Consider the following 1,153,433-nt stretch of genomic DNA (forward strand, 5'->3'; position numbering starts at 1 on the left):
ACGCACACACACACACACACACACACACACACACACACACCCCATCCCAACCAAAACCCCTCCTACCCGAGACCCGCGCGCAGAGTGGTGGAAGGTGGCGGTGCGCTGCAGGGTCCTGCAGCCGCCAGCGCCGGTTGCTGGTGTCAAAGGGAGCGCAAGAGTTTAAAGGAACAGGAGGCCCATTGAATTTCCTACAGGGGCTTTAAAGGGCTTTCATTCGCCCGTTTGTTTTTGTTTTGCTTGTTTGTTTCTCGGCTTGCTGGTCTGCTTCAGCGTTAACCCCTTGCAGCCCTCTCATCACTTCACAAACGGTTAACCACCTTTTAACGAGAGTAAATAGAAAGTAAAGAGACAAGTAGCTGGTGAAAAGTTCGTGCCCTAGAGCAGCGCCTGGGCTAGGAGTTAGAATTTTTGTTTTTGTTTTTCCACACAGGGAGCAAGTTACTTAAGCTTTCAGCTTCAAGTCTCCAGGCATAAAATATGGAGGATTCTATATTGAAGTTCATAGAAGATCTTAGCAATAGAGATTAGCAAAGTGGGCTTAACTTTTGTTTAATCATCCCCCAACTCGAAGAAGTTGTTTCCTGAAGACAAAGGGGAGCTGAATTAACACACTGGAAGAGTTCTGGGTATTCAGCCTGTTCTGTTTGCCTTTCCACGCTTTGAAGCCTTCACAGAGGCTATGGCTAGATCCCTCAACTTGTCACAAAGCCTACAGGAAGTGAGCCGCCATTGATGCAGAGAGTGCCTGCGCCTTTCCCCTGAGACACATAAACAAGCCTGCTTTCCCTAAAAGCAGATTCATTCTCCAGTTCGGAACAAAACCTACCTGTGAACCTTTATGCCATGCCTACATCTTTTATTATCCCCAAGATGGCTGACACATTCTGCGCTTTCTTCAGTGTGGCTTATGTCCCCTTTGCCAACTACACTTAGAAACTGTAATTCTCTTATTTCTGCTTTACCAAGAGTGTTTGAGTTCTACCTTACATCTTAATCTGAGGCCCTAGAATCTTTACATTAAGTTTAAAAGTGTAGTCTTCTAATGAAAACTTAATGGGACATTAATTGGTGTTGCTTTTGCCTCCTGCGCTTTGACTGGCTGACACCCACGAGCTCCACCACTACCACCAAAACCCATGTCAGAAAACCCACGCTCCCTCTGCCCTTTGTACCACTCCAGTTCTCGAAACGTCCACAACTGTAGGCGACCCAGCAAACATCAGAACGAGTTAGGTCCAATGTCCTCTCCCTACTTCTGCCTTCCTTCCCGGCACCCATCTTCACGGTAGGAAAAATGACACAAAATAAAAACCAGTATCTTTCTCCGAGAGAAAACAAGCCTCCATCTCCTCTATCATTTTCATTCCCCCTTTTTTTTTTATTTAATGGTTTATGCAGATTGGTAGTGTGTGTTTTTTGTTATTGTTTGCTGTCCTTCGCCATTCTTTGCCCTTTTGATAGCAGCTATAAATATACTTTTGCCAGTGAAAATTGGTTGCTACAAACTGAAAGTGAAACAAATGGCCATTTAGAGGTATTTTTGGTCAATTTGTATCCGTCTCTATCAGAGGTGCTATTTAATTACAATGCTCTAACCCTATCTGAACCTTCTCTTTGCAAGCTTGCACTTGTCTATGACACTTCCAGGAGGTCTGTGACAAGTTTGAGCCTGTTGTCATGAGAGCATCCATGAAGTCTTCTGAGCATGGAAGTACTTGAGCCGTTGAACCTATAATACAATCAAAGATGTTACTCAGCTTAGTTCTCCCTTAACCAACAGCTATAGAAGAATCTCAAAATGAATAAAGACTGGCATTTTAGTTGACAAACTGCCCTGAACTAAATCACAAGGGAGACCATTGTAATATATCTAGGCTGGGGTACTTTACCTTGACATTGTAGCAATATCAAATAAAGAAAATATATGTCACACAAAATGATCAGAGAGAAGTGGAAAGAGCTGAGTACGGGTATAAATCTGGCTAACTAAATAAAGGTGATGTGCTGTGTGTCCTCACTTTTTGTGTCTTCCTTGTCCTTGTATGCTTCACCACCGTAAAAGTATGAGTTTCACTTTTATGGTGACAAACTAAGAAAGCTTTGTAGGAAAGATTTCATCTTCTCCAGACATGAGGGAGGCATCATAATACTGGAGTCTGTTTCTCCTAATTAAAAGTATCTGGAAGATGTGGCCATCTCTCTAACCCACTGGATTACTTTAAGCTAATTTCCCAAGATACAAGACACAAGTGAACTAGAAAGTGCAAATGTGTAGTCCTTGTGTTTGTTCAAGGCTAAGACCTAGAATTTACAGGACACTGTCTCCTTGAAGATGATATATCAAAATCATTATTAACCACACACAACTTTGAATACGAGCAAACTGAAGATATCATCTCTCCAGATTTCAAATTTTTGGAAATACCTCATGTCCATTAAGGTTCAAGGATTTTTGTTTTAAAGAAGGGAATCCTACGATAAAAGGTGAGTTAATATGCTCAGGAAAAGACAGGAGCTCCACAAGGACAAAATATATCAGGGCACTGAGGTCCTCTATGAGACCGTTTCTCCAACCAAGAAACAGGTATGGATATAACCTAGAACCCCTGCTCAGATGTAGCCCATGGTAGTTCAGTATCCAAGTGGGTTGCCCTAGTAAGGGGAACAGGAACTATTTCTGGTATGATCTCAATGACTGGTTCCTTTGCCTCCCCCTACTACCCTGAGGGAGGAGCAGCCTTGCTAGGCCACAGAGGAGGACAATGCAACCAGTCCTGATGAGACCTGATAAGCTAGGGTCAGATGGAGAGGGAGGAGGACCGCCCCTAGCAGTGGACTTGGAAAGGGACAGGGAGGAGATGAGGGAGGGAGGGTGGGATTGGGAAGGATTGAGGGAGGGGGCTACGACTGGGATACAAAGTAAATAACCTGTGATCAATATAAAAAAATAAAAATTAATAAAAAAATGAAAGGTTTCCTTGTAGCTGGCCATGAATACGATATGCAGCTGAGGACAGCTTTGAACTTCTGATCCCACTGCTTCTATCTTCAGAGTACTGGTACTTTAGGCTCATGTGTTTGTATAAATCAAGTTCAGAACTTTATCAACTAACCTGCATCCCTACTGCTGTAACCTTCAAACACACACACTCATGCTCAAACTACTCAAACTGAATAGGGATACTTTCAGTCAGCAATCTCATTCTTCCCCAATTCTAACATTTTTTTCTTAAGAGCTGTCTTAGTAGGAACTTGGCTGACAGAATGCCTAATAAAACACCATACACATATGGATTAAAAACAAAACAAAACCTGGGATGTAACGTACGATAAGAAGAATCTGCTTTTATTTCATTCCCAGGAAATAACTTGTGTCCATTTACCATTATTTGTTGAAATGCTCTACAATTGCCATGTGACAAAGGGACACAGCAAGCAGATTTTTATGAAGTTTTAGGCTATGACCTCTTCTGAGGTCAACAGCATTTCCTCTTCCTCCTCATCTAATAAGGCCAATTTTTTGACCTCTGCTCTACAATTACAAGACTCATTTGTTCATCTTGGCTGACCTGCTCTCAAAACCAACTTGACTTTTATTGTACTGTTGATGGTTGGTATTTCAGCTTTCTGGGGTTTTTTTTATTGTTATTATTAATACCTTTAAGCAGTAAATGTTATGAATGGAGCGTTTTAAATTCAGCAACCATTAAAGATTTTACCTAGAAGAAGAAGCATACTCTTTGTTGATAGGACATTTGACATACCAGGATACTCACCGCCTGCTGAACCTCCTATAATTGTCACCTTAACTATTTAGATAAAATTAACAACATGATTCTATTTGACACAGTTTTGTGAAAAAATATGTCAACATAACATAGATTTACAGCTCTTTGAATCTTAAAAACCTAAAGAGAGTTAGGCCAATAAATAGCACAGAAAATGAGCCACCTAAATAGCAAAAGGGCAATGAACAAAAAGGAACAGTTCACTGTTTAAAGGCATAGGGTGAGAAACAGTGCAAAATGGAAGCATTTTCCTTATTTTTAAATTATTAGAATCGAGGATGAATTAGTGATTGCATTTTTGGAAAAAAAGACCCAAGTGCTTGGCAAACACTTAGTGAATTATAAAATGAAATATCTTTGTTAATGACTTATGCACAGTGCATTAGTAACAACACAGGGAAAGGGACCAACATGTCCACTGTTGATTTAATTACTTGGAGTTTTCTGAATTAATTACAGATAGCTGCAATACTGGAAACTTGTTACTTGAGTGTCAACCTCAGGGGAAGCCACGCTTCTACGGGAACCCTAATGGAGGCCTCAACTGTCAGCACATGTTACAAGGTTTTTTGCACTTGCTATTGTGCCCTGAGTCTCAAAAGCACAGCTTCTACCAGAACTCAGCCCGTGGCTTAACCTCTATTTCCTCTCTCATCTTGATTTCGTTTGTTTCTACTTTTCTTCTTACTGTCATAGCTATGAATTTTTAAGGGCCAATTCCCACAGCTTAAGGGTTATTCTTTTACAATACACAACTCAGTAGGTTTTAATTTATTCTAAGGTGTTAGAACAAAACTATCATCTATTTCCAGATGGTTTTCATCATCCAGTGCCCATTAACAGTCATTCGCATTCTCCTCCCCCACCACAGCCCTAGAGAACACTAATCTACTGTCTCTATGGATTTGTGCACAGATGTCTGGGGACACTTTTGGGAACAGAATCAACTATGAAATTTTGTATGTGAATTCATCCACTTAGCATAATGCTTTCATGGTCCAGCCACGTGTGGCATGCATGCATCCAAACTTTATTCCTTTGTATTTCGAAATAGTATTTTATGGAATGGAAACTGGATAATATTTACATACATCAGTTATTTGGATTACAGTTTTCACAATCACCCAATTTGTGTTGGTTTAGTATAGCTATTTTGTATTTAACTTTGTGAGCAAATAATCAACCACTTTCCAAAGCAGTAACAACTTTTTGCATTATAAATTACATAGAAAAACTCTAAGTTCTCTTTGTTACAGCCTGATTTATTTATTTATTATTGCTTATGTGTGAATGATGCCTATGAGGTGGTGTACATATGTTACATGGCACATGAAGGGGTCAGAGGATAATATAGTGAATCTTTTCTCTCCTATACTTGAATTACAGGTATTAAATTCGAATTGCCAGGCTTGTATGGTAAATGCCTTTACCTCCTAAGCCATTTGCCATTTTTCCATCTCCTAGACAGTACGAACTTGAACTCACTGTTTCAATTTGCATCTCTTTTATGACTAACGACATTGAGCATGTTTTTCTCTGCTTCTTGGGCATGGGTTTAATTTTTGTAAAGAGTAGTCCATACCTGTCTTTTTAAAATTGTATTTGTTATCAGTTTTTTTTCCTTGTTGTTTTGGGTTTAGTATGTTCTAGAAGATAGGCGTTCATCATTTATATTAACTGCAAGCATTTTTCTCATTCTGTATGTTGCCATTATACTTATTTGTAGTGCTGATTTTACTCTGGATAGCATACATTTGAATTCTATAGGGCTGGAAAAGTAGTTTGGCAGTTCAACTGTTTGATACACAAGTGTGAGGATTGGTATAAAAGTTTGGATATTCAGAAAACACTTTTATTAAAGTTTTGTGCGGTGGCTGACCTGTACTGCAGAGACAGAGAAATTCCTAGAGCAAAGTGGCTAGACTAGACTAGCAATATAAGCTGTTGCATCAGCAAGCTCTGTATTCAAGGTAAAGAGTTAAGCTAAGGAAGACTCTAGTGTTGACCTCAGTGCCTCCTTATATGTCTGTACCAACACACACACACACACACACACACACACCGTACACATATACACATGACAGAAAGAAAAAAGAAGAAATTCATGCTTATTCAGAATTACACTCATGTTTTATGATGTTTCATAATTTATCTTTTACATTTTAAAAAACGTGTAGTCTTCCATGAGATACAAAGCAAGGGATCAAAATTACTGTTTGCATAGGGTTATGAGTGGTTCTATCCATGTGTTGAAATACTCTCTTGCACTAAATGGTGAGGCATTACTGACAATCAACTGGTGAGAGACACAGGTTTACTTCTGGGCTCTCAGCTCTAGCCTCTTCGTGTATCTGTCATACCCCCCAATCTAAGCCACACTCTTCTGGATACTGCAGTGTGTTAGTAAGTGTATGCATAAGGAAGTATGTGTAGCTCGACTTGTAACGGTTTTGAAAAATTAGGTTTATTATTATTGTTGTTGTTATTATTATTATTTCTGAATCCCCTGCACTTTTAATCATGTTTGTATCTGCAATAAAGACAATCAGAATTTTCACAGGGACTGCTTTGCATCTGTAGGTTAGCTTGGAGCTGATTGCTATCTTGACAAGATTAAGTCTCCCAGGACATGATGTGAGGTGTTTCTCCATTGTTTCAGGACCACTTTTTATTCTTTCAGTGCTCATTCTAGAGTGATTTATTTTTCATGTTGATGTAGGAACCTTATACTTAGGGTTTGCTATCTCTTCTAGAGTATTTTATTTTTTTGATATGTTACAAATTAAATTTTCTTTTACAAATGTGGATGCCCTTGCATTTGAGGCATTGATGTTAAGAACTAAAAGGTCCGTGGGTTCCAAGATGGCTGCAAATAGTGTGTACAGTATCTACCTGGCAGAAGATCAGCGACTGTGAAATCGGTGAGTAAACAGGTAGATGGACCTAAAACACCGAGTTTGGTGCTTTCCTGACTTTGTGCTTCGACATCCTGTGAGTCGGGGACTATCATTGGATCCAGGAATCACGAACTGTGAGCCTCCTGCCTTTTCTGCATGCTGGAGAGAGTATAGGCCCCTAGGTCCAGGGATCCTCCACTCTAACAGCCAGACATCTGGATTCCTGGAACAGCATCCCAACCTTCAAACCAAGGTTCTACTGGTCCCACTGTGGAGACCAGGTGAACAGTAAAGTTCTGTGGAGCCTGGATCCAAGATGGTGAAGCCCAGATGAACAAATCTCTCAAAGAAATACAGGAAAATACAACCAAAAAAAAAGAAACCACTGGGGAAAGACAATCAAACAGGTGGAGTAAATGACCTGAAAACAGATTTAGAACTAAAAAAAAAAAAAAAGAAAGAAAGAAAGAAAGAAACAGAAACCAAGAAAACACTGGAGATGGAAAATTTAGAGGTCAGGAACCACAGAGGTAAGCATCACCAACAGAATACAAGAGATGGAGGAGAGAATCTCAGACATTGAATATACAATTGAATAAATCAAAACATCTCAAAGAAAACATTGAGGTGGAAATGTTTCTGACACAAAACATCCAAGAAATCAAGATTAAGGACACTATGAAAGATGAAACCTAAGAATAATAGGAACAGATGAAAAAAAAAAAGATTCTAGTCTCCAAGGTTCAGAAAATATTTTCAAGAAAATCATAGAAGAAAATTTCTCCACCCTAAAGAAAGAGAGTCCCTTAAACATACAAAAGGCTTATAGAACAACAAATAGAAAAGAAATTCCTCCCTCCACAGAATAATCAAAATACTAAATCTACAAACTAAAGGAAAAAAATTAAAAGTGGCAAGGGAAAAAAGGCCAAGTAACATATAAAGGTATATTTATCAGAATCACACCATACTTCTCAACAGAAACTATGAGAGCCAGTAGAGCCTGGGCAGATGTCATACAGACACCAAGAAACCACAGATGCCAAACAAGGTTACTGTACTCAGCAAAATTTTCAATCTCAATAGAGGTAGAAAACAAAACATTCCATGAAAAAACGAAATTTAAAAAATATCTATGCACCAACCTAGCCCTACAGAGGATCCTAAAAGCAAAACTCCAACCCAACGAGGTTAACTATACCCCCCCAAAAAAAAACACAGGATATAAATACTATCACAATAGCAAAAGAAAACAGTCACACAAACACACCATGAGTACCAACTACACAGAGGAACTAACAATCATTGGTCACTATTATTTGTCAAAATAAATGGACTCATCTCTTCAATAAAAACAAACAAACAAACAAAAACCCACTGGCTAACAGAACATTTGCAAAAACAAGATCCAACATTCTGCTGCAGTCAAGAAACACACCTCAGCAACAAACTACCTCAGGGTAAAGGGATGGAAAAAGGTTTTCCAGCAAACAGATCCAATAAGCAAGAGTAGCCATCCTAATATTTAATAAAACAGGCTGTCAACCAAAATTAATAAAAAGAGATGAGAAAAGACATTGCATTCTCATCAAAGCAAAACTCACAATCCTGAATATCTATGCCCCAAATACAAGGGCACCTGCATTCATAAAAGAAACATTATTAAAGCTTAAATCACACATACATTAATACATTAATATATCCCAATACATTAATAGTGGAAGATTTCTCCACTCTCACCAATGGATAGATTATCAAGACAGAAGCTAACTAGAGAAATAAGGAAGTTAAAAGAGGTCATGTATCAAATGGACCCAATAGATGTCTACAGAACTTTTCACCCAAACACAAAAGAATATACTTTTTTCTCAGCACCACATGGAACCTTCTCCAAAACTGACCGTATAGTCGGTCACAAAGCAAACCTCAACCAATACATGAAAATTAATTAACCTATTGTTGTTTATCAGATCACCAGGAACTGAAGCTAGGTCTCAACAACAGAAACAACAACAACAACCAAAAAAAACACACACACTCATGGAAACTGAACAACTCCCTGCTAAAAGATCACTGGGTATGAGAAGAAATAAAGAAACAAATTAAAGACTTTCTACAATTCAAGGAAAATGAGGGTACAACTTACCCAAACATATGGGACACCATGAAAGCAGTACTAAGAGGAAAGTTTATTGCACTAAGTGAGTTCATAAAGAAACTAGGAGATCCCATATTAGTAACTTAACAGATCACCTGAAAGTTTTAGAGAAAAAAAAAGAAGAGGAGTAGATGGCAGGAAATGATCAAACTCAGGGTTGAAATCAATAAATTAGAATCGACAAAAACCAAGACTTTGTTCTTTGAGAAAATCAACAAGATAGACAACCCCCTAGCCAAAGTAACTTAAAGACAGGCAGCACTCAAATGAACAAAATCAGAAATGAAAAAGGGGACATAACAAGAGATACTGAGGAAATCCAAACAATCTATAGGTCTTACTTCAAAAACCAGTATTCCACAAAATTAGAAACTCTAAAGGAAATGGATGGTTTTCTGGCTATATTTCACATTCCAAAGTTAAATCAAGAGCAGGTAAATAGTTTAAACAGCCCTATAACTCCTCACGAAATAGAAGCAGCCCTCAAAAGTCTCCCAACCAAAAAAAGCCCAGGGCTATAAGGTTTTTACCTCAAAATTCTACCAGACTTTCAAAGAAGAGCTAACACCAATCTTCCATATGAACATTGACGCAAAAATATTCAATAAGATACTTGCAAACCAAATTCAAGAATACATCAAACACATCATGACCATGATCAAGTAGGCTTCATTTCAGGGATGCAAGGATGTTTCAACATATGAAAATCCATCAATGTAATCCACCATATAAGCAAACTGAGAGAGAACAAAACAACAACACATGATCATATCTTTAGATGCTGAAAAAGCATTTGACAAAATCCAACGCCCATTCATGATAAAAGTCTTGGAGAGATCAAGGCTACAAGGCCCATACCTGAACATAATATAAACTATATACAGACAGGTAACACCGAACATCAAACCAAATGGAGAGAATCTCAAAGCAATCCTAATAAAATCAGGGACAAGACAAGGTTCCCCACTCTCTCCATATCTCTTCAATATAGAAGTACTAAAAGTTCTAGCTAGAAAAAAAAATAAGACAACTGAAGGAGAGCAAAGAGATACATATGGAAAGGAAGAAGTTAAAGCATCATTATTCACAGATGATATGATAACATACATAAGTGACCCCAAAAGTTCCAACAGAGAACCCCTGCAGCTAACAAACTCATTCAGCAAAGTGGCTTGGTACAAGATTAATTAAAAAAAATCAGTAGCTCTCCTGTATACAAATGACAAGTGGACTGAGAAAAAAATTAAGGAAACCACAACCTTCAAAATAGCCACAAATAATATAAACTATCAAGAGGTCACTCTAACCAAAGAAGCCAAAGACCTGTATGATAAGAACTTCAAGTCTCTGCAGAAAGAAATTGAAGAAGATACAAAAAGATTGATAGATCTCCTGATAGGAGTAACAGTAAAAATGGTTATCTTTCCGAAGGCAATCTACAGATTCAATGCAATCCCCATCAAAATACCAACATAATTTGTTAACAGACCTTGAAAGAACAATTCTCAACTTCATATGGAAAAACAAAACAAACAAACAAAAAGCTAAAACAATCCTATACAATAATATAACTTCTGGAGATATCTCCGTACCTGACCTTAAGTTATACACAGAGCAATAGTACTAAAAGCTACATGGTACTGGCATAAAAATAGGCTGAATGATCAATGGAATAGCATTGAAGACCCAGAAATAAACCCACAAACCTATGGACACCTGACTTTTGACAAAGGAGCCAAAACCAGGCAATGGGAAAAAGTATCTTCAACAAATGTTGCTGGTCTAACTGGATGTATACATGTAGAAAAATTCAAATAGATCCATATTTATCTCCCTGCAGAAAACTCAAGTCCAAGTGGATCAAAGACCTGGAAGTAAACCAAATACAATAAATATGCTGGAGGACAAATGTGTAAGAACCTTGAAGTCACTGGCAAATAAGACAACTTCCTGAACACAACACCAACAACTCAGACTGTAAGAACTACAATTAGTAATTGGAACCTCTAGAAACTGAGAAGCTTATGTAAGGCAAAGGACACTGTCAATAGAATGAAACAGCATTTTACAGATTGAGAAAAGATAACCAATCCTATATCTGACAAAGGGCTAATATCCATAATATATAAAGAACTCAAGAAATTAAACACCAACAAACCAAATAATCTAATTAAAAAAATGGGCCACAGAGCTAAACAAAGAATTCTCAACAGACGAATCTCAAATGGTAAGTAGCACTTAAAGAAATGCTCAAATTCCTTAGTCATCAGGGAAATGCAAATCAAAATTACTCTGATATTTTATCTTACACCTGTCAGAATGGCTAAGATCAAAAACTCAAGTGACAGCACATACTGAAGAGGATGTGGAGAAAGGGGAACAGTCCTCCTTTGCTGGCAGGAGTGCAAATTTGTACAATCACTATGGAAATCAATTTGGTGCTTTCTCAGAAAAGGTATCCATACCTCAAGGTATCCATACCTCAAGACCCAGCCATACCACTCCTGGTCATACACCTGCAAGACAAGGACATTTGTTCAGCCGTGCTTATAGCATCATTATTCGTAATAGCCAAAAACTGGAAACAACCTAGATGTCCCTCAACCAAGGAATGGATACAGAAATTGTGGTACATTTACACAACACCATACTACTCAGCCATGGAAAACATGAAATTTTCATGCAAAGGGATGGAACTAGAAAAGACCATGAGATAACACAGACCCAGAAAGACACAAATCCACTTATACTCACTTATTCATATAGTACAGGACAGATATACTACAATCCACAGACCCCTGAAAGATAAGCCCAATGATCATCTTGGGGATTACATGGGCCCACTAGTTAGGGGAGTGGGAGATAACTTTGACAGACATGTTGCCTCTTTTTGATCACTTCCCCCTGATGGGACGACCCTAAAAGGCTACAGGGGAGAAAGACAAATTTAGTCCTCATGTGAATAGATGAGCTGGAGTGCCTGGTTAGTGCCCTCCCCCCCCATCTGAAGAGTAAAGGAGAGGAGATATGGGAGGGAGGGAAGGACTTGGAGGAAAGGAGAGAGGGTCCAATGACCAAGATGTAAATTGAATTAATTAATAATAGTAAAAGAACCAAAATGTCAGCTTGGTGGATTTTTCCTTTAATGGGTTTAAGATGTCCTTCTCCATCTCTTTTGATTAATTTTGTTTGAAAGTTTATCTTGTTAGAATAGCTACATCAGTTTGCTTCTTGAGTCCACTTGCTTGGAAAATCTTTTTTCAATCATTCATGCTGAGGTAATGTCTATCTTTGATATTGACATGTTTCTATTATATGAAGCAGAAGAATGGATGCTGTTTTTGTATCCATTGTGTCAGCCTGTGTGTTTTTTTTGGGGGGAATTGCATCCATTGGTATTGCGAGATATTAATGACCAATGACAATTAATTTCTGTTATTTTGTTGGTGTTGGTAGTGTGTGTGTGTGTGTGTGTGTGTGTGTTTCTCTTTTTTGGGTTTTGTTTGTTCAAGACTATTTATTGTTTTTTTTTTTTTCATTGGCTGTAGTTAAACTCCTTGGCTTGGAGTTTTCCTTCTAGTATCTTCTGTTGGGCTGGATTTGTGAATAGATATTGTTTCAATTTGCATTTGTCATGAAATACCTTGTTTTCTCTTCCATGATGATTGAAAGTTTTGCTGGGTATTGTAGTCTTGGCTGGCATCTCTGGTCTATTAGAGACTGTAGACATCTGCCCATGCCTTTCTGGCTTTTAGCGTCTCTGTTGAGAAGCCACGTGTAATTCTGACAGGATTGGGGTTTTTTTTGTTTTTGTTTTTTGTTTTTCACAGTTGCACAGAAGCACTTTATTCTTTGAGCCAACTCCCCACACTCTAAGGATTTTTTTTAGAGTTTATTTATTTATTTATTTTTACATTTTTTTCTTTATTAATTACACTTTATTCACTTTGTATCCCCCCTGTGGTTCCCTCCCTCCTCCCATTCCAATCCTGCCCTTCCTCCACCCTCTGCATGCATGCCCCGCCCCAAGTCCACTGATAGGGGAAGTCTTCTTTTCCTTCCTTCTGATCTTAGTCAGTTAGGTCTCATCAGGAGTGGCTGCATTGTCTTCTTCTGTGGACTGGTAATGCTGCTTCCCCCTCAGGGGGAGGTAATTAAAGAGCAGGCCACTCAGTTCATGTTAGAGACAGTTCCTGTTCCTATCACAATGGAACCCACTTGGATACTGAACTGCCATGGGCTACATCTGTGCAGGGGTCTTAGGTTATCTCCATGCATAGTCCTTGGTTAGAGTATCAGTCTCAGGAAAGACCCCTGTGCTCAGATTTTTTGGTTCTGTTGCTCTCCTTGTGGAGTTCCTGTCCTCTCCAGATCTTACTGTTTCCGACTTCTTTCCCAAGATTCCCTGCACTCTGCCCAAAGGTTGCCCATAAGTCTCAGCATCTGCATTGATAGTCTGAAGGGCAGAGCCTTTCAAAGGTCCTCTGTGTCAGGCTCCTGACTTGTTCCCTCTTTTCTCCTTCTTCTGATGTCCAGCCTCTTTGCCTTTCTTGATAGGAATTGAGCATTTCAGCAAGAGTCCTCCCTCTTGATTAGTTTCTTTAGGTGTACAGATTTTAGTAGGTTTATCCTATATTATATGTCTATATGAGTGAGTATATACCGTGTGCATCTTTCTGCTTCTGGGACAACTCACTCAGGATGATCTTTTCCAGATCCCACCATTTACTTGCAAATTTCATGATTTCCTTGTTTTTTTATTGCTGAGTAATATTCCATTGTGTAGATATACCACAATTTGTGCATCCATTCTTCAGTTGAGGGGCATCTGGGCTGTTTCCAGCTTCTGTCTATTACAAATAAGGCTGCTACAAACATGGTTGAGCAAATGTCCTTATTGTGTACTTGAGCCTCTTTTGGATATATGCCTAGGAGCGTTTTTCCAGCTGCTGCAGTCAGGCAATCCGGCCCTGCTTCTTGCCTGGGCAAAGTGGGAGAGCTGGTCCGATGGCACAGGCACAGGAGAACTGGTGGGCTGACCAACTCAGCTCCCATCCAGGCTCAGATCCATGGCTTTGAGTAAGCCCACCCCAACGTCTACCCCATCTATGAACTGCTGGAGCACATGAACGCACAGGTCCTACAGAACCAAAGCTACTCGATCCCCATGTCCCAGGGCAACAACAGGCAGGCTACCTGAGAGAAGCCCAGGTGAGGCTCCAGTATGGAAAGTGGAGCAGAAGCCAGAGGCCTTGAACCTGACCAATGACTCATTGCACCGGATATTTGCAAAGCTGTGTACACTGTGTGCTGACACATGATGACACACCAGAGCCTCTACGGCAATAGTGCATGATGCGGAATTCACGAAGAATCAATAAAACGTTTAGAAAATATCTCAAAAATATACTAAAAATATTTCTGTGTTCTCTTTGGTTCACATCTTGGTAAACTCCCCAGGCTTCTCTCGGCTGTCGACCTCCACTCTGCTGTGCCCAGAGAAGAAGCCTCGTGCGCTGTCTGCGAGGCCGCATTCATGTGGGCTTGTTTCATCACCTACTTCATCGTCTATCCCGGAGACGGACTACCTACTGTGCACTTCAGATCAGCACATTCCACACTGTAACGGACGTTTTGGTTTCTTTAAAAGCTCAGTTATGTTATGTAAACATGTTTTTTTATTTAATTCCAAGTGTGGGATTTTAGTTTGGGCTTGAGTTGTTTGTCCACAGCTGATAACTGCCTCCTGCGAGGCAGGGTCGTTGCCAGCTGGTCACAGCCTGCCTTGTGCAGCACGAAGAGAGGCATGGTCAAGGACTCTGAGAGTACAACTATGAGAGACTGGAAAGAGAAGGCGTGGCAGTTAGCACGTTGGCTCCAAGGAGACTGCTTGCTGGGTCGGCTGTTGGCAGAGAGTATGGTATAGCCCCAAAGAAGCCACCAACCCTAAACAGCCAGGAGAAGGAAAGGGGTCTGTGCTTTCTCCACTAACCCTCCCTCTCTTTCCTAGGGTCAAAGGGTTGGTGGAAGTGAGGTAGAGGCATAAATGCCCCAAGTAAAATAAATTTTGAAGAGCGCTACACCACACTCCATTATCACTGCGCAGGTGAACAGAATTTTATGTTGTTCTCAACAGCTTACGCATCTGTGAGTGATTGCTCGTGATTTTATATCTTTTCTTGGGGGAGAATCTTGCGCATGGGAGGCAAGTACTCTAACACTCAGCTTTATTCCCAGTCCTTTTTTTTTTTCTCAAGATTTCTGTATTACATCTTCTATACACTCCTGAACATGAGGCATTCGGGTCTCTATTATTGTTCAATTGCATTTTTGTCTCTTTAATAACGCTTTCAGATTTTGACTCAGACATAACCAACACCTCTCCTGATCTCTTGGCCACTATTTAGAAGATGCATCCTTTCCTTTCCTTAACATTCTGAGTTTATTTGTATCTCTGAATCTGAGTTTTGTGTCTTCTTTTTATATAGTTGAACCTTCCAAAAATTTTATTTGGATAATAACTTTTTTAATTGGAGAGTTTAAGCCATATATATCTAATTATTTATAAAACAGGGCTCAACATCTAAGTTTTCACAATTGTCTTCAGTATGTCTTCTTGTTACTATATCAGTTTTATTTTGTTAAAATACATAATTTTCCAAATAATAAATTTATTCTCCATTGGTTCTATCACTTTGCCTGTAAAGTTGCTTTCCTAGTGGCTGTTTTAGTAATTTTTTTACTAATCATATATTATAACTATGTCATTTGAATTAAACCAAACTAAATTCAGTGTTGTAAAAAAATTGTTCTCCCACAAAATTCTGTTACATAATGTTGCTTTTAACACTAATTATATATTCACACATGATAGAGTCATCAACAAATATTTAAAGTATTGTTATACATACTTGTTCTTTAAATATCATGGGAGAAAAACAGAACATCCTTTTACTAAATGTCTTTATTATCTTCTCTTTCTTCATTTAAGTCTGAAGATACACCTGTCATTTTTCTTGCTATATAGATATTCCAGCAACAATATTTATTCTATATATGGAAATGGCTTACTTTCTCCATCATTTTACATATAACTATTTTACATATAATTATATTTTTATATAAGATCTCTTTCCCAAACTCTGTCTCTCTTTTTCTCTGTCTCTGTCTCACTCATTCTCTTGTCCCCATTGTTTTGTGTGGAGAGTTGTGATGAGCTCTCCCTCAGGCAGCGATGACTTTTACAGAGGACATAAACAGGAATTTTGCCATAAATACAAAAAAAAATCCTTGAAGATTTTAAAATTCCATATGGGCATCTTAATTTTATGTTTTTCCTTTGAAGCTATATATTTTTTAATTGATTAATTTTTTTTACTAATTAAATCTATTCATTTTGTATCTCAGCTGTAAGCCCTCCCTCATCCCTTTCAATCCCAACCTCCCTCCCTCCCTCTTCTCCTCCCATGCCCCTCCCCAAGTCCATTCCTCCTCTTCCATCTGACCCAAATCTATCAGGTCTCTTCAGGACTGGCTGCATTGTCTTCCTTTGTGTAAGTCCTGAAAGACCTGGAGAGGACAGGAGCTCCACAAGGAGAGCAACAGAACCAAAAAAATCTGGGCACAGGGGTCTTTTCTGAGACTGATATTCCAACCAAGGACCTTGCATGGAGATAACCTAGAACCCCTGCACAGATGTAGACCATGGCAGCTCAGTGTCTAAGTGGGGACATTGAGTAGGGGGAACAAGGACTGTCTCTGACATGAACTAAGTGGCTGGCTCTTTGATCACCTCTCCTTGAAGGGGAAGCATGGGAGGGGCACACATGCCTCACTTACACGTGAAAGTCATAGGTACAGCTTTGTGATTTCTTTCTTTCCTACTTCCTTTATACAGGTTGAGAGGTTCAAATTCAGTTTTCCAGACAAGGCTAGAAATACCTTTAGTAGCTGAGTACCATGCTAGACATGTTTTAACCTTTTCAGCCATATGTATTTCTCAGCTAGGTGGTTACCAATTCTTCTGAGCAGTCACAAAGGTTAAGTACCTGTAATTATATCTAAAACAGACCACCACAAACACCTCTCTAGCATGCTGCATGAAAGAGAATGCTTCCAGCACTTGTGGTTGTAAGTCAGCCAGCCATAAAGCTGTCTTCCAAACCTTCAAGCAGGTCAGAGAAGGACAAGACCCTGGGAAGAAATCTTTGAAAGAGGTCTAGCTCACTCTGCTTCCTCCAACGTTTGTCAGCACTTAGCAGGACTACTCTATTATTCTTTATGGCTGCTGAGCTAGAGAATAGGTCTAGCAGGCAAAATGCCCAAACCCTTATTGCTCCTATTGAGATTCAACTACTGTTTTTTTGTTTTGTTTTGTTTTGTTTTTGTTGTTGTTGTTGTTGTTTTTCTACCTGGAGAAGCATTCCTTGGGTTCATATAAGCCTTTGACTAATATCCAAAACCCTGCAAAATATGAATGTGCTAATTTTTGCTGGATACTTTTACAGGATAAAATTTTTGGAGGTTTTTACTCCATTATTTTTGGTGAAATTACCCCTGTACCTTCTTCATCAGCATGAAAACATTTGGCATTAAGGAGATTTGTTAAAAAATCTGAAAGAATTAGCTTCACGAGGCAAAGTATTTATTTTATAAATTTCTATGTGGCTGGTTTTAAAATATGGGAGAAGAAAATCGTATTACATGGGTATAATCTTTGCATTTAAAAAATTCTGTGATTAACAAAGAAATGTTAACTCTTCTAAATTTTATGTAGCTTTGTTAATGATTTTAATATATATGGTAACAAAATGTAGAGTATGTTTAAGCTGATTGTTCCCACATTCACCCTGCTCTCCTATAATCAGATTGCAAGCTACTTTGCATACTTTCAAATAGGTAATTAGTACCTTTTAATTGGTAAAATAAAAACAAGGTACACTTTAGATGTTAACTTTTAGCCAGTTTACTTAAGTTCAATAACTGTATTTTATACTTGACTTTTAAAGAAAGTATCCTTTTAGAACAACAAAATACTATTAATCAGCATTTTCAGTAAGTAAATGGAGGGCATATCAGCTCATTTCAAACGTGTAATTTGCAGCAGAATCATCTTAAAGAGTTTTTCCACAGACATTCATACACATTCACAAAGTGATTCGTTTATTAAAGTGATTAATTTTATTAGATAAAATGTACAATGAGCCAGGAGCAGTAGCACATAACTATAATCCCATGACTCATGGAGGCGGAGGTAGGAGTTTGAGGCCAGCCTGGTCTAGGACAGGCAAGGCTGCACAGAGAAACCCTGTCTCAAATGTATATATGATAATGATAACTATTTTCACCTTAGCTTGTTCCTCTATGGTTCTTCATATTCCTTTTCAGTTGAATATTTTTAGTTGAATTTCACTGTGTTCCCGAGTGTCCCCAAGATCCTATGTTAATCACCATTCCGCATTCCGCTTTCTACAGCAAATTCATCTATGTTCAGCTAGGCCTGGTACTTATCACCCATGGAAGGGCGGAATGATATCATGGTAGTACAGAGGTCGGAGTAAAATATCTCGCACCCAGCCTGGAATCGGAGAATGAGATAAAATGATGTCTCATGGTGTAACTTATTTCCTCCACGTAGCCTCCATCCCTTAATGTCTCCAATACCTCCAAAAATGCCATCACCGACGATAAAGGAAGGCTTCAGCATATGAGCCTTGAGGGACATATCGCAACCGAACCATTACAGTTCCCACGTGGAGCAACAGCAGTAAAAGGTAACAAATCATTACATTTACTGTCCTAGCCAATTTTAAGGATGTAGTTTAGTGGTCTTAAGAGCATTGATGTCATTAAGCAACTGAAACTGTCCTCCACATCCACGTTTTCTTCATTTCACAGTAAAACTCTACCGACAGCACCGTCTCCACCCTCAGGATCCCCAAGTAACATCTACTGTCGTATAAACCCCAAACAAGCAGAATTGTGTGGTACTTGTCCTTTGGAATCCAGCTTCTCAATGTAATGTTTTCCGTGACTACATACTGTAGCACTTAGCAGAATATGATGCATTTGTGTATGTGTGTATGTGCACACACATGTGTGTACATGTTCATGAAGTGACCAGGTCAGTGTGAGGTATCTTCCACAGTCACTCTCCACCTTACTGTTATGAGCATGGAGCAAACTGGTTAAACAACACTAACTAGTGGCTCCAGGGATCCCCTGCTCCCCCAGTTTGGGATTACAAACACAAGCCACCATGCCGAGGTTTTTACATTTACACTGGAGATCCAAACTCAGGTCCTCCCTCATGTCTGTGTGGTCAGAACTTTACTCACTGGCCCGTCTCCTCAATTCTTCAAGTTTCCATTTCTTTCATTTTTCAGACTGAACAATACTTCATTATATTTTATATATTGTTCATCATTCCTTTCCTGAGACGACTTCAACAAAATCAATGACCATGGTTGGTCCACGAAGAATTCAAGTGGGAAAGTGAAAAATTATGCCAGCATATAAAAAAAAAACATTCAATATACATCTCAGAATACATGAATGTATTATAATATCACATTAACATTGTTATAGAGTTAAGGCTGAGTTTTTCACCTTTTTTTAAACCTAGATAGCAATACATTACAAATTGTAGTTAAGAATTGACATCAATTTGCTTTTCTTCTTCCATATATATACTTTCTAGGTACAAAATTTTAATGACTCTCAACATTAAAGTTCAAATAAACATCAAAAATCTTAAACAATATTTGGTAACATATTTTTTGTTGCTCAGATTTTGCAATCAATTAATCTTAATTTTAGAGAGAAATTTAGTGATTTTTAAAGTCTTGGTAATTTGGATTCACTATTTTAACTTAGGATTTCACTGTCTCTTTTTATATTCTAATTCTAATAAATTCTAATATCTAATTTTCCCCTAAAATTTCTCTTCTGTTGCTTAAGTACTGTTACTTTAAAAACAAAACAAACAGCAACAAAAAATAAAACCTAAAAATCAAATGTCCACTCCCATTTTTCTTTTCATTGTTAATGACCTAATAAAATATCACATAGTTAATTTAATATCAACATTTTACCTCTAAAGAGGAAATTTAGTACCAACATAATTACAACTATGCACCATTTATATTTCATAAAATGTGATTGAGTTATCAAAACTGTAGTAAGCTCTATTAAGAATTGAAAGTCAAGCTTCACTGGGGATGAGGATGATTAAAATAAATGTGTGGGAGTGACAGGATTGTGTGCCCAGAGTGATGCAAAGGCTCGAGAAGACAAGAAGCGGGTGTGGTGAAAACTAGGGCTGTGCTTGCAACCAGCTGAAACTTGATGGCCACAGCAAGTTTCTCCCCGCCCACGTAAGGATGGCAAGGCTAGAGTCACCGGCAGTCATCTCGGATGTCCTGACCTGTGTCTCTGCTTTGATCAGCATAGCAGGATAAACTCGGATTTGGCTAAGAGATCATATTGTCTGGTGATTTGAAGATCTGAGTTAATTTTCTCTAATATTAAAAACACATTTCTGTTCCTTCTAGTACTGACGTAAATATTAGAGAGGTTCCATTATACCGGGAAAGGAATTAGCAGACAAGTTATAGACAATCACCTTGAAGAAATCTACTAGACGACTCCTCATTTCAATGAAAAAAGTCACAAATATTTTTCAAGTATATTTGAAGGAGATGGTACAGGCAAATCAAGTATAAGACCCCCTTCCAAAGCCTGCCAAAAGATGGAGAAAAAGCTTCCATCTCTCAATAGAAGACTCAAAATATTGGTTCGGAAACCACTGTGTTTCATAGGCCCACGCTTGACATTAACATTTTTACCTTAGAACAAACATTCCCATGCATATATGTCATGATATATATGTCATGATATATGTCTGGTGTGAGTATTGCTCACACCAGAGGAAGTTGTCAGGAGTGGTTAGGTTTGTGTTGTGGTAGGTGTATATGATACTAATTAGATTATACTTCTATCAGAAAAATAGCAGAAATATTAATACATTTTTAGTATTGTATATGGAAGGAAAATCTTAACATCTTACAATATTCCATTACTTAACAACAACAACAACAAAAAATCAGAAGAGAATAAAGGATATTCAGAGAGATGGACGGCCCCTATGGTATTTGGAATGAGAATGAAGCCCATGGACTCATATACTTGAGTACTTGCTCCCCAGTTGGTAGAACCATTTTGGAAAGGGTTAAGAGGTGTTGCCGTGTTGAAGGCGATGTGTCACTGGAAATATGCTTTGAGGTTTCAAAGGCCTCTCTCTATGTCTCTCTATGTCTCTCTCTCTCTCTCTCTCTCTCTGTGTCTCTTTCTTCTTCTCTTCTTCCTCCTCTCCTCTCCTCCTCTCTCTTTTTCTCTGTCTCTGTCTCTCCTCCTCTCTCTTCCCCTTCCGTTCCTCCCCATCCCCTTTTCTGCCTCCAACTTGTAGATAAGCTTTCAACTGCTGCTCCAATGCCATTCTTGCCTCCTTGCTGCCATGCCCCTCATCATGATGGTCAAGGAATAAGCCTCTAAAAATGTAAAAAAGCTCCTAATTAAATGCTTCTTTAAAAATAAGTTGCCCTGGTCATAGTATCTTTTCATGTCAGTGAAAAAGAAACTAATAAGGCCAATATTATATTGATCTCATAATATTATAACTGAACGCTGGATGAAGAACAAAAATAACACACAACCTTTCTACAGATGCCTATTGGGCTTGCCAAGGCTGGGCACTAATAATTGCTAGAATTTTTTCTGTTATGTTTTTTGGTAGAACAAAAATATTATTTAACCATGTCACTATCTGACAAAATTCAGCAAAACAAGAAATAAACACTATTTGTCAAAATTCAGCAAAACAAGAAAAAAAGAACATTTAAACTAAAATATTCTGTGACATAGAGAAAATGATAGACAAATCACAATACAAATTGTGTACAGAGCCTTAGACTCTGTAACAGTATCTAATGGCTTTAATGAATGCTGATACACTGTTAATAAATGTCCTCTTCACATTACTGAGGAAGTCTGTTCATCTTTTAACATGTAGAACCTTCCATGTATTATTAAGGAATCCATGGTAAGGAATGTATTTTGGCATATGTTACTACCTGGATGTATTCTCTACTTCTGATATAATTCTAGTTGTCTTGATTGAGTCAGCTATCATCCTAGAAATACTTTTTCTCCTTCTTGGTCTGGACTAGCACCACTCACTGTAGGGACTTGCTGTGTTCCCTTCCTGACATGTCTTTTTTGGAAATATTCCAGTGGCTTCTTAAAATGAAGTCCTCTAGCTGTATTTTAGTTATCCTTTCATTTTATCAGTTCTAATATTTTTATGCTTTTCCCATCTATGTTTTATAGGAAATATCACTTGAATTCCTAAAACTTACATTTTTATGTGTTTGGGGGATATTTAGTAAAAAAAAAAAAAAAAAAGCTTTCCTCATGTAGCAAGTGTCAACCCTAATCTGTCATACAATTGTCACTGTACAACCTTTAAATTCTCTACCTGAGTACAGGTTTCCAAGGACCTATCAAGACATGCTTCCACAATGGCACAGAGGACATAGGCAGCAGTTACTTCAGCATCTATCCATGGAGATTGTATATGAGTGTAGAAGGAGCTAAGAAGCTTCATGCTTAAGGGTGTCAGGGGCTGTTCATGGAAGTACAGAAACAAAGATGTTGGGTTCCGAAGCTTCACAAGGTCTCGGACAAGCTGCCATATCCTTCTGCTCCCTCAACCCTTCCTCCTGCTCTTCTGCAAAATTCCCTGAGCTCTGCCTGTTGTTTGACTGTGGCTTTCTCTATCTGTTTCCATCAGCTGCTGGATAAAACCTTTCAGAAGACAGTTATGTTAGGCTCCCCAGATGGAGTATGTTCTGGGTATGGATGTTTACATTCAGTACACTGAATGAATGATTTCACCAACAGAGAGTCCTACCAAGAAGGAAAATAAATGTGTCTATGCTTAACAGGTACAGATTTTCTTAACTTCATTTTTGTAGAAGTATGGTATAACAGACACTTAGATAACATTTATATTGGGTATAAATCAACTACAGTTTATTTAAATCAGATGTGGAGGTGTAGTTAGGCTTTATGAAAATAAATCACTTTACACATAGGATGTAAGCACCAGTAGTCTTTGGTACCTCGGGGTGGGAAGGTCCTGGGTCAACCCCTGACCTGATGACTGTGTTAGCTGTGGATTATTATGTAAAAAAGTGTAGAGATTTTTTTTTCTGGAGACAGCTTGAAAAGACTATACCAAACATAGGACATAAAATACAATTAAAGTATGGCCAGAGAAACAATTCCATAATGTTTGCTGTCTCTTTTCTAAATGATGATCCAGAGTCCTAGTATTCTGGACTAACATTCATCCACTCAATCACCCTACAGTTCAGACAAAAATCAGCCATGACAATTAGAAACAGTATCTGAGTTTTTATTCAGAATGTATTATTATTCTGAATGTGTTATTTTATGTAAATAAAAATATCAACAAGTAGAATTCATTTCTATGTCTTGTAAGATCTTAGGTGATTTGAGGAAAAACAAGGTTATATAGGTATATTTTCTTTTATGATTTTGTGTTTGGAAAAATATTTTTAAAATAGAAACTATGGATATATAATAAACATGTTCTCAACCATTGAGAATATAGAAAACAAGTAAATAAATGGGGTGGTTGAACTTGGCATGTCAGGGCAAGTGAGTCTGTAGGAAAAAGAATAAATATTTTCATATTGATCAAAGGAAGACATGAAAACAATACAGGAAAGTTGTATGATTACTCATCTCGCACTGCCGCTCAGCTGTTAGCCTCTAAAAAGCTTCGAATGGTCTGGTGTCAGACTGAAAATTGGTCTACTTTGTAGTGTGTAAGAAGGAATAATGATTGCTAACACTTTTTAATTCCACACATTATCAAACATTACTTTTAAAAAGACACTTCATAGAGAAATGGTTAGGAGCACTTGCTATTCTTACAGAGGCTTGGGTTTCTATTTCTATTCCCTATAGATCTCTCTCTTTCTTTCTCTCTCTCTCTTTCCCTCTCCCTCTGTTTCTCCCTCTCCCAGGTCTCTGCAAGCACTATGCACACATGTGCTACAGTGACATATGTGTAGACAAAAATACTCAAACAAAAATTTCTGAAAGAAAAAAATTCACAAAATACATGATAGATATGTACATCTGCTCCCAGAGTTCATTGAAGAGGCCTGATAGAGCGAAACACAGAAAACTCTGACATAAGCCCTCTACAGTACAACTGTCTGGGAATTTCTTCACCAGTCTCACCAGCTAAACGTGTTTCATATCCAAATGTCTGAGCCACACCCTGCCTTGGGATTCCTTCAGTGGTGCTGACTTGGGCTGGAATATGGGAAACTAATTTTTTTAACAAGCACTTTAGGAGATTACATGATGCACGTTGTCTTAAGGCCAAGGATGGGTGTCATGGGTGTCTGTAAATGCTGTTTTTGAAAACTATCTCTCAAGTGTTAATGATGAATGATAATGAGCACAAATAAAAATCTACCTCAAAAATTAATACTGCTTCACAGTACTAGGATATCAGCCCTCACACGGCTGTGTCTGTGCTAGGCACAATTTAGATTGCCAAATAAGGGCATAAATTAAAAATTAAATAGAAAGCACATTCCTCTGAGATGAAATCTACTTACAGGAGGATATATTGCTGCTTGGAATTACAAAAGTAATAGATAAGTTGAGACCAGCCCTTCTCCTTAGCTCTTCCCGGTTACATTTGTGTCCTACAATTCAAGGCAAGGAGCTCTTCGGTATAGAGCAATGGTTACTCTATAGATGGTTTTAGAGGTGTTTGTGAAAACATTTTTAACACCCTACTGCATTTATAAGAATAATTTTGAAAAGATTAAAATTATTATATATAGCTACATATTGCTAATATACCTCTAATATTTTAAAGAGAGTACCACTTCTACCACAGGAAAATAATAGCCCTTCAGTTACAGATACACTCTCTCATTGTGTCTTACATATATTCTATAAAAAGATAAAATATATGCACAGATTTGCACTATTAACCATTTTAGCTTAAGCTCTAATTATCGAAAGTAATTAGCACATTGTTCACAGCTTTATCTCAGGAAATGCTATAATTACATTTCCAATGTATTGCAAGAAATGAAATAAACATGTTTCCACAAATGCTCATTTTAATCCTTGTTGTATATTTGTTTACTTAAAATATTTTGCAGTAATTAATACAGAACATATGTACATAAGTTATAGTGGTTTCATTCTTGCTGTAGATTTGTTCATTTAAAATGTAGGAATTAATAGAAAACATGCACTATTCAAATTGCAGTAATTTGCATTTTACCATGCTTGTGTAAATTTTTTTAACTACCTAAAAAATTAAGTATTAAAACATTTTGATTGGGGTTGGGGATTTAACTCAGTGGTAGAGTGCTTGCCTAGCAAGCATAAGGCCCTGGGTTCGGTCCTCATCTCTGGGGAAAAAAAAGACAAAATAACAAAACATTTTGATTGACAGGAGCAAAAGAATTGATCTTCCAAGTCAATCAAAATGATTGGCTGAATAAAAACAGAAAGTGCCATAGACATGACATGTAATATAAATCTATTTACAAATTTTAAACTTTTAGAATCTTATTTTTGAACCCTTTTTATTTGGGGATTAAATTAAGTTGAATTCTCAGTTTTGAGCTGTAGAAGGCACATTGTTTAGCTGTGTTTGCCCAAATTATGACTCAGCTTGACAAAGGGAACATTCTGAAGCTACATTGTGACATGTTGGCCATCTAGTGAAACAGTAGAGTCACAGTAGGGGAAACAATGTCCTTCTTTAATGCCTTTCGCAGTTCAACTCACAGGCCAATCTGTCTAATTTGGGAACAGTAACAAAATTAGAAATGGCTTATAAGTGAATAATTGAGGATTTTATGATTTTAGGCTGTATTTTAACACTACAAATGTTGGGCAAAATCAGTAGAGCAAAAGAAAATGCAACTCTAGATAAACACTTCTTGGATTACTGTTGCACTCTGGCTTTCACTCTTGTTCTTCCTATGCATAGGATCTTTTGATGAAAATTCATATTTTGAATACAAAGGGGTTATTGTTACAAAAAATTATGATTTATTACCTCCGCTATAAGTCTTCAAATTTAAAAACAGAAAAGAAAAAGTTGGCAGCCATTGATCAACAAGCACACAGCAATGAAATTTCCTGGAAAGGTCAAAACACAGCCCATGTAAAAGTGTGAACATTTGTGAATCACTGGGAAGTTTTCATCTTCATCTCCGAAGTTACGCATACAGATGCAGGATGGAAAATAGGACACAGACATCTTTAACTTCCATTACAATATTTCCCTTATTCTGTTTTACAAAACACCGGTTTGTGGTACCAAGAGTTAGCCAGTGTTTCACTCATTACAGACAAGCTCAGCACCACCAGTGTGTCTTAACTACTCAAATATACCCATGCTCTTGGTTGCTGAATTGATGTGGTAGGCTCAATAATAGTCTTCCAAATATTTTATTAAATTAATAGCTAAAATCCTTTCAAAGATATGATTATTTTAAGTCCCTTAAAACAGAATGATTGTCTGGATTCCTTGGGTGGGTGTCATAACCACATGGTTGGTGGAAGAGGGAGGCAGAGTAAGGTCAGCAGCAGGAGGCTGTGGAAGTGATTGGAAGTGAAAGGTTGGGGTCACACATGAGCCAAAGGAAGCAGACAGCCAGAAAAGCAGTAGCATTCTTCCCACCAGGGTCCTAGGCCTACTAACAACTCAGCTTTGCTCTGCAGGAGCCATATTAAACACCAGACACTCTGCTTCCAAGAGCCCTGTCTGCGACTTTCTCATCTCTCCCTGTTGACTTATTTTCCAAATATCTTCACAAGCTGCCCTGCTCTGGCCTTGCCACCAGCTATTATCTACAGAGCAGCCATAAAGATCTGTTACACACACATAAAAACATGCTTTCTTTTCTGACCCACATCTTTCCCCGTCTAGCAGGGAGTACAGGTCCAATGCTGGGAGGCCCCCAAAGCCCTACATTCTTTTTCCTCTATGTCACCTTTCAAGCACACTTCAATATTTCTGCCCAGCCCCAGAACCCCTCTTGCTTTGCCATTTGCTTCTCCACACACTACTCTTATCATGAACTCGGGATCTTAACCCTTGAAGATGCCTCTATATTCCCTGATATTCACTGAGCTCTTGTCTATCTTTCTTGAAATCTTTACTCACATATCAGCTTTCTGGTCGTTGTTCTTTCTGCTCCATCTAAAATCTCAGCTACTCCAACATCTGTGTCTTCAATCCTTCTGACCCAGCTTTGTTATCTTTCCATAGACTTCATTTATTTGTACGCCAAATTCTTTATTTATTCATTGTACTTACATTCTTTCTTCAGTGAAAACATTAATTAACTGGGAGAGTAGAAAACACTAGGTAAGAAGTAAATTGGAATAAGTTATTTGTTTTGCTTTATTTACACAGCATAAATAGCCTTAACAATTCCTGTATTCTGCCCTAAGTACTTAAGATTAATTCAAGAAATGTAGTGCTTAAATTAGGGCATTGTGTAAAATGAGTGAAAAAGCACCATGGCATAGAAGAAAGCACTGAGAAGTTAGGTTGTCTTTTCAGGCTTTATATCATTTTACATGTCTACATGGGATCCGTAAAGACATATTTGTCTACAAAGCAAAGACACTCTTCTGAAACGCTATTTTCCCAATGACTGCTAATTCTTTTCTTTATGTTTTATCAACATGTTTTTGTTGATTATTTGGGAATTTCACATCACACACTTGGATCACACTTCCCAGTCCAATCCGTTCTTTTTGACTTCACCTCACAAAACAACAAGAACAATCACAAAACCAAAGAAACAACAAAACCAAGTCAAATTTATGTTATCTTTAGACTCAATGGAGCACCATCAAACTCTCAACGGCCTGCACCCTAGATAGAACTGAGTCCTTTCCCTCCTGCACCCCATCAGAAGTTAGTTGTGGAGAAATACAATTCAACATCCTCATCACACTTTTTAAGAGTTCTTGTTTAGGCTGCTACTTTTGGGGGTGTGGGTGGGCTGTAGGTATGGGTAGAGGGAGTCACAGAAGCCTTTCATGTCCCCTTTCTCAACTGCAGACTGTGTGTATGCAGTCACTGCAAAAGCAGCTTCCTTGTTCTTTACAGTCAGCAGGAGCATAGCTCATGGCTCATGGCTCATGGTTTCTGGTGACATCATGGACAATAAATATGGCAACTGCTACAGTGGAACCTTGGACCTGACATGGCTCTCAGATGCAGCATATACCCGGACATCAGATGGGCTCAGGTGGCAGCGCTGGTCACTCACATTCAATGGCTTCCAGCAGCTGTACAGATATCAAGATGGCTTCAAGTAGCTATGCTGGATATTTATATCTACATGGCCCCTGGCCTACAGCGCCACCCTCGGGCATCAACATGGCTTCATACGGTGGCACTAACCATAGACATCCACATAACCTTGGGTGATAACACACGCCACAGACATCAAACATGACACCCTGCCCTATCAGGACCACTGACTCACTCATAGTCTCTCAGTGGCAGCACGGATCATGGGCTTCAACATAGCCTCAGTGGCTATACAGAGACCACTCACCTCAATGTGAACCCAGTAGGCCACAAAGGACAACATCACATGTTCAGTCAGCGACACAGTCGGAGTACATCCGCATGGATCTCTGGCTTCACCGTGGCCTGGGCCAATAGCATGGAGCACAGAAACCAAGATGGCCTCTGGTGGCATTAAGGACCACGATGATCTTCAAGGAGGTCCAATCCAGAAGTGAACCATTCCTCATCTCCAGTCTATATCATCGCCCAGAGCCTGAGTCTGAGTCTGCATGAACCTCAGGCTGCCCTGCACCATTCCACTGACCCCACTGGGCAATGACACAGTTCCACGATTGACCTTCAGCCCTCTTTCACACCTGTCACTGCAGTCTTGTCTCCAGCTCCGTGTCAGCCACCTCAGTGATTACTATTTTAACTGCCTTGTTGACTGGTTTTTGTTGCCGTTGTTGTTTTTGTTTTGTTTCACTTTGTTTTTCAGACAGGGTTTCTCTGTGTAGTCTTGGTTATCTGCGACTTGCTCTGTATGTAGACCAGGCCAGACTTGAAGTCAGAGATCTTCCTGCCTTTGACTGCTGAGTTCCCCTGCCTCCCAAGTGCCGGGAATAAAGGTATGCAAAAATGCCTGACTGCTATTTTTTTTAAGCTATATGGATATAAAATTCTATTCAAAGTGTACCCTCCAGTGTTTATCATAAATTTCTGACATGATTATTGGGTGATTTCTCTAAGGTATATCCTCACAGTTCCCTGCCATTTTATTGGGTATCTTTTTTTCTTTACTTTTGAGACAGGGTCTCATTAGTATGACCCCAAATTATTATATATCAAAGGAGGAATTCCTGACTCCTGCCTTTTGTTCCCAAGTGCTAGGATTACTTGCCCTTGCTACTACTCTGGTTCAATATCTGCTTTTGGAAATGAAGGAAGCATGGAAGTCAACCATTTGAAAGCAACAGTCCCAGTGATTGCTCTTAGATTAAAAGGGCTTTATTTATAGAGTTCTTAGCCTATTAATATGTTGTTTGAAACAGAATGCAAATAATATAAAAGTCAAAAGCTTATCTGCTAAATTAATTTCTCTCTTCCTGCTTATCAAGTGAGAATTGGCTTTATGTGTATATTTTCTAAGGGTCTTGATCTGCTCATGAAATCTGACATGGGGGCAGCTGTAGGGCACATTTCTGTAGAGACCTTTTAGAAGAACTCTTATCAGTGTGGGAAAAAAACTGCCCCTGCTTATGCATCTTTCTTTATTTTCTGCTTTATGTGCACTAGAAAACAGTCATGATGAAACCTCATGGTTAATAGAAAAGAAAGCTGACATACGCTTTCAGTGCTGCTATAGGTGATTGTGGCGGCCAAAGAATTTCACCCAATCTTATCGTAAAATATTTAAGAACTACATTTCCGTAAGTACTGTCATCTTTCAATGATTAGCATTAGTGACAGCAAAGCCATGAAATGTAAACAGCATGGTTCCATGGTATTCTATTTGGGATGACATTGAGGGAGGACCATGGAGGCATGGTGTCTCAGCAAGCTGTGGAACAGTGTTATACCAAGCAGGAGTCTCATTTTGCTCAATCACAGTCTTTCATCTCCTTTCATCTCCATGTGTGCATAAGCATTAGATGAGACCTCAATACTGACTGCATGATTCTGGACATTCTGTGAAACCAGGGTTTCAGAACCAAATAATGTTATTTGGCAGGGGAACTCAGCAGTCAAAGGCAGGAAGATCTCTGACTTCAAGTCTGGCCTGGTCTACATACAGCTCAAGTTCCAGGATAACCAAATAATTTTCTGATCTCATGCATTGGGTTAGCAAAATCTGAGCAATTTATCAGCTAATGTTCTAGTCTACCATTTGACTTTTTTCCACCCTAATCAATGTACTACTGACATTATCAGCATATTGAACACACCACATATATGTATACATATATATGTACACACACACACACATACATGCACAAATACTGTGTGTGTGAGAGAGGGACTGTGTGTGTGTTGCTAAGAATTAAAGCAGAGACTTCGCAACATAAGCACTCTAACACTGGTGATAACACCAGTCAAGTTAACTGCCATTTAAAGATTCTCTAGAAATGAAATTAAAGTGATAGCCACATAAATACAATAACTAGTAATTCTTACTGACATTTTCTTGTGTGACTTTTACAGAGGTAACAGGAGCAAAATCATACTCACCCAAGGTAGACAGCCAAAAACAGAACAAGCTAATGATTCCAAAAAAGCCTACCCTGGTGAGCCAATGACATTACTGGAGGTCCTTAAAGGCCTAACAGTGAAACAGGACTATAAAGCCTTGTAAAGGCTTGAGTAGCAACTCACTGAAGTCGCAGCTCTGCTTACTTTGCAGACAGTTCCACAGGAGCACCCTCGCTCAGGAAGCTCAAGGATGAGAGTATCTTCTTCCCAGCAGATATTTACTCTGACCTTGGAGAGAGGTCTTGTGAGTCTTGATAGTTTCAGCTTCCCTGAACTTGTGACTTTTGTTTACATTCAAATCTTGCAAGGAAAGAATGTTTCAGTTCAGGAGAAACTGCTACACAATGATGGTTTAAATCTTAGAAGACAATTTCCTCTTTCAGTATATGTAACAATCTCTCTTTTCAAACACTAATCAAACATTTGGAGAAAGCAAATCTTTCAAGGCTATATATTTATTTATTTATTTTTCCCTCCTTTAAGGGAAGGGAGTCTATTTACCTCACACCAAAATTAGGAGGGATAGAAGCTGGAGTGACTTGGTAAGGAAGAGTGATTTTCCTATGTGACAGAGAAATGGAACTGTGATTAGTCATTGGCCTCTCTTTTTCCATTTTTGTTCATTCTGTGACCCCAGTCAATGGGATGGAGCTGCCTTATTCTGTGGGTCTTCCCTGATCATTAAATACTTGCACAGGGTCACCTATGTGAGGTGTGCAAAACCAATGGAATATATTTATCTTTTAAAAGAGCTTTATTTTTATTTTCTGTATAGAGTGTTTGTAGCTATGTAGTATGTGAGTATGTGGTTCATGTGTGTATAGTGCCCACTGAGGCCTGAAAAGGGCATGGATCCTCTGGGTGCATGGAGTGACAGACAATTGTTAGCAGCCATATGGGTGCTAGAAACCCAACCCAGGTCCTCAAGAAGAGCAGCCAGTGCTCAACTGCGCAGCCATCTCTCCACACTTCTGGGTCTATCCTAATGCATTCAAGTTAAAGCCCAAAGGTCACCATCACAAGTAAAACACTTGTTATTTTAATACCTAACACATACATTGACCAGAAAGTTCTACTCTTGGCCACCATAGATTTAATACAGTCCCATAAATGAAAAATGCATTTATTCCAATTTCAAAAGTATCCATAGACGTAACAATTTCAGCAGTGTTTAAAAGTGCAAACTCTGTTCTAAGACTTAAGCAATCTCTTAACTATGAATCCTTAGAACATAATAAACAAACAAGTTGCATATTTCCAATGTCTAATGCCACAGAGATTATGCTCCCAATCCAAAATGGAAGAAGAGGAATGGAGCAAACCTCAGATCAAAGAAAGAATGAAACCCAGCAGGGCAAACACCAAATCCTACAGTTCCATGTCTGGCATCTAGGAGTATTCATGGGTATCCCCTGGGAACAAGAGCCTAAGGCAGCTGTTTCCCTCCAGTTAGGCTCTATGTAGCTGGGCCCTCCGGCTAGTCCACTCCATGCTTGCTGCTTTCCCCAGCATGGTTCTGGCATTTCCAACGTTCTAGTGTCTTTACTGCCATTTAGGTTTCACTTTAAGGGCTAAACACAATTGCCTTTCACCTTCTTCTTTTGGGGAACCTTCCTTGTTACACAAGTGGCTTTCTGGAATCTTGAAGCAGGCTGTGTGGCCAAACTCTAGCAGTGCCTGTACCTGCAAAAACAGTACCACCTATGTGGACATTGATAGCACCGCCAAGTTCTTCTGTCAGACTGACATGCAGTCTGTCCCCTTCCTACCACAGCTGCAATGTCTCCTTGTACCTTGGTGGCTTCAGGGTGAGGGAGAAATGTCCTCAGGCCATTGTTCTCCAGCAGGAAACCCCTCTGTATAGTCCATCCTCCTTGTAGTCTCTCATATTTCTAATACAACTTATTTGCACTCTGCGACTCGCCATGGGTAGGGATGTTGCTCTCGAGGCATCTTCTCCTATTGTCCTGGTGCAAACTCTCAAGTTTCTTCCTTGTGACACACTTATTATTAATTAATTATTTAATTAATTAATTATTCCATTTACATCCCAATCGTAGCCCTCTCCCTCCTCTCCTCCTGGTCCCACCTTCCTTCTCTCTTCCACATATTTCCCTTCCTCTCCCCTTCTGAAAAGGGGAGACCCCACCACACCTACCCATCCCAGCACATCAAGTCATATCAGGACTGAGTGCATCCTCTACCATCGTGGCCTGGCAAGGCAGCCCCGCCAAGGGGAAGTAATCAAAAAGAATAAAAGAGAGTCTTTGTCAATGACAGCTCTGGTTCCCCTTACTAGGGAACTCACATGAAGAACAAGTTGTCCATCGGGCACATGTGTGTAGGGGTGCTAAGTCCAGTCTATACATGGTCTTTGGTTGGTATTTCAGTCTCCCCAGTTCCCGCTGGTCACAGATTAGTTGGCTCTGTTGTGTTTTTTTGTGGAGATCCTGTTCCTTCCAGGTCCTTCTATCCTTCCTCCCATTCTTCCTCAAGGCTCTCTGCACTCAGCCCTGTTTGGCTGTGAGTCTCAGCATCTGTTTCCATCCACTGCTGGGTGGAACCTCTCAGAGGTCAGCTATGCTAGGCTCCTGTCCACAAGCACAGCAGAGTGTCATTAATAATGTTAAGTGTTGGTTCTCTCCCATGGTGGGGCCAGGTATTGATCGGACATGCCCTCAATCTCTGTCCTATTTTTATCTCTGCACATCTTGTAGGCAGGATAAATTTAGGGTTAGTTTTTATATGTGGGCTGGTGTTCCCCCCCTCTTCTTGGAGTCCTGTCTGGTTAGAGGGCAGCCTTTTCAGTCTCCATGTCTCCCACTAGTAGAGGTCTCCATTAGAGTAACACAATTTAAGATTTGTATATTATATGTTATAATATATATTATACATATATTATATATATGTATTAGCCACTGCTTTTGTACCTGACTTCTCATCGACTGAGCATGAGCATTTTTTCATCAAATTGCAAACTTACAACTGCAAGCTTATCAAGTTCACAGCCCTTTCCTCCACATATTGTCATTTCATTGTTTCTTTTCGCCATTCTACTACTGTTGGTTAACCCAAGTAAAGGGATTAAGCATCAGTAATGCCGGAGCCTAGAAGTTTTGCTGTCATGAAACGAACAAATTAGTTCATTACTTTGCATTTAACCTCATTCAAGTTCTCAAGTCATGGGCAAAGCACGGGAGGGTTCTTTACCAGAATATAATATATAACATGAGTGGCCTTCAGCCACTTTCCAGTTGAGTCATTGTTTGTGATGAAGTCAGGCCGTCACTGCCCACTGTTCTCTAGACATTCCAGTTCCTATCAGAACAGCCCACTAGCTTCTGTTTACAGCACTCTAAGGCTTCCATAGCCCACAAATCCAAATTCTTTGAAATTTCACTCATAAGTCAACTCTAAAGAACCACAAGTGGCATGGCAGGTAGTGACAGAACTGACCCCGTTCTTGTTGCCAGGTTTCTGTATTTGCTATTTTTTTTATGGATATGAAATAGCTGAAACAAGTAACAGATGAGAGTATTTATTTTGCTTTGCAATTCAGAGGGCTGTAGTCCATCCTGTGGGAAAAGGCTTTGTGCCCAAAGCAGCGTGGGAGAGGCAGAGACAGGAAGATCTCTGTGAGTTTGAGGACAGCCTGTTCTACAAAGCAAGTCCAGGACAGCCAAGGGTACACAGAGAAACTCTGAATAGGGGAAAAAAAAAAGCTGCTTGGTCTGTGGTGTTGGCCAAGAGGCAGAGCAAGACAAATGACAGCTCTCGGCCTGGTGTTCCTCTTTCTCAGTCTAGGACACCAGGTCATAGACAGGAAGGGTCTTCCCTTTTCAGTGTACCTCTCTGGAAACACCCTTATGTGCATATTTAAAGGTGTCCTTAATTAATTTTTATTTCTTAATAACAATTAGCCACCACAGGCATCTATTGTCTTAGGTACTGTAGCTGGGGACAACCATCAACAATTTCCAATTTTGGATTACTCTGAAACAGATTTGGAAAGACATCTGTTGCAGGAATCCGGTTGATGACATCACCTACAACTTTACCGCTTCCAGATAATTTCTGATGATATCATCAAACCAACAATGTGGGAATGGAAAAAAAAGCACGAATAATCTCTCACTGGATAGGTTTTTTCTACTTATGATTATTTTATAATTTTACAGAGAAATTGTGTCTTGCTCAAAGCTGAAGATATTATCCCACATCATTGATCTTCTAAATAATTGACAAATAATAGTGATTTCTATTGCTTTCTGAAATTACTAGTTTCAACATAAAAAGCTGTAATCAGGCCTACATTGTTGGCAGTGTGTCCTGTTGTATGTCTACCCTGGCCTCTGAGTGTAACCTCTTTCCTGTGTAAAGTGTAGGTGACAATTCCTACCCTACTTTACACACACTGAAACCACATGCAAACCCCACACTGCAGCTGAGGTAATGAGAGGAACACAGTCATTTTCTGTTTAGGATGTCCTTGGGTAAGGATCCTAGATTTATTATTTCAGATGCTTTAAACCTTGGTGTACACTGTTAAGAATTATTGGTAAACCACACCTTCCCTAAATAGCTCTGGTAATTTTCTTTCAGCCATTATGCTCTTTCTTTTCTCCAAATATCCATCATTGTTCTACTCAGACTATCATTCAAATCTCCTTCTACTACTGCCTGGACTCCTCTTCTTCTTCTTCTTCTTCTTCTTCTTCTTCTTCTTCTTCTTCCATTTTTAATTTTTTCACAGTTTATTCATTGTATATCCCAACTGTAGTTCCCTTCCTTAACTCCTCCCAGTCCCACCCTCCCTTCCTCTTCCATCCCCTTCTCCAGTCCACTGAAAAGGGAAGTTCTCCTCAGTCTCAATGTGTGTTCCCGAGGGAAGCAGGGGCTGATTCTGTTATGAACTGGATTGCCTACTCTTTGATAACTTGCCCTTGGCAATGTGGCCTTGCCAGACCACAGAGGAAGAGGAACCAGTCAGTCCTGATAAGGCATGATGGGCCTTTCTCGATAGCCATGAAAGTCAACAACTTACTAAAATCTGATCTTTTCCCCTCTCTTGGAACTCACTCTTTATTATTTTATTTTCTTTTTTGTACTGGACATACACAATCAATCCCTTAAGCATCTTTGGTTGTCAAACATCAATTACTGGAGGCTGAACCCATCATCTCTGTGAGAGAAGGTCCAGTGAGAAATGCGGGCTTTCCTGTATGTAGCCTTTGTTTTGAGTGAGCCACACTCCTCATGCTGCTCTGCTATTCAGTAACTGCCCTCTGTGTGCCCATGAGCTTATTCAGGTTTTTACAGTGCTGGGAAGGGGAAAGAAATAGACACATAACATTTGCTGAAGCACTTAAAACTTTAAAACTTAAAGTTTAAGTTTTAAGTGGATCCTACTCTTTCCATGACTTTGCCTTAATTAAGGACAATAAGAATCCACGGCTTTCAGCACCATGCTGGAATTTCTATGCTAGGAGAATTCCACCAGCATCTTGCTTACTGCCCTCTTTTAAGGAAAGTTTCCTCTTCCTCAGATAATGTCCACAGTCTTCACTAGCTGAGTATCTGTGACAGCTTCATAAGGCTGCAATGATGCAATGTTACAATTTATCAACATTTCCTAGAAAAATATATGGAAGGTTAATTGAGTTTGCTGTTAATTTTTAAGGTTTTCAAATGGAGAATTTTAGATATCATTTAATTGTTTTTGTGTTTTAAAGGCAACAGTTTAGTTCACTGTGATATCATATAATTTTAATTAGCACTGCATCAATACTTATGATAAACCCATCCCTTATCTAGTGTAGACCAGATGCTTTCTATAGGTCCTGTTTTATGTGGTGAACCTTATCTAGCACAAGGCAGATGTGCTCCCAATCCTCCCAATAATCTTGGGCAGCCAAGTGTTAGCATGCGCTTTGTGAATAAAGAGACATACTTCCTGAGTGGATAAGCAACTAACTCAAGGTTGATCAATGAGAGCCAAGCTTTTAATCCCTTCCACACATGCATACATATTTTCCACCATGATATTTTGTGAAGCCAACCATTTGTAAAATTTAAAAAGTTCCTAGGAACTTCAGACTTGAATAATTGGTGTGAAAAACATATGCTCTTTACAGCTCTGAATACTCAAATTTCCTGGTAGAGGTCAACACTCTTTCTTTAGGTCTATGCTGAGTTGTGCAATGCCTGAAGACACCTCTAGGTGGCACTAGCAGGCCAAATGCATAGCAAAGACTAAGGCACGCAACAATGTAGATAAAACAATGGAGAAAAGAGGAATTTTTGTTTCAGAAGACCAGAAACTCAAGTTGAGTTAGCTCACTTTCTTACTTAACCTACTTATAAAGACATGCGCAAAAGCCACCTACACAGTAGGCAAATATATTTCCCCTTTTCTCAGAGTTTTAAAAAAGAAAACTTTCTTTTACTATTTCCAGTGACAGAATTCCAATGTTCTACGCCTGTGCTTTAAAATGCTTTTTCAATTTGTGTTAATTTAGTAACAGATATAGACCTGTTTAAATCTAAAAGGGTTGAGATGGAAGGTTTTGGGGTTTTGGGGTTTTGTTTGTTTGTTTGTTTTTACTTAAATGTACTTTCAAAACCCTCCAAACAGTTTAAATTCATGGCAGTCATGTTCTTGACAGCAAAGGCACATGTTTTGTTTTTCAGTTTTTGAATTCTTCATAAGGTAATAAGGACAAAATGTAATAAAACTGAAACAGTTTTGAAACTTTGCTGAAACACTCAAATCACTGGTGGGTGACACTGGAGAGTGACCTGACCTTCGGGGGAAGGGTCCGTTGTGGGACAGCCTAAGTTAACTTCTGCTTGTGAATGCTGAAGTTGAGAGTTCTCAGGGTTGCTTAAGGACACTGATGTTTAATTTAGGAAAATTAGGTTTCCATGGAGGATGGACACATGAGAAATGAAGCCTTCTGTGACTACCTACTTTTGTCTCCTTGCTTCAGTCTCTCTGAGGCCATCTGGAGCTCCTTTTAAGTACATCTTATCAAAATTACAATGATTTTCAAACTGAAGGAGGCTAAAGTTTCACTCTGTATTCCAGCATTATCCTCTTCATTAAGTTATTCATATACTCACATACAAGCACACACACTTAAGATATCTAATGTCTCTTCTAGACACCTTGGAAAAAAATAAAAACAATTTAAACCAGGTCTGCAGAGAGACATCTGTAATCCCAGTTCTTGGGAGTCTAAGGCAAGGAGATCCCAAGTGTGAAGCTAGCCTGGATAACAGAGTAAAGGTCCCATCTCAAAACACAAGCAAACATAAAGGGAACACTCATGTAGTCATCTTCAGGTAAGCACACGCTCAGGAAGCATCAAGAGGCAAAGACAGGTGTGTGATTGCTGTGCTACTCAGCACAGTGGGGCCATCAGACTTTCAGCAAAGGTGGTGATCAGTCTACCAATGGGGGATCATGAAGCAAATAACAACAAAGAGGTAAATAAAGTAAGCAAGGAAATGAAGGAAGAAAAAAAAAGGAGAAAGTTGGGAAAGGAATAATAAAACCAAAAGATGAACAGCTGAGGGGCTCTTAACAACGACCAAGTATAAAATCTAATCTGTTTATTAGGCACACAGTTGATTAGGCTGGAGATATGGATCAGCTGTGAAAGGGGAGGCTCACAACCCAAAATTGAAGTGGCAAGTTGAGAGAGAAATCTTAATTCTTCCTATATTGATACTTTCAGTGTTTTCTCATCAATACAGTAAACAAATATATATTAAGTAGCGCTAATGCGCTCGTGTACAAAGTACCAAGGAATTTGAAAAATGTAGCTTTTCATGCTACATTATGAGTACTTACCATTTCCTAAGTAGCTATTTAGACTCCTGAGGTTAATGTACATTAATAAATAAATAAATAAATAAATAAATAAATAAATAAAGGAATAAAGGAATAAAAACCCTATGGTGACAAGTATCTTCCAGAAGTGGAGAATAAAAGAAAGAGGAATGATCAAAGTGAGCTTAAATAGGACTATAAGATTGCTAAATTTTGCAATGCATTATATGTTAGTCTTGGTTCTTATAAATAAGCTGCTTATTGAGCACTTTCCAATGTCACTAGGCACTTACTCTTTAAGATAAACTAAGGCCCCCAAACACTTCTGAAAAATCGAACTACCTTATCTCTAGTGGTCTTTGGAGGCCTTAAGTTTTTCTGCTTTGGTTTCCTAATGGTGCTTTTCCCTGAGGCTGTTATCCTCTCACAAAAGCAGACTAATCAGCATATTTGAAGTAAGCTGCTCACTGTCCCTGAAATGAGCTGAACAGCATCCCTCGGCTTGGCCAAGTATGGAAAAGTATTTCCCCAATATCTGGATCCTGACAGCAGCCATCCTTGGGAGCTTGCTTCATCCTTGGTTAATTATATTCTCCCTTTGCGTGTGTGTGTGTGTGTGTGTGTGTGTGTGTTGCTGTGTATGTGTGTGTTTTCCTTCCTTCCTTCCTTCTTTCCTTCCTTCCTTCTCTTTCCTTCTTTCTTTCTTCCCCTCCTTTCTTGCCTCCACTTTTTAATATTCCTTTCTTTACTTTTTTTTCACTTAAAAAAATCTTAATTACTTTACATCCTGATCACAGCCCCCTCCCTCCTCTCCTCCCAGTCTCATCCTCATGCCCCCCTCACTTCCATTTCCTCCCCTTCTCCTTAGTGAAGGGGAGGCCCCTAAGGGGTACCACCCCATCCTGGTACCTCAAGTCACAGCAGGACTAAACACATCCTCTCCCACTGAGGCCAGGAAAGGCAGCCCAGCCAGGGGGAAGGGATCCAAAGACAGGCAAGAGTCAGAGATCCTTTGAGGATTAAATAATGACAAAACATGAATTAGGATGGAAAAGGTTATTTTGTTGAATGAACATACAGCAGCTTTTATTTCTCAATATAACAGTTGCGCAAGGAATTGCATGGGATTGCATAGTGACCACTGTCGTCTTATTTCTTAATCTTTTACATTATTTAACCAAAGTTTACATTCAAACACACAGCTGTGCTCAATTCTTCACTCCTATTTCTGAATCAGCTTGTGGTTGTACGGTGCAGCAGCCTTATTTGCTACAGATATGCTAAACCTGTGTCTTATATATTGTTTGTGCTGCAGCAAAGGATTTAGTGATTTTTAACTAATTAGTTAACTTCAGGCTTTTAATTGCACAATACAAATTATTTAATATACTCACCAAACAAACTGTTTTAACATTCAAAGGCAATACTTGTATGCTAAACATTCAGAATGTTCAGAACTCATTTGAGTCACATGGGCCTCTATTAGTCAGAGTTCTCTAGAGAAACAGGAACTAATAGAATGTGTGTGTGTGTTTTTGTTTGTGATTGTATATGTCTGTGTGTGTGTAGGAGATTTATTTGAATGCCTTACAGGCTGTGTGGTCCAGCTAGTCCTATAATATCTGCCTAGCAATAGAAAATCTCCATGAATACATTAGTTGTGTTATGCCCAGATATTAAGTCCAAAGACCACCAGGAGCTGGACCATGCATGCAAGAGCAAAGAGCCTTATTCAGGCTTAAGCTTGGTCTTTCCACTGTCACCAATGTAGTGGATCAGAGAGGAGAGCTCCCCTACCAGCAGCTGCACGGCAGGGTTTTTATTGCGGTTTGAGCAAGAACCCAGAATTCCCAGCTTAGCAGTTACAGGATTGGATGATATACAAGAAGGGCAAGCTGTTACAAAGTGATTGGTTAACTAACATAACTGACTGTAGATCTCAGGAATGTTAAGTCAGGCTGCCCAGAACAGATGCCCCACCCTGAGATAAGATACCTTCCCATTCTTGTGGTTATCCTCAGGCTATTCCTTGGGTAAGAAATTTTATTTATTTATTTATTTTCCCCTGAAATTGGTGACCTGTGGCCTAGTTCCTGGGACAGTTGACTTTTGGAGGATGAGATCAGGCCTAGTCCTTTCAGTTGTCTAGTCCATGAGAGTGGATGTCTCAGCTAGTTTTCAGTATCAGCTAGTATCTGGAAGAATACTGTAATGCCAGTGAAGGAAAGAAGAGTCTTGCCAGCAAGTGAGGACAAGCAAGCAAAGAGATAGCAGGAGAGAGAGCTTCCTTCTTCCATGTATTTTATATAGGCTGAGAGCAGAAAGGGTTTTCCAGAGTAAAGGTAGATCTTCCCACCTCAAAAGATGTGTATTAAAAGTGGGCCTTCATACTTCATGTGATTTAATTAAGACAAAATTTCTCACAGTTGTACCCAGCTGCTTGTGTTTTAGTTAATTCCAGATGTAGTCCAATTGCCAACCAAGAATAGCCATCTTGGGGCTTCATCAGTTTTTGTTCTTGTTCATTTAAAAAAGCTGAGCACTAGCAGGGGTTAGACAGGACTGATTTTAAATCACACCCAGAACCCCCAAAGGTAGATGAGCACTTTGGCACAAAGATCTGGAAGTGGAAACAGCACATGAAACTTCGTGGCTGGAGCAGGGCGACAGGTGGGGTAGATGCTCTTGACAGCCATTGTGATAAAAAACAGAGCTTTGCTTTTTGTTTGAAGAACTTTATACAGGAAACAAGAGAGTTTTGGGGAGGGCAGGGAGAATCAATGAAAACAACCAAATCAAATCAAGCCATTTGAATGCTACAGGGGTATAAAACTTGGAAGAAAAGAGAACAAAAGGCCACTGGAAGATGTTATCTGTCCAAGATCTGATGGTTGTCCTGTAGGTTCAGCAAAGGAGAACAGAAGACTGAGTTGCAGAAGCATTAGGACCAGGGATTTTCTGAAGAACTGTGTGAAGAGGACCGGAGTACCTAGGATTTTATGTGAGCCACTGGGTGGCTGGATTGTTCCTTAAAGAGCTAAGTCAATGGCACACAGGTTCTAGCCCCCTTTCTTTCTTGGGAGCAGAAGATTTTTATTAAACATGCTAATCTTTGCAGCCAAGTTCTACCAAATTCTCATTGTAGATCTGATTATAACTAAGAAGGGATTGTAGACAATGAAAACTTATTGTAAATACTATGTAAGATTTTTTTAATTTTATTTTTATATTAATTACAAAAGTTTATTCACTTTGTATCCCAGCTGTAGCTCCCTCCCTCATTCCCTCCCAATCCCACCCTCCCTCCCTCACCTCTTCCCAAGTTCCTCTCCAAGTCCACTGATGGGGAGGTCCTCCTCCCCTTCCATCTGATCCTAGATTATCAGGTCTCATCTAGACTGGCTGCATTGTCCTCCTCTGTGGCCTGGCAAGGCTGCTCCCAACTCAGGGGAAGGTGATCAGAGAGCCAGCCACTGAGTTCATGTCAGAGACAGTCCCTGCTCCCATTATGGATACTGAGCTGCTGTTCTGCCCAGTTTGTCAACCCAAAAGACCAGGAATAAATAGGCTCTGCTGTAAATACATGAGGTTATTTTTATTACAAATCATTATAAGCTGCAGCTTGGGCTCACACCCCCACCGCTAAAGCAGTGAGAGCCGAGAGCCTCGTGCTCAGGTTAATTGGGTGATTTAAAGATTCTGGTCCCTCCCAGCATATCCAAAGCAGGGGTGATTCCTGCCTGGCAAGCATCTATTGGTCTAAACGCAAAGGGGATGTTGCATTTTGAATTGATTGGCTATAGGGAGGTCCCTAAACCATTAAAGATCTGGTGTCCCTTCCTAGGGGGATGGGCCAGTTTCCTAGCAACTGTGTCTCCCGTGAGGGGGAAAGAATGCAATAAGGTGAATTCTTCTCCTCAGGGCATTACTGAACCTCCCCACCCAGCTGGTCTTAGTTCAAGCCTTAAACTTTAAAATAATAGCCACCAATTTTTAATTTTTTTTTTTTGGTCTCTGCCATGGGCTACATCTGTGCAGGGGTTCTAGGTTATATCCACTAGGTAACTCATGCTTTCTTAGTCTTTAAAGATGAGCCAATGTTTCTTATATTCTCAGATACATCCTTAAAAAAATTTGAGAGAACCAGGCCTGACCCCCAACCCCAGTCCCAGGAACTGAGCCATAGGTCACCAATTCCAGGAAGATGACAATAAAGTACCCTATCCAAGGAATAGCCTGGAGGTAACCACAAGAATGGGAAGGTATCTTATCTCAGAGTGGGGCATCTGTGCTGGGCAACCCACCTACCTTATAGTGGAACATCAGGGCACAAAAATCCTAACACTCCTGAGGTGTATGGAGAGCTCCCTCATGTTAGGCACAATCACTTTGTAACAAGCTTACCGTTGCTGAATGTCACCCAATTGTGTAACTGCTAAACTGGGATTACTGGAAACTTCCTGTAATAACCCTAAATTTAGGGTTATTTAACCGTAAATAACCACCCCGTCTCCCTGAGCTGGAACCTTCCTGTAACCCTAGATAACCCCCCCTCCCTAAGCCAGAACCTTCCAATAACCCTAAATACACCCCATCTCACCCCACCACACCCCTGAGCTCTCTGGGCTCTACACTGCTGCCTCCTTGCCTAGGCGATGTTGGCCTGAGCTGGAGCGTAAAATAAAAGACCCTGCTGCATTTGCATTGGAATCTGCTCCTTAGTGGTCTTTGGGGTCCTTGAGACTTGGACATAACGATTTAGATTCATGTTTACCTAAAGGCATGCCTAAGGATGATTAAAACAACCCTGTCATATAATTACAAATTAGATAAAGTTCTACGTGTACACGAACAGGTCAACTGACAAACAGCCTTTTGCATATTATATTTTCAGTACTTTATAATAATGAAATGTAGGGCCCTGGAAGAATTTGTTTCCTAAAATTTTGTTGACCATAGAACAAAATGTAGGATAATACTCACAATTCAATTTATAACAAACTTCCATAACTGACATGTGTGGGAAGTCAGATGCTAGTTACCCTTAGCGGAAGGAAGGGACAATAGCAAAGAAGCCCAGGTGATGTGTTTGGGGTTTTGGGATGGTTCTATGGCTTGATGTGAATATTGTTATATGGGGGTTTTTATGCTCAGTTTTGCATTTCAGTGTTTGTCAAATGTAACAGGCATTCGATAGTTTTTTTTGCATAACTAAGTTGAATCTTAATGAGGAAGGAGGAATTTTGTTGGGAGAACATGGCTGTTGTGTTATTGTCATCATCCATAATAATACGTAGTTCTCTAAGAAGAGAAGGGTTATATTTTATGTTACGTATCTTCTTAAAGGTAAGAGAGGATTTGTCAGCTTTAGGTATTTTCCCAATCTTAAATACTTATATCAGTAAATTCTAAATTTCTAGAAAAATTGTATTCAGCTTATTATTTTTCTAACAATAATTAATTTTGTAGTGATAGTAAAATTGGGTACACTTGATTTTATATGGTATTAGCCAAGATAGGAGATGATTGTCCTTGTATTTCAGGAAGGCAGCAATAAAGTTAACTCTGAAAGTTTTAGAGGGTGCCATGTGAGAAAAATAAGAGAGCATTAAAATGTTTCTAGAATAACAAGGCTCCTGAATGCACAGTAATAGATTCTAAGGACGTAATTGGAATGCTTGTCTACTATTACAACATAGCAAATAAAATCTAAAATATTTCCTGTATCTTAATGCATCAGAAATACAAACAAATAGCAAAGGTAAACACTTTTCTAAGAATAAGTAAAGCCATAATATTTCAGAATATTTCTGATATCTATGATATGAGAGCTAGGAAATATTGCAGTTAGGAACAAAAAGGGTTTCCAATATTCTTTTGTCTCTCTCATAAAGGGCAGGGGTGGGTTTCCCCGAGAAAGGTGAGAAACCATCAAAATTCCACTTCTGCATTCTTTCTTCTAACAATTAAACACCAGGTTTTCTGTCTGTAGGAAAGGAATAGGTTATATGTTCTATGGTAAGTTCCAGCAAAAAGGAATATATGTAAACATTGAGTTATACTTTGAAGTATATTCTGATATTAGCACACTAAAAACAGTTACACATACCACAAAGGCTATGAGGTATAGAACTTTTTTTTTTTTTTTTTTTTTTTAGCTCCAGGTAGATCTACTTCCTTGAGGATGCTCCCATGCAGAGGGACAAATAATTTATTTGTTAGTCCAATACAACCTATTAAACCTATTGAGAAATAACCAGCAGAATAGGCCATCTTTTAATTGTTACTACTGAATGTGAGAGGCTCCAATCTATACTAGTTCATACAACTTTTGGAGGCAGACTGAGTTTGAATTCTGCTACCATCACACTTGTAAGCTATGGTTTAGGAGAAATTGTTCCATTCTTGTTGCTCCAAAGTTATTTATGGTAACATAGGGATAGTAACACACCTCGGAACCAGAAAGATTATTGAATTAATACTTGTAACAGCTCCCAATAGGCTTGAATACATTTTAGAACAATAGTGAGAATATCACTACTTCTACATAACTAAGAGTAGAAAAACTCAAAACCTTGGCTCTAAGAAAGATAAGCAGACAGGTGATAGCATATTTTCCAAGAAGCCAAAATTTACCTTGGGGATACTAATTCTGGTTGAGCATGAAAGGCAGGATTATCATGTGACTCTAGCAAGGTACCTCAACTAGTATTGGGGCAATCTCAGCCATTCTTGGTGGGATGGGAAAAAGACAGTAGATATTTTGCCATTTGAAGGGAGACTGTTATACTATGAGGCTTTGAGCCCAGATGATTTAAGATTCTAGTAATGTGAGGTCCTGAGGGTGAGTGAGATAGCAAAGCCCCATAATGTATTTTAAAGCTGGCAATTCTAACAAGGGTAAAAAGTTTTAACACTATTTACCAAACTAAGGCAGTCCTCTCCCCACTCTCTCAGGTCACAGCAGTACCCCAGATGCTCCATTGGAAGACTTGGAATTTGAGGTCCAATCTCATTATCTGTTCAGTTCTTGCTTCCATGGTTCAATTTTTACCAAAGATTTCAGCTTAAGGGCTTGCGTAGTGGAAAAAGTTTCCCACCAAGGGAGACTCTGCAAGCATCTAGACTTAATGAGCTTGGTTTTCACTGAAGCTTGTGACAAACTATGGAAACTTGGGCAATTTGTTTTTAAGCACTCAGGGCACAACATTCTCCTTGATTATACAGTTCTGAAATATGAACCATCAGCAGAGGGTGGAAGGCCACTGGGAGGTGGAGGGCCTGCCCACAGCACAGCTTCTTTCACTGATCTTTATTTTTGGTTTTAAATGCTGTTTAAATGTCTTACACATATTTAAAAATATTTTGTTCTTTGAAAAAATGCATGCTCATATAAACAAGCTTATTGTACAGCTGTGAACTCTTCCTTGGCAAGATCCCCTGCCTCTTCTACTTTGTGTATATTCCCATGCTTCCAAGTTCTTTGGTGCATGGTTGGTTTGATGAGACAGCTGTGAGGATTATCATTAGTGAGGGCTATAAGAAATAAAACAAAATAAAACAAAAAGACAAACATGGATCCAGTGGCTTCCAAGGCAAATGTTTCTCCTTTACTGCTTATAGGTGGCAGCTCCTTTTCTGCATTGCACCCCTGGTATGGCGAAGAGGAAAGGAGAGAGAAGGGGGGTCAGGAAGAGGAGCAGGGAGAGTGAAATTGGGAAGAAGGGGAGGAAGAGGAAAAGGAAGAAGAGACAGAGGAGAGAGAGAGAGAGAAAACATGAACAGCAGCTCTCTGATTGTGCCTTTAAGACACTACCATCCCTATTATGTAATCCTACCTTCATGACTTCATCTAAATTTAATGATCCCTAGGACCAAAGGTGTGTATGTGTGTGTGTGTGTGTGTGTGTGTGTGTGTGTGTGTGTGTGCATTTTTGGTAGCACTCTACCAGTTTTATCTAAATATATATATATATATATATATATATATATATATATTTCTATTTCTATTTCCTTAGTAGGGTAGAGAGGGATGAATAAGCTACAATGCATCTTTATCCTTAGGTTATAAATGAACTCACCCGTCTAAGCCTCTTCCTCTTAATCTAAAATCATCTGAGAGAAAGGAAACTCAGTTACAAAAATGCCCCCATAAGATCAGGCTGTAGACAAGCCTGCAGGGCATTCTAACTAGTGAATGATAGAGCAGGATCCAGCCCAGTGTGGGTGATGCCATTTGTCTATGCAGCTGTCTTCAAGACCTAGGACTGGAGATGGAGAGAATGGGGCAGAGCACAGTCTAAAGCTCTACACCATTTCACTGCAGTTTCAGTGTGCTTTTATACCAGAGTGTAACAAAAAACAAAACAAAACAAAACAACCAAACAAACAAAAAAAAAAAAAAAAACAATGATCCAAGGGAGGCTGAGTTCAGAAAAGCATGTAAATAAACACCAGTAAGCACATACTAAATGTTAACAGAGCAGTTCTTTTCCAGAACTTTCTAAGGACAGACCCATTTAAACACAATTGCCTGGAACATTATACAGATTGTATGTGGGAATGCATGAAAGCAAGGCCACATCCAAATTCAGGGTACACTAAAGGACAACACTTAGCATGCCCTTTCACCAGATTGGCTTCTATAGCTATGGTCTGACATCCAACAAGAATAAATGCATTATAAATGGAATGCAAGTCTTTAACACAGGAGGCATAAAATCATGTCCAAAAACAAAATGCATTCTACCTACTTAACTGGAGCTTCTCTGACAGTTCTCCAAGGTATTGTTTGCTATGCACCATTCTTTTGATTCTGCTTTGTTCTCACCCCTGGGCTGTTTGTCACAGTTCTATAAGAAGTCACGCTGAGCCAATGGTGTTGAGCAAGCCAGTAGGCAGCAACCCTCCATGGCCCCTGCATCAGTTCCTGCCTCCGTTTTCTTGCCCTGTTTGAAGAAGTCCCGACTTCTTCAGGGATGAACAGCTATATGGAACCGTAAGCCGAATAAACCCTTTCCGCCCCACAAGAGACGAGTTCCTCCCTGAAGGCCTCTATGTGAGTCTCACTTTCCACTCTTCTACGGCCTGATTGAATCAACTTACCATCTACATTCTAGAAGGCACTCAACCACAGTGATCACTAAATGCAGAAAAGGCTTAACCAATAATTTCAAAATTGAAGGAAGATGACCTCTTTTTGGGACGCTGCTGTGGTTGTAGGAGTTAAGGGGAAGGAGCTTTCTGTGTGCTCTGTGACAAGAAATTTGATTTGTATGGCTTTCACACCCAAGAATAATTCAATCAATAGTACAATCAATAAGTAAATCTTCCTGATAGTGCTGCGATTTGTATACAATCTGTCCTAAGGACAGATTTATTTTATTCTGATTTATGAACATTGAATCTGTCCTGTTGTAAGTATTACTTTCATTTGATAAATGTATAATATCATTTAAACTAAATTATGTTGATTATTCCTAGTTTGCAATAGTGATCAAATTCATTATGTAACTATTTTAAAATATTTATACATCGAAAGGAAGAGAATAAGCACATGAAAGACCTTATAAATGTCTATAAGCACATTTCCTAATCGACAGACTGAAGGATGGTAATAGAATTCACACATTTCTGTGATAAAATTTTAGGGTGCTATGAACTTGATGGAGCGTTTACCCAATCTTGCTCATAACCTTTTGGTTTTCCTTGTACAAACATGAGCTGCAGCAGTGAAACAGAAAGCTGGCATCATACATAGTTCCTTCTATGGAAGAGAAGTCTGTGAAACAAACATTCTCTCTGTTCTCCATGTCCTTCCTGCATCTCAAAAACTTTGCTCTGTAACTCGTCTCTATCACAGCACCTTCCAGACTCCTGCGAATGCGCCGAATTCCAACCTTCTCACCACATTGTCTAAGGTGAGCATTAGATTATCTTAGTTTAAGTTTTGAGGATGATTTTTTATTTTTATTTTTATTAATTACAGTGTATTCACTTTGAATCCCCTGTAGCTCCCTCGCCACTCCCCTCCCAATCTCACCCTATCTCTTCCTTCTCCACCCATTCCCCTCCCCACATCCACTGATAGGGGAGGTCCTCCTCTCCTTTTTTCTGATCCTAGTCTATTAGGTCTCATCAGGTGTGGCTGCATTGTCATCTTCTGTGGCCTGGTAAGGCTGCTCCCCCCTTAGGGGGAGGTGATCAAAGAGCAGGCCAATCAGGTTATGTCAGAGGCAGTTCCTGTTCCCATTACTATGGAACCCACTTGGATACTGAATTGCTATGGGCTACATCTGTGCAGGGGTTCTAGGTTATCTCCATGCATGGTCCTTGGTTGGAGTATCAGACTCAGAAAAGACCCCTGTGCCCAGATTTTTTGGTTCTGTTGCCCTCCTTGTGGAGCTCCTGTCCTCTCCAGGTCTTACTATCTCCCCCTTCTTTCATAAGATTCCCTGCATTTTGCCAAGAGTTTGGCTATCAAAGCAGATACTGAGACCTATTTTAATTTAATTTTACCCCAATTAAAAAATTAAAACACAGCCAGTTGTGGTGATGCATACTTGTAGTCCCAGCACTCAGAAAATCAGAGACAGGTAGATCTCTCTGAGTTTGAGGCTAGCCTGGTCTATAAAGTGAGTCTAGGATAGCCAAGGCTACACAGAGAAACTGTGTTTTGACAAAAACAACAAAAAACAAAACAAAGCAAAAAAAAAAACCCTAAAAACAAAAACAAAAACCAGAATTAAAACACAATATTTTTATCATTTCTTTGAGAATTTCTTACAATGTATTTTGATCATACCTCCCAGATCTACATCTTTAGTGTCCTCCTCCTGCTGGTGGTGCTCTTTTTCCTCCTCTTCATTTTTTTTTTTTTTAAAGAAGAAAAAGGATGTCCTAATTTTCTGGTTCTTATTTTCCTTTGTGTTTTCTAATATATTCCCTGATGCTTAGGCATAGAGGTTGTAGGGTAAATGTGTGGGGATCAGCACTCCATGGTACCTGCAGTTTGACCAGTGTGGCTTTCCGTAATGATCTCTGCCTGCTGCTAAAAGAAGTTTGTTTGATGAGGATGAGAGCTACAATTCCCTGTGGAAATAAGGAGACAAATTAAAAAGCATAGAAAACGTTAACCTGAATATTTACTGTGAGTATCAATGAAGATGGTTCTTTGGGAGATATGGGTAAGATAGGGGAAACAGATTATGGGGAGAATGGAGACTTGCCAGCTATATGGCATTCATGGACAGAGTAAAAGACATCTCATTCTAGTACCTGAAGCGCATAAATTTAACTTCATAACAAAAATCTAAGTAAATATGTAACAAGCACAATGGAAGAATCAAATTCTTTACAAGGATAACCATATCAAAATGAGAAAGTACTGTCATAATTAATTTTCTCTTTGATGGCTGCTAATGTGGAACTATGAGTTCAGTGTGTGGTAAACAATGCTGCTTAAGGAAGTCAAAAGGAATTTCTATTGTAAAGTTTTCAGATTCAATATTCATCTTATTAGGCATTTAAATTGTTTTGCTTCTCTTGTTGAAAAAATAATTTACTCATTTCCCCATTTGTACCACCAGCAATCCTTTTAAATTTTTTGAAAAATACTTGTTTATTTTATTTGTATGAGTGACTGCCTGTGTTTATATGTGTGCATCACATTCATGCCTGGTGCCAGGAGAGGTCAGAAGGGGAGCGGGATCCCTTGGAACTGGAGCTACTACAAACGGCTGTGAGCACCAGGAAATCTGAACCCTAGTCCTCTGCAAGAGCAACAAGTGCTCTTCAATGCTGAGCCATCTCTCCACCCACCTTCCCACCAGCTACCTTTTCCTTGCATCAATCAATCAATTTGTGATTTTTGCATATCATGATTCACAAAGATAATCTATATTTCTCAAGTGCTATGTACTAAAGAAAGACATCTCATTTGATGCTTTCCAAAGGCAAAGAATCAAGGAGTCCTTCTCATCGTTTCATGTCCTAATGTCTGCCTGTCAGAGAAAACATTTTAGGAACATTTGCTGTTTTTGGATTCAAAGGAAAATATTAGACAAAAGCACTGGGTTATTGCAGCTGCGATAATACAATACAGCTCTAGAAAGTCTTCCATGTAAAACTTCAAAGTCATCACATTTATAGTGCTACAATTAAATCTTTATGTTATGAATAAAAAATAAATAAAACAAAACTGAAGACATTCAGGGACTTATCTATAATTATAGACAGCAGAAGGAAATGTAGTCTCAGAGTGGCCCATCATACAGACTTTTGCTGATCTGACCACAGTGGAGAGTATGTCTTATTAAAATATGGAAACATGTATGGTTACAAAAGGCTAATCGATGATTGCATTACTTATGGTTGACACACGTTTTGTTTTGAATCTGGACTGCCACAGGCTGACATTGTAAATACTTAGTCCCCAGATACTGAACCTGTTTGGGAGACTGTGGGACCTTTAGATGAGAGGCTTCACTGGCAAGAGTAGCTCAGTAACGGCAGGCCTTTGAAGGTGGTGCTGGGTTCCTACTTCCCTTCTCAATCTCTCTGCTCCCTGATCACCACAGAGTAGCCTGAGACCTTTCTCCCACCATGAACTGAGCCGTTCTGCCAAGTCTTTCTGGCCACAGAGAACTAACACCTCCTGAACCATAAGCCCAAACAAATCTTTCTTTCCTTAAGCTGTCTCTGTTGTTTGTTCACTGAGACATAAAAGCGACTAATACAAAACTGAATGTTTATGCTCTTCCCAAACCCTTGCAGTGACATTTAATAATCCTCAGTGTGATGGCATTAGGAAGTGGAGCCCTTGGGACGTGCGCCTTCCCGGGAGTGTAGGAGTTCAGAGAGCACCGTCAGTGCTTCTACTGTATGAAGGCCAGCAAGAAGACAGCCAGTGTCTTCATCATGAACCTACCAGTCTCCTGGACTGTGTGAAACACATTTCGTGTTTGTATAACCACTCGGTCTATTGGTACTGGGATACTTTTCTGTAAAAATACAGATGTTCCACGTTTCGTGTCTAAGTCAAATCCGGTGGCTGGAATGCTTTTCCACCAGTCTTTTTCCTGTAGAAACCACAAAAAGTGTGCTCTGAGACTGAGTTTTCCAATTCATTGGGGAAAGTGCACTGCTCCTGGGTGGCTATGCCTCCAAACAGCCGCTGCCAAAGTCCTGGTTGTCAGCCTGTGGCACTATGGTGTGTTAGCAGAGGAAGATTACTGTGGGTATCCTCCGGAAGTGGCTATTGCTATACCAACCTCTTCCTGTCCTTCACTTTTACTTCCCTACTACTACAAAAAGAAAATTTTCTCTGCCAGCCAACCATTAACTGGAATGCACACAACTATGAGCTCAAACAAACTTTTCCTACCTTTAGTTTAAACATTTTAGGTATTTTTGTCAGAGTGACAGAAAACTGAATGCTACAATGCCTGGATGAAAAAGGTCAAATTGATAAGTATCTATAAAATGCAGCATCTTAGCATCTAGTCAAATGTAGCTTAGACAATAGCATTATTCATGAAACATACAGTAATATAAGGTCCAGGCATGTTTAAATGTGTTTAATGTGAAATTAAACACTTCGAAGTGACCATGAATGACCCTAAAATACCCACTTCTTCCCATCACACCTAGAGACAACTACTCATGTGCCAAATGCCACTTCCCAGTAAGGCTTAATGCTGGTCTGTATTTCTGCTTCCTCCAGGCCAAGCAGTTAGCCTTTGTTTCTCTTCATTCTGGCGATAATTTATTCACAATAATGGATTAGCATTTCCTGTATTGCTTGTTCTTTAATATTGTTCATTTTTTTTGTATTTATAGAAAAAGGGTCAGGCCAGATAAGATTGAAGGTATGCTGTAGAAGTTTGATGAACTAAACTTCTTTTCATCTCGGGACCTAAAATTTTTCCAGTATAAAGGTAATTTTTGAAATCTATCTATGCTTAGACTGAGAATGCATTTAATCATGGGCACCAAACTGCTTTTTCTGGGTCCTTTTACATACTGTAATTTCCCTAGCACTGCTTTAGCCCTTGTGTAGTAGAAATACATTCAGTCATTTAACTACCTGTGAAGAAATGACTAAGCTAAAATTTCCCAAAGTTTCTTCTCTACTTCTCTTGATCATAATAAAATATTTTCTCTGTGCTTTACTTTTGAATCCACCAATAAAGCATTTTTATTAGGAACCATTTGGGGGGCTGAGAAAATGGCTCAGTCAGTAAATTTGTCTGCCGGGTAAGCAGAGAATCTGAGTTCAGATCTCTGAAAGTCATACACAAGGCTCCAGGACACAACTGTTACCCTCCGAGACACAGTGTTGCCACCTCCACCTTCCGGAGTGCAGCTGTGCCCACTTGCAAAATCATCCCAGCTGGCCTTGTTGTCTACTTACATCCTGTCATAGAGGGCTGGGAACTGAACCCAGCCTTGGCATACAGTTTCTCCATGCCACCTGTTGTATGCACTGCTACTCTAATTGCACGTGACTTCGGGAGGGGCTAGAGTATATAGCTAGGAAAAAACAGAGGAGAGGGGCTTTTTCTATGCAACTATGGGAAAGCCATAAACACTGCATCATAAAGACTTTGCTGTGCAGTTTTTTTTGGGGGGGAAGCACCCACAACCTTGTAAGTACTACCTATGCTCTGTAAATAAGTCCAAAAAACTAAAACTGGTTCACCAGCATTAACTTTTAAGGAATCATGCTCAGTTTTTCATTGGAATTTAGGAGAAAGTGTAGCTATCACTTAAGTCTCCCCTGGGAAGAAAATTTAGCAATAGGTCCACTATGTTCTCCTGTAATCCTCACTGAGTGTAAAAAGAATATATTTATATTTTTTCTATTTCCATTCTAGCTCCCAAATAATGATGCAGAGACCTATTACATTTATTAATAAGCTTTAAAACAACACTCCTGGGCAGATATTGATCTATTGCAACCTATATACCCAGGCCTGGATACTTCCCAGCCAAGTGCCCCCTGTTACATGCTATCTTTGACTTGCCTTGGCTGCTTCTGCTCCATCTTTATCCTCATGGTGAACTCCTTACAGTGACTTCCTATGGCAACATCCTCCTCTCTCCTCTTCGCTCTGCTCCATTTCTAACCCCCTCACTGGGATCTGAAGTCTTGCACCCTGTCCTCTGTGCCTCACTATAGACAGACCACAGACTGTAGCAAGATCTTGGGCATAGAAATCAGCACCTGATTACACAGTGCCTAAGACCATCCCCCAACACTGACTCTGCAGCAGCTCTGGTTGTCAGTGGCAGCACACATCTTCATTCACTTCTCCGTCTTGTGGTTCCAACAGCCAATTTTCTTAAGGGTTAGTTCTATTTAAAACTGTGATGATTCAAGGTGTTCTTTCAATGGAGCCTTTTTAAAAATTTTATTCACAATTCTATGATATTTGTTTTCTGTTTTAGTGGAACGGAAGGAGAGGAGGCTTAGCCTAGTGGCTAAGTTTTTATACTTACACATTTGTGATTAATTACAGCTATGTGCTGCAGATGTCCAGCATAAACCGGATCATTTAATGTATAATTACACCTTTTAAATGAAGCTCAGATCTATCGCTGTGATTTTTCCATGGACTGCTGCTGTTCTGTGCCTGAATGGAATTCAGTCCCCATCACCCTGTGGCAGGAGGTATTACTTCAAGGATGAGGAGAGAGAGGTAGAAACCAGCTTGAAGAGAGAGCATTCTTGTAATAGCAAGAAAGGTCCTCCAAGGTCCTTTAAAGGGAGAAAATTTTCAAATAAAACCATGAGCAGCTCTAAAATAATAAATTCCACTTCACAGATGGTTAAACTGACAGTCTGTACGATGATAGGTAACAGACACCATAGGAATAAGTTTTCAAGAAATGCTTCCTGGTTTTGGAACAAGAGGCCATATATATGCTGCAGTCAGCCTTATGAATATTTATCTCTTAGCCTTTCAGGAAAAGAGAATACCGAAGGCATAAAGGGGTAAACAAGAGACAGAAATTAGAACATAACTTTCATTTGCCTTGAACGTTTTCTATGTTTGCAAAAAACTTACAAGATGTGCTAGCTTTTCTGTAAGGGTAATTGTTTTTAGAGACAATAGTAACATTTTATAATTTGATTGCCTTTGTGTGTGTGTGTGTGTGTGTGTGTGTGTGTGTGTGTGACAGCATTAGAATTTCAATATAGACTTGCAAAAAAATCATTATCACCAAAATGTTCACATTCTTTAATGGAGTGATATGTTTCACACCTAATTTGGCAGGTGTTTTGGTGCTGTTTCACCTTCAATAAAATCTTTTTCCAATAGAAGGAGACAAATGACCTCAGAAGAGCATCAGAGATGTCCCGCAGATGAAGAACTTCATAGAGGTGTTTTCTTGTTCTGGAAAGCTCAGGCTCCAAACTGAGGGTAATTTTACACTTTTCATTTTTTAATGTGTTCTACACATGTACTCAAGAAATGGTCAAAAGATCTTTCTTAAAATCTTTCACTACATATCCATAATTTTATTCTGATACAAAGGATGACCAGTCCCTATGACACCCCTGATATTAGTGTCACTGCTGCCATTTGTCCTGTATTCCTAACCATTTATCACTTTGTAGCCTGAGTTCTTTTTGTCAAATAAAAGTAATAAAAACTGTGTGGTCATGCAATCTAATCTCCACGGGTTTTCAGAAAAATTTATACTATATTCCATGTTCTCTATAAAGACACAATGTCCTTTATTAAATTGCTTTGAGTCTTATTTCTGAGTGCCTATGTGTTCTCATTCTCTTAGATATAAACTAGAATTAGAATTGCCAAGTCATCTAATAATTTCATATTTAATAATCTGAGTAACATCAAACATTTTGTAAAGCGAATCTAGTATTTTTACCTTATTCTCAGTCATATGAGAGAGTGTCTTCTTGACATTCTAAATTCTAAACAATATTTAGTATTCTGGGACTTTTTTTTACTAGAGTCAATCTAATTTATAAGGAGCAGCAGCCCCTAGTTTTGGCTTGCATTTTTTTTTCTGCTGAATAATTATGTCAAGAGTCTCTTAAAGTGTTTATTCATCATTTGGAATTCTTCTTTGGACAAGGTTTTATAGAAAAGCTCAGCCTCGTTTTAAAATGACATTAAATGGCATGGATCTGGTTTGTTGGTGGGTGGCTTAAGTCTCAGAGTTTATTTATTGTTATGCATGCTGGAAGCCTCAAACCAATGTCAGCTGAGGTTTGACTCCTCTTGAGGCCTGCCCTCCCAGCTTGTGGCTGTCACATGGCTTTTCTTCACACCTGTGTGCATGGTGTCTCCCTCTGAGACAGACTGAATTACAGCCCCTTGTAAATAACCTCGTTTCTATTTAGTTACCTCTGTAAGGAAGGGCCCTGGTGACTTCAAATACAGTTACATTCTCAAGTTTGGGGTTTAAAACTTTGATATTTGGGGACTGGAGAGACAGCTCAGTAGTTGGGAACACATTCTGCTCTTCCAGAAGACTGGGTTCAGTTCCCAGCACCCACGGCTGGCAGGTCACAATTACCTGTAACTGTAACTCCAGGAGGATCCCAGATGTCAGGGCCACATATATATGTTAAACATTTTAGAAGGATGTAATTAAGTTCACAACAGAGTAAAAGTTAAAACCACTGATCCTGGGAAAGACCACAGAATTCTCATCTAGGATCTCCACTGAAGATTGAGAAAAGATCAGGTAATACTGGAATGGGGTTAGGAAACGGTTCTCCATAAGCCCAAAGCCTTAATTACAGCCCTAAGAGCCAGAACAAAATATTAAACTGTCTCTACCATTCCTCATGAGATACAGCAGAGGACCCACCTCTAATTACTTGGTAGGTATAAAATAGTGTGGAAATGTTTCAATCACTGTTAGTGTGAATATAACTTCTTTAATTCTGTAAGAAAGTACTTCATTCTCTTATGAATAAAGACAGTGGAAATGAGCAAATGACTCCTTAAAAATGATAAACATAATGAAATCTACACACCTAAAGAAGATAGTCAAGAAAGTGGACATGGGTGAAGATGATCAATCCTCATTTAGAAAGACAAATGGGATGTGCATTGAACGTATGACACGAGTCTACCACAAAAGGCATCTGAAAGACTCTACCTAGCAGTGTTTCAAAGCAGACACTAAGACTCGTAACCACACCCTCGGCAGAGTGCAGGGAATCATATGAAAGAAGGGGAGTTAGTATGATATGGAAAGGATAGGAGCTCTACAAGGACCAAATATATCCGGGCACAGGGTCTTTTCTGAGACTGACACTCAACCAAGGACCATCTATGGATATAACCTAGAACTTCTGCTCGGATGTGGCCCGTGGTAGCTCAGTAATCAAGTAGTTTTCCAAAGTTAGGGGAACAAGGACTATTTCTAACAGGATCTCAATGGCTGGCTCTTTGACACCCCCCCACCCCCAAGGGAGGAGCAGTCCTGTTAGGCCACAGAGGAGGACTTTGCAGCCAGCCCTGAAGATACCTCATAAAACAGGGTCAAATGAAAGGGGAGGAGGTCCTCCCCTATCAGTGGACTTGGAAAGGGGCAGGGAGGAGATCAGGGAGGGAGTGTGGGGTTGGAGAGGGAATGAGGGAGCGGGATACAGCTGGGACACAGAGTTAACAAAATGTAACTAAAAAGAAAAATAAAATTTAAAAAAAATTAGCAGCTCTTGGACTCTTATTCTTCCACTGCTGCGTGAAGCAAAACTGCTATCACACAGCCTGCTAGATCTCTTCACCCCTGACTGTCTTCAACATTCCAAATACTGCAGCTGACCTCCCTTACTCTAAAGACACAGCCCTAGCCAGGACTGTACTTTGTTGTTATTGAGAGGGGTGGCAAGAGTAAGTTTATTTTGAAGACAAATGTTAGTGACTGAGCCCAGAAACAGAGATTCAGGTTGCCCTAGTTTCTGTATTCTAGTGTGGTGACAGCTTAATGGGATCTTTATACTAACAGAACAAAGAAATTCACAAATCCAGACATCTTTCAAATACATTGGTGGGTTCCTCAGTTAGGTGGTATGATAACTGTTAAGTTAACTGTATCTGGAATTGACTAAACCCTAAAAGGCTTGGCGCAACTGTGAGGATTTTTTTTTCTTAATTAAATAATTTGAAGTGGGAAGACCTGCTTCTAATCTGAATGTTTTAAGGTGAGGAGAGTCACTGTTAATCCAGATCTTTTGAGGGGCTGGCCCACTTTCTTAATTAATTTTTAAATATTTTAATTTTAATTTTTATTAATTACACTTTATTCACTTTGTATCCCCCCATAAACCCCTCCATTCTCCCCTCCCAGTCCTATCTTCCCTCCCCCTTCTCCACGCATGCCCTTCCCCAAGTCCACTGATAGGGGAGGTCCTCTCCTTCCTTCTGATCCTAGTCCATCATATCGCATCAGGAGTGGCTGCATTGTCTTCTGTTGTGGCCTGGTAAGGCTGTTCCCCCCTCAGGGGGAGGTGATCAAAGAGAAGGCCAATCAGTTCATGTCAGAGGCAGTCCCTCTTCCCATTACTATGTAACCCAATTGGACTCTGAACTGCCCTGGGCTACATCTGTTCAGGGGTTCTAGGTTATCTCCATGCATGGTACTTGGAGTATGAGTCACAGGAAAGTCCCCTGTACTCAGATTTTTTGGTTCTGTTGCTCTCCTTGTGGAGTTCCTGTCCTCTCCAGATCTTACTAATTCCCACTTCTTTCATAAGGTTTCCTGCACTCTTCCCAAATGTTGGGGGCTGGCCCGCTTTTAATCTGGGCCACACCTTCTGCTCTAAGGGACATGGAAAAGAGTAGTTTGCTCTCTCTGCCTGCTTGCTCCCACTCTCACTGGCAAGTCCATTCCTTCATTGGCATTAGTGCTTACTTTTTAAGGACTCCAGCGGATACTGAAAATCAGCTGAGATATCCAGTCTTGTGGAAGGAACTACTACTGGATTCTTGGAACTTCCATTGGTAGAGAACCATTGTTGGACTAGTTGGATCACAGCCTATAGCTATTCCAAGAAATCCCATATATATTCTATACCTTTAGTTCCTCTAGAGAACCCTGGCCAATACAGGTATGTTACAGTAAAGTGGGGGAAATGTCAGCCTGAGGCTTTAGATGCGCTCTGAAGGACTGTTTGAAATGGCATGCAGTCAGCTATTTACAGTCACAAGTCTCAACCATTTCCACCTTGCTTAGAGGTACTAAGGGACCACCTGGGAATGAGAAGAACAACTGTGATTCTTTGAATTGAAGCCAGGTGCAGAGAGCTCTTGAAGGGGTGAACTGTTCTGAGAAACAACCATCTGTAAACTATCTACAACCAGCTGTAAACTATCTACAACCAGATGTAAACTATAGCGCAAAAGTGATCTGATTTTCAGGTATAAAAACACTGTGCTTTGCTTGTTCGGGGTCGTCTCCTGTCTTTGGAGGGGCGACCCTATCGCGATAGCAATGAAACCTCTTGCTTTTGCATCGAGCTGTGGTCTGTGAGTGTTCCCTGGAAGGGCGTGATCCTGAGCTCCTGAGCAGTGAGGCTCCAGGTCTTACGGCACCACCTCTGTTGGAACTACTACGACTGGAAGCAAGTCTATGGCTGACTGATGTTAAACACAAACCACAACAATGGCTAGACCGGTGGAAACTTCAGCAGCCACAGATGCAGCTGAACAGTTCACGGGTGGCTTGGACCAGGAGGAGGAAAGTAGAAGTAGAAATGGCAAGTGGAGTGGAGAAGTATAATGACTGCTTAGAGACAGTGAGTGAAAGAACTTGAGGGCCTTGGTGGTCAGAAGAAATTCAGGGTTCCTGCTGAGACTTTAAGCCTCAAATGCAAGAGCTGGGGTTCTACCACTGGCTGCTGTTCACAGCAGCTCTTCATATCTTAGGCCTAACTAGAGGCTATGATGTTTGTGTGGCTAAGGGTCCCCATACTCAAACAAATCTAGGGACTGTAACATTAGAGGGTGCCCCTCTTTGCTGTTTCTATGTGCCTACTGCTTCCCTAGCACTATCAGATACTGAGAACAAACAACTTCCAGAGACCAGCATCTGCAGGGCAACTTGCATATTCAGGGTTTCTTTCCTGGCACAAGTAAAGAATTCCAAACCAGTGGATGATGAACACTTTCACACTGAACCTCAAATAAGACCTGAAAGTTGACAGACTCAACATGAAGGTGGGGCATGATTGTTGAGAGCGATCTTCCAGAATCAGTCACATTCAAATCACAAGATCAAAACACGTGGCTTTGTGAGGTATTTGAAGTCCATATTAAACCAGCAATAAAGGGAAAATGCTGATGAAAACACTGATGACTAGTACAAAATGGAAGCTTCTTCAGTTTTCAAAATCCCTTGAACCTGTTTTTGAGTACACTGGTGTAGAACCCTAGGATTTGACTAATATGGGATGGAGAGCCTGGAGGAAACAAAAGTTCCCCAGATAGCCTAATGTACCTGTGGAGCTAGAATCCCATGGAGCTGGACCACAAGCAAGGGAGTAAGCATTTGCAGGATGAGCCAGAACTATGGAGAGACTGGAGACCCCAACATACGAAGTGTCAGAAGAGCCGCCTGAACTGCGCATCAAGACTGCCTTAGCGCAGGTGGCTTCCAGTCCTTCACTGACGAGGGAGACGGTTTGGGGCTTGTGGGCTCTTTCCTCATCAGTGGACTGACAAATTCCGCTTTTTGATAATTTTATTCATGAGTCCTGTATTGACAAAATTTTAACCCCTCTTTCTTCTACTCCCTGTGGCCCTTCCTCCTGCTTGGATTCCTGACTTTAAGTATTAGTCCCCATCCCACTGCTCTCTGTCTCTGCTTCTCTCTCTCTCTCTCTCTCTGTCTGTCTCTCTCTCACTCACAGACGTTATAAAGAGTCCTTTTATAGTTGCTCATGTGTAAATGTCTTCGGAGTTGAATATGTGGAATTTCATATACTATTAAGAGTGTTCATCCCTGAAGAAAACTGATTCTCCTTCTCTCAACAGTTGTCATTGGTTGCTTATAATTTTTTTTAATGGTGTTTTAGTATTGCTTTCTGTATCCAGTGCCAGCCAGTCTCTGCTGGCTGGTATCAATATCTTAATCTCATGTGCTGAAGTCATGGAAAAAGAGGAGAAATATACATTTTTGAGTCATCCATTTTTGTATTATTCCATACAGGATATCAGTATCCAATAACAACACACTATCAGACATAAGAGCAAGGTCTGTCCTGAGGAGACGAGCCAGAAGCTCCACTGTCAGAATGACTCAGACATTGAATAGTCACTTAGGTGAGTCTCTTGTTAGAAACGTTCCTGGGCATGCAGTCGGATCAGATTGGAGATGACTGCAGGGAGGTGGAGATGATCACTCTCTGTGACCAAGAATTCCTTCAATGGGCACATGACCAGACTAAGCAGAGCTGAGTGAAGTACACTTGAAGTTAGCCCAGTAGAGGAACAAAGATGATACTCCCCTCAGACTCACTACAAAATATGCAACCCAAAGCAACTTGCAGTGGCATCTTTAATTGAAAAAAGGATTTCAACAAGACATTCAATTAGCTATTTAAAAGAAATATAAAGTATAGACATTTTCAAGCAGTTAGAAGTCTAGAAAATTTGTTACCTTTAGATACATGCCTGTTGAGGTGGTCCTGCAGACAGGGGGAGAGCTAGCTACAGGACAGAACTTAGGAAATTAGGAAAGAACTCTCCAAGAAATAAAGAATGGCATAAGGGGCTGGAGAGATGGCTCAGAGGTTAAGAGCACTGGCTGCTCTTCCAAAGGTTCTGAGTTCCATTCCCAGCAACAACATGGAGGCTCCCAGCCATCTATAATGAGATCTGGTGCCCCCTTCTGGATTGCTGACACACATGCAGGCAGAACACTGAATTAATAATAAATAAGTAAATCTTTGTAAAAAAAAAAAAAAAAAAAAGACTGGAAACACAAGGTAATTTTTTCATATTTTGAATTACTCTAAAGGAAAATGCAAAAGAGTGATGTGAAATAGAGTTTTGACACTATAGAGATTTATAAAACATTACATAACAGCGTATAAAATAGGAAAATTTTAAAGTTCTCACCCCTGAAATGACATTTGAAAGCTGCAAAGACTGGATGGAGCACATTTTAGACTCTACAGACACCATCTGAAACAGTAACAACTACGTAAAAATCGTTAAAATAAAAAGGTATTATTGTTTTTTTAAAGAGTGTACAATTAATGAAGATCTATTGTCATTATAAAATACCTGACTAGATTGAAAAATACAATATTTGTATGCACATTGCCAGTTTTAAAACCAGTTAACTTGTCGTCCTTTTACGATGTAAGTTCTCTGAAGATCCAAATAATAACTCAAACTAGGATTAGGATAGTAAATGATTGTGTGACACACAATATATCTCTGTGTATACGCTCAGCCATACTGGAAGCTTAGGAGTCTTTCAGTTTAAACAGAAAGCACTAAGATGAATTCTCCTGCTTTTCATGCCTTATTCTGGCAGGAAAGTAATATACTTGCATTATGAAATCACTTCCCAGGGTATCATCTTTCAAATACAGCATCAAAAGTCTACAGACAATGTACAGAACAGAGGAGCTCCTGGCAAAAAGAAGCTTATATGTACTAGTTTTAATGAGAAAAAATACTGCTGTTTCTTTGTTCCTACTATTGTTCTTTAAAAAAATAACTTCATTTTTAATGATGCCTTGGATCCAAAAGACAGAGGAAACTACCCTTGTCCATTCAGTGACTATGATCATATTTAATCCCAATGAAACACAAAGCTCACCAACTTTGCTGTATTTTCCACCTCCACATATACACTGAGTGCTCTGATAGGATTCAAACCACCGACCCGTCCCTTATATGAATCGGTCTGTCTACATCTATTCTACTTTTAGGCCCTATGGTAGTATTATCCTCTGCAGAGGAGTGAGCAGACACAAGGCTGGTTTTCTAAGACTTTCCCATTCTTCTTTCTTTGTTTAGGTTTCTGCCTCTTGATGCTGAAGTAGATCCAAGTGCCTCCAAAGCTGCAGCTTTTTCATTGTCTTTCTAGCCATGGTATGGTAGAGGCTGATGAAGGGGAATAAGGATGTTTGAGGCAGCTATAATAGTATCTATTATGCATCAATCATAGACAAGAGCTGAGCCCTGTAGCAAGAATAAGTACCTATTGTGGAAGCGTCTTTTGTAATATCAGAGAGAAGTAATCGTTTGAGCCGGGGTTTGGTAGGAAGATAGGCTCTCTGTGGTGTACATGCTCAGTGTGGTGGGTGCATCTGCAGATAAGGCATGATGCCTCAGATGGAAAACAAATTGCAAAACCTTGAAACATAGGTACCGTGCACTGAAGCAGCCATTCTTTGAGCCAGATTAGGTGTCTTACAGTCATCAGGCAGACAGTTAAGTGTGCAGAAATGCAGTCTTCAGAGACTACAGAGAGGAGTCTACCAAACAGGTAGTTTCTGAGAGCTAAACGTTCAGTGCTTTGTAACTTAGTGAGATGTGCTGGGGGACATCTCTAGTTTGTGTTGTCCATATTCTTAGAGCTTACGCGTCATTTTCTTTTGTGAACATCTACAGTTTTAAATGAACATGTTAAATATTTAGTTCTAGTTAGTTATATAATGTAAGATTTCTGATCATGAAAAATTATCAAATGTTCTTGAAAAATGAAATACCAAGACCCTTTACTAGTAACAAGTTTTGTTTCACCCCTCTCTACCATCCCTGTTATGATCTTTGTCTCTCTTTATTTTCACTCTTTATCTATGTCTCTATAGTTTATTTCCATCATCATTCCTCTGTGGTTTAGCTTTTATTCCATATGTGTAGCATAGAATTTTATATGGTCTTGAATATGCTGTTGACATACCTGGACACAACTGATATATATCATCTAAGTTTTTCTTTTGTGGTATGCAAACACAAGTGTAATTTTACATTAGTGTGGGCACATACGCGTCAACATGTGTGTGGAAGTGTGAGGCGATGTAAAGTGTTATCCTCAATCACTTTTTTTCCTCAGTCATTGAAGGGGAATCCCCTGATTGAACCTGAAGATTATCAATATGGCTAATTTGGCTAGATCATGATTTATAACTATAGCTTGAAAGGGATCTCCCCTCTCTTTGCCTTCTGAATTTGAAATTGCATGTAGATTTCTAAGTCCCTCATGTTATTTATGGGTGCTCATACAAACTCCTGTCTTCACACTTGCTCACAAGCTTTTTAACTATGGGTCCACCTCCATAGCTGTTTACATGAATGCATGTTTATCTTATTTCAGCTGGAAAGAATTCCTACTTTTCAGGCATACTGACATCAAAAATGTTAATTTCTGTCAGTTATTATAACACTAATATTATTAATATTAATGTTAAACTTTCCTAAGTCTGCTTTAATTTGGCATTAACTTATCATAAAAGGTAAGTTTCATGGGCATGTTAATAACGAATGCTATTAAGAGAACTTTCTATCGACAGTCTCAAGTTTCACACTCAGTTCTCTGAACATCTGTACCTGAACAGCAGTGTGAGGGACGCCAAGTGCCGCCTGCCAGTGTCTCACTGCAGAGTGCTCGTGAGCAAAGCTGGTTCCCTGAACTTTCCGTCACCGGTGTCTCTCGGTCTGACATGTGTAATCCTTCATAAGCAAAAATATTTTTTGTGAAGAAGGGCTGAAAGAATATTGAGAAACCTGGACTCTGAAAAGCTACATTTTCCTGACATATATTCTTCCTCTGCAATCATAGCCACTGCTAGTATCAACATTTTTTTAAGAGTAATCTAAGTATAACTTTATTGAGTTGCTCAAGAGAAAACAATACATTGATTAATTTTTTAAATTAGAGTTATTCACATCATTCATGTTCTTATAATACCATCACTGACCTTATCAGGCAGAAAATATATTGTTTTTTTATAAGAAATAAAAAAATTCTACATTTGAACAATCCAAGTCTAGGTATAGATCAACAAGTTTCTGTTTTATATTTGGCCACGGAGAAATCATTTCAGCAGGTGAACGTTAATAGAAAATTCAATAAAAATCTGATGCATGAAATTATTTTTAACTGATTACATTTCAAATTTCATGTATTAGGTATAATGCTAGCACATTATATGCATCCTATGTTATGATTTGGGTTCATCTACTCACCAAGTCTCCATGTCAGACATATTTAATCCCTTTGGATTATGGACATTAGAATGAAACTGATGGGCTTGTGTAAGAAAAGATGCAAATATATACAGGAACACAAATGTTTGCATATAAACTTAGGGAATCCATGGATCCTATCAAGCTGCTCTTGGAATCTCACTTCAAGCATTCCTATTCTGAATAACCTAGGTTGTACTTAAAGAACACAATTACAATAACATTCTTGGTTTCAGACTCTAGCTTACTTATTTTAATCAATACTTTTCAGCATAAAACTTAAAAGATAGAATTTCAGTGACCTCATTAAGTCGATCATATTACAGAAATAGAGATATATATTACAGATATATATTACTGAAATATATTACAGAGATAGAGCATTATGGAAATGTACTCTTTTTTAAATTTTTTTATTTAACTTTTATTAATTACACTTTATTCATTTTTAGTATCAACATTTTAAGTTTGCATCCTTTATAATAGTCTAGACAATTCAAAATTTATCTCTAACACATATAATGTATAAACTATGGGAGGTAAATAATGGCATTTCCATGTAACTTCTTCACAGAGTGAATGCTTCATGCACATCCATTGTACATATCAAATCTCTGAGCCCCAGTGTGAAGGCACTCAGAGATGGGGTAGGAAATTTAATCAAAACAATTCATTAGGATGGGTCCCTTGGTGTCATATTTGTTCTCTCATAATAGGAGACACCAATTCATCAATCTGAAGCTGCAGAAAGATGTCGTGTGAAATGGAGGCCTTCTGCAAACTACAAAGTCTGCGTAGTTTACTATGGAAACTGGAGCTGAGGGAAATAGCAGTTTGTGCCCTTGACCCATTCATGGAAGAAGTGGACATATTAAAAGGAGATGAAGAAGTACATAGGATTAAAGAGAAGGCAGAATAACCAGGACCTGCGAAGGTTCCTCACATTTACTGAGTCGACCATGAATTTAAAATTGTGTCATCTTCCTTCCAGGGATTTCCTTTAAATACCCAACCATTTTCCAGTCTTTTGTATCTTTCCTTATGATGCTAGTTATTAGCAGAAAGATATTAATTTTTTTGAGATCAGTTGAATTGGTGTATATAATTTAGGATTTGCTAAAAATCAATTTTAAAGGGAATTTTAGCCAACATTGTACTTAATTTTGCTGTATTCTGATGTTTTGTTTTGTTTACTTTTTAGCACAGTGCAGGCATTATAATTGAAATGGGAGATGGTGGCAGAAAACATTTTAAATAGCAGAAATCTGTTCCACATGCTTCTTCAGCAGGTGCTCTTACATACTGAGGCATCTTGCCAGACCTAAATTCCATCATTTGAAAGGTTAAATTTTGCAGCATATGACTCTTGATTTAAAAGAAAAAAAATCTTTAAAAATTATAAAAATAATATTTGTGTGAAAACACATAAGTTGGGGGAAGAAGAGAGCATTGTTAATATATCTCTCAAGTTTCCTGTTAAATTCCCTAAACCTCTAACTCTGACCAGTGTGCAGACCTGTGATTTTTTGCATCCACCCTCTTCACTCAAGTTTTTATTATGAGATTGTTCAGTGTTATTAAATGTAGCTGCACTGCATTTATTTTTATCCTCATACATTATTATATTCCATTAATGATTTTTGTAATGTCTATGAAGCTGACAGATGTTTGGTTGGTTCCACAGATTCACATATGAGTAATTCCTAAAAGAGGTGATGGCTGGGCTATATGCTCACTGTCAGAAAGAATGAACAGCCTCTTTGCTTCTTTTCCTTGGTCTGTCTTGTAAGCATTTCCTATATGTGACATCCTTGGAATTTGATAAATATCTAGGTCAACTCAGACCATTAATTATAAAATGCTTAGAGACTGTGTTTCGGAGCCTGAAAAATTGCAAAATCAAGATATCAAAAAAAAAGGTAGGTTTTATTTGAAGACTCTCGTCTTGCATGTGGCGCCATCTTTTCTTCCTTTTGCATGCTCTGAGGATTGGAATTAGACTCTTTGATATCATTTTGTGTGAGGACATGACGTCACAACACTCCATTTCTAAACACTGCTCATTGGGTTTTAGAGCTTCCCCACATTAATTTTGGGTATACATGAACATCCAGTCCAGAACACCAGCGTTTGGTATTGTCAACATGTTTTTAAAATGTATGCATTATCTGACATACATTAACATATGTATTAATATCCACTGTCACCTAGTTGGAAATTTAATTTGTATTTTCCTGATAACTTCAAAGGTTGAAATTTTGTTCATATATTTATTGGCTCCTTACTTTTGTGACTTTAATGATCATTACCAACTTTTCTATTGATTCTTTCTTTGGGTTATTTAGTGTTCAGATTCTGTATATAAGTCAATCATTGGTTTCAAGTGTTTCAAATAAAATGTCCCTCTCTATAATTTATTCTCCCATAGCCTACTGGTTTCTTTTGTTGAACAGTTTTTTAAATTCACTGTTACCCAGTTTTAAAATCTTTTTCTATTATCAATAACATCACTTAAATTTTATTTTATTCTATCTCTGCCTTTCTCTCTCTCTCTCTCTCTCTCTCTCTCTCTCTCTCTCTCTCTCTGTGTGTGTGTGCATATGAGAGAGGGAGAGAGAAAGCTCTCCTTGCCATGGCTCACATACAAAAGTCATATCACAGCTTTCTGGAGCCCTCCTCTTGTATCATGAGATAGAAGTCTAGTTGTCGTGGGCAACAAGCTCCTTTATATGCTGAGCCACTTTACTGTCCCACAGTCAGAGGATGACAGAGGTCGCTCTAAGATTGTGTCATGCAGAGGGTGTTGAGGAGCAGGGCCACAGTGGTAGCTGGGAAGAAGAAAAAAACAAGACAGGAAGGGGAGCCAAGATGGCGGCGCCGGGAGAGCACCGCTTTTGAGAAGCAGGACAGCACTCTCCGTGCAGAGACCAGGAGACTGAACTCTGGACCCTGAAACTATATCTATCATGTTTCCCAGGTAAGGGGAGGCTCCCACGGTGTGGGAATCGGTCGGGTCCACTCACGGCTACCCAGCCAGAACCCGGAAGAAATCCCGGGTAATGTGGGCTTTGTGTCTCCGAGCTGGAGCCGCAAGCGTGCGTGTCCCAATCAGTTTCCCAGGCTGATCCGTGGGCACAAGGGTGCCTGAGACTGGGAGTCCCAGTCGCAAGAAAACCTCATGGGGAAGCAAAGTTACCAGTCTGATCACGGGTCACCCAGTCTTTCCCCGGGAGGTCTCTAGGACTACGGGTACCCGCCACCGACACAACTGAGTTCCTGCCACGCAGAGAGCTGCGCGCTCAGCTCAGCAGTACAGACAACCTGCGCGCCCCAGTACAGCAGGGACTGGGAACCCCTGTCCAGAGAGGACCCCACAGGGAAGGAAGAAACCATGCTGCTGGGGTCACCTAGGTAAAGTCTAGCAGCCTGCAGATTGCAAACAGGTGAGTACTCCCAGCCATCACAGATCTGGGCCCAATCAGGGAACACAGAGTGATTGGAAAGTCAGCTCCCACAGATTAGCAGGCAGGCGCACGCCCCACCAGCTCAGAGGCCTTCACTGTATCAACTACACCTTACAGGCAGAACTGTGCGCCCCAAGACACCAGAGCAGTACTCACACGCCACAGATTACCTCTTGGGTTCTGGGGCACAGAGCCCCAACCTCAGACCTACAAAAGATTGGGAACACTGAGATCAACCCCCAGATACTGCTCCAAGGGGCAACCAGTTATCCCTAACAAAACCGACCAAACCACGGGACACACAGATTACAGCAGCTGATCACTAAATTTACAGCAAGAAACCCGGAAGGAAGGCAGCGGTCTCCAGGACTTCTCCCAGTGAGAGGAGAGCCCTCTCGACTAATCAGGACCACAGTTACTACCCAGGTCTCTAGGCCTGAGGTGAGCTGTAGCAACTCCTGAAAAATACCGGACATCCAGTGACTATACCCAAAAAGCTGGGAAGGCTTCCTTCAGGAAAAACCATCTTCCTGCCAAAGGGATTCTCTCCACTACAAGAGTCCAGGAACAACCAGAAACTAAATTCAAACAACTAAGATAGCCCAATGGGTAGAGGACAATGTAAAAGTTCAACTAACAAAAGCCAGAGCAATATGGCATCTCCAGAACCCAGTTATCCAGGGGCAAATAGCCCTAGACACCCCAGCATAAATGAAATTCAAGGAGATGACCTAACATCTATGCTCATGAAGAAGATAACAGAGGAAACAAATAAAATAGAATTAGAATAAGAATTAGAGGAAGATAAAAACAAACAGATCATGGCTATCCGTAAAGAAATGGAGGAAATTAAAGACAAGGAGATTATGGCCATCCATGAAGAAATACAGGAAGCTGCAGCCAAACAGTCTGTGGCCTTTACAGAGGAAATGCTTAAATCACTGAATGAAATAAAAGAAACAGTGGATTGTTCAAACAAACAGCTGAAGGAATTGACGGAAAAACATGAAAACACAGTCAGACAGGGGAAGGAAACCAACAAAATAGCTCAAGACCTGAAGACAGAATTGGAAAAATTAAAAAAAACACAAATGGAAGAAATTGTGGAGAGAAAGAACTTAGGGAAGAAAGCAGGAACTACAGAGGTTAGCATAACCAATAGGCTACAAAAAATGGAAGAAAGAATCTCAGGTGTGGAAGATACAATGGAAGAAATAGATGTATCTGTCAAAGAAAATGTTAAATCTAAAAAATTCCTGACACAGACCGTCCAAGAAATTCAAGACAACATAAAAAGACAAAACCTAAGAATAATAGGAATAGAGGAAAAAGAAGATTCCCTGCATCAAGGCCCAGAAAATATTTTCAACAAAATCATTGAAGAAAATTTCCCCAACTTAAAGGAGAGGCCAATAAGAATACAAGAGGCCTACAGAACACCCAATAAATTAGACCAGAAAAGAAAATCCTCCTGCCACATAATAATCAAAAACGAAAGTATACAGAACAAAGAAAAAATACTAAAAGCTGCAAGAGAAAAAGGCCAAGTAACATATAATGGCAACCCATTAGAATCACACCTGACTTTTCAACAGAGACTATGAAAGCCAGAAGGGCCTGGACGGATATCATGCAGACCCTAAGAGAACACAGATGTCAGCCCAGGCTACTATACCCTGCAAAACTCTCAGTCCTCATAGACGGAGAAAACAAGATATTCAATGACAAAAACAAATTTCAACAATACCTACAAACAAATCCAGCATTACAGAAGACACTGGAAGGGAAAATACAACCCAAGAAAGCTATCTACATTCAAGAAAACACAGGAAATAAATAACCCCACTACAGTAAAACAAAAAGCAACCAAGCACACAACCATATGACCACAGCCAACATCAAATTCAAAGGATCTAACAGCCACTGGTCATTAATCTCTCTCAATATCAATGGACTTAATTCTCCAATAAAAAGACACAGACTAACAGAATGGATGTGTAAACAAAACCCAGCAATCTGTTGTATATAAGAAACACACCTAAGTCACAAAGATAGAAATTACCTGAGGGTAAAGGGATGGAAGACGGCTTTTCAAGAAAATGGACTCAAGAAGCAAGCAGGAGTAGTCATTCTAATGTATGATAAAATAGTCTTTCAACCAAAATTAATCAAAAGAGATGGGGAAGGACACTTCATACTCATCAAAGGAAAATATCACCAGGAAGACATCACAATCCTAAACATCTATGCCCAAATATAAGGGTACCCACATTTGTGAAAGAAATATTGATAAAACTTAAACCACACATAGATCCCCACACACTAATAGTGGGAGACTTCAACACCCCACTCTCAACAAAGGACAGGTCAACAAATCAGAAATTAAACAAAGAAACAGTATCTCTAACAGAGGTCATGAATCAAATGGACCTAACAGACATTTACAGAACCTTACATCCAAACACAAAAGAATTTACCTTCTTCTCAGTACCTCATGGAACCTTCTCCAAAATAGACCACATAGTTGGTCACAAAGCAAGCCTCAACAGATGCAAGAAGATTGAAATAATCCCTTGTATCCTGTCCGATCACCATGGAATAAAGCTGGACCTCAGTAAGAACAGAAATAGCAAAAAGCCTACACATACATGGAAACTGAACAACTTGCTACTAAAAGACAGCTGGGTCAGGGAAGAAATAAAGAAAGAAATTAAAATCTTCCTAGAAGGCAATGAAAATGAAGACACAACATACCCAAACTTGTGGGACACAATGAAAGCAGTGCTAAGAGGCAACTTCATAGCACTAAGTGCCTTCAAGAAGAAATTTGAGACAGCACATTCAGACAACTTAATGGCTCACTTAAAAACCCTAGAAAAAGAAGAAGCAGACACACCAAGAAGGAGCAGACGGCTGGAAATAATCAAACTCAGGGCTGAAATCAATCAATTAGAAACAAATAAAACGATTCAAAGAATCAATGAAACCAAGAGCTGGTTCTTTGAGAAAATCAACAAGATAGACAAACCCTTAGCCAAGCTAACTAAAAGGCAGCGAGACACCATCCAAATCAACAAAATCAGAAATGAAAAGGGGGACATAACTACAGACACTGAGGAAATCCAAGCAATCATTAGGACTTACTTCAAAAGTCTATATGCAACAAAATTTGAAAATTTAAATGAAATGGACAATTTTCTTGATCGATTCCACTTACCAAAGCTAAATCAGGACCAGGTAAATCAATTAAATAGTCCTATATCCCCCAAGGAAATAGAAGCAGTCATCGAAAGTCTCCCATCCAAAAAAAAGCCCAGGACCTGATGGTTTCAGCGCAGAATTCTACCAAACATTCAAAAAAGAGCTAACTGCAGTTCTCTTCAAACTATTCCACAAAATCGAAACAGAAGTAACATTACCAAACTCATTCTATGAAGCCATAGTCACCTTGGTACCTAAACCTCACAAAGACCCCCCCAAAAAAAGAGAACTTCAGGCCAATCTCCCTTATGAACATTGATGCAAAAATACTCAACAAAATACTCGCAAACCGAATACAAGAACACATCAAAGATATCATCTACCATGACCAAGTAGGCTTCATCCCAGGTATGCAGGGGTGGTTCAATATACAGAAATCCATCAATGTGATCCACCATATTAACAAACTGAAAGAAAAAAAACCACATGATAATCTCCCGAGATGCTGAAAAAGCATTTGACAAAATCCAACATCCATTCATGTTTAAAGTATTGGAGAGATCAGGGATACAAGGCACATATCTAAACATAGTAAAGTGAATATACAGCAAACCTATAGCCAACATCAAACTGAACGGAGGAGAGAAACTTAAAGCAATCCCACTGAAATCAGGGACAAGACAAGGCTGCCCACTCTCTCCATATCTCTTCAACATAGTTCTGGAAGTGCTTGCTAGAGCAATAAGACAGTTGAAGGAGATCAAGGGGATACAAATTGGAAAGGAAGAAGTCAAATTATCACTATTTGCAGATGATATGATAGTATATGTGAGTGACCCCAAAAACTCTACCAGGGAACTCCTACAGCTGATAAACACCTTCAGCAAAGTGGCCGGATACAAAATTAACTCAAAAAAATCAGTAGCCCTCCTGTATACAAAAGACAAAAGGGCTGAGAAAGAAATTAGGGAAACAACACCCTTCACAATGGCCACAAATGACATAAGGTACCTCAGAGTAACCCCAACCAAGGAAGTAAAAGACTTGTATGAAAAAAATTTCAAATCTGAAGAAAGAACTCGAAGAAGATATGAGAAGATGGAAAGATCTCCCATGCTCATGGCTTGGTAGGATTAACATAGTAAAAATGGCCATATTCCCAAAAGCAATCTACAGATTCAATGCAATTCCCATCAAATTACCAACACAATTCTTTACCGACCTGGAAAGAAAAATTCTCAACTTCACATGGAATAACAAGAAACCCAGAATTGCTAAAGCAATCCTCTACAATTAAAGATCTTCCTGAGGTATCTCCATCCCTGATCTTAAGTTGTACTATAGAGCAACAATTTTAAAAACTGCATGGTACTGGCATAGAAACAGAATGGTGGATCAATGGAACCGAACAGAGGACCCAGAAATAAACCCACACACATATGGACACCTGATATTTGACAAAGACGCCAAAACCATACAATGGAAAAAAGATAATGTCTTCAACAAATGGTGCTGGTCCAACTGGATGACTACATGTAGAAAAATGAAAATAGATCCATACTTATCACCCTGCACAAAACTGAAGTCCAAGTGGATCAAAGACCTCAACATAAAACCAGACACATTAAATTGGCTTGAAATAAAAGTGGGGAATACCCTAGAACTCATTGGTACAGGGGAAAACTTCCTGAACAGAATTCCAACAGCACAGGCTCTAAGAGCAGCAATCAATAAATGGGACCTCATGAAACTGAAAAGTTTCTGCAAAGCAAAGGACACCATCATCAAAACAAAGCGACCTCCTACAGATTGGGAAAGAATCTTCACCAACCCTTTATCTGACAGAGGAGTCATATCAAGTATATATAAAGAACTAAAGGAGCTGAAAAGCAGCAAACCAAGTAATCTACTTAAAAAATGGGGAACAGAGCTAAACAGAGAATTCTCTGTAGAGGAATACCGAATGGCAGAGAAGCACTTAAAGAAATGCTCAACCTCACTAGCCCTTAGGGAAATGCAAATCAAAACAACCCTGAGATTTCACCTTACACCCATGAGAATGGCCAAGATCAAAAACTCAAGTGACAACACATGCTGGAGAGGTTGTGGAGAAAGAGGAACCCTTCTCCACTGCTGGTGGGAATATAAACTGGTACAACCACTCTGGAAATCAATCTGGCGTTTTCTCAGACAACTAGGAATAGTGCTTCCCCAAGATCCAGCCATACCACTCCTAGGCATATATCCAAAAGAGGCTCAAGCACACAAAAAGGAAATTTGCTCAACCATGTTTGTAGCACCTTTATTTGTAATAGCCAGAAGCTGGAAACAACCCAGATGCCCCTCAACTGAAGAATGGATGCAGAAAATGTGGTACATCTACACAATGGAATATTACTCAGCAATGAAAAATAAGGAAATCATGAAATTTGCAGGTAAATGGTGGGATCTGGAAAGGATCATCCTGAGTGAGTTGTCCCAGAAGCAAAAAGACACACATGGTATATACTCACTCATATAAACATACAACATAGGACAAACCCACTATAACCTGTGCATCTAAAGAAACTAAGCAAGAGAGAGGACCCTAACAAAAATGTCCAATCCCCATCCGGAAAGGCAAAGAGGATGGACATCAGAAGAAGAAGAAAACAGGAAACAACCTAGGAACCTACCACAGAGGGCCTCTGAAACCCTCTGCCCTACAGATTATCAAAGCAGATGCTGAGCCTGATGGGCAACTGTCAGGCAGAGTGAATGGAATTTTATGTAAGAACTGGGAAATATTAAGAGCTGGAGAGGACGGGGTCTCCACAGGAGAGCAACAGAACAAGAAAAGTTGAAAACAGGGAACTTCCCAGAGACTCATACTCCAACCAAGGACTATTCATGGAGAGAACCCAGAACCCCTGCACAGATGTAGCCCAGGGCAGTTCAGAGTCCAATTGGGTTACATAGTAATGTGAAGAGGGACTGCCTCTGACATAATCTGATTGGCCTGCTCTTTGATCACCTCCCTCTGGGGGGGGGAGCAGCCTTACCAGGCCATAGTAGAGGACAATGCAGCCACTTTTGATGTGAACTGACAGACTAAGATCAGAAAGGATAGGAGAACCTCCCCTATCAGTGGACTTGGGGAGTGGCATGCATGCAGAGGGAGGAGGGACGGTGGGATTGGGAGGGGAGGAAGGAGGGGCTTATGGGGGATGCAGAATGAATAAAGTGTAATTGATGAAAAATTTAAAAAAAGAGAAAAAATAATTTAAGAACCTTAAATGACTTTCAAAAGTGGAGGAAAACATGGAGTTAGTCAATTTACATGGAGCACATCTTGCCCCTGGGGGCAATGGTCTCCTGAACCTACTCAGACCTCGGACACCACTACTGTTAGTTCTAGAACTGATGCAAGATGTTCCAACGAGGGGGTTAAGGCTTCTCATAATATTTCCTATAAGCCCACACCTGTTTGTTTATATCCCCCATTTTTATTCATTATTAGCCAGATAGAGCCAAGTAATTGTGGTGATGATACTTGCTTTTTTTGCCCAATCTGGAATGCTAGTGAATTTAGGTATGCCCTGGTTACTCACATGCCTCGCTGGGTACCTGTGCCCGTTGATGCCCCTCACGCTATGACTCTCTTCAGACAGAAAAAGGATCTTGGAACTACAGCCGCCATTGTTACTGCCATCTCATTGGCGGCTGTTGGAGCTACCACCGTGGCATTAGCTATGAGTCATACTGTGCAGACTGCTCAGACCCTGAATAATCTTTTAGCCAATGTAGCTCATGCCTTAGATGTAGAAAAAGGAATTAATGCTCAACTAAAAGGAGGCTTGATGGTGTTCAATCAGAGGATTGACCTCGTGCAGGAGCAAATTGATACCCTATGGCAAATTGCTCAACTTGGCTGTCAATGAAAGTATGCTGGACTTTGTGTCACTAGCACAGAACATGAGAATTTTTCCTGTGCTGCAAATCTGTCTAAACAATTGTCTAGCTATATTTTAGGTAATTGGACTGGAGAATTCGATACTACAATGGAGCAGCTGAGAGTGGCCATTGTTATGGCAAATTCTACCAGAGTGGACGCAGGACTAGCCACAGGATTATCATCATGGATTGCTGCAGCCATGAATCATCTGAAGGAATGGGCGGGCATGGGAGCATTAGCAGGCCTTCTGGTGTTGGTCTCCTTGGTTTGCCTGTGGTGTATATGCAAGATTAGAGTCTCACAACAGTGTAATGCAGCCATGATCATTCAGGCCTTTACAGCCATTGAAGCAGGACAGTCTCCCCAAGCATGGTTGGATACCATAAAAAGCTAAAATGTTATGCTCAGGATGCGAGGCTAAGCACTGCACTCAGGGTCAGCCACTTTTGACCCAGAGAAGAGCATGTCTGATTGCATGCGGGTTGATGCCCCACGTCCCGCCTCTGAGAAAAAGGTATCGGACGGGTCTGAAGCTCTTTGGGTGGATGACACCTAAATGAACATCGGCACAAAGTCCCAATTTATTTCTAATATCAGAGATCAGACCTCTACTCTTGCCTGATGTGTCTAAAACAAAAAAGGGGAACTGTAGAGAGCTGCGAAATGCCGTGCCTTAAAGATGGAGCTGGTTTCTGCCTTCCACCTTCCCGATGGTGAGTGCTCTCTGTCACAAACAACTCCACATTTGGCTAAGGCCGAGGTTCTGGCTTGCTTCCATGTATGTGGACCTATCTGCATTGCCCATGTGGAATGCTGGGGTTGGCTACCCAGAGGCTATTTAAGCTGTGGGCTGGCCTTCCCCAGGGTCAGATGATTGTTCAAGGTTCCTGAACAAACTGCATTGAAAAAAATAAAAAATAAAATAAAACTCAAATTCGAAAAAAAAAAAACAATAAAAACAAAAAAATAAGACAGGAAGTTCTTGGGATAAGGTAACAGACCTCCAGCTTATTCACTTTTTTGTTGCTATGACAAAATACTATGACCGAAAGCCAGTTAGGAAGAATTTATTTTGACTCACAGTTCCAGATGGGCAGTCCCTAATGGCAAGGAAGGTATGGCAGCAGGCCACCAGAGCAAGAAGCTGAAGAATCACACCCTTCTCCCACCACATGCAGAAGGCAAAGACAGCATACTGGAAGCAGGGTGATCTCTGAGCTCTCAAAGTCCACTCCAAGTAACTTATTTTTTTCAGCAAGGTGGTGCTGAGTAGAGACAGAGACCAGGGTTCAAATACATAATCCTACAGGAGGTATTTGGTATTCTACTGTACTCACTGAGTCAGTTCTTCTAGTTCCCTACATTTACCAGTGCAGCTGATGAAAACAGAAATGCTTCATGTTCCAATGACTTGGTCATTGGTCGTTTTGTAGCTCAAATAAGATCTGGCCTCTTAAGGGTGTTATGCCAATAGATGCCTCACTTTTGAACATTCTTTGCCTTAAGTAAGATAACACTTCCTATCCACACTATAACACACACACAAACCTATCACATACATGTCTATAATGTCATATCATATGATGCATGCTTAGTGCTTCCCATCTGTTTATAAATGACAGTCATTTAAAGTTTGCCTTCTTTATAATGCCTTTGTTAGAACTATCTTTATTAAGTATGTTAGAAATAATTTTATTTTCTTTTTCTATAGATATATGTATGAGTTTGAAAATATCTTAAATGTATTAGAAAATTTATTTTTGAGCCCTTATTTCAATCTTTAGAATTATCTAAATATTAATATTTTTTGTTCCAGGACTGCTTTGGTCTTCATCTATTCTTATGTTTGCTTTATAAAAAATTATATGTTCTGGGAATTTGTTTCCTGTAACTTTTGATATTTTTATTATACTTTTAGTTTATATATCCATCATCTGTTAGTTTTTGTTGCCCTGAGATTGTTACACCATAACAATTGCTGTCATTGGCTACTTGGACATATTTTTCCCTTGCTATATTTACTTTCATGTTTATTATATATTTTTAATTCGTTTTACAAGATACTTATTTCATTATGGATTATTATTCGCTCCAAAAAATTACTACTTAGTTGTATTGATTCATTTCATTTTGTGTACGTTTCTTAGTTTGTCAATTGCTTATCTGATGCAGTTGAAGAAACTCTAGTGTTAACAACAGAAAATAATTATAGGACCAGCCTCTAGGGAAGAATAGGGGTCCCACATGGGTAAAGGCCCATTACAGACATCACTTTACATGCTCCTCTTACAGTCTCACTTTTTTCCTTTTCTTTACAAACATTTGTTGAACAAACTGTTATCCTGCTTGGTTCCCATGCATTGGCTAGATCTTTTCTTTGATACTAGCTTCAGATTAGTAATAGGTTCAATGTTTAAAAACTGGGAAGAAACTGGAACTGTATCTCATGCCTTTACAAGCATGCTCTAGAGGCTGAGGCAGGAGGACTGCACAGAATTCCAGCATGACTTATAGCATGAGACCCTGTCTCAAAAATCAGAGCATGGAGCTGGAGAGACTGCTCAGCAGCTAGGAGCACTGTGTGTTCTTCCAGAGGACCCTGGGCTAATTCCAGGTGTTTCACCTGCCTGTAACTCCAGCTCAGTCACTCTCTTCCGGTTTCCTTGGGTACCAGCCATGCACAGAGTATACATACATGCAAACACATGCTCATAACCACAAAATAAAAAAACATTAAAAATGCCAAAGAAAACAAAAAAACCTGGAAAGGGAAAATGCTATTCCTAGTCTTGTAGACTGACACCCCTTTTCATTGACTCCAGGTTTTATTATATTGATATAAGATAATTACTTCTGTGTTCTGTGATGATTTCTTAGAAACAAATCTCTCCACAAATATATTGAACATCTCACAAAGTTATTTCTACAATTTCTGGAACCATACCTAAGTAATCAAATATTTTAAATATCAGAAAAATAGGAAGTTCATTTATACTGCTCCCATACTCTAGGAAAGAAAACAAAACCAAGAACAAAATCATGTTTTCAGAGCACCTAACTGTAGAGAGCTCAATGGAATGTGTCTGTGTGAATATTTAAGTAGCTACTTTGGTATTATCACTACTTATTTTATGCATACATTGAATGATCCATGCTTATCTAGTTCTTTATTTCAAGATGGGCCAGAAACTTCATTTTATGAAGTTTCAGAAAGTGGCTTCAGGAACGATGTCTTTCCACTAGCAATGAGGAAGAACAGGTATCACAATTTTCCTCATCCTAGATATTAATCCCCACCATGGTTTTGTAGAAACGTTAACAATGAACTTCAAAACTCTGCAAGTTGACACAGAGAAAAGCAGAAAAGTATTAAGGCTAAAAATTGGCATTGGTTTTTCAGTGAAGTATATGTTTCAAGAGTTCTTTTTTCTTTTTTTCTTCTTTCTTTCTTTCTTTCTTTCTTTCTTTCTTTCTTTCTTTCTTTCTTTCTTTCTTTCAGAAAGATTTCCTTTGGGAAAGAAAATCCCTCAGTCCTCTTATATTTCAATATAAATTTTCTCTGAGTTTTATTTAAATAAGAATGAAGTTTGATGCTATGGACTGTAAAAGATTTTACTATGAATGCAATCATTTTGGTTTATCGTGTTTTTCTCCTTTAAATGTAAGAGGCACTTATGTGGGAGGAAAAAGTAGTTGTTATTTAGAGGCAAACTTGAATCTTTAGTTTATGGTGTAATAAACATGGGGAAACAATTGAAGCTCAAGAAGATGAAAAGAGAAGGCAAATAATTTTAGTGTTTGCAGGGTGCCATTGAAACACAAAACAATGAAACGGGCAAAGATGATGTGGCTCTATTTGAGTTCTATGAAACGTTTCTAAGGCAAGAAAGCATTATTAAAAGGCACCTCATTATATGTACATCCTAGTTTTCATTCAGAGAAATATGCTTTGTCTTATTTATAACCCATCATTATTCTCTAGAAATTAGATGCTTTTAGTCAAAAATGCACAGAAAATAACAACCTTTAATACTCTTTAGGTTTATAGACATTATAACAAAGTTCTTTATAGGAAAACAATTTCAACATTGATCTAAGACAGTCATTTAAGAAAACCTACTGGAATGAGGAAATGTTCTCTCTGTTGTTCAGGATAGATGTCTCTAGCACATGCACCTCTTGAAATGCTGTTAATTCAACGGAAACACTGTATTTTAAATTTCCATTAGTTTAAGTTAAATCAACCACCACGTTAAACAGTCACATGTAAATAGCAACACCACTACAAACGATATAGTGCATTATTTACATTTATGAATTAAAATATGTAAACTACATGGAATAGCACTTTGTACATACTTTCCCTGTTTTAAGGTTTGCGAGCGCTGTTTATCATCATTTTCATCATGATTGTTATCTGTTTAAATGCATTTGATGAATTCGTTAATTACATGAAGCAGGTTACTAAAGAGACTTCTTAGGCATGTTTTAAGGACCAAAGGATCAGTTAGCATAAATCTTTGTGATCCTAGATTAGAAATGTAGATATTGCCAGGTCCAAGCTAGTTGAAGGTTCCGATGCTTTCCTGACCTGAAGCTGAGTTAGACAAATTGTGCACTGTGTAGTTTGCTTGTCAGCTCCTTTTCCTTCCACCAACTTTACAATCACCATTGTGCAAACTTTCAGAAGCAGCAGCATGTGCAGAACAGTGAATTATCTCCATCTCACAGTAAATTCAGAAAAATGGGCTCGAGTAATAACTAATTTTATTTTTTCAGCTTTCTAGGATTTCCATATGTGTTTAAAATATCATACAAAATGTGAAGAGATTTTAGGGTGTATATTAAACTTAGGGTGTATCTAACTCTCTGCCTGAATAAATTAAATATTCTTGTAGTATCATTGCTATTCTGGGTTGACTTTCTGTCATAAAAGCTCTATGTATCATGAATTCTCTTAGTATTTATCCAAAACAGACAAGTTTAGGCTAGTTAATAATTTTCTTTTGAAGAAAATTGTACATTTTCACATTTTTTCATGTAGCAGCCTTAAATTATTTGTTGAATCCATGGACACACGTTTGAAGTATACATATGTTCCACAATGATTGGGCTGTACTTAACTAATAACGTCTCCTTTTGTTTCCTCTATTAGTTTTTTCTGGGGTCAGTAATTTTACTGTTAAAATGAGAGAAAAAATTAGAAAATATAACCAATCAAGAGATAAACTATAAAAGGAATTTCAAAAGATGCCTCAAGGGATGGTGGGTGGCTCCACAGCTAAGAGTAGCTGCATCTCTTCCCGAGAACCCAAGTTCAGCTCCACAACTCCAGCCCCAGCAGCTCCACTGTGGTCTCGCGGCATTAGGGCAGCTGCACACATGCTGCAAATGTGCCCTACTATGTGCACATAAATAAAAACTAGGTCAGATATTTCACAGGTTAGTGAAGTAAAATGTAAGATTGAAATATTGAAAGGATAATGAAAAAATAATAATTTGGGCCATGATGTATTCTCACGAAATGTTGGTAAAATGTATGTATTGATTCATCCTCCAGTTTCTTTTCTGTAGAGGTGATATTTACCTTTACAATGGCAATTAACAGAGAAAGAAAAGACTTATTTCAGTGCATACTTCAAGGGTACAGTCTGTCTTGTCAAGGAAGCCAAGGTAGCAGACTTTGAAGCTACTCGTCATATCACACCTACAATTAGGAGACAGAGACAGATGGCCACACTTAGCTCCTTTCTCCATTAATGCAATCTGGCATCCGGGCTAGGGAATGGCGCCACCCACACTGAGCAGGGCTTACCATTTCAGTCAAGGCCATGCCTAGCAACCATCTCCCAGGTGACTCTAGATTCTGTTGAGTTGACAATTACCATTAACCATCACACTTTCTAAACTCAATTTCATTCAAATAGTTCATCTATTTGAATACGTGCTACAAAGGTCTATTTTAGCCTTAAATTATATAGTAAAGAGTTTCAATCAGTCTTGGTAGCTTCCATCTTTTTAGGTTGTCTTGCCTATGCTGACAAATAAGAAATTAATGAAGAAAAATTTTGGCTGTATGTGAATTCTGGGAGGTAGTAACTAGAAGGACAAGCGGAGAAGGATTTTCTGGGTGTTAAAACACGACACACAGGATAAAAGTCATGCATTCCTATCTTGGACTTTATTGCTCGCACATGATGAAGCCGTCAAGTCATCTGCAGTGCAACTAACCCTGGAAGACAGGGATAAGAGTTGTAAACAACTTGTTTGTTTTTTTCTGAAATAACTGAGCTCCAACAACGAATAAGCAGATTAGTGTACATTGTGAACACCTAATTTTCTGAAATATACATATATTATTTAAGCTATTAAAGTAGAGAACTTTCAGTTTATATAATTCAATGCTTCTTAACTTATAGCAATTTTCATGTCTACATAAAAATCTCATGATTATCTGAAAAACATGGGCTTAGGATTAATTATCACATGTTTTTCAAAATGTAAAACTAACTTGGTTAGGGTTAACATCATTTGCCAGTTCTCATGAGATTAGAAAGGGAGTACGTTCTTTGTTTCTAAGCTTCAGTGAAAAGGTTTTTTTTAACATTCTTTTGCTTATTTTGGGTCTTCGATACGATTGGATTCGTACATTCACGGCAAACATCTTGATTTCATGTGTAATTCATGTCTTTTTTGTGGTGCTTCCACTATGCTAATATGATTGTATGTATCCTACATATACATCATTCCTTCTACATTTTCTTACTCATTTTAACCTTATCAGAAAACTTGGGTAGAAATGTTTGAAATGTAAATTAAGTTAAAAGGTTCTGATTTAAACTGCTTTTTTTGTTGGTATTTTGCTTTAGTCATAATTGATGTATAAAGTATAAATAAGATATCACAGGTAATAATTATGAATTACAAGATGATCCAATGACTTCTGTACGTAAATCTATTTCTTCCTTCTAAGGTGAAGTTTTTTTTTCACTTTGTATCTCACCATAGCGCCCTCCCTCCTCCCCTCCCAGTCCCAACCTCCTCTGTAAGGCTCTACCCTGCAAGGTATCAAAGCAGATGCTGAGACTTATGGCCAACCTTTGGGCAGAGTGCAGGGAATTTCATGAAAGAAGTAGGAAATAATAAGACCTGGAGAGGACAGGAGCTCCACAAGGAGAGCAAGAGAATCAGAAAATATGGACATAGGGGTCTTTTCTGAGACTGATACTCCAACCAAAGACCATTGATGGAGATAAACTAAACCCCTGCACAGATGATGCCCATGATAGTTCAGTGTCCAAGTGGGTTCCATTGTAATAGGAACAGAGACTGTCTCTGACATGAACTGAGTGGCCTGCTCTTTGATCACCTCCCCCTGAGGAGGGAGCAGCCTTACCAGGCCACAGAAGATGACAATGCTGCCACTCCTGATGAGATCTGATAGACTAGGATCAGAAGGAAGGAAAAGAAGACCTCCCCTATTAGTGGACTTGGGGAGGGGCATGTGTGGAGAAGGGGGAAGAAATAACATCTTAATACATTATATTCCAGATGTGATATAATCAAATTTCTAACTTTTAGAGATAACCTCTGAGGCCTATAAAAAAGTTCATTTTATCACTTTAACATCCTCTCTGATGTATCCAAATTATTTTAAACTTGCCTTGATTTATGGCTTTTTTTGTTCTGCAAAATGTGAAACATGAAATTTAGGATAACATAAATCTATGAATCCAGGCAACGATCACTCAAATATGGGTCCTTAAAAATAATAATTGGTATAAAATAAAAGGAACATAAGTTGATTGGCAGAATGTTTTATTAAAGTACTCAGAAATACACTGAAGATAAGGAGCTGTCTGTGATTCCATGGAAACATTCGAAGAATCTGTAAAAAGCTCTGTTTCAGAATGTTGTAATCACACTAACATTTGAATATTTTCTTTTTTACTTCATACTGAATCAATTCAGTGAGTGAAATTTACTGCAGACACATTGGATGAAGCATAGTTTTGATGTTATGATTTGAGATTCTGACACACTGTCTCCAGGCTTCCCGACGCTGCACCATAAAATGGATTTGGGAAGGAATAGATGGAAGTCTAAGGAGGAAATGCACATTTAGAAGGTTAGTATTTTCTGGAGTAAGATAACAACTTCTGAAACGGTCATGAAGAACGAAGGTTATTGATAGTGACTATCTCTAGGCGTGATAACCAGAGTACTCCTGAGCCTTGCACCAACACCACCAGCTCACACTTGGAGAGTCTCTGACATAGGATCACACAATGCGTGTTTGAAGGACCCTGTGGACTTGGGTCTCATTGTTTCCCCTCACCTAGGAGAACTGAGAGAAATTCAGGAGGCAATATTTTTACCTACTCTCTTGGGCTGTTTCACTCAGCTTAATATATTGACTATATTTAGGGTAAAGAAAATAAAATAATGATGAAAAGAAATACCTTGAGTTAGTAGAACTAAAGTTGTAGGGTATAGTAGAAAGTCTAAAATATGAGATGTTCATATTTAATTTTCCAGATAAGAAAACTTGATCTTTTCACCACCAACTTACATAAGCTTTGGTGTCTGATAAATGCTAATCTAGAAGGAATTACAGAGAAAAGCTTTAGAAGTGAAAATTGCTATGTTAGTATCTCAAAAAAGTGGACAATCAGTAAACAGTAGCTAAGCAGGTGTCCTACATTCCGTGCGTTTCCCTGAGAAGACAGACTTGTTTATTCAATAAACATTGTGCAAAAAAAGAAAACTAAAGAGAATATAGAGATAAAGATTAAAACAGCCTTAAAAGAGATAGCTATCAATTTGCATTCATGTTCCTTACAGAGATTTTGATTTAAAAATACAGTACCAACAAAATCTAAACATAGCTATAAAAGCCTTAGTTATCTGTAAGACAATTGTGCAGGTTGAACACTGAATTTTTTTGATAGTATCAAGAAAATGTTGCTACATTCTTAGGCATGATACCATGGGTATATTTTAAATGTCTTCTTATCTCTGAAAGGTACAACTGAAGTTTCAGAGTTGAATAATAGCTGTGATTTGCTTAAGAAATCATGAGTAGGTTGAGGAAACTTGTGGTAAGAAAAAGGACATAAGGTAATTAAAAGTTGGACATATTTGATGGTGGATGATGGATGATAGAGAGTTCTTTTTACTATTTTTCCCAAATCAATAACTGTATAAGACATTTCTGTAAGAGCATTTAAATATTTGAGATAAATCCATTTTTCTATTATATCAAAGAACTTAGAATATATTTAAGACATTTTTTTCTAAAACAATAGAAACAGATGTGACAGGATTTCTTCCCTAGTCATCCTTAATGAACTGAAAGTTGAATTTTAAAAAGAATGTAAAAAGGGAGTAATTTATCTTTTATCGGGAAATAAAGTGAAATTCTGAAGTTTTGCTTTGAATGATCAATTGCAGCCTGCAGTGAAACCCTGCTTGAAAGCATGTTGAAAGTGAGTCTTTGATCTAGACCTCTCCCTGTGCATTCTGGGACTTACATCCCAAACTCTAGGAAAGCTGTCTTCTCAGGGAAAACTGAGACGTGCAGGACATCTTCTTAGTGACTATTTACTGACCGTCCATTGGTTGAGATACTGACGTTCCCATTTTGACATATCAAGCTTTTCTCTATAATTCCTTACCAGTAAGTTGTGGGTAAAGAGATCAAGTTTTCTTATCTTCATTAAAAATAGAAATGTATTTTGTTATGCCTTTCCGACTCAGTGGATTAAATATGGTATCTCTGCATACATATTATCAGTTGAGTAGGGTTATGTTTTATTTGCTCTCTAAATCATCCACATTAAATCTCTTCATGGTCAGGGAAATTTCTTACTTTTCTTTTTTTTTTTCCACTTCCACATAAACAAAACTAAAAGCGTACATGAGATATTTGTTGAAGAAAACGTAAAATTTTAAAAAGCCAACATTTGTTTGTCTTCAAACACATCATACAAGGCTCTGAAATGTTTGAAACTATCTGACCTGACAATTTGGCTCTCATTTTCAATGTCAAGATCAAAAAAAAAAAAAAAAAAAAAAAAAAAAAAAAAAAAAAAAAAAAAGAAAGAAAGAAAAGAAAAGAAACTATTGATAGATTTTTAAAAAATTAAAATTAGAATGAAAAAGGAGGACTAGAGCTGGAGCTCAGCTCACATACTGGAGTTCACTCTGGAGTTCAGAGCACGTACTGCTCTTGGAGAGGACTCGAGTCTGATTTTGGCATCGTGCCCAGCCCAGGAACACCTCCTGCCTACACCTGCACTCAAGTGTGTATCTTCCTCCCCCCACCACACACATATGTAGACATATAACACACATAAAAACAAATCTTTAAAAGTGGCATAAGGAAAAACTTAAGTTTTTATAGACTTTCTTTTGAGAATACAAATAAGCCAATGAAACTCTCAGGGGGTAGTTACATGGGTTAAACTGATATTTCCCAGATTTACCAGCTCTCGTGGAGGGTATACAGTGACCACAAAGCCATTTAACAGTAAACTAATTTTATAGTCAGAATCAAACTGTCTTAAATGGAAAATCTCACTCATATTTTGAGCCTGAACTGTCTTTTCACCCCCAACTGAAATAAGTCCACTAGAACGTTTCTCTCAGCCATGATGTCTAAATGGATCCAAATTCAACTAATGGGCTGTGTGTAGGTCTCTCTCTCTCATGCGTACTTCTGAATCAATGTTCTTTCCCTTGCCACTTACCTCTGTTTTCTCTGCATTGATGCAATTCCCATAAACTGGATTGACAAAGGCACAGGTGCCTCCCTGCTCAGATTTCCTTAAAAACAAAACAAAAAAACAAACAAACAAAGAAAAAAGAGGGTCACCGAGGCACAGACGTTGGTGAAAGAAACTGTACTTTGTTGTTGTTGTTGTTGTTGATGTTGGTGTGTACCCAGTCTGGCCTCAAGCTCTGTCTTTCTGTATTCATCTGTAGGCTAGGCACTCTGGGCAAGCACACACGTATAGGCATCACCTTACTTAGCATTATGTAAGTACTAAGTGCCTCATGGTCATTACTTACTAGACTTTTTTGAGAGACACAGGGTCTGGCCAGCACATTTATTTTCATCAATGTATTACCAAAATTTCTTTTCTCTGCAGGACACCAAGGCAACCACATTCTTGAAAACAAATAAAATTTGAACTCTTGAGTATTTGGATCCAAATAAACTCTGGCAAATAAAGGGAGCATAAGTTGGTTTCAATGCTGATTTTTTAAATATTGCTCAAGTTATTTTAACAATGTAACACCAGAAAGAACAATGTAAGATGACACTGTAATATGGAAAGTCTGCCTTGAACTCCCTTAGGCTAGAAGTGCTAGCAGAGACCATGTCTTATGACAGTGTCTCTTATAGAAATCTGTATCCCTCGAGTCATAATATATAGCAGTTTAATCAACAATCTTATATCTTGGTGCTTGAGAATTTTATTTTAATTATTCTTGCACATATCTGGTGTGTGTTTGTGTATCTCTGTGTGGGTATTTGTATGTGTGTGGGTACACATTTGTGTGTGTGTGTGTGTGATACCCATGTACTTTTTGAAGGTTGTATGGAAACGTAATGTTGATATAGGAAGTTTCTCTTGATGAGTGTCTACTTTCTTCACTGAGGCAGGGCCTCTTTATTGACCTGGGAACTCACCATTTTGTCAAGTTTAGCTCAGTAGCTTTTCTTCTGTGATTCCCTGCTTTCTCCCTACATTCCAGGCTGGAATTATGGAAGCTGGCCATGCTCACCCAGCATTTACATGGATTTTGGGGATCTGAACTCTTGTCCTCAGGTTTGCATGGCAAGTTCTTTATGCACGGGACCATCTGTTAAGCCTCTTGTAAAGTTTTTTTCATGTGAGCAATTCTTTTCAGGTTTTAGATTTGTACAAGTGAGCATAATTGAGCTTCTAAATGATTGCTTTCTTTTTATACTTTCTCATCTTGTTAGAAGACAATCAACTCTGGAAGAGCCAATAAAAATGGCAACCACCACAGAACCAAAAATAATAATTGCTCAGTTACAAATAGAGTGGAAATCCCAAATATATGCATACGCGCGCACACACACACACACACACACACACACACAGAGAGAGAGAGGGAGAGAGGGAGGGAAGGAGGGAGGGAGGGAGGGAGAGGAAGAATGGGAGAGAGAGAGATGAAAGGTCAATTTTGGGATTATTACCATTGTTTTAATAGCAACACCAAGAAGATAAACTGCTTTATTTTTTGTATAATTGGGGTACAGTGTCAATTAGCAAGGTTATAAGTGATGTATACACCCCTAAATACTAAAGGAAAAAAGGAAGCTCTTATTGATATTCTGTTTAAAGTTTCCAGAGGCTAGACCTCCTATTACCAGCTACCAAAACCACACAGTTCTTTCCGAAGTAACTGCAGCATCGAAAGCCTGATCTGGGTGAGCATGTCCAGCTGGAAACAAATTTCTCTTATGGTAGCTACATCTTCTAAGCATGCTCCCATTACGGCTTTTTAAACCATTAGATTAATTATACCACTGATGAAATAGTTCATTGTCATTAAGACTATATTTTATTACTGATAAATATATTTAATATAGCTTTTTTGTGGGTCATAATTTTAAAAAACGGCAATAGACCTACCTTTACAGTGGTGACTGGCGAGAGAATTAGTGGTTTTGAGATGTGTCAAAATGCCAAAGCAAGAGCCATTCCAGAACAGACTGAACATGACTTAGCAAAAATCAAAAGACAGTGAAGGTGGGAACTAGGAAATGTGAGGTAGCCAGATACAGCAAATACTGGAAAAAAAAAAAAAACCCAACCTAAATTCAAATTGGGAATGGGATTAAAAGTAGGAAGAAGCCTTATTCTAGTTACAGGCAGGACAGAGCCAAGGGACTCTGTGGGAGATTAGGAACTGAAGAAACAGCCACAGTGACACAAGTGATGTTGATATAAGGCAATAGCTTTTGTCATTGGACTGATGGAACCCCAGACAACTCAAAGATTGACAGGAAGAACTTACATAAGTTGGTAAAATCTCCAACCATCTAAATATGTGTATAAAAGCAACTTTTCTTCTGAAAAGATTCTTCAGTCTTTAAAATTTTATATTTCCTACTAATGTGAAATGTATGGGATGAGTCTGTATATGGGATGAGTCTGTATCTCAGGGGGTTGGTGGCTATGTAAAAGGATGATAATGCTGCTATAAAGGTATGGAGTTGTAATAAAAGGCAGTAAGTATGTGGTAAGGAAAGACAAGTGGATGTAAATCCTCAAACTTCAAACTGTGTATCTTAGCAGCCTTGAGCTATTAAGCAAAAGTTTAACTCCCATTCTTAGGAATGTTTGGCTTCTGTGGTTAAATCTTGGTATTTTTTCTATTTATAGATTAAATATCACACAGGACCTAACTCCATTAAAGTTAATTTGTTACTTCACACATTGTGCAAAACTTAGTAATGTTGATAGCTCCAACAATACTCTAAACACCCAGTTACTTATAATATTAGTCTACAAATATTTTATAAGGACACTGAAAATTGAAAAAGAATTAAATCAAAACCCATGTATGTAATAGCCAATAAACATGACTTTGTGGTGGATGTTTATATTGTTTTTAACAGAATAATTAGACGATAATGCATATGCCATATAGCTCACATATTTAAGAATCTTAGTGCCTGAGTGTGCTTCCTTGCGTGTTTGTGTGTGGTGTGTGTGTATGATACATATGTATGTGCACATTCACTTTTTTTTTTACTCTTTATTAATTACACTTTATTCACTTTGTATCACCCCTGTGGTTCCCCCCTCCTCCCATCCCAATCCCTCCCTTCTTCCACCCTCTGCATGCATGCCCCTCCCCAAGTCCACTGACAGGGGAGGTCTTCTTTTCCTTCCTTCTGATCCTAGTCAGTTAGGTCTCATCAGGAGTGGCTGCACTGTCTTCTTCTGTGGCCTGGTAATGCTGCTTCCCCCTCAGGGGGAGGTAATTAAAGAGCAGGCCAATCAGTTCATGTCAGAGGCAGTTCCTGTTCCTATTACAATGGAACCCACTTGGATACTGAACTGCCATGGGCTACATCTGTGCAGGGGTCTTAGGTTATCTCCATGCACAGTCCTTGGTTGGAGTATCAGTTTCAAGAAAGACCCCTGTGCTCAGATTTTTTTGGTTCTGTTGCTCTCCTTGTAAAGTTCCTGTTCTTACTGTTTCCGACTTCTTTCATAAGATTCCCTGCACTCTGCCCAAAGGTTGCCCATAAGTCTCAGCATCTGCATTGATAGTCTGAAGGGCAGAGCCTTTCAGAGGTCCTCTGTGTCAGGTTCCTGACTTGTTCCCTCTTTTTTCCTTCTTCTGATGTCCATCCTCTTTGCCTTTCTAGATAGGAATTGAGCATTTTAGCAAGAGTCCTCCCTCTTGATTAGTTTCTTTAGGTGTACAGATTTTAGTAGGTTTATCCTATATTATATGTCTATATGAGTGAGTATATACTGTGTGCATCTTTCTGCTTCTGGGATAGCTCACTCAGGATATTTTCCAGATCCTATCATTTACCTGCAAATTTCATGATTTCCTTGTTTTTTATTGTTGAGTAATATTCCATTGTGTAGATATACCACAATTTGTGCATCTGAGGGGCATCTGGGCTGTTTCCAGCTTCTGGCTGTTACAAATAAAGCTGCTATAAACATGGTTGAGCAAATGTCCTTATTGTGTACTTGAGACTCTTTTGGATATATGCCTAGGAGTGGTATAGCTGGATCTTGAGGAAGCGCTATTCTTAGTTGTCTTGAGAAAGTGCCAGATTGCTTTCCAGAGTGGTTGTACAAGTTCGCATTCCCACCATCAGTGGAGGAGGGTTCCCCCTTCTCCACAACCTCTTCAGCATGTTTTGTCTCTTGAGTTTTTGATCTTAGCCATTCTGATGGGTGTAAGGTGAAATCTCAGGGTTGTTTTGATTTGCATTTCCCTGATGACTAATGAGGTTGAGCATTTCTTTAAGTGTTTCTCTGCCATTCGATATTCCTCTATTGAGAATTCTCTGTTTAGCTCTGTACTCCATTTTTTAATTGGATTTCTTGATTTTTTGCTGTTTAACTTCTTTAATTCTTTATATATACTGTGTATTAGTCCTCTGTTAGATATAGGGTTGGTGAAGATCCTTTCCCAGCCTGTAGGCAGTCGTTTTGTTCTGAGGACAGTGTCCTTTGCTTTACAGAAGTGGCTTTTCAGTTTCATGAGGTCCCATTTAGTGATTGTTGCTCATAGAGCCTGTGCTGTTGGTGTTCTGTTCAGGAAGTTGTCTCCTGTGCCAATGAGTTCAAGGCTCTTCCCCACTTTTTCTTCTAAGCCGTTTAGTGTGTCTGGTTTTATTTTGATCAACTTGGGCTTTAGTTTTGTGCAGAGTGATAACTATGGATCTATTTGAATTTTTCTACATGTAGACATCCAGTTAGACCAGCACCATTTGTTGAAGATGCTGTCTTTTTTCCATTGAATGGTTTTGGCATATTTGTTAAAAATCAGGTGTCTATAAGTGTGTGGATTTATGTCAGGGTCATCTATTTGATTCCATTGATCCACCAGTCTGTTTTTATGCCAGTACCATGCAGTTTTTAGTATTGTTGCTCTATAGTACAGCTTGAGATCAGGGATGGAGATACCTCCTGAAGATCTTTTACTGTAGAGAACTGTTTTAGCAATTCTGGGTTTCTTGTTGTTCCATATGAAGGTGAGAATTTTTCTTTCAAGGTCTGTGAAGAATTGTGTTGGTAATTTGATGGGAATTGCATTGAATCTGTGGATTGCCTTTTGTAAGATGGCCATTTTTACTATATTAATCCTGCCAAGCCATGAGCATGGGAGAGCTTTCCATCTTCTGATATCTTCTACTTCTTTCTTCAGAGGCTGGAATTTTTTTTCATACAAGTTTTTGACTTGCTTGGTTAGGTTCACACCAAGGTACTTTATGTCCTTTGTGGCTATTGTGAAGTGTGTTGTTTCCCTAATTTCTTTCTCGGCCCTTTTGTCTTTTGTATACAGGAGGGCTACTAATTTTTTAGAGTTAATTTTGTATCCAGCCACTTTGCTGAAGGTGTTAATCAGCTGTAGGAGTTCTCTGGTAGAATTTTTGGGGTCACTCAGGTATATTATCATATCATCTGCAAATAGTGACACTTTGAACTCTTCCTTTCCGATTTGTATCCCCTTGATCTCCTTTAGTTGTCTTATTGCTCTGGCTAGGACTTCAAGTACTATGTTGAAGAGATATGGGGACAATGGACAGCCTTGTCTTGTCCCTGATTTCAGTGGGAATGATTTATGTTTCTCTCCATTGAGTCTGATATTGGCTATAGGCTTGCTGTATATTGCCTTTACTATGTTCAGATATGTGCCATGTATCCTTGATCTCTCCAAGACTTTAAACATGAATGGATGTAGGATTTTGTCAAATGCCTTTTTGGCATCTAAGGAGATGATCATGTGGTTTTTCTCCTTCAGTTTGTTTATGTGGTGGATCACATTGCTGGATTTCCGTATATTGAACCACCCCTGCATGCCTGGGATGAAGCCTACTTGGTTGTAGTGAATGATATCTTTGATGTATTCTTGGATTCGGTTTGCAAGAATTTTTTTGAGTACTTTTGCATCATTGTTCATGAGGGAGATTGGCCTGAAATTCTCTTTCTTTGTTGGGTCTTTGTGAGGTTTAGGTACCAAGGTGACTGTGGCTTCATAGAATGAGTTTGGTAATATTCCTTCTGTTTCTATTTTGTGTAATAGTTGAAGAATATTGGTTTTAGCTCTTCTTTGAAGGTCTGGTAGAATTCTGCACTGAATCCATCTGGCCCTGGGCTTTTTTTGCATGGTAGACTTTTGATGACAACTTCTATTTCCTTAGGGGATATAGGACTATTTAAATGGTTTACCTGGTCTTGATTCAGCTTTGGCATGTAGAATCCTTCAAGAAAATTGTCCATTTCATTTAGATTTTCAAATTTTGTGGCGTATAGACTTTGGAAGTCAGACCTAATTATTGTTTGAATTTCTTCAGTGTCTGTGGTTATGTCCCCCTTTTCATTTCTGATTTTGTCGATTTGGATAGTTTCTCTCTGCCTTTTAGTTAGTTTGGCTAAGGGTTTGTCTATCCTGTTGATTTTCTCAAAGAACCAGCTCTTGGTTTCATTGATTCTTTGACTTGTTTTACTTGTTTCTAATTTATTGATTTCAGCCCTGAGTTTGATTGTTTCCAGCCGTCTACTCCTCTTTGGTGTGTCTGCTTCTTTTTTTTCCTAGGGCTTTTAAGTGAGCCATTAAGTTGCTTGCATGACTCAACACATACAAAAAGATTGAAATAATCCTTTGTATCTGATCTGATCACCAGGGACTAAATCTGGACCTCAATGACAAAACCAGCAAAAGGCCTACACACACATGGAAACTGAACAACTTGCTACTAAATTACAGCTGGGTCAGAGAAGAAATAAAGAAAGAAATTAAAGTCTTCTTAGAATTCAGTGAAAATGAAGGCACAACATACCCAAACTTATGGGACACAATGAAAGCAGTGCTAAGAGGAAAGTTCATAGCACTGAGTGCCTTCAGGAAGAAATTCGAGACAGCTCATGAGTGCACATTCATGTCTTAAGTGTAGGTGTACGTGTGTGGAGGTGAATTGTAAGCCTTGGCTGGGTAACACTCTTCATCTTTCACCTTGTCTGAAAGAGAGCCCCTTCGTTATTCATTGTGGGATACGCTGGACTCGCTGGCAAGCAAACTTTAGGGAATTCTCCTGTGCCCTCCTCCAACCTCACTGCATGAGTACTGGATTACAGGCACAGGCTACCATGGACACCTGGCTTTAGATGGGTTCTGAGGATCTCAACATAAATCTTTATGCTTGATCAGTAAGCATTTTACCCAATGAGACATTTTTCTAGCCCTAAACTGACACAATTTTACACACATATGTATGTGTGTATATGATTCAATGTTTTATGATAATTTTAACTTTATTATATTTATTTACTAATATTATAATAAATATACCTGACATAAAATTGCCAAGGTAACCAATTTGAATTGTACAATTCACTGTTATCAATTATTTGTTATAAAACTGTCAGTATTATTTATTTCCAAAATATTTTCATCACTTCAAATTGAAACTGCATTACTATTAATCAGTAGTATGCAACTAATTGCTAGTGTGTTGGTAGAATTATCTTTTCATTATAAAATATTAGACTATCAAAAACATAAATCCGTGACTAGGCTGAAAGGAACAGAAAGGTGAAGTGAATACAACTGCCACTCTAAATACTGAAGACAGTATAAGCAGGTGACTGGCCACGAGTGACAGGAAAAGCCCAAGTTAGCGCCTCCCCCCATGCACGCACTGTAAGTTTATTTTATACATTGTTGGACTTTTATAATTTTTAATTACTTTTATGATTAGCAAGGGTGTTTATTATTAAATTTATTTAAATAATTGTTTGCCATTTTTATCTGGTATGGTTTAATATTTTTGATAGTCTTGGTTTTCTCCATTTCATGTATGTCTTTTTCCACGTGAAGTGGAGTGGCTGCTAAAAAGTAAAAATAAATAAAATAAATAAATAAAAGAAACATCAACACCTGGCCCTACTACTATTTGGGTTACAAAGGCCATTTAATCCTTTGTGGGGTGAGAAGGAGCCACGAATGAGTGTACACCACCAGCTATGGCCACAGTGCTCAGGGTGGCTTATTTTCATGAGGAGGGATTCCAGGTATTTGCTGGACATGGCTTTATAAGGGAAGAGAATGTTTAACCTGGAGGCCAGGCTATTGACCTCCTCAGGAGAATAGGGGTTGGGGGCACAGGGCTACTTGTACCTGGGCATGAGGCCTGGGGGCAGGGAGGAAGCCATCCTACTCCTGCTGATCAAAGGATAATATTTATGGGGTTTGGACATCTCTACTCTTGCTCCAGATTGGTGCTGCAGTTTCATGGTTCCTGCCCCCGCCATATATATATATATATGAGTGCACTGCCTTAAAATGAGCTTAAAAAATAAGTAGCGAAAACCTGGGGAGAGACCAAAGACTTATAATCAGTGGGTATTGTTCTAAGGCTAGCAAGCTAGAAACATGTTCAGGAATGCCCTGAGGGGAGGAACTAGCCTTACTGCATTCTTTCCCCACCCACTAATTATACAGTTGCTAGGAAACTGGCCCATAAGAGCAGGCCAGAACTGTTTGTAGTCTTGGCGCCTAAAGTGGACCAATCATTTGAAAAGTCAGTTTCCCTTACCGGATCATGTAATGCCAAAGCATGTACGTCACTGCTTGCTTTTTTTTCCCTTAAAAACTCTGTACCCCTAGACGTCAGGGCCGTATTCCTCTCCTGTTTCCACAGGAGGTTTGTGTCCCATGTTCGAACACGTATACAATTAAAAAACCTCATGTATTTACAGCAGAGTCTTTTATTCCTGGTCTTTTGGGGTTCACGAACTGAGCATAACACTAGCTCAAAACTTAAGTACAAAGTTTAAAACCAAAGGAACAGCATTTCAGGGGCCAAGAATCTTTCCTGCCACCTTTCCTGCTAATCTCCAAGTAGATCATAATATCAGACTTTCCCTGCCTCTTTCCTTAAAGCATGCAGACCCTACTTTCTTTTGATTCATTTTCATTTTTAATTAATTTTAGGCTAATCGATAAAGTAATGAGTTTCATCTTGACGACTTGGTAAGTATGTTATTATACTCTGATCTCTTTTTTTCTTTCCCACTGCCTCCCCTTGTTATCTTTTTCCCCATTTTCCTGGTTGCCTCTCGCCTTTCCTATTACATGCACTCCATTGCCCTCTCTGGTTTCCATTTCCATCTTTCTGCCCCGATATTATCTCCTTTCTTATTTTGTGATCTACAAACACACATATGAACACCACACAGACAGACAAACAGAAAGCACACACACACTTTTAAATCAATAATAGAAAACATTAGTCTGACTTGTTTCACTTGACCTACTGATTTTTAGTTTTATCTGTTTCCCTGTAATGTCATGATTTCATTTTCTTTTCTTTAGCATAGAAGTATGGATGCATATAGATGTGTATATTAACCCCATTTTAATTAATTATTGTTACTATCATTATTTATTACAATTTATTCACTTTAGATCCCAGCTCTAGCCCCTTCCCTCATCTTCTCCCAGTCCTACCATCTCTCCCCAACCCCCCATGTCTCTCCCCTAGTCCACTGATAGGGAGGTCCTCCTCCCCTCCTATTTGACCCTAGCCTATCAGGTCTAATCAGGACTGTCTGGATCCTCTTTCTCTGTGGCCTAGTAAGGCCACCTCACTGGGGGAGGGAGGAATGGGTGATTTTTTTTTTTTTTAATCAACTCATCTACTGATGGATGTCTAGGCTGGATCTGCTTCCTGGATATGGAGAATTGTACAGCTGTAAATATAGATGAGCAGTATCTGTGGGATGCTGAATTACAGATACTTGACAAATAACCAGAACTTATATATGATGGTTCTCTGCTCAGGGTTTTGTTTTGTTTTGTTTTGTTTTGTTTTTTGTAGAATCTCTGTGCTGGTTTACATAATGACTGCATAAGTTTATATTTTTTGCCATTGGTGAATGAGGAGAACACTACTCTCAGAAATTGATATACTTACACTGCAGACATAAGATGATCTGAAGCAATCACAATGAATTTTCTATTAAGTGGTACTGCCTGTGTACATTGTGTCACAGAACTGGTTTCCCTAATAAGCTAATTTCTCTGCATTGTTTCTGAGAAGTCAGACAATATCTCAAGTTCCCAGACAGGAATGCTGTTAGTTCACAAATGGAAGCGACTGCACCTTAGGCACACGCTTTTTGGATGCCAGGATGACTGCGCCATTTTCATCATCCATTTTCACTTACTGAAATGCATCAAAAGCTTGTAAAACATTCAGTATGTGTGAAATTGTCTACCAGATTCTGGCCTTACAAAGTTGACCCGTGCCTGGTTCATCCCAGCAGAATTTCTTTTCACAGATTTATACTTATTTATTTATTTGTTTGTTTATTTATTTATTTATGTATTGCGAGACGCTAGACTCTGCTAGATATGACTGTCACCAGTGCCTACTACACACTGACTTGACAACGATCGAATACTATTCTGTTCATTTTTTGTCTTCTTTTGTCACTTACATTTTCTCTTAATTTTGTTGTTTTTTATTTTTGCATCCAGACTGAATGGAAATGGACTAGATGGAAAGATAAACCTTTGTAGTAGCAATAACTACTACTGTAATTTAGAAAATTATTCTTTTTTATGTGTGTGGGTGTACCTGTGTGTATGTGCTTATATGCTCAGGTACCTATCAAGGTCAAAGAGTATACTGGATGTGAGAAACCCAAAGATTAAGAATCAGTCGTTATTATTACAGTTTAAGTCCTGAACTAGCTGGGTGGGGTCCAGGAATGCCCTGAGGGGAAGAACCTGCCTTACTGCATTCTTTCCCCACCCACTAGAGATACAGTTGCTAGGAAACTGGCCCATCCCCCTAGGGAGGGACACCAGATCATTAATAGTTTGGGGACCTTCCTATAGCCAATCATTTCAAATTGTATCATTTTGACCAATAGATGCTTGCCAGGCAGGAATCGCCCCTGCCTTGGGCATGCTGGGAGGGACCAGAATCTTTAAATCACCCAACTAACCTGAGCATAGGGCTCTCAGCTCTCACCGCGTCAGCAGTGGGGGGTGTGGGCCCAAGCCACGGCTTGTAATTTGTAATAAAAAGATCCTCATGTGGTTTGCAACAGACTAGGCTCCTGGTGGTGGTCTTTCGGAGTATTCTGGCACAACAGATGCCATGGAGTAGGAATTGTAGGCAACTACCTGATATGAATGGTGGGAACCAAACCCAGCTCCAGTATTGCCATTTAAAAGTTGTTTAATGCTATTAAGAGTCTGATAAAGTAAGTAAGTAAACCATTATGCTTCATCTTTCCTCTCACTCTCTCTCTCTCTCTGTGTGCATATGTCCTCACTTTTCTCCATCTTTTAAAAGATAAAACAATTGAGACTGTCTCCTTTTAGGCCCTCGATGGATAAAAATCAAATCCGTTTTCCTCATTTCTCCTAGCACCTAGTGCACTGCCAGGAACATAGGAAGAATTAAGCAAAACTTTTAAAGAAATAGCAACTAACTATGTATTGTTTTCTCAAGGCTTGATGATGGAGCCAAGCTCAGTTCTTCTCTGTCTGTGTTATTCCTTCATTTCTACATACCACAACAGGTCAGCAAAGGCTAGGAACACTGGAGGAGGGTCTCTGGCACTCTGTTTTCAGATGCTGATTTCAGTGCCTTGAGATCTGGTTAATGCCCAGACTGGCACATTCTCACATATTTCTGTCTTTGTTTTGTAAATCTTGCTCTACCTAGGTGGGTTGGCTAATAAAAATCCTAAAGCCTGTGACTTGGCATAAGAAAGGCAGGCAGAGTTTAGCTTCCTGAGCTTGGGGCCATCACAAGAACAGGAAAAGAGGAAAAGGGACAGGTGATAGAGGAAGGAACAGAAGATAGAGAAAAAGGACATGGCCTGATGGAGCAGATCCAGCCCAGAAAGGATCACTTATTGGCAACTTGGGTAGTGTAGCTGAGAGATAGAGAAATGGCTTAGAAGGTTGATATCTGCCCAGCTCCAGTGTTTAAGCTTGTAAAATAAACCATAGTCCTTACGTGTCAATTATTATGGTAGCTAGCAAGGTAGAAGAAACCTGTTTATTGATTAGTATCTACATGGGAATGTAGCTCAGAGGTAGTGTTTTCCTAACAGGTTAAGGCTGAGCTATGTGCTCAGCCACTTTATATGTGTTTTTAATGTTCACTGAATATATTTTCCCTGCCCAGGAGAGATCTTTTCAGAAACATTTAATTTTCTTCAACAGTGTCCTATCATAATTTTTTCCCATCCCATGTTATTCTCTAAAAGGCCATGAAAAAATGGTGGGTTTTTGTTTGTTTGTTTGTTTTTGTTTTTTTACTATCCTGTTTTCTCACCTTGAGAGGTGGTGAGTGTTGTAGCTTTCATCTTGCTTGTTTGCTCATATTTCGGTAAGAGATTTAGCCCTTGAGATATTCAGTGATAGATAATCTATCTAGATCATCTTCTTAGAAACATTTATTTTACAACCAGCTCCTTAATTTTCGGCCTAAATTTTTGTTTCTCTGGATAGACTAATTTTAAATATAATTATCACATACGTAAAATTTTACACAATATTTTGTCATTTTTGTATGACATATTTAAAGCATCATGCAAAATATGTGCAGTGAAAGGACACCATATAAATACATAGACAGTGGGAGAGAATGGAGGGAACTGGAGGAAATAAAATAGCACATGGAAAAGATATCATGTATTTATTCAGTGTATGACAGAAGTGAGACATTAAGATGCTGGAAGTCAAATGTAAGCAGGACAGTCAATTACACAGGCCACACTTTCAAAGGGAAACAAATCAGGTACTCAGAAGCATGAGTGACATTTACTATGTGCAGCCTGCTACTGTCATCTAGCATAAATAAGTAACAAGTTCAGAACATTATTTTAAGAAGGCAGCAGGAGGTTTTGCACATTGCTTTAATGTCTTTCAAAATACAATATTGAATCTATTCCAAGATATGTTTTTGTAAAAAGCTAAGCAGAAAAGCAGCTGACAGAGAATGAGGAGAGGTTCTCCTGAGTCCTAGAGCTCAGAGAGAAAGAGAAAGTTAATTTGGGAGATTTTTATCTGTTCATGTTTACGATTTTTAAAAAGTTAGCATTGGGGGCTTGGGTAATGTCTCAGTGCTGTGCTTGCCACAAAGTATGAGGATCTGAGTTCAAATGTCCAGAATGCATGGAAAGCTGCAAGTGGTGCTTCCCTGCAGTGCTAGCACTCATACTATAAGATAGAAGAAGAGACAGAATACCTAGAGGCTGGAATAAGCCCTGGCCAGCAGCAAGAGACCCTGTCTCTAATTATTAGAAAGTGAAGACCATAGGCAAGGTTGTCCTCTGACTTCCAAATTCAGACCTTAGAATATGTGCACTTTCAAGGGAACATTCACACACATATCCGCACATTCAAAGATAAAACAAAGCCAAAGTCAAAAATGCAACACTAAATCTATTATAAGCATATGAAGATACAATAAAATTGCACAATACCCTAAGATAGAATTCAGTAGAGTTACTTCTTCTCACTGATTTACATAAGATCAAGTAACCTCAGATATGGTAATGAAAAGCTGAAAGAATTAGAAAGAGAATGAAATAATTCATTTCCATATGTTTCAAAATTGGTATCAAAATGGTAGTTTTATTTTTTAAAAGAAATAATCTGTGAAGGAAAGAAGAAAGTGAAAGGAGACGCTAGAGAAAGGGGAAGAAGGAAGAAGGTGAGAGCTGGAGAAAAGTGAAATTTCTTGGCAGAGAAGGAAAGGAAGAAGGGTAGTTTGAAAACACAAAGATAAGTGGGGGGAAATATCAATGAGCTAGAAGTTTTCATTTCCAAGTCCTTAAGAGCAAAATATTTGAGAGAAAATGCTCAGTGATCCAGATTTGCAAATGCAAGTAGAAATGCCACAAAATGGAGAGGAAAAGATTCATCACTTAGGGTCATGGAACCAAAAACACTGGAACACCAAATTTTGTTGAGCTCACTGAAATGAGATAGTAACTGTCATATTCCTCTCTTATTCTTTTCATGCAGGAAATAAATATGTTGACCACAAAACCTGTGACCACTTAAAAACAAGCTGGCCATGATGGAGCACTTGTATGGGAACATGCCCAGGAATATGGATGCAATTATAGGTATGAAGCTGACACGGATTCCTGTAACTCGACCTTGAGGAAGCAGAGCTGCCAGTGAGAGCCTGGTCATCACTGCTTCTTGAATGCAGTGTTAGCAAATTCACAGACACTTAACTTAAACCAGATGGAGGGCAGGGAATTTCCTATGGACAAGGATTTGAAAGCAGAACACGCACATATTTCCTGACCTAGTAAAATTACTAGAGGATAATATTTAGTTGGTAATTAGAAGGGAGGATGAAGATTTATGTGCAAAGAGGTCATGACAAGCTATCAAAAACATTAGCTGCAACCCCCACATCTAATACCCAAGGACCATGAAACTGTGACAGCATTGCACAGCCCTGCCAATACTTTAAAGAATATCTAGATGAATACAGCAGTATTTCTAAAGTATGGTCTATGGAATACTGTGTTTGAATACCCAAGGATCTGTCAGTTCAAAATTACTTCTATGTTAATGACGTAGGACAAGGGTAGCTCAGAATATTTTCTTATAATAGGCTCTTTATCATTTCTAAGTTCATTAATAGTAATAGAGAGGTGCCCCAATGAGAACTATGCACTACTTAGGGCCATGGTAGGGAAATGGACATTGGTTTCTGGTTGGTTTTGTTTGTTTGGTTATTTTTCCACCACAAGCAATAAGTTTTAAGAAGACTTCCTGATTTTGATGAAGCAGGAACCATTTTTAATCATATTAACTCTCAACTCTGAAGGACATGTCCTGCTATATTGTTGAACATATGTATAATAGCTACTTGGAGGGGAAATAAGCAAGTACAGAATACAGGCACATTTTACTTTTTCAGAAGGAATGCGGAGATTGAGTTACATGCTAAACTAACCACTTAGTTTCACAGAACAATGCTTCTCTTCAGAAAATTGACTGACAGAACAAAATATGACTATTCAGACTAGAGCAATTTGTCCTCATTTTTGTAAAAAAAATTTATGAAGTAAGACTCTTCATATCAAGTCCAATACATGAGTATATCTATTAATGTTATAAATATTGAAACATTCATAAAAATTAGAAATTTTGAAAAACTTGTTTCTTCCACAAGTACAACAGACTCTTGATACTTTGAAGAGTTCACTGTAGAGAATTTTTCTTTTATTACATAATAACCTGCGCTAACAGTTGGAGACTGCATCAAAATCACATATGATAAACAGCCTTCCTGAAATGTAAAATAGATCAGTGAACTTGTCCCATGACAGCTGTACTTACGTCTTACATCAACTTGATACAAGCTAGAGTTATTTGCAAGGAGTGAACCTCAGTTGAGAAAAATGTTCCCATAAGATCTAACTATGAGGTATTTTCTGAATTTTTAAATTAAGAAAAAATTATTACAGTTTATTCACTTTATATCCCAGCTGGAGCCACCTCCCTCATCCCCTCCCAATCCTGCTTTCCCTCCCTTTTCTCCTCCCATGACCCTTTCCCAGTCCACTGATAAGGTGGTACTCCCCCCTTCTGTCTGACCCTAGCCTATCAGGTCTCATCAGGACTGGCTATATTGTCCTACTCTGTGGCCTGGCAAGGCTGCTTCCCTCTCAGGAGAAGGTGCTCAATGAGCCAGCCACAGAGTTCATGTCAGAGACAGCCCTTGATCCCCTTACTAGGGACCCATTTGCACACTGAGCTGCCATGAGCTACATCTCTGCAGGGGTTCTAGGTTATCTCCATGGGTGGTACTGGGTTGGAGTATCAGTCTCACAAAAGACCCCTGGGCTCAGATTTTTTGGTTCTGTTGCTGTCTTTGTGGTGCTCCAGTCCCCTCTAGGTCTTTCTATCTCTCCCTTCTTCCATAAGATTCTCTGCACTCTGCCCAAAGTTTGGCTATGAGACTCAGCATCTGCTTTAATACCCTGCTGGGTAGAGTCTTTCAGAATCCCTCTGTAGTAGGCTCCTGTCTTGTTCCTTGTTTTACCCTCTTCTGATGTCTATTCCATTTGCCTTTTTGATTGAGGATTGATCATCTTACCCAGGATCCTCCTTTTTGCTTAGCTTCTCTAGGTATACAGATTTTAGTATAATTATCCTATATTATATGTCTAATATCCACTTAAAAGTAAGAATATAGCATGTGTGTCATTCTGCTTCTGGGATACCTCACTTAGGATGATATTTTCTAGTTCTCACTGTTTGCATACAAATTTCATGATTTCCTTGTTTTTTTAATTGCTGAGTAGTATTCCAGTGTGTGAATGTACCACAATTTCTGTATCCATTCCTCAATTGATGGGCATCTGGGTGGTTTCCAGATTCTGGCTATTACAAATAGAGCTGCTAAAAACATGGTTGAGCAAATGTCCTTGTTGTATACTTGAGCATAATTTGGATATATACCTAGGAGTGGTTTAGCTGGATCTTAAGGAAGCACTATTTCTAATTGTCTGAGAAAGTGCCAGATTGATTTCCAAAGTGGTTGTACAAGTTTACATTCCCACCAGCAGTGGAGGAAGGTTCCCCTTTTTCCACAACCTCTTCAGTATGTGTTGTCACTTGAGTTTTTGATACCAGAGAAGGTCCAGCCTATGTTTGGTGCTGTTGTCCCTGGGCTGGTGGTTTGGGGTTATATAAGAAAGCAGGCTTCGCAAATCCATGGGAGCAAGCCAGTAAGGAGCATCCCTCCATGGCCTCTGCATCAGCCTCTGCCTTCACAATCATGAGCTGTTTGACTTCCTGTCCTGACTTCCTTCAATGATGAACAGTGCTGTGGAAGTACAAGTTGAATAAATCCTTTCTATCCCAACTTGCCTTGGTCATGGTGTTCTGTTGCATCAATAGAAACATAATTAAGACAACAGCATATAAATTTTTACTGAGGTCTCTGACAGGGTAGGCTCCTGGGAGGAAATGATGGTGACTATACCTGAGACTGTTGGCAGCAGGGGACATAGAGACTGAAGTGGCCACCTACTAGCCAGGCAGGACTCCTTGTGGAGGGAGGGGAATATTAACCTACCCATAAAGCATTTTACCCAAAATTTACCCTGCCTCCAAAAAGTGCAGGAATAAAAAAGAAACAGGGATTGAGGGAAATGACCAACCACTGAATGGCCCAACAGCAGACCAACCCCATGGGAGAGAGCCAACCCCTTACACTATTAATGATACTCTGCTATGTTTATAGACAGAAGCTTAGAATAATTGTCCTCTGAGATGCTCCATGCAGCAGCAGATCAGAACAGATGCTGAGACTCACAGCCAAACATGGGATATAGCTTGGGGAGGCTTGTGAAATAGTGTGTGTGGTTTTTTTTTTGGGGGGGGGGGGGAATAAAAGGACCCACAGGGAACAAGAACTCCACAAGAACACCAGCATAGTCAACTAACACATGGAGGCTTACAGACTAAAGCACCAACCAAAGAGGACAGGACCTAGGCCCTTACATATATGTAACTGATGGGCAACTTGGTCTTCACGGGGTCGGTCCTCTAGTGAGTAGAGCAGGGGCTGTTTCTGACATGGACTCTGTTGCTTGATATTGGATCACTTTCCCCTAGTGAGTCTGCCTTGTCTGGCTCAGTGGAAGAGGTTGTGCTCAGTCCTGATGAAACTTGAAGTGCTGGGGTGGGGTAATATGGAGGGGAACTGCTCCCCTTTCTGAGAAGAAGGGGAGGGGAAAGCAGGAAAAGAGTGTTCCAGGAAGAGAGAAGGGAGGGGGCTATGGTAGGGACGTAAAGTGAATAAATAAATAAAAATAAAAATAAATTTTTACTGATGTTATTTCATATATCACAGTTTAAACTATTACAGTCTCAAGTCTGAGGGTAGTATAAAATTGTCCACAATTATCGTTATTAAAAATTAACATTGCTTTTCAATACAAACACACACACACACATACACACACACACACACATACACACCTGTATTTTCTTTTGATAATCATTTACTTAACAAATAAAGACTTTCATGTCAAAGTTTTAGGAATGGGAAGTTGAGATAAGATCTTACCCTGTAGCCCAGGCTGGCCTAGAACTTTCCATGTACCCCACCTGGCTTCAAACACAAGCTTCTGCCTTCCTCAGCCTCCTGAGTTCTATATTTCAAGTGTGAGATTATATGCTTAGCTCTTCAGTAGATTTTTGCTAGCTACATCTCCTGAGAATATTTTTTCTTATCTTTTTCATCTATGAATGTGATAATTTAAAGCTACACAGTGTTTAAAATTCAGTTCTCAAAAACAATGATTTTATTATATAGATTCATGCTATAATGAATATTTTAATGATATTTTTGGTAATATATAGCACATTATTAAAATAAATGAAATATAGTCTTAAATATTTATTAGTTTTAATTTCTAAGAAAATTTTGGTAGATATAAACCACATTAATAAAAGCTCTTGGGAGTCCTCAATAACATTTGAAAGAGAAAAAAAACCTATCTTAAAAATAAAAAAATAGGACTGAACAAAGGAGAAAAAGTTCATACATACTAAATCTTATTTCAAGGTGACAGGTGTGTATAAAGTTCAGAAGACACATCATGATGCTACTACCATGAGGGGAAGCTTAAATTATATTTTAAAATTCTTACTTGTCTTTGCTTTGGGTTCCTAAGTATGTTTCCCAGGGTAGTTTTGAACCGGAATTGGGTGATAGCTGTGGAAGTCTGAAAGTCTCCCACAGTGCTTCTTGTTTATGAGTTCCCCAGCTCCCCAGCTCCATGTAAGCATTCCAACAGCAGATAAGACCTCCTGTTTCCTGACTGACTTCTGCTTCCCTAGCGACTGACTTCTGTGATGTAGCCCTTATTGTGTCTTCTCAAGGTACCCGATAACTGTATGGCACTGTTTGGTTTACAGTGAGCAAGGAATCCCTTTCTCTCCAGGTTGTTTTCTGTGCCCTCCTCATTGGTCAGAAACGTTGTCAATTTCAAACTGACTGCTTCTCCTTACTTTATTTTGTATTCATTGTTTACCTACTATCAGGACTTATAGTAATTTCTCTTGGCATAAAATTGTTTTCCAACTGTATTGCTATGCATGAAATTTCACCTTAATTTCCCATTTGAATTCTCATATACATTAAGTCTCTGGGTGAAATGTTGCCTTGTTTGTGACTGCCATTAGTCATTACCTGGTATTTTTTTAATTGCTTAGGGAATGAAAAGACAACAACTTATGTAAGAATCTTTACAGAAAAATTGGACATTGTGACATTCGTTTACTTATATCCATTTTTCTCCAGCTTCAAGATTAACTTTCCATGGGCAGAGTGTATAGCCTTTTCAGTTGGTTAGAAAACAGTACATTAGCCAATTATCTTCGGTAAACTCAGGGAGCAGTTGACATGTAGCTTCTGTTTCATTAATCATTGTTTCATGATGAGATAATATAAAAATAACAGTAAATGTTTGGAGCTGTTAATGTGGCTTAGTGTTTAAAGCTATGGCCTTAACATGTAACACATGGGCACACATGCACAGAGAGACAGAGAGCGAGAGAGGAGAGGAGAAGAAATGTTTATAAATGTCACTTAAAAAGTATAAGAAAGCCCACTATTTAGTAAGCTAATTAAAGTATAACATTTTAAAAGAGATTGAACGGAATTACCTACACGGGTGGATAATGGTGTTCTTAGAAGACAAGTGTTACTAAATAAAAACTGCTGTGCAAGGCATTGGGTTTCTCCCTGCTTCTTATGGAGACCCAAGAGAGATCTCAAACCATCAGGGGTCTTGCTATTGCTCTTGGTTATGTTCTGTGACCACAGTGTAAGAGTCTATTGCTGAAGACAACACTGCAGCTGCAGGACATACAGAAATCAGTCTCAGACAACAGGGAGACTTCCTTCCTGGTAAATATCCTCCATGCTGCTGGGTGGTGCTGTGCAGGGTGCTAGAGGGGAAAACATACTGATTGTCTCAGAATTAGACCCTGCATGCTATAACAATGACTGTGTATAAGAATGACAAGGTGTGTCCACTGGTAGAACAGTGGCATGACTGTTCCGAGCCAACTAAGTGCTTTCTGAGTGGATGTGAGCCCTGCATTATAGCAGAGAATTTAACTCCTGGTTAACTGTAAAACAGGTTAAACAAACAAACAAACAAAAAAAACCCAACATAGTTAGAGAGGTCATAAACTCCAGACTAGAACTCACTTTCGTTAATTTACTTAAGGGTTATTGTTAAATTCTTTTCTAAATATTTATTTATTTATTTAATTTACATACATCAGGACTAAGCCTCTTTTTTTCAGTGGGCAGCAGTCAATACAGCAAAGCATGATTAGAGATTTTGCGTGCTCAGCTCTAATTGGGACATCTTCATCAAATTCATGCTCCCCGCCATGGCTCAGGGTGCATCACAAAGGAGGAAGTAGAAGAATGTAACAAGTAACAATCATAGAATGAAGACGTGTGCTATAAAATGCTCTCTTCTAGACATGGCATGGCTATCACATCACACAATAAGATCAGGATAGTCAAATTTCTTGGGTAAAAAGCAAAAAGTGGTGGACTTGCTTTGCAGGCACAGTATTTATGAGACAATATTGGCAGTTGGTAGCTGATGAAGAAGAGAAACTCATTCATTTTGAGGATGTAGCTCCTGTTAGGCTTTCATGGTTTCATTGATGATCCCTCCACCTCTGTACATATGGGAAACAGTAATTGGACATAGCGCTCTTTCAAGGGTCAAGAAGTTGGGAGGGGGGCCTGCTGGAGGAGATAGGAAATGGGAGAGTTGGAGAGGGAGAAATTGGGGTTGGATATGATCCTATATCACTATATACCTTAGGAACTTCTCAAGAATAAAGAAAAATATAATTAAAAACAAGAGACATTATTCAAGAAGAAAAGAAATAATCTCATTCTTCTCAATTTTCACTAACATTTTGTGTTTTAGCTTCATTTTTCTTTTTCTTTTTATTTCAATGCAGTTTATTCAGGAACCTTGAACAATCATCTGACCCTGGGGAAAGCCAGCCCACAGCTTAAATAGCCTCTGGGTAGCCAACCCCAGCGTGCCACGTGGGCAATGCAGATAGGTCCACATACACGGAAGCAAGCCAGATCCTCGGCCTTAGCCAAATGTGGAGTTGTTCGTGACAGAGAGCACTCACCATCGGGAAGGTGGAAGGCGGAAACCAGCTCCATCTTTAAGGCGCGGCATTACGCAGCTCTCTACAGTTCCCCCTTTTTGTTTTAGACGCATCAGGTTAGCTTCATTTTTCTAATGATCATTTGTCTTACAAAAGCATTAACCTATGATAGTTTAGAAATTAGAGCAAAATCCTAGCTATTCCCTCTGTACACAGTTGGAAGAGCTCTCTTTTACAGCACGTGTTATCAAATGTTCATAAGTGATCATTGTCATGGCAGATTTTTCAACCTTCACTCAATTCATTCTTGCTAGCCACTACTCCAGAAACAGTCTTCCCATCCTTTCTTCTTCTGTCATCTTTATGAGGACCATTTTTTTTTTATGGTCCTCTTTTGTCAGAATGAAGTATTCCTCTTTGTAAACTGCTAAATATGAAAACTTACTCTAATTTCTTTATTGAATTTTTTAGACTTATAGTTTGTTTGATTGAAAACTGATTACAATGTTGAAGTTAATTATCAGCCTCCATGATTTTCCTCAGCAATTACAGAGCACTTTCTTTCTTTGCAAAGCTTTCAGGCAATTAATTGCAAGTTGGCAACTGTATGCAAGAAATATATTGAAATAATTAGTTTAATTTCACTAAGAATTCTGGATATCCTCAAATTCCTTTAAACATATGCTATTTTGCACTTATTAATATATTTTGTTATAATGTCCCTGCATCTATAGCTAATTTCAGTTTATAACACTTTTTAGAAAACTACAAAGAGTAACAAAATAGCATTTATTTATAGTTATTTTTAATCTATTTCTTTTAAAGAAACATACAGAGGCATTCTAAATAGAGCAATACAAAATTAGAAATCTATGTAGATTGCTTTGAATTGATCTGTGCATGTTGAATTTCCAGTTAATTGCGGCCATTTCTTTTGCTATCTGGCCCAAGGATGCCTTACACTGACCATCTGAGTAACTTTTGTTATTAGACAGATTCTTTTTTCCTGAGATGCTCTCCCTTTGTCATCTCATGGATGTCCACCTGTGATGTCTCCTCCTCCCCAAATCCTTAGCCAGCATTCCTGTCATATTGCTGTCACCTTCAAAGCATCCTGCTTTCCTCTCTGTGCCGTTGGTATATATTTATTGTGGCACTGGGATCATTGGTCTACATACACCTCCCTCACTAGCCTGTAAAGCACCATTTACTTATTTAATTAGTGATGTATGTCGTGTTTGTGCATACTGTAGGCATGTTATGCATACTGTATGTGGTTTACATGCCTGTGTGTGTGAATGCAGGGGCTGTGAGAGGTTTTCAATATCTTCTATTGATCTCTCACTTTTTTTTTTTAATTTTTATTTTTAGGTAGGTCCTCTCACTGAATCAAAAGCTCACAGTTTTTGGCCAGGCTGTCTAACCAGTAAATTCCCTGGATCTGTTTCCACCAATATAAGGATTCTAAGTACAAGTTGCTAAGACTACATATTTTTAAGTGCTAAATATTTGGACTCATACCCTCATGCTTATGTAGCAGGTACTGCTGCCCATTTATCTACACAGTGTTAGGAGGTGGGTTTTTGTTGTCACTGCTGTTTTTCGTTTGTTTGTTTTTTGTTGGTTTTTTTTTGTTTTGAAAAAAAAAATGGCATTTATTTTCCACTTTATATCTCTTTTTATCTTCCCCAGTTTTGCAATAGCCAGTGATAATTAATTGAATTAATTAATTGAGTTACTGGAATGAATGATGAACATGACCAAAGAATTTTTTGACAGTAAAATAATTTTTGATAAAATAGACCTGAAATAAATGATCAAATAAAGAGTGTGAACTCAATTAAATGTGAATTATATCTTAAATATAGCACACTATACCTTAAAATAATGTAATAAATTAATTGGAGCATTCACATGCCTGACCCTATGTCATTTTTTCTGGCATGCTGGGTAAAACATCTGTTCCCTCTGCCCAGAGTTTGTACTGGAGATCATTCAGAAGCTGTGCACGAAACTCGAGTTAGGAGGAGTTTTTGTAGTCTCAGCTTGCAGTGTAATTAAGCACTCATTAGAGCCATGATAAATGGTTGCTAACAGTACATGAAAGAATCAATAAGAGTTATGATTTCATGATTTTTTCCCTCTAAAGATGAAAGTAAGCTGATTTCAGAAGGGCTGTTGTCATCCTATCCTTTGATTCATTAATATGATTAAAATTCTAACCCAGAAAACAGATTGATGATGTTATAGGGGTGTCTCCAAGGATTCTTCTCAAGAGAAATTATGTGAATGAAGTCTATTAAAAGGATAACAAAGCAGTTACTGAGGAAAACTTAAAAAGTCATCTCTTCTCAGGGGTATTTTCTGAGACTGATTCTCCAACCAAGGTGCATTCATGGATATAACCTAGAACCCCTGCTCAGATGTAGCCCATGGCAGCTCAGTCTTCAAGTGGGTTCCCTAGTAAGGGGAAGAGGGACTGTCTCTGACATAAACTCAGTGGCTGGCTCTTTGACCACCCCCATGAGGGAGGAGGAGCCTTTCCAGGACACAGAGGAGGACATTGCAGCCAGTCCTGGTGAGACCTGATAAGCTAGGGTTCGATGGAAGGGGAGGTGGACCTTCCTTATCTGTGGACTTGGAGAGGGATATGGGAGGAGATGAGATTGGGAGGGTGGGATTGGAGGGAATGAGGAAGGGGGCCACAGCTGGGATGCAAAGTGAATAAGATGTAATTAATGTAAAAAATATAAATTTAATTAAGAAAAAATTTATCCCCCTCCTATTCTCTGCTCTCTGGTGGCATAACTAAATCTGTTAGTATTCTGATGTCTCTTCTAGGGCACCTGGTACACTAACTACAGGTAATAGTAATGCTATATGCTCTACTTCTGACAGAGTCACTCATGTGCCCTTGCTGCCTTCCTGAGTTTTATCATTTAATAGGAGTGTTTCTGGTTCTTCTATAGTGCATTTGTCTCCCCCAATTGCCTGGTCAGGAGGAAACAAGTCCAACCTAGAAATATATCAGGCTGTAAGGCACCAGCTTTCTTATATGCATGATTTACAGTGAACAAAGGGAAGACAGTGAAAAGTTCTGAAAAATGAATCATGCCCAGGGACTACCTCTACCTAACAGAGATATTGGCAAACAGTAATAATCATGATTGGTTACCTTTAGCATGACTAATTGAAATATGGACCTGCCAATCAAAAAATGGCCTTGATATTTTTATCACAAACACTTATTTGTCTATCTGCAGTCATGCCCAGTGATAATACATTAATAACAAGTTTAGATACTTGATAATAATATACTAATATGTGTATACATTGTGAAGAATGGATTATTCTATACTGGCATCAGATTGATTTTATATGGGCAAATAATATCTTAAATCATCGGAGAATTGTTTAAAGAAATTTGAGATAGGGAGTAAAAATAGGAAGTCATTTTCAAATCATGTAAACATTCTATTTTGTTATATATATCTTACATTCTTGAAAAAACCTGATCATAAAATCTTTTAGAAATGACATTTCACTCTAAGATTTAAAAAAAAAAACAGAAATAATATTATTTTTATAAAGAGCAGTAGTAATTAAGTTGTCAAATGTCAGTGTAACTCCAGAGCAAAAATCTGTCATACATATGACCATCACATTAAATAGTTTAGTATGAGGACTGTACTAATTTTTAAATTAATTAATTTTGCCAACACATTAGATTGCTTTTCTGCCTTCTTAAAAGGTCAGGATCTGTGTTATTCAGTAACAAAAGTAACTCTTTTCATGGATTATAAACATTTGGACTTGTATTTCTTTGGACTCCTTACTTTAAAATTCTAATATTTGCAACCCTAATCAAGAATCGAATTTGAAGTCCACCACTAATATAGGAATTGCTATGTCAAAAGCCACACAGGGAAATATCATCTGGGCCTTTAGATGTCCTTTTGGTTTCCACAGAATAGAATGAAAGCCAGCCAAGTTTAAAGAAAATTATTCAGGAATACAAGGATATCCAAGCCTTTTTCAAACATCTGATGGAATTATTAGATGAATAAATTATAGGGAAAGTGTAGTATTTGCAATGTAAAATCTCCAGTAACCAAGGAGAAACAGGATGAAAAATTAGATTTAATAAACATTTGATCGGCCTAATCTCCTTGCCATTTGTTAAGCTTAGAGGAATAAATATCAGTATGTGTGGGAGGGGTTCAGCTATAATGATGGTTGGGATTTGTTACAGAAGATAGAAACAAGTCAATGAGCCAAGTAAAATAATTCTTGAGGACAAACAGTGCTTCCTTTATCCCATGGTATCCCGGGAATAATGGCAGAGGATACCACTTTTGGATTTGGCCTTGGTGAAAGTGTTCACTATTCATAATTTATTTTTACAGTTGAAAGAAGAATTAAATGAAGAGTTTTGGAAATTTGTTCTTTGTCTAAGCATTTCAGGAAATTTATTCTATCTCCATTTGAACAATAAGTCCTTCATGTTCGCCCACTATCCTGTAACATGTCTTATTTATCCCATAGAGCCCTGGTCATAAGACTTCAATGTGTGTCTGTTTGTTTGTTTGTTTGTTTGTTTGGTTAATTGGTTGGTTGGTTTTGGCTTTTTTGAGAGGGTTTTCTTATTTTGTTTTGTTTTTGGTAAGTCTTTATGTCCCAATTCTCTTTGTAGACAAATGTTAATCCAGCAACATGGGTACTCTGGCAAGGGATCACATTTAAAACCTTCTACATCTATGTCATCTGGCTGGACTGTTGACATGCTCTGGATTACAGCATGATCTGGCTGGAATACAGACATACCCTTATTACGCAGCTTTAATCCCAAACAAGGATGTCAGATTAGTTTATAGAAGGAAACAGCCATGTTTGAAATTGACATCTAATTGGAGGGCAGACAAAGTGACAGATCAGAAAAATTTGACAGAAAGACAGAGATAGGATACACCCAATTCTCATGAGAGTAGCACAGGAAAGAGAGGGTATGAAAGAGCAGTGCAGGAAGAGAAAGACGTAGTCAGATTAGTGTAGTGTGTGACAGTTTTACCTGAACAGTTTTACACACAAGTAGCAGGGAGGATGAGCCAGAGAGGGGGAAGAGAAGGAGCCAGAAGATTAGTACTTATTGCTAGTTAGTTTAAGGCCAAGCAAAGCAATTCAGTCAGAAGCCGAGAGAAACCAGTTTGAATCAGACAGCTTGGAGAGGAACCAGCCAGTGAGAGTTCAAAAAGAGCTAGAAAGGAGAAAATAAAAATAACATTTATACATCTTTTTGAAAAAATGTGTCCTAACCAATTTAGAAATATTTATTTTGGTTTAAGCAAGATCCAAAACAATTAGTCATTATTTTCCCTGCTACCACCACCTCCCCTGCTGCCAGAGCTTTGTCAAGGAAACAGAATGAAAATACTTGAGGTCTATATAAGATAGGATAAACGCTGAAATCTGCACACCCAAAGAAGATAAAAAAGAAAGAAGACCCCGGGTGAGATGATCAACCCTCACTCAGAAAGACAAATGGGATGGACATTGAATGTAGGAGAAAACAAGTATCAGAACAGGAGCCTATCACTGAGGGCCTCTGAAAGCCCTACCTAGCAGTGTATCAAAGCAGATACTGAAACTCATAACCAAACCTTCAGCAGAGTGCAGGGAATCATATGAAAGAAGGGGAGTTAGTATGACTTGGAGAGGACAGGAGCACCACAAGGACCAAATATATCTGGGCACAGGGGTCTTTTGTGAGACTGTATCTCCAACCAAGGACCATGAATGGATACAACCTAGAACCCCTGCTCGAATGTAGCGCATGGTAGCTCAGTATCCAAGTGGGTTCCCTAGTAAGTGTAACAGGGACTATTTCTGACATGAACTCAATGGCTGGCTCTTTGACACCTCCCTCCCCCCGAGGGAGGAGCAGCCCTCCTAGGCCACAGAGGAGGACATTGCAGCCAGTCCTGAATATACCTGATAAGCTAGGGTCAGAAGAAAGGGGAGGAGGTCCTTCCCTGTTAATGGACTTAGAAACAGTTAGGTAGGAGACGAGGGAGGGAGAGTGGGTTTGGGAGGGAATGAGGGAGTGGGATACAGTGGGGAAATAAAATTAAAAAAAAATAATTGAGGTCTAGATATTTGTGACTATCAGCTAGTTACAAGGCAAAATTTATGCCATGCAGGAAACTGTGCCAGGTACATTAGTTAATCTTAATCTATACATTAGATTACTTTTTGATTTTTTTTTAACAGAGCATAGTTATTTCAGGGACTCACAAAGTAAAGTTAAAAGTAGGACAATACTGTGCCAAATAAAAGTCACCTTTAGAGTTGAAAGGCTTAATGCAGTTAAATGACAACCAGGGAATACCTAGGCCCCCAAAGAGCTAAGCTTAATATCTAATTTAAACCAGGCAATTTTAAAGTGGGAAGAAAAATTTAAAATGATTGAATTTATAGTTTCCCACTTTGTCACTGTTATAACACCAGTGATATGAAAGATTAATTTAGTGACACAAACATTGTAACTATGTGATTCCATTTCATACTGAAGTATAATAGAAAATGTAAATTGAATATTAAATCTATGAGCTTATGAATATTTTTGCTCAAGATGACTAAGTAAAAACATTATTAACTCTAATAGAAAAACATTATAAAAATTATGCATCTGTAGCCTATATTTGAGCATATTTTTTACATGGTAGGATAGTCCAGTTGCTTGATTTCTTCCTGGTTTAGGGATGGTCTCATTAGCAACGATCAGCTGTGCTGTCCCCTGAGGCTGTTACTCTGCAATCTGCCCTAATTCTACCCCACCTCCCGTACTAGATAAACCCTCCCTCTGTCTCACCTGAACTCTGAAGCAGGTTCCCATTCTTAGGCTGCCAGTCTTCTTCTTAATTTCTTCCCATCTAGTCTTACACTGTTCTTTCGTTAATATAGACATGATCCGTGCATTCATTTACTTAACACTTTCCTGAATCGGATGAGGTAAAATCCTAGTGGGAAATGGCTGCAGTACTCAAATTGGAAAAAGAAATTTACTTGGGAAAATGTCGCTTACACAATGGTCTCACCAGAATACAGAGAAACTGCGAGGAATGGATAGTTCAGGATGCTGAGGTAGGAATATTAGGCCTATTGTCATTTAAGCAAAAAGGAGAAATAATAAAGTGTTATTGGAAGTCAGACACAGCAGTGGTGTTAAATGCTGGGTGTGGTGAGGTCTACCTATAGACCTATCAGACTACAAATACCTACGCCTCCTTTCTTACCTCCCCTCAAATACCATCAATTAACTACATTCAGTATAATTGCAGGTGACATAGGCTCTTTAGTGAACTCTATCAAGTTTGGCCTCTAAATCAAAGTGACAAAAGAAAACAACAACAAAAAAAAATCCACTCCGTTTGGCGGTAGAAAGTGGACTTTTTAGGAATAACAGAAGACAGCATTTTTTTTTTTTTGTTTCCTTTTAAGGACAAAGTAAACTGAACTCTTTTGTTCAAGCCCTTTAACCTTCCACATACATTTTTAAAGAGCGATTTCTTCAGTTACCTTCCCATATGCAACAATCCATTGTGCCAATTTTGAGCCCACAACTTTCCATATTTTTCTTTCTTTATTTTGAACTCAATGTGATTTCTTCTTCCTTCAGATTTCAATGCAAATGCTGCCTCCTCTTTATAGCCCTGTCATGCCTTTAGTTGCCAGCTCCACAGATTGCACCATCTTCAAGTAATACATCAAAATGCCTCGAGTATCTCTCGGTCTCTACTGTAAATAGGGTAGAATATAATTTCTTTCTTTTGAGGCATCTGGTTTAGATTTTTTCTAACATCATGTAAGAAAAAAGAAAGTTGGAGATAAAATTAAGAAAAAAGTATCAAGGGACAGAGCACTTAACTATTTCTTTAAATAGGGAGAAGGAAAGAGAAAAGGGAGGCTAGGAAAACATTTACAGCCCAATCCTATTTTTCAAGACTCTGTTCTCCATTGGAAAATTAATTTTGAGTAGGCTTGTCAAGAGTGACTGGGACATGCATGGGGGACTGAGATTTGGCATTTGTCCCCCAACCTCCGGATGTGAGAATGGGCTCTGTTCTTACGGGTGAAGTGGATGGGCGTTGGAGAGTACAAATGTTCCCTCAGCCTTATGACCAACCTCGTCCACTGTGCTAGTGCATTCTGGCAGCTGAGGATAAATACTCATTAGTGGGACTGGCACAGACTCACAAGCGACTCTAGCAGCCAATAAGTGAAGTTTGGGGTTTTGCCTAGAATAAGTATTCATTTCTGGATTTCGGTTAGGTCTATCAGGGAATCTCAAACTTGAACAGCAGCTACATTTCTGCATTCAAAGACTCACATTAGGAGACATAGCGTTTGTGCTGGGAATGGGTATGACAAAGAAAGTTTAATATAATAGAAATCGATAATTACTTTGTAGCCTGTGCCACTCATTCTAGATTCTCAAAGAACTATAAGTATCATTGATGGGCAAATACAGTCGGTCCAGGATTGGGGATCATGAAAATTCCTGTTTTTTTTTTCTTATATAAAATATAAACAGGCTTAATTATAGTCGCCATTCTTTCTCTTCATTCACTCTTACAGGGTTTGGTTTGCATCCTATCATTACACTCAACAGAGCCAAACAAGTGTACTTCATGGTTGTGCTATCTCTCCAGCCCTATAAACATGCATTTGGGTTATGAGACTTGTCAAGACCATGTTCTTAAGAGCAACATTACTCCTATTCAATGGTCATTCTGCAGTTGTTCATGCTGTTATTTGCTGAATATTTTACTTTCTGTAATTTACACGCTGAAGCTGAAGTTGTCCTTATAGTGATCGGATTAGAAAGTAATTTGGTTTATGTAAGGTTTTAAGAATTGAACCTCCTTAAATTAAGGGATTAGAGTTCTTTTAAAAGAGGAAGAGGCACTTGACTGTCTAAAGATAGTCATACGAGGACACAGGAAGTTGGTAGACAACTGCAAGGAAGACAGACTAGGTCTCACAGAAATCTACTGTACTTTCATCTTGGATACTAAGCCTCCAGTTTTAGTTAATTATAATACTATAAAAATTTAGAAATATTTCATATCTAAACATTTGTAGCAATTTTCATGGACTTATTTCCTTCCATAAGTAAATAAAATGTTTTCTTATTTTAAATTTTTTTTATTAAAATAACATAATATTTCTGACATATAGGCCATGAGATGGGATAATAAACTATTATTGTTTTTTTACCTAATTTTCCCCAAGCAAAGATAATACAGTCTAAAATAGAAAAAGATGGGGTATAACCTGGCTATAGCTAAAGAAAGGACCAATGGTCTATTATGTACTTGTACCTTTTGATCTTGATCTATTGGTACAGATTTGATACTATTTTCTTTTACTGTGAACCACTTTAACATTATTCCAGGAGTCAGTTCTCTCCTCCCACCCTGTACTTGGGGATCAAATTCAAGCCATCAGGTTTCTGAGGCAAGTAATTTTACCTGCTGAGACATTTCACCAGCCTGTATGAAAAATGATTGTAGGCCTGGTGTGACTACTGTCTTTCCTATTCTCACCACCATGGGGCCATCATTGCTGTCTGTGGAATGCGTGTTTTACTGGTATGCCCCAAGTCTCACCCATGTGGGATTTGACCAGACTTGGGAGCCTGACTCAGGATGGCTAATCAGAAGTTTTTCATTTGGAATAACATTTCATTTGGAATGTACCTTTTATGAGGAAAAAAGACTCATCTTTTTACGTCTATGGGGAGAAAACAAATAGATAGCATTCATCCTCTAAAGAACAGTTTGTCATTGGACAGAGAATAGAAGAAACGTATCTACAGAGAATCACAAAGCTGGCAAGAACAAAGAGGCAGAAATGAAAGGCACTGAGTTCCACTTGCCCCGTCTTGCTGAGGCTCCACCTCATTTGTTTTTATCCTTGAGCTCTCGCAAACACCCTGTGTCTTGTATTAACTCTTCATTTTGATTAAGATAGCTGGGTCTGCTTTCTTTTCCCTGCAGTCAAAGGGACAAGTAGATAATATAAAGGTCATGGAAACTATAAAAACCTCAAGGAAATGAAATCTCTAACAGCAACTTTGCCATTTTCCTGTCCTTAGCATTGTCTGAGTCCCGAGTCTCCACATTCTATTTTTAAAAAAATTAATTAAATTTTTTTTCAGGTTACTGAAGGGTCTCTTAAGCCACAGATTCTTTTTACAACATTTAATAAAAATCTTAAGTCAAGGCTTTCTTGTAGAGGGTGATACTTTCTTGCTTAAATGAATTTTTGTGTATTTTGGATTTTGGCATTATTTTCAAGTAAGCCATTGTTATTTTACTTAATCATCTCCTGGCTAAATATTTCATATAACTTTAGGGCAAAAGTAAATTGTTGTGAAATTCCATAGTAATATTTTTGTTTGATTGGCTCTAAGTATTTTTTTTTGTGATGGTTCCACTCAATACAGCATAACTAATCATATATTGGCACATATTAGGTATCAGTTATGCAGGAAATTTTACATGCTGTGACATAAAGACTTGGACTATAATATGGAAATCGCTGTTACAAAGCCATATAATGAGTTCTATAATAGCACTGCTGAGAAGAGTATTTTAATTAACTAATATTGACAGGATGGAAGGACATATTTGAATGATATCAGAACCAAATAGGAGTGAGTAGCTTATCTCTGCCACTGGCCTAAAACTCACCATGTGGACTAGGATGACTAGACAGTGAGCTGAGGGGTCTTCCTGGCTCCAATTCTTCAGCTTAGGATTGCACTGACTGTTTATCACACTGGAGTTTTTAATATGAGTTCTGGGAATCAAGCTCAGGGGCTCAAGCTTGTGTGGTGAACATGCTTCTGAGTGAGCTATATCTTCACTCTTCAGCACACTCTTAATGTTTTCACTTAGTTTCTATATTTTTTATTTTTGTAAGCTTAATACATAAAATATTAGACATTATAGCGGTTCCTTAAAAATAATTCCATGAAGCTCTGAGGTTATGTCTCAGTTGGTAAAGTGCCTGACATACAAGCATAAAAAACTGTTCACATCCCTTATACTCACATGAAAAATGAATGGAAGACAGATGGATTCTTCTCAATCATTGGCTTGCCACCCTATCTGAATTGATAAGATCCAGGATTAAGTGAGATACCATGTCTAAAAGGATAAGATATGTTATGGAACAGGTCTTAACTCCAATCAGAAAACAATCAGATCATGGGAGTATTCATCCAATGATCATATGTTAATGGGATGGCTTTTATTGCAACTTGAATGGTTCATGAATATTTTTCTTCCCTATTAGTCTTGTGCTTCACACCTTCTGGCACTATGAAAAGCAGCCAGCCAGTAAGGATGAAGCCCAGGGCAGTTACAGCTTGATTTATTTATTTCCTATGGCTAAAGTACATATATGGCATCTTCAACAATAAAACCTTACTAACAAATTCTGGTGGGTAATCAAGACCAGTTACAATAGCTTGTATTATATAGGGGTTCATTGAGATTCCATTGACCAGCAACTTAAGGGAGGCAACCCAAACCTAGAAATGTGCTTTTGTTTTCTGATAGCCTATGATATCAGGGACAGGCACTGTCAAACCCATGTATGGTAATTAAGACAGAACACTGTTAAATGGGCCCAAACCCTTGGCTGTGTAGGTTATAGGCTCTAGAGGAAAATCTACTATTGTTCTGTTAATGGGACATAGTATTAAACTTCCCTAAATACTAAATAATCATCTTTTAACCCATAGATTCATTAGACTCTCAGTACTTATTAGAGAAATTTCTTTTGTATTAGATGGTGATTAATACAGAGAGACATGCAACTGGTAAAAGTGTAGAGAATAAGAGACAATGGATTACCCAGTTGGTCATCTATATCACATTTTTCCCCAAAAGATTCAGATGTCATCCTGGAAGAGGGTTACTGAAAGACTGAAAAAGCTAGAGGTCCTAGGTGAGTGCTATGAATGTCTTCTTCAGACAGGGCATATCCTTGCACACACAAGCCTGTAGCAGCTGTGAGTGACAAGACCAGACCTGCGTAAAATCAAGAGAGCAAAAAGCTCAGCATGGGTGAAAAGGGATTGCTAAGGGCACTGTCCTTCCACTCACCGAAGAACTGCTGGCCATGAGTACCACTTTAGGAATGAGTTTGTCTTCCATGGATGCTGTTCCTGGTAGGCTGCCCATATCCCAGGGGATGGCTGTACACCACACTAACACTGACAGCACTGAGTGAATTCAGTGGATGTTAAGAACAATATGTGAAGTTGCAATTGAAACATGATGCTGCTGTACAATAGGAGTCGAAAGGAAGGGAGTGGGAGGTGGGTTTGATTAAAAAAACATTAAATTTATATATAAAATTTTCAAACAATAAATTTTAAAATAAGGCGCAGAGTCATCAATGAGGGCAACTGTAGTAGACCTCTGACCTCCCTACACATGTGCCCACATATCACATATCCAAGGCACACCTGCATACACATATGACCAGACACATACAATCACCCTACACTCATGTGAGCATATACAGACAGCACACACAAATAATAATTTCAAGAGATATCAAATATGTCAAACCGGTGAAAATTATAGAAGTTTTAAGATCATCTGACTTAAGTAAAAGGAGAGGCATACCTACTGAGTGAGTAAGGGAGAAAATAGAGGAGAAAGTGAGTGGAGGAGAGAGGAAATGAGTGGGGAAGAAAGGTTAGTAGCAAAGAGAGGAAGGGAGAGAAACATGAAGGGAGAAAAAAGGGAGGGAGAGAAGAGGGGAAACACTGATAAAGATGTATCACACACCCCCTGCTCATCGCAAATATTTTAAAAAACCTCTGTGGGGGTTGGAGGCTCCATTTTCAGGTTACCCTTCTTTTACTCCCTCAGGGGAGGCCATTTTCTTTCCTGAGAAACCTCTAGTAGAAGATGTCAGTAGTTCCTCAGATTCAATCAGGTTTGGGTTAGACTGATTCCTTTATAATTTTACATGTGTCAGGGGTGAGGGAGCCTGTGGGCCGAGGAAAACTTGAAGGGGTCAGCTCTCTCCCTTTCTCATGTAGATTCCTGGGATCACACTCAGGTCATCAATCTTGGCAGCAAGTGCATCTCCTCATGAGCCATCTCAGGGGACTAGAGCTGCCTCCTTAGAGGATTTTCTCCATTCAGGGAGTAAGACCTCCCCTGGCGTCACTGTGGGCTGTGAATTGGGTGGATGAGCAGATGGATAACAAACTGAGACTACTGCCTTGAATGGATTTGGATTTGGTGGCAATATAGACTAACAACCTTTGACGTAAAGTTTGGGAATTAGAAATAGAAAACAGCAAGACAAGGAAGAGAAAAAAACACTGGAAAAAACACAAAAGGGTCTGTTTGAAGGTAGCATGGCAGTGTAGCTACTCCAACATCCTTGATCAAAGAGTGGCCCTGCTCTCTCAGGGATGGTCATTGTGTTCAAGCCAGTGTCCACCCTCTGGCAGGATGTGCATGGAGCTCTGAGGGAAGAAGGACAGCCCTACTCTGCCATCTAAATGTGCTGAAATACAGAAAAGTGGAAGGCCTGAAATTTATTGAAAGCTGTGAAGGCTCAAAATAAGTGAAGGCTCAAAAAGACAAATGTCATATGTCCTTTCTCATATGAGGACCCCAACTTCTAATTTTCACATGTGTTTTATTTATATAGGAGTCAGTTTGTGTAGTCACCACAAAACCAGAAACCAGAAAGGGGTTCATGCCTATAAGAAGGGGAAAATGAGGCTTTCAAGGACAAGTGGAGAGACAGGACACATATGACCTGAAAATGGGAGGGAAAACTTTGGGGTAGGAAGGGTTTAAGCAGGGCCAGGGGGAAAGGGGGTTAAGAAAGAGTGAGGGCCAGCATCAACTATGAAACTTTGAAACTGATTTGAAAAAATACCACACACACACACAGGAGTTAGGGAAGGGCTAAAACCTAGAATGTGCAAAGTGCAAAGTCCACTGTGTCACAAAGAAAGCCACAAGAAAAAAAGAAAGAAAGAAAGAAAGAAAGAAAGAAAGAAAGAAAGAAAGAAAGAAAGAAAGAAAGAACACAGTGAGAATACCTTGAATGTGCTCTTCCGTTCTACTTGGCAAACTTTGCTGTATCTTTCACCTTCACCATAGGCTATTGACTGCCTTCCTCCTCAGCCCACTTCTCAGAGCTTGGCCTATCATCACACATCACGGCCATAACTTTGAGTCCACTTTCACTTTTTAACACTTCATCAAATCCTCTTTGAAGCCCACAGCAACCACCATTTCTCCCTCCCCTTTCCTTGCTGCAGCCTTAGCAACTGACCCATGCTTCCACTTAGGGCAGGAGGATGGTGATCCTGGGGTCTGGATCTGAAACATCAGCATCCTCTTTTGTTAGGTTTGCTTTCATGTTGTAGGCAGACCAAGGAACTGATCACCCTGTGGGAGGTGGGGGCGCTCTGCTAACTGACTGCTGATTGCAACTGTTATTTTGGTTTCTGCTTGTTTGTTTGTGGATTTTTATCTGGTTATGGCCTCCATGATGATAATATTTGGATTTCATCTGCATGCAGAAATGAATATTTAGTGATTCCATTTAAATATTAAATACCTTTTAAAAACAGAGAAAAAATTAAAACAAGTTGGATCAGAAAACAGAAGTCGATTTAACAAAGGTTGGGGGTGAAGAGCAAAAGAAAGGGGGTGCGCAACTTTTGTCATCTACACACATTTATACACCTGCATGCACATCTGCACATGTCCACTTGAACACGCACACACCACAAATAACCAAGAACTAGAAAAGACCCATGATATTACACTGTGGCATAGGGCTCCCAAAATTTACCTGCAACAGCCTAGAAACTCTGTCTCAGTTTACAGCCTGTCGGCCTGTGCTGTGGATTTAGGATTCAAGGGTGTTCCTTCAACTCTGACTTGAAATTCCAGTCTGCCAGCCGGCGCTACCGGTTTCTAGTTTGCCAGACCTGACACACCCTCATCTCCACCACACCCTACACACGGACACACTGGAAGCTCTCAACTCATATATATGCATATATATGTATGTATATACGTATGCATACATATATATGTATTTATTCACACGTATATACACATATACACATACATGTAAGTATATGTGTGTATATATGTATGTACATAGATGTATAGATCTATACATATACATAGATCTATATACATGTACATAGATCTTTACATATGTACATTTTGGTTGTGTCTATATGTGTATATGCGTATATATGTATGTATACATACATATGTATAGATCTATGCATATACATATGTGTACACATGCATATATGGGTATATCTATACATATATGTATACATACATATATACACATATACACATATAGACACAACCAATGTTTCACTTGAGGTTTATGAGTCTGTTTCTTCATTTACATTATAAGCTCTTTTAATTCTAAACTGCTTCTCATTCAAATCTGTCTACAAATACTGCCTGGTAGTAGTTTAAGAACATAGAAAACAATTGAAAAATTATGTCATGAATATAAACTGTGGGTGCGAATAGAGTTAAAATGTGTTTTTATTAGTGAATGCCATCGTTTTGTGACTGATTCACCTTAATGCATGATTTGAAGATGGATATTTGCTAACTTATGTGATTAGTGTTGGAGATCTGAGAGGATTTCCTCAAGCAAGACATGGGAATAATACAGAGAAAGTGGCTTGTCATCAATAGCTCTGGGACATATTGCCGTGATGGGAAGAGGTGGGTGTGTTGGAAACTCACAGGGTTCTTAGTAGCTCTGTACTCTGTGAGAGGCTCTAAGTTATCCATGGAGCCAGCCCTTTGTGTCTGGCAGATCTTAGCTTCTGTGTGTGTGCTGCGTGGGGGATGGGAGTATTGGCTGGAACACAAATGCTGAGAGGCCATCCTCTGTGTGGAAGCTAGAAAAGGGTTTCCCTACAGATCTGAGGCCATTTCTGGACACCACAAGATACAATATAACCAGATCTTTTGATGCTGAATGATGCTCCATTTTCTTTATCATAAGTAAAAAGCACATTTTTCATTAGAAAGTAGTGATTGTTTCTGTCCAGAAAAAGAAGCCCCAAAGTATGGAAACATAGAAACTTTTTCCATTTACTTAAGTATGAAAGGAAAGTAAAACAGAGGAAATGTTGCAGAGATCTTCCCATTGTGCGTGTTTTACTCAGAGCTAGAAGGCATGACTTACCTCACTGGTCTTCTGTGTGCAAGACAGCACCAGATGGCCACAGCAACGTGAGCCACGAGGAGCCCGAAGCCGATGCCCAGTAGACTCCATATGTCTAGAATTTCAAACCCACAAAAGGGATGAACATAATTCAAAAACTTTAAAGATCCCAAGCTCTTGTTCATTCGTGTTACCTACAGTTCTGGGCGTAGACGGCATCCGCAGTAGAAAGGTTGGACCTGATGTGACACCGATTTCCTGTCCATCCTTGTGCACACCTGGAAAAGAACAGCATGTGAGAGCAGAAAACAGATAAAAACCAAAGAGGGAGAGCTTACTTGAACAGAATTACAGTGACATTGATGGTGGTCTAGAAACCTGGAGATAACAGGAATATGAGAAAACTGGCTAAGAAGCCAAAACGTAAAGTCAACAGGAAAATGTTATATGACATTATTTTCATGTTTTGTATAATATGATTTTGTTGTAGTCTTTCTCCTTGTGGATTTTGAAATGTGGATCTTGGCTTTTACACATTTTTTGTTAGTTTGTTACAAATATTAACTTTTTTTCCCCACTATTAGCCATTGCCATTTTATCTTATTTCTCACTTGTCTCGAACTCAAAACCTCTCATGCTGGGTGACTATCTTTACGTACACATGGCTGTGCATGAGGATGGAAACAGTAGACAAGTTTGGATACTCCTCTGGTGGCGTGTACCTGTTTTTGAGATAGAGTCTTTCACCGGCCTGAAACTTGACAAATAAGATAGTCTGGATTGGGGAAATTCAGAATCTACCTGCCCTTGTCCCTTCAATACTGGAATGCTAAGCACACTGCCAAGAGCCTTTTTTATTTTTATTTTTTAAAGCAGGGCTCTAGGGATTGTATATTGAGCCCCATGCTGAAAAGGTAAAAACAGATGTAGCCCATGGCAGCTCAGTATCCACGTGGGTTCCTTAGTAAGGGGAAACAGGGACCGTCTCTGATATGAACTCGGTGGCTGGCTCTATGATCACCTCCCCCTGAGGGGGGGAGCAGCCTTACCAGGCCACAGAGGAAGACAATGCAGCCACTCCTGATGATACCTGATAGACTAGGGTCAGATGGAAGGGGAGGAGGACCTCCCCTATTAGTGGATTGCAGAGTAGCATAGGAAGAGATGAGGGAGGGAAGGTGGGATTGGGAGGGAATGAAGGAGGGGGCTACAGCTGGGATACAAAGTGAATAAACTGTAATTAATTTAAAAAATAAAAAACAAAATATTATTAAAAATGTTTGCTATTAAAAAAAAGGTAAACACATGATCATCCAAGATTCCTCTTCAGCCCTCATGTTTTTGGAAGTGAAGAGATTAAGTTCTTTCAGATAATACAGCAAGGATTCGAAGTACTCATATATAGCAGAGTAAATGCATTTCTCATCACAAAGGGATGAGAAATCTTCAATCACTTAGATTTAAAATGAATTTAGATTAATATCATTTGTACCTTAGCAAAAATTATTCAGATGACACCAGACTTCCATAACCTATTTTATTCAGGAATATAAATGGCAAACTCATCACATTGGAATAGATTATCCTCAAAACATCAGAATCTGCAACCAGATTGCTCTTTTGAGGGACATGTTTATTTGCTTGTGACTCTCTCTCTTCCTGCCTCTCTCTCTCTGTTTCTGTTTTTGTCTCTCTGTCTGTCTCTGTCTCTCTTTCTGTCTCTTTCTCTCTGTCTCTCTCTGTCTCTCTGTCTTTCTCTCTGTCTCTCTGTCTCTCTCTGTCTCTCTGTCTCTGTCTCTGTCTCTGTCTCTGTCTCTCTCTCTCTCTCTCTCTCTATATATATATATATATATATATATATATATCTCCCTCTTTCCCTTCTTCTCTCTCTCTTTCTGTGTGCACGGCACTGACTGACTTCTAAATCTTATTTAGACCTTGATCTCACAGAGGCCCACTTGCCTCTATCTCTCAAAGGATGGAATTAAGGCCAGTGCCACTATGCCCAGAGGAACAATTTTTTTCTAAGTAATTTTTTTTTCTGGTATAATGAATCCCCAAACTAGTATAGAAGTTCATATCCATATTTACATTTAGTAGAAACAGTGAGACACAAGTTGAAGTGGTTTGGAAACATACTAGCAAATTAGTTTAAAACTAAGTTTAATATGTGTGTTTAAATCTGTGTATCAGAAGCATTATTTACTGTCCTGGCTACTTTTATGTCAACATGACACAAGTTAGAGTCATCGGAGAAGAGAAAGCCTCAGATGAGTAAATGCCTCTGGAAGACAGGCTGTTGGTAAGCCTGTGGGACACTGATGTGGTTGATAAGACAGGGCCCAGCCCATTGAGACTGTGGCCACACCTGGCATGGTGGTCCTAGGTTCTATAAAAAGGAGGCTGAACAAGCCATACGGAACAAGCTAGTAAGCAGCATCTCTCCAAGGGCTATTTCTCTAGGTTTCTGACCTATTTGAGTTCCTGTCCTGACTTCTGATGATGAACAGTGAGGTGGAAGAATAAAACAAATAAACCTATACTTCCCACCTTGGTGCTTCATTACATCAATAGTAACCCTAACTAGGACAATCTATGAGAACATGTTTTCTATCAGTCTCCCTTTGAAATTTGAAAAGTTGGATGTGTGAAAGCAATTCATTCTCAAAACTTGAACTGACTAAATAAAAAGTCCTATTTTCTGGTTCTAGAAAGTCATTAGGTAGTTCTCCTTTGTTTAGCTAATATTCCTTAAAAAGTAGAAATCAAACGCAATTATATAGTTTTGAACTTTCTGAAGTTCAGATGGATCAACAGATACATTGAATTGGGAGTATTTAGTTTGTATTCTCACAATACCTAAGACTGCAAGTCTTCTGTGCCTTTTGCCAGTCCCCATTCAACAATGGGTCGCACCTGGCAGTCTTTCACATCTGTGTGCTGGTGTGGCTTACAGATGTTTACGTGTTCTGTGTCAGTTCTGACTGAGCTCAGTGTGGCTTAACTTGGTTCCTTAAGATTCTAAGAGTGCCATAACTCTGGTGTCAGGGCAATAAAAATACCTGTTTTCAAGCAGAGTGTGTTTACAGAGCTAAAATCTAGGAAATGTCTGAGAATGCCACTTGAAAAAATAGTGGGAAAAGTCAAAACCTTTGGAGAGGTAGCATGAGCTATTCCGATTAGCTGTGTGAATATCTGTGCATCAGCTCATCATCCGTCTATGTCTGCTGTCCATCTACCTCTATGTTTAGATAGTGATATTTACATAAAACCTGGAGGAATGAATGGGGGGAGGGAGAGAAAGAAGCATAAACGTTTACAGGGTTGCAGAAAGACTTCAGAACATTTAACGTGTTTTCATATCTGTTTCTCAAACAAAACCTCCTCTAAGGAAAAAAACAGTTTGAAGTAATTATAGCAATTTGATCCCTAGACTACTGTAACTTTTCCATGGCAGGGTGGTCCTCTGCCTTTGAACCAGATCTTGAGGACAGCATCAATACCATGCCAGGATGGTATCTGCCGGTTCTTCCAGCAACAGTACAGAAATAACTTTCTCCTGCCTCTCCCGGAGAACTACAGTCAGTAACAATATTTTCTCTGTTCTCACTGCAGACAAGTGGACTTATTTCCTCCAAGCTTACCGTAAATCGCTATTACAGCTATTAAAATGTTTTTAGAAGAAAATACTAACATGTTGTGATGTAAACATGGTTTTGTTTTGATCCCAGGGGTAGGAGATGAGACTGATTCAGATTGTCCACAGCAGCAAATGATTAGCCTAGTGCAGGTTCAGAGAGGGGGCCCTTTGACAGCTGCTGAGAGTTTAATTCTGAGGACTCTGACAGGGAATGCATGCCAGGACCCAGAGAGAGAAAGGGGTTTCCAAGAAGAAAGAAGGCTGCTGGTGCTCCTCCCTGCTACTCCTGGTTGCTGTTAATACAGTCGAATGAGAAGTTAGAGATATCCTGAAAAGAGGATTGGACTTGCCCAAGAAACCTGACAACCCTAGCCAGCAGCCTAACCTTTCTCTCCTACTCAGTATTGGGGTGCTGGAAGGGATTGGAGAGGAAAATGGAGGAAGAGGTAGAAGAAACGTAAACAAAATAATTTAAAAAGTAGGCCAACACTGGCATCACTTTCATCATCATTTTTATAGGGAGTCTTTCTTATTACTGAGTCAATAAGATTAGAATAACAAATAAAAAAAGAAATGATGTCTAACACCCCGAGATGAAGACTGTAAATTAGTAGGGTCTGGGTGATTTTCTACTTGTCAGAAGTGAAGGGTGAATGATCTTGTGAGAGAAATGAGGCAGGAAAAGTGAATGAACTGTGGAGTTATAAGGCTACCCACAAAGAAAAACGATCCAGACAGGGACACTCTAGTCAGAAATAGTATCTGGGTGTATGGCCTGGCAGCTTGGCAGATGTGGAACTGGGGCATAATTGGTTGAGGCTAGAAATTTGTTCCAATAGAGAATAGGACAAAGATTCATCATATACCTTGACAATCAAAGACCAAAATGTTATAGGAATTATTTAGCTACTTTATGTCTAGGCAAGGCTGAAAACAAACATGATTTTTCCTCTTGTATAAAATGAAGTATTTTTTGTTTTACTAAATTATGCCAAAGTATCTATAAAGGCCATGAACATCATGTAATACTGGTGCTAACCTAATATATATCATCCTAATTCAGAATGCTTGGATTATAATATGTCTCTTTCCCTGCCTACCTCTGTGCATGAGTTTCTCCATAGTTTTTTTTTTTCATGCCAAGAAGAAAGAAAATAGGTCTAATAACTCTGAATTGTTAATTATGTCATTTTAATTGCAGTCAGCTTACAAACATTTAGTTTTATTTAAAGAGCTCACAAGAAAAAAATACATTAAAAATCCGATTTATTTAGTTTTACGGATGCATTTTTACTGTTACTTGGCATATATAGTAAGTCCTACATTTAAATCTTCTTACAAAGCTTAAAGTACAAACTACGATCCAGTTATAGCCGGCATTGCAGGTACTCCAACAAAGTCATTTCACCAATCTCTCTGCCATTAAACTCGGTAGCTTTCCTTTATTTTTGGTGGAGTAGGACATTTGATCTCCAACATTGCCAAATCCTCCTCATAAGGATGGAGACATGAGCATACACATTCCCAGTCAGCAGAGATGGCTTTATAGATGGACAGTGACATAAGCCCATGCAAATGCTTAGTAACAAAGGCGAATGCTTGATGACTATTTATCCTTAAAGCAATTTTTCCTCAACTCTGATGTGAAAGAGGGAGCATGCTTCGAACCCTCTTGCAAGCGCAGCATGTCCCCTTGGTACTGATTATCTGGAAAAGCCACTCTGCGGATGTGGCTGACTAATAGGAAGACAAAGATCAGGAAGTCACCGAGAGATGGAGAAATGGTGATTATCTCTAGTCTTTCCTCATTTCCTCAGTTCAAGGTTCAATTCTCCACACTTAGGCTTTTGGCTTTGAGTCTATGAATTTCTTTATCAGTTTTGACCAGGATGATTTAAGAGATTAAAAAAAAAAATTTACTTTTGTGAGTGTATGATACAAGTGTTCTAGGCCCCCAGTGGCCAGAAGAGGGTACTGGGCTCTGGAGAGCTAGAGTCATGAGAGTTGTGCTCTAAACTCCGTCCTCTGGAAAAGGACAGGAGCAATGTGAATTCCGATATACTGCTGGCTAGATTTATGACTCAGCACTATAGGAGATAGGCTTATGTCCTTTTATTTAGTGCTTTTAAAGCAACATGTTATAGCTATTAAATGCACACGTGTCAGGCAGGATCACTTCACATTTACAGTCCACACTTACAAATTAGGAAATATTTCTCCATTTCATCTTTGATAAAATGAATGTATGGAGAAACTGAATTTTACATCTCCAAGGAAATCATGCTAAACAACTTTCCGTGGTGACCCTTCAGACTGTCTTGTTTCGGCCACATAGGCTGTCTTCCCATGGCATTTCTCAAGTTAATATATGGAGTGTAGTTGGATATATTGGTAATGGGTTCTATAGTCTTACTTGTTATGGAATCACAGTTAGGAGAAAAGTCTGATCTGGGTGGTCTCTTTGTCACATTAAGCCTTACCTAGCACATCTGGGATTACAGAAGTCTAGGGCAAGTGTGTGGTGGGATGAAGGGGACACAGAGGAAGACCTGGACACAAGGTAAAAATGGGCTGCTCTCTAGCTCCATGGCTTTGTGAAATTCAGACACTTCAGGCTCAGTTAGAGAAAGCTGCGAGAAGAGCTTCCAGAATTTCTGGGAGATTACACACACAAAAAAAGAGAAACATGAGCGTATACTGTCACATGCTGTGCCAAGCTGTTGCTTATAGAATATTTTACTTTTTTACATTCATTCTAGTCATGAGTGTTCGCCACTAAACTTCTGTTCCATGTCCTTTTTTTTTTTTTTTTTTCTGTTCCATGTCTTAATAGTCTCAGCTTTTAACTAAATCTGACACGTGTTGACCCCAATCCCTTCAGGGACATTTAGTGACAACATAAGAAGAACTAGGGTCATTGTTACACCTTCTGATTTCAAGGCTTATCAAAACCATCCTCAAATAGCATAATCTTTAAATTCTTGATGCAGGTATATAGGCAAGAAAGAGAGACAGGCATTGAGATGTATTTCTATACATTACAATTTCTCCTGCAAAAAAACAAAAACAAACAAAAAACAAAACAAAACAAAAAACAGTGAAGAAACCTGGAGGGTTTTGCTCAATGTAAGTCTTCCTGGATGATGGGCAAGGACTACATCAAGAAAATGGGTGTGGGAAACCAGAGGCAATCCCTTGGCAGGGCATGTTAGCATCAGGGATGAATTTATTATAATAGAAGGTAAAAAAGGAGGAGGAGCCACTGAATAATCTCTGAGCCACAGAATGGCACAACTGAATTGCAGTGATTAATTTGCTTGGACTAATTTCCCCCATGACTAATTAGCTCCCGCATGTTTTCCAAAATTTATAATATTAGGCAGAGCCCACCTGAAAGAAAAAGATAAACATCCTGGTCCACTCATGCATATGGTCTGCTTTTTCATACAAAGAGGAGAAAGGGAGAAATAAAATGTAATTAGATTCCTTCAGCTACAGCCAACACACTAATCTTTCTTAAATTGCAGTAGGTCTGCTGCTATTAGCAAGCTCTCCCCAAGGTGTCACTGGAAGAGCTCATTTCAGGGCGTGCTTGGCAACACCCATTCATTACCTTCCCACACCTGGAACACAAACCCATCTTGTCCTTCTTGTCGTTTGTGTGTACGCTGCAGCTCATTTGTCAGACTGCCAGGGCAAATCAGGAGCACTTGCTGAGCTTGTGTTCATGGACTCAGCAGAGAGTCAGTTCTGGCTCTTCAAATGAACTGAATTCTTGTTTACAGCAATAATGCCAAGCTTAGCTTCTTTATATTTGTTCTAATCAATTTGAAGAAAACAAAAGAGAGTTCAGAGGCAGGGTTACTTTATAAAGATATTGTTATGTGAATATTTAATTTAGAAGAAAGTGTGTATGTTAATGAGATTTTATCTAATACCAAGGATTCAGAGAATTGAGAATGCATATATTTGTGTGATTTCTATTAAGTATGAATCAAAAAGAATCAGCTTATTTTAAAGTGTCATGGCCTATCAGGAAAGAAATAAAATAAAAATTCCATGTTTTAAAATATTGGGGGAGGGATGACAGTCTTGGTTGGTAAAAGGAGGACTGGGGTTCAATTTTCAGCACCCCAGTAAAAAGCCAGGCATGGCGATGCCTGCTTGTAATCCCAGCACTGTAGGCATAGAAATTAGTGAATTCTTGGGGCCAGTGAGAGACCCTGTCTCACAAAACAAGGGTCCTGTGGAACAACACCTGAAGTTGACTTCTGGCCCACACACAGACACACACACACACACACACACACACACACACTCACACATCCATACATGTGTCCATGCACTTGTACACTATATAGACACATGAACACGCACACACATCTGCCTCCCAACAGTCACACACACACACACACACACGCACACACACACACACACACACACACACACACACACAGTTTGTAAGTTGGAAAAATCAACACATTCCTATATTTGCTCCTTCAATTTCATTGCAGTCATCAGGTATCATTAATTTTACCTCATAAACTGTTTATGTCCTTCAGCTCCATTTCATCTCTGCCCTTGGGGCTGGCTAAAGACCCCAGTCACTTTGGTATGGAAATAGGTTCCAACTGGGTTTCTGGTCTCCAGATTAACGTTACATTAAACAATTTCTCTGACTAAAAATCTGCTCTATGTTTTTAGTTCTTATAGTATCCTGCCAGGTGAAATGGCTTTGTGTAAAAAGCCTTTCCTGAAATGGGATGCGCAGCTTTGATCTCAGTTTTATTAAGGCTCACAGCCCCCCTTATACTTTTGCAAAGTCCCTTCATTGAGGGATACGCTTTCACACTCCAGGACTTTTCATGACCTCTACTGTCAATGGCTGGGAGATGGCCTCATTTCTTATTCAATTAGGTAGCTAGTAGTTACCCCCTTAATGCCAGAGACCAATCGCTATTGACCTCTGGAGACTTCCTTTTGTGTCCTAGCCTGACTTAGACATTCCACGTTTGGTACCATGCTGTCCTGATGGTGCTTAATCACATAGTATTTCAGCAATCAGTTTCCTGTTAACTTCTTTCAAATTAAATGTATTTGAAGCTAGGCCTGTATGTATTCACTCTTGTAGGATCTAAGTAGCTCCATTCTGTGTGTAAATGTTTGCTGATAAAATCCATTACACCACCATAATAGCAATGAACATCTGGATCATTCATTATAGTCATGAAAACACTTCTCTTTTTACATGCATACTCTTTGTTAACATTTAGAACTGCCACTTGCAGCTTTAGCCTGCCTTAGAGTCAACTGGAACACTGGCCCAAGCCCTAAGTATTGACCCTGTCCCTCAGAGTTTCAGACCCAGTAGCTGGGATTTGGTACCCAATAGTTTCTAAGGTAGTACTGACCCTTCTGCTCTGAAGGCCCCATTCAGGGAATCTGTCTGAGAATACCCCATGAGGTTGAAATCAACCACTCTTAGTTGAGAGAAAAAAAAGATCAATACAGAGAGCAGAGCAATGGCTTTTTATGCAGTGAGCTCAGGCTCTTTAATCTGCTTGAATTTTTTGTCCTCATACCATATTAAGTATTATTAAAAAATTTACTTCTAGTTCTTCATAAAACATTATTTGGGTATTTTCAGGTTCCGTCCTTCGGGGATAACTCAAAGATGAAAACTATGTGCTCCAGTGTGGCTTTTTATTGCAACTTGCTCTTGAAATCTGAGTCAGGCTACACAGCATTCCACATGTAGGCAGGAAGCAGGCTCAAAATTTATTTATTTCAAATTATTACAGCAAGGAAAGAACCTTAATTATTTTTGAGTAGAGAGAAAGAAAAAATTTTCTTGTTTCTTATATTCGAACAGGTGTATGGTGTGCTGGCGTAGTTAAAGTGGTAGCATGAAATATTTTTAGATTAAAAATAGCCCTAAAGTTGTTGTTTTACACTTTCTATTTCCCCTGCTTTCTTCTTGCTGTTACAAAATTGTAAGTCCTCAGAACTTACGGGAAACAAAAGAAAAAGGAAGGAAGAAAAAAAGCAACAAAACTAAATAATTCACAAACTGGACCACTGAAACAGACTACCTGTCAGGAGAAACTAGACCCCTTTGAGACTGAATAAGGTAAAGATAAACAGCTTCGCTGGGGAATATATTTCTAATACAAAGTAATTTGTGGCTATTGTTTTCCTTAAATTTTCTTTTCTCCACAAAGTCTAAAAATAATTTTCCTTAAAAATACAGATTTTGAACTTTACTTCTAGGAAGACCTTTTATTTATACTTTCTGCCCTACACACTGAACTATACATGAACACACAAACACAACATGGGAAGGCTTAAAACAGAGGAAGAATGAGCCATGAGCTCTTGGGTTCTCAAATGAATATCATGAGCTGTATTGCTCACAAAGCCTGAGCTAAGAAATTGTAGGAGTCTCAGACTCACTGTGACCTTTTAGCAAAGAAAGGAAGGCATTACTTGTGAGTACAAAACCAGAAATCTTCCCATGGCGTTATATAAAACTGGGGAAGAATTCCACGCTCTACACTCTGCTGTTTGAGAAGTTAATGGGTGCTTTCTGTTTTTTATCCCTGCTCCAAGCTCCAGACAATCTAATCACCAGATTATATTCTTTCTCCCCTCCAAACTTACTTATGGTAGATTCCCTGATATACACACAATTATCTTACTCTTGACTCATCTGTCTCCCATGACATGTGTACTCTACCTAGGTTACATGTATGTATGTTTGGATATGAATGAATATGCCTCTAAACTAATGAAAAGTTGAGAGTTAACTACTTTGTTTCAAAAGGCTAAGTATCACTCTTACATAAATCCAAATAACACATCCACAGGCTCATACACTGATCCTTTTTAGAGATGAGTAAAATTCCCAGATTAAATTGGCTTTCAACATGTATGCTTCCTGCACTTGTGGAATCCACAATATTCAGACAGAAAATATGTGCAAAAAATCCATCTGAATTTACATAGATATCTTTGTCATTCTTTCCTAAACAATATTTCTGATAATTGTTTGCATGGTATTTACATGGTATTTACACTGTACAAGTATATTTAGTGATATAGAGATGGTTTAAAATGCACAGTCCATACGCACAGTATATACATGAGCACTACAGCATTTTATACCGAGGACTGGAACATCTATAGAGTTTGCAATATATATCAAGGTCCAAGAATTGATCTCCTGTGAACACTGAAGGCTGTCAGCACAGTAGAAAATCCCCAACTAAAGACAAGTGAATAAACAAACACGTCTCATGTTTACTGAAGGGTGTAACATACTATGGTCAAATATGTATGTGTGGTCTATGCACACACACACATCACATCGCAGAGTGGCCATACCATTGTTTATGTGTCTTCCATGACAGACTAACTGATGGCCTCTTAAACTTCAGAGGCTTGGACAAAGCAAAGAATAGTGGTCATTAGTATGCAGGGCCTGGAGAATAGGCACTGTTGATGACCATCTGCAGTTAACACAGAGCTTGGGTCTCTGAGATAAGATTAGAACGACTATGGTAGCGGTGGAAGAAAAATGACCCTCTTACATGCTTTTTCATTTTTGAAAACCTTATACATTTTAAGGACAATAGTTCATTTGACTCTTTGCTGGAAATAGACTAGGTGAAGAAGGTGGGAAATGAACTAAAAAAGAAATAAAAAACCCAACCAAAAAAAAACAACAAAAGAAGCAAAAGGGGGGGGGAGGGAGGGATAGAGAAAGCATTCATATTACAAGCAGAATTTTCCATTATGCTTCCTTAGGCTTGCACAGTTTCCAGCATGATGAGCCCTGATAATGACTTTACCATATCCCATATACAGAACAAGCATTTCTTATTCTACTAACAGTGTACACGCTTGCATTTCCTTAGGGTTTTAAAACAGTTGTCAGGAAGCAGATTCAAGCTTGTAGGCAATGACAACTGGTATTTTGTAAAGATTGTTTCAGCTTGTATTGCTAGATACTTAACTATTTATGTAGCATGTTACATTGGTGTATATATAACATACATACATACTGGCGTAACTAGTGAAATGTATTTGCATTGGTTTCACGCATTTGTTTTGCATGTTTATATCAATACAAAAGTTTTAAAGCTCACATTGAAAAATTCATAGCCAAACTTTGGGCAGAGTGCAGGGAATCTTATGGAAGAATAGGGAGATAGAAAGACCTTCAGGAGACAGGAGCTCCACAAGGTGAGCAACAGAACCAAAAAATCTGGGAACAGGGGGGCTTTAGAGACTGATAAGTCAAGCAAGGACCACACATGGAGAGGACCTAGAACCCTTGCTCAGATGTAGCCCATGGGCAGCTCAGTTTCCATGGGGGTTCCCTAGTAAGAGAAATAGGGGCTGTCTCTGGCATGAACTTGATTGCCTGCCCTTTGATCATTTCTCCCTGGTGGGGTGGTCTTACTAGACACAGAGGTAGAGGATCGTGATGAGACTGGAAGGAGATGAGGAAGGGGGCTATAGCTGGGGTAGAGAATGAATGAATTGTAAATAATAATAAAATTAAAAAAGAAAAATTCAAGTAGTTATCAGACTGTGTGTATCATAGTTATATACTGAAATTTCTTTTAAAAATCCTACCTCAAAAAAAAGAGAAAAAATACTACCCCAAGATCTATAACTCCTAGACATATATCCAAAATATGATCAACTATATAACAAGAACTCAACCATGTTCGTAGCAGCTTTATTCATTAATAGCCAGAAGCTGGAAACAACCCAGATGTCCCTCAGTTGAGGAACAGATACAGAAATTGTGGTACATTTACACAGTGGAATATTACTCAGCAATTATAACAAGGAAATCATGAAATTTGCAAGCAAAGGTGAAATGAAAATAAAATGAAATGAATTGAAACGAAATGAAAATGATCATTCTGAGTGAGGTATCCCAGAAGGAGAAAGACACACATGGTATATACTCACTTATAAGTGGGTACTAGACATATAATATAGGATAAACATACTAAAATCTGCACACCTAAAGAAGCTAAACATGAAGGAGGACCCTCGGTAAGATGCTCAATCTTCATTCAGAAAGGCAAAGGGGATGGACATCAGAAAAGGGAGAAAACAGGGAATAAGACAGGAGCCCACCACAGAGGGCCTCTGAAAGACTCTACCCAGCAGGGTATTGAAGCAGAGGCTGAGACTCATAGCCAAACTTTGGGCAGAGTGCAGGGGATCTTATGAAAGAAGGGAGAGATGAAAACCTGGAGGGGACAAGAGCTCCACAAGAAGAGCAACAAAATCAACAAATCTGGGTCCAGGGGTCTTTTGTGAGACTGATACACCAAAGAAGGACCATGCATCTAGATAACCTAGAACTCCTGCAGGGATATAGCCCATGGCAGGTCAGTATCCAAGTGGGTTTCCTAGTAAGTAAGGGGAACATGGATTGTCTCTGACATGAACTCAATGGCTGGCTCTTTGACCAAGTCTCCCTGAAAGGGGAGAAGCCTTACCAGGCCACAGAGGAAGACAATGAAGCCAGTTTTGATGAGACTTGATAGACTAGGGTCAGATGGAAGGGGAGGAGGACCTCCCCTATCAGTGTACTGTGGGAGGGGCATGGGAAGAGAAGAGGGAGGGAGGGTCAGGTTGGGAGGGGCTGAGAGAGGGGGCTACAGATGGGATATAAATGAATAAATTGTAACTAAGTTAAAAATCATTGTAATATTTTGAAATAAAGACTATATTTATATGTTCAGAAATATTTTGGATGACCTAAGACTATTCCCTGAGTGTTAGGATAGAAGAACAAAAAACAACTCCCTTGAGCTCATGCAATTTAACTTTTATTGAATAGAATATGGGTACAGGTGAACAAGTAACCAAGTAAGTATATATTGACAGAATAATTGCCTAACAGAACAATACACAGAATACTCTGGGTATGAAATAGAGACCACTCATTGAAGTTTCCAGGCCAATTATTTAAAAAAAAAAATTAAATGTGTACTGGAGCTTTTCCTGCATACATGTCAGCACTATGTGTATGCAGTGCCCAGGTTAGAAGAGAGTGCCAAATCCCCATGAACCAGAGCTACCAGTTCCCACTGGGTTCTGGGAATGTAACCCAGGACCTCTACAACAGGAGTGTTCTGAACCACTGAGCTGTGGCTCCAGGCATATTTCCAATAAGTTCTATGATTAAATGAAAGAGACAGATCTATTAAGTGAGAACCAGCCTAGAAAGTATGAGAGTCAGGCCACCTTGTCTCTTCTTTGAGGACATGGCTCAAGAGCACACTCATGGGTAAATCAGAGGCAAGGCTGTTGTCTGACACACAGAGGGGAGAGGTGAATGACTGGGTTCAGGAGCCCGTAGGGAACAGGGGCATCAGAAAGATGCAATCATTGCTGGTTTTTAAGTTTCCTGATAGAACTACTTGGCAGTTCTCTGATAACTAATATCGCAGAGGAATTTGAAGGAAGTGATGGCATAGGGGGCCCTGTTGTGTAGCAGGCGTGCCCAGTGTGATAAAAGCACAGGAATAAGTTTTGACTATTAGATGAGAACAAACATAGAAACAGAAATGGGTACGTAGGGTTGCCGTGTGAATCTGTTTGTAAGATGACCATGTGATTGCGCATGTAATGTGACCTTGTAAAGTATGTGTGAGGTTGCAGTTCTGTGGGAGGCATTTTGTCCTACTCATATTTTTACTAGAGCATTGCATGGATGTGGCATACTCAAGCTGCACTAGAAGTGAAGCTGTGAGGAGAAATGACACCTTCTGCAGCTGTGTTTCCTCGTGTATGCTTAGAACTTGCTATAGAGCGAAGATGACCTTAAACTCCTGATCCTCCTGCTTCTTCTCCTCAAATGCTGAGAAAATAGGTATGAGCAACCACAGTTGGATTCTGAGCTTCTGTTTTTAAATAAACAATACATATCGTTTTCATTTATTTTACTGGTACAGATAGTTTTTCTGTATTACACAGGTAGTAACTTCTTCTGCCCCATAGCTGTCCTTTTCATTTGTATTCAGATTCAGACTGAACTACACACACACACACACACACACACACACACACACACACAAACAAACACAAACACACACACACAAACACAAACACATACACACATGCATGCACACACACAAAATTACATGAAGTCTTAGCCATCACTAAGGCAATAAAATATGCACATTAATACTTGCATATTTTTAATGTTCTGGAGTTACTCAGTTTATATTAGCTTCTTAGTTGGTATGTTTTATGTCAAACTTCTAGCTTACCAGCAAATCCTCAGGGCAATGTTCTACCACAGTAAAGCATTACCTAAAAGGTAACTGAAAAGTAAAGTAATAATAATCCTTATTCTTTGGAAAGAGAAACTCCCAAAAGAAAACTTTACAAAAGGATTTCCATTGCCCCCTTTGCTACCTTTCTACCTTGCTACCTTGGACTGGCTTTCCAAGAACTTGGAGGTCTTCTGTCCAAGATCAGCCTAGCATTCCTGACTCCATTTCTTCATCTGCCTCACTTCCTCCCTGATTTTGGTACTGTACAGACTACATAAGAGGTCATCGTGTTCATGGTCAGTTTTGTTTGTCTTTGGAAATCAGGTTCAACAATCGTACAGCTAATGCTGCCCATCTCTTTCTACGTCTCTCCATCCTTTCAGCTGCAGTGTGTCTCATTATCTTCCACCTTCAGAGGTTGTCTGATCACTCACCATCTCTGGAAATAGTCATATCCCAGATACTCTCAGGAAATAGGAATGGTAGGTGGTGGTGGAATATATATAATGTGAAAGCAGGAGACGTAGTCTCAGGGGAAAGAAGGGAATCAGCCAGAGTGAGTACGGAGGACAGGGACAATCAACGGGGGAGGAAACTAATTCCTAATTCCAGTAAACCTATGATGGAGAGAAAAAAAATCTGTTTCCCTTGATCTAAAGAGAGTAAACATGCAATTCTATGGTGTTTCTCTCTATTAATCAAGAACACGAGTAAATGGTGTCTGCCTTAAATTTGAATGCTTAATGATACATAAATAACATTATTTTTAAATTTAAATTTTAATTTTTTTCACAATTTATTCTTTATATACTGCAATCAAATCCCCCTCCCTCCCCCTTCCCAGTTCCAACCACCCTCCCTCTACTTTCCTATCCCCTTCCCTTAGTCCCCTGAAAGTGGGAGATCTTCTCCTCTACCATCTGCCGATAGCTTATCAAGTATCATCAGGACTGCCTGGATCCTCAACTTCTGTGGCCTGGCAAGGCCATATCATCAGGGACAGGTGATCATCAAAGAGCAGGCAATGGAGTTCATGACAGAACGAACCCCTGCTCCCCTTACTCGGGAACCCACAGGGAGACGGAGCTGCCAATCTTCTACATCTGAGCATGGGGTCTAGGTCCTCTCCATGCATGGTCCTTGGTTGGTGTATTAGTCTTTGCAGGACTCCCTGGGCTCAGATATTTTAGCTTTGTTGGTCTTCTCGTGGGGCTCCTGTCCCCTCCATGTCTTTATACCCTCACCCCCGCTCTTCTTACATAAGACTTTTGTGCTCTGCCTAAAGTTTGCTGGGAGTCTCAGCATCTGCTTTCATCCTCCGTTGGGTGGAGCCTTTCAGAGGACCCTCTATAATAGGCTCCCATCCTGTTTATTCTCTTCCACTGCTATCCTGTTTGCCATTTTTTGGTCATTTTTAAATTTAATTTATTTTTATTAATTACAGTTTATTCACTTTGTATCCCCCCTGTACCTCCCTCTCTCTTCCCTCTTCCCCACCCGAGTCCCTCTCCCAGTCCACTGATAAGGGAGGTTCTCCTCCCCTTCCCTCTGATCCTAGTCTATCAGGTCTTATCAGGAGTGGCTGCATTGTCTTCTTCTGTGGCCTGGTAAGGCTGCTCCCCTCTCAGGGGGAGGTGATCAAAGAGTAGGCCAATCAGTTCATGTCAGAGACGGTCCCTGTCCCCATTACTATGGAGGCCACTTGGACACTCAACTGCCATAGGCTACCTCTGTGCAGGGGTTCCAGGCCATCTCCATGAGTGGTCCTTGGCTGGAGTATCAATTTCAGAAGAGACCCCTGTGACCAGACTTTTTGGATCTGTTGCTGTCCTTGTGCACCTCCTTTCCTTTCCAGGTCTTTCTATCTCCCACTTCTTTCATAAGATTCCTTGCTCTCTGCCCAAAGTTTGGCTATGAGTCTCAGCAGGATATTAGACATATAATATAAGATAAACATACTAAAATCTGTACACCTAAGGAAACTAATCAGAAAGAAGGACTCTGGCTAAGATGCTCAATCCCCATTCAGAAAGGCAATGAGGATGGACATCGGAGGAGGAAGAAAACGGAAGGAGCTTAACACAGAGGGCCTCTGAAAGGCTCTACCCTGCAGGGTATCGAGACAGATGCTATTTGACATTCTGAATGAGATTTAAGCATCTTCCTTAGGGTCCTATACTAGCGTTTAGCTTCTTTAGGTCTATAGATTTTAGTATGGCTATCCTATATTATACAGCTAATATCTGCTTATAAGTAAGTGTATACCGTGCCTGTCTTTCTGTTTCTAGGTTACCTCACTCAGGATGGTTTTTTCTAGTTCCGTCCATTTGCCTGAAAATTTCATGATTTCCTTATTTTTAATAGCTGAGTAGCATTCCATTGTGTAAATGTGCCACAATTTCTGCATCCATTTCTCCATTGAGGTACATCTAGGTTGTTTCCAGATTCTGGCTATTACAAGTAAAGCTGCTATGAATGGCAGAGCAGCACTTAAAGAAATGCTCAACATCCTTAGTCATCAGGGAGATGCAAATCAAAATAAGTCTGAGATTCCATCTTACACTTATCAGAATGGCTAAGATCAAAAATTCAAGTGACAAAACATGCTGGACAGGATGTGAAGAATGGTGAACCTTCCTCCATTGCTGGTAGGACTGCAAACTTATACAACTACTTTGGAAATTAATCTGGCACTTTCTCAAAAAATTGAGACTAGCTTTACCTCAAGATCCAGCTATACTGCTCCTGGGCATATACCCAAAAGATGCTCCACTTTTCAACTAGTATATTTGCTCAACTATGTTCATAATAACATTATTTTAAAATACCCTTTGTAATAAAATATGAAAAAACTAAATTTATGATAAAAATACAAAAAGAATCTTCCCAATGATATGTCAACAGCATAGTCCTGATTTTTTAAAAGATACATCAGATACAAAGTGAATAAAGTGTAATAATAAAATAAAATAAAACATAAAAAAAGATACATCAGCATACAAACATTGGCTATTTCTCAAATTTTAGGTATTAGTCTTGATGTGTTTTTGAATTTTTCTTAAAAATATTAAAATACTGCTTTTCAATACAAGAAAATCACAAGTCTTTAAAACAATTGCATGAACTGAATCTTTTCTCTTACGTAAGTGTGAGGAAGGCAAGCAAAATTGCTCAACCTTCTAGTACCTCAGTTTCCTCATCTGTTGAACACACAGAGACGAAGGCAGCAGTGTCATGGGGATATTTGCAACTACACACTTGTTAAACGTATGTAGGTGGTTAGAATGACACAGTGCCTAGTTAGCGGTCTTTGGTGACCAGTTACTATAATCATAACCATATTTAGTAAGCTCCTAACTTATTCAGTGTATAGTGATCATTATTAGACTTCTCTTGCCTAAAGCAACTGACATTTTAATTAAAAAAAAAAAAGTGGTTCAGATGACTGGTAAAGTAAATGTCAAAAAGACTGAAATAGACAAGAAAGAATTCTGTGTCCTAAAATAACCTCGATGGCTGAATATCAAAGGGCTGAAAAAACAGACTAGTGACTTGGTTGGAGCAGGTCAGTAAACATGCAGCTTTACACTTTGCCAATTAAAACGTTCAGAAGATAACAAAACATTTGCCTTCCAAAGTAAATCATAGACTCCATTGATTCTTCATTTCTTTTTTTTTTTTTTAATAAATCCCTCCATTGTTTTCAGAGGCTTCATGCAGGAGAATCCACACAGTAATCAGAATGTTACTAGAGGCACACCACCAAGAATGCCCAGGGCGATTTTTCACTGTGGTCAACATTACGGTGAAAAGTAAATTACAGGAAATTAGAGTGGGCACCAAGAATCATGTTGATAAAAATGCAAGCTGAATGTGTCCTTATATGAGCTTCTCCTCCAATTACCTGTCCCCATCTTCCCACATTATATACATGAAAAATTTAAGATCAGAGAGGACAGTTAACTGGAGAGAAATGATTCAACTAGTGGTGCAGTAGCTACTGCTCTTTACTGTTTCCACTGAGTATATTACAAACCGTTGTTTACCTTAGATATTCATCATTAGAAAAAATGGAATGCAAATGCCTATTTCTGCACCTCATTCAGTTCCTTACCCTCTCAGTTATCCATGCCATGTATACACACACACAGGCACACACACACATATATGTGTGTGTGTGTTTGTGCGTGTGTGTATGTGTGCGTTCTATCTCTATCGGGTTTTGATGAGAACTGATAAGAAAAATCGAAAGTGTAGTCAAAATTTTCTTGTTAATTGGCTCTGTGTATGTTAGGCTGTATTATTATTATTTTGTGATTCTCACAACATTCCGACTTTCTGTTTTAAAATACAGTTACTTATACTCAGCTATCAAAACAAAACAGCAAGTAAGTGTGAGTTCAAGGAGCACATGCTCATGACATACAACCCTAATAGCTAAAACATTCCAAACAATAAAATAACTGCTGAAGCTATCGAATTTCAAGTTGTACTACGGGCTATAGTAATAAAAACAACATGACATTGGCCTAAAAACAAACATATTGATCAATGGGATCAAACCAAAGACCAAGAAAAAAAATCCACATACCTGTGGACACCTTATTTTTGATAAAGAGTCCAGAAATGCACATTGAAAAAAAAAAACAGCAGAATCTTGAACAAATGGTGCTGTTCAAACTGGATGGCTGCATGTGGAAGAATGCAAATGGATCCATACTTATTACCCTACAAACTCAACTGTAAATGAACCAAAGACCTCAACATAAAGTCAGACACACTGAACGCCATAGAAAAGAAAGTAGGGAATAGTCTTGAACACATTGCCACAGGAAAAGATTTTCTGAACACAACATTGTTAACATAATCTCAAATATCAACAATTAATAAATAGGACCTCGGAAAATGGGAAATCTTTGTAAGGCAAAGGACACTGTCATTTGGACAAAGTGGCAGCCAACAGAGTGGGAAAAGCCTTTCATCAACTCCACATCCAGTAGAAGATTTATATCTAAAATATATAAAGAAACTCAAGAAACTACATATAAAAAATAACTTAATTTAAAAATGGGATGAAGATTTAAATATAGAATTCTCAATAGAGGAATCTCAAACAGCTGAGAAACTTTTTTTTTTTTTTCAATGCAGTTTATTCAGGAACCTTGAACAATCATCTGACCCTGGGGAAAGCCAGCCCACAGCTTAAATAGCCTCTGGGTAGCTAACCCCAGCGTGCCACGTGGGCAATGCAGATAGGTCCACATACATGGAAGCAAGCCAGATCCTCAGCCTTAGCCAAATGTGGAGTTGTTTGTGACAGAGAGCACTCACCATCGGGAAGGTGGAAGGCAGAAACCAGCTCCATCTTTAAGGCGCGGCATTTCGCAGCTCTCTACAGTTCCCCTTTTTGTTTTAGACGCATCAGGCAAGAGTAGAGGTCTGATCTCTGATATTAGAAATAATTTGGGACTTTGTACTGATGTTCATTTAGGTGTCATCCACCCAAAGAGCATCAGACCCGACCAATACCTTTTTCTCAGAGGCGGGACCTGGGGCATCAACCCACATGCAATCAGACTTGCTCTTTTCTGGGTTGAAAGCGGCTGACCCTGAGTGCAGTGCTTAGCCTCGCATCCTGAGCATAACATTTTAGCTTTTTATGGTATCCAACCATGCTTGGGGAGACTGTCCTGCTTCAATGGCTGTAAAGGCCTGAATGGTCATGGCTGCATTGCGCTGTTGTGAGACTCTAATCTTGCATATACACCACAGGCAAACCAAGGAGACCAACACCAGAAGGCCTGCTAATGCTCCCATGCCTGCCCATTCCTTCAGATGATTCATGGCTGCAGCCATCCATGGTGATAATCCTGTGGCTAGTCCTGTGTCCACTCTGGTAGAATTTAGTGTGATAATGGCCACTCTAAGCTGCTCCATCATAGTATCGAATTCTCCAGTCCAATTACCTAAAATATAGCTAGACAATTGTTTAGACAGATTTGCAGCACAGGAAAAATTCTCATGTTGTATGCTCGTGACACAAAGTCCAGCAAACTCTTAAAGAAATGTTTAACGTCCTTAGCCATCAGAGAAATGCAAATCAAAACTACTCAGATATCATCTTACTTCTGTCAGAATGGCTAAGATCAAAAACACAAGTGAGGGCTCATGCTAGAGAGGATGTAGATAAGCTGCTGGTGGGGCTGCAAATTTGTACAACCACTTGTTAAATCATGTGCATTGTTGCTCCATCAATAATAGCCAGAAATTGGAAATAAAAAATATGTCCCCTAACAAAAGAATGAATAAAAAAATGTGGTGCATTTAAACAACGGAGTATTACTCAGCTGTTAAACAATGACATAATGAAATTCCAGACAAATGGATGGAACTAGAACAATATTATTCTGAGTGAGGTAACCCAGACAAAGAAAGATAACATAGTATATACTTGCTTATGTGTTTATTTACATTGGGAGCTAAGTAAATGATATACAAGCTGCAATCTGTAGACTTAGAGAGGCTAGGTTTAAAGGAAGGGACTGGGAGGAACACTTGGATTTCCCTGGAAGTGGGAAATAGAATAGATTTTATGGATGGACTATGGACACGGAGGATGGAAATGGGAAGAAATAGTGGGGAGGAGAAGGAAAGATAAAGTTGAGGGAGGAAATGCAGGGAGAGACTGCTAGAATTGAAGGGAATTTGAGGGGTGGTATGGAAATACAGTGAAGTAGAAACTTCTTGGAATATATGAAGTTGATCCTAATGAAGTTTCCCCATAATGAGAGAGATGGAGTCCCAGCTGTCATCTCTTGTCACCAAACAAAGCTTCCCTTACTGGAACTGGGTTACATCCATCTGAGTATTCAGGCAAAGGGGTCCCAGGAAAATTCTCCAAACCACCCAGGCTGTTGTCAAGACATTGGTTACTCTCTGTAACAAGGCCCTATTGCTGAATAAGACACCTACACAATTCATTGAACATGGGGAGGTTGAGCTGGTGCCTCCAGAGAACATCATCTCTACGTTCTAGCATCTTTGGCATGGGAAGGCGGTTTTGGTTTTTGGTACGGGTTACCAAAAGGGAAGTGTATATCCTAGCACACTCACAAAGCCTTTGGTCTACAACTGCTCACAAAATGTGTCAGTGTAACAATGGCACAGACTTAGGGGAATAACCAACCAGTGTCTGCTTTGATTCAAGGCCCAGTCTATGGATTGGAATGTATGCCAAACACTGCTTGGGTTATTCAGAACCAGAGACTGGACAGCCCAGAGACCTAGGGTAAAACCAAATACTGCTGGTCTTCAAAAACAAAAAAAGGAGTTATAAAACAATTCCTAATGATATTCTGCTATAGTCATAGATCAGTGCCTTATTGAGCCATCATCGGGGAAGCGTCCTCCTGAAGCAAGTGGAAACAAATACAGAGACCAACAACCAGACATTTTGCGGAGGGTGAGGTAGATGTAAAGGTAGAGGGACAGCAACAGGACTGAGACAGGGAGGGAGGAGTAAAAGAGAGGAAGAGAGGGAGAGAGGGGAAGATAGAGAGGGAGAGAAAGAGAAAACAAACTCTGGTCTAAATGGGATGTCTCTATCAAATTCCTTCCTCAGAGCTCATGCAATCCTGTTGAACGCTAGGAGAACAAGGCTGTCTATATCAACTGAGAAATGCACATATGAACTCACAGACTGAAGCAGCATGCACAGGACCTGCATGGATGTGCAACAAGTTCCCTTCATATATTATGGCTTCCTGTTTAGTGTTTCTACGGGACTCCTGGGTGTGTGAACAAGTGGGTCTCTGATTCCTGTGCCTTCCTTTGGGCTTTTTACCTTCTGTTGGTTTGTCTTGTCCAACTTTGATGTGATAGTTTTTGTTTTATCTTATATTTTATTTGGTTGTATTTTACTAATATTTCTTAGAAGCCCGTTCTTCTATAATGAGAAACAGTTTTGATCTGGGTGAGAAGGGAGGTGGAAAGGAACTGTCAGGAACAGAGGGGAGGTGACCTGGAATCAAGCTACATTATGTAAGAAAATAATCTATTTTCAATAAAAGGAGGGAAAGAGTGAATGGAGGCCACTGATAAGAAAAGTGTAGGATGGAAGGTTAGTTTGGGTCAGACAGAAAAGAATGTTTTCCTTTTTGAAATATTGCTGGGTTTTACTGGAAAATACCAATAAAAGGAATACTAGAAATGAGTGGGCAAAATCCACCATGAAGTAAATTGAACTAATTATTATTACAACCCAAGTTGTTTATTAAGGGGACTATATTAGCCTTTGTCAATGATACCAAATACTCAAAATTAGCATATCTTTTATAGGTATTTTAAAAATATGATATTATAATTTGCAGTAATTAATTTATGAAAATCAGTGAATGTTTCCTCTAGGTGTTTAGCATTTATGTACAGGCTTTATCAGTATTGATGCATTTAATTTTATGTTTGCCATATTAGGAAGTGACTATGTATATAATTTACATATTAGGATATCTAAGAGAATGTAATCAACATTGCCAAACACATATAAATATTGGCATGGCAACTAGGTATGAACTCAAATACTCTGGCCCCAAATTCTATACACTCAATCATGACACACGGCATGCTGTTGCTTCAAATCAATGCAGGTTAGAGTTTAGTTTCCTGGACAACAGATGTATTGGAGACTGTGAGAAAAAATAAGAGATGTGGTAGGTCTTTCTGGCAATATTAGCTCCGAACTTCATAAATAAATCTTCCTCCTACCAGTATCTTTTTTCTGACAATCAGAATGCCAATTACATAGATAGGGCTCCCATAACAATCGCATTTTGTTTAACTTGTGCATAATGAGAATAATTTTTGATAATACTTTTTATTTCTACATACATGCATATTTCTTAAATTTCTTTAAGTCATCAATAATCACATTGAAAAAATTGAAGATCTGGCATGCTAAATAATATGCAGAAATTAATTCAATGGCTATAAAATCATGTTTTACCTCCTCCCATTCAAGTATATAAAGGGAAAATTCATAAAAGATTAAAGTCTTCATATAAAAATGTCTAAAGTTTTGAGTTTAAAAACAAAACTAATGGTGGGATCTAGAAAAGATCATCCTGAGTGAGGTATCCCAGAAAAGAAAGACACATATGGCATATGCTCACTTATAAGTTTAGACATATAATATATGATAATCATACTACAATATGTACACCTAAAAAAGCTAATCAAGAAGGAGGACCCTTGGTAAGATTCTCGATCTTCATTCAGAAAGGCAAATGAGACAGACATCTGAAGAGGGAGAAAACAAGGAACAGGACAGGAGCCTACCACAGAGGGCCTCTGAAAGACTCTACCCAGCAGGGTATCAAAGCAGATGCTGAGATTCATAGCCAAACTTTGGGCAGAGAGCAGGGAATCTTATGAAAGAAGGGGAAGATAGAAAGACCTGGAGGAACAGGAGCTTCACAAGGAGAGCAACAGAACCAAAGAATCTGGGCCCAGGGGTCTTTTCTGAGACTGATACTCCAAACAAGGACCATGCATGGAGATAACTTAGAACAACTGCACAGAAGTAGCCCATAGCACTTCAATGTCCAAGAGGGTTCCCCAATAATAGGAACAGGGACCATCTCTGACATGAACTCATGGGCTGGTTCTTTGATCACCTCCATCTGAGAGGGGATCAGCCTTACCAGTCTACAGATGAAAACAATGAAGCACATCATGATGAGACCTGATAGACTAGGGTCAGATGGAAGGGGAGGAGGAACTCCCCTATCATTGGACTTGGGGAGAGGCATAGGAGAAGAGGGAGGGATTGAGAGGGTATGGGGAGGGAGCTACAGCTGAGATACAAAGTGGATATGCTGTAGTTAATAAAAATAAAATAAAAATTAAAAAAACTAAACTAAAAACTGAAGGGGAAAGCCTCTATGTATATTTGTGCTTTTAGGTGACTTTTAATAATGACCTTCCTCTTCATTTCCCCTTCCAGTCTCTCCCACATTCCCCTAATCCTTACTTACTCCCAAATCCACAGCCTCTTTTTCCTTGATGAACATTTTACACACACACACACACACACACACACACACACACTCACTCACACTCCCTCACTGAGGAGTCCATTTAGTGGTGTACATATGTATGTAATTTCAGGACTGATCATTTTAGTATTTTTGGAAAACTAATTAACTAATTAGGGGGCTCATCCCCAGAGAAGACTAATCTTCCCTTTCTCAGTATTCCTTAGTTACCTATAATTCTTTGTCCAGTTGTGGGGCCCTGTGAAATCTCTCCATGACACATTAGATTAGTGTGTCTATTGGAGTCATATTACTTCAGGTCTTTCTTAGGCAGCCATGTTGTTCAAGTATCCTGGGTGAAGCTGTCTGGTCATGTCCTGGAGACACAATCTCACAGTAAAGTTGTTGGTCCTCTGGTCCTCATAAACATTCTACCACCTTTTCTGTGATGTTTTTAGTGTTACATGCAGGAGTTGTATTGCAGACATATCAACTGGGGCTGGGTACCACGTGACCAGTTTTCCTCTGTATTTTGATCCATTGCAGTTTGTATGCTGCAAGGAGAGGCTTCTTTGTTTATTGGGTGAGAGCTATAATTATCCTTGGGTGTAAGGGTAAGTGTTTAGAAGGTACTTGGTTATTATACCAGTAAAATGGTAGTTTTTAGTCCTTCTCTAAGATCCATGGCCTCCCCATCCCAGGGAACTGGCTAAGATTCCAGAATCAGGCATTATGTGCCCCCTGCTGAGTGGACGTAATTCCAATTAGATAGCTGTTTGTTACCGCCATGGCATAAGGCTTCTTTAGGGCTCTCTTGCCAAGGCTGGTCTTTGCTGTTGTTTTTGGGTGTCATAGACAGGTGTAACCACTGGTTGCTTATTCCTTTTTTTTTTTCTCTTGAATGTAACCTTCACAGTTTTAATTCAAAGACAGATTTTCACATCTGTTAGTCTCTAAAATATCTTTTATGATATAAATGCATTTTGTAATTAATTAAAATTACTAGCGACAAAAGACAGGGTCGTTTTTTTAAATTGGGTGTGTGGGGAGCTACAGTTCTTTATTCTTAACTACATCCAAACATCTTCAGTCATCATAAGGCGTTGAGGGGCACAGAGCTGCAGCAGTGTGTAAATACTGAAGAATCCAGCTTCAGCACAGGCATTTCTTCCAGGCATCCAACTCTCTTGATAGTTGCTTCTGATTCCACTCCGCACCTGTTTACTTTCATTTTCACATCGTATAGTACTGCGCTTCCTATCAATAAAGGGAGGTTCTTTGGGGAACTTAGTTTCCTAACTACTTTTTACTTTAAGAAATAAGAATTCTAAATTTAGTTGGCAGTTAATTCATTTGCAACTGAGCATCAGGTAAAAGCAAATGAAACAACCACTTAGGGTACCAAAGGATTCTCTTTCAAAATACAGTGAGAAAAAAAAAAAAAAGCACAATGTAATGTGATTTTCCTCCTGAGTTGAGAGTTGATTGAAGACATGTGGATAATGACATTGGTCCCAGGCAAAGCCAGCTTTTAAATCCCTTTCCATTGATTGGTACAGACCTCGAACATTAATGAAGTACCTGACCTAATAAAACAGGCCTTTACTCACTCAGAGGCTAGAAAAATGGCTGTAGTTGATCAGACATGTTCTTCATATATATTTTTTTTTCTAAAATGCACTAAAACTCACATATTAGAAAAAAAATTCTCCTCTCTTAATCTTAGGTTAGTCTTTTATCCATCAGACATTTATGTTCCCATTGGAGGGGGCTTGTCAGGGAAGCAATAGCCCTGTCAGCAAGATGGCAGTGCATTTAGTAAGTGATAAATCACTTTGTTGCTTCAAGAAAATCACAAATACATTTGTTCCCTCAAGAGACAACATCATGCCATGAAGTCATGGCTGGGTTCTTTGAGTGTTGTATGTCAGAGAAGCCACTCATTAATTAAAAGCCTACTCATTGGTAACAAATGGCTCAATTAAAAAGCTAACAGTAGTGATTATACCTTCATTTTGGGTTACTCACTGGACGGCTCTTTGATGGTATCTGAGGTTATTTCTCTGCAGCAAAGATGTAGTCAAATTATCTTTCAAAAGTAGTCAATCTCTCCATCAAGGATTCAAAATATATAGAGTAGGAGGAAAATAGAATACTAATGAAAAACAGCTCTTAAATCAACCTCCATGAGCATCAAAAATGAATAGTATCCTAGAGTATACACAGAATTTTTGAAATCATTCTTGAGTTTAGTTTTCTGTGTAAAAATAAACAAAGTCTTGTAAGAATACACACACACACACACACACACACACACACTGTGGAGTTGTATAAACAAATATTCAAATAGAAGAAAAGTGAACTTTACATTTTCCTAAGGTATTATTATGCTACTTTTTAAATGTTTACAGCTATAGATCACTTTTCTAAAATGATTACTTTATGTTGAAATACTATTTAAAGCAGACTCTAGGCAATAATCTTAAGTTACTTTTCTTTCACATGACTTTCATTACACAGAGTAAATAAGTTGGTTTGTTTTGTTCTTGTTACTCTGTCTTTCTTTGGTTATAGGAATGTGTTCCAGCTATGGCCTCAGAAATGGTTATGGAATATGTACACCCTCTCATCCTCAACATTGTATCAACCGTATCAACAAGCATTCTTGTTACTGTGACCAAATGCATAGCAAGAAGCAACTTAAAGGGGCCCATCATGGTATGTCAAGCACAATGGTTAGAGCTATTCTTGGCTATGCCAGCACTGGTGTGGTTTTGCTTGTTCACATCTGGCTAGATTAGAAAACAGTGAGGAGGCAGTAAGCATGGACATACTATAACTCCCAAGGATGATCATTACCACAGATCCTCTTCCTTCAATTAGCCTCTACTCCCCAAAGGTTCCACAATGTCTCCAAACAGTATCACCAACTAGAGACCAAGTGTTCAAACTCATGAGCCCGTGGGGACACTATATACCCAAACCTTAAAAAGCACCATCCACAGTGCACTGTAGGCTTATATTTTTCACCAAACCTACTTTATTTAGGGTTCTTAAACACCTTTACCTCCTTTCCAACCCCCAGACCTTGGTAGGAGATTAATTGGAAAAAGGGCTGTAGATCTTTTTATCTACTTCCTGCTGATTAGGGCCATATAGCCAGCACCAGGATACTTACAATTTAGCAAATCCATTTTGTGTGTGTGTGTGTGCGCGCGCGCGCATTTGGTTCCTCCCGAGAATAGGTTACAGGAAAAAATGTAGATAGACCCTAACAAAGAAGAACATACTGGACACTTGCTTTTTCAGTTTTCATGGCAGCTAGGGTGTCACAGTGTGACACTGGCAGAGAGAGTCTGTCACCCTGACTGTGAACTTGACGCATCAGGACCATCCCCACAGGGCCCTTTGGTTGTCAGTTGATGAACAATATTGCCATAAACCTGGCTCTGTGTCACATGGTGGAACACTAGTGTTACTTTCTGTCAATTCTGTGCAATGGATTTGGTCCTTGTTCCTAGATTCATAGTCCCTGGGTCTTGTTCTCTAGTCATCTGGGGACTGTACATGTTTTATTTTAAAATGAATCTTTTGTACCTGAACCACCAGAGAGACCTCCTTTGCTTGTAACTGAAAACGCTGATTGCCTTGCACAGCAAGACCTATTCTCTGATCTCATCACTTTTTACAACAGTCTATTATGCACACATCTCATTATATTGTGGCTCTGTCACTCATCTGTCTCTCTGGCTAAATTCATCATCTTAAAGCCATGATAATTGCCTTCTTTATGTGTTTTCTCCACATCTATGAGACAGTGTTGTAAAAATAATGTTTAGTAAGTGTTCATTTATTTTGAGTGAGGGAACTGTTTAAGGAATAACTAAATCATTGCTTCTTCGAAGTAACCGTTTTCTATATTATAGTTTTTCTCCCTAAAATAATAATACTCTTTCTTGTTTACCTTCTTTAGGTGTATAGATTTCAGTATGTTTATTCTATCTTATAGGTCTACAGAAGTGAGTATATACCATGTGTGTCTTTCTGCTTTTGGGATACCTCACTCAGAATGATCTTTTCTAGGTCCTACGATTTGCCTTCAAATTTCATGATTTCCTTGTTTTTAATTGCTGAGTAGTATTCCATTCTGTAAAAGTACCACAATTTCTGTATCCATTCCTCAACTGAGGGACATCTAGGTTGTTTCCATATTCTGGATATTATGAATAATGCTGCTACAAACATGGTTGAGCAAATGTCCTTGTTGTGTACTTGAGCATCTTTTGGATATATGCCTAGGAGTGGTATAGCTGGATCTTGAGGAATCACTATTCCTAATTGTCTGAGAAAGTGCCAGATTGATTTCCAAAGTGGTTGTACAAGTTGGCATTCCCAACAGCAAGGAGGAGGATTCCCCTTTCTCCACAACCTCTCCAGCATGTGTTGTCACTTGAGTTTTTGATTTTAGCTATTCTGATGGGTGTAAGGTGAAATCTCAGGGTCGTTTTGATTTGCATCTCCCTGATGGCTAAGGACATTGAGCATTTCTTTAAGTCTTTTTCTGCCATTCTACAATCGGACATTGGATGTAGGAGAAAACAAGTAACAGGACAGGAGCCTACCATAGAAGGCCTCTGAAAGACTCTACCAAGCAGTGTATCAAAGCAGATATTAAGACTCATAACGAAACCTTGGGCAGAGTGCAGGGAATCATATGAAATAAAAGAGAGTTAGTAAGACCTGGAGAGGACAGAAGCTCCACAAGGACCAAATATATCAGGGCACAGGGGTCTTTTATGAGACTGTTTCTCCAAACAAAGACCATGTATGGAAATAACCTAGAGCCCCTGCTCGGATATAGCCCATGGTAACTTAGTATCCAAGTGGGTTTTCTAGTAAGGGGAACAGGAACTATTTCTGACATGAACTCAATGGCTGGCTCTTTGACCCCCCTCCCCGAGGGAGGAGCAGCCTTGCTAGTCCACAGAAGAGGACATTGCAGCCAGTCCTAAAGAGACCTGATAAGCTAGGGTCAGATGGAAGGGGAGGAGGTCCTCCCCTATCAGTGGACTTGGAAAGGGGCAGGGAGGAGATGAGGGAGGGATGGTGGGATTGGGAGGGAATGAGGGATGGGGCTAAGGCTGTGATACAAAGTAAACCTGTGAGTAATACAAAAATTATAAAAAATAAAATAAAATATAGAATTTCTAAAGTAAGAAAAATAATGGTACTCCTTGAACTTGTTGATTTAAGTGCTTGCTAAAGATGAACTTTGGAGAGGCCAAATGTTCCTCTCCTCAGTCTCATAGAAGCATTTCTGATGGTAGTAAGGTCTAAACCATCCCAGCAAATCTCAGCATCTTCATGGTGTCCCAGTCCCAATCACATTACTCTCTGATAAAATCATCAGAAAACAGAACATGCTCATTTTCTACCTGTGATGGTGGATTAATAAATTTGTAACTTAAAGATTGTCTGAATTCTTTAAACCTGCAACCATTTGTCTTCTATTTTTCAACAGAGGAAAATAAGTGAAATGTCATATAAAATGTTCCATTGTTGACTTAAAATATTTGAATCGGGAAAAGAAATTATCCATCAATTTGGATCAACGGTTCTAGAAATAATGGAGAGCCTGACTTTCTGGTGCTCGCCCACTGGCCTGAGAAACCTTCCCTACTGCAGTTTCCACCTACCTCAGTCCGCACTGTCAGGACTGACTGAGTGAGTTAACCAGTCTCTACCAAGTAGCAATTGTGTCTGCAGATTTAAACCTAATAGGAGACAAAGAGTGCCAACTCTAGAAATGCTGACTTCAAGAAATGCTGAATATCAATTTGTTTTTGTTTTGCAATGTGTTTAACATTGTGGCAATCAATGAAATCTAATATATAAATTATATCCTTGCCTTCTTTTTCATTTTTTGATTTTGATAGAGGGTCTAACTTGTCTAGGTTGGCCTAGCACTCACTCAGTAGCTTAGGTTGGCCTTGAACTTGATCCTCCAACTTTAGCTTCTTCTGTTGAGATTACATGTCCATGTCACCAGGTCAGTCCGACATGATTAAGACTAACAGCACCATCATTATGGTTGCTGACAAACATAAACAAGCTTAAACTTTTAATCAGTGACAATGATACGACACCATTTGTTAATGTACTGAAACACCTTCCATATATGATCTTCAAAACTGCTGCCTTTCGCAAATTCTGTAATAGCACCCAAAGGCTAATGGGATGAAAAACAGGAAATGTGTGTTTTAAGGACTCTCCACAGAACGATGTCTCTAATATGAACACAAACAATATGGTGGATTTGCTTTAATGATTCTTGAACCTGAGTGAGTCATAGTGCTGGCTCTACTTAAGAGAAATCTCTTGCTCATCTGTATATTTTGGCTATGTAGAGCATTTCAGTTTTCTATAGAAATACACAATTTTCTATAGAAATACATACAATACACAGAAATGCCTGGTGCCCCAACTGCTAAAATTATTTTTTACTATGAAATAATATTGGTTTCTTTATGGAGCCAAAATATGTCTACTCTTTAAGAGGATGATAAAATGTGTCTTTTTGGAACTGTATCATATATAAAGGATTATTGTTGCACTTTATATAACATCAATGATAAGTGCTTATTCTAAATTAAATCTTGCTGCTGAAAAAAAATATTAGCCTATTTAGTTGGTCGTATAGTTTAAAGTGTGAAAGCCCACTCCTATAGCTTAGGGATACATAACATTATATTTTTGGTTCCAGATTTGGTGTGCTTTCTATTGCTATGATCAAAAGCCATTGCCATGACCAAAAGCAACCTGGGGAAATAAGAGTTTATTTATTATACAGGTTATAGTCCAAGGCAGGCACTAAAGTAGGAATCAAGGAAGAATGCTGCTTACTGCCTTGCCTCTTGCCTTGCCCAGTTTGCTTTCTTCTCTAACCCAGGGCCACCTCCTAGTATTGCCCGTACTGGGCTGACTATTGACTCAATCAAGAAAATGGCTGCAGGCTTGCCTACATGCCAATCGGACTGGGACATCTTCTCAACTGAAGTTCTCCTTCTCAGATGACTATAGCTTGTATCAAGTTGACAAAATTCTAATAATACAGCTATCATTAGCTACCTTCCTCGGGTCTCAATAGAACCCCGGAAACCTTCTAGACTAATTGATTTGTACATGTCCCAAACGTGGTCTTCAGCTGTTTAGATGTAGTTATGAAGTCTCATTTACATAAACATTGAGTAAATATAGTTGGAAGTACTGTTCATGTAATATTTGTGCTTATTAAATTTTGGTCTAGTTATCCAATCATTTACTGAGCTATGGGTACTAATTTTTCTCCCTATGTTTGTGAGCTTGTCTGTTTTTCCCTTTACTTAACAATCTAAAATTTTATATTTTATGGATGTATCTATGTGCAAGTGTATGCACACAGATGAGTGCTTATGGGCTGGCCACAGATCTCATGTTGAGGTCAAAGAATAACTTACAGGAGTAAGTTTTTTCCTTCCACTCAAACTCACACTAGGTAGCAATTACTTTTACCCCACTGAGCCAACTCATGAGCCTTGCCTCACAACTTTTTAAAATCTTCTTGGTGTTCAATCAGAGGATTGACCTCTTGCAGGAGCAAATTGATACCCTATGGCAAATCGCTCAACCTGGCTGTCAATGAAAGTATGCTGGACTTTGTGTCACTAGCATACAACATGAGAATTTTTCCTGCGCTGCAAATTTGTCTAAACAATTGTCGAGCTATATTTTAGGTAATTGGACTGGAGAATTCGATACTACGATGGAGCAGCTGAGAGTGGCCATTGTCACAGTAAATTCTACCAGAGTGGACGCAGGACTACCCACAGGATTATCAACATGGATTGCTGCAGCCATAAATCATCTGAAGGAATGGGCGGGCATGGGAGTGTTAGCAGGCCTTCTGGTGTTGGTCTCCTTGGTTTGCCTGTGGTATATATGCAAGATTAGAGTCTCACAACAGTGTGATGCAGCCATGATCATTCAGGCCTTTACAGCCATTGAAGCAAGACATTCTCCCCAAGCATGGTTGGATACCATAAAAAGCTAAAATGATACGCTCAGGATGCGAGGCTAAGCACTGCACTCAGGGTCAGCCGCTTTGGACCCAGAGAAGAGCATGTCTGATTGCATGCGGGTTGATGCCCCAGGTCCCGCCTCTGAGAAAAAGGTATCGGACGGGTCCGATGCTCTTTGGGTGGATGACACCTAAATGAACATCTGTACAAAGTCCCAATTCATTTCTAATATCAGAGATCAGACCTCTACTCTTGCCTGATGCGTCTAAAACAAAAAGGGGGAACTGTAGAGAGCTGCGGAATGCTATGCCTTAAAGATGGAGCTGGTTTCCGCCTTCCACCTTCCCGATGGTGAGTGCTCTCTGTCACGAACAACTCCACATTTGGCTAAGGCCGAGGATCTGGCTTGCTTACATGTATGTGGACCTATCTGCATTGCCCCCGTGGCACGCCTGGGTTGGCTACCCAGAGGCTATTTAAGCTGTGGGCTGGCTTTCCCCGGGGTCCGAGGATTGTTCAATGTTCCTGAATAAACTGCATTGAAAAAAAAAAAATCTTCTTTTAATCGAATGAATATTTAGATACAACTTTTTGTACCTAAATCCTAACTTGTCTCTTTTGTCATTATGAATGTCTGTTAACTTCCTATAATAATACATCCTCATTTTTACTTTACATGATGTCAATAGTGCCATACCAATTTTCTCATTTGTACTTACTGTCCTCATAGGTTATACTTTTCTCTTCTGCTACTTCCGACCAGTTTGTGTCTTAAAATTTAGTCAGTATCTCTTGTAGATATGATTGAGATGGCTTTGCTATTTGTTTTCCATTTGTTACTTAGAAAAAATTAAACTTAATTTTCTAATGCCTCGTGTCTGAGTTCTCTGAGTTTGGTGTTTTTGAGCATGTTAATAGTCTGCAGGGCAGAGCCTTTCAGAGGCCCTCTGTGGGAGGCTCCTAACTTGTTTCCTGTTTTCTTCCATCCTCTTTGCCTTTCGGGATGGGGATTGAGCATTTTAGCCACAGTCCTCCCTCTTGATTAGTTTCTTTAGATGTATAGATTTTAGTAGGTTTATCCTATATTATATGTCTATATGAGTGAGTATATACCATGTGTGTCTTTCTGCTTCTGGGATAGCTCACTCAGGATAATCCTTTCCAGATCCCAACATTTACCTGCACATTTCATGATTTCCTTGTTTTTCATTGCCAAGTAATATTCCATTGTGTAGACGTATCAAAATTTCTGTATCCATTCTTCAGTTGAGGGGCATCTGGGCTGTTTCCAGCTTCTGGCTATTACAAATATAGCTGCTACAAACATGGTTGAGCAAATGTCCCTATTGTGTACTTGAGCCTCTTTTGGATACATGCCTAGGAGTGGTATAGCTGGATCTTGAAGAAGCGCTATTCCTACTTGTCTGAGAAAGCACCAGATTGATTTCCAGAGTGGTTGTACAAGTTTACATTCCCACCAGCAGTGGAGAAGGGTTCCCCTTTCTCCACATCCTCTCCAGCATGTGTTGTCTCTTGAGTTTTTGATCTTGGTCATTCTGATCGGCGTCAGGTGAAATCTCAGGGTCGTTTTGATTTGCATTTCCCTGATGGCTAAAGACCTTGAGCATTTCTTTAAGTGTTTCTCTGCCATTCGATATTCCTTTATCGAGAATTTTCTGTTTAGCTCTGTTCCCCATTTTTTAATTGGATTACTTGGTTTGTTGCTTTCCAACTTCTTTAGTTCTTTATTTATACTGGATATTAGCCCTCTGTCAGATAGAGGACTGGTGAAAATTCTTTCCTAATCTGTAGGTAGTCCTACAGTGTCCTTTGCTTTACAGAAACTTTTCAGTTTCATGAGGTCCCATTTATTGATTGTTGCTCTTAGAGCCTGTGCTGTTGGTGTTCTGTTCAGGAAGTTGTCTCCTGTGCCAATGAGTTCAAGGCTCTTCCCCACTTTTTCTTCTAACCAATTTAATGTGTCTGGTTTTATGTTGAGGTTTTTGATCCACTTGGACTTTAGTTTTGTGCAGGGTGATAAGTATGGATCTATTTGCATTTTTCTACATGTAGACATCCAGTTAGACCAGCACCATTTGTTGAAGATGCTATCTTTTTTCCATCGTATGGTTTTGGTGTCTTTGTCAAAGATCAGGTGTCCATAAGTGTGTGGGTTTATTTCTGGGTCTTCTGTTCGGTTCCATTGATCCACCATTCTGTTTCTATGCCAGTACCATGTGATTTTTATTACTGTTGCTCTATATTACAGCTTGAGATCAGGGATGGAGATACCTCCAGAAGATCATTTATTGTAGAGGATTGTTTTAGCAATTCTGGGTTTCTTGTTATTCCATATGAAGTTGAGAATTTTTCTTTCCAGGTCTGTAAAGAAGTGTGTTGTTAATTTGATGGGACTTGCATTGAATCTGTAAATTGCTTTTGGTAAGATGGCCATTTTTACTATGTTAATTCTGCCAAGCCATGAGTATGGGAGATCTTTCCATCTTCTAATATCTTCTAATTCATATTTATACTCAGGTAGCAACTGTGTATCCTTAACTTACCAACACCTGATTAGGGAGCTTTCTTTCTTTGATACTTCACTCAAATTTCCCTTCTGCTACTTCACAAGCATAGTAAACTTTTAACAATGCAATTTCATCTACCTAACTGAGTCTATTATTTGTTATTTTATCTCTCATTCTACAAGTTTCCCATAAGCAGTCAGTTGTCTTTTAAGGAAAAACAAGAATAATCCCCAGTCATCTATGCTGATGCCTTTGTCTTAGCCACATAGATTTAAGTTTGTTTCTCACATTCTTCTTCTTATTATTTTAATTCAGAATATCACTCCCCTGTAATTCTAGAAGATGTGGCCTTGGTGACTAATTTCTCTGGGTTTTGTTTATCTGCCAAGTGGCATGTACTTTGAATGGTGTTTTTGCTGGACTTATTCTTTTTTTTTCATCACTTGAAGTGCTGGCTGGTTGTCTTTTGGTATCTATGGCTTCTGATGGGGATAAAGTTATTTCTGTTATGCAGCTTTGTCTGCACTGTGTTGTTTTCTCCTCCAGCAGCTTCAATGCTTGTTTTTCTCTTCACGTTTGTTCTTTAGCAGTTGTGCTGTGATATGTCTAGATATGGTTTTCTCTGTATTTATCTTGTTTGGTATTTTCTGAGCCTCTTAAATTTATGAGTTGGTATGTTTCATAAAATATGATCATTTGTGGTCCTGCATTCTTAAATATGTTTATGCTCAGTTATTGCTGTCTTAATGACTCATTAGAAATATTTACAGGGCTTTATATGCCATTATTATTACTTAACATGTCCCCATGACCCCTGACAATACCTCCAAAGATTTTTAGGTCTTTCTATTTGGTGTCAACTTTACAAATTCCAGAAGCTTCACCTGCTTTAACGTGTCACTGTTTTTCCCCTGGTTTTTCAAAGAGGGTAATTTCTCTCAAGTGATGTAGAGATATATTTTTATGCACCTTTCTTCTTATTTCGATTATTTCTTGGCAGTGACCTTTCAGTTCCAGGACCTCAATAGTTTTGATCCCTCTGCTGAGATTCTGAATGACTTTAAAAGATCAGGCTTCTGTTTCATTCTTCAAACTCATTTCTAACACCTGCATTAAAGCTTTGCTAAGTGCAATAATGAGATTTTTCATTATATTGATCTCATTCTTCCTTGGCTTTGGGTCAACTTTTTCCACATCTCTAAAAGTATATTTACTTGGCCCTGAAGTTATGTGTTAATATGCACCAGTCATCTTCCTCTGAAGAACACAGATTTCTTTTGCTGTCTGAGAATTTAATGTCTGATCACTTGTTTTGGAATCTATGAAGGTATAGTTTGAAGCTGTGTTGGGGTGAATCTGTAAAAATGAAAGGAACTCAATGCTCTTCTGACCTAGCAAGATTCTTATTCCTATCTTATATTTGTAGCAAAATTTCTCAATGTTTATTTTTCAGCTTTGTTAGGATATATAGTACACGCCTTATTCTGAGGTACAGTACTTAACCTAAAGTTAGGTCTGATCTTACAACTAATCTTATATATTCCATGGTTCTAGATGCATTCCACTGGAACTAAAAAGGTGTTAGCCAAATCTCTCTCTCTCTCTCTCTCTCTCTCTCTCTCTCTCTTTCTCTATAGCCTAGGCCATCCTGGAATCACTCTGTAGACCAGGTTTGGCCTGAGTTCAGAGAGATCCACCTGCCTCTACCTTCCAGAATGCCAGGATTACAGGCATTTGCCACTACACTCAGCTCATATACTTTTTAAAAGTTAATTAATTAATTGATTTTGAGACAGCACCTCTTTTTCTGAAGCCCTGGCTGACCTAGAACTTGTAGTCAGACATCTTCTTAGTCTAGATTCCTGCATGCTGAAGTCACAAGCATAGACACTTTACCAGCTAAAGGATGCTTCTCCTATTTGTGGCTCTCAACATCTCCAAGAAGTGCTTGGTCTTTATAATTTTTGATCTCATAAGAATAGCTCCTGGGTAATATTTGAGCATTTTTGTATTGTGTCTGTAGGGCCTTTGCCACAGTGTTCTAGATCCGTCCTCTGAAGAATTCTTTCTATCTGTGTCAGCTTTACAAATTTAAGACTTTTCACTGGCCCTAAATAATCCTCTGTATGAACACATACTGTGTTCTATGTCGCCGTTTGGAAATAATCACTACCCAGAGACTCTGCAAGATATGGAGTTGGGAGGGGGGCTCAGAAATTTCTCTTTTCATATGCATCTCAGTGTTGTGCTGCCTAGAGTCTAATGGCATGCTTGGTCTTATGGCTGTTTCCACTGAGACAGCTAGGCTGTGGTGGTTATTTATGGCATACTGCTCTCCCATTATCTTCAGTTCTGCTTTTCAAAGTTTCATTTACACATTGTCAATCATGGTATAAAAAATATTAAATGAAAAACTATAGAAAAAGTCATTCACCAATTATAGATCTTAGGTCATTCTGAGTAGTATGATGGACTCCCAGGCTCTGTGTCTCCCCCAGTGTAACTCAGCCTCTGTTTACTGAAGTCAAAGTGCATATGTAGCTCACCTGTTACTCACAAAGTTGTAATCTTACTTGAAGATGGGCAGTCTGAACACTGTAGGCTCTGTTCAGTCCCCCCCACGCAACTAGCAATGTAACACTGTTCCACAAAGGCCCATGTCATTCCCCTCAATTTGTTTCATGACACAAGTGTTGAATCATCTCACATCAGAAGCAGAAGGGTGGACCCATTTGGAGACTGAGCTGCCATGGGCTCTATCTGTGCAGGAGTTCTAGGTTATCTCCATGAATAGTCCTTGGTTGGAGTATCAGTCTCAGAAAAGACGGGCTGAGATTTTTTGGTTCTGTTACTCTCCTTGTGAAGCTCCAGTTGCCTCCAGGTCTTTCTATCTCCCTCTTCTTTCATAAGATTCCCTGCTCTCTGCCCGAAATTTGGCTATGAATCTCAGCATCTGCTTTAATACCCTGCTGGGTAGAGTCTTTCAGAGGCCCTCTGTGGTAGGCTCTGTCTTGTTCCTTGTTTTCACCCTCTTCTGATGTCTATCCTGTTTACCTTTCTGAATGAGGGTTGAGCATCTTATATTAGGTCTTTCTTCTTGCTTAGCTTCTGTAGGTGTACAGACTTTAGTATGATTTTCCTATGTTGTGTCTGATATCCACTTATAAGTAAGTATATACCACATATGTCTTTCTGCTTCTGGGATATCTCACTGAGGAATGGACACTATCATCAAAACAAGCAACAGCTTACAGACTGAGAAAGGGTCTTCACCAACCCTATATTTGACAGAGGACTAATATCCAGAATGTATAAAGAAATCAAGAAGTTAAACAAAAAAAATCAAATAATCCAATTTAAAAATGGGATATAGAGCTAAACAGAGAATTCTCAATAGAGGAATATCGAATGGCAGAGAAACACTCAAAATCCTTAGCCATCAGGGAAATGCAAATCAAAATGACCCTGAGATTTTACCTTACACCCATCAGAATGGCTAAGATAAAAAAACTCAAGTGACAACACATGCTGGAGAGGATGTGGAAAAAGGGGAACCCTCCTCCATTGCTGGAGGGAATGTAACTTTGTACAATCACTATGGAAATCAATCTGGCATTTTCTCAGACAATTAGGAATAGTACAATCTCAAGATCTAGCTATACTACTCCTAGGCATATATTCAAAATATGCTCAAGCATACAACAAGGGCATTTGCTCAACCGTGTTCATTGAAGGTTTATTCGTAATAGCCAGAATCTGGTAACAACTCAGTTGTCCCTCAGTTGAGGAATGGATACAGAAATTGTGGTACATTTACACAATGGAATACTACTCAGCAATTTAAATCAAGGAAATCATGAAACTTGCAGTCAAATGGTGGTAACTAGACAAGATAAATCAACCTTTAACACAGTTGTATGTATATAGGAAAAAAGTTTATATAATTTTTAGTATTACTTGTGGTTTTAAGCATTCATTAGGTTATTAGAATAAACAATCTACAAATAAAAAGAGACTATTGTAGTGTGAACCAAAAGTTCTATCTCTCCCTCCTCTCTCTATAAAACCATTATAATATTATTATTATAAGTATTATAATCTATTCTGATCTAATCTAATCTAATATAATAATGTATTATAATCTCAAAAATAAAATTAAACATAAGAAAAACATTCTAATAGTTTTTATTCTTCAATAAAATACTTCAGTACTCTTCCTGGTTGCTGGTCTTCTTATTGCACAGAATATTTATATCCCTTGCTAAATCCTGCTTGCTGCAACAGTTGCACGATTTATTGAGCAATTACTTATGTAAATTAGATGACCATATTGCCTAACTTGTCCTGTTTAAATGTTACTCCTTTCACTGCAAACACGTGCTGGTTTAACTAGATGGCCGCGGGCTTCACTGACTTGCCTATTCCCTTTCAGGGACACACAATCCGTATTAATTGTTCTCTTTGGGGATGCTTTATTGCCTTTAACTCCCAAGAGGCTGGGGATATGAGACACCTTTAGGCTGGGTTCACTCTAATAATTTGGTGGGAAAGTAGTAAATTTCAAAGACACAGGAGAGATGACATAGCTTAAGGTATAAATACTGGATAAGTATTAGGTCAATATCTATTATACCAAGGAAGTTTGAGAAAGCATTGTACTATAAAAAGAAATACAGATGTAATATTGTAAATACTGAAGATGTTGCTACCTTCTCCCTGATAAAGCAAGAGATGATCAAGAAGGTACAGAAATGAAAACAAACATTCTACATGCAGAGTGTGGCTTCAGACTTTACTCCCAAATTCTTTCGTGATGTGAATTTCTTTCTTACTCCTACTTGTTTCTTTTGGCTAAGAACAATATCACAAAAAGTTTAATGCACACTTCTAGATCACTCAATGACCTCATACAGTTTCTGAAACTTTTCTGTAAGGTCAGTTAGTGTGCAGTAAAAAGCGGTGGAATGAGTTCCTTGCCTAGCACACTTTATGCCTCCAAGACAACAACGAAATGCATTTTTATGCTCCCTTTACTTCCTAACTCAGTGAGGGAAACTTTGCAGATGTAATTACATTCAATGCACAGATCAACTTTATGAAAATCGTTGTTATTATCTGCAGCATAATTTTTTAAAAGCATTCACATGCTTAACATTGTTCTGAAAGCCAGGGACAGAGCAATAAACAGAATTTAGTCATTGTCATTGGGAAACCAAGATGTTAACAGAAAACCCTTTAGGAGCTATTTTGAATAGAAAATATTTTATTTTCTAGACATATTCTGGACCACTGGTTAACCAAAAATTGCAAACAATGTAGATTAGACAACGGAGTCAGCTTTCCTATTAATCTCATCCAGCAGCCACATGCCAGCACTTTCTCTAATGAGGTGCTCAAATGGAAATGTTAAGCTTTGGATAGTTGCAGAGACAATAAACAAAAGAAGAAACAGTATCATATTTTTAAAAGCAAAGACAGTTTGGGGGAAGTTATGTCCTTATTTAAGATTGCAAAACTGCCTCTCTGCATTTACATGGATAACAAAGCTTGTAAGTCATTAACATAGAGAATGAAATGAGGAATATAAGAATATATTTGTGTAGTAAAAAAGCCAAGTTGCTTATTGTATTATGTAGGAGTTATGGAAACAACTTTAGTACTACTCATATCTTATATACTAGATTTCTATCATTTAAGATTTTATAAGACTGAATGTTACCATCACCAGGAGAAAATAATGAAAGTTTATCTTATGAGGGTCTTAGAATAGAATTAATACACAGTTGAAGCTGGTCATGGTGGCCCATGCCTACACTCCCAATACGCAGAAAGATCATCCGGAAAGAATACAAGTTCTAGGTCAGCTTGAACAACAGAAAGAGGCACTGTCTCAAGCAAACTAATAAAAGAAACATGACTGATCAAAGTTCTAAATATTTATAGGTAATATAAGAACAACTATTTTATGGTCTCTCTTATACTAATCATTACACATGGATTATAAATTGCTACATGGATTCTTGCTTTTTATATTAGCTAACCAAGAGGCTAATGGTGATGATTAAGAATTAAAAGGATGTTATTTATGGGTGGCTCACTGCGTTCCTACTTTGCATCTTTATTAGGGGTACAAGGAAAATAGTATTCCCACTTATTCTTTTTCTGAGGATTAAATGAAAATAGTACTTTAATCTGGCTATTCAACTGAAGTGACCATTCATATTATTAGATGACATGCTGTTGTTAACACAGTTCTCCTGATTTTATTATGGGGTCTTGTGGGTTAAGTTTCCCTAGAATATGCTTATCTCAAAGATGAGCCTCTCTGTCCGTAACTTATACTCAGGTGCTGACTTGCAAAGGAGTGTACAGTTATATGAGTTTGTTGGTATAAAAACATAATTCACTTGTCATCTGTCTGAATAAACTGCCCCTTCTTGTTTATTTCTGATGGTCATGAGCAAAGCACTTCTAGGTATCCATTCCTTATAATAAAGAAAAGGGATATGACACTGGTGTTAGCATCTCCAGAGACTTGAAAAGAACTTCACATGTCTTTCAAATGAATTAATTAATTCCAATGAGTTCATGAAAATATCATCAGACAAGATCCCTAGGTCCTGGATTTCATGGGTGTGTAATTTTAAAGTGCATTATATCTGTATCTTCTCTCCTGTACTAATCAAGAGCCTGGAGGGGAAGTGTTCTGGAAGAAAATAGACAGTGCAGCCAAGGTGGGAAATCGAGGGGCTTCTAGTAAGGAAATGGGACAGAAGTGAAGGGGAAGTCTAGGTAATGGTAGAAACACTGGAGTCCTAAACCAGGGCAGGTAACAGAGGGAATGTAAAGGAACAAATAAGTGAGGACTCTTTCTAGAGATAGAGCTGCAGCTGCAAAGAGGTATCTCTCAGAATATAGTGCCAACAAGAGTAAAGTCTACTTGCAGAAGCTTAGTGGGAAGCCAGTGGGAAATAAGCTTACCCTCCTTTGACATCTGAACTCTACCAGTGTGCCCCACAGACTAAATTCCATTAGAAACCAGAGGTCAACAGGCCTCCAGAATAGGCTAGACATGTCATCTGTCTAGTTACAGAGCATGGGAACACAAAGCCTAGAGAAAGGTATAAAGAGCAAAGGGATTGTACACCTGTGGAAGGAGACAAAACAAGTACATTCATAAATAAACTCTTATTTTAAACAGTCTAGTCTATCTTTTGGTTTCATCTATTAGTGGGTAGAGTGGGATGCTAAAGTTAGAAGTCAGAAAGAGAACTGATTTTTTTTCATCTAATGTTAGAATTAATAACTTCTCATTATAATGTGTTGAAATTATTAGATGAGTTTGTCAAATAATTAACTCGGGGTAATTGAATGTGTAATATGCACAGTCTTATTTACATATGATTAAATAACTGTTACTTTACCCAAATCACTCGTAATTACCTTATAAGCTTATGGGCAGCATTGTTTTCCTGCATCAAAGAAAATACCAATGAACTCTAAATCAAAAGTGAACACTTACCTGCCTATAAGGGGTAAGAAGAGAGCTACATTTTTAAAAAGTCCACAATTACTACAATGACTAAGTCACATTGTATGCCAATATTAACAAGAATGTGAAAACAGGAACCTATCTATGGTTCCGGGAAATGACACGTACACACAGACTTTCCCCTGCCTTACGCTCATTTCTCTCACACTCTCCCTCTACTCCGGTGGTTCTCAACCCATGGTCACTACCCCCTTGCGGCTACATATCAGATATGCTGCATATCCTGTAATCAGATGTCTACATTACAATCCATAACTCTAGCAAAATTAGGATTACAAAGTCGCAACAAGATGATTTTATGGTTTGGTCCCCACAACATGAGGAAGTGTATTAAAGGGTCTCAGCATCAGGAAGGATGAAAACCACTGCTCTACACCATCATCTCTGCAAGCACTGAAGAGAGTGCGGAAACCTTGAACCCTTTCATACAGGGCTCTCAAGCTGAAGGATGCAAGCCACAGCTTCAACTTCTCCTAGAGCTGTTACCTAAATTGAACTTAATTGTTATTCAAAATTTATGTGTGTGTGTGTGTGTGTGTGAATGTGTGCACGCCTTCTAATTTCTTTAGAGTGTGTATCTTCTCTCGGAAATAGTTTTTTTCCAGATGGACTGCATATGCAGGTGTGCTCACACACACATATGTATCTGTGACTGTGTGACATATATATATATATGTGTGTGTGTGTGTGTGTGTGTATGTGTGTGTGTGTGTGTGTCTATGTCAAGTTGACAGTTAATGTGTTAGGATAACAATTAATACTGTATTTTTAAATATTTTTTTCTCTTGTTACCGTAATGACTAAATTTCTGGGTTGTTCCTCCTATCATTTATTTTTCTTTTCCCTTATGTTTCACTCATACTAAGTAGCAGTATAAGACAGCCAACTATTCAAGTAGGCTGAGTCTCAACAAAAACAGTATATTCTTCGCTGTTTAGGTTGGCAACTTGTCTGTTTTTTTGTTTTTTTCTGGTGCTGTGATCAAAACACTCTGACTAAAAGTATGTTAGGAGAAGAAAGAATTCATGTGGGTTTCCTTCAGATTATAGTCTATCATTGTGAGAAACTGGTGTAGAACTCACAGAAACTTAAAGCAGAAAACTTAAAGCAATGTTGTTTCTGATCTATTCAAAGCTCATGGACAGCCCAGAGATGGTGATGCCTTCTGTAGGCTAGGCCCTTTTACATCAATCAATATATTATATATATTATATATAATTAATATAAGTCCTCACGGATGCCACAGGCTGCTCTGATAAAGGCAATTGCTCAATTAAAACTCCTTTAAAAAGGTTAGTCTAGAGGGATCCAAGATGGAGCCGCTGAGAGGACACTGTGTCAGAGGAGCAGATCAGCAGTGACTACACAGTGACCAACAGACCCAACTCTGGACCCTAAAACACCAGAGATTGTGTTTCCTAGGTGTGGGAAGCCCAACAATGTGGGAAGCAACCAGGTCCATTCTCTGGTCACCCAGCTAAACCCCTGAAGGGTCCCGACAGGCACTCGGTCAGGCACCAGTCCAGACCCACACACCTGCGTGCTCTGATCACCATCCCAGACTGAACTGTGGGCCCCACAACACTAGAGACTGGGTTTTCTAGTCAAGAGAAACACTATGGTGAAGGAAGAAATCAGGACTGATCAACCTAGGATTACGTAGACAATCCCTGGAAAAAATCCTGGGCTCTGACAGGCGCTCAGCTGCCAGCCCGGCGACCTGCCTACTCACTGGACTCACTGTCCCAGGCAGCACTCTATGCCCCAAAGCACCAAGGACTGGATTTCCCTGTCGGGGGAAAAATCCATGGTGAAGGGAACATCAGGTCCAACCTCAGGACACCAGCTGAACCCTACCTTCCCAATTCCGAAAAGTTCCTGGGTTTGGGCAGGCACCCAGTCGCCATTGCAGAGGCCACTCACCTGTGCCTGCTTGCTCTATGCACCACCCCAGGCTGAACAGTGAACAACAAAACACAGCAGGCAGGGAGGAAACCCCACGGTGGGGGAAATATCAGGACACACCGCTAATCCCCAGAAAAGTCTCTGGGTTCCTGCAGGCTCCAGGCTTTAGCCTACTGCTACACTCACCTGCCACTTTCTACCACTTGGATACCAGGGCACAGAGCTCCAACCTCAGACCTATGGAAGCCTAAGATCCACGGGATCAGCCCCCAGACACTGCTCCAAGGCACAACCTGCCTCCCTAGTTAAACTGACCAAACTGCAGGGTTCCCTAGTTCTTCAAGAGAGCTGTGCCCAGTAAACACAGTGAAAGAGCAGAAGCATCAGCTCACCAAATCCAGAGCTAAAAACCCAGTGGAAGGGCAGTTGTCTCCAGGACTGGTGAGAGGAGAGTCTGCCTGATTACCAACGAGCACAGTTACCACACAGATCCATATGCTTGAGGTGAGCTGTGACAATTACTGAGAAGCACCAGCCATTTGGTGATCATGCCCAAAATGCTGAGGAGGCCTCTTTCTGGAACAACCATCTTCCTGCCAACAGGATTCTCTTCACTCCAGGATTCCAGCTGGCACCAGAAACTATCAGTCAACACCTGGGATAGCCAGATGGGTAGAGGCCAACCAAAAAGTAAAGCCAACAAAAGCTAAAACAATATGGCATCTCCAGATGTTATCCAGGGGCAAGTAGCACTGGACACCCTAACATAAGTGAAATTCAAGAAGATGACTTTACATCTATACTTATGAAGAAGATAATGGAGGAAACAAATAAAATGCATAAAGAAACAGAAGAAGATAAAGTCAAACAGATTATGGCCATCTGTAAAGAAATACAGGAAGATGCAGCCTAACAGTTTGTGGACTTTAGAGTGGAAATAATTAAATCACTGAAAGAAATAAAAGAAACAAAGGAATGTTCAAACAAACAGGTGAAGGAATTGAAGGAAAATACAGTCAGACAGGTGAAGGAAATCAACAAAACAACTCAAGATCTGAAGATAGAATTGGAAAAATTAAAGAAAACACAAATGAAGGAAATCATGGAGAAGAAGAACTTAAGAAAGAAAACAGAAACTACAGAGGTAAGCATAACCAACAGTCAAGAGATCAAAGAAAGAATCTCAGGTGTGGAAGATACAATGGAAGAAATTGATATATCTATCAATGAAAATGTTAAATCTAAAAAATTCCTGTCACAAACCATCCAAAAAATCCCAGACAACATGAAAAGAAAAAAACCAAAGAATAATAGGAATAGAGGAAAAAGAAGACTCCTGTCTCTAAGGCCCAGAAATATTTTCAACAAAATCATAGAAGAAAATTTACCAATTTTAAAGGAGAAGCCTAGAAATATACAAGAGGTCTTCAGAACACCTAAAAAGTTAGACCAGTGCGGAATGCTATGCCTTAAAGATGGAGCTGGTTGCCGCCTTCCACCTTCCCGATGGTGAGTGCTCTCTGTCAATTCCACATTTGGCTAAGGCTGAGGATCTGGCTTGCTTCCATGTATGTGGACCTATCTGCATTGCCCACGTGGCACGCTGGGGTTGGCTACCCAGAGGGTATTTAAGCTGTGGGCTGGCTTTCCCCAGGGTCAGATGATTGTTCAAGGTTCCTGAATAAACTGCATTGAAAAAAAAAAAGTTAGACCAGAAAAGAAAATCCTCCTACCACATAATAATCAAAACAGTAAGTATACAGAAAAAAGAACACAAACTGAAAGCTACAAGGGAAAAAGGCCAAGTAACATGTAATGGCAAACCCATTGGAATCACACCTGACTTTTCAACAGAGACTATGAAAGCCAGAAAAGCCTGGATGGATATCATGGAGACCCTAAGAGAACACAGATGTTCTCAGGCTACTATGTTAGCAAAACTCTCAATCATCATAGATGGAAAAAAACCAAGATTTTCAATGACAAAAACAAATTTAACAAATACCTACCCACAAATCCAGCCTTACAGAAGGAACTAGAAAGAAAAATACAATCCAAGAAAGCTACCTACATTCAGGAAATCACAGGAAAACTACACAAAACTACACAAAACTAAAAGTAGCCAAGCAAACTAACACAATACCACAGCCAACATCAAAATCTGATCTGACAGCCACTGGTCATTAATCTCTCCCAACATCAATGGATTCAACTCTCCAATAAAAAGACACAGACTAACAGCACAGATGTGTAAACAAGACCCAACAATCTGTTGCATACAAGAAACACACCTAAGTCACAAAGATAGACATTACCTGAAAGTAAAGGACTGGAAGATGGTTTTCCAAGTGAATGGACCCAAGAAGCAAGCAGGAATAGCCATTCTAATATCTAATAAAAAAGACTTTCAACCAAAATTAATCAAAAGAGATGTGGAAGGTCACTTCATACTCATCAAAGGAAAATTCCACCAAGACATCACAATTCCGAACATCTATGTGCCAATTACAAGAGCACCCACATTTGTAAAAGAAACATTAATAAAACTGAAACCACACATAGATACCCACACATTAACAGTGGGAAACTTCAATAGCCCACTCTCAACAAGGACATTTCAACAAAACAGAAATTAACCAAAGAAACAATGACTTTGACAGATGTCATGAATCAAATGGACCTAACAGACATCTACAGTACCTTTCACCCAAACACAAAAGAATTTACATTCTTCTCAGCACCACAGAGAATTCTCAATAGAGGAATATCAAATGGCAGAAAATCACTTAGAGAAATGCTCAAAGTCCTTAGTCATCAGGAAAATGCAAATCAAAACGACCCTGAGATTTTACCTTACATCAGAATGGCTAAGATCAAAGTTCGCATGACAACACATGCTGGAGAGGATGTGGAGAAAGGGGAACCCTCATCCATTGCTGGTGGGAATGCAAACTTTTACAATCACTTTGAAAATCAATCTGGCACTTTTTTAGACAGTTAGATCCAGCTATACCACTCCTAAGCATATATCCAAAATATGCTTAAGTATACAACAAGGACATTTGCCCAACCATGTTTGTAGCAGCTTTATTTGTAATAGCCAGAAGCTGGAAACAACCCAGATGTCCCTTAGTTGAGGAATAGACACAAAATTTGTGGTACATTTATACAATGGAATACTACTCAGCTCTTAAAAAGAGGGAAATCATAAAATTTGTAGGCAAATGGTGGGAACTAGAAAAGATCATCCTAAGTGAGGTATCCCAGAAACAGAAAGACACACATGGAATATACTCACTTATATGTAGATATTAGACATATAATATAGGATAAACATACAAAAATATGCACACCTAAAGAAGCTAAGCAAGAAAGAGGTCCCTGGGTAAGATGCTCAATCAGAGGGAGAGAGGGTGGGATTGGGAGGAGATGAAGAAGGGGGATACAGGTGGGATACAAAGTTAATAAATTATAATAAATAAAAAATAAAATTTAAAAATGATAATAAAGATTAGTTTTGCTGTGTCAAGTTGACAGTTAATGCTATATAGGCTACATTTCATAACTACAGTCTCTTGGTGATTAAAATCCAAAATGAGAGCTACAAAGTCTTGGTCAAATGGATCAAAATGGTTCCTACTTGTTAGCTCTGAGCATCAGAGGGCCCAAGAGCATCCACAGATGTGTAAAAAGAACAAGTATTAGATAGCTTTATGTATTTACTGGAATACCTTGACATCTCATTTCTACAGTAATTAAAGAAAACATAAGGCAATGCATTAAAAAATTACTGACATAATCTTTAAAAACAAAGTATATTGTGACAATTTGATAAATTTACTTTAGGCCTAATTTGCAACAAAAAAATCTTGAAAAGTATCTTTTGGAAACAGTTTCCCAAATAGACACAATTATGTTTAATTTTGAAAAGAATTTCTGTGTCGTCTGTTTAGTTGTTATTACTAGTAATAAAAGGACAAGATTTAGGTCTGTGGGTCTTAACACAACTTGGTCATTTAGCATAGATAAGTATGGAATTTATAATTTAACAAGGAAAGTCATGTCTAATGAGTAGAAAATACTTTGGGAAATAACTTGCAATTAAATTAGGCTGCATGTTCCAGTCATTAAAATTCAGATAATGAGCTTGGAAAACAGAAAAGCAAAATACAGTCAGATAGATTTAGCAACTTAGCTGCAAAGTTAGTTCTCTGCTAATAAGTACCTTTGCCTGCAAAAATACATATAACAAATGGATTGGACAATACTATATCATAAATGGTTTCTGAATTTTTTTTGAAACCCTTCCTAGCCTAATTTCGATGTTTGGTCCCATACTGTGCAATGAAAAGCAGGGTGTAACTGTGTCATGCAAATTATGAGGTTGGACAGGTGGAAATACTTAATGAGATTTAAATTTCACAGGATGAGATTATTTTCTTAAAAGAACCACATTCTTTTATAATATCTAAAACTACTATTTAATAAAAGCTTCAAAATGTTGCATGTTTTGTTGTTGCTGGGAATGCATCAATGTGATATGCAAACAACAAAGAAGGACTTCTCTTTACTGAGTGTGTGTGTGTAATGGCGTTCCTGATGATGCTCACGCAGTAATTTGGTCTGAGCTGAGAGTTTAGATGTTTATGGTGTGTGATGAGATTTCTGACTGTTAACTCCCGAATGTGGCTATGTGTAATCATTTATCATGTTGTTCACTGAACTATGCATGCTGACATGTTCCCCTTAGCTTCCAAGGTTAAATAAGCATGGATGGAATTAAGATACTAACAATATGGGTAGAAAACATTTGTCAAGACAATTTCATATTTGATGTGTAAAGAAATGGAAAACATTTTTTCCTTCAAAAATAGAACTCTGAGCTCTATTATTCTAAAAATCCCTTTGTCTTTAAATATTCATGTGGTAAGAAAAATATATAACTTCCACTTTGTATCCCCCCTCTAGTTCCCCTCCCCAAGTTCACTGGTAGGGTTTCTTTTTCTTCCTTCTGATCCTAGTCTGTTAGGTCTCAGAGGAAGACAATGAAACCAATACTTTAAACACTGTGTAACAATGGCCCAGAGGTACACAACCTAGAATTTGATGCTATTGAGAGCACATTTTCCAGAATAGGTGGTGTTTGAAGACTCCATCGAATGTCTGAAAGAGACTGTGGCCAGGTTGAAAGGCATGCTTCTCATGGAGAGCTCCAATTAGAATGTCTTGATGTTTGCTTTTTTTTTTTTTTTTAATTCAAACATTCTTTTCTTTATCCTTCTTTGAATGAATGTAAGGAGGATGGGCTTTGGTACCTGCTATGGGATTCATATGCAGGAAATACTGGGAACAGTATACAATTGAGTCTCCCCCTAGCTGGGCTTCCTGGACCATGGAGAATAACTAAAGCCTTTGCACTGGAGGGAGAAGGCATGATTTTAATTTAATTTAATTTTAATTCATATAGCTCTGATGTGAGCGTAATCTCTCTGAATACTACTATTGGTCTAAAATATGAAGCATATATTATAATATGTATGATATATTATATATAACGAACAAAGATATATATATATATATATATATATATATATATATATATTAAATCACACAGTTTAAATAGAGTAGAGCAACATTCACTCTAGGTTTAGATAATGAGACCATACTAACTTGTCCTGTTCAGTTATAAATCACTCAAATAAATAAAATGAAAGGAAAGGAAAAGGTGTCTAGCTTTTGTCCAGGGACTTATATATTAAAAACGTGGTTAGAAACAAAAAGTTAACATCCAACTGCTGTACATTAACATTGTTTTATTCTTGCCTACTCTCCATGAAATAGTTTTATTTCATCTCATGCTAACGAAGAAGTGACTGGTGGTGTCTGTTATGGGCTCCAAGCACTGCAGGACTGAACTGGTGAGATTCACAGGACTCCCCTCACAACAACAAATAGGGAAAACTCTAACTGTGAAGAATTAGTGCGATTCCTTTATCTTTTTTTTTTTAAATCCAAGAAATAATTCTTCTAGTTTTAGTACTCAGACATAGGGTTGGCGTTTAAATATTTTTTCTCTCCAACAGTTTTGACATTTCAAAACATAAGGAACTCTTACAAACTATTTCCTTTTTTATTGAAGGCCCCTGCGTGCTCCGTGCGCGTCCTACACCACTACGTACCCTCAGCAGACGCACAATTTCATCCTTTCACTGCAGGCCCTTAACGCACTGAGTGCCCCAGAAACGCCAGGAAGAGCCTGGGGACCTGGGAGGGCCCGCTCCATCCTTACAGTGGGCCTTAAATGTTAATATTGCATCACTAAGAAAACGACTTTCAACAAGCAGATTATGCTTTGTTTTGTTAAGTCCCATCGCTCAAAAATTCCCTTCTGTAAAGTGTGTTTTATTTTAAACTATTATTATTGCTTACAATTTATTCACTTCATATCCCAGTTGTAGGCCCCTTCCTCATCTCCTCCAGGTCCCACGGTCTATTCCTCTTTCTTTCCTATCCCTCTTCCTTAGTCCATGGATAGGGGAAGTCCTTCTCCCCTAGGGTCTGACCGTGGACTATCAGGTCCCATCAGGACTGTCTGGGTCTTCTTCCGCAGTGTGCTGGCTGGGTCGCCCCACCAGGGAGAATAAAAAGCAGGGCCTAGGGGGGACTGCAGAGACTGATGTATCAACCAAAGGCCATACGTAGAGAGGACTTAGACCCTTGCTCAGATGTAGCCCATAAACACCTCAGTCTCTATGTGAGTTCCCTAGTAAGAGGAGAAGAGACAGTCCCTGACATGAACTCGGTTGCGATTCATTTATTTCCAACAGTGTATGCTGCGGTCTGAATACCCTTTGCCTCTGAGGGTAAGTCTTCTTCAGGGGTGCTGTCTGAGACATTATCTGACTGGGCCCTAGAGGCACTTATTGAACTTATTCACTGCCTCTGAGGCACTTTCTCTTCAGGAGCAATCAGGGATAGATGCTTCATCTTGTAAGCATCAGGGACAAATGTAGACACAACTTTCTTTCATGTACCTACAGTTGTGACACCATAACTTGTGAGATAAAGTCATAGTATCAAGACTGATTTTCTTCAGTGTATAACTTTTAAAAGGAGAAACATACTGCTTATTCCTTACTTCCTTATGTGCTTTTATATCTGAGCTTTGTAACAGTTTTTACTTTCATTTTTATTTTAATTAATTAATTAATTTACTTTGTATGCACTATGGAGCTCTGTTTTTTGTTTTTGTTTTTGGTTGTGGTTGTGGTTGTTTTTGTTTTTGTTCCTTCTCCTCCCTCAGCCAAATGAAGCAGTTTGAAAGTTAAACATGCATGAGGCTTCAGATCAAAAGAAGAAGGAAAGAAAAGAAAAAAAAAAAAGAACAAAAGTCACAAAAAAATCTTTGCTATTCCTCTGGTCACCCGCATGACAAAAAGGAAGCCGAATTGTTTGCTGACATGACTCTAAAGGTTTGAGTCTGCGCTTTCTCCACTAGGCCTCTTGCCAAATAGCTTCTACAGACAATCTGTGGGTGGTGACCTCATTGGATTCCGAAAGCAAAGGCTAAGAAGTGCACCATATAATTGGGAACAAATCCTTGCTTTGGTGAAAGACTGCTTGCTGGGGAGGTCAATCAGATACCAGGTCTCTCTTGAAATCAGCAGTCTGTCTCCACAGTGAAGTGCCTACACAAACCTTTTCAGTGTAAAATGGCTTACACTCCTTGGACTTCTAATTTTTGTCTCTTGTCTCTCTTAATGTTCAGTTAATTATTAGTGTCTAAAGTTTTCTTTTTTAAACTTTTATTAATTACACTTTATTCACTTTGTAGTCCCCATAAACCCCTCCCTCCTCCCCTCCTAATCCCACCTTCCTTCCCCCTTCTTCACGCATGCCCCTCCCCAAGTCCACTGATAGGTGAGGTTCTCCTCTCCTTCCTTCTGATCTTAGTCTATCAGATCTCACCAGGAATGGCTGCATTGTCTTGTTCTGTGGCCTGGTAAGGCCGCTCCCCCCTCAGGGGGAGATGATCAAAGAGCAGGACAATCCATTTATGTCAGAGGCAGTCCCTCTTCCCATTACTAGGGAACCCACTTGGACACTAAATTGCCATGGGCTACATCTGTGCAGGGGTTCTAGGTTATCTCCATGCATGGTACTTGGTTGGAGTATGAGTTTCTGGGAAGACCCCTGTATTCAAATTTTCTGATTCTGTTGCTCTCCTTGTGGAGCTCCTGTTCTCTCCAGATCTTACTATTTCCCACTTCTTTCAAAAGATTCCATGCACTCTGCCCAACAGTTGGCCATAAGTCTCAGCATCTACATTGATAGTTTGCAGGGCAGAGCCTTTCAGAGGCCCTCTGTAGCAGGTTCCTAGGTTGTTTCCTGTTTTTTTCTTCTTCTGATGTCCATCCTCTTTGCCTTTCGGGATGGGGATTGAGCGTTTTAGTTAGAGTCCTCCCTCTTGATTAGTTTCTTTAGATGCACAGATTTTAGTAGGTTTATCCTATAAGTCTATGTGAGTGAGTATATACTGTGTGTGTCTTTCTGCTTCTGGGACAGCTCACTCAGGATGATCCTTTCCAGTTCCCACCATTCACCTGCAAATTTCATGATTTCCTTGTTTTTTATTGCTGAGTAATATTCCGTTGTGCAGATGTACCACAATTTTATTTTCAAAGGTGGTCTTCTGCTACTACCTTAGTGCCCTCTCTTTGTCACTGCACTGCTAACACTGCCTGGAACTTTCCTTCCTGTTTCCAGTCTCTAAACACTTCACCTTCATCCCCATTTACTTTGTCCTCTGCCTTTAACTGACAACATAATGTCATAATCCGTGAAGAGAAACCAATAAGAAAAAATCAAGTGGCTTTCAGCATGTGACCTTACACCTTATGAACCCTTGGTATTCCCTTTGTTGACTAATCAGGACTCAGGTTTTGGCTTCTCTCTGGAATTCTTGTGTCTGTCATGGAATTCCATGACTCCTTCAGCAGAAAGTGACCTCAAACCTGTTTTGGGCACTGCAGCTTCTTCCAGAACTGCACAGCAGTACTCAGAGTCAGCCCCAGGTGACTTGACACATGCCTGTTAAGTTATGTTTGCTATTATGCTTGTTTTGGAAAGTGAGGAGAGCATTAGCAGTCTAAACCAGAATTTCGTAATGAGATGGAGACCCCCAGTTTGGCTAGAATTCTGGATCAGGTAAGCATGTATCCAGGATTGTCATTAACACAAGGCAAACCTCCTTCTACTCAGCCATTTCACCAGGTAACCAGTGACAACTGTGTTCTGTAACACTTCCTTTGGATTTGTGTACTTAAGATCTTTAAGAAGCACTAGGCTAGACTGTTTTTGTTCCTTATTCATAGCTTATGTCCAAGTCTAGCCTGCCTAACAAAAATGCATGGGTTGGTCTCCTTCCTTTCTGTTCCTGAAATGCTTGATATAAAATAAGACTTAATTCACTAAAGAGAACAGGTAAAACATGTTTAGACACTCACAACATGGAAGTTTGTTTTGAAATTTTGTGATGTAAATGTGTAGATTTTCCACAATTATATAAATCACATTGAATGATAAAGAAGAAAAAGTTATCAGGTTTTGATGGTCATTGATGATGGTCATGATAGAACATGTGGTTAGCAATTTAATCCATTCAAGGTGATTGACTTGTTTTTCCTGTCATTATTTGTGCATACACATATGTGCACATGAGCATATGTGTGTGTAACAGTAATAATTAAAAAGTCTAGCATTTTGAGAGTAGCAGTGGGGAGTTTGGAGAATGGGTACTTGGGAGGTACTCATGGGAAGAAAGGGAATGGAGGAAGTGATGTAATCCAATTTCAGTTATAACATGTCTTTAAGATGTTTTAGATAATTTTTAATTTTGTTATTTCATTCTTTCAGCATTTATTTGAGATGGTGCATCATGTAGCTCAGGCTAGTTTCAAAGTTTCAGTCCTGCTGCAGCTATCATCAAACTACTAGGATTCTCGGCATGCATCACAACACCTTTAAAAATTTTCAAATTTACTGAGAAATCCGTACAGTAAGATCTGATGTTCAATACATATGTGTATATCCCATGTTAGATCCTATTATCTTAATCTTGGCAATTTATTTTTCTTGTAACTCAATCAATTTTTCTATATATATTTATTTTGAGGTTATATGTTTACAATGAATTCAGAGGAAATTCTTTAGAAATTGCTTTCATCTCTACATTTTTTTTTTACTAGCCCCACTGTGTTTGAATGAAAGTTTAGTTATTATCTATTACTTAACCTTGGAATCACCTTGCTGCTTCTTCCATAATCCTCTCCAGAACTTCGGTTCCCCATCACAGCCCCCCAGGACTGCATAGCCAAGCTCCTCCCTCAGCCTTTTCATTTCAGTTTCTACAGCCATCAGCCTCTGGACGCCATAGCGTCCCTGTTCTCCTTTAGCTTTGAATGATTAACATGGTGGCTCCTAAAAAATTTGTCATTTGAGCTCTTTTAGTTGAATCCTTATCCTTTGATTCCTGCTTGCCCTTGTAATATGATTCTCAAATTCTGCCGAAGCAGGTTCTAACTCCTAGTGCATTCTTCCATCCCTGTATTACACTGTGCTTCCTACATAGTGTCAGTGAAAGACTGATATTTTCATACATAGAACAGAATAAGTATTTATTTCTCCTTTCTCTCTCTCTTTCTCTGTATGAGTCTGTGTGTGCTAGGGTGATTTATTTCAGTGAACTATGAACAACAAAAATAATTCATTCCAAAATAATACATTCCTCCCATTCATCAACACATCCCTTTTTATATCTATAACTTATGTCCCTTCAGCACAGTGAGATATATAAACAGTAGCAAAAGACCATTATTTCCATTTACATGGCTGTGGAAAAAGTTCTCTCTCTCTTTTTCTGTTTCTATCTGTGTGTGTCCCTGTCTCTCTGTCTCTGTCTCTCTCTTTTGACAGTGTTTCTCTGTGTAGCCTTGGCTGTCCTGGACTTGTTTTGTAGACCAGGCTGGCCTCAAACTCACAGAGATCCACCTGCTTCTACCTCTCTGAGTATTGGGATTATAGTTATGCACTATCATGCCTGGCTTGGAAAAAGTTCATAAAGTATCATTTTAAATTCCAGAAAATGGAAAGGCACAACGTACATAAAACCATATTTTGAGTCTTTATTCAAGGTAAACAAATTCTCACACTGACACTAGAGCAAGGAAAGCGTCTTTCAACTCTCATCTACCAAATGAAAATAAGGTTTATGAGGAGGTTGTTGTGACTGTGAAGTTAGATTTCTCCATGTTCAATCAGAAAACATGTCATGCCAGTTCTCAAAACTGCAGGACAGTGGTGACATCAAAGCAAAAGTCTTTGCTCGGTAGCGACCAACTGTGTGTTTTGACTTTCTGGTTCCAGATAATAAATTCAAGATATGTGTTTTGGAGCTTAATACCAAGGTACATGTTCATATAAACATAGATTAAAGTTTGAATATTGATCACAGTCATTATATTGCCTTAAACTCTGTGATGTACACCAGTCTTACTACCTCTTTCATTTCTCCTGGTGAAAAGCAGAAAAATAAATCTTTGCTTGAAGAATACACAGAGAACGCCCTCCATCTCAGAGTTGCAGACAGACAACAGATTTAGTACAATGGCAAACAGAGACCAGGGCTCTCAGGGGCTAAGAAGAGTCCCAGAGGAGTTTCAAAATTAAAATGCATGAATTACTTAAGTCTGTCAACATTTCACTGGTTTACCTCATTTGCTAGGTTTCTGTTCTCTAAGGCTAAGCTCAGCCACCTAGCAACAGCACAAAGGATGCCACTGTGGCATAGCTGAACTCATGCTGGCTGAGCAGGAAGAAAAGCTGCGTAGGATCAGGAGAGAGCAGAACGGCCTGCCATCCCACGCCACCAGGGAGCCTGGTTTAGGAAATTCTGAATTCAAACAGAGGAACGACTTAGACTCCTAGACAATCAGGTCTCTAAGTGTCTCCACTGGGCTTTCTCCCCAGTCCCACACACTGGAATTACGGGGCACAGACAAGCACGCACGTATGCAAGCATACATACAGAGGTGAGCTCATGCACTTCACGGCACCGAAAGAAAAGATGTCATTATCAATCAAATACACCCATTAATGTTTTCTTGTGCTCATTCTCACAAAACTGACAAGATCTGTGTTGCTTATGATGAGGCATTTCCTACACAGCTGTCTGAAGATAGAGAAAGGAGCTGTGTGAACTCTGATTTTTATGCCATGAACAGCTATTGCTTGCTCTTGTCCTTTAAAGAGAGTCATTTGGCAGTAGATACTGCCCCAGAAATAACCCATCTCTTTTCTTCTCAGAAGACAGAAATACTACTTAACAGTCAGATCATAGCAGAGACCTTGGAAAACATGTAGATCACAAATCCCTGTCAGCCATGACTAGTAAGTGGAATCTGGGCCATGTCCTTCAAAGAATGTGTTCCCTGAAAGGCAATGGGTCATGTAGGAGGAAGGGCAACACCCAACTGCCAAAACAATCACCGAGGCAGCATGCAGAACCTGAATGCAAGTTAGGAGCAGAGGCTAAGTCTACAAGCACACAGTGGGGCTTGAGAAAGACACAGAGAAAGAAAATGAGGTATTAACTGTGTTCTTATGTTCATGGTTGTTGCTACAAATGATAAAATCAGACCCCAGCTCTGCACTGAGACAGGGAGGAAGCCAGGGGAGCTTGCTGAGAACATTCTTGCTTTAACATCAACAACATTCCTAACAGGCCTTGATTGGCAGTCCAGTCCTGGGTAAAAAGTGTGTATTGCTCGCTGACCAGAGGGAGAACACTGAGGGAAAAACATGTCCATCTGAGAGGACCAAATTAAAAGCAGCCAGTTGATTCTGCCATTGTGTGTGTGTGTTTTATATAATTATTTTATAATTATATTACATATAATTGCTATATATAATTGCTGTGTGTGTGTGTGTGTGTGTTGTGTTGTAAGCAGTTTTGAAAATCTGGCTTGAAAAGTCACTTTTGTGACTTCCAGTGACAAAACTGGAACCTGTTAAAAGAAAATTTCAGAAATTAAAAATGGTGGACTCTCTCTTCCTCCCTAAGGCAAGTCTCTAGAGATCACCAACCGTTTATTACACTTCAGTGTGTCATAGCCCTGTACACAGTTCTATACTTTCTGCTCCAAGAAATAGGACTTTAATAAGTATCTAATAATATTGAAATTTTTCTATGTCAATATTTGTATTTTCTATTTAAAATGTTATGCTGTATTTCAATATACTATCTTGAACACTTAAATCTGTTTTCATCGGGCCCCTATGACTTAACAGGAACAATTAACACACTTGTCCTTACTGAGGATATACAAACAGGTGTTTATATATATATATATATATATATATATATATATATATATAAATAATATGTTAGCTTTAATTTCAAGGATTGAATTTCTTGAGTTAGTATATACTTCGAATTTTCAAATTGATGTTAGCACTTTGTTTTTAAAAAAAATTGTTTTCCTTCTTCCTGTGTATTAAGTTTCTGAAGAATATTGAAAAATTACATGCCCACAAGCTGTATATTCAAAGGCTAGTGTGGATATAATCTGATTAATGGTGACCATCACCACAGTAGTTTTTATGTACATACTTCAATAGCTCATAAAAGTAGCAATTGAGCAGTGTCCTTTACTATCCCTTTATTACAGGTTAAACTGCTTTCAGACACATATTAGCAATTTATATATTATTTTCTTTTTGAGTCATCATTGTCTGGGTATTAATATCATTTGGTTGCTCTGAGAATGTAGTATATAGACTAAAGCTTTTTATATAAAACATTTTTCTTGGCTGGTAATTTTTATTTTTAAATTCTGTTCCTAGTATCTTTTACTATATTGCAGTTTTAATTTTGTTCAGGAGCAATTTTAAGAACAGATTCTCATAGTTGCTTATTGCTTTTACATCTGATTTTGAAACAGACATACTTAACATTTTACAAAATCTTTCATTATTTATCTAAAAATTTTTGTTTTCCTCTTAATATCTTTAAAAACTTGAAAGAATTCTGATCCTGATGTCAGAAATAATTATAAGCAATTCTTCATATGAATTTATAAAATAATTTATCATTGTCTAAACATTTGTCTTAATAGTACTTAATGGAAAGCTCAACCTATTTATTTTCATTAACTTGAACTTTTAATTTTTGTTAGTTTCATGTAATTACATTACCTATGTGTAGATTATTTTGTTCCAATCATTATTTGTTTATGCTTTTTCAGATTTATAGTATTTATGTCAATGTCCTGACCTCATTGGCAGCTTTACTAACTCTTAAGTGTGGCTTTACATTTCATGCTTAAGTTTCCAGGTGATCATTTACATCTTCTTTTAAGAAATGAGTACAGACACAGAATGTTAATTGGATTTGATTAGCCAGATGACTTTCTTTAGCTCCCTCTATTTTTGAAGTAATCTTCGAAACTCCCTTTGTTTGTGCTTTTCAGCTTTGTCTGTGATGTTAATTTTGCTGTAATTTATCATCCTTGAACATAATGTATATTTTGGTATTGCTTTTGTTTCTGAATAGACTCTTCTACAGTTTTTTGTTCAATAGTTTCACTATTACTATTATTTTTGAGAATCAGTTTACTCTTGTATATTTATCTTGTGTTTGGCTACCATGCCAAACTCTTTTCTAATTCTTTCTAGGCTATCAATATCTGGAAAGTATTTGTGTTTTGTTTTGTTTTGTTTTTTAATATGTTTAGTACCTGTGTCTTACTTGCTTTCCCCCTTGGGTAAAACTTTTTGAGTAAATATGATACTCTAAATGCCTGACAGATATTCTTTTATTATGGTTTTGCAGAAAATGTTTTTGTTAAAAATATTGGTCTTTAGGTTGAAAGATAAACTTGCATACATTTATTGTATAGAACATGATGTTTTTATGTATACATTGTAGAACGACTAAATTCAGCTGTTTAACATCTATGTTACCTAATATGTCTATCACATTTATGAGGATGTCATTTCCTCCGTTAGTGTTTTCAACAATATATTTTTGATGATAGTCATGATGTTTTCTAAGTTGTTGAGATAAACATATATGTAAATTGAGAAAGATATTTGATTTAAATTGTACTGTATAAATACATATAACAAACTTCTATTCCTATTTTGGGCTAATGTTAGTAATTTTTATTTCTCTATAAGGCCATCTCTTTCACTTATTGGATTTGAAAAAAAAAATCAGCTATATGGCCTCCAAGCATATTTAATGTCTAAATGTTGGCTTCTTCAAATTGACCTATGGAGAGTACAATGGTTTTCATGTGCAATGCTTTCTTGTAGCTATGGTTATATATTTATTCTTTAAGCACTTGAACACTGAATGTCAGAAAATGGTCTTACATTTTGTTGATTTGTTCTGTATGGTACCTTGTAAAGAAATATAGTGTGTTACTATGGAGATAATTAACACAATAGCAGACACACCATTCACAAGCTGATTGCACAGCCACCATGGAGATACAACAATTTTCACAATGTTCTTAACTAATAAAGTGGCATGCCAGCCTAGAGGAATGAAGGCGCACTTTTTGTTCAACAGCAGCAAATAATTGGAAGCAAATAAATCTCATCATACATTAGAAATTGGATGAAAATTTACACTCACAGGACCTTGCTGTTCTAGAATCAGGGGCCACAAAGTCAAACTTCAAAAAGGCAAGGAACCATTCACACAGTTAAAAATCCTACAAGCATAGATTATATCTCAAAGACCTAGGCTTGACACTGATGCTTCTAGTTTTGTCTCAGGGAAAATTACTAAGTGCACCATATAATTTTTTAAATATTTTATTTTATTTTATACATATATGAGTACTTTTATCTGTATGCATGTCTGTATACTTTATGTGTGGATCCTGGGAATTCAACTTAGGTCCATAGAAGGGCACCAAGCATGCTTAACAGCTGAGACATTTCTCTAATGCTGTCACTCTCTCAATTTTTTAACTCCCAAATTAGATATACTTTCAGCTATCCTACAGGCTTATGTTAAGCTCATATCATAACTCCACAGGCATATCAAAACTCTTAAGTGCTACTTATATGTAACTATTCCCAAAAATACATTCTTTAGATCATATATTTTTTATTAGTTGACAAAAGGAAAAACAACTCTATAATAATTCTTGTTGATGATTAGGGTTTGTTTGCTTGTTTTGTTTCTTTTTAGATTGCCTTGGGCGATATCTTCGCTACCCCTAGCCCAATCAATCTTCAGCAACTCCTCAGCCCCATTGTTCACTAGTGGATATGTATGTTATGGCTTTGCTCTAGGCAGGCATTTATGTTATTTTAGTCATTTATGTTATTTTCAATATATTTAAGTTATGAAAAGGCTGCAATGAACAGTCCAGTGGGCAATGACATTTTAGAGTTTACCAATAGAAAAATTCTAGGAATAGAATTGTTTTATTATTATGTAAATGAACATGTAGCATTTTAAAAATATTAATTGTAGTTATCATGGAAAACAGTGGACTTCAAATTCTGTGGTTAAGGGACATCTAGGTTGTCTCCAGATTCTAGCTAGTACAAATAAAGCTGCTTTGAACAGAGTTGAGCAAATGTTCTTGTATGTTGAAGCATCTTTTGGATATATGCCCAGGAGTGGTACAGCTAGGTCTTGAAGTAGAACTATTCCCAGTTGTCTGAGAAAGCACCAGATTGATTTCCAACATTGTTGGACAAGTTTGCACTCCCACCAGCAATGGAGGAGGGCTCCCCTTTCTCCACATTTTCTACAGCATGTGTTGTCGCTTGAGTTTTCAGATCTAGCCATTCTGATGAGTGTAAGATGGAATCTCAGGAGTCATTTTGATTTGCATTTCTCTGATCACTAAGGATCTTGAGCATTTCTTTAAATGTTTCTCTGCCATTCGATATTCCTCTTTTGAGAATTCTGCCCTGTGTTGTCTATTTTTATACAATTTAGATATCTTAGTTAAAGTGTTGTGGTTTAAGTGATAAGTTTAAGTAATCCCAAATGTTTAAAAACTACTCATTCTCTTTGGATTAGTTGTTTGTTCTTATATTATCTCTCTCTCTCTTTCTCTCTTTCAGAGACACACACACACACCACACTAAAATAAGACAAGGTAAGGGAAGGTGTCCATAACTGAGTTATTTAAACAGTGTCTTTGTGGAAATGAATTTTGTCTTCTAATTGAGGTGAGGGTAAGGCAGCTGATACAGAGCCGTATTCTTAGTTTAAGAGCACCCTCTTCTGTCATTGTAACAAAGTACTAATTTCTGATTATATAAGAAACACGTCATGTGCTTTTCAGTATGCTCTTCCTACAGACTTACAAATTCCCCAGTAATTCATTTATGACTGCTAATTGGGTTTATGATGACATAATGAATTTGTATCTCAATACATTTTAGAATAAGCTTTAACATAATGATATTTTCTCTGAAATAGCAGATAGCTCAATTGCATACATACAATTCATTCATTCACTCATTGTTTCATCTATTCTTTGGTTATCACATTATTGAAATAGTTGTTGCCACATCAGGTATGTGTTATGTACTGATAATGAAAAGATATTGAAAATTATGATCTTTATTATCAATGAGAAAATGTGATCTACCCTCAAACACTGCCAAATTTTAAAGATGATAAAGCAGTTATCATCTGTGTTGTCTTTTATTTTTAGAAAATCTAGTTATTGCGTGTGTGTTGAGAGTACAGAGTGCACATGGAGTTCAGATGACATCCTATGATGTGGATTATCTCTCCTTCCTGTGACTACACTCAGGTCCTCAGAGTTCACAGAACTCTTTACCTGCTGACCTATCTCTTCAGCTCCTGTTTTGCTGTGTAAATTGAAAGATAAAGAGAGATTTTAATGTAGGATTATCTAGGAATGGGACTTAAAATGCCGGAAGCCTATTTTTCCATTAATGACATTTCATTTTATTAAAAAAAAAAACAGACATCAATAGGCCAAGCAATAACTTCTAGCATTTTAGTAAAGTTTCCTATTTAGTCAAGTAAGTGATTACTACTATCATTGAATCTTTGTTGTTACAAAAAAAAATCAATGAAAAGTAAAATTATATGACTGGATTTGCTGTGTGTGTACAGTTTTTGTTTATTTTTCTTTGAGGGTTTTTTAATTAAACATTTTGGGTATTTGAAATTTTTGCCTTCTTTATTTGGTTACTATAGTACTTGGTACATAAAAGCTTTTGTCTGTTTCAGAATTATATATATATATATTTAGTTTTATATATTATATTATATATAATATTGATAATATTATATAATTTTATTATTTATATTTATATTTTATTATTTATATTATATTTATATTTTTATTATATAATAATATTATATAATATATAATCTATATAGTTACTCTAATTGTTTTATTTCTATTTACACAATTATTTTTCCTGGTTTTTAAGTTTTCTTTTTGGTATATTTCTCATATAAAATATAAATTAGATAATATTACATATGTATATATCCTTCCCTACTTTGACACAGTCTGTTTTAGTTGACGGTACTATTTATACTTACAGTAATTGCCGATAGATTTCTATGTGTTCTTTCTGATCAGTGTTTGCTTAGCAATTTCATTAGATGCTGACTCCTAGCTCTTTTCTTTGTCCATCTATGTTCCACCTGCTCCCTTCCTCATGGCCCCTCTCTGAGATGGACTAATAGCCTTATTGTACTTAAATGACTTGCTATTCAAAACTTTTCTTTCACTAGATTAGGCACAATCTATTTATTTACGACACATGATCAAAGCATGTAGAGCCCACTTCTTATAATATATAATTATAATGTCAAAAATAAAAATGTTATTAAAAAGTAGATAATAGTAATTCTAAGCAATTTGCTAATAATCACTGTTTTTAAAGTCATTTTCTTTGAAAATAATATTTGATTCACAATGTATTAACATACGTTTTGGACCTCCTTGGCAATATACTTACACTTTGCTCCACCAATTTCCTTCCTGAAATCCCATCTGTCTCTCTGTTTTCCATCACGTATTGTTCCCCCACCTTTGAGCTTTGCATTTGAGAGAAATAAATTTAGTGCCTCTCAATCTGGATTCCAATTGCTAAAGTTTATTTAAGTACTTGAGGAGGCTGCCAAGAATGCAATGCTTTTTGCTTGCTCAGCTGAGACTATCTAAAGCCAGGGAGCTTTCCAGCTCAACGAGGTTGAGGAGGACAGCACTGCAAATGGCCTTATTGTAAACAGTTGACATTAAACAGCCTCATCTACTTAGCTGATGTTCAATGAACATCACATGGAAGCCTTCTCAGTTTCTTTGGGGGAGTGTTTAGCAATTAGCAGTATGCATCGCTTCTCTGACTCAAATAACAGCTTATGGCAAATTTCCATGCTGAAATAATATGAGAAAAAATACAGTCCTGAGATGTGAAATCAGTTATATAATTGATTTAAGAGACAAAACGCTTTAAGAAACTTACTTGAAATTCAGTTTCATCAATGTTAAAGTCATATTTCCATAAAGCACAAAGTAGTTTAATATTACTTTTATTTTAATGAACTTTGTTTTTATGTTTTTATATGTGTAGATAGAGAGAGAGTGTGCAGGGGCCTCTGTATGGGCTCCCACAGGTGACTGCAGCCGAGGAGGTCATAGCACTACTTCAGTTCTCTTTTCACGATGTGTGTCCCAGGATTCAGGTTCAAACTCAGGTTCTTTCATTTTCTAATTCAATATAACTATTGTACGGACTGTTCGGGAATTTCACATAGCGCTCTCTGATCACACTCAGGCTCTTAGTTAGTCCTGGACTTTACTCCCTAAGCTGTCTCATTGCCCGAGACTCTTATTGTTTTGTTTAAGCTTATATTGAGTTATTCTTTGACAGATTCATGTGTATAGTGAACATCCTTATAATGACTCCACTACTTTCCTTCCCGTTTTGTTACCCCCCAACACAAACAAACTCACAAACATCCTTCCTACATTCATGGCTTTTACTGTTGCTGTTTAGAGACTCAGTGAGCTTGATTGCTGGGTAACTTGATAGTCTGTGTTACCAGGGTTTGAAACTACCCGCTTGGTGGGAACACTAATAGCTAAACCACTAGACACTCTGACCGCTCTGTGCCTAGAATCCCTCGGTAGCCAAGAGTCTAAAGTGAAGGGCAGGGCTCCATAATCTCCTCCAGAAACAAACTACCTAGTCTAAAATATGAGTGTCGACTCAAAAGGATTCAATAATTTAAATAGCTACTGGTGAGTGTTTTTTAGATATTTGTGTTTCATTATAATTTGAATATCAGCCTTCATAGGTTTTGCATTAAGCAAAGTAATATATCCAGTGCCCTGCTAGATTAAAAAGTCATGAACACAAATGTAATGCAATATGCATCATTTCCTTTGGAGTCTATGAAACTTTTTGCACAATTCCCCACAGGCTGAGAAAAAAAATCAAGAACATTTGATATGCAGCATGAGTAATTCTCAAAAGAACTTATGAGGCCTATTTTTGTTTATTTTTGTGCTGAGTATGCAAATGTATTTCCTATCTCTATCTTTATTCTTCTCACAAACATCCGTTGACAAGCCAGAATATAACATTATTCATGAATTAATTTTATCCTTTATTATTATGAGAGACAAATATGGGATTTGAAATAAAAAAGAGATAGTGGAATTGAAGACACTAACTACATATAAAATCAGAGAACTGTATCAGAAAAACTTTTTTGTAGCCAAATCTTGTGGCTCAAACCAATAAACCTAGTCCTGGGAAGGCAAAGGCAGGAGTATGACAAGTTCAAAATCAGTTTGGGCTATGGAGGGAGACTCAGAAACACCAACAATTTTTTTTTTTTGGAAAAACATAAACATCAAATACAGGTAATATGTATTTTTGAAATGCTGCATCCCACATGCTAGAAAATGTCCAAAATAGGGAAATTGCTTCAAACATCCAATATTCCTTGAAATATATTCACTTTTTAATCTTACAGATGCAGAAAGTTGTATGTTAGTTTCAAATCCACTATTTTTATATGGCTAATCATACATTGATTTATGTTCTGTTATCTCAAATCTCAAGACAGATAAGTATGCAAGCTGACTTACATGTTAAAAACCTAGTTATTGTTCTTACCTACACATGGGGCCAATATTTTCTACCACACAAATGCCACCATTTCTGCAATAATTTACTGGACACTCTGAAAAAGAAGCATTACAAAGGTCACAGTTAATTAAAAGCATTATTATAAGGGAGGAGTATTACTACTAGCTGTTGCATTAAACTTTATCTCTGAAAATAACTGGCTTCTAATTTACTAAAACAATGAATTCTTCAAGTGCCCATTACACACTCCCAATTTGGCCCGTGGTCCCTGGTGTTGTGGATGATTCTTGCCCTCTGTGTGCCTGAGTGATTTACTGTAAGAGAAGGTCTTTCCCTCTAGATTCTGGACAATCTGTGTTCATCTGAGATAGCTGCAAGGCATGTTTTTTAATTAAAATTTTTACATTAATTACATTTATTTGCTTTGCATCCCAGCTGTAGCCCCCTCCCTCATCTCCTCCCAATCCCACCCTTCCTCCCTCATCTCCTCCCATGCCCCTCTCTAAGTCCCCTGATAGAGGAAGTCCTCCTCCCATCTGACCCTAGCTTGTGAGGTCTCATCAGAACTGGCTGCAATGTCCTCCTCTGTGGCCTGGCAAGGCTGCTCTTCCCTCAGGGGGAGGTGATCAAAGAGCCAGCCCATGAGTTCATGTCAGAGACAGTCCCGTTGCTCTTAAAGGAACCCACTTGGATACTGAGATGCCATGGGCTACATCTGAGCCGGGGTTCTAGGTTAAATCCATGAATGGTCCTTGGTTGGAGAATCAGTCTCAGAAAAGAGCCCTGTGCCCAGTTATATTTGGTCCTTGTGAAGCTCCTGTCCTCTCCAGGTCTTACTTACTCCCTGTTCTTTCATATGACTCCCTACACTCTGCTCAAAGTTTGGTTATGAGTCTCAGTATCTGCTTTAATACCCTAATGAGTAGAGTCTTTCAGAGGCCTTCTGTGGTAGGCTTCTGTCTTGTTTCTTATTTCCTCCTTCTTCCAATGTTCATTCCATTTGTCTTTCTAAGTGAGGGTTGATCATCTTACCCTAGAAGACATGGTTTTGACCACACTAGAAGTTCATGTTTACTGAAACATTTCTTTCATGCCGCAGAAGTTGCTAAACGATGGCAGATTAATGTTCTGCGTGGGTGACCTGGCACTCCTGTGTATAATATGCCCTGCCTTTGGTTCTATGAGAGGTGCAAACATAGTTCACTTTGTCCCAATTACCCCAGGCACTGCTACTGCATTGCAGCTGTCACTCCCTAGTTCACCTTTAGATGGACACTTTTTTTCAAAGATGGTCTGCTGACAGGTTAAATACTGTAAATATTTAAGCCATCTATTTTCACCTACTTTCTACTGCAAAAGCAGTTCGTGTCTTTAGCTCTTTAGCTCTCTGTGGCACATATACTGCCATAGTCTCCTTGATGCACAGAAGCTGGCCAGCATTTCTCTTCCCCAGAGTTCCCAACCTGCTCCTCCCATCTTTCTTCTAAAACAGCCATTCTTTCACAATACCATCGACCCTGCTTGGGCTATTGGAGCTGTAATACTTGATGGCAACCAGTATCATTTTTATGTTTTAATACAAAATAATAATAACAATAATACAAAAAGTTTATCCTGACCACTTATCAAACCTCTGACACTGAGCTAGGCTCCATGAATGTGATCAGTAATCACTACTGGCAACTTAACACACTGGAAAGGATTTCATTACTGGAGCCAACTGTCTATGTTAAAATCTCAGCTCAACTAAGCAGGCGTGTGATATTGAGAAGGTTGCTAACTTCTTTCCGTGTTTCCTTTCTACTAAACAGAATTAAAAACAGAACAGTTCTTAAAGTCGTGCTGAGGATGTTTGGGAACACCCTCTCACAGTGCGTTCAATAAATGAGTTCATAAAAATATGCAGGCTTGGAGCCTGCTGTCAGTGACGGTCCAGGCTTGTTGAGCAGGCAATAGAGTGAGTGAGGCAGCAATGCGGTGTACAGTCACATCTTAGATGGGCATAGAAGATTGATAAGAGCAACAAGGATGGATCTTAGTAAAATCTGAGAATGCTCTGCACATTAGAATCAGGACCCACTTATGCTGGCAATCACAGTGTGAAAGTAAGCATAGAGACTGCGAGGGTTGAGAAATGAACTCAGTATGTTCGAAGAACTGAAGGAAGTCCATTCTGTTTGGATTTGTTGTAATACAAGAGTCATATATATAGAAATTCAGAGCATATAAATTCATTGAAGCTAGGACTTTAAGAAGGGACCTAGCATGCTCCATGCTCAGAAAAAAATATTGGCTGCCATCTGTACAGTAAAGAGAAAGATGGAGAATAAAACCTATCCAGTTAAGAATCCGGTATAAGAATCTGCAAATAAATGGTTGCTTCCTAAAGAAATAGGCTAGGGCTGAGACAGAGGAGTGAGAGCTGTAAGAATTCATTAGCAATTAGGATTCGGGAGTTGAAACAGTTTCATGATTGTTTGAAAGAATAGAGAAGGATGTTCCAGTTTCTAGCTGGGCCACTGGCTAGCCTGTGGCTTCATTCATGCAGCTGAATGACTGACGGGGAAGGAAATTCTATGGGGAAAGATGAAGCTGTGTCTGGATGGTGAATGGACATGCAAAGGGAAGTGCTGCATGGTTCTCCATGGCAGTGAAGTCTGAAGTGCTGACAGATGTGAATGAGTCAGAGACATGAACTTGAAGCTTTCCTTTATAATCAGCCATCGTTGCTTTGTTTTCTATAAATCACTTTATGTGCCAAGGGGGCACACCGATAATAGTTAACTAAGTTTACTAGCAGGAGAGAGGGAGAGATAGAGAAGGAAGGAGAGAGAGGGACAGAGACAGAGACAGAGAAAAAAATTAACTTGGAAAAAGTTTATTTATGAAGAAAAAGAAAGAAATAGAAATTTTATGCAGACACGGTTGATTACAGTAGAACACTTGAGGAAAGGTGGTTTGAGAAGATTTTCCAGCCAATAACTCAACATTCCAAAAGCATTAGGAAAGAAAAAATGGGTGGGGTGATTGAGAATACCACATGTTAGGCGTGTAGTGTCAGGTGTCATTTTAGGTTTCCAAATATTTCAACAATTTGCTTTCCCAGTAGTGTCTTTCCTGTTTTGGCCTCCCCTGGTTTTATTTAAGTAACTAGAGGCTACAGAATTGGCAATGAGATTAAAAGACTATCTTTCCTTGCAGTGATCTTCCTCCTTGAATAGAACAAATTTGAAATTTTCTTCAAAAACAAGAAAACCATATGCTCTGAGAAAAGGAGCGCAGTAATCACCAGGATACAAATAGATGAAAACATTTCACGCTTATTTCTCCCAAGTACAATTTTACTACTTCTCAAGTAATGGTTTTGTTCTACTGCAAAAAGTAAAACCAACCAAATGAACAAAACAAAAACAAACAAAAGCCATCCAAATTTGGTGCCGCCAGGCTTCACAAGCTATACAACAAGCCTTGCCCACTTCCTTCCGGAATCACTAATATTTACTGTGATTACAATCAAGGCTGCTTTGCTGTTTAGGACAAGATGCTTTGGGACCATCGGTATGTGTTTTCTTGTGGTATCCAATGGAATACTGGGGAAAGAACATGGATGCTGACTAGAGCTGGGAACAGTGTGCTGGTTGTGATGGTGGTAAGAGTATGTGGCTGCAGTTGTGTGTGTGTGTGTGCACGCGCGCTCGTGCATGAATGTGGAAGCCAAAAGACGAGTCCATGTGTTCTTCCACAGGTCTCATCTTCCATGTCTTTGTTGTATTTATTTGTTTGTTTAATTATTTAAGACAGTGTCTCTAACTGACCTAGAACTCAACAACCAGTTCTCTGCCTCCCCAGACTTGGATTAAAAGTGGGCCAGCATGGTGGCCTGTCAGTTTTTATGTATTTATTTTAGTGTGGTGTCAGGGATCAATCTCCTGTCTTTGGACCTTCAAAGCAAGCACTGTGTAGGCTGAGCTGTTTCCCTAGCCTCAGTGCTGGCATTTTGACAGAGTTGTAGATTATTTCTGTGAAGGTTTTATAGATTTAAAGCAGATCATTGAATGGAAATACAGACTATTTTCATTTTTAATCTTGAAGCAATTTTGAGCACTAAATGAAATGCGGACAGCGATAGATATGGTATGTTAGGAATGAAGAGGTCCATTATTTCTCATATGTAACAGAAAATTAATGAGCACAAGGTCCCTTGTTCTTTTTTTGTTCTTTGGCACAATAACCTTTCACTGGTCTGACCCTCTGGCCTTGTTATTATGAACCTGTGTCTAGAGGCCAACTCACTGTGATACAACATTTGTGGGAGAATTCACATTTAATCCCATTCTGGTTTATTAATTTGGAGAAAGAAAAGCACACACACAGAACAGCCTTCACCCTTACATATGCAACTAGGCAGGTTTTCTTTTCTCTGGATAAAATAGAGGCTTGAATGTGGCATCTGCTGCACTGAATTTTTCTGGGGAGGCAGAGAGCCATACAAGCTCCAATTTTTTTCTGCTTCGTTACCTGGGATCAGGTACTTATGACCTATGTAAATTTAGAATTTTAACTGCATATTTTTTGTCTATAATTATTGTCTGTTTTTCTATCTATCTTCTATCTACCATCATCTATTTACCTATGGAGAGATAGATATACAGATACAGATAGATATATGGAGGTTGGGAAGATGAAAGTCTAGTTAAAATATTTCTACATTAATGAGTTGGGAATATAAGGTATTAAATAATTGTTCTCACTCGTCCCTGTATTGGAAGAGTTCTGTGAATGGCTAGGAAACTAATCTGCATTTCCATCACTGTGTGTCTCTGGCTTCTCTTCTTCTTCCATCTTCTCCCATTGTCATAATCACGGTCATCAGTACCTGAAGGCATGCTGTGAGGCAAGAACAGTCTAACCAGTTTGGCACATACTGTTTTCTTAGTGCCCAGAACACAGTGTGGAAATGAAAGCTCCATGAGTTAACTAAACGTATTGGGGTTATCAGCAAAGAACCATAAACTAACTAAGTCCTGGTCATCTAATTCAAAGAGCTGCCTGCCTAAAGATGTCAAATGTTTTATTAATATGTGGGGTCTGTGTCCTGTGAAGGTAAGAAACATATGCACAATAATCCATGAATGGTTTCAAGGGATATGTGGACTCTAGGACTTATGTAGCACTCTGCTTCGAGTCCCAAGTGACAGATATTCTTTCAGATACCAAGTATGTGTGTGTGTGTGCGCGCGTGTGTGTGTGTGTGTGTGTGTGTGTGTGTGTGTGTGATAATTTATGTGGGTATGACTTGGAAGAAGCTATATAATAGCCTTGCACTTCTCAGGAAGCACCATCTGTATTGGTTTTGAGATGGGTATTTCACCTGGACCTAGATCTCATAATCTGCTAAGCGCCTTTCTTAGCTAGTCTGAGAACTGTCTTTCCCCACCACTAGGATTATAAGAATACACCACCATGCCTGTTTTTATTTTTTTACTGGTGCTGTGGCTCTGAATTCAGCATCTTGTATTTTCATAAAACTCAATTTTTCTTTTTTTAATATTGTTGCCTTTTTTAATTTTAATTTTATTTTCATTAATTACAGTTTAGTCACTTTGTATCCCAGCTGTAGCCCCCTCCTTCATCTCCTCCCAATCCCACCCTCTCTCTTCTTCTCCTGTGCCCCATCCGAGTATAACGATAGGTCTTCCTCCCCTTCCATTTGACTCTAGCCTATCAGGTCTCATCAGGACTGCTGCATTGTCTTCCTCTGTGGCCTGGTAAGGCTGCTCTCCCCTCAGGTGGAGGTGATCAAAGAGCCAGCCCATGAATTCATGTCAGAGACAGTTCCTGTTCATAGTACTGGGGAACCCTCTTGGACACTGAGCTGCCATGGACTACATCTTTGCAGGCCTTCTAGGTTATCTCCATGCATGGTCCTTGTTTGGAGTATCAGTCTCAGAAAAGACCCCTGTGCCCAGATTTTTTGGTTCTGTTGCTTTCCTTGTGGAGCTCCTGTCCCCTCCAGGTCTTTCTGCTCCCCCTTCTTTCATAAGATTCCCTGTATTCTGCCCAACTCCATTTTTCTATATCTTGAAGTCCCACCACAAGGGCCAAGGGAAGAGTTACTCTGTCTGGGAGATTTGACATAGTTCCAAGATCCCTGCTGGGAACTGTTATTTCTTTGGTTTTGCTTAAAACTATCTGAAATTTTATGAAGCTATGTCATCACTCTACATTAAATATGATATTATGTATTTGATGTCTCATCCTACAATTTATATTTTGATGCCATTTTCTAATTCCCTTTGTAACAGAATATCACCATAATTGTAGTATTACTTTAGCACAGACTTTATAAACTGCTCCACTACACATAATTAGAAAATTCACTTCCAGTTTAATTTCAGCTGGAGAAATTCTTGGTAACTTTTTCTGTCACATAAGCCATCACAACTTGAAAATACTATGGCCTCCTAATGTGACTCAGGGACTGATGAAATTCATTGAAATATTCTCACTGTGCCTGAATTTGATGTTATTAATGACCAGGTTACACCCTGAGATGTGTGAGCCCAGATGCTCACCATCTGCTGTGAGGCCACTCTGGGGAGTATGGGTCACTGCAAGAATAGAGCTCCTCAAAATTTATGTAAGGATGACCTTATAAAAGTTGATGTTTGGAAAAATAGAAAGGTATGATGTATGTTGCCAAATCTGCTTCATGGATCTGTCTTAAAGTCATTTATCAAAACATAAGTGTTAACTTGATTGTATTTGATAGAAGAGACCAAAGTATACAAAATGTACATAGAGAAAGCATGATGTGGATTTTATTTCTGACAATGGCTTCATTAGCTCTTTGTGTCACTCTATCCCATAACTATGTCAGTATGACCTAAACTTTGTAAGTGGATTGTCAGTGATGGGTACTTGTCTGAAATAGAGTGTCTAACGCTCAGTATACTTGAGTGGCAGGTCTTCTGTTGCTCTGACCTTATTTTTAGTGGCACATCATATCAGAGTAAGCAATATGTCATAGCAGAGTTTGATTTGTGCTCATAAATCAAAGTCCCGAAGAAAATTTCACCTTCACATAAACATAAGAAAAGTGTTAAGAGTATCAAAGACCAACACTGTATTATTACTACTTTGGTAATCTCCTCATTGATTAATTTATTGACAAGTCTCACTGTATAGCTCAGACTGGATTCTAACTCAAAATCTTTCTATCCTCAGGTCCTGAGTAATAAGACCTGAACCTCCATGCATCTTTACCTCTAGCTTCACTCTTACTCTTTCAACAAAGTAACAGGCCTTCTTTTGTAGTCACTTATCTGAGGCCTAAGATGCTTAGTAAGGGAATAATGGGAAACAATAATGCTTTTGTAGATTATCTTTGTGTATTTTCTGGGACCAGATCTGATGAATTATTTCCTCTTATTCTCATAAAAACCAGAAGTGGATAAATGAGCCATCTGTGATCTACAACTGGTTCATGCTTGTACCACATATTTTATAATTCCATGTGTATCTTTAAAGATATAAAATATGTTCTTATCTATATTTGATATAAAATATTTCTAAGTTAAGAAATATGATCAAATATATCTTTTATTGCTGATTTATATTACCTTTCAGTTTTGGCAGAATTATACTGACTCTAAATCTGTATCACTTTACAAATCCCCTACATGAAATAAAAATTCAGTTCCTCAGGAGAGAAGATATATCATGGGCTTTTATATAATATATCATGAGATTTTTTTAGAGAAGTTTTTATACAGAAGACAACTGATGCACTTGATTAGCTTTTATGCTACAGTGTCAGAATGAAGAATGTTTCAAAAGCAGTGTAAGATTGAATATACTTATGGAAAAACATCATTAAGTTATGTAATTCATCAAAAAGTAGCAAAAAGGATACAACTTCATAAAGGTGCTAACATATTGTAGGCTTTCCTTATTACATAAGCAATGTTTATAGATTATTAAATTCTAAGGACCGCAACTTATTCCAAATTAAAATTGTATATTGTTGTTTTTCTTTGTGTTATTCTGTATGAATGGTGCTTGTATTGTGTGTTCATGTGTGTTGGGGAATGTTGAGTGCATGTGTATGTAGAGGCCACACACACAGATTTTGGGTGTTTTCTTTCTCTTTCTCCAACTTAGTTTTTTTAGATAGGATCTCAATGAAGCCAAGCTCACTGATTGGAGTCCCAGAGATCATCCTGTTCCTGACTCCCCAGTGCTATATCTGTATTCAGTCACCATGCCTCCTGGATGCCAGGGGTCTGATCTCAGGTCCTCATGTCAGCACAGAGAGTACTTTATCAACTGAACCATCTGCCTACATTCTAGTTTTCATTATTTATTGACACTTCATAGAATAGTAAAGAGTTCATTACTCATTTATAAACTTTTAAAGAATCTAGGAAATCATTATTCTTCCTGCCTTCAAACCTATAGTATAAATCCATGTCTATCATTATTTAGAAATTTTAGTTTATCACCTTCAGACTTCATTAATAGTTCCTATTGCAAAGAAATATTTAAAGGAAAAGGAGTACCTGAGCAGCTGGACTCATCGATTGGGAAGCCCTTGCAGTGGACAACCTTGTCGCAGCGCTGGTGGGCTGGGACACAGCTACCTGAAGAGTTGCATGCCAAAGCTCCAGTGGGGCAGCTCTGATTAGCTGAAAAAAAAAAGTTGTCACAGTGAAAGTGAGCAATGGTAGCAAGTACATCTATTTTTTAATGAGTTTCCCATAATAAAATGATGGTCATTGCACCCTTTATTTTTTAATATTGTATTTTAGAAAAGCATCCTCTGGAAGTTTTTCTTTATTCTGAGAAAAAGCTCAGCAGTTAAAGGCACTAGTTAAAGGTCCCTTTCCAGGACCCAGATTTGATTCCTAGCAATGTCATGGCAGTTCACAACTGTCTGTGACTCTAGTTCTAGAGAACCTTTTCTGGTTTCTGTAGGTATCAGGCACACAGCTGGTACACAGATATACTTGCAGACAAAGTATGTAAAAATGTATATGGCTATACCCATACATATACAATAAAATAATTTTTTAAAATAATTTTTTAAAATAATTTTTTAAAAGTCTTTATTCTTGAAATGTCCATACATGTGAAATATAATTAGATTTCCCTCACATTTCCTGCCCAACTTTTCCCGTATTTCTTTGGTACATGTCCTTCCTGACTTCAAAAGCCACTGAGTCTACCTAGTGCTGTCCACATGGGTGTCGGGCTTCCACCGGAATGAGAGAACCCTCTCAGTGCCCACACCCTCAAAGGGTAGTGATTCTCCCTCTTCCAGCAGCTTCTCAGTAAGAAGAAGGGCCAAGGGGTCTTCTAGCCTATCTGTGACATTGCTGACTGGCTTGGTCTTGTGGTAATGTTGTGCATGTGAAGACAGCTGCTGTGAGTCCAGGAGTATTCCACCCGTCATGAGACAACAGATCTTTAACAGTTTACACTAACTTGTAATTTTCAGCAAAAGGAGAAAATGTTTATGGAGTCCTTTATCAAATATTGATATTTTTTTGTCTCAGTTTTTTGTCTCTTCCCCTCAATAACTGATGTTGAGGGCTTAATCCTTAATGGGACTATATTTCTAAATGGAGCTGTAAAGAGTTAAGTGAAGCCATCAGTCTAAGACCCCATCAAATGTTATTAATATCCTTATAAGAATAAGTAAGGGAGGGAGAGGCAGAGGAAAAAGTAGAGAATGAAAGAGAAAGAGAGGGAGGAAGACAGGGAAGAAGGAAGAGAGAGACAGAGACAGAGAGTCAGGGTTTGCATGATGAGAGGTAACATCCTGTCGTTTCACTGTGAGGGAGATGACAGATAACGACATCTTTGTGGGCTTTCAATTTCCAAAGAGCTTAAAAGCTAGGAGTGGTCACCTTCTTCGCCATCTGTTCTACCACAAGCGTTTCCTGAAACTTAGCTTGTAGCACGCTTGTGCCTCTAAAACACTGGTTTCAGCATGAAGGGAGCAGAGAACTTCCTTGTTGGGTTACTAAAAAGAGTTTGGTCTGGCTTCAGAGCATATGCAAAGGTTAGAGGGGCTAGGCACACAAGCCCTAGATTGTTGTGGAAACAACATGTTTGTGGAACCACAGGAGAACACTGTGAAGTGTTCTGCTCTCACTCTGCTCTCAGTGAGAACACTTGCTGTGGGTGAGAGCAGGACTCTTACAAGACAATAACGCTGAGAAACAAGTAAGTGGTAAAGAGATCAGTGACACTTCTTTCAAACAGCTGGCATTGAAATGCGCTGTAGGATTGATGGATTGGGTTATTTATTTTGAGGGCTTTGCACATGTTTAACTATTGCAAGGTAAAACTGAGGTGTTTGCAATTTTAGATAGGGATGTCAATAATACTTGATATTTGAAAGCCTTTTACTATAGCAAAATCAAACTTTTTAGCAAATAGAGTGTTTCCATGAATTTATGGCAAGATCAATATTTTTAAAAGTAATACATATAAAGTCTATCCAGCCAATGGAAATGTAACTGTTTAACAAACTGAGACGGCATGTATTTTACCAAGAATCATTTTTTGTCTCCTAAAAGGATTTGTCTCTTGGTCCTCCTTGTTACTTATTTTCTTTGAGTCTGTGGATTGTAGCATGGTTACCCTGCAATATAGGGATAATATTTGCTTAAAAGTGAGTACATACTATGTACGTCTTTCTGAGTGCAGATTACCTCAGTCATGGATGATCCTTTCTAGTTCCATCCATTTGCCTCCAAATTTCATGATTTCCTTGTTTTTAATACCTAAGTCATATTCCTTTATGTAAATGTACCATATTTTCTTTATCCATGTTTAGGTTGAGGGACATCTAGGTTTTTTCCAGTTTTTGGCTATTATGAATAAAGCTTCTATGAACATATTTGAGCAAATATCCTTGTAGTATGGTGGAACATCTTTTGCATTAATTTTTTATTAATTACACTTTATTCGCTTTGTATTCCCCCTTTAGTTCCCTCCCTCCTTCTCTTCTAACCCCTTCCCTCCTCCCCCTTCTCAACGCATGCTCCTCCCCAAGTCCCATGATAGGGGAGGTCTTCTTTTCCTTCCTTCTGATCCCAGTCTATTAGGTCTCATCAGGTGTGGCTGCAGTGTCTTCTTCTGTGGCCTGGTAAAGATGCTACCCCCTCAGGGGGAGGTAATTAAAGAGCAGGCCAATCAGTTCCTGTCAGAGACAGTCCCTGTTCGCATAACTATGGAGCCTACTTGGACACTGAACTGCCATGGGCTACATCTGTGCAGGGGTTCTACGTTATCTCCATGCCTGGTCCTTGGTTGGAATATCTGTCTCAGTAAAGACCCCTGTGATCAAATTTTTGGTTCTGTTGCTCTCCTTGTGGAGTGTCTGTCCTCTTCAGATCTTACTGTTTCCCACTTTTTTCATAAGATTCCCTGCACTCTGCCCAAAGGTTGACCATAAGTCTCAGAATCTGCATTGATAGTCTGCAGGGCAGAGCCTTTCAGAGACCATCTGTGGCAGGCTCCTGACTCGTTTCCTGTTTTCTCCTTCTTCTGATGTCCATCCTCTTTGCCTTTCGGAGTGGGGATTGAGCATTTTAGCCAGAGTCCTCCCTCTTGATTAGTTACTTTAGGTGTACAGATTTTAGTAGATTTATCCTATATTATAGGTCTATATGAATGAGTATATACCATGTGTGTCTTTCTGTTTCTGGGATAGCTCACTCAGGATGATCTTCTCCAGTTCCCACCATTTACCTGCAAATTTCATGATTTCCTTGTTTTTTTATTGCTGAATAATATTCCATTGTGTAGATGTACCACAATTTCGGTATCCATTTCTCAGTTGAGGGGCATCTGGGCTGTTTCCAGCTTCTGGCTATTACAAATAAAGCTGCTACAAACATGGTTGAGCAAATGTCCTTATTGTGTACTTGAGCCTCTTTTGGATATATGCCTAGGAGTGGTATGGCTGGATCTTGAGGAAGTGCTAATCCTAGTTGTCTGAGAAAGTGCTTTTGAGTATATGCTCAGAAATGATATTGCTAGGTGCTCAGGTAGTACTATTTCCAATCTTCTGAGAAAGTGCCAGAGTGACTTAGACAGTGGAAGTAGATGCAGAGAAGGAATTGGGTAGGAGAAGGTGTTGGGGGAGAAATGAGGGATAAGTATCAGATGTGGGGAGACTGGGGAAGAGAAGGAAGAGGGCTTGGAGAGGAAAGGGAAACTGAGGGCAGGAGACTCACTGAGACAAGCTGGAGACCTGCGTTAGGGTAGGCTCCAGGGAGGACATGGGAATGTTGTAGCTGAGCCTCCTAGCCGCAGGGACATGCAGAATGAGGAGGTCACCTTCTGGCCAGGCAGAACTTGCAGTGGTGGGAGGGCACCCCCCACCCACCAGCAAAACCTTTGACAAAAAAATTCACTCTGCTTACAAGGCATGCAGAGGTAAAGATGGAGACTGGGGAAATGTCCAGCCATTGCCTAGCCCAACCTAGGACCCACCCTAAGAATGAGCCAACCCCCGGCACCATTAACAATATCTGCTATGTCTACAGATGGGAACCTAGCCTAACAGTCCTCTGAGAGGCCCTACCCAGCCGCTGATCAAATCAGATGCTAAGACTCCCAGGCAAGCATTAGGCAGAGCTCGGGGAGTCCTGTTGGAGAGTGTGTGTATAGGTGCGGGGGGCTGGTGGGGGGGAGGATAGAAGTTCCCAGAGGGGACAAGAATGTCACAAAAAAGAAGCATAGTCAATTAACCTAGATCCATGGGGGCTTACACAGATGGAAGCACCAACAAAAGAGCATGTATGGACTGGACCTAGGCCCCCTACATATATGTAACCAATGGTCAGTTTGATCTTCATGTGGCTTCTCTAAGTAAGTTGAGTGGGTTCAGTCTATGACATGGACTCTTTTGCTTGATTTTGATCACTTCCCCCTAACAGGGCTGCCTTGCCTGGCCTCAGTGGATGAGGATGAGCTTGGTCCTGATATGACTTGATGTACTGGGATGAGTTATTTGGGGGGGGTGGCACTTCCAATTTTTGAGGATGATGGGAGGGGGATAGGAGGAAGAAAATGGGAAGGAGGAACCAGGAGGAGAGGTGTAGAGGTTGCAGAGGTGTAGAGGTGTAGAGAGGGACCAAGTGTAGAGGTTATGATGGGGGTGTAAAGTGAATATATAAATTAAAAATAAATTTAAAAATTAATGAAAAAATCAAACATAGTTAATCTGTGGAGGACATGTTCTTGCTGTGTAGCCTTGAACTTACAGGCTGGTCTTTCTGCCTTAGCTCCTTGAGTGCTGGGATTGCAGGAGTGTGCTATGGTGTCTAGCTTGACATGACTTTAATTATCCAGAATGATAAAACAAAAGTAGAAAGATTTTCCTGTTGACACTCCTCTGACAGCAATCTATATTTCATGAAGCTTTCATGATTTCAGCATTTGTTCTATCCGTCAATATCTGTTCACCTCCCACCAAAATAGATGGTCCACTGATACTCCATGCTGTGAAAATATAGTGATAGAGAGTTGTTTCTCAGATAAATGACAAGCATTAAAAAAGCTACAAAAGTTAGCATTAGCGGGGCTGGCCAAGGAGTGTGAGTTTACAGAGCAGTTACCTGAAATTGGAGCTAAAGAATACATTAGGTAAAGGACTCAGAGTGAAGGAGAGGATGGTGAGAACATACTGGTGAGCAGATGAATGGCAAGAATGGCTAGCCTTCTGCACCAGGGTGAGTTGACTAGGGATAACAATGGATGTCAATGATTGCTTCAGAATATCTACCAGAGTGTGAATGTTCTCAGTACAAATAAGAACTCTGTATCTCAAGTGATAGACTTGCCAAATTTCCTGACCTGATCATTACATGTTTTGTACATGTGTTAAAATCTCATGCGATAGCCCATAAATAGGTATGGATATTGTGTAGCAACTGAAAAAATAGATAGATAGAAGATAGATAGATAGATAGATAGATAGATAGATAGATAGATAGATAGATAGATAGAGATAGATAGATGATAGAGTAGTAGTAGCATTTGAATAAGGGTAGTTAATCATGCCTTCTGAACTCATGCTTTCTTCCCAGTGTATTGAATTTTGGGTGATCCTATCCACTGGCCAAACTCAGCAACTCACAGGGCAGCAAGTTAAAGAAGCTTGATGTCTATGTATATATGGCCCACAGAAATGTGAGAGGCAGACACATGGAATTAACATATTTCTCACTAATAGCTAAGGTATCCCATGAAAGTCAGTGACTTTTGGTGAAGTAATGAATCTGTTTCCTTAAGATTATCCCTCATCAATATTTCTTATTATTGCCTATTAGTTATGGTAGCTATGATATCAGTATTTTTAGTACTTGTTTATGACAGTGTGGAGATTAGTCCTCTGAATTGGCTGTCTCTTCCTATAATAGTCACAATTGGTTTATTCTACATCAAAATACTGGTAACTAAATCCATCTTGTAGATGTCTGGGAAGACTGTATGAAATGAATTTTGGTCAAGTAAATAATACACACATAATAAACTGTTATTCTTTCACCGTTAACTTATTTTAAACTTTCACTGAACATTAAACTGTTGAGACATTTCAATAACCTTAGTGGTTAGAGTTAATTCAAGGGCAAAATACATGTCTGTACTGCTCTGTGCTAGATTAGCATATGCCCTGTGTCTTTTGCGTTTTTCATTCTACTGGCCCGTGTCTAACTTTGCTGTTAAAATGCTGAGCTCTACAATACAATAGAGGAGTAGCCCATATGAACTTACAGCAAAAAAATCTCACACACAAAATGTCAAACACATGCCAGACCTGTGCAAGCTCAAGTTAGAGAAAACCCCAGCATCGGGAAGGGAAGTACACATCAAATCACACTGCAACTGGCATTTGATAGATTCTGAGAGAGGGAGAATCGATTTTCTTTAATGATATATTACCTTGTGGGTCAATCATATTTCAGGGTAAACACTACCTCCAAAACTTGTTGGGAAATACAAAACGCACTCTCTGGGGTGGGGGTGGAAACTCAAATATGGATAGGTAAAGAGGAAAGGGTAGTTCCGGGAGGAGCAGGGGGAATATAAACAGCAAACATGTCCAAAATACACTGCATGAAATTCTCAAAGGGTTAATAAAATACTGTTACAAAGAGAGATGCTGAGTTCTTGTATTCTGCCTCTCTCCCTCTTATTGTTTCCTTCGGTAGGTTAGCATGCTCATAAACCCAGGAAATCCCATAAACTACACATTCCTCCACTGAACTATGCCCCTATGCCCCCTTTCATGTTTTCTATACCACAGTTATACCTATAAAGGGATCTTACTTTCAGAAAAATCATTCTGATAAACTATTCATGTATTGCTTATCTTGAAAATAATATCTACCAAGTGAATGAGTTTGTATCCACAAAATAGTTTATGTTGTTCAAAATTACTTTAGTAAGAAAGAATATCAACCTTTAAGAAAATGATAGATTGTAAGAAGTATGCCCACAGACATTAAAGCATGGTGCTTGAAAAAGAATATAGCAAAAGATAAATACTGAACACAAGACATTTAGAGACCCACACTTTCTATAAACTTTTTTAGTCTTATTAGAACTGATTTTGGAGTGTTTCTTCATTGCATAAGCACTGATAGTTATGGAAAAATCATTGTCTTATGTCTTTTCCTATATTCAATTCAATGTCCTTTCCTTTATGAATGCCAGTTAGTACTAACTACATTCAGTATTTGCTGCATACTCCTAAAACAATATTTTTGAATAATCATTAACTATAATGTGGCAGCATATAAAATCCATAGAAACTAAAAAGTATACTTAAAAATACTGTGTGCATGTATTTATACATACAGATAAATGTACAGACACATTCATACATAATCATTATAAACAGTTTTGCCTCTTAAAGGAAGTAGAAAAATTCTTTATTTTCTTTTTTAATTAAATTTTAATTTTTTAATATTAGTTACAGTTTATTAACTTTGTATCCCAGCTGTATCCCGCTCCCTCATTCCCTCCCAATCCCACCCTCCTTCCCTCATCTTCTCCCTATCCCTTTCAAAGTCCACGGATAGGGGAGGACCTCCTCCCCTTTCATCTGACCCTAGCTTATCAGGTATCTTCATTCCTGGCTGCAAAGTCCTCCTCTGTTTTGTTTGGTTTGAGTATGATTTATTTCCTTTGCATTTGACATAATGATTTATGTCACCTCATCTTTCCTTAGATGTTTAGTTATACATCTCTACATAAGGTTCAAGCCTTGCTTATTTTTAGTTCACCTGAACTCTCCCTTCACTTACATTAATTGACACTCTATAGAATATTTTTATTTAGTTATTTACTTTACATCTCAATCATAGCACCCTCCCTCCTCCCTTGTGGTCCCTCCCCTCTGTCCTTTCCTCACCCCCTATCTCCGTTCTCCTGCCCCTCAGAAAAGGGGAGTCCCAAAAACCCACCCCAGCACAGCCAGCCATAGACTGTGTACTTCCTCTTTCATGTCTCCTGGCAAGGCATCCCTACCAGGGGGAAGTGATAGGAGAACATGGAACAGAGACCATGTCAGAGACAGCCCTGATCCCCTTTCTCAGAGCCACATGGAGGCTAAGCTGCCCATCGAGTGTGTGTGTGGAGAGGGCCTAGGTCCAGTCCACGCATGGGACTTGGTTTGTGCTTAGGTCTCAACAAGTCCCCTGGGCCCAGGTTAGTTGGGACTGTTTTTTGTTTTGTTTTGTTTTTGTGGAGCTCCTGTCCCCTCTGTATCATTCTATCTCCCTCCCCCCAGTTCTGTAAGGCTTCTTATGCTCCGCCCAATGTTTGGCTGCGAGTTTCAGTTTGTGTCCATTTATTGTTGGTCGTTGCCTCTCAGAGAACAGCCACGCTAGGCCTGCCTTCTGTAAACACAGAAGGGTGTTATCAATAGCATCCAGGAGTCGGTTCTCTCCCGTGGGGTGGGTCTCAGGTTGGCCCAGGCATTGGTTGCACATTCCCTCAATCTCTGCTCTGTCTTTAGCCCTGCACATACTGTAGGTAGGGTGAATTCTGGGTGGAAGTTTTTGTGGGTGGGTTGGAGTTCCCTCCCTCCACCAGAAGTCCTGTCTGGTTAGAGGGTGGCCTCTACACTCTCCATGCCCCCTGCCACCAGGGGTTTCATCTGGAGTCACCGCCATATCCTCCCTGGAGCCACTCTGTTGCAAGTCCCTGGCTTGTCTAAGAGATACCCTCTCCCATGGTTTCCTTTCTCTCTTGCAAACCCTCTGTCTGCCCGCCCCTGTTCTCCCTACATCTGATCCCCACCCTCATTTCCTTCAGTGTTCCATTTCCTATCTTGTGCCCACTCAGATAAATTATTCTTTTGGAAATACCAAAGTTTTAAACACATTTTACATCAGTGCTTTAGACATGTTTACACAGAAAGAGTTATGCTTTGTTTTCGGAGACAGTCTAACTACACAGTTCAGTCTGGCCATGAGCTCATCTTCTTGTCTCTTCTTCTTAAGGAGATTTTCAATTTTTGAGACTGGGTTATGTTCCAGAAAGTCCTCTGCGTTCAATACTGCCTTTTGTGTATATTACTGATACTAATGTTCTGTTGACTATGTTTTGTTATACGTTCCGTTTATTATTATTTTGAGCTGTAGTGTTAGTATTTTCTTCTAATTCAGTTTTGCTTTCTCACTTATAACAAACTCTTTTCTCAGCTCTTGACTTGTAAGTGCTAAGGAGAGCATCTTATATTTACTGGAAACTTAATAATAGATATTGTGTGAACTGATATTCCAGCACCTCAGGAAGTATTTCTCAATACAAAGTACTGCTTCAATTTTTCAGAGCCAGCACATTCGGTCAATGAAGACGTGTGTGTGTGTGTGTGTGTGTGTGTGTGTGTGTGTGTGTATTCACAAAAACAGCAGTTTTCATGTTCAACTTCACATTAAAATTTGATAAAACCAAATTGGACAATGCACCTCAAATAATTATTCTTAGTTGACTGTACTGGCAGAAGGGAATATTATGTGGCACAGTTAACAAAAGTCTGTATATGAAACATGTATAGCGCTCTTTATTCCCAGATCACCAAAATCATCAATTTGCTTTAAATAGGTTGTGAGTTAATTGCCTTTATTCCTGTACAAGGAATTTCCGAATCTATCCTTTTTTTTTTAAAGTTTAACAGAAGGGTTTGACTAAGGTGTTCCAAAAGATATTGTGCATTACTGTATTAATTAAATCAGATAAAAATGAAACTTTTTGTAGAACTAATTACATTTTTAAAAGACTAATACTGCCTTTGATGTATCTTTTTAGGAACTTTAAAACTCAGCAGAGACAGCCAAGTAAGAAGATATAGATTTATATCACTTTTCGTTGATGCTTTGGAATGCTATGCAAGCTTTCTAGCAAAATGGAGCAGTAGGTCACAGCTTAACATTTTCCCATTGCTCTAGATATGTAACACTAACAAAAAGAGCAACTCAAAAAAGGACTCACAGAAAGTATCAATATGAACAGTAAGAGGAACCTGAATTGAAATAGGTCCAGAAAATAGAGATCAGACCAAAGAACACAAAGCTGCTGGTCTCTATGTCCCAGAAACAAGAAGAATAATGCTGTGTTTTACACAGCACAGTAGCCTGAAACAAGGGGTTCCTCTTCCGCTGCTACTCAGTCTGCCAAAGTTCACTGGATTGCAGGAATTCATAGTCATAAGTACTCTAGAAAAGGGTATTAAGAATACTAGGATTACAAATAAAGCTGCTATGAGCATAGTTAGGCAAATGTCCTTATTGAATAGTGGGGTATCTTCTGGGTATATGTCCAGGAATGGTATAGCTGGATATTGAGGAAGCACTGTTCCTAATTATCTAAGAAAGTGCCATATTAATTTCCAAAGTGGTTGTACAAGTTTACATTCCCAGCAGCAATGGAGGAGGTTTCCTCTTTCCACACATCCTCTCTAGCATGCATCATCCCTTGAGTTTTTTATCTTAGCCATTCTGATTGGTGTGAGGTGAAATCTCAGGGTCCTTTTCACTTGCATTTCCCGAATGACTAAGGACATTGAATATTTCTTTAAGTTTCTCTGCCATTCGATAGTTCTCTGTTGAAAATTCTCTGGTTATCTCTGTATCCCATTTTTAAATTGGATTACTTGGTTTGTTGGTGTTAAACTTCTTGGGTTCTTTATATATTCTGGATATTAGACCTCTGTCAGATGTAGGGTTGTTGAAGATCTTTTCCCAGTCTGTAGGCTGTCATTTATTTGTAATAGCCAAAATCTGGAAACAACCTAGATGTCCTTCAACAGAGGAATGGATACAGAAAGTGTGGTACATTTACACAATGGAATACTACTCAGCAATTAAAAACAAGGAAATCATGAAATTTGCAGGCAAATGATGGGAACTAGAAAAGATCATCCTGAATGAGGTAACCCAGAAGCAGAAAGACACATATAATATATACTCACTTATAAGTGGATATTAGCCATATAATATAGGCTAAACATACTGAAATTTATAGTTCTAAAGAAGAAAAACAAAAGGAGAACCCTAGGAAAGATGCTTAATTCTCTTCAGGAGGGTAACTTCATTGGAAGTAGGAGAAGACAAGGAACAGTACAGGAGTTTTTCACAGAGGAACTGTGAAAGACTTTACCACCAGGGTATCGAAGGAGATTCTGAGGCTCACAGCCAAACTTTGGACAGAGTGTTGGAATTCTTGTGGAAGAAGAGGGAGATAAAAAGACGTAGAGGGGAAGGAGCTCCAAAATGAGACCAACAGAGCCAAAACAACAACAACAACAAAACAATAAAAAACTGGGCCCTGGGGGCCCTGCAGACACTGATACCCCAACTAAGGACCATGAATGGAGAGGACTTAAAACCCCTGCTCAGATGTAGCCCATAGACTCAGTCTCCAAGTGTGTTCCCAAGTATAAGGAAAGCAGGGGCTGTCTCTGACATGAACTCAGTGGTTCTTTTATCACCTCAAGGAGGGTGCAGCCTTGCCAGGCCACAGAGGAAAATGATGCAGTCAAGCTTGTTGAGATCTGATAAGCTAGGGTCAGTAGAAGGGGAGGAGGTCCTCACCTGTCAGAGGACTAGGGGAGGGGCATAGGAGGACAAGAAGGAGGGTGGGCAGGGCTGGGAGGAGATGAGGGAGGGGGCTGTAGTGGAGATACAAAATGAGTAAATTGTAACAAATAAAAATATAAATAAGATAAAATTTAAAAAAGAATAATAGGATTAATTTTAGGGCTGAGGATTGTTTCCTAACGCACATATATATAGAGGAGGGCGGAGCCAAGATGGCGACTAGCACACACAGTTTCTGAGCAGTGGGATACCTGATCTTCTGAGTTGGAGAATGGAAGGACCCCCAACCCAGGAAAACCACAGCGAGGCTTTCTGAACACCAGAGAACATCGCAGGAGGGGAAAACTTTGGCCTCCGGTCACCCGGAGACTTGCTTGGGGAGGGAGAGAAAAGATCCTTTGTTCTTGCTGCACTCCCTTCCCCCAGACCTCCTTCCTCCTCGGCACAGCGGCACAGTGGACTCATCTTTCTCAGCGCAGACCTAACTGCCTGGGGTATACAACCGCTGAGACGGAGCCCCAAGCACTTTAGCGGCAGACAAAAGCCAGCAGTACGTGCCCCGGAGTCCCAGATTCGCGCAGCGGCTGCACCATCCTCCCAGGGCGCGAATCTGCTAGACACCATACTAGCTCCGCAGGATCGCCATCACTGACGGTACAGCCCGCCCAATCCCACAGTGACAGAAAATACGCTATATACTCACCAAAACCAGGCAGAAACGTCATACAACCTGGACACACCAGGCACTGGGCCTCCCAAGCTTGGAGAGCACAACGAAGAGATCCCAGGACTTCCCAGAAAGCATTGGGACTAGCAAGCCAGTCTCTAGTTACAGCAGGACATGGCAGCGGAGCAGTAGTGAACTGGCGGGGCACCACAGCCCTCCAGTTTAAGACTAACCAGGGCCAAACCAGAGAACAGAGAGCCTGGTTACCCCATCCCTGCTGAAGTGACCACCCTGAAATCTCCAGCTGCAGCAAGACCTCAGAACCTGGCAGTGACAGCAGCACAGAACTGGCGGAACACATCAAAGAAGCAGGGCCAAACCAGAGAGCAGAGAGCCCCGGATACCACGAACTCGGCCAAGAGACCTGCCTGTAAGTGAGTGCACCCTTGAGAATCTGCAGTTCCCCAGATCCTGGGTCCTTCTAAATCAGAAGCCAGGCATCGAACCCCCCTCCCACCCACATACCCACTTTGGGAAACAGAGGGGCACTAGGGACATTGAAGTTCCTGCCCTGTGGGCCTGATTGAGGAGCTAAGACAGTTAATACTAGAAATTGCGCTGCGATCATCATTAGCGCCTGCGACATATACAGTACAGAGTCCCTCCCACACACTCAAGGGTTCAACATTAGCCATCACTCTGTCCCTCGAGAAACTCATCCACGCACACTCACACACACAGTCACACACGCGCACGAGCGCACACACACGCTTGCATTTGCCCCGTTTGCGCCTGCGTACTTTCCTCCCACAGGTACAGCTAGTCCTCAGCACACGCTGAGAGTGCTCAGCTTCCTGAAGAACTCTCCAGACACCAGAGAGAGACAGCACCAGTCTGATCTGCAGAATCCAAAAACAAACAGGGAAGGTTTCAGATAAGCCAATGGCCAGAGGTAGGCGAAAGAACACTTCCAACATAAATCAGGACATCATGACTTCACCAGCAAACCCCAAAATCGATGGATACACCAATTCAGCAGAAGCACAGGAAAATGATTTTAAAGCCATGCTTGCCCAATTATTTGAGGCTCATAAGGAGGAAATGAACAAGTCTTTCAAAGAGATGGCCAGTCAATTGGAGGCAAAGAAAGAAGAAATAGACAATATCCTTAAAGAAACACAGGCAAACATAGCCAAACAAATAGATACACAAGTAGAGGAAAAATTAGTGGCATATAAGAAGGAAATGAAAAAAGAAATAGAGGCCATCGTAGAGAGACAGGAATCCAAATTCAAACACGTGAAAGAAATGGTGCAAGGCATGAAAACAGAATTAGAATCAATAAAGAAAACACAAAATGAGAAAACCCTTGAGCTGGAGAACTTGGAGAAAAGATCAGGAACCACAAAAGTAAGCATCACCAACAGAATACAAGAGATGGAAGAGAGAATCTCTGGAGCTGAAGACACATTTGCAGAAATGGATACTTCTCTCAAAGAAAAAGTAAAATCAGAAAAGTTCCAATCACAAAATATCCAAGAAATCAAGGATGCTATGAAAAGACAAAATCTAAGAATAATAGGAATTCACGAAAAAGAAGACTCCAGACTCCAAGGTCCAAAAAATATTTTCAAGAAAATCATAGAAGAAAATTTTCCCAACTTAAAGAAAGAGATGTCCATAAATATACAAGAGGCCTACAGAACTCCAAATAGACTAGACCAGAAAAGAAACACATCACGTCACATCATAGTCAAAACACTAAATCTACAGAACAAAGAAAAGATATTAAAAGCAGCAAGGGAAAAAGGCCAAGTAACATATGAAGGTAGACCTATCAGAATCACGCCGGACTTCTCATCAGAAACTATGAAAGCCAGAAGGGCCTGGGCAAGTATCATGGAGACTCTAAGAGATCACAAATGTCAACCCAGACTACTATACCCTGCAAAGCTTTCAATCAACATAGATGGAGAAAACAAAATATTCCATGACAAAACTAAATTTATACAATATCTACACAGCAAACCATCCCTACAGAAGATACTAGAAGGAAAACTCCAATCCAATGAAAACAAATTCACCCAAGAAAACAGGGCATACAGATAATATCCCAACAAAAATGAAAAGAAAACAAGCAATGAATCAGGGTTAGATCATCGACTCCATTACAAAAGGAACTAACATGCATTGGTCACTATTATCTATCAATATCAATGGACTCAACTCACCAACAAAAAGACACAGGCTAACAGAATGGTTAAGGAAACAGGATCCAACATTCTGTTGCATCTAAGAAACACACCTATGCAACAAAGACAAACACTACCTCAGAGTAAAGGGCTGGAAAACTGTTTTTCAAGCAAACGGTTCCAGAAAACAAGCTGGAGTAGCCATCCTAATATCTAATAAAATAGACTTTCAACCCAAGTTAATGAAAAAAGATAAGGAGGGCCACTATATTCTCATCAAAGGAAAAATCCACCAAGAGGACATCACAATCTTGAATATCTATGCCCCAAATACAAGAGCACCGACATTCGTAAATGAAACATTATTAAAGCTTAAATCATACATTGATCCTAATACCTTAATAGTGGGAGACTTCAACACTCCACTCTCACCAAGGGACAGATCAACTAGACAGACACCAAATAGGGAAATAAAAGCACTCACAGAATCCCTAAATCAAATGGACCTAATAGACGTCTACAGATCATTTCACCCAAACTCAAAAGAGTACACCTTCTTTTCAGCACCCCATGGAACCTTTTCCAAAATAGACCATATAGTGGGCCACAAAGCAAGCCTCAACAGATACAAAAGGATTGAAATAATCCCTTGTATACTATCTGACCACCATGGACTAAAGCTCGACCTCAACAACAACAGAAACAACAAAAAGCCGACACGCACATGGAAACTAAACAACTTACTACTCAATGACAGCTGGGTTAAGGAAGAAATAAAGAAAGAAATTAAAGACTTCCTAGAATTCAATGAAAAGGAAGGCACAACATACCCAAATTTATGGGACATGTTAAAAGCAGTGCTCAGAGGAAAATTTATAGCACTAAGTGCCTGCAAGAAGAAATTCGTAACATCACATACAAACAACTTAATGGCCCAACTGAAAACCCTAGAACAAAAAGAAGCAGATACACCCAAAAGGAGCAGACGGCTGGAAATAATCAAACTAAGGGCTGAAATCAATCAACTAGAAACAAATAAAACTATCCAAAGAATCAATGAAACAAAAAGCTGGTTCTTTGAGAAAATCAACAAGATAGACAAACCCTTAGCCAAACTAACTAAAAAGCAGAGAGAAACTATCCAGATCAGCAAAATCAGAAATGAAAATGGGGACATAACCACAGACATTGAGGAAATCCAAACAATTATTAGGTCATACTACAAAAGCCTATATGCCACAAAATTTGAGAATCTAAATGAAATGGATAATTTTCTTGAAAGATTCCATCTACCAAAACTAAGTCAAGATCAGGTAGAAAGACTGAATAGCCCTATATCTCCCAAGGAAATCGAAGCAGTCATTAACAGTCTCTCCTCCAAAAAAAGCCCTGGACCAGATGGCTTCAGCGCAGAATTCTACAAGACCTTCAAAGAAGTGCTAACTCCAATTCTCCTCAAGCTGTTCCACAAAATAGAAACAGAAGGAACACTACCAAACTCATTCTATGAAGCCACAGTCACCTTAATACCTAAACCACACAAAGACCCAACAAAAAAAGAGAACTTTAGGCCTATCTCTCTTATGAACATTGACGCAAAAATACTCAATAAAATACTTGCAAACCGAATCCAAGAACACATCAAAGATATCATCCACCATGACCAAGTAGGCTTCATCCCAGGCATGCAAGGGTGGTTCAACATACGGAAATCCATCAATGTAATCCACTACATAAACAAACTGAAGGAGAAAAACCACATGATCATCTTCTTAGACGCCGAAAAAGCATTTGACAAAGTCCAACACCCATTCATGTTTAAAGTCTTGGAAAGATCAGGGATACAAGGCACATACCTAAACATAGTAAAGGCAATATATAGCAAGCCTATAGCTAACATCAAACTCAATGGAGAGAAACTTAAATCAATCCCACTGAAATCAGGGACAAGACAAGGCTGTCCATTGTCCCCATATCTCTTCAACATAGTACTTGAAGTCCTAGCCAGAGCAATAAGACAACTAAAGGAGATCAAGGGGATACAAATCGGAAAGGAAGAGGTCAAAGTGTCACTATTTGCAGATGATATGATAGTATACATGAGCGACCCCAAAAATTCAACCAGAGAACTCCTTCAGCTGATAAACACCTTCAGCAAAGTGGCAGGATACAAAATCAACTCAAAAAAATCAGAAGCCCTCCTATATACCAAAGACAAAAAGGCTGAGAAAGAAATTAGGGAAACAACACCCTTCACAATAGCCACTAATAACATAAAGTACCTTGGTGTGACCCTAACCAAGCAAGTGAAAGACCTGTTTGAGAAAAACTTCAAGTCTCTGAAGAAAGAAATCGAAGAAGATATCAGAAGATGGAAAGATCTCCCGTGCTCATGGATTGGTAGGATTAACATTGTGAAAATGGCCATACTGCCAAAAGCAATCTACAGATTCAATGCAATTCCCATCAAAATACCAACTCAATTCTTTACAGACCTTGAAAAAAAGATTCTCAGCTTCATATGGAGAAACAAAAAACCCAGAATCTCCAAAACGATCCTGTACAACAACAGATCATCTGGAGGTATCTCCATTCCTGATCTCAAGCTGTACTACAGGGCAACAGTAATAAAAACTGCATGGTACTGGCATAGAAACAGAAAGGAGGATCAATGGAACCGCATAGAAGACCCAGAAATAAATCCACACACCTATGAATACTCGATATTCGACAAAGAAGCCAATTCCATTCAATGGAAAAAAGACAGCATCTTCAACAAATGGTGCTGGACCAACTGGATGTCTACATGCAGAAAAATGAAAATAGATCCATATTTATCACCCTGCACAAAACTAAAGTCAAAGTGGATCAAGGACCTCAACATAAAACCAGATACCCTAAATCAATTGGAAAAAAAAGTGGGGAACAGCCTAGAACTCATTGGCACAGGAGACAACTTCCTGAACAGAACACCAACAGCACAGGCTCTAAGAGCAACAATCAATAAATGGGACCTCATGAAACTGAAAAGTTTCTGTAAAGCAAAGGATACCGTCATCAAAACAAAACGACTGCCTACAGATTGGGAAAGAATCTTCACTAACCCTTTATCTGACAGAGGACTAATATCCAGTATATACAAAGAACTAAAGAAGCTGAAAAGCAGCAATCCAAGTAATCCAATTAAAAAATGGGGAACAGAGCTAAACAGAGAATTCTCGACAGAGGAATATCGAATGGCAGAAAAACCCTTAAAGAAATGCTCATCCTCATTAGCCATCAGGGAAATGCAAATCAAAACGACCCTGAGATATCACCTTACACCCATCCGAATGGCCAAGATGAAAAACTCAAGCGATAACACATGCTGGAGAGGTTGTGGAGAAAGGGGAACCCTGCTCCACTGCTGGTGGGAATGTAAACTGGTACAACCACTCTGGAAAGCTATCTGGCGCTTTCTAAGACAAATAGGAATAGTGCTTCCTCCAGACCCAGCTATACCACTGCTAGGTATATACCCAAAGTTTGTTCAAGTACACAAAAAGGACACTTGCTCAACCATGTTTATAGCAGCTCTATTTGTAATAGCCAGAACCTGGAAACAACCCAGATGTCCATCAACGGTGGAATGGGTACAGAAATTGTGGTATTTTTATACAATGGAATACTACTCAGCAATCAAAAAGGAGGAAATCATGAAATTTGCAGGCAAATGGTGGGATCTAGAAAAGATCATTCTGAGTGAAATATCCCAGAAGGAGAAAGACAAACATGGGATATACTCACTTATATAGACCTATAAGATATGATAAACATAATGAAATCTATACACCTAAAAAAGATAATCAATTGAGCGGACATGGGGTAAGATGATCAATCCTCGTTTAGAAAGACAGATGGGATGTGCATTGAACGTATGACAGGAGTCTACTGAGCGCATCTGAAAGACTCTAACTAGCAGTGTTTTCAAAACAAAGACTCTTGACCAAACCTTTGGCAGAGTACAGGGAATCATAAGAAAGAAGGGGAGTTAGTCTGATGGGGAAAGGATAGGAGCTCCACAAGGACCGAATATATCTGGGCACAGGGTCTTTTCTGAGACTGACATTCAACCAAGGACCATGTATGGATATAACCTAGAACCTCCACTCAGATGTAGCCTGTGGTAGCTCAGTAACCAATTGGTTTCCCAAAGTGAGGGAAACAGGGACTATTTCTAACAGGAACTCAATGACTGGCTCTTTGGTCTCCCCACCCCCGAAGGGAGGAGCAGTCCTGTTAGGCCACAGAGGAGGGCTTTGCAGCCAGTCCTGAAGATACCTGATAAAAAAGGATCAGATGAATGGGGAGGAGGTCCCCCCTATCAGTGGACTTGGAAAGGGGCACGGTGAAGATGAGGGAGGGAGGGAGGGACTGGGAGGGAATGAGGGATCGGGACACGGCTGGGATATAGAGTTAATAAAATGTAACTGATAAAAAAAATTAAAAAAAAAAAGAAAAAAAAAAAAAAGAAGTGAATTTATCCAGAGTCACATACCAGACGGTAAATTACAGAACTATTGAATTTATTTGTAATTTGGCCTACTTTCTCCAGCTCTCTCTTGGGACACCACAACCTCTGTTTAAGCTCAGTCAGTTCTTGTTTTCTCCTTTGTTTCTGACCATGAAAGATATATATATATATAGTCATAAACAGAATAAACAGTCAGGGAAGACACTTGGAATACAGCATTGGGAGATCATTTTGGGCTCTTAACAGCACTAGGTTAAAGTCCATGTGAAAGACACTCTCCATAATAGAAGAAAAGGCAAAACCATTATCTTCTAGAGTAAGAGGCCAACAGCTAAATAATACTGTAGAGGCTTTGCTAGAATATCTCTGGGCTTTGAAACTTCCAATTTGCCTTCCATCTTTACAGTTTACTGTTCTGTGTTCACTCCTGTACATAACTCCTGATTAGAATATTTCTTCTGTTTCTTGATTTTGTATGGAGGCATCTTTGGCATGCAAAACTTTTTACTTCTGCCAAACTATTTTACAGTTTAATTATTTTTTTAATATATTAATTAATTTGTTCACTTTACATCCCAGTCATAGTCCCCTTCCTCCTCTCCTCCAAGTACCACCTTCCTTCCCCAATTGTCCTTCCCCTATTCCTCAGAAAAGGGGAACCCTTCCCGACCCCAGCTCATCTATTCACATGAGCACTGAGTTCTTCCTCTTCCCCTGTGGCCTGGTCAGGCAGTCCCATCAGGAGGAAGTGATCAAAAAGCAGACAACAGAGACCATGTCAGGGATAGACCCCGCTCCCCTTACTGGTGAACCTGCATGAAGCCTGAGCTGTCAATTGGCTACATATATGTAGATTACCTAGATCCAGTCCATACATGATCTTTGGCTGGTGCTTCAGACTGAATAGGTCCCTCAGGGTCCTCAATCTTTGATTTAGCTGTTCTATGTCACTGCAGGTTTTGTAGGCTGGGTAAGTTTTGGATCCAAGTTTTGGTGGTTGGGTTGGTGTTCTCTTCCCTCCACTAGGATTCTTGTCTAGTTAAAGGGTGTTCTCTTCAGTTCTCATGTCCTATGCTACTAGAAATCTCAAATAGAGTCCTCTGCATAGCCTTTCAGAGGCCTATTCTGATTTAGGTCTCCTGCTTGTCACAGAGACGACCCCACCCAGTTTCTCTTTTCTCTGTAGGACTTCTCTCCTCCTGCATTGACTCTCCTCAAGGCTGATCTCTACCCTTATTTCTCCATAAACTCCCTCTCCTATCTTGTTAACTCTTTTTTTTAATTTTAGTTTTTATTAATTACACTTTATTCACTTTGTATCCCCCCATAAACTCCTCTTTTCTCCCCTCCCAATCTCTCCCTTCCTCTCCCTTCTTCATGCATACCCCTCCCCAAGTCCACTGACAGGGGAGGTCTTCTTTACCTTCCTTCTGATTCTAGTCTATCAGATCACATCAGGAGTGGCTGCATTGTCTTCCTCTGTAGCCAGGTAAGGCTGCTCCCCCCTCAGGGGTAGGTAATTAAAGAGCAGGCCAATCAGTTCATGTCCCTGTTCCTATTACTATGGAACCCACTTGGACACTGAACTGTCATGGGCTATGTCTGTGCAGGGGATCTAGGTTATCTCCACCAATTAAACCACTACCAATATCCATTCTATTTTCCCTCCTGAGTGAGATTTAACCATCCTCCCTTGGGTTTTCCTTGTTGCTTATTGGGATTAGTGCATTGTAATATGTACTGCATAGTACTATATAATTAAAATCTGCTTATACTTGAGTACATGCCATGTGTCTCTTTCTGAGTTTGGGTTACCTCACTCAGGATGATCTTTTCTAGTTGTATCCATTTGCCTACAAATTGCATGATTTCCTTGTTTTTGATAATTAAGTAGTAAGTAGTCTTCCATTGTATAAATGTACCACAATTTCAGCATCCATTCTTCGGTTGAGGGACATTTGGGTAATATCCAGATTCTGGCTATTATGAACAAAGCTGCTATGAACATAGTTGAGTAAATGTCTTGTTTATGGTGGAGCATCATTTTGGTGTATGTCCAGGAATGTTATAGGTGGGTCTTGAGGTAGAGCTCTTCCCAATTTTCTGAGAAAGCACCAAATTGATTTCCAAGTGGTTGTACAAGTTTGCACTCTACCACCAATAAAGGAGTGTTCCATCTTTCTCCGGATCCTTACCAGCATGTGCTGTCACTTGTGTTTTTTGATCTTAGCCATTCTGATAGGAGTAAGAAGGAATATTGGAGTCATTCTGATTTGCATTTCCCAGATGACTAAAGACACTGAGCATTTCTTTAAATGCTCCTCTGCCATTGAAAATTTCTCCTTTGAGAATTCTCTAGCCTTATGCATGATTTTTTAACTGGGTTACTTTCTTTGTTGGTGTTTAATTTTTTGCTTTCTTTATATATTTTGGATTTTGATCTTTTGCCAGGTGTAGAATTGGTGAAGATCTTTCCCCAATCTGTGGACTGTCATTTTATTCTATTGACAGTCCCCTCTGCCTTACAGAAGCTTTTCAGTTTCATTTTCAATTAACAAACAGTGGTTCTGTTTGTTAATTGTTGATCTTAGGGCCTGAGCTGTTGGTGTTCTGTTCAGAAAGTTTTCTCCTGTGCTAATGATTTCAAGGGTGGTTCTTGCTTTCCCTTCTATTAGATTTAGTGTTTCTGGTTTATGTTGAGGTCTTTGATCCACTTGGACTTTAGTTTTGTGCAGGGTGATAAATACGGGTCCATTTGTATTTTTCTACATGTAGACATCCAGTCATACCAGCACCATTTGTGGAAGATGCTGTCTTTTTTCATTGCATGGCTTTGGATCCTTTGACAAAAATCAGGTGTGTGGGTTTATTTCTGGGTCTTTGATTTGATTCCATTGATCAAGCAGTCTATTTCTATATGCCAGTACCATGCAGTTTTTATTACTATTGCTCTGTAATATAGCTTGAAGTTAAGGATGGAGATACCTCCAGAAGATCTATTATTGTATAGGATTGTTTTAGTTATTCTGAGATTTTTGTTTTTTCCATATGAACCTTAGAAGTATTCTTTCTAGGTCTGTAAAGAAATGTGTTGGTATTTTGATGGGGATTGAATTGAATCTGTAGATTGATTTTGGTAAAATAGGTATTTTCACTATGTTAATCTTACTGATGTATGAGCATAGGAGCTCTTTCCATCTTCTGATATCTTCTATTTCTTTCTTCAGAGACTTGAAGTTCTTGCCATACAGGTCTTTGACATGTTTGGTTAGAGTCACACCAAGATACTTTATATTATTCATGGCTATTGTGAAGGGTGTGGTTTTCCTAACTTCTTTCTCAGGTTTTGTTTCTACACAGGAGGTCTACTGAATTTTTTAAGTTAATCTTTGTGTTCAGCCACTTTGTTAAAGGTGTTTATCAGCAGTAGGAGTTCTCTAGTGGATTCTGGGTCATTAATGTATACTGTCATATCTGTGACTAAAGTTACTTTATCTTCTTCCTTTCTGTTTTGAATTCCCTTGATCTTTAGTTGTCTTAATGCTCCAGCTATAACTTCTATTATTATATTGAAGAGATATGGAGAGAGCTGGTGGCTTTGTTTTGTTTCTTATTTTAGTGGGGTTGTTTTCAGTTTCTCTCTATTTAATTTGATGTTAGCAATTAGCTTGCTGTATATAACCTATACTATGTTTGGGTATGGGTCTGGTATTTCTGATCTCTCTAAGACTTTTATCATGAAGAGGCGTTGGATTTTTTTCAAAGGCTTTTTCTGCATCTAATAAGATGATCATGTGATTTTTTTTCTTTCAGTTTGTTTATATGGTAGTGTACAATGGTCGATTTTCATATGTTAGACCACCCCTGAATCCCTGGGATGAAGCCTACTTGACCATGGTGGATGATGTATTTGTCATGTTCTTGGATTCAGTATGTATTTGCATGTATTTTATTGAGTATTTTTTTCATCAATGTTTGTGAGTTAAATTTATCTGGAATTATCTTTGTTTTTTTTGAGTCTTCGTGTGGTTTAGGTACCATGGTGACTGAGCCCTCATAGAATGATTTTGGCAATGTTCTTTCTGTTTCTATTCTGTAGAATAGTTTGAGGAGTATTTGTGTTAGCACATCTCTGAAAGTCTGCCAGAATTTTGAGGTAAAACCTTCTAGCCATGGGATTTTTTTTTTCTTTTACTTTTTTTTGTGTGGGTGCTTTTAATGACTGATTCTGTTTCCTTTGGGGTTATAGGACTGTTTAAACTGTTCACCTGGCCTTGATTTAACTTTGATAGGTGAAATCTATCAAGACAATCATCCACTTCGTTTAGATTTTCCAATCTTGTGGAATACAGGCTTTTTATTTATTAATTTTAATTTTTTATATTAATCACAGGTTATTTACTTTGTATCCCAGCCATAGCCCCCTCCTTCATTCCCTCCCAATCTCCTCCTCATCCCTCCTCCTTCATTCCCTCCTCATCTCTTCCCTTCCCTTTTCCAAGTCCACTGTTAGGGGAGGTCTTCCTCCCCTTCCATCTGACCCTAGCTTATCAGGTATCTTCAGGACTGGCTGCCATGTCCTCCTCTGTGGCCCAGTAAGACTGTTCCTCCTTTAGGACAGGGGTAGATAAAGGAGCCAGTCATAGATTTCATGTCAGAAATAGTTCCTGTTCCCCTTACTAGGCAACCCACTTGATTACTGAGTTACCATGGGCTACATCAGAGCAGGGGTTCTAGGTTATTTCCATACATGATCTTTGGTTGGAGAAACAGTCTCATAGAGGGCACCCATGCCCTGATATATTTTGTCCTTGTGGAGGAATACAGGCTTTTTGAAGTAAGACCTAATGATTTTTTTTTATTTCCTCAGTTTTTTTTTTGTTATGATTCCCCCTTTTCATTTCTGATTTTGTTAATTAGGGTACTACTCTACTCTAATTGTCATTTACTTAGTTTGGCTAAGGGTTTGTCTATCGTGTTGATTTTCTCAAAGAACCGGCTCTTAGTTTCCTTGATTTTTTTTTTTGTATTGTTCTTTCTGTTTCTAAATTGATTTCAGCCCCAAGTTTAATTATTTCCTATTATCTACTTCTCTTGGGTGTGTTTTCTTCTTGTTCTTCTTGTTTTTGTTTTTCATCTTCCTCTTTCCTAAAGTTTTCAGATGAGCTATTAAGTTGCTAGTATGGGATCCTTGAATTTCTTTATGAAGATACTCAATATTATGAACTTTCCTTTTAGAACTTTTTTCATGGTATATGAGTATATTGTACCTTCATTTTCATTCCATTCTAGGAAATCTTCAATGTTTTTCTTTATCTCTTCCCTGCCCCAGTGGTTTGTGCAGTTTCTATGAGTCTGTAGTCTTTTTGTTATTTCTGTTGTGGTAGAGGTCTAGCTTTAATCCATGGTGTTCTGATAAAGAACAATGGGTTAATTTAATTTTCTTGTGTAGGTTGATGCTTGCTTTGTGACCAACTATATGATCTATTTTGTAGTTCCCATGTTGTGCTGAGATGAATATATATTCTTTTGTTTGAGGGTGAAAAGTTCTGCAGACATGTATTAAGTGCATTTGATTCATGACCTCTGTTAGTTTCATTATTTCTCTGTTTAGTTTCTGTTTAGATGACCTGCCCATTGGTGAGAGTGGAGTGGGGTGTTGAAGTCTCCCAATTTTTTTGAAATTTTTAAAAATTTTATTTTTAATTAGTTTATTCACTTTGAATCCAGCTGTAGTCCCTCCCCCATCCTTTCCCAATCCCATTCTCCCTACCTCTTCTTCTCCTATGCCCCTCCTCCAGTCCAACGATAGGGGCGGTCCTGCTCCCCTTCCATCTGACCATAGTCTATCAGGTCTCATCAGAACTGGTTTCTTTGTCTTCCTTTGTCGACTGGTAAGGCTGATACCCATTAAGGTAGAGGTGATCAAAGAGCCAGCCCATGAGTTCATGTCAGAGACAGTCCCTGGTCCTATTATTGGGGAACTCTCTTGGACACTGAGCTGCCATGTGCTCCTTCTGTGCAGGGGTTCTAGGTTATCTCCATGCATGGTCCTTGTTTGGAGTATCAGTCTCAGAAGAGACCTCCATGCCCAGATTTTTAGTTCTGAAGCTCTCCTTGTGGAGCTCCTGTTCCCTGCAGATCTTTCTATCTCCCCCTTCTTTCATAATTTTCCCTGCACTTTGCAAAAAGCTTGGCTATGAATCTCATCATATGTTTTGATACCCTGCTTGGTAGAGTCTTTCAGAGGCCTTCTATGATAGGCTCCTGTCCTGTTCCCTGTTTTCTCCATCTTCTGATGCGCATCTTCTTTGCATTTCTGAATGAAGATTGAGCATCTTACCTACGGTTTTGATTAGCTTTCTTAGGTGTACAGATTCATATGCCTCTGTATGTGGTTTTATGCACTTGTGAATGCAGGTGTCCTCCATGGTCATAAGAGGGCACCTGGAATTATAGGTCATTGTGAGCTGCCCCACGTGGGTGTAAGGAACCAAACTCAGGCTCTGTGCAACATGCTCTGAACTGAGATAGAGTCAATTCTCTATCCCCAAGGCTATGATTTTAATATAATATTTTTATATGAAGTTTATTAATTTTTCCCCTCTCCCATCCCCCTCCTCTTGCCACGCTCTCTGTTGTTGGTTCCCTTCATGACTATTTTAAACAACACCCCTTCTGCTTTTATGTAACAAATGAGCTATTATTTATTTACTTATTCATTTACTGTCTATCTGTCTGTACGTCAGGTGTTCCTCTAGCTTTTCTGGCTTTGTTTTTATTATTTTATCTCATCCATACCTGAAGCATCAGTTATCCATATGCTGATGCCAAGAATACTTCTATGTCTGTTTCTCTTTTGATCTATGTGTACATATTTTCATTTCCACATGGACCTGCCACATGTTTCACAAATACAGAATCTTAAATGAAGTCATGATATTCCCAGAGAATTCCCTGTTTCCCCTGTATTCACAGTTGACACCACTGCAGAAGAGTTGCCTTGATGCCCAAATAGAGAACTGCAGTCATTCTGAATTCCTTTCTTTTCCTCCTCACCTAATAGCATTCCAAATCATTCATTGTTTTTATCACACACCACATAAGCTTTACAATTATTACAATAGTGGTCTCCATTATAAAAAAATAAACAAAATAAAACAGTCTTTTAAAAGTCCATTGGCTCAGATATAGTCAATAGACAGCTCTGTCTCCATGTGGGTTTTTGGGTAAGGGGTTGCCTCTGTCATAAACTCGGTTGACTGCTCTTTGAACACTTGTCACTGGTGATGTGGCCTTGCCAGGCCACAGAGGAAAAGGATCCAAGCAGTCTGGATGAGGCTTCATAAGCTATGGGCAGATGGCAGATTTTCAGTGGACTAGGAGAAGGGGATGGGAGGAAAAAATGTCAGGTGGGGCTGGAGAAGTGGACTAGGAGAAGGGGATGGGAGGAAAAGAATGGCAGGTGAGGCTGGAGAAGTGGACTAGGAGAAGGGGATGGGAGGAAAAGAATGGCAGGTGGGGCTGGAGAAGTGGAGGGAGGGGCCTAAAGTCACAATATGCAGTGACTACATTTGTAAAAAATGAAAACATAAACATAAATAAATAAAAATAAAAAAATAACAACAACAAAAATAGTCCATTGGAGACCAAGGAGAAGAAAGTTAAAGAAGATGAACCTCATATTTATGAGTGTGCACCAGAAATTTAAAAAATGACACAAAAAGTGGCATGGTTGTCTTAGGGTTTCTATTGCTGCAATAAAACACCATGACTGAAAAAGCAAGCTGGGGAGGAAAGGGTTCATTTGGTTTACATTTCCATATTGCTGTTCAACATCTAATGAAGTCAGAGTAGGAGCTCAAATAAGGAAGAAACCTGGGGCAGGAGCTCATAGAGTCCAGTGAGGGAGTGCTGTACTGGCTTGCTCATCATGCTTTTCTCAGCCTGCATTCTTTCTTTTTGAGTTTATTTACCTTTTATTCACTTTACATCCTGGTTGCGCTGTTGTCTCTTGTTCCCTCTGAGCCCCTCCCTCCCTTCCCCCATCTCACAACTCTTCCTCAGTAAAGGAGAGCTCCCTTTCCCATCCACCACAGCTCATCAAATTGCATTAGGACTGAGCATGTCCTCTTCCACTGTGGCCCACTCCTATAGGGTGGGTCTTTGGTTGGGCAGACATTGGTTGGGTATTTCCTTATTCTCTGGTCTATCTGCTCTATCTTCATCCCTGTACATATTGTAGGCAGAGTAAATTTGGGGTCAAAGGTTTTGTGGGTGGTTTGGTGTTCCCCTCCTTCTACTAAGAAACCAGTCTAGTTAGAGGACATTCTCTTCAGTCTCTGTGGCCTCTAGGAGTCTCTGCTTGAATCTTCCTCATATGCTCCCAGGAATCTACCCTGATTTAGGTATCCAGCTTGTCATAGAGATGCCCCCACCCTGAGGTTCTATTTTTTTCTACAAGCTTTCTGTCTTCTGTCCCTCTCTCTTCCCAGCTCTGATTTTTCACCCTCTTGAGTCTCTTCATCCCCTTTCCTACCTTGTTTTTTCTCATCAGTTACTACCTCTGTCTATTCTATCTCCTTTGCAAGTGAGATTTATGTCTCCTCTCTTGGATTTTTCTTGGTATTTCTCTTCATTGAGTCTGTACCTTATAGTAGGCTCATCCTGTATTATATGTCAACCTGTTTTCTTATAGAACCCTGGACAATCAACCAAGGTAGGGCCCCACCAACAATCGGCTGGGCCCTTCCCCGTCAAAAACTTTCCTGTAGCTGGATCTTATGGAGGCATTTTCCTAATTAAAGTTCCCTCCCCTGAGATGGCTTTAGGTTGTGTCAAGTTGCTACAAAACTAGCAAGTGAGGTGCTTCATACAACATATAGGGTCAATGAGCATTCTCATAGGTCTGTGAAAAGAAATACAGAAAAATGGCCTAGAGTTCAGGAAGCAAGAAAATAAGAGGAGGTTAATAGAAGCTGATGTAACCACAAATGGAACCCTTCTAGACATGGAAAGTAAGGACCACATGGTTTGTTTAGTGACATAAGACACAAATTACTGTTAGTGATGATATAGCCATGGGAGATTCTAGAGAACTTGACCTAACCTGTCAAACACTATTGTTTCTAAATAGAATTTTTTTCCTGGAACATAGAGTTATTGAAAACAACTCACCACAGCTGAATTCATCTTCATTAAAGTAGCAGTCAGCCACTCCATCACACAGCAGGAGAGAAGGGATACACTGGCCGTCAGAGCACTGGAATTCTGTGATACTGCACAGCTGAGGTGAGGGGATGAGAGAGCAATCCATTTCATCAGATCCATCTGTACAGTCTTCTTTCCCGTCACACTTCTCTGAGGCAAGGACACACTGCAGTGTGTAAATACACGCAAACTGGTCTTCTTGACAAAGTGATGGCTGTGCTAAGGCGGGTCCTGAAAAAGAATCATATTGCTGCTGTGATGCTTTGTCTGTGTCCAGGACTGAGTCAGCCCAGGACATACTTATTGTTATAATTATAAAACAATTGAAATTAAAAATAATTTAAATTCATGAATTATTAAATGTACAAAACAAATAAGTGTGATAAAAATATGCCTTATCTAATCTCAGAACCTGTAGTCTTTTAAAAGGGGAATTTCTGGGGCTTGGTGAGATGGCTCAGCAGATATGGGTACTTGCTGCCAAGCCTAATGACTTGAATTTGATTATCAGAACCACAGAACAGAAGAAAACAGTTCCACCAAGTTGTGTTATGATCTCCACATGTTCATTGAGGCATGTCCATCCATCCATGTATGTGCACACAAAGAATGAGTAGACGTAATAAACAAGTAAAGGCTGTTGATGGTGTGCCCGGACAATGGCAATCAGAAGAACCCAAATCAGTTCTTCTGACAATCAGTCCTCTTTCCTTTGCTTATGTGTGGGGAGAATTTCCTGGAAGATTTCTCCAATGAACTTTCTTAGCAGTAATATGCCTCCAGAAGTAGCCTCCTGGAGATCCTGATGTGAAGCATAGCCGACTACCAACACATTTCTTGTTTAAAATTAAACTCCCTCTGAATTCCTTTCCAACTTTTCCACCGAAATACTTTTGATCCAGGAAGAATATGAAATTTTATTTCTCGTGGGAGTCCAGATAGACTCTGAGCTAGAGGCGCTTCTCTATTAGGTCAATATTTTTTTTTTAAGTTTCTTCTTTTATCCTAATGTACGTTCTGCATTTTAGTACAAAATATCTCCACTACACAGACACACACACACCTTTTATCAGTGTTCCAATGAAACTAAAATTTCTGTAACAAACACCTTGCTTACCTTTAGAACTGAATGCAATATTTTTCATTAAAATTTTTAAGAAACTTTGAGAATGAGGAAAGTTTTTCTAAAATTGAAAGTTTAGTGAATTAATTATGGGATGTGATTCATAGTAATACAGTTAAGATAAATTTTCTCATTTTACATTAATATCACTTTTTACCCATTGAAAAGCCTAAGTACTGGCTTAAATTCCTACTGCAATTAAAATAATACAATTTAATGTACAAGGCATGGTTTCAACTACGTGATGTAATAGAAAAGGCAGTACTATAGAAACAGTGAGTTTCACGAGTGCCGGAGGTGGTGGAATAGGAAGGAAGGGAGAGGCAGACCACTGGGCCTCTACAGCAGTGAGACCGTTCTGTATCATCAAATAATGTCCATTTGTTAAAATACACTGAATTGTCAACACCGAGGTTAATGTGGTGAACCCTAATGTAAAGTATAAACTTTGAGTTAAAATGTCAGTACAAAGTAATCTCACTGATTGTAAAACATGAACTTGATGACTTGATGATTTATACCTAGGGACCTTAGTAAATATTTATACATTTTAGTTGCTTTTGCTGTGATACTTCAAATTCTCTTATATGTAAGTCTTATTTGTATGATTGTGTATCCCCAAAACATTCTATATGTACTGATGCCAGTTTAAATGCCAATACTGGAGTTGGTCTTTAGGTGTGTATTTCTGTGTACAGTTACCAATATGAAACCTATATTCAGCCTGCTATTCACGTCTAATAATTCCTCCTGGAAATTCTCTGCAACCTGAATCTCTGCGAGACTTCTTGGAAAGAGAGAAATCCAAATTTAGAAGCAGGTACTACTTTAGTAAATGTAGTGTGTTTCATGTTTCACTGGGTCCAGAAATTTGCTTAGTCAGATTAATTAAACTAATGGCATTGCAGTTCAAGGACAGTGTAAGCAGAAGGGAAATCATGTCAGATCAATTTTAACTATAATGAGTTTCCTTGAAAATGCATTACATTAGAGAGCAATTTCACGAGAGAGTATGCTCTGTCCTCATATTGAAACTTTTACTTATGTTAGTAATATAGTATATACTATGTTGACAGGGTCCTCTTGTACCCCACAGAGAACATTTAAAACAGGGAAGTTTCAAGAGAGTAATATACAAAGAGAGACACTTAGAAATGTTTGTGGTTGAGGGAGTATGTGTGTGAGAGACAGAGACAGCGAAACAGTGAGACAGAGGGGCCAGAAAAGAGAGACAGAAAAACAAAACAGAATTGAGAAACGTTGCTTCATTTTTAAATAATTTTATTAATTTTGTGAATTATGGGTGTTCCTAAGCTATGATACTCCAGATGTATCATATAGTCCTGATGACAAGAAGGGAGAAGAGAATTAACCTAACAAAACCCATAGTTTAAAAGCTATGATGCTTTTCAAAAGGAGGATCACAAGTTTCTAGACTTGAAATCAACAATTATTATACAATAATATCATCTTTAAGTTCCAGTTAATTTACACATTTTTTTCTCTTTATTTCTAATTTAAAATTATTTTTCTCTTTTTTGAACTATAAGCCCCTACCTCCTCCCCTCCCAACCCACCCCCCCTCCTCCCTCTGCATGCATGACACTCCCCAAGTCCACTGATAGGAGAGGTTCTCCTCTCCTTTCTGATCTTAGTCTATCAGTTCACATCAAAAGTGGCTGCATTGTCCTCTATTAAAGCCTGGTAAGGCTGCTCCCCCCCAGTGGGAGGTGATCAAAGAGCAGGCCAATCAGATTATGTCAGAGGCAGTCCCTCTTCACATTACTATTGGACTCTGAACTGCCCTGGGCTACATCTGTGCAGGGGTTCTGGGTTATCTCTATGAATAGACCTTGGATGGAGTATGAGTCTCTGAGAAGTTCCCTGTGTTCAAATTTTCTTGTTTTGTTGCTCTCCTTGTGGAGACCCTGTCCTCTCCAGCTCTTACTATTTCCCAGTTCTTACCTAAAATTCCATTCACTCTGCCCAACAGTTGCCCATCAGGCTCAGCATCTGCTTTGATAGTCTGTAGGGCAGAGGGTTTCAGAGGCCCTCTGTGGTAGGTTCCTAGGTTGTTTCCTGTTTTTTTTCTTCTTCTGATGTCCATCCTCTTTGCCTTTCCGGATGGGGATTGGACATTTCAGTTAGGGTCCTCTCTCTTGCTTAGTTTCTTTAGATGCACAGGTTTTAGTGGGTTTGTCCTATGTTGTATGTCTATATGAGTGAGTATATACCATGTGTGTCTTTTTGCTTCTGGGACAACTCACTCAGGATGATCCTTTCCAGATCCCACCAATTACCTGCAAATTTCATGATTTCCTTATTTTTCATTGCTGAGTAATATTCCATTGTGTAGATGTACCACAATTTCTGCATCCATTCTTCAGTTGAGGGGCATCTGGGTTGTTTCCAGCTTCTGGCTATTACAAATAAAGCTGCTACAAACATGGTTGAGCAAATGTCCTTTTTGTGTACTTGAGCCTCTTTTGGATATATGCCCAATAGTGGTATAGCTGGATCTTGAGGAAGCACAATTCCTAGTTGTCTGAGAAAGCGCCAGATTGATTTGCAGAGTGGTTGTACAAGTTTACATTTCCACCAGCAGTGGAGAAGGTTCCCCTTTCTCCACAACCTCTCCAGCATGTGTTGTCACTTGAGTTTTTGATCTTGGCCATTCTCATGGGTGTAAGGTGAAATCTCAGGGTTGTTTTGATTTGCATTTCCCTAATGGCCAATGAGGTTGAGCATTTCTTTAAGTGCTTCTCTGCCATTCGGTATTCCTCTACAGAGAATTCTCTGTTTAGCTCTGTTCCCCATTTTTTAAGTGGATTACTTGGCTTGCTGCTTTTCAGCTTCTTTAGTTCTTTATATATACTGGATATGAGTCCTCTGTCAGATAAAGGGTTGGTGAAGATTCTTTCCCAATCTGTAGGCAGTCGCTTTGTTTTGGTGATGGTCTCCTTTGCTTTGCAGAAGCTTTTCAGTTTCATGAGGTCCCATTTATTGATTGTTGCTCTTAGAGCCTGTGCTGTTGGTGTTCTGTTCAGGAAGTTTTCTCCTGTACCAATGAGTTCTAGGGTATTTCCCACTTTTTTTTCTAGCCGATTTAATGTGTCAGGTGTTATGTTGAGGTCTTTCATCTACTTGGACTTCAGTTTTGTGCAGGGTGATAAGTCTGGATCTATTTTCATTTTTCTACATGTAGACATCCAGTTGGATCAGCACCATTTGCTGAAGATGCTATCTTTTTTCCATTGTATGGTTTTGGCGCCTTTGTCAAAGATCAGGTGTCCATAAGTGTGTGGGTTTATTTCTGGGTCCTCTGTTCGGTTCCATTGATCCACCATTCTGTTGTTATGCCAGTACCATGCAGTTTTTAAAACTGTTGCTCTATAGTACAACTTAAGATCAGGGATGGAGATACCTCCAGAAGATCTTTTATTGTAGAGGATTGTTTTAGCAATTCTGGGTTTCTTGTTATTCCATGTGAAGTTGAGAATTTTTCTTTCCAGGTCTGTAAAGAATTGTGTTGGTAATTTGATGGGAATTGCATTGAATCTGTAGATTGCTTTTGGTAAAATGGCCATTTTTACTATGTTAATCCTGCCAAGCCATGAATATGGGAGATCTTTCCATCTTCTCATATCTTCTTCTAATTCTTTCTTCAGAGACTTGAAATTTTTTTCATACAAGTCTTTGACTTCCTTGGTTAGGGTTACGCTGAGGTACCTTATGTCATTTGTGGCTATTGTGAAGGGTGTTGTTTCCCTAATTTCTTTCTCAGCCCTTTTTCTTTTGTATACAGGAGGGCTACTGATTTTTTTGAGTTAATTTTGTATCTGGCCACATTGCTGAAAGTGTTTATCAGCTGTAGGAGTTCCCTGGTAGAGTTTTTGGGGTCACTCACATATACTATCATATCATCTGCAAATAGTGATAATTTGACTTCTTCTTTTCCAATTTGTATCCCCTTGATCTCCTTCAACTGTCTTATTGCTCTAGCAAGGACTTCCAGAACTATGTTGAAGAGATATGGAGAGAGTGGGCAGCCTTGTCTTGTCCTTGATTTCAGTGGGATTGCTTTAAGTTTCTCTCCATTCAGTTTGATGTTGGCTATAGGTTTGCTGTATATTGACTTTACTATGTTTAGATATGTGCCTTGTATCCCTGATCTCTCCAATACTTTAAACATGAATGGATGTTGGATTTTGTCAAATGCTTTTTCAGCATCTAGGGAGATTATCATGTGGTTTTTTTCTTTCAGTTTGTTAATATGGTGGATCATATTGATGGATTTCCGTTTATTGAACCACCCCTGCATAACTGGGATGAAGCCTACTTGGTCATGGTGGATGATATCTTTGATGTGTTCTTGTATTTGGTTTGCGAGTATTTTGTTGAGTATTTTTGCATCAATGTTCATAAGGGAGATTGGCCTGAAGTTCTCTTTTTTTGTTGGGTCTTTGTGAGCTTTAGGTACCAAGGTGACCGTGGCTTCATAGAATGAGTTTGGTAATGTTACTTCTGTTTTGATTTTGTGGAATAGTTTGAAGAGAACTGGAGTTAGCTCTTTTTTGAATGTTTGGTAGAATTCTGCGCTGAAACCAACAGGTCCTGGGCTTTTTTTGGATGGGAGACTTTCGATGACTGCTTCTATTTCCTTGGTAGATATAGGACTATTTAATTGATTTACCTGGTCCTGATTTAGCTTTGGGAAGTGGAATCGATCAAGAAAATTGTCCATTTCATTTAAATTTTCAAATTTTGTTGCATATAGACTTTTGAAGTAAGTCCTAATGATTGCTTGGATTTCCTCAGTGTCTGTAGTTATGTCCCCCTTTTCATTTCTGATTTTGTTGATTTGGATGGTGTCTCGCTGCCTTTTAGTTAGCTTGGCTAAGGGTTTGTCTATCTTGTTGATTTTCTCAAAGAACCAGCTCTTGGTTTCATTGATTCTTTGAATTATTTTATTTGTTTCTAATTGATTGATTTCAGCCCTGAGTTTGATTATTTCCAGCCGTCTGCTCCTTCTTGGTGTGTCTGCTTCTTCTTTTTCTAGGGTTTTTAAATGAGTCATTAAGCTGCTTGAATGCGCTGTCTCAAATTTCTTCTTGAAGGCACTTAGTGCTATGAAGTTGCCTCTTAGCACTGCTTTCATTGTGTCCCACAAGTTTGGGTATGTTGTGTCTTCATTTTCATTGAGTTCTAGGAAGATTTTAATTTCTTTCTTTATTTCTTCTCTGACCCAGCTGTCTTTTAGTAGCAAGTTGTTCAGTTTACATGTATGTGTAGTCTTTTTGCTATTTTTGTTGTTACTGAGGTCCAGCTTTATTCCATGGTGATCAGACAGGATACAAGGGATTATTTCAATCTTCTTGTATCTGTTGAGGCTTGCTTTGTGACCAACTATGTGGTCTATTTTGGAGAAGGTCCCATGAGGTGCTGAGAAGAAGGTAAATTCTTTTGTGTTTGGGTGTAAGGTTCTGTAAATGTCTGTTAGGTCCATTTGATTCATGACCTCTGTTAGAGATATTGTTTCTTTGTTTAATTTCTGTTTAGTTGACTTGTCCTTTGTTGAGAGTGGGGTGTTGAAGTCTCCCACTATTAGTGTGTGGGGATCTATGTGTGGTTCAAGTTTTATCAATGTTTCTTTCACAAATGTGGGTGCCCTTGTATTTGGGGCATAGATGTTCAAGATTGTGATGTCTTCCTGGTGGAATTTTCCCTTGATGAGTATGAAGTGTCCTTCCCCATCTCTTTTGATTAATTTTGGTTGAATGACTATTTTATCAGATATTAGAATGGCTACTCCTGCTTTCTTCTTGGGTCCGTTTGCTTGAAAAGCTGTCTTCCATCCCTTTACCCTCAGGTAATGTCTATCTTTGTGACTTAGGTGTGTTTCTTATATACAACAGATTGCTGGGTTTTGTTTACTCATCCATTCTGTTAGTCTGTGTCTTTTTATTGGAGAATTAAGTCCATTGATATTGAGAGAGATTAATGACCAGTGGCTGTTAGATCCTTTGAATTTGATGTTGGCTGTGGTCATACGGTTGTGTGCTTGGTTGCTTTTAGTTTTACTGTAGTGAGGTTATTTATTTTCTGTGTTTTCTTGAATGTAGCTAGCTAGCTTTCTTGGGTTGTATTTTCCCTTCCAGTGTCTTCTGTAATGCTGGATTTGTTTGTAGGTATTGTTTAAATTGGTTTTTGTCATTGAATATCTTGTTTTCTCCATCTATGAGGACTGAGAGTTTTGCAGGGTATAGTAGCCTGGGCTGACATCTGTGTTCTCTTAGGGTCTGCATGATATCAGTCCAGGCCCTTCTGGCTTTCATAGTCTCTGTTGAAAAGTCAGGTGTGATTCTAATGGGTTTGCCATTATATGTTACTTGGCCTTTTTCTCTTGCAGCTTTTAGTATTTTTTCTTTGTTCTGTATACTTACGGTTTTGATTATTATGTGGCAGGAGGATTTTCTTTTCTGGTCTAATTTATTGGGTGTTCTATAGGCCTCTTGTATTCTTATTGGTCTCTCCTTTAAGTTGGGAAAATTTTCTTCAATGATTTTGTTGAAGATATTTTCTAGGCCTTGGTGCAGGGAATCTTCTTTTTCCTCTATTCCTATTATTCTTAGGTTTTGTCTTTTTATGTTGTCTTGAATTTCTTGGATGGTCTGTGTCAGGAATTTTTTAGATTTAACATTTCCTTTGACAGATACATCTATTTCTTCCATTGTATCTTCCACACCTGAGATTTTTTTCTTCCATTTCTTGTAGCCTATTGGTTATGCTAACCTCTGTAGTTCCTGCTTTCTTCCCTAAGTTCTTTCTCTCCACAATTTCTTCCATTTGTTTTTTTTTTTTTTTAATTTTTCCAATTCTATCTTCAGGTCTTGAGCTATTTTGTTGGTTTCCTTCCCGTGTCTGACTGTATTTTCATGTTTTTCAGTCAATTCCTTCAGCTGTTTGTTTGAACAATCCACTGTTTCTTTTATTTCATTCAGTGATTTAAACATTTCCTCTCTAAAGGCCACAGACTGTTTGGCTGCAGCTTCCTGTATTTCTTCACGGATGGCCATAATCTCCTTGTCTTTAATTTCCTCCATTTCTTTATGGATAGCCATGATCTGTTTGTTTTTATCTTCCTCTAATTCTTTTTGTATTTTATTTGTTTCCTCTGTTATCTTCTTCATGAGCATAGATGTTAGGTCATCTCCTTGAATTTCACTTATGCTGGGGTGTCTAGGGCTATTTGCCCCTGGATAACTGGGTTCTGGAGATGCCATATTGCTCTGTCTTTTGTTGGTTGAACTTTTACGCTGTCCTCTACCCATTGGGCTATCTTAGTTGTTTGAATTTAGTTTCTGGTTGTTCTTGGATTCTTGTAGTGGACAGAATCCCTTTGGCAGGAAGATGGTTTTTCCTGAAGGAAGCCTTTCCAGCTTTTTGGGTATAGTCACTGGATGTCCGGTGTTTTTCAAGAGTTGCTACAGCTCACCTCAGGCATAGAGACCTGGGTAGTAACTGTGGTCCTGATTAGTTGAGAGGGCTCTCCTCTCACTGGGAGAAGTCCTGGAGACAGCTGCCCTCCTTCTGGCTTTCTTGCTGTAAATTTAGTGATCAGCTGCTGTAACCTGTGTGTCCCGTGGTTTGGTTGGTTTTGTTAGGGATAACTGGTTGCCCCTTGGAGCAGTATCTGGGGGTTGATCTCAGGGTTCCCGGTCTTTTGTAGGTCTGAGGTTGGGGCTCTGTGCCCCAGAACCCAAGAGGTAATCTGTGGCGGGTGAGTACTGCTCTGGTGTCTTTGGGCGCACAGTTCTTCCTGTAAGGTGTATTTGGTACAATGCAGGCCTCTGAGCTGGTGGAGTGTGCGCCCGCCTGCTAGTCTGCGGGAGCTGAGTTTCTGATCATTCTGTGCTCCCTGTTTGGGCCCAGATCTGTGATGGCTGGGCGTACTCACCTGTCTGCGATCTGTAGGCTGCTAGACTTTCCCTAGGTGACCCCAGCAGCACGGTTTATTCCTTCCCTGTGGGGTCCTCTCTGGACAGGGGTCCCCAGTCCCTGTTGTACTGGAGCGTGCAGCTTGTTTGTATGGCTGAGCTGAGTGTCCAACTCTCTGTGCGGCAGGAGTTCAGTTGTGTTGGCGGTGGGTACCCGCCGTCCTAGAGACCATCCGGGGAAAGTCTGGGTGACCCGTGATCAGTCTGGCAACTTTGCTTCCCATTGGGGTCCCCCCGACTGGGACTCTCAGCCTCAGGCACCTTTGTGCTCACAGATTAGCCTGGGAAAGTTAGTGGGACAGGGACGCTTGCCAGCCTGGAGACACAAAGCCCAAGTTACCCGGGATTTCTTCCGGGTTCTGGCTGGGTAGCCGTGAGTGGACCCAACCGATTCCCACACCGTGGGAGCCTCCCCTCACCTGGGAAACACGATTGATGTAGTTTCAGGGCCCAGAGTTCAGTCTCCTGGTCTCTGCACGGCGAGTGCGTCCTGCTTCTCAAAAGCTGTGCTCTCCTGGCGCCGCCATCTTGGCTCCCCTAATTTACACTTTTTTATTGATTACAGTTTATTCACTTTGTATCCCAGCTGTAGCAACCTCCCCCATCCTCTTCCTCCCTCTTCTTTTCCTATGCCCCTTCCCCAGTCCAATGCTAGGGAGGTTCTCATCCCCTTCCATCTGACCCTATTCTATCAGATCTTATTAGGACTGGCTTCTTTGCCTTCCTCTGTTGACTAGTAAGGCTGCTCCACCCTCAGGTAGAGATGATCAAAGAGCCAGCCCATGAGTTCATGTCAGAGATCATCCCTGGTCCTATTATTGGGGAACTCTCTTGGACACTGAGCTGCCATAGGCTACTTCTATTCAGGGGTTCTAAGTTATCTCCGTGCTTGCTTCTTGTTTGGAGTATCAGTCTCAGAAAAGACCGCTGTACCCAGATTTTTGGGTTCTGTTTTTCTTCTTGTGGAGCTCCTATTCTCTCCAGATCTCCTCCTTCTTTCATAAGATTCCCTGTACTCTGCCCAAAGTTTGGCTATGATTGTCAGCATATGTTTGATACCCTGTTGGATGGAGTCTTTCAGAGGTCCTCTGTGATAGGCTCCTGTCCTGTTCCCTGTTTTCTCCCTCTTCTGATGTCCATCTCATTTTCTTTTCTGAATGAAGATTGAGCATCTTACCCAGGTCTTCCTTCTTTATTAGCTTCCTAAGGTTACAGATTTTAGTATGATTATCCTATATTATATGTCTAATATCCAGTTATAAGTGAGTATATGCCATGTGTGTCTTTCTTTTCTGGGATACCTCACTCAGGATGATCATTTCTAGATTCCACCATTTGCTTGCAAATTTCATTATTTTAATTGCTGCATAGTATTCCATTGTGTAAATGTACCACAATTTCTGTAGCCATTTCTCAACTAAGGGATATCTGGGTTGCTTCCAGGTTCTGGCTATTATGAATAGAGCTGCTACAAACATGGTTGAGCAAATGTCCTGTTGTATACTTGAGAATCTTTTGAATATATGCCTAGGGCTTATGTAGCTGGGTCTTGTGGTAGTACTATTCCTAATTGTCTGGCACCAGCATGATTTCCTAAGTGGTTGCACAAGTTTGCATTCCCATCAGCGGTGGAGTAGAGTTCCTCTTTCTCCACATCCTCTCCAGCATGTGTTGAGTTTCTTATCTTTGCCATTCTGATGGCTGTAAGGTAAAATCTCATTTTCCTTTTGATTTGTATTTCCGTGATGACTAATGACATTGACCATTTCTTTAAGTGTTTCTCTGCCATTCGATATTCCTCTATTGAGAATTCTCTGTTTAGCTCTGTACCCCATTTTTATTTGGGTTACTTCATTTCTTGTTGTTTAACTTCTTAAAATTTTTTATATATTCTGTATATAAGCCCTCTGTCAGATATAGGGTTGTATGTCAGAACTCATTCATGGATGTAGAAAATTAAGTTATACAACTTTATTTGTGTCCCTAGCAAATTTATTTTGGCATTGGAGAGCAAAGGAGTAAATTGACAAATGTTATCTTGAAACTATATATACAGTGACATACCCCTTTTTCTCTGTTGCAAATTACAGTGAGCACAGGACAATGAGATATCTTGTGCTTCAACAGCAAATGGGTTCAGAAATGCTGCTATAGACTCTATTTCCTTATAGGATGAGCTAGCATTAAGAATAGGCATTCTGGAATGTTTCCAGATTCTGGCTATTACGAATAAAGCTGCTATGAACATAGTTGAGCAAATGTCCTTGTTGCATGGTTGGGCATATCTTGGATATATGCCCAGGACTAGTTTAGCTGGATCTTGAGGTAGCACTATTCCTAATCGTCTGAGAAAGCAGTAGATTGATTTCCAAAGTGGTTGTACAATTTTACATTCCCACCAGAAGTGTTCCCCTTTCTCCACATTCTCTGCAGCATGTGTTGAGTTTTTGATCTTAGCCATTCTGATGAGTGAAAGGTGGAGTCTCAGGGTCGATTTGATTTGCATTTCCCTGATGACTAAGGATGTTGAGCATTTCTTTAAGTGTTTCTCTGACATTTGATATTCCGATATTCCTCTGTTGAATATTGTCTATTTAGCTCTGTACCCCACTTTTTAATTGGATTACTTGGTTCATTGTTGTTTAATTTCTTGAGTTCTTTATATAGTCTTGATATTAGCCCTCTGTCTGATGAAGGGTTGGTGAAGATCTTTTTTCAGTCTGTAGGCTCTTGTTTTGTTCTGATGACAGTGTCCATTGCTTTAAAAAAGCTTTTCAGTTTCATGAGGTTCCATTTATTGATTGTTGATATTAGAGACTGAGGGATTGGTGTTTTGTTTAGGAAGTTGTCTCCTGTGTCAATGAGTTCAAGGCTCTTCCCCACTTTATCTTTTAACCAATTTAATGTGTCTGGTTTTATGTTGAGGTCTTTGATCCACTTGGACTTTAGTTTTGTGCAGGGTGATAAATATGGGTCTATTTGCATTTTCTGCATGTAGACATCTGGTTAGACAGATAAAAAGATGTGGAGGGGACAAGAGCTCCACAGGAGACCAACAGACCCAAAATATCTGAGCCTAGGGGCGGCCTAAAGAGACTGATGAATCAACCAAGGACTGTGCATGGGTGTACCTAGACACCCTGCTTAGTCTACATGTGGGTACCCTAGGAAGGGGATCAGGGGCAGTCTCTGGAATAAAATCAATTTCCTGCTCTTTTACCACCTCCTCCTGGCATGGTGGCCTTACAAGACCACTGAGAAAGAGGATCCACACAGTCCTGTTGAGACTTGATAAGCTAGGGTCAGATAATAGAAGAGGATGGCCTCCCTTATCAGTGGACTAGTAGAGGGGCATAAGCGAAAAGGGAGGGAGGAAGGGATGAAGGGAGAGATGGAGGGACTGTGAGATGAGGGAGGGGGTTACAGCTGGTATACAAAGTGAATAAATTGTATCAAATAATAAAATTTTAAATAAAAGAAGAAATAAATACAATTAACTGAAAAAATAATTAAAGAGATAATAAATAATAAATAAATACACAAATGAATGAATATCTCAAAGTAGGTTTTGTACAATTGAGTATAATTGTATAACTATTTAAATATCTCATTTCTGTCATGCTAACTTTTTCTTTCTCAACAGAAAGAAAAGTGATTCATTATTAATCTGTGTGGAATTATCTTGTTCTACTAATTTATACATATCTTTCATATCATTGGTCAAATGAGGGGTCTCAGCATAGAGACATAAGCTACAGTGCATGCAAACAGACACTTCCAAAACACACAGTGAGTCAACATTGCACTAGTTATAGCACAAACAGAAACAAACAGCTGAATGCTAATAAATCTCTTGATCTGTCATCAAAGACTAAACCTTAGCCTAAGAAGTCTTCAGTTCCAGGAACAGACCATAATAATTCCCCACTTTAAGGGCAGCCAATGAGAAGAAGGGAAGCCAGGAGATAGTCACAGAAATGTAGAGAGGTCATAGGGAGATCTTATCTCAAGACTGGTCATCCGTACTTTATACCCTTATATAGTTTAGGCCTTCCATCTTATGGTTAAACATTCATGACACAAGAATATGGCTTGCTGGCCACCTAGGCACCAGCTCATCCCAACTGGAGTCACTTAGCCTCCACGGGCACCTGCCAATCCCAACTGAGGTCAGGTAGCTGCAGTAGGAATTCCTTCTTCTGGCTTTAAAGGGGGCCTTAGAGTTCCCTGATCCCAGGTTCACCACCATTTTCAAGGTGGTGACCACAGCATGCTGGAATCCTTTGCAGAATAAACACTCTTTGTTTTTACATACTACTTGAGTCTGGGTCTTTCCTTCAGCAAATTTCTGATCCTAACACATATAATAATGAAAAATATAGACTCACACAGATATTCTTTATTGAGTCAAGAACATTTTATCTTTCCCATTCAATTTTCATTAATTTCTAAGAAACCCATCTTTTCTGAGTAAAATGATCTTGCATGCCAAAAAGGATAGCCACTCAGTTTTTTAAAAAGTTAGAAATGGGCCATTCTGTTATAGTCATTTACTTTTCTTTTTTGAAGAAATGTCTTCCCTCAAAACAGTTACTTTTCAATGATGGTATTCTTATGTGATTTCTTAATCAACAAACTTTTGTTGTGTAAGCTCTGAATACAAACCAGGACTAATATATGTGTTCCACAGTATTAGAAAAAAAATTTAATGAAAATATACAAGACCCATCCATGCGAGTACACCAGACTCTTGTTGCTATGAAGGCCACTTAAATCTCTCACATAGCCTGGTAAGATGCAGAATGCTGTGTCTAAATGAACACAGAATCCTAAATGCCCTTGGTAATTTTTTGAAATGAAATTTATAGAAATTTATATTATTTCCATATGATAAATTCTATTCTAGTTTTTGAGATCTATTAGTAGAGGTAGCACATATGTTTAAACATTTATCATTTATGTATGTATGTGTATGTATGTCCTTCAGATACATATGTTTATGCGTCCAATACCATTGCTCATTTAAAACATTCATCTTTAAGGGGAAGGCAGATAGATTTCTGTGTTTTATGTTCAGGCTTAGTCTGAGATCTGGCACATTCAGGTGATAGAATACAGTTAACACTGGGGGTGGCTTTTCCATGGTTGACATTTGGATTTAGTCCCCCTACTAGGCTGAATTCTTTCCTGTTTAGTACTCAGCAGGAATGCAGGAGCAAATAATCCTAACCAGGTGGCTTCCACAACGAAAATTGAGCAAAGGATGGAGGTTTGGCCCCTTCAACCTGCATGACCCTCACTTCTAAGGAAAAGTTTCTAGTTCTTGTTTTCTTATCTTCAAATCTAAGGAATCCATTTGAAAAGCAAAACAGAAATGCCATCTTCTTACAGACAGCAAGACTATAAGACCCCCCACACACAACAGCTATAAAGCCTAATAATCTCCCATAATCCAATAAGTGAATCAGGAACTACTGATAATCCTTTTCTTTGAGCATTTTGCACATTCATCACCATTCAGTTTAAAATGAGTCCAATTTATCAGTCACCACTTGATGCAAACCTTTAAAACTGAACCATCCACACATTCAAATTGCTTTAAATAATTTTATCTACAATTGCTGTCATGTACATGTTCTCTCTACTGACTTGAACTTTACATGGTTCCCGATCTTAAAGTCAAAGTGCACTTGTTATTGGTATATGTCAAAGGGATATTTTAATACAGCATGGTAAAACTAACATGTTAAACAACAAACTATGTCATAAACTGCACAGTAACACAAAACGGAATTGCAAACTTAAAGCTAGCTGCTCTAAAATGGAGTGCAGCTTCCTGTGGAGAAGATTAAGGTTACTTCTTTAAGAAGCCATCTTTGGCTTTGCCCTTGAAATCAACGAAGGGTTTTCACAAAAGGAGATAAAGGGCAGGGAGTTCTTAGCCAGGCATTCAACAGAACTAAAGTTATGGAGATGACAAGAGATCTACTTTGAAGGGATCAGTTTTATAGACAGAGAGAGATAAAGGATTTGTGTTAAAGGGTAAGAAACTAATTTAGTAGTTGGTTGAGAATCTTTCAAGATTTTTCTACTGTATATTAATTTATATACATGACTGCTTTTACTGTTATTCTCTCCCCATTTCTAATTAGAATATAGCATGTTTATTGTTATCAAAACACAGTACTGTTTGGTTATACGATATATAAAATAATATACAAATGTTATATCTCATTTTCAAGCATGGTTATGAAAATAAGAAGACAAGGTGTCCTAGCCGAAAGTAGAGTGGTTTGGAAATCTGCATGCTAGTTTAACTGGCAAGACTCTCACATATGACTACTGATTTAAGACTGACAAAATGTATGCTTCCAATTGTCACTTTTAATTTTGAAATAGTAATACAGAGACAATTAAAGAATACTTGTAAAGCCAGAAGCCAAACTCAAAGGCAGTGGTGTTAGCCAGATTTGTCTTCTGATAATAAAACCCTCATATAATCCTTGCCCATTTTTCTGATTTAGACTTTGTTGTTGTTGTTGTTGTTGTAAAAATATTCTTCTAGTTATTGTGGTAATAAAGATGAGAGATTTGCTTTTCTGGAACTTACAATATAATTAGTACTAGAAAACTTATTTGTGTGTGTATGTTTACATAAACAGTTCCAGAGAGTCTAATTAGTCTTGATAAGGCAATGAAATGTAACCAAGAGGCATTAAATAAAAACCTTAAGAATTTCTTCAACAGCATATAAAAGGAAATGGAGAGTAAAACAAAGTAACAGGTTTTAAAGTGGGTACTTAGATAAACATAGAAAGACAGTGAAGAGTTGATGACATTTTCTCCTAGTTATTGATTGTCAAAACATGTTTGAGTAATTAGTCAATGGAACAAAACGTGTAGTAAGTAGTACCCTTGCTCTGGAGTAAGGTTTCATTGGCAATACTCTCAATCTGTAATGGTACACAGTGTGTTCAATCTTTGCATGAACCACAGGATGAATTTTCTATAGTCTACTGGAAAAATGATAGCATCATCAATGCTAATTCATTTTTGTTTGCATTGCAGCCTTTTAACCTGCTAGTAATGGTTTACTAGATGACTGTTGCATTACTTCTAACTTTGCCTTCAGTGATTGCTTAATTAACAGCCCTAAGAATTTACACAAAAAATAGGCAAAGCTTATAAATTAGGACTTTGTGTTGTGATAGTCAGTGTACAATCTGGACACCATTTTAACTGAATATGCTCAGAACAAGTTCACTGATGTCTCAAAATTTCTTTTTGCACTGGATGTTTTCTCTGGGTTTAATAAAATACTCCTAGAAGTGTGTGTGTGTGTGTGTGGGGGGGTGTTTGTGTGTGTGTGTGTGTGTGTGTGTGTGCATAAAACATTTTCAAATTTGGGGTTTAATTTTATACAGGTTCTGATGTTTAGCCTCAATCCTTGAGAGATACTACTCTATCTATACTTGTTATTCCAACTCAAACACAGGGCAGAAAGTGGTAGTTGCTGTATAATATTGATTGAATGAATGTCAGACTAACATTACAAGTACTCAAAGTAGTGAGATGTTTCCTGCACCAATTGGAATTACATTTCTGCTTTCACTCATCTTCTCTGAACCCCACACTCTCTAAATCCTACTCTGTTATCCTCACTTCTGATGCCATTCTTTGTACACTTCTTCTGTGTCCCTATTCTTTTCTATATGCACATAGAATGGCAGAGTTGCACGTGACTTACAGACAAGCTGTACAATTTACTTACTTCTAAACCATTTTTCTAAGGTTGTTTAATACTTTCCTCCAAATTTTACACGTATTCAGCGCTGCAATTGTAATTTAGATTCAGATCACAAAATTTTTAGTAGAGTTGTCAGTTTCTGTCACTCAGCAGGACCATACAGAGAACTGGACAATTTACAGTCCCCTTCGTCTTTCTTCCCTCCTAAGGTAGTGAGAGCAAAGCCAGAGGAAGCAGTCTGGGGGGATGGAGGGAAGGCCCAAGTAAGGTCAGGTGCTGCTGGCATTTTTCATTTCCCTTCTCATCCAGCATTGTTTATTCAAAGAGCATATATACTGACTTCCTACTGAATGATAATAATAACAAACTGAATGGATCTGACTCATCTCTGCTTTTAAATAATTTACACTTTGGGGTTACATCTGAACTGGAATTAGTCCTTGGGTTTGCTGTGCAGGTCCAGAGATAGGAAACAAGAATGTGGCCTTCATTCAGGAATGAGATGGAAGTCCTTTTTCAGCAGGGCTAATATAAAATCAAAACCAAACCAAACAAACACCCCAAGAGATTTCCTAGCTTCCTGTTGGCCTGAATTCCTCTAAATTGTCTTATTTTGTTGGCACTTGGCTACTGACAATTTATATTTAGTAAGTAATGATTAAAAAAAATATGTCCTGGGTTAGTATTTCTTCTCTTTGGAATCTGTCTTAGGTTTTTGAAGGTCTGTCTTACATTTAACAGAAAGAATCTAGATGGAGGATAAAATATCCATGTTAGTCACCCAACGAAGCTATCTAAGCTTTTGGAAGCCATCAGCAAAGCTTGGTGTCTACGGTTCTTTCCTAGCAAATAGGACAGCAGACAGCATATTAGGGTAAGGATATCAGTCATTGTATGTAGAGTCATTTACAAGATATGTAGAGTCATTTACAAGTTTTTCCCAGGCTTTAAATGCCATTTCTCAATTGCCTACTGAAATAATTAATGCAATTATTTAGGTAGGGCAGAGTCTTAAGTAATGAATGTGATCCTTTCATGGAGGAGAAAAATGAAGCCAAGTTAGCAGTTAATTGGTGCACTTAAGGTTTGGACTCTGCTTGATTTCAACATGTGTCTCAACAGAACCTAGCTGCACTGGGTTCCTAAGGTGTATTCTAGAGGAGCGTAGTGTGGATGGCTTAAGTGACAGACATTGCATAGTACAAGGGCACAAATATATAATCAGAACACATGAGAGGCGGAGGCAGGAAGGTCTGAGACCTAGGTCTGCTAGGGCTATTGTAAAACCTTGTCAAAAACAAAAATCAACAAAAATCCACAGATCTGCTAGGTAGAGTCTTTCAGAGGCCCTCTATGGTAGGCAGAGTGCAGGGAATCATATGAAAGAAGAGGGAGTTAGTAAGACCTGGAAAGGACAGGAGCTCCACAAAGACCAAATATATCTGAGCACAGGGGCTTGTCTGAGACTGATTCTCCAACCAAGGACCATGCATGGATATAACCTAGAACAACCTACTCGGACATAGCCCATGGCAGCTCAGTATCCAAATGGGTTTCTTTAGTAAGGGGAACAGGGACTGTCTCTGACATGATCTCAGTGGTTGGCTCTTTGACCTCCCACCCCCCCTTGGGAGGAGCAACCTAGCTAGGCCACAGAGGACATTGCAGCCAGTTCTGGTGAAACCTGATAAGGTAGGGTCAGATGGAAGGGGAGGAGGACCTCCCTATCAGTGGACTTAGAGAGGGGAAGAGAGGAGATGAGGGAGGAAGGGTGGGGGAGGGAGAGTGGGATTGAGAGGGAACGAGGGAGGGGGCTACAGCTGGGATACAAAGTAAATAAACTCAAATTAATATAAAAAAATTAAAAAAATCAATTTGCTCCTGCACGAGGTCAATCCTCTGATTGAACACCATCAAACTTCCTTTTGATGAGTTGAGCATTAATTCCTTTTTGTACAACTAAGGCATGAGCTACATTGGCTAAATGATTATTCAGGGTCTGAGCAGTCTGCCCAGTATGACTCATGGCTAATGCCCCGGTGGTAGCTCCAACAGCCGCTTTGGACCCAGAGAAGAGCATGTCTGATTGCATGCAGGTTGATGCCCCAGGTCCCGCCTCTGAGAAAAAGGTATCGGACGGGTCTGATGCTCTTTGGGTGGATGACACCTAAATGAACATCAGTACAAAGTCCCAATTTATTTCTAATATCAGAGATCAGACCTCTACTCTTGCCTGATGTGTCTAAAACAAAAAGGGGGAACTGTAGAGAGCTGCAGAATGCTGTGCCTTAAAGATGGAGCTGGTTTCCGCCTTCCACCTTCCCGATGGTGAGTGCTCTCTGTCACGAACAATTCCACATTTGGCTAAGGCTGAGGATCTGGCTTGCTTCCATGTATGTGGACCTATCTGCATTGTCCACGTGGCACACTGGGGTTGGCTACCCAGAGGCTATTTAAACTGTGGGCTGGCTTTCCCCAGGGTCAGATGATTGTTCAAGGTTCCTGAATAAACTGCATTGAAAAAAAAATTAAAAAAATCCACGGATCTTCATTTTCCAATAGTTACAGAGGCCAGACATTTCAGTTCAAGGCCTTCTTAGATATAGGCTTCTTTTGAAGGCTGCATGGAGAAGCTGGTCTATTCCTTTCTCTTACTTGTTTTGCTAAATATCCAGGTAGATTTTAAATGACAGATGGATTGCCTTAAACTTCTACTTATTTCAGCATATGGAATTCTGAGTGTTTGTTTTAGTGTGACTTTTCTTATAAGGATATGGACTACATTAGTTAAAGTTTCTCTCCTACTCCGGTTTGGTATTATATCTGAAACCCTCATTTCTAAATAAGGTTGCCTTCTGAGGTTCTGGGAAGGACATGGTTTTGAAGTGTTTCAGCTTATTCTGAGTTTGCTGTGATGAAAACAAACAAACAACAACAAATAAAACCAAAACAAAAATCTAACAGAAAACGACTTGGGATGGCAAGGGTTTATCTAACTTTCTTCCAGGTCACAACCCATCATTAAGAAAAGTCAGAACTGGAACTCAAGGCAGGAACCTGAAGAGAGAACCCACGGAGGATACTACATGCTGGATCACTTGTTCATATTCAGCTTGGTTTCTTCTACAACCTAGGACCACATGCTGAGGAATGCTACCTAAGGAAGATGAAATGTACCTTGGCACATAATTAGTAATTAAGTCCATCATTTAAAGACATGCACGTGGATCTTAATCTGTGCAGTTCCTTAAATGGGAATCTACCTCTAAGAAGGCCCTGAAATCAAATGCCTGGCCTCTGTGGCTATCAGAAAATAGTGAAGTATGGACTCCATTGTTTTGTTTTTGACAGGGGTTTACACTGGAGTTCTAGGAGTTCTTGAAAGTCACAATCTTCCTGCTTTGGCCTCTCAAGTGTTCTGACTTCAGATATGTGTCATCATACTGTGCAATTTCTTTACCTAGAATACTCTGTACTGTGTCACATTGACAATTAAGGCTAGCCAGGGCTGTGGAAGACATCCTCCAGCCCTGTAGATCAGTGAACTCCTGTGTGGAGACATGTTTCCTCTCTATGCTTCAACCTACATTGGTATGACTGGTGTCTGCCTACTCATTTAACTCCTGGCAAACTGTATAGATACGTTCCATAAATAGCCTGTAATAACTCATTGCTCAATACCGTATACCTTCCCTTACAGTTTTGGAAACATCTCTGTCCTCGCAACCTTCTGAAATGTCTCTTCACCATGGAGAAAAATGAGATCCTCCTTATTTCAAACTGTGAACTCACATAAAGAAAGCATATTCTACAAAAATGAATGCTTGTTGACTCAGAAGATGGAGGGTTTGTTACAAGGTCTGGATAAAATCATCCAAGTTAATGCTATGTCTTAGCTGACATTTGTCTGGACTGTACCAACTGAAGAAATATGGACAGGGCAAGTAGTCTAGACATCAGAAAAACAACCCCAGCTCTTTAGAGTGCTGAGAGATTAGTCAGTACAAACTGCAGAAACATCTTTTTGTCACTTCACATAGCAAGCACTCATTACACAGGGTCCTGTACTACAAGGATATTTGCATTTTTTTTTGTAGCTATGGTTCAGTAGAAATTTGTGTTCCACTCTCAGTATTTCTAGTCGATAAAAATATTAATTTTAGAAAGGAATTTATTAAAAATCATCAATTTTAAAATGTTAAATAAAACTTTCCTCCTTTACTCAGCAGAGGTCATTAGATAGCTTTCATTTCTTGCTTCTGTCTCCCTTCTTTCCTTATTTCTTTTTGTCTCCTCTCTCCCTCTGCCTTGCTTCCAATATTTGTTACTTTCTTTGATGTTAAATGCAACAGACATGCACCAGACCTGGTAGGAAGAAAGTTTTTTTTTTTTTTTTTTTTTTTTTTTTTACTTAATACCAACAGCATCTCAGTTGTTTTAACAAATGTTCCTCAAGTATTCAAAAATCTTGTTCTCTAAAAAGTCTAAAAGTTCTGTCTGACTTTGTTGGTTCCTTCCCAGAAATTTAGTACAACTGAGGGAATACTACTGAACAAAACCAACTCAAAGCGACCAATTCTTACATGAATAGCTCTGCCACACAGGAGTAGAAGAATCACATGACTAGAAAATAAAAAGATGACTCATTCACAAGGCTTAATATGTTTAATGTTTCCCAGGAGAGTAAAGAGCTGCGACATAATCAAGCTTCATATTTCTCAAAGACTCAGAAAGCTGGATTGAGATAATGATGAGAAAACATGATTCAAAGTAATGAAAGTAAACCCATGAATGCTATAGCTTCTTGTATTGATCCCAATAAATAATTTTATTTGGGGAATAATTAAAACAATGATTTAAAGATTGGGGTATAACTAAGAAATAATAAAAAAGAAAACAAGAAACTTTTTTTTCTAGTATGTGGAAGGCCCTAGGTATAATCTTCTGCAACACTCACATACACACATTAATGATAATAAAACATATAGCTTCATTTTAAATTGATTTTCACAACTAGAAATACCATTGCTCAAGGAGACATTTATCAATACAGAAAAAATATTAAAAATGAATGTTATTCACACTTGCTTTTCTCAGTCATATATTATTTTGTGTGCTCTTTCAGATACCACAGATGGTATCTATAGCTTATTAATATAGTTTCATACATTCTTTGTCATTTTCTATATTTATTAAAAGCAATACCATCTTCTATTTATTGTGTCTTTACTGGGTATGTTTTTCATATTCACATATTATGAATATATTCTTCCATGACGGAATTTCAATGGATGGTTCACCTACTCAACATTTCTCTACAATTTTCATCATAGTACTAAAATCAGGTGGAAGGATACTCAAACCAGCACTAAAAGATCAAAGAGCCAGCCACTGAGTCCACAATTGAGACAGACCCTGCTCCCCTTACTAGGGTTCCCACAAGGAGATTGAGCTGCACACAGGCTACCTCTGAGCAGAGGGTCTACGTCCTCTCTATGCATGGTCCTTGATTGATTCATTAGTCTCTGCAGGACTCCCTGAGCAAAGATATTTTGGCTCTATAACTCTAATATTACAATGTTGTTTATAGTTATGTTTATTTCAAATGTTGTTTACTTTCTGTGTTTTTCCCCCAGCTCTTCAAATGAAGCTGTTTCAGGTTTGCCAGGTGATTTTAAAGACTCTCAGCACATCACGGTCACTGTGGGATTCGACAGCTCTTTGTCTTACAGAATCACTTGTTTGACTATTACTTTCTAAAGCCATCTAACAAAATCAGCAATGAATCCCTGTTCCAGGAGGCTCTGGACTTGGGTATGTGAATAGGAGTAGGGAGACGCACATGTAATTCATAAGGTGACAGAGAAGATTTCCAAGTCTTCACAGCACCAGTACTAGTTCTTTATAAGCTTCTCAGGAGTATATCTATTATGTAATATATTTAGAAAAAAATCATCAGTCTATCAGTGTCAATCAGGGTATTCACACATCCACTTGTATAATTCCAATGTATAATTTTATTTAGGGAAATATTAAATTACACTTACTGTTATTTCTGAATAATAGAAATTTTTAGACCAAATCCCTGAGTTTCTTCATTAAGTTCAAGATATAAATTATATAAGCTCTTCTGATTCCTGAAAATAAGAAAGTATAACACACACACATATACACATATATATGTGTTTATATATATAAACATATGCATACACACATACACAGACTCTTAGATCTTCCAGTAATTCTTAGCTCTTATTCTCTATATAGATGCACACACACACACACACCCATATGTGAGATTGTTAGAGAACATGTTGATGCTACAGTCACTAGGAGATATTGAGAATGGAAATGACCAGGCCTATACATTTACTCTTGAATGATAAGAGAGTTATCTTTAGGAAAAAAAAAAAAACAAGAAAACAAATTTACTATTTGGAAATGGAAATAAGAAGGTGGAATGAGTTTGTCACAGAACAGTTCTGTTTCTTACACAAATGTTACAAGAACACCGGCAGAGCTCAAGAAGACTGAGAGACAAGGTAAACCGACTCAAAGACTGTTTCAGAGTAACAAGGCCAGGGAACAGGGGCCACATGAGTCCTTGCCATGACCAGCTAACCTTTAGACAAACTGTGGTCCTAATGTGCATGCTCAAGAACAATTTTTGACAATCACATTCTTTTTTTTTTTAATTTTTAAAATAATTTTTATATTAATCATAGGTTATTTACTTTGTATCCCAGCCATAACTCCCTCCCCCATTCCCTCCCAATCCCACCCTCCCTCCTTTATCTCCTCCCTTCCCCTCTCTAAGTCTTCTGGTAGGGGAGGTCCTCCTCCCCTTCCATGTGACCCTAATTTGTCAGGTCACATCAGGACTGGCTGCAATGTCCTCCTTTGTGGCCTAGCAAGGCTACACCTCTCTCAGGGTGGGGAGGAGGTCAAACAGCCTTGCCACTGAGTTCATGTCAGAGACAGTCCCTGTTCCCATTAATAGGGAAACCCCATTGGATGCTGAGCTGCCATTGGCTACGACTGAGCAGGGGTTCTAGGTTATATCCATGTATGGTCCTTGGTTAGAGCGTCAGCTTCAGAAAAGACCCCTGTGCTCAGATATATTTGGTCCTTGTGGAGCTCCTGTCCTCTCCAGGTCTTACTAACTCCCCCTTCTTTCTTTCCCCTGCACTCTGCCCAAGGTTTGGTTATGAGTCTCAGCATCTGCTTTGATACACTGGTAGGCAGAGTCTTTCAGAAGCCTTCTGTGGTAGGCTCCTGTCCTGTTTCTTGTTTTCTCCTACTTCCAATGTCTATCCCATTTTTCTTTCTAAGTGAGGATTGATCTTCTTACTCTGGAACCTCTTCTTGTTTAGCTTCTTTAGGCATACAGATTTTAGTACGTTTATCCTATTTCATAGGTCTAGTATCCACTTATAAATGAGTATATACTATGTGTGTATATATTGGTTTATCAGGTGTCTTCAGGACTGGCTGCAAAGTCCTCCTCTGGCCTACCAAGGCTGCTCCTCCCTGGGGGCGGGGAGGCGTGGGGGAGGTCAAAGAGCCTGCTATCCAGTTCATGTCAGAAACAGTCCCTGTTCCACTTATTAAGGTACCCACTTGGATACTGAGCTACCAAGGGCTACATCTGAGCAGGGGCTCTAGGTTGCATCCATACATGGTCCTTGTTTGAGAGAACAGTCTCATAAAAGATCCCTGTGCCCAGATATATTTGGTCCTTGTGGAACTCCTGTCCTCTCCAGGTTGTATTAACTCCCCCCTCCCTTTTTTTTTTGATTCCCTGCATTCTGCTGGAGGTTTGGTTATTGGATTGATTGATTTGTTGTTTTTTAATTTCTTTAGTTCTTTATATATTCTGGATCCCATTTGTCAGATATAGGGTTGGTGAAAATCCTTTCTCAGTCTGTAGGTTGAAGTTTTGTTCTGACTACAGAGTCCTTTGCTTTACAGAAGCTTTTTAGTTTCATGAGGTCCCATTTATTGATAGTTGCTCTAAGAGCCTGTGCTGTGCCAATGAGTTCTAGGCTCTTCCCCACTTTATCTTCTAACTGGACAATCACATTCTTATATATCCTCAATTTTTAAGAAAGATTCATTCATTGTGGTAGACCATGGAACTAAACAGCAATGTGTATTCTTATTGTTAAAAATCACAAATATATCTACTATAATGTATAACCAAGAGAACTGAACAATATTGATGGACATAATTACAATTGAGAGAGTTAATGCTCTACATAAACTGTTTAATTTGGGAGGTGTAATTGTTCATGAATTAGTTCAAAGCTTAATCTCATAATGTGTTTCATATATATATATAATGTGAATGTATGTATATGTATGCATGTTTGTATGTGTGTGAACATGTGTGTGTGTTTAGGTTCCCATGGGTACTTGTGCATTTGTAGACAAGTTGTTGGTGTCAAAAAGTCATTCTCTATTGCTCTTCTGCCTTATACAACAAGGTAGAAAGAACACCTGCTTCTTCAATGACAGAGATCAAACCCTGATATCATGAATATGGCTGGTTTTGCTCGCCAGCTTTTCTCTGGGGATGCTCTGCCTCTGCTTCCTAGATTAGAGGTACAGACCACCATGCCCACCTTGTATTTGCATGAGTCCTAGGGATCTGAACTCCAGTGCTCATACTTGCACGTAAGCTCTACCCATGGAGGTATCACTGTAGCCAAAGATTACATTTTAAAGAAATATGATTCCTTTCTAATAATAGCTGAAGATTTACATGAGAAAAATTAGCCCTCTTAACTCAACACATTCTAAAAGCAGAGGTTCAGGTGTCAGTTAAAGGGGCTCCTGATTGTTTGTGTTTTGCAGCTGAAATACAGAAACTATTCTAGATTTCTTTGGAACAAGCAGAAAGAACAAAGCAGCCAGTGGAAGAGAAAGGCTGATATAACACAGGTGGAGAAGTTACGGTAAAGTCTGGCGTAGAAGGCTGGTAGCGAAGCTGCACTAATGAAGGCCTGTGCCCTTAGTCCTTCTGAAGCCACTTTAGTACAGTGTTTATCTGCTGCCTAAAAGTCATAAAAATTTCATGGCAAAGTTCATGGGCAGAGAAACCTGTTAATATATGCACATATATATTCGCCACTTAGGAATAGGAATTGATTCAGAAATGAATGCAATTCCTCTAAATCTCTCAGTTGCTGTATATTTAGATATAAATCATTCCTCTTTTCTAAAAGAATCACTTACCTCCAGATGCACACTCAGGGGTGAAAGTGATATCATCAAGAGCAATGAAGATGTCTTCCTTTCCACCCAAGTCAGCCTCAAAAGCCACCTTGAATGGACTGTTACTAGACAGAGGTACATATGCATAGGTCCATCCAATGTTTTTATTTTGGATCATGGACCACATCATGATGTTTAGTCCTGATTCTTCGATGATATACACCTAAAACAATAACCAAAGAAAACAACTCTTTATGGTTTGATGTTAGAGGTATTTTTGAGCCATGTCATAATAATTTATTTGGATAGTTCAACTCATTTAGAGATTAAAACAATGTATAATATTCCTTAAAATTACAATAGAAAATCTCCCTGATTAATCATATTGATAATCAACATTAAAGACTAAAGCAAAAAGACTGACGTGTGTGATGAATTTTTACATAATATTATCTTTAAGGTTTTGACAGATAACCCCCCAGTACTTATTTATATAAAAGAATTAAGTGATATCTATGAATTTGCAATACACGTATGAGTATCCATGTTTACATTGTAGAGCAGTGGGCTACTTTTTCACCAATCATGTATACAGGATACATAGGTAACGTCAGAGACAAACTGCTTAGCCTCGCCTGCACTCCTCTGCCCCATCTCCCAGAGCAGCGTTGAAAGCAGGCCTCTTTGTTGACTTGGATTCCCTGAGTAGACGCCTCAGGATATCAGAAACACCTGGCTTATTTAATTAAGTATGTAGCTTATTAAAAGTAGTGTAGGGAATGCATGAGTGAGAAAAGAGTGTAGCTTGTCTTAGTGCCCAGCAGTAGTCAATGGTTCTCTGCTTTAATCACTCACCGACAGGTCAAAGTAGAGAACTGAGATTAATCTTCATCCTTAGAAGTGCATCATTTAACACTGTTTAAATTAAAAAACTACTCAAATCTTATTTAACAAAAGAAACCAGCAGGATTAGCAAATATGTACATTTCTCTTGAAAAAATAGATGCTAATAGAAGTTGACCTAAGCTAATAAAATATAAAACTAACAACAATGTTGTCAATATTAATGAAAGTTTACTAATTATATTAATTGTAATGATTTTAATAATCTATGTTTAATGACTCTCAACTGGTATATGGATATAAGTTAGGACTATTAACTGCCATCTTGAACTCTGACTTCCAGAAATAGAGCTCCAACAATTAAAAATGCACAAAGGCCCAAAGCATCATGTTGGATCCATCACACTTCTCACAAAGAAAAACATCTGAAGATGTGAAAATGAGATCATAGGTCCTGGGAGTTACAAAGAAAAGTAGGGAGGAATGAGACTGGATAGCAACTTCTAGCAATAGAATTCAAGGACCAAAAAGAACCTGATAAGTTGAGATGCAATGGTAAATGATACATTCCAGGACACAGTCTTATTTAAACACTGAACCTTAAATCAATGAACCTAAATTTTGGGACTAGGATATGGTTTATGGGCAAAACTATTTACCTGAAAGCCTGACTTCCATCTTTTGTGGGACACATATTTGGAAGGCAAAATATGACTCTTAAAAGTTGTCTTTTGACCAATACACATTAGGGAGCGGGAATGTGGATACACACGAATACATACACACACAGTCATGTGCATGAATAGTTATAAAATGATAATAAGATAAACAGACTTAATTTAAAGCCATAGATGTACAGAAATTCCATGTTACCCACAAGTATAAAGAAATAAATAGGGTTTCTGTGTGTCAACAGGAAGATACACATGAACAAAGGTCCTCATTTAAGAAGAAAATTTTCTGGAAACTCAAAGATAACATGTACTCACAGAAAACACTAAACAGACTAACTTATGGTCATCAACCCTCATACTAAAGGGCTATGTATCTAGTTGCTTCTATTTCATGTATAACAAGCTGTCAACAACAATAACAAAATAGTTACATGATGTAACACAGGGCATAGCTTAAAGAAATGGAACAAACCTCAAATCAAACTCAGATATGGGAAGGAGGCAGTTATGAACATGTTATATTAGCTCAGGAATTTTGGCAACATCAGCAAAAAAGAATAGATGTCTGATTTCAAATAAAAACTCTAATAAAGACAAGACAAAAAGACTGATATAAATAAATAGTATATAAGTAGTATAACAGGAGTGAAATATATCCTTAATGTATTCAATAGAGTAGAACCCAGTCAAACGAAAAATGGAGGAATATTAAAAAAATAATCAATAGAACCTAGAAAGCACCCTCCCCCGCTAAGAAAAAATAGTAGAGAAGACTACCTGAGGCCTGTGGACTGACAACAAGATCTCTAATGACAGACAACAAATAAACGGCACCAAATGTCCTGAGAACGTCCAGTAAAATAAAGATCCCCCCGGGAGTTTATCCATATCTAGACATTTACACTCCAGAGATGCAAAGAAAGACAACACGTGAAGAAGTCTTACTGGGGAAATAGCACTCAGTTGTCGATGAAGAAGAAGAAGAAAACGTGTGACTTTTTTTCTCAGGAACTGTGCAAGTCTAAAGTGAGCTGTCACATACACTAGGAAGGAGTTTAAATATTAAAAGAAAAAATTTAACATTCTTCATCAAGCCAAATTATTTATCAAAGACTAATAAAGCCTTTCTTAGATAGCTAAAATATTGGGGAAAATCTTTGTAGACCTAACTTACAAATAAACTTAAGAATATTGAACAAACAAACAAACAAACCACATGGGGAATAATACAGGCCCAAATATCAGACGGATGTAAAGTAAAACTTGAAGAAACTAATTTTAAAACTTGAATTTCTTTTTGCTATGTCTTTTAGGTTATTCTTTCAGATAATTTGATATGAATAATAATATGAATATTCTCTGCTGTTTTACCTTTGGATATGAGAAATTAATGACTTACAAAAAAGGTAGGGAAAGTTGAGAATGTTCTTTTCTAAAGTACTTGGATTACCCAGGAAACCATACAACAGTATTTGAAAGTGACCTTGGATGAGTTATAAGTGTACACTGACAACTTATAAGAAAAACTAAATATAGTTTGATAAGCAGAACCATTAATAGAATAAGAGAGGAGGGAACTTAAGCCTAGTAAAATGTTGAAGTAAACCATACATGAAAATATAATGGCAGGGCTGAGGCAAGCAGGGATTAGGGTAGCTATTTATTCAAGTATGTATGCCAGCTTTAAATGCAAATATAGCAACTGACAGTATTCAGAGTCAACTAAAAATTAAAATCCAAGTAAGTGTTGCCTTGAAGGAACCCATGCTAAATTCCAGGGTATAGACAAATGAAAACTAATGGGATGAACAAAAAAAATACAATAATAACACTAATTGAAAGAAATGTAGAGAAACTATATCAATGTTGAGCAAAACAGATTTTAAAGAAAGGAAAATTAACAGGGTTAATGATGTTATTGGTGCAGGCTCAATATTTTGTCTTTCCTCCACATAAATCTGTTGAAACCCCAGGGTCATGTTATTAAAATGTGAGGCCTTTGGGAAGTGATGAGATCTGAGGGACTGCCCTCCCCAATTTGATAACACCTGAAACATGGAGGTCTGAGGGGGTCTGCTAGGAGTTGCTCTCATGTAAGGACAGACTAGAGACAAATCTTTTCTGTTTACAATTCATCCATTCTAACATCTTTTGTTGTTGTGTCCCTACTGAATTTAGACAAAATCATAACAGTTTTCTAAATTACATACTAATTCTTAATGTATGTGTACCTACAAACAGGGTATCAAATACTTGTGGCAAAAGCTTATAGACCAGTTAGGACAAAGTAAAGGAACCTATCATTATAGCCAGACTTCAACTTTCCTTTACCAAAGGAGGGGAACAAAGCAGTCAGGGTTATGTTTGGGTGAAAAGCATCAGTCAACTGAGTCTCATTTACATTTATACAATGCTCCATACAGCAACAGGAGACACAGTCTTCTCAAGCTTACACATTACAATCAATGGCATTCTGAAAAATAAAACACACTGTAGCCAGTTCAAATGAAGGGAAGTGATATTGTGTTCAGACTACAGTACAATTAAACTGGAAAACTATTCATAATGGAAAGATAACACATGGGTCAAGAAGTTGCAGAGAAAACTAAATGATGGTTCAAAATAATTCAAAGCAGATGGCTGTGTTAGATAGAATATAGATAGAATATAGAAGCGAGTATGTGCCAAGGCAGCATTGGTGGGGGGGGTGTCATTTTATAATGAAGGAAATTAGGGGTAAGTCCATGTCCCATGTTTGATAATCTAGACATTAATGAATGTGTCAATTCTTTGAAATATACACATATCAGAACTCATCTGAGAAAAGTCAATAATCAACATAGGAATTTACCTGTTAAATAATTTTAATGAATGATTAATAACCTTCCAAAATAATACACAAATCCAAGCCAGTATTAGAAATGGAAACTGCAGAGCAATATCTCAGTAATAAGAACAGTACCTCAAAACTATTAACAAATGAAATCTAACAATGTATTAAGAATTCAATGCCATGACAAAAAAAGAATGTTAGGCCAGTAACATTTCAATAATCATTAAATATAGTCTATCAAATCAATAGGCTATAGAGAAAAAAAAACCTTCTATTCACACCTGTACAATCAGAAACAGCTACTAACATACACAAATAGTAAGGACTTTCTGGAAAATTTAAAGCAAATAGAAACTGATAAAATCACACTAATAGATCTGAGATGCTTTTGAACAATCAGAGAAAAAAGAAGCAATCACCACTATCAACAACAACAAAACCAGTAATTTTTCCTAGCAGAATAATGAAATTACTCAAGGAGATATGGTTTAGGTACAAGCTAATTATGTGTCAAGTCCACGCTGGTTCAGTAACTAGTCTGAGGAACTGATAAGAAAAGCATTTCTATCTGGAGCACACTGGGGAGGTAAGTCTTATTGAGATGATCAGGCACACATGTTTCCAAGGTGGACAACAGAACCAAAGAAAGAGGCAATGATTCCTGAGACTTCTACAAAAAACTTGTTGAAGTTTTTACAAAAATAGAGACTGAGTATAAGTAAGAAATTCAGCATGCCTTTCTCCTAAGAAAGCAAAACAGAGAAAGGGTAAATTAAATGGTTTAATTAATCTCTGTTTTTGTTGCTCTTCTGTGTTTCTACCTATATTAGCAATGAACTAGGTGTAATCATTCCTTCACACATTTAAAGAAAATGTATGTATGTAATACAGATTTAATATAATAACAGGGTCTTATTAAATTAACAGTAAGACAAAGGGTTCAATCAATGGTGTTGAAATAATGGCTGCTGCCAATATTTGAATTTATCAGCATTTTTGTTCAAGAACAAAACCTAACTAATTAGCTAAACCCACAACTCCAAATTATAAAATAATAAAAGAGTACATTTGCATCTTCTATGATGGGAAAGGGCTTGGTAAGCAAAGCATCAAATCCAAAATCTATAAGAAATATAAAGACTAATGGAGTTCACCAACTAAAAATGTAAAAGAAAAGTTTCTTTAACTTCCAATATGTTAAATAGTTCTTTGAAGAAGTCTCACTCAGCCAGGGACCCAGACTTCTAAGCCAAGCTGATTTGGGTTATTTCTCAAGGTGACTTTGTACCTAAGTCCATTTATAGTCAGGTGTAAGAAGTACTTTCTCTTGCAAATTCCCACTTCTATGTCTTAACAATGTGACTTGATTTTAATTTCCAGCAGGATAGCTCTTCAACTGGAGGTCACTTTTCTCTCTTTATTACACTGTAAAGGGAAAGTCTGTACAGAAGGTCAAATTAGATTAACTCCCTCCTCTTGAGTGTCAACCTTTGCATTGTGCATTGCCTTCCTGTCTTGTGTAATTTGTAACTTAATGGTGGTTTATAACAATGTTTCTCTCTAAGGTTATTTTTCTATTATGTATAAGGGAAGAAACCCAGACTATTCCAGCATGTTTTTCTCTATCGCAGGTATCAAAGTATCTCTGTTGTCAAATTGTACACACTCAGTTTTACCAAACTGTTAGTACAGGCCCATGATTCATGTGATAGATAATGAGTGTGTGTAGATCCATTCACAGACTAATCTTACCCAGATTCTTAGAGTCTCTGTCAATCATCTGTTTAATAAAACATTCCAGATTAGCACATGGGACATTGATATACAGTGGGGACATCAAATATATTTTCCAAAAAGAGCAATTCATCAAAAAGCACTGTAGATGTCTGATTTAGGACTGAGGACTTCACAGTCACTTACTCTCTGTACTTTGACCAGTGGTTAGTTAGCCCCTACTGCATAAAGGAGACTGTCCGATGAGGTTTGAGAGATACGCTTACGTGTTGTTAGGAGAACTCAGCGTGACTCATTTTATATTCTGTGCCACTAGCAGAGCTATAGTAGATTTGTTCAGAGGACCAATGGCGAATCTAGTCAGTCACAGGTTCTTGGCTTCTGTATTATGCTAGGTATGGATCCTGCATTGTGGAGCTGGCTTTACTTAAAACTAAGCAGACAGTGTTTAACTATTTCCATGATATTTGTGCCATTATTGCACCAGTGTGCTTATCTTGCCAGTCAGGTCAGTTTGTGTATACTACGATACATTTGGCTTAAAAATCCCTCCTAAAGCTCAAGGATCATTGTGGAAGACATAATAGATGGTTACAAAGAAACAATATTTTATGAACACAGCAGAGCAGTTGCATATATGAATTCACAGTTATTGTGACAGTATCCACAAGACCTATACAAGTTTCAAGCAAGACAAAATCTCAGCATGGAGGAGTGGCCTGGGCATGAAGTTCCACCCCTAGCAAAGGAGCTGTTTGGTAACTGATAGCTGTTGTAGAGGGAGAATCAGTACTTTTTTAAAAGGTGAAACCCCCTGTAGGTCTAACCTGTGCAAATGCATAGTCTCATACCCAAGAGTATAGAGGCAGCAGTAACTGAACTCCATAGATGAAAAAAAAAAAAAAAAAAGGAATGAGAGTTGAATGTTCCATATCCACAGTGTTGAGTGGGTATGGAATGAGAGACTAGAACTGGAAGAAAATGAAAAGTTAATGCAACCAAAATACAATGAATGGGATTCAAAAACTTAACGAAATAACAACTAAAAACATTTTGGTTCATTTTAACTATGGCTATAGCAATATCATCTGTGTTACAGTATGGAAATATGATTTGTGTTACAGTGTGCAGCATAGCAATAGATACATTGATAACTACAGCCATTTGTATTGCTTTTATTTCTGCTTAAAATACTAAAAATTGACCAGTTTCATTGACCAATACCATAGGGGTTTCTTGCAGGTCTGTTTAGATGGCAAGTACCTAAGTATTTTCAGCCATTCCTATGTATATCACATCATGGGACCATTTGCCCACATCATTATTTCCTTCCTTAAATACCCTCTAGTATTATTCCCAAAGCCAGCCTTACTGAGCAGAGCCACAATGGTTATATAAGCAATGACCATCAAGATCAGCAAAAGCAGGCATGAAAGAAAATTGCTAGGTCTGGGAATCATTTAAAACTTACTTTAAAAAAAGAAGAAAGAAATTTAAAATAGCAACTGAGAGCAACTTTCAACAACTTTAATAATAGCAAAAAATTTCACTTTCATCCTAAATAGCAATAATAAAGGGAATATAAAGCTCTTACATGTTGCCTTATAAGTTTATCTTACATGAAATGTTTAAATTTTAAATAGATATTCTTTATAAATACAAACATAGGTGCACCCCATTTTGTGTCTAGTGCCGCAATCTGGAGGTTCTGAGAGGCCACCTGGGGATTAGAGGTGAGATTTCTGCAAGTCATCCACCTGCTTACATCAAACCACTGGGCAAACACAGCAGCGGCGAGTGGTGCCCAGCTCCCTGTGCCCTCCATATACTGGACCTCACCACTATCTGCACTCCCAGAGGCTGGCATCTGCCAGGGACCACCAGGCGAGACCCAGTGAACCATCATTTTTAGCCTTCCCTGTCCTCCTGGCAAACCTAGCAGCTGAGAGACACACCCTATCTCCTTTGTACCCCATTCTAGGTCCAGTGCCCCTTCCTTGGAAGCCCTCTGTGGCCACCTGGGGAAGAAAGGTGAGAGCTCTCCTCTCCATCCCCATGCTGGCACCAGGCTAATGGGCAAACACAGCAGCAGTGAACTAAGCTCAGGAGCTCACCTCTACCTGCATTCCTGGAGGCGGGCGGAGCCCAGGGAACACCAGGTTGCAAGAAAAACACGGCAGAGGTGAATAGGTCTGACCCCTGCATCTACTACCTACTGGCATGCACTCCAGTGACATGTCTTCCAGGAAGCTAGTCCACAGGGACTAGCAGCCAATACCAGAGCAACCCGGATGGCTAAAGGCCAGCAAAAGAACACACATAACAAGAACATGGCAAATATGTCAACATCAGAATCCAAGTATCATTCTACAGCAAACCCAGAATATCTTAACACAGTGAAAGAACGAGAAAACGACCTCAAATCCAGACTCATGAAGATGACAGAGTTCTTTAAAGAAGACAAAAACAAGAACCTGGGCAATATGTCAACACCAGAACCCAAGTATCACTCTACAGCAAGCCCAGACTTTCAAAAAAAGAGCTAATACCAACACTTTTCAAACTATTCCACAAAATAGAAACAGAAAGAACATTGCCAAACTCATTTAATGAGACCACAGTTACCCTGATACCAAAACCACGCAAAGACCACCACCACCACCAACAACAACAGAGAATTTCAAACTAATTTTTCTTATGAACATTGATGCAAAACTATTCAATAAAATACTCCCAAACAGAATCCAGGAACACATCAAAGATATTATCCACCATGATCAAGTAGGCATCTTCCCAGGGATACAGGGATGGTTCAACATATGAAAATCCACCCACATAATCCATCATATAAGCAAACTGATCTCAAACTGTACTATAGAGCAACAGTAATAAAATGTTATAATACAGGCATAGAAACAGACTGGAAAATAAATGGAATCAAATTGAAGAGCCAGAAATAAACTTACATACCTATGTACACCTGAGTTTTGACAAAGAAGCCAAAACCATACAATTGAAAAAAAAGATAGCATCTTCAACAAATGAAGCTGGTCTAACTGGATGTTTACATGAAGAAAAAATGCAAATAAATTCATATCTATCACCCTGCACAAAACTCAAATCCAAGTAGATCAAGAACCTTACCATAAAATCAGAGACACTAAATCTCCTAGAAGAGAAAGTGGGAAAGAGTCTTGAATTCATTGGCACAGGAGACAGCTTCCTGGACAGAACACCAACAGCTCAGGTTCTAAGATCAACAATTAATAAATGGGACTTCTTGAAACTGAAAGCTTCTGTAAAGCAAAGGACACTGTTTTCAGAACAAAATGACAGCCTACAGACTCTGAAAGGATCTTCACCAACCCTATATCTGACAGATGGCTAATATCCAGAATACATAAAGAACTCAAGAAGTTAACCACAAACAAACCAAATAATCCAATTAAAAAACTGGGATACAGAACTAAACAAAGAATTCTCAACACAGGAATGACAAATGGCTTAGAAATATTTAAAGAAACACTTAAAGAAATGCTCACCACCCTTAGTCATCTGGAAAACGTAAATCAAACGCACTCTGAGATTCCATCTTACACCTATCAGAATGGCTAATATATCATCTATATCTATATCATCTATATCTATATCTATATCTATATCTATATCTATATCTATATCTATATCTATATAAACTCAAGTGATAGAACATGGTAGTGAGGATGTGTAGAAAGAGAAACCCTCCTCCATAGCTGGTGGGAGTACAAACTTCATACAACCAATTTGGAAATCAATCTGGAGTTTTCTCAGAAAGTTGGGAATAGCTCTTCCTCAAGACCCAGCAACATAATTCCTGGGCATATACTCAAAAGTTGTTGTATCACACAACAAGGACATTTGTTCAACTATGTTCATAGCAGCTTTATTAGTAATAGCCGGAAATTGGAAACAACCTTGATGTCCCTCAACTGAAGAACAGAAAAAGGAACTGGTACATTTATATAGTACTCAGCTATTAAAAACAAAGAAATAAAAAAAATGCATGTAAATAAACAGAACTAAAAAAGATCATCCTGAGTGAGGTAACCCAGACCCAGAATGTATGTACTCACTTATAAGTGGATATTTGTCACATAATACAGGATAACTACACTACAACTTACAAGGATGGCCCAAGGGAGGATGCATGAACAATAAGAAGGGGAAGTAGAATACAAAGAGGAAGTGCTCTAAGAGAGGGAACAGGAGAGGAGAGTAAATGCTGAGGGAAATGAGGGTGGAGATCTCATGTGAGGAGAACAGGGGAGCAGGGGTAGGGGCAGGAAGACAGAGGTCATGCAGAGAGAAGAGAAGCCATGGCCTGGGACATCTCTGAGACAGGCCTATGACAAGGCAGATTTGTAAAAGTTGGAGACCTATGACAAGGTAGACTTCTGGAAAAATATGGGGGTGACTCTAGTGAAGACACTTACTAGGGGGGACATGAAGACTGAAAAAGAGAAAATAGAGAAAGGAGAATACCAACTCACCCACAAAAGCTTCATCCCATAATTTTTCTTGCCTACAAGATGTGTAGAGACAAAGACAGAGCAGAGATTGAAAGACTGTCCAACCAATGCCTGGCCACATGTTCGGAATTGGCCTGTTTTGTTTTTATTTTTTCCAGAACCATACCTACTTCCTGGATAAGGAGTCATAATCAGAATATATAGTATAAAATACATTTTCAATAAAGATATTATAGAAACAATAATAATGAGTAAGATATATATATATATATATATATATATATATATATATGTAGTAGATCACAATAGTGTCTTTTTTTTGAAATGTAATTTGGCAGCATGGATTAAAATGAATGGTAGTAGGCTAAGCAAAACAAGACAAGCACTGAAAGACAAATACCACATGCTCTTATTTGTGCACAGAAACTAATAAAGTTGACCTCACAGAAGTAGAGAGTCGAACAGTAGTCAGTAGAGATTGGACAGGTTAAAGAAAGATGGAGAAAAACAAGGTGGTCAACAGGTACAATAAAACAGAAAAGCTGTAGTGTTTTGTAAGATAGTAAGATAAGAATAGTTAATAGGAATTCATTATGTAGTTCAAAGGAGCTAGAAGAAAGAAATTTCTCTGTAACAAGAGGGGAAAGGCTTGAAACACTGGATAGATTAATAATTTTGATTGGGTCATGCACATTATATACATATAAGAAACTATATACCTGCCTGTTGTAAACACATTTATTATACATCAATAAAACATAGAAAAAGCACACTTGCACAGTCTTAACATATTAAGCAGTACCAGTTCAGAGGTTTCTCAAGAAGGTTAACTTTACCACCAAGAAGGATGAGGAAAGAAAGTTCAGTGAGCAACGGAACCTCTAGACTCAGGGCAAACAGTGTGCACATGAGTAAAATCTCTGAAATGTTAGCAATCATTATCATATCAGTTCTATGAGTTTTTAATAACAAGATTTACATGCTAAATGAATATGAATTCCATAGTCTTGAATAAAAACCTAGATTTATGAACTCAACATTAAAATAAAAGCTATTTCAGAATGGCAAGGTAATTATTCTGATATGAACATTAGACCCCTAAGATGTCACCCAGATTTATCCAGTCATCTGTTGTCAAAGAAGGAAGTTTGAAGAAAGAGCTCAATTTTTCTTCCTGAGCAATTATAAATATTTATTTATCACATAAAATATTATGAGGTATAAATTTGATTTTTATTTAATTTTATGTAATATATTTTGATCATATTCTCCCCTCCATCTTCTCACAGATCCTCTTCACCTTCCTAAACACCCATGTTCATGTTCTTTCTCTTAAAACAAAGACCAGAAACAAAGAAACAAAACAAACCTAAACTCAATAAGCCAAAAATGTGCCAAAACAAAACAAAGTTTCTATATATTACACAAAATGTTACAAAGAGTTTAATTTTAAAAGGTACCAAATAGATTTTAGTATGTTTATCCTATATTATATGCCTAATATCCACCTATAAGTGAGTATATACCATGAGTGTCTTTCTGCTTCTGGGAAACCTCACATAGGATGATCTTTTCTAGTTCCCACCATTTGCCTGCAAATTTCATGATTTCCTTGTTTTTAATTGCTGAGTAGTATTCCATTGTTTAAATATACCACAATTTCCGTATCCATTCCTTAGTTGATAGACATCTGGGTTGTTTCCAGATTCTGACTATTACGAATAAAGCTGCTACAAACATGGTTAAGCAAATATCCTTGTGTACTTGAGCATATTTCAGATATATTCCCAGGAGTAGTATAGCTGGATCTTGAGGAAGCGCTATTCCTAGTTGTCTGAGAAAGTGCCAGAATGATTTCCAAAATGGTTGTACAAGTTTCCATTCCCACCAGCAATGGAGGAGGGTTCCTCTTTCTCCACAAACTCTCCAGCATGTGTTGTCACTTGAATTTTTGATCTTAGCCATTCTGATGGCTGTAAGGTGAAATCTCAGGGTCGTTTTGATTTGTATTTCCTTGAAGAACATTTCTTTAAGTGTTTTTGTTTGTTTGTTTGTTTGTTTTTGTTGTTGTTGTTGTTGTTGTTGTTTTGCCATTCAATATTCCTCTATAAAGAATTTTCTGTACACCTACAGAAGCTAAGCAAGAAGGAGGACCTTGGGTAAGATGATCAATCCTCACTCAGAAAGGCAAAGGAGACAGACATTGGAAGAAAGCAAAAACGGAATAGGACAGGAGCCTACAACAGAGGGCCTTGAAAAACTCTACCCAGTAGAGTATTAAAGCAAAGGCTGAGACTCATAGCCAAACTTTGGGCAGAGTGCAGGGAATCTTATGAAAGAAGGGGGAGATAGAAAGACCTGGAGAGGACAGGAGCTCCACAAGGAGAGCAACAGAACCAAGAAATAACCAAGAAATCTAGGCACAGGGGTCTTTTCTGAGACTGATACTTCAACCAAGGACCACTTCTGGAGATAACCTAGAACCCCCACACAGATGTAACCCATGGAAGCTCAGTATCCAAGTGGGTTCCCTAGTAAGGGGAACAGGGACTATCTTTGACATGAATTCAGTGGCTGGCTCTTTGATCACCTTCCCCTGAGGGAGGAGCAGACTTATGGGGCCACAGAGGAAGACAATACAGCCAGTCCTGATGACACCTGATAGGCTAGGGTCAGAAGGAAAGGCAGGAGGACCTCCCCTATCAGTGGACTTGGAGAGGGGCTTGGAAGGAGATGAAAGAGGAAGGATGGGATTGGGAGGGAATGAAGGAGTTGGCTATAGCTAGAATACAAAGTGCATAAAGTGTAATTAATATAAAAGATAAAAATAAAAATTTGAACACAGGCGTCTTCCCAGAGACTCATACTCCAACCAAGTACCAGGCATGGAAATAACCTAGAACCCCTGCACAGATGTACTCCATGGCAGTTTAGTGTCTAAGACGGTTACATAGTAATGGGAAGAGGGACTGTCTCTGACAGGAACTGTTGGCCTGCTCTTTGATCACCTCCCCCTGAGGGGGGAGCAGCCTCACCAGGCCCCATAAGATGACAATGCAGCCATTCCTGATGTGATCTGATAGGCTAAGATCAGAAGGAAGGAGAGGAGGATCTCCCTTATCAGTGGACTTGGGGAGGGGCATGCGTGAAGAAGGGGGAGGGGAGGATGGGACTGGGAGGGGCTTTTGGGGGGATACAAAGTGAATAAAGTGTAATTAATAAAATAAAAATAAAATTTAAAAAATGTTAACAAATGTTTTTTCATTTCATTTCATTCAGATGAATTTGGGGAAATCAAGGTATTAATCATTCTTAAAGTCTCTGTCCTGTGTCCAATTTTCACCTGTGTTTGCATTTAAAATCAAGTCAGAGGCTAGGAATATGAAATAAATCCCAATAATCTCAGGAAACCATAGTTAGGTTTCCCTTAGGACTCTTTGGAAATATAGATTAAAAGAAGACCAGTATCATTTTTAACAGGAGATTCAAATTTCATGTGTCGAGATGTAGCTGAAAGTTCCAAAGAAACTAACATTATCACATTTTTCTATATTAACAGCCAGAAAATGAGCAATAATCAGTTAATTAGATACTGGTATTTTCCTATAATTTGTCTTAGAATCAAAGCATGCTGATGTTTTAATATAAATATAATTATTTTACTATTATAAATATAAACACTTTAACATTCTGATTCTTTTCCATCTACTATTAAAAGTTACTAAAGAGTTCCTAGCCTTAAACGTATTTGTTTTTCTCGTGTCCTTTTAAGGGCTAGGATAAGAGCATTTTGGTTTTTACTACATAATTTAGCATGAAATAGCATGTTTAATTTTACCTGAGCTTATCAACTGTATAAATTATATTGATTGCTTTAGTGCTATCTGCTGAATCATATTAGCATGTTGATACAATTTAGGCATGCTGTGTTTGAAAATAATCTCAGTATGGTAGTGAAGAAATGTCCTATTTGTTGTTTGTGGGCATTGTTTTATCCAAAGCATATTGATAGTCCATGTTAAATCAAGCTATGCACTCTCTGCCGTGACTTCTGATACCAACCTTTTTCCTTTGAAACAGATTGAACACTAATGTCTCTACCCAATTCATACATGAAATATACACCTAAGAAATGGTATTAGGAGGGTTTGGGAAGATCAAGGTCATCTTATGGAAACTGATATGCTCAGGTTTCTGTACCGTCATAACCCTTCGAGTAACTAATTACTATGAGAAGTTCCTGGCTCAAGTAATGGAGGATCCAAGAATTAGACAATGCAGGTCTCTCTGTCTTTCTTTGTAGCACACATATACAGGCATATTTATTTTTCTCTCAAGTCTCTCTTCTCATGTGAGAAAGATGCTCTAAATTATATCAAATAACTCCAATCCTTATCAAACACCTTGCAACTTCAAAACCAGAAACAATCTCAAATGCCAAATGAGATAGAAAAGACAAAAAATATTCAACAAAAGTCACTTTGTTAATCAGGCCCACCAAGACAGTAAATAAATAAATAACTAGATAGATACATAAATAAATAAATAAATAAATAAATAAATAAATGACTGTCTTTAACATCACCACCACCATCATTATCACCATCATCATCACTACCATTTTTTCATGTTGACTGCCAATTTCTCCCCCAATGAAGACTGCAGGGAATATAGAAGTATTCTTGATACTGCTGCTTTCTAATCTGAAACCATGAATCACCCCACAACAAGGTATCACAAATCAAGTCTGAGACAAACATTTGGAGTTTAGAAGCACTTTGGAGACACATGACTAAATGCTATGGGCTATCTATTGGGTACCCTAGGTAAATGGCTAGTCAACTGCTCTATAAAACATATTTGGGTGTTTGTTCTGAAGGGAGGAGGATAGGGAATCATGTTAGTAAGTAAATAAAGACTCTTTGCTTTCATGAGTAATAAATCACCACAGAATAAAAAGATGAATGTGTGGTGGTGGAAATTAGCCTCTTGGATTTATTATAAATGTAAACTAGTATTCCAAATTACTATGTATTTTATGTAGAAAATATGAAAAAAAATCCCAAATATCAAGGTGTTTCACTGACTCATGTGTCCCTCAACTTTCTGAATGGGCTTTCTTTGTTTCTACTGGTTGCCATTTAAAAACATACTCTCAGAGAGTAGGAAGAAATATTTCACTTTCTTTGCATGTTTGTGTTTTTACTTGGTGAGAGACTATGTTTTTCAGTGACTGGAAGTAATATGGATTTTCTTCCTTTTTTGTTTTCTCTTTTAAATTTTTTTTTTAGACTTCAAGGTTGCTAACTAGTGGATGATAGATTTTTGATATAAAGATTTATGCTGATATAGGAGAGGAGAATTTGCTAAACTCTTTTAGGTCTCAATTGCCTTATTTTAAAACTTGGAAAATAAACATATATTCCACATTAGGTGAATATTTAAATCAAAATTAACAATATGTACAATGTGTTTAAAATATCTCCTGAAAGACAGGAAATATTTATCAACAGTTGTCACCACTTCCTAGGGACAGTGTTTGAGTTAAAATTGATAAAATTTGTCACATTGGTTTAAACAATTAACTGCTAGATCATAACACTGGGTATTGTGTCCAATACTTTTAATTGAAAGTAGATCTTAGAATTGGTTCATCATGGTCAAACACCTCAATCTTTGATAAAACTAGAAATATAAACACTGTCATTCTCTCGGAAAGACTGCTGTTTTATAGCTGGAGCAGATCCAAATTTAAATTTTCAAGTCTGCTTTCCCTTTATTTTGTTGAGGTAGAGACTTGCCTCTCAAATCACACTTCATTGTCCTTAGACAGGTCCTTAGTTGTAAATGCACTTACATTCTACTCAGACTCTTTTACCTCCAGATACTCTTCTAAATAGCAGACACCATCAGTGAGCTAAGGTGGCAGCCATCAATGAGCTTAATCTTGATCGGTGAAGATGCCTCGAAGTACTGTATGCTAAAGACCCACAGCCCCAGGACAAGATGAGAAATTAGTGATGCCACTATTGGCAGCATGATTATAAGGAAGGGGCTGAACTTATTTGATGAGTATTTCCATGGACACAAATTCGTCTTCATCCATACCTTTAATATCCCCATAATATGGGGATCCACCATGTAGAACCAGAACCGAACAGTACACATGCCAAGGCTTCCTGGAAAAAACTGGGAGGTAATGATTCTTGCAGTAGATCCCTCTTTGTTGAAGGCAGAAGCATTGACATACAAGAAATGCCGACCGCTACCTAGAAAAGATTGAGAAGAGGTTTTGATTTTCAGAGAAACAATATATTTTGCTGCATAATACAGAATGTGTTTAAAGCATGCACAAATGCTATCACCTCAAGCACTCTCTCTTTCTCTCCTTACCCTAACACTCTTAATAGTATTGAACTCTTGCAAGTCATCTAGAAATAGCAGTTAATTCTTCTGAACAAAAATGTGTTGCTATGGTCATCTAATATGCAGAATTCATTTTTTTCAGGCATCAACTTTATGTGGACTTTGAAAGGGAAGTACTTTTTTTTTCCAACACCGGCTTAAAGCCATAGCATTTTGTATGTTATAAATAGTGAATAGGTACAAGCACAGTGGGCACTGGGGCCCAATTGATGTGGAAACTTTTTCAGTTCTTTCTTCTATACTAACATGGTAGTAAGATATGGCCACATTTGTAGCAGAATGTGATTCTAAGAATTCTTACATAATCTGTTCACTGATGCATGTATGTATGTATGTGGGAGGGCGGGGGCTGGTTGCCTGTATACACATATGTGGAAGATAATGGTTGATAATATATGTATTATTTTATCACTCTTCACCTTGCATTCTGATACAAGGTCTCTCACTGAACCTGGAGTTTGTCCATTAGGCTAATTTACCTGACCATCAAGCACCACAGAGTCTCATATCTTCATGACCCGTAGGTTACATATACATACTACATATATTTGGTTTCTAAGGGCTAGCTGGGGATTTGAACTCACTCCCTTGTGCTTGCACTATCAGGATTCACTTGACAAATTATGATTTTCTGGTATTAAATACTAATATGTTAGAGGTAATTTTTTCTTTTCTGTGAGGAATGTTATTATGATATATGTTCCTCTTCATCCTTAATAATATTTCTTGCTGCTGTGTCTTTGTTTTTAATCCCATGTTCATTTGATGAGCATCGTTCCCTTACCTTTGATCTGTCTTTATATTAAGTATAGATTCTGCAGAGATAGCATTTTGGTCTTTTTTCCATGCTGAAAATGGCTTTCTTTTAATTGCAGAATCTGTACTATTAATATTTATTGCTATAGCTGAACTGATAGAACTGGTTCAGTATCAATAATAACTTTTCCCATTTTTGTACTCATTGTTATTTGTTTCTTTTTCCCCTTCCACTTTTACTATTATGTAGCTTTAATTAAGAATTTTGTATGATTCATATTTGTATCTTCTCTGTGTACTAGTTGCATATCTTGTAAAAAGCACCTTTGCTAGTATCTAACTTTGAACTTGCAAAATATAGTCCGACAAAAGCATTCCTTCAAACACCTGCATACCACTTCACGGGTGATGAAAGTGAGTACTGTCCAACAACACATTCTCATTTAAATTAACCCAGCTTCCTCACATTGTTGAACATTTCTCTTCTCCAGGAAGGTTTTAATAAAATAGTTTATTTTAAGGTCAGACTGCCTTGAGAGAACACTGTTCATGGATGTTTTCATGACTGTATTCTCCTCCTCTTGTGAAAGCTGACAGAACTCCTATTCTTGTATGTGAAATCCTGGTGGGAAATTCAGAGTAGATGTTTCCCTAAGACTGTCCTCTCTGTGTTTTATTTCCTAAAGGATTCCATATTGAGCCCCCAGCTCCTAACAATCAAGGCTTAGCTGCCAAACCCAGTTCCCACCGAGGTTCCGGCCCAAGGTTTCTATTTTTGCATTTGTGACACCTGTGCCCGCTCCTTTCTACTTCATGGAAGCAGCAGCTGTTCCCATGACCTCTGCTCTCTAGTGGATTATGAAAAGCTAATGTTTTTAACTGTCCAGCTTGTTTATTGTTAAAAGGATTGCCACGTTTTCTCAAACCTCCTGATATGCTGGGTAAGAAAGGGAAATAACTTGCTTCTATTAGTAAATCTTCCTTGCTGAAAAATCTCTTCTATCACTTATGATGCTTTATGAATGTTTATTTAAAATAAAGCCATGAAGAAAAATATCTAGAAAGGCTGTGTGGCATACACCTGTGATTTTAGCCTCAGAAGATTGAAACAGGATTATACCAATTTTGAAGTCATCCTGGGCTGCAGAATGAGAGCCTGTCTTAGAAACTCAAACCCATTAAATCCAGTGGCTCACAAGACAAAACAGAAAGACAGGAACACAAGAAATAGACTTGTACAGAGGAAGGGTGGGTAACAGGATTCAGGAAGAAAGAGGAGAGGAAAGGGCAAAGATGAGAGTAACCAGAATGCATTATATGCAAGTGTGAAATTACCAGGGGACAAATTTAGCAAAAACAAAATCACAACCACCTTCAACAAATAAAAAAGAAAAAATATAAAACTACCACTCAACATAAAACAAAATAAAAAAGCAAAATAATAAAGGAAGAAGAAATAGCTAAGAAATATGGATACGACCCAAGAATTGTCTTAAAAGACGTTTTCTCAGAATAAAATAGTAAGAATTGAGACAGTGTGGAAGTTGTCTTCCTTTACAAGGTCCCCCATAGGGTATCACACGTGCTACTGTATTAGGAAAAATAAGCTGAGTATTTTGTTTAAGCCACAAGAAAATATATTCAGATTTTATATTTTGTTTGAACAGATTTTATCATTTGGAAACAAAAATTATGTGTGGCTTACACAGCCAACATAAACTTGGACTCCCCCTATAGCCACTAAAGTCAGTGGCTTGTTTTTGAAGATATACTTTAATTATGTACTATCTTTAACTAAACAGAAACAAGTACGCTGCCTCTCATCTTGTTGCCTTTTACACACATGGAAATTTCCAGTGCCTTTTAGCCACATGGACTATTCTGGCACTATCCTGTACGTGAAGAAATAACTAATGAATATGTCTGGATAACGCAATTCTAGGTTTTATCATTTAGTTCCTAAATGGCATAGATTGCAAGGTAAAAATGAATATGTTTCAATCTCAAGCTTTTTCTAGCTAAGTTCTAATATGACATTGAAAGTCAAATATTTAGAGCCCTAGGAAAGGCAGCAATTGCATTCACGGATGCAAATGTAATCAAGTTTACAGATAGGAATTGAATTCTGATTTAAAACATTGCATTTCAGTGTATTTATTCTTCTCCCTGTACACAGAAGGACCTCTATGGGGGCCCATCCAAAGGTGTATGGACAACTTCCAGGCAGCCTTATTCCCAAGGAAGAATGAATCTTCCTCTCAGCAGTCACCAGAAGCCAATGCTCCTCTGCTGGCCTTGGGAACTCCCAATCCCCTCTTGCGTTCATGTTAAAATTCTGACTGTGAATGCTAAAAGTCTTCTTGTGTAGGAACCACACAGCCCACATGTCAAGTTCAGAAGTCAGCATTTCACATCTCTCCTCTCCACCTGTCCAGTTCTTACATTCTAGACCCATTCCACAAAATTCCCTAAATTGTGAGTAAGGGAGTGTTCCACGCACTGCAGAACACTCATTTATGCTTCATCCTTGACCACTTAGGTGTATTTGAATTAACCACTACCCATTGTAAAAAAGGAGCTTCTCTGAGAAAACCTGAAAGAACAAATCCATCGGTATAGACAAATATTTAGAATGAAGTTTGGCAGCATGATCATTTAGCAACACCACAACAGACATGGACTTTTGACCAGATTAATAGTGCCAGGCACAGAATCTCCTCTCCAGAGCAGGCTTCATCTTGAATGAGAAAGTAGCTGGTTATTTCCATAACCTCGTCATGCCACTAATGCATCGGTGGGCACCACCTTCCACACTGTAGCATGCAAGGGGAATGATAAGGTCATTGACATCTTTTATCTCTCATCAGTCTAAATGTGCCTTCTGGCATTATGTAAGCTAGTCAGCATGAAGAGAGGTCCTGAGCAGTCTAAGGTTGAATTCTTTAGGCACTGCCTATAAACCACCGGAGTGATCAGTAGTAGGGTCATCCATCACACATGCACACAAACTTAGTTAGAGGGGATACCAGAGCAACATCTGCAAATGAAAGGAGATGGGAACACTCAAGGCTAAAGTTTTTAGGTGGTAATAGGTGGATTAGGAAGAGAAGAGGGTAAGGGGTGGGGTCTCAGCACAGCTCAGGATAAACACTGTTTTGTGAAATTCAACAGCAAAACTTGCAAGCAATTCCAATTAGGAATCAGGGTACCCTGGGCTGAGTTTTCACAGTGTACTATGAATACTTTGTTCTAACTTACATGCTAAATGAGAGTTTTACAAAGTCCTACAGGAGAACACAGATATGAGAAAGCTGACTGCTGGCTGAGGTATTGATGATGTGTGTATGAAAAGGGACACAGTTTGAAATGAGAAAGCCGCCCGCCTGCAGATTCCAAAGCTGCTACTTGAAATTGGTTCTTTGACAAACTCTATTGGAAGACTTCACCAATAGAAATTTGACCAAGACAACTTGTTACATTGCCACCTTTTTCCCTCGAAAGTTAAAAGGTAGAAAGTTGCTTTGACTCTCAAAATGATTAACATGAGTTTTCCATAAAATGTCCTGTATCAGAAAGTGATGATTCCTTACACTGAATATGCCTTCATAAACAGAGCCATCCTTCAGCTACCAAGCTCAGGATACCTTCAATGTCAGACTTTTACCAACATTCAGTTGCTGACTGAAAGCCACATATTAATATTACTAATATCTAGAAAGAATCCTTGGGAAAAGGTCAGTGTAGACTCCCTAAACAGTTAAAAATTTATTACAGACAAAAATAAAACCCTAAAGTCTCAACTGCCAGGACATACTTAGAATTTAATGGGAAATCATTAAGCCTGTTCATTTCCATTACTTAGATGAAGCTATGCAGAATGATCAATAGCATCCAGGGGGAAGTAATTTCAAAAGCAAAATTCTTTGATTATTTGACTTGAAGCTGTCTAGCATCTTCCACCTGTCATCTTAAAATCTTTGCACTACTCTTATATGAGATCCCAAGACTCTCAGCTCATCCTACACAATCTGTCATAGTCAAATTAAGTATGACCATGGTGCAATATTCCGAAAGATGATACTTAGTAAGTACTTCTAAATTTTGTTCTTCCTAAATATTTTCTGCACACTTTCACTTCAGGACTTTATAATTTCAAGCTTCTAAGATTCTTCATGCAACGATTCACATGTTTAACCAATAATTAGTAACAATCAGGGATGGATACAGCTTTCCCAGTAATATTCACCTCTGGTTTTTAACAACTATTTAAGGAACTGAAGACAGTTTTGAAAATTGGTGACCACTTAATGTCAAACTTAAGTAGAATATATTCAAAATTGAAGTGTGCTTTGTTCAAATGACAATAATTTCCCATTGCAGGAGAAACAATATATTAAATACTTCACACTTCATGGCCATTCTTGTATGAGCAAAAAATAAAGAGTCTAAAATACCTTTTAGATACGAGAAGCCACCATCTTGTATTTGAAAATATTTCATTAAATTTTTTGTGTTAAATATAATAAATTTAATATTTTAAAAGGACAATTAATATTCATAAAGGAATCTATTTTTATAAGTCCTCTGTCCTAAGAAAAAGATAAAGAAAAAGCATACTCATTTGCTTCCTGGTCAAATCATAAGAGACAATTTTTTTTCACATTAAATGATCTGAATTCAGACTTAGGTTTAAATTGGAGGGAATTTTCCTCTTTTTTTTCCTTCTTATAACATAAAGCTGCCTTATGAGTTTTTTCTATGGTATTTAATATGCTTCTCTTTCAAAACAGAGAATTCTCTCCGCTTCAGAGTAAGGTGTCTGGCTCTGCATCCTGTATAATTTCTGCCCATCTCTCACTCTAAAACAGAAGGGTACATAGTGACAATGAAGTGACCTCAATCTCTTTCTGTGCTTCCATTCTCCTCCCAGATTTCTGAGCTCCTGGCAACTTGGGTCTGCAATATTTCAAGGGTACGAAATGTAAACACATCTGGAGCCCAGAAGTTTTATCAAAGTTGTCAAAACGTTAGCCATAACCATAGCATCTTGGAAGTCAAGTGAAGTTTGGTATTGATAGAAAAGGGTGCTGTCCTTATTTTATTTCCTTTTGTCTCTGGGGACTAAAGTGACTAGATTCTGGTATTTTCTTTTCTCTAATGTGTAGTTTCAGTCATAATTCTTTTGGGAGAATGATTATTGAGATAGGATACACTTTTTAACACAATTTTTCTTTTTAATGCTACTTTTGTTACTGTATTTTTTCCTATAAAATTTCCATTATGGGATGTTTTAATCAGGTGTGAAAATAAAACTTCCCATCGTGGTACACTAATAAAAGGTAGATTATTCTAATTTCTAACTTTACTGATTTTTTAAGTAGTAAAGAAAGCTCAGTTACATGATCAACGACAAACAGATGATGTTAGCTGACACTTGTAACAAATGTAAACAGAAACAGGATTGTGGGTTTCTAGTCCTCATATTTAAGGGCTGAATAAGCCATTTATGTGCCACTTTCTTGTCAAAATATCTTGGGACTGATGCATTGACAGAATAGCATTTCTGTGGCCTCATCTATTTTCTAATTTGAGAATGTGAAGAAAACTGTTCTATAGTCACATAACAAGAAAAAAACTAGTAAAATAAATGGAAACCCATTTCTTTTAAAATTTCTTTTAAAGCATAATTAGTAACTTGTAAAAAGAATCCACCTTCATTTAGATTTAAAATGGACTTCCCCTGAAAGAGTGTGGAGTAGCATGACTGTTCCCTTTTGATCTGGACGTGATATCAGGTTCTTGTGCTGGCTGTGGAGTCGGCAGACACTTTGAGGAAGACTGACCAGTGATTCATTGGCACTAAAGCCACAGATCTGATGTAAATCCCCACTCTACTGTTCATTGGGCATGTGATCATGAAGAGCCCTATTTAAATTCTGTAAGACTCAGAAGCAATAAGAGATAATTACCATAGGTACTTTTTTCTCATGAGGTTGTGGAAAATTTAAATGATATACTACAGGTAAAGTGCTTAGAACACAGTTGCAAATTAGTGCTACCCTCCTGGGAAATTTAGAGAAGAGTTATAAGCTGATTCTAGCAGTTGGGATGAGTTCATAAACTATGCATTATGATTAGATAGCTAGTGTAAGCATGTAATGTGTCTTTCATTTTTACTGGAGACATGATAAGGTCTAATAAACCAAATATGACACACACAGCATAGAATCCTGCAATTAAGGTAGCACCAGGTTAGGTTTAGAATGAGTATGGGCTAAACAACACAGGTTTAAATGCAAATTTTTATATTCATAACTTTGGGGACATTGTCTCCGTCTCTACTCTGATGTGCAGTATTCACCCCTTGCTGAGTGTTAATACTAAGAATGCAGAGGGATTGTGGAGGATTAATATGTGTATGAAACAACATATTGAAAGGCTGGGTAGTTCAATGAGGAGCTAAAAGCAGGCCTCCTTAACTCAGAACAAGGAGCTGTAAAGCGAAGGCCTTTCTCTTGCACACTTATTAAGAACAAACCTGTAGTGAGGCCCAATCGTTGCAGCAGGAAGGAAGACACATCATTAAATGCTGAGAAAGTTATACAAAGATAAACTACACTGCGGCTAGATGGACAGACTGATCCTTCCAATGTGGTTCTCAGTGCTGTATTCAACCAGGACCTTCTCTGCTGCGATCAGATGGGTTAGAAACCCTTTCTGTGCATTCACTTCCTCCCCGTTAAGCCCCCGGCACTTCCCTAAGGATTGAAATGGGAGAGCGTAATTAAACCAGCGTGTGTCCAGAGCGTGGTACTCTGAACACCGGACTCACAGGTCCATCAGTATTTGGCACGTTCTGGTTAGACAGATCCAACGGTCCTATATAATCACCATATTGTTTGATTCTGTGTGTGTCTCTGTTTGTGCACATGTGTGCACACTTCTGTATTCCTGTAGGGACCCATGTGACACAGGTTGCATAGGGTGGTTAGAGAACAAATTTGAGAAGTCACTGCATCCACCATATGGGGCTGGACTCAGGTTGTCCTGCTTGGCACAAGCACCTCTGTGTGAGGAGACATCTTGCTAACTCTATAATTCTCATTTTAGTTTAAATCAGGATAAAATGCTTAGTATCCAATAAATAGACTCTTTTTTATTACATATTTTATTAGAATGTGCTTCCTCAGACTATTTTTCTAATTTTTACATGTTTCAATGAAATAAAAGTAAGTCAGGGGGCAGAAAAATAATAAAATACAAATAGGAGAAAATGAAGAAAAAAACTGTAGTATTTTAATGTAGTTAATACATATAATGTTTTAGTGTCGATGTATATAAATCTTATTATATGTAACTCATTATTCTGGATATAAATATTGCTCGTGAGAAAAAAATGAAATAACAATTCTTCTAACTGTAAAGAAAGTCTTTCCAGAATAAGTTAGATGTGAACAGCTCTAAAAATTACATAGAAAAGATGAATCTGTTAAAATTATCTGAAATACATTCACATGGAGTTAAGATGATTTCCCATGATCTCAGACAAATTATGGAAAAGTGTTATCTAATTCAATAAGGGAAAATATTCAAATAAAATCAAGACTGTGAGCCATGATGGGCTGGCCAGCCCAGTCACAGAGGAGAGATTCACGTAGGGTGATTTCCATTGCAGTCCCTTCCAATCACAGGAGAAGGCAAAACTGTCAGTGGAAAGTGGTTCAGAATATGACTACTGGTGAAACAGCTAACATTTTGGTAAGGAAAACTCATTCTGCCAACAAGGATTATTCATTTTTAGTACTTAAAGTGCAAGGCACTGATCTAGGAGTGTAGAAGAATGTTATTAGGATTCATTTTGTTGCTATATTCCTTTAGCAGAATCCGTATTTTCCCACTATGTCTCTGGCCTGTCTCCTCTCTGGTTCTTGGCCACTCATGATATACTGGATCTGGGTCCTATCTCAAGGAGTGGGCCTCAACTCAAGTTGAATATTGGTTGGTTGCTCCCACAAGCTTTGTGCCACTCTTGGTTGCACCAGCATATCTTGCAGTCAGGTCACAGTTGTAGATCAAAGCATTTAGTGCTTACCTTTCTCATTGGTATGTGCAGAGTACCTTCCAGTACCATGAGTACTAGACCAGAGGGTTGAGGGCTCTAGGCATGAACGAGTTCAACTTTTCTGTGTTCAGTGAGTTCTGTGGGTATTGTCTTCAGCAATAGGGCCTTACCATCAGTTTGTGGAAAGCCACTGATAGCTTTGGCAACAGCTTGCATTGTTGGGAGATTCCCATGGAACCCCTCTGACCAATAACTCAATTTATATGTGACCCATTTCCAAAACTGGAAGCTTCATTTGGTGATGAGAGACATCCAGTTAAAGCTTTGTATCGCTCAGTATTTGGCAGTTTAATTTACATCACCTTCATATGTGTGTGTGTGTGTGTGTGTGTGTGTGTGTGTGTGTGTATGTGTTGTAGCAAGCTCTTACTGTATTAGGTTTCCTTATGATTCATCAAATGGCCCCTGGTTTCATTTCTCCCTCCTCATACATGCTCACTCACCCTTCTCTCCTTATCCTTGTTTGGTTCTTCTCTTTTAGTGCCCTTTCTGGTCCAGCCATAGCTATCTATTTTCATTCCTCTTCCTGGCGAGACCCATTCCTCCACAAGCCCCTTACTCTCTACCTAGCCTCTCTGGATATCTGGATTATTATCTTGCTTACCAGTGGCTTAAGAGCTAATATCCACAAATAAATGAATACATATCATATTTGTCTTTCTTGTTACCTCAGACAGGATGATTTTTTCTAGTTTCATGTGTCCCTGGAAATTTCATTCCTTTAACAGATGAGAAATACCTCATTGTATAAATGTACCACATTTCATGCATCAATTTATCCATTGGTAGACATCTAGGTTGTTTTCATTTTCTGGCTATTATAAATAGAGATGCATGATCATGTTGAGCAAGTGTTTCTTTAGTATGATGAAGCATTTTTTGGGTATGTGCCCAACAGTGATATCGCTGCACCTATTCCAATATTTCTGATGGAACAAACTTATTTCCATAGTGGTTGTACAAGTTTACACTCCCACCAGCAAGGATGACTATTTGCTTTACTGCATATCCTTGCCAATATGTGCTGCCATATATTTTATTGGTCTTAGACATCCTCACTGAGGTAATATGAAATCTGAAAATATTTTTGGTTTGCATTTCCATGATTACTAAGAATATTAAAAATTTCTACAAGTGTTTCTCAGATATTGAGTTTTTTAAAGATATAGTCTTCATTTTTAATTTTTAAAATTTATTACAATTTATTCACTTTGTTTCCAGGATGTAGCCCCCTCCCTTGGCCCTTCCCAATCTGACTCTCCCCCAGTTGGACCTTCCCACTGATAGGGGAGGTCCTCCTCTCCTTCCATCTGACCCTAGCCTATCAGGTCTCATCAGGACTGTCTGCACTGTCTTCTTCTGTGACCTGGTAAGGCAGGCCCTCTAACCCAGGCAGAGATGATCAAAGTGTCAGCCACTGAGTTCATGTCAGAGACAGATACTGTTCCCCTTACTAGGAAACCCACATGGACACTGAGGTGCCATGGACTACATCTGTGAAGGGGTTCTAGGTTACTTCCATGCATGGTCATTGGTTGGAGTATCAGTCTCAGAGAAGACCCCTGGGCCCAAAGGTTTTTGGTTCAGTTGCTCTCCTTGTGAAGCTCCTGTCCCCTCCAGGTCTTTCATCTTCCCCTTCTTTCAAAACATTCCCTGCACTCTGCCCAAAGTTTGGCTATGAGTCTCAGTCTTTGCTTTGATACACTGTTGGGTAGAGTCTTTCAGAGGTTCTCTGTGATAGGCTCCTCTCCTGTTCTCTCTTTTGCCCTCTTCCAATGTCCATCCCATTTGCCCTTCTGAGTGAGAATTGATCATATTACTTAGGGTCCTCCATCTTGCTTAGCTTCCTTAGGTGTACAGCTTTTAGTATGTTTATCCTATATTACATGGCTAATATCCACTTATAAGTGAGTATATACCATGTGTGTCTTTCTGCTTCTGGGATACCTCACTCAGGATGATATTTTCTAGTTCTCACCATTTGCCTGCAAATTTCATGGTTTCCTTGTTTTTAATTGCTGCGTAATATTCCATTGTGTAAATGCACCACAATTTCTGTATCCATTCCTCAACTGAGGGACATCTGGGTTGTTTCCAGGTTCTGGCTATTATGAATAAAGCTGCTCTGAACCTGGCTGAGTAAATGTCCTTGTTATATATATGAACATAATTTGGACATATGCCTAGGAGTGGTAGCTGGATCTTGAGGTAGCACTATTCCTAACTGTCTGAAAAAGTGCCAGATTACTTTCCAAAGTGGTTGTACAAGTTTACATTCCCACCAGCAATGGAGGAGGGTTCCCCTTTCTCCACAGCCTCTCCAGCATGTGTTGTCACTTGAGTTTTTCACCTTAGCCATTCTAATGGGTGTAAAGTAAAACCTCAGTGTCCTTTTGATTTGCATTTCCCTAATGACTAAGGATGTTGCAGCTTTCTTTGTTTTTCTGTCATTTGATATTCCTCTATTGAGAATTTTCTGTTTTGTTCTGTATCCCACCCCCCAAAATTCTACCAGGGAACTCCTTAAGCTGATAAACACCTTCAGCAAAGTGGCTGAATACAAAATTAACTCAAAAAGAATCAGTAGCCCTCCTGTATACAAAAATCAAAAGGGCTGAGAAAGAAATTAGGGAAACAACACCCTTCACAACAGCCACAAATGACATAAAGTACCTTGGTACATCTCTAACCAAGCAAGTAAAAAACTTGTATGAAAAAAACTTCAAGAGACAGACGCTGAAGAAAGAAATAGAAGAAGATATCAGAAGATGGAAAGATCTGCCATGATCACAGATCAGCAGGATTAACATAGTAAAAATGGCCATCTTACCAAAAGCAATCAACATATTCAGTGCAATTCCCATCAAATTACCAACACAATTCTTTACAGACCATGAAAGAAAAATTCTCAACTTCGTATTGAATAACAAGAAACCCACACTTGCTAAAACAATCCTAAACAATCCTCTACAATAAAAGATCTTCTGGAGGTATCTCCATCCCTGATCTTAAGCTGCACTATAGAGCAACAGTAATAAAAACTTCATGGTGCTGGCATAGAAACAGAATGGTGGATCAATGGAACCTAACAGAGGACCCAGAAATAAACCCACACACTTATGGACACCTGATATTTGACAAAGACGCCAAAACCATACAATGGAAAAAAGATAGCATCTTCAACAAATGGTGCTGGTCTAACTGGATGTCTACATGTAGAAAATATGCAAATAGATTCATACTTATCACCCTGTACAAAACTAAAATCCAGGTGGATCAAAGACCTCAACATAAAAACGGACACACTAAATCGGTTAGAAGAAAAAGTGAGAAAGAGCCTAGAACTCACTGGCACAGGAGACAACTTCCTGAACAGAACACAACAGCACAGGCTCTAAGAGCAACAATCAATAAATGGGACCTCATGAAACTGAAAAGCTTCTGTAAAGCAAAGAACACTGTCATCAGAACAAAACAACAAAACACTCGGAAAGGATCTTCACCAACCCTACATCTGACAGAGGGCTAATATCCAGAATATATAAAGAAATGAAGAAGTTAAACAGCAACAAATCAAGTGTTAAAATTAAAAAATGGCGTACAGAGCCATTTGAGTTTTAATTTTTTGAAAAGTCTCTGTTTAGATTTGTACCCTCTATATTAATTGTTGTATGTGTTTTCTTGATGTCCAGTTGCTTGGTTTTTTTTGTTTGTTTTTTTGTTTGTTTTTTTTTTTTGAGTTCTCATATTTTGAATTTTATCTCTGTACTGGATGTGTAGTTGGTAAGGAAAAATGTTTTCCCATTCTGTAGGCTATTTGTCCAAATGATGGTGTCCTTTGTCAATTAGAAGCTTTTCACGTTAATGAGGTTTTATTTATTGTTGTTCTTAGTGCCTGTGCTATTAGTTTTCTGTTCAGAAAGATTTTCCCCACGCTAATGAGTTTCACAACTATACCTGACTTACTCATTTATCAGATTCAGTTATATGACCGCTTTTGAGATCTTTGATTCATTTACAGTTCCTATTTTGCAGAATAAGTGTGGGTATATTTGCGTTTTTGACTATTAGCCATTCAGTTGGACCAGCATCATTTGTTGAAGATGCTGCCTTTTCTTAGTGTATTTTTCTGTATTCATCACAAAAAAAAATGTTCATATGTGTGGTTTTATGTTGAGTTCTTTAATTAGATTTCATTCACCAACCTGTCTGTTTTTGTGCAAATATCACAGTGCTTTTAAAGTGTAGCTATGTAGTACAATTTAAGATCACTGATGGAGATATCACCAACAGTTCTTTTATTGTTCAGAATTATTTTAGCTATTCTTTTGTGTGTGTGTGTGTGTGTGTTTCCATTTGAAATTGAAAGATGTATTTTCTTTGATATGTTAATCCAACCAATGCATGAGGATGAGATATTTTTCCATCTTTTGATATTTTCTTCAGTTTTTATCTCCTGTGTCTTAAAAGTTTTATCACATACGTCTTTCAGTTGCTTGGTTAAGAATTACCAGAAAATATTTTACATTTTTGAGGCTACTGTTAAGGTTGTTTTTTATTATGTCTTTCTCAGTCTGTCTTTTGTATACAGTAAGACTACTGACTATTGTGTATTAATTTTCTATACTTCTACTTTGCTGAAATTGTTTATCAGTTGTAGGAAATTCTTGGTAAAGTTTTTAGTGTCATTGATACATACTATCATATATCATATCATATCATTTCATATCATATCATAACATATCAAAAAAGATACTTTGACTTATTTCCTGCCTATTTGTATCTCCTTGATCTCTTTTCATGTGTCTTATTTTCCAGTGAGGACTCAAGGACTGTACTGAGTAGACCGCCATGTCCTTCTCCTGAGTTTAGTGGAACTGCCTTGAGTTTCTTTCTTTTTAAAGTTGATGTTGGCATGAAATTGCTATAAATTGTCTGTATTATGTTGAGATATGTCCTTGTTTTTTTATTTATAATTATATATAAATTATAAAATTTATATGAGAACTCTCCATTTTTATGTAGTTATTTTGTGCTAAGATCTCATATTTTAAAAATGTCTTCACTGTGTCCAATAAGTTTTGATATGTTGAGTTTTCATTTCATTCTATTCTAGGGAGTTTTAGTTTCTTTCCTAATATCTGCCACATTTTTTTTTCATAGTAGGTTGTTAAGTTCCTATGTGTTGGTAAGCTTTCTACTGATTCTGTTGTGGATAGTCAGTTTTAGCCCATGGAGCTTAGATAAGATTCAGAGTATTGTTTCAAAGTTTTTGCACCTGTTGACGCCTTCTTTGTGGTCAACTTTGGAGAAAGTCACATGGGGTGCTAAGAAGAAGGTACATTATTTTGTATTTGCTTGAAATGTTCTGTAAATATCTGTTAGGTCCATTTGGTTTATGATGTCAGTTAGCTCCAGCATTTCTCTCTACCTAGTTTTTGTCTGGAAAACCTGTGTATTTGCAAGATTTGGGTACTGAAGTCTCCCACTATCATTGAGTGAGGGCTGATAAGTTATTTAATATGTTAGTGTTTGTTTTTTTTTTTTAATGAACTTGGGTACACTTACATTTGTGCATAAATGTTAAGAGTTGCAATATTCCCTTAGTCAATTGACTTTTTTTCTTTAATGATTATGAATTTACCTTCACTATCTTTTCTGATTAGTTGTTGTTTGAAGACTGTTTTGTCATATGTTAAAATCACTACACCAGCTTGCTTCATAGTTCCAATTGCTTCAAGTATCCTTTCCCATCCTTTTACCCTGAGGTGATATCTAATTTTGATCTAAAGGTGTTTCTTAGATACAGCAAAAGGTTGGATCCTGTTTCCATATACATTCTGTTAGTCTGTGTCTTTTTATTGGGGAATTGATACTGTTGATGTTGAGAACTATCAAAGAGCAGTTTTTGTTGATTCTCAATATTTTGTTGGGATGTGTGGTTTTTGTTTTTGTTATGTTATGTTATGTTATGTTATGTTATGTTATGTTATGTTTTGTTGTTTTTGCATTGTATTGCTTTGTTTGTTTCCACCATCTTTTGATTTGATGGCCTACTATTATTTATTCCTTATGTTTTCTTGGGCATAGTTAGCCTTTTCAGGTTGAAGTTTCTGTTCTAATGCTTCTGTAGAAATTGCTTAAATTTGGTTTCTTATTATTTTTTTAAATCATGAAATGCCTTTCTTTCTCCATCTACTGTGACTGAAAGATTTGCTGGGTTTAGTAGTCTGTCATCTGTCATTGCTTAGGGTTTGTAAATAATCAGCCAGACCCATCTCTATTGAAAAGTTAGGTGTTATTCTAATAAATCTGTCTTTATATGTCCTGTGATATTTTTACCTTGAAATTTTAATATTCTTTCTTTGTTCTGTATGTTTAGAGTTTTGATTATTATGTGATATAGTGAATATATTTTCTTGTCCATTTTGTCTGGTGTTCTGTATGTTTTTTGTACTTTGATAGGCATCTCTTTCTTTAGGTTGGAAATTTTTTATTCTATGATTTCATTGAAAATATTTTTTGTGCCTTAACCTGGGTTCTTCTTCTACCTGTATTCCCATTATTCATAGTTTTGGTCCTTAATTTTTTTTATTCTATACAATATTTAGATGTCTAAGCTTATTGTGGATTTATGGAACTCTTTTCCAAAATGAGTGTTGGTACATAGACATCAACATCACAGAACTAAGATTAGCATGTGATTTTCATGACTTTGGGTGTTGAAAATAGAACAGAACAACAGTAAGCATATGAATTGTATCAAGGAGCATACAATTCATGGTCTACTTAGTTTATACCTATGGAACTGAAGACTACTCATAGTATTTAGTAGAAACTAAGACCTCATTTTATAAATTAATAAAAAGATAGTGCTGTAACAAGACAAAGGAATATAGAGCTAGTAATATATTACCTACACACGTATTTCTCAAGAGTGATCAAATGCTAGAGGAAATGTACAACTACAGAAGTTGTGCCTTTTCTGTCACTAGAGTTTACAAATTTTGTTGTGGAGATCATTAATTATATCATCACAATAAAAAAGGAACAGAGAAAGAGGCCTCGTGTGCTGTGCCTACATTAATTCCAGCCATGAAAATGACACTCTTGCTATTAAGCTGAACATACATTGAGACTAAACAGTATTCTTTGTAGACTAGAGAATAGACTGATGTTCATAGTTCCTCTTTAAGCAGTGTCTCTAAAGTGATTCATGGATAAGCCTGTGATGAATGTTGAAACTGTCCTCCTTATGTTTCTAATCCAGTAAGTGAAAAGATCTATAAATATAACTTTAACAACAACACTCTAGTGCTCACAAAACAAGCAAGAGACCATCTGAGTATGTTGGTTTTTAAAAAACCTTGTATTTACCAGATGGCTAAAATTAATTAAACTCCTTAATACTTATTTACCAGTCTATTGTCTCAGAGATGCCAAAACAAATTTACTGACCCATTTTCCTGTATCAAGATGATAGAACAGGATGTTTTGAGAAGAGAACTCTGAAAATATACTGTCTCAAGTACTGATTAGAAGGGAGGACATTTAAGTACCCTATCAGAAGGATTATATTTCTTGATCTCTGGATAAGGGACAAAATTGCAAAAATAACCAGATTGGAAATTCTCTTATATACTCAGTGAACTTACACGAACGAAGGAAATTAAATAAAGGTCAAATTATTCTTTAATAATTAATAATTATTATTCATTAAAATATACCATTAGTCACTCATGTGGATCTTTTTGAACTCTGATATGTCATTTCTTTTTTTTATTTTTATTTTTTTACTTTTTTAATTTTTATTTTTTCTTATCAGTTACATTTTATTAACTCTGTATCCCAGCTGTATCCTGCTCCCTCATTCCCTCCCACTCCCACCCTCCCTCCCTCATCTCCTCCCTGCCCCTTAACAAGTCCACTGATTGGGGAGGACCTCCTCCCCATTCATCTGATCCTGTTTTATCAGGTATCTTCAGGACTGGCTGCAAAGTCCTCCTCTGTGGCCAAACAGGACTGCTCCTCCCTTCGGGGGTGGGGAGACCAAACGGCCAGCCATTGAGTTCCTGTTAGAAATAGACCTTGTTCCCTTTACTATGGGAAACCAATTGGTTCCCGAGCTACCACTGGGCTACATCTGAGCAGAGTTCTAGGTTATATCCATACATGGTCCTTGGTTGAATGTCAGTCTCAGAAAAGACCCTGTGCCCAGATATATTCGGTCCTTGTGGAGCTCCTATCCTTTCCCCATCAGACTAACTCCCCTTCTTTCATATGATTCCCTGTACTCTGCCGAAGGTTTGGTTATGAGTCTTTGTATCTGCTTTGAAAACACTGCTAGTTAGAGTCTTTCAGATGCCTTCAGTAGACTCCTGTCATACGTTCAATGCACATCCCATCTGTCTTTCTAAATGAGGATTGATCATCTTACCCCATGTCCTCTCTCTTGATTATCTTTTTTATGTGTATAGATTTCATTATGTTTATCATATCTTATAGGTCTATATAAGCGAGTATATACCATGTTTATCTTTCTCCTTCTGGGATATTTCACTCAGAATGATCTTTTCTAGATCCCACCATTTGCCTACAAATTTCATGATTTCCTCCTTTTTGATTGCTGAGTAGTATTCCATTGTGAAAAATACCACACTTTCTGCATCCATTCCTCCGTTGATGGACATCTGGGTTGTTTCCAGGTTCTGGCTATTACAAATCGAGCTGCTAAAAACGTGGTTGAACAAGTATCCCATTTGTGTACATGAGCAAAGTTTTGGTATATACCTAGCAGTGGTATAGCTGAGTCTTGAGGAAGCACTATTCCTAATTGTCTGAGAAAGCGCCAGATTGCTTTTCAGAGTGGTTGTGCCAGTTTAAATTCCCACCAGCAGTGGAGGAGGGTTCCCCTTTCTCCACAACCTCTCCAGCATGTGTTGTCACTTGAGTTTTTCATCTTGGCCATTCTGATGGGTGTAAGGTGAAATCTTAGGGTCGTTTTGATTTGCATTTCCCTGATGGCTAATGAGGTTGCGCATTTCTTTAAGTGTTTCTCTGCCATTTGATATTCCTCTACAGAGAATTCTCTGTTTAGCTCTGTTCCCCATTTTTAAATTGGATTACTTGGTTTGCTGCTTTTCAGCTTCTTTAGTTCTTTGTATATACTGGATATTAATCCTCTGTCAGATAAAGGGTTAGTGAAGATTCTTTCCCAATCTGTAGGCAGTCATTTTGTTTTGATGAAGGTGTCCTTTGCTTTACAGAAGATTTTCAGTTTCATGAGGTCCCATTTATTGATTGTTGCTCTTAGAGCCTATGCTGTTGCTCTTCTGTTCAGGAAGTTGTCTCCTGTGCCAATGAGTTCTAGACTGTTCCCCAATTTTTCTTCTAACAGATTTAGAGTATCTGGTTTTATGTTGAGGTCTTTGATCCACTTGGACTTTAGTTTTTTGCAGGGTGATAAATATGTATCTATTTTCATTTTTCTGCATGTAGACATCCAGTTGGACCAGCACCATTTCTTGAAGATGCTGTCTTTTTTCCATTGAATGGATTTGGCTTCTTTGTCAAAAATTGAGTATTCATAGGTGTGTGGGTTTATTTCTGGGTATTCTCTTCAGTTCCATTGATCCTCCTTTCTGTTTTTATGCCAATACCATGCAGTTTTTATTACTATTGCTCTGCAGTACAGCTTGAGATCGGGGATGGAGATACCTCCAGATGATCTGTGGTTGTACAGCATTGTTTTGGAGATTCTGGGTTTTTTGTTTCTCCATATTAAGCTGAGAATCTTTTTTTCAAGGTCTGTAACAAAATGAGTGGGTATTTTGATGGGAATCGCATTGAATCTGTAGATTGCTTTTGGCAGGATGGCCATTTTCACAATGTTAATCCATGAGCACAGGAGATCTTTCCATCTTCTGATATTTTCTTTAATTTCTTTCTTCAGAGACTTGAAGTTTTTCTCAAACAGGTCTTTCACTTGCTTGGTTAGTGTCACCCCAAGGTACTTTATGTTATTAGGGGCTATTGTGAAGGGTGTTGTTTCCCTAATTTCTTTCTCTGCCCTTTTATCTTTGGTATACAGGAGGGCTTCTGATTTTTTTGAGTTGATTTTGTATCCTGCCACTTTGCTGAAGGTGTTTATCAGCTGGAGGACTTTCTGGTTGAATTTTTGGGGTCGCTCATATATACTATCATATCATGTGCGAATAGTGAAACTTTGACCTCTTCCTTTCTGATTTGTATCCCCTTGATCTCCTTTAGTTGTCTTATTGCTCTGGCTAGGACTTCAAGTACTATGTTGAAGAGGTATGGAGAGAGTAGGCAGCGTTGTCTTGTCCCTGATTTCAGTGGGATTGATTTAAGTTTCTCTCCATTGAGTTTGATGTTGGCTATAGGTTTGCTGTATATTGCCTTTACTATGTTTAGATATGTGCCTTGTATCCCTGATCTCTCCAAGACTTTAAACATGAATGGATGTTGAACGATATCAAATGCTTTTTCGGCATCTAAGGAGATGATCATGTGGTTTTTCTCCTTCAGTTTGTTTATGTGGTGGATTACATTGATGGATTTCCATATGGTGAACCACCCTTGCATGCCTGGGATGAAGCCTACTTGGTCATGGTGGATGATATCTTTGATGTGTTCTTGGATTCGGTTTGCAAGTATTTTATTGAGTATTTTTGTGTCAATGTTCATAAGAGAGATAGGTCTGAAGTTCTCTCTTTTTCTTGGGTCTTTGTGTGGTTTAGGTATCAGGGTGACTGTTGCTTCATAGAATGAGTTTGGTAATGTACCTTCTGTTTCTATTTTGTGGAATAGTTTGAAGAGAATTGGTGTTAGCACTTCTTTGAAGGTCTGGTAGAATTCTGCGGTGAAGCCATCTGGCCCAGGGCTTTTTTTGGAGGAGAGACTGTTAATGACTGCTTCAATTTCCTTGCGGCGTATAGGGCTATTCAGTCTTTCTACCTGATCTTGACTTAATGTTGGAAGATGGAATCTATCAAGAAAATTGTCCATTTCATTTAGGTTTTCAAATTTTGTGACATATAGGCTTTTGTAGTATGACCTAATGATTGTTTGAATTTCCTCAGTGTCTGTAGTTATGTCACGCTTTGCATTTCTGATTTTGCTGATTTCGATAGATTCTCTCTGCTTTTTAGTTAGTTTGGCTAAGGGTTTGTCTATCTTGTTGAATTTCTCAAAGAAGCAGCTTTTTGTTTCATTGATTCTTTGAATAGTTTTATTTGTTTCTAATTGATTGATTTCAGCCCTGAGTTTATTTCTAGCCGTCTGCCCCTCTTGGGTGTATCTGCTTCTTTTTTTTCTAGGGTTTTCAGTTGGGCCATTAAGGTGCTTGTATGTGATGTTACAAATTTCTTCTTGAAGGTACTTAGTGCTATAAATTTTCCTCTGAGCACTGCTTTTAACATGTCCCATAAATTTGGGTATGTTGTGCCTTCATTTTCATTGAATTCTAGGAAGTCTTTAATTTCTTTCTTTATTTCTTCCTTAACCCAGCTGTCATTGAGTAGTAAGTTGTTCAGTTTCCATGTGTGTGTCGGCTTTTTGTTATTTTTGTTGTTATTGAGGTCCAGCTTTAGTCCATGGTGGTCAGACAGAATACAAGGGATTATTTCAATCTTTTTGTATCTGTTGAGGCTTGCTTTATGACCCACTATATGGTCTATTTTGGAGAAGGTTCCATGCGGTGCTGAAAAGAAGGTATACTCTTTTGAGTTTGGATGAAAATATCTGTAGACATCTATTAGATCCATTTGATTTAGGGACTCTGTAAGTGTTTTTATTTCCCTATTTATTTTCTGTCTAGTTGATCTGTCCCTTGGTGAGAGTGGAGTGTTGAAGTCTCCCACTATTAAGGTATTAGGATCAATGTGTGATTTAAGCTTTAATATTGTTTCATTTACGAATGTAGGTGCTCTTGTATTTGGGGCATAGATATTCAAGATTGTGATGTCCTCTTGGTGGATTTTTCCTTTGATGAGGATATAGTGGCCCTCCTTATCTTTTTTTATTAACTTGGGTTGAAAGTTATTTTATTAGATATTAGGATTGCTACTCCAGCTTGTTTTCTGGAACCATTTGCTTAAAAAAGTTTTCCAGCCCTTTACTCTGAGGTAGTGTTTATCTTTGTTGCATAGGTGTGTTTCTTGGATGCAACAGAATGTTGGATCCTGTTTCAGCAACCATTCTGTTAGTCTGTGTCTTTTTATTGGGGAGTTGAGTCTGTTGATGTTGATAGATACTAGTGACCAACAATTGTTACTTACTGTTGATGTGGGGTTGGTGGTGTCACTGAGTTTCATTGCTTGTATTCTTTTTTTTTTTTTTTTTTTTTTGTGTGTGTGTGTAGTTATCTATTTCCTCTGTTTCCTTAGATGTAGTTGTTTTCTTTGGTTTGGAGTTTCCCTTCTAGTAACTTCTGTAGAGCTGGGTTACTATGTAGATATTGTTTAAATTTGGTTTTGTCATGGAATATTTTGAATTCTCCGTCTATGTTGATTGAAAGTTTTTCTGGGTATAGTAGTCTGGGTTGGAATCTGTGGTCCCTTAAGGACTGTATGATTTCTGTCCAGGCCCTTCTGGCTTTCATAGTTTCTGTTGAGTAATCTGGTGTGATTCTGATAGGTCTACCTTCATATGTTACTTGGCCTTTTTTCCTTGCTGCTTTTAGAATTTTTTTCTTTGTTCTGTAGGTTCAGTGTTTGACTATGATGTGACGTGAAGAATTTTTTTTTCTGGTCTAGTCTACTTGATGTTCTGTAGGCCTCTTGCATGTTTATGGAGATCTCTTTCTTTAAGTTGGGAAAGTTTTCTTCTATAATTTTCTTGAAAATATTTTCCAGACCTTTGAGCCTGATGTCTTCTTTTTCTTCTACTCCTATTATTCTTAGGTTTTGTCTTTTCATGGTGTCCTTAATTTCTTGGATGTTTTGTGTTTGGAACTTTTCTGATTTCATTTTTTCTTTGAGAGAGGTGTCAATTTCCACACATGTATCTTCGGCTCCTGAGATTCTTTCTTCCATCTCTTGTATTCTGTTGGTGATGCTTATCTTTGTAGTTCCTGATCTTTTCTCTATGTTCTCCAGCTCCAGGTTTTACTCTATTTGTGTTTTCTTTATTGATTCTAATTCTGTTTTCATGTCTTGCACCATTTCCTTCATCTGTTTGAATGTGGAGTCCTGCTTTTCAATGACAGCTTCTATTTTTTTGTCCATTTCCTCTCTATATAGCACTATTTGTGCCTCTACTTCTTTGGCTATAATTGCCTGTATTTCTATGAGAGCTTTGTTTGTTTCTTCTTTATTTACCTTCATTTGTGTGGACATTTCTTTGAGAGCTTTGTTCATTTCTTCTTTGTTTGCCTCAATTTTCGTGGTCATTTCTCTGAGAGCTCGATTTGTTTCCTCTTGGTTCAACTCGATTTCTTTGGCTATTTCTCTGACGGCTTTGTTCATTTCATCTTTATGGGACTCTAATAGCTGGAGAAACATAGTTTTGAGGTCATTTTCTTGTATATCTAGTGAATTGAAGTGTCCATTGGTTTGTGGGGTTGCTGGTGAGGTCATTATGTACTGATTTTTGTTGGGTGTGTTCTTATGTCTGCCTCTAGCCATCTGGTTATTTATAACCCTCACTGTTTGTTCCTCGAGTTTGTAGTTCAGGCTATGATTGTCTCTTTCTGTTTTCTGGACTGTTTTTTCAGGAAGATGAGAGAGTTTCACTGGTTTGGGAGTGTGCGTTGTGGTTTCAGTTTTGCCTAAGTAAGGAATGTGACACTGGCGCTATTCGCATGCGCTTTTAGCGGGCGCAGTGTGCATGCACGATTTCTCTGACTATTGCAGTGGCCTGCAGACCACTATTACACAGTTCTGTCTGAGATCCAGGGATTGTTTGCCTGGATTACACTGGTGGACCCACAAGGCAGAGGCTTCAACGTTGTGGTCACTATCCCAAGAATCCCTATGATGCCCACAGTAGGGGTGTGGGTGGTAGGGATCTCTTCTGGTTGCTTCTGTAGAGAGGCCCTGGGTCTGGGGCAAACTCTCCCTAGAAGGCTCACTCACCCTCTTGCATGACCAGTTGGAATGCACAGGGGTTCCCCTTCCCTCTACTCTCTGATTTGGTCCTGCTGCAGAAAATGCATGGGTAGGCTAATAGTCAGCTCTGTGACACTCTGGCCGCAGGACTCAGTGTCCTCCTTTCCTGTGTGCTGTCTCTCTGTCCTTTCTTTCTGCCAGGAGGGGTTATGTTGACTTGTCCCAGGGTAGCACGGGAAAGAGTTGGGTTGAGTGTTCTCAATCCCAGATCCCAGGCCCAGATCTCTCTGCCAAAAGCAGCCTGGCAGTAGAGCCAATGTTTGCTGATTCCGAGAGAGTACCAGGTATTGTTGAGTGTCCTCAGATCCTGAGCCGGGGGTTTCTCTGCCAGGGGCCGCTGGGTGAGCTGGAGAGGGGGTGCTCTGTCCTGTGGCAGGTTGCCTCTCTGACCTTCCCCTACGCTAGGGCAAGCTTATGATGGAGCTCTCAGGGGAGTGCCAGAAGGGGTTGTGACTTCTCAGTCCGATCCTGAGCGGGGTTTCTCTGCCAGGGGTTGGGGGGCCGCCCAGTGCTAGGACTTGTTGCTAGACCTTATTGTGCTGGACCCGGGAGAGTCTCAGGAATTGTGGAATGACCACAGTCCCAGATCCCAAACTCAAGTTTGTTCGCTAGGAGCAGCCAGCAGCACTGGGGTCAGGGCACTGTGAAGCCCGCTGTGCGCCTCTCTATCCCTCCGCTCCACTGAGGCAGGGTTATGGCGGCGTTTGGGGAGTGCCCGAAGGGATTGGCTTTTCTCAGCCCCAATCTCGGGTTTTGTTTTTTGTTTTTTTTTTGGTGGGAGCTGCAGCTCTCGCTGGGGCTGGGGTACTGACAGTGTGGTCCGAGGCAGATTCTGCTGGACACCTCCTGCCTCCTCCGAAGAGGGAGTAGGGTTTTGGGTGCAGGGAAGTGCCCGGGGATCACCTCTCAGGGTGTCTCCTCCTGGGGGAGTCTGCCGTGACCTGATTCTAGAAGGACTCAGATCAAGGTTAGTCTCTTTCTTCTTGGAAGTTAGTCTCTTTAGATAACTCTGTTCTGGGTTGATCAGCCCCTTCACTCACCAATTTCTGCATTGCGGGTCCTCTCCCCTTCAGCTAAGCTGCACACTAGCCGCCGCCATCTTGGAAGCCCTGACATTTCTTTTTTTAATTTTTCTTTATCTATCTATCTATCTATCTATCTATCTATCTATCTATCTATCTATCTATCTATCTATCTATCTTTTTCTATTTTTTTAATTAATTACACTTTATTCACTTTGTATCCCACCTGTAACTTCCTCCCACCTCCCCTCCCAATCCCACCCTCACTCCCTGCTCCCTCTTCCACACCTGTGCCCCTCCCCTAGTCCACTGATAAGGGAGGTCCTCCTCTCCTTCCCGCTGACCCTAGTCTATCAGGTCTCATCAGGATTGGCAATATTGTCTTCCTCTGTGGCCTCATAAGACTGCTCCCCCCTCAGGAGAAGGTGATCAAAGGTTAGGCCAATCAGTTTCTGTCAGAGACAGTCCCTGTCCCCATTACCATGGAACCCACTTGGACACTGAACTGCCATGGGCTACATCTGTGCAGGGTTATCTCTATGAGTGGTCTATGGCTGGAATACCAGTCTCAGAAAAGACCCTGTGCCCACACTTTTTTGATATGTTGCTCTCCTTGCTGAGCTCCTTTCCTCTCCAGCTCTTATTATTTCCTACTTCTTTAATAAGATTCCCTGCATTCTGCCCAAAGTTTTGCTATGAGTCTCAACTTATATCTGCCTCAATACCCTGCAGGGTAGAGCCTTTCAGAACTCAAGAAGTTAAACAGCAACAAATCAAGTAATCCGATTAAAAAATGGGGTACAGAGCTAAACAGAGAATTCTCAATATAGGAATACTGAATGACAGAGAAACACTTAAAGAAACGTTCAACGTACTTAGTCATCAGGGAAATACAAATCAAAATGACAATGAGATTTCACCTCATACCTATCAGAATGGCTAAGATGAAAAATTGAAGTTACAACACAATGGAGAGGTATGGAGAAAGGGGAACCCTCCTCCACTGTTGGTGGGAATGTAAACTTGTTCAACCACTTTGGAAATCAATCTGGTGCTTTCTCAGACAATTAGGAACAGTGCTTCCTCAAGATCCAGCATATATCCAAAATATGCCCAAGGATACCTGCTCAACCATGTTTGTAGCAGCTTTATTTGTAATAGCCAGAAGCTGGAAACAGCCCAGATGCCCCTCAGTTGAGGAATGGACACAGAAATTGTGGTACATCTACACAATGGAATATTACTCAGTGATAAAAACCAAGGAAATCATGAAATTTGCAGGTAAATGGTGGGAACTGAAAAAGATCATCCTGAGTGAGGTATCCCAGGAGCAGAAAGATGCACAGGGTATATATTCAGTCACAAGTGGATATTAGACATATAATATAGGGTAAACATACTAAAATATGTACACCTAAGGAAGCTAATCATGAAGGAGGACTCTGGCTAAGATGCTTAATTCCCATTCAGAAAGGCAAAGAAGATGGACATCGGAGGAGGGAGAAGACAGGGAGCAGGACAGGAGCCTACCACAGTGGGCCCTGATATGACACTTCATATTTGCTGATTAGCCTGTCATCTTTCATAGCTGAGACTGGCATAGTTTTGTATCACTGACAATAAAACCTCATAGCCAAACTTTGGAAAAAGGAAATGGAAAGACCTGGATGGGACAGATACTCCACAAGAACAACAGAGCCAAAATACCTGGGCCCAGAGGTGTCTACAGAGACCTATACTCCATCTAAGGACTATGCCTGGAGAGCACCTAGACCCCTATTCAAAAGCCTATTGGCTGTTCAGTTTCCTAGTGGGTTCCCTAGTAAGGGGTAGAGGGGCTGTCTCTGACATGAACTCAGTGGCTGGCTTCTTGATCACCTCCCCCTCGAGGATGCTGCCTTGCCAGGCCACAGAGGACAATGATGAAGAGACCTGATAAGCTAGGGTCAGATAGAAGGGGAGGAAGTCCACCACTATCAGGTGACTAGGGAAAGGGTAAGGGTGGGAGGAAAGGGAGGGTGTGTGGGACTGGGAGAAGATAAGGGCGGAGACTGCAGCAGGGATACAAAGTGAATAAATTGTAATAAATAAATATATAAATAAAATAAAAATGTAAAAAAAGATCATTAGGAACTTATTGTAGTTTTTCAGTCTCTTTTTAAGATAAGGAAAGATATCTGTGGGTGGGTCTAAAGAACTCAGGATTTTCTTTGTACAGCTTACTGTCTGAAGCACTCTGACACTGTGGTTCCAGGCCATCTCTATGAGTGGTCCTTGGCTGAGATCAGTTTCAGAAAAGACTCCTGTGCCCAGAATTTTACGATCTGTTGCTCTCCTTGTGGAACTCCTGTCCTCTCCAGGTCTTACTATCTCCCACTTATTTCATAAGATTCCCTGCAGTCTGCCCAAAGTTTGGCTATGAGTCTCAGCATCTGCTTTGATACCCTGCAGAGTAGAGTCTTTCAGAGGCCCTCTGAGGCAGGCTCCTGTCCTGTTCCCTCTTTTTTTCCTCCTCTGATGTCCATCTTCTTTGCCTTTCTGAATGGGAATTGAGCATTTTAGCCAGAGTCTCCTTCCTGATTAGCTTCCTTAGGTGTACATATTTTAGTATGTTTACCCTATGTAATATGTCTAATATCCACTTATGAGTGAGTATATACCCTGTGTGTCTTTCTGCTCCTGGGATAACTCACTCAGGATGATCTTTTCCAGTTCCCACCATTTACCTGCAAATTTCATGATTTCCTTATTTTTCATTGCTGAGTAATATTCCATTGTGTAGATGTACCACAATTTCTGTATCCATTCTTCAGTTGAGGGGCATCTGGGTTGTTTCCAGGTTCTGGCTATTACAAAGCTGCTACAAACATGGTTGAGCAAATGTCCTTATTGTGTACTTGAGCCTCTTTTGGATATATGCCTAGGAGTGGTATGGCTGGATCTTGAGGAAGCACTATTCCTAGTTGTCTGAGAAAGCGCCAGATTGATTTCCAGAGTGGTTGTACAAGTTGACATTCCCACCAACAGTGGAGGAGGGTTCTCCTTTCTCCACAACCTCTTCAGCATGTGTTGTCACTTGAGTTTTTCATCTTGGCCATTCTGATGGGTGTAAGGTGAAATCTCAGGGTCGTTTTGATTTGTATTTCTCTAATGGCTAATGAGGTTGAGCATTTCTTTAAGTGTTTCTCTGCCATTCGATATTCCTCTACAGAGAATTCTCTGTTAAGCTCTGTTCCCCATTTTTTAATTGGATTACTTGGTTTGCTACTTTTCAGCTTCTTTAGTTCTTTATATATACTGGATATGAGTCCTCTGTCAGATAAAGGGTTGGTAAAGATCCTTTCCCAGTATGTAGGCAGTCATTTTGTTCTGACGACAGTGTCCTTTGCTTTACAGAAGATTTTCAGTTTCATGAGGTCCCATTTATTGATTGTAGCTCTTAGAGCTTGTGCTGTTGGTGTTCTGTTCAGGAAGTTGTTACCTGTGCCAATGAGTTCAGGGCTCTTCCCCACTTTTTCTTCTAACCAATTTATTGTGTCTGGTTTTATGTCGAGGTCTTTGATCCACTTGGACTTTAGTTTTGTGCAGGGTGATAAGTATGGATCTATTTGCATTTTTCTACAGGTAGACATCCAGTTAGACCAGCAGCATTTGTTGAAGATGCTATCTTTTTTCCATTGTATGGTTTTGGCATCTTTGTCAAAGATCAGGTGTCCATAAGTGTGTGAATTTATTTCTGGGTCTTCTGTTTGGTTTCATTGATCCACCATTCTGTTTCTATGCCAGTACCATGCAGTTTGTATTACTGTTGCTCTATCATACAGTTTGAGATCAGGGTGTTCTAAAAGATATTATATATGACTCTTGAGCTAGAATTGCTTCCTAACTTGGTTTAAGAAATTCCTTCTGAGTATTAGCAAGCAGGTTCTGCCTCTCAACTACAAAAAGTTTACTCTCTTGTCTTGGAAGATTTTATTTTCTTCTTATATTTAAAATATTTATCCTACCTGGAATGTATGTCTGCATATGACACAGCACTATGGTTGAAATTCATAGTTATCTAATGCCACCGTCTCAAAAACCTCATCCCTTGTCTACTGAATTAAACTACCCCCCCCCCTGGCATGTATTAAGTCCTCTCAGTTACCCGAGGTTCTTGATCTCTAACCTATGCTGTGGTGTATACTAATCTCATATTTTTACAGTGGAAACAAATTTTAGTGTGAAAAGAAAAGGAACTAAAACTGAGTAAGTCAAATGATGAGAATTTTCAAGGTAAAGAGTAATTTATAAAACAGGAATAGACTCCCGTAATATAAGTAAACTTCATGAATATTCAATTTACTTTGAAACTATAAAAATAAAACAATGTGCTCTTTTTTCTGATCTCTAAGCCAATATTCCATACATTTTTTGAAATGTCATTTTGTTTCTATATTATCTTGTTCTTTCTACTGTTCTTTTGCTTTAACTGTTTAAGGGGAATGTTACATTAGGGTTTTCCAGGAAAAAAAAATCAAAGAATCTGAATATGTATATAAATATGCATATTGAAATGCATAAGGAAACAAAGAGACAGATAAACGCAGACAAACAGGCACACACACAGAGATGGGGGTGAGTTTTATAAGGAAATGGTCTGTGAAATTAGGAGGGGAGTGAGTCTGTAATTGTCAGAAGGGGCTCCCAGCCTGGAGTCCCAGGAAAGCCTACAGCATGTATGAAAGCCTAAAGGCAGTTCAAGGATTCCTTACCTCACTGAAGGAGCTGAACTTTTTGTTCCATTCTAACTACCAACTGGTTTGAGACTACATTATGGCAAACTCCTTTGCTTAGAGTTCAACAATTTAAATGTCAACCCACCTATAATACCATTCATGTTGACAAATAAAATGAACTTCACCAAACATTTCAGGCTACCTCTTAGTCCTAAAAAAGATACTTTTCACATGAGACAAAAAATGTACAGACACATAAAACAACAATTAAAGATAAGAGACCATGGATTTGAAGAGAGAGCAAGAGAGTAAGTTACAAGGGAGTGTTGAAAGAAAGAAAAGGAAGGAGAAAAGTCATTTTCAAAATTATAGACGATAATAAAACCCTCAGTGCTTTGCAGCAAGGATGAGTGATTTTTAATATTTCACACGTCATCCTGTGCTGTCCTTAGACCCGGTATGTCTGCTGTATTGTATGGCATAGTCACTCAGGGCTGACCATAATTTGACTACTCTATTATTTTTCAGAACTGCTTCTCAAGTCTCTTTAAATCTCAGTAAGCTTTACTTTACTGAGAAATGCAATTGTGTCAGGAATTAACTAATGTTTCTTTTAGACTTTTGTTTTTGTTTTTAAAGAGTCATGGGCTGCCTGTGACAGTGCAAGCTGAGTCTATTTAATATTTCAGTAGTTAAAACAGAAAGGACAGCCTTTTCACTTAGCTAACCAAGACTACAATGCAGGAACATAGATTTACCTGGTGTGTGGTCTGAATCGGGGCTCAAGGCTTCAGCAGAAATTGTGTTACCGATGTCCCAATCCAAGTCGTCTTCAGGATCTTGGGTGAGACCACAGTCCGTAGTCCAGTTTCCTGAGGTTGTTTCAAAATTGCAGCTTCCTGCCGTGCTTACATGATATCCTGGTGAAACAAAAGGTTCATCAAAGCTTCACAAAATGTCTGCAACACTCTGTGCAGCACTGTATTTTTTGACAATTCGAATCATTTTATGTCACAATTCTTTTTTTTAATATTGAAATATTTTGGTGTGTCTGTGTGCATGCGCGGGCATGTGTGTATGTATGTGTGTGTGTGCATGATATGTATGCGTGTACACTTGCATGGAGTATGTTTATGGCCTGGAATTTGAGTGGAGGTCAGAAGACAACCTCACATGTCAGTGCTTGTCTGCCATCTTGCTAGATAAAGCATCTCACTGCTGCCTGCAGCTCCCTATGCTAGGTTAGCTGGCTGGGGAGCTTTCACGGATTCATCCTCCTGTCCCTGCCTCTCCTTGGGCCACAGAAACACTAGAAACACAGATGCACATCGCTGTTCCTGGCTTTACACAAGTATTGGTAGTTAAACTCGTCCTTTTGCTGAATGGCAAGTGTCTTGCTTATCTCAATAATATATGAACTATATACAGCTGAAGCATTTACATTAATTGATAACACTTTATTTTTCTCTCAAGAGATCTCCATTGTCTGAGTAGTGTCATTTACACATTATATAATCATCTGGATTAAGCAATAATGTTTGCAAATAATATATAAAACCAGGTCTATGCCCAAACAACACATATAATATTATGGTGATATGGATCATTCTGACTGTATAAACAAACACAAGCCAATGTGTGGATGTTGAGTGCATACTGGTCGGCTCTGGTGTTTGAACAGCATAGGCCACTAGCAAAGCTAATTCTCTTATGAAACGAAAGGTGCCTTTGGGTAAAAGCAGTAGACCATGCTAGACACAAATGCCTCTGAATATCATCAGGGCACATATCCAGGCTACCAGTATGCAATGAAAGAACTTATCTTCTAAAACTATTGATCGGTAACTAATTCAAAGTTAAATTATCACAATAAGAGTAAGTAATATGTGAAAAATGACATCCACTGGTCACCTGTGAAATGTTCAAAAATAATGTTCCAGGAGCCAGATTTTTGTTTGGTCTCCCTTTTGGTACAGGAGTTAGTATTTTTTGCGCACACAGAGAGAATCAACTGAGATAGCCATAATGATAATGAAGCTTTATATATAGATGTATATGTATGTAGAGATGTATATATGTACATACACATCTATATCTATATGAGTAACATAACGAAGTTTCTGTCATTCCATAAATTTCTTCTTGCTCATGTCTTTTCTTAATAAAATGCTAATCTTAGCTCATTAAAGCTTAATTGTCAAAAGCTCTGTATTAAATGCATGAGACAGAACACAGAGAACTAATGCTTTCTTATCATTTTACTCCTTTCAGCATTGTTTCATTTTATCCCTAAAATATAAAGAATTTTATTTTCCTTTGTTTAGTACCTTATTTTAATCCATCTTACATGACTATGCAATCTATTTTATGTGCCTTAGTTATGGACCTTGCTTCTTTTGGATGTCATAAGTATTCTATAATCTAGCACAGGATTATATTATGCATAGATGTGCTAAATTCACTAATCCCAGCATTTAGTCAAGACATCATTAAATATTCAGATCCATTTGGATATGCTCAGGAAGACTGCTGTTATTCTTTCACACATGGGTTCTCTGCTATTTGTGTTTCCACTCCTGACCATAAACTCAATTACTCTTGCTCCTCACCCCTTCCCTTTGGATAATCTTGTCTCTGCTAGTTCAGCTTACATACTGTATGACCCCTTCAAATTTCAAGACACAACTGTAACCAGGATAGAGTTTCTTACATCTCATTGTCTCCATCTTAAAAAGGGTACTTTTCTGATTTCTAAAGCTAATCTCTGCCTCCTCTCCTCACTCTCCATCAGAACTTTATCCTTATCTACTGCTCATCTCCTTTAAGGTCATACATGTTTCCTTGTCTTCCCATGTCACATTCCCTGCTTATTCCTTCACCTAATTTCATCAGTCTCCATTTTCATTTTAAGCGGCATATAGTTATTTAGGTTTTTCTCTGAGCATCCTTATTTGTCCTTTCCATACGCTTTTAAACACATGTCCTGAAAATGTACACACATGATGAAATACAGACCAACAATTTCAAACACTTCTGCAGCATTCCATTTGGAATATGCAACTGCTACTTCCAAGCCATCTCAGCATTTTCTCCAAGTACATCCTCTGTGAGATTCCCATTTAAATTTCCATTTATCACGAATTTTATCTCCTTTTGTAAAGAACCAAACCTCCAGAGTCACTATTGTTTCTCTATCCTTTATTTATATACCCAACATGTCACCAGAACCTGCACATTCTTCTGTTGAGAACTTTTGAATTCTCCTACTTGAAGTTTCATAACAATCACACTGGTTCAAGCCTGTGGTTTATTTCTAGAGACTATCTTTAGCATGGGCTTCACCCTATCCACCTTAGTCATCCTGAACACTCACCATGTATTCTTTTAGCTTGGTTAAAATAGTCCATTTTTTTTCACACAGTCTAAAAACATTCTGGCAAATCCTAGCTTTTAATAACCTTTACTTGAATGCAAAATTTTGAGAATGAATCTGCCTCATCTTTACAATTGTCTCAACTCAAACCATGTGTTACAAGATCATCTCTCTAAAATAAACTGACTTTGTAAAACATTTATGCTTACACCTATATCTATCTTTTTAATTAAAAAATACTTCTTCAGAAGTATTTGGTTACTCTTTCCTTAACCATTCTTTCTATGTCTTACTTAAGAGAAAACATTTTTCTTCAGTTTTACTTCATGTGTGTTTTGGTTTTACTCTATATGTGTTTTGGCTGTATATATATCAGTGCACCACATGTGCAGTAAGACAGAACATTTTCTTACTAACCCCCCCTCTCTTTTTAATGAAGGTGTGTGTCAAACTGAAAAAACCCTCACCCCAGGTGGCTTATGATTCAACTAGCCAACTGTGATGTGAACCTTCATTTCCTTCTTTTTGCTAGTTTAGGAACAGTTTGCAATGAAGATCTAAACAACACCATCTTCAACAAATCCTGCTGGTAAAACTAGATAGATAGTCACATGTATAATAATCCATATTTATCATCTCGCACAAAACTCAACTCCAAATGAGTCCAATACCGAAACCTAAAATCAGATACACTAATCTTGATAGAAAATAAAGTAGAGATTTGCCTTTAACTCATTGACATAGGTGAAGACATTCGGAACATAAGTGTTAGAATAGGAACTCAGATAAATACATAGGATCTCAAAAACTAAAAGCTTCTGTAAGACAAAGGACACCGTTATTTGAAAAAGGGTGCAGCCTACAGAATAGCAAAAGATTTTTACTAATACCACAACTGATAGAAGACTAATATGCAAATTAATAAAGAACTCAAGAAACTAGAAATAAAAAGAACTAACCCAGTGAAAACTGGGGCACACATCCAAACAACAACAAAAATTCACAAATGTCCGAGAAACAAATAAATGTTTAACATCCTTAGCCATCAGGAAAATAAAAATCAAAACTGCTTTTATATTTCATCTTAGACCTGTCAGGATGGTTAAGATCAACAAAACTAATGACAGCTTATGCTGGTGAGGATGTGGAATAAGAGAAACACTCACTCACGACTGGTGAGAGTGCAAACTTGTAAAGCCATTATGGAAATCAGTATGATGGTTCCCAGGAAAATGAGAAGAGATTTAACACAAGCTTCAGTTATACCACTCTTGGGCATAAATCCAAAGGATGATTTATCCTACCACAAGATACTTGCTCAACCAAGTTCACTGCTGTTTTATTCATAATAGACAGCAAATGTAAACAATGTAGATGTTTTTCACCAGAAAAATGTGCACTTACACAATGGAGTATTACTCTCTGGTTTAAAAAAAAAAGACATGATGAAATTCATAAGTAAATGGATGAAACTATAAATAGAAATCATCCTGAGTGAGGTATCCCAAACCAAAAGACAAATATGATATATATTTGTTTATTGTGGATATTAGCTATTAACTCAATGATAACTAAGCAGCAATCTGTAGAACCACAGAGGTTAACTATAAAATAAGGAACTAGAAGAGACATATAGAGCTTGTTAAATGGAAATAGAATAGTTATGGAATAATGAAGGAAAGCTGGAACAGGAAGATAAAGTGAGGAGAGGGAGAGAAGGGGGAGGGCAGGGAAAATGCAAGGGGAGACAACTAAAATTAAGGGGCATTTGAGGTGTAGTATGAAGACCTATTACACTAGAAACTTCACAAAATATATGCATATATGAAAACAATTTAAATGAAACCACTAATGGGAAGATAGCATCCAATAGGCCATTTCCTGTCACCAAATGAAGAAGCTCCCGTTGGATTATATCTAATTGAGTTGTTGGCCAAGATGTCCCCTGACACTCTCCAATTTACCCAAGCTGTTGCCAAGAGTACAGGTTGCTCTCCACAAATTGATGGTGAAACCCATTTGCTGATGAAAACACATACACAACTCATTGAACTCATAGAAGTTAAGCTGGTACCTACATAGAGCCTTCATCTATTAAGTCTTTCATCTTTGGTACAGGAAGGTACTCGGCACACTACCAAAAGAGAAACATAAACATCAAGCCAGACACAAACATGGTGATGGACAATGGTGTCCTGCCTGCATGCTAGAACAATGGTGGCATAAAGCTTGTGGGAGTAACCAGCGAATATATGATTTGACTTAAGTTCACTCCATAAAATGGAACCCATACCTAGCACTGCTTGGATAACCAAGAATCTGAGATTAGATAGCTCAGAGACCTAGGGTACAACAAAATAGCAAGAAATGACTCCTATTAACATTCTTCTATAAGCAAAAATCAGTGCCTTCGTCATCGACCAGCCATCATCAGAGAAGCTTTCTCCTACAGCAGATGGGGACAAATACAACGACACACAGCCAGGCATTATGCAGAGACTGGGAGACCTTAGTAAATGAGTTGTCTCCACAAATTCCTCCCTCAGGACTTAGCAAACCTCACAGAAGAGGAGACAGAAAATGTCTAAGAGCCAGAACGGATGTGGGACATCAAGAAAACCTTGTCAGTCAATCTGATCACAGCTCATATAAACTCACAGAGACTGAGACCATATGCACAGGCCTTGCACAGGTCTACGCCCTTTGCATATCCATTATGGCTTCCATCTTACATGTGTGGTTTTAGGGAACTCTGAGTGTGTGAAAAAGTCAGTCTGTTTCTTGTGCCTTCACCTGTGGTTCTTCTGTTTCTGTGTTTCATCCAATTCTGTGTCTGTTTTGTCTAATTCTGATATATTAGGTTTTCTTCTATCTTATTATATTTTATTATTATCCCTTAGAAGCCTGTTTGTTTTTCTTGAAACAGAAAGGGAATACTTATGGAAGGGACAGGAGAGGAGGAGGAAGTGGGAGGAGCAAAGGGAGGGGAAATCATAATCAGGACATATTGTGTGAGAATGGAGAATTTAGTTGCAATAAAAAGAAAAAAATGAAGATGAAAACTAGAGAAGGAAAACTACTATAGAAGAGATTCTGAAAAAAATTGATTAATTCTTAAACCAGAAGAATGAAAAATTGGTTTACCTGGGTTTTTTCTTTTTTAAAAATAGAATTGTATTTTTATATTTAAGAATAAATCCATATTTATACTGTCCAGGTGCTTTTTGTACTTGTTTCTTTTACATGTAGAAATACATACTGGTATACTTTAGAGGCTACCAGAATACATATAAATTAGATTAAATACATATAAATTAGATTGAACTCAGACTGGTAAGTTTCGTAGTTTATCTTCTGAAGATATTCTGAAAAGGGGGAAGAGGACTTGCGATTTTTCCACTGTGATCTTCTATTGTTGTCCGTCTGTATCAAGGTCATTTTGCTACACTGCCCAGGCATAGAGTTGGAGCCTGCAGGGTGTAATGGGATGTATTTTCACCCTCTTTTTACCAGTCAGGTTCATCTAGGATTTTAAATGTGAACCTTGATATTTCCATTCTTCTAGAATTATTCTTGAAAAAAAAAGTTTATATTTACACTTATGATGTGGTTGAAATATTCTAACAGGTTCTATCAGTAGCCGGGCCCATAAGAAGCCAACTAAAAGATGGAGTCATTTCTGCTCTATAATTTGCATGACATTTTAAAACTAGACTTATTAGATAACCACTAGCTATTAGATTTCATGCTGTATGACATGGAAGTTAATACTTACATGTTCGTCTTTTTCCGAGCACCTAACTCTATTCTAATTTACAATAGTTTTAAACCATAGCCATGGATTTATCTCAACTAAAAAGTGGGGAAGTTTCCAGTTTTAGGCAACTTCAGGTTAGACTGTAATGTAACGTCATTCCTCCCTTTGGACTCTTCTCTCTTCATTCTCATTAAAAGAACCACATTCCTTGTGGTGTCACACATGCTCAGAGAGAAAGAAGGAGGTAAGAAGGGAGGTATGTTTTCTGGAACTGGACTTCTTCCTCATGAAGTAGATTCTTTTCCCAGATTGTTTTGTTGGTCTCACTCACTGTCAAACTTTTGTATAAAAGTTTGAATGTGTTTTGTTACTAGTTGTCACAATGCTGCCACAAATAAAATGAATGTTGCACTTTGATTGAATAGAAAGGAAGGACAGAAATCTACTAACCTCTGCCAGGATGGCCAAGGCTGAACTCTCCTCCTTAAGCATGTTGAATGGGACCCCTTTTCATTTTATATACCATCAAATTCATTCTTGAATGAGCGATTTAAATCTCAGGTGTCCTGACCCAGAGCATACTAGTTATCCGAGAGGATTGTAAGTGAGTCGTCTAGGGGGAATTACAATCGCTATCATTTATTTGAAAATCTACTAATTATTCTGTGCTGTGACATTGATTGTTTTATAACTTTGAGTTATTGTAAACTGTAAGTGATGACTCAGTACTTCTGAGCTGCATGGTATCTTTGGTAACTAATTCTGTAAAGTTCCACTGAAAAATATGAGGTAGGAAGTGTTTTATATTTTCTGATTATGACTATGTATCATATTTTTCAAAATAGCAATTACTTTAGAACTTCTTTCAGATGATGATCTTTGAATGAGCTTAACACATTACTAGTATTCTTTTAAACATCAGCCATTTTCCCATTGGTATATTATTTAGCTACATGGCATTATGGCCAGTGTAAATACTTATAAACACAGTAAATTATTTTTTATACCTTGTCTTCATAGATTTATTAAATTTAATCACACCACAATTCAAAGCATAGGAATATTTGTGTTATTTCACATGAATAATACTTTTAATTCCTGTCAACTTACATTGAGCAGGATTTCAAATAATCTGGGAGGGGTGAAATCATGCTGCAGATGAACAATTCTGTGTGTACATGATGTAAGGGACAACAATGAGGAGACATCCATCCAACAGTGCAGATCCCTAACTGAGATACTACAATGAATAAAGGTAATAACTTAAAAGATAGCACTTTAAAATTAATTAATAATTCTTTTAAATAAATTATTTCACTTCTTGCAAACTATGAATTTTTGAAACAGGAGCATTAGAAACACAGTTTTATATCCATTCACAACCTACAGCAATACTGCATCATGAAGAACAGCTACTTTTCTGTGTTGTAATAAAAAAAAAGACCATGAGACACAAAATATAAGATTGATCAATCTGTTAAAGCACAGTGATTACATAGAAAGGATGATGAGGAACAGAAAATCTTGTTAGGAAAGAGGAAATATAATATAGTTATGGAAGGATGAGGGAAGTTGAAACTGGTAGATCAAGGAGGAGGGGAGAGGGGTTCAAGGGAGGGAATGCTGGGAGAGATGGCTAAAATCTAGGGCCAGTTGAGGGGTAGTATAGAAAATGAATACGCAGAGGCTTCTTAAAATATATACATATATGAAGTTGATCTAAATTAAATTGTGAAATAATAGGGAAGGACAGAACTCCAACTAGCTACCTCTTGTGATTAGGCAAAGCTTCCAGCACCTGGATTGGGCACATTTAATTGAGTTGTTGGCCAAAGTTGTCCCATGGCAATATGCAAACAATACAGGATGTTGCCAAGATTATAGATTACTCTGCACAAACTGACGTAAAGGACTCATTGTTGAAGACGACACCTATACAACTCACTGAATGTGGAAGAGTTGAGTTAGTGCTCACATAGAGCCTGCACCTCTGCATGCTAGCATCGTTGGTACGGGAAATTACTCTTCACATTGCCAAAAAAATAAACATAAACACCAAGCCAGCCATAAACACTGTGATTGACAATGGTGTCCTGCCTGTGTGCCAGTACAATGGCACAAAGCTTGTGGAAGTAACCAACCAATATCTGATATGACTTAAGGTCCAGTCCATGAGATGAACCCTAGCTTATACTGCTTGGCGGAGCAAGAACCTGAGAATAGATAGCATAGGCACCTAGGAGAAACCACGTACCACTGTTCTAAAACAACAAACAAACAAAAATCCTAGCAATAAAATAGCTCCCAAGGACATTCTGCTATATTCATAGATAAGTGCCTTCCTCAGTTATCATCAGAGAAGCTTCCTTCTACGGCACGTGGGAACAAATACAGAGACCAACAGCCAGGCATTATGCAGAGAGTGAAACATCTCAGAACGCTCAGCCCTAAGCCAGATATCTTCATCAAATTAGCATTCAGGGCACCTAACAGAATAGGAGAAAGAAAAAGTTTAAGAGCCAGAGGGGCTGGAGGACACCAAGAAAACTTGGCTTACTAAGTAAAAATGACCAAAGTACATATAAATTCACAGAGACTCCATATAAATTTGCAGAGCCTGCTCTGGTCTGCAACAAATCCTCTGCATAGTGTTTTTGTGAGATTCCTGAGTGCTGGAATGAGTGAGTCTCTGTTCTTTTGCGCATTCTCCTTGAGGTTTTTTTTCCTTCAGTTTATTCTGCCCAATTCTGATGTGTTAGTTTTTGTTTTAACTTTTTATTTTATTATCTATTAGAAGACTGTTCGGTTTTTTCTTGTTTATTTATTTTCTTCACTCTACATCTTTGTACCTCCTTTCCTCTTCCCCTCTTTCTAAGAAAAGGGGCGCTTTCTTTCCCTTTCACCCCAGCTTATCAAGTTGCATCAGGACTGAACATGTCCTTTTTCCCTGTGGCCTGCCAAGGCAGTTTCTCCAGGGGAAAGTGATGGAAAGGGAGATGGGTGAGAACGAGGAGTAGAGAAAACAGAATGTGTAATCAAGTTATATTATGGAAAGAAAAAAAAATCTATTTTAACTAAAAGGAAAAGAAAAAGTATTTTCAAATGAGAGCAAATGTAATGAGTAGTTTTATTTAATATATTATGTTAGTTCTTACATATCTCTGTAAGAAGTGTGATATTTTTACTACTGAGATAAGGGAAATAAATCTTTGAGAATGTAAATAATTGTGGCTATCAATTTCTATTTAATTTAACAAGTAAGATAGGGTTTAGTCAAAATAAAAACTGCAATTTTATTTATTTATTTTTATTTTTTTTATCAGTTGCATTTTATTAACTCTATATCCCAGCCATGTCCCGATCCCTCATTCCCTCCCAGTCCTTCCCTCCCTCCCTCATCTCTACCATGCCCCTTTCCAAGTCCACTGATTGGGGGGACCTCCTCCCCATTCATCTGATCCTGTTTTATCAGGTATCTTCAGGACTGGCTGCAAAGCCCTCCTCTGTGGCCTAACAGGACTGCTCCTCCCTTCGGAGGTGGGGAGGCCAAAGAGCCAGTCATTGAGTTCCTGTTAGAAATAGTCCTTGTTCCCCTCACTTTGGGAAACCAATTGGTTACTGAGCTACCACAGGCTACATCTGAGTGGAGGTTCTAGGTTATATCCATACATGGTCCTTGGTTGAATGTCAGTCTCAGAAAAGACCCTGTGCCCAGATATATTTGGTCCTTGTGGAGCTCCTATCCTTTCCCCATCAGACTAACTCCCCTTCTTTCTTATGATTCCCTGTACTCTGCCAAAGGTTTGGTCATGAGTCTTTGCTTTGAAAACACTGCTAGTTAGAGTCTTTCAGATATGCTCAGTAGACTCCTGTCATACGTTCAATGCACATCCCATCTGTCTTTCTAAACGAGGATTGATCTTCTTGCCCCATGTCCGCTCAATTGATTATCTTAAAAACTGCATTTTAATGACCGCAAATGTCAATTCATTATATGTATTTCTCTAAATATCATTTATTCTGTTATTCATAGTAACTTGTGTACTTTATTAAAAGAATCCACATTTAACACCTGCACTGCATCTATAAAACCACTAATATAAATATCAGTAAATTCAACATGAAAAATTAGCATATCACCTATTTGCCTTTTTTGTTGAGTGCTCTTTAAGATGTGAATAAAATCAAGAGGAATATTGCTTGTGTCTTTTCCATTTTGCATGAATTTAAATCCTTTGAGTAGTTCATCAAAATTGTGAATAGTATTTGTCGTATGAGTATACAGTTATTTGACTTAGTATTTGTCATATGAATATACATATGTATGAATATACCATTAGTTTCTAAAAACCATGACAATATTTGTATAGTTTCATGTAAATATCTCAACTATGGAAAATGTAAAATTATGTACATCAGTATGATAGTAAAGCAAAGCAAAAAAAATTCATCATCTATATTTAAATAAACAAAATATTGAGTATTACATTTTAGGTTTTTTGTTTGTTTCTGAAACAGAGTTTCTCTGTGTAGCCTTGGCTTTATAGACCAGGCTGGCCTCAAACTCACAGAGATCACCCTTTCTCTGTCTCCCCAAGTGCTAGGATTAAAGGCATGCTACACACACCTGGCTTCATTTTTTTTTTTTTTTAGGTTTCTAATTGTGTATTTATATTGTATATACAAATGTATACATCTTACAGCATTTGCACACACACACACACACACACACACACACACACCTTGGAGCACTCAGTTCTAAATGAATTTCCTCTATCAATCCCTCCCCTCAGAGCAGCACAGGGAATCCCTCAGAAGACAAGACAGAAGAAATGCGGAAGGAAGAGGAGCAGAGGACACCAGAAGACCAGGCCCCTTAAATCAATCGAGCAGAGCTCAAACGAAGTCACAAAGACTGAAGCAGCAACCACAGGGCCTACCTGTGTCTGCGCTGTGTCCTCTGCGTGTATACTACAGCTCTCAGTTAGTCAGTGTACAGGACCACTAAGAGGGTGAACACGTGGGTCTGATCAGTGTGCCTTCTTTTGGGATCCCTATTTTTCTGTTGGCGTGTCTTTTCAAACTTTAATATGATAGTTTTTGTTTTATCTTAGTATATTTTGTGCTCTTAAGTTTTTTTTTCCTTAAGAGCAAATTAGAAAAGAAAGAAATCTGTTTATGTGGCATCCTATCTTTAAGAAGATCAAATTAGTTCTCATCTCCCAGTGGTATAGGGCTTATTCATATGTACAGTTATTCCATCTATTTAAATCTAGACTGGAGTGTTAATTTTCTTGGCAATAATAATGGGTTTCATATGACATTTGGGACAGCTACAGTTAAGTTTAATGAGCTTTGGTTAGACTCCTGGGGCTCTAGAATGGAGGTTCTAGGAGGATCAGCTCTGATAGAAGCCTCTCAGAACTAGGACTTTTCTGTCCTGGGTGGTGGTCATAGTATGTGAGTGCAAAGTCATATGTACTACCAGGGAACATAAAATTCCATAGAGAGTAAGATGAAGAAACCAGAATACTGATTGTCCAAGTTAAGAGAGGAAGAAGCTATCACAGGCTAAAGTTCCCCACCAGGTCACATCAATTATTCAGAATCTGCCAAGTTGAACTATCAACTCACAAAGTGACAAAATATGGAGATACTGTCAGGACCACTCGCTTTTGGGGTAGCTTATTGTGGCAAAGTAATTCCAATATACATCTTGCACGATATCAAGAATCCAGGCGGAGCAGCTGCAGCTCAGGCTCAGTGGGAAAGCATCTACATACAATGCACAAGGCCCTGATTGCAAGCCGAATCACTGTGAAAATGGACAATGAAGACACAGCAACAAGGAATTTCTATTCGAAGGCAGACATAGAAAAACAGTCCTGATATTTTAGAATTCCAGAAAGTAAAGTGATAGGTCTTCTTTTTCTCCTACCTCTCTGCCAATACATGTGTCTAATGCTAATATTTAAGAGGCATCTGTTTATCAGGTAAAACCACATTACCACATGTTTTATTATTTTTTATACTTCAGAGAGTTGAATTTAAAAAAGTGAAGTGAACCTTTTAGTGCTTATACTCAAATACAATATAATTGATAAAAATATATTTACTTTTCACTTTTAGGTTTTTTCTATCTTAGCTATATATCAATGGTTTTTGAAAGAGGATGGTAAAGGAAATAAAGCTGATAAAAGTTAATGTAGACTGTAGACAACTAGTTTGTCGTTTTGTAGTTTTGACTTCTCTGATAGTTCTGTACACATCATTAATGGTGACGTTTAAAAATATGATGCCATAGAGTTTTCTTGAAGAAAGTAAAAAGGATGACAGGGCTGTTGTAGGAAAGTTCTTGCAGAAAGCTGGAGAAAAAGTTGGGCGATATAAATTTAGTTCCATGAATGACAATATTAGTAGAAGTGGTATATATATTTTTATTTGTTGCATACTTATAATGGATGAACATATATTCTGTGGATGTCACATGACATTTGTGTGGAGGTCAGAGAGCTGGCTTGCCTGTTTCTGCAGAATCTTTTGTCTTTGCCTCCAATCTTTCCTGAGGAGACTAAGGTTACCAACATGTCCGATACACTGGACACTTCTATGTGTATTTCGAAGAGTCACACTCAGGTCCTCACACTTATGTGGGAGGTGACTTACATATTGAGCCATCTCTACAGACCCCCCAAAACATTTCTTCTGATCCGTCCATGCTACTAGAGAACACATGAGCTGCCCAGCCACACAGCAGCAGGCAGATGTACTCACCACAGTGAACTTCATCAGACTTGTCAGAGCAGTCTGGCTTGTAGTCACAAACAAAGTGGGATGCAATGCACTTCTTGTCCTGGCACAAAAAATCTGTGACTTCTGCACAAATCTCAGTGGTTTCTCCAACTATGGAAAACAAAAACAAAAATAACACTGACTCAATATTGCCATTACAGTTTAAGACAGTACATAGGTTTCACATTATAAAGTGCTCAAGGTAAACTGCTCAAGGACAACGGGACAACCACCTGTATTTCATTCTACCTCCAGTTATTCATCCCCTCATACAACACCTGCAATTTCATTAAATACATTTGGGGTTTTTGTTTTTTTAATTAAATTTTTATTTTTATATTAATTACAATTTATTCACATTGTATTTTAGCTATAGCCTCCTTCTTCATCCCCTCCCAATCCTACCCTCCCTCCCTCCCTCATCTCCTATGACCCTCTCCAGTTCACTGATAGGGGAGGTCCTCTTCTCCATCCATCTGACCCTAGCCTACCAGGTCTCATCAAGACTGGCTGCATTGTCTTCCTCTGTGGCTTGGTAAGGCTGTGGAGGTGATCAAATAGGCAGCTCCTGAGTTCATATCAGAAACAGTCCCTGTTCCCCTTACTAGGAAACCCACTTGGATACTGAGGTACATTGGGGTACATCTGTGCAGGGGTTCTAAGTTATCTCCATGAATGGTCCTTGGTTGGAGTATCAGTCTCAGAAAAGATCCAATGAGCCTGGATTTTTTGGTTTGTTGCTCTCTTTGTGGAGCTCCTGTCTCCTCCAGGTCTTTTTATCTCCCCCTTCTTTCATAAGATTCCCTGTACTCTGTCCAAAGTTTAGCTATGAGTCTCAGCATCTAGTACAGGTTTTTCATGTGTGGGTCTTGAATTGTGTGCCCTTCAACTACGGACTCAAAGAAACAACTTGTTTTCTTGTTCACTTGTCTTGGTCATCTTTCTGCTAGTCTGACACTCTTGATTTCATCTCATGTAAAAGCTGTTTGATTCCTGTATTTCCACTTTATTAAGCAATATTCAGAGTTCTCTCTCTACACTTTAAGCTCTGGTGAAGCAGAAGTTTCCATCACATTACTGGGCCTAATGTGTCATTTATAGTTGGCAATTAATAAGTGCAGCTTATGATAACTGAAATCATACTAGTTCCATTAGGGGGGAGTTAATAGATGTTCATAGAATATTCAAAGTATTAATATTTTTTAAATCCCATTGTTTTTCTAAGTGAGGACTGATCATCTTAACTCAGGTCCTCTTTCTTGTTTATCTTCTTTAGGTATACAGATTTTAGTATGTTTATCCTATCTTATAGGTCTTGTACCCACTTATAAGTGAGTATATACCATGTGTGTCTTTCTGCTTCTGAAATACCTCACTCAGGATGATCTTTTCTAGTTCCCACCATTTGCCTGCAAAGTTCATGATTTCTTTGTTTTTAATTGCTGAGTAATATTCCATTGTGTAAAAGTACCACAATTTCTGTATCCATTCCTCAACTGAGGGACATCTGGGTTGTTTCCAGGTTCTGGCTATTACAAATAAAGCTGCTACAAACATGGTTGAGCAAATGTCCATGTTGTGTACTTAAGTATCTTTTGGAAATATGCCTAGGAGTGGTATAGCTGGATCTTGAGGAAGCACTATTCCTAATTATCTGAGAAAGTGCCAGATTGATTTCCAAAGTGGTTGTACAAGTTTATATTCCCACCAACAGTGGAGACAGTGGAGGAGGGTTTCCCTTTCTCCACATCCTCTCCAGCATCTTTACTTAGAAAGACAAATGAGATGGATATTGGAAATAGGAGAAAACAAGTAACAGGACAGGAACCTACCACAGAGGGCCCCTGAAAGACTCTTCCTAGCAGTGTATCAAAACAGATGCTGTGACTCATAACCAAACCTTGGGCAGAGTGCAGGGAATCATATGAAAGAAGGGGGAGTTAGCATGACCTGGAGAGGACAGGAGCTCCACAAGGACCAAATATTTCTGGATCCAGGGGTCTTTTCAGAGATTGTTTCTCCAACCAAGGACCAAGAATGCTTATAACCTAGAATCCCTGCCCAGATATAGCCTATCGGAGCTCAGTATACAAGTGGGATCCCTAGCTGGGGAACAGGGACTGTCTTAGACATGAACTCAATGGCTGGCTCTTTGACCTCCCCACTCAAAGGGAGGAGCAGCCTGGCTAGGCCACAGAAAAGGACATTGTAGCCAGCCCTGCAGAGATCTGATAAGCTAGGATCAGATGAAAGGGGAGGAGGACCTCCCCCACCAGTGGACTTAGAGAGGGGCAAGAAGGAGATGAGAGAAGGAGGGTAGGATTGGAAGGGAATGAGGTAGGGGGCTACAGCTGGGATACAAAGTAAATAAACTGTTATTAATATAAAAAATAATAAAGAAAAAAGAAAAAATTCCATTGTTACAAATATATAAACAAATGTTATTTCATAGCTTCCCAGTATTTTAAAATTCTAAAATTATTTTTAAATCACCTTCAGCAAAATAACTAAACTCAGCAATGCCTTTATAATATGGATGACTATAAGCTGCTATGAGTGAAGTTGGGTAATTTACTTAATTTTAAATTGCATTTCTATGGATGAAAAGAAAAAACTTTTGTAGATTTCACCTTATTGCATTTTTATTTCCTTTGAGCCGTCTTTATGATGCAATAACAAAAATTTGTACAGCTTCCAGAAATGAATGGTACAAAGACAAAGAAGGAAGAAGAGGTAATCTAAGATTATAATCAAGAATTAAACTATAGAAACCTTTTTACATTACTCTAATTAACTCTAGTGAAAATTTATTATGAACCCAACATAATATATGAACACTCCTCAGTATACAAGTCTATAAAATTAAGGTTATTTTAGTTTTTCAGTGCCATAGGATATAAGTCTATATAATTACCTCATGGGAAAAATATGTTTTGATTTGGAACAGTAAATAATTTCTATTTTATTATTTAAAGCATGAAAAATACAATAAATCTTTAAATAAGGCTTATTTTCTTCAACAATATGTAACTGCAAAGATATGAAGAGACAGAAAGTCAGTATTCTGAGATTCGGTGAATAGAATGGTATTACAGTTTCTATGGAACAGCAGGTATATCAGGGACAAATAAATTTAAAGAAAGGGCCTTTAAAATTCTATAAAAAGAAAGTATCTTTTAAAATAAGGAAGTAGTAAATTAAAAAGAATATTTAGTGAGCAAACACCTTGTACATTTGTAGTCATAATCCATCTCTTTAGTCAGCCAAAATGATAAAAATAGCTATTGAGCTGGTTGACAAATGTGTGGAATAAAAGATATTCTAACATATCTTATAGTTGATAACACCATAAATGGAAGATCACGACTGTTCAGAATAAAGTTTAAAATCTTGAACGGCATCACATGGCATCTAAATAAGACAAGACTGGTTATTTATCCAACTAAAATAATTGACAGGTCTGACCATTAGGTATTGGGTAACCTATTTGGGGCTTATACCGGGTGAAGACTGATTCTCCTTCCCTTGGCAGCCATTCACTGTCTATAGCCCCTTACCTCCACAGATCTGTGTGAGATTTCTCTCACTCATGTTGCCATGACAACTAGTGTTGTGATCGTGTGGGTCTTGCTGAGGTAACCATATTAGTAAATTCTCATGGGTCTGAACCCATCCTTATAATGAAAAGAAGCTACCATCTCACATCAAACAGCATGGTCCTCTGGCTCTTGCAGACCCTGTGTCCCTTCTTGCATGATGTTCCCCAGAATCTTAGGTCCAGGGCTTGTCTTGTAAATGTGATTTAATCCACAACTGGCCAAATGGAGAGAACAATTGATCATGGTTTCAACCCAGTGAATGGTTTTGAGAGAGAGAGAGAGAGAATGGGGGGGTACATGGAAGGACATACATAGAAGAAGGTGGAGGAAACTATGTAAATATTGCACTCATATGTAAAATCAAAAAATGTAGTCAAACAGTGTGCTTGTGTTGGAACTGAGGATGTTTATGGCTTACTCTCAGAGGAGCATAAAGTAGCTCTAGAATGTACTGTTCCGCTGATACTCATTCATTGCATTCTTTTCTTTGGATGGTTCTTAAACACTTAGCCAGCAGAAGGATATTATGAAAAGAATACACCCTATAGGAATTTCTTTATAAGCTCCATTCTTCTTAGTTTCTTTATACAAATGCCACAACATATTGAAAACAAATACTCCCAAGATATTCCCATCTATTTAAAAGAAGATCAACATTTGGAGTAATAAAAAGGGAAACATTACAGAAAATCTCTGCTACAAATAGTTTTTCATAAAGACTGATGATTGGACTTGATTGACCTCTTGTTCTAGAAAAGATTATAGGAGCACTGTTTGCAAATAACAAAATCTCAACATTGCAGACAAGGGGATATTATGTGGTCAGAATTTTCACATGTCTAGAAAATAACATTACCTTTTAGTATCTCTGTTCACTGTCATCATTTATATCCCTTATATTCATATGGAGTGTGGGGTACAAAGAAAAATGTACATATCAGACAGTTAATAGTGAAATATTTGACATTGTCACCCTAGCAATCCCAAGGACAGGAAAATTCAGATAAGTGTCAAAATGATAAGAGTGCTATCAGAGTTACTGGACTGCCTAGCAGTGTACAGAGAATCTAGAGAAATATAAACAAGTGTGATTTCAGTTGACATACTGAGAGAAATACGTACATAATATTGGCTTTATACTCTTCTAAAATAAAAAGTGATTTTATAGACTGTTCATAAATTTTTGAAGAAATTATATATGCTAACTTCCCCAGTTTATCATAAAACCAGAGTTTCATCTTGGACGTTTTACATATAAATGCACTTTTTAATTTTTTTTATTTTTTTAGTTAAAAATTATTACTTTTTATTTTTAATTATACTTTATTTACTTTGTATCCCCCCTCTAGTTCCCTCCCTCCTCCCCTCCCAAACCCTCCCTTCCTCCCCACTCTCCACACACTCCCCTCCCCAAGTCCACTGGTAGGGGATGATTTCTTTTTCTTCCTTCTGATCCTAGTCTGTTAGGTCGCATCAGGATTGGCTGCATTGTCTTCCTCTGTGGCTTGGTAAGGCTGCTTCCCCCCCTCAGGGGGAGGTGATCAAAGAGCAGGCCAATCAGTTCATGTAAGAGACAGTCCCTCTTCCCATTACTATGGAACCTACTTGGACACTGAACTGCCATGGGCTACATCGGTGCAGGGGTTCTAGGTTATCTCATGCATGGTACTTGGTTGGAGTATGAGTCTCAGGAAAGCCCCCTGTGCTCAAATTTTTGGTTCTGTTCCTCTCCTTGTCGACTTCCTGTCCTCTCCAGATCTTACTATTATTTCCCACTTCTTTCATAAGATTCCCTGCATTTTGCCCAAAGTTTGGCCATAAGTCTCAACATCTGCTTTGATAGTCTGCAGGGAAGAGCCTTTCAGAGGCCCTCTGTGGGAGGCTCCTAACTTGTTTCCTGTTTTCTTCTTTTGGTGTCCATCCTCTTTGCCTTTCAGGATGGAGATAGAGCATTTTAGTCAGGGTCCTCCCTCTTGATTAGGTTCCTTAGGTGTACAGATTTTAGTAGGTTTATCCTATATTATATGTTTATATGAGTGAGTATGTACCGTGTGTGTCTTTCTGCTTCTGGGATAGCTCACTCAGGATGATTCTTTCCAGGTCCCACCATTTACCTGCAAATTTCATGATTTCCTTGTTATTTATTTCCTTGTTTATTGCTGAGTAATATTCCATTGTGTAGATGTACCACAATTTCTGTATCCATTCTTCAGTTGAGGGGCATCTGGGTTGTTCCCAGGTTCTGGCTATTACAAATAAAGCTGCTACAAACATGGTTGAGCAAATTCCTTTTTCTGTACTTGAGTCTCTTTTGGATATATGCCTAGGAGTGGTACAGCTGGATCTTGAGGAAGTGCTATTCCTTGTTGTCTGAGAAAGCACCAGATTGCTTTCCAAAGTGGTTGTACAAGTTTACATTCCCACCAGCAGTGAAGGAGGCTTCCCCTTTCTCCACAACCTCTCCAGCATGTGTTGTCACTTGAGGTTTTGATCTTGGCCATTCTGATGGGTGTAAGGTGAAATCTCAGGGCCTTTCTGATTTGCATATCCCTGATGGCTAATGACGTTGAGTATTTCTTGGTACTGGCATAGAAACAGACTGGTGGATCAATGGAACTGAATAGAAGACCCAGAAATAAACCCACACATTTATGGACACCTGATCTTTGACAAAGATGCCAAAACCATGCAATGGAAAAAAGAGCATCTTCAACAAATGGTGCTGGTCTAACTGGATATCTACATGTAGAAAAATGCAAATAGATCCATACTTTTCACCCTGCACAAAACTAAAGTCCAAGTGGATCAAAAACCTCAACATAAAATCAGACACATTAAATCAGTTAGAAGAATAAGTGGGGAAAACCCTAAAACTCATTGGCACAGGAGACAACTTCCTGAACAGAACACCAACAACACAGGCTCTAAGATCAACAATCAATAAATGGGATCTCATGAAACTGAAAAGTTTCTGTAAAGCAAAGGACACTGTCCTCAAAACAAAAGGACTGCCTACAGATTGGGAAAGTATCTTCACCAACCCTTTATCTGACAGAGGGCTAATATCCAGTATATATAAAGAACTAAAGACGTTGAAAAGCAACAAATCAAGTAATCCAATTAAAAATGGGGAACAGAGCTAAACAGAGAATTCTCGATAGAGGAATATCGAATGGCAGAGAAGCACTTTTTAATTTTAATTTTTTTCACAATTAATTCATTATATATTCTGATTGAAGCCCCGTCTCTCATCTCCTCTCAGTCCAACCCTCTCTCCCTCTTTCCGCATCCCCTTCCCCTAGTCCACTAAAAGGGGATAACTCTTTTGCCATCTACCATAGATTGTCAAGTCTCAGGTTTTCAAAGAGCAGACAACTCTGTTCATAACAGAGGCAGCCCCTGCTCCCCTTACTCGGGAGTTCACATGAACACTGAGCTGCCAATTGGCTACATTTGAGCAGGGAATCCAGGTCCCCTCCATGCATGGTCCTTGATTTGTGCATCAGTCTGTGCAGGACCCCTTGGGCTATCACTGCTGGCTATACACCCAAAACATGACCCACCATTCAATAAGAAAATTTACTCAACTAAGTTCATAACAGCTTTATTTGTAATAGCTAGAATCTGGAAACAACTTAGATGTCCCTCAAAGGAGGAATGGATACGAAAATGTGGCACATTTACACAATGGAACACTACTCAGATAATAAAAAAAGGAACTTATGAAATTTGCAAGCAAATGGATGGAAGTAGAAAAGATCATCCTGAGTGAAGTAACCCAGAAACAGAAAGACAGGCATGGTATATATAAGTGGATATTAGCTGTATAACATAGAATAGCCATACTAAAATCTATAGACCTAAAGAAGCTAAATACTAAGGAGGACCCTAGAGAGGATGCTTAAATCTCATTCAGAATGGCAAACAGAATAGCCACGAGAAGCAGTAGAAGTGAGGAAACAGGATGGGGGCCTACTATAGAGGGTCTTCTGAAAGGCTCCACTGAACAGGGGATCAATGCAGATGCTAAGACTAACAACTGAACTTTGGGCAGAGTGCAGGGAGTCTTATGAAAGAAGAGGGGTGTGTGGATAGAAGGTCATGGAGGAGACAGGAGCCCCATAAAGAGACCAACAAAGCATACAGATGCATTTTAAAATTATTTCTTATTTATGAAATGCTTGTGTAAATTAAGAACAATATATTGATGCATATTTAAAATCAATGGTTTAAAGTATTGTACAGAAGATCACATAAAGGAATAAGAAGACACAAGAGATAATCTGATAAGAGAGGGACTTCTTTGAAACTCAGACGTGATGCACCTACAAGAATCACCCTATCCACCAGTGCACAAAGAAACATTTAAAGACATATTGGCCCTTATGTATTCCAGGATGTTCCTAAATTCACCTTATGAATAAACAAACAAACAAACAAACCCACTTTGGATTTCAGCTCTTCCTTTCCAGTGCTGGGATTATAGGCTTGTGCCACCATACTTAGTGCTGTGCTGGGGACCTAACTCAGGACTCCACACATGGTAGGCAAGTGCTTTATTAACTGAGATACAACTGCAGTTCCACAAGAAACATTTACTTCAGTGATTTTCCACTGTTTGATATTCTGCCAGTTCAGTAAAACAGCCGCTTGATTGCGAGTCTGATGATTTAACTATGTCTTGAAACATACCAACACCTTTCTATTCTCGACCGTATTGTTGCTTTATATATACTCAAAATCCGTTCTGTCCTACAAATCTCAATTACACTAGCCATATGTCAGTATCTCCTTACATTCTCTCTTCTGTTTTGGCTCCCTTTTAAGTTTTTGCTTTCGGTGGCCCAAAGAACAAATTGTGAGCCTGACTCATTTTCATTTTCATTTCCTGGAAGGTAATGTTCATTATTATGATTTTCAGTTCTCCCTGGGGCTGAAGGTACAAAACATTGACAGTCCACTCTTCCCTTCTTGCAGAGTTATTGATATTTTTTGATACCTTTTCTGTGAGATTTCTCTGCAGTGTACCAGATAATAAAAAAATCCATTTTTTAGAGTATTGTTCTTTTTGTTTGTTTGTTTGTTTGGGTTTTTTTCCCCCCTTTCTGGGCTTCCTATATTTTTCTACTTCTTGCTTCTGAGTAATCTTCCAAAATCTTCTATCCATGTTCCACAAATTCATATATATTTATTGCCTTAATTCAAGATTTTATGTCTCCATTCATCATTAAGCATGCACTGGAAATGCATAGTTATTGGCAACATAGTGCTCATTCTTTCAGTAGCTTAAAATTGTAAAGTGGTGACTGCCTGATGGAGCATCTTATTTCTTATCTGCCTCTCTGTCTCTTTATGTCTGACTCTGTCTCTCTTTCTCTCTCTGAGGTGATCTATACTATTAAGTGTGTATGAACTTATATATTACATGTGAATGTGGAGGCTAGCGGTCAATCTCAGGTGTCATTCTAGAAACATCAGGGTTTCGTTTGTTTGTTTGTTTAAGTCTGGGGACTTGCTGATTATGGAGGACCAGCTGGTCAGGAATGAAGACTCAGTTGAGTCATGTGATGTTTTCTTGGAGGCTGGCTTGTGAAAGGGCACATGATATATTTGCTGTGAGCTTTCTATGTGAGGGGCGTGATTTTGGCCAACTGAGAACATCAATGGGTGGACTGTGAGGAGATGAGATATATAGAAGCCCACAGTCAATGAGACATGATTTTTTGGATTGACTGCACTGATCTTCATGCTTCAACACTTGACTTTTTAGAGAGAAACATTCCAAGGAACTGCTTACTGAGTCTTGTGGCTTTTGCTGACTTCTGAATCATCCCTGTTCATGTTGCCCTTTGGACTGGACTTCTGGTATCTGGACAATAAAGAGTGGACTCATCCTCATCCCAAAAAACTACTTCTAAAAAGGTCTACAACCCCCTTTACCTAATAACATACTTTCTCCCCTACTTCTGGTTAGCAGGTGGAAGGGAGGTTAGATTAAAAATCTAAGCCTACACAGTAAGCCACAGGGATCCTCCATTTTCTCAGTTCTGAGACATTTTAGACTCCAGCTTTTTACATGAGCACTGGACACTGAACGCAAATCCCCATGCTTACATGGCAAGGATTTACTGACATTGCTAGCTCCAAAGACATACATGTTAGCTCCATTTGATATTGGTGAAACCAGAGTTCTAACCTACAGTATGTGAGAAGAGCTAATGCTCTAATACAGGGTGGGGCGATGCAGACTTCCACACTCCTCTCTGCATATTCTTTTCCTTCACCTCCCAAAAGACATAAATGAAAGGATCACTGAGATGGACCTGAGCAGTCAGGAAACAAAAATGTGCTTGAGTTCTTGAAACAAACAAACCAATGAGCAAGAAAGGCTCTGCACTAGTCTGTTCATCTGGCAATGACTGTGAAGTGAATAGTAATTTCTTTGATTATAAGATATGTTTTGTTTTGTGTAGCTGTGTAGTGATGATGATGATGGTGCTGGTGATGATGACAGTTGTGGTGGTAATTTAGTCTCCTCTGGGGAGTTCTGTGCTTCCCTCATTATGCGTGAATATACTTCATATATTTACTTCATTAACAGAACTTCATGTAGTAAGCAATACTTTAAAAATTATTAGCCCAAGTTTACGTGGCTATTAACAATGAAGTCTAAATTCATAATTTCTTGAAATAATCTTTGTATTCTCTTTCTACTGATTTATTTTTGTATACTTATATTTGCATGTTACATACATGTTTACTGTCCTTGTAAGTGTATACTATGTTTTATTTTGTGTGGTGTGGTATGACTATGCATATATTTGGTTTTTTTACATCTTCTCTATTAATATTTGGAGGATGTTGGCTTACTGTGTTGAATATGACAGATTCCTTCCTAGACTGCTTTGTTTCTCTATTTTTATAAACTTTATTATTTTTTGTATTCTCGTAATAAAGATTTCATTTTTTTCTTCCTTTGTATTTATTTCTTCAAATACATTTTGTCTGACTGTAACCTCACAGCATGAGGTGAATTAACCCTTCTTTGTTTACTTTTCATTTCTCAGGTATTTTTTAATAGATAAAAGGAAAGTAACTGCTTCATTTCCTTTTAAACTGTTTTATTTGGGATATTTAAGCCTCTACCTTCCTTTCAACCAGTGCTTTAACAGTAGGTAAGAGAGAGAAGGTTAGTGGGGAGAGGGCAGTATACCACTTTACTTCGCTCAGCAGCAAGCAGTCTCATTCATCTATCTCCTCCAAGCTACTGCGTTGAAATGTTTCTCTCTGTCTCCTTCATGCTGCCGCACTGTCCATCTCTGGTCTCTTCAAACTGCCACACATTCTTTTTCTGGGCTCTTATATTTATATCCCTCAGAGTCCTAGACCATGCCCCTTTCCATGCTGCACAAGTCTGGTCATTACCAGCTGACAAGGAACACTCCCCACAGGAGGCAATTATCAACCGCGGACAAACTAAAGCCCAAACTAAAATCCCACATTGGGGATTAAAAACATATTTATATAACATAAGTGTTTTTTTTAAAAAAAAAAAAACAAAAAATAAAAATAAAATTAAAAAAACCCAAAACTTTCATTACAAATAATAATTATAGGAATGACATATAGAAATAGTATAATAATAATAGGAAAAAAGGGTAGATTATTGAACCTGCATTTAAAACAAAGGAGAAATTATTTTAAGCCAATAATCTATCATTGGTATAGATTTCTATAGTGATACAAAAATAGGGTTATTTTTGCTTATGTTAGTATAGATTTTTGTATGTTGATGCAAAAATTAACGTTATATTTGATACATTGGAATAGATATTGTATATTGATACAAATTTAGTGTTATTTTTGATAAGTATATGTGTGCATGTTTCAACTCTTGTATAAAGTATTGGATATAAACAATTTATAAACACAAGGTTCACTTCCCATTCTATTATAAATTCTTTAGGATGGTTACAAAAGCAAGTTAATAGTTAATTAATCAAACTCATGATCATGTCAGATATTAGTCAGGTTTATTACAGAAATATGCATCCTAGGTTAATCAGATAGTGAATAGCTAGAAACAAGCAACACTTGTCTATTCAGATATTCTATAGATAGATAATGATTATGTACTCTGTATATAGATAGACAGATGGTCTTCAAACAACCTCAGAGACCTACAGAAAACAGTACTTAAAGATGTTTTATTATTTAAAGGCTTTTGTGGAAATGACACATGTCAGCTCCTGGCAGCACCCCATTCAACTTGAAAAAAGATTATGGATATCAAAAGATTATGCATATTCAAGATTATGGCATGGAATGTAAGAATAGCCATTGGGCAAAGAAAATGCTCTCACTTCAACTGCAGACAGAATGCTGTCAAAATGGGAAAAACTTGGATGCCGGCAAAGTTGATGGCCAAGCTCTGCCAAGACAGGGCAATCAAGGCCTTCTTCACAAATACGTCTGTCAGAAATCCTGCATCAGAAGGCTGAATGTGATGCTCCAATGTTATAGAGAAATTTGGGGGATTGTTCAGGCAGCCAGCTGTCTGTCAATTCTCTATTTTGGAAACTGCTTGCTTGCACTTTCTACATACTAAGATAATATTTTTTCATCTCAAGTTTCTGATTGGGTTGAAGACTAGATAGTTATAGTCTTACAACGAAGCTTAAGTTGTTTATGATTTAAGAAGATGTTTTAAGGTCTAAGAAGATGCTTTTGGATTGGTAATGTGAATCATGATTGAAAAAGATTTAGGTACAGAATTCTGAATTTACCAGCATAGGATAGATAATACAAAACTTTCTCTGAAGTTGCCAAGTACATATGGCCTGGGCATTGTGAATGTAAATTTTACCTATAGTTTTCATATTTGGTATTATTGTATGTAGTTTATTATTGCAAGATAAGGAGCCTTTTATTGGACTTTAAGGAGGAAAACGTAGAATATCTTATGTACTGTATGAATATATAACTCACCATTAAAAAGCTAATGACCTACAGCTGAGGCAGAAAATAATATGTGGGAGATCCAGCAGATGAAATAGAGCAGGCATGGGGAATTTGGCCACCAAGATGTGAGAAGGACACACACATAGTACCTGAACACAGGTAGCCAGCCACATGGCAAAATGTAGATTAGTATAGTGGGTTATTTAAGGTTATAAGTTAATCAAAGAGGAGCTCATCTATATGGCCTAGATATTTACAAATTATATTTTGAGTCTCATGAGTCATCATTATTCTGGGAGCTTTGGACCAGGAGAAAAATGACCCACAGCAACATAATCTTTTCTTTTTCCTTTGACTTGGCAATGGTACTTGTGTTTGGACACTAATTTCTTTTAGACATGGGAATATATATATATATATATATATATATATATTCCTACATCTAAAGATATATATATACATATATTCATATATATGCATATATATATACATATATAAAGAATATATATACATATATTCATTCCACAGTTTCTCAGTTTTAAATGCTCCCCATTTAAAAAAAAACTTTAAATCTTTCTTTTAGCCGTTGGTTCCTTGATTTATCATGTCTCAGAATTCTTAGACATTGTGGTGAAGTCCACCATACTCTACTCCTTTACCGGTGTTCTGCAATAATATTTTTGATCTTATCCTCCATCCCTGCTATTCTTTCTTCTGCTTATTCATGTCTATTAGTGATGCTTTCTATTGTGTTTATTTGATTCACTAAGCTTTTCATTTCCAATATTTACCTTGGATATAATATCTCAATTTTTCTGTTTATTTTTCCCTTATATAACTAATATCCATATCAATATTATTGATTTTCCTCATCCATTCTGCTTACATAGCTATATATGTCCTATTCAAGTCTATCTTTTGGTTAGTATCTTCTGTTAGGTCATTGATAATTTCTATGAGCAAACTCTTAAATCACTGACCCATTTTAGGATCTCTAATTCAATAGCTAAGAAACTATATTTTTAAAAATAATTTCTTAGCTGGACACTGTGGTGCACACCTGCAATCCCAGCACTTAGGAAGGCAAAAACAGGTGGATCTTTATGAGTTTGAGATCAGCCTGGTCTACAAAGTGAGTCCAAAATAGCCAAGGCTACCCAGAGAAGCCCTGCTTCTAAAAAAACAACACAAAGAAACAACAATAATAATTTTATTGGAAAATTTTATAAATGTATATTGATCAAATGTCCTCATTCCTACACCTTTAATTCTTTCTCTATCCCTCAACACTTTTCTATCCCATTCGTGCTGTTACAATGTAAAAAGAGTTCACTTATTCCTTGTGTGTAGGACCACCTACACTTCTCTCCCTCAGCAGCCATCTGCTAATAATAGTTCTCAGATAGGTGTGAGACATAGTGAGTCCTTGCACAACCTGTGCTGGGGTTTTAGCTGCTTTGATCATATGCACATCTTGCTCGTGCGGTCACAGCAGCTGTGAACTGTGGTCCTGTCATGTCCAGCAGATAGTGCTTTTCTGCAGTTGTCTACACCATGTGACTCCTACAGTATTTCTACTTGCCCCCTTGATGATCTCTGAGCCTTGGAAGGAGTGGGACTACATCACATGTGTATTTGTGATATCTAATCTATAATGTCTCATTTAGACCTACGTCCCCCACAGTCTTTCATTCTCTAAATGTGGACCAGTTGTTGAGTCCCTATATTAACAGCCATGTGCTGAAAAGAAAGGTTTCTTCAATGTGAGTTGACGGATGAACTTATCTATGGGCCAAAATATATAAAACTTAAAGGTAGTTTATTACGATGTCCATTTAGCAAAATAATTGTACTTAGTTCTCACGTAAAGCCTGTGACCTAGTTAATCATGGAATCATTCGAAGGCATCACATTACCTGCTTAAGTCATTTTTTTTCACTATGTATTATGACTTGCAAATCTGATAATTTGAAATGTTTTTGTTTATGCAAGTATTTTCTTATTGAGCCAATTCTTGACAGTACTTAATCAACAATTACATTCAGACTAATGAAATCAAAATGCTTGAACAAGCAACAACATACAACTATACTGAAATATATTTCAAATTAACTTTAGCTCATTAATATATCATCAGTAATCATAAACATAAAACTGCATGAAAACAACTAATGCAGAAAATGCTATGAAACTAAAAAAATTTAGAGGACACAGTAAACTAATGAATGAAGGAGATAAAGAAAGGAGTCAGAAGAAGGCCATAGAGAAAGTCAAAGTTAAACAAATATAGGGAAAATAAGGTAAAGGAGCAGAGAAGTTTATGTTGTGAACATAAGGGAAAAATTAAAGAAACGTTAAAAGAAAAACAAAACAACAAACGATGTCTTAGAAAAATGAGAAAGGGCAAAACAAAGTTAAATATATAATAAGGTAAAAAAGAAAAAAATGAAGTGAAAATACTACTAAAATTACAGTCATGAGATAAGGAAAAAATAATGGACAAAAAAAAAAACCCAGAAAAATTAAGACAGAAACTGAAAAATGATGAAGAAAAATATTTCTTTAAATAAAGAAAACATTTGAAGAGAAATAAAAGCATATGATTTTAAGTGTAATGAAGTAAAAATGTGACCAAGAGTGTAGTACAAATCAGAAAGGGTCAGTACAAGGGCAAAATCATAGGTGAAGTGCTGGTATATGTTATCTCTGCATCCATATGTGTAACACTGAAGGTATGTCCAAACAATGGCCTGTGACTTGTGTGTGTCCAAGGATAGCTATGATTGGAGCTCAACAAAAACAAATCAGCTTAAAATAATATGAGAAATGCAAAGACAATACCTTGATAATGTAGTTCTTGGGTGTAAGATTTATAGATGACAACTATGTTAATCTATAAAAATAAATTTTAGGGTTGGAAGACATGGTTAATCTCACAATAGACAACTGTGTCAGTGAGACTTTTGTCATGTTGACAAGGACTTAGAAGAAAGAAGACAAGGTAGGAAAAGTTTCTTTGGGCTCAAGGTTTCAGAGGTTTGGATTCACCATAAACTGGCTGCACTGACTGTGGCCTGAGACAAGAACCATAATGATGGAGCAGAAATGGTCACCTCAAAGCAACCAGGAAGCAGAAAGAAACACAGAGCAAGGCAGGCTTCTCTTTCTAGAATATGCCCCGGAGATCTAGCTCAAAGTAGGTATCTTCCTGGCAATGCTATACTCATCTGTGAAGATACTGATTGCGAGTTTTTAGGATTTCATCATATCTCAATGACTGGATATTCTCAAAGGGGAACAAACCTACAGAATTTGAGTCTCTGGGGAAGAACTTCCTATATACAGTGAAACAACTTAACAAATGTATGCCAATAGACTTGTTCCATGTCAAATTAGCTTCCGTGTCAGCCACCTTCCCGCAAATGGCAATAGGCCTATAATGTAAACTCAATGAAGAAAGTGTTCTTGAGGCCTTGTAATTTGGGCTTTAGACATTCTTTCTTCAAGAATGGGTCATTCATTAGTTACTTCAGTTCTATGATCAGAATTTTTAGCAAAAGCGGTCCTGGATTTTTTTAAGATGAAGAAAATGTTATCTTATAGAGACTCTATAATCATAACTGTGAATGATACCAATTGTTCCTCCATGTTAGTCTTGCTTAAGAGTGGGAAAATATTAATAATAAATAATATGTAATTTAATAAAAAACAATCCCATATTCAAAGACATACGTGGCTTTTCTAAAAATGTATTCCTCAGACTTCTATGCCACTATGGGCATAAAAAAAGGACTTTTCAGATGCTGAGCAATCTGATTCAGAACTTTTAATTAGTCTAATTTGTATATTATTTTTGTAGTGAGGTCACTTCAGAATAATAGTACATAATTTTTAATTTACATTCAAATTTCAGGGTCCAACCATGATCAACTTATATTTTTTTCTGAATGAAATAAATATAAATACTTTTTCATTGAAAACACTTTATTCTGCCAACCACTATATTTTATATAATTTTAAATATAACACATACTTCAACTCATAACCACTTTATATTTAAGATAAAGATATTCATATGCTTTTGGATGCTGTGACCTCATTATCATTAAAAGGTCCTGACATCTGAATACTGTGGCAGCTAACAATGCTTAGTACGTCACTGTGTTGCAGACATCTGCTGCTGCTGGTCAAGCCCAATTCTTGAGGTAGCTCTCCCTGGTTCACTATTAGGAACCGAGGCATTAGTACAGCCTCATTACTCGTTAATTTATCATTTTTTCTCATTTATTTATTTTATTCATTTTACATCATTGTAGCCCCTTCCCTCCTCCCCTTCCAGTCCCACCATTTCTCCCTCTCCTCTTCTTCAGAGAAGGGGAGCTCCCTTTCTCCCTCCTCCCCAGCTCATCAAGTTGCCTCCTCTTCCCCTGTGGCCTGTTAAGGCAGTTCCACCAGGGGGAAGTGATCTAAAAACTGGCAAGTGAGTCAGTGTCCAGCGCAGTCCTAACTTCCTTTCCTAGAGGACCCACTGAAAGCCTAAGCTGCTCATCTACTACATCTTTGCAATGGGCCTAGGTCCAGTTCATGCATGGTCCTTGGTTTATGCTTCAGTCTCAGCAAACCCCTCTTGGCCTGGTTAGTTGGCTCTGTTGTTTTTCTTGAGGAGCTCCTGTCATTTCCTGGTTCTTTTCTCTTTCACTATATGCCAAGATTCTTATGTATAGACCAATGTTTGGCTGTGAGTCTCAGCAGCTGTTCTGAGGTGCTGCTTGGTAGAGCCTCTCAGAGGACAACTCCGACAGGCTCCTGTCCGCAGGCTTAGGAAATATATGTCCTTCATAGTGTTAGTACATAGTGGATGTACTAGCCTCGGTTGCTTAGGCACCTGTGATGTCATCATTGATCGCTGCCACCAGGAACCTGGGAAAAAAGGATCCCAGCTTTCTCTCTCTCTTCTCTCTTGTACTTCCTCTACCTCGATTTCTTTCCCGGGGTCCCCCACCATGTCTCTCTCTCTTTCCTCCTCCTGTTCCTCCTCTTCTTCTTCCTTCTCCTCTCCACCTCCATCCAATAAATATCTTTCATATAATATCTGCTGTGTGCTTGGCATCATTTTTAAATCAGAACTAATACATAGTGTCAGGGGTTGGCACTCTCTGATACGGTGGGTCTTTGGTTGGGCTCATCAGTTGGGCAGATTCAAATACTTCTAATCAAAACACAATACTATTTTTTACCCTTTCTTATATTTTGAATGTGCATAAAAATTTTATCCAAAAGTCTTTTGACATATTCTGTCAGTCAGATCTCTAGATTTTAGTAGCCTTACTGAAGAATGAGAATAAATTTTGAAACTGGGACACTCACATATATTGTTATATTTTAATTTCATAATCATTAACAAATACGTTATAAACAAAAGAAAATTTACAAAACTTTTAATTAAATCTTTCAGCCTCTCTGATTATAATTGTCACAAACTATTTCATTTAACTAAGATTTTTAGGCCTTATATTCTCATCTTATAAATGGTCTTTCTATAATTGGTATGCGAATGAAATAGGTAGTGGGCATTTACTGAACTAATGCATAGAGAAATGTCAGCATTTGGTTAAGGTTTGATAAATGCTTTATCACTACTGTTTTTCTATATTTCCTTCTTTCTGTCTTTTTGTTTGTTTGGTTTTGGTTTTGGTTTGGGTTTTTATTTATTTATTTTTTTTGAGACAGTGTTTCTCTGTGTATCTTTGGCTGATCTGGACTCAATTTGTAGACCAGATTGGCCTCAAACTCACAGAGATCCATCTTCCTCTACCCCTCTGCGTGTTAGGATTACAGGCATGTGCTACTGTGCCCAGCTGGCTATTTCTTTTTTTTTTTTTAATTTACCTTTTATCTTGTATACCTTTATTTCTTAAAAATAGTTTCCTGTAAAATTTAACTAAGGTAAAATACAGAAAGCTGAAAAGAAAAAAAAAAAACTTAACTTAAAAAATGCTGAATGTTCTGCCCATTTTATTTCCATCAAAGGCCAGAATAATTCCCAGGGAAAAACATTCTTTTTCAATAGTATTTTAAATCACCCTTTACTTTTTATACTTATTAATGTTTTATTTTTCAATAATACTAGACAGATTTTTGATAACAATTTTGGACAATGGCATCACTATACTTTGTGATTATCAATCATGACAGAAACTGCTGACTTATAGAATATCAGCATTATAGCAGGTGGAAAACAGGTGTACTCTCCAGCAAAGATTATTGTTATTAATGTGATTGCAGTAAAGCAAGACTTGTTAATATGGAGCAATTTCCTGGAAATAGGCTTTCTGCCTTCCCGGGTGCCAGAACCACACAGAAGTGAAGGTTATCTGAATGCAAGGCCCTGGAGCCCTGTTGAAGTCTTGAGTGGTCCTTAAGGAGGAAGAACTTTCCATTTTTGTTATAAACACCTCTGATTATTGGAAAACCACACGTTGTGATCAGAGAAAGTTTGAACTCACTTAAACTTCATTTCAATGTAGTTTTAATTTTTAATATGCAGAACTTAATATGTAACTTTCAATCTCTGTTTCAACTCCCCAAAATATATGCAAGCTTAAAACAATTTACATAAAGATGATCTAGAGATAAATTAACAAGATTTTAAAAGATATTATTTTGGCATAAATTTATTATTTCTTAATAATACCACTTCTTTTTTCATTTTTAATCATTCAAATTACATATTAATCTTACTATAGATTAAAAGAACCTATTTAATACTTTGGATGGTGCTTATATTTAAAGCAATTAAGAGAATGAAAGTATCATCCAGCCAAATAAATTCCTGTGAGTCCCAGATAATCAGGATAATCACCTAATTCCACGTTTGAGTTTCTACCAGAGCGGCACAATTAAGAGAATTTTAATTAACCACCGAGAAATCAGCAACAAAATAAATTGAGGGTGTTCCCTTGAGCAGAGCACAATGGATTAAAAAGAAATGTGTAGATGCTGCATCTAGGGAAGCAAAATGTATCAGAGCTTCGTAAAAGGGGGAAAAAAAAGAAACACAAGACAAAACTTTCAAAAGACTGGATGAAGTCACCAGGCCCCCAAATACAAATGTCGCATGTCTCCTCTTACACATGTCTCCTAGCGTCAAATCTTCTGCTTTGTGTGCTTAATCTGTGGAATCCAAGATACTATAAATGGGCTGTGGAAGGGTGTGTATTTAGGAGTGGGCATTTCAGGCTATCAGTGAAATGCATGTAGAAACAGGAAACAATGGAGATGGAACGGATCAGCCAGCTTGTAGAACAATGGGAGTGGAAAAATGAAACCACAGGGGAAGGGTCAACCAAAATGGAATGGGCATGAGAAACCAATGTAAGATCTTGAAATTCAAGTAAATCATATAATTAGAGGGAGAGCAGAACAAATGTGAAATGGAAAAATATTGGTATGATGGGAATTCTGGAAGCTCATGGCTTAAGCAGGGATTGGAGGAGAAGAGTGGAGAAATGGGCAAATAGAGGGTGCATTCACTAGTTTTTAAGATTATTTAAATTATAATGAAAAAACAGAATTTGAACATAAACATACTATACGGGTGAACAATGTTGCTGCCATAAAATCTAGGATGTCAAGTGAAATCTCAGTGGCAGGTATAAGTTATGGTTACCACCCTAGGAAGTATTTGTCAAGGCTCAAGAGGCATCCAAAGACACAAAGCCGGGAAGGAGCTATGTTTGTAATAGACCCCAGAGGGGAGACAGATCAAGATATACTGTACTTGATAAAAATTTTTCAAAGAATAGCATTCATGTGAAATATGAAAAAAAATAAAGTTATGGTCTATTTTAAAGTAAGTTTAAGAAAAAGAAATAACTAAAAAACCTATGCATAATTAAGACATTGGTGTACACACCTTTAATCCTACAACTCTTGGGAGCAGAAGCAGGTGGGCCTCTGTAATCCTGAGGTCAGCTAAGTCTGTTTGTTTTGGTTTTGGTTATGGCAGTCAGAGAAAGCTAATGCAAACATTTAAACATAAAGATATGTATCTTAGTTAGCTGTCATAGTTATTGCTCATAAAAATCATCATGACCAAAAGCAATTTAGGGAGGAAGGGATTTCTTAGTCAATCACTGAGAGAAGCCAGAACAGGAACTTGACGCAAGAATGTGGAGCCAGGAATAGAAACAGAGCCCGTGAAGAATCATTTGTTACGGCTTGCTCCACGTGGCTTGCTCTAACCTCATAAGCATGTTTACTTATGGATAAACCAGGGGTATCTAAAATAGAAAAAAAGGCAATAGTGTCACAGAAATGCCTGGTAAAGAAAAAACTGGCAAAAAAAATAAGTGACCCATAACCACGATAGGAGTTAGCAACATGATTTAACCTCAGTGTTAACCACAGAGCGGTAAAGCAAACAATGCTTTATTTTATCAATGCAATTAGGAAAATGTCTTCTTGTAATGCTAACAAACACCACTCTATGTGAGGATATCAAGAAAAAATATTTTTTATAATTTTTAAATAAAAAACTACGTCTTGCTGAAAGTGGCAGAACTGTAAGAAAGGTGTAAGTGTCTGGACATAGAGTAATCCCCAAAGTCTACGCACACGCAAGCAGTAACCAACCTCTGCAGACAGCCAACAAAAACAGAGCAGACTGGCAGTTTGCTTTATTAGACATCACTCCTGGTTCTCCATCTCGGCATGTTTTAATCCACAAATTCAATCTTAGGAAACATCTACATCTGTACTTAACATGTGTAGGATTTTCTGTCTTGTCGTTATTTCCTAAAAAATACTGTGTAACATCCATTTACATGACATTCGCATTGCATTAAGTATAAGTAATGTAGAGATAATTTTGCAGCATATGAGGACATTATTTAGTTAGTATTTTAACACCAGTAAGGATGCTTGCAATGAAACTCAATACTCACTGATTCCAATAGAGTAGGGGCAATTCACCCATGGGCAGATATACAAGAAAGTCTTCGGTTTGGAAAGAAAGAACAAAAGGTAGGAGTCTGTGGGAAATAGCATATATTGTGGTTTCTGCAAGAAATAGGTTACAGTATCTAGTTAGATGGTGTAACAAGCTCTGTGACATAGTGGCCATTCCTTATGTTGGTACCTGTGTTGAGTATGGCAGACATACTTAAAGTATGAAAGAGCTACAAACCGAGGTGGCTGAGGCTTTGGAATTTGAATTGGTAAGTTTGCATTTGAAAAACACCTCACAGAGAGTACCAGAATACTGAAACAAAGCATAAGCAGTTTGCACATCAGGCTCTCTGACATCAACATAGGGGAGTTCCCGCAGTCATAGTCACTGTTGCATAACTCCAGTTAACACTTGCAAAGGTGCCTAGGACCCAAGACAGGTGCATCTGAATGCAGAACTATGATGGAAGCATGTCTGAAGCAGGTTGTCCAGTACTTGAGCTCTGTTCAGTCACCTTTTCACATCTGCTTTCAGAAAATGCTCACACAATATATGAACCAAAGAGAGAATATGCTCACAAAGACCAGTTTAATTCACTCTCATGTTTTGGTCTCTGTTTTTAATATCACCCTGAAGCTGGTCTGCATTTCTAATCTTGTTTTCTGTGAGATTTCCTGTGCCCTTAAATAAACTGTCCTCATGCTTGATGCTATAGGTAATTAGAGAAGACCTCATTAAAATCAAGATTCCCAGCAATTATAATGAGAATGCAGGAAGACTTCAAACCTAAGATTATGCCAGTGGAAAGAAATAGAAACCAAATTTAGTTTCTTGTTTTCCTCCTGAGCTCTGTTCTGACCCTTTAATCAACAATCTAAAACACTTCATTCTCTAGCTCCTTTGAGGCAATTCTCCAGGCAGTTTGTATGATTCATTTGGTTCAAATCCTCCAAGACACCATTCTATATTCAACCTCCATAAATCATATCATTTATTGTTCACTGTACAGTATTAATAGTTCCCTTTGTTGGCTTCATTGATATTTATACAATAAATGTTTTTATAAAACAAAAATATCTCATACCCTACATAGTAACTAAGAAACTGGGTCACTAAAACAAGCTCGGAGTTTGTGTCAATTTGAGTATTACTCATTCTCACTGTGTCATAGGAAGTTCTAAGGCACAGCAGTGAACACAAAGCAGTATATCCTCATGATTAAGTTACCGCAAAGTTGATCCTTTCCATGTACCCTTTGCACTCTTACTCTACACACTCTCTTCTGGAGGTACTATTTGATTACAAGAAACTCTCTAGTCCTTGTTTTAGTATGTGTGTGTGTGTGTGATGTGTGTTAGTGAGGACATCCATGTGCTACAGCACAAATGAGGAGGTCAGAGGACAGCCTCTATGTGTCTGTTCTTATCTTTCCACTTTGTTTGAGACATGGTCACTTTGCTGTCACACAACCCAGGAAGCAGCTCTGTGAACTTCCAGAGATTTTTCTGTCTCTGCCTCCCATTTCCTGAGGGTGTGCTAGGATTACAGACGCTTGCTGCACTGCAGTACCAGCTTTGTGTAGTGTCTGGGGATCTAAGCTCAGGTCTTCAAGCGCTTTTATCAACTGAGCCAATTTCCAGACCCCTCTCCCTAGTCTTTGGGAGGCTGCAAACCCATATCTATAATTCCACATCCTTAACCCATTTTCATATTACATCTCAACAAAATTCTTTCTTCCCACCTACCTTGCTTTTCTTAAGCAACAACTTGCTGAAGTTCTGCTAATGTTCTGGTAATTTCAATACTTTAATCACCTTATTATTTTTAATGATGGTTTAACAGTTTTGTTGCATGACTTTGTTTCCTTTGATTATAGCACTTTGTCTCCAATCTTTATTAACATAAGCCTGTTTCATGTTATCATCATATTCCATATATAAAGATTTAAAAAATTTTACTGAAAAACATTAATATTATTTTGAATAAAATATAGTCTGCCTAAATTGGGTTATCTATGTAATGGTCTGATTCAATAATGTGTGGAGAAGTTCATTAGCATTGAAACAGTTTTTAATTAGAAATTACATGAACTGAGGATAATGGTAGCATTCAGATTTACAGTGTCTTCATTTGAACCTAGGGCTGTTTCAAGGGCTATTTAAGTCTTACTAAAATATCTTCTCAAGTAATTACTTTTCTTAATATTACAAATAACTATGTTTTATCTTTGGGCTTTGATTATAATCAAATATAATAACATTAATTATAATATTTCATTCATGTTTATTATATCCATAAATTATATCTTCAAATGTAGACCTTTTAACATTAAAATGCTAATTTTTCTCAATTGAAAAATAAAGCAATATTGATATTTCCTCAGTATGCTACAAATGATTTACTTGAATACAATATTAAACTAATTAGACCCCATCCATGGCCTTGATTTTGTTTAATTTTAAGATAGCTGATTAAAGATACACTGAACTCAATCATATACTCCTGTATTTACAATATGGATCTGGGCCAGCATTAATAATTATTTTCTTATTTTAGAGGAAGTGAAAAGTATGGTTCTAAGTCTTAAGATGAACAGTGAGGTTGTTTGACCCTGACAACGTGGCCCCTTGTTTTCTGTCTCAAACCACATCCAGCAGTAAAAGCAGATAAGGACACAGCTGACAATAACTGGGAGCTGCAGGCAGATAACATCAGGGCTAACCCCACCTCTTCAAAATTGCATCAGTGTCTACTGTGTGTTTTTCCTCACAGTGTTTAACTGGGGATGCTTAACACAGACAACCAAAATTCTGAAGAAAAGGTACTCTGCACTGATATTTTACACTGAACAAAACTAGAAGGGTTAATTACTCATGTCATTTCTTCATGCATCCATTAAGCAATATCAGGCCTTAGAATGGGACCTAAAGCAGTGATGTGCTTGAACACCCCGATCTTGATGCGGGGCAGCTCACTACCAAACTCTCCTTTTGTACACATGGCTTTGTCATTTGTCTTAATTATAAATACTGTCCCACTATATTATACAAGAAATTGTACTGATTTTTCAACAGAACTGGCCATGTTATGTTTTACTTAAACATAACCTACAATATTTGAAAATCAGGATGATTCACTCATCTCTTTTATATCCAAAACAAATTGACTAAGGAGATTCTGTAAACTGAGGGATCTTGAACTTGTCATGAGGGCTTCTCCAATGCACAAGCAACATCTAGAAAGATAGCTATATCTGAAATAACGCAATCTGAGTAAAATGAATCAACAGAGATTGAGTTTTCAATGAAGATTTCAAAGTTTTCTTTCTCCAGTGACACATACCGAGTTGTTACAACAAGCTGGCAAGATCTTAATCATGTGGATTCCTCTAACTAAAGAGGAGATATGGAAATATTCTGTGAAAAATCGTGCCTCTGTCACATATAGCTATAAGCTACAAACAATGTGGTTTTTATTAATCTGTAGCAGTATGTTCAAGGCTAGCTTGTGCTACATATAAAAGATCTATCTCAAGAAAATCAATCCCATCACCACCAGTACCAAACTTTCTAAGACCTGGATTTTGCTTGAGTTAAACTTTTGCATCTATCCCTCTTACTAGAAAATTTTCTTAATCCAATGATAGAGTAACTCTAACAATAAGGATTGCCTGAATATTAAAAAAAAATTAAACTTGGATTTTTATTATGGTAAAAGACTTGAATTAATATTACAAACCATGCCTTTGCTAGGAATACTAATATATCTGACAGGACAGTCCTTATTGAGAGCTTTTGCAGTCGTTAGCAGAGTTTCGTAGGACAGTATTCTTGGTGCTCACAGTGCACCCTAGCTTCTCTGCTGGGAAACCCTGCTGTTTAGGACAAAGTCTGGCATTAACGGATAGCCCCTGAGCTCCGTGTAAAAATGATGGACTCCCTTTGTCAGGAGGGCTTCCTTTTCTCTGTCTGACCCGGGGAGCCCTCACCCCCACATCCTTTACCTGAGGATTGTAAAGTAGTCCCTAGGGAGAAAGCAGGTTTAACTCCAGGTAGAACATGTCCAGCAAGCATATGGAATTCCTGGAAATGCCCTCCACCCAATGCTAATGAGATCTTAGCTTTCAACTAATGACCTGTCCTGTTGCCTGAGCTCAGTGGTCATCTGCATAGGCAAGCCGCACTGACTGCCAGCGAAGCAGAGGCTGGACCTGAGTTCTGGCGGTGAGCAGAGCAGGCGCAGTGTTCATCCACATCCGCTGCTATTAGCACCTTAGCTGAGGTAACACTGGGTATCACTGCCAGATTTGGAATTCCCGAGTTTCCGCTGCCATCTGATACTGGCTATGTAATCAAAAAGAACTGTTTGTAACATAATGGAAAACTTTCACACCCTGGTGAGATCCAGAGTCCTGAACATGGACCTTGCTCTGTGCAGTCTATCCATTCCCGAGGAAAGCAGAACCTTTGACCTGTGCTTTACCCTTTCCCTCCCAGAAGCAGACAGCACCTGGACCACTGGAGAGGGACGTGAACTTTCAGCAGCAGGGTGAGGGATGACAGATTTGCTATCAGCTCTGGTAATAACTGAAGATGCTGAGAATGCATCCTGCTATAGTTTCTCAAATATCCTGCTATACTGTTGCCAAGGGTGTCCTGTTTCCCTAAAGAATGAAACCCAAGATAGGCTCCATTCCCAGGACTGTCAGAGGTTGGACAATTGGTGAACAATGTGTATTTGGACTGAGACTCTATCAGTGCCTGACAGCTCTGTTTGGCCCGGATGGCCTAGTTTGTCATGAACCCTAGGGTTTGCTCGATCCTGTCACCTTGTCTTTAATACATTCTTTTCCTGGAACTCATGCATAACTGACTCTTCTGTTTCACTAGACTCAGAAACTTGTTAATTATTTCACATTGGCCACCAGTAAAGTCACCTGTTAGGTAGCTGTCTTTTACCTCCAGGTAATCAATGTTTTTGTTTGTTTGTTTGTTAGTTTGTTTTGGATTAGCTTAACAATGGGCAGCTGCCATTAAATATTAGAGGGACAACTGTTCTGGCTAAATACTCAGTAATTTCTATGTAACCTTGTTTTTAGAGTTTGTGGGGATTAATTTAAATATTATGGTGATAATAGGTAATATTGCCAATCATTTAATACTAGTGGACTAGATAAAATGAGATATTAATGCTGAATGTACAAGGTATATATTCAGCTGTGATATTCAAACCTATCTATACGGAAGGTCCAATTTTTATTTCCAGCAGTAAAATGAAGACAAAGTTTAAGGGATTTGTTTATTCTCCTACAGAGCCTAAACTTACACTGAATAAATTTCATTCTAGCTTTTCCTTCCTTAGTCCCCTTGCTGGAAGAGTCCCTTTGTACATAGCAAGCATTGCTTTTTAATAACAAAATTCTATTTCTCCACCATTATTATGCTCTAGTAATGTATTTGCTTCTTAATAATCTTGTCCCCAGGCTATGTGATTCTTTCCTTAGATGGGTGACTTCTCCTTTTATTTAGGCCTTCACCAACTGTAACTTTCAAATTGAGTATTTCTCAGCACCCCTATCAGGGTACTAATTCTCTATCACTTATTTTTTTTGTGTGTCATTTATAACACCTGTCACCACTGAATGGTACAACATTGGATGTTTTACTCTAAGTACTTTAATCTGCCATCAGAATCAAAATTCTTGAAAAAAGGGAATTCTGTCTATGCTTAATGTTCATACTCTATTAAGATTTGTACAGTCTCTAAGATACATTTTTGTCTCTTCAACCCATCCACCTTCCACTTATAAACCTGACTGTATTTACCATTATATTACAAAGTGCCACATACTCTCCAACTGTTCATTATTAAAAGTAAGAATCATTTCTGGTTATTTTAATGGAGTGAGATATTTACTTATTTCTACCTGGTATCATTTTCGTCCACCCCAATATTTATTTTAGAATAGTGCAACCCTCACATTGAGCAGAAACAGAACTCACCACTTAAACTAAGCGAAGAAATTACATTTTAACATCAAACTCTACAGGGTTCTGTGTATAGATTTATTTATTCATGAAACTTATACACAGCAATCACTGCTTTATGATCTCCTGATTTCAATTTAATCAAGGGTGATGCAGGGCTGAAATCACAATAATCATGACACCTGTTTTCTCTGCAGATCAGTTATTTTTTTCCAGGAATAGCCAGGATTCTTAATTATAGGCTTTGAGATGAAAAATGAAAGATATGAAACTGTCTATAATAAAAGAGAAACTCTTCTTCAGATTAGACATGAAGACAATGTACCAGATATCTAAAATTGATGCTAGATTTCTCACATTTTCCTCACACTATTTCAGCCTTTCATAGTCAGGATTATTTAATGGGAATGGTATGATTGACTATTCTGAATTTATAGAGAATCAGAGTTTATTTTGTTACTTAGTAGCTTTTACTGATTTCTAGAAATATTTTCTACACCTTAAATATTGTCCACCCTTTTCCCTAAACTAGAAACTAGTAATAATTGGATTTTTAGATTTTCAGAAGAAAAGAAATGATTTCTAAGACTATTTGATTTTTGCCCTGAGAACATGGATTTATTCCTGTCTTGGATGTAGTTTACGGAGAAGCCCTGAAAATAAAATATCCAGAGGTGACACACTGGGAGTGAAGCAGGGGTTGTAAAAAGCAAGAATGAAGCAACAAATGGGAATTTTAAAAACCAATATTCCAGAACATTAAGCAGCACACATTCTTCCTTGCTCTGAGAATGTACTCATCATATCTTGCAGAATTTCCTCAACTTTAGCAACCAACAGACATTTGCTAAACATGTCGAAATGGAAGTTTGGAGCAGAATCAGATATGAATATGAATTTTCCATTTTGTTGCATTATTTTTTGATTTTACAATCTACCCTCCACTACCAATGTGTTACCTCTGGATAATCTATTTCCAGGACCTCTCTGTGTACTATATCCAATCAGTGTTGACATAGAATCTTTCACTACTTAAACAATTTTTAGCCTTTGCTATTATTTGTATATACTTTTTAAGCTAACAACTCTTAAAACACCAAGTATGCCTTATATACTTTAGAATTAGTAACTGAGTCAGATAGGAATATCATCATTGCTATTTTATAAGTAAGAAAAATAAGGCAAAAATAGGGGGGATGCTATTTGCCTTAAACTAAGAAACAGAGAGCAAGTGGGCACCCAAGGTCTTGTTGCAGATAAGGGCTGTATCAGATGAATGTTTAAAGTTAGGGAACAATTGTGCCTAAATTAAGAACTTTTATAATTATGAAGTTGAGCATTTCTTTTTTTTTCCAGTATATATTTTCTTTCTTCTTCCCTATATTTCAAATGTATGTTGAACTCTATATGATTTGTATATGAACCATTCTCAACCAGATGGAATAGAGATGAGGGTAACAATTTCATTATCTTTTGCTATGTGTAAGTTGTTTGTGTCTATATTAAGTTCTTCAAAAATATCCATGCTTCATCTGGTATGCTTGAACAAACTACATAATACAGGCCTTCTTCTGGCTCATGTTTTTTTTTCAATGAATTTGATCTCTAACCAATGAAAATCTACGAAATTTGCTAGGAAATTACACCAGGCATGCCTTTGGTATGCAGAGCTGTGTTCCCAATGACATAAGGGACACATGAAGAAGATTCACTTTATGTACATGTGTCAGGCAACTGAGGAGCACCTGCCTTTCCTGGGAACAACGGGGAACATAAAGTTTTAAAATGTTTGTTTATAACAAACCAGAGTACTTTGAAGCTGTATTGCTTATAAAATGGACAGATAACTTAACATCATCCATGCCAAGATTCCATTTTTGAACTCCCTTGGTTGATTAGTAACTTAATATGAGAGCCATAATGAAATTACTCCTCATACAGGTTCAGCTCTCCCCTCCTCTCCTGAGGCTTGCTGCCAAGAAGTTGTGCACAGAAAACCACAACAGTACCATTCATTGGCAGTATGTATCACACAGAACAATTTTAGACCTCAAACAAAGGAATTCCTCTTTTGTAAGAATTTTTGCAAGCTGAAACTGTACAAACTTATTTATGATCATTTTAGACATTTAGTAGGTAGTTCTATAAAGACAATCTGTAGCTCGACTTTACACTTAGACTGTCATTAAGGATTGCAAATTCTTTCACATTGTTATCTGAATGGGCTCTAGTTTGGAGCAGCGTTTAAAATCTCCCACACATAGTTTCAAGCTCAGGTTCTGTTTGGTGTGGACTTAAATTTATTTCTCATGCATACATCAGCAATCAGTTTCTAATCTTTTTGTTATCTCATATTTAATTTTCTATGTTAAAGATAGCTGTGTATATCCCAGAATTTACATTTTATATCATGTTGAACATAAATATAAAAGGGGAAACTTCTGTATGATATAAAAGGGATTATATGAAAGCAGACTTACAATTGAATAATGAGAATGAGAAGGCATTGTAACTTTTTTATATACAATATATTTTTATTTAATTTATTTTTATTAATTACAATTTATTCACTTTGTATCCCAGCTGAAGCCCCCTCCCTCGTCCCCTCCCAACACCACCCTTCCTCCCTCTTCTTCTCTCATGCCCCTCCCCCAGTCCACAGATAGGGGAGGTCCTCCTCCCCTTCCATCTGACCTTAGCCTATCAGGTCTCATCAGGACTGGCTATATTGTCTTCCTCTGTGGCTTGGTAAGGCTGTTCCTCCCTCATGGGAAGGTGATCAAAGAACCAGCCACTAAGTTCATGTCAAAGACAGCCCCTGTTCCCTTACTAGTGAACCCACTTGGATAATGAGCTGCCATGTGCTACATCTGTGCAGGGGTTCTAGGCTATATCCATGTATGGTCCTCAGAAATGACTCCTGGGCCCAGATTTTTTGGTTCTATTGCTTTTCTTGTGGAGCTCCTGTCCCTTCCAGATCTTTCTGTCTCCCCCTACTTTCATAAGATTTCCTGCACTCTGCCCAAAGTTTGGCTATGAATCTCAGCATCTGCTTCGATACCCTGTTAGGTAGAGTCTTTGGTAAGATACTCAATACTTATTCAGAAAGGCAAGTAGGATAGACATTGGAAGAGGGAGAAAACAGGGAGCAGGACAGCAGCCTACCACAGAGGGCTTCCGAAAGACTCTACCCAGCAGGGCATTGTAAATTTTAAATCCCATTCAAATTCACTGTTGAGATACTAACTTTCAGGAAGGGATGACATTTGGAGGATGGGACTGGGTCATGAAGAGAGAGCTGACAACAGTGAATTAGTATAAAAGTATAGGTCTTAGGGAGAAAATTTTCACTTCCACTATGTGACCCAACGAAACAGTTCTGTCTTCAAACATTGCATGAGATGACACAATGGTTTGGTTTTTCTGGCATCTAGAGCAGTGAGTGGTAAGTTTCTGTTTTTCCTTAGACAGTTTATAATACATCCTCTTATAGTTACCCAGATGATAACGGATGCTTATTACCTCCTAATAGATATTTTAAGTTTACAGTTATTAAACTTTACTTTTCAATTTATTCATGTGTACGGACAAAATATGCAGAAAGAGAACATTTTATAAACACATAACAAAGACGAAAATGGCCATCTTATAAGTGCGTTTCCAGATAGGAAGACTTCACAGAGACTCACCAGTTGTGCAGTTCCTGAATTCAATATCATCAATTGCAGCTCCGCCTCCTAGATCACGTGTTCTGATACCTTGAAATATGACCTCAAAATTCCTTAATTTTCCCAGGAGGATGGTGGCCTTTTGCCAGTGATTACCGGGATTGCTTTGCTGCCATACTTCTGAAAGACCTTTGTCTGTCTGAAATTAAAGAGGTTGATGTTAGTGGAATAACTAAAGAGCTTCAGGATAGGAAGAAATAATGCATGGTATAGAGGTTCTGGACCAAGTGAAATTCCAGTAAAAAATAAAAATAGTGGAACCTGATAACATCTATGGTATAGTTTATCTCATCAATATAGACACACGTCCTGTCCACATGTCTTCCCAGAGCAATAAGGATGGGATTTGCAATGAACATGTTTTTAGTGTTTTCAGGGGTATTCTCATGACAGGTAAACCCACCTATCTCTATATATGCACAGATTCTTAGCATTGACTAGAATCTGAAAGAAACTATAGGATCACTGAGTTCATAGTTCTGGATGCCTGTTCCCTACTTTGTAAATACTGTTTCTAGTTATTCTTGCTGTGCACTCCTCCTAAGAGCTTAGCTCACTAACACAGAGAAAAAAGAAAATGAAGAAAAGTGAGTGGGAAATTAGCTACCCCTGTGCAGTGAGTTGAATAAGGAAGGAAAGAGATTCTTTCAAGTCTAAGTCATATTTCAAATATTCTGTTAGTACATAATCAAAATACTTTTACTTTTCAATGCTGTGATTATTTGTGAACCAGCTGTACAAGCTTCAGGATGTAATGTTTTAAATTAAAAGTCAATTTAAAAACACATATACAAGTAGTTTACTCAACATAGTGTAGGTTGGTCAACACATAGTATAGCATGCCTGAATGTGAATGCTTCTGGAACTGTAACATGACATGACTTACAGCATGAGACTAATAGCCACATAAAAATGAAGCTGACAACCCAGCTGAGAGTCAGAAGACTTTGCTAATGCACACTGCTTCGTGGTGTTTTGCTTCTAGCTCTTTTCTAAGAGTTATTCTCATGCAATACTGGGATATCAACTTCCAGGCTTGCCAATGGGGAGTTACGTGGAGTGTCGTAACTGAGATGCGAAGACCTGCCCACTGCCCCTTGTTTCCATCCTGGAATGTGGAAATGAAGACAGGGCTGCATGGGTTCAGCTCACTCTGCTTCTGATTGTGAATGTAAGGAGCAGTTTTACCCCCTGCTGCTTTGACTTCCCCTCTAGGATGAACTGTATCCTTGAAAAGTGAACCAGAATAAATCTTTTCTCTCTAAGCTGCTTTTTTTTAGGCTATTTTATCATGAAAAAGCAGAACAGGGACAGGATGATTTAGTAGATTGTGATAATAGATATTTGCCAAAAGAGAAAACATTAATATCGTATTGCACTCGTGGTTAGCATGCAAATAACCAGTACAACTCACTGCTGTTTTATTGCTCTTACGGACTACATTCACAATAGGACTTTGGTCTCAGAAGTTCATATTTAAATAAAGGGAGCTGAGAATTTAATAGAATCACATCTAAAATATCGGGCAAGATGCTCACATGCATTTATAATGCACAGCTATAAAATATATAACATTTGTATTTTAAGCATATAGGAAAATTTACATGGAGAAATATCTGAAGAAAAGATTCAAAAATTTACATTTCTCGCTTTGGAGTATTGATGTGTACAGAGGTTGGAGGCATTTCTATGAAGCATCTATTGACTCAAGGTTGTGTGAAAAAGTGTTTTGCATCACCGCAGATTTGTCAATAAAGGTCTGAATAGCCTATAGAGAAGGAGAACTGAGAGCAAGATTGTTGGTAGAATATTCTTGTGGAATGTAAAAAATTTACTCTTGTTCATTCAAATACCGATTTCTCTACCCCACTATCTGGTTCAATCTAGACATTGCACTGTGATGTTTATTCTAAACAACACCTGTTTGTGTAAATGTGCCCCCATTTGTTCTCTGTATTGTCAATAAAACAACCAGCTAATGCTAAGCAATGGAGAGAATAGGGTGAGACATCCTGGTCCAGAGGAGAGGAGAAAGAAGCTAGTGGGATGTTCAGAGAGGAGAGATGGGGAAGAGAGGACTTGGAACCATGAGGAGAGATGAACTGGACCTAAGATAAGACTAAAATCAAGTATAAAGTGGTAAATCTGAATGGGAGGAAATTATGCAGCCTTGGGATGGAGTAATTATTGCCCAGCATTGTGCTCTAGGTTAATTAAATAAATCCTAGTCTCTGTGTGGTGATTTGGGTATGCAGCTGGTTTACCAATAACTGCTGCTTAACTAAAAGATAAATTAATAATAAATATTAATCACCCACAACACAGGACTTCTGATCTCAAGGAGAGAATCACAGTTGAAAAAGGAGAGAGAGAGAGAGAGAGAGAGAGAGAGAAGAGGTCTCCATGAGGACAAGGATGGAACAAGGACGAGATTAAGATGGGAAGTAGGCCAGGCCAGAGTAGTCAAGTTAGGATGGGACAGATGAATATCTGCCCAGCTACAGTACTTGAAGTTTATTCATAACTATATACATCTCGGTGTCCTTTGGGGGAAGTAGAGCAGAAATAGAAAAGCCCTGATTTTACTTATATCTAATGCCTCATTCTGTGGACTCTAAATAGAAGCTTGATTCAGTTGTATTTTCTCTGTTTCAGAAGCAACAAACAGAAGGTGGAACTATGCTTCATTGATGTAAAAGTAATTCTGCAGCACAACCAGCAAGTTGTAGATAAAGTTTTTGATTCTATCTTAAGCAACATATATACTTATTCATAGAGACTTGTAAAATATCTGCATTAAAGGGGGTGAGAATGCACACATAAATTCCATTAGGAATAGCATAACTCTCTGATGACTAAAGATGTCATTTTCAAGGTTAGGGTTTGACTATTGGTGATGTTTTAATTTATTACAATTTATTCATTTTGTATCCCAACTGTAGCCCCCTCTCCCCTCCTAATTCTGCCCTCCTTCCCTCTTCTCCTCCCATGCCCCTCCTCTAGTCCACTGATAGGGAAGGTCCTCTGACCCTAGCCTATAAGGTCTCATCAGAACTAACTGTATTGTCTTTGTCTGTGGCCTGGTAATTCTGCACCCTCTGCTCAGGAGAGGTGATCAAAGATCCAGCCACTAACTTTATGTCAGAGACAGTGCCTGTTCCTATTACTTTCACCCATTTAGATACTGAGCTGCCATGGGCTACATCTGTGCAAGGGTTCTAGGTTATCTCCATGCATGGTTCTTGATTGGAGTATCAGTCTCAGAAAAGACCCCCTGGCCCAGATATTTTGGTTCCGTTGCTCTCCTTGAGGAGCTCCTGTTCCCTCCAGGTCTTTCTATCTCCCCCTCTTTTATAAGATTCCCTACACTCTTTCGAAATCATGAAATTTGCAGACAAATGGTGAGAACTAGAAAAGATCATCCTGAGTGAGTTATCCCAGAAGCAGAAAGACACACATGGTATATTCTCACTTTTAAGTAGATATTCGACATATAAGATAATCATACTAAAGTCTGTACACCTAAAGAAGCTTGGCAAGAAAGAAGACCCTGGGTAAGATGCTCAATCCTCATTGAGAAAGGCAAAAAGGATAGACATCTGAAGAGGAAGAAAACAAGAAACAGGACAGGAGCCTACCACAGAGGGCCTCTGAAAGACTCTAACCCAGAGGGGTATTAAAGCAGATGCCGAGACTCATAGCCAAACTTTGGACAGAGTGCAGGGAATCTTATGAAAAAAGGGTAAATAGAAAGACCTGGAGGGAATGGAGCTCTGCAAGGAGAGCAACAAAGTCATACTAAATTTTTAAAAGCATAAGTAAAAAATGATAGGTGGAAGATTTCCTGCTGTTTGATTGAAAGATTACAAAGAAAGCACTGGAGAAGAACTGAATGACTTGTGTGATAATGGACCACAGTTAGAGATACTATAAACTTATGCTTACATCAGTCTAAAGAGATAATGGCTCACAGAAATAATTATAGATATATGTTTGTGCATAGAACTGTATATATATAGATTACTATACAAATATCCAGGTGTGTATTCTACCACTACCAACTGAGAGGGCGTGCAAATATGAAGGTCAGATCATCACGGAGCATACTTGGTGATCATATATGTATTCTAAATCTTATCACCTAATAGAGATTCTGTACCTTAGTGGAGCAGCAGAGACTAGACCCAGACCAAGTCTGTACAGGAACTTGGTTTGTCCTATATTTCCAGAAAGTGAGGAAGTGGTAAAAGAAAGGCCCAAAATGGTGGGAGATATGCCAAAGGGTTACAAAGCAAAGTAGAAGAATTTGAGTCCCCAGTATATGAAAAAAATGAACAAAATAAATAACGTACTCTTGCTTTATAATATATTGGTAAGGACAAATACAAATAAGCCCAAAAGATATAAATAAACTATACATTCAATAAATGAATTGAGAGAAACAAATAAACCTGCTACGTAAAGAATTTTGAAAAATCGACAGAAATATTCTGCTGTTCAGGACATGGAGTTAGATTCTCACCCATAGTCTGTGGGTTGCTGAGAAGTTCCGGCACAAATGCCGGTGGACTGACATTATACACAGTACTTGGCTAGAATTTCTCAAGATGCAAACAGAGAACCAAACAAGAAAAGTCCCAAAAGCTACTCTAAACAACCCGAGGTTAGGAGTACACATATGCTACAGTATTTTTTTAAACTGAGTAGAAGACTGAGAAAGTTTAAATACCAACTTCAGGTAAAATACTGGATTATTTATGATGACAGGTGTAGCCAGTTGGATTTTAGGTATTAATAATAAGTGAATAAGGAACATATAAACAATCCCTATACTTTTGCTGAAATTGTATCAATCAAAACAGTTGAAAGATAAAAAAAATCAACAAGTTTTAATATTTGCTTATTTATATTTATTATTTAATATGTGTTATGGATATATCTATGTAAATTTGATTAGGAGCTATGATCTATGAATTAAAATCTATAAAACCAAGAAGGTAATAACAATTAGAACTACTGACCTTCACTCAATCTAATATAATAAACACAGAGGGAATAGCCTCTAAATATTCCAGTTAAATAAGACTTATTTTGTATATCTAGTATGTCCATGAATTCTTTTTGATTTAACCTTTTTAAAATTCCTCAACTGGGAAAACTATATATTTTTAAATAAGCATAATGATGGCAAAAGGATGAGAAAATAAATGACACCTCAAAAGAATTGACACTAGGCAGGAATCATGCTGAATCTAAATGACAGGAAAATAAAACGCACTTGACAAATATGTGGACTGAATTAGTCATAGACACCAAGACTGATCCTGGCTCCTCAGAGAAAGACTAAAACACAACATGCCTCAACTCATCTACATCATCTTACTAGCGTGAAAATCCTCCACAGTTAAAATAAAATATCTTTTAAGAAAGAGAAAAGAATGATTAGTATACCGTGAACTAGCTTTTTAAAATGGGAAACATTCTAATCATTTAAGATAAGAACCTGGCTAAAAGATGGCTCAGCCGGAAAGAGCGCTTTCTGCCTTCGTGTAAGAGCCAGATTCGGTTTCTAGCAGCCGCCTTAGCCAGCTCACAACACCTGTCCCTCCTGTTCCAGGGACTCTGATGTCATCTTCTGGCCTTCATGGGTGCCCGCGTGTATGTGTATGTGGTCAGACCCATTCACATGATATAAAAATAAACACGTTTAAAGCAAATGGTATCATCTGAAGTAAACTGACTACTATAGAAAATTAGAATTCACACTCATTTGTTAAACTATAGCCACAATGTTGTGTTTATAAATGAGTTAGTGCCATGTTACATTAAAAATAAAAAACAAAAGAATTGAGTCTATCTAAAATATTATAATATAATCTTCGGAGAAACGTATGGCATACTACTATGAAATCTCTGAAGGTAAGTCTCCAGTTAGTGGCTCCTGTCTTTACAAGATGTGGGAGGCAAAGCAATGCATCCTTTGGATGGATGTTTGGGCAGACACTTTATGAAATATTCTCATTTTATGTCTGTTATGAAGTTATTTTAGTCAGAATATATTCACTTTTTTGCCAGAATGGCAATCCTATAAATTCAAATTTTATTTCTTGAAAATATTCTCCACAGGCTCAGGCAACCAAAATAAGACTCAAGTGACATAGGTAGTTTAATGCAAAATATAAAAATCAACGAAGCTGGAATTGTGCAAATCATTTTTTGCGATCATGCTCATTTTAACCAAACTTGCTATTTTATTAAGGATTTCTAAATAGAGCACCATAACCTCACATGTGGTAAGAAAACATTTAATTTTCTCCCATTAACACACAGATAAACATAAAACACATATCCCCCTAGATGCAAAATGTGTGTTTCTTTCATGTCATAGCTGGCAAAAATCCCTCAAAGGGTCATCGTTTGCCATTAAGTACATTCTTTTTGTGTATCCCTGGCTGTCCTGGAACTCACTCTGGCTGGCCTTGAACTCAAGAGATCCACCTGCCTCTGCCCCTGAGTACTGGTATTAAATACGTGCACCACCACTGCCTGGCTAAGAACATTCTGAACATGACCAAGAGCAGTCTCCATGATCTCACATGACATTCATTTGAGTCTTTCCATTTGCCAGAGTGATTTGAATTTCTTCTTTACCTTTATATTCCATTTTAATGATCAGATTAATAATACAAATATGACAAATTTCCCTAGAACTTCAAAGTAAAGTTACTGGGGTTAGGTATTTTCTTCCACAGCAGTCTAAAATTCATCACGGTAAGTTGAGTTCACACATCAAGGATCTCAGTACCTGAGGTCTGTGGCCATTCATTGATTCACTTGAGGGGTCAGCAAGATATCATTACCAGCGATATCATATTCTGGTACACCATCTTACAATACAGTGCTGTACAGTATCTTTTAGAGATGAGGTAGACCATGTGTTAATAATCAGTGTAAGTCTTCATTACCAGCATGATTGACATATCTCTTTAACAAAGCTGCCTGTAAAGTAATCTTGAAAAATCAGAGGCCCTAATGTGAGGCCTCAGATTCTACTGCTGAATCAGAAGATGACCCAATCTTATATTAAAAGGGTTCAGATAGCCCACTCCCTGGGTTCAGCGGAGTCTAAAGACCCAAACTGCTGGTGTTTCTGTGTGTAGCCTTGGCTGTTTTGGATGTACTTTGTAGACCAGGCTGGCCTTGAACTCACAGACATCTGCCTGCTTCTGCCTCCCTCATTGTTGGGATAACAGGCGTGTGCCACCACACCCAGCTAGAATCTATTTTCTTTTTCTTAAATTTTTAAAGTTTTAGTTATTATTATTTATTAAAATGTATTCACTTTGTATCCCTGCTGAGGACCACTCCCTCATCTCCTCCTAATCCCACCCTCCCTCCCTCTTCTCCCACTATGCCCCTCCCCTAGTCCACTGATAGGGAGGACCTCCTCCCTTTCCATCTGACCCTAGCCTATCAGGTTTCATCAGGACTGGCTGCATTGTCTTTCTTTGTGGCCTGGTAAGGCTGCTCCCTCCAGGGGAAGGTGATCAAAGAGCCACTGAGTTCATGCCAGAGACTGCACCTGCTTCCTTTCCTAGGGAACTCACTTGGAGACTGAGTCTATGGGCTATATCTGAGCAGGGGTTTTAGGTCCTCTCCATTCATGGTCCTTGGTTGGTTTATCAGTCTCTGCAGGGCCCCCAGGGCCCAGTTCTTTTTAGTTCTGTTGGTCTCCTTTGGAAATTCTGTCCCCTCCAGGTCTTTCTATCTCCCCCTTCTTTCATAAAATTCCATTCATTCTGCCCAAAGTTTGGCTATGAATCTCATCCTCGGCTTTGATAATTCATAGTAGAGTCTTTCAGAGGGGTACAGAGCTAAACAGGGAATTCTCAGTAGAGGACTATCAAATAGCAAAGAAACACTTAAAGAAATGTTCAATGTCCTTAATTATGAGGGACATGAAAATCAAAACAATCCTGAGATTTCACCTTACACCTATCAGAATGGCTAAGATAAAAAACTCAAGTGACAACACATGCTGGAGAGGATGTGGAGAAAGGGGAACCCTCCTCAATTGCTATCGGAAATATCACCTTGTACAACCACTTTGGAAATCTATCTGGCTCATTCTCAGAAAATTATGAAAAGTGCTACCTCAAGATCCAGCTTTACCACTCCTAGGCATATATCCAAAATGTGCTCAACCATATAACAAGGACATATGCTCAACCATATAACAAGGACATATGCTCAACCATGTTAGTAGCAGCTTTATTCGTAAAAGCCAGAATCTGGAAACAACCTAGATGTCCCTCAAGGGAGGAATGGATACAGAAATTGTGATACATTTAAGCAACAGAATACTACTCAGCTATTAAAAAAAAGGAAATTGTAGGGCTGGAGAGATTAAGAGCACTGGTTGCTCATCCAGAGGTCCTGAGTTCAATTCCCAGTAACCACATCATTGGCTTACAACCATCTATAATGAGATCTGGTGCTCTCTTTAAAACTTGAAACCAAAATCGGTGCTATTATTTTTATTCAGTAATCAGTCATTTACCAGTAAACTACTGGAATTTATTAACAGCTCAAAAATAGAGCCTAAAATCAAATAAAATTAAGGCTCCAAAAAAAAAAAAAAAAAACAAAAAACAAAGCTAAACAAAACAAAACCAAGGAAATCATGAAATTTGCAGGAAAATGGTAGGAACTAGAAATGATCATCTTGTGTGAGGTAACCCAGAAACAGAAAGACACACATGGTATATACTCACACATAAGTGGTTATTAGGCATATAATATAGGATAAACATATTAAAATCTATACTCCTCAACAACAAGGAAGATCATAGGAAGATGCCCAATCCTCATTCAGAAGGGCAAATGCAATTGACATTGGGAGCAGGAGAAGACAGGTAACAGGACAAGAGCCTTCTACAGAAAGCCTCTGAAAGACTCTCCTGATCAAGAATCTATCTTCAATAAAAGGAAAAAAGACAAGGGTCTTTGCCATCTTCTTCACATCTGGATATTTCACACTTAAAACACAACTTAAGTTCTACTCTAAGTAGTCTTTGTCTAATGAATGCTTGAATGTCTAATTTCAGTTTTCTGAACTAACTGGTTAAAGTCTGGCTCAAAAAATATCTAAACAACTATTAGATTTCAGATTTTTTAAAAAATGTGTTCTTTTACCTCATTTGATATTTTTATACTTACTAATTTTAATGGGTTTAAACTGCAAAGCTAAATTGAATGAATATTAAGTTAACACTGAAAAGGTCAATAAACACTATTTTCCTTAAAGAGTGAGTTGTTGCATTCATATAGATAACTTTCCTAGAACACATAGTAGTTGATCAAAGTCTCAGGTAATACAGTAGTTTTATTAAGGATATATGGTAATATGGAATTTTCTATGGAGCTGTTCTGACAGAGTGTCCTTCAGAATGACTCTTGTAAGGTCTTTGCTTTTCTCTGTGTAGAAAAGGTTCACTAACCCAATTAAAATCCCAATATATGATATTCAAGATGATTTCCTACTTAGTGGTCAATGACTGATTTCCTTGCCTTTCACACTACATTTGGTTTCTGAAGGAGAAAAGAAAAGCCATGTGGTTGAATGTAGAAGAACAATGGGAGAAAAAAAATGAAAAGTCCCTAGAAAGCATTTGACAATAAGAGTAATCAGAAAAGGCAGCAAGGTCAAAAGCAAGATGTCAATTATGAATGATGGCGTCTGTTCCTTGGCAGACTGTCACTTAGGAAGGCTGATAACCAGTCAATGCAAACAGAAGGACAGTATTTTAGGATAAAATTATGGCACATAAATCAGCTCACTCATCTTCTGGGCAAGAAGGAAGAATAATGAGAGACAAAATACAACAAATGCATGCAGGTCAGGCAGCAATCCCATGCAACTAGGGCTGGAAGGCTCCACAGTCTGAGTCTTCTCCAAATTTCTCTTCACAAAGTAACAACTCCATACATTGTTGCTAAGTTGTGGATAAAATTATTTCAACAAGTGTAAAAATAATATCTCCAGGTAAAGTAGTTGTAAACCAATGCTACTTAGCAGACTAAAATAAAGCTGTTTTTATTCAGAACAGTATTATTTGGCATGCAGAGGAGTTACCTTGTTTTAATAATTCAATGGACATATGAACTAAGCATTGTCATGTACTTTTTTGACAATAGGTAAATCAAATGTCTACCATTTTTCTTTTAACTAATAATAAAATAGGTAGAAAAAATAAAGGAGTATAAAATTAAAACATAAGAGTTAGGTAGATTGTTCCTTGTTTTCTTCTTCTGATGTCCATCCTCTTCACCTTTCAGGATGGGATTGAGCATTTTAGTCAGGGTCCTCTCTCTTGATTAGTTTCTTTAGATGTACAGATTTTAGGAGGTTTATCCTATGTTATATGTCTATATGAGTGAGTATATACCGTGTGTGTCTTTCTGCTTCTGGGACAGCTCACTCAGGATGATCATTTCCAGGTCCCACCATTTCCCTGCAAATTTCAAGATTTCCTTATTTTTTATTGCAGAGTAATACTCCATTGTATAGATGTACCACAATTTCTGCATCCATTCTTCAGTTGAGGGGCATCTGGGCTGTGTCCAGAGTCTGGCTATTACAAATAAAGCTGCTACAAACATGGTTGAGCAAATGTCCTTATTGTGTACTTGAGCCTCTCTTGGATATATGTCAACCTAGGAACCTGCCACAGAGGGACTCTGAAAGGCTCTGCCCTGCAGACTATGAAAGCAGATGCTAAGACTTATGGCCAACTGTCAGGCAGAGTGCATGGAATCCTATGTTAGAAGTGGGAAATAATAAGATCTGGAGAGGACAGGAACCCCACAAGGAGAGCAACAGAACGAGAAAATTTGAACACAGGGGTCTTCCCAGAGACTCATATTCCAACCAAGTACCATGCATGGAGATAACCTAGAACCCCTGCACAGATGTAGCCCATGGCAGTTCAGTGTCCAAGGGGGTTACATAATAATGGGAAGAGGGGCTGCCTCTGACATAATCTGATTGGCCTGCTCTTTGATTACCTCCCCTTGAGGGGAGAGCAGCCTTATCAGGCCACAGAAGATGACAATGCAGGCACTCCTGGTATGATCTGATAGACTAAGATCAGAAGGAAGGAGAGGAGGACCTCCCCTATCAGTGGACTTGGGGAGGGGCATTCGTGAAGAAAGGGGAGGGAGGGTGGGACCTGGAGGGGAGGATGGAGGCGTTTATGGGGGGATACAAAGTGAATAAAGTGTAATTAATAAAATAAAATAAAATTTAAAAAAACAGAGACTAGCTATGAATCTAAAAAACAGTTAGGTAGAAAATATAAATTAGTAATAAAAGGGATAAATTAACACATTAATTAATATGGAATGGAAATTAAATTTGATAATTTTGTTTCTGAACTAAATCCTAGAACTCTAACATGTTAATTGTATTGATTTTCTACTTTTTTTCAAAGCTGAGGACTGAACCCAGGGCCTTGTGCTTGCTAGACAATCACTCTACTAATGAGCTAAATCCCCAATCCCTCATTTTCTACTTTTAAACTCATATAATTATAAAAGAAGATCAAATGAAAATTAATATTTTAATATACACTCAAAAGTGGCACAGTTTATTTTTCACAAAGGAAGCAAGGAATAGTTCAAGCAAAGAGAATCACATTATCAAAGATTGTGGAATATGTAAATGTTTTAATTTACATATTAAATTAGTAGCATGATAAAGTGGGATATCACAAGGGAATGAGAGACATTAATTAGGAAGTAAGATCGGGTAAAAAGGCCAAGACTATGTTATTTGGGCATCTCAGCGCCATGGTTGTCAGTGACTCAATAGTTTAAATTTTAAATTTTCATGACAATTTAAATACAATATATGCATGATAATGCTCCCATACACTTACAACACAGTAACAATTTCATAAGAAAGTAGAGTATAATTTCAAGGTAACTTGTGTCTATATTCAATACATCAATGACTGCAAATAGTCTCAATTTTGATTTCAAGTGAGTTACAATCTTAAAAATGTTTAAGTTCTGTTTGGCATTTAATTTTATGGATAAGAGAGAGTATAGGCATTAACATCTAGTATAATAATGATAACTAAAACAGGTAATTTATATAAAAGATTTATACTTTTGAGAGGCTTCCAATCATGGTGATAAAGATGAAGAAGAGACAGCAATTTGAAAAAAGATTTGAGAGTCACCCTGAAGGGGGGGAGGAACAACAGTAATTTGAGAAATAAAGTGAAAGGCTTTTATCAGTTATTAATGTTTGGGAGTGATAGAAATCAGACTTAGAGTGATTTCTAGTGAGGGACTGTTTGCTGATGTAGCTGTTCAGAATTAGAGGTGGAGCCAAGACAAATGAGGAAGCAAGATAGACACAAATATAACCTTTATAAAGCTGGACACAGCTTGATGAACCCCTCACAGATCGCCCAGGAGAGGTGGCAAATAAAGCCTTTAGATGTAGTACACATACATCCCAACTATACACATCATCTTCCAAGTGTCATTCCCACACCAGGAAGAAATGATGGCATAGAGGATGGCTGTGGGCCAAACTGTTCTTTATCCTGTCAGCAGTATGGCATGTTGACTTGGAACTGGATGGCTCTTGCTCAGTTTCTAGACAGATGAGGAGGAAACCACCAGGGATTTGCTAGATCCTGATGTCTATAGTTCAGGAAATAACCATAGCCAATTTGATATTTGTTCTGATTAGTTTTACATATACAGATCTATATAGCACTCACAAGCATCTTACTAGACTAAGTTACTCTGTGACAAATTCTATGCCTTATTTTGTCTAATTTACTATCAAACATGCATAATGCAGATGTCCAATATAGATGCTCAGTAAACTGTCATGGTGACCTAGGAATGGATGCAATCAGACAAGAGTTTCAGATAAAGCATGGATAATGCTAATTTTAATCCTGACATGAGAAGTGGAGGTTCTGAGCAGACAAGAAACTGGAGACTGAGAACATCCAAGACGGAGTATAAAAGCTGATCTGAAATAGAAGGTATATTTCCTTGAATACAAAGTCCCTACTGTGAACCCTGTATAGAAGTGGAGCACCATTTAACAGGCCATTGGGAAGGCCTGGCTGAGATCCTGCTGGCTAATGTTAATGTAGACTTGCTGTTAACAAGGCAATAACAGCACTCACATTACATTTCTCATCTGGACATTTTAACTGCTGAATTGCCAGCATAAGAATTGAAAATGAAGCTTTGATTTGGTTTAGCCTTTCAATTTATTACGTATATAAAAATTATGAGAGCCAGACTCATTAAGATTTAATGTAAGAAAAGAATTGTGTTTGTCCTTTAAAACCTCAGAAAACTATGATGGGACCCAAATGCCCATGGGTAGGATAGTGAATTAATTAGTAACGAATGCCAAGATGCTTTCCAGGGACTAGAACACAGGAGAGAAGGAATAATTGTTGAAGTTATTAATTTACTTATTTCTTCATAGATTGACGATAGAGATATTGGAGTATAATGAGTAGAAGTATTTGTAAAACTGGTTATAAGGAAGGTCTTTTGGTTTTATATGTGAATTTTATCATGATACGGGGCCTACATGTTGACTACAGACTTCATATACACTCACACCCATACAGGTGTGCGTTGGAATATTGGGATTCTGGAAAACATCTGTTAATTAGATGTTTTAGAAAGAAATAGTTAAATGAAAATAAGAGTATATGCATAGACTTGAGTTGTCAGAGTTTCTTCTCCTTTACCTAGGACTTGACAACTCCAATAAAGCATGTGGACTCACAGGGAAAATGTCACAATCAATTATGAGAGCTGGCTTTGAGACATTACTGTATTCCACAGTATTTCTATTCTCATGCTGCATGAGAATTACAAATGAATTAAACTTCTTCATGACTTTCTAACTGAATTCATCAGTAGTTATTGTGTTTTGAGCTCAATGGAGTAAAGTTAAACAAGAGTCTACAAATCGGACATATTTTTAAACACCACAAGACTTAGTATCTCATCAGGAACATGGCAGTTGTCAAGCTTATCTTGCAGATTAAGGTGGAGATTGGAAGTCATGTGTACATAATTTACAATATGAAGCCAAGCACAAAAAATGGTCTACTCATAATTCTTGTACCTAAAATTTATTAAGGTCATAAGAAATTTAAAAGGCTAGCTCTAATTCATAATGAGTTGCAAATGAAAAATTAGTTTTCTCCAAGGGAGTCTCACGGGGAAAACAAACTCTTCTTAAGGGTAGGTCCCATGACCCACAATAGATGGTCAACACAAATTGAACTTAATCATATCTTTGGAGGTTCTTTGTCTCCTAAGGTTGAGTGTCAGAGTTTTTCTTTTCTTTTTCTTTTAAACTTTACATGTCCTTTGAATATATATATATGGTCATATATTTGCATATATATTATGGCAAAAATATACAGCGTGTACAAATTTATGTGTTTCAGCATCTATATATGCTTCTTGTGCTTTTTATTTTGCTCTTTCTCTTTTTTGTTTTGACCTCTTCCAATTTGTTTGTTTTGTCTTATTTTATTATTATTTCTTAGATGCCCGTTTGTTTTCTAAGTAGAGACACAAATGTTGTAGATACAGATGGGTGGGGGAAGACTGGGAAGAACTGGGAAGAATCAGGGGAGAGGAAACCAAAATATTTTTTCTTTTATTATTATTATTATATCTTCAGCAGCAGCAGCAGCATTTATTACAATTTATTCAATTTGTATCCTGGCTGTGACCCCCCTCCCTTGTCTTCTCCCAAACCCACCCTCTTCTCCTCGCATACCCCTCCCCCAGCTCACTGATACAGGAGGTCCTCCTCCCCTTCTCCTCCCCTTCTATCTGACCGTAGCCTATCAGGTTTCATCAGGACAGGTTACACTCTATTCCTCTGTGGTCTGGCAAGGCTGCACTCCCCCACCCCCCGCAGGGGGAAGTGATCAGAGAGGATGTCACTTATTTCGTGCCAGAGGTAGCCCCTACTCCTTTTACTAGGGAACCCACTTGAAGACTGAGTCTATGAGCTATCTCTGAGCTGGGGTTTTAGGTCCTCTCCATGCATGGCCCTTGGTTGGAGTCTTTTCAGGGATCCTGGGGCTCAGTTTTATTTGACTCTGTTGGTCTCCTTTTGGAGCTCCTGTCCCCTCCAGGTCTTTTTATCTCCCTCTTATTTCATAAAATTCCAAGCATTCTGACAAAAGTTTGGCTATAAGTCTTAGCCTCTGCTTCAATACCTCAGAGTCTTTCATAGGCCCTCTGTGATAGGTTTCTGTCTTGTTCCTTGTCTTTTCCTGCTTCTAATGTCTATCACATTTGCCCTTCTGAATGATAATTGAGCATCTTCCCTAGCGTCTTCCTTGTTGTTTAGAAGTACAAATTTTAGTATGTTTATCATATATTATATGTCTAATAACCACTTATGAGTAAGTATATAACATGTGTCTTTCTGTTTCTGGGTTACCTCACTCAACATGATCTTTTCTATTAAAAGGAGCAAGGGAAAAAGGCCAAGTAACATACAAAGGTAGACCCATCAGAATCACACCAGACCTCTCAACAGAAACTATGAAAGCCAGAAGGACCTGGAAAGATGTCATGTGGACTTTAAAGGACCATAGATGTCAAACCAGACTATTATACCTAGCAAAACTTTCTATTGATATAGGTGGAGAAAACAAAATATTCCATGACAAGACTAAACTTAAACAATATCTACACAGCAACCCAGCACTACAGAAGATACTACAAGGAAAACTTCAATGCAACGAAATCAATTACACTCGAGAAAACACAGGCTATAGATAACTTCACAACAAAAAAATCAGAAGAAGACAAGCACACAAACATACTATCACCACCAACTTCACAGTAAATGGAACTAACATTCATTGGCCACTATTATTTATCAACATCAATGGACTCAACTCTCCAATAAAAAGACACAGACTAACAGAATGGTTTCAGAAACAGGATCCATCATTCTGCTGCATTCAAGAAACACACCTCTGCAACAAAGACAGACACTATCTCAGATTAAAGGGCTGGAAACCATAAATGTTAATCTTTTAAATACAAAATAGTTTCTATCTCCCCCTTCTTTTATAAGATACCCTGTACTCTGCCCAAAGTTTGGCTATGAGTCTCAGTATCTACTTCAATAGACCTGGAGGGGACAGGAGCTCTACAAGGAGACCAACAGAACCAAAGAATCTGGGCTCAAAGGTCTTTGCAGAGATTGATATTCCAACCGAGGACCATGCCTGGCAAAAACTTAGAACCCCTGCTCAGATATAGCCCATGGCAGCTCAGTGTCCAAGTGGTTCCTTAAAAAGGGGAACAGGGACTGTCTCTGACATAAACTCAGTGGCTGGCTCTTTGATCATTTCTCCCCCCCTGGGGGTGGGGGCAGCCTTACCAGGCCACAGAGGAAGACAATGCAGCCAGTCCTGATGAGACCTGGTAGGATAAGGTCAGATAGAAGGGGAAGAGGATCTCCCCTATCAATGGAATAGAGGAGAGGCATGTGGAGAGAAAAGGAAGGGAAGACATGAAGAATGGGGCTACAACTAGATACAAAATGAATAAACTGTAATAAATAGAAAAATAAATAAAAAGGAAAAATACAAAATAGTTGAAAATAAATGAAGAAAACAAAACCATAATAACAGATGCATCTCAATTTCTTATGATCTAGATAAGTTTTGGCATTTAGAAAACCAGTAAGACAAATGAGCTGATAGATTACGGCTCAGTGGAGAGTAGAAGAACAACTAGTTACTCTAGAATCACCTTATTCTACAGTGTTCTGAACCACAGAGGTCTCCATGCTAAACCCATCTGTGCTATAAAGGAATGGCGCTAGAGGTATCTTGCTTCTTACTTCCCTGTACAGTTATAACTATCCAGGAAAAATGCACAGATACTACTTATACATCAAGGCGAGAAGGTGGTGTCCACAGATTCCTGCACTCCACTACAGCTCCCGTCCTTCTCCCGATCCACACCAGTCAACCTCCCGTTTAGAGGTGTAAATATCCATAACTACATTCTCTCTCTCATACAGACACACACACACACACACACACACAGGCAGACACACACCATGTCAATGCTATTTTCCATGAGTCAACTCTGATACCCTATTTTTCCACATAGGTATCACTCATTATTGATGAAAGAAACAAAGGAAGGAAAATTAGGAGCAACACAGCAGGACCAAATTGAGATAAGAAACAGCCTACTGCACTATTAAGGCCGATATGGAAATGAGTGGTTGTTAAAGGCTAATTGAAAGATCCTGGATGTACTTTTTTTTTTAATTAATCACAGGTTATTTACTTTGTATGCCAGCTGTAGTCCTTTCCTCATTCCCTCCAATCCCACCCTCCCTCCCTCATCTTCTCCCTGCCCCTTTCCAAGTCCACTAACAGGGGAGGACCTACTCCCCCTCCATATGACCCTAGCTTATCAAGTCTCTTCAGGACTGGCTGCAATGTCCTCTTCTGTGGCCTAGCAAGCCTGCTCCTCCCTCGTGGGAGGGGAGTGGAAGAGCTCGCCATTAAGTTCATGTCAGAAATAGTCCCTGTTCCCCTTATTAGAGAACCCATTTGGACACTGAGCTACCATGGGCTATATCCGAGCAGGGGTTCTAGATTATATCCATACATGGTCTTTGGTTGGAGAAACAGTCTCATGAGAGACCCTTGTGCCCTGATATATTTGGTCCTTGTGGCAAAAAGGAAACCCTCCTCATTGCTGGTGGTAATGCAAACTTGTACAACCACTTTGGAAATCAATCTGGCACTTTCTCAGACAAATAGGAATAGTGATTCCTCAAGATCCAGCTATACCACTCCTAGGCATATATCCAAAAGATGCTCAAGTACACAACAAGGACATTTGCTCAGCCATGTTTGTAGCAGCTTTATTCGTAATAGCCAGAACCTGGAAACAACCCAGATAGATACCCCTCAGTTGAGGAATAGATACAGAAATTGTGGTACTTTTACACACTGGATGTACATTTTTCATCGTAATTTAATAGCTTTTAGGGGAGACTGCCATTTTCTCAGAAACCCATTCTGGCAGACAGAAAGACAAGAGGAGGCAGAAGTACCTCACCTCTCCAACCTCACATACTGTAAGTAATATGATGAACTGTACAGCTATAACATTTTAAAAGACAATTCTAAAAGGTAATTCGTGTTAAACTATTAGTATGAGGTTTTTTGGGAAAATGATCTGTATTTCAAATTAATCTCCCTTTTGTGTCATTTTTCTTTTTATTTCACCCCTTAGATTCTCCTGATGCTCCGTTTTATAGCTATCCTCTGTCAGGTAGAGACTCAACTATTTCCTGATGTTAAGTCTGGTTGCCTGTGTGGCTGTCCTGCAAACTCAGGTCAGGATTTAATGCTTTTGGACAGAGACCATCTCAGGAGTCAGAGAGAGAATAAAATCAACTGTAATTTTTAAAGCAAAATTTTATGCTTTGTAACACCAAGCAAATTTAAGCATTCAGAAATACAGAAATTCAGTAATATTGCATTGACTCTTCATAGGAAAAATAAAAACAAACACATTTTTGAAATGTGTTTCTTGTAAAAATATTACATTTCTGTAATATTTTTAAGTATTTAATGGAAAGAAGCAGATTTCATCTACGTGGTTTTTGTAGGAAGCATTCATTAGTTTTTTGTTTTTACAATTGAAACTATAATAGTATGCTTTGGGATATTTCCGGAAACACAAACTAGGTTTCCAAGATCTTGGAGCAATTCATTAACTTATATAGACATCCTAATTTATCATTTTTCTTTTTTCCTTTATTGTAGACTGTATCTGCTATATCAATGTTTCCTCTAATCATTTTCATCCATATTTTAGATGTTATTCTGTATGATTATATTTTACCTAATATAAATTATCAACATGATCTACTCAGTAGCTCAACTTCTTAAGTCAACCAATATTTGTTGTGAATATGACTGTCCTTGTTATTAGGGAAATCACATTGCCTGTTGCCACATGGCCTCCATGAGCAGCAGGGCAATATGCTGACATGAATGACATGAATCTTCTAAGGTTGATAGTCTCCTTTTCCACTTTGTTAACAATCCAGCCCTGGGCATCAGGTGGGAAAGAGTGACACAGCCGTCCACAGAGCTTACTTCTATTGATTTCTTTTCTGTTTATGGTTAGCCACTGAATGGGCTTTCTTGTCTCCCTACACTACTGTGTCCTCAATGCATCCCTTGTCTTCTTCTGACACTAATACCACATCTTACTGACAAGTTGACTTTTGACTAGGAACTCATTCATTCAAATTTTAAATGACCGTTATCATTTTCCATATGCATAATTGTAGGTTATTTTATGTACACGTGTTTTTATGTGGCTGTTTCTGCGTCACAAAACTTTAACAATTATAATTCTAAAATCTTGGCATTTTATCTTAAAATGATTGTGTGTGTGTGTGAGAGAGAGTGAGTGTTTACAGAATAATGATAATGGTATCAACATGCACATATGTTTCAAGTAAAATTAAGAAAGGATAATTGTATTTTATTTAGGAATGCTGTACGTAAATAACATAAACAATTAGAACCTTCAAAAATTCTCTCTTAAATTGTGAGCTTGACCTCACAGAGCAATTCTGCGATGAACAAAAGTTCAATGGGAATGAGCACTGTGTTCCTGTTCATCTCTGTCATCTGGTTCTTGAGAGACCTTCCCTTTATACAGAGGCCTGTATAAACTAGACATCAATGAGGCCATGGGGAACATGCCGCGGCCCTACGGCACATACTAGAGACTTCTTCGCTGGCAATGACATCAATTATAATCCTGTATGAGACTTCTTCCTGTGGCATTGTCCTCAAGTGGAACAGAACATACAGACTCTAACTACTTCTCTTGGGGCACACTCGGTGTACAAATGTGAAGACTGAAAGCAAATGTCCTCGTTATTCTTCACTTTGTTTTCTTTTTTGAAATTTTCTTCCCAATTAGTGGGAATTCATATTGAAAGGAGAAAAGGGAGAAAATATAAGATAAACTCCAAGAAAGAATCCAAGGCAGAAAATAGTATCTATCTTAAGTACAAAAGTACAGTTCTCATTTGTTCAGTATCATGTACATCTGTATCTTTACACCCGGAATCAAAGTACTACACTATATAAAAATACTCTGGGAAGACACTTGCCTTTGCTATACATAAAAACCTCTAACATTTTCTTTAATTAGCCTTTATAATTCTCTTTCATGTCATCTACAAATATTGTTCAGATGGCTTTAGTCTTTGTGTTGCTGTGTTTGCTTTTTTGCATGTGACATTTTTAACAAAACTTATTTTTCATATGCCTTAGTTATTGTTTGGTAGAAAATAATTTTTCATTCGCTGACTACTGTATTGAATAACAGGTATGTTACTGATCATAAAGTTGCAGAGATATTACATAATGGCACTCAGAGACAATTATACTGAATACTATTAATACCAACATGAAGTAGAGAAATAGGAATATTTGGGACAGAGAAATCACAGAAGCTTCAGCATTTTCTAAATGGGTTTTTGTCTCTCGAATTTTCCTATTCACAGAAGTGCTGTTTTTTGCACCAGGGTCTTCACTGGTCTCTGCAGAGACTGTGCTCAGCACTGGGGTCATTCACCGCCTTTCGTTGTATTTTCATTGTTTTTGTTGCATCATCAGAAGAAAAGTTACTGCAGATGGACCCAGTCATATGTGCCTTCCAGCCCTCTCCCTGGCATGGACGGAGTCATGTTGGCTCTCATATTTGAAAACCACGTACCCAAGCCATACCTTCAAAGTATCTTTCAAGTCAGGTATATTAACGGAACACTGGTCAAATAATAAACAAGAAATAAAGGGAAAGGAAAAAGACAGTATTAGTCGGCATTTGAGGATGAGAAAGAAATGATACATGGTCTAAATCTTCTCCGTGAGCTATGGGCAGTCTAATACTGTGAGAGTGGGAGAACATAATTATGGTTTAACCATACTGACCTGACCAGCATATGTAGGATGCACTGGCCAAAAGAGCAATTAATAATTTGCTCCAGGTAGTCAGACTGACAATAATAATTATATCTCGCATACTCTGGATCAAGGATAGATTTTTACATTCTGGATCCCTAGAGAAAATTTCTAGAAACACAGTAATTTTAGGACTTAATATCTATAAGCTCTCATGCTAATTTTATTAAGGCGTCTAACTGAGTTTTTTAATTAGTTTCTTAGGACTCCCATCTTTTTCCACAATGATCCTAAATGAACAGGTATTACTTGTTACCAACTATATAAATTAATGACTTTCCTAACTAATCTCTCAACCCAGAATTAAGTCAGTTCACTGAGATCCTCTCTACCATCTCTGTATTCTGCTTATTTATGTCTGTCGTTCTGTCTTACTAGGTTTTCCATTTCCAGGATTGCGCAGAATGTGTTTTCTTTAGTGCTTCTAGTTCCATTTTTAGGTCTTGAACAGTTTTACTCATTTTCTTCTCCTGTTTGACTGTGGTTTCCTGTATTTTTAACATTTCTTTTAGGGATTTGTTCAACTCTTTCATCTGTTTGATTGTATTTTCCTGTGCTACTTTGAGAGCTTCATTTTCTTCCCTTAGTGCTGCTATCATTTTTACATTTTGGTTGTGAGCCTAGCCTTTAACGGCTGGGCCATCTCTCCAACCCCACTATCATTTTTATAACCTCAGCTTTAAAATCTTTTTCTTGTGCTTTGGGAATGTTAGTATCTCCAGGGCTTGCTCTGGTAGGACCGCTGGTTCCCAGCGGTGCCACAGGGCCCTGAGTTCTGTTGCTTATGTTCTTACATTGGCCTCTACCCATCTGGTTGACTCTGGTGCTGGCTGGCCTAGTGGTCCCTCTGCTGGGTTCACTGTCTGTGTCCCAGGTGAGTCAGGCATATGAGAAGCTGGCAGAGAGATCTTCAAGCACCACTCAGCCCTCCTGGGGATGAGGATTGATGGGGCTTGGGCCCTGTACTCAGTTGACCACCGCTGGGGTCTGTGTCTGTGACTGATCAGATTATTTTAATTCTGGTTTTTGAATTTAAAATTCAAAATTGACTAGCTCATGCCTTTAGCTAGCTGAATTTAAAATGGATGATATCTCAATGAAAAGTTCACAAGCCTATTATATATATATATATGCTAGTATACATGCTAATAAACATGTTTATTCTTATGCTATCATGGATAATAAATGTTGTAACATATTTTTAATCTTTGCATTTATTGTTACTTATGGTTATGGCCCAAAACTTCCTAATAAAAACTGTCAAGTTTAGTAACATGTCAATCATGTATCATTTACAAAATATAATGTCATATTTTTCACAAAGAAAGCAAACTTAGTTACTTGGAAAAAATCCTTGTGGAATATATCTTATTATGGACTATGTAATAAAGAAATATATACACAAAAAAGAAATATATACAAAAAGAAGATTCTTTTTTGTTTTCAGGTTCTCACAAAAAATTTGTATTTTTAGTATTGTTGATGTTTAGATCAGGACTCTTGTAACTGTCCTATAATCTGGATGGAATTTTTAGAATATTAAGTTAATAATATGCTTGCTATTACCAGACAGATTTATTTTCAACATGATTCATAGTTCTTCATCAAAGATGAAGAAAGAAAGCAAAAAGAAGGATCAAGAGAGAATGTAATGAGAATTTTAGTTTCTTTAAAAACCCAGTTTTGTTATGTGAATATTTTGTTGCTGTTGTTTTAATCCTTGGGGTGGGATTTAAGGCTGCTTCAGATTGTCCATAGCCTGTAACTATGTTTCGTCCTGTGTTCTAGGAGGGGCACGATTTTTGCCAGCTGCAGATAGCTAACAGTTGGAATGCTGGGGACTCTTGAGAGGGTATAAATGTGAAAGCCCAGAGAAGGCCTGCAGCAGCTGCTGCTCCCTCACCTGTGGAACCTGCTGCTGCTGGTTCCTGCTGTTATGTTAGCTATTGCTGGATTGCTGGGTTGCTGGATTGCTGGTTGCCCCAAGGAACTTGATGCCCCTTATCAGCAGAAAGCAGTGTAAGGAGATGTATAACCCCTTTCCCTTTAACTGTCTTTCTTGACTTCCTAATATAGAGAGAGGAAGGGAAGGACAAGGAAGAAGAGCATCAGTCACTACCTTTCTGGGTTTTCAGTGTATATTACCAGGGTTAGATCCTTAAATGCACGCATAGTTGAGAGTGAAGAACTGGGCATGAGCTAGTCAAGCCTTTTAGTGTGTTAAGTTTGTATCTTTATTCCAAGGTGAAATTTATTTAACTTTCATTTTTTTAAAGTAATGAAAAATGTTTGTTTTCTAGATTTGGAAATTCATTGAATGCCAAATTCATTTAGCATTCATAAAATTTTGATTTTTAGGTTCTTTAAAGAGTTATCTAGATGGACATTCTACAAGGTACATCTAGAAAACTCTTTAAAGAACCTAAAAATCAAAATTTATCTGGGTACAAAAATCTCAAAAAAAAAACTATTTACTATACTACTAAATAAAATGTAAAAATGTAGATAGATAGAAATAGAGATAGACTGTGAGAAGAATAAGACAAAAAATAGTATATTTGGAAATAATTATAAAAGGACGATTTAAAATGGCAGCTAAATAGAATAGAAGCCCAAATAAACAAGCATGCGACTACTATCTAAATATCAATTTTATAATGTTGCTAAAATCACACAAATTAATAATTAATATCTATATTATCATGATCTCAAATTGTTTTTTTTTTTTTGTCCATTTCAAGATAATATCACAGACTATAACTCTAAATGTGGTACTTAAATGGGCAGGGCTACTTTCAGATTATAATGAGCCTCAAGCTTAGCTGTTCATATTATAGCTTTTCATAAGTGGCAAAATATCTACCTTAAATACACAGTTGTATTTGTTGTGCTGAAGAATTTGATTACATTTTACATTGTGCCTACGATGAATCATTCATTTCTGATTCTTTCCCCCTCTGCTACTTTTTCTTCCTTAATCCTCAGTAATAAAATGAGTTCTTTGTTCATAATTTATTTTTTTAATGGATAACTATCCTTTCCCTAAAAGAATTAAGTTAGAACATGTAATTCATATAATTCTTATCTGGTCTAACTGCGGATGTAATGGAATTCGAAGAAAATACAGCAAAGGAACATGGGGAGATCCCTTCTCCAGTTCATACAACGATAACTTCCTAAACTCAGAACACCATCATGTTGGGATAGCAATATCAAGGAGTCAACAGGCAGAGCCTTTCCATTGCCGTGTCATGGCTCCCAGTCTAGCCACACTCTTCTCACTGATCCCCGCTGCTGAACCCGCACCCTTTCCCTCACTGCTACTGGCGCCATGTTTGTTGGAGCATTGCCACTTCAGAAACAGAAAGTGAGGGTCACCACGCAATTGAAACGTCGAGGAGTCACCTTTGGCTCCGCATAATTATTTGAAAATCGCTCTGGTTTGTGTTAGGTGTCACATCGTGGACTTACAGCAGCACCGTAGCTGGATTAAGGACATATGGATGGTTCCTTCCGTGGGTTGTTTCAGATAATCATAATATACACATAAATAAACAATTTGGCAGTGAATGTTTCTCCAGGGCAAACTACGTATATAATTACTAGTTCATATGGTGGTGCCATATTGTTTATTTTTTAAAAGATGCAGGTAAATGGTGGGAACTGAAAAGGATCATCCTGAGTGAGCTGTCCCAGAAGCAGAAAGACACACACGGTATATACTCACTCATATAAACATATAATATAGGATAAACCTACTAAAATCTGTACACCTAAAGAAACTAATCAAGAGGGAGGGCCCTGACTAAAATGCTCAATCCCCATCCTGAAAGGAAAAGAGGATGGACATCAGAAGAAGAAGAAAACAGGAAACAAGTTAGGAACCTGCCACAGAGGGCCTCTGAAAACCTCTGCCCTCTACAGACTATCAAAGCAGATGCTGAGCCTGATGGGCAACTGTTGGGCAGAATGAATGGAATTCTATGTAAGAACTGGGAAATAGTAAGAGCTGGAGAGGACAGGGTCTCCACAAGGAGAGCAACAGAACCAGAAAATTTGAACACAGGGAACTTCCCAGAGACTCATACTCCAACCAAGTATCATGCATATAGATAACCTAGAACCCCTGCACAGATGTAGCCCATGGCAGTTTAGTGTCCAAGTGGGATACATAGTAATGTGAAGAGGGGCTGCCTCTGACATAATCTGACTGGCCTGTTCTTTGATCACCTCCCCCTGACGGGGGAGCAGCCTTACCAGGCCACAGAAGATGACAATGCAGCCACTCCTGATGTGATCTGATAGACTAAGATCAGAAGGAAGGAGAGGAGAACCTCCCCTATCAGTGGACTTGGGGAGGGGCATGCATGAAGAAGGTGGAGGGAAGATGGGATTAGGAGGGGAGGAGAGAGGGGGTTTATGGAGGGGATACAAAGTGAATAAAGTGTAATTAATAAAAAAATAAAAATTAAAAAAAAGATGTTTCCATTTTATATTCTTACTAGCTGTGCAATATTGACTCAGAATTCCTGCAGCCTAATGAAAGTTTGACACTGACCATCTTTATTTTAACCACTCTGGGTGTTTCAGTGAAGTTTTACTCTGAACTGGCATGATATTTCTTGTTAATTTTACTAAAAATCCTTTCATGTATTCCTTGTTTCTAACACCTATATTCTTCATCATGGAGTATATATTTCCTTAATTTTTTTCTAGGGAGTAGTGCTCAAGGAGGGTTCCTCTGTGCAACCCTGGCTGTCCTGAACTTGCTTTGTAGACCAAGCTTGCTTTGATCTTAGAGATCCACTGTCTCTGTCTTTCAAGTGCTGAGATTAAAGGTGTGTATCACCACAGCCCGGATTTCCTTGTTTTCTGATTGGATTATTTTTAATTACTACTATATAAAGGAAATAAAATATATAGGTGAAAATATTCTTGACAAAATATCCGGTTTTGTTCTGCATTTCTGCTATCACTTCTTTTCCACTCTTGAAGGGATCACGTACACAGTCCTTCTTGTGGATAGAGTATTATTCACTAAATAATAAATGTGTATTCAGACAACCATGATAATATACAGTACTGCTTTTTGAGTTTTTGTTCAACACTGAGTAATGTCTAAATAATACCTTGCTGTAATGTTAGCTTTCATTATTATGATCACTTTAATAGTAAGACATAATTTTACAAGCTTAGTGGGGATTTTCATCTTCTCTCTGTATATGGTCTCATGTCTTTGGCTCATTTGTCTACATTTTAGTAATCTCTAGGACTCATTTAAAGGTGTAGTAGTATGTGATGGCTAAATATAGCTCATGGAGCTTAAATCTTGTGATCCAGTCTGACTCATTTAAAGCTGGGTATTAGGATAAAAATCAATAAAGGTAAGAATGAAGGCCAGAGTTTCAAGAATCAGACTTCATAAAGATGGTAAATCCTTCCCCTTTTTAACATCAAAAACTATGTATGAGTGGAAGGAGAAAATAAAACCCAAGGTCATACAGAGAAAACTAGTAACATCAAGCGTTTGATTATCCTCTTATATTTGGTGCTTCTGGGGAGACTAGGTGTCTAATGACAAAGTGAGAATAAACTTTATTTTTCACAACAGAGCTCCTCAATGCCTGAGGTGCGGCACGGTGTCAGAGTAATGCCATTCTGCCGTGAGGAATGGTGATGATTTGAGCATCTGTCATATTGAGTAGAAGTGCAACGACTCTTTCTGATGGGCAATGTCAACAGCTCTTCGTTTGCTTGAAACACCCACTTTGTTCCCCCTGGATATTCATTAATCACAATTAAGTGACTTCTGATGCCATCCTGCTTTTCCAGCATCCTAATGACACCTTTAGCCAGGTTACAGAAAACAGACAATTACAGCACGTGCTCTCAGCTCAACACTTAACAAATCACACGGTGGCTCAGCTATCAGTGAGTGCAGACACCAAAGTCCATGAATACCTATCTAAACAGACAGGATGTGAGAACAGACAGATAGGGTGAGCAGGAACAGCAAGAAGAAGGTCATTTTGATGGAAAAACAATAAAATTACTATTTCACATATTTTGAATCATACATATATTGATACGGTCTCATTTATTTGAACAGAAGTACCAAATAAATATTCTGGGTTTGCTTACATAATTTTGTACGTTCATCTACTGTGAAAGAAAATTAAAAATATGGTTTCCTAACTGATTTATAGTTTCAAAAATATGTCTCTGCACATTATTATATCATTTGGTGCTCCTGAAAACTATTGCTATGAAAGGTAAGAGTATGATAAAAATATACGGTTTGAAATTTCAAAACATAAAAAGAAAACAATTTGTAGTTCATATCATGAGCATCATTTGCCATACACAGAGAAGGTAGTGTGTAGATGCCAATAACATCAGCCAAGATGATGAGTAGGGAGTAGTATAGCTGGGACTCAAATCATGTCCAGTGACTTTTGTTTTTTTCCATATCTAGGAGCCTTCTGTTCTTTTGTGAACTAAGCAATTCTGGTCTCGGTAAGTAAGGATTTTGGCCACAGAATTTGAAGAGTCATATTTCATAAAGAAGGTAAATCCTTCCCTACTTAATATGAAAAGCACTGCTTAAACTATGTTTCTCTTGAATGAATTATTTCCTTCATAAAGAAAAGAATTGAAGACAAACCCTTACCTGGTGCTAGATGTATTCATAGAAAATACAAGGACAGTAGCTTGACTTTGGCTTTGTGTATAGAAGGTCACGTGTTCATAAATGACATCTTATCAGACTGTACAGATGGGTAAGTACAGCAGATTTTATCATGTTTCCAACCCCGAATGCTCATGCTGAAGTTGTCATTATTGATGTAAATTCTCTGAAATGTTGTTTTCGAAAATAAAGTGGGCTGATAATCATATCTGTGGATAAAGTGCTTGCCATGAACTCACAGGAATATGAGATTAATCCCTGGACCTGTGTGGTGGCTAAAGCTTATAATCCAAACACTGGGAAGGTAGAGGCAGGAAAATGCCTGGTGTTCACTGACCATTCACTCTAACTAAATCAGCCAATTCCAGGCCAATGAAACAATCTATTTCAAAAGTATAAGTTGGAGAATGATGGGTGAAATCTAATTTTGACCTCTGACCTAAATATGTCTCTGGGCAAAAATGCACTTTAACCTGCACATATATGTGCCCCTTCCACATGAGCAAACACGCATGAATACAAATAAAGGTAACTCCGCCAGAGTATTAGGAAACAAAATGTCTTTGTGGTGAAGTTTGTCAATCATTTTGAATGATGCATTGACCATTTACTGGTTTTACTTCTTGACAGCTGTGTTGCTTCAATAAAATTTTTTTCAGATATTTCATATTATCTAAGCTACCTTTCAAAAATGACCATATATTTGTATCTGGAAAGTTTGAAAGAAAAGAATTGTTTATTTTAAAAGAGTAACATATATCAGAAAGTCTAATAAAAAACAGAATGTGTGCTATATTAACCAAAGATAAATTATCTTGGTCAAAATTCTGGCCTTAATCATTTTACAAAGTTGGAAACATTTTTCTAGTTCTAAGTTATCTGTCTAACAGTATCCTGTGGGTTTTTGAAATGAAGTTTATTAGTATGGCATGAATAGAGTCATAATAAAGAAGTACAAAGGCATTCTGAAGTTATTGCTGTGTATCTGCAAAAATAAAACTCTCTACAATCTCTCCACATCTAAGTAAACACTGTAAATTTCCAAAGCTTCTCATATATGCTCCTATCATAGTTTGTTTGCAAATGGATACATAAAATGAAAGTGAAACATATTTTCTTAGTTTTGACTATTTATGTTTTAATTTAACTGTTTAGTTGGTCACAAAAGAGAAACAGAATTCCGTTGCCTAGAATTTTGATTATTGAAGGCCATGGTTTTCAGTGTATGCACATGAATATTAATATCATTACCGTAGAAAATGATCTCCACTTTTAAAGATGACAGTCATGTGTTCATGTGGATGCTGTACCTCTCACTTGAGATTTTCTAAAAGACCAAAGAAAATAACAAGCAAAAAGCCAGAACAGAGTAACAAAATTTCTGAGCTTTCTCTTACCATTTCAGAATCAAATTCACCTGTACCTTGAATAAGATTTTATTTGTGGAATGAACTCCGAGCTAAGTAAAAGTCAAAACAACTCAGTAAAAGTCACCCCTTTGTGACTGATGGCCTTTGAGGAAAAGAAATCCCTGAATTCACACAAAATATCTTTTCTCATCTTTTTAACCTTGAGCCTCTTTGTCCTTTTGATTTCTGATAGTCAGAATAATAACCCAGTTCATAAATCTATAGTACCCCTACATCTCCTGACTAGCACTAAAGGTGAAATTAGGACCAGGACCATACTTAATGGACATACTTAATGGCAAATAAACTTGATCAGCATTGGAAATCTGTGCCAAAGCTTCAAAGATCTATTCACTGAATGTCTAATGATAAAGCCTTCATACACTTGATCTGGTCTACTAAGCACATTCACCAATAGGTGGTTATATTGACTACTTTTCTTCCATTGTTTGAACAAACTTTCTACCAAATGCAAGTTAAGGGTTTATTTTTGCCCCACAGTTCAAGAGTACAGTCCCTCATTGCAGGTAGCAAGAGGAGGTCACATTGTATCCAGAGTCATGTAGTACAGATAGATGAATGCTGGTACTCAGCTTACTGTGTCCTTATGTTTAATCTGAACCTCATCCCATGGAAGGGTGACACCAATATTTAGTGACACTTCAATTACCCCAATTTCATAAACTCCTTCAGAACCCTGCACATGGTTTGTTACCTAGCTTAATCTAGATCCTACTCAGTTGACAACTGATATTAGCATCACATTGGTCCTATTCATAAAAAGACTAATTCAGAGATGCACTCTTAGTAGTTTTTCCTTTCCTTTAATTCTTGAGGGGATAATGTTGATGAAAAGATGATACAGAATTTAAAATTATCACTCCAAAATAGTTATCCTATAGAGGATGTAAAATTCTTTTAAACAGTTCCATAATAGCTCCAAAACACAAGCTACCTCATCTTTATAAATCATTTTATGATACATTCACTTACTTAAATTCACATTTATATTTAACATCTTTAAACATTGAAAATTTATCTCATTGTTTTCCTAATAACTAAATACCTGTGATAAGCAACTCATAATTAAGGACATACAAATAACTGCACATTTATCCTACTTCAAGATAGTGGAAGCAAATCAACTAAAGCTGCGTTTAGCAAAGCAAGCAAAGCTGCGTTTAGTAAGATGCCCAGTGTGGTAGCTAATTGTAATTGTCAACTTGACACAAGTTAAAAATCGCCTGAGGAAAGTCTCAAGAAAGGATTGTCTAGATAAGGAACTTGTGGCGATGCCTATAGGGGATTGTCTTAACTGCTGAGTTATGGATGAGTTAACGTGCCAGTTATGGATGGCAGCACTCATTTGGGTCCTGTAATGTGTAGGCAGAGAAAAGTAGGCTAAGCACAACTAAATATACATGCATTCCTTTATTCCACACTTAACTATGGATGTGATGTGACTGCATGGTTTAAATTCCCAGAATACTGACCTCCCGGCTCTGATGAACTATAGCCTAGAATTATAAGTTAAAATAGGATCTTTTTTTTTTCCATACATTGATTTTTATCAGGATAGTTTATCATTGCAACAGAAATAAAACTAGGACACTCAGGATTTGCCTCTGCTAGGTAGTATGGAGATATATATATATATATATATATATATATATATATATATATTCTATATAGATACAAAAGAATAGAGAGTAAAGGCACCAGAAAGCACAGATGTTTTAAAAAGTCAAATATGAGGAAATGATACATACAGGAATACAACTGATACATCTGCTTCATTACATGTAGTGACATTTGCTTGATGAGAAACATTTGAAGGGAAGTACTAAGTTAGATGAGACTATGGGATTGGACATCTTGCTCTCTGAAAACAGGAAAAATTGTGTCAACAACAAGAGAAAGAACTACAGATGGCACATGGAAAGAGGCATGGGACAGGAAGAATGTGGAGAACTGTTTCTTACAGTATTGATAGCTTAGCCATTACCTTCATCTGAGGCCTTTCAAAAACCAATGTTACCCCATCAAGATGGTATTTTTTTTATCCAATTAATCTTACTGTGTTTTTGTGGATGTCACATGATGAACATTGACATGAAGTTCTTGAATAGTATATAAAATGTGTGCAGTACAGGATGTTGATTGCTAAGGGTTTGACTGAAGAACCATCTCTTGTTTGACTGCTCTAGCTTAAAATTGCTGCACAAAGGAGGAGAGTATTGGCTGCCAATGACCATCTCCCCAGTGCTGTTTATGTTTTGTCTGCATGATTGATTTGCACAACGTGGAAATTAATTAACATGTTAATGTTTTGTTATGTGATCCTCCAAAATTATTCAACCTGTCACAATCCAAATTTCCTTACAGAAAAGCTTGAGAAAATAGTAAGAAGCTGAAATTTGTCTAACATATCAAGAAAAAGTTCAAAGTTACTTATAGAAAGATGATCATTAAGAATTTAATATTATCGGATGAATAGGGAGGAGGTCCCTCCATCAGTGGACTTGGAAAGGGGCATGGTGGAGATGAGGGAGGGAGGGAGGGACTGGGAGGGAATGAGGGATCGGGACACGGCTGGGATACAGAGTTAATAAAATGTAACTGATAAAAAAAATAAAAAAATAAAAAAAGAATTTAATATTTAAATTGTTTTCCCTTGCAATTGGAAAGGTAATTTTAGATTTTTTAAACTTTACTGTTTGTTGTTACACAAATTGCTAATATATATAATGAAATGATGCCCTACAATCTAATATAAAACAAAATGTTAAATGTTACTCATAATATTTAACTAACTCAAGTGAAAAAAGAAAGATTACTTTGTCATTATCACTAATTATATTATATATTACTTTGTATTCTTAACATTGCTCTGATCGGAAAATTGTGAGTTTACTGGGGGCATTTTAGATATTTCTAAATGTTTCAGTTAAAGCATTTCTTATTTCTTCATTTATCCAAATTCAACTTATCTTTCAAGATCCAACTGAAATATTTATTTCTACCAATCCACCTAATTCTATAAAATTTGTAAAAATTTCTGCAGCCATAGTATATCAAATATTTCATTGTATACGTGGTGTTTGATTGTGAGCTATGCTGCAGTCTAGAGAATAGACAGTAGACAAGTCAGAGAGCATGCTTGTGTCTTGCAACTCCCTAATCTACAAAGAACACCAGCGATGCAGCGAAACAAAGACTCCATTGTACAAACACATATTTTGACAATACGGACCTATCATTGGAATCCATCTAGGTTTCATGACTGGCTGTAGAATAGGAAGTCATGAGCCACATCTTGCTTTAGTAAAAAAGACAAGAATTATGAATGAATGCCCAGTTTATATCAGCAGAATCCTTACAGCCTCTAACAGAAAGATTCGGAACCATACTGCTGCCTTTTGAAGTAGGGGGCCAATCCTAAACTGAGAATCCCCGCTAACCCCCAGGAGAGGTGAAACTCATTAAATATGTGTTTGAGTGTAAGAATGTGAACAATGATGAAGGTTGAGATTGAGCTTGAAACTTCCTTTTCAGAGACTAGATGTCTCAAACGAGAGGATTGGTCTCCGGGAAGAACCCAAGCTGAGACGGCATACCCCCAGCTTCCCAGCTTTCCTAATCTCTTAAACCTTTTACTTTGTGTCTTTTTCTTCATCCTTTTTGGGGAATGACAGAAGACCTTGATAAGGGATTCCATAGACATAAATAATGAGTAGCTAAAAAATATTCCTGACTTCTTCACAAGTAGATAGGTAGCTTTAATATTCAAAGCAATTTGCATTAACATGTGAATATTCCTTCATCACTGAAATCTGGGTTCTAATAATTCATTTTAATTAAGATTCAAAGAGTATAAATAGGATACTTTTGTTTCTTCATCCCTTAGAAAGAAATGATTACACGATTTTCCCCCTGTTAACTGCTTACTCTGATAACAGCTGAGCAAGAGAATCACAGAGCCTTTCTACAACTATGCTATCATCTATAACTGGTCATATCACCAAACATGTGGCCTCATCTGAAGCAGGGTGTAAAGCAATTAAAATGATAAGACATTCTAGGCAATTTTACTAAAACACGTGTTGCAAACTTTATGGAAAATGAGCTGAAGAGACACTGAAATATAATTGATGAGGCTAGATAAATTTCATAGAATTATTATGTACAAAAATCTTTATAGTCAGTGTCCTAGAAAAAAAATAAAAAAGGATAATAAATAAATGTCTTCCCGTGATGATTTAAAAGAAAATACAGCTATTACCAACAAGAAAGCAAAATTTGAATTAAGTAGGTCTTAGCATTTCTGGAGAACAGCTCTATACAATGGTTGCCTCTATGAATATAAAATGGACAAATGTACAGTAGCCATGGGAAGCTACAGGTCCATCATATTACAGACTAGACAATCTGGAATACTGTCTTTCTGCACTGCACTCAGAGTGTGTGGCAGATACAAAGCCAGTGGCTCGTTAATTTTTTTATTTTCTTGTATTTTATGTTTTTGTTTTTAACTGATGCACCCAATTGAATCTACAGCATCTGGAGTTATGATTTTTGTACATGAATACATTACATAATAAGAAAATGGAGGTAGCTAGCATTGTCCATCATTATCAACATTGCTTTGTGATGACAATATTTAAAATCCTCTCTTCTAGTTATTTTGAAATAAAAGCACAATGTAATTACATACTGTAAAATAAATGATAGAAATTATCTTTGCTTTTTTCATTCAAATTTTATCTACTGGCTCTTCTCTTTGTACCCTTTCCCCTTTGCATGTTCAAGCCACTATTTTAAAAAGTAAGTATTCAATCAAAAGGCAACTATCCCTGTAATGATAAAAACCTTCTTGGGATTCTTATATGGAGAAATTAATTTTCAAGGAATTTACAAAATAAAATGCAGAATATGGATCTTCTTTTCATTAACTTAAGCTAAAGTTTGCATGTTTTTCAGCCAGTGAACACAGGCAACAGGTAGCTGACACTAATGCTATGTGTTCCACTCTCACTGATAATCATAGCAGATATCTTATCACAGGCAGACTCTGAGTAGCTGACACTGTCGTCTATGGGAGCCACCCATTTAAACAGTTGTATCATCTTTCATCACATCTTATTTTGTAAGTCTAAATTCAATGTTAAAAATCAAATTTCTACAAATATTTTGTAACTGGTGTTAGCTCATTCTTCCTTCATAAGCATTAGGATATGGCTTTAAATGCTTTATTATCTAAAATACTTTATTTAAGACGAGGAATGAAGAAAATTATTAAAAATTTAAAAAGTGACTTAGATATATAAGATTATGTTACTAAATGGCAAGCTAGATCAGAAAAATAAACCCTTTTCTCATAGGTAAATGATGGATCAACTAAATATCTTGAGTTGACCATCAATCAAGATTCACAGGAGCTGAAATAGGACACCGTGTCCCACAAGTTTACACAATTATCTGTCAATTAAAAATTTACTCAAAAGAAAACAAAGAACCTAATGAAGTTAATCCATAGTAGTTACTTCTCTCGTGTGGGGAGCAGGCCCGTGGGTTTATTAACATGCAGAGATAGACATCTCTAACTGGCATCACTTCAGAGGCTCTGGAAAACATCGGTGGACAGTCACATCGCTGACTCCCAGGTATGGGATGGTGACTACATCTTCCTTAATTATCTGTAATTTTTTTTTTTTGAGACAGGCTTTCCCCAACCCTGAAGCTAAGCTGGCTAAGCTAGCAATCCCCAGGAATCATATTTCTTCTACCCAACCAATACGAAGATGACAGGCTCACATTGCCACGCTCAGATTTTGCTGATGTTGTTGTTGTGGGGAGGGAGAGGGTTGGTACTGGGGTCCTAACTCAACTCTTCATCCTTGAGCTGTAAACACATTATCATCTAGCCGCTCCGTAGCCCCATGAAAAAGGGATGGCTATCTCATGGAAACTAATGTAAGCTGGGGTGTCTACTGTCCTTATGGATATACAAACATTTCTCCATCAGTATCACTAAATAAATGCATAGATAGCTTAAGCTGTGTATTAATGGGTTACATTGTTACATTTTCAGAAATGATTCTGAAATAGCAAATGAAGTCCTGGCAGTAAAATTTAAGGAGGGCTGAGGCGACTGCACAAATAACTATAAGTAGGAATGCTGAGAGCGGGAGACATGGCCTTACCCAGGAAAGAGCAACTCAGTTGGTTATTCAATACCAAGTGGTCAGCCCTGAAAATACATATACCAGTAGCATTGTCCAGACAGAACAGGTTGTGTTTATATATTTGGGAATATGTATGTGCATACATATGTGTATTAAACAACAATTAAAAAGGAAAGAGGCCATAAATTTGAAAGAGAACAAGGAAGGTGTGCTCAATAGCTTCATGTCAGCCTGACACAGATTAAATTCACTTGAAAGGAGAGAACCTCAGTTAAGACAATGCCTCCATGAGAGCCCAGAGCATGCTCTATTTCAAATTTATGGTTTCTTTTCTTATTAATTGTTGTTACATACGCATATGTATATACATACATATTCCTAAATTCATAATATAACTTACTCAGCAGGGAATCTTATGGAAGAAGGAGATAGAAAGACCCAGAGGGGACAGGAACTCCACAAGGAAACCAACAAAGCCAAAATATCTGGGCCCATGGGATCCAGCAGAGGTGGATGTATCAACCAAGGACCATACATAGAGAGGACCTAAACACCCTGTTCAGATATAGCCCATAAGCTGCTCAGTGTTCATGTGGGTTCCCTAGTAAGGGGAGCAGGGGCAGCCTCTGACATGAACTTGGTTGCCTGCTCTTTGTTCACCTCTCCCTTATAGGGTGGCCTTACTAGGCCACAGAGATAGAGGATCCAGGCAGTCCTGGTGAGATTTGATAGGCTAGAGTCAGATAGTAGGGGAAGAAGACTTCCCCTCTCAGTGAACTAGGACAGGGAGATACTATAGGGGGGTGGGGAGAGTGGGGCCAGGAAGAGATGAGAGAGAAGGCTACAATAGGGACACAAAGTGAATAAATTGTAAAAAATAATAATTAATAAAAATAAAGAAAAGAAAATGCTTCCAAACTAGGCATGGTGGTGCTTGTCTTTAATCTTAAAACTAGGGGGCAGAGGCAGGTGGATCTCTATGAGTTCAAGGCCAGCCTTCCCTACAAAGCAAGTCCAAGACAGCCAAGGCTACACAGTGAACCCTGTCTAAAAAAAAAGAAAAAGAAAAAGGAAGGAAGGAAGGAAGGAAGGAAGGAAGGAAGGAAGGAAGGAAGGAGAAAATGCCTTTATCGGGCTGTAGGAGAGTCTGTAAGGGATTTTCCTTTTTTTTTTTAATTTTTATTTTTATAACCCCCTCCCTCAGTCCCTCCCAATCCCACCCTCCCTCCCTCATCTCTGGGCCCATGGTATAGTCCAAGTCCACTGCTAGTGGAGGTCCTCCTCCCCTTCCATCTGACCCTAGCTTATCAGGCATCTTCAGGATGGGCTGCAATGTCCTCCTGTGGCATAGCAAGGCTGTTACTCCCTCAGGGAGGGGGAGGTAAAGGAACCAGTCATTGATTTAATGTCAGAAATAGTTCCTGTGCCCATTACTAGGGTACCCACTTGGATACTGAACTAACATGGGCTACATCCGAGCAGAGGTTCTGGGGTATATCCATACACAGTTCTTGGTTGGAGAAACAGTCTCATAGAAGACCCCTGTGCCCTGATATATTTTGTCCTTGTGGAGCTCCTGTCCTCTCCTGGTCATACTGACTCCCCCTTCTTTCATATGATTCCCTGCACTCTACCAAAAGTTTGGTTATGAGTCTCAGCATCTGCTTTGAGAAGTTGCTAGATAGAGTCTTTCAGAGGCCCTCTGCGGTAGGCTCCTGTCCTTTTTCTTGTTTTCTCCTAATTCCCATGTCCATCCCATTTGTCTTTCTGAGTGAGGATTGATCATCTTAACTTGGGTCCTCTTTCTTGTTTATCTTCTTCTTTTCTTTTTTTTTTCCAGGAAACTAAGTCTGACATGCAGTTTTTTCTTTTTTTTTTATTAACTACACTTTATTCACTTTGTATCCCTCCCCTCCTGGTCCCACCTTCCCTCCCCCTTCTTCACGCATGTCCCTCCCCAAGTCCACTGATAGGGGAGGTTCTCCTCTCCTTCCTTCTGATTTTAGTCTACCAGATCTCATCAAGAGTGGCTGCATTGTCTTCTTCTGTGGCCTGGTAAGGCTGCTCCTCCCTCAGGGAGAGGTGATCAAAGAGCAGGCCAATCAGATTATGTGAGAGGCAGTCCCACTTCCCAGTTACTATGTAATCCACATGGACACTAAATTGCCATGGGCTACATCTGTGCAGGGGTTCTAGGTTATCTCCAGGCATGGTACTTGGTTGGAGTATGAGTCTCTGCCCTCCTGTATACAAAAGACAAAAGGGCTGAGAAAGATATTAGGGAAACAACACCCTTCACAATAGCCACAAATGACATAAAGTACCTTGGTGTAACCCTAACCAAGCAAGTCAAAGACTTGTATGAAAAAATGTCAAGTCTCTGAAGAAAGAATTAGAAGAAGATATCAGAAGATGGAAAGATCTCCCATGTTCATGGCTTGGCAAGATTAACATAGTAAAAATGGCCAATCTTACCAAAAGCAGTCTACAGATACAATGCAATTCCCATCAAATTACTAACACAATTCTTCACAGAACTAGAAAGAAAAAAAATCTTAATTTCATATGGAATAACAACAAACCCAGAATTGCTAAAACAATCCTCTACAATAAAATATCTTCTGGAGGTATCTCCATCCCTGATCTTAAGCTGTACTATAGAGCAATAGTAATAAAAACTGCATGGTACTGGTATAGACACAGAATGGTGGATCAATGGAACCGAACAGAACACCCAGAAATAAACCCACACACTTATGGACACCTGATCTTTGACAAAGACACCAAAACCATATAATGGAAAAAAGATAATGTCTTCAACAAATGGTGCTGGTCTAACTGGATGTCTACATGTAAAAAAATGCAAATAGATCCATACTTATCACCCTGCACAAAACTAAAGTCCAAGGGGATCAAAGACCTCAACATAAAACCAGACACACTAAATATGTTAGAAGAAAAAGTGGGGAAGAGCCTGGAACTCATTGGTACAGGAGAAAACTTCCTGAACAGAACTCCAACAGCACAGGCTCTAAGAGCAACAATCAATAAATGGGACCTCATGAAATTGAAAAGCTTCTGTGAAGCAAAGGACACTGTTATCAAAACAAAATGACTGCCTACAACTTAGGAAAGAATCTTCATCAACCCTTTATCTGACAGAGGGCTAATATCCAGTATATATAAAGAACTAAAGAAGCTGAAAACCAGCAAACCAAGTAATCCAATTAAAAAATGGGGAACAGAGCTATAAACAGAGAATTCTCTGTAGAGGAATATAGGATGGCAGAGAAACACTTTAAAAAACGCTCAACTTCATTAGCCATTAGGGAAATTTAAATCAAAACAACCTTGAGATTTCACCTTATACCCATCAGAATGGCTAAGATGAAAAACTCAAGTGACAACACATGCTGGAGAGGTTATGAAAAAAGGGAAACCCTCCTCCACTGCTGGTGGGAATGTAAACTTGTACAACCACTCTGGAAATCAATCTGGCACTTTTTTTAGACAATTAGGAATAGCGCTTCCTCAAGATCCAGCAATACCACTCATAGGCATATATCCAAAAGAGGCTCAAGTACACAATAAGGACATTTACTCAACTATGTTTGTAGCAGCTTTATTTGTACCTGCCAGAAGCCAGAAACAGCCCAGATGCCCCTCAACTGAAGAATGGATGCAAAAATTGTGGTACATCTACACAATGGAATATTACTCAGCAATAAAAAATAAGGAAATCATGAAATTTGCAGGTAAATGATAGGACCTGGACAGGATCATCCTGAGTGAGCTGTCCCAGATGCAGAAAGACACATATGGTATATACACACTCATATAGACATATAACATAGGATAAATCTACTAAAATCTGTACATCTAAAGAAACTCATCAAGAGAGAGGACCCTGACTAAAATGCTCAATCCCCATCCCGAAAGGCAAAAAAGGATGGACATCAGAAGAAGAAGAAAACAGGAAACAAGCTAGGAACCTGCCACAGAGGGCCTCTGAAAGGCTCTGCCCTGCAGACTATCAAAGCAGCTGCTGAGACTTACGGCTAACTGCTGGGCAGAGTGCATGGAATCTTATGTAAGAAGTGAGAAATAGTAAGATCTGGAGAGGACAGGAACTCCACAAGGAGAGCAACAGAACCAGAAAATTTGAACACAGGGGTATTGTTTATCTTCTTTAAGTGCATATATTTTAGAATTTTTATCCTATGTTATAGAAACATATAAGCGAGTATATACAATGTGTGTATACCTCACTCAGGATGATATTTTCTAGATCCCACCATTTGCATGCAAATTTCATGATTTCCTTGTTTTTAATTGCTGAGTAGTATTCCATTGTGTAAAAGCACCACAATTTCTATATCCATTCCTCTGTTGATGGACATCTGGGTTGTTTCCAGCTTCTGACTATTACAAATAAAGCTGCTATAAACATGGTTTAGCAAATGTCCTTATTGTGTACTTGAGCATCTTTTGGATATATTCCTAGGAGTGGTATTGCTGGATCTCGAGGAAGCGTTATTCCTAATTGTCTGAGAAAGCGCCAGATTGATTTCCAGAGTGGTTGTACAAGTTTACATTCCCACCAGCAGTGGAGGAGGGTTTCCCAATTCTCCACACTCTCTCCAGCATGTGTTGTCACTTGAGTCTTTGATCTTAGCCATTCTGATGGGCATAAGGTGACATCTCAGGGTTGTTTTGATTTGCATCTCTCTGATGGCTAAGGACACTGCACATCTCTTTAGGTGTTTCTCTGCCATCCTATATTCCTCTACAGAGAATTCTCTGTTTTGCTCTGTACCCCATTTTTTAATTGGATTGCTTGGTTTATTGCTTTTTAATTTCTTTAGTTCTTTATATATTCTGGATATCAGCCCTGTGTAAGATATAGGGTTTGTGAAGATCTTTTCCCAGTCTTTAGGCTTTCGTTTTGTTCTGATAACAATGTCTTTTGCTTTACAGAAGCTTTTCAGTTTCATGAGGTCCCATTTATCAATTGTTGCTCTAAGAGCCTAAATTAGGGAAACAACACCCTTCACAATAGCCACCAATAACATAAAGTACCTTGGGGTGACTTTAACCAAGCAAGTGAAAGACCTGTTTAAAAAAAACTTCAAGTCTCTGAAGAAAGAAATTGAAGAACATATCAGAAGATGTAAAGATCGCCCATGCTCATGGATTGGTAGGATTAACATACTGAAAATGGCCATCCTGCCAAAGCAATGTACAGATTCAGTGCAATTGCCATCAAAATACCGATACAATTCTTTACAGACCTTGAAAGAAAAATTCTCAACTTCATATGGAATAACAAGAAACCCAGATTTTCCAAAATGATCCTGTACAACAACAGATCATCTGGAGGTATCTTTATCCTTGATCTCAAGCTGTACTTCAGAGCAATAGTAATAAAAATGGCATGGTATTGGCATAGAAGCAGAAAAGTAGATCAATGGAACTGAATAGAAGACCCAGAAATAAAGCCAAACCCCAATGAATACTTGATTTTCGACAGAGAAGCCAAAACCATTCAATGGAAAAAAAGACAGCATCTTCAACAAATGGTGCTGGTCGAACTAGTTGACTACATGCAGAAAAATGAAAATAAATCCATATTTATCACCCTGCACAAACTAAAGTCCAAGTGGATCAAAGACCTCAGATACACTAAATCGCTTAGAAGAAAAAGTGGGGAAGACCCTGGAACTCATTGGCACAGGAGACAACTTCCTGAACGGAACACCAACAGTAAGGCATTTTCGTAATTAGTGGTTGATAATGGAGGGCTCAGCCCTTCGTGCATGGACCCATCTCTGGGAAGATAGTCCTGGGTTCTATACAAACCCAGGATGCGCAAGCCATTGAAAGGAAGCCAGTAACAGCACCCTTCCATAGTCTCTGCATCAATTTTTGTTTCCAGGTTCCTACCCTGTTGGAGTTCCTGTCTTGACTTTTTCAATAATGAATAGTAATATAGAAGTGTACGCCAAATGAACCCTTTCTTCCCAAAGTTGCTTTTCCATCATGGTATTTCATCACAGAAATAGAAATTCAGAGGCTATATGAGTTTGCATGAAGAAAAGAGAAGCTGAAATGATATAATGACATTATAATCTCAAATTATAGCAAATTAAACTAGTTAAAATTCTGAAATCTATGAAAAAATCATTACAAAATCAATTCTCCATCTCTAGGTTCTATATATCCTTATGTCTATGTCCTATATACCCTTCTTCTACAGCAGGATAAACAAAGCTGCTTTAGCAATGTAGTAGCTAATGAAATCAAAATGCACGCAGTCTGAAAACCTCTCCAATAGAAACGCGTCTATCAGGCATTCCTTGTGATTCTCCTCGGGTTAGCATGGAACTGAGTGTGTAGGAGATGAGGAAACTAGAGGTTTCCTTTTAAATCATTTGATCGTGTGTACAACCAAAGCTTTCATTGACGAGATGAAGAGTAAAGGAAGACCCAGTATGATGAGCTATTTACAAATCAAAGGACTCTGGCCTTTTGTTTGATCATTTGATGTTTCCACAGCTCAATGAACAAAATTCTTAGAGTCATTCCTCAGTGTCTTTGAGGGACAGGTTCCAGGGACCATGGGATACACAACCCATACATATTTAAGGCTCAAAATTATATACCCTTTGTATATGGACTGGAACACTCTCCACTTGTTTTTGGGTCACCTCTGAAGTTCTGAATGTCCTAGCTTGATGCAAATGATATGTAAATAGTCATTATGCTACATTGTCTAAGGGATGGAAAAAAAGCCTCAAAAGCTATTAAGAGAATTTCTTGGACTTGCAGAGGGGCCAGGTTTAGTTTTTAGTACCCACAGCTATCCGTAACTCTAGTTCCAGGTAATCTAATTTTTTTTTCTGACCTTATACAGATCATACATGTAGACAAGATGCTCTTACACATTAAGTAAAATTAACAAATCAAAAAAAATTAAGGTTTAATATACATTCATGCTCAGTATAGATACAGAGGGTTTTTTTTTTCTTTTTCATGATCTGAAGAGAAACCTGAGTAGAAATGCACTAATTTTTTTAAATATTTCATGGTGATATCTACAGGTGAGGAAACCATAGAGAATAAAGGCTAACTCTATTTTTATTTTTTTAATCTAGAAATCATCGAACAGAATTTCCAAAATATTGAATAGCTCAAATTAGAAATCAGAAAACTGCATGAACTTAAGAAATATACTTCCCACTCCTTCCCTTTCACCTTTGAAATAATAACTTACACTAAAGTGTTTTAAAGGACTTTATTCAACTAAGCAAGACACAGCAACTAAGTAATTTAACCGTGGTCTTTCAGCATTACAGGGTTGCTCTATCAGAAGAGCTCTCCTCAAATACGTTATTTTTCTGCACTTCTGGCTTAAACATATTATGTTGTCTATCATGACTGCATAATGGATAGTCCTGAATGCTTTCAATTAAAAATATTTAAATTCCCTAAAGCATGCAGTAATCTTGATTAAAATATCAACAGTTTGTTATGGAGGGAGCACTTCCAGAGGCGATAATGTTCTTCAGAAAGCAGGTGCATTCTATTCAAATGACTAGTTGAAAAATACACAAGGTTGTTTGTTTCAACTGGGGCTGGCAGAGTACACTGTATACGTGATTTATGAAGAATAAAGGGAATTTAAGAACCCCACCCTCCAAGCCTGAAGAGTCTTCCTGACCGTATGCTAGTTGTTCTCAGTTAATCTCATCAGAGAAAAAGAGGAGTGGAATAATAAGTGAAATTATGAAATAAGAATTAAATGTATTTTTTTTTACCAAATATACTTCAAAAATCTTTATTATTGGGATAGGTACATAGCACTGTTGGTAGTGTGCGTGCCTAAGATTCATGAGACCTTGGCTTCCCTCCTCATGTCTGCATAGCTGAGCATATGGCAGACACCTGCAGTCCCAGCATTTGGAGGCAGGGAACAGAAGTTCAAAATCATCTTTGGCTACATAGTGAGTCGAAAGGACCTGCAATGCAGGTGATCCTATCTCAACCAACCAACCAACCAACCAACCAACCAACCAACCAACCAACCAACAAATATCCTTATTATATTCCTGAGCACTATTTTAATGCTTGGTTTACATTTTTCAATGGTCAAAAAGAAAAAGCATAACAGTGCATTTAAAATTACTGATTTAAAACAAATTTAAAACAAAATGTGAATGGTTTAAAAGGCACATAAAAATAAGAAATGTAGAATCCACCACCTTTAGGATGGATCACTTACTATCCCCATATAAAGGTAATAGTTTATTGACTGTAGATATGCAGAGCACTTCATTTCTAACCAGTCTCCATGGAAAGACAGAAATCAAATTGACTATGTAACACTCTAACATTAATTTCAAATTACCTGAGTTCAAGCCCTTGTACATCCCCTTACTTGTGATTTTATACTTTGTGTTTAATTCACAAGCACCCTACTTAGAAATGAAGGCTGTGGATCAACACATTTCCATCACTTTCCATAAGCTTAATCTTTCTCACAAAGTATTTGTCTTGAGCCAACCAGTGAGGAACAAAAAGTTAATGATGTTTCCACCTGGTTAACTATTTAACACCATATAATTTTATTTTTAAAAGCATTAGTGTTCTTGGAAAATTTTATTTACATTATTTAAAAGGTTTCTTTCTTTGTTTTTACTAACCACACACAAAATGAATAAGCAAAGATAATAGTATAGTTATCAGAAGAAGAAAAAAACAGGAAAGGAGCTAGAAACCTGCCACAGAGGGCCTCTGAAAGGCTCTGTCCTGCAGACTATCAAAGCAGATGCTGTGACTTATGGCCAACTGTTGGGCAGAGTGCATGGAATCTTATGTAAGAAGTGGGAAATAGTAAGATCTGGAGAGGAAAGGAACCCCACAAGGAGAGCAACAGAACCAGAAAATTTGAACACTGCGGTCTTCCCACAAACTCATACTCCAACCAAATACCAGGCATAGAGATAACCTAGAACCCCTGCACAGATGTAGCCCATGACAGTTTAGTGTCCAAGTGGCTTCCATAGTAATGTGAAAGGGGCTGCCTCTAACATAAACTGATTGGCCTGCTCTTTGATCACCTTCCCCTGAGGGGGGAGCAGCCTTACCAGGCCACAGAAGATGACAATGCAGCCACTCCTAATATGATCTGATAGAGTAAGATCAGAAGGAAGGGGAGGAGGACCTCCCCTATCAGTGGACTTGGGGAGGGGCATGTGTGAAGAAGGGAGTGGAAGGGTGGGATCGGGAGGGGAGGACAGAGGGCGTTATGGGGGATATAAAGTGAATAAAGTGTAATTAATAAAAATAAAAATTAAAAAATAAATAAAAATAGTTAGTATAGTTTCTCAGCAAACTAATTTCTCAAATACTTGTTAGTCACTTATTGCCATGATTTATGACACAAAAAAAATTGCAGTTTCAATGGCATCTCTCCATGAAAAGTAGCTGTCAAGTAACTGGTAGCAGGAAATATGTGGGATTTTTAAACATATAATCTAAAAAATGGTATGGGTATTCATTAAATACTCTCTAAGGCAATGGCTTTGTTAGGGTTTCCTGTATTCACTTTATTATTATAGGAGTATTTTTGAATCATGTAATTCTATTTTAAGCATCATTGTTTATTTTATTTTTCAAAACCAACATGGAGCTAAGTTAAATAAACTTCCATTTCACTACTATCCGTGTAGAATTTTTGATTATGGGAAGAGGAAGTTAACATATAAGTTTTTAAATATAGACATATCCAGTTTTAAATTCCTGATCCATGAATAAAATGCTTGGGTGAGAACACAGTTGTTGTGTCATTTCTGTGGAATTCGTTTCTTTAGCCCACAGTATGGCAGATCTCACACTATGTATTTAAAATATTGTTCTAAGAATTGCAAGAAACAGTGCAGGTATTAATGCTTGGTGAATGGCTCATGCTAGTGTGTTACCTAAAATAAGTAAACATTATATAAATTGTGTTGCCATTAAATTATTATGCAATAGTTAGATGCCTTTATGTCTGGCTGAACTCTATATTTCAGGTTTATATCATTAGTTCTTCAAATCGGAGTTGGCTCTTAAATACAAAATAAGTTTCAGTTAAGTAAATGACAAAAGCAAATCCCACAGAGGACAAAATCCCTCATACATTAGACACCAAATAATGAAGCGCCACATTCAAAGAGAACTAGGAAAATACTCCTGTTGAGAAGATGACATAAATTCCATTTTGTCTTCATTTTTAGGACCACTTCTGACTATAAAAGAAAAGTCATCAGTCCGAGGAATTAGGCCATAGGTCACCAGTTCCAGGAACAAGACCATAAAATCTGCTTCCCAAGGAACAGCCTAGGAACAACCACAAGAACGGGAAAACATCTTGTCTCGGGATAGGGCATCTATGCTGGGTGGTCTTATATCATTCTGTAGTTAAATGTTCATGGCACAGACCACCTGGATGCAAGCCAATTGTAACTTTTCTAATACCTACCAATGTGGTTTTAGATTACCTAACCCTTGCTAGAATCCCTTAGTTTCCTATAAAAAAGCCTGCGTGCCTTTGTCTGGGGTCACTATTTTATAAAATGGTTTGACCCCTGCATGCAGGTTTCTCAAAATAAAGCACTTTTGCCAATTGTACATATGAGCAGCCGTCTCGGTGTGGTGATTTCAGGCTTAAAACTGTGAGAATTATAAGTTTTATATAAGATTCTCTTATTTCTATTCTATTCAAGTATAAGAATAACACTGTGGTTATTTGTTGCATGGGTTTCCTAGACTTCTTTTTACACCTCATTATAGCATGATCCAAAGTTAGCAAGTCAGTTCAGGTTTCCAGTGAAACACGAACCACACAGCCATACATGATTCAGGTAGATGAGGTCTTTGACATTCGGGTCGAGTCTTTTCCATCAGCGCAGGGGTACTTGAGCAAAACTCACATGTGAAGAAACAGCAGTGGCTGCTTTAAAAAAAGACTTTTTGGAATGGTAGCTATATTCTTAAAACATTCTTAACATACATACCCACACACATGCACACACACAAATACACACAAATATACACACATACACATAAACACACACTTTCTTTTAACTGCTGCTTTAACTTGTTAAAAAGTCATGGTATTTGAATTAGGTCTCATTAATATTAATATTTACTTTGTTGTTTTGTCCCCAAACTCTGTCACTCTGTTATGCTAAATTAAAACTCTGATGGAAACATCCAATTAGTAACCAGGAAGGAAATGCATTCATATGTCACACTTAATCGTTGGCTCAATGTAATCATACCTTGATCGTATTTATGAACAGCTCAGTCCTTTGTAATATATTTTTGGAACCGGAATGTCTATTATTAGTACTTATTAATTACTTGAATAATAGAAAATGAATACTCTCCATTCAAATGTACAAAGAGCCCTCCTCTTGTTGAAAAAGATGGGAAAGGAAACAGTGAAATGAGAGCACTTAGATAAACGCTTATAAAAGGAGGCTCTGTAATTTCAGCGTGCTATTGCACTTCATGTTCCCATGTCCCAGCTAATGAAACTTCATCAAGTTCGTGGCCCACAGAAGCTGCTCCTTGGGAGGAATGAGGTTTCTTCTAGCCAGGTCAGAACGCTGTTCTCCCTGCCAGAGCCTCAGGATGCTCTTCAGTATCCTTAGCCAAGATCCTACCTTAATGAGTATCTGAATGGACCCTGTGGCTTTTGCAGATATGAAATACCAGAAGCTCATGGCGCAGGCAGTGCTGGATTCTTGCCACACAGCACTCTTAAAGTGGGCTTTGTCACCACGAAGGCCCACTGGGGTGGCCTCCAGATACATGAAGTGACCTAGGAATAAGAAGAGGATTTAAATAGAATGAGAAGAACAATGAGGGGCTATATTCTACCTTTTTCATTGTAGTTGAGGTTTTTTTATTATTATTATTACATTTAAAGTGATCTAGCTGCAAATGGCATTTTCATCTGAAATGGTGAATAAATCTAATAGCTTTGTCTCTAGCTCACTGGCAGAACAATTCCCAACTGTGTGTGCTTTTAGCAAAGTGCTTCACAGTACACAGACTAAATGATCTGACAGGATATTTATGCCATCACAGCAACAAGATAGTCATAGGAATCATTTAATGGACTCCACAAACTACCTAGCTTTTATAAGGGGGTACAGAGATTTCCATGAAATAAAAATGAGAAACTATCCAGTCACCAGTTAAATATGTAAATAAAATACTAGTAGTTTTAATATGTAACATGAGGGGGAAGCAATTGAGTTTTATTCCCATTATGAAAATATGTAAAGTATATTATGTATGTCAGATGAGAGTTTAGTTCTTTAATCCTATGGCCTAATTTATCAAATCTGTTTTACATGCCAGAGAAATCTCACTATTAGATACCATTCTGTTATTTTATGCTGCTCAGGACTTGAGTAATATTGTTAACCTATTAAAGTCCTTTGCTTCTTGAGTGTTTTATCTGACACTAGACTACTATAAAAAATTGTCCATGGTAACACTCTTACAAATGTAGTCTTATAGTTCTATCTTCACATCATCTCAATAATTTTAAATCTCTTTACCTATAGTCTTCATTGCATTCTGCCTCAAAACTTCTGTTATGTACACTACTGTTTCCATTTGAAAAAATGAGCTTTTGAAAAATCAAGTGATTTGCAAATGATTAAAGGAGTGTCCAAGTTCAGGGTAATCGACTACTGATGAGTATGTTTCACTTAGGAAAGTTGTCAGTTGTAAGAAAGTATGATCATTTAACTACAAGTACTGAAACTGTGATTAACTATAGATTTTAACTGTCCTTATTAAGGGTTGATTTGCCTCTGCTACCTCCCAGCTGTTGATCCAATTACTTATCCTTATCATGACCATTGTTTGAAAATAAGTGTTCTGTTGAAAATAACTAAAGTTGATGCTATTAAAGTGGAGCCTAGTCAATATAACTGGGATCTAATAAAAAAAATAAACTATGGAAAATATTATGCCATATGAAAGAGCTGATGTGAAGATATAGAGCAAATCATCTGTAAGTGAGGAACTTGTGAGAACACCAGAACGAAGGTGGAGACATGGAACATGGCCTCCTTCCCCACAACCCTCAGAAGAAACCAGTGTTGCCACGTGCTTCATCTGGGATTTCTGACTTCCAAAACCCAGGCAGTATTAACGTTGCCAGCTTCAGCTCCCTGTTCTGGTGCATTGGTACAGTTGTCCTAGGATACGAACACACATGCTAACATACTTGGTTGAACAGCAATCTCACTGCTATGGTCTTTTCAGCTGCTGCTGACAATGAAGTGGACTGTATGAACACTGTCCATATGGACTGCAATAACACCCTAATAACTCACCATGTTCGTTTCCGAGTGTGTGGTCCTTGGGGGGTCGTTGGCTTTGATGAGATGCAATTCCCGAAACCCAATCAGAGTTTTCAGCTAGGGAGTTCTTCCAGCCACACCAGCCTTCCTCAAAAGTGCAGGAGCCACCACACTCCTTTTCATCCGTGTTATCCCCACAGTCATCCACAAAATTACAGCTCTGCTCTGCACTGTAGCACTGGCCATTCTGACATTCCTCATAGCCATGTGGGCAAAAGCCTGAAATAAAACAAAAAATGATTGTTCCAGATTTTTAAGAGTAGTCTGAATTATTTATAATGTACAAAAGACTACAGTTTTCTTAAGAATTTGATGTATCTGACCCCATTTCATTTTTCTACTTTGCTCCAGAAGTCAGTTTTATTACCAAATTAAAAAATGTATATGAAATTTCATAAGAAAAATCCGCTTTGTACATTGGCCTTAAATTTGATCTCTGACATTAAAATATAAAATCAAAACTACCATCTCCTCCAAGTTTTGTTATGTTCTGTTGTACTTGGTAGTGTTGATCTTTATTTGCTTATTGGTTTGATTTTTGAGGCAGAGTCTTACTCTGTAGTCTAACACAGAAATCACTGTGTTGCCCAGGCTGATCTGAGAAATTCAAAGCACTCCTCAGGCCCCAGAATCCTGAGTGCTAGGATTACCAGCAGGAAGCGCGATGCTTGTCTCTTCAACAGAACTTCTCTCCATGGATTAATTTCTGATTTTTTTTTCTTGTTTGCAGTAACGAATTAAATAATTTTTGTTTGGTTTATTTTAGTAGATTGGCGATAAAACAAATGAATTTTAATATTTAAATTATTGAACTCAACTATGAACCACAATGCCAAACCACTTCCAGGGTACAAAAAAAAATGAAAATTATTGATATTAACTTTCTCACTTATAGGTGAGAAAATTAAAAGTTACAGATGCAAAAGGATTCAATTTTTCAAAAAGAGAGTCGCTAATTAAATAAACCTGTCAAGTGTTCCACATTATGGGTGGGTTTTGATTATTTGTTTGTTTGAGTTTGAGTGTGTTTGTGAAAGTATGTGTTTTTATATGCATGCAAAACACTTTCACACATACAAATACAAACATACACACCAAGAAATATACATACTCACACATAAACACACACAAAAAACCACAAACACATATCTACACACACACAAACACATTCATACACACATACACATAACATAAACACATACAAAACCATACAGTCACACACACAAACACATAATCACAGACTCACACACATATAAGCACACATACAAACACACAATCACACATATACTCACACACATATACAAACACATACTCATAATACTAAACACCCAAACACACAGTCACAAACATACACACTCACACAAATATAGTATGTTTTGGATACACTGTATTAAAAACAATGAAGGTCTACGATTGTAGAACAACACTACTGAAACTTCTAGCCTCCAGGTTGGGAGAAGCATTATTTCTGAAGGGCTAATGAGAGGACGAGAAATTAGTATGCTATTTTATTTTACAAAGGTTGTCACCTTACATTTAATTTGCCAATTCCAATTTATTTAAAGAAGAAATATAAAACCACTTCTGAAGATGATCTTCTCCAAAGTAACTGAGTCAAACTACAACTGACTCCTTCCAAGTTAAAGAAGAAAATACAGATACAGTCCTGAATAGAAAAATGCTAAAATTTTAATACATTACAGAAAATCTGTAGAGCTAATATTTGGGGATGGTGATGCACCCATCCCAAACAAAATTATTTTGTTTTTAAAACAAAATAATTACATAAATGAAAAGTACAGTCATGTAATTATACAAAACTTTAACTGAACACAATTTCAACATTAATAAAGGAAGTGTCACTGCTATAATATAATCCATTCCATTCATAAAATGATACACAGAAATCTTGTTGAGGAGTTCAAGACAACCAAAACACCATGTAAACTCTATCAACCAAATTTTATTTAAGCTAAAGCTGACCAGGGCTCTGAGGATTCAGAAGAGGGAGAAAACAGGGAACAGGACAGAAGGCCTCTGAAAGGCTCTACCTTGCAGGGTATCAAAGCAGATGCTGAGACTTATGGCCAAACTTTGGGCAGAGTGCAGGGAATATTATGAAAGAAGGGGAGATAGTAAAACCTGGAGAGGACAGGAGCTCCACAAGGAGAGCAACAGAACCAAAAAATCTGGGCACAGGAGTTTTTTCTGACTGATATTCCAACCGAGGACCATTCATGGAGATAACCTAGAACCCCTGCACAGATGGCAGCTCAGGTTCTAAGTGGGTTCCATAGTAATGGGAAGGACTGTCTTAGACATGAACTAATTGGCCTGCTCACCTCCCTCTGAGCGGGGAGCAGCCTTGCCAGGCCACAGAGATGAGACCTGATAGAGTAGGATCAAATGGAAGGGGAGGAGGACCTCCCCTATCAGTGGACTGGGAAGGGGCATGGGTCAAGAAGAATGAAGAGGATGGGATTGGGAGTGGATGAGAGAGGGAGCTACAGTTGAAATACAAAGTGAATAAACTGTAATTAATAAAAGATAAATTAAAAAATTAAAAATAAAAAAGAAAGACTTTGGATAAATTCAGTTTGTGCATGGATAGCACATGGATAGAATTTATAAGGAAGAAAGATAACTTCTAAGACAACAATAAACTATCAGTGATAAACAGGATTCTTTCAAATGTTCACAGAAAGTCAAACAACTTTAGGCTTCTACTGTCCAGAGTAAAATGTTCTTGACAAATACAAGATATTCAGTGGAAACTTTAGAAAGGACATGACTTAGAAGGCATAGTAACTCTAGAATGTATTCTTCATGTTATAGATAAGCAAAGTATAATCCTAAATCCATCTCACAGTATCTGTAAATAGTTTTATTGAGATGTACCCACTTGATTACATATTAAAATATAGCTATTTTTATTTAATTCTGGCAGAGTTGAATGGATGCAACCAGGACTATAGAGCCTTTAAAATTAAAAAAAAAAAAGCTAATCTTTGCTAATCTACACAGAATAAAATTTCCTGAATTCTGTTCTATATTTATGTCTCACAACAAACCTTTGTAATAGTCATTATATAGACAAATCATAACAGTAAGCAAGTTAACTGCTATCTAGGACAAAGTTCACCAGTTTTTATTATATATTCCGAACTTCAGCATTCAAAAGTTAAGTATTCACAGTCCACAGATAACTAGGAAAGTGAGATCTAAATATAGCTAGGAGAAAAAAAAAATCAGTCAGAAGCAGCAAATACAAAAATATCAAGGAGCTTAAAAGGCAGTACCACTGGTAAATGTTCAAAAGGTAAAACAGAAGATAGCTTTGGGGACGGGGCTGGTACCAGGCTGCAAAGTGATTAAGAAAAAAAAAAAAAAGACTTCAGACACAGGAGATATTTTCAGAAAAATAAAAAACCCTTTTTTATTTTGTTTTGTTTTGCTTTTGCTTTTTGAGACAGGGTTTCCTTGTGTAGTCCTGGTTGTCCTGGAACTAGCTCTGTATATCAAGCTGGCCTCAAGCTCACAGAGCTCTACCTGCCTCTGCTTCCTGAATGCTGGAAAAAAAACACCTGCTTTTATGGTGACTATAAGTAAACATACAATATTTTTAAAAATAACTGAAATTAAAGTGTTCTCACTATATATATATATATATATATATATATATATATACATACATGTGAAGTAATGCATGTACGTACTCACTGGTTTAAATCTGCCATTCAACAGTACTTAAGTCTCACAGTAGAGTCATCAGTACAGCAATAATAATGATGACATGTAGGGAGCATGTGTCAATGAAGGTAACACACTAAGCACATTCGCATTTAAACTGTGCCATATTTGTAACAATCCTTTAAGGTATGCATCAACATTGCCCCATTTCATGACACCTATTAAAGAAGAGTGCATTTTCTGGAAAAAAAAAACAGCACTTAAGATAGAGAGTTTTAAACAAGCATACATACAACTTTTTACAACAACAAAGTTGAAAAATAACTTTACGATGGTCAGGATATGAGAGATATGATGGAGTTATTGGTGAAGTCAAAGCAGCTTTTTTTTTTAATTTTTCATCAATTACACTTTATTCATTCTGCATCCCCCCATAAGCCCCTCCCTCCTCCCCTCCCAATCCCACTCTCCCTCCTCCCTCTGCTTGCATGCCACTCCCCAAGTCCACTAATAGGGGAGGTTCTCCTCTCCTTTCTGATCTTAGTCTGTCAGTTCACATCAAAAGTGGCTGCATTGTCCTCTACTATGGCCTGGTAAGGCTGCTCCCCCCCAGAGGGAGGTGATCAAAGAGCAGGCCAATCAGATTATGTCAGAGGCAGTCCCTCTTCACATTACTATGTAACCCAATTGGACTCTGAACTGCCCTGGGCTACATCTGGGCAGGGGTTCTGGGTTATCTCCATGAATAGTCCTTGGTTGGAGTATGAGTCTCTGGGAAGTTCCCTGTGTTCAAATTTTCCTGTTCTGTTGCTCTCTCTGTGGAGACCCTGTCCTCTCCAGCTCTTAGTATTTCCCAGTTCTTACCTAAAATTCCATTCACTCTGCCCAACAGTTGCCCATCAGGCTCAGCATCTGCTTTGATAGTCTGAAGGGCAGAGGCTTTCAGAGGCCCTCTGTGGTAGGTTCCTAGGTTGTTTCCTGTTTTCTTCTTCTTCTGATGTCCATCCTCTTTGCCTTTCCGGATAGGGATTGGACATTTTAGTTAGGGTCAAAGCAGCTTTTTATAAAAAGGATCACTGCGTTCATTTTCAATAACGTGAAAACTACAAAAGCTCCCAATACTAAGGTTAGCAAAGGACCACATATTATTCATTTAAAAAATAAATGGGATTTATTTTTTATACACAGGCTTTAAATACACAGTTACCCTAATGCTGAAAATAACACATACTACAGTCACAGCATATAGCAAAATCAAGCTGGCATATAGCTGGAACCTGATTTCCCTCTGGTTAACACTCATACTGTTGGAAAGTACCTTGTGAGTTATTGGAGGAGAAAAGTAATGCTCAAAGCCTAACTATGAAGTCCATGAGCTACAATTATGACTGTCATTGTAAAATGCGGCCAATGTTGCAATCATGGCATGCACACCCTAGACTAACCACTTATTATAGGAACTTTGTGGAGGAACTAATCAATTTCTGATCCGATATAAGTCCTGCTCCACAGGATGAAACCCAAACATGGCATTGTTACGGGGCTGAGAACCTGTGAGTACACAGGTCATAAGCCCTAGGGAGAAACCTGCTGTTAGTATTCTGCTAAATGACATAGTATTATATTAAATTCGCTCCTTACAACTTATAGCCATGTATCAATGCATTTAGCAACCCTTATTGTAGAAGCTTTTGTTTCTGGTTGCTGGTGATTAGCAGAAACTATAGATGTTCAGCTCTACCTATCACCCTGCTAAGGTTCTGAGATCACTGTAGAAGAGGGGGTGGGAAGAGTTTAAGAGCCAGAGGCAGTAGATGACCACGAGGAAACATCATATTCAGGACGCAATAGGGCAGCTGCACATAGAAATCTAGGACTTTTGTACAAATCTGTGTATGCCAATGCCAGATCCCATCCCACAGAGACAGAAGTTGGATGTACAACCCCACTCCTCGTTGTGGAGATGTTGAAAACTGTAAATGCTGAGAGACACAGAGAGTATTTTCTAAGAATGTAGGCCCTGTTATGTCAATCCCTTTCAGTGGGACCACAGGCATCTAAGAATATTTGTATAGCACAAATTGGTCTTGAAGAATCAAAATACACAGGACACAAAGCAGAGTGAGTAGGAAAGGAGAGATATACCTAGAAATGGTTGTGGGTGGAATGGTGAATAAAACCAAGTCATGAGTAAAATCACAAAGAACTAATAAAGTTAATTAAAAAAAACAAAAGATGAAATATTTAAAAATAGCAATTAGAAATATAAAATTTTAGGTTAACTTAATAAAATATTGAATCATTTAAGTAAACAGAGAACACTTCCAAATAAATACAGACTACAAATGAAGTTTATTAATAAAATAAGTCAGAATTATTAAAATTTGTGTAAATGAATCTCTAGTTTAACACCCCAATCAAACTTTCAGTTGGTGTTTTGAGGAGTTAGCAAAGTAATTCTAAAATGTGTATAGAAATGCAGAGTCATTGGCAGACTTTGGTATCTGACTTCAGAACATCTCTAAACTGTGTGAACTAAGAAAATATGTGAGTTTTATTTCTGTGCTTGAACTTTGTGAATTTGAAAGTACTTTGATATTTTTAAAACATTTCAAAAATGTTTACTTTTGAAAAATATAAAAACTTAAAAGTTATAAACCTCTTCAGAAGTCTGAATTTCATTCACAGGTTTTTAAAACAGTTCACATATACAATGTACCCTTCCATTTCCTCTTTTTTTATTGCCTTCAAGCCAAGGACCATTGTACATACTCCCGTCGTTGAACAACCTAGGCTTACCAGTTGTTGCAGCAAAGGTAAATACTATGGGGCTATGGAGTATTTAACAAAAAGGTGTTTGAAAGGGACTTTGGGTAGGTCACCTAAAAGAGGGTGTGGACATGGAGTTTTGCTTATATTAGTGGTTATGGAGAAAGAGGAACAAGTCTCTAACTAGGTATTTAAAAAAATATGCAACAAAAGCAGAACTAGAATAAAGTTATAATGAATTATTTATTTTTTTCTTCTCTTCTCAGGTCAAGATAGGGAGGAGTTTCACCAGTCTTTAGGCTGATAAAATGTTCTTATTCGGTTTATCTTTAGATTATACCTGTAAGACAAGATAGTGTGTGTGTGTGTTTATTAATTTTAACACATGAATCTTGAAGAGGTATTGGTTGATACTGATATCCTGAGACACTGTTCGAACTGATCCAGAGGAAATGAAAGATGTTCTCTGCATGTCAAGTCAGTTTAACAGCAAGAAGTGGGCTCACTGGTTGTTGGAGACCTGGCCCTGGACATAAGGATCACTCTTCCCTTTTCACTTTGCTACTGTATTTATTTGCTGAGAGACCTGGACTGAGCAGCATACTCTTCACGTAGTATGAGGACAGAAACAAAAACATTCAGGAGGTCTGATTGTTTTCTTAAAGCAAACAAACTATTACAGACCGAAAGACACAGAAAGCATATTAAAGGTCTTTATATTTGTTATTTTTAAAATACTTTTTATTTACTCTCCTAAAGAATTTGTGTAAAATATTTTTTTAAAAAAAATATTGATGCTAAGACCATATTACTGAAGATGCAGCACATTTTGGTTGCAGGACAAAGAAAAGTCAAGCTGGCATGGGGTGGGAGCTTCCTCCCTGCTGGCTAGCATTCACAGTGCCAGAAGGTGTTAGGCTGGCTGCTGAGGGAGCAAAGTCATTATCAGCCTAACCCAGCTGTGAACTCAATGAACTACAAGCCCAACCTGTCAGGCAAGATATGCCCAGGGCTGCAGTGAGGCAGGGCTACCACAGAAGGCAAACATCTTGTGACTTGTGACGGGATTTCAGGTTTGCTTCACAGGGGGAATTCATGTCTAGTACCGACTACCTGGTCCAAAGTCCATGATGCAGAGGAAGGGTACCAGTCATAGACTTTACCAGAGAACCTACTATTGCTTTTCTGCTATATGAACATGATTTCCAATTACCTTCTAAATATTTATGCCCATAGATTTCTGGTACTTCCGACTTTGGTCAGAGAAACTTTTGTCTGCAATGGTCAGTACTTAACACTGAGGCTCATAACTGGCCAAAGCAATGAGAATGAGTGCCTGCTTAAGCCCCTTCCCTCTCCAAACAAGTTATATATATCTCCCCCAAAAGCTCAGAGATCATTGCACAACAGGGAGCAGAGAGAAGATAGAAACTGGAGGATGGAAAGCGGCGCTGTGAAAAGCTCTTGTAAACTACTGTTTCAAAAATGTCTTTGCTTCAGTAGCTACTTACACAAGAGCTGTAAAAGACCATCAACATGTTATCAGGGAGAAATGAGAAGCCCATTAGCCCCTTGGTGAGGACACACATTAGTTTATGGTTGCTGGGGGAAGGTAAGTATGTACCTCATTGGTGTAGCCACTGGTAAATTGCTCTTGGCCAGGTTAATAAACCATCAATTTGGTGCTCATACTGCCAACCATGATCAAATGAATGAGCAACAAACAGATATGAGACTAAGAGAGAGGGAGTGGATGAGAAAAAGGAGTTCAATGGGAAGAGGAGAAGGACAACAAAGGAAAATGGATGTTATATTATGAAAGTGTGAAGATGTGACTAGCGTGGAAGATCATACACAAAAAGAAAGCCCGTAGAGATGACCACAGTCCCAAGAGATTGATTTTTTAAAAGGAAGAGAAATTGTAATTTGCTTTCAACAAAGAGAAACAAGGGTGAAAATCTGGGCAAGACAAACTGTTATAGGCTTCAAATGAGAAAGACCCAATGTGCCCTTCTCCAGACCCATCCTGGTTCACAGTTATAATATGGCTGACACTTCATGGATCCGTAAGTTTCTGTGGTCTTAGGTTCTCTTTTCATTGTTTTCTAACCCAGGTTCATTCTCATCTATAGCCAAGTGGTGAATTTCTTGAGATATTCTTTCTGTAACATCTATTCCCTTCATCATGAACAACATCTATCTAAATAGAGTACTTCCATAGTCTTGATCAACATGACAAAGGATATGCTTAACTGGCTGCTCATAGTCTTTTAAAAAGTTATTTTCAGCACTGGATAGATGGCTCAGCAGTTAAGCACATGGGTGTAAGCTACTATGTATGCTTGCAGAGGTGAGAGGAGTCCATTGGTTCTCCTGGGGTTGGAGATACCTGAGTTAAGCCACCTGAGTTGGGTGCTGGGTACAAAACTTGGCCCTCTGGAAGAGCAGTGAGTGCTCAGAGCCACTGAGCTATCTGTCCAGGCCTGATACCACTATTTGTAAAGACACATTTGTGTACCTAGCACTTAATAAGTCTTTGTATGGTGTGATAATATAAATGTAATTTTAATTCAATATTGGAAGAACACTGAAACAAGAAATCCAAAGATACCTGCAAAAATAAATGTTCCTTCCCCCTCAGGTGGAGGTGATCTAAGAACCAGCCATTGAGTTCATGTCAGAGATAGTCCCTGTTCCCATTATTAGGGAACTCCACTAGGATCCTGAGATGCCATGAGCTACATCTGAGCAGAGGTTCTAGATTATCTCCATGAATGTCCCTTGGTTAGAGTATCAATCTCAGAGAAGACACCTAGGCCCAGAATTTTTTGGTTTTATTGCTCTTCGTTTAGAGCTCCAGTTCCCTCCAGGTTTTTCTGTCTACCCCTTCTTTCATAAGATTCCCTGAACTCTGCCCAAAGTTTGACTATGAATATCAGCAACTGCTTTGATACCCTGCTGGGTAGAGTTTTTTAGAGGCCATCTGTGGTAGGCTCTTGTCCTGTTTTCTCCATCTTCCAATGTCCATCCCGTTTGCCTTTCTGAGTGAGGATTGATATCTTACTAAGGGTCCTCCTTCTTGCTTAGCTTCTTCAGGTGTACAGATTTTAGTATGTTTATCTTATATCCTCTATTATACAGCTAATGTCTACTTATAAGTGAGTATATATCGTGTGTCCTTCTGCTTCTGAGATACCGCACTCAGGATGATCTTTTCTAGATCCTACCATTTGCCTTCATATTTCATGATTTCCTTGTTTTTAATTGAAGAGTAGTATTCCATTATATGAATGTACCACAATTTCTGTATCCATTCCTCAGTTGAAGGACATCTGGGTTGTTTCCAGGTTCTGCCTATTATGAATAAATCTGCTACAAACATGGTTGAGCAAATGTCTTCGTTGTGTACTTGAGACTCTTTTGGATATATGCCTAGGAGTGGTATAGCTGGATCTTGAGGAAGCACTATTCCTGTCTGAGAAAGCGCCAGATTGATTTCCAAAGTGGTTGTACAAGTTTACATTCCCACCAGCAATGGAGGAGGGTTCCTCTTTCTTTACCTCTTCTCCAGCATGTATTCTCACTTGAGTTTTTGATCTTAGCCATTCTGATGGGTGTAAGGTGAAATCTCAGGGTCATTTTGATTTGCAGTTCCTTGATAACTAAGAATGTTGAGCATTTCTTTAACTGTTTCTCTGCTGTTCTATATTCCTCTACAGAGAATTCTCTGTTTAGCTCTGTACTCCATTTTTTAATTGGATTACTTGATTTGTTGCTTTTTAACTTCTTGAGTTCTTTATATATATCCTAGATATTAGCCCTCTGTCAGATATAGGGTAGCCTTACCAGGCCACAGAGGAGGACAATTCAGCCAGTCCTGATGAGACCTGATAGGCTAGGGTCAGATGGAAGGGGAGAAGGACCTCCCCTATCAGTGGACTTGGAGAGGGGCATGGGAGGATATGAGGGAGGGAGGGTGAGACTGGGAGGGAGTGAGGGAGGGGGCTACAGCTGGGATACAAAGTGAATAAACTGTAGTTAATATAAAAAATTAAAACTTAAATTGAAAGAAAGAAAGAAAGAAAGAAAGAAAGAAAGAAAGAAAGAAAGAAAGAAAATGTCCCTTAATGATTTTAACTTGGAGTTATGCCTTGATTGTAAATAATTTATACAAACTGAGTTGGCAGATTGTTGCATTTATACAAGTAAGGCAATAAGGTTGAACTTTTGTCATTTGAAACACAACCATCCAGATAACAGGAAGATGTTCCAGCATTTCTTTCCTTTCAAATGACTAAAAAAATATAATTTTTCATGGTGCTTCAAGTTGCCTGACAGAAGCTTAGAGAATTCAAGGAGAATTGGCTTTTACCATAGATATCGCAAATAGAGTGCCTGCTAGCACACAGAGCTTGAGCTTGATTTAAGGATAAAACCCAAGATGAAAATCATTTCAGCAAAATTATATCTTGTGATTTTTACAGAGCAAAATTTATCGATTTTTCCCTTTCAGGGCTTTTTGTCATCCAATATTAAATATAATTCTTCCATACTTTTTCAACTACTTTATGACTTTATGTCTCCTTTTAAAAAAACATTTAAACCCCTTATGTAACCTAAATGTACTTTGGTATTTGAAATGTAGAAGAAATGGCTTTTTAAAGTGAAAATGAGCACTAGAAGGGAAAGGATGATGCCAATGCTTTTACATCCAAGAGGAGGCATGCAGAGATACGCACACGTGCACTAACACACACACAAAGAAGACATACTTTCCCTCATACACTATATACATATATGCTAGTATATTTGTTGAAATTCTTGAAAAGATATACAAGAACAGAATATTTTCTCTAAAAACTCAGAACATTAATAGACATCAGGAAAATATCATTCTAAATCTATTGCCCATATGCTAGTACAATATGCATGTATTAAATAAACATTTGCTTTATTTAAAAGGCAATAACACAGGCTAGACAAGAAAGAAGGAAGGAAAGAAAGAAAGAAAGAAAGAAAGAAAGAAAGAGAGAGAGAGAGAGAGAGGGAGGGAGGGAGGGAGGGAGGGAGGGAGGGAGGGAGGGAGGAAGGAAAGAAGGAAGGAAGGAAGGAAGGAAGGAAGGAAGGAAGGAAGGAAGGAAAAGCTAAAGGAAAAGAAAGAAGGAAAAGCTAAACTGAAAATTCCTATGTTATATTCTATAGTATATCTCTATCTTCAAAATTCTTCACTTTATATATCAAACAAAAACAAAAGAAAGGATTAGGGAAGGGGCATAGAGGGAGAAGAAGGATGGTGGGTGGGAATGGGAGGAGATGGAGGGGGCTACAGCTGGGACCCAACGTGACTAAATTGTAGTAAATAAATAAATATGATACACTATTAAAAGACAAAAGAAAATAACAGAGTAACAAACATCTATTGAATGTTTATTCTGTTAAGCCAAGCTTCTAATGAAACATTCTATAAACTATGTTAAGTAATCATTAAAATCATTCTGTGAAGCAGAACCACTGACATCCCAAGTATTTATTATAATATTGTTCTAGAACTACAGCATTGATTTCACGTTACTAAATATCTAATGTGAAAATCCTATACAAAATATACCAGGACCAAAGCTAAAATTCTCATTCTCATGCTTCCTTGTCCCCTTGTATTTGGGTAAGGAGCAGGAGAAGAGGAAGAGAGAGACTATTTTAAAGCCCTGGTTCAAGCCTGACCAGGCAGAAATGGTCATGAACAGAGGAACCTTGGCCAAGCCTTGGCAGCGAGAATTTTGTGTGTGTGAGGGTGAGCATGTCAGAGGCAACATGGCTAGCACAAGCAAGTGCCTCATGCAGACCACTTCAGCCCCTGAAGTCAAGGATGAACAACCATGTGATTTCATTTAAAGCATGGTCAGAGCTCAATCATATTTCAGAGAATGATAAACGGAATTTCTGACTGATAGACTGGTAAATGTCACTAAACTGTTATGTTTCATTTGTTTCTAAAGAATTGGTAACCTGTGATCATGGAATATCTTTCTCATACCTAGTATCTTCTGTAATTTCCATTTTCAATTGTTGAAATTTTCATTAAAGAAATCCTTTGCTAATTTTGTTAAATGCATTCCTAAATATTTATTATTTGAAGTTACTTTAGATGGAATGTTATCTTAATTCCTTTCTGTGAATGTTGACACACCCATTTCATTTTAATTTTGACAAATTTCACAATATCATACATAAAATTAAGTTTTAGGTGAATTCCAGATCCAAATGTGAGAAATAAGACAGTAGTAAATCTTTGAAAGACTAAACTGAGAAAATATTACTTTTTGAATTGAGAATGTATGAAATTAGTTAAAAGTTTTAAACAAGCTTTTGATAGCATAGAAATGACCCTAAAATTGGATTGAATTAAAGTGAAGAGCTAGCTAAGGGCTAGAGAGATGGCTCAGCAGCTAAGCATACTTCCTGCTCTTCTAGAGGTAACCAGCTACAACTATGTCAGTTCCTGTTCAGGATATCTGATGTTCTTTTCTGGCCCTTGAGCTTACTGCATTATTAAAATATCCATTTACAGAAACACATACACACATGCACACACACACACACACACACACACACACTCCAAAAACATACACATATAATAAAAAATAAAGCTAAACCTTAATATTAAGAACTGCCCACAACTGAGAACTAAATGAATAACTTCAAGCCACAATCTGGGAATACATATTTATGAAATACAAACTGTAAAATTGAAAAAAATGTAGTAACTAATGTTTATATAAAGCCCAGTAATACTTACAGTGAACAAAGACTACTTTTAAAAACTACAAAGATCAATAAAAGGTCATATCCTAACTCCTGGGATCGGGAAAGGTGGTGCACAGAGGCCCTGAATTTTATTCCTGGCACCCACATCAGGCAGCTCAAAACAATTTGCACTTCCAGCTCTGAAGAATGTAATGCTTTTGGCCTCTATGAGCATTTGTGCTCACATGTACACACACAGGCACACAAACATACATATATTTGAAAAATACTGAAATTGAGCTCTTGACAATTCAATATAATGGGGGTGAAAGGTGTGAGTCGGTGCTTAACAAATGGCACTATTCCAGAAACTACATGGAGATGGTGACATCAACAGCTGTTTACTAGAACACAAGGTCAATTAAGTAAAAAACAAATCATGATTTATCACTAATGCCAAAATCCAGATTGTCTACAAGTCAAAAGGGGAGGTCATGTCAATATTGCTGGTGACAAGAACTTGGGATCCAACTATAACTACCTTTTCTCTGTTATAAAATTCTGTTTTCCAAACTTCAGAAAAGTGGCTGGATACAGAATGAACTCAAAAAAATCAGTAGCCCTCCTGTATATAAAAGACAAAAGGGCTGAGAAAGATATTAGGGAAACAACACCCTTCACAATAACCACAAAGGACATAAAGTACCTTGGTGTGTCCCTAACCAAGAAAGTCAAAGATTTGTATGAAAAAAATATCTAGTCTCTGAAGAAAGAATTAGAAAAAAATATCAGAAGATGGAAAGATCTCCCATGCTCATGGCTTGGCAGGATTAACATAGTAAAAATGGCCATCTTACCAAAAGCAGATTCAATCCAATACCCATCAAAATACAAACACTATTCTTTACAGACCTTGAAAGAGAAATTCTCAACTTCTTATGGAATAACAAGAAACCCAGAATTGCCAAAACAATCCTCTACAATAAAAGATCTTCTAGAGGTATCTCTATCCCTGATTTCAAGCTGTACTATAGACCAACAATACTAAAATCTGCATGGTACTGGCATAGAAACTGACTGGTGGATCAATGGAATCAAATAGAAGACCCTGTAAACCCACACACTTATGGACACCTGATCTTTGACAAAGATGCCAAAACCATACAATGGAAGAAAGGTAGCATCTTCAACAAATGGTGCTGGTTTAATTGGATGTCTACATGTAGAAAAATGCAAATAGATCCATACTCATCACCCTGCACAAAACTAAAGTCCAAGTGGATCAAAGACCTCAATATAAAACCAGACACACTAAATAAGTTAGAAGAAAAAGTGGGGAAGAGCCTGGAACTCATTGGCACAGGATAAAACTTCCTGAATAGAACACCAACAGCACAGGCTCTAAGAGCAACAATAAATACAAGGGACCTCATGAAACTGAAAAGCTTCTGTAAATCAAAGGATACTGTTGTCAGAACAAATTGACTACCTACAGATTGGGATAGGATCTTTACCAACCCTATATCTGACAGAGGGCTGATATCCAGTATATATAAAGAATTAAAGAAGTTAAAAAAGCAATAAATCAAGTAATCCAATTAAAAATGTGGAACAGAGCTAAACACAGAATTCTTGATAGAGGAATATCAAACGGCAGATAAACACTTAAAGAAACGCTCAAGGTCTTTAGTCATCAGAGAAATGCAAATCAAAACGACCCTAAGATTTCACATTACACACATCAGAATGGCTAAGATAAAAAACTCAAGTGAAAATACATGCTGGAGAGGATGTGGAGAAAGGGGAACCCTCCTGCTTTGCTGGTGGGAATGTAAACTTGTACAACTACTCTGGAAATCAATCTGGCGCTTTCTCAGACAACTAGGAATAGCGCTTCCTCAAGATCCAGCAATACCACTCCTAGGCATATATCCAAAAGATACTAAAGTATACAGCAAGGACATTTGTTCAACCATGTTTGTAGCAGCTTTATTTGTAATAGCCAGTAGCTGGAAACAACCCAGATGTCCCTCAACTGAGGAATGGATACAGAAATTGTGGTACATCTACACAATGGAATATTACTCAGCAATTAAAAACACTGAAATTTGCAGGTAAATGGTGGTATCTAGAAAAGATCATCCTGAGTGAGGTATCCCAGAAGCAGAAAGACACATATGGTATATACTCACTCATATAGACATATAATATAGGATAAACCTACTAAAATCTGTACATCTAAAGAAACTAACCAAGAGGGAGGATCCTGACTAAAATGCTCAATCCCCATCCAGAAAGGCAAAGAGTATGGACATCAAAAGAAGGAGAAAACAGGGAACAAGTCAGGAGCCTGTCACAGACGGCCTCTGAAAGGCTCTGCCCTGAAGACTGTCAAAGGAGATGCTGGGACATATGGCTAACTTTTGTGCAGGGTTCAGGGAATCTTATGAAAGAAGTGGTTAAGAGTAAGATCTGGAGAGGACAGGAACCCCACAAGGAGAGCAACAGAACCAAAAAAATCTGAGCACAGGGATCTTTCCTGAGACTGATACTCCAACCAAGGACTATGCATAGAAATAACCTAGAACCTCCCGCACAAATGTAGGCCATGGCAATTCAATGTCCAAGTGGGTTCCATAGTAATGGGAACAGAAAATATGTCTGACATGAACTGATTGGCCTGCTCTTTGATCACCTCCCCCTGAGGGGGGAGCAGCCTTACCAGGCCACAGAGGAAGACAGTGCAGCCACTCCTGATGAGACCTAATAGACTAGGATCAGAAGGAAGGAAAAGAAGCCCTCCCCTGTTAGTGGACTTGGGAAGGGGCATGCATGCAGAACAGGGAGGAAGGGAGGGATTGGGAGAAGAGGAGGGAGCTACAGAGGGGATACAAAGTGAATAAAGTGTAATTAATAAAAAATGTAAAAAAAGAAAAACATTCTGTTTTCCACATTTTATATTGGATTACCATTATTTTGCAATCAGAATATACTGATATTTTCTCCTAAAGAAGAATTTAAGTGTGCATATATGTAAGTGCATGAAATCAATGGATAAAAAAGGAAGTTTTTACTACCTCTTTTATTTTTAAGATTATAATACAATTACCTTATTTTTCCCTATACCCTCCCTCCAAACCCTCCTTGCTGTCTTTCAAATTCATGGCTTTTTTTTCAGTTGCCATCGCACACATATATGCATAAATATACATATATATATATTTGTATCTTCATTATCAATGTAACCTGCATAGACTGTATAGTGTTACTTGTGCGCAGGTTTTCAAGGATGAGCACTTGGTATTGGATAATCAGCTGGTGTGCTTCTTCTCTGGGGATGACGAGTTCTTTCATCTTGTCCATTCTTTGGTTACCTGTAGTTCTTTTTGTGGGTTTGCAGTCTATTAGACTTCCTCCTGTACACTTGGAATGTCTATTATTGTTCTTGTTTTGCTTATGTTGATGAAAGTATGTCGGTAGGAATCTAAGGGTGAAGTTTCAGACATCCCCGGGAGACGATCTCACAGAAAACTCCTTGATCCTCTGGATCTTACAATCTTTTCAGCCCTCTTACACAATGTTCCCTGGGCCTTAAGTGTGGAGGTTGTTTTATAGATGTATCTGTTGGAACTAGGCTCTACAGGTGTGCATTTTGGTTATTGCAGTTTCATGTAAGCAGCTCTTTATTTGTGGCAAATATTTTCCCATAACGAGGGGTAAGGGCTACACTTATCTGTGGATGTAAGAACAAATATTTAAAGTATGGAAGGTACTATGCTGCTGTAGTAAAGCAATGGTTATAGGTTCTCCTCCAAGAGCCATAGCTTCACTAGCCCTGGGTTTATAGTACCAAGTATGACTTCCCTCTTGTTGAGCAGAGTTTAGACTTGAGAGCTATTGGATGTTACCAAAGTAGACAAATCACTACTGTACCGTTATGGTTATGATGACATGTTGATCTTTGTTGTGCTTATATTGTCATCACAGTTGGAATTTCTCAGTGCTTCCCTCCTTTGGAAGTTTGCTACCATGGAATCTACTTCTCATGGAGTAGTCATTCAAGTCAGAACTTGCTCAGTTGTCTCTAGGCCCTGACCTGAAGTACATGCATGGTGTCTTAAAAATAGGGACAAACTTTCTAAGCGGGGGGTAGGGGAGTGTCAACTATCAATTGCCTGTAATGTTTTGGAAATAATTTGGGAGTCTATTTGACAATAATTAATAACAAATAACAAAAGGGTTATTGTCTAGAATTGGGGTACTCTTTGACTCTTGGAAAGAGCATTGTCAACCCACATAATTAAAATTTCACTTTATATATGCATATTTATGCAGAGACTTACATGCATTGCAGGGCCTTTTTAATGTAGATAATAGTATTATTTCTTATGGTTTTTAGAGAAACTTTTATTGTTATTTTACTTTTCTCTGCCTTCTTCTACATTTATTTATATCTATCTACCTTCCTTAATTATAGCTCTACCTTCCCTAAGTCTCACATCAGATGTCCTAGCATATGACTTCAGACAATCTAAATGCAAGGCTCGAACAAAAACGTGACCATGAAGTTAAGTTAATTAGACTATAAAGTTATTCTGGGTGTACTGTAAGAGAAATCCTGAAGAATTATAAAAGTTAGTGCCTTTGAAATTAAAAATAGTCGTACCATTTGCAAAGGACAAACCCAGAACTCCTGACACTATGCTGTAAAGACGTTTCTCCTATGGATCTTCAATATTTTGAAGCAGATATTTTAAAAAGAAGAAAATTCATTTTTCATCTTACAATAAGAACATAATAGCAAGAAGATCCATGCACTTATTTAACTTATTCTTTACCCAACAACTGATGTTTACTTCTATTTTGCCAGGCTCTGTGCTCTGCTGTGCAGAGTACCACAGAAAAGGCAAGCATCTCTCCTCATGCTATTTGTCTTCTAGGAGAGAAAAAGTGTAATGATCAAATACACAGAGCCCATAGCAGTCAAGGTGAGGGGTTGTGTAGGAGGAAGAGGTTTTCCTACGGTGTGGCTAAGGAAGTAACATTTGAGTATACAGCTGAATACACTACAGAAAACAGTTGTTCAGGGTAGGGTGACCCAGGTCTAAATACAGATCTCTTAGAGAGGAAAGATTGGAAATTGGGACAGATCCAGGGGATCTCATGTTGGTAGATCCTAATGAGCACTGTGAGTGTTATAGAAGATAAGAAGAATAGAGTCATCAGGCGGGCACTACTGGTTTTACTGGACACTGTAATGACTTTGGTCTCATTCTGATATGAGAAATCACTGATATCTCCTCACACGGATGAAGTTAAAAATCTGGGAAGTAATCAGTAATCAGAGAGTAATCAGTAGAGACCTGCACTCAGGGTGAAAATGTTAGAAAGTCGACTTGAGCAGGGAAGCAGGTTCAGACACAGGGTGGTCGGGGTGCTAAACAAGAAGCACCCAATGGAACTAAACATCCAAGAGTACATGCTATGTCAAGAACCTCTGTAGTCGACATGGCGAAAATTAGTGAAGTCAGGCTTCTATTTTCATGTATTGAAATGCATTTTCACAGTGGTTTTTTTTTTTTTTCTCTTCCCTAATTTCTTTCAGGTCCAAAACATTTTTATGTTAGATTCTGGGTAAATTGATGGTGGATAAACAGAAATTGAAAGAGGTCAGGAACCACTTTTAGAGTTTTGGCATGAAACAGGCTCAATGAATGAGTCATTTTCTTAAGTGTGGTAGAACCAAGTCTGAGGTGGAATCAAGATGTATTTTATTTGCAAAAAGAGAGAAATGTATCATAGCAAATAAATAAATATGCTGTCTTTGCAGGGAATTGACTTTTATTATTATATATACTCCTCTTCATAATTCCCTGAGAGGTGCAGAGGCTAGACTCATCTTGGGTGGATTACAAAATTGAACTTGAGAGGAGTCTAAATGGTCTCCAAGCCTATATAAATCAGCTAAGATATATTACCACAGCAAATCACACACTGGCAAATATTGACTATCCTGCTGTATTCAAGTGCTCTCTCTGAAGAAAAATAATGCTGAAATTTCCTTGAAGTTTACTGATGACTAGCTGCATATCTGGTGTGTTCCTAGAGTGAAAAATATCTCCCAAGATTCTTGGAAAAATAGATCAAAGATTTTATCAACACAGTACTGATAACTAAATTTAAAAAAATATATATTTTCTCCTAAGTGTTTGATGAAGAAGAGAACTAGGAAATAACAAGCAGGAGAATTAATTGGAAAAGATCCTGTATAATTTAAAATGGTATGTTACATCATTAAAAGGCCAAAAATATTGGGCAGTTTAATACACTTTGGCAGGACAAGATTAATTTCAGAAAGCAAATCTGTTTTGTTAACTATGTTTAGGACTAAAAGTCACCATATTAAATTCAATTCACAGTTCAGGAGTGACCCAAAGCCTGGCTTTAATCTGTTCCCTTAACCTTTCTGTATAATATTTTCCATTATTAAAAATTACTAATGTAATTAATGTATCACTTTCAAGCCTGCTTTAAAATATGAATAATTTATCAGATGTTTTTGCAAAAGAATGTATCATTATTTAATTTATCAAAATAAATTTAGATAAAAATACCTGTTGGAAAAATGAAACATTCACGAACAGTCATCAAGGCATGAACTAGTCTGCCTCTTTCTTGGTATAGTTTTCTTTCAGGGTCTTACTACAGCCTGTATCTATTTACACAAGATGCGTCTCTATTCTTCTGAGTACACGCTCAGGAGTGTGACCTTACACACCGGAGCCATTTGATCACATTCACCCTTGTGTTGGGTGTGCATTTTCTTTCTAACTAAACATAATCAATGTTACTCATGCTTTGGCGAATAACAATATCAAAATGTCAGATTCTGTAGAAATAAAACTGGGCCATGTTCCCACACTGTTCTCTAGGGTGTTTGTATAAAGGACGGCAAAGACAGCCCCCCTCCAAAAACAAAACAAAACAAAACAAAACAAAAAAGATGATTAGGCAATTAATCAAAACCTAACATTGTTTTTGTACCTTGAGAACTCTGCTGTAGCTCCAGCCAAAAATAAGAGTATCTGGAGGCAGGATTTCCTGGCAACCTTATGGAAGCTGTATGTTTTCCCCACATTTCCAGTACTAGCCCTCAAGTTCTTTGTCAAAAAAGGAATAGTGAGAAGACCTCCTAAGGAGGCAATACATTGAGTACGCAGAAATCTCCAGGTAAAGACCTCTTTTTAGGAATGCAAACTGGTACAACCACTTTGGAAGTCAATCTGGCGCTTTCTCAGACAATTAGGAATAGTGCTTCCTCAAGACCCAGCTACACCACTGCTAGGTATATACCCAAAATTTGCTCAAGTACACAAAAAGGACATTTGCTCAACCATGTTTATAGCAGCTTTATTTGTAATAGCCAGAACCTGGAAACAACCCAGATGTCCACCAACGGAGGAATGGATACAGAAACTGTGGTATTTTAACAAAATGGAATACTACTCAGCGATCAAAAAAGAGGAAATCATGAAATTTGCAGGCAAATGGTGGGATCTAGAAAAGATCATTCTGAGCGAAGTATCCCAGAAGGAAAAAGACAAACATGGTATATACTTGTTTATATAGACCTATAAGATATGATAAACATAATGAAATCTGTACACCTAAAGAAGATAAACAAGAAAGCAGGCATGGGGTAAGATGATCAATCCTCACTTAAAAAGACAAATGGGATGTGCATTGAACCTATGACAAGAGTCTATCACAGAAGGCATCTGGAAGACTCTACCTAGCAGTGTTTCAAAGCAGATACTAAAACTCATAACCAAATCTTCAGCAGAGTGCAGGGAATCATATGAAAGAAGGAGAGTTAGTATGACATGGAAAGGATAGGAGCTCCACAAGGACCAAATGTATCTGAGCACAGGGTCTTTTCCGAGACTGACACTCAACCAAGGACCATGAATGGATTTAATTTAGAACCTCTGCTCAGATGTAGCCCGTGGTAGCTCAGTAACCAATTGGTTTCTCATAGTAAGGGGAACAAAGACTATTTCTAACAGGAACTCAAGGGTAGGTTCTTTGACCTCTCCACCCCCCAAGGGAGGAGCAGTCCTGTTAGGCCACAGAAGAGACCATTGCAGCCAGTCTTGAAAATACCTGATAAAACAGGGACAGATGAAAGGGGAGAAGGTCCTCCCCTACAAGTGGACTTGGAAAGGGGCAGGGAGGAGATGAGGGAGGGAGGGTAGGATTGGGGAGGGAATGAGGGAGAGGGATACAGCTGGGATATAGAATTAACAAAATGTAACTAATAAGAAAAAAAAAGAATAGCTTCTCATTAGTGATCAGTAACGGATGCTTGGAGTTCAGCCAGAATTGGGAATTTTTTAGCTCCCAGAGAAGAGCCTCTGAGACAGCTCACTGCATTACCTATATAGTACTGTGTGCTGTTGATGACGCCAGCTCAATTCAGCAGATTTTTCTCATCCACTTGAGTAAAATGCCTGGATGATGTCCCAGATTGAATGATTAGGCAATGAAGTTTCTTTTTTGTGGTAGGGGCCACAAAATGATTAAAGTTATCCTTTCTTGTATTTGGGATCAATCATTGAGCTTCATCTTACAATACTCTTAAGATTAATTGGACTATTACAGATGATAGTTTCTGAGATTTTACCAGAAGTAGAAATGACCTCTATCTTCCAAATTTGTTAGTAAAACCGCACTTACACGGGAAGCAGACAAATCTAAATTTTCCAGTTCTGCTTTTCTGCAGATGTTGTCATGAAAACAGTTCCATCAGTTGGCAATTTGTGCAGAAAATTGTGCAGATACACAAGAGACACATGGAGAACTCTCTACCCATATTAGGTAGCTGGACCAGATATCTTATTAGAATGAATGAGCTATTTCTGGAGTTAGATCTGAATATCTCCTCCAACGATACCGCCATTCTTATTTTGTGAGAGCTTATCAGTGTGTCACAGTCATGAATATAATTATCCCTTAAAAGAGAAAGGTGCCACTGTGGCACCAGAACATTATTCCCAGGTAGCACAGTAATGGTGGGAAGAGTCCAGGCAGACAATGGCAAAAGGGTCTTGTCTGGTATAAAAGTGAGCAAGACATGGTCATTACCATGATTGTGATGACGAACCAAGAATTGGTGGTGGTCCATTTTATTCCACGGAAGCAACAGCATCTCAAGTACTCAGAATTATACACAACGGGACTAAATGTGGTTGGTTACGATCCACTCTACACTCTTATCTACAGACATGCTAAGTTGATACGTTGAGGTATTTCATTGTTCAAAACAATAGATCTACTGACTCGAAAGCCTTCAGGAAAGCTGTCACTTTCTTTCTCTTCCTTGAAAATACACCTTTGTATGATAAATGTAAGAAACCTCATCGTTGGTTTGTCAGGCACCAGCCTACTACAGTTTCCCTCAAAATGCTCTTCACAATCAAGAAAGCCCCTATGACATCTGAGGAGCACTCAGTGCCGAGCAAAAGTGCCTACACCAATAACCTGTTCAGTGGCATCTACAAAACGCGGAATGCCTGACGAACACCCCATGTTCCCAGGCAAATTTTCTATAGTAATTACATGTCAAGCGGCATCTACATAGTGCTTTTCACAATCAGAAAGGCCTTATAACTTTCAATCCAGGACACTGACTTACAGGTGAAACTTCTATGCCAACTGCACATTCTGCCATGCTACAAAATTAGACTCAAATGGTTCTTAACCACATGACAGAGTTACCTGCCTTTCTTGTTTTACATTTCCTAATCTACGAATTGCCACTCACTTCAGAAAAGATGAATTTTCAAAATAAATGTTTCTCTGATGTTTGTTCCTATCCACTGCCCATATTCATTTTGCTTTAACTGAAACATGATTCATGATTTTTGTTCAACAGGAGTTAAAGAAACTTGAGAGCATCCTTAGTCTCCATTTTCCTTAAAGGTTATCAAATCAGCTTCCTGTGATGCAGCCTGAGATTTTGTTTGAAATTCAGAAGTGAGCTGAGAGCCACACAGACAACTTCATAGTTGAATAAGGGAATGTTAACCACAACATAATATCCTGAATCTACAGAAGTACATTAAAAAAAAATAATATGAAAACTGTTTGTTGCAGTATGTAAACTTTACTTGATTCAGGAAAGGGTCCGTCATCTTTACCCCAAAAGCTTTTTAGCTCACAGCCTTTGATGCACAATCTCTGACACGTAATATTAAATTTAGAGGCCTCCTCCACATAGAGTGGTACCGACAGAGCATATTACAAATTTAATCAGTTCTCCCCATGAAGAACACATCAACAGGGATTTCATCCAAATTATAGAGAAAGCACGAATCAGCTTTACCCAGGATCCTCCATGGATTGTACAGAATTTACTGAACCTGAGGAACCATCTCCCTGGTTATAATATAGTCTTTGACAGACAAATGAAAGTAATAAGCTCTCTTGTGTAGAAGAGCCCATTCCTGACATCACTGTAGTGGTTTGGAATAGGAAGCCACATGTGACATGGCTTAGGTGCTACTATCTATCTATCCATAAAATCTTACTCTTCCCAAAGAGACACAGCCAAAGTCTCTCCACCTCTCAGTCTAGTCAGTAACTCTCAAACTGCTGGTCACAACTCTTTTGGAGGTTGAATGACTTTTATAGGAGTTGTATATCAGATATTTTGCATATGAGATAATCACATTATGATTTGCAACAGCAGCAAAATTATAGTTATGAATTAACAATAAAAATAAGTTTATACTTGGCAGTCACTACAAGATGAGGAACTGTACTAACTGGCTGCAGCATTAGGAAGGTTGAGGACCACTGACGTAAGCATTCACAGATCTCCATCAATTATGCATCGGATCTCAACAGTACAAAGACTGGACATTGGCGGTGGCTCCTGTGTGGTTGAGGACTGAATACTCCATATCTCTTTTAGGAAGTCACAAAGAAGTATCTCTCCGGGGGAAGCCAGTCATATGACAGTTACTCTCATCACCCTAACACACCCGCCTGCCTATATAACTAGGTACAGAAAGTGTCCAATATCAAGCAACAACTTGTTATACTTAACAAAACCATGGTGTGATATCAGTGTTCCAGCTCCTGCCCAGCATTTGCTTAAATTAGGTGATAGATGATTTATTTGTAGAAATCATGGTATAAAGATGTGCTAGCTACTTTCATTTCCACTTTGACCAAATATCTGACAGAAAAACAAAACAAAATCCTCTAAAAAAACAAAAGTTAAGGAAGGAAAGATTCACCTTGGCCTGTGGGTGCAGAGGGTAGTTTCATGCCATGGTTTCTTGGCCTTGTGGGCTTGGGCAGAACACTACAGAGGCAGGGGAAAGAGAGGTAGAAGAGTTGCTCACATAGTCATGGAAGGGAGGCAACAGAAGACCAGATTTCACCTGCAGAGGTTGCTTCACAATCTACTTCTTGCTAGTAGCAAGAAGTAATTTATATACAACCCCCAAACCAATGCTACTGGCTGCGGACTTACTGTTAAACACACGGGTCTGCGGGGAACACCTATTAAAACCTTAACAAACAAAGAAAGACACTATCCTTTGATTTACACTATCACATTCTATTTTCTCTAGATTTTATTTAATGAAGCACAGAATTTTGAAAAGGCTTGAGAGGCCAACATAAGCCAATATGAATCAATACCTGTAAAATTTTGAGCCCCAAGTCTTCAGTTAATACTCAGGTGGTTTACCAGTTCAACTTAAATAAACAACACAAAGTTATCACAAAAACCTGAGAATATGATAATTCTTTCTTTCACCCTAAAGGATAGTCAATCTCTTTGTGAGATGTGCTTATTTGATTTGCTCATTATATAGAATGTCAACACTTTACTTGCCACTAACCAGAAAAATATAAACATAACACAAAAAACATCTACCTTTTTCCACATTAAACTTAATAACACAACAGCTTAAGTAAGATAGCATAGCTTTCTTGTGTTAATAATATATTAAACAATAACCCATAGACCTGATGTGTTAATATATGGATTGCTGAACCAGTAAATATTCAGTCAAAAGAAGCATTAAGGATATGATAAATATTTTTGATAGTTCACTATGATGGAATGACTTGAATCTGAAATCCACTGAGAGACACGCTTCTAGGTGGATATGTAATGGCAGTTCTGGGCACCACTAGCTGAAGAGGGCAGACTTCCTCTCTGGGTGGGTAAAGCTTCTAAGAACAGCAAGATTTACAGAGGTTGGAGGGAAAGCAGTGCGATTGCTTGTTGGTGAGTGCATCTGCTCCTTGGTGGCTATTGTTGCAACCATTCTTTGCTGCCAATTAGAACCTGGATTCTTCAGATTTCCAATGTGGATTGAAGACCAGTGGTTCTTGAGACATTCAGCACAAGGTTGGAGCTATCTAGGCATCCAGTCTTGAGGATGAGTCGCTAACTATATGGCCACCAGTCTTTCTGATATGTAGATAAGTCACTGTTAGAATAAGCAGCTTGCACCGTATACACTAATTTAGTTAAGTTCCCTTTGAAACATGTGTGGATTCCCCTTGTTCTATTCCTCTAGAGAACCCTGTCTAATGTAATCAGTTAGAGCCAACAGCATGTATTTTCAGATTGTATACAGAGATTTATATAGTGATTATGGGTCTCACATGTCTTAGACTTAACAAGGACTACTAAGTCTGAAAATGAAGGATAATTTAATCCTAAGAACATTTATAGTTTTTAGTAAAATTGTTTATACGGAAACAGGTTGTCTTTGGAGCAAACAGAATAAATGTAGAAAGCAAATAAAAGGAAAATTAACGAATATTACTGCATGACAAAACCTCTTACCAGTGCCCATAGGCATCTGGAAATCTTCTTTGTGAGCCGCACTTTTCATTGGCTCTGCAGCTGAAGAAGCCCGGAGAACTTTGTGATTTATTTGGATATGCCACCTAAGAATATCTAGGTGTAGGATTCCCTAAGTGGGTAAGTGCCAGGATGTTCAATTTACTATCTACATAAAGCACATATTATCCTAAGAAAAGAGAGAGAAGAGAGTGTGTAAGCAAGAGGTGGGTTAAAAGAAAACTTATTCCTAGCTTTCACTGCTGAAACAAATACTATTACCCATTAAGAATAATGCTGCCATGGCACAGAATGGTGAGCTCATCCATTGCAGCCCTCCAATTTACTTTTTTCTTCAACTGCTTTAGTTATAGTTTTGAGATTGAGTATTTTATTGGCCCTCATTTTTCAAGCTCATGGGGCTTACTCCTACTTTCTGTTATGTACTCACTAAAGAAAAATACTTCTCCATCATAAACATGTCCATCACTTAAGGGTTCTTTGTGAGGAGAAAATGAATAGCAGTAGAGCTTCAACCAGATATTTATCTGGAAGTCTATTGGCCGGGTAAGTACAGAAGACAAACAACGCTATGCTGTGAGGAAAGGCACTCCTGTTTCATGAAGACGGGTGGGAACAGCTCCCTTAATGTGTGGCTTCCTTTGCTATTTATAGCACAGAACCAGAGCTTTGCCCCAGCAGTACCTGGTAGAAAGACTGCGGGAAGCATTCTGTTTGGAATCTGCAGAATCTGGGTAAAATAGAAGCTTGCAGCTCTCCTTAAGGGGGCTCAGGAACAGCTGTTATGGTTTTCATGTGGTACTATTTCATTTCAACTCACTTCATAATTTTTTTCCCTGAGTTTTCTTTGTGACTTCTTCTCTGGTAGTTGATTGCACTTACAAGGGTGTGATTATAATTTGGGGTGTCCTAGTTTCATTTCTGTTGCTGCAGTAAAATATTCTGACCAAAACAACATAAAAAAGTAAAGTCTATTTGGCTTAAAGTTCCAGGTCTGTTGCTGAGGAAAGCTGAGGCAGGAACTTGCAGCAGCTAGCCACACTGCATACATAAGGAAGAGCAGAGAAAAAAGAATGTTCCACAATGCCTGCTTGTTTCGTTGCTTATACTCAGCAATGTATATTTTACATGGTAGTATAAAGCCAGGCTAGCTGTCAAATAATTGTTCCTGTTACTGCTGTCTGTTTCTTCCCTCCAATTAGTAGAGGGAACATAAGCCCGTGTGAAGACAACTTCTTAAAAAGTTAGACACAAAACTAACCAAAACGTGGGAAAATATAAACAGTAAAACCTTCAAGACACAGCCATTAGAACAAACCAAAAATTTAAAATAGAAACACAAAAACACCTCAAAGGATAAGTCTGCCAAATAAAGCCACACTAGAAAACAGTATTAACAGATATGACCAAGCAGAAGGAAGAATATCATGGATGGAAGAAGAGGCCAAATAACTATTACAATAGTTGAGTAGAGTCAGCTTTCAATTTTTTTAAATTCTCAATTTTTTTACTAAGAATCTACAGAGTAAAAGAAGAAACCGAGATAAAAACTAGTGAAATTATACAATAAATCCCCCAAATCTAAGAAACAGATACATAAAAATGTTAAAGCTATAGAATGAAGGTACAATACTAAAAGCTTCAAGAGAAAAAAGCTAATTTGCAAAGGCAAATTCATCAGAGAAACATCAGACTTGAGACCACAAAAAGATATGAAAGCATAGAACAATGTATCTGAAGTCAGGAAAGTAAATAATTTTAAAAACAAGACACAGGAAAGGATAAATACTATAATGGAAACAGGTTAATAAATCTAGGAAAGTTTCAATCATATCAGTAAATAATCAGACTTCTAAGACAAATAAGGTAGAGAATAAGGAGAAAAAATTGTGCATGAACTATCTAGGAAAACAATTGCATTAAATTATAGGATTTAGCAAATATTTCTAAGTAACAACTTTCAATGTTAATGTTCTTGACTCAATAATTAAAGGAAAGAGACTAAGAATCAGCTACAAAAATCAAGATTCAGCTACTGTCGCTATCCACAGACTGAATTCATTCGCAAAAAAAAAAAAAAAAATCACCCAGACAAAATTACAGGATAGAATACTATACACCAAGAAAATAAAAGGAAGAAACACACATGAATAGCTGTTCTTATATTAAACAAAGAAGAAATTAAATAAAAAATACCCCAAAATATAAACATCACTACATACTAATAAAAGCTATATTCCATCAATATAGCAAGAATTTTGGTGTCTTTAAAAACCCAGTTATGCTATGTGAACATGTTTTTGTTTTAATCCCAGGTGTCGAATTTGGGGATGTTGTAGATTGTCCACAACAGCAGAATATTTGCCTCATGAGTGCCTTGGCAGGGGCATGATTCTGCCAAATGAAGGGAATATAATTCTGAGAACTCTAAAGAGGATATTAAAAAAAAAAAAATAGAGCCTCAAAGAGGAGATATGACTATTCCTCCTGCTGGCTCTTGATTTTGCTGCTACTGTTGCTGGTTTGCCAAGTGGTCCTGAGAAAAGAGACAAGAAGAAGAAATTGGAGATTCCAGAAGAGAGGAAGATTGGACTTTCCCCAAAGAATTGAATGCCCCTAATTAGCAGGAAGTAGTCTAAAAAGATCTCACTGCTCCCTCTCCCACTAACATTCTGTCTCTCCTATCTGGTATTCAGGTGTTGGAAGGGGTTGGGGTGGAGAAGGGTGAAAGATGTAAGAACCCAAATCAAATAGATAAAAAATATGCCAACACATCGATATGATAAAATGTATATTTCTCCAAAAGTTGGTACCTCTAATTTTATAAATCTTGAGGACCTTGCTGGATTAAAAGCACATGTAACTAGTGCTTCTCCATTTACGAAACATCAACCTATTATGATACCTGGTGAGATAGTAAAACTGTTCTTAAGGTACAAAATTTAAGAATTGCTGTTGTAGAATATTTATTAACTGTAGAATATTTATTAACTGCTTTAGAATATTTATTAACAGTCTATGACCCAGCTACCCCTCCACCCAAAATAATCAAGACAGAAACCTACAGATTTACTTAAAAAGCTTTAGCAGAATTACTAGGCAGGTACAATTTAATCAAATTTTCTAAGCTAGTCCAGTATTCTCCCAGCTGCATTTCCCAAGTTACTTGCCAATATGTAGTCCTGTCTGAGCTGAATCTGCTCCATCAAGCCACATCCTCTTTCTTCATCCTTTTTTCCTTCCTCTCTTTCTTCCCTGCTTCTTCCTCCTACCTCATGGACATTCCTCAGACCACAATGTAATATGTAGTTTTCCCTCCACTTAGAAGTTAAGCTATCCCTAATATATACAGTTTGGTTTAGTTAAGCAATATTTTCATAATCCAATCACTCTCATTAGCTGTAGTGTTTTTTTTCATTAGCATTTAAAAATTTTAAATTAATAAAGTACTATGTAATATACAATGTTCTGTCAAACACTGTGACTTAAATATTCCTCTAGATATTAAATATTTATTTAATCAGTTCGTCAGCACATTGACCAATGATCAGTTATACCCTGGCCTATATCAAAGGAGAACAACACATTATTCCAAAAGAAAACACCAACAGATGACTAGCCATCCTTTCTAGCTCATGCTGGAGCAGAGATTATTTGAATTTGTAGGAGAGTGCATTATTTCAGGATTTATTATGTACTCATAATGGATGTGATTTTATGAAATGACATGTTAATTTATGCTGTTTTCATCAGTAAAAATACAAAAAACTTCTCTGTCCAGAAAAAGCAAAACACAACACACGTTTTCAAAAGTTGGAGATTATAGCTTTTGGGGACATTAATCATATTTGTCACTAGATATAAAAAATAACTATTCAATTTTCTCAATATAAACTGGATAGAGTTTAAGATCTTAGTGTTCTGTGCTGGCCATGAGTCTGTAAAAAATCTGGGCACAGCGGTCTTTTCTGAGACTCCAACCAAGGACCATTTATGGAGAAAACCTAGAACCTCTGCACAGATGTAGCCCATGGCAGTTCAGTGTCCAAGTGTGTTGCATAGTAATGGGAACAGGAACTGTCTCTGACATGAACTGATTGGCCTGCTCTTTGATCACCTTCCCCTGAGTGGGCACCAGCCTTACCAGGCCACAGAGGAAGAGAGTGCAGCCACTGCTGATGAGACCTGATAGACTAGGATCAGAAGGAAGGAGAGAAGGACCTCCCCTATCAGTGGACTTGGGGAGGGGCATGCGTGGACAAGGGGAGGGAGGGGAGGATTGGGAGAAGAGGAGGGATGAAGCTACGGGGGGATACAAAGTGAATAAAGTATAATTAATAAAAATTAAAATAAAAAACAAAAATATCTTAGTGTTCCTACTAGATAATTTTGATATTTTTTCATTAAAATTTCCACGAAATCAACTTTTTAACTTTTGCATATATTACTGTAATGATTAAAACAATCTGTGTTCACAATTTTAACCATGTTTTATGCTGTTGCTAGATGGATAAATTTCAATGCAAACCTCACTCTGACAGTAATTGAAGAAGACATTTAAATTGCTTTTGTCATCACCTTTAAGACAAAGTGGCTTGTAATTTGGCTTTTATGTACTCAATGTCATAAAATGTCATCAATTAAGACAACTGTTGTTTCTTTACTCCTTCTCAACCTATATATGTCATTTCACTGTCTTTAAAGTATGCTTTTGAGAAGGAGCAGTGAGATGAGAAATTGCTAAACTTGATGTTTCTGAAATGGTTTGATAAATGGCTTTATCAAATTAGATAGGTTCTTTTTCCAATTTGTTCCCACAGTTTTTGCCATGACTCTGTTGTTCATTGTTAATTTATTGATATAAATATGTAAGTTTTCATTTGTAGCCTATTGATATGATATTTACATATTTTTCTGTTGTTGAACTAGTTTATAGACATGATCTAAACTACTCTTGGTCAAGGTGAATGACTTTTTAATATAAAGTGTTGGGTTTGGTTTTTGATGTTATTGAGGACATCTCTATGATTTGGGCAACTTTGGCTTTTATTGATCTCGTCTATATCTGGTTTTGATTTTATATGCTTATTGCCACATAGAATGAACTAGGACATATTCCATTTGGTTCCATTCCATACTTTGCTGACAAAGTATGTATAAAAACTTATATGGTTTCTTCCTTAATGCTTTGCCAGGGCCTGCACTAGACCTAGGGCTTTTTGTTTTAGAAAGGCTTTAACTAGTGACTTGGCTTGATTTCTTTAATAATATATGCTTATTCAGTATTGCCTATTCTTTCTTCTGACAGACTGTCTTTCAGGCAATATTTCATTTCACCTAGTGTATCTGATTGGAAAAACAAATTTGTTGATTTAATTATGTCACTATTTTAGTGATATCAATATTCTGTATTTAAATATTTAATAATATGTAATAGGTAATAGAAACAAATTTTTCACTAAAGGGAGGCAAGAACATGATTATTGAACATAATCAAATATTCAAGAATTCTTTCAATGTCTACAGAGACACTAAATATCATTAACACATGAAATGGTTGTATCTGGTGGCATTTTATCAAATCTAACTGATTGCTTGCTGAGCTGTCTGGACAATTGAGTGTATATAATTACTTACTAGAAAAGATCATTCTGAATGAAATATCCCAGAAGGAGAAAGACAAACACGGTATATACTCGCTTATATAGACCTATATGATATGATAAACATAAGGAAATCTATACACATAAAAAAGATAATCAAGAGAGCGGACATGGGTTAAGATGATCAATCCTCATTTAGAAAGACAAATGGGATGTGCATTGACCGTATGACAGGAGTCTACTGAAGGCATCTGAAAGACTCTAACTAGCAGTGTTTTCAAAGCAGATACAAAGACTCATAACCAAACCTTCGGCAGAGTACAGGGAATCATATGAAAGAAGGGGAGTTAATATGATGGGGAAAGGATAGGAGCTCCACAAGGACCAAATATATCTGGGCACAGGGTCTTTTCTGAGACTGACATTCAACCAAGGACCATGTATGGATATAACCTAGAACCTCTGCTCGGATGTAGCACATGGTAGCTCAGTAACCAATTGGTTTCCCATAGTAAGGGGAACAAGGACTATTTCTAACAGGAACTCAATGGCTGGCTCTTTGACCTCCCTACCCCACAAGGGAGGAGCAGTCCTGTTAGGCCACAGAGGAGGACTTTGCAGCCAGTTCTGAAGATACTTGATAAAACAGGATCAGATGAATGGGGAGGAGGTCCTCCCCTATCAGTGGACTTGGAAAGGAGCAGGGTGGAAAGGAGGAAGGTAGGGTGAGAGTGGGAGGGAATGAGGGAGCAGGATACAGCTGGGATACAGAGTTAATAAAATGTAACTGATAAGAAAAATAAAAATTAAAAAAAATAGATCAAGACTTACCCAGCCTTACCAGTCCACAGAGGAAGACAATGAAGTCAGTCCTGATGAGACCTGATAGACTAGGATCAGAAGGAAGGAGAGGAGGACCTCCCCTATCAGTGGACTGGGGAAGGGACATAGTAGTAGAAAAAGGAAGAAGGATGAGGTTGAAAGGGGATGGTGGAGGGGTTATAGCTGGGATGCAAAGTGAATAAACTGTAATTAATAAGACAAAAATAAAAATAAATAAGTAAATAAAACAGATCACAACAACTGAAGAAAAAGGAAAAGCATATAAACAGAAAAAATAAATTGAAATTAAGGCCTTCATTTGAATTTAAAAGCAGTTTTTTTCTCAAGTTCTTGACTCATTCTGTGTTATATTGACTCAAACATCTATTACACAAGCTGGGTAATTAAGAAGAAATGCAATTAAGAAAATATATCAGGAGTTGGAGGAATGGTTCTTTAGTTAACAGTGCTTGCTGCTCTTGCAGAGGACACTGGTTCAATTCCGCCTACCTACAAGATCTCATCCACATCTGTATCTCCAGTTCCAAGTGATCCAACATCCTCTTCTGGCCTCTATGGTCAGTGTACACATGTGCTACACACATAGACATGCAGGAGGAAAGACACTCACACACATAAAGTAAAAGTAATTAACTTCTAAAAATATGTCAACTTACTTCTGGTCATGTAACAGTAAATAACTAATCCAATGTACCTTTTATTGTCTTGATCCCAAGGCAAACACTGATACACACATAAATGTCATGCTTTCTTTCATATGTCAAGCACTGGATATCACAAAATGTGGCATACAATTGTACAGATTGATTGGCCTTACTTTGAATATAAAGCTTTAGTCAGGCCTATCTTGAGTTGTGGGGCTTGTTTTGTTTTTAAACACAAATAAGTATACCATTATAAAATACCAGTACACAAAGACAAGTTGTATTCAGGGAAAAAATGGAAGAGCTATTCTGGGCTTCAGTTTCTATAAGTTATTTATCAAATAAATATACCTAAATATATGCATATAGAAGTTTTATAATTTGGAAAATAGTATTTAACAGGTACCAACCATTTCAGCAAAAATGTCTCTCAATTTACAGTGTTTTAATCCTGAATGCTCATATTGCCTCTTGTTGGAAAACATTAATAACAGCCTCATTTATAAGGCTATGTAATCAAGAAAATAACAGAAAATGAAGTATACTATACTTTGTGAGGAAATCTATTTATAGGTAAGGCATTTGGCTAATGTGCTTGCAACAAACTTGGTCTAATTCATTACTAGAGAATGAAATGCACTGCAGGGATTTGTTAAGCTTTTTTTTTTCGATTAGAAGCATTGCAAGCCTTGTAATATATGCAAATGATATTTACATGCTTTCAATCTTTAATGTTATGATGGTGAAGCAACACAGTTGTGATACAAACTAGATAGAACTTTATGACTATTTTATGAAGATAGAGTAACCATGCCTTCTAATGAATGCCTGATATTGGTTTCTGTTGTCTGATTTCACATGCATTCGCTCTTGGTATAAAATGAAGGAAACTGTACAAAGTAAAATTCATTGAAATTGGAGCTCTTTTAAATTTTTTTTTCTTTATTTCTTTCTTTTAAAGCAATCAACAAGGAAAACTACTGAATGATAATTATTTTTATTTTAAAGATTTTAGGAAACAAGGAATTACAACGCCTTAAAATATACCCAATAAGCTAAGGTCAGATAGAAGGGGAGGAGGCCCTCCCCTATCAGGGCACTAGGGAAGGGGCAGAGGGGGAAGACACGTGGTGGACAGGAGTGGAAAGAGACAAGAAAGGCGACTGCAGCTGGGATACAACGTGAATAAACTGTTTTTTCAAATTAAACAATTTTTTTAAAATATGGACCAGATATAGTAGCATAAATTTTAGTGGAATTTATGTTAACAAGTGATACCAAATATTTGTAAGTATTTAGAAAATAGCAGCTATGTAGGAACTGCCAAAACTGGATTATATGTTGATGAATGTTGAATGTTTCTTATAGAAACTTAATCAATATCATGGTCTGTAACAGACAGAAAAGCACAAAACTACAAGGGGTAAATTTTTCTGCTCCTTGGTAATAGGTAGAACAAAACAAAACAAAACAACAATAACAACAACAACAACAAAAACCTGTTGAAAATCTGTTGTTTTTGAAGTAAAAACTGCTCACAAGGAGTTTCTTTTTTTTCTTTTTAATTTATTTTACTTTATTTTTAATTACACTTTATTTATTTTGTATCCCCCCGCTAGTTCCCTCCCTCTTCCCCTCCCAGCCGCTCCCTTCCTCCCCCTTTTCCCCCTTCCTTCCCCAAGTCCACTTTTCTTTATAGTAAGAGCTGTGATGTTGAACACGGATTATAAATTTGGTTTTCAACTCTTAGTTTCATTTAAGGAAAGGAGAGAGAACATCTTGAAATTAGAAAAGAGAAAACACTAAATCAGCCCCACCCAGACTGTTGTCAATATTTGTGTTGTGTTTTTAACAATAAGTATACTTTATCTCACTAATGGAAGTCATGGCTTAACTACATTAATATTAAAGTGTTTCTGTCCTATTTAATATTAGTTTGTGAGATAAACTATAATAAATGCTTTTATCTACAAATAAATAAATAAATAAATTTGGTTGGACCAATAGGCCTCTGGGATGGGTAATACACAACTCAAGGAACCATGTCAGGGTGTGTCCAGCCACAACTGGATCCTGAGTGCTTCGGACAAATAAGTAGATTAATCTCTTAGAGCTCATAACATGAACAATTTGGAGCAGTGGTGGGCCTCTTTGCAAGAATGACCTCTTTGGAATGGTGTCGGGGTGCTGTGCTTGCCCCTGCTTTTTTGTGTTCTCTAGCTCTGCACCCTATGAACCGAGAGCTACCGTGCAGAAATTCAGCTTCTCACACCATGAACCCAGAAACAAAGGCCAAGTGACAGTGAACTGAACACTCTGAAACTATTATCCGTATTTATTTTTCCTTTCTTAAGTGCTGTCATTAGGCATCAAGACAGAGTAATGAGAAAAGTAAACAAAAAAAAAAAAATGACCATTTGGAGTGTATGTCCAAATTGACAGAAAACAATTCTTTGAGTTGTAGAAACTACTGTATGTGTACATACTAGAAATTCATTTGTGTGGTTCACAGAAAATGACACATAAAATGGGTTTAAGAACTTAAATACAACATAATATTGTAGCTTACCACAATTATATGAATGTTAAAAATAATTACTGGAAAGGATTTGGAATGTTTCTAACAAAAAATAATAAATATCTGAAACTATAGATATGTTGCCTATTCTACCTGTTCATTAACATGTTTATTGAAAAGTCATACTATACTTCAAAACTACAAATAGCTATCAGTTAACACATATGAAAGAGCTATATGGAAATGTTATAAGAAAAATTATCATCTGAGCCAAGATGGCGACTAGCACACACAGTTTCTGAGCGGTGGAAAACCTAACCTTCTGAGTTGGTGAATGGAAGGACCTCTAACCCAGGAAAACAACGGTGAGGCTTTCTAAACAACAGGGAACATCGCAGGAGGTGAAAACTTTGGTCTCCGGTCACCCGGGGACTTGTTTGGGGAAGGTGAGAAACGATTCTTGATCTCTCGGCACTCCCCTCCCCCAGACCTCCCTCCTCCTCTGCACAGCGGACTCATCTTCCTCAGCGCAGACCTAATTGCCTGGGGTCTACAGCCGCTGAGGCAGAGCTCCAAGCCCTTTAGCAGCAAAGGCCAGCAGTACGTGTCCCTGAGTCCCAGATTCGCGTGGCAGCCGCACCATCCTCCCAGGGCCCGAGTCTGCTAGATGCCATCCTAACTCCAGAGGATCGCCATCACTGATGGTACGGACTGCCCAATCCCACAGTGACAGAGAATACGCTATATACTCACCAAAACCAGGCAGAAACGTCATACAACCTAGACACACCAGGTGCTGGACCTCCCAAGCTTGGAGAGCACAGTGAAGAGACCCCAGGAATTCCCAGAAAGCATCGGGACTAGCGACCCAGTCTCCAGTTACAGCGGGACTTTCTAACCTGGCATCGGAGCAGCACTGAGCTGGCGGGGCACAACAGCCCTCCAGTTTAAGACTTACCAGGGCCAAACCAGAGAACAGAGAGCCTGGTTACCCCGATCCCTACTGACGTGACCACCCTGAAATCTCCAGCTGCAGCAAGATCTCTGAACCTGGCAGTGACAGCAGCACAGAACTGGCGGAGCACATCAAAGAAGCAGGGCCAAACCAGAGAGCAGAGAGCCTGGATACCCCGATCTCTGCCAAGTGACCTGCCTGTAAGTGAGTGCACCCTTGAGAATCTGCAGATCCCCAGATCCTGGGTCCTTCTAAAACAGAAGCCAGGCATCGAATCCCTTCCCACCCATATACCCACTTTGGGAAACAGAGGGGCACTAGGGACATTGAAGTTCCTACTCTGTGGGTCTAATTGAGGAGTTAAGGCAGTTAATGCCAGAAATTGCGCTGCGATCATCACTAGCACCTGCGACATATACAGTGCAGAGCCCCTCCCACACACTCATTAGCCATCACTCTGTCCCTTGAGACACACGTCCACGCACACTTACACACAGAGACACACACACACACACACACACACACACACACGCGCGCGCGCGCGCACACACGCTTGCATTTGCCCCATTTGCGCCTGCGTACTTTCCTCCCACAGGTACAGCTAGTCCTCAGCACACGCTGAGAGTTCTCAGCTTCCTGAAGAACTCTCCAGATACCAAAGATACCAGTCTGATACCAGTCTGATCTGCAGAATCCAAAAACAAACAGGGAAGGTTTCAGATAAGCCAATGGCCAGGGGTAGGCGAAAGAACACTTCCAACATAAATCAGGGCATCATGACTTCACCAGCAAACCCCAAAATCGATGGATACTCCAATTCAGCAGAAGCACAGGAAAATGATTTTAAAGCCATGCTTGCCCAATTATGTGAGGCTCATAAGAAGGAAATGAACAAATCTTTCAAAGAGTTGGCCAGTCAATTGGAGGTAAAGAAAGAAGAAATAGACAAAATCCTTAAAGAAACAGAGGCAAACATAGCCAAACAAATAGAGACACAAGTTGAGAAAAAATTAGTGGCATATAAAAAGGAAATGAACAAAGAAATAGAGACCATCGTAGAGAGGCAGGAATCCAAATTCAAACACATGAAAGAAATGGTGCAAAGCATGAAAACAGATTTAGAATCAATAAAGAAAACACAAAATGAGAAAACCCTTGAGCTGGAGAACTTGGAGAAAAGATCAGGAACCACAAAAGTAAGCATCACCAACAGAATACAAGAGATGGAAGAGAGAATCTCTGGAGCTGAAGACACACTTGCAGAAATGGATACTTCTCTCAAAGAAAAAGTAAAATCAGAAAAGTTCCAATCACAAAATATCCAAGAAATCAAGGATGCTATGAAAAGACAAAATCTAAGAATTATAGGAATTGATGAAAAAGAAGACTCCAGGCTCCATGGTCCAGAAAATATTTTCAAGAAATTCATAGAAGAAAAGTTTCCCAACTTAAAGAAAGAGATGTCCATAAATACACAAGAGGCCTACAGAACAACAAATAGACTAGACCAGAAAAGAAACACATCATGTCACATCATAGTTAAAACACTAAATCTACAGAACAAAGAAAAGATATTAAAAGCAGCAAGGGAAAAAGGCCAAGTAACATATGAAGGTAGACCTATCAGAATTACACCGGACTTCTCATCAGAAACTATGAAAGTCAGAAAGGCCTGGGCAAGTACCATGGAGAGTCTAAGAGATCACAAATGTCAACCCAGACTACTATACCCTGCAAAGTTTTCAATCAACAGAGATGGAGAAAACAAAATATTCCATGACAAAACTAAATTTACGCAATATCTATAGAGCAAACCAAAACTACAGAAGATACTAGAACGAAAACTCCAATCCAACGAAAACAAATTCACCCAAGAAAACAGGGCATACAGATAATATCCCAACAAAAATGACAAGAAAACAAGCAATGAAAGAGGGTAAGATCACTGACTCCATTACAAAAAGAACTAACATGCATTGGTCACTATTATCTATCAATATCAATGGACTCAACTCACCAACAAAAAGACACAGGCTAACAGAATGGTTAAGGAAACAGGATCCAACATTCTGTTGCATCCAAGAAACACACCTATGCAACAAAGATAAACACTACCTCAGAGTAAAGGGCTGGAAAACTGTTTTTCAAACAAATGGTTCCAGAAAACAAGGTGGAGTAGCCATCCTAATATTTAATAAAATAGACTTTCAACCCAAGTTAATAAAAAAAGATAAGGAGGGCCACTATATTCTCATCAAAGGAAAAATCCACCAAGAGGACATCACAATCTTGAATATCTATGCCCCAAATACAAGAGCACCGGCATTCATAAATGAAACATTATTAAAGCTTAAATTATACATTGATCCTAATACCTTAATAGTGGGAGACTTCAACACTCCACTCTCACCAAGGGACAGATCAACTAGACAGACACCAAATAGGGAAATAAAAGCACTCACAGAATCCCTAAATCAAATGGACCTAATAGACATCTACAGATCTTTTCACCCAAACTCAAAAGAGTACACCTTCTTTTCAGCACCACATGGAACCTTCTCCAAAATAGACCATATAGTGGGTCACAAAGCAAGCCTCAACAGATACAAAAGGATTGAAATAATCACTTGTATACTATCTGACCACCATGGACTAAAGCTGGACATCAACAACAACAGAAACAACAAAAAGCCGACACACACATGGAAACTGAACAACTTACTACTCAATGACAGCTGGGTTAAGGAAGAAATAAAGAAAGAAATTAAAGACTTCCTAGAATTCAATGAAAATGAAGGCACAACATACCCAAAGTTATGGGACACATTGAAAGCAGTGCTCAGAGGAAAATTTATTGCACTAAGTGCCTGCAAGAAGAAATTCGTAACATCACATACAAACAACTTAATGGCCCAACTGAAAAACCTAGAAAAAAAAAGAAGCAGATACACCCAAGAGGAGCAGACGGCTGGAAATAATCAAACTAAGGGCTGAAATCAATCAACTAGAAACAAATAAAACTATCCAAAGAATCAATGAAACAAAAAGCTGGTTCTTTGAGAAAATCAACAAGATGGACAAACCCTTAGCCAAACTAACTAAAAAGCAGAGAGAAACTATCCAAATAAGCAAAATCAGAAATGAAAATGGGGACATAACTACAGACACTGAGGAAGTCCAAACAATTATTAGGTCATACTATAAAAGCCTATATGCCACAAAATTTGAAAATCTAAATGAAATGGATAATTTTCTTGACAGATTCCATCTACCAAAATTAAGTCAAGAACAGGTAGAAAGACTGAATAGCCCTATATCTCCCAAGGAAATTGAAGCAGTCATTAATAGTCTCTCCTCAAAAAAAAAGCCCTGGACCAGATAGCTTCAGAGCAGAATTCTACAAGACCTTCAAAGAAGTGCTAACACCAATTCTCCTCAAACTATTCCACAAAATAGAAACAGGAGGAACACTACCAAACTCATTCTATGAAGCCACAATCACCTTGATACCTAAACCACACAAAGATCCAACAAAAAAAGAGAACCTCAGACCTATCTCTCTTATGAACATTGATGCAAAAATACTCATTAAAATACTTGCAATCCTAATCCAAGAACACATCAAAGATATCATCCACCATGACCAAGTAGGCTTCATCCCAAGCATGCAAGTGTGGTTCAACATACGGAAATCCACCAATGTAATCCACCACATAAACAAACTGAAGGAGAAAAACCACATGATCATCTCCTTAGATGCCAAAAAAGCATTTGACAAAGTCCAACACCCATTTGTGTTTAAAGTCTTGGAGAGATCAGGGATACAAGGAACATACCTAAAGACAGCAAAGGCAATATACAGCAAGCTTATAGCTAACATCAAACTCAATGGAGAGAAACTTAAATCAATCCCATTGAAATGAGGGACAAGACAAGCCTGCCCATTGTCTCCATATCTCTTCAACATAATACTTGAAGTCCTAGCCAGAGCAATAAGACAACTAAAGGAGATCAAAGGGATACAAATCAGAAAGGAAAAGGTCAAAGTGTCACTATTTGCAGATGATATGATAGTATACATGAGCGACCCCAAAAATTCAACCAGAGAACTCCCTCAGCTGATAAACACCTTCAGCAAAGTGGCAGGATACAAAATCAACTCAAAAAAATCAGAAGCCCTCCTATATACCAAAGACAAAAAGGCTGAGAAAGAAATTAGGGAAACAACACCCTTCACAATAGCCACTAATAACATAAAGTACCTTGGTGTGACTTTAACCAAGTAAGTGAAAGACCTGTTTGAGAAAAACTTCAAGTCTCTGAAGAAAGAAATCGAAGAAGATCTCAGAGGATGGAAAGATCTCCTGTGCTCATGGATTGGTAGGATTAACATAGTGAAAATGGCCATCCTGGCAAAAGCAATCTACAGATTCAATACAATTCCCATCAAAATACCAACTCAATTCTTTACAGACCTTGAAAAAAAGATTCTCATCTTCATATGGAGAAACAAAAAACCCAGAAACTCCAAAACGATCCTGTACAACAACAGATCATCTGGAGGTATCTCCATCCCAGATCTCAAGCTTTACTACAGGGCAACAGTAATAAAAACTGCTTGGTATTGGCATAGAAACAGAAAGGAGGATCAATGGAACCACATAAAAGACCCAGAAATAAACCCACACACCTATGAATACTCAATATTTGACAAAGAAGTCAAATTCATTCAATGGAAAAAAGACAGCATCTTCAACAAATGGTGCTGGAACAACTGGATGTCTATATGCAGAAAAATGAAAATAGATCCATATTTATCATCCTGTACAAAACTAAAGTCAAAGTGGATCTAGTACCTCAACATAAAACCAGATACTCTAAATCAGTTGGAAAAAAAAGTGGGGAACAGCCTAGAACTCATTGGCACAGGAGACAACTTCCTGAACAGAACAGCAACATCACAGGCTCTAAGAGGAACAATCAATAAATGGGACCTCATGAAACTGAAAAGCTTCTGTAAAGCAAAGACACTGTCATCAAAACAAAATGACAGCCTACAGACTGGGAAAGAATCTTCACCAACCCTTTATCTGACAGAGGGCGAATATCCAGTATATATAAAGAACTAAAGAAGCAGAAAAGCAACAAACCAAGTAATCCAATTAAAAAATGGGGAACGGAGCTAAACAGAGAATTCTCGAAAGAGGAACATCGAATGGCAGAGAAACACTTAAAGAAATGCTCAACCTCATTAGCCATCAGGGAAATGCAAATCAAAACGACCCTGAGATATCACCTTACACCCATCAGAATGGCCAAGATGAAAAACTCAAGTGATAACACATGCTGGAGAGGTTGTGGAGAAAGGGGAACCCTCCTCCACTGCTGGTGGGAATGTAAACTGGTACAACCACTTTGGAAGTCAATCTGGCGCTTTCTCAGACAATTAGGAGTAGTGCTATCTCAAGACCCAACTATACCACTCCCCCCAAAATTTGCTCAAGTACACAACAAGGACATTTGTTCAACCATGTCTGTAGCAGCTTTATTTGTAATAGCCACAACTTGGAGACAACCCAGATGTCCATCAATGGAGGAATGGATACAGAAATTGTGGTATTTTTACACAATGGAATACTACTCAGCAATCAAAAAGGAGGAAATCATGAAATTTGCTGGCAAGTGGTGAGATCTAGAAAAGATCATTGTGAGTGAAGTATCCCAGAAGGAGAAAGACAAATATGGTATATACTCGCTTATATAGACCTACAAAATATGATAAACATAATGAAATCTACACACCTAAAGAAGATAATCAAGAAAGTGGACACAGGCAAAGATGATCAATCCTCATTTAGAAAGACAAATGGGATGTGCATTGAAGGTATGACAGGAATCTACTGCAAAAGGCATCTGAAAGGCTCTACCTAGCAGTGTTTCAAAGCAGACACTAAGACTCATAACCATACCCTTGGTAGAGTGCAGGGAATCATATGAAAGAAGGGGAGTTAGTATGATATGGAAAGGATAGGAGCTCTACAAGGACCAAATATATCCGGGCACAGGGTCTTTTCTGAGACTGACACTCAACCAAGGACCATCTATGGATATAACCTAGAACTTCCGCTCAGATGTGGCCTGTGGTAGCTCAGTAACCAAGTAGTTTTCCAAAGTAAGGGGAATAAGGACTATTTCTAACAGGATCTCAAGGTCAGGCTCCTTGACTCCCCCCCACCCCAGGGGAGAAGCAGTCCTGTTAGGCCACAGAGGAGGACTCTACAGCCAGCCCTGAAGATACCTGATAAAACAGGGTCAAATGAAAGGGGAGGAGGTCCTCCCCTATCAGTGGACTTGGAAAGGGGCAGGGAGGAGACCAGGGAGGGAGTGTGGGGTCGGGGAGGGAATGAGAGAGCAGGATAGAGCTGGGACACAGAGTTAACAAAATGTAACTAAAAAGAAAAATAAAATTTAAAAAAAATTATCATTTGTACAGTGAATATATTCTCATAAAGAGATCTAGCACATTATATAATTTCAAGAGACTGAACCACTACAAGGGATTAAACAGTTTTAAAAAGCCTGAAACGTAAAAGCCTAAGATGTAGAACAGGGCAGAGTCAGCTAGCTATATCTGTGTTAAAGATGAATGGAACCATTAATAAATGGGACCTCATGAAACTAAAACGCTTATGTAAAGCAAAGGACACTCAACAAAATAAAAAGCCTACAGACTGTGAAAAAGTCTTCACCAACCCTACAAGTGACAAAGGGCTAATATCCAAAATATATAGAGAACTCAAGAATTTAAACACCAACAAATCAAATAATCCAACTTAAAAATGGGATACAGAACTAAACAGAGAATTCTCAACAAAGAACTATCGAGCAGTGGAGAAACATTTAAAGAAATGTTCAATGTCATTACTCATCAGGGAAATGCAAATCAAAATAACCCTGAAATTTCTCCTTACATCTGTAAGAATGAGGTAAACACTCCTTCTTGTGGGAGTGCAAACTTGTATAACCACTTTGGGAATCAATCTGGTGTTTAATCAGACAATTAGGAATAGTGTTACCTCAAGACCTAGCTATTTCACTCCTGGGCATATACTCGAAATATGCCCCACAATATAACAGTGACATTTGTTCAACTATGTTCAGAACAACTCTATTTCATAATAGCCAGAATCTGGAACAACCTAGATGTCCCAAACTGAAGAATGGATACAGAAATTGTGGTACATTTACAAAATGTAATACTACTCAGGAATTAAAAACAAGGAAACCATGACATTTACAGGCAAATGGATGGAACTAGAAAAGGTCATTCTGAGTGAGATAACTCACACCCAGAGAGAATATACTCACTAGCAGATATTAGCCACATAATACTGGATAACCATACTATAAGCCACAGACCTTTGGAAGCTCAATAACAAGGAGACGCCTAAATAGGATGCTTAATTCTCATTCAGAACAGCAAACGGAATAGACACTAGAAGCAGCTGAAGAGATGGAATAGGATGGGAGCCTATGGTAGATATCTTCTGAAAGACTCCACCCAACAGGGCACCAAAGTAGATGCCAACACTCAAACTTTGAGCAGAGCACAGGGAGTCATAGGAAAAAGTGGAGGAATAGAAGGACCCAGAGCAGACAGGAGTCCCATAAGAAGACCAACAGAACTGACAAATCTGGATCAATGGGGGCCTGCAGAGATTGATGTACCAACAAATAACCATGTATAAAGAGGACTTAGACCCCCTGCTCATATGTAGCAGATAGGCAGCTCAGTCTTTATGTGGGTTCTCTAGTAAAGGGAGCGGAGGTTGCCTCTGACGTGGACTCTGTTGCTCTCTCTTTGATTACTTCCTGCTGGTGGGGTGGGCAGCATTGCCAGGCCACAGAAGAAGAGGACACAGGCAGTCCTGATGAGACTTGCTAGGCTGGGGTCAGGTGGTAGGGGAGGAGGGCTCTCCCCTTCTGAGAAACAGAGCAGAGAAATAGGGGGAAAGGGCAAGGAGGGTGGGACCAGGAGAAGACTAGAGGGGGGAAGGGGCTACAATTAAAATGTAAAGTGAATAAGTTATAAAAAATAAAGCTAAACTTATAAAAATAGATGAAAAGAACCAAGGACTTAATCAAACTAAATATGTATATATATATTCCAAAGAATTGGAGGACATGTAAACTCAGAAATATACTGGGGCAACTGATAATTTCTCTGGCAGAGATGAGTGGCCTGTGGGTGTGGGTGTACTATATCAGTCAACTTGGCCTTTATGCACTAGGCCTGCTCCCTCTCCCTAACATCATCCACAGCATGCCAATGACATATCAAAATCAAACTAGAATAACATTTCTCTGGTTCTTTCTGCTAATCCCAACTTTCACTGTAAATGGACTCATTATTTTCACTTACGGATTCAAGGCCCTTCAAATACAGCCTGTCCGTTAATCAAGAATTACAAGCATCTTTTCTTTCCAGAGTTACAGCCTTCTCTACACAACGCTGAATTTATTTATCTTCCTGACAGTCCCCTGAGTGATACCTAAAGGTCAGCACACACAGAATTCAGGGTCTAATTTCTCACTTGCCAACTTAGGACCGTCTGCAGGAGCCCAGAGAGAGCCTGTGTTCTTCATGATTATTCATGCTCTCTCCCTTTCTCCTTCATGTTCCCACTTCTCTCTGCCTCTGACTTATAGTCATCAATGTGTGTTTTTAACATTTTTTTCTCCTTTATTTACTTTATTTGCTTTAAATCCTTTTAGCCCTTTCATTCCTCCCTTCCCAGGCCCACCTTCTCTCCCTTCCCACTCCCCCTTCCATTTTCCTTGGTAATGGGGAGCTCCCTTTCCCATCCAACCCAGCTCCTCAGGTCTTCCCTTGTGGCCTATGAAGGCATTCCCACTAAGGGAAAGTGATCTTAAAGCTAGCAAGTGAGTCCATGTCCAATGCAGTCCCCACTTTTCTTACTAGAGTACCCACTTCAAGTCTAACTTGCCCATCTGCTACATCTTTGCAAGGGCTCTAAGTCCAGTTCATGCAAGGTCCTTTGTTGATGCTTCAGTCTCAGTAAACCCCTCTGGGTCCTGGTTAGTTGGCTCTGTCGTTTTTCTTGTAGATCTCCTGTCACTTTCGGGTCCATTTCTCATTCTCCCACTATTCTCCAATGCATAGAGCAATGTTTGGCTCTGAGTCTCAGCATCTGTTTTGAGGCACTGCTAGGCAGAGCCTCTCAGAGGACAACTTTGACAAGCTCCTCCAATCTGTAAGCTCAGCAGAATATTTTTCACAATGTCAGGGGCTGGCACTCTCTGATAGGGTGGTCTTTGGTTAGGCCAGGCATTATTTGGGCATTCCTACCATATCTGCTCTGTCTGCTCTGTCTTTATTATCCCTGCATATCTGATAGGCAGAGTCAATTTTGGGTTAAAATTTTTGTGAGTGGGTTGGCGTTTTCTGCCCTTTACTAAAAGACTAGTCTAGTTAGAGGATATCCTTAGTCTCTATGGTCTCTGCTACTAGGAGTCTCTACTTGAATCCCCCTCATATCTTTCCAGGAGCCTATCCTGACTTAAGATAAATTTTAAATGAGAAGAATTTTCTCTTTTTGAGAAGAAAAGAGAAGAGAGAAAAGAAAAGAAAAGAAAAGAAAAGAAAAGAAACGAAACGAAACGAAACGAAACGAAACGAAATGAAAAGAAAAGAAAAGAAAAGAAAAGAAAAGAAAAGAAAAGAAAAGAAAAGAAAAGAAAATTGGGAATAACTTTACCTCAAGACTCACATATACTTCTCCTGGATACATACCCAAAAGACACTCTGCCATACAACAAGGACACTTGCTCAGCTATGTTCATAGCAGCTTCATTCATAATAGCCAGAGTATGGAAACAACCTAGATGTCCTCAACAAAAGAATGGAAAAGAAACTGTGGGACATTTATGCAATGGAATACTACTCAGCTATTAAAAACAAAGAAATCATGAAAACTGCGGGCAAATGGAAGGAACTAGAAAAGATCATCCCGAATGAGGTAACCCAGACCCAGAAAGGCACACATGATATATAGATTTTAGCCGTATAGTACAAGATAAACATACTATAAGGCACAGACCCAAACAAGATAAGTAATGAGGAGGACCCAAGTGAGGGTACATAAATCTCACTCAGAAGGGGAGATAGAACAGACAGAGGTAGAAGCTGAAGGGAGGGAACAAGGTAGGAGAGAGGCTGAGAGAGTGAAGAGTATGGAGACCAGACCTGGGGAGAGCGAGGGCGAGACGATAGAAGGCCTGGAGAGTAGTATTCCATTGTGTAAAAATACCACCGTTTCTCTATCCATTCCTCCATTGATGGACATCTGGGTATTTTTATACAATGGGATACTACTCTGCAATTAAAAAAGCAGAAATCATGAAATTTGCAGGCAAATGGTGGGATCTAGAAAAGATCATTCTGAGTGAGGTATCCCAGAAGGAGAAAGACACTCATGGTATATACTCACTTATATAGACCTATAAGATATCATAAACATAATGAAATCTATACACCTAAAGAAGATAAACAAGAAAGAGGACACAAGGTAAGATGTACAACCCTTACCTAGAAAGACAAATGGGATGTGCATTAGACATAGGAGAAAATAAGCAACAGGACAGGAGCCTACCATAGAGGGCCTCTGAAAGACTCTACCTAGAAGAGGATCAAAGCAGATACTAAGACTCATAACTAAACCTTCGGCAGAGTGCAGGAAATCATATGAAAAAAGGGGGAGTTAGTATGACGTGGAAAGGATAGGAACTCCACAAGGACCAAACATATCTGGTCACAGGGTCTTTTCTGAGACTGACACAACACCAAGGACCATGTATGGATATAACCTAGAACCCCTGCTTGGATGTAGCCTGTGGTAGCTCAATAACCAATTGGTTTCCCATGGTAAAGGGAACAGGGACTATTTCTGACAGGAACTCAATGGCAGGCTCTTTGATCTCCCCACACCCCAAAGGAGGAACAGTCCTGTTAGGCCACAGAAAAGGAATTTGGAGCCAGTCCTGAAGATATCAGATAAAACAGGGTCAGATGAAAGGGGAGGAGGTCCTCCCCAATCAGTGGACTTGGAAAGGGATAGGGAGGAGATGAGGGAGGAAGGGAGGGGTTGGAGGGAATGAGGGAGTGGGATATAGCTGGGATACAGAGTTAATAAAATGTAACTAATAATAAAATAAAATAAGAAGATTTAGAAAAATAAAAAGGACTGGAGAGAAAAGAGCAACTGAAGGTGAAGACATCTCTGTGACAAGCTGGAAATCTAAGTCACCAATGTCTATTACTTCTACCTAATATTTTAAAATAACACATTTCATCCCCCTGTACTGTCTTCATTCAGACAGGAATCATTCATTATCTGGATTAGTTCATCATCATATGCCCTTCCTCTAATTAATCCCCTATTATCTTTCTAATTAACAAATCAATTTTATTGCTTTCAATGACTCAAATGCTTACTATTCTCCAGAGTCACAAAAACAGCACAGATCCCAAAGATAAAGGCTCATATTCTTTAAAGATGACATTTAAGACCTGCTACAATAGATACTTAAACCATCGTTACAAAATCTGAAGGCCTATAGGAGAAGACACAGCATTTCCAAAACTTTTCTGTATCTTTCCACATTTAACTCTCTGTATATTTATATCATTATTGAGTGGCCTTTTTCTGTGGTCTATAACCATTTGTCATTTCAGCTGCAACACTGTAACTGCCTTACTTTACTGTCACAGAGAGCAGGACATGTTTCTTGCCTTCTCTGTTTACAGCCCAAGCCTGTGCTCTCTAGATAACTACCACTGCAATAAGCACTGCAGAATGAAATTAGTGATTTTAAATATTTGCAATAGCCCCTACTTCATATGTTCTCTGCATGCTTTTGAATAAGTAAGCAAATAAATCTAAACATTAATCAATGAACACTATCTTCTTGTGAAAGAGACAGAAAACCTAGTCCAAGCAAAATTTAACACAGGTAAATTCCTATCATTAAAAGCAACTTTAAAGCAAAACTAGTAGAAGGGAGATAAAAACACAGCTGAGATATGCACAAAACAAAACAAGTAAAAACGTCAGCAAAATGAAATATTTAAAAATTTTAATAAGATTTCTAAAACTTCGTCTATAGAAATTAATAGATAAAATAAGTGTAAATAAGAGCTAAATAAACAACATGACAAGATTTCATTGCATAATCTATAAATCTTAAAAGGAAAATAAAGGGGAGTCTACCAGCACCCACCATATCTGAGGGGCACAGGATCAAAAATTCTGAAATGGGTGAGCGGAGGGGTAGCCAAAGCCAAAACATGGACACTGAGACTTCCTGGGCAAGAGAGGACAACCCATAAGCTGGAACAGTTTGTATCTAGGTCACACGTGGACATCTCCAGAGTCTGAGAGTGGTGAATATCCAATCCCCCTGCACTTTTCCTTGTCCCAAGCACGGGCTGCTCTGCTCAGAGGAGGCAGCAATGGTTGCCTCAAGCACGGACATCTGTGCTCAGTGACTGAGACAACAGGGGATGCTGACTGCTCAACAGAGACTGGGAAAGCCAGAAGGGCCTGGACGGATATAATGCAGACCCTAAGCCTAAGCGAACAGAGATGTCAGCCCAGGCTAATAGATCCAGCAGAACTCTCAGTTATCATAGATGGAGAAAGCAAGATATTCAATGACAAAAACAAATTTAAACAATACCTACTCACAAATCCAGTGTGACAGAAGAAACTAGAAGGAAAAATACAAATTAGCCCTGCAGAAGATTCTAGAAGGAAAACTCCAATCCAACAAAATCAACTATACACAAGAAAACACAGGATATAGATAACTGTACCATAAAATTTAAAAGAAAACAAGCATAGAAACACAGTAATACCATCAACTCCACAATAAAATGAACTAACATTCAATGGTCACTACTATCAACATCAATGAACTTAACTCTCTAATGAAAAAACACAGACTAACAGAATGGTTGAAGAAACAGGATCCAACATTCTGCTGCATCCAACAAACACACCTCTGCAACAAAGATAAACACTACCTCAGAATAAAGGGCTAGAAAAATGTTTTTCAAGCAAACGGACCCAGAAAACAAGCTGGGGTAGCTATCACTATATCTAAAATAATATGATTTCAACCAAAATTAATCATAAAAGGTGAGTAGGGGCACTTCATTCTCATCAAAGAAAAAACCACAAGAGGACATTACAATCCTGAACATCAATGCCCCAAATACAAGAGCACCTATATTTGTTTTTTTTTTTTTTGCTTTCTTTTTTTATTTTATTTTTTATTATTAGTTACAGTTTATTAACTCTGTATCCCAGCTGTATCCTGCTCCCTCATTCCCTCCCAAACCCTCACTCCCTCCCTCATCTCCTCCCTGCCCCTTTCCAAGTCCACTGATTGGGGAGGACCTCCTCTTCTTTCATCTGACCCTGTTTTATCAGGTATCTTCAGGACTGGCTGCAAAGTCCTCCTCTGTGGCCTAGCAGGACTGCTCCTCCCTTGGGGGTTGGTTGAGTTCCTGTCAGAAATAGTACCTGTTCCCCTTACTATGGGAAACCAATTGGTTACTGAGCTACCACTGGCTTCATCCAAGCAAAGGTTCTAGGTTATATTCATACATGGTCCTTGGTGGAGTGTCAGTCTCAGAAAAGATCCCTGGAGCACCTATATTTGTAAATGAAACATTATTAAAGCTTAAATCACTCATTGATCCCAACACCTAAATAGTGGGAAACTTCAACACTCCACTCTCACCATGGGAGAGATCATCTAGACAGAGGCTAACTAGGGAAATATTGTCACTTACAGAGTTCCTAAATCAAATGGACCAAATAGATGTCTACAAAACTTTTCACCCAAACTATAAAGGGTATAACTTCTTTACAGTACATCATGGAACCTTTTCAAAAGTTGACCATATACTCAGGCACAAAGCAAGCCACAAGATACAGGAAGATCAAAAATATCTCTTGTATCCTATCAGAACATCATGGCCTAAAACTAGAACTCCACAATAACAGAAGTAACATAAAGTCTACATAAACATGGAAACTAAACAACTCTCTACTCAATGAGAGCCTGGTCAGGAAAGAAATGAAAAAAGAAATTCAAGATTGCCTAAAATACAATGAAAATGAAGACACAACTTACCCAAACTTATGGGATACAATGAAAGCAGTGCTAAGAGGAAAGTTCATAGCACTAAGTACCTCCAGAAAGAAGTCTGAGACATCTCATACAAGCAACTTAATGGTACACCTAAAAGCACTAGGGGAAAAAAAAAGAAGCAGACACACCCAAAAGAAGTAGATGATTGGAAATAAGCAAACTCAGAGCTAAAATCAATAAATTAGAAATAAAACAATTCAAAGAATCAATGAGACCAAAAACTGGTTCTTTGAGAAAATCAACAAGATAGACAAACCCTTAGCCAAACTAACTAAAAGGCAGAGAGAAACTAACCAAATCAGCAAAATCAGAAATGAGGAAGGGGACATAATGGCAGACACTGAGGAAATCCAAATCATCATTAGGTCTTACTACAAAAGCCTATATGCCACAAAATTTATAAATCTAAATGAAATGGACAATATTCTTGATAGATTCTATTTACCAAAATTAAATCAAGATCAGGTAAATATATTAAATAGTCCTATATATCCCCAAGGAAATAGAAGCAGTCATCAAAAATCTCCCCTCCAAAAAAAGCCCAGGGCCAGATGGTTTCATTGCAGAGTTCTACCAGACCATCAAAGAAGAGCTATCAAACTATTCCACAAAATAGAAACAGAAGGAATGTTGCTAAACTCATTCTATGAAGCCTCAGTCATTTTCATATCTAACCCACACAAAGACCCAACAAAAAAGAAAACTTCAGACCTATCTCTCTTATGAATATTGATGCAAAAATACTCAATAAAATACTTGCAAACGGAATCCAAGAACACATGAAAGATATGACCCGCCATGACCAAGTAGGCTTTATCCCAGTCATGCAAGGGTGGTTCAACATACGGAAATCCATCAATGTGATCCACCATATAAACAAACTGAAGGAGAAAAACCACATGATCATCTCCTTAGATGCCAAAACAGCATTTGACAAAATCCAACACTCATTCATGTTTAAAGTCTTGGAGAGATCAGGGATACAAGGCACATATCTAAACATAATAAAGACAACATAAAGCAAGCCTATAGCCAACATCAAACTAAATGGAGAGAAACTTAAATAAATCTCACTGAAATCACGGACAAGGCAAGGCTGCCCACTCTCTCCATATCACTTCAACGTAGTACTTGAAAACCTAGCTAGAGTATTAAGACAACTAAAGAATAGCAAGGGGATACAAATCAGAAAGGAAGAAGTCAAGAGTATCATTATTTGCAGATGATATCATGAGTGACCCCAAACTTTCTTTTACTTTTATTTTTATTTTTTTAACTATTAATTACACTTTATTCATTTTGTATCCCCCCATAAGCCCCTCCCTCCTCCCCTCCCAATCCCACCCTCCCTCCCCCTTCTTCATACATGCCCGTCCCCAAGTCCACTGATAGGGGAAGTCCTCTTCTCCTTCCTTCTGATCTTAGTCTATCAGATCACATCAAGAGTGGCTGCATTGTCATCTTCTGTGGCCTGGTAAGGCTGCTTCCCCCTCAGGGGAAGGTGACCAAAGAGCAGGCCAATCAGATTAGACCCCAAATTTTCAACCAGAAAACTCCTTCAGCTGATAAACATCTTAAGCAAAGTAGCTGGATACAAAATTAACTCAAAAAATCAGTAGGCCTCCAGTATACGAATATAAAATAGGTATATAAAATAGGTATATAATCAAATATATACAGATAATAAATCATAAAATTTATTCTATAGCAATTATTGGTGTTTTATATATATATATATATAGTTTTTGAAGACAAAGCACATTCTAACACTAACTAGATGTATATACTTATTTATTCTTACATAAGAAAATGAATCTTGGCTGAAATTTTCATACCTTCAGAATATAGAAAATTGTCAACATTTTCCAAGGTTGTTTGATATTTAGATTTTATAGTCATCAATGGTTAGAAAGGTACTTTCTAAAAATACATAATATAAATATTATGTTTTTAACATTTATTTATATTTTTATAAAATACAGTGTATTCACTTTGTATCCCTGCTGTAGCTCCCTCCCACATCCCCTCCCAATCCCACCTTCCCTTCTTCATCTCCTCCCATCCCCCTCCCCAAGTTCACTGATAGGGTAGGTCTTCCTCCCCTTCCATCTGACCCTAACCTATCATGTCTCATCAGGAGTGGCTGCATTGTCTTCCTCTGTGGCCTGGTTAGGTTGCCCCCTGAGCTCTCAGGGGGAGGTGATCAAATAGCAGGCCAATCAGTTCATGTCAGAGGCAGTCCTTGGTCCCATTACTATGGAACCCACTTGGACACTGGACTGCCAAAGGATACAAAAATTGTGGTACATCTACACAATGGAATATTACCCAGCAATGAAAAATAAGGAAATCATGAAATTTGCAGGTAAATGGTGGGAACTGGAAAGGATCATCCTGAGTGATCCATCCCAGAAGCAGAAAGACACTCACAGTATATACTCACTCATATAGACATATAATATAGGATAAATCTACTAAAATCTGTACACCTAAAGAAACTAATCAAGAGGGAGGACCCTGACTAAAATGCTCAATCCCCATCCCAAAAGGCAAAAAGGATGGACATCAGAAGAAGAAGAAAACAGGAAACAAGCTAGGAACCTGCCACAGAGGGCCTCTGAAAGGCTCTGCCTTGCAGACTATCAAAGCAGATGCTGAGACTTATGGCCAACTGTTGGGCAGAGTGCATGGAAACTATTGTTCTTTTTAAGAGCTGCAAACATTTTACATACAGTGAAATCTCTGCCAGTTTCATTCAATACTTTGGGTTATAAAGTCAAGTGGCTCTGGCCATTTGTTGGTGCTGTATGCTGTTAGAATATGCACAGGGCAACTTGTCTTTTGTTATGTGTTCTGAGTCAAAGATGCAGGCGGAGTCCTATATGATCACAGCCAAGAACTGCCAGAAACAACTCACATCACTTATGTGTTCGAGTTCACTTAACTTTTGGTCATGTGTATTCGGAAACTTCTTTTTGCCAACTTCAACACCTACTTTCATTTATATGGTCTCATATGGGGTTATGATCCACAGCTTAAGAAGCTATGTCTTATCGTGGATGATCAGCTTTTAAAAACTAGTTCACACCTATTGCTCTCTGGAGGGTGCACTGTATTATCTTGGACCATGAAGATGATGGATTATAATGGACGGCTTGTAGCAAAGTTAGCTGAGTCTCAAGGCCATACACTACCAGTTGGCAATGTCTGCACACATACACATGCGTACCTATGATATGCATGTATGCCTGGTTCTACTGATAGGTTACTCAGGTGGTTACAGAAACTGCTTGAGCTCTGCATGAAACTACAGGAATTTTTTTCTCTATTTTCTCATAATGCCCAACAGCTTGCTGTAGCAATTGTACTACTGGGATTTGTAATGATCTCCAAAATTTTAATACGAACACTTGTCAAGTAGACTGCTATATTCAAAATTTTAATTTATGTGACATTGGTTATAGTATTAACATAAATGGAATTTAAACTATATACACTGGCAAGATTATTCAATATAATATCTAAGGTATTAAAATACATTCTATATTAGGAAACACTGAGTTTCTGGATCTGTACTTTATTGGATTGTATATGCTGTCTAAATTACGAAGGCATTTAAAAAACAGTAATGCATTTATATATACCATTGTAGTCATTGAAAACATTTGAAAAGTAGCTAGTGAATACATGTATTAAAATGAGCTTTCTTTAGAAAGGCAATAAAGATGGCAAAATTACAGTCCTTTTGAAAGAACTGCTCAAGCAATTTCCCAGGACAAACAGTAATTTATGCTAAGTGAAGAGAAGCGTACTGAATTCCGTTCAGTTCAATTGCTTTTTGCTATCCAAGGTAAAGGAGAAACAGACCAGTTACCGATTGTTTTGACTTGTAAATGTGTGCTCTTGCATATTCTGTGAAGAGCTAACCAATAGAACTGTCCAGTCTTCAATATCTAAACTGACCTATATTTTCACACTAAATTCTGGGTTGTATCTGCTAAATAGTGTGAAATTGCTATGATAAAACACATAAAGAATGTCTTCCTTCCCATCCATGAAATTTCAGAACACCTCAGCCTACCAAGTACAAATACAATGGATATTAAAATTTTCTTTATATTATTGCATAGTAAAGATTGCCAAGTAGTGACTTTCAGGTGATGTATATATATATATATATATATTTTTTTTTTTTTTTTGCAGTTTAAATAATATGACAGTAACAAGAAAAATTTAAAATACAGATATTTAATGAAGTTTGGCTGTTAAAGCCACAATGTGTTCTATCAGTCAAATATTAATTCTAAAATCACAATGCAGTGTGTCTGCATGTATGAAATTAGCGGTTTTCCTCTTTTCTACCCACAATATACAGCCACATATGCCAGTAACCTCCATAAATCTCCAGGATCTTTTCAAATGTGTCCAAGCTTAAATCCTGCAGTCTCAGTGCTGCTTCCTGTCTTTTTCATCCTTGAATGGTTATCCTATCGACCTAGCCCGGAATCTTTATTATGACTTTCCCCCCATTTTAAACTACAGACAGTAAATTAAACCACTACAATTAGTAAACACATGTTTTGGAATGCTTATGAGAACTATTTCTTTGCAAAGAACAAAATGTGACAGCTGCTTTTATTAATGTAGGAAGAAGGGCAGGTGTCCTTTAATCAGTTAAGAAAATCCTTTCATATAAAGTTTAACTCCATAAGGTCTCCAAAATGGAAATAAAGGGGTGGACAAGAGAAAAGTACCAAAAGACACTAACATCCAAGCATTGCTCAAAATTATATTATTTCCTCACATTGCTTACTCGGGATTTCTTTAATTCTGCATTTGACAGAAGAGAAAGGCAAGAATTAGTGGAGTAGATTTGGCATCTCCTACAGCTGGCGGTGCCAAGATCTAAGGGCCTGTCTGTATCTCAAGACACAGTCACACTGCACCAAACATCATGCTCGGTGTGCAGGAAATTACCATGCCATATGCAACCCACATTCTGAATGAACTGCTATGCCTGCTTCCTTATCAGGGGCAAGCAGCATTTTTAACTACAGGCAAATATTTCAAGGGAAGGAGTGATAGATACAACATTTCATAACCATGTATATGCTAAAATGTAAGCATTTTGCTTGCTACGCATTAATGTAAATAACCATATCAACAAAAAAATAGGGGCTTTAAAAATATGCAGAAAAAGAAAAAACAAAAACAAACAGCTTTTATCATGTCAAATATATGATTTACCTAAATCTACTTTATATTTTGTTTATATGTATATCAAAAACATATTTTGTTATATATTCATATTTAAAACTAAATATGTTTGTGATATATATATCCTAAAGGGAACTTATTGTAAAATTTTACTTGGGAAAAGCAACAGTGATTAAATCTAAAACGATACATATATTTTCAAAAATAAACCTCTGAAATATGATTTCAAGGACTTGATAAGAACGTTTTGTTTTTCAAGACAAGGTTTCTCTGTGCATCCTTGGCTGTCCTGGAACTCACTTTGTAGACCAGGCTGTCCTCAAACTCACAGAGATCTGCCTGCCTCTGCTTCCCAAGTGCTGGGATTAAAGGCATGCGCCATTACATCCAGCTCTCAACAATAACTTAATATCACTTTCCTAATAAAAACTTTGGTGTTTTTGACCACTGCTTCCAGATTCAGTCCAACTGCATCTTAATAATGAAATGTGCTACTTCAAAAAAAATGTTTATTTTATTATTTTGTTTGGGGAGGGAAATGGTTCATTGGCTTACAAGTAAGAGTCCATCATCAAAGGAAGTCAACAAAGGTACTCAGACCTGGATGTAGGAAAAGAAGTAAAACCAGGAAATGAAGATTGCATCCATGTCCACTCAGCATTTTTCTTTCTCTTTCTTTCTTTCTTTCTTTCTTTCTTTCTTTCTTTCTTTCTTTCTTTCTTTCTTTTCTTTTTCTTTCTTTCTTCCTGTCTTCCTTCCTTCCTTCCTTCCTTCCTTCCTTCCTTCCTTCCTTCCTTCCTTCCTTCTTTCCTTCCTTCCTACCTTCCTACCTTCCTATTTCCTTCATTTCTTTTTCAGATTTTTAAAAATTATATTATCATTATTTATCAAAATTCATTCACAATTTTTACTTTTTAAATTTTTTTAATATTAGTTACAGTATATTGACTTTGTATCCCAGCTGTATCGCCCTCCCTCATTCCCTCCCAACCCCTCCCTCTCTCATCTCCTCCTTGCCACTTTCCAAGTCCAGTGATAGGGGAGGACCTCCTTCCCTTTCATCTGACCCTGGTCTATCAGGTATCTTCAGGACTGGCTGCAATGTCCTCCTCTGTGGCCTAGCAGGGCTGCTCCTCCCTACAGAGTCGAGGGGTTAAAGAGCCAACCATTGAGTTCATGTCAGAAATAGTCCCTATTCCCCTTACTAGGGTACCCACTTGGATACTGAGCTACCATGGGCTACATCCAAGCAGGGGTTCTAGGTTATATCCATACATGGTCCTTGGTTGGAGAAACAGTCTTACAAAAGACCCCTACGCCCAGATATATTTGGTCCTTATGGAGCTCCTATTTATATCCCAGCTGTAGCCCCCCCCCCTCATCTTTTACCTGTCCAACCCTCCTTCCTGCTCTTTCCTCATGCCCCTCTTCTAGTCCACTGATAAGGAAGGTCCTCCTCCCCTACTATCTGACCCTAGCCCATCAGGTCTTATCAGGACTGTCTGGATCCTCTTTCCAGGGGAAGGTGATCAAAGAGCAGGCAACCAAGTCCACCCCAGAGGCTGCCCCTGATCCCCTTACTGAGTAACCCTCATGGAGAGTGAAGCTGCTCATGGTCTACATCTAAGCAGGGGTTCCATGTCCTCTCCATGTATGGTCCTTGGTTGATTCATCAGTCTCGTTGCCCAGATTTTTTGGCTCTGTTGGTCTACTTGTGGAGTTCCTGTCCCCTCCAGGTAGAGCTCTCTATCTCCCCTTCTTCCATAAGATTCCCTGTAATCTGCCCAAAGTGTGTGGTACATTTACAACATTTACACAATGGAATTCTACTCAGCAATTAAAAATAAGGAAATCAAGAAATTTGTAGGCAAATGGATGGAACTAGAAAAATCATCCTGAGTGAGGTAACCCAGAAGCAGAAAGACACACATGGTATATATTCACTTATCAGTGGATATTAGCTATATAACCATATTAAAATCTGTAATCCTAAAGAAGCTAAACAACAATGAGGACCCTAGGAAAGATGCTCATTCAGAAGGGCAAACAGTATAGACATCAGAAGTGGAACAACACAGGGAACAGGCAGGAGCTACCACAAAGGGCCTCTGAAAGTCTTTACCCATCAGGGTGTCGAAGCAGATGTTGAGACTCATAGCCAAACTTCCTTGCTTTTTTTTTTTTTTACCTTTTTCTGTCTGTCTTCCTTCCTTTTGTTCCTTCCTTCCTTTCTTCTTTATCTTTTTTTTTCTTTTTTTCTTTTTTTAGTCATGGAAATGAAAATCAAAACTACTTTGAGAGTTCATCTTACTCCTGTCAGAATGGAAGATCATTAAACAAATTACACCACATTCCGGCAAGGATGATGGGGAAGGAGACACTTATTTGTTGCTGGTGGGAATCTAACCTGGTACAGCCATTATGGAGAATCCTCTGTGAGATGAGAATTGATCTACCTCAATATCCAGCTATAACAAACACTCTTAGACATATACTAAAGAACTTTCTGTCTTCTTATAGAGATGCTTGCTCCTCCATTTTCATTGTTGCTTTATTCATAATGGGCAGAAATCAGAAGCAGCTCAGATGTCCATGAGCTGTTACATGATAATGAAAATGTGGTCTTCATTTTCATAATGTAATATTACTTAACTGTTAAGAAAAATGAAATTCTTAAATTTGCATGTAAACGGAGCTAAAAAAAATTATCCTGACTGAGATAAGCACCACCTTGGAAGACAAATATAATAGGTTTTCTCGTATATGTGGCTCTCAGATCTTAAACTCTCAGCGTGTGACACAGACTGCACAACTACTGATGTAGGTGCCTAGTAAGTGATCAGCAGGGGAGAGGGGATCTTCCAATGAAGGGAAGGAGGATATAGTGTTATGGAGACATAATGCGAAGACTAGACTAGGAGGCTTAAACTGGAGGAAGATGAAAGAGGGTAAAGGAGGGAATGTGGGCGGGACAACTAACAGTGAAGGTCTTTGAAAAAAAAACCATGTGGAAACCTCCTACTGTAGAATCTTCTAAAATATGTATCTATGCATATGAGAGGAATTAAAATGGAGTCACCACATAATGAGGAAGACAATGCCCCAACTAGAATCCTATGCCATCAAGCAAAGCATCTAATGCCAGAAATGAAACTATTTTAACTCTCTTAATGCAACATCATTAAGATCAAAGGAAGCCAATTGGATTTTCATTTGGTTAAGATGCCAACTCTTCTTAAAAATCAGAATCCTGAAATATCCTCTAAACTCACAATGAAGTCAGTATTTCGTAATTTAAATCTCCCAAATCCATCCTTTCACTCTTCACAATGGATGTGCTTATGAATGCATTGGTCTAATTTCTGAATGTAGTTAAGTGTACATGAATAGAGTACATGAAAGTAAATAACATACCAATTTATTTTTATCTTCACTTATATGTAAATATCACAATCTGGAAGGTATTAAAATGTTCACTCTTTCACCTCCCTTTTCAGAATGTCCCTTTGGGTATGGTTTCTACTGTAGCCAGTCATCTTAATAATTCATACCAGTGATATACATTCAATAATTTTATATGATTAAATAAATTTTTCATCAGTATATTAATATTCTTTTTATGTTCCATGTCTTTTCTCATTTGTTCATTTTCTAACACATTCAATATAATTCCTATATGTGTTCAGTTTGAATTTTTAAAAAAACATAATACCCAAAGCAATTCTGAGTTTTTTCATTTCTTTATTAATATCTTAGGTGTTGAGCATCCCAAGTGACTGTTCATTCCTGGTGAATAACTCACAGCCCACACCCACAGTTTGCATGACACCATCTCCTTTTTCGCATCCTATATGCCCTGCCACCCTTTGTACCATACCCCTCATGTAATCCTACTGTGTGTACTGCATGGGCCTCAAGCTGAAGGTGCCATTTCCTCAGACAAGCAGAACTGTAGTTTCACATTTTCACATATCTAATAAATATCTCAATTTAGGTATCTTTCGTGTATCTTATTAACACACTCATGAAAATTTAAATGTCTTCTCAGACTAACAGATAGTATTGTAATTTCTGTTTCCTTTGCCTCATTGACATGTTATGAGGAACACAGATACTTTTAAAATATTTATCTTAGGTACATTAGCATGTGACTGTGTATACACATGCACCACATGTGTGCCTGGTATTCTGCAGAGACCACAAATGTGTGTCACACCACCCAGGAACTAGAGCTAAAATGGTTGTGAATCATGCTCCTGAGACTCACTGATCAACCTACCTGGCTGACAAGGTAACCTCATGGATGTATCTATTTCTGTCTCTCAGCACTGCAATTGCCCGCCAAAGGATTACAAGTGCATACCACCACTTCTTCTAGGGTAAAACTCAGGCCCTCACACTTTAAGACATGTGCTCTAGCAATGGATCCATCAATTATGACAAATCTTAACATCATTAAACGGTATAAAAATAAAGAGTGTAACATTATTAACATTTGACATTAATTCACAATTAATATATAATTGGTATTATTTAGTAATTATTGTTTACTTCTTTGAATATTTTAAATGACTTTTAAAATATTTCATAAATTTAAGGTCTCAATATATACCAATATCTTTTAATGGTTAAATGCTAAAATGGGCTAATAAAAATGTGTGGTCTCCTACCCTTGAATACTTTGAAATCATATTACACTAAGTTTTAATAGGTAAGGCTTGTATAACATCAGCATAGACACCATTCAGGCATTCCAGTAATGAAGGAAGGCTGTGCTTTGCTCAAGAAATAGATTAACTGAGGAATCAAAAAGACATTTCAAATAATCCATCTAAGGATACTTGCCCCTAGATTTAGTCTTGGTACAGTTCTGTTTTCTTCTGTGTATTCTATACAGTGTTAGGACTGTTGCTGGTGATGTGTATGTAACACTGTCTACTGAAAACCAGATAAAAACTACTTACTGCTTTTTATGTCACATCACTAGTGTGCAGATTCATGGTGTTCACATCTTACAGCACTGAAACTGTATATATTATATGGAAAATTGCTAACTCAATGGTTTCCAATAATGTCTTCAAGAAATTTCAGGATAAAAGGACATGTGGACATTATCTACAAAATATAGGCAATTACAGACTGCTCATGATTTGTGATGAAATCTTATGCCCTTTTTATGATGAGAGCATGTAAGAAACATTAAGGAGAAAACATTCCAAACATTTCCCATACTAACCTAGCCTGGGAAAGCAATGCCTGGTATGCCACTGCCTCGGTGCCGGAAGCAGGAGCCCTCAGCTGTGAAGGACAAGGTGAAGCATCTGTTTCTTTGTGTACCCTGTGGTTAAGCTGGGATGTTCAGCTTCTTAGGTCTACTGAAGGCACTATTTCTTTGCACTGTTTTCAACTTGGTGGAAGTTTTGTTGGAAGATAAGCCTTTGTGTTTGGGAATCACATCAGGCACATAACCAAATGATGTCTAATTCAATCGGAATACCTCTGCTCTTGAATTTCTTTACAGTTTCCGAGAATACGTATGACTATCTGCTTAAGACTGAATCTTATTTGAAATCAGGCTCCTTCCAATAGAGTCTTCCTTTATTTGACTTCTGAAAACACAATTGCCTAAGTAGACAATTCAGAGGGAACTGGTAAGTATAACAGAGCTTGCAGAAAATTTGGAAGACACTTTTTTTAAGTAAAGGCTTGTAAGATGCATTTTAGTTTTAAAACATTTTTGTATTACGAAGCAATGAATTAATAAGAGTGTATTTCATGTCCACCCATTTCCTTGCCTTCTGTCCTCCACCCTATGGAAACACAAAGCAAACTCAACAGAAACATACCTGTTGGTAGGGGAAGAGCTGATTCTTCCCTTGTGGAGCGGTGAGATGGGAGACAGCTCTTTGTAAGTACAATGTCATCGAGTGCGATATTACCGTGGTGGCCTTCTCCAACTCTGCCTTCAAATTTGAGCTGAAAGTCTTCATCACTAGACAATGATAATTCTTTTCTCTGCCAGAAATTGCCTTGCTCTTCAGTGAGGTTGAAGAGTACCTTTGTGTGGTTAGTGACCGTCACCTGGAGTAGGAGGAGCGCCCTAATGCCAGTACCATACATATGGTAATTAAAGATGATCTGCAGCAAGAACAGAAAATCACATGTGATGAGTATAATTATTTCCACTTCAAAAAAAACATTTCAATATCTTCCTCTTTATTAAAAGATCGGGATGGCAAATTAAATGTGCACATTCTATTGACTTCTGCACACTTTAGCTCTGAATGAAGGTAGGATAGATAGCCTTGAATTATTCGCAGAGAAGATGGTATTATAAAGATTAAATAGAAATTCAGTAGAAAAACGAAAAGAGATTATTTTTATATTTCTAAAGCAAGACCCCTCAAGGTAATAGGTTTGGTACTGTTTCTAAAGTCCCTGGGTTGTCAATTAACTTCCAGTGCAAAAGTGCAGAGAGACAGGAACTTTGTGAAGTGATTGGGTCACAGGGGCTCTGCCTTCATGAATGAACTGATGATGTGATGAGAATGGCCTCATTATGGCTCAAATGCATGTTTTCAGAAAGGACTGTTTTCCTTATTCTGTTGCATCCTTATGCTGGAAGCACATTTTTAGTTCTGGAAGAGCCATGAGACTCCGTACAGCAAACCCTGCAGTATCCCAGATTCTACCTGGGATGCAAGCGAGAGGAACCAGCAGCACACACTCTGGAGCTTCTAAAATTAATAAAACTATTAACTGAATTAATGGATTCATATTCCAACATGTCAGAGACAGAGTTTACTAGAATATCAGCCATTGCTACACAATGGAAGAGAGTCAAGGAAGATTCTGGGAAAAAGAAGAAAATACATTCTAAACAATAGTGATTCAGAGCTTTGTAAAGCTTTTATTTTGCCAGGTACCTGAGAGAAAATGATTATAAAAGGTACTCTTTATACAAGAAGAATACACTATTGAAACACCAACAATTGTGCATATAATACTCCAGGAAAATGGAATGAATGTGCTTAAAGAACGAAAGACATGATTAATTAATATGTGTAGTGGTTTGCTACAAAAGCCTGGACTAAGAGAAAAAGAGCATGTCACATGATTATTCCCAGCTGAGGAAGGTTTGTTTTGTTTTGTTTTAATTATTGGTAGGTTTAATTACTAAAACCTACCTAGCATTATTTATTTTAATGGTGACTATAAAGGGCTGGACCAGCATCACGGGCATGAACAGATCAATACTAGGAATTCAGAACCAGCTTTGTGGTTCTTGTGATTCACTGCTGAGGGGAGCCCAGGCAGCCATCAGCATCCCCACCCAGTGTTCCGCATTTCATTCATCCGATTTACACAAAACTATGAACACATATTTCACATCTATCTTAAGGTGTTTTTGAGTCATGCTATTAGGCTAATACGTAAACAAACACGCTCCCTTTCGTTTCTTGGAGACTACTGATAAACTCTCCCCAGGGCTACAATAGGAGTTATTGTCATCTAAAATCTGAGATTTAATTTTTCCCATCAGTTTCTGTATCCTCCCTGCTACCTGTTTTTCATAAATTAAAGATGAAAACAATTTAATTTTTTTCCTTTTCTTTTCTTTTTTTTTTTTTTTTGGTTAAAGATATTCCACACAGATAATTTAATTAAATATGTGGTCATTCTTGCTTACTTCATATAAATATTTGTCATTCTAGAGACCCAATAATTCTCAGTATGACCTTTTCTTGCCTACTTGTGTTCAACCTATGTCATAAATATCGATAAAATAAGCCATTTGTCCTAAAAAGCTGACACTTCCAGGTTTCCTTAATATTCTCAGACTTTTACTTTAAATGGTGGAAACTAAAGTTTTGTGACGAAGAGGACATAGCGATGAATAAGATTTTTACCTACTCTGACATAAGAGTTATTTTTAAGGATTTCACAGGAAATGCCAAAATAGAAAAGCTTGGAAATCAATTTATAACTTTGTATATTTTTGCTTTACTCTTTAATTAGATGAGAAAACTAAAACTAACTTCCAATTTTGAATTTTTCTAGGGATAGATAGACCTAAATTTATAGACACAGGCTTAGCACATACAAAAATCTGGTGTGTCTGGCTTTTAATTTTGAGGAAGCGTCAGTGCTTTGTAAGAAAGCAAACCATGTAACAGCTTGCTCTATTAAAATTCATTTCATTTATGTTTTCAGTTTGTGGTGAATAGGCTTTTTGGTACCAATCCAAAGTGTCATCCTGTTGTATGACTCTTCACTTCCATTCTAAAGTTCTGAGCAAGTTCTCTCTGTAAAACTCATTCAGTTCCAAAAAAAAAAAAAAAAAAAAAAAAAAAAAAACAAACTGCTGCCCAGCTGAGGGACTGAGGGAAGAGATTGCTCTGGGAGAATCCAATTGTGAAGCAGCTTATGATGAGACAGAAAATCTTCTTGATGAATCCTCTGCCAAGATTAAGACTGACGGTGATGGCCACCGGCTGGAGGCTGATTCATAGACCTTTCTCCTAGGGTTACAGCTACCTCTACTGTGCCCATGGGAACAGCAAATATCAGACTTTGAAGATCCTAATAGTTTACATGGTGCAATTTTCATCTACCTTGATGTGATCAGCAAACATCTCTGAATGTAATTTACTTCCAGTGTTCAAATATTGGGGACCATGCAACTCAGCATATTCATGTGGTCATATTATTATAATATTACATAACTCAGTGTACTAATAAATGGTATTTTTATTTATCAGTTTCTTGTAAGCAACGTAACAGGAGAACCACATGTGAGATCTTACATTATAGTGAGTACCTTAAATTAGTTATGTTGAATCTGTAGCCAACTCACCTTAGACATTCATTCAAACATTCATAACTAAGGATGAAGTCGTTTTTTTTTTTTTTCTTGCCTGTAATTTTTCTTTCTTGTTTTATGAGCCAAGTTTACTCTTTTCCTCTCTGAAAAGACTTCATCACTTTTATATCTAGCTTTAACTACTGTAAAGCCTTGGGTATATTATTTATATGTTGTCTATTATTTACTTATTTTTCTTGGTGATAGTCATGAAATTCATAGTTCTTATAAGCACTAAACTCCTAGAGGGAACAAAACTGGTGTTTTATTTCTTTTATTCATATATAGTTAACCATGGCATTTTTCCAGCTGTTTCCAAAATTCTGGCATGTGCGTAGTATTATTCATAACAAAAATTTCCAATATTCTGATAACTGTTCCCATTTATTCTTCTTCCTCTCAAATATGTTATGCTGTATAAGTTCAAATATATATCTTCTCTAGTCCTAGCCATTCTGTTTTCTGTATATGACCTTTTATAAGATCCTTCAATTTGCCACTCATACCTTACAGTCTTTGCTTCTCTTGCTTATAAGTGGGCTTGATATTCTGGCTGTTCTCATGCGCTGCTGTGGGAAAAAGCTTCTGAGAATGATGTAATGACCAGAGGAATTCCCCAAGGTGTGGTCTACAGCTGGCTCTGTGCTTGTAGCTGGGATGTTGCTAGCTTTCAGGTTCCAGTCAAGGTCCTCATCCTGATCCTGCTCCCAGGCACAAATGTCAAACTCAAAATCACAGCGCCCACTGGAGGTACCTGGAAGAAATTTCAAGCTCAAGTAAAAAAAGAAAAACTACCTTTGAACCAACTTCACTTTTTTCCCTAAATCTTTTTTCATAATTTCCCCCTTAATTTAAAATATATTCTCTCTCTCTCTCTCTCTCTCTCTCTCTCTCTCTCTCTCTCTCTCTCTCTCTCTCGTTTTCTCTGTGTATAGCCCTGACTGTCCTGGAACTCACGTTGTAGCACAGGCTAGCCTCAAACTCACAGAGATCCACTTTCCTCTGTCTTCCAAGTGCTGGGATTAAAGGCATGTGCCACCATACCCAGCTAATACGATATATCTGATTATAATTTCTACTCCCTCTAACCCCCCGATTTCACCCACTTCCGCTCCCCTCAGGATCTACTCCTTTTCTGTCTCTCATTAGAAAAGAACATGCTTTTAGGAGATAACTAAACATGACAAATTAATAAGATGAAACAAAAATTATGTGAAAGTTGGACATGGCAACCCAACAGAAGGAAAAGAGCCTCTAGAGCAAGCAAGAGTCAGACCCACTCATTTCCACAGTCATGAGTCCCTCAACATTATTAAGTTGATAGCTATAATATGTATGTTTTGGACCTAGTATAGACTGTTGTGGAAATACTCCACATCCAACCATCCCTCTCCAATAAATCATTGTTAAAAACAGAACAGAAGTGTATAAAATCCTAAGGTGGAAGAAAACATTATCTTTTGTACACAGCAAGGAGCTGAATATGTGACGTTGTAGCAGTTGTGACAGCATGCACAAAATGTATGCCAGGAGGCCAGGTGATACCAAATCCCAGCAAGGGGTGGTTGGGCATTGACTCCCACCCCTAGGCATACAACAGTTGGCAATGTTCGGCTGCTAAGAGAGGAAGAGACAGTCTTCACTAATAGTGTAGCCCTTGGTAAGTGGAGCATTCTTCAAGGGAAGAACACATATCCAAGAATATTTTGACATCACAAAGGCAAATCTGGGTGGGCAGGGAAAGGCGAGTCTTTTGGAGGAACAGGAGGAGATTGATAGGACCAAAACATAGTGCATGAAACTCTTAAAAAGGTAATACAAACAAGAACGTACTCCAAAAATCACAGCTATATTTTTGTGTCATGTAATAACCAAAACTCTACAATGATATGTTAACAGCAATGTTCAAGTTTAATAGTTAAATTTGTTATATATAGCTGTGGCCATTTTTTATGTAAATTTATTTTCTACAAATCTAGCCTTAAATAGCCTTAAAGCTATTACCAAAAAGTATTTTAATGTTATACAGCTTTTCTCCATGAAATGTGTTTTCAGTCAGTGAATTTAACTATTTCTTTTCTTTTATCTTTGTTTCACGGTATAAAACTTAGGAATGAATTTATTACACAGAGTTCAATTTGAAAGCTATTGTAGGAAAATAAAACTATAATTCATCATTTTAATTGTTTAGAAATTTTATTTAATCTAGACATGGAAATTCTGAAAATGTAAAAGTAAAATATGTAATAACTTGAAATAATTGATGCACCAAGTTTCAGAAATTAAAGGTGAAGTTCTATTAAGGTCAAACTGCAGTAAAGGTAATATACAGCAAGCCTATAGCCAATATCAAACTCAATGGAGAGAAACTTAAATCACTCCCACTGAAATCAGGGACAAGACAAGGCTGCCCACTCTCGCCATATCTCTTCAACATAGTACTTGAAGTCCTAGCTAAAGCAACAAGATAACTAAAGGAGATCAAGGGGATACAAATTGGAAAGGAAGAGGTCAAAGTGTCACTATTCACAGATGATATGATAGCATACATGAGCGACCCCAAAAATTCAACCAGAGAACTCCTTCAACTGAAAAAAACCCTTCAGCAAAGTAGTAGGATACAAAATCAACTCAAGAAAATTGGAAGCCCTCCTGTATACCAAAAACAAAAAGGCTGAGAAAGAAATCAGGGAAACAACACCCTTCACAATAGCCACTAATAACTTAAAATACTTTGGGGTGACTCTAACAAAGCAAGTGAAAGACCTGTTTGAAAAAAAAAAAAAAACTTTAAGTCTCTGAAGAAAGAAATTGAAGAAGATATCAGAAGATGGAAAGATCTCCCATGCTCATGGATTGGTAGGATTAACATAGTGAAAATGGCCATCCTGCCAAAAGCAATCTACAAATTCAATGCACTTCCTATCAAAATACCTACCCCAGTTCTTTACAGACCTTGAAAGAAATATTCTCAGCTTCATATGGAGAAACAAAAGACCTAGAATCTCCAAAACGATCCTGTACAACAACAGATCATCTGGCGGCATATCCATCCCCAATCTCCAGCTGTACTGCAGAGCAATAGTAATAAAAACTGCATGGTATTGCCATAGAAACAGACAGGAGGATCAATGGAACCGAATAGAAGACCCATAAATAAACCCATACACCTATGAATACTTGATTTTTGACAAAGAAGTCAAAACAATTCAATGGAAAAAAGATAGCATCTTCAACAAATGGTGCTGGTCCAACTGGATATCTACATGCAGAAAAACGAATATAGATCCATATTTATCATCCTGTACAAAACTGAAGTACAAGTGGATCAAAGACCTCAACATAAAACCACATATTAATTCGGTTAGAAGAAAAAGTGGGGAACAGCCTAGAACTCCTTAGCACAGGAGACAACTTCTTGAAGAGAACACGAACAGCACAGGTTATAAGAGCAACAATCAATAAATGGGACCTCATGAAACTGAAAAACTTCTGTAAAGCAAAAGACACTCTCATCAGAAGAAAACGACAGCCTACAGACTGGGAAAGGATCTTCACCAACCCTATATCTGACAGAGGGCTGATATCCAGAATATATAAAGAACTAAAGAAGTTAAAAAGAACTAAAGAAGTTAAAAAGAACTAAAGAAGTTAAATCGAGTAATCCAATTAAAAATGGGGTACAGAGCTAAACAGAGAATTCTCTGTAGAGGAATACAGAATGGCAGAGAAACATTTAAAGAGATGCTCAACATCATTAGCCATCAGAGAGATGCAAATCAAAACGATCCTGAGATTTCACCTTACACCTATCAGACTGGCTGAGATAAAAAAACTCAAGTGACAACACATGCTGGAAAGGTTGTGGAGAAAGCAGAAACCTCCTCCATTGCTGGTGGGAATGTAAACTGGTACAACCACTCTGGAAAGCAATCTGGCACTTTCTCAGACAATTATGAATAGTGCTTCCTCAAAATCCAGCTATACCACTCCTAGGCATATACCCAAAATTTGCTCAAGTACACAATAAGGACATTTGCTCAACCATGTTTGTAGCAGCTTTATTTGTAGTAGTCAGAACCTAGAAACAACACAGATGTCCTTAAACGAAGGAAATGGTACAGAAATTTTGGTATTTTTACACAATGGAATACTACTCAGCAATCAAAAATGAGAAAATCATGAAATTTGCAGGCAAATGGTGGAATCTAGAAAAGATCATTCTGAGTGAGATATCCCAGAAGGAGAAAGACACAGATGCTATATACTCACTCATATAGTCCTATAAGATTGGATAAAGATAATGAAATCTATACACTTAAAGAAGATAAACAAGAAATAGGACCTAGGATAAGGTGATCAATCCTCACTTAGAAAGACAAATGGGATGTGCATTGGACGTAGGAGAAAACAAGTAACAGGACAGGAGCCTACTGTATAGGGCCTCTGAAAGACTCTACCTAGCAGTGTATCAAAGTAGATACTAAGACTCATAACCAAACCTTTGGCAGAGTTCAGGGAATCATATGAAAGAAGGGGGAGTTTGTATGATGTGGAAAGGATAGGAGCTCTATAAGGACTAAATACATCTGGGCACAGGGGTCTTTTCTGCGACTGACACTCCACCAAGGACCATGTATGGGTATAACCTAGAACCTCTGCTCGGATGAAGCCCGTGATAGCTCAGTAACCATTTGGTTTTTCATAGTAAGGGGAAAAGGGACTGTTTCTGACAAGAACTCAATGGCAGGCTCTTTGACCATCCCACCCCCCAAGGGAGAAGCAATCCTGCTAAACCATAGAGGAGGACTTTGTGGCCAGTCCTAAAGATACCTGATAAAACAGGATCAGATGAAAGGGGAAGAAGTCCTTCCCAATCAGCGGACTTGGAAAGGAGATGAGGGAGGGAGGAAGGGTATGGGAGGGAATAAGAGAGTGGGATACAGTTAGGATACAGAGTTAATAAAATGTAACTAATAAAAATTTTAAAAAAGGTCAAACTGCATACCAGATGTTCTCTTGAATGTTTCATTACTTCTATTGTTTAAGATACTTTTCCTACCATTTTGAAGGTTGTGGCAGTTATAAAGACATCTACTAATTGTTAGGGAATTGCCAATAAAGCTAACAATTGTAGTGAAGATGTTTCAGAATTACACATACTCTACAGTCAGTTAGGACTTCCTTATTATTTGTCCAGTTTAGTTGTCATATAAAACTTAAAATATATATAAAGTTCCAAACACAAAATATCAAAGAAATCAAGGATGCCATGAAAAGAAAAATCTAAGAATGAAAGGAATAGATGAAAAAGAAGCTTCAGCCTATAGGGTCTAGAAAATATTTTCAAAAAATCATAGAAGAAAATTTCCCAACATAAACAAAGTGATGTCCACTAATATAAAAGAGGCCTACAGAGCACCAAATAGACTAGACAGAAAAGAAACTCCTCATGTCACATCATAGTCAAACCCTTAATCTACAGAACAAAGAAAAATATTAAAAGCAGTAAGGAAAAAAGGCCAAATAACATATAAAGGTAGACCTATCAGAATCATACCAGACTTCTCAAAAATATCTATGAAGCCAAAAGGCCTGGGCAAATGTCATGCAGACTCTAAGAGACCACAGATGCCAATCCAGATGATTAACACCCAGCAACACTTTCAATCAACATACATGGAGAAAACAAAATATTCCATGACAAAACTAAACCTAAATGATATCTACACAGCAAACCAGCCCTACAGAAGATAATGGGTAAAAACTCCAATCCAACAAAAACAACTATACCCAAGAAAACACAAGTTATAGATAACTTCACAACAAAATATTATAAGAAAACAAGAGTAAAAACACAGTACTACCCACCAACTCTACAATAAAAGGAACTAACATTATTGGTCACTATTATCTATCAACATAAATGGACTCAACTCTCTAATAAAAAGTCACAGACTAACAGAATGGTTAAAGAAACAGGATCCAACATTCTGCTGCATCCAAAAGACACACCTCTGCAACAAAGAAAAACACTACCTCAGAGTAAAGAGTTGGAAAAATGTTTTTCAAGCAAATGGACCCAGAAAACAAGCTGGGGTAGTTCTCATGATATCCAATATAATAGACTTTCAACCAAATTAATCAAAAAAGATGAGAAGGGGCACTTAATTCTCATCAAAGAAAAAATCCACCAGGAGGACATCACAATTCTGAACATCTATGCCCTAAATACAAGAGCGCCTATATTTGTAAATGAAAAATTATTAAAGCTTAAATCACACATTGATCCCAACACCTTGATAGTGGGAGACTTCAAAACTCCACTCTCACCAAGGACAGATCATCTAGACAGACACTAAGTAGGGAAATAATGACAGTTACAAAGGACCTAAATCAAATGAACTTAATAGATGTCTACAGAACTTTTCACCCAAACTAGAAAGGCTATACCGTCTTTTCAGTACATCACAGAACCTTTTCAAAAGTTGACCATGTACTCAGGCACAAAGCAAGCCTCAACAGATACAAGAAGATCTAAATAATCCCTTGTATCATATCAAACCAGCATGCCCTAAAACCAGACCTCAACAACAAGAGAAATAACAAACAGCTGACATTCACATGGAAACTAAACCAACTCTCTATGCAATGAGAGCTTGGTCAGAGAAGAAATGAAAAAAGAAATTTAAGTTTGCATAAAATTCAATGAAAATGAAAGCAGAACTTACCCAAATTTATGGGACACAATGAAAACAGTGTACTAAGTGCCTTTAGAAAGAAGTTGGAGATATCTCATACAAGTAACCTAACAGCACACCAAAAAGCCCTAGAACAAAAAGAAGCAGACACACCATAAAAGAGTAGAAGATTAAAAATAGTCAAACACAGAGCTGAAATGTGAGTTTGATTGGAAAAAAGGAAAACAATTCAAAGAATCAACGAAACCAAGAGCTGGTTCTTTGAGAAAATCCACAAGATAGACAAATCTTTAGCCAAACTAACTAAAAGGCAGAGAGAAATTATTCAAATCAGCAAAATCAGAAATGAAAAGGTGGACATAATGACAGACACTGGGGAAATCCAAATCATCATTAGGTCTTACTACAAAAGCCTATATGACACAAAATTTGAAAATCTAAAGGAAATGGACAATTTTCTTGGTAGATTCCATTTACCAAAATTAAATCAAGATCAGGTAAATATATTAAATAGTCCTATAACCTCCAAGGAAATAGAAGCAGTCATCAAATCGTCCCTTCCAAAAAAAGCCCAGGGCCAGATGGTTACCATGCAGAACTTTACCATACCTTCAAAAAAGAGCTAATTACAATACTCTTCAAACTATTCCACAAAATAGAAACAGAAGGAATGATGCCAAACTCATTCCATGAAGCCACAGTCACCTTGATACCTAAACCACACAAAGACCAAACAAAAAAGAGAATTTCAGATCTATCTCTCTTATGAGCATTGATGCAGAAATACTCAATAAAATACTTGCAAATGGAATCCAAGAACACATGAAAGATATGACCTGCCATGACCAAGTAGGCTTCATCCCAGCCATGCAGAGATGTTTCAATATACGGAAATCCATCAATGTGATCCAACATGTAAACAAACTGAAGGAACAAAAACAGATACTCATCCCCTTAGATGCCAAAAAAGCATTTGACAAAATCCAATACCCATTCACGTTTAAAGTCTTGGAGAGATCAGGGATACAAGAAACATACCTAAACACAGTAAAGACAACATAAAGCAAGCCTATAGCCAACATCAAACTAAACAGAAAGAAACTGAAATCATTCCCAGTAAAATCAGGGAAAAGGCAAGGCTGCCCACTTTCTCCTTATCTCTTCAACATAGTATTCGAAGTCCTAGCTAGAGCAATAAGACAACTAAAGAGAGCAAGGTGATACAAATTGGAAAAGAAGAAGTCAAAGTATCACTATTTACAGATTATATGATAGTGTACATGCACAACCCTAAAACTCAACCAGAGAACTCCTTCAAATGAAAAAAACTTCAGCAAAGTGACTGTATACAAAACTCAAAAACATCAGTAACCTTCTTGTATATAAAAGACAAAAGGCTGAGAAAGAAATTGGGAAAACAACAACATTTACAATAGCCACAAATGACATAAAGTACCTAGGTGTAACCCTAACCAAGAAAGTCAAAGACTTGTTTGAAAAAAATTTCCAGTCTCTGAAGAAAGAAATAGAAGAAGATATCAGAAGATGGGAAGATCTCCCATGTTCATGGCTTGGCAGGATTAACATAGTAAAAATGGGCATCTTACCAAAAGCAATCTACAGATTCAATGCAATTCCATCAAATTACCAACACAATTCTTTACAGAACTGGAAAGAAAAATTCTCAATTTAATATGGAATAACAATTAACCCAGAATTGCTAAAACAATCCTCTACAATAAAAGACCTTCTGGAGGTATCTCCATGCCTGATCTTAAGCTGTACTATAAAGCAAAAGTTATAAAAACTGCATGGTACTGGCATAGAAACAGACTGGTGGATGAATGGAACCTACCAGAAGACCCAGAAATAAATACACACAATTATGGACACCTGATTTTTGACAAAGATGCCAAAACCATACAATGGAAAAAAGATAGCATCTTCAACAAATGGTGTTGGTCTAACTGGATGTCTACATGTAGAAAAATGCAAATAGATCCATACTTTTCACCCTGCACAAAACTAAAGTCCAAGTAAATCAAAGACCTCAACATAAAACCTGACAAATTAAATTGGTTAGAAGAAAAAATGGGGAAGACCTTAGAACTCATTGGTACAGGAGACAACTTCCTGAACAGAACACCAACAGCAAAGGCTCTAAGAGCAACAATCAATAAATGGGACCTCATGAAACTAAAAAGCTTCTGTAAAGCAAAGGACACTATCACCAAAACAAAGTGACTGCCTACAGATTGGGAAAGAATCTTCATCAACCCTTTATCTGACAGAAGGCTAATATTCAGTATATATAAAGAACTAAAGAAGCTGAAAAGCAGCAAGCCAAGTAATCCAATTAAAAAAATGGGGAACAGAAAACTCTCTGTAGAGGAATATTGAATGGCAGAGAAACACTTAAAGAAACGCTCAAGGTCTTTAGTCATAAGGGAGATGCAAATCAAAACGACCCTGAGATTTCACCTTACACCCATCACAATGGCCAAGATGAAAAACACAAATGACAACACATGCTGGAGAGGTTGTGGAGAAAGGGGAACTCTCCTCACTGCTGGTGGGAATGTAAACTTGTACAACCACCCTGGAAAGCAATCTGGTGCTTTCTCAGACAACTAGGAATAGCGCTTTCTCAAGATCCAGCCATACCACTCCTAGGCATATATCCAAAAGAGGTTCAAGTACACAATAAGGACATTTGCTCAACCATGTTTGTAGCAGCTTTATTTGTAAAAGCCAGAAGCTGGAAACAGCCCAGATGCCCCTCAACTGAAGAATGGATACAGAAATTGTGGTGCATCTACACAATGGAGTATTACTCTGTAATTGAAAATAAAGAAATCATGAAATTCGCAGGTAAACGGAGGGACCTGGAAAGGATCATCCTGAGTGAGCTGTCCCAGAAGCAGAAAGACACACACTCACTCATATAGATATATAACAGGGTAAACCTAGTAAAATCTGCACATCTAAAGAAACTAATCAAAAGAGAGGACCCATACTAAAATGCTCAATCATCATCCTGAAAGGGAAAGAGGATGGACATCAGAAGAAGAAGAAAACAGGAAACAACCTAGAAACTTGCCCCAGAGGGCCTCTGAAAGGCTCTGCCCTGAAGACTATCAAAGCAGTTGCTGAGACTTATCGCCAACAGTTGGGCAGAGTGCATGGAATCTTATGTAAGAAGTGGGAAATAGTAAGATCTGGAGAGGAAAGGAACCCCACAAGGAGAGCAACAGAACCAGAAAATTTGAACACTGGGGTCTTCCCACAAACTCATACTCCAACCAAATACCAGGCATAGAGATAAACTAGAACCCCTGCACAGATGTAGCCCGAGGCAGTTTAGTGTCCAAGTGGGCTACATAGTAATGGAAAGAGGGACTGCCTCTGACACAATCTGATAGGCCTGCTCTTTGATCACCTTCCCCTGATGGGGGAGCAGCCTTACCAGGCCACAGAAGATGACAATGCAGCTACTCTTGATGTGATCTGATCGACTAAGATCAGAAGGAATGAGAGGAGGACCTCCAGATCAGTGGATTTTGGGAGGGGCATTCGTAAAGAAGGGAGAGGGAGGGTGGGACCAGTAGGGGAGGACGGAGGGGCTTATGTGGGGATACAAAGTGAATAAAGTGTAATTAATTTTAAAAAAGAACACTTAAATGTTAAGAGGAAAAAAAAAGAAAAGAAAATGGCCATCCTGCGAAAAGAAATCTACAGATTCAATCTATGTCCCATAAAAATACCAACACAATTCTTCGCAGACCTTGAAAGAAAAATTCTCAACTTCATATGGAAAAACAAAAACTCAGAATTGCTAAAATACTCTTGTGCAACAATAGATCATCTGGAGGTATGTCCATCCCTAAACTCAAGCTATACTACAGAGCAATAGTAATAAAAACTGTGTGGTACTGGCATAGAAACAGAATAGTGGATCAAAGGAATCAAATAGAAGACCCTGAAATAAACCCACATACCTACGGATACTTGATTTTTGACAAAGAAGCCAAAACCATTCAATGGAAAAAAAGACAGCATCTTCAACAAATGGTGCTGGTCTAACTGGATGTCTGTGCAAAAAAAGGGAACTAGATCCATATTTATCACCCTGCAAAAAACTAAAGTCCAAGTGGATCAAAGAGCTCAACATAAAACCAGACACACTAAATCTGTTAGAAGAAAAAATGGAGAAGATCCTTGAACTTACTTGCACAGGAGACAACTTTCTGAACAGAACACAAACAGCACAGACTCTAAGAGCAACAATAAATAAATGGAACCTCATGAAACTGAAAAGCTTCTGTAAAGCAAAGGATACTATAATCAGAACAAAACGACAGCCTACAGACTGGGAAATGATCTTCACCAACCTTATATCTGACAGAGGGCTGATATCCAGAATATATAAAGAACTCAAGAGGTTAAACAGCAACAAATCAATTAATCCAATTAAAAGGTGGGGTACAGAGCTAAACAGAGAATTCTCAATAGAGGAATATTGAATGGCAGAGAAACACTTAAAGAAATGTTCAACATTTTTAGTCATCAGAGAAATGTAAATCAAAACAACCCTGAGATTTCACCTTACATCCATCAGAATGGCTAAAACAAAAACTCAAATGACAATACATGCTGGAGAGGATGTGGAGAAAGGGGAACCCTCCTCCACTGCTGGTGGGAATGTAAACTTGTACAACCTCTTTGAAATCAATCTGGAGCTTTCTCAGACAATTTGGAATAGTGCTGCCTCAGGATCCAGCTATACTACTCCTGGGCATATATCCACAAGTTACTCAAGTACACAATAAGGACATTTGTTCAACCATGTTTGTAGCAGCTTTATTTGTAATAGCCAGAACCTGGAAACAACCCAGATGTCCTTCAACTGAGGAATGGATAGAGAAATTGTGGAACATTTATACAAAGGAAAACTACTCAGCAATTAAAAAGGAAATCATGAAATTTGCAGGCAAATGGTGAGATCTAGAAAAGATCATACCGAATGAGGTATCCCAAAAGCAGAAAGACATACATTGTATATACTCACTTGTGAGTGGATATTAGACATATAATATAGGATAAACGTACTAAAATGTATACACGTAAAAATGCTAAGCAAGAAGGAAGACCTTGTGTAACATGATCAATCTTCACTCAGAAAGGCAAATAGGACAGACATCAGAACAGGAAACTAGACAGGAGCCTATCACAGAGGGCCTCTGAAAGACTCTATCCAGCAGGGGGTCAAAATAGATGCTGAGGCTCATAACCAAACTTTAGGCAGAATGCAGGGAATCTTATGATAGAATGGGGAGGTAGAAAGACTTGGAGGGGACAGGAAATTCACAAGGAAAGCAACATAATCAAGAAATCTGGGCACAGTGGTCCTTTCTGAGACTGATACTCCAACCAAGGACCTTGCATGGAGATAACCTAGAACCCCTGCACAGATGTAGCCCATGGCAGCTCAGCATCCAAGTGGGTTTCCTAGTAAGAGGAACAGGGGTTGTCTCTGACATGAACTCAAGGGCTGACTCTTTGATCACCTGCCCCTGAGTGGAGAGCAGCCTTACCAGGCCACAGAGGAAGACAATGCAGCCAGTCCTGGTGAGACCTGATAGACTAGGATCAGAAGGAAGTAGAGGAGGACCTCCCCTATCAGTGGACTTGGAGAGGGGCATGGGAGGAGATGAGGGAGCAAGGTTGGATTGGGAGGGGTTGAGGAGGGGCTACAGCTGGGATACAAAGTGAATAAACCATAATTAATATAAAAGATTAAAATTTAAATAAAAAAATTTGGTAATATTACTATATCATTTTTACTTTCCTCCTTTCAAACCCTCAAATATAACTCTTCTTGCTCCTTTCCATACATACATACGTACATACATATATACATACATACATACGGACACTTTTAATGACATATTTTTAACTGGAACCAGTATCTGATTAATCTGCTGCACTGTATCAATGACTATCATTTATAATCATTTTAAAACAATACTTTCTCATTAATTTGCACTTAAATATTAATGAAGAAATAAAAACTTCTGAAGGCATAAATATATGCTGAAAGTACTTTAGAAAAATCACGATACCATGCCCACTATCTGTATTCAAACAAATATCACTCTTGTGAAGAAAGCTTATTTGAATAACTGTTTGTGTAAGGCAATCATATCTACATGAGAATAAGAACGTTTTTACCATCAAAATGCCAGGAGCCATTTTTCTCTACCGCACTGACCAAAGAAAAATTAATAAAAGCATATAGAGGGTGTTGTAATTTTTTTAAAAAATAATTTACCACAAAGACTTTTCAAAAAGAGTTTATTCTAAGTACTTTCTATGAACCATCAAAGAAATATTTCTTACCAATATATTCTCATCATGAATCAGATAAAGGCATTTTCTGTGGGTTATGATGTAAAAACTGTGAAGCATACAAGTTTCACAGTCATATAATTTGAAATATTATAAATTTTGTTGCTACTTTTCATCATTTGGAGGTTGTGAATGTCTGAAGACACTTTAGGCTATCTTATCCTGTACCTGTTCTGACAAAGCACCCAGAAGCATTTATTGTTTCCCTTGAAAGCAGACACCTCTCTGACATTGTTCCATATCTGATTTTTAAAATTATCTCATGTTTTATTTCCATAGCCTATTTCCATAAAAGGGAATTGTGATACACAAAAATATTTGTAATTCAAACACGCACGTATACCCTGTTTTCCCACTGTGCTCAATTCCCAAACAGACCTTTTTAATTATAACATGAGATTGGTTAAATTTGGACTCAGTTTGGGATAATAGTTTCATCTTCCCTCTTGTAAATGTCTTTAAAATATTTCTGATTGGCCATGATCTCTCTCTGAGGAGATTGGCTGGGATTGTCTCTAACTGATCATAATAGCACTCTGAATGACTAAGTCTGTCTGATTGACTTTGAGCTCTTTTTGATACCCGTATGATTTCTATTTCTATCCCCATATGACTGAAAGTAACACTTTCATTATTTCTATAATATTGTTTCTTACTTCAAGACAGCAATTACATAGCAAAAGTATATATATTATATTTATTTATTATATGTATATATAATATATACATATATACTCCATTTTGTTAAAATTGTAAAGAGAAAACTGCCTCATGCAATGTTACATATCTGTTTAAGCTACTAGAAATGAACCTCCACAAGTTGCTTTTGGTGATGATGTTTTATCACAGTAATAGAAATCTAACTAAGAGTTAGTATGATGGGGAAAGGATAGGAGCTCCACAAGGACTAAATATATCTGGGCACAGGGTCTTTTCTGAGACTGATATTCAACCAAGGACCATGTATGGATATAACCTAGAACCTCTGCTCAGATGTAGCCAGTGGTAGCTCAGTAACCAATTGGTTTCCCATAGTAAGGGAAACAAGGACTATTTCTAACAGGAACTCAATGGCTGGCTCTTTGACCTCCCCACCCCCAAGGGAGGAGCAGTCCTGTTAGGCCACAGAGGAGGACTTTGCAGCCAGTCCCAAAGATACCTGATAAAACAGGATCAGATGAATGGGGAGGAGGTCCCCCCATCAGTGGACTTGGAAAGGGGCAGGGTGGAGATAAGGGAGGGAGGGTGGGAGTGGGAGGGAATGAGGGAGCAGGATACAGCAGGGATACAGAGTTAATAAAATGTAACTGATAAGAAAAAAATAAAATTAAAAATAAAGACTGAGAGGAGATGGAGAGGGCTACAACTGGATACAATGTGAATAAATTTTAATGAATAAATAAATATAATAAAAATAAAAAAATTCATGTACACAATGGAATATTACTCAGCAATAAAAAAACAAGGAAATCATGAAATTTTCAGGTAAATGGTGGGATATGCAAAAGATCATCTTGAGTGAGCTATCCCAGAGACAGAAAGATGCACACAGTATATACTCACTCATATAGACATATAATATAGGACAAACCTACTAAAATCTGTACACCTAAAGAAACTAATCAAGAGGGAGGACTCTTGCTAAAATGCTCAATTCCTATCCAGAAAGGCAAAGAGGATAGACATCAGAAGAAGGAGAAAAGAGGGAACAAGTCAGATGCTTGACACAGAGGACCTTTGAAAGGCTCTGCCCTGCAGCCTATCAATGCAGATGCTTAGACTTATGAACAACCTATGGGCAGAGTGCAGGGAATCTTATGAAAGAAGTAGGAAAAAGTAAGATCTGCAGAGGACAGGAACTCCACAAGGAGAGCAACAAAACCAAAAAATCTGAGCACAGGGCTGTTTCCTGAGACTGATACTCCAACCAAGGACTATGCATGGAGATAACCTAAGACCCCTGCACAAATGTAGCCCATAGCAATTCAGTATCCAAGTGGGTTCCATTGTAATAGGAACAGGGACTGTCTCTGACATGAACTGATTGGCCTGTTCTTTAATTACCTCCCCCTGAGGGGGAAGCAGCATTACCAGGCCATAGAAGAAGAGAACACAGCCACTCCTGATGAGACCTAATTGACTAGGATCAGAAGGAAGGAAAAGAAGCCCTCCCCTATCAGTGGACTTGGGGAGGGGCATGCATGCAGAGGGTGGAGGAAGTAAGGGATTGGGAAGGGAGGAGGGAGGGAACCTCAGGGGGGGATACAAAGTGAATAAAGTGTAATTAATAAAGAATAAAAAAGTATGTGGAAAAAAAAAGAAATCTAACTAAGTCAGATAGTGAGAGTGTATTTGACTTAAAAATACGTTAAAGGAGGATGTTTGGAGAACATATAAACACCAAAGTAGACTTTACATACTGAACAGAGTAGTTTTGATAAGCTCAATAACTTACACAAAACACTGCACAGTAACAAAATTTAATTGTGAGTAAATGTCAAATCTTACTCATAAGTTTAAATTATGAATACCTGAGGATTATGTGAGCCAAGGTGGCTATAGCATAGCATTATGCCATTGAGTGGGTAAAATTCCAAGTGTAATTTTTTTCTTTTTTTTATATTTTTTAATTTTTATTTTTTATATTAATTACGGGTTATTTACTTTGTATCCCAGCCATAGTCCCTTCCTCATTCCCTCCCAATCCTACTCTCCCTCCTTCAAGTCCTCCCTGCCCCTTTCCAAGTCCACTGATAGGGGAGGACCTCCTCCCCTTCCATCTTACCCTAGCTTATCAGGTATCTTCAGGACTGCAATGTCCTCTTCTGTGGCCTAGCAAGGCTGCTCCTCCCTCAAGGTGGGAGGGGGCTTGTCTTTCTGAGGAATGATCATCTTACTCCAGGTCCTCTTTCTTGTTTATCTTCTTAGGTGTACAGATTTTAGTATGTTTATCCTATCTTATAGGTCTAGTACCCACTTATAAGTGAGTATATACTGTGTGTGTCTTTCTGCTCCTGGGATACCTCATCAAGTGTAATTTTTATTAGTTTGTAGAAGTAACATTTAGTGATTACCAATTAGTCCTTGTTATTAAAGACAGCAATGCCAATTACTTTTACGTAAGAGCTTCCTTTGTCTTTGTTGATGACCGGGATTAGGCTTTTTTGTGTGTGTTTGTTTGTTTTTGTTTTTGTTTTTTTCCTTCCTTTTTCTTCTGCTGCCTCTGATTCTGCAACTTTTATAAGCATACTCCTTTTAACTACTGCTGGTGTTTGGGATGATTCATGCTATTCATATTATCTATACTCTGTGCTATTATCCAGAGTGTATTTTTATTATCATTATGCATAGGTATAATACAATATATACATGTTATGTTTTTATATTATATTATATATATCATATATGTGTCATGTAAGGTTCTTGACAACATAAAACCCTTAGAAATGTGTTTCTCTCGCCTGAGGTCTCCGTAGCTAGCTCTTGGCTGGTAACAACTCTAAGAGTATCAGATATTTGTCAAGTTTTAGTACATGAAGTTGTGAACCCTAAAGTTTCCTTGTCTTTCTTTAACTAAGGATATTGGATGAAATTGCCAGCAGTCCACTCACCAACCCCAGATATTCGCCACAGTTAAGTAATTCTCAGATCTATAAGGTGTTCCTCGCAATATAAGTTAACTTCGTTTTCACTGAAAGTACTTGACAGTTAGTTATCTGAAAATAGAAAATGCAGGTATCTTTCTGTGACCCTCAATTTCTGACGTTGTATACAACATATACTATCAAGAGTACTGTTTCTAAATTTTAAATTTGATGGCACTGCTCTTCTGCTTATATTGTTTACATGGCTTTTAAAGCATCCATTTCATTTCATTGGTTCACATTATCCCTATTTGTCTCCTTTGATTTATATCTAGCTATAGCTTACTCTCCAAATGAATGTTCCAGGCTAATGTCAATTCATGATAATCTCTCACCTTTGTGTCTGTCAAGCAACGTGCTAATTCCTACCAGCTGCAATTACCTTTTTCCATGTTTTTAATACAACCACCTCATACTCTGTGGGACTCTGCTGGTTAAGGGCAAAGTCTCATATTTCAGAATAGTCTCTGAGCTCACAGTATTAAGGTGGTCTCCCTTTCTCAGTGGGCTGCCCTCACCTGAACCCCCTAAGGAGCATTACATAGTCCTCAGGGAATATTACAGTCCCTTTCCTTTCCTCAGCAGGCACCTGGGGATTACAGAAATATTCCACCCTAAACTAAGGAAATGCACTTTCAGCAAATGACCTTCAATTGTACCTGGAGATTCCCCCCTCCCCCCCTCAGAGGATAATTAAGGACTTTTCTACTGCATGTAAATTGAGTATTGCACCACTACAGGTAAATGAAGCATCCCTAGCCTCTCCAGGCCCATCTAATCAAACACATTTACCCTCAAAACCCCTCCCATTGCCCAAGGAGTATAAATCTCTGAATTCACAGGAAACAAAACAAAAAACAAAAAAACAAAACAAAACAAAAACAAAAACAAAAACCTGTGCTGTTTGATACCATCGGCTTTCCACCATGGCCAATTGAGATTAATCACTTACTCTGGGGAAAAGGGAGGGCTTCTCTCCTCCCTCGAAATTTGCTGCTGAACTCCCCAGGCCTGGCTGCCACCATGAACTCGCCAAACCCAGGGAATCACCCTCTAGTCCTGGACCTGCCTTACAGCCCATTAGTCTTACCTTTCATCAGACCCGCCTTCAGACCACTGGGTCTGAGCCTTGCCAGGCCTGTGTTTTGGCTGTACGACCACCAGGCACAGGCTTTCTTTCTTGGTAATTTTTTTTAATAGTTACAGTTTATTAACTTTGTATCCCAGCTGTATCCACTCCCTCATTCCCTCCCAATCCCACACTCCCTCCCTCATCTCCTTCCTGTCCCTTTCCAAGTCCACTGATAGGGGAGGACCTCCTCCCCTTTCATCTGACTCTGGTTTATCGGTTTATCAGATATCTTCAGGACTGGCTGCAAAATCCTCCTCTGTGGCCTAGCAGACTACTCCTCCCTCAGGGGGAGGGGGGAGGTCAAAGAGTCTGCAATTGAGTTCATGTCAGAAATAGTCCCTGTTCCCCTTACTAGGGTACCCGCTTAGATACAAAGCTAACATGGGCTACATCTAAGCAGAGATTCTAGGTTATATCCATACATGGTCCTTGGTTGGAGAAACAGTCTCATAAAAAACCCCTGTGCCCAGATATATTTGGTCCTTATGGAGCTCCTGTCCTCTCCAGGTCATATTAACTCCCCCTTCTTTCATATGATTCCCTGCACTCTGCAGAAAGTTTGGTTATGAGTGTTAGTGTCTGCTGTGATACACTGCTGGGTAGAGTCATTCAGAGGCCGTCTGTGGTAGGCTCCTGTCCTCTTACTTGTTTTCTCCTACATCCAATGTCCATCCCATTTGTCTTTCTAAGTAAGGATTGATCATCTTACCCCAGGTCCTCTTTCTTGTTTATCTTCCTTAGGTGTATAGATTATATTATGTTTATCCTATCTTATACGACTATATGAGTGAATATATACCATGTGTGTCTTTCTGCTTTTGGGATACTTTATCCCTCTCTTGGCTCACTTGACTCTTGGCTTTTGCCCCCTCCTCTCTTGCCCTCTCCCCTTTCTCTGTTGTCCCTCTCTCTTCCCCTATCTCTCCTCTCTCTCTCTCTTCATCTCCATCTAATAAACCTTTCATATAAAATGTGCTCTGCGCATCATCATCATTATTTATTTGGTTCTAATACATATAATGCTATAATAGCATTCAAGACCTTAACTGCCTTACTCAGAATATGATAAAGGATAACTAAAGGCGTGGATACTCAACATTACCAGATTTCTAATATTTACTATTAAGAAATAGAACCTTCAAGAAGTAGTGCCATGAAAAGGCCATACTAGAAAAAATATGAAAGAAACTATTTACTTTTAGAAAAATATTACTATAACAGAAGATACCTGACAGACAAAACAAACAAACAAACTTTTTACTACTAGGAGCACCAAAAGGAGACTAACAGTGCCAAAAACAAAACAAAACAAAACAAAACAAACAAACAAACAAACAAAAAAACCTGTGCCCTGGTGGCCCAGCAGTGACGATAGTGGGGTCCCTAGTAAGGGGATCAGGGCCTTTCTCTGGCATGAACTCAGTGGCAGGCTCTCTGATCACCTCGCCCTCACCAGTTGTAATGGGCTTATAAAAATACTAGATTTTTCTGTCAAGTCTTCATATCTGACATAAAAGGGAAAAGAAAAAGAAAGTACCTTCAGAATTAAAACAGGAGATATCAAGACATATGGCTATCAAAATTATGATAGGTAGATTTTATAATTATATAAAAATATACAACTAAGCCATTTACTTGAAAACCACACAGGTCAAAAATATAATGATATTCAATATTATTAAGGCTATTATGCTTTAACGGCCATTATTGCTTCATACTTAAGAGAACAGCAAAAATAAAAATAGTTACAATATCCAATGTTTAGGTATTGGAAAAGAAACACCTCTCAGTGTTTCTGTCATTCAAGATGACATAGTTAGTATTGGAAAGAACAACACTGACTATTATATCCATCCATTCATGTTGTGACAAACCACTGTGCCAGCTGACAATGTACTACAGCTCTGTTCTGAAACCAATGATGCAACTAAAGAGGTGATTCAATGGTTTGGAGCACAGGCTGCTCTGGCAGAGGACCTGAATTCTGGTTGCAGCACCCTCAGAGAGATTTACAACCATCCATAACTGAACTTCCAGGAGATCTAATGCCCTCTTCTGGCCCTCATGGTGAATGCGTACAAGTGGTCCACATACAAAGCACTGGAAACACATAAAATAAAATAAATAAGTCTTTAAAAATATCTCCTCAAAATGTGTTCGCTTACATATGAAAACATTTCATGACATATTATTTTGAAAAACTTCCCCCAAAATTAATAAACTCAATCTTTTGAAAACTTAAAATAAAATTTACATATGCAAAGTATTTAAGTGATCAATAAAAACATCTCACATATAAACTCTTCTTCTCTATTGACGGAGTGCAAAATTTGAACAATAATATCCTACCATCTAATGCAAAATACTCGATAAGGAAGATCAAGGATCGGTGCTGATGATTTTTGAATAGACAATGGAAAGTTTTTAAACTCCAAGACACTCAGCAGCTGCTTTCAGTAATGAATTCCTAAAGCTTAGGGTAGCTGATCCTTCACAGGAAACCTGACTTATTAACATTATGCTACCTGACCTACTTTCTAATATAATCTCCAAAAGAAAGCAGAAGTTACTCCCAGCTCATGATTAATAAAGTTTCTGAAAACACACCAGTTGTTTTCAAGGTGATGTATCACCTTTATGTTGGGGTTAGTGTTTAAAAAGGACTTAATTATCTCCCCCTCTTCTCTCCAGAAGTAATTTGCACTTAACTGTAACCCTCCCTGCCTCCAAATGTGGATTCTCTTATTCACTTCTTTACTAGAAATTATTTATTCTCCAAAATTATTCATGTCATATCTTCTTTTCTTTGATTCTGCCAGGACCAGGTTTAATAAAATAATCAATGTTTACCACAGAAATATATGCAAAGGAATTTTGGTACTAGTATATCAGGTGGCATGTGTTAATTACAAATTATTTGTTTTGATTTTCTATAATTTTGACTTAGAGAAATATTGGGTTTCTAGCATTTAATGGTTTGGCTTAGTTTTTTACTTTGTAATGTAAAAGGAGACACGTGTTGAGTAAAAATTAAACTTCAGATATTGAATTACACTGGGCCAGCAGTGTTTAGCATGTTTCTCTCTCATGATGCTGGAGACAGCTCCTAGTCAGCCACTCAGATATCTAGGGCACAAAGCTTATATTCTATCATACAGTACACTGCATAACTAAGATAAGGCATATTAACTACACTTTGCTTAATTATATTTTCAATTTACAGTGAATTTGGGGTGACACAATTCCTATATATGCTTAGGAATACCTTTTAACTATCAAGATGAAAACAACCCAAGTAAAAACTGATAAAACCATAAATGATAAGCAAGTCTCTGATGAAACTGTCCTTACGTTATCACAAAATACAAAGGAAAGCAGAAGCTGACTCAGCCCCCACGCCTGGCCGTCTCTGTGAGTTTGATCCACAGGACCTACATGGTAGAACAAGAGGACTGCTTCCATCAAGCTGTCCACTGACATGTATGTTTACTGTGCAATATCCACCTGTGCACTCATATGTCCTATGCACATGTACATGAACACACACACACACCAAATAAACAAAACACCAAGTAAATAGAAAATTATATGATTGCTGCAGGTTAATGGTATAAAAAAGTCTGTTTTAATTATTGCTTTCAAATATGCCATAAATTACCTTGTTTAAACTAATAATACTTCCTGTTTCAATTTAAATATAATATTTCAATAAGAACTAATATGACTACCATATTTAATGCCATAATCCATCACTATAAACATTCATTTCATGTATTTACCTATTACAAAAGCACTATTTATATAATGTAAATACATATGTGGCACTGTAAGTACTTTGTTATTTTCTAACTACTGTTATTTTACTTATTTTATTTGTTTGTGTTTCTCACTACCAAAACAATCACTCATGATTGAATTTCTATAAGAATGGAAAATTCATGTCTATTTTACACTACATTATCCCAAGAGAGAACAAAACCTGGTATATAATAGATAATCAAACAGAAAATTATTTGCTGAATACATAAATGTTCATTTTTAAAACTTTACTAAAACATTAATAAATGAATGAATCCATATTGCTACATAAACACACACTGAAACTTTACTCCTGCATTTCTGTTTGTTTTGACCCTAATTGGTTTTGCCTCAGGGATCTTCTGGTTCAAGGAAGATCAGAAAGCTACGAAGCAGTTCTGCACCCTACTTGTACCTAGCAGTTTCAGGCAAGAATGTCATAGTCAATCTTGTCATAACTGACAATCAGGCAAAGTTTACTTAGCAAGTAAATAGAACCCTACGAATATTAGGAAGATTTCCCCACAACTTCTTTAATAACAAAGTTGCAAAAATTCTCAACTTAATTCTTAATATGTCAAACATTACACTGTATCATAATTGTGTATCATGACCAAATGACATCACCTATATGTTTGTAAGCCTGATTCAGCACTCAGAGGCCATACAACACAGTTCATCCCATCAACAGGCTGAAGACAAAAAGAAAAAAAAAAACTTTTAATATTGACAGATACAGAAAAGCAATTGTCAAACCCACGCAAAAAACTCTCAGCAAACTAGACATAAATGAAACTTCCTTCAACTTTATAAAAATGACAGCTACAGATAGTATATTTAGTGGGAAGAAAACTGATACTATACTGCTGACATCAGAAACAAACAAGAAGACTATTTCATTTTCCTTGAACATTGAACAGGATGTAATAAGGGCAATGAAGGTAGAAAAGAAAGTAAAATTAAAGAAATGAATAAAAATGCCTTTATCTGACATAACAGACTATGTGTGTAAAAAAAATCTAAAAATTAAAAAACATCAATTGAGTCATGGAGTTTATAAGCTATTGCAACAAGGTTGGGGACTCAGATTAATAAAAACAAGTAAGTTGCTTTCCTAAACATGTTTGAAAATAATAACATAATAAAATACTAGTCTGTGGGTGTAGTGAAATATATTCTAGAGTTATATGAAGAAAACTGAAAAGTGACTGATAGATCAAATAATAACTAAACACAGGGAAATTTTCCACTTTCCTGAATAAGAATACTGAATTTTGCCACAATGTCAATTCAAAACCAGTTTTATCTTTATTTTCAATGAAATTCCAATGCAATGTTTCACAGTTGCTGACAAATTGATCATATGTTTATGTGAAGAATGAAAAATCAAGAATAATAAAAAGCTCAGTAAAGAGGAACCAAGGTCAGTGACTTCAGGCTTTGCAATGAAGTACAGTTATCAACACAGTGTAGTTCTGTCACAAAAAAAGTAAATAGATCAAATACAAAGTATAAAAATGTACTGGTTAAATGGCCAGTGGTAAGGATTTCTTTGTTTCTTTCTTGTTCTGTTTTTATTTGTTTGTTTGTTTTGTTTTGTTTTTGTTTTACAGAATCAGAGTATGGATCCAGGAACCCACATTGGGCAACTCACAAATCCGAAGACTCCAGCCCCAAGTGGTTCAGGTCCTACTTCTGGCCTTCATATGAACACACATGCACACACAAACACGCACATCCAAGCATACACACATGCAAATACACATACAAATAAATTAGTTAAATATTTTAAGTGTACAGTTGTACACTTAAAATACCAAGACATAGATAACTCAATAAAGACTGTTTTTTCCATATGTCACAGTAGAGACATGAAAAAAAAAAAACAAAACAAAACAACAACAACAAAAAAAACCAACCTGTATACAGATATTTTACTCTAAGAGTCATGCTATCCACTGAGGGCCCTGCAGAGACTGATACCTCCATCAAGGACCATGCATAGAGAGGACCAAAAACCTGGCTCAGCTCTAGCATTAAGACTTGGTATCTAAGTTGGGACTCTAGTAAGGGGAGCAGGGGTTGTCTCTGGCATGATCTCAGTATCCAGCTCTTTGATCACCTCCCTCTGTGGGGTGCAGCCTTGCCAAACCACAGAGGAAGACAATGCAACCAGTCCTGATGAGCCCTGATAGAGTAGGGTCAGATAAAGGGGGAGGAGGACCTCCCCTAAGGGTGGACTAGGGAGGGTCATAAGGAGAGAAGATGGAGGGAGGGTGGGATTGGGAGAAGAGGGAGGAGACCACAACTGGGATACAAATTGAATAACTTGTAATAAATTATAATTTAAAAAAAGAAAAAAAGAGCCTTGCTATCTGATATTTACCAATTATTTCAACATGGTGTTCAAAATTTCATGCAATGTATAAATTTGTAGCTACTGTATGAATTTAGAAACAACTAATCCTTGTTTAGGTGAGTGGATGAATAAAATTCAGTACAGTCAAATAGAACATCATTAAAACTCTAAAAAGAAATGATCAATTAAGCTTTCCCTTAAATGTGGTTAGTATAGCCAGTGAGATTCTGTTGTATAAAATTAGCTTTTCCTGTGCAAGCAGTTGTCCTACTGTGAGATGGGAGTTTGAGAAGAGAAAGATAATAACTCGTTTGTTGAGTCTCAAAGAAGAAGAACAAAATATGAGAAAAGGCAACTGCCTCTACAACATGGGAGAAACCTCATTCCTAAAAGCTACTCTTTAGCCGCACATGAACTGCAGTGCATACATGGTTACATTCACACACAACATACAAAGACACACACAGTCTTAATAAAAATATTTCAGACAACATAGAGAATGATCCACCATTTTTAAAAAATAATATGTTTAGCAATGGCTTAATCTAGAAATACATGTTAAATCCTCAGTAAAATATAAACAATCTTATTTTCATAATATGAAGAAAAGCAAGCCTGAAGGATGGCTCAGCAGACAATGACATTGGCTGGCAAGCCTCACAATAGAGTTCAAGGCCCAGAACCCACACCCGAGGTGAAAGGGGTGAGGTGTCTTCTGATTTCCACATGTACGACATGATACATGTGTGTGTGTGCCAACACATGTGCATGCAAACACATACATAAAACTACAATATGAATAATATAATGGGTTTATGTATAGATTATTGCAGTGGTGTTTTTCAAAGAAGATTCTCAGCATCATTGGTAATTTGGAAAATTTAAATTCAGACCACAATGAGAGTCTGCTGTAACACAGACACATTTCAAATGAAAACAAGCCATGTCACTGCTCCAAGATTCACTGAGATCCTGTCCCATGCTAATTTACAAGCTTGCACACATGCTTCTGTATGCATCTGTGTGCAATGATATGTGTCTGTGCACTTACCTGCATACACAGAATACTTTCTATTTAACAGAAATATGTGGTATATGCCTATGAAAAAACTTTTTGTTTTATTTGCTGTTCATACTTATGGAACTCATACATTGAATGACATGTAATTGTTTCATAAACATTGGTAAAATTGTCTTTACCCCTTGATTTTTTTCCTATTTTTCTTGATACTTTAGCTGAGTTATAAAAAAAAAAAAATTACCAGTCTTTTCAAATTACCTAAGTATTACCTTTACAAGGACCATAAGTTTTGTTATGTGACTCTTTGACTCAAAAACATTTTCTAATTTTATTTTGTTTTTTGAGGAAAAGGTTTAGGTTATTAAAATATCTTTCAAATCCTATCCAATGGAAAACTTCTTATCTACTTCGTCCAGGTGATTTCTAAACATATATTAAGGTGTCTTTAACATACATAAAGTTTTGATATTAGTTTAATGTTGCAATACATAATTTCCGTTGTCTTTCTAAGCATATTCTCTGCATGTTTAAAATGAAGAGGAATCTGAAGCTGCTCAATAGTGCCATACATTTACTTACGCATGACCGAACTCAAGTATTTTGAAAATGCCTGCTCTACTACCTATTAAATACCAACAATATATTTCTAATTAAATATTAAAAGAAGGCCCAGGAAAGTGTTTCATGCCTAAACTGCCAGCACTTTTGTAGTGTTTGAGAAAGAAGAATCCTGAATTTAGTAACAACCTTGACTACATAGCAAATTTCATTCTAGTCTCTCAGCAATCATCTATCTGAAATGATTGATGAAATACAATAAAAAAATAAGGACTCAAAACAATAATTGTTTTCAACCTCTTTATATTAAATTAAGGAATTACAGATTTTCGATATACCAATCAGTTTGGGGACTATTTCCAGTATTTTAGAAATGTTATTCAAATGCTAACGCAATAAGTGATTTTCATTTTTCTGACAGTTTGTGATTTCACAGTTATATGAAGTTACATCAAATTAAGGTAACAAGTAAGTTTGTATTTTAATGTGTTATTTTCTGTTCCAAGAGCAGACACAGTACATGCCCCAAGTTGGTCTCATCATTCTCTGTGTTATTGTAAATGATGTACATCTAACTAAAGACAATGCTTCAGGAGCTGTAATTTTCTTTAGCTGTGATACATGTTCAAGGTTTATTTAGAATTCTTAACAAAAAGGTAGATTTTAAGCTCAAACTCTTAATTGGTTGCCAGCCAAACTTCTGAAATTAGTTGTTATGGTGATTCTTTTAATTGTCTCTTCCTGTTCTTCCAGATCTAATTAGAACATCAAAGTTTATAGCATATGCAGAATAGTAACAACACACATAAGTCTTCCAGAAAGTTCTAGCCACTGTAATTAAAATGTAACATTCAAGACCAGTAGACTGTGGATACGCTAGAATATTCAGAGTGTATAATAAAAATAAACAAGGCTATGGAAAAGAGGCTCCTACTTCTGAAGTTAGAACCAGGTCAAATGTGGTTACTTTCGAGATCATTTTAAGTTTATATTGGTCATTTGCACTAAAGAATTGAAGACATTTCCCTTTTTTTTTTTTCCTGTGTAGTCTCTGGAATAAATTTAACTTCCACAATCCTGTATTCTGATATACACAGGCCTACTAAAAATTTCAAGACATGTAGTAATGTGATCATCTCCAAAACATATTCTGAAAGGCAGGCCAATACAGTCATCACTAGAGCGGTGAGGAAGGAGGATCACAATTTTAAAGCCTGTCTCAGCTACCTCGAGAGTTTGAGGACAGTCCTGCAGAACACACACCTTTAGTGCTTGTAATCACAGCTGCCATGAGTATGGGAGGGATGGAGGGAGTGGAGAAGAGAAGAGAGGAGAGGGGAAGGGAGGAAGAAGAGAGAAGTGAGAACCTCTAAGAGGGGTTAACCCTTCCTCACAGCTGTTTCACATAAAAGAATTTTAAAGAGAGAGGGAGTTTTCAACACATGCCATTTAATACATTACCAAATTTCAAAAGTGCCAAAATCCTAAAATAATATTAAAGCATGAATGCCGTTAGAAAACAATAGCAGTAAAGCGATGTGTTGAGTACTGAAAATGCATTAAATTATATCTTTTAAAGTGACAAAAGTTACATTGCAGGTGATTTTCAAAATCATACCTGCTCTATTTAACTAAGAACTTGATAAATTAACATTTTATTTAAATGAAAATGCCATAAGGAAACTATAGAATCATTTGATTCAAAATTTACCTAAATTTGAGCAGAAAATATTGAAAAGCAAAAGATAAATATTAATAGTTACATATTAATAAACACAGCATTGGAGATTAGATGAATGCTTATGCTTTGTTTATGTACATTTATGTCCTTTTTACACATTGAGATAACAAATAGCTACCTTTGTAGATGCATGTGTGTGCACCATGTATGTGCCTGTTCATGTGAGTGTGTACATATTTGCCGAGAAGGATGCCTGCATGCGTGTGCATGAGTGGAGAGGCTAAAATTCAGCCACTGTTTGCCGTCTTCCTCAGTCACCGTTTTTCCTCATTTACAGTGCTTCCTCATGAGCTCACTATCAGGCTAGGCTGTCTGACCAGTGAGCTCCAAGGACCCACTGCCTGCACCCCCAGTGCTGGGTTACCAGGCCTTTGTTATTTACAGGCTTTTACATGCATGCATGCATGCATCCAGACTGGAGTCCTCACGTTTGGATGGCACAAACTTTACAAAGCAGGCCATCCCCCAGCTCAGTAACTTACCTGAAAGATTCAGTTTTGAATGTAGTCATTTGGTAGCTTAAGCAGAGCAATAAATTATAAAACAAAGTACTTGGGTGCTAGGATCTACTTAGATGAAACCCAAATGAATCCTGTTGGTAGCCTCACTTATAATAGGCACTAATGATATTTGTCCCATTGACCTGTAGGGTTTACATGAGGAGCAGGTGGAGATGAGGAATTAACGGATATTTTAAAAAGTTCTATATAAGACTCAGTTCTCATTCTAAAGTTGTTATTAAAAGTACAGGTTTGGTTTCAAGAAGCAGATAATACCTAACTATAACATTCTAGCTCAGAACTGATAACAGTTGAAAGCCCTATAAGCCTTCATTTTGACAATCTATATTCACCTCATTTCCAGTGAAATGAAGCAAGCTTGGACCGAGTCACACATGGTACAGGATTACCTGAATGAACACATATGGCCCATTTAGCTAAGGGCTTTTTAATAGGTACTGTCTAGTATGAGTTGAACCCAAACAACAGCTCTACAGAGTTAATCTGAATCTATTGTTGTAGAATACTTTGTTATTTTAATGCATTTTCAGAACATTATTTTGCTTTCTTTATCGACATATCACACTTGATTTGTCATGTTAAAAAATGTTAGCTTTTTAAAAATCAATCAAAATGTACACGCTTATCAGTCCATATAAACTGACTGTGGTGGCAGGTTGGCCTCTTTTTTACTAACACATTGTTTCATATGGTAAATAGCTGTTTCCTTACCTACTTTCCAATTTAATTCCAATTACCATATACCTTCATTAAAAAAAAAAGAAGAAGCTATCCATCAGTTTTCTGTAAATTGTGTTTAAAATTAAGTACTGAGAAGGGGAAAGGAGACCATTTAAACAGCTAAATCACTGTGGTTGCATCTGCCACTGAAATAAAATTTATGTCTCAATGATGAACGCCAAGTAAGCACTTTGCTTACCACAGATGAACGTGGATTCATCTGAATTATCTGCGCAGTCATTCACAAAGTCGCACAGCTTGTCCTTTGCAATGCAGTGCCTGTTAGCGCACATGAACTCATCAGCAGTGCACTTCCTGTTTGTGCCAAGTAACGGGGAGCAATCTTGAAAGGAAACATCATCCACCGCCACGTCTCCTATGTAACTGACACCACGTTTTGCCCTAAAGACAATCTAAAGGGATAAAAGGAAAGAGACCATTAGCATTATGCTGTCAAGAAGTTCAGAACACGAACATGACATGCAAGCCCGTCTAGTTTGGCTCTCAGAGCAGATACCCCATAGTGAAGGTGACCTTCATGATGATAACGGCTTTGAAAGACTGAGCATCTTTATGTCGGGAACAAGCAAAAGAAACTGGTTCTAAATACTGCCGTCTTGGTTTTAAATCTTTTTAATCAAAGGAAGAAACTTAGTTTCCAGGTCCCAGGCCCTAGAAGAGCTGGGGACTCGTCAAGAGCTGAACAGCTTCTGTTATAAAGAGGCTCTGATTCCAGCTATCTCAAGGACAGCTTCTCCATCTGCTGAGAAGGTCAAAGGAGTTCATGCTCCCAGGCCCAGGAATCAACTCCTATCCCGATTGGTGGGGAACCGCTTGCTTGTCTCCTTCTGTCAAAACATGACTGGACAGTGCTACAAACCACCCATTTCCACTTGTCTTATGGTTTCATCTTTTCAGTATGCTGCACAACTTCCCTCCAAGGTCACAGTTCAGCTCCCACATCTGTTCATTCTGTGGACCTCATCAGTCAGTAGAGGCTTGTTACAACAATTTTTTGCCATCTGTATTGACCTGGTACTTGAGTTATGTTGGATCTAAGCAGAACCCATAACAGTTAAAATCTGTACTATGCTCATTGCCTGAGAATATGAGAAAAGCAACAGTACTACCTAACATAGGTAAAGTGAGCATACAGTGCTTAGACCACAGGCAGGAGTCATTCTCCAACTCCCTGTGTCAGCAATCAAATCCAATACAAGATTTCTTCCTCCTCAGACACACACACACACACACACACACACACACACACACACACACACACACATACACACACGAAAGCAGGAATTCCAAGCATGAACGTCTGTGTTCTAATTTATAGACTGAAGATGTACCATTATGTTATATATAGGACTAGATTGCTGTCAAGTATAAATGAGTCAATTTTTTAAGATACATAACAGTCTTTAGTGCACACACATATGGATGTTTGAATTGTTGTTTGTATGCCTGTATAAGTGTGTGTGTGTGTGTGTGTGTGTGTGTGTGTGTATGATGGCTCTGGTTATTACAATAAAACATCGTGTTTAAATATAGAACTCTCCAAAATAAGAATCTGCAGACTTCTCAGTGCTGCTTTCATGTGTAAGTCAAGGTTGCATAGACTCATCTCATCGTTCTGAGTCTACAGAGGAAGGAACCGTATGACCGGTGGCTTACGAACAACATGCTTGCTCATCACTTACCTTCTCAGTGTATTCTGCACAGTAGATGCTCAATGCATTGTTACTAGAGATCACACCTTTTAGCCAAATTTCAAGATATAAAACCTTTGTTTTGGTGCAAAACTTTTGAATCTTGGAAAAACTATATTCATGTTCCTATATGCTGAAATATCACTTTATATCATTTGAATACGTTTTTCCATCTTAATATTCTATATGCACAGAATTGATGAGGAATAGTCTAGCTGGCATGAAAACCTATGCTGACAGAAGCAGACCCATTTAACTGTCTTTGCTGAGATGCTTTTTGTCTCCATTGAGCATCTCCTGAAGTTGAATATCCTCCTTCTAACAATGAGTCTTATATGTAAAGTCATTAGTTTATTTCTCAAACATTTCTTTCTTTAGGTTGAACTTCCTGCTCATATACTAAACTATCTCCAAATGCCTAATAAAGAAACTAGGTAGTCAAAGAGGGCAATAAATAAAAGGCATTTATTCAACATAACATAGCAAGAACTGGGCATACTGTAGTATCAAGCCCTTATACATATGGGTCAGGTAGAGTGGCCATTGTTGAAAGAAGCTGCTCTAGCACAGGAAGGATCATAGAGATATTTGCTTTGTATGCACAACCACCTTGCCTTCCTGTGCTATACAAACAGGACAGAAAAAGGAATAATTAACAATTATCTTATTGCAATTTTCAAACTTCTGAAACTCAACTCCACATAATTAAAAGAAAGAAAAGAATGTTCCTCTACATAAATGATAGGGGTTCTTTCTTCATTTTTCTTAATAACCAACATTTATCTTTAAACTCAGTTCCCTTCTAAACTACAGATTCTAAGTCTTAATAAGTCCCACAAAGTGGAAACCAACTCAAATATCTTATCACATTGTGATACTCATTTTTAATATTGTAATCTTTGTACTACTTGAAATTTCTTTAATTGTTGGATATATGTTACTTCATACATGCTAAGATCTAAATAAAGGACATGTATATCAGCAAGTACTTCTAAAATGTTTTAATTACATAAATCTATTCAGTACAAGAAGGTTCAATCATTAAATAAAGTTTCGAAGATGACTCTTGAAGTCACATTTGAAATAACTATACTATATCCTTTAAAATTCAAATTTTTGTTTTTGTTTGTTTGTTTTGAGACAAAGTTTCTCTGTGTGTCCTTGACTGTCCTGGACTTACTTTGTAGACCTGGCTGACCTCTAACTCACAGGGATCTGCCTATCTCTGCCTCCTAAGTGCTGGGATTAAAGATGTGGTCCTGCTAAAATTTCCTACTTATTTACATATTTTTTAAATGTAGTAGTGTTCTGTCTGCACGTATGCCTACATGCCAGAAGAGGGCATCAGATCCCAGCATAGATGGTCATGAGCCACCATGTGGTTGCTGGGAATTGAACTCAGGACCTTTGGAAGAGCAGCCATGTTCTTAACCATGGAGCCATCTCACCAGCCAGCCACTGATGCAGTTTTGGATTACCTACCGTGGCCTGCATGCCTTTGTCTAGAGTCGCCATTTTGTAAAATGTTTTGACCCTTGCATGCAGGTTTTCAGGAAATAAAACATTCTTGCCAATTCATTGAAAAAAAAAAGTCTAATCTCAGAATTGGGGGAGGTATTCTTTCAGTGTGAGAAGCTTGCTGAGAAGAGATGGATATCACCCAAATTAAGTGTGCCGAGAAGTGTAACTGTCTAATTGGGAGAAGTTATGACTTTCTAAAATGGTAAATTCTTTATGGAAAATGCCATATGGGGTGATAAATATTCTACATTCACACAATATGTCAAATTGGAAATGGGAAGACATGAGATAATGAGAGAGTAAAAGAAATTAGTATTCAAGATAAAACAAAGCTCTTTCTTTACAAAATCTCTTGGATCACAGACCTCCACATGTGAATGGATGCCCAAAAACACTTCGGCTTTCTTCCACTGTGGCCCTTGTTGTCCACTTTGAGCCCACACTTTGGAAATCATGTTGTCTTTCTTGATGAGTACCTGCAGAGACAAATCAAGTAGTAGGTTTTTAAATATTGAAGCTTTAAACATGTGGGATTTTTAGGTTTTTAATACCTACATGTATTCCCTGAGAGAAAAATCTGAGACATTGTTTTCATTAGATATCTTTGTTTTCTATGGTGACTACTGTGCCCCAGGGGGAATCTCGCAAGCTCTGTGTGATGATAATGGTGTGTGTGTTTGTCAATCACATCCCAAGGTATCCAGGCACCATTTTATTAGAAATTCAATCCTACCGGCTTTATGAAAAATGTGGCAGCAGTTAATATTTTATATATTAAGTATATATGCATGATTGAAAGGAAAAGTATTAAATTACTTACTAGAACACGCCTTTAAGAATGCCTTCTTTATCTAATTGGTTTTAGTAGACAGCTCTGTCATAATACAAGCTGAAAACAACAGTACTCATGAGTGTTATGTGCGAACACTACCCACACTCTATGAGACCCCCACTCAAGGGTCTTGAACTCAACAAAGGTTATTGTACTTGCTGTAGTTTGTACTTTACTATCCCCTAAAAGAACATGAGAAATTGGATCCTAAGTGTAGCATTGGGAAGATGTGAAACCTTGAGGGTCATCCCAGCAGGACCTTTTCAGTCACTGGTTTTGTGACCTTAATGAAGATTGTGGGACTCAGCAGCACTTTTATTCTTTTTTCTATTCAGGTTACAAAGAGTTTTAGTCTGCCATGAAGTCTTTCTATGATGTGTTACCTTACCACATGCCCCCAAAGCATTGATGCTGGTACAACAGTAGACTTCAAAGCACAATCCCAAATAAACCTTCCCCTTTATAGGTTAACTAACGTCTTTGTTATAGTGAAAGCATAGTACTGTACTCTCTGTGAATGAGAACTTGGATTACTCTCTTTATATAAATACTACAATTACTGTGGCTCTAATTTTAGAATGACGCAAGATAAGCCACCAAGAGAGTAACTCATCATATATGCTGGTGAATATCTGTCATTCCAGTACCAAAGAGACTGAGGCAGGCAGATCTAGACTACAGAAAAAGATTGAGGCTACCATTGACGATATAGTAAGGATTTAGCTCAAAACAAAAGCAAAAACAAACATGCATGTGCACACATATACACACATTTGCACACATACAAACATATAAGAGAGAGAACGAGAGGAGAGAATCAATAATATCATTAGGAACTTTAGTACCATTCCTCTGTTAAAATAACTAAGATATTTTATTTTTTGTAACATTACTTTTAAATTTGAACTTCTACAATTGAATAACTATTTAGATAAAATTTATAATTTTAACTTTTAAAAAGCAAAGTAACAGGCTAGTGAGATGGCTAAAGGGATAAAAGTATTTGTTCCACAAGAATGACATATTTTGATTGCTGGTGCTCAGGGCAAAGGGAGATGAGCAAGTCCTGAAAGTTGCTATCTGATGTCCACATACAGGCACTTGCACTCACACACCATACACATGAACAATAATAATAAATAAATATAAAGTAAATTAATAGTGCCATGCTTTGGGATTAAATTCACATAAATTTATTGTATACAACTGAAGTTATCAGAGTAAAATATTCCTAGAAAAATGGCATCAAATCTTGGTCTATGAGTATCTACTTCAACACAGTAAAATCAAAAAGCGTACATGTGGAGACGCCTGTGGCGTTCTTCCTACTCTTCACCCTTGTTTTGAGATAGGGTCTCTCAGAGAACTCCCAGACCATGATTTAACTGGATTGACTGGTCATGCCCAGAGCTGGTGCTATAGGAGAGCTGCCAACCACAGGCTTTCTCACATGGCCTCTGGGGGTCCCTCCTCAGTTCCTGTGTTTCCCATGGCATAGATTCTACCTACTGAATATAGACCAAGCCCCTAAAACTAGTTTTATACCAACATAAAGCAAATGTAAATCATAACTTCATAATATTGTCTAGGCAATTTTAGGTTATTAAACAAGTGCATGCACGTATGCACACAAACACACTTTCAGATACTGCTAGTTAGAAGATTAGCCCGCCTCATGTAGTGAATTCCAGCTCAGGCTTTTTATGGGGTTCCTGAGTGTGTGAATGAGTGGAGCTTTTCTCTTGGGCTCTTTTCCTTCTGTTGGTCTTTCATATCTGACTTCAATGGGATAGTTTTTGTTTCATTCTACTATATATTATTTTGTTATATTTAGAACAAAAAATGTATGGATAAATAAATGTAAACCTAGCCACTAAGGTTAACAGCAGCACTGCCATTGATACCTATTGGTAGAGGGAAAGTGAGTTTTCTTTACTGGCACTGGGCATGCCAACCACTCCAGATAGGACTCACATCCAGGAGTTCCTCCACCAAATAATGGACTCCATAGCTTGCTGTGCATGTGCATACTTTGGGCACAGTTTGGTGGTTTTGATTATTTTTTTTTCTTTTAGGATGATGTATTTTGCCTTCTAGGTTTTGGGTGTTTTGTTATTGTATTAGTTTCTTTGTTTGTTTGCTTGTTTGTTTGTTTTTGATAATGAACTTAAAGTTGAGTGGGTAAGGAGGAGGAAAGGATCTGGACAAACTTAGGAGAGGGGAAAGATATAATCAAAATATATTTAAATTAAAACATTATTTTAAATATTCAAAAAACAAAGATTTGATGGTGACAGTAAAACGAGGAAGTCTTCCACCATTAAAAAGAAGACTTAGCTTCCATAAATAAGTTGAATCTTACAAAGCCAACCTAAATTTTCTATTAAAAAGATTCTAACAATATCAATTTAAAGTAAGATATGTTTACACAAATTTTTGGGGAAAAAGTTTTGACATTTCCAGACAAATTCTTGAATTAAACAGTCCTAACATGTGAGGCATTTATACTCATTACAAAAATAAACTTTAAAAATTCAGTGAACTATTGGGAAAGAAGTTGTCTGGCTTGCCACAGCCTGCTTCCTTCTTTTGGGGGGGGGGTAGACGGCAAGTAGTTCAGTTCGTCTGTTGAAAATATGAAAAAACAGGGTTCTTAGCAAGACAAATAAACAGTATTTAAGAAAATATCCTTTATCTACATATTGCTTCTACCAGGATTATTTTAAAACTATTCATTGTAACCAAGTCAGGCATTTGAAAGTTAGTGTTGAGACATGGCTACCTGGAAAATAACAAATAAGCAATGAAAATTAGTATAACATAATGGCGATGCTTCAAGATTGACATGGATCCATGGCATATTCAACAAGCAATCTTACATGCTATTCTATATCAGAGAACATCCAAAGATAGAGGCAGGACTTGGGGTGGGCGTGGCTGTCTGGAGCCTTTCTCAGATTTCTATTTGTATTTTGGTCATGGAAAAGAAATAAGACATGAGCCAGAAGTAGTGAATTCCAGATATTCGTCTGGACAAAAAAGGCTTCAATTGACTACTTTGGCAAGAAAAAAAAAAAAAAGAAAGAAAAGAATGAAAGAAAGGAAAAAGAAAATGCCTAAAAATGTTGAAGCCTGTCAAAGAGATGTAGATAGATTCTTAGGCTATCTTATGAGTAAATGTAAGGAAATCTAGGTATCCAAGAAACAATAATGTAATAGACCCACACATTGAAAAACATAGGCATGTATTATTTAAACCAGTATAAGTATAAATATAAATAAATAAATATAAATATCATTTTTATAATCTATTTTATACAAATATAAAATAGTTGATACAAAGACTTGAGAATATTTTTATTTAAAACAGTAAAGGAAACTAGAAATATAGACAAAATAATAGAGTTAAATAACACTTAAATATAGACTTAATAATAGAGTTAAATAACACATATATATATACTACTGGAGTGAAAGACTGGTCAGTAAAAATGCGTCAGATATAAACCTTGCAAGACCCTGAGTATAAAGATAAAAATACTCATTACTATAAACTAGACAAAGAAACAAGGCCAATAACCATAAACCAATAGCACGTAATGGTACAATATGACGTGAGATGAAACCACACCAGAAGATACACAGGGCAAATTTAACCTGTAGAACATTTTACAAAATGACTTGATTGTAGAACTTTAACATACTGACATCCTCAAAGTCTAGGGAATCGTAATAAATGTTCATGTGAAAGGCACTAGAGAAACGAAGGGCATTGTGAGGTGTGTAATAAGACTTATTGTAAAAGCTACAGTGTGCAACTAACCAAAAATAGGATCTCTAATTAATAAGCATAATGAAGTAATTGAAATCCGTGAAACACTTATTGAGCTTCATTATTTAAGGGCTTCTTTTTTCTTAAAGAAACAAGTTGAAAAAATTCTAATGGAAAATGTAGTATTACTACCGTGCCAGACAAGACGCCAGAATGTAGCATTGCAGAAGCCTGCATATCATGTCCATTGATGCTGAAATCAACATGGGATGCTCCGACGTACAACAGTATCACGCAAGAGCTTCAAACTCAGGACGGGAAATAATCATACACTGCAGAAAAGAAAATCTCCTTCCAGCCACAAATGTTCAGCTCTGAGACAGCTTTTCCTACAGCGTGTCATTGTGATGCTAATGAAGTTTCCACTCGTTTAACTACACTAAAAATTATGCTCTGTGCATTTTGATAGAGAAAATTTCAAAAACAGTATTTATTGTACGGTACCTGGAGAGAACCCACTGTGGCACCGTTCATATATGTCCAGAACACCAAAGTACACCTTGGTCCCGTGAGTGAGATGACAGGAGTGAGAATATCAGCCAGGTCACCAAACTTCCCATTTGAACTGTCAGCATACAGGTACCAACCATCTGTGGCATTTCTAGGAGAAAAAAGTCCATCATATACAGAAAGAAAAAGTGATAAAACATAACAGAGTTTGACAATGTCCATATTTTACAGCTATGTAATTATTTTCTACAAGTATAATGTTTTATGGCATAGTTAAGTTCTGTGACTTTCACCTGGAAAAGTCCTGTGTTCTAATTCTGACTTAATGGGCCTTGTAATGATATCTATTGACACATGAGTATAAATTATTGAAAACATCAAACTGACCAAATCTCTAAGAATATGCTTGATTATTTTTAAATATAATGATATAACAAATATTCTGATCTCCTTATAAAAAATTATCTTCAGTTGGGAAAGATGAGGCCCTAAATCACTAAGTACACTGAAAAAAGAATAAAAGGAAAACACACAAATACACAGACCATAAATAACAGAAACAAACCTGGCCTGGAGCCCAACTCACCACTTAGAAAAGTTTTGGCTCAAATTTATTCCCTCTTTGTAAGTTAGTTAAGTTTCATGTCAACATATTTTAATAACCTTATAGCTAATTTTAAAGCATGCCTTTCCTTTCATAGACCCAGGTTCAAAAAAGAATTGGTAGAAATAATTAAATTAACAGTGTTCATTTTCCATAAGCGACGGACTTCATGGTCTTATCTTTAGAAATTCACTAAAGATATAAAATACTCGAGAGGCCAGATTATTAGGAAGATGTTTGAGGCAGCATGGGAAAATGTAATTCTGCACATTTGAAGACAAGGTCTCCTTGGAACGTTTTTACGTTCCTGCCGCTTGCTATCCTAGGTAGTGTTGCTTGATACTGTAGAAAGTAAGCTTATTAAAGTAGCCTTATTCAAATCACTCTCATCGTGGGCTTTACCATCCTCTGTTTGGTAGTAGAAGGGCTGACAGGAGGAGATGAAGAAAAACACAGATGAGTTCATTGAGTGGCCACATATTTATCGAGTGCTCAGGCTTGCCAGACATGCCAGTGGCTGTCCAAGGGGCTGGAAACGTAATTGTCTACAAAAGATTTGCTGGGGTTTGGCCTCTAGCCTCATCATTTCCAAGATATTTCCCTCTGAGCAGGCATTTAACTTGCCTGAACATAAACTCTGCACAATAAGATAGCTCTCCTTATGGTCTTAGTGAGAATTAGAAATCAGTAAGTGGACTATCTTTCAGTACCTTGCTCACTTCAGATAAGCAGCCAACAACAGGAGTCGCTCATGTTTATGTTCCTCATAAGTTTCTGATAATGAAATAAGCAACTTTGTATTCTGCCTTCAGGAGGGGGTGTGATGGAATTTGGATCAGAAATATTTACATAAAGGTAATGTTCTGAGGCATGAGGCACCTATGTTTAAAAGTAGAGCTTTGGGGAGGTGATAGGAGTCTGAGGCCTCTTCAGTGGAATAACTTAGTTATGAATTTAGAGCTTAGTGAGCACTGGGAAATGAGATGATGGAACTTTGAGAAGTGGGGACTAGTTGGAAGAGGTGAGTCATAAGGCGTTCAGGACTGAAAAATACGCGCTGTTGATGCTTCCTCTCTGAGATGAGCATCTTTGGTCCACTGTGACCATGTACGTGCTCCCTGCCATGCTGCTCTGCCTTGACTACCACGGACTGAGACTCATGAAACCAGTTTTGTTTTTAAGCCATGAATCACTATATATTCCCTTCTTTTAAGTTGTTTTTATCAAATACCCTGCTATAGTAAAAGAAAGCTAACGAACACCGAAGGTATGGGTTAAGGCAGTTTTTAAGATGTAAGACTCTTGTATGAATTTGTCTAAATTACACTCAGTAAAAGAATATTTCCAGGATTAGTCTTTTTTATGCTTAATACCCTAGCATATCAGCACTATGAAAAAGGGAGTAAAGATATACACATTAAGAAATACAAAAGAAGCAATGAAACAACCCCAAAATACTTATGTGCTCTTATACCAATATTTATCAATAAATGGACTATCTGTGATTTACTTAATATGTGAACTTTTATTTAAATGTCTGGGAAGTTTTAACTTATAGGATTTTATCATGAAATGATTTGAAGGTTTCTCAAGTCTTCTGTGAAGCTTAGTACTGTTATTAAATATTGCTTAAAATGACCATTCTTCCCTACACCATTGCTACTAAGTGAAATTCTGGAGCTTTCTGGCCCAGTACATGCCGGCTATTTCATTGTTGAATCACTCCACCTAGTCTTCACATATCATAAGTGGAAAATGAAATTGTTATTATGTCCACACAACCATTTTTTAAACAAATTAATGGCTTTCAAATGCCCAGACTCTTATTAAATTGTGAGTTATGGTTCCATAGAAGACTGTATAACAGAACTGAAAGGGGGAAGGGGGAAGGGGTGTATTTGACACCAGTAAAAAGTTTGTGAATATGTAGTGACTAAGAGGAATTTTTAAAAACTCAGTGTTTCTGATGTCATGAAGGTCTTGGTTCTGAGCATACGTGTGCCTGTTGCTAGAGTTTAAGTAATACAGAATACAGTATTCACCAAAATACACACACAGAGACACACAGACACACACAGGCACACACACACACACACCAGGGGCAGAGAGAGAAAGAGAGGTATTACGGTATTACAGTATTACTTTAGGCTGTCGCTTTCTACCCTTTGTCCCCAAAGTCTCATTTTTATCTTATGATGTAAGCATACTATAGTGTCCAGCTTTAAAAGCCCCGGGGGCTTTTAAAATACCAATACCTTAGAAGTTCAAATTCTCTTAACTCTGAGTTCCTATAAACTTCCAAAGAATAGGACAGAGAAGACATTCTCATTTCAAAATGGAAGAACCAAAGCATTGCAAGAAATAAACACACCAAAGTGGAACCAGTAATGATCAGGAGGTGAAATGGAGTAACAGGAAGTGCATCTAAGACGGAAATTGTAATACCATTGTTGCGATAAACCTGCCCATGTGGCTTTTTGCTTTTGGAAACATTATGTGAGATAAATATGGAGACTTTAGAACTTTGAGCTAAGACATTCATTACATTCAGTAATTAAAGCTTAATTGACTGTTCTAGTAGGAGCAAGGATGATAATAATATTACAGGAAAGAAGGATAGTGAACAAAAATATGGCTGGCCTCATACAGCTTCGAAGCAAAGATGGACCTTCATGAGAAATTGAGCAGGGAACCATTCATGTGCAATTTTCGCAGGAATATGGCTGTAGTATTTCCCTGTCATTAGAATCTGACTGATGTTCAATTTAAAGATAATAAACAAAGGTTGTTTTTTTTTTTTTTTGAGAAAAGATATATGTGTGATTAAGCTTAAATTTTCAGAAAAGCAGAGTGCAGAAAAAGCAAGTAGCTACACACTTAGAGAAATTGGTGCCATTCAAGAGAAAGCTGGGGCTCTGTCCTGAGATAACAGGAGAATGTTCTTCAGACTCAACACCCATAAGTTCATACAGCTGAAGTCAAGGGAGGCCAGGTTACACACATCACCTGCAGAATTTGGTGGCACTGTTTTCATAGTACTAATTTTGAAAACATAAAAGATCAAGATTGAGGGAGCATGGAGAGCTTCTGAAGCCAGCTGGACTCCCTGCAGAGAAACCCTGACCAGGAACTGAGTCAAGCTCTGATGGTAAGTGCCAGCCGAGGACCTCAGCATAGTGGAGATCCCCCAGGAGTTTGTGGGTATGAAATGGAACTAGCTGTACATAAATGGAAATCTGTGTGGTGCTGAGATGGCAAAGCTTGAGGGGAAGGGCTACCACATGAAGAACATAGAGCCATTGGATTCACTGTTTTCTGTGACGGTTACAGCTTTCACTCAGTGTGATTATTCCCTGCAATGCCTTAGTTCTTCCACTTTGAAATGGGAATGTTTTCTCTGCCTTATTGTTTTGAATCTTATAGGAACTGAGAGTGAAGAGAACTTGAACTTTTTAAGGTGTTGGAATTTTTAAAGCCCATGGATCTTTTAATGAAGGACAAAAAAACTTAGATTATTTCTCCACATCCTCTCAGCATGTGTTGTCACTTGAATATTTTTTTAAAGATTTACTATTTTTTATTTAATTATTTTTATTTTTATTAATTACAGTTTATTCACTTTGTATCCCCCCTGTACCTCCCTCTGTCCTCCTCTTCTAATTCCACCCTCCATCTTCCCTACCCATCTCCCTCTCTCAGTCCACTGATAAGGGAGGACCTCCTCCCCTTCCCTCTGATCCTAGTCTACCAGGTCTCATCAGGAGTGGCTGCATTGTCTTCTTCTTGAACTCCTTTGCACAGGAGACAACTTCCTGAACAAAACACCAACAGCACAGGCTCTAAGAGCCACAATCAATAAATGGGACCTCATGAAACTGAAAAAGCTTCTGTAAAGCAAAGGACACTGTCGACAGAACAAAACGACTGCCTACAGACTGGGAAAGAATCTTCACCAACCCTCTATCTGAAAGAGGGCTAATACCCAGAATATATAAAGAACTCAAGAAGTTAAACAGCAACAAATCAAGTAATCCAATTAAAAAGTGGATTAAAATTAAACAAAGAATTCTCAATAAAGGAATATCGAATGGCAGAGAAACAGTTAAAGAAATGTTCAAAATCCTTAGTCATCAGGGAAATGCAAATCAAAACGACCCTGAGATTTCATCTTACACCCATCAAAATGGCTAAGATGAATAACTCAAGTAGCAACACATGTTGGAGAGGATGTGGAGAAAGGGGAACCCTCCTCCATTGCTGGTAGGAATGTAAATTTATACAACCACTTTGGAAATCAATCTGGCGCTTCCTCAGACAATTAGGAATGTGCTTCCTCAAGACCCAGCTATACCACTCCTAGGCATATTTCTAAAAGACGCTCAAGTACACAACAAGGACATCTGCTCAACCATGTGTGTAGCAGCTTTATTTGTAATGGTCACTTGAGTTTTTGATCTAAGCCATTCTGATGGGTGTAAGGTAAAATCTCAGAGTGGTTTTGATTTGCATTTCCCTGGCGACTAAGGACACTGAGCATTTATTTAAGTGTTTCTTTGCCATTCGATGTTTCTCTATTGAGAATTCTCTGTTTAGCTCTGTACGCCACTTTTTAATGGGATTGTTTGATTTATTGTTGTTTAACTTCTTGAGTTCTTTATATATTCTGGATATTAGTCCTCTGTCAGATATAGGGTTGGTGAAGATCCTTTACCAATCTGTAGGCAGTTGTTTTGTTCTGACGAGAGTGTCCTTTGCTTTACAGAAGCATTTCAGTTTCATGAGGTCCCATTTATTGATTGTGGCTCTTAGAGCCTGTGCTGTTGGTGTTTTGTTCAGGAAGTTGTCTCCTGTGCAAATGAGTTCAAGGCTCTTTCCCACTTTTTCTTCTAACAGGTTTAGTGTATCTGGTTTTATAGTACCCTCTCCACTGCTGGTGGGAATGTAAACTTGTACAACCACTTTGGAAATCAATCTGGCACTTTTTTAGACACATAGGAATAGTGCTACCTCAAGAACCAGCTATACTACTTCTAGGCATATATCCAAAAGATGCTTAAGAATACAGCAAAGACATTTCCTCAACCATGTTGGTAGCAGCTTTATTTGTAATAGCCAGAAGCTGGAAACAACCCAGATGCCCCTCAATTGAAGAATGGATACAGAAATTGTGGTACATCTACACAAAGGAATTATATTCAGCAATAAAAAAATAAAAGGAAATCATGAAATTTGCAGGTAAATGGTGGGAACTGGAAAAGATAATCCTGAATGAGATATCTCAGAAGGAGAAAGACACACAGGGTATATACTCACTCATAAGTGGATATTAGATATATAATATAGGACAAACATACTAAAATCTGTATACCTGAAGAAGCAAATCAAGAAGGAGGACTCTGACTAAGATGCTCAGTCCCCATTCAGAAAGGCAAAGAGGATGGACATCTGAAGAGGGAGAAAACAGGGAACAGGACAGGAGCCTACCATAGAAGGCCTCTGAAAAGCTTGCAGGGTGTCAAAGCAGATACTGAGACTTATATCCAGACTTTGGGCAGAGTGCATGGAATCTTATGAAAGAAGTGGGAGATAGTAAGACCTGAAGAGGACAGGGCTCCACAAGGAAAGCAACAGAACCAAAAATTATGGGCATAGGGGTCTTTTCTGAAACTGATACTCCAACCAAGGACTATTCATGGAGATAACCTAGAACTCCTGCACAGATGTAGCCCATGGCAGCTCAGTGTCCAAGTGGGTTCCATAGTAATGGGAACAGAGACTGTCTCTGACATGAACTGATTGGCCTGCTCTTTGATCACCTCCCCTTGAGGGGAGAGCAGCCTTACCAGGCCACAGAAGATGACAATGCAGCCACTCCTGATGAGACCTGATAGACTAGAATCAGAAGGAAGGAGAGGAGGACCTCCCCTAGCAGTGGACAGGAGGAGGGGCATGAGTGGAGAAGGGGTAGGAAGGGATGGATTGGGAGGGGAGAAGGGAGGAAGCTATAGATGGGATACAAAGTGAATAAACTGTAATTAATAAAAAATTACATTATAATATAAAAATGAGATTTGGGAACAAGGGGTAGAAACCTATAGCTTAAATTGATGCCTCTCTTTTCTCTCTCTCTTTCTCTGAGTGTATATGTGTTGTGTGTGTGTGTGTGTGCTCACATACATGTATGGTGTCTTAGACTTTCTACTACTGTGACAAAATTCTATGACCTAAAGCAACTTGGAAAGGAAAGGGTATATCACATCTTATAGTCCAACATCACAGCCCAGCTCTGAATAAATTCATGGCAGAAACTTAGACATGACAGGAATCTGGAGGCAAGAGCTGATACGGAAGTGATAAATGAGAGCTGCTGCTTACTAGCTTTCTCCTCATGACTTGTTGAGCCTATTTTCTCAAAGACCTAAGACCACTAGCTCAAGGTTGGCACAGAGCACAGTGAGTTTGTCCCAAGCTCAACTATCACCATTCAAGAAAATGTACCACAAGCTTGCCCACAAGTAATCTGTTGGCAGCATTTTCTCAGCTGAGATTCCCTCTTCCAGAAATGATTCTAACTCATGTCAAGTTGACATAAACTAGCCAGCATAGATAGTTTTAGTCGTCAACTTTACACAATCCCAAGTGAGTTTCAATGAAGCATTGTCTAGATTAGGTTGGCCAGTAAGCATTCTGTGAGGGATTTTTTTTTGGGAGGGGGGCAGACAGGGTATTTTATTGTGGCAAATGGAAACTAAGACAACATCTAACCTTACACAAGAAAACACCTGATAACTCTCAAAATAAAAATCTTCAAAAAAACATCGTAATTAAACAGTTAACCAAAAATCAGAGGAAAAAAAAATCTCCTAGAAAACATGGCATAAAATACTTGTTTCCTGGGCAGACATACAGATATCAAAAGCTGGTAAAATGTCTATGAGAATTTCAATGAAGTAGTGATTAAATGTTTGCTGTGTGTGGGAACTGGGGGTAATCAAAGCCAGAGTGTAAACTTGTACATGTAGTCTCTTTTCTATTTCCCACGGAGCATTTATCAACACCATCCAGCCAATGGCAAAAAAATAGGACCCCACTTTTCTGGTGGAGGACTGCTGTAACAAGATCACAGAGTCATCTGAGAAAGAGGCACATAATAACGTATAGGATAGTTACCCTTCAGAAGGCAGTCCTGCATTCTTTTTTTTAAATTTATTTCTTACAATTTATTCACTTTGTATCCCAGAGGTAGCCTGCACCTCATCTCTTCCCAATCCTACCCTCACTCCCTCTTCTCTCCTTATGCCCTTCCCCTAGTCCACTGATAGAGAGGGTCCTCTTTTCCAACAATCTGACCCTAACCTACCAGGCTGCACCCCCAGGGGGAGGTGGTCAAAGAGCCTGCCACTGAGTTCATGTCATAGATAGTCCCTATTCCCCTTACTAGGATGCCCTTTTGGAGACTGAGCTGCTGAATCTGAGCAGGGGTTCTAGGTTATCTCCATGCATGGTCCTTAGCTGGAATATCAGTCTCAGATAAGACCTCTATGCCCAGATTTTGTTGGTTCTGTTGCTCTCCTTGTAGAGCTCCAGTACCCTCCAGGTCTTTCTATTTCCTCCCCTTCTTTCATAAGATTCCTTGCACTCTGCCCGAAGTTTGGCTATAAGTCTCAGCGTCTGCTTCGATACCCTGCTGAGTAGAGTCTTTCAGACTCCCTCTGTGGTAGGGTCCTGTCCTGTTCCCAGTCTTCTCCCACTTATGATGTCAATCATGTTTGCTCTTCTGAATGAGGATGACCCTGAGATTTCACCTTACAGGCATCAGAATGGCTAAGATCAAAAACGCAAGTGACAACACATGCTGGAGAGGATGTGGAGAAAGAGGAACCTTCCTCTATTGCTGGTGGGAATGTAAACTTGTACAGTCACTTTGAAAAGCAATCTGGCACTTTCTCAGAAAATTAGGAATAGTGATACCTTAATATCCAGCTGTACCACTCCTAGGCATATATCCAAAAGATGCTCAAGTACACAACAACGACATTTGCTCAACCACGTTTGTGGTAGCTTTATTTGCAATATATAGTGTCTGGGAACAACTTAGATGTCCCTCAACTGAGGAATAGATACAGAAATTGTGGTACATTTACACAATGGAGTACTATTGACCATGCATGGAGATAACCTAGAACCCCTGCACAGATGTAGCCCATAGCAGCTCAGTGTCCAAGAGGGTTTCCTAGTAATGGGAACAGGGACTGTCTCTGGCATGAACTCAGGGACTGGCTCTTTGATCACCTCTGCCTGATGGGGGAGTAGCCTTACCAGTCCACAGAGGAAGAAAATGAAGCCAGCCCTGATGAGACCTGATAAGCTATGTTCAGATGGAAGGGGAGGAGAACCTCCCCTATCAGTGGACTTGGGGACAGGCATAGCAGAAGAGGGAGGGAGGGCTGGGATACAAAGTTAATAAACTGTAATTAATAAAAATAAATAAAAAAAAAAACAAAGAAATCATGAAATTTGCACGCAAATGGATGGAACTTGAGCATTCTATTATCAAAAATAGTGAGACTTTATGTTTCAAACCAAACACAAAAAGCATCATAATATGAAATTTACTAAACTGTCTTATTTCAATTTATTCTGTTGTTTAATTTACTTTGAATAAAAGACATAACATACTATTTTCTTTTAGTCAGAAACAAGTCCTTCATTTTCCTGCTGGTACAGTGGAAGCTGCCAACAACTAATACATTGTTCCTATCTTTTACAGGATTAGCGAGTTACACTTTTTGAAGAAAAATATAGGAAAAAATTCAGTAACATTCTGTTTCAGAGGTTAGGAACTCTGCTGTGAAGGGCTGGATGTCTATCTTTTGCTCTATGCAGGACCATATCCCAACTACATAATTTTCTTTTTTCAGGAAAGATTAAGCATAGAAAATTTACAAATTAGTGGACAGTATATATTGTGTTCCAATAAATACTGATTCCAAAAGATAGGCAGTGGATTCCATGTGGCCTACAGGCTTTTTTACTGAGTTGCTGATTCCAGCTATTATAACAACAGCTGCTCTGATAATTGCCAGTGTTTGTAACAGAGACAAAAAACAGGGCATAAACAAATGCCTTCTGGATGTTTTAGAAAACAGAGTCAGAAACTGAGAACATCGAGATAAATAAGGAAATTCCTAGAAGACAGTGAACGGCAGAGAAAATGAACTATGTCTCTGCCTGGAGCCTTGGCTGCCCACCAAATGGAGGACTAAACAACACTGGAAAGTCACATAAACACCGCAGAGATGTTAGCAGCTGCACCCTGTGAAGGGGGTGAAGTTTACTCTTCAAATCCAGGAATGTTTACCCCTTATGAGAACAACAGCACATTTCAGACACCCAGGAAATGCACATATCCTATTGACAATACTCAGTTTTTAACCACAAGCCACTAGACAGACAATGAGATATAAAATGTGTCAAAAAGAATGAGGCAAGAACAGAAACCTTCTACAAATGAGGCATTATTTCACCTTAGATAAATCACACGAAATTTCTACAGCACCTACTAAAGAACCATTCAAAATTATAAAAAATATATGTTTTAAAAAAACAAGAGAAAATTTTCGTATTACTGAATACACAAATAATCTTGAGAGAAAAATGTAAATTCTAATAGAGCATACTAAAGAAAATTCAGATATTACAAAGTATAATAATTGAATTTTTAAAAAGATCAGAGAGGGATAAGTGAGCATGGTAACACTTAGTACATTGTTAACTTCCAAATCGAAGCAAGATTGACAAGCAAAAGCACCACCTCAGAGACATGGAAGACACCAAAGCACACCAACAAGAGAGGAATTAGAACTTTAGAGGATGGAAAGGAGAAGAAAAATACATCTGAAGAACTAATTGCTGAGAACTCCTAAGTTAGATGAAAACTTTCGAGAAGCTCAGTAGCACATATACAGCATTGTCAAACCATGGTTCGTCAAAGTCAGAGAGAAAGGCTGTGCACAAAGAAAGTGGCAGAGAAAATCAGCATAAGTAAAAAGAAATGGCTCATCTAAAACCATCAAAGACACTGGAATGACAAGTTAAATGTGTTGTTTTAAACAGGCTGAACAAGAATGTCCTGTACCTTTCAAAGTTAAGGGAGAAACGGAAACATGCTCAGATTTTTAAAAATGGAATCATTTACCAGCAAGCTCCCTGTAAAAAATATTACATGAAATATGATCCTCATGAAGAGAGAAAAAAAATGGCATAAGCTACATTCTAAACTAATTAAAGTTTTTTTTTTTTTTAAAGAACTCAGAGAGGAAGAGGAAGGAAAAGGGAAGGATTTTATTTTACTACAGAAAGGAAAAGGATGAACTATACAGAAAGACCCTGTCTGGAAGATCAAACAACAATCAAGGAAGCTATTGGCAGCTTACACCTACTCATTCTGTCCCATTCTGACCATTCTCCAGTCTTTTTCTTAACAGTAGTTTTAATTAATCACGGAATCATCTGGAATACTAGATATTGCCAGTCCAAAGAAAAATATATAAACTGAATTCTGGAAACTTTATATTGATATTTATTTATCTGTGAGTGAAAATCTTTATATTGAAAAGCATTCAGAAAAAAAATTCTATTAACCTGAAAACAACCCAGATATCTCTCAATGGAGTCACAGATACAGAAACTGTGGTACATTTACACAATGGAATCCTACTCAGCAGTTAAAAAACAAGGAAATGGGGGGTGGGGGGCGAAGCCAAGATGGTGACTATCAAGCACAATTTCTGAACTGTGGAAAAGCTGAATGCTTGGGTTGGTGAGTGGAAGGACTTCTGAAGTCAAGGAAATGATGGTGAGGCTTTCTAAACGACAGGGAACATCACATGAGGTGAGAACTTTGATCTCAGGTCACCCATGGACTTGTTTGGAGAAGGACAGAAACGATCCTTTGATCTCCCGGCACTCCCCTTTCTCGAACAACCCTCCTCCTCAGCACAGCTGGCTCACCGAGATTCTCAGCTCAGAGCTCACTGCCTGGGGTCTGCAGTTGCTGAGGCGGGGTCCTAGCCCCTTAGCGGCAACTGCCAGCTGTACCTGTCTTAGAGTCCCAGATCCATGGCACCATCCTCCCAGGGTCCCAGGTCTGCTGGCCGCCATACTGGCTCCACAGGGTCTCTCAGCCACTGACTGTATGGCCCGCCCAAACCCTCAGTGACAGATAATATGCTTTATACCCACCAAAGCCCAGCAGACCCGACATACAAGCTAGGCACACCAGGAGGGTGTGGAGGGCCCCCAGGACTTGTGGAGGGCCCCCAGGACTTGTGGAGGGCCCCCAGGACTTCCCAGAAGGCATCTGGCCAGCATCCCAGCCTCCAGCTGGAGCTGGACTTCCTAACCTGGTGGCTGCAGCAGCACTGAAGTGAAGGAGCACAGCAGTCCTCCTGCATAAGACCAAGCAGGGCCAAACCAGAGAGCAGAGAGCCCGGATACCCCAATCCTTGCTGATGTGACCTGCTTAAGAGTGAGTATGCCCTTCAGTGTCTGCAGAGCCTGAGATCCAGGGTCCTTCTAAACTAGAAGCTAGGCATCAGACCCCCCTCAACCATACACCCACAGTGGGAAACAGAGGGTCACTTGGGACATTGAAGCCCCTGCTCTGAAGGTCCAACTGAGGAGTTAAGGCAGATAATGCCAGAAATCGTGGCATGATCATCACCAGCACCTGCTACATATATAGTGCATGAACAAATAACCCCCTAGAAGCCTGCAAGGCAGAGCCCCTCCCACACATGCAAGGGTTCAACATTCTCTATAACTCGGTTCCTCGAGGCACACTTCCACGCAAATTTACACACACACACACACGCGCGCGCGCGCCTGCATTTGCCCTTTTGTGCCCACATACTTTCATCCCACAGGTACAGCTAGTGCACCAATGCACACGCTGAGGTCACGGACCTCTCTCAGCTTCCTGAAGAACTCTCCATACTCCAGAGACATTACCAGTCTGAACCTCAGAATCAAGAAACAAACAATTTTCTTGATCGATTCCACTTACCAAAGCTAAATGAGGACCAGGTAAATCAATTAAATCGTCCGATATCCTCCAAGGAAATAGAAGTGGTCATCGAAAATCTCCCATCCAAAAAAAGCCCAGGACCTGATGGTTTCAGCACAGAATTCTACCAGACCTTCAAAGAAGAGCTAACACCAATTCTCTTCCAACTATTCCACAAAATCGAAACAGAAGCAACGTTACCAAACTCATTCTATGAAGCCACAATCACCTTGGTACCTAAACCTCACAAGGACCCAACAAAAAAAGAGAACTTCAGGCCAATCTCCCTTATGAACATTGATGCACAAATACTCAACAAAACACTCGCAAACCGAATACAAGAACACATCAAAGATATCATCCACCATGACCAAGTAGGCTTCATCCCAGGGATGCAGGGGTGGTTCAATATATGGAAATCCATCAATGTGATCCAAAATATTAACAAACTGAAAGAAAAAAACCACATGATGCATTTGACAAAATCCAACATCCATTCATGTTTAAAGTCTTGGAGAGATCAGGGATACAAGGCACATATCTAAACATAGTAAAGGCAATACACAGCAAACCTATAGCCAACATCAAACTGAATGGAGAGAAACTTAAAGCAATCCCACTGAAATCAGGGACAAGACAAGGTTGCCCACTCTCTCCATATCTCTTCAACATACTTCTAGAAGTCCTTGCTAGAGCAATAAGACAGTTGAAGGAGATCAAGGGGATATAAATTGGAAAGGAAGAAGTCAAATTATCACTATTTGCAGATGATATGATAGTATACGTGAGTGACCCCAAAAACTCTACCAGGGAACTCCTACAGCTGATAAACACCTTCAGCAAAGTAGCCGGATACAAAATTAACTCAAAAAAATCAGTCGCCCTCCTGTATACAAAAGACAAAAGGGCTGAGAAAGAAATTAGGGAAACAACACCCTTCACAATAGCCACAAATGACATAAGGTACCTCGGAGTAACCCTAACCAAGGAAGTCAAAGTATGAAAAAATTTCAAGTCTCTGAAGAAAGAATTAGAAGAAGATATGAGAAGATGGAAAGATCTCCCATGTTCATGGCTTGGCAGGATTAACATAGTAAAAATGGCCATCTTACCAAAAGCAATCTACAGATTCAATGTAATTCCCATCAAATTACCAACACGATTCTTTACAGACCTGGAAAGAAAAATTCTCAACTTCATATGGAATAACAAGAAACCCAGAATTGCTAAAACAATCCTCTACAATAAAAGATCTTCCGGAGGTATCTCCATCCCTGATCTTAAGTTGTACTATAGAGCAAGTTTTAAAAACTGCATGGTACTGGCATAGAAACAGAATGGTGGATCAATGGAACCGAACAGAGGACCCAGAAATAAACCCACACACTTATGGACACCTGAGCTTTGACAAAGATGCCAAAACCATACAATGGAAAAAAGATAGCATGTTCAACAAATGGTGCTGATCTAACTGGATGTCTACATGTAGAAAAATGAAAATAGATCCATACTTATCACCCTACACAAAACTGAAATCCAAGTGGATCAAAGACCTCAACATAAAACCTGACACATTAAATGGGCTAGAAAAAAAAGTGGACAATACCCTAGAACTCATTGGTACAGGAGAAAACTTCCTGAACAGAATACCAACAGCACAGGCTCTAAGAGCAACAATCAATAAATGGGACCTCATGAAACTGAAAAGCTTCTGCAAAGCAAAGGACACCGTCATCAAAACAAAGCGACTGCCTACAGATTGGGAAAGAAACTTCACCAACCCTTTATCTGACAGAGGACTCATATCCAGTATATATAAAGAACTAAAGAAGCTGAAAAGCAGCAAACCAAGTAATCCACTTAAAAAATGGGGAACAGAGCTAAACAGAGAATTCTCTGTAGAGGAATACCGAATGGCAGAGAAGCACTGAAAGAAATGCTCAACCTCACTAGCCATAAGGGAAATGAAAATCAAAACAACCCTGAGATTTCACCTTACACCCATGAGAATGGCCAAGATCAAAAACTCAAGTGACAACACATGCTGGAGAGGTTGTGGAGAAAGGGGAACCCTTCTCCACTGCTGGTGGGAATACAAATTTGTACAACCACTATGGAAATCAATCTGGCGCTTTCTCAGACAACTAGGAATAGCGCTTCCCCAAGATCCAGCCATACCACTCCTAGGCATATATCCAAAAGAGGCTCAAGTACACAATAGGGACATTTGCTCAACCATGTTTGTAGCAGCTTTATTTGTAATAGCCAGAAGCTGGAAACAACCCAGATGATCCTTAAATGAAGAATGGATGCAGAAATTGTGGTATATCTACACAATGGAATATTACTCAGCAATGAAAAATAAGGAAATCATGAAATTTGCAGGTAAATGGTGGGACCTGGAAAGGATCATCCTGAGTGAGTTGTCCCAGAAGCAAAAAGACACACATGGTATATACTCACTCATATAGACATACAACATAGGACAAACCCACTAAAACCTGTGCATCTAAAGAAACTAAGCAAGAGAGAGGACCCTAACTAAAATGTCCAACCCCCATCCGGAAAGGCAAAGAGGATGGTCATCAGAAGAAGAAGAAAACAGGAAACAACCTAGGAACCTACCACAGAGGGCCTCTGAAAGCCTCTGCCCTACAGACCATCAAAGCAGATCCTGAGCCTGATGGGCAACTGTTGGGCAGAGTGAATGGAATTTTATGTAAGAACTGGGAAATAGTAAGAGCTGGAGAGGACAGGGTCTCCACAAAGAGAGCAACAGAACAAGAAAATTTGAACACAGGGAACTTCCCAGAGACTCATACTCCAACCAAGGACTATTCATGGAGATAACCCAGAACCCCTGCCCAGATGTAGCCCAGGGCAGTTCAGAGTCCAAGTGGGTTACATAGTAATGTGAAGAGGGACTGCCTCTGACATAATCTGATTGGCCTGCTCTTTGATCACCTCCCCCTGGGGAGGAGCAGCCTTACCAGGCCATAGTAGAGGACAATGCAGCCACTTTTGAGGTGAACTGATGGACTAAGATCAGAAAGGAGAGGAGAACCTCCCCTATCAGTGGACTTGGGGAGTGGCATGCATGCAGAGAGAGGAGGGAGGGTGGGATTGGGAGGGCAGGAGGGAGAGGCTTATGGGGAGATGCAGAATGAATAAAGTAAAATTGATGAAAAATTTTAAAAAAGAGGGAAAAAATAATTTAAGAACCTTAAATGACTTTCAAAAGTGGAGGAAAACATGGAGTTAGTCAATTTACATGGAGCACGTCTCACCCCTGGGGCCAATGGTCTCCTGAACCTACTCAGACCTCGGACACCACCACTGCTCCTTCTAGACCTGATGCAGGATATTCCAACGAGGGGATTAAGGCTTCTCATAATATTTCCTATAAGCCCACACCTGTTTGTTTATATCCCCCATTTTTATTCATTATTAACCAGATAGAGCCAAGTAATTGTGGTAATGATACTTGCTTTTTTGCCCAATGCTGGAATGCTAGTGAATTTAGGTATGCCCTGGTTACTCGCATGCCTCGCTGGGTGCCTGTGCCCATTGAAGCCCCTCACGCTATGACTCTCTTCAGACAGAAAAGGAATCTTGGAACTACAGCCGCCATTGTTACTGCCATCTCATTGGCGGCTGCTGGAGCTACCACCGGGGCATTAGCCATGAGTCATACTGGGCAGACTGCTCAGACCCTGAATAATCTTTTAGCCAATGTAGCTCATGCCTTAGATGTACAAAAAGGAATTAATGCTCAACTAAAAGGGGTCTTGATGGTGTTCAATCAGAGGATTGACCTAGTGCAGGAGCAAATTGATACCCTATGGCAAATCGCTCAACTTGGCTGTCAATGAAAGTATGCTGGACTTTGTGTCACTAGCATACAACATGAGAATTTTTCCTGTGCTGCAAATCTGTCTAAACAATTGTCTAGCTATATTTTAGGTAATTGGACTGGAGAAATCGATACTATGATGGAGCAGCTGAGAGTGGCCATTGTTACGGTAAATTCTACCAGAGTGGACACAGGACTAGCCACAGGATTATCATCGTGGATTGCTTCAGCCATTTATCATCTAAAGGAATGGGCAGGCATGGGAGCATTAGCAGGCCTTCTGGTGTTGGTCTCCTTGGTTTGCCTGTGGTGTATATGCAAGATTAGAGTCTCACAACAGCGTAATGCAGCCATGACCATTCAGGCCTATTCAGCCATTGAAGCAGGACAGTCTCCCCAAGCATGGGAGCTAAAACGTTAAGCTCAGGATGCGAGGCTAAGCACTGCACTCAGGGTCAGCCGCTTTCGACCCAGAGAAGAGCATGTCTGATTGCATGCGGTTTGATGCACCAGGTCCCGCCTCTGAGAAAAAGGTATCGGACGGGTCTGATGCTCTTTGGGTGGATGACACCCAAATGAACATCGGTACAAAGTCCCAATTTATTTCTAATATCAGAGATCAGACCTCTACTCTTGCCTGATGAATCTAAAACAAAAAGGGGGAACTGTAGAGAGCTGGGTAATGCCGTGCCTTAAAGATGGATCTGGTTTCTGCCTTCCACCTTCCCGATGGTGAGTGCTCTCTGTCACAAACAACTCCATATTTGGCTAAGGCTGAGGATCTGGCTTGTTTCCGTGTATGTGGATCTATCTGCATTGCCCACGTGGCACGCTGGGGTTGGCTACCCAGAGGCTATTTAAGCTGTGGGCTGGCTTTACCCAGGGTCAGATGATTGTTCAAGATTCCTGAATAAACTGCATTGAAAAAAAAAAGTGAATAAAGTTTAATTAATAAAAGTTTGAAAAAAAAAAGAGTAGTGTGTTAACAACATTTCCATTGGATTTCACTTATACCTTTTCACTATTGACCATGTAAGGTCTGTCATTTTCACGTAATTCCCTGAGGACTATACAAAATGTGAACATTGTTATTCCCTTTTCACAAGAGCACATTGCATTAAAATGTGCTCATGTGCTATCATATGCAAATGATACATGCAAATTTTCAAGACGTCAAAATTTTTACATCTTGAATTCAAGTTTTGAATTTCTGAATGCATATATTTCTGGTATTGTTGTTTTAAACCAATTTATTTACCAATAAACTCTATGTTCACACTTGAAAAAAAAAAAGAAACAAACAAGGAAGGTTTCAGATGAGCCAATGGAGAGGGGTAGGTGAAAGAACACATCCAACATAAATCAGGACATCATAACTTCACCAGCAATCCCCAAAATTTACAGATACTCCAATTCATCAGAAACAGAGGAGAATGACTTTAAAGATATGCTTACCAAATTATTTGAGGCTCATAAGGAAGAAAAAATTCTCTCAGAGCAATAGCCATGCAAATTCAGACAGTTAAAGAGGAAATGAACAAATCTATCAAATATTTGGCCAGTCAATTGGAGGCAAAAAAAAAAAAAAGAGGAAATAGACAAAATTCTTAAATAAACTCAGGCAAACATAGCCAAACAAATAGAGGCACAAGTAGAGATACAATTAGTGGCATATAGAGAGGAAATAAACAAAAAAATAGAGACCATCGTAGAGAGACAGGAATCCACACTCAAACAGATGAAGGAAATGGTACAAGGCATGAAAAAAGAATTAGAATCAATAAAGAAAACACAAACTGAGAAAACCCTGGAACTGGAGAACTTGGAGAAAAGATCAGGAACCACAAAGGTAAGCAACACCAACAGAATACAAGAGATGGAAGAGAGAATCTCTGGAACTGAAGATACACTTGCAGAAATTGATACTTCTCTCAAAGAAAAAGTAAAATCAGGAAAGTTCAAAACACAAAATAGCCAAGAAATCAAGGACTCCATGAAAAGATGAAATCTAAGAATAATAAGAATAGAAGAAAAAGAAGACTCCAGGCTCCAAGGTCCAGAAAATATTTTCAAGAAAATCATAGAAGAAAATTTTCCCAACTTAAAGAAAGAGATGTCCATAAATATACAAGAGGCCTACAGAACACCAGATAGAATAGACCAGAAAAGAAAGACATCATATCACATCATAGTCTAAACACTAAATCTAGAGAACAAGGAAAAAATATTAAAAGCAGCAAGGGAAAAAGGCCAAGTAACATATAAAGAATCACACCGGACTTCTCATCAGAAACTATGAAAGCCAGAAGAGCCTGGGCAGGTGTCATGCAGACTCTAAGAGACCACAGATGCCAACCCATACTACTATACCCTGCAAAGCTTTCAATCAACATAGATGGAGAAAACAAAATATTCCATGACAAAACTAAATTTATGCAATATCTACACAGCAAACCAGCCCTACAGAAGATACTAGAAGGAAAACTCCAATCCAATGAAAACAACTTCACCCAAAAACATAGCATAATTTCCCAACAAAAATTAAAAGAAAACAAGCAATAAAACACAGTAATACCACCGACTTCAATATAAAAGGAACTAATACTCATTAGTCACTATTATCTATCAACATCAATGGACTCAACTCTCCAATAAAAAGACACAGACTAACAGAATGGGTGCAGAAACAGGATCCAACATTCTGCTGCATCCAAGAAACGCACCTCTGCAACACTACCTCAGAGTAAAGGGCTGGTAAAATGTCTTTCAAGCAAACAGACCCAGAAAACAAGCTGGGGTAGCCATCCCAATATCCAATAAAATAGACTTTCAACCAAAATTAATAAAAAAGATGCAGAGGGGCACCACATTCTCATCAAAGGAAAAATCCAAAAAGAGGACATTACAATTTGGAACATCTATGCCCCCAATACAAGAGCGCCTACATCCATAAATGGAACATTAAAACTTAAATGACACATCAATCCCAACACGTTAATAGTGGGAAACTTCAACACCCCACTTTCACCAAGGGACAAATCATCTAGACAGAAGCCTAGGAAAGGAATAAAGGCACTTACTGAGGTCCTAAATCAAATGGACCTAATAGAGGTCTACAGAAATTTCTACCCAATCTCAAAAGAGTATAGCTTCTTTCCAGCACCTCATGAAACCTTTTCCAAAATAGACCATGTAGTTGGTCACAAAGCAAGCTTTAGCAGATGTAAGAAGATTGAAATAATCCCCTGTATTCTATCTGACCACGATGGACTAAAGGTGGACCTCAACAAAAATGGAATTAGAAAAAAGCCTACAAGCACATGGAAACTGAACAACTTGCTGCTCAATGACAGCTGGGTTAAGGAAGAAATAAGAAAAGAAATTAAAGACTTCCTAGAACTAAATGAAAATGAAGGTACAACATACCCTAATTTATGGAACACAATGAAAGCAGTGCTCAGAGGAAAATTCATAGTACTTAGTGCCTTCAAGAAGAAATTTGTGGCATCTCATACTAGCAACTTAATGGCCCAACTGAAAGCTCTAGGGAAAAAAAAAAAGAAGGAAATACACCCAAGAGGAGCAGACAGCTGGAAATACTCAAATTCAGGGCAGAAATCAATCAATTAGAAACAAATAAAACTATTCAAAGAATCAGGAGTTGGTTCTTCGCAAAAATCAAAACGATAGACAAATCTTTAGCCAAACTAACTAAAAGGCAGAGAGAAACTATCCAAGTAAGCAAAATCAGAAATGAAAAGGAGAACATAACTACAGACACCGAGGAAATCCAAACAATCATTAGGTCATACTACAAAAGCCTATCTGAAACAAAATTTGAATATCTAAAAGAAATGGACAATTTTCTTGATAGAATTCATCTACCAAAATTAAGTCAAGATCAGGTAGAAAGATTGAATAGTCCTATATCCCCAAGGAAATAGATGCAGTCATCAACAGTCTCCCTTCGAAAAAAAGCCCAGGGCCAGATGGATTCATTGCAGAATTCTACCAGACCTTCAAGGAAGTGCTAAATCCAATTCTCTCCAAACTATTCCACAAAATAGAAACAGAAGGAACATTACAAAATGTATTCTATGAAGCTATAGTCACCTTGATACCTAAACCACACTAAGACACAACAAAAAAAAAGAGAACTTCAGACCTATCTCTCTTATGCACATTGATGCTGAAATACTCAATAAAATACTTGCAAACAGAATCTAGGAATACATCAAAAATATCATCCACCATGACAAAGTAGGCTTCATCCCAGGCATTCAAGGGTGGTTCAACATATGGAAATCCATCAATGTAATCCATCACATGAACAAACTGAAGGAGAAAAACCACATGATCATCTCCTTAGATGCCGAAAAAGCATTTGACAAAGTCCAACACTCATTCATGTTTAAAGTCTTCGAGAGATCAGGAATACAAGAAATATACCTAAACATAGTAAAGGCAATATACAGCAAGCCTATAGCCAACATCAAACTCAATGGAGAGAAATTTAAAGAATCCCACTGAAATCAGGGACAAGACAAGGCTGCCCACTCTCTCCATATCTCTTCAACAAAGTACTTGAAGTCCTAGCTAAAGCAATAAGACAACTAAAAGAGATCAAGGGGATACAAATTGGAAAGGAAGAGGTCAAAGTGCCACTATTCGCAGATGATATGATAGAATACATGAATGACCCCAAAAATTCAACCAGAGAACTCCTTCAGCTGAAAAAAATGTTAAGCAAAGTGGCAGGATATAAAATCAACTCAAAAAAATCAGAAGCCTGTATACCAAAGACAAAAGGGCTGAGAAAGAAATCAGGGAAACAACACCCTTCACAATAGCCACTAATGACATAAAGTACCTTGGGGTGACTCTAACCAAGCAAGTGTAAGACCTGTTTGAAAAAAAAGTGTTAAGTCTCTGAAGAAAGAAAGTGAAGAAGATATCAGAAGATTGAAAGATCTCCTGTGCTCATGGATTGGTAGGATTAACATAGTGAAAATGGCCATCCTGCCAAAAGCAATCTACAGATTCAACGCAATTCCCATCAAAATACCAACTCAATTCTTCACAGACCTTGAAACAAAGATTCTCAGCTTCATATGGAGAAACAAAAAACCCAGAATCTCCAAAATGATCCTGTACAACAAGAGATCATCTGGAGGTGTCTCCATCCCCAATCTCCAGCTGTACTGCAGAGCAATAGTAATAAAAACTGCATGGTATTGGCATAGAAACAGAAAGGAGGCTCACGGGAACTGCATAGAAGACACAGAAATAGACGCACACACCTATGAATACTTGATTTTTGACAAAGAAGCCAAAATGATTCAATGGAAAAAAAACAGTATCTTCAACAAATGGTGCTGGTCCAACTGGATGTCTACATACAGAAAAATGAAAATAGATCCATAATTATCACCCTGCACAAAACTAAAGTCCAAGTAGATCAAAGACCTCAACATAAAACCAGATACTCTAAATCAGTTAGGAAAAAAAAGGGGGGAACAGCCTAGAACTCATTAGGACAAAAGACAACTTCCTGAACAGAACACCAACAGCACAGGCTCTAAGAGCAGCAATCAATAAATGGAACCTTATGAAACTGAAAAGCTTCTGTAAAGCAAAGGACACTGTTGTCAGAACAAGACAAAAGCCTACAGACTGGGAAAGGATCTTCACCAACCCTATATCTCACAGAGGGCTGATATCCAGAATATATAAAGAACTGAAGAAGTTAAAAAGCAATAAATCAAGTAATCCAATTAAAAAATGGGGTACGGAGCTAAAAAAAAAAATTCTCTGTAGAGGACTATAGAATGACAGAGAAACACTTAAAGAGATGCTCAACATCCTTTGCCATCAGGGAGATGCAAATCAAAACGACCCTGAGAGTTCACCTTACACCCATCAAAATGGCTAAAATCAAAAACTAAAATGACAACACATGCTGGAGAGGTTGTGGAGAAAGGGGAACCCTCCTCCATTGCTGGTGGGAATATAAACTGGTACAACCACTTTGGAAGTCAATCTGGCTCTTTCTCAGACAATTAGGAATACTTTCTCAAGACCCAGCTATACCATTCCTAGTTATATACCCAAAATTTGCTCAAGTACATAACAAGGACATTTGCTCAACTATGCTTGTAGAAGCTTTATTTGTAATAGTCAGAAACTGGAAACAACCCAGATGTCCATCAATGGAGGAATTGATATAGAAATTGTGATATTTTTACACAATGGAATACTACTCAGCAATCAAAAATGAGAAAATCATGAAATTTGCAGGCAAATGGTGGGATCTAGAAAAGATCATTCTGAGTGAAGTATCCCAGAAGGAGAAAGACACACATGGTATATACTCATTTATATAGACCTATAAGATATGATAAACATAATAAAATCTATACACCTAAAGAAGATAAACAAGAAAGAGGACCTGGAGTAAGATGATCAATCCTCACTTAGAAAGACAAATGGGATGTGCATTGGACATAGGAGAAAACAAGTAACAGGCCAGGAGCCTACCGCAGAGGCCTCTGAAAGACTCTACCTAGCAGTGTTATCAAAGCAGATACTAAGACTCATAACCAAACCTTCAGCAGAGTTCAGGAAATCATATAAAAGAAGGGGGAGTTTATATGATGTGGAAAGGATAGGAACTCCACAAGGACCAAATATGTCTGGGCACAGGGGTCTGATCCTCCAACCAAGGACCATGTATGCATATAACCTAGATTCCCTGCTCAGATGTAGCCTGAGGCAGCTCAGCATCCAAGTGGGGTTCCCTAGTACGGGGAACATGGACTGTCTCTGACATGAACTCAGTGGCTGGCTCTTTGATTTTCTTCCCCCACCCCTCAAGGGAGGAGCAGCCTTACTAGGCCAGAGAGGAGGACATTGCAGTCCTGATGAAACCTGATAAACTAGAGTCAAATGGAAGGGGAGGAGGACCTCCCTTATAAGTGGACTTAGAGAGGGACAGGGAGGAGATGAGGAAGGGAGGGTGGGATTGGGAGGGAATGAGAGAGGGGGCTACATAAAAAATAAGGCTATGGAGAATGTAACATTTAGTGGCAATTATAATAAACAATTCATGATGTTTTTAATCATTCCACCCACGCAGAAATGAGATAAAGTTTTTTCTCATTTCTTATATGAACAACCTGAATTTTAGACTAGTTAAAGTCCATGGTGTGTGGTAAAGACCGAATTATAATTCAGTCCTTTTGCATTTTAAACCCAATTCACTGTTTAACAAATATTTTCCTCCCCAGCATAAAACTTTCAATATTAATTATAATTAAATATAAGCCACAACATATTAGTCTAATTACCCCTTTAAATATAAAAAGTACTATGCAATTTACTAACAAATAGTCCTCAGTTAGCTCCCTTAGAAAATTATTTGCCTCAGTAATGCCTGATCCATTCCACTAGTTATTAATATGTCAGTGAAAGTGTATTTTCTGAGAGAATGTGTCAAATTTCCATTAATTTTCCACATCTCCTTAGTTAAAAAATCCTAGCTACTAGCGGTGTTCAGAACTGCTTCTACATGTCTGAGGCATTCTCCCTTAGGACTGTTGAATTGCAAATAGAAATTGTGTCCCAGTGGAATCCGAGCACAGGCTACAGCCAAGTCTTAGATTTGGAAAGAAGCAATTATCAAGGTCCCTCTTAATGATAGATTAAGAGAATCTAAATGAAAATCCATTGCTTCAAGTAAGAGTTTAGTATTTCTGTAGACACGAATAGTTCTGTTCTTCCAAAGTTTGTTCAGTAATTCATGTATTGTAAGATCCCAAAGGATATCTGACACAGTGTACGACAACCTGGACTTTAACACATTTGCCTTATGTATACATATAATATTTAATTTGTAATCTTAATAGACGAACTTTTTACACTAGGAAATGGTAAGAACAGAAGGCTTGCTGAAACACAAGCCCTGTTATCTGTCCATGGAACCTGGTAGTCCAGATGACTACTAAGGGACTGCCAGGCAGGTAGCCTGTAGTGTGGATGGATACTCTCTTTTTATATTATTGTTTTTAAATTTATTATTATTATTACAATTTCTTCACTTTGTATCCCAGTTGTAGCCCCTCCCTCCTTTCTACCTCTTATACCCCTTGCCTAGACCACTGATAGGGGAGGTATTCCTCCCTACTATCTGACCCTAGCCTATCAGGTCTCATAAAGACTGCCTGGATCCTATTCCTCTGGTGCCTAGCAAGGTACCCCTGCCAGGGTGGGGAGGAGTGATCAAAGAGCAGGAAACCCAGTTCATCTCAGAGACAGCCCCTGCTCCTTCTACTAGGGAACCCACAGAAGGACTGAGCTGTCTATGGGCTATATCTGAGCAGGGGGTCTAGGTCCTCTCTATGCATGGTCCTTGGTTGATGCATTGGCTTCTAAAGGACACCTGGACCCAGATTTTTTGGCTTTGTTGGTCTCCTTGTGGAGCCCCTGTCCTTTCTGGGTCTTTTCTTTTCCCTTTCTTCCAGAAGAATTATTACATCTAATGATGGGATGACTCAGGTCCAAGATGGGCTTAAGCGATGTCGCCTGAGCCCATCCACTACTCATAATGGCACATATTCAAACCTTATGAATAGTTGATTTCTAAAATTTTCAATTCAAATTATTTGAAACTTGAATGGCCAGGGACAACTGAAACCATGGAAACCTAAAATGGAAGAGGTTGAAGAGAGTGAACAGAATGAGTGCCTACCATAAATGTCCTCTGAAAGACTCCAACCAGCTGGGGATCAAAGCAGATGCTAAGAATCACAGCCAAACTTTTGGCAGAGTGCAGGGAGTCGTAGGAAAGGATGAGGGATACAAAGACCCAAAGCAGACAGGAGTTCCATAAGAAAACCAACTGAGCCAAAAAATATGGGCCCAGGGAGGCCTGCAGAGACTGATGCTCCAACCAAGGACCATGCACGGAGAGGACCTAGACCCCTGCTCAGTGTGGCCAATAGGTAGCTCAGTCTCCATCTGGGTCCTCTAATAAGGGAGACAGGGGCTGTCTCTGACATGCACTTTTGCCTGCTCTTTGATCACTTCCCCTGGTGTGTGTGTAGGGAGCTTGCCAGGCCACAGGGAAGAAGGCACAGAAGTCCTAATGAGATTCGATAGGGTGGGGTCAAATGGTAGAGGAAGAGAGCCCCCCTACTGAAAAACAGGGGAAGGGCATAGGGGCAAGAGGGAAGGAAATGAGAGAGGGGGCTAAAATCAGGATGTAAATTAAATAAATCATAAAAAAGAAATTTAAATTAAAAAAGAAAAATGACTACTATCATAAGTAAACACTCTTAAAAGGTCTGTGTATTTTATTTAAACTCTAGTTTATTGGGGAAAAAGATTATTTAGGACTGGAGAACGGCTCACTGGTTATGAAAACCGGCTGCTCTTCTAGAGAACCCAGGTTTGATTCCCACTACCCACACAGTGGTTTTCAACTGTCTGTAAATCCAGTTCCACGGGTGTCAGTGCCCTCTTCTGAACTCCACAGGCATCAGGCATGCACGTGGTGATCAGGCATGCATGCAGGCAAAGCATTTAGACACGAACACTAAGTCTTTAAAATTTTTAAACGATTCTTTATAGTGTCAGTGTAGAGTTCTGGCACATTTAATTCATTCCATTGTAGGATAAATACTGAATTTGTTCCTCAGCTTTCTGAGATAGACATTATCAAAAATATCATAAAATAATTTTCTTAATTCTATGACCCAGGACCACATAACCTAGGTATGAAATGATACTGTCCAGAGCAAACTGGGCTTTTCTATGTTAATAAATAATGACGACAACTCTGATCAGATTGGGTCATTTCCTCAGTAAAGACCTTTCTGTTAGATGACACTGGGTTCTGTCAGGGTGAAAATTAAGCTATCTGGGACCCCCACAAAACACAACATTTCTGTCTTTTACCATCCTCTTCTAACATCTTCAGTCTTTTCTCCTAGTTCTCAAGAAATGTGTTCAAATCTGACCATTTTTCTGAGGTTTTGAAAATCCTTCTTACTGTAGTATTTTCTTTTTTAAAAAAAATTTCTCTTTATATTTGATATTCTCTGACTTATTATTCATTTTCTCTTTTTTATTTTTTCAGTATACCATTTTTGAAATTCTTTATTAGTTTTATTTTATTCACTTTGTATCCTCCCATCCTAACCCCTCCCTTCCTCCACCCTCTGCATGCATGCCTCTCCCCAAGTCCACTGATAGGGGAGGTCTTCTTTCCCTTCCTTCTGATCCTAGTCAATTAGGTCTCATCAGGAGTGGCTATAGTGTCTTCTTCTGTGGCCTGGTAATGCTGCTTAACCCTCACAGGGAGGTAATTAAAGAGCAGGCCAATCAGTTTATGTCAAAGACAGTCCCTGTTCCTATTACAGTGGAACCCACTTGGCTACTAAACTACAATGGGCTACATCTGTGCAGGGGTCTTAGGTTATCTCCATGCATAGGTCTTGGTTGGAGTATCAGTCTCAGGAAAGACCCCTATGCTCAGATTTTTTTGGTTCTTTCACTCTCCTTGTGGAGTTCCTGTCCTCTCCAGATCTTACTGTTTCCCACTTCTTTCCTAAGATTCCCTGCACTCTGCCCAAAGGTTGCCCATAAATCTCAGCATCTGCATTGATAGTCTGCAGGGCAGAGCCTTTCAGAAGTCCTCCTTGTTTGAAAGTCCTCCTTTCAGAAGTCAGAAGGCTCCTGACTTGTTCCCTCTTTTATCCTTCTTCTGATGTTCATCCTCTTTGCCTTTCTGGATAAGAATTGAGCATTTTAGCAAGAGACCTCCCTCTTGATTAGTTTCTTTAGGTGTATAGATTTAAGTAGGTTTATCCTATATGTCTATATGAATGAGTATATGCCATGTACATCTTTCTACTTCTGGGATAGCTCACTCAGGATGATCTTCTCCAGATCCCAACATTAACCTACAAATTTCATAATTTCCTTATTTTTTATTGCTGAGTAATATTCCATTGTGTAGATATACCACAGTTGTGCATCAATTTCTTCACTGAGAGACATCTGGACTGTTTCCAGCTTCTAGCTATTACAAGTAAGGTTACTACAAACATGGTTGAGCAAATGTCCTTATTGTGTACTTGAGACACTTGGGTATATGCCTAGGAGTGGTATAGCTGGATTTTCAGAAAGCACTATTCTGAGTTGTCTGAGAAAGCACCAGATTGCTTTTCAGAGTGGTTATACAAGTTTACATTCCCACCAGCAGTGGAGGAGGGTTCCCCTTTCTCCACAACCTCTCCAGCATGTGTTGTCTATTGAGTTTTTGATCTTAGCCATTTTGATGGGTGTAAGGTGAAATCTCAGGGTCGTTTTGATTTCCATTTCCCTGATGACTAATGAGGTTGAGCATTTCTTTAAGGGTTTCTCTGCCATTCCAAATTCCTCTATTGAAAATTCTCTGCTTAAGACTATACTCCATTTTTTAATTGGATTAAATGATTTTTTGCTGTTTAACTTCTTTAGTTCTTTATATATACTGGATATTACTCCTCTGTCAGATATAGGTTTGGTGAAGATCCTTTCCCAGTCTCTAGGCTTTTGTTTTGTTCTGACAACAGTGTCCTTTGATTTACAGAAGCTTTTCAGTTTCATGAGGTCCCATTTATTGATTGTTGCTCTTAGAGACTGTGCTGTTGATGTTCTGTTCAGAAAATTGTCTCCTGTGTCAATGAGTTCAAGGTTCTTCCCCACTTTTTCTTCTAAGCGGTTTAGTGTGTCTGGTTTTATGTTGAGGTCTTTGATCCACTTGGACTTTAGGTTTGTGCAGGGTGATAAGTATGGATCTATTTGCATTTTTCTATATTTAGACATCCAATTAGACCAGCACCATTTGTTGAAAATGCTGTCTATTTTCCATTAAATGGTTTTGGCAACTTTGTCAAAAATCAGGTGTCCATAAGTGTGTGGATTTATGTCAGGGTCTTCTATTCGATTCCATTGATCCACCAGTCTGTTTCTATGCCAGTACCTTGCAGTTTTTAGTATTGTTGCTCTATAGTACAGCTTGAGATCAGGGATGGAGATGCCTCCAGAAGATCTTTTACTGTAGAGAATTGTTTTAGCAATTCTGGGTTTCTTATTGTTCTATATGAAGTTGAGAATTTTACTTTCAAGGTCTGTAAAGAATTGTGTTGGTAATTTGATGGGAATTGCATTGAATCTGTAGATTACTTTTGGTAAGATGGCCATTTTTACTATGTTAATCCTGCCAAGTCATGAGCATGGGAGATCTTTCCATCTTCTGATATCTTCTTCTAATTCTTTCTTCAGAGACTTGAAAATTTTTTTCATACAAGTCTTTGACTTGCTTGGTTTAGTTCACACCAAGGTACTTTATGTCCTTTGTGGCTATTGTGAAGGGTGTTGTTTCCCTAATTTCTTTCTTGGCCCTTTTGTCTTTTGTATACAGGAGGGCTACTGATTATTTTGAGTTAATTTTTTTATCCAGCCACTTTGCTGAAGGTGTTAATCAGCTGTAGGAGTTCTCTGGTAGAATTTTTGGTGTCACTCAGGTATACTATCATATCATCTGCAAATAGTGATACTTTGACTTCTTCCTTTCCAATTTGTATCCACTTGATCTCCTTCAATTTTCTTATTGCTCTAGCAAGGACTTCAAGAACAATGTTGAAGAAATATGAAGAGAGTGGGCAGCCTAGTCTTGTCCCTGATTTCAGTGGGATTTCTTTAAATTTCTCTCCGTTCAGTTTGATGTTGGCTATAGACTTGCTGTATATTGCCTTTACTATGTTTAGATATGTGCCTTGTATTCCTGATCTCTCCAAAACTTTATACATGAATGGATGTTGGATTTTGTCAAATGCCTTTTCAGCATCTAAGGAGATGATCATGCGGTTTTTCTCCTTCAGTTTATTTATGTGGTGGATCACATAATGGATTTCCGTATACTGAAACACCCCTGCATGCCTGGGATGAAGCCTACTTGGTTGCAGTGGATGATATCTTTGATGTGTTCTTGGATTTGGTTTGCAGGTATTTTGTTGAGTATTTTTGCATCAAAGTTCACAAGGGAGATTGGCATGAAATTCTCTTTTTTGTTGGGTCTTTGTGTGGTTTAGGTATCAAGGTGACTGTGGCTTCATTGAATGAGTTTGGTAATGTTCCTTCTGTTTCTATTTTGTGGAATAGTTTGAAGAGTATTGGTGTTAGCTCTTCTTTGAAGGTCTGGTAGAATTCTGTGCTGAAACCATCTGGCCCTGGGCTTTTTTTGCATGGTATACTTTCAATGACAGCTTCTATTTCCTTAGGGGATATAGGACTATTTAATTGGTTTACCTGGTCTTGATTCAGCTTTGGCATGTAGAATCAGTCAAGAAAATTTTCCATTTCATTTAGATTTTCAAATTTTGTTGCATACAGACTTTGGAAATAAGACCTAATTATTGTTTGGATTTCTTCAGTGTCGGTAGTTATGTCCCCCTTTTCGTTTCAGATTTTGTTGATTTGGATAGTTTCTCTCTGCCTTTTGGTTAGTTTGGCTAAGGGTTTGTCTATCTTGTTGATTTTCTCAAAGAACCAGCTTTTGGTTTCATTGATTCTTTGAATTGTTTTATTTGTTTCTAATTGATTGATTTCAACCCTGAGTTTGAGTATTTCCAGCTGTCTACTCCTCTTTGGTGTGTTTGCTTCTTTTTTTTCTAGGATTTTTAAGTGAGCCATTAAGTTGCTTGAATGAGATGTTTCGAATTTCTTCTTGAAGGCACTTAGTGCTATGAATTTTCCTCTTAGCACTGCTTTCATTGTGTCCTATAAGTTTGGGTATGTTGTGCCTTCATTCTCATTGAATTCTAGGAAGTCTTTAATTTCTTTCTCTATTTCTTCTCTGACCCAGCTGTCAGTAGCAAGTTGTTCAGTTTCCAACTGTGTGTAGGCTTTTTGATATTTTTGTCATTGAGGTCCAGCTTTAGTCCATGGTGATCAAATAGGATACAAGAAATTATTTCAATCTTCTCGTATCTGTTGAGTCTTGCTGTGTGACCAACTATATGGTCTATTTTGGAGAAGGTTCCATGAGGTGCTGAGAAGAAGTTAAATTCTTTTGTGTTTGGGTGAAAGGTTCTGTAGATGTCCGTGAGGTCTGTTTGATTCATGACCTCTATCAGAGTTATTGTTTCTTTTTTTAATTTCTGTCTTGTTGACCTGTACTTTGTTGAGAGTTGGGTGTTGAAGTCTCCCACTATTAATGTGTGGGGATCTATGTGTGATTTAAGTTTTATCAATGTCTCTTTTACAAATGTGGGTGCCCTTGTATTTAGGGCATAGATGTTCAGGATTGTGATGTCCTCCTGGTGGATTTTTCTCTTGATGAATATGAAGCGTCCTTCTATATCTCTTTTGATTAATTTTGGTTGAAAATCTATTTTATTTGATATTAGAATGGCTACTCCTGCTTGCTTCTTGGGTCCATTTGCTTGGAAAACTGTCTTCCAGCCCTTTACTCTTAGTTAATGTCTATCTTTGTGATTTAAGTGTGTGTCTTGTACTCAACAGATTGTTGGGTCTTGTTCACGCATCCATTCTGTTAGCCTGTGTTTTTTTATTGGAGAATCGAGTCCATTGATGTTGAGGGAGATTAATGACCAGTGGCTGTTAGATCCTTTGATATTGATGTTGGCTATGGTAGTGTGTTTGTGTGTTTGGCTACTTTTGGTTTTGCTGTAGTGAGGTTATTTATTTCCTTTGTTTTCTTGAAAGTAGTTAGATTTCTTGAGTTGACTTTTTCTTTCTAGTGTCTTCTGTAATGCTGGATTTGTTTGTAGGTATTGTTGAAATTTGTTTTTGTCATTGAATATCTTGTTTTCTCCATCTATGAGGACTGAGAGTTTTGCTGGGTACAGTAGCCTAGGCTGATATCTATGTTCTCTTGGGGTTTGCATGATATTCATCCAGGCTCTTCTGGTTTTCATAGTTTTTGTTGAGAAGTCAGGTATGATTCTGATGGGTTTGCCATTATACGTTACTTGGCCTTTTCCCTTGCAGTTTTTAGTATTTTTTCTTTGTTCTGTATACTTACTCTTTTGATTATTATATGACAAGAGGATTTTCTTTTCTGGTCTAATTTATTACGTGTTCTGTAGGCCTCTTGTATTCTTATAGGCCTCCCCTTTAAGTTGGGGAAATTTTCTTTAATGATTTTGTTGAAAATATTTTCTGGGCCTTGGAGGAAGTAATCTTCTTTTTCCTCTATTCCTATTATTCTTAAGTTTTGTCTTTTTATGTTGTCTTGGATTTCTTGGATGGTTTCTGTCAGGAATATTTTAGATTTATTATTTTCTTTGGTGGATACTTCAATTTCTTCCATTGTATCTTCCACACCTGAGATTCTTTCTTCCATCTCTTGTAGTCTGTTGGTTATGCTTACCTCTGTAGTTCCTGATTTTTTTCCTAGGTTCTCCCTCTCCATGATTTCTTCCATTGTGTTTTCTTTAATTCTTCCAATTCTGTTTTCAGATCTTGAACTGTTTTATTGATTTCCTTCACCTGTCTGACTGTATTTTCCTGTTTTTCCTTCAATTCCTTCAGCTGTTTGTTTGAACATTCCTTTGTTTCTTTTATTTCTTTCAGTGATTTAATCATTTCCTCTCTGAATGCCACAAGCTGTTTGGCTGCATCTTCCTGTATTTCTTTATGAATGACCATAATCTGTTTTCTTATATCTTCCCCTCAATCTTTATGCATTTTATTTGCTTCCTCCATTAACCTCTTCATAAGCATAGATGTAAGATCATCTTCTTGAATTTCACTTATGTTAGGGCATCCAGGGCTACTTGTCCCTGGATAACTGGGTTCTGAGGATGCCATATTGTTTTGCCATTTGTTGGTTGTGCTTTGTTGCTGGTCTCTACCCATCTCTCTTTCTCAGGTGTTATCTGTGAATTTCTGGTGCCTGCTGGGTCCTGGGGAGGTAAGAATCCACTTGGCGGGGTTCTGAAGTTCTCTGCTTTTTGGGTATTGTCCACTGAATGGTGGTGCTTCTCAGGAATTGTCACAGTTCACTTAAGGTGTATGGACCTGTGTGGTAACTGTGGTGTTCAGGAAGGCTCTCCTCTCATCAGGAGAGGTCCTGGTGATGGCTGCCCTGCTGCTGGGTTTCTTGTTCTGAATTTAGTGAGCAGCAGCTGTTGCTCTTAACGTGTAATTGTTGGGTGCAGCCCTCTCGAAGAACCCACAGTTTTTTTTTCAGTTTAGCTAGGGATAACTGGTTGATCCTTGGAGAAGTATCTGAGGGCTGCTGTAATGGCTCTCTGGCTTTTGTAGGTCTGAGGATGCAGCTGTGTGCCCCAGTGCCCTAGGGGTACTCAATAATGGCGGGTAAGCATAGTGCTCATGCCTGCAGTAGAAGGCTAGAGCCTAGAGTCTGCGTGAATCCAGAAAGTCTTTTGGAGCTGGGTGTCCTGAGCATTGGACCTGATGATTACCCCCCACTGTGTTTCCTCCTGACAGGGACACCCAGTCTTTGCCTTTGGGGGACAGCCGTTCTGTTTGTGATGGCAAGTAGAACCCACAGGCACAGACTTACGTGGCTCCGCCTTTCTGCCTTTCTGGGGTTGGGTGTCTGGGCGTCTGCTGAAACTGGATAATTTTTCCCGAGACCGTTTCAGGGTGGAGATATCGGCTGAGTGCTCTGATATCAGACCAGCTGTTCCCCTCCCTGTGGGTTTGCACCCGACAGAGAAACTCAGTCTCTGGTGCCCTGGGGCAGAGAGTCAGGCGCAGGCAGGGCTCTGTGCCAGCGCCTGGGTCCCCAGCCCTGGCTCTGGGCCGGCTCCTGGGTGCCTGCAGAACCCCAAGTCTTTTCGAGGGGATGTCTGGGTGACCTAAGGTCGGTCCCAATCGTTTCCTGCACCGTGGGGTTAATCTCTCGACCGGAAATCTCAGTCTCTGATGTTGTGGTGCCCACAGTTTAGTCTGGGATACTGATCAGAGCACTCTGGTGTGTGGCTCTGGGCTGGTGACCAAGTGCCTGGTTGAACCAGGATCTTTTCTGTGTTTTAGCTGGGTGAGTTAAAGCTGATTGAATCCCCCACCGTGGGGTATCCTCCCACCTGGGAAACACAATCACTTGTTTTAGGGCAGTGAGTTCTGACTCTGGTCACTGTGCCGATTCTGCTGTCCTGCTGGTCAGAAGGAGAGTCATCCCAGAGCCACCATCTTGCCAAATCTCCATTTTCTCTTGACAGTGTATTTTCTTACTTCACTTATTTCTACTCCAACAGAACCTTTTGGCATGTTAAAATAATGAGCATTATATGACATCCAAATCCTCTTTTCCTGTCTGTATCCACCAAACTGGTAGGGGTTTTTTGTTTCTGTAGTTTGTGTGGTTGTTATTTTCTATTGAGATGGCATGATCATTGGCTGTAAAACTACAAGAATATGGATGGGTCTCAGGCAAGAAATTGGAATAAAACATTTTTCAGGGTTTCTATGCTGGTTTGAGCATTATATTACATTATAGAGGTTGGGAACTTTATTTGCAATGTTTTGCTATTTTTATGGAACATATTTTTAGATGAGCATGCTTACGAAGATTTCCATTCTGTAATTTTTGCTCTTAATTTAGGATATTATCCAAAAGATTTATTACATATAGTTAGTATTTATGTGCATCTATGTATATTATCTGTCAGCAATTCGGACACTAACATAAATATAAATCTTCTCTTTTTATTAAAATTTCCTTTATTTTTAAAAAAATATCAGCAATGATACAGTGATCAAATATAAATTTTGGCTTAATTTTTTATTCTTCTAGAAACTAGATTTTCATTATCATGCCACAAATCTAATAACAGATTCCATTTATATGTCTGTTTGCCTTGAAATTTTAAGAGTATTTTACTAACCATAGAATTTAGCACCTCAACCTCAACATGGATAACTTATCCAAGAAGAAAAATGTTTGATTCTGACCAGCAAAAAGTCATACACCAAGACACAGCCCTCAAATGGCCATGATTTGGACAAAGCTAGGCTTCTGTTTGTCATGGTATGAACCATCATGTCAGCCTCTCACTCACACTCCTGGGACGTTTCATGTCTTCCACCAAGAAAACTTAATTCTGAACCTCTTTTCTAGTCTTCCTGACTCTATGCTTCTGCTTGTCCTGCTCTTCTTCAAGTTGAGTACTTCTATTATCCTGATAACATCAAAAGCTTCCTAAATCTATTAAATAACCCCTCCCTGTCTCTTTTTATTTCTCTCTGTCTTTCTGCCTGTCTTTCTCTCTGTTGTTCTCTGTCTCTGTTGTTTCTGTCTTTGGCCCCCTCTTTTCTCACTCCTCTTCCCTCCCTCTTTGTTGCCTATTTGTGTCATGGGTATCTTTTTCATTCTTGTCTTTCTCATCAGCTGTCATATAACAAATATGCTTTGGGTTTGAGTAATAAACTTTTTCACAGCTACTTCCAGTCAGCTGCAAAGTTCACACTGCCACAAATCTCCTCTGCTTTGTTAGTGTCAAGCATCAGGCCGTGTTCCCAACAAACACTTGGATTCATTTTGGTCCTTATATTCTGTTTTAAATGATATCTAAGGTTTTACTTGTGATATCTAGATATTAATCTCTATACATTTGGTTACTTGTAAATTATTTCTATGAAATAGTATACAAAATGTAGCTATTGAGTAACACTTTGTCAGTATTTGAAAATGATAGATTTTATAAATACAGTTGATATATTATGGACTATATATCTAGTAACAATGTTCTTTTTAAATATAATCAGAGGCAAAGAACAGCCTTTTGTTTCTTTTGAGAAAAGGTCTTACTGTGTTCTGACTATGTTCCCTTGGCTGTCCTAGAACTTGGTATGTAGGCAAGAATGGCCTTGAACTTATAGATATCAGCCTGCTTCTGCCCTAAGAATAAAGCTGTGAGGCACAATACCAACCTAAAAATCATTCCTTTAAAAATATCAGTGATGGAGTGCTGGAGAGATGGCTCAGTGGTTAAGAGCACTGACTGCTCTTCCAAAGGACCCGGTTCGCTTCCCAGCACCCACATGGCAGTTCACAGCTGTCTGTAACCCCAATTCTAAGGGATCAGACACCTTCACACTAATACACATACAATAAAAATTAAATAAATTCTTTTTAAAAAATATCAGTGATGATACAGTTTTGGCTTAATTTTTTATTCTTCTAGAAACTAGATTTTCATTATCATGCCACAAATGAAATGCCTAAATATTTTGTTGATACTTAAAGAAAATACAGACTAGGTAAACTCTCTGTTTTAATATGATAATTGTAGAATTTTAATATCTTTAATTATTTTATGATGGATAATTATAATGAGAAAATTGTGATTAGTACATAAAATGAAACCAATTTTCAATAAATAACAAACTATCCCAATTAAAACAAGGCTCACAAATTAGTATGTTTCTAAGAAAATCACTAATATGGCTCATTTTATTTTTATTAATTATCATACTTAAATCTCACTTTATTCCCAAATTATAATGCATTTTACCAAAAAAAAAAAAACATACAGTATCAGAAGCACTCAAATAATTACATACTTATATAGTTTCTAGACTTCTTTATTATCCTCTATTCTGGTATAAACATCACTTCAATTTTGCTTAGCAAATTTTATGCAACCCTTTTTAACTAGCTCAAAAATTACCTTTCTTATGCTTTTTCTCTTATGTACCATTAATCCTGTGTCCATTAAAACTTCCTGTGAATATATAAAGCATGTATATAATTTGCATATGTGATATGCATACTTATATAAGTACAAATCCTCTCTATAGTTACAACTAAAAAAATAGGCATTGATACTATATGAAGTCAAAGATACGACATTTTCAAAGAGTTGACAACCTTGTTCTTATTAGAATAAAAATTCTGTTGTACAACAGAGAAGTCCATCAACAGATGAGTGGACAGTAATGTGTCACACACACGTGTATGCACATACAATAGAGTTTTAGTGATAATGAAAAAAGAAAGAAATTTCCTTTTTCTAGAAAATGGATGGAACCAGAGATGATCAGTCTAATGAATTAATTTGAGTTGGAAAGACTAATATCATATTTTCTCTCAAATTAAGAATTCACATTTTTACATGTGTGCATACATGTACAGATATGTATGAGATGAGAGAGAGTGTACAAAAGAAGACATGGAAGTAGAAGTCGCACACAGGGAAAATGAGAGAAAAGGAGCGGTTAAAGGCAGCTGCGGGAAGAACAAAGAGTGAAGGAAAACATTTGTTGTGGTTGTGCTGGGGCGATGTATTCAGATGCTCCTTTGCTCCTCCCCTACCCCTGACATTCCGATCAGTCTATGAGCAAACACTCATGTACACCAAGTGATGCCGTGGAATCCCTGAAGGGCCCATAAAAGTTGCCTACACCTGGGCTAGAGAAAAGAGAGGGAGGTGGAGCCAAGGTTCGCAGGCTGGGTGGGTCACAGAGAGATCATAAGAGGTGCAGAGAGAAGGAGGAAGAGAAAGGAGGTAACCATAGGTTAGCGAAAAGGAGGAGCACATGGCTGAGAGGAACTTGCTCTGAAGATTGGTATGATCGAGAGAAGCAGCACAGATAAACAGAATGAACAGTATTTATGGAAATGATAGGTAGGAAGTAGACCAGATAGGAATGATTGGAACAAATAACTTGGGATGTATGGCAAGGCAATAACAAGGCAGCAGAGGAGGTTTACATCTGCCCAGCCCCAGTGGTTCAAGGTTATTAAAAATCAAATAAGTGTCTGTGTACTTTTATTTTTATAATAGTGCATTAAGGAATAACCACTGAATTAATATATCAATAAATATTAAATTATTAATAATCTTTCAACAAATATTGATAATAAAGCAAGTTTTCTCCCATATGTCAAATCTAAACCTAAGCATACATGTAAATATGGGAACTTCCCTACATAGATATATAGAAAGAGAAATGGGCCTATTTGGGTAGAGAGATAGGACATGACAAGTAGGGAGAAAATGGACAAATGCTAAGCAAATTGCAATGACATACATGATAATGCTGTCATAATGAAACTCATTACTTTATTCACTGATAATAATGGTTTGGTTAAGACTTCCTCATTAGAGCAAAGAGGAACGCAGAATAATAAACATGATTCAGAGCCTTAAGTAAACGTAAAGGGAAACACATTGTACAGTCAAAATATCACATGTTCATAACAGACAGAATAATTAGTTTAGATATACCTTCATGGAGAGAACAGGAATAAATTTGTTAATAATTGTTTCAGTAACATCTCTAAAATACACAATGAACAACATACTTATTTTTTAACAAACAATGAAAGAGTTCCAAAGGCTATTTTAATTAGCAAACATCATAATACCAATTCAGTAAATTAGTACATGTGTAACCAGTAAGATAATTAACCTCATCTTTTATTAGCTAATTCCAACTTATCTTGATATCATACTGCTGGCAGGGATTTGTAGAGTGTATACCTTAAATCTTTTATATTTTAATCCTTTTTAATATTTAAATCCTGAGGGAAAGTCAATAAAAGCTCCAAATGAAGTTAAATTTTTCAGGAAAGATTGTTTCACAAGATAATAAGACTGCAGGATGGGAAGTCAGATTATCAGAAGAAGCCACCAAGTAAAAGCAATACAAAAGGACATATATAAATAAGCATGTAAACAAAGATAATTGAAAGGACTCATTACCCTTGGGGATTCAGCAGAGATAAAACTGAGAAAAATCATAGGTGCCTACAATGCAGAAGGTGAATAAAAACACAAGATAAAACAGTTGTTAAACCACACAGCTCTTGCAGCCATTCTTGTGTGGACATGAATCAAGCAGTTTGTATATTACATCATCTGCTTGAGGTGGCTGGGTTAGTTTTCCAAGAGCACTATAAAAATGTCAATACTTCTACAACCAAAATTCTTCTTTACGTGAATGCATCGAACATCATGTTCTGGTTCTGACTTAGGATCCTTATGTGCCATGAATGTCTGACCTACATCTTACCTGACTAAAGCAGGGCTTCTCAGAAAGAAGCCTTTGTGAATCAGCTATTTACATCTGAGGAAGCTAAGGCTCAAAGGTGAATGGTTAAAGCTACACGTATCTACGGGTAGAAGAACGAATATTCAGAATGTAATTAGAAATGATATTACTTATCCAGTCCCAAGTGGTAACTCATAAGCTCATCTACATATAAGCAGCATGAAACAGATTCAGTAGCCATCTCTGTTTAAATAGTAATAAAGAAGAGGTCATGATATAGAGAGGAAATTGGGGGAAATGGGAGGAGTAGAAGGGGAAAAAGGAGAGGTTGGGAATGATGTAAATAAAGTTCTTAGGCACAAAATTCTTATAAAAAATGAAAAAGCACTTTTTCCAGTGGTAGAAAGCTTACCTGTAGTGTAAAATGTGAGTCTCGTAGTAGGTCCCACATGCATTTAACAAGAAATTTCACACAGAGTGTGTTAACTAGGTATGAACGTAAATCTACGGCACAGCTAAGAACCAATGGCAAAGCTGGGTGTGATGGTGCAAATCTTTAATACCAGCACCTGGTGACTGAGAAAGAGAGGATCTCAAGGTCCAGGCCAGCACTGGGTACATAATGAATCCTGTACCAAAAAACAAAATTGAAGAAAACAAACACAAAAACAACAACAAAAACTGAGGTTCGGGGAGGAAGGTGGCAAGTGCCCTGGCCAGTGGCCTAAAAGAATGAGCCTGTCTCAACTGGCAATGAACAGTGGTTCTCAATATGTGGGTTATGAGCCCTTTGGGGGTCAATTCATTCATTTATATTACAATTCAAAACAGTAGCAAAATTAGAGCTATGATGTAGCAACAAAATAATTTTATGATTGGGGGTCATGCCAACATGAGGGTAAAAAAGAATCATAGCATTAGGAAAGTTGACCACCACTGGCCTAGAGGAACAAAACAACATTCTATTTTTTGTATGTAAAGAAGAAAACAAGTAAAAAAGTTGGGGCATTAGATATTCCACAGATACTGCTTTGTGTCCAGTTTACCATAACTCAGACTTTAGATATGCTCTCTTCCTTTGGAGCCTGAGTTAGTATGAGCATGCTCTTGTTTTTCTTTATCTGTGGTGACATAAAAATGCAACTAAGGCATGCTGTAAATCTTCCAAATGTCTGCTTATAAGTGAGTATATACAGTGTGTGTCCTTCTGCTTCTGGGATACCTCACTCAGGATGATCTTTTCCAGTTCCTACCATTTGCCTGCAAATTTCATGATTTCCTTGTTTTTAATTGCTGAGTAGTATTCCATTGTGAAAATGTACCATGATTTCTGTATCCATTCCTCAACTGAGGGGCATCTGGGTTGTTTCCAGCTTCTAGAAATTACAAATAAAGATGCTACAAACATGGTTGAGCAAATGTCCTTGTTGTATACTTGAGCATCTTTTGGATATATGCCTAGGAGTGGTACTGGGGGAGGGGCAAGGGTGGAGAAGAGGAAGGGAGCGTGGAATTGGGAGGGGAAGAGGGAGGAAAGCTATAGTGGAGTTACAAAGAGAATAAAGTGTAATTAATAAAAATAAAATATTATAGTAATAAAAAAGAAAATATAAACTGGTTCAGTAGCAAAATTAATTTTTGCTTCTTCAAGTTTTTCAAGAACATAAATATATGGAGAGAATTGTTATTCAAAATGATAAGTAATAAAGTGCATTTTTTAGTCTTAAAAATGTAAAAATAAAATCTTCTAAATGATCGGAATTCAGAAAAATGTATCTCAAAAGAGATGCAGGACCGAGTTCAAGAACAGACTTTAATATCTGTGAGATCCAGGTGTAGGGTGTATCTCCCACATCATCAATAGAAAAATCAAAGGTGGTAGCCTAGTGGGTTGGAGTCTTGTTTCTGACTATCAACCAAGAATACTCTCACTGTAAATTTCATTGGATTAATTTACTGTGATTACATATGTAAGGAACCTTAATAAATTCTACCTTAATTTTGCTAAAAGTTTCTTAGTCCATGCATTACTATTAGAAGTTTGTGGGAGAGCCATGATTTAGATAAACAGACATAACCATATTCAGGTTTCTCATAGCTACGGAATTTTGCTGCACATAGAAGAGCCTGTACCAATATGAAACCAAATGAATTAGAATGAACTATACAAGATTAAATGTTTGCCTATGCTTTATTTTCCTATAAATGCTGTCAGGTCCCACTGGTTAGGCATCTGTAGGACCCAATAATATTCTGAGATAACTGACTGATCCTTGATCTGTTTTTGTTCTGATTGCAGAAAACACTAGGTTAACCTATAACAAGTAATTTTCCCACATATTTCTTGTTAAGCTATTCTTTGAAGTTGGCGTTAAATATGGATTTCAAGCATAAAAATCATTTTGTTTCCATTGACATTTACTGATACATAATTCATAGAAAAAATGGCTGAAGTAATGGAACTATCATAATATCCTTCCACTATAGACACATTTAGATTCCATGACACAAACATGAAGAGCAAAGACACTATCCTACTTTCAGAATCCAGTAGGATCTATTATAATAGATCCTGAGAAGCACAATTTAGCTGAGAACAAAAGGACTTCAGAATACCAATTATGCATATAGTCAAAGACCTCAAAAAGGATATGGCCAAATGCTTTAATGAAAACAGAAACAATGAAAACACTTCATGACATGAGAATAGAAATAGAATCTCTGAAAAAAACATAAACTTAAATAAGACTGTAAAAAAAGAAAAACTTTGTGATGGTGGACGCCTATAATCCTAGCACTCTGAGAGGTAGGGGCAGGCAGATCTTTGAGTTCCAGGCCAGCCTGGTCTACAAAGCAAGTTCAGGACAGCCAATACTACATAGAGAAACCCTGTCTTGAAAAATCAGAGAAAGAAATTACGTTGCCCTGTGCAACTCTTGAGTAGCTGGAACATTACAGCTCTGTTCCACCACATTTGGGAGGACTGCATTTTACTTTTTAAAGGTTCCCATATAATTTCTTTTTACACACACATTTTAATAAATTTTAAGGTGCCAGTTCATAAAAGACACTTGCTTTGGGGTTTAAAATACAAGTCCATCGATATTCCTAACCTTCACCTTCCATAATTTGGTTGTGTTTTTAAAGCCAAAAGAAAATACAGCATTTCAAATAAACTAGTTTATGTCTGTGCCATTTGATAACTAAAGGGAACAGGCTTTTCATGGATGGTAAGGAGACAAAGCCTGAAAAGAACAATGTCTGTGTGATAAGCTCCCTGGAAACTCACTGAGACAGAAAACTTTATTTTGCATTTCATTATGACTAGACAAGATAGATTCTATAAGATTAATGTTACAGTACTTAGACCAACAAGACTCTACCAGGCAGCATTACTAAATGCAAACTACCTTAGCTCCTGGTTTATGGTTTAATTTGAATATCATATAAAACTCCCAGGAATAATTTATGCACCTAATGCAAGAGATATGTAGATAGCTGCATTAAAGCCACATTATCCTGTGGATAAGTATCTCTTTACTATTCATAAGACACTCACCACCTTCTTGCAGACAGTGTTGTGCCACAAAGAAAATGCATTTGTTCTTCCCTAGCTCTTATTTCCGTTGCTCCTGACTGAATATACAACAACCAGAGGAGGAAAATGACTTTCTTTCTCTGCTATGAAAAATCACAGTGTAACTACTGGGCTTTGTGTGTACTGTACTATTAGCTTTTGTTCAATATACTTTAATCCCCCCAAATCCACAGAGAAGTTTCAATTTAGTGCAATGAATTTGTTTTAAAAGGGCAGAATTTTTAAAACCCACTTTTATAGTGATCCCTGGTGATTGGAAACATTAAATGGATGACTAATGTTTATATGAAGGTTATCATGGAAATTGAAACCAAACCAACCAGGACAAGTTAAGAATGTGTCCATTAAAGTGAGCTTACCTAAGATATTGATTAAGACTGAAGTCAGAGACAGAGTCAGCAAGTCAGGAAGACAACTGATGATTGAGTCAGTCAACTGAGGAAATCTCCCCTATAGCTCCTATCTCTCCTTTTCTTCTCCCTGCTTCATAGTCATCATCTTCTCACCTCTCCTCCTCCTCTTCTTCTTCCCTTTCCTCCCCAGCCTCACTGCACAAGACCCAGTTCTGCCCTAATAAGGCTTAAGGGAATTTGGTTACAGGAACTTTACATGGTACCTTTCATATATTATGGGAAAAAGTAAGATGCCTGCGTGTATGATCAGGTTTCCCTCTCATAGAAAACTGGCTTATACTGGCAAATGTCCTTGTGGCTATTATCTAATCCTTGTATACTCTACAGAAGACTCATGACCTATAGGAGCGTTAGTGTTGATTTGTCAGTCTGGTGAGATCTAGGAAAGCCAACAATTGAAATAAAGAAAGAGCTACATTACTCAGACACTTAGAGAGATGAGGACAGCTTGGTTTTCCCAGCCAATGGGAAGTGGGAACTAGTTCCAATGACTTGTGCAATGAGCAGATTGGGACCTGGAGGCATAAAGGACCTGAGGTCCTGTGCCTTTAACATAGTTCAGGGTCATTTTTTCTTTGTCTTCTCCTGGGATATAACAAGCAAATAATTTATAGAAGACTATGAAGTGGTATTTTATTTACATGGCTTTGTTGTTTAAAAATAACATTGGAATTTCATCGGGCTTAGTAGTTGTGAGTGTTTTGGGTCAATAAAATGAGGAATGAGTGGGCCACATTGGAAATAACCAGTTGGGAAAAAAGTTTTAGCACAAAAGTAACAGTGCAGGTGGGTTTTTAAAAAGTCATGTTTGGCCTTAAAATATACACTCAAGTGCCAACTATACTGAACAACATCTTTGTACTTTTCTTGCTTCTTGTATTTGTCAAGGCAGAAACTAGAAACAGCACAAATGGAAAATGAGAGAAAGAATAGTGAATTTCCCTATCTTACCAATGGGAAAACAAAATAATTCAATTGATAGGATTAATACTAAATATTGGATAAATGAAAATGGGCATGTTATATCATCGTACTAAATTAGAACTCTGCAGTCAGAAAAGGAATCTCTTTCTAAATCAACAGCCACCTGCATCTAACCTTGCCTTGAAAATATTCTAAATCGTTCAATATATGGTTTCATCTGTGAATCGTGATTACAGCAAAATCAAGCTACCTGTTATCACCAGCAAACTGAACTGTATACATCAAGCTTAATTTTTAGACCAACACCAGTGGCTTTGATCTGTAACATTGAGGGACTTCCTATGCTAGCTTTTTTTTGGGGGGGAGGGCACCCTCCATCTATGTTATTTTTCACAGTATATTCTTCTGCCATAAAAATAAGATGTGACTCTCAGAAACAGGGGTTACCCTTCCCTCTTCCCTACCATGATAACTTTCAGCTTTTTATGTAAGCACTTCCCTTCTTTCTTGTGGTTTTCTCTTTTGAGACATGCATTCATTGTGACTGAAAGAAAGTCTGAGCACTGTAGTTGAAGTTTATGGTACAAATTGAACAGAACATTATTGGTGAGGGTCTCCAACCAGTTCTCCTATTGGTGAGGGTTTCCAACCGGTTCTCCTATTTCTGGATAGAACTCAATACCTGAAAATTCCATTCCTCACCACACAATCCTGACAGGGACTTGACTGAGGCAGTGTTGAGATTTCCACCATAATAATCTCAACACATGGTCTCATGTTGAACAATGAAAAGAAATACGGAAATTCACAGGCCATTTCAGGGTTCCCCTTGGCAAGCTGTACTCACTGTCCTAAATATGGCTCAAGTTCCTCCTGAAAGCACTCCCCTACCTACTGTCGATCCTGTTTGTAGTGGACACTCTCCTCACCATTTTGTAGTCTTTTAGATAACAAGGTGGCTGAAAACACAAGTCTGCTTTTCCAAGAGTCTCTCATTAGCAGGCATCTAGCTTAAACTTATAATAAGGAAGCCAGAGCCAGGCATGGTGAAACAATCCTGTCCCAAAACCAGGGAGAGAGAGGTAGGAGAGCAAGGAGTTCAAGGTCAGCATCACTGCACAGGAAGTTTGAGGCCATCCTGATGTACACAAAATACTGTCCTTCAAACATACATACATACATATGTAAATAAATACATATAAACATGTAAATACATAAATAAACAAAACCTGAGGTCTGGAAAATAGAAGAGAAGTCACATGGCTCCTTGAAGTTTTAAACCAAATAGAAAACACAAGTAGGAAATAATGGATAGAGAGATAGACAAAATATAAAGACAAGAGATAAGAGATTACATAATGTCAAGAAATAAAAAAAAAAAAAACACAACCAAATAAATTTGGAAAATATAGAAAATATTTCAATCTCAGTGTTGGCAAGAAAATAAAAAAATAAACACTGGCCTGTGGTCTTGACATTTAGAAGATACATTTGGAGAACAACTAATAAGTACTATAAATGAAAAGTCTTAAAATGTAAGTACTTATCAGCATAAAAATTCAACTCTTTATTTTCTCAGTTTATATTATAACACAGATAGATAGTTAGATAGATAGATAGATAGATAGATACAGATAAAGTTATATATTATGTAAAGAAGCTGGTTAAAAATCTCCAATGTAACTCATCAAAAAATAGTATAGACGTGATTTACTCAATTATAGCACAGTCATTTAGAGAATACTATTGACTAAATAAAAGAATCATTAAATTATTCATTGGAGATATGTATGAAATTGAAAGTAAATTAAAATAATATTGTATAAAAATATCATTAAAACTCATCTTTATATATGCTCATTGCTTAGGTGAATAATTGATGCCATTTGTTTTTCTTTCCTATTTATATTCTCTACATATAAATAAATTGTTATTTTTGTGCTCAAAGAAAATAGTTGTTTTATCAATATGTCAATTAAAAAAATATAGACAAGGGCTTTTGAGATGGCTCAGCAAGAAACTTGATGCGGAGCCCAACTACCTGAGTTCAATCCTCTGTACCCATATGGTGGAATGAGAAACCAACTCCTTTCTTTCTCTGAACACATACATGCACCATGACATGCAGGCACACCTTTCTCCTTCAATGTATAAACACACAAATACATAAGAAAATAATAAAATGCTTTAGAAAATTAGGAATCTATTTACCTCAAAAACCCAACAATTCTGCTTATGAGCATATACTCAAAAGAGGCTGCATTCTACCACAAGGACACTTGCTCAACTATGTTCAAAGCAGTTCTATTTATAATAGCCATAAACTAGAAATAACCTATATGTCCCTCAACTGAAGAATGGATAAAGAAAATGTAGTACATTTACACTATTACACAGCTGTCAGATGGAAGGGGAGGAGGACCTCCCATATCAGTGGACTTGGAGAGGAGCATGGGAAGAGTTGAAGAAGGGAAGGAGTGAAGGTGAGAGAAGAAGGGTACAAGGGAGGGGGCTACAGCTGGGATACAAAGTGAATAAACTGTAATTAATACAAAAAAATTAAAATTTAATACAAATATCATGAAATTCATATGCAAATGGATGGAACTAAAAAAAAATCTTCCTAAGTTAAGTAAACCAGACCCAAAAAGACAAACATGGTATTTACTCACATATAAAGAGTAATTAGCTGTTAGGTAAAGGCTAGTCTTGCGACAGTCCACAGTCCCAGACTGGTTAAGTCATAAAGAAGGTTCCAGAGCAGAGGGATCTCTCTGAGAAGAAGAAATAAAATATGTTTTGCAGTTGTACTGGGGGCAGGTATGGATGGAAATAAGAAAGGTGGGGGAAGGGATTGGAAGGGAAGGGAGGAACGACTAGAATTGGCGGGCATCTCAAAGACAATGTGGAAACTTACTGCAATGGAAACTCCCTGGAATCTGCAAGGTGACCCTAGCAAGGACTCCTAGCAATGGGGAATGTGGAATCAGAACCAGCCATCTCTTGGAAGCAGGCAAAGCTTCAGTGATCGGACTGAGACATCAACTGAGCCACAAAATGTTCAACCTACAATTTGTCCTACCTACAAGATGTGCTGGGGTAAAGATGGCACAGAACTTGAAGGAGTGGCCAACAAACAGCCAGAGTCTAATATGAAGCCTACTTCCCAAGAAAGAGTCTATGCATGGCACTGCCTGGAGGGACAAAAACCAGAGGTTGAATTTCCCAGCAATCTAGGATAGAACCAAATATGGCTGGATAAAAAAAAGGTCAATGAAATGATTCATAAGTATATTCTGCTATACTTGTAGACTGGAGCCTAGCATAATTGTTATCTTAGAGGCTTTATCCATCAACTGATGAGAACAGATGTAGAGACACACAGCCAAACATTAGGCAGGGCTGAGGAACAATCACCAAAGAGAGGAAGGAAGGATTGTAGGATCTAGGAGAGTTAAGTACACCACAAGAACACTGCCCACAGAATTAACTAAGCAGGGCTCATAGGGACTCACAGAGGCTTGAAGTGACAACCAGGGAACCTGTGTTGGTCTGAGCTAGGACTACTGTATAAATGTTATGTTCTTATAGCTTTATGTTCTTTTAGGACTCCTAAAAGTGGGAGTAGGTGTATCTCTGGATTGCCTTGTACAACCTTGATGTGAAAGTTTGTACCTAGTCTTATTGTAACTTGTTATGGTATGTTTGGTTGATATCCATGGAGGGGGTCTTCTCTTTTCCAAAAAGAAATGGAGGAGTAGTGCATATGGGGGGAAAGTGAGATGGGGGAGAGGGAACTGGGAGGAGTAGAAGGGGAAAAATTGCATTCAGGATGTAATATATGAGAGAAAATAAATTTTAAAAAGAAGAGTCAACAATGCCATCATATACTATTCATTATTTTGTTTTCATTAATTTGTATTAGCCATTAGGGAAATGCAAAACTAAACTACATTGATATACATCTCATTCCACACAGAAAGGCTATCATAAAAGAAACAAACAAGAAATGCTGGTAAGAATTAGGGGCATGGATTTGTTGGAAAAATCCTTTCTATATTGTTGATGAAAATATAACGTAGTTATGTGCTATAATAATCTCTTCAGAATTTCATCAAATATCTAAACACAGAGGATCTAGCCACACCACCTCTGGGGAGTATATTACCAAAGGAAGCCAAGCCAGCATACCACAGAGATATCTGCACAGGCATGTTTAACAAAACACTATGCCTAAACTCTAGTATATGGAATGATCTTAAAGGAGAATGATTTTATGTCTTTTGTATAGAAATGGTTGTAACTGCAGATTGTTATATTAAAAAAGGCAAGCCAGACTCAAAAGGATGAACAGCCAATGTTTTCTTTCTTATATGAAGTATATATTTACAGAACTATCAGACACAAAGAAAAATAAGGACTATCTGTTACGAAGGGATGAGAGAAGTTTGTGGCAAAGGGCATCACATACACATACGGAAACACAAAATTGAAAAGAAGTACTTTGCATTCTTTTTATATACCAGTAAGTAAAAAAAAAAATATGAGAGTCTTTTAATGACTTATTAAAGACAGACATGCAAACAAGCATGGTTTATTACCTGAGTGTCCTCTAGAGAGAGTAAGAGCATGCAGGCAATAGACAACAAGTGGAACTCTACAGTGTGCATGCCACTGCACTCATATCCACAGTGGGCCCATGACTATAGAAGCTGTATGTCTTCAGAACAGGGCCTTCAGACTCACATGGACACTACAAAGGAACCATAAGCCTGGGCAAGATGACCTGTGGAAGTTCTAGGCAGGAAAGATCACTCCTGTGAGTCACTGTATATCTGGTAGAAAATAACACTGGTGCTATCTCCAAAAGATTCATATGTTTAAAGATTTATTTCAATAAAGATAATTAGGTATTCTACCTACATATGACTGGAGAGAATGGTTTTCTTTCATAGTTGTTTAATTACACTGACTTTACAGGAAAGGAATATATTTATTTTTAAATAATTACATAATGAAAATAAACTTTACTATTTAAATGGAATTGAAACCATGATTTGAAACAATACTTAATCAAAACAGGATGTGATCTTTGGTAACATCACAAATCTATACATGTTAATATCAACATATTCTTTAAAATTTACCTTATATAGTAAATATATTAGCAAATTTCCCTTTCATCGTGTATTATAATTTTAAATAGAGTATACCCTCTTAAAATACACTTTCTTAATACACGCTTTCAGTAACTGAAGATAACTTTTTAAAAACTACTTGTCAAGGTAAAATACTTCTGAATTAAATGAAAATCTGCAACTTAATTCACTTAATTACACAAAGCAAATTACATACGAAAGTGAATAATAAGGACTTAACCTCAGGATAGTCTAACAGAAAGGTTATTTCTTTCTTACTGTTTTAATAGTGTTATTTAGCTTCTCATTCAGCCCTTTAGTAATTAGCAGAAATGCCACTTACCAACAAGTACCAAAACAGTTCAAAAATGGTATATTCATTTTAGACTTTGACTGTTAGTACTCATATTTATTATTGTAAAACTTTCTAAAGGCTGGTATTTAACTATTATTCTAAATGTTGATATAAATGTTTCAAAATCTACAATTTAATACACTCTAATATATATGTGTGTACACGTGTTCATGTTTCATGTATTTTAATGTATATATCTGCACATATATAAATTCAGTAGAACTATTTTATATATACATATAAATTATGTTGGTATGTATAAAGATACATACTTTTACTTAAGTCCTTGGTATCTTCAGAAATGTCCTCATTCTCTCTGGAGCACACTTAGAAATCGCTAACCTGGAAAGCATTGCACTTTTTCTTGAACATTATTCTACATAATGAAGCATGAAGAACTTAAGTTTGCCTATGGCCATGAGTCTGTGCTCATGGGAAATTCTAGTTTATTTATGCCTTCAGCTTGTGTAACAGAGTGGTGGGCATGTAGTAAAACAGAACAGATTTAGAGAACATGCTCTAAGATATGACTGATTATAACACTCTTGGTACTTTAGCTATGAATATACATACTATAGCAATACTACTGACTAAAAGACTGGCTAATCACATGATTGTATGGATCAAACAACGAGGATCTGAGATCAGAGGAATATGCAAGCTGCATAACACCGGCAAAGACACATCATTCCAAGCATGTTTAAACTCTAAAGAATTACGTGGTGTTCAAGCACAGCATAGGCTCAATATCCTGGTTCACTAGTAAACTAACAGTAATTTCAAGGCAAACTCCTCTGAAGAAAATGGTTTCAGACAAACTCCCTAGGAGTTTCTGGAGAATTAAGATTATAGATTCATCCTCCTATTACCTTTTCCCCTCTTCCTTTTCCATCTTTCTCTTCCTCCCTTCCACCTTCCCTGTCTCCTCCTACTAGTCTTCCTCTTCTCTTCCTCCTTGCCATTCTCCTTTTCTTTCTCCTCCTCAATAGATTATGATACCTTCTACTAAGCTACTAAGAAAATTATGTTTCTTCTAAATTCTCTCCTCATAATATGAAGAAAATGAGATTTCATCCAACCCCAATTTAAAGAAAATAAGCAAATTTTAGGTGATTTTAATGTGAATCTTATTTTATTACTTTGTTGAATTATAGTCAAGAATGTTCCTTTCTTTCTACCTTGTTACACTCTTGGGAAGACATCTTGCCAGCAGTAGGCAGGATGAATGCCCTCACCAGCTTCCTGCTGCATATTCTTACCCTTAAAAAGGGTAATGGGCTGTCAAATTTATATGAAACAAATAAACTAGTTGTATCCAATGGTGACATGCTCCTGAAAACAAATAAAAGTGTGCCCTTTATTTTACATTATGGAATTCATTTCAGATGTACAAAGTGTATGTACATTTTTCAAAAGCAAAATTCACTTTGGGATATCATTCTATTAAGCTTAGTCATTATAGTTTAATGAAGAAAAAGACACATTTTTAGACCTTGTCTAGGGCTCCAATATGCACTGAAAAGTTCCCTACATATCCCCCACCATAGTGTGAATTACCTAGAATTTTTATCACCTCATTAAGTGTTTAAAGTGGAAGAATATTTTGAAATATATGAACGTGTCTTCTTCCTCTTGTACTTACTTGCCTGTAAATGATATTTTCTGCACAGAGCCAGAAGCATTCTTTGCCACGAGTAGAGCTTGGGGAGCAAGATAGAAGGGAAGGATAATTGGCTCAATCCTTTTAAATTCTCTTGAAACATTCCTTTGAGACAATGGCTTTGAAAACTGCCTTTGTGTTTCTAGAGCCACACACTGGAGGAAGGGGGAATAGGCATTTTCTGAATGGGCAAAGCTTTTCTTCAATAAAAAAACAAAATTTGAAGAACTGAGCTTAAAGCTTACTATAAGCTATAGAACGGATGAAACAACCTCCTTTGGCCGAGGATGGAGCCTGGAGAAAAGCTGAGAAAGACACAAGATGAGATGTGGGCTTGAGGCCACTGCCTCCTTCAAGGCTTATTGTCATGAGGGTATAGAAATTAAACAACATCTGTTAAGTGTTCTTATTTAAAATGAATTTAATTTTGTGCTTTATCTCCTTGTGGAGACTTACTGGGGGCCAGAACAGCTGAAAACAATGCAGCAGATTGGGAAATGTAGTCCCTGGGATTCCTCAGGATTTTGTAGCTTGTTAGAAGAGGAGGGTGGGGCCAGATAGAAAGCAGCTGCTGGCTTATATAATACACTGACATAATCCCATTTGTACTTTCACTACTCCTATGCACAGGTCTTATTTAGTACTTATTTTTTCTTTGTAGTTATATAATTTAATATTACCACAGGGTTTATTTACACATACAGCAGACACTTCTTGGAATTTCTATTGACTTTAAGTCCGAAGGATCCCAACACCGTTTGGTTTCAGTCTGTTACTTAATAACTAATATACGTGAATAAAACAAGTCATTTTCATTGTTTGCCACTCCGTGTACTGTGGGCAGCAATGCTCTTACAATTTAAACTAAATGATGGCAAAACCAACTATTTTACCAGAAGAAAAATTACAAAAGAGAGCCCGGGAAAACTTCTTAACCCAAATAAATTGCTAGATGCTAAAGATGTGATGATTTCCTGTGAATACAAGAGCACTTTGACCACAGAGATCAGGGATGGAGTAATGCCTTTTATACAAGATGAGGTATCTTGTATACTGCCATGGAAGCTGGGCTGCTTTCAGTAAGTGTGGAAACTGTAACATAACAAGGGGTTCCCTTTGTTGGCGGAAGCAAGGTTTTCCTGAATCAGACTGAAAAAAAGGAAGGTGAGGAGAGTCTGCAGGCCATGAACACTAGGTTATACTTATGGACTATAAAATAGGAAAGATGTTTGCTATTGTACTCTGGAAAAATGTCCAAAATAAATGATAAAAAGCAACACAATGACACAGCAAAATCTCAATTAAAATAATCATTAAGATAAATGTAAAGAGTCAGTAAATAAGAGTTTCATAGGAAACAAGAAAATGATAGGTTAACACAATATGGGAGAGCCAAGATGGCGGCGCCGGGAGAGCACGGCGTTTGAGAAGCACTCGCTGTGCAGAGACCAGGAGACTGAACTCTGGGCCCTGAAACTACATCAATCGTGTTTCCCAGGTGAGGGGAGGCTCCCATGGTGTGGGAATCGGTTGGGTCCACTCACAGCTACCCAGCCAGAACCCAGAAGAAATCCCGGGTAACGCGGGCTTTGTGTCTCCGGGCTGGAGCCGCAAGCATCCTTGTCCCAATCACTTTCCCAGGCTGATCCGTGAGCACAAGGGTGCCTGAGGCTGGGAGTCCCAGTCGCGGGGGGACCCCACTGGGAAGCAAAGTTGCCAGACTGATCAAGGGTCACCCAGTCTTTCCCCGGAAGGTCTCTAGGACAGCGGGTACCCACCTCCAACACAACTGAGCTCCTGCCGCGCAGAGATCTGCGCGCTAAGCTCAGCAGTACAGACAACCTGCACGCCCCAGTACAACAGGGTCTGGGAACCCCTGTCCAGAGAGGACCCCACAGGGAAGGAAGAAACCGTGCTGCTGGGGTCACCTAGGGAAAGTCTAGCAGCCTGCAGATCGCAGACAGGTGAGTACTCCCAGCCATCACAGATCTGGGCCCAAACAGGGAGCACAGAGTGATCAGAAACTCAGCTTCTGCAGACTAGCAGGCGGGTGCACGCTCCACCAGCCCAGAGGCCTGCATTGTACCAAATACACCTTACAGGAAGAACTGTGCGCCCCAAGACACCAGAGCAGTATTCACTCGCCACAAATTACCTCTTGGGTCCAGGGGCACAGAGTCCCAACCTCAGATCTACAAAAGACCGGGAACCCTGAGATCAACCCCCAGATACTTCTCCAAGGGGCAACCAGTTATCCCTAACAAAACCGACCAAACCACGGGACACATAGGTTACAGCAGTTGATCACTAAATTTACAGCAAGAAACCCAGAAGGAGGGCAACTGTCTCCAGGACTTCTCCCAGTGAAAGGAGAGCCCTCTCGACTAATCAGGACCACAGTTACTACCCAGGTCTCTAGGCCTGAGGTGAGCTGTAGCAACTCCTGAAAAACAGCGGACATCCAGTGACTATACCCAAAAAGCTGGAAAGGCTTCCTTCAGGAAAAACCATCTTACTGCCAAAGGGATTCTCTCCACTACAAGAGTCCAGGAACAACCAGCAACTAAATTCAAACAACTAAGATAGCCCAATGGGTAGAGTACAGCATAAAAGTCCAACCAACAAAAGCCAGAGCAATATGGCATCTCCAGAACCCAGCTATCCAGGGGCAAATAGCCCTAGACACCTCAGCATAAATGAAATTCAAGGAGATGACCTAACATCTATGCTCATGAAGAAGATAACAGAGGAAACAAATAAAATACGAAAAGAATTAGAGGAAGATAAAAACAAACAGATCATGGCTATCCATAAAGAAATGGAGGAAATTAAAGACAAGGAGATTATGGCCATCCGTGAAGAAATACAGGAAGCTGCAGCCAAACAGTCTGTGGCCTTTAGAGAGGAAATGCTTAAATCACTGAATGAAATAAAAGAAACAGTGGATTGTTCAAACAAACAGCTGAAGGAATTGACCGAAAAACATGAAAATACAGTCAGACAGGGGAAGGAAACCAACAAAATAGCTCAAGACCTGAAGATAGAATTGGAAAAATTAAAAAAAAACACAAATGGAAGAAATTGTGGAGAGAAAGAACTTAGGGAAGAAAGCAGGAACTACAGAGGTTAGCATAACAAATAGGCTACAAGAAATGGAAGAAAGAATCTCAGGTGTGGAACATACAATGGAAGAAATAGATGTATCTGTCAAAGAAAATGTTAAATCTAAAAAATTCCTGACACAGACTGTCCAAGAAATTCAAGACAACATAAAAAGACAAAACCTAAGAATAATAGGAATAGAGGAAAAACAAGATTCCCTGCACCAAGGCCCAGAAAATATTTTCAACAAAATCATTGAAGAAAATTTCCCCAACTTAAAGGAGAGGCCAATAAGAATACAAGAGGCCTATAGAACACCCAATAAATTAGACCAGAAAAGAAAATCCTCCTGCCACATAATAATCAAAACCGAAAGTATACAGAACAAAGAAAAAATACTAAAAGCTGCAAGAGAAAAAGGCCAAGTAACATATAATGGCAAACCCATTAGAATCACACCTGACTTTTCAACAGAGACTATGAAAGCCAGAAGGGCCTGGACTGATATCATGCAGACCCTAAGAGAACAGAGATGTCAGCCCAGGCTACTATACCCTGCAAAACTCTCAGTCCTCATAGACGGCGAAAACAACATATTCAATGACAAAAACAAATACAAGAACACATCAAAGATATCATCCACCATGACCAAGTAGGCTTCATCCCAGGGATGCAGGGGTGGTTTAATATATGGAAATCCATCAATGTGATCCACCATATTAACAAACTGAAAGAAAAAAACACATGATAATCTCCCTAGATGCTGAAAAAGCATTTGACAAAATCCAAAATCCATTCATGTTTAAAGTATTGGACAGATCAGGGATACAAGGCACATATCTAAACATAGTAAAGGCAATATACAGCAAACCTATAGCCAACATCAAACTGAATGGAGAGAAACTTAAAGCAATCCCACTGAAATCAGGGACAAGACAAGGCTGCCCACTCTCTCCATATCTCTTCAACATAGTGTTGGAAGTCCTTGCTAAAGCAATAAGAGAATTGAAGGAGATCAAGGGGATACAAATTGGAAAGAAAGAAGTCAAATTATCACTATTTGCAGATGATATGATAGTATACGTGAGTGACCCCAAAAACTCTACCAGGGAACTCCTACAGCTGATAAACACCTTCAGCAAAGTGGCCGGATACAAAATTAACGCAAAAAAATCAGTAGCCCTCCTATATACAAAAGACAAAAGGGCTGAGAAAGAAATTAGGGAAACAACACCCTTCACAATAGCCACAAATGACATAAGGTACCTCGGAGTAACCCTAACCAAGGAAGTCAAAGACTTGTATGAAAAAAATTTCAAGTCTCTGAAGAAAGAATTAGAAGAAGATATGAGAAGATGGAAAGATCTCCCATGTTCATGGCTTGGCAGGATTAACATAGTAAAAATGGCCATTTTCCCAAAAGCAATCTACAGATTCAATGCAATTCCCATCAAATTACCAACACGATTCTTTACAGACCTGGAAAGAAAAATTCTCAACTTCATATGGAATAACAAGAAACCCAGAATTGCTAAAACAATCCTCTACAATAAAAGATCTTCTGGAGGTATCTCCATCCCTGATCTTAAGTTGTACTATAGAGCAACAGTTTTAAAAACTGCATGGTACTGGCATAATAACAGAATAGTGGATCAATGGAACCGAACAGAGGACCCAGAAATAAACCCACACACTTATGGACACCTGATCTTTGACAAAGATGCCAAAACCATACAACGGAAAAAAGATAGCATCTTCAACAAATGATGCTGGTCCAACTGAATGTCTACATGTAGAAAAATGAAAATAGATCCATACTTATCACCCTGCACAAAACTGAAGTCCAAGTGGATCAAAGACCTCAACATAAAACCAGACACATTAAATCGGCTTGAAATAAAAGTGGGGAATACCCTAGAACTCATTGGTACAGGAGAAAACTTCTTGAACAGAACACCAACAGCACAGGCTCTAAGAGCAACAATCAATAAATGGGACCTCATGAAACTGAAAAGCTTCTGCAAAGCAAAGGAGACCATCACCAAAACAAAACGACTGCCTACAGATTGGGAAAGAATCTTCACCAACCCTTTATCTGACAGAGGACTCATATCCAGTATATATAAAGAACTAAAGAAGCTGGAAAGCAGCAAAGCAAGTAATCCACTTAAAAAATGGGGAACAGAGCTAAACAGAGAATTCTCTGTAGAGGAATACCGAATGGCAGAAAAGCACTTAAAGAAATGCTCAACCTCACTAGCCATTAGGGAAATGCAAATCAAAACAACCCTGAGATTTCACCTTACACCCATGAGAATGGCCAAGATCAAAAACTCAAGTGACAACACTTGCTGGAGAGGTTGTGGAGAAAGAGGAACCCTTCTCCACTGCTGGTGGGAATGTAAACTGGTACAACCACTCTGGAAATCAATCTGGCACTTTCTCAGACAACTAGGAATAGTGCTTCCCCATGATCCAGCCATACCACTCCTAGGCATATATCCAAAAGAGGCTCAAGTACACAAAAAGGACATTTGCTCAACCATGTTTGTAGCAGCTTTATTTGTAATAGCCAGAAACTGGAAACAACCCAGATGCCCCTCAACTGAAGAATGAATACAGAAATTGTGGTACATCTACACAATGGAATATTACTCAGCAATGAAAAATAAGGAAATCATGAAATTTGCAGGTGAATGGTGGGATCTGGAAAGGATCATCCTGAGTGAGTTGTCCCAGAAGCAAAAAGACACACATGGTATATACTCACTCATATAGACATACAACATAGGACAAACCCACTATAACCTGTGCATCATAAGAAACTAAGCAAGAGAGAGGACCCTAACTAAAATGTCCAATCCCCATCCGGAAAGGCAAAAAGGATGGACAATAGAAGAAGAAGAAAACAGGAAACAACCTAGGAACCTACCACAGAGGGCCTCTGAAAGCCTCTGCCCTACAGACTATCAAAGCAGATGCTGAGCCTGATGGGCAACTGTTGGGCAGAGTGAATGGAATTTTATGTAAGAACTGGGAAATAGTAAGAGCTGGAGAGGACAGGGTCTCCACAAGGAGAGCAACAGAACAAGAAAATTTGAACACAGGGAACTTCCCAGAGACTCATACTCCAACCAAGGTCTATTCTTGGAGATAACCGAGAACACCTGCCCAGATGTAGCCCAGGGCAGTTCAGAGTCCAAGTGGGTTACATAGTAATGTGAAGAGGGACTGCCTCTGACATAATCTGATTGGCCTGCTCTTTGATCACCTCCCCCTGGGGAGGAGCAGCCTTACCAGGCCATAGTAGAGGACAATGCAGCCACTTTTGATGTGAACTGATGGACTAAGATCAGAAAGGAGAGGAGAACCTCCCCTATCAGTGGACTTGGGGAGTGGCATGCATGCAGAGGGAGGAGGGAGGGTGGGATTGGGAGGGGAGGAGGGAGGGGCTTATGGGGGGATGCAGAATGAATAAAGTGTAATTGAGGAAAAATTTTAAAAAAAGGGGGATAATAATTTAAGAACCTTAAATGACTTTCAAAAGTGGAGCAAAACATGGAGTTAGTCAATTTACATGGAGCACGTCTCGCCCCTGGGGGCAATGGTCTCCTGAACCTACTCAGACCTCGGACACCACCACTGCTAGTTCTAGAACTGATGCAAGATGTTCCAATGAGGGGGTTAAGGCTTCTCATAATATTTCCTATAAGCCCAAACCTGTTTGTTTATATTCCCCATTTTTATTCATTATTAGCCAGATAGAGCCAAGTAATTGTGGTGATGATACTTGCTTTTTTGCCCAATGCTGGAATGCTAGTGAATTTAGGTATGCCCTGGTTACTCCCATGCCTCGCTGGGTGCCTGTGCCCGTTGATGCCCCTCACGCTATGACTCTCTTCAGACAGAAAAGGAATCTTGGAACTACATCCGCCACTGTTACTGCCATCTCATTGGCGGCTGTTGGAACTACCACCGTGGCATTAGCCATGAGTCATACTGTGCAGACTGCTCAGACCCTGAATAATCTTTTAGCCAACGTAGCTCATGCCTTAGATGTACAAAAAGGAATTAATGCTCAACTAAAAGGAGGCTTGATGGTGTTCAATCAGAGGATTGACCTCGTGCAGGAGCAAATTGATACCCTATGGCAAATGGCTCAACCGGGCTGTCAATGAAAGTATTCTGGACTTTGTGTCACTAGCATACAACATGAGAAATTTCCTGTGCTGCAAATCTGTCTAAACAATTGTCTAGCTATATTTTAGGTAATTGGACTGGAGAATTCGATACTACAATGGAGCAGCTGAGAGTGGCCATTATCACAGTAAATTCTACCAGAGTGGACGCAGGACTAGCCACAGGATTATCACCATGGATGGCTACAGCCATGAATCATCTGAAGGAATGGGCAGGCATGGGAGCCTTAGCAGGCCTTCTGGTGTTGGTCTCCTTGGTTTGCCTGTGGTGTATATGCAAGATTAGAGTCTCACAACAGCGTAATGCAGCCATGATCATTCAGGCCTTTACAGCCATTTAAGCAGGACAGTCTCCCCAAGCATGGTTGGCTACCATAAAAAGCTAAAATGTTACGCTCAGGATGCGAGGCTAAGCACTGCACTCAGGGTCAGCCGCTTTCGACCCAGAGAAGAGCAAGTCTGATTGCATGGGGGTTGATGCCCCAGGTCCCGCCTCTGAGAAAAAGGTATTGGACGGGTCTGATGCTCTTTGGGTGGATGACACCCAAATGAACATCGGTACAAAGTCCCAATTTATTTCTAATATCAGAGATCAGACCTCTACTCTTGACTGATGCATCTAAAACAAAAAGGGGGAACTGTAGAGAGCTGCGTAATGCCGCGCCTGAAAGATGGAGCTGGTTTCTGCCTTCCACCTTCCCGATGGTGAGTGCTCTCTGTCACAAACAACTCCACATTTGGCTAAGGCTGAGGATCTGGCTTGCTTCCATGTATGTGGACCTATCTGCATTGTCCACGTGGCACGCTGGGGTTGGCTACCCATAGGCTATTTAAGCTGTGGGCTGGCTTTCCCCAGGGTCCGATGATTGTTCAAGGTTCCTGAATAAACTGCATTGAAAAAATAAATAAAGAAAGAAATAAATAAATAAATTCTATGGGGAAAAAAAAACAATATGGAAAAGTTGGGAAGATGGGAAACTATGGTCATAATCATAGGCAAACTACGTTGTCATTTAAAAAAAAAACTTATGTAGTTACCTGAGTGAAACCTAAATATTCCTTCTATGACTTTTTAAATTTTAAGGATTTTTACCCAGGTCAAATTAATATTTCAAATGGTTCATGTCAGAGACAGCCCCTGTTTCCCTTACCAGGGTATCCACTTGGAAAAGGAACATCCTTAGAACTTCATCTGAGCAGGGTTCTAGGTCCTCTACTTTGGTGCAGCTTGGCCAGGCCACAGAGGAAGGGAATGCTGACAGTCCTGGTGAGACCTGATAGGCTAGGGTCAGATAGAAGGGGAGGTCCTGACCTCCCCTATCAGTAGACTAGGGGCAGGGCATAGGGGGTATTGGATAGGGCTGGGAGGAGATGAGGGAGGGGACTACAGCTGGGATACAAAGTGAATGAATTGTGATAACTGATTAATTAAAAAATTAAAAAATATATTTCAAATAGTGTATTATGTTCTTACTGCAACAAACAAGACCTGATTCAAAATAGCCAGAATAATTGTACACAAACTAAAAACTATATAATTTTTTTAACTAATTGTAGCATGTGAGGAATAATACATTAGAGAGAGAACATTTAACCATTTAAAATCAGAAAGCATCCTTACGTTAAAAATCACCATGGAAACCTACTAGAATGTGGTGAATTCATCGCCTAAGAGTAGGGAGTGCCATTTCAGGTCTCGGTTCACTTATCTAGTTAACTTTTAAGGGACTTACATTTTAACATAATGGATAGCCAAAGGGCATCAAATGAGGAAAATCGCTACTGTTCAAAGAGTTACACAAAGAGCAAGAGGCATAAAGTAGCCAGATAACACAGAAAAATCAGACAGCCCAGAATAGGAAGGCACGATGTTTTGAGACCTCAGGATTTTGTGCTTTACGTGGTAGATGAAGAGCAAGCCTAAAACAGGACTCTGTCACTTCAGAGGAGAATTCAGAGGACATTCTGGCAAGGGGCTTCAATAACAAATTTTCTAGGAAAAATGGGGGTCAGGGAAGATGAGGTATCTTGTATACTTAAAAGAGTAAATTAAGTCAAACACAAAGAAAGGATGAAGAAATATTAATTTCAGTGCAAACAAAAATGAATAAATCATTTAACATTCAACTAGTGACTGAAAAATATATAGTAATGCTGGGCTATAATAATTAATTGCCAGGTGTGGGACACACCCCTATAGTCCTAGCACTTAGGAGACAGAGACAAGTGGACTTCTGTGACTGTGGTCGGTGTGGTCTTTATACCAAGTCCCAGACCATTCAAAACTACACCCTTCACCTCCCATATACAACAACAACAACAACACACACACACACACACACACACACACACACCCCAAAATTGAATGAAAGCATATACTAATATAACAAAAAGATGAGGAAGAGGAACAAGAGGCAGGGAAATAGAATTTCTGTTTCTTTTAATAAAAATTAACATTCTTTTTGAATGAAGATGCAGTTATAGAATATGAGAGCATACAATTTTACAAATATGAACTAACCATTGCCTAGTGAAAGTAGAGCTGAATGATTACACAATCTTAGAACAAATTAAGATCTCTCCAGCAAATTTGGTTAGGGTTACTGCAAATGAGAGGGCTTTGTCATTATGAGACTATCAATTTTCCTTCACATTTTTAAATTTTATACATGTAATAACTGTTATGTAATTAATTTGTAAAATTATATATATATATGAAGCTGAAAGATAAGATGGTTGCTATACTAGCTATAAAACTTACCATCAAAGATATGAAATATTCATACACTTCCAAAAATAAAAAATATTACAGTGAACAAATTGTTTAGTGGTGAATATAATAAAGAAAAAATTACTTTGCCACCTGGCATGTTCTTGCTCTGTCCGTCTGAGAGAGTCACCTCTCATGGGCATAAAAATCCCATCCATCACTTATTAATCCCTTCTATTTCCACTTTGTCTGTAGTTATATGCTATACTTTACACCATTGTTTCATTAAGGTCATCCTAATGAGACCTAAACTCACATTTTGTCAATTCCCCATAAAAACAATGTTTCTCAGACAGCAAGCCCTACACTTTCACAGCTAATACCACTGTAGAAAATAAAATCAATTGGGAAGTCTGAGAATCAGAACCAGCTTATGGCATGTCCCTTAAGTAAAATGCAAATTAAGTTATAGAAAATACTTAATGGCATGATTTATCAAATACTGGAACAAATTATGCTCATAGATCTATGAGGAAAGTCTGGATGCTTGCCTGTGTTCATAGATACATGAAATACATAAGAATGAGAAAGTTGTGAGAAAGGGAAAGTGGGAGGAAATGAAATTGATAATGAAGAGATCCATGTTTTTAATTGCTGAGTAGTATTCCATTGTGTAAATGTACCACAATTTCTGTATCCATTCCTCAACTGAGGGACATCTGGGCTGTTTCCAGATTCTGGCTGTTACAAATAAATCTGCTACGAACATGGTTGAGCAAATGTCCTTGTTGTGTACTTAAGCATATTTTGGATGTATGCCTAGGAGTGGTATAGCTGGATCTTGAGGTAGCACTGTTCCTAATTGTCTGAGATTGATTTCCAGACTGGTTGTACAGCTTACATTCCCACCAGAAGTGATCTCCTTTCTCAATAACCTCTCCAGCATGTGTTGTCACTTGAGATGGATGGATAAAAAAACAACGGAAGACAATCAGAGATAAAAACATTGAGCAGATTTTGCTTTGTGTGTGTGTTCTGTATGTGGTGTTCAGATGCATGCACAGACATTACACATGCAACTCTGTGTATGTTATGTATATGTGGAGGCCAAAGGTCAACTCCATATCCTTTCTCAGTACAACATCTACCTTATTTTTGAGACAAGTCCTTTCCTATCCTGAACTTCCTATGAATGCTTGCCCGTCTAGCTAGGCGTCACGAAGATCTGCTTGTCTCTGCTGCATCAGCATTTTCACTGAGTGAGATATCTCATCAGCCTCAATACTTTTTAAACAACATATTAGCAGTAGTTTTCATGCTAGAAATACAGCTCAGTGGCAGAGTATTTGACTAGAATGTTGAAGCCCATAGGCAGAGGCAAAAACAAATTACTGAGCTTCTCACCGAGAGGGGATGTTAAATTATTTTTACTTCAATGTTTATGTTTTTGTCTAGTTTCTATGGCATTCACAGAACTATTATTTACCTTTATGTGTGTGTCTGTGTGTGTGCATGTGTGTGTGATTCTATGTATATGTGTAGTCTGCCCATGGATGCTTACATACAATGGTGTGTCTCTGGACTTTGGAGCACAGCCTGTGGGAACTGGGTTTCTTTACACCAGGAGTGTCCTGGAGATTGTGGTGGCAGCAATTACCTTTACCCAATGAGGCATCTTTCCAGCCCCATTGCTTACCCTTAAATTTTCTTTTTCTTGGTACAGTGTGAAAAATTACATTCAACTCTATTGATCTTGGATACTACATTAATCTCTACAATAGCACTGATCTAAGATAAGGTGGTTCAGGGCAGTATGTCCTAAGAATCACTTTAAAAATGATAGGCACTTACTTCGTGTGATCTAATGATGGTCTGTGTTTTTCTTCCCCGTGGTGAATACTGATCCCATTCCCGAGTCCCCATCTGAATACATTTGAATCGTGGAGTGATTTCGCTGGGTTTGGCTGGTACCATTTACACAGGTTTCTCTCTTCAAATGTACAAATATCCAGCACTTGAACAAAACAGAACAAAGACAAGATGAGCTAATCACAACAGACATGTCAAGAAGAGGCAATTTATACTCTGCAGCACTTTCTTATACTTGGATTTAAAGATAATACTTCAAAGAGGGTATGTGCACATGGCTGTGTGTGTGTGTGTGTGTGTGTGTGTGTGTGTGTTCCTGTGGGAACATGCTTTAGATCACCTTGGATATTGCTTCTCAGGTACTGTCTATCTTATTTTTCTAGTCAGGATCTTGCTCTTGTCCTGTTATTTATCAATGAGTTGAGGACAGCTGGCCGGTGGCCTCAGTGAGTCTTAATCTTCCCATCTCTGGATCTCTGGGCTTACGGCTTATGAGACTAAACTGTCACACCTGGCTCTTAAACGGGTTCTGGGCAACAAGCACAGATCCTCCTGCTTTTTCAGCCAGCACTCTACCAAATGCACTAGCTCCCATTTAGGAACTTTCAAGAACTCGTTGAATATTTAGGCAAATGTTTTCTATAATCACAGGAAAATATTTAAAAGTTGAAGTTCACTTGTATTTGAATCTCCAAAGAAAGTATGTGAATAAATACACACATTAACAGTGTGCTCTCTCTAGGAGGTGAGGTGATAATTAGCTCCTAAAGCATTGGTCTCCCACCTCTTCCTAGCCAGCCCTTCTGCTCCTTGCATGACCTTTGAGTTCTGACCTATTCGCTCTTCCGTGTCCACAGTAATATACTGTTTACCTTCAGCTCAGTCCCTTAGGATGTCAGTGCAAATTAAAAAGCATTTGCTTTAAAAGCAATGTGATTTACAATAACATTTATATCAGTCTTAATACCTTGAATGTTTTTAAGACGCTTGTAATGATTGTGTCCTGATATAAAAAAAAATTAGAACTGCATTGATTTCCATGTGGAAATGCCTTCTAAATTTTTCCATCTTTTTTCTCTTTCTCTTTCTGCACATGAACATGTATCCATTTATCTTAAAATCACCATTGCTTGAGTAAAAATAAAACCAACTCAATGACCTGGTATGGGTGCTATAGACAACCTGACATTGACTCGGTTTCTGAATGTATTAACAGCTATGGCATGCCACAGTTGAAAACCTTAAATATATAAGTTAATACAATATAGAACAAGGAGACATGTCACTGTAAAATAATCCCTTTCAAAATATGCAGTGATTAATTGCATTTTGAAGTTAAACTCTGATATTGATATATGTTGTACATATTTATCTTGTGATGAGATTTAGGACTTAATAACTGTTCTTTACATTCTTTAAATGATACTAATTGTTCACTTGTAAAAACAAGTCACATAAAATATCAATCAATTAGAATAGGCTCTTATAGGTCTGCTATATGACATGGTACCTACAGTTGACAATAATATATAACAGACTTAAAATATATTTAAATGTTAGGTGTTATGGTAAGAGTTCAAAACATAATTTTTAAAACATGTTAGGGATTCTAATCCTATAAGTTATAAAGAAATTAATCATATTTTATCCTACAAAAAAAATAAATGTCATATAGTGTATTTGAAATTTTTATATATTCAATTCAGAATAATCCTGTGATATCAAAAATAATCAGTAAACATTATTTTGTTTTTATTTGAAAATAAAATTATATTAAAATAATATTTAAAATAATGTTTATTATTTTTAAATAATTGTGAGATGTTGTGTATTAATAAGTGACATTACCAAAATGGCAAATTTGAAGACTACAGCCTATATTTCCTAGAGATATTCATTATGTGCAACTGGTGAGATTTTGTGTAAACCTTTAGAATTTACTGCTTACACATATTTGTGGCTTCCCATGAGAAAGACTGAATAACACATCTTCCATCTAATTATCTTTCATTTGTGGTGCATAATATAATATAAGTCCCAGGACACCTTGAAGGAGTCTCAGCCATCTCATTTATGAAGTACAGTAGTTTTGAATGTATGACTGATTTAGTCTGGAAGTGTGGAATTTTCTCTGAGTTAAGAGAAAAACTTTTACTGGAGTTTTTTTTTTTATTTTAAGTAGGTAAATTTTATTTCTTATAAATTATTCTTTGAAATAATGTTAACAAGTAAAAACAACTGGGTCTGGAAAGAAAGTATACAATTATTATTCCAGAGGTTATTGTTCCAGATTCATGATAACAGAGATGTTCCCCTCCACCTTTTATTGAAAATGGATTCTTTTCTTTTTTTCTTCCAAGTATATTTTTAAATTATTATTTATTATGAATTATTCCCTTTGTAGCCTGGTTGTGGCCTCCTTCCTCATCTCCTCCCGGTCCCACCCTTTCTCCCTCTTCCCCCACTATGTTCCTCTCCTAGTCCACTGATAAGTGAGGTCCTCCTCCCCTACTATCTGACCATAGCCTATCAGGTCTCATCAGGACTGTCTGAATCCTCTTTCTCAGTAGTCTAGTAAGGAGGTGATCAAAGAGGAGGTAACTGAGTTTATACCAGAGACTGCCCCTGCTCCCTTTACTAGGGAACCCCCATGGAAACTGAACTGTTCATGGGCTACATCTGAGCAGGGAGTCAAGGTGCCCTTCATGCATGGTTCTTGGTTGGAGTATCTGTCTCTGCAGGGACCCCTGGGCCCAGATTTTTTGGCTCTGTTGGCCTCCTTGTGGAGCTTCTGTCCCTTCCAAGTCTTTCTATCTCCCCCTTCTTCCAGAAGATTCCCTGCACTCTGAAAGACTCTACCCAGCAAAGGTTATTGAAACAAATGCTAAGACTCATACCCAAACTTTGGGCAGACTGCAGGGAGTCTTACTAGAGTTTTTAAGCCTTAGAACTTCTTGACACACTGATCAAGACACATGAGGGTCTCACTGTGATTTGTGTCATTGGTATGTTTGTAACCCTTAACATTATGAAGACTTGATTGATACTGTGTTATGGTAAATTCACACACAAGTTGTTTAAAGCATAGGAGAAGATACTGCAATGGATTTTCTCTGACTTTGTTTTCACTTTCTAGCTGTGTGTTAATTTTGCTTCTTCTATCTGCATCTTTGGCTGGAAAGTTCAATAGTAAGTTACTACTTTGCCACTATTTAAGATCTATTTAAGAGGAGGTATAAATTGGCAGGTAGCAATAAATGAGAACCACATTTTACCAAGATGTGGGAATACATCTCAAATGTATTAAAATTATTCTTCTTAATGAACTCAGTATATTTGCTGCAGTATATTTTTGTGTGCATTGCCCAGGGGAAAAAAAATGAAATGGCCAATCTAATTTAAGTATAATATAGTTCCCCATTCCTAAATTCTCACATGATAATATAAGAATACCTGAAGGGAGAATGGATACAGGAGTGATACAGTTCATAAAAAAGATCATTCTATATCTAAAATATTCAATGAAGTCACTTACCTATTCATATTGACAGAAAAAATATATGTTGATAATTGTAGCATAATTTTTATGTAAATAAGTCTTACATGAATAAACTTTCCTAAGCCATTGTGAAAACTCTGTGACAGTAGGCTGTGAAATGCTGAGTTTATACCAGGATATGTTTCTCTCTATTTTGGATATACATATATTCACTACAGTATCTTTATTTTTGTGTTAAGCATAAGGAAAAAATTGAAACCGTTAATCTAATTCACATGTATCATACTGACCCATTCCTAAATACGTCTTACTGGGTACTACAGGGATGCCTAAGTTGGGAATGTATGCGGAACCATACAGCGCATAAAAACAGCAGTTTTATATCGAAAACATGCAAGAGTTAGGAATTCACCTACCACAAGATGACTCGTCTGATTTGTCAGGGCAATCGTATCTGAAGTCACATTTCTGAATTTTTCCAACACAATGGCCACTAGAGATGCAGACAAACTGATCATCTGTACAGTTGTTTGGAGGCAAGGTCACTGGAACTGAAGTTTCTGGTGGACTTGGGATGTCCATTGGCAAATTTCCTTGAGGAGAAATAACACGGAGGCATCATGTAGCACGCCTTTTGGTTATCTTAACTGTTTTTCAAAATTGACATTTCTAATCATGTCATGCATTCAATTTTATGAGAGCTAGTTGATAATATTTATTATTCTGTTAAATCCATTTAAGCATTTAAAATAAGACTATCTTATATTCAAGGTTTCTGCTTGAATATTTTTAATCACAAAAATAGGTGAAAGATTCAATACATGGCAATGATTCAAAATGAAAGCCGATTGAAAGTCAAATAAAAGAAAAGATAAAGAAGTAGTCTTGGGAAAGGCTGAGGGGCCACCACAGTGTAGGTGGTAATGTCTGGGGCCGGTGTCAAGGTCTCAGTGGGCCATCAAGTATAATACACAAATCAAAGAACTACACACAACTTTATTCTTTCAGATGAATCTATTGCTATTTTTGTAGGTTCAAGCTAATAAGACAGACCCCAAGCAGCAGTCTTTTTTTTTCCTAAAGAAAAAAAAATAAAGTTAATATCTTCTTAAATTATAGAAACTGAAACACATTTATAGAAGTTTATTAATTTTGTTCTAAGTTATTTGAAGAAATGTTTAGTGACAACTCTGCATCATGCAATGGTAAATATAGCAAAGTCTAAGGCAAACTGTGGTGCAAAGAAATTTCCACCACTGTGAAATGGCATCAAATGTACAGCGTATTAGTTCCGTGGGGTACATTGATGATGGAAAGGGAGACTCTCTTCATACATGTCCTTTTCGCATGCACAAGTCCCAAACTGCTGTGTATGGTATAAATGCTCACTATCACAGTTAAGTGAAGGGATGGTGAACAAATGAAGGGAGCAGTGAACACACAGCAGACCGCAGTGACAAAGAAGTGCAGCACTTTACTGTATATTAGAAAAACATGAAGAAAATTCACATATACGATGTGGGAAGTAAGAAAGAATTCCTGGCAGTGTGAAGCCAAAATTAACACTTAGAGAATGGTATGTTTATCAGGCCAAAGAATGAAGGATAGAAAGTTTATAGGCAATTAAAGGATAGCCTGTGTGATACAATAGGGGCACATTTACACAATGGGATACTACTCAGCCATTAAAAACAAGGAAATCATGAAACTTGCAGGCAAATGGATGGAACTAGAAAAGAGCATCCTGAGTGAGGTAACTAAGACCCACAAAGACACACATAGTATATACTCACTTATAAGCAGATTTTAGTGACATAGTTCATGATTGACATACTACAATGCACAGACCCCAAGATGATAAGCCCAATGGATGTCTTAGGCTTCATGTGGGTCCACTACTTAGAGGAGTGGGGCATGTCTTGGACATGGTCTATGTTGCCTGCTTTTTGATCACTTCCCCTTGATGGGACTTCCCTACACAGGGCAGGAATACAAACTTGTTACTCATGTGAATAGATGAACTGGAGTGTCTAGGTAGGGGCTCCCCTATTCTGAGGAATAGGGGAGAGAGGATGTGAGAGAAAGGGTGGGACTAGGAGGGGAGAACAGAGGAGCCTATGACTGAGATGTGAATTGAATTACTTAATAAAAAAATATTTTAAAGGATACAAAAACAACTCCAAAGCTTTTAAAATGTACTCAATGCTGGAGAAAATGATGAGTGGTCTATGTTGGAACCACAAGAATAAGAACATTCCAAAGTTCCTGGAAACATAGAACTCCTAAAGGAAACTGTAGCCAGTAAGTGCTGAGCAATATTATGCTTTTTATCTCAATTTAGCTCCTAGGAGAAAAGAATAACTGAGGAACTAGTATCCACATTCAAGTTCTCCTTGCAAGCTCACTTATCCATTGCTGCTGTTTCACCAGGGAATGTACAGAAGAGTAAAGAAAGGGCAGGAATAAAGGCCTATCGAATTCAGGCTATGTGTGAACAGAGATGGCAATCAAAAAAATTGTGTTCTGCCTTAATAGAGTAGAGATTAGTAATATCACTAATAATTAGGTGACTTACACTGTAAGCTAAAATATGGAATATATGTAAAAGAGAAGGAAAGGATTGTGATAATAAGAGATATTTTTCTTGCAAGATATAAATTTAATATTAATGGATAAAGAAGAAAACTCATAGCAGGGAGCAAGTTCACCCTCCAACAGACAAAAATACCTACTTTAACATCACACAAAGTCAGAGATAAAAATTGTCATCTGTCATTAAACTTAGATGAATCCAATATCATAAATGTGAGAAAAATTAAATGGTAAAATGATTCAGTATTTGAAACGTTGATAATTTTGAAGAGACTACATAGTTTGAATCAAAAGGAACAATTACGAAGTTTAATAAAAAATTACTTCAAGGTAAAGTTAATCAAGATTTCTGTAGAACCCACTCTACCCGAGGCCTTGGTTTCTGATGTTTTCAGGTAACTGCAGCCTGAAAACACTATGTAGTGTTTTAAATTCCTGAGTTTTAAATTGCACATGATTCTGAGATGCATGATGAAATTATGCATCATTTTCCTCTTCCTGGTTAGAATATGAATCACTCTTTGTCTAGCCTACCCATACCATAAAACCTAGTGACCGTTAGTCATGATAATAGCCATCTCAGTTACCAAACTGACTGTCAGAGTATCAATTACGTCACAATAGTACTTGTCTCGAGTTCTCCTTCTTACACTTAATGATACGTCCAAAGCACAAGAATAAGATATTGGTGATTCGGGTGTGCCGAGGAAAACATGCACATGTATTCTTCCAAGTGAAAAAGTCCAAGTTAAGGCCCCAATAACGAAAAATAAAAATGTGTGCTTAAATCACTAAGATCTATCCTGAGAACAAATTTTCTATTTTACAAGTTATAATACAGAAGGAAAACCTGTGTAATTTTTTGCTGTCACATTTCAAATTGCAAAAGTAATAATCAGAGCTCATGATAAAGTGTTCAGTTAACATAGAAATGGTATCAAATTTGCAAGTAAAAAACTGAACAGAAAATGTGTTCCCACTGAAAACACTAATATCAAGCACCAAGATTGAAAGAATGTTTCCCTGAAGTGAAGGGGAACAAGCCCTTTATTGCAAGAAAAAAATGGTTACACGGATTCAGGGATAAGTTTGGACTGATCTCATGCTAATCATTGGAGAGGCTATGCTTGCCAGTAAAGAAGCTGCTGACACATTCATGGCTGAGCTTATGAAGGTGATTATGAAGAAAGAACAAGCCAAAAGCAAATTCTCAACTATGATGAAATCATACTCTTTAAAGAAGCTTTCTAGTAGGTCTATATTTATTAGAGTGCAAAGGAGGTACTTAGGCATAAAAGAAAGGAGACAAAACCTGATACAACACGACTATACTGCAGGGTGTGTAGTTAAGCCAGAAAGAATGTAAAATGAATGGCCCACATGTGCTAAAACAAAAATGAGAATTATCTGCCCAGATCCTGACTACATAATTAAAAATCATGGGTGATAGCCATCATAGTTTTGAAAAAGTTCCACTAAGGTTCTATTCCAGAAATGTAACATTATTTGAAACAGGAAGATATGCAATTGAAAATTTTATTAGATAATGTATCTGGTCATCCAGAATCTTCTGGCCATGAAAATAAAAGCTGATCATCCAAATGACAAGCAGGTGTGAAAGAATTTTTTTTCCAAGAAATGGAAAGTGCAAACGTGCTCAATGACAAATAGAAAGCATTTGTAGCATCATTTGCAGATAAAGACTAAGCCCTTCTGCAACACTTCGATGAATTGAAATGAAAAACATGGGGCTAGGCAGAAAGCTCATGTATAACATGCTTGTGCATGTATGAAGAGCAGAGTTCAATCCCCAGAATCTTCATTTTTTTATTTTTGTTTTTTCTCTTTTTTATTTAATTATTTTATTTGTATTAATTGCTGTTTATTCATTTTGTATTCCCTCTGTGCCTCCCTCCCTCTGTGCCTCCCTCCCTCCTCCCAATCCCACCCTGCTTCTTCCCCACCCATGTCTCTCTCCTGGTCCACTGATAGGGGAGGTCCTCCTCTCTTTCCCTCTGATCCTAGTCTGTCAGGTCTCATCAGAAGTGGCTGCATTGTCCTTCCTCTTCTGTGGCCTAGTAAGAACCTTCATTTTTAAAAAGCTCATCATGCAGTGTTTGCCAGGGATTCCAGAGTTGGATAGGCAGAGACAGGCAGATTCCCCAGGGCTCACTTGCCAGCCACCCTAGTAGAACTAGTGAACTCTGGGCTCAGCAAAGGACCCTGTCTTCAAAGATAAGGTACTAAGTGATTGGAAAATACATGTGGCACAGCACTCTGCACTCCACATGCATATAAACACATACATAATCAAACAAGTATGCACAAATGAAAACCAATAACTTCTGACAGCACTGTACTTCCAAATAAGGTTAGAAACAAACACACAATTAACAAATGAAATTCTTCATATCGAATGGCCCAAAAACACTTAAAGAAATGCTCAACATCCTTAGTCATCAGGGAAATGCAAATCAAAACAACTCTGAGATTTCACCTTATACCCACTAGAATGGCTAAGACCAAAAACTCAAGTGACAACACATGCTGGAGAGGACTTGGAGAAAGGGGAACCATCCTCCACTGCTGGTGGGGATGTAAACTCGTACAACCACTCTGGAAAGCAATCTGGAGTTTTCTCAGACAATTAGGAATAGCGCTTCCTCAAGACACAGCCATACCACTCCTAGGCATATATCCAAAATATGCTCAAGTACACAAGGACATTTGCTCAACCATTTTTGTAGCAGCTTTATTCGTAATAGCCAAAAGCTGGAAACAGCCCAGATGCACCACAAGTGAAGAATGGATACAGAAATTGTGGTACATCTACACAATGGAATATTACTCAGCAATAAAAAAACAAGGAAATCACGAAATTTTCAGGTAAATGGTGGGATCTGGAAAAGATCATCCTGAGTGAGGTATCCCAGAAGCAGAAAGACACACAGGGTATACACTCACTTATAAGTGGATATTAAATATATATATAATATAGGATAAACCTACTAAAATCTGTACACCTAAAGAAACTAATCAAGAAGGAGGACTCTGGCTAAAATGTTCAATCCCCATTCAAAAAGGCAAAGAGGATGGACATCAGAAGAAGGAGAAAACAGGGAACAGGACAGCAGCTTGCCACAGACCACCTCTGAAAGGCTCCACCTTGCAGGGTATCAAAGCAGATGCTGAGACTTATGGGCAACCTTTGGAAAGAGTGCAAGGAACCTTATGAAAGAAGTGGGAAATAGTAAGACCTGGAGAGAACAGTGTTCCACAAGGAGAGCAACAGAACCAAAAACTCTGGGCACAGGGGTCTTTTCTGAAACTGATATTACAACCAAGGACCATTCATGGAGAGAACCTAGAACCCCTGTACAGACGGAGCCCATGGCAGTTCAGTGTCCAAGTGTCCCACAGTAATGGGAACAGGGACTGTCTCTGACATGAACTGATTGACCTGCTCTTTGATCACCTCCCCTTGAGCAGGGAGCAGCCTTACCAGGCCACCGAGGAAGACAATGCAACCAGTCCTGATGAGACCTGATAGAGTAGGATCAGATGGAAGAGGAGGAAGACCACCCCTATCTGTGGGGGGGGGGCATGGATGGAGAAGGGAAAGGGAGGGTGGAATTGGGAGGGGAAGAAGGAGAAGCTACAGGGGTGATACAAAGTGAATAAATTATAACTAATGAAAATTAAAATTAAAAAAGAAAAAATCCTTCATCTATAAAGATCTGAGCCATCTATTATATGTGCTTGGCATACCATAGATGTCAGCTGAGGCTCAGGTATCCAGGGTTACTGGAAACATATGATGTGTCAGCAGATTGATACTACCTTAGTACTCACATCCTTCACTTCTCACATCCACTATGTCATTCATATTGTTATATGAGGAAGGTTAGTACAGTGTCATAAGTTCTTTGAAGGGGGAAATCGATCATATACGAATTAAACCACTGCAACATAATAATAAATTTTTCTATTTCAAGTTATTAATCTCTTACCATGCCAAATTTATAATTAAACTTTATTATAGGAACAAGTAACTTTATACAGAATGATCAGGCTGAATTGACACACATATATGCAAGATAGATATGTCTATATGTACATATATATGTGTGTGCATATAAATAACAATATTTAATATAAACGAAAATAGGAATTTAAAGGAGAAGATAGGGCATATAGAGTATTGGAGATAGAAAGGGGAGAGAGAAAATTATGTAATTATTTTATAATTTCAAAAAGTAATTGAAATGTACCATAGGTATATAGCATATCACAAAATGCGTTGTATATCTGTATTACCCACACCCACATTCATATCAACATGTTTTGTTTCTCTGCTGTTATAAATAGCATGTTCTAAAGCAAATTGGAGAGAAAAGCATTTATCGGCTTACACATGATAGCTCGTCAGCAGGGCAGCCAAGGCAGGAATCTGGAGCCAGTAACTGAAGCAGAAACTATGGCTCAATGATGCCGATTGGCTAGCTTCCTCCGGCTTGCTCAGTTACCTTTACTGTAGAAAGTAGGACCCACTTTGTACCAGTGGGTGGCACCACCCATTTCAGGCTGGACCCTCCCATATCAGTAATTAATCAAGAAAACGTTCCAGAGGCGTGCCCACTAGCCGGTCTGGTGCAGGCAATTTCTCAATCCGGGCTCCCACTTCCAAGTGATTCCAGTGTGTGTCAAGCTGACAAAAATTAACCAGCACATTTCATGTAATTATCTCTCTCTCTATGCGATTCAATAACGGTTGAGGTTCCAGGCGTTCACTGAGACCCTAAAACACATGACTTGTGGATATGGAGAGACTGCTGTGGTATATGAGCTAATTTACTGAATGTTACTAAACATTCAGTCCCCTGATTGCCTTCACATGCTTCACTGAACTATCAGGCGAATTCCTCTGTAGGTTATCTTCCTAAAATGTTTACACCAAACTCACACAGCAATGAATTTAACCACAAAATGGATCGTGACTTTCTTTAGAATGGTTCATTTGTTGAAAACACACTCTGCAATTAAGATTCATGACAGAAGAGGCATTGAAAATTCTGAGTATTGTATCCTGTATCAGGAATGTCATCATAACCAAAACACTTGGTTAGGTTCATATCAGCATTTGCCTTTATTTAAATCAGGATGTAATGGCATGTTCCTGTTCTGTAGTCTATGGTGGGCCATATGCTAGACAATACGGCTTTAGTTTTAGGGCCTGGGCTGTGGAGATGATTCCCACAGAGATCTATATCATTTGCACTGAGGAATGTGCTTTAAGCTCTACTTTAGGCATCCACTGGAAATATGTTTAGAGACAGAAACTTAATTTGTGTTCCAAGCTTAGAATATGCTAAAAGAATAAAGCTTAGATGGCAGTGGGTCATAAGCACTTTCTTTTTCTTGGTATTGCTTTGTATTATACATATTTATAGAAAACTATATTTGCAATTAATCATATTGAATTCATATGTAGAGGCTAAATTTAAACACACAAGCTCTCCTTGACTACTACTTTAACACTGGCTGTAAATGCACTGCCTTTGCTTTGCTCCTATTATTTGATTGCTTCCTGTTTCTGGACATGAGTACTTCATGGAAGGACAGAAGCCTAGCAAGCTAAGTGTCATGACATGAGCTCTGCACAAGTTCAGAGACTTAGCCGGACAGAAGGAACTGCGAAGTAGTTGCTTCAGCTTTGCTAGCATTCTCACTTTCTCTCTTTTTCAAATATTTTTAAAATAAATAATTTTAAATATATGTTAATAAAACAAGCATCACTCAGAAGGACAAACAGGATAGACAACGGGTGTAGGAGAAGACAAGGAACAGGACAGGAGCACTACACAGGGGTTCTCTGTCAGACTCTGCCCATCAGGCTGTGAAAGGAGGTACTGAGACTCAGAGCCAAATTTTGGGCAGAGTACAGGAAACCTTATGGAAAAAGAGGGAGACAGAAAGACCTGGAGGGGACAGAAACTGCACAAGGAGACCAACAGAGCCAAAACACTTGGGCCCAGGGGGTCCTGCAGAGACCAATACTCCAACCAAGGACCATACACGGAGAGGACCTAGACCCCCTGTTCAATAGAAGCCCATTGACTGCTCAGTTTCCAAGTGGGTTCCCTAGTAAAGGGGGCAGGGGCTATCTCTGACATGAACTCAGTGGCAGTCTCTTTGATCACCTCCCCCTGGTGGGTGAAGCCTTTCCAGGCCACAGAGAAAGATGATGCAGCCAGCCTTGATGAGTCCTGTTAAGCTAGGGTCAGATGGAAGGGGAGGAGGACCTCCCCTATCAGTGGACTAAGGGAGGGGCAAAGGGAGAGAAGAGGGAGGGTGGTTGGGACTGGGAAGAGATGGATGAGGCTACAGCTGGGATACAAAGTGAATAAATTGTAAGAAAGAAAGGAACGAACGAAGGAACAAACGAATGAATGAAGGAAGGAAGGAAGAAATTAATATAAGACAAGAACTACTCCCACAAACAGCACTAAAGGAACTATTACTAAAATAATTGCTTCAGATACTTCTGTACAGAGAGCAGAAGGAGAGATGAAAGGAAGGAGGAAGAGTCAGAGGGAAGGAGAGACACAGGAAAACCCATGTCTTATTCTGATATCTACTCTCTCCCACATGCCTCCAGGGAGGCGACACATCCACATGCATTTCTTTTGGGTTCTGCATGAATCTCTATGAGTTGAGGCATGCACTATTTGCCCCTTAGTGACTGCTTAGTATAGCCTGACTCAAGGCCTTGGGTCTCATCCTCTGCTGTAGAAAGACTGTTAGAGAACTGTATCAAGAATTGGGGAGTAAGCAACTACCATTTAGATGTCAGTTGTGGAGGATGGGAATTCAAGATCATGTGCCAGTATACTTGGGTTTAGAAAGAACCAACGTTCTGGTTTTCACATGAGCATTTGATGAGAAGAAAAAAAAAAGCCAACTCTTCTTTGTCTTTCACAGAGATGTTGTGTGTACTTGTGAATTTTTAAGGCCCTAGTTATCTCCCAAAGACCCCATGTTTTTGTGTACTCACTCTGGATTGTTACAGCTTCAGTATGAACTTTCCTCACAGGCTCATACATTTGAACTCTCATTCTTAGTTGTCTGACAATGCTGTTGTGGAAGATTTTAGAACCCTTGAGAAGTGTAGTGTAGCTAACAGAACTCGCTCAGTCAACTGCAGCAAGCAAGCCTTGAAGGGCATATACATTTGCACTTCAGCAGTTTCTCTGCTTCCTGGCTGGTGCTGTGGATGCTGCTGCGACAAGCTCCTGACGCCAGAGGTGAATCCACTGTAGCCGTGATATATCTTCTAAACTATGAACCCAAATAAAACCTCCCTCTCTTAAGTTGTTTCTGCCAGGATTTTTAATCACAGTGAAAAGTAATTAGTATAGAAAACTAGTAATAAGATGATTTCCTCATTACACTTTTTAAACATGTGTATATATATGTGCATTGGAAAGAAAGCAATGGAAGACTTATAAAAGGTATAATGGGGCCACTGTAACAGAAAGGCATACTGGTTGATTCCATGTTTTTTATCATTTATGAATAAATTTTCTTTATTTATTTATAGATGTTGTATGCATATAGGTATGTATGGTTAGTAAATACTATGTTTTATTATGGAATCTATAGTACAGATAGTTTCTTTCATGACTAATTCCAGACTTCATCAATGTATACTATTTGGCATTTTCTCTATGGGAAAAAGAGTTTCTGTTTATCTGCATCCTTGCTGGTTTGTCATGTGTTCTGTATTTTGATATTGGCTATCTAAAATCTGTGCAGTATACATCAGTATTCTAATTTACAATTCCCTAACGATGTATGAGAAACATATACTCATTTGCATATTTGTCCCATTTATAACTGTGAGGAAGAATCTGTTCAGATCTCTTGCTTATTTTAAAATTTTAACTAATTTTATTAGCATATATTAATTATACATAATAGGTTGTGTTGTGACATCTTCTTACACATAACTGTATTTCAACAATTACACCCTTCCTTCTCACTAACTTAAAATCATGGTTTTTGGTACCTAATTCTGAGATATAAAAGTTCTCTGGATGTTTTTAATAACACTCTTTTATCACAAAGGTCTTTTTCAAATGCCTTTCCCAACATGTGACTTATTTATTTTTCATTCTCCAGTATCTTTTAAAGAGAAAAAGATTTTAATTTTAATGAAATCTAGATAAGTAATACATTATTTAATAGTTCATGCCTTTTATTGCTGTACTTAAAATTATCTTTAAACTCAGTGTCCTCTAGATTTTATGTCGTCTTATAGGAGTTTCGGAGTTCAGTGACTTATACATGTGTGTCTTCACTCCATTTTGAGTTAATTTTCTGTGAAGGATGCACAACCGATGTGGAGACTCATCTGTGGCATAAGATGCTCACTGATTTCTAGCAACAAAATTTGTTTTAAAAGTCTCTTTTCATTTTTTTTTTGCTTTTTTCTCATTAATTAATTTATTTACTTTACAGCCTGATCACAACCCCACCTCTTCTCCTCCTAGTCCCACCCTCATTCCCTGCCCCCATATTTTCAACCCCATTCTCCTCAGAGGAAGGAACCCCCCCTTGGCTAACAGCCCATGCGGGTACCTCAAGTCTAACAGTACTAAACACATCCTCTCCCATTGGGGCCATACGAGACATCTCAGCTAGGGGGAACAGACCCAAAGGCAAGTAACAGAGTCAGAAACAGCCCCCAGTAGCATTGTTAGGGGACCCAGATGGGAAAGAAGCTGCACATCTCTATATAGGTGCAGGGCTCCTCGGTCCAGCCTATGCATGCTCTTTGGTTGGTGGTTCAATCCTTCTGAGCCCCCATGGGCCCAGGTTAGTTTACTCTGTAGGTTTTCTTGTGGTGTCCTTGACCCCTCCAGCTTCCTCAATCCTTCCTCCCATTCTCCCGGTAAACACTCTTTTCTCCATAGTATTTCTTTTATGGGGTCTCTATTTTGTATTGTTTACTCTATATTTGTATGTTCTTTCACTGGTACCAGTTGCTCTTGAGCACTGCTCTTTCATAGTATATCTTCAAGTTCGTTCTTTCCATCCTCTGCTTCATTCTCTAATCTCAGTTGGGATACCCTTGTTCTGAGTAGTTTCAGAAAAGGATTCTCACATAGATTACAGCAACCTCACCTTCCCCTTTTCTCTTTATAAAGCTATGAACCCCATCTGCAGGCCCTGATGGGGTTCATCTAATCCCAACTGCATCCCCAAAGTTCCATCTCTAAATATCATCAGGTAGAGGATTAAGATTTCAGTCTGTTAATTTAGGGCGGACACAAACATTCAGTTCACTGAAAATCTTGTGGGTTTTGTGTTTAGAACTAAGACTAAAGCTAAATGGGTAGTAATAATAGATGTGTTTCTTTAAAGAAATAAACAAACACAATGGGAGATTCTCAGTTGAAGCAGAAATTGCAAAGACAACATACAAATGGCAGCTTTCCAATCCCACTGAGAAGCAGAGATTAGTCTGCCTTGATTTGATCTTCTTCCACATCACTAAGCCACAGGGAAACCAAAACACCTGCACATCTGTCCTAGAGAAGATTTCATAAATTGACGGCTCAGGCTCCAGATGGACTCAGTGTTCTAACTCCTTGCTCTGCGATTTCCTTGCAACAAATACGATAGACTTCAGGCTACACTAATATAATCTTTTTGATAAAACAGACTTTGAATTTTATCCCCTCAGCCATTCCCGTATTGATCATTAGCAAAAAGATGAATATCTTATCACGCTTAGTCCTTGATAAAGTTTACCAGGTTTAGCTATAACTGGATGACTTAGTTCTCAGAGCTGTTATTTATGTCTTCCTAGAGGGTAACAATGTATTTGTTTGTGACCTTTCCTGTTAAGAAATGACTTTCATTTAAAATTTCAGAAGTTTATCTAATCAAGCTTCACACTGTTGAGAATGTGTAACTATCTATACCTCCAGGGCCAGGGCACACATATTTGCTATGGCACTGATTAGAGTAACAGAGTAGACTCAGAATAAAAGAGCTCCATTTTGTATGATCAAATAAAGCAGTACTTCTCAACCCTCTACTGCTGCATCACTTTAATACAGTTGCTAATGTTGTGGTGACCCCCAAAACAACAAAATTATTTTTATTGCTATTTCATTGTTGTAATTTTGTCAGTTATGTATAATACTGTAAAAATGTATTGTCTAATGGTCTTAGGTGAACCAAATGAAAGGGCCATTCATTTCCAAAGGCGTGATGGCCCACAGGTTGCAAAACATCAAAATAAAATGTCCATGTAAACTCTACTTAGGTAAAGTGAAGTTTCAAACACAGTTGCTGACCAGGTGGGGTGGTGCATGCATATCTTTAATCCCAGCACCAGAGAAGACAATGCAGGCAGATTTATGGGTTTATGTCCAACAGATTTATGTCTAATCTGTTCTACATGGCAAGCCCCAGGCCGCTGAGGGCCATATAGTGAGACCCTGTCTCAAACAACAACAACCAAAACAAAACAAGAGAAATTCCTACCACAGTTACTATTTGAAAATGATTTATGACAATCACAATACAGCCCTTTGCAGGATACTGTGACATTATTTTCTGATGGCTGATAGAAGATCTAGTCTTCTAAAATATGTTTGCCTTATAACATGGACTCAAAAAAATGTTTCATTATATAGGCATTCTTACATTGAAATGTAATCACAAATAGGAAGAAGGTTTGGGATAAAGGACATGCATGTCCCTGGCGCTTTGAAAACCAGAACTGGGCTTTCCTCAAATTAGAGATAGTTGATGACCCTCAGCCTGGAGGAGTGCGGCCGCTCACAATGACGCTGCAGCAGGTCTTCCCAGAGCTCGCCGAGAAAAAGGAGATGGATGGTTCTGAGGACAACCTTGCTTTCTCAGTGAAGCTCCTCCTAATACAAACATCACAACTCCTGTCCACCATGGAGGCTTTTTCCTCTCTCAATTTAACAGTTTTTGTTTTAATGCATATCTATTGCAGATTGATAGATCATGTGAGTGTGGGGTATACAAAGGCAATAAGGCTGTGAAGATGAACTGCTTTCAAGTGGAATTAGAGCTCATAAAAGCTACCTCATTCTCCTTTCAAAGACTCTAATTTTGACACATCCTGTGTACACATTAATGAGTTTTGCTCTGACATTTCAGGAGATACAAATATTGCACATATGTTACACACAGCCTCTTTGAGCCCTTCTCGCAATCAGTCAGTTATTAAGGGCTTTCTACTTTTATTGGGTTATGTGTTCCCACACATAAGAGAATACGTAATACTTGACCTATGTCTGTCTTATTGTATTCAATAGAAGCTCATCTACCTCCATTTATTTTTCTAAAAAAAAAAAATAGGATTTTCATCCATTTTACTGGTTAATGATATTCCGTTTGCACACAGATACCAATTCTCTTTATCCACTCATGTGTTCATGGCTACCTAGGCTGTCTTTTATCTTGCCTATTGTGAACATCATCACAATAAACATGATTATGCACGTGGAAAAACAAAAAAGGAGCAACTAACAAAATTTCCACCTGAAATCTCAGCACTTTTAAATTTATTTTTGTGAATGTTATGCTTGTGTGTTTATATCATTTCCACCACATACTTTTCCCTCTCCAACTTCTTTCACACCCTCCACTTGTTCAACCTCTTCTTTAATTAGTATTCTTTCACTTATGCACATAGATGCATCATGTAAATACAAACATATGCATGAATGTACTCATTGTTCCTTATATATATATATATATATGCCCTTAAGGCTGTCCATTTGGGATTGGAAAACTTGCCAGGAGCTCATCCCAGGAAAAGGCTGAATCTCTCTCTTAGTAGCCATTAAGTGGCTCTAGCTCTTCAACTAGGGGTTGGGCCTTGTGATATTTGCCCATCCACCTTGGGATGTCCGCTGGCGTGGAACTGTCAAGGTCTTGCTTAGGGGACGATATTTTAAGATTTCTGAGGTACAGCTTCCTGTAATATACAGGAAGCACCATCTCATTCCTCTGCTTTTTACAAGTTTTCTGCCTCTATTCCCAGTGCTGTTTCCTGAGCCTTAGGTGTGGAGTTTGCTTCTATATGTGTAGATTGAAAATTCTAAGTTTTGAAACAATCATCTCTATTTTTAGCATTTAGCATTTATTTCAATTGGAGACAGATAAATTTAAAGGTTTTACCTTTAAAGTAAGTTGTTAGTTAGTTAACTAATTTTACTCACAGAAGTCAATAAAATTGCTAGATTGAACATGCCATTGTGTTGGCTCATTCTCTCTCTATATATAATATGAACATTATGTATTATATGAATATAATATATTACTTTATAAGGCTATACTAAAGAAGCTAAAATATGTGAGCTTATAATCACTATCACTGTTGGGATCCGTAAGCAGGCATCTCTACGGCCAGCCCCAAGAGACCTGACAAATTGGTTATCAGGCATCTGTGAAGCCACCTACGGACCACCTGAAACTATGTCTGCACGTGCTCTGAGTCACCTGATAATTCACAGCCCTTCCCTCTCTCTTTCTCTCCTGCCCAGCCCAAAGAAGGTCTCTGTGACCCCTTCCCCCTTCCCTTCTCCCTTCCCTTCTCCCTTCCCTTTCCCCCTTTCCTTAATAAACCTTCCACGTGGAACCAGTGGCATGGAGTGATTTGTGAACCCGGCGTGTAACTCTATTGCATGATCCTAACAATCACAAATGTCCTGATTTTTACTTAGAAATGTTATATTTCATTGTAAACCTTCACAGTAATATATACTCTTCTAAATTCTCTACACCCCTACAAATTACAAAAGAAATACTACAAAAACACTGCTTAATTTATTATATGAATTGCTCATAATAATTATTGTTAATCTAAGACAAATGTAACTGATTCTTCATCCTGCTCAGTGTCATCTCAGTGAGACAGGAAGCAGCAGGCAGTTTCCTAACGTGAAGGCTGAAGCACTTATTCAGTACACACGAATCTACTTAAAGATGCAAGACTTCAACACTCACAAATTTAGTTGGTGAGACATTGATGCTAATGAGTATAAATGCCAGGAACTCACCAAAACAGTTCACAAACGACAACAAAAAGGATATCGATTGTGAGTCATGATTATGTATATGAACGGATGTTGAACACTATAAAATATTGCTAAGTATTAGTAGCTAGTGCATTATTATCGATTTAACATAACATGAATTGCAAAATGTGAAATTTATTTAGAAATGATTTCTAGGGGAAAATGAAGGCCTAATAAATGCTTTCAATACTGATAATCAGATGAAGGAGGGAGGATGGGATTAGGAGAGAATGAGGGAAGGAGCTACAGCTGGGATACAAAGTGAATAAACTGTAATTAATATAAAAAATAAAAATTTAATGAAAAATACTGCTAATCACAAAATATCAGCATTGTGGCAGTTTTGCTAATAATTAGAATGGACACATTGATGTAAAATAAATGTTGAGTAAGAAACAACAGTTTTGAATACAATTAAAAGTAATTGTCATTAGCATAAAATAAACTTATACAAACAGGAAATTAAAAAAGAAAAGGGTCATAGCGATGTTACAGAACAAATAAAAACAAACAAAAACTCATTGGGAGCCTTACTAGGGAAAAACTGAGGACCAATGAACACTTGAGCTGAGAAGCTTGCAGCGCAATACTGTTATCTTAGATGAGGGTCATAGTGGAGAGAAGGGAAAAGACAGATGCGGGAACTACTCGAAGTGGAGAATTTGCCAGTGGACAAGTACAGAGGGAAGTCAGAGGTCACTGCTGATGTTCAGCCAGGGGTTGTTGGGTAAAAGTGCTGTCATGAAATGCAGAAGAAAAGCATAGAGAAAGAGAGGCTGCAGCGGAGGCAAGGAAACAGAAAAATCACCGTTCTGGCCTTTCCCTAAGTTAGTAGGTGAAGCGGAAAGCGTACCTACTTGGGGACCTAGCTCAAAGATTTGTGTTTGTATTCTCAAGGATTTTAATTTTCATTCTACATCATTGTATTACTGAACAAAAAATGGTAGTTTAGTTAATACAGAAAGCAAATTGATGACTACAAGCGAACCTACATGTACTCATCTGACCTCATCTGATGTGATAACAGGAGAAAAACAGCTGAGAAGTACAAAGCAATACGTTATTAAGGCCTATTTTTGTTTGTGTTCATTGAACAAAAGACTGTTGATATCCTTTTATGGAACATTCAGCTCCAAAGGACTTTTTGGTTTGGATCAAAAATCTCATTTGTCATGAAGTTAACATAGAGAAAAAAAGTTCAGACAGGTTTTAAAATTTCATATTTTTCTTCCCAAACTTGAACCAGAAAATTGGGACTAATGGTCTGTGACATACTTCAAATCTCTGCTTCTGCCTCCAGCAACACCGATCTGGCCACCATGGTATCATTAGCCACAGAACGAATTCAGAAAAATAATTGGGGATCTAGAGTTTCAGTGCTGATTCACCCTACTTTTCTGAAATTTTTCTTCTTCAGTGTCCCCCAAATCACAATAATTCTAAACTAAGAAACCACATAAGGAAAACCATGGCCATTAAAATCAGACAATTTTAGGCTATAATATAATTCCTGCCCTGAAATTTTATGGTCATCTGTACCACTTGTATTCTCTAAATTAATATTTTAGAGTTGCAAATCAGAAACCATAGAGGGTTGATGTATCATGTGTCTTTATTATCAGTGTGCTAGTGGCTCACATCAAGAGCTCAAGATACAGAAACAGCTGGGTAAGTTGTCAATTCATTTCTCAATGTAAGACTAGAGAGCAAAGATACTGATTCTACTCAGAAGTTAACATCTAAATGAGGACTGATCATCTTACCCAGGGTCCTCCTTATTGCTTAGCTTCTTTAAGTGTACAGATTTTATTATGTTTATCCTATATTATATGTCTAATATAGGATATCTAATGTCTAATATCCACTTACAAGTGATTATACACTATGTGTGTCTTTCTGCTTCTGGGATACCTCACTCAGGATGATCTTTTCTAGTTCTCACCATTTGCCTACAAATTTCATCATTTCCTTGTTTCTAGTTGCTAAGTAGTATTCCATTGTGTAAATGTACCACAATTTCTGTATCCATTCATTAGTTGATAGACATCTGGGTTGCTTCCAGATTCTGTCTGTTACGAATAAAGCTGCTATGAACATGGTTGAGCAAATGTCCTTGTGTACTTGAGCATATTTTGGATATATGCCTAGGAGTGGTGTAGCTAGATCTTGAGGTAGCACTATTCCTAATTGTCTGAGAAAGTGACAGATTGATTTCCAAAGTGGTACAAGTTTACATTCCCACCAGCAATGGAGGAGGGTTCTCCTTTCTCCACATCCTCTTCAGCATGTGTTGTCACTTGAGTTTTGATCTTAGCCATTCTGATGGGTGTTAAGGAGATAGATGGAAATGGGAAGAGAAAGAAAATAGAGAACAGGACAGGAGCCTACCACAGAGGGCTTCTGAAAGACTCTACCCCTCTACCCAGCAGGGTATCAGAGCAGATGCTGAGATTCATAGCCAAATTTTAGGCAGAGTGGAGGGAATCTTATGAAAAGGAGAGGGGTTAGAAAGACCTGGAGGAGACAGCAGCTCCACAAGGAGAGCAACAGAACCAAAAAATCTGGGCACAGGGGTCTTTTCTAAGACTGATACTCCTACCAAGGACCATGTATGGAGATAACCTAAGACCCCTGCACAGATGTAGCCCATGGCAGCTCAGTCTCCAAGCGGGTTCCAAGTAAGGGGAACAGGGGCTGTCTCTGATATGAGCTCAGTGGCTGGAACTTTGGTAACCTCTCTGGAGCAGTCTTACCAGGTCACAGAGGAAGATAATGCAGCCAGTCCTAACAGGCTAGGGTCAGAGGGAAGGGGAGGAGGACTTCCCCTACCAGTGGACTGAGAGAGGAACATGGGAGAAGAAGAGGGAAGGAGGCTGGGATTGGGAGGGAAAAAGAGAAGGGCTACAGCTGGAATACAAAGTGAATAAATTGTAATTAATAAAAATAAATAATATTTTTTAAAAAAGAAGTTAACATGCAGCAACTTTAGATAGACCAGACATTATCATCAACACTAAACAACTTTTTAGCATTGTTCTGGGACTGTAGTTCAGTACTGACATACTTGTCTAGCATGCAAGGGGTCCCCATCCCATCCCTAGCACTACAAAAAAGATGCAAGATTATACAAAACACCCATTGTAATGTTGTATTATGAAACATATTTACAAATTCTATGTCTAGATAGGAATTTATGTATTATCTGCCCTTACCAATCTCCTTGTATGTAGAGAATACTTACCATTATCCCACAGCCAGGCTTAACTTCTTGACCTGTTCTGCTAGTAGGTGTGGGTAAATATATGCATACCATATACTAATATAGTATATAGTTTTACCTTCTTTTCTCCATCCTCTGATTTCACATCTCCAGCATCTCAGACAGGGATATGGCCCTTTAGCTCTGGTCCCATAGAGGCAGGACTTGTGGAATGCACATCCACAGATTAGAACTTCAAGGGTTTTACAGAGTCCCGGATAAGAAATTGATATCATTGCTACTCTTGTTCTAAGCTGGCCCAAATGCTTGAGAGCTAGAAGTCTATTTTGTGGTTATATGCAAATAAAAAATTGCCTTTCAAGAAATCTGTCTTATGTATAATAGGGTATATTGTTATGAGGAAGCATTTAATACTTAAGAAATAATAAACTGAACACAGCGGCACATGCCTGTATCCGGCACTCTGGGAGGCAATGCTAAGCATATCTCTGTGAGCTTGAGGCTAACCTGATCTAAAAAGCAAGTCCAAGACAGCCAAGGCTACACGGAGAAACCCTGCCTCAAAACAAACAACAAACAAACAGAAAAAGAGAGAAAATAGAAAAATAATAAAATAAAATACATAATGAAGATTATTAAATCACCTAAAAGACGTGTACCCCTCTACCTAGCCTTCCCTTCAGAAAATATGTATTACTGTCCTCAGGTGCCACTACTAGGCTAGTTGTTACTGATAAAATAGCCAGCAAATATTATATCTGCTTTCTTACAACTATCATTATTGGAGAAAAGAGAAATTTCACTATAAGGGTAATAGGTGGTATGTTAAAAACAAAAAAAAAAACAAAAAAAAAACAAACAAAAAAAAACAACAAAAAAAACCTCAGAGACTAAAGATCGAAAATGCCAGAGAAGACTCTATGTACATGGTACTTTAAGGATTTATTGGATGAGCAGATGTTGGCTAGAAGCTAGGAACACTGGAGGGAATGAACAGACACCCGGAGGAAGCATTTGCCAGGAAGAAGAACAGGCATGGACAAAAGCCCAGACTCTGAACTGAACAGAGTGAAGAAGTACTAGGTAGCAGGCCTTCTGCTGTAGTCAGGAAGCTCGCTGTAGAAAGAGTCAGTCATTTATTCTTTGGGAGTCCTTAACTAAGGTTTGATTTTGCTCTGACTAAAACAAGAAGTCTTAGGAAGATGTTGATGATAGTGTGGGTTCGATCTTATTATCAGAGTTTAAAAGGACCTGTTGGGCTGCTGTTGTGAGAATAGGCATGGTGTTCAATGGTAGAAGCAGAGAGACCATTTATAAAGCAAATGGAACTGCTGTCCCCTGCAGGTCTTTCTATCTCCTGCTTCCTTCATTAGATTCCCAGCACTCTGCCCAACGTTTGGCTGTAAGTCTCAGCATCTGCTTTAACACCCTGTTGGGTAGAGTCTTTCAGAGGCCCTCTGTTGTAGGCTCCCGTCCGGTTCCCTGTTTTCTCCCTCTTCAGGTGTCTATTCACGTTTGCCTTTCTGAGTGAGGATTGATCATCTTACCCAGGGTCCTCCTTCTTGTTTAGCTTCTTAGGTGTGCAGATTTTAGTGTGATTATCCTATATTATATATCTAATATTCACTTGTAAGCAAGTATATACCATGTGTGTCTTTCTGATTCTGGGATACCTCATTCAGGATGATCTTTCTAGTTCCCACCATTTGCCTGCAAATTTCATGATTTCCTTATTATTAATTGCTGAGTAGTATTCCATTGTGTAATGAAACCAAAAATTCTGGGTCCAGGGCTCTTTTCTGAGACTGATACTCCAACCAAGAATCATGCAATGAGCTAACCTAGAATCCCTACACAGATGTAGCCTATGGCAGCTCAGTGTCCAAATGAGATCCCTAGCAAGGGGATTACGGGCTTTCTCTGAAATGAACTCAGTGGCTGGCTCATTGAGCACCTCCTCTTCAGGGGGGTGGGGCAGCCTTACCAGGCCCCAGAGGAAGACAATGCTGCCAGTCCTGATGAGACCTGATAAGCAAGGGTCAGATGGAATTGGAAGAGGACCTCCCTATCAGTGGGCTAGGGGAGAGGCATGGAAGGAGAAGAGGGAGGGACGGTTTGATTGGAAGGACATGAGAGAGGGGGCTACAGCCCAGGATATAAAGTGAATAAATTGTAATAAATAAAAAATAAAAAGGAAAAAATAAAAAATAAAGCAAATCAAATCTGAGAGACAATGGTGGCTTAGGCCAAGGGCAAATGTGTGGGTTGGTTCTGAGGTTTAAAAAAAAAAATGACTAGGTATGTGAATATGAAATGGGCATATTTACTAAAATATGAAGGGGTGATGAAGCTGCTTTCTAAAGAAGGTTTTGGATTTATATTGTGTTCTGCAGAATAGTTGGAGACCAGTGAAAGCAATCAGTGCTACCTGGACGATGATATGTGAAGAATCCTAACTACAGAGAAGGAAAAGGGGTGGAGCCCCTGAACATGCTTTAAGTTCTTCCACCCAGAGCTGCCAAGGTGAGGGCATTGTGTTAAGATATCTGTAGCCCAGCGGGGTATGGTGCAACATCCCTTTAATCCCAGCACTCAGAGGCAGAGGTTGAGTAAATCTCTGAGTTTAAGTCCAGCCTGGTCTACAAAGCAAGTTCCAGAACAGTGAGGATTACACAGAGAAACTCTGTTTCAAAACAAACAAACAAACAAAAAGATAGCAATTCAGGTGTTCTTGTGTCCCAGTACACTTAGCAAACAATACCTAGGTATAGTTAGAGCATAGCTCAAATTTAAAATACCGGTGTCACTGAAGATAAATGAGATGCTAATGAAGTTTTTAAAAATGCACTGTGACTATAAAGAACTCGGCAATTACTATACTGAAATAATTTTTACAATCATGTAAGTCTCACAAATATCATGAAACTGCTGTATTACTTCAGATGTGACTTCCTTGAATTTTGTATGTTATAGCAGATAAAAATAACAGATTTGAACATCTATGAACATTACTATGTTTCAGAGGTTTAAGACTAATTACTAGTAATGATTTACAGTAAATTTTCTAATGTCAATACATTTGAGAAACACTAAAAGTGAGGGCACTTTAGGTTATTCCTGAATATGAAGTATTGATTACCCTTGTGATTCTTCCAAATAAACAGATTAGGATATTTTAATGCATTTGAAATGGTCTCTCTTACCTGGGTAGAGGGTGCAATCCATGAATGACAGATCATCAATTGCAATATCTCCAGTGAAACCATCTCCCACTGAAGCCACTATCAGGATCTAAGGTATAAAAGAAAGGTGTTGGATTATGAATGAAGCTATAGACACCTGAGGATGGAAAGGACTCACAAGGCTGGGGAGATGGCTCACAAAACAAAATGCTTCTTAAGTTTGATTCCTCACTCCAACATACAAATGGTGGGTGGTGTTAGGGACCTCTAACCCCAGCACTGGGGAGAAGTAGAAAGGAGGACTTGAGGGGCTCATTGGACTAAAGCTGTGACCCTTATGTTGTGATTCCAACAAAAAAATTATTTTTATTGCTATTTCATAACTGTAATTTTACTGCTTTTATGACTCATAATGTAAACATTTTTGGATATAGAGAGCTGACAAAGGGGTTACACAACCAATAGGTTGAGAACTGTTGGTGTAGCACAATTCGTAAAGGCCGAATCTCTGTGAGACAAGGACCCTCTGTCAGAGGTGGATGCAGTTCTTGAAGATGACACGGAGGCTTGTCATCAGGCCACCACACGCACTCACGCGTGCACTTGCACCACTATTTATGTGCACCTTCTTGCACATATGCATATGTGTATTATGTACGTATAGATATGCATAAATGCAACACACACACAAATAGAAACTGAGAAAGAGAAACAAATGAAAGGAAAGAAAACTCTTCATTGTTCTTGGTTACGGGAAGTATTATGGTTATCGAGCCTATTTTATGGCTTAGTTTCGTTCTATCTCTACCGCCTCCTGTGTAGCTTGAGGCCCTGGAACCTGACTGTGACAATGTGGGAATGAAGACAGAACAGACTCACAGACACAAGAACAGGAATGCTGGGGCCAGGGTGACTGTGCACCCTCTGAGGAGGTGGCAACTAGCAACCTCAACACATGTGTTATGTACAGCACACGGGGAAGGAGCTAGCCAGCCTCTTCATGGGGTTCCTCAGGCAGCAGTCTCAGGCTCTAAACATCCAGGAGGAGGAAGCTGTGTTGAAGGTTTTGCACACAGCGGCTAATCATTTGTAAGCACTCACTATCAAAGTTCCCACCAGGATGTGAAGAAAGCTTTATCATACTCTGCTCCTGACCTGGGAGAAAGGCTGCGTCATTTTCCCACAGGTCTGAGGCTTCGGTCCTTGTGGGAAACACATACTCTCTTGGGGCTTTATCTGCTTACACATTCCCTTGGGGCTTCCCCAGCTTCCCACACTGTATCTGATACTCTTCAATTGGCTGCAACCCTGCCATTCCAATCTATCTGCTTCTCTGTAATTTCAAATTTGTCTCTAGATTGTCTCATTTCCTTCGGCTCTTTGGGTCTCTGAAGCTTCTCCACTCTCCATTCTTCCAATTCCCCCCTTTTGTCTTTCAGCCAGGGACTATTTCGGACATGAACTCAATGGCTGGCTCTTTGATCCCCTCTCCCTCCCATACACACCCAAGGGAGAAGCAGCCCTGCTAGGCCACAGAGGAGGACTGTGCAGCCAGGCTTAAAGATACCTGATAAACTAGGATCAGATGAAAGGGGAGAAGGACCTCCCCTATCAATGGACTTGGAAAGGGTTAGGGAGAAGTTGAGGGAGGGAAGGTGGATTGGGAGGAAATGAGGGAGTGGGATACAGCTGGGATACAAAGTTAATTAACTGTAACTAATACTAAAAAAATAAAATTTTAATTAAAAAAGAGTATATGTACTTCTGTGGTCAAATGTCCTCACCCTTCCAGAAGCCTATTTCCTCTGTTACTTGATGGAATGTAAATAAGATGTTAAGCATTTTTCACATGTATCTGAAACTAGCTAATCCATATTGATCTTCTCTTGACTTTAGGATCTGTAATTCCACCAAAACCTCAGTAAAAAAGAAAATACTGGCAAACCACTGTAATGTATAGCAGGTTATGATTAAAGTTGAGACTTACTACAGTAGAATTAATTGTGATAAATTATTTTAATACTTATGCAAATGTGTGGCATGCTTACTAGGCATCTTGCCATAATTTAATAAAATAGAACTCATGACAAACCCAAAGTTTTAAGAGAAGTCCATTCTCTCCAAAACGAGACCAAGAGAGCCAAAAAACAAACAAACAAACAAACAAACAACTAGAACTCGGGAGCACTACAGAGACTGATACCCCAACTAAGCACAATTCATGGGAAGGACCTAAAACTCCTCCTAAGACTAGCTCATAGACTCTGTCTCCTTGTGGGTTCCCTAGTAAGGGGAACAGAGGCTTTCTCTGACATGAACTCAGTGGCAAGCTTTCTGATCACCTTCACCAGAGTGGGTGCAGCCTTGCCAGGCCACAGAAGAAGACAATGCAGCAGTCCTGATGAGAAGTGATATGCTAAGGTCAGATAGAAGGGGAGAGGACCTCCCCTATCAATGGACTAGGGGAGAGGTATAAGAGGAGAAGAGGAAAGGGGGGAAGGAGGGATTGGGAGGAGATAACAGAGGGAGCTACAGCCAGGATACAAAGTGAATAAATTGTAATAAATAATTAAAAAATGAAAAAAAGAGAAGTCCATCCTCTTTTCCACTACCAGAGGAAATAATTTCCATTTCACTGTTCCTTCACAAATACTGAATGTGGAAGCTGAAATTTTATTTCACTTCTCTTGTCACTGTTCTGAATTCTATCCTGTACTGAACCTTATCATGTCTTCATGTATTGATAACCTGGTCCAAGGAAGGAGGTTTAAAAAGTCAAATTTGTTGACCTCAAACATTTTGCTAACTTCCCCAAATGTTTCATTACTTTTTTTTTAATATTTCTGAGGCCAGGACATCATAAAGATTTGTCAACATGAGAAAGATTTAAGCATTCAAATACTAGGCAACTACAGTTTATTTGACATTGCCTGAGAAGAACCTGTGTACTTGATAAAATGCATTATTTGCATTACCATTGTAACAGAAAAAAAAGAAAAGAAATGTGGCTCCCCAGGAGGAAATCCAAACCAGGTAATGTAAACTGAAAATTCCATGGCTGAGGAGGTCTTGGCCCCGGTAGGAGGTAGGAAATTAAATGTTAATGCTGTTCTTTAACTAAACTGACACAGTGACAATGCATGTTCATGGTCTCAGACAAGCACCACTCTCAGCCTAATTAGAAAAGCTTCTCTTTGCCATGATAATCATGAATGCAGAGAGCTGTGGCTGGTCAAGGTGCTAAGAATAAACAACAGTTCAGTGCTCCACCTGATAAAAGGCATTTGTACCATTTCCTCTAATGTTCAGGGAACATTGTGGAAAACAGGGTAGAAAGAAAATAGGAAGAAAGACTTTCAAACACACATCAGGGCATGATATGGTCATTGCACCCATGTTTACACAACAACTTTGTCTGCCTGCACTCAGCCTGTAATAGATTAGGTCTGCCAACTGTCAGTCATAGATCAAAGAAGAACCAAATTGCTACTGATGGATTCTTTTGGAGGAGTGGTGATGGTTTTCAATTGTGTACTCATCTAGGAGCCCACCCTAGCCCCAGTAGACAATTCCAAATCATAACCACACAGACAATACTAGTTAAAAGTCAGCGGATAACAAAACAAGAGGACATGAATGTGAGAAAGGGACATGCTTGGAGGAGAAGGGAAAGAGAAATGGAAGGATGATGTGAGGAGTCTGTGGACAAGGTGAGAATAAACATATTGCATGTACATATGCAATAAGTGTCAAAGAACAAATCTACCATTTTTGTTTAAGAGAAATACTGTGAGAAGAGAAAAAAATGCAGAAAATGTATTCAGGACCAAATCCTACAAATATTATTAATAAACAGAAGTCCACCGGTAGAAGGAAAGTCTCGTGTATTGTATGGATACAACACCTGTCAATTAAAAGACTATGCCTATGGCTGAGGCAGGAAATGGGCGGGACATCGGCAGGCAGATGAATTCTGGGATAGAGCCAGGTTTGAAAGATTTTAGCCAGGAGATGTGAGGAGAAGGGAGACATGGTGCCTTAGCTCAGGTAACTATCCACATGGCAGAATGTAAATTAGTGTAATGAGTTATTTTAAGTTATGAGCTGGTCAGAGAAGAACCTGAATACATGGCCTAGGTATTTGTAAAATAATAATTGACTCTCATGAGTCACTATTCTAGGAGCTTGGGGAAAGGAGGAAAAACCTCCTAGAACATCACCCATAGAATCTGACATCAATGACTACAAAAATTGTGTATTGAAGAAGGCCTATAATTAGCTGAAAAGTAGCAAAAGATAAATAAATTAACAATAATAAGATGCTTAGATCAGTATGTATACACTATAGTACTTTGCAACAAAGTGAGGTAACTACCAGCTCAGTTCAGAAGTGAGAGAGGTGAAAATCAGAAAAATAGAGATACACTATGATTCAGGCATGCAGGCTCATGGTTGTGATTAGGTTAGTACTGAGCATGGAGAGAAAATTAATAGCAAGATCCAATGTTTAGTGGAAAAGTACAGTTGTAACCCATGGAAACATCCACACAGCAAATTTGGTTATACATACCATGCATGGTTTCATTCTAGCATCTCTCTGTCTGCTTTGTACAATCATGAATTAAGGAAGTGGCCATTTTCATTGAAAATTACAGAAATGTCATGTGATCCAGAGTGTCCCAGAGGAGGTAAACAGCACATTTTGGAGGCTGCTGCTTGCAAGCATTTTTTTTTTCCTGTTAAATCGCACTCTCTGTAACTTTCTTTGCTGGGATTGCCCCGCAAAGAAGACAGGCAGGTCTTGCTAGAAAACATAACTGAATCATGCATTGCATATGTCCAAATGTCAATATGTTAATGACATAAATGTAAACATTCTTGAGAACTAATGGACAATATTTTCCAGTGACAATACAAAAAAAAGTCAAATGTCTTATGGGTAGTGTTACTTTCTTAATATCTAATAGGCAAATCACTGAGGAAGACCCTTGGGAAAGGTCAGCTGATCAGCAGAAAAAGGCGCTTGCCTCCAATCCTGAGAAACGGAGTTGGCTCCCCTTGACCCACGTGGCGCAAGAAGTAAAGCACTCCTGCCAGTTGTACCCTGATCACACACACAACCATGGTGAGCAACCCCTGTCCAACAAGTATACATGACAAATGAATGAGTAAATAGATAAAACACCACCTAGTAACACATTACATCTTGAAAAATAATTATAGATACAAACTACTTCTGCTCTATATTAAGTATATAAAAAATTCTTTTTTATTTTAAATTTTTATTTTTTAATATTAGTTACAGTTTGATAACTTTGTATCCCTGCTGTATCCCACTCCCTCTTTCCCTTCCAATCCCACCCTCCCACCCTCATCTCCTCCCTGTCCCTTTCCAAGTCCACTGATAAGGGAGAACCTCCTCCCCTTACATCTGATACTGGTTTATCAGGTATCTTTAGGACTGGCTGCAAAGTCCTCCTCTGTGGCCTAGCAAGGCTGCTCCTCACTGGGGGTTGGGGAGGTCAAAGAGCCAGCCATCGAGTTCATGTCAGAAACAGTCCTTGTTCCCCTTATTAGGGTACCCACTTGGATACTGAGCTACCAAGGGCTACATTTGAGCAGGGGCTCTAGGTTGCATCCATACATTGTCCTTGTTTGGAAAAACAGTCTCATAAAAGACCCCTGTGCCCAGATATATTTGGTCCTTGTGGAACTCCTGTCCTCTCCAGGTCGTATTAACTCCCCACCCCCCACCCCCACCCCCACCCTTTTTTTTTTATTCCCTGCATTCTGCAAGAGGTTTGGTTATGAGTCTTAATATCTGCTTTGATACACTGCTAGGTAGAGTCTTTCAGAGACCCTCTGTGGTAGGCTCTTGTCCTATTACTTGTTTGCTCCTACATCGAATGTCTATCGCATTTGTCTTTCTAAGTGAGGATTGATCATCCATCGCTGGTGGGAATGTAAACTTGTACAATAGTGCTTCCTCAAGATCCAGCTATACCACTCCTAGGCATATATCCAAAAGAGGCTCAAGTACACAACAAGGACATTTGCTCACCATGTTTGTAGCAGCTTTATTTGTAATAGCCAGAACCTGGAAACAACCCAGATGTCCCTCAGTTGAGGAATGGATACAGAAATTGTGGTACTTTTACACAATAGAATATTACTCAGCAATTAAAAACAAGGAAATCATGAAATTTTCAGGCAAATGGTACGACCTAGAAACGATAATCCTGAATGAGGTATCCCAAAAGCAGAAAGACACACATGGTATATACTCACTTATATAGACCTATAAGATAGGATAAATATACTGAATCTATCTACCTAAAGAAGATAAACAAGAAAAAATTCTTAAATCATCATGAGTAGTCTAGGAATTAGTATGTCTCTGCACACACAGATATGTACATAACTGTACATAGAGACAAAGAATCTCTGTTCTAAAAATTCCACTTTATATATAGTGTTGCTTCTACAGTAAATGGAAGAACATTGAAATAATAAATGATATATGCAAGATAGCATTGAATTCTGGGAGTTAAGGAAGCTACATTGTATGCCTACATCCCATAACACTTTATTAAATAACTTGAGATGCAGCTGAAATATGGAATTTAAAAATAATTGGGAAAGAATTTGGCAAAATTAATTTTGGATTTCCATAATCATAAAATAATTTTAAAAACTAACCTGTGATATAATCGAGAAGTCTTGGCAGCAGTCATTTGTGCTGTGTCATTAACTTCCTCTCTCCCTGATTCTAAATACACAGCATGTGTTTTTATGCCTTACACATGACCTGTTACCATATGACATCTAGAAACATAGACTAAGACACCACAACACAGATTTAAGACTACTGCACGCCACAAGTTGTAGTGTTTTTAACTAAAGCGCCTTGGAGCCTTTCTGCTTTTATAGAAGTTCAATGTTTTAGTGACAGAAGAGAGATGGTATGTTCTTATCATCTTCAGTATATGGTAATTTCAAAACGTGCCATCTGATTGTTCAAGTCATGTACAAAAACTTACTAGCTACTAATAATTTCCAAAGAGCAAATATTTACATTACCCATTATATTTTTAATAGTTTATACTTAGTTTTCATTTTGTTTTCCCAATAAGATAAAGCCCCTGTAAGTTTGATTATACCTAATAATTTGTGAGGAATTGTTCCCAATTCCTATGAAGACATTCAGAAACTACTTCATATGTATCACATAATCTACCACTTCTGTGGAATTCTTGAAGTTTGGTGTGGAATATGAACTCTTGTCATCTAATCCACAGGCAATGATTTGTTGAGATCAACATAAGAGGTCTTTTAATCATCCCACAAGAAGACCACCAGAGTCAACTAACCTATACCCATGGGGGCTTACAGAGACAGAAGCACCAACCAAACAGCATAAATGGACTGGACCTAGTCTTCCTACACATGAGTAACCAATGGGCAGTTTAATCTTCATGTAGGTTCCCTAGTAAGTTGAGCAGGTGCTGTCTAGGACATGGACTCTATTACCTGCTTTTGTTTAGTTCCCCCTAATGCAGCTGCCTTGCCTGACCTCAGTGGATGAGAATGAGTTCAGTCCTGATGTGTGGGGGGGGGAGGAGTTGGTAAAGGGGTTTCCCCTTTTCTGAGGATAAAGGGAGGGGAGATGGTGGCAGAGGGTAGGAGGGGAACCAAAAGAAGAAGAAGGAGGATGTTATGAATGAGATGCAAAGAGAGTATATAAATTAAAAAAAAAAAAGAAAAAATCTAAAAACACAACTACTTATATGTCGCCCTGGGGAAAAAAAATCTTTATAAAGTAAAACTCAAATTTGATCTCACAAACTTTCTGTTTATAAGTCTGTTTCTGGTTGGTCTTATTGTACTTGCAAAACACTGCAAAATAACTGAAGTTTTCAATTATTATATTAGATATGAAAAGGTATTTAAACATTAAGTATGGGCCATAAAAGTTGCATCTAAACTGTATAAGAAGCTAGGCACACACATGGATATTAAAATACAGTGTGGTACTGAAGATTAAATGAACTAACATAGATAAGTAGACAAAGTTCAATAAGAAGATTGCTTCAAAGAAAATAAGATGTCTGCATAGTCTGTCTGGGTTCTTAAATGGTCTGGAAAATGGTAAATATTTTTTACTATTAAGTCATCAGTTTGACTTTTTTCTTAGGTAATGTTGAGCTATGAAGAATGTGGCTTTCTACAGGTTTACTTGACTCAGAAAATGAATTATGTATCCATATAGGTGTTGTGGTATTTTCATGATAACAACAACAACAAAAATCTAACCTTGTCTTTGAATATCCTATATATAATATGCAAAAGACTGAATAGCAGCTTCTGGGCTACACCCATATTATCAGAGTTTAATTTAACATTAAATATTCTCCCAAATCAAACAGGTCACCAATATTTTAAATGTAGGTTATTTCTCAAAAAGACTCTGCTCCTTGGTTGTCCCAGACCCCATTCCTCTCTGTTGCATACCACTAATTATTGTATACTTGATATATGTCTATCATTCATGTACATTGTCTGGTTCGCAAAGGCATCCAAAAATGTAAATTTCTTCAGTATGTTAAGCCAGAAACCAAAGCAACTGTGATTTTTCTCTACTTCAGTCTACCACATTGCCATATACAAATGTTTTGTTTTTTTAATGGAGATTATATAATAAAAATCTATAGCCATAGAAATGCCTCCTACTATTTTCCCATTCCCGAAAAGTAACATGATGAGACACAAGTATATGTACATACTGAGGCTGACCTTAGGAGAGACACACCTTTAAGAGACTCTTGTTATAGGTTGCTTGTAGAGCTGTCCGTTGTGGAAGTGGGTAAGAAACAGGTGAAAGGACAGAGTGTAAGGGATGCAAACATCACAAAAGCAAAGCGATTCATGAGGAGCCTTTAATTCCTTCTCACTGTATTGAAGTTTAATTGAAATGTTTAGGTCAATCCATCCTCCTTCGCCTTCTCTATTGTCTTATTTAGCATCAAAGGGTCCTCTTGGCCTTGGATCTCAGGGAAGGCACACAGCTGTAGCTTACAGGGGCTTTTTTCCCCCACAAAACCTCTTCCCATCTGTGTTTCTGCAGTGTTGAAGGCAGAGCAAAAATAATGCAGAGCTTGGCATGTAAAATTTAGACAGGCCTCTTTGTATACAAAACTTATTTCAAATATTAAGTGACATGTGTACACAGAGACACACAGTCTTACTTCTACATGTATGGGGCATGTGAAATGCATTTACTTTTGATTATTTTAAATGAATCAAAAAAGCCAAAGCTTATTTCAGCTTTCTTTGTCACTTTACTTGTACAAAAAAAGGGTAAAAAATTAGATGGGGTTTGCTTTGTTTCTATTTTTTATTACTTCATTTCCCTCATATTACCCTGCTTTTCTAAAACTTCCTAAGTGGATGTTGAAAGGAATAAACGTTGATCAATTTGAAACTAATTCACCACTTGAAACTCTGCAAACCCACATGCTGTTTGAAAGCATCCTCCGGAGACTGTTCTCGTGGAAGCATTCTCACATCCCATCTATTATTTGAATGAAGACAAATAACGCTCAGTTTCTCCAAGTCCTAAGAATTCATACAAAGCATGTCTGACTGCTGGGCACAATGAAGCATTTAATTGAAAAAAGCCTGGTCGATAGTAGGGGGAAAAATGAAAAGGAGGTTGGGAGCTATTGACTAAAAAGTTCAGAAAGTTGTGGGTTTTATTATTAAGAATGACATAATGAGGTATACATTCTTAACAGAATATAATGTACTAGTGTTTCAACGATTTTCACACAAAAGCCAGAACTGAATTCTCCTTTAACAAGCATATATTTTTAATTGATTAAATTTGCTCTTTGACAATCTCATACATGTATTTAATACATCTGGCTATTCTCACTTCCTAATGTCTTCTGTCTCCCTTCCCACTTCTAGCATAACCTCTCACCCTTAAAGTTCCCTTTGCATCTTTAAATATTTTTTCAATCAATAAATCCAACATTATGCAGCATTAAAGATAATATTTAAAGAAAAGTGAATGGAATTCTAGTTTATCATTATGAATATGAAATATCTCTCAGATATTTGAATATTGGTCCCAGCGTTTGGAGCTGTTTGGGTAGGTTGATGGTACATGGCCGGAGGATGCCTAACGCTGGGGACAGGCTTGGAGAGAAAAGCCTCTTGTCGTTACCAGTGTGCTGTCTGCTGTCTGCTTCTACTTTATATGGGCTCTCGTCTTCGTGCTCTAGTTTCCATGGCTGCCTAGCTGCACCACTTACCAAGCCTGGCTGCTGGTATGCTCTCCCATCATGGTGGTGATGGAATCTTTACCCTCTGAAACCATAGGCCCCAAATAAACCCTTCCTTCTATAAGTTATGATGCTCATGGTGTTTCCACACAGCCAAAGGGAAGTAATAAACCTTTCTACAAATGAAAATAGATCCATAGTTATCACCCTGCACAAAACTCAAATCCAAGTGGATCAAAGACCTCAACATAAAATCAGATACACTAAATCTATTAGTAGAGAAAATGGGGAAGAGCCTTGAAATCATAGGCACAAGAGACAACTTCCTGAGAAGAATACCAGCAGCTCACGCTCTGAGATCAACAATTAATAAATAGGACCTCATGAAACTGAAAAACTTCTGTAAATCAAAAGACACTGTCAATAGAATGAAATAGCAGTCAACAGATTGGGAAGATCTGTTGTCTACAGAATCTGACAGTCTACAGAATGGCTAAGATAAAAAACTCCAGTGACAACACATGCTGGAGAGATTGTGGAAAAAGGCCAACACTCCTCCTTTGCTGGTGGGAGTGCAAACTTGTACAGCTACTTTAGAAATCAATCTGTTGCTTTCTAAGAAAATTGGGAATAACTCTACCTCAATAGATAGAGGTGTAGTGGGATACCCAGCCATCCCACTCCACCCAAAGGATGTTCTTCCATACAACAAGGACACTTGCTCAACTATGTTCAAAGCAGCTTTATTCATAATAGCCAGAAACTGGAAACAACCCAGATGTCACTCAACCAAAGAATGGATAAAGAAACTGTGGAATATTTACACACTGGAATACTACTCAGCCATTAAAAACAAGGAAATCATGAAATTTGCAGGCAAAAGGATGGAACTGAACAAGTCTGTTCTGAGTGAGGTATACTGGATCCAAAGAGACACACATGGTATACACTCACTTATAAGTAGACTTTAACCCTACAGTATAGGATAAGCATACTACAATCCCCAGACCCAAAGAAGCCCAGAAGTCCAAAGGAGGATCCTTGAATTTCACTCAGAATGGGAACTAGAATAGGCAGCAGAAGTAGTTTAAGAGACAGAACAGAACAGGAGAGGGAATACAGCTGACAAAAGCCACGCCCTGCAGCAGACAATTAACAGCTGTGGACAAACTAAAACCCAACTGAAATCCCACACTTGGGGTTAAAAACAAAAACATATTTACATAACATAACTGAGTTTTTAAAAAGGCCGAAACCAGAGACTGAGCACCTGCATTCATTCCCCTCTTCCAAACTGTAAAGCAGTGCTGAGAGTCCTCTCACCTTCCCGCCATCATTGTTATCCCTCCGAAAGGGCTCAGACCCACCCTCCCACCCTACCCACGTCACGCCCTGGCCGCCCCACCCCCTATCCTCCCACTCTACCACCTGCTGCTCTGTGAGCCAGAATAAACTTGCCCTTCCTGAGGTTGTACTTGTGAGGCAGAAAGCAGTATGTAGATTGTGAAATCTTTACATTTGAATGAGATCAAGGAAATTTAAACAGCTCACCCACAGGCCCCTGGGAAAATGATTCCTGACACATTCCAGGAAGCCTCCTGGCTGATTTAAAAGGCTAAGTGTTTTCACCAATCTTAGGCTCTTTTACTTACGTTCTTTTTTTTTTCTTTTGAACTTTTAATGGCTTCTACATTCTATCATTCCCTGTATGACTGATGACTAAATGAGTAAGTGATAGGGAAGTTATACAAACAGCACAAACTATTTAAATATTTAAATAGTGGTGTGCTTAGATTTAATTTTGCTTTTTTTGCTTTTTTTTTAAACTTCTTTTTGTGTGGGAGGTGTCGAGACAGGTGCTCACTAGACCACCCAGGCTAGCCTGGAATTTACTCCGTCACCCAGAGTGTCCTCTGATTTCTAATCCTCCTGTCTCAGTCTCCTGAGTTCTGGGATAACAGGCAAATGTCTGTACTCCAGACAGTTACTTGCGTTTAGAAAATGATTGATTCTACTACTGGGCTAGCACTACACTACGGCAGTTAACACCTAACACCACACCTGTATGTGTCAGAATTCTGTCAGTTACAGCACTTGATGGGTCATGGCACTGCACCTCAGGCCGCTAGCGTATATGAGCACGCCCTGTGTACTGGATGCTCTCTCAATGGAAACTCATCTGAAGTTTAAAACTTAAAATACCATCCTAATTAAAACAACAGTTGCTTTTGAAACTAAGGCTTCTAATGATACTTTGGTCATTACAAAGTTCTGGCATGCCATTTGAAATGTGTCTTTAAAGAATTCGTCACCGTGGCCTTATCGCTTTGAGAGTTTTATGTCCTTAAAGTAAAAAAATAAAATAAAATCTAATTTCAACCTTCTCATCTATGGTACTGTAAATTTAACTATGAAGAGGGATGCTTTGTTGCCAACTAAACTGTTGATCCCAGAGAGACATTTTAGAGTAATTTGGTCATTATTTTTAAAACAATGTGACTTGTGAGGAGAAACTATGTCATCAAATTCCCCAATTTAACACGTTGTTGCTTAAGATAGATTAAATATAAACAGACACGACACGGGAACCCAAAGATGTCTTCATGGCATGTTTGACTGTGACAAATTTTGGAGAGCCTTTAACTTGTAACTAAAATTCCTTCTTTAAATTGCATGGGGCAAAAAGTCAATTTTAATTATAGAAACCTACAGTAAAAGCAGGTCTAGAGATACGATGCAGAGAGTAAGCCTTGGTTGCTCTTTCAGAGGATCTGGGTTCCCAGTGCACAGTGGCAGCTCTGTAGGCCAGTTCCACGGGATCTGAGATGTGCTTTTGTTCTGCATGAACATACATATATACAGGTGAAACACTTAATATCTTAAAAATATTTAAAAAGAAAATGAATAGTGAAAATGTACTAAACATTTCATACCATGGAAAGTCTTTGTAATAAAACTCATATTGGATTATTTGACTTATTTTTTATATTATTTTTTGTTATTTTCTATGTGTTTTGTCTTGCATGTATGTGTACCATGTACATGCAGTGCTCCTGGAGGCCAGAGAGGTCTGTGGATCTTCTTGGAACTGGCGCTACAGAGAGTTGTTAGCAGCCCTGTTGGTACTTGGTGTAGAACCTGGCTGCTTTGGAAGGGAGTGTCAAGTCAGCCTCAAACAGCACCTTAAGTCAGTGATGCTTTTAGGGCACTGTGTCACAAACTCCAGACCAAGTTACATCCGGAATTTCCACCCTCACACCCGTGCATTCTTCCGCACAAAGAAATCAGTGCTAGAGTCTCATTCCACCTTTGCAGTGACTGCTCCTTGGTATTTCAGGACCCAGAAGTTTCTCTCGAAATTGATCATAAAACAAAAATTTTAATTTACACATCTTAAATGAGAAGCTATTATAAATGTTATTAAAATATTTATCAAATCATGACTATTCAAAAAGGATATCTACTTGAATAAACTTGGAGCATAATATAATTTGTAATAAGATGTGGCAAAGGAAGGAAGTGTGAAATGTTTCAGGCACTGCTACCCACTGAGTCCTCTCTTCATACAGAACTAGACTAAATAAAATCCTAATAAGAAAGGCTTTAATTAAGATTGTGATACATTAATCAGGGTTTGTTGTAATTTAGCTATTTCCCATTCAGTCCGTTTAAGTCGATGTCTTTTAAAATGCTCTTTAAAGATGGAATATAAGCTTCCTGCTGCTATTTAAGAGATAGGGTTGAATGAACTGTCACATTTCCAATCCTTCCCATGGGATATGAAAAGAGGATACACACACTGACTGTGACACTTAATTTAGATACCATTTTATCTAATAGTTCCCAAACATTTTACCATCAGAATCACCAAAGTCTTAAAAAAAAAAAAAATCAAGTGTTAAGACACTGCCTTAGACTTCCAAATATGGAACAGATACAAATTGAATATATGTGATTTTAATACACTCTATTAATTACAAAAATGTTTAACCATGACTGAACTACATGTCCTTTAATTAAAAGGACAAGGCAGATAAGGAGGTAAAAGGTTTTCTGTCTGGTAGCTGAGATAGCTCAGATACAATTGTGTATGTGCTCTCAAGGAAGGTCTAAAATGTAAATGGTGCTGACAGACAGCTGTCTTGAAAAAAAAGGATACAGATGCTTCTTAAACAACTTTGCAATCATCCAATTCTGCAGCATGGAAAAAAATATTATGCACTGATGTGTCATTAATTTTATTCCTCCAAAAATTTTTGGTTGTCATTGTTCTAGATTCTCATAGTGGTAGGAAAGTGATCTGCTATAAGCATCAAAACCTATTATAGAAAATTATTTTCAATTTGGCAAGCTTCTGTCATTTTATACTCCCCTAAGGCTCTAGCCATTAGTTTCTTCTAGATTCCATACACCTCTGTCATAGATGAACATAATGCTTCATCTCACACTGAGCTTTCAAAATTTAAGGAGCTTAAGAGTTCAATATGCCATTTCATGTTGTGGCAAAATTAGAACAATCTAGAAAGCTACTATACCATTTATTTAATCCTGCTTCTCATCCCTGGAATTTAAAAGGTATACTAGTATGATATGGAAGCTCGTTGACAGAAATCATGAGTTACCATAAGTCAGTTCAGGTACCATGCACGGCACTTCTTCCCACCACACAACATATTCAACCACAAGCAACGGCTACTCAAGTGTCCTTTGGTATATATGGTAGATTTGTTCGAAAACTTTACTCTGGAGAAGTGCAAGTCTCTTATATACAGTGGCATAGTCTTACACACATGCAGTATCCTACATGCCTAATCTCTAGATTATTAATAATCTTCTATGTACATGGTAATGTACATAGCTTTAATATGGCATTGTTTTGACAATAATGACAAGAAACATTTCCTTGTCTGTTCAAGAAAGATCATTCCCCTCAAATATTTTCTATGAGTATTTGGTTTAAACTACAGGTGCAGAAGGTTCTGGTATGGAGGACCAAACATGCGTTTAACTGAAACCCAAGACCAAGATTTCTTAAAGAAATTAAGCAAGAAATGATTAGTTAAAATTTCATTTAGCAGAGAATCTCAGTAGCAGTTAAATTCCAAAGCCGCCCCGGCACTGAAATAGGCAAAGTTTGGTTTGGAGAACATGTTTGGAGAACGTGTGTGCTGCCCACCCAGAAATTTCAAGCAACAATGGCTATTTCTTTTTAAGTGCCTTGAGCTCCACTGTTTATGAATTACGATGAAACAAGGCTTAACTTCACACTGAACCCTTTAAAAATCAATTTCATATAAAATATGAAAGCATGCAGGAAAAGATAAGCAATTTAAATTGAAGCAAATGGAAGAAAAAGGCAGAAACGCATGCGTATCAACAGTTTGGTGTAATGAGTAATGAGATGACACCAACGCCACCCAAAAAAGTATTTTTTTATTCTTTTATTAATTAATTCAATTTACATCTCGGTCATAGGCCCCTTCCTCTTCTCTTCCCAGTCCCACCCTCCCTCCTGAACTCCCTACCCTGACACCTCAGCTCATTTATTCATGTGAGGACTGAGTTCCTCTTCCTTCCCCATGGCCTCGTGGGAAAGTCCTATCAGAGGGAAGAGACAAGAAAGCAGGCAATGAAGTTGTGAATCTCAGCTTCTGCTTTGATCCCCCTTTCAGAAGACCCTCTATAGTAGACTTCCATCCTGTTTCCTCTCTTCTAGTGTCTATCCTCTTTGCCATTCTGAATGAAATTTGAACATCCTCCCTAGGGTTCTCCTTAGTGTTTAGCTTCTTTAAGTCTGTGGATAGTTATCCTATGTTATTACTGCTAAGATCCTCTTATAAATGAGTGTATACCGTGCATATCTTTCTGGTTCTGGGTAGCCTTATGGAAGAAGAGGGGGGTAGGGATAGAGGGACATGGAGGGGACAGGAGCCCCATAAGGAGACCAACACAACTAAAGGAGCTGAGCCCAGGGGGTCCTGCAGAGATTGATGCACCAACCAAGGACCATGCATGGAGAAGACCTAGACCCCCTGCTCAGATGTGGCCAATTGGCAGCTCAATCCCCATGTGGATCTCTGAGCGAGGCAAAGAAGCCCTGCCTCTATTGTGAACTCAGTTGATTGCTCTTTTATCACTCGCTCCTAATGGTGCACCCTTGCCTGGCCATGGAGAAAGAAGATCCAGGCAGTCCTGGGGACACTTAACAAGCTATGGGCAGATGGCAGTGGTGGAGAACTCCCCCTTTCAGTGGACTAAGGGAAGGAGATAGGGTAGAAGAGGGAGGCATGGTGGGAGCTGGAGGAGTTGAGGGAGGGGGCTTCAATTGGGATATATAATGAATAAATTGTGAAAAAACTAAAATTAAAAGAAAACAAAGTAGCAAAACAAAACAAAAAAGCTGGCAACATAGTCTGTGTCAGAATTAATCCCACTCCCCTAACTAGAGGGCCTACATGAAGCCTAAGATGCCCATCAGACTTCCATGCACCCACTCTCGTGCACACACACACACACACACACACACACACACACACGAGGACCAGAAGACATGGCCAAGAGAAGAAAAAAACAAAACAAACAAACAAACCAAAAAAAGCAACTAGGATCAAAATAATGGCAGCCAAGAAGCAGAACTGGAGAAGTTGAGCTGTGATTTAGTCAAAACAAATGTCTCTAAATCCATGACTTAGATGGTCCTTCAGAGTTGCCCCAAAGTGAAGAAGAATCCTCCACTTTTAAACCCTTGAGATACAGATGCCTTAAAAGGCCTCTGGCATTCATTAGCAGACAAGAACCTTTTCAGATGGAAAACAGACAAGCTTTCCCTCAGAGGGTGTTAGCAGTATTTTCTTAGTTGGGGTTTCCATTGTTATGAAGAGACACCATTACCATGACAACTTTTGTATATGAACACATTTAATTGGAACTAGCTTACACTTTCAGAGGCTTAGTTGATTACCATCATGGCAAGAAGCATGGCAGTGTAAAGGCAGACATGGTGCTGGAAAAGGAGCTGAGAGTTTTACATCTTGATCCACAGGCAGCAAGGAGGGGACTGTTGTAAGTACCGCTCACATATACAATTGGCAAGAGTGTTTCATTTTGAGAAAACCTAAATGCAGGGGTCAAACCATTTGAAAACAATGGCGACCCAAGACAAATGCACACAAGCCTTTTTATAGGAAGCTAGGGGAATTCTAGCAAGGGTTAAGTTGTTAGGCCCAGCAAGAGCCTAAATATAAGAAGGTATGAAGAGAACTCAAGAAACTAATCATCCATCGATGGAAAAAAACACAAGAGGTCCTCTTGAACATTTCGCAATGGGGTCACCCCTGCTGGTCAGCTAGGAGTGGCACCAGGAGACAAAGACCTTAGGTTTTTAAAACACACAAGGTGGGAATCTCCTGGGTTGCCTTCTTGGCGATTTAGGATTGGATGAGGTGTTTAACTTTTAAAATAATTGGTTAGTTCTGGTCACCCTTAGGTCCAGTCAGCCCTGTCGTAAATATCTGATCTTCAAGTCAGTTTGGAATTTCCTGCCATCCACAGTTAAATGTGGGAGAGTGATTAACTCATCTCATGTCTGTTCTGAGGAGTGGGGGTTACAGGCTTTGGATCAAAGGTCAGGAGAAGGATTGGGGCCATTTGGCCCAGTTTCCAAACGAAGCCCATCTCACCAGCACCAGCCGGTGATTTTTTCTCCATTTAGTAGAGATCTCTGCTTGTTCTCTTCCTTATCTCTGCCCTCACAGATGGCTAATGTCAGGAACTTTTACATTCCTTGGCTCTCTGGAGAAGCACTAAGAGGCTTTAATTAACATGGGCCTAAAACTTGCAAATATAAGTTATAAGGCAACTAAAAGAAACATAGGCTACAAAGTTAGTCTGATTCTTTCAAAGTAATCTAAAACCTCATTGGTGCTGCAGGGAAAGTTTCAAGGGTCAATACCTAATTGGCTTGTGTTGGGGTGATCAGTGGGCAATACTGTGCCATGAATGTTTAACTACAGGATGAGATAAGGCTGCCCAGCACAGATGCCCCATCCTGGGATGAGATATTTTCCCATTCTTGTGATTATTTCCAGGCTGTTCCTTGGGTAAGGGATTTCATGGTCTTGTTCTTGGAATCGGAGACCTATGGCCTAGTTCCTGGGACTGATGACTTTTCTTTCAAAGTCAGTCCTGGTCCTAAGATGGAGACAAAATGAAGTTTATGCCATCTTCTCAGCTGTGTTTCACACTGAGTATACCTTGAGCATTTAAACTCTCAGAGCCTCAACTTCATGGTGACACAATTCCTCTAACAAAGTCACACCTCCTCTAATAAGGCCACAGCTCCTAACAGTGCCACTTTGTGTGGCCAAGCATTCAAACACATGAATCTATGGGGGTCAAACCTAGTCAAAATACCACAGGAACTGAGGACACATCAGGAAACGATCAGTAACATTGGATAAGGAAAGTTTGGATAAAGTGTGGTGATGGAACACGTTGGTGACCATAAGGAAATACAGCTTATCATAGAATGGCAATGATAGTCAATGAGAAAGGAGAAAGGCTCAGGCGGGAGAAAGCCGCTGCATCAGAAGATGAATTTACAAGCATCATTTGTAAATCAGGTTAGAGATAGAATAAAATTGAGGATAAGACCATCATTCAAAGAGAGGTCATCGAGAAGGACCACGCATGAGAAGGCCACACACAGAAACCAGGCAAGCACGGAGGCAGTAGCAATAGCTAATGCTAAAGCTAGATTATTGAAATGGAACACAAGGATGCAATATGTTGTTAAAGGAGTACCATGTAAACAAATTTTAAGATAATTTGATCTATCACCTGTACATATTTGGTACTAACTTTTCAAGACTTTAAAGAGAAATGTAAAGATTGCTCCAATTATTTTCCTTCTACAAAACTATAACTTTACTGGAACACTTGCTCATTCTTGTGTTTGAAACCCCCGATATCTTGTGAAGGAGTTCCAAATTCATACCAATATGGCAATCACACATGACCCTAGCAATCTGCATTCTTTTCAATTTACTACACTCATGTTTTATTTTTATTTTAAAACAATAAAATTCAACAATACTACCAAGGAACTGTTAACAGCCTGACTACAAACACTTAAAATTTTTCAAAATCACATACACTCATTCCCTAAGCAAATCTGATTAAAGTCTTTCAGATTTTTAACAACAACCAAAAATTACTGTGTTTATATGCTGGTATTTAAAAATATACTGTGACTGTTGGAGGTATGAAGTCATTTGATTACAGGCTAGAACGCGAGAACAGTAAGATCATCTTAAAAGAGTGCTAAGTAAAATCCATTGGAACATTCGGTTAGTTATAGTTTCTACTGCTGTAATAGAACTGCCATGATCAAAAGCAACTTGGGGAGGAAAAGGTTTATTTTATCTTACATTCTAGGCAACAGTAGATCAATGCATCAAAACAAAAAAAATGCACTATCTGCTTGTCCACAGACCAATCTGTTGGAGTATTTTCTCAACTGAGTTTCTTTCTCTCAAAATGACTCTAGCTACCGTCTAGGTCAGCTATAAAACTAGCCGACGCACTAATCTTTTAATCAGTCCTACTAATAAACACAATTCTAACTGTCTAAAAACAAATGCCACCCTGCAGAATATGTTCATTCAGAGGTTTATACACTTTTATAATCATGAGCATATATAGCTGATACAATCTATCCATGTTAAATACAGTTTGGTGCATCTGATGAGTATAGCAATAGCTGTTGTAATGATACAGAAACTTCATCACAAGATGCTTCCACCTCTTTGCAGCTGATCTCTTCCTGCATAACCGACCAATGGCTCCCACTCATTTTAATAGCTTTTGAACTGTAGTATTAGTAGAATCAGACACTGATGTCCATGTCTTTCACTGAGCATAAGTGTTTTTGAGGAACATCCTATCATTATTGTTTCAGTGTTACCTCCTGTCTTCTTAACTGCTGAGCCATCTCTCCAGGCCCCGTATCTCCCCTTTTCTTGTCTGGTGGCATTTCACTTACTGAGTTTCACAACTGATTTATGCATTTGAATGGACTTTGTGAACTTCAGGCATAAACCTTTGCTTCTTTTGGGAGAGAATGAAATTTCTTTCACAAAAACGGAAGTGTTTAGTTTAATGTTATAATGAACAAACACTGCATAAAATGTTTGTAGCTTTTTTTGGTTTCTTTGTTTTGTTTTTGTTTTTGAAACAAAGTCCCACTGCCCTAACTCAACAAACATCTCAGATATCCTAAGAATGATCACTGTTAGTGCAGGACTCAGTCTGTTGTGAAAATGAAGTAGCGCAGTGATTCTGTAGAATAGACACACGCCTTGCATGTACTTCAGGGAGCTGTGAGATGCCGGGTCAAGTTATCTAACTATGGCTTCAGAGTTGATCACTGAAAAAAGGGTAATTTTCTTCCTGCCAGTCATTACTTGCCTTAGGTCTCTTCAACTAAAAAAAAAAAAAAATTGATTGCCTTCTTCCTGTGCCACCATGATGGGGCATCACATCTAAGAGCTCATATGCTATGTGTGTAGAGCCTGCAGAGCAGCCAAAGCACAAGAATGTTCATCTCACTGTGTGTGTAGAGGGAAGGGGGAAAAACATACGAAAATTTTAAACTCAAAATACTAACTCACTCTTTTGATTAGGACATCCATCCCTTTATAAATCTGGAGCCTTCAACTTAATCATCTCACAATGGTCCCACCTCTGGATACCAGGATGGCAATTAAGTTTTTATGTGAGGTTTAAATGGGGTTACTCAAGCCAGATGGATATGCATATGAAATTTTCATAGATAGCAACTAAGTCAGATACTACAAAAAAATGTCATTCCATCAAATATTTAGAATAAATAAGCAGCTGTAGGAATACCACACAATTTTCTAGTAGCTGGAAACTTAAGAATTATGCTGGCTGGGCCCTTTAAATAAATAAATATATATGTCTATTCTATCTATTTTCCTTCTCTGTTCCCTATATTCCCGAGAATGATTGATATGATTATCTCTCACCTTAACTACTTCCGCATTACATTCTCTCATATCATTGCTTCTTCTCTCTTGTTGACTGAAGCTTTTACATCATAGCAAATATATCTCCTGGGCAAGTATAACACAGGACTAATACATTCAAATTCTAGCTAAATACTTCAAGAGTGTAATAATGAAAGAGCATCTTTCCAAAACAAACAATAACAAAATAAAGAGAGAAGGAATGCGTGTTTAGGAACAACAACAAAAAATAATTTTTAAAAGCATTGAATTCTATTCCAAGAAACTCAGTTTATAACATTTGAAATCGAATTATAGCTTAGGAAATTTGATAATGCTGCTTTGAAGAGTTTTAAAAAAATAGTCCCTAAAGTCTTTCCACATGCAAGTTGTAAGAGGAGGACCAAGATTACAAGTGCTGGGTAGTTAAGTGTTTTATTTTAGAGATGAGCATTCCATAGAAGGCAATAGAAAACTACTTCCTGTAATTTTCTTATATTCTGTGTACATAAAGAATTTTTTAAATTTATATATTGGTTTTTTTTTTGTGGATAGGGTTTCTCTGTGTAATTTTGGCTGTCCTGGACTCGCTTCATAGATCAGTGTGACCTTGAACTCACAGAGATCCACCTGCCTCTGCTTCCCTGAGTGCTGGAATTATAGGCTTATTCCACCACATCCAGTTTTTTAATTAAATCTTTGTAAAATATGTTTTTTTTAATTCTTTATTAATTACACTTTATTCACTTTGTATCCCCCCTGTGGTTCCCTCCCTCCTCCCATCCCAACCCCTCCCTTCCTCCCCTCCCCCCGCACACATGCCCCTCCCCAAGTTCACTAATAGGGGAGGTCTTCTTTTCCTTCCTTCTGATCCTAGTCAGTTAGGTCTCATCAGGAGTGGCTGCATTGTCATCTTCTGTGGCCTGGTAATGCTGCTTCCCCCTCAGGGGGAGGTAATTAAAGAGCAGGCCAATCAGTTCATGTCAGAGGCAGTCCCTGTTCCCATTGCTATGGAACCCACTTGGATACTGAACTGCCATGGGCTACATCTGAGCAGGGGTCTTAGGTTATCTCCATACATAGTCCTTGGTTGGAGTATCAGTCTCAGGAAAGACCCCTGTGCTCAGATTTTTTGGTTCTGTTGCTCTCCTTGTGGAGTTCCTGTCCTCTCCAGATCTTACTGTTTCCCACTTCTTTCATAAGATTCCCTACACTCTGCCCAAAGGTTGCCCATAAGTCTCCGCATCTGCATTGATAGTCTGTAGGGCAGAGCCTTTCAGAGGTCCTCTGTGTCAGGCTCCTGACTTGTTCCCTCTTTTCTCCTTCTTCTGATGTCCATCCTCTTTGCCTTTCTGGATAGGGATTGAGCATTTCAGTAAGAGTTCTCCCTCTTGATTAGTTTCTTTAGGTGTACAGATTTTAGTAGGTTCAATCCCTATCCAGAAAGGCAAAGAGGATGGACACCAGAAGGAGTAAAATATGTTTTAATTGAAATAAAATTACACCATTCTCCCTACCTTTACTCTCTTCAGCCCCACCCAGTTGCCCTCCCTTGAGCCCTTCTCATGAAGTAAGTCTCATTTGTCCACGATAGCCTCTGTTTAATTACTGTTTTTAGACACATATGTATACACATGCATAAACACACACACATACACATTGATGAGTTCTGAGTCTGTTCTTGCTGTTTGTAAATATGTAGTTTCAGAGCAGTCATTCCTGAGAGACAAATCCTCCATTTTCCTAGGAATCTGTACTGGCCTGTAGTTCTTCTCAACTCACAAAAGTTTGCATTGAATTCCAAACCTCCAATGTGACACTATGAGAAATAAGAATGTATCATGTTCCTGATCTACAGTGAACCAATGCATTCCATAAACAGTTCCGGCCTCGGAGTGTAAATTGGTATAGATCGCTGTTCTCTAACAGACAGCAACACAATAGCTCCCACTGAACGAGAAAAAGGCTGAAGGCACAAATCAAGATAAAGCAGTCATTTGACAAAGAATTTCAAAAGAACCCCAGACCCTGTCCTCAGTGAACAGTGTGTGACACATCGATTTCCAGGGAAGATAAAAGCCAGATTCGTGGGTCACCAGCATCAGCAAGAGGGCTCGTTTCAATGTGTTCTAATGCTCTAAAAACGCCGAGAAAAGGCAAACCTGACACACTTCTTGTGATGAAAATAATGTGACTCCATAGAGACAAACCATTGAGGACAGATTTCATCACATTATTCTAGAGACTGAGCAGTAGATCAATTAGCTGCCGTGTTGTTTGGGCATGTAGAGAGTGAGTCAGGCTGATTAGGGTTACTAGTATCAGGTATGGGACTGTGTATAGAATTTTGAATGAGATAATCTAGTCCTGAGGATGTGACACACTTTCCACAGTGTGTTTAAGCAGTCCTGCTACCATGGAGGCAAGGGGAGCAGGTCTGGCAGAGCCAGCATGTGTATACAAATCTCCACAGAACAACTGGAGCCCACAGCAGAGATTCCAACACAGCTCACAGCCATCTCTGCAGCCTCAGGTTGACAGAACCAGCCAACCCATACGTGACTACCTACCAAAGATGCAGAAGGCATCGCTCGCTTTGCTCTCCTGAATCAAGTGAGAGATCAGTAGAAAGGGCTGAAATTCTGGTATATGTGAAGAAAGGGGGAGAGCGGTAAGAAGATATGAGGGAGGAAGTAAGAGGTGATGAAAGGAAAGAGAGAGGTTTGAAGGGGTGGACAGCAGAAAGGAGGAGAGGAAGGAAAGAAGGGAAAAAGGAAATTAAGACACAGCTTTCTCAAGGTTAAAGTAATACGTAAGCTGACAAGCTGACAAGATTTAAAAAGCAGCATAAAACAAACTTATTCATGTTCATATTTAGTATTTACCTTACATGGGTTTTGTTTGTTGGTTGGTTGGTTAGTTTTTATCTACCATTGGCAAAATATCAAAGAATCATTTTTGATATCTACAACTTTCTCTCCTTTGTCTCTCATCATGTTAACACTTGGGTACTATCATGGATATATGTAATTTCAAATTTTATTGAATATCTCCAATGAAAACAACTCTTAATAACATCTTCCTATAATTACAGAGGGTTTAATAAATAGGTTTCATTTAGTTTTATGGAAGGAGTAATAAGTTCAAGAGGATTAAAATAATGGATTTAAGATATTGGACTTGTTTTCTGAACCATAACTGGCCTTTTGTTATCTTCGCTTTCGTTGTACTGCTTGCTTTTTAATTTGATTTAATTTAAATTTTTTTAGTAGTTTTCTGTTTTTGAGACAAAATCTCACTATTTAGTCCAAGATAGCTTCAAACTCACAGTGTTACTGCCTGCTGCTGCCTCCTAAGGAATGGATTATTGTCACTGTATCTGGCTAACTGGTCATACCTGACTGACTCCTCTCCTTCCCTACTCCTGTTCCTTATAATCTGGTTACTTTGCATAATAGATAGATAGATAGATAGTATATAGATAGATAGATAGATAGATAGATATAGATATAGATATAGATATAGATATAGATAGACATTATACAAAAGGCTGTGATAACATTTTGAAGCTGGAGAATCTATGAGAAATTGAAGGTGGTAACTTAAGATTGAGGGAGCAGTGCAAAGCAACACGTCTCTGAGTGATGTTAATAGAGTCCACGTCAGAAAATTGCATCTAAAAACTTTTCTGTGTAGATTCTAGCAAACTATTCACACTCCAAAGAAATATGTTATGCAAAGTGACAAAATTTATGCCGTCCACACTTGTACATATAGTTTCAGGGAAAGTGGGATGAACTTAGTATTTGTTAAATGTGCCGTTTTACTTACAATATAACTTAAGCATTTTTTAACCTAGCAGTATTTAAAATTAAACACTACTTTTATAGGCATATACCTTGTATGCAACATCAAAATATTACAAATTAATGAAAATATTATTGCATCTTTTGCTCTAAAATATACCTAAAACATTTTTCTGTTATTACTGTTGAAGCAGGTTTCCGGAAGGCAACAGAAGTCTTTCTAACTTAATCAGAAAGTTCTTTGCAGCCAAGAATAGCTATGGATGTGGTCCGGCACAAAATCGTGAGCTTACTAAACACATTGAGTCTTTTTGCCCCTTTTCATAGCCTTGGTTCCCCAGTGCAGCTTAGTAGGTAAAAACATGATATTACAAAGTTTGAGACACCTTTTCTTTGAAGGTCCATGTCCCTGCTCTAGGTCTACTTTGAACATAATTACATTCCCCAGGAAAAATTAAGAGAAGTTAGGATTAAAATGAGCTGCCAGTAAAGCTCCCTGGATTCGGTACTGTCAAACAATCAATAAATTGAAATAAACTTGGATTTTGCAACACTTTTCAGTGAATGTCATGCACACAGAATCCATGCCAATGACTTATTCCTGTAAGAGGCAAGCAAAGAGGACAGATAGCTCACAGTTCATTATACGAAGGCATGTTCTGTCTGCAAACAGAAATGAAACTTCACAAAGCAAAGATTCCTAAACCTGGGCTTCCAGAACACACTTGGGCTGAATTCTTTTTGGAGCAGAGTTTGGAACAATTTTCTTTCTTTCTTTCTTTCTTTCTTTCTTTCTTTCTTTCTTTCTTTCTTTCTTCCCCCTTCCTTCTTTCCTTCCTTTCTTCCTTCCTTCTTTCCTTCTTTCTGTCCTTTCTTCTTTTCTTCCTTTCTATCTGCAGGGTGTAGGGGTGCTACAGAAGACAGAGAAGGGAATTATATCCCCTAGAATTGGAATTGCAGGTCATTGAGAAATACCTGGCTTGGATGCTGAGAATCAGAATCTGATTATCTACAAAAGTAAACTGTGCATTTAAATGCTAAAGCATTAATTCAGCCTTCAGATTAATTTTAAACATAAATAATTTAAAATATAATGTTCAATGATTTTGATGTAACATTTTTTGTAATCTGACCAAAAAAGTATCTGAAAATATCATAATAAATACACGAGAAAGTTATTTTTCATTATATACCTAGACTACCAATGTGAATAATACCTTAACATGTAAGAGATGGTGTACACAATAAAAAATTTATAGCTAGAAATTTTCCTTTCATAATGTCAGTAGTTTGTTGAGTATATAAGCTGAAACATCCTTAGAACTTAAACTTTAGGGTGGTTTTCAAAATGGCTGTGATAAAGTATCCCATCTCTTTCATTTAATTCAACAGCCTCTGCAATTGAATCTGTCTCAAATGCTTTTTCTTTTTGACATGTGAATCCCTCAGGCCCTTCCCATGAGATGCTACTTTGCTGAATTGATTTTTCATGGAAATGTGCTGCTGGTTCAGTACCAGGAGAAAGTGAGGTGTTTCACCTCAAAAGGATGATGGAAACTGTGAGTTCTGAGAAATTCTGAATAACTTTTGTTTAATGCAAAAAGCCTCATTAGACACATTAGTTACTAAGAACTTAGAGAAGTAAGAACTTCCTGAAGGGAAACAACAAGTCATGCTAAATATGTTTAGCTTTTAAGCCTGTACACAAAGCCACATAGAGGACAGTACTTGATTGGCAAATTCTAGGACCACAGATTATTGTGTTGGTTTGGTGGCAATGTTCTAGAATACACAAAACACATGACAACATTAATGGAAGGAACAGAATGTTTATAAGTACCAGGTCATGCCTACAGACTCATTTCCAAGCCTGCATCAGCTAACAGAGGAAAACTATTCCTGAGAATGGCAGTTATCATAATCTCCAGTGTCTCTAAATAAACCATTCCTTTTGCAGTATTGTGTAGAGCTTAATAATTAGTATAGGTAGAATATTAATATATCATATTATTATGAAATTGGATATCAAGCTCTGCAACAACCAGATACATTCCAAAATGTGCTGGGATGTTCAATGTGTGGCTCTGCTGGAAAAGCCTGAAGTCGGTCATCTCCAGAGAGCCGTTTATTTGCACTTGGTCTATGATGATAGACTCTCTTTTCTCAGTGGGGTTTTAAAAGTCTCTCTGATCTGGGTGGCTCCAGGGTTTGTAAGGCATGTTACATAGCCCTCAGGGCAGATTATAAGCCAGACCTTTCCCTGATAAGGACATAGATGCTCTACCAGGCATCTAGAAATTTCTAGAAACACCCCACCTGCTAAGGATCTGAGTCTTAAACAATGACCTTCAACTGTACTTGGAGATTTTCCTCTCATCCTTAGGTAATTAAGTACTGTATTTTCCTTCTTGTGATAGGACCATTAAGTAGCCCTGAATGCCTGACCCCAGCGAATCAATCACATTTAATTTCAAAATCCCTCCCTCTGCCCAGGGTTTATACTGCCCTTGATTTCACAGGAATAAAGGTCCGTGATTTCTCACTTCAAGACCTTCTAAGATTCATCATTTATCCTCTGGTTAGCCAGCCATCTCCCCAGGCCTGCCATCCGGCCCACTGGGCCTAGGCTTCACCAGGCCTGTGTCTTGGCTGCAAGCCAACCAGGCATGCGCTTCAGTTTGCATATGTTTAGCACAGCAGCTTAATCAAGAACTGTAAGACTTTGGTGTCACCATAGGCGTTAGGATGCCCAAGCTTGCATTGCCCGCAGTGATATCATGCTAAAAGAACTAACTGGAAACACTCTGTAGGAAACCATTTCCACAACCCAGCTTATCACACTCAGGCCTCACCCTAAAGCACTCTAGCTGTCTCTGAGAGAAATGGAACCCCCATTCTCTGTTCAGACGCCAAGCTCCAGGACCTTAGCCAGGATCCAGGATCCTGCCGAATGAAGAATGACAGTTCAGAATTTACCGTATTTAAATACCAGTGTTCCCTCAGGCTTTTATGTCATTATTTATCATGCCTCAGAAAAATCTAAGAATACTCTGCAAAGGAAGTAACATCGAAAATACACATAAACTTGCATAAGTCATTCATTCTTACTGTCAGACTTTTGGAATAATTGAGTCATTTTTCAAGGCTCATGAATAATCAGTTTTTCAGACAATCAGGATAATGATTGGATCAGACAAAGTACTTAGTTTCCTCCACTAATTACTAGAATTATTGTTTAAGTTGCTGTACATTGGGTAAACACATCAAATTGCTCAAGATAATGTTACATAGCTCTTCAATATTTTGGTTTTCCTATCTAACATGTATTTGTTTAATCATATGAGTAGTGAGGACAAAATATGCTACAGCATAAGATCACTGAGGTGGAATCCAGGAGACTTAAAGCCTATCCGTTGTTCCTCCATACCTGTAAAACTTTAAAGATGATAGCTTTATTTCCTTCAGTAGACTGGATTAGTGAGACCAAATAACACCTCCCTGTTCATGAATATTCTAATTCTATGATCAGGCTTCCATTGGAAAAACAAGGTCCATCTCCAGTATACATTGATGAATGCCTTGCATAATTAGCCATATTAATATTTCTCTAGTTTTCTTTTGTTGAAAATAAATCTTTTTCACATAAAGTATTTTCCAATTATAATTTCCCCTGATTACAATTTTCCCTTGCCCAACTCCCCGAGGATCATTTCTATCTTCCCTCCCAATTGATTCCATCCTTCTCTGTATTCTTAGAAAGCAAACATGCTTCTAAAAAGAATAATAAACTAAAATAGGATAGTATACAAACAAACAATGAAACAAACAGGAGAAATAAGGAGCCAAAGAAAAATATTAATGCCGGCTGTTCTGAGGGACAGATTGCCAAAGGGGAATTTTGACATTTTTAATAATGAAAACTAACACATACAAAACTTCTCACGTTTGTTTTCTTTTAACTAAAATTTGCAGGTAAATGGATGGAATTAGAAAATACAATCCTGAGTGAGGTAACACAGACCCAGAAAGGCATGCATAGCATATGCTCACTTAAAACTGTATATTAGACCTATAGTATAGGATAATCATGCTACAATCCAGAGACTCAACGAAGCTAAATAACAAGGAGAGCCCATAGGAGGCCGCTTGAATCTCACTCAGGAGGGGAAATGAAATAGGCATTGGAGGTGGATGGAGGGAGAGAGGGAACTGCATAGGAGAGGGGATTAAAGGGGAACAGGGGTGGAGAGAGGAATGGGGAGAACTAGGGAGAGAGTGCCTAGTGGGAGAATGGAAATCAGAGGTGGGGGCCATCTCTGGGAATTGCCGGAGACCTGGGATAGAAGAGGCCCCAGGAAGTCCATGTGGATCACCCTAGCTGAGACTCATACCAATCGGGGATAGGGAGCCTGAAGTGGCGACCTTCTGTAGCCAGGCAAGACTGCAGAGAAGGGATAGGACACCAGCCCACCCACAAAACCCTCAACCTAAAATTTGTCCTGCCTACAAAATGTACAGGGACAAAGATGCAGCAAAGATTGAAGCCAACCAAAGATGGCCCTACTTGAGACTCATCCCCTGGGCAAGAACCAGTCCCTGACACAATTAATGTTACTCTCCTATGCTTGTAGACAGGAGCCTACTATAACTCCTCTGAGAGACTTTACCCAGCAGCTGATGGAAACAGATGCTGAAACCCACAGCAAACATTTGATAGCACTCAGGTAGTTCTTTGGAAGAGTAATGATTGAGGAAGCCAGAGGGGTCAAGGACTCCACAAGAAGACCTACAGAGTCAACTAACCTGGGATGTTGGGGCCTCACAGAGACTGAACCACCAAGCAAAAAGCATGCATGTATTGTTCTTTGGCCCCCTGTACATATGTAGCAGATTCACAGTTTGGTCTTCATGTGGGTCCCTTGGCAACTGAAATGCGACCCTCTCTGACTCTGATGCTGCCTTTGGATCCCCCTAACTGGGCTGCCTTGTCAGTGGGAGAGCATGCACTTAATTCTGCAGTGACTTAATGTGCCATGGAGGGTTGATACCCATAGGGGGCCTGAGGAGAAGGAAAGGAGACAGTCGGGGAGGGGGGGGTACTGGAAGGAGAGGAGAGGGCTGTGATCAGGATGTAAAGTGAATAAATTCATCAATTAATGGAGAGAAAAAAAAAGATGGGGCTGGAACTATAACTCTGCCTGGCATGTACAACAGCTTAGTTCAACATGGAGCACTGCAAAATAGAGCTATATGAAGTGATACATATCCCTTATCTCGCTTTAATGGCAAAAAGACACGGGGAAGATTGCTGTAAGCCAAATGATCACTTAGTATATCATGTCTGGGATGCTTTTAGAAATTCCCATGTTTCTTTTCTTTTAACTGATTACCTTACTTGTTATTTATTTATTTAAATATTTCCTTACTATATGTGTCTGTACTTCCTGCCAACATGTGGCAGTAAGAGGTCGACTTACTTGCTGGAGTTACTTTTGTTTTTTTCTTTTACTACGTGGTTCCTAGGGGGTAAAATTTGGGTAGTTAGGTCTGAAGACAAAAACCCTGACTCAGTGAGCCATTGCACCAGCTCCCAAAATCTTTATTCTCCATAGAATACTTATATGCAAACAGTAGTTTGATCACAAGTAGAGAGAGAGGCATACTACTGTTAAATGTTTAGGGGTTAACTAAAAATATTATTTTAATGTCTATCTAAAAGCAATGGTAACATGTCAAAATAAAATGAATATGCTTTACATAAAACTCACAATTATTTAATATAAAATAATAATAACGAAACATCAAAAGATAATTTTTAGTTTTGCTCTCTGTGTGTCTCTGTATGTGTACACATATGTGTTAAGTGTGTGTGTGTTTACATGTGAGCATTCCCAAGCCTTGGTGGATGTGAAGGGGACAGAGGACAGCCTTGTGTTTCTGTATTTCCACCTTGTTTGAGACAAGTGCTCTTGTTTACCACTGCATTAGTCTAATTAGCTGCCCATAGATTTTGAGAATTCTCCTGTCCCTGCCTCTGATCTTAGCATAAGAGAATCGGGAATATTCAGATTAGTCCTGATTCTGGCTTTTAGGTAGTTTCTGAGGATTTGTGCTTAGTCCCTCGCATTTATGCAGCAAGCGCTTTGCACCCTTAGCCATCTCCCCAGCTCTTTCAAAGTTACTGAAAAAAAAATCAGATACTCGTATAAAAATTTATGCATTGTTGCCATGATCTAAGAAAATAGTTTGCCAGTTTAAAATTCCTAAATCATTTGAGTCTGAGGTAATAAAAATTCAACTAATGTAGAAAGAATAGTTTCAGCTTTCTACTTACCAAATACACTCATTATCCAGTCAGACAGTCATTTAGTAAACAGTAACTATTTACTAGGTTAAACACTAAGTTAAACACACTGTACTGGGTGCTAGAGTATTGAAACTGTAGCGTAAACCATATGTCTAATAGGACAGTTCCATCTGTAATATGTAAAAACTCAATAATAAACCAATTTCAAAATATTACAAAAAGCTCCAAAATAGATCCCAAACACATAATCACCGGGGAACTAATCTCACGATAATGTGTTCTACATGGTTATTGCCATGTTAAAAATGCAATTAGATGCTTCCCTAATCTTTAAAGGAGATAAATTTAAGTGACTAATAAGGTGATTGTCACTGGCTTAAATTTGAAACACTCGTGTACTGTTGATAGGAATGAAAAGTGGTGAACTTTAAGCCAGATAAGAATCTCATAAAGAGGACCTCCCCTATCAGTGGACTGGGGGAGGGGCATGTGTGAAGAAGGGGAAGGGAAGGTGGGATTGGGAGGGAAGGAGGGTGAGGCTTACGGGGGGGTGTGTGTGATACAAAGTGAATAAAGAGTAATTAATAACAGTTAAAAAAAGAATCCCCTAAATATATAATTATATGTCTCTAAAATGCAGATAAATCAGCTATTAAATTTCTGGTTACTCATCTATGGAAATGAGCCATTGTTTCTATAAATACATATACACAACTTCCCAAATCAGATTTATATATAACTAGCCCATATTGCAATCAACATGTTAATGCATAACTGTGCTTTATCCAAATGTATTGTTGATACATACTAATACATAAATAAATCTAAAAATAATTGTACTGAATGAGACAAGTGAATAAAGATTTCAAACACTCTGATTCCCTTTATATGAAAATTTAAGATCCACAGGAAGCAGGTGGTGATTGTTAAATGCTAAGATAGGTCTAAAGAATGTTTCATACAAGAACAGGGAACAATTCTGAAACTTGAGGTTTAGGATCATTATCATGATTGTGATATTGACTGACATGTTCAATATGTATGGTATTTCATATCAAATATGTGGCAATTACTCATAATAGAATTCAGTTAGAAATATGAATAAATCATCTGAATAATTTGTAGTGATTTTACTGGCCATGCTGCCCATAGAACTTTGTTTATTCCAACTGACATGAATAGGCAAAACAAGACTCCCACACATTCAATCCAAGCCTATCCTATTCATTTCATGTGAGTAATCCTGAAATGCATGCTAAGTGAATGATCCTGAAATGTCTCTGAAATCTTCTTTTAAACAAATACTTCATGAGAGCCTGTTATTTGCTGAGTAGCAAGCTAGGCAATTTCCCTTATGATATTACAGCTAACAAAATCATTGATCTTCTGTTGTTTCTCAAAATAGAAATTATGAGTAACTGCTCTGTAGTGGAGAAACACATCTTCTTGATTAAATTGGACTCCACCTTAGTTACCTTGTCCTATCCATACAACATGCAAAATAAATACTGATATCATTTCTTGAGTGTATTTTATTTAAAACTTAAAATTCTAAAAAATAACTTTATTTAGAAGTTCTTTTATCAGAAGACAGGCTTGTCAAGATCTATGTGATCTGCAGTGGGTTTCAATACTCAACTATCATGTTTAGATTCATCAAATAGGGTGCTTTGGCAAGTCCCATGTTCTCTTGGCTGTGAAGCTGATTCCCTCTGCAGTTGCTTTCACATGGAAACCAATTACTGAGTAAACGTCACAGAAGGTTTAAGGCCCTGAGAAGAGTTTGGTCTGAATTACAAATGACCTTACTAGACATTGGGAATTAATTATTTAACGTCATTGACTGAACTGCACCATGGTGCTTTGTGACAGGACAGGCTGATATCACACTATCTTTGGAAGATTATACCTCATGCTTTCAGCTTATACGTGTCTGGATAAATCACGAATCCCCATGTGTTCTTTAGTGATTGAGTTATATTCCATGTGCACCTGTGACTGTTAGCTCCTCTCAAAGATCTCCTGGAACTATGTTCGTGTTAAAGAAACAGGTAATGTGATTTAGGAACTTAGATGGAGATAATGCTTCCAATGTTGGTGACTGAAAGAAATTTAGCACGTAGAAAAAAAAAGAATATTGAGCCAGAGATACATATAATTTTTCTTTAAAAGCAGGAGAAAGAACAATACTCAAGGCTCTACATGATTCTGGCCTGAAGAAGTAATGGTAAGAAGCAGAATGGCAGTCATTACAAATCCCATCCAGCATCCTGTTTCTATTACTTACAAGTTCTTTTGGCCGAGGGCAAATGACAACTTCCCTGAAATTTTTTTCCTTACATTTACAGAACTGCCAAAAAATGGATCCTCTGATTTAACCACTTAAGGGAATTGATTAAAAAAATAAAAACAAACGTAATGATTTGTGGAATCAAACTTGAGGTCTTCCTGAGAGAAGTGATATGTTATTTAATAAAGCATGCACTCTTTCTAGTAGAGTTTCAGATTATAGTTCTGTAGGATCCTTCATGCTGATTTCCACAGTGGCTAAAGAAAATTACTTTCTAACCAGCAGTGTAGAAGAGTTTACTTTCCCCAAATCTTCACATTTTTTATTTGTTTTCTTTATGGCTATTCCATCTCAGTTATACCACCCTTGGACCAAGAAGTCAGAGGAAACAAATGAACAACACCAGGACTGGTAATCAAAGGGCACTAAGTCAGCGTATGATATGGGTGCTTGCACATACATGTCTTCTATAGTACAATTCACAACAGCCAAGTATTGGCATCAATTTAGGTATCATTCAATAGCTGAATATGAACAAAAACTGTGACATCTACATGACACAGCTTTAATTCATTCATTAAAAAGAATGAATTGTGTCATTCATAGGAAAACTGATGCAACTAGAGTCAGTTATATCAAGTGAAATAAGCCAGAATAAAAAGGTCAATTATTGCATGCTTTCTCACATGTGTGGATTCCAGACTTTATATACAAAAGACAAACTAAGAAAGAGAAGAAACAACAGGGTGCAAGCGGTGAATGCAGTCAAAGTACATGAAACACTTAAAATAAACTGCCTTTTAAAGCTCAGAACTATGTGCAGGGTACACATTCCAGTGAAAAATAAATGCAAATGAGAAGATGAAGAATACACTCTGCGTGGATTTCAGCTGCTCACCCTTAAAAAGTTAAAATGTTAACTGATGTATGCAAGAGCATATAGTTATGAGTTTGCAGTCTGCAGAATTCACAGATCATGTCAAACTCCTCTTTCTTTTTATGTTTTAATTTCAGTAGAACAAGCACTTAACATTGGAGGGACCTGCAGCTGTTTCCAGTGTCAAGCGCTCATCTGAGAAGATGATAGAAATACATTATCAAGGTAGTCAGCAGCAAAGCAACTCAAAGAGCATTAGCACACCCTCCTGTAAATGATGAATGTGTTTCAAAGTAACTTTGATCCAATTCCACCAGCTTTTAATTCAAGATTACGGTGATATTTTACAGTGCTTAGACATTAGGAAGCATTTCAAATATATATTATGAAACCCATTATCCTACCTGAAAGGGCTGCCTGCTGGAAATACTGAGGTGTTTTCTTATCCATCTGTTGCCTTGATCCCCAAATATCTGCCACAGCATCTGTCCATTGGAATTGCTCCAAATTCTCTGGTAGACAGCCAGACGATAAATATGCTTTCCAAACATGTGGTAGTATAGGCGGAAGGTACAGCCATTTGTTTCAGTAGCATTAAGGATGGGGCTGAGTAAAACAGCTTTGTCTTGAAAGACCTGTGGCTCTGATGTTTCTATGTAGAGGTAGTGTCCTTTGGCTGTACCCAATGTGTTGTCCTTCATTGGGCCTGTGTTCAGTGTTGGAGTAGAACCCTGGTATATGGTCCAGTTAAAGTCATCCTCCATACTTTGTTTCCAGTTACAAATTCCATTTTCAAAGTCACACTGCAGGTCAGGTGCTGTGGATGGCATGAAATATCATTAAAGTCGTGTAGGGAAAAATAAAAGTGATTAAGAACACATATTGATCACTTTTCCCTGGCAGTTCTCTCTTGCCTGACCTCAGGGGATGAGGACATACTCAATTCTGACATGACTTGATGATCTAGAGATGGTTGATGCAGAGTAAGGGGATCCCCTTTTCTGGGGGCAAAGAAAGAGGGAAAGGGAGAAGGAGGGGAAGGAAGGACTGAGAAGAGAGGAGGGAGGGAGCACCCTTGGGATGTAAAGTAAATAAACTGAAATAATAATAATAACAATATTAATACACATTGATTCTTGGATTACACAAAGGTGAGCTATTGTAGCTTTTAAATGTGACATAAAACACAGTTGTGAAAAGAGTGAGTAATTACTATAGACCAAATAATATTTCATGAAATGAAGATGGAATGCTTAGACCATTATCTTCTAAATTTTTTTAATGTGCATTGATATTCATTTCTGATAACATACCACTAGACGGTGGTATAGCTTAAAGGTAGATCAGTTGTCTAACATGCACAAGAATCTAGGTTAAATCACGAGTAGACTATTACCATAACCTCAGACAAACTATCGTTGGTTGTTTCATTGTATCACAGTTTTGACTGGGTGCATTTCAAACTTAGCTAAAAGTCCCCACCAGAAAATATTAGAAAAGAAACAAATAAAACCACAAAAACTCAGAAGTCACAAGTAGATTGTTGATTTAATTGCTCCAAGTAGTTTTAAAATAATACATTGGGATTCTTATTTTGCCTTTGGTGTGTGCACTTGTTTGTGGATAGTACATAGACCTGTATGTATTCCTGTTTTGTTTGTACATATGCATCATGAGGACACATGTGCTTGAATGGAGGCCAAAGATGGATGCTATGCCAGATATCCAGCCATTCTCTTCTATCCACCTCCCTCTAATTATTGTGGTGTGTGTTTGTGTGTGTGCATTGCATACATGAATGGTTAATGTTCACATCTGTACATGAGAGTACTCATCTTTCCTATGTATGTAGAAGATAGAGAAAGGCATCAGTGTCTCCTCCTGTTATTCTTTGCCTTGATCTTTTCTAGTAGGGTCTTTCTGGGGCCTGTGGGCTCGTCGTAGACTAGATGGCAGACAGCAAGCCCCAGTGATTTTCCTCTCTCTGGCTTTCCATTCTAGGGTTATTGGTATGGAGAGGACCATGGCAGCATCAGGATTGCTATGTAGGTTCTGAAATACAAAGTCCTGTTCTCATGAATGCACAGCAAGCACTCATGTCTTAGCCACTCTTCAGCACTCACTGATTCACAAGGATGTTCTCTGCTCCTCCACTCTCAATCTCACCGCTATGGTTACAGAGGTTTTTCAGTGTGGGTTTTGGGATTTGAACTCCCTCAGGTCTTCAAGCAAGCACTTTCCCTTTGAGCCATCTGCCCACTCCCTGCATCTGGATTTTTTTTATAAGCTCCCTCAATGATTCTAATAGAACTGAGAGTTGTTTTTCTCCAATGATTCTAAATATTTAAGGATCACCTGCGTGTTATGGAAAAGTTACTTATGACAAAGTAAAAAGTAACTTTTTCCTTAATCAATTAATCCAAACAAATGCTGGTCTATTAGACAAAATTCACGTTTCCAAGTATTCAAGAGGATTCTGATGAGGGATTCCTCAAATCTCTCTCTAAAAAATTCTTTTTCGTTTCTCCCCACCACAGCTCCAATTGACTCTACAAACTCATGCCCAAAACACAATCTCCCAATGGCAATAATACTGTTTATCTATGTGAAACCACTTGGTACATTCCCATACCGATTTAACCTAAACTGTTTTATCTCAGCTTCAATTATAATGGTTCACAGTTCTTCCTTATCCGTCTTTCCACTTATCACACACTATCTTTTCTATATATGCTAAATTATCATGCCTTCCTCCATGTTTAATTTTGCTTAAGGTTACAATATACATTGACTCTTCACTGTGTATCATCAATGGTGATTTTTCCCTCTGATATTTTTTATTTTATTATATGTTTTACTGTTAGTACATACTAATTATATAATATAACTTATCTTTTTATGACATATTCACACATGCATATAACATATTTTGGTCTTATCTTTTATTACCTTTCCTTGACATCCTGTAGCAGTTTGAATAACAATGGTCCCTATAGGCTCATATATTTGAATGTCTGGTTCCCTCATTGGTGGAACTGTTTGATAAGGATTAGGAGTTATGGCTTTGGGAGAGGAGGTGTGTCATTGTGGCAGGTGTTGAGGTTTCAAAAGCTCAGCCATTCCAATGAGCTCTTTTGGCTTCCTACTTGTGAATAAAGATCTCAATTCTTAACAATTACTTCAGTTCCATGACTTCCTTCCTGCTCTCTTGTTCCTATTATTGTTGTAATAAACCCTCATGCTTTGAAATGTAAGTCCTCAATAAACTCTTTGTGCTATAAGTTGCCTCGGTCATGGTGTCTTATCACAGAAATGGAAAAGTAACTAAGGCAGAAGTTGGTACCAGGGAGTAGGATATTGCTGTGACAGGCCCGATCATGCTGCATCTCAGAAGAATGTAGAAGATTTGGAGACTTTGTACTAGGAAAGTACATTTTAAACAGAGATTAACAGGCCATCCTAATAGGAGCTTAGACGACAATATGAAGGTCAAACTCATGAGGATTCATAGGGGAACAATATTAGCAACATAGTATTAATAATTAGCTAGATATTCTTTTAATATTTTGTAAACAATGAGTCTGATTTTTGACCTTGTCTGAAGAATCTGCCTGAAAATAAATTGAAGAATTTGAAACTAATTGGACAGATATGGGAGGGAATGAAGGATGGGGTCCTCTCAGGAAAAGACCCCATGCAGGTAAGCTTTCAACTCATAAAAAGGAAAGTTTATGCAACAAAGGAAATGTCATGCAAATATAATTCAGAAAGAGGGTCAGGTTGAATCCCAAACAGGCAGCACAGTTTGGTAGCATTGGCCATGTGGTTCTGGATTTATGAAAAATATAGGAGTAAGGGGTTATGAAATTTTTTTCCACAATCAAGAAAAGCCACTGAAGGCAGGAATGAGGCAGGGGAGTTCCTAAACAGAGGAGTGAAAAGTGAAACTGTAAAAGTGAAGCCTAAATTGGGCTTGAGACTCAAGATAGTAGAGGTGCTGTAGCCAAAGAATTTAAGCCCAAGAGAGCTGCAGATAAAGAATGGAACTTGTCTGAGAGAGAAAGGTGTTGCGGTCAACAAAGGTGGAATTGCAGAGCCATTGGGTCTTTTGACACCAGATATAGAACTAAAGGATTTAGATTGTCCTTCTGGGTTTCATTCTTGCTTTGATCTAGTATAGACACATTATGACCCCATTCCTATCTTTTATAATAGTAATGTATATTCTAGGCCACTCTACGTTAGAAGTATGTAATTGAATTTACAAGGTGTTAGTTACAATTAAAAGAATGATTGGCCTGCTCTATAATCACCTCCCCCTGAGGGGGGAGCAGCCTTACCAGGCCACAGAAGAAGACAATGCAGCCACTCCTGATGAGACCTAATAGACTAGGATCAGAAGGAAGGAAAAGAAGACCTCCCCTATTGGTGGACTTGGGGAGGGGCATATGTGCAGAGGGGGGAGGAAGGGAAGGATTGGGAAGGGAAGAGGGAGGGAACCAGAGGGGGATACAAAGTGAATAAAGTGAAATTAATAAAGAATACGAAGAAAGAAAGAAAGAAAGAAAGAAAGAAAGAAGGAAGGAAGGAAGGAAGGAAGGAAGGAAGGAAGGAAGGAAGGAAGGAAGAAAGATTAAAAAAAAGAAGCAAAAAAAAAAAAGAATGCCTTGGGTCTCAAAAGAGACTTTGAACTTTTTAATTGTATTGTGTCTATGAAAGAGTATGGTACATCTGAAGTTGGATTATGGTCATTTTACATTATAGTTTGGCCCCAATCCTCTGGGGATCAGAGAGTGGAAATCTGTGGTTGAATGAGGACACCGGCTCCCTTTCACTCATATATTGGAATTCTTGGTCCTTATTTGATGGAACTCTTAGGGAAGGATTAGAACGTATGGCCTTGTTGGACAAAATATGTCACTGAAGGTATGAAGTTTCAAATGACACATGACATCTTCAGTTAGCTGGCTCATCCTCCTTGTAGATAAGTATGTAAGGTTTCAGATACAGCTCTAGTGCCAAGACTACCTGCCTGCTCCCATGCTCCCTACCATAATGGTCATGAACTCTCATCTTATGATTCTGCAAGCTCTCAATAAACTCTGTCTTGTATAAGTTGCTTTGGTCATGGTATCTTACCACTGCAACTGAAAAGCTTTTTTGTCCCCCTGATTATCTTCTTCTTTTTTAATAGTCCCAATTACATGCCATCAATTTTTTAAATTTGTTGTTTGTGCATGTGTCGGCCTTACTGTACATATGTGCACTGTATGCATGCAGGAACCTATAGATGTTGAATCAACTGGAACTAGAGTTACAAACAGCTGTGAGCTGCCATGTGGGTGCTAGGAGCTGAACCTAAGTCCTATGTAAGATCAATAAGTACTCTTAACTGATGGGCCATCTCTCTTCACGATCCCATCTATTTTCCATTAGATTTCCCACATGACAGAAGGGATGACATATTTGTCATTCTAGGGCTTGCTTATTTCACTCAATACGAAGTCCTCTAGCTTTCTAATTTTCTTGTATATGACATGCTTTTGTGCTTGTTTGTGCCTGAACAAAATACAATTGACTATATACACAACATTTAATATGCCCATTTGTTCCACTGAAGAGTATTAAGGCTGATTCCATCAGTTGCCTCTCATGAATAAACAGCCAGCTGTACAGTAATGCCCATTATATACCACCTTGTACTCCTTCAGCTATCAGTAGTGGTAGAGCCAAAGCAAATGGTAGTTCTATTTTTGGGTATGTTGACAAATCTTCACGCTGATTTCCATAGTCACTAATATATATTCCCATCACAGTATACAAAAGGAGCTTGGGCTTTTAACTTCTGACATCATTCAGTCAGCCTTACAAAGAACTGACTAGGACCTCATCAATCAAATACTCTATTTTTAGGGTAATGTTGAAACATGTTCATTTTTCAAGACATGAAAATCTTGTTGGCACCAGGTATTTGTTTTAAGAAAAAAATGAGATAAAAAAATATATATATATATATATCAAAGTACTGGGCTGAGGAGATAAGATTTAGAATTCATAGGTAGTTTTACATTTTAGCTCAATTTATGTGCAAATCCTTAAAAATATAAATGTCATCTGCCTTCTAACTATTCATCTTAGTGATGACTCTTGGTGCCAAAGGTCATCCAGCACCCTGAACAATCAATAGAAGTGCAGGTGAAGCAAAGAAACTGGGTGAGAACAAGTCATCTGTGTGGACAGCACAAACAAGAAGCTCAGGCCTAATGAAGGGAACCAGTGAGCAGATGTCAGCAGGAAGATGGGTTTTCATCTGCTATCTGATGGTTCTTCACTTGTGACTAATCAGGCCAGCTGTGATGTGAACTGGGGACATTCCAGGTACTCTCCAGTGTCAGTCTTTGGCTGTGAAGCAGAAGGAGGTTGTCAAATTTTTGAGTTTTTGACATAAAACTGATACTAAAGCCAACAATTTTTTACATTAACTGTTGGTATACTGATTTCACATTCAAACTTGATTCCAAAATAGAACATGGGTAGCTCCATACTTCAGTGGCGAACTGCATCTCTAAGCAATTTGAATATTGGGATGTGTATTGCATAGTATACTGAATAAGATAATGTCTCAATGCATGCTACTTACTATTTCTCTGCACCATTAAACAAGCAAAAAAATATGTTGAAACTATGATTACATTTATTTACACTATAATACACCACACTTGATCCTACTAATATCAGGATGTTTGAAAAACAATTTTGAGAACTTTAAAGAGTTAAAAAAACTTTCTAAATTTGCAAAGACTTGGGTAGATTTTGACAAATTGCATGTCATATGAGTAACACTGTCAAAAATCAATATTAACTCTATCCACTCAAATAAGAGTTCTATAAATTTTGTGAGTTAGATAGTAATTTGGATTTTAATAACATGTACATCAAAGATCACATACAAAGCTTTCCATAGTGATTTATTTAGGAATTTGTATCTGAATGTTTTCTATGGGCTACTGACCATCCCTTGGTTTCAGTTTGGTTTCTAATGCATTTTCTAATTTATGAAACACATAAGCTTGGAATTTATAAATTATCTTAAGACAAGTATAGGAGATCAAGAATGGTGCTAACATTTTTGTGACAGATTTTGTGAACAAGTAATTCTGTTAGTGTCCAGTTCATTTTCAGATGCAGGCACATGATCTGTGAGAACCAGGCTCAATAAACTGAGGGCTAGACCATCACAAGATTCCACAATCTTTTTGCAGTTTGAAATTACCAAAGCAACTATGAGCCTTGGCCCTTAACCATCAGCTCCTGGAAAACTAAACAAAACAAAAGGACAAAAACAAACAAACCAGCAAAACCCACACAGGTCCTCCCTCTGTACTTTCTCCCTGGCTCAGGCCTCACTGTCAGTGTAGATCACAAAGATCTTTGACCTTGGCCTCCCTCGTATCCCATCTCTGATTTGGGCTCTCTTCATGCACTCCAGTTTTTATCTGTCTCACACTCCATGGTTTTCAAAGATATGTTTCACTTGCCACATTTCATATCTTAGCTAAATCATTGCCTGCAGAAAATCAATGTTATTATTCGATAAAGCCACACCATACCTTTCTCCACAATTCCAGTTAAAACTGTCATTATATATTCCATTAATTAATACTTGAATGTCTGCCTCTTCAATTAGACTGTGAAGTACATGAAGGCAGGAACTCTGTTCATTTTTATCAATGTATCTCTGGGAGTTAGTTAGTAAACCTATTTAAGAATGGCAAGGACTGGCGAGATGGCTAATCCAGTAAAGGTACTTGCTACTATGCCTAATAACTTAAGTTTGATCTCATGGTGGAAGGAAAGAATTGCGTCTAGCTCGTTATGCTCTGACCTCCATATATGCACTATGGCACGATATGCACATATGCACATAAGCATTCTCATGCATAACATACAAACAAAAGAATAATAAAGCAATCTTTAGGAATATAAAAAAAGACTGACAGGTTTAGTTAATTTGACTAATCTACCATACAGTATTCATCAACTTTTCAACTGTCGTTGGCTTGATTGCCTCTAAAGCAGTAAATCAATGAAGACCAATACCTCCAAATCACATGAGGCTAAACATAGTAATCTTTTTGTAAAACAGAAATCACCCCCCGGTAACTTACCACAGCCAGTCTCATCTGTGCGATCTCCACAATCATCGACTAGGTCACAGAGCTGATGCCTTCCTATGCAAGCCTTAGTCTGTCTACACCAGAAGTGATCTGGCTCATCACAGCTCTCAGCAGGAGGAGGAAGGGTACAATTTTCAAAACGGATGTCATCGATAGCAGAGACCCCACTATAAACGGCCATACTGACTTTCTCCAGTGTCAGGTAGAAGGGCTGAGTGAGGCGTCCTAACTGGACAGTTGCCTCTGACCACTGATTGCCTTGGTTATATAACACTCTCCAGAGGGCTGTGTCATCCTTAGAATTTTCTAGATGTAGCTGCAATTCAGCTGCCCCCACTGACTGTCCAAAGTTATAAAACCTGAAAGAAACCCGACATAAGAAATGAAAACATGATAGGAGAGACTAGATCTTTGATCTTCAGGCTCTACCACTCACATCAATTACTAATTGATTATGGTAATAGACACAATTCTTTTTCACAGTACTTGTAGCTGCCCGTTTGCCAGAATTTATCTGCTGAGATACAATCGTATGACTCTCATAACCGTGGAACCTCTGCAAGATACAGGGAGACTGCTAATTAAATTGAAATCCAATGGTAGAAGGGAAGCCCTGCTTACATCTTAAGAAACAAAATAACCAACTCTGATAATGTAATCTGAAGTTAAAATTGTTTTAACTTAAGACAGGAATCATAAAGTGCAACAAGGGGCAAAACTCGAATAGCTGGCAAGTGCAGGGGTGTGCCTGCACGCATCATCCCACTGGATAATTACCATCACATGATAGTTACCAGAGTGACAGTGTGCACTCAGGCCCTGTCTGGCTGAAAGTTGGGCTCTGAAGTTTAGCAGTTTGAAACAAGCTGCTGCTCTTCTTCAAAATGAACATGAAACGCCCTGTGGGGGTATAAAAACAAAGTATTAAGTTTACCTATTGGATTCTGCAGTGCAATGAGAGCGCATCTGTCTCTTAATGCAATGCCAAGTAAGTTTCTTGTCCAACTAAAATTAAAATTGTACAACAATAAAAAGTCAATACTTATAGTAAGATCTGCTTTTGTATTTATATCTGCGTTTCAATCATGTCAACTGTCAATTTATAATTTCAGTTGATTCAAGCAAAAGTATGTCAATTTCAGTCATATTACCTATAAAGAAATCATTCTTGCAGACAGCATAATTGATTATGAATGTCATCCTACGATGCTGTGATATTCACACACACACACATTCTTCACTCATCCATAGACGTGTGTAAAGCATCTCTACTTACCTTGAGCTGTACCATGAGTGTGATCTCCAGGTGGAGCTTGCTGCTCAAAATCAGCAGGAAGATCACTTTGGGAACTCCATGTCCAGTCAAAATGGTCGCCACCACTAGCTTCAAACCACCCACAGCTGTTTGCTTCAAAATCGCAATCAGCAACTGAAGAAGAGAAAAGAGGTCTTTTCTCAGGTGGTTTCCATAGAGTCCCTGCTTTGGGTATGGAACACTCAAGTGAATATGCCCTCACTGCACTCCTCTGGGTTCAAAGAGTCACAGAAGAAAAGACAGGTCTGAAAACAGGACATGCTTTTCACAGTAGAGATGGAGAAGGCTAGAACTTCTCAATTTCACAAATTCATTTTTTTCCAAACATTCTTTCTGAGAAGCAGCATTGCTCAGCTACATTGGTGAAGGAATTGCTAACATTTGATGCTTTGCTCTAATAAGCATGCCATTTTCCCTTCTTCACCATCAGTGGGGATTTGTTTCTGCAGAGCATTTTATATTAAACTATGAACAACAGTTGCTGATTTAGACTCTGATACTGTAAAAGCCCCAGATCAATGTCCTTTACACCTTCTTTATCTCCTTCCCGATTCTCATAGGGGTTGGTATTTCAAATATTGTTCTGGGTGTCACTTGTTTTGTGTAGAATGTTTTTCTAGGACATATGCCTAGAAATCAGTTTATTCTTACAAAGTCTTCTAGAGAAGAAAGAGAAAAAAAGGTGAGGAAGAATAGAAGCCATGAGTTGCAAGCATGAAACACTAGGGCTAACCGTTATTAAATACCTGCATAGGAGATTCTGCTGAACACTTTGCACAATTTCACAACAACCCTATGCCACAGGTGACACAGATGGTGTTCCTTTATGAAGAAGGAAGGGGAGTTTAGGATAAAGTATTGGGGTGATGTTGTGATGCACCTTGTATTCAAATGCTGATTTCTGTACCCAGACATCTGATTACAGTCTCCATTTTAGCATTGTCATTATTATGCAGCATCTCCTGTCATGGGATATTGTAAACATTGTTTTCTGTCACCTTCTGGTTGGTTAAATAAAGAGCAAAACAGCCTATAGCTAGGCAGGAGAGGATAAGGTGGGACTTCCTATCCCAGAGGGATGTTCTCAGGTGGGGACAAGGAGAGGAGTCCTCATTAGAACACAGATTAACAAGGAGGTACCAGATGGAGCCTGAAAGCTGAAGCCTTCTAGGTCCTGGCTTAGACTGTAAGGAGGCTAGATGCTTCTAGGCCTAAGCCTAGGGATAGTTGAGAGAAACGCTCTATGCTCAGTCCAAGCCATGCACTTGTATAGTTTGGCTACAGCTCTTATCCCCTCATCTGAAGAAATAAAAACAACATTTACATACTACAGATATTCATGGCTTTTCTTAAATTTGCAATCCTCCTGCCTCAGCTTTGATTAGATTTGTGTGACATCAAGCCCACGTGTAAAATAAGTTTTGTACATTCTAGCAATGTGCTATACAACATTTTGTTCTGATTTTCAGCAAAACATGTGAACAGCAAATTATGTCAAATAATTGCATTTTCTAATGAGACTTATATAAATTTACTAAATTTTTCTAACAGTGGTTCCATTTTAATTATGTAGTGTATTCCTTATTGGACTAAACTTTATGGTGATACATTAATGTACTTAAAGTATCTTTTACTTCTCTGGATAAGCTTAGCAATAAAAGAAGAAGAAGGAGCAAGAGAAGAAGAAGGAGGAGGAGAAGAACAAAAAAGAGAGACAAAAATGCCTGGAAGTAGGCCAGGCCAGGAGCCTACCACAGAGGGCCTCTGAAAGACTCTACCCAGCAGGTTATCAAAGCATATGCTGAGACTCTTAGCTAAACTTTGGGCAGAGTGCAGGAAATCTTATGGAAGAAGGAGAAGATAGAAATACCTGGAGGAGACAGGAGTTCCACAAAGAGACCAACAGAGGCAAAAAGTCTGGGCCAAGGGGCTCCTGCAGAGACCAATACTTCAACAAAGTATACTGTATGGAGAGGACTTAGACACCCAGCACAGATAAAGCCCATAGGCAGCTCAGTTTCCAAGTGGGGTTGCCTAGTAAGGGGAGCAGGGGCTGTCTCTGACATGAACTCAGTGCAAGCTCTTTTATCACCTCCTCCTGGGGGGTGCAGCCTTGAGAGGCCATAGGGGAAGAGGATGCAGCCAGTCCTGATGAGACCTGATAGGCTAGGGTCAGAGAGAAGTAGAGGAAGATCTCTCTTATCAGTGGACTAGGGGAGGGGCATAGGGGTAGAAGAGGGAGGAAGGGTAGGTTTGGGAGGGGAAGAAGGAGGAGTTCACAGCTGGGATACCAAATGAATAAATTGTAATAAGTAATAAATAAATAATAATTAAAATAAATATTATAAGAAAAAATATTATAAGGTAAGAACAGCTGAGTGCCCCATTGTAGTACCTCAAGCTTTTAATGAATATAATGGGCCTCCATGTCATTATTCATAGCAAGGGTGGCCATAGAACATTTTACATAAATTTACATTTTGCATTTTACATAAATTATGTAATTTCACCAAGGCCACATATGATCAAGCTGTAGAGTGTGATTACACTTCACATAAAATATTCTTTTATACAAAAGTTGGAAGAAAAATTTGGTCATTTCTTTGGAAAAAACAAAACAACAACAAAACAAACAAACAAACCAAATAGCCTGATCTGAATTCACTTAGTAAAATGTGCAGTCAGTAAAAAAATGATTACTGGGGCTGGAGAGAGAGATCAGCAGTGAAGAATACTGTCTGCTATTCAAGAGGTCCAGAGTTAAATACCTAGCAACCATATGGTGACTCAAAACCATCTATACCCTCTCTGGTATGCAAGTGAGCTGCAGGTATAGGATGTGAAATAAATTAATTAAGAAAAAAGCCACAACAACAAAAATGATTTCCATTTATGATTGGTCCATTGAAATCCTTCACCATTGACTACTTTTGGTCAAGGATATAAGCTGTGTCTCCATTTTAATGTTGTAAGGAAAGAAGCAATCATTCTTTGAATGAAAGAATGAAAAAAGAGGAAATTAAAAATTTTTACTATGGGCAGTTTAAGGTAGTGAGAAATCATCTTAAAATTTGAAAATGCTCAGGAAGTTTTCTCCTGTACCAATGAGTTCTAGGGTTTCTCCAACTTTTTTTTTTTTACCCGATTTAATGTGTCTGGTTTTATGTTGATGTCTTTGATCCACTTGGACTTCAGTTTTGTGCAGGGTGATAAGTATGGATCTATTTGCATTTTTCTACATGTAGACATCCAGTTAGACCAGCACCATTTGTTGAAGAAGCTATCTTTTTTCCATTGTATGGTTTTGGCATCTTTATCAAAGATTAGTTGTCCATAAGTGTATGGGTTTATTTCTGGGTCTTCTGTTTGGTTGCATTGATCCACCATTCTATTTCTATGACAGTACCATGCTGTTTTTATAACTGTTGCTCTATAATACAGCTTAAGATCAGGGATAGAGATACCTCCAGAAGATCTATTATTGTAGAGAATTGTTTTAGCAATTCTGGGTTTCTTGTTATTCCATAAGAAGTTGAGAATTTTTCTTACCAGGTCTGTAAAGAATTGTGTTGGTAATTTGATGGGAATTGCATTGAATCTGTAGATTGCTTTTGGTAAGATGGCCATTTTTACTATGTTAATCCTGCCAAGCCATGAGCATGGGAGATCTTTCCATCTTCTGAGATCTTCTTCTAATTCTTTCTTCAGAGACTTGAAATTTTTTTCATACAAGTCTTTGATTTGCTTGGTTAGGGTTACTCCAAGGTACTTTATGTCATTTGTGGCTATTGTGAAGGGTGTTGTTTCCCTAATTTCTCTCTCAGCCCTTTTGTCTTTTGTATATAGGAGGGCTAATGATTTTTTTGAATTAATTTTGTATCCAGCCACATTGCTGAAGGTGTTTATCAGCTGTAGGAGTTCTCTGGTAGTTTTTGGGGTCACTCAGGTATACTATCATATCATCTGCAAATAGTGATACTTTGACTTCTTCCTTTCCAATTTGTATCCCCTTGATCTCCTTCAACTGTCTTATTGCTCTAGCAAGGACTTCCAGAACTATGTTGAAGAGATATGGAGAGAGTGGGCAGCCTTGTCTTGTCCCTGATTTCAGTGGAATTGCTTTAAATTTCTCTCTGTTCAGTTTGATGTTGGCTATAGGCTTGCTGTATATTGCCTTTACTATGTCTGGATATGTGCCTTGTATCCCTGCACAGAACACCAACAGCACAGGCTCTAAGAGCAACAACCAATAAATGGGACCTCATGAAACTGAAAAGCTTCTGTAAAGCAAAGGACACTATCATCAAAACAAAACGACTGCCTACAGATTGGGAAAGAATCTTCACCAACCCTTTATCTGACAGAGGGCTAATATCCAGTATATATAAAGAACTAAAGAAGCTGAAAAGCAGCAAACCAAGTAATCAAATTAAAAAATGGGGAACAGAGCTAAACAGAGAACTCTCTGTAGAGGAATAGCGAATGGCAGAGAAACACTTAAAGAAATGTTCAACCTCATTAGCCATTAGGGAAATGCAAATCAAAACGACCCTGAGATTTCACCTTATACCCATCAGAATGGCCAAGATGAAAAACTCAAGTGACAAAACATGCTGGAGAGGTTGTGGAGAAAGGGGAACCCTCCTCCACTGCTGGTGGGAATGTTAACTTGTACAACCACTCTGGAAATCAATCTGGTGCTTTCTCAGACAACTAGGAATAGCGCTTCCTCAAGATCCAGCCATACCACTGCTAGGCATATATCCAAAAGACACTCAAGTACACAATAAGGACATTTTCTCAACCATGTTTGTAGCAGCTTTATTTGTAATAGCCAGAAGCTGGAAACAGCCCAGATGCCCCTCAACTGAAGGATGGATGCAGAAATTGTGGTACATCTACACAATGGAGTATTACTCTGCAGTGGAAAATAAGGAAATCATGAAATTTGCATGTAAATGGTGGGAGCTGGAAAGGATCATCCTGAGTGAGCTGTCCCAGAAACAGAAAGACACACATTGTATATACTCACTCATATAGACATATAACATAGGATAAACCTACTAAAATCTGTACATCTAAAGAAACTAATCAAGAGAGAGGACCCTGACTAAAATGCTCAATCCCCAGCCTGAAAGGCAAGAGGATGGACATCAGAAAGAGAAGAAAACAGGAAACAAGCTAGAAACCTGCCACAGAGGGACTCTGAAAGGTTCTGCCTTGCAGACTATCAAAGCAGATGCTGAGACTTATAGCCAACTGTTGAGCCGAGTGCATGGAATCTTATGTAAGAAGTGGGAAATGCAAGATCTGGAGAGGACAGGAACCCCACAAGGAGAGCAACAGAACCACAAAATTTGAACACAGGGTTCTTCCCAGAGACTCATACTCCAACCAGGCATGGATGGAGATATCCTAGAACCCCTGCACAGATGTAGCTCATGGCAGTTTAGTGTCCAAGTGGGTTCCATAGTAATGGGAAGAGGGACTGCCTCTGACATAATCTGTTTGGCCTGCTCTTTGACCACCTCCCCCTGAGGGGGGAGCAGCCTTACCAGGCCACAGAAGATGACAATGCAGCCACTCCTGATGAGATCTGATAGTCTAAGATCAGAAGGAAGGAGAGGAGGACCTACCTTATCAGTGGACTTGGGGAGGGGCATGCATAAAGAAGGGGGAAGGGAGGGTGGGACCAGGAGGGGAGGAGGGAGGGCCTTATGGGGGGATACAAAGTGAATAAAAAGTATAATTAATAAAATAAAATTAAATTAAAAAAGCATCTTTTGCTTATTAGTTGAGCACAGTATTAAAAACCTTACCCCTCTTGAATTGCAGAGTACACAAATGCTTAGAACATCTACAGTGCATTAAGTTACAAGATGCAAAGATCTATTTCATTAACAGAACATTAATCTGTAAACAAAGTTTACAGAACTTGGTGTTTGTGTTTTCTTTTGCTTGTTTTGCTTTTTTTGTGTGGGGGGTGGGGGTGGGCGTGTTTGTTGCCATAGCGTCTCATGTAGCCTAGTGTGACTTTGAACTTATGAAGCTAAGGCCAGTCTTGAACTCCTAATTCTTCTATTTCCACCTCCTGGATGCTCAGATTAGAAACATGTAGTACTGTGGAAGGCTTTAGCAGGGTGAGAAATAGAGACTGGTTCTGATATTTTTGTTTTTGTTGTATGACTCTGGCCCAGGACCTCCGGCATGCCCCTAACTATATCATCTGTCTATTCTGTGTAATTAAATACTACACTGAAAAGTTAAATAAATTTGAGAAATACTTTAAAAAAATTTGAAAATGCATTTTATGTATGAGAAGTAAATGAATCACATTTAAAGTTGGATTGTTTTTCTAAAATATATATCAAATATATTTTTCTTTTATTTAATTTCCTGCCGAAAATTTGACCTGAATATCAATTCAACTCATCAACATTGGTGGAATATGTAAAAGTGTCTAAAATCCTTTAAAGTACTAGTGCTTTAGTAAATAAAAGCCATATTTCAGTTAGCACACACAACTATAAATGTACAATATGAAGAATGCATTTCATACCTAGAAAAATTATTTCTTAAATTAGAACCCTTGAGAAGCAAAATTAAAGGGTACTCAATATTGAAAAAAAATAACTATGAGCTAAGAATAAAATGCAAAGAATATTTAAGTCTTTGTAATATAATAGCTATATCTATTTCAACTATATATTATATAAATAAAATATAAGTGTACATGGATTTGAAAAGCTCTAAAATTTTTAGATGTTATATTAGTGTCGATGAAGCAAACGCTTTGATCCCTGTTTCAGATAAACTTCAGCGGAGGATATAAGATATCATGCTATACAAAAACAGGAGAACACACTGTTGTTACTGGAGAGTGTGTACCTCATATAGCTTCCCATAGAGAAGAGCTGATTTTCATATAACAAGGAGGACCCTATGGAAGATGCTTAGTTCTCATTCAGAAGGGTAAAGAGAATAGGCACTGGAAGCAGTGGAAGAGAGGGAACAGGATGGGAGCCTGCTATAAATATCCTCTGAAAGACTCCACCCAGCAGGGGATCAAAGCAGATGCTAAAACTCACAGCCAAACTTTGGGCAGAGCACAGAGAGTCATAGGAAAGAATGGGGGAATAGAAGGGACCAGAGCAGACAGGAGCTCCATAAGACAATCAGAGCCAAAAAATCTGGGCCCATGGGAGCCTGTAGAGACTGATGCACGAACCAAGGACCATGAGTGAAGAGGATCTAGACCCTCTGCTCAGATGTAGCCAATAAGCAGCTCAGTCTTCATATGGGTCTCCTCTAGTAAGGGTTGCACAGGTTGTGTTTGACATGGACTCTGTTACCTGCTCTTTGATCACTTTCCCCTGGTTGAAGGAGGGGGCTTGCCATGCCACAGAAGAAGAAGATGCAGGCAGTCCTAATGAGACTTGATAGACTAAGGTCAGTCGGTGTGTGTATGTGTGTGTGTGTGGCTCCCTTCTGAAGACTAGGGGATGGGAATAAGGAGGAAGAGGGAGGGGTGTGAGACTAGGAGGAGCTTAGGGAGGTGGCTACAATTGGGATGTAAAGTGAATAAATTATATGAAATAAATTTATATTAAAAAATAAAACAGGAAGCATGATGCTGTAATGATGAATACCCCAATGGTAGTAGGCTGGAAGCACCACTGAGCAGATATTTTTAGTTCTCTTAAAATTGGCCCCTTCAACAACACTCTTGGAAAGGAATCAGCTTTACAGGAACTTCTGCAGCATTACTGCAGCATTATTCCCATTAGGCAAGAACTAGAGTCAGTCAGGAGAAGCAAATACCTTATGACCTTGGCTCCTGTGTGGAATCCAATACAGCTGATCTTAGAGAAGCTGAGAGTAGGAAGTGGCTACCAGAAAGAGGAGAAAAGGAAGGCATTGGCAAAGGTTGGCCACTGTTTAGTAAGCCATGCATGCGATGGGGCAAGAAGCCTTGGTGAACTATTGCATAGCAGGGTGACAAGAAACGGTACTGCCCCACCTTTCAAAGAAACATGCTCCATATATCAAAGAAGATAAAAGGGGGCTTTGAGGACTTTTACTACAAGAAATAAAAAAAAATTAAGAAGACAGAAATTATTCCCATGATATTAATATCATATGTATTAAATGATATGCATACATGTATTAAAACACTGAACTGTACCACAGAAGGATATATAATTTTTATGTATCAATGAAAATTAATTTAAGGAGAAAACAATTTTAATAGAAAAAAACATTGTTAACACTCAAATGTACTTTTCTACTATTCTTCATTCCCAGGCTCCTGTGCACAGTTAAAAAATTTAATTACTCATAAATGTAACAATAAAGTTAGTCTCCAGGCTAGCCACTAATTGCATATATACCTTTCCAGAGCAGCCATGGGCAACCATGCACAGCATAGCCACCTTTGATCAGGAAATGCAATAGTCTGGGTATGTTTTAATAATTAAGGCTCCAGGATTTGCCACTGTGTCTGGGGCATTATTGACATCCTCACTACAAGCAATAGCTACAAAAAAAAATCATACTGCAGTCACCATTTACTCAGAGTTCACATGCAACAAATATTGTGCTGGGGGCAGTTCCATTTGTAACGAGTGCTTGTTGACACAGAACTTGCAAAACTTATGCTTGTCTTTTCTATGGCTATGGGTAAAAAGCTAATGACTCTACAATGGCTTTTAATTATTGTGAGAAAAATTACCTGAGTGGGCTACATTAATTATGTTAATTATAATTACATTTGTTGCCTCTGGGGAGAGGGTGTTAGGAGATCCGTGGTGGGGCTGACAGGGAGGTTCATCACTGTCAGTTTTGCAGCCATTTGTTAAGAAACTGAACAGGTGTAGAATCCAAGAACACTTTTGACGGTAAATATCCTGACTCAGACTCTGTTTCACTTTGGTTTCACTGACGTAGAACTGCTTTGGTGGTTTGAACGATTCCATTTGGGTTAATGAAAAGAATAAGCACAAAATATACAAATAGAATTACAAACTGATATTTTGGGTGTCATATAAAACCTTGAAATTTCTTAGCAGGAAATATTCCCTGGTATGTAGTGAGGCTGAACACAAAATCTTTCATCTCAGCCATAAAAGACGGCCATGTTGAATTTAGAAAAGGGTAGACAATGGTATTTAGAAGACAGGCTCTAGGACTGGCTGGAGCAATAGCTCAAGTGCTAAGAGCACTCACTGCTCTTTGAGAGGACCCTTGTTTGATTCCTTCCTCGCACCCATGGTGACATGGTGGCTCACAGCTGTCTGTTAATCCTCTCCCAGGGGGTCAAACACAATGTTCCAGCATCCCTGGACACCAGACAAATATGTGGTGCACAAACATTCCTGCAGGGAAAACCCCACATACATAAAATAGTGGAATAAAATAAATTTAAATTTCAGAAGCCACCTATGTAGACCACTGATAACTGAGCCAACAGCCACTGATTTTGTGTTAAAAACATCTTAAAACACCTGCCATCTTATTTAAGTATTTGGTATTTAGGTATTTGGGTGGTTAGGGAGATAGGGGTAAATCTGAAAGCAACTGGGGAAAAGAGAGATAGTGAATATGATAAAAATATATACCATGAAATTCTCAAAAATCTATTAAAATATTATCTAAAATAAGCGTTTTTAAAATTTTTAATTTTTTATAACTTATTCATTTTATGTCCCAATTGTAGCCCCCTCCCTCATCTCTTCCCTGTCCCACCCTCTCTCCTCATCTCCTTCACCTCCTTTATCCACTTCCCTTTGTCCACTGAAAGGGGGTGTTCTCCTACAGTCATAACATGCTAGGTTGTAAACTAGATAAACATGGATAAGTATAAACCTACAAGATTGACTCTATCCTTCTTTTTTTTTTGAATTTCAAACAACTTATATGTATACACATGTATACATATACACATACTCTTAACCATATTAACATCAACTAATTACTGACATCCAAGCAAGGACTAAAAACAAACAACTTAAAGGAATTTGTGAAACCATGAAAAACAAAAGTACCATGCTATCTCTGAGACCCTTCCATGAAAACTATGATCACACACTGTCCAATTTAAAGAAGCAATGGACTACAGAGATGATGGGGATCCCATTCTATAAATGAACAGCAGCCACAGAAAGAATAACCTAATAAACTTCTGTGAACGGATTTGCTACACATACAGCAAATTCAATACCTACTCCAATGTTTCAAAATTCAGACCACAACCACAATTGGTGATCACCTCCATTACATTTAAGTGAACGTGGTAAATGATTTACTTCCTTCAAGGCTATGACAAAAAAAAAAAAAAAAAGATTCAAAGTAGTTTCTTTCTTTTCTTGAAAATGAATATATTATGTTTAAAGTCATCAAATCTTTTATATAAATAGGGTTGCTCTCTTCTATGAATTCTTTTCTACTTTTTGACTTCAAGATGATATATAAAGTTTTAAGATATTTACATTACTACAGACATGGTTGTGAAGTTAAGACAAGTTCATTCCCAGGACCTAGGTCAGGTTTTTGACAACTTCTGTAATTCCTGATATGAGAAGATCAAAGGGTCTGGTCTTTATGGAAACCAGAATGGAGAGGCACTTAAACATGCAAAAACACACTGAAATTAATGGAAATTAAAACAAATTCTTAAACAAATATATGTTTAGTCAAGAATGTTTTACTTGTGTAGGCATGCATTCCTGTAACTCAGGGTTTTAGGCAACTACAGGCTTATCTACATATTTTTTTCTTCAATAAAAATCTCTTTATGTAACAGAAATCAAACATGTCAGTTTGAAGTCAGAGAAATGACTCCTTCTCAGTTGGTGGTATCATTTGTGAATGTTTAGAAAATGCAGCACTCTTGGAGGAAGTACGTTACTTGGGGTGGGCTTGATAGTTTCAACAGTATACCCATCTGTAGTTTCCACTCTCTGCTTCATGCTGCAGGTTAAGGATGTGAATGCAAAGCTTCCTACTTTAGCTGCCATGTGTGACACTTATGATGCTATTTCATAGTGATCTCACATCTCTCTGGAACTTACATGTCTTCTAGAACTTTGACAATGCTCCTCAATATTATGATCTCCCCAATTGTAGCCTATAGCAGTGAGATTCCTGTAGGTCTCCAGCTTCACATCTTTGTTGAGAATCCTCTGGGAAGGATCCAGCAAAGCCCACTCTTCTGGAGTGAAGTTCATATGCACATCATTGTAGGTCAACACATTCAAATCAAAAAACACATCAAAGATATACACGATGAACAAATAGGTTTCATCTCAGGGATACCAGGATATGTTTTTTCTAAAGACTGGAACAGATGGCTCAGACAGTAAAGTGTCATGTAAAATACCTGAGTTTGATCAGGTACCTATGTAAAAATTTGGGAATGGCAGTAAGTATCTGCAACCTCAGAGCTAAGAGGAGAATGAAGGAGACAGATGGATCCCTTTTGGTTAGCCAGAGCAACGAAAACAATAGTTGATGCTTCAGAGAAATCCTGTCACAAAAATACAATGTGGAGAACACTCAAGGAAGACACCTGACATGGATCTCTGGCCTCCACACTGGTATTCACCACACCCTCATATGCATATATACCACACACACACACACACACACACACACACACACACACACTGTCACATACTAGTCCTCTAGATTTTCTGAGCTTCCTGAAAGTTGTATGAAGGATAAAATTTGAGTATTCTAGAGTGGTGGCTTGTATTCACTGAGGCTATGCTCTGATTAGGCAGTTATCATTGTTCATTTCAAGCGCATTAATACTGTATCCCTCTTTTACAGCATGCTCTCTACTTTTGGTAACTATTTTGTTTTAGCTTTTATCATGCCTTCAAGTAATTGTATGCTTGAAGTTAATCACATGCTTAAAGTTCCAATAATTGAGCTCTCAACTTCATCAATAGTTAACATTCATTAAGTATTGAAAATATAATCTATATCAGTGAGAAAAGATTTGCAAATGAACTATGAAATAAAAAAGAAGTCTGTGTAAATGAACGGGAAGAATTACATATTCTAAAGGAAACCCAGCATATATAAAAAGCAAACAATATTTGATTTTCATGATTACTGCATTTTAAATAGTAAAGTTTTATTGTATTATCATGTATATATTTTAATATATATAAATTTATGTTTATATTTATTAGTTGAAATAAATTTAAACACAAATGTTCCTATTAAAAACTTATAACTGTTATTGGATTTAAATAATCCTGTGATGTATCCAGCACGAACTCTGTTAGTAGACAATTCTCCATGCATCTCTCATGCTTCAGCACCCACCTATGATGGGAACCAATCACTGACTACCTTTTTGTCTAAGACTGTTCTTTCAAGGACTATTAAATAGCAAACAGCTATGTTCTGCACAGGTCAACTGACCATCCTACATAATAAAGGCAAAGTTTTCATAAAATTCTATGATAAACAAATTGGTTTGCAGTTCATTGTAAAAGAAGTGGGCTGTATCAAATGAGATCCCCAACTGCTATGTAAAGCTACTTAATATGTACATACCCCTGCAGTTCTATGTTCTCCACCTGAAAGGTAGAGGAAAAAAAGCTCAGATATAATGCCTATACTGACTACCATATCTTTAATGACAAACGCATCTGTGTCAAATAAGACTTCCCCTCTTCCATCGGCATCCCAGGAATTATAGTATGCAAAGTCATTAGTTTACAGAGAGGGTAAAATTCTATAACTTTCACAATTCTTGACACATAACAAATACTATACATATTTATATTCCATCATAAGAAACCTAGAATTTATAAGTGAGTAATTATGACAAAATGACAATTATTATGTGCTCATTCATTCACTTAATCATGTATTAACCATTAATTTGAAAAATCCTGATAGAGAACATGTAATATATCTGTAAGGATGGGAGCCTTCCACAGACAACCTCTGAAAAACTCCACAAGGTAGATGATCGAAGCAGGTTCTGACTCACAGCCTAACTTTGGATAGAGTGCAGGGAGTCTTACAGAAAAGTGGGAAGATAGGACCCAGAAAGGACACAAGCTCCAGAAGAAGACCAAAAGTGCCAATAAATGGGCCTAGGGAATATTGCGGAGACTGATGTAACAACCAAGGACCATGCATGGAGAGGACCCAGGTCCCCTGCACAGATGACTGTGACTCTAGATTGTGGTATGCTAACCACTGGGCAAACCTGCCCCAACTGGCTCACTGCTAGAGCCCAGCCTAAACTGTGGACAAAGCTGTGGACACCTGGAAAGTCATTGCTTCACATTGCTAAAGACAAGGTGAGGCAATTCTCTCAAGTTCTTTTCCCACAGGCATCTTCTGTGCCTGATGGCTGGACCACCTTTGCTCATGATGCCATGAGATCACAGGAGCCAGGGACACTGCCTAGGTGATGGACTGACTAGTCATTTCTGTTATTTTGATGAATTGATACATTTATTTAGCTCATAATTTATCCTCCTCAGGTCTCTGATCACATTGATGGCTAAGCTAAGCTAATGGTAGCTTTGCAGCTAAAGAACAGATAATTAGATCCATTGTTTGCTCATTGGTCAGTTCATTAGCTAGTTAGAACTACTAAGTACTAGATCTTTTATTTACAAGTTTGCCTTGCTCACAGGCTTCATGTTAATTGCCTGTCTCTTATGGTAAATAGCTGGGTAGAAAGATGTAGAATTTATGTAGTGTCTAAGGATATAAAAGTTTAAATTATAAGGATCAGAAAAGTTGAGGGTCTAGGAAAATGTTTCAAAGTTAGTAAATGCCAGAAAGATTGAAGGGTCTAATTATATGTTTTAAGTTATAGGAATGTAAGTTGTAATGATACAGGAAAGTAATTTAAAGCATATTAAAAATGGGAGATATTTTAGATCCCCATCTCTGTTGTGCTTATGTTGTTATAGGATTTCAGAAGTTTAGAGCTTTGACATTGATCAATAAAGTTCTGATGAGTTGATGTAGCACTGAATGTTTATTATCCAGTCACAAGCTTGAGAGTTTAATTTCATTTTGGTTGTCTTCTGGAGATAAGACTTAGAGGTGCTTCTCATCATGCTGAAAAGTCTGTCCAATGCGCATATCTGACCCAAAAGCTGTAGCTTTTACTCTGGTATTCTTAATATCTGCCATTTCTGAGGTAGGCTTTTATACAAGATTTAGGAATATCTTAAACCTATTCCTTCTAGTTGCTTTGTTAAAGAAAGTCCAAGAATCCAAGATTTAGCACTAAAGCCATTAATGTATTTCTGCCTAACTCTCCAGTGTGACATGGAAGTGGGGCCTAAAAGTAGATGCTGAGTGTGCAAGAAGTTGCCCAGCACCGTTGGTGGCTGATTACCAACAGCTGTGCCCACAGGAAAAGTGTTAAAGTTTCAGAGAGTGGACACACTTAAATTGTTTATAAAGGTTGCAAAACAAATGGATAAAAACAGCTAAGTATCAACTCATTATGTTGGGTGCAGTTTTACCTGTTACTCTCAGAATGTTGTTTATGTTACATTTGCTGATGTTACTTTTCTGAGTTTTTCCACCTGTATAATCCTTGTGAGATAGTAAATGCTTTATTTTCATATATTCAGTTGATTTTTTCCCTTGGTCTTTGGATTCCTCGCTTTTCCCATTTAATAGACAAATTTTAACTTCTGTCTTTAGTTTGAATTTGTCTCAGCAGATTTTTACCTGGTTATCTCTCGGGGATCAGCTATGGACTGCAAGTTGAAATCTGGACTTGTTGGAAGCTGACATAATTGCAACTTGCCTCTTCAGGTGGATCAAATAATCAGATGTTTCTGAGGACTGCCACATTACCTACCTTTGACTGGAATTTCAGCCCTCCTAGCCCCTGATGTCAATGGTCCTATGAAGTAATATCAGAAGAAGAGAACTTCGGTCCACAATCTCACCTAACAGGCTGAAATGCTAAGCCAAAAGGGGACTCCCTGATGTTAGCTCTTATCTTGGGAATCTGCTTAGTTGGAGTAGGAACTAGTATTGCAGCAACTGGACAAAAGGCCTGGAGAGATGCTAGAGAGAAAAGATTCCAGAGGATGGTTTAAATCCTGGTATAATAGTTCTCCTTGGCTTTCTACCCTTATATCCACCCTAAAGGGACCCCTACAAGTTTTGATTTTTACCTTTGGGTCTTGTATTTTAAATCACTTCATGACTTTCATGGAGAAATTCTTGAAACAATACAGTTAATGGTACTCAGATCCCATTATGGAAAGGTAAATCTGGAAGATTCTAGGGGTCATATCTGGAAGACTCAAGATTGGGTCTTCAAATGATCATGGGAAGGGGGGAATGAGTGACCAAAGATTTAAAAATTTGATTGTTTTTGGGTTTTTTTTTTGGTATTTATTTAAAGTTTAAAGCACAAGCTGGAACAAAGGCCAGCTAGGTGTAGACAAGTGCAGCTACCTGGGGAAAGGAACTAGCTTTATTGCATTCTTTTCCTGCCCACTAGAGATACAGTTGCTAGGAAAACAGCCCAGAGGGCCCGTCCAGAACTACTTATGGTCTTGCAGCCTAAAATAAAACAATCATTTCAAAAGTCAATTTCCCTTACCCAATCATGCAATGCCAAGACAAGTAATTCCCTGCTTGCATTTATATCCTTTAAAAACCTTGTTCCCCTAGATCACAGGGCTGTATTCTTTTCTTGCTTCTACAGGGAATTTTGCATCCCAGGCTCGAGCATGTATGCAATAAACCTTCATGTATTTGCAGCGGAGTCAATTCCTGGTGGTCTTTGGGCATATCACAAACCGGACATAACAGTAGATTATTGATCTAGATAGAAGATAGATAGATAGATAGATAAGTAGATAGATAGATAGATGATAGATAATCATAGAAGAATAAAATATCTACTTAGTATATCTAAGAGAGAAGTGCTGTAGTTTTAATGAACACAATAAATAATGCCATCAGAGAAAAATGGGTGGTAAGGGAAACATCTGGAGTAGCAGGTGAGGAATCAAGCCTACAGCTCTAAACAGAGCACTCACACAAGGGGAAGAGCAAGAGCCTCAAGAGCCTTGGGAAAATAAATGCCTCTATTTTATAAATAGCAACATATCAGGGCATCTGGAGACAGGCAAGGAAGAGAAACATTACAGATGATGGAATTATAAATTTATTCAAATTTTGGCTATACTTTTCTTTTCTTTTCTTTTCTTTATTTATTTATTGCAATTTATTCACTCTGTATTCTGGCTGTAGCCCCCACCATCTCCTCTAAGTCCCACCCACCCTCCATCTTCTCCCCCTAAACCCTTCTCTAGTCTACTAATAGGGGAGGGCCTCCTATCTCCTTCTATCTGACTTAGCCTATCAGGTCTCCTCAGGGCTGGCTGCATCATCTTCCTCTGATGCTGGTTAGGCTGCACACCCTCCTCACTCTGGGGGAAGTGATCAAAAAGCCACGCTGAGTTCATGTCAGAGATATTCCCTGTCCCCCTTATTAGGGAACCTACTTGGAGACTGAGCAGGGGGTCTAGGTTCTCTCATTGCATGGACCTTGGTGAGAGTATCAATCTCTGAAGGCCCCACTGGGCCCAGGTTTTTGGCTCTGTTGGTCTCCTTGTGCAGTTCCTGTCCCCTCCAGGTCTTTCTATCTCCTCCTTTTTCCATAAGGTTTCCTGCACTCTGCCTAAAGTTTGGCTATGAGTCTCAATATCTCCTTCCCTACCCTGATGGATAAAGTCTTTCAGAGGCCCCGTGTAGAAGGCTCCTGTCCTGTTCCTTGTCTTCTCCTACATCCAATGTCTATCCTGTTTGCCCTTCTGAGTGAGATTTCAGCTTCTTCCCTAGGGTCTTCTTTGTTGTTTTTGACTATATTTTTCAATGAGACAAAAAACAAATAAGATGTTTTAGAAGTGTGAATGACAAAAATGTACATAAAATGATACAGTTCTGTTGTATGTTAAAAACATATGAAATACATATTTATGAATACATATTATATTATTATATATATGCCCCATAAATTGAATATTAATATATTAATTATACCTTTATAACTTATAAAATAAGGATTTTGCAAACTCTAGACAAGGAGGGAACACATGCTTGATTCCACATACCTACCCAAAAACCTGTCTAGGTATATCACAGACCTTAGAGGGGATCCCATTATTAATGTTTTGCTAAATGGACATGCAGTTCCTCTGTCTTCTAAGTTTTATGTTTATATACAAGGGCTAGTGAGTGTTCTTCTAACCTTGGTGAAATAAGATTATATTTATAGTAATCAGTGCTTAATGCAGAGACTCATGGATGGAGAAGGTTCAGAGAATAAGGGACTTTTGAGTACTAGGTGCTAAATGGGCATCTATGTTAAACTCCTCTAGGGACCACAAAGCATCATGGAAAAGGAAGTGAAAACATTGCAAGAGCTAGAGAACAGAGTGAGGAGTTTCATGAAGTACTGCCTTCAGGATATGATGTGGGCATTGCAATAATGAATTTATAGGCGCTGTGACTACCTGCACGCGTGCACAAACCTAGACTTCTTCTGAGTAGCTTTTGACCTCCAGCCAAGAGCCTGCAGCCCTAATCTTCAAGGATGAGCTAACCACCCCCACCTCAAAGTGCAGCTGCATCCACACTTGGCAGGACTGGCCAAGCTTGAGCACCTAAGACTAACCAATTATCTTACTTTATAGCTTCCTCATCCAATCCTAAATTGCCAAAACTAAAACTTCAAATTTCCCGCAATTTTTCTTTTAAAAACCTAAAGGCCTTTGTCTCCTGGTGCCACTCTTTGCTGACCAGCAAGGGTGACCCCGTTGTACAATGGTTAATAAACCTCTTGCTTTTGCAACGAGTCTTGGTCTGGGGGAGTTTCTGGGAAGGGCGCAATTGAACTCCTGAGCTGTAAGACCCCAGGTCTTACAGGTTCGTTGCTAAGAAATGCTATCTCAAGGACAAGAGTCTGGTCCTTCTTTTGCTGAGTGAAGGTCATTGCTTGCTTGCCCCTTTTTTATATCTGTCCTCACAGATAGGGTCACATTTCTTCACTCTCTGGAAAGGTACTAAGAGGCTTTAGCTTAACCTGGACCTAAAACTCAAAACTATAGGCTTTAGAAGACATATAGGTTACAAAGTAAGTCTAACCCTTTCACCACACTAGGCAGGATGGGTGGTTATTGGTGTTTAGGGTGGTCTGCTATGGTTTGTCAGTAGCTGCAATCAAAGAAATAAAAATGGAAGTAGATTCAGGTATCTTCCCAATTCCTCTCTCCTCTCTATTTTTGTTTCTCTTCAGTCTGGTGTTAGGAGGTGAAACTTGGGAATGCAGTGCTGAACCTGGGGAGGATAAATGGTGGGAAAAAGGAAGAAACCACAAAGTAGCAAAAATAAGCTGTATAACTATAAGACTCTGAAGACTACTGAGAGACAGTCAGGTTGAAAAACAAAGTAAGCATTGCATCAGGATACAAAGTCAACAAGCAAAAAAAAAAAAAATCAATTATTTTTCTTGTTTGCCCATAGTGAACCTGCTGAGACAGAGATCAAGGAAACAATCTCATTTATGATAGCCTCAAAGAGAACAGAACTCCTATTCTTATCAAGGTGATGAAAGACCTCTACATACAAAGGTATAAAACGCTGATGTTGTAATTGGGTATTAATATTTACTACTGGTTTATCTTCTAGTAACGCTGCTGTTAATCTTCAGCGGCTGTGAAACCAAATCACCACACAGAGACTGGGTTTTTAGTTAACCTAGAACACAATGCTGGGCAATATTTACTCCTTCCTAAGCCTCCATGCCCTCAGTTTCCTAACATTTAGATTTCACACATTATACTTGCTTTTTGTGAAATCTTAGGTCTGGTTCATGCTCCAAGTCCTCCAAGCTCTCTCCTCCCGCTCTGTTCTCCTCCCGCTCTGCTCTCCTTGCTCCCTTCAAGCTTCTCCTCCTTCTTGCCCTTTCCTGTTCTCTAGCTCCTCCCCTCTTTCCTGTCCTATGGCTCCTCCCATTGTACAACATTGTATCTAGTTGCTTTATTTGTGTCCTGTTTACACAAGAGTTGAGACAGGATGCTTGTAGTGAGTATCACAATGCAATATCCAAATTGAAACCAGAGAGTTGGGGGTGGGAAAATCAGCATTTGAATTAACAAGGTTAAGGCATATACATTTTAAAAGAACATTATACCAACACACTGAAAAAAGAAAGTAAAAAGGACACAAGTAATAGTCACATTCCCATATCCACGACTAGAAAATCAATATCTTTAGAAACTACCATTTACTAAATTATTACAGAATCAGTACAATCCCCATCAAACAACAAATGACATTTTCTTAGAGATAGGATAAACAAAACGAAAATCTGTATTGCAGAAAAAAAAAAAAAAAAACCCTGACTAGCAATCCTGAATAATGAAGTTATAAAATTATTACAATATTCTATTTCAAATTTTCCAACAGATAGACTCTAATTAAAGCAGCAAGATGTTGACTCCAGTCTGGCATGTGAGCTAGTGGAATAGAGTAGAAGACCCAGGAACAAGTCCACACAGCTTTCAGACAGAATCCTTGGCAATAGAGCCCACTTCCCATACTAGAAACACTGCTTCAGCAACTGTGGTAAGGAAGCTGATGTCCTTCTATACAACACTGAAAGTGGATCCCCACTTCCCATGTCAAGTCAAGTGGCCCCACCTCCAAACTACTAGAAAAAAACAAGGGAAAACATTAAAAATGTAGACACGAGCAAAAGAACTCTGACAGGATTTCAGGAAATAAAAATAAGAATTATCAAAGATTTCTGCCAGACTGGGTGGCACACTACTTTAATTCAAGTACTCAAGAGGCAGTGGCATGTGGATATTTATGCCAGTGTGGTCCAAATAGCAGGTGCCTGGCCAACCAAGGCTACATAATAAGACCTGTCCTCAAAAAAATAAAAATAAAATAAAATAATAATAAAAATAGAGAGCAAGAGAATTAAGAGACACTAGAGAAAATATTATCAGCTATTAAACCAGAAAACAGTTATTATCCAGGATATACAAAGAATTAAAAAACTTTAAACATTAGAAAAACAAATAATCTAATTAATAAAGGTAAAAATTTGCTTAAGAGACATGTTAAAAGGAAAAACAAATACAAGAACTATCACAGACTATCAAAGCAGATGCTGAGCCTGATGGGCAACTGTTGGGCAGAGTGAATGGAATTTTAGGTAAGAACTGGGAAATAGTAAGAGCTGGAGAGGACAGGGTCTCCACAAGGAGAGCAACAGAACAAGAAAATTTGAACACAGGGAACTTCCCAGAGACTCATACTCCAACCAAGGACTATTCATGGAGATAACCCAGAACCCCTGCACAGATGTAGCCCAGGGCAGTTGAGAGTCCAATTGGGTTACATAGTAATGTGAAGAGGGACTGCCTCTGACATAATCTGATTGGCCTGCTCTTTGATCACCTCCCTCTGGGGGGAGCAGCCTTACCAGGCCATAGTAGAGGACAATGCAGCCACTTTTGATGTGAACTGACAGACTAAGATCAGAAAGGAGAGGAGAACCTCCCCTATTAGTGGAATTGGGGAGTGGCATGCATGCAGAGGGAGGAGGGAGGGTGGGATTGGGAGGGGAGGAGGGAGGGGCTTATGGGGGGATGCAGAATGAATAAAGTGTAATTGATGAAAAATTAAAAAAAAATGAATTGAAAAAAATTCTTATACTGCGTGGCTGGAAATTCAATTTAGTCCATCCACTATGGAAGGCATATGGAAAACAAACAAAACAAAACAAAACAAAAACACCTAAAAGTAAAACTACCAAATCACCCTGCTACACCAGTTCTAAACACATACCTGAAGCACCAAAGCCAACATACATCATAGATACCTGCCACCAAGCTGTTCACATCACCTCTGAGTAGCCAGTGGAGTTCACATAAATAGATGAATGAATAAAACAAGTGTGTTCTCTCTCTCCCTCCACCTCTCTCTTCCTCTCTCACTGCCTCTTTTTCTTACTCATGTGTATATGTGTGCATGCATGTGTGTGTGTGTGTATGTGTGTTTGTACAATAAATTATTATTTGTCCACAACTAAAAAGAAATCATGTTATTTGCTGGAAAATAAAGATCAGAACCAGAAAACATGCATTAACCTAATGAGTCACAAGAAGCAATCTGAAACCTGAAGACAGACAATTAGGGAGGGCAGAGGAGATTAGGGTGATGGAGAAAGAGAAGATAACAGAGGGTAAAAAGAAATTGGATATGAACAAAGTACATTCATGAATGCTGCAAACACCACAATGAAGCCCGCTTTGTGCAATTAGTACGCTCTAATAAAAATATTTTCAAATATGAAATGTGATGATACAAAGAAATCAAATGCTCACATGCTGTTAATACATAGGTAAAATGGCATAGCTCCTATGGGAAAACATGGAAAGTCCTCAAAAGACTGAAAACCATTTGAATCAATACAGCTGAAGCAGTAATTCCAGTTTGGGCTATAGACTAGAAAGAATTCAGAGGAGGTGATGAACAGTTTCTACATTAATTTTCACAGAATCATTATTCACAGTGACCAGAGTGTAAGAGTAACTCAAGTATTCACAAGAAGAGGAATAAATAAACAAAAGGGGAAATATACAAACAAAGGCTAATGTTCAATCTTTAATAAAAGGAAATTCTGTCATATGGCAAGATACATATAAAGCTTCAGAACTGATCTTATGTGAAATAGCCCAATATTCTACAATAAAATTCTATGTGGCTCACTTATATGAGGGGCTTAGAGTAGTGCAACTTTCTATAGAAAAACAATAGAGTAGTAGTTGCTTATGGATTAAAGAAAAATGAATAAAGAGTTATTGTTTAATAAATAGAACTTCAGAGAGATTGATGGGTATTGAAAACAGATAGTGGTGATTGTTTTAGAAAAATATAGACACATAAATACTGCTTAACAGCACAGTAAAGATGCCTAAGACTGTAATTTATTTTTAAGATCAAGAGTAACTTAACCCAGGGTGACTATAGCTGAAGATGCCCTTGAACTTATGATTCTCCAGCCTGTACCTTCTTAGTGCTGGGATTATAACTATGAACATCCATTCCTGGTTTAATGCAGTGCTGGGGATTCAACTCCCAGCGTCATACCCAAAGGTATGTACTCTACTAACTCACTCACATTGTCAGCTATTAAATTTTATATTATATGTATTCCATCATCATAAAGAAAAAATGAAATGGAGAAAACAAAAAAATACAGGCTTAAAATTCCAGTCCTGGTTCAGAGACAGGGACGACATGAGTAATATAGACAAGTTCAGTAAAGTCAAGAAGCAATAGAGAATAAAAACATGCAACAAGGACTTCAGTCTTGCAGCCACAAGGAATCCAGCTATGCTTATCACCTGAAAGAGGCCAAGAAGTAGCTGTCTTCCCTGTCTGGAGAGGAGAGTCACATCAACAGGTGTTTTTATTACAACCGTATGAAGAACTAATCGAAGATGCAAGTCACACCATGCTGGGCTTCTGGTCTCCAACCCTATGGGACAAGGCTGAGCTACTGTGCAGATATACTGGCTCTAGAATTCCCTCCTCATTTCTCACCTGCCTATTCCAAAATCCTCTTGAGCACAAGTTACCAATTTAAAATGGCTTGATATTTTCCTAGAACCTGCACACCTCCTTCAGAATGCTTTGAACAATGTGTACTTATAATACAAACATGATATAAATATTATGTAAGTAGTCACAGAAGCTGGTGAATAATGGGTTTGGTGTAAGCATCAATTTTTGATTCAAATATTTTTTATTTAATTATTTTTATTTTTATTAATTACAGTTTATTCACTTTGTATTCCCCCTGTACCACCCTTTCTCCTCCCCTCCCAACGCCACCCTCCCTCTTCCCCAGCTGTGTCCCTCTCCCAGTCCACTGATAGGGGAGGTCCTCCTCTCCTTCCCTCTGATCCTATTCTATCAGGTCTCGAGTGGCTGCATTGTCTTCTGTGGCCTGGTAAGGCTGCTCCCTCCTCAGGGGGGAGGTGATCAAAGAGCAGACCAATTAGTCCCTGTCAGAAACAGTCCCTGTCCCCATTATTATGGAAACCCATGTGGATACTGAACTGCCATAGGCTACCTCTGTGCAGGAGGTCCAGGCCATCTCCATGAGTGGTCCTTGGCTGGAGTTATCAATCTCAGAAAAGACCCTTGTGCCCAGACTTTTTGGATTTGTTGCTCTCCTGGTGGAGCTCCTGTCCTCTCCAGGTCTCACTATCTCCCACTTTTTTTCATAAGATTCCCTGAATTCTGCCCAAAGGTTGCCCATAAGTCTTAGCATCTGCATTGATAGTCTGCAGGGTAGAGCCTTTCAGAGGCCCTCTGTGGTAGGCTCCTGTCCTGTTCCCTGTTTTCTCACTCCTCTGATGTCCATCCTCTTTGCCTTTCTGAATGGGCAAATGAGCACCTTAGCCAGAGTCCTTCTTCCTTAGGTGTACAGATTTTAGCATGTTTATCCTATATTATATGTCTAATATCCACTTATGAGTGAGCATATACCCTGTATGTCTTTCTGCTTCTAAGATACTTCACTCAGGATGATCTTTTCCGGTTCCCACCATTTATTTGCAAGTTTCATGATTTTCTTGTTTTTTTATTGCTGAGTAATATTCCATTGTGTAGATGTACCACAATTTCGGTATCCTTTCCTCAACTGAGGGGCATATGGGCTGTTTCCAGCTTTGGGCTATTACCAATAAAGCTGCTACAAACATGGTTGACAGCATGGTACTGGCATAGAAACAGAATGGTGGATCAATGGAATCATATAAAAGACCCATAAATAAACCCACACACTTATGGACACCTGTTTTTTGACAAAGTTGCCAAAACCATACAATGGAAAAAAGCATCTTCAACAAATGGTGCTGGTCTAACTGGATGTCTACATGTAGAAAAATGTAAATAGATCCATGCTTATCACCCTGCACAAAACTAAAGTCCAAGTGGATCAAAGACCTCAATATAAAACCAGACACACTAAACTTACTATTAGAAGAAAAAGTGGGGGAAGAGCCTTGAACTCATTGGCACAGGAGACAACTTCCTGAACAGAACACCAACAACACAGGCTCTAAGAACAACAATCAATAAATGGGACCACATGAAACTGAAAAGCTTCTGTAAAGCATAGGACACTGTTGTCAGAACAAAACGACTGCCTACAGATTGGGAAAGGATCTTCACCAACCGTCTATCTGATAGAAGGCTAATATCCAGTATATACAAAGAACTCAAGAAGCTAAACAGTAACAAATCAAATAATCCAATTAAAAGGTGGGGTACAGAGCTAAACAGAGAATTCTCAATAGAGGAATATCGAATGGCAGAGAAACACTTAAAGAAATGTTCAACCTCCTTAGCCATCACGGAGATGCAAATCAAAATGACCCTGAGGTTTCACTTTACATCCCTCAGAATGGCTAACATCAAAAACTCAAGTGTCAATGCATGCTGAAGAGGATGTGGAGAAAGGGGAACCCTCCTCCACTGCTGGTGGGAATGTAAACTTATATAACCACTTTGGAAGTCAATCTGGTCCTTTCGTAAACAATTAGGAACAGCGCTTCCTCAAGATTCAGCTATACCACTCCTAGACATAGATCCAAAAGATGCTCAAGTATACAACAAGGATTTCTGCTCAAAATTTTTTTAATCTTTATTTAGTGGAATCAGCAGATGCTGGACCAATGGATGCAAAGAGATAATTTTAATAAGTAAGCATTCTTTTCAGTCATTACATTTGTAGTAGTTAGTCACATGCAATGGAAAGCTCATCGACTAATAGATAAATGAACAGTCTGGTAACAACAAAGAAACTGATTGGCAGTGGCTGTCTTCAGATTCTAAAAAAAATTATCTCATTTTTATCTGGTTTCCATTCTTTCTATTACAAAGGACAAGAAATTAGTTTTTTAAAGCAATGTATTTTATTTTAAGTACTTGAATAACTTCTTTTCTTAAAGATTTCCTGCCATTACATCATGGCGTGCTTATGTACAGCTTTGAGTTCTTCCGTGTTCCTGGTGATAGCTGAAATCAGAATTTATATCCTTTTATTTCCTAAGTTCTCAGAACTATGCTCCAAACATTTCTTTATTCCCTAGAAATACTGAGTTCCTTAAAGAAATCAGAGAGAAGGCCAGTGATACTCCATAAAAATATCCCACAATATAATTGGGAAAGGATATGGGATGTAGTAATAAAATAATTTTTAATATTAGGCATGTACTGTCATAAAATAAAAGTGAACCACTAACTGGTGCTAAAGGTATGTGTATACTAATTAGGCTGGACTGTAACTGGACCTTAAAAATGCTTAGGTTCAAAATAAGTGGTTTACGCGGGCTGAGGGGCATGCCATGTTGGGTAAAGAAAGGATCCTGAGAACTGTGATCAAACAATGTTAGTGCCCACTTAACCTTTAGATAATTGGGTTTTTACCTGTGAAAATATAAGATATCATTTACCTAGTCTGATCATTATTTTGTAAATATCTGATAAGTAAAAATTTGATTTGTCATTGCAGAAAAGAAATCCTCTTAAAAATAATTCATTGTTATTATTTTATTGGCAATGAAGTAGTTATAGTCTCTTTTAGCCAGATATATCTAAAGTCTAGCCATGTACTCCTAACCAAATGAGCAAATCCTTTTTGTATTTGATATATAAATTCATCAAAATGATGAAAATTATAGACTATGATTATTGAATATTGACTACAATTTAAGAAGTAATGTTGCTGTTTTAAGTCCTTTCAGTTAAATGCCATGGGTATAGGATGGTTACAATATTTGAGAATCTTGCAAATTTAATTTTCCTGAAGACTCAGTGTAGAAAATGAAAGTCAATCTGAAATATACTTTAGAGTTCAGCTCTGTATCCATACCTACAAACTAGTCTTACCCTCACTTTTTCTGTACCTCTCTATACTTAGCTACAAAGTGACTAATGCATACAAATGCACTTCTATACAGTCAGGTAAAATTTCAGTACTGAGAAGGACATGAGAGTGCTTTGTTTTTAAATCACCTTTCTGTGGCTTGTTCACATGCTTACCCCAAGATAGATTCAAATGAGCCAAAGAAGCAAATACATCATTACTAGGGGGCCAAAGCTCTGTAAGGCAGTTTGGAAAAGTTAGCATGAAATGGGAGAGGATTATTATGTTTTCTCTGTCTTACACACACATTATTAACTAGAATGTGAAAATCAATGTTCAGAGACAGTAGATGGGAGAGAAAAGAAAAGGAACAAGTGGCTAAAGTTTATAGCAACAGCAAGCAATAAACCATTTATAATTCTGATTTGTAAGCTTTAAGACTGAAGAACAATGATACTGCTGAAAACAATATCTTGAATGAGCTCAGAATAATGATACAGAAAACAAATCACTTCACAGAGAACATTTAGAAATGACATCAAAATATGATTTATATAATCATTGAAAAGCTTTTTTATAAATATTATTTAACCTTCATAGAATTTTCAATTAAGGATAATCACTCACTTTTCTTCTAGCTTTTATTTTCCTGATTTAATACATTATCTTCAGACTGAACAAAATACCACAGGCTGCTCAGAAGATTTCACCTGTCTGTGAAAGACATTTCAGTTTTTCCTCTGTGATCAATGACTTTGATAAGTAAGAATTAATGGACTGTCTTTCCATTTCTTGGTATTATGTCACAGGAATAGTGGGTCTTCACCAATAGTAACTTTCCATTAGGGTATTTTTCAATTTTATCCTTCTGTGGAGATTTTCAGTCTAGAAAATGGATTGCAGATTTTAAACATGAGGATAAGAGGAAGAAAATGACAATCCTTTTTATTCATAAAACCCTTGGCAGGCTTTCTTCTACCAGGACTCAGTTCCAATGTGACTTAGTTTTTTAAACAAAGGAAGCTGTTCAACAGTTAACAAATTTATGTATATTTTGAGATTCCCTCCTCTGTTTGCTTCCAGTAAACAAAGCAGAGGCTAGAAAAACAGCTACTCATTTTCTAGCGTTTATTAGGATAAAATTATAGTTGTATATAGAAACATCTTGCAGAAAGCCTTTCAGCTTATAATTAATTTTAAATATCCCTAATCATGGCGATAGACTTCTAAAAGCACATTTTAAAAAACATATGTAAAAAATTAAACACATGATCCTAGTTAGTCTCTCCTAATGAGGGAAATGCAAGCGTTTTTTCAATGCATTTATTTAATCAAACGAACTCATGGTATAGATCCTGGCAGGTTATGGTTTGGCAAAACATTCAATCAGCATCTACAGATGACTAAGCATATCAAGAAAATAATGAGTCATTCCTTTTTATGGGCTACTAACTTACCTTTGCCAAACTTCATTGAGTGCAACACTAAATAAACTATTTTTTATATGAAGTAGAAAAAGGTAGGAATAAGAAAGTATTTAGATATTTTCAATTGCACCACTTTTAGATCACTCTGTTTTTAGACAAAAACAAATCATAATATTCAGAATATTGTCTGAAATACAATGCCTTTGTGTCTTAGAGAACTGTCAAGTAAATTGCAGTTTTTCTCACCTACATCTCATACATAGAGTAGAATATCATATTATATGTCTTTTCATCCAATATGGACATGATAAAAACCTTACATTGATGTTATTTGACACATGAAGCCTTCATTAGTATGAATATAAGTTATTTTTGAGCAGTTGTATGTGAAGTGTATCTGTTTTACTATAGTGTTTATTAATACATTGAGAATTTTATACAATGCATTTTGATTATAACCCTTCTAACTCCTTCACAATGCACCCTCAAATATCCATCCCCTCCCAACTAGGATCATTTATTTTTTTTAATAGCCCATCTACTACAATTTGTGTTGCCCATCTGCTCATGAGTGTGAGGCCATCTTACCTTACTATGAACCTGGTCAAGGTACCAGAGGCCACAACCTTAAAAAAATTCCCTCCTTCCCCAGAAGCCATCATTTTTCAGTAGCTCCTCTGATAGGTGTGGGAGCTCCTGACCACCTCTTCAGGCCATGCTGGAATGTAGACTAGCTTGAGGTTATTTTATGATTAGTATATTTTAATTATGTGAATTGTATGAGAGTATATGCAAGTGTTGAGGTTACCTGCAGAAGCCAGACTCATCAGAACCTTGTTACTGGAGTCACATACTATATTGAGCTGCCCAGTGTGGGCACTGAAATACAAATCATATTCTCTGTAAACATTATGGGCCCTTGGTTGCTGAACCATCCCACCACCCCAGGATGTAGTAAAACTATTTCTTGACAAAAGAGGGAACTCTAGAAAAGTATTTTTTTAAATATTAAAAGTGAAAATACATTTACAATTTGGCTTTAAACAATGAAAAACTTCCTTCTATTTTATTATGTAGCTGCTTATTATAATAACATAAAGGCAGGGAGGCTAGCAACAATTATTGAGTACCACTAAATATTGACTTAAGCCAAAAACTTATTCAAAGGAACATCTTGATCTAAGCAAATGACTGGATCTCATAAAAAATTACACTAATCATGCATTCATCAAATAGTCTGTTCAGGAGGAATGAATGGTACAGAACACTGGAATCATTTAGACAGTTTTGGGAGATGACTGTTCTCTGCTCTGGCATCCACTTACCCACTTCTCAGAGGTTGTCCTACTGAGATTCAGTTATTTTTGAGGGATAAGATAACCCGGAGGGTTATAAGCATTGCTTTTAATGTAAACAGAGACCAGTTGTCTTCTTCACAAATAGCAACATAACCTAGGTAAAAATGCTATGACATGAACTTTTATGACAAATGGTTTTACAATACCCAAAATTTGCAAAACAGCAAAACTGAACTAAACTAAATTAAACTTCATTGTGAAGCCTGCCCCTTCACGGTTTCTGATGACCAAAAGGTCCCATCTCCATGGATTATGTATACCCAGTTATGTAGATGCAGTTTCTTCAATTATAGAATACTTTCATTACAGTGTAATGTAATTCAATACATTACATCCGCTAGAGATGCTGGAAGTATTTAGTTTGTGTATGTTATAAGAACTTTGTGACAGTGCCAATAGCCACAATGGGTAAATAACAAAACTGTACCTCAGTAAGGATGGAAATACACAGAGGACTTTAACAAAACACCGGAGCCACTGTGTGGTGTTTTAACTGGGAGGTGCAGAGGAAGATGAGAAGGAACAAAGAAAGTAGTGGGAAGGCAGGGAAAGGATCCTGGAAAACGTATAGGCTTAAGTTATAACTTAATTATATTCCAATATAAATGAATGTAAAATATTAAATTAAATTATTCAAAGCCACCAACATTACATAAAACTTCAGTTTCTGCGTATCTTATGTTTATCTTAAAATAATTCTCTCATGTACGAAAATTGAATATATAAAATATATTCACCATGTTTTTAAAATTCTGAACATAATCCAGAAGTATGAGAACTCTAAATTTTTAATATGGTTAATAATTTTTGAAATAGGTCCTAAAAGAAAAAGAAATCAAATTTGGCTGGTGATAGCTATAATACTGAGAAAATTATATTAAATTACAACTAAAACATTAAATATTTGAAGTTCTACAAGAGAACAATATTGTTCCTTCTGCAGTAGGAATTCTGCTTATGAATGAACTCCTGGGGGCACAGTGCTTCTGCTTCAGGGCAGGGAAGTCTCATGTTATAAGGAACTAGGATTCTCCATGAGAAAGTCATTATACTATCAAATTCAGATCTAGAAACCCAGCCTGAAATCCACACTCATTCTTCTAGCTACCTTGCTGAAAGAATAAGAATCACAGACACCTCTTTTCTGAGCCTCTACCTCATCATAAGTCAAAGCTAAACTTCTTAATGAACAATCCATTTTTTTAATTAATTTTTTATTAATTACAATTTATTCACTTTGTATCCTAGCTGTGGCCCCCTCCCGCATCTCCTCCGTATCCTACCCTCCATCCCTCTTCTCCTCCTGTGTCCCTCCCCTAGTCCACTGATGGAGAGGTCCTTCTCCACTTCCCTCTGACCCCAGTCTATCAGGTCTCATTAGGACTGGCTGCATTGTTTTTCTCTGTGGCCTGGTAAGTCTGCTTCTCCCCTGGGGTGGGGAAGGAGAAGGTGATCAAAGAGCCAGCTATTGAGTTCATGTCAGAGATAGTCCCTGTTACTCTTACTAGGGTACCCACTTCGATACTGAGCTACCATAGGCTACATTTTTTTTTAATTTTTAAATTAAATTTATTTATTTATTCATTTTACATCCCAATTTCAGACCCCTCAATCCTCTCCACCTATCCTACCCTCCCACTCTCTTCCCCTGCCTCTTCCATCCCACCTCAACCCACCCTCATCTTCTTCTGAGGCCAGACAAGGCAGCCCAGCTGGAGGAAAGTGATCTAAAAGCAGGCAACTGAGTCAATGTCAGAGCCAGCCTCCATTCCACTTGCTGGGGAACCCACATGAAGACTAAGCTGCCCATCAGTTACATATGTATCAGGGGCATAGGTCCAGTCTAAGCACGCTCATTGGTTGGAGCTTCAGTCTCTGTAGCTGCCATAGGCCTAGGTTAGTTGGCTGTGTTGGGTTGATTGTTTCTAGTTCCATCAATTTGCCTGCAAATTGCATGATGTCTTTATCTGAAGACAGAGAACAGGACAGGAGCTTACCCAAGAAGGCCTCTGAAAGACTCTATTGATTGAGGTATCGAAGTAGAGGCTGAGATTCATAGCCAGACTTTGGGTAGAATGCATGGAATTTTATGAGAGAAGGGGGAGATGGGAAGACCTGGAGTCGTCTATTTTCTAATAATAAGTATCATCAACTGTTTGAAACTTAACATTACTCAAATCAACCATGAGGTTGATTCTGGAAAATTTCAATCTGAGGGCCAGCCAGGATGATTTTGAAAAGTCAGAACGGCTATACAATGAGTGGCAAGGAGCGCAGTTAAGCTGTCCGTACATGTCACCAGCTACAGAACATGCTGCATTAGACACGTGTGGTGGTTATCAATGTATTGTGGCAGTTTCAAAGCCAACCTGCTTGGGCTTGTAAATATTTCTTTTTTAACATCTCAGTGTCAGACCTTGTAAAAGAAGCAGTTTCCTTCTTTTGGGGGTGGGTGTTCTAGTAGGGATTTGTTGTTTATTTAGGTTCCTGCCCTATAACTATATACAAAGGAAGAAACCCATCGTTTCTTCAGTCATGAACATATTGGGATACTACAGTATTGAGTGACATGGGTATCCCAGTGACTCATTAACAATGACCGAGTCATCCCAACAAAGCCCTTCATCTAAGGTCAGAGTTAGCTCACGTGTGAGGATAGTGAGATCACCTACTTTTCTTTTTCTTTTTTTTTTTTTGTCTCTGCCCTAGAAACTATTTGTTCCCTTCATTTTCTACTTTTTGTAACATTCTACTTTTTAGTACATAATGATTCTTCACTATAGATTTTGACTGTTTAAATCACTTGTGTTATTTACTTCCTGAAGAGGCAACACTGATAATAATGTCTATAAAATGAGGAGAGTAATAATGCCTACCTCTCAGACTTGTCTTAATGTAAAGGACTGGATAACCACACTTCAGGGTAAGTCTCATGTCCAGGAGTAGATGGCCAAGACGAAACAAACGCAATGCTACTTTTGCAGGTACTTTGTTCTCATATTTCCTTTTTGAGCATTTTTTGATCTTATTAGTCCTTTGCCTATATATTTTGTTTTCTGGATGCTTGTTTTTTTGTTGTTGTTGTTTTGCATATTTGTTTGCTTGCAGAGTTTTTGTTATTGTTTTTATTTTGTTTTGGTTTTTCTCATAAGTTTCTTGCTTGTTCATTTGGTTTTTAGAGAGAAAATGAAAGGGCATAGTGTTGGGTGGGTGGGCAGTAGAGAGGATCTGAGAGGAGTTGAGGGAGGGGGAAAAGGCATGATCAAAATGTATTGTATGAAATATTTTTTCAATTAAAATAGATTTAATACAGAGTTTTGAAACCCTGTACATTTGGTTAAATTTAATTATGTCAGAAGCAACTGTAGGAAACATTATAGAATAAGTTTTCAAAGATGTATTTTATGTAGGAAGAAAAATCGACAGAATTTCTGTGAAATTTCTGTTTAGAAAGTTTTATTTGCCTTTGCCCTGCAGACTATCAATGAAGATCTAGAGAGGACAGGAACTCCAGAAGAAGAGCAACAGAACTAAAAAATCTGAGCACAGGGGTCTTTCCTGAGACTGATACTCCAACCAAGGACCATGCATGGAGATAACCTAAGACCCCTGCACAGATGTAGCCCATGGCAGTTCAGTATCCAAGAGGGTCCATTGTAATAGGAACAGGGACTGTCTCTGACATGAACTGATTAGCCTGCTCTTTAATTACCTCCCCCTGAGGGGGAAGCCGCATTACCAGGCCACAGAAGAAGACAATGCAGCCACTCCTGATGAGACTTAATTGACTAGGATCAGAAGGAAGAAAAAGAAGACCTCCCCTATCAGTGGACTTGGGGAGGGGCATACAGGCAGAGGGCAGAGGAAGGGAGGGATTGGGATGGGAGGAGGGAAGGAACCACAGGGGGGATACAAAATGAATAAAGTGTAATTAATAAGAAATTTTAAAAAAAGAAAATTTATTTGTATAGAACACATTTTTCAACTCTCTTGAGTAGTTACTTATAGTAGTTATTTGTATACACTTGTATTGAGTTAGGCTTCCACAGTCATAACATTATATATAAAGTATACAATATGATTCCATGGAATAGTCATGGCAAACTGTTTCTCCAGTTTGTATATTTTATACATTATCTTGTCAACTTTTCCACACCCTTGTCTGAGTATAGTGTGTGTGAGTGTGTGTGTGTGTGTGTGTGTGTGTGAGTGTGTGTGTTTATACGAATAATTCTAAGGTCAATAAAATTAACTCATTTGTTAGAATTCACCCATATATACAATCTTATCAACGATGGTCCTCATTTTGCTCACTTTACACCTGCATCATATATACTTCCTACATTATATGTCCTTGCAGCATCTCAGGACTTCCTATCCATGCCCATATTATTTCTCTGTATATATCTCATCAAAACAGGATAATACCTTTGTTTCTTATTTATTTAATTTACTACAATACTACACAGTTCATCCTTATGGCAAATGAGAGGATCTCATTATAAAGTTCAGAATCGTGTCATTTTTTTTATACATATCCTCTTCTCTTTGTCATTTTATCAGGTTATTTCCTTATGTTGACTATTATAAACAATGCTGCAGCATGCCTGGAAGTATCCAAACTCACATGATGGTGATTTCACTTTTTCTGGGTGGTTTCCCAAAACAAGAATAATCAAGTTTTTCAATGTTTCTCTTTTTAACGTTTTTAGGAATCCCCACACTGTTCTTTGTAAGTCTGACAGACTATATTTTTACCAACAGAAATCAGAAGTATGCATCAGTATACATGCTGTCTCATGGTGATGATTAATGACAATAATCAAATTTTCATGTACCTGTTTGCTATATTACACCTTGTTTGGAGAAACTCCTTTCAAGGCCTTTGCCCACTTTTCAGTCTGGTTGTTTGTTACTAAGTTAAATGTCTTCTTTGTATTATTTGAATATCAAAACCAAAATATTGACAGTATTTTCTAATAAGCAAGTAGCCTTTCACCTAGTTGCTCTTTTTGTGTTCATGGACATTTCAGGTTAAGGCAGTCCCAGTAATTCTTTCTAATATGTGTAGCTAACATCATTGTCTTCTAGGGTTTTATGTTTTTAGATCTTCTGCTTAGGACCTTTGTTGATCATCTTCAGTAGACAGAGTCACTGGACTAGTATAGTTTACACATTCAGAAGTAAAGATAGATACATAAATTCTGGCACAATAATTCACACTTTCAGTCATGATGTCCTTCATGCATTCTGTTTGGCCACTTGTGTGTGAAATCACAGACCTTCCTAAACGAAATACAGTCTGTGTCCTCTGGAGATGCAAACTGAGCTTTAAGCTAAGATCAAGAGAATGAGAGGCATTTTCTATATCCTCTACCAGCACTTGAATGGAATCTAACTGCCTCAACACTCATCTTTTCATTGATTAAGTTATTTATTTATTTTCCATCCCAAGCACAGCTCCCCCTCCTTCCTCTCCTTCCAGTCCCTCCCTCTCACCTGCCCCCAACACTCATTTTTAGAAGCATCAATTGTAGAGAAAACTAATAAATGGAGAAATTCAAAACAAGTTTTGAGATTTCAAAATATAAGAAGGAAGCTATTTTCTGTGGTTCTATTTGCAGTTGCCGTTGTGTGCACCATACATGGGATGTAATCAGGCACATGCACCAGCATGTTCTAAAGTGATTTGAATGTTAGAGGAAGCTTCCAGAAGCTGCAGTTCAAGTTCAGGGTCTTTCAAAGGCCTGGCCAATCTGCCCTGCATATATGACAGCTACCTGTTTGTGTGAGGGTGCGTTTTCAAATTCCTTTGCCCAGAGTCGCATTAAGTTTTTCCCAGGTGAAGCCTTAATTCATAAAGAAATCATATAGTAATACAGCAACATACCATGAGCTAGTGAGAATGAGGGTGTTTTATTTATGTAAAATCATTAGCACTTCAGGAACAATTCATTTAAAATCAGTCCAGCTAGATTTGTTGTCTAAACTCATTTGGGGTTGACACATAAAAAAAGAATTTTGTCTTGCTTTACAATAATAGTTATTTATACATGTGTCAAGTTTTCTCAGAGACCTGCAAAGGTTATCTTCAGTTGCATTTAAATTTTTTCCCAACATTTTTACTTCTCAGAGCTGAAAAAATGTTAACAAAGTTCCTAAAGCTGAGAGAAACAAGGAGAGCCCCAGAGGCAATGTTCCCTTGACCTTCTTACTCTCGGTGTGAGAGCTGACCATGACAAGTTCTGTTACATACTTGCATGATGTCTGTTCATGAGACCCTAGCTCTATCTAGAGCCAAACCACATTTCAAAAGAAGGAATGCTGCACAGAGACCACAAGAATCTGAATCTGTGGGCCATGCTCAGTTTCCTGCCTTGATCTCGCACCACTGCATCATATTTTTTTTGTCCAATCACAGCTCCACATGGCTGCCCATGCTTTAGGGAATTTAAGCACAACAGTGGACAGTTTTCCTTGGTACTTCTGTGTTTATTCCTATACGCTTCTAAGTTACATTAAACTTTGTTTAAATAAATTTGCTATGCTTCTCTCTTGTTAACCTATGTTTTATATAAATCAATGTAAGGTATGGTCCTTGTACATTGAGAAAGGTATCAAACCTTCTTTTTCCTATACTTTCAATTATACTGTATTCATGTCAATTTTGAAACTTTTGTATATCTAAATTCTAGTCATGTGGTCTGTAATTTAGAAAAACAAAAAGATTAATTAAATGGAAATAAAGAGATACTGATTATCTATTAAAAACTCATGAATTATTAAATGCATCATTAAATCTACTTTTTTGTATTCCTCATTATCTATAAGAAACACACCACACGCACAGGCACACATGCACATACACACACGGTACTTGGAAGGGTTCATTATGCATGTAGGATAAACATTTTCATGTATATAATATTAGCACACATAATTATATATTTTGTAGAATGAAGGATGTTTTCAGGTGGTCTAGGGAGATGGATCATCAATGAAGAGCACTGGCTGCTCTCTTCAGAGGCTGAACTTTGATCCACATGCCAATTCACAAGTATATGCAACTCTAGATCAAGAGATCTGTCTCCTCCAGACCCTTAGGGCACTACACTCAGATGATACATGGACATACACTCATACACACAAAGAAATAAATAATTTGAAATATTATAAGGTCCTAAATAAAGGAATTATACTACTTAAAAATAGTTTTCACAGCACCTAATATATGCAGCCAAGCTATGTGTTCATCATTCAGCAATTAAAAATAACGATATACTGAATGAAATTCACAGGTAAATATATAATATAGAACTATAAGAAAACAAAACTTCCTAAGTGAGGTATCCCAGACCCAGAAAGAGAAATGCAGTATGTATTTGCTTATATGTGGACATTAGTTGTTAAGTCAATGATAACCAAGCTAAACTCCACAGAACCACAGAGGTTAGCTATTGTGTAAGAACTAGGAGGGACAGACGGAAGGAAAATATCACAGTTACTGATGTATGGGTGAGGGTTGGAATGGGAGGATGCGTGAGTGCGTGTGTGTTTGTGTGTGTGTTTGTATGTGTATATTTGTGTGTGTGTGTATGTTTGTGTGTGTGTTCAGCTGCGCAGACTGGTCCTGACATCAATGATTTTCAGCAGTTGTCTAATCTCAGAATCCTGGGTAGCCAGGAAGGCACACACCACAAATTATGCCATGCAGGGCTCACAGGTAAGTAATATTATTGATGAATTTTCTCCCCCAAGCAGCCTGAATGGCACTTCCTGAGTGACTATGACATTTAGCCAGTGGAAGAAGCTTGCAACTCAGCTTTACTTGTTCAATGACTTAGGACTAAAGATGCTATACTGTCTTCAACAATAGGGTCTTTCTAACAAGTTCTGGTTGACAATTAAGAGGAATGGCAATAGTCTTTAAGGGACTCTCCATGGCCAGCAAATCCTACAGACATAGCCCACATCTGACACTGTGATCTTTGTCTAATTACTCATAACTTTTGAGAGAATCATTATTCTTTCTTGCAGAGTGCCTCCATTCAATTTCCTTTTTGTTTATTATTGCATTTTTAATCATCTTTAGAATAGTGTTTCTGACTGGATTTAATGGCTATTGCTTAGAAAGGAACTCATTCCCATTCTGTAAACTTAACTAGAATGTCATAGATCCTAAGCAAGAGCCTACTTTTATCATTTTGCTACATAATCATGTTGTCAGACATATTTCCATAAACTCAGCTTTATACCTGTACACTAGTTCTGGACCCAGATTTTATCAGAGAAGTTTCTTGTTTCAGTGGTCTGTGGTTAATGAAGAAATATGTAACTGGCCAAAGTACCTAGACTGAGTAATGGTGACGTGCTCTACCCCAACTACAACAGCTATAACACGTCCTTTCAAGGTCCAGGGAACATCATGGAAGAGATACCACAGCGAATATAAGTGCCAGAATGGGGAGATGTTTAATGAACAGTGTCTTCTGGGCCTGACATGGCATGGCCATTACACTCAGGAACTCCCTGCAGCCATTTTTTATGGATGAGGGAAGGGCCTACGGTGCCCCACCCTTCACAGAGGCCCTATTGGCAATGAATATATGTTGGGAGAGGGCGTCACTTTCTTCAGTGGCGTAGCTAAAGACAGGTTGCCCTTGCTCTGTGGCGGCCACACTCAAGCAAGTAACTCTATACTCAATTGGTCACTGATTATGAAAGACACAAATGTAGAAGGGGGGACTCATGGAGAAGAGTGCCAGTGATAAAAAGCAGGGGTTGAGGGAGGAAAACGAGGTGTGAAAATACGAAAACAGGGAAGCTGGCTTTAAAACAACAAAAAAGTCCTATAAATACAATTAATTAACATTGAAAAATATAACAAGTCATCTGCATCCTGTATTAAATACCAGTGACTAGAATATACTTTAAAAAATAAGTTACAACACTCAGAAGAAAAGAAATCTTACCTTCATTTTGTATGCTGGTACTTCGAAGTGACTCACAGGAAAGCTCACATTCCTGGGATACACTGATGTCATCTACAGCAACGGTAGCATTCGATGAGAAAACAGTAGCTTCTAAAATTAACTGTTATTGCAGAAAATAAAGTTATTTTAAAAATACCACAGAAGCAAAAATCTCAAGTTCATTTTCATTCAAGAAAGGAACTCATTTACACCTGTTCCATTTTTTCAATCTAATTTTAGAAAACTGTTGTGACCTGAGCATTCAAATTATAAAGTTACAGAGTCATAACTGCTTTGACAGCCTCTTATATAACCTTAATATGTTAGGTAACCTTGTTTAAGTTGAAAGTTGCAACATTCATCACTAGTGAAGGGCATGCTTCCCATTGGAGCAATTAAGAGTCATATGCATTTAAAATGAGCTCTTTGGGGTAATCAACTGTGTGGTTTACAACTCAATTTAATTGAGATATAAATTCATTGTAATGGTTTGGCTGGAGTGATTCATTTCCACATCTGAATATTTAAATATGCATATATATTATATATAAATATAGAAACATACTCTTATGTGATAAAGATTACAATCATTATCCATGTGTAGCTGTTAGTTATATTCATATACAAAAGCACCAGTAGGCATTTATTTAACTTTACTCCAGCCCTCTGAATGGTGACTTGGCATACTTTTGTTTTCTTTCCTCTTAATCACTCATATTTTTACGTATTTAGTCTACTACAAAAGGGAGAAAAAGATTGAGGGAGAAAAACAGAGAATGTGAGAATGTAAGGGGAGGAGAAGGCGGCTAGAGAAGAGATGAAGGAAGAGGAAAGGAAAAGACAGGGAAACAAAGGAGGGAGAACGTGGGAGGAGGGAAGAAGAGAATGAAGGAGAAAGACAAGGGTGGATTATTTCTAGAGTCCTGTTGAGGTGACCAAATGACGCAATCTTTGGATATACTTGGTAGCTAGAGCATCATCTTATTGCTGTGAATATCTAAAATCAAGAAAGTAACAGTTTTCTTTTGTTAAGGCTCAGAACATACTTCTCCATTTCTAACATTTGAGATATCATTCTGACAGCGTTGCTGTTATGGACGATAGCTAGCTATATGGAAATCTTGGAACTACATCTCCTAAAAATAGGTAACACCTAGGGTCAGATGGAAGAGGATGAGGTCCTCTCCTATCAGTGGACTGAGGGAGGGGCATGAGAGAAGAGGGTGGGTTGGGAGGATATAGGGAGAAGGCTGTAGCTAGGATACAAAGTGAATAAATTGCAATAAATTAAAAAAGAAAGAAAGAAAAATTAGGTAACACCATTGCAATGTGACAGATGACCTGCCCAGTAACTGAAGGGAAGAGCCCCATACAGAAGAGCCAAAGGAATCTGAATAAAGAGGCTTGGTGAAGTTTTAATACATTTCCATTAGATCATATCTTTTTGTTCAATCATATATTTCTGTTTATCTCTTTACTCATTGAATCCATGTATTAAAACACAGTTCACTTTGGATTTTTGTGACCTTTTTGTGAATTTTGAAATCACACTTGATGGGTACTTTTTCTGCTTTGCTTTTATTATCCTAGTTTTGTGATCTCCACCAACAATATAGGGCATAGCTGATATCATATCACAAAATTAGGTTAAATCCTGATAATAATTTCTGCTAAAGACCTTGTTCTGAAAAAACAGAGACTACAACCCAATCAAAAGCAAGGAAATATGAAAGTGTATGTCATGTCAGTAAACCTTTGGGCATTAAGGGTTTTTAGACAAAAAACAATTAATTAAAAAATAAATTAAAAACTAAATTATATGAATTAGCACCATCTTAGTAGAGACTAACTGAACTATATTACTTAAAAGAGAAAGAGCCTAGGATACATAAGTAAGCAATTTCTCAGCATTTATACCTGACGTTCACATACTAAATGTTGCTTTTGATAGTGAACACATATTCTAACAGAGTACTATTCACATTAATACACTGTCCACCTTAGATGCCTTTGTATTGCTGTGATAAGAAACCATAACCAAGTCAACTCATAGAACAAGGTTTACTGGGGCTTACAGTTTCGGAACGTTAGAGTTCGTGACCATAATGGCACAGATCATGGCAACAGGCAGGCAGGCATGGTGCTGGAACAGTAGCTGAGAGGTTATGTCTTCATTCAGAAGCATGAGATGCAGAGAGCAAGATAACTGAAAATGGCAAGTGGTTTGAGCTTTCTAAACCTCAAAGCCTAATCCACACCTCCTCCAACAAGGCCACACATCCTAATCCTTCCTGAGCAAAGCCACCAATTATGGAGCAAGCATCCAAATACATGAGCCTATGGTGCCTATTCTCATTTAAGAAATGGCATACGAGTTAAAACCATTTCTCTCTCATTTATGCCTAACACAGGTTTAAGATTGCTTTGGCAGAAAATAATAGTGCAGATTTTAGAAGAGTTTTTGCATAATATATGCAAGCACTATAATTTAGAAAATGTTGAAACTATTAACTAATTACAATTTATTTGTGGCAACTTTTTTTTAAGATTTATTTATTTATTACTTATGCAATGTGTGTTAGCATGTACACCTGCATGCCAGAAGAGGGAACCAGATTTCATGTTCAGATGGTTGTGAGCCACCATGTGGTTGCTGGGAATTGAACTCAGGACCTTTGGGAAGAGCAATCAGTGCTCTTATCCTCTGAGCCATCTCTCCAGCACCCTATTTGTGGCAACTTTAAACTTGAAAATTACCCTTTTATATATCATTGATAATCTGCATTTTTGATAATCTGCAGTGATAATATCAATTAAAATAAAATGTATAATTCCTCTGATCCAAAAGAGAGACATTTATCAAGAGAGAAAAGGCAGAATGTTGGAGGTACAACTCTGTGTTCCTGAAGAGAAATTTGGTTTTACTCTGTAGATTTAACTGGTGGTTCCTGGTTAGAGGTGAAGTAGAACATTGACAGTCTATATCGTGAAGATTTGGCTATTTCATTTTGGCTAAACAGAACTACCAGGTGATTCACTAATATTATTAAAATGTACTTTTAAACTTAACTCAAAATTCAAAGAAAAACTGATATTCAGCCATTTCCAAACCTGCTGGTTTACATCTATGCAATTAAATTCAAGAGTATATATTGAAAGCTTACAATGATACTATTAATTAAAAATCAGCCACAGTTTAAAATGGTTCTTTAATTGTATAAAACATAATGATAAATCATTATCAGCAGATGTCTATTTTTATTTTTATAAAAATTTTTGTCATGGTCTGTGTGTGTGCACGCGAGCACGCGTGTGTGAGCAGGTACATACTTGCCATGACATCATCTGTACAACTCAGGGATAATGTGTATGAGTATGAGTCAACTTTTAACTTTCAATCTGTGGGAATTAAACTCAGCTCCTCAGGTTTGGCACAGTGTGTCTTTTTCTCTGCACCATCTCACCTGACCGTTATTTTTATTCAATTGTTTTCTTTTTTTTTTTTTTTTTTTTTTTCAATGCAGTTTATTCAGGAACATTGAACAATCCTCGGACCCCGGGGAAAGCCAGCCCACAGCTTAAATAGCCTCTGGGTAGCCAACCCAGGCGTGCCACGGGGGCAATGCAAATAGGTCCACATACATGGAAGCAAGCCAGATCCTCGGCCTTAGCCAAATGTGGAATTGTTCTTGACAGAGAGCACTCACCATCGGGAAGGTGGAGGGCGGAAACCAGCTCCATCTTTAAGGCATAGCATTCTGCAGCTCTCTACAGTTCCCCCTTTTTGTTTTAGACGCATCAGGCAAGAGTAGAGGTCTGATCTCTGATATTAGAAATAAATTGGGACTTTGTACAGATGTTCATTTAGGTGTCATCCACCCAAAGAGCATCGGACCTGTCCGATACCTTTTTCTCAGAGGCGGGACCTGGGGCATCAACCCGCATGCAATCAGACATGCTCTTCTCTGGGTCCAAAGCGGCTGACCCTGAGTGCAGTGCTTAGCCTCGCATCCTGAGCGTATCATTTTAGCTTTTTATGGTATCCAACCATGCTTGGGGAGAATGTCTTGCTTCAATGGCTGTAAAGGCCTGAATGATCATGGCTGCATCACACTGTTGTGAGACTCTCATCTTGCATATATACCACAGGCAAACCAAGGAGACCAACACCAGAAGGCCTGCTAACACTCCCATGCCCGCCCATTCCTTCAGATGATTCATGGCTGCAGCAATCCATGTTGATAATCCTGTGGCTAGTCCTGCGTCCACTCCGGTAGAATTTACTGTGACAATGGCCACTCTCAGCTGCTCCATCGTAGTATCGAATTCTCCAGTCCAATTAGCTCGACAATTGTTTAGACAGATTTGCAGCGCAGGAAAAATTCTCATGTTGTATGCTAGTGACACAAAGTCCAGCATACTTTCATTGACAGCCAGGTTGAGCGATTTGCCATAGGGTATCAATTTGCTCCTGCAAGAGGTCAATCCTCTGATTGAACACCATCAAGCTTCCTTTTAGTTGAGCATTAATTCCTTTATGTACAACTAAGGCATGAGCTACATTGGCTAAATGATTATTCAGGGTCTGAGCAGTCTGCCCAGTATGACTCATGGCTAATGCCCTGGTGGTAGCTCCAACAGCCGTCAATGAGATGGTAGTAACAATGGTGGCTGTAGTTCCAAGATCCCTTTTCTGTCTGAAGAGAGTCATAGCGTGAGGGGCATCAATGGGCATAGGCACCCAGTGAGGCATGCGAGTAACCAGGGCATACCTAACTTTACTAGCATTGGGGTTGAAAAAAAAGCGAGTATCATTACCACAATTACTTGGCTGTATCTGGCTAATAATGAATAAAAATGGGGGATATAGACAAACAGGTGTGGGCTTATAGGAAATATTATGAGAAGCCTTAACCCCTCGTTGGAACATCCTGCGTCAGTTCTAGAACTAGCAGTGGTGGTGTCCGAGGTCTGAGTAGGTTCAGGAGACCATTGCCCCCAGGGGCGAGACGTGCTCCATGCCAATTGACTAACTCCATGTTTTCCTCCAATTTTGAAAGTCATTTAAGGTTCTTAAATTATTTTTTTCCCTTTTTTTCTTAAATTTTTCATCAATTACACTTTATTCATTCTGCATCCCCCTATAAGCCCCTCCCTCCTCCCATCCCAATCCCACCCTCCCTCCTCCCTCTGCTTGCATGCCACTCCCCAAGTCCACTAATAGGGGAGGTTCTCCTCTCCTTTCTGTTCTTAGTCTGTCAGTTCACATCAAAAGTGGCTGTATTGTCCTGTACTGTGGCCTGGTAAGGCTGCACCCCCCCCCCCAGAGGGAGGTGATCAAAGAGCAGGCCAATCAGATTATGTCAGAGGCAGTCCCTCTTCACATTACTATGTAACCCAATTGGACTCTGAACTGCCCTGGGCTACATCTGTGCAGGGGTTCTAGGTTATCTCCATGAATAGTCCTTGGTTGGAGTATGAGTCACTGGGAAGTTCCCTATGTTCAAATTTTCTTGTTCTGTTGCTCTCCTTGTGGAGACCCTGTCCTCTCCAGCTCTTACTATTTCCCAGTTCTTACCTAAAATTCCGTTCACTCTGCCCAACAGTTGCCCATCAGGCTCAGCATCTGCTTTGATAGTCTGAAGGGCAGAGGCTTTCAGAGGCCCTCTGTGGTAGGTTCCTAGGTTGTTTCCTGTTTTCTTCTTCTTCTGATGTCCATCCTCTTTGCCTTTCTGGATGGGGATTGGACGTTTTAGTTAGGGTCCTCTCTCTTGCTTAGTTTCTTTAGATGCACAGGTTTTAGTGGGTTTGTCCTATGTTGTATGTCTATATGAGTGAGTATATACCATGTGTGTCTTTTTGCTTCTGAGACAACTCACTCAGGATGATCCTTTCCAGATCCCACCATTTACCTGCAAATTTCATGATTTCCTTATTTTTCATTGCTGAGTAATATTCCATTGTGTAGATGTACCACAATTTCTGCATCCATTCTTCAGTTGAGGGGCATCTGGGTTGTTTCCAGCTTCTGGCTATTACAAATAAAGCTGCTACAAACATGGTTGAGCAAATGTCCTTTTTGTGTACTTGAGCCTCTTTTGGATATATGCCCAGTAGTGGTATGGCTGGATCTTGAGAAAGCGCTATTCCTAGTTGTCTGAGAAAGCGCCAGATTGATTTCCAGAGTGGTTGTACAAGTTTACATTCTCACCAGCAGTGGAGAATGGTTCCCCTTTCTCCACAACCTCTCCAGCATGTGTTGTCACTTGAGTTTTTGATCTTGGCCATTCTCATGGGTGTAAGGTGAAATCTCAGGGTTGTTTTGATTTGCATTTCCCTAATGGCTAATGAGGTTGAGTATTTCTTTAAGTGCTTCTCTGCCATTCGGTATTCCTCTACAGAGAATTCTCTGTTTAGCTCTGTTCCCCATTTTTTAAGTGGATTACTTGGTTTGCTGCTTTTCAGCTTCTTTAGTTCTTTATATATACTGGATATGAGTCCTCTGTCAGATAAAGGGTTGGTGAAGATTCTTTCCCAATCTGTAGGTGGTCGCTTTGTTTTGATGACAGTGTCCTTTGCTTTACAGAAGCTTTTCAGTTTCATGAGGTCCCATTTATTGGTTGTTGCTCTTAGAGTCTGTGCTGTTGGTGTTCTGTTCAGGAAGTTTCCCCCTGTACCAATGAGTTCTAGGGTATTTCCCACTTTTTTTTCAAGCCGATTTAATGTGTCTGGTTTTATGTTGAGGTCTTTGATCCACTTGGACTTCAGTTTTGTGCAGGGTGACAAGTATGGATCTATTTTCATTTTTCTACATGTAGACATCCAGTTAGACCAGCACCATTTGTTGAAGATGCTATCTTTTTTCCATTGTATGGTTTTGGCGTCTTTGTCAAAGATCAGGTGTCCATAAGTGTGTGGGTTTATTTCTGGGTCCTCTGTTTGGTTCCATTGATCCACCATTCTGTTTCTATGCCAGTACCATGCAGTTTTTAAAACTGTTGCTCTATAGTACAACTTAAGATCAGGGATGGAGATACCTCCAGAAGATCTTTTATTGTAGAGGATTGTTTTAGCAATTCTGGGTTTCTTGTTATTCCATATGAAGTTGAGAATTTTCCTTTCCAGGTCTGTAAAGAATTGTGTTGGTAATTTGATGGGCATTGCATTGAATCTGTAGATTGCTTTTGGTAAGATGGCCATTTTTACTATGTTAATCCTACCAAGCCATGAGAATGGGAGATCTTTCCATCTTCTCATATCTTCTTCTAATTCTTTCTTCAGAGATTTGAAATTTTTTTCATACAAGTCTTTGACTTCCTTGGTTAGGGTTACTCCGAGGTACCTTATGTCATTTGTGGCTATTGTGAAGGGTGTTGTTTCCTTAATTTCTTTCTCAGCCCTTTTGTCTTTTGTATACAGGAGGGCTACTGATTTTTTTGAGTTAATTTTGTATCCTGCCACTTTGCTGAAGGTGTTTATCAGCTGTAGGAGTTCCCTGGTAGAGTTTTTGGGGTCACTCACGTATACTATCATATCATCTGCAAATAGTGATAATTTGACTTCTTCCTTTCCAATTTGTATCCCCTTGATCTCCTTCAACTGTCTTATTGCTCTAGCAAGGACTTCCAACACTATGTTGAAGAGATATGGAGAGAGTGGGCAGCCTTGTCTTGTCCCTGATTTCAGTGGGATTGCTTTAAGTTTCTCTCCATTCAGTTTGATGTTGGCTATAGGCTTGCTGTATATCGCCTTTACTATGTTTAGATATGTGTCTTGTATCCCTGATCTCTCCAATACTTTGAACATGAATGGATGTTGGATTTTGTCAAAGGCTTTTTCAGCATCTAGGGAGATTATCATGTGGTTTTTTTCTTTCAGTTTGTTAATATGGTGGATCACATTGATGGATTTCCGTATATTGAACCACCCCTGCATACCTGGGATGAAGCCTACTTGGTCATAGTGGATAATATCTTTGATGTGTTCTTGGATTCGGTTTGCAAGTATTTTATTAAGTATTTTTGCATCAATGTTCATAAGGGAGATTGGCCGGAAATTCTCTTTCTTTGTTGAGTCTTTGTGAGGTTTAGGTACCAAGGTGACTGTGGCTTCATAGAATGAATTTGGTAATATTCCTTCTGTTTCTATTTTGTGGAATAGTTTGAAGAGAATTGGTGTTAGCTCTTCTTTGAAGGTCTGGTAGAATTCTGCGCTGAAGCCATCTGGTCCTGGGCTTTTTTTGGATGGGAGACTTTTGATGACCGCCTCTATTTCTTTGGGGGATATAGGTCTATTTAGTTGATTTACCTGGTCCTGGTTCAGCTTTGGTAAGTCAAATCGATCAAGAAAATTGTCCATTTCATTTAGATTTTCAAATTTTGTGGCATATAGACTTTTGAAGTAAGTCCTAATGATTGTTTGGATTTCCTCAGTGTCTGTAGTTATATCCCCCTTTTCATTTCTGATTTTGTTGATTTGGGTGGTGTCTCTCTGCCTTTTAGTTAGCCTGGCTAAGGGTTTGTCGATCTTGTTGATTTTCTCAAAGAACCAGCTCTTGGTTTCATTGATTCTTTGAATTGTTTTATTTGTTTCCAATTGATTGATTTCAGCCCTGAGTTTGATTATTTCCAGCCGTCTACTCCTTCTTGGTGTGTCTGCTTCTTCTTTTTCTAGGGTTTTTAAGTGAGCCATTAGGGTGCTTGAATGAGCTGTCTCGAATTTCTTTTTGAAGGCACTTAGTGCTATGAACTTTCCTCTTAGCACTGCTTTCATTGTGTCCCATAAGTTCGGGTATGTTGTGTCTTCATTTTCATTGATTTCTAGAAAGACTTTAATTTCTTTCTTTATTTCTTCCCTGACCCAGCTGTCATTTAGTAACAAGTTGTTCAGTTTCCATGTGTGTGTAGGCTTTTTGTTATTTCTGTTATTGTTGAGGTCCAGCTTTATTCCATGGTGATCAGACAAGATACATGGGATTATTTCAATCTTCTTGTATTTGTTGAGGCTTGCTTTGTGACCCACTATGTGGTCTATTTTGGAGAAGGTTCCATGAGGTGCTGAGAAGAAGGTAAATTCTTTTTTGTTTGGGTGTAAAGTTCTGTAAATGTCTGTTAGGTCCATTTGATTCATGACCTCTGTCAGAGACATTGTTTCTTTGTTTAATTTCTGTTTGGTTGACCTGTCCTTTGTTGAGAGTGGGGTGTTGAAGTCTCCCACTATTAATGTGTGTGGATCTATATGTGCTTTAAATTTTATCAATGTTTCTTTCACAAATGTGGGTGCCCTTGTATTTGGGGCATAGATGTTCAGGATTGTGATGTCTTCCTGGTGGAATTTTCCCTTGATGAGTATGAAGTGTCCTTCCCCATCTCTTTTGATTAATTTTGGTTGAAAGTCTATTTTATCAGATATTAGAATGGCTACTCCTGCTTGCTTCTTGGGTCCGTTTGCTTGGAAAGTCGTCTTCCAACCCTTTACCCTCAGGTAATGTCTATCTTTGTGTCTTAGGTGTGTTTCTTGTATGCAACAGATTGCTGGGTTTTGTTTACGTATCCATTCTGTTAATCTGTGTCTTTTTATTGGAGAGTTGAGTCCATTGATGTTGAGAGAGATTAATGACCAGTGGCTGTTAGATCTCTTGATTTTGATGTTGGCTGTGGTCATCAGGTTGTGTGTTTGGTTGCTTTTTGTTTTACTGAAGTGAGGTTATTTATTTCCTGTGTTTTCTTGAATGTAGCTAGCTTTCTTGGGTTGTATTTTCCCTTCCAGTGTCTTCTGTAATGCTGGATTTGTTTGTAGGTATTGTTGAAATTTGTTTTTGTCATTGAATATCTTGTTTTCTCCATCTATGAGGACTGAGAGTTTTGCTGGGTATAGTAGCCTGGGCTGACATCAATTGTTTTCTAACAGGTCCAACATATCCGTTTTTACGTTGAGGTCTTTGATACACTTAGATTTTAGTTTTGTGCAGGGTGACAAGTATGGATCTATTTGCATTTTTCTACACGTAGACATTCAGTTAGACCAGCACCATTTGTTGAAGATGCTGTCTTTTTTCCATTGTATGATTTTGGCATCTTTGTCAAAGATCAGGTGTCCATAAGTGTGTGGGTTTATTTCTGGGTCTTCTATTCGATTCCATTGATCCATCATTCTGTTTCTATGCCAGTACCATGCAGTTTTTATTACTTCTACACCTGATAAACACCTTCAGCCAAATGGTTGGATACAAAATCAACTCAAAAAAATCAGTGGCCCTCCTGTATACAAAAGACAAAAGGGCTGAGAAAGAAATTAGGGAAACAACACCCTTCACAATAGCCACACATGACATAAAGTACCTTGGTGTGACCCTAACCAAGCAAGTCAGACTTGTATGAAAAAAACTTTCAGTCTCTGAAGAAAGAAATAGAAGAAGATATCAGAAGATGGAAAGATCTCCTGTGCTCATGGCTTGGCAGGATTAACATAGTAAAAATGGCCATCTTACCAAAAGCAATCTACAGATTCAAGACAATTCCCATCAAATTACCAACACAATTCTTTACATAACTTGAAAGAAAAATTCTCAACTTCATATGGAATAACAAGAAACCCAGAATTGCTAAAACAATCCTCTACAACAAAAGATCTTCTGGAGGTATCTCCATCCCTGATCTCAAGCTGTACTATTAAGTAATTTTTTTTTAATCAAGCATGTCTTTCTTTTGTGTTGTGACCAGAAGTTGTTACCTTTAGGAACACAAGATCTATAATTACAAGTATGAATTAGTTTATTTAGAAGAGGGGTTTTAACAAGGGAAAAGGGAAGCTAAAACATTCTGCTTAATAGATCCTCAAGTAGTCTGAAAACGAATTTTCTCATTAAATGTAGATGAACTTCCCTTTGAAAATTATTTTTAAACCTTTGTTGATTTTGTTTTATTTAATTATAATAATTCTGAAAACCACAAATTTTTTTGCTTTCAGAAATTATAACTCATAAATGCTGTTCACATTCAAGTGCTTATTTTATACACCAATGAAACTAGAAGCTTTCCCAAGGGGAAAAAATAAACCATACCTCACTCTCCACCTTGTTATGTAAAACAATGTGAAATAAATTAATTAGTGAACTAACAAAAAAATAAAATTTGTTAGAAGTGAAAAGAATCTAGAGTGTGGGACCAGCTATATTTTCTGTAGAATTTACTATATACAGCGCGTGCGCCATAGTTCTAAACTTGTGAATATGGCACAGGTTTTATACTCATTTTAAAGTGAAAGACAAAAGAAGTTTAGAAAATAACTGACTAAATATCAAACAGCCACTAGAAAGAATGCATAACATAAGACATTTTTACTTGTAATTACACAATATTACATCAGTTTATGAAATAGCGAGATCTCTGGTGCTTAGCAGATGGTTCTCGTCAAAGCTACCAATAACTCAGAGCTTCCTGAGGTCCTAGACAGGAAAGACTGAGGACTTGGCAACTTTACACAGATTTTTATTTTGTGTTATAAATCTTACCTTCACTAACTCTCTTGATAAATATTTAAATTGTTAATTATTAATAACAATAACTCTGATAGAGAATGTACTCTATGTGAATCACTCAATGTAAAAAATATTAAATAGTTGTTTTTAGGTAAACATGAAATATGATATAACTATGTTTAAATAGGAACATACACATTAGACCAATAAAAAAATGGATAGTACTCAAATAAAAATACCTTTTAGATATTAGAATTTAGAAGAGAAATTACGAAAAAAAATAAATTGCCAAGTGCAAGAATTTATTTTTATGAAAAAAAAAAAAAGAAAAGAAAAAAGAAACCGAGCATAGCAGCTGAACATGAACAGACCAAGTTAAAACAGATTGGAAAGAATATAATTAACTGTTTGACTAAAATTCTTCCAATTCTTCTACCCAGGTGATGGAGAGATTCCAGAAAGGCTGCTAAATTAATTTTCTTAAGAGTCAACAGAAAGCCTAATCCTTTCCCAGCAGGAGAATGAAAGTCCTAGCAACTAAGGGTGATTATATCCTAGGAAACTCAGAGCAATTTGTTCCCTGTTATGGTCTCCAATTCACATCAAAGCACCACTCTGCATCCAAATTTCATGGTTAAAATGAAATACATAGGTCTCATGATCCAGGCTCATTCTTCTTCTTGTCTGTGTTTAGACTGGACTGGATTGCTCTAAATAAACAGGTTCAGAGCTTAACCATATGGAGCCAATGATCAAACCAGGACCAAGTCCACCCTAAGTGATGCAGCCCACCAGACTTAAGTGTGCAAACCGTCAAGTCTTCCTAAAATACCTCTTAAAATATATTCAAATGTAAGCTGAATACATAGGGTACAATAGACTGTCTAGGGAACAATATCTTTATTTTTTGTTAATTCATGAGCTTGTACATCAAATCTTCATGCATAATTTCAGGATCTAAAAGACATTCCTGCAGAAATTTGATTAAAAAAAACAATACAATATCAACATTTTTCTGGTATAGGTAAAAAAAAAATGGTACAAACAAGATAAAAGTTGTATCTTTTTGAATAATTAATACAGAAACAAATTGCTGGCATCTGTTCAAGATATGACTGCATGCATGTTTCTTTCTTTCTTTATTATTGGCTATAAGCACTTTATAATTATATGACATATTGCTATAGTAAATAGTTTATAGCATATGAGTATTATAGTGTATAAATGTATAAGTATAAATACACAAAATCTGAGCAGACCAATATATGAAAGTTAATGCAATTCCATAATTCCTATTCAAAGTCTATAGGGCCGGATGGGTTCAGGATCTGAATGGTTTGGACTTAAGATTGTTAGCATAACCTAAGTATTGTTTATTACTAGTAGCACTACAGGGATGAGCATGACAGAGTAAAATCAACCTACAGTTAAATAAACTGTCCAAAGATTTTGCATTGATTCATAGCAGGTAAGGTTTTTAACTCTCAATTTTCAAAAAGACACTGCTTTCCAAGTTTACTTTCAGAAATTTCTGACATGAGATTATAGATGCATAATGAAAAAATTTGGTGGTGAAGATTAAGATATTTCCGCCCTTTCTTTCTTTGTATTTGTCTGTATTTTCTAAAACAAATGTATGCTACAATGAGCATGTAAAAGAATTAAGGAGAGACAGATGAAAGTACAGAGAGGATCACTGCCTGCTCTTGGGTAAATTAAACATTTTTGAGGTCAGAAAAAGCCCATTGTCAAGGATTGCTGGAAAGAAAAGCCAACATGTGGTGCTAAGTCGCAGACACAGGACAGAGAGCAATGGGTCAGTAGTCCAGGCTCCTGTGAGAAACCCTTACCATTGAGACTCCATAGCTCAAAACAGCACAAAAGCACCAACCAATCTACAACTTTGTTAATATACTTTCAGATGGGAAGGGTAGTCTCAGTTTGCCTATTAAGGCAAATCCAAAACTCAAACCCCAAACAAATAATACTAAAAAGAATAAAGTCTACAGTTTGTTGAAATTCTCCAGGAATAGTGGAGAACTTCCAGTCACAGAAAGGAATAGCAGGCATTTCAGCTCATAATATCATTTCTCAGACCAACAAAGCTAAAAATCAGAGCCCAGGGGTCCCTGAAGAGACTGATGCACCAACCAAAGACCATGCATGGAAAGAACCTAGATCCCCTGCTCAGATGTAGCCAGGCAGCTCAGTCTCCATGTAGGTTCTCAAATAAGTGAAGCAGGGGCTGCCTCTGTCTGTCATGAACTTGGCTGCCTGCTCTTTGATCACTTCCCCCTGGTGATGAGGCCGTACCTGGCCAAAGAGGAAGAAGATCTGGGCAGTCCTGATGAGACTTGATGAGCTAAGGCCAGGTGGCAGGAAAGAAGAACTCCCCCTTTCAGTGGGTTAGGGGAAGGAGATAGGAGAAGAAGGAGGGAGGATGGGAACCAGGAGTAGTTGAGGGAGGGGGCTGCAATTGGGATGTAAAATGAATAAATTGTAAAAAATAAAAAAATAATATTTCTCAGGGAGTTAGACCAATCTACAGTTACTCTCTTTAGTTCCCAGCATCAGTAACAAACTCTGATAGATTGTTTTGGTGAGTTTCCATCTAAATAAAAATGAGTATATTGAAGCAGCTGAATGTGTAATATAACCACTAGAGACAGAGTTAATGACCTCATTTTCTTGTTGTGTCACAGGCAACGGAGACTAACACTAAGATGAATTCATGGGTAATCTTTGTTTCAAACACTTATCTCAACAGAAGTCATCAGCAGTTTTATCCATTAAATGTTGGCATCGAGTCAGGAAACTTTCTCTAGCTATAGAAAATGCTAATTATTGAATCTGGAGTTTTGATCAAAAGGACTTCTATTTTCCAAACATGAAGGAATCCACAATTTCCAAGCAACATGGAAATAATAACCACCACGGCGATGACAATAGCTGCCTCGTGCAAGTTACTCAGTGCTGAATGTCCATATATATATATATATATATATATATATATATATATATATATATATATATTTAATCCTCACAATGCTTCTGTAAAGTGATTAGTCATAAAAGTTGATGTTTGCTCCGTATTCCTCCTTTGCGGGCCGGGAGGAAGTGCCCGGAAGTAAAATTGCTGCCGTATGCTGCTGGTCTGTCTGCTAAAGCGAACAACCTTTAACTAACAGGGGATGTTAGAAGAATGCATCAGGCTAGCTCAGCTTTTCTATCTCACCTTTTCATCCCAGCTTCCTGTTGCAGGGAAGCTGCTGTTTCTCAGGGGACATGTGGCAAGCGTTAACCTTCTAGTTGACAGGAGCTTGAATAACCGGGGAAAAGGACTCTGGGCATGCCTGTCGGGGGTTACCTTGATTGAAATGACTGGTCTTGGAGGACATAACCTCCAAGTGGACAAAACCATTACCTGGGCAGGGGTTCTGAGCAGTATAAGACAGAGAAAGCGATCTAAGCCGTAGCTTTGATTTATTCCTCTCTGCTTTTTGATTGCAGAAGCAATAAGACCAGCTCCTTCAGGTTCCTGCCACTGTGGCTTCCCTGCCATTGCTGTATAACCCGGAGCAGTGAGTCAAAATAATTTATTTCTCCTTCAATTTGCTTTTCCAGGGTATTTTATCACAGCACAGGGAATGAAACTAATATGCATACATTCTGATATTATTTATGGCCAAGACAAAAATGCTTCTGCTACAGTGAAAGCCCAGTGTTTTTTCAGCAATCAGTTACTGTCTGGGTACTATTTAGTCCAAGTGTAAATCCTATTTTAAACATACAGCTGTAGAATTTAATAGCATCTACACTAAAAAGTTTTGTTTCTGTTTGCTATTATCTCAACTGATTTGGAAGTATATATTATATGAACATATAACATTTATTAACTCCAGTCTCAGCAGTCCATCTACCATACCATATCAATAGAAGAAACAGAAGATTAGAAGGCTTAAGCAAGATCCATGAAATATTATATTTGGGCTTGGACCCAAGATTCCAAAATCTATGTACACAGGAACCATCTTCACTACCGTCTCTTTAGTACTCAGCCTCTCCCAGAGTACTTCGTTTATCATAACTATTGTTCTCTCACATTAGGAAACAGAAAGATACAAGATAGTATTTGCAGTAAGATTAATGAATGAGTGGACACTCAGAGCCCTGACTCTGAGGTAATGTGTATTCAACATCCCATCATTTGATCAAATGATTTAATTTCTATAATTGCATCATCAAGAAAAAAATCAGGATTAGGGTTAGGAACAGAAAGTCAAAGCTCAGAAAGATGGGAAATGCTACATTCATGTAGGAAGCAAGCTACAGTCACCTGCTTTTATTATTGAACAAGACAACTGTATCAAAGGCTAACTAGCACCCTTGTGTTATTGGACAATAACAGAAGGACAAAAATATAGACACAATTTAAACCACTTTTCTTTACCTCAGATATGCCAAGTTCACTTAAAAAAACACGTTTTCTTTATTTTTGACATTTTCATACATAAATCCAATGAACTGATTATATTCGTTCTTCTTACCCTGTATTATCTCTCATTCTATCCCTGTGAACTCCATCTTATCACCTAGGAACCCCATTTAGAGAAAATGAAATTCCATCCCTTCAGCAACCTAATTCATTAGCTCCTTGTGAAGATATGGGGCATCATGAGCACCCTTCTATCCATAATGAATGTCCAGCCTTGTGCAGGTGTCCATGGAAGCTGCGTGTTCATGGTGGCAATGGCTCTGTCGTATCTATGTGGCAGGGTTTCACTCTTCCTCACCTTCAAGTTCTAATTTTTTTTCCAAACGTCTCTTGCCCAGCCACCTGGTGTAAGCTTTATTTCTGATAATTGCTACACTTCCATACATGATTCTGAGAACTTAGGTCAAAGTACCTATCTACTTGCCCCTGATTATTAATATGCTTGTTTCATTCACACAGTAAATACTTACTGGATATGTTACTTTGATGTCGGAATGATTAGTATGAAACACATACCTTCTGGTGTGATGCATTAGTTCCTTTCGTGCTTACCTGGAAAGGCAGGGTAGATTCTCCAGCTTTTGCATGGAGATCCAGTTCTGCCCGGCTCCACTGAGTTTCAGAGAATCCGGTCACTTCACTCTGCTTTATCAAACTGCCGTCTAATGATGTTCTTGTAAAAACAGAGAGACAGGTGTGCTCTGATAAATGATACCAAAACTTTACCTGTAGAGAAACGTCTGGAATTACACATGTATTCATTTGACTATCTAGTGCATTTTATCTATACTTTAAAATCAGTGGGGTGATCGATGTGGCTAGATTGCCTTCATGCTCATTCTTAAATGGAATGTCTTTCTCAAATCCCTCCCCTCAGAACTCAGCCAGTCCTGGAAAAGTGCAAGAACAACAGGTCATGAAGAAATGATGGCCCTCTAAATCACCTTGATCTAAGTATATATGAACTTATAGAGAATGAGGCAGATTGCACAGGGTCCTAGAGCTGAAAGTAGATACATGTATACATGGCTAGCCTAGAATCTCCACTTGATAACCACTTATAAAATAATATGTAGTCTTCTCTAAGAGAGTCTCACTGGGGAAATAACTTTCCTTAGAGGGAGACCATGACCAACAGAAAACAAACTGAACGACATTATTGGAGGTTTCTTGTCTCATAATGTTGTGTCAGGAATTTTAAATTTTAGTCTTATTTTTTATTTTTATTTTGCTATATTTTATTTATAGATTTTGCTCTTTCTTTTTACCCTACAAGTCCTCTGGGTGTATATTAAGGCTTCCCAGTTTAGTGTTTTTATGGAATAAGTGGGTCTCTGGGCCCATATCTGTTTCTTGTGTTTTTTATTAGGCTCATTTCCTTCTGTTTGTTTGTTTTGTCTTATTTCAATGTGTTAGCTTTTATTTTTTTTTGTATTATATTATATTATATTATATTATATTATATTATATTATATTATAATAATTATTATTCTTTAGAAGCTTGTTTGTTTTTAAAGAGAGACAGAAAAGGGATGGATCTGGATGGAAAGGGAGGGAGTGAGTGGAAAGGAAATGAGAGCAGCAGATGGAGGACAAACTGCAATCAGGATATATTACATGAAAAATATTCTACTTTTAATAAAAGAATTTTAATAAAAATGAAAATAATAGGCACTAAGATGGCTCACAGAGTAAAGGCTCTTGATGTTAATGCCCGTACTCAATACTCATGTAAGTTGTACATACCTATATACCAACACCCTCTAAGTACATATAATAATTTATTTTGAAAATAAAATTAAAATACCCCAGAAGACTTCAATAATAAACACGACTTTTTTTTTCCTGACATTAAAATGTGCAATCCCACAAAACACTGATTACTTTCATTGAACCTTTTATATTTCTCCCACTGGAAAAAGTTCTGGCCACCTGTAATTTGTTATTGTTAACAATTGTCAAAATTGTATTAAAAATAGGATAAAAATGTGCTGCAACAACAGAAGCTTGAGGATACATATGTGCCAGCATAGTCACGGGTCCTCCCACTCTACTCCCAGAGAAATTTCCTAGGTTCCTCTCCTCTTGCTTTTTGTAAGTCTAGGTTGTGCAAATAGTGATTTGAAGTTACAACACCAGAAATAATTATGTATGCTATTTTGTATTCAAACTCCAAATGAATAAAAACTTTCTTTGAAAATTAGTGTTTTCAATAGAGCAAAATTATAACAAATAAGTTCATTAATTATTCTGTTATCATATTATTGATGAATTTGAATGTTCATAGCCTAGTAATCTTCAATAATTTAAGGCACATAAAATATTCTTTAGGAGGCTAGAAAATTTTAATCACTTTAGTGCTTAGTCATCATTAACGCCGATAGTATCTAAGAGGCTGGGGCTTGACTACATACTGACAAAAATAAAGGGAGCTCTCTATTGGCTCCTAACAGCTGCAGCTCTGACAGGCGCTTCAGCAATCATTTGTTCTAGCAATACTTAGCACACACTTTCTCAGGAAACTGTACTGTGTAAGGAAAAGATTAATTCTTTCAGTTTGGGGATGATTCATTCTGCATAATATTCTTTTTCAAAACTTCCACAAAATAAAGTTCAGATGCACAGCGATTTTTCATCCTACCCATTATCATATAGAGAGCACTAAGGCTGTAAGAGACGCCTTAAAGAGAAATGAAACATTCAACATAGGAGTTTTTTAAGCCGGTAAGAAATAGGCGTATTTTAATGTTCTTTTAGCATTCTTCAGTTTGAAATACTAACCATTGTATGTCCCAATTTGACATTATTTTTCTGTGTAGATATAATTGCCACTACCTGATCAAAACATCCTTTCTGATTGTCCATTTCATCTTAGACTTTGTTGCCAGGCCGAAGTTCAGACCTTGACAGGTAAATTAGAAATGTAAAGTCAAAGGGAGTGTTTAATTAAGTACCATGGAAAGCAAGGACTTGTTCCTTGGTGTCAAGTAAATTTTAGATCCCTGCTGTGCGTCCCACCATGTCCCCAGGCTGTGAATATGCTTCAAACCTTGTTGTTCAGGACGTGCTCATACCCCATCAGTATTCGGAGCTGTCAGACTGTCACTCAGACCTTCACTAGTGAGAAGTCATTTTAATAGTTACTAAACATAAATGCCAAGGAGATCCATATGCAACAGCAGAGGAGCTTACAAGTTATATTTAAGGGAATTTGCATTGTAGAGACTTAAATCCTTCAGCTCAGCATAGACCAAGCAACCTTCCAAAGTCTTTTCAAATTTAGTATTGTTAAGGGAGAAGTGACTAAACTAAACCCAGAACAGCTGGGGTTTCAAATAGATAATCAAGGGTAAAAACCCCCAAATCTCTCAGTTGGGTATATACTCATGCGGCCTTTAGAAATCCCTTGCAGTCCCATTACAGCAATTTTTGTGTGGTAGTCAACAGCTTGACGACAAAGAAGGACTACATGGACTTTTCATGGTTTAGTTTTTGTAAACATTTAGAGAGAAAAAGGAGATGGGAGAAAGGGAGAGAGAATAAAGAAAAGAGGGAGGGAAGGAAAGAGGAAAGAATCAATATCAGATAATGGATAATGTCTTGGATGCCCTTAGGAATCAAAAACATTTCCAGGGAGTTGGGAAAGATAAGGAACACCAGAATGTATGTGTAATAACAAAGGTGCAGCATAGTGTAGATGTTTAAACATAAATTAAAACACAGCAGAGAGAAAAGTTCAGCTTTTTGGGGTCTGTGATGGTTATCCTGTAATTTTTGGCTAAGACTTACTTATAAGTGACTACATACCATGTGTCTTTCTGGGTCTGGGTTACCTCTCAGAATGATATTTTCTAGTTCCATGTATTTGCCTGTAAATTTCATGATGTCCTTGTTTTTATTTCATTTATATATTTATTGATTACAATTTATTCACCTTATATCCCTGCTGCAGCCCCATCCCTTGTCTCCACCCAGTCACACCCCCTCCCTCTTCTCCTTCTATGCCCTTTCCCTAGTCCCCTGATAGGGAAGAACCTCCTCCCCTTCTATCTGACCCTAGCTTATCAGGTTTCATCAAGGCTGGCTGCATCATCTTCCTCTGTAGCCTGGCAAGGCTGCACCCATCAGGGAGAGGTGATCAGAGAGTGTATCACTGAGTTCCTGTCAGAGACAACCCTGTACCCCTTACTAGGCAACCCACATGAAAACTGAGCAGCCAATGGGATTCCTTTGAACAAGGAGTCTAGGTCCTCTCCATGCATGGTCCTTAGATGAAGTATCAGTCTCTGCAGGCTCCCCTGGGCCCAGGATTTTTTGGCTCTGTTGGTCTCCTTATGAAGTTCCTGTCCCCTCCAGGTCTTTATATCTGCCTCTTCTTCCATAAGGATTCCAGCACTTTGCCCAAAGTTTGGCTATGAGTCTCAAAATCTGCTTTGATATTCTGCTGGATAAAGTCTTTCAGAGGTCCTCTGTGGAAGGCTCCTGTCCCGTACCTTATCTTCTACTTCTTGTTTGCCCTTCTGGATAAGGGTTAAGCATCTTCCCTAGGGTACTCCTTGTTGTTTAATTTCTTTAGGGCTGAAGATTTTAGTATGTTTAGCCTATGGCTAATTTCCACTTATAAGTGAGTATATATCATTTGTGTCTTTCTGCTTCTGGGTTACCTCACTCAGGATTATCTTTTCTAGTTCCCACCATTTGCCTGCAAATTTCATGATTTCCTTGTTTTTAATTGCTAAGTAGTATTCCATTGTGTGAATGTACCACACTTTCTGTATCCATTCCTCCATTACGGGACATCTAGGTTGTTTCCAGCTTCTGGATATTATGAACAGAGCTACTAAAAACATGGTTGAACAAACGTCCTTACTGAATGGTGGGCATCTTTTGGGTCTATGTCTAGGAGTGTTAGAGCTGGATCTTGAGGTAGCACTATTCCTAATTTTCTGAGGAAGCACCAGATTGATTACCAGAAATGGAGGGTTACCCTTTCTGCACATCCTCTCCAGCCTGCATTATCCCTTGAGTTTTTGATCTTACCCATTCTGATGGGTGTGAGGTGAAATCTCACCAACAAACCAAGTAATCCAATTAAAAAATGGGGGTACAGAGTTAAACAGAGAATTCTCAACAGAGGAATATAGAATGGCAGAGAAACACTTAAAGAAATGCAAGGTGTCCTTAGTCATTCAGAAAATGCAAATCAAAATGACCCTGAGATGCCCTTGTTTTTAATAGTTGAGTAATGTTTATTCCATTGTGTAAATGTACCACATTTTCTTTATCCATTCTTGCATTGAGGGACATCTAAGTTGCTTCCAGTTTCTGTCTATTATGAATAAAGCTGCTATGAACATAGTTGAGAAGTGTCCTTAAAGTATTGTGAAGCATATGTTGGGTGTATGCCCAGGAGTGGTATGGCTGGGTCTTGAGGTAGAACTATTCCCAATTTTCTGAGAAAGTGACAGACTGATTTCCATAGTGGTTTTACTAGTTTTTACTCCTGCCAGCAATGGAGGAGTTTTCCTTTTGTTCCACATCCTCACCAGCATGTGCTGTCACTTGAATTTTTGATCTTAGCTGTTCTGACAAGTGAAAGATGGAATCTCAGAGTTATTTTGGTTTGCATTTCCTTATGAATAAGGATGTTGAGCATTTTTTAAAGTGCTTCTCAGTCATTCGAGATTCCTCAGTTGAGAATTCTCTGTTCAGCTCTGTACCCCATTCTTCAATTGGGTTATTTGATTTGTAAGTGTTTAATTTCTTGAGTTCTTTATATATTTTGGATATTAGTCCTCTATTGGATGTAGGATTTGTGAAGATCTTTTCCCATTCTGTAAGCTTCCTTTTTGTCCTATTGACTGTGTTCTTCACCTTACAGAAGGTTTCAGTTTCATTAGGTCCCATTTATTAATTGTTGATCTTAGTGTCTGTGCTGTTTGTGTTCTGTTCAAACAGTTTTCTTCTATGCCAATGAATTCAAGGTTATTCACTACTTTCTCTTCTCTTAAATTTAGAGTATCTGGTTTTATGTGAGGTCTTTGATCTACTTGGACTTGAGTTTTGTGCAGGGTGATAAATATGGATTTATGTGCATTCTTCTACATGCAGAAGTTAGTTAGACAAGCACCATTTGTTGAAGATGCTGTCTTTTTTTCCATTGTGTGGCTTTGTAGATGGAGGGAGTGAACTGAGTGGAAGAGAGGGTGAGGAAAGGAATGGAGATGGGCATTCAGTGGTAGGTTGAGTGGGAGAAAAGAACGTAAATTGGTGGGGGAGCATCTCTGGACAGGGGAGCCTCCCAGGAGTCTATGGGAGTCTATGAGGGTGACCCTAGCTGAGACATCTAGATGTGAGCGGGGATTTGGAGCCTGAAGTTGCCACCTCCTGTAGCCAGGCAGGACTTCTACTTGAATTAGGGTGATACCAACCTACCCATAAAACCTTCAACCTGAAATTTGTCCTGCCTAGAAGGACAGTAATGATAAATATGGAGCAGAGATCAAGGAAAAAGCCAACAAATGACTGGCCCAACTTGGTACCTGCTGCATAGGAGAAAGGCAACCCCTAACATTATCAATTATAGTCTATTATGCTTGCAGATAGGAGCCTAGTATAACTGTCTTCTGAGAGGCTTCATCTAGCAGTTGATGGAAACAGACACAGAGACTCACAGCCAAAAAAATAGGTGGATCCCAAGGAGTTTTATGATGAATGGGAGAAAGAATTGAGGGAGACAGAGGGGTCAAGGACTCTACAAGAAGACTCACAGAGTAAATTAACCTAGGCTCGTGGGGGCTTACAGAAACTGAACCACCAACCAAAGAGCATGCATGGGCTAGACCTAGACCCCTATCCATATGTAGCAGATGGGCAGCTTATTCTTCATCTGGATCACCTAACAATTGAAGTGGTGACTGTATCTGTCTCGGTTACCTCCTGTCTATCTTTTTCCTATAGCTGAGTTCCCTTCTCCGGCCTCAGTGGGAGAGTATGCTCTTAGTCCTCCGGCAACTTGATATGCCAGTGTGGGTTGGTGGGAGGGAGGGGGCTTTCCTTCTCTGAGGAGAAGGGGAAAGAGGAATAGTGGGAGGAGGAAATGAAGGTGGTCCTGGGAGGGGAAGAGGGAAATGGCTGTGATCAGGCTGTATATTAATTAAATAATTAAATTAATGAAAAAGAGAAAAATACGTTAACCCAGCTGCCATGATTGCTGCTTGTTGCTATGCCTCTCCACCATGAACTCTTACGCCTCTGGAACCATAAGCCCAAATAAACTCTTTGTTCTAGAAGTTATTTTGGTCATGCCATATGTAACAGCAACAGAAGCATAGATAATAGACTTCCCTGTCTTAGAACTCCCCATCAGAGCATCTTGTCCTTTCCCAGGTGTATTCCCCACTCTCAGCTACCCCTGCCCTTCTTGCTTCTCATCTAATCATGTCTCACTTGTTCTTGTCTTAAATCACACCTGCTATACATTTAAGCATCAAGAACAAGAACATGTGGAATGACAAGGATCATAATTAAAATATAAGAAGAGATTTTTAAAAGAGATGTGTAGGTTGTGGAAATGTACCTCACCCACACTTCCGCCATTATTTCTGGCTGAACGGCATGAGGCCAGGCAACCACAGCACTGAACTCCTTGAAACCAAGAGTTAAAATAAAAAGGTTCTCGTTCCCTTAAGTCTCTTCTGTCAGGTATTTTGTCATAGTTCTAAGGAAAGTAGCTAGCACACTGTCCCTGGCAAACTTCACATGTTGTTAGAGCAAGCATGCATTCACCCTGTTACTGTTAAACTCTAGCCTCAAGACCTGTGATTACCACAGAGTAATAATACTACTGAACCACGGAGAGAATGTTTACATTGTTTTACCCATGAGGTCTGAAAGGGAGAAAAACTACTTTAATGTTTTGTTTCTTGTTTTTTTTTTTTTTTGTTGTTGTTGTTCATTTGGTTGTTTTGCTTTGTTTTTGACATCTTTGACTCTAAAGAATGCACATCCCAGGTTGGCTGAGAAACCTAGGTCCAAATATGGAAAGTCTGCTCCATTGGGACTTCAGTGTGAAAGCCAACCTTCTTCACATCATCCACCTTTGTCCTGCTTTTCAAATGTTTCTTTAAAAAAAAATCTAAATTATGTTCAAATGAAGCCACATTAAAATAATTGCAAAGTGAGTTGGATAATTAAAAAAAAAACCTTAAAACACTGAAAGCACAGGGTTTATAATATCAAGCTTTCTGTATTTAACAGCAAAATCCTAAAAGTAAAATGCTGTGGTTTTTGTACAACAACAAATGTGAATTCAGAAAATATTAGTGCTCACATTAATCTCCTTCATATTTCATATTTTCTAGCTAATTATAACCAGTAACTACACTGCAACATCAATGAGAAATAATGGCTTCTGGTCGACATGTGCTCTGTTTGTCCTACCTCCTATTTTGAGGCAACGTGCCAAGTTTCTACTACTGGCTGAAGAGACTTTAGAACTTCTAAATTAAAGTTCACATCGTGAACAATGACAAGCTGCAGGAACAATGCACATACTGGAGCCATGTGTTGACTACACATAAAGTATAAGGTAATTTATATAAAATGACCCTAAATTGTGCTATTAGCAAAGGTGACTCACAAGAAAGCTCATGTTCCTTTAAAGTCCTTTCAAAAACCAACCTTAATGGTATCAGCCTGATATGACTGTGTAGGGGGCAAATAATCACATAATTTCATGAGATGGTGGCTTTAATCATATCAAAGTGCCCAACTTGGATTATTTTATTGTTTTTCAGTATTATTTCATAATAAAGAACATTTGTTCCATAAACAGAACTATTATCAATATGTTTTGAATCAGAGAATCAGCCAGATTCTCCAATTACCTAAGAAGAGAGGAATTTGGTTTGCTTGCTTACTCTGTGACTTTTTTGGAGGTATCATATATAACCCTACACTTATAAATAAGGACATTTTACGCACTGAAAAAACAAGCCTTTGAGTGAAAATGTTAACTATTTGTATCTTTGGCCACAAATGGCCTTCTTTATAGTCTCCTACTAGTTTCTAGGCTAAATGTGTTATCAAGTAATTCAAACTCCTCTCCAGTTCAAAGATGGCTAACCCTGAAGCAGATGTATACAAAGAGAAAACCGAATACTTTTGCACATCGGTAGTGAGGCTCTGAAGCACTCTCATTTTCCATAAGAATAGGGGAACCATTAAGTCAGTGTCTGAAGCCACTGGGGATAAAGCCTTGTTTCTGAGGTCAACATCAATATCAGGAATGACTTCTCACTGAGAAACACCTGAAAAATAGCAACTGCAAAGCTACATCTTTTACCAAAAACACAGAAAAGTTTCCTCAAAAGGAAATTATGAAAAAACAGATATCCCAATGACTAACAATAATTAATGATCATAAACAAGGATAGAGTGATGAAAACCCAGGACATCTTCAAAAAGAACACATAACTCACAACATGCATCTACACACACATACACACAAGCACACACACATCTGGGTTTTCAGTGACACTTTATGAATTCTAAGAATGTTGTACACTCTTAATATTTGTTTCAAAATACATGGAATGAATACAAAATTAATATATCCTATTCCCTTGCATTTACTAACTTTTGTGTTTATAACTCAGTGTATGACCTCGAGTTAACGCTAAGCTAGCTTGGAAAGTACTTTTTAAAGTTTAGAAAATTGCTCCTTGGGATTCCTAAAAAAATAGATATCGTTCTATCACATAGGGTTTAATTAAAATAAAGGAAAGGTAGAAACATGTCAAGGGCATTTGGATAAGGTGGAAATGGAAGGGAGATAAGCATTGTCTTTAATCTTCATTCTCACAAAGAAATAGGAGGGGGCAGGAGTTAAACAACAAAACAGAACACAAAAAGAAAGTAAAAACAACCTATTAAGAGCTCTAGGCACCTAGACTCAAACTGAAAACTTAATTCGTTTTATCCTTCTGGATGATAAGTAATTCATCATCAAGGATATCTGAATAAATGGCTACCACCCAATACTTAGAGGCATGAATTTATTGTGTGCTTCAGTATTGGTCTAGTCATTGTTTTCTGATCAGTAAAGACTCAAAAATTAACTGAAATCTTGAGGTTCAGAGGCAGGTTCAGCATCTCTAAAGGATGGAAAATAAACATGATAAGCAGACACATCTGATTTAAGGATTAAGTATAACAGAAAATTAAAGAACTAGTGAATGTGGATTATGTTAGTTACCATTTTCATTGCTATGCTCCAAATGCATGATAAATGATACTTAAGTTCGGAAATGGTTAATGTTGGTTCATGGTCAGGTTACTATCTATCATGAAAGGGATGTCATGCAGCATAAGCTGCCTCTCTTTTTTAAGGGAATCAGCAGATTCCCTTAAAGGAGATCCCATGATACTGGTATGCCCCGGATCCTGTGTCCTTTCCAACTTAGGGCTTCCCTTCCCATCTCCATGCCATGGTCCCTCCTTCCCTGTAAAAAACATGTCTGCCACAGGGCCGAGAAGTGTCAGGCACCTGAACGTTTTGCTCGTGAAGTGAGGAAAGAGAGAAATATGGATGCTAGCGTGCAGCTTTCTTTTATGTTGTGTCCTCTCAGAATCCCGGTTTATGGGATGGGTCCTTCCACCAGCGGGGTAGGTCTTCCCATTTCTGTATACCACAGACACTATGTGCCAAATACAGTGCATGATATAATTAAATTTCATTCTTATGTCCATGTGCAGGAAGTCCACTAATGCTTATCACCTCACTGAAGACACTGCCCCCAAAGTCGTGGTCAAGCACTGTGTACCACAGTTGATCCTAGCCAAGCAGAGATCTAAATCTCTGTCAGCTACATGCGGATGCTTTCTTCTCTGTTGTGCTGAAACAGAAGGGAAATGTTACTGTTTCTGTGTTTGCATTAACAAACTCACTGAATATAAAGTCTCAATAAGTTTAATTTTTCTGTATATATTCATTCTCCCTTGTTATTTTAGCTTTGTCTCCACAGGCATTTATCTAACCTCCTCACTTCACACCCTTGATCAAAACAGGTGGTGAATTAGGCAAGGTGCATCTGCTTCAGATTACTCAAAGGCCCACGTGAAAAGAATATAAACAATAAAAGCCATAGCAGGCCCCACAAGAGAAGAGTGTAGGTGGTATGTTTCAAAGACTTTTAGAAGGACGCAGCATTTCTTGCTGAAGGAGCTCCGGTGAAACTTTTTTTTTTCACTTTCAAATAACTTATTTTATTTTTATGATTGTGTTGAACAAAATTTTTATCTCACCTCAAATTTGATAAATCTTAGTGTATATTTTATTTCAACAATTATAAAAATTATATGCATATTTCAAAGTAGAGAAGATTGTGACAGATAGATTGTGTAATCTATCTTTTTAAGGTATGCATTAGTTCTTTTACATTCTTTTTATAGTCATTATAAGGATTTTTATGTAGCTACCATTAACTACAACTATTCATAATTTCCTCTAGCTAATGTTTTTTTTTGTCCATTTTCTTTATTTCTCCTTTCTGCTTTTTTTTAACTTTTATTAATTACACTTTATTCATTTTGTATCCCCCCATAAGCCCGTTCCTTCTCCCCTCCCGGTCCCACCCTCCCCCCCCCACTTTCTGCCTTCATGCCCCTCCTCAAGTCCACTGATGGGGGTGTCCTCCTCTCCTTCTTTCTGATCTTAGTTTATCAGTTCTCAGAAGTGGCTGCATTGTCAGGGTTCTAGGTTATCTCCATGAATAGTCTTGGTTGGAGTATGAGTCTCTGGGAAGTTCCCTGTGTTCAAATTTTCTTGTTCTGTTGTTCTCCTTGTGGAGTTCCTGTCCTTTCCATCTCTTACCATTTCCCACTTCTTACATAAAATTCCATTCACTCTGCCTGTCAGCTGGCCATCAGGCTCAGCATCTGCTTTCACAGTCTGCATGGCAGAGTCTGTACATCTAAACATACTAAGCAAAAGAGAGGACCCTAACTAAAATGTTCAATAACCATCCTGAAAGGCCGAGAGGATGGATATCCAAAGAAGAAGAAAACAGGAAACAACCTAGGAACCTGCCACAGAGGGCCTCTGAAAGCGCGGTGAAACTTTTAAGCCATCCTGAAAATGATAAGAAACACGGCAGGCATTTGCTATCAATGCAATCTGAACTCAATGGCAAAGCGAGGCTTGGAAGAGCTGGTTACCTGGCATGGAGTAGAGGCAGTAGATGATTTCTTAAGGATGGGACTTCCTAGCCTGGCCAACCCAGTGGATTGCTGTGACCCAAAATAAATAAAGGATCCTGGGAGGGGGAAACAGAAAGAGATGTAAAGTCACACTCAGTTACTAGTTCTTGTGTACACTTAGCACTTTGCCCCGGGTCTTACTCGACTGTTGCTCACATAAAGAAAATCACATTTTCACTTATTTACCATTAGGCTCTGTAAATTTCATATGCATGGCATTAAATATCGAAAATAAAATTTAATTGATAAAAGATAAACTCTGAATCCAAATTACCTAAACAAACATTTTTATTGCCTTAACTCCTGTCATAGAGTTTGAAATCAAATTAAATGGAGCTTCTGAGTTTACAATTAGATAGTCAGCATCCCCTCAGGAAATTCTCTTGGGAGTTTTATTTTTAAGTCTCTTCAAAATGTACTGAAGGAGATGAGCGTATGCAATGAGTCTGGTTCCTCGTGGGGCTTACATGTTTGACATTGTTGTCTTGCTGGAGGGGATGAGAGCTTAATTAAAGATCTAATCTGAACATTAACAAAATAACCGCCTTTAGATTGTAACTGACGTGGATATACTCATGGCAATTGCACAGGGGACAGCATCTTTTAGCAGCTCAGAAGATCACACACTCAGAGCTGAATAGGGGGCAGCATCCTTGAATATTGAAAACTCACAAGGAAAGCTATGCCAAACAATGTTAGTCTCTGATCCCACCCTTTGATAATCACAAAGTGACAGGCAGAATGTAACACAAATGGTCTCTAAGCAACTTATAAAGCCAACTGTTTGACTTGGAGAACACCTCGTTCAGACAGTGATTTTCCTGGATGCACATCAATGCCGGCTGTATTAAGAAAGAGGGGAGCTTCGTAATCAATTATGCTGTTTTGTAGATTCCTGTCAGTGCTCTCATAAACACCCCCATCATCGCACCTGTTGCAAATCATATACCTGTTAAAGGCAATAGCCTAGAAAGTAGATTGTTCATGTTCTAAGAATGGAAGAAGCAGTCTCTAATGAATATAGGCAAAAATCATAGGCAAACTACATATGCTAAATACACAAAACAAAGAGTAAATAAAACAAAATCAACCCAAACAAGTCTGGCTCAGGAATTTTAAACAGAAAATTTAAAATCAAAAAAAGAAGAATATAAAATTGTCATTATTTACAGACAATAATAGTAGATCTATAAAGGAAATGCAATTGCTAAAGACACTGGGCTCAGGGGTTACATTTTTAAAACAGTTACGTTTGAGGTTGGAAAGAGATGACACAGCCGTTAAAAGTGCTGACTCTCACTGTGGAGGGTCTGAGTTCCCGGTCCTCACCATCAGCACCCACAGCCATGTGTAAATTCAGCTCCCGTGGAGCCAGGTCCCTCTTTTGGCCCTCTCAGGCACCCACACACTTGTGGGTTTTACACACACACACACACACACACACACACACTCTCACACAAAAAATAATCTTTTAAAAAGATCCAATAAATGTGTTATTCAATACACATGCAATAACTAAAATTAATTTTTAGAGTGAGGCATTTATAATGGCTGCAAACGCCTATAACACGACAACAGATGTTCAAAGTCTCTACATTGAAATCTATGAAGTATTTAGTGAAATTAAACAGTATCATCTCAGGAAGTTGATAAATTTGAAACTTCTTAAAGATTTGACTTTATTATTTTTAATTAGGTGTGTGTCTCTAGGCACGCACACATCAGTGAGCACAAACACCTTCTGGGGCCTCAGTTGTGGGATCTCCCGAAAGCTCTGTGTAATTGGCAGTTGTAAGGCACCAACACAGGAGCTGGGAACTGAATTGTGCTCTTCTCTGAGAGCAGTATGTGCCCTTAACTGCTGAGGCCTCTCTCCAACCTGAAATACTATAGTGCTACAGAGCTCAGAAAGGAGTGAGCCTGCATGCTTCTGTCACTGTGGGGAGACACGTACACACTGCCAGGGGCAGAGCTTGCTTGCCCATCTCAGGTACCCACACTCAGTCCCTCTGCAGCAGAAAAAGTAGCTAGCTCTACAGAGCTCCTGTCCCCGAGATTCCTGTGTAGTGACCTCTACACTGACAGTTTCATACCCCTGCTCCTGGTGAAGTTCACATCAAACCACCACAACACAGCTGTGCAGACTCTCTATGGGGCTTTCAGCCACTGCTCAGGCCCTCGTTTTCTCCCATTCATATTACATATCTCTCTGTCCTATTCCAAATCTTGTATCCTTTCCTGTCCCCAAATCTCATCCAAATAGCTTTCTCCAGCAAATATGATTGATCACAGGCTTCAATCTGTCTAATACAGTCTCCATTATCCTCTAGAAAAATTTCAGATACCTGGGTACTCTCTTCTTTCCTGTCCTCTATCTTGTCTAATCACACATGTCTCAAACAGAACTCCTAACACAGCTGCCATCCTCTTGAAGACGTTTCTCCTAATTGGATCATGCTTTGTTCAACCCTCAGCTGGTTTTCCACCTCCTCACAGTTTCTTAGATCTTTCTTCCTGGCTCCTATTTCCTTTCAGCAATGCTGTACTGGGAAGTCATTCTCCGCTAAGCACCCCCTACCTCACCGAACCACCCTCTAGCTCTTAAGCCTTTCAGCCTATCTGAATGTGATCCCTTGTTCATCAGCTCTAGCTACCAGACTGCCTGCCTCACTGCAGGAACCATAGCTTTTACCACTGGGCACCTAGTTCCTAATCATGCTATTGGCTTAATGATTGTCCTAGGTAAAGAAAAAAGAAGAATACATATCAGCTTATAAAGAAAGCTGCCACTTGTATCTATTTTAAACTTTAAGCTTAAGTCACTATGCAGTGAGAATTTTGAAGCTATTTTTTTAAACACAGAAATATTATAAAAATATATTTTTGTTTTAATCCTACGTGTGTAGTTTGTTGGTTGTTGTTGGTTGTTATTGATTTTTGTTGGTTGTTGTTGGTCATGGTTTTTAAAGTATCATGAACAAAGAAGTAAAAAGAAGAGGACGAAATTAGATATCCTGACTGCAAAGATCACATTTTCCCCAAGGAACTAGATGCCCCTAATCAGCAGGAAGTAATTTAACAATAAAGTCACCCCCACTCTAACCCCTGACTTTATTCAGGGATCTTTTTCCTTTCTTTTCTATCCCTTTTGCTCTCTGATCTAGTATTAGTGGGTTGGAAATTTTTTTTTAAAGGTTTGGAGAAGGGTAGAAGAAAGAAGTATACACAAAGCAGCTCCACCGGCTCCAGGTCACTGTGACACAGAATATTAAAGAGAAACTAAGACTTAACAATAAGCAAATAAGCAAAAAATCAAAAGTCTAGAACTCACTGTACCAGCCAATAATGAGCCAGCTTTACAGCTACAGCCAACAGTCTTCCTCCTGAATCTTTTCTAATGCTCCATCAAACTCAATTTTCCCAGGGTGGAATGGGGAAAGGGGGACATGAGGGCAGGACTGAGAGGTGAGGAGGGAGGGGGCTGGAATCCAGGAATAAAGTGATTAAACAAATAAATAATAAGAATTCTCCCAAGATTTGTGTTTGGTATACCTTTTCATAAATCTCAAAGAATAAGTAGGATGATGCCCAGTGAGCATATAAACTATCAGACCCCCAACTATGCAGTGACAAAGTTAGCGTGATAGTGAGGTGTGTGAGCCATGCCATAGAAATGTAAACAAAATAAAGAGCTAGAGAGCAAAGCCTTTATGTGTGCCTGGGAGTGTCATAGAGCATTTTCAGAACTTTGCAGGTAGTTATGGGTTTTTGATTTTACGAATATATGTAAAAGTCGTAATGATGTTTTGCAGTATACAGTCTACAGTATTTCCAGGTTTTATAGGTAGTCGTAAATCCTTGCTCTCTGTTTCCAGATAGATGAGACCATTTTTTTCTCTCTGTTTGCCTGACTTGGGACACTTAAAGAAAGGAAGTAAAACTACTGTACAATTTATCAGAAATGCCATCCCCTTTTTTAGACTATCACTGTAACATTAAAAAAAATGTAACAATAAAATTGATGGTTATCTCAAGAATGTTCCTTTCAGGACACACAATTAGCTATTAACTATTAATCAGGTCAGGAGGAGTTAAGGCAAGACAAGCCAAAGCTCCATTTAGTCTGTAAATAGAAACAAAAATAAACAGCTTTAGCATTTCAACATGAACGAAAACACCTTTGAAGAGGAGAATGCCCTACCATGGCTTGTGCCCTCTGTGTGACCAGCCTCAGGAAACAGGTGCTCTCCATGACCCCGCCTTTCCACCACTTCCCAGTGGGAGTCTTCTGTGGGAAATGGTTCCCAGCCACAGAAACCGGATTCGAAGTCCCAGGTGAGCTGACCTGCTGTAAGGTGTGGAGAATGAAGCATTGATACATGATGACAGGTTTGTCGTTAGAAGCAAATATTTTTTGCTTTTAAACAGAATTCTTCCTAAATAAAAACAAATTGACTACAAGACAGTTAAAAACAACAACTAAAACAAACTTACATAAATTAATATAACAAGGGTAGTTCACTCCCCTCCCCAACCTGAAACCGATTCCTCTGGATCTGCTTTCCTTTCCTGGTCTCTGGGCAGATAGCTCAGCGGCTGTGGTTACTGGTAACAAGTAGAAGCAACTCTTCCAAAGGGACTCGATTCTGCTTAGTGACACAGTCATAGAGTCCTATACACTAGCTATGGCTGTCGCCTTGGCAATGTGCGGAGTGTCCATTGGTGATCCTATGTGAGTTCAGTTACCTATAGATCCTTCCATGTCACTTTTAAGTCAGAAGGTGATGTGGAGAAACAAGACATAAAACATATACTTGTTCTCAAAAATACTCGCAAAGTGCTAAAGTCTTTGCTGCAGCCAGACCTTCCCACTTATTTCTAGGGATCTCCCAAATCATAGGGATACTTCCCTACACTAGAAATCTTCTACTTTACAGTGATAACATGTCTGTCTGGGTCCAGAGTTGCTTCCATTTTATGCCTGTCGCTTGAGCATAATAACTAATACCTCTCATTTTCCCTCTTACTCTCCCTAATTGGGTTATGTGTTCAATATTACCATTTGGAGACAATAAGTTACATATTATTGCCCAAAGGAATCAAGTCCATGTAAATAATTCTTCTCATTGTAGCAGCCAGCTGCTATTAATTACTGGCAAGGCAATGTGTGAAAAATGGTGTCTCCCTCATGATCTCTGCCCCCCAAACCTTTGGGCAACTAAAAAAGATGTTAAGCTTTTCAAGACAAAAATAACATTGCGCTGTATAAATGTTGCAGTTGTCGACAGGAAAAAATTTGGAATCAGGCCTTTTATCATCTAAATGTTTTATCTGTTGGACGAGGGAGATGGTTCAGTGGGTAAAATCCTTGTCAAGCAAGCATGAAGACCTTAGTTTGGATATCCAGCCCACCATGAAAAGGCAGGTATGGCAACAGTAGCATGCTTCTGTAATTCTAGCCCTAGTTGGGTGGAAGAAGGCAGCTCCATGGACCTGGTAGGCCAGTCTAGCCATTCAGTGAAGTCCAGAGTCAGTGAAAAGACACTGCAACCCCACCCCCCAAAAAAGAGAAGTTGTGTTTTGTGCTTTAAAAGCATCGGATGCTGATAAGAGAACCCAGAGCATCTAACAACATGTCTTCCAGATTCCGTCTGAGCTTTGTTATAGTTTCTCTTGAATTAAGTTTTTAGATGAACAAAACAAAACAAAGGAACAAAGGTATACAGCAATAAAGGAAAACACACTGTATGAACCTCCAGTTTCTGCATATGCCCAAGCATTTGCAGACACAGGCATGCACAGAGGAACACACACACACACACACCACAAAATAAATACGTAAATAAAAATAAATGTCAGCTATTATGTTTTCCACAGAACACTAAACATTTACTGTTCTTTGAAAGTTAAAATTAAATTTTTAGAATCCATCGCCATAAAGATTTGGGAAAGCAACATGATGTTGTGATCTCAGTGAAAACACAGTGAACCACTCAGGTGTTTTTATTGATGGTACTTGTTCTGCTAGATTAAAAAAGGAATGTTTTTTTTTTTTTTAACAAAACTAAATCTTTTATACCATAGTTGCTGTATGGTATAAAAGCCTAATTGAAGGTCCTCAAATTGAGGTTTTTCCATTATAATGTTTCCCCTTTGTATTTCAGGAAGTTTCAGATGAAGTAGTAAATATCAGAAGAAGGGTTGGAGAGATTGCTCAGAGGTTGAGAGCACTGACTGCTCTTCCAGAGGACCCAGTTTCAATTCCCAAAACCCACATGGCAGCTCATAACTGTCTGTAACTCCAGTTCCAGGGGACCGGACACCTGCATGCAAACATACATGCAGAAGAAAATACTCCAATGCACATTAAGAATAATTATAAAAATAAATAAATCACTTAAAAATATAAGAAGAAAGTAGGGTCAAAGACATACTGACGAATGGTCATACTAAGTATTGCAAATGCTACACATGTGTAAAATTGAAATGATATAGATATGTATCTGTCAATAAAATATATTAACTGCAAACACTAATTTTCATTGTCTGGTTACTTTCAACTTGCTGTAACTACAGGGTACATTTCACTATTTCTAAACAGTGCTTGATACTGTTCACAGTTTCAAAGAAATTTTTCTCTGACTTGTTAGAGTAATGCTTTCAAATGAAGATGAAGCTTTTTCTTAATTATTTAACCATGATATAATACAGGCACAAGAAAACAATTCCAATGATAAAGCTGTGGATCATAAAAGTAAATATTTATAAATCTTTTGGTTCAGCTCTTCATGACATAAGAAGAAATCTTGTATGGGAGCCTATGGGGACATACTATTTAGTAACTGCACGTTGGGTTCTAATAACGGTAGATTGTAAACAGGTAGTTGATATTTATGAAACCAACATGGACCAGTGATCTGAGCTTAGTATATAGTGGAGTACAGAGTAACTCTTTCTCACAGTGTTATCTTAGTATCCATCAACATTTTTTGAACTTGAAAGGCCTCTAGAGATAGTACAATAGTAAAATAAAATATCCTTGCTGTGCATGTCTTCCATTTAAGTATTATATTTAGTTTCTCAAATATAAATATAATATAGAACAGGTATAGCTGGATCTTGAGGGAGCGCTATTCCTAGTTGTCTGAGAAAGCGCCAGATTGATTTCCAGAGTGGTTGTACAAGTTTACGTTCCCACCAGCAGTGGAGTAGGGTTCCCCTTTCTCCACAACCTCTCCAGTATATGTTGTCTCTTGAGTTTTGGATCTTAGCCATTCTGATGGGTAAAATCTTTTAATTTGAATTTCCCTGATGGCTAACGAGGTTGAGCATTTCTTTAAGTGTTTCTCTGCCATTTGATATTCCTCTATTGAGAATTCTCTGTTTGGCTCTGTATTCCATTTTTTGCTGTTTAACTTCTTTAGTTCTTTATATATACTGGATATTAATTCTCTGTCATTTATAGGGTTGGTGAAGATCCTTTCCCAAAATGTAGGCTGTTGTTTTATTCTGACAACAGTGTCCTTTGCTTTACAGAAGCTTTTCAGTTTCATGAGGTCCCATTTGTTGATTGTTGCTCTTAGAGGCTGTGCTGTTGGTGTTCTGTTCAGGAAGTTGTCACCTGTGCCAATGAGTTCAAGGCTCTTCCCTACTTTTTCTTCTAAGCAGTTTAGTGTGTCTGGTTTTATGTTGAGGTCGTTGATCCACTTGGACTTAAGTTTTGTGCAGGGTGATAATTATGGATCTATTTGCATTTTTCTACATGTAGACATCCAATTAGACCAGCACCATTTTTTGAAGATGCTGTTTTTTTTCCATTGAATGGTTTTGACATCTTTGTCAAAAATCAGGTGTCCATAAGTGTGTGGATTTATGTCAGAGTCTTCCATTTGATTCCATTGATCCACCAGTCTGTTTCTATGCCAGTACCATGCAGTTATTAGTATTGTTGCTCTGTAGTACAGCTTAAGATCAGGGATGGAGATACCTCCTGAAGATCTTTTACTGTAGAGGATTGTTTTAGCAATTTTGGGTTTCTTGTTGTTCTATATGAAGTTGAGAATTTTCCTTTCCAGGTCTGTAAAGAATTCTTTCCAGGTCTGTAAATTGATAATTTGATGGGAATTGCATTGAATCTGTAGATTGCTTTTGGTAAGATGGCCATTTTTACTACATTAATCCTGCCAAGCCATGAGCATGGGAGATCTTTCCATTTTCTGATATCTTCATCTAATTCTTTTTTCAGAGCCTGGAAATTTTTTTCATACAAGTCTTTGACTTGCTTGGTTAGGTTCACACCAAGGTACTTTATGTCCTTTGTGGCTATTGTGAAGGGTGTTGTCTCCCCAATTTCTTTCTCGGCCCTTTTGTCTTTTGTATACAGGAGGGCTACTGTTTTTTTTTTTTTGAGTTAATTTTGTATCCAGCCACTTTGTTGAAGGTGTTAATCAGCGGTAGTTCTCTGGTAGAATTTTTGGGGTCACTCAGGTATACATCACATTATCTGCAAATAGTGATAATTTGACTTCTTCCTTTCCAATTTGTATCCCCTTGATCTCCTTCAATTGTCTTATTGCTCTAGCAAGAACTTCAAGAACAATATTGAAGAGATATGGAGAGAGTGGGCAGCTTTGCCGTGTCCCTGATTTCAGTGGGATTTGTTTAAGTTTCTCCATTTTGTTTGAAGTTGGATATAGGCTTGCTGTATATTGCCTTTACTATGTTCAGGTATGTGCCATGTATCCCTGATCTCTTCTAAGACTTTAAACATGAAGGGATGTTGGATTTTGTCAAATGCCTTTTCAGCATCTAAGGAGATTATCATGTGTTTTTTCTCTTTCAGTTTGTTTATGTGGTGGATCACATTGATGGTTTTCCGTATATTGAACCACCCCTGCATGCCTGGGATGAAGCCTACTTGATCATAGTAGATGATATCTTTGATATGTTCTTTGATTCAGTTTGCAAGTATTTTGTTGAGTATTTTTGCATGGATGTTCATGAGGGAGATTAGCCTGAAATTCTCTTTCTTTGTTGGGTCTTTGTGAGGTACCAAGGTGACTGTGGCTTCATAGAATAGTTTGGTAGTGTCCCTTCTGTTTCTATTTTGTGGATTAGTTTGAAGAGTATTGGTGTTAGCTCTTCTTTGAAGGTCTGGTAGAATTCAGCGCTGAAACCATCTGGCCCTGGGCTTTTTTTGCATGGTAGATTTTGATGACAGCTTCTATCTCCTTAGGGGATATAGGACTATTTAATTGGTTTACCTGGTCATGATTCAGCTTTGGCATGTAGAATCAGTCAAGAAAATTGTCCATTTCATTTAGATTTTCAAATTTTGTGGCATATAGGCTTTGGAAGTAAGACCTAATTATTGTTTGGATTTCTTCAGTGTCTGTGGTTATGTCCCCCTTTTGGATTTTGTTGATTTGGATGGTGTCTCTCTGCCTTTTAGTTAGCTTTGCTAAGGGTTTGTCTATCTTGTTGATTTTCTCAAAGAACCAGCTTTGGTTTCATTGATTCTTTGAATTGTTTTATTTGTTTCTAATTGATTGATTTCAGCCCTGAGTTTGATTGTTTCCACCTGTCTACTCCTTTTTGGTGTGTCTGCTTCTTCTTTTTCTAGGGTTTTTAAGTGAGCCATTAAGTTGCTTGAATGAGCTGTCTCGAATTTCTTCTTGAAGGCACTTAGTGCTATGAACTTTCCTCTTAGCACTGCTTCCATTGTGTCCCATAAGTTTGGGTATGTTGTGCCTTCATTTTCATTGAATTCTAGGAAGTCTTTAATTTCTTTCCTTATTTCTCCTCTGATCCAGCTGTCATTTAGTAGCAAGTTGTTCAGTTTCCATGTGTGGTAGGCTTTTTGCTATTTTTTTAATTGAGGTCCAGCTTTAGTCCATGATGGTCAGATAGGATACAAGAGATTATTTCAATCTTCTTGTATCTGTGAGTCTTGCTTTGTGACCAACTATATGGTCTGTTTTGGAGAAGGTCCTATGAGGTGCTGAGAAGAAGGTAAATTATTTTGTGTTTGGTGAAAGGTTATGTAGATGTCCGTGAGGTCCATTTGATTCATGACCTTTATCAGAGTTATTGTTTCCTTGTTTAATTTCTGTTTTGTTGACCTGTCCATTGTTGACAGTGGGGTGTTGAAGTCTCCCAATATTGTTTCTGGTTTAGTTCTTTTGAGATAAGTTTTCTCTGTGCAACCCTGGCTGTCCTGGAACTTACTCTGTACACCCGGCTGGCCTTGAACTTAGAGATCCACCTGCCTCTGCTTCCCGAGTGTTGGGACTAAAGGTGTGTACCACCACAGAGAAAAGTTAGAGATTCTTCATCTTGATTCAGACAACCAGCAGATGGGAAGACTCTGATAGTTACCTGGTTCCCTCTTTTTATTTGGCAACTCTCTGTCTTCCTATGGAAGGTACCATTCACATCTAAAGTGAGTCTTGTCCCTTGTGGGTATATCCTCATGGGTATATCTCACAGAATTCTAACTCTAGCCAAGCTGACAACAAATATTAACCATCAAAGTAAACATAAAAATATTCACATGAAATAGTTTGGCATATGAATATGTAAATGTAGTTATGTGACATGCATAATATGGTTATATATTTATCTCAGATCACTCCATCAAGTGGATCTCAACCAAGAATGACAATTTTTTATTGGACTAGTGAGCTTAAAGTATTTGGAAAAATTAAGGCGAGTAAGCAGCAGTATTTGTAGATAAGCACAGAAACCTGTCCCTCTATTCGCTCAGAGGAACTGGAAGACTAGGTCTGAAACCAGTTACATTAGAAAATGATGGAAAAGTAATTCATGCCATTTCAATACACAGAAAAATGTACAAAATTAAAAGTAAAATATCAGCTAATGTTCCAGGATGTATTTGATTAGGACCCCTGTGAAAGTGTCTGTGTCAGAGGGGTGGTGGTGGCAAAGAATCATTTACCACAAGGGAAAACCAAAACAAGACAAAACAAAAACAAAAAAAGAACCACACACACAAAAAAAAAAACAGAATAAACCCAATTTCCAAATGAACAATTGAAAAGAAACATATTCAAAGACCTCAACATAAAACCAGACACATTAAATCAGCTTGAAAAAAAAGTGGGGAATACCCTAGAACTCATTGGTACAGGAGAAAACTTCCTGAACAGAACACCAACAGCACAGGCTCTAAGAGCAATAGTCAATAAATGGGACCTCATGAAACTGAAAAGCTTCTGCAAAGCAAAGGACACCGTCATCAAAACAAAGCGACCACCTACAGATTGGGAAAGAATCTTCACCAACCCTTTATCTGACAGAGGACTCATATCCAGTATATATAAAGAACTAAAGAAGCTGAAAAGCAGCAAACCAAGTAACCCACTTAAAACATGGGGAACAGAGCTAAACAGAGAATTTTCTGTAGAGGAATACCGAATGGCAGAGAAGCACTTAAAGAAATGCTCAACCTCACTAGCCATTAGGGAAATGCAAATCAAAACAACCCTGAGATTTCACCTTACACCCATGAGAATGGCCAAGATCAAAAACTCAAGTGACAACACATGCTGGAGAGGTTGTGGAGAAAGGGGAACCCTTCTGCAGTGCTGGTGGGAATGTAAACTTGTACAACCACTCTGGAAATCAATCTGGCGCTTTCTCAGACAACTAGGAATAGCGCTTCCTCAAGATCCAGCCATACCACTCCTGGGCATATATCCAAAAGAGGCTCAAGTACACAAAAAGGACATTTGCTCAACCATGTTTGTAGCAGCTTTATTTGTAATAGCCAGAAGCTGGAAACAACTCAGATGCCCCTCAACTGAAGAATGGATGCAGAAATTGTGGTACATCTACACAATGGAATATTACTCAGCAATGAAAAATAAGGAAATCATGAAATTTGCAGGTAAATGGTGGGATCTGGAAAGGATCATCCTGAGTGAGTTGTCCCAGAAGCAAAAAGACACACATGGTATATACTCACTCATATAGACATACAACATAGGACAAACCCACTAAAACCTGTGCATCTAAAGAAACTAAGCAAGAGAGAGGACCCTAACTAAAATGTCCAATCCCCATCTGGAAAGGCAAAGAGGATGGACATCAGAAGAAGAAGAAAACAGGAAACAACCTAGGAACCTACCACAGAGGGCCTCTGAAAGCCTCTGCCCTTCAGACTATCAAAGCAGATGCTGAGCCTGATGGGCAACTGTTGGGCAGAGTGAATGGAATTTTAGGTAAGAACTGGGAAATAGTAAGAGCTGGAGAGGACAGGGTCTCCACAAGGAGAGCAACAGAACAAGAAAATTTGAACACAGGGAACTTCCCAGAGACTCATACTCCAACCAAGGCCTATTCATGGAGATAACCCAGAACCCCTGCCCAGATGTAGCCCAGGGCAGTTCAGAGTCCAATTGGGTTACATAGTAATGTGAAGAGGGACTGCCTCTGACATAATCTGATTGGCCTGCTCTTTGATCACCTCCCTCTGGGGGGGGAGCAGCCTTACCAGGCCATAGTAGAGGACAATGCAGCCACTTTTGATGTGAACTGACAGACTAAGATCAGAAAGGAGAGGAGAACCTCCCCTATTAGTGGACTTGGGGAGTGGCATGCAAGCAGAGGGAGGAGGGAGGGTGGGATTGGGAGGGGAGGAGGGAGGGGCTTATGGGGGGAATGAATAAAGTGTAATTGATGGAAAAAAATTTAAAAAAATATCAAAAAAAATAAAAATAAAAAATAAAAAAAAGAAAAGAAACATATTTACTCTCAGCATTGAAACAAAAAATGATAGAGACTTTAGGAAATGTGCATTTCCCAAAAAGAAATGGATCATATTAACTATAAAATATTTAAGTAAATCATTGAAATGAATTTCACATAATCAGAGTAAATACAGTCTCCTTATTCTCTCTGAGGAAAAATAAAGTTAAGTGCAAGCCCCGCTGAGATCACACTGGTTAGAAGATGAAGTGGTGTAAAGCGAGGTGCTGGAAGAATTAATTGAACTTCTGTTTATTATCAGGCCCACCTCGGAGTACTCTTCTGTTTGCCCATTTTCTTCTTCCAGGATCTCCAATGCTTTTAATAAAGTCTTCATTCTCACACCAAGAAAAGCATGTTGTGTGGAGATCCTTTCATTACATGGTGGCATTTATCTTATTGCAATATTTTTCCCCTATATAACAAAATATCTTACGAGCATAAAACATTACAGGAAAATAAATGTCAAAATTTTAATGTTTTATAAAAACTCCTTATTTGTGATTCAGAAAAGAGATTCATTTATTGGAACTCCAGGTTTCAAAAACATCTCATGAATCGTAGTTGCTAAGCTACCTCACAGGAGAACCCCTGACTTGCAATGTAAATTCCATGCTCACTGAAGTTTGGTGCGGTTTGGATCATTACAGGATCTCCCCTCCTTCCTATCAGAAACACTTTTCAAAAGGCCCAGATCGCTGGAGGTGGCTTCTGCAATCACCACGGCTGGTTGGGGGCAGGGGGAGAATAGCAGCGCCTTCCCGTGTCCTCCTTAATTGCTCTCTTCAGCTTCCAAGATAATTGCTTACAGGGGAAAACACAATGTGTTTAACAAGGGTTACCAATACAAAAAATGTCCACAAAGAAAGTTAGTAAGAGCTTTCTCACACTCTTTTTCTTTAAACAATGCTTACATATGCTATGCCATGCATGCACATGTGCACAACCACCATCACACACAACATACACACACACACAGAACACTAATAATAGCAATTTATTTGAAGAACAAAGAGGGATATTTAGCAGTTTTATGAGCAAACACCAACCATTAAATTAACAGCGGCCGTCAAAGGAATAATGCTAATAGTTTCAGAGTGAGAATGACTTTTGTTATATCTCAGGGAAATTAGATTTCCCCTGAAGTAGCCAAAGACTCTTTAAAATCCCATAACCATGAATGGGAGCAGGTAAAAGACTCCAGCAGGCATTGACTTACCACAAGCCTCCGGGTCTTCATCATTGAGGTTGGAGTCTTCCGTTCCGGAGCCATAGACTGAAGAGCGGGGGAGGCACTGGCCACCGGCACAAACGTACTCATGAACAGAACAAGGCTGCTGGAGATGGGTCTGTTCACACGTGTAGACCGAGAGCCGACCAATTCCAATAAAACCTCTCTGCCTCAAAACTGTGCCTTCAAAAGCAACCTTTATGAGAAATGTGGTTAATTTACGAAATTACACTGTGAAAATACAAAAAGGGAAAAGAAAGAGCTGAAGAAGAGTCACAAAGGTAACTCACTGGGGGAAAACACCAAATGATGACGAATTGCAATTGATGACAAAATTAGTGTTGAGAAGTCTGATCTACAATCCTAAGGCTGATAAACCCATTGGGTCCATTAAGGCTTCTGGAAAGCCAATCAAGAAGAAATAAAAGTCCATGTAACCAGGTGGATGCACTTTTACTGCAAACTCATTATTTGAGTACCAGTACAGTCCTTTTTCCTTTATTTTTCAAGAAAAAAATAGTTATTAACTCCGTAGTGTTATAACTGTGTATGTTTTATAAAACTACTAAAATTAATGCTTGACGGGACAGGAGCTTACCTAGAGGGCCTCTGAAAGGCTCTACCCTGCAGGGTATCAGAGCAGATGCTGAGACTTATAGCCAAACTTTGGGCAGAGTGCAGGGAATCTCATGAAAGAAGGGGGAGATAGAAAGACCTGGAGGGGACTGGAGCTCCACAAGGAGAGCAACAGAACCACAAAATCTGGACACAAAGGTCTTTTATGAGACTGATACTCCAACCAAGTACTATTCATGGAGATAACCTAGAATCCCTGCACAGATGTAGCTCATGGCAGTTCAGTGTCCAAGTGGGTTCTATAGTAATGGGCACAGGGATTGTCTCTGACATGAACTGGTTGGCCTGCTCTTTGATCACCTTCTCCTGAGGGGGGAGCAGCCTTACCAGGTCACAGAGGAAGACAATGCAGCCACTCCTGATGAGACCTGATAGACTAGGATCAGAAGGAAGGAGAAGAAAGACCTCCCCTAACAGCAGACTTGGAGAGGGACATGGGTGGAGAAGGGGGAAGGAAGATAGGATTGGGTGGGGAGGAGGAAGGGAGCTATGGGGGTGGAGGGATACAAACTGTGAATAAACTGTAAAAAAATTTTTAAAAAAGAAAACCTGGTGAGAAATATTAGGAAAGAATAAAGAAAAGAACCAACTAAAAAAAAAATCACATAGAAAAGAGCAAGTTTTCCAATAAACGAAGTATTGTAAATTAAAGGGGATGAATCCCTCCTTGTCTAATTGATTTTTCTGGATGTTAGTAACAATGCCTGTAAATGGCTCCACTTTTCATTGACAGCCAAATGCAGGTCATTGCCATTGCCTTAGCAGTCCTTGCGGGTCTACTAAGAATAATGGTTAATAAACTACATGAGGATGTAGTAGAAACAGTTTACTAGATGGCAATTGATGTCCTCTGTCCAACTCAGTAGCCATCACATTAGCTCTGTGTCAAGTGTTCAGTACCCCCAGAGGCTTTGACAGAGGATACACAAAAATGTCTTTGGAGCTGTAGCAGTTTCTTTTGGAGGGAGGATGGAAGCACAAAAGACTCAGGAAGTAAACCTCAAGTCTGGGAGAGCTGACACAGATTATCAAGATGACAAAAGCTTCCTTTGGTGATCAGCTGCCTTGGAGAAGAGTTTCTTCTATTGGCAGAATTACCTCTAAGAGACATTTTGCCTGAGTCCTACCTGTAAAAGACTGACTGTCATTCTGCCTGCCAGAGTCCTGCCAACTGCTGTAGGCTTCAAGATTTTGTGTGCCAAATCCAGATTTCAGGGCTGCAGTTGGCTGCCTTTGCAATATCCTTCCTCCTGAGTGTAAGCTTTTCTCCACATTCCTCTACATCAATAAATCCATTGGTCTGTCAAGTTTACTTTGGTAGAAACATTACTCTGGTCTTTCCTGTCATTGGTATATTTTCTCAGAAAAGTTAAGTTTTTCTTCCCAGGAAAAGTCACACAACAAAAGATAATTTCTCTCTTACTCTAGAGAACATCTCTATCACTATTTCAATAGAACATTTCTGAAATTCATACATAATATTTACCAAAACGCCATTCAACCTCACCCAGTTTAAGTTTTCTGTGAGGTGCTCATATTTTCAAAGACATGCATTTCTTATTTTAAATACTTTTGATCAAATATTAAATGGCAAATACATTTAAAGGTTTGCTCCAGAAGATAATACTCAGTTCAAATCCCATAGATGAGAAAAGTATGCATGCTATTACATCATTCTTCCATAATCAATAACATATGTGCACATATATTATTAGATCAACAGCTGTGCCTTTTAAAAGCAGCAAGAGACCAGATTATATGAGTCATTTCAGGTTTCAAAACTGATGAGTTTAAACTTTGATCTCCAAATCCTGCCATTTCAAATTCATATTTTAATTCTATCCCCTATGCACATAGAAATTTATAATTCTAAAATGTACTGTCTTCAATTTTTGCCTTATTTTATCTTTTTTGCCAAATCACAAGGACAACTCATTTCATGGAAAAAATAAACTCACTGAATATGTCTTCCAAAGATTGTAAATAATAGCTTATAAAATGGTACACTCGTGTCAAGATGTTAACCCAAAAGAGTATAATATAAACCTCACCTTGTAAGACTGATCTAGAAAATAACTATACTTCAAAAATTCCAGGCTCAGAGCAATTGTAAATGTCCACATGGTGGTCCTCCGTATTTGGTGAGAGGCATGTAACTACAGTAAGGCTGTAAAGCGATGAAGCTGGCTTTTCAAGTCGCACATAAAGTCAGCCGCGCTCTCACATTGGCCTCTACACTATACACAGTACAGAATCTCGTCAGTTCTTTCAAGAGATAACCCACCAAGCCTTCCATAGATTTCGGGGTGTAACAGTTTAGTGAGTTGTCTCATCACCTGCCTTTCAACAGAAGTTTACTGTGTATCTCACTGTGATGAGAAGTGTTCCCCTGGGGAGTGCTTGGTTCCGGGAAGCACTAGGCAGGAATACATGGAGAACAAGCAAGGTCTGAGCAGAAGCCCCTCTACAGTAGTTGTTCTGCTCACAGGAAACTTGGCCTGTTAAGAACCAAATGTAATGAAAATAAAATCTAATTATTATCCCCAAAGATAGAAGTCTACTTTTCTCATTTAAATTTAACAGTGGATGATAAGTTATCTATTAGCAAAGGAAAAATCTGAATTACTTATTTGCTTTCTACCTTAAATGTCCTCAGATCTTCTGGTATCAGTACATCTGCTCTCACCCATGTGCTGTGAGTGGGTGTATTGAATGTCCAAGTCAGCTCTTCTTCCTTTGATTCAAAACAGAAAGATGTTACTAATTTCCCAAATTCCACTCTCATGTTTATATACATGTTCTCCTAATTACACTTAGTTGAGATTAGGGTATCTTTATGCTGTTAAGTAATAGGAAACCTAAAGTCCTACAGTTAATAGTGAGATAAATAATAATTTTGAAGGAAAAATATAGAAGCAATCATATCTGTAGAACAAAACTCTTTTAAACATTTCAATTTATCAATGCATATTAATTGCACACAGTAGCAGGGCTTGATGTGAAATCTTCATACATGCATACATCGGACACTGACCACATCCAATCACACTTTTTCCCTTATCAAGAGGAAATAGGCAATTCCATTTCTGAAATAAAACCGCAAAAAGGAGCTGGTAGAATCACCAACTTAAATGTGGGTCTGATTACATTGTACAACAATACTGTGATACTTCAAAGACTCAATATGATATAAAAATATGTAGCTGCACTTGTGTAACCATCTTTTTTTTGTCTATGAGAGAATTTATTCTAATTTCTACACAACAGAATTATTGTCTGAAGATTATTTTCATGTACTTGACACTTCTGGCAATTTTGCCAAAGAATCGTTGCCTTTCTATATCATTATATCTTAGATTTCTATAATTATCATTAATTTTACTTTAGCAACATGAAACAAATTGTTACTATGCAGTTTGAGTTAACTAACATCTTGAGAAAAAAAATTATTACTGTGCTCCATAGCAGAGCTAATTCATCATTGTGTTCTGAGACCATGCTTCCATTCTCTGAATTAGTCTTATACTTCTTCAGATATTAGCAAGCATTTCAAGTGTTTTTTGACACTTCCCTGGGGAAAATAAACCAAATTGTTCAAAATATAGGGAGCCATCATTTTTCAGGAAATCCCATAGTGAAGTGGGGATGACAGAACTGCCTTGGGCTGAGCTCTGACAAGCCTTGCTTGCTCCTAGTATGAAATGGAAAAAACAGGAAACAGCTATGTCTTCAGTCTTAATGATAGGAGGCATATGTTCCCAGGCTCTAGGTTTCTCTTTCCTCATTCAGTTTTACTTATTTCATCCATGTCCAAGATTTTCTTAAAAATGACTCTATCCGAAATTGAGTAGTGTACCCACTATGTCGACCCCAGATTCCCAAGGCTCAAAGATTTAAGAAGGTCTCTTAGAGCTGATAAAGTGTACTTCCTCTCCCTTTTCATTCCTGTCTTCTCCTGAGTTGCCCACAGGAGAGAGAAGCTCACTGTGTTTGGTGTTGAGAGCTCGCATGCCATGCTGGAATGAATTAGTTATAAGAAATTAAGACCTACAACAAATTTCCTCACTAATTATGTCCACATCACTTCAGTTATTTAGCATGAAGACACTCCTACAAATGCTTTTAGTGACACTATGTGGCCAATTACACACACTGATTCCCCCAATGATCATTTCAAAAGACCAATTTAAAACAATTTGCCTTTTACACAATGACTAATTATTTTTCCTCTATATAAAAATAAATACGTTTACTTTTTAAAAAAATAAACTCTCAAAACTTGAGTGCTTTTTCATATACTAACTTAATGGCATATTATGAATGAGACTGAGATATTTCTACCATATTTTTCTGTTTGAAAACACTAGCAGTGATAAAAATGATTTACTCTCAGCTAGTTAATGGTGGGTTTTGTTTTAATTATCAACTTCAGACTACCCAGTTAGTTTGAACAGGCGTCAATGTTAAAAAACAAGAAATCTTCTGCTTTGGAAAGGTTCTCAAGTGTGCTCTAATTTCCTGTTATCATAAAAACCAGTCATTGATCAATTATCAATCAAGAATTGATTGTTCTAGACCAGGATCAAAAATACTGATTCACCATTCAATACTATTCATCACTATTTGTCTCATAGCTGCCAGTCTCCCCTCTCTCTTAGTGAGGAAATCAGCTGTATCCCCTCAAAGTTGGCTTCTTAAAACTACTTTTGAACACATCCTATGATAAAAATCAATGGAACTTGGAAAATAAAATTGTATCAAATGAGAACACCAATACATTGTAAAACACTTCATTCTGATCCAACCATTATATGCATCATACTTATTGGTGGAAATTTAAAATATCAGGTAAAGATTACAAGTCCATTTCCCAGTATCTATAACTTATTAGCACTAAAAATCCCAAGAAGGGATTGTTTTGCCGCGACCACTGTTCAAGACCCTACATAGCTAGACAATGAACACAGAAATCAGATTCCCAGAATGAAGAACATTATTGTTTTTCAGAAAACAAAGGCTGGTTCACATCAAGACACATTTTAAAGACAGTTGGGAGTCTTTTTAAGTATCAACTTAAGTATAAAGCATCAACTTATGATTTCAATGTATAAAGCATCAACAATGATTTCAATAATTTAAATATTATGGGATCACAGCTTTAAAGCATTTGCCACCAAAAATCTAAACTCAATAAAATCATGCTAAAATTTTTATGACAATTCTTGGTCAAAGTAGAAAATTGAAAATTTTAAACATTAGAGAAGCATGAATGGTTCCATAGCATATGCAGATAAAGATTAACTTGGTTTGGGGTTTGTGGGCTGTTGTTTGTACAGAGTTTCTTTCATGAATGAGTAAAGTTGCTAATGTTGCAGAAATATATATATATATATGACAAACACACAAAAAAGAGATAGAGGACCAAATATTTACTGTGATATGTGTCTTTTATTTAAAAAGGAGATGAAGTGGAGTTTTGAAAAAAGATGAGCTGAGAAGCAGGTGGATGAATATGATCATGATAGTGAATATGAAATTCCCTAAGAAATAATAAAAGCATCATATTTTTAAAAGAATCTAGTAACATCTCATTTCAGTAACAAAGAAGAACAAATTGCCCTATGTTTTAGCAGTACCCATACAATTTAATGTTTTAGAATTCTGCAAGTATTTCTGTGAGGAGCAAACAGAAGGAAAGACCAGGTAAGATGAGAACAGTACAAAAAGCAAAGAGAAAAGTAAGTAAAATGAATTCCTCCCATTCTCACATATCCCTCTTATAAGCATTCTTATCTTTCAGGATTAATTATCTTGAAACGTCAAGCTTCAGGAGGAGAAAGAACAGAATAAAATGCTGGTAACTAATATTCTGTGCCACCAGACAAGCACATGTGACAAATATGCTTTTCTTATAAATGTGACAGCCAAAAACCTTTAGGAAATTTCAACTGGATTTGTCCAAAGCACCCTAAAACAAAGGAAACTCATCTGGTAGCCTTACTGTCTCTCTAATGTTGAATTGTCTGTAAGTGTTCTCCATTTCTTAGATGACTATAGTTTTCCCTGTGGTTTTTTATTCCTGTAAATAAGTAGACTCTTCATAACAATTGATATTTTAGACCATTCCATTATATTTAGGTTGGAAAGATATGAATTTGTTTCACTCACCGGAATAACCATAATCTTCATAGCAGCATGCATTTTAATTCAACTCAAATGACTCATTTGTCTTTAGTTAGTAACTGCACATCCTCAAAACTGTACTTACTGATCAGAACAAAGAATTTATTTCCATCATATTTATGCTTTTAATATGGAGATATAAAATCTCACACAGATTATATCAGAACTCTAAAGTAGACCTAACAATGTATATTCTCACATGTCTCATTTTTATTAGGCCCACAATTTCTTAAATAATTTTTTTAAGTTCTTGAATTTTTTATGTATATGTATTTTTTAATTTTAATTTTATTTTTATATAGAGGAAAAATAATTAGTCATTGTGTAAGAAGGCAAATTGTTTTAAATTTTTCTTTTCAAATGATCATTGGGGTAATTGGTGTCTGTAATTTATTTACTTTGTATCCCCCCTTTATTTCCCTCTCTCCTCCCCTCCAATCCCTCTCTTCCTCCACTTTCTCCATGCATACCCCTCCCCATGTCCACTGACAGGGGAGGGTTTCTTTTTCTTCTTTCTGATCCTAGTCTGTCAGGTCTCATCAGGAGTGCCTGCATTGCCTTCCTCTGTGACCTGGTAAGGCTGCTCACCCCTCAGGAGGAGGTGATCAAAGAGCAGGCCAATCAGGTCATGTCAGAAGCAGTCTCTGTTCCCATTACTAATATCCACTATATATAAAGAACTAAAGAAGCTGAAAAGCAGCAAACCAAGTAATCCAATTAAAAACTGGGGTACAATTCTCTACAGAGAATTCTCTGTAGAGGAATATCGAATGGCAGAGAAGCACTTAAAGAAACACTCAGGACAAGATGGCTGCTCCAGGAGAACACTGTGTCTCAGGAGCAGGACAACATTTTTCCATACAGCAACCAAGAGACTGAACTCTGGGACCTAATACAACAGCGTTCGTGTTTCCCAGGTGAGAGGAAACCCCACTGTGTGGGAATCAGTCGGGTCCACTCTCAGGCCACCCAGCCAAAACCTGGAAGAAATCCCTGGTCACACAGGCACTAGGTCTCCAGACCAGAGCCACATGCCTGCTTGTCCTGATCACCTTCCCAGGCTGATCGGAGGGCATAAAAATACCAGAGACTGGGAGTCCCAGTTGCGAGAAAACCCCACAGGGAAAGAAGGAAATGGTACTGACTTGGGTCACCTAGTCTTTCCCTGGAAAAGGTCTCGCAGACCAGCGGGTACGAGCCGCCATCACTGAACTGGGCTCCAGCCGAGAGCACAGACAGTTGCTGCATGCCCAAATCTTCGACACAGACAGAGCTGTGTACCCCAAGGCACCAAAGACTGGGAGTCACTGTCGGGAGAAATCCTCACAGGGAACGAAGCAAAGGGGATGGACTTAGGCCACCCAGTATATCCCTGCAAAAGGTCATGCAGACTGGCCCAACCCAGGGACTTGCTATGCACCAGATAGCCTGCTGTTACCAGGAGAGCAAAACCCATCCACCACATATTACCGCTTGGGTACTGGGGAACAGAGCCCCAACCTCAGACCTACAAAAGCCCGGGATCCCTGAGATCAACCCCCAGATTCAGCTCCAAGGGGCAACAAGTTACCCCTAACAAAACAAAGGACACACAGGATACAGCAACAGATCACTAAATTTACAGTAAGAAACCCAGAAGTAGAACAGCTGTCTTCAGGACTTCTCTGGGTGAGATGAGAGCCCCCTCGACTAACAAGAACCACAGTTACCACTCAGGTCTCTATCCCTGAGGTGAGCAGTGGCAACTCATGAAAAACACCGGCAATCCAGTGACTATACCCAAAAAGCTGAGGAGACTTCCTTCAGGAAAAACTGTTTTCCTGCCAAGGGAATTCTCTCCACCACAGGATCCCAGGAACCACCAGAAAAAAACTCCAAACACCTAAGCTAGCCCAATGGGTAGAGGCCAGTGTAAGCGCTCAACCAACAAAAGACAGAGCAATATGGTATCTCCAGAATCCAGTTATGCAAGGGCAAGTAGCCCTGGACACCCCAGCATGAATGAAATTCAAGAAGATGACCTAACATCTATGCTCATGAAGAGGATAACAGAGGAAACAAATAAAATGTGTATGACCTAGAGGAAGATAAACCCAAACAGATTATGGCCATTCTTAAAGAAATAGAGGAAGATAAAGAAAAATAGATTATGGCCATCCCTGAAGAAATACAGGAAGTTGCAGCCAAACAGTTTGTGGCCTTTAGAGAGGAAATACTTAAATCACTGAAAGAAATAAAAGAAACAGAGGATTGTTGAAACAAACAGCTGAGGGAATTGAAGGGAAAACAGGAAAATACAGTCAGACAGGTGAAGGAAATCAACAAAACAACTCAAGATCTGAAGATAGAATTGGAAAAATTAAAGAAAACACAAATGGAGGAAATTGTGGAGAGAAAGAACTTAGGGAAGAAAACAGGAAATACAGAGGTTAGCATAACTGATAGAATACAAGAAATGGAAGAAAGAATCTCAGGTGTGGAACATACAATGGAAGAAATAGATGTATCTGTCAAAGAAAATGTTAAATCTAAAAAATTCCTGACACAGACTGTCCAAGAAATTCAAGACAACATAAAAAGACAAAACCTAAGAATAATAGGAATAGAGGAAAAACAAGATTCCTTCCTCCAAGGCCCAGAAAATATCTTCAACAAAATCATTGAAGAAAATTTCCTCAACTTAAAGGAGAGACCAATAAGAATACAAGAAGCCTACAGAACACCTAATAAGTTAGACCAGAAAAGAAAATCCTCCTGCCACATAATAATCAAAACAGTAAGTATACAGCACAAAGAAAAAATACTAAAAGCTGCAAGAGAAAAAGGCCAAGTAATATATAATGGCAAACCCATTAGAATCACACCTGATTTTCAACAGAGACTATGAAAGCCAGAAGGGCCTGGACAGATATCATGCAGACTGTAAAACAACACAGATGTCAGCCCAGTCTACTGTACCCAACAAAACTCTCATCCTCATATATGGAGAAAAGAAGATATTCAATGACAAAACCAAATTTCAACAATACCTACACACAAATCCAGTGTTACAAAAGACACTAGAAGGGAAAATACAACCCAAGAAAACTAGCTACTTTCAAAAAACACAGGAAATAATTAACCTCACTAAAGTAAAACAAAAAGCAACCAAGCACACAACATTATGACCACAGCCAACAACAAAATCAAAGGATCTAACAGCCACTGGTCATTAATCTCTCTCAACATCAATGGACTCAATTCTCCAATAAAAAGACACAGGCTAACAGAATGGATGCACGTAAACAAAACCCGGCAATCTGTTGCATACAAGAAACACACCTAAACCACAAAGATAGACATTGTCTGAGGGCAAAAGCCTGGAAGACTGCTTTCCAAGCAAATGGACCCAAGAAACAAGCAGGAGTAGTCATTCTAAAATCTGATAAAATAGACTTTCAACCAAAATTAATCAAAAGAGATGGGGAAGGATACTTCATACTGATCAAGGGAAAATGTCACCAGGAAGACATCACAATCCTGAACATCTATGCCCCAAATACAAGGGCACCCACATTTGTAAAAGAAACATTGGTAAAACTTAAAACATAGATGCCCAGACATTAATACTGGGAGACTTCAACACCCCACTCTCAACAAAGGACAGGTCAACAAAACAGAAATTAAACAAAGAAACATTGTCTATAACAGAGGTCATGAATCAAAAGGACCTAAAAGACAATTACAAAACCTTACACCCAAACACGAAAGAATTTACATTCTTCTCAGCACCTCATGGAACCTTCTCCAAAATAGACCATATAGTTGGTCACAAAACAAGCCTCAACAGATACAATAATCACTTGTATCCTGTCTGATCACCATGGAATAAAGCTGGATCTCAACAACAGAAATAGCAAAAGGCCTACAAACACAAGGAAATTGAACAACTTGCTACTAAATGACAGCTGGGTCAGGGAAGAAATAGAGAAAGAAATTAAAGTCTTCCTAGAACTCAATGAAAATGAAGACACAACATACCCAAACTTATGGGACACAATGAAAGCAGTGCTAAGAGGAAATTCATAGCACTAAGTGCCTTTAAGAAGAAATTTGAGACAGCTCATTCAAACAACTTAATGGCTCACTTAAAAACCCTAGAAAAAGAAGAAGCAGACACACCAAAAAGGAATAGATGGCTGAAAATAATCAAACTTAGGGCTGAAATCAATCAATTAGAAACAAGTAAAACAATTCAAAGAATCAATGAAACCAACAGCTGGTTCGTTGAGAAAAACAACAAGATAGACAATCCCATAGCCAAGCTAACTAAAAGGCAGAGAGATACTATCCAAATCAACAAAATCAGAAATGAAAAGGGGGACATAACTACAGACAATGAGGAAATCCAAAAAATCATTACGACTTACTTCAAAAGTCTATATGCCACAAAATTTGAAAACCTAAATGAAAAGGACTATTTTCTTGATTGATTCCACTTACCAAAGCTGAATCAGGACCAGGTAAATCAATTAAATAGTCCTATATCCCCCGAGGAAATAGAAGCAGTCATTGAAAGTCTCCCATCTAAAAAAAGCCCAGGACCAGATGGTTTCAGCACAGAATTCTACCAGACCTTCAAAGAAGAGCTAACTCCAGTTCTCTTCAAAATATTCCTCAAAACAGAAACAGAAGGAACACTACCAAACTCATTCTATGAAGCCACAGTCACCTTGATACCTAAACCTCACAAAGACCCAACAAAGAAAAATAATTTCAGGCCAATCTCCCTTATGAACATTGATGCAAAAATACTCAACAAAATACTTGCAAACCTAATACAAGAACACATCAAAGATATCATCCACTATGACCAAGTAGGCTTCATCCCAGGCATGCAAAGGTAGTTCAATATAAGGAAATCCATCAATGTGATCCACCACATAAACAAACTGAAGGAGAAAAACCACATGATCATCTCCTTAGATGCTGAAAAGGCATTTGACAAAATCCAACATCCATTCATGTTTAAAGTCCTGGAGAGATCAGGCATACAAGGCACATATCTAAACATAGTAAAGGCGATATACAGCAAGTCTATAGCCAACATCAAACTGAACCGAGAGAACTTAAAGCAATCCCACTGAAATCAGGGACAAGACAAGGCTGACCACTCTCTCCATATCTCTTCAACATAGTTCTGGAAGTCCTTGTTAGAACAATAAAACAGTTGAAGGAGATCAAGGGGATACAAATTGGAAAGGAAGAAGTTAAATTATCACTATTTGCAGATGATATGATAGTATAACTGCTGACACCAAAAACTTCACCAGGGAACTCTACAGCTGACAAACACCTTCAGCAAAGTGGCTGGATACAAAATTAACTCTAAAATACCAGTAGCCCTCCTGTATACAAAAGACAAAAGGGTTGAGAAAGAAATTAAGGAAACAACACCCTTCATTATAGCCACAAATGACAGAAAGTACCTTGGTGTAACCCTAACCAAGGAAGTCAAAGACTTGTATGAAAAAAAAATTTCCAGTCTCTGAAGAAAGAATTAGAAGAAGATATCAGAAGATGGAAAGATCTCCCATGCTTATGGCTTGGCAGGATTAACATAGTAAAAATGGCCATCTTACCAAAAGCAATCTACAGATTCAATGCAATGCCCATCAAATTACCAACATGATTCTTCACAGACATTGAAAGAAAAATTCTCAACTTCATATGGAATAACAAGAAACCCAGAATTGCTAAAACAATCCTCTACAATAAAAGATCTTCTGGAGGTACCTCCATCTCTGATCTTCAGCTGTACTACAGAGCAACAATACTAATAACTGCATGGTACTGGCATAGAAACAGAATGGTGGATCAATGGAACTGAACAGAGGACCCAGAAATAAACCCACACACTTATGGACACCTGATCTTTGGCAAAGATGCCAAAACCATACAATGGAAAAAAGATAGCATCTTCAACAAATGGTGCTGGTCCAACTGGATGTCTACATGTAGAAAAATGCAAATAGATCCATACTTAACACCCTTCACAAAACTAAAGTCCAAGTGGATCAAAGGTCTCGACCTAAAACCAGACACATTGAATCGGTTAGAAGAAATAGTGGTGAAAACCCTAGAACTCGTTGGTACAGGAGACAACTTCCTGAACAGAACACCAGCAGCACAGCCTCTAAGAGCAACAATCAATAAATGGGACCTCATGAAACTGAAAAGCTTCTGTAAAGCAAAGGACACCATCATCAAAACAAATGACAGCCTACAGATTGGAAAAGAACCTTCACTAACCCTTTATGTGACAGAGAGCTAATATCCAGTATATATAAAGAACTAAAGAAGTTGAAAAGCAGCGAACCACGTAATCCAAGTAAAAAATGGGGAACAGGACTGAACAGAGAACTCTCTGTAGAAGAACATCGAATGGCAGAGAAACACTTAAAGAAATGCTCAACCTCATTAGCCATTAGGGAAATGCAAATCAAAACAACCCTAAGATTTCACCTTACACCCATCAGAATGGTCATGATGAAAAACTCAAGTGACAATACATGGTAGAGACATTGTGGAGAAAGGGGAACCCTCCTCCACTGCTGGTGGGAATGTAAATTTGCACAACCACTCTGGAAATCAATCTGGCGCTTTCTCAGACAACTAGGAATAGTGCTTCCTCAAGATCCAGCCATACCATTCCTAGGCATATATCCAAAAGAGGTTTAAATACACGATAAGGCCATTTGCTCAACCATGTTTTTAGCAGCCTTATTTGTAATAGCTAGAAGCTGGAATCAGCCTAGATGCCCCTCAACTGAAAAATGAATGCAGAAATTTTGGTACATCTATACAATGGAGTAATACTCTGTAATGAAAAATAAGGAAATCATGAAATTTGCAGGTAAATGGTGGGAGCTGGAAAGGATCATCCTGTGTGAGCTGTCCCAGAAGCAGAAAGACACACATGGTATATACTCACTCATATAGACATATAACAAAAGATAAACCTACTAAAATCTGTACATCTACATAACCTAATTAAGAGAGAAGACCCTCACTAAAATTCTCAATCCCCATCCTGAAAGGCAAAGAGGCTGGACATCAGAAGAAGAAAACAGGAAACTACCTAGAAACCTGCCACAGAGGGCCTCTGAAAGGTTCTGCCCTGCTGACTATCAAAGCAGACACTGAGGCTCATGGCCAACTGTTGGGCAGAATGCATGGAATCTTATGTAAGAAGTGGGAAATTGTAAGATCTGGAGAGGACAGGAGCTCCACAAGGAGAGCAACAGAACCAGAAAATTTGAACACAGGGTGTTCCCAGAGACTCATACTCAAACCAAGTACCAGGCATGGAGATAACCTAGAACTCCCTGAACAGATGTAGCCCATGGCAATTTAGTATCCAAGTGGGTTCCATAGTAATGGGAAGAGGGACTGCCTCTGACATAATCTGATTGGCCTGCTCTTTGATCACCTCCTCCTGAGGGGGGACAGCTTTACCAGGCTTCAGAAGATGACAATGCAGCCACTCCTGATGTGATCTGATAGACTAAAATCAGAAGGAAGGAGAGGAGGACCTCCTCTATCAGTGGACTTGGGGAGGGGCATGCGTGAAGAAGGGGGATGGAGGGTGGGACTGGGAGGTGAGAAGGGAGGGGCTTATGGGGGGATACATAGTGAATAAAGTGTAATTAATAAAATAAAATTTAAAAAAAAGTACAAAAAAAAATGCTCAACCTCATTAGTCAGCAGGGAAATGCAATCAAAATGACCCTGAGATTTCACCTTACACCCATCTGAATGGACAAGATAAAAAACTCAAGTGACAACACATGCTGTAGAGGTTGTGCAGAAAGGGGAACCCTCCTCCACTGCTGGTGGGAATGTATATGTATTTTATATTGATAGTATCTCGTATATTGACCCCTTTAAATGTTTGAAATGTGTAATAAATAAAGTTAGAATAAAGACTACCTAAGTCTAGTGCTGTATAGATAGGTCAGTGGTTAAGAGCACTTGCAGTAAACCTTACTGAGGATGTGGCTAAGAAAATTATTGAGAGGCAGTCTTGCTCATATTAGAGAAAGAGGACAGGTGAGAAAACCACAAACTCTCACAGTGTCTGTTTTTGTGTGCTATAAACACTTATCACACTCCAAGGATGCAGTGTTGTTAATGGCTAGCCTATGTTCTGAATCTTCACCATGAGTGAAGTTTTATCATCGCTCCTTAGATTGCCCCTCCTTAGAGACACCCTGGCTGCTCCTTCCTGTTTATCTTTCGTCTGTTTGAGAAAATTACAGCCTGCACAACAAAATGCATAAAAGCAATTCAGGTGGACCACTAAGAGCAGGTAATGTGCAACTAGGAGTTAGTCAGATCCCTGACAGGCTGGGAAATAGGGAGAAAAGCCATTATTGAATAACAAAGGTGGTGAATTTTCTGACTTTTCACCCTCATGACCAGGGACAACGGCCTGGCTGAATTTTTCTTTCATTGTAACCGCACCCCACTCTCCAGCAGATGACCAGTCTAGGCGGGTCAAATAAGCGCAAGACTTGAGTTCAACCTCTATACCCAAAGTTGTGGGGCTATCAGCTTCCCTTTCTTTGTTTAAATTGATGAACCCTAAATTAGAGGAAAAAGACTCCCACTCTAGTCTACTAAAGACCATTAAGACCTCCAGCCCTCTAGGAAAGGCTCAAAGGCTCTCCCTCTGTCTTGAAGATGGATTTCTTTCTTTGCACCCTAATGTGTATATTTCTTCATCTTTAGTAGAAGTGGTATTCATCTATTGTGAAAAGAAAAAAGAAAGAAAAAAAGAAGACTTTCTGCTCTGGAAGAAGATCTGGGATTGGATAGCAGTACACATGTGGAGGGAAAAAGGCAGGTGACATTTATAACGCCAGCTACAGGGGATCCCATACCTCTTCCGCTCTCTAATGGCACTGTACAGATATGGTGGACAGGACAACAAGCAGGCAACACATCCACATAAATAAAAATTAGTGGAATTTCTGAAGTCGATTATGACTGAGAAACAGGGAAGTATCAAAGAACAAAAACATCATATAATTCAAATAATTTGAAATAAGTGCTAATGTTTTCTTACCTTATTACTGTACAGCTTTACTTTCAGAACACTGTCTTCCATAGCGTAATAGAATTGCAGATGGCATTTCCTGCCCATGCAATGACATATAGAGCTGTTTAAATATGCACTGCTCTCTGCAGGTCCAAAAGTGGAAGCCTGGCTGGCCCTCATCCACACAAAGTATCCTAAAAGTTAAGACAAAAGAAGCAATTTAGGAATGCAATTATGTGTTGTACTTTTTTTAAACAAAACTTTTTATAGAGTTCTCAAAGGTAGGCTTGAAATATTTTAATTTAAAGGATACTGTGCCTGAAAATGATTCTACCAACAACTGATAAGCTTTAATTTCACATGTCAATTCACTGCTAATTTCTCAAGATGATGTTTAATAGCAACTTCAATGCTGGAATTCAATATTTCCATAAAAGAAATCTGTGACACTGAAATTGTACACCATTAAATTAATATTCTGTATTATTCTTTAATGCTGTGGATATGTGGATGTGCAGTCCTGTGCATGTTCGTGGTTTAAGTACACATGCGTGCACAGATGGAACAGAGGTCAATGTCAGCCGTCTTCCTCAATCACTGTCTACCTTTTGTGAGGCAGTAACTATTCTGAGACTCAAGGCTTGACAAGCAGGCAAGACGGGCTGATAGGGAAGTCCTGTAGAACTCGCTCTCTCTGCCTCCCAAGCAGCGTGGTTATAATCATGCCACCATGCCCGGCTGTGTTTACATGGACTCTGGGGCCTGAAAGCAAGCACTTAACTGAGAAAACATCATGCTAGCCCAATATTCTCTTAAATGTCACATTGCATTTTTTCTTTCATCAAAAAGTCATTAATTTTCCTCTTTTTTAATGCCATGTACTTGTAGTTTTCAAATAAAAATTTTCAAGTGACATTAGAAGAAAAAGGAAAGAGAGAATAAGTCAGGAGCCTGACACAGAGGACCTCTGAAAGGCTCTACCCTGCAGACTATCAATGCAGATGCTGAGACTTATGGGCAACCTTTGGGCAGAGTGCAGGGAATCTTAGGAAGAAGTGGGAAACAGTAAGATCTGGAGAGGACAGGAACTCCACAAGGAGAGCAACAGAACCAAAATATCTGAGCACAGGAATCTTTCCTGAGACTGATACTCCAACCAAGGACTATGCATGGAGATAACCTAGAACCCCTGCACAGATGTAGCCCATGGCAGGTCAGTATCCAAATGGGTTTCCTAGTAATAGGAACAGGGACTGTCTCTGACATGAACTGATCGGCCTGCTCTTTAATTACCTCCCCCTGAGGGGGAAGCAGCATTACCAGGCCACAGAAGAAGACACTGCAGCCACTCCTGATGAGACCTAATCGACTAGGATCAGAAAGAAAGAAAAGAAGTCCTCCCCTATTAGTGGACTTGGGGAGGGGCATGCATGCAGAGGATGGAGAAAGGGAGGGATTGGGACAGAAGGAGGGAGGAAACCACAGAGGGGATATAAAGTGAATAAAGTGTAATTAATAAAGAATAAAAAAATGCTGTTTCTGTTTTTTTACAAACCACATGGAAGAAATAGTTATCTATAGTCTTATGAACTACACCTATAGATTTTGTAGTAAACAAAATTATTATCAATTTATTTTCATATACTTAACACAAATTTGGATTGTTCTCGAATCAATAATATCGATAATACAAAAAACAAAAAAGAAGCTGTTACTTATTTTGCAAAATTAACAGCAGAAACTCATTCCTCTGAAGGTTAATAAATACTTCTATAGCTGCTTAAAAAGCTATATAAACTATCAAATGAAAAGCCTCATATCAAGCATGGAGTCTATCTTTTCGAGTTGTTGGTCACTGGTGTCCCATAGGTTGGGTCACATACTATAGGCCACGTCAATTGCTCTTGGCAAACAGGAGTAAGGAAGCCTAGTGACAGTGCACTTACCAAAGAGATGCAGAAACACCAACAATGCCCATGAAGAGCTAATTCTTAGATTTCCTCAGTAGACCAGTGAGGCCTTGAGGAGTCAAGCAATGCCATGACAAAGCTCACTAAGCAATGTGAAAGGGAGAACAAAGAGAGAGCAGGGTGGGCTGAGGGGGAGAAAGAGGAAAACCAACCCTCACGCAACACAGTTTCTGAAACCACGACCAAAATGTATTGTATGAAAAAAAAATCTATTTTCAATAAAAGAAAGACAAAAACAAATACTAAAGACTTTTAGGTTTTTTATACTAAAAACATTCAGTCTGTGTGTGTGCTGTGTGCTGTGTGTGTGTGTGTGTGTGTGTGTGTGTGTGTGTGTGTGTGTGCATTGTGTGTGTACATGCCCATAGGGGCCAAAAGAGGCTTTCAGATCCCCCAGGTCGTCATGAGGCAATCCCTTCATCTCCCCTGCTGGGAACTGAGTCAAGTTCTTTGTGAGAATGCAGATGCTCTTCACAGCTGAGTCATCTCTCCAGGCCCCACTTTAGTTTTTAGTAAATAAATCTGTTATTCATATGTTTCCATTAAAATTAAGACTGTCAGACCACTGAGATAGCTCAGCAAGTAAAAGTGCCTGCATGGCAAGCATAAGCCAGATGATCTCAGTTTAATTCCCAAATTTATAAGGTGGTAGAAAAATAAAAAAAAAACAAAAACAAATCCATACATGCATTCCATGAAATACCAATGCACACACATGCTCACACATACAAACATGCACACACACATACACACTATGCATACAATAATAATAGAAAGTTTAGAATTAAAAATATATATATTAGCTGGGTTTGGTGGCACATGCCCATAATTCCTGCACTCTGGGAGGCAGAGGTAGGCACATCTCTGTGATTTTGAGGTCAGCCTGGTCTACAAAGCAAGTTCAGGACATCCAAGGCTACGCAGAGAAACCCTGAAAAATAAACACACACACACACACACACACACACACACACACACATATATATATATTTATTTATCTTTATATATACTTATAATATAAAAAAGAAGGAATATATTGCTTTAAATATATTTATAAATATAAAATATTTATATTAATATAAATATTAATTTATATTTATAAAATTATAAAATATTTATAAATATTTAATTATGAACACGCATATACAAATTTATATATTTATAAACATATTTATATAAATATATTTATAAATATACATATATAAATAAATATATATTCTATGTAATGTGTGTATATATATATTTCTTTCTCAGGAAGAACCTGACTCAGTTCCCAGCACCAACAATGTCTGCCTCATGACGCCTGCATTCCAGCTCTGGGGGACTGACATTCTCTTTTGGCTGCTGTGGGCATGTGCAAACACACACACAGACTAGACACATTTTTTATTAAAAAACTAATATTCCTGAGTCAGGGCGGGAGTAATGGGGAGACATGTACACAGGTCAGAATAACTCACATTAGAACAAGAGAAGGAAACAGGGCTGCAGTGACAAAGAAGAGCCACTGGACTAAAACGCTTTCCTTTGATTTTATTTATACTGATACATGTTGACAATAAGAAAATAATAAAATTAGAAAGGAAAACAGCCAGTGTAGCATAATTTTTCTTTAACTGGGTTAAAAGCATTTTATTTTTCACCTTGAATATCTATGATATAACATACCTTTATTTATATGTATGCTTATCAACACCCCTGGCTTATAGTGCTAATGCTCATCATAAGACAGCAGGATTCTAACACCCATATGAACTACATGGTATTTTGTTTGGTACCTTCATTGTTGCCACTTTGATCCTGCCAGGGCACAGAGTCCAGTGAAGGGACCTCACTTGCTTTTGTGCACCTCCAAGAAGTTTGCTCAGCATATGCCTCAGCTGCCCAGCCACACATGTCAAAGTCAAATCCACAGCTCTGATACACTAGAGAAAAGAGCAAAAGGCATTGGTAGATTATTACAGTATCCTAGAGTGAGTGCTTAACCACAACTGGCTATTATAATAAACTAACAGAGTTTCTGTAAAAATACAAGGGCACATTGTTATCTTGAACTTTTAATTCAGTACAGACTTTAACCCAGGCAGCTGTATCTCACCTTCTACAACTGGGATGTGATGCTTTCATCTACAAAGTTCACGCTGGAGATCTACATAACTGCATTACAAAAATATATCACATACTGTTTTAAGTAATTTTGTGTTTTGGCTCAATTCATAGCTATCAAGGGATACAAGCAACCTACAGGCCAAACACAGCTGCAAGCACAACTAAGTCATTCTATTTTGCAAAAGTTTTTCATTTGATAAAAATTTGGTTCTTCTCTAATAAGAACTATTGGCTTAAAAATGAGATTTCTAGTTTTTCTTGCATCATAGCTGTAGAATAAATTGCAAAGTTTCATAATGCTTCTCCTTAGCTGCTCTATGGAATTATAGTCATTAATTTATTTGCCATATATCATGAAAGTTAAATTTTAAAAACCAAATATTGTATGTGATTATAAGACAATTTTTAAATGGTATGATTTTATATAACATCATGCTGAGTAGATGTGTTTAATCTTGCCACTGTTTTATTCAGCCATAAACTTTGACACCCAGCTAAAACTCAGATATTAAAGCCAACAACAGTTGACATGTACATGCTCCTGTAGCTGGTCTCTGGGTTTCCATACCAACAGGATTGGGTATCTCAATTTGACACTTACGTCTCAAGCCTTCATTTGCCGAATCAACTCTGCAAGTTTCCGTATCTGAACAGCGTAAGTCCTGCTTGGTTTTTGCCACTTCTTGACATGGTAAAATCTCATCTGTTGAATTTACAGAATGGTCATAAGTGAGATGTAGAGGCCTTGGAAATACTCACATCTCCCTCAGAATGTTTCCATTTAATAAATATATCCTAAATACCTGTGTAGTAAAATTACAAATTCATGATCAGAAAAAAAGAGATGAAAGGAGACAAAGACAAAGAGACAGGGACAGAAAGAATAAAGCAACATGCCACTGGTTCTATAGTAGATAGTGGTTGTGTCAGTCAAGTCCCAAACCAAGCTATCCATGTTTTTACAGAAGCAATCTACACTAACACTCAAATGAAGAGCATAGGACTATAACTTGTTCAGGGAACTAATATGGTAGATGGCATCCTCTTCCACTGGAAACAAGGTTACTCTTGAACTACCTTGTCTGAAGCCCTTTCACATTTTAGCTAGTTTGGTGGTAGAGATTAGACTTGGCAGTAGCCTTGATGTCCTCCTTGCTCCTACTGCTACTTGCAGAAAATTCCTGCTCTTGGGATTTGGAAATACTGAATTTGGTTCTTTTGACATTGGTGTCTCTCAGGTTGCAGATGGTACAGGAACTCTTTGGTCTTTGAAAATTGGGGCTTTGGACATTTCAACATTTGCTTTCATTTATTTCTCAGTTTGATGATTTCCTCTTTTATTCATTCCTGAAGAAGAACTTTGATGAAACAGGGAACTCCATTGAACCTTCAACTTACTTCTGTAAGTGCTGCCAATTCTCACAGGCTCCAACTCTGCTGATACTGAATTCTCCTTCTTATAATTTCAAGTGGCCCACTCTGCAATGATTACCTAACAAGTATAGCTCATTCCTTTTGGTAACTCAACTCTAACAAGGCAAAGAATAGGGTGCATATATGATGGTAATACCATGTAATCATACCACCTACAGGTCCTGGAGCCATCTTAGTTTATCTGAGAACATTCCACAGTGTTTGCTCAAAGACATCTTCAGCATACCAGCACCTGTCATCCTATGGGCCTACAGTGTCTTCAGTTCCTTTTGTACTCTGTCAGAATTCATTTCTTTTCTTCCAGTTGATAAGATGCCATTCCCTTTATCATCTCATGCACTTCTTATACTCTCAAAACAAAACAAAACAAAATAAAACAAACAAACAAAAAAACCCTAAATATAACTCTCTTTCTGGTCTGGCCTGTATTTATACAGCAAACTGGCATAAAGTCATGCAGACTAAAATAAGTTCATATTGTGACTACCCAGATCATTAAAAGATTACACCCCAATTTTCTTCTCCTCAATTTTAGATAACTGTTTGTGTCTTTCTCATTCTTTCCCACCCCATTATCATTTTCAGTTAATCATCTTGCTTCACACTTCACTGGGAAAATGAGAGAAACTGGAAGAGACCTACTCAAGCCCCACACCCTCCAGTTAGTGCTTCAGTGGGTTCTCCATGCTCCTCTCGATGCCTTGTCATTGTGCAGAAATTTCATATTCTGTGTATTTAATTACTTACTCCAGTAAGTCCACCCTAGCTCCTCTACAGCCACATAGTCTGTTTCCCTGTGGGATCATTCTCTGTGTTTCTCAAACAGCACCATTTCGTCCATGTTCAAAAGACTCAAGGCCTCAGCTTGCTTCTGTAAGCGCTGCAGATTCCTGTGAGGTCCAACTCTTCCTTATGCTTACTCTTGATCTTGTCCTAGTAAGATTTTTTTCTTAACGTAAAATTCTTATTATATAAAATCTACTGTTTAAGCCATTCAAAACTGTTTACTTCAGTGCTGTGTTTTGCACTGTTTATACAATTAAAAAACACTATGTACCTACAAAATATTTCATGACTTAAAAAAAAAATTCATACCTGTTACTGGCAAGATCCCATTCTCTCCACTGTCTCAGATACTACCTTCCTTAACTGTGGATTTACCCAATCTGTACTTCTCATCTCAGCGAAATAGTGTGGCACTTGGTCTCCTAGATCTAACTTCTTTTTGCCTAGCATGTATTCATACTGCCTCCATGCTATAGCAAGTGGTGTATTTTATAACATTTTATTCCCACCCTTCCTAGGTTCAGGGGAAACTGCAGCTATAAAGGCTGACCTCCAAAGCACTGTGCCTGTTCACTTTTCAATCCTCAATATACTATTCCATAACGCTGGATGTTATGGAGTAACATTGCTCCCTGTTTGTGACTTCTGCAACTTTCCTGGCCTATGGAGTGGAAAGACAGAGACTGGTATGCTCTCTAAGCTCAGCACACAGCTTTCTCTTATACGGCCAGATGTTCACACTGACCTGCAGTCAAAGCTCTATTTCAGACCTACATGAACTTCAACTGAGACATCCTCCAGCAATCTTGGTTCCTTTCCTTGGATGACTAAAAACTACCTCAAAAAAATGGGCCATAATCTAATTTTTTTTCCCTCTGCCCAGACTTTTGCCTTTTTAATCATAACTAATAAGAAAACTGTCCTTGTGCTTCACAGCATGGAATTTGTAATCTCTCTTTTCTTTTTCCTCTTCTTTCCCTTCCTCTACCCTCCTCTCTTTATTAACTCTACACCCTCTTCTCTTCCCTTCTCCTCCTCTCTCTTAGCAGTTACTCTGTCAAAAAATATCTCCTTTTTCTTTAAAATACATACATGACTCCATTATGGAGTTCTGGCTCCGAGGAAAGCCATCTGATTTTGTATTTCAGTAACAGATTCATTTGACTCGTAATATTACATAACCCATGCTCATCTTATCTCTATCATCCTGCCAACTTCTAGGAGTAGAGCGTGTACCTCCAGAATTTGCTATACTAATAGAGGCAAAAATGACCTTGAATTCCCAACCTTCCTGGTTTTGCATTTTCCCTAAAGAAAGAGGGAAATATTTTCAAAGGATTCCCTTCTACGAAGGAGACAGAAAAGCCATTGCCATGATCTCTAGTAAACCACGCTTACTCCTGCAGGCTCTTGAGTTAACATAGTTTCATGTCTTGTTCTCTGGACCCTTTGGCCTTTCTGCTCAATTACTATCTATGCCTTTAACATCAACATGCTGAGTATGCTATTTAAAACTTTAACCTTTCATCCTCGCCTCTGGTGCTTTGTCTCAGTCCTGTGTTATCTTGCTCACAACCTGACACAAAATACATTTTTTATCTATTTGCTTATTGTCTTTTTATACCTAAAAATATGTTTCATGAATGTAATGAGTATTAATTATCCTTTTGGTATTGTTTCAATGCCTAGATATATATCTTGACAGAGTACAGATGTTAAATACACATTTATTTCTTTAACAAATAAGTAAATGACCAAAGAAACCAGACTGAAAGTTTTTTAGGGTCTCTGGAAGTTATTTTATATTTTATTTGTGATAAAAGTGGATCAATTTGTAATAGCAGTGATTTACCAATACCTACATAATCTGTTTTTCATTATGAGACTTTGAAAATGATGAATATGCAAATTGTCTTGAAAATAAGATATGCTGGAAATAAAACTGCACATGCAATTTCGAAAATGATGACAATAAATGAAGCTAGGATTCAACAATAACAATTTTCATGAAACAATTAAAATGTTAATTTTGTGAATTCATATCCGTGCTACAAATCTTCCCTTTAGAGGTCCTATTATTGGACATAATTCAATGAAATGTTTTATATTATCTCTGATTTACCACTATTTGTACAAGATTTTAAAAGTACTATTAGCAAAACTAGCAAAATATTAAAGTGTAAATTACATTCAATTGGGATATATTTTGTATGGATAGGTATTAAAATTTTCTCTCTTTTTAAAATTTTAACAACTTTTAGCTCCCTGCCCCAACCAAATTTATAAGCCCAAATACAAGTTTATGTTTGGATGTGGTTTCTTAGATTGTCAAGCAATAAATCTCCAGAAAACTGATATTATTTAATGTATTCAATACAGTGGCTTATTATATTCACTGTTTTCTCTTCCTCTTCCTCTCCCTTCCTCTTCCTTTCCACCTTTCTCACTCACTTCCTCTTTTACATTGTACTGCCACCTCAATTTACAGAAATACCTCACAGAGGTAGTTAAAATCTCTCATCTTCACTAGAAGGGAGGTTTGTCAACCATTCTAAACTAATGAAGTCACATGTCTAAGAAGAGTCATCCTTCAGAGCTTATCTTACATAAACAGATTGTATGCAATTGGCCAGTAATTTTTATTCATTAGATAATGAATTCCAAGTCCCAAGGCTGTAGCAGTGAAAGTTACAGTTGACATCCAATTTTGACCCTAGAGGTCTTAGTCAGTTAGTGTCACTTCTCTTTCATTAATAATGGATTTAGATTAATAATTATTGGTTCTTAAAAGGTTACTGGAAAGCTAACATTTTAAAAAGGTAAGTAGGATTTTAGCTGCTTAACTGGATAGTATTTATGCATCATGAAGATTCTAATTAAGCAATGATTTGTACAATGCTGTCATTTTACAAATACACTGAAGCAAAGTCTTGAAAACTCAATCAAAAATATTCACAGAATTTCACAATATTCTCATTATGAGCCACAGCATGCAATCATTATAAAAATTATAATCATCAATTTATTCAAGAATCAATCAGTGTTATTCAAGAATCATTGATTAAACACATTTTATTTCAACATAGTCACAAGCCATGATTTCTGTTTTGTGGTTGGTACTTAGGGAGAGTCCAAACTGATATTTCTTTGAATAGCTATACCTTGAGCTTTGTGCCTTGAGAAGGGCAATAGCTCTGTAGAATGGTAATCTTGGAAGTGCTGTAAATGTCTGAAATAATTCTCTAATACAAAAAAATCTTAATTTTATTGCTTCAGTTAAGATTAAGAAATAATAAAAATAACATAATGTATTGCTATAAAGATGTTATTCTACAGTAAAAATGGACATCTCATACTAAAAAAATAGGGCTATTTTCCTTGGAACATATAATTACTAAGGTATGCATAAACTGCACCATCTGTATTTTTCAGATTTAAAAAACTACCCTTGCTTTATAACTTTTTATTTTTTGTTATTGTTTTGTTTTGGAGACAGGATTTTTCTGTGTAGCCTTAGGTATCCTGGACTCATTTTGTGGATCTAGCTGTCCTTGAACTCACAGAATCTGCCTATATAAATTTATTTTTAACTTACTTCTAATCAACTCTGCATTTATTTCTTCTTGATACCCTTGGTCAGTGTTCTGTAGATTTCTAAGCACAGATACAACTCATATTTGTTACTTTATATTTATGATTTATTTTCACTGTACTACACATGGAACCATTTTTCTGATGGTGATTTCCAGTGGCTCGTTTTTTTACATGAAGTTATCTGATTCTTTTTCTGACCTGGACAATGTTTCCTGTTTCCAGTTATAAAGGAAAGTATCATCCTTTTGTCAATAGGTTTAATGTCAGCTGTAGGACTGGAGAATATAATCATGTTAAATAAATTTATAGTTTCTCACATTTTTTTGAATTTTGTCAAACAATATTTCTGCATCTACAAAGACCATCATGGTCATTTCTTCTTTAGTGGGTTTACATAGTGTCACAAACTGATTGCTTTACAAACATTGAACCAACCTTGCATTTCTTGAATCACTTCATAATATCCTTTATTTTGATTGAGTCTATACAGAAACCACGTGTTTGGAAGAACACTGACCATAAAAGGGGGATAATATGCTATTTTATAGATTTCGTCTGGATTTGTGTTGGGCAAATGTAGTCCTTTTAGAATGAAGCAGAAAGTATTCACTTCTAATTTCTATACTGAAAAGAACTAATTGCTTTTATTTTTTTATAAATATACAACACATTTTGCAAGTGAAATAATGTTGTATTAGGATTTTATTTCCAGAAAACATTTATTGTAAATCTTACTAACCATAAAATTCTTCAGATTATCATGTCTTTATTAGTGAATTTTTGTAGTGTGTCCTTGAGAAAATGTATCACAAATGAACTGGTGCATACAGTTATAGTATGACTAGTTTTATAGCCATAACATTAACATTTTTTGTTGGCCTCCATATTTCACTCACGTTATTGGTAATCTCTGTCTTCTGATGTTTCCTTTTTTTTTTAATTTTGGCTAACCTAACAAAATCTATTCGTTTTATTTATCTTTTATAACAAATATCTTTTGTTTCTGTAGTTTTTTTCTTTTATTTCTCAATCCCAATCATTGTCAATGTCATCATTTACTTCTCCTATATACGATATTTTAGGTTCTCTCTGCATTTGAGAGGCAGATAACGGAGAGAGAAGAGAGAAAGAGTGAGAGAATGTGTTTTCCTATTAAAAACCAGTGGTTTGGTTTTTTCTTTTTTGTTTTTTTATAGTCTATAGATTTAATCTTCTTTTTTTTCTTAGTTATAGTTTATTAACTTTGTATCCCAACTGTAGCCTCCTCCCTCATTCCCTCCCAACCCCACCCTCCCTCCCTCATCTTCTCCCTACCCCTTTCCAAGTCCACTGATAGGGGAAGACCTCCTCCCCTTTCATCTGACCCTAGCTTATCAGATATCTTCAGGCCTTGCTGCAAAGTTCTCCTCTGTGGCCTAGGAAGGCTGCTCCTCCCTCTGGTGGGGGTGGCAGAGATCAAAGAACCATGTTATCAGATCAAGCTGTAGTGTTTTAGATAAGAATAGCCTCCACAGGTTCATAACACTTAGTTACCAGGGTTAGTGGAGTTAGAAGGATTAGGAGATGTGGTCTTCTTGGAGGAACGACACTGAGAGTGGGATTTGAAGCTTCAGAAATCCATGCCAAATCCAGTCTTGCTGTCTGGTCTGTGGATGCAACTCTCAGCTACATTACAGCACCATGCCTGTCATGTCTGCCGAAATGCTCCCACCATGATGAAATGGACTAAGCCTTTGAAATTAAAGCAAGCCCCCAGTTAAATGTTTTCTTTTAGAAAAGTGCCTTGATCATGGTGTCTTTTTGTAACAATAGAACAGTGTCTAAGACAAAGGCCCACATGTGTCTCCCTTTAACCTGATTACCTCCTGGAGAACCAGTCTTCTGATGGAGGTTAGGGCTGACTGAGTTGAAGACTCAAATTGGCCCTTAGCAGTAAAGTTTTAGCCCCTTAGTTTTCCCCCCGTTTGAGGATGTGCTTGCTTTCTATTTTGCCCCTGCAATACAGCTGCACCATCAAACATTAAGAGTTACTGTTTTGTTTGTTTTGCTTAACCATTGCATTGTTTCAAAATATTTTTAATAAATGTCAATGGTTACACACTGGTAGATCATTTTGTTCAAGTATATTATATTTTGTTTTTGATGAATTTCTGTGTATGTGTTCTATTTTTATTTTGGAGACATGCAATGAAGTCTCCAGGTATAAACATATTTTGCTTTTAATTCCAACATTATTTTTTATTCATTTTGAAATATTATCATTGAAGCCATGCATATTGAAGATTGTGGGGTTTTGTTGTAGTCGTTGTTTTGGTAAACTCACCTTTAACCATTAGCAGTACAGTGTTTCTATTCATCATTGTTAGTTTCCATTGTACATTCCAACGCATATTGTGACTTTGATACAGCTACTCCCACTCCATGTTAGAGCTGTGGACTGTGTCTTTGTCCATCCTTTTATTTTAAGACACGGTTTCTGTGCAGCTTTGGCTGTCCTGAAACTTCACTCTTCAGACCAGGCTGGCCTTGTACTCATAAAGATCTGCTTGCCACTGCCTCCTGAGTGTTGGGATTAAATACACGCGCCACAATTGCCCAGCATCTTCGTCTTTTCCTTTTGTGGTTGTTGTTCTGTTTTTGTTTATTGAGCAGTCTTGCTTCAAGGTATCTTTGAACTGTGATCCTCCCGCCTCAGTCTTGGGAAAGCAGTCACAACAGAACTATCCTACCATGTCCAGCTTTTACTTTTCTTGCTTTTGATTAATATATGTAATTACATATAAAATGACATTTCACAGAATAAAATTGGTTTACCTTTTTATCCAAATTGACAATCTCTGAGCTCTAATAATAATGCTGAGTGATTATGATGAAGTTGGCAATTTTATTATCTTTTTGTTTGTCTCCTCTACATTCATTGCCTTATTCTCACAATAGCATCCCCTATCATATTTTTATCTTCACTATCTATTTCTCTTGGCTTTTGAGTGGATTATTTGAATATTTTGGTACATTCATTTTTCATATCTCTATTGTCTTGCATTCATTGTGGTCAATGAATATGCATACTTTAACATTTTTCTTAGCTTAAGTTAGCACTTCCAGCATAATGCAAAAGTTTTACAGCCCTAGAAATTCAACATAACTCACTTTATGCCACAGTACAGAAGATGTACATACATCTTCATACATTGAATGTACAGGGTTATATAGAAATCCTCCAACAGTAGATAGATAGATAGATAGATAGATAGATAGATAGATGTGTATGTCTAAAATGTAAGTATAATTATCTATCACATATGTTATCCTGTAATTTCTTATGCTTTAAGAGGGAGAAAATTACTCTATATATCTAGATATTTTATAATTGGTTGTTCTTCCTTTATACTTAAAGTTATTAGTTTTGCTCTAGTATTGTTTTTTATTTAATTTTTTAATTTATTCACTTTACATCCCCGTTGTATCCCCTCCCTTGTCTCTTCCTGGTCCCACCCTCCTTCTCTCTTCCCCCCTCAATTACCCCTAGTCCTCAGAAAGGGTCCCCTACCATCTGCCCCAGGCCTCTCAAGTCTCATCAGGACTGCATGCATCCTCTTCCTCTGATTCTATGTTTTTGATTACACCTGTTAAATTGTCATAGCATTTCCTTTTAGAGAGTCTGGTGATGAATACACCAATGGCAGAAACAGGGAATAAAAAAGACAAAATAGATTTTGAAAGAATAGAAAATAGAAATTACTCCTAAACAGGTGTATTTTCAGTTCCTGAAAGAAAACTACTTAACTCACAAACTTGTTCCTACTGATTACCTCTATTACAAGAACCAAAAGTAAATATTCAGGAGAATTTTGTGCTCCCCGGTAATGAAGGTAATCCATATAAAAGTTGACTGAACAATGACATATCCAAAAATATCCTCCTTTCTTCTCTTTCTCTTTCCAGCCCCAAAATTGAGATATATAGAGTTCATCCATAAGTTAAGAAGAAAGCACCAAAAATGCCACCTTATCCTGGACTTTCAAAACAAGGAGAGGAACAAGCTCAGTACTGATGCCTTTATTTTATAAGGTCATTTAACCATACTTAACCTGTTTACACCTGACTAAATGCATGCCTAAGCCTAGCTTGCATCTGAAAGGATTTTCAGTGGAAATGCCCAGAAGACACCCATTTGGCTTTGCCTCCATGAATCTGATGCTCCCACCCAATCCTATCCCCTGGACTTCAGAAAACTAAATCATCACCAATTCTTTTTTATTGGGATTCTGCTCCTTGTCCAAGAATCAGGGAACAAGCAGGACTCATCTTTTGTAAATGCCAGATCTGTTTCAAAGCTTGTCCTGATAACCGAATTTAAAATGCAAGTCCCATCTTCAATGATGGTTATCTGGAGGGAAGCCCAGGTGCACTCACTCCCACATTGGGGTTTGATAATTAAATATGTTCAGTTATGTTATGTTGGCTGCTCAGTCCCACTGGAAAGTTAATGCTTCTTAATTTAAACATCTTTCACATTCCTGCATTTACAGAATGTAGCTGCACCAGTGCTAGTCCTCAGTAATCATATACTAACCTCTTTCCCCGGTATCAACCTACCTTCATGCTATAAGTTTCTTTTCTGCCAAACATTTAACTATGCCTCCTCTCCCTGACTTTTTTACTTCATTTTTACACAAAACACCAAAACCTCTGGGACTTCATCTTCAAATAGTACAACAAGTGTCTTTAGGTTTCATTTTCTTCTTAAGAAGGCCATCTGTTTTTTAGCTTTCCTGAAGGTGACTTCCTTTCTTTTTTAATTTAATTTAATTTTTATTAATTTGAGTTTATTCACTTTGTATCCCAGCTGTAGTTCCCTCTCCCATTCCCTCCCAATCCCATCCTCCCTCCTTCCCTCCCTCTTCTTCTGCTATGCCCCTCCCCCAGTCCAATGATAGGGGAGGTCCTCCTTTCTAACACTCCATGAATTATAAGGTCTTCACTAAGCTTACCATGCTTCTAACTCCCAAATGTTGCCCTTTAAAAATGACTGGTTGCTCTGTGAATAAAATGTATTATTCCATGGCATCTACCTTATCACAACCCTGTCTTTCATGCATGTCTGACATACACATCTATTGAAGACCTCAGTCTTGAGTTCTAATTCTTCTCTAGTCCCAAACCCTACAACCGTGTATAAAATTAACACATAAAAGGCACATATAAAAATAAACAAACAAGCAAAAACCTTACTTTGTGTAAAGGATGACACCTGGTTAGTATCCTTCCTTTCCATAGAATCTCAAGAACATAATGAGTAGAATGCCTATTGTGTGAAAATTTATAGCTGTTGGTGCTTTTCTATCTGACCTCAGGTTTTTCTGCGATGTTCAGTGAGTATTACCTCTCTTTTTCTTTTACTCTATTGTTGTTGCTCTTCTTCTAATTCTTCTTCTTCTTTCAAAAGGTATTTGATGTATTCACTACAAAAATTTACTTTTATGAATATGTATTAAGCCCCTTGTACCTTGACCATTATCCCTAAATAGTGATCACAGATATATATATATATACACACATATGATCAGGAAGGTTGCTTAGGTTTTTACTTCTAACAATGGAGAAAAAGTTCACACCTGAAAAGATAATAGGGTCTTATTACAGGCAACATCCAATGACATTCCTGTGGGAATTTGTAATGTGACTATAGTGTCACTGGCAAAAACCCAACAGGAAGGAAAAAATTCACCTAATAGCTGGTCTTATTGCCTGTTTTTCTTTTGAGGATGATTAACTAGACTGAGCAATAAATATACTGAGTTAAAGATCACTTTAACAGACACAAATTTCTGTGGAAAAAAAGAGAATGCTGAAGTGAACAAAGTCAGAAATAATTGTCTCATATGAAAGACTGAGTGAACACTGGCTGCATTCTCGACTTAAGAATACACTAGGTAATAGAAGGAGAATCTACAAAGGAGATTTGAGTAAATGAACAGTCAGTGGTCGAGCAGCTTACTCTATGATTCTGATAGACTGTATCCTGCTGATCTAATCAATGGCACCCTCTTTTCTTGAAGCATCTTTGAAGTTGATAATCTGATTATTATTTCTAAACCTGGCTGGAGTGAAATCTGTTCCTCTGCATTTTCCATTTCAATGTATCCCCTGGTGGTTTCCTATATGATCTTCAGTGAGCATTGCTAATACAGACCTTTAAAGTGTTTCGGCATTAGGACAGGTACAGATCTTACAGATCTGCAACTTTTGTCATACCAGAAATTACAGTGGTCAGATTTCACAGGCAATACAAATACTCATTAACAAAATCTTCATTTTATCTTAGGAAAACTACCATATCTGCTTGGATCCTGAATTATTAATTACCACAACATCAATATATTTGAACTAATTTCAAACTCCTTTTGACAAGATAACTTCTATGGTTTGGATGTAAGTTGAGTCTCCAATCATTTATGATTTTTTTCAGTTTGATTCTCTGTGTGACAACATTAAGAGATGTGGGGGCCATTAAATGGTGGATCGTAGTCAGGGAGTCATTGAACCAAATGGTATATAACTTTAGAAAGATTTAATGTAATTATTCTCGTATCCCAGTTAACCGTCATGAAAGGTTGTTATCAAAGAGCAGAAAACTGCTTTGCTGCTTTAGTTTCCTTCCCATCAGATGCTCTTCCCATCCTAAATACTCTTTTTTTATGATGTCATCCACAATGACTTATTTCTGTCATTAAGTCAAGCTGGTCCCTTGAACCTCTACAACTATGAACTAAATTAACTCATTTTCATTATATACCACCTAACCTCTAGCATTTCATTATAACAGAAAATTGACTACAACTATAGCTATTTTATTCTGCTAGATTATATTAAGCTACAATTCAATGAAAAGCTAAAGTAAATTATGTATATATATATACATAATTGCTTATTTAATTAAGTTTTTATTCCAATCAAATAAGCAAAAATAATATATACATATTTATACTAATTTTAAACTAAAAATTTCATTAGAAAAATGTAAAAAGAGAATTAAATATTATTTGAGTAATATAATCATGAAGTCAGTACTGATACCATATTAGATTTGTCATAGATAGTTTATCAATGTATATTGTTTCATTTCAAATAGAAGATAGATTACAACTATGATTTTCTTCCAATTGGTCAGTAGATTATCAAACCTATTCTGGAATGAGGCCATTTCAAGTATGTAAAAGCCAGTTTCCCACCAGCACGCTGGAAGGCATAGAGCCCTCTAGTTTAGATTTAGGTAGCCAGCGTAAACATCACTGAGAGATTAAAAGCTAACACTATATCATCCCACTTAATCCTTACAGCATCAGAGTTTGTGAAAGAACCTGTTGTTGCTTCCAGTACAGGCAAGCCCCTGTTAAACAGTGTATTAGAGCAAAGAAAAATAGGCCCAATTAAAACTTCATAGAAAAACAGAGCAGATGAAAAGTCATCATGATGCCCACATTTTTAGAGAATACAAATCAAGATGAAACAAAAAGTTCTTACCATCTGCAGGCAAGCAACCTGAACTGAAAGAAATGTCATCAATTGCTAGAACTTCCTCTTGTCCATGAGTTGCATGCATTTGAGCTTGAAAAACAACCTACACAATAAACATAAAACAAATCAAGAACACAAAGCAAGGGGTATCACTGACTCATGATGCTATAGAAAAAAATAAAGCCTACAAATAAGATACATATCACTTTCAGGAAGTACTCAGTTACCACACAAACTAAGAAAAAATGATCAAAGCAAATATTTTCAAGAAACAAACAAACAAACAATGTAGCTATCACTGTACTCCAGATATCTGGGGCCATGTCTGTGAACTCACAGCTACATTACACTTTGAGTTCCAGTATATGCCATTGATTTTTCCACATGTTTGAAGGTTAACAGCTGTTGAGTCTAAGTTTTGTTTTCATCTCTGAATCTTGGCAATTTATTCCATTTTTTTACTTCCAGTTCTTCACATTTTACTCATAGTCTTGACTGATTTTTTTTTGTGTTATTATCTTTTATACTTTTAGCCATTATTTGAATCAATGCTTGGAAAACTGGTTTACAGTGCATGCGCATTATGTTATGATGTCCAGGCAACCAAAGTTTACATAGTAGGAAATATCCTGCTATAATGAATCATAGAAACTCAGAGAGAAGGCACTCCATATTTTAAGACACTCCATATTCGGTGTAAATCAATCAAAAATTGGTACATTAGTGGGCGTTTTATCCCAACATCACCAAGAAATAACAATGACACTTGTGGCTTCATTCATGTTTGTATTAAACATGTGTAGATTGTTTAGCCTTGTTTTTTATATAAACACTATCATTTCAAAAAAATATCAAGGTCCTTCTTGGATTAATTCTTAGTATGGATCCACCAAAGAAAATTTATATCCTGAGTTGCATTCACGTTTTATACTATACATGTTGTGCTAGTATGATACCTTGCTAGAAAAATGTTATGTACTATTTTCTACACGGAGGGAAGGAGAAAGGAGGGTGGGACCAGGTGGATATGAGGGAGGGGGCTACAGTCGGAATACAAAATGTATAAATTGTAATAAATAATAATAATAGAAAGAATAATAGAAAGTGCACCACTTATAAAGAAGCTAAAATGTAAATCTAAGAAAGTACTATTCCCTCATACAAAATAAACAAACATAAATTGAAGGATTGCATAAAAACCAGAACCATATTGGAAGATGCAAAAAAAACATTGCTAAATAGAGATGATTTCTTAAAAAAGCAGTAGATTCCTCATATGACTACTTATAAAAATAACCATATGCGGGGCTGAAGCAATGGCTCAGTGGCTAATATCAATGGTTCCTCTTCCAGAAGACCCAGATTTGGTTTCCAGCACCCACACAGGAGCTCACAAATATTCCAGCAACCCCAATTCCAGGGAATATTTTCTGACTTCTACCGGCAACAGACATGCAGGTGGTTCACCGTCTTTCATTCAGGCAAAACACCCATACGCATAAAATGAAAATTAATTCAAAAATACACATAAATATATAGACATAAAATAAAAATCAATAAAAAAAACTCTAAGAATCAATAAATAACCCAGACGATATGATTTGAAAACAAGTTGTACCTGAAACATTTACTGAGATACAGGTCAGTGGGAGAGTACCTGCCTTCCATGCCTGAGGCCCTAGTTAATACCCTCAAAGCTCATTCAATGCCATGCTATTCAGTCTTAGACTTTGGGTGGGAGAAACAGGACAATTCAAAGTTCAAGATTATCCTTTGTTGTATAAAGAGCTGGAAGCCATCCTGAGCTTCATGAGACCCAATATTAAAAGAAAGACAGGGCTGGATAGAAAAGAACAATAGCAGGACTCCAATTACAGATGCTGGCACAGAGAACAGACCATTTATGAGTGACAGGAACATGATGACTGCAAAGCAAGCTAGAGGCCATGCATTAAACCCCAAAATGCCAGTATCTGTGTTTATCAAATGAGCTGAGAGCCCATGGGTGCTGGGAACTAGTGGTTTCAGCCTCTAGCCACCCTGATAATCCTGTTATTCCAGGAAAAGCTCCTGAAATCCTGGACACTTGGTTCCAGTCTCTACCCACTCAGATTTCCCCATCTTCCCGAAGAAAGCTTCCTGGTTCCGGCCTCTGGCTACCCAACTCCCCAGATCCAGAAAAATGGGCTCAGCCTCTGGTCACAGCTCTACCCATATCCCCTGAGGAGCTCAGCCAGACCTCAGGAACATACAGGATCTCACTCCAAACTGGTGGCTCCCAGCCCACAAAATGTCTTAACAGCTTGAGCTCAGAGACCATTGAGTAGTGTGAGGGCGGGTGTGGGGGGATGCTTCCTCTGGAAGTTCTCCGGGTAAAAAGAGGGCTCCTGGGTTCCCAAGGAGACCTGCTGATTCTCTGTATCATACAGGGTAGACATCCCCACTCCAGTCCACTGCCTGTGGATCTAACAGGGACACAGCCACCTGAGGAGAAGTGTGAGCTATTCCCCAAGATCCAGCAGCATGTCCACAACCACACCTACCATCCAGAGGAGGGCTGTTCCAAGGAAATCCAGCCTCCTGCCCAGGAGTCTTCCTGCACCCTCCAGAAATTCAGAAAAAAACAAAACAAAACAACAACAAAAAACCAAACCGAACCAAACCAACCAAACAAACAAAAGACAAGAACAACCAGCCGATGTCAGAGACAGACAGACATACAGCTAAAGGCCAACATATGAACACAATCAACAAAAGGCAGGATAATATGGCACCTCCTGAATCCAGTTATCCCACTGCAAGCAGCCCTGTATACCCTAATACCACTGAAACACAAGAAAATGAACTTAAATCTATACTTTGGGAGATGATTGAGGCATTTAAAGAGGAATCAACTAAATCTCTTAAAGAAATACAGGAAAATACAAAGAAACAGGTGAAGGAAATGAATAAGACCGTTCAAGACCTGAAAACATAAATAGAAACAATAAAGAAAACTCAAACTGAGGAGGCCCTGGTGGCACAGAACAAGAACCACAGAGGTAAGCATCACCAACAGAATACAAGAGCCGGAGGAACCTCAGGTAGAGAAGATACAGTCAAAGAAACTGATATGCCTGTTAAAGAAAATGTTACATCAAAAATAATGATGACACAAAACATCAAAGAAATCAAGGATATTATGAGAAGACAAAGCCTAAAAATAACAGGAATGGAAGAAACACAAGAGTCTCAGTCCCAAGGCCCAGGAACTATTTTAACAAAATCATAGAAAAACATTTTTCCAACCTAAAGAAAGAGATGTCTATAAACATACAAGTGGCCTAGAGAACACCAAATAGATTGGACCAGAAAAGAAAATCACCACACCGTATAATAAGCAAAACACTAAATGTACAGAACAAAGAAAAGATATTAAAAGCTGCAAGGGAAAAGGTCAAGTAACATATAAAGGCAGACCAATCAGAATTATACATGACTTCTCAACAGAGGCTATGAAAGCCAGAAGGGCCTGGACAGATGTCATATAGAACCTAAAAGAACACAGATGTCAGCCCAGACTACTACACCCAGCAAAACTTTCAATTACCATAGATTGAGAAAACAAGATATTTCATGATAAGACCAAATTTGTTTTTTTTTTAATTTTATTATTATTTTTTTTATCAGTTACATTTTATTAACTCTGTATCCCAGCCGTGTCCCGATCCCTCATTCCCTCTCAGTCCCTCCCTCCCTCCCTCATCTCCACCGTGCCCCTTTCCAAGTCCACTGATAGGGGGGACCTCCTCCCCATTCATCTGATCCTGTTTTATCAGGTATCGATAAGACCAAATTTGAACAATATCTATGAACAAGCCTAGCCTTACAGAAAATACTAAACATAAAACTCCAATAGAAGGAAGTAAACCATACCCAAGAGAACACAGGAAATAAATAAAGCCACTTCAGCAAAAGCAACAAAAGGGAAACACATAAACACACTACAACCACCATCAAAATAGCAGAAGCTAGCAATCATTGGTCATTAATATCTCTCAACATCAATGGGCTTAATTCCCCAATAAAAAGACACAGGCTAACAAAATGGATGCATAAACAGAAGCCATCACTCTGCTGCATGCAAGAAACATACCTTAACAACAAAGATAGACATTACCTTAGAGTAAAGGGCTGAAAAAAGGTTTTCTGAACAAACAGATCCAAGAAGCAAGCTGGAGTGGCCATTCTAATAGCTAATAAAGTAGATGTGCAACCAAAATTAATCAAAAGAGATGAGAAAGGAGAGTTCATGTTTATCAAAGGAAAAATCCAGCAAGAAGACATCTCAATTCTGACCATCTATATCCCAAATACAAGGGCATCCACATTTGTAAAGGAAACATTACTAAAGCTTAAATCACACATGGATCCCCACACATTAATACCAGGAGACTTCAAAAGCCCACTCTCATCAATGGACAGGTCATTGAGAGAGAAACTAAACAGAGAAATAATTAAACTAACAGATACCCAGATACCCTAAATCAAATGCACCTTACAGATATCTACAAAACATTTCATCCAAACACAAAGGAATGCACATTCTTCTCAGCACCTCATGATTTTTTTTCCAAAATTGACCTTATGATTGATCAGAAAGCAGGCCTCAAAAGAGACAAGAAACACACACACACACACACACACACACACACACACACACACACCTTGTATCATATCAGATCACCATGGATTAAAGCTAGATTTCAACAGAGAAAACCTACAAACTCATGGAAACTGAACAACTCTCTACTCAATTACCACTGTGTCAGGTAAGAAATAAAAGTCTTTCTAGAATTCAGTGAAAATGAAGGGACAACATACCCAAACTTATGGAACACCGTGAAAGCAGTGCTAAGGGGCAAGTTCATAGCACTAAGTCCTTCATAACAAAATTGGAAAGTTTTCATACTAGCAATTTAAAAGCACATCTAAAACCTCTAGAACAAAATGGGGAGTACACCAAAGAGGAGTATAGGGCAGGAAATAAACTTAGGGCTGAAATCAATAACTTAGTAACAAAGAGAACAATTAAAAAAAATCAGTGAAACCAAAAGCTGGTTCTTTCAGAAAATCAACAAGACAGACAAACCTCTAGCTAAATACAAACCAAAGAGATGGATTCACAAAATCAGAAATGAAAAGAGGGACATAGCAACAGACTCTGAGGAAATCCAAAGACTTATTAGGTCTCATTTCAAAGGACTGTACTCTACAAAATTTAAAAAAAAAAAATCTAAAGAAAAATGGATAATTTTCTTGATCGATTTCACTTACCAAAGTTAAATCAAGATCAGGTAAACAGTTTAAATAGTTCTATAAACCTTTATGAAAGAGTGTCCCAACAAAAAATCAAAACAAAACAAAACAAACAAAAACCTCACAGGACCAGATGGTATTAGCACAGAATTTTGCCAGACTTTCAAGTAAGAGCTAATACCAATACTCCTCAAACTATTCCACAAAATAGAAACAGGAGGATCACAACCAAACTCATTCTATGAGGCCACAGTAACCCTGATACCTAAACCACAAAAAGACTCAAAGAAAGAAAATTTCAGACCTATCTCCTTTATGAACATTGATACTAAAATACTCAAAAACTGAATCCAAGAACACATCAAACACACCATTCATCATGATCAAGTAGCTTCATCCAGGGATTCAGGGATTATTCAACATACAAAAATCCATCAAAATAAGTCAGCATAAAAACAAGCTGGTAGGAGGGCAAACTTGTATAACCACTTTGGAAACCAATCTGGTGCTTTCTTGGAAAATTAGAAACAATGTTACCTCAAGACCCAGCAATACCACTTCTGGGCATATATCCAAGAGGCTTCACCATACCACAAGGACATTTGCTCAGCTATATTCATAATAGCTGCAATTTTCTTGATTTCCTTGTTTTTAATAGCTGATTAGTATTCCATTGTGTAAATGTATCACATTTTCTTTATCCATTCTTTGGTTTAGGTTCATCTAGGTTGTTTCCAGTTTCTGGCTATTATAAATAAAGCCACTATGTATATAGTTGACCCAGAAAGACACACATGGTATGTACTGACTTATAAACAGATATTAGCCATGTATTACAGGATAACTATACTACTAATCACAGACCCAAAGAAGCTAAGTAACAGGCGTGGCCCAAGGGAGGCCCTCCTTGACTCTCACTCAGATCGGGAAATAGAGTGGATAGTAATAGAAAGAGGAAGTAGAGCAGTTGTGGGGGTGTAAAAATGATGGTGGATGAGATCTGGGGATAGTCGGGGAGGCAGGTTTGTGGCCTGAAGAGAAAAGGGTAGGCTGCAGAGAAGATATGGGGATGCCTACAAGATGTACAGAGATAAAGACTGAGCAGAGACTGAGGGAAGGACCGGCCAATTCCTGGCCCCAAATGACACCCATCCCATGGGAGAGAGTCAACTCCTGGCACCGTTAACAATATTCTGCTGTTTACAGACAGCCTAACTTAATCATTCTCTGAGAGCCCTACCTCCCCACCAGCAGCTGATCAAATTGGAGGCCGAGACTCACAGCCAAGCATCATGCAGAGCTCGAGAGTCCTGTGAAAGAGTAGACAGGAAGGTTAGAAGGAGCTGGAAGGGATCGGAACACTGCAAGAAGACCAACAGAGTCAACTAAACTAGACCCACAGCAGCTTATAGAGATAGACACAGCAACAAAATAGCATGCATGAACTCGATCTAGGTAGGACACCTACCCGTATGTAACTGATGGGCATTTTGATCTTCATGTGGGTTCCCTAGTAAGTTGAGAGGGTGCTATGTTTGACATGGACTCTGTTGTCTGCTTTCAATCAATTTGCTCTAGCCAGGTGCCCTTGTCTGGCCTTAGTGAATGAGACGGAGATCAGTCTTAATGAGATTTGATGTGCTAGAGTGGCTTGGAGGATGGCGGAGCTCCCCTTTTCTTAAAACGATGGGAGGGGGATAGGGAAAACAGGGTGGAGGGAGAAGAGTGGGGAGAGGGCTATCATTACGATGTAAAGTAATACATAAATTAAAAATTAGAGGAAGTCCTCCCCTATCTGGGGCAGGGAGCAGATATGGGAAGGAGGGAAGGATTGGGAGGAGACGAGGGAGGGGACCATAACCGGGATAGAAAATGAGTAAATTTTAATAAATAATGAATAAAAAAATTAAAAAGCTTTAAACTGCTAAAAGAAAGAAAGAAAGAAAGAAAGAAAACAGAATACTAGGTACAAAATTAACATTGAATATTGTTAGCTACTGTTAGTATAACAGATTTTAAGATATGGAAGCTATTTTATAAATCATGTTTGCAAATATGAACTTCAATATTTGTGTAAACTGTTCTTTCATTTTCTGAGAACTTTTCCAAATGTCTATGCTTTCTAGATCCTAATGAGTTAAGCATATCCCCACAGTCACTATTATTAAAGTAAGAAATAGAAATAAATGTTGTTCCATTACCAATCTCATTTCTGCTTCTCTCCATTCTTTCTGCCCAAAGGATCACCCATCATCAGAGTTCAGTTAGTATCCAGCCTGAAGACACATATTTTATTTCACAAATGTCTGCCACTCTGCTGGGCTCTCCTCCCATGAATTTCGCCTGCCAGGCACTTCCCCTCAAATGAGAAAAGTTACTTCTAATTCATAATACACTGCACTTTCTCCCCAAATTGCAGCTTTCACTTCACTCATTTGCTGACAATGAATCAGGCTGCGACACTGTGATGCTCAAAACTCCAAAATGACCTTTTGAATTGCTTTCTCCTCAGGTCTTATGTCTAATCAGCCAAGACCTATTAAGTCTATTTTCCTTCTAGCCTTGTTCCTATTCCTATTTCCTTGTGCCTGATCTATCGAAGCAGTCTTTAAATTACCTTACTGCCTTAATCCTTTCCCCATTAGACTTTGCAAAAGACATTATATGTTTATTTGGGTCAGCTAAATCAAGGCTAACTTGGTGTAACTGAAGAAAAGTTGTTGTAAAAATTGGCTGCTATTTGAGCCCCCCAGCTCAGCCAGGGGCATAGTTTTCTTAAGAGAGGAACAGTTTCTCTAAGGGGAATTTTCTAATGGGTCTCTAAGGATACAAAATACGAAGCACACCAGGCTTAAATAAATGGTCCCACTAAATAGATTTAAACAAAAAGATTTTTTTTCCAGGACTGTTAGTTATTATCTGGAAAAAGAGCTAAAACAAGTGAAACTCCAGGCTAACGAGAAAGAGCAGTCAGATGATAGGCTGGCTCATGGTAGTGCTATTTCTACAAAAAGTGATAGATAATACTCCTTGCTTTATCCAAAATTTTCTCAAAGATTTTTTCCAAACACATATGTTATTTGGATGGTGTTAGGAATCTTTCTAAAGGATCAAACTATCCCCAGAAAAGGAAAGAAAAGGGGAAAAGAAAAGAAGCCAGCAGATTGCAGGAGAGGTAATGAGGTTAGGGGTGTACAGCACCTCAGGAGGCAGGTGCACCCAACACTGATTCCACAACAGAATGAGACAAGTTTATTTTCCCCGAGACATTTTAGGAAAAATGGCCTCTAAATGGAGACAAGTGGTCCACTCCAAGGACACTTGATTGTAATGTTGGAGGAAGCTGTGTTATCAGGTCAGTAACAAACTGGAGTCAACAGGAAGTGCCTGACCAGAAACTCTTACACTTATGTAACTATACAGAGAAATGACACATGGATAACTCACAAAGGCACATGTCATTAGAGCTCTCTCAATTCATAGTATAAGTTCAATTATTTTAAATCGATCTCTCTTCTTTTCCGTGTGTTTTTAGACACTGTCTTCTTACATAGACCAGGCTGGCCTTGAACTTATATTCTCCTCACTCAGCTTCAAAGTGCTGGAATTATAAGCCTGTGTCAGCAAATCTAGATGTCATTTTTCTTCCTAAAAATTTTAAAACAACACTAAATGTAATTACGTAGATACTCATTTTTAAGAGTGATTGAAATTCACTAACAATGCAAAAGCACTGTTATTTCATCCAACACTCCATATGAAAGAATATTTATAGTGTTTTCTGCCACAGAGTTGAATACTATTAGAGGTTTTGATTTTTATCTAAATATCCTAAATCTGTTTAGCTGGACTTAGTATAGAAAATTATTATAGTTCAGTAACCAAGTGATTGACATCTGATACCAAAATTCTATAGATTCTAACATGGTGTGGTAACATGATTGATTATTAAACTCTGTAAAGCTCAAAACCCCAATGTTAAAAAGGGAACAAATCATCATTTCCCCTCAGAAAATTTCCCTGAGGGGCCAATTAGATGGGGCACAAAGTACTGAACACACTTCTTTAATTTTAGTAAAATTGCAATAAGTGTTAGTAGGTACTACGTCCTAAATGTCTTAAAAATATCTATGAAACACTTCACTTTTTGTTCAAAATGCTTTTTACTTATGGGCCAGATCATTGTTGGAAATTAAAATGTTTTGATTTTATTAAGGAATAAGGGTAGCATTTTTTAGATTAAAAAGGGAAAGGGCCTTGGGCGACAACCAGCTTCAGAGACTTCCCCAAAACTCACATTAACCTGGGATCCACTCACTATGTCAGTGACTGAAATAACCTATCGAGGTATCTCCAAAGAAAACATGTGTGACTTCAAACTATCAGAAGTCAGCATGGAGGGGAAATTGCAGAGAATGAAAGAATTCCTGAGGGCTTCCAAGTTGCTGAGGCAGCAGAAATAATGTGGAAGCACTGATTACAAAATTCCTAAAATAGTCTTCTCACAAAAGCTTTTCAGGAACAAGATAGGGGCTGATGGTGGTCAGTGTTCCAAGCACAGCACATCTCTGTGGCCCAGCACACAGCAGTGAGTGAACATCTGTTCACCTACTGACAGGACAGAATTAAAGGTGTCTGCAGCCTTGAAGTACAGCCTGAGCATCCCTGGGGCCGTGCAGTCTACTCCTCTGTACAAAGCCTTTGAAGTTATAAGCACTATTTTTCCATAAGCTATAAAGTACTTAGGGAAACGCAGTACTATACTGAGAAAGCATCTATGTTAATTAAAGCTGCTGCTGCATTTGGAGAACTCCCAGGGATAACTTGAATGTCCGAGCCATAGGTGAGCTGCCCTAGAGATGATATAGTCTAGAATTTTAAGCTTTATAGTTTTGTTATATACATTTTTGACCAACAAAATCTATAGCGTTTGGAAATGGGCACTGAGGAAACCAAGAAACTCATTTTGAAAGGTTTGACTGGCAAAGTCCATCAAGTATCACTCTTTTCCATCATCCAAATCTATGTCACCCTATAATATAAACCTTACCTACATATATGAACAATTAGAGAATAAAAAGTGTATTAATTTGGCAAAATAATTTAAAACTTTCTTAGTAGTTGCTGTTTCAAGGTTAAGAAAAAAACGAGTAAACTGATTAAAGCACGCACCTAAAAAAGATTCTCATTTGTCATTAAAATTGACACAAGAGAGAAGGTAATGGGGCAAACTGCTTGCAGTTGAGATGGCTCATTCTTAACCGATCAATCTTGGCTTTATTCTGTTGCTTAGGCAGACACAGAGAGATGAAAGTACATAAGAAATGTACAAGAACCTCCTCCAGTGTTGACTCACATCTCAATGGTCACAGGCAACACTGGTCTCCAGGGGAACTCACTGCACACCACATCCAGACAAAACCACTATCTGCTCCCTGTAGATACCAAATATGCCTTAAAACGGTACTTAAAACCTCATGCCCAGCACATGTCAAATACTTCACACAAGCCACACTTAAATAAACAAAGCATAAAAGCCATGTCATAATGTAAATTGTCTCACCCAGACATAAACAAACATGGGCGTTGGATCTCACTAGCTTATGAATTCTCTATAAAACTATGTCCAACCATAGAGCTATTAAATGTATGCAACATTTAACTAGATACCAAATTATTTTTGATATCTTCTTTGAATATCCTTTTAGTTTAACAATCACTGAAAATTTCAGTGATGTCATGACATCAACTAAGGAAATATGTCACTCACATAAATGTCATTTTACATTTATAAGAAGCATAGATTCCTCTCATTTCTCCATACTTTTCCCCTTGTTACTCAAAATTAGCTGAAGGTTAATTTGAAACTAGTTCATTCTGTAGACCTAAATAACCTGATATATATCATCAGATCAGATATTTTTATATAAAATTTCTATATAGGTGATAGTCAGATGTAAGAAATTATAGGCAGTTCACTTTTACACCCCTCAACCTTCATCAGAGAAGCCTTTATTGACAGTAGATTGCCATTAACAGAGACCTTCAAATGGTTAGTGTGCAGAGAAGAAGGGACGGTGGAGTGCTCAGTTCTAAATAGGACATGGCTATCATACCCCCCCCCCAAGAATAAGGGATCGTCACAGAAGAGTGGAAGGTAGGCTTTTAAGAATTAGAAATAGTGGATACCTTCAGTAAAGGCTTTGGTAGGCAGGGATTTTACACACATCAACTCACAGCACCATGACTGTGTACAAGGTCTACACAAGACCAGCTCATCCACATACCAGCATGGATGGGGAGGGGTTCATGAAAGGCCACTCCTACCTGAGAGCTATTGGCAATTTATGGTTGCTAGGGGAGGAAGAGTCGTTTTTTTCTCAGGGATCCAGGCTCTGAGATGGTACCCATGTTTCAACAGAGGGGCTTGCTTACATGGACAAACAGGCAGCATTACTGGTCTCAATAGTCTTTTTTTTTTTTTTTAAGCACATGAAGTTGGAAGGAATAATGTAGAAGGGATAGTGGGAGAATTTAGGGAAGGAAATAAGTTATATTGATCAAAGGATATTATATGCATGTGTGGAATTCTCAAGGAATAAAAAAGCAAAATGAAAAATAAAATAATTGATTTCTATGTTATTCTAACAATAAATGATAAAAAAAATCTACTTGGGCTAACTTGGTCCATAAAACAGGTTTTGAAACTAATTTCTAAAAAAAAAAAAAAATATGCTTTAAACCTTCTCATCATTAACAGGAAAATATTGCTTGGCCTTCCGAAATGTTAAAATATGCAATACTTTCCCAGGAAGTCTTATAATAACCATTATATTATCATTTCTGTCATGCATAAGTTTTATTAGGCTGCATAAATAAGCTTGTCTTTTATAGGCTTGTGTTGGATTTAATTCATAAAATTATTTAGGAAACTAAAGGCTGTGTTAAAATGAGCTTAACCATGAGACGAATATGAGAATTATTGTACTTCAACAGTATTTGGAATTAGTATGTAAATTAAATCTCTTTATTCATTATTCAAAATTATCCTCTTCTCTCAAATGCATGGAAAAAGTTACAGAGAAAAATGATTCCTGGGAGGAAGAAGTATAAAGAAATAGGTGTAGAAAAAGTAAAAGATGAAATTAAAAGGTTTAAAAACTTGAGTTCATTTCACAGTATTTTATAGGATTATAATTAACTATATCACTGTATCTTAAAATATATCAATTTTAATTCATAACATAAGGTCAAAAACTTGCAAAAAATGTGCTTTTTAAGTGACCAGCCATTCTAATTTTCCCAAGACTTGAAAAATTATGGAAACTCCCAACCCTGGTAAAGGAATTGGCCTTGGGACATGTTAATTGGCCTGTTCTGAAATCTGGGTTCTTGTGGGTTTCGTCCAAAGCCATCATTGGAGACAAAAGCATACCTGAAACTTCTGTGAGCTCTGGACGGTGATGACATTTCTCTCCCAGTGACTCTGGAGTACCTCTGTTTTCTGCCACACATGCTGGATAGGACCGTCACACATGGTTTGAAACCCTGCCATCAATTTGCCATTCTGGTGACTGGAGAAGTCATAAAAGGTTATCTGTAAAAAGAATATATTTTGCAAATATATTCCAAATGCTTGCAATAAGGAAATTTCTAAGTGTGTCAGAACTTGAAATGCTTTGTGTTTTCCAGTACCTGACAAACTTGCTGGTCATTGGTTGGAAGAAAAATTCTGCTTCTTAATTTTGAGAAGATGGAGTCCACTCTGGAGACCAATGTGAGAAAATGGGCTGTGACAAAACAAAATTATGAAATTAGACTCAAGCTGATCCCTGGTACCTTATTTTAAACACTGGAGGTGATTATAGCTGTGTTAAAAATTAAAATGCACCAGTGAATTGACCAATATTTTATATTTTATAATGTCTATTTAAAGAGATAATAATTATACATTTTGTAACATTAATATGGGCAACTGTCCAAAATATAAGGCAATCACATTTAAAATAGGAAGTGACAACTCCATAAAGAAGACTCTGAAAGAACGCAATTCTGAGATCACCCACTGAAACAATCTCCTCAGCAGAAAATCCAATGAGAGCATTATTTTCTGTACCTTTGATACAAACGGCTTGAGTGACATAGCCCTAGCTTTTTCTAGTAACATAGGGACTATCACAGAGCTCAGATATTTTCTCAAGTGTATAGAATTCAGACATACATACATACATACATACATACATAATGTATGTACATATATATAAAAGCTTCCAAACAGTTATATATATAACTGTTTATATATATAAAAATATGTAAATATATATATTTTTATATAATATATATTATATATAACTGTATATATATATATAACTGTTTGGAAGCTTTTAATAAAATATATATTGGGTATTCTCTGGACTGTCAGAGAGTCCCTGATGTGCTTTCCCGGGACTATTATGGCTGGTATGGAATGCCTTGTCATCTGACAGTCTACTTTGTACACTGCTGTTTGTCAAATAAATGATAACAAAGTTGACAGTGATTATGATGGCCTATCTATCCAAGCCACTCAGTGGTATTCTAAAGCCAGACAAAAAGTCAAATCTAATTGTCGCATCTAGTCAATCAATATTAATATTATGAAGCCTAGTTTTTCTGACATGCTGGTGGAACAATTTGGCAGCCATTAGCTTTCTCTTAGAGCAATAAACAGATGTTGAGAAAATTACTAATTAACAAACTTAGGCAATGTGGAGATTGTATTGGGTTTAAACAAATTATTAGCTCTACAAAAGGAAATCAGTGGGATGTAAATTATTGCTTAAATATCACTCATAATGATATAAAATATATAAAATTTAATATGTTATTGGTAATTGGTTAGAGTGACGTATGAAAGACTCTCACTATCGGTACGTAAGGACCAGTATGTTATTTAAGGTGTAGTAGTGTTTCTTTCGTGAAATTGGGTGTCCTTTTGTTTGGTGTTTGGTGTGTTTGGTGTTGTATTAAAACATATATTACTGTTTGAAAGCTTCTAATAAAAAATATATACTGGGTAGTTCCTAGACTCTCAGAGAGTCTCTGGTGTGCTTTACCAGGGCTTTGTAGCTATTATTGAGGCCTTTGTAATTGGGCACTTTCTCATCTCTCACACACACACATATTATGTATATATACATATATATTCATATATATATGGAGAAAGAGAGGAAACACACAAACACATGAGTACACACAGACACACAACTCCCACTACCACAACAACAAAATTACAGGAATCAACAACTGCTCATTGATACCATTCGACATCAATGGTCTCGATTACTGAATAAAAACATACAGACTAAAACAATAGATTCAATAACAGAATTAATTTTCTACTACATTTAAGAAACACACCTTATCATCAAGGATACACGTCATCTCAAGGTAAAGCATTTGGAAAAGATATTTCAAGCAAATAGACCTAAGAAGAAAGTTGGTATAGCCATAATAATCTGACAAAACAGATTCAAACCTGGACTAATCAGAAGAAACAGAAAAAAAAAAAAAGTACATAATCACCAAAAAAAAAATTCATCAAGATGACCTTGTAATTCTTTTTTTAATTTAATTTTTTTTAATTAATTACACTTTATTCACTTTGTGTCCCCCCATAAGCCCCTCCCAATCCCACCCTCCCACTCCCTTCTTCACACATGACCCTCCCCATGTCCACTGATAGGGGAGGTTCTCCACTCCATCATTCTGATCTTAGTCTATCAGATCTCATCAGGAGTGGCTGCATTGTCATCTTCTGTGGCCTGGTAAAGCTACTCCCCCTCAGGGGTTGGTGATCAAAGAGCAGGCCAATCAGATTATGTCAGAGACAGTCCCTCTTCCCTTTACTATGTAACCCACTTGGACACTAAACTGCCATGGGCTACATCTGTGCAGGGGTTCTAGGTTATCTCCATGCAGCATACTTGGTTGAAGTATGAGTCTCTGGGAAGACCCCTGTGTTCAAATTTTCTGGTTCTGTTGCTCTCCTTGTGGAGTTCCTGTCTTCTCCAGATCTTACTGTTTCCCACTTCTTACATAAGATTCAATGCACTCTGCCCAACAGTTGGGGGTAAGTCTCAGTACTTGCTTTGATAGTCTGCAGGGCAGAGCCTTTCAGAGGCCCTCCATGGAGGGTTCTTAGGTTGTTTCCTGTTTTCTTCTTCTGATGTCCTTCCTCTTTGCCTTTCAGGATGGGGATTGAGCATTTTAGTAGGGTACTCTCTCTTGATTAGTTTCTTTAGATGTACAGATTTTAGTAGGTTTATCCTATATTACATGTCTATATGATCTGTTATTGTAGAGGATTGTTTTAGCAATTCTGGGTTTCTTCTTATTCCATACAAAGTTGATACTTTTTCTTTCCAGGTCTGTAAAGAATTGTGTTGGCCAAAAGAATTTACCTTCTTCTCAGCACCTCATGGAACCTTCTCCAAAATAGACCATATAGTGGGTCACAAAGCAAGCCTCAACAGATACAAGAAGATTGAAATAATCCCATGTATCTTGTCTGATCACCATGGAATAAAGCTGGACCCCAACAATAACAGAAATAACAAAAAGCCTACACACACATGGAAACCGAACAACTTGTTACTAAATGACAGCTGGGTCAGGGAAGAAATAAAGAAAGAAATTAAAGTCTTTCTAGAAATCAATGAAAATGAAGACACAACATACCCGAACTTGTGGGACACAATGAAAGCAGTGCTAAGAGGAAAGTTCATAGCACTAAGTGCCTTCAAGAAGAAATTCGAGACAGCTCATTCAAGCACCCTAATGGCTCACTTAAAAACCCTAGAAAAAGAAGAAGCAGACACGCCAAGAAGGAGTAGACGGCTGGAAATAATCAAACTCAGGGCTGAAATCAATCAATTGGAAACAAATAAAACAATTCAAAGAATCAATGAAACCAAGAGCTGGTTCTTTGAGAAAATCACCAAGATCGACAAACCCTTAGCCAGGCTACCTAAAAGGCAGAGAGACACCACCCAAATCAACAAAATCAGAAATGAAAAGGGGGGATATAACTACAGACACTGAGGAAATCCAAACAATCATTAGGACTTACTTCAAAAGTCTATATGCCACAAAATTTGAAAATCTAAATGAAATGGACAATTTTCTTGATCGATTTGACTTACCAAAGCTGAATCAGGACCAGGTAAATCAACTAAATAGTCCTATATCCCCCCAAAGAAATAGAAGCGGTCATCAAAAGTCTCCCATCCAAAAAAAGCCCAGGACCAGATGGCTTCAGCGCAGAATTCTACCAGACCTTCAAAGAAGAGCTAACACCAATTCTCTTCAAACTATTCCACAAAATAGAAACAGAAGGAATATTACCAAATTTATTCTATGAAGCCACAGTCACCTTGGTACTTAAACCTCACAAAGACTCAACAAAGAAAGAGAATTTCCGGCCAATCTCCCTTATGAACATTGATGCAAAAATACTTAATAAAATACTTGCAAACCAAATCCAAGAACATATCAAAGATATTATCCACTACGACCAAGTAGGCTTCATCCCAGGTATGCAGGGGTGGTTCAATATACGGAAATCCATCAATGTGATCCACCATATTAACAAACTGAAAGAAAAAAAACCACATGATAATCTCCCTAGATGCTGATAAAACCTTTGACAAAATCAAACATAAACTCATGTTTAAAGTCTTAGAGATCAGGTATACAAGGCACATATCTAAACATAGTAAAGGCGATATACAGCAAGCCTATAGCCAACATCAAACTGAACGGAGAGAAACTTAAAGCAATCCCACTGAAATCAGGGACAAGACAAGGCTGCCCACTCTCTCCATATCTCTTCAACATAGTGCTGGAAGTCCTTGCTAGAGCAATAAGACAGTTGAAGGAGATCAAGGGGATACAAATTGGAAAGGATGAAGTCAAATTATCACTATTTGCAGATGATATGATAGTATACGTGAGTGACCCCAAAAACTCTACCAGGGAACTCCTACAGCTGATAAACACCTTCAGCAATGTGGCTGGATACAAAATTAATTCAAAAAAATTATTAGCCCTCCTGTATACAAAAGACAAAAGGGCTGAGAAAGAATTTAGGAAAACAACACCCTTCACAATAGCCACAAATGACATAAGGTACCTCGGAGTAACCCTAACCAAGGAAGTCAAAGACTTGTATGAAAAAAATTTCAAATCTCTGAAGAAAGAATTAGAAGAAGATATGAGAAGATGGAAAGATCTCCCATGCTCTGGCTTGGCAAGATTAACATAGTAAAAATGGCCATCTTACCAAAAGCAATCTACAGATTCAATGCAATGCTCATCAAATTACCAACACAATTCTTTACAGTCCTGGAAAGAAAAATTCTCAACTTCATATGAAATAACAAGAAACCCAGAATTGCTAAAACAATCCTCTACAATAAAAGATCTTCCGGAGGTATCTCCATTCCTGATCTTAAGTTGTACTATAAAGCAACAGTTTTAAAACTGCATGATACTGGCACAGAAACAGAATGGTGGATCAATGGAACCGAACAGAGGACCCAGAAATAAACCCACACACTTATGGACACCTGATCTTTGACAAAGACGCCAAAACCATACAATGGAAAAAAGATAGCATCTTCAACAAATGGTGCTGGTCTAACTGGATGTCTACATGTAGAAAAATGAAAATAGATCCATACTTGTCACCCTGCACAAAACTGAAGTCCAAGTGGATCAAAGACCTCAACATAAAACCAGACACATTAAATCGGCTTGAAAAAAAAGTGGGAAATACCCTAGAACTCATTGGTACAGGGGAAAACTTCCTGAACAGAACACCAATAGCACAGGCTCTAAGAGCAACAATCAATAAATGGGACCTCATGAAACTGAAAAGCTTCTGTAAAGCAAAGGACACCGTCATCAAAACAAAGCGACCTCCTACACATTGGGAAAGAATCTTCACCAACCCTTTATCTGACAGAGGACTCATATCCAGTATATATAAAGAACTAAAGAAGCTGAAAAGCAGCAAACCAAGTAATCCACTTAAAAAATGGGGAACAGAGCTAAACAGAGAATTTTCTGTAGAGGAATACCAAATGGCAGAGAAGCACTTAAAGAAATGCTCAACCTCACTAGCCATTAGGGAAATGCAAATCAAAACAACCCTGAGATTTCACCTTACACCGATGAGAATGGCCAAGATCAAAAACTCAAGTAACAACACATGCTGGAGAGGTTGTGGAGAAAGGGGAACCCTTCTGCACTGCTGGTGGGAATGTAAACTTGTACAACCACTCTGGAAATCAATCTGGCTCTTTCTCAGACAACTAGGAATAGCGCTTCCTCAAGATCCAGCCATACCACTCCTGGGCATATATCCAAAAGAGGCTCAAGTACACAAAAAGGACATTTGCTCAACCATGTTTGTAGCAGCTTTATTTGTAATAGCCAGAAGCTGGAAACAACCCAGATGCCCCTCAACTGAAGAATGGATGCAGAAATTGTGGTACATCTACACAATGGAATATTACTCAGCAATGAAAAATAAGGAAATCATGAAATTTGCAGGTAAATGGTGGGATCTGGAAAGGATCATCCTGAGTGAGTTGTCCCAGAAGCAAAAAGACACACATGGTATATACTCACTCATATAGACATACAACATAGGACAAACCCACTAAAACCTGTGCATCTAAAGAAACTAAGCGAGAGAGAGGACCCTAACAAAAATGCCCAATCCCCATCCGGAAAGGCAAAGAGGATGGACATCAGAAGAAGAAGAAAACAGGAAACAACCTAGGAACCTACCACAGAGGGCCTCTGAAATCCTCTGCCCTTCAGACTATCAAAGCAGATGCTGAGCCTGATGGGCAACTGTTGGGCAGAGTGAATGGAATTTTAGGTAAGAACTGGGAAATAGTAAGAGCTGGAGAGGACAGGGTCTCCACAAGGAGAGCAACAGAACAAGAAAATTTGAACACAGGGAACTTCCCAGAGATTCATACTCCAACCAAGGACTATTCATGGAGATAACCCAGAACCCCTGCACAGATGTAGCCCAGGGCAGTTCAGAGTCCAATTGGGTTACATAGTAATGTGAAGAGGGACTGCCTCTGACATAATCTGATTGGCCTGCTCTTTGATCACCTCCCCCTGGGGGGGAGCAGCCTTACCAGGCCATAGTAGAGGACAATGCAGCCACTTTTGATGTGAACTGATAGACTAAGATCAGAAAGGAGAGGAGAACCTCCCCTATCAGTGGACTTGGGGAGTGGCATGCAAGCAGAGGGAGGAGGGAGGGTGGGATTGGATGGGGAGGAGGGAGGGACTTATGGAGGGATGCAGAATGAATAAAGTGTAATTGATGAAAAATTAAAAAAAAAAAGGAAAAAAAATAATTCACGAACCTTAAATGACTTTCAAAAGTGGAGGAAAACATGGAGTTAGTCAATTGGCATGGAGCATGTCTCACCCCTGGGGGCAATGGTCTCCTGTACCTACTCAGACCTCGGACACCACCACTGCTAGTTCTAGAACTGATGCAGGATGTTCCAACGAGGGGGTTAAGGCTTCTCATAATATTTCCTATAAGCCCACACCTGTTTGTTTATATCCCCCATTTTTATTCATTATTAGCCAGATACAGCCAAGTAATTGTGGTAATGATACTTGCTTTTTTGCCCAATGCTGGAATGCTAGTAAATTTAGGTATACCCTGGTTACTCGCATGCCTCGCTGGGTGCCTGTGCCCATTGATGCCCCTCACGCTATGACTCTCTTCAGACAGAAAAGGGATCTTGGAACTACAACCACCATTGTTACTGCCATCTCATTGGCGGCTGTTGGAGCTACCACCGGGGCATTAGCCATGAGTCATCCTGGGCAGACTGCTCAGACCCTGAATAATCATTTAGCCAATGTAGCTCATGCCTTAGTTGTACAAAAAGGAATTAATACTCAACTAAAAGGAAACTTAATGGTGTTCAATCAGAGGATTGACCTCGTGCAGGAGCAAATTGATACCCTATGGCAAATCGCTCAACTTGACTGTCAATGTAAATATGCTGGACTTTGAGTCACTAGCATATAACATGAGAATTTTTCCTGTGCTGCAAATCTGTCTAAACAATTGTCGAGCTATATTTTAGGTAATTGGACTGGAGAATTCGATACTACGATGGAGCAGCTGAGAGTGGCCATTGTCACAGTAAATTCTACCAGAGTGGATGCAGGACTAGCCACAGGATTATCATCATGGATTGCTGCAGCCATGAATCATCTGAAGGAATGGGCGGGCATGGGAGCATTAGCAGGCCTTCTGGTGTTGGTCTCCTTGGTTTGCCTGTGGTATATATGCAAGATTAGAGTCTCACAACAGCGTAATGCAGCCATGATCATTCAGGCCTTTACAGCCATTGAAGCAGGACATTCTCCCCAAGCATGGTTGGCTACCATAAAAAGCTAAAATGTTACTCTCAGGATGCGAGGCTAAGCACTGCACTCAGGGTCAGCCGCTGTAGACCCAGAGAAGAGCATGTCTGATTGCATTCGGGTTGATGCTCCAGGTCCCGCCTCTGAGAAAAAGGTATCGGACAGGTCTGATGCTCTTTGGGTGGATGACACCTAAATGAACATTGGTACAAAGTCCCAATTTATTTCTAATATCAGAGATCAGACCTCTACTCTTGCCTGATGCGTCTAAAACAAAAAGGGGGAACTGTAGAGAGCTGTGAAATGCCGTGCCTTAAAGATGGAGCTGGTTTCCGCCTTCCACCTTCCCGATGGTGAGTGCTCTCTGTCACGAACAATTCCACATTTGGCTAAGGCTGAGGATCTGGCTTGCTTCCATGTATGTGGACCTATCTGCATTGCCCACGTGGCACGCTGGGGTTGGCTACCCAGAGGCTATTTAAGCTGTGGGCTGGCTTTACCCAGGGTCAGATGATTGTTCAAGGATCCTAAATAAACTGCATTGAAAAAAAAAAAAGAATTGTGTTGGCAATTTGATGGAAATTGCATTTAATCTGCAGTTTGCTTTTGGTAAGATGGCCATTTTTACTATGTTAATCCTGCCAAGCCATGAACATGGGATAACTTTCCATCTTCTGATATCTTCTTCTATTTCTTTCTTCAGAGACTGGAAATTTTTTTTCATACAAGTCTTTGACTTGCTTGGTTAGGGTTACACCAAGGTACTTTCTGTCATTTGTGATATTGAAGAATGTTCTTTTCCTAATTTCTTTCTCAGCCCTTTTGTCTTTTGTATACAGGAGGGCTACTGATGTTTTTTTTTGTTTGTTTGTTTGTTTTGTTTTGTTTAATTTTGTATCTGGCTACTTTGCTGAAGGTGTTTATCAGCTGTAGAGTTCCCTGGTAGAATTTTGGGGGTCACTCAATTATACTATCGTTATCATCTGCAAATAGTGATAATTTGACTTCTTCCTTTCTAATTTGTTCCCCTTGATCTCCTTCAACTGTCTTATTGCTCTAGCAAAGACTTCCAGAACTATGTTGAAGAGACAAGCTGTGGCTTGTCCCAGAATTCAGGGGGGTTAGGGGATTTCTTTGAGTTTCTCCATTTTGTTTGAAGTTGGCTATAGGCTTGCTGTATATTGCCTTTACTATGTTTAGATATGTGCCTTGTATCTCTGATCTCTCCAATACTTTAAGCATGACTGTATGTTGCATTTTGTCAAATGTTTTTTCAACATCTGAGGAGATTATCATGTGGGTTTTTTTCTTTCAGTTTGTTAATATGGTGGATCACATTGATGGATTTCTGTATATTGAACAACCCTTGCAAACCTGGAATGAAGCCTACTTGGTCATAGTGGATGATATCTTTGATGTGTTCTTGGATTAGGTTTGCAAGTATTTTGTTGAGTATTTTTGTATTAATGTTTATAAGCGAGATTGGCCTCAAATTCTCTTTCTTTGTTGGGTCTTTGTGAGGTTTAGGTACCAAGGTGATTGTGGCTTCTAAGAATGAGTTTGGTAGTGTTCCTTCTGTTTCTATTTTGTGGAATAGTTTGAAGAGAATTGGAGTTAGCTCTTCTTTGAAGGTCTGGTAGAATTCTGTGCTGAAGCCATCTGGTCCTGGGCTTTTTTTGGATGGGAGACTTTTGATGACCGCTTCTATTTCCTTGGGGGATATAGGACTATTTAATTGATTTACCTGGTCTTGATTCAGTTTTGGTAAGTGGAATTGATCAAGAAAACTCTCCATTTCATTTAGATTTTCAAATTTTGTGGCATATAGACTTTTGAGGTAAGTCGTAATGATTGTTTAGATTTCTTCAGTGTCTGTCATTATGTCCCCCTTTTCATTGCTGATTTTGTTGATGTCTCTCTGTCTTTTAGTTAGCTTGGCTAAGGGTTTGTCTATACTGTTGATTTTCTCAAAGAACCAGCTCTTGGATTCATTGATTCTTTGAATTGTTTTATTTGTTACTAATTGATTGATTTCAGCCCTGAGTTTGATTATTTCCAGCAGTCTATGCTTTTTTGTTGTGTCTGCTTCTTCTTTTTCTAGGGTTTTAAGTGAGCCATTAAGTTGCTTGAATGAGCTGTCTCGAATTTCTTCTTGAAGGCACTTAGTGCTATGGACTTTCCTCTTAGCATTGTTTTCATTGTGTCCCACAAGTTTGAGTATTTTGTGCTTTCATTTTCATTGAATTCTAGGAAGACTTTAATTTCTTTCTCTATTTCTTCCCTGACCCAGCTGTCATTTAGTAGCAAGTTGTTCAATTTCCATGTGTGTGTAGGCTTTTTTGCTATTTCTGTTGTTGTTGAGGTCCAGATTTATTCCATGGTGATCACATAGGATACAAGGAATTATTTTAATCTTCTTGTATCTGTTGAGGCTTGCTTTATGACCAACTATATGGTCTATTTTGGAGAAGGTTCCATGAGGTGCTGAGAAGAAAGTAAATTCTTTTGTGTTTGGGTGTACGGTTCTGTAAATGTCTTTTTGGTCCATTTGATCCATGACCTCTGTTAGAGACATTGTTTCTTTGTTTGATTTCTGTTTTGTTGACCTGTCCTTTGTTGAGAGTGGGGTGTTGATGTCTCCCATTATTAATGTGTGGGGATATATGTGTGGTTTAAGTTTTATCAATGTTTTTTTTTTACAAATGTGGGTGACCTTGTATATGGGGCATAGATGTTCGGGATTGTGATGTCTTCCTGGTGGAATCTTCCCTGATGAATATGAACTGTCCTTCCCCATCTCTTTTGATTAATTTTGGTAAAAAGTCTATTTTATCAGATGATTAGAATGGCTACTCCTGCTTGCTTCTTGGGTCCATTTGCTTGGAAAGCAGTCTTCCAACCTTTTACCCTCAGGTAATGTTTATCTTTGTGCCTTCGGTGTGTTTCTTGTATGCAACAGATTGCTGGGTTTTGTTTACGTGCATCCATTCTGTTAGCCTGTGTCTTTTTATTGGAGAATTGAGTCCATTGATGTTGAGAGAGATTAATGACCAGTGGCTGTTAGATCCTTTGATTTTGTTGTTGGCTGTGGTCATAATGTTGTGTGTTTGGTTGCTTTTTGTTTTACTTTAGTGAGGTTAATTATTTCCTGTGTTTTTTGAAAGTAGCTAGTTTTCTTGGGTTGTATTTTCCCTTCTAGTGTCTTTTGTAACACTGGATTTGTGTGTAGGTATTGTTGAAATTTGGTTTTGTCATTGAATATCTTCTTTTCTCCATATATGAGGATGAGAGTTTTGCTGGGTACAATAGACTGGGCTGATATCTGTGTTGTTTTACAGTCTGCATGATATCTGTCCAGGCCCTTCTGGCTTTCATAGTCTCTGTTGAAAATCAGGTGTGATTCTAATGGGTTTGCCATTATATATTACTTGGCCTTTTTCTCTTGCAGCTTTTAGTACTTTTTCTTTGTTCTGTATACTTACTGTTTTGATTATTATGTGGCAGGAGGATTTTCTTTTCTGGTCTAACTTATTAGGTGTTCTGTAGGCTTCTTGTATTCTTATTGGTCTCTCCTTTAAGTTGAGGAAATTTTCTTCAATGATTTTGTTGAAGATATTTTCTGGGTCTTGGAGGAAGGAATCTTGTTTTTCCTCTATTCCTATTATTCTTAGGTTTTGTCTTTTTATGTTGTCTTGAATTTCTTGGACAGTCTGTGTCAGGAATTTTTTAGATTTAACATTTTCTTTGACAGATACATCTATTTCTTCCATTGTATGTTCCACACCTGAGATTCTTTCTTCCATTTCTTGTAGTCTATTAGTTATGCTTACCTCTGTAGTTCCTGTTTTCTTCCCTAAGTTCTTTCTCTCCAGAATTTTCTCCATTTGTGTTTTCTTTAATTTTTCCAATTCTATCTTCAGGTCTTGAGCCATTTTTTTATTTCCTTCACTTGTCTGACTGTATTTTCCTGTTTTTCTATCAATTCCTTCAGGTGTTTGTTTGAACAATCCTCTGTTTCTTTTATTTCTTTCAGTGATTTAAATATTTCCTCTTTAAAGGCCACAAACTGTTTGGCTGCAACTTCCTGTATTTCTTCACGGATGGCCATAATCTGTTTTTCTTTATCTTCCTCTATTTCTTTATGGATGGCCATAATCCGCTTGAGTTTATCTTCCTCTAGGTCTTTATACATTTTATTTGTTTCCTCTGTTATCCTCTTTATGAGCATAGATGTTAGGTCATATTCTTGAATTTCATTTATGCTGGGGTGTTCAGGGCTACTTGCCTCTGGATAACTGGGTTCTGTAGAGGTCATCATGCTCTGTTTTTTATTGTTTGAGCTTTTACACTGGCCTCTACCCATTGGGCTATCATAGGTGTTTGGAGTTGGTTTCTGGTGGTTCCTGGAATCCTATGGTGGAGAGAAACCCCTTGGCAGGAAGATGGTTTTCCTCAAGGAAGCCTCCTCAGCTTTTCGGGTATAGTCACTGTATGGCTGGTGTTTTTCAGGAGTTGCCACAGCTCACATCAGGCATAGAGACCTGAGTGGTATCTGTGGTCCTTGTTAGTCGAGAGGGCTCTCCTCTCACTTGGAGAAGTCCTGAAGACAGCTGCCCTGTTTCTTGCTGTGAATTTAGTGATCTGGTGCTGTAACCTGTGCGTCCAGTGGTTTGGTCAGTTTTGTTAGGGATAACTGGTTGTCCCTTGGAGCAGTGTCTGGGGGTTGATCTCAGGGATCCTGGGCTTTTGTAGGTCTGAAGTTGGGGCTCTGTGCCCCAGTACCCAAGGAGTAATCTGTGGCAGGTGAGTGCTGCTCTCCTGGTAACAGCAGGCTATCTGGTGCACAGCAGGTCTCTGGTTTGTGCCAGTCTGTGGGACCTTTTCCAGGGATATACTGGGTGGCCTAAGTCAGTTTCCTTTACTTTGTTCCCTGTGAGGATTTCTCCCTACAGTGACTCCAAGTCTCTGGTGTCCTGGGGCGCACAGTTCTGTCTGTGAGGAATAGTTGGTACAAAGCAGGTCTCTGGGCTGGTAGCACGCACACCTGCCCGCTAGTTTGCGGGACCTTTCCCAGGGTTATACCTGATGACCTAATTCGGGTCCCCGTTTCCTTCCTTCCCTGTGGAGTTTACTCCCAACAGGGACTCCCAGCCTCTGTTGCCCTGTGTTTCACAGCTTTGTCTGTGCCAGAGAGCTGGGCGCCCAACAACTCTGTTTTCCCGGCTTGGGTCCAGTTCATTGATGGCAGCTCTTACCAGCTCGTCAAAGCCTGCGTGGCCCAAGTCAGCACTGTTTCCTTCCTTGCCTGTGGGGACCTCTCCAAACAGGGACTCCCAGTTTCTCTTGCACTGGGGCGCACAGCTCCGTCTGTGCCGGGGACCTGAGCGTGCAGCCACTCTCTGTGCTGGAGGCTTGATCCCATTTCAGTGATGGTGGCTCATACTTGCTGGTCTGCAAGACTTCTTCCAGGTAAAGACTGGGTGACCCATGGCCAGTCCCACTACTTTCTTTCCCCGTGAGTTTTTCTCATGACTGGGACTCCCAGTCCCTGGTGTTTTTATGCCCACCGTTTAGCCTGGGAAGTTGATCAGGACAAGCAGGCCTGTGGCCAGCGACCTAGTGCCTGCAGGACCTGGGATCTCTTCGGGTTTCTGGCTGGGTGGCCTGAGAATGGACCCGACTGATTCACACACTGTGGAGGTTTCCTCTCGCCTGGTAAACACAATGGCAGTTGTTTTATGGCCCATAGTTTAGTCTCTGGGTTGCTGTATGGAAAATATTGTCCTGCTCCTCAGACACAGTGTTCTCCTGGTGCCACCATCTTGCACCCCCCGACATTGTAATTCTTAACATCAATTTTCTAAATATAAGGACACCCAATTCCATAAAAGCAACACTACTAGACCTTAAACCACATATTGATCTTCACAGATTAATAGTGGGAGACTTCCATACCCCACTCTAACCAATAGACAGGTCATCCAGACCCAAAAAAAAAAATTTCCAGCTAACTGAGGTCATAAACCAAAGAAACCTAACATATTTACAGAGCAGTTCACCCAAACTCAAAAGAATATACCTTCTTCTTAGCAACAAAATAAACTTTTCAGACACAAAGCAATTCTCAACAGATAAAAGAAAATTGAAATAACACCCTGAATTTTATCTAACTACCAAAGATTAAAGCTGGATATCAACAATAGAACACTTACAAACTCATGGAAACAGAACAACTCACTACCGAACAGCAACAACAAAATGGGTCAAGAAACAAATTAAAAATGAAACTAAAGACTATAGAATTGAGTAAAAGTTAATAAACAATATACCTAAATTGTACAACACAATGAAGGTAGATTTAAGAGTCAAGTTCACAGGAGCACAAAGTGTCAACATAAAAAAAAAGAGAGAGAGAGAGAGAGACAGCTCACCTGAAAGTTCTAGAACAAAAAGAAGAAGTCATATTCAAAGGAGTAAAGGGCAAGAAAAAATCAAGTGCAGGACTGAAATCAACAACATAGAAACAAACAACAATGACAAAAAATTCACAAAGAATCAATGAAACAAAGAGTCAGTTCTTTGGTAAAATCAATAACATTGACAAGTTCTTAGCTGAATTAACTAAAAGGTGAAGAGAAGACACACATTAACAGTTAAAGGAGGGACATATAAAAATAGACACCAAGGGAATCCAAAGAATCATAAGGATATCCTTTAAGAATCTATACTCCAACAAGTTGGAATAGCTTTAAAAAATAATTTTCAGCATATACTACCTACTAAAGTTAAATCAAGATCAAGTAGACAATTTATACAAACTCACAACTACTCATGAAATAGAAGCAGTCATTAAAAGCCTACCAGCCAAACAAAGCAAACAACCAAAGATTTTAGTGCAGAATTCTAACAGACTTTCAAAGAAAAGTTAATGCCAACATTCCTCTAATTATTTTACAAAATAGAAACAAATGGAACATTGCCCTATTTGTTTAATGGGGCCACCATTACCCCGATCACAAACCACACAAAGACCAAACAAAGAAAGATTAGAAATAAATTAATTTTCCATATGAACATAGATGTAATAATTCTCAGTATAAAACTTGGAAGTAAAATCCAAGAAAACATTAAAAATATCCTTCATGATAGTGTAGGCTTCATCTTAGAAACACAGGGATGGATCAACATGAATAAAAGACAACAATGATAGAAGTATGGAAGGGACATACCTCTACATAACAAAGGCAGTTTTCAGAAAGCCCATTGCTAATATCAACTTAAATGAACACAACCTAAAAGCAATTACTCCAAAATTAGGAACAAGATAAACTTGTCCACTCCATACCTATTGAATAAAGTACTTGATGTCTTAGCTAGAGCAGTAAGGCAAGTGAAGACGAACAAAATCAAAGTACCTTTATTTGTAGATGATATGATTATTACATAACTGACTCTTCCACCAGGAATTTCCAACAGCTGATAAACACTTTCAACAAAGTAGCATGATACTAAATAAACTTACAAGAATTAGTCTCCCTCCTGTGTACAAATGACAGTCTGAGAAAGAAATCATGAAAACAACACCTCAAAAAATATAAAATATCTTATAGTGAACAACAACAAGTGAACAATTTGCAATGATAAAAGCTTGAGTTGATTGAAGAAATAAATTGAAGAATATTCAGAAGATAGAAAGATCTTCCGTGTACATGGATTGGAAAGATTAATATAGTAAAAATGCCATCCTGCCAAATGAAAAAATAACCTACAAAAAGTTTTGTGCTTTTATAGGACTCCTGAGTGTGAGAATGAGTGTGTCTCTGCATTTATATCTGTTTCTTAAGCCTTTGGGACATGCTCTTTTCCTTCTGTATGTTTGGATTGTCCTATTCTCAGGTGTTAGTTTTTGGTTTATCTTTATTTTATTTTATTTTATTTTATTTTTATTATTATACCTTAGAAGCCACCTTCTTTCCTTTCTTTCAGAAAGGGGGTGCATCTAGATGGAAGGCAAAGTAAAGTAGGAACTGAAAGGAACAGAGGGAGGGAAAACCATAATCAGGATAAATTATATGAGAAAAATTGCAAAAAAAGGAAAAAAATCGTCTATAGATGAGAAATAACATTCACCCGTCAAGAAAACTACATAAATAGTCATATTTACTTTTAAAACTAGAGTATTTATTTGATGTGGTTGAGTGTTTTGTCTGTATGCATGTATATGCACTGTGTGCATGCCTGCTGCCCACAAAGGTCAAGGTGTGTCTGACCCCTTGGAGTGACGAATGGTTGTAAACCACTATGTGGGCGCTGGGAACAGAATCCTTAAGTGCTGTCTTCTCTAAGCCTTCTTCCTGCTTCCTGGCCTGAGAAGATGGTCACTTCTACTTTGTCATGACAACAGGAAGTTAAGATCTGCATACCCGAGCGAACCTGCTGTGCTTGTTCCTGGGCTCCTGTGATCTCACTCAGTACAACACTTCCCGGTTTTACCCACATTCCTTCAGATTTCAATATTTCATTTGTATAGTGCTGAATAAAATTGCATTGTGTATATAGACCACATTTTGATAATCCATTAATCAGATGATAAATGAGGTAAAGAGATCGATTTAGGACCTAGACCAAAGTGTATGAAACTGTTAGCAATTTGGATGAAAAATTCAACTACGTAGAGAAAAAATTCATGAAAGAAGTTGAGACTCTGAAAAGAAAAAAATGTTGGACATAAGAGTTCATCAATCAGATAAAAAGCACCATGGAAAGTATAATTGACAGACAAGACAAGTTAGAAGAATGAGTTTGACAATAATACACTCAGGCATACAAAATGAAAATAAATTCATAAGCCTGACCAAAACATCCCATTGAGAACACATCTGAGACCAAACCTAAGAATCTCCAGGGGAGTCAAGGCTTATATGGATATTAAAGGCATAAACAATGTATTCCATGAACTTACAGCAGATTTCCAAAACCTAGAAGAAATATGTATCCAAATACAAGAGACATTTAGACTCCAAATAGATCATGACTGGAGAAGAGCCTCTCCCTGATATGTTATACTCAAGATAGCAAAGAAATTTTTTATCAGAACCATACCAGGTAATCATGTAAAGATACATTTTATGATTGCAAAGTAAATCACCATCAGCCAAGAATGCTATAACCAATAAAGTTTTGTTAAAATTGATAAACCAGACGCCATCTCCAACTGTTAATCACTTACAAATGACAATTTAGTTTACTGTAAGGGAGCCTTAAGGAGAAACCATACACTTTCTAGAAAAGACCTTGTTCCCTTCAGTAGACGGCCAACAGGAAACAAACTTGATGGCATCTGAGGTCCTTTGTCTCATTATGTTGTACAGGGATTTTTTTTTTAACCCTGAAGGTCATTGCTTATATATTAAGGCTTATAGTTCAGTGTTTCTATGGGATTCCTGAGTGTGTGAATGAGTGGGTCTCTGTTTCATGTGCCTTTTCTTGAGCTCTTTTCCTTCTGTTTGTTTGTTTTGCTTGCTTGTTTTGCCCAATTCCAATGTGTATTTTATTTTATTTTATTTTATTTTATTTTATTTTATTTTATTTTATTTTATTTTATACTTATCCCTTAATGAGAGACAGAAGGGATGGATTCAAACAGGAGAGGACCATACTTACTTCCCAGTCCTCTCAGGTTTTTCCCCTTACCCTGTGATCATCCCTGCACACATATTCACTGGAGTATGGTCAAATTCCCAGTGGCCAGTCTCTTAAAGAAAACAGTCTTCTTACTGACACTCCTGCTAGAAGCCATCGACTATGGAGCGTCCTTTTCACAATTTTTATGGTTATTATTTTTTATTTAAATTTCTTTTATGTTCGCTTCGCATCCTGTTTGTAGTCTCATTCTACCTCCTTTCCTGCACCCTCCCTGATTTCTCAGAAAAAAAAAGACCCCTTCCAGTCTGCCCCAGCTCTTCAAGTCCCATAGGGACTGAGCATGTCCTCTTCCCTTATGGCCTGGCAAAGCAGTCCTGCCAGAGGGAAATGATGAAAAAGCTGGCAGGAAAGTCCTTGTCATATGCAGTCCCTGCTTTCCTTGCATGAGGACCCACATGAAGCCTAGGCTGCCCATTGGCTACATTTTGTAGAGGGGTCTAAGTCCAGTCCATGCATCGTCCTTTGTTGATGCTTCAGCCTCTGCAAGCTCCTTTTGTTCCTGGTTAGCTGCCTATGTTGGTCTTCTTGTGGAGCTCCTGTCATCTCCAGGTCTTTTCCTCCCAACTTTCCACAAGACTCCCTATGCATTGCCCAATGTTTGGCTGTGAGTCTCAGCATCTGTTTTGAGGCATTGCTTGGTAGAACCTCTAACAGAACAACGCTGATAGGCTCCTCTCTGCAGCCTTAGCCAGGTATTGTTCATAGTGACAGCATGGATCACAGACATTCACGTGATCTATGGTGTCAGCATTTGCCACAGACCTCAGCATGGTCTCTGGTGGCAGTGCAGACCGTTGACATCAACAGGACCCTCTGCCATAGCACTGGCCACAAATACCATCATAGCCCTTGGGGACAGTGGCAGAGAACATGGATGTCCATATGGCCTTCAGCAGTAACACAGACCACAGTCATCAACATGCCCAGGCTACTGTAGGACACAGACATCTACATGAACCTTGGGTTCAACATAGCCTGGGGCAGTGGAACACAAATTCCAAGTAGCCTTCACAGGCAGCACGGCTATAGAAGTCTTTTGAAGAGGTCCAATCCAGAAACAGTTGTAGCTCAGAACCAGGATGATCCTGTGGCTATCGGTGTGTGCAGGGGCTGAGCCTGCACAAGTTCCAGGCTGCTGAATCCTAGAGGAAGGTCATGGCCAGGCCCCATCTATCACAGCCTTCTCTTATGCCTGCTACCTGTCACTGCTGTTTTACCTCTAGTTCTGCCTCTCTCCACCAGCACAGCTCAGCTCCTCCAACTTTCAGATATTTCTTTCAACTTTTGAGAACTATTTAGTTCTATGACTCATTTTAAATGGTTCATTTGTTTTCTCTACAGGTTTTTGTTTGTCTGTTTTAGTTCTTCAGTTCTTTATATTTTCTATATAGTAGCCTTCTATGAGGATGTATATTTGCTAAACAAAAGAAATTCCTCTGTATGCTGTTCCTTTGTCTAAAATGCTGGTGTTGTTTCTATATAGAAAGTTTTTAGGTGTATGAGGTTTCATTTATGATATGTTGGTATTAATGTATATCTTATTGTTGTCCTGTTCAAAATGTCCTTTCTAATGCCAATGTGTTAAAGTCTATTTCTTATTTTATCTTATGTAAGACTTAGAGTATCTGATCTTATAATTGAGGTCCTTGATCCATTTGGAGTTTTATCCTATGCATGATGAAAATGTGGGTCTACCATGAAAGACCTCCTATTTCCTGAGAAGAAGGGGAGAAGGGATGGATGGGGGACAAAGGGAGGTAAGATGGAGGAGACGCTTCCATCAAGATGTAAAATTAATTAATTAATTCATTCATTAAAAATAAAATATGGATCTTCTTTCATTCTTCTTCATTCAGCCATTTGGTTTAGCCAACATAATTTGTTGAATGTATTGTCTTTTATCAAGGGTCTATCTAGGGCGTCTTTTTCAAAGATCATGTTTCCATAGTTATGTGGGAAAATGTTTTGGTTTCAATTAGATTCTAGTGATTAATCTATCTACTTTTATGCCAATGCAATGACGTTTTCTTTAATTTTTATTTTTTTTCTCCACAATTTATTCATTATATATCCTAACGGAAGCTCCCTCTCTCAACTCCCCCAGTCCCACCCTCCCTCCCTCTTCCCCTCATCTCCTTCCCCTAGTCCACTGAATGGGGTTGTTCTCCACTATTGCCACCTGCCCATAGCTTTTTAAGTCTCATCCAGACTGCTTGGATCCTCCTCCTCTGTGGCCTGACAAGGCTGCATCATCAGGGGGGAGTGATCAGAGAGCAGTCAACCACGTTCATGATAGAGGCAGGCCCTGCTCCCCTCACTCAGAGATCCACATGGAGACTGTACAATGGTGTTTTTATCGCTACAGTTTTGTAATCGAACTTGAAACTGAGGTGCCAGCAGTTATTTTATTATTCAGGATTGATTTAGGCAAATTATTCTTGTTTGCTTCCTTTTTTCCATATGAAATTGAGAATTGTTCATTTTCTATGAAGAATTATATTACAGTTTTGATGAAGAATGCATTAAATTTGTAGCTTGCTTTTGGTAGGATGAATATTTTCATAGTATTATTTCTACAAATTCATGAGGACAAAAAGCCTTCCCATCTTCTGGTGTCTTGTTCAACTTATTCCTTCAGCATTTTAAAGTTTCTGTTATACATTTTTCCCACATGCTTGGACAGACTTAACTGAATATATGTTGTTTGAGGCTATTGTGAAAGGTACTGTGTTCCTGCTTTCTCTCACAGTGTTTTGCATTTGTATTTATAAAGGGTACTGTGGTATTGAAAGAATAAAGTCCTAGCATAATGCTGACTCGGCTCACGATCTGCCTTCCCGCCTTCCCGGTTCCATGACTCGGCTCACAATCTGCCTTCCCGCCTTCCCGGTTCTGGGTACGTGACTTAACTACGGCTTTGTTCAAACCACCCAATCAGACCCCTGTAACTATGCTTCTCGCTTCTGTAACCGCGCTTCCTGCTCCCGAGCCCTATAAAAACCCGTCACCCCAACCGAGAGGCGTGCAAGTCTTCCAAGAGACTTTGTCACCCCGGGTACCCGTGTACTCAATAAAGCCTCTTGCTGGTTGCATCCGAACAACTGGACTCGTTGATCTTTGGGTACGGGGTCTCCCTGACGGAAGACAACCTTCGGGGGTCTTTCATTTGGGGGCTCGTCCAGGATTTGAGACCCCTGCCCAGGGACCACCGACCCAGCGAAGGGAGGTAAGACTGCCGGCTTCCTATTCTGTGAGTCTTGTGTATCGTTGTGTTAAACGGTCTGTCTTTGTGAGTTCGTTTCCAGGGGGTTCGAGTCCCCCTGTGGTCTGGACTTGGCCAGGTCATCTGTATCAGACGAAAACTAGAAGGAGCCAACGGGCTCGGACTTCTTTTCCGTGCCTCCTGGGAGACGTCTCAGGAGTGCCTGGTAGGGGAATCATTTGCTTCCCTGTCTGAAAGGTAACCCTTCTTGGGTTCCCTCCTGTCTGGAAACACGAGCCGAGTGGTATTCTTTGGGGCAACGCCCCAGAGAAGGCTACGTGCTTCATCTGGGAGACGGAGGAACCGGACCTCCGACACGGTCTCCATCTGAATTTTTACTTTCGCTTTGGTACTTTCTCATACCGCGCGGTTTGTGTTGTCTTCTGTCTGCCTGATTTTTGTCATAAGTGTAGTGAGTGTTGTTTGTCTGTCTACCAACATGGGACAAACTATCACCACCCCCAAAAGTTTAACTTTGCAGCACTTCAAGGAAGTCCGTGACATCGCCCACAATCTCTCGGTGGAAGTGCGGAAAGGAAAGTGGGACATCTTCTGCTCATCTGAATGGCCCACCTTTGACGTGGGCTGGCCACGAGATGGCACCTTTAACCTAGATATTATTTTGCAGGTGAAGGCCAAAGTCATGAATCCTGGGCCCCATGGGCATCCAGACCAAGTCCCTTATATCATCACGTGGGAATCTCTGGTCAAGGACCCCCCACCGTGGGTGAAGCCCTTCTTGCCTCCCCCTTGCCCAAAACCCACTCCTTCTGCCCCCTCTCTCCCGCCTCCATTAGTTCCTACCCCAGTTAACTCCACCCTTTACCCAGTCTTTATGAAACCTACTCCAGAAAAGGACCCTAGCCACAAGAAGACACCCCGGTCCTGCCGGCGGATGATGGCCCTCTACTGGACCTGATGAACAAACAACCCCCTCCTTACCGGGGCCCAAACCCGGCACAGGAACCAGAGGAGGCAACCGCCAGAGGGGGACCCCAGGGAGAGCCCCCCTCGTCCCCAGTGGCGGGACGCTTAAGGGGAAGACGGGAAGTCACTCCCGACTCCACATCCCAGGCCCTACCGCTACGGATGGGGCCTGATCGCCAGCTCCAATATTGGCCCTTTTCTGCGTCTGATTTATATAATTGGAAAAATAATAACCCTGCTTTTTCGAAGGATCCCTCTAGGCTCACTGCATTGATCGAGTCTATTTTAGTGACTCACCAGCCCACCTGGGATGATTGCCAACAGCTGCTCCAGACGCTGCTGACCACTGAGGAAAAGCAGCGGGTTGTCATAGAGGCACGTAAAAATGTTCCAGGAGACGATGGACAACCCACCCAGCTGCCACACAGAATAGATGCGGCTTTTCCCTTGGAGCGACCGGATTGGGACTTCTCCACTGAGCGCGGTAGGGAACACCTACGTCAATATCGCCAGTTGCTCATGGCGGGTCTCCGTGGGGCCGCAAAGAGCCCAACTAATTTGGCCCAGGTTAAATTAGTGACTCAAAAGTCTGAAGAATCTCCCTCTGCCTTCCTAGAACGCCTCAAGGAGGCATACCGTGTGTATACTCCCTACGATCCAGATAGTCCGGATCAGGCAACTAACTTAGCCATGTCTTTCATTTGGCAGTCAGCCCCAGATATTAGACGGAAGTTAGAAAGACTTGACAATTTAAGAGAAAATACAGTGCAGGATTTGCTGAAGGAGGCAGAGCGGATTTATAACAAGAGAGAGACACAGGAAGAAAGGGACAAAAGGCTGAAGAGAGAGGCAGAAGAAAGGGAGAATGTCAGGGAGCGGAAGAGAAATAAAGAGTTTAGCAGGTTGTTGGCCACTGTAGTGACAGAACAAAGGCAGAGTAGACAGGACCTGGGAGGCCGTAGGGGTCCCCGACTGGACAAGGATCAATGTGCCTACTGCAAGGAAAGAGGGCATTGGGCCCGAGACTGTCCCAAGAAGCCAAAGGGCCACCAAAGGGGACCTCAAAGACCCAAGCCTCAGACCAATTTGCTCAATCTGGAAGACTAGGGGTGTCGGGGTCAGGAGCCTCCCCCTGAACCCAGGATAACTCTTAACGTGGGGGGGCAACCTGTCACCTTCCTGGTGGACACCGGAGCCCAACATTCGGTATTCACCACCTCACCGGGACCCCTAACTGACAAATCAGCATGGGTTCAAGGAGCAACCGGAGGAAAGAGGTACCGTTGGACTACCGAGAGGAAAGTACAACTCGCCACCGGTAGGGTAACTCACTCCTTTTTGCACGTCCCTGATTGTTCCTACCCCCTGCTGGGGAGAGACCTACTTATGAAACTTAGGGCACAAATTCACTTTGAGGGGACTAAAGCCCATATTACCGGGCCGCAGGGACAGCCCTTGCATGTGCTAACCATACACTTAGAAGATGAGTACCGGCTCCACGAGCCTGAGAAACCTGAGTCGCAGGATGTGACTAGTTGGCTAGAAAAATTTCCCCTGGCTTGGGCAGAGACTGGAGGAATGGGTCTCGCCATTCACCAACCGCCCTTGGTGATTGCTCTAAAGGCATCTGCGACTCCTGTCTCTATCAAACAATATCCAATGTCACGTGAGGCCTACCAGGGAATCAGACCCCACATTCAGAGACTTTCAGATCAGGGCATATTGGTACCGTGCCAATCTCCTTGGAATACGCCTCTCCTTCCAGTCAAAAAGCCAGGAACAGGAGATTATCACCCAGTACAGGACTTAAGGGAAGTCAACAAAAGAGTGGAGGACATACACCCCACAGTCCCCAACCCATACAATCTGTTGACTGGGCTTCCCCCGAGATATGTTTGGTATACAGTCCTGGACCTCAAGGATGCTTTCTTCTGTTTGAGGCTCCACCCAAAGAGCCAATCTATTTTTGCCTTTGAGTGGAAGGATCCAGAGCTGGGAATATCGGGCCAGCTTACTTGGACAAGATTACCACAGGGGTTCAAAAATAGCCCCACCCTTTTCGATGAAGCTCTACACCGGGACTTGGCTGACTTCAGGGTCCATCACCCTACCCTAATTTTACTCCAGTATGTGGATGACCTCCTCCTGGCTGCAGAAACTGAGAAAGAATGTAAGGAGGGAACAGAGGCCCTCTTGAGAACTTTAGAAATTCTAGGATACCGGGCCTCAGCCAAAAAGGCCCAGATTTGCCAAAGACAAGTTACTTATTTGGGATACCAGATAAAAAATGGGCAAAGGTGGCTGACCGAGGCACGGAAACAGACAATTTTGGGAATTCCAGAACCCCAAAATCCGAGGCAGTTAAGAGAGTTCCTAGGTACGGCAGGGTTTTGCTGCCTCTGGATCCCGGGGTTTGCAGAGATGGCCGCACCACTCTACCCCCTTACCAAACAAGGGACTCTCTTCACTTGGGGGGATGAACAACAGAGGGCCTACACATCAATAAAAGAGGCCCTGCTAACTTCCCCTGCATTAGGATTGCCGGATTTAAACAAGCCCTTTGAGTTGTTCGTGGACGAGAGACAAGGGTATGCTAGAGGAGTCCTAACTCAAAAACTTGGACCTTGGAGGCGTCCGGTTGCCTACCTGTCTAAGAAACTCGACCCAGTGGTCTCAGGTTGGCCCCCTTGCCTACGGATGGTGGCTGCGATCGCCCTCTTGCTCAAGGACTCTGGCAAACTGACTATGGGGCAGCCGGTAACTATCCTGGCTCCACATGCGGTTGAGGCCCTGGTAAAACAACCTCCAGGCCGATGGCTCTCTAATGCCCGCATGACTCATTACCAGGCTCTGTTACTAGACACTGATAGAGTGCAATTTGGTCCTGTGGTAGCCCTCAACCCAGCAACGCTGCTTCCCCTACCAGAAGGTCCAGAAGTTCATGATTGTCTCCAGATACTTACAGAGGTACATGGCACCCGACCTGACCTAACTGACCAACCCCTTTCGGAGGCCGACTTCACCTGGTTCACCGACGGGAGCAGTTTCCTGGACAACGGAGAGTGGAGAGCAGGGGCTGCGGTCACCACCAAAACTGAGGTAATTTGGGCCAAGGCCCTACCACCTGGAACCTCAGCGCAACGGGCTGAACTCATCGCCCTGACCCAAGCCCTCCGAATGGCGGAAGCTAAGAAGCTAAATGTCTATACAGACAGCCGTTATTTATGCCTTTGCTACTGCTCATATCCATGGAGAAATATATCGAAGAAGGGGACTGCTTAACTCCAAAGGGAAAGAGATTAAAAATAAGACGGAGATATTGGCCTTGTTAGAGGCTTTGTTCTTACCCTCGAGGCTGAGCATTATTCATTGCCCAGGTCACCAAAAGGGGGACAGCTCGGAAGCCAGGGGCAACCGCTTGGTGGACATGACAGCCAGGGAAGTAGTGATGCAAGGAAATTCAGAGGCTCCCCACCTCATGGCCATAGATCTGGCCATGGCAGAGGCCCACTCCGTCCAAAAACCCTCCTTCCATTTCCATTATACTGAGGAGGACCAAAACCTCCTCAAAGGAATGGGGGCCACATACAACCCCACAATAAGACTCTGGACTTTCAACGAGCGACCTGTGTGGCCCCTACAACAGACCCAGGACCTGATCTCCATCAACTGACCCATCTTAGCTCCAAAAAGATGAAAACCCTCCTGGACAGAGAGGAAAACGCCCACTATCTGCTAGGTAAAGATAAAATCCTACAACAAGTAGCTGAAGAGTGCACGGCATGTGCCCGAGTCAATGCAAGCCATAACAAGATCGGTGCGGGGGTCAGGGTCCGAGGACACCGCCCTGGCACTCATTGGGAGATAGACTTCACCGAGGTGAAACCTGGACTCTATGGGTACCAGTACTTACTGGTATTTATAGACACTTTTTCTGGGTGGGCAGAAGCCTACCCTACTAAACATGAGACTGCCAGAGTTGTCACCAAGAAACTTTTAGAAGAAATCTTCCCTAGGTATGGAATGCCGCGAGTACTGGGCTCTGACAACGGGCCTGCCTTCGTCTCCCAGGTAAGTCAGTCAGTGGCCACATTGTTGGGGATTGATTGGAAATTACATTGTGCATACCGCCCCCAGAGCTCAGGGCAGGTAGAACGTATGAATAGAACTATTAAGGAGACTTTAACCAAATTAACGCTTGCAACTGGCGCTAAGGACTGGGTATCCCTCCTTCCCCTAGCGTTGTATAGGGCTCGAAACACTCCGGGCCCCCATGGGCTGCCCATTTCTTCGACTCTGGAATAGCCTCCTTTGCTGATACCCCCTCTCTTCAAGCTCATTTGCAGGCTCTACAGCTTGTGCAACAGGAGGTTTGGAAGCCTCTGGCGGCCGCGAATCGAGAGCAGCTAAGTCAACCTGCGGTCCCGCACCAATTTCAGATTGGAGACGTGGTTTGGGTACGGCGACACCAGACAAGGAACCTGGAACCACGATGGAAAGGACCTTACACTGTTCTGCTGACGACACCCACCCCACAGCTCTGAAAGTAGACGGCATCGCCGCCTGGGTCCATGCCTCCCACGTCAAGGCCACCACCCCTGAGCAGCCGCCTGACGCTTCGGACTCGGGAACCCGATGGAAACTCCACCGCACTCAAAATCCTCTCAAGATAAGACTGACTCGGGGGGGGGGCTAATAGTCTTGCTTCTTACCCTGAGTATTACAACAACCCAGGCCTCTTCCCCACACCAAATTTTTAACTATACCTGGATTATCAAAAATCAAGCTGGGGACATTGTTAACACCAGTTCCCAGGTTGGAGCCCAACCCCACTGGCCCAGTCTGGAGGTAGATCTCTGTGCCCTTGCTCTAGGGGCCAGCCCCGACTGGGGAACCCCCGAGGTCGTGTACACTCCGGGGTCAAGCGCCCCCCAGCTAGAGGGCAGTCGCCCCATAGTTCCGGGCTGTCGCAACGGGATTGAGAGAGCAGACCTACATGGTCAGGCAGGGATCTATGTCTGTCCGGGAAGTCATAGGAACAAAAACCTCAACTATAAATGTGGGTGGGCAAATGACTACTTTTGTGCCGCTTGGTCCTGTGAAACTACAGGAGACACCTACTGGGCTCCCTTCTCCAATTGGGATTATATAACTGTTAAGAGAAAAGATCGCCAGCCAGGGGCGACCCCCAATCATATCCCAGATCAATTAAAGACAAAATGTGCCACCAGTAGCATTACAAAGGGGTGGTGTAATCTCCTGCTCATTCAGTTCACTGAGCAGGGAAAGAAAGCGCCCTGGACAACTAGCACCAGGGGTTTTGAATGGGGCATCAGGCTTTATATGCACGGATGGGATATGGGCCTTACCTTTAAACTCAAACTTAAAAAGACCTCACCCACAACTGCCTCTGTGGGTCCCAACCCAGTCTTACAGAAGCCCTCTCTACCACGACCTCCACCCCGGCCAACATCACCCCCAAGTACTTCTGTTTCTTCCCCCAGCTCCGCTCGGTTAATTACAGGCCCCACGATGCAACCTCAGCGACCTGGGTCAGGAGGTAGGCTCCTCGATTTACTAGCAGGAGCCTACCAGGTGCTAAACCACTCCGATCCCCACCTGACTCAAGAATGTTGGTTATGCCTGGTTTCTATCCCACCCTATTATGAGGGATTAGCTATAATGGGCAATTTCTCTAATCATACCACACCGCCAGCAACTTGCTATCCCTCCGTTCAGCATAAGCTAACCCTGTCAGAGGTATCCGGGCAAGAACTTTGTGTAGAGACCATACCCGCTGCCAATCAGCCACTTTGTAATTCCACTGCCCCTCTTACCTCAGGAAGTTATTACCTGGCTGCCCCCAATAATACCTTGTGGGCCTGCAACACTGGCCTGACCCTTTGTATATCAGCCCAAGGCTGGAATGATAGTTCTGAATTTTGTATTTTAATCGAACTATGGCCTAAAATAGTTTACCATGAACCAGAAGAAGTTTATAGGCACTTTGAAAAAGGGACTCGATACCCTAGAGAACCTTTGTCTCTAACCCTGGCAATAATGCTGGGGGGACTAATGGTTGGGGGCATAGCCGCAGGGATTGGGACTGGGGCCACCGCCCTATCAGCGACCCATCAGTTCCTACAACTTCAACAAGCTATGCATGCCGATCTACAGGCGTTAGAAGAATCAGTAAGTGCCTTGGAGAAATCCTTGACCTCACTGTCTGAGGTAGTTCTACAGAACCGTAGAGGGCTAGATATCCTCTTTTTGCAAGAGGGAAGACTATGTGCGGCTCTAAAAGAGGAGTGCTGTTTCTATGCCGATCACACCGGACTAGTCTGAGACAATATGGCCAAACTTAGAGAGAGACTTAATCAGAGAGAAAAGCTCTTCAATGAGAGACAAAGTTGGTATGAAAGCTGGTTCAATAAGGCCCCCTGGTTCACCACTCTTGTTTCCTCTCTCATGGGCCCCTTAATTATAATTCTTTTAATTCTACTTTTTGGGCCTTGCATTCTAAATAGGTTAGTTCAGTTTATGAAGGACCGGCTCTCCGTCATACAGACGTTAGTGCTAACCCAGCAGTATCATCAACTCAAGAAGCTGGAGACGGAGATTGACTCTCCCTAGACCCGCAGAATGAAAGATTCCATTCTAAGCTAGAAGAAAAATGGGGGAATGAAAGAATAAAGTCCTAGCATAATGCTGACTCGGCTCACGATCTGCCTTCCTGCCTTCCCGGTTCCGGGTACGTGACTCGGCTCACAATCTGCCTTCCCGCCTTCCCTGTTCTGGGTACGTGACTTAACTACGGCTTTGTTCAAACCACCCAATCAGACCCCTGTAACTATGCTTCTCGCTTCTGTAACCGCGCTTCCTGCTCCCGAGCCCTATAAAAACCCGTCACCCCAACCGAGAGGTGCGCAAGTCTTCCAAGAGACTTTGTCGCCCCGGGTACCCGTGTACTCAATAAAGCCTCTTGCTGGTTGCATCCGAACAACTGGACTCGTTGATCTTTGGGTACGGGGTCTCCCTGACGGAAGACAACCTTCGGGGGTCTTTCAGTATGTGTGTGTGTATGTGTGTATGTGTGTGTGTGTATTGTGTGTGTGTGATTTTGTAACCTGATACTTCCCTGACAGTTTTTATCAGATATAGAAGTTTTCTGGTGGAGTCTTTAGGGTCACTTATGAATACAATTTTATCATACTTAAAAATTAGTGGAATAATAAAAATATTTAAATAAAATTAAAAGTGAAGGAATTTTTATGACAACTAAGCAAGATTTGCATTAAATATTTAAAGAAGCACTGTACCCAGAGGAAAGGACAGTCCTAATGCTCAAAGTCCAGGAAATACTACATTGACTAAAAGTAATAAATGAATAAAGGAGAGATACAAGGTAGTCCATCACATCTATCACAGAAAATAAAACAAAATCCTAAAACTAATAAGAGAATATTCTACCATAACCCAACGAAATTAGAATAACAAAGCCACGATAACAGCAAACCCTCCCAAAGGTAATCTTAAATGGACATATACTTGACTCAGCATTCAGAAGATGTAGCCTATCTGACTCAAAAAAGCCAGTGTCTGTTTATCTCTTGACTCCAAGAAATATACACTTTACTGTAAAGACATAGTAAACACAGAGTAAAAATGTGGGGGGAAAAGCAAGCAAGCAAATGGAAAGAGAAAAGAAACTGGTACAATTCTCATAGCAGATCTATCAATGTAGATCTAAACAAGTCAGAAGCGATAAATGTCACCACATAGCAATAAGAAGAAAGTTCATCAAGAAAATAGAATTTAAAATATGTATGCATTGCATGACAAGGCTCTCATGTCCATGAAACAAACACTGGAATGCCCAAACGGTCAGAGAGGCCCTGAGACAATAACAGTGGCTCACTTCAATGCCCAGCTTCCATATTGAGATCTTCCTAATTAAAAGCTAACGAGATTCACAAGTAAACCACACCATATATCAAATAAATACAGAAACATGATAATGTAAGCCCTTCATCATTATGTCTTTAATCTTGCATTAGAAAAAAAAGCCATCTTAGCTGCCGGAGCCAGCCGGGCAGAGTTGAACGGTTCTTGAGTTGGGTGTGAGGATTAAAATTAATAAAATAAACACACTGCACACAGGAAACTTTTTAAAGGTCCAGACTCGACAGCCTTTGCAAAAGGCAGGCAGCTGCAGTAAGCAGCAAGTCTCAAGACTCTGCCTCCTCCTCTGCCTCCAGCCTTCTGACCACTTTATTTTTTGAGGAGTTACTTTTAGCCAGTAAAACATCTCAGAACAATAGGTTAATTTGCACAAGGAGCCTGAGGAAGAGGTGTGACCCTCACAAGCTATCCCACCTGTTGTCACAAACAAAAGGAGATGGACTTGCAAGTTCTCCTCTGCCTTTAGTAAAGGCCTCCAAAAAGCCATCTCTCCACCGAGATTTAAATATCAAAGCAGGCCGCTGAGCCGCAGCTCCCGACACTTAGCTATGCTACCCAAATCAAGAAAAACCAAACAAACATATACACAAAAGTGAATATATATGTATATATGTATGTATATATATATGGATGTGTGAATGGAGATATGCATAAAAATTGACATAATTAAAATTATATATGCTGGTGGCTGTCAAGATATCTCAGTGATTAAAGGTGCTTGCTACTCATGCCTGGAGACATAAATTTGATGCCCTGAAACTATGTAAATACAGAAAGAAGAAAACCAATTTCATAAAGTTGTCCCCCGATCTCTACACACATTCTATGGTGTCTGGACCAAAGATAATTATGGACACACACACAAAAAAAATTTACATTTATTTTTAATTAGTAGTTATTTGAGAATTTTGTACCATGTGTTTTAGGTATAGTCATTTCCTTCTCCTAACTCTCCAACAATCCACTTCTCTTTGATATCTACCCAACTTTATGTCCTCTTTGATTTCCTATAACCCATTGATCCAACTTATGATGTCCATATACTCTTGGACATATATACTGCCAATGGGAAATGTCAGTCAATCATATGACACCCTCTTAAAGAAATCGACTCTTCCTCTTTGAGTCCCTATCAATCTCTGATAGCTCCTCAACTAGGTATGCAACTTCATGGTCACTTTCCTTCTCCATATTGGAATTTTTCTGGCTTACGTGTGCCCAGGCCTTGTGCTGCCATTAATTACTGTGAGTTCACATGTAAAAGTGCCCATCTGTGTTTTGGAAAAAGCTTAGAAAACAACCTGCCACCTTGTAATCATCTACTACCTCTTACCCTTAATACTCTTCTTGCGCTGTCTTATTTAGTTTTGTTGCTCTGAAGAGACACCATGGGTGAACAAGGTAACTTATAAGAGGGAGATTTTATTGAGAACTTGGATACAGTTTCAGAAAGTTTCTCTATGATCATTGCAGGGAACATGGCAGGAAGTAAGCAGGCAGGGATTGCCCTGGAGCAGTAAGTGAGAGAGTACATGTTAACTGTGATGGAGAGAGAGAGAGACAGAGAGAAGTTTAAAAAAAAAAAAAAAACAAAAAACTCAGTTATATATGTAAACATATATGTAAACATATATAAATATGTTTCTGTTTTGATCCTAAGTGTGGGATTTTAGTTTGGGCTTCAGTTTGACCACAGCTGATAAGTGCCTCCTGCAGGGTGTGATCTTTGCCAGCTGGTAAAAGACTGCCTTGCAGCAGCATGGAAAGGGGTGTGGTCTAGGACTCTGAGGGATATGAATAGGAAGGAGAGCCCAGAGAAAGACAGCATGTGGCATGTCGCAGATTGGAAAGAACAGGGACATATAGCATGGCAGCTTGGAGGAGGGAGACAAAGGAGACTGCTTTCTGCATTTGGTGTTGATGGAGAATTGGTATAGCTCTGAAAAGAATCCATCAATCGTAAACAGCCTGGAGACATAAAGGGATCTGCATCCCTTCTCCTCACTAGTCTTCTCTCTCCTTCATTTTGGGGGCTGTACGGGAGAGGCTTTAAGGAACCCCAAATAAAATAGAGTTTAAAAAAAGAGCACTACAACAAAAAAAGAGAGCGAGAGAGAGAAAGAGAAAAATAATTAGGAATGGAGTGGGTTTTTGAAACCTCAAAGTCCATGTCCAGTAACACACTCCAACAAGGCCACACCTTCTAATCCTTTCCAGAAAATTCCACAAAATAAGACCGAAGCATCCAAATATATGAGCCTGTGAGCATCATTCTCATTCAAACCATGAATGTCCCATCTTTCACAATGGGGCATTCTGGAGAGGACAGGTTGTGGTATACATACCCATTTAGGGTTGACCATTCTGAATTCTCTTTCTTAATAACTATCTATGTAGACAGAAGCTTCTCTGATGAGGGTTGAGAGATTAATTCACATATTAATCTATATGTATAATGCTATGTCATTAGGAGTTTCTTTAATAAACATTAATTTCTATAAATCATAGTAGTAGGTTCTCCTGTAAGTGCTTGTTTCTAAACTCTATTTTATTTGGAGTATTTAGGTTTCTATCTCTTTTCCACCAACACTTTAACCCTATGTAAGAGAGAGAAGGTTAGTGGGAGATGGAGCACAGACCTCTTTACTTCTCCAGGATGTTTAGGGCCGATGGTTTCTTTCCGATCTGTACCAATCTTTATCAACAGCAAACGCAGCAAGCACTCTCCTCCAAACTGCTGTGTTGAAACGTTTCTCTCTATCTGTCTCCTCCAAGCCACCACACCATCTATTTCTGGTCTCTCTGAACTGCTACACCTTCTCTTTCTGGGCTCTCATATTTATATCCCTCAAAGTACTAGAAAATGCCCCTCCCCATGCCATAGGAGGCAGGCCATTACCAAATGGCCTGTAGGAGGCACTGATCAGCTGTGGACAAACTAAAACCCAAACTAAAATCCCACACTTGGGGTTAAAACAAAAACACATTTACATAACATGAATGAGTTTTTAAAGAAATCAAAACCTCATTACATTCTCCCCTAGGGCCTGACTACGCACAGGTTCTTGACCCCATATTGGTGGGAAATATGGATTTCATCTTCTGGAGTGCAATTTAAATCCAAATGTGAAGTGTTTGGTTAGTCTCAGGCTTTTTCATATCAATATTGCAACAGTGGGCATGTCTTGCTGACCAGTCATTCTTATAGCTCTCAGAGTGCATATCTGTGCAAAACCGATGATTACTTTTCTCTTCCAGTAGTATGTATAGCACCCTCCAGTGCTATACATAGCCAATGGAGATGAAACTTCCAGATAACGGTCAGTTTGACTTATCCATATTCTGTGACTCAACTCTGTGCTAACTTCAGCAAGAGGTTCTTACTGTCAAGCTCTGGAAGATAATAGCATTATCAATGGCCTAATGTTTAAGGCTCTACTGTGTCACACTTATCAACAACTCCAAAGGAGATGTTTATGACACATAGCTTTTTTACTTGTTACTCTCTGGTATCTAGTGTAGGCATTGTAGCTCTGTATAGGTTAACTACTCCATTTTAATTCTTTTCATATCCTAATATATATTATACATATATATTACATATATCTGTGTATGCTTCTTCCATACTAGGCCTCCATAAAGAACTTATCAAAGTGCTTTAGTGTTATTAATTACTCCCAGTACTCACTTGTTACTTTGTACTGTTTATCTCATGATTTTTAAGTAATTATGCAAACTATGGAAAAAGAAGTGACAGACACTGACCCTTAACATTGGACATGTTTCAAAATTAAAAACATTGGAAATCATGACAAGAATGTGGAAATTAAATGTAAAACAAACAAAAAAAAAAACTAGAGGGATTGATATTATGTAAAAGGAAAGGAGAAAGCACATGGGTTTGCCACAAAATCAGGCTGCTAACTGATGTTCAGGTAGAGTCAAAATTTCAAATGTAGATTGATCTATTTTACTTTTGCTATACCTAGAAAGAACTTCATAGATGTTGAAAAGTTAATTATAAGCATGAATGGATATCAAGGGATTATAAAACTTTCTCACCCTAAGATCTGAGAAAATGGGAAGTATGCCTCTCAGCCACTACCACTCTTCCGTTTTCATTGCTGCCATAACAATCTACTCTACAGTAAGTGGCTTAGAGTAGCATAAATGTATTATCTCACCATTCCTGTGGGCTACAAGTTCAGATATAGGGACTTAGCTGACTCCTAGATGTTCAATGCTGAAATTAAGGTACTGGCTGTCCTTCTTTCTCATGGCTCGGGAGATAAATCTGCCTTCAAATTCATTGTGCTGTCAGCACAGTCCTGTTCTAAGCAGAAATAAAGCAGAGGCTCCTGTTCTTCTTCCAGATACTGTGAGGTTCACCACTTCTGAAGTCCGCCCCACCCCCTAGGCTGTCTTTTATTCATATTTACATCCATCAGTGCATGCTCGCAGACATGTGAACCTTCAGCCTCCCAGATGCTGCCCTCTATCTTGTTGCTCACATTTTCCTCTTCTCTTTTTAGTGCTCTTATGGTTACATTCAGCTCATTTCAGTAGCTCAGGACAATCTTCTAGTTTTAACGTCCCCTAATTGATGACCTTACTTATATTTATGAAGTCCTTTCACAGCAGTTCTTGTGTACCATTTCACAACTGGGCGTAGGAATCTAGTTGAAGCAGGTTCTACTAACTAGGACCAGCTAGATTTGCTTCTCTTGTTCCAAGGTGCTGGCCAAAGTTTACAAAGGCTGAATATAGTGTGTATTACTGTTATGTTTCTTGATAGGATATGGGAAATTCAAGTGAGTATTTATGATTGTTCTCCTAGGGTACAGGCAGAAAATTGACACCTGCTGAGCTCTTCCAACCAATCAAACTGGCAAAATTCTATGTTATTATATTTGACAGAACTTTATTCTAATTCACTGCTGGTTATCATTCAAAAGTAAACTGCTTAAATTTTCTATTATATGCACTATAATACACTGTTACTGAGTTTATATATTTCCAGAGTATGATTGTTTTTTCAGTTATGGTTCAATTAATTTGAGTAAATTTATATGTAACAAGCCATTTGTCCATAAAGATACAATTCATATCAAAACAAAGCAAATTATGTAAAGAAATATTTCTACATTTCAATAAAGAATCAGAGTATGTATCATTTTTAGCCCTCAAATGAAGTTATACTTTAAGTTATTTGACAGTTTGATTACTAAGGTTATATAGTGACAGTACAATGATGTTATATCAGTTAATTTATATATCTAAACTGTCATCTCTAATCCTACCATTGACATGTACCTTAATTTGAAATAAAATAAGTGAAAAATAAACTTATGTTCTCTGATACTCAACAATTGTCAAATTTGTTGGGAAGCTATGAAAACTCCGTGTAGTTTATGCATTTCAACTGCATGCACACACACAATGTGCACATTCATATATTATTAACTTGCCAATGAGAATTTATGGTAGAAATTTAAGCTTTCCCAGAAGGAACTGTTAAGTTCCAAATATCCATGCTGGGACTCCCCAGCTACCTATATACGCCCATCACTCATTATTTCTTGCTAGATAGGGCACACAAGAGACTGTCAGCTACACAGGAGTTCAGGCCCAGAGAAGAAAATGAGAGAAAGAGACAGCAGGAGAGAGGAAGTCAGTTAACATTCAGGTGACGTAAGATAGGACATCCGCAACATGCATACACAGATAGCCTAATCTTTATTTTCAAAAATAAGGTATTTTATTTATAAGCTTACGTCTGTGGTATTTCTTGAACAGATAAACTAACTCTACCAGGGAGGCCATCATGTGGTTCTTCACAGGTCATTTCTGTCCCCACTATCATCCATGGAAATAAAACTTTAAAGTTCTTTGTAAAGAAACTTTAAAGTTTCTTTTTAAAGGCTTTCCTCTTTCAGAATCAGATTCGATTGTAGTGCAAGAACGATTTGCTCAAATCCATAGAATACCTCACCTTTTCTCTTTATATAAGTATTTGCATCATTTCCCAATATATATCCAAAAGAGAAATCAACAACAACTATATGGGGGGACGGGGAGCTGGCTCAGTGGTCGATACTAGCCTCCATTTGTTTAGAGAATATGGGTTCTATTCCTAGCACCTAGCATATTTGAGTGCCTCATAAACCTCCTATAATTCTAGTTCTAGGGGACTTGTCCTCTTTTGGCCTCCATTGTCATTTGCATATATATATATATACACCTAAATAAAATATTTCTAAAAATTTAAAAACATGATATGATGGCACACATTAACAGCCTTTTTAGATGCCAGAGGATTTACCACAATAAATAGATTTAAAGAATAAAATCTTTTCAGTTGTGGTAAGAGCCAGGCCCTGTCACTATTAAAGATACTCTGCTATACTTGCAGACAGGAGTCTAACATAACTGTCTTCTGAGAAGCTTCATCCAGCAGCTGAAGGAAACAGATGCAGAGACCAATAGCCAAACAATAGACAGGGCTTTGGAGTTTTATGGAAGAGTACAGGAAAGATGGAGGGAGCTAGTGGGGTCAAGGACACCACAAGAATGTCTACAGAGTAAACTAACCTGGGCCTTTGGGGTCTCACAGAGACTGAACCACTAACCAAAGAGCATGTGTGAACTGGATCTAGACCCTCCTACACATATGTAGCAGATGTGCAGCTTGGTCATTATGTGGGTCCCCTAACAATGGGAGTAGGGGATTTCTCTAACTCTGTTGCCTGCCTTTGGATCCTGTTTTCCTAGCTGAGCTGCCTTGTAAGGCCTCAGTGGGAAAGGATTGCTTAGTCCTGCCTGCTGTCCCTTGAGGTGCCCGGTGTGTTGGTGCCCCTTGGGGGCCTTCCCTTCTCTGAGAAGAAGAAGAAGAAGAAGAAGAAGAAGAAGAAGAAGAAGAAGAAGAAGAAGAAGAAGAAGAAGAAGAAGAAGAAGAAGCATGTGGGTGGGAAAGAAAGGTTTGAGGGTAGGACCAGGAGAAGGAGAAGGAAAAGGAGGGGGCTAGGCTGTAATGTAATGTACTTAAGATTAAGTACATAAATAAAGGAAATAAAGGAAAAAAAAATCATTAAATGGAGCTTATACATTGGTGACTCAGCAGGTAAGACCCTACTTCTCCAGGCCTCACACCCTGAATTGTGTGGAAAGTGAGATCCAGCTCCCAGCAGTTGCCCCTGACCTCCACACATGCAATGTGGCAAGCACATAAATAAATAAGAACCATAATAAAAAATTTTAAGTCAGTTTTGGCTTGGAATTAGGACAGAATTTGTAATAATTTCTGAAATGGCTCTAAACGCACTTCTGCCATTTTGCATTATATATTTGTATATGGTGGTATTCTCAGCACTGACAAAAACAAAATGAGATTATCCATCAATGCTAAAAAGTAGTTGCATATAAATATTCAGCTATGATTTAATTCTCTAAGCAAAAAAATGAGCAAGTATCTTCTTAGCATGCAAATCTGCTTTCAGCCTTAATAAATGGAAAATTTATATACATACCAAAACAGTATCACCATATATTAATATAAGTACACATTAATATATATTATATGTAATAGTTATTTTACTATTTAACTTTGAAAATAGTGCAATATCATACTGTAAACTGTACAGGTAGAAAAGCATTCACTTTCACTCCTATACAAACACTTTATTTGTACATTTATTCTAAGAAAGAGATTTGACTCCAACAGTCATTTCCTTTAGCCAAGGTTTTTCAGTCTGTAGCTTTGGAGACCAATGGTAACCCAAGCAAAAGAAATACCAGGTAGAAGATTCCAAAATTTAATACTTGTGATTTTAGGCAGCATTTGTTATGCTGGTTAGTATGAATCTTCATGTCAATAAAAATATAGAGTCATATCAAAGGTTGGCTTTGGCAGAGGTCTATGAGGGTTATCTTGATTACTCTAGTTGAGGTAGGAAGACCCACTATACCTAAGTGTCATCATGTCATGGGAGGCTGCATTAGAAGGAGAAAGATAAACATCCATTGCTCTCTCCTCCTGGGTGTGGATGTGGGATGATCCTTTGCTTTAGTTCCTGCTTCTCTGGCTTCTCCACCACAAAGGACTTTGACTTGAAAGATAAAATGAAACTACAGATGTTTAGTAGAGTATCTTAACACAGGAATGGAAAAAAGAAATAAAATGGTATAAGATTCTGTTTCATTATTGCTAATCTCTCAAAGATGTTTATATGTGGGAAATAAGTAGTGTTTCTCCATTTCAGTCACCCTTTGGGGTCTTGGGATGTATCCACTATCAATAAGAAAGAGCTACTGTATAATCAGTTATCTCCTTTTACACAATGTCTGGATGAGTCTTAAACAATAGCACAATAAAGCTTATTTTTACATAGAATCAGGATGTAATTCATTTATATTGCTGACTACAATTCACATTTATAACACACGTAATAGTATATTTGATGCCATATACTAATTATACTGACTTTTTAAAATTCTATAATAATTAATATCAATGTGTTTTTAGAATAGTTGTAATATTAACTCCTTTATTTCTAAAATGCCGTCCTGTCAGACATAAAAATCCTCTTAGTTATTGAACATACTAGGGGATGAAAAACTATGGTCTACTGACAAATCCCACTGATGGACTGAATTCTATTTTGTTTTATTTTTAAATTTTTATTGCTTATTATTGTGTATACCCAGTCAAGGGCATGCATGCCAGGGCATATGTGTGGTGGTTACAGAATACCATTCAGTTCCTTCCTTCTGTGTTAACCTCTGAAGACCAAATTCAGTTTCTCAGGCTTCCATAACTAAGCTCTTACCTACTAAGCCATCTCACTAATCCCACTGCCTAAGTTCTTAAATTTTTTTTATTTCAGTTTTTTAAATTTTTATTAATTAAACTTTATTCATTTTGTATCCCCCCTTGGAGCTCCCATCCTCCTCCTTCCCCAATCCTTCACTCCCACTCTCTTTTCCACACATGCTCCTCCCCAAGTCCACTGATTAGGGAGGTCTTCTTTTCCTTCCTTCTGATCCTAGTCTATTAGGTCTCATAAGGAGTGGCTGCATTGTCTTCCTCTGTGGCCTGGTAAGGTAGCTCTCCCCTGAGGGGGAGGTGATCAGTTCATGTCAGAGATAGTCCCTGTTCCCATTACAATGGAACCCACTTGGACACTGAACTGCCATGGGCTATGTCTGTGCAGGGGTTCTAGATTATCTCCATGCATGGTCCTTGCATGGAGTATCAGTCTCAGAAAATAGTCATGCCAAGTCTTTCTGTGTTAGCTAGGTCTATCTCCAAAGTACAAACCAGACTAATTGGAACATAGATAATGCAGCTCCAGAAACAGAATCCTTAAACAAAACAAGCATAAGCCTAGAACAGGTGAATCATTTGATTGGAATTACATTGGGTAAAAAACAATAAAGATATAAATATATATGTCTAACAGAAACATATATATGTCTAACAGAGACATATATATTTACAAACAGACTTTATCTTTGCCTTATTGTGAGTTTTTAAATGCACATGTGAAGGCAGAATAATAGTTATTGAATGGAATTTATTACTCTTGTCTCATAAGCACAAACATAAGGTTTCTTTTATGTCAGTAGATTGAGAGTTCACTGGGGAGAAAAACTATGTTCTTTTTCACTGTATCATTGGGCCCTAGAGCCATATTAACATAATACAGATGCTCAATAAAGAGCTTTTGAAATAATATAGAAACTAATAATTCAACATTCATTTTGTTGATTTCAATATAAACAGCTATTCAAACTCTAAAGCTGGAAAATCGTGATTTATGCAGTGATCATAAGGGATTCCTCCACTTGTCCATGGATTCTTCATGGTAAAATAACCCAACCCATTGTTTATTTCATGCAACCTGTTTAGTCCTAAACCATGGGAGTTTGTTTTCATTCCAAGGGCTGGGGGAGGGGGCAGAGGGGCACCATGAAGCATCCTGGGAGATGCTGGGATGCACTAAAATGAAAAACAAAAAGATTACACGACAGGACAAAGTATGTGCCTAGTCTTACTGTATCTTGTTTTGCCATGTTCAGCTGATATCCCTAGGAGGCCTGCTCTTTTCTGAAGAGAAATGGAGGAAGAGGAATGAGTCTGTGGGAAAGAGGACTATGGTGAAGGGGAGTGAAAGGAGTATAAAGGAAGGGGAAATTATGATCAGAGTGTATTTTATGAAAGGAGAATAAAATAAAAAGAGTATAGAAAAAAGAAAAAGGAAAGACGAAAGCTCAAACCTTAAGGTACTCTGAACATAAACAACAAAGATATGCTTATTTTTTAAGGAATGAAAACACTGAAATAACACGCACAGAGAACACATGAAATTTCTCCAGACACTAGCTCCAGGATTGTATGCAATCAGGTCATGTGTATGGCAAAAACTATGACAGGAAGGCTGCTGGCTGAACACTGAGAAGGGGCACTAAGGAAGCCATGTGGACACTAAGACAGAATTGTAGAGAGAGAGCACGAAAAAGTGTCTCAGGGCCTGTGAGGAGAAAGAGGAAGTCAGAAAACTAGAAAGGGATATTTAGGAAAAAGGATGCCTTAAAGGAGGGTGGTAGAGTATGGGCAACATTAATTTAGAGACATGAAATGGCAGGGGTAGAAAGGCAGAGGGAGGACTAACCCTAACCCAAAGGAAGAGTGAATGAAGAAGCCACACGAAGTCTACTATCTCATACTCCAATTAAATATAAAGAGGGAGATAGCAGAACACTAATGACATGTTAAACATGGATACGGTGTGGGGAATGAAGACGAACACAGTGGGTTAGCCAAACTCACAGTGTGTGCAAAAGACCTATGGAAACCCAGGAGCTAGTAAGATAATTCCAGCATATAACTTTCAAAATCAGTTTTACAGGATGTACCCTGCATACATAGACAATGTGACTCCCAGAAGACACGGGTTTTTGAATGAAAATCACAGTGTGAGGAGTGGAATTTCTACTTACAACTTATTGGGCAGGGAGGCCCTAGCATTACACAAAATAACATACACTTTTGCAGTTCCTTTCTGTAACTGGATGGTGACAGTGCAATGCTGAAGCCACCACATACTTTGACTATAGGACATAGAAAAATCAACACCAAACCATCCAGGAAACTTCCTCACTGCTGAATAGTTTTCACAGTACTGGGGAGTGCTATGTAGACAACTACCAAGTATATAGATTTGCTATATATATGCACACATATAAAATATATATTATTTATATATATTAATTATATATTATATATATATCAAAAGTCCTACCTAGCACTGGACACAACACGCTACAATACCAACCTGCTAGACAAGATGTATCCACTATTCCAATAGTTGCACAATTGTTATGAGGTAAGTAACCGGTTTGTGATCTGATCTGAGGCCTGCTCTATATGAGGAAATTCCTTGCCTGGCACTGTAACCCTGGTCAAAAGTCTGTGGCTGGGTCCTGCCCCTACAGGCATTGCAGGCATGGTTATTGTGTCACACGTGTCTGTAGGCAGCAGGGAGGAGAGAAGGGTTCTGACCCGTGAACATCTGAATGATTAGTCATGTAATATTTAAAAAAAAAAAAAAAAGTGAGCCTGAGAAGACCAGCAGTTGGGTGCCAAAAGACCCAGACAGAAAGCTAGTCGGAGACAACCACCATTCCAGTGTCAGGCAGGCCCATAGGGCTCCCAGGACAGGGAGCACAGGAGAGACTAGAAGAACCCCACCTGAGACCGTGGAGCCAAGGCTAGACAGCCCTCAAAAAGACACCACTTAGGAAGGGGGATAGGAAGCAAGCCAAGATGACCACCAGACTGGCACCATGCAGGCCTGTGGGGGGACAGCCATGCCCAAGTTGACTTCTGCCCAATGCCATAATATATGAGCAGGGCATAGCATTTCTGAGACTGCTGCTGAAATGAACCTAGACCCTCAAAGATCCTGGGGCCAACTAAGAGGAGCAAGAAGTAAGTGGTGGAGAAATGGAAGAGAAGGAGAAACACAAGAATGTGGGCACCACAAAGAGAGGCAGAACAGGAGATGCAAGAGTAGTGAGGAACATTCTGTAGCCAGACAGAGATGCCACCAGGGACCATGATGGGGTCCTGGTCTGTGCTGCTGTCAGGGGCCGAAGCAGTGGGAGCCTGGTTACCACCAAAGGCCAGGCAGACATCCCTGGTCTGGGCTGCAAGCTGGGGATATGTTGATGTCTGAGGACTGTTCAGAACTGCCTCTTCACCTGGGTATTGCAGGACATTTGGTCACACTGTGAACCCCAAGACCGTATTGTTTACTGGGAAAAAAATAATGTTTCTAGCCGTCCTGTGGCTCAGCCCTGGCATACACCTTTAATTCAAGAGCTTTCTGCTTGAATATTGCAAATGGGATTAATTAAAGTTAGTCCTGGGTCAAGCAACCAGTTGACAGGAAGTGAACATAGAAAAAACAACCACAGAGAGTAAGGAAAAGGCAAGAGGACAGACAGGAAGACACAAGAAGGAGAAGGGAGGGGCTTTCAGTTTAAGGTTTTTTTTTTTTTTTTTTTTTTTTTTTTTTAAGATAGTGTGAGGAAAGAGTATTGCACTTTCCTTTTGGGACACCAGCTGAGAAGGAAGGTCAGCTAGGTGCTTTCTCTGCCTCTTTGAGCTAGCAGGCTTTCACCCCATCGTCTGGCTCCTGGATCTTTATTGGTAAAAATTGAATGTTTGAGATTTTATTAAAAACAAGCTCTGGGTATCATGGGAGAGCTGTCCCTCCTATTCCTGTCCTGTGCTGTGGCAGAGACAAGGAAGAGATACACTCCTTCCCCTCCCCGCTCATCCTTGAAGCAAGCAGAAGACCTTACCCTGAGGTCATGAGAGCAAGAGAGCTGTCACCACCCCTCACCTGCTGCAGCTCTCTGCAGAGCAGCCCTTTCCCTTCACCTGGGCAGCGTGGTTGAGCTGACCCTGATGACAGGGGTGAGCTAATCCCAAGGGTCTGAGCATAGGAGATCTGATCCCACAACTTGTCTGCCTTGCAGAAGTTTGAGCAAGGGAGGGGTGTCCTCACACATCCTCACCCTCACCGGCTGCAGCACCTGGGAGAGCAGGCCCTGACCTCGCCTGGGCAGCACAATACGGCAGGCCCTGGATGTGGAGGTTGCAGATGAGCCGGCCTGGAGGGAGTGAGCACAGGACAGCTGGCCCTGCCCCTTGCCGGCTTGGTAGTTCAAACCTTCATATCTATGGCAGGCTGGAGACGTGGCTCGAGGGTCGTGAGAGTAGGAGAACGGACCGTGTTCCTTGCCAGATGCAACACTCGGGATAGTGGGCCTTGAACTCACCTGGGAAGAAGAGAAAAGCTGCCCTGGCGGCAGGGGCTGTGGATGAGCCAGCCCCGAGGGTGTGAGAGTGAGAGAACAGGCAGACTGACCAGCTCAGAGACCTCTCAGGCCCAGATCAAGGACTTTGAGCTGGCCCACCCCAACATCTACCCCTTCGATGAAGTGCTGGAGTGCAGGAAGGGGTCAGTCCCACAGATCCAAAACTACAGGATCTCCATGACACAGGGCAACAACAGGATATCCAAGATGAGTCCCAGTGAGGTTCCAGTACTGACAGTACAAGAAGCCAGGGGCCTTGAACTAGACCAGCGGTGAACGTTTGCAAACAAAGAAGTGTGAGACACACTGACACAGTACAGCTTCCACGATGAGATTTCTTATTTTTCCTCTCTTGGGGAGAGGTTGCAAGAGAAGAGAGTGGGTATGAGGCAGCAGTGAGGAAAATAAATGGGATTGGTGTACATGATGTGAAATTCACAAAGAACCAATAAAAGTTTTCATAAAAAGTCCATGGCTGTGGAGGTCATAGGTGCTATAATAGAATAATCTGCTGCTGTTACTTTGCTAAATGGTCATGTTACCAAATTGATTTTTCAATACCTGGGGTATTTTCAACCTTAGACAGAGAAGATTCTTTGGCATTGGGAAGCCATCAATACAGACTAGTAACTGACCAAAATGCTAATAACAATTTGCAAGTGCATTAAGTATAACATCTTTATGAATGACCAATGTAGCGTCTTTATCAATGACCCCATCCCCCTCCAAGGCTCCAGGAACATCACAGGAGGAATGAAACGAATGAAAGGAGCGGAAGCATGGGGAGGAGTGCTATGAAATGCTTTCTTCAGTAGATGACATGGTTGCTGCACTCATGAACATGTATCTCTGTGGTTACCTGGACAAGGTTTACACAGATCAAGACAACCAAAATTCTAGCATAGACAGAGGAGATATTGTCCAAACTCCATTTCTGACTGAGAAGCTGTTGCCAGTTGATAGTGCTCTGGGGGAAAGATGGTCTCATACTAAGCACATGAGATACAAAAATTGAACTTAGTGGATTTTCACACACAAAAAGAAGATAGAGGATTAAGAAAAGAATATGTTGGTAATACATGGGGAGTTGGAGGTGAAGTAGGGGAGATGTGATCCTATATCATTGTAGATATGTATGCAATTGTCAAATAATAAAACAATTCTAATAAAAAATAAATTCTGGTCATCACTCTGACTAAAATGTCAATCTCCTTGTGTAGGAGTTCTTGCCACTAGGACAAAAAAAAAGCTAAAATTTTATTGAAATTACTGCTCACAAGAAGCAGGACAGTGTAGCAAACTGCATTGGTGTAAGTTACTCATCATCTTAAAGATCATAACAATTTTCTGAAAATAATGAGAATTCCATATCCAATGTCTCTTCATCTCTAATACCCAGGAAAGTCATCTACAGTTATTTAACAACTCGGGAATATGCAATAATATAGAAAATACTGTAACAGAAGGTAACTTAAAACTGTTGTCAGAGTTAAGCAAAATGAGGTTTAAAAAAAAAGGACATCCCATTTGTCTTTCTAAGTGAGGATTGATCATCTTACCCCATGTCCACTTTCTTGTTTATCTTCTTTAGGTGTATAGATTTCATTATGTTTATCGTATCTTGTAGGTCTATATAAGCGAGTATATACCATGTTTGTCTTTCTCCTTCTGGGATACTTCACTCAGAATGATCTTTTCTAGATACCACCATTTGCCTGCAAATTTCATGATTTCCTCGTTTTTCATTGCTGAGTAGTATTCCATTTTGTAAAAATACCACAGTTTCCGTATCCATTCCTCCATTGAGGGACATCTGCTTTGTTTCCAGGTTCTGGCTATTACAAATAAAGCTGCTATAAACATGGTTGAGCAAATGTCATTATTGGGTACTTGAGCATGTTTTGGATATATGCCTAGGAGCGATATTGCTGGATCTTGAGGAAGCATTATTCCTAATTGTCTGAGAAAGTGCCAGATTGATTTCGAGAGTGGTTGTACAAGTTTACATTCCCACCAGCAGTGGAGGAGGGTTCCCCTATCTCCACAACCTCTCCAGCATGTGTTGTCATTTGAGTTATTCATCTTAGCCATTCTGATGGGTGTATGGTGAAATCTCAGGGTTGTTTTGATTTGCATCTCCCTGATGGCTAAGGATGGATGTGCATTGGACGTAGGACAGGAGCCTACCACAGAAGGCCTCTGAAAGACTCTACCTAGCAGTGTATCAAAGCAGATACTAAGACTCATAACCAAACCTTCAGCAGACTGCAGGGAGTCATATGAAAGAAGGGGAGTTAGTATGACGTGGAAAGGATAGGAGCTCCACAAGGACCTAATGTATCTGGGCATAGGGGTCTTTTCTGAGACTGACACTCTACCAAGGACCATGTATGGATATAACCTAGAACCTCTGCTCAGATGTAGCCCGTGGTAGCTCAGTAACAAATTGGTTTCCCATAGTAAAGGAAACAGGGACTATTTCTGACAGGAACTCAATGGCAGGCTCTTTGATCTCCCCACCCCCCAAGGGAGGAACAGTCCTGCTAGGCCACAGAGGAGGACTTTGCGGCCAGTCCTGATGATACCTGCTAAAACAGGGTCAGATGAAAGGGGAGGAGGTCCTCCCTAAGCAGTGGACTTGGAAAGGGGCAAGGAGGAGATGAGGAAGGGAGGGTGAGATTGGGAGGGAATGAGGGAGTGGGATACAGCTGGGATACAGAGTTAGTAAAATGTAACTAATAATAATAAAAAAAATTAAAAAAATAAATAAAAAAGGACAACATGGAACCAACTTTATAATTGAAATATATTTGATTTTAAAACTATTCAGTGTTTTTATTGATACATTGACTATGATAATAAAAACATAATCACAAAAATGAAGTTAGATTTATAGAAAACATCCAATTTAGAAAAGAAAGCAATGCCATCTTACCATGTTATACATGTACTCACTGTATCTATGACTGAAAAACACAAGAAGGAAAGGAGAGAAAAATGGAGCACATACAAAAATATGTATTTCATATTAAAGAGCCTAATTTTAGAATTTCATATGTAAGACCAAAAGACATGTAATATGTAACAAAAGAAGTTATTTAAATATTTGAATGTCGATGTAAAAAGTGTAAGTACAAAACATGTATAAGTCAGTAAAACATTTTTAAAGAGTATAAAAATTTTGAAATCCATTAATAATATAATTTCATAATAATTTATTATTATATCATATTTCAAAGAAAATATTTCCAAAAAGAAAACCAAAACAATTTGTCACCAGCAGATGTACCTGACATGCCATACAAAAGAAAATTTCTCAACTTAAAAGAAATGTTTGAGCCCCTACTCAGATGTAGCCCATGGCAGCTCAGTTACCATGTGGGTTTCCTAGTAAGGGGAGCAGGAGGCTGACTCTGACATGGACTCTGTTGCACATGCTTTTATCACTTCTCCCTGGAGGGGCAGCCTTGACAGGCCACAGAGGAAGAGATTGCAGGCAGTCCTGATGAGACTTGATTGGCTGGGGTCAGGTGGTAGGGAAGGAGGCTTCCCCTTTCTGTGGACTGGGGGGAGGATTGGAAGGGGAAGGAAATTTGTAGTGGATTACACATTTTTAAAGGGTTCTTTTTTAATTTTTTTAAATTTTTATCATGTATTACAATTTATTTAATTTATATCCTGGCTGTGGCCACCTCCCTCACCTCTTCTCAATCCTTCCTTCCCTTTACTCCCTCTATGCTTCTCCCCTAGCCCTAGTCCACTGATAGAGGAGGTCCTCTTCCCCTTCTATTTGACCTTAGCTTATCAGGTCTCATCTGGACTGGTTATATTGTCTTCCTCTGTGGCTAGGCAAGGCTGCAACCCCCACCCCCCACTTGGGGCAGTGATCAGGGTCCCTGCCACTAAGTTCATGCCAGAGAAAGTCCCTGCTTCCCTAACTAGGGACATCAGAATGGCTAAGATCAAAAACTCAAATGACAATACAAGCTGGTGAGGCCATGGAGAAAGGGGAACACTCTACATTGCTGATGGGAATGTAAACTTGTACAACCACTCTGTAAATCAATGTGGAGCTTTCTCAGGAAATTACCTCAAGGTCCAGCTATGTCACTCAGAGGCATATATCCAAAATATGCTCAACTATACAACAAGGACATTTGCTCAACCATGTTCAAAGCAGCTCTATTCTTAACAGCCAGAAGCTCTATTCTTAATAGCCAACTCTATTCTTTTTTTTTTTATCAGTTACATTTTATTAACTCTGTATCCCAGCCGTGTCCCGATCCCTCATTCCCTCCCAGTCCCTCCCTCCCTTCCTCATCTCCACCGTGCCCCTTTCCAAGTCCACTGATAGGGGGGACCTCCTCCCCATTCATCTGATCCTGTTTTATCAGGTATCTTCAGGACTGGCTGCAAAGCCCTCCTCTGTGGCCTAACAGGACTGCTCCTCCCTTCGGGGGTGGGGAGACCAAAGAGCCAGTCATTGAGTTCCTGTTAGAAATAGTTCCTGTTCCCCTCACTTTGGGAAACCAATTGGTTACTGAGCTACCACAGGCTACATCTGAGTGGAGGTTCTAGGTTATATCCATACATGGTCCTTGGTTGAATGTCAGTCTCAGAAAAGACCCTGTGCCCAGATATATTTGGTCCTTGTGGAGCTCCTAAGATGATCAATCCTCATTTAGAAAGACAGATGGGATGTGCATTGAACGTATGACAGGAGTCTACTGAGTGCATCTGAAAGACTCTAACTAGCAGTGTTTTCAAAGCAAAGACTCATGACCAAACCTTTGGCAAAGTACAGGGAATCATAAGAGAGAAGGGGAGTTAGTCTGATGGGGCCAGCTCTATTCTTAACAACCTAGATGTCCCTCAGCAGAGGAATGGATACAGAAATTGGGGTACATTTATACAATGGAATATTACTCAGCATTTAAAAACAAGGAAATCATAAAATTTGCAGGCAAATGGTGGGAACTAGAAAAGATCATCTTCAGTGAGGATTCTTTTCTTTAAAAAAAAAAGTTGTGTTTTCAGCTAAATGTGCTCCTGTGTGTGCTGCATGAAAACCAGAACAGGGCATAAGATGTCTTGGAGCTAGACTAATAGGTGATTGTGAGCTACCTGCTGTGGGTGCAAGGAATGGAATCCAGGCCCTCTGGAAAGGCAACAAGCACTTTTAACTATAGAGTCCTCTCCCAGGACTCTGGATTCTACCTCCTAGAAGCATCTATATATAATACTATAAATATTATCCAATGTAGAGGAAACTATTTTTGACTATTTTTGTTTTTGAGATTATAATATAATTACAGCATTTTCTCTTTCCTCTCTCCAAACTTCCCAGAGACAGCTCTTCACTCTCTTTTAAATTCATGACCTCTCCCCCATTAATTGTTGTTACATGTATACATGTATATATGTATATATTTTCTAAAGATAACTTACTTAGTCCATATAATATTATTTGAATGTATGTTTTTAGAGATAACCATTTGGTGTTGGGTAGCCAATTGGTGTGCTCTTCCTGGGAAAGACCATTTCTCCCACTTCGTTGCTTGTAGCTCTTTACGTAGGGTAGAGGCCTGTGGGCTTTTCTTGTCCATTTTGGAATGTCTATTATTTTTATTCTTGTTCAGATTACACATAGGGAGTCATGTTGGTGAAACTGTAGCTTCTGACATTTGGAGACACAGTCTCATAGTAAACTCCCTGATCCCCTAACTCTTGCAACTATATACTTATTCTTTTTGTATTAAATTTTTATTTTTTATATTAATTACAGTTTATTCATTTTGTATACCACCTGTAGCCCCCTCCCTCATTCCCTCTCAATCCTCCCCCCTCCCTCATCTCCTCCCTACCCCTCTCTAAGTGCACTGATAGAGGAGGTCCTCCTCCCCTTCTATCTGACCCTAGTTTATCAGGTCTCTTCAGGACTGGCTGCATTGTCCACTGGCCTAGCAAGGCTGCTCCTCCCTTGGGGGGAAGTAATTAAAGAGCATCTGGCTGTGACATCTATCACCCCATTGATCACTAGAGTTGATGCTTATTCTTTTTAAAAGCCACATTGTCATTTCAAAGATGTCTTTGAAATTTTTATAGTGATGCTACTTTATCCAAATAAATACTACACTTCCATCTCTACACCTGAACCTTATTGGATTTCAAATACTACCTAGGGTGATATTTCAATCCCTTAATATATTTTCAAGCTCAATTCTGAAAACTCAAGGCATTGGTTGCATGATGAAAATCTTATTTTGAAGCACTGGGAAATTATTTCAAGAGTAAGTTAATCAAAAATGTCATTAATGCTTATGAACCAAGGATTTTGAAATGGAGAAAAGATTCTAAGACTATTTTTAATAAATGTTTTCAAGGAGTTAATATCAGAACAGTTCTTTACTTAAAATTACTACTAGGGACAATTCAAAACTTGATATTAATTGTATTTATAAATGATTCATGACTGCTATTAAGATCATCAGCCTTTAGTCGGCCATGCCAGGGGATAACGAGTCTCTTTTCCAAGGTCTCTTGTGCTATCATCATCTCATTTTATAATGGAAAATGCTGAGCCTGTACAGCCAGCTGATGGACAGGGCAAGATTCTATCTACTCTGACTCCAAGGAACCTTAAACCAACTCATATGATGTATTCAAAAGCATTATTTTGGGGAAAACTGTCCCATTTTATCTGTATTACTAGCCTCTAAAAACATAACACTGAAAAAAAAAACACAAAAAGATGTAGAGCTTAAAAATGTAATGAGAGAAACACAAGCTTCGTGGATTATCTAGCTCAGAATGCAGAGTGGGGTAGTGTAAGAGCAAATAACATACTATCGGAGGAAGAGCAGCCACTGTGCCTCTGAATAAATCTGAGACGAATAAACACTCATATAAAAGAGTCCCCGAGTACAATAAAGAATAAGGTGAAAGGGCCAAAAGAGAAATGTTCTACAAATAATTTGTAAGATACTGCAATAAAAAAAATCTCAGCAGCAATGTCAGTCAGTGTCTGCCATGTCTATAGCTACAGTAACTGTGTATCACTGTATTGTAGTAGTAGTTGGTCCTATTTGTGAAACTGGTTCCTTGTTCTAATAAAGTTAGTTTAACAATTACTAAAATTTCTCAACAAAGGTATTTTTATATCGTAGCCTAAATACACGAAATTCTGTCTTGCTAATAACATCAACACCCTTCAGCAATGGAAACACCTGATGTTTTTGAGTACCTGTCTATGATAAACTTTAACAGTAATGTGTCACTCTTAAGTCCATCCTACTCTTAAATTAATTCTATGAACTTACTATTATTATTTCGGCTCTTAAAATTCAGAGAACTAAGACACAAAATAGCTAGGAAATAAGACACCCATTACAATCCACAAGTCTAGCACTTATTTATATAAACCTCAAGTATTTGTTTGGTTTAAATAATCTCCATGGTAATGTCCATAACTGGATTTTATTGTATTTATTAAGGAAGGTATCACCTATTTCTTTAAAAAGGAAGGTTTTAGTTATACAAGACAATGTGTAAACTTTCTTCATATTGTATGGAAACATAGTTGAATGCTTGTCTGGAGTTGAATTCTGTTCATTCTAATGTAAGGTAATAAACAACTTAAAATGTAAGTTAAACACACAGTGTTGAATGGATGAAGTTCTGTAGGTAATGAATAAAGAGCTGAAAGGAAGTATAACCTCTAGAGATATCTCAAAAGCAGGGAGCAGTCCACGGAGCTTTCTAGTAATTCTGACTAGGCGAGTACTGCCAGACAAAGTTGAAATTCGCCCAGCCAAAAGTAACGACATTCAACTGTCTAATCGACATAGTGCTAACATGTTCAGATTTGTAATTTCCCTAAAGGATCCAAAGAGTTTTCCACATACCAAATGTAAGCTAAATAGACATATTGGGGTGCCAGGAATTCAAGCAAGAAAATTTGTGCTGCATTTAGAGTCATAAGTATTTTGAGGGATTAAATAATATCGACATTTCATTTAAAAATGTCAACAAAGATATCACGTTTCTAATTAATTACATGAGCCAAAATAAGGGTTAAACCAATAAAGAAATAAAGACTAAAAGGGAAATAATATATTCAAACATGTAAACTAATCTGGTCATTATGGAAATCAGAATGAGGGTTCCAGAAAACATTAAAAAATTTGTATAGTTGCTATATTTACATAGGTATACAACTCAAGGATATATATTTAAAGGAATAGAAGCATCGCAGTTGTGGATGCCTAAATAATTGTTTACTGAGGCATTAGTAACAATAGAAAAGCTATAAAATAGGCACAAGCACTCATGAGTGGGTGAATTAATTTTAAAATGTGGAATATATGCACAGTGGACTTTTATTTGGCCATAAAGCAGAAAATCATTCTACATTCAAAAAATGAATAGAGTTGAAGATATAATGTTAAGTGAAAGAGGCACAGATCACTTGACAAAATAATGGCGTAGACTACAAAATATATTATGAAATATATTATGTAACTAAAGAAAACACAAAGCATTTACCTGATACATTGCCATTGTGGTCCCAGAATGGAGGTGACGGACCAATCACCCCGTTTCTTCTTACCCAACCAGATAGTAGGCTCTGATCCGGTGTCATGCCGCAGAGCCCATCCTCAAAGTCACACCTCCCATAACTCCAGCCTAATAAGCAACAAAAGAAATTACTTTTCACACTTTACTCTCACTCTCTCCTCATATTAAATAATATACCAGATTCAGATTAAGAAAGGCTAAAAGAAAAAAAGCTGTGTTTTGATGCTCTATAATGTAAATATTTTTGCACATGGTATTCTGATAAATTACCAAACACAAAACTTTGTGTGCTTAAAGGGAAAGAATGTCTCACAGAGCCGGGAACTTGGGATATTCTATGAATCTGAGGTGCCACTAACTGAGTGACTTGACCAAATCCTGCAAGCACAGAAAGCTTTTTCTTCATTTGTAAGATGAGACAATCAGCCACCAACCTTGTGTCCCTCAGACAAACTGTGAGGCTCTAAGACCATTAGCCACGCAATGGTGTTTTACAACCCTGGGGTTACTCTGACATTTACAGCTTCATCAGAATAGTGATGTGCCTGTCATCTGTTGACCTTGGAATTTCAGGTTTCAAAAGAACAAAATCATGCAAAACTCCCTGATTGAAATGCAACAGTCTACGGGATGTATCCTTGGAACTAAGCATAGCTTCTTGGTTTGATCTCAGCATTGGGGTAAATATTCGTGCTTTTATCATGGCAGAGGCATTTCTGGGTTCCCTTTCCATTCAGATACAACTGATTGAAGAACATTGGGAGAAAGAGAGAGGACTTGGTTTTTGTTGTTTGTTTTTCCTAAAAATGTGGGGGTTAGTATTCTTTATTCTACTGTGCAACATCAGGAAATGTCATGTTGCAAAAGTTAAAGTTCTCAACTGCAAACAGTCCCTTCCCAGGCTTTAAGCTTCACAGTGATGTTTTTCCTTAAACTACTACCCTGAAACACCCTTAACTGGGCTGTAGGCCTTTAATGTGTCAGAGGCTGCTCTTCCCTGAGTGTCTTTGTTTGCTAGTTACTCTAGCCACAGTGGAAGTAGTATGCTTGCTGGTTAATGCCCCACTACTCAGTGACAATATAATTTCATTTAATCACTCTCAGACGAAAATATGATACAGTCATAGGCATGTGTTCGGTGCATTCTCTTGATATCTTTTATGAGAATGAAGAGATAGTGTAGAAGTGTCTCCTTCACCATTACTGTGTTATTACTTTTACTCCTAGCCACCTTTTTTTGGAAGACTTTGCTAAATAGCAGTGTTCTGTAACGATAGCAAGGATCTTGAGCGCTCACTGAGATCATCGGTTCTTCTCTAATTATCCCCCCTTCAACGGTTTACAACGTCAGCAGCCTCAGGAAACTGATGTTTTGTTTTTTTCCATTTTAGAGAAGGGGAATCTGAGATGACATCTTTTAAGTAATGTTAATAAATCAGGGCAGCTATTCAGTGATGGTTCAAAACTGCAGTCTGTCTGGTTGCCTCCAATTCCTAAAGCCATGCTTCGAGGCCTAATTGGTTTAGTTCCCGTTCCATTTGTATTAAAGTTACAGGAAAAAAAGCTAGCACTAATCCCAGCCAACTTAAAGGAGCCACCCTCTCATAGACAGTTGACACCATTCTATCTAAAAGCAAAAGATTGTATTGGTCTTTGAATTGTGCCAAGTTAAACTCTCGGTTTTATACGGTCTTTGAAATATTTAGGTTACACAAACACTGAACTAAATTATGCAGTCAGTTATTTAAAAGCACAGGGAGCACTGTGGGCATATATAATGTGGCTATTTCAATTAGCCTGTAACATGTTGGTTTATGCAAGGTATGTACAGAACTATAAAATCATCTAACAGTATGGTTCTCAGAACGTAGCCTGTCATTAAGCAGCACAAAATTGTGTGTTATCTACTCATCTCTGCATGTCTTTGCATAAATCTGTATCCTTCTTTTAAATTTTTATTTTGGTTCCCAACAATTTTTATGATGATCCATAATTAAAAACTTCTTTAACCTCCGTATCTCAGCAATCTTGTATAAATATGCACACATTCTCAGAGAGGCGACAAACGTTGGTTTAACACCGAGAGATTACCTTCAGTACCATTGCTGAATTGATGTTCTGTTTGAAAAATTCTTTGTTCTTTTTCACATAGAGACAAAGATGATTTCTGAGCATGTTAGAACTGGAGAAAAATAGCTAAATAAAACATCTTTTCCCTCTGAATAGTCTCAATGGGGGTTCTTTTGTTATAAAATGAATCTAATCAGCACATATTTCCAACTAATTTTGTTTGAAAAAGCAATCATGAGTTACTGGGTTATTCAAAGGCATCCAAAATTGTCTTAAGTATTCATTTTCCCACCAGTATAGAATTGCGCATTTTAAAGCATTTTTGTAAATTTTGTAAAATTGTGTGGCTGTTTTGTTTTCTAATTCAGTATGTGACTTAGCATTCAAATCTGAGATCATTTGCTATAATGAAATCTGCCACTTTGTAGACTGCTGCTAATGAAACTACCAAGACATTGTGTGGGTCAGAGCACATTTGGACAACATGGTAAACAATGAGTACATGGGTGCTTTGTAGAATCCCTGTGCTCTTTGACTTATGAAACTTACCTTTTTGCTCTCACTTTTATGACCCCAAAGGTCAGATCTATACTAGTAAAAGAGGAAAAATGCTTCCATACTGTGTTTTTAAAGTTTTCTTGGAAGCCCCAGTTATCTTGTAAACCAGCATCCATGATTCCAGATCTGATCATTAAGGAATTTCTGAAGATCTTTCATAGTCAGTCTTTTACAACATAATAAAACATATATCAGATTATCAACATTGGCTTCAGTAATGCTTCTGTGAAAAGAGAAGCAATAAGTTTTTTTTTTAACTTTTATTAATTACACTTTATTCACTTTGTTTTCCCCCATAAACACTTCCCTCCTCCCCTCCTAATCCCACCTTCTCTCCCCCTTCTTCACACATGCCCTTCCTCAAGTCCACCGATAGGGGAGGTCCCCCTCTCCTTCCTTCTGATTCTAGTCTATCAGATATCATCAGCAATGGCTGCATTGTCATCTTCTGTGGCCTGATAAGGCTGCTCCCCCCTCACTGGGAGGTGATCAAAGAGCAGGCCAATCAGTTCATGTCAGAGACAGTCCTTGTTCCCATTTCTATGGAACCCACTTGGACACTGAACTGCCATGGGCTACATCTATGCAGGTGTTCTAGGTTATCTTCCATTCATGGTACTTGGTTGGAGTATGAGTCTCTGGAAAGACCCCTGTGTTCAAATTTTCTGGTTCTGTTGCTCTCCTTGTGGAGTTCCTGTTCTCTCCAGATCTTACTATTTCCCACTTCTTTCATAAGATTCCATGCATTCTGCCCAAAAGTTTTTTTTTTTTCAATGCAGTTTATTCAGGAACCTTGAACAATCATCTGACCCTGGGTAAAGCCAGCCCACTTTAAATAGCCTCTGGGTAGCCAACCTCAGCATGCCACGTGGGCAATGCAGGTAGATCCACATACATGGAAGCAAGCCAGATCCTCAGCCTTAGCCAAATGTGGAGTTGTTTGTGACAGAGAGCACTCACCATCGGGAAGGTGGAAGGCAGAAACCAGTTCCATCTTTAAGGCGCGGCATTACGCAGCTCTCTACAGTTCCCCCTTTTTGTTTTGGACGCCTCAGGCAAGAATAGAGTTCTGATCTCTGATATTAGAAATAAATTGGGACTTTGTACTGATGTTCATTTAGGTGTCATCCACCCAAAGAGCATCATACCCGTCCGATACCTTTTTCTCAGAGGCGGGACCTGGGGCATCAACCCGCATGCAATCAGACATGCTCTTCTCTGGGTCCAAAGCGGCTGACCCTGAGTGCAGTGCTTAGCCTCGCATCCTGAGCGTAAAATGTGAGAAGAGTCTGAAAACCCAGAACCCAGTACAAATTCAAGACAGGCCTGGGGAAATGATTAAAGTATAATTTCTTCAGAAAAAAAGAACACACAACGTAAGATTGAGAAAAATTCTAACAAAGAAAGAGATAATGGAGAAAACATCAAAAGCAAATCACACCTCAAGTTTTCCTAGGCTCAGGCCATCAAAGTTCATTTTTCTCTCTCTAAAGTTCTTGAATACACAATCATAATCTTCAAGGAGTTTGCATTGTGGAGAACATGCATTACCTAAAATTTATCATTTTAACCATATGAGCCTGTGGTGTTTAATTTTATCTTGTTATTGAATTATCTTTGTCATATATTTTAGGATGCTTTTCATTTTATCATACTGAAACCTTATAGTCATCAAACCACCTCCACCCCTGACACCACCACCCAATTTCTTACCAAGTTCCTGGAAGTTCTCAGTCTACTTTCTCTTTCTATGAATTTGATCACTCTGTATGTATGGAATCATAGAGCATTTGTTCTATGCCTAGGTTACTTCATGTAGCATTGTGTCTGCAAGACGGACTTAAGTTAAAATGTGTCAGTCTTCTTTATCAGGAGACTCATTCACACACACATACACACACACACACACCAACAGACACACCTCACATCATATTTAAACAATCAGTTGTCTGAGGATACTGAGTAGCTTTCAGCTTTGGGCTATCGTGAATAATAATGCCTTGAACTTGAAAAAACAAATATGTGTTCAATCTGCCATTATTGTTTCTTTTGGCTATCCACCCAGAAGTGAAATCCTTGAATCAGTTGGCAATTCTGCTTCTATACTTTTGAGCAATTTACCTCAATTTCCCACTGTGTCTGTAAAAATTTACAGCCCCATAACCGAAGTCCATGTTCTAGTTTCTCTTTATAATCACCAATATTTGTTATTTTCTGGAATATTCTGCCTTATATTACTTTTAACAGTTTCCCCAATGAATGTGAGCTAAAATCTGCATCTCAGTGTGATTTGAAGTTCACTTGTTTAGTCATAAGGACATTTTTATTTGCTTACTAGACATTGGTATGCTGTCTGAAGACAGATGTTTACTCAGGACCTTCACTGAATTTTTAAAGATGTTGATAGGTTGTCTGGGTTTGGTTCTGATATCTGATTTTTTTTCTGTTGAGTTGTAGTTCTTTTTATATCCATGATACCAATCCTTATCAGATGTTTAATTGGTAAATGTTTCTCCCATTCTGTAGATTACCTTCTCAACCTGTTAGTAATATGTCTTTCATTTTAATAAAGTTTTATGTATCCTTTATGAACATCCCTTTCACTTTTTTATGTTATAATAAAGAAATTCCAATCAACAATAATAAAATAACTTTATCTCTGTTTTCCTCCAAGATTGATAAACAAAGCCTTACTTTGGGACTTTAGTCAACCTTTTTTGAGTTAACTTTCTTTTTTCACTCACCCAGCCAATCAGTAAACCAGTAGTTGTAGAATCTTCCTAGTAGTGATTCTAAGAAATAGAGAAATAGAGCAAACAAATTCCTTTCCTGATACAGAAAACATTCTTATTTTTACAATTTATTTCAAATTATTAGAGAAGCTATTGACAGGATGGATTTTATGGAGGCATGCTAAATTATATTTTTAGCTTAAAAAACTCCCACAAGGCTATAGAACCCATAAAATTTTTAATTTTTTATTATAAGACTTCTATTCAGAATTTGTTATTCTGCAAAATGAGAGAATAAATTGTTAAGTAGGTTTATTTTCTCTCTGAGAAAGATTTGTATTGAACTGCCAATGTCCACATGTGCTGAGAATACTTTTGTTTCGGTGTTCTCACAGGCCAGAAGCACAACCTGTTTTGTACAAATCATACTCAGAGATGAAATGCTAATCCACATTTTATATGATTCATCATGTTTCTCATATTTCTACTGCACAGTATGAACAAAAATATTTCACAATTCTGAAACAGTTCTAGCTATCAAAATATAGTTAAGAGTGTGATTTATAGCCTACAAATTGGTGGATCAACAACTAGTCATTCAACAGTTGCCCAGAAGGGAAAGTCCCTGAGAATGCTACTTGACATAAGGAGAATTTTGTGAAGATTATTTTCAAAATAACAGATGGGCCTAGTAGACACATTTACAAGAGAGAAAATAATTCATGCCAAGTTTAAGTGCACTCTAAGGTTGGTTTTTAGAAGCAAGATTCAATTTTACTTTCATACAAGAAAAAAGAGTTAAGAAGAAAGAGATGAGCTAGCATTGAAATATTAAGGGTTTATGTTGAAATATTTATTTAGCAACAACACATGACACAAATTCAACTCATTTATTGATTATTAGTTGAAGTGTTGTGGTTTGAATGAGGCTGGCCACCATAGGGACATATATTTGAATGCTTGATCCTATTGATCAGACCTCTTTTGAAAAGGATTATGCATGTTTCTGTCAGAGGTTTCATAAAGGTTTCAATATCCAATCCTAGACCTGTCACTCCTTCCACCTCTCTCTCTTTGCTTGAACCTGCAGATCAGATGTGAGCTCTGAGCTACTGCTCTAGCACCATGCTTTCATGCCTGCAGCTATACTCTCAACTAATGGTCATGGAATCACCTTATGGAGCTGTAAATAAAACCCCAATTAAATGTTTTCTTTGTATGTTGCCCTGATCAGGGATTGTGTCTTTTCACAGAAAATATGATTAGATGTCTTTTCACATAGAATGGCTACTAAGGCAGAATTTAGAATCAGTATACAGTACTGTTGTGATAGGCTTGAACATGGTATTTTATTGAGTGTGTAATACTTTCCTGCTTTGGTCTATAAAATCAGTTGAATACTACAGGTGACACTTAACATGAGTTCCTAGAAGCTTGGAAGATAGTAGTGCTAAGAGCAATGTAGACTGTGGGGACACAGCTCAAGATGTTTCAGAGGGGAAGAGTATTAGCAACTGGGCTAGGGACCATTCTTAGGATATTTTGGCTTTCTGCCCTTGTCCAAAAATCTGTGGAAGGCTAAACTGAAAAGTTTTGGACTGATATCATTGGCAGAGGAGATTTCAAGACACCCTAGTATTAATGGTGTCACATGGTTATTAATGATCACTTATGCAGGTATAGAGTTAAAAAAAAGTGAGCAGAGCAAAGAGAAATGTAAAATGTACAATTGGGGGGGGGGGAAGATCACCAGGGAAAGTAATATTAGACCCAAGTCCTTTGCTCAAGGAAACAAGTTTAAGGAAAGACCTAATGCTTAATGCAAGAAAGGGAGTGCTGCCCTCAGGGCAAGATCCCACCTAGCTAACCCTCAATCTGTAAAAGCAAAAGGCCCAGGAATTTCCTTCACCTAAAATGAGCTACAAAGGAGTCAGCTCCCAGCCCAAACAAGCAGAACTTGACAGCATCAGCCACATAGTTCTGGACTTAGAGTCATGAAAGATACAGGAGTAGAGGGGTTGTTGAATCTTCTTCCATGGTTAAGGAAAGCTACTGAGGCCAAGAGTGTGGCAAGGGAGTTCATGAAGGTAAGGCCTAGAGAGGCCATTGTATAAAGCTGTGAACATGAATCCTGGATTTTGTGGGGTATTCCAAGATTCTGGAGGTACCAAAGCCATGGGATGTCTGCAAAGGAGAGCTGCAAACAGGCAGTGGAACCAACCCAAGAAAAAAAAAAGTATGTTACAGTTAACAAAGCTTTGTCGACAAGAAAGAAAAACGTGAGATCCGAAGATCCTGTAACATCAAGCATGAAGTCAAAATATGTCGAGTTTTCCCTGATGGGTTTTTGTCTATGATTGGTTTAAGTATTTCTTCACTGTACCTCCTTTTCTCTCATTGAAACAGTAATATATATTCTATGTCATTGTATATTGGAAGTATGTAGTTTATGTTTCATTTTACATGGGTTCACAATTAAGAGATTTCCTTGAGTCTCCTAAGAAACTTGGACTTTGGATTTTTAAATAGTCTTGAGACTGTGGAAAACAACTGGGTCTTTTGATATTGGATTAAGTGCATTTTGTCAACAACTATGAGTGACAGAAAGTAGAATGTGATGGTTTGGATGAGAATGGCCTCCAAAAACTCTTGTCTTTGAATGCTTGGTCTATAATGTGCCAAATTCATAGAGAAGGATTAGAAGGTATGGCCTTGTCAGAGGAGGTATTTCACTGGGGTTAGGCTTTGAGACTTTAAAGACCCATACCAGGTGCAGGCCTAGTCTCTCTCTCTCTCTTCTCTCTCTCTCTCTCTCTCTCTCTCTCTCTCTCTCTCTCTCTCTCTCTCCATCTCTCTCTCTCCTTGCCTCCAATTTGCCAATGAGATTTAAACTCTCAGCTACTGGTCTAGCACCATGCTTGCTTGCTGCTGCTATACTCCTGAAATAATTGTCTTTGGATCACCCTCTGAAACTATAAGCAAGCCCTAAATTAAATGCTTTCTTGCCTTAGTTACTTGTGTCATGGTGTCTCTACATAGCAATAAAACATTAACTAAACAAATTGCTTACACTATCCACTTATAATTCTTAGATGTCTGGAAATTTTTAGAATCTACATCAGTGTGTCAGTGTCCCTTTTAATGTAATTTAACAGAAACATCCTGCATTTTGTACAATTTATATGTAACAAATCTAAAATTATTTGAGAGAAAAATAAAGCACATATAAAGAAAATTGCAGAAATTATTTGGGAGAGAAATAAGACATGTATAAAAAGAAAAACAAAACCTCTTTTAAGTATTTTTGAAGAAAACAAATAGAAATGTATTAGAGAGAAAGGGAAGCATGTTATTGGGCTCATGTGCCTGACCTTGCCTTGTTCTTATTTCTAGAATAAATACAATGGCTTGAATTTTATGGAAAAGAAATATAGGTAAGCACAAATTCATACACATAGTCTAACAGCGATAACTAGTGAGTAATTTCATTTAGAAAATTTGCTACATTTTACAATATCCTCTGAAATTTACTGATATATGACATTTAAATAGCATTCTAATACATGGATCTATTCCTGTTTAAACACAGTGTGAATCAGAACTCCAGTCTGGGTTTTCAGGTGTCATTAAGTATCTATCTATCCAGGTTGCTGACCTCAGATCCTTCTTCGTTCACATTGATAGTAGCAGCCTGGTGACTTGTGAGATTATTCCTCTGTGATAATAGCTTTAAGACTATTATCACTGACTCCTAAATTCCAATAGCTCTTCAGATATATTAATTCTGACTGGCATTAGTGATTCAGTGCACTGTAAAAATACAAAGGAAGTAGAGTTTGCTATATTTTATGGAATGGCCAATTTGGTTGAATAAAAGTATCTTAAAAAGTTTGAACATGATCAGACTTATGTTTATACGCTGAAGCTCTCCATAATCTTTTTGACAACAGTGAATACAAAATCCCACTCATCCTGCCCATCATTTGAATATTATCACATTCCCCGAGAACATTCAGGAAAGATGATATTAGAAGTAAATCTTGGAAACTTAACAACTATCCTTTTATTGCCTTCATCTCCTAGTATCACTCTGTTCTTTTCATTGCCTCTGGGAAAGTTAGAACTATTAGAGGAGAAATGAGAGAAGAAACAGGCATTTTTCAAATATACATAAATTTTGTTATACATATTTATGATTACATAAATAGTGTTTGGGCCTACAAATAGCAAAGGAAGGTCTAGAGGATGTATCTATAGAGCTAATGTGGTATGATTAGATTTGGGAAAAAAAATGCAGTTGGGAGCAAAGCCAGGAGACAAAGGAATAACCATGAAAGAGGTAAACTGGATGTTCAGGCTTGGGAAGATGGAAGAGTTGGCCTTTAACAAACACATAAGGAGCCTAGCTGGGCTGTGTGATCAGCTAACCGCATCTAGGTCACTGACAGAGGGCAGAGGGAGCTCAAGTCCTGTAGACAAGCTGTTGGGCTCAAAAGCCTCCAGCACAGAAGACTTGCTGGTCACTTGAGCTGTGGTCACTGCTGGGAGATGACGTACATCGGTGACAACCATGCATGGAGCAGGAGCCTCAGAGACATTTTCTTCTTGACATTTGCTCCTTTTCTAACAAAACTCCAACACACTAATTTACTAAGAAATTCTCAGCTTCTCTACACTGTTACCCATATTACATCTTCAACAAAAAGAAAAACAAAACCTCTTTTAAGTATTTTTGAAGAAAACAAATAGAAATGTATAAGAGAGAAAGGGAAGCATGTTGTTGGGCTCATGTGCCTGACCTTGCCTTGTTCTTATTTCTAGAATAAATACAATGGCTAACAACAGTGCTGCTTATTCAGTAATCTAAAACACACCATTTTATTCTGATTTTAAAAATGTGTTTTAGAAACATAAATACATAAAAAAGAGCAATGAAATATAAGCCCAATGTACAGACATTTCAAGTAATAGTTTTATGCAGTGGTATTCCATATTTTAAGTACAAACATTTATTATGATTGTTTTGCTATTATATAACATGCATTTTCTTATTTTAAATAGCATAATAATTGACAAATTACTGCAAAAAATGCCCACAGCCTCGATGTACCATGATCTATTTAAACATTAACCAATATAGCAGTAAACATAATTGATGATATTATGAGGATAATAATGTTTATATAAGCCCTTCTGTTTCTTAGAACTAAAAATTAAATCACTATTTGAAGAGTATAAAATTTTAAAAGCTTCCTGTTAATATTACAAAAATATCATTCAATGGATTAAAAGTTCGAGATGTTCCTGAACTTGTAATATATGTTTTTTTCAACTTTACCAACAATGTATTCCCTATGAATTATGCATATTTATTTTATTTAAAAGCTATTGAGAGCTCTGTGCTTTCAATTTTATTTAAGCGTCCTGTGTGATTGATCGCTTCGTTGTATGTGGTCATTTCTCTTGCTTCCTGATCTACCTGTTTTATAATATTTACTCCGTGGGAATTCTGTGATAGAACGCTTTTTTAATTTATGGATTTGGAACAGAATTATTTATCAGATACACTGCAGACATTTTTTTCCCTTAATATTACTCACGATGCTTGATACCTTTAACCTTTGAATTAAATATTCTAACTCGCTGTGATTTTCATCTTCTTCTCACTTTATACGTAGAAGGCCTTCCCCTGTGCTATTGCTTGTTTGGCACTGGCCTTCAGCAAAAACATCAGGAGGATTTATTACGCAGAACAATGAAGGAAAAGTTTTCCTTGACTTTCTAAGCTGATTACTAAGGGCTGACACGTTGAGGCCTTTGCCTCCCCAAGCCTGAGGGACCGATTTCTATTTCTGAACCCCATGTGGTGAAAAGAGAAAACTGACTTTGGAAAGTTGTTCTCTGGCCTTCTCACACACACACACACACACACACACACACACACCCCACACACTGTTGCATGCACACATGCATGTGTGCATATGCACACACACAATAAATAAATGAAATATAATATGGAAATATTTAAAATGGATTATTGAGAGCAACAGATATTATGCCTTCATGTGTTGAAGGTGATTGTTGAATACAGCAGCATCCGATGTATGTAGTCATGAAGCAGTCCAAGACCAGCATCGTCTTTAGAGCATCTCTACCCAATCATTCCAGCAATCCACTGACAGTGACACAGTGAGCAGCTCGTAGTTCGTCAGCCAATATCCACGAGAGTCCATTTCATAAAACCACATGTAAGAAGTAGGGTAAGGAAATACAAAAAAGGCTTCAGAAAAAAGTATTTCCGTATCATAATCTTCCTGGGCTTCTCTGTTGTCAATAGTTGATCATCTCTGGAAAGGCACCGTGGCACTTGCATTTGTCTGGATATAAAACCTGAGGAAACAGGGTGCCGTATCCACATACTCTAGCTATCTGTTCCCCTAGTGAATTCACGAAACGTTCTTCCTAAACGGTGGAGCTAACCTCTTCGCAAAGCTGCCTGTCCACGGAGCCTGGTGGCTGACGGGCAGTCTCCCGGGTTTGATCACGGATTTGCAAACTATACCCGCATCCAAGGCACAATCCTCCGCAGATCAATGACCTCACAAGACCCTCCACGGTTTTCTTGTGCCTGGAACCACCTCCCGAATGACATGAACCTGGTGCCCCAGGCAACCAGAGACCCCTCACTGCCTCCTGATGACTTCAGCCCAAGACCAGGAGCTTCTAAGCTTCCGCTGGCACCTGTGCCACTGCTGCCGTGGGCAGTGGGCAAACAAGCCTCAGAACTCTGAGAATGGTAGAGAGCGTGGTGGCCCACACAGCCCCGGGCCCGGATGGTAAGGCTCCCACGGTTGAAAAGATCGTCAGAGAGATGGCGATACTTGGCAGTTTCACTGACAACCTGAACAAAGGCAGGGAAAACAGAGTCCATAAACTGAGTTTCCGCAGTGGCCATAGCACCGGTGACTGCAGCTCCAATCCCAAATCCAACGATTCCTTGTTCACGCAATGGGTGCTAACCACTCGACCCTTTCCGTATTTGTCTCATAACCAGCAGTGCACCAAAAGGCCCCGCCACAGGCAGCTCCCTCACCCAAGAGCGCTGCGGTGCGGCCTTCGGCGGGTGACTTAACCGTTGGCGCGGACTGCAGGAGGTTCATTTTTCTGAGCTCGCCCACAGCAGCGCAGCCCACACACACCACTGCAGCTCCGCAGCCGGGAGCCGCTGGGCACAGTCACCGCCGCCACCCCAGCTCTCTGCGGCTTCATCTTTAACGTTTTTATGAGTGGAACAGAGAAATCATTTTCACGCAATGGCCCATACACACCTGTTGTCTACAGTCAGTGCTGGATAGAGTTTAACGTCAGAGGCTTCAGGGTTTGCTCTTGCATAACTCTGTGTGTTTTGGTGTTTTGTTTTTTCCTTATTTGAGCTTCTTTATTTTCAGTCTGTTAAGTGGGTAATGTGGTACCTCCTACTGTTTGGATACACTGTAAACAGTATATGAAATACTGTGCTAAGGTCTGGCACAGGTAGGTAATGAACACATCGGCTGAAATTATTAATTAGGACAATTCAATTGGTCTAGGATGCTACAATTAAATATATAACAGACAGGATTTCTAGCTTTAAATTTTGTAAACACTGATTTATTTATCTGTGTGCATGCGTGTGGATCACACGCATGTTGAGAGTCATCAGGAGGCAGTGAGGGGTCTCTGGTTGCCTGGGGCACCAGGTTCATGTCATTCGGGAGGTGGTTCCAGGCACAAGAAAACCGTGGAGGGTCTTGTGAGGTCATTGATCTGCGGATGTGCTTGCCATAAAATGTGTGTAGAGATCAGTGGACTCATTCCACCGTGGGAGTTTCGTTCTGGCCGCCAGGCATCGTGGCCACGGATTCTCCCACTCAGCTATCTCCCCTCCACTCTTCCTATTTCTAACAGTCATATTTCTAATTATTAACTTCCATAACATCTGAGTAATTTACAGAATGCATTGCTATCAGCCTATTCAATAAATTATTTTCCATCAACAACAAAAAATGTATTTCCCATTAGTCCTTTTGCTTATGCCTTTCTACCTATTATTAGTCATTTTCTAGGTGACCTTGAAAGATATTTTGTCATGTTCCCAAATTTCCCTCACTTGGGTTTTGTAATAGAATGTAATTAACATATAAATTGATTCCATGAAAATGTACCTGATGATGTGACTGAAGCATCCCATTCAAAACACTCTGAAAACTATATAATTTTTCTAATTTGCTTCACACACTCTTCCAACACTTAATATTACGTGGTTTAGCTGTGTCCTGCTGTTGTGCACCACACTTGTGTGTGCCTTCTATTTCAAACCGAGGTGCTGAATCTCAAATGCACTGGTACGTGGAAGTACAGTTTGTGGAAAATAATTGACAGGGGTATTGTTACACAGTTAGTGCCCTAACAGAAAGAGACGTTACAGAGAAGTACGTCTATGGAGATTCAGCAACCATCTGCAAACCAGAAAGAAGGTCCTTCCGGTGACCCTGATGCCGCTCTGTGTCTCCCCAGACTCCAGGTCTACTGAGCCACAGTCTGTATATCCTTTGTACCACCCGATAGACAGGGGCATATCGTGAGGGTCAGTTACATTCTTAAATATTTCTGTTAGTTGGTTCATGAAACACTTTGCATTTGAAGCAATAGCAAAGTAAATTCCACACATGACTTCTCAAATATCATCTGTTACTGCAGTATTTCAAAGAATCAATTAGTCTTAAAAGTAGTTTCCTCTTACTGTATTGAAGGAACACTGTTTATACTTAACTTTATTTGGTTAAACCTCTTAAATTTAAAATTGCAGTAAGATGATCTCTACTTTTTGCATATATGTTTATAATTTTCACAGTAATTATGCTTTGGAAAAACTTGCTCCTTGATGCAAAAATGCAAAATAAAGTAGTTATAATCTCAAAATATCATGATAGTTCCTGTCAAATCATAAATATGAAAATAAATTCCTACTCCAAAAATACTTGCATGAATAGAAATGTTCTTAGCATAATACTTAGTAGGAAAGAAAAGAAAATGCCTGATTAACTGAATGCCTCCTTCTCTTTTGAATCATGAAAATGTAACTAAAGATTACTGTGCATTCAGGAAATGTGAATATCACCTACATATATGTAAAGATGTCATCTAAGAAGGTTTTCTGGAACTTTATGTAATAGACAGTTTTCCAGGGAGTGGGGCCCATTGCAGGGACCATATCTCCACTCCCCATTAACAGCCTACTCTACTACTACCTTTTGGTTGATTTAAGTCTGAGTCATAACAATAAAATAATTCCGTTTAATTTACTGATAAGAAAAAGTAAGAAACTACGGCCTTTATTCAGGAAATAACTGAGCATTTGCTAGTAAAGAAACTATGACATCTTTGTGTGTATTCAAATGGCCCTGCTATTAAAAGAAACAAACCAGTTAATATAGAAGAAAAAAGAATGCACTGAAACGATGTCAGGAAGGGGACAGAACAGGCAGCCTCTAACTCCAGCTTCCCTCACAGTCTCTCTCCGGTAACATTCCACAAAGAACACAGAGATGGTTATGGCAGAATATGGTAGTAAGGCTGAGAGACCTTCTCCAAATGCCCAACAGAGAAATCCATCCTTTAAAAGGTAAGAGCGATGGCTTCAGTCTCTGTTGCCCTTCCTCACCTCAGCACAGCACCACAAACAGAAGACTCCAGCAGACCAAAGGGGAAAGAGACGAGGAAGCACATGTCCCAGCCTTTGTGGATGCTTCGTAGAAGGATCATTCTTGTCTCGCTACATGGGAAGCAATAAGCATCTTCTAACTAGATCACCGAGTGGCATTTAGATACTGTGAGTACAAACAGTGGTAGGGCTACAGTAACCAGTTTGAAAGTCCACATCCAACAAAGGTTCCAGGCTGCCAAGTCTCACCACTGTGTTGGTCTGAAGTCAGCAAGCTTGTATGTCTGACAGACTTGAGTCTCCTGCTGTGTTCCTCACCCAGCCCCATTCTTTCCTTAAGGAATCCCAAGATCAAAAGCCCAGCATCTTCATCGTTCCCATTCCAACAGCCAGTCAGCAACATGACTGCACCAAATCTTGCTGTTCTGATTCTTGCCACCATAGGCCTAAAGGCAAGGGCACATCTACGTCTAATTGTGGATGTATTCCTTCTATTTAAGAATACATATGTACATGAGTCATCTGAAGGAATGGGCGGGCATGGGAGCGTTAGCAGGCCTTCTGGTGTTGGTCTCCTTGGTTTGCCTGTGGTATATATGCAAGATTAGAGTCTCACAACAGTGTGATGCAGCCATGATCATTCAGGCCTTTACAGCCATTGAAGCAGGACAGTCTCCCCAAGCATGGTTGGCTACCATAAAAAGCTAAAATGTTACACTCAGGATGCGAGGCTAAGCACTGCACTCAGGGTCAGCCGCTTTGGACCCAGAGAAGAGCATGTCTGATTGCATGCGGGTTGATGCCCCAGGTCCTGCCTCTGAGAAAAAGGTATCGGAAGGGTCTGATGCTCTTTGGGTGGATGACACCTAAATGAACATTGGTACAAAGTCCCAATTTATTTCTAATATCAGAGATCAGACCTCTACTCTTGCCTGATGTGTCTAAAACAAAAAGGGGGAACTGTAGAGAGCTGCGGAATGCTGTGCTTTAAAGATGGAGCTGGTTTCCGCCTTCCACCTTCCCGATGGTGAGTGCTCTCTGTCACAAACAACTCCACATTTGGCTAAGGCCGAGGATCTGGCTTGCTTCCATGTATGTGGACCTATCTGCATTGCCCACGTGGCATGCCTGGGTTGGCTACCCCGAGGCTATTTAAGCTGTGGGCTGGCTTTCCCCAGGGTCAGATGATTGTTCAAGGTTCCTGAATAAACTGCATTGAAAAAAAAAAAAAAGAATAAAATTAAAAAAAAATACATATGTACATACATATATGCATGTAACATCAATTAATTGTTAAAAGGCCATCAACTTGAAAGGGAGAAAAAATAGATATATAGAAGGTTTAACGAAGGATGAAAGGGGATGGAGAAATGATATGATTATATTCTAATCTCAAAAATAGAATAAAAATAAAAATAAATAAGTGTGGAGCAACATTTTCTGGACTTACCTCACCCAAGTGGATAAGAAGTGACCTAAAAACCTTGTTCATATTCACTGCCCAACACAGAACTAAACGTTCTTTGCTCAACTACAAATTACAAAGAATATTGTTCTCCAACCAGATCTACCAAAGGCTATATCAGAACCCATTTGGTATTGCTTCATGACACAGAATCCAGCCAGGGGTCTTACTGGGTCAATTCCATTCAATATCAGTGCACAGGCAGTGGCCAAGCTCAATATTACACCAAAGTCAGACTACTCAGTAGCAGAATCCTGGGCTAGACCCAGCAGTGAAAACCTATCGCCATCTGCCAAGGCCAGCAGAGCTGGCGCTCTCCTTACATGCTTGGGCTTCAGTGTAATGACACAGCATTGTGAAACCTGTCAAGTACATGAAAACAAGCTTTCAGATAGATCATAGAGTATGGTACAAACCTTATTAAGCTTAGATTTATGAAAGTCAGGACAAGTATTTTTTTAAGTCATGGTAGCAGGAATCTAGAAATCAACATCAAGAGAGATCTTGAAAATTTCTCAAAAATTTGAAGATTTGCAGATAGGGAGACAGCTTTCTGTATTAAGTGCTTGCAGTGCAAGTATGGAGATCTGTGTCAGATTAAAAGGTCAGCACAGCAGTGGATGCTCTAATCCCAGTACTAGAAGACACAGGAGGATTCTGGGGTTCACTGGTCAGTCAGTCTAGCCAACTGGTGAATCCCAGGTTCCAGGAGAATCACAGCGTTAAAATGTAGAATATTGAAAATTGAGTGAGACACCTGACAGCAACATTTGGCCTTCAAATCCACGCATATACAGGTCATAAGCACCCCCCACGATGTGCATGCACATATACAATGTATACTCACACACGTACAAACACACAAATGTGCACATGTGAGTGCATCCACTATTGATTTCAAGTAAATAATCTAACGTTATACTTCAAAGAGTTAAAAATAATAACGGAGTAAGTGCAAATTAGCAGAAGGAAGAAACTAAAGGGATGATTGGAGATAATTTGTGGGGAGATGGCTCTCATTGCATGAGCAACAAAAGCAATAATGCACAGACAGGATTGCTTCACACTAAAGGTTTCCACGGAGCAAATGAAGCAATTAACAAAGTGAAGAAGCAATCTTCACAGCGGAAGGAAAGAATGCCTGTCATCTGACATGTGTAAAAGAATATCCAAAATACAAAAGGAATTCAAATAACCCAATATTAAAAAAGAAATCCAATTTGAAAATTGGCAAATGACCTAAACAGACATTTCACTTTTTTTTTAATTTTATTAATTACACTTTATCCACTTTGTGTCCCCCCATTAACCCTTCCCTCTTTCCCTCCTAATCCCACCTTCCCTCTCCCTTCTTCACACCTGCCCCTACCCAAGTCCACTGATAGGGGAGGTCCTCCTCTCCTTCCTTCTGATCTTAGTCTATCAGATCTCATCAGCAGTGGCTGCATTGTCTTCCTCTGTGGCCTGGTAAGGCTGCTCCCCCCTCACTGGAAGGTGATCAAAGAGCAGGCCAATCAGTTCATGTCAGAGACAGTCCCTGTCCCCATTACTATGCAGCCCACTTGGACACTAAACTGCCATGGGCTACATCTGTGCAGGGGTTCTAGGTTATCTCCATGCCTGGTACTTAGTTGGAGTATGAGTCTCTTGAAAGACCCCTGTGTTCAAATTTTTGGTTCTGTTGCTCTCCTTGTGGAGCTCCTGTCCTCTCCAGATCTTACTATTTCCCACTTCTTTTATAAGATTCCATGCACTCTGCCTAAAAGTTGGCCATAAGTCTCAACATCTGCTTTGATAGTCTGCAGGGCAGAGCCTTTCAGAGGCCCTCTGTGGCAGGTTCCTAACTTTAAACAGACATTTCTTAAAGAAATCCTACACATACATAAGTGCATACAAAATCAGATTACAAAGGGCTACTATTTCATACCTGTTAGGGTTGGTTGATATGGACAGAATGAGGGGGCTAGCCTGGTATTGTAGGTCTATAACTCTAGCTTCTAAGGAGGAGGCTGAAGATGAAAGATCACACCTTCAAGGAAAGCCTGGACATCTGAGGGAGATACTTTCTCAAAACTAAAATATAAAACTAAAAGGCAGAGAGACTCCATCCTGCACCTGATTAAAACAGATGAAGACATCCACAGCCAAACACTATGCGGGGCTTGGGGAATCCTGGGGAAGAGAAGGAGGGAAAATGGCAGGAGCCAAAAGGTTCAAGGACAGCACAAGAACACCCAAGAAAAGGATCTTGGAGGTTAAAGGGTGTGCAGAGAGGGAGGGACTGGAAGAGAGAACAGATATTGGTGAGTGGAGGACATTTCTGGAGCAGGGGAAGGTCCCGTGAGTCTGTGGGGGAGACCTTAGCTGAGACTCCTTGCGGTAGGGGATATAAAGCCGGAAGTCGCCACCCCCTACAGCCAGGTGGTACTTCCTATGGAAAGATGGGGAAACCAACCGAAACAGAACTTTCAACACAAAATTTGTCTTGCCCACAAGAAGTGTAGGGATAAAGGTGGAGCAGAGATTGAGGGAATGGCAAACCAATGACTGACCCAACTTGAGACCCACTCTGTGGGAGAGAGAGAGCCAACCCCTGTCACTATTAATGATACTCTGCTATGCTCGCAGACAGGAGCCTAGCATAACTCTTCTGAGAGGCTTCATCCAGCAGCTAGTGGAACAGATGTAGAACTCATAGCCAAACAGTAGGCAGAACTTGCTGTGCTTTGTAGAAGAATGGGAGAAAGGAATAAGGGAGCCAGAGATGAAGACACCAAAAGAAGACCTACAGAGCAAACTAATCTGGGCCCACTGGGGTCACAGAGATAAACCCACCAACCAAAGAGCCTGCACAGGCCAGACCTAGACCCCCTACACGCATGTAGCAGATGTGCAGCCTGTCAACATATGGGTCCACTAACAATGGGAGTAGGCACTCTCTGAGTCTTTTGCCTGCCTCTGGGTCCCATTTACCTAGCTGAGCTGTCCTGTCTGGCCTCAGTGGAAGAGGATATGCTTAATCCTTCTGTGATTTGAGGTGCCAGCATTGATTGAGGTACCCCCTGAGGGTCTCTCCTTCTCTGAGAAGACAGAAAGGGGGGGGGCATGACGGTGGGACTAGAAGAGAGGACAGGGGCCTGGAATCAGGCTGTAAAACAAACATATAAATGAATGAATGAATAAGTGGGAAAAAGAACACCCACAACTAGAATCAACTAGCCAGGGCTCATAGGGTGAGGAGAGACTCCCGGGAGTGTAAGGGGGTGAACATGGCTGAACTGAGAATCAGGGAGCCTGCATGGGTCTGACCTAGGCCCTCTGCATGTCCGTTATGCTTGTGTAGCTTGGTCTCCTTACAGGACTTCTCCCAGTGGCAGCAGGTGTGGAAGCTGTCTCTGACTCTTCTGCTTGCTTTTGGGACCCTTTTCCTAGTCCTGAGTTGCCTCTTCCAGCCTTAATATGAGGGGAGGCGCCCAGTCCTGTTGTAACTTGATATGCCATACTTTGTTGATATCATGGGAGTCCTACCTTTTGCTGAAGAGAAACAGAAAAGGAATTGAATGGAGGAGAGAAAAAAGGGAAAGACTGAAATTAAAATTTCTTTTAAAGAGTACTTGCTTATCATGAATCTTGGGAAGTTCAATCCTCATTTGCCACAGAGGAGAAAACAAACAGTCAAAAGAGAAGTGTTAGGATGAACATGAATAAAAGGGAAAATTTGTACCTTAGTGATGGGATCCCAAATTAGTAGAACCATTATTAAAATGACTACATAAACTGAAAGTACAACTACCGTAATGTGGAAATAGCACCCTTACGTATGTATAAAAACAATTTAAATCAATGTGTGAAATAAGTATCACCATCTTACCATCATTGCACATTAGTCAAGACAGACACCTAATCATCGAGTGAAGGAATGAAGAAAATACAATAGACATATATACCATGAAATTCTATTCAGACTTTAAAAAGAGAAAAATGTCATTTGCAACAGTGTTCTTGAATCTGGAGAGCATTCTGTTAGCTGAATTAAGCCAGCCATGAGGAAAAAATTAGTATCCCATGAAGTCATTTATATGTGGAATTTAAAAAATTTGAACTCAGAGACTAGATTGGCGTTACAAGAATATAGGGATAGGATGGAACATTGTTACTCAGAGGGTACAAAGTTTCAGATACAGAGGAGTAATTTTTAGATCTATTGCATAGTAAGATGACTGTAACCTATAACGCATATTTCAAAATAACAGAAAAGGAAAAATCTCAAGTGTTTTATAGTAAAAAGTAATAAAGGTAATTAGATACGGCATATTATTGATATAACCAAATTCCATTGTACACATGACACGGCTGACAATGCACATAGACACTGCACCCATGAACACTCCAACAACATGATGCTTTCTACCAGACCACACAGGAGCATCAGTGAAAATGCCAACGCGTAGAGTGGAAAATTCACAAGGCCCAGCCAGAGGTGCTGAACGACAAGCAGTTAGCCACTACAGAGGGAGGAGGATCAGTTTCTCCATCAAGCAGCTCCCTGATAGGTTTCCCACCCCTGAGCAGGCAGCCCTAAACACATGTACAAAAGAGAAATACTAACTGAATTCAGTGGTGAGTGTGTGTGTGTGTGTGTGTTTGTGTGTGTGTGTGTAACAATAATTACAGTAAAAAAAAAAAAAAGAGAAGAGGTAACACAGGAATTGGAGGCAAGAAAGGGAGGAGTGGAAATAATAAAAATACCTTGTACTGATAAGTAAAATTCTGAAATAAAATCGAAACAGAAAAGGAAGTCTGTGAACTAAAATGAGAACAAGAACATGTCAAAATGTATAAATAGCATCAGTGGCGCCGAGATTCAACTTCAGTTCTGCCAGTTTTATTAAGGAAACTCTCAAAGGTGTACGTGCTGACCTATTCCTTTAAAGGTCACAGGATTTCGATATTAAAGGGGCATAGACTGAATTTTATTTCATCATAGCTACTTTACCATCACTATAAAGATAATTTTTAAGCCAAAGTAAGCTTAGCATCACACGTTTTTGTGAGTGAAATTGCTTGTCCATCATTCCTTCACAATACTCTCCCCCTAGTGTTGTGTAAAAAAGAGGAAAAAAAAAAAAGCCTGACACTTTAAAGTGTCTCCCATTTTTATCTCCAGGTTCTTGTCCATACTTTAAATAAAATATCAAAGTAAAAGGTTCTCAGAAAATGAATAGTGAAAAAGCTAAAAAGGTGGCTTCCCAATGTAACATTTAAAATGAAGTGTGTTTATTCAACAGATTTGTGCCTTTGCCTTCCTCAGAGATCAGCTTATTAAAACTTTTCCTACAGCAGAGACCTTTCCCATTCAGCAGCTTTCTCCCTCTCTACATTAACCTTTTCCCCGAAGCAAGCCCATACATGTGATTGCAGCAAGAGTGCTAAAGGAGGCTTCATAGAGCTTGATTGTGAAAGTGACATTGTACTTCCTGTCGACCCAAGAGCGGTTCCTCTCTGCAGCCCACTGAGGACTAGAAGGCATGGACAAGCGGACCTGAGCATGGGGTAGCATATCTACATTTAGCCTTACTGGGAAAATTGGACAGATACAAATGGATCTTTGTCCTTGGTTGTTCTCTATATTTAATAGTTACTAGATGTGAACCAAATGGAAAACCCAAACTGGGAGGCAAAATCATCCTGTTTTCTTCTTCAGGAGAAAAACTGATCCCTAATCTTTTTCCTACTTTTTTTTTGGATGTGATTATGACTGGTTATATAAAAGGAAGGCAATGACAAGATGAAATATAGAGATGTATTTTTACAAGAGAAAGTGATAAATTCTATAAGCACCGGCTGCTACTTTATCTGAGTAAAATTAAAAAATAGAAACATGAACAATGTAATGCACAATAATAAAAATCAGTGGTTCTGATAACTGAATCAATGGTTATATAAACCAACAACAAAACTGTAGCAGTTCTGTAAAAATGTCATTTGCAAGAGGAGGTTGTGTAAAAGAATTATACCCATCCATTTGCACAGTATGGTATCCCTTCAAGAGCTTATAATATAATGGAAACATTAGATTCATCCATGTCACCTTCTACATCCTCCCTTGGTAAGCTACTTCCTGTCATTAACTTTATTCCAAAAGGCAATGGAACATGTGGTACGGAGATTTCTCACACCTTACCATCTTTTAGAATAAAATGAAGATCCAAGTTCACACAGTCAACAAATAGTTCAGCCCAGACTTGAATAATCACCATACTCTCCACTGTTCTGGAGTAAGCACACAAGCTGACATTGTGCTACACATACTAGGTCATTTATTTGGCAGTAGCGCCCCAGAAGGGAAAAGAAAATCTATCGTCCAAACCGAATTTATTTTCCATATTAAATCCATACTTCAGCTCATAATTTCCATCCTAGCATTTCGCAACTGAATTAATGGCTGCCTTTGACATTTTGCTTCACTAGTCAAACATTAATGCTACATTTCTGTTTATTGCTTCTTTACAATCAGGAAAAATTGTTTTAAAACAATTTCCATCTAGTTAAAATGTTAGTGATTTGATAACAATTTTATACATGGATCATATTTATTAAACAATACATTTTCACCCATAGAGCCTCTGAAATAAAGTCACACACAGGCCAGATATCTAACCGGATCCCATGGCTCTTCATGAGCTCCTGTCTGAGGACAGACAGGAAACAGGAACTGGGGGAAAGAAAATGACACTTACATTGTTGCTCATCGCTGTTGTCCCCACAATGGTCTGTGAAGTCGCATACATGGTCAGGAGGCAGAGAAACTCCATTATTGCACTGAAAGGCTTGGGCTTCTTGTTGACCCCGTGGTGAAAGGAGAAGACAGACAGTCCAAACAAAACAAAAACGCACATTCATTGGGAATGGTAGAACAGCAACCTGCAAGAGGAATATCCGTTGATGTTGGGGATGCAAGGTCAGGCACTTACAAAACAGAACTCATAACTAGAAGGCTTTCCTTTCTCTGTTTTCTAGGTTGGTCTCCTGAGTGTACACTCTAGTTCTCTCAATACGGTTCTTAACAAACGACTCTCTAGGCAGTAACTTACTCTTTCAGGGAAGAGCTTTGGAAAATATTTAACTTGAGTAATTGCCCATTTGAAGCTAGCTGAACATAGCTGTTTATAACCCTGTGTATAGTTTTATGATCCTGTTATCTACTGAAAGAAAAACTCAAAAACAAAGAGCAAATACACAAATGGGGAGGACTCTAATAAAGTTGTAAACTTTACAGATTTTTCTGTCTTTATTCTTATGTTCGTTTAACACTCCACACGCAAATTTAGGGCATTATTATCAAACCAGACTGTTAGAATTAATTAATAACCCCCTCCCTTTATGTTGTAACCAACTCAAGGCCTTGGGTATGCTAAACACATGTTCCACCACCAATCTATGTGTTTCATTTTATTTTGTTTTGTTTCAAAAGATGTTTTCCCTATGTAGCCTAGGCTGGCCTTTCATTCACAACCCTCCTGCCTCAGCACCCCCTCCCCCCACCAAACCCTAAGATTATGGTAGAAGTGTAGAAGAAGATATAGTTAAGTTTGGCATCAGGAACTTGAATTTAGATATGCTGATAATGAGCATATTGCTGTTTTTTATCATATACCAACTCACCTGTCCATACAGCTTCATTGGCTTTTAATAATAAAGCACATGACTCAGAATTAGCAGTGTAGTTAATACAGAAGTAACTGATACACAGAGACATTAAAGAAAGAATAGCTGGGTAGTGGTGGAGCCCACCTTTAATTTCAGCTCTCGGGAGGCAGAGATGGGCGGATTTCTGTAAGTTTGAGGCCAGCCTGGTCTACAGAGATGGTTTGCTCTTGAACCCTTCATCTTGCCTCTACCTCCTAAATGTGGGGATTAAAGGTATACCTCCTAAATGTGGGGATTAAAATGCCATGCCTGGCACTCAGAGTTGTTTTCAATTACTTTTTTTTTTTAAATTTCTGCAATGTAGCTGCTAAAGGCAAAGATAACCCCCAAGCCAATAAGAAAACATACAACTAGAAAATATACAATGGGAAGACCAATGTTTAAGATAGAGAATGCGCCTGTGCATATTTTCTTAATGTTAGGGAAGTAAATTTCCACTGTATTCTAGAAAAAAAAAAGTATGTGTACATCCACAATGTGAACATTCATTTTACGTATGATGAACAGTAACCAATACATTCTTGACATCTCTTTTAATTTTTCTTTTAAATATTATCTTTATAATTTATATAGTTTTTCTGTCTTAGGGTTTCTGTGGCTCTGAGGAGACACCATGACCACAGCAATTCTTATAAAGGAGAGCATTTAATTGGTGCTGGCTAACAGTTCAGAATTTTAGTCCATTGTCATCATGGTGGGAAGCATGGTGGTATGCAAGAAGATTCTGCATCTGGATTGTCAGGCAACAGAAAAAGAGAGACACTGGGCAAGGGCTTGAGCATTTGAAACCTCAAAGCCCAGCCCTAGTGGCACACTTCCTCCAAAAAGGCCACACTTACCTCAACAAGGCCACACTTCCTAATGCCACTCCTTATGAGTGTATGGGGGCCGTTTTCATTCAAACCACCAGAGTCTCATTTTTCTGATCAGTTTTTACATTCCTCTCAGTTTTCTCTTCACTTCTACGACACTGGAAATTATGTGTTTCTTGTTTTATAAACCTATGCCGAGAGTCCTGATAGACTCGTCTCTTTCCTATATATGCATGAAAACACAGACACACACACATACACACATGCTAATTGATGTGCATATTTGTATCAACACTCGAACCTCTTTTCCTCTCCCCCACCTAATCAACCAGCTGTTACTCTGCTTCATATTCCAATGAATGCTTCCCTTGTTGATCTGCCCACCTCAGGAGTGTGTATTGTTCCTGGACTAGCGTCACCAGTTTACGTTATTCATTAAATGCTGTAGCTTCTATCTGAGAGTTGTGGATTATCAATTCTCATTTCTGTATCATTCCAAATTTGACATGTTTTTTTACATAACTCATTTTCTTCTTTAAGCAAAGTGTCAACCCTAAGGTAAAAATAGATTCCTACCTATTTACCTCTAAAATACATAAAATATTAAAATCTTTAGTGTGTTCCACAAATGCAGTTTACCCATTCAGGCACAGTGTGTGCCCTCTTCTCTTATTCTCTTTTTCAAACATACTAGCCCACCTCCTAACATGTATCAAAGCTCCAGTTCCCATCATCTCTTCAAGTCAATATTCATTATTGACTTTTTGGCTTAGAGGATCATTATGGGATGAAATGTCCCATTGTGATCGTGTTTTGAACAGTTGTTCCCCAGCTGCTGGCATTAGTTTGGAAGCTGTGGAAAATTTAAAAGCTGGAAACTAGGCAGAAGCAGTCACTAGGGGCACACATTTGAAGGCTCTACCTGTCCCCTCGTTCCTACTTCTCATTGCTTCCTGGCCTGCTCTGATGTGAACAGCCTCCTCCACATGTACCTGATGCCATGAGGTGAGCTGCTCAGCCATACATTCACCAATGTAATGGTCTGAAACCAGGAACCAAAATAAGTCTTTTTTTTTCTCCTAAGTAACATTGGCCATGCATTTTGTCACAGCAATATAAACTAATAAGAAGATTATTTTTCAACAAAGTATCTCAGTCATTTTTCCTAGAGAAACTTCATTTCTGCAAAGTTAATTTCATCTCACAGCCTGCAGTACTTATTGACTTCAGCATCTCTCTGTCCTGTAGAGTCTCTGTCTGATTCCCTCCAATAGTGTATAAGATTTAACAGTGATACATTAGAACTCATGTATAGAACTCATCCTACCCACCCACCTAAATCTCATTTTCAATCTTTCTATTTGCAAACCATAATTTAGTCTCTATTTCTCTACATTTAGACTTTTAAATTTTTAGATTCTGTATATGAGCTATCTATCATACAATACCTTTCTTTCTTATTCTGAATTATTTCACTTATAACAGTATCCTTTGATGTCATCCAATGGTAGCAAATGGCAAGAACCTGAAATTTCTTGGCATTCAATAATTATCTGTTGCAATTATCTGTTCAACAATTTCATGTATTCATCAATGAATAGACAAATGTTGCTTCAATGTCTTGTCTACAGTGACAAGTCTACAGATCACATGTACATCAGTCCAGTAGAAAATAAAAAATATATATACATACATACACATATATTGTATTACATAGTACAATGTTCAATATGTGCACATATATGCTTTAATATTAAATACATGCCCAGAGCTATGACTGTGTGTCGGGTTGACAAGGGGTGGACTAGTGACACCTATTCTTGGTTGACTTGACGACATCTGGAATTTGGTAAAACCAAAATAGCATGTGACACCTGGGACAGAATTTTTCTTAATTAAATCATTTGAAGTGGGAAGACCCACTTTTAATTCATGTCCTTTGAGGTGAGAAGATCCACTGTGGGGCTCTGCTGGATAAGGTTGAAGTCTGATGTCTCTTCATAGCCATTTATTTGCACTCTGTCAGACAAGTCCCTTTTTTTCAGCAGGGTCCAAAAGTCTCTCCTAAGCTGGGTGACCCCAGGTCTTATAAGGAGCACCACATATCCCTCAGGGAAGATTACAGGCCAAAGCCTTTCCTGATAAGAAAACCAGTTCAGCCAGCTATCTATTCATAGAAATGCCCCACCCTGCTAAGGAGATCTTAGAGTTAAGCAGTGACCTTCAACTGCACTTGGAGATCTCCCACCCACCTATAAGATAATTAAGTACTGTATTCTCCTTCTTGTGATAAGACCATGCTAGTTCACAGGAAATGAGGCACTGTACCAGAACATGCAAATCAAGTATCTCTAACCCCTTTACCCCAGTGAATCAAACATTCACCCTTGAAATCCCTCCCACTGCCCAAAGGTTGACACATTCCTTATTTCAAATAGATGTGCATGCTGCTGCCTGGCTGCTTGACACCATCAGCCTTCCCCCATGCCTGCCTGAGATTCCTCATTCATCCCCTATACTGGCTGCATCTCACCAGACTTGCCCTCCAACCTGCCGGGCCTGGGCCTCCCAGACCAGTGTCTAGGCTGCAAGCTGACCAGGTATGGGCTTATGCCCACAACTGTGCTATGCTTAGCACAACAGCTTAACCAAGAGCTGTAAAACTTTGGTATTGCCATAGGTGCTTTGGAATGCCCAAGAGCTTCCACTTCCACCTGCAATCTCATGAGTCAAGCTCAAACACTCTGTGGAAAACCTTTTCCACTGGGCCCCCTTCTAAAGAGCTCTACCTGCTCCTGAGAAAAACTGAACCCTGCCCCCTCCGACCCAGGTTCTCTGACAGGAAGACAAGCTCCAGGACCCTAGCTGAGATCCAGACCCCCACAGAAAAGAGAACAGCAATACACCTTTAATCTGGGCCACACCTTCTGCTGGCATCTTATATAAAGGATATAGAAGAAGAAAGTTCTCTTTGCCTGCTTGTTTTCACCCTCTGGTAAGTCTGTTCCTTCGCTGGCCTTAGAGCCTACTTCTTTGGGATTCTGGCATGTACTGAAGATGAGCCAAGACATCCAGCCATGTGGACTAAACATCTACTAGATTTTTGGACAATTGGTAGGCAGCCATTATTGGACTAGTTAGACCACAGCCTGTAAACCATGACTTGTGTATTATCAGACCCACCAAGCCATAATGTAGGATGTGCACAGCAACAATCTGCTATCAAATAGAAGTGATGTGTGTGTGTATGTGTGTGTGTGTGTGAGAGAGAGAGAGAGAGAGAGAGAGAGAGAGAGAGAGATCAGGCCTGAGCAGGTCCTTAAAGCACAGGCAAGACAAATAAAGAAGTTGCCCAAATATGTATGGTTTTTACCCCTGTTATACAGCCTTATGGGGTGTGCCATATGACTGAGTGAAAGCGAAGACTGGGGCCTGGTTTACTGATGGTTCTCCACATTATTCAGGTACCACCCAGGAATGAATAGCTGAAATATTACAATCCCTTTTTGGGACAACCCTGAAAGATAGCAGTGATGGAAAATCTTCACAGTAGAAGAACTTTGTGCAGTATACATGGTCATACATTTTGTTTGGAAAGTAAAATGGGCAGATGTCTAATTGTTCATATTCTGGAGCCAATGGATCAGTTGGATAGCCAGAATAGTTATGTCCCACATACATCATCAGAATGTGACTTCAGCAGACAAGGACTTCAATAGTCAAGCTGATAGGATTACCCATTCTCTGGACAGTCAGCCTCTTCTTCGAGCCATTCCTATCATTGTCCAGTGGGGCTATGAACAAAGTGACCATGGTGGCAGAGATGGGGCTGTGCATGGGCTCAACAACATGAACTTCCACTCAACAAGTAGATACTTGTTCTGGTTATAGATTTGCCTTTCTTGTATATATTTATTCTGCCAAATCTATCATCTTATCCCTTACAGAATGTCTTATCCACTATCATGGAATTCCATACAGTATAGCTTCTGACCAAGGAACTCACTTAGCAGTCAGCAAAGCATGACAGTGGTCCCCAGATCATGGCATTTTCCAGTTGTACCATGCTTCCCACCACAATAAAGCAGATGGCTTGACAGGAAGATGTAATGGGTCTTTGAAGACACAATTGTGGTGCCAATTAGGTAGCAGCCTCTGCATGGCAGTTTCTCCCATAGCCAAAATCCATGAATCCAAGAATCAAGGGGTGGAAAAAATGGAGACTATCATTCCTAAGGACTCACAACAAATATTCCATTGAACTGGATGCTCAAACTTCCCCCTTGGCTACTTTGAGCTTCTAATGCCCTTAAACCAACAGTCTAAGAAAGAAACGGCAGTGTAGGCAGGGCGGATGCTTGGTCTAGATTGTCATGAGAAAGCTGGATTTCTTCTCCACAATGGAGGTAAGATTATGTCTGAAGTGCAGAAGAACAGTGAGGACATCTCTTGGTGCTACCGTGCCCTGTGATTAAAGTCAGTGGGAAACTACGACAACCTAACCCAGGCAGAATGATGAAAGCTACAGATCCTTCAGGAATGAAGGTATGGGTTACTCCTCAAAGAAAAAGGACAAGACCTGTTGAAGTGCTTATGTGTGTGTGGGCAGGGGTGGGGGGTGTACAAAATGTGTAGTAATATCAGCTGAGGCCATAGGACCAGTTGCAGAAATGATGATTATAATTGACATGAGTATTTATATCACATTTTGTTCAGAATAATGTTGTACAGACACTTGTGTTTTTTTAGGATTTATTATGTAATATAAAATAAATTAAGAGTATATCAGTGATCATCATATTTAAGTTTTGAGATACTAAAAAAATTTTTCCTTAAGAGAAATAGTCACTTATTCTAAAATTTATAATGCATTTGTGGCTGTACAAGGAAGAGTTATATCATGTTAGGCATTGTGTGTGTGTCTGTGCATATGTGAGAGAGTGAGAGACAGAGACAGACAGAGAGACAGAGAGAGTCAGAGACAGGAGTGTCCCACTGACTTAGTCAAATTACCTTCTCCTATCATACATTAAATGAAAATGATAAGCTGAATGAGCTGATGAATATGCTAACTTTCTTCATGACTAATACATCTTTTATTCTCCCTACACATCATCAAGCACTGTGTATATACACAATAAAATCGCATCATGAAAGAAGAACATAAAGACCGAGGCTGGCAAGATGGCACTGTAGGGAAAGGTACTTCCTCCACAAGTAGGCCAGCCTGAGTTTCAATCTCCAGAACCCATAAAAGCAGGAGAAAAATCAAACCCCAAAGCTATTCTGTGGTACCTACATCATGGCTCAGGAGGTAATGGTGCTTGCCTCCGACCCTGACCATGTGAGTTCCATTCTCAGCATCCACACAGTGGAAGAAGAACTACAAATTGTGCTCTGACCTGGACACACAGCTGTGGCACATGCAGGGACACACAATCAAGTGCTTCAATATATGCAAATGAATAAAAAATAAATTTCAAAATGTGATAACTGATTAAGAACAAAAAGGACCTTACTTACTCTGAAACTAATTTCCCCTTGAACATTTGGTTGCTATATAACTAAATTTCACTTGTGTCCACACACATAAAACAGGACATGATTGTGACATTTTCATCTTTGTTTTTCCAGTTGGGAGCACAGGTCCTGGCAAATCCTGGTTCCTCAAACTACTGGGATCAATTGTTACCTGAATGAAATTAATGAAGGATTACAACCATTTCACCTTTTATAGGCAAGTATTGGCTGAAAAATGAGACATTTTAACCATCACCAGATGAAGGGTTTGCATTTCATGTTTTCAGTGTTGTTTTTCTATTTTTAAATCTTTTGTTAGTTTTCGAGACCTCTTAGCATTTGAAATTTCAATTTTCTATAACAGGAACTCTCAGATTACACATCATAAGGTCAGTGCAGGATCCTAATGAGAAAAGCTCATTTCATATTTTCCTCTTTTGAAAAGAAAGGAATTTTCAGAAGGTGGGAAGAGGAAGGATAAGGGAAAAATGAATAAAGAAGAGAGAAGAGAAATAAGAAAAGAAAGAGAGAAGAAAACCCAAAACAAAATGAAATGTCATGAAAAAAAAAAAGACAGAAGCATTTCAATTTTATATCCAAATTCTAAATTCAGGTTTCATAATATTTAATATGTTAACCATTTTTTTTCATTTAAAAAGGCACATATATTGTTGTCTTTATAGCTGCTTATTGCCTAGTTTTGGGTGTAAATGGCTTTATTAACTGTTACTACCTACTAAGAACAATACTATCATATATTGTTTCAAGTGTCATTCATAATTTAGAAAGATATGCACCAAGATGATGAAACCTAAAGTAAGTCAGTGAAACCCAGTAGCATTATATTTAATTAGACAAATTTCTCTTTTGCTTCAAAAGATAAAATTAACTTCAACTGATCACTCTTTGTCTCACTTTTTCTATTGGTACCAGAGGTGGTGAAGAATCAGAGAATACAGTTACCATGCAGGTTTCTAGCCAGGTAATTGAGAAGGTGGAGGATGGGCTTAATGGACCCCAGTTCTAACCCTTACTGAGAATTTCTTCTATCTTGTCTCATCATGTTAAAACATCCCCCTTGTATATTACCTCTATGCTACCTTTGTTCAAAATGGACAAGACTTGAACATGGCTGAGTTGCCTGTCAAGTCCTGCCATGACAGGGTGAGCAAGTCCTCTATATCTCCTGCTTCACAATTATGTCTATCAGATACACTGTGCCAGAAGGTTCAATGCTATAGAGAGAGAATGGGTGACTGACCAAGGTAAACTGCCTCTGTCATCTCTTAGTGTTGGAAGCTGCTTGCCTGCACTTCCTACTTAAGAAATAATTTTAATCCTTCTCGAGTCTCTGATGGGGCTGAAGACTAGATAGTTATAGTTTCACAGTTAGGCTTAAGTTCTTTAGGATTTAAGAAAATGTTTGAAGGTCTAAAAAGATGTTTTTAAGTCAATAAATACAAGATATGATAGAGAATGATTTATGTACACAAGACTTTAGACTCACCTAGATAGGATAGACAATACTTTCTTCAGGCTGTCAAATACAAACAAGCTATAAATTTTGAATGTAACTTTTACATATGGCTTCCCTTTCATTGTTGTTCTTATTGTATGTGGTTTATTATAAATAAATAAAGTTCACACACATTTGAAAAATACAGATATGGGGAAAAATCTTTAAGTCATACATGTCTACTATATATCCAGGATCACATAACAATTAAAGGGAGATCATGAACATAAACTCTAAGTAGAAACAGCCATTGATGCCTAAGTGACTGTGTTGAACTTTATTATCAGTGATCTCATCATGGATTATGAAACTCCTAGGAAAGAGGCCAAGTATGGAATATTCAATAAACATCTTAAGTGTAGATTTCCACTTTTATAAAAACTGAAGCACCCATTCTTTGATAACCATTGGAATTACACAAAAGAAAGATAGGGTTGATAGATACAACAAAGACTAATTCAAAATTTCTGACTTGAAGAGAATTTACAACACAGTGAAAAGTATGTACAGATATTTATAGAAATGTGCACATACTGTTTCAATGATGGATTGTATTTGGGTTTTTTAAAAAGCCATTACATGATCTAGCAGGATGGTTCGGCAGATAAAAGTGCTTGCTGTACAAGTCGCACTGCCTGAGTTTTACACCTGGAATTCAAAGGAGAGAACCAGTGCCCAGAAGCTGTCGTCTGACATCCACACTCCTGCCATTCCATTGGCAATCCTGCCTGTGAGCACACTCCACCCTCAAGACAAACACATGCACCAATACAAAAAAAAAGGGTTAAAAAAATAAAACAACTCTAAAATTACCCAAAAAAGCTCTGTTCACTAGAATAGAATATGAATTTTATATGAAGCTCTAAGTGCTAAGCTTGGAAAATGAAAAGCAAATGTTAAGAATAGAAAGAAAGTGATGAAAATAGAGCTGATGAACTAGTTTCTTATTCAAATAATACTTTAGAAAGGACACTTCATGATTAATGCTAAAATAATCATTTAAAGAAGGTCTGAAACAGAGCTTAATATTAAAAGTGTGATGAAACGATTTTAATCTGAAAATTAGTACTGATATGGCTTCACAAAGGAAGAAATGCAATTTGTTAAAAAAAAATATCCTGGCATTTAAAAAAAAATCCAATTCAGGATTTCCACAGATTATGACCATTCAAATAAGACTTTCCCATGAGACATCATCTGCCATATGCAAAGGAAGTTGATGACAGAGGAAACACAGTCAACAAACTGGCTGTTTGATATGTAAATCATGTGTAAAAAGAAATAAAAGAACAACTACCTAAAAAATAATGAGATTAAACCCTAAAAGTACACACAACAAATAGGCACTAACTGATAACTAGACATGACTTTGTGAATACACAATAAAATAAAACCATTGCAAAGAAAAACAAATGGCATAAACAATACATAATAAAAATGGATGCAAGGACATTCCAACATGGTGGACTAAGACAGTGATCTGGCTGCTGACTCCAAAACACCAACATCTATGTTTCCCAGATGAGAGGAAGCATCCTGGGATCCAGGAACACACAGGTCCAGCTCCCCTCCCCCACAGGACAACTCCTGGGTCCAAGAGTCACACAGGGTCCTAGGCTCTCATCACCTGGAGATAGGGGAGGCTCTTCCTCCCCTATCCAAGATGGCAATGCCTAGCTGCCATGCTGTTGACTCTGAAACTCCAATGACTGTTGGTGTCTTTCCAGGAGAGAGGAGAGAACCACCCAGCCAGACACACAGAATACCACTTTCAAACCTTGCAATTACTCACACCATCCTGAAGACTACTCTGGAGTCTTGAGACATGCAGATCCACCCTGTGACTCACAACATACCAAAACTTATGGGGCACAATGAAAGCAGTGCTAAGAGGAAAGTGGATAACACTAAGTGCCTTCATAAGAAATTGGAGAGATTCCACACTAGCAACTTAACAGCTCACCTGAAATCTTTAAAAAAAAAAAAAAAGCAGAAGAAGAAGAGAAAAAAGAAGAAACACACAAAGAGGAGTAGATGACAGGAAATAATCAAGTTTCATATGTGTTTGAACAAATGCCACAGGAGTGTGAACAACCTGCTTCTGAGGTGTATTTGAGATTTGGGGACCTCTTCAAGTCTAGTCTTGTGCACTCTTCTGCCTTTGCTGACTTTGCTTGCGCTCTTCAATTCATGACACGGCGGGCCATGTTGCATCCCATTTGCTTCAGGCAACTCCACTGGCAGGACCACTGGTATCTCCCAGTTATTTAGACTCTGTGTGTCACTAGTGGCCATTTCTCAAAAACAGAAGAAATGTTTGCTGGCTTTGATCCAAAAGAAGAGAGCCTGGCAATGTGTGCTATGAGAGATACTCTTGCAGGGATAATCTTCCACCGATGTTTGTTCTTATGCTCAAGAATGTTGCCTTATATAGTTACCACACACTATTGCATTTTCTTTGTATGAACTCTCTTCAAAATGTCAAAGGATTCAAGTGATTTTTCTGTCCCTTCTTCAGAGATATGAGGTACAAGATAGAGCATATTTTCTTCTAGCTCGAATTAGCTCTCAGTTCTCGATAACTTCATGAAAATGTCAGGATTGTGTGTGTGTGTGTGATCAGTTTCTGACTGTAGGCTTCACCAAGGGCTATATGCAACCTGTTAGTTCATGGTGGTCAGATTTTCCCAGAACGAGTCATATTTTTCATAGTGCCCTTTCCAATAATGGGACCAATGAGGAAGAATCCCTGGAAACCAGAAATGGAGTAGTAGTAAGAGCAAGGGGTGGAGAGATGAAAAGTGTTTGCTGCAAAAGCATGAGAACAGTAGCTCAAATCTGTAGCAGTAATATAAAAGTGGTGCCATTCTCTAATTCCAGCACCGCTGAGCAGCCATTCTCTAATTCCAGCACCGCTGAGCAGGGGCAGTGAGGTTTGAGGCTTCTTAACCAGCTAAGCTAGCTGAACTGGTGAGCTCCAGGCTCGGTAACAGACTTTTGTCTCAAAGAGTAAAGTAGAGAGCATTTTAGAAAAACCCCTGACACCAACCTCTACACTCCACATACCCATACACACAAACACATAGACACGAGAACACACACATGAACACTTACAGATGCATATGCCACACAGATACAAACATACATACATCCCCCACACATGGATTTTAAAGAAATATTGTTGTCTACTGAATTGAAAGCAAAATGTTTCTAAACGTGCCTGTTTGATGGGGTAAAGAAAGCAATCCATTTTTCCTGCTGATATTTGTATAAAAACTTAATTATTTGTTTTGGTACAAAACCTGCATCTGGAGGCGCAGCTGTTCCAAGAGTCTCAATCTGATTCTATCTTCAATTACCCTTCACTATTTTCCAAGGCTCATCCATCTTCCTCAAAGGACAAAAGACAGGTTAAATTAGGGGGACAAGGATGACTGCCAATGGCAGCTCTCTCCACTGCACAGGAAGTGCCCCTTCCCTTAGCTGATTCCTACATGCAAGGAGAGTTTGCACAGCAGGTCTGAATGTGCCTCTTAGAAGACCGTGTTTGTAGTGCTGCCCCATGTCTATCATCCGCAACCTTCCATTGCAAAAGGTTTCTTACTATTCTGTACTAAACTAAGGTCAATTACCACGCCAAAGTCTTAGTGTAAGCAATGTAGACGAAGCCAATGTTTGTTTTCCTTAGGGAGGGCTGCATTTTTAGTGGACACCAAACAGAATCTGGTATAGACCCTACTGGTGCTTGGGCACTAAGTTTCTTCAGAGTATTTCTGGTTGTGACATTTCACGTGTGTGGACATGACTCCTTACTCTGTAAATTGAGGATGTCCTGTGTGATTCCAATTAGTGAGGACTGTGGAAAATTGTTCATCTAGGTTTTCCCTAGATTTTGCATCGTATTCCTCTTCCTTTTGCTAATCTTGTTCTATGTCCTTTTGTAATAACAAAGCTTAACGGTACATGCAATGATACATTGTGTTCTACAATAACTTCTCTATCAGTCAGTTTACACTGCTAGAACCAACTAACAGCATCCTTACTATTCACAGCTCTAGTGGATGAGAAATACAAGATCAAGGTTCTGACAAATCTTCTCAGGATCCATCTCCTGATCTGGAGTCAGTTTCACTAGCCTAAAAATAATGGTACCTTACAGTGATCCAAGTGTCCTTCGTGACTTAACAAAGGAAGAGAATGGCAGAAACATCCTATCTCTGTATATCCTGTCACAAAGGCATTAATTTCATCATGAACTTATTACCTTCCCAAATTCCCTGACTCCAAATACTATCACATTGAGATAAAGCAGACACAAAGTCATAATATTTCCTAAAAATTCATTAGATCTGAAGATGGCCTTGGGGATCTCCTGACAGAAAACTGAGCTTTTCCATTGCATTTGTATGTAAATAAATGGATGAATGTAATAATGGTGCCGGCTTCACAATAAATTTGTGACAATTACCTTAATGATGTGGGAAAGTAACAATGTGATAGCTTTACAGAATTACTGAACTCACTGAGAAGTGGACTTGCCCCTGAAGTATGCTTATCCACCATAATTCTTACCTCCAATCTCTGATCAATGAGCAATGGTGTCTAGAAACAAAGGGTTCATATAAATTTGAGTCGACTTAATACTTCAAAAAATGCCAAATGTTCCAAAAAAAACCTTCGAATTCAAAAGACACGGCTCTTCCTTCAGGCAGATCTTTTGTTGTTTCTAGATCAAAGTACAATGTATTCAAACATTTTAGTGTCAATCCACCCAATTTAGTCTGGTGTACCTCAAGGCTCATTACCCACCACTCAGATCTTTTGCATGCGTAGCTTTGTGTAGCATTATATTAAGGCAACCATTTTAACCTTGCTTGTGATAGTTAAATTTTGCTACTATGTCAGTACTATTTTGAGATACCATAATCCCCATTCCATCCAAGTTCAAATAGATTGCCCAAAACAGTATTTTGCAAGAATCATGAAAGTCTCCTCATGGAGGAATTTATAAATGTTTGGCAAACAGGGTCTTCTAAGGGTATCTCACTTCACAGCATATGGGATGCAAGGATGCAAGCTGTAGCGATAATGTCATGGTTACTACTGAGCATTACCTAGTAAATCTTCTACTCTAATAGTCCTGTTTACTATGTCTTGAGTTTCTACCTCTTCATTATAGGCATCTCAAGCATACCAACCACCAGGCTTCAGAGTCTAGGATTTGACTGAGTAGTCATCATTATTCTAGATGACCAACACTATATTTCTCCCACATCAGAATTGTTTTCTCACTACCTGAACCAAACTATTCATTCCCATATGTATTCCCCATTTTATTGATATGATTTGGCAAATGCTGCAGTCATCTTATCTGCCCTTCACAGGTCTTCACAGAGTTCTTTTACAGAACTCTGGAGTAATAAGGCTGATGAGGTAGGTGAGTGCTGAGAAAAGCTGGGTCGTGAGGGAGATAAGGAACTGATTGGAGAGAAGGGGCTGCTGTCCTCCCTAGGGAAGCTGGGGTGAACCGGAGGTCAGAAGCACCTTCCAGGGCCTTATTAAGAGCTCAGACTCCCACACTTTCATAAGCAATTCTCTAACGTTTACACACGAGTTTCAATGTGTCTCTAAGTTACCTAGAGTTTGTCTAAACATCAACAACTTGCAAAAGCAGACTCAATTTACAAGTAAAATTAGATTGTTTTAAGGAATTGGAAATTTTACTGATCTTTTGACCATGCCTCAGTGTAAGAATTTAAAGGCTTGAATGTGTCGTTTTCTTTCTTTAAAAATGGCATTCAGCCCACAAACAAACGCTATGACCTCAATCTCAGTCTTTTAGGTGTTTTTCGTGTTGTTTTGTGCAGTGGTTTTGTTGTTGCTGATGTTGTTAGTGCTGCTGTTGCTACTGTTTGATGTTCTAATATGACATCCACACCTCATGGCTGCCCCTCAGTCATAATGAAGCTACTCAGAGTCATTGTAGGGTTTTAATGCCTTTTAACTTCTGATAACTGGAATCTATCACACAGTCTCCATTCCGCGGAGACCTGTCGTCATCATTCATAATAAGCCTAGTCCTGTGCCAATGCCTCCAATCTACAATGGACAAAACTGGGACTGGAAATACTGATGTCCTTTCACAAGCTTTTCTTGGTGCTTCTCATAATGGCGTGCCCTCTAGGCCTTCCTACATTCCTCCATATCTCCCCTTGCCAGGGAACCTCAGGTGTTCCTATTATAGTCAGTGTTGCTCATCCCCTCAAACCCTCGGGCTCTTAGCTAGAATTTTAAGTATGATGTACCAAGAAACTTCTCTGAAGTAGATGAATTTGAGCACACATAGTATTTATTGCTTTCCAAATCCAGTTCCATAACTCCTTTTAAGCCTCAGATCAGTGGTTCTTAACCGTTCTACTGTGACCCTTTCCTCCAGTTCTTGATGTTGTGGTGACTCACCCACCATAAAATTATTTTTGTAGCTACTTCAGACTGTGATACTGCTGCTGTTATGAATCATAATGTAAATATCTGTGTTTTCCAATGGTCTTAAGTTGCCCTTGTGAAAGAGTCATTCACAGGTTTAGAACCACTGCTGTTCATGGTATGTATTATCTCATTCTTATGACTTGTGTGGTGTATAAATTCATTCTTCCATGATCAGGCCCAACATCCCACAGCCAGATTATACTAAGATTTCCATTAAAGACATGACAGCACAGAGAAGAAGGGGGACAACTCCTATGAATACAGGTACGCACTGTTTTGTGAAGGAAAGGCATCTGAGCAGCTTACAGTTTGGGGCAATGGATAGTTCTGAAAGGATGCTCCTCTTCAAAGCTCATCCAAAGTTCTTTATCTCTTAACAGAAAAGTAATGCTGCTAAGAGGTCACTCATGCTTCTCCAGGGATAAGCCCCTGATAAGCTATCCCATCCCAAGTGGTCATCCCTAAATACATATGAAAAACACTAAGTGGGTTCTTCAGGTTGTATTTATGTACACGTACGTACATATGTATGTGTGTATGTACACATCTCTGGGCATAAAAATAATAAAAACAGGTCATGAATTTGAGAGTGATAAGGAAAATATTAAAAGAGTTAGAGTTGGCATAAAAATGAAGTAGATGAAGAACCCACACATAAAATTCTTAAACAAAAACAAAAACACACAAACCTCTACAGAATTGAAAGGGGAGCAGAGGGGATTATAGTTTAAATATGACCTGAAACCCACATTAATTATAGAAGCCAGAAGTGCTGCTGTTTAGAAGAGATATAGTCATCCCTGGAAAGGAATAGTCAGTATAGTCACTAAGAATAGATATTCAGCCCATTTCTTGTCCTGTGCAGTATCCTGCACACATCGTACTCCAAACACACACACACACACACACACACACACACACACACTCCAAACAAACAAACAAACAAACAAAAAAAACAGACAGAGTGTAATAGTCTCCATACTACTTTTACAACATTTCATTATATCCATGCTCATATACCTCCAATCACACTATAGAGAAAGGTTCTTGGAGTCAAATGCATCTGTGGAGTTTTTGGCTGGTTTGTTTTGCTTTGCTTTGCTTTGCTTTGTTTTACTAACTTTCAGAAAATAAAGTTTTCTTGGCTCTGACCCTTACCTTAGCACAGCAGATCCATCTTGCCTGGACATTTAAAAGTCTCTAGAGGAGCAGGATATATGGCTTAGTGGTTAAGAGCGGTTGTTGCTCTTACAGAGGAACTGTGTCCAATTCCCAGCACCCACAAGGTGGATCACAATAGTTTGTAAGTCCAGTTTCAAGGGATCATGTGCCCTCTTCTGTCCTCTGTAGAAACTACACACATGTGATGAACATACAGACATACATACAAAACAACAACACACATAAAATCAAAAATGAAATAATAAATTAATGTCTCTTGAGCTCTTCAGCAGTAACTGTTTGGCCCCTGTTCTGGTTCACTAACACTCAGGTTCATTCTGGTAGCTTACAATGTAGACTCAGTTTTAGCCTTAACCTTCTGGCTAAGGATCCTTTTTTCCCATTAGCTCTCTGCAAAGAATCACCATTACTAGCACAAATCAGCCAACTCAACTCAACTGTCTTTTAAGAGCATCATTTCTCTTGTTTCTATATCTTAATGCTTTGCCCATTGCACCCTAAAGGGCATTTACTGCCCATGCCACTACAGATAGAACCTTCTGTGACCAGGACATTACCTTCTGCCAGTGGCTCTTTTTCTACGTACTCTTCAGGGTGGATGTGACCTTCCCTGCCAGATGATGAGGGTCTCAGTCCTCTAGTTTCATCTTAACAGGTTTTGTTCGTTTGTTTGTTTGTTGTTTGTTTTTAATGAAGTCAAGCTATTGAGCTTTGTGATTCAGGTTCCTAGATGTGAAAATAGAAAAGAGCTTAAAATTAGAAAGGAGGAAACATTCTGACGCCTGTGAGAAAAAGCTGTGGTGAAGAAAGAATTGGATATGAGGATATGCAAATATTTTCCGGAAACACTGTATCCACTACTTAGATATTCTAAACAAGATAATGAAACAACTTCAGAAACAAGTTTGTTTTAGAATACCTGTCACTCTTTCCTAAGCTAAGCATAATTTTTACCTTGAAGACTTGAAAAAAAAAAAAAGCTGACATTTCTGTTCCCCCAGGCATAGAGCATATAGTGTGAGGATCATATTCTTATTTGAGGAAGAGCCATCTGGAGGCTCAGGATAATCAAAATTGTATGATCACTCAGAGTACCGGGTTCTATTGCTTTTCTCCATAGTAGGGTGGTGGTCTGTTATTATTGGTTTCTGCTATGAAAAAAAAAAAAAGCAAGTCCATGGAGAGCTAACTGTGCAGAAGTGAAGAGAGCATAAGAGGGTTTGGCTTATAGATTTTCAATAAATACTAGAATCTTTTTTTTTTTTCTAGATATCTGTGAGCCCACAGCTAGACTCTTTGGGCAGTTACATACTTACAAGCCTACATTTTTTTCTGAGGAGGGAGAAAAAGAGAGGAAAGCACAGCTGCCTGAGCAGCTACGAGGAAAAGTGAATGTCTGTTGTAGCTGTTCTGAGCTGTTGGAGGACTCCTGCACCACTTTAGCATGGAGCAAATGGACTCCACAAGGTTGAGGACCAAGAAGAAACTGGTGCCATCACACTATACATCGCTGATTGAGAAACCAGAAAAGACACTAAATTGATTGACATTTTTGTTGATCTTCCCATCGTCTTCTCTCTCCAGAATCTTCCTTCTCTGTCAGTTTCTCAAAATAAAACAAGTACACACATGTGTTCTACAGTGTCAGCTTTGTTTAGAATTTGGAAAGTTATATTTTTATTATTATCTCTCCATTATGTCTCTTAGCTGCACAGTCTCTTATTGAAGTATCCAACCATCTTCATTTCCTAGGTGTATTGCCTGTGTGTGTGCATGCACACATGTATGCATGTGAGCACATTCCTATGTGTTAGTATAGCCACAGCATGCCATGGCATAGGTGTGGAACTGAAGACAACTTCAGTTGAAGTTCACACTTCCCACTATGTTTGAGATGGCCTCTTTTGCAGTTGGCGGCTGCATATGTCAGACAAGCTGACCTACAGTGTAATGAACATTTTGGTTTCTTTGAAAACTCAGTTATGTTTTGCAAACATGTTTTGGTTTTAATCCCAAGTGTGGGATTTTAGTTGGCTTATAGTTTGTCCACCACTGTTAATTGTCTTGTGTGGGAGTGGCTTTTTGCCCCGACCCGTGGGACCTAGTTATTCGTGGGGGCGAAGGGGGTCAATCCTGGAAAAGATGGGTGAGAGAGAGAAAGGACACAAGCAGACGGTTGCCAGTCAAGTGTCAGCTTTATTGAGCTTTGGTATTTCTTTTAAAGCACGGCTCTGGCAGGGCGGGGGAGAGGGGAGAGAAAAGGGGAGTAGTAGTGGAAAAATACCAAGGCCCTTGGTGGGGAGGTGGGAAGTTCCCAAGGCTAAGAAAGTGGGTTAAAGAGTTACAAGGCCCAAAGATAATATCTGTGGTCACGGATGTGTCCCAAAGCAAACAGTTTCGGGAACAATGGGTCGTAAGAAACTATGGCCTGCTGGCATCCGGTGCTTATCTGGCAGGCCAGGCTCTTAGGGAGGGTCCCAGGGCTTAGTTCCCAACATCTCCTCCCTTTTTATCTCTTTAAAATGAGGGGGCCCTTTAGGATTCTCAATGAGCATAAAAAAGGCATTTTGGAAGAGCCAATTTGTACAGCCTACTCGGGGTTATCCACACAAGCAAGTGTTGGAGGCCGCGTTCCCCAAAGCAGGACGTCACCACCATTGTCGACAGTCTATGCCACTTCTGGTGCAATGGGACAAAACCCTCAGAGTGCCAGGGCCATAGACAGCATATATCAACAAGTATGGCGGGCATAAGTCTTCATTATGATCAGAGGCACAAACGGGGTCTGAGCCTGGTGGAAGGCAATGCTTGGCCGTTACCCGTCATTGGAGCAACCTCCTCTTATTGTGAGGCTGTCCTGTCTTAGGTGGGCGAAGACTGACTTGCACACAACCATCACTGACTTACCAGACCGCGCAGTTTGTGAAACTGTAATGCATTAACTCTACTCAGAAAGAATGAGGGCCAACCCCGAGTTAAGAGCTACAAGACATTTGTTAAATATGTTTGAATTAATTTTAACGAAATTGGTCAGCCAATTGTGAGAATTGTAAAAGGTCCAGATCTAGTTGGGAGAGCGGCCCCAGAACTTCCATCTTGGGCCAGGGGATATTAGGGTGGAGAAATCGAGGGGGCGGGAAGCTGGGGCATCAGGTGGAAGCTTTACGGCAGATTCTTCTTCCCCAGCCAGGCGATGGTAAGGGACTCCGATGGGCTTGATTGCGGAGCTTACCTGGTTCTTAACAAAGTTTGTGAGACGATTAAAGGCCCAAGGGCCAAAAGAGAGGAGCAAGAATAGGCCCATGAGGGGGCCCAAGAGACTGGGAAGGAGGGTGGAAAGCCACGGAGAGGTGGCAAACCAATTTTGATACCAGGATTCTTGTTGTTCTCGAGACTGTTTGCGTTCTTCTAGGCTCTTTTTGACCTTATCTAAGCTGTTTTGTACCAATCCAGTCTTATCAGAATAAAAACAGCATTCCTCTTTAAGGGCGGCACAAAGGCCTCCATCTTTTAGAAAAACTAAGCCAAGGCCTCGCCGGTTTTGAAGAACTACTTCAGAAAGGGAAGCCACAGAATCTTTAAGATTTTGAACTTCCTCTCGGAGTTCACTCAAGTCTTTGTCAATAGTCGATTGGAGCTGGGAGAAATGTTGTTGAGAGGTGACCATAGAGGCAATACCAGTTCCAGCTCCTGCGGCACTCAAACCCAGAAGTACCGTAAGGGTAACAGAAGTTAGGGGCTCTTTTTTTTTATAGGTATGCCATTATCATAGAAAAATAAAAAATTATCGGGGTCATGGACAAAAAATCGGGGAAGAATAACAACGACAACACAATAGTCTTTTTTATCTATAAAATCCTTATTAATAATATAGGTAGTAAGTCCTGTGGTGCAAGCAAGGTAAGTATTATTTGGGGCTTTTGTATAAGAAAATGTTTGATTGATAACAATTGTCTGATTGCAGACCGATTGTAATGGTCGCGGGGGGAGCATGTTGGGCCCAACAAGGCAGTAGCCGAATCCCGAAACCGAACTAAGGGTAAGGCCTCCCTCAGGGGGGGCCTGCCAAAGTAAGTCAGCAGTTTCATTGGTGGGGACAGGGCCACTCATCATGGCTATCCCCTCATAGAATGGTAGAGCTTACAAGATTAGGAGTAAGACCAGTAGAACAGGCAAAATAAGTGCCATTAGGTGCAGCAATATATGTAAAGCTTGAATTTACAAGAGTAATATTGCAAATTTCTTGTAAAGCCACCGGGGGAAGCATAGAAGGTCCCAACAGGCAAGTTCCAATCCCGGACACCTGTGTGACTGTAAGGCTGACTCCCTCTGGGTGCTGCCACCGTAAGGCATTAGAATTATTAGTTGTAATTACTTCTAAGGGTAAGGCTATGCCCTCGTAGAAGGGTGGCCGTGGTGAGTAACACACCCAGCATTCCTGAAAATCAGTGGCGTTAATTTGATGTATGGCCTCTTTGTTGATGGGCAGAGGCAGAAGGAATGTAATTGCCTTTGGCAGGGTTACTAAGTGACTAGAAATCACAGGATGGCCCACCAAGATGTGTTAATAATGATAATTTGGAAAGTTCCTCAGAAGAGTTACTTAGGAAGCCCTGAGGGAGATTAGGATTTAAGGTATTTCAGGAAGATGATCTTATCAAAAGCTCCAGGTCAGCCAGGAATGCACTATTGTATCGGGGAAATAGTCCGGTCAAGCAAGATGCCAAAATTTAGGGGGCAGCAAGGTGCCAGAAGGTCCCCCTTTATTTTATTTTTACAAGGCCATAATCCCAAGGGAACCATGCCTGTCTTAGGTGGGAATCTGGGGTCTTTAACCCTTGCTAAGCTCGTCATTGGATACATCAGCAGCAATTGGCTGAGCTCCTGTCTTAGGTGGCAAAAAAAAGGGGGGAACAGAAGACCACTGTGGATTCTCTTACCCGTCACTGGCTAACCGGTTCAGCTCACTGGGATGATTAACATTAGGCCTATTCATAGTCTTGGCTGACCATCCAGGTGCCTTTGATAGTGCACCTGGATGGTGTGTACCTTTAGGGCCTCAATCTGCTGTTTAATAAAAGCCGTAATTTTGTTGAAGAGAATTGGTCCTATTGAAAAAATTATTAATAAGATAAGCAGGGGACCAAGGAAAGGAAGGAGATAGGGAAGGAGCCCATTCCTGTGCTGCTTAAGTCCACCATGAACATATATCAGCTGGAGGCAAAGGATCACAGTCCATGGAAACAGTTGTTTTTCTTCCATCATTTCTGTAAAGAGATATAAAAGGAATATGGTCTCAGGGTAATTTTTTTACCCTGGACTGATGAGTGTTATTATTATTATCTATATGCTTTACTAATGGCAACCATCTGGCTGCATCTATCTTTTTAGAATTGATGCAAACTGCTTCTCTGCCCCGTATCAGGACAGGACCTGGACCATGCCATTTGTTGTCCAAAGGATCTTTCCATAGGACAGTAGCAAACTGTCTTTCTGTATCCATATGCCAGAAACATTCCACAGCTGAATGTCCATATTTTCAAGTTTCAGGCCCTTGTTAATTAAAGTGTTAATTAAAGCCTCACAGTACTTTTCCAGAGTACGGAAGAATGTAACCGCCCCGGACTCTGGTCCTCTGTTCGGGCAGAGATAAGGAAGTGAGCAAGCAAAGACCTCCACTCTGCAAAGAAGAATGACCAGATCTATGCTTGAGAGATAACATCACCTAGCAATCAACCCAAATGGACTCAATTCTTCTCCTGAAGAGCCCCTGACCTTCTCTCAGGCTCGCTCCTCAGAGAAGACACAGGTTGAAGCTAATTGCTCTTCCATCTTTGGCTGTAGCCACATCCCCACTAGCAGGAGATTCTGAATGTGAATTAAAGATCAGATATTCCTCAGGTGTCTGGCCAGGTCTGACCAGACCTGAAAGTCAGCTACCTAATCCCTCATCCAATTATGAGTAGCCAGGACGGCAACCCCTGAACTTCACTGTGCCTCATCCCCTAACAACCTGAGGCTTATGTCTCTGGGGGCCCGCTCTTAAAATTTTGAAAACATATTTCCAACATAGCCAGGGCTATTATCTGTTTTACGTTGTGTTGGAAGTTTTAATATAGCAATTGCTGACAACGTATGAGCAATAACATTTTTTCAAGCTTTACCAGTTTGGAGTGTGGAAAATATAAACCCACTATAAGTGTCAACAAAAACATGAACATATTTTAAATTACCAAATTTAGGAATATGTGTAACATCCAGTTGCCAAATAATATTAGGTACAAGGCCACAGGGATTGACCCCAGGATGGGAAGCAGGCAAAGGACAACACAAGGATGACACTGTTTAAACAAGTCAGCTTTATAATTACCTTAGTTAAAGGTCCTGAAAGGTTAGAATGAGCTTGCAAATGTCCAATGTAAAAGGAAAAGGTTTTTTTTTGTATCAAATTTTGAATTTGTAAAAATAATTTTAGCAGGAGAAGATGTCTATATTTAATTTGCAGTCTCTAACCTAGGCAAAGACTAAGCTACATAGGCACTATCTGTAAAAATGTTTAAAGACTGTTTATTAAAACTTTAAAACACAGCCAATACTGCAGGTAACTCTGTTATTTGCACAAATGTGCTAGACACTTGAAAAGATGCATCAACAGGTTGGACTTTTTCATAATAAGCTTACATATGTTAAAATGCCATATTTAGATCTCTGACAAGCTTGAGGGCCAGCGTATCTGAGTTACTGTTTTTATCATTTGTTCTAAACTATGTCCTATAAAAGAGAATGCTATCTAGAACTATATTTTAAGTAGATTTATAAAGGCAACTTTAGTTACCTATCCTAGGCTTAACCTTAAAAAAACTAGACAAAGACACTAGGTATAGCTCAACATCTTAACCAACTGTAGTTGTTAGCATAACTTTAGATCTGCTCTTTCTGAACTAAAATTAAAGCAAACCTTTTAATCAGATACAGTTTATAGAGAGGCTAGTAAATCTTGCTGCTCCTACCACTTGTATTGAAATTGAACAGTAAAAGTTTGGCATTTAGCACTAATCAGATGACTGAACATACCTCAGACCTAAAAAAAAATGATCGTAAATTCATGGCTTTACCCTCTTTATCTCCGGACCAGCATGGTGGCTGGCCACGTGTAACTGAACTCAGCTGTAAGCCCCGAACAAATATGGCGGCAAAACTACAGCTCCACACACTCTCTATCCCTGAACGATCATGGCGGCTAGCCACGTGTACAATCCCCCACAACCAAAAGTTCAGGGTCATCTTTGGCTATATATGGAGCTCAAATAAGTTTTAGAACCAACTGCATAACAGAACAGTACAGAACAATCTTAAACTGTATAAATTATTTTAGCCATACCAAACCTATCAGCTAGAATTTTTTCCCCTTAAAAGAGCATAAGAAAACATTTTGCAATGAGGAATCGCCAGCCTTTTTAAATGAATTATAACAATACAGTTTTTGTCCTCTGGTTACATACATTTATTAACCCTTTGCAATGTTCTATATACCTTTAGGTTTCTAGCTTCCTTTTTCTGGCTTAACCAGACATGCTTACTTTCTTGCTTTTCAGACAACATAAACATTCTCATCAAAATCCTTTCCATCCTAACATGATCCTGCTGGAGCCCAGCGTCCACAGTTTGCTTTTTTATAGGCAAAGCAAAAACAAATTACATTAATACAAAGAGGAGTTCTGAAACTGCCAAATTCTTTTTAAAATAACTTCCCTGTAGCAGACAAGATGGTCCAAGGTCACATAAACTCTAGGGAACTTAGAACAAGTTTTAAGGAACTTGGTGAAATTTCCTCTTTTCTTTGTCTCAAGGTAAAGAACAGGGTGGAAACGTTTTTACATAAAGCAGCTTAACAAACAGCTCTCCATAAGATACATTCTAAAAACTGCAATTTTCTCAATTAGCACAAACAATACGGCAGGGTTTCATTTAGTAAAATTGATAAAATAAATACCCCAAATCATTGTCATACCCAAATGCCTGATAAACTTTAAACATTTTATTATAGCCTTAAACATTTAAACAATTTTTTTAAACCCGTTTTTGTAATAAAAATAAAGTATCCCTTTTGTAGGAGAGAAGTCACAAGGCATAACCATAATTTTAAAAGTCAAAACCAGATTTTAAAACCAGAATTTACCAGTACAAACAATTTAATTTTTAAAACCAATACCAATTTATAATAACTCATCCTTTTAACCTAGAAGGAAATGAAAATTATCTGACTAAGGTTTCCTTTTTTTTTTTTTTCATACCAAGATGGCAGTTACATTATAACCATATGGTAAAGTCAAGATGGCAGCGAGGCACTGAGGCACCTCATATACCACATGGCAACCCACACACATGCGTTCATAGACCCCACAAGCACATACGCACATACTTCATGAGGCCTTTCAGAACAGAAAACAGAAGGTAGAGACGAAAAAATACTGCACAGAGACATTCAGATAAGAAAAACATTAACCAGCTGGCCAAATTTATTGAAAATACTGATGAAGTTAGGGGCGTCCCCCTGAACTTTGGCAGCTGTGACCACCTTGATCACGTCTTGCTGCCCAGATACAGACACCTCCAGCTCAGGAATTTTAAGAACAGAGAACAGAAAATACTACACACACAAACATTGCACAGAAACATTTATAGACACTTACGGCCGGCACACAAAAACTAAACACAGAGACAAAGACAAAAAACAACAGCGGTACCTGCTTTTTAAACATTTAAATATATAGAGCGAGCATAACCATGATTTTAAGTCAGAACTAGAAAAATTCAGAATTTATCAGTGAACACAATTTAATCTTTAAAACTAGAAGTGGCTTCATCTTTCTGGTTTCTGTTCGAGAGCTGGCTGAAGCTGACACTGGCTGAAGCGGGGGGGGGGGGGGGGGGGGGGGTGGTGCAGAGTAAATTGCAGTCCTGCTAAGCTCTGCTGCTGGCAGAGGCAGGTCTTAGGCCTCTGAGGGTTTGCGCTTTCTCATCCACCCAGTTCTCCGCAAGCCTGGCCCTTGGTAGGGGAGTGGGAAGGAGACAAGTAGAGTCCCCGTTCCTCCTGCTCACGTGCTACGGCTCCGGCTCCGATCCATGCCCTTTGCCCCAGCCCACCCAGGGTCCTTTTTAGTTTTGGGCGGAAGGGAAGCAGCGCAAAGGAAGTAGGCTATGAGACTTAGCAGTTTCTTCCCCTGTTTCATCCTCACTTTGTAATGAGATGAGGTCTATCTCTTCTTTAGGAGGCTTTTTGGTACCAACTCTTTTTTATGTACTATCTCTCTCTTTTTTTTTAAAGATTTATTTATTTATTATTTATACAGTATTCTGTCTGCATGTACAGCTGCATGCCAGAAGAGGGCATCAGATTTCATTACGGATGGCTGTGAGCCACCATGTGGTTGCTGGGAATTGAACTCAGGACCTCTGGAAGAGCAACTGGTGCTTTTTAACCTCTGAGCCATCTCTCCAGCCCAATGTACTATCTCTTAACATTTGCTTGCACTGCCAAGTGTAGGCAGCCAATCAGGGTTATGGTACCTGGAAGCCTCTTCTTTCAAATCACTCTCCTCTGAGGGGTCTAATTGGTCAGGGCCTTCTTTGGGAAAAACGGGGAAAGCTAGGGAATTAACAGTAATAACAGGGGGATAATTATTATCTTTATCTCGACCTCTTTCTTTAAGGTCCTCGAGAGGGCAGGCTCCAACCTGATCCCACTTTTCGGCCTATCTCTGGCCCATCAATAGCAAACCATGGACAAATGTCCGACACAAAAACAAAGAACTTAATTAAACCCTTTTTCTTTTAACCCGTATTCCTCTCTCTCTGAGGGAGGCCTTTAATTCCTTAACGAATGACGCCTCCTTAGACAAAGAGTGGCCCATCTCCATAGAACGGAAATGTAAAGCTTAGCAGGTCATGTAGTCTCTCCGGGTCAGAGGGAGCTGATCACGCTTGTGTGGTTTCAAAGGCCTTCTTCCTCGCTTCAGGGTCCGTCCTGAGAGACCCGTACTTCGAGCCCCACATTGGGCGCGACTCTGCCCCGACCCGCGGGACCTAATTATTCGTGGGGGCGAAGGGGGTCAATCCTGGAAAAGATGGGCGAGAGAGAGAGAAAGGACACAAGCAGACAGCTTTATTGAGCTTTGGTATTTCTTTTAAAGCACGGCTCTGGCAGGGCGGGGGAGAGGGGAGAGAAAAGGGGAGTAGTAGTGGAAAAATACCAAGGCCCTTGGTGGGGAGGTGGGAAGTTCCCAAGGCTAAGAAGGTGGGTTAAAGAGTTACAAGGCCCAAAGATAATATCTGTGGTCACAGATGAGTCCCAAAGCAAACAGTTTCGGGAACAATGGGTTGTAAGAAACTATGGCCTGCTGGCGTCCGGTGCTTATCTGGCAGGCCAGGCTCTTAGGGAGGGTCCCAGGGCTTAGTTCCCAACAGCTTTTGCCAGCTGGTAATGGTCTTCCACGGGTGCCATGGAGAGGGGCATGAGGATATAAATATGAGAGAAAGTGTGGTGTGTGGTGGCATGTGACAAGTGGCAGTTTGCAGAGACCAGAGATAGACAGTGCGGCAGTTTGGAGCAGACAGACAGAGAGAAACGCTTCAGTGCAGCGGCTTGGAAGAGACTGCTGGCTGTATTTGCTCTTGATGGAGATTGTTATAACCTCCAAAGACCCATCGACCCTAAAGAGCCAGGAGAAGTAGAGGGGTCTGCACCCCTGTCCCCACTAACCTCTCTCCTACCTGGGGTTGGGGGATTGGTGGAAAGAAAGAAGTGTTAATACCCCAAATAAAAGAGAAGTTTTAAAAAATGAGCTCTACACTACAGTGTCTAGGGAATGCCCTGTCTGCCTCTCCTCTCATAGGGTAAATGGTTCTACTTCTGGGTTTTATGGTTTCTGAAGACTCAAGGGCAGACCCTCACGTGTGTGTGGCAAGCAGTGCTGCCCTCTGAGATACCTTCCCAGCCCTCATGTCACTATGCATATTTTTCTGCTAATTCCTAAACTCTGTTTGGTGCACTTTCTGATTAATTCACACATACACACACACACACACACACACACACACACACACATACACACACACACACAAATCAGTGAGCTCCTGGAAATTTTACTATTTAAGGTAGTTACTTACAAAATGTTGTAATTTAATGCATAGAGTTTTAGGATTCTTGGCTACTTATAGTGTTTAATGTCCTTCAAGATGGTTTTGTCTTGCAAACTGGATTTAGCTAAGATTCAGAATGTAGGAAGAAATGTTAGGATATCAATATTAGTAACATAAAAGCTAATTTTCTTTCCTTTCCTTTAATGCTAGAAAGGGGCTTTATTCAATGACCTGAAACAATAGGCGAGGGTGTGAAACTTATTAGAAATATGTGTTAGGCCTAGAATTGTTCCAGCTTTTACTAAAATTGCAAACACAATGGTAAACAAGTTGGATAAATATTATTTTTCAATAAAAAAATTGGCCAATGACACATTAAATAATATTTTAGATAGATGAAAATGAGAAAGGAGAGAAGAGGTGTAGAGAATAGGGTGGAGAAGGAAGAGAGAAAGCACAAAGTGAGGGAACGTGATGCAGCAAGGGGAGAAAAGAAAAAAGAGGGAGAAGAGGTGTGTCATAGTGAACACAATGTGTGACGTTGTCTCCCAGGGCGGGTGCACGCTGAGCCCAGGAACCAAGATGTTTGAGAGTGTGCTCTCTCTCCTTCCCAGTGACTCACCCACAGGGCGTTGATGTAAAAAATACTTAAAGAGCAAATAGAAAAAATGCAAGATGTAAAAAACAAAAAACCAAAAAACAAAAAACAAACAAACAAAAAAAAAAAACAGTGAATACATTTAAAATGTTAAATATCTTTAACCACAAGAGATACACACAAAACCAAATTTGAAATTCCTGTCTCACACTGTTTAGAATATCTATCCTCAACAAAAATTAAAAAAATACAATAAAAGCAATTGAAAAGCAACAAGTGCATACAAGGATGTAGAGGGAAATGAACCCTTGTGAGAGTGTAAACCAGTCCAGCCACTATAAAAATTAGTTCAGAGGTTTCTCTAGAAACTAAAAGTGGACTTACCACCGGACCCAGCTAGAGCTCCCCTGGGAGGGTAGCTGGCTGTGATGGTTTGAATCTGAAATGTCTTCCACAGCCTCCTATTGTCAATGTCTGTCTCCAGTGGAGAATGTTACTTTGTACAGTTTAGAAACTCTGACAGGTGGGAGGTGCCCAAACAAGGCCACTGAAGAGAGGCCTTAGTGGCACAAGTCTCTGGTTGGCCCCTCCGGTCATTGCAATGTGAGGGGGCGTCAGACACATGTCCTTCCACCATGGACTTACCCTTCTTCTTCCATGCCTTCTCTGCCATCACAAACCAGACTGAAACTGTGAGCCTAGCTAAACCTTTCCTCCCTCCAGCTGCTTAGATCAGGTACTGGGACACAGTTCTGTCTCTCTCTTCAGTGGCTAAATCTTGCCTTGGGGTTTGCAGGACTCTGCAGTTGGCTTGCAAGGAACACGTCAAAGAGTTTAGAGCTGCACAGCAGGGAACTCCAAAGTGCTAGAGAGAAACCTAACCGGTAACGCTGATGAGAATTTGGAATGTGGTTAGAATGTGGACTATGGGTGGAAAGTAAAGGCTACTCAAAAGGCTTCGAATGGGAGCAAGGAGTCTACCACGAACTATGCTAGGAACCATTCATGATTCATACTTGAGGCAACCTCATCTAAAATCACATAATGTATGAATGTATAGAACATTATGCTTAGTACCTCATTATATATAAATGCAATTTTCATGCTTTAGTGTCAGTTAAAAATAATTTTGAAAAAAGAAAAATAAACTCATCCGAAAGCAAAGTACATTTACAAAATATTCATTCGGGCTTTCTAAAGAATTTACAAAAACATCACACTAGTTTTCTCTCATCTTTGAGCAGAAATTTCCCATTCACAACTCTCCTAGAGCTGCATTCATTCATGTAAAAATCACTGAACATCTATTGCTTGCCAAGGTTTTAGCAGAGTGTGTGGCACAGAGCAAATGACATTCCTTACTCATGTAAATAATAAATACTCAACATCTGCATGCCTGTCTATCCTGAAGTGTGTCCAAATGGATTTAATATTGTGTTAGCCAGTTTTCCATTACTCTAAAAAATACCTGAGACAATCAGCTTATTAGGAGAATAATAAGCTGTTCTAGCTCACAGCTTTGAAAGTTTGCATCTCTGACAGTTAGCCCTTTGCTTCTATGAAGAAATAATATGTCATGTAGGAAGTGCATGGTACAGGAAACTGTTAAATTAATAGAAGTCAGAAAAGAAATATAGAGGAAGAGATTACAATCCAACAGTCCCCTCAAGAGCCACTCCAAGTGACTACAAACCTACTAGGTACCAACTCTTAAAGTGCCCACCATCTCCTAAGAGCTCCAACTAGCCAGGCTCACGCCTTTAATACGGGTTTTCTTGGGAGATATTACAGATACAAACTTTAATAATATACTTTTAAATTTTACATCTAACTCTGTTGAACTTATAAAGAATATAAACAGCATGGGCTATAGCTGTTGTAGCTGCAGGTGCCATTACAGGGAAGGTGAGGAGCTGATGTGTGTCTTTCAAAACTTTCCCCAAAAGAGAACATGAAATTGCCAGAGGAACATCGTGGGGTTTGCAAGGAGTTGAGGTGGAGACTGAATATTATTGAAATGTGTTTTAAGGCTGTATGAAATTCTCAAAGAATAAATAAAAATATTAAAAAATAAATAGCCAAATTGAGAATTACAACAAGTTTTATTTAACTTATATGATCCTTTATTATATCAAATATGAAGACACTTACGAAATTTAAAACTAAAGATTGAAAGATATATATTAACTGATATATTTTTTTTCAAAACCTGAGGTCAAACCATAAAAATGATGATTGTAGCAACAGAGGCTTGGAGATAAGGAGACTCGGCTCTGGCCATACAGACACATATCACACTTCCTTTTCAGAGATGAAGTATAGTCTCAACAACTTCCTGAACAGAACAGCAACAGCACAGGCTCTAAGATCAACAGTCAATAAATGGGACCTCATGAAACTCAAAAGCTTCTGTAAAAGAAAGGACACTGTCAACAGAACAAAACGGCAGCCAACAGATTGGGAAAGGATCTTCACCAAACCTATATCTGACAGAGGGCTAATATCCAGAATATGTAAAGATCTCAAGAAGTTAAAAAGCAACAAATCAAGTAATCCAATTAAAAAATGGGGTACAAGGGGCTGGAGAAATGGCTCAGTGGTTGAGAGCACTGTCCACTCTTCCAAATGAACCTGGGTTCAATTCCCCATGGCACCCACATGGCAGCTCACAACTGTCTATAACAGCAATTCCAAGGGATCTGACACCTTCACACTAATGCACATAAAATAAAAATTTAAAAAAAAAAAAAACACTCATGGAGATGGCCTGGAACCCCTGCACAGAGGTAGCCCATGGCAGTTCAGTGTCCAAGTAGGTTCATAGTAATGGGGACAGGGACTGTCTCTTACAGAAACTGATTGGCCTGCTCTTTTATCACCTACCCCTGAGGGGGGAGCAGCCTTCCTAGGCCACAGAGGAAGACAATGCAGCCACTCCTGATGAGATCTGATAAACTAAGATCAAAGGGAAGGGGAGGAGGACCTCTCTTATCAGTGGACTGTGGAAGGGCATGGGTGGGGAAGAGGGAAAAAAGTTGGAAGGGAGCTAAAGGTGGGATACAAAGTGAATAAACTGTAATTAATAAAAATAATTTAAAAATGGGATACAGAGCTAAACAGAGAATTCTCAATAGAGGAATATTGAATGGCAGAGAAACATTTAAAGAAATGCTCAGCATCCTTAGTCATCAAGGAAATGCAAATCAAAACAATCCTGAGATTTTTACCTTATACCCATCAGAATAGCTAGGATCAAAAACTCAAGTACAACACATGCTGGAGAGGATGTGGAGAAAGAGGAAGCCTCCTCCACTGATGGTGGGAATGTAAACTTGTATAACCACTTTGGAAATCAATCTGGTGCTTTCTCAGATAATTAGGAATAGTGCTACCTCAAGATCCAGCTATACCACTCTTAGGCCAAAATATATATACCAAAATATGGTCAAGTACACAACAAGGACATTTGTTCAACCATGTTCGTAGCAGCTTTTCATAATAGCCAGAATCTGGACACAACCCAAATATCCCTCAATTGAGGAATGGATACAGAAATTGTGGTACATTTACACAATGGAATACTACTCAGCAATTTAAAACAAGGAAATAATGAAATTTGCAGACAAATGATGGGAACTAGAAAAGATCATCCTGAATGAGATATCCCAGAAGCAGAAAGACACATATGATATATACTTGCTTATAAGTGGATATTAGACATACAATATAGGAAAATCATATTAAAATCTGTACACTTAAAGAAGCTAAGCAAGAACCCTGGTAAGATGATCAGTCCTCATTCAGAAAGGCAAATGGGATAGGCTTCTGGAGAGGGAGAAAACAAGGAACAAGACGCCTACCACAGAGGGCCTTTGAAAGACTCCAGCATCAGGGTATTAATACCAGCACGGTATTAAAGCAGATGCTGAGACTCATAGCCAAACTTTGGGCAAAGTGCAGGGAATCTTATGAAAGGGGAAGAAAAAAAGACCTGGAGAGACAGGAGCTCTACATGGAGAGCAACAGAACCAAAAAAATCTGGGCCCAGGGTTCTTTTCTGAGGCTGATAGTCCAATCAAGGACCATTCGTGGAGATAACCTAGAACCCCTGCACAGATATAGCCCATGGCAGCTCAGTCTCCAAATGGCTTCCTAGTAAAGTGAACAGGGGCTGTCTCTGACATGAACTCAGTGGCTGGCTCTTTGATCATTTCCCCTTGAGGGGAGAGCAGCCTTAGCAGGCCACAGAGGAAGATAATGCTGACAGTCCTGATGAGACCTGATAGACTAGGATCAGACAGAAGACTAGGAAGACCTCCCTATCAGTGGACTGGAGAAGGAGGAGAAGAGGAAGGGAAAGTGGAATTGGGAGGGGAGAGGAGGGATGCTACAGCTGGAATACAAAGTGAATATATTGTAATATTTTTTGATTAAAAATAAATAAATATTTCACATAGAAAAAAGAAATATAATCTCAAAGATGTGAATCAATCATAGGAATAGACTCTTATTTCATCCTCATCAAGGTTCCTACAAAACCCTTTTGTGTAAGTCCAGAATTCACTGTCTCCTTGAAATGAAAGCTGATGTATTCAGTTATAATATGCCCAGAGCAGCATTTTGAAAACCTTTTGAAAGCTTTCGCTCTACTGCGTGACATAAATGGTACCCGGTACACAGAATGTGGACAGCTATTGATACAGGAATTCACTGCCCTAAAAGAGAAGGGTCACCATTTTCAAAAGTAAGGATGCTTTGAAAATATTCTTGAATTGGATCCTTAAATACCTCCCTTCACATCAAATGCCCCAATTTTCTTTTTCTCTCTAATTTGTTTAACTCTTGGGTAGAAAATTCATATTCTGCTCTTCGGGACTGAGAAGCACTATTGATGTGAGTTCATTTTTAAAAGGTCAGTCTATGTTCTCATTTTTCTATTCAATCTGTATCAGTCTAGGATTTCTTTTCCATATATAAAATTAGCTTTGCATTCGTTTGAAAGTAGGCGTGCTAAAACGGGTGCCTTGAAATCAGTTTAGACATCCCAGAATATAAACCCTGCGGAAAAGACACCAATACGAAGCTTTAGCAGAGTCTTAAAGCTCATGTATGTTTAAATATGGATGTTAAAGAAAGAACACCTACCTCATGAGAAGCTCATGTTCATTATGAGGCAGGAGAAGTCAGGGAACAGGACAGGAGCCTTCCACAGAGGCCTCTGAATGACTCTACCCAGCAAGGTATCAAAGGAGATGCTGAGACTCATAACCAAACTTTGGGCAGAGCACAGGGAATCTTATGAAAGAAGGGGGAGATAGAAAGACCTGTAGGGGACAGAAGTTCCACAAGGAGAACAACAGAACCAAAATGCCTGGGCCTAAGGGGTCCTGCAGAGACTGATACTTCAGCCAAGGACCACGCATGGAGAGGACCTAGAAACCTTGCTCAGATGTAGCCCATAGGCAGCTCAGTGCATAGTTATTTAACCCAGGAAAAAAAATAAGTTCACTACAAATGAAAAATAGGGATCCCACAACTGCAGACCAAGCGTTGGTATCAATGGAGAAAAATATTTGTAATAGGTCAAAGCAAGGATATTAGTCTTTACGAAAGAAACCAGTCTGACTTTAGTCCTTTCCTAACCTCTGATATAATTGGAACTAAATTAAAAGTATTTGCTTGAGAAAACTATAGTGACTAGAACCAACTGTTTGCAAAGTTACAAACAACTCTCAAGTGCATAAAGTAAAGATGGGAGTAGACATCGTACTCCCTGGACTGTCCTCACTGAGCATGAGCTGAGGGATTGCTGAGGGCATCCTCCAGCCACCAGAGAACATGTACAGCAGCTAGTAATATAGGACAGTCACTCTTGACAGTACATGGTGTCTAGCTTAAAAGATATTTTCAGTGTGTATCAAAAACAGGCAAGTACTTCCTCATCTAAAATTTTCTCTAAGGAAAGACTACAGATATCCACAATGTTTTTTCATTTATTTATTTATTTACTTTACATCACTGTTGGAGCTTCCCCTCCCTCCTCTCTTCCCAGTACTCCTTCTCAAATTCCCTCTCCTCCCTTGCTTCCCCTCCCTTGCTTCTCCAAGAAGGGGAGCTCTCCTGTGGATATCAACCTGCCTTGAAATATCAAGCAGGACTAGGCACATCTTCTATTGAGGCTGGACAAGGCAGTCAAGTTAGGGGAAAGGGATCCAAAGACAATAGAGTCAGAGACAGCCCCTACCCCTGCTGATAGAGGAACCACCTGAGGACCAAGCTGTACATCTGTTATGTATGTGTGGGGGCCCTACATCCATCCCATGGGTGTTCTCTCGATGGTGGTTCCATCTCTGTGAGCCCCTATGGGCCCAGGTTAGTTGACTGTGTGGGTTTTCTCGAGGTGTCCTTGACCTCTCTGGCTCTTTCAATCCTTCCTCCCAACTCTTCCATAAGATTGTCCATGTTCCACATAATGTTTGGCTGTGAATGTCTACATCTGATTTCATCAGCTGCCGGGCGAAGCCACTCAGATGACTGCTATGCTAGCCTCCTGTCTGCAAGTACTGTCTGCAGCAAAATATTATTAATGGTGTCAGTGGTGGGTTCTCTTTCATGGCATAGGACCCAAGTTAGGCCAGTCATTGGTTGGCTGGGTCAAAGATTTTGTGTGTAGGTTGGTGTCCTTCTTCCTCCACTGGAAGTCCCGCCTGGCTATAAGAGGTAGCCACTGAAACTTTTATGTGGGAACTTCATCAAAGATTTCTTAGCATAACAATATATGTTAAAAATGGAATTAGTGTAATGTATTTATAAATGCTATTATTGAAAAAATTAAGGTCAGGCACAGAAGTTGAGGCAGGAAACTTACGATTTGGGATATGACTCTGGTCTACATAGTAAGCTTGAGTTCAGCTTGAGCTAAACAGAAAAACTCAGTCTCAAAACAAAATTTTCAAGATACAGCTCAAGTGTTGACTACAGACTGCTGTTTTTAATATCTTGCAAGGTAAGAAATGTTTTCTCACATATTTAAAGTATTGTAAAACAACAGTAACAAAACAATACAATGCTGTTCACAAGGCTAAAGAAAATATATCCTTCCTTGAGCTTTCAAAAAAAAAAAAAAGATTGTTGACTTTTGCTACAGTTATTCAAAAATCAATATGGAAAGACATTTTCACAATGGCCAGTGTACAAGAAATTATGTAAAGTGGTTACCTTATTAAATGTTGTAAACACATATTATGTATATACAGAAAGATCTAGAAGATAGTGGGTACCTTTCTGATCAGACCAAGACTGTTCCTCAGAAAGGAAACTGTATTTTTTATTATTTTTATTAATGTACACAATGATGCATAAAACAATGGCTATATATCATTTTTTATAACCAAAGGTTATGTTTATTTAAAAAAATACAACTACCTGAAATGTAACCAATGCTAATGCTTTGGTTAAGCTTCTGTTACATCCTAGGTACAGGACTTGAATTCGTTCACATAAATCCTCAAAACAGCCAAAGAAATATGATTTCATCAAATCTTATTTTCAGAGCTCAAAACACATTCAAGTGAGTTAGTTCTCTAACTTTGTGTCTTTGTGCAGTTGAGAGAGCTGAGGAAAAAGCCTCAATTCTTCTAGATCTATGTGCTCAGCCACCCCCACCCCCTACCCCCGGCATTGCCACACAAGATCCCACGTGGCCTCGCAGAAACACTGAGCAAAACTCATAGGTCATTGTAACTAACCTCTCTACAATGTAATGTGTGATTTTTCTTTAAAGGAAGGTAATTTGACCTTTTATTTCACAAATCTACAAAACCATGGAAGCTACAGTCCCCCTCCCGATACAGACTACAGAACAGCTTTGGAAATGAATATTGGAAGTTTATGTGAAGTATTTAAAGTGGAGAAAAAGCTCAAAAAAAAGATGATTAAACACAAACACAAATGTTTGTTAAAAAATAGCTAATAGACAAAAAGATAAACTAATGAAAACCTCTAAATATTTATATATTATATATTAAACCTTAAATATTTAAAGTACATTTATGAGCAAGAGAGAGTTTGAGTCTGGTGGTTGCTCTCACCTTATGTAAGGTGTCTTCTCCCTCCTTGAAATGTGAAATGAAAGGTCTGGAAATTCCTCTAAGGAAATAGCCTGTGCTAGCCATTAGGTGGTAACCACAAATGGCACAATGAAGGTGGCAGCAGTGTAAGACTGCTTTACACACTAGAGATAGTTGTACAATGCAGAAAGTCAACAATAAAGATGAGTGTTTGGAGAACTTCCCATTAGAAACACCCGTTACCAGACAGACATGATCATTTCTCTGTTAGTGACAAGGATGTTGGGAAGGCATCTTGGTTTTAGACACGCTAGTTATACAAAACATGTAGATGAAGTAGAAAACAGATGAGGACTCTAATTATCAACCCCAACCCTCAGCCTAGACCAAAACTAACACCAAAGACATTCACTAGCGTTGCTTCAGTCTTCATGGACTACATGTGGATTTGTGCCATAAGCTGCTCTAAATCTTCAACTTCCTATTCTGTCAATCCTGAGTTATAAATCCCGATTCTTACCCAATCCTGCTTCAAGTCACCGCATTTAAAACCTTCCTAACATAAGCAAAATTTCCAGTTCACAATTTATTTAATTGTGTTTTTCCTTTTGTCATGTTTCCAAAGCTTCCTTTCCATGGGAAGTGATACACTAATCTTTGTCCTATTATACGCTGTCTGTGTGTCTCTGTGTGTGTGTGAAAGAGAGAGTGGGGTATGGTATACGTGCATATATGTGTATATACTTACACATGTGATGTTGAGGCCAGAAGTCAATGTTAGATGTATTCTTCTAATGCTTTTCATGTTACATTTTGAAGCTGAGACTTTCTGTCTGGCTAGACTGGCTGGTAATTGAATTCCTGGGATCCTCCTGTCTCTACCTCCAAGCAATGCAGTTAGAGGGATATACTGTCATACTTGGCTCTTTAAACAATTGCTGGGACTTTAAACATGTTCCTCTCATGCTCGCATGACAAGCACTTGATGCAGTGAGCCATCACCCCAGACCATCATTGAATGTTGCTATTGTGTTTAGGAGTCAAATGAGTAAAGGCATCTGGAGAACTGTAGAGGGAAAGATATAGGAATTGATATATGAAGAAAATAAAAGCAGTGTGGTATGAAATGATTGGAAACCTTACACAAAAAGAGATCCCTTCTCGTTTAGACGGTCAGTTCAGAGAATACACAGTTTCTAATAAACAATTATATGAGTGCATATAATTGCGTGTTTGGAAACCTGTAATTAGGACTGTGCCTATTTTGTTACCTAACAAATGCCTAAATCTCTCACGCCTCCATCTGATATATGGAAGACCTGGCATTGTATGCTCAGCGTCTAAGCCAGATAAATAAATCAGAGATGGAATATGTCAAATGCTGAGATAACATCTGGGTGATGTGTAATCCTTGACATTTCCTTTCTAGTCACCTTTTACCCTCTGTTCTCTGGCAGGCATGCAGACGTAAAACTGAGGAAAGAGATATGAAACAAGCACAAAACACTTCTTATTATTACAAAACTGCACAAAATTTAGCTGCAAAGGCTTCAGGGAGAATAGAAATATCTGAGTGAAAAATAAAAAATTATCATCATCATCATCATCGGTCTTCTATTGTAACAAAGAAAGACATATCTGGTCTTTCTCCCTTTATTTACCATGTCGCATTTTCCATAACAACTTTTCCTTTAGCTTTTCTTAGATCTGTTTGGAGATTTGACAGTTATACCCTAACAAACTCTAGACTGAGAAAATATAAGCTGAGTATCCCACAGGCTTGAGGTGAAAAATCATGGGCTTCAGACACTAGACAGATTTAAGGAAAACTGTGAAAAAAGAAGGAGAGTAGGACTAGCACGAGAAAGTGAATGCTAAAATTAGGTGACTAGGAAGGGGACAATGCATCTGCATTGGAGGCCAGATACCTATGGTATTTTTCCTAGACAGTAGAATTATGGGAAAAACAACTCTTAATGTACTGTTTTAGTTCTTGTGTGTAGATGTATATAGGAATATAGAGGCATTACTTATAATATACTCCAAATGTATACAATACAGTTAGTAGAACTTCACAGAGGGACAAATATTGAGCAGCCAGTTAGAGTAACGTTAAAACAATCTAAATAATAGAAGAACTGCCTGAGTCTCACCATTCCCAAGTTCAAGTTGTACTATAGAGCTACAGTAATGATAATAATGATAATAAACCTGCATGGTATTGGCATAAAGAAACACATTGATAAATGAAATTGAATTGAAGACCTAAACATAAATCCATACATTTACAGACACATGAATTTTGATAAAGAAGCCAATAATTGAAAATGGAAAGGAGACATCTTCAACAAACGGTGCTGGTCAAACTAGGTATCTATATGTAGACTAATCCAGATAAACCTATACTTATCACCCTGTACAAAATTCAAATACAAATAGATCAAATATTTCAATATAAAACCAGACAGGCTGAACCTGACAGAACAGAAGTTGGGGTTAGGCTTGAAGGCTTCCTGAACAAATGCTGAGAGTGTAAGCACTAGGACCAACAATTAATAAATGGAATCTCAGGCAACTGAAAAGCTTTGGTAGTGGAAGTTTTGGTTTGTTTAAAAACTTGGTTGTGTGATGAGAACGTGCTTTTGTTTTGGTCCTAAGTGTGGGATGTGGAAAGGCTTTATCCATCACTGAAAACAGACTCGTGAGAGGTGTGTGATGTTTTCCAGCTGGAAACTACCTCGTGCAAGGTGTGTTGTTTTTGCCAGCTGGAAAACAACCGTGTTTGAACTCTGAGAACATATAAACAAGAGCCCAGAGCCAGAGAGAGGGGGCTTTGATTCGCTTCAGTAAGCCTTGCATCGCTTTTCTACGCTTTGCTTCCTTTGGCACTGCTTGGCTTCACCTCACATCCACATGCTCCTAGAGAAGAAGGCTCCAGAGAATGTTTTGTTTCACGGTTACTGCTGTAGTTTGCTGTTTGACTAGACTTCTGGAATCCAAATGCTTGAGTTTGGTATTTCCCTAAAGATCCCAAGGACCCTAACCAGCAGGAAGTTGCTGGAGAGCTCTGCATCCTTTGTCCCTACTAACCAGCTTTCTTTCCTAACTAGGAGCAGGGGGTTGGTTTGGAACATAGAGGCATTTAAGCATCCTGAATAAGTCTAAGCCTACAAGATTTTGTAAGGCAAAGGACAGTGTTATTATGGTAAAGTGGCAGCCTACAGAACAGAAAAGGATTTTTACCAACATAGTGACAATTCCAGATTTTTGGTTTTTTTAAAAACACAGAAATAATTTCTTTAGTTCTTTATATATTCTGAATATTAGGCCTTTGTCAGATGTAGGATTGGTGAAGATCTTTTCCCAATCTGTAGACTGTCGTTTTGTTCTATTGACAGTATCCTTTGCTTTACAGAAGCTTTTCAGTTTCAAGAAGGCCCATATCTCTGACATAGACTATGTTGCCTGCTTTTTGATCACTTCCCCCTGATGAGACTTTCCTACCAGGCCACAGGGGAGGAAGACAAACTCAGTCATGTGAATAAATAAGCTGGGGTGTCTGGGTAAGGAGACTCCCCTATTCTGAGGAAAAAGGTAGAGGGGATGAGGGAAGCTCCCCTATTCTGAGGAATAGAAAGCAGAGGGGAACTGGGAGGAGAAGAGGGACCTTTAACTGAGATGTAAATTGAATTAATAAATTTTAGTCTTTTGGGTTTTTTTTTAATTAATCAAAGTTCTTTAATTTCTTTGTCCACCAAATAGATATCAAATATTATTCATCTTGTAAAACTATTTTCAGATATCAAAATGTATCATATAAAATTGATTATACTCAGTTGCTGGGTTTGTTTTGCCCCCAATTATTGCTGAGGGACACAAGTCCTAAACAACATTTATACTGTGATTTTCTGGCCTCTTTTGTAACCACAGTTCAGCTGTCTCCGCAGCCTTTGCATGTCTTTTTCTGTGTCAGTCTTTTCCCATGTGTTTCCTAGCACTTCATGACATTCAAGCAGGCAAGCCAAAAAAAAAAAAAAAAAAAGTTGCAAAAAATTTTCTTTAAAAGAAAAAAAAAGTCATTGGCAAAGAGTGTTTTTCTTAACTGAAGAAGAGGCATCTAAGTTAGTCAGGAGACAAATGAGCAATGAACTGTCACAAGCTGAGAGGAAAGTGATGGATCCACTGCTGAGAAAGATCAATGGTGCCCTGGAGGGAAAGAGGGAGCAGAGTGGAGACCACCCCAGGCCTGCCTGAACCAGAGATTTCCCTGAAAAATGAGCAGCCAGCTGCAGGCTGAACAGTGAACCTCAGAGAGGTGAAGGCCTGAAAGCAAACAAACCAAAAACCCTGACACAGTTAACTCTCACTTAAAAACAAAACCAAAACAACAACAAAGAAAACCCTCTCAGATCTGTGACAAAATGGCTTGCGTTGTGCCCCTGCCTTGAGTAATGTGGTGGGTTTCTGCAAGTCACACAACCTCCTCCACCCCGAAATCTCCAGGATGATACTGCAGCTCCTCCATCCAGGTCCAGTTAAAGGTGTAGATCAAAAGTGAACTTAGGCTCTAGGAACAGCTTTACTTGCTCAATAATAACTTAACCTTTTAAAATGTTATCTTTTCTGAAGAGTGAAAATATTTTTTAAATTAAAGCCACTCCTTGCATTGTCTGGAGCCTGTGCATGCAGAATGCCTCCTAGGAGCACAGAGCTGGAGGAGCTGCAGAGCTTCCCTGGGCCCTGAGCTCACAGGCAGCATTTCAGAAACTTAATCAAGTTAAAAACATCTCAGCTTCTGCCCCTGTGTACATAGGAGAATTTCGTATTCTAATTTAAAACAGCACAGAGAAGTGATATTTCCAGAAGAATTCACATAAACTACTTCATTTTGAAGTCGAAGCTCCAGGATGCACAGAGTAATCAATGGGATTTCTACACATTTTAATTGCCAAATTTAAAGAGAAGGAACTATATTAATGAAAACCCAAGCAGTTGCAGTAACCCTTAGCTTAATCCATATTCAACAAGTATTGATGGGCATTTTTATATTAAGAAGGCAATAATCACATACCATCTACTGCCATTTAAGTGAAATTTATTCAACTGTTAAATTAAAAATGTAAGGATTGAGTTATAAATGTTTTTATTAAAATAGACCATGGAAGCCGGGTGTGGTGGGGCACACATTTGATCCCAGCCCTGAGGGATTCGAGCCCGGGGGGTTCGATGCCAGCCTGGTCTACAAAGTGAGTCCAAGACACCCAAGGTTACACAGAGAACCCTGTCTCAAAAAACCAAAACCAAAATAAAACAAAATGGACCATGAAAAGATTTTTCTTTTTGAAAGTGTCTATTGCAACCAATTCACAATCATTCCGAGCAGGAGGCCTCAGTCTCTGCTTTTTCCTTTGTCATGTTTTGCTCTGCCAGTGCATTCGCGTTCTTGCCAGAGAATGAATGAACTGGGAAGTCACAAACACCTCCCTGACACCATCCACCACCTTTGAGACTCCAAGGTGAGAGTCGCCAGCAGCACTCTAAGCTGTTGTCTAGGCTCATTTTCAAGTGACGAGAAGTGACTATATGAACCATTACCCTAGATGGTAAATGCTTGTGCAAAATACAGCTTTCAGATGCATGAATTCCTGCAGCCATGGATCTGTACAAGTAATGAAATTCATATTCACTACTTTCTCAGTGTATTCTCTTATTAGTGAATATACAAAAATTCACTCTGAATCAATTCATAAAAAATGCTTAAGAATCTTAGTTAAACAGCAGATGTTCACTGATACCTAGATCTGATAATAGAAAAAAAATGAAATATGTATTGAAATATGATATATACATATCATATTTGAATATATATATATATATACCAAATACAAAGAGAGTAAGAAAAAAAACAACAAAAAAGATAGATCTCAATGAAAATAAATGTAACTATGGACAATAGAGGAAAAATTTGCAGACAAATTGGAAGAAAGTAGGGGAAGAATAAAAGTAAATTCCCCTTCTGAGATCCTGAGATTATCCAACACCAAGAGCCAGCTCTGCACTGGAGAAATAAGAACAAGGTTATTTAACAATCTCATTATGCCGGAGCCTTCCACCCCAATCTTCACCCCAGTAACCTCTTCCTTCCTCCACCCTGTAGGACACCTGCGATTGGCCTCCGAGAACTGTCAGACATTCCCACTCACTTCCATCTGGATCAGTTGTGAGTGAGGAGACAGTCAAGTGTCACTAATATTTGAAACAGGTTCTAAGCTAAATAATTTGTCTCATTAGAACTGCCTCCCTTCCTTAGCTCTTCAGCATGAGCCAGGAGCTTGAGCCTTAAGGGATGTTCTTCCAGGCTCCCAGCTGCCGGCAGTGAGCAGGAGGCAGCCCGCAGAAGGGGTAGTTAAAGTCTCTCTCCTTACTGGGACATGGGTTAGTGAGGGTTCTTTATTAAGCAAGCAATGACAGTTTACAAACACTTGTGGTTACTATGGACTTGCCCTCTCCTCCAGTGGCTATTATAATTACTGATGTCTCCAATCCCACTAGTTTCTCCTTTCCCTTCCCCTTCTCCCGGCCACTGATAACTCCTCATTTTCTGTTCCTTCTAGTTTCTCCCCATGTCTCTCTGTAGACCTAACCCTGTAAACAGATCCTCCAGAGAAGCCTGTCTATACTTTTGCTTTTGTGTGACAATTATTACCTATCTGCCCGGTCTGACACAGCCTCTGACTAGAAAGAGATGATCAAACAGGCAGAAAAAGAAACTGTTTCAAAAATAGCAATATGAACAGAATTTATAAAAGCTATATCAAATTATGATATTAAATCTAACTAACCTCAGTAAGAAGAGAAAGCCAGAGAGTCAAGAAAACACTTAGACATTAAAATTTTAATTAATTAAAATAAAGTTTAATAGAGATGATAAGAAACAGAGCAAAAGACTCTACTGGAAAGTATATGAGAATGACAAAAATTAGGGAAGTAAAGGGAAGAAAAAATAAGAAAATTTGAGCACTGGTCCAAGATACCGACCCTCTCTGTGGTAGGTATCTGAAAGAGAAAACCTAGAAGAGAAGAAAAAAATCAACAGAGAAACACATGAAGACATTAATTTTAAAATCTACATCTGAACACACAAACCCCCAGATCAAAAAGATCCCAGGTAGCTCAGAACATCACTGTGAAATTTCAGTACTTGGAACTTCTCCAGGATGAATAAACAAACATGAGGAAATGCTTATGATGATAAAGGCAGTGTGCTAAACAATTTACAGTGTCTGATCTTTGGGTCAGAACTTGTTTTTTTATTTACTAAAAATATATGCACACTAGATAACAGAATAATAGCAAAATTAATTTCCTAATCTAATAACCATGTTCAAGCTTGGCACACTTGGCACACAGTATGACCTAGCTTTCTGAAAGTTATTGTTACTCTAACCACATTTGTAATCTACTGTAATTTAACTCAGCCAAATCAAAGACTTCTATAGTATTATGCTACTGCATACGGTATACAGAAAAGTCTACTGCCTACATCCTCAGTGCAGTAAAAGGTCACCTTCAGACAAAATAATCATTGTGTCGCTTTAGTGTTGGCATTTAAAAAATTATACCTATCATCCTAGAACTGTAGATCTATTTTGAGATCACCTGCCACAGTTTACTTAACCTTTCCATAGTGAAATCATGAGATGTATTGCAAGTAAGGCAAACAATTTATAGAAGAATAAATAAATAATGAACATGAGGCAAGGGGGATAAACGAAAGGATACTTTTATAGACATCAGTTTATTACATTTTCTTAACAGTAATGAGTTATCCACACTAGTCAAGAGTAACACATCAATTTAAAAGAACAATTAATAACTATTAAGCAATGATTGTATAAGTGAGTAATACCACATCACAAAACAACAGGAATGAAAGAGTGATAAGAGTGATGTTTTTCTTCTGAGAAGCTTCTATTTCAGAAGAATGTATAAGAGAATCGACAAGCAATGAAGATCCAGTGTGCTAAGGAAGCATTTGCGATCTAAGTCAGGGTAAGCTTTCCTGGAAGGCCTGGTAAATAAGGTGAAACCTAGAGGAGGAGGAGACAAGTAGAATATATGAAATTAGCGTATTCCAAAGGAAGACAAGGAAGGTAGCTAAAGCCACAGCTAACCTCATATCCAGGTCTTTAGGCTAATTTTGCATCATTATTACACCCAATAGCCTTTAATGATGGTTATTTTAAGAGATTTCAAGTATATATAATATATGGTTCCCATTTTTATGGACTAAATATTTATGGCCTCCAAAAATTCTTTCTGAGGCCCTGCCCTCCCAGAAGAACATTACCTTTTGAGGAGAGATTTTAAGAGGTGATTGGGTTGACATGAGGTCATGTAGATAAGGCCCTCATGACAAGATCACACCAGAGAAGGGAAGAGATCAGAGTTCTCCCTCTTCCATCCCTCCCAACAGTATGAGGACACAACAACAGAGTAGCTATTTACAAGCTAAAAAGAGAGGGACGTAATCAAAACCAAGATGGTCAGCACTGTGATCTTGAAGCCTCCACCTCTAGAACTGTGCAAATTCTTTTTTAAGCCCCAGTTTCTTAAACTGTGGGTCATGAGGGTTGCAAAAAATTCAGGGACAGTAAAGAGTTTCTGAGTTCCCACAGGTCAAAAACTAATTCAAAAACTAATTTATGGATAATTGTGCCACTGACTTCAGTTTCATAGAAAATGCTTAATTCTAGCTTGGTAATGAAAAAAAATTCTAATAATTTCTGGAACAGTACTACTATGTCTTAATGGGAGGCAAAATTCTCAGTATAGACGGTTATACTTAGAATCTAATATAAGACCACAAAACACATTATCAATCAAAAAAAAAAAAATAGGTAGAATCCCAGGGGGTGAAAAAATGAGCAAGGAATACTGTTCAAATGACCTGATTGAATTTTGTAATCTTAGAAGTGTCTCAATCTCTCCATGATAGTATTATATCTTTTATTGGTAAACATAGAATCATGCACAACTTACAGAGTACAATATTGCTGTGCAATAATGCATGTGTGTTCCCTGTAAAGGCTCAGGAAATAGGTCATTACTTTCATGATTATGAAAGTTATCATGTTATCACAGTTACCCAGATAATGACCAGCTGCATTTAATTTCTTCTTCAGCATCTTTTGTCTTCCTTCCTTTGGATGAAACCCCACCAGTAATTCCATGGCCTAATCTCTGGACTTTTAGCTATCATAAATTTATCACTGGAAGTCTTCTTCAACTTTATGGGAATCTAAATAAGATATATTTAAAATTTATTTATTTATTTATTTATTTATTTATTTATTTATTTATTATTTCAGTTTATTCACTTTGTTTCCCAGCTGTAGCTCCCTCCCTCATCTCCTCTCCTTCCCACAGCCTACATCTGAGCAGGGTTTCTAGGTTATCTCCATAGACAATCCTTGGTTGGAGTATTAGTCTCAGAAAAGACCTCTGGGCCAAGAATTCTTGGATCTGTTGCTCTCCTTGTGGAGCTCCTGTCCCCTACAGGTCTTTCTATCCTCCCCTTCTTTCATAAGATTCCCTGCACTCTGCCCAAAGTTTGGCTATGAGTCTCGGCAACTTCTTTGATACCTTACTGGGCAGAGTCTTTCAGAGTCCCTCTGTGGTAAGCTCCTGTCTTGTTCCTTGTTTTCTCCCTCTTCCAATATCAGTCCTGTTTGCCTCTCTGAGTAAGGATTAAGCATCTCACCTAGGGTCCTCCTTCTTGCTTAGCTTCTTTAGGTGTACAGATTTTAGTATGTTTATCTTATATTATATGTCTAATATCCACTTATAAGTGAGTATATACCACGACCTTTATCCATTTTCAATTGTAATTTCATGAGGCATTTGGTGATGATGGTGATGGTGACAAAGGTGGTGGTGGTGGTAGTGGTGTAATTCTATTGTTAAACATCAAACTGCTAGGCAAGTTCTTTTGCTGAGTTATATTCTCTAGTCTCATGACCTCTGGCATCTTTAAGGACTTGGTACTACATGAACTTGTTTGTTTTATTTGTCTGATTTTTATTTCTATCTCCTCTGACCTACTTTGTTTTACTCTGTGCTACTTTGCTTTTATTACTGTGATAAACATCATAACCAAAAGAAACATGGAGAAGAAAGGGTTTATAAGGCTCATTGTCCATCAATAAGGGGATCCAGGATAGGAAGTCAACACAGGAGAAAAGAGCTGAAGCAGAGACTTTAGAAGAACACTGCTTACTGCTTGTTCTCCATGGCTCAATTGGCTTGCTTTCCTGTAAAGCTCAGGACCTCCTCTTTAGGAATGGTACAACCCCAGTATTCAGGGCTCTCCCAAATTAGTCAAGACAATCTCCCACGGACATTTCCAAAGGCAAATCTGGAAGAATAACTTCTCAGTAAAGGTTCTCTCTTTCTAGGGGATTCCAGTTTATGCCAAGTTGAAAAAACTAACATGCTCATTCTCCTACTAAATAATTCTCAGACTCAAGTTATTTCTTTATCTAATGTTTCATTCTAATTCCACAAAAAAGAATAGTATCTATCATCCAGTAGCAACTTGGGAAACATTTTGGACAAATGAATGAATTAATCATTTGGATTTTATAAGTATAAGTGAAATATATAGAATTAAATTGTTTCACAGGGCAGTCTGCATCTCTGTGGAATGTAACCTCTAGAGTTAACATTTAGGAGAATAATATTCTGTCCAGGAATCTGTACCCTCAAATCTACTAACTGCTTCCCATGCAGCATTAGAATCTATCTTCATCTTGACAAACACTTTATCACCTTGAAACTTTTTCATCTCACCAAGATCTTCCTAACCAGGAATAATGACCCCTTTGGGCATATTTTTTCATTATATTTTGTTTGGGCCATAGGCTATATTTTTTGATAAATATATACATATATATAATGGATAGTATCTGGAAGGATTGTTTGGCACGTGGGCCTGCGAATGAAAGATTCTAGATGCTCTGAAATACATTGAGAAAATCCTTCACAATGAAGAATATCCTTGAGTAAAAGACAGTTTACAGTAGAGACATCACAGGGATTTTCTTCAAAGAATCCTCTGCCAGGAGTCTGAAAACATGACATCCCTTTGCTTACTGACAAGTTAAGATTCTAGCTTCTGCTTCTAAGTTAATATTTAAATGAGAAATGATTCCTTTCTTAGCACTGATCATTTTTCTTAAGAAACAACTTCCAATTTTATATCTGATGTATTTAAGTACACAATATGTAATAACTATCTGAAAAATCAGGCTTTCCCATACCAACCAACCTCTAAAGTAGTTAAAATGACAAAATAAACCACTAGAAGTTTTAAAGAAGATTTTAAAACGAATATACTAAATCTGTATTAATCCTATTTGGTAGGACTTGTGCAAACGTAGACAGTAGAAAGAGGCAACATAAGTACGATTTTTAATCAAAACATTCCTTGTGTATTTCTCCAAAGTATGCATGTGCACCAGAATGTGGACATGTGTAACACAATAAGTAAGACTTGAACATTGCCTTAAAGCCACTAAGAGGCATAGGTCCCTTGTGATCCTACACACAAGAGTAGACAATTTCTTACTGTAGTCTGCTTCTTAGAGGATGCTTTCAGAGTGAACAGCAGCTGATAGTGAGAACAAAACAGGTTCATTAACTGTCCAGTATTATAAATGTAATATCTTCCTTCATTCAAAAACATCTTTAAAAATATTCAGCCCATTACAATAAATTCAATGACCTAAATTTTGAGTTTTCTAAACATTGATATAAAGCTATTGGATGCACAGTATTCACCTAGGCTTCTCTGATCCTAGGGAACAAAAAAGGATTCACGAAACATCAAGGCCATGTCTCAAACCTAAGTGTCACTTGTCCCCTGAGCTCTTGAAATTGAAGATCAGTATGCGTGAAATTGAGAATCACAAACGTTATCTTGAAATTAAGATAAATATTCAATCTGTTCATATTTGACAATAAGAAATAGCCATTAAAGTGTAGAATAGTACAGAAGACAGTCCACAGGAAATATAACAAACAGCATGTCATCACACAAGCTTTGGGGGAAAATGACCTTGGTAGTGTTTGGATGAGATCTCCAAAACAAATACTTATAGTGACAAGAAAAATGACTTTGACTCAAGAAGAAACATTATTTGAAGAAGTAAAATACCTGAAAAATAGGAGTCAAGTTCAAGAGGTGACAACTCTTTTACTGGATAACAGAGTTGATGAAAATGAAGCTAAATATAAAGCTGTAGCTTACTGGCTTGCAGCATCCATTCCAGGGATACATGTTGGAGCACAATAGATCCTTACATCCTTTGCCTCATTACTCAATCAGTGCAGAAGATCTCTTTGGTCTGCTTTTATAAATAACATGAGTCCAAAGCTACATGGTGGCACAGCTGGGTCTTGACACTCACTTACATGACTGCCGTCTACATGACACCTTCTGTGTTTGTTATATTTACTATCCCACATCCTATCCATGAGAAGAGTCTTTTCAACTAACATATAACAGTTGCACATTGACTAGAGTACAATGTGACATTTTGACCTTTGTGTAACTTTGCATCTACTAAATCAAGCTAATTAGCAAATCTATCACTTCAATTACTACTCCTTTAAGTATGTATAGTGACGATAGTTGAAATCTAGTATTTTAACAATTTTATGATATATTATTAACTACAGCCACCATGTTATAGCATAATTCTGTTAGTTTGTTTCTTGAATATCACCAAAGACTTTTAATCTATGACTTGATGGCATTAGGGAGCTGGTAGAAATTTTAAGAGCTGGTCTGTAGTAGAAGAAAGTTGAGTCACTGATGAAATGCCTTTGGAGGGGGGATATTATGAATCTAGACCTTTATCTCTTCCCTTTCTCTATTCCCTTTCCCCTCTCTCTCTTTTCCTTCCATCTTTCTCCTCCCTTTCTCCTTCCCAGGCAGCAGAAGATAAGCAGCTTTGTTCAACCACTATTGCTTGTCATAATATTATTTCTCACCATAGGACTAAAAACAATGAAGTTACCACACTGTGGACTAAATCTGTGGCCTACAATAAATATTTTCTTTTATGCTCATTATTTCAGATAGTTTGACATGGTCACAAAAGGTGAGTAACATAAGACAACTACAAAGAAAATGTATTCCGTCTGACAAAACTGTTTTCCAATATCAACTGTTTGACCAATATCACCCTTTACCTCTTGCAGGGCTCCTGAATTCTGGAAACTCCCATTTTACCCTCAATTTCCATGAGTTCAACCTTCTAAGACAGCCCAGGAAACATCATGATAAGTGAAATAAGCCAGACACAGAGATACAATTACTCCTATATTATTCTCTTACATGTAGAATCCTAAAAAGAATACTCTATTTAAGTTATGAATCACAATAAGTGGCTTCTGTCTTTACCCTTTTTGTTTTGTTTTGTTTTCATTTTTTGTTTTGGCCTTAAGCTTTTTTTCATAGCTTCTAATGGTGTATAGAATAAAATTTCAGCTCCTTTGTAATCTGGCCTGGGAAATACGTCTGTCACTCATTCTATTTCAGTTTACAAAGACCACTTTTATCAGCTCTTCCTGATGCCGTAGAGTCAATTCATATAAATCTCTGCAAAGCTAACTGCTGCTTATCATCAGCTGAGATATATATTCTAGAGATATTGTATCTGACCCAAGAGACCGTGATGGCCAGCCATACTTGCCAAATCACCCAACTCTAAGTACCTTGATACTAAAGATTATGCTAACAACACACTAAACTCTTTGGCATTTGACCTGAGTAGAAACATACAAAATTCCCACATTCACTCTCTACCGCATTTCATTTTTTTTCATCATATCCTGTATTACGATGTGGTGTTGTCTTGTTTTCTCTTCTGAGCACTCATCAGTTATCTCTTGGACTTGGATACAAACTGAGAATTGTCTTACTTTGTCCAGAACTATGGTGTCATGCTGGACATGACATTTACTATTTCTCAGGTGAATCGACAAATATGGTATAAGCTTATTTCTCTATATCCTACTACATGCTGTCAATTCATAATATAACAAACACATTTTTTCTTGTAATAGAAATGTAGACATTTTGACAACTAGAAAGGAAAGACCAAGTTTGCCCCAACATTTTCCAAATAACTAAGATAAGGATGTGTAAGAAAACAGTCACCACACAGTAAGAAATTGCTGGTGTTTCAAGTGAAAGAATCAAAAATATCATCTATGTAACTATAATAACAAAAATTCTAAGAGTAAGACCCTTTTAGAGAGAAACACGGTATCTGAAGGTTGCTCTATATTAATGCAGAGTGAGAGCAGAATAGTTTGGTCAGATAAATGTTGCTTATTTTAGAACATAGAGAAAATGTTACATAGTACTCAGCACAACCTTACATATATGTGTATATAAACATCATGACTCACAAGCTGAGTGGTTTAAGCCACAAAATCTGTTGTTTTGTACCTCCAGTGGTTAACATTCCAAAGTCAAGGTGCTAGCAGAGCTGTGTTGTCTCCAAAGCGTATACTAATTGTCCTTGACTCTTCCAGTTGTTGGCTAACTACTGATTTCCAGACTATCATGAGCATTAGCAGAGTTGTCAACAATTGCAACAAGTTAAAAGCTGAATAAATAATAAATAAATAAATAAATAAATAAATAAATAAATAAATAAAGCAATGTCTCTTCTCCGCTCATTAAGAGAAGTGAAGTTACAGGGAAACTGCTAAGCCTAAGATTAATGAAGAAAGTAGGAGGTAAGAACAGAAGAGAGGATAGGAACAGAGAGGGCAGAGAATAGAGAGGACACCAAGCATCAGCACAGAATAGAGATTTTTGCATCTCCTGGTTAATGAGTAAAACTAAAGACAAATATCAACCACCATGATGGCCTTAGACTTTTATTGCTGTGAAGAGACACAAGACCCTGGCAACTTTTTTTATAATGCAGAGGTTTAGTCCTTTATTGTCATGGCAGGAAGCATGGTAGCATGCTTGCAGACATGGTGCTGGCAAAGTAGCTGAGTTCTACCTGGATGGGCAGGCAGCAGAAAGAAAAGGCAACACTGAGCCTGAGTTGGGCTTCTGAAACCCCCAAACCCACTCCTAGTAACACGTTACCTCCAACAACGCCACACCTCCCAACAGTGCCACTCCCTATGAGCCCACTAGGGCCATTTTCACTACCATAATAATCTTATTCAATTTATGTGATCTATTCCACTCTATCCCCTCCCCTATAATTCCTTCCCTATCTCCCTACCATAATTCCCTCCAAGTATGTGTGCACATTATTATACCCACAGAGTTCACTCAGTGCTACTTATATGTGCATGAGTGTAAGGTCATCTACTAGAACATGTATATGCTCTTAGAAGCCACATCCCTGCAGAAAACCGATTCTCTCCCACAGCTTCCATCAATGTCAATAGCTACTCAGAAAGAAGTGGAACTTTGTGACCCTGTCCCATTTCTACAAAGGGAGTTTGTCTTGCTTCATTTTACACAAGTCTTGTGCGTGCAGCCAAAGACTCGTTGAGTTCACATGACCAGCTGTCTGAAAAGCACTGTTTTGCTGCAGTTATTTACTGTCTCTGGCTCTTACAGTCTTTCAGATCCTATTCCACAATGATAGCTAGTGCTGAGAATAAAAAGTGGTAATGTAAGCGTCCCATTTAGGATTGAGCTTTCCACATTCTCTTATTCTTTCCATGCTGATAAATTATGGATGTCTGTGTTAATCAAAATCCACTGCAAAGTAAAACATTTCTGATAACAGTTGAGAGGTGCACTAATTTATGGATAAAAGATAAGTACTTAGGAGATGGTTTAATACTAAGTCTATTTAGCAGAATAATAGCAGGAGTTTACCCTGAAGGGCCTATGATCTATTCAGTCACTGCTTCATGGCCCTGTTAAAGAAGTAAGTTCCATCTTGTGGAATGGCCTTAAATCCAATAAGAAAATAGTTGAACACTTTAACATTTGAACCACTACTGTACCAGGGAGCATGTCTGGGCAGGATACTCCTTTCTGTACACTGTGGGGTTCATAGCTAAATAAGTCTGTTGATTATTTTAATTCTCTAAAAGCAAAAAAATAGCATAATCTATCACCATGAAAGACAACCAGTAGTGAAGAATCATCTAAGTTATTTCATGATTTCTTCGTGCTCTGTAACTCAGCTATGGGGGTATCTTCAACAATAGGGTTTTACCATCAAGTAATTCTTTAAATATTCTTTCTTGAAAGATACTCTGTGTCCCATTGTTTTTAATGAATGTTCCATGGACTGCTGTGAAGAATATACACTATCTAGTTTTTTTTTTTTTTTTTTTTTTGATGAGATGCTCTGCAGATATTTGTTAGGTCCATTTGATCTAAGATGTCAGGTAGCTCTATTTTATTTTTCTTCTGTGTTTTGTTTTGTTTTGTTCTGTTTTTTTGGTCTGGGTGTTAGTCCATCAATAAAAATAGTGTGTTGTAGTGTGTTGAGGTTCTCTTTTGCTTTGTGTTGCTTTATGAAGTTAGAATCAGGCAAGTTCAGTGTATACTTGATGAATTGTTCTCTCAATCAGTAGTATAACAGATCATATTTTATCTTTTTTGATTGGTTTTAGTGTAGCGTCTATTTTGTTGGATATTAGAACTGTGACTCCTGCTTGTTCTTTTTTTTGTTCCGTTCTTTTTTTTTGTTCCATTTGCCTGGAGTACCTTGGTGAGATGTGTCCCTTGGAAGTAGCAAAATGATGGATGCTGTTTTTAACATGGTCTGTTAATCTGTATCTTTTGAATATTGGTGAATTGAAACAATTTTAAAGTATTACTAGAAGAGGTATATTGATTCCTGTCATTTTGTTGCTTTTATGTTACTTGTTTTCTTAGCTTCCTTTGTTTAATAGCTGACTTAATATTGGTTTTTTTTTTCTTTTTCTTTTTTGCTATCACCATTTGGGTATACTTATTCTTTTTTTTTTTTTTTCAGACAAAAGTATCTTCTGTAAGGTTGACTTGGTGATCATAAATGTTTTTAACCTGCTTTTATCAAGGAATATTATTCTGGGAGAGTGTTGTTGGTGAAAGGAACAGGCTAGCTTTACAGGTTTCTTTATAAATTCTATACCCCATGTTAAACTAAGTTCTCAGTACTTTTCCAGAAAGCAGGGTGAAAGGAGAAGCGGATGGATTGAGACAAGACCCACCCTGTTGCAAAGGAATGCCAAAGGTCTCCACTGCGCTGCAGAGGAATGAGATAGTTTCCTAGCAACCGGGGCAGGACTGACTGGAGTTGGGCACCTAAAATAGACCAATCATTTTAAAAGTCAACTACCCTACCTAATTCAGTGTTGCCAAGCTTGCAACCCCTGCGTTTCCTGTGCTTTTCCTTTAACACCCCCCCCCCCCGTTTCTGTCTCTAAGTGTTGTTCCTCGCTGGTTTGCGGGACAGCCACATCACATCGTGCGATGGCTTGAATGAACCTCTTGTCATTGCATCAATCTGGTCTTCTGAATTCCTGTCATCTGTCTCCCTGCAAATTAGGCTCCTGCTAGGCCTAACATTGGTTATTAATATTTAATATTGGTTTATCTTATAGTTAATTAGTGGTTATTCTTAAACTAACTGTATACCCAAATCACCACACAGAGACTAGGATTTCTTTAATTAACCTAGAGTGCAATGCTCAGCAATGTTAACTCCATCCTAAACCTCCAAGACTGCACAGCTTCCTACTATTCAGATTTCACCTATTATACTTGCTTTTAGTCATATCTAAGGTCCAATTCATCTCTCCTCATCGTTCCAAGACCTCTCCTGCCAATCTCTGCTCCTCCTTCTTCTCCTCCTCCCATCCATTTCCTTCTCCTCCTCTCTGGACCAGGATGTCCTATCCTATTCTCTCCATTGCAGAGCACTGGCTGGTTGTTTAATTGACAATTACAGAGAACAAATGGTGGCATGTTTACACAATCTTGAGACAGATGATGCTTATTCTAAGCATCATCACAATGCAATGTCCGGATTGAAACCAGATAGTGGGGTAGAGAAATCAGCATTTGAATAAACAAGGGTAAATTGAATACATTCCACAAGAATATTATACCAACAAGAGTGCTACATGCTCTTGGTTGGTTTTGTTGTTTGTATTTTTTTGCCATAAGACCTGAGCATCTATCTATAATTAATTGTTGGTAATGTTCTGTTTTATTTGAAATATTACTATCTGCTCCATTTTTATTGAGTAGACATTTTTATCTCTGTTTGATGTTACCTGTATTTTTCAGGTTTTCAATCATCCAAAGGTTGATTATAATTCAGTCTTAAGGCCACTCAGTGTGGAAGTATGAATGGGGTATCAGAAGCGACAGAATGCAGCTTGGGATGGTTACAGCTTCTGACGATAACAGCAAAAGCCATAGACCTGGTTCTCAGTGCTGATCCTCAGCTGTCTGTGGAAGGTTCACAGGATCATGAGGAGGCCTCACATGGTCATGGGTGGGGTCACAAAGGGGATGGGGCTGCTATCTGAGGGAGATGCACAGGGCAGTCCTTAGTCATCAGGGCTGTGGTTATAGTTGTAATGAAAATTGCCAGTTTGAGCAAGTACATGTGTCAGTCATTAGGCAGCAGGGCCGGGGTCTCTGTGAAAGTAGATATTGCTACTTGGCAGCAGTATTGTGGAGTCAGATAGAATACATTTCTTTTCGACTCTGTGGATTGAGCCATAAAAAATACCAGTTGTATATGAATTTTTGTAAGAATTGATCAGCTATTTGGAAAGTGAAATAGGTAAAATAATAATAATGATAATATAATAATAATAATAAACAAGTAACAAGAAAAGTGGGAAAGTATATATGACCTGACTACAGAATTTACTATGATACTCAAGAACTTGGAAAACAATTGGATTACTAGAAGACAATAAGAAATTCAACAGCAGACCTGAATTTACATGGCTAATTGACAATTGACAAAGATACAATTATAGAAAAGGAGAAAGTTATTCAATAAGTGATATTGGAATATGGATATACATAAATGATAATACATAATCTTTATTCCAGTTTTTTTGGCACATATAAAACTACGCAAAACCAGCAAGAAGGCTCAGGAGGTAAACTCACCTATGGCCAAGCCTAATGATCTGAGAGTGACCACTTGGATCTACATCATGGAAAGACAGAACCAACTCCCACAATTTGTCTTGAGACTTTCACAAGTGGGCTGTGTCACACCTTCTGCCCCACAAAAATGTAATTTTTAACTTGAAATTATTCAGAAATAAAGAAGAATCCAAAATGTAAAGGATATTATTCTAATATGCTTAAGAGAAAACATTAAAAAAACCTCTTTGTAGACTAAGGTTAGAAAAAAAATTTCTTAGAAAACAAAAATAAAAAGAAAAATTAAAAGCTAAACTCTTTCTCAAATTTAAAAAGTCCTCATTAAGGGATATCATTTAGAAAATTCACTGTAAGACATCAAGTAGAAATTTAGTCATGACCACGCAGTTACTGAAGGTAACTGTTATAAACAGAACACATTAGGTACAAAGACACTTGACAAAGGAGTAAGTGATAACAAAAAAAAAAAAAAAAAAAAAAAAAAAAAAAAGAATGTTCATGTGTTTTCCCAGGAGGGAAGTAAATTAAAGCCATAAAGCATTGCTAATGCAAATGTAAAAATGCTACAGCTACTTTATAAATGTGTTTAGTATTTGTGGTATAGCTAAACACACACTTGAGCCTAACAGTTATGATACTTCCAAGTATTTATATAAGAAAAAATGAAAACACATGCCTCCCCAATAATATTTATGTGGGCTTTTTAGATGAGAGTTGAAAGCATATTCTTTTCAACTTAATAGGAAAAATTCATCTGGACAGGTCATTTTCTGGGTCATGAAACAATGTCAGATGTCTATCATTGGTAAAATAGAATGATAAATCACTGTATACTGGTATAATCAAATGCTATTTTTAAATGTAAAGGAACTAGTTACTAATACATAGGGAAACATGATGAATATCACAGACATTATTTGCATAAATGGAGGCTGAAAGAAATGGAGAGAACTCTAATAGGATTTACCTTACATGATACTTAGAGAAGCAAAAACTAAATTAAGGCAAAGAGATAGCAGAGTAATTACTACCTGTTCCTTGTTTCACCTTCTCTGACATAGAAAAGGCAATATACAGCAACCCTAGAGCCAACATCAAACTAAACGGAGAGAAACTTAAATCAATCACACTGAAATCAGGGACAAAGCAAGGCTGCTTACTCTCTCCATATCTCTTTAACGTAGTTTTTGAAGTCCTTGCTAGAGCAATATGACAAAGGAGATCAAGGGGATTCAGTTTGGAAAGGAAGTAGTCAAAGTATCACTATTTGCAGATAGTATGATAGTATACATGAGTGACCCCATAAATTCTACCAGGGAACTCCTATAGCTGACAAACATCTTCAGAAAAGTGGCTGGATATAAAATTAACTCAAAAAAATCAGTAGACCTCCTGTATACAAAAGACAAATAGGCTGGGAAAGAAATTAGGGAAGCAACACCCTTTACAATAGCCACAAAGGACATAAAGTACCTTAGTGTAATACTAAACAAGCAAGTCAAAGACTTGTATGAAAAAAACTTCAAGTCTCTGAAGAAAGAAATAGAAGAAGATATCAGAAGATGGAAAGATCTCCCATGCTCATGGCTTAGCAGGATTAATCTGATTTTTGACAAAGATGCCAAAACCATACAATGGAAAAAAAGATAGCTCATAGCAGCTTTACCAGAAAGAGACCGTAGTGAGAACAGGTAAGGGACAGAGGTAAAGGATGTGGTTTTAAACAGTGAGGAAAAATTCTCTGAGAAGGTAGGGTATGGGATAAAACCTGAGGAGTGTAAAGAATAGATCACAGTAGGTGGGTAGCAGCAGGAGCAAGGCCCACAGGGTAATGGCACCCCTGGGATGATGGAGCACAGAGATGTGAAGGAGCACAGATCACTGATGGACCCTGGAGGCCTGTCACACTTCTGGCTCTTAATTGTAATAAGATATGTAGCCACTGAGAGATTTTAAACAGTGTAGTGGCTTGGTCTTATTTACATTTTAATAGAATTGCTCTGACTCCTGTGTTGAGCATAAATTTAAGAAGTCCAAGGTGAGAGCAGGAAGAGTACTTAGATAAGAGAGAAACCAGATAAGAGAATGTTGGAGTGGACCCCTATCATCTCTGGAATGTGTGAGAAATAATCAGATTTGCAGCACGTTCTGAAGTCAAAGTTGTAAATTATTTCAGGGATATCAGAGTAGGAAAGAAAGAAAAATGAGACAGAGATGGGAAGAGTACAGGAAGGGAGCCTTGCGGAAACACAACCCCGTAGGCAGCACAACCCAGCATGACAGGAAATCCTGAGAGTTTTAAACACTGCTTCCTCTGAAGACTGGTCCAACAATTAGTAAAGCGCTCCGCTTCTTGAAAGTGGATTTCTTTATTGCTTTATTGCCTCACCCTAAAACCTGTTTCCCAAAGAAGTAATGATAAAAAAAAATAGGATGGAAGAAAAGAAAGGAATTGCACCTCTGCCCCACAGAAGGAAAGAAAGACGCAGGTGATTCTCAAAACTGAGCTACAATCATCTATTGTCTTTAATGTAATTCAAAATTCTGTGTACATGAGAAGAATTTAGGTGCAATTAGAAGAATTTCTAGAATTGCTTCTAAAATTAGAAGTAATTAATACAAAGAGATGGTGGAAACAAGAATATTTTGTGGAGATGATTGAAAAGGATGAGCAGCAATAAGGGTGGATGGAAGGAAATGAAGGAGGGAAGGAATCAGGATGAAATAAGCAATGGATGTTTTGTACTATTCCAAACAATTTGAATGAAACAAAATCCAAAGGCCCTTTTCCTAACATTATGTACAAGTTTGCTTCTGATGTTTGTTGAATTCTCAAAGGCATCATTCTAGTCACTTCTCATCATTTTTGCTAAAGGTGATGCAGTCATACCTAACAAGATGTTTAAAAAACATGGAAAGGCAGAAGACACTTAATGACTCATTGTGGCACTGTATTGTCTTGGACCTTTATTACAGATTCTGGAGTCTGTAAGAAATTGGTTTTATGTTCAGTCATTCAAGTCAGGTGTTCCATTACTTGGCGTCTAACTCATCCATACTGGAAGTACTTCCTCTGTACTAATGGGTCTCATTGTGACAACTGGGTGCTAGTAACATTAGCACATATGTTATACGCTATATTACATTATATTATATTACACCTTGAGAACCACTGCTTATGCTTATTACTGAACAAGAGAAAATGGACTCAAAATTTTTCATTTGACTCCCATAAACAATGAGTAGCAAAAGTAGAGTCTCTTGAGAGCAGAGAATTAAAATTTGAATTACAATTTGAAAGATCTATGCTAACATCTTGGAAAAATTAAACAGTAAATCTATGCACATGATCATAAAAGCTTGCTGCGTCTATGAGGCCTGTGCTTCATGAGCAACACAGAAAACTTAGCTATTGAGAGCAGAGGGAGCAGCAGGGGAACAAGCAAATCCCTCCACATCCTACATCACAGTCAAAGCTAATTTCACAGCCGTTGCTAATACCTATTCTATATTCACATTTTAACTGCTTTACCTGTAATACAGAAACTGGTCCCTATTGCTAAATTTATATATCAGGTGTAGACAGCAGCTAGGGTTGTTAAGCATGGTCAATCACATTCCATAATATTCTGAATTTAAAATATTTGAAACTAATTTAATGGTTATGTCTAGCATTAGATTTTTAAGTGCAGCAATAAACTCTTACTGCTTTCCCGACTGATGGAACATGTAATACAATTACCACTGTGTATTCTGATGTCAAAATGATTCATTATGTACTGTATATAAAACTTTTTTTTAAAAAAGAGCATCTTCTGTCAAATATTTTAAATAAAAATTTAAACCCAAGGTCATCAACTAAATCCTTTTAGAATTAGTTGAAATGCAGGCAGCTTCTCTAAAATTTGAAGTCTTTACCCAAATATGCAAGTTGTCTGGAAGCACAACTTAACACTATGCTGATTGAGTGATTATACAATTATCTGTGGCAACTGGCACTCAGGGATACACCAAGCAAGACCTGCACACAGCCCACCCTGACAAGTACAGGATTAAAATTGGACACAGTTGAGGCAGCTCTCCTTTATGTCTTATAATGGAGCCTTAAAGTGTAGAAGCCATTGAAAGCCCACCCTCAAAGCCGTGCTCTGAATTATATCAATTTACACACTTCTTACCTAAAACTATGAAAAGAGGCAACTAGAACTCAGAGAGAAGACAATTGTTGTCTCACAGTTCTAGAACGAAGTGCATTCAATTCTCTAACTCCAGGGTTTCTTCCTAGTAACCATATTTATGGTTTTTGTACAAATCACTTACCTAATTCTTTAAGAAGGTAAGCCTATATTCCAATGTATAAGAAAGTAGCAAACGTATGTGTGGCATTCCACCACAAGTTTAGAAGATGTAGTCTAACTGCAGGCCAGTGCTCATCCAAACCATAAGTGGTTTCATTACCCTCCAGAACCTTCCCACTTCTTTCTGTGGGCAGATAAAGCTAAAGAAAGACAAGGATTCTATCAGCTTTTTACACATGGATAAATGGGCATGAAGTCATTCTTACACATGTTAACTCAATTCCTATCATTCTCTGCTGTGGATGTTTTAGTTTATGATATGTAAATATGATTTTGTTATAATTCTAAGTGCGGATTTTATTTTGTGTGCACCTGGTTAAGTGTACCAGGCTGTCTTTGCCAGATGGAATTAGTTGAGTTCTGATGAGTTTGAGGGGTATATGATGATAGGCCAGAGGAAAAAGGCACAGTGGCTTGATGGAGTGGAGGAAGACTGCTTGTGTGCTTGCTGGTACCTGGACTTCTGGATTTCCTGACAGCGGATACTGGTATTGCCCCCAGAAGAATCCTATGACCCCACCCAGCAGGAAGAAGTAATGAGCACTACGTCCCCTTTCCTTTACAACCCTCTTTTCCTCTGTTTGGGGTTGGGGGGTTGGAAGGGAAGTATAAGCTTTAAGGAACACTCAAATAAAGTAGCGTTTGAAACCTAGAGCCTACAGTTCTCCCAACAACAAGGAGATGTTGGGAGAATGACAGGAATCCGAGGGATGATTCTGAGTCAGTCTGGGGAGGTGATTTACCTATGGGTTACAGAATTATTTAGGTATTAAAAGGGATATTTTTTTTTTCTGATCCAAAGCAATTTCTTTTCCTGGAATATATCAGGATATACTTACTGTCCCCTTTGTCTTCCTGGGGAAGGCAGGGAGCCCTCAGATAGAATCTTAGGCAATAAGGAACCTCCCAATACCCATGCTGTAAACAAATGCTTCCTTTGGTTCCTATTTAGAGTGAAAAATATATACTACATCACTTGAAGACTCTATTTAAAGCATTTTAAGTGCTGTGCCTATCTCTTCACTGGAGCACTCTGTGGATGAGTTTTTCCAGTGTAAATTTCCCCTGGGCATCTTCCCTGATGAATGTACTGTGTAGGACTAAAGTTAGAGAAGAAAACAACTCACCAAATAAGGCATTTAAACTATTATGATTAGGAAGCTAACTGCAACTTTCTTACTACATATATGTTTTAAGTGAAAATATTAATTACGAATTGGCCAATATAAATATTTTTCTATCAAATTGGAATGTCTGATGTATTAAAGAACATACTTCACATGGAGTCTGAGCTGCCAATTTGCCACATCTGGGGTCTAGGTCCTCTCTATGCGTGGTCCTCCATTAGTGCATCAGTCTCTGCAGGAAGCCCTGGGTTCAGATCTTTTAGTTTTGTTGGTCTCCTTGTGGGGCTCCTGACACCGCCATGCTTCTCTAATCCCATCCCTGTCTTCCTCCATAAGATTCTCTGTGCTTTGCCCAAAGTTTGTCACTGAGTCTGAGTATCTGCTTCGATCCCCTGTTGGGTGGAGCCTTTCAGAGGATCCTCTAGAGTAGATGCCCATCCTGTTTCCTCTCTTCAACCACTTCTGGTGTCTATCCTCTTTGGCGTTCTGAGTGAGATTCAAGCACCCTCCCTAAGGTCCTCCTTAATGTTTAGCTTCTTTAGTTTGTAGATGTAGATCTCTGAGTGAGGGGAGAAGGGACTGCCTCTGTCATGAATTCAGTTGATTGCTCTCTGATCACTCACCCTTGATGATGCAGTCTTGCCAGGCCATGGAGAAAGAGGATCTAAGCAGTCCTGATGAGACTTAACAAGCTATAGGCAGATGGTAACAGTGAAGAACTCCCCCTTTCAGTGGACTAGGGGAAGGACATCAGGGGAAAAGGGAGAGAGGGTGGGAGGAGTTGAGGGTGGGGGCTTCAATCGGGATATATAATGAATAAACTGTGAAGAAAAAAATAAAAATGCAAAAACAATTAAAAATAAATAGAAAGAACATACTTTACATATCAAAATAGGAATGCTTTGTACATTTCCTTTATCTTAATAAAATTCTCCATAGTTCTCAATGTGGTCTTTCTCAATGCACATTCATCAAAATAAAGAGTGTAGCTGTCCAGATAGAGTTAATCTTCAATAATTGTCAGATGTACTCTAATTGATTTAGTGCCCATTAAAATTCTATTTTGAAATATAAAACAGTCCAACAAGTAATAAATAAATTATCAGCCATCTAGCACAACCAGAAAAACCACATTGTTTATAAATTATTCAAAATGAAATAGTGTCTTAGCAAATATCTTTAGATCATCTCTGTCTAAGAATTAAATAAATTTGAAAGAAGAAAAATCAAGGTTTCAAGTGGATTTGTCATTGTAGGACTGGTACGATGTTTTGAACACCTTGTTAGTGGTTAGCAGTTAATAGAAAGCAATACTGAAACAAGCCCAGGTGTGTGTTTGTATGTGTGTGTGTGTGTGTGTGTGTGTGTGTGTGTGTGTGTGTGTGTAATTGAAGAATTCTGGGGTCATCGAGAAAAAGCCTGGAAAATTATTTATTCTTGGGTTTTATGTTAAAACAAATCACATTTTCAGGAAGCTATCATATAGCATATTGGGATGAACCTTGATACACTTAAATGTATATACATTTTAAAGAGCAAAGAGTGTTTATGAAAAAAGTAAAGAAAAAGCCAACATATTTCAATCATTTAACTCTTTAATATTTTCTCTTTTTCCTGCCTATTTACCTACTCTACTCTTTTCTCTTCTAAACCTCAATAGATAGATGAGTGATGAAAAATAGATAGATTGGTGAATAGAATAATAGGTAGAGATAATAGATGATAGATATATAGAGATGATAGATAGATACATAGATAGATGATAGATAGATAGATGATAGATAAATAAAATATCCACAGATACAAAAAGAGGTATATGTTAGAGTTATAGATAGAAATGCTTTAAATGAATGGGTGAGTGGGTGGATGGATGGATGGATGGATGGATGGATGGGTTTAAAAAGACCATAAAATCTGGCAATAGTGTACATCTGCCATATATGAATGTGCTAAATACTATGTCATAAAACTGTTGGTGGGATCCAGTGGTGTTGAATGGCTTATGCACTACCCAAACCATAACTTCTTTGATTACACTTCCTCACATGTTATGAAATGCATAGGTTTACTTTTAAAATATGATAAAAATGGGGGCTGGAGAGATGGCTCAATAGTTAAGAGCACTGTCTGCTCTTCCACAGGTCCCAAGTTCAATTCCCAGCAACTACATGGTGGCTCACAACCATCTATACTGGGATCTGATGCCCTCTTCTGGTGTGCAGGGGTACATGGAGACAGAGCACTCATACATAAAATAAATAAATCTTTAAAAAATATATGATAAAATGCCAGGTAGTGGTAAAACTAGTCTACAGATAGATACAGTGTTCCAAGATAGCCAAGGCTACACAGAGATATCTTGTCTTAAAAAACATATACATATAACTATGTATATGAGATAAATGAGTTAACTGATGTTTATGTGTCACATACTCATATTTTGGGAATGATGAAAGTCAGTCATGTTCATATATAATGGAAAATATAATTTTTCCCAATCCATGTAAAAAAATGACTGCTATTTCACTTTTCCATACATTTTAGGAGAAGATTAAATGCCCCTGATATGGAGGTCCGTTATGTGTCTGGGCTCCATGTTGACTGGTTAGAGTTACTGAAGGAAGAATATGTGGTCAACTCAGCTTCTGTCATTACAAGAAAAAGCTTATGGGAAAATTTAAGAAAGAAGTGTTCTCACTCTTCTGAAAAGTTTATAGAAAGATTGCCCATTGTGTTAGCAAGAGAAATAAGAGTAAAGTTGACACTACCAGAGACAGACAAGAAAGGCACATTCTAAGTCATGAGGACCAAGGACTCTTTTCACCTTTTCGTGTTCTATTTGTATAGGCCAAATAAAAATGGTAGTTTTATATAGAATCAAATCCATTCAAAATGACATTCTCATTTTAACCCAAAATATTTAGTGTCCACTTTTAAAGAAACAGCAGAAATTTATGAAAGATAAAAAATTTATAGGTCTAGACCATATCCACCCAGTAAAAGAAAAGGAGCCCAGCATTGTTCAGCTTTGATAAAGTCCACAATGGAAACAAAATAGTCCCGAAATCTCCTGGCTTATGACAACACACGATTACCTCTTGTTTATATTGCACACTTATTTTGGGTCTTCTTTGTGTTTACGTCATTCTGAGAGCACCATTAAAGCAACAAAACAAAACCCCAACTATTCTTAAAGTTCTATGGAGAAATTTCTCCTAAATTTCACTGGCCAGAACAAGTTGTGTAAGCAAGCTTGATATCACATGAATAATTAAGGGAAAACATGTGAATAATTGAAAATGATATTAGATGATGTCATATGCCCTACCAAATGTTGTTACTGTCCAACAAAACACACAACCAAATGAAACATCCTAAAAATATCAAGTCATGAAAATAAGAACAAAATGGTGTAATATCATTCAACATTTGAAAGAAAAAACTGATGATCTAGGATTCTATCCCTAGTAAAAATATCCCTCAATGTCAACTATTACTATGATGTCATCTAGGTTCATCTAACTCTCATAACCAGTACAATTAGAATTTTATTCTTTGTAATGTTAGATGTTAACTACCACACTTTCATTTATCCAGTCATTTATCAATGAACTGAAAATGTATATGTGACATAAATATTGTGAATAATGCTATAATGAACAAGGAAAATAATGGCAATATGTTCATTCCAATTTCTTTCAATAGAAAAAAATATGTTATGACAATATTTATATGATGAATCTAAAACTGTCAACGTGATAGAAGCTTGGAGAAAAGAGTTAGTTAACAGGATTCAGAATTAGGGGAAGGGGGAAAAGGAAACGACTGAAGAGAGAATGTTTCAATTATACAACCAAAACAGATCATAAGATCTATTGTCTATCTAAGAGTAAATAGTTAATAACATTCACAATTTTGTTAAGATCTATTTAAATGCTTACTTGGCACCAAAATAATCTTGTCACATGTGAAAAAAATAAAGAATTTTGGAGTTGCTGGATATGTTTACGTACTACATGGCAGAGATAGTTTTATGGTTGTATATTGTCCTCAAACTCATCAAGCTATCTGAATTAATTGTGTGCAGCTTTATAAATGTCAACCATTACAGTATTGTTCAGAGTTCAGCAGAAATAGAGGTGCATGAGTTCTATTTTTAGAATTGTAGCCTAGTTATTTATTGACAAATTCTTCCACAAATGACTATGAATTCTGGGCAAAATGTAAAAGAAAAATATTGCTTGGAGTCATGCCAAGTATTCAAATCTGAAACCAATAAAATCCAAAAGCCTCTTTGCCCTGAGGTTCAGAACACTTCTGCTCATCCTTATGTTTCTCATGAGGAGTCTGCGAACAAGCGCCCACTCACAATATGTTCATGCTAATGCAGGAAATACTGCAGCACCCAAAGCATAGATTGTCAAGGTGTGTCATGCTTGAAAGCCTTAGGACATCTCCAGGAAAAACATATGTAGTAGTTCACTTTCCAAAGTTCTTTGAACAGCATATTTTTCTTTCATTAAATGCCCACTAACAACTCAGAAACTAGACCTGGTGTTGAAAGCATAAATTTGAAAATTAAATTTTTGGTAGTATAACAAAGCTAATGCAATGAAGTGGATTAAAATCTCCATAAAACAATCAACCTAACATCAACAGGAATAAAATAGAATGTAGACAAAAAAAAATTAAGTTCACATTACTACTGCAGTGATTTTTTCCCAAATGTTACAAATTTTCTAATTACACTTAATAATATAATTATATTAAAACATCATTAAAATTTAAAATACATTTTTATGTTTTATTTTTTTAATTTTATTTTTCTTTTTAGTTACATTTTGTTAACTCTGTGTCCCCGCTGTATCCCGCTCCCTCATTCCCTCCTCAACCCCACACTCCCTCCCTGGTCTCCTCCCTGCCCCTTTTCAAGTCCACTGATAGGGAAGGACCTCCTCCCCTTTCATCTGACCCTGTTTTATCAGGTATCTTCAGGGCTGGCTGTAGAGTCCTCCTCTGTGACCTAACAGGACTGCTCCTCCACTGGGGTGGTGAGGAGTCAAGGAGCCTGACCTTGAGATCTTGTTAGAAATAGTCCTTGTTCCCTTACTTTGGAAAACTATTTGGTTACTGAGCTACCACGGGCCACATCCGAGCAGAAGTTCTAGGTTATATCCATAGATGGTCCTTGGTTGAGTGTCAGTCTCAGAAAAGACCCTGTGCCCGGATATATTTGGTCCTTGTAGCGCTCCTAACCTTTCCATATGTTTTATTAATGAAGAATACTTACAACTTTCTCCTTTCTTGGGTGTATGCCCTATTTTAATCATCAAGAAGCATTTATATCATGCCCCAGAAATATAAGAAAGATCAAAAATCTAACCTAATATAATATTGTTAATAATATATCAAATAAATATATTTTGTATAGACAAAGTTCATTAAGCTTATACCAGATACTTTTGTTTACATATACAAGGAGTTAAGTCTGTGCTGATTTTAAACTGTGTGAGAAACAAGATTAACTCAATAATTAGGAAAAGCCTCAAGTCCTCTAACTTCATTATGTACAAGTCAAGTTACCCTTATGACAAATATTTTTCCTACTCTTTAGAAAATTATAACACCATCATGTATTTTAATAATAAACAATGACAACTAGAGAGATAGAACATGTATTCTGAAACCAAATTCCAATCATTTCTCTGACTGCTCAGGGTACTTTAGGTTAGTGAATTCAACTCCTTTGTCCCTGCTTTTTCTATGTAAAACAAGAACAATAACGGTACCTGCACTATTAAGGTATTGTAGGAATTAATATAATACATACATAACATAAAAGCATGAGGCAACCATCATTGATAAAATTAGCTTTCCTTAGAGCAGTGGTATTAAGAAAGATGCATCTAAAGGAGAACTACTTCCTAACTTTCCTAATAAAAAAACTGAGTGCTTTTTTCATATTGCTGTAAGTATAGCCTTTCCCTTCACTAACATCTTCAGACATATACTAGTAAATAATAACAGCCATTCTTTTGAGTATTTGGAACTTAATAGATCTGTACAAACTCCTATTTTATTTTTCATTCCATCTCTAAATATGCATATTATTTTGCAGGTAATCAAATGAAGAATAAAAGATTAAGTTAGCCAAAATCACAGAGCTACCACACTAAGTAAAACTGATAATCCCTTAGCACATTGTGACAGCTTTAGGTTTCCAAATCTGACATCAGGAATATATCCCATGACACAGGACCTACAATATGATTCCATGAGTTTCCCATTTATATGTTAACTTCAGTTTGACACGTGGATCAACTGAAACTCAGAGACTATAGCAAAGTGATGCCTATGACTTCTGAAATGAAGTTTACCATAGCTGCTGATTAGTTCTCTTTAAAGGAAATCTTCTACCATGTAAGAACATGGAATACTCTAAAATTCTGTAGAGAGGTTATGGCAACATCCTGACCCCCCCAGTGAACTCATCTTGTTAGCTACAGCTGTCAAGGCCCTAAAGTAAAATAACGTAAGCTTGGAGACTTCAGACCAATCAGTCAATCAGTTAAATATTAAGGTTCAACAACCAGCATATAGTGCAGAAGAGTTACACAACTGAACTCTGCATGATGTTCTCACCTATACAATGCATGAAATAGGATAAAATGCTTGATGATTTAAGCCCCTCACTTTGCGGGTGATTGTAGTGCAGCAACAGCAGCTGGAACACTCCTGAGTAAACTGGTTTTCCTGTGCTGTGCATCAATTTAGAGTTTGCTTTCGTGACATCATTCTGGGTATTGTTCACATGTGAATTCCCAGCCATTTCTAATTAAAATCAAGTCTGAATTCTTTATTGAAAACTTAATATTCTGCTATCTGGCTGAATAACTGACTCATTCTTAATGTTCTTCACTTTCACGTCATTCTATCAAGGTGTAGAAAGTTCACCACTGAAGCAATCAAAAGTTAACAAAAGATAGCAGTTGAGTTCTAAATGCAAATAAGGGTACTGTGTTTGCCCTAACAAATAACAATCATTTTAGTGAGAACAAGTTTTCTTGCCTTCTGAAATCAGTTTGCCAGCTGAGTTCACTGTGTTAAGCTGGCCAGAATGCAATGCAAAGGAAATCAGCATCTACTGTGGATTCTGACCAATGGGATTTTTTTCTGGAAAGTTTTAGTGGAAAAACTGGATAAAAAGGAAAGACTGAGAAATGTGAAGATAACTCATTTTCCAACATAAATATAACTGTTAAAATTCTATTTCCTTGTTGGTGTCTTAATTTCTTAGTATAAAATAAATGAGGGAATTAGCAATAAAATATCCTTTACTTCATATGGAAGCTGAGAAAATGAATATTATGTATAATTTTTCTGAAGAGAAAAAGCAAAGGTCAAGGAGGAAAATTTAAGAGCAAACCATCTTTTGAATCAAATTTATTATCTGTTCAAAAAAATACAAACTAGAAAAATGTCTAAGTCAGAAATAATTTACAACAATATTTTTACTGTGCAAGTCACAGTAAAACATAATTATATGCTCTACATACTAAAATTTTTATTTGAGGCTTATTTATTGAAACCTCTTCTTTTTAAGCCTTTTGTTTAGATAGAATAAGAAAAAGATTCTATATCTTCCTAGATTTCTATGTCACCTTGAACTAGAAACCTCTGAGAACTATGCATCATTTTAATATAAAAATAAAAATGGGACCTATAGCACCGTGAAAACACATAAGGAAAATGCTGTGTTACTATTCCTTGGCTAGCTTATTATAAATCTAAGAATTATGAGCTCAATGTACTCCTGGGAACACTGTAGATCTAGGATTTGGAGAACTATTTGCTGGGAGCACAAAATGACTCCTCTTCCAATAAAGAGGGATAACAAGACTCTTATAACTGACTGCAAGACTCTTGCAACAAAATCAATATTAGCATAAATTTAAAGAACTTTTCAAAAAGGGAGTCCATGCATGCCATAAAATGCCAATCCCACCATAAGCAATCTACAGATTCAATGCTATCCCCATCAATTCAACACAATTTTATCAGAGTTTGAAAGAACAATTTTCAGCACCATATGGAAACACACACTCACCACACACACACACACACACGACAGATGAAATAATCATAAATAATAAAAGAACTGAGGAAGGTATCACCATCACCACAATCTTTAATTTCAAATAGTACTTCAGAGCCATAGCAATAAAAACCACATGGTATTGGCACAAACACAGACACATTGATCAATGGAACCAAAGTGAATACCCAGACACAAATCCACATACCTATGGACACTTCAGTTTTGATGAAGAAGCCAGCTTCTAACAAATGATGCTGGGCAAACTGGATGGCTGAATACAGAAGAATCCAAAAGACCCATGCTTATCAATCTGCACAAAATTTAACTACACTTGGATCAAAGACTTTAATATAAAACTAGATACATGGAACATGATAAAAGGGAAAGTGGGGAGTAACCTTGAACTCTTTAGCCTAAGAAAAGACATTCTGAACAGGTACTAAGATTAATAATAAATGGGACCTCATGAAACTTTGAAGCTTCTGCATGGCAAAGGACACCACCATTCAGAAAAAGTTTTAGCCTGAAGAATGGAAAAGATTTTCACCAGCTAAACATCAAATAGAGGGCTGATATCCCAAATATATAAAGAACTCAAGAAAATAACACAATTTTAAAATGGAGTACAGATCTAAACAAACAATTCTCAATAGAGAAAACTCAAATGATTGAGAAACACTTAAAGAAATATTCAACATCCTTAGCCATCATGAAAATCAAAAATACTTTGAGATTTCATCTTAAACTCATGAGAATTGCTATGATCAATAAATCAACTGACAGCCATGCTAGCAAGAATGTGGAGTAAGGTGAACACTCATTCATTGTTGTGGAACTGCAAGCTTGCACAGCCACTATAGAAAACAGTGTTGGATTTTCTCAAGAAGATGGGAAAGATCCAGCTATACCACTCTTGGCATATACCCAAAAGGTGCTTCATTTTACCACACAGAATCATGTTTATTGCTGCTCTGGGAGAGACAACTAAAATTAAGGGTCATTTGAGGGGTAGTATGGAAAGCTAATAGAGAATAATCTTCCTAAAATTTATACATATACGAAGGAGATCTAAATGAAGTTCACAAATAATGAAATAATGATTAGTTTCCAAATAATGACAGAGCCCCAACTGACCATCTTTTGTCACCAAATGAATCATCTAGTACTGCAACTAGTTACATCTAATTGAGTTATTGGTCAAAGGAGCCCCACAGGAATCCCCTCAGGAAACCAAGCTATTGCCAAGACAAACAAGTTACTCTCCACAAAGAAAGAGCAAGACCCCATTGCTGAAGACAATGCCTTCAGGATCCTGGAGAAGTCAAGCGGGTTCCTACATGGCAACTTTATACCTGCATTCTAGTTCTGGTGTCTTTAGTATGCTATGGTACTCAACATGCTACCAAAAGGGAAACATAAACAGCAAGCAAGTCACAAACTTTAATCTAAAAGAGTGTCTTCCCTGCAAGTTATGGGATGGCAAGGATAGCACAAAGCTTGTAGGAGTAACCAATCAATAGCTAGTTTAACTTTCAGCCTGCTCCACAAGATGAAATCCAACACTACTTGAGTAACCAAGAACCAGAAACAAGATAGTCTAGAGACTTAGAATAAAACTAAATACTTTTAGTCTAAAACACAACAAAACAAACAAACAAAAAAAAAACTAGTAAAAAATGATTAATAGCATTTGGCTGTATTCATAGACCAGTTTCTTGCTCTCTCAACATCAGAGATGCTTCGTCATGCAATAGATGGGAACAAATGCAGAGACTTGCCACCAGAAATCCGGCAGAGAGGGGAGACTCAGCCCTAAATGGTATGTCATCAAATCCCCCCCTCTCAAGGCTCAGAGAACCCTGTGGAAGATTAGACAGAAAGAATGTAAGAGCCAAAAGGGAGGGAAACAAGGCCCTCTAAATCAACTGAGCAAAGCTCAGTGTTTGAACTCACAAACACTGAGGCAGCATGCACAGGACCTGCACAGGTCTAGCCAGGTCGTCTGTGTAAATATTATGGCTTCCAGTTTAGAATTTTAATGGGATTCCTTGGTGTTCTAATGAGTGGCTCCCTGAATCTTGTGCCTTGTCTTGGGCTTTTTTCTTCTGTTTGTTTCTCTTTTCTAATTCTAATGTAAAAGTTTCTGTTTTATCTTATTGTATTTTATTTGTTTACATTTTATTACTATCCCTTACAAGCCTGTGCTTGAGACAGAAAGGGAATGGATCCTGATTGGAGGGGAGAAGGGGAAGAACTAAGAGGAGTAAATGGGAGAGAAAACTAATCAGGATATATTATGTGAGAAAAGAACCTATTTTCAATAAAAGGAAAAATAAATAAAAATTTGAAAGAAAGAAACAGGAATGACAGCAGATAGGATAGGTCCACATAATACTGGAGACAGAGAGCAGATGGAAATGAAAGAACTGACAGAGCAGATAGGGTCCTAATGGCTAATAGCAAAGAAATTATGGGTGCGCAAGTCTTCAATGAACAGAAAAAACCACAGTAATTTCAAAACTTTTTAAACTATCATGAGCTTGTTTAGACAAATGAACAAATAGATTGCAGCATGAAATAATAAAAGAATGCTATTATATTTAAAGAATTTAAATGGAATGCAGTACTTTAAAACTAGGAAAAGTCTTGAAGTATTTTAATGAACAGTTAAGTAAATCACAAAGGGAGAAAATAAAATAAATTCCACTAAAACAATATGAATGTTATTCTAATATTTTAGAATAAAAACCAAATTCAATAAAGAGATAAAAACATTGCAAAAAAAATCAAACTAAAGTGAAGATAGAACTGAAAAACTCCTTAACCTTATGAGAATACTCAAGGGAAACACTTGCAGGTAGAATGGGTCAAGTAGAAGACAGAATGTGTGAGACTGAAGCTAAAGTAGAGGAATTCAACCACACAAGCAAAGATTATGAAAAAAGTAAAAACACAGAAAGGAACATGGGGGAACTGTGGGCACCATGAAAAGACCAGTCTTCTAGTTACAGACAAACAGAAAAAAGAAGAATGCTAGGTCAATGGCACAGACTAGATCATCGACCAGACTGTAGGAGAGATCCTGTCTCAAAATAAAAAGACAGTTGGTGAGAACAGCACAGACTTAACCTCTGGCCTTCACACAGGTACATAACCATTCACTCACATAAGCATGCACACACAAACACATACACATGCATGGGGAATAATGACAACAGTAACAAATGAAGATGCCTTCCACCAAGCATAATAACCTAAGCTTAATCCCCAGGACCCACTCCCTAAAATTGTGTTCTGACCTCTTCATGTTTGTGGACTTGTGCATGTTTGTTTGGCGTGCACGTGTCCACACATACAACACACACACACACACACTCACACATCAAAATACATAATAAAATGAACTTAGTGCATTTGTCGATGCTCTTTCTCAGTCTGCTTTGGCTGTGAATCTATATACCTGTAGATAAATTTGTTTTGTTACACTGGTTACAAAAGGATCGAATTATGACTCGCAGTGTGTAAAGAATTATCAACCCATGGTTCACATTTTTCACTACTCTTCAAACATCATGTTTGCTTAATTAGGTTGTTTTCAAGGCCATTGTCAAATATGGCTAGTATAATCTAACCTATGTTCATTTTTGCATCCCCAGCCCTTCATTATACCACATTTGTAAAAGCTGTTGAGTGCCCAGTGGATTTTATGATAGACTGACTTTTCAAAAATGTGTCCCCCTCACACTCAGCTCTGAACTTGTCCACATTCTCTCTAAGTGACTTTTTAAGTGTTTTTATTTTCCTGAATTTATTGCAGAGCTATGTTTTGAAAATATATTCTGTGCAGAAATGTAATATAGTACAGGTAGCCTTTCCTGAAGGTAGCCCTCCTTGTCATAATAAGGAGAATTCCAAAATCAACAGCACACAATCTGCTTTATCATGATAAGGTCGAAGTTACAGTGTTTCCTGAGGCCACATTTCTCCATGTTGGTGTCATCAGATAAGAGCTGGATCTGACTCTTTACTTTGATTGGCATGTCAACTGGGTAGTATATTCCCTACAAGAAGAATTAGATGATGCTATATTACATTCTCCTAACAGACACTAAAGCTTTAAACGGCAGAACTAATTTGACAAAGATGAGCATAAAATCTGTTATAGTCTATAAACTTTATTTTTTAATTGAGCATCTTAGAAACTGAGACCGATTACATCCTGACCTTCCTGTTGTAGCAAGTCTGTAAGACAGAGATGATCATTTCAATTTTCCCACATTTTATTGCTAAATCAATCAAGTTATTATACTCAATGAATATAATATTTCTTTTAAAATAGAAAATGAGTTTAAAAGCGCTGTGAAAATGCAACTACTGTGTATTTGTTATCAAATTAATCTGTGCTATCTTATTTTAAGTGTTTTCTGTTTTAAGTAAAAATTTAGATAACCAGAAATATATTTGAGCAACTATATTCTATACAGTGAGCCTTTAGTGGGCCATGGACAAACTAATATAGAGGGGGGAAATTCCTAGCATATTCCTTGGTTTTTTTTTTTTGTTGTTGTTGTTTTTATTTTATTTTGAAGACCATTTATTACATGCTTCATTTTTGACAGAATATGTATTTTTAAGTTTAATTTTTTATATTACAGTTTATTTACTTTGTATCCCAGCTGTAGTCCCCTTCCTTATTTCCTCCCAGTCCCACCCTCCCTCACCTCCTCCCATTCCAGTCTTCAAGTTCACTGGTAGGGGAGGTCCTCCTCCCCTTCCTTGTTTAAAAATAGCTATTATTTGCACTGGATTACTGGGACCCTGGGTTACATGAGTGCTCTCATCGATTCTGAACCTCAGAACTTCAAATGTTAGAGTATTCTAGAGCATCCCTAAACAAAAGAGTAAAGACTTTATTTCAAATTGGAATTTTACAGTGAAACTGAAACCGGAAGGAAGATATTACTCCACTGAGAAGCCTAACCAGGTGGGAAGCTACACAGGGTTCTTTCCTCACTCAGCTCTGCTGGCCCGGGTTCTGGTCACATTATCAGTAGTTGTGCTCAGACCAGGGAGTTAAAATACACTTCCCTTTCTCAACAGTCCCAAGGCATGCCCTTGGCTCCATGTGAGCTCGAATTCATCAGTAAGGCAATTCCTATGGCCAGGAGAGAGCAGTACTTTGGAGGGTCTCTGACTCAAATGAAGCTGTACATGGATGAAGAGCAGGGGAATGAGGTAACTCTTCTGAGAAAGCTAGAGTTCCTTTGATACAGGTGATTGTTACACCATGTCCTTTGTGTACCATGAAGAAGGAGAGAGAAAACACCAGAGGACTCTTGAAACAACTACATCTTTTGTTATTCCCATTGCTTAAGCAGAGTCACTGATGGATCAGGGCCACCAGACAAAGACTCTGGAGCCTGGGGCAGGGGCAGAAGCAGGTTTTATAAGCAGAAAACCCTCAAGCATCTAAACCAAGTTAGTTATAATTTTCACCAATCAGAACTCAGGGATTTTCCCAAGTGTTCCATCATTGTAAACCGACACTGAATGTGATTGTTGCCCAGCCAATCAAATTCATTTCTTCTTTCTGTTGTTAGGATCAGGCATTATGTTTTGAGTAACCATTGTTGCTTAGAGAGGAAATTGGTCCACCTAGGAAAAACTGAGTCTGAAGTCAAATGGTTCCTTTTATCTGCTCCCAGTAGTAATAAGGAGTTCTTTCCTCAGAGTTTCAAAGCATATTATAGTTTAGCACTATCATAAAAAAGTAACCCAAATTATTGAAAATATTCCGTTTTATTGTTGTTGTTGTTTTTTAAGGATGGTTTCTTGTCATTTATTTGGCTGGCTGGTTGGTTTTGGTTTAGGGATCTGTGTATATATCTGATCTTGCTAATTTTGGATGGTGAGCAAGAATTAATAAAGGGCTTTATGCATGCTAGACAAATATTCTAAGATAAGCTTCGCCATAACTTCAAACATTAACTTAAATTTTATAATAAGACATAATCAAATTTCTTATAAGATTATGTATCAGCAGAAACATATCATCAATTTCCCCCAAAATAAATATTATTATTTCTATTTAATCAATAATAACTTGGGAGAGGCAAATGGTACCCATATTTTGTTCTCAGATCACTTAACAAAGCAGATAGATGCCAAGTTCCTTCTAACTTTAAGATATATATGTGTTTCCCACACAGATGATTTTCATGTATTGCCATTATTCAAATAAGACCCTGGTTTCTCTGCTACCACTTTTATTTTTCAAATCAATTATTTTTAAGAACAAAAGACTTTGCCTCCTGCTACTGTACAGGCATTCAGTCTTTTTTAACCCTTAATTCTGACTGATTTTCATGATACAACAACCTCAAAATACTATGGATACATCTTCTTAGTCACCAAGCTTCCTTTCATATCACACTGTATATGCACTTAAGTCTCATCATTCTCTGTAGTCATGCTCTACAAAGTCAATAGTTAGAAACTACTGAAGATACCCAAGACAGACACAGCAATAAATTCATATGAGTCCCAAATCACAACTTCCCTCAACTAATTCATAGATAATCTTGCTCTTGTTCTTCTGTTTAGATGCTTTCAATTCCTTACTGCTTCCTTTTAAATATGCTTATATGTTTAGAGTTGATTGATTATCATTGAACGTATAATACATCACACTGTAACTCATGCCTGAAGGAAACTTATCTAATGTACAGCTTCTTCTAGTAGAGAAGACTTCAATGAAGAGGACAGAAATGAAAGCAAACAGACAAAATAAACAAGCAAAAACAAGTAAAAACCACGGCACTAAATACAATTCACAAAGGCACATGCTTATGAACACATGAAACAAGAAAACAGAAGGTTGCCTCTTCTGCCTCACCTGGAAACACTTGTACTGGGCGGTTCAAATGCCACAAAACTGTGACTGCAAAAACAAAACAAAACACTGAAAGCACTTTTGGAGTACATGTAAATCAGTGGGCAAATTGTGGTATATGCCTATAATCCCAGCACTTGAAGTCAGAAGACAGTAAGTTGGAGGGCAGCCTAGACAATACAAAATGGCTCTGACTCAAAAAATTGTGAAGATGGAGAAAAGGAATAAAAAACACAGAGAGAAAGAGGGGGGAATGGAAGGAGAGGAAGGTGTAAGAAGCAGAGGAAAAGCAAAGAGTACAAAGAAACAGAACAAGATGAAAAGGTGGAGGAAGACCATGCCTCCCCTCTGACTATTACAATGCGTCTCTAACATTTTGTAGCATTTTTACCTTCTCTACACAATTTAAGCCAACATTTTATCTACTCTATATTTGTTCTTCTCAAAATTTTCATAGTTGTCTTTTCATCTGATGGTGGTTTTGTTTTTGTTTTTGTTTTATTGTTGTTGTTTTCTTTTCCATTGTTTTATTTCTCAACTCTATTTTGGAGAATTTAGGAAAATACATAACATCACAGGTCAGTGTGTGACATCATGTCATACTCTTGCTCTTTGAAAGCCATCTGTCTGCTTTGATGTTTCCCCACTTCACTGCAAAGCTGCAAACTCTACATGAATTAGGTGAACTGTTTAATCCCCTCTGAACAGCGGCTTCTGGTGCCTAAAGCCTAAGGGTATTCATATGAGCTCACATTTACAGGTCATAGTCTAATCTATAATTGAAAGTATTTTTGTAAACAAGCTTCCATCTTGCTGTCTCCTCATTCCAAGTGAACGACAGTGTCAGTAACATACTGAAGGACATTGTTAAGTTATCTCAATTCTCCTTAAAGAGATTTTTTTTTCTTTAAATTATAGAATAGGAAGTGTCATGAACCTAAAAAAAAAAGCTTTATATTATGGCAAAAATATTCACTTTTGCACCTGAAATAATTCTTTTCTAATTATCTGGCTTAATTGAGTATACAAAGAAAAATGAATGAGAAAATATTTTCCACCTTAAAATTCAGTAAAGATAAACCAAAATTACAGATGATCTACCTTTCCCACTTACCAAACTATTTATGCATAAAAGACTGAAATAATTACTATTAGAATAATGTAGAGTCAACCCTGAAATATTAACATCTGTGTGATGTGGAGAAAGAAGCCCTGGGCTGAAATGCTGCTGGCATGTACGCTGCAGCTTCTGGTTGTGGCATAGCTTTCCCCTGCCTTTCTTCCTCACTCTGACACATGGCTTGTCAGCCTGGCGTCACTGCACTTGCCTCTTGAAACTAAAGGGGAAACAGCAGCCTATCAAAGTTCAAATGTATGCTTTTTCTTCTTTGTTTCTTGTGTCTGTACTTTGGACTAATAATCACCAGCACAAACTGTAATCACAGGGAAGATCAATTCCTAGATAAAGCTTCAGTTGGTGTGGTAAAGATAAAGGATTTCAAGCAAGGCTGATAGTGGCTTTACACTTGCTCTTCTATAGGTGTTTCTTATCAAAGTTGCCCTTGGCTGCTTGCTAAACCAGGGTTTTTGTCCTCATGATTTCCTTCTCTGAAGAAACTAATTGTCCTCTTTGCTGCTGAAAATGCAGTCTTGGGGATTACTATGTAAATGATTCATCTAGACTTTTGTAGTATAGGAAAAGGAAGCCAAGTATTTTGAATAGGAATGTACGTTAAACTGGGCAGTGGTGGCCCACACCTATAATCCCAGCACTCAGGCGACTGAGGCTGGGAGATGTCTGTGAGCTGGAGGCCAGACTGGTCTACAGAGGGATTCTAAGGCTACAAAACATTGGAAGGGCCCCAAGTCTTCTTCTAGGCATGCTCCCAGTGACCTAACTTCCTTCCCTGGGCTCCAGTTTTTAGAGGATCCAACATATCCCAGTAATACTCTGGCTGGTGACCAAGCCTTTAGCTTTTGGGCCTTTGATGAGCAGTTCAGATGAAAACTACAGCAGGTGCACAGGCACACAGGCACTGGTGTACTAGGGCTGGCTCCCACTGGCTCACAGGACCATCAAGGAACACTCCCCACCCCACCCCCAAACCCAACTTGAGTGAGTTCTTAATGCTAGCTGGAAACTTGCCCTTGGCAAAACTAATGGTCCTTCATATCAGAAAATGCAAATCAATATGATTTCTTTCCTTGAACACTTGACAGCACCCCACTGTTGAGAAGGGTTCAAATTTTGGAGCAGTTTATACAAATTTGTTTTAAGTGTATAATTGATAAGCAAACTTTATATGTCAATTAAAGGTTTACCAGACATGATATTAAATTATGTTTTCTTTTTCCTTGAAAAATTTTTATCATTGATATTTTCTGTATTTGGTTTTATTTAGTCACTTTACACCCTGATTGCAGCCTACCCTCCTCTCCTCCCAGTCTTACACACCCCTCCTCCATCTATTCCCCCCGTCCTTCTCCTCAAAGAGGGAGGTCCCCTACGGTTATGGACCCACACTGGCACATTAAGTCTCTGCAGGACTAGGGGCATCGTCTTGCACTGAGGCCAGACAGGGAAGTCCAGCTAGGTGAACAGGATCTAAAGAAAGGTATCCTAGTCAGACAGGTGACCCACTCCAGTTGCTGGGCGACCCTCATAAAGACCAAGCTGGCATCTGCTACACATGTAGGGGGCCTAGGACCACTCCACGTTTGGTCTTTGGTAGGTGGTTCCATTTCTGTGAGGCCCCATGGGTCTGGGTTAATTGACTATGTAGGTCTTCTTGTGGAGTCCTTGACCTCTCTGGCTTCCTCAATTGTTCCCCCAAATCCTCCATATGGCTCCCTGAGTTTTGTCTAATGTTTGGTTGTATGTCTCTGCATCTATCAGCTGGTAGGTGAAGCCTCTCTGAGGAGTTATGCTAGGCTCCTGTCTACAAGCATAGCAGAGTGACATTAATAGTGTCAAAGTCTGGTTCTCTCCCATGGGATGAGTCTCAAGTAGGGCCACCCTCAATCTTTGTTCCATCTTTGTCCTTGCATATCTTGTAGGCATGACAAATTTTGGGTCAAAGGTTTTTTTGGGTGGGTTGGTGCCCTTATTCCTCCACTGGAAGTCCTGCCTGGCTATCGGGGGTGGCCACTTCTGGCTCCATATCCACCACTGCTAGGAGTCTCAGCTAGAGAGGTCCCATAGACTTCCTGGGGCCTCCCCTACTCAGCTATCTGCCATGTCCATCCCAGAGATGCTTCCCGAGTCTTATTTCCATTTTCTCACCTGACCCTCTCTCACCTGCTTTCCTGACTCCTAGTTCCCACTCATGCTCTCCCCCATCCCCTCTCCTACCCAGTTCCTTCCCTCCATCCACCTCCAAGGCCTATTTTATTTCCCCTTCTGAGTGAGATTCAATCATCCTCCCATGAGCGCTCCTTGTTACTTAGCTTCTTACAGTTATCCTGTACTTTATGAGTAATAACCTGTGTTTAATTTTATATCAAATTTCAGAAGAAATCTACTCAGGATTTTATTAATTTTGAAATCTCAAGAATGCCTGGATGTATAATCACTTTTTAATTCTGTAAATTTTTTGCTTGTAACTTCTTTCATTTTATTATAACCCTTGATGGCATCTCACTTTTTTTAATTAGTGTAAATGATATTTTTTACCATCATATTGTACTAAAAAGCACTTTCCAATGGCTTAATGTCATCCTAGCTAGACTGCAACTGGTTTGGAAAACAACCACGTTTCGAAATTTAACTGTGTGTGTGCGTGAGAGAGAGAAAAAGAGAGAGACTTCCTTTGTGTATGTGCCAGTGCATTTGAAGATCATATTTCGGCTAGAGTGGTGGTCAGCAAGCTTCAGTGATCCTTCTATCTCATCTACCCTCACCCCAAATGCTTGAGTAATAGTAACATTTTGCCACTCCCAGCTTTTTCCATGGGTCCAGAAGATCTGAGTCCATCTCACTCCTTCTTGAACAGCAAGCATTTTTGCCCACTGAACAGTCTCAGCAGCCCCATACTTGGATATTTAATGGACATTTATACGTTTATTTTTATTTACATATTTAAAAATGCTCCGTCTTAAAAGCTGCTATTTCTATCTTGTTGCTTCCGTGAGAGTCCTCTTATTGCTGACTGTCACAGTCTGTGTTTGCACAGAATTCCATACACTTCCACGGGCTCTCCGCTCACTTGCTTCTTGAACACCTTTCTCACTTCTAGATGTCAGACCCCAATTATTGACATGCACCCCCTAACAGCACTGTCAGCAGCAATTTGAGATAAAAAGGAAACCACCCAAGATCTGCTTATCCTTTTTCTTAAACTTCACTTGTAATTGAAAGGCTTACAGAGTTTTGAATTTTAGGTTGTAGCTTCTAAATATAGTCTTCCTTTGGAGAGGCTCTGAGATAAAAGTCTGCTACCAGTACAACTGTCAGTCTTTTTCAATAACTCTCTGTTCTCTATGTTTGTTTGAAAAGCTTCTCCTGTGCCAATGTTCTGTGTGTTCATACTGAGGCTATATGGTATCTGTTTCAATTATCTAACCAAAGAGTAAGTGAGTGTCTTCAGTTTCGATTTTTGTCATTTCTTTAAAAATTATTCTACCACAGGGGGCCTCTGAAAGACTCTACCCTGAAAGGTATCAAAGCAGATGCTGAGACTGATAGGCAAACTTCGGGCAGAATACAGGGAATCTTATGAAAGAAGGGGGAGATAAAAGACCTGGAAGAGAGAAGAGCTACACAAGGAGAGCAACGGAACCAAAAAAAACCTGGGCACAGGGCTCTTTTCTGACACTGATACTCCAACCAAGGACCATGCATGGAGATAACTTAGAACCCCTGCGCAGATGTAGCCCATGGCAGCTCAGTGTCCAAGTAGGTTCCTTAGTATGGGGAACAGTGGCTGTCTCTGACATAAACTCAGTGGCTGGCTTTTTGATCACCTTCCCCTGACGAGGGAGTAGCCTTACCATGACACAGAGGAAGACATTGCAGCTACTCCTGATGAGACCTGACAGACTAGGATCATATGGAAGAGGAGGAGGACTTCCCCTATCAGTGGACTGGGGGAAGGGCATGGAGGAGAAGAGGGAAGAAGGGTGGGATTGGGAGGGGGTAAGGGAGTGGGCTACAGCTGGGATACAAAATGAATAAATTGTAAGTAATAAAAATAAATTAATTTTAAAAATAAAAATATTCTTTATTCATTATCTTTATTCATTATTTTAATTTTTCTCCCCTCTATTCTCCACTTTCTCTTCCCTGGACTTCTAATGTGTTACACTTTGCCATGCCTGTATAGCAACCTTTTTTTTTTTTATCTTATATGTATTTTTTTTCCATTTCCATCTCTGTAAACTATATACATCAAACCATTATTTCTCTATACTAACAATCTTTCTGTCATTCTATCAGGTTGACAACTTTAATTACCAAGGCCAGCTATATTCTTTTCTTCTTGATTTTTAATTTATTGTTTTGATTGTGTTTTTATTCCTTGAATAATTTAAGACTTATCATACGTATACTTAGGTTTTGTGTGTGTGTGTGTGTGTGTGTTAGTGGAATTAGGGATCTAACCAGAGACTGAATGGCTGCTAACTCTTCTGGTGAGCTATATAACCAGATTATTTTCTATTTTCAGTGTGTCTATTCCCCCATTATTCTATATGCTAGCTCTTTTTTCATAATGGCTCTTGTATTGTGTAGTTTGTAATGTTTTCAAACTGTCAAGTTACCTTTGATGGACTGTAAGGGATCTAGTGTCTTGGCTCACAGGTATGTCAGCATGCACACAGTGTAGCCCTAGAATTGCAGATGATCTGCCTGCCCTGTGCTAAAGGCTACCTGCAAAGCTTAGCTTTGGTCCTCCACAGGGAGGACTTCCTGCAGCATTTGGTTTCACTTTCAAGTGTATGTCTTAGTGATAGCTTCCCCTCAGGAGAGTTTTGTGACTGTTTTCCCCTGTCGTTTAGATCTCGTGCGTGTCAATATATAGAGCTGGAGCTTCAGTTGTCAGACTGTGGAGCAGCAGTTTCTCTGTCTATGATGCTGTGTTATTTGTATTCTAACTAATAAGACTTTAAATATTCTTTTATTGAAAAATTCATATAATATATTTTGGTCATGTTTTCCCTTCTCCCAATTCCTCTCAGAGCTTTTTTATTTCCATGTACACACAATTTTTCATTCTTCAACCCCTCTTAAAAATGAAAAATTGAAACAGAAAAACAAAAACAAAAGGCAACACATACACACAATACCCACAGAAGTGGAGAATTGACTCACCTACTGTGGCAGATATTATGGTTTCCAGTATGAGGCAAAGTTCCAGGCTCTCCAAGGTGGATTTTGTTAAAAAGAATTGTATGTAAATGTGTCCACACTTTTCACTTCAACTTCACACAATTTATTCTAACGAAGTCTTCAATTGCTAATCACACATTATCTGGAGGCTTTAAAACTTTGTGATATTTCTGTTTTCAGTTCACTGGAGACTGAATTTTCAGTATTGATGCAAGAGTCCGGTACTATGCTCCCACAGGTTTCACTAGCTCGGAGTCCCTTTGAAGAAAGGGACTCGTGTCCACCTTGGATCTGCATCTCCACCTCTGTCAAACACAAACTGCTGCATATTATGGTCTATTTCTGATCTAACAATTATTCTCTTTACTATCCAATATGTCTTTTTCTGCCCGGTCACCCAGGGTCTTCATCACTTTCTTGATACACAGGAAGGTAAGTCTTCCTCCCTTTCCCTTTATCTGCCATTTTCATTTATTTTGTTTTGTTTTGCTTTTTACTTCTCTTGCCCTTTTATCTCCCATGTAAACAGAAAAAAATAGTTTGTCAAGTTCTGTGAATAAATATTTTTAAGTTGTGTTAATTTTTCATGGACTGCTAATGTCATCTTTTTATTTAATTCTGATTGTATTGTATGCAATTGCAGTCTTTATCTTCAAATGAATAATTCTTGTATTTATTCAATAGAATTTCTACTAAGTATCACTTTATTTATTTATTTAACTAGTTAGTTAGTTATCACCAGTATTTTTCTCCCTTGAAATATAAGTATTTTTCTTTGGGACAGCACATTTTAATTGACTTACATGCAGACAAAAATTCACCTGTAGCCACTGTAAACCTGAAAAATCTATCCAGTTCTTCCAAGCCATACTGAACCCATGAAAAAGTCATTCAAGCTACAAAACCTGAGATCATGAGGCTGGAGAGCTAGGTCAGAGGTTAAGAGCACCTCCTGTTTCTGTGGAGGACCTGGGTTCAGTGTTCAGGGCCTACACAATGGCTGAGACTACATTCCAGGAAATCTGACACCCTCTTCCAGCCTTCATAGGCACTACACACATGTACACATGAACATACATATCTTCATATGCACATAATCTACATGTACATATACACATACATATCAGCATATGCATATATACATACATCATATACATATGCATGAACATGTACATAATATAACATATTGTTCATGTACATCTACAACATATACATGCATATGTATGTGTACTTATACAACATATACATATGTGTATGAATATACATGTATATCATATACATATACATAATTATATACACACATAGGCAAAATGGGTATACAGGTAAAACAAAATAAGTCTTTTTAAAAAACTGTAACATAGAAATGTTAAGAAACATGTAAGCCTGAAATTAAAAAGAGCCACATATGCCAGGGAAAGGGGGGTGCCTGCGTGAGAACCAGCTCTCCAAGAGGAATGCTAAGGGATGAATTGGTGGGTGGGAGCCGCTGGGTCTGCTACACATGCCATGCCCAAGAATTAACCTTTTTATTTCAGTAACTGGTACTGAAAATTCCTGCCTTTCTCTTGTTTGTGACACAACCATGTTTCATTTCATTTGCTGATAATCTATATCAGTTAGCTGTGCTTCACTGTTTAGAATCCTGAGACAATCAGCTTTGGAGGAGAAAATGAGTTCACATTTTCTGAGCTTTCAGCCCAGTGTCACGCGACCCTGTTGCTGTGGGCTTGGGGCAGTACAGGACATCATGATAGGAGAATATCACAAAGAAAACTGTTTCCCCTGAGGTGGCCAGAAAGCAACAAAGGGGGAAAGAATCAGAGTCTATAACCTTTAAATGGTACATCCCAATGAACCTACTGACTAAAAACTGTGAAATTTTAGAGGTCCCCCAAATCTACCAATTGTCCTCCATTGGTGACCAAGCCTTCAATGTCTGAGACCATGTTGGGGTGGGGCATTCAAGCTACGAATAGTAGCATAATCTCAAGAACTTTCTCATACTGCTTTGTTCTTTGTTCTCTTTATATCCCACTGGTGGACACACTATAAATGGAAAAGCTGCCTCTGTCTCTCAGTGACATTCTTAGTATCCATCAAAACAACTTTCACGGACTAGACGATTTCACTGTTTACTGAATCCAAGAATAGATGAGTAAAAATTGTAATACTTTTGACGAAGTAAAAATGATAGACTTTGCTGCTCCATTCTAAATGCCATTTGACAACTTAATATTTTATGCATAATGAGTAATAATGAAGACATGTTCCTGAGCATTTTCTGTTATTTGGGATTGTCACTTTTGTGTCTCCTCATTTTATTCACTGATGTTGCTACTCTGGAACAACATAACCCCTAATTGCTGCTCTTTTTCTTCTCTCGTTTGAGCATGAACAAGCACATACTTATGTCCATGTAAAGACTTGCTAGATGCTCCGGAGGCTCAAAATGAAGTAAGCATAGTTGCAGCTACTAAAAAAATTACTCCAAGTTCTTACCAATGTATCTCAGGTTCTGAGCACATCACAGAATCAAACAAAGTACAAGGGAGAGAGAGAATGGGAGTTTCTACCTGGCTTTCTATCTAAAAAGACAAATAGTAGCACTGCAGGAACAGAATTATATCTAAGGAAAGCAAGAAAATCAAGAGGAAAAGCAACAGCGAGAAAAAAATATGCAAAAATCATGTAATTAAGAGGTAAAATAAACCGAGATGAGGAAGGTCAAAATCGTGTTATCAAGAATTGACTAGATGGTTCACGTTTAGCAGTATTGTTGAAATCACACCTCACAGCAGCCAATTTATATAAAATCTTAATCTACATATTTCTCCTTTCTGAAAATTACCTGCCTGTGGCTACGGCTTCAGGGAATTTCATTTATATCGGGACACTGAAGAGAGCTGATGCACTGTTGCTGCTGTTATGATTAATGTTGCTTATTTTTCTTGCCCAGGGTACAGTTAGCCTGCACCTGGCTGCCCTCATCTGTAGTAAAACGTACACTCCCTGGCATCTTAACTTACCTTGATGCTAGAGAAATCAAATAAGATGATACATTTGAAAGTAGGACATATGTACTCTACACTTGATATAAATAAAGAGAGGAACAGAGGTCACTAAATCAAGAAATTTATTTTCTATGTTAAAAAAAAGAAAAAAGAAAGAAAGAAAGAGAAAGGGAGTGTCATAAATTCTGCATACCAAAACAGACTTCTTCCTGATTGCTCTCAACGCCAGAACATGCCCTTTTCTTCTCCAATTCCTACAGACTCTCTCTGCTAGCACAGCAGCAGCCAGAGTTCACAGAGTAGAGATTAAAATCTCCAGAGTATATGGAAAGTGTTCCTAAGCAACAGGCTCCAGAAGGTCAGGAACTTTATTAGGGGGGAGGGGACTGTGACAATTCCCTGTATTTGCTCATAGATTGATGGGAGTCATTCGAAATAAGAAGCCATGTGTCTAGCTGGCGAGTGGACAGCTCCACCACACTCCTATAGGTAACCCGACACGCTTCTAGTATCTAAAAACAAGCCAAAGTTGATATTTCCTATAATACACTAAAAGCTGACAAAAACAAGGGACAACATAGTATGAAGAAGAGAATCAGAAATAGATGGCACAAAGTCAGGACTGGAAAAGCGGGGCCAAGATCCACAATACTATGTCACCCATGGTCACAAATATTAGTGTGTGGAGATACAGATTGGTGGATAGGATTTGTATATGTATATTTATATGCAAGTATGTGTGCATGAGTAATATATATGATTTTAAAATAAATGACTTACAATAATAAGGTAATTATAAGTAAAAATTATCAGATCTTATTTTTATTGGTTAGGCTCAGTCATTTGATGAAGTGCAAGGCTGTCTTTAAGTTCTTATATTTGGAGCTAGAGAGGTAGATCAACAGCTCAGAAGTTAAGAACGCCTGTTGCTCTGCCAGAGCACCAGAGTTCAGTTCACTGCACATACATTGGGCGTCTCACAGCCAGCCATGACCCCAGCTCCAGGAGATCTGATGCCTTTGTCTAGCCTCCAAGGACACCAACATTCACATGTACACATATCCTCATGTGTACATATACACAGAAATAAAAAACAAATTAACCTGTAAAAATACAATTCTTATATGGATTCTTTCCAACTTGAGCTATCTATGGGGTTGAAATTAAGAACAGTACAGTACATAACCCTCCAGTTGTCATATTAAGTCATATAATACTATAAAATGGCTTCAGGGGTAGAAAGCAAAGAAATAAAAGGCACTGGACACTGTTAGGAAAGCAGCTTTTTAGCAACAAGTTCTAAGCTGTAGCCGTGTACTGAGAGCTGAACCACATGAACAGCGGTGTTCATGCACACAGTGGCCACCTCTATGCCCTCACATGACTAGAAAATGGACAGGAAGCAAGCTTTCTGAGGTCTCTTCCTAAATCCTATGTCCCGAGAGACGCCCCTCATGAGCTTACCTAAACCTAATTATCTCCTAGATTTTCCATCTCTAAATGGTATCATGTTGGGGCTCAGGTCTTTAGTATATGGATCTTGGGACATAAATCATCACAAGAGTAAGACCTCCCAACCAAATATTATGCATAAACCATAATTATGCATGGAAATAGAGCATGATCTCAACTCATTAGCCTTCTGATTTAGTCATACAAAGCCCTACGATCGCAACCTTTGTATCAAGGGCAGACTTGAGCCCTCTCTATAATAGTTGAAATCATGTTTCCTCAAGAATATTACCAAATTATAAAATCCCCAATTCCCCAAGCAAATGTATGCTTCAAAAGACTAAAGTAGAATTTTGTAAAATTTTAATTAGCAGTGATCATTAAGCCTTATTCTAAAGAATATTTCTTTCAGAACAAAACAAAACTCAGTAAAATATGAATGAATGTGCTTTAAATTGGAAAATTATTCACTATGTAATAGAGGCACAAAATGGATTTATCAATAGAAACTAAATGAGCTAGAAATGAGGGAGAAAGGCATCAAGGATACAATTCTTCATGTAACATTTCAAGTGTCTGATATGATTGAATTGGCCACCCTGTCAATATCTAATTCTATAGAAATGCCAGCATAGAGGGAAATGCTTGAAGAGAAATTCCTATTGTTCATGTTATTAATTTAACTCTTACCACAAGAAGCCAAGGGCATCCTTTAACATTTCACATGAAAGTGTAATTCTACTCTCTATCTGCAATCAAGCCATCAGCCAGCCCCTAGAAGATTGAGGCCCTATCTCAGTAAGGCATACCTTTTGTTTTTAAAATTGAGTAACAATGCAACATTGTAGCAACTGAGAATAAACAATGGCCACTCTTTCTTCAACCAAGATAACACTGAATATTTTATGGTTGGCCATTGAACATTCTTCTCCAGTTCTATTGCTAACATGATTGCTTAAATGTAATTTTATATTGTCAAATCCTAGAATACCTTCAAATACCACGAGAGTATTTGAACAACTTATGTGTCATTTTCTTTGTCCCTAATTTAGCTATTTTCTCAAAATTTTTAATTAAGCCTATCCGAAGTTAGTCCATGCAAATAGCTTCTATTTTATTTAAATCATGTCACAAGGCTAACTTTCCAGTGAGAGATAATTTTCTACACTCAGCTCCAGTGCCCAGAATTGCATTGTACACAAGAACAACAATAATGAATTTTTGTGGGTAATGGTGGGAGAAATGTGAAAAAAAAAAATTCCTTCTCCCTTACCACTTTTTGCCAGGGTATTTTCTCACAGCCAGAAGAAAGCAAACTGAGAAAAACTGAATTTAAAATTATGACATTTTTTTTAAGATACTCAGTACTAAAAACTGAGGAAGGTGTAGTGTTCTGAATTATTTAGTTTGGATGTGAAAAGATGCCAGTGATTCCTCACTAGAAAGAAAATAGAATCAATCTTTCCTAAAATAAAGCTCTACTTCAGTGTTTTAGTTTCTACCTCTTTCTTGGAACCTCTCGCCTGTTGCTGTAATAGAAGACTGCTGAAGCTGCTTAAGAGAAATGGCTGGCTTGAGCTCCCAGTTCCGGGGCACTGTCTATCACAGTAGGAACTTGAAGGAGCTCCTGACCTCACATCCACACTCAAGAACCAAGGGCTTCTGAATGGATGCCTCTACTCATCTCTGTCTCTACCCACACAAGTCAGGACTTCCACCAAATGTTTCCACCCACAATCAAGAAGTCTTCTCACATCCATTAATATACTCAAGATAATGCTTTCATGTCCCAAGTCTGTTTCCCAGGTAATTCTAGACTATGTGAAGTTGACAGCATTATCACAAACAGCATTTAATTACACAGACCGCCTAAGATTATAAAGACAACAAAGTTACATTTCAATGTCGTCTACAATCTCTTTCCTGGATTTTTCAGTTAAGTAAGCATGTATTCAGATCTATCATGTGTGATGCCCTTTATCAGAGATAGGTGTTTCAGATATAAACATATATGACCATTTCCCATAGGACATATTTTCCAGTGTCTCTAAAGGGCACAGACACCCATGCAATAATTTGCTCGGTGGTATTCTTTATATATATTTCTTTATTTTCAGTCTTGATCATGTAAGTAACCTGGGGTCTCACAGCTTAGGAGTTCAATCGCGCCCTTCCCAGAAACTCCCCCAGACCAAGACTCATTGCAAAAGCAAGAGGTTTATTAACCATTGCACAATGGGGTCACCCCTGCCGGTCAGAAAAGAGTGACACCAGGAGACAAAGGCCTTTAGGTTTTTAAAAGAAAAAAATGCGGGAGATTTGAAGTTGCAGTCTTGGCAATTTAGGATTGGATGAGGAAGCTATAAAGTAAGATAATTGGTTAGTCTTAGGTGCTCAAGCTTGGCCAGTCCTGCCAAGTGTGGATGCAGCTGCAATTTAAGGTGGGGGTGGTTAGCTCTATAAGTTACAAAGTTAGCCTAACCCTTTCAATCATAGCCTCTTCCCTCTTCTTCTCCCACTTCCACCCTTCCTTCCTCTTCCCCCCTCACCCTCCCCTACTCCTCAGATAAGGGGAGTCCCTCCCACACACCAAACCACACCAGCACATTTGGGGATGTTCTTGAGGATTGTTTATCATTGAAATCCTACTCCCCTCCCCCAAGAATGAGCCAGATCAGGTCTTTCTTTTTCTTTTCACTCCTTATAAACAATTCATCTAAGCGTATTTGTATTTCACCTATTTATTAAATAATGTTACTTTGCTCACCAAAAGACTCATATGGCCCTCAAACTTCTACCATATTCAAAATCTTCTCAAAAGACATATACAGTCTGATGGCACTTTTGTCAACAGAAAAGCCAAGGTCAACAGTATAGAAATTTGTATAATTTTTATGTGCCAATCTTATCATGTACCTTTTAGCCATTTGTTCATAATTAAGAAAGAGCAAACAATACATGGATGTGAGAAAAGTATATCACATGCAGACAGGGAAATAGCAAAGTTTCTGACCTTGTAAGTTAATATACAGGGATAAAAATTCTGAGGGATAGAATTTTATACAGGGATAAAAAAGGCTGGAAAGACAGTTCACTGGTTAAGAGTCTGATTGCTCTTGCAGATGACCTGGTTCAATTCCCAGGACTGACATTAGGCAGTTCACAGCCTCCTCTAACTCCAGTTCCATAGGCTCTAACATCCTCTTCTGGCCTCCTCAGGTATCTGCACACATGTGGTTCACATAAACTCACAAAAGAACACATACATATTCATAAGTAAAACTAAACAAATAAATCCTTTTTTAAAATCTAGACACTGTAAATAACTGCAGAAAGGAATTAAATTCTAGAGTTGAAATTAGTGCTTACAATTAGTCACAATAAATAAATTGCTAAAAGTTCCTTTTTTCCTTTACCCAGTAATATAAACAAGAATAGTAGGCATTTTTCTCATTTATTTATTTTTTTATTCACTTAACATCTTGATCAAAGCTTCCTCCTTTCTCCTGGTCCCACCCTCTCACCCTCAGAAAAGTGGAGCCTTTGTACCAACCCACTCCAACACATCAAGTCACATCAAGATTAAGCACATCCTCTTCTACTGATGCCAGACAATGCAGCCCAGGTAGGGGAAAGTGACCCAAAAGCAGGCAACTGTATCCATGTCAGAAACAGCCCCACCCCAATTGGTACTGGGCCCACAAGAAGAACAAGATACTCATCAGTTACAAATGTATAAGAGGCTAAGATCTAGTAAATGCATAGTTTTTGGTTGGTGGTTCAGTCTCTGTGAGCCCCATGAGCCTAGGTTAGTTGACTGGGTTGGTCTTTTTGTGGGGTTCTTGTCCATTCCTGGTCCCATTATCCTCCCAACTCTTCCACAAGATTCCCAGATTTCTGTCTAATGTTAAGCTGTGGGTCTCAGAATCTGTTTTGATCCACTGTTGGGCAGAGTGTCTCAGAGAACAGTTATTTTAGGCTCCTGCCTGCAAGCATAGCAGAGTATCAGTGGCATCAGAGGTTGGCTCTCTCCCATGGGTTGGGTCTCAAGTTAGGCCAGCCATTGGCTGGCATTCCCTCAATTTCTGCTCCATCTTTATGCCTGCACATTTGTAGGCAGGGTAATTTTTTGTGTTGAAGGTTTTCTACGTGGATTGGTATCCCCTCATTACACTTAAAGTCCTGCCTGGAAATGGGAGGTGGCCACTTAAGTCTCCATATTCCCAAACAACTAGGATTCTCAGCTAGTCACCCGCATAACTCTCAGGAGCCTCCCAGCTCTCCCATGCCTAATCTCCACCCTCATTCCCTTCCCAAACCTGTCTCCCACCCAGTTCCCTCTCCATCCACCTCCCCTTTTGAGTGACATTCAAGCATCCTCCCTTGGGACCTCCTTGTTACTTAGCTTCTTTGGGTCAGTGGATTGTAGCATGATTATCTGTCGGGAGCCGTGACTCAGCGTCCTGCTTTGATACTTAAATCTCGGAGGAGAGATGGCTTTTAGGTGGCCTTTACTAATGGCAGAGGAGAACTTGCAAGTCCATCTCCTTTTGTTTGTGACAACAGGTGGGATAGCTTGTGAGGGTTACACCTCTTCCTCATGCTCCTTGTGCAAATTAACCTATTGTTCTGAGAGGTTTTACTGGCTAAAAGTAACCCCTCAAAAAATAAAGTGGTCAGAAGGCTGGAGGCAGAGGAGGAGGCAGAGACTTGAGACTTGCTGCTTGCTGCAGCAACCTGCCTTTTGCTGTGGCTGTCGAGTCTGGACCTTTAAAAAATTTCCTGTGTGTTGTGTGTTTATTTTATTAATATTAATCCTCACTCCCAACTCAAGAACCGTTCGACTCTGCCCGGCTGGCTCCAGCAATTATCCTGTACTATACGGCTAATAGCCACCTATAAGTGAGTATATGCCATGTGTGTCTTTCAAGGTCTAGATTATCTCACTCAGGGTAATCTTTATCTGCTCCTGTCCATTTTCCTGCAAATTTCATGATTTCCTGGTTTTTAATAGTATTCTATTGTGTAAATGTACCACATTTTCTTTATCCATTCTTTGGCTGAGGGATCTGAGTTATTTCCAGTTTTTGGCTATTAAGAATAGAGATGCTTTGAATATAGTTGAGTAAATGTCGCTGTGGTGTTGTGGAGCATCTTTTGGGTATATGTCCAGGAGTGGTATAGCTGGGTCGTTAGGTAGCACTATTCCCAATTTTCTGAGACGGTACCAGATTGATTTCCAAAGTGGATATACAAGTTTGCACTCCCACCCGCAATGAAGGAGTGTTCCCTTGTTCTACATCCTTGTCTGCATGTACTGTCACTTGAGTTTTTGATATTACCCATTTTGACAGGTATAAGATGGAATCTCAGAATTCTTTTGATTTTCATTTCCCTTGATTAAAGATGATGAGGATTTTTTTAAGTGCTTCTCAGCCATTTGGGATTCCTTCTTTTGAGAATTCTTCTCAAAAGCTTTATATCCCATTTTATAATTGGATTATTTGTTTTGTGGGTGTTTAATTTCTTGAGTTCTTTATATATTTTGGATATTAGCCCCCTGTCAGATGTAGGGTTGGTGAAAATCTTTTCCAAATCTGTAGGCTGCCATTTTCTTTTATTGACAGGGTCCTTTACAAAAGGTTTTCAGTTTTGTGATGTACCATTTATTAAATGTTGATTTTAGTGCTTGAGCTGTTGGTGTTCTGTTCAGGAAGTTGTCTCCTGTACCAATGAGTTCAAACTATTTCCCACTTCTTCTATTAGATTTAGTATATCAGTTGAAGTTAAAGTCTTTGATCCACATGGACTTGAGGTTTGTGCAGGTGATAAATATGGATCTATTTGCATTCTTCTATATGTAGACATCCAGTTAGTGCAGCGCCATTTGTTGAAGATGCTGTCTTTTTCCCATTGTATGGTTTTGGCTTCTTGTAAAAAAAAATCAGGTGTCCATAAGTGTGGGTTCATTTCTAGATCTTCAGTTCAATTCTTTTGATCCACCCATTTGTTTCTGTACCAATACAATGAGGTTTCATTACTATTGCTTTGTAGCACCACTTGAAATTAGAGATTGTGATAACTTCGGAAGTTCTCTCATTGTACAGGATTGTTTTAGCTATCCTGGGTTTTTTAGTTTTATTTTTTTCATATAAAGTTGAAAATTGCTCTTTTAGGTCTGTAAAGAATTGTCTTAGAATTTTGGTGGGAATTCCATTGAATCTGTAGTTTGTTTTTGGATGGCCATTTTTACTATGTTAATCTTACCAATCCATGAGCATGAGAGATCTTTCCATCTTCTGATATCTTCTTTCAATGTCTTTCTTCAGGGACTTGACACTCTTGTCATAAAGGTTTTTTAATTGCTTGGTTAGAGTTAAACCAAAATATTTTATATTATTTGTGGCTATTGTGCAGGATGTTGTTTCCCTAATTTCCTTCTCAGCCAGATTATTATTTGTATAAAAGAGGGCTTTTGAATTTTTTTTAAATTAATTTAATACCCAGCCATTTTCCTGAAGCTGTTTATCAGGTGTAAAAGTTCTTTGGTAGAATTTTGGTGATCATCTATTATATCATCTGTAAATAGAGATAGTTTCACTTCTTCCTTTCCAATTTGCATGTCCTTGATCTCCTTTCCTTATCTTACTGCTCTAGCAAGTACTTCAAATACTATGTTGAAGACATAGGGAGACAGTGGGCAGCCTTGCCTTGTTCCTGATTTCAGTGATATTGGTTTAAGTTTCTCTCCATTTAGTTTGATGTTGGCTATAGGCTTGCTGTATACTGTCTTCACTGTTTAGATATGTATCCCTGATCTCTCCAAGATTTTAAACATGAATGGATGTTGGATTGTGTCAAATGCTTTTGGCATCTAAGATGATTATGTGGTTTTTCTCCTTCAATTTGTTTATGTAGTGGATTACATTGATGGATTTCCGTATGTTGAACCACCCCTGCATGTTCGGGATGAAGCCTACTTGGTCATGGTGGATGATATCTTTTATGTGTTCTTGGATTCGGTTTGCAAGTATTTTATTGAGTGTTTTTGCATTAATGTTCATAAGAGAGATAGGTCTGAAGTTCTCTTTTTTGTTGGGTCTTTGTGTGGTTTAGTTATCAAGGTGACTGTGGCTTCACAGAACGAATTTGGTAGTGTTCCTTCTGTTTCTATTTTGTGGAATAGTTTGAAGAGAACTGGTGTTAGCTCTTCTCTGAAGGTCTGGTAGAATTCTGCGCTAAAGCCATCTGGCCCAGGGCTTTTTATGGAAGGAAGACTTTTGGTGGCTGCTTCTATTTCCTTGGGGGATATAGGACTATTTAATTCATTTACTTGATCTTGATTTAATTTTGGTAAATGGAATCTATCAAGAAAATTGTCAATTTCATTTAGATTTTCAAATTTTGTATCATATAGACTTATGGAATAAGACCTAATGATTGTTTGGGTTTCTTCAGTGTCATCATGTTCCCCTTTTCATTTCTGATTTTGCTGATTTGGATAGTTTCTCTCTGCCTTTTAGTTAGTTTGGCTAAGGTTTTGTCTATTTTGTTGATTTTCTCAAAGAACCAGCTCTTGGTTTCATTGATTCTTTGAATTATTTTCTTTGAATTGTTCTAATTCATTGATTCTGGTTCTGAGTTCAATTATTTCCAATTGTCTACTCCTTTTGGGTGTATCTGCTTCTTTTTTTTTTTTCCTAGGGCTTTTAGGTATGGTATTAAATTGTTTGCATGAGATGTCTCAGACTTCTTTCTGGAGGCACTTAGTGCTATGAACTTTCCTGTTAGCACTGCTTTCATTGTGTCCCATAAGTTTGGGTATGTTGTGCCTTCATTTTCACTGAATTTTAGGAAATCTCTAATTTTTTTTTTCATTTCTTACTTGACCAAGCTGTTCTTGAGTAGAGAGTTGTTTAGTTTCCATGTGTATGTAAACTTTTTGTTGTTTCTCTTGTTGTTGTCATCTAGTTTTAGGCCATAGTGATCTGATAAGATACAAGGGATTATTTCAATATTTTGTGTCTGTTGAGGCTTGCTTTGTGCCTAATTATATGGTCAGTTTTTGAGAAGGAGCTGAAAAGAAGGTATACTCTTTTGAGTTTGGATGAAATATTCTGTAGGCATCTATTAGGTCCATTTGATTTAGGACCTCTGCAAGTATCATTATTTCCCTATTTAGCTTTTGTCTAGATCATCTGTCCCTTGGTGAGAGTAGAGTGTTGAAGTCTCCCACTATTAAGGTGTTATGATGAATGTGTGATTTAAGCTTTAATGATGTTTCATTTACAAATACAGGTGCTCTTGTATTTGGGGCAGAGATGTTCAGAATTGTTATGCCCTCCAGGTGGATTTTTCTTTTGATGAGAATGTAAGGTCCCTCCTCATCTTTTTTGATTAATTTCTGTTGCAAATCTATTTTATTCAATATTAGGATAACTACCCCAACTTGTTTTCTGGGCCATTTTGCTTGAAAAACATTTTTCCAGCCCTTTATTCTGAGGTATTGTTTATGTTTTTTGCAGAGCTGTGTTTCTGGAATGGAGCAGAATGTTGGATCTTGTTTCCACAACCATTCTGTTAGTCTGTGTCTTTTTATTAGAGAGTTGAGTCCACTGATGTTGATAGATAATAATGACCAATGAATGTTAGGTTTTTTGTTTTTTTTTTTGGTTTTTTGTTTGTTTGTTTTTATTGTGGAGTTAGTGCTTACTGTGTTTCAATGCTTGTTTTCTTTTAATTCTTTGCTGTGAAGTTATCTATATCTTGTGTTTTCTTGGGAGAAATTGATTTCATTGGATTGGAGTTTTCCTTCTAGTATCCTCTGTGGTACTGGGTTGTTGTTTAGATATTGTTTAAGTTTAGTTTTGTCATGAAATATTTTGTTTTCTCTGTCTATGTTGATTGAAAGATTTGCTGGGTATAGTAGTCTGGGTTGGCATCTGTGGTCTCTTAGAGTCTGCATGACATTTGCCCATTCTCTTCTGGCTTTCATAGTTTCTGTTGAGAAGTCTGGTATGATTCTTTCTATGTTAGTTGGCCTTTTTCCCTTGCTGCTTTTTTCTTTGTTCTGTAGGTTTAGTGTTTTGACTATGATGTGATGTGATGTGTTTCTTTTCTGGTCTAGTCTATGTGGTGTTCTGTAGGCCTCTTGTATGTTTATGGACATCTCTTCCTTTAGTTGGGAAAATTTTCTTTTATATCTTGAAAATATTTTCTGGACCCTGGAACCTAGAATATTCTTTTTCATCTATTCTTATTATTCTTAGATTTCATCTTTTCATGGCATTCTCGATTTCTTGGATGTTTTGTGTTTGGAACTTTACTGATTTTGTTTTTTCTTTGAGAGATGTATCAGTTTCTGCAATTGTATCTTCAGCACCTGAGATTCTCTCTTCCATTTCTTGTATTCTGTTGGTGATACTTACCTTTGTGGTTCCTGATCTCTTTTCTAAGTTCTGCAGCTCCAGGGTTTTTTCTGTGTTTTCTTTATTGATTCTAATTCCGTTTTCATGTCTTGCACCATTTTCTTCATCTGTTTGAATGTGCATTCCTGCCTTTCTATGATGGTCTCTATATATTTGTTCCTTTCCTCTCTATATGCTACTAATTGTGCCTCTACCTGTGCATCTATTTGTATGGCTGTGTTTCTTTGAGAGCTTTGTTAATTCCTCTTTATGTGTCTCTAATAACTAGATAAGTATAGCTTTAAAATCATTTTCCTGTGTTTCCAATGGATTAAAATATCCATTTATTTTGGGGTTTGCTGGTGAAGCCATAATGTTCTGATTTTTGTTGGATGTGTTCTTATGCTGATCATCTGCTTATCTATAACCTTCACTGTTTGTTTCTGGAGTCTGTACTTCAGGTTCAGTCTGTTTGTCTCTGGTGTCTGGAATATTTCTTCAGGAAGATGTGAGAGGTCCACTAGTTTGAGAGTAGATGTTGGTGTTTCAGCTATAGCTAAGGGAGAAAGGTCACAGGCACATATGTGCAAGTGTGGGCATGTTTGTGGCAGTGTGCATTGAGGGAGAGGATGCTAGAGCTTGTAGATGTCTGAAGGGTGGCGCTTATGTGTGCAGGGTGGGTGGGTGGAGGTGAGGGAGGTGCAGGTGCTGGCACTGTTCACAGGTGCAATGCACATGCATTGCTGTCCTGAATACCTCAGTGGCCTACAGGCCTGTTGTACTTTCCTCCTGGTATTTAGATCTGTCTGGGCTCCAGGAATTGTTTGCCTAGTCTCCACTGGTAGACCCACAAAACAGGAGCTTCAGTGTTGAGAGGCTGTCCCAAGGATCCCTACGTTGTCCACAGTGGGGGTGTGACCGGGAGGGATCAAATGTCTGGCTGCTAGCACAGAGGAACCCTACTTCTGAGGCTCTGCAAGCACTCACTTAATGGTGCACTCGCTTGCAGGTCTAATCAGAAAGCACAGGGGTCCTCCTGTTCTCTACTCTCAGATTTGGGCCCACAGGGGCAAATGAGAGCATAGGAGATCCAAGCTCAGTGGTGTCCCCTGTTTGGCCGCCAGGCAGCTATGCCTCTATAGCCTCAGTCACAGAGTGTGCAAGGAGGATCCTGCTCATACTAGCTGATGCTCCGGCCCAGCGGCAGCTATTGGAGGCCTGCCTATGCTGTTTCAGTCACTGAGTGTGCAGAGGTTCATACTTGGGCTAGCCATCACCCCACTGCAGCTGCAACCCTCTCCCAGGCCCACTTGTGCCTTTTCAGTCACTGAGCGCAGAGGCTTCAGTTTGGGACAATCACTATAGTCTCAGCTAAGCAGACTCAGTGCTTGGGGTAGAGGCCAAGGCCGGCTGCCTTGCCAAGCACGGATACCCATGCTTGGAGAAAGGGGAAGTCAGCTATTCTCTACTCTCAGTCCTGGGAGACGTCCACAGGTGACCTGGATCTAAACTGTCCCAGCTCATGTGTTGTCTCCTCTCACCCAGGAAGCCTCAATGTGGATGTTCTGGCTTCAGCTGCCCTTCCACTCACCAATTTCTGAGTTCCGATCCTGTGTCCCTAAGATATGGTGCATGCTGGTTGCTGCCATCTTGGAACCATGCCTTCTCTTGTCACTTTCAAAACATTTTGTTTTGCTTCTATTTTTAGTGTATTTATTGTAAAATAAGAGTTTTATGGTTTTACCTGCTTGGTACCCTAAATTCCTCCACTGAATGGATTAGAATCTCTTTCCTAACTCTGGGAATTTCCCTTTATGACTCTTTTGAAAATATTTTCTATGCCTTTAAAAAGATTCTTCCACTTCTATTTTCATTACCCACAGATTGTTATTTTTTATAATGTTGTGAGTATATAAGAATTCTTACTTATACCTTCTTATTATTCTATCCTTTTCCTTGCATTTCTTCAGTTTCTACATCTTGAAAAAAATCATGTATTGTATGCTCTCCTTGATTCAATCTATTATTAAATTTTCCACAGGGTTTTTTATTTGATGTGTTATATTTTGCATTTTCAGCATTTCAAATTGATTTTTCTTCAGCATTTCTATCTTTTTCATGAATTCCTCTTTCATATCTTGCATTACCTTCCATAGTCCACTTAGCTGTTTGTGTTTTCTATCTTCTTGTTTTCTTGGATTTCCATAAACATGCTTATAACCTTTCTTTGTAGCTCTCTGTCTGGGATTTTGTCTATCTCACTCTCAGTTATTATGTTATTATTGTAAGCTTAGTAATTTGAGGAGGAGTTATTGCTTTGGATTTTCATATTTTTTTAACTTTGATGTGTTAGAGATTTATGAATTGGAAGTTTTTTCATTGCTTAAAATTTTAACAACATTTTGTCAGTTGAAATATTTTCAGTGTTATAGTGGGACACGGATGTAGTCGAGCTGAAGTTTATATTCAGCAAATAGTTCCTAAGTCTAGTAGCATGGAGTGCCCGGTGCTCACTAAAGATTATTACCTGAGTAAGTATTAGCCATCAACCACCATTTGCTGTGTATTACCACCACGCCAGTGTTATACTTGTCTATACAGTGACACCTTCAACTTAAATAACTATTGAGAGATAAGCAGCCAAGTAGAGTATACTGTATACTCAGATTTCCGTTAATAAAGTTAGAAATGAGAGGGAAGTAGGGTGAGTTGAGAAAAGGATAAATAATTTCTTTCCAAAGAAAAAAGCCGATGTGGGTAAAGTTGCTAGGAGATTAAAAAAAAAAAAAAAAAAGCTGACATATTGTTATAGACTCAGATTCCAGAGGCCATAGAAGTTATGGAAGGTTATTTAGGAAGTAAAAGAAAGAACAAAAGGGGAAGAATACAGGAATAACGGGGAAAGCCTAAGAGATGTCAATAAAACATGTTATGAAGAATGCCTCATAGAGAACACACCAATCTTAAAACCAAACTGAGCAGCCTACAGACAAAAACAAAACCACGGAGACAAAATAGTTTGGTTTGAAATACAATAAAAATAGAAGGTTTGAAATAAAAACAGTCTCTATGGAGTGAATTTCTGGTGCCATGGCACTGAGTTGTAAGATAACGTTCTCTTGACCACAGGCTAACCAGAATAGGAGCGAGAGCTGGGAGTCTCTGGTGCCCTGAGGGAACCCAGCAGTAGAACCTGACCCCAATATGCTCTTCTGTCTTACTCTCCCTGTCCACTATATTATTGGGGCTTTTTTAAAAAAGAGCTAGAGTCTGCTGCTATTTATCAGTTTATGTGCTTCAGTTGAAAGAGGTGATGGAAGGTGAAGATGGTATTGCTCATCATTGTATACTGGGTATGGCCTGGGACAGATTAGGTCCTCCACAGTTGCTTTTGTGGAAGGAAGGAAAGAAGACAATAGCGGTATGCAGGGAGGTGGAAAGTTGTCTGGGAGCACTGGCATTTAAGTTTGAGTACCTAACAAACAACCATTGTGAACAGTGACCAAACCCAAAGAGATACCGCATCAGGAAAACCATGCCTTTGGCTACTTTCCAAACTAAGCTCAACTTCATTTAGCTGCTGACTCAGAACCTTTGCCTCAAAAGCCAGAACGCCCAGGAAGTACACACCCTCCCACAGGACCCAGAATTTATCACCCAGTCCAGAAGATGGAAACGAACACTTCTATTTGACAGGCAGTGAACACATACAAAATCAGAAAATTAAGTCAAACAGCACCAATTGAAGATGTTCATATTAAAAAGGGTACTGGGACACTTCCAGGCAAGAAAGTAATATTAATCAAATAAGCAAATAAGCAACAATTTGATCTTTTAGGGATGTCTACACTTCAGAGATCTTAAGTTAAATAAGTAAGTAAGTAAGTGTCTCTGAAGGAACAGTTGTAAAGTATCTTAGCCAGAAGTCTCTGTGGCTTTTCTGTGACCACAACATCAGTACTGGGTCTTTTGGCACTAATTCTGCTTTGATTGCCATTCAACATTAAATATCTCATTAGGTATCAGGGTACATTAAAAGCAAAAGACTTCCCAATCAAATTTCCTTGAATGTATACAAGGTGAAGTCTAGCCTATAGCATTTGTGATGGATACATTTGATGGCTAAAACTTCATTCTGAGGGTCTGTATCATTTCTCGTTTTTACAGAGCCCTGAGCAGTTCAGAACACATTGTTTCTTCCTTTTCATTTTCCGTTATGTTCTCTACTCCTTGCTTCCATCCCTGCCCTGGAGGGTACCTGGATCAATAGATTTTTTTTTTTAAGACAATAAACTCATATACCCCTGAATCCTCAGAGAGTTGGTACTTTTCTAAGAAAAATAGGAGTCAACATGTGTGAGTAGCAAGAGCCAACCTCAGCTTAGCGTAGGAAGTATTACAAGAGATTAGATAAAATTAACTAGCTGGCAGGTTTCAGCAGAAATCTACCAGGGTTCTGCACATATTAGAAAAGTGTGGCGGGGGCTTGGGCACTAGAATTTCATATTTTATTGTGAACTTGATAAATATTTGACAGCTTGATTGATGGTGGCCACCTTAGGGCTCAGATAGAAAATAAATGGACACATAAACAGACTTCCCCTGAGTGGCTGGGTTGATAGGATGACAGCAAGAGAAATTTGCAACACTGGCTCAGAGGTCAAGGACAACAAAGATTGGGACCTATTTCAAGGTGAGAGAAAGAAAAAAAGCTAAGGCCAGAGATTCTCAAAAAAGCAGATGTGTGAGGCTCATGGGTGTGAGATTAGGGAACTACTGTCTAAATGGAGTGACTTCTAAGCTTACTTGAGCTTCATCTGAAATGCAGACATGAGAAGAGACAGGAAGGATGCCACACAGAGTTAACAACAGAAACAAGATAAAAGGTTTGGTTGCTTGTTTGTAGGGTTCCCAAACCAGAAAGGAGCAGCCTCGTCATGCCTCCATTTGTTTGCACATTTGCTACAGTTTTGGGTTTTTTTTTAATGCTTCTGCTGTGTTATTTTAATTTTTTTCTTATAATCTTAAAGCTATAGTTTATAGCTATGCAGTATAATTATTAACATTATAATTGTGTTAAATATTGTGTTATTTAAAAATAGTGTTATTCTGTCATTTCAGAAAAAAAGTTTAAATGTTATGTGTATAATTTTTTAAATTAATTTTTTTTTGTATAGGAAATGACCTTAAGAAACTGTGTCTTATTTTATACTCTTGATAGCAGCACTCAACAGAGAAATAACTTTCTACCATTCTTCAAGGCAACTGCAGTGATTGCCTTCCTATACGATAACATTTCTGGTCACATTTGCTGATGGTACCAGGAAAATCTTCAGAATATCTGTAAGACAGGAAAGATTCAATAATTGCTAAGACCATGATTCTCAATCTTCTAAATGCCGTGACCTTTAATACATGCACTTCCTCGTGCTGTGGTGACTTCCAATCATACAATTATTTTTTGTTGCTACTTCATAACTGTAATTTTGCTACTGTTATGAATCACCATATAAACATCTGTGCTTTTTGATAGTTTTAGGTGACCCTTTCATGGAAGGGTCATTTTATTCCCAAAGGGGTCCTGACACACAGGTTGAAAGCCACTGTTCTAAGAAGAGGATTAAACTCTTGCTGTCGATTTCCTGGTTCTGGGTTTGCCACACAAGTGTGGAACAGAATGAGACAGTGATGAATGAGGAGCAGAAGTCAGAGATTGTGACTTCACACACACACAACCACTCATCAAGCACAGCTGGCAGCAGCAACTGAAATCAATGAAAAGCTAGTGGCCAAAGTTGGTAGGAAGAAAAGAAAAGAAATGGAAGGCTATATCCAAACTGAGTTTCTACTAAACTGGAGGCTATTCTAGTGTCACCAAACAAAAATCTAAGTACATTCCTCTGTCCTCACCAATCAAGAAGACTGCAGATTTGTGCACATGTTTTGTAGAAACTGAAAGTGAACTCGGCAAGCACCTAGTAATGCTAAGGATGTAGAGTCAGCCATATTAGGAGCAAGAATGTGGAAAGCAGGAGCAGCCCACAGCTGAACAGCAGTTCTGATACTAAGGCCCCTGCTAGAAAACCAACATTGCAGTGTAATCTCTGAAAACAAGGGTCATACTTTTGGGGCTTTTCAAAATGGTCAGCAGTTTGATTAGAATTTTTTTATAGTTTCTGTCACTGATATAATTGCAGCTTCTTAGATGAAAATCTGGAAATTTAAAAAATATAAATCATTTGTGTTAGTATAGTCCTACAAATATTTCATTTTAAGAGTAGTTAAAAATAGCGTTCAAATTCATTCTTTTAGCAACTACAATCAAACATTTTAATATTTCCAAAGATGTAAATATAAAGAGCATTAAATCATATCATTTTAAAATCACAACATTAACTAAATTGCAAAAATCTAACCAAAATACCAAAGTTTAAAGGTCTTAAGTTGAAATAGAAAAGGCATAAAACTGTACTCTTTTCACAAATACAGATTCAAAAGTGGATATATGTTGAGTTTCCCCATTCATAGTCATTTCAAATTTCTAAGAAAACCAACTTTGGCTTCATTATAGAATTAATTTCTGCTGCTTTGATACAGTTAAGAAGGAATTTTTTAACCATTGAATCTCTCTCTCATGTAAACTACAGGTGAGAATGTGAATCTGAGAAGTAATTGAGATTCCATGCCCAGACTGTGAAACTTAGGAGTGTTCAGAACACTGGACCAGACTGCCGTTGAGGTGAGGCAGAGGCCCAGTCCTGCTTCACCTGATGAACGGTTGATCGAACTGGCTATATAATCTCCATCCTTCACCAAGCCTGGGCATCAAACTTTTCATGAATCTGTGGACACTTTGATATCCATTATCTCTCCCATAAATGTTCCCATTTTTTAGGTTTTGCAGATTACTTTCTATTGATTGCAACTGAAATATTACTGTGTGAACCAACAGTTAAAAATATATTTCTATGAATCCTAATGTTGATGATCATGAAATCATGAATTACCAAAATAAAATATAGAAATTAAACAGGAAAATATTATATTCCTAGCATGAAAACATTAGGTATTGGTTAGGGAGGTTAGATTTGATTCTGGAAATTGATACAATTGCTTATTTGCTGAGAAAAACACACCTACATAACAAGAAAGAAGTGAGTTAAGCCAGAGAATTCAGGCAGAGATAGGAACTCAGCTTGAACCCAAAGAAACAGAAATTGACTTTGCATACAAAATAGTATGAATTCATTATCAATGCATCATTTCCAAATCCATTAATATTAAATCTCAGTGATAATACATTTTAATTTTTGAGTTTAAGATCACACTGTCTTATAAATTTTAAAAAGTGATAAATGCCATTTTGAATTGTTTTTCAGGAAAACTAAAGTATAACTTGAGTAAATTCGCCCTCATCACAACATATCAGCCTTTTAAAAACATGTAAAATATGTTTATAAAAACTCTGTCTGACTCTCACAATACTGATAGGCTAGGCATAGTAAACTTCCAATATGTATTTTTCTAAAAATAGTATCTAACTTTCCAGTGAAACTTAGGAGTGTTGAGAACACTGGACCAAATAATCCTTATTTTTATATTGCATATTTTATAACTTATTTTATATTTTATATAGCTATTAGCTTTTTATTTTTATAGGACTAGTTGCTTATTTTTTTGTTGCTGTGATAAAACTCCATGACTGAAGCAACTTCTGAAAGAAAGCTTTTATTAGGGCTATGGCTTCGGAAGGACAGTCCACACTAGAAAGAGAGGCAACAGCAGTCTGGGCAGGAAGCCAAGCAACCACCTCTCCAGCAATATAGACAGAGCAGAGGAACCAAAGGGAGAGTGAGGAGAGACTGTGAAATCTAACCCCCACCCCCCACCCCCAGTGACAAGCTTGCTCCAGCCAGGCTCCACTTCCTAAGGATCCCAGGACCTCCCTAAATTGGCACCACCAGCAGAGGACACAGTGTTCAAATATATGAACCTTTGGGGGACAGGTTCTCATTCAAACCATTACAGGAAGCAAGAATCACTGAAAAAAAGGAGCAACCAGATGAGAGAACCATGAAAAATTCAGACTGTCAGCAAGGTCAAAGTTGCCTGCAATGTTATAGTCACTTAAAAAGAAATAAAAATAAATAAAAACCTATATTTAAAAAAACTTGATTTTTTTGTTGTTATCTTGATATGATTCCAGTATTAGAAGATAACAACAATAACAACAAAAAAATCAATGCAACTGAATCATTAACCTGTTTGAAAACAACATCCTGGGACTAGGGATATAAGAGTATTTGGTGAGATGGGAACAAATGCAGAGGCCTATAGCCAACTATTATGTGGAGAGGGAGTCCAAACTGGAGGTTTCTATCAAATCCTTTCCCTCAGAAATCAGGCAATCTCTTGAAAGAGGGGGCAGAAAGATTGTAAGCGTCAGAGGGAATGGAAGATACCAGAACAAGGCTCTCTGAATCAACTCAGCAAGCCACATATGAGCTCACAGAGACACAAGCAGCAAGCCCCCGGGTCTATATGTGGGTGAGTGCCGGGTCCTCTGCACATATATTATAGCTATTAGCTTAGTAATTTTATAGGACTCTTCACTGTGAGAATGAGTGGATCTCTATTTCCCTTTTCTTGGGACTCTTTTCCTTTTCATGTGTTGCCGTGTCCAACTTCAATATGCTAGTTGTTGCTTCATCTTACATATTTTATTTCTGTCATGCTTGGCTGTTATCTCTTAGAAGCCTGTATTTTTCTAATGAGAGACAGAAGAGAGTGGATGTCGATGGGAGGAGAAGTGATGAGGAACTGAGAGGAGTAGAGGGAGAGGAAACTATAATCAGGATAGATCGTATGAGAAAATAATCTATTTTCAATAATAAAAAAAAGAGTACTTGATGCAAAAACGTAAGGACCTGAGGTCAATCCCAAGCAGCCATGTGCAAAAACTGTGAGGTGAGGAAGCATGTGTCTGTAACCCCAGAACCCAGGAGACTGAGGCAGGGAGATTAGTTGGTCTTGCCAACCTCTAGCCTACATTCGTGTTCACCACCTCAACGGAGTAAGTCAGGGGAGTTACAGAGCCATGCACCTTTGACTTCCACACGTGAACAAAGGCACATGTACTCGCATACATACATGTGCATACACCCCATACATACACACTGACATAAAACAATGAAAACCACATCACCACTATGGCCTGATAGAAATATTGTTCTTGTCGTGTCACTTTAAGAGTATACATTTGTGAAGTTAGAAGACTGAAAACCATTGCTAATTTATTTGGTCTCAATTTACGATAGAAACTCAATTGTTATACTACCTTAGCCTTGCAGACCAAGTTTCATCAAAGATATCATGTCATCTACCTTCAACTGAAATCCAATTTCTCATGAAACAACTGAATCCTGAAAATAAAATTGAGGAGAGAAGCAATTTTATCCAAGTCAGAGAATGATGAGGACTCTTTGCCTCTGATGTCTACATAGATGACATTTAGACAGTGTGTTGAAAACTAATTGGCAAAATGGTTCAGAAAGTCTAAGACTTTTATTTCAGAACTTTTCCTTCCAAAATTGATGGCAGCAGAAGGTGATAGGGGAGTCAATGGTAATTGAAATGATAACTCAAAGATATTGGTCAATAACCAAATCCCAATATGTTTTTATTCAGAGAAACATTTAGTTTCTCTCTCCTCCTAAAATGAAAAGTCATTATTCTTAACTTTTCAGAGACATATTTAGGGCACATCATTAAAAAAAAAAAACATCTCCAAATTTATGGTGGCCAGTCTCTAATGATCCTGGCTTTCCATGCTCTAGAATCATTCCCAAAGCATTACACATGGGATGGATGTTCTAACCAGACCAAACTTCTAAGTTCTTATTTTTAATATTATTAATTAGCAACTCCCATCTCCAGAACAAGGAAAACATTTGTGTTGAGTTTTTCCCTTGAAGAGATTCAAGCCAATGAGATCCTGCCTGAAAAGCAATTTCATATGGATCTGAATAGTCCAGAGAAGAGTTTGTTCTGATTGTTCTTTATAAGGTCAGACAGGAATGATTCTGTGCTGTGTGGTTTACCAGTCACTAACAAAGCTACTCGATTCTGTTGTAATGTGAAAACAATCACAGCAACATAGGAATGAATGGACATAGCTGTGATCTAATGCAATTTTATTCACCAACACAGAGAGTAAACTAGAGTTGTGTACCATTATCTTCTTGAGTTATTACAGTTCTGTAACATTCATCCGACCAACTTAAATTGCATATTTGAGGCTTAAGTGAATTGAATATGAACTCTTGTATTTCATTAAGTGCTAACAGAATAAAATGTTTGATAATTTTACATATTATTCCACTAGTCAGGAACTTTAGCTTTTATATTTTTATTATTTATTTATTTATTTATATTATATTATAATTTATTCACTTTGTATCCCAGCTGTAGCCCCCTCCATCATCCCCTCCCAACCCTACCCTCTCTTCCTCTTCTCCTCCCATGCCCCTCCTCCAGTCCACTGATAGGGGATGTCCTCCTCCCCTTCCATCTGACCCTAACCTATCATGTCTCACCAGGACTGGCTCCATTGTCTTTCTCTGTGGCCTTCTAAGGCTTCCCCTTATCAGGGGGAGGTGACTAAAGAGTCAGCCCCTAAGTTCATATCAGAGACAGTTTCTGTTCCCCTTACTTGAGAACCCACTTGTAGACTGAGCTGCCATGGCTATATCTGTACAGGGGTAGGGCCTCTGAAAGACTCTACCCAGCAAGGTATCAAAGCAGATGCTGAGACTCATAGTCAAACTTTGGGCAGAGTGCAGGGAACCTTATGAAAGAAGGGGAAGATAAAACGACCTGGTGGGGACAGGAGCTCCACAAGGAGAGAAACAGAACCAAAAAAATCTGGGCCCAGGGGTCTTTTCTGAGACTGATTCTCCAACCAAGGACCATGCATGGAACTTTAGCTTTTTAGGCTAGATAATTCTAAATTCTCTGAAAACATATATACTATTACTCTAAATAAAATAATAAAATATATCACCTTAAGATTACATCTTATGAAAAAATAATTGTGGCAGAGATTGAAAAATACAGATATAGATGATCTAAAGATGTAGATAAAGATACTATAGAATATGTGTGTGTGTGTGTGTGTGTATACATATATACAGCAAAGGAATATTATTCATCCTTTTAAAGAAATTTAGTACTGGTAAATGTGACAACATGTATGAACCTTAAAATCATTACTCCAAGTCAGAATGGCCTACTCCAATGGTCATACAATTCACAACTCCTATTATATAAGATATCCAGAAGAACAGCAAACAAACAACAAAATGCAAATCGTATCAATGACCATTAGAGAGGCAAATAGAAAATAAGTGCATAAGAAGATTGGGTCTCTTTGGGTGATGAACAAAGTTGAACTAGAAAGAGGTGGTAACTTAAAATTGATACAAAAGCATGAAATGCTACTGAGCTCTTCTCTTTAACATGTTAATGTGTTGTGGGAGTTGTATTTCAGTTGTATTTTTAAAAGTCTATTGCCAATGTTTGTTCTTTCCAGTGAAAGAATTTTGAGTTTATAACTCCAAACATCCCTTATCAGTACTCTGATGATTTATTCATAGGGTCCTTTCCCTAAACAAGTGCATATTATATTCTGTCCTGGAGTCTGTTCTGTAAACACAAGGAAAAAACATGCCTTTATCCTTGGGGGAATGGCAAAATAAGTCTGGAATACCATGAAGCAGATGCTTCGGTAATGAAGGAATATATTTTTTAAAAAGATAGCAGACTTACTGTAATATGTGTGGGAGGGCAAGAGAAGGGAGTTTAGGGGTAGGGAATGTTACATTTCAGGAATGTACTAAAGGAAATATCAGAGTTCATCAAAGGGCAAAAGGGAAATCAGTGTAAAGGCTCTGCACTAAAGTAGATAACACATGTAGTCTGAGCCCTGCAAATGGAAGAGAAAGCTTGCTCCACACAGCTGGTCAAGTAGCCACAAGCCAGTTCTTGCAGCATTAGTATGATGAGGTACAAATCTCTAAACTCTAAACATCAATAGGAAAACATGAAGAGTTTCTTCAAGGAAATCACAGTATTCAAGATGCTTTCCAAATGATAACTGCAACCACTTGGAACATGGGGACTGAAAAATTCATTGATGCAAAGAAGACACAGTAAGAGACAATTGTAGAAAAAGAAAGGAAAGGAAACGTGTTTGCAACAAAGGAAACAATGTTTATACCCCTACAAGCTAAAGATGCTTTCATGACTCATATGATTGTTTATATAACAATACTTCAAGGTATAACATCAACTGAGTCTGCCTTTTGCAAACATGGAATGAAAATGCAGCACTATGACTCTTGACAACGCTTCAGTACATTATGCCCTGTCCTTGTCTGGTAGCTTCATTGTGAAGGCATTATATGGAAGAAATTCTCTGTGCACGATAACCATTCAGAAAAGATAGATGAGGAAAGACCACAGAAGAGGGACTTGACAGTTTCTTCAACTCTCTAAAAACAAGAGTAAAAAACATTACTTCAGGAGTCAGGTGGGAATCATGCCAGTTTAAACTAGAGTCAAAGAAATGGAGTTTACAGGGATGGAAAATCTTAAAATATTTCATATGGAAAATCTTTAGGCATTTTTCAATATTCTGCTGTATGATTATATAACAGGAAAATATAAGACCTTCTATGTTTACATTCAGTAAATCCAACCTCACAAGTGCTGTGGTCACTTCTTTCTTAGCTATTCTACTCTCTCTCCCACACCAGTGTGGGATTCAAGGCAAGAGATCAGGTCAAGAGGCCAAGTTTTAGACTCTGTCTAGACTCCATCTCAAAGGTTCTCTGGCAAAACAATGTTCACAGGTGGCTTGTTTTTCCAGGGGACGTGTTTATAAGTACATATTTAACTTCAAATTACAGATCATTTAGAATAAACAATAATTTCTCCGGTCATAAATAACTAATGAAGCTGCCTTTTCCCTCAGCATCTCATCCTTGGAATCCTGAAATGACTGCAGAGTGTATTCCCCTAATAGAAACCTGTGTGCCACATCTAACAGGCACTGAGACCATCTATACACTTGAAACCGAAAGGAGTTATTGGAAGCTTATGTTTTCTGAATGAAAATTTCAGAGAAACTACTATTCACTGCTGAATACATATGAAGATAATAAGGAAAAAGAGGAGATGAGGTAGGCCAGGGTAATGAGTTCAAATTTGAATATAGATATGTACCAAAAAGCAACTTTTCAGTTGATGGATGACTGCATTATAATTCTGGCCTCTTAAGCTTATGTTGCCTAGTGATATCACCACTAATGTTTGTGTAACTGGACTCCATGGTGTTCACACAGTCACAAAGTCACATCAGACTGTATTTCTCAGATTACACGATGGATGCTACATATCAACAAATGACATGTAATGTGGGTGATAAGGTGTGTTCATCTGGAGCTCAGAGGAGGTGTCAGGGTATGAAGGATAGCCTAGAAATTTCAGTCATATAGTGAGATGAGGAAAAGGGTAGATGACTTGGGACCCAATAACACAGGATTCTCTGACTAATACTCAAGAAGAAGGTTGTAAACGAGCCAATAAGGGAAGCCGGGAGGGCTGATGAGATGACTCAGCAAGTTCAAGCACCTGCCATCAAGCCTGATAAACTGACTTTGATCCCTGGACCCACATGGTAAAAGGTAAGAGCCTGCTCTAACAAGCTGACCTCTGATCTCCACATATATACTATGGCGCATGTGTACACATACATACAAGCACACACAAAATAAATAATGTTTAAAAAATGAAGACTACAAATGGATAGTAAAGTAGGAAAAGCCTGTGTGGATCTCAGAAGATGCAAGTGCGGAAAGCAACTTCAAAAATGTTGAACTAGTCCAAAGTTAAAAGTGATTTCTGCCAAGCCCCATGATCTGAGTGTGATTCCCCAGGATCCATATGGTAGGATAAAGAACCCACTCCCAAACGTTGTTCTCTGACCTCCCTCTATGTGTGATGTCGAATACAGATATGCAAAAACACATACAAATAAATAAAAAAGAAAGCTAATAAAGACATTAAATGATGTAGTAAGCATGATGCGATCAGTTGCTGACATATCAACCACACTGAAGACTAAAACTTGCTTCCTGAATTAATCCATATGGGTAGTATTTGCGATTTAAGTCTGTTTGATTTGACAAAACTCATCACTTGGACCACAAGTCTAGGGAAGGGTGCTAACTGGGTTAGTCTAGATCGGAGATTTTGCCAGAAGCTGTTGCAATAGTTCGGGGTGAGGCACATTTTTCAAGAAGTTAATATCACATTGGTTTATTTTGCTTCATTTTAAACCAATAGGCATTTCTGGTGCACTGGAAAGCAAAAGAATGAAGAGAGGAGGCTCTGAAGAATCTGTGAGAACAGCTCAATCCCAATTTCTCCTTCCTCGCTAGGGCATTGCGTCACAACCAAAGCTAGACCAGGAGACAGGGGACATCCTGAGAAGAGAAACACCACGTGGTACACTGCTGCACGTGAAGGGACAGGCATGGCAACAGACGTTCTGTAACTGTGAAGCAATGGTGACAAGCGGGGTGAGCAGCATGGCAGCTTAATTGGGATGCAAAGAATGAATGACAGAAGCTGTTAAGTTCTTCCATTGTCAAGGATTCATCCTAATCCAGTCTTGAGGGCTTTCTCTACAGTGAGCCAGATGGGATAAGGAAGAGATGAAACCAAGCATCATGAAACAAAACAATGAATTACTCATGATTTGCAGAGAGACTGGGCCTGCCAATGGAAAGTCTGATAGGGGCAGCTTGGCCAACAGGAAGGGAAAGAGAATTGCTGTGGCTTTTCTCCTTGTCTTTGCCCAAGACGCTGTGGGTTGCCTAGATTAAAAGGCAGTATGTATAAGGGGGAGTTTGTTTACCTGACCCCAGTGCTCAGCTTTAGATGTTGTGAGCGTCAGCAGCTAAGAAGGGTGGTGCTGTGGGGTTGTGGAGCAAGGAACAGTATATTTTTATTGCAAGCAACCATGTAGGAAAGGTAGTGCTAGTGAGGCCAAAGGTGGTGGATATGAGTAAATTCTACAATCTAGAGGTTTCAAAATGTGTATGGAGTTAGCAACTGTATTAAACAGATTTATGATATTCCTCATTTTCCCCCACACGTCAGTTTATTAAAATCATATAATCTTCTGTGGATCCTGAAAATTATATTTTCTTCTATTTAGATCAGATGTCAATATAATTATTAGACCATGTGCTTACTTTCATGAGGAATGCTCACACAGCTCATTCAGTCAGCAACATAGAGAATCTTAAAAAACACTGACAAAATCATCCAATATATGCTGGAAACAATATTTAGAAAGTTTTCTAAAGTATATGAATTTTTACTCTAGATACATTAAATTCAGTGGAAGCTGTCCTAAAAACTGAGGGACAGGCAAGTACAGAGAGGCAGAGAAATTCTAGGATCAGAGCTATCTGAGGCCAGGGCCTGATGGGAAAACTAAAGAGGCAAATCAATATGGATGTGAGAGGACAAACATACACTTGGAATTTTCCTGAGAGAGAGCAGCACTTTGGTGAGTGTTCCCCCGGGAGACGGTCAGGTCTCAAGGTGGAGAGTGGTAGAATTCTTCACACAGTCCTAGAACAGGAAAGAGAAAAGCAACCTTCTGATCGATCCCTACATTCTTCCCCACCCCACATAGAGAAGGCCTGTGCTCAGCAAGAACTGTTTTACCAGATTCTGTACAATGAGGCTTTGCTCCAGAGCCTTACCAATCCCAGCCCCATCTGTTCTTCAAAGGGAGAGGAGAGGATCCTCAACATCATCTATGGCTGGGGTGAAGAAGTATGAAAACCTGAGAAGCACTTGAGAGGTTTGCTGCCCAGATATATGGGTAATCTGAAAGAACCAGATCTGCTCCCAAGACCAGAAAATGTTCTTAACCAGCTCAACCAGCCTCCTGTGGAACATGGATCACAGCTGAAAGGACTGAACATCTGAGTCTCTGTTTAGACACTTTTCCCAGGGAGACAAATGGAGAAGGGCTGAGCTCACAGCATATTCTGGACCCTAACATATAAGCATAGCAGAGTGTCCTTAACAGGGTCAGTGGCTGGCCATCTCCCATGGGATGAGTCTCAGATTGGACCAGGCATCTGTTGAACATTCCCTCAATCTCTGCTCCATTTTTGTCCCTGCACATCTTATAGGCAAGATAAATTTTGGGTTGAAGTTTTTGTGGGTGGATTGATGTTCTCCTCCTTCCACTAGGAGTCCTGGCTAGCTAGAGGGTAGTCCCTTCAGTCTCCATAACCCCTGCTATTAGGCACCTAAGCTTTAGTCGCCCCCATATCCTCCCAGGAACCCACCCTACCATTGTTCTCCAGCTTGTCACAGAGATGCCCCCCGCTCATGGTTTCTCTATTTCTTATATGCTGTCAATCAACCAAATGTGTCAAGACAGTACTGAAAGGTGAAAATACAGACCGATAACAATACAAGCCTCAGAAACACACTCAGACCAGGCAAAAATAAGGGTAAGAGCTTGAATACAGACACATCGCTGAAGTAGAGAATGCAGATGGGAACTGGCACCTCCAGAAATCAATATAGTGTAAGACTAGAGCGATCAAGACAGCAGGAAACAGCAAACAGATCAACAGAGAGGAACAAACAGTCTAAACAGCCCGTAATGGCCCAGACAGAATGACCACCTGAGCTTCTATAAAGAAACCAAAGCAACTCCACAGCCAAAGGAACTCTTGAGTGTTGATTGAAAGCAAGGCCACTGGGTCATGCACAAAAATACAGCTGGACACCTATTATACAAGTTTCACAAGTGTAAACTCAAAAGAGATCATAGACATAAATACAAAACACAATACACTATACATTTTTTCCTGATTATAAGGTAGAGGGAAAAACCCAAGTAATCTTTAGTTGGTGATGGCTTAGGCTAATAGATAAACAATCTATGAAGGAGAAACTTACGTTCAACCTCATTGAAATTACCCATCAATCCCACTTGAATGTATTTAAGCCAATGTACTGAAAACTTAATTCACACAAAACTCTACACATAAATATTTATGGTGGTGTCACTCATAATTTTGAATAACTGTAAACAAACAGTGAGTGAATAGACAATCATCAGACAGGAGCATATGATCCAGTAATACAAAGAAACCACTTATCAAGACACAAACAGGCAAGGAGACACATGAGAAACTGTAAGCTTTGTTATTTATTTATTTATCTCAGGAATTTGAGGCAGGTTCAGGTTGGCCTTCAGCTTAGTTACCAAGCTGGCTTTGCACTTACAATGATGCCCCTTCCTCAAGATTTAGAGTGCTAGGATTATAGGCACTAATCATGCCATCTCTTCTTTTTCTCTTTTTTTTAAAATTGAAATATTTTTCATTTCTTTTTTAAAATGTTTACAGTGATTACATTCATCTAACAACACACATGCATGTTCAATTGTAAGATGGTAACTAAATTCCTGTGCCAGATATGCTTTTGTTTTGTAATAGCAAGAACATTATACAGTTAATGCACAGCCCTAAAGATAATATAGTAGTTCCCATTTTTTTTTCTTAAGTCTTCACTTCAGATGGTCTTATTTCTAGAACAGGTAGGCAGGCAGTCTTTCACATGCTCAAATACTGAAAGATTTGGTTGCTACCATATCAGCTGGCTTGCAACCAAGAAGCATGCCATTTAAAGAATGTTTAAGGTGAACAACTTATAAGCTCCAGGGATAGAAAAATGCCAAGAACACACAATTCTGAACACTAACAACCATCACAGCTCTATCTGAAAACTATTCATGTTATTGTTCTAAAATGAGATCTCAAAGCAGTATAGTTCAAAATAAAAGAATACAACAACAAAAATGACATTTTCATGATTTCTCCAATTCCTATATCAACCATTAACTTTTCCACTTGGGGATAAAAATGCAGTAGAAGAACAGACACCATGTTTCATTACCACAGTTAATATTCACCATCACAGTGCCTACAGCTTAGGATCAGCATCTATCATGCTGCCCAGAAGCAGTTTATACAGAAATTAAGTTCTTTATACCAAGTAGATGGTTGTCTATAAACACTAGCTGGTGTACGTAGGATAACAGTTCTTACACTTGGACAGAAACAAATGCCAATCGTTTATTTCATGGCTTCTCTCCCAATTCACGCCAAGACACCATTCCTGCTACTCTTGGTTTTGTTGGTTTGCTTGCCTGTGGGGGTTTGGGCTTGCTGACCCTGCCCAGTGGAAGAGGCTACCTGCTGTGCTTCATTCTGCTGTAACATTGTCCAGTCAAATCTTGGTGGTTCTGGGTCCTGCAGAGGATGTGAAATAGCTGCCTCAGAGACATGTAACTTAGAGCTCCCTCAAAGCACAGCCCACAACTGTAGTTTAAGTACATGGCAAATTCTGTAAGAACCTGCTTGCTCAAAAATTCAATGGGAATAGATCTTTTTACTAATCTTTTCATAGTTTGATTCCTTTGTTGCAGCCCTTAGCCCCCAACTGGCAGACGGGTTCTACTGGAGCACACCAGGACAGATCCAACAGCTTCCTTGTGATCCCAGGGACTCTGCTCATTGCGAAGGTGTGCACTGATCTAGCACAGTAAGCAGTGTCCATGAGGTTTTCATCTTCTCTGTGTGAGACGTGCTGCTTTGTACTGGTGCCTCTGTACTTTTTGGTCACACCAAAACCAATAAAGTGTAACTTATTACGGTGATTCCCAATACTCATTAGGAAGTTAACTGGTTTTACGTCTCTATGTGTAAGAGTCTTTGTAGGCAGATGTTCAGTTCTTCTGATCATCTGGTCACCCAACAAAAGTAGAATGTTTATTGTGAGACTTCCTGAACAAAAACTGCAGAGATCTTCAGGGTGTGGCCCAATGAGAGCCACCGTGACATGCTAGTCTCTTTCCTGTCCACACCGTCACATGTAAGAGAAGGCAGCCACACTGTGAAGAATTGTACGTAGCTCACTCTCACGCAGCAGCTGGGGGTGCAGGCCTTCTGGAATTCTAGCTTCACTGCTGCTTTTTCTTAAATAATGAAATTTTCAAAAGACTTTTTGAACGAGCTGAGAAACCTCAGTTTACTTTGCCTTTCTACCAGGTTTTCCTATTTAAGGAAAATAGTGGGGTAGGCTGCTAAGCCAGGAAAACTGGCTCACTTTCACAAAAAAAAAAAAAAAAAAAAAAAAATCACAGTATATTCTGATCATGATTTCCCTCCCTCTAGATCCTCTCAGCTTCTTTTACCCACCCAACTTCATACACTTTCTTTTTCTTTTCAGAAAACAAACAGGTAATAAAAGAATACGCACCCACATACGCACACATACACAAACAACACCCATAAAAGCATAAAATGGGAAACCATGACATTACCATCCTCACCACACCATCCATTAATCCTCTTCGAACACAAAACTCTGAACGAGAGCTACTGGGACCGAATTCAAGAAATTACATTAGAGTTTGTGCTATTCGCTTGGAATCTGTGACTACTCTAAGGATTTAAAGTTTCAACATGCAAGGCACTAACATTCTGCACTGGTGGGCACATCACCTTCATGCTTCAATGACTACAATCCATTCTCACTGAAAATGTGAAGCTGTTGCATGACTAAAATACAGTGTTATTGTCAACTTGCTCAATGTGCACATAGCCAGTAGCTGTGTATTTAAGGGAACCTGCAGTCTGAGATGGTCAGATCCAATTTGTGTCAGCATTACTCTATAAAGAAAATAATGAGCTCATGAGCAAATAACAAAGAGACAGAACATTCGAAGGCACTAATGTAGAGTGCTGGGATGGATTCATTCTGAAGGCTGGCATCCTGCCTGTTGTTGGACATTTTTATCACATTTTCAGTTCAGCATCTCCAATTACAACGCTCACTAGAGGAAAGTTTGGAAAGTGGTTTCTATTAAAATCTCCAATTCTGCTGATACATTATCCCTCTCAACAACCGCTGTCAATTTCCAAACTTTACCATCACTGGTTATAGCTGAATGAATAATGCGGAAAACATGGCAAATATCCTTTTACTAGTAATTAATTTACCTATTAGATTGACTCAGGCATCAAATGAAAAGTCTCAAAATTAGTTTTTTTTTTCTAGTTTTGTTCAAATTTCTTGGTAGCAGTAAAATAACAAAGTATTGAACTTTTGAGGAGAAAAGAAATCGAATATGAACAGCTGAAGAGAGTAGCTACTAGTGTGGCAAGATAGAAAGGAGTATCTATTATGGGCTACAGCTGCAGCCAGTGACCCAGGAGAGATCTATCCCGTCCGTGTGTATGCATTTCACAATGAGTACTTGCTACTTGCAGAATTCTGTGTATGCAACTACAGGAAAAAACTCAGCATGGTTTTATTTGAATAGATTTTGTACTACTATAATATTTGGCATAGAAAGCAACACAAATGTCAAAGCACAAAATTATGACTCAGTTTAATAATCAGATTGGCTTTATCTTTTAATTTGTAATCAAGCTATTCATTCATAAAACAAAATAAATAAACATTCCAACAACCTGAACAGAACCAAAACCAAAGTGGAACCAAAAATAAAAAAAAGTTATTTTCCTTACGTGCTCAAAACAGGAAACCAGAGTTATAGAAAAGTGTCTGACTGGTCAGCATCCAGATGCTTCACTTTTTTCTTCTCTGTGAAAGGTCAGAGACAGGAGGAACCTCCCTACCAGGCCAGGTGAGAAATTGGCTGCTGTCACTCTATCCTATGTTTTTAGAAAATCAAATGAGATGTTTAGTTTCAGCTTAATTTGTAACTTTTTAATGAGTGACCCCACGTTAGTTTTATCCTGATCTAAAATTTATTCCAAAATAATGACTTCTTTTAATTTTTTTTTATTTAGCAAAAGTTATGATCGTCCCAAATAAAGACACCAACATCCACAGACTTCAAGCATTTTCCATAAGACACACTCAACTATTTAACAGCTGTGTTAATTTAGAGACATCAAGAAATTGGCTTCCTGCTCAATTACAAAGAAATTTACCTTCAGCCATTTAATTCTCACTTTGTAGATCATTGGATTTCAGCTTTGTGTAATTCTTTTATCAGAAATATTTGAAAAGAAAAAAATAAAGAATAAGAATTTCAAAAGGATCAAAGCTATAAATTACACAGAATAAACTCTATCAAATTCTACTCATTTTATTTATTTTTTTATCAGTTACATTTTATTAACTCTGTATCCCAGCCATGTCCCCATCCCTCATTCCCTCCCAGTCCCTCCCTACCTCCCTCATCTCCACCGTGCCCCTTTCCAAGTCCACTGAAAGGGGGGGACCTCCTCCCCATTCATCTGATCCTGTTTTATCAGGTATCTTCAGGACTGGCTGCAAAGCCCTCCTCTGTGGCCTAACAGGACTGCTCCTCCCTTGGGGGGTGGGGAGGCCAAAGAGTCATTGAGTTCCTGTTAGAAATAGTCCTTGTTCCCCTCACTTTGGGAAACCAATTGGTTACTGAGCTACCACAGGCTACATCTGAGTGGAGGTTCTAGGTTATATCCATACATGGTCCTTGGTTGAATGTCAGTCTCAGAAAAGACCCTGTGCCCAGATATATTTGGTCCTTATGGAGCTCCTATCCTTTCCCCATCAGACTAACTCCCCTTCTTTCTTAGGATTTCCTGTACTCTGCCAAGGGTTTGGTCATGAGTCTTTGCTTTGAAAACACTGCTAGTTAGAGTCTTTCAGATGCGCTCAGTAGACTCCTGTCATACGTTCAATGAACATCCCATCTGTCTTTCTAAATGAGGATTGATCATCTTGCCCCATGTCCGCTCAATTGATTATCTTTTTTAGGTATATAGATTTCATTATGTTTATCATATCTTATAGGTCTATATAAGTGAGTATATCCCATATTTGTCTTTCTCCTTCTGGGATATTTCACTCAGAATGATCTTTTCTAGATCCCACCATTTGCCTGCAAATTTCATGATTTCCTCCTTTTTGATTGCTGAGTAGTATTCCATTGTGTAAAAATACCACAATTTCTGTACCCATTCCTCTGTTGATGGACATCTGGGTTGTTTCCAGGTTCTGGCTATTACAAATAAAGCTGCTATAAACATGGTTGAGCAAGTATCCCTTTTGTGTACTTGAGCAAATTTGGGTATATACCTAGCAGTGGTATAGCTGGGTCTTGAGGAAGCACTATTCCTAATTGTCTTAGAAATCGCCAGATAGCTTTCCAGAGTGGTTGTACCAGTTTACATTCCCACCAGCAGTGGAGGAGGGTTCCCCTTTCTCCACAACCTCTCCAGCATGTGTTGTCGCTTGTCTACTTATTTTAATATAAACACTGAGCACATGAAATGAAAAAACTGGTTCTGCTGCCCAGAACTTCCCCTGCTCTTACATGCAAGGACTCCTAGATCTGGACAGAAGACCCACAGCAATGACATAATGAGCAAGTGTGAAAACAGTGCAAGACAACAGACTTTATATCCACTAACTTTTAGCAGGGTAGGGGAATGGACGTTCCTCGTTTCTTAGAAATGTCTTGCCAGAGCTAAAGAGATGACTCAGAAGTTAAGAATACTTCTTGATCTTGCAGAGGACCTAGGTTCAATTCCCAGCACCTACCCCATGGATCCAGTTCAAAGAAGTCTGATGTCCTCTCTGACCTCCAGAAATACTAGGCATGCACATCTCTCTCTCTCTCTCTCTCTCTCTCTCTCTCTCTCTCTCTCTCTCTCTCTCTCACACACACACACACACACACACACAGGCAAAATACTCAGACATATAAAATAGATACATCATAATAAAGAAAACCAGAAATGTGTTCTTTATTTTTGCCAATTTTAAGCAATCTTTTTATGTCTTCCAGAGATTCCTATAGCAAACAGATTGATTAGTGAATAAAAGACGACAATAAATACTTATATAAATACCGTCTTTTAAATGTCACAGGTCTGGCTTCACATTCAGCTCTCAGCTCTTGTCTTAACACTGCAGTGTTCTGAGGTTCTGATAGTTTTGCTCAATGTTTTCTCAGGAGACAGCCTATCTCCCCTAAGGCAGGTGAATCAAATCCTGTCTCCATTTTTAACCTTTATCTCTTGAGCTGTACTTTTCCTATAAATGAGATCAGAAGCTTATAGGGAGGGCTTAGGTCTTGCCTAGCCCTTTCCTTGTGTCACCCATTCAGACCCATTCACTCTCATTTCCACCCTTGTTTTCCTCAACTTGTTTCCTTCAGTAACTTTCTACCAGTCTTTAGCATAAAGCTTATCCTGGAGATAAATGCCAAACTTCCTAAAGATATCAGACCCAGGTCTCAAAGTACACATTATTATAATTTACATAGTCCTTCACCTTTACAATTGAATGGTTCCTTTCATTTGCATTTCTGAGTGCCTCACATGGAAGTGGACAATTAAGAAATCCCTTAAGGACTGATCCTCTCTCAAGGTAATTCCTCCTTGAAGCCATTTTATTTCCTGCATGCAATTTCAAGTAAATGGTGACTTAATTTAATTAAACAAGCAGTCAAGAATCAAATGATGCTGCTCTTTCTAATAAATCTTAAATATCTTTGTTAATGTATTATTAAATAAAGGGATTTAAAATCTATTTCTATTCCAAACTATTTAAAATCCATATGCTATTTTTATTGGCAAAAATAGCCAGGGAGATAAAGCTACTTTTATTTTATTTTTTTTTTAATTTATCACTATTACTGTATTCTCAGGCATAAAATGTAGACTAGCTGATGAAATAGCTCCTGACCATCTATGTGCTGGGCTGTATGCATGTGTATTTTTGTGCTTGTAGGGTGTGTGCGTGCGTGTGTGTGTGTGTGTGTGTGTGTGTGTATGTGTGTGTGTGTGTGTGAGTGTGTGCGTGTGCTCATGTGGCATGACTGTATGTGTGCTATTTAGAAAGGACATAAAATATAGTTCTACAATAGCCTTATGAGATCCTTTTTATTTGACCAAATTCCAAGCAGATGTAGAATAACCTACAAATGTATAGATAATAAATAATGTACTTTGAAGTGATTCTGTTAAAGGGAGAAAGTCCTTTATAATCCTAGACTAAATATAGATCATTATGGCACTTACCTCCTGATTATGAACTTAAACTTTATAAATGTGTTAGAAATATTCTCAGAAGTGTTTTGGGGTGCCATGTCTAATTACTCCAAAAAATCTGAAAATTCTTTTAAAAGCACATGAGGACATCCTAGCACTAAAATTTTTAATGATCACAGTAAATAATTGTCACTTCAATTAATATTATTACAGGTGGTTGAGCAAAACAAATATAAGCCTCTTCGTGCCCTTGCACACATTTGACAAATACAAAGTAGGACACCCAGAAGCTTACTACCTGAAAGGATGCTGAAGCTTGAAGCACATGTATTAAATTTGGGCAGTCTTGGTGAAAATGAGAACTGGCTTCCTCATTATACACACCGACATCCTTCCTCTTAAGCCAAATGAGAGAACAGACTAGAGAAACTGGGGGTATTTTCTGCACGAAGAACCGCATAATCTTTCACCTCATTTAGATAGAGATTTATAGGTATTTTTTTTCAATGACATGATTCTGTGACAAACAAAAATGCTTCAGCCACATGTTGAAAAAAAAAAAAAAACGTGTCTGTTTTCTGTGCAATTACTATGTACACAAGGACTCACTTGTTTTGACTTTCATGTAAGTCATTTTTTTTCAAACAACAGTCCTCAACCTCCCTGAAACCTTTCATACAGTTCTTCAGGTTGTGAGGACCTCAACCACAAAATTATTTTCATTGCTACTTCATAACTATAATTTGCTATTGTTATGGGTCATAATGCAAATATCTGATATTTCTAATGGTCTTAGGTGACCCTTGTGAGAAAGTTGTTTGAACCTTAAAAGAGTTGCAACCCATACAGTTACAGTGGTTGAGAACCACTGCATTGGGGTTTTATGTGTATTGCTTCCTGCAAACTCTTGAATGCTAAAAAAATAAGACTGAATAAGAATGAAATAACAGTGTATGATACATCTGGGAAACTGTTCAAAAATTAATATTCCATATTTCTAGACTATCCCTGTTAAACAGAAGACTTCTAAAAGCCAGATGTGGAACTAAAAAATAAATTTATAAGGATTTTGTAAAAACATGTCACATAATGCCATACATTTTGATTCTTCTTCTTCTTCTTCTTCTTCTTCTTCTTCTTCTTCTTCTTCTTCTTCTTCTTCTTTTTCTTCTTTTGAGACAGGGTTTCTCTGTGTAGCCATGGGTGTTCTGGACTCACTTTGTAGACAAGGCTAGCCTCGAATTCACAGAGATCCTCCTGCCTCTACCTCCCTGAGTGCTGGGATTACAGGCGTGTGCCACCGTGCCTAGTTTTTGCTTCCTACTTACCTTAAAAATGATTTCCAAATTCTAAAGTAAATTAGATGATTTACTAATCATCTAATTAATTAATTAATTAATCACTAAGATTTTATATTATTTTCCATGTTTTCCTGAATGTTTAAAAACTTCCAGTAAGTGAAAATGGTTTTCAAACATTTTTAACAATTTAATTTCACAAAGCACCAATAGATGTTGAATTGTAGAATCATATTATACCCCATATACAAAGAAAGAACATTAATTTCACATAATACAATATATTAGACTTAGCACAATATTATACTTTTAAACATAGATCAGCACACACAAACCAGGCAACTTTGCTCATCAATAATATACCCACAAATAAGCGTAACCTGTCAAAATGAAGACACTGACTAGTTGTGGGGTGCCCAACCTCAGCTGATACATATACAACACAAGCCCTATACCTAGGGCCTCAAGGAACATCATGGAAGACAAACCAGAGAGATTGTTAGAGCCAGAGGACCAGAATGCCTAGCATCTTGTAGACAGGACAGCTTGTCTTGAATAAAACCCAACAGTATGGTTGCCTAAATAAGACCAAATAACGACCATCCCTGTTAGTGTGCCAGTGGAAATGGAGAAAACTCCACAAGGTCCATCCCTGAGATGAAAAAGGAAGTCAATTGGCAACTAAGAGAGGAAGAATTACTCAATTTCAGCCACAAGTCCCCAGATAAATGTATCCAATCCCAGATGCTCCGTAAACACATGGACACGCGAACAACACTGATGGACTCAATAGGAGATACACACAAACATATGTATGTCTATATGTATGTGTGTGTATAAATGTGTGTGTGTGTGTGTGTGTATTTGGGAGATAGGGTCAGAAATCCCAGAGCAGGTGATGAAAATGATGCAAAAACATGAGTTATATGAATACATTGGAATGTAAGGAACAGAGAGCAAAAAAGGTGACAATTACTAAAACACAACTTTGGTAACAAATCAAACAACACTAAGTCATGCACACAGCTAGAATCACCACCCTAAAAAGGGTGTCAGAAAGAGGAAGCAAAAAGTCTGTAAGACAACAATGGCTCAAATTGAAGGAATGTAGTAAAAATTACAATTAAGCCCAAATTAAGAGAACGGCATACAGAGAAATAAAACAGACAACAAACAAGTTAATTCTACTTAATTCTGGCAGAATTAACAAATTATAATCATTGTGATCTCATTTATACAACCCTTATTTACTAACTTCCTCATTTTTCTGGCACTTTCAACTTTCCCTTGTTCTGATAATAGCACATAGCATTTAACTTGCCATCCAAACCTTTCTTTTTCTTTCTTTTTTAGGACTTTCAAGTATCTTGTGATAATTAAATTTTATCTCCATTAGACATTAATTATTCTCTACCTATCTGTCTGGCCCATGGTAATCTTTATATTTCTGGTTCTATGATTTTGATTACTTCCGATCTCAAAACCAGCCCAGGCTACAGGAAACCTTTTGTTGTAAACATAAATAAATAAGTTTAAGTAGATTAAAAAACTAATGGTGCTATCCAACCACCAGCTTTAATAAATTTTAGAACAAAACTTAAATGTAAAATTTGTGTATCCCAAAAAATATAAGAAAATCTTTAATGTAGGTAGAAAATTGGTACTTATGAAAGAAAGAGGAAAAGTTATTAGAAGTTATATAGTTTATGTGTGTGACAGAAAACATCATAACCCGACAGACAGAATGAGCTTGAAAATATTTTAATGTAAACAAAACTTAGAGATATGTTACATAGTAACATACGTTACATAGGAAAAAGATAATACACCGGGAGACTTTACAAAGAGCCAAGGATGATATAAAATAGCCTCAGTAAACTCTACCAAGAAAGTATATATTTATACAAAATATATATGTGTTTATATATTAGAAAAAGCCAAGTATAGTCACAGGGATAGAAGTCCAGATTAAATCTACGTAGAGATATAATATTATTTCCAGAGTTGATAAACATTATTTTATCATTTCTTATAGGTAGAATGTGAGGCAAAGAACACTCTTATATACCTCCCATAGGTAATGGGCTTATTATAATCTTTGGGAAGCAATTTATCAATAATTATTAAAAATAATTTATGCCTGCACCCATTCATGGCAGAAGCCATAAAAAGATATACACACAAGAATAATGATTGCTCCTCAGCATGGTGGCACACATTTGCAACAGCAGCCCCTGGGAGGCAGAAACAGAAAGGTCACAAATTTGAAAGCAGCATAGACTACATGAAGATTTCTGTGCCTAGTCTAGACCCCATAGTGAAACCTTGTCTCAAAGAAAGTTTTTATTAACACTGCTCAGAATGACTAAAATAGCAAACAAATAGGGGGCCATTATCATAGAAATTCTGGACAATTTAAGGCTATACATGACCATGACTATATACTTCATCGCTAATAAAATGAGTAAGAATTAAACCTTTGAATTTAGAGTTTTGAAACTGTTAGGTGGAAAAAGTAAACAAAATGCAGAAAAGTATGTAAAATATTTAATCATTCCCACAGTCATGTATATATATTTTTGTGTGATTTGACATAAAGGAAAAAGACAGTTGTTACCAAGAGATAATGAAAACTTGAACAAGGTGGTTTGATAAGAGAGGGAAAAGGCTAAGGCACAATCTAGAGTATGGAGAGTACATTATATAATGATATAAATTCACAGGATGGAAGGGGAGGAGGACCTTCCTTATCAGTGGACTTGGAGAGGGGCATGGGAAGAGATGAGGGAGGGAGGGTGGGATTGGGATGGAATGAGGGAGGGGGCTACAGCTGGGATACAAAGTGAATAAACTGTAATTAATATAAAAAATAAAAATTTAATTAAAAATTCACAGGATATAGGTATATGTACATTTATGTTTAGAATCCAATCACTAGACAACCAGGACCATTTGAACCACTTACCAGACAACACTCCCCTCTTTAAGTCATTGTAGTTAACTGGGAAGTCCGTTTGTTTTAATTAATCTCAGTATTTCAAATTCACGCTTCACCAGTTACTAAGCTTGCAATCTTTCACAAGTTAATACCTTCCCTGAGCCTCAGTGTCCTCATCTGTAAAAGGTAAAGTCATCTACGTTCACAGTATTTTTACCAGGACTAATGTCTAGGAAATGCATTAGGTTTTAATGGGTTATAAATCTCAGAGTACACAACTGTTGTTATCTTTGTCTTATAATTGGAGTCATAAATTATACTTTATTCTGACATTTCCACAAGCCATTGGTACTACACAGAAATTATTCATTCTTTCAAAGTAAGAACACCACTGGTGCCAAAATGGAGAACAGTGGTAAAATCTCAACTATATGAGTAGACTTAATCTGCGATGAATTTTCCCCATAACCATCAGCACCATCATCATAGCCTACCCCCTGAATAGTAGGCAGAATCTATGTCAGCCTGCACTTCTTCAGAAAGGTCCATAGTTACAATTTGCATTTGATCACAGTCATAACTCAGCAGAATACTGAGCAGGTGGTATTTTCAGGTTCCGCGTAATTTCTCTTGTCTATTTAGTTACCCATGTGAAAAATCAAGAAGATATATTTTTAAAAAAAGGACCGACAAACTTTCAACATATCACTATAAACATTAGTGTGACCTTACATTGACCAACTACTGATTGAGCAAAATTTTCCATTGTTATGATCTGTGAAGCAGCAATACCAGAGTCAGCTAAGAGACTGTTAGGACTGAATAGTGAAGAATTTGCACTCTGACAAGTTTCCCTGGATGGTTCTTTTGCATATTAAAGTGATAAGAACAGAGTCCTAAGCCATGTCTGTCAGTTGTGGAAACTCCATTCATCTGGGCATTAATGCCTGAGCTATGGGAAGGTCCCATTAGAAGTTGGTTTTCCTGAGATAGTTTGAAGGAATCTTTTGTGAATAAAGTATGAATAAGTTACGTGTTCATGTGTACGGTGTGTGGTAGGTGCATACAAAGAGTCCCGGTGGAAAGGACTTCGCACATGCTTGCCAACACCTGCCAAGTCCTTCAGACTTGTTCGTAACTGCTAAGAAGAGAGGTTTGGGGTCAAAGCTTCAGTTCTCGTAGTCCGGTACCCTAGGGAAGGCACACAAGGAAAGCGTGTTACATTCTGCGTGGAGCAGAGTGTGGTGATGTCGTCGGGTGACTTGTAAAAGCAATCACTGGGAGGAAGCATCATCAAGCTGCCTGCATGGGTTCCCAGTGGCCCTGCCACAGGGGCTCCTCCGACAGCCTTGGGTGGCATCGAGGCAGCCAGCATCAAGAAGGAAGTGCTGGGAGAGTGCTGAGGAACAGCAGTTGGAAAGCCTTACTCTTGGGATAGTTGAGGGATTTTGCCAAAGTGCCCGCAGCAAGGCCCCTGGGCTCTTTATGCGCAAACGGTGTTGAATCAGCTAATAAGGATCGATGATTCTCAAGCGATACTTGTTGGTCCTTGTGCTACGAGAAGAAATGTGTTTTTAAGCAGCATTTCTTGAGAGAAGGAGGTCTTCTGAAACATTCTAGAGGTTTTAGAACATCTCTAGGCGCAGCTAAGCCATCGTTCCTCAGTGGTTTCTACATTTCTGGAAGAAAGGAGTTTCTATGAATTCAGTGTGTCCATCTGAAAGCACAAATGTAGTAGACTAGTTTACATGCTGCTACTGGTAATGTTCATAGTTAATGAGAGAATCAGCTTTCTTTTAACAGTTTTCCAGGATGTGAAAATAAAAAGTGCTAAGATGTTATCTTGTTTTATACTGTTTTTTTTCTTACCAGTTACAATGAAAACATGCTGCTTTTACAAACAACAGATTTTGAAAAGATGTTTTCTACAGTCCTAATTAAATTTCATGATTATATAATCATATCTCCTCTAAGAGAGACCCAATAATATTCTATTTTTCTTTATTCTTTGAACCAAATTTGACAATAAAGAAGGAGAAGGCAGGGTAAAAGTGTATATTCAGTAATAAGTAAGAGAAATTGAGGCTTATTGGATTATTAGGAAATTTAATCTGAGAGTAGGAAAAAAGTACATTCTTCACATAATGCTAATATTTATCATCCTTGCATTAGTCTGTTCCTTTTAAATTCTTAGCATTTAGGCCTCAGGTGTTCTTATTATAGTCAGTCTTCATACTACAATGGGCAGAGTCACTGCTGAGAGTGAATGGAACTATGAAATGCCAGAAAATTGCCATTCTAGTATTTTAAACACCAACTAAATGATCAAAAAAACCAGAATCTTTGGCTATGGAATACTATCCCAAGAAGCTAAAATCACAAGATTTTCCAGATCTTGGGTATCAGTTCCCTTTCTTTTGTCACATAATCTCTCTTATGCACACAGAACTTATTGCATAAATTACAACAAATTTCGATATTAATTGAGCAAAATGTATTAAATACCTACTGTATGCTAGGACATGATTCAAGCACTATGTTTAGAACATAAATAAATAAAATTTACAGGATTTTTAAAAATGACTCTAAATACTCCAATGTCACATTTAGTTGATACAAAGGAAAGAACTACAAATGATAATAAAAAATTAATCTTTTAGTCTATGTGTATGGAGTTCCTCCTACATGTATGTCTGTGTACCACATGTATGACATACATGTAGTACCCATAGAGGCCAGAAGAAAGCCTCAGATCCTCTGACACTGGGGTTACAGATGATCATGAGCTGCCATGTGGATGGTAGGACTTGAACCTCCATCCTCTGCAAGAGCATTCTGTGTTATTAACTGCTGAGCCGTAGCACTCAATCCCCCAATATAGGATATTTTTTAAAGCTGGGAGAGAATACTCTGGTTGCATAGAAAAATAAGAACAATATAAAAGCATTCACCTGAAATTACGTACCGGCAGCTCCTAAACTCCTTCTTACTGAACCTACTTCAGACCACAGAGCAGGTTAGAGGAGCATTAATAGAAATGTGCCCTTTGCCTTTTGACCTCACAATAGGAAGACAAACACTTAACTATGGGGCATAAAGTGTTATTCCCAAAGATAGAGAGCAGTCTGTGAATTTGAGAGAATAGGTTTCTTGACACATTTTGGAAAGAAAGACTATATTTCTCAATTTCTTTTTATTCCAATGAAAAAAATACCAGATAATTTAAGTGCATTATTACCCCCAAATTAAACATGCTAAAGCATGCTTTTTGAAGCAGTGTCTACCTCAGTAGCAGCTAGTGGCACCCTCAATGTCTATCAATAACATGCTGCATTGTGATATGTGGTATTAATAACCCCTTTTCCATATTTTCCAAATAGTAACACACTTTATTCCTTCTTGGCTCTGCCGGTCAGGGCATTAGCTAGAGATATATCAATAGGACTGTAGTAAATTTTATACTCATGGAAGCTTGAAAGACTTCAGTATGTATACATTAACTCCTGTATCCCCTCCTGCACCATTACAACACACTTTATAACCTTATGCAGAGGACATGTAACAGAGCAATGAAGAAAAGCCAAGCTTTCCAGCTGAGGTATCATGAACCTGCCAGCTTCTTACCTACTTGCCAATAGGCACATAAAATAGGATATGGTTAGATAGATAGATAGATAGATAGATAGATAGATAGATAGACAGACAGATAGATAGACAGATAGATATGATAGGTTATCCAAAGAATCACTAAGGGACTCTATGCTCATGTGAAATGATCAGTGAGGGCTGGAGGAAAGATATCTGCTGGTATAATGTTCTTGTGGAATGTATACAGTTTACCCTTGTTCATTCAAATGCTGATTTCTCTACCCCACTATCCGGTTTCAATCAGGACATTGCATTGTGATGTTTATTCTAAGCATCACCTGTCTTGTTTGTGTAAACATGCTGCCATTTGTTCTCTGTAATTTCAATAAAACCTACCAATGCTGAGAAAAAAGAGAATAGGATAGGACATCATAGGAAGGGAGGAGAAGGAAGCGAGTAGGAGGAGCGGGAGAAGAGAGATTGGCAGGACAGAACTTGGAACCACCAGGAGAGAAGAACTGGACTTAAGATGTGACTAAAAGCAAGTATAATGTGGGAAATATGAATGGGAGGAAACTACGCAGCCTTGGAGGTTTAGGATGGAGTAACTATAACCAAGCACTGTGCTCTACATTAACTAAGTACATCCTAGTCTCTGTGTGGTGATTTGGGTATACAGCTGGTTTAGGAATAACCGCTGTTTAACCAATAGATAAATCAATAATAAATATGAATAACCAACAATAGATAGCAGTTAAGAGTGCTACATGCTCTTCCCGAAAACCTAGTGTTGATTCTAAACATCCACACGGTTTATACTCTGTGAGTTAGTCCGCTGTTTATTACTACAACAAAATCTAAGACGAGTCAAGTTAATACACAGAAAAGTTTATTTTGACTCACACTGACAAGGTTCTAGTTGGTGACTGAGGTAATAAGACCTTTGATGGGTTAGGCAGCAAGTCACATCAAGAGGACATGGCCTAGAATAGCTGATCACCTCATGGGTAAAACAAAAAATCCAAGTTACTGCACAGAATGAAGCTGGTAAGAGAAAGTCAGGGTGTCCTAACTGCAAATTCATTACAAATTCCTAACACTAATTATTTCATTGTCATAAAAGCACATCATGTGAAAATAATTCTAGAATGATCATCCTACATTAAAACTGTATCCAACAAATGTAGAAAATAAAGGAGCTTGTCTAGAAGGTGGGTACCGCATTTATAATATGTGTCTTGAGGGAAAGAGTAGATTTAATATAGATGCTGTGATAGATTTTTTACTCTAGAAATACATAATCTTAGCAATTAAAAAATTTTCCTCAAATAACATATTTTCAAATGTTACTCATATAGTCTAAAGAACATCTTCAAATTAAAACATAGCCATAGGAACTTACTGCAAAAAAAAAATATTTTTTTCTCTCTGTTTCGTTCATTATGCTGTGGATGATAAATACATTAGTGAAAATTCATCTGACTTGCAAAACATTTTGGAATCCTCAGCACTTAAGAAAGCAGAAATAAGATAAATGCATACAAGCCTAACAGTAGATTTCTGCCTTACTGTGTTTTTGACAGCAAGTATAGACAAATAGACAGACAGACAGACAGACAGATGATAGACTATCTAAAGAATCACCAAGTCACTATACACTCATATTGTATTACGAACAAGGACTAGAGAGATATCTCAGCAGTTAAGACTGCTGGATACTCTTCTAGAAGAGCCAGGTTTGACCGCAAACACCCACACGGTTCATCAAACAACCACAGCAGAGCCTTTTTGAAGCCTCAAGGATGCTCTGCACTGCCACTGTGTTGTGCTGGGTGTAAGTACTGTTTTTCTGAGCCCAGAACAGGTCACTGAGCTTCCGCTGGAAATGCATCATTTGGACGGTCTATTTCTAAAGCATCTCTGTTTAGCACATTCTGATAAAGAAGGCATCACATTTTAAATTAAGTTTTATATTAATGAGAATTTCATATATAAGCGCTGTATTTACATAATTTCCACCCCTCCCCTTACCCATCACTTCCTCTCAAATTCATGACCTCTGAGTCTATAATAATTATTGCTGTGCACAAACACATGTACACGCAAACCCCTACTGGCTCCGCTTTGTACTTTTTGTATGTGCATGTGTTAATGGAGGAGTACTAGGGATTGGAAAATCTATCAGGGGCTCATCCCTGATTCTACCAGAAGTACTGATTGACAGTCATCACTTTTGAGTTAGGTAACTAGTATCGTTAACTCAGCTAACTGTTTAGTATTGTTCTTCACTAACAACACAAGATGATAACTAAGTAAGATCCCTTCCCTACCATATAAGCAAATGAAGTCGTATTACTTAAACACCTTGGGAACTAAAGAGTACAACACATGACCAGCCACAGAGTGAGATTTCAAGAAAACCTAAGATTATTTTCTTCCCTTTAAAACTTCCCTTTCTCAACAGGGCAGGAGCCTACCACAGAAGGCCTCTGAAAGACTCCATTGATCAAGGTATCGAAGCAGAGGCTGAGGCACATAGCCAAACTTTGGGCAGAGTGCAGGGACTCTTATGAAAGAAGGGGGAGATAGAAAGACCTGGGAGGGACAGGAGCTCTGAAAAGGAGACTAACAGAGCCAAACAAACAAACAAACAAATTCCACAAAACAAAACAACAACAACAAAACTGAGCCTTCAGAGCCCTGAAGAAAATCCTATCCCAACCTAGGACAACGCATGGAGAGGATCTAAAACCCGGGCTCAGATGTAGCACATAGACTCAATCCCCAGGTGGATTTCCTAGTAAGGAAAGCATGGGCTGTCTCTGGCATGAACTCAGTGGCAGGCTCTCTGATCACCTGCCCTTGGGGGATGCAGCCTTGCCAGGCCACAGAGGAAGGCAATGCAACTTCTATAGACCTGATAGGCTAGGGTCAGATGGAAGGGGGGGGAGGACGTCCCCTATCAGTGGACTAGGGGAAGGGCATACAGGGAGAAGAGGGAGAGGGGGTGGAATTGGGAGGAGAGGAGGGAGGGGGCCACAGCCAGGATACAAATTGAATAAATTGTAATAAATGATAATAACAAAAATAAGAAAAAACTTCCCTTTTTCATTTATCTTGGATTGCTGACATTTTGCATCAAAGAATCTTTCACTTCGTTTAAAATCTGTTCCAATCTAAAAATTCCCTGGAATAATTCAAATCTTCATGTAAAACTAGTGATGCTGACCTTTAGAAAGTATGTAGTACTAATGACAATTTAATGAAATTAATAACTTCCTAGATGTTCCTCAACAGAATAATGGATTTTTTTTTATTCTGACATCTCAATGGGTTTATTAGATCAATATGCTATCATGACATAACAATATTATTATGACATCACAATACTATGATGATATCACAATGCTATTATGACAGCACAACATACAATGGAATTATGACAACACAATTCTATTATGATATCACAAAGATATTATAATGCTATTATGACATCACAATTCTATTATGATATTACAAAGCTATTAGGACATCATAAATTTATTAGAACATCACAATTCTGATAAGACATCACAATACTATCAAGACATCACAGTGTTTTTCTGACATGATTGTTTTATGATATCACCCTGAAACTTTCATTTCTCAAAGTTATGACTTCACAATGATATTATGATATCACAATTCCCTGATGACATCACAGTGCAATTATGACTACACAATTCTATTATGATATCACAATGTTATTATGACATGTCAGTGGTTTTTTAATGTACATTTACACTGTGTAGTAATCCTCAGCCATTTCAAAAATAAAATCATAAAATGTTCAGGAACCTTTGGGCAATTTGAGAGGTAATATGCAAATCTAATATACTAGAAGTTTCCACACATATATATATATGGAAACATGTATATATATATATATATATATATATATATATATATATATGATCTAAATGAGTCTCTAAAAAGTGGAGGAGACAGCCCCAACTGGACATCTCTTGTCACCAAATGAACCTTCAGTACCAGCACTGGGTTACGTCTAATTGATTTGTCAGCCATGGGAATAGCCCAAACTATTGCCAAGATTATACTTTGCTCTCCACAAACTGGTGGCAAGGCCCCATTTCTGAAAACAACACCTACACAAATCACTGAACTTGGAAAAGTGGAGCTACCTACAGTGAGTCTTTTTTTTATATTTTTAATTTTTATTTTTATTTTTCTATTAATAACATAAAGGTATTATTACTACAAACATTTAATTTGGCATGTTTCCAGAAATACAATCCCAATTGTTTTACTACAATAGCTTTCAGGCAAGAAAACATGGATTAAACTAATAGGAAAGATTAAAAAAAAAAGAAAGAAAACAAAAAAAAATCGATCCATCTACAGTTGCTTACAGTTTTTTAGCTGGTGCTTTTCATACTCTGCAATTTGAGGAGGGGTTATAATTTCTTACATTCTGCTAATCAGTAGGTAGACAATAATGTTAAAAGCATTTAGTTTGCATCTCACATCACCTGGTTATGTGACAAATGTTTAAAGGTGTGGGTTTTTTGGTTTTTTTTTTGTGTGCAGGAAATGATGAGAGTAACACAACCTGTGTATGTTTGAACAAAGTTTCTGAACCCTACAGTGAGTCTTTAGTCCTCTGTTCTAGCAACTTCAGTGCAGAAAGTACATCATTTGTACCCTGCGTGCTAGCAAAGGAGAAACATAAACACTAACCCAGCCACACGGTATTCTACCTGGAAGACGTGCTAGTGCAATGGTGGCACAGAGCTGGTGGGCGTAACAAACCAATAACTGATTTGACTTAAGGACCACTCCATGACATGTGAGCCATATTGGACACAGCTTGGGCGACCAAGAACCTGCCTGATACTAGACAGCCCAGGGACCTAGGGTTATATTAAATACTACTGTTGTTGTTGTTGTTGTTGTTTTAAGTAGCAATAAAATGATTCTCTATGACATTCTACTATATTCATAGATCAATGCCTTGCTCAACCATAATCATAAAAGCCTTCTTGTACAGCAAATGGAAACAAATACAGAGACCCACAGCCAGAGAGTGAGAGAACTTGGAACACTCAGCCTTAAAGGGAAATGTCTCCATCAAATCCCTCCCTCAGTGTTCAGGGAACCCTGCAAAAGAGGAGATGGAAAAAGTGTATGAGCCAAAGGGGAGGAAAGACACCAAGAAAACAAGGTGTTTTAAATCCACATGAGCAAAGCTGGCATGAACTCAGAGAGACTCAGGCAACACGCAAACGGCCTGCAAGGGTCTGCACCAGATGTGGTCCTGGAACTAAAAGGAGAGGTTTATACACATTCCATTCCTAACTCAGACACAATCTTCAACTGAGATTGCAATAACCACTTACAAATGAACAGGTAGTTTGCCGCAAAGGGGGTCTCACTGGAAAAACAAACTCTTAAGGGTAAGCTCCATGCTAAGCAATATATGGTCAGTGGAAAATGAACTCAATGGCCTCTATGGGATTGCTTGTCTCTTAATGATATGGCAGAACATTTTTGTTTTAAATTGTATAATTTACTTTTTTATTTTAATTTTATTATGTATATTTTTCTTCTCTTTTTATGCTACAGGTCCTTTACATATATAGTATGGCTTCCAGTTGATAAAGTCTAAAAAGGTGGGTGTGGCTGCATTCAATCAAATCATATTAATAGTCACCAATACTTGACTTTGACAATGCTCAGATGTTATTTTACTTTTGATTATTCTTCAACTATTTGAACATATAAAAGTCATTCTTAACTGTTAGACCACATAGAAAAGAGACTATGGCACTTACATGCCCTGCCTGTCATGAGACACATGCTACCCATCCAAACAATTTGTCCCACGGGAATTTTATGTAGTGAAGATTTAAAGAACTAGCAGGGGCAAAGGGGAAGTGTGTAAAGAATGGGAGAAGCAAAGAACATGGAAATCCATGACGAAGCAAAGCATATCCAGGGAGCTACAAATATAATAGTTAATGTTAATAAGAACATGACACAAATAGTGCAATATTATTCAGCCAAGAAGACATTTTTCAGGAAAGTGGATGAATCTGGAAAATATTATTAATGGAGATAACATTTACATATCTGTGTTGCTATGTGTGTTGGGAATGGGATGGGTCTGAGTGTGCTTGGTGCATAGGTCATAAAACTAAAAAGGAAGACCACAAGAATAAAAGGAAAGTATTGAAACCTAATAAATTAATTGTGAATTTAAGAATTAGAAGTAAAAGGATAAACAGTATGTAAGACATGACATTGAGGGTAGCAAAAGCATGAGAAGAAAGAAAACTAGGAACTGAACCTAGACGCTCTAGAAGAGCAACTAATGCTCTTAACCACTGAGCCATCTCCTCAGCCCCAGCACCGTTTCTTACCATATATCTACTGTTATGATTGCTACATCATATTCTCCTATGAATGTAAGTTCCTTGAGGGCTGCAGATGTTCCTCGGTGATATAGTGCATGGCACATACATAGCATATGCAAGGCTCTAGACTCGATCCCGAGAGAAGGGAAAGGCAGAAAAAGGAAGAAGGGGGAAGGAGGAGGGGAAAAAAGAAGAAAACTGTTCATGGGTTCCAATTCCTCCTGTATTAAGAAGTCTTTTTTTTTTTGAGTTAATTTTATATCCAGCCACTTTGCTGAAGGTGTTTATCAGCTGTAGGAGCTTTCTGCTAGAATTTTTGGGGTCACTCAGGTATACTATCATATCATCTGCAAATAGTGATATTTGACTTCTTCTTTTCCAATTTGTATCCCCTTAATCTCCTTTAATTGTCTTATTGCTCTAGCTAGGACTTCAAGAACTATGTTGAAGAGATATAGAGAGAGTGGGCATCCTTGCCTTGTCCCTGATTTCAGAGGGATTGATTTAAGTTTCTCTCCATTTAGTTTGATGTCAGCTATAGACTTGCTGTATATTGTCTTTACTGTGTTCAGGTATGTGCTTTGTATCCCTGATCTCTCCAACACTTTAAACATAAATGGATGTTGGATTTTGTCAAATGCTCAGATTTCACTATCTACCCATCAGGATGGCTAAGATCAAAAACTCGAGTGACAACACATGCTGAAGAGGCTGTGGAGAAAGGAGAACCCTCCTCCACTGCTGGTGGGGATGTAAACTTGTACAACCACTCTGGAAATCAATCTGCCACTTTCTCAGACAACTAGGAATAGTGCTTCCTCAAGATCCAGCTATACCACTCCTAGGCATATATCAAAAGAGGCTGAAGTACACAATAAAGACATTTGCTCAACCATGTTTGTAGCAGCTTTATTTGTAATAGCCAGATGCTAGAAACAACCCAGATGCCCCTCAACTGAAGAATGGATGCAGAAATTGTGGTACATCTATACAATGGATTATTACTCAGCAATTGAAAACAAGGAAATCATGAAATTTGCAGGTAAATGGTGGGAACTGGAAAAGATCATCCTGAGTGAGCTATCCCAGAAGCAGAAAGACACGGTATATACCCACTAATATAGACATATAATATAGGATAAACCTACTACAATCTGTACACCTAAAGAAACTAATCAAGAGGGAGGACTCTTGCTAAAATGAGCAATCCCCATCCAGAAAGGCAAAGAAGACAGACATCCGAAGGAGAAAACAGGGAACAAGTCAAGAGCCTGACACAGGGGGTCTCTGAAAGGCTCTGCCCTGCAGACTATCAAAGCAGATACTGAGACTTATGGACAACCTTTGGGAGGGGTGCAGGGAATCTTATGAAAGAAGTAAGAAATAGTTAAGATCTGGAGAGAAGAGGAGCTCTACAAGAAGAGCAACAGAAGCAAAAAAATCTGAGCACAGAGGTCATTCCTGAGACTGATACTCCAACCAAGTATCATGCATGGAAATAACCTAGAACCCCTGCACAGATGTAGCCCATGGCAGTTCAGTGTCCAAGTGGGTTCCATAGTAATGGGAACAGGGACCATCTCTGACATGAACTGATTGGCCTGCTCTTTGATTACCTCCCCCTACAGGAGCAGCCTTACCAGGCCACAGAAGAAGACAATGCAGCCACTCCTGATGAGACCTAACAGACTAGGATCAGAAGGAAGGAAAAGAAGACCTCCCCTATCAGTGGATTTGGAGAGGGACATGCGTGGAGAAGGGGACAGAAAGGAAGGATTGGGAGGGGAGGAAAGAAGGAGCAACAGGGCAGATACAAAGTGAATAAAGTGTAATTAATAAAAAATTTAAAAAGAAGTCTTATAGAAGGATCTGGAGGGGACAGGAGACCCACGAAAAGACCAACAATGGCCAAATAAGCTGGGCCCAGGAAGTACTGCAGAGACTGATGCATCAACCAAAGACCATGCATAGAGAGGACCTAGACCGTCTGTTCAGATGTTCCTTAGTGAGGGGAGAAGAGACAGTCTCTAATATGAACTTGGTTGCCTCATCCTTCATCACTTCTCCCTGATGGGATGACCTTAGCATCCCACAGAAGAAGAGGATACAGGCAGTCCTGATGGGACCTGATAGGCTATAGTCAACAGTAGGGGAGGAGGACTTTCCCTATTACTGGACTAGGAGAGAGGGATAAGGAAAAGAGAGTGGGAGGGAGGGTGGAACCAGAAGGAGATGAAAGGGCTACAAACAGGATACAAAGTGAATAAATTATAAATAATAATAACACTAATAAAAGAAAAAGAAAAATGATTATATATTTATAAGAAAGTAATGTATGACTATATTGTCTATCTCTGTACTTTAGATGATAAGTCTTCCATGTACATACAAACTTAGTAGAAAACATAATAATAATTCAATTTATTATCCATATTTCTGTCATTACACCATGTTTTCCCATGTTATAAAACAAATTTTTATTAATTCCATTATCATGAAAAACTGTAAAAAACAAACTTGCATTCTACCTTTAAAATAATGTACCTGTATAGAACCTCTACCTCCAGCTTCACAAATGTGACAGATGATTTTCTAATTCTGTTCATGCTTTACACAAGGAATTAACTTGCCAGTTGAAAAACACACAAGTTTCATTGTTCTTTGTTATTCCTGAGAAGACATAATTGTATAACATTTAAATTGATGTCATCTGTATCAATGCTTTGTGTACCTGTATTTGTTTACATAAAGCTGGCAATGGCAGCATCATTACTATACTTCCATATGGAAGCATTATCAAACCCAGGATTACATAAGCGCTAGGAAAGCAAGCTTTCCACAAATTGAACTGCTTAAAGTGGAAACGTGTTTATAGTCATGAAGCTGACATGACAACCACTACAGTCAATACAGTGAATGTATCTATCATCCCCAACAGCTTCCTTGATCTCCTTTATAACTATCCCTTTCTTGACCCTCTTGGTCCCCATTGCATTGAATCCAAAGATTGCCTTTGGTAAGAGGGCCATTTCTACTCTGTTAATTCTACCAATCTATGAGCATGGGCAATCTTTCCATCTTCTGGTTTCTTCTTTAATTTCTTTCTTCAGAGACTTGAAGTTTTTGTCATACAGGTCTTTGGCTTCCTTGGTTAGAGTGATCCCTAGATACTTTATATTATTTGTGGCTATTGTGAAGCATGTGGTTTCCTTAATTTCTTTTTCAGCCCATTTGTCATTTATATACAGGAGAGCTACTGATTTCTTTGACTTAATCTTCTATCCAGCCACTTTGCTGAAGGAGTTTATCAGCTGCACAGTTCTCTTGTGAAATTTTTGGGGTTGCTTATGTATGTTATCATGTCATCTGAAAATAGAGATACTTTAACTTATGTTTTTCCTATTTGTATCTCTTTGATCTCTTTTAGTTATCTCATCACTCTAGCTAGAATTTCTAGTACTATATTTAAGAGTTATGGAGAGAATGAGTAACCTTGTCTTGTCCCTAATTGTAGTAGGATTGCTTTAAGTTTCTCTCGATTTAACTTGCTATCAGCTTCCTGTATATAGCCTTTATTATGTTTAGGTATGGGCATTGCATTCCTAATTTCTCCAAGACTTTTATCATGAAGGGGTGTTGGATTTTGTTAAAGGTTTTTCCTGCATCTAATGAGAAGATCATGTTGGTTTTTTTTTTTTTCTTTTCAGTTTGTTTATATGGTGGATTATATTGATGTTTTTTTTTTTTGTTTTTTTTTTTTTTTTTGTATAGTGAACCATCCCTGCATGCCTAGGATGAAGCCTACTTGATTGTGCTGGCTGATGTGTTTGATGTATTTTTGAATTTGCTTTGCAAGTATCTTATTGAATATTTTTGCTTCAGTGTCTGTTGTTATGCCTCCCCTGTTCATTTATGATTTTATTAATGTGGGTACTGTCTCTTGTCTTTTAATTAGTTTGGCTGGGGGGTTGTCTATCTGGATGATTTTCCCAAAGAAACAATTCTTGGTTTTGTTGATTCTTTGTAGTATTCTCGTTGCTTCTAATTTATTGATTTCTGCCCTGAGTTTGATTATTTCCTGCCATCCACTCCTCTTGGTGTGCTTGCTCCTTTTTTTTTTTTTTTCCTAAAGCTTGCAGGTGATATGTAACATTGCTAACATGGGACCTCTCTATTTTCCTTATTAAGGTACTTAGTGCTATGAACTTTCCTCTTAGAAATACTTTCACATGTCCCATACATTTGGGGATGTTGTGCCTTCATTTCCATTGAATTCTAGGAAGTCTTTAATTGTTTCTTTATTTCTTCCCTGACCCAGTAGTCAATGAGCAGAAAGTTGTTTAGTTTTCATGTATAGGCTTTTTGTTGGCTTGAGCTCTAGCTTTAATCCATGGTCATCTGATAAAGAACAATGGGTTAATACAATTTTCATGTATCAGTTGATATTTGCTTTGTGACTGACTATATAGTCAATTTTGGAGAAGGTTCCATGTCGTTCAGAGAAAAAGAATATTCTTTTGTGTTTGGGTGAGTTCTGTAGACATCTACTAGGACGTTAGCTTCATTATTTATCTATTTACCCTCTGTCTCTATAATCTGTCCACCGGTAAGAGTGGGGTGTTGAAGTCTCTAACAATTAATGTGTTCGATGTGTGATTTAAGCTTCAATAAAGTTTCTCTTATGAAAGCAAATACCCTTGTATTTGGGGCATAGATGTTCAGGATTTTGATGTCCTCTTGGTGAATTTTTCCTCTAATGAGAATAAAGTGTCCTTTCCCCATCTCTTTTGATTAATTTTGGTTAAAACTGTATTTTATTAGATATTAGGAAGGATACTTCAGCTTGCTTCTTGGGTCAATTTGCTTGGGAAATCTTTTTCTAGACCCTTACTCTGAGGAAGTCTCTATCTTTTATTATGAAGTGTGTTTCTTGAATGCAACAAAATGTTATATCCTCTTTCTGCAACCATTTTGTTAGCCAGTGTCTTTTTATTGGAGAGTTGAGTCCTTTGATGTTGATAGATTTTAGTGACCAATGATTGTTAGTTCCTTTTATTGTAGAGTTGGTGGTGATAGTGTGTTTGTGTGCTTGTTTTATTCTGTTTTTGCTGTTGTGAAATTATCTATATTCTATGTTTTTGTGGGTGTAGTTGACCTTGCTGGGTTGGAGTTTTCCTTCTAATATCTTCTGTAGTGCTGGGTTGGTGCACAGATATTGTTTAATTTGGTTTTGTCATAGAATATCTTGTTTTCTCCATCTATGGCGACTGAAAGTTTTGATGGGTATAGTAGTTTGGCATCTGGAGTCTCTTAGTATCTGGATGACATCTGCCCAGTCTCTTCTAGCCTTCATAGTCTCTGTTGACAAGTCTGGTATGATTCTGATAGATCTACCTTTATATGTTACTTGACCTTTTTTCCCTTGCTGATTTTAATATTTTTTTCTTTGTTCTGTAGATTTGTTTTGATTTTTATGTGGTAGGAGGAATTTCTTTTTCTGGTGTAGTGTATTTGGTGTCCTGTAAGCCTCTTGTATGTTTAAGGGCATCTCTTCCTTTAGGTTGGAGAAATTTTTTTTCTGATTTTCTCAAAATTATTTTCTGGACCTTAGAGCCTGGAATCTTATTTTTCATTTATTCCTACAATTTTTAGGGTTTGTCTTTTCATGGTGTCCTTGAGTTCTTGGATGTTTTGTGTCAGGAAATTTTCTGTTTCAGTATTTTCTTTGAGAGCTGTATTGATTTCTTCGATCGTATGTTCAACACCTGAGATTCTCTTCCCATCTCTTGTATTCTGTTGGTGATGCTTACCTCTCTGGTTCCTGATCTGTTCTCTAAGTTTAACATCTCCAGGTTTTTTGTTTGTTTGTTTGTTTATTGATCCTAATTCTGTTTTTAGGTCTTGAATAGTTTTATTCATTTCCTTCACCTGTTTGATTGTGGTTTCCTGTCTGTACTTGATGGACTCTATTTGTTTGGCTGTATTTTCCTGTGTTTTTTTTTTTTTGAGAGATTTATTCATTTTCCTTTTTTTATATCTCTAATAACTGCATAAGCATAGAGTTAAGGTTATTTTTCTGTGTTTCAGCTGCATGAGAATATTCACTGTTTTTGTGGTTTTTCTGATGGAGCCATGATGACCTGGATTTTGTTGTGTTCTTACGTTACGCTGGCCTTTAGCCATCTGGTTGTCCTTTGCCTTGGCTGCTTGTTCCTGTAACCCGCTGGGTTTCTCAGGCCTTTATGATCAGATAAGGACTTGTTGGTCTTCTCAAGTAGAATAGCTGCACAGAGGAGGGGATCTGTCTGTCTCTGGAGTCTGGAGTAGTCTTTAGGATGGTGAGAGACATCCAGGGAAAGACAAATAGATGCTGGCCTTTCAGATGTAACCACATTGGGGTGGGTGTTGTGGAAGACAGCACATGGGTGCAGACGCCTTGAAAGGCAGGGACACGATCATGGGTGCCTTATAGAGCAGGGGACGTGGGTGTGGGTGTCTTAGAGGACAGGAGCCAGGCGGGAGTGTCTCAAAGAGGGACACAGGCAAGTTTGCCTCTGTGGTCAGGGATGTGGGTGCCTCGGAGTTCAGGGTGCACGGGCGCAGGCTCCTTAGGTGGCAGTGCAGTGGGGTCCGCTTGAAGTGGCAGCCATTTCAGTTGGTAGCCTTGGGGGGGAGTGCCTCCGATGGCAGCTGTGGGGGCTCCAGCGCCTCAGAAGGCAGCTGAGCTGTGCCTTACAGGCCTGCCAGACACTGAGCTCCTGGGACTCATATTAGTTTGGGCTCCCCCATCTTGATTCCAGAATTCTGTATGATTTTATTGTATACCTGGTTTCCTCAGGGGGACCAGTAGAACCATGGTTTCTACTGGTAGAAATCCAGATGCTGCCCTTGGGGGAGCAGGAAAGATTCAATTTCTAGCTGCTGGAGCAGAAGGTCCCTAGTACTGGAGGCCTGTCCTTACTCGAGTATGTGGAAAGGGCAGACAGGCAGCTCACAGTCCTCCGTGACCTCTGGACTAGAAGGTTACAGCCACAGGGGGCCTGGATCTGTTTGTTGTCCCCAGTTCCCAGAATGTCCCCTCCAGTCTGGAAAGCTCCAAAGTTGGTGTTTTGGATCCAGTCGCCTGTTTACTCATGGTTTTGCAGTCTCTGATCTTCTGCTCCTTAGGTAAAGTTCACTCTGGTTGCGGCCATCTTGGAAACCCCTGGTCTACTGATCTTTGTTTCATATTTTGGTATGCTTAAGCCAGGACACAAAACAGTGATTCCATTGAACTGAAAGTGAAAATTTCCACTAGACCACTTTTGGTATGGGTCCTTATGCCTCTGATTTAATAGGTAAGCCAAGGAGTAACTGAGATTCCAAAGTTAAATAACCATTGACACTTTTAAAAATTGGAATCTTTTTCAAGGACTGTAAGAAAGATTATGTTTCAAATGTCAGAGGTCCTTAGGGTGGCTCTGCGTACCAGTATGCTTCTATAGTTTGAATCCTGGACCCCAAGAACCACCTATTAAAAACCACATCACCAGGTTGGACTATTGTGAAGTAAAAGCAACATTAAGAGGTGAGAACTTTTGGCAGTCTCTTGGTCTTTGAAAGAAGTCTTCTTTGAGTGAATTATGGAATCCTGGTTCCTTCTATCTCTATTGCTTCCTGGCCATGTGGTGGACACTTTGCTTCACCAAAATGTCCCAGCTAATACCATCCAGAAAAACTTACCAGAGCCTTGAGGCAATTGATCCAAATCAGTCATGGACTGGCCCTCTAAAATCATGATCCAAAATTAGGTTTTTCTCATGCAAAGCTAATATTGAAGTATTTTATTAAAATGTCAAAAGCTAATTAATACACATACCATGTGATTAAAGATAGTAAAAAATAGTAACAACACATTAAAGGCAATATAGTCTTCTCAAAACCCAAAATTTGGGTATCCCAGCCAGGAAAACAATTGCCACCAGCTTAGGCATTTGCTGAAGGCAAACAGACACAGGATAGAGAGTGAAAGAAGATAATTATAAATTTCAGTAACACCAGTTAAAAACAAGAACTGTAATGGCCACGATCATCTCCTTTTGTTAAGAATTCAAGTAAAATAGTCAATTGCTTTGTGTTCTTTCCTCTCATTGTGTCATGAAGTGCTATAAGATGTTGGTTGTTACATCACCATGTTTCAGTTATGACAGGTCCAAAACAAGAGTATACAGTATTGAAGACCTTTTTCTCCTCTTTTAGGACTTAGCATGTATTCAATAAAACACAAGAAATGGTATCATGTTAAGCACAAACTTATCAATAGCTTATTTGAAGACTATTTCATTTGAAGTATATCTTTGTGGAGGTTTCTAGATGCGATTAGAATCTGCTTGGGACACCAAGTCAAACAAATTGCACTGGGATGGTGATGAACATCATCCAATTTCTTAAGTTCCATGGTAGAACAAAAGACATAAGAGGAACTCTATCACTCCCACTTCTTTCTGTCCTAGCTCTCTCCATGATTGCTGAGCTGGAACATTAGTGGTTTCCTTAGAGGGAAAACTTAAATCATCAGTTTTCTTGGGTCCTGAACACTCTGTAGCCCACAAGAGTTATTGGCTACGTACAGACATTTTCTCATGTCTCAGCCGGTCTCAGAGATCTTCCCATGTAGAAGGATTACCAGTACATGTTGCCTGTTTTGTTGGTGTTCTTCATTTCTTTATTTCTGTCTACAGGAGGTTCCACCAGGTCATATCTGATTTTTATCAATTTGGATGTAATCTGTAATTTTCCCTCTCCTGTTGAAATAAATACAAAACCTCTCCTGCAATGTAACACATTTTCTGCTTTCCATTCTGAAGTTAGGACATCCATAGCCTGATCTAATTTGGCAGTCCCTTCTAAAACCCAGAGGTGTTTTTTGTTTGTTTGTTTGTTTGTTTGTTTGTTTTGCAGCTGTTCTATTTGTCTCATTGATATTTAAAAATTTTAAATCATTATTTAATCTATTTCTGGGAGGTCCCATATCCCCCTTCTGTTCTATGAACATTTCCTTTAAATTATTGTTAGATTTTTTTTCCATAATTACTTGTCCTGTAGGATTGTGAGATATATCAATAATATAGGTGTACTTTATTGCATACATATGTTGAAGTATCATCAGCTTCAATCTGTAAAGGCATTTCCAAGATATCTACCATCTTTAATAAATGTGCAATCTCAGAATCATCTTTTTCAGAATTCAAGTCAAAAGCCAGTTGGAATACTGAATATGAATCTATGGTATGGTGACAGTTTTTCAGTTTTCCAAACTCTGTAAAATGAAGTACATAAGCTGTTATATGACATTTCTCTAAGGTGACATTGAACAGTTCTGTATTTTTAATTCAGTATATAAACCTTCATCTAGTAATTTATTCTTGACAATATAATATCCAGTTGAAGCTTTTTGCTATAATATCTTTATGAGCTGCCATTATGTAATTTCCATAAGACTTTATGGATTTTTCTCATCTGGAACTACATTTTTTGCTGTCATTGTAAGTTCTGGATTGGATTCTTTTGTAGAATCTTTATTTTGATTTAAAGAATCTTCTAATCTCTGTCTTATGCCCTTCATTCTAGCATTTACTTATTCAGCCTTTTTCTTTCTTAAGTCTGTTGTCTTCTGATCTCTCTTAAAGAGGATATATGAAGTTGGAATCATTGCTGAAAAGGTAATTATTTGTATGCTGATATGGGAAACAAAATCATATGGGATTCAGACGCATTGGGTCATTCTGTTTCTCTCCATTTTTGAGATAGGAAATATTTTCTCTTTTAATCTCTATTTCCTTCCTTCAGAGACTTTCTCCCTATGACTTTCTATATTCAATTTATTTATTTTTCTCTAACATGATTTCAAAGATATTTACTTGGTCAGAGGCTCATGTCTAGGCTTGGATCTTTTCTGAGTGTTATCTCTGGGGCTTCACAGTTTGTACCTCTCTCTGTGGCTTGTCCCTCCTCAGCTATTCAGCTGCTCTAGCTCATCATCTTTGTGGTGGCTTCAATTCTTCCACTTAAAGAGAAGAGGTATAAAGGACAAATGGGCACCTGCTGGCAGTTGTGGGCCCAAAAGCCCTGCCATGCTGGGCTGTGCCTGTCCTCTAACCCCCACTCACTCTAGGAAGGGTGCTCCAGGCCACAGCACACTGCCATTTGCTTTGGCTCTAGGATGCCTCGGGCTTTTCCTTGGGCACACATTGGTTTCCCACAGGGAGAAGTTATTCAGTCCTTCTGCCGTGCCTGGGAAGTGCACTAAGGCTCCAGCCTGAGAGAAAAACTGTTTTGCAGTTAGGGCACCTGCCAGCTACATTAGCTCAGGAGCCTTTGAAAAAGCCATTGTCTTGTTCACACTCATTATTATTATTATTATTAATTCAATTTACATCTTGGTCATAGGCTCCTGCCTCTTCTTTTCCCACTCTCTCCTTTCAACCTCTCCTCCCAGTCTCTCCTTCCCTCCTCTCTTCCCAGTCCCACCCTCCTTCCTGCATCACCTCCCCATATTCCTCAGAATAGGGAAGTTCCCTTACCCAGATACTCCAGCTCATCTATGCACATGAGGACTGAGTTTGTCGTCCTCCCATGTAGACAAGGAAATCATAAATTTGCAGGCAAATGTATGGAACTAGAAAAGATCATCCTGAGTGAGGTAACACAGACCCAGAAAGACACACATGGTATATACTCACTTACAAGCAGATTTTAGTCTTATAGTACTGGATAGACATATTACAACACACAGACCCCAAGAAGATAAGTGAGATTGACATCTTAGGTTTCATGTCGGCCCACTAGTTAGGAGAGTGGCGGATATCTCTGACATGGACTATGTTGCCTGCTTTTTGATCACTTCTCCCTGATAGGACTTTGCTACAAAGTTCATGCTGTTTTACTAGGGCCATTAACCCCAGCTAGGAAATTTCTCTGGGATATATTTGTTCACTTTCACCCAGGACTTCTCAGGCTCTAAGCCTGGATTCTAAGAGGCCAGTTATATGCCATTTGTAACTGTGAGTTTTCCTCCTGTGTCCCAGTTCGCAAAATAATGAATCTGAGATTTAATTATTTATGAATAAATGCCTAGACCATAAACTTTGGTTCATTCTGTGACTAGCTCATACTTATTTACCTGTTTTATTCTATTCTATGTGTGCCACTTGGTTACCTCTTTTCAATTTCATATGTCCTTTGACTCTATCCCAGAGTTCATATCTTTCTCCAGGAACTCCCACTTCCTATTTCCTGTCTAGGCCAGCTAACAGGCCATCAGCTTTTTATTGACAGGTGATGCTTCATACAGTACACAAGAGACTCTCTTGGCAGATTTTTGTAAGAAACCCTATGTCCACTCATACACAGTTTTACTTTACCATATTAATTTTATAATATTGTCTTATTTTAGGGGGTATGGAATAAAGCTTATTTTTCTCTTTCCATTTTTTTCCTATTCAGCCAATGCTAAAACTTCTGGTCCACTCAGACTGTGGATCTCACACAGAGGTCACAAGTCCAAGGATTTTAATAACACAAGGTATCCCCCACTTACCTAAATCATGCCACTATTGAAATTCCTTTACCTTGAGCCTTCATCAGATTTTCTTTAGTTATAATGATTTATGATTTACCATGAACTTATTGAGCTAAGTAGTAATGACCTCCAATTATATATCCCATTAAGGATGGGGGTGACTCCTAGCTGCTGGGAAAGCAGCGACCTAGTCTCTGTGGACTCACTGAAATATTCTAGGAGTCTCAAATGATATCTGGAAAATAGCAAGCTACTCATTGATATTTGCCTCCAAATTTACCCTTCTTTGCTATTTCTAAAACGTAAGCCTTGATAGAAATCAAGTGATGTCATCTCCATATGATAGTGATTAGAAAAGTGAAAAGTGAACACGGAAGATTTGGCAAAAAAAAAGAACAACTATTTTTTCAGGGACATAAATAACTTTGTGTCTTTTTTTTTTCCTTTTACTTGATGGTCATTGTAATAATTTCATATTACAGCAAACCTTGATTTACATAATACCAGCTAATTTCTATTTATAGTTGTAAATTTTAAAGTCAATATTTGTACTGTTTAGGTTTGTTTTGTTTTGATTTTTGTCAACTTTATGCAAAGTATAGTTATCTTTGGAAGAAAGCATTTCTATTAAGAAAATAACTCTACTAGATTGGCCTATAGGCAAGCCTGTGAGACATTTTAATGATGGGTATTGGAGATCCCAGTCGACTGAGGGCAGTGTGACCCCTAGCAGACAGTCATGGAAGGTTAAAGGAATATAACTGAATGTGAGCATGAGCATAAGAGAGAAAGCAGCACTCCTCCATGACCTCTGCTCAAGTTTCTGTCTCCAGGTTCCTGCTTAGCGCCTGCCTCAACATTCCTCAATATGATGGACAGTGACATGGAAATCTAAGCCAAACAAACCTTTCCTCCCTAAATAGCTTTTGGTCATAGTGTTTTATCACATAGATAACAAGCAAAGTAGAATGATTCTCCTTACGTTTAGTTTTTTTTATACCTAAAAATCCATGGCACATAAACTATTAAATATATATAGCCCTAGAAGACTGTGGTGGTTTGAACAGGAATCCCCCCTCCCCCGGAGAGGCATGTGTTTGAGTGCTTCGTCCATAAGGAACAACACGATTGGGAGGTGTGGCCTTGTTGGAGTAGATGTGACCTTGTTGGAGGAAGTGTGCCACTGCGGGGGAGGGTTTTGGGGTCTATGTTCAGGCTCTGCCCAGTGTGGCACACAGTCTCTTCCTTTGAATCAGCTGTAGAACTCTCAGCTTTCTCCAGCACCATGCCTGTGTGCATGCTGTGCTCCCCACCTCCCATGAGGATCACGGACTAAACAGCCCCAATTAAACATTTTCCTTTATAAAAGTTGCTGTGGTCATGGTATCTCTTCACAGCAACAAAACCCAAAGACTTTTAAAGTACCCTCATCTCAAATCTTCAGCTTGTGTTTCACTTCAGGCCAGATCAATATCCATATAGTGAGTTCTGACTACAGAATGTTCATATTTAAGAACTGAGGATAGAAAACAAAGATGAGAATGGTCACTGCCCTTGAAATTGTACCTTCCCTGTGGGCTAGGACACCCTTATAAGCAGCTTGGACGCACACCTAAGTGGATGGTTCCAGTGTAGTATATTACAGTATCAGAAAGCAGAAGGCGCAGCAAGGACCCAGTGCTTACATTACAGGTAACATCTCTGGGGACAGATTAGTTTTCCAGAACTTATCAGAAATATTTCCACATGATTCTCTTGGCACTAAGAATATGTCACCTTGCCAATATAAACGATATATCAGAATATATGTACATACTCTTAAATTTAAGAATACATATTTAAGATAAGCTAATTTTAGAACAAAATTAGAAGCAAAAAGTTTGCAGTTATTCTTTTGATATTGTACCCCCAGCCCTAAGCCCTATCTCTGCACAACATGGAAAGCCCATATATCCCATTAAATGCCTGATGATATTAAAGTAGATTGAGAAAGATCTCTAATTTATATTTGTTAGTTAAAATATTGTGAGTCAAACAACCAGACAAACAGAAATGTTACTTTATGTACTGAGAATTCAAACCTTCCCAAGGAAGAGAAATGAGAAGGCTAAACACGCATATCTCAAAGATTTGCATCACCAGCTTTTACGATCGATCCTAATGTGCTTCATCTTCTCCAAAACCCACTTTGGAGTTTAATCCTCACTATGATATATAATGAGGGTAAAAACTTAGACCACAGGTCCTTGGAATGTGACTAGATAAGGTAATTGTGATTGATAAGAGGAAGGCCAACAGGATGGTCTCCCAAGGCAGGGCTTCATCAGCAAAAATACTAAACTCAGATGCAGCCCAACAGCCTTGGTCCAGAACTGTGAACCAAAACACACTTAGTTTTTTACAGATCACATAATCTATGGTACTATGTCATTAATAACAAAAAGTAAGGGGGGGGAATGGTTGCATAGCTGAAACTTGAAAAGGAAAGTTATCCAAAGAGGAGACCTAGTACTTGAGGTTATTTCTCTCTGGAGACACTTGGTTCCAGGGGAGATGAACTGTAAGAAGCAGCCATATTGGGTAGAGCTTTATGAAGGTTCATGGTGCTAGAACACCCAAACTCAGAAATCAAGGCTAAGTCAAAGGGGCTGTTAAGCTGGAAGCTTTTCCATAATCTTCCCACCTGGCATGTCACATCAACTGCACCCCAGAAGGAGGCAGCTGAGGAGAAAACATACCAAGAAGTCCAGGAAAATGCCAGAAGTCCCCTGAGATTTCATTTCTATAGCTATGCAGTATGATGTTCTCCATAATCTCCTGGGGTAAATCAGTTATAGAAAAGTAAACTCAATTTCAGAAGAGGGGAATACATAAGAGATCTGCCAAAAATGTTTAGCCCAAATGGAAATGGCTCAGAGAATGGGGAAATGATTGTCAGGGAAGACAAAGCTTCAGTTACTACTAATGCTGGAGATCTTTTGTACAGCATGGTGACTGAAAACAATAATGTATCATTTGCCCAGAAAACCTAATAAATAATGAGCCCCATGATAAGCAATGTATGTGATGATTACCTTTCATAACATATAATATATGTTATAAACTATAAGTATGTGTATTTTTATTTGTCAATTATATCCTGACACAGCTATGAAGCCTTTAAGAAAAATCTCTTTAATTACTATCACTCACAATGAGACTGTCAAAGGTGATTTAAGCAAGCCTAGAAAAAAAATTGGAAATTAATTAAAGAAAATATAGTTGTTAAATAAACATAAAGTTCAGCCCGGCTGAGTCCTGAATGATGTTAGTATTACTCATCATCTATCCATAGCCATGTATGACAGTCCAAGGAGAGTTTGCCAAGTAAGCCACAGTCAGCAAAAATTTAAGGAACCAAAAAGTATTTGCTTATGGTATTAAATTTAGTAGCAATTTGTTGTGAAAAAACAGGTAGTAGAAACGCGTTGTGTTTCTTAAGGAAAAAGAATGTTAATGTGTATTGTTACAACTTAGATAGACTCTAAAAGGAGAATGACTGTCATTAAGAAGCTAATGGGAGTAATATCCCATTGTATAGATGTACCACAATTTCTGCATTCAATCTTCAGTTGAGGGGCATCTGGGCTGTTTCCAGCTTCTGGCTATTACAAATAAAGCTGCTATAAACATGGTTGAGCAAATGTCCTTATTGTGTACTTGAGCCTCTTTTGTATATATGCCTAGGAGTGGTATGGCTGGATCTTAAGGAAGGACTATTCCTAGTTGTCTGAGAAAGCGCCAGATTGATTTCCAGAGTGGTTGTACAAGTTTACATTCTCACTAGCAGTGGAGGAGGGTTCCCCTTTCTCCACAGCCTCTCCAGCATCCTGAGTGAGCTGTCCCAGAAGCAGAAGGAAACACAAGGTATATACTTACTCATATAGGATAAACCTACTAAAATCTGTACATCTAAAGAAACTAATCGAGAGGACCCTGACTAAAATGCTCAATCCCCATCCCAAAAGGCAAAGAAGATGGACATCAGAAGAAGAAGAAAACAGGAAACAAGCTAGAAAACCACTACGGAGGGCCTCTGAAAGGCTCTGCCTTGCAGACTATCAAAGCAGATGTTGAGACTTATGGCCAACTGTTGGGCAGAGTACATGGAATTTCATGTAAGAAGTGGGAAATAGTAAGATCTGGAGTGGACAGGAACTCCACAAGAAGAGCAACAGAACCAGAAAATTTGAACACAGGGGTCTTCCTAGAGACTCATACTCTAACCAAGTACCAGGCATGGAGATAACCTAGAACCCCTGCACAGATGTAGTCCATGGCAGTTTAGTGTCCAAGCCGGTTACATAGTAATGGGAAGAGGGACTGTCTGTGACATAATCTGATTGGCCTGCTCTTTGATCACCTCCCCCTGAGCGGGGAACAGCCTTACCAGGCCACAGAAGATGACAATGAAGCCACTTCTGATGAGATCTGATAGAGTAAGATCAGAACGAAGGAAAGGAGGACCTCCCCTATCAGTGGACTTGGGGAGGGGCATGTGTGAAGAAGGGGATGGGATGAAGTGTAATTAATTAAAATTTAAAAAAAAAAGAAAACAATTTAAAAAAGAGACATATTTGGGAAAAAAAATAAATGGTATAAGAAAGCAATAGAAATTAAAAAAGTGTATTCCAGGCCTCACTTCCCCCAATGAACTGTTGTTCTTAGATTGGTTTATTAAATAAATTTAATGTTTGTATCCTGTAAAAAAAAAAAAACAAAAAAACAAAAAAACAAAAAAACAGAAGCTAATGGGAGAAAAGATCTAATCAGAAAGAAAGCCAATCCACCCAAACTTAAGATCTAGGGCTGAGATACTAATTTGCAGAAAGGCAATGCTCCTGAGACAGTAACTAGTAAATAAATAAATAAATAAATAAAGTTGAATAATGTAGTAGAAATCAGTGACTAATAAATACGCAAGATGAAATAAAAAACTAAGAAAAAAATCAAGGAGACATGTGTAATTGGAGAGACATTCTGAGGAAAGCTCATACTACAGAGATATGCGCCCACTTACCCCCAATGGAACATGAGATAATTTCAGCATCAGACCAAGATTTAGTTTCTCTGTACCTTCCCCGGCTTGCCTTGGCACAGTCTCGGAAGTACGGAATGTAAATGAGAAGAACTTTCAGTGTCCCTAAGGGGAGTCATGGTGCAGATTGACAGCTGGAGGGAACTGCAGCAATGGCGATAGCTCACGTGTGTCTGCAGTCTGACGCCAGACAGAACGCAGGGGCCGCAGGGTAAGTAACTCTACAAGCCAAAATGCGCTTGGTTGTCAGCGCTTCAAAAACACAGGCTTGCTTCAAGAATACTCTAAAACACAACATGGAAAATAATGAAGGGACGGAAGTTGGAAAGTAGAGAAGAAGAGGAGCTGGGAAAAGATAACTGAGATTAAAGATGCTTGTCAGAAGTATATGGAAACTTACTACTTTGTAAGCATACATACATACATACATACACACGTACATACATTCATAAAATATAAATGAGATTAGATGGAATTACTTACGTAATTAACTGAGAGGATAATGTTCCTCTCAGTTAAAAAAAAATCCTTAAAATATTGGCCAGATTTTTTAAAGATACACAAGATGTGAGCCTGGAGATGTGGGCTACGTTCAGTTCAGTTTCTTCCCTGACAGGAAATCTTGCTTTATTGAAGGGAAAAGCCCTTGAGGCCTCACCCTCCACAAAGAACTAACTGCAGGCAACAAAGATGCTGAGAGCAGGAGAAATAGTTTTTTCTAAGAAGAGCAGAGCAAACCAATTGGTCATCTAATGCCAAATGGTCAGCCTAAATACTTACGTAGTTAGGACATATATGTACATATATATGCTTAAATATGTAACAACTATTCATAAGAGGTTATGAATTGGAAAGGGAATCAAGGTTGGATATATGAAAGGGTTTGGGGAGAACAAGGGGAAGGGAAAAATGATGTAATTGTAGTATAATCTCAAAAAATAAAAAATAAATAATTTTGAAACTAACCATTTACTAAAATTTATTTCATGAATTTAGGAAAATCATTAGTAGAGATTAGGTTTTTCTCTGCTGACTACTGTGTATAGCACAACATGACAGGCGTCGTATTGGTCTAGGAGTCTAAATACCTGCTTTCTAACTGGGCCTCATCTCTAGGCTTGTTTTGTGCTTATATAAAACATTTCCTGGTATGGTACATTAATGAAGTGTGTGTGTGTGTGTGTGTGTGTGTGTGTGCGTGCGCGCACACGTGTGTTTTGGGGGTCAGAAACAATAAACATGTTTTTTCCTTCCTCCTTCCTCCCTCCTCCTTCCTCCTTGCTTCTTTCTCCTCACTCCTTCCTCCTTTCTTCTCACTGGAGTTAAATAAACTAAAATGTCTCTCATACATGCTGATTTGAGCTTTCTACACAAGATTAAGTATTTCATTGATTTTTGACTCCGTAAGGATGGTACAAATGTGGTTTTGCCATGCATTGATTTAAAAAGCATGAAAATATTACCAGTGTGATAATTATAAATTATCTCTAATATGAGTAAAATGATATATCCATTAATTAAAAGAATGTTAAAGAAATTAATTGACTCCGAAGCTATGTGAAGCCTCGGCATTCTGAACTGATGCCAGCATTTTGCTCCTTGCCCATTTACAATGCTCCTTATGTTCCAAAGCCTTTGATGCAAACCCATCCTTGGAATGATGGCAACAATTACTAAGATAATCGTGATTTTATTGAATGTTAATGAGTGCGACGTAACATGCATAAAAACAGGACAAAATGATGTGACTAAAACTAACTTTGTTAAATAGCGTATACTCTAATGTGTACTGAACTGCCTCCTTAGCAGTTCACGGTGTCCAGTGATCACTGGACAACAGCAGGGGGGCTAACTGTGCCCTTTAGATACAGCATATGTGCAAGACAGCCAGAACTCACTGGTGTCATTTTATTTTTTTACCAGCAATGACTTTGCCAAGCATTTCCCTCAGTCTTGATACCAACTTAAATAAGTAGTGAAACAAATGGCTAGTAAACTGCTCAATGGCGACATTTATTGAAAGCATCAAGAAAATGACATTTCCATACAAATTAACCAGAAAAGGGGAGTCATTTAGACAAATTCACTGTGAAGCCATCTTGAATACCTTCTTTAAATTCAAATAAGCTGTGCTATCTCATGCTTTCAAGACTACAGAAGAGATGTATTTAATTAAGAGGATTTAAGTCCAATAAAGTGCTTTCTGTCTCTCTTGTTTCTATAAATAAGTAGCATTCACATTTGTCTTTTTAAAAAAATTGCAAATTCATGTGTACCAATGAAAGAATTAGAACCATTTGAAGCATAACTATATTTTGTGACCAAATAAGAAATTTTGTTTCACATGATGGCACTTGGTTACGTAAAAACTTAGTGACTGGATTGTGCCTTTGGTGTGAATTGCTGCCTGTGGTTGTGGTTGTTGTGGTGGTGGTGGTTGTTTGTAAGGTGTGGGTTGCATAAATGTGCTCCGTAGAGGTGAGAATACCAGGCTTTAGAAAGAAATATACCTGAATTCCAAACTGAGCTCTGACATTTACTATTCATGGCTTCAGAAATGACCCACACTAAATTTTGGTTTTAGTAATTTTTATATTTATGCCACATGCTTTTCCTCTGAGAGATGAATGAGATTATATATATATGCTGCTCAAAGCATACTGTTAGTGAATCTGTGTCTTAGTCTGTCTTGTGCTGCTATCACAGAACAGCACACATTAGAAAAATTAGAGACAGTAAATGTTTACATGCTCACAGCTCTAGAAGCTGAGCATCCCAAAGTGAAGGTGCATATCTGGTAAAGTCTCTGCTTGGAAACTATCACGTGATGGAAAACATCACATGACAAGAGAGAAGACGGAGAGTAAGAAAAGTAGCCAAACTTCCCTCTTTATACCTTACCCCCTCCTGTGATAAGAGTCTTAATCCAGTTATCAAGACAAAAACCCCACATTCTAATCTCCTCACAGTTTCACCTTGAAATACTGCCCTGAATATAGTTAAATTTCACAACAAGTGTTTAAGAAGAAAACTACTTCACTATTTTTAAAAGATTCTTGAGGGATAAAGCCACATAATCTCTAATTACCTAATGTGTCCCCAAGACATCACTTCAATGCCAAACAGATAAACTAAGCCCCAAGCTACGTGTGTCCTTACAATATCTTCAGAAAATCTTTTATGAAAAAAAAAAAAAGCTCCATTAAATTCTGTTCTAGGAATTTTTTATTGCTCGATTTCTCAGAAGTTTCTAAGAAACAAGTTATGCTAATTTTGGGGCAGGGAAGAACTCCAAATAAGAATATATAGTTTAAGCCAATCAGTTCATGTCAGAGACAGTCCCTATTCCCATTATTAGGGAACCCACTTGGACACTGAGCTTCAACGGGCTACATCTGTGCAGAGTTTCTAGGTTGTCTCCATGAATGGTCCTGGGTCAGAGTATCAGTCTCAGAAAAGACCCCTGGACCCAGATTTTTTGGTTCTGTTCCTGTCCTTGTGGAGTTCCTGTCCTCTCCAGGTCTTACTATTTCCCATTTCTTTCATAAGATTCCCTGCACTCTACCCAAAGGTTGGCCATAAGTCTCAGCATCTGCTTTGATACCCTGAAGGGCAGAGCCTTTCAGAGGCCCTCTGTGGTAGGCTCCTGTCCTGTTCCCTGTTTTCTCCCTCTTCTGCTGTCCAGCCTCTTTGCCTTTCTGAATGGGGATTGATCATCTTAGCCAGAGTCCTCCTTCTTGATTAGTTTCTTTAGGTGTACAGATTTTAGTACGTTTATCCTATGTTATATGTCAAATATCCACTTATGAGTGAGTATATACCCTGTGTGTATTTCTGATTCTGGGATACCTCACTCAGGATGATCTTTCCAAGTTCCCACCATTTACCTGCAAATTTCATGATTTCCTTGTTTTTTATTGCTGAGTAATATTCCATTGTATAGATGTACCACAATTTCTGTATCCATTCAGCCTTACCAGGACAGAGAAGAAGACAATGCAGCCATTCCGGATGAGACCTGATAGACTAGGATCAAAAGGAAAGGGAGGAAGACCTCCTAATATCAGTGGACTGGGAGAGGGGCATGGGTGGAGAAGGAAGAGGGAGGGTGAGATTGGGAGGGGAGAGGAGAAGCGACAGGGGGGATACAAAGTGAATAAATTCTAATTAATAAATATTAAAATTAAAAAAAGAACATGGGGGGAGCCAAGATGGTGGCGCCGGGAAAACAGGGCGTCTGAGCAGCAGGACAGCACTTTCCGTGCAGAGACCAGGAGACTGAACTCAGGGCCCTGAAACTACATTGATCGTGTTTCCCAGGTGAGGGGAGGCTCCCACGGCGGGGGAATCTGTCCGATCCACTCCCGGCTACCCAGCCAGAACCCGGAAGAAATCCGGGGTAACGCGGGCTTTGGGTCTCCGGGCTGGAGCCGCAAGCGGGCGGGTCCCAGCCACTTTCCCAGGCTGATCCGTGGGCACAAGGGTACCTAAGACTGGGAGTCCCAGTCGCGGGGGGACCCCACGAGGAAGCAGGGTTGCGGGTCTGAGCGCAGGTCACCCAGTCTCTCGCCGGAAGGTCTCTGCCACCATCACAGCCGAGCTCCTGCTGCGCACAGAGAGCTTTGCAATCAGCTCAGCGGTACAGACAAGCTGTGCGCCCCAGTACAACAGGGACTGGGAACCCCTGTCCGGAGAGGACCCCACAGAGAAGGAAGAAACCATGCTGCTGGGGTCACCTAGGGAAAGTCTAGCAGACTGCAGATTGCAAACAGACAGAACTGAGTGCCCCAAGACACCAGAGCAGTACTCACCTGCCACAGATTACCGCAGCTGATCACTAAATTTACAGCAAGAAACCCAGAAGGAGGGCAGCTGCCCCCAGGACTTCTCCCTGTGAGAGGAGAGCCCTCTTGACTAATCAGGACCACAGTTACCACCCAGGTCTCTAGGCCTGAGGTGAGCTGTAGCAACTCCTGAAAAACAGCGGACATCCAGGGACTATACCCAAAAAGCTGGGAAGGCTTCCTTCAGAAAAAACCATCTTCCTGCCAAAGGGATTCTGTCCACTACAAGAGTCCAGGAACAACCAGAAACTAAATTCAAACAACTAAGATAGCCCAATGGGTAGAGGACAGCGTAAAAGTTCAACCAAGAAAAGCCAGAGCATTATGGCATCTCCAGAACCCAGTTATCCAGGGGCAAATAGCCCTAGACACCCCAGCATAAATGAAATTCAAGGAGATGACCTAACATCTATGCTCAAGAAGATGATAACAGAGGAAACAAATAAAATATGAAAAGAAATAGAAGAAGCTGAAGCCGAAAAGTATGTGGCCTTTAGAGAGGAAATGCTTAAATCACTGAATGAAATAAAAGAAACAGTGGATTCTTCAAACAAACAGATGAAGGAATTGACAGAAAAACATGAAAATACAGTCAGACAGGGGAAGGAAACCAACAAAATAGCTCAAGACCTGAAGATAGAATTGGAAAAATTAAAAAAAACACAAATGGAAGAAATTGTGGAGAGAAAGAACTTAGGGAAGAAAGCAGGAACTACAGAGGTTAGCATAACCAATAGGATACAAGAAATGGAAGAAAGAATCTCAGGTGTGGAAGATACAATGGAAGAAATAGATGTCAAAGAAAATGATAAATCTAAAAAATTCCTAAAACAGACCATCCAAGAAATTCAAGACACCATAAAAAGACAAAACCTAAGAATAATAGGAATAGAGGAAAAAGAAGATTCCCTGCACCAAGGCCCAGAAAATATTTTCAACAAAATCATTGAAGAAAATTTCCCCAACTTAAAGAAGAGGCCAATAAGAATACAAGAGGCCTATAGAACACCCAATAAATTAGACCAGAAAAGAAAATCCTCCCGCCAAATAATAATCAAAACTGTAAGTATACAGAACAAAGAAAAAATACTAAAAGCTGCAAGAGAAAAAGGCCAAGTAACATACAATGGCAAACCCATTAAAATCACACCTGACTTTTCAACACAGACTATGAAAGCCAGAAGGGCCTGGACAAATATCATGCAGACCCTAAGAGAACACAGATGTCAGCCCAGGCTACTATACCCTGCAAAACTCTCAGTCCTCATAGACGGAGAAAACAAGATATTCAATGACAAAAACAAATTTCAACAATACCTACAAACAAATCCAGCATTACAGAAGACACTGGAAGGGAAAATACAACCCAAGAAAGCTAGCTACATTCAAGAAAACATAGGAAATAAATAACCTCACTTCAGTAAAACAAAAAGCAACCAAGCACACAACCATATGATCACAGCCAACATCAAAGTCAAAGGATTTAACAGCCACTGGTCCTTACTCTCTCTCAATATCAATGGACTTAATTCTCCAATAAAAAGACACAGACTAACAGAATGGATGCGTAAACAAAACCCAGCAATCTGTTGTATACAAGAAACACACCTAAGTCACAAAGATAGACATTACCTGAGGGTAAAGGGATGGAAGATGACTTTTCAAGCAAATGGACCCAAGAAGCAAGCAGGAGTAGCCATTCTAATATCTGATAAAATAGACTTTCAACCAAAATTAATCAAAAGAGATGGGGAAGGACACTTCATACTCATCAAGGGAAAATTCCACCAAGAAGACATCACAATCCTGAACATCTATGCCCCAAATACAAGGGCACCCACATTTGTGAAAGAAACATTGATAAAACTTAAACCACATATACATCCCCACACACTAATAGTGGGAGACTTCAACACCCCACTCTCAACAAAGGACAGGTCAACAAAACAGAAATTAAACAAAGAAACAATATCTCTAACAGAGGTCATGAATCAAATGGACCTAACAGACATTTACAGAACCTTACACCCAAACACAAAAGAATTTACCTTCTTCTCAGCACCTCATGGAACCTTCTCCAAAATAGACCACATAGTTGGTCACAAAGCAAGCCTCAATAAATACAGGAAGATTGAAATAATCCCTTGTATCCTATGTGATCACCATGGAATAAAGCTGGACCTCAGTAACAACAGAAATAGCAAAAAGCCTACACATATATGGAAACTGAACAACTTGCTACTAAAAGACAGCTGGTCCAGGGAAGAAATAAAGAAAGAAATTAAAATCTTCCTAGAACTCAATGAAAATGAAGACACAACATACCCAAACTTGTGGGACACAATGAAAGCAGTGCTAAGAGGAAAGTTCATAGTACTAAGTGCCTTCAAGAAGAAATTTGAGACAGCGCATTCAAGCAACTTAATGGCTCACTTAAAAACCCTAGAAAAAGAAGAAGCAGACACACCAAGAAGGAGCAGACGGCTGGAAATAATCAAACTCAGGGCTGAAATCAATCAATTAGAAACAAATGACACAATTCAAAGAACCAATGAAAGCAAGAGCTGGTTCTTTGAGAAAATCAACAAGATAGACAAACCCTTAGCCGAGCTAACTAAGAGGCAGCGAGACACCATCCAAATCAACAAAATCAGAAATGAAAAGGGGGACATAACTACAGACACTGAGGAAATCCAAGCAATCATTAGGACTTACTTCAAAAGTCTATATGCAACAAAATTTGAAAATTTAAATGAAATGGACAATTTTCTTGATCGATTCCACTTACCAAAGCTAAATCAGGACCAGGTAAATCAATTAAATAGTCCTATATCCCCCAAGGAAATAGAAGCAGTCATCGAAAGTCTCCCATCCAAAAAAAGCCCAGAACCTGATGGTTTCAGCGCAGAATTCTACCAGACCTTCAAAGAAGAGCTAACACCAATTCTCTTCAAACTATTCCACAAAATAGAAACAGAAGGAACATTACCAAACTCATTCTATGAAGCCACAGTCACCTTGGTACCTAAACCTCACAAAGACTCAATAAAGAAAGAGAATTTCAGGCCAATCTCCCTTATGAACATTGATGCAAAAATACTCAACAAAATACTCGCAAACCGAATACAAGAACACATCAAAGATATCATCCACCATGACCAAGTAGGCTTCATCCCAGGTATGCAGGGATGGTTCAATATACGGAAATCCATCAATGTGATCCACCATATTAACAAACTGAAAGAAAAAAAAACCACATGATAATCTCCCTAGATGCTGAAAAAAGCCTTTGACAAAATCCAACATCCATTCATGTTTAAAGTATTGGAGAGATCAGGGATACAAGGCACATATCTAAACATAGTAAAGGCGATATACAGCAAACCTATAGCCAACATCAAACTGAATGGAGAGAAACTTAAAGCAATCCCACTGAAATCAGGGACAAGACAAGGTTGCCCACTCTCTCCATATCTCTTCAACATAGTTCTGGAAGTCCTTGCTAGAGCAATAAGACAGTTGAAGGAGATCAAGGGGATACAAATTGGAAAGGAAGAAGTCAAATTATCACTATTTGCAGATGATATGATAGTATATGTGAGTGACCCCAAAAACTCTACCAGGGAACTCCTACAGCTGATAAACACCTTCAGCAAAGTGGCAGGATACAAAATTAACTCAAAAAAATCAGTAGCCCTCCTGTATACAAAAGACAAAAGGGCTGAGAAAGAAATTAGGGAAACAACACCCTTCACAATAGCCACAAATGACATAAGGTACCTCGGAGTAACCCTAACCAAGGAAGTCAAAGACCTGTATGAAAAAAATTTCAAATCTCTGAAGAAAGAACTAGAAGAAGATATGAGAAGATGGAAAGATCTCCCATGATCTGGCTTGGTAGGATTAACATAGTAAAAATGGCCATCTTACCAAAAGCAATCTACAGATTCAATGCAATGCCCATCAAATTACCAACAAAATTCTTTACAGACCTGGAAGAAAAATTCTCAACTTCATATGGAATAACAAGAAACCCAGAATTGCTAAAACAATCCTCTACAATAAAAGATCTTCTGGAGGTTATCTCCATCCCTGATCTTAAGTTGTACTATAGAGCAACAGTTTTAAAAACTGCATGGTACTGGCATAGAAACAGAATGGTGGATCAATGGAACCGAACAGAGGACCCAGAAATAAACCCACACACTTATGGACACCTGATCTTTGACAAAGACGCCAAAACCATACAATGGAAAAAAGACAGCATCTTCAACAGATGGTGCTGGTCCAACTGGATGTCTACATGTAGAAAAATGAAAATAGATCCATACTTATCACCCTGCACAAAACTGAAGTCCAAGTGGATCAAAGACCTCAACATAAAACCAGACACATTAAATGGGCTTGAAATAAAAGTGGGGAATACCCTAGAACTCATTGGTACAGGGGAAAACTTCCTGAACAGAACTCCAACAGCACAGGCTCTAAGAGCAACAATCAATAAATGGGACCTCATGAAACTGAAAAGCTTCTGCAAAGCAAAGGACACCGTCATCAAAACAAAACGACTGCCTACAGATTGGGAAAGAATCTTCACCAACCCTTTATCTGACAGAGGACTCATATCAAGTATATATAAAGAACTAAAGAAGCTGAAAAGCAGCAAACCAAGTAACCCACTTAAAAAATGGGGAACAGAGCTAAACAGAGAATTCTCTGTATAGGAATACCGAATGGCAGAGAAGCACTTAAAGAAATGCTCAACCTCACTAGCCATTAGGGAAATGCAAATCAAAACAACCCTGAGATTTCACCTTACACCCATGAGAATGGCCAAGATCAAAAACTCAAGTGACAACACATGCTGGAGAGGTTGTGGAGAAAGAGGAACCCTTCTCCACTGCTGGTGGGAATGTAAACTTGTACAACCACTCTGGAAATCAATCTGCCACTTTCTCAGACAACTAGGAATAGTTCTTCCCCAGGATCCAGCCATACCACTCCTAGGCATATATCCAAAAGAGGCTCAAGCACACAAAAAGGAAATTTGTTCAACCATGTTTGTAGCAGCTTTATTTGTAATAGCCAGAAGCTGGAAACAACCCAGATGTCCCTCAACTGAAGAATGGATGCAGAAATTGTGGTACATCTACACAATGGAATATTACCCAGCAATGAAAAATAAGGAAATCATGAAATTTGCAGGGAAATGGTGGGATCTGGAAAGGATCATCCTGAGTGAGTTGTCCCAGAAGCAAAAAGACACACATGGTATATACTCACTCATATAGACATACAACATAGGACAAACCCACTAAAACCTGTGCATCTAAAGAAACTAAGAGAGAGGACCCTAACTAAAATGTCCAATCCCCATCTGGAAAGGCAAAGAGGATGGACATCAGAAGAAGAAGAAAACAGGAAACAACCTAGGAACCTACCACAGAGGGCCTCTGAAAGCCTCTGCCCTACAGACTATCAAAGCAGATGCTAAGCCTGATGGGCAACTGTTGGGCAGAGTGAATGGGATTTTATGTAAGAACTGGGAAATAGTAAGAGCTGGAGAGGACAGGGTCTCCACAAGGAGAGCAACAGAACCAGAAAATTTGAACACAGGGAACTTCCCAGAGACTCATACTCCAACCAAGGACTATTCATAGAGATAACCCAGAACCCCTGCACAGATGCAGCCCAGGGCAGTTCAGAGTCCAATTGGGTTACATAGTAATGTGAAGAGGGACTGCCTCTGACATGAACTGACTGGCCTGCTCTTTGATCACCTCTCCCTCGGGGGGAGCAGCCTTACCAGGCCATAGTAGAGGACAATGCAGCCACTTTTGATGTGAACTGATGGACTAAGATAGAAAGGAGAGGAGAACCTCCCCTATCAGTGGACTTAGTGAGTGGCATGCATGCAGAGGGAGGAGGGAGGGTGGGATTGGGAGGGGAGGGAGGGGCTTATGGGGGGATGCAGAATGAATAAAGTGTAATTGATGAAAAATTAAAAAAAAGGGAAAAAATAATTTAAGAACCTTAAATGACTTTCAAAAGTGGAGGAAACCATGGAGTTAGTCAACTTACATGGAGCACGTCTCGCCCCTGGGGGCAATGGTCTCCTGAACCTACTCAGACCTCGGACACCACCACTGCTAGTTCTAGAACTGATGCAGGATGTTCCAACGAGGGGGTTAAGGCTTCTCATAATATTTCCTATAAGCCCACACCTGTTTGTTTATATTCCCCATTTTTATTCATTATTAGCCAGATAGAGCCAAGTAATTGTGGTAATGATACTTGCTTTCTTGCCCAATGCTGTAATGCTAGTAAATTTACTAGCTGGTTACTCGCATGCCTCGCTGGGTGCCTGTGCCCGTTGATGCCCTCACACTATGACTCTCTTCAGACAGAAAAGGGATCTTGGAATTACAGCTGCCATTGTTACTGCCATCTCATTGGCAGCAGTTGGAGCTACCACCACAGCATTAGCCATGAGTCATACTGGGCAGACTGCTCAGACCCTGAATAACCTTTTAGCCAATGTAGCTCATGCCTTAGTTGTACAAAAAGGAATTAATGCTCAACTAAAAGGAGGTTTGATGGTGTTCAATAAGAGGATTGACCTCGTGCAGGAGCAAATTGATACCCTATGGCAAATCGCTCAACTTTGCTGTCAATGAAAGTATGCTGGACTTTGAGTCACTAGCATACAACATGAGAATTTTCCCTGTGCTGCAAATCTGTCTAAACAATTGTCTAGCTATATTTTAGGTAATTGGACTGGAGAATTCGATACTACGATGGAGCAGCTGAGAGTGGCCATTGTCATGGTAAATTCTACCAGAGTGGACGCAGGACTAGCCACAGGATTATTATCATGGATTGCTGCAGCCATGAATCATCTGAAGGAATGGGCAGGCATGGGAGCGTTAGCAGGCCTTCTGGTGTTGGTCACCTTGGTTTGCCTGTGGTATATATGCAAGATTAGAGTCTCACAACAGCGTAATGCAGCCATGATCATTCAGGCCTTTACAGCCATTGAAGCAGGACAGTCTCCCCAAGCATGGTTGGCTACCATAAAAAGCCAAAATGTTACACTCAGGATGCAAGGCTAAGCACTGCACTCAGGGTCAGCTGCTTTGGACCCAGAGAAGAGCATATCTGATTGCATGCAGGTTGATGCCCCAGGTCCCGCCTCTGAGAAAAAGGTATCGGACGGGTCTGATGCTCTTTGGGTGGATGACACCTAAATGAACATCAGTACAAAGTCCCAATTTATTTCTAATATCAGAGATCAGAACTCTATTCTTGCCTGAGGCGTCCAAAACAAAAAGGGGGAACTGTAGAGAGCTGCGGAATGCCACGCCTGAAAGATGGAGCTGGTTTCTGCCTTCCACCTTCCCAATGGTGAGTGCTCTCTGTCACAAATAACTCCACATTTGGCTAAGGCTGAGGATCTGGCTTGCTTTCATGTATGTGGACCTATCTGCATTGCCCATGTGGCATGCTGAGGTTGGCTACCCAGAGGCTATTTAAAGTGCGCTGGCTTTACCCAGGGTCAGATGATTGTTCAAGGTTCCTGAATAAACTGCATTGAAAAAAAAAAACATAAATAAATAAATAAATAAATAAAAAGAATATATAGTTTAGCAGCTGTAAGTGGACAAAGTGAGAATAGGGAGTTAGAAAGAACTACATGGGGACAAATGGCTTACAAAGATCCTCAGAAGAATGCTTAGAAGTGAAAGACCTGTTTGAGAAAAACTTCAAGTCTCTGAAGAAAGAAATTGAAGAAGATATCAGAAGATAGAAAGATCTTCTGTGCTCATGGGTTGGTAGGATTAACATAGTGAAAATGCCATTCTGCCAAAAGCAATCTACAGATTCAATGCAATTCCCATAAAAATACCAACACAATTCTTTACAGACCTTGAAAGAAAAATTATCAACTTCATATGGAGTAACAAAAAACCCAGAATTTCCAAAACAATCCTGTACAACAACCGATCATCTGGAGGTATCTCCACCCCTGATCTCAAGCTGTACTACAGGGCAATAGTAATAAAAACTGCTCTGTACTGGCATAGAAACAGAAAGGTGGATCAATGGAACCAAATAGAAGACCCAGAAATAAACCCACACCTATGAATGCTTAGTCCCTAAGGACGTCTATATGTGTATCTTATAATGATAACAAAATGGTTAAGTCAAAACTATCCACAGGCTTAACAGCCATGAATCCAGCCACATGCACTGAGAAACTATTAAAGAAGAGAAAAAGTTGTATCTCTACCAAACATTCACAGACTTTTCTCATAATACAGTGTAACCGTGTCCAGAAAATTGACATTGTATCAGATGCATGTACATGAGAACCTAAGTTGGAGCTATGTAATGTTGCAGCTTTTCTATTAAACTCTGTTTCATCCACATTCTCTCTACTTTGCATTAATGTCTGTACAACAGCTTGTGAAAACTCATTGTTTTTCTTGCCCATTCATTAGCCTGAACAATGGGAGCTACAAAGCTGTCCTCAATTGGAAGACTGGGTACCCTGTCAGGAAAACTGGATAGGCACAGAGGGGCCTGCAAACCTTTGCTTAGATCAGTTTGTCCTCATGAGCAAGCAGCAGTAAACTCAAGAGCTGGCATAATCCATTTGCTCTGAAATCTACCTTGGTCACAGACTTTTCTGCAGTGGCTTTCTCTTCTCTTTCTCTTCTTCATGATTTCCTTGTTTTTAATTGCTGAGTAGTATTCCATTGTGTAAATGTACCATCTAGAGTTTCTTACATTCTCAAGTGTAACTTAAGAGCTGGTAGGTACAAAAGTACCTAGAATATCCTGGGGAAGTAATTTGAAATATTAGCAAAAAGTTGACATACAAAAAAACATGAATATGACTTAAAATCATACTTCCTGGGAGATATTATTCCACAGAAAAATCCTAACAGCTCTTAAAAAATAAGATTCCCATTTTAATCTGCAGTTGAAACCCCATTGTTTAATGTGAACAGTGATTAAGACAGGGGTAAATGTCCTCTAAAGAACAGCCTGAGCCTCCCATACAGTGTCTCTTGTAATATATAAAAAGTACCTTAGATCTTGCTCACGTCAGGCAGGAGCAGAGTCTACTCAGCCCAATTCTCCTGGAAGACTTGCTTCCATTGTTCAGAATCCCATTGTCCACAACTGTTTTCTATGCATGGTCCTTTTATAACAGTTAGTGTTAAAAGCTGTTTGCTGCTACAAAACTGTGTCGAAATGCATGACCTGCATTTATTCCCTGTGCTAGAGTAATCTCTTTGTCTCAGAAGTCTTGAACCTACAGTAGGACAATGCAATTTGTCCTATTTCTCCTCTCTGATAGTGTCTTTGGATGTACTTTCAGCACAGTGGTCATTAGCTAAAGCATTCTACCTCCCCTGTCCACTTTGTACCAATGAAGAAAGTGATCATCTGATAGTTTTTCTCCTATCATCTGATCATCTGATACCTTTCTCTTAATTAGCAAAGCTACTTTTTTATCTTATTTATTTATTATTGTCCCCTAGAGGCTTATTTGGTTTCTGAGGAGAGACACAAAGGGATTAGATCCAGATGGGAAAGGAGATGAGGAGGAGCTGGGAAGAAAGGGAGAAGGGAGACCATAATCAGAATATATTGTATAAAAAAATCTATTTTTAATAAAAGAAAAAGCTACATTTTTGCCATTTTTCCTTAGATTACAGTATCAAATGTTGATTCACCCCATTCCCAGAGCACAGGGTTTCTATTAAATCTGAATTCTGCTCCATCATTCTGGAAGATGCACGAGAGAAAACATACCAAATGAATAAATAAATAAGCAGCTTCCCTGAAGACAGCAGTCAGCATGCTTGCTGTGTGTCCTCTGCTCCTCTGCACTCTCACGTGGCCAAGCCTCTGACACACGTTTAGGCCCAGCAGAGCACACTGTAGCTACCTGTGCCCCACTGCTCTCTCCTAACGGCACTTGACTGAAATGCAGGGAACAGTTTAGGTGACTTTCTTCCCACTGAAGAGACTAATGTCACCCTCTGATCATGCATCTGATTGCTTTGTGGGGGACAGTTTCATCTCTAAGCAGAACTATTCTCATTTTCATTCTTCAGCCTTTCCCTTGAGGTAGAGTCAAAGCTTCTCTACACTGAAGTTCTCTGGGACCATGTGATTATATTAAAGTCCCTTCTAAATCCAGTGAGCTGTGATTAGATCCAGGCCTGAAGGTAAGGAAGACCATGTAGAGAAGCGGGGAGGGGAGAACTCCACATCTCCAAATGACTTTCAGTCAGTACATTCCATTAATATGCAAGCTAAAAGTGGTTGCTATGCATTGCAGGTAAAACGAATTCATATTCTGAGCACTGGGGAAGTGTTCTTGTAAAACATATGATATAACTAGCATACCAATGAAGCTTCTGTCCTTTGAGGACTACACAGCTCAGAAAAAACAAAACAACAAAACCAAAAATTGCTGGAGGTAAAATATGTCAATCTTTTATGTCTTACGGTACGGACATTAAAGGGCTTCCTACAAGACATAAAGAAAGAGCCTTTTAATGCAGACAGAATTTTGTAGTTGCCACCAGTGATGCAGTCTGAAAAACAAAGAGAAACGTGTTAGCATTGGATGTAGAGTTCCCAAGACTATTGTGCTTAAGCCCTTTCTTTGGAAAGCTTCCTGAAGTTAATTCACTAATACTTCATTCTATATTTCCTGGGTGCCGCCTGTACCCAACTCTGGGTTCTGTATGACTACCTATGTGAACTTGAGTGACTTGACTTCCCTGTGGTCAGTTCCCTCAGTGGCTAAATGATTAAGACATCAACCTGCTGTGGAATGAGGCTGAAAACTCCTCCTCTTCAGGGTTGTATTTGAACACTCACTTCCCAGATGGTGGTAGAGTTTAATAATTTTTGAGATATGGAACCTAGGGGCCTTGCTGGCAGAAATAGCCCACTAGAAGCACAACCTTTGATGGCTGAACCCACTTCTAGTTCTGGTTTGTACACTGTTTCTTACCTGTCATCGAATGAAGAAGCAGCTGCCTTCTGACAACAGCCACTATGGAAGGTGCCATATTCCCCAACATCCTTAGCCAAAAGCTTTCCATTTCTTGAGCTCTTGGAGAATATCATGATACATACTCATCTCACAGGTCATTGCAGGTTAAATACAAAACTCCAGAACCGAGGCAAGCAATGAGTTAATAGCATTTAAGTAGTCTATACCATCTCGTGTTACTGTTTTTGTTATCTTTCCTGTGACTTCCTGTATTTTCCAGGCAAGGTACTTGCTAAATATGTTGGAGGATCAAAAGGAGAAATCACAAACACAGCACTCACAGCTTGCCTTTCAAAAGTCTTGCTATTCCAGGAGAAGTCTATTAAAGTTATAAAATAAATAATGTCATATAAGACATATATAGTGTTTTTAAAAATTAAAAAGAGAAAAGAATTATATGCCTAAGCATCTGTTACGAACCTTATGTTATCATATGATTTTTTTCACATAATTTTGTTCCATTCCTTTCCTTTCTCCCTCATCCCACTTAACTGAATGGCACCAGAAAAGTGAGATGCTACTTCATCTTTGACTCATCTTGCTATACACAACTACAATATAAAGAAAGACCTTCATAAACTGGCTTTGAACCTAAAAAGCTTTAGATTCAGATGTGAACAACTCATCTCAAACTGAACATCCCGACAGAAAAGAATGTCTAACAAACAGTGAAATAGGAATGAACTAGGGCTTCATTAATGGAAAAAAGAACATACATTGACATTTATTTTCTTTAAGAAAATATTCCAAGCTGGGAAGTGGTCTGTACACCTTTAATCCCAGCACTCAGGAGGCAGAGGCAAGCAGATCTCTGAGAGTTCAAGACCAGCTTGGTCTATAGAGTGAGTTCCAAGAAAGCCAAGGCTACACAGAGAAACACTGCCTCAAAACAAAAACAAAAAGAAAAAGAAAAAATAAAGAAAAGAAAATAGTCTAACAGTTGCCAGCAGTACAAATTAGACAAAAGAATAGAAGACTTTCTAAATTCTCCAGTGCTCTGAAGAAATTTTACCAGAAAATCTTTTTAACTTCCCTTGAGTATGAAATACTTAATATGACTTGTAGCTGCATCCCAGAGGAGACAAGAACTCCTCAAGAAAACCAACAGAGTCAACTAACCTAAGCCCATAAGGGCTTACACAGTCTGAAGCACCAACTGAAGAGTATGCATGGACTGGACCTAGCCCCCAACACATATTTAACTGATTGGCAGCTCAATCTTCATGTGGGTCTCCTAGCAAGTGGAGTGGGAGCTGTCTCTGACATGGACTCTGTTGTCTGCTTTCAGATCACTGCCTCCTGGTGGGGCTGCCTTGTTGAACCTCAGTGGAATAGGATGCATTCAATCCATATGTGCCTTGATGTGCTGGGGTGGGTTGATGGGGTGGGGGAATTCCCTTTTCTAGGGAGAAGGGGAAAGGAGAAAGAGAAAGAGGGTGGAAGGTGGGGCTGGGAGGAGAGAAGGGAGGGGTGTGATAACGAATAAATAGATAAATTTAATATTTTTTAAAAGGACTTTTGGTTGCTGTGTCAGTAGGTTACGGAGAGAAGCAAGGCTATGAGAGATGTTCAGTGTTCTGTCCTATGAACATCTGAATGATTAGTAGTCTAATGAGACCCACAGCCAAACATTAGATAGAGTTCAGGGAGTCTTATGGAAAATTTGGGGAACAGTTGAGGGAGTCGGAGGGGGCCAGGACTCCACAAGAAGACCTGCAGACTAAACTAACCTGGGCACAAAGGGGCTCACAGACACAGAACCACCAACCAAAGAGCATTCATGGACTGATCCTAGGCCCCCTGTGCATAGGTAGTAGATGTACAGCTTCGTCTTTCTAGTATCCATCAACAACTAGAGAGGGGCCATTTCTGACTCTGATACCTCCCTTTGGACCTCATCCCCCTAGCTGGGCTGCCTTGTCTATACTCAGTGGGAAAGGATGTGCCTAGTCCTGCAGTGACTTAATGTGCCAGGTGGGGTGGGACCCCTGGCGGACCTCCCCTTCTCTGAGGAGAAGGAGAGGAGAGAATGGGGAGAAGGGACACGTGATGTTGGGGGGAAGGTAGGAGAGGGGCCCTTCAATCAGGATGTAAAGTGAATAAAAAAATAAGTCTGAGATGACCCCAGTCTAGCACTAGAGGTCTCAGAGAGGGAGCAGGCTGGAGACTAGAAGAACCGCTCCCAGGACCAGGGCCAGAGCAGGAGTGAGCCTGAGACAACCACCAGGCATGGACTATGGGGCCTGAGATGACCAACAGTCTGGCACCATGCAGGCCTGAGGGGGCAGGCCATGCTGGATATGACCTTGTCTGGTTCCATGACCCTACAGCAGCAGGGTACCACCAAAGTCCAGGCATCTCCAGTCTGGGCAGATACCTGGGGACATCAGTTGATGTCTGAGGCTATGCAGAACTGGCCCCACCCCTCATCTGGGCATTGGGGGAGAACTGAATCCATATCTAGCAGGCCCTGCACCTCGCCTGGGCAATGCAGTAGAGCTGACCCTGGGGGGAGGGGTATGGATGAACCAGCCTGAGGACATAAATATGGCAGAGCTGGCCCCACAATTTATCTACCCTGTGGTGAAATGGGCAAGGAAAATATGCCCAACCTCATCCCTCATCTCCCATGGAAGGCAAGAAAGCTGGCCCTGCCTCTTACTGCTGCAGCACTCAGGAGAGCAAGCCTAGCACCTCATCCGGGCAGCACAGTAGAGTTGACCCTGATTGTGGGGGTTGCAGGTGAGCCAGCCTGAGGGCAAGAATGTAGGGGAGCCGGCCCTGCCTCTTTTCTGTTGTGTGAAGACCAAGCTGCCCATTGGGTACACATGTGTAGGGAGCCTAGGACCAGTCCATGCATGGTCCTTGGTTGGTGCTTCAGCCCCACTGGGCAAAGGTTAGTTGGCTCTCTTGGTCTTCCTGTGGAGCTCCTGTCCCCTCCAGGTCCTTCTGTTCTTCCCCTGACTCTTCCACAAGGCTCCCTGCACTCCGCCAACGTCTGCCTGTGAGATATATGACTTTTAAAACACAGAGTGGCTTGAGAAATGCTTCAGAAGTTCAGTGTGTTTATTGTTCTTGTGGAGGACCTGAGCTCAGCTCCCAGAACCCAGGTCAAGCAACTCATATCATCCTGACACTCAGTCTCTGTGGAATCAAATGCCACCTCTGGCTCCACAAGTATATACCTACACACAGACATGTACATATAAACATAATTTTTACAACTAAAATTTTGAAACATAATAGAATCTTCACACTTAAAACGAATTAATAAATCAGTTTCTTCTATCCTGCAGAAGTTCCCAATGAAGTATATCTTGTTAGTAATCTTTATCATGCCACATACCTTTCCCCATCAAAACCTGTAGTTGTTTCAATGGAATTTCTCACACCATTTATTTCATTTTCCCCTAGGAATGCAAAATAGTTGAAATATTAGTTATTTATATTTCTAACACTATGTTAAACTTTTGGTTTTTAGAAATTTGGAAATTAAGACTCCAAATGTCCTCTACCAATGCATAGTATTTTTAAAAAGCAGGCACTAACTAAATAATCTCCCCAAACCCCATGTAATTAATGCAATGCTAATGTAAAAAAACATTTGGGAAAATCCCCAAAGGAAAATTAATGATGATGACAAAGATAATAAAAAAACTAAAATTTAACTCAAAAGATATGAAGCTGGAAATATCTGCTGGGAACTCAACCTTTGGGGACTAAAGTCTTGTGATTCTGTACACTTAGATTAGGCTGTGGGGGCTGCCAAGAGAGAAACTGCTGAATATAAGACTCCAGGAGCAAAAGCATAGCACACAACTCAGTTCTGCATACAAGAAACTGAGAGAACTAATGAAACACCTGTATGAGCCTGCCCTCTGTTCCAGGATGGCAGAGAAAAACAAATGAAAACAGTCTCTTATTTAAAACTCAAAGCACAGTACTATTATCCTATGCATCTGGGGTTAAACATCATGCTGCAGAGGGATGAAGAGAGGTTCCCATGACAACACAACCTCTCAGAAAGACTATATCTTATACGAAACGCACACATAATTTCCTCACAGTCACATATAAGCCCCCAGTAATTATCAAAAGCATAAGAAAACAAGCCATCTTGAATGAGAACTGATAGAAAATCCTAAACAATATATTTAAATCCCAAAGGATTCTAACACTAAGAAGCATAGGATATAAGCTAGCGAAGGAACCCAATGTTTAAAGAAAAGATTTCAAATCACAGACAGGCAGGGATCAAGAGAATATTGAAAATGACTGAGGAGACTTAACAAAGAAGCAAGGTCTGGAAAGCCAAAGGTCTTGAAAACAAGCACAAGTATTGAAACTTGTGGGGGATGAGGAAAAACAGTACAAGAAACAAAGCCAGAGAAAAACTGAATAAAAGGTATGCAGAGAAATTAGACAATTGTAGCATGGATAAATGAGATAATTTTTAAACTTCAGGGAATAGAATGAGAAGATTTGCATGCCCAACCATTGCTCCAGACTGAAAACAAACAAACAAACAACAACAAGAAAAAAATCGAAGATGAAGGCATGGACAATAGGTAAAGACTATCCCGTTCTGGCAAAGTGGCTCAGCCAGTGAAGGTACCTGCTGCCAAGCCTAATAACCAACGCTAAGTTCCAGTTCCCACAAGTGAAGGAGAGAAGTGATTCCTGCTGCCTGCCTATGTTTGCTTCTCGCTTGGGGTAGCCAGGCCTTTGCACACCAAAGTGGGCTGGAGAGAGCAAAGCTTAGCCAAATCCAGGAGAGTGCAGTGCAAGATCTGGATCATGAGTGTGAAGGAAAAGAATACACCTGTGAACAGCTTCAGAGAACTGGTTTGGTTTATTGAGGGGGTGCTGGCAGGAAGCAGGTATTTATACCCTGGGTTGATGGCCAAGGTCTCTGGGGCAAGGCTTGTGTGGCCATGTACCACTGGCCAGGGCAGGTACATGAAGGTATTTCACCTGATACTCAGAGGCTGTAAAGGGTCCGGGAGAAGGAGAGGATGGGGTTATCTAATAAAGTCAAACAAGGGGTAATAACTGTAATAAATTCTTGATCAAGGGAGCAGATTTGTGATGCTGGGTTGCGAGTGGGGAGGCAGCCAGCTCCTGCCTTCCTCAAGTTAGACGTTTCCAAGCTCATGTGTATCTACTCATGCACGCATGCATACACATACTCATACACACACACAGATACTAAATAAATAAATACATAAATAAACAAATAAATGTAAAAATTCATATGAAAGAGTATCTAAGAATTTTTTTTGATGATAAAACATGGAAACACCCAAGCAGGTTAAAAAAAAAAAAAGCGGAACAAAAAAACAGAAAAGCAACTACATACACAACAAAATTTATAAAGTTTGTAAAAACTTTGAAAATTAAGGACACAGGTAAGATCCTTTAGCCAGTCATGAAAGGTCAAAAGAATGAAACCAAGAAAAAGATCAAAGAGAATCAAGAGCAGGATTAAGTTTAGTGGCATCAAAGGAGAAATACAATAAGCCAAATGTCCCATCAATGACTCATAGCAGCCACACTCTGGAATAAAGAGGACGAAACAGAGTTGTGCACAAGTGCACACCTGGTACACAACAGGAAAGGCAATAAACCATCAGGATGTGCTGGAACGGAGTCTGGCTAACTGGTCAAGCACACGTTAGAACGATGAAGTGTGAAGACCATCCCATCACAATCATGTCTGTGAGATTAAAGACAAATGTGAAAAAAATTACGTTTTAGGAACAGGTTATTGTCTTCAACACCTTGTGATTAAGAGGGCCTTCTCAAATATGGTCCAAGAAAGAAAAACATAAATAAACTTGACTTTGTAAAATTCAGGGTTTACTCATCCAAAGATATGTTTAAGAAAAGAAATTGCAAAAATGGGACAGCAAGATAGCTCAAACAGAAGAAGTGTTTGATCCCATGCCTGATGACCTCAGCTCAGTCCCCAGGCTCCTTGTGATGGAAGGAGAGGACAGACCCCGTTGTCCTCCGACCACCACAGGCATGCTGCGGCACATGTGTGGGTGCACACACATACACTCACACACATGCATTCAAGCGTGTACCTGAACACACATCACACCATATCACATCAAAAATAAAAATAAACAAATGAATAACTTTTTAATTTAAAGAAAATATAAAACCACATGCCAAAACTAGAAAATGTTCTGTAATTCAGATAATATAAAACTATATACAAACAAATCTTAATAGAAAAAAATAAAAAGAGGCAAATAACTGAATAAGCAAAAAGAAAACATAAATGTGTAATAAATAAAGAAAACACGTCCCTTCTTAATTGTGTTCAAAAATATTTTAAAAAATCAGAAGAGGACCTTTTTATACACATCAGATTGATGGCAATTCAACACTTCCAACTTTAGCAAGTATTGACAAATATAAGCAACAGTAATTTTTAGAGTAAGGTAAATTAGTTAAAAGTAAGGTAAACAAATTGTCATTGCTATAAAATGTCTCTTTTATCACGTTTTTCCACTTGTGTGCTAATAACTGAGTTCCTCCTTTTACATTTACAACAGAAGTTGCTTTTAACAGGCAAAACACAGAAAAACTTCAAGTTAGACCTGTGTCCAGAAAAGAAAAGAAATCGTAATATGAGGTGGGGCAGCTACAGAAGGGATTGCGAGCTGTAAAAACGATTTAATCACTTCTCTCTACAATCAAGAATGAGTTTACAAACATGATGATGAATACTCTAAAGGTAAATTCAAATCAAGAGAGAAAAGGGTTCATTTTTTTGGCCTCAATCTGCAAAGGAGATAGCTGCTTTTTTGTTTTAGATCATTTTATTTAATAAACTAATTTTAAGTTCTTTCCATGTCCCTCTGAAATGTACGTAAATCTCCTTAAACCCTAAATAAACTGCTGTCAGCTATGCAGCGTAATGAGTTTCTCGGGGAGCTGAGAGACATCTGTCTGAAATGGAAGTAGGAAAAAGGTGCCATCCTTACTTCTAGTTTCAGAGGAAGAGTGGGATGCCAACTTGGGCAGGCACCTACCATGAAGACATGAGAAGTTTATTTCCCCTTTACATAGTGCTGACCAATGAAGACAGATGGCTTCAATTTTCAATTGATATAGAAAGGATACACCGCATGATGACAGCATTATCACCTAAGAACTTGTATGCATTTACAAAGCTATAGAAGCAGAGGTTTCGTCATGTCTTTGCAATGTAGAGAATTGCTGTAATATACATCATATTCTGATCTACTATTTAGCCAAAAATGAAGTTTTTATAGAGAGTGAAGGAAGTGGTTCACCTGGTTATAGTTATGACTTATCTGATCTCTGCAGCCACCATGCAGGAGACAAGGAAACAACCCAGGCTCTCTTCCAAGCCTGAAGGCCAGCAGGCTGGTGCCCCTGGAGAAGGAGGGCCAACAAGAAGAGACACAGCGAAAGCTGATGTTAAGTCATATGCAGGACCTTCAGCTGGCAAAACTCCCTCTTAAGGGTGTCTATCGTCTACTCTACTGAGCCCATTAATTAACTGGAAGAGGTACACATGCTTTATGGAGAAAGCTCAATTTTATTCATGTCCGTTAACCTCCCTCTCAAGCAGAAGCTTTTCACCTAAACACCCAGGTTGGTTGTGCAAGCACGTAAGCATACTATGGTGCTGCCAACTGGACATACACCACCAACTACCACTTGCAGGTTATTTTTAGTATCACTGATACCAAAACCAACAGTGTGTCATAATGTGGTGGCTGGAATGGCCTGTCTGTGGTGAAAGTAGTTTTCAGCATTGTTTCTTCACACCTTGTGGGACCAGGAAGCTTAGCACAGAGCCACGCAGGAGCATGGCTGAAAAGGACTATAACTCTCGAGGCTTCTCCTTGTGACTTACATTTACGAGGGAGGCCCTACATCTGAAAACTTCCACAAACTTCCCAAAACATTATCAGCTAAGGACAGGTGCTCAAACAATGAGTATGTAGGGGTCACTTCACATCCAAGCCACAGCAATCATTACTCATACCTCTTTCCATGTCACACCAATGTATATCCTTTTAAAGTACATTAATCTCTAAATTTTAACAAGGCCACACTTCCTCCTAACATGATGCAATAAACCTATACAAATCCCAAATCACACTGATCCTTTCTCTGAAGAAGGTGCATGGTTCATGAGAGGTGTTGATATTTTTAAGATACTAAAACTTAAATATTAAGTAGTAGGCTTAAGAGTACTTAAATGCTATAATATAAAGTCAGCGTATCACAGGTATAATGACAGGGAGGAAATGGACTAAAACAGATACTACATTCGTGCATATATGTTGATACCAAAATGAAGACGAGTAATAGAACTGCAATCCTCATGGTCCAGAGATGGCACTCAGCATAAGACAACTTACCTAGCATGCACAAGGCCCTGGTTTCTATCCCTTGCATTGCCAAACAAAGAAATTGCAGTCGTCCTCTTGGCTATGCTTATCACATGGCTCTAGCTGATACTAATATATGCCTTTTCATGTCACCCACTCTATTTCATTTGTCCCAATTACAACATAAAGTAATCAGTCTGTATTCCGTAAGTAATCATAAGTAATCTGCTTGTAGTCCAGATATATTTTTCCTTACTTCCTACTATCAAATTTCCTTTTGGCACTTAGAATTAGTAAACCCAGACAAAAGTGCCATCTTGGACCACTGATTCGAGTCAGTGAGGAGCCCAAAATGGCATAGTAGCAATCTTAATTCAATGAAATTTTGTTGGTAGGTGTTCTGGTGAAAGCATTTTACCCTCTGGACCCAACACCCAAAGATCAATTGAAAATAAAGTCACGGGTATATAAAGCAAAACTTCTGCTAGTAGGTCATTAGGAGATCATTAACGGCACTGCTCCCATTTCTTCTTCTGTCTTGGACCTGTTAGTCTGGACTTCGAGAAAAATAGTACCGTATGTCAAATGCTAACTGACCTTCTGAAGGAATTCAACCCCCAGCGAGGTATACACACCTCCCTGGTACAGTGAGTCTTCAAAAGGCCTTTCCACAATTTTATCTAGACAACTTGTTCAAGGTGGCAGGACCAGTGAAGACCATGATCACAGACCCATTGCCATAGTTCATTGGCAGGAATGTGGCCTGCTTGATGGGAAACAGTGCTATTTAGGACTACCATGATGCTAAAGAAGACATCTTCTAAATCCACAAGTTCGGGTCCTGGCACATACACTGTACTCAGGGAAGGCCAGTCTATCCCAGCAATGGAAGCAGTCCATTGTAATAACCTGTCCTCAGGTAGCTGTATGGTCATTTCAGGGGATGATGTCCTGTCAGAGACCTGATGTTGGTCTTTTCTGTCAGCATATTGGACACTGAATAATGGGTATAATTCAGTTTTGTAAATAAATGTACGTGCTGCTGAATGAATAGCTAACCTCATCCTGCCACGATGGCCACTTTGTGCATAGGCCCAGGGGGTAATGAGAAGAAAGCTTAGAAGGGGAGGGTGACTGCTAACTACAGAATGAGCCATACTCTCCAATTAATTATTAAAATTGCCTTCTACTATTTTTATTCTGTAGTGAGCATTCATATGCAACACAAAACTCTTCATTTACCAATTAGAGAAGTCTGGCTTACCTACCTCTTGCCTATCATTTTTTTCATTATGTTCCTTCTAAATCCCTGACCATCTGGCTAAGCCTTCAGCCACAGCCCATTAATCAGCATATAATTACATGTCTGGTACTTTCTCCCTCCAAGAAAACTGAACAAGCAGATGTGGGGCTTGATTTCCTGCCCAGTAAGAATTTTTCTTCTCTTTTGTCCTTCAGGTGAGTTCCAGGAAGAAGCTGGATAGCCACAGCTGTGCACTGTAGTTAGTGCCTGTAGAGTGTACAAGACCATCTGTAAACCCTTTGTCAGCTGATCAGAGGAAACACCTCATGAGGCCACAGGTGCAGCCTTAGAGAAAAAAAAAGGGGGCACAGCTGCAGTGGAGACCATAAGCATTTGGGTCCACTTTTTCATGTAATTTTCTTCTGCCTTCAGGGCCTACTTCAGAAAACCAAATATATAACCACATTCTGTTATGTTAGAGCGCTGTCACACACATCCAGTACTATGTCTTGGTAGATGACATAATGCCTAGTTCATTCTGACTGTCTCAGGATACGCTGTAATTGCCTTGTCTGTGGTTAAGAATTCAGCCATGACTGTGCAATAGTATACAAAGAAATGCCCCTCAAAAAATTGAAAGTCATACACTGAGGACAACAGGCCTTCTGGTGTAAATGTTAAAAGTCCTGTGATTCACCTAACGGTTCAAACAGCATCCCTAGCTTCACTAATGGTCCAAGTCCCCACTGGATATGCTGAATCACATGGTCTAAGCAGGTAGTTTACTGTGGACCGACATAGTGTTTTGATGGGCCTCATTGCTCTTTGTTGCCCACAAGAAGTTGAAAGAAAGACCTTTTCACTAATGACCACACACACTTTGGTCAAAGGACAAGGAGAAACCAGACTGGAGCATGCTGGAGAGCTTTCTCCTTTACGCCTAGCTTTCACAGTAGCAGAAGGTGCAACGCAGAGTGCTGAAGGAGGAGACTTCCTCCTCATCCTCTAACTGTACTGATGCTACCGAGATATCCAGCTGCTAACCCAGAAAGAGTTCACAAAGACAACTCCTCTGGACTGCTCTCATCACATTGCTCACCCTCCACCATTAGAGATACAGATAAAAAGGGTGACTGCACATGCATCCTGTACTTATCACACTTCACCAGACAGCCTGTAGCTATGCGTTAAGCTCTCTTTCTGACGCTGCATTGATGTTCCAGTGAGAATTTCTCAGTTATCTAAGGATTTCCCCCCTTAATCCAAAGTGTTTTGCATATATTTCACCAGCAACTTTAAAGGTAGGTAACAGCAAATGGGATTTTTCTTTTGCTGCTGAGTTCTTTGTCCATCTGTTTTACTAAATATTATGCAGAACTGGCAAGGTGGCTCAGAGAGTAGAGGGGCTCGCTGTCCAGCATGATGATCTGAGTTGAAACTCCAGGACCCGACTACCATAGCATGCCTGGGGCCTTTCCACACATACACAAATAAATAAGTATAATGACTCTAGTTATAATATAAATTGTAGAAGGAATATCTTGTGTATTGTTTGGGAGCAACAACTGTCAATTAAAATAACGTATGACCTATGGCTCAGGCAGGAAGTGGAGGTGTCACATCAGCCTGGCAGAAGGGATTCTGGCATAAAGCCAGGCACCCCAGATTGTGGTGCCAAGATGTGAGGAAGATGGATACATGGTGCCTGAGTTCAGGTAACCAGCCATGTGTTTGGTTAGAATGTAGATTAGTAAAATCATAAACTGTAAATTTACAAGTAGTAAATTTACAATTAGTAAAATTGTAAATTAGTAAAATGGGTTATTTTACATTATGAGCTAGTCAGAGAGCCTAGCTATATAGCCTAGGTATTAATAATAATATTTAATGAGTCTCATGAGTCATTATTCTGGAAGCTTGGGGACATCAGGAAACATAAAACTACCTTAGTGCATACAGTAATCCATACACGGAGAATAGAATCAAAACTAACCTGAGATAAGTCCCGGGTAGAGGCACAAAGCCACCCCCCATTCAATATTCCCCTCCCCCCCAAAAAAAACAGATTCAAAACTCTGTCTCTTAAAGAAAAGAGGCCAGGGGGCGGGAGAGAAAACAGTGCTTTAAAACCTTCACTTTATATAAATATTTTCAGCAGTGGCTCTACATGTATAGAGAGATTAAAAATAAATAAATAAAACAATAAAAATAAATATTTTCCATGTTAAAAAAATGAAAAACCCTGTTGAGGAGGACATTTGGACCCCCATATAGGTTTGTTTTGACTGTCAACAGACAAATAATAATAATAATAATAATCCTTTATTAAAATAAATATATTAAAGGAATGTTATAAAAACAAAACTTGTAAACATGCAAAATTTTTATAAACCAGGCACACTATTTGATATCTATAACTTCAGCACGAACTAAGAGGCTGAGGTGTGAGAAATGGGAGTTGAAACCAACTTGGGTTATAATGTAACAAGTCATTTGTTGTTAGTTTTGTTTTGTTTTGTTTTGTTTTGTTTTGTTTTGTTTTGTTTTTGAGAAAGGGTTTCTCTAGATAGCCTTGGCTGTGTTGGAACTAACTATATAGACCAGGCTAGTCTCTGTGTCCCAAGTGCTGGGATTAAAGTTCTTAGCTGCCACACCTAGCTACAGACCCTATAATTTTAAAAGTCATATAAGGGGACAGTGAAATGGGTCAGTCGTAAACACTTGCAACAAACCAAATGAACCGTTTGATTCCCTAAAACTGCATGTTGGGAAAGAACTGACTCCTAACTTGTTTTCTGACCTGTGCACATATTTCTATATACATAAACATACACATGCAAAATGTAATGAAAAGAAATGCATAAAATCAATAGATTCTGTTGGTTGAATTATTAGTAAAAGGTTACATTTTCATATTTTGTGGCTCAAGTTCAATATTTTAAGAATTTATATTTCAACATGAAAAATTACAACATTTTAGGTTAAAAACTGAAAAGAAAAAGCTGGCAAAACTGAGTATTTGTTTTAGAGATTTAGCTTTCAGAAAATGCTCTGAAAAACCTATGAGAAGAAAAGGTAAACTCAACTGGTATCTTTTACTTTTTCTTTTTAGTTTTTTTTTTTCCAAGACAGTTTCTCTGAGTTGGTATAATATTCTTGTGGAATGTATAAAATTTATCCTTGTTCATTCAAATGCTGATTTCTCTACCCCACTACCTGGTTTCAATCTGGACATTGCATTGTGATATTTATTCTAAGCATCACCTCTCTCAAGTTTGTGCCACCATTTGTTCTCTGTATTGTCAATAAAAGCAAGGGAGAGACTAGGGTGGGACATCCTGGTCCAGCAGGAAGGAGAAAGAAGCAAGTGGAATGAGGCAGAGAGGAGAGATGGGTAGGAGAGGACTTGGAACTATGAGGAGAGATGAACTAGATCTAAGATATGACTAAAAGCAAGTATAATGTGGGAAATCTGAATGGGAGGAAACTATGTGGGCTTGGAGGTTTAAGATGGAATAACCATTGCCCACCATTGTGCTCTAAATTAATTAAATTTAAAAAAAATCCTGTAGAAAAGGACATTTGGACCCCATACAAGTTTGTTTTGACTGTCAACATACAAACAATAATAATAATAATAATAAATAAGTATGGTTCTATGTATCCTTTCTAAAAAGGATCAAACTAAAACAGACTTGGAGAAGGATGAGTGAGAAATAGATTGCTGGATTGGAGACCATAGAACAAAGATTAGGAAAAAAAAATAGTTCCAGATGAGAAAAGCTCCCCATGGGGACTTGGGAACTTAAAATGGCAACCCACAGAGATAGCATATATTGAATTAATAATGTAGATTCTACTTATTGATACATATTCAGAATTCTAATGGGCTTTTGCCTTGAATTCTGGAGAGGATGATTCTAAGGTTACACATTTGTTAAAGATGATAACTAACTGTCTTGAACTTACCTTTGCAAATTGGGAATGATGGTGCTTCAGCATGTTTATCCACTGAAATACAACAGTTTTTTTTAGACATTATGACATGAAATCTATTACAGATATACCTTGCAGTTCTGCAGGACAAACAATTATAAAAAGATGTAACAATAATTTAAAGAATGTGCTCATAGAACAGAGGGGAGAAAAGAATATCCCATGGATAGATTAAATGATGTTTTGTTGACTTTGGCTTTTTTTTAAAGTTAATGAGGCAAGTAGCACAACTGTTAAAAATACTGGATTTTTAAAAGTATTGCTGAATTAAATCAGCATATAAAGGTCCTATGGGAGAAAGTCATATTTTAAAGAAAATACTTAACGAAATATTGAAAATATTGTTTAAATGATCCATGATATATTGTCAACAGTTTGGGAACAGACTACGGAATTTAATAGCTTTTGAACTGCACTTAAACTTTTTGACACAGCTGTCACTGAAAGATGGTGTTTATGTTCCCTCACTTTAAATTCGGGCTCTCACACATGCTTTAAAAACTTGTAACAATGGGGATCCAAGATGGTGGCAGCTAGTGTGCACCTTATTTGAGGGGCAAAGGACCTGCAACGTGGAAATTGGTGAGTGAAGGGGCTGATCAACCCAGAACAGAGTTATCTAGGCTTCCAGGGAGAAAGAGACTAACCATGAACTGAGTCCATCTAGAATCAGGTCATGGCAAACTCCTCCTGGAGACACCCCGGGAGGTGATTCTTAGGCACTTCCCCATATCCAACTTCCTATTCCCTCTTTAGAGGAGGCAGGAGTCAGCCAGCAGAATCTGCCACAGACCACACTGTCTGTGCCCCAGCCCCAAGGACAGTGGCAGCTTCTACCAAAGAAACCCCAAGATCTGGGGCTAGGAATAAACAATCCTTTCGGGTACTCCCCCGAGAACGCAGCCATAACCCTGCCCTGGCAGAGCAGAAGGATAGAGAGGCGCACTGTGGGTTCCTAGCGCCTGGGCCCTAGTGCTGCTGGCTGCTCCTAGCAAACAAACCCCAGCTCAGGATCTAGGACTGAGGTCACTCAACACTTCCTGACACTCTCCCAGGTCCAGCTGCAATAAGGTCTAGCACCAGCAGCCCATGGCAGAGAAACCCCATCTCAGGATCTGGGACTGAGAATACCCAACCCTTCCTGGCACTCCTCTGAGAACGCTGCCATAAGCTTGTCCTACTGTAGAGGAAGGACAGAGAGGCAGCCTGCAGATTCTGCGACAGGCCATAGCACCTCGGCTCCAGCGCACCCAGCAGCCCCTGGCAGAGAAACCCCAGTTCTGATCTGAGACTGAGGACACTCAACCCTACTTGGTACTCCCCCAGAACTGGCCCACATATGTGCTAGCGCTGGACGGCTTCTGGTAGAGAGATCTGGGCCCAGGATCTGGGACTGAGGACACTCAACCCAACGCTTTCCAGTGCTACCCTGGGACCAGCCACCATAAGTCTTCCCTGGCAGAGGGGAGGGTCAGAGAGGCAGCACATAGTTCAGGTGAACACCAAGTTCTGCTGCTACAGCACCACTAAGCTGAATGTTAGCCTACACCCACATTTGCCCCAGCAGGATCAAATTGGAGAGTAGAGAGCAAGGGGAACCCCTAAGCTTTCCAACTGGTCCTGCAAGGGAGTGAGTGTGCCTTCTAGGGAGTGTTTGCCCCAGACCCAAGCTGCCAGACAACAGATCCCTACCCCTCACACCCCTAGAGTGGGTATCATAGGGATTCTTGGGATAGCGACCTCAAAGCTGAGCCTCTGCCTTCAGGGACTACCAGTGGAATCCAGGCAAACAATCCCTGGATCCCAGACAAGGCTGCATACCAGTGGCCTGCAGGCCACTGCGATAGTCAGGGAATCCGCGCATGCACACTGCGCCTGCTAAAAATGCCTGCAAATATCTCCAGCATCACATTCCTTACTTAGGTAAAGCTGAAACCACAACACACACTCCCAAACCAGTGAATCTCTCTCATCTTCCTGAAAAATCAGTCCCGAAAACAGAAAGAATTGTCCTGAACTACAGACTCCAGGAACAAACAGTAAAGGTTATAGATAACCAGATGGTCAGAGGCAGATGTAAGAACACACCCAGCAAAACTCAGGACATCATGGCTTCACTAGCAACCCCCCTAAATCAATGGACACTTAAATTCACTAGATACACAACAAAAGGACTTTAAAACTATGTTTTTCTAGCTATTAGAGGTTCGTAAAGAGGAAATGAACAAATCCTTCAGAGAAATGGCCACAGAGTTTGAGACAAACAAAGAGGAAATAAACAAAGCTCTCAGAGAAATGGCCACACAAATGGAGGCAAATAAAGAAGAAATGAACAAAACTCTTAAAGAAATACAGGCAAATACAGCCAAACAAGTAGACACACAATTAGCAATATTTAGAGAGGAAACAGACAAAAAAATAGAAGCCATCATTGAAAAGCAGGACTCCACAAACAATCAGATGAAGGAAATGGTGCAAGACATGAAAACAGAATTAGAATCAATAAAGAAAACACAGAGCTGGAGAACAAAGAGAAAATATCAGGAACAACAAAGGTAAGCATCACCAACAGAATGCAGCAGATGGAAGAAAGAATCTCAGGTGCCAAAGACACACTTGCAGAAATTGACACTTCTCTCAAAGGAAAAATAAAATCAGAAAGGTTCCAAAGAAAAAACATCCAAGAAATCAAGGATACCATGAAAAGACAAAAATCTAAGAATAATAAGTGTAGATGAAAAAGAAGACATTAGACTCCAAGGTCTGGAAAATATTTTCAAGTAAATTATAGAAGAAAATTTTCCCAACTTAAAGAAAGAGATGTCCATAAACATACAAGAGGCCTACAGAACACCAAGTAGACTAGACCAGAAAAGAAATTCTTCACGTCACATCACAGTCAAAACACTGAACCTAGAAACACAACAAAGAAAAAATTTTAAAAGCAGCAAGGGAAAAAGCCAGGTAACATATGAAGGTAGACCTATCATAATCACACCAGATTTCTCAACAGAAGCTATAAAAGCCAGAAGGGCCGGGGCAGAAATCATGCAGACCTTAAGGGAACACAGACGCCAACCAAGACTACTATACCCAGCAAAACTTTCAATCAACATAGACGGAGAATTCAAAATATTCCATGACAAAACCAAATTTAAACAATATCTACACAGTAACCTAGCCCTACAGAAGTTACTAGAAGGGAAATTCCAACCCAATGAAAACAACTACATCCAAGGAAACACAGGAAATAGATAACTACACACAAAAAAAGAACACAAGCAATGAAACACAACAAACAACCAACACCACATCAAAATAAAGTAACATTCCTTGGTCACTAGTATCTATCAACATCAATGGACTCAACTCTCCAATAAAAAGACACAGACTAACAGAATGGTTGCGGAAACAAGATTCAACATTCTGTTGCATCCAAGAAACACACCTATGCAACAAAGATAAACACTACCTCAGAGTAAATGGCTGGAAAAATGTTTTTCAAGCAAATGGATCCAGAAAACAAGCTGGAGTAGCTATCCTAATATCTAATAAAATAGACTTTAAACAAAAATTAATCAAAAAAGATAAGGAGGGGCACTACATTCTCATCAAAGGAAAAATCCACAAAAGGACATCACAATTTTGAACATCTATGCCCCAAATACAAGAGTGCCTACATTCATAAATGAAACATTATTAAAGCTTAAATCACACATTGATCCTAATACTTTAATAGTGGGAGACTTCAACACCCCACTCTCATCAATTAGATAGAAACCAAATAGGGAAATAAAGGCACTTACAGAGTCCCTAAATTAAATGGCCCTAATAGACGTCTACAGATCTTTTCACCCAAACTCAAAAGAGTATAACTTCTTTTCAGCACCTCATGGAACCTTCTCCAAAATAGACCATATAGTTGGTCACAAAGCAAGCCTAAACAGATACAAGAAGATTGAAATAATCCCTTGTACTCTATCCAGCCATCATGGACTAAAGTTGGGTCTCAACAACAATGGAAATAACAAAAAGCCTATACGCACATGGAAACTGAACAACTTGCTACTCAATGTCAGATGGGTCAAGGAAGAAATAAAGAAAGAAATTAAAGACTTCCTAGAATTCAATGAAAATGAAGGTACAACATACCCAAGTTTATGGGACACATTGAAAGCAGTGCTCAGAGGAAAGTTCATAACACTAAATGCCTTCAAGAAAAAAATTGTAACATCACATACAAGCAACTAAATGACCCAACTGAAAAATGTAGGAAAAAAAAGAAGCAGATACACCCAAGAGGAGCAGACAGGTGGAAATAATCAAACTCAGGGATGAAATTAATCAATTAGAAACAAATAAAACTATTTGAAGAATCAATGAAACAAAAAGCTGGTTCTTTGAGAAAATCAACAAGATAGACAAACCCTTAACCAAACTGACTAAAAAATGCCCCGACCCGCGGGACCTAGTTATTCATGGGGGTGAAGGGGGTCAATCCTGGAAAAGATGGGCGAGAGAGAGAAAGGACACAAGCAGACGGTTGCCGGTCAAGTGTCAGCTTTATTGAGCTTCAGTGTTTCTTTTAAAGCACAGTTCTGGCAGGGCGGGGAGAGGGGCGAGAAAAGGGGAGTAGTATTGGGAAAATACCAAAGCCCTTGGTGGGGAGGTGGGAAGTTCCCAAGGCTAAGAAGGTGGGTTAAAGAGTTACAAGGCCCAAAGATAATATCTGTGGTCACAGATGTGTCCCAAAGCAAACAGTTTCGGGAACAATGGGTCGTAAGAAACTATGGCCTGCTGGCGTCTGGTGCTTATCTGGCAGGCCAGGCTCTTAGGGAGGGTCCCAGAGCTTAGTTCCCAACAAAAAAGCAGAAAGAATCTATCCAAATCAGTAAAATCAGAAATGAAATGGGGGACATAACTACAGACACTGAGGAAATCCAAACAATCATTAGGTCATACCACAAGAGCCTATATGCCACAAAATTTGAAAATCTAAATGAAAGGAACAACTTTCTTGACAGATTTCATCTACTATTGTTAAGTCAAGATCAGGTAGAAAGACTGAATAGCCCTATATCCCCCAAGGAAATTGAAGCAGTCATTAACAGTCTCCCCTCCAAAAAAAGCCCTGGGCCAGATGGTTTCAGCGCAGAATTCTACCAGACCTTCAAAGAAGTGTTAACACCAATACTCTTCAAACTATTGAACAAAATAGAAACAAAATGAACATTACCAAACTCATTCTATGAAGCCACAGTCACCGTGATACCTAAACCACAAAAAGACCCAACAAAAAGAGAGAACTTCAGACCTATCTCTCTTCTGAACATTGATACAAAAATACCCAATAAAACACTGGCAAACCAAATCCAATAACACATCAAAGATATCATCCACCATGACAAGTAGGCTTCATCCCAAGCATGCAAGTGTGGTTTAATATACAGAAATCCATCAATGTAACTGAAGGAGAAAAAACACATAATCATCTCCTTAGATGCCAAAAAAGCATTTGACAAAATCCAACACCCATTCATGTTTAAAGTCTTGGAGAGATCAGGGATACAAGGCATGTACCTAAACATAGTAAAGGCAATATACAGAAAACCTATAACCATCATCAAACTAAATGGAGAGAAACTTAAACCAATCCCAGTGAAATCAGGGACAAGACAAGGCTGCCCACTTTCTCCATATCTCTTCAATTTAGTACTTGAAGCCCTAGCTAGAGCAATAAGACAACTAAAAGAGATCAAGGGAATACAAATTGGAACAGAAGAGGTCAAAGTGTCACTATTTGCAGATGATATGATACTATACATGAGCAACCACAAAATTTCAACCAGAGAACTCCTTCAGCTGATAAACACCTTCAGCAAAGTGGCTGGATACAAAATTAACTCAAAAAAATCAGTAGCCCTCCTGTATACCAAAGACAAAAGGGCTAAGAAAGAAATTGTGGAACCAACACCCTTCACAATAGCCACTAATAACATAAAGTACCTTGGAGTGACTCTAACCAAGCAAGTGAAAGACCTGTATGAGAAAAACTTCAAGTCTCTGAAGAAAGAAATTGAAGAAGACATCAAAAGATGGAAAGATCTCCCGTGCTCACAGATCAGCAGGATTAACATAGGAAAAATGGCTATTCTGCCTAAAGGAATCTAAAGAATCAATGCCACTCCCATCAAAATACCAACACAATTCTTCAGAGACCTTGAAAGAAAAATTATCAACTTCATATGGAGAAACAAAAAACAGAATTTCCAAAACGATCCTATACAACAACAGATCATCTGGAGGCATCTCCATCCCGGAGCTCAAGCTGTACTACAGAGCAATAGTAATAAATACCATACCTTATTGCCATAAAAACAGAATAGTTGATCAATGGAACTGAATAGAAGAGCCAAAAATAAACCCACATACCTATGAATACTTGATTTTTGACAAAGAAGCCAAAACCATTCAATGGAAAAAAGACAACATCTTCAACAAATGGTGCTGTTTCAAATGGAGGTCTACATGCAGAAAAATGAAAATAGATCCATAATTATCACCCTGCACAAAACTAAAGTCCAAGTGGATCAGAGATCTCAACATAAAAGCAGATAGACTAAATCGGTTAGAAGAAAAAGCAAGTAAAACATTGGAACTCATTGGCACAGGAGACAACTTTCTGAACAGAACACCAACATCACAGGCTCTAAGAGCAACAGTTGATAAATGGGACCTCATGAAACTGAAAAGTTCTGTAAAGCAAATGACATAGTCATCAAAACAACGACAGCCTACAGACTGGGAAAGGATCTTCACCAACGCTTTTCTGACAGATGGCTGATATCCAGAATATATAAAGAGCTACAGAAGTTAAAAAGCAGCAAATCAAGCAATCCAATTAAAAAATGGGGAATAGAGCTAAACAGAAAATTCTCAGTAGAGGAATACAGAATGGCAGAAAAACACTTAAAGAAATGTTCAACCTCATTAGCCATCAGAGAGATGCAAATCAAAACGACCCTGAGATTTCACCTGACACCCACCAGAATGGCTAAGATAAAAAACTCAAGTGACAACACATGCTGGAGAGGTTGTGGAGAAAAGGGAACCCTCCTCCATTGCTGGTGGGAAGGTAAACTTGTACAATCACTCTGGAAATCAATCTGGCACTTTCTCCGACAACTAGGAATAGCGCTTCCTCAAGATCCAGCTATACCACTCCTAGGCATATATCCAAAATATGCTCAAGTACACAACAAGGATATTTGCTCAACCATGTTTGTAGCAGCTTTATTTGTAATAGCCAGAACCTGGAAACAACCCAGATGTCCATCAATGGAGGAATAGATACAGAAATTGTGGTACTTTTACACAATGGAATACTACTCAACAATTAAAAACAAGGAAATCATGAAATTTGCAGGCAAATGGTGGAACCTAGAAATGATCATCCTAAGTGAGGTATCCCAAAAGCAGAAAGACACACATGGAATATACTCACTTATGTAGACCTATAAGATAGGATAAACATCCTGAAATCTATACACCTAAAGAAGATAAACAAGAAAGAGTACCCAGGGTAAGATGATCAATCCTCACTTAGAAAGACAAATGGAATAGACATTGGATGTAGGAGCAAACAAGTAACAGGACAGAAGCCTACCACAGAGGGCCTCTGAAAGACTATACCTAACAGTGTATCAAAACAGATATTAAGACTCATAATCGAAGCTTCAGCAGAATGCAGGGAATCATAAAAAAAAGGGGGGGGGATAGTAAGACCTGGAGAGGACAGGAGCTCCTCTCCAAGAACCAAATATATCTGGGCACAGGGGTCTTCTGTGAGACCAAACAAGGACCATGTATGGATATAACCTAGAATCTTTGCTCGGATGTAGCCCATGGTAGCTCAGTATCCAAGTGTGTACCCTAATAAAGAGAACAGGGACTGTTTCTGAGATGAACTCAATGGCAGGCTCTTTGACCTCCTCTCTTCTCCCCCGAGGGAGGAGCACCCCTGCTAGACCACAGAGGAGGACTTTGCAGCCAGTCCTGAAGAGACCTGATAAACCAGAGTCAGATGAAAGGGGAGGAGGTCCTCCCCTATCAGTGAACTTGGAAAGGGGCAGGGAGGAGATGAGGGAGGGAGGGTGGGATTGGGAGGGAAAGAGGATAAGGGATAGAGCAGGGATACAAAATTAACAAACTGTAACTAATATTAACTTTTTTTAATTTGAGAAAATAAATACTTATAAAAAAACTTGTAACAATAGGGATGAGGCTGGGACACAAAGTGAATAAACTGTAATTAATATAAAAATAATTAAAAACGGCAAAAAAAAATCTTGTAACAAGCTAGCACTGTTTGAGTCTATCTCTGAGCATCAACTTCAAGAAACTGTCGGCTCCTCTTCCCATTCTCTTAGAACACATGGGAACTTGGTCTGTAACTTTAATGCTACAGGCAAGCCACTGTCAGCAGTTCATAAAGAAGTCCAAAGGAAGAGCAGACAGACCCCATTCTACAGCTGAGTTCCCAGCCATGGCAGCACCCTCCCCACACACACACCTTGCAAATGAGCATCTTGAAAACTGGCCTACTAGCTGCCTCTCTAGCAGTCCCAGCTGCCATGAAGAGAAATAAGCAACGCACTATCAAGTTCCATCCAACTTATAGACCCATGGCAAATTGTATTGCATATGTACATGTATGTGTGTATGATTTGTTTATGCCAGTAAAAACACAAATGCAGAATTTTGTGAAATACCTTAAACTTAACAAATAGGTAAAAGTTAAAAATAAATAATAGTAATAAGTAACAAATATAATCATATAAAGAGTTCAATTTTGATATACTCATGTGCTCTTATTGTAAATAAGGTGGTCATCAAGAAGTTATAAGACTTTCCCACAATAAGGACTTTCATAAGAAGTGGCATTAAGATTCAAATGCAGTCCTCTAGCTTCTCACTTTGATGATTTGCCAATCGTCTGTGCCCCTCTGCACACAGACTGTGTTGGAAAGGCATGTGTCTTCTTGAGAAGATCTGTACTTAATTGGCATTCATCAAACGGTAACTCCAGTGCTAATCAAGGCAAAGGAAACTCACATAACAGGAAGGCAAATGCATGTCCCCAGTGTAAACATTTATTTTATGATCAAAGTTCCTTCCATGGCCTTAAATAAGGGTATTTGTTAATTACTGAGTCTCTCTCCAAACATCAGGGTAGCACCATCAATTTCGCCATTAATCAAGGAGAGCTGGGCAACATAAACTCCCACAAACATAAAACAACAGCCAACCGAATTAAAGTTTTAAAGGCGAGTGATATAAACAGGCTGTGCCTGGAAATAAACCTGGGAACATAATAAGCCACCTTTGTGATTCAAGGTAGACCCCTGCTACCCTGGAAATGACCATTTGGTATTTCCATCCTTATTGAATATTGACACAGGAGGAATCTATGCAATGTGCACCTTCTTCAGAGCTTGCATTTCATCCATGCCCAGTAAATAGATACCAACACAAACTGAAAAAGGAGAATGAGGGGGAAAAAGGAAAGATGGAAGAATAAGGAGGAGGAGGATGAAGATGAGGAAAAGTAAGAAAAAGAAGCAGAAGAGAAGGAGGTGGAGAAAGTCAAGGTCACAAAGGAGAAATGTATACAAAACAGAAATCTCATGTAAATATTCAACCAAAACACCTGAGTGTTGCATGGGGCCTCCATATGAACCCAAAGGACTGGGGAGCTTCCTGCCTTCTATTTAGGAAAATGAAAAAGAATGGCCCCCTTTGTCCTGTTCTGCATCCTGGTTTTGGCCAACGAGAATGAGGTTAATATATAAACTTTTTTTTCACATTTTTTTCATATCTAATTTCTCTCTTAAATTAACTTAAAAAAAAAAACCACCACTGAGAGATGTGTGCTTTCTAGAGATGTGCTCTGCTTTGATTTCCCTGCTGCGTCTACATCCAAGGAACAGTTGCTGGCTGGCCTTCTTCCAGTGATCTTCCATACTGAATTTGAAGCAGCTCTAAACAAGTATACTGGATATGGACGCATGAAATATTGGGACTGAGAGAGAGAAGGAAATGCTCCCACCTCCATTAACTGTGTCTACAGGTCTTGCAAAGGATCTGAGATCGGTTCCCAGTCAGGCACCTCACAACAGCCTGTTCACTGCAGTTCCAGGGGACCCACTGCCATCTTCTGGCCTCCATGGGTAATGCACATACACAATTTAAAATAATAATTTTTAAAACAATATTACATTTGTGTGTGTGTTTTAAATATTTTAACTTTTATTAATTACACTTTATTCATTTTGTATCCCCCAAAAACCCCTCTTAGCTCCCTTCCTAATTCCACCTTCCCTCCACCTTCTTCACGCATGCCCCTCCCTAAGTCCACTGATCTGGAGGTTCTCCTCTCCTTCCTTCTGATCTTAGTCTATCAGATCTCATCAGGAGTGGCTGCATTGTCATCTTCTGTGGCCTGGTAAGGCTGCTCCTCCCTCAGGGGGATGTGATCAAAGAGCAGGCCAATCAGTTCAGTCAGAGACAGTCCCTCTTCCCATTACTATGGAACCCACTTGGACACTGAACTGCCATGGGCTACATCTGTGCAGGGGTTCTACGTTATCTCCATGAATGGTTCTTGGTTGGGTATGAGTCTCTGGGAAGACCCCTGTGTTCAAATTTTCTGGTTCTGTTGTTCTCTTTGTGGGGTTCCTGTCCTATCCAGATCTTACTATTTTACACTTCTTTCATAAGATTCCATACACTCTGCCCAACAGTTGGCTGTAAGTCTCAGCATCCGCTTTGATAGTCTGCAGGGCAGAGCCTTTTAGAGGCCCTCTGTGTCAGGTTCCTAACTTATTTCTTGTTTTCTTCTTCTTCTGATGTCCAGCCTCTTTGCCTTTCCGGATAGGAATTGAACATATTAGTCAGGGTCCTCCCTCTTGATTAGTTTCTTTAGATGTACAGATTTTAGTAGGTTTATCCTATATTATATGTCTATATGAGTGAGTATATACAGTGTGTGTCTTTCTGCTTCTGGGACAGCTCACTCAGGATGATCCTTTCCAGATCCCACCATTTACCTGCAAATTTCATGATTTTCTTATTTTTTATTGCGGAGTAATACTCCATTGTGTAGATGTACCACAATTTCTGCATCCATTCTTCAGTTGAGGGGCATCTGGGCTGTTTCCAGCTTCTGGCTATTACAAATAAAGCTGCTACAAACATGGTTGAGCAAATGTCCTTATTGTGTACTTGAATGTCTTTTGGAAATATGCCTAGGAGTGGTATGGCAGGATCTTGAGGAAGCACTATTCCTAGTTGTCTGAGAAAGTGCCAGATTCATTTCCAAAGTGGCTGTACAAGTTTACATTCCCATCAGCAATGGAGGAGGGTTCCCTTTTCTCCACAACCTCTCCAGCATGTGTTGTCACTTGAGTTTTTGATCTTGGCCATTCTGATGGGTGTAAGGTGAAATCTCAGGGTCGTTTTGATTTGCATTTCCCTGATGGCTAATGATGTTGAGCATTTCTTTAAGTGTTTCTCTGCCATTCTGTATTCCTCTACTGAGAATTCTGTTTAGCTCTGTTCCCCATTTTTTAATTGGATTACTTGATTTGTTGCTTTTCAACTTCTTTAGTTCTTTATATATACTGAATATTAGCTCTCTGTCAGATAAAGGGTTGGTGATGATTCTTTCCCAATCTGTAGGCTGTCATTTTGTTTTGATGACGGTGTCCTTTGCTTTACAGAAGCTTGTCAGTTTCATGAGGTCCCATTTATTGATTGTTGCTCTTAGAGCCTGTGTTGTTGGCATTCTGTTCAGGAAGTTGTCTCCTGTACCAATGAGTTTAAGGCTCTTCCCCACTTTTTCTTCTAACCAATTTAATATGTCTGGTTGTATGTTGAGGTCGTTGATCCACTTGGACTTTAGTTTTGTACAGGGTGATAAGTATGGATCTATTTGCATTTTTCTGCATGTAGACATACAGTTAGACCAGCACCATTTGTTGAAGATGCTATCTTTTTTCTATTGTATGATTTTGGCATCTTTGTCAAAGATCAGGTGTCCATAAGTGTGTGGGTTTATTTCTGGGTCTTCTGTTTGATTCCATTGATCCACCATTCTGTTTCTATGCCAGTACCATGCAGTTTTTATTACTGTTGCTCTATAGTACAGTTTGAAATCAGGGATGGAGATACCTCCAGAAGGTCTTTTATTGTAGAGGATTGTTTTAGCAATTCTGGGTTTCTTGTTATTCCATATGAAGTTGAGAATTTTTCTTTCAAGGTCTGTGAAGAATTGTGTTGGTAATTTGATGGGAATTGCATTGAATCTGTAGATTGCTTTTGGTAAGATAGCCATTTTTACGATGATAATCCTGTCAAGACATGAGCATAGGAGATCTTTCCATCTTCTGATATCTTCTTCTAATTCTTTCTTCAGACACTTGAATTTTTTTTTCATACAAGTCTTTGATTTGCTTGGTTAGGGTTACACCAAAGTACTTTGTCTTCTGTGGCTATTGTTGTTTTCCTAACTTCTTTCTTAGCCCTTTTGTCTTTTGTATACAGGAGGGCTACTGATTTTTTGGGGGGGTTAATTTTGTATCCAGCCACTTTGCTGAAGGTGTTTATCAGGAGTTCCCTGGTAGAGTTTTTGGGGTCACTCATGTATACTATCATATCATCTGCAAATAGTGATGCTTTGACTTCTTCCTTTCCAATTTGTATCCTCTTGATCTCCTTTAATTGTCTTATTGCTCTAGCAAGGACTTACAGAATTATGCTGAAGAAATTTGTAGAGAGTGGGCAGCCTTGCCTTGTCCCTGATTTCAGTGGGATTGCTTTAAGTTTCTCTCCATTTAGTTTGATGTTGGCTACAGGCTTGCTGTATATTGCCTTTACTATGTTTAGATATGTGCCTTGTATCCCTGATCTCTCCAATACTTTAAACATGAATGGATGTTGGATTTTGTCAAATGCTTTTTCAGCATCTAAAGAGATTATCATGTATTTTTTTCTTTCAATTTGTTAATATGGTGGATCACATTGATTGATTTCCGTATATTGAACCCTTTATTCCTTCACAAATATTGTACACACATTCTTGATTATTGTCATTTTTATAATATAGAAGTATTATACAGTATAGAAGCTTTTATAGTATGGTATCGAAGTCACATTGTATAAATGTGTGTATTATATTGAGCATTCTGAGAGAGAGAAAAAAAAACTCTTTCCCAAGTAGCTATGTTTGACCTAAGGCTTGAATCACCTGAAGCTGCTAATAGCTCTATCAGAGAGATCTCTGAGTAAGTTCAAAGAAGAAGAAAAGATACCAAAACTCAGGCTCCCAGAGCACCCCATCTGAAAAGGCCAGAAGTAGTGGTAGGTTCTGGGACATCTGATGTCCTAGAGAGCAGGATGCATATTCTGAAAGGCAGGGGTCATCTCTCCCGCATAAAGAAGACTAAAAGAAGGAGGAATCATGTCTAGTGATCCTTCTTGCTTCTCATGAATGTCTGTGCTTCTGTTTTTAGGCTACCTACTCTCACTCACTTGGCTACCACACTTTCAACACTGTACAAAAACCTCTAGCCTCAGACCAGAGATTTGAGGACTGGCTTCCTATCTCCTATCTCCAGGCCTTTGTGTGTGGAGTGAGTCTTATAGGTCAACTCACAACAGCAGCAGCTGATGCTGCTTGTCCACTCCCATAAGTACATATATAAACCTCCACATTTTATTTCTATCTGCTTGTTTTTGAGGACTTCTGCTTTATCGAAGAATTCTAACGTGTTGTAACATAATTCTTTTCTCTCTCAGAAAACAACTAATATTTGTAGTGATCTGCTCAGGTATGATCTCAGAGTTGCAATCTGAAAAGTCTAATCCTCTACAAAAACTGACTCTATAATAATGTCAAAAACAAACAATTACAACATCTCAAACAAATATAAATTCAGAAGTTGTCCTTCCTCAAATTTAGTACTCAAAATAAACAAAATATTTTGCATAGCTGATAGCACATATTTATTAAATTGCCTAGGAAATAAATTAAACATCATCAATAATGTAATTTATTTTTCTCAAGATCAATTTAACTTTCCTGTGCTTCTTATTAACCATGCATATAGAAAAACAAATGAGAATCCTTCACATGCTGCCTTCACATTTTCATCAAATACATAAGGATGCATAATCTCTCTTTAAAATAATTTTGAGAGCCATGCACTTCAAGCTCATCAGGTTGTGTATATTAAACAGCTTCTACGTGTCAATCATACTTTGATGTGCTTTTTAAAAGAAGCATGCAAAGTAGAGGAACTAAAACTTATACTATGGCTCTTCAATCGACTCTGACCATTTCTAAAAGAGCAGTGAGCAGCCTTCAAAGTAAGAGCGTCAAACCTTGCAATTGTGCAAAACAAAATAAAATTCAAACAGCTAATCCTTGTAATACAAATAGGTGATAATGCAAAAATTTCTATTGCTCAAAGCCAATGTTTAAACTTGTCAGGAACACTGATGAGCCCTACACAGTTACAAACCTAGCAAGCGTATAAAATGCTGGGATAAATTATTCCCCTGCCTCCTGGATCACAATGTTTTTGGAAGTTGGCATTTCAGGGAATTGGGACTTGATGAACTTCAGATGAACTGAGATATGTGTGGCTGCATTTAATGAATCATTGTGACAGTTTGCTCTCCTTCCTTCTTTTAATTGGAAAGAGATCTCCATAAGAGTCATAGTTTCTGTCCATCCAAAGCCCAATGAGAGTTTGCTAGGTGAGGAGGAATGGGAGATGCTGTGATGAGTAAGTAAAAGGTTCATGGGCTGAAAGGAGCTATCGTCAGCTTTCCAAGCATCTAGAAAATACAACCTTCAAAAGCAGTTTAGAAAATAAAGTCGGAAGCAATTGAGAATACTACACTGCTCCACCACATGCCATAAGTCAAAACACCCTGCATCTTGATAAGCTCTGACCGCCAACCAGAGCCCAAGCCTCCCGCTCTTGGGCAGGGACAGAAGGTTCTGCTTGGGTTTCTAAAAAATGAAAAATAATAATAATCGCAGTACAAAAGAAAACTGCAGCAGTGGCACAAGACTGCATCACAAATTCATTTCTGAGTTTTAATTGCAGCAACATTCAACATCCTAAGTCACAGTATCATGACTCTTAACAAAGGCAGAAATGTATTCTGTTTCCAACCCGCTCTTTCCTGTCATTGTTCTCCTTCTTCTAGTCAGAACAACACTGTGGCCACTTTGCATTCCTATGCATTTGAATTGTGGGTAACAGAGATACCACTTCAGGGCTCAGAGCACAGAAGGAAGTTTTGGCTTTCACATATCAGTTAATCTGACTGTATGTCAAATGCCCCCTTCATATTCTCCAGGAACTGAAAAAGGTAACTCTACAGGAAGAAAAGGTTCCTTCCCAATACAAATGCCTCCTCTACATTACCACTCATAAAAGAACAATGTGTAACAATGACTATGATCGCATTTAAAATAACATGATAGTATGGTGAACATGCTCCAGATAAAAGTCCAGCATGCTGGAAATTAACTCGGCAGGGCTGAAACAAAGCGCAGCTGGAATTTGCAATACATTTTATTTCCCTGTAGACCTTTCAGAGTCTGGTCCAATGGATTCATACTACATGTGTTCAGACAAACACATCATTCTGATAGTAGACTTAAAAATTAGCAGGTTGAATTCAACCATTAACTTCTGCAACCCCTTCCTTTTTTGACTTAACCACGTAAAGAATCAGAAAGATACCCAGCCCGACTCTGATGCTGCTTGTAAGTATGCTGTCACTCAAATGTTTACTCTCCTTGAGAGGTATTAAAACTGGAAATGGATAGCAAAATGTCAGCAGAAAGGGCTGCTGTGTGACGAATAATACCAAAAGGCTTCACCTTTGAGATATTAGTTTTGCCCCTGCAAACTATTTTTAGGTTGTTCTCCCTTACCTCTGTGGAAATCTGTTTGGGTCACAATTCTAGCTTTACCACTCTTGTCAAGTATTTCACCCTTGCTGTGACTCAGTTTCCACATTTGGAATATGGATTGAACTTATTAACCAAGTAGGTTTTTGTAATGACTAAGTAATTCCTTATAAAATTAAAAGAAAAAAAAGAGAGAGAGTGGCAAACCATTGTTGATAGTTGTGTTAGTGTTAAAATGCATCAAATGTTCTTTCTTCCCTCAGAACTCACATAGTATCCAGCCAAAGGTGACAGTTTAAAGCCCTGTTAGTTGTTTTGCAGTCTTGGCAAAACATTTACATTTGCCAAGACTGTGAGAAATACAAGTGTATAGTAGAGCAAGGCAAGGAATGGGGAGTGTGGATGAAACAAGACTGCCAAGGGCCATTCTCTAGTTTGACTCCATAGTATTTTTTCTCTGTTTTATTTTCTAAATCTTTCAACATTCCCATAGCAAATTTTATACAATAAACAAGGAGAATTATCTTATTTATTTTATATGCCTGTAAAACAATGACAGCAAAGGGCTAGAGAGAACACTCATCAGTTAAGAGCATGTGCTGCTCTCGAAGAGAGCCCCATTTCCATCCCCAGCACCTACATCAGGTGGCTCAAACAACCTGTAACTACAGTTCTAGGAGCTTCAATGCCCCTTTCTCACCTCCACACGCACCAGGCACCTTCACACTGAGATCCACAAACACACACTCAGACACACACACACATACACATAAATACGTCTTTAAACAAAAATAGTAGTAACAGCCTTCCTGCAAAGCTGCTAGAAACATGTGACTTATGGGGATACCACACTGTAGAAGCTAAACAAACCTTACCTAGAATGTTTACACTTCTTATTGAACTGATAGCCTATTATAACATTTTGAAGCAAAGACATAGAACCACTGGCACCATGTTGTTCAGGACATAGAAGCTGAGGACCAAGTTTTGGAGGAAGAAAAGTACACTAAAAGTCACTAATTACATTTAAAGGGATAAGATGAACCACTAAATCCTAACACTTTTTCTCAACTCTATGCATTTATTTCAACAACTGTAACAGTCACTGGTTTGAGTTATCATGTAAAAAATTATCCAACAGTACTTGTGCCAGTTTAATACAACAATTATTTAGCATTTGATTTCTAAGTTGCCTATAACGAAAAGCATTTTTCTAGAAAACAGGAAATAATAACAACAATCAAACATACCCAAGAATGTTCACTGAGGATAAAACAATATTTACTGAAGCTTTGTATAAAAAAATAAATCAATAAACACCAACATTAGTGAAAAGCATGTGCTATACATACAAACTGAAGAAAATGCAAAAAGTTTTGGAGCAGTAACAAAAAATGTAAATTTAAATCTATTTGAGTAGAAATATCTTTAAAAGTAAATATTGAGATTTACTGGTCATTGAGATTTATAACCAGCGTAAATCTCAATGTGTTTTATTCTTCAAAAACACTATAAGCATTACTGCTTTGTGAAAAGAGAGCCGTTCTCTAAGGAAAGAATACAAGAGCATACGTGCCAAATATCTGTGGCTCCAGGTATAGGAAGATGCAGAGTAGAGCCTGTCAACTATGTTGGTAAATAAATGAAATATGTAGCAGAAATGCCCGTACGATGTACATGGAGATGTTTTGACACTTGGTGAAATACGCTCAGAGCTCCTAGCTGAATTATTTCTGATAAAGCGCTTCACATTTTCTTGTAATAAAATCTAGAGATGTTGTACTCATGTCAGAGTAAGAGGCCCTCGGGATCCAGCCCACAGATCTTTCCACCCAGAAAGAGCAAGTGGGGAGGTCAGTGGACCCTCAGCTGACCTTCCAGCCCCTCTTCCCAGCTGTCAGGATTTCTCCCTAAGTTTGGCATGGTCTGGTAGTCTCAGAAGGGATAGCAGAGATACAGAGGGAGAAAGATCTGCTGAAGTGGGAGAACTAAGCTGTGCCACTACAAGGAAGTGGCCATGCATGCTGGAGTGAAATTTTTTAATCGGATGGATTCTTTGGGGTCACCTAAGCTCTAGTAAGTAATCCCTCCCATCTATGCTCTATAAGTAAATCCAGTGAACTTGGGTCACCCAGTGACACTTTTGAGAATTAGCACTTTGGTATGTCATTGGTGTCCTTTTTGGGGTGAGTAAGCATTTGCTCCTGTCTTCTCAGAAAAAAAGTTCACAACAGGCTTAGACAAAGCATTATGCTCAGATCCCAGCACTATAAAAATAATAATAATAATAACAATATAGCAGAAATGTTTGGCTGTATACAATGAAAACATAACGCTTTAAAACATTCTTTAAAAACCTCTAAAGTTCACTCAACTCTCATTTGATTGCACTTAGATCATTCAATTATGTTAACCATTTCACAGATTCTTCAGAAAGATTCTACAGATTACTGAACTGTCCCACTGTCATCTAAATCATGCAGCATAGCGTGCACCCTAAACAACAATATGAAGAGAGACACTCTTCCTAATATTAATATGAGACTAGGCGGGTGACTTTCAATGTTTGCAAGAGCTTCTGAAGAAGAGTAATTTAGTAATTTTGCTGTTACTCTATATTATAGGTATATCCCTGCAAATAAAATCATCCTTTTAAATTGCCGGACAAGGGTGAGAAAATAAGTCCTAGCAAGTTCCTCCTGTATTTTGAAGGGATAAAACCCTTCAGAATATGGGCTTTGTGCGCTAGTATAATTTTTCTTATTTGATTATAACTGTGGCAGAGCAGGGATAGAAGCCAATTTAGAAATGTACGTCCTGACTCTTCACTGCTCCTCCTGAAGTCTAATTATAGACCAAGTGGTGAGAGCACACATCATAGTGTTTCCTGATTATGAGGCTACATGACAAAAGGCTCTTCTCGGGTAGCTGAAATCCTGTCATACAATTTTTCCCACTTTAATTCAGCATCTCCAATTGTAACATGGAGGTGAATCCAAAGAGACTGTAATGTATCTGAGCCTCAGCTTCTCATAGGAAACAGATCAAAATTACCATCTTAAAGGGAAGTGTCTTACAAGCATCTTGATGCCTTCACTCAGCTAGAAAATGCAAACTAAAAATACAAATGATAGTTTTCATAAGTTTAATAGTACTAAAGATAAACAATGAAAAGAACTTGAAGATGATGGAAATGACATTGTCCTTGCAGTATCAGTAGAATCCATGGTGCTTCTTTTTCACTTATTTGTTGTTTTGGTCATTTACCATTTGTTTTTTTTGGGGGGAGTTTGTTTTGTTTTGTTTCCTCTCTTGATTAGTCTGGGAATAACTTTATTGATTTTAACTGCTTTTTCAAAGAATCATTGATATTTGCCTTGAAATTTATTTTCTTCCTTCTGCTTACTCTAACTTTCATTTGTTCTTTTTCTTTGGTATCATAAGAAAAGGGACACTGGTTCTAAAACTGTCTTCTAATAAAGTCCCATTATGATTTGCTTTCACAGTTATTTACTTCAATTTTTTTTTTTTTTTTTTTTTTACTTTTCTTTTTACCTAGTTCTTTGGTTCAGGATTTGTGCGTTAGTTTTTAAATATTAGAGGATTTTTTTCCAGAGATTTGGAATGTTTCAGTTAAATTCCATCCAACTAAAGACTATGCTTTGCAAAGCTTGACTCCTTATAAAATCATTTAAACTTTCATTATCACCAGAATACGTTGCCAAATCATCCCTGTAACTTGAAAGCATGTATGTGTTTAGCTCTTGTCTAGCATGACCTACAGTACCATTACATGGAGCTGGTTGAAAACGCTTATGGAGTCTTCCATAGCCTAAATAATTATTCCCTCAGTTCCTCATAGAAAGGTATTAGAATCTCTGATTTCACTGATGGACTTATTTATTTTTTGTTTTCTACCATGATTCCATGATTTTGATGCACCATATTTGATAAGTAAACATTTTCATTTATATATAATTCTAATAAAATGATGATTTATTCAAGATAACACTCCTTTCTATAAATTTTATTTGCTAATACTAGAAAATAATTTGACTATATTAGTATTATGGTCTTTTGTTTTTATTCTATTTGTTTGTTAGTGCTTAAATTGGATTTTTGAAGGCAATATTTAAATGAGGTCTTCCATTCTCCATCCAATTTAATCTTATTTTGTTGGAGTCTAGGTGCCATGTACACTTACTCATCGATTTACTGGATTTCTTAGCTTTATGAGTCTACAGTGTCATCAAATTTGGCAAATTTTCAGCCATAACCTTTTCATGCATTTTTATGTCCAGTTATTTTTGGGAACTAAACTCACACGTGTATTGGGCACTTGAGGTTGTCTTGTGGCTGAAACTTGTTTTGTTTTGTTTTTCTGTGTTTCAGTTGAGGTAATCTATGCTCACACCTTCAGCTTCACTTCTTCTGTCACATCAAATGTTATATTGATCCAAGCCCATGTATTTCTCTAGGGTTATGTATTCTACTTTTGATATCTAGGCATTTTATATCTTCATATCTCTCTTTAAGCTTCTGTTTATTTGCCTATTTTAAAGTCTTCCGTAGTCCACATTCCTAAGATGGACCCAGTGTCCATTGACTATGAATTTCCTAGCTTAATGGGAACAGCCCTCTTCTGACCTTGCTTAATTACAATCTATGAGAAATAATTCTGATATTTCTTTTCCAGGTCCAGATCCATTGTTAGCTCAACATAAATACAATGATCACTACCCTATACTCCTTGGGTTTCAGGGAGATATCAAGGTCTCTTTTCTTGAGGAAAAATCTTTTTCCCCAATTCTGATCTATGGACATTATATGATTTGAACACCTTGGACACAACTTGTGTTTGTTTTACTGTTTTTTGTTGTTGTTGGGGGGGTTGTTATGTTTTGTTTTGTTGAGAAAATATCTTTCTCCAAGCTTAAGCAATAAATTTGAATTTGCAGTCCTTCTGACTCCGCCTCCTGAATGCTAGGAGTGTAGAAGTGCCCCCCCCCACACGTGGTCTTGCGACTGGGTTCTGTCTGAACTGACCCACCGCACATGGCTGCAGCCTAGAAATTCTGTTTTTCCACAACGACAGTCACAGGCTTCATTTCATGTGCTCCCCAACTCTACATCACTCTCCTTCAGGGGCTAAAGTTTAATATCTACAGTTATGACTTCATATAGTTTACACAACTTTTCTTTGGGAAATCATAAGCTACGGTTAACTTCCAAAACAAAGTTTGCTCAGGACAAGCGATGGTAATAACGTGAGACTTTCTCCGATAACTAGATAGAGGCTGCCGGTAGAAGCTTCAATCAGAACAGAGGACAAACAAGGCCCATTAAATGAAAGTGGGTCTAGAAACCAAACAGCATGTTCATTTCACAATCAATCCTTGTTTAGCCCCTCAACAGTTAAAGTTCCAGAAAGTTTTAGAAGGTCTCAAGGAAGGAATTCGCTGGCTGTACTTGCCTGCTCTCTCTGAAACTATAGCCTTTTTAATCCGACAATAGCTGTGGAACATTTCCAGGAAATGAGACATTTCCTCTTTGAAAGGTTTTCCAGTCAACAGTCTGCCCATCAGCTGTGATTGAAACTGAAGGGGACCTGCTACACCCTGGTCATATTTACTGCTCTCACAAAAAGCTCTGAGGACACAATCTGGCTTCATCTTCCAAGTTGTTTCTGCAGGGCCACAGACAGCACAATCTGTACAACACTTCCAAATTGGATTTTAGCTCTCAAGCCTCTGCTTTCACTAGTCCTTTGACATAAACCTTTCTGCTCTGTGCCTTTGACTACACGGAACCTCTCAGCAAAAGGTTTCAAAGAAAGATATTTTCCTTCTTTTGCAACAATAAAGGCAGTTCCCAAGGAAAGTAAAACATCTGTGGATAGAATGATGGTTCTATGAAAGGATGTTTTCCAGATTTTGAGTTGTCCTTAAGTCATCCTGTAAATGTCTGAACACCTGATGGCTCAAAGAAAATACCTATTGCACATATTTAGGAGTGAACTCTCTGCTTTTTATGAGAAACACAGAAATAAGTCGATACTGCAATCTCAGTGCCTATCGGCTATAGTTTAATAACGCAGAAACTACAAGTGTTCTGTTTCCCTCAAAGATCATACTGTAATAAGCTGTGTTATACAGTTTTTTACAATGATAGAACCATGAAATTAATAGGATTATTTATTTTCCCTTAAACCAGACCAAAAGCTCTTTACAATTTCTATGAAAAAAATCAGAACAGAACAAAGATCTGGAAAATCGAACCCTAGGGGCAAATCTTTCCTGGCCACTGTGTTCATAAAGATGTATTACACTGTAGCCACACTAATCTCCATGGTGCAAGGAACAGTTTTCCTCTCACTGAGGCAGAGCTAAGTCGCTACAACAAGCTACGGGTTCCTCAGAAGTGAGCAGATTATTTTAACTGTTCTTTATAAAAAAAGGTTTCTGAACCCCACATCATACGAGTGAGAGAGATCTCTGTACGTAAACAAAAAGTTCTACCTAATCTAAGATCCAGAGCCAGAAGACCTGAAATCCATCATGGATATGGAACAACTCAGTAAGTTATGATGGCCCCACAGTTGAACAGCTGCTTTCCTGTACTCCATGTCCTGTTTGGACAGTTCCTCACCATGTACAACGTGGTGTGATAATATTCACCCCTGTTAACCTCCTCTTGTCCCCTCTTTTAAAACTAGTCCTCCTCCTTTTCTGTATTTTCTCTGTGTGTGTGCAGGTATGCCTGCCTGCCTGTGTGCATGTGTGTGTGTGAAGTCTTTGTACAGGTGATCACACCCTGTGATTGTATGATTTGCACTGCTGTACCATGTTCAGAAAACAGTGGTCTATAGTATCCTCCTCTTCCCTAAACACCTGCCTTCCCCCTGCCCCTCTTTCATAGCATTTCCCGGGACCTAGTGTGAGTGACACAGATGTCCCATTTAGGGCTGAGTACTCAGCTGCACTTCGATGAGTTATGAATCTCTACTTTGACTGGTGAAAAGCCTTCTCTGACTAGTTCTAGGAGCTGCTCCACCCCTTTGTTTAAACATAGTTATTTAAAAAGAAGTTTAATTACACGTTTATTTAACAAAATGTAAGTTCCAGACTCCATCTAAAGCCAGTGAACTCCTCATAGGCTTTGACCACATCTTTGTGTGTGTAATGCCAATTGCCTTTTCTCTCCTACAGTGGAGACAGCAACTCTTCCTTGTGGTCCTCTATAATATTTTGCACATGTCAATGCTGTCCTCGATAAATAAATAAATATAAAGGTAGATGGTAGATATAGATAGATAGATAGATAGATAGATAGATAGATAGATAGATAGATAGATGATAGAACAATGACGTTTGGAGTCTTTAAACTAATTGTAACATAAATGGCATTGTGAGATCTCTGACTTTAGGTCCACCTGTTATGAAAACTGCCGTGATGCCTACAATAAAGGAATTGTAGCAATCTTTCCTTTGCAGTATTGTGACTTGGTAAGGTGTCAACTCTCACTAGTCATGTACTGCTTCTCTAATGTTGGGGAGTATCCTTTATAAGTCTTGCAAAGCTTCAGCTTTCCTAGACATGTGACATCTGTGTCCTCCCTCAGTCTTGTGAGCCCAACACCACCTTCCTTCCTGGAGGGAGTCGACTTGAAGGAGATGCTACACAAGAGCAGGACATAGCTTTGTAGCATTCTATTCAGAATTGCTCTCATGAGATAGAGCCACATCAATTATTCTCAAATATACATTGGGCAGTTTAACTAGACATAACTTAAAATGCTGAGAAAAATAGGTGAAACATTTCCAAATTAGTTTGGGACTAGAGATAAACTTCCTTAGACACTAACCTTGGTGTGAACGTGTGTGTCATGTTAACATGACATGTATTTCCCACTACATAGAAGTGTAGTAAGAAAACCTTTGTTGGCATTCCTATTTTCATGGCTAACTAGCTATTTAGATGGAAATGCATGTGAAAAGGAAATATACATCCTTACAAACTCCATATATACAAATGAGCTTTATATCCATTTTAATTAAAATATTCCTTCCTCAAGCCCTTCTCAAAGCCCATTTTCAGACATGAGATTGCTCAATGCTCCCTCAGGTGACTTGAGACAGAAAGAACAAGCCTAGATCTATCTCTAAAAATCTGGATCACTCCAGGGGGTCAGGAACAGTAGCAGCTTAGTGTCCAGGCTTTGCCACTGAACACTTCAAATATAATTATGAACATTAAACACCTGTGTGAGTTTCTGGGGCCTTTGGTACTTACTCTTGTAGCATTTATTACACAGCAACAGGTTTTAGAGATGTTATGTTCTGTTTCCTGAATTATTTATGTTACTTCTCTGGGAAAAAATATTTCTATTAGTTCTTCGGAAATTCCACACAATGTATTTGATCATATTCATCCCACACACTTCTAGAACTCATCCTGTGTCCTCTCCCTTCCATACCCATAAAAATTTTTTGTTTGTTTTTAAACCTATCAACTCCAATTTGTGCTGCCCATATATACAAGGGAACATAGCCATCGACAGGGAGAGGAAAAAAACTAACTATGAAGTGGGCCAGCGAGACAGCTCACCTGCAAAAGGTGCTTACACCTAGGGATGGTGACCTGACTCCTCACTGGAAAAAGAGAACCAATTCCCACAAGTGGCCTTCTGACTTTCACATGCCCACATTGGTGCACACACACACACACACACACACACACACACACATACACACATACATACATGTTTCCAAAATTAAAGGGCAGTGCTATGTTTCTAGTTTAGTTAATAGCCAGTTTCTAGTTAATAGGTTGTTAATACCTGGTTTTAGTTAATAGCTAGATTCCCATCATTTATTTTTTTATTTCAAGACCAATTAATAGGATTATGACAATTATATTAAGTTACAATGTATGTAATTATACACAATGATAAACTGAATATCATTAATCTACATGTATTCCACTTATTTTAGCAATGAGTTTAGTTTATGTTACTTTTCTTTGGATTCCTCATTCGAGAGTAAATACTTACATTTTTCATTGTAGGCACCATTAGGTCTGTACAGATCCATTGGTTTCTCCTATTTCTAAATTCATTTTTTTAAACTCAGTGAATGAAGATAACTAGTTTTATATATGCTTTTCTTAGCCTTTTAATGATAACAGCTTGAGAATAATAGAAACAAAATAAAGGCGAGGATGTAACTCAATTGTTAGGATGTTTTTGTTTTTGTTGTTGTTGTTGTTTTGTTTAGTATACATGAAGACCTGGGTTTGATGCCCAGTACTGCACAAACTGGGCATCCTGACACACACCTGGAATCCTAACACCTGGGGTGTGAAGGCTGGAGTGTCATAAAGTCAAGGTTAGCCACAGTTGCATAGTGAGTCTGAGGCCAACCTGGACTACTTCTTCTTACAATTTTATATATCAGAATGCAACAGTGGCAAAGAAACCATTTCATAAAATAACAGGTTGCTAGATATGGTGGATCACACTTGAAATCTCAAGAGACGGAAGCAGGAGGATTGCTGTAACCTTAAGGCTAGTCTGGGCTAAACGTGATTCCTATTTCAATCTATCAATAATCAGTTCTGAAGCAGGTCCTTCAACACTTCAGGAATATCACATCACCTCACATAATGACTTTTGACACTGATTGTTGCCTTTAAGTTGATTTTTTTGATTTGTAGTTAATCTGCTCTTCTTTGTATCATAAAAGATTTGTACAAAAAGTTCTATTGGAAATATCAACAAGACATATCCATAAAGAGAACTATAAACCTTTCAATCTCTGAGAGTTTTTACCTACACAACTATGGATCCATAATTTCTATTTCAGAAATTATTATATTGCACTTAGAAAGGATGGAATTCAATAATAAAAACAACAAATTAATACTAGAATACTTAGTAAGCAAAAATGTACCAAACTTGTTATGTGTAAATTAGATCACTGTTTGTATAAAAAAATATTCTGGTGTGTGGTCCTTCACACATGAAGATACTGACAGGAAGAGATATATATAAAATGCTCAAAGACACAAAGATAATGAGCCTCTGAGTTCAAATACTCCCCAGGATTAAGTCCAAAGACTAACCCCAAGCCAGACACTATAGTATTGTCTAACAAACTAAGTTTGGTGTTAGAATTTTAGCAGTTTCTATTGTAATGCTAAAGTAATCTAATTTTGACTCTTTTCTGGAATTAGCACTAGGGTACACACAGGGTAATTCACTGTGATTGGTTTAGAAAATTCAAATGACATGTGTAGTTTCAATAGAACTAGAATCTACCATAAGCATCTCTCACTTAGTTTCCCAAACTTTAAAAAGTCACTGTGTGTGTGTGTGTGTGTGTGTGTGTGTAGATCGCTAGGTGGGGGTTGCATTCATGCCAACACAGGTAGATCAAAGATTGACCTCAAGTGTTGGTCCTTCCCTTCCACCTCATTGGACTCATGGATTCATTGCCCCAACAACGGCTTCGGGGAATTCTTCCGTCTCTGACTCCCATTTTGCATGGGAGTCAGTAAACAGGGGATCCAAACTCTAGCCCACATGCTTGTGCCATTTCCCCAGCCCCATGTAATCATTTCTTAAGAAAAGCATAGGCTATAAGGCTTGATGTCTCTTTAGGGAGTTTTACAGATTTTTGAAAGCCAGTAGATAGAGTATATCCTCCTGAGACATCTGCTATTCCTGGCTGCTTTGTTTGGCTTCCCACACTCTCATACACATATAAAGGTGCCTTTCAGGTCATTTCTATTAAACTCTAGAAGGATAATCAGTATGCTTATCTAGAAAGCATGAGCATTGAATATGAGTGGAATAATTCATGTGTTTCATAAGTGTTTCTTATTGTAAAGAGTCACTTATGCTACTAATAAACTATAAATTGTTTGAAAGTGTGACTAAATCTGTAGCATTTGTATCATGTCAACCACCATTAACTATACTAGCAGGGGCTAGAAAGGTGGCTCAGTGATTAAGTACACACTGCCCTTAGAGAGAACTCGAGTTCACTTCCCAGCAGGCAGGTTGGATGGTGGTTCATAACCACCTATAACTTGAGCTCCAGGGTATCCAACACTGTCTCCTTCATTCTAGGGATACCTGAACTCACAAGTGCACCAACACACACAACTTACTAATACAGTAAATCTCTTTGTCTAAAATACAAGTAGTAGTGGCTGAAGAGATGGCTTAATAAATAAAGTCTTTGCTGTACAAGCATCCAGATCTGAATTCAGATCCCTAGCACACATGTAAAAAGTCAGATGTGGGGGATGCAAGATGGTGGTGATCAGCGTGCACCATATCAGAGGGGCACAGGATCCAAAACTCTGAAATTGGTGGATGGAGGGGCAGCTTAAGCCAGAACACTGACATTGAGGCTTCCCGGGTGAAAGGGGACAACCCGTGAGCTGAGACCTTTTGGATCCAGGTCACACCTGAATGTATCCAGGGACTGAGAGTGGTGAATAATAAAACCCCCTGCACTTCCCCTTGACCGGCCTCCTCTCTCATCCACGGAGGTAGCCTGCAGTGTCTGCTGCTCCAAGCCTGGCTAAGTAGCTGAGACAGTAGAGGTGAGCAGTTTCAGAAGGCTGTATGGGCCTCCCAGGGCCCCCCAGTGGGTTGCTGTACCTGTCTCCCAGTTCTTCAGCAGTGGCTGTCAGTTGTAGGCGCCTCCAGGGCCTCCCAACAGGCCACAGTACCAGCCTCCCGGGTCTGTGGCAGTGGCAGTGGGGTGGCAGCGAGCCCGAACAGCAGCCTCCATGCTCTGTGACTGAGACAACAGAAGTGGCTATCCCAAGTAAGAGTCTCCCTGCCCAGCGGCCAAACAGTGGACACCACTGAGCTGATGGATCTCCTACACTCTCATTTTCCCCTGCAGGCCCAATTCTGAGAGTAGAGAGCAGAGGGAACCCCTGTTCTTTCCAATTAGGCCTGCTAGGGAGTGAGTGTACCTTCAATTAAATGCATGCAGAGCCCCAGATCCAGGCTCCCTCTACTCTAGCAGCCAGACAGTGGATCCCTCCCACACACACACACACCCACTGTGGGCAACATAAGGATTCTTGGGACAGCATTCTCAACATTCAAGCCCCAGGTCTGTGTGTCTACCAGCGGAGTCCAGGAAAACAATTCCTGGAGCCCAGACAGATCTGAACACCAGGAGGACAGTACAACAGGCCTGTAGGCCGCTGAGGTATTCAGGGAACCTGCACATGTGCACTGCATCCAAGAACGGCACCAGCACCCACACCCCCTCCTGTGCTTAAGCCCCACATACCAGGCATCTATACTCTCTAACTCAAAATGTGTCTTTCCACACACATGCCAGCTCTTGCTCGCTCGTGCTTGTGCACCCATGCCTACGACCTTCCTCCCTTAGCTACAGCTGAAACACCAACACACACTCTAAAACCAATGGACCTCTCTCATCTTCCTGAAGAATACTCCAGACACCAGAGATAGACAGACCTAGTCTGAAGTACAGACTCCAGGAGCAAACAGTGAAGGTTACGGATAAACAGATGGCTAGAGGTCAGGATAAGAACACATTCAACAAAAATCAGGACATCATGGAATCACCAGCAAGCCCCAAAATCAATGGATATTTTAATTCATCAGAAACACAGAAAAATTATTTTAAAGCTATGCTCATCCAGTTATTAGAGCACATAAAGAGGAAATGAACAAATCTCTCAAAGAAATAAAGGAAAATGCAGCCAAACAAGTAAATACTAAATTAGTGGCATATAGAGAAGAAACGAACATAAAAATATGGAGGTCATCATGGAAAGACAGGAATCCACATTCAGATGAATGAAATGGTGCAAGACATAAAAACAGAATTAGAATCAATAAAGAAAACACAAACAGAGAAAACCCTGGAGGTGGAGAACTTAGAGAAAAGATCAGGGACCAAAAAGGTAAGCATCACCAATAGAATACAAGAGATGGAAGACAGAATCTTGGGTATTGAAGATACACTTGCAAAAACTGATACATCTCTCAAAGAAAAATTAAAGTCAGAAAACTTCCAAACACAAAACATCCAAGAAATCAAGGATGCCATGGAAAGATGAAATCTAAGAATAAAAGAAATGGATGAAAAAGAAGATACCAGGCTCCAAGGTCCAGAAAATATTTTCAAGAAAATTTTTGCAACATACAGAAAGAGATGTCCATAAACATATAAGAGACATACAGAACACAAAATAGATTAGACCAGAAAGGAAACACCTCACATCACATAGTAGTCGAAACACTAAAACTACAGAACAAAGAAAAAATATCAAAAGCAACAAGGGAAAAAGGCCAAGTAACATAGAAAGGTAGACCTACCAGAATCACACCAGACTTCTCAACAGAAACTATGAAAGCAAGAAGGGCCTTAGCAGATGTCATGCAGACTTTAAGGGACCACAGATGCCAACCCAGACTACTTTACCGAGCAAAGCTTTCAATCAACATAGATGGGGAAAACAAAATATTCTGTGACAAAACTAAACTTAATATCTACACAGCAACTCAGTACCACAGAGGATACTAGAAGGAAAACTCCAATCCAACAAAATCAACTACACCCAAGAAAACACAAGATACAGATAACTTCACAACAAATAATTAAAAGAAAAAAAAGCATAGTAACACCACTAACTCCACAATAAAAGGAACAAACATTCATTGGTCACTATTATCTATCAATATCAATGGACTCAACTATCCAATAAAAAGACACAGACTAACAGAATGGTTGTGTATACAGGATCCAACATTCTGCTGCATCCATGAAACACACCTCTGCAACAAAGATAAACACTACCTCAGAGTAAAGGGCTGGAAAAAAGTTTTTAAGCAAATGGACTGAGGAAACAAGCTGGGGTAGCTCTCCTAATATCTAATAAAATAGATTTTCAACAAAAATTAGTCAAAAAAGATGACAAGGGGCATTTCATTCTCATCAAAAGAAAAATCCACCAGAAAGACATTGCAATCCTGAACATCTATGCCTCAAATATAAGAACACATACATTTGTAAATGAAACATAATTAAAGCTTAGGTCACACATTGATCCCAACACCTTAATAGTGGGAGACTAACACTCCGCTCTCATCAAAGGACAGATCATCTAGACAGAAGCTAAATAGGGAAATAATGACACTTACAAGGGTCTTAAATCAAATGGACCTAATAGATGTTTACAGAACATTTTACCCAAATTCAAAAGAGCATACTTTCTTTTCAGCACCTCATGGAACCTTCTCCAAAATAGACCATATAGTTGGTCACAAAGTGAGCCTCAACAGATACAAGAAGATTGAAATAATCCTTGTATCCTATCTGACCACCATGGACTAAGGCTGGACCTCAACAACAACAGAAATAGCAAAATGCCTACACACACATGGAAACTGAATAACTCACAACTCAATGACAGCTGAGTTAGGGAAGAAATTAAAAAGATATTAAAGACTTCCTAGAATTCAATGAAAATGAAGGCACAACTTACCCAAATTTATAGGACAATGAGTACTAAGAAGAAAATTCATAGCACTAAGTGCCTTCAGACAAGCAACTTAATGGCTCACCTGAAAGCCCTAGAAAAAAAAAGCAGACACAACCAAGAGGAGAAAATGGCTGAAAATAATCAAACTCAGGACTGAAATCAATAAATTAGAAACAAATATAACAATTCAAAGAATCAAAGAAACCAAGAGCTGGTTCTCTGAGAAAATCAACAAGATAGACAAACCCTTAGCCAAACTAACAAAATGGAAACAAGTACAGTAATCCTTGAGCAATTTTCTTTCTCCCTGTCATGCTTACTAGTCAAGCATCTTTTTCATGCATGTTCTATCCCACAGCAGTAGAAAGTAGCTTGTTTTAACATTACACATGTCTGATAATCCATGCCCCATTACAAATACCAAAATATCTAATACAAGTTGTGGGACTATAATGTTGGACAACAGAAAAATGGACAAACAAAAAAAAAATTAACCTCTAAAATATGAGGTTTTTCTACCTATGCCAACAATACCGATCCAGTAACTTTAAAATGCAACACAAAACAGCTCTGATCTGATCTTTAGGATGCTATCATCTTCTCCGTATTAAATTGTCATTCTTTTTTTAATGTTTTTTTATTTTTAAATAATTTTATATATTTACTTGTATCCTAGCTGTAGCCCTCTCTCTTTTTCCCTCCCAATCCTCCCCTCCCTCCCTCGTCTCCTCTCTGCCCCCTTCCAAGTCCACTGAGAGGGAGTGTCCTCCTCTCCTCCTTCCATCTGGCCTTAGTTTTTCAGGTATCTTCAGGATGGTTGCAATGTCCTTATCTGTGGCCTAGCAAGGCTGCTCCTCCCTCGGGGGGGGGGGGGGGGGTGCGAGGCGGGGGAAGCTCAATGAGCCAGATATTGAGTTCACATCAAAAACAATTCCTGTCCCACTTACTAGGGAACCCACTTGGATACTGAGCTACCATGGGCTATGTTTGAGCAGGTGCTATAGGTTATAAGTATGCATGGTCCTTGGTTGGATAAACAGTCTCAGAGAAGGCCCCTGTGCCCAGATATATTTGGACCTTGTGGAACTCCCTGTTTCCTCTAGGTTATACTAATTCCTCCTTCCTTCATATGATTCCCTACACTCTGCTGAAGGCTTGGTTATGGGTCAGTAGGATTAACATGGTGAAAATGGCCATCCTGCCAAAAGCAATCTACAGATTCAATGCAATTCCCATCAAAATAGTAACACATTTCTCTACAGACTTTGAAAGAAAAATTCTCAACTTCATATGGAGCTTTGATACACTGCTAGGTAGAGTCTTTCAGGTGCCTTCTGTGGTAGGCTACTGTCCTGTTACTTGTTTTCTCCTACTTCCAATGTCCATCCCCTTTGTCTTTCTAGATGAGGATTGATCATCTTATGCTCTGGCAGCTGCTTTGATATTTAAATCTCAGCGGAAAGACTGCTTTTACCAGGCCTTCACTGAATTCAGGGAAGAATTTTCAAGTCCATCTACTTTTATTTGTGACATGAGGTGGGATAGCTTGTCAAGATCACACCTCTTGTTTCACCTCATTGTAAATTTAACCCATTGTTCTGAGCTGTTTTTACTCTGGCTTAAAAGCACTCTGCAATAAAGTCAGGCTGCTGGCTGGTCAAGTCTAATCTCTACTGGAGCTTCTCAGAAAGGTCCTATGTGTGGTGTGTTAGTTTATTAATTTTAATCCTCACTCCCAACCCAAAAACCGTTAGACTCTGCTGGCAGGCTCCAGCAATCTTACCTCTGGTCCTCTTTCTTGTTTATCTTCTTTAGGTGTACATATTTAAGTATGTTTATCCTATCTTATAGGTCTAGTAACTACTTCTAAGTGAGTATATACCATGTGTCTCTTTCTGCTCCTGGGATATCTCACTCAGGATGATTTTTTTCTAGATCCCACCATTTGCCTGCAAATTTCATGATTTCCTTGTTTTTAATTGCTGAGTAGTATTCTCTTGTGTAAAAGTACCACAATTTCTTTATCCATTCCTCTATTGACGGACATCTGGGTTGTTTCCAGGTTCGGGCTATTATGAATAAAAGCTGCTACAAACATGGTTGAGCAAATGTCCTTGTGTACTTGAACATCTTTTCGATATATGCCTAGAAGTGGTATAGCTGGATCTTGAGGTAGCACTTTTCCTAATTGTCTGAGAAAGCACCAGATTGATTTCCATGTGGTTGTACCAGTTGACATTCCCACCAGCAATGGAGGAGGGTTTCCCTTTCTCCACAACTTCTCCAACATACGCTGTCTCTTGAGTTTTTGACCTTAGACTTTCTGATGGGTGTAAGGTGAAATCTCAGGATCATTTTGATTTGCATCTCTCTGATGGCCAGGGATATTGAACATCTCTTTATGTGTTTCTCTGCCATTCTATATTCTTCTACAGAGAATTCTCTGTTTAGCTCCATACCCCATTTTTTAATTGGGTTGCTTGAATTATTGCCTTTTAACTTCTTTCGTTCTTTATATTTTCCAGATATCAGCCCTCTCTCAGATGTTGAGTTGGTGAAGATCATTTCCTAATTTGTAGGCTGTCATTTTGTTCTGATGACAGTGTCCTTTGCTTTACAGAAGCTTTTCAGTTTCATGAGGTCCCATTTATTGATTGTTGCTCTTAGGGCCTGTGCTGATGGTGTTCTGTTCAGGAAGTTGTCTCCTGTGCCAATGAGTTCTAGGGTCTTCTCCGCTTTTGATTCTAACCGATTTAGAGTATCTGGTTTTATATTGTGGCCTTTGATCTACTTGGACTTTAGTTTTGTGCAGGGTGATAAATATGGATCTATTTTCATTTTTCTGCATGTAGACATCCAGTTGGACCAGCACCATTTGTTGAAGATGCTGACTTTTTTCCATTGAATGGTTTTGGCTTCTTTGTCAAAAATCAAGTATTCATAGGTGTGTGGGTTTATTTCTGGGTCTTCTATTCGGTTCTATTGATCCACCTTTGTTTCTATGCCAGTACAGAGCAGTTTTTATTACTATTGCTCTGTAGTACAGCTTGAGATCAGGGATGGAGATACCTCTAGAGGATCTGTTGTTGTACAGGATTGTTTTGGAAATTCCAGGAAAAATCAGAAGCCCTCCTGTATACCCAAGACAAAAGGGCCGAGAAAGAAATCAGGGAAACAACACCCTTCACGATAGCCACTAAAAATATAAAGTACCTTGGGGTAACTCTAACCAAGCAGGTGAAAGACCTGTTTGAAAAAAACTTCAAGTCTCTGAAGAAAGAAATCAAAGAAGATATCAGAAGATGGAAAGATCTCCCGTGCTCATGGATTGGTAGGATTAACATAGTGAAAATGGCCATCCTGCCAAAAACAATCTACAGATTCAATGCAATTCCCATCAAAATACCAACACATTTCTTTACAGACATTGAAAAAAAATTCTCAACTTCATATGGAGAAATAAATTGTCATTCTTGATACTAAGGACTCAGATCAAAAGCTTGAATGCAAACAGTATAATATATTCCCTCCCAGCAATTAGCATGTATTGTTTTACCAAAGACTTTGGCAGCATAAAGTGAGGCAGGACTTTTTAAGCAAAATATAAAAAAGCCACTTTTTTTTTTTTTTTTTTTTTTTTTTTTTTTACTAAAGTCACCAAAGATGCTCAAACCCTTCACATGCTTTATACAATGTGAAGGAGTCTGGTAATTGGAATTTGCCTCCTGGCCTTGGCAGATGTGAGTATTATCCATAGTTCCATTTCTCAGAGACTGTCCTTGGTGGTCTCTGCAGGCGGGGTGCTCTGAGCCTGAGAAATAGATAGCAAGCTCCCTGCAACCTTGGGAACCAGATAGCAGATTTTGTGTGACCTTGAGTGAATTCCTGCATGCCTTGCCAGGTGGCACAGATGTGTTGCTACTGTGAAAAAAAATTTGCTTGTACTCTTTGCTTTATAAGTGTTGTTTGCACGTTCGGTAAACTGAGACTTGATCAGAAATCTGTCTTGTCTCCATTCTTCACGTCTCTGTCCCCCAATTTCCACTCCCTCTTTCAGGTGGACCCTGTTCAACTAACCCTCAGGATGGGTCAGTTGGCACCCAAACAAGTGACCTTGAAAACGAGGGGCAAAAGTGAGAAACGGTGGTTTTTGGAGCTCGGAATGCCTAAGTAAAAAAAAGTGCTTCGTGATGACCATCCATTGCACGGAGGAAGACAAGGTAAGCAGGCAGTGCAAGCATGGGGCAGAGCAGTATCAGGGAGGTATTTATGAGGACTTTAAAGCCAATGCTAATAAATTCGAGGAATTGGGAGAAAAGCCCTTATCCCCTTTAGTTTGTAAATGAAGTTTGTCCCTGGTTCCCAGGTGAAGGAAGCTTAGGAGAGGATAGGGAAAAGATTGCAAGAACATTATGCTAATAATGGTCCTGAGAAGGTACCTGTTATAACTTTTTCTCTGTAGACTTTAATTAGAGACATGCTGGATCCTAGACATGAGAATGATAAAATGAAAAATTTGATCTCTCAAGCTAAAGAGTTGCTTGGAGAAAATAGAGCAGCCAAACAGGCAGGAAAAAAAAAGTACTTCTAAGGTTATTTTAAATGTTCATAATGGAGCTCAAACAGATTTGTGTAATTTGAGAGCAAAAAATAATTTAAGAGCTAGATAGTGAGGATGAAACAGAGGAAGAAACTGCCAAGTCTCATAATTCAGACTGGCCGCCTGTGCCCTCTGCCCCTGTGGCTTTCCCTGCCACATGTGCAGGAGATACGGGACCACTGCAGGAAGATATTACTGTTCTCTGAGAGAAAGTCCAATTAGAAAGGAAACAAGTTCAGTTATTAAGACAATTAGGGAAATTAAAATTTAAAAACAACAATAGTAATAGTAATAATAGTAATAATAAATATAATAACAATAATAAAATTGGATTGTTTGCACTGGTAAATTTTAAAGTCTGGTTTTGACTTTTAAAATTACAAATGTGCTTTATGATCTCACTCCTAAAGAGAATGCTTTGTTTTAACAAAAACAGGTTTTAAAAAAATAATTAAATGTTTAAAAAGCAGGTGCTGCAGTTGTTTTTTGTCTTTGTCTCTGTTTTTTGTTTTTGTGTGCCAGCTGTCTGTTTTGGTTTCTGGGTTTGGTTTGCTCTCAAGGTCTGGGAAAACTTGGAGAGTTTCCAATCTGGTCAAGGGAAGATGGAGGACGCTCCAATTCCTGGGAAATGGGCTTGTAAAAGCTCTACTTTTTTTGGCACCAGGAGAGAGGGTCGCTAGGACTATATTCTGTGAGATAAGAGGGCTGCTGGAGCCTGCTCTTCATCTGGAAGCTGTGGAGAGGGTCATGGGGGCTCCGCTCCTTCTGGTATCTATGTGTGTGGAGGGGACCCATGAGGGGGTCCACTCCTTCTGGAATTTGTGGGATTTGTGTCCGGTAGGGGCTGGTCAAGTCCTGGTATTTGAGTATTCTGGTTACTCCAAGGTGACAATGTCAGATTTCTATGTTCCTTAGCTATGTTTCTATGTATGTATGTGTTTATTTGTGGACTTGATGATATTTTAAAACCTGACTGATGATATTAATATTTTTGGACATGAGACAGTTTAAATCAACACCTCTGAGTTTGGTCCTGGACCATCAGAGTTATATTCTATAAAACACTTTAAAATTTATCAGGTATTTTAAAATGATAACCATTGGGCAGTCTAACAAAAAACTTAAAACAGTTTCTCAAACCTTTCGGGGAGGTCAAAAGACCTTGGTATTTATTTTATTAATTTTAGAAAGTAAAACCAAGCCATGCTGTTTGAGCCAGTTAAACAAAAACTGAAGTTATTACAATATATCATGTCAAAAAATCCTATAAAATATGTTGTTCTTCATTTAAAAAGGCTGGATGTCACCAGCCAGCAGCGACACCTGAATACCACCTGAGAGAGGGCTGGGAAGAGAGAGAGACAGGGCGACACAGAGAAGGACACCAAGTCCACATGCTGATCAAAGCGTCGATAATGGGTGTCAGGTTAACACTTAAGTAGGCAAAAAAATACAAGCAGTTTGTTACGCAAGCAATTTTACTTAGCCAAAACATAAGAGGGCTCACTCAAGGTTACACAGAGCCTGCTGTCTGGTTACTATGGTTGCACAGAATTTCTCATGATCGGAGCAATCCACTGTGGGACTGCCAGGGTCAGTCTGTGAGAGACTGGACTTTGAAAAAAAGCCAGAGCCAAGAGGCCAAATTCCACTACCCAGATGCCATTAACTCCAAATTTGCCATTAACTCCAAAAAGGCTGCCATAGCTGGAGATTCTTCAATGCAAAATGTTTGCTTATGCTCTTTTACAGGAGAAAAGGGACTACAGTTCCTTAGTCCAGGTTTTTGCAGCGTTATATTCAGATCATTGTTAATTATTATATAAAATATATGCCTGGCTGCCAGTACCTAAATAAATGATTTAATGCTGTTTCTTTCTGGCCTATAGATTTGGTATGGCCAGAATAGTCCATTTTTACTGAGGGCTGCAGGCTAAGTTAGGTCTCTGTTTAGCGCTAAACAAAACTCTTGTCCTTTAATTTTTTGCTGTTAAGTTTTAATACAATATGATAGGATTAATAAGATTTGCTAGCCCCTTTATAAATTATGTTTAATTAAAAGTTTTGCTTTGATTTTAGTTTAAAAAGAGCAGATTTAAAGTTATGCTAAAGAGTATAGTTGAGTACAAGATTGAGTTTTACCTAGTCTCTTTGTTTAGGTTTTTTTTTTTTTTCTTAAGGTTAAATCTAAAATGGGTAACCATAAAGTTTGCCTATATAGATCTACCTAAAATTTGGTTCTAAATCATACATTTAAAAAATATGCCAAAATTAGAGATTATAACATCCTGTTTTATAAGATGCAGTTTAGAGCATATGATAAAGCTAGACAAAGAGTAACTCAAATATGCTAGCCCACAGACTTGTCAGATATCTGATAAATATGACATTTTAACATATGTAAGCTTGTTACAACAGAGTCCAACCTGTTGGGGCACAAGAAAACAAATTAATTCAGTTTTTAAAGGTACAACCTATAGTTTTTCCATTTAAAACAAAAGTTAGCCCAATTGTTGATGCTTTAACGGTATTTACCGATGGTTCATTATCTGGTGTTGCTGCCTATACTTATGAAAGAAAAATAATTTCGTTTCAAGTGTCTAGCACATCTGCACAAATAGCAGAGTTATCTACAGTATTGGCCATGTTTCATAGTTTTAATAAGCAGTCTTAAAACATTTTTACAGATAGTGAATATGTAGCTCGGTCTTTGCCTAGCTTAGAGACTGCAAGTCAAATAAATTCAGACATCTTCTGCTGAAATTTTTTTTTTTTACGAATTCAAAATTTGATACAAGAAAGAAACTTTCCCTTTTTCATAGGACATTTGAGGGCTCATTCTGATTTGCCAGGACCCCTGTCTGAAGGAAATGCATTGGCAGACAAAGCCACCAAAGTTTATTGTTCACAGTTAAAAAGATCCCAGGATGCCCATAAAATGCATCATCTTAATAGTCAAACCTTGAGACCTAAATATGGGTTGACTAAGGAATAGGCCCATAGTATAGTCAAGGCTTGCAGTCAGTACTTGTCCTCAATTTCAGCCTGTTCCTCATTTGGGAGTCAATCCTAAAGGACTGGTTCCAAATCAAATTTGGCAAATAAATGTTACTCATATTCAATGTTTGCATTGAAATAGGCACTTATTTTTGCCACTCCTCAACCAAAAAAAGCTGCAAGGAATGTTATTGCTCATTGTCTATAGGCTTTTAATGTTCTGGGTGTTCCTAAGCAGTTTAAAACTGACAATGAAACAGGATATACTAGCAAATCTTTTAAAAGATTTTGTCAACAATTTCAAGTTTCTCATATAACTGAAATACCTTACAATCTTCAAGGACAAGGCATGGTAGAGCATGCCCACTGTACAATTAAGATTTACTTGCAAAAACAAAGAAGGGGGAGCTACTTCCCTGGACACCTAAGAATCATCTTAATCATGTTCTTTTCATTCTGAATTTTTAAATTTGGATAAGCATGGTAAATCTCCAGCAGATAGATTTTGGCATACAAAAACTAAAAAAACTTTTGCTAAAGTAAAATGGAGGGATCCTTTAATAAATCAATGGCATGGACCTGACCCTGTACTCATATGGGGACAAGGAGCTGTCTGTTCTTTCACAGGAAAATGATGCAGCTCAATGGCTACCAGAACGCCTGGTGTGACAAATGGATGAGGAGTTTTCTCCTGACAATGATAATGATGTCAATGAGGACCCCTCCAGTCAAGATGACTGCTTATTGGACATACGTTCCTGATCCACCTTTACTACATCCAGTTTCCCGGGATGATCCAGAAGTCCTTGTTTATGTCAACAACACTTGGCTGCTGGGTTTTCCTGCTTTTGAAGGAACGCAAGTAAAAGAGACTCTTAACTTTTCAGAAATGGGAAGAGGTCATCTTCTTTGTTTTACCAGATAGAGTATTCATCAGGACTGCTTACCAATCTCCCCTGTCCAGGTCATAGATAGGAATGCCTACCACTTTAAATTTGGGGTGGCAGTTCAAGCCTCCCTTTGCAACCAGACAAAGTGGAACATTGGAGGGATATTATTGTCCCTTCCTACGGGAGTTAAGAATGACAGTCTTACATCTCCAATGAGTTACCCACCCTGTGAGAAAGGGGATCAACTCACTTGTCCTCGATCAGTGGTTCCTTGGACAAGATGCATCGGAGAAACGCCCACTATCTCCTGGGACAATGACCCTGCATTTATAGCTGTGGACTGGTCTATCATCAAGGGTATTAAGAAGTTGGCTTCTGATAAAGGCAGTCAAAATTCTTTTGTTTTAGAAAAAGCTGTTAGTGCTGGACTTTGGAGGACTTCAAATAAAAACTGGCAAACCTAAGTATGGAAATTGGGGGTTACTTTGGAATATATAGGCATTCTCTCTGAGAGTGCAAGTAGCATTGCTAAATTAATCAAGTATGCGTCTCTTTTGACATGTGTTAATCCTCCTTATTTACTGCTAATTGGAAACATTGTAGTGAGACATTTTAAGAACAATGATACCTATTCGATTGAATGTGTATATTGCAATCTTACTAATTGTGTTAATGCTGATAATAATGTTCTTTCAGTATTAGTTGTTAAGCAACCTGCTTTTGTTATGATGCCTGTTAGGGTTTCTGATTCTTGGTATGATGAAACAAAATTTAATTTGGCTCAGGTTCAGAATCACCTTGCTGGTATTTGGTCTAGCAAAAACTTCTCATTGGACATGTTAACGATGAGAAATAAGATCCATGCATAGAATCTGCCAAGGAACCTAGGTTGGAATTGGCCAATACAGCCTGGGATTTATTTATTAGCCTCAGGGGGCGCTTTCCATCCTTTGACTCTGTGCTTAAGTGGGGACTGACACTTGCAGGCATGGCAGGTATGCCTTTGTTGGCCTGTGCCTGCCTTCCTTGTGTGTTATAGTTCCTTCTTCAACAACTTCAATGCACGCAAGTGCAGTTGCATGAATTTAAATTAAAGACATCTAACAACCCCGTTTGATATGGAGGTAAGTCAATGATGGGTAAGAATGAAATTGTGTTTTTTTCCAACTTAAGACAGAGGCTCATGAAAATCACATCCGAGACCTTGGTGACAGATAAGAGAAAAATGCACATTTAGCCAACCTAAGACAGGCTCTCCAGAAAACAAAGAAGGGGGAACTGAAGGAGTCTGGTAATTGGAATTCTGCCTCCTGACCTTGGCAGATGTGGGTCTTATTCATAGTTCCATTTCTCAGAGACTGTCCTTGGCAGTCTCTATAGGCAGGGTGCTCTAAGCCTGAGAAATAGATATCAAGCTCTCTGCAACCTTGGGAACCAGATAGCAAACTTTGTGTGATCTTGAGTGAATTCTTGCATGCCTTGCTAGGTGGCACAGATGTGTTGATACTGTGATAAAATTTTGCTTGTACCCTTTGCTTTATAAGTGTTGTTTGCACGTTCAGTAAACTGAGACTTGATCAGGAATCTATCTTGTCTCCATTCTTCGCATCTCTGTCCCGTACTTTCCACTCCCTCTTTCAGGTGGACCCTGTTCAACTAGCCCGCAGGACGAGTCAACAATGTTCAGGGACACAGCTAAACACCAAGGCTTTCATGGTTTATAATTCTACATGCTCTTTCTGCAGCCTTTCATTTCATTGGCTCTAATTGATTATGAACTGACATGTTAAAAGATCTTTGTGCTACCAAAAAAAAAAAAAAAAAAGAGTTTCAAGACCAAAGTATATTTTCATTTCTAAGAATTGCCTAGATGCTCAATGCATCAGCTCAGGTGGTTAGTGCTGGTGAATTATGAATTAATGACCTCTCTGTGGTTATTTAAGGATCTTAGTGGGAATAATTTTATTTCCCTTAGTCTTTTCTTTTTTTTTATTTTATTATAATTTTCTTTAATCAGTTACATTTTATTAACTCTGTATCCCAGCCGTGTCCCGATCCCTCATTACCTCCCAGTCCCTCTCTCCCTCCCTCATCTCCACCGTGCCCCTTTCCAAGTCCACTGATAGGGGGGGACCTCCTCCCCATTCATCTGATCCTGTTTTATCAGGTATCTTCAGGACTGGCTGCAAAGCCCTCCTCTGTGGCCTAACAGGACTGCTCCTCCCTTCAGGGGTGGGGAGACCAAAGAGCCAGTCATTGAGTTCTGTTATAAATAGTCCTTGTTCCCCTCACTTTGGGAAACCAATTGGTTACTGAGCTACCACAGGCTACATCTGAGTGGAGGTTCTAGGTTATATCCATACATGGTCCTTGGTTGAATGTCAGTGTCAGAAAAGACCCTGTGCCCAGATACATTTGGTCCTTGTGGAGCTCCTATCCTTTCCCCATCAGACTAACTCCCCTTCTTTCTTAGGATTCCCTGTACTCTGCCAAAGGTTTGGTCATGAGTCTTTGCTTTGAAAACACTGCTAGTTAGATTCTTTCAGATGCACTCAGTAGACTCCTGTCATACGTTCAATGCACATCCCATCTGTCTTTCTAAATGAGGATTGATCATCTTACCCCATGTCCGCTCAATTGATTATCTTTTTTAAGTGTGTAGATTTCATTATGTTTATCATATTTTATAGGTCTATATAAATGAGTATATCCCGTGTTTGTCTTTCTCCTTCTGGGATATTTCACTCAGAATGATCTTTTCTAGATCCCACCATTTGCCTGCAAATTTCATGATTTCCTCCTTTTTGATTGCTGAGTAGTATTCCATTCTGTAAAAATACCACAATTTCTGTACCCATTCCTCCGTTGATGGACATCTGGGTTGTTTCCAGGTTCTGGCTATTACAAATAAAGCTGCTATAAACATGGTTGAGTAAGTATCCCTTTTGTGTACTTGAGCAAATTTTGGATATATACCTAGCAGTGGTATAGCTGGGTCTTGAGGAAGCACTATTCCTAATTGTCTTAGAAAGTGCCAGATAGCTTTCCAGAGTGGTTGTACCAGTTTACATTCCCACCAGCAGTGGAGGAAGGTTCCCCTTTCTCCACAACCTCTCCAGCATGTGTTGTCACTTGAGTTTTTCATCTTGGCCATTCTGATGGGTATAAGGTGATATCTCAGGGTCATTTTGATTTGCATTTCCCTGATGGCTAATGAGGATGAGCATTTCTTTAAGTGTTTTTCTGCCATTCGATATTCCTCTGTTGAGAATTCTCTGTTTAGCTCTGTTCCCCATTTTTTAATTGGATTACTTGGTTTGCTGCTTTTCAGCTTCTTTAGTTCGTTGTATATACTGGATATTAGTCCTCTGTCAGATAAAGAGTTAGTGAAGATTCTTTCCCAATCTTTAGGCAGTCGTTTTGTTTTGATGATGGTATCCTTTGCTTTACAGAAGCTTTTCAGTTTCATGAGGTCCCATTTATTGATTGTTGCTCTTAGAGCCTGTGCTGTTGGTGTTCTGTTCAGGAAGTTGTCTCCTGTGCCAATGAGTTCTAGGCTGTTCCCCACTTTTTTTCCAATTGATTTAGGGTATCTGGTTTTATGTTGAGGTCCTTGATCCACTTGGACTTTAGTTTTGTGCAGGGTGATAAATATGGATCTATTTTCATTTTTCTGCATGTAGACATCCAGTTGGTCCAGCACCATTTGTTGAAGATGCTGTCTTTTTTCCATTGAATGGATTTGGTTTCTTTGTCAAATATCGAGTATACATAGGTGTATGGATTTATTTCTGGGTCTTCTATGCGGTTCCATTGATCCTCCTTTCTGTTTCTATGACAATACCATGCAGTTTTTATTACTGTTGCCCTGTAGTACAGCTTGAGATCAGGGATGGAGATACCTCCAGATGATCTGTTGTTGTACAGGATCTTTTTGGAGATTCTGGGTTTTTTGTTTCTCCATATGAAGCTGAGAATCTTTTTTTCAAGGTCTGTAACAAAATGAGTGGGTATTTTGATGGGAATTGCATTGAATCTGTAGATTGCTTTTGGCAGTATGGCCATTTTCACAATGTTGATCCTACCAATCCATGAGCACGGGAGATCTTTCCATCTTCTGAGATCTTCTTCGATTTCTTTCTTCAAAGACTTGAAGTTTTTCTCATACAGGTCTTTCACTTGCTTGGTTAGAGTCACACCAAGGTACTTTATGTTATTAGTGGCTATTGTGAAGGGTGTTGTTTCCCTAATTTCTTTCTCAGCCTTTTTGTCTTTGGTATATAGGAGGGCTTCTGATTTTTTTGAGTTGATTTTGTATCCTGCCACTTTGCTGAAGGTGTTTATCAGCTGAAGGAGTTCTCTGGTTGAATTTTTGGGGTCGCTCCTGTATACTACCATATCATCTGCAAATAGTGACACTTTGACCTCTTCCTTTCCGATTTGTATCCCCTTGATCTCCTTTAGTTGTCTTATTTATTGCTCTGGCTAGGACTTCAAGTACTATGTTGAAGAGATATGGGGACAATGGACAGCCTTGTCTTGTCCCTGATTTCAGTGGGATTGATTTAAGTTTCTCTCCATTGAGTTTGATGTTAGCTATAGGCTTGCTGTATATTGCCTTTACTATCTTTAGGTATGTGCCTTGTATCCCTGATCTCTCCAAGACTTTAAACATGAATGGGTGTTGGACTTTGTCAAATACTTTTTCGGCATCTAAGGAGATGATCATGTGGTTTTTTCTCCTTCAGTTTGTTTATGTAGTGGATTACATTGATGGATTTCCGTATGTTGAACCACCCTTGCATGCCTGGGATGAAGCCTACTTGGTCATGGTGGATGATATCTTTGATATGTTCTTGGATTCGGTTTGCAAGTATTTTATTGAGTATTTTTGTGTCAATGTTCATAAGAGAGATAGGTCTGAAGTTCTCTTTTTTTGTTGGGTCTTTGTGTGGTTTAGGTATTAAGGTGACTGTGGCTTCATAGAATGAGTTTGGTAGTGTTCCTTCTGTTTCTATTTTGTGGAACAGCTTGAGGAGAATTGGAGTTAGCACTTCTTTGAAGGTCTTGTAGAATTCTGTGCTGAAGCCATCTGGTCAAGGGCTTTTTTTGGAGGGAAGACTGTTAATGACTGCTTCAATTTCCTTGGGAGATATAGGGCTATTCAGTCTTTCTACCTGATCTTGACTTAGTTTTGGTAGATGGAATCTTTCAAGAAAATTATCCATTTCATTTAGATTTTCAAATTTTGTGGCATATAGGCTTTTGTAGTATGACCTAATAATTGTTTGGATTTCCTCAGTGCCTGTGGTTATGTCCCCATTTTCATTTCTGATTTTGCTGATCTGGATAGTTTCTCTCTGCTTTTTAGTTAGTTTGGCTAAGGGTTTGTCTATCTTGTTGATTTTCTCAAAGAACCAGCTTTTTGTTTCATTGATTCTTTGGATAGTTTTATTTGTTTCTAGTTGATTGATTTCAGCCCTTAGTTTGATTATTTCCAGCCGTCTGCTCCTCTTGGGTGTATCTGCTTCTTTTTTTTCTTGGGTTTTCAGTCGGGCCATTAAGTTGTTTGTATGTGATGTTACGAATTTCTTCTTGCAGGCACTTAGTGCTATAAATTTTCCTCTGAGCACTGCTTTCAATGTGTCCCATAAATTTGGGTATGTTGTGCCTTCCTTTTCATTGAATTCTAGGAAGTCTTTAATTTCTTTCTTTATTTCTTCCTTAACCCAGCTGTCATTGAGTAGTAAGTTGTTCAGTTTCCATGTGCATGTCAGCTTTTTGTTGTTTCTGTTATTGTTGATGTCTAGCTTTAGTCCATGGTGGTCAGATAGTATACAAGGGATTATTTCAATCCTTTTGTATCTGTTGAGGCTTGCTTTGTGACACACTATATGGTCTATTTTGGAGAAAGTTCCATGTGGTGCTGAAAAGAAGGTGTACTCTTCTGGGTTTGGGTGAAACGATCTGTAGACGTCTATTAGGTCCATTTGATTTAGGGATTCTGTGAGTGCTTTTATTTCCCTATTTGGTGTCTGTCTAGTTGATCTGTCCCTTGGTGAGAGTAGAGTGTTGAAGTCTCCCACTATTAAGGTATTAGGATCAATTCATGATTTAAGCTTTAATAATGTTTCATTTACAAATGTCAGTGCTCTTGTATTTGGGGCATAGATATTCAAGATTGTGATGTCCTCTTGGTGGATTTTTCCTTTGATGAGAATATAGTGGCCCTCCTTATCTTTTTTGATTAACTTTGGTTGAAAGTCTATTTTATTAGATATTAGGATGGCTACTCCAGCTTGTTTTCTGGAACCATTTGCTTGAAAAACAGTTTTCCAGCCCTTTACTCTGAGGCAATGTTTATCTTTGTTGCATAGGTGTGTTTCTTGGATGCAATAAAATGTTAGATACTGTTTCTGTAACCATTCTGTTAGCCTGTGTCTTTTTATTGGTGAGTTGAGTCCATTGATATTGATAGATAATAGTGACCAATGCATGTTAGTTCCTTTTGTAATGGAGTCGGTGATCTAACCCTGTTTCATTGCTTGTTTTCTTTTCATTTTTGTTGGGATATTATCTGTATGCCCTGTTTTCTTGGGTGAATTTGTTTTCATTGGATTGGAGTTTTCCTTCTAGTATCTTCTGTAGGGATGGTTTGCTGTGTAGATATTGTGTAAATTTAGGTTTGTCATGGAATATTTTGTTTTCTCCATCTATGTTGATTGAAAACTTTGCAGGGTATAGTAGTCTGGGTTGACATTTTTGATCTCTTAGAGTCTCCATGATACTTGCCCAGGCCCTTCTGGCTTTCATAGTTTCTGATGAGAAGTCTGGTGTGATTCTGATAGGTCTACCTTCATATGTTACTTGGCCTTTTTCCCTTGCTGCTTTTAATATCTTTTCTTTGTTCTGTAGATTTAGTGTTTTGACTATGATGTGACGTGATGTGTTTCTTTTCTGGTCTAGTCTATTTGGAGTTCTGTAGGCCTCTTGTATGTTTATGGACATCTCTTTCTTTAAGTTGGGAAAATTTTCTTCTATGATTTTCTTGAAAATATTTTCTGGACCTTGGAGTCTGGAGTCTTCTTTTTCATGAATTCCTATTATTCTTAGATTTTGTCTTTTCATAGCATCCTTGATTTCTTGGATATTTTGTGATTGGAACTTTTCTGATTTTACTTTTTCTTCGAAAGAAGTATCCATTTCTGCAAGTGTGTCTTCAGCTCCAGAGATTCTCTCTTCCATCTCTTGTATTCTGTTGGTGATGCTTACTTTTGTGGTTCCTGATCTTTTCTCCAAGTTCTCCAGCTCAAGGGTTTTCTCATTTTGTGTTTTCTTTATTGATTCTAATTCTGTTTTCATGCCTTGCATCATTTCTTTCATGTGTTTGAATTTGGATTCCTGTATCTCTATGATGGCCTCTATTTCTTTGTTCATTTCCTTCTTATATGCCACTAATTTTTCCTCTACTTGTGTCTCTATTTGTTTGCCTATGTTTGCCTGTGTTTCTTTAAGGATTTTGTTTATTTCTTCTTTCCTTACCTCCAATTGACTGGCCAACTCTTTGAAAGATTTGTTCATTTCCTCCTTATGAACCTCACATAATTGGGCAAGCATGGCTTTAAAATCATTTTCCCGTGCTTCTGATGAATTGGAGTATCCATCGATTTTGGGGTTTGCTGGTGAAGTCATGATGTCCTGATTCATGTTGGAAATGTTCTTTCGCCTACGCCTGGCCATTGGCTTATCTGAAACCTTCCCTGTTTGTTTTTGGATTCTGCAGATCAGACTGGTACTGTCTCTCTCTGGTATCTGGAGAGTTCTTTTGGAAGCTGAGCACTCTCAGAGTGTGCTGAGGACTAGCTGTACCTGTGGGAGGAAAGTACACAGGCGCAAACGGGGCAAATGCAAGCGTGTGTGTGCACGCGTGTATGTGTGTGTCTGTGTGTGTAAGTGTGCGTGGACGTGTTTCTCGAGGGACAGAGTGATGGCTAATGTTGAACCCTTGAGTGTGTGGAAGGGGCTCTGCACTGTATATGTCGCAGGCACTAATGATGATCGCAGCGCAATTTCTGGCATTAAGTGCCTTGACTCCTCAATCAGGCCCACAGGGCAGGAACTTCAATGTCCCTAGTGCCCCTCTGTTTCCCAAAGTGGGTATGTGGGCAGGAGGGGGGTTCGATGCCTGGCTTCTGATTTAGAAGGACCCAGGATCTGGGGAACTGCAGATTCTCAAGGGTGCACTCACTTACAGGCAGGTCTCTTGGCAGAGATCAGGGTATCCGGGCTCTCTGCTCTCTGGTTTGGCCCTGCTTCTTTGATGTGCTCCGCCAGTTCTGTGCTGCTGTCACTGCCAGGTTCTGAGGTCTTGCTGCAGCTGGAGATTTCAGGGTGGTCACTTCAGCAGCGATGGGGTAACCAGGCTCTCTGTTCTCTGGTTTGGCCCTGGTTAGTCTTAAACTGGAGGGCTGTGTTGCCCTGCCAGTTCAGTGCTGCTCCGCTGCCACTTCCTGCTGTAACTGGATACTGGGTTGCTAGTCCCAATGCTTTCTGGGAAATGCTTCCTGGGGTCTTTTCGTTGTGCTCTCCAAGCTTGGGAGTCCCAGCGCCTGGTGTGTCCAGGTTGTATGACGTTTCTGCCTGGTTTTGGTGAGTATATGGCGTATTCTCTGTCACTGTGGGATTGGGCGGGCTGTACCGTCAGTGATGGCGATCCTGCGGAGCTAATATGGTGTCTAGCAGATTCGCACCCTAGGAGGATGGTGCAGCCACTGCACGAATCTGGGACTCCGGGACACATACTGCTGGCTTTTGTCTGCCGCTAAAGTGCTTGGGGCTCCGCCTCAGTGGCTGTAGACCCAAGGCAGTTAGGTCTGAGCTGAGAAAGACCAGCCTGCTGTGCTGAGGAGGAGGGAGGTCTGGGGGAGAGGAGTGCTGCGAGATCAAAGGATCTTTTCTCTCCTTCCCCAAACAAGTCCCCGGGTGACCTGAGACCAAAGTTTTCACCTCCTGCGATGTTCCCTTTTGTTCAGAAAGCCTCACCGTGGTTTTCCTGGGTTAGGGGGTCCTTCCATTCACCAACTCAGAAGTTCAGGTATCCCACCGCTCAGAAACTGTGTGTGCTAGTCGCCATCTTGGCTCTGCCCCTTTTTTCTAGTCTTTTCTTCCAACCAGTAGAAAGACATCACTTTGGAACTAGGCCTATCAGTTACTCTCTGCTCCATCAGCCATCATATTGTCTAATGCAAGTTGTGTAAATCTCTTTGAATCTCCTCTGATAGAAAAGCAATTTTCTGTTATGACACTGAAATGTTCCCCAATTGGTTTTATGTCAAATGCTATGCTGTCAACTGATGGAGGGGATTTGGGAGAAGTAATTGAACCACAAAGGCTCTGACTTCATCAATGGGTTAATCCAATGACAAATTCATCAACTGGTGGGTTTGTGGAGAGAGGGTAGGAAGTTGGGCTTGGCTGGAGAAGCAATCACTAGAGTGTACCCAAACTAATCTGTCCTCCTCTTTGATCATGACAGGTACTTGTCACTGTGACATATGAGTGGGTGCGCTAGTTAATGAGTATTATGTGACATTTCTTTATATACAACTGACATTATGTTGGATTTAAAACATTTCATTTCTTCAAGCACTCTATCCATATCCACCTTCCTGCAAGAGTGTTGTCCATATCCCCTCAGCCTCAGCTCTGGGCTTGAATTCAGCCTTGAATCAGCTAGGAAGAAGAAGAGCCATGACACCATTATGGAGATGAAGAGGGGTGAGATTTGCCAGGCCTGTTGGCAGCATCTTCCTTTGTTTCCTTCATCCTCATTATTGCTCAGTGTTAAAAATATCTAAATGCTAGTTCTAACATGGCAGGTCAAATTTCAGTTTTATCAAACACAATATAGATAAAACATCATACTATTTTCTCACTTAGGGTATCATAGTTAAAACTAAATAAAATATAATTGTTGCTGTAAATAAGTGTTTATGAACCATATGAAAGCTTAAAGGTAAATGTTGGGATGTTGTGAATTAGTTACACAAAGATTATTCACAGCACTGTTGGGTGTGGTGCTTTATTATTTTAACCCCAGGCAGATAGACCTCTGTGAATTCAAGGCCAGCCTGATCTACATACTGAGACCCTGCTGAAATGAAAAGAAAAAAGTCATAGTTTTATGTTGCCTTCTCTTCTTTCAAAATAATGCTCCAACACCTTACTTGAGCCCCCCAAATCTGGGTTTATCCATACAGCTCATTCCCTGTCAAGAGAAGTCTCTAAGTAGGTTTTTGTAAATGGAAAGTGGTATATGTCTAGGGTGCATTGTGCTTAGAATGTTTATCCTTTCCCTTTCTTCCAGGAACATGGAAACAGTTATTAAAGCATAAGATACATACTGAAAACATAAAAATTGCAAAAAAACAGTAGAAGAATAAAAGAAAGACATATATAAAGGCTCATTCCTACAATCTGAGCACCTAGGAAGCTGAGTCAGGATTGTGAGATCTAGGCCAGTCTGGGCCACATAGTGAGATCCTGTATGTAGGTACTTAATACATACATACATACATTCATACGTACATACATAAATACGAATAAAATGAACCAAGGTTTATGATGATTAAAATATTCAACTACCAGAATAATACATTCTATGTCCAAATTCCTTGTAACATTAGACAATTAAGACATAAATTAATTAGACATTAGACAATTAATCATAAATATAACTTTGTGTTTAGTTTTCTACCAATTATAACCAAAATATATGCCAGTAATTACTATTTCTATTAATTTGTTCCATTTAACCCTGCACCCTATACTCAATCCAGATAAGTATAAGGAAATGGCATCAAAATATACAAGCCAATACAAGCAAGAACATATTCATCTATGAGGCATTTCTGTTCTTTATATACCACATGATATCTTTACTTGATGAACTCTTTACTCTCCTTGGTGGAAAATAGCCCCAGAAGCTTGGCTGAAAAATCTCCAGAATTCTCCCAAAGCCTCCATGCCCTCATAATGCTTTCATTCTGCACACCTAAAAGAGCACCATGTAACTAATGATAAGGTCTGTTGCCAACGCAGAGTGGATAACTTACCTGTGCCAGACCATGGATGTAATGATCTCAGAATACATAAAGAGGTCAAGCCTGAAAGATAAGTTCCCTCAGAAATCCTGAGGAAAACAGCAGACAAAGGTGGAGCTAGCCCAAGAGATATGAAGCATGAGCTACAAATGATTTAGAAGTGGTGCCAAGATCACTGGTGTTCTCTTCATGATGCCATTGGCCCAGGACATTAAAAGGGGATTATTAGATTGGCATATGCCATGAGGTCATGATAGCCCAACAGTGACTATCTCACACCTGAGAAGCAAAGAATAAGGCAGGTAAATAGGTCAGGCCATGAGGCTGGATGTCTCAGTAGTCCCAATCTGTTCTCGAAGGCTGGAAAAACTCCTAGAGAGCTGTCAGGATTCAGGCTATGCTGAAAGTCTGATGATTCTAGTTTTAATATCAACAAAGGAATTTTGCAGAAATGGGATAGATGATCTTGCCAGCAAGAGTAAAGTCAAGTAGGCAAAAAAAAAGTTTTCTTCTTCCATGAACTTTTTTCTGGGCTGCTACCAGAAGGGGTCACTCATATTCAGAGTTCTTTTCCGAACAATCTCATTAAGAGAAAACCTAAGTGTCCAGAGTTTCAGTGTTTTAGTTGATTTCAGATCCAGTCAATTTTGCCATCAACTTGTAGAAGGAGCTGAGTCTGCTAAGTTAAGAATAACAACTACATTAGATATTATCCTTATCATTGAAGAAGCTCACTTGCTGGAAATGCTCAGCTGGCTAAGAGCCTACATCAGGAGTAAAGTAACAAGGATCACATTACATTACACAGTCTTCAATGCTATAGAAGTTTAACCTTTGTTACCCCCTGACAGTAGTGAGGGGCCACCAAAAACTCTCAGAGCATGCACGTATAGTCCAGTATCAGTCCTTAAGTACCCTAATAATTACAGACCCTGAAGGAAACCCAAGCGGGAAAGCAATGTGTTCCCAGGGCTGGAGAGATTATTCAGTTATTAGGGGACTTGGTGCTTTTGCTGAAAACCCAAGTTCAGCTCCCATGTTGGGCAGCTCAAAACTCCTGGAAGAATTGGGTCCAGAAAGATCCAATGTCTTTACCATCTTGGGCATCTGAATTCATGTATATATATATACACACACACACACACACACACACTCATTACAAAAGGTGAAATGTACCTAGAACACAGGAACCTGAGTTTCTGACACCAGAAGAAAGATTGACCTCCCAGAAGAAAGACTCTTCTGGAGTGACTGGGATACCAGCTCAATATACACAGGCAAATTCTTGGATTTTGTTTCATCATTTCTATGTGTTTTAAAACTTACATAAGCAAGGTAGTCAGAATTTCTCTCACCCCCCAAAAGTAGTAATATCAAAACAGGAAATTCTCTCTCTCTCTCTCTCTCTCTCTCTCTCTCTCTGTGTGTGTGTGTGTGTGTGTGTGTGTGTGTGTGTGTGTGTGTGTGTGATTTTCTCTTAATAAGTGAGAATTTGGATTCATAGCTAAGCCTTATGGTTCAGAGCTACAGTAATAATATAATCTAGGAGAAAAAAAAAAAAAACAAGTAAATGTATAGCAGTCAATGGCAGGTGGAAAGACCCAGTTGTCATGAGGTTCAGGTTCATAATCATCAGTCTAGACTTCTAAAATGCAAAATCCCCTGATGCAGAAACAGGTGAATTTCCAATAAAGATAATAACAGTTTGGCATTTTAGTGTGAAAATTCATAATCACAGACAGCAGTTGCATTCTCAGGGTCTTTGAATCTGCTCTTGAGACAAATCAGACTGAAAATTCCTATTGCCTTTCAATACAGTCTACCTGGAAAGACAGAAGCAGACATTCTTTCCAGGGCATACTCCAGCTGGGGGCAGAAATGACTTCAGCAGCTGCCTTGCCACATCTCTGCTTGAAAGCCAAGGATATTTTGGACATTACTTACTTTGGTACAAATGAGTTTAGGGCCTGGTAGCTGCATTCAGGCTTCTCTAGTGAGATAATATCCAAAAATTATCTCTATTCTCCCTTACTCTGCTAATTTTCTATTTGAGAATATAGCACAGAATTGCTTCCCAGAGCATAGAACATCTCAGACACCCTGTGGCTTTCTTCTACACATGCCCAGATTCCTAGTCCAGAAAATTTTGTTGATAGGCTTAGGGTAGAATGTGAGTACGTACATTTTTTTTCAAACTCCACAGGCAACTCTAATGCAAAGCAGGATGGAGCAGTACCCCACTGCAATAAAAGCCATTATGGATAACCTTTCTTGCCTGCTTGCCATGCACCGATATTTAACTGAAGGGGGTGGACATGCAGTGAGTTCATTGATCTTCATCAAAGGGTTGTATTGTTGGAAGTATTATTTCACTATTGTTCTTAAAGCTAAGAAATATGTATCACAGGTTGAGTGATTTTCTCAAGGTCACATCAGAAGTGTATGATAGGGTTAGGGTTTAAGTCCAGCCAGTTCCAGTTCCCAGTCTCTCTCTCTTTCTCTCTCTCTCTCTCTCTCTCTCTCTCTCTCTCTCTCTCTCTCTCTCTCCCTCCCTTGTGTGTATTGTGTGTCCCTTATACCACATAACAACAACAACGAAGACAATTTCTATAGCCTGCCGTAAATTTTAATTCTTAGAATGTTAAAGTTTAAATAACTTAAAATCTAAACAAGGTCACTTGAATAGCCACTGTATTAAAATTCTTTACCGCTTCTCAGGATGTCTACAGCCTGACAATGAACTCTGACTCCATATTTCAACCTTCACTGCACTAGTTCAACTCAAAGAAGATCCTATCAACTACAGTTGTTCCACTGTGTTGACCCTCGACCCCCCAAAAAACCAGTTAAGAGACCAGTTGTTTGCCACGATTTTAAAAACAGAGAGGGAAGGATCTGGGTAAGTTATGGCAGGTCTGATAGGCCAGTTTGCAGCAAATTACTGCTCTTCTGGGTCTGACAAGGAGGCTGTGGTGGTTTGAATAAGAATGACCCCCATAGACTCATCATGTGTCTGAATGTTTGAGCCATAGAGAATAGGACTGTGAGGAGGTGTGACATTGCTGGAGTATGTGTAGCCTTGTTGGAGGAGCCTTGTCACTGTAGAGGTAGGCTTTGAGTCATATATACCAAAGCTACACCCAGTGTGCTCCACAATCTCTTTCTGCCATCTTCTGATCAAGATGTAGAACTCTCAGCTCCTTCTCCAACACCATGCCTGCCTGCATGCTGCCATGCGTCCTGCCATGATGATAATTTGTGTAAGCCAGGCCCCAATTAAATGTGTCATGGTGTCTTCACTGCATTGGAAACCCTAAAACAGAGGATGTTACTCTATTAACTATAGCAAGATAAAAAATAAAACAAACAAACAAACCAACACTTCAGGTTTAATCATTGCATCTTTCTGTTAAAATTTGCCCAGATGCTTGACTCTGCAGGCTTCCAGGCCATCCCCACTGCCTGCTTGATTTCTTCTTCCCTCCATTTCCTTGCCTTCTTCACCTTCAGCTGTCCCCTGGGCCCTGCATTCCTCTTTATCTAGAGAGGAACATTTAATAAGTGCATCTATTGCCCTAAGTGAAGTCTTTTCCTAGTATGCTTTCCTCAGCTTTGTAAAGAAGTAGAACAACTTTCCTAAACATTTTACCTAAAGGTGATCTACTTGTTTGTTTTTTTTTTTTACCCCTGCGTGTTTTTCTTTATCAGGAACTGGGATATGTCAATAGTTATATAAAATTAGTATGAGCTAGGCCCCAATAAAAGGGTTGACAGTTGAAATCATGAGACAAAGTATATGACTTGTTAAAGAATTACAATGGTTTCATAAGGAACTGGAATATGATCAACTTATATATTTCAAAAAGAAAAAAATGAGTCTAAAGATGTCGGAGAAAATACCACAAAGAAGACACTTGCATAAGTGGGATTCAGATGATCAGACACTGAAGTAAAAAGACAACTGTGTCCTACTCACATTAATGCAGCTACTGTCTCCATGGACAAGACCTGAAATTATATATATATATATATATATATATATATATATATATATGTCTCCATGTGATTCTAGCATGCAGCAAGAGTTGATGATCACTTCAATTTCTAGTGCCTCATGGCTACCAAATTAGAGAAAAATTAAGAAAAGTCATGAAATTAACGTGGAATTCTCTGACATGAGAAAATTCCCAAAGTTTCCAAGTGGTCTTTACATTATACACACAATAGGCTGTAATTATTTTATTTTGCTTCATAAGATAAATTGTCTAATATACTTTAACTTATAGAAATAATATGACTCAAAGGAACTATGAAATCTCATCACCAAATCTTAGCATCTCTTCTAGCTGTCATGGCAATAGCAGCATGTGGAAATGCCAATCGGCTGTCTTGTGAACAGTTTACCTCTTAAGAACAATATTTGAAAGCACCATATTCTTTTAATTTTCATGGGATCTGAACTGTTATTAGCAAACAGGCAACAATCAAATTTGTGTAATTCCAAAGAAATACTGAAATTTGTTTCCAGAACAAAACCTTCCTAATAGAATTTTATTTATAGCTACAAAGTATTGTCTTTGATGCTAGGAAGTACAAGGAGAAAATGTAAATTAACAAATGTAGGGATATGAATGCAAGGGGATATCAAAGCAGCAAGAGCTTTAGGAGCTAATGTACCTGAGAAAGGGTAAGGACAAAGAGGTAAGGTCCAAAGCCGTCCTTGTGTTTTCCCTGGAGTCTTTCGTTTGTTCGTAAGTGTGGGCAGAAGGGCCAATAAAATAGCTCATCGGTAAAGGTGCTTGTTGCCAAGCCTGAGAAGCTGAATTCTATCCTCAGAATCCACATGATGAGCTGACTCCTGGAAGCTGTCCAAATTGTCCTCTGACTTCACGGTTCATGCTCACATGCACACATGTGCACACTCACAGAGATGGGCAGGGGAGAAAAGAAGATGGAGAGCTGGAGAGAGAGAGAGAGAGAGAGAGAGAGAGAGAGAGAGAGAGGCAGAGAGAGAAATAATAAATACATGTAAAAGAAATTTAAGAATAAGGACAACAAAGACTAAATCAGCAGCTGCAAATCAACGCAATCCCAGCTGAGGTGTGGCAGCATTCTTTACCCATGCTACACAAGAAGCAAGAGTGAATTGCCTGTGTAATAGTGTGGTATCTCAAACAACCCTAGGATCCTCACATAGAACAGATATGAGGATAGTCATCTCTTGAAAGAGGGCGTAACAGTGGAGAGGGGGCCTGTCTATAAATTATCTGCCACATCAATGCCCAACACTGATAGTGACCAATGAAAACCATGCAGCCAGTGATTTTCAAAATACTTCCTAATAGTCTTTCCACCTACAAGAGGGCCTGGAGAGGTGACAGCTTTGCTTTTCTTCTGTAGAACAGACTATGATTACATTATCACCAATGTTAAAATTTAGACACACACACTTTTCTTTGTCATGTCCTAGGCAAGAAACCAGAATCAAACAACAGCTCCTAATTAACGAAATAGGCACAGCTTGAGAAGTACTTAAACCTTAGTTTTCTAGCCACCGTCACGATGTCAAATTACAGACTGTTCTGTTTATAATTAAACAAAATTTCTGTATATAGCATTACACCCTGAAATTTCATAATCAGAAGAAAATAATTGTTCTTTCTCTATGGGTGTTCCTTAATGACTGAGATTGGAAATGCATTATCCAAGCTTTCAAAGTCTCTGTATTGTTCTACTCATAGAATTTCAGGATATGAGGCTGGGAGTAAAAATTAACTGTACTTCAAATTATTAAGTATTTTAGAAATATTTTTCTTATTACTCTATTTTTAAATATAAACTAGTAGGTAATAATACGAGGTATAAGAACCATAGGTGCTAACAATAACCATATAATTTGAAGAGAATAAAGGCCAAATTAAGAAATATCAGCTATCTTTTACTTATGATCTTAATCATAGGTTTTTTAATTTTTAATTAATTCTTTGAGAGTTACATACTATGTGATCATATTCACCCTTGCTCCCTAACTCCCACCAGATCTGGCTGCCTCCCCTACCTGTCCAACTTTGTGTCCTCTTTTTTTTAAAACCCATGAAATCCAATTTGTGCTACCCACATTCCTGGATATGGGCATTCCATATTCACTGGAGCTTGGTCAAGCTACCGACAGTCATACCCTTTAAGGAAATCTGACTCTTCCATCTTACAGTGGTTATCAGTGGCCAACAGCGCCTCAGATAGGCGTGAGACTTCATGCCTACCTTCCCTCTCTATCACAGACAACTGGCATGATTTCGTTTGTGTAACTGCCATATTGTTCCTGGAAAACACTGTATCCTTGTAGCCATCTCTTGCCATTGGCTCTTACTATCTCCCTTCTCCCTCTTTCATAATGATCCCTGAGGCTTGAAAGGAGGGGATGTTATATAGAGGTACTATTTAGGGCTAAGCCTAAATAAGTCTCCATCTCTTATTATCTGCACCCTAACCAGCTGTGGGTTTCTGTATAGATCATCATCTTCAGCAAAAAGAATCTTCCCTTATACAGGTTGGGAGATGTATTAATTTACCAAGATAATGATGACTAATTAAGATCCAAAATAATATTTTGTCCATTTGGCATAGTATTATAGGTTCTGTTCTAGGGTCTACTACCGGTATAACCACAGGTTTTTTTGAATCAATAATGGTGCCAAATATGGGTTTCATATTGTGACCTTGAGTCCAACCAGAAAGTCATTGGTTACTACAATATCATTCATGCCACTATTGTACTGGTGGGCACGTGTTCCCAGGCTTGTCAGTATTATACAGCACAAAATTCACGGCTGGGTAAAAATGATAATTGGTTTTCTCCTAAGGTGGTGTGCATGGCACCTACCACACATATTAACAGAAGGAAAAAGTAAAATTAAAATTTCAAAATCGACTCAAAATAAAATCAAGTTTAAAATTACTGTCTTCTTCACTTACGTTAATCTGCAAAATCAAAATTGATTTTGTAGAAAAGTAACAGCCCCCTTATATTGATTTCATAGTATCATAGATTCATAAGATTTCCTTAAATAACAGTACTATAGTTTTTTAAATATATTTGTTTCAACTATTATTTAAAATGGTATCATTCTGAACCTGGGAGAGTCTCCAGATCATTATAACAACTCCAGTCTCGATAGAGCTCCCCACACATATTTACTCATGTGTGCTGTTGTTGCTGTTTAAAAGCCTCTACATTTTAGCCCAAACATATTTATTTTGTGGTAGAGGAATATTGTGCAGAGTATAAACTTCACATGAAAAAAAATTATTATCCAAGAATAACCCACACATTTTTGAAGTTTAAAAAGAGAAGTTGGAAAACTTATAATAAAAGTGTTTTAGTTGTTAAGTTTGGTGTTAATAGAAAATATATAGTGATATTGTTTTAGTATTGGAAAAGTGAGTCTATGCTTTTACTGGCATGCTCACTGAGAATTTGATGCATAGGTTCTTATCTGAAAGAAAGGAAGAACAAATTTTAAATGTTGTAAAACTGTCAGTTATTTTAAAGGAAATTATATTGAAATCACTTAAAACTAAACAAAAATCCTTAAGTGGTAGATTTAAGAAAAAGCATTCGAAAGTAGATGTTAACAATTTTGCTAATGCTTAAGTGGAAAACCTTGCAAGTCAGAAACCAGAAACATTAATATCATTGGAATTTAATATTCATCATCATACAACTACTGAAATCAACCAAAAGATAAAGTAAAGATATACCCACTCCATAAACAACCACAATTTATTCTGTTTTCTATACACAAAAGAAACAAATACTCTAATAGGAGAAACTGACAAAGAACATGAGGAATTCACCAAAGGAAAAATAAAAAACGTCTCCAAGGAGGGACTTTTGAAAGGGATAATCTGCTTCAAAAACCTTGGCCAACAGTGGTAATAACAGGAATATAAAGGAAGCAGGCAATGAGGCCAGTTGCTTCCTAGGAATCAGTACAATGTTGTTAGAAGTTTGTAAACACATGATTTTGTGCCTTTTGTAATAGATACCAAATTGTTTATAGCAATAAAAGCTGGAAATGAGTCAGTTAATGGTTTGAATGATAAAGGTCCCATATAGTCCCTAGCATTGAATACTTGGTATGTAGTTGATGGCACTGTTTGAGGATACTTAGAATGTGTGGCCTTGTTAGAGGAAGAATCTCACAATAGGTAGGCTTGAAAGTTTTAAAATGTGGGCTATTTTAAGTTCACACTCTCTGCTTAATGCTTGCCATTCAAGATGTGAGTTCTCAATTTCCTGCTTCAGCCACCATAACTCCAGTCGATCATCAGTGACACTTATCCCTCAGGAACCGTGAGCCTAAATAAATTCTTCCTTCCATAAGCTGCCTTAGCCTTGATGTTTTATCACATCAATAAAAAAGTAAATAATATAGTTGAATGGGAAAGCATCTAATCAGCTCATCTTTGCTAAAGAAGACAGCCCAGGGCTGGGGTACTGGCTTGTTCAGCAAAGCCTGCAACACAGCCATGAGTGACTTGAGCTTGGGTCCCTAAAAGACCTGTAAAAAGACAGGTACATTTGCATTTATAACCTCAGCACTATGAGCCTGAGACAGGTGGGTCCCCAGAGCTCATTGGCTAGGTAACCTAGCAAAATGAGTGAGCTCTATGTTCAGTGAAGACTCTGTTACAAAATACGAGGTGGCAAGCAACCGAGGAGGACACCCAACACTGACTTCCAGCCTCCACAAATGCATCAAGTGAGCAAACACCCACATAGACTAAACACACATACATACCACACACATACTTGCAAACACCACACACACACACACACACACACAAAGACAGCTGATACACTGACAAACACATCATATTGAAATATAGATTCATATTTATTTACCTTTCAGTAATAAACACTACTGTATTCACTTCCTAGTCCTTTAACATAAACACTTGACACAAGAAACCTTTTGCTTTCAGTCATAGTTTTACAGTTTCTGATTCATGGTCAGCTGCTCTGCTGCTTTTGGCCTGTGGTGAAGCTGCAGGAGTGTGTGTGAAGAAAAACCCATTCATGTTATAGTCTAGGATGTAAAACAGAAGAAGAAGGAGAAGAAGAAGCAGCTTCTTCTCAGAGTCCTTTTTGAGGCATGTCAACACATGATCCAATGACACCTCACTACACCATGCCTCTTTGAGCACTGATTGTCTCCCATTGGGACCACACTAACTCTTGGAACCAAAGCTAAAAAGCATATGGACATCTGGGGAGTAGTCAAAATCTAAACTACAGCACTGATTTCATTATAAACAGGATAGGTACTTTTCATACCAGAGAGAAGAAATAAAATATCATTAACCTATATAGCAAAAATGGAAATTTTCAAGCCTTTTAAAAAACATAAAAATGCCATGCATAAATATAAATGAAAATGAGTTGTGAAAGGTTTAACTAGTCCGCATAAATCAAAGCATCAGATAATAGTGGAAAACTCCTACAAAGAGCCTACCTAAAATAAAAGAAAATACAGTTTCTAAAAAAAATCTTAAAAGATGAAAAATATTTTATAAAATATAGAGATAAGGGTAATAACCTATTTTAAAACTATAAGAATTCTTTAGATGCACAGGTTTTAGTGGGTTTGTCCTATGTTGTATGTCTATATGAGTGAGTATATACCATGTGTGTCTTTTTGCTTCTGGGACAACTCACTCAGGATGATCCTTTCCAGATCCCACCATTTACCTGCGAATTTCATGATTTCCTTATTTTTCATTGCTGAGTAATATTCCATTGTGTAGATGTACCACAATTTCTGCATCCATTCTTCAGTTCAGGGGCATCTGGGTTGTTTCCAGATTCTGGCTATTACAAATAAAGCTGCTACAAACATGGTTGAGCAAATGTCCTTTTTGTGTACTTGAGCCTCTTTTGGATATATGCCCAGTAGTGGTATGGCTGGATCTTGAGGAAGCGCTATTCCTAGTTGTCTGAGAAAGCGCCAGATTGATTTCCAGAGTGGTTGTACAAGTTTACATTCCCACCAGCAGTGGAGAAGGGTTTCCCTTTCTCCACAACCTCTCCAGCATGTGTTGTCACTTGAGTTTTTGATCTTGGCCATTCTCATGGGTGTAAGGTGAAATCTCAGGGTTGTTTTGATTTGCATTTCCCTAATGGCTAGTGAGGTTGAGCATTTCTTTAAGTGCTTCTCTGCCATTCGGTATTCCTCTACAGAGAATTCTCTGTTTAGCTCTGTTCCCCATTTTTTAAGTGGATTACTTGGTTTGCTGCTTTTCAGCTTCTTTAGTTCTTTTTATATACTGGATATGAGTCCTCTGTCAGATAAAGGGTTGGTGAAGATTCTTTCCCAATCTGTAGGTGGTCGCTTTGTTTTGATGATGGTGTACTTTGCTTTGCAGAAGCTTTTCAGTTTCATGAGGTCCCATTTATTGACTGTTGCTCTTAGAGCCTGTGCTGTTGGTGTTCTAAAACCTGTGCATCTAAAGAAACTAAGCAAGAGAGAGGACCCTAACTAAAATGTCCAATCCCCATCCGGAAAGGCAAAGAGGATGGACATCAGAAGAAGAAGAAAACAGGAAACAACCTAGGAACCTACCACAGAGGGCCTCTGAAAGCCTCTGCCCTTCAGACTATCAAAGCAGATGCTGAGCCTGATGGGCAACTGTTGGGCAGAGTGAATGGAATTTTAGGTAAGAACTGGGAAATAGTAAGAGCTGGAGAGGGCAGGGTCTCCACAAGGAGAGCAACAGAACAAGAAAATTTGAACACAGGGAACTTCCCAGAGACTCATACTCCAACCAAGGACTATTCATAGAGATAACCCAGAACCCCTGCACAGATGTAGCCCAGGGCAGTTCAGAGTCCAATTGGGTTACATAGTAATGTGAAGAGGGACTGCCTCTGACATAATCTGATTGGCCTGCTCTTTGATCACCTCCCTCTGGGGGGGAGCAGCCTTACCAGGCCATAGTAGAGGACAATGCAGCCACTTTTGATGTGAACTGACAGACTAAGATCAGAAAGGAGAGGAGAACCTCCCCTATTAGTGGACTTGGGGAGTGGCATGCAAGCAGAGGGAGGACGGAGGGTGGAATTGGGAGGGGAGGAGGGAGGGGCTTATGGGGGATGCAGAATGAATTAAGTGTAATTGATGAAAAATTTAAAAATAAAAGGGAAAAAAATAATAAAAATAAAAAAAACTATAAGAATTCAAAGCAAAAACATACATGGTTTCTTAAGTCATTGTTTCTTTAACAAATAACATTCTTTAAAATTTATTTTTTATTACTTATAGTTTATTCACTTTGTATCCCAATTGTAGCCACCTCCCTCATTCCCTCCCAATCCCACCCTCCTTCCCTCTTTTCCACCCATGCCCCTCCTCCAGTCCACTGATAGGGGAGGTCCTCCTCCCCTTCCATCTGACCATAGATTATTAAGTCTTATCAGGACTGGCTGCAATGTCCTCTTCTGTGGCCTGGTAAAGCTGCTCTCACCTCAAAGAGCCAGCCACTGAGTTCATGTCAGAGACAGTCCCTGTTACTACTACTGGGGAACCCACTTGGACACTGAGCTGCCATGGGCTACATCTGTGCAGAGGTTCTAGGTTACCTCCATGAATGGTCCTTGGTTGGAGTATCGGTCTTAGAAAAGTTCCCTGTGCCCAGAACAAATAACATTTTTAAACTGAAGTTATGATACTAGTGAATTTTCTATTGAATAAAAAATTACTTGGTATATGGTATAACAGCTATAAGAAAATAAAGAAAAATTAATAAAAATATGAACTTACAGATCAAATATTCAAAAAGATCAAAAAAGCATACAGACTTTCTGACTTTCATGATTTTTTAAAAGAATTATTAGCTCTGTGTGTGTATGTGTGTACATATGTGTGCATGTGTGCCATGTATATGCATGAGTCCATGAGAACAGACGAGGGCATTGGATTACGGATTGCCTGGAACTGGATCATGTAATATGCATGCTGGGAATCTGGGTCCTCTGCAAGAGCAGTAAGTGCTCTTAACTGCTGAGCCATCTCTCCAGCCCCAGGGTAGTTTAAAGGACTGAGTCAATAGATATGTAGATGTTTCAGTCATTCATACACATTTTTGTAACTCCAGAATGAACCCTGAGTTTTAGCATATTTGAAACTTTATTCCTATGTCTCTAATGATTACCAACTAATTGCACAAATAAACAAGTGTGTGCAGTTCACCAATTCCATGTGAAATCAAGATTTTTTTTCTCTCTCTCTTCCTGAGCTATGTACTTCTTGACATGTTCTACCTCAACTACTGCGGTAGTATGCCTTTTCCTCCCAGGCATTGCTCCTCCTGCCTCTCACACACCAGCAGGCAAGTGATCTTTGGAGATGACAGGGTGTATAGGATGAAGACATTAACTGAAAGCGTGATTCCACGATGCATTTTCTGTGACGTTGTCATCAATGACGGGGCTTGATTTTGAGGTGATGCAGCTGTCTGGGGTGGGGCACTCGTGGTCCTATACATAAGCTCTAACCTCTGACCTGAAAAGTGAGCCGAATCAACCCAATGGTTCACTAGGCGTGGCTCTGGTGGAAATCCTCAGTCGGCCCTTGGAGGTCCATCTGGTTGAAGAGACATTTGCTCCTAGTTCTCCAGGAAAAGTTAATGCAATGACCACATTCAGAAGGGTTGAGGAAAGCGGCCGCTGTTGCCCTGTAAAGGATAGGAAGGCATGCAGCTGCTATTGAATGCTCTCTTTCAGCCACAAGGTAAATAGGTAGAACATAGGATGTGTCCTAGAATAGCAACTGGGAGTATAAAAATGTAGAAAAGTATCGCTCCTCACAAAATTCCTAAAATGAGATCTTCTTTGGAGTATCCTGGGTCATTAGCCAACGACACTTTGTTTTTTATCATTTGAGAAACTTTAAGTAATTTTCTATTATCTGTACCCCCACCCCACCCCCCGCACACACACAGCTTAGACACGCCTGGAGCTCACTGAGTAACCTAAGGTAATGTAGTTCCTCATTTCCCGGAAATGACCTGACCCCACTGCCAGGCTTTGCTGAACAGTCCCAGCACTGTTGGTCTCCAGGTGGAAAAGGATGAAGCCTGGGCTCCCGAATTCCGCTTTCCTCAGGAACATCTGGCTCCAGGCAGGGAAGGATGGAGCGCAGAACAATGTCCTTGCTACAGGATTTCTGAGCAGAGATGCAGGAAAAAAAGATTTCTCCAAAGCAAAATGTTATGGCTCTTTCAGTTGGACTACCAGCAGCGATCCACGCTGTCTCACAGATGAACAATCAAGTCTGGGGATCCAGCAAAGAATTCTTTGGGGAGAAGGGGACCCTTCTTTCTCCATTGTTACAACTCAGAATAAAGAAAGTCAGTTTCAAACGATTTTCAGTGAAATAGGTGGTGCGTGTGCCCTTTATTTCATGTGAAACGGGGACTTACAAACCTTGGGCAGTGAGGAGAGGTCTTGAGTGTGAATGCTTTTCATTGGCTGGAACTAGGATGCTGGCCATGCTCTGTTTACATGGGAAAAGATAACAGGTTGGACAGATCATGTGACTGACCACCACCAACCACCATGAGGTTGGGTCACGTGCTTCTGAGACAGGCTTTGTCCCACACCTTCCATGCTCAGGATGAGATTTTAAATCTCGGTTTGTGAGTTCCAGGGTTTGAACATGCTTCATCTCTCTAGTCCCATACCAACCTCCCTGGAGGCATTGTCCACAGAGTGACCCTGAATTCTTGATCCTCCTGCCTGCACTCTCAGCTGCTGGGATTACAGGTATGTGTCATACACTCAGATTATCAGTTCTGAAGCAACTTCAGCCATACAAAGAGCTGAAGTCCACAATTTTAGCATAATTAAGGGTGAGTATCCCATCAAATATACCTTACCTTAAATTTTCTTGAGGTAACTGACCCCTCTAGAAACTAAATGACCAGCTCCTCACTTCTAATTATTCTCATAAGCAATGTCTGTATGTCCTCTGACTTTCACAACTGTACCTCATTTATGTAATTTTTGTGCTACTAAAATTTTATGCCTGAATAAATCACACATGAATTCTATACCACAGGAAAACTACACTACAGTTTCTGCTGGTTGACATTAAAATGCTGCGATTCGAATGGGATAATGTGGAGCCAGCCGCCATGAGTTACCCTTCAAGAGTCTCAGGTGGCTTACATTTATTTCTTGTTAATGTATGAAATCAGTTTGGGAATTAACTACACAACATCGCATATGTCTTGATAAATTAACTTTGCATCATCCAGTGCCTATTAATATTTAAAGAAGCTTCACAAATGCACCATTGTTCACACCTTCGTTATGTCTGCCTTTAATCAGCCCTTCACATTCTCGAGCTTCGTAATTGTGGATAAAAGAGTTTATGCAATAATATATTAGCATGTGTGGTGACAGGATAATTATTTCTGAAAGGTTTAGTCAAAATCATGCTGCACTTAATCAGTGTACTAATTGGGGGGCTGTCATACATTTCTAGGGCATCTGTGGGTGCAAACGAGGAGAAAATTTCCTGGTAGTGAAATACAGTACTTGTTATAATTTTAAATGTCCAGATACAAAGAATAAATGTGAGTCTCTAAAAGTTCATTACTGATTGCAGACGTGATTAATAGCATTGTAAATCCCACTGATCCTCTTCTGTGAGATGGACTGGACTCTTGAATTCTCTGGTGCATCTCAAACCATGACTTTTCCGGAGGAACCCTAACCACACTGGCTGTGTTGGCTTGAGTTACTCTTAGAAACAAAGCCTGAGACAAGGTTGTGGGAACTGTGGCTTATTTTAACAATGATGGCATGAAACTGTACCAAAGGCATAGGTTAAGGGGGGTGGTAAAGCTAAATGTGTGTCCAGGAGTTCTATTTAAGAACCCTCTGAGCAGCCTTGAATTGTTCTCACACGGTAAACCACTTGTACAATTCCTACTCTATACTGAGGCTTCTCCACATGCTCTAATATATCTGTGAACTTCAAGGTTGCATCTGGCTGCAGCTAAATTGCTTTACCAAGTCTTGAGAAAGAGCAGGGATACCTAAAACGTAAGACCATGCTGTGCAGGGAACTGTCCGTCCCATGAGTGCTGAAGTACAGTGTCCTGAAGACAAATGGCTTTTACCAGTGCAGCATCTGCCGTACGGTCCAAACCAAATCTACTAAAGTGGTAAAAACAAGCCACTTGACACATGTATTCAACTGACAGCATAATTATTTAGGATTGGAGAGATGGTTCAACAGATAGGAGGAAATACTGTTCTTGCAAGGACCTGAGTTTGGTTCCCAGCACCCATGCATGGAGCTCACAACTGCCTGTAATTACAGCTCCAGGGGATTTGATGCCCTTTTCTGGCCTCTGAAGGCATTGCACTCATGCGTACAAGCCCAAAAATAGACATACGCATTTGATTTAAAATATAGATAATGAATGCAAAAAGTCACAATATAACGACCAGAACAGGGAAATCCATAAACACAGTTAGAATACTCCATAGGCAACCCTGTGTAAACAATATGCCTACTGTAAGTCCCAGTCATCAGGAGTTACCACACCTGATCCTCCTAGAGAGCTAAAGTTTTTAGATGATATAAGACTGATTTCGTTTCTCTTAAAATAAATTTAGTATTAACTATTCAAAGCCTTTCCACATAAAAAGAAATACTATCACATGAGAAATTCCAGACTTCCTGTGACCATATCAGCCATAATTCATAAGGTCTGTAGAAGCTGATTAGTGCAATCTTTTAAGTTGGATCTGTTGCTCACATTTACATGAGAAAGAGATTTCTGTAGCCTATAGCTGTGGACAAAGAGTTACATTTATCATTTGACTCTAAACATACATCTTTCTCTCCATCATTTTCACTCCACTTTGATATCTTGCCTCTAGGCAATAGAAGCCTGTAATGTCAGAAGCAGCAATCACTGAATAAATTGACTGAGTTCATATTCTCTCTTTTTTTAAGAAAAAATAGCACCTCAGATCATCACCTAAGAAAATAGGGAGGCATAATAACAATGCCCATCATTAAAACCAAATGTAGTATACACCCATGATCACCTAATAGGCTGACACAAGTGAACTCTGAGTTCAGTGCCAGGCTGGGCTTCATAGTGAGATCATGTCAAAAGCAATTCATAAACAGGAAGTTAAAAGTAGAATTCTTTTTCATGTTTTATCAAAATCATGAAAATAAAAATGAAAATATTTAATTATTTGATTGGTTCTTCAAAATGATAAATGATTATAACATCCATGGTTGTGTTTATGTTGTTATAGATCACTAATTTGATAGCAATTGAGAAAAAAGTCAATGGGGATTTGAGACAAACTAAGTTCCCCAGTCATGGAAGGAAGGACTTCTGTGGTATGAATTCATCTGCACTCTCAAAATTAATTTTTAAAGTATTTTATTGGCATATTTTTGGACTCTTTTATTTATATTTCTTCTTCTATCTTTTTCTCCCTACTCCACCCCAGTCACTTCCAATACCCCAAAACCAGGTAGGAGAAAGAAAGGGTTGAGTGAAAGGAGGTGCATTTCTCTTATCTACTTCCTGCTCGTTAGGGTCATTGGATTCCTTGGACCCAGTCCAATCCTTGTTTCAGAAGATCTCCAACTTCTGTCTCACTGCATCAACAGGAGCTTCATGGGGGAAACAGCAGAAGCCTTGTTCTTTCTCAGAGCTACTTCACACTGTCTGGGCTCTGGCACTTATTCTCTCTCCAAAGTCCTCAGATTTGAACTGTCTGCAGCTGGTAAAGAGCTTCTCTCAGAGCCCGCCTGAGGCAAATAGTCTGCCTCTGTGGACCATCCGAATCAGTCCAACATCCCACACCTAGGATCAAAACAAAAGCATGTTTCTATCCACAAGAGTATCTGCTTTCCTTTTAGCTTAGTGCAATACTTCAGATAGCCCGCTTCCATATTTCACACAAACACACTCACACACATTTTCTGTAAGCCAAAAAAATCTCTCATGGAATTCAAGAGACTCCATAGTCACCGCAGGTAAAGGAGGGTGCTATACCACTGAGAGGAGTGTGGTATTGTAGTCAGCATTTTATCATTAAAAAAAAAAACACCCAAAATATTTTGCTTATAAATAGAAAAGGTTTGTTTTGCCTCATAGTGTTGGAGGTTTCAGTCCTCAGTCAGTAGAGGAGGGTGTCATGGCAAGGAACACTCAGTAGAGCAAGCTGTTCGCTCAAGGCATGGACAGAGGACAGGAAGTGGCGCTGATATGGCTCAGCTGGAGGGGGCTGCCTAATACGCAAGAGTCCTGGGATCCCTCTTTAGCACTTTATAATCCTAGGTGTATTGACCCATCCCCGTAACCCCAGAAGCTGTTATGTGAAGGCTGGAGGATCAGAACTTTACAGACATCCTTGGCTACATAGCAAGTTCGATGCTGAGTCTTTACATTTAAAAACATGGAGAATGGTCTGGATGCGGTGCTTCATGCCTTTAATCTTGGCACTCAGGAGGCAGGATCAGGTGAATGTCTGTGAGGCTGAGACTACTGCAGCTTAGTTCCACACCAGTCATATTTACACACTAAGACCTCTATACCCAGTGTGTGACATCATCACAGCGGGCCAAGGTGCAGGTGAACAGCAGAGGCACCAGACTCCGTACTTTCCTGCACTGACACCCTAGATCCAACTTGAGATCAGGGATGGAGATACCTCCAGACAATCTGTTGTTGTATAGGATTTTTTTTCAGAAATTCTGGGATTTTTGTTTTTGAAAATAAAATTGAGCATTGTTCTTTCAAGGTCTGCAAAGAATTGTGTTGGTATTTTGATGGGAATTGCATTGAATCTGTAGATTGCTTTTGGCAGTATGGCCATTTTCACTATGTTAATCCTACTGATCCATGAGCACTGGTATCTCCATCTTCTGATGTCTTCTTCAATTTCCTTCTTCAGAGACTTGAATTTTTTTTCAAACAGGTCTTTCACATTAGAGTCAAGCATGTGACTCTAACCACATGCTTGTTTATCAGCTGAAGGAGTTCTCTGGTTGAATTTTTGGGGTCACTCAAGTATACTCTCATATCATCTGCAAATAGTGATACTTTGACTTCTTCCTTTCCAATTTGTATCCCCTTGATCTCCTTTGAGTTGTCTTGTTGCTTTAGCTAGGACTTCAAGTACTATGTTGAAGATATATGGAGTGAGCAGCCATGCCTTGTCCCTGATTGAAGTAGGATTCATTTAAGTTTCTCTCTGTTCAGTTTGATGTTGGCAATAGGCTTGCTGTAGATTGTCTTTATTATGTTTAGGTATGTGTCTTGTATCCCTGATTTCTCAAAAACTTTAAATATGAATGGGTATTGGATAATGTCAAATGCTTTTTCAGCATCTAAGGAGATTATCATGTGGTTTTTCTCCTTCAGTTTATTTATATGGTGGATTACATTGATGGATTTCCTTATATTGAACCACCCCTGCATTCCTGGGATGAAGCCTACTTGTCATGGTGGATAATATCTATTATGTGTTCTTGGATTCAGTACTGAGTATTTCTGCATTAATTTTCATAAGAGAGATAGGTCTGAAGTTGTCTTTTTTTAGTTGGGTCTTGTGGTTTAGGTATCAAGGTGACTGTGGTTTCATAGAATGGGTTTGGTAATGTTCCTTCTGTTTCTATTTTGTGGAATGGTTTGAAGAGAATTCGAAGGTCTGGTAGAATTCTGCGCTGAAACCATGTGGCCCTGGGCTTGGTTTTTTTGTTTGTTTGTTTGTTTTTTGGAAGAGAGACTTTTGATGACTGTTTCTATTTCTTTGGGGGATATAGGACTATTTAACCTATTTACCTGATCTTGATTTAACTTTAGTAAATGGAAACTATAAAGGAAATTGTCCACTTCATTTAGATTTTCAAATTTTGTAGCATATAGGCTTTTGTAGTAGGACCTAATGATGGTTTGGATTTCCTCAGTGTCTGTCATTGTGCCCCCCTTTTTGTTTCTGATTTTGCTGATTTGAATAGTTTCTCTCTGCCTTTTATTTAGTTTGGCTAAGGGTTTGTCTATCTTGTTGATTTTCTTAGAAAACCAGCTCTTGGTTTCTTTGATTCTTTGAATTGTTGTATTTGTTTCTAATTCATTGATTTCATCCCTGAGTTTGATTATTTCCAATCATCTACTCCTCTTGGGTATGTCTGCTTCCTTTTTTTTTTTTCTAGGGCTTTTAGGTGAGCCATTCAGTTCCTTGTATGAAATGTCTTGAACTTCTTTCTGGAGGCACTTAGTGCTATGAACTTCCCTGTTAGCACTGCTTTCGTTGTGTCCCATAAGTTTTGCCTTCATTTTCACTGAATTTTAGGTAGTCAAGAATTTCTCTTTTCATTTCTTCCCTGACCAAGCTGACACTGAGTTGTTTAGAGAGTTGTTTAGTTTCTATGTGTATGTAGGCTTTTTGGTATTTCTGTTGTTGTTGAAGTCTAGTTTTAGCCATGGTCATCTGATAGGATACAAGGGATTATTTCAACCTTATATCTGTTGAGGCTTACTTTGTGGCTGACTATATGGTCAATTTTTGATAAGGTTTTGTGAGGTGCTGAATAGAAAGTATACTCTTTTAAGTTTGGGTAAAAAGTTCTGTAAACATCTATTAGGTCCATTTGATTTAGGACCTCTGTAAGTGCCATTATTTCCCTATTTAGCTTCTGTCTAGATCATCTGTACATTGCCAAGAGTGGAGTGTTGAAGTCTCCCACTATTAAGGTGTAGGGATCGATATGTGATTTAAGCTTTAATGATTTTCATTTACAAATGTAGGTGGTCTTGTTTTGGGGGCATAGATGTTCAGGATTGTGATGTCCTCCTGGTGGATTTTTCTTTTGATGAGAATGTAATGTCCCTCCTCATCTTTTTGGATTAATTTTGGTTGAAAGTCTATATTAGGATAGTTACCCCAGCTTGTTTTCTGGGTCTGTTTGCTTGAAAACATTTTTTCATCCCTTTACTCTGAGGTAGTGTTTATCTTTGTTGCAGAGGTGTGTTTCTTGGATGCAGCAGAATGTTGGATCTTGTTTCCACACCCACTCTGTTAATCTGTGTCTTTTTATTAGAGAGTTGAATCCATTGATATTGATAGATAATAGTGATCACAAATGTTAGTTCCTTTTATTGTGGAGTTGATAGTGTTACTGTGTTTCTATGCTTGTTTTCTTTTCATTTCTTGTTGTGAAGTTATCTATATCCTGTATTTTCTTGGATGTATTCAATTTCCTTGGATTAAGTTTTTTTTTCTAGTATCTTCTGTAGTGCTGGATTGCTGTGTAGATATTGTTTAAGTTTAGTTTTGTCACAGAATATTTTGTTTTCCCCATCTGTGTTGATTGAAAGCTTTGCTGGGTATAGTAATCTTGGTTGGCATCTGTGGTCTCTTAGAGTCTGCATGACATCTGCCCAGGACCTTCTGGCTTTCATAGTCTCTGTTGAGAAGTCTGGTATGATTCTGATATGTCTACCTTTATAAGTTACTTGGCCTTTTTCCCTTGCTGCTTAGTGGACATCTATGGACTCTATTACTTGGTAACCAAAAGCTAAAATAAAACCTTTCTTGTGATTTAGTCATGGTATTTTATCACAGCAACAGAAAAATAACTAATACATAACTATGGAAATAGACTTGATAAGGCAAATAACTTCCCTTAGTTATTATTCAGGTTAGACAGCATCAGTATAGCTAAGGAAGAAGTAGGCAGAACTAGGAAATAGACAAGAGATAAAACTCATCTCATTCTTTCAGCAGTTTCAAAATGTTCTTCCTGAGATTCCATCAGATCAACCTGGATGACAACAGGACTAAGAAAAATGCTGTCATGCTTCCTTAGAAAATAGAAATGGATTCATGGTAGGGGGCAGAGCCAAGATGGAGAATAGCACAGTTTCTGAGCGGTGGAATACCTAAACTTCTGAGTTGGTGAATGGAAGGACCTCTAAGCCAGGAAAACAACGGTGAGGCTTTCTAAACAACAGGGAACATCGCCGGAGGTGAAAACTGTGTTCTCAGGTCACCCGGGGACTTGCTTGGGGAAGGAGAGAAAGGATCCTTTGATCTCACGGCACTCCCCTCCCCAAGACCTCCCTCCTCCTTGGCACAGCGGACTCGTCTTTCTCAGTGCAGACCTAACTGCCTGGGGTCTACAGCTGCTGAGGCGGAGCTCCAAGACCTATAGCGGCAGGCAGAGGCCAGCAGTACATGTCCCGAAGTCCCAGTTTCGCGCGGCGGCTGCACCATCCTCCGAGGGCCCGAGTCTGCTAGACGCCATACTAGCTCTACAGGATTGCCATCACTGACAGTACAGCCTGCCCAATCCCACAGTGACAGAGAATACACTATATACTCACCAAAACCAGGCAGAAACGTCATACAACCTAGACACACCAGGCGCTGGGTCTTTCAAGCTTGGAGAGCACAGTGAAGAGACCCCAGGACTTCCTAGAAAGCATCTGGAATAGCGACCCAGTCTCCAGTTACAGTGGGACTTTCTAACCTGGCATCGGAGCAGCACTGAGCTGGCAAGGCACAACAGCCCTCCACTTTAAGACTTACCAGGGCCAAACCAGAGAACAGAGAGCCTGGTTACCCCGATCCCTACTGACGTGACCACCCTGAAATCTCCAGCTGCAGCAAGACCTCAAAACCTGGCAGTGACAGCAGCACACAACTGGTGGAGCACATCAAAGAGCAGGGCCAAACCAGAGAGCAGAGAGCCTGGATACCCCGATCTCTGCCAAGAGACCTGCCTGTAAGTGAGTGCACCCTTGAGAATCTGCAGATCTCCAGATCCTGGGTCCTTCTAAAACAGAAGCCAGGCATCAAACCCCCTCCTACCCACATACTCACTTTGGGAAACAGAGGGGCACTAGGAACATTGAAGTTCCTGCTCTGTGGGTCTAATTGAGGAGTTAAAGCAGTTAATGCCAGAAATTGTGCTGCTATCATCACTAGCGCCTGCGACATATACAGTGCAGAGCCCCTCCCACACACTCAAGGGCTCAACATTAGCCATCACTCTGTCCCTCTAGACACACATCCACGCACACTTACATACATACACACACACACACACACACATACACACACGTGCATACACACTTCCATTTGCCCCATTTGCGCCTGTGTACTTTCCTCCCACAGGTACAGCTAGTCCTCAGCACACGCTGAGAGTTCTCAGCTTCCTGAAGAACTCCCCAGACGCCAGAGAGAGACAGTACCAGTCTGATCTGCAGAATCCAAAAACAAACAGGGAAGGTTTCAGATAAGCCAATGGCCAGGCGTAGGTGAAAGAACATTTCCAACATAAATCAGGACATCATGACTTCACCAGCAAACCGCAAAATCGATGGATACTCCAATTCATCAGAAGCACAGGAAAATGATTTTAAAGCCATGCTTGCCCAATTATGTGAGGCTCATAAGGAGGAAATGAACAAATCTTTCAAAGAGTTGGCCAGTCAATTGGAGGTAAAGAAAGAAGAAATACACAAAATCCTTAAAGAAACACAGGCAAACATAGCCAAACAAATAGAGACACAAGTAGAGGAAAAATTAGTGGCATATAAAAAGGAAATGAACAAAGAAATAGAGGCCATCGTAGAGAAAGGGGAATCCAAATTCAAACACATGAAAGAAATGGTGCAAGGTATGAAAACAGAATTAGAATCAATAAAGAAAACACAAAATGAGAAAACCCTTGAGCTGGAGAACTTGGAGAAAAGATCAGGAACCACAAAAGTAAGCATCACCAACAGAATACAAGAGATGGAAGAGAGAATCTCTGGAGCTGAAGATACACTTGGAGAAATGGATACTTCTCTCAAAGAAAAAGTAAAATCAGAAAAGTTCCAATCACAAAATATCCAAGAAATCAAGGATGCTATGAAAAGACAAAAATCTAAGAATAATAGGAATTCATGAAAAAGAAGACTCCAGGATCCAAGGTCCAGAAAATATTTTCAAGAAAATCATAGAAGAAAATTTTCCCAACTTAAAGAAAGAGATGTCCATAAATATACAAGAGGCCTACAGAACTCCAAATAGACTAGACCAGAAAAGAAACACATCACGTCACATCATAGTCAAAACACTAAATCTACAGAACAAAGAAAAGATATTAAAAGCAGCAAGGGAAAAAGGCCAAGTAACATATGAAGGTAGACCTATCAGAATCACACCAGAATTCTCATCAGAAACTATGAAAGCCAGAAGGGCCTGGGCAAGTATCATGGAGACTCTAAGAGATCACAAATGTCAACCCAGACTACTATACCCTGCAAAGCTTTCAATCAACATAGATGGAGAAAACAAAATTTTCCATGACAAAAATAAATTTACGCTATATCTACACAGCAAACCAACCATACAGAAGATACTAGAAGGAAAACTCCAATCCAACGAAAACAAATTCACCCAAGAAAACAGGGCATACAGATAATATCCCAACAAAAATGAAAAGAAAACAAGCAATGAAACAGGGTTAGATCACCGACTCCATTACAAAAGGAACTAACATGCATTGGTCACTATTATCTATCAATATCAATGGACTCAACTCACCAATAAAAAGACACAGGCTAACAGAATGGTTACAGAAACAGTATCTAACATTTTATTGCATCCAAGAAACACACCTATGCAACAAAGATAAACATTGCCTCAGAGTAAAGGGCTGGAAAACTGTTTTTCAAGCAAATGGTTCCAGAAAACAAGCTGGAGTAGCCATCTAATATCTAATAAAATAGACTTTCAACCCAAGGTAATCAAAAAAGATAAGGAGGGCCACTATATTCTCATCAAAGGAAAAATCCACCAAGAGGACATCACAATCTTGAATATCTATGCTCCAAATACAAGAGCACCAACATTCGTTAATGAAACATTATTAAAGCTTAAATCATGCATTGATCCTAATACCTTAATAGTGGGAGACTTCAACACTCCACTCTCACCAAGGGACAGATCAACTAGACAGACACCAAATAGGGAAATAAAAGCACTCACAGAATCCCTAAATCAAATGGACCTAATAAACGTCTACAGATCTTTCCACCCAAACTCAAAAGAGTACACCTTCTTTTCAGCACCACATGGAACCTTCTCCAAAATAGACCATATAGTGTGTCACAAAGCAAGCCTCAACAGATACAAAAGGATTGAAATAATCCCTTGTATACTATCTGACCACCATGGACTAAAGCTAGACATCAACAACAACAGAAACAACAAAAAGCTGACATGCACATGGAAACTGAACAACTTACTACTCAATGACAGCTGGGTTAAGGAAGAAATAAAGAAAGAAATTAAAGACTTCCTAGAATTCAATGAAAAGGAAGGCACAACATACCCAAATTTATGGGACACATTGAAAGCAGTGCTCAGAGCAAAATTTATAGCACTAAGTGCCTGCAAGAAGAAATTCGTAACATCACATACAAACAACTTAATGGCCCGACTGAAAACCCAAGAAAAAAAAGAAGCAGATACACCCAAGAGGAGCAGACGGCTGGAAATAATCAAACTAAGGGCTGAAATCAATCAACTAGAAACAAATAAAACTATCCAAAGAATCAATGAAACAAAAAGCTGGTTCTTTGAGAAAATCAACAAGATAGACAAACCCTTAGCCAAACTAACTAAAAAGCAGAGAGAAACTATCCAGATCAGCAAAATCAGAAATGAAAATGGGGACATAACCACAGACACTGAGGAAATCCAAACAATTATTAGGTCATACTACAAAAGCCTATATGCCACAAAATTTGAAAATCTAAATGAAATGGATAATTTTCTTGAAAGATTCCATCTACCAAAACTAAATCAAGATCAGAGAGAAAGACTGAATAGCCCTATATCTCCCAAGGAAATTGAAGCAGTCATTAACAGTCTCCCCTCCACAAAAAGCCCTGAGCCATATGGCTTCAGCGCAGAATTCTACAAGACCTTCAAAGAAGTGCTAACTCCAAATCTCCTCAAGCTATTCCACAAAATAGAAACAGAAGGAACACTACCAAGCTCATTGTATGAAGCCACAGCCACCTTGATACCTAAACCACACAAAGACCCAACAAAAAAAGAGAACTTCAGGCCTATCTCTCTTATGAACATTGACACAAAAATACTCAATAAAATACTTGCAAACCGAATCCAAGAACATATCAAAGATATCATCCACCATGACCAAGTAGGCTTCATCCCAGGCATGCAAGGGTGGTTCAACATACGGAAATCCATCAATGTAATCCACTACATAAACAAACTGAAGGAGAAAAACCACATGATCATCTCCTTAGATGCCGAAAAAGCATTTGACAAAGTCCAACACCCATTCATGTTTAAAGTCTTGGAGAGATCAGGGATACAAGGCACATACCTAAAGATAGTAAAGGCAATATGCAGCAAGCCTATAGCTAACATCAAACTGAATGGAGAGAAACTTAAATCAATCCCACTGAAATCAGGGACAAGACAAGGCTGTCCATTGTCCCCATATCTCTTCAACATAGTACTTGAAGTCCTAGCCAGAGCAATAAGACAACTAAAAGAGATCAAGGGGATACAAATCGGAAAGGAAGAGGTCAAATATCACTATTTGCAGATGATATGATAGTATACATGAGCGACCCCAAAAATTCAACCAGAGAACCCCTTCAGCTGATAAACACCTTCAGCAAAGTGGCAGGATACAAAATCAACTCAAAAAAATCAGAAGCCCTCCTATATACCAAAGACAAAAAGGCTGAGAAAGAAATTAGGGAAACAACACCCTTCACAATAGCCACTAATAACATAAAGTAACTTGGTGTGACTCAAACCAAGCAAGTGAAAGACCTGTATGAGAAAAACTTCAAGTCTCTGAAGAAAGAAATCAAAGAAGATCTCAGAAGATGGAAAGATCTCCCGTGCTCATGGATTGGTAGGATTAACATTGTGAAAATGGCCATACTGCCAAAAGCAATCTACAGATTCAATGCAATTCCCATCAAAATACCAACTCAATTCTTTACAGACCTTGAAAAAAAGATTCTCAGCTTCATATGGAGAAACAAAAAACCCAGAATCTCCAAAACGATCCTGTACAACAACAGATCATCTGGAGGTATCTCCATCCCTGATCTCAAGCTGTACTACAGGGCAACAGTAATAAAAACTGCATGGTATTGGCATAGAAAGAGAAAGGAGGATCAATGGAACCGCATGGAAGACCCAGAAATAAACCCACACACCTATAAATACTCGATATTTGACAAAGAAGCCAAATCCATTCAATGGAAAAAAGACAGCATCTTCAACACATGAAGAAAAATGAAGATAGATCCATATTTATCACCCTGCACAAAACTAAAGTCCAAGTGGATCAAGGACCTCAACATAAAACCAGATACTCTAAATCAATTGGAAAAAAAGTGGAGAACAGCCTAGAACTCATTGGCACAGGAGACAACTTCCTGAACAGAACACCAACAGCACAGGCTCTAAGAGCAACAATCAATAAATGGGACCTCATGAAACTGAAAAGCTTCTGTAAAGCAAAGGACACCGTCATCAAAACAAAACGACTGCCTACAGATTGGGAAAGAATCTTCACTAACCCTTTATCTGACAGAGAACTAATATCCAGTATATACAAAGAACTAAAGAAGCTGAAAAGCAGCAAACCAAGTAATCTAATTAAAAAATGGGGAACAGAGCTAAACAGAGAATTCTCGACAGAGGAATGGCAGAGAAACACTTAAAGAAATGCTCATCCTCATTAGTCATCAGGGAAATGAAAATCAAAACGACCCTGAGATATCACCTTACACTCATCAGAATGGCCAAGATGAAAAACTAAAGCTACAACACATGCTGGAGAGGTTGTGGAGAAAGGGGAACCCTCCTCCACTGCTGGTGGGAATGTAAACTGGTACAACCACTCTGGAAAGCTATCTGGTGCTTTCTAAGACAATTAAGAATAGTTCTTCCTCAAGACCCAGCTATACCACTGCTAGGTATATACCCAAAATTTGCTCAAGTACACAAAAGGGATACTTGCTCAGCCATGTTTATAGCAGCTTTATTTGTAATAGCCAGAACCTGGAAACAACCCAGATGTCCATCAACGGAGGAATGGGTACAGAATTTGTGGTATTTCTACACAATGGAATACTACTCAGCAACCAAAAAGGAGGAAATCATGAAATTTGCAGGCAAATGGTGGGATCTAGAAAAAATCATTCTGAGTGAAATATCCCAGAAGGAGAAAGACAAACATGGGATATACTCACTTATTTAGACCTATAAGATATGATAAACACAATGAAATCTATACACCTAAAAAAGATAATCAATTGAGCAGACATGGGGTAAGATGATCAATCGTCATTTAGAAAGACAGATGGGATGTGCATTGAACGTATGACAGGAGTCTACTGAGCGCATCTGAAAGACTCTAACTAGTAGTGTTTTCAAAGCAAAGACTCATGACCAAACCTTTGGCAGAGTACAGGGAATCCTAAGAATGAAGGGGAGTTAGTCTGATACGGAAAGGATAGGAGCTCCACAAGGACCAAATATATCTGGGCACAGGGTCTTTTCTGACACTGACATTCAACCAAGGACCATGTATGGATATAACCTAGAACCTCCACTCAGATGTAGCCTGTGGTAGCTCAGTAACCAATTGGTTTCCCAAAGTGAGGGGAACAAGGACTATTTCTAACAGGAACTCAATGGCTGGCTCTTTGGCCTCCCCAGCCCCCAAGGGAGGAGCAGTCCTGTTAGGCCACAGAGGAGGGCTTTGCAGCCAGTCCTGAAGATATCTGATAAAACAGGATCAGACGAATGGGGAGGAGGTCCCCCCTATCAGTGGACTTGGAAAGGGGCAGGGAGGAGATGAGGGAGGAAGGGAGGGACTGGGAGGGAATGAGGGACTGGGAGGGAATGAGGGATCGTGACACAGCTGGGATACAGAGTTAATAAAATGTAACTGATAAGAAAAAAATAAAATTCAAAACAAAATAAAAAAAAAAGAAAATAGAAATGAGCCAGAATTATGCCACTAAACACACACACACACACACACACACACACACACACACACACACACACACATATACACACACAAACACACACAGAGTTATCCAAAATACAAGTGCTAAAAGTAAACACTTAAAATGTTACTAAGAAGATATTCAACAAACAGAGCCCTGGTAGATAAAAATGGGGTACAGCACGATTTGTACAAAATGGTGTGTGGGGCAACATTGGTATACTACATCAGAGTGCTTCAGAGGTCCAGGCTCTCTTACTTCTGTGGTGCTGTGTGGTGGAGGTTCCAATGATTGACAGATGCCTTCCCAGGGGCCTTGGAACTACAGCATTAGCTAACAAGCTCTTTTCCAAGCAGCTCACTTCCTCTGCCTCTTCCTCATTTGAGTGTGGTCTTTTGTTAGCATACATCCCTCACAAGGCTCTCCAGTGGACAGTTCTTAGGTTTTATTACTTTCCAGATACTTCTCTACCCACTGAAGCATGTGCATGAGATTTCCAGCTTGCACTCAGCAGCCTGTGGAACATTTTAAGCTCAAACACAGTAAATATGGGTTGTAAAAGACAAGGTCATCTTTGGGTCAAGTAAAAATCCTGACATTTCCTATGTATCATCTCCACATTTGGTTGTCTCATAGGTATAGTTACTTCAATATAATTCCAGGTGTGCTATCATGAAAATGTGGCTTCCTAAAATAAACGTGTGAGCAGGGAACCTTTATTTAGTTGTCTAGAGTCCTACAAACTAAAACAAAGCACCACCAACTACCATCAGCTGCAGATACTCAGAACTGAGTTTTATTCTTTCACAGGAACACTCAGATGTAAACCTTTCAGACAGAACTATTAGAAGAAATGATCAAATTATATATGTTCACTTTATATTGCATAGGGTTTTTCACTTCTGTTTTAAAATATGCTATATAATTTATAGTCATAAAGATCTTTGCTGACATGGTTTATTGTGTTATTTATGTATTATAAATAATTATTCCTTGGAGATTTGGACATGAGTTCTAATAAACCATCAACATTGAGGAGGGATGAATAAGAACAAAATGTAATATAAATGTATGAAAATCACAATGAAATCTACGTCTAGAGCCCAGCAAGATTGCTCTGCTAGGAGTGCAAGGAATCTTTTTTTTTTTTTAGTTTTATTTTTTTTTATCAGTTACATTTTATTAACTCTGTATCCCAGCCGTGTCCCGATCCCTCATTCCCTCCCAGTCCCTCCCTCCCTCCCTCCCTCATCTCCACCGTGCCCCTTTCCAAGTCCACTGATGGGGGGGGGACCTCCTCCCCATTCATCTGATCCTGTTTTATCAGGTATCTTCAGGACTGGCTGCAAAGCCCTCCTCTGTGGCCTAACAGGACTGCTCCTCCCTTCAGGGGTGGGGAGACCAAAGAGCCAGACATTGAGTTCCTGTTAGAAATAGTCCCTGTTCCCCTCACTTTGGGAAACCAATTGGTTACTGAGCTACCACAGGCTACATCTGAGTGGAGGTTCTAGGTTATATCCATACATGGTCCTTGGTTGAATGTCAGTCTCAGAAAAGACCCTGTGCCCAGATATATTTGGTCCTTGTGGAGCTCCTATCCTTTCCCCATCAGACTAACTCCCCTTCTTTCTTATGATTCCCTGTACTCTGCCAAAGGTTTGGTCATGAGTCTTTGCTTTGAAAACACTGCTAGTTAGAGTCTTTCAGATGCGCTCAGTAGACTCCTGTCATACGTTCAATGCACATCCCATCTGTCTTTCTAAATGACGATTGATCATCTTACCCCATGTCCGCTCAATTGATTATCTTTTTTAGGTGTATAGATTTCATTATGTTTATCATATCTTATAGGTCTATATAAGTGAGTATATCCCATGTTTGTCTTTCTCCTTCTGGGATATTTCACTCAGAATGATCTTTTCTAGATCCCACCATTTGCCTGCAAATTTCATGATTTCCTCCTTTTTGATTGCTGAGTAGTATTCCATTGTATAAAAATACCACAATTTCTGTACCCATTCCACCATTGATGGACATCTGGGTTGTTTCCAGGTTCTGGCTATTACAAATAGAGCTGCTATAAACATGGTTGAGCAAGTGTCCTTTTTGTGTACTTGAACAAACTTTGGGTATATACCTAGCAGTGGTATAGCTGGGTCTGGAGGAAGCACTATTCCTATTTGTCTTAGAAAGCGCCAGATAGCTTTCCAGAGTGGTTGTACCAGTTTACATTCCCACCAGCAGTGGAGCAGGGTTCCCCTTTCTCCACAACCTCTCCAGCATGTGTTATCGCTTGAGTTTTTCATCTTGGCCATTCTGATGGGTGTAAGGTGATATCTCAGGGTCGTTTTGATTTGCATTTCCCTGATGGCTAATGAGGATGAGCATTTCTTTAAGTGTTTTTCTGCCATTCGATATTCCTCTGTCGAGAATTCTCTGTTTAGCTCTGTTCCCCATTTTTTAATTGGATTACTTGGATTGCTGCTTTTCAGCTTCTTTAGTTCTTTGTATATACTGGATATTAGTCCTCTGTCAGATAAAGGGTTAGTGAAGATTCTTTGCAAGGAATCTTATGGAAGAAGAGGGAGATAGAAAGACCTAAAGGAGTCAGGAGTTCCACAAGGAGACCAACAGAGCCAAAAAATAAAAATAAATAAATAAATAATTCTGGCCTCAAGGGGATCTTGCAGAGACTGATGCTCCAACGAAGGACCATGCATAGAGAGGACTAAGACCCCCTGCTCAGGTATAGCCGATGGGCAGCTCAGTCTCCATGAGGGTTCCCTAGTAAGGAAAGCAGGCACAGTCACTGGCATGAACTCTGCTGCCTGCTTTTAATCGCCTCCCCCTGCTGAGGTGGCCTTATTAGTCCACAGAGAAAGAGGAACCAGACAGTTCTGATGAGACCTGAGAGGCTAGGGTCAGACAGTAGTGGAGGACCTCCCCTATCAGAGGACTCAGGAAGGGACATAGGGGGAAAGAGGGATGGAAGGTGGGGCCAGGAGTAGATAGGGATGATACAGCCTACATATAAAGTGAATAAACTGTAATAAAGGATAATAATAAAGAAAAAATTTTAAAAAGATTGCTCTGACCATAAAAAGCTAAAATGTTACGCTCAGGATGCGAGGCTAAGCACTGCACTCAGGGTCAGCCGCTTTGGACCCAGAGAAGAGCATGTCTGATTGCATGCGGGTTGATGCCCCAGGTCCCGCCTCTGAGAAAAAGGTATCGGAAGGGTCTGATGCTCTTTGGGTGGATGACACCTAAATGAACATCGGTACAAAGTCCCAATTTATTTCTAATATCAGAGATCAGACCTCTACTCTTGCCTGATGCGTCTACTTCAAAAAGGGGGAACTGTAGAGAGCTGCCTTAAAGATGGAGCTGGTTTCTGCCTTCCACCTTCCCGATGGTGAGTGCTCTCTGTCATGAACAATTCCACATTTGGCTAAGGCTGAGGATCTGGCTTGCTTCCATATATGTGGACCTATCTGCATTGCCCATGTGGCACGCCTGGGTTGGCTACCCAGAGGCTATTTAAGCTGTGGGCTGGCTTTCCACAGGGTCCGAGGATTGTTCAAGGTTCCTGAATAAACTGCATTGAAAAAAAAAAAAAAGATTTCTCTGCTGGAAACATTTCTATATCTAGAAGGCACATGGTAAAAATCAACTCCTAAAAGTTACCTTCTGATATGCATATGGGCACACACACACACATGCAAACACACATACCCTCACACTGACACACACACACTAAATTGAATTTAAAAAATAAATTTCTCTGTTGTATGCTGACCAAAAAACCTTAAAAAGACACTAACACAAATTTAGAATTGAGGTTCTTTTGTGATTGTTTCTTAGAGCTTGTCTCTTGAAGTTTATTCTTCTCTGAGGCAAAGCCACACAACCAAGAATTTTCCTTACATAAGGTGCTTCACAGAAATAATTCTTTTCTTCCAAAGCCATACCCATGCCAAAAAAAAAAAGTAAAAAGATTCTCTCTAACTTTCTATATAGGAGATGTCCACAGGCACTCTAGTGAACTATCTTGTTTTAGTGTGGGTCATAAGATCCCCATTCGTGAAGGGCCCTGGCTCTATAAGTAGGAGGAACACAGAGAACCCAGAAGGCATCTAAATATAAAGGTCTTTATAAGTCTCTGCGTTCGTGTCTTCTGCAATGCCATACTCCTTTTTAAACTTTTTTTTCAGTGCTAGTGATCAAACCTGGGCCTTCTGAATGACAGACCTGGGATGAGACAAGGAGGACCTTTACAGCTTCTACTCAATATAATACTGCAAGATCTAGCCAGAGCTATAGAAAGAAATTAAACAAGAGACAGGTGAAATCCAAATCAGAAAGGAAGAATTAAAATTACTTCTTTTTGTAGATAGCATCATATTGATGTGTTTAGAAATCACAATGAGTTTTTTTTTTAAGTCATAATAAAGGTGAGAGAGACAGTGCCTTTGAATGAGTGGTGCTTTTTCTACACCAAACACAGAATCTGCTCAAGAGAGAATGAAAATTAAAATGTAAGGTCAGAAACCATAAAACTACTAGAAAAAAGAAAAGAAAACATATGTCAACACAATAAAAAAAAAAAACAGAGAAGAAGCTTCTTAACATTGACCTCGACCTTGATATCTTAGACGCTGTATCAAAAGCACAACCAACACTGTCTAAAACAAACAAACTAAAAAGTTCTGTGTCTCAAAGAAAGCAAGCAACAAGGTGAAAAGAGCAGCTGATGCAAAGAGAAAAACATACACGCAAATTGTGCTTCTCCAAGGGCTTACCACTTCAAATGTACAGGCAAACTGACAGCAAGAAACAAGTAATCTGTGTTTAAAAATAGGTCAGGGATCTGAGCAGACATTTCAATATGTATGTGTGTGTGTGTGTATATATACAAATGTCCAGCTGGAACATGAAATCTTCAACACAAATATCTAGGAATTCCAATCAAATCTTCAGTGAAATAACACTTCACACCTATTATGGCGGCTGTTAACAAAAAGAAAATAATAAATTAATTAACCAATGCTGATGAAGATATGGAGAAAAGACTGTCTGTATTAATGGGAATGTAAATTTATGTAGAATCTATACACAGTAAAGAATTTCCTAAAACTAAAAAGAATGGGAGGACATGAGGGAGGGAGAGTGGGATTCGGAAGGAATGAGGGTAAGGCTATAGCTGGGATACAAAGTGAATAAACTGTAATTAATATAAAAATAAAATTAAAAAATAACAACAAATAAGATCTTTTGAAGGTATTTCCATCCCTGATCTCAAGCTGTAGTAATAAAAACAGATTGGTACTGGCATAGAAACAGAATGGTGGATCAATGGAATTGTATAGAAGACCCAGAAATAAACCCACACACTTATGGACACCTGATTTTTGACAGAGATGCCAAAACCATACAATGGGGAAAAGACAGCATCTTCAACAAATGGTGCTGGTCCAATTGGATGTCTACATGCAGAAAAACACAGACACCTATCTATCACCCTGCACAAAATTAAAGTCCAATTGGAAAAAACAAACAAACAAACAAAAACACCTGAAAAACAGAACTACTGTTGGGGGCAGAAATTCCATCTCTGTGTATATATCTGAAGGAACTGAAATCAAGATCTCAAAACGTAACTGTTGGCTGCAGTTTAATTCGTGGTGGTCACAACACCAAAGCAACCACAATGTCCATGAAGGATGGAGGAACAAATATAAGTGCCATACACATGCAATGGAAAATTAGTAACATTGTTCAATTTCTCAAGCAAAGAAAAACCCTGTGATTTATAACAACACCGGAACATCTGGAGAACAACTGACAAAGGCGGAAGAGTACTCCATGATCCCACTTCTGTGTGAAACCTAAAATATCCCAGTCTGTAAGCAGAGATCAGCTCTGGCAAGTGAAAGCCAATGAGGAGATGCTTGTCAGAGTGATAGCAGCTACAAGTCCAGGAATCCAGTTCCTGTTCTCTGACTATTAAAGACTGAAAAGGCAAAAAAGAAATATTTCCAGTAATTTAGGGAAGCCCCAACAGAGCCATCATATAACATGGGGAAAATCAGAGTCCACTCTTTGGGGTTCTTTATCTCTTAAATAAAAAACATGTAAGACCAGACATAAACAGAAGGGGGGCGGACCACAGGGCATGCAAACTGTGCTGTTGTAGCTTCTGGGAGGAGAATTAGAAGATAAGCATGAAGTCAGCCACACGGTGGGGGTCCTCAGGGCAGGAAAGGGAGCATAAAAAAGGCTATGGAATCCCAAGTCTTTAATTAGGGATTTCAGAGCAAACTCTGAAAGACAAAAAGGCAGAAAAGAAGAAGGAATAGCAACACTTTCTGTGGTATCTTGTAGGAGCTACACTGAGTGCAGAAATTCAAGCAAGAAGGAGGACCTTGGGTAAGACAATCAATCCTCACTCAGGCAAATGGGATAGACATTGGAGGAGGGAGAAAACAGGGAACAGGGCAGGAGCCTACCACAGAGGGCCTCTGAAAGACTCTACCAAGCAGGGTATCAAAGGAGATGTTGAGACTCATAGCCAAACTTTGGGCAGAGTGCAGGGAATCTTAGAAAAGAAGGGGGAGGTAGTAAGACCTGGAGGGCAAAGAGCTCCACAAGGAGAGCAACAGAACCAAAAAATCTGGGCCCAGGGGCAACCAAGAACCATTCATTAACCTAGAATCCCTGCTCAGATGTAGCCCATGGCAGCTCACTCTCCAAATGGACTCCCTATTAAGAGGAACAGGGACTGTTTCTGACATGAACTTAGTGGCTGGCTCTTTAATCACCTTCCCCTGAGGGGGGATCAGCCTTACCAGGCTACAGAGGAAGACAATGCAGCCACTCCTGATGAGACCTGATAGACTAGGATCAGATGAAAGGGGAGGAGTACCTCTCCTATCAGTCAGTGGACTGGGAGAGGGTCATGGGAGGAGATGAGGGAGAGAGGGTGGGATGGGGAGGGGATGAGGGATGAGGGAGGGGATGAAGGAGGGGGCTACAGCTGAGATACAAAGTGAATAAACTGTAATTAATATAAAAAATAAAAATAAAACAAATCCTTGGGACAAAGATTTGGGGAATCCAGTTGTACAATGAAGTATTGCAGCAGGAGGCAGTTTTCGTAAGAAACCTGAAAGCTTATACACTGTGATGGAGACTCTAGATTGGGTCATGGCTCTGGTAATGGTGAAATGCATTACTTCCTATGAGGTTAATGAAAAGTTTGCAGAAGTTTGATCTTCTAGCAACTGTTCAATGAAAGCAAATTACAGTTATTTGAAAGAAAGAAAGAAAGAAAGAAAGAGGAAGGAAGAAAGAAAGAAAAGAAAAGAAAAGAAAGAAAGAAAGAAAGAAAGAAAGAAAGAAAGAGGAAGGAAGAAAGAAAGAAAGAAAAGGAAAGAAAGAAAGAAAGAAAGAAAGAAAGAAAGAAAGAAAGAAAGAAAGAAAGAAAGAAAAGAAAAGAAAAGGAAATTCAATGAAGGGAAATACTCTCTTCCTAGGAGTGGCTCCTTAGGCCAGTTCCTGATCTGTACCTAGAGTGACTCTTTTTTTTTTCAACTTTAAATCTTTTAAATCCCTCCTCTCCTCCCAGTCCCACCCTCTCTCCCTCTTCCCTCCCCCTCCCCTTTTGCTTAGAAAAGGTGAGCTCCCTTTCCCATCCACCCCAGCTCATCAAGTTGCATCAGGACTGAGGATGTCCTCTTCCCCTGTGGGCTGGCAAGGAAGTCCCACCAGGGGGAAGTAATCAAAATGTTGGCAAGTGAGTCCATGTCAGATGCAGTCCCCACTTACCTTACTAAAGGACCCACATGAAAGTCACACAGGTTATATACTCACATATAAGTGGATTTTAGCCATAGAGTACAGGACAAGTATGCTACACAGACTCAAAGAAGATAAGTAACAAGGAGGATCCAAGGGAGGGTGCTTAAATCTGGAGTGGCTCTTGAGGAGGGAAAAAGTGGTCTGTCTCCACCTAGGGGCTGACTCCGTCTTTCTCTTCTTTTTAAAATTTATTTTTTATTCACCTTACATCCTGGTTGTTGCCCCATCCCTCTTCCCTTCCCAACCCTACCTTCCCCCTTCCCCATCGACTCTTCTTTAGAAAAGGGGAGCTCCATTTTCCATCTACTCCAGCTCATCAAGTTGCATCAGAACGGAGCATGTCCTCTTCCCCTATGGCCTGACAAGGAAGTCCCACCAGAGGGAAGTGATCAAAAAGCTGGCAAGTGAGTCTGTGTCCAGTGTAGTCCCTACTTCCCTTACTAGAGGACCCACATGAAACCTACATGGATAGCTTGGGCTCCTTTTTTGTTTTTGTTTTTTTGTTTTGTTTTAATTATACCAAGAACACAAAGACTCTGCAACCCAGAAGAGCCTGCCTCCAGCACTGTGCCTAAAGTTAACAAAAATGCAGTATAGACTTAGAAGTTTGCTCAAAATTGTTATTATAATAGTTAAGTTTATTGAGTGTGATGATGGCTTCGGGGGAGTACACTTATCATCTCTAAATTTATATTACACAGAAAAACAAACAGATAGTTGTATGTCAGTCACAGCTCCAGTAATGCTATTTTCTTTTACAATGGCAATAAGAAGTTTCAATGTCTTTTTCAAGCCAACATCTCTAGCTAAAATCTGTACTTTTTGTTTACTTCCCAATACTTTTTGTTTGTTTGTTTAATTCCCAATTTATTGTGGAGAAAACTTAAATACACACACACACTCTTTTTGTTTAATCATATCCTACTCTTTTTTTTCTTTCTTTTCTCTCTTTTTTTTTTAATCTTTTTTGAGACTGGATCTCACTATATAGCCTTGGCTATCCTGAACTCACTATGTAGACTAGGCTGACCTCAAACTCACAGAGATCCATCTGCTTCTGCCTCTAGTGCTAGGATTAAAGGAGTACACTCTACCACCATGCCCAGACATAGCTCACTTCTTAATGAAATCCAAAATTCTGCTTCAAGGTATGATAAAAACTAAAACAGTCAAACAAGTCTGTTAGACTATACAGAATAAAACAGCAAAGCCAGATGTGACATTCACACCAGTAATCTCAGCACTCAGATGGCCGAGACAGGAGGATCATTTGTTCAACAACAGTTTGGGCTCTACAGCAAAACCATGACTGCAAAGTTACAAACATGCATAGCATACATGACTACACACATATAAACATACATTAAGGGACCACATTTGCACATTTGCCTGTCTTAAGGTGGTTTCTAAAAAGAATGCACACTTTTATAACCTTCCCTGAGCCTTAGGTGTTGGAGTTGTTTTGCAGACGTATCTATTGGAAGTGGGCTCCATTTTAAGAGCCACAGATCAGGTAGTCTGCTCTGAAACCATGTTTTCTAGGAATGTCAGAAGCTACACACATGAAATCACACCAACATAACTGCCTAAACATGAGCTGAACAAGAACAACAGACATGCTAATGTGGACAGGGAAAGCCCACGAGGCCTCTACCCTCCCCAAAGAACTAACTGTAGGCAAGAAAGGAATGCTGAGAGCAGGAGAAATGGTGTTCTCTAAGAAGAGCAGAGCATATCCACTGTTTATTCCAATAAAAATGGTCAGCCCCGGAAACATGCACACAAGCAACATCACACAGACTGAGTAGCTTATAGTTAGCAATATAAGCTATAAGCTGTACCTATATAAGCTATATATATATATTAGATACACATGAAACAACAATAATGAAAAGGGCCATGAATTTTGAAAGACAGAAAGGGAAGGTATATGGGAGGGTTTGGAGGGAGGAAAAGGAAACAGAAGTAATACAATCATAATATAATCTCAAAAATAAAAGAAATAATTTTTAAAATAGTATGCATACTTGTTTTAATGATTGGTTTGCCTTCCCTTCCAGTCAATGTAATTCAAATAAAATCTCCCTTGAGTGAAACACTTAATATTTTCCCTCAAAATGGATTTAATTAGCTATGTTGACATTTTTCTTTTATGCATAATATGCATAAAAATATGAGATCTGAGACATTATAAAACTATAGCTCTAAAAGTGAAACTGAATTTGAATTCAGCTTAGAGAGTAAAAGCCACCTGCCCACGAGAGCCATTTGAAAGTGTGCAGCTGTTATTGACTTTGAACCATGGCTGTGTTTTTCAGGCAACATTACATCAGAAGACAGTAAGTCATTTGCCTGGCAAAAAAAAACATAAGAAGAAGAAATGCATTTTCACTCTTATGGGTTTCAAACCCTATCTTTTTTCAAAGGAAGAAAACTCTGCTTTTAAAAGCAGCTTGTGATTGTTCCCACAAGAATACAAGGGAGGGTGTGGAGCAGAAAAGGCAATTACTTCTGCCTTATCTATTATTCTACTTATCCCATTAAACCTGTTAGAAATAGGAGGACTTTCAGGAGCATACTCAGTAAATAAAACAAAATCTGCTGAGGAATAAACTTTTGAAATTTCAGTTCAGTTAAAAGGCATTTTCTCGTTGCTGAACCACATAAGGCAAGCAAATTCTTCGTCCTCCTTATTCCTGAACACTGTGGTTTAGATGTGAAATAGTCCCAGTAACTCCTGTGTTTGAGCTGTTGCTCACCGTGATGGTTCGAATAAGAATGACTACTCTAAGTTCCTACATTTGACTGATTAAACCTAATGGTAAAACTATTTGGGGAAACTTAAGATAGGTGTGGATCACAACCCCCCAAAACCAAAGGGAAACACAGATTTTTACACTACAATTCATAACAATAACAAAATTACAGTGATAAAGTTACAACAAAAATAATTTTACAGTTGGGGGTCACTACAACTTGAGAAACTGTATTAAAGGGTCACAGCATCAGAAAAGATGAAAACCACTGGATTAGGAGGTGTCTCCTTGTTAGAAGAGGTATGGAGGTTTCAAAAGCCCCCGCCAGGCCCAGCCTGTCTCTGCCTCCAACTTGTGCAGCAGATGAGAGCGCTCAGCTCCAGTTGCGCACTCCAGCTCCAGCTTCTACCATGTTCCATGCTGTGACAAGAATGGATTCACCCTCTGGAAGTGTCACCGAGTCCTCAGTCAAATGCTCTCTTTTATTAGTTGCCTTGGCCCTATTATTCTTCACAGCACTAGAAAAGTTACCAAGACAGTTACTATACAGTGATGTTATTTTGTAAAGTTGTAAAACCATTAGAAAATGAAGTCTAGCTGAGGGAAGAGCATCCCTGGGAGGTGGCCATGTGGTATATACGTGCTCCCAGACCAAGCGCTCTACTTCCTGTCTCCTCCATAATGAGAAGAGGTACTTCCCTGAATTTAGTTACTTTTTTCCTCCCAAGGTGGAGGGAAATAACCTTAAAAATAAGGTTTATTATGCCTTGACTATTATTCTACTTATCCACTAAACCTGTTAGAAATAGGAGGACTTTCAGGAGCACTCTCAGCAACTAAAATCTACTGAGGAATAAACTTTTAAAAGTTCATTTCAGTTAAAAGGCATAATAAACCTTTCATCCCTTCGGTTGCTTCTGTCAGGCAATGAGTCACCGAAATGAGAAAAATGACTCAGTGAAAAGCACATGATCTCTTAAGATTAAATATGTAAAATCTTGAGGGACAATCACGTTTTAAGTTTTGCTCAAAGGAAAAATGAAAACTCATTAGGGCAGCCTTCTTTTAATTTGTTGGGGTTACAGAATCATTTTCAAAGTTACAGAGTGCTCTTGACCTAACTTATTAATGAAACTGTTAACAATCTCATTAAATAAAAGGAGGAGAGCACACCAAAAAAAACACTAATGAAAGTCCACACTGCTGGTTTCATCTAGGCATCCAGGCAAGAAAAAAATGTGGATAAACATTGTACAAAATCAAGTTGCATCATTAGCCAATGTTTGAAACCCTCCTTTGTTGAAAAACTGTTTTAACTGAGCTGACCCACATCCATCAAAAAAGAGGTTTCATCCCCTCCCCATTTATCCCCTCTTTCGCCATAGACACACACATGTGCACACACACACCATCATCATCATCACCACCACCACCAACACCAACTCACTCCACTCTACAGAACAGAAAAATCACAATAATTACTTTGCCTATTGTTTGTTTTTTCTTATTATGGCAACTACACTTTCTTTTCTCTTTTATGCAGCTATGTTTCATGTTTCCCTAAGTCTTCCTTTGAGGGATCGGAGGTTTGAAAAGATTATTTGGAAGAGAACTGTCTTTTTGGATTGCACTGTAAACCGTCTCTGACAGCGACATTTATACTTGCCAGAAATGCACTTAGGCTGTAAGACTGCTGTGGCAGTTTGAGTTTAGGCAACCCTAAGTAATTGCTGATGATGGAGGAAAGATAATTGAACTTAATATTTGATGAGAAAGACAGAAAAATTACAATCCTTCTTGTCTCTTCCATGCTGAGTTGCCAATTAGAATTTGGAGCTCAATGCCACAGTAAAATGAAATATATATATATATATATATATATATATATATATATATATGAAAGTGGCGAGTTTCATCAAAATCTAGCAAATAAAAGAGAATGAGGTTAAAACAAGTGAAGGCCAGCAAAGAACTGGTTTAGAGAATATAGGCAGAAAAAAAACCTCAAATCCACAGAGTGTCTCCATCACAGCCTAGAAGACAAAACTGGGATAACAGGATGACGAAGGTGAGAGGCAGCAACAGGAGCTACCACACAGCCCAGGGAGCCAACGTGATAGAAGGTCCTTTGCTCCCATTTAAACTAACACTGGCCACTGATCCCAGTTCTGTCTATGCAGCAGAACCCAGGATGTCCGCCCAGCTGCTCTGCTCAAGATGTTGCAAAGCCATCTCGGCCATCTCATAAGTGTTGTCCTGGCCTATAGAGATCAAACCATCCTTGGTGTCAACATTTAGCTCAACATTTTTTTTCAAACTTGAGGCGATTTTGAGTTCATAATTTGTGAAGTGCAAAATTAGATGAATGTTGCTTGTTAAGAGGGCACATATTTAATGCTTGTGGTATTGTTTTGAACACAGGATCATAGTCAAATGGGACCAGATGGACACAAAACATATGTGCATTCGTCCCTATAGTTGTATGTGTCCATCTGTCCTTCGTCTACCTACTATCGGTGTTCTTGGACTGATTTCTTGTATTGCTACTTCAGCCAGAGCAGTCTTTGGTATTAGCAAATACCCATCACCCACAATTAATACATTTCATACATAAGTCCGCTCCATTGAGCGTCACTAAGCCTCTTCAGTTTTGAAATGAAGGTGTAACATCCAAGACAGCAGCTGTGTGGCGTGAATGGAACAAAGAAATAAGTAGAATTTAAATACCAGTATATGGCTGTGATTGTAGAAGTATTTCCCCCAAACCAAATAGCATGTCAGTATTCTCATATTTCATCGTCATAAATTTAAATATATGCATATTTGATTGTGGAATTTGAAAATGCTGCTAAACGACAGCAAAATGTTATTCTCCTTATCCTATCACAGTAAAGGCCCTGAGTGGTGTGTGAAAGAGCTAAGGGCAGACACAGGAGGAAACGGATATCTGCTAATGGGGCGGGGAATACCCTGGATGTGTATAGGAGGTTTAGGGAACGGAGAGTTAAGAGAGACTTCTAGAGTTATGCAAGCCTATGCTTTCTCCCTCTTGGAGTTGTTTATCCAGAGGAAACAATTTTATCTTTAGAAACTACCTTGTCCCGGCTCTCAGGATGCCGGTGATGGTGGGTGACTGAGATTGGCTATAGCAGTGAAAGAGAATGGGCTGGAATTTCAACATAGAGCCTTCCTTGGGATTTAGCAGTTTGTTCAAGGTTTTTTTTCTAACGAGTAACATGTAAGGAAACACACCAGTAAATCTAGGAGCTCAGCTTAGTTGTGGAGAACATGCTTAATTGTGTGGGGTTTTGAATTTGATCCCAATACAACAAACAAACAAAAGAAAATCATGGACAGATAGGCAATGATAGTAGGTAGACGAAAGATAGATGGACACATACAACTATAGGGACGAATGTACATATGTTTTGTGTCCATCTGGTCCCATTTGACTATGATCCTGTGTTCAAAACAATACCACAAGCATTAAATATGTGCCCTCTTAACAAGCAATGTTCATCTAATTTTGCACTTCACAAATTATGTACTCAAAATCGCCTCAAGTTTGAAAAAAAAATGTTGAGCTAATTGGCCATTGGGCTATTATAGCAGTTGCATAATCACTGTGCTGTCTTCTTTTCACTTGGCCTTCTTGCGAGTTCCCAGTCTCACTTTCTCACATATTATTCTCCCTATGACTGTTGCTCCCTGGGGAAGCTTCAGCTATTATGACAAAAATAGGCATGAATTCTCTCGATGAATCTGAAGGCCTGCTAAAGATCTCTGAACCTTTCAAGTTCATGGATACAAGAAGTGGCAGCCTTAAGCTCAGATCAAAGAAGCAAAACCTGAAAAGTATAACTATTATTTTCTTTATTTACTGTTTCAACTTTCTGTAGCAGCTAAACTTGGTAAGTTAATGAGAACTTATTGTCTTAGTTCAGAGGTCAGAAATCCAAAATCAGCACCAATGCTGCAAAAATCAAAGCATCAACATTTTCTCACTTCTAAAGGTCTCAGAAAGAATGTATTCCTTTCCTCTCCTGGCTCCTGTTGACTTCAGTGTTCTTGCTTTGGTGCTAGCTACATCCTGCCCTCCATCCTTGACCATATGACCTTCTCTTTGTCTCTATGAGTAACATACCTCTGCCTTCTAAGGACAAAGAGTTAGTTTGGCCTGAATAGACCAGGGTGATCTCTATCTTAAGATGCTTAATGTAATCAAGTCCACAGCAGTACTCTTTCTATACACAATATCATTCAGGGATTTGAGCTGTAGGGATTTGAGCCCCATGTGATTAGGGACTGTATGCTTATTAGATTCATATTACAGATTCATTCAAAATTATCTTCAAATTCAACCCCATCAACTGCCACAGAGCTCACAATCCATACTAAGAGGTGGTGGCATTTTAGCAAAACAGGACAGTTTCTGCTCCCCATTCAAAGATTTGCACCCTTAGGGCATCCCTCCGATTGACCAGATAATATGGGTTACTTTTGCATCACTGCTATAGAAATATCTGATGTATACAATTTAAGGAAGAAATGGTGGCTCATGGGGTCATAGGCTTGTAGACCATCACGGTGGGGGAGGCTGGTAGAATGGCTGTCCGGCACAGTAAAAATATGAGGCGGTAGCTATTCATGCAGTAGCTGCGCAGAGAACAAAGACAACAGCCTACCATCAGAGGCTGGCTACCACCACAGGCTGGCTACCACCAGAGGCTGGCTACCACCACAGGCTGGCTACCACCACAGGCTGGCTACCACCACAGGTTGGCTACCACCACAGGTTGGCTACCACCACAGGCTGGCTACTTGGCCATCTACTTCTGCCAGCCAGGCCCCACATCCTAAAGGATTTCCAACTTTCAAAATAGTGCCACAAGCTGGGACCAACTGCTCAAAACACGAGCCTGTGGGAGCCACTTCAGATTCTAACTGTAACATACATTCATATGGATGGCTTTCAACCCAACACCCAACCACAGTCACCTCGTTCTGAAGAAGGCAAGTCTGAATTGCAGGCTTCTCTAACAACATCTGACATCCATGGACCTCTGTTTATCTTTACAATCCTCCAGGTCAAATGGTTTGAGATAGAGAGCTGCCTCCCTTCTCCAAACCTTCTAGCTAGACAAGCAGTTACCCTTTGGTATAAAGTAGTCTTAACTTTTGGTTTTTTTTTTTTTGAGGGGGGTTGTTTTCTTTTGTTTTGGATTGGTTTGGTTTGGTTTGGTTTGGTTTGGTTTGGTTTGGTTTGGTTTGGTTTTTCAAGACAGGATTTCTCTGTGTAGCCTTGGCTGCCCTGGACCTGCTTTGTAGACCAGGCTGGCGCTGAACTGCCCCTCTGCCCCTCTGCCCCTCTGCCCCTCTGCCCCTCTGCCCCTCTGCCCCTCTGCCCCTCTGCCCCTCTGCCCCTCTGCCTCTGCCATCAGTGTTGGAATTACAAGTGTGCACCGCCTCATAGGGCTGTATTCTTTTTTATTTATTTTTTATTTATTACAATTTATTCACCTTCTATCCCAGCTATAGCCCCCTCCCTCATCTGCTCCCTCTTCTCCTCCCTTGTCCCTCCCCTGTCCACTGTTGGGGAAGTCCTCCTCCCCTTCCATCTGACCTTAGCCTATCACGTCTCATCAGGACTGGCTGCATTATCTTCTTCTGTGGCCTGGCAATGCTGCTCCCCCCACCTGGGGGAGGTGATCAAAGAGCCACCCACTAAGTTCATGTCAGAGGCAGTCCCTGTTCCCCTTACTAGGAAAACCCCTTGGACACTGAGCTGCCATGGATTACATCTGTGCAGGGGTTCTAGCTTATCTTCATGCATGGTCCTTGTTTGGAGTATCACTCTCAGAAAAGACCCCTGTGCCCAGATATTTTGGTTCTGTTGCTCTCCTTTGGATCTCCAGTCTCCTCCAGGTCTTACTATTTCCCACTTCTTTCATAAGATTCCCTGTACTCTGCCCAAAGTTTGGTTATGAATCTCAGCATCTGCTTTGATACCCTGTTGGGCAGAGTCTTTCAGAGGCCCTCTGTGATAGACTCCTGTCCTGTCCTGTTCCCTGTTTTCTCCCTCTTCCCATTTTCTACTCGTTTGTCTTTCTGAGTGAGGATAGAGCATCTTACCCAGGGTCCTTCTTCTTGCTTAGCTTCTTTAAGTGTACAGATTTTTATTCTTAACTGTTAACAAGCAGAATAGTATCAGGTCAGACTGGAAAACTCAGGGCTAAAGCACACTGAGTTCTAAGTCTGCTCCAGCTCTACTGAAACTTACAGTGGGCTGATCGCTGCAAGATGCCTGTTACCAGAGAAGGCTGTGGGAACCTTTTCTGAAAGTGTGACTTTGTTGGACAACACAAATGTGTAGGAAATAGTTTAGGAAATTATTTTATCTAGACCCTAAAAAATATAATAAAAATAAAGACAAGGTGATTGTAATTATAAAAAAAAAAACTCAAGATGTTAGAGAATTACCAATATAGCCTCCTAGAAGATGAAGGGGAGAAAAGCCTGGTCCAGGAAAAAATAGAACTAATTCTGAATTCAGATCTCTATGTACTTAAGAATGGTGCCCATTACAGTCACCAAGGGTTGTTTAAACCATCACTTACAGTCACTGGGCATGTGTGGCATTATCTCTCTACAAATCATCAGAAAGAGCCAATTCTACTGATCACAGTGTTTTTAAAAAAGCTGTACTCTATAGAGTATCAACACATAGGGCAATGTAACTCCCTAAAAGTATTTTGAGGTTGAAAGTATTTATGTGACAAAAGAGGAGAAAAGTTTTTCATGGTATTGCAAAGCTTGGTGAATCTACTTGAAAAGGTGCCAATCAATAAAAATACAAGAAAACTGATGGCTGGCCTGTCTGTTATGCCTCTACAGCTTTTGATTTTAAGATTGTGCTACTAATCAATATAGTCACTAGCAAGCATAATTACTGGGAAATTACAAACATTTCAAGAATCTTTTATATAATGGTCCCTTGCACTACTTGAAGGGAAGAAGAATAATAGAGTCTTTCAGAGACATTCATCCTGCAGTACCTAAGACAGCAGGCTCTGTAAGAAAGTGCCACTGGGCTCTTCTGCCTTAGAAATTTCAGTAGAAGCACTCAGACACACAAGGCAGAGGTGAACAAAAAAAATGGGGTGTTATTTTTCTTCTATCCACACTTATCCAAAGAAAAGCATTTAGTCTTGAGGGTGAAACAGGAGGAATCACTGTATTTCAGGCAGGCCCAGCTAAATAATTTGTAAGGTCCAATGCAAAACAAAACTACAAGGCCCCTTTTCACAAAACTGTCAAATAGCTCTCTCTTTCTTTCCCAACCTTCCTTGGCAGGCTGTGGTGGTTTGTTTTTTGTTTTTGCTTTTTTAGTGTTAAAATTGTTTAATAATTTATTTTTACTAATTACAATTTATTCATTTTCTATCTTACCTCATCCCCTCCCAATCCCATCCTCCCTCCCTCCCTCATCTCCTCCCATGCCCCTCCCCAAGTCCACTGATAGGGGAGTTCCTCCTCCTCTTCCATCTGACCCTAGCCTATCAGGTCTCATCAGGAGTGGCTACATTATCTTCCTCTGTGGCCTGGTAAGGCTGCTCCCCACTCAGGGGGAGGTGATCAAAGAGCTAGCCACTGAGTTCATGTCAGAGACAGCCCCTGTTCCCATTACTAGGTGTCGCGCGCAGCCTTTGCCGATAAGGATGACGCGGCAACAGAGGATTTGTCCAGCAGCAGTTTTATTGCGAAGCTCTTGAAAGTAGATGGAGAAGGACCCCAAACCCTGTGCGTGCTCTGCTTAAATAGCCAGCAGGGTGACTTGCTCGTCTGTGATTGGTGCTTTACACAAAACCCAATTAGCATGTGTTCTCCAATAGGGAGAACAACCAAACCTACATTAGCATAAAGTGGCGCATGCGTACATCGCAAGACAACGTTTGGCAAGAAGAACCAGGAAGCAGGAAACCGGCGCCATCTTGTAATGGCGGGAGCGGCTCCCGACAACTAGGGAACCCACTTGGACACTGACCTGCCATAGGCAACATCTGTGCAGGGCTTCTAGGTTATTTCCATTTTTAACTTAGTATCTGCCATTGCACTAACCCAGTCCCAGCCCTGCCTGCTCTCTTTCCCAGGCCCTTGCTGGAGAGAAAATGTGAATCCATCCTCAGGGATCATCATAGGCCACATAAGATGGACCTCAGATGAGCCAGTCCCCAGGCCCACAAAACATATTCCATTGTCCCATCAGAATTCACTTATAAAGCCAGATCCAAGAGGAGAAAATCATTAAGAACAGCAACATGGCAGCTGCAGAGCATTAAACACAATTGTTCACTCACAATGGCCACGCATCTTGTACACTGCCCGGCTATCAGAGAATGGTCCAGGCAAAACCATAAAGGATGACAAGTGTGACCAGGCAGAGCCAGTGCAGATGGCCATGCTGACACTGTGACCTCTTTCCATAGTTTACCTCGTTCTGCTGCCCGGAATGAAACCAGTGAGACTGAACAACCGCCGGGGACACGGGGGATGTTCTAGGAAGCTTTGAGTGAGCTTCTTTTCCCCTCATTACCAGCGTCACTTTTAACTACACATTTTACTACTCCTGTGTAACTGTAAGGTGTTTCGTGGAGTCAATCTAATTGTTTACCATTCCTACATGTTCCTCATCTCATTGTTCACTTTCCTCACGCTAGTCACAGGCAGACTCACAGACTTTGGTCTTCTCGTTTTGAATTTAGTTCCTGCAGTACTGACAGGTAGGAAAAGGGGAGGCTTATGCAACTGATATATATTTATTAGGAAATTGGAACTTTATTTCAGAGCTAGGGTCTTACTGCCCTGCCAGGCTAGTCTTGAACTCATGGCTCCCTTGATATTCTGGCATCAGCCTCTTGAGTAACTGAGATTGCCAACACCTGCTACCTTGCCTGACTGTGAATGATTTCTTTCTACTTCTCTCTGTCTTCTAGAATATTTATATAATTGCATAAATTTTGTGTCTGCTTGGCAAAAATTTGCCATGCAATGTTTGAGTTGCATACATTTCAGAAATGGGGCAGTTACTAATTTTTTTTCTTGTAAGTTTCCTTTGCCAAACTCAGAGAATCTAGAGCACATTAAATAAGTCATCAAAAAGATTAAGTCCCCAAAGCTAGAGGAGTCTGTAGGTAACAAAAGGCTGCTAACGAGAATGGCAAAGTTCTATTATAACTTTCCCCCAGTAACTTCAAAATCATGAAGTGATTTACAGAGTTCTGACACGGGAATAATGCAGCATCAAATGCAGTCTTATTAGGCATAAAGCATCTAATTTTTGAACAGATGTATGATCCCTATTCAAACACCTCCAGGGGCTAATTCAGAACCACAGGGTTTAATTTGAGGAAAGAAGAGAGTATTCTTTTTTCTTCATAATATCATCACTTCAGCCTACACTGCTGCTTCACTGTTTGTGTCCCAGAAGTGAAGGGAAAGAATGCTTCCCATGGCTCTTGTTTATTATTATTTCCAACACAACTGCAGAGATCTAGGGCGATCAAGAGTCCAAAGTACATAAAAGCATATTGAATCTAAGCTTCTTATGGGGAGGATATCCAGCAGGAGGTGGCATTCCGGATCTTTGTGCTGATGGATGCCTGATAGCACACAACTCTTATGAAAGAAAAAGATGGTATTCTGTTGTTTAGAATGAGCACTTCAGAACAGCCTGGTTTCCTTTGACTTTGGAGCAGAACATAGAGTACATAGACAGGATTCATTTGATAAGACCCACATGCCAATAAGGACCAATTAAGATGGACCTCGGGCGCCCACAAGATGTAGAGTAGATTCAGTTGTTGAACAGCTGTGCCTCTCCCATCAGTATCCTTAAAGGAAATGTGAGGTATTGCTGCTCACAAATTCAGCGAGTGCTAGAGGCTGGTCTCTGTGCAGCTTCTTATCTCCAGACTCTGATATGGAACCAATTATTAATTTTACTATACATTGTGGGTAATATTATCACATTGGCTGCAGGGATGATATGGATCCCTTCGTTAAGACCCTTAAGATAAAGATCTCTCAGGTCCATGCACATTGCAAAGATATGCATACATTACACTAAACACGTTTTCCTTTAGAATCACAAGGTCACGTGATGATACCACTAGACATCAGGGAAATGCAAACCATAGTCACAAAGAGGCACTGCTCCAAAGCTAGAATAAAGAAGTCAAAGCCATGTAGATGGGTAAGGAGAAATTAGCCGTGGTATACTCATTTGGAAAAGCAGTTTGGCAGTTTTGTGCTTATGTTGTAACCCTTCAAATCCACCCTTATCTCCTTGCCAAGAGAAATTAAAATACATGCTGCAAAGAAACTAAAGTGAAGAACATTGCCTTAAACATTTGCATGCAGTAACCAAAACCTGGAAACAACTCACATGCTTATCAGTGGGTAAATGAATAAATAAAACATGGTATATCTGTGTCACAAAATACTCAGACATACTGAGTGGATGAGAGAGCTTGAGAGATGACTCATTCAGTAAAGATCCTGATGTACAAGCAGGAAGATCTGAGTTCCAAGATCCCCGTAACCTATGACAATGCTAAGAGGGCGACATGCTCCTGTGAACCAAGCACGGGGGAAGGGGAAACAGGCAGACAGATCCCTGGAGTGCATCTGGCCAGCCACGATAGTCTAACGCCTAAGCTTCAGTGTCACAGAGAGATCCTGCCTCCGCTGAAACCACTCAGCAGGGCTCACAGGGGCTCAGTCACAGAGACTGCAGGGATCTGTGCTAGGTCCTCTGCATACATGTTGTGGTTGTTTAGCTTGAGGATTTTGTGGGACTCCTAGCAGTGGGGGTAGGGGTATCTCTGACACATTTGCCTCCTCTTGGGACCCTTTGCCCCTGCTGTGTTGCCTTGCCCAGCCTTGATATGATGGTTTGTGCCTAGTCTCTAGTTATGCTGTGTTCAGTTCCTGGGAGGCCTGCTCTTTTGTGAAGGGAAACAGAGGCGCAGTGGATCTGGGGGAGAGAGGAGAAGGACCTGGAAGGGAGGGAGGGGAGGCTGTGGTCAGGAGGTATTGTATGAAAGAAGAATAAAGAAAAAGAAAAAGAAAGACATGCACTGTAACCTTAGGCCTCCTCATGCGCCTCACCAACACTGCACACGCTTTACATACACACTACAAAACACACATAAACACATGGAATCAAGAACAGATAAAACTCTACACAACATATAGATTTTGAAAATATCATAGTCAATGAAGAAATCCAGATAAGAAATCCATTCACCAAATGACTTTATTTATATAAAAACCCAGGCTTTTCTGAAATGATGAAATGTTCCAAAATTGACCATGGCGATGGCTTCATAGAATCATAATTAACTAAAACCATTAATGAGCACAATTTAAATACATGACTATGTAGTATATAGATTGCCAGTAAAACTGTTAATTACTAAACAAAATAAAATCACATAACCTATTTTTGTGACATCAGAGCTGGCATTCTGTACAAAACCAGTGAATGTGTGAACTTTATACCTTGCTGTCACATCCTCATTTCACTTTAGTCCTGTCTTTCACTCTCCTACCTCTGACTTGGCAGGTTAATTCTTTGCATCTTCATATACTAGGTCTTCCTTTAAGTGTTCTCCAAAGCAGCATATAGTAAAGTTTCAATTCCCAGGAAGCTACTAATGGAAAGTGGTAAAATATTAGGAAGTAGGCTATGGTGGAAGGTTCTTACTGGAAATACGGAAATACTGGATTAGTGGAAATACTCCTGTAAAAGGGACTGTAGAGCCACAATCTTCTCCCTCTCTCCCTCTGATTCTCTTTTGCCTCTGCCTCTGCCTCTGCCTCTGCCTCTGCCTCTGCCTCTGCCTCTGTCTCTGTCTCTGTCTCTTCTTCACTTGCTCTTGCTCTCTCATGCTCTCTCATGCTCTCTCAAGCTCTCTCCTTCTCCTCCTTCTTCTCCCTCCCTCCCTTCCTTTTCTGCAGCCTCTGTCCGTCAATCATAAGGTGAGCTTTTCTCTGCCTTGTGGTCCTATTGTTATGTCTTACTACAGGCCCAAGGCAACAGGAACAACTGATCATGAGTTAAAACCACTGACACTGTGAACTACAATAAATATTTCTTCTTTATAAATTGATCACTGTTATTTGTTACAGTAACAAATAATGAATAACACATTCAATACGGTATTTGTTATACCTTAGGTAAATGTTTCTCTTTTGAATGATATGTGCTGTTAATTATTAACTAGGCCTGGAGATGTAACTCAGATGGTAGACTATTTGCCTGGTGTACATGGAATTTGAGTTCATTCTCCAGCACCTCACAAGCCTGGTGGATGTTATACACATATAATTCCAGCACTCAGAAGATTGGGCTAGATGGAACAGAAGTTCAAAGCCTACCTCAGTTATACAGTGAGCTCAAAGCCAGCTAGAGAATTATGAGATTATGTCTTAAAAATTACTAAGTTGTTATAAATATACTATGCTATAATATTATTACTATTGATTAGTATTATTACTATTGATTTTGAATTAAAGTGAGTGACCCTAGTCCCAGTACTTTTGCTCTGAAACCCCATGCCTCAGCTGGGCTGGATTTTCCAGCATGTACCATCACACCCTCTTTTGATCTCCTTTTGTGATGGGATTGTTTCCTCTCCACAAAGTGGAAATTGCACTACTGATTTGAAGGGAATTTTTCCTATTTGCTCTTAAAAAGCAAAAGGGGACCCAGAAGTCGAGGTGAACTTTGAGCAGGAAATTACGTCCTTGTGGGGATCTTTCTATAATTCAGGAATTCTTTTTTAATTATTTAAATTCACTTTACATCCTGCTCATATCCCCCTCCCTCTCCTCCTTCCAGTCCCACCCTCCCTTCTGCTTCCACCCCTTCCTCCCCTGTTCCTCAGAAAAGGGAGCCTCCATTCACCCATCCCAATTAATCAAGTCACATCAGGACTAAGCTCATTCTCTTCCCCTGAGGCCTGGTGAGGCAGCCACATGGGGTGGGGGGGGAGATGATCAACAGAGTCTACCTTAGAGTCAGCCCCGGCTCCCCTTACTAGGGAACCCACATGAGCCTTGAGCTGCCCATCTGCTACATCTGTGTAGGGGGCTTGGGTCCAGTTTATGCATGATCCTCGGCTGGTTCTTCAGTCTCTGCAAGCCCCTCTGGGCCCCGGCTAGTTGACTCTGTTGGTTTTCATGTGGGGCTCCTATCACCTCCGGGTCCCTCTGTCCTTCCTCACACTTTTCCACAGGCTCCCTGTGCTTCACCCAATGTTTGGCTGTGAGGCTCAGCATCTGTTGCAAACGGCTGCTGGGTGGAGCCTCTCAGAGGACAGCAATGCTAGCCTCCTATCTGTGAACATAGCAGAATATCGTTAATAGTGTCAGGGGTTGGCTCTCCCACTGTGTGGGTTTCAGATTGGGCTAGGCGTTGGTCAGACATTTCCTCAATCTCTGCTCTGTCCTTATCTTTGCACATCTGTAGGGTGGTAAATTTTGGGTTGAAGTTCTTTTAACCAGCCAGTTCAAGCCCAATTGGTCTTGTAGTAATGTTATATGAAAGTTTACATTTTCTTTCCAAAATAAGGAAATAATAAGAAAAAAAAGTAATAATCACACAAAAATATGACTTGCTGAGTTTTACCTATTTGAAATCGCAACTTCATTTACTCCTAAGGTAATATTTTCTTCCCTTTCCAGCTAAAATCCATAAAAATTTTTGTTAAATCTATAATATCTCAGAGAGGTCTTTATGCTAGACACAGAGTGGCCACAAGATTATCAAACACACCATGTCTTGAAGCCACTGAGAGATTACAGAAGGATCTGTCCTTCACCTGAGGTCCCTGTGCACGTGGGACCAGTGAGACAAAATGAGTGTAGCCAACTCCAGAAGAAGTTCATGTTTGTCCTACAAGGGTTATCTAAAGTACTCATGACTATGTGTGTGTGTGCCCATTAATATTACAGTATATATATTATACAAAAGAGAGATTGGTACAATCCATCCTATTGTCAGGCAGGAGTACAAGAATATTATTTTTGTCAATAACATTAAACATAGATCTATCACACTTCAATTCTTAAAAATCAAACATCCCTTCTAGCAACCTGGCAGAAAACAAGAAAATCTCTGTGCTTCCCAATGGTAAGTATAAATAAAACAGTATTTATTACCATACTTCCTTCAGTTCACAATTTCAGCTTCCTGTCTAATTTTAGGAAAGCAAGAGTCAGAGTCTCCTGAGGCAATGTAATTGATCCCAGTTGCCAAGGTGACAATAATCTTATAACTTTGATGTTTTTCCCCTACTCTGTTACACTAAAGATTTCATTATTCAGTTGCTTGTGAGTGTGACAAACATCCACCATAGCAAACCCAGTGAAAACACTCCCCCTGCTGGCTAGTTGCTATCTTCCTCAGGCTCATTTTCTCACTTGTGTGACTCTTACCTATAGGTTTTTCTATTTGACATTTTCTTTTGTTTGTACGTGTGTGTGTGTGTGTGTGTGTGCATGCCAGGGTGCATGTGTGGAGGACAATTGAAGGAAGCTAGTTCTCTACTTACAGGTCTCAGGGACTCAAGCCATGTAGCTGGGGACAGTCACCTATACTTGCTGAGCTCTCACCCTGGCCCTTCACTTTCCTTATTAAAAAATAACTAAATAAATTCAATTACCAAAATTACCAATACTAAATGAAAATGCAGAAATATAACATATTATAAACTCTTTATTCATGAGATTATAAGTTTTCCAAAAGCTTCCTCCCAAGCAAATTCCAATGCATTTGATGACATTGACCATCTTATTTTCACCCCTTCCCATCATGCCTTACAAATTAATCCGGTAAGAGTTCTATGTTCCTTTCACTTCTGAAACTATTAATAGTCTTCCTCTACTTTGACTATTTTCTAGAGATTCTCTGACATAATAGTCTACTTCCTAAAACACTTAGAATGCAAAATATGAAAGTCAAAATATGCACACACAAAAATAGTCACTAGGTTCTCTTCATTGAAAAACTCAATTGCAGCTTATTAATCAATATCCTCCTTACTTTCTTGTCACTTCCTTCAGGGCGCCCAGCATATACTATCCTCCTCCATACTTAGAAGCAACAGAAAAATCTCTCTACATTAAGAAAACATCTCTAATGTATGGAACTAGAAAAGATCATCCTGAGTGAGGTATCCCAGAAGCAGAAAGACATATATGGTGTATACTCACTTATAAGTGGATATTAGCCATATAATATAGAATAAATATACTAAAACCTATAGTCCTGAAGAAGCTAAACAACGAGGGAGGAGGTTGAAACCTCACTCAGAAGGGCAAACAGGATAGACATTGGAAGTAGGAGAAGACAAGGAATAGGACAGGAGCCTTCCACAGAGGGCCTCTGAAAGACTACCCATTAGGGTATCAAAGGAGATACTGAGAGTCATAGCCAAACTTTGGGCAGAGTGCAGGGAAGGAGGAGATGAAAGACCTGGAAGGGACAGGAGCTCCACAAGGAGAGCAGCAGAGCTAAAAAGAAAAAAAGAAAAAGAAAAAAGAAAAAAGAAATAAAGAAAGAAAAGAAAAGAACAACTGAGTCCAGGGGGTCCTCCAGAGACTGATACTCCAACCAAGGACCATGTATGGAGATAAACTAGAACCCCTGCTCCGATGAAATCCATAGGCTGCTCAGTTTCCAAGTGTGTGCCCTAGTAAGGAGAACAGGGGTTGTCTCTGTTATTAATTCAGTGGCTGGCTCTTTGATCACCTCTCCCTGGGGGGTACGGCCTTGCCAGCCACAGAGGAAGATGATGCAGCTAGTCCTGATGAGACTTGATAGGCTAGGGTCAGATGGAAGGGGTGGAGGTCCTCCCCTGTCAGTGGACTAGGGGAGGGGCATAGGGGGAGAAGAGGGAGAGTGGGTGGGACTGGGAGGAGATGAGGGAGAGGTTGAGGGAGGGGCTACAGCTGGGATACAAAAATGAATACATTGTAATAAATAAATAAATAATTTTTGAAAACATCTCTAAGTATGATATAACAATTTTACTCCCCTTCTCATGAATCTATAGCTATTTTCATATAAAACTAGTGCTTGTTTCTTCCATTAGCCTTTAAGAATTTATAAAATGATAAAAATTAGATGAGGGTGTATATGCTATGTGAGTTACATCCTTCTGTATGCTGTATGAGTTACTGCTCTGTTGCTGTGGTAAAACACGTGACCAAAGGAACTTATGGAAAAAGAAGTTTATGCTAGCTTATGGTTACAGAGGGGAGAGTCCATAACAGAGAGGAGGCTCCGGTGGCAGATGGCAAGTGCAAGGCACTGAGAGTTCACATTTTCAACCACAGTTCCAAAGTAGAGAGAGAGAGCTGGAAGTAGGATGAGGTTATGAACTCTCAAATCCTTTAGATTCCATAACATCCCCCAAACAGGACCACTAACAGGAGACCAATGTGCCTATGGGAGAACATTTCTCATTCAACCACCATGCACCAATTGTCCTAGATAACGGGTTGAACCGGATGCCAAAAGGACTCCTGTCATCCCTCCAAGATATTAAGTACTGAATTCTGCTGAGTTGGCACATATCTGACCCGACACTGATACATATTTCAGCCTCCAGCCTGCTGGACAGGAAATGGAAGTTCATGTTTCTCTGGTAGAAAAGAGTTAAGCAATGGGGTCAAAGGAGCTCAGAGCTCTGGAACCCTAGCCAAACAGCAACGAGGTCCTGACCTGACTTGGGCAAGTTGGTGACTGCTTCATGAGCAGACAGTAGCAGAGGCTCTCTTGGAGCTCCAAAACCAAGAGAGGCAGAGGCAGGAGCCCAGTTGTGATTTGGGAACAACCCGATTCTTGTTCTTGCAGACAGGCACTGTGGTGGGTGGAGTGGTGCTAGAGAGGTGGCTGCACTAGTCTGTGCTGACATGCAGGTGAATGCTGGAAACTTGCAGCAGCCAGCAGCATGTGGATGCCTGGACGCCTGGCCAAGCCCCGGGGGTCCACTGATAAATTCTTCAGGAAGAAGGGGAGTGCATCCTTTCCCAGAATAAATGAAGAGGCTCAGCTGGTCGTGGTGAAATAGATGATGCTGGCCCATTTATTTCCTGTGAAACAGGGACTTATAAACTTTGGGCAGTGGAAGGGGTTTTGATGATGATTGTGTTCGCACAGCCCTATCATAAGAAAGAGAACACAGTACTTAACTGTTCTAGGGATGGAGGAAGAATTCCAGGACAGGTCATTGGTTGAAAGACAAGACTCCAGACACATCTCATTAGCATAGGATAGGTGTTTCCAGGAATCCCTGTGCACAAAGAACAAAGAACAGATTTCTTCTCAGAAAAGGGGTTGGGCTTGTAATCTTCCTGAGGGCTATGTGACAAACCTTTGAAGATATGGAGTTACCCAGATCAGGACACAGGGGAACTGAGCTGAAAAAGAGTGTCCATCTTCTTATACAGAGCTCAGAGGCTATCTGTAAATGCCAGACTTAGACCTTGATAGAAGGGTCCCAGAACGCAGTACCTATACAGGGGCTCCTTACACCTCGATAATACCTCCCCTATATCCAGAATATCTTCCTTTTCTATATCATTCCTCCACTCCTGCCCTTTGCTTAGGATATGGTAAAGAGCATGCATAAAGCCTGTTTCAACTTAACCTGCGTTGGACTCCCTGCTCTCTGAACGTGTGTTACCCTTACGTAGTAACACTCCATGTAACACTTAATCGGTCCCTAATGACTCTGTAATTGTGCTCTATTTCATAACATTTGTGTCATTCATGTGGGTTTGATTTCAACTAGACTGCACATAACGTGCCTCTGCCTTATTTGTTAATACCCTTTCTGTCAGTTCTCTGCACTCAGTGAGTTCAGAAAGTCTGATACACATACATCTTCTTCCCAGTCAGCAGCACCACACCTGACATGGGAAAGAGCTAAACATCTGATGAATAATGAATTATAAATCCTATGAAGGAAATGTCCCTTCAATTAGACAGCCATTCAAAAATATTTACAGGTTTAAAATGATTTTGTTAAAATATTCACAATCTAATTTTATTTAACTTGGAAAACAAATCAAGTGTAAAGAGATTTTGTTCATTGTGGGTTTTAGCATAGCTTGAATGTTGTAAAGCCTGTGTAGGTCTCTGTGGGAAATGGCACAGTTTATGCTAAAATATTTGGAACCATATAGGTGAAAAAGAAATAGTGAAAAGAAAACCAAAAAGTTTTTCACTCCTGGGAACTGTCTATCCCAAGGGAGATGGGGCCCAGCCACACACACTCAGTTTATAAGGCACAAAAGACTATTTTATGTTTTAGCAGTGTTCTTAACATGTCATTTGTTTGTTTTCTATGTATCTGGGGGTTGAAGTATGCATGTGAGTCCCAAGGATGGAATCCAAGTCTTCAAAGTCGGCAACAAGAGCCTTTACCCATCTTTGTTCTTTTATTGTTGCTTTCTGAGAAACAATCTGTTTCTCTTTGGGGGCTGTAAACATGGATTTGTACATCAAGAGAAATCCAGCATCAATGATAGACCATCAAATACCTCAGTTTGGCATAGAGTTCAATAGTAAGGACACACTTGTGCTAAGACCTAGAATAGAGGGGGAAAGGCTTCAATTCATTTAAAAGTTGAATACATCAATGGCAAGCAAGAAAAACTAGTTTTCCCCAATTTTTAAAAGTCATTAGAGTTCTCTATAAAGCTCTTAGGAATATATGCACACAGGACCCAGACATGAGAATCATACTCAGTTCCCTAGGTAATTTTACGTAAAACAATCTGCGAGGCTCTCCTCCCTAAACCTAATAAAAATTATATGTAAGCAGTGCTTCTGGGTAAATCATACAACTTGGAAAACTAAATTCTTTACTACAGATTACAGGCATGAGTAAGAAAGAGAAAGGAAGGAAGCCAGGAAGAACAGCAGTAAAAGGTAGGACTAAAGGGAGCATGGAGGAAGGGAAAGGGGAAAAACTGTATGATGTCATAGGACGCAAAATATACAGACCAGAAAGTACAAATCATACTCCTTTATGATTGTTAGCTAGAAGTCTGTTGCCCCTTAACAAACATCATCATGAACATCATTGGCTCTTCAAAAATTTTATTTCATTGTCTTCTAAATTCTTTCTTCCAGAGTCCCTTGATACTTATGAGTTCCAAACCTAGCTTATAATCAGCTTCAATTCAGATTTTTATTTTAAATATGGATTTAATTTATTGCCTCCAAAAATACTTTTATTCCATATCACTAATTATTACATGCAAATTGAAAACTAAGTAAATAGGGCTAGGGAGATGTCTCAGTCAGTAACATCTTTGCTCCCAGAGCCTCTGCCTTCCAAGTCCCGGGATGAGAGGTGTGTGCCACTGTGCACCCAGGTCCACTTGCTTTTGTTCTCTGTTTATTAAATTGGCTACGGGATATCTCTTACATAGCATGGGACACTTTTTTTTTCACATTTCTCCAGAATATTATTTTTCAAACCAAGAAACTCTATAATGTACTTTTTTTTAATGTGCATTGGTGTTTGGCCTGTATGTGTCTGTGTGAGGGAGTCAGATCCCCTGGAACTGGAGTTACAGAAAGTTGTGAATTGCCATGTGTATTGAACCTAGGTCCTCTGGAAGAGTAGCTGGTGTTTTTAACCCCTGAGCTGTCTCTTCTGGAACTCTTTGCTTTTTTTAATGAAGCCAGTATCCTACAAGGCAATGGATAAGATCATTACTAAACCCCTTGTAAAAGCTGTACCGTGGTATTAACAAAATTATTGAAAAAATCCAACATTCATATGTGTTCTGAGATAAAAAGCATGACATGTTCAGGTCTAGAACCTAGTATTAATAATTCAATGGTAAGATAATATGCAGCCTTCTTATAGCACCCACTTACCAGATCCCAATCTTGGGACATGGAGCAGGATCTTGAGATTACGGGTTTTCACAAGCACTTGCAAATAATTCTGTGATTTGATGATATTTCAAAACACTACATTTATTAAATTACCTCACTCATTCTTTACTACAAAAGTCTTTGTATTTAATACACTAATAGATAATGTCAAGAGAGAAAAAAATGGCTAAGACAAAAGAGCATGTAAGGTAACCAGTAGCAGTATCCTAGTTGGTTTTATGTCATATTTATATGAGCTAGAATTATCAGGGAAGAAGAAACTCAAATGAGAAAATGCCTCCATCAGATTGCCCATAAGCAATCTATGATGGCGTTTTCCTGATTGAGGGTTGATGACTGATGTGGGAGGGCCAAGTCTATTGTGGGTGGCACCATCCTCAAGCAGGTAGTCTTGGGATGTTTAAGAAAGCAGGCCTAGAAAGTTAGTGTGCACAAGTCCCCACACCATGGTCTCTGCTTCAGTTCCTGCCTCAGGTTCCTGTCATAAGTTCCTGCCCTTACTTCCTTCCATGGTGGGCTGTGACCTGGGAGTTGTAACAGGACATAAACCCTTTCCTCCCCTAACCTGCCTCTGGTCATGGGCTGCAGGAATCATGAAGGTCCTTGTGCTCACAGGTAAGCATGGGGGAGCCTCGACCATTAAACTCACAGGGCTGTCCCTTCAAAGGGAGAGATGCATAGACTTGTAAATCTGCCCAGAAGCTGGGAGGGGACATGTGTAATAGCCTGGTGACCCTCAGACTGTTCGTGTAGCCAAGACCACACCAAATCTAAGTTAGTTTTCTCAGTCAGTCTTTATGAAATGTGTCATGTATGCCTTACAGAGACTTTCAATATAGTTCAGTCCGATTCTTATTTAGCTCACTTTGTTCCTCAGGGAGATTTATGTGTGCTTTATTGTGTGCATGGGATTGAGTTAATTATCACCAGGAAAGTTTTCACAAAATTATGGTGTGCTGAAACATGCCTAAAATAAACTACCCTGTGTCAGACTCCTGAAGTTTGAACCAACACCAGTTACTTAGTTGTGTTGAACTGAACTACCTTCTTGGCTCCTACAGATTGTCATTCTGCTGGTCACAGAGACCTCCACAGTGTCCTTTATCAGAGCAGCTGAAATCAAACTAAGACAACATCAATATTTTTTAAATGAAGCAAACAGAGCAAGCCATGTAAGCACATGCATGAGTTCAAGGTTAGCTTGAGCTGCATAGTAAAACTCAATGTTAGAAGGAAGCTAGAGAAGAATGAGGGAGGGTGGGAAGGAAAAAGGTGAAGAAGAGAAAAACAGGGAGGGAGACACAATCATGACCTGATCATCACATTATATAATATAGACTGAAATGTACTAAATCGGAGTCTTTTATGCCAACAACAAGGAAACACTATTTTGCCTAAGGAGTTAAAATATTACTTAACTATGACCTTTGAAACTAATTATCTTCCTTAAATCTGTCCATTCCACAACTTCAGTACAGGATTTGCACTGGCTGACAATAAAACTATAAATGCATTGTAACTGAATAAAATGTAAATATCATAAAGATGGAAAAGTGGAAATTACATTCTTACTAGCTTAACTGATGAGCATTACCACTCCTGAACTCAGAGCCCTACCTTGTACTTCTCAGCAGCCTGAGTCAGAAGAGATTTTGACTTAACAAGTAAGACTTTGACTTCATAAAAAATCCATCAGCTCATTGAAAGAAATATTTTTTTTAATCTGTATTAAAAGAAATTTATCCCAAGTGCTTTAAGGAACATTGAGACCGTAATGGGCCATGAACTTTAAAACAGTAAAGAATAAAGAATGTCATTCGGTGTGGCTATTTTTGATACCAAAACCTCAAGAAATGGAAAAAAAAAAAAAAAAAGACTACACAGACATTGCAAAGGTAGGTGCAAAGGATTTTTCAAAGAGTTGAGATGGCTTACTGGTAAGAAAAATTGCTTCAGTAAGTTGTCCTCTGACCTCCACAGGTTCTAGACACTGTGCACACACACACACACACACACACACACACACACACACACACTACCACAAACTACCTAATTACATAAAAATGTAATTTTAAAAGCTTTTTTAAAATAGAAGGGAAGATTTTGTTCCTCCAATAAAATGGTCACCACATTATAACTCAGAAAATATTAAGAAATGATAAAGCTGAATCCCTAAATTGCTAGCAATAATAATCATACTTTTGCTCTTGAAAGAAGGAAAGAAAGAGAGAAATAAAGGAAGAAAGGAAGGAAGGAAGAAAGAGAGACAAAGATGTATATAGGTGTGAGGTTATTGAGTAATTCAAATGCTATTTCTGTACCGCAGAATTTTGAATTCTGGTTGGAATCCTCGTTCTGAGTATCTCCTGTATCAATATTGTGTAAACACTGTTCCCAGTTATTCCCTGATATGCTAATAAAGCAGCCTAAAGCCAGTTGCTGAGCCGGGAAGAGAATAGGGCTGGACTTCCTGCCAGCCAGAGAAGAAGTTAGAGGAGGAAATAAGGGATTCAGCCATGGGCCGAGGTCTAGGAGAGATCAGAGAGGAGCTGGATCAAGAAAGTCAGGAAGTGCAAGTGTCTTTGAGATTTATACTGGAAGAAAGGCAGACTAGCCTCGAGGGTTAAGAATAGAATAATAACTGTCCAGTATTGTGTTGTGAAACTTATTACACAAATATAATGGAGTCTCAATTATTTTAATTCTAGCCAGTAAAAGAGAGAAACTAAGAAAAAAAATTTAATAAAAATAATCTTAACAGATGTAAATTTCTACACTTTTGGCTAGAACCATACATGGAGATGGGACCAGAGATCTCCATGCAGATCAAGGGATCTCCAGTAACTAATTTTTTCTCTTTTTTTGTGACATAACATTATTTATTTATTTTTTTTACTATTAGTTAATTTTTATTAACTCTGTATCCCAGCTGAATCCTGCTCCCTCATTCCCTCCCCATCCCACCCTCCCTCCCTCATTTCCTCCCTGCCCCATTCCAAGTCCACTGATTGAGGAGGACCTCCTCCCCTTTCATCTGACCCTGTTTTATTAGGTATCTTCAGGACTGGCTGCAAAGTCCTCCTCTGTGGCCTTGCAGGAATGCTCCTCCCTTTCCAGTAACTATTAAACCACACTGGGAGAACTATCTTCTAGAACTGGCATTTCCAAAATCACTTGTGAACTCTGCTCCCACTGTGCCAGCTCAAAGCAGTAGAAGTTGTTGAGTGACTAGAAGATGGTTGGCTAATGCTAAACGAAATAATGTCTTAGAGATCAGGCTACTCACGTGTGCATCATTCTCCTTAGAGACTGTTAAGACGACTGATTCCTATGACCACTCCGGGCCAGGCTTCCTGCCTTAGAAGTAGAATATGGGTATCTGCACTGCATAATAAAGTTTTATAAATTTCTGTCCTAGCTTTTGTTCATGAAACCGGAAAGAGAACTGTACAGACACTTTATTATAATAGAAGTTCTTCAACTGTAATGTTTTTACAGAGGACTATTGGAGGATTTCTGAAGAACAGAGCCAAGATTTCTTAGAAAGCAATTCCAGATCTGTTCTACCACCCCAACCAGAAATTAAATGAATTTGTTGTGCCATCCCAATGGATAATTAAAGCTCCCCAACACCCTTGAGCTCTAGGAAACAACCTGATTTTCTATCAGCTGCCACTGCAGACATCTGCTTCCAAATATAATCACCATTCTGTGAAATCCCCAAATACCCATTTCTATAAGAGACTTTTCCATTCTTCTCATTAATTTTTCAGTAGAAAAAGTATATATGCATTGAAAGCAAGGTCATGCCTAAGTGGTGTGGCTAATTCAGCAAATGTATCTACAAATCCCAACTTATAGGATTCTGATAAAGCCATAACTAGTTCCTTCTGTTACAGCTACACTCATCCAAATCAAGTCTGTTATTGTTTTCTTTTTTTAATTTTAAAAGCTTTTTAAAAATAGAAGGGAAGATTTTGTTCCTCCAATAAAATGGTCACCACATAATAACTCAGAAAATATTAAGAAATGATAAAGCTGAATCCCTAAATTGCTAGCAATAATAATCATACTTTTTGCTCTTGAAATAAGGAAAGAAAGAGAAAAATAAAGGAAGAAAGGAAGGAAGGAAGAAAGAGAGAGACAAAGATGTATATAGGTGTAAGGTTCAACCTAAGGGACTTTGAAAGTAACCACTTAACTCTCTAAATATGCCTTTTCATGTACTGAGAAGATGCTTGCCTATTCTCAAGAAATAGAATGGTGTTTTTCCTTTTTGTTTTGCTCTGTTTTAAAGGAGAGATGGCGTTTAGCTTAGTTTGGTCTTTGACTTGGGTTTAAATTTGTTGTTTGTGGTGCTATGTTTTGGTTGGAGCACACACCTGCTTATCAAGGCATTCTTTGTATCCAGTTCTTCGTTTAGCAGTGCATCGCTTTGAATATGGGTGAAACCAAAGCCTTTGCTCAAACTAACAGCCAACATGAAAGGTCATGCTTGTTGATCTTAAGTGTCCCTTGACCCTTGTGGCTATAATATTACATAAAATCCAGGATGGCTCTGTGACAATCAGAAATCTACCCCTTCATGAAATCAGTTCCTTCCTGACATTTTGTGACAGTACTGCCCAGATTTCCTGATGTTAATTCATCCTGCCTGTAAAGGAATTGAGTCCAGATAACCCAAATATAGATCTGACCTTGACATTACACAAGCTCACTTTGTATTCGATAATGGCCCAAAGAAGCAAGCAGAACACTCCTTTTCTAGACTTTCTTGACATGTGAGAAAATAATTATGATCCCTTGGGGTTTTTCACTAGAACACGTTCAGATGGTAATTAATGCCCTAAAACAATCAGCTCCTTTCCTAAGATGAAAGCACAGATTCATTCCAGTCCTCTCTGAAGGCTAAAGGATAAAGATTTGTGAGTGTCTGAGACACCCTTTCTAGCAAGAGGCAACAGGACTAAACATGCAAAGATGACACCATATCCAGAAGATGATGCACATGTTAATACATATGCACATACACATCTCCATGTTGAAGGGTAGAAATAGGGAGATTAGGTCAGAAAAGCAAATAGATTCAAAGCAATGAGGAATTTTATATCCTTAGCATTCAATATAATGACTAGTGTATATGTGTGTGCACACACAGAGAGAGGTAAAAATTAGGGACAGGTGTGTGTGTGTGTGTATGTACAGATAAAGAATCCTGATCATCCTAAAGTGTTCTTCCTCAAGAGTAACCAACCTTTTCTCTCACTGACTAGAGCTCACCATGCTTGCTAGGATAGTTGGCCAGCCAGTCTCAGGGATCCATCTGACTCCACCTGTTTATAGACGGGACAGGAAATGAGTGTTACCATGCCTGGATTTTAATACGTAAGTTTTGGGGACCACACTCAGATCTTTATCCTTAAAAGGCAAGAACTTTGACAACTGAACTATCTCTACAGTCCTGGAATAACCATTTCTTAAACTTTATCCCCTCAGTGTTGTCATTTATTGAAAACAAATTAAAAGAGTCACTAATTACATGGTTAAAGACAGTGAAAATACATACAACAGAGTATTTGGCTGGTTATAGTACAGGACAATCCGTTGAAGAAAAAAAAAATGACCTGGATTTTAACTTAAATACATCTGTGAACAAAGGCTTTGGGATTATTAACTTCTACAGTCATGCTGAATTTACTACAAAACTATAAAATTTGGAGTGCTTTAGGGATGACAAATGATAGCTCTGCTACCTTGAAACTAATGTTGTCCTTCATAAGCTGATATGATCCCACCTTTTCATGCCTAGAATCCCTACACTTTTACCATTGGACAGTCTTCACTGCTATCCTCCTGCGGTCTAGCTTCAAGAAGTCCTGAGTCGTCACTCTTCCTTAGTATCACCTAGATAGTCCCTCTATATGGCAGCTCACGTGAACATCAACCAAACACTCATCTGAAACTAAAATAAAAATATGTAAGTATGCGCTGGCTGCTTTAAACACTAAACTGTAAACATCCGATGCCACAGTAGAGTCTAAATATATAAATGAAATTCTGAAGGGATTGTCAATGATGAAGAGAAGTCATATAGGCTACTAATTGGTGAAAGTTTTCACTTCCTAACCAAGTCCTTCTAGGGATACTTTGAGCACATGTGTGCTTGTGTGCGCACACAAACACACACAAACGTGGTGAGAAAGAAGCTATCGGGACACATTAAAATCAGAAAGACTGGTATACTTATATATTTCTTCCTCCACTCAACATTTTTCATCTAGTGACATCTTCTTCCCCATATACGTACTGCTAAGTTTGTTAGCATTTTCTATGGGTTCTACATTTGAAATACATTAAGAAAACCTGATGCCTCTCACCACTTCTGTTTGAACCTCCATTTTCAGTATGGGGAACAGAGAGATGGGCAGAAAGGAAGCCCTTTGATGTGCACACAGTTGGTACTACGAAGGGTGCAAACTGTGAGAGGCATAGAAATAAGCTGTAGGAGGAAGTCTGAGAAGGCTCACTGTGCACTGACCCGCTTCGTCAGTTTGAGCAGTACATTATATTGCTCAGCTTGGACTTGTTCCCCTGTAAGCCTTTGGGTAACAACCTTGTTTCTTTATGTCTGGACTCTCTGGGTTAGTAAAGTCTCTGTAAAGTCTCTTTTGGCTATTCTTAATCATTACCAGGATCTATGTATTCTCCTTACATAGAAAATGTATTTATACATCTATTCCTAATTGCTGTCCTGAGCACCAATCCTGATTTTGACTGTCTGCACCTTAGACACTATCCTGATAGTCATATTTACTGCTGTTGTTTTTAATCCTTCTCCCAGCCTTACAGGCTCTGCAAACAGCCCCCATTCACCTAATTCAACAGTAGCTACACTGTCTCCTTTGCCCCTGTCATTAACTTGACAATTCCAATCATCTCCATCTTTGTACTATAACACCAATAGTATACAAATAAGGTTCTGGCCAGAAACATATGGCACACTTGTCCTGGGATACTGGTAAGGAAGTCAATACATTTATCAGCATCATAAAGAGAATGGGGAGAACTCACTACTACCCCTAATTTAAAGACCCAATAAGATAAGGAATGTTTAACTGATAAAGGAAGTTATTTATAGAAAGCTCTGTGAGCTATGACCTCAATTCACAGCAAAATCATACACATCCTGAACTCATTCTATCATGCCTAAAATGTCCAGCCCAGGTGTCTCATTGTCTGGACCTAACAGGAAGCCAGAGAGTAACAAGAGCCCTTAGACATCATTCAAACCAATTAGCATTCAGATTGTGATGCCTTAGAGAACCAAGTTTATAGAAAAGAAATGGAGGATATCTCTGGATAATTACCTCCTCTTCTCTGCCTTGTTACTTCACTAATCTAAGGCCCAATTGCCTCTGGCCTGGTGTACTACATTGTAAACATTTTCTGTCCACCAATCTAGCTTTCTACATTAGAAGGCCTCTTTTCTATAGTCCAAGGCTGGTCACTGTTCAAAGCAGCCCACAGGAAGAGCTGCCAGCGCAAGAAATTAAGAGATGTAACAGACGTGCGAGAAAGTAGCTCCAGCTATCAACAGTGAGGATATTTGGTGTGCTTTCAGAGTCGAGGTCATTTCAAAGATCATCTAGGAGTGATCCAAGATGATCCACACAGAAGACCAGTTCACATCTCTTTTTAGATACTCTCCATCTTTTAAAGGAGGGCAGACCACTTGTATTTAAAACTAAAGGTTAAACTAAGAAAGGGAGAGCTATGCTGACCAAGCCCTTCCACATATTAGACAAGCATTGTACCACTGAGCTACCTTCCCTCAGCCTCACATAAACTCATGTTAACTTAGTCACAGAGGTCTGACTGAGTTAGCATCAGACTTAAAGGACCATTCTTTGGAGTGACTTCACCATCAACTGTCTCGAAAAATTTCAAGTGTGAAGCTCTCAATGAAGATTTTCTTCTAGCTAATCTTTGACTGTCTCTGGTTCTTATCTATTTTTGTTTATAAGGCTGTCACCAATTAATTAGATAGGTTTAAAATTAAATTTAGATCTATAGATGTATCCTAATAGTACAGTACTTATACAGAACACATGAAGTATTGCGTTCAATATCCAGTGTCACAAAAACTATTTTCTAGCACAAGCATAAAAAATAAAACTTTTCTTCAAGTTCATCTAAAGGAAAATAATGTTCTAGAAGTGTTTGATCAATTTCTCAACACACATCACAAACACATTTTATATCAAAAGCATCCTTCCCCAAAACTCTGCTAGGACTGTTCTTTTCTGACAAGAAAATGAGCAGGATGATGGATTCACTGCAGAGGAAAGACATGGCTCTAAGGTAGCCCACGGCACTACAGAGAAATTGAGCTATCACCCTTCGCTGGTATGATTCAGTACATCCTCCAGAAGACACACCTTTTCACAGCATCTCTTGGTCCCCAATATCAATATATCATATGTGCTGCTATCCTGGCTATCTTAACCACTGCCCAAGCCTTAGGTAACTAAGTCTGTGACAGAAAGATTGATGAATGTGCTTCAGCAAGCGTCTAAGAGGTTCAGTATCACAACTGATAAGTCTTCCAAAAGAAATAAAGTCATACATCAAAAAGTAGTTTTAGATGGGTACTCATCATAGAACATCTGCTCTTGAAAGCCTGACTGGAACAGAACTGTCTGGCTAATCTGAGCCTGTTATTTTCTGTTTCACTGTTTCTTCTCCCTGGCCACGTCCTTCTATATCCACCCTATATTCCACCAGATTTTCTATTTTTAGACCTGAGAGAGTTTCCACTGTTGATAGAAATCTAGTTATTAAATATTGATGTTTTTATAAGACCATTAGTTTTTTTAAAAAATTTTAGAGAATCTTAGGACTTTTTAATGTTCCTCTTCATCTTGCTCTTTCCATCAATAGTCAACATAAATTCAGAACTGGTGTAGTGGCACACAGCTGTAACCTCAGCACTTAGGGAAGCAGGAGGATTGTGAGTTCCAGGTCTGCCTGGATTACATAGTGGGCTGCTTATTTTTGTCAGCGTCGCACTGATTAGACTCACCTTGGAATAAGAAACCTCAAAATGAGAAATTGCAACCAACATGTTGGCTTGTTGGCACACCTGTGGGGCATTTTCTTGACTGATGAATGATGCGAGAGACTCAGTCTACAGCAGGCCTGGCTGTCCCTTAGCAGGTGGTCCTGGGGTGCATGAGGAAGAAGCTGCACGAGAAATAGAGGGCAATCCAGGATGCAGCAGCCCTCTGGAGTCAGCCTCAATCTCTCCCTCGGCTTTCTGTCTTGTTCCTGTGCTAACTTCCCTCAAGGATGCTGACCTATAAGCTGAAGCAAACGCTTTCCTCTCACAAGTTGCTTTTGGTCAGTGTTTTGCCACAACATAGAAACAAGCTAGAATACACAGTCAGCTCTTGTTGCATGAAACAAACAAATGCACTCTCGCAATTGTCCTTAAACTGCTGCTAGCTTATGTCACCAATGTTACAATTCAGTCATGCTCCATCAACCTGCTGAGTCTTCCACCGCAGATGAGAGTCCGGGCCCACGGGCATCACATTCGCTAGAAGAGCTTTGTGTGCCTGACACAGCACCCTCACTTAAACCCTACAGGTGAATGAAATAAAAGCATTGGAAACCAATTGTAAAAAATGGAAGCCTGAGTTAAATTACCCTAAGTCCATTATATGCCTGTAAGTCATTTGCAGAAGGTTTAGACAAACTACAACTCTGAGGAGCTATTCAAGTGAAATAAAAAGCACATTTTCTGGCTGAGAACAGTATATGATTTAGTCAAAGAAAGTAAATGAGTGAAAAACCTAAGTAATGTGTAAAAAGAAGATCTGAGTATAGCTAAATGCAATTGCCCATCCTTCAGCTTTTAATTCAAAACTGATTCCTAAGTTTTCCTGATCACAATTCATTCCTTGCTCTCAGATCAATGGAATAATTTCCTTCATTTAATACACCTTGTTATTAGGCTTTGTGTATGTGATGGATTATTTGATTAAAGCCTGACTCTTGCTCTGGCCTATAATCACCAGGCTGTAGAACCCATGCCAGCTGTTTGCTAACTACCTAATCTAGTGTCTGGGAACTCCTGGTCTCTTAATACCTATCTCTGAATAAATGACTAGCTGCAAAATGGCTCCATTTTATTTTTGCCATTCGAAGTTCTGCTTTTGGACATTTTGAGCTTTCCAAACACTGCTAGCCTCTGGTTACCAGGCCTCTAGAGCCAGACAGACTTATGCCACACAACATATTTTCCTTACTCGCCAACTTGCAGGTGTCAGATGAGCCTATAATTTCCATAATCATATAAGCCAATTCAAGTGTGTGTGTGTGTGTGTGTGTGTCTTTTGGAGGTACAGTCTGGCTATATCAGAAGTACATCACACAGGGCTGGGTTTGAGGCTGGGTAGCCTTGTTCCACTTCCGGTTCATGCATTCTGCTTTGTGTTTGCAGTTGAAGATATGATCTCTTAGCTTCCTGCTCTGACCATCACCCCCTCCATCACCTCCAAGATGGACTCTCATCCATCTAGAACTGTGAGGCAAGATAAACTCTTCCTTCTATAAACTGCCTGTGTCATATGTCATCACAGCAAGAGGAAAGGAAGAACATTCAGGCACAGGCTACCTCCCTCCAGGTTCTTGGTCAGGGAGGCTCCAGAGGCGATATTGCTATTGCTCTTGGTTACCCATCTGTCTCTATTGTTGGCTCTATTGTTGAAGATGTCCTACACTTTCGTTGTAGGACATAGAGAAACCAATTTTGAAATGACCAGGACACTCCCTCTGCTTGCTGACTTTTTTATTCATTTTAATTTTTATATTAATTACAGTTTATTCACTTTGTATCCCAGATGTAGCCCCCTCCCTCCCTCATCTCCTCCCATGCCCCTCCCCCAGTCCACTGATAGGGGAGGTCCTCCTTCCCTTCCATCTGACCCTAGCCTATCAGGTCTCATCAGGACTGGCTGCATTGTCCTCCTCTGTGGCCTGGTATGGTTGTTCACCCCTCAGGGGGAGGTGATCAAAAGGCCAGCCACTAACTTCAAGTCAGAGGCAGCCCCTGTTCCCATTACTAGGGAACCCATTTGGACACTGAGGTGCCATGGGCTACATCTGAGTAGGGTTCTAGGTTATATCGATGAATAGTCCTTGGTTGGAGCATCAGTCTCAGAAAAGACCTCTGTGCCCAGATTTTTTGGTTCTGTTGCTCTCCTTGTGGAGCTCCTGTACTCTCCAGGTCTTACTAACTCCACCTTATTTCATAAAATTCCCTGCACTTGGCCCAAAGTTTGTTTATGAGTCTCAGCATCTGCTTTGATACACTGCTGGGTAGAGTCTTTCAAAGGCCCTCTCTGGTAGGCTGACTTTCATAGTGCTAAAATGGGATCTACAGCCAGCTGCTGGGGGTAGTGGGAAAGGATAGCAATGATCTTCTCCCTGACTGGACCCTGCATGGTCCTACAATAATGACTGCCGAAAAAAAAAAAAAAACACAAAACACCCATTGTTGTAACTGGCCATTTATGAGAGTAACCATCTGCTGCATGCTCAGGTTTGAGACCTGTTCCACAGGAAGGAAATCGTGCTTTGTACAGTATACAAAATCAAAGTCCATGGCTAGCGAAGTCATGGGCCCTAGAAGGGGTGATGTTTTGCTAAACAGTCATGTTGTTAAACTGTCATCTAAGTACGGATGTGAATCTCCATAAATTGTGTTGCTCTCAATTGTCATCAGAGAAGTGTCTTACTACGAAGAGTAGCCGTTTTATGAAGAATTTCAAGTCCTAGGGATAAATATCAACCTTGATAGAAGAATGAATGAACTTATATCACCAACTGGGAGGATAAAAACATACTTAATTATTAACAATTATTAACCAATGTGTGTTAACTGAAACCAAAATATTTTGACAAGATAGATGGAAAATGGCAGTATCAGTAAAGATTCCATTCTATAACTGCTTCATATAACCAAAATGTAGCAAATTCAAATACATATTTATCACCTTTCCACTTTCTGAGGAGCAGGACCTGGGAATTCTATTTATTATAGGGAAGACAGCCCAAGAGCCTTGAGAGAGGGCTAGTTCTCTGGGTTGGTGATTGGAAGACTCAGGACACTGTCCTTGGGCTGCCATCTCAGGCTGCTATTCCTGTGACATAGCAACTAGCTTCACCTAGAAAAAAAGGGTTCTCAGTAAGCAGGAAAGCCTTAACCACCTTTTTCTTCCTTTCCATGTAACTATTTAAATATTATGCACACTGAGAAGGTAACTTATTTAAGATCTATGGTGAGTCAGGTATGGGTGACATATAGTTTTAATCCCAGACATGAGAAACTGGGAGAGAAGCAGTGCCATGATTTCTAGAGGAGCATGAACAATTCAGAAAGATCCTGTCTCAAAATAACAGAAAGAAAAACTCTGCTTGATGAGAAAATCATCAACATACTCAGCGTCTCATTGGACTGTAGTCTTGTCATGCACCTGACTTGTTCTTATTTATACAACACAAAAGTATAACCTAGTTCAATACTGTGACTAAACTCACAGAAATCATGGCCAGAATATCATTTGAGGGCAAACAATTTTCTGTTTTGTTTTTGTTTTATTTACTTCTTTTTTTTTTCTTCCTCTAGATAACTCAAAAAAAAAATTCAGTCCAAGTTTCTATTTTCTACCTGTTCTTTGGCCCACCCTTCCCGTCCTGTCTACACAGAGGCAATATAGTCTTTCACCCAGGAACTCTGTCTATGTACAAATGAGGTGATTATAATACACATCCCTGAGTGGAAATAAAATAATATGAGTAAATCAGATAACATGAGCAAGAGTTAAGGGCCCCATAGAATCTCCTAAGAAAATTCTGAAAAGCCCTAGAAAGAGGAGTCTCTTTCAAAAAAAATAGACTCCTTTAATCAAGAGTCTTTAATATTCATGTCTGCTTCTGAAAATAACTGAAAATAGAGGAAAGAGCTTGAATCTTTGCCCTTAGAATAGCCAATGCATCCAAAAGTAATCAATGTAACAAAGACGATTTTCTGTGTCTTAAGTGTGTAAACAACTCATTTCCACCTTTGTTGAAATAAATATGCTTTACACTTAAGAACAAGGTTAAATTCTTTGCATGGAAGGAGAAGGGGTTCATGAGCCTTGATTCCTAACTGAGGAGCTTTCGACAATTTGTGGCTTATGGTGAAAGGAGTCAGTTTCATTTAGGGTGTGGCTGGCCCCACACCAGGTAGAATTCAGGAAACACAAGCTTGACTTGTTGGGTTATGAGAGAGAAAGAGAGGGTGAGAGAGAGAGAGGATATGAAGTTGGGTAGAGCAGGGAAACAGGGTTGTGGGCTGCATCTAAGAGAAGTTAGGGGTGAATATGATCAAAATATTCTGAAATTCTTTTGTTTTTCCTTTTTCAATTTTATTGAAAATGGATTTTTTTTTCTTATACAATATATCCTGATTGTAGTTTCTCTTCCCTCTACTCCTCAGTTCCTCCTCATCTCTTTCCTCTCTGGACCCACTCCCTTTCTGTCACTCAATAGAAAAGAATAGGCTTCTAGAACCCCTGCACAGACGTAGCCCATGGCAGTTTGGTGTCTAAGTGGGTTCCCTAGTAATGGGAACAGGGACTGTCTCTGGCAGGAACCCAGGAGCTGGCTCTTTGATCACCTCCCCCTGAGGGGGGAGCAGCCTTACCAGGCCACAGAGGTAGACAATGCAACCACTCCTGATGAGACCTGATAGGCTAGGATCAGAAGAAAGGGGAGGAGGACCTCCCTATCAGTGGACTGTGGGAGGGGAATGGGTGGAACAGAGGGAGGGAGCTATAGGTGGGATACAAAGTGAATAAACTGTAATTAATAACAAAAAAAGAAAAGAAAGGGAAAAAAAAAGAATAGGCTTCTAAGAGATAACAGCCAAACAGCCAAACATGACAAAATAAAGCATAAGATGAAGCACAAACTTTCATATCAAACTTGAACACAACAAACCAACAGGAAAACAAGATTCCCAAGAACAGTCATAAGAGTCAGAAACCCACTCATTTTCACAGTCAGGATTCCCATAAAAATACTGAGTTAAAAATTATAATATAGATTTAGAAGACCTGATGTAGGCTCTGGGCTATTGCTTCAGACTCTGCTAACTCATACATGCCTGGCTTAGTTGATTCTGGGAATCTTGTTTTCCTGGTGTCCTCCATCCCTCTGGCTCTTACACTTTATCTGCCTCCTCTTCCTCCAGATTTGCTGAGCTCTGAGGGAAGAGATTTGATAAAGACCTCCTATTTAGACTCTCTGCATAAAGTCTGGCTATGGGTCTCTGTGTCTGTTCCCATTTGCTGCCAAAAGAGGATGATAACTGGATGAGTATAGCAAAATATCATTAGTTGTTTTATTTTATTTTATTTTATTTCATTTCATTTTTAGACTACTAATGTTTGGTTTGACCCTAGGTCTCTGGGCTATTTAGTCTCTGTTTCTTGGTTATTCAAGCAATGTCCAGGATAGGTTTCTTCTTGTGGCGTTGACCATAAGTCAAATCAGATATTTGTTGGATACTGTCACAAGTTATGTTAATCTATTGCCCTAGCATATTTTACAAGTAAGACAGATTGTAGGTCAAAGGTTTAATGGATGGGTTGGTGTCCACATTTCTCTTTTGGTAGCCCATGGGCTACCTTCCTACACTAAAGACACTCAAACATAGGGTAAAATCTCCATGTAGGCACCAGCTTGACTTCTCCATGTTCAATGAGTTGTGTGGGTATTGTCCTTGGCAATGGGACCCTGATGTCAATTTGGGGAGAGGAATCCTTGATCTTAACAACAGCCTGGGTTGTTTGGGGATTTTCCTGGGATCACCTTGATCAACAACTCTACTGAATGCAACCCAGTCCTTCCACTGGAAGCCTTGCCTAGTGACAAGAGATGCCCAGTTGAGACTCCTTTTCTCCTGTTACTAAGAGTCTTCATTGGGATCGCCTACGTACATTCCAGGAAGTTTCCACTTCACTAGGTTACCACATCACCTCCCCAAAGCCTCCCAATTACAGCCGTATCTCCCCCACACTTTCTCCCTCTTCCCCATCTCTACCCAACCTGCTCCCCTCCTCTGTCCCCATATACTCCTAGGCCACCCACAAAATCCATTCTATTTTCCCCTTCCAGGGAGATCCATGTGTCTCCCTTAGTCCCCCATCTCTTTACCTAACCTCTCTGGGTCTGTAGATTATAGTTATCATCTACTTAACAGTTATCAACTTATAAGTGATATATGCCATATTTATCTTTGGGGGTCTGTGTTATTTCACTTGGGATGATTTTTTTTCTAGTTCCATCCATTTGCCTGAAAATTTTATGATGTCATTTTTAACAGCTAAGTAATATTCCATGGTGTAAGTATACTACCTTTTCTTTATCTATTCTTCTGTTGAGGATATTTAGGCTGTTTCCAGTTTCTCACTATTATAAATAAAGCCACTATGAACACAGCTAAGTAAGTGTCTTTGTGGCACGATGGAGTGTCCTTTGGAAATATGCCCAATGTGATATAGCTAGGGCTTGAGGTAGATAGAGTCCCAGTTTTCTGAGGAACCACCATACTGTTTTCTATAGTGGTTGTACAAGTTTTTACTTCCACAGCAATGGAGGAGTGCTTCCTTACTCCACATCTTCACTAGTGGGAGCTGTCACTTGTGCTATTGATCTTAGTCATGCTAACAGGACTATATTACAAATTTGAAGAGATAAATGCATTTGGTTATCCCGATTCACCAGCTGTGAGTGGCAACGGATTTGGTGACCCTGTGTATGAAACTTTTGACAGTTTAGGAGGAGATAAGGAAAATGCTGCTTCTTGGTTGGCTGCTCTGAGCACCTCTGTATAAATTGATAAAGGATAGGGATGAGCTCTGTGATAAAATTAACCGAATTCTAGCATCTCAGAGTACCGTGAAAGACAACAAAGAACTTAGGGATAAAATTGACCGTTCCAGATTTGAATAAAGAATCTAAAGTTTTCTAAGTGTGCCCTGGAAGGGGATCTTCCTTCCAGCAACCAAAGGGCTTGAGTTGCAGAAAATCAAATTGAAGCCATCTATATAAAGCTGGCTGAATTACAGAGGAAATTTAAGAGGGTGTCAGCAGTTAGAGTAAGGGCATTAACTGGTAAAGGATGGGACCCTGTAACTTCAGATTAGGCTGTGTGGGAGGACGCCATGGAAGCTTAGAACTGTGAATCCTCAGATCCTCATGGTTTACCTCACCTGGAGAAGTAGCGTCCTCAGCCCCATCCCGTGATATCTTGTCCCACCCTAGTCTCCCCATTGCACAGCACAGAGAGCAAATGGTGGCATGTTTACACAAACTTGAGACAGGTGATGCTAGAAATGTCTGGATTGAAACCTGATAGTGGGGAAATCAGCATTTGAATGAACAAGGGTAAATTTTATACATTCCAAAAGAACATTATACCAACATCTCTCCCGTTAAGTCCAATATAAAGCTCCTTTTCTTTCAATACAATAATAATTATAAAAGTTATGAAAACTATTATGTAAGATTTACATGTGCAATGTCCAGTCCATGTGTATTTAGCAATTTAGGAGAAAGTATTTGATTATCTATTCCATCTTGAGGAGCTTAGAGTTCTATACTTAAATTAACTTTTATCCTTATTGGTATTACCTATATGAAAACATTTTCTTAAATTCTAAACAACTTAAGCTTAATTATGGAACTGTGACTATTTGGTTTTCAACCCCACCAAAGACTTGAGAAGGAATAAAATTAGTTACTAGAGTAAACAGAAAGTGCGTGTTAGCAGCTCCAAAAAAAAACAGGGACAATTTGCTGACTGAACAGTCACCCATAATTCTCTATAATGTTGGAGCATCATCTTTAGCTTTCTGGCTCAGTATATTTTGGCATACATATACATGAAACAGGAACTATTTAGGATTTGCTTACTCAGTCTTGGCAGAGCTCAGCAGTTGTCCTATATTTAAGCCTGCCCATTTTTGGTAGAAATCTGTCTGTCATCAAATGAGGATATTTTCTTTACCCAAGTGGTTTGGTTGCCATATTTGAAGCCGTTTTCATATGGGGGTTCTTCAATGCTCATCATCATTTTTGAGGTAACTATGGTGCTGCTAGAAGATGACCTGTCTCATTGTCAAAGAATCTTTAAAATAATAAAGACATTTTTTAAATGTCATATTCTGTAGGTCTCTGAAGTTTTTGAAGACTTACCTATCTTTATGTAATCGACCTGTCTACGAAATCATATCTATCTGTTAAACCTAGGATGTATACTCCTGTGATAAATTAGACTAGTGTCTGACATGACTATGAGTTGATTAACTAGCAATTAACTTGCATTACCTAATACCCTAAACAGTTTGTAATAGCAGTTTTAAAATATTGGAGGTAACCTTGAATTTGTATTGATAAACTAAAATTTACCAATGTATTAACAATAGACTTATTTTTGCATTAATATAAAAAATCCTATACCAAAGTTAAAATTAACCTTATTTGAAAATAACAAAACCTTAAGTTGAGTAGATTCAATAAGCTACGTTTTGTCTTATTATCCCTATAAGATATCCCTGTATTCCCTTTTCTTTCTTTTTAATCCCTTTTCTCCTGATCTAAGAAAGAAAGATAAAGAAAAAGGAAAAGAGAGAAATCCCTGAGTCTAACCTTGTTTTCTCTCTGAATAAGACCATTAATAATTCAAAACCATCTCCCAATAACAATAGATATTCATAGCCATAGAAAACAAGCAAAAACTTACCCAACCCCCCTTAAAGGAAACTGGACGTTGTTCTCATGAATTACTTCTTGTTGACATTTTGGACAGGCAGAAATCCTGTTAGGGGGCCCAAAGCAAATTGGGAAAAATGGTTAGTTAAGCAAGCATTAACATTTGTGGTCCAGTCTATGAATGTTGAGAAATTTCAGGCTTAATAGAAGCCCTGTTTGGAATAGTCTGAAATGCTGGACCAATTGAGAATAGTAGCTTTCTTCAAAGCTCTCTTGGGAGCAGGCTTTGATGAGAAACAGCAATTGAAGCAGTTGAGACAGGAACAAGGAGAATGCTGAAACATGCAAGATGCTGGAACAGACATGCCAATGTCTCAGCATGCTGGAAGAATGAATTCTGTCAGGTTTGATCCAGCATCCCTGATGTCCAGTTGTTCTGCAAACATATAACTTCTCACAAGCATTACATAGTTCTAAAATTGCATGAGATGTGCAGGATGAAGGTAAACTGTAAACCAATATTATTTATGCCAATTAAAAGAATGGCATAATACATTTTGAGGATATTATACCCAAGGATTTATTGGCCATGTATTGTTGGAGTTCTGGCTAGAGACATTTTCTTATGTCTCAGTCAGTTTTAGAGTTGTTCCCAATGTAAAGGGATCAGCAATATAAGTTACCATTATTACTGAGCATATAATCATTATCACAGGGCACCAAAACATTTGAAGAGCTGTGTTGCTGCCCTTTTCCTTGTGCCAGACCTTAGGGTTGCAGAGGCTGTTGCTCAGTTGGACGAATTAAAGGCAATGGGTTTAACTGAGGTAGCTGGGTCAGGTGGCAGCACTGAATCACCAAAGGGAAGACAATCATGGTTAGCATAATGGGCAGCATAGAAAAGCAATGTGTCTAACAGCCTAACTCTAATGGCCAGCACAGGCAATGAGAACAATGGAGGCATGACTCCTTAGGACCATTGGTACTAGCTAAGCAGTCATGGTGTCTGGGGGCATGAAAAAAGCCTACTGCTTTTCTGTTTAATCTGTATATGGGAAAACTCTCAAACAAATTAAAGAAAGCCAGCTTTGGATCATGGAAAAAGGCAGTCTCACCTAACAAATCAATTTTTAGAATTGAGCCAGTTCACAGATCCAGAAACCCTTGAATGTTGGGATGGGCAGGTTCCTCTGAAGAAGGGGACCTTAATAAGACACCTAAAAGTTTTACTATTAGATTTTCTCCACAACTTCCTCAAAAGTGCCTAGGGCCTTTCACAAGGATACCTGTACCCTGGGTGAAAAAAAAAAAAAAAACAATCAGATTTTCCTGGGTCTATTTGATACAAGTCATTTACACTTCTAACTCCAAATGGCAGTTTTCATACACCAACAATTCAAAATACAAATGTATTTCTGTGAAATATTAACTCATCACTTTAAAGGCAACTTAACAGGTATATATGTATCCCTACTCTTTACAGACATATTTTTTTCTTAATTTACAGTGTATCTTCCACCAGTGTATTTTAAATTTTTATTGTCTATTTCTAATTGAAGCATTACATATGTATGAAACAGTCATTTTAAAACCACTCAGAACATAATGGTACTGGTTTCTCTCTTGGCATACCACCTAGATTTTTCCATATTTATTCTCTCTATTTCTTTATAGAAATTTTTATGGAGGCTGGAGAGATGACTCAATAGCACTTGGCTGCTCTTCTGGAAGAGCTGGGTTCAGTTCCCAGTACCACATGTCTGTAATTCCAGTTCCAGAGGATCTGGCATCCTCATACAAACATGCATGTAGGGAAAACAGCAATGCACATAAGAATGTAAACTTGTACAACCACTTTAGAAATCAGTCTATAGCTTTCTCAGACAGGAATAACAGTGCTTCCTCAAGATCCAGCTATACCACTCCTAGGCATATATCCAAAATATGCCCAAGTACACAACAAGGACATTTGCTCAACCATGTTTGTAGCAGCTTTATTCGTAATAACTAGAATCTGGACACAACCCAGATGTCCCTCAACTGAGGAATGGATACAGAAATTGTGGTACATTTACACAATGGAATACCACTCAGCAATTAAAAACAGGGAAATCATGAAATTTACAGGTAAATGGTGGGAACTAGAAAAGATCATCCTGAGTGAGGTATCATCCTGAGTTAGAGACACACATGGTATATACTCACTTATAAGTGGATATTAGACATATGATATAGGATAAACATACTAAAATCTGTACACCTAAAGAAGCTAAACTCTGCCCTGCAGACTATCAATGTAGATGCTGAGACTTATGGGCAACCTTTGGGCAGAGTGCAGGGAATCTTAGGAAAATGTGGGAAACAGTAAGATCTGGAGAGGACAAGAACTCCACAAGGAGAGCAACAGATCCAAAAAATCTGAGCACAGGGGTCTTCCCTGAGACTGCTATTCCAACCAAGGACTATGCATGGAGATAACCTAAGACCCCTGCTCAGATGTAGCCAATGACAGCTCAGTATCCAAATGGGCTTCCTAGTAAGGGGAACAGGAGCTGTCTCTGACATGAACTCAGTGCCTGGCTTTTTGATTACCTTCTCCTGAGGGGGCAGCAGCCTTACCAGGCCACAGAGGAAGACAATGTAGCTAGTCCTAATAAGACCTGATAGACTAGGGTGAGATGGAAAGGGAGGAGGGCCTCCCCTATCAATAGACTTGGAGAGGGGCATGGGAGGAGATGAGGAAGGGATGGTGGGATTGGGAGGGAATGAGGAAGGGGGCTACAGCTGGGATACAAAGTGAATAAACTGTAATTTAAAAAAAAACTGATGTTAGCAAAAAGCTGGTTTAGTCTTTGTATCAAAGATTCAACACTCTTGAATCTTTATTAATCTTTCGAATAAAGCCAGAATGTAAAGAATAAAGGAACAATTATTTGAATGTAAAAAAAAGAAATAAAAAATAAATCTTCAAAATAAAGAAGGAAAGAAATCCTTTTATCATTCAGAGGTAGTGAGATTTTGTATTGAAACATAATCTCTGCAGTTTCTCTAGTTGGATCCAGTCTGCACTGGTTAATAACAACACATCATGAATAAGTTACACATCTTGTCAACCCTGCAGTAGGGTGATTACAAGAGTACAAACCAAAGAGCTTGTGTAAAGAGTAAATGAATAATATCTTTGTGAAAGAATGAAAAGCGCAACACCATAAATGGTATGATGTCTCACTGACACAGAGCGAAAGCTTTGCAATCCAAGTATCTTTCCACAAGACCATGCAAGCACACCCACCACCCCCGGCTGCAGTCTCCATCTAAAACACTCCTTATTGGGCTGGAGAGAAGGCTCAGCAGCTAAGAGCACTGGCTCTACTAGTTGAGGACCCAGGTTCAGTTTTCAACACCTACTCGGTGGCTCACACCATCTCTTACTCCAGTGCCATTGGTTCTGACAGCCTCTTCCAGCATCCGTGGGCACTGTATGCACATGCAGGCTAAACAATTATATACGTAAAATGAAATACTCATCACTTCTAAGAAATTAATGAGTAAGTTCATCATTCACAAGTTTTCTGGTCAAATAACAGTTTCCAATGTTCTCCTGGAAGGTAGAAACAATTTTATCTCTTGCCTCTCACAATTTACTTATAATGTACCTTTAGTCTGTTTTGTTTGCTATCACAGAGTATATGACACCGGGTAATGTATAAAGAAAAGCAGCTTTTCCTATTGTATGCTTCTGAAAACTGGGAATTTTAAGATTGGATAGACAAGATGCCTGTGCTGTGTTAAACTACAGCACAGGAGAAAGCAGAAGGGCAAGAAAATGCTTGTAGAAGGCGGGTAGAGCTGACTCAGTGTGTAAAACCCACTTCAGGAGAATCAATTCACTCTTTCTAGAACTAATGCAGTCTGGGGAGAAAGAAATTAATGTGTGTTGAAGGCCCACCTCCAACACCATCATACAGATAACAAAATTTCAAAACAATTTAGTGATGACAATTATATCTAAGCCACAGAATGTGAATTTCTACCGTTCTTTCCCAGTGTGCATCTGGGTTAGTCCAGTCCACGTGATCATTCTTCAATGAACCCTGGCAGGCAGGTATAAACATATCTCTAACTGAGGTTCCCACACACTCACAAAAACAAATTGTATAACCAGAAATTCACACCGACTTGACTTGCAACACCCCACTGGCTGGGGGAAGGGGAAAGAAATAGAATAAAAAATTGGGAAGGGAAGGAGAGAGAGATCATTTTAGAAAATTATCTGGGTCTTTATAACAGATTGGCCTGAATTTCAGTGCTTGTGATTCATATAAGCAAACTTGAACATGGTTAGTTTTTGGCATCTCCCAGACATCTTGTTTATTGGAAGATCGGGGCTGTGTCTTCTCATCTTTTAGTAGTGCTACACTGTGCACATGACAAAACCTATCTACGAGGATGTGAATACGGATGACTCAGCAGACAGACATCCTAGCTCCCTCTTTCAAGTCCTGTCCTATAGCTAAGAACACAGCAGTGATTTTCTGCTGGGGAACCTGCTTGTGGATTCTCCCAGGCTGGTATTTGCTTAGAAAAGAACGTCTGAGGCAACAGCAGGCAGTGTGAACTCAGGCAGATAGACGCCTTAAAGTCCTGCCAGGAAGGAACAGATGAACCTTGTCCTGTTGCACTGATCCCATCAACAATAGCACACAGTAACTATTTTAGTTAAATCTTGTGAACTGTCTGAGTTTCTCTTCCTAATGCTCCTACTGTGTTTGAGTGGAGTAGCCAGTTTGCTACTGTAAAAGTAGCTTCTTGGGGTTCTGTCAGAGTGCACCCCCTGCCCAGGCTACCAGAACAGCAGGGAAAAGTTCTGCTCCAACACTTCAGGTAATGGCCCCGGAGGACTGCGGTGTTCTCAATCTGTAGCCTGCAGGCTTCACTCTCCCAGCAAGTGCCTCCACTGCTTTCCCCCCAGCAGTTTCCGAGGAAAGCCCTAGTTTGCTGGAGAGTGCATCCTTCATCAGGAAATTAAACAGCGGGTATAGCTAAGGTCATTGCACATTTGAAAGGTACATATCACAAGCATTTGTAGTCATATAATTGTTCATGTCTTTTTTATTCTTTATTCAGTTCTCAAGATTGAACCAAGAGCCTTAAGCATGCTAGGCAAGCACTGTATCACTGTGCTACATTCCCAAATCTTGTTTTAAATCTTTAACTACTATATAACCTTGCATGTGTTTATAGAGAATCATCACCTAAAGCATTCTTTTAATTCTCTGCGTCAGGGACATTCAAAATCGCTTCTGCTAGCTACTTGGATATATCCAGTTCTTCCTGGTTCACTGTGGAATCCTACTGTGTGCTGCAGAATGCCAGAAGTTATTCCATCTGTGCAACTGCAACCCTATTCTGACCACCCATCCTCTCTTCATCCCTCCTGCTTTTCCCTTTCTGGCCACTTGTAACCGTTATTCTATTCTGTCAACCATGAGGTCAACTCATTTAAGCTTCCAGAAATGTGAGAACATGCAATATTTTAGACATAGAATTGTTTTAGTTATTATTGAAAAATGTCATTTAGTCAGATTGGGAGTAGGGCTCAGTGTATAATGTGCTTGCTGAAAAGCAAAAGGATCTCAATTCGGATCCCCAGCATCCATGGAAAAAGCCAGGCACTCTAGTGTATGTTCATAGTCTTAGTGTTGCAGAGACAGAAACAAGCAGAGACAGCCTACCCAAATAGGTGAGCTCCAAGTTCAGAGAGAGACCCTGCCTCAAAACTGAAATAGAGAGCAATTAAAGAAGACATCTGATGTCAAACTTTGACTGCTGTATGAACACACATACACATACACACAAACACACACATTTTTAAAATGTTACTGAGCCATAATTTCTGTCTAAGTTTACTTTCTATTTATTTGATAAAGACAATGACCCAAAGCAAATTGTAGAGAGAAGTTTTTTTTTTTTTGTTTTTTTGTTTTTTTGTTTTTTTTTTTTCACTTTACAGATTGCAGTCTGTGTTGAAGAGAGTCAATGCAGGAACTGGAGCAGAGACCACTGAGAAATGCTGATCACTGGCTTCCTCCCCATGGGTTGCTCTGTCTGCTTTGTACCACCTAGCACTACATGTATGGAGGTGGCCCTGGCCCTAGGAGTAACCCATTTCAATCTAGTCTGATCCTTCACAGATCCATTACTAATCAAGAAAATGTCCGACATTTGCCTACAGAAGACTCCCATGGGAGCATTTTCCCAGTTGAGGTTCCCTCTTCCCAACTGACCCTAGTTTGTGGTAGGTTGACAAAAACAAAAACAAGATGGCGGGGCAAGATGGCGGCACCGGGAGGACTCTCATTCTGACCAGCAGCACATCAAGATCAGCACAGGGACCAGCAATCAGAACTCACAGCCATAAAACACAGTGATTGTGTTTCCCAGGTGAGAGGATACCCCACGGTGGGGGATTCAGTCAGCTTTTAACTCACCCATCTAAACCGCAGAAGAGATCCCGGTTCCGCCAGACACTTGGCTGCTGGCCGCCAGCCCAGCCCCAGCCCAGAGCCACACGCCAGTATCTCTGGTCACGGTCCTAGACTGAACCGTGCGCACTATACTATCAGAGACTGGAATTTTCAGTAGAGAGATAACCCCACGGTGCAGGAAACAACTGGGACCCACCTTAGGTCACCCAGACATCCCCTGGAAAAGACTCGGGTTCCACGGGCGCCCCAGGAGCCAGGCTGGAGCCAGAGCTGGGGACCCAGGCTCCAGCACAGAGTCCTGCCTGCCTGCGTGCCTGATTCGCCACCTGAGATAGAACTGTGGGCACCAGGGCACCAGCAAATGAGTTTCACTGTCCGGTGCAAACACACAGGCAGGGAAACAGACGGTCTGATCTCAGAGCACTCAGCCAACACCCCCACCCTGAAAAGGTCTCGGGAAAATTACCCAGTTTAGGCAGACACCCAGGCTCCCAAAGGCCGGAAAGGCAGACACAGGCAGTTTCTGCGGCCAGCCAGCTGGCGGAGACTGAGCAGTGCGCAACATGGCAAAAAAAGAGACTGGGAGTCCCTGTCTCCAGAGAATCCACAAGGAAGGAAGGAAACTGTACTGACTTAAATCACCCAATCCTTCCCTAGAAACGTCTAGCAGACCGGTGGGGCTGAGCCGCCATCACTCAGCTGTGCTCCAGACACAGGCACAAATAGTTGCTGTATGCCAGATGTCCAACTGAGTCACAGCAGCTGATCATTAAATTTACAGCAAGAACCCCAGAAACAGGACAGCTGACCTCAGGACTTCCCTGGGTGAAAGGAGAACCCTCTCAACTAACAAAGACCACAGTTACCACTCAGGTCTCTATCCCTGAGGTGAGCAGCAGCAGCTCCTGAAAAAACGCCAGCCATCCAGGGACTATACCCAAAATGCTAAGGAGACATCCTTCAGGAAAAAACAGCTTCCTGCAAAGAGGATTCTCTCCACCACAGGATCCCCAGGAACCACCAGAAAATAACCCCAAACACCTAAGATAGCACAATGGGTAGAGGCCAACGTAAAAGCTCAAGCAACAAAAGACAGAGCAATATGGCATCTCCAGAACCCAGTTACCCAGGGCCAAGTAGCCCTGGACACCCAGCATAACTGAAATCCAAGAAGATGACCTAACAACTATGCTCATGAAGATGATAACAGAGGAAACAAATAAGATACATAAAGACATAGAGGAAGATAAAATCAAACAGAATATTGCCATCCATAAAGAAATAGAGGAAGCTGCAGCCAAACAGTTTATGGCCTTTAGAAAGGAAATGCTTAAAGCACTGAATGAAATAAAAGAAACAGAGTTGAAGGAACTAAAAGAAAAATAGGAAACTACAATCAGACAGGTGAAGGAAATAAACAAAACAACTCAAGACCTGAAGATAGAATTGGAAAAATTAAAGAAAACACAAATGGAGGAAATAATGGAGAGGAAGAATCTAGGGAAGAAAACAGGAACTACAGAGGTAAGCATAACCAACCGACTACAAGAGATGGAAGAAAGAATCTCAGGTGTAGAAGATACAATGGAAGAAATTGATGTATCTGTCAAAGAAAATATTAAATCCAAAAAATACCTGACACAGACCGTACAAGAAATCCAAGACAATATGAAAAGACAAAACCTAAGAATAATAGGTATAGAGGAAAAAGAAGACTCCCTTCTCCAAGGCCCAGAAAATATTTTCAACAAAATCATTGAAGAAAATTTCTCCAAGTTAAAGGAGAGGCCAATAAGAATACATGAGACCTACAGAACACCCAACAAATTTGACCAGAAAAGAAAATTCTCCCGCCACATAATGATCAAAACAGTAAGTATACAGAACAAAGAAAAAATACTAAAAGCCGCAAGGGAAAAAGGCCAAGTAACATATAATGGCAAACCCATTAGAATCACACCTGACATTTCAACAGAGACTATGAAAGCCAGAAGGGCCTGGACAGATATCATGCAGACCCTAAGAGAACACAGATGTCAGCCCAGGCTACTATACCCTGCAAAGCTATCAGTCCTCATAGACGGAGAAAACAAGATATTCAATGACAAAAACAAATTTCAACAATACCTACACACAAATCCAGCATTACAGAGGACACTGTAAGGGAAAATACAATTCCAGAAAATTAGCTTCTTTTAAGAAAACACAGGAAATAATTAACCTTACTACAGTAAAACAAAAAACAACCAAGCACACAACCTGATGACCACAGCCAACATCAAAATCAAGGGATTGAACAGCCACTGGTCGTTAATCTCTCTCAACATCAATGGACTCAACTCTCCAATAAAAAGACACAGATTAACAGAATGGATACATAAACAAAACCCAGCAATCTGTTGCATACAAGAAACACACCTAAGGCACAAAGATAGACATTACCTGAGGGTAAAGGGTTGGAAGACGACTTTCCAAGCAAACGGACCCAAGAAGCAAGCAGGAGTAGCCATTCTAATATCTGATAAAATAGACTTTCAACCAAAATTAATAAAAAGAGATAGGGAAGGACACTTCATACTCATCAAAGGAAAATTCCACCAGGAAGACATCACAATCCTGAACATCTATGCCCCAAATACAAGAGCACCCACATTTGTTAAAGAAACATTGATAAAATTTAAACAATATATAGATCCCCACACATTAATAGTAGGAGATTTCAACACCTCACTCTCAACAAAGGACAGGTCAACAAAACAGAAATTAAACAAACAAACAATGTCTCTGACAGAGGTCATGAATCAAATGGACCTAACAGACATTTACAGAACATTACACCCAAACACAAAAGAATTTACCTTCTTCTCAGCACCTCATGGAACCTTCTCCAAAATAGACCATATAGTGGGTCACAAAGCAAGCCTCAACAGATACAAGAAGATGGAAATAATCCCATGTATCTTGTCTGATCACCATGGAATAAAGCTGGACCTCAACACTAACAGTAATAACAAAAAGTCTACACACACATGGAAACTGAACAACTTGTTACTAAATGACAGCTGGGTCAGGGAAGAAATAAAGAAAGAAATTAAAGTCTTTCTAGAAATCAATGAAAATGAAGACACAACATACCCGAACTTGTGGGACACAATGAAAGCAGTGCTAAGAGGAAAGTTCATAGCACTAAGTGCCTTCAAGAAGAAATTCGAGAAAGCTCATTCAAGCAACTTAATGGCTCACTTAAAATCCCTAGAAAAAGAAGAAGCAGACACACCAAGAAGGAGTAGATGGCTGGAAATAATCAAACTCAGGGCTGAAATCAAACAATTGGAAACAAATAAAACAATTCAAAGAATCAATGAAACCAAGAGCTGGTTCTTTGAGAAAATCAACAAGATCGACAAACCCTTAGCCAAGCTAACTAAAAGGCAGAGAGACACCAACCAAATCAACAAAATAAGGAATGAAGAGGGTGAAATAACTACAGACACTGAGGAAACCCAAACAATCATTAGGACTTACTTCAAAAGTCTATATGCCACAAAATTTGAAAATCTAAAAGAAATGGACAATTTTCTTGATCGATTTGACTTACCAAAGCTGAATCAGAACCAGGTAAATCAACTAAATAGTCCTATATCCCCCAAAGAAATAGAAGCGGTCATCAAAAGTCTCCCATCCAAAAAAAGCCCAGGACCAGATGGCTTCAGCGCAGAATTCTACCAGACCTTCAAACTATTCCACAAAATATAAACAGAAGGAACATTGCCAAACTCATTCAATGAAGCCACAGTCACCTTGGTACCTAAACCTCACAAAGACTCAACAAAGAAGGAGAATTTCAGGCCAATCTCCCTTATGGACATTGATACAAAAATACTTAACAAAATACTTGCAAACTGAATCCAAGAACACATCAAAGATATTATCCACTATGACCAGGTATGCAGGCGTGGTTCAATATACGGAAATCCATCAATGTGATCCACCATATTAACAAATTGAAAGAAAAAAACCACATGATAATCTCCCGAGATGCTGAAAAAGCATTTGACAAAATCCAACATCCATTCATGTTTAAAGTACTGGAGAGATCAGAGATACAAGGCACATATCTAAACATAGTAAAGGCGATATACAGCAAGCCTATAGCCAACATCAAACTGAATGGAGAGAAACTTAAATCAATCCCACTGAAATCAGGGACAAGACAAGGCTGCCCACTCTCTCCATATCTCTTCAACATAGTGCTGGAAGTCCTTGCTAGAGCAATAAGACAGTTGAAGGAGATCAAGGGGATACAAATTGGAAAGGAAGAAGTCAAATTATCACTATTTGCAGATGATATGATAGTATACATGAGTGACCCCAAAAACTCTATCAGGGAACTCCTACGGCTGATAAACACCTTCAGCAAAGTAGCCGGATACAAAATTAACTCAAAAAAATCAGTAGCACTCCTGTATACAAAAGACAAAAGGGCTGAGAAAGAAATTATGGAAACAACACCCTTCACAATAGCCAGAAAGGACATAAAGTACCTTGGTGTAACCCTAACCAAGCAAGTCAAAGACTTGTAGAAAAAAATTTCAAGTCTCTGGAGAAAGAATTAGAAGAAGACATGAGAAAATGGAAAGATCTCCCATGCTCATGGCTTGGCAGGATTAACATAGTAAAAATGGCCATCTTACCAAAAGCAATCTACAGATTTAATGCAATTCCCATCAAATTGGCAACACAATTCTTTACAGACCTGGAAAGAAAAATTCTCAACTTCGTATGGAATAACAAGAAACCCAGAATTGCTAAAACAATCTACAATAAAAGATCTTATGGAGGTATCTCCATCCCTGATCTCAAGCTGTACTATAGAGCAACAGTTATAAAAACTGCATGGTACTGGCACAGAAACAGAATGCTGGATCAATGGAACCGAACAGAGGACCCAAAAATAAACCCACACACTTATGGACACCTGATCTTTGACAAAGATGCCAAAACCATACAATGGAAAAAAGATAGCATCTTCAACAAATGGTGCTGGTCTAACTGGATGTCTACATGTAGAAAAATGAAAATAGATCCATACTTATCACCCTGCACAAAACTGAAGTCCAAGTGGATCAAAGACCTCAACATAAAACCAGACACATTAAATCGGCTAGAAAAAAAAGTGGGGAATACCCTAGAACTCATTGGTACAGGAGAGAACTTCCTGAACAGAACACCAACAGCACAGGCTCTAAGAGCAACAACCAATAAATGGGACCTCATGAAACTGAAAAGCTTCTGTAAAGCAAAGGACACCGTCATCAAAACAAAGCGACTGCCTACAGATTGGGAAAGAATCTTCACCAATCCTTTATCTGACAGAGGACTCATATCCAGTATATATAAAGAACTAAAGAAGCTAAAAAACAGCAAACCAAGTAATCCACTTAAAAAATGGGGAACAGAGCTAAACAGAGAATTCTCGACAGAGGAATATCGAATGGCAGAGAAGCATTTAAAGAAATGCTCAACCTCATTAGCCATTAGGGAAGTGCAAATCAAAACAACCCTGAGATTTCACCTTACACCCATCAGAATGGCCAATATCAAAAACTCAAGTGACAACACATGCTGGAGAGGTTGTGGAGAAAGGGGAACCCTCCTCCACTGCTGGTGGGAATGTAAACTTGTACAACCACTCTGGAAATCAATCTGGCGCTTTCTCAGACAACTAGGAATAGTGCTTCCTCAAGATCCAGCCATACCACTCCTGGGCATATATCCAAAAGAGGCTCAAGTACACAAAAACGACATTTGCTCAACCATGTTTGTAGCAGCTTTATTTGTAATAGCCAGAAGCTGGAAACAGCCCAGATGCCCCTCAACTGAAGAATGGATGCAGAAATTGTGGTACATCTATACAATGGAGTATTACTCAGCAATGAAAAATAAGGAAATCATGAAATTTGCAGGTAAATGGTGGGACCTGGAAAGGATCAACCTGAGTGAGTTGTCCCAAAAGCAAAAAGACACACATGGTATATACTCACTCATATAAACATACAACATAGGATAAACCCACTAAAATCTGTACATCTAAACAAACTAAGCAAAAGAGAGGACCCTAACTAAAACGCTCAATCCCCATCCTGAAAGGCAAAGAGCATGGACATCAGAAGAAGAAGAAAACAGGAAACAACCTAGGAACCTGCCACAGAGGGCCTCTGAAAGCCTCTGCCCTACAGACTATCAAAGCAGATGCTGAGCCTGATGGCCAACTGATGGGCAGAGTGAATGGAATTTTATGTAAGAAGTAGGAAATAGCAAGAGCTGGAGAGGACAGGAACTCCACAAGGAGAGCAACAGAACAAGAAAATTTGAACACAGGGAACTTCCCAGAGACTCATACTCCAAACAAGCACTATTCATGGAGAAAACCTAGAACCCCTGCACAGATGTAGCCCATGGCAGTTTAGTGTCCAAGTTGGTTACATAGTGATGGGAAGAGGGACTGCCTCTGACATAAACTGATTGGCCTGCTCTTTGATCACCTCCCCCTGAGGGGGGAGCAGCCTTACCAGGCCACAGAAGAAGACAATGCAGCCATTCCTAATGTGATCTGATAGACTAACATCAGAAGGAAGGAGAGGAGGACCTCCCCTATCAGTGGACTTGGGGAGGAGCATGCATGCAGAAAGGGGAGGAAGGGTGGGATCGGGAGGGGAGGAGGGAGGGGCTTATGGGGGGATACAAAATGAATAAAGTGTAATTAATAATAATAATAAAAAAACTAACCAGTACAATTGACCCTTTGTCAACTAAACTCATAATACATCACTATTAAATTATAGCCTTCCTTTTCTTGTTTGTCCCCAGGATTGTCTTACTATCACCATATAAACCATAATATAATAATACAAGTCCCACAATCTTTAAAAAAATTCTATACCTTAATTTTTTTCTCTTTAAAATAACTAAAATTCCCTCCTGTGGACTAGTGTAAAATCAAAAATAAATTGCATACTTTATTTCAAGAGTAAAGAAAGAGTTACATTCTGATCAAGGAAAAACCAAACTCAATTGATGTAAACAGTCCAGTGTTCTACTCACAACCTCCTGGAATCCAAAGGATTTGAGCAGCTGCACTCCTCCAGCTCTGACATCCACAGCACAAACACCCTGTATCATGGCTTAAGTCTGAAGCTCCATTTCAGAACTGCCTTGGTTGCTATCACAGAGCCCTGGCATCTGCAACATCCTGAGGTCTCCACTCCAACTCCAATAGCAGCTCTCGAACTCTCTGAGACTCCAAGCTGCCACATGGGGCCAAGCCTCAGCTTTTGCCGTGAGCCCTTCAATCCCAGGTTTTCTACCACAAATGAGGCTGCATTGCTAACAACCACCTCTCATGCTGCTGAGCCTCTGCTTGTTTCCATGACCCCCTCAATCTTTCAGCTCCCATGCTGCCAGCAACACTATTACCTGCAATACTCTTACACATTGCCAACTTTGGCTGCTAGTTTGAGATGTAGCCTTGACCTCCTTTGGACCACAGTTCTGTGTGCTGATCCTAAGGAAACATTTCCCAAAGGTTTCACCTAAACAATGCTGGTATCACAGCTTATTAATCACAGCTGATTCTTCTGTCAGACTAGAAACCACAAACTTTTAATTCAAAATATGTCATATAAACAGCCTGACAAATTCTATGAGGAACCCTCACACTACCCTCTCAAACTCTACAAGTTCTCTTAACATTCCTGTTTTCCAAGATCCAACAGAATAGACATTAATCTTTAAATACTGAATGGTTTTTTCAGACCAAAGTTCTAAGTACTTCCACAAACCTCCCAAAAACGACACAGCCAGGTCTGTCACAGTAGTAACTCATAATCCTGGTACCATTTTATTTCCTTGTTTGCTTTCTCTTACAGTGATAAGCACCATGGCCACAAACAACTTGGAAAGGAGAGGGTTTGCTTCTACTTAGTTTACAGCCCATCATGAGTGTAAGTACCGGCAGGAACTCTAGGAAGAATACTGGAGGCATAAACTGAAGCAGACGCCGTGGTGGAATGCTGCTCACAGGGGAGCTTGCTCCCCTGGGCCTACTCAGCTTGCCATTTTGTAAGTCTCAGGACTACCTACCCAGGGATGCTGACAGCCACAGTGAGTGAGCCCAAGTTTGTTCCAGACTTGCCTACGGGCCAATCTGAGAAGGCATTTTCTCAACCGAGGTTCCCTCTTGCCCAATGACTCTTGCTTGTGTCAAGTTGACAAGCAAACTAACAAGCACAGAAGTTGTCTGAAACCAGGACCAAAACAAAAATTTCCACAGCTGTTCCACCAAGTATTTTGTCACAATACCACGAAAAGAAACTGATACACAGACCAGGAGCAGAGCTGCCCATAGACACAAGGGTGTTCAAGCAGGAAAGCAGAGCTGGCCCTAGGATTTGCCCAGTACTTGTGGCCTCTTCTAGAAGAGTGAGACTTCTGGAGAAACTGTCTTTCATGTTCTTTCTGCATCCAACTATTGTCAAGGACAAAATCAGCTATTCACTGCTAAGATTGAGCATTTGGAGAATTTCACCCTATAAAAGTCTTTGCTGTTTAGAGGGTGAGGCCTTTGGAAAATGACTGCAGCTGTATTCTGCAGCACAGAAAGCACATTATCACAGAGACGGCAATGCAGCCTCTAAGCATGTGATAAGGACTTAGTTTAAACTTCTCAGGAAGAGTTGAGATTAAGCAGAAAATATTTATAACCTTTGGGTGGAAATCTGTTTAACAACCTTGAATAATAATAATAAAAAAAGAGACACATGGTAAGCAATCTCTCAACAGCTTAGTAACCTTGGCAATTTGAATGCAGTAATGGTCTTCTACCCTTATCTTTGAGAAAATTCTTACACAATACACAGGTGGTAGACACAGCTATATTTTATAACGAGAAGAGAAAGTTGGCACCGAAAGTGCACTTACTATTTTCTTCAATCATTCTTGGACATTCTATTGAGAAATGCCCTACTCAATACCAGTACCGGAAGAAGTACGTACCGTTATCACCCTTTCCAATGAGACAAAAAGCAAATAATAAAATGAAGTAACGGTAGTATTGCATCTTATCATTTGCATTTTTGTTCTCTTTTATGAGAATAGAGAAATGATGTGTTTAAGCTTCATACTTTAACTTTAAAAACTGATGTCAAGCTTCCTTAGATCAAGGAGGACCCTAGGGAAGATGTTTAATCTCATTCAGAAGGCAAACAGGATAAACACCAGAAGCAGCAGAAGAGAGGGCATAGGATGAGAATCTATCATAGATGTCCTCTGAAAGACCCCACCAAGCAGAGGACTGAGAAGGATGCAGAGACTCAGAGTCAAACATTGGGCAGAGCACAGGGGGTCTTATAGAAGAAGGGGGATAGAAGGATGTGGAGGGGACAGGGGCTCCACAAGGAGACCAACAAAGACAAAAAGTTTGGGCCCAGGAGGCGCTGCAGAGACTGATGCCCCAACCAAAGGCCATGCATGGAGAGGACCTAGACCCCTGCTCAGATGTAGCCCATAGGCAGCTCAGTTTCCACGGAGGTCCCTAGTAAGAGGAGCAGGGGCTGTCTCTATCATGAACTCAGTTGCCTATTCTTTGATCATTTCCCTCTGGCCGGCAACCTTGCCAGCCCACAAAGGAAGAAGATCTAGGCAGTCCTGAAGAGACTTGATAGGCTAGGGTCAGATAGTAGGGGAATAGGGATCCCCTTTTCAGTGGACTAGGGGAGGGGGATAGAGGGAAGGAAGGGAGAGAGGGTAGAATGAGGAAGAGGGTTACAATCAGGATATAAAATGAATATATTGAAATTAAAAAAAAACCTAAAAAAGAAAACATGAAAAAAACTGATGTCAAAGTCTAAATACAATGTACAGTTTTCATGTTTAACCTAAAACACACCCTAAAAGGAACTATAAATAGATTTATTGTAAAAACAATAAATCTGGTATTATCCTTGTTTGTAACAGATTACAAATCTTACATTTTGAATTGAATCATTCCTCAGGAGTCACAAAGCCATAGAGTACATACACTTATTTTAACTTTTGAATCAGTGAAATTCCAGACAGATAAACAATTATTTAGCCATGGTACTCTTTGAATGTTCCAAGGGCCATGACTCCTCAAACGATTCACTGCAAAGCTTTCCAAACAATGTAGGAATGCAGATAAACTCCAGGAAAGAGTTCTCAGCAGTGACAATGGGCAAAGCCCTTTCAGCAGGATTTCTAAACTGTGTTCTTCACAAACCTGGCATCTGAGAATGTTAAAGGACACCATGTAAGTTTGGAAAAAGAAAGTTCAACAAGGACCTATGAGATGGTTCAAAAAGTAAGTAAATAGCTTAACCTGAGTTTAATCTCCAGGACTCACAGGGTGAAAGGGGAGAACTTATTCCTTGAAATTGTCCTGGAATCTGTAAATGTATGTCAGGAAATGTGCATGCCCATAGACATAAACACATACAAACACACACACACATATGCACATACACACAGTAGTTTAGAGCATTGTTGTTCTTCCAAAGCATCTAAGTTCAGTCCCCAGCAACCATATGGTTGCTCATGCAAAAAAAAAAAAAAAAAAAAAAAAAAAAAAATCAATAAAATAGTAGTAAACTAACCCAAGGGTAGAAATCACACAAAGAAAGCTACAAGGTAAAAAGAAATGAAAGTTGTTGCCAATAAATGGAAAAGCATCCCTTTTAATGAGTATGGGTAAAAATTTTAAGATATCAGTAGAACCCAAAGTTCCCCAAATACTTAGTACAATCATTCTCAAAACCTCAAAACGTTTTGAGCATGAATAGAAAAACTATATCTAAAAATTTCTGTGAAATGCCAAAGGAACCTGAATAACCAAAAAGATAAACAATAAAGTGGGAGAACAAAGTTGGAGACTTTGTGTTTAATGACTTTGGACATAACTGCAATGTTTCAGAAATCCAAACAGTGAACTCCCAACATAAAAACATTACACACAAACAAAATGAAATAGGAGCCCACGGTAACCTTCACATACAGGGTTTGGCGGCTAGCTTTATGTCAACTTGACACAGACTAAAGTCATTTGGGAAGAGGGAATCTCAATTTGGAGAAAAAAAAATGCCTCTACAAGATTTGCCTGTAAGCAATTGTGTAGTTTATTTTCTTAATTAGTGAATTTGATGTTCAAAGGCTCAGTCTATTGTGCTGGTACCACTGGTGTGCAGGTGGTCCTGAAATGTAAAAGGAAGAGGCTGATCAAGCCCGGAGAACAAGCCAGTGAGCAACACCCTCCATGAGGTTCTCGCCTTGGGTTCCTATCACGACTTTGCGAATTTCAAGCTGAAAAATGACTTAAACCTCTCCTTACCAAGTTGCTCTTGGCCAGCAAGTTTTACCACAGCAATAGAAACCCTAACTAAGACATTATTATTATTATTATTATTATTATTATTATTATTATTTACAATTTATTTGCTTTGTATCCCAATTGTAGCCCCCTCCCTTATATTCTCCCCATCCCAACCTCCCTCCCTCTTCCCTAAGTCCACTGATAGCGGAAGTCTTCCTCTCCTGCTGTCTGACCCTAGCCTATCAGGTCCCCTCAGGACTGCCTGGATCCTCTTCCTCTGTGGGCTGGCTAGGTCACTGCACCAGGGAAAAGAAGTGATCAAGGAGCAGGCAAACAAGTTCATGCTAGGACATGATTTTTGACAAGGGAGCCAAGTTCAGTTGGAAAGGGTACTCCTTTCACCAAATGGTGCTGGAATGGCTGGATAGTCACACCCTAAAGAATGAAAGTGGACCCTGCTCCTAAGGAAAAGTTT

General features: G+C 38.7%; 2 protein-coding genes and 3 pseudogenes across 2 annotated transcripts; 2 read left to right on the plus strand and 3 right to left on the minus strand.

Annotated features, from left to right (window-relative positions):
- Positions 1-83,191: 83,191 nt before the first annotated feature.
- Positions 83,192-827,964, minus strand: Malrd1 (MAM and LDL receptor class A domain containing 1). The gene is made up of 40 exons (XM_060372547.1): positions 827,662-827,964; positions 804,361-804,501; positions 752,811-752,905; positions 752,551-752,712; positions 739,824-739,920; positions 727,084-727,185; positions 726,152-726,298; positions 722,431-722,597; positions 709,780-709,872; positions 706,491-706,698; positions 696,705-696,851; positions 692,462-692,559; positions 680,795-680,968; positions 664,269-664,389; positions 626,498-626,650; positions 626,016-626,121; positions 625,213-625,580; positions 617,449-617,861; positions 582,473-582,560; positions 560,744-560,920; positions 556,811-556,973; positions 494,296-494,452; positions 489,553-489,663; positions 486,154-486,367; positions 457,858-458,105; positions 454,335-454,626; positions 392,346-392,591; positions 390,654-390,811; positions 343,503-343,680; positions 312,299-312,427; positions 299,153-299,314; positions 269,330-269,490; positions 252,651-252,852; positions 226,514-226,777; positions 198,397-198,522; positions 189,863-189,929; positions 123,826-123,905; positions 123,649-123,742; positions 86,142-86,217; positions 83,192-83,492 (listed from the first exon to the last, which is right to left on the minus strand). The coding sequence occupies exons 1-40, from the start codon at positions 827,822-827,824 to the stop codon at positions 83,409-83,411; spliced, it is 6,432 nt and encodes a 2,143-aa protein (XP_060228530.1). The 5' UTR covers positions 827,825-827,964; the 3' UTR covers positions 83,192-83,408.
- On the minus strand, positions 637,585-653,984 carry LOC132649314 (zinc finger protein 431-like). The gene is made up of 2 exons (XM_060372983.1): positions 653,969-653,984; positions 637,585-637,838 (listed from the first exon to the last, which is right to left on the minus strand). Exons 1-2 carry the CDS (start codon positions 653,982-653,984, stop codon positions 637,585-637,587), a joined length of 270 nt encoding a protein of 89 aa, XP_060228966.1.
- On the plus strand, positions 793,911-794,017 carry LOC132649373 (small nucleolar RNA SNORA17; annotated as a pseudogene).
- A 114,111-nt stretch (positions 827,965-942,075) lies between the features above and the next one.
- On the minus strand, positions 942,076-994,808 carry LOC110562906 (casein kinase I-like; annotated as a pseudogene).
- A 1,508-nt stretch (positions 994,809-996,316) lies between these two features.
- Positions 996,317-996,408, plus strand: LOC132649371 (small nucleolar RNA SNORA17; annotated as a pseudogene).
- The last annotated feature ends 157,025 nt before the right edge of the window (positions 996,409-1,153,433 follow it).

The sequence above is a fragment of the Meriones unguiculatus genome, chromosome 19, assembly GCF_030254825.1.
Source record: "Meriones unguiculatus strain TT.TT164.6M chromosome 19, Bangor_MerUng_6.1, whole genome shotgun sequence".
NCBI classification, from domain to species: Eukaryota; Metazoa; Chordata; class Mammalia; order Rodentia; family Muridae; genus Meriones; species Meriones unguiculatus.

Bases quoted from the DNA above. Each gene is read 5' to 3' on its own strand.
- Malrd1 (XM_060372547.1), bottom strand. From the start codon at position 827,824: ATGAATGTGCGTTTTTGTTTTGTTTGGACTGTCTGTCTTCTCCTTTCA. The intron at 625,581-626,015 runs GTAACTATCATG...GGTTTCTTTCAG, and splicing joins GAGTGCACACTGTCACTCTG to GTTTTATAACTTTGGACAGT. The intron at 458,106-486,153 runs GTAAGCAAAGTG...AATTTCTTCCAG, and splicing joins TGAATCCACGTTCATCTGTG to GTACCTCCAGTGGGCGCTGT.